Source organism: Cnephaeus nilssonii, assembly GCF_951640355.1.
Source record: "Cnephaeus nilssonii genome assembly, chromosome: 20".
Lineage (NCBI taxonomy): Eukaryota > Metazoa > Chordata > Mammalia > Chiroptera > Vespertilionidae > Cnephaeus > Cnephaeus nilssonii.
This window is the reverse complement of record NC_137091.1, coordinates 12632312-13780390: the sequence shown is the minus strand read 5'-3', so window position 1 is coordinate 13780390 and position 1148079 is coordinate 12632312. Positions and strand designations below refer to the sequence as shown.

The window sequence follows — 1148079 nt, the reverse complement described above, 5'->3', positions numbered from 1 at the left end:
GGCGTTCACAGGGGAGGGAGAGAAGGCATGAAGGGACCCACAACTAGCCCAGACTAGGGTTCTGTCTACTGTACTGGTCCCCTGAGCTTCCTGGTTTCACAGGGCTCTCAGAAGGCTGGAGGTGAGTCAGATGGCCTCCTGCCATCTGAGAGAGTTTTGGAGCTGGCCTGAGGAAGAGCTCATCCGGGAGGTCCTGGCCCTAACTGAGGAAAAGGGGTGGAGAGAGTTCTTGTATGGGGTGGAGAGAGGTGTGTGTATGTTGTGGTGGGGCCCTGTCACAGCCTGCAGAGCTTCCAGCCATTGCTGCCTTTCTTACAAAAGACATTCTTCCTAAAGTTTCTGCCTACTCCTGCCCCAGCTCTCATCACTGCATGGCAGGGTTCTCAGTTTCCTCCAGACCAGAAATCTTCCCCAAGACCTGATTCCGAAGTTTTCTCCAGTGCAGTGGCTGAGCACACAGCTGCATCACCCAGCATTTGATGGATAGGTGAATTTTTCAAGCCATCTACAGCTCCTGTGGTCTCTTCCTGTCGGTGGGGCTGACAGGCTCAGTCTCCCTCTTGCCTTTCCCCTGGCCTGGCTAGCTGAGTCATTGTTTCGGGTAAAGTCATGTGTGGAGGACAGAGAGGCTAGATAAAGGTCTATTTTCACCATCCAGATGATAACCTGGGAGGTATGTGTGAGGGGGCAGGGGACACATCCTGAAATTGCATTGTTTTATGGGGAGAGGGAGGTAAGTTGGACAACTTTCTGGGGCCTTTCACTATACCAGGGTCATATTACATGTGGTACTAATTGGCAGACCAGCCATCCATCTGCCTGGGGCAGAAGGCTTTGAAAAGTTAGTGTGGCTTTTGGCCTCTAAGTTTTACACTCATTCCCTCAAGGTTGGAGATCCTTTGAAATCAGGACAGCTTATTGGGAGGATGTTACACCCACTTAATGCCATTTGCTCCTTCTCCTTGACTACTGTTATTCTCTACTGCCTCCAACCTCCCCCACTTTCAATTTAATCCAGTGATTCATTCAGAATTCTGAACATGGAAGTACCCTGCTCTAAACCCTTCTGTGGCTCCCTACTGCCCTCAGCATAAAGTCCAGATACCCTGCAGTGACCTGCAACACTGTCTTCTCACTGCAGTTACTTTTTTTTTTTCTTATATATTTTTTTGGTTAATTCTCACCCAAGGATATTTTTCCCATTGATTTCTAAAGAGAGTGGGAGGGAGGTGGTGGTGGTGGGGGGGGGGGGGGCGGGTTGGAGAGACATCAGTTGGTTCAATTGGTTGCCTCCTGCATGCCCCAACCTGGGCCAGGATTGAACCTGCAACCCAAGTACGAGCCATTGACTGGGAGTTGGACACAAGATCCTTCAGGCTGATGCTTTAACCACTGAGCCACTCTAGTCAGGACTCACTGCAGTTACTTTTGGTCTCCAAGACTGGAAATTATTCTCTGCCTGGAACCATCTTCCTCACCTCTTGTCCCTCTCTCCAATTCATACTTAGACCTGTGGAGAATTTGTAGCCAGCGGGATTATGAACCTCTGAGCTCTTGGCGCAGCCCTAATCTCGACAGTGATTATAGATTTGCTGGCCTCTCCCCCATCCCTGAAAGGACACTAATTCATCTCTGCGTCCCCACTGGGTTCCTCTGCAACGCGCGCTTGTACGGATGCTACGCCCTGTGGTCCTGGAGCTAGTGGAGCTGGCCCCCTCCGCTCGCCCAGCTCCGCGTCCATCCTGGGCCTCGGAGCAGCTGTAAGTAAACAAGCCAGGTTCAGCGTCCCCGGGCACTGCCTCCATCTCAGGCCCCAGGAGGAGGCGTCTTGGATTGTCTCAGGGGAAGACTAGCTTTCTGGGGAGGAGCCAAAAGTGAAAACGGTTCTTTAACACAGTGTCAATTCCCCACTAACAGCACGATCCCTGCCGCTTTCATGTGCCCTGGGACGCAGAGGTCACTAGTCCATGAGTGTCGCCAGTTCACGAAGGGCTTTCCAACTTCCAGCAGGGGACAGACTTTGCCCATCAGGCTATGCCGAGGCCTCAAATGCGCCGCCGATTGTGCTCGAGGGAGCAGCTGCCAGGCCGGCTCATTGGGGCAGACAAAGGCGCAGCCTAGGAAGTGCAGGACCCGCCCAGCAGGGGTGGCCCTACAGCGACGCGAAGCTCCGACTCTGGACTGGTCGGGCTGCCCAGGTCTCCGGCTTCGCCCCGCCCAGGCTCGGTCTGGCTATTGACTTTACACCCGGGTGCGCGGGCCTGGCTTAGAAGTTGGGACAGGAATAGAGGCCAAACTACAACTCCCAAGAAGTAGCGGGGCTATTCAGCGCTCCGTAATCACGTGACTTCCTTCTCCGGGAGACGAGGTCGTGCAGTAGGCGGGTGAAAGGGCGGGGCCGTCGGGTTAGCCCGAGGCGCCAGTGGCCTATGGGCGGCCCGGTCAGACGAGCGCGCGGTAGGGGGCGGGGTCGGGCGCGCGGCTCGGCGCGGGAGCGCGCCGGCGGCGGCGGCTGTTGCAGGGCGGGGGATGTCGACTTCGGCGACTGTGGCGGCTTAGGCTGGCAGTGGCGGCAGCTCCTGGTGCAGTTCGGCGCGCAGCCAGCTCTAAAGTTCGGAACGGAACGCTCGGCGTCGCGGTCCCCGCCCGGAAAGTTTGTCGCGGAGCCGCTACCTTCTGGCTGGCGCGACCCGGCATGAAGCGGCGCTGAGGAGCTGTCGCCGCTGTAGCTGCCCCCGTTGCTGCCGCCGCCTGAGGAGCCACAGCACCCTGGGCCACGCCGATGACTACTGCAAACTGTGGCGCCCACGACGAGCTCGACTTCAAACTCGTCTTTGGCGAGGAAGGGGCGCCGGCGCCGCCGCCTCCGGGCTCGCGGCCTGCAGGTGGGTGCCGGGCCGGGCGGGACGGCGGAGCGTCCGTTCCTCTTCTGGCTCGCACGAGCTCAGCCTCTCCCTGGTCCTTCGGTCGTCCGGTGTCTGGTAACACCGTGTCTGCGTGCGTGTGGCGAGTGAAGAGCGGATTTAAATCGCCGAGGAGGCGTGTGGGTCGCCGCGATGTGGAAGTGGCGCGGGCTTGGCTTGTAGCGAACGAACTAGTGGGGAACTCGACTCCGGGACGCCCGTGGCCAGTTGGACTCCCGGGGGGTTTGGAGGCCGAGGGTCGGGGCCCCTGCCCCAGTGGCTTCTGGTGTCGCTGTTTTGCCAGCGTGGTGCGGAGAAAATGTGGTCCCTGTGAAGTGTAAGCTCACTTGGTTTTCCATCTATTCTTAGTCTTTAAACATCTTTATTTGAAAGATGCGCATTCTTGACGTGTGAGGAGCTCTCTAAAATTTGTGCACACGTCTGTGAAGTCTGCTTTGCTGGGAGAGGAATGCTACCGTGTTAAGTCCACTTGTGCAAGTTTATGGTCCACTTTTACTTCGAAGTGTAACTTGTAACGGGACTTTCTGAAAACTAGGTTTCTTTTCTAAGCAAAGTGTTTCGGAAGATTAGAAGAAAGAGGGGTGCTTTGTTCATAATTGTTGAAAGTTCTGGAAGTCCATTTTATTTTAAGAAAAAGTTCACCTCAGAAGATGTTTTAAAGGAGATGGTGAATTGGGAAGGCTGGGCACAATAATACATGGAGGTCAGACCAATCAGGAAATAGAAACAGGATGGCTGGGGACTTAGAGCTCTCCTGTGACCTGGTTTTAAATACTGTGGTTCATTAAGTTCACTTTCCCTATTACATATGTAAGGCGAACTTTAAAGGGGAGATGGATTAAGACTAATCCCTATTTATTCTTTACGGGTATTAGGTGAATTACTTCATATTCATATTGATGTTCAACAGTGTTCTGTAGAGTTGCATTGAAAAACATATTTGAATGTGAGTCATAAGGATTCTCTGGGCTGTATTTTTTTTTTTAATCAGTCCTTTTAGTCTTTACATGTTAGACGTCTTTTCAACATAATAAATAATTTACAATAGTTAATTTCAATTCCACTGACATCATTTGCGCACCTATTATGTCGAAGGTACTGTTAGGCACTTTGTAGTGTTGTGATAGATGAAGAAAGGACTGACGCCCCTCAAGAAGCTTGGGAAATGGGGTTGAGGGGGCACATACCCAAATAACTCTGCTACTGAACCACAGGCAGACTGAATGGAGGTTCTGTTATAATAGAGGTAGAAAGGGAGAAAGTTGTATTTCTGGAGATGTTGGCATTGAATTGTACTTAGATTATTGAGATTTAACAAAATAAAAACTACTTTGAGTATTTTCATTGAAAAGAAGGTAAACAGTTGGTGATGTCAGCAAACTTAAAGGGGAAAAAATTCATTAGAGCACATTATATGCCAAATATTTATATACCAAATACATGATGAGTAAAGATGTTAACCAGGCTGGGGTCTAGGTTAAACAGCAAACAAAGGAAGGCAGCCCAGAGTCAGCTGGGATATTGGGATATAGACAAGTCACAAAGCTGAGTTTATCTGCAGTTATCAGGATTGATCAGCTCAGGGTCTATTTCTAAGGTCTTCTCTACTCAGCACCACCCCCAATAAATAAATAAATAAATAAATAAATAAATAAATAAACAAACAAATGTATGTTAATGAAACATATGAGTAATTAAAGGAGTATCATCATGTAAATAGGAATTTTATGTACATCCAAAATATTGAATAACATTAAAAACCCATCAAAACAGCTTTTTTAGAAAATATTTTATTAATTGATTTCTGAGAGGAAGAGAGAAACATCAATGATGAGAGAGAATCATTGATTGGCTGCCTCCTGCACAGCCCACACTGGGGATCGAGTCCACAACCCGGGCATGTCCCTGACAGGGAATTGAACCATGACTTCCTCGTTCATAGGTGATGCTCAACTACTGAGCCATGCCAGCCAGGCAAAACAGCTTTTTAAGAAATGATTTAAAAAAGATTTTAAAAAATTGAATTGTAGAGAGAGAGAAAGGGGGAGAGAGAGAACAACATCAATGTGAGATTGAAACATTGATGGGGTACCTCTTGCATATCCTCTACTGGAGATGGAACCTGAAACCTGGGCATGTGCCCTGACCAGGAATTGAACTGACAGCCTTTTGGTGCATGGGACGATGCCCAAAAAACTGAGCCACACCGGCCAGGACCAAAAAATGATTTGTATTTATTTATTTTTGCCAAAAAAGCCCAAATGATCAATATGGGTCTTAGAAGGAGTTAAGGTTTGACACTTGATTTATAACTAAAATTCCTAAAGTTAAACTTGAGCAATTTTATTTGTGGCAAAAAAAGTTCACTTTAAAATAATCTAGTAGCTACTTTTTAAAAGTTTTTTTAATTAAGGTGAAATGCCCATGACATAAAGGATGTACTTGTTAAAGTACAAAGTAGATGGTTTGATACTTGATAATGTCATACTTTTGTGACTGACTTTTTAAGATTTTTGCTTATTGAGATGTTTTGAGATTTTTCCATTAAAGAAAATTTAAAACCCTAGAGTCTTTAGCTTTTTATTTGTTTTATACTATGAGGACAGTGCTAGCTTTGATTTTTTTGTAAAAAATTTTTTGAGATATTTTTTATTCAGAGAGGAAGGGAGAGGGAGAGGGAGAGGGAGAGAGATAGAAACATCAGTGATGAGAGAGAATCATTGATTGGCTGCCTCTTGCATGCCCCACACTGTGGAATGAGCCTGCAAGGTGGGCATGTGCCCTGACCGGGAATCAAACCGTGACCTCCTGGTTCAGTGGTCGGCAAACTCATTAGTCAACAGAGCCAAATATCAACAGTACAATGATTGAAATTTCTTTTGAGAGGCAAATTTTTTAAACTTAAACTTCTTCTAACGCCACTTCTTCAAAATAGACTCGCCCAGGCCGTGGTATTTTGTGGATGAGCCACACTCAAGGGTCCAAAAAGCTGCAGTTTGCCCACCACGGTCGTGGTTCATGGGTCGACGTTCATCCACTGAGCCATGCCTGCCAGGCGTAGCTTTGATTTTTACAGTTAAAAATGAACCAAGCTACCCTAGCGGGTATGGCTCAGTGGATAGAGCATCCGCCTGCGGACTGAAGGGTCCCAGGTTCTATTCCAGTCAAGGGCACATGCCCAGGTTGCAGGCCCGATCCCCAGTAGGGGGCGTGCAGGAGGCAGCCGATCAATGATTCTCTCTCATCATTGATGTTTCTAGCTCTCTCTCTCCCTCTCCCTTCCTCTCTGAAATTAATAAATATATAAAAAATGAATCAAGCTATTTTGTTTAAACATTCTTTTACTAGATACCTAGCTTCACAAAGAAGATATACCTCAATAATAGAGAATTTAAAATTGGCAAGTGTTTGATGTCGTTTATCAATATTATTTGCCATTATGAAAGGTATCTTCTGATGCTCTTTATTAGTGTACTGATTGTATATCTCTAAGTTAATTTAATGTTATATAAATCTTTACTTTTCAAATTCAAAGTTTTATTCTCAGGGTTTGTTCATTATTAAAAATTGATTTTCTAGTATATTGTGTGTAGTATCTTATCTACTGCCACTTTTTAAAAGGGGAGAAATATCTTAGATACAATATGTATTTTTGATATGTGTACTTTTGTCATATATCACTTTAACATCCATCTTTTTCATATGCAAAGGTGAGTTATTCCTAGATCATTGTCTAATCTTTAATCTGCAGTATTTTACTTCGTTTAGGGCTTGGAAATCTAATTCATATGTTCTTTATAATCTGTCTTAGATAAATTTATTTTCTCATTTTTCAGTTTTTATTGGTATTTTTTACTCAACAGTTTTGCTTTATCTTGTGTTAAATGAGGTAATGTACTACTTAAAACTCTTGGCACAATCCTTGGTCTAGTGGTGCTCATTAAATGGTGGTAATTAACATTTCTTCAAAAAACTTACATATGCCCTACCGGTTTGACTCAGTGGATAGAGCGTCGGCCTGCAGACTAAAGGGTCCCAGGTTCAATTCCAGTCAAGGGCACATACCTTGGTTGCGGGCACAACCCCAGTAGGGGGTGTGCAGGACGCAGCTGATTGATGTTTCTCTCTCATCGATGTTTCTAACTCTCTATCCCTCTCCCTTCCTCTCTGTAAAAAATCAATAAAACATATTAAAAAAATAAAAATAAAAAACATACATACAAAAAATTGGTGATAGGTTATTTTTAACCTCCTCTTTCCTAGACCTTTTCCCCTATACTAAACGAAAACATATTGGAGAGCCAGTCATTTAAATCTTACTTAGATAAGTTGGAATATGCATCATAGACATTTTTATTTTAACCTCTTAATTCTATTATTCTTTTCAATTTTGCCTCCTTTCTCATATCTTTGTGTAAATATAAGAACTGATGGTCATTCACTTTTAATTATGTTTTTCTACTTTCTTGAATGAAGTTATTACTGACTCAGTATGGTGTAAAGATGGTTGATTTGCAAACCATACTAAGTATAATTGGATATTTAAATCAGTATGAAAAAAAGGAAGTTGCTTGTATGGTTTCCTATAGAACTTAATGGTGTGTTTGTACAGTGCATTAGGTACTGTGCAGGAGGATTTGGTTATTGCTGAGCCTTACTTTCATACTATAGGTCAGCTTTTTCTTTAGACTTGAATGCAGAGAGAATAGAATATGTACTAGGTGATTGAGTCAATGATAAGCTTTCACTATTGAATTTGGAAGAATTTTTATTTTTTTAAAAATTTTTTTATTGATATCTCTCTCTCTCCCTTCCTCTGAAGGGAGAGAGAGAGATAGAAATATCAATGATGATAGAGAATAATTGATCAGTTGCCTCCTGCATACTGCCTACTGGGGATCAAGCCTGCAACCCAGGCATGTAACCTTAACGGGAATCAAACCCGGGACCTTTCAGTCTGCAAGCTGATGCTGTATCCATTGAGCCAAACCAGCTAGGGCTGAAGAATTATTTTATATTATGTTTCTTTGATTTTTTTTGATGGAGGTAGAGTATGTTCCTGGGGGTATTAGTAGCATTTTGTGATGGAGAATAGTGAAGTGTATTTTAGTGAGTATGAGAAAAATTGAGGAAAAAAATTTCATGTCATAATGTTTTGTTAAGAGTACTGCTATGTAAGAGCATTTCTATGCCTGTGTTTTCTTAGATTTCCCCATTTGCCAATACAGAAGGAATATTTGGGCAATATATTCTAAACTATTTGCGGAGGTAGTTCTGTAATAATTTTATTTGATGATATAACAATTAAAACTTGGGTATTAATGTACATGACCAAGAAATTGTGTGTGTGTGTGTGTGTGTCTGTTTGGGTCCCGGGTTTGATTTCGGTCAAGGGCATGTACCTTGACCGGAATCAAACCCGGTCAAGGTACATGCCCTTGGTAAGCCCTGTATCTAAGGGCATTTAAAATATTAATTTAGAGTAAGTTGTAGAATCAACTTATTATTAAGACTTGTCTTTTTGTGGCAACCAGTAATATTTGCCTAAAATTATATGTATTTCAAGCTCTGCTTTTGAATGTTGCTCTTATGTTTATTTTATATTTTTATTTTTTACAATATGGTTTTGTTGATTTTAGAGAGGAAGGGAGAGAGAGAGAGAGATAGAAACATCAGTTATGAGAGAGAATAATTGATTGGCTGCCTCCTGCATGCTCCCTACTGGGGATTAAGCCTGCAACCCGGGCATGTGCCCTTGACTGGAATCGAACCCGGGACCCTTCAGTCCTCAGGCTGACGCTTTATCCACTGAGCCAAACCAGTTAGGGCTTATGTTTATTTTTTCAATGAAGTGTGATCAGAAAGACATTTTTGTTAAGAAAATGTGGAGCCGAAACCGGTTTGGCTCAGTGGATAGAGCGTCGGCCTGCGGACTCAAGGGTCCTGGGTTCGATTCCGGTTAAAGGCATGTACCTTGGTTGCAGGCACATCCCTGTAGGGGGTGTGCAAGAGGCAGCTGATCGATGTTTCTCTCTCATTGATGTTTCTAACTCTCTATCCCTCTCTCTTCCTCTCTGTAAAAAAATCAATAAAATATATTAAAAAAAAGAAAAAAAAAGAAAATGTGGAATTTGTTTTTCTTGAGAGAAAGCAATGAAATACTGCTATATAAAATGGAAATCTTTTAAGAGCATATAATGAGTTGAATGTGTCCTTTATATTCCTTCTTAATATTGAGGAGTTGAACATTCAATATGGTGGTGTTTTATTTTTAAAAATTATTTTATTATTTATCTGTTTATTTTTCAACATCATCATTTTTTTTTAATCCTCACCCGAGGGTATTTTTCCGTTGATTTTTAGAGAGAGAGAAAGACAGAATGAAATATTGATGTGAGAGAAACATCGATTGGTTGCCTCCTGCACTCGCCCTGGAGCCTTCAACTGAGGTACATGCCCTTGACCGGAATCAAACCCGGGACCCTTCAGTCCACAGGCCACGCTCTATCCACTCAGCCAAACTGGCTAGGGCGGTGGTGTTTTATTTTAAATAAGAGGCGGGATTGAGGAAGCCATAATACAATGAAGTCAATTGCATTACTCTTAAGAGAATGAGATAGGAAACCTGAGTAAGTGGAGCCTCATTTGATAGTAAGCGGTAGTTTGCTCACAGCAGTAACATAAATAAGGGAGGTGTTGTCTAAAGCTGTCCTGGTGGGTCAGGGGAGTAGACACAGCAGACTTGGCAGTAAGCCTGGCTTCTAAAACAAAATCCAAGTCATCAAATTTGCCCAGGCATGCCATATGAGGTTCAAGTAACAGTAGAATTTAAGAGTTGAGTTTGTTCAGGGAGGCTTAGGAGAGTCACAAGCAGGAGCAAACTTTATTAACGGCCATAATTTTAATTCAAACATAGCATGTGTATGCATATATTTCTGCATATTTGGTAATCCTATATAATAAAAGCCTAATATGCAAATTGACCAAATGGCAGAATGAACGATTGTTCGCTTTGATGCGCACAGACCACCAGGAGGCAGACACTCAACGCAGGAGCTGCCCCCAGCCCGCAGGCCCTGACCAGCGGTGGCTGGGGGCGGGGCTGGCGAGCAGGCGGCACCAGGGCAGCCAAGGTGATTGCCAGTGGGGGGAGGGGTGGCGATCACCCTGCCAGTTACCCCACAGATTGGTCCTGATCGCCAGCCAGGCCTAGGGACCTTACCCGTGCATGAATTTTGTGCACTGGGCCTCCAGTGTTTATATAAATACATTGCATGACTCTCACCTGTTTGCCTCACTTTGGTAAACTTTAGGAGAAAAGAACAATTGGACCTGTAAGATTTGTAGAATGGTCTATGAATTGTCTTTGAATTGATAGCTGAAATTTAATTGTTGGGACATTTCTAATTAACATATTGGTATTCTTGTGTGTAAGGAAAGCATGTTAAATTCAAAGGCTAACACGGGCCAAATAAGCAAGATTTAATTTACGTGGGTCACAAAACAAAAGCTCAATTTTCATAGAAACATAGGTTTATTTCAATAGAGACATGCTGAATACAAAGGACTGAAGTAAATGAGTAATCGTTAACATAAAATAATAGAGCATTTTAATAAAAATATTTCTTCTTGAACATTAACTTGCTAGACACTGAATAACTGCACAAATTAATAAGCGTAACGCAAGTAAACCTATTTTTCATGTTCTCTGAAAGTGATATATTTCCTTTTGCGCACACCAAACAAGTCAGTCCAAGACTAATGATGTGGCAATCGGCTGCTAAAATATTTGCTCCTAGTATTAGTGGAGAGAAATGTTGCGTCTATGCATAAGGTGCGTAAGGGAAATGAATGCAACACAATTATAGTAATCAGTCATTAGCGAACTTTGTAGTTCATTATTAATAATTATGTATAACAGAATATTGTAAAAATTAAGTTATGAAATTAAAAAATATATATATTTTATTGATTTTTTACAGAGAGGTGGGGAGAGGGATAGAGTTTAGAAACATCGGTGAGAGAGAAACATCAATCCCATGCCCTTGCCTGGAATCGAACCTGGGACCCTTCAGTCTGCAGGCCAACGCTCTATCCACTGAGCCAAACAAGTCAGGGCAAGTTATGAAATTTTTATTAAAACGTTTTTTACATACCATTATATTGGCTGGGCTGCATGCAGCCTGTGGGCCATGAGTTTGACATGCTTGGTATAAGGGAACTACATGTCTGTGACAGCCTGAAAACCCCAGGTACACTAGAGAAGTAACTTGAAGGCTTCATTTTCTGACAAAATGTACGGTTTCAATATGTTTTATGTTACAGAAGCAGGTAAGAGTTTTAATGTTTTAAATATGTTTTCATAAAAAAATAAAATATGATTTTTTGTTGCCTTAAAATAAATTTCTAACCCTGGCCGGTAATGCTCAGTGGTTAGAATGTTGGCCCGAAGACTGAAGGGTCTCAGGTTTGATTCTTGGTTAAGGGCACATACCTGGATTGCAGGTTCTATCCGATCCGAGCCCTGGTGAGGGCATGTGCGGGAGGCAACCAATTGATGTGTCTGTCTCACATCAATGTTTCTCTTTCTCTTCTTCCTCTCTCTTCCTCTCCCTCCCTCCCTTCTACTTTCTAAAAAAATCAATGGAAAAAGTATCCTTGGGTGAGGATTAACAACAAAAAGAATTTCTATATTTCTTAATTTTGTGTTACATTTTCTTCATCTTTGGTGTTTAATTAGAAAAATAGGTAGGATTATGTGAGCTTTGAAATTATAAATTTTTTCAGTAATGTTGATTTGTATTATATATAAAAATATTTGTAAAAGCATTTTTTCTCCCATCAAGTTAATCATTGGCCAGAACACTGTAATGGACAGTTTGTGAGTTAAACCTAAATATTTTTTAGTATTGCTTTAAAAGAAAAAAGGTTGTTAAATAAAAATTACATTCAGGAAAAAATGACATTCAAAAATTGCTGAAGCTAGATCATGGGTATATGGGAGCTTATTATCTCTGTACTTTTGTGTATGTTTTAAAATTTCCATAATAAAAATTTAAAAAAAATTAAAAAACTCTTCAAGTTCTTCAAGGTGCAGATTAGGGTAGGAAAAATGTTCACTTTAAAAAATAGCATTGTGAAGTTAATAGGATTTGCTATTATATGTAATTTTTAAAAATTGGTTTAACAAACAAAAATTAGTTGTGGTATGTCTGATTTATAAAACCCATTTCTCTTTTTGATTGGGTAATATTAGCAGTGGGATGGTGAAGTGAGTTAGTGGTGTATATAAATATGAAGTAGACTGATTTTTATATACTTTCGAGTAGGTATTTCTTAATTTTTAAAATATTTTCTAAGAAGTGAATATATGGGATCAGAAAAATTTACTTATTTTGTAATTGAACGGTTTAAAATTATTGTTGTATTTATTTTTTGAAAATTAAAAAGAAATTAATGTTTGATCATGTTGCTTGTATCCATCAGTCTAATATTTATTGAGTATTGTCAATTCACTTGAACTTTTAAATTTATGAAATGAAACTATAGCCCTGACTGGTTTGGCTCAGTGGATAGAGTGTCAGCCTGAGGACTGAAAGGTCCCAGGTTCGATTCCAGTCAAGGGCATGTACCTTGCTTGCAGGCACATCTACAGTGGGGGGTGTGCAGGAGGAAGCTGATCGATGTTTCTCTCTCATCGATATTTCTAACTCTCTATTCCTCTCCCTTCCTCTCTGTAAAAAATCAATAAAATATATTTTTTTAAAAAAGAAATGAAACTACAAAATTTGGTCTTAAGTATAAGAACAGATTTTTTAAAAAAATATATTTTTATTGATTTTTCACAGAGAGGAAGGGAGAGGAGGGATAGAGAGCTAGAAACATCGATGAGAGAGAGACATCGACCAGCTGCCTCCTGCACATCCCCCACCGGGGGATGTGCCCGCAACCAATGTACATGCCCCTGACCGGAATCGAACCTGGGACCTTCCAGTCCGCAGACCGACGCTCTATCCACTGAGCCAAACCGGTTTCGGCTAAGAACAGATTTTTAATCTTACTATATAATTTATAGAGATTAACTCACAAAAATGGAAATTTATATCTTCCATTTTGCCATTTGTGAGATCATATTGAATATTATGATTGGATATTAAATACTAAAGGAATACAAGTTTTAACCTTGTCCTTTATTTAAGGAAAGTCTTTGAGGAAATATAAAAAATTTTATCTAAATGTTACTTTTAATTTTTTTTATTCCAACATAAGAAATTAAGGAAACTTGATATTTCCTCTGTTATCAACATTTATAGTTTTCACTTCCGTTCAATAAAGTTTCTTCAATTAAAAATAACATTCAGGAAAAAAATGACATTCAGAAATTGTTGAAGCTAGATGATACATATATAGGGACTCATATTCTCTGTGTTTGAAAACTTAGTACAAAGTTTTGAAACTTTTTATTTTATTTTTATTTATTGAGTTTTAGAGAGAAAATGAACATCAGTTTGTTTGTTCCACTTATTTACGCATTCATTGGTTGATTCTTGTATGTGCCCTGACCGGGATTGGACCTGAACCTTGGCCTGTCGGGATGACACTTAATCAACTGAGCTATGGGGCCAGGGCTTGAAACCTTTCTGACCAAGCTATAGAGTAAGAAATACATTTAACATTTCAACCTAGCACAACCATACATATTTATACACAGAAAATAGAAGTTTCACATAAAAGTGTTTATCTTTATGCTATGGCATTACCTTGACATTTTCTTTTTCATTATTTTAAAAAACGAGAGGCCTGGTGTACTAAATTTGTTCACTGCGGTGGGGGGGGGGGTGTCCTCTCATCCCAGCCTGCGCCCTCTCACAGTCTGGGAGCCCTCAGGGGATGTCCGACTGATGGCTTAGGCCCGCTAGCGGGCCTAAGCTCTCAGACATCCTTAGCGCTGCCGCGGAGGTGGGAGAGACTCCCACCGCTGTGCTCGCCAGCCATGAGCCCAGCTTCTGGCTGAGAGGTGCTCTCCCTGTGGGAGCGCATTGATCACCAGGGGGCAGCTCCTGCATTGAGCGGCTGGCTTCTGGTAGTCAGTGTGCATCATAGCGACCAGTCATTCCGCTCTTTGGTCGATTTGCATATTAGCCTTTTATTATATAGAATTCATGGCTTACTAATAGATCACTACCTTCAGTTTGAAAAACAGAACTCTAGGAGATGGTTTCATAGTTCTGATTATATTAAAACTGTTCATTGGGATGTTCTTGTTATTCAAGCCACATTTCCTATGTCTAAGGTGACCAGATTTTAACATTGGTAAAGCGGGACACCATTGACCGGAGGGGGGGGTGGTGGTGGTTCATGATTAAAAATTTGGTCTATATGGAGCAACAAAAATTTTCATAGAATGCAAAAATAGTATTGTAATATATATTTTTTAAAATTTCAACATAAGTACAATTTACAAATATAATAAAAAATTATGTATAGTATTATTTTATTCTTTGGCATATTTCTCATTTGAGTGAATTTTTTTTAGTAGATTGCTGTTGTTGTTTAAAAGGTCATGAATTTGCCGTAACGTAAGTCGTAAGTGTCACTTTCAAGGCCGGCGCTAGACTTTTTGCCGCCACTATAAAATATAAATAATACGAGTACTGTCTGCTAAATTCAAGAAAATTTATGTATTTATGAAATAAATAAATAAATTACTTACCTAAATTATCTGAATAGCTGATTTGTAATGACATCACTTGTTTAACTAGCTTACTAGCACGCAGTACGATGTGTATCGTCTGAGAGACAGTTACAAAATGTTTTTGTCGTTGCCAATCCCAAAAAATGCCATTGTTCATTAAGTCCTAACAATGGTGGTCAAATTCTAACAACTGATCAACAATGCGGACTTTGATAAGCAGTTCTCGATAATCAGTTCTCAACAATTATTTGTTATTATTAAAGTTTAACATTATAAAATTAACAAAAATAATATAAAACTCATATCCTGGCTAAATAGTCACATGGCCGCCGAAAACTGTATATTCCGTTCCCGTTCTCCCGCCTTTCCCTAGCTTGTCGTGCATTCTTTCCAAAAATCGGGACTTTTTTAAAACGCCGCGGGACGAGGGACAAATTGTTAAAAATCGGGACTGTCCCGCCAAAAGCGGGACGTCTGGTCACCTTACCTCTATGTCTGTTCTTTGATACTTTTTATTTTATTATTTTTTAATTCATTGATTTTAGAGAGAGAGAGAGAGGAAGGGCTAACGAGGGAGAGGGGGAGGGAAGGAGAGAGATCCTTTTGTTTTGTTCCACTGATTTATGCATTCATTGGTTGTTTCTTGTATGTGCCCTGAGCAAGGATTGAACCCACAACCTTGGTGTATCAGGAGGACACTCTAACCAACTGAGCCTGTAATTAACCTCTGATTACGGGGAGCTCTGCCCTCTTGAACTTTATCCCCATCCACTCCAAAGGGAAGCAGGGTTGGCTTGACCCAGGCCTTTCCCCTGGACCTTTCAAAAAAAAAAAAATGAATGGCGATTGGAAAGTTCACGAAAGGCTGCGGCTCTTACTTCTGATACACAGTGACTTCTCTGGGAATGTAATGCTATATCAAGCGAGGGAACATTGTATTGTTTTGTTTCAAACATTATCAAGAATTCAGCACTTTGGAAAATGAAGTCACCACGAAAGGCTCCGAGGTTTCCTCGTCTTGGAATCCTCTTACTACTGCTTTTTAATACATTTTTTAAAAATTATTTTTTATTGAATTAGGTCAGTGATGGGCAACCTTTTGAGCTTGGTGTGTCAAACTTCGCCAAAAAACTGAGCATAACTTGGGTAGTGTGTCACTTTGAGGAAAAAACATTATTTCGCAAATGTTTCATCCTCAGGAGCAGCAAATGTTTCATCCTCGGCATGCGGCCACCTCAGCGGCCGCGTGTCATCAGAAATGGCTACGCGTGTCAGTGCTGACACGCGTGTCATAGGTTCGCCATCACTGAATTAGGTTATTGTTTTTTAGTGGGTTAATTGGTTGCTAAATTTTGCCACTTCCTGAAAATAAGTTGTATCTTTCCTTTTGTCTCTTCTCTACGCCAAAGCCAAGTCTTGGTCATCTCCTGTTTGGGTTTCTATAATTTTCTCTTAATATTATATTCCCCCAAATTCAGTTGTTGTTTTTTTAAATATATTTTATTGATTTTTTACAGAGAGGAAGGGAAAGGGATAGAGAGTTAGAAACATCGATGAGAGAGAAACATAGACCAGCTGCCTCCTGCACACCCCCTACTGGTGATGTGCCCGCAACCAAGGCACATGCCCCTGACTGGAATCAAACCTGGGACCCTTCAATCCACAGACTGATGCTCCATCCACTGAACCAAACCGGTCACAGCCCAAATTCAGTTTTGAAAGTCACAGCTAAGGTTATCTTCCATTTCTGCTTCTTTGCATCTGTAACCTGCTTCCTCATTGGTCTTCCTCATTGTGCTCCGCTTGTTTTATATCCCTCACTCTCTACATTAATATCAGGTTCATCATCTTTAATTTTATTCATCTCTTTTTAGTCCCTTTTCCTTCACCCATTTGCCTGAACTGCCTCTGCCTCTGAACTGCCTCTGCCTCTGAACATGCTATTTCATAGTCTTTCCTTTTTTGTGAGGCAGTTTAGAAACATCATTTTGAAGTAGTATTGAACTCTAGGTTTGTGTTCTAGATTCATGACTATTGCTGGTTGTATAACATTGCTAAAAAAGTTTCAGGCTAAGTCAGTCCTTTCATTTTTTTAAAAAACATATTTTATTGATTTTTTACAGAGAGGAAGAGAGAGGGATAGAGAGTTAGAAACATCAATCAGCTGCCTCTTGCACACCTCCTACTGGGGATGTGCCCGCAACCAAGGTACATGCCCCTGACCGGAATCGAACCTGGGACCCTTGAGTCCGAAAGCCGACGCTCTATCCACTGAGCCAAACCGGTTTCGGCAGTCCTTTCATTTTATGAGAGGAAATTAAGGTTCAAGTTGACTTGCCCAAGGTCATTTAACCTAGTTAGTTACAAAACAGAGACCCAGGACCTCTGGCTCTTAGTTTTTTGTTCTTCTCCAGTAAATTGCTTAATTTATGCTTGAAAATCTTAGAGGGGTTTTCCCCCCCACATCCTATAATTTTGATAAAAATGTAACTGTTTCTTTTTTGTTTGTATTCTGTTAGGTAAATATTTAATTCAGTGTTATTGAGTACCTATTATGTGCAGGGTATATTTATATACATTATCTCCAAGTCTCAAGATAACTGGAATAGGTAGGTATTTCTATTTTATACCCGAGGTAGAATTGACCATCTGGAAAGTAGAAGAATTGGTATTTGAACCCTGGTTTTTTTACGTGGGTTCTTCCTACTATGCAACTTGCTTCACCACTACTCCCAGAAAGAGTTTAGTACAGAAATATTCAATTTTTCCTTTGGTGAAGCCAATACTCATGGCAAACACATGGAATCAAACATATTTGAGCCAGGATTTATAATTCACACGTGTATTACTGTGATTAGATTTTTCTGCTTTTGACTCAAAATGGCTGCTTGAGGGAAGCCTCTTACTCCTTGCCTGCTCAAGATATTTTAAAGTGGTAGTAGTGAGGAGCTCTGGCCAGGTAGCGCAGTTGGTTAGAGCATTGCCCCAATAAGCCAACATTCCCTGTTCCATCCCTGGTCAGGGCTTATACACTGAATGGCCAGATTATTATGATCTCTGAACGCATAATAATCTGACCACTCCGTGTGTGTGTGTGTGTGTGTGTGTGTGTGTGTGTGTGTGTGTATTTTAGAGGCCCAGTGCATGAATTCGTGCATGGGTGGGGTCCGGCCAGCCTGGCCAGGGGGAGGGGACATGGGCGGTTGGCCAGCCTGCCTGCTGGTCGAACTCCTGGTCGAGGGGACAATTTGCATATTAGCCTTTTATTATATAGGAGGATATACACTGAGTGGCCAGATTATTATGCGTTCAGAGATCATAATAATCTGGCCACTCAGTGTATGTTTCCCTGTCTCTCCCCACCTCCCCCTTCTCTCTCTAAAATGAGTAAATTTAAATTTTTTTTTTTTTTTTTTTTTTAATGGTAGCAGTGATACAGCCAAGCCAATAGAGTGTCTGCACAGCTAACTGTGCTAGGCCCAAATTTGGCTCTTTTGGGCCTTTTCTCTTTGATTCCTTGTGGACCTAGAGGTCAAGAGGCCTTGTAGTTTAAAACCCTTTGCACTCGGTTGTCGAGTGTGACTCGACACGGTTAGCAGTAGAATAAAGGAATCGAAAAAAGCAAGCGAGTGCAAAGGGTTAAGTGCTGAGGATTTGGCCTTTCTCTTTGGTAACTCCCCCCCATGTTGTGCTGGTTACAGTTTGATTTGTGACCTTCACAGTCTATATTGCACTCCATATTTAAAATTTAAAACATTTTTAGATTTGTCATTAAAACTGCCCTGAACCTAAATGAGGGGAAAGTTCAGAATTTTAAAAATGCTAAATTACTAGTTAGGGCAGGTTTTTTTTTTTTTTAACATTTGCTTTCACATGTTCCAAAAGATATATGAGTACTACTTATTTCTTTGGTTGAATTTAGAACCCAAGTAAAACTGTTCTACCTTCTGTAGCTACTAACAGTGACACACATTTTTCCCCTTGATATTTTGATCAATTTGCCATCTGCCAATTATTTTTATCTCCTAAGATCAGTACTGCCTGTTGGGCTTTTCTTTGCCTAATAACTATTTCTTTTTACACATATCCAGTTGTTTCTGAGCTTTTCCAGAACTCTCTTTTTCAGAGCAAAGACAAGAAGGCTCTTTTGTTATGTTACCTAGTAAATATTGACTGATCCCTATTTTGAAACTCTTACTGACTTTTATCATATGATCACTTGAAAGGAATAGTAATTCTTTAAGTTTTCTAGTTTAAACATTTGCAATTAGTTACATTTGGTTGGGGAAGAGAAAGAGATAGAAACACTGGCTTCACATGGCTCTATTCTTTAAAAGTAAGGGAAGGACTTTTCCAGAAACCTACAGCAAACTTAACCTCTCATTTATTGACCAAAATTGGGTTACTTTCCTTTTCCTAAATTAGTCTCTGGTAAAGACTGATGGAATTATTCTTAGCCAGCCAGGCCCATCCCTTTGGCCGGAGGATGTGGTTGGCTTCTCCTGAAGCACATGGCTAATGGAAGAGGAGCAGATATATGGAAGAAAATCTGTTGGGAGGGAGGAGAAAATAGATGCCGAGGTGGGGGTTGGAATCAACCAAAATAATCCTCTGCACTCACTATTCATAGTATGCTAGCAATTGAGGAACTTTAAAATATAAACATGATTTTTACTATGCAATTACTTTTTCTGGCCTTGGCTTTTACTATGTAATTACTTTTTCTGGTATTGGCTTTTTCTCTTATGTTGTAAAAGTTCTTGGGGGTGGACATGGGAGCTTATATAAGTGCAGAGAATGAAGTATGGCTAGTAGATTTCTGTGTTCCTTGTGGTTCAAGTGGAATCAGATAGTCAAGCAAATATACAGAAGCATAAAGACAGAGTCATCTAATTAAGCCAATCCTGATTTTTCAAAATAGAGATAATAAAGTATTTTTAAATTTTTTTTAAAGTGTGTTATTTTACTCTCTGTCTTTAAGGTTACTCTGAAAGATAAAATAGAAGGATATGATCTGGGAAGAGAAAGTAGAAACCAGATAAGAACATTGTATAACATCTTAAAAGGGAAGGGACCATTAGCTGAATGAATACACTAAACTATTCAATCTTTTAATAAAACTTATTGTGTCACTTTATTGGAGTGGACATGTAAATAATACAGGTACGGAGAAGGCCCTCTGAGAGCATAATTGACAATTTAACTTTTGAGAGGTCAGAGAAGAAGTTACAATTGAGCTAAATCCAGTATATTGTGTTTCCTAGGTAGATAAGGTAGGAAGTACATTTCAGGCCCGTTGATGACCACACCCAAAGACACAAGTTAGAGAGAGCATAGTCCTTTAATTTGGAAAGGTTGAAGATCAGGGTATAGTAATCAGATGTGGCTAGAGATGGAGAGCCTATTATGCTGTAGTGAGGAGTTTGGCTTCTAGATTGAAGATAGCAAGGAGCCACTAAAGGATTCCGAGCTGGACAGGAATGTCAGATTTGTCTTAGATCTCTCTGCTACACTGTGGATAATGGGTTGAGTAAGGCAGGAATGGAGGTGGGGGCAAATGTTGTAAGGCAGGAATGGAGGTGGGGGCAAATGTTGAGAAATGATAAGGGCAGAGTAGTAAAGATGACAAGGTGGGAATAAAACTGAGACAGATTTAGGAGAAAGAAATCAATAGGACCTGGTATCAGTTGAGTAAGGAAAGGAAGGAAGCTAGGATTATTTTTATTTTTCTAGTTTGGGTCAGTTGGAGATGGAGAAACAAGTTTGAAGGTAGAGAGAAGGAGAAGATGATTCAATTTAGTAAAATGTGCCACGTACTATGAGAGGTCTGAGAAGCTTATATATCATTTTACCAGAAGGATCAAGTGTAGAGAAGAAACTAGACAAAATAAAAGAGGAGTTTTGGCTTCTGGAGAGTGTAAATTGTGGCAAGATGCTTGCGAAATGTATGATAAATAAGGGTTGTAAGATTTGTTATGCAGATAAGAGTAGTTCTCCTTTTCCTGGTACTAGAGAGGGAACACCTTTATAAATGGAAATTTTTGTCCTCTTTACAAAGAGAAATTTATGCCCTGCTTTTTTAGGCAGAAAGGGAGAGGCAAAGAGTTCTTCCTATGCCTGCTGTTTTTCATTTACCTTCAGCTCAGTCTTTATGCCAAAGTGGCATGTTTTGATGTGGTATATTTGATCCCCTTCAATAATAAGCTGTACTTATTTAAAGTGTTCAGTTTGATGATTTTTGACACATGTATATCTATGAAATTTTCACTACATTCAGGATAGTAAACATATTTATCACCCCCAAAGTTTCCTTACAATCATTCCCTCCCACTCACCTTTCCTAGACAACCATTGAAGTCACTATAGAAAACATATAAATGGAGTCATGAAGTATATACTCTTTTTTGGTTTGGCTTCTTCCACTTGGCATTGTTATTTTGAGATTTGTCCACATTACTGAGCATATCAGTAGGTTATTCATTTTTATTGGAGAGTAGTTTCCATTGTATGCATATAACACAACTATTTTACCCGTTCATCTCTTGATGGACTTTTAGATTGTTTCCAGGTTTGACCTATTACAAATAAAGCTGCTATGAATATTCATGCACTCATCTGTGTGTGGACATATTTCCTTTACCTTTGGATGATAGGTGTAAGTTTAACTTTTTGAGAAACTGCCGAACTTTGCTCAGGTGGATGTATCATTTCACATTTCTACTAGCAGTGGAAATGAACATTTCCACATCCTCACCAGTTGGTATGGTTAGTCCTTTTAATTTTAGGCATTCTAATTGGTGTATAGTGGTATTTCCTTATGGTTTTATTTTATACTAGAGGCCCAGTGCATGAAAATTCATGCACTGGAGGGGTGGGGGTCCCTCAGCCCAGCCTGCCCCCTCTCACAGTCCGGGAGCCCTCAGGGGCAGGAGGCGACCTGGCATCAGGGGAAGGCGACGCCCCATCACATCTCTGCTGCTGCCATTGCCGGCAGCGCAAGCCTCGGCTGGCCCTGGTTACCTGAGCCTTGGCTGGCCCTGGGCAGCTGGGCAGCTGACATCCGAGGCTTGCCTATGCCTCGAGCCGGACCTGGGCGGCTGGGGGGCTGAGGGAACTGGGGGACTCTTGAGGCAGGCGCGTGGAGCGGGCGGGCCCGGCCTTGCCGTGCGCCTGCTGCCCTGGTGGGGCCAAGGGGACTGGGCACCGCCATCTTGTGGCTGTGGGCGCTGCCATCTTTGAGGATGTGGCAGTCAATTAGCATATTCCCTCCTTACTGGCTATGGGAGCCGCCATTTTTGAGGGTGGGGCAGTCAGTATATTCTCTCCTTATTGTCTGTGGGTGCCGCCATCTTTGACGGCAGGGTAGTCAATTAGTATATTCCCTCCTTATTGGCTGTGGGCGCCGCCATATTTGCAATGGCTTGAGGGTCAATTAGCATATTCCCTCTTTATTAGATAGGATTCCCCTAATGATTAATGTCACTGAACATCTTTTTATGCCCTTTTTTTTTGCTATCTGTATATCTTTTTTGGTGAAGTGTCTGTTCAGGTCTTGCCTATTTAAAACTTTTTATTTTGAAATAATTATAGTTTCTCTGGGTATCCTTCGCTTGGTTTTCTCCAGTTTCATCTTGCATGACTATAGTATATCAGCACCAGGAAAATAACATTGGTACAATCCACCAAACTTATTCAGATGTCATCAATTTTACATGCACTCATTTGTGTGTTTGTAGTTCTATGCAGTTTATCACACATGTTGATTCGTGTAACCATCACCACAGTCAAGATACAGAACTGTTCCATTACCACAAAGTTCCATCTCACTAACTTCTTTATGGTCACACCCACTTTCCTCCTTCTTCCCCTCCCCAGTCTCTAATTCCTGGAAACCACTAACTATTCTCCATCTCCATAATTATATTTCAAGAAAATGTTATATAAATTGAGTCATATAGTATTTAATCTTTTAAGGTTGGGTTTTATCACTTAGTCTAATTCCTTAGCAATCCTTACAAGCTGTTGCATATATTAAGTTTGTTCCTTTTAATTACTAATTAACTAATTAATTACTAAGTAGTATTCCATGATATTTAACCTTTACCCATTGAAGGACATTTGGTTATTGCCAATTATTGGCTATTATGAATAAAGTTACCATGAACATTTATGTACAGGTTTTTGTGTGAATATGTTTTTATTTCTTTGGTTGTTAGTTCCCCAAAAATAGTTGCCGCCCAACCTCCAATATGGGAGTTTAGTATTGTAAGAAACTGCCAAACTTTTACATTCCCACCAGCAGAGCATACGTTGCCCAGTTTCTCTGCATCTTAGGCACCATTTAGTGGTATCACTATTTCTTATTTCAGCCATTCTGAAGAGTAGTGGTATCTCATTACGGCTTTAAGTTATATTTCCCTAATGACTAATACTATTAAGCATTGTTTTTATCATCTATCATTTTTAGTCAAGTGTCCATTGAAGTATTTGCCTCTTTTAAAACTGGATTTTCTTAAGTGTTGAGAATTCTTTACTATTTTTAGGCACATCTTTTTATCAGATATACACCTTACAAAGAGTTTTTCCCAATCTATGGCTTGTCTTTTCATTAACAGTGTGTTTTACAGAAGTTTTTAGTTTTAGTGAAATTTGATTTATCAATTTGTTCTTTTATGGATTATACTTTTGATGTTATATCTAAGAAATCTTTGCTTAAACTAAGTTTGCAAATATTTTCTTTTGGAGGTTTTAGAGTTTTCAATTTTACATTTAGGTCTATGATCTATTTTGAGTTTTTGTGTGTGCGTATGATGTAAGGTATGGACCCAAGTTCATTGTTTTTGTGTGTTTTTTAATCCTCATCTGAGGATATGTTTCTAATGATTTTCAGAGAGAGAAGAAGGGAAAGAGTGAGATAGCGATGTGAGAGAAACATTGATCAGTTGCCTCCTATACATGCCCTGAACCTGCAATGTTTTTGGTATATGGAAGGATGCTCCAACCAGCTGAGCTACCTGGCCAGGCCCCAAGTTCATTGTTTTTAACATATGGATATCCAGTTCTTCTAGCTCCATTTATTGAAAAGGCTATCTCTAAAGTTCCAATTTCTCCACACCCTGGCTAATAATTTGAAAAGGCTGTCCTTTCTCCATGGCTTTGTCTTTGCACCTTTGTCAAAAATTAGTTGACTATACATGGGTGAGTTTACTTTTGGACTCTGTTCTATTTTGAGCTCTGTGTCCTTTACTGAAACTGCAATATCATGATTACTGTACCTTTATAGTAACTCTTGAAATCAAATAGTGTCACTTTTTCAACTATGTTCGTTATCAAAATTTTTTGGCTATTCTAAAACCTTTGACTTTTTATATAAATTTTAGAATCAGCTTGCTAATTTCTACAAAATTACCTATCAGAATTTTGATTAGGATTGTATTGAATCTAGAGAACAGTTTTGGGAGAACTGCTATCAGTAATAAGTCTTCCAATCCATGAATAAAATGTCTCCCTCCATTTCCTTTATTATTTTACTAGGAGCCCATTGCACGAAGTTTCGTGCAATAGACTTTTCCTTCACCTGGCTGCCGGCACCAGTTTTCCGCCAGCAGCAGTTTTCCTCTGGCCACCCGCCGATCAGAGCGCCTCCCGCCAGCACCCCGAGAGGAACTCCGATCAGGAGGCGCTCCGATCGGGCGGGTGGCCAGAGGAAAACGGCTGCTGGCGGAAAACTGGTGCTGGCAGCCACACAATCGGCCACCCCGAGTTCCGCCACCAGCGTCTTCCGCCGGCCCCATGGGTCCTTCCGCAGCGCAGGCCTAAACAGCGCCGGCCAACGGCCGGCGGGAGGAGCGGGGGTCGGGGACTCGCGTGTCCCCGCCCCCCACTCCTACCGCCAGCCAATCGGCCACCCTGAGTCCCGCCCCCCGCGCCTCCAGCCGGCCCAATCGTGGGCGTAGCGGAGTGATGCAATTTGCATATTACCTTTTTATTATGTAGGATTATATATTTTTTATTATTTTATTACATATCACTATTTTTTTTAAATATATATTTTATTGATTTTTTACAGAGAGGAAGGGAGAAGGATAGAGAGTTAGAAACATCGATGAGAGAGAAACATCGATCAGCTGCCTCCTGCACACTCCCTACTGGGGATGTGCCCGCAACCAAGGTACATGCCCTTGACTGGAATCGAACCTGGGACCCTTCAGTCCGCAGGCTGATGCTCTATCCACTGAGCCAAACCAGTTAGGGCTACATATCACTATTTTTAAAAAATATATTTTATTGCCGAAACCGGTTTGGCTCAGTGGATAGAGCGTCAGCCTACGGACTGAAGGGTCCCGGGTTCGATTCCGGTCAAGGGCATGTACCTTGGTTGCGGGCACATCCCCAGTAGAGGGTGTGCAAGAGGCAGCTGATTGATGTTTCTCTCTCATTGATGTTTCTAATTCTCTATCCCTCTCCCTTCCTCTCTGTAAAAAATCAATAAAATATATTAAAATATATATATATTTTTTATTGATCTTCCACAGAGAGGAAGGGAGAGGGATAGAGAGTCAGAAACATCAATGAGAGAGAAACATCGATCAGCTGCCTCCTGCACACCCCCCATTGGGGTGTGCCCGCAACCAAGGTACATGCCCCTGACCGGAATCGAACCTGGGACCCCCCCCAGTCCGCAGGCAGACGCTCTATCCACTGAGCCAAACCAGTCAAGGGAACCTCCTGTTAAGAGATTGAGAGCAGACAGAAGTCAGGTGGGAGGTGTCATCCTTGTCAGTAGCCTGAAGCCCAGGGGAAAAGTGCAGAGTAGTAAGGGATTAAGAGAAGAAATTCTATCTAAAAGAGCGCTGACCCTAGCTTAGTTGGTTAGAACATCCTCCCGATATGCCAGGGTTTGATTCCCAGTCTGGGTCCGGGCACATACAAGAATCAACCAGTGAATGCATAAATAAGTGGAACAAGTCAATGTCTGTCTCTGTCTCTGTCTCCATCTCTCTCTTCCTCCTCTCTCTCACAAATCAATAAATAAAAGATTGTTGTATTTGGGAGGAATGGAAGGACTATATTACATGAATTTCTTTCTAGAAAATATGCATTTTGTATGTATACTCATTGAAATTGTAAAGAGTAGTGTTCATATCACTTGGTAAAGGACTTACTGATGTGATTCATTACAGGACTACTTTAAATATATTTTATTGATTTTTTACAGAGAGGAAGGGAGAGGGATAGTTAGAAACATCGATGAGAGAGAAACATCGATCAGCTGCCTCCTGCACCCCCCCACTGGGGATGTGCCCTCAACCAAGGTACATGCCCTTGACCGGAATCGAACCTGGGACCCTTCAGTCCACAGGCCGTTGCTCCATCCACCGAGACAAACCAGCTAGGGCTAACATTTTTTATACTATGCTTTTATTATCTGACTAGAGGCCTGATGCATGAAATTCATGCAAGAGTAGGCCTTCCTCCTCCCAGCTGCCGGCACCAGCTTCCCTCCGGGACCCGGGCTTCCCTCGCAGCCCCGGCTTTTTCCAGAAGGTCGTCCAGAAGGACGTCTGGTCTAATTAGCATATTATGCGTTTATTATTATAGATAATATGCTGTTTTTTAAGTAATAGAACCCTATTGACTTAAAAATTATAGTCAATAGTAATATGCATGTTGTTGAGACCCAGGTTTCTGTTTTATTAATGTTATATATAATAAATCTAACATTTATATGATGTCTGTTTTGGATATGATGATAGATGTTGATACAGATTATCTAGAATCCTCACAACAACCCTGCAGTGTAGATATTATCCTCAATTTACAGATAAGGCAGTTGAAACTCAGACAGACTAACTTGAAACTAAGTGATGTATTTGACTCCAAAGTCAGTGTTCTCTATTCTATTTTTCTCCTTTGATTCCCTGTCCTCCACTTGTTACGATATTCCATACTACCTCCTAAATACTATGATGCACAATCTAATTTTTGTTTAGTGTGGTTTTATTCTGTATTTGTGTTGGAATCATAATTAGACCACTTTTTTCTCTCTCTCCTTTTAAGGGACGCCCCGCCCCCCCCAGCTTCTCCTGGTCATTCTAAGTTTTGTCTTCCATAATAGCAGCCATTGTCTAGCACAGTGGTCGGCAAATTGCGGCTCGTGAGTCACATGCGGCTCTTTGGCCCCTTGAGTTTTTAACAAAGGCCAGCTTAGGAGTACCCTAATTAAGTTAATAACAATGTACCTACCTATGTAGTTTAAGTTTAAAAAATTTGGCTCTCAAAAGAAATTTCAATCGTTGTACTGTTGATATTTGGCTCTGTTGACTAATGAGTTTGCCCACCACTGGTCTAGTGTGTGTGTGTGTGTGTGTGTGTGTGTGTGTGTGTGTGTGTGTGTATTTAAACAAAAGCATACTAATACTTATTCTGTGTTCTCTGAGTTGTAAATTGACTGTATTTATTTTTTCCTACATGTGGATGTTAAGCTGTGATTGCAGCACTATTTCTATACTGTTTTATTAATGTTGACTTTGTTCCTACAATCAAGTATTGTAGTGCAATGTACTGTAAATGGTTGTCAAATGATTCTCCCATTTTTTTCTTTTTGTTGTAAGAATTCCTTTGATCAACTGTTTATTATTATCATTATTATCATTATTATTATTATTATTATTGTTTTTCAGCAATGATAGAACCCAAAAATAGTGGAATCATTTATTTTTTAAAACTCTTCTCAGGAAGTATTTGCTTTTTGTTTTGGTAGGATATAGTGGAATTGAGTACCTGTGTGAAATTCCACATTTATTCTAGCACACTGGGCTTCTTCTTCTTTTTTTAAATATATTTTTATTGATTTTAGAGAAAGAGGAAGGGAGAAAGAGGAGAGAGAGGAAAGGAAAGAGAGAAACAGCGATGTGAGAGAAACATCAATGGGTTGCCTTCCGCACGCACCCCTATTAGGGACCTAACCTACAACCTGGGCATGTGCCCTGACTGGGAACTGAACCAACGACCTTTCTTCCATGTATGGGACAACGCTCAACCAACTGAGCCATGCCAGCCAGGGCTACACTGTGCTTAATATGTTCTTGAATAAAGTGGATTTCCTTTGCTTAATAAACTTGGGGATAAATTAGTTCACTTTCTTTTGCTTCTTGTTGAATTTTCCCCCTGACTCTAGCTGTGTTCATATAATGTCATTTTCAACGTTAATTTTCCTTCTTTTAAAATCACTAATCATTTTTGTTCTAATTTCCTTTCTAATGTGCTAATAATTTTCCTTTCCAAGTTTGGTGAATTGTCTTGAATGTAGCCAATTGATGGCTTGTTAAATCTCATTTTTCTTGCAAAGTTCTATTTCTTTTTTTTTAAGTTATTACAAGTATTATCGAAGTTATTATACATGCTTTGCTTAAAAAACCAAAGTGTTCAGTAAAGCTTATTGTGGAAAAGTTCCTTGACTCTGCCTCTACCTCACTTTCCTTTTTCCCCTGCCTCGTGGCAATTGCTTTCATTTCTTTTATCAGTTTCTTTTGGTATTTGCCTTCAGATTTCTAGATAAAATGCTCTTACTGCTACTTAATGTTTTCAGTTTTAACCATTTTCTTTTGACTTTCCATTGTAGAAAGTGAAGTTTAGTACATTGTCATTCCCAATTACACATGGGCACATTTCTCATCCCTCAATATAGTTATATCTTTATTGTGGTTAAATGAATATTGTTTTCATTATTATGACTACATATTGTGCTATTCATAGCTAAGTCATATGTTATAATATTATTATTTTGCTTCCTTGTACAGTTTTTTTTTCTAGAATTAGCGATTGTTGTTATTATTTTTCTGTGTACTTATGCTAATTAATTCCTAAAGTGCCTGAATCTCATCTCAACACTTAAGTTAGTATGTCAATTTTATTTTCTTGGAGACTTCTCCCTCAGAGCCTTCTAAACTTTTGTAATCTGAACTGGGCTGTGTACATCTGCCATTCTGAGATCTCCCCTCTCTATCATTTTGAGGAGTCCCTTCGCCTTTCTGTTGTGATGGATCACATGTTTCTTAGACACATGTCCTCTTTTATTTGATTATTTTGCACTCATTTTGGTGGAGTACTTCCTCCAGTAGCTGAAGGCTATGGGAGGTAAATTTTTGGTACCTTACATATTTTAGAATGTCTTTATTATCCCCTCACACTTAATTATTGCTGATGTAGAATTCTAGATAAAAATTTCTCTCAAGCCGAAACCGGTTTGGCTCAGTGGATAGAGCGTCGGCCTGCGGACTGAAGGGTCCCGGGTTCGATTCCGGTCAAGGGCATGTACCTTGGTTGCGGGCACATCCCCAGTAGGGGGTGTGCAAGAGGCAGCTGATCGATGTTTCTCTCTCATCGATGTTTCTAACTCCCTATCCCTCTCTCTTCTTCTCTGTAAAAAAAATCAATAAAATATATTTAAAAAAACAAAACCCTCTCTTTTAAAAAAAAAAAATTTCTCTCAAAATTTTGAGGGTATTGCTCTCCATTTTCTTCTAGCTTCCAGTTTTGCTCTTGAGAAGTCTGATAACATTCTAATACCGTTCTTCATGTGTATCTGTTCCCCTCCTCCCAGTCTCTTAGATTCTTTTCTTTGTCCTTTATGTTGTGAAATTTCATGATGTACGTTAGTATGGATCTGTTTTCATTCATTGTGCTAGTCCTCAGTGATGCTTTATTTCTTTCTCTTCATTTTCTGTTTTCTTCTGGAACTAGAAGTTTCAACTGTGGGACTCCTAGACAAATTTTAATATTCTCTTCCATTTCCTATTTGTCTGCTTAACCCTTTGGAAAAATTCTTTTACTTTTGTTGTTGCCATGGTTTCACCTCCTTTTTCCTCCTATGTGCCTTGACCAGGAATGGAACCTGAAATCTTTTGGTGTATGAGATAACACTTCAACCAATTGAGCCACCACACGGCCAGGGCTTATTTTTTTTTTAATTTAAATAAATCTTTATTGTTCAGATTATTACAATTGTTTCTCCCTTTTTCCCCCCAGATCTCCCCATCACCCGGTTCCCTCCCGCAACCCCTGTTGTCCTTATCCATAGGTGTATGGTTTTTGTCCAGTCTCTTCCTATACCCCCCACACAGACACCCCTTTCCCCCTGAGAATTATCAATCCACTCCCATTCTATGCCTCTGATTCTATTATGTTCACCAGTTTATTCTGTTCCTCAGATTTTGAATTCACTTGATTTTTAGAATCACTTGTTGATAGATATTTGTTGTTCATAATTTTTATCTTTACTTTTTTCTTCTTTTTCCTCTTTTTAAAGAATACCTTTCAGCATTTCATATAATACTGGTTTGGTGGTGATGAACTCCTTTAGCTTTTTCTTATCTGTGAAGCTCTTTATCTGCCCTTCAATTCTGAATGATAACTTTGCTGGGTAGAGTAGTCTTGGTTGTAGGTTCTTGCTATTCATCACTTTGAATATTTCTTGCCATTCCCGTCTGGCCTGCATAGTTTCTGTTGAGAAATCAGCTGACAGTCGTATGGGTGCTCCCTTGTAGGTAACTAACTGTTTTTCTCTTGCTGCTTGTAAGATTCTCTCTTTGTCTTTTGCCCTTGGCATTTTAATTATGATGTGTCTTGGTGTGGTCCTCTTTGGATTCCTCTTGTTTGGGGTTCTGTGCGCTTCCTGAACTTGTATGTCTATTTCTTTCACCAGGTGGGTGAAGTTTTCTGTCATTATTTCTTCAAATAGGTTTTCAGTATCTTGCTCTCTCTCTTCTGACACCCCAAAAATTCGGATATTGGTACGCTTAAAGCCATCCTGGAGGCTCCTTATGCTATCCTCACACTTTTGGATTCTTCTTTCTTTCCGCCTCTCTGGTTGGGTGTTTTTTCTTCCTCATATTCCAGATCTTTGGTTTGACTCTTCGGGTGCGGTGGTCTACTCTGTATATTCTTTATTTCAGACAGTGTATGCATAATTTCTGACTGGTCCTTTTCCATTTTTTTGGTATTCTCATTAAGGTCCTCGAAGGTCTCTTCAAGTTTCTCAGCAGTTTTTAGAAGATTCTTGAGTAACCTTATAAATATGGTTCTGAACACTGTGTCATCCATTAGTTTGCTTTCATCTATCTCTCCTACTTGTGACATACTGCGATGTCTCCACATTTTGGCTGCCTCCCTGTGTTGATGGAGTGGCTTTGTGTGGTCGGTAACCTATAGGGGCTGGTAGCTCAGCTTCCCCTATCACCCTAGGTGGTCGCTCTTGGTACTCCCCTTTGTGGGCTGAGTGGAAAGTCTTGGTGTAGTTAAAAGCCCTGATTGCTGTTGGTACACTGGGAGGAATTGACCTCCAGTCCAATTGGTTGTGAGGGCCTGCTGTGTCTATAACGGAAGAATTGCTGTGCTGGAGACACAGTAGGGCTTTGGTGCTCACTGAGTCTGCCTCTTGAATGTGTCTCTTATGAGAGTGGTTGAAGTCTGGTGTCGTCCACACCGACAGAAAAGTCACTCTCACTCTCCGACCGATGGCCGAGAGTCCCGTAGGCGTCTGGGTCCCCCACGTGTCCCCAGAAACTGGAGTTCAGAGTGGTTGGGATTGTTGGTATCACTGGCGGGAATTGATCTCCAAGCCAGTTGGCTGTGAGGATCAGCAGTGTCTCTGCTAGGAGAGCTTCTGTGCTCAGCTTGGATGGGGCGGAGTCTCAGGGTGGCGCAGACAAGCTTTGGTTTCCCGTCTGCTCCGCCCTAAGAGGGGCGGTTTCTCCGTGCCCAAATTAATGGCTGCGCGCCTCTGAGAGAAGGCAGCTTTCAAGCCTCTCCCGCTGCCTAACAGACCAGTTTCTCCCCAGCTGGGGCTGGATTTCAGTGCAGACCGGAGGTTTTGTTTTTCTCCCGAACGAGAAATCCAGTCACTGGGAGGGCTGTGCTCAGCTTGGATGGGGCGGAGTCTCAGAATGGCGCAGACAAACTTGGTTTCCGTCTGCGCAGCCCTAAGAGGGCAGGTTTCTCCGTCAGGGCTTATTTTTTATTTTATTTTTATTAAGGTATTATATGTGTACATATCTTACCATTGTTATTTTTATTTTTTGAGAGTACATTTATTAAAGCTGGGGACTGTAAAACAAAGAAGGGCTTAGGCTGCCCACTGCTCTGCTTTCCAGGTTGCAAGTCCTGTCGGGGTTGCCGTTGGAGTTTAGGAGATGCACACCTGTGGAGGAAGAAGATGGGGACGAGGGGGGACGGGGGTGAGGTGCGCCAGAAGGGAGAGCATGCCTATTTTATCTTTTTTAACAAGCACATGTTCTTGTTTCAAGGTTACAGTATCTTTTTTTCTCAGGTTATAGCAGTGATGGGCAACCTTTTGAGCTTGGTGTGTCAAACTTTGCCAAAAAACTGAGCATAACTCGGGTAGTGTGTCACTTTGAGGAAAAAACATTATTTCGCAAATGTTTCATCCTCAGGAGCAGCAAATGTTTCATCCTCGGCATGCGGCCGCCTCAGCTGCCGCGTGTCATCAGAAATGGCTACGCGTGTCAGTGCTGACACGCGTGTCATAGGTTCGCCATCACTGTTATAGAGGATAGGTTTAGGTTTCCCTCTTACTGTGTAGACTTTTTCCTCCACTTTTCACTTGTCTTTAATATTGAAGCTTTTCTCAGATATTTGATGATATATGGCTATCTGCTTTTTAAAAAAAAATATATATATATATATATATATATATATATAATTTATTTATTTTTTATTATATTTTATTGATTTTTTTACAGAGAGGAAGGGAGAGGGATAGAGAGTTAGAAACATCGATGAGAGAGAAACATGGATCAGCTGCCTCCTGCACACCTCCTACTGGGGATGTGCCCGCAACCAAGGTACATGCCCTTGACCGGAATCGAACCTGGGACCCTTCAGTCCCCAGGCCAACGCTCTATCCACTGAGCCAAACCGGTTAGGGCTATCTGCTTATTTTTTAAAATGGGGCATCAAAATATTAATGACAGTTCTTTAATCATAAGCGGCACTTGCTAACTGCAACCCTTGAACAAGCTTTGTGCCAATCTTGTTTTCAGGTTTGTCTTCACCTCCACTTTCAAAAGTACTTGATGGTAGCACATTTCCTGAATGTTGAGTGGTTTTTGTTGGAAATCAGTTTTCTTTTCACTGTTGGCTTAAGTTTTAGCTTTTTCAGGTGCTAAATCACTTACCATGAGTACTGCATTCCAGCTTCTAAAATTGTTATTGCCATGGTTTCACCTGTCCTTTTTGTTTTTGTGAGTTTACACTCTTAAAAAAAAGTGTTTTGCTATCATTTAGTGGAGTTTCAGTTGGGAATGGCAAGTGTGTGTCTTCAGTTCACTGTTGGAAGGTCTTTCAATTTGTTTTTGTTATTTATTGAGGTGAAAATTACATAACATACAATTAACCACTTAAAAGTATACAATTAAGCCCAGTCAGTGTTGGTCAGTGGTGGAGTGTTGACCTAGGAAAAGAGGTCACTAGTTTGATTCTGGGTCAGGGCACATGCTTGTTGCGGGCTCAATCCCCAGTTGGGGGCGTGGAGGAGGAGGCAGCCAATCAGTGATTATCACTCATAATTAATGTTTCTCACTCTCTCTCTCTCTCCTTCCTTTCTAAAATCAATAAAAAACAAACAAACAAAAAAAAAAAATAAAAAAAAAACCCAGCCCTAGCCAGTTTGGCTCAGTGGATAGAGCATCGGCCTGCGGACTGAAGGGTCCCAGGTTCGATTCCGGCCAAGGGCACATGCCCGGGTTGTGGGCTCTCCTCTCCCTTCCTCTCTGAAATCAATAAAAACAAACAAACAAACAAACAAAAAACACCAAAAAACCAAAAAGACCCCACCCATCACCATTAAGTTACCAACTATTACTAACCCCTCCTACTCCACCCCCTGTCCTCTGATGACTTCTAATCTGCTTTCTGTCTCTATGATTTTGACTATTTAGATACATCATATAAAAGGCAAAAGGCATCATACAATATGTGACCTTTTTTGTCTGGCTTCTTTCCCTTAGCATGGTGTTTTCCAGGTTCACCAGGTTGCAGCATCTGTCCATATTGTATATATGCACCATAATTTGCTTCCCCATCCATCTATTGATAGACATTTGGGTTGTTTCTACCTTTTAGCTATTATGGATAATGTTGCTATAAACATTTTAGTAGTTTTCTGTGATGAAATGTCTGCATTCTCTTGGGTGTATATGTACGGTAGAGGTGGAATTGCTGGGTCCTGTGCTAATTATATGTTTAATATTTTGAGGCACTGTCAAACTATTTCGCTGCACCATTTTACTTTGTCACCACTAATGTATAAGGGTTGCTATTTCTCCACATCCTCACCAACTCTTATTTTCTGTGAGTGTGTGTGTGTGTGTGTGTGTGTGTGTGTGTGTGTTTTAAATTAAAGCCATCCTAGTGGGTGTGAAATGGTATCTCTTTGTGGTTTGATTTGCATTTCCTTAATGACCAACCAGTGACGTTGAACATCATTTTATGTGCTATTCAAAATTCATATATCTTCTTTGGAGAAATGTCTATTTAAGTCCTTTTTCCATTTTTAAATTGGGTTATCTTTTGTTGAACTGTAAGAGTTTTTTGTATATTCTGGTAATTATATATTAGATATGTGATTTGCAAATATTTTCTCCCATTTTTTGGGTTGTCTTCACTTTCCTTTTTTTGCATTGTATTTATTGGGGTGACACTGTTTAACAAAAATATACAGGTTTCAGGTGCACAATTCTACAACACATCATCTGTACATAGTATTGTGTGTTTATCACCCCAAGTCAGGTCTCCTCCATCACCATTTATACCACCTACTAGTGGCCAAGTATAGAGATTTGTGCACATTGAAAGGAAATTAATTAGAAGAAATATTTTAATATCGCTATTTGCCCTTCCTCTATAATAGAAATGTCAACCAAATTCACGATCGACAATGACAGATCAAAACACATGCGTGCAATTGGTGCCAGCAAGAGCTTTCTATGTATTGTGCATGTGCGAGTCAACTTAGCCTTTTATAGATATAGAATAAACTTGCTTAATTAGACCTGCTTTCTGATGTAGCTAAACTTTTTCCAGCACAGTGAAGCACCCCAACTTCTCTTTCAGGTAATTGTCAGCAACACAGCAGTAAATATCAACACGAAGCAGATTATCATTGTAGATCACGCAGGGAGAACAAAGGGTAAAATATTTAACTATAGCAGTGTTTGACTATATTCTGTACAGTGAGAAAACCTGAAGTCATTTTTAAGGTTCACCATTTCTTCTGTTCAGTTGGGTCAAGTTTCTAAGCTTTCTAAATCTCCATTTTCCAGCAAATGAAAAGAAAATAGGATCCCATCAAGTCTCCTTTCTACATACTTCAGGACTTCTGTGAGGATCAAATGAGATGAGGCACGAGAAAATGCTTCACAGACATTTGGTTAAAGTGTAAAATGTTTCCACCTGGCTATAAAGCAAGTTGTGTTCCTGGGCTGAAGAAACTCCAAGGAGGCTAGTCATTGCAAGGGAGAGAAAGCTGGGCATTGCTACATGACGTCATTACCCGGTGCCCACAGTGACCGTTTCTGGGCTGGGCTGGGCTGGGCTGTGGACCACCATTTGTGCTATAGAGTCTTGGCAGCGTCTGCTGCGATTTGGTGGGCTGTTGCACCAGGGTGGTGGTGGGGCCTATGTCCCACTTCAGGGAAGCCGAGTGTTGCTTTGTGGGCACCAGGTCCACGGTGCTGTTTCTCTGTAAATGGGCAGTGCACATCACGGCAGCTTCTGTGTTGAGCGCCTACCCCCTGGTGGTCAGTGTGTGTCATAGTGACAGGTTGGAGAGTCGGACACTTAGCATATTAGCCTTTTGTATATATACTAGAGGCCCAGTGCACAAAATTTGTGCAAAGGGCTTAGCCCTCGCAGCCCTGGCTGCCTTGGCCGCCCCTCACAGTCTGGGCCAGCCCTTGCAGCCCCTCGCAGCCTCGGCTGGCCCTCCCAGCCCCAGCTTCGTCCAGAAGGTTGTCTGGACGGTCGTTCTGCTATTTGGTCTAATTAGCATATTAGCTCTTTATTTTATATATATTATAGATAGATAGATACCCTCCTCCATCCACTTCATCCCCCACAATCACCACACTGTTGTCTGTCTTCACTTTCTTGATAGTACCATTTGATGCACAAACGTTTTTAATTTTTATGAAGTCCATTTTATCTAGTTTTTATTTTGTTGCTCATGCTTTTAGTATCAAATCTAAGAATCCCATAGCCAAATCTGAGGTCATGAAGGTACATACCTATACTAGTATTTTCTTCTAAGAGTTTCATGATTTTTACCTCTTATATATAGCTCATTGGTCTATTTGGGGATAATTTTTATATAAGATATGAGATGGACGGGTTTAATTTCATTCTTTTGTATGTGGTTATCCAGTTGTCCCAGCATTGTTTGTTGGACTATTCTTTCCCCCATTGAGTTGTCTTAGCACTCTTGTGAAAAATAGTTGGCCATAGATGTTTGGGTTTATTTCTGGACTCTCAGTTCTGTTCCATTAGTCTATATATCAACCATTATATGCCAACACCACAGTTTTGATTACTGTAGCTTTGTAGTTTTTTTTTAAATATACATTTTATTGATTTTTTACGGAGATGAAGGGAGAGGGATAGAGAGTTAGAAACACCGATGAGAGAGAAACATCGATCAGCTGCCTCCTGCACACCTCCTACTGGGGATGTGCCCACAACCAAGGTACATGCCCTTGACCAGAATCGAACCTGGGATCTTTCAGTCCGCAGGCCGACGCTCTATCCACTAAGCCAAACCGGTTATGGCTGTAATAAGTTTTGAATTGTGAAGTGTGAGTTGTCTTTCTTTGTTGTTACTGTTTTCAATATTATTTTAGCTGTTTCGGGCCCCTTTCAGTTCCATATAAATTTGTGGATTGGTCTTTCCATTTCTGCAGAAAAACCCATAGAAATTTCAATAGGGATTGCATTGACTCTGCTTTGTGGAATATTGCAGTGTTAACAATATTAAGACTTCCAATTCATGAACAAGAGAAATCTTATTATTTATTTAGGTCTTTAATTTCTTTCAGCAATATTTTGTAGTTTTTAGTATACAAGCTTTTTACTTCCTTGGTTAAATTTATTCCTAAGTATTGTATTCTGTGGAGGCTATTGCAAATAGAATTGTTTTCTTAATTTTCTTTTTGGATTGTTCATTGTTAATGTGTAAAAGCACAATTGAATTTTATGTGTTTTATCTTCTACCCTGCAACTTTCCTGAATTCATTTATCAGCTTTGGTTGTGTTTTATGGATTATATGAGACTTTCTATATATAGAATCATGTATCTGCAAATAGAAATAGTTTTATTTATTTCTTCCTTAACAATGTGGATGTCTTTTATTTCTTCTTATTGCCTAATTGTTCTGGCTAGGACTTTCTAGTACATTATTGAAAGCTGCCATCTTCTTGTTCTTTATCTTAGGGGAAAGCTTTCAGTTTTTCACCATTAAGTATGATGTTAGCTGTGGGTTTTTCATTAATGCCGTTGATAATTTTAAGGACGTTCCTTTCTATTCCTAGTATAGGAATAGAGGTTTTTTTTGTTTTGTTTTGTTTAAATCACGAAAGAGTGTTGAGTTCTGTCAAATATTTTTTTCTGTGTCAATTCATATGATCATGTGTTTTCCCTCTTCTTTCTAGTAATGTGGAAATTTTATATATTGAACCACTTTTTCATTCCTGGGATAAATTCTCTTTGGCCCTTTTAATGTGCTATTGGCCCTTTTAATATGCTGTGAAGTTAGAACTGTGTCACTACAATTTGTGTTCCAGGTAGTAGTGGGAAGCAGTATCTCCCACAGTTACTCAACTCTATACTTGTGTGAAAGTAACTGTAGACCATACATAAACAAATGAACATGGTGATGTTCCAATAAAACTTTATTTGTGGATCCAGAATTTGAATTTCACATCATTTTGTGTCATGGAACAGTATTATTTTAATCTTTTTTCAACTATTTGAAACCATCCTTAATTGTGTAAGAATAACAGGTAATAAGTTAGGTTTGGCCTATGAGCTGTATTTTGCCAACCCCTGCTTTATTGTGTAAAACCATACATAGAAAACCTCTGTTGTCCAGATTACTTGCATGCTTGCATGAGGCCCCCTGGTGGCTAAAGGAACACATACCAAATAAATCTTGAGATGGTCAAATTTCTGAAGCACCATGAATTTGAAAAGTCTAGAGTTGGGAATCTGGGCCTAGGAATGTTTATCATAGTGAGATTATAATAGCTACTTAGGAAAAAGATGAAGCAGCATTCCCCCACATTTTATATTCCAATATTTACAATGCTTTAGGACATCATTCTGATTCAGAATATGTTTGCTTCATCTAAAGTTTATTTGGTGGAAGGGTATGGATTTCAGCATCAAACACTGAAATGACATTGGTACGATAATTACGTTTTAATGAAACTATAGTCTTTCAAGAATGACTTCCTTTCACCCTTCTTTTTTTACTCAAAGGGTTGAAGTTCAATAAATTAATAATTTTTGCTACTTTATCAAGTAACATTCTTAAATAAAACTTGATTTTTATGTTTTAACTGCAAGTGTGTGGTGGCAAAGAATTCAGTGACTGCTAAGAATTCAGAGTTGGGTTTTGTCCTCCTTTGAACTAAGGTGACACCATTTTTTAAAAATTGTGATAAAATATACATAACATAAAATTGACCAGCTTAACAGTTTTTTGTTTGTTTGTTTTTGTTATACTCACCAGAGGACATTTTCTCCATTATTTAGAGAGAGTGGAAGGGAGAGGGAGAGTTAGAGAGAGAGAAACATTGATGTGAGAGAGATATATCAATTGGTTGCCTCCCACATGCACCCCAACTGGGGCTGGGGATTGAACCTGCAGACCAGGTACATGCCCTTGACTGAGAATTGAACCCGAGACCCTTCAGTCTGCGGGCTGACGCTCTAACCATGGAGAAACACAGGCCAGGGCTCTCTCATCTATAATAATAAAAGCATAATATGCTAATTAGACCGGACAGCCGAACGACCTTCTGGACGACCGTCCTGATGAAGCCAGAGCTACGAGGGCCAAGCCCCTTGCACAAATTTCATGTATTGGGTCTCCAGTTTTCTTATAATAGTTCAGGCCCCATACCTGACTTCTCCCTTGCTCACATCCATTTCATTGGCAAGTTGTCAGCTCTACCTTAATAATAATAAAAAACACTTCATTTCTTACTGCTTTTCTGTTTTTACAAACCATCACCACCCAGGTCTTATGCTCTATTATTTTGTATGTGGATTATTGCAATAGTCTTTTAAATGTATATCAGATCATGACATTCCTTTGCTTAGAACCCTACAGTGGGTTCTAATATAAACCATTCATTCTACTGGTTTATGAGGCCTTACTTGACTAGCTAGTGCCCCGCCCCCCCTCATCCCCATCTCTCTCTTTTTTAAAAAAATATACTTTGTTGATTTCTTATAGAGAGGAAGGGAGAGGGATAGAGAGTTAGAAACATCAATGAGAAACATCGATCATCTGCCTCCTGTACACCTCCCCCCCACCTCCCCCGGGGATGTGCCCGCAACCAAGGTACATGCCTTGACCAGAATTGAACCCGGGAATCTTCATTCCGCAGGCCAACGCTCTATCCACTGAGCTAAACCGGTCACGGCCATCCCCATCTCTTACCATTCTAACCCCCCAATTTTATTCGCACACGCTTTCTTTTTTGTTTTTTAAATATATTTTTTATTGATTTTTAGAGAGAGGAAGGGAGAAGGATAGAGAAATAGAAATATCAATGAGAGAGAAACATCGATCGACTGCCTCCTGTATGCCTTCTACTGGGGATCGAACCTGCAACCCAGCCATATGCCTCACGGATAATCGAACCGGTGACCTCTTTGTTCATGGGTCAGTGCTCAACTACTGAGCCACACTGGCTGGGCCCCACTGACTTTCTTGCTTTTTCTCACATACTCCAAAACTACTCCAGCCTCCATCTTTAGGCCTTTGCACACACTATTTCCTCTACCTGCAGTGTTCTTCCCCTAGATTTTGTATAGCTCAGTTCCAAATATCCTTTTAAAAAATATATATATATTATTGATTTTTTACAGCGAGGAAGGGAGAGGGACAGAGAGTCAGAAACATCTATGAGAGAGAAACATCAATCAGCTGCTTCCTGCACATCCCCTACTGGGGATGTGCCCGCAACCAAGGTACATGCCCTTGACCGGAATCAAACCTGGGACCCTTCAGTCCGCAGGCCGAAGCTCTATCCACTGAGCCAAACCGGTTAGGGCCCAAATATCCTTTTGATAGCTCCTCAAATATTGGAGAAAGAGCCTTTCCAGATTCCATATCTAAAATAACTTTCTCTCATTCTCTTACTTTCTTCACGTTACCCTATTTTATTTTTCCTTAAATCAGATGTCACCCCTTACATACGTTACTAGGATGTACGTTCTGTGAGGATGAGGACTTTGTTTTGTGTACTCTTGTACACAATCCTATTTTCAGTGTCAAGAACATAACAGCTATTAGGGGCTGCTAAAAAACTATTAAGTAAATGGTCACATTGCTTCTTGTTTAGGACAAATGCACATATATAGTTGAAGTGAATAGCACAAAGTTAGCACCCCAAAAAGTGGAATAATGTGGATATAGAAAGAAACTGATTTCTTGGTGATTTTGTTCAACTGATGAAATAACCAATTCTGGAGCTGTCCTACCTTTGGACCTCTTGTTATATTGGATAATAAGTAACCTCTCCCATCCCCCCTTTTCAGCTACTACTTTGAATTGGGTTTTCTGGTTCTTTGAAGCCTAGAAACACCACAGTTCATATAGAGCTATTTTACTACTAAATTTAAAAATAACATCTTGGTTGGAGAAACTGACGTAAGACTGATCTCTCTCCCTGCTAGTGCTCCTGTTTTCTTTCCCTCTCCCCTCTCCCTCCTCCCTCTCCCTTTCTCCCCACTAGTGCTCCTGTTTCTTGCTGGCTCTGTGATCTGCACTTGGCATGCGCCTCTATACTCATTGGCCCTTGAAGCTGTATGGCCCATGGCCATGGGGACCCCACAGACAATGGACACAAGCTATAACCTAGTGAGATGCTGGATTGAACTGTGCAAATATGGAGCAGAAACTCTGGGCACTGGCTTTGATCTTAGCCCTGTTGAAGACAAAATGGGACCTTTTCCATGGCAGGACAGAGGGAGATGGGATCTTAGAAACTCGGGGGTTTAATTCCACAGAAATAAAGCTTTCCACAATGCCTCATCCTCCCATGGTGGCCTCAAGAAATTCTTATTCCCACGGCACCCCAAGAGCTCCACTTCCACCGGCAACAGGTGGGGACATGGAGAGCACCCCATCGATAACACCTTCCCCCTTTCACTCAGTCTCACAACTCCCCTCCCCTCTGGTAACTATCTCTTCTCTTGTCTATGAGTCTGTTTCAATTTTGTTTGCTTATTTTGTCCTTTAGATTCCACATATAAGTGAAATCATATGGTATTTGTCTTTCTCTTGTTTCGCTTAGTATAATACCTCCTAGGTCCATCCATTTTGTTGCAAATGATAAGACTTCATTCTTTTTTATGGCTGAGTAATATTCCATTGTATATATGTACTACAACTTTTTTTAAAAAAAGAATAGTTTGTTGATTTTTTTTTAGAGAGAAAGGAAGGGAGAGGAAGAGAGTGAAAGAAACATCAATATGAGAGTGTAATGATCTGCTGACTCCTGCACACGCCCTACCTAGGATCAAGCCTGCAACCCAGTCTTGTGTCCTTGATTGGGAATTGAACCAGCAGCCTTTTGGTGCATGGAATGATGCCCAATCAACTGAGCCACACCGACCAGGGCTCTACTTGTCTTTTGATGGGCACTTGGGTTGCTTCCTTATGTGATACTTGACTCTTGACATTTTACATGGCCTTGAAAATTGTTTAGAAACTTTTTATAAAGCTCAATAAAATATAAAAAATGTCAAAAGACAGTGGTGAACACACAATACAATATACAGATGATATATTATAGAATTGTATACCTGAAACCTATATCATTTCATTAACCAATGTCAGTTAGCTCATTAAATTCAACAAGAAAATAAGAAAAACATTGGAAGACAAAGTTGTATGTTTTACAGGCAAAACAAATCTAGACTGTTAGAAGTTAATATATAGTGTTATTTTTGGTGGAGAGGTGATGACTTAGAAGAGAGCCAAAAGGGAGCTTCTGGGATGTTCATATTCCTTTTTTTTTTTTTTAAGGGGGCTGTTACAGGGTGTGTCTGTTAGTGAAAATTTATCAAGCTGAATACTTGTGTGCACTTTTATGTATGTATTTTGTACTTCAATAAAAGGTTAGAAAAAACTTAAAGCAATGTTACCATCACAACTATATAAAACATATACCTATGTAGATCAAGACATGTATGAAAATGTTAACTGTTAGGTGATAGCATGTGTTTACAATTTTCTTTAATGATTTTCTTACAGTCAGATAAGTAAATTTTTAATTTTAAAAACATTTTAATTGGGATAAAATTTACATAATATGTTCTCTATTTTATAGCAGCTTTATTAAAATATAATTCATATACCATACAGTTCACCCATTTAAAATGTACAATTTAGCCCTAACCGGTTTGGCTCAGTAGATAGAGCGTCGGCCTGTGGACTGAAGGGTCCCAGGTTCGATTCCGGTCAAGGGCATGTACATTGCTTGAGAGCACATACCCAGTAGGGAGTGTGCAGGAGGCAGCTGATCGTTGTTTCTCTCTCATCGATGTTTGTAACTCTCTATCCTTCTCCCTTCCTCTCTGTAAAAAATCAATAAAATATATTTAAAAAAATAAAATGTACAATTCAGCAGTTTTTAGTATATTCACAGAATAGTGCAACCATCATCATAATCAACGTTAGAACATTTTCATTATTCCAGAAAGATACCCAATGCCCATTAGTAGTCACTCCCCATTTTTTTCCAAACCTCTTCTTTGTGGTTGTTTATTTTTTTAAATATATTTTTTAATTGATTTCAGAGAGAAGGGAGAGGGAGAGAGATAGAAACATCAATGATGAGAAAGAATCATTCATTGATCAGCTGCCTTCTGCGTGCCCCCTACTGGGGATCGAGCCCACAACCCAGGCATGTGCCCTTGGCCGGAATTGAACCTGGGACCCTTCAGTCCACGGGCCGATGTTCTATCCACTGAGCTAAATGGGCTAGAGCGGTTGTTTATCCTATCTAATAAAGAGGGAATATGCTAATTGACCCTCACGCCATGGCAAATATGGCCGCACCCACAGCCAATAAGGAGGGAATATGCTAATTGACCATCCCACCCTCAAAGATGGCAGCGCCCATAGCCAATAAGGAGGGAATGTGCTAATTGACTGCCCCACCCTCAAAGATGGCGGCGTCCACAGCCAATAAGGAAGGAATATGCTAATTGACTGCCATGCCCTCAAAGATGGTGGCACCCACAGCCACAAGATGGTGGTGCCCAGTCCCCTCAGCCCCGTCGGAGTCCCCCAGTCCCCTCAGCCCCCCAGCCACCCAGGGCCGACCCGAGGTGCAGGCAAGCCTCGGATGGCGGCTGCCCAGCCGCCCAGGGCCACCTTGAAGCTCAGGTAACCAGGGCCAGCTGAGGCTTGGGCTGTCGGCATTGGCAGCAGCAGAGGTGTGATGGGGGCATCGCCTTCCCCTGATTGCCGGGTCACCTCCTGAGGGCTCCCGGACTGTGATAGGGGGCAGGCTGGGCTGAGGGACACCCCCCCCCCCACCTTCCAGTGCATGAGTTTTCATGCACTGGACCTCTAGTTTTTTAATAACTCTTTCCTCTAGCTTTTTATCCCAGTCAAATAGGGGTTTACTACTTTGGAGCTCTGACTTTCTATTTCTCTTGATTCATTAAGTATTGTGAGTAGTATACTTTTAAAAATTCAATTTAATATTTTAGAGTTAAAATAAAATATAGCATACCAATCTTAAATTTTAAAAAGGGGAAGACAGGGTAGTTATCATGTATTGAGTTCTTACTGTTAGTTATTGTGTTAGGTTGCTTGTCTTAAAAACAGTCCTGTGTGTTTCCAGTGATACTCTACTTACCTCATGTCAGTTTAATAGAAAAACAGCCTCAGAAATCTAGGACTTATGGAAATAGTTAAATAGTAGGATGCTGGTTAATCATAGCAACACCAGAAGTCTAAAGATGGGGGTACTAATGTAATAAAACAATGTGATCTTGAGTACTTTTGAGAAGAGGTGGTGCTTCACTCTGTTGTATCTGTGAACAGTTTTATCTTTGGTTTCCCAATGATGATCTCTTTGGGAAAAGTGAAGGTATTCAACCAGTACCTTATACTAGGGCTTAGTTCTTCTGCCTCTGTGAAAATGGATAATAATTACTTTTTCCTAAAAGTGACGTTGCAAAATATCCTTATTGCTACAAACACTCTCAGTAGCTAATTTGCCAGGAGCTGTTTAGTGTTAAATACTCCAGCAAGGGGTGCATTTAAAAAGTTCAGTCCTTGTTAGGATTGCTTTAACAATCAATTGTAAGTTAAAGCTCCAGTGAATTATTTTCTGGTTGAGATAAATGACCCAGTGGCATCACAGGACTTTCATAACCTGGTCTGCTATGACCAAAGGTATGAATCTTGATGGTGTGACTGTGGAAGAAAAAGCTGTTACTGTTAATCATAAAAATTTCCTTAACACAAAGAAAAGTTATGAATTTTACTGCAAGGAAACTAAGGCCTTGGAGAGATTAAGTGATTTGATTAAGAGCTCACTGTTAATGGCACAGGTAGACTAGAGTCTTGATCTCCTGAGTTGCGTCCATAATCCTTTTCATGAATAAACTTAATGTGTATACCTTACAACTAAAAACCTTTCAAAGACTCAGTTTTATTCTTTACTCTGTTTTAGCCTAAGACTCCAGATGAGGCTGAATTTGTATGATTATATCATTCTATAATTCTATTAATATTTTTTAGAATTATGAATATGATTTTTTTGTAAAGCATTTATTGTTTTCAGATAATGTTTTCTGATTCTCATTTTAGAAAGTATGGAAATAGAAAAACATTATATATAGATCTATGGAAATAACCAGTACATTTGGTTAAACATACCACTCTTGACTTTTAGAGAGAAAGGAAGGGAGAAAGAGAAACATCTATGTGAAAGTGAAACATCTATTGGCTGCCGCCTGCACACCCCTACAGGGGATTGAGGCCAAAACCCAGGCATATGCCCTGACCAGGAATCCAACCAGTGACCTTTTGGTCCATGAGATGACACTCAACCAACTGAGCTACATCAGCTAGGTCCACACACCACTCTTTTTTTAAAAATATATATTTTATTGATTCTTTACAGAGAGGAAGGGAGAGGGATAGAAAGTTAGAAACATCGATGAGAGAGAAACATTGATCAGCTGCCTCCTGCACACACCCTACTGGGTATGTGCCTGCAACCAAGGTACATGCCCTTGACCGGAATCGAACCTGGGACCCTTGAGTCCGCAGGCTGACGCTCTATCCACTGAGCCAAACTGGCTAGGGCCACACACAGCTCTTAATGGAGCTAATGTACTCCTATGTCCCCCTTTTTTCTCTCAAGATTATTATTATTTACTTTCTCATCTAGTAATTTATACATCTAAGTTTTCTAATTTCTTGTTTTGTTGATTTTTTTTTTTGCTTCCCTTTCATAGATCTTGAACCAGATGATTGTGCATCCATTTACATCTTTAATGTAGATCCACCTCCATCTACTTTAAACTCACCACTTTGCTTACCACATCATGGATTACCGTCTCACCCTTCTGTTTTGTCATCATCGTTTCAGCTCCAAGGTCACAAAAACTATGAAGGAACTTGTGAGATTCCAGAATCTAAATACAGCCCATTAGGTGGTCCCAAACCCTTTGAGTGCCCAAGTATTCAAATCACATCCATCTCTCCTAATTGTCATCAAGAAGTAGATGCTCATGAAGATGACCTACACATAAATGACCCAGAAAAGGAATATTTGGAAAGACCTTCTAGAGATCATCTCTATCTTCCTCTTGAGCCATCTTACCGGGAGTCTTCCCTTAGTCCTAGTCCTGCCAGCAGCATCTCTTCTAGAAGCTGGTTCTCAGATGCATCTTCTTGTGAATCTCTTTCACATATTTATGATGATGTGGATTCAGAATTGAATGAAGCTGCTGCCCGATTTACTCTTGGATCCCCTCTGACTTCTCCTGGTGGCTCTCCAGGGGGCTGCCCTGGAGAAGAATCCTGGCATCAACAATATGGACTTGGACACTCACTGTCACCCAGGCAATCTCCTTGCCACTCTCCTAGATCTAGTATCACTGATGAGAATTGGCTGAGCCCCAGGCCAGCCTCAGGGCCCTCATCAAGGCCTACTTCCCCCTGTGGGAAACGGCGACACTCTAGTGCTGAGGTTTGTTATGCTGGGTCCCTTTCACCCCATCACTCACCTGTTCCTTCTCCTGGTCACTCCCCCAGGGGAAGTGTAACAGAAGATACCTGGCTCAATGCTTCTGTCCAGGGTGGATCAGGCCTTGGTCCAGCACTTCTTCCACCATTTCAGTACTATGTAGAGACTGATATCCCTCTAAAAACAAGGAAGACTTCAGAAGATCAAGCTACTGTACTACCAGGAAACTTAGAGCTCTGTTCAGATGACCAAGGGAATTTATCACCATCCCGGGAGACTTCAATAGATGATGGCATTGGATCTCAGTATCCTTTAAAGAAAGATTCATCTGGTGACCACTTTCTTTCAGTTCCTTCACCCTTTACCTGGAGCAAACCCAAGCCTGGCCACACCCCTATATTTCGGTGAGTTGATGAAATGGTTGCCTGTCATTCATACTTATGGATTATTGGTGGCATGTAAACTACATTATCTATATGGAATGGTTTGACCATTTTTTCTTCTCTTTTATGTTTTTTGTTTCTTCCAGACAAATAACTTAAAGTCTGCATTTATTTTCTTTTGAGTCTTAAAAGTATCTTTAGATAGGCTAAAGTTATAATTTTAAAGTGTGTAGATAATGAATTGTAGATAACAAATTACATTTAAGAATCCCTAGGAGGAATTTTCTTTTTTTAATTTATTGATTTTTAGAAAGAGAGAAGAAGGGGGGAGAGAGGGAGAGACAGAAACAGAGAGAAAGAGAGAGAGAGAGAGAGAGAGACATGGTTTGTTGTTTCACTTATTTATGCATTTATTGGTTGTTTCTTGTATGTGCCCTGAACAGGGATCGAATCTGCAACCTTGGCCATATTGGGACAACGCTCTAACCAACTGAGCTACCAGGCCAGAGCTAGAAGGAATTTTCTTACCTAAAAAAGGTTTTTGTAAAAGATGGATTATAGTATGAATTAAGTTACTAGTAAAATTAATGGGGAATAAGCTTTTTATATTTTTAAGAGTTCAATATAAAAATGAAATTTGCCTTTTCATATTTGTGGCAAGTGGTTTTTTTACCCTAATTTTTGTCTTTTAACTTCATAAATTTGTGATTTTTTTTCACTGTGTAGAGGAATTTTAAAATTTTATGTATTCAAATTTATGGCTTTTGAGTTTTGTGTTATATTTGAAAGCCTTACTCCACTCTAAAATAATTTAAAGATAGATAAAAATCTAATTTTCACATGTTTCTAATAGTTGTTATATGTATAATAAATGTAACATAATATATATTTATATTGTAAATATTTATAGTGTTTGTACTACATATTGTATTTGTAAATTTTATATGTATATATTTAAATAGACTCTTAAGTCCAGCTAAGGACTTTATTTTCCAAATGGCTAATCAGTCATAACAATACCACTTATAGGATCTTTCTAATATAATTGATTAGAAAAGATAACTTTACCATGTATTAAATCACCACATAGAGTTGAGTTTGTTTACTTTGTTCAAAAAGCTTTTTCATTGGTATGAATGTTTATGTATCCAGATCTTTAGAAAAATAATGTAAAATTATAGTTCTGAAGATACCTTTGAGATTATCACTCTGCTTCTGAAAATAATCTTTATCTTATTAGGCGTTTGTTTAAGTCTGTAGAACAACTGCAGAAACTAAATGAGAGTAATAAAAATTAATACTGTTGAGTTACACAGTATCCCGTAAAGCTAGACTGAGGACAGTCAAGAATCAATGAAATAATTTAGAAATTTACAATAGGAATAATAGCATTTTAGAAGGTAGAAGAGACCTTAAAAGTCCCATACTAATCATTGAGAAGATATTACTTTTAAAAAATATATACACTGAGTGGCCAGATTATTATAATCTCTGAATGCATAATAATCTGGCCACTCAGTGTATATTCTATATAATAAAAGGCTAATATGCAAATTGTCCCCTGGACCAGGAGTTCTGCCAGCAGACAGGCCGGCCAACCTCCCATGTCCCCTCTCCCTGGCCAGGCTGGCTGGACCCCACCCATGCACGAATTCATGCACTGGGCCTCTAATACACACACACACACACACACACACACACACACACTGAGTGGCCTGATTATTATGCGTTCAGAGATCATAATCTGGCCACTCAGTATATTTAAGAGAGCATGGGAGAAGGAGAGAGAGATAGAAACATCAATGATGAGAGAGAGTCATTGATCGGCTGCCTCTTGCAACCCCAAACTGGAGATCGAGCTTGCAGCCCAGACATGTGCCTGACTGGGAATCAAACCATGACCTCCTGGTTCATAGGTCACGCCAGCCGGGCGAGAAGATATTACTTTAATACAAATCATTCTGGCTTTGGGTTCATTAACATTTGACCTAGAGCTATATAAGTTGTTTCTTTTCCGATTCTGTATTTTCAATGTTAGTATATCTAAATGAACCTGTAGCCCTTTAAGCTGTTGAAATTATCTTACTGATCATTTGAGATGCTGCAGTGATAGGCCTTATATTTTTAAAGCCAGGTATGTACTAAAATTAAAATTTTACCTCAAACTGCAGTACATTGCTAACTATAGTCAATATTTCAGAGAGACAGGGTAAAGAGCAATAGGAAGGAAAGGGGGGAGCCACATGTATAGTAGACTGACTTTTATAGCCTGACACCAGGGAGGGGGACATATATCCTGAGACACAGGGACCTCTGGATCCTTGGAGAGATACTGATACATATACAGAGATGTGCATCTTTTTTTAAGAAATCAAATTATTACTATTTTGATGGTTTTTGTACTTATGCACACACAGTTGAGAAAGTTACAGATTTATAAATGTTAGACTTTGTCCTTTTTTAAAAAATACAGGAAACTAAAGATGATAAAATCAATTTTATTCTTCAGGTTAAGAAGTGATCATTAAATCCATTATTTCTTAAACACCCACCATATAGGATGGTGTAACTTATTAAGTGAAGCTTTACTTGGGAATACTTTGTTTCCAAGACCACAGGAAGAAGTGTTGGTGCTGACAATAAGTGATTTGAATCATTGCTTGGCAATAATAGCATGGTGAAATGCGTCTTTCTGTGTTTTGTTTATAGCACATCTTCATTACCTCCACTAGACTGGCCTTTACCTACTCATTTTGGACAATGTGAACTGAAAATAGAAGTGCAACCTAAAACTCATCATCGAGCCCATTATGAAACTGAAGGTAGCCGAGGAGCAGTAAAAGCATCTACTGGTGGACACCCTGTTGTGAAGGTATACAAATACCATACATCTGTTAATGATGGAGTCTATTCAGTTAGGTACTACTGAGAGAGAAAATTCAAAACTAGAAAGCCTCTGTTGAGGTTTTATGTCCTTGTTGATATGGCAGCACTTCCACATTGAGGGTTTTTTTGTGTGTTTTATTTTTGCTAGGCTAAAAGATATTCCTCCTGGATCGACTCTGCACCTGGGGAAACTCTAGGGAAAAAATTATTTTTAAAGAAATATTATTTATTACAGCAATTTAGAAAATCAAATGAAAAAAAATCACCAGTCTACTACTAGTTATTTTTGTGTATTTTCCCCATTCCTCCTCCATATCTATTTATGTAGTTTCATTAGCTATTTTTATTTATTTATTTTTGTTGTTGAGAGTATTACAGATGTCCCCTATTTTCCCCCCTTTACCTTCCTCCACCTGGCTCCTATCCCACCCCAGGCCGTCACTGCACTATTGTCTGTGTCCATGAGTTATGCAAGTGATGATATTTTATATGATATTGTTATGTGTGCATTTTCACTTTGAAGCAGTTTATAGTATGGAAATTTAATTTTGTATTTTTAGTATCCCTACAATGTGTTGTCATGATTCTAATATATTGGAATCCCTTCCCCCTAAGTAATTTAATAGAACTGATAATAGAACTACTCTTATTGAAGCTGCTCTAGTCTGTCCTATAGTGTCCTTCGGGCTTTACCCCCCAGCTTTAGTTAAATTAAGCAGGCACAGACCTTTGCTATGGAAACGATACAGAAACATAACAAACATTACTTTCTTTTATGAAGCAGAGGGTGGCCTGAAGAGAAGTATACTGATACTAGAAGAATGTTTTTAGAGAGTAGTGTTAATATTAACAAGAATTTGTTTACTGCCTGTAACATAATGCTCCTCTGAAAATGGGATGGGATGATAGTCTAACTTATTTCATGTTCTTTTAAAATTCCCAAGATGCAAATGAGAAGCCCTATTTTTCTTATGCAATAGTATGAACACTTGGAGCAGATGTTGGCCAAAATATATGTTACGAAATGTATTCCCTTTGAAATTTTATATGCATAATTACCTTCTCCTATTACTGGTTCATTTTACTATCCAAGTATAAAGGACAAGTGGCTTATGTCTTTACCAAGCAGGCATTAATGTGAGTCATCTAATATGACTAGGATACTTTGGTATATAGTACTTACTGGTACGTTATGTGATATTTGGGTAACTTAATAGATAGCAATAAAATTTTTTATTTGTGTTCTTTATTTTAGATGTAACTACTTCATTTTGAACACCTACTTTAGTGGCTATAATTCTTATTTAAATAGTTCTATTGGCTAACCTCATGAGTTACTTTGCTCCAACTAGTTGTACTCCTATTCCAAAATTCGTTCATTCAACAATGATTGAATGCCTATAATGTGGTAGGTACTACATACTAGGCTCTGGAGATGACAGGATGGATACTGTCCCCTTCACAGTACTTAAGGGCGAGTGGTAAAATTATTGGTATTTCTTTTTCTACTAGATAAACAGTTGGTTCCATAGAATAATTTGTCCAATTTAGGATTAAATAAGAAAGAGTAAGAAAAAGCAGATAGGGCAGAAAGGAGTGGATAATCATATATTAGCCATCAGTTTAGGGTAGTTCCCTGATCTTTCTTAACTTTAGATACTTCATCTATAAACTGGAAAAAATGACATATACTCCATTGGAGTTTTAGGGTTAAATGAATAATTTAGTTAAAACAGTATATCACTCCTTTCTACCTTCACCTTTTCACCTCTTTAGAATTGTGGATAAATCTCATTCTGCTTTGTCACTTATACATCTGCCTCCATACAAACCAAAAGAGAAAAATGGCTGAAGTTAACTTGTGTGCATATGCATACATATTCCCACACTCTTGCCATTTCTTCTTTAGTTATTGACTTATTTATACTTTATTTTGTATTGTTTCTTTATGGAATACTAGAGGCCCGGTGCATGAAAATTCCTGCACTGGAGGGGGGGCCCTCAGCTCAGCCTGCCCCCTCTCACGGGGTGGGAGGCGACCGGTGATCAGGGGAAGGCGATGCCCCATCACACCTCTGCTGCTGCCACTGCTAGCAGTGCAAGCCTAGGCTGGCCCTGGTTACCTGAGCCTCGGGGCGGCCCTGGGCAGCTGGGCAGCCGCCATCTGAGGCTTGCCTGTGCCTTGGGCCAGCCCTGGGGGACTGGGGGGCTGAGGGGACTGGGGGACTCCGGAGGCCTTGCCGCGCACCTGCCGCCCCGGAGGGGGTGAGAGGACTGGGCGCTGCCATCTTGTGCCTGTGGGCACTGCCATATTTGAGGGCGTGACAGTCAATTAGCATATTCCCTCGTTATTGGCTGTCGACACCACCATCTTTGTGATGGCGTGAGGATCAATTAGCATATTCCCTCTTTTTAGATAGGATTTTCCATTTAATTAAAACTTTAATATTTATTAACTTACACCAAAATATATATAAAGAAATTACAACAGAAAATATTGATAGATTTCTTGACCATGTAAACATTTATAGAAAACTGTAACTTCCAGTTAAATATAGTAGGTTGAACACATGTTTATCTTTATTAGATAGTAGAGGCCTGGTGCATGAGTATGGTCCCTAGGCCTGGCTGGTGATTAGGGCCAATTGGAGCCATCCAGCTGCCAGCAGGGGCTTTCCTTCATTCTGCTCCGCCCCCTGGTGGTGAGTGCATGTCATAGCGAGTGATTGAACTCCCTTTCTCCCCGTCAAACTCCCTTGGGGACACTTTGCATATTAGCCTTTTATATATATAGATAGATTATATAACTGCATCTTTTAAAAAATATATATTGTTATTGATTTCAGAGAGGAAGGGAGAGGGAGAGATAGAAACATCAATGATTAGAGAGAATCACTGATCACTGCCTCCTGTATGCTTCCTACTGGGGATCAAGTCTGAAACCCCTGACATGTGCCCTGACCTGGAATTTAACTGGTGACCTCTTGGTTTATGGGTCAGTGCTCAACCACTGAGCAATACCAGCTGGGCTCAATAAACTATTCTTAAAAAAAAAAAATCTGCCTTTCAGGGTCTTCACTAACTTTTTTGTTGTTGTTAATCCTCACCACTCACCAAGGATATTTTTTCCATTGATTTTTAGAGGGGGGGAGGAGAGAGAGACATCAATGTGAGAGAGACACATCGATTGGTTGCCTCCCACATGCAACCCAGGTATGTGTCCTTGACTGGAATGGAACCCTTGTCACGGGTGCGAGGGCCTATGCTCTAACCATTGAACTACACCAGCCAGGGTTCACTAACTTTTTTTTTTTAAATATATTTTATTGATTTTTTACAGAGTGGAAGGGAGAGGGATAGAGAGTTAGAAACATCGATCAGCTGCCTCCTGCACACCCCCTACTGGGGATGTGCCCGCAACCAAGGTACATGCCCTTGACCGGAATCGAACCTGGGACCCTTCGGTCCGCAGGCCGACGCTCTATCCACTGAGCCAAACCGGCTTCGGCTCACTAACTTCTTAAAGTTTAATACATGCTACTTTGTTCTTTATTAAGTGTCACCTATATAATACTGGCTGAAGCAATAACATTCACTGTGGCTATTTCCATAATTGATCCTCAGTAAAAAGAGGGAAGGGGTAGAGTGGTGACCAAGAAAAGTTTTTGCTTTTTTGGAACTTACATGGTACTGAGGAAGACAGATAATAAACAAATGTACAATATACTTTTTAAGTGACCAGTTACTATAAAAAATAGTAAACAGGATAAGGGGATAGAGATGTGGCATTTTAGACAGGGTGGTCTTCTCTGAGGAGCTGACCTTTGAGTACAGAGCTGAAGGAGTAAGGTAATATGAAGAAGAGAGGGAAGAATATTTCAGAGGAATAAAATATTAAGTGTGAAGGCCCTGAGGTTAGGAATGAGCCTGGGGAGTTCATGTAATAAGACCACAATGGCCAGAGCAGTGTGTGGAAGCAATAGAGTAGTAGAAGGTAAGGCAACAAGTTAGCCAGGGCCTAAATCATATAGGCCTTGTAAATCATCATAGGGCATTTGAATTTAGTTCTATGTGGAAAGAAGCCACCTGATAGTTCTGAGCAGGGGCTTGAAATTTTTCGGTTAATATAAGTTTGTTCTGGCTCCTGGACAGAGAATAGGCTGTAGGGGAGCAAAAGTAAAAACGGAGAGCACTTATAAGGCTATTGCAATGGTCCAGGCTTTAATTGCTTCTCTATAAATGTTACAGGACTGAAAACCATCCCGGGTAAATTATATTATCTGATAATAGGCAAAAGTCTTCATGTCCTTTCCTGGGTAGCAGAGGATACATCAATAAATTATGATGTTGCTCAGTTATAAACTCCACTCTAAAGCCAGGGATGGGCCAGCAGTGAAGGAGTAAAGCATTCATCTGTAGGACCACATAATAGGGGAAAAAAACCTCGTTATTCACACTTGAAACTCTGATTGATTCCATACTTAGAATCATGAATGCAGATCAAGAGCTAATTGTTTATCACTAACTACATGCCAGACACTGTACTAGGCACTCTATATTTTTATCACATATTGGGATATTTTCTAAACCATAATACAAAAACAGAAGATAATTTTCTTTTTCTTTGGAGAAGAGAATTTTTTTTAAAGGTTATTAGGGAGCTCATAAAATCTCAGGCTTGGAAGCTACATATCCTGGAACACTGTCCACCCACCTACGCAGTAGTGCTGTAGTGAAAATATCACTGACACTGTGATTTGACCACAACTTGTACTGACAGTGCTTGGGGCTGGGCACCAGATACTCCACCTAAGTACTGCCTTGAAAAGCTGAATACCTCCTCCACTATGCTTACTGAAAAATATACTTTATACAAGCCATATTTTATGTTGTTCCCTTTCCGGTTTAATGGATTAAACAGCTACCGAGAAAAATCTTTCTCCTAGAAGCACTTGGGGCCAAAAATAGGAGTGGTGAGAGATCTCTCTGAAGCTTCTAAGACCTCCACCAAGTGCAAGGAAGCTGCCATCTCAAAGCAGAGGAATCAGACTAAAGCTGCAATAAAGCCCAGCAAAAGCTTAAGACGGTGATCTGACAAAATAAATAGCATGCTGCCCTGGGCTCAGTGGTTAGAGCATTGCCCCATGCACTCAAGGGTCATGGGTTCAATTCCTGGTCAAAGGCATGTACCTGGATTGCAGGTTCGATCCTGGCCCAGGTCAGGACACATACAGGAGGCAACCAATTGCTTTGTGTCTCTCCCATCGATGTTTCTTCTCCCTCCCTCCCTTCCACTCTCTGAAAATCAATGGAAAAAATATCCTCAGGTGAGGATTAACAACAACAAAAATTTGAAAATGGAACTGCCTTATGAACCATCGATTCCACTTCTGGGAATATATCCAAAGTCCATAAACCTAATTCGTAAGAATATATGCACCCCTATGTTCATTGCAGAGTTATTTACAAGTAGGGGCCCAGTGCACGAATTCATGCACCAAGGAACTGTGGGCCACGAGGCTGCAGTGGGCACAGGGGCGGGTCTAGGCCCATCCTCTGTGCCCCCGCCCAGCCCCTCCCGCTGCAGTCCCGGTCCCCTCTCTCCTGGCCGGCAGCCCCACTCCTGCCGCCGCCGCTTCCACGTGCTGATGGCGCTGGCCCCACTTGTACCTGCTGACAGCGTGGAGCAATTGGGGCCAGTGCCAGCAGTGGGTGTGAGTGGGGCCTGCGCCGGCAGCAGGTGCGAATGGTGGTTGCTGGCCCCAATCACCCCTCAGGGCTTCTCCACCTCCCCCTGCTCCTGAGGGGCAATCAGGGCTGGCAGCCACTGCTCGCACCCGCTGACAGCACCGAGCGATTGGGGCTGGTGCCAGGCACTGGCAGTGGGTTCAAGCGGCAGCTCTGACGCCGGCAGTGGGTGTGAGCAGGGCTGGTGCTGGCAGCAGGTGCGAGTGACGGGCGGGACTGTGGCCCACAGGAGCAAAGAATTTTCAGTAATCATCAGAGGCTTGCCCCGATGACAACGACTGACGCTCCGCCTTGGTCTGGTGCCCCTGCTCACCTGCTCCACCATCCTGCTATGGCCAATGCCCGCCATGTTTCGCGCGCGCCGCCCCCTGGTGGTCAGCACACGTCATAGCGACTCGTTGTTTGGTTGTTCTGCCATTCAGTATATTTGCATATTAGGGTTTTATATATATATATATATATATATATATATAGAGAGAGAGAGAGAGAGAGAGAGAGAGAGAGAGAGAGAGACTAGAGGCCTGGTGCATGAAATTTGTGCACTTGGGTGGGGGGGGGGTCCCTCAGCCCAGCCTGTGCCCTCTCGCAGTCCAGGAGCCCTTGTGGGATGTCCAACTGATGGCTTAGGCCCGCTCCCCATCAGTCGGATATCCTTAGTGCTGCTTCAGAGGTGGGAGAGACTCCTGCCGTGGCAGTAGCGCTTGTTGCCAGCCATGAACCCGGCTTCTGGGTGAGCAGCGTTACCCCTGTGGGAGCACACTGACCACCAGGGGGAAGCTCCTACATTGAGCATCTGCCCCCTGGTGGTCAGTGCACGTCATAGCAACCAGTCGTTCTGCCTTTTGGTCAATTTGCGTATTAGCCTTTTATTATGTAGGAAGATAGCCAAGATTTGAAAGTAGTCCAATTGTCCATTAGCAGATGAGTGGATAAAAAAAGCTGTGGTACATTTACATAATGGAATACTACTTGGCTATAAACAAAGAAGGAAATCTTACCTTTTGTGACAGCATGGATGGACCTGGAGAGCATTATGCTAAGTGAATTAAGCCCGTCAGAGAAAGACAAACACCATATGATTTTACTCATCTGAGGAATCTAATGGACAAAATAAACTAACAAACAAAAATTTAAAAAACACTCCATGATCCCTTTTAATATATTCCAGAATTTTGTAATTCTTAAACTACTTCCAAAATTTCGAAGGTTGTTCACTTAGTACTTTTTTATTTAATTTATTTTTTATTTTGAGAAGTACACTTATTAAAGCTGGGGACAGTGAAACAAGGAAGGGCTTAGGATAGAAGAAGCAACAGGAGAGAGCCTAGGTGGGGCTGCTTTGGCTCAGTACAGATATTATAGGAAAGAAATGAGCTAGGTGGAGGTACTTTGGCTCACTGGAAAGTCAAAGAAAAGAGGGCCTTGAAGACAGGTTCAGGGGGTCAGCCTGGGACCTCCTCATTGCTCCCCTGGTTGCAAGTCTCATGGGGACCCTTAGAGTTTAAGAGAGGCTGGCCTGAGACGGAAGAAAGGTGTGGGCCTGCTCCTGGGAGGGAGACCACACCCACTTACTACTTTTTAAAATGTTGTTTTTTAAAAAATACCTCATAGCCCTAACCGGTTTGGCTCAGTGGATAGAGCATCGGTCTGTGGACTGAAGGGTCCCAGGTTCGATTCCGGTCAAGGGCATGTACCTTGGTTGTGGGCACATCCCCAGTAGGGGGTGTGCAGGAGGCAGCTGATTGATGTTTCTCTCTCATCGATGTTTGTAACTCTCTATCCTTCTCCCTTCCTCTCTGTAAAAAAAAATAAATTAATTAATTAAATAAAAATAAAAATAAAAAATACCTCATATATCAATAATATATGATACCAAAATTATATGCATATATACGATATAGATATAAAGATTTACTGGTGTAAGCTTATTGAAAAATGCATGGATAATAATTGGGGTTTTTTTCTGTTTTTTCTTCCGGATTAGCTGCTGGGCTATAGTGAAAAGCCGATAAATCTACAGATGTTTATTGGAACAGCAGATGATCGATATTTACGCCCTCATGCATTTTACCAGGTGCATCGAATCACTGGGAAGACAGTTGCTACTGCAAGCCAAGAGATAATTATTGCCAGCACAAAGGTTCTGGAAATTCCACTTCTTCCTGAAAACAATATGTCAGCCAGGTATTTTGAAACACCCCCAAATAAATAGCTTTTTTTTTTCCCCCTCAAAAAACTTTTGAAAAAAAAAATACCTTTTTTATAGTACAAAAATGAAATATTTGTTCTAAATTAACTGAATAACATTAGGTAAATAATCATAGTACATTTGCTAAGGTTAGTAGCATATTTCCAGAAAGAAACTTCAATTCAGCAGAAATTTATGAACCCATGGTAGTACCTGCCAAGCAGTATACTAGGTGATAGAAATAAAAATATTTTGACTTTTTTCAAGTAGGTCATAGACTAATTATGAACGTTATGTTTCTTTTAAGAAAAATTTTGACTACCTTTAGGTGGCCAGCTTCCAAATGAGTATGCAATGGAGGTTTGTTCAAGTGTATTAATTGGGATTATATATAGCTGCCTGTTATAAAAACCCGAAATAAAGTGGCTAAAACAAAGGTTTAGTTTTGTTTCCCCTAATAGAAATATACACATAGGCATTTTAGGGCTAGCACACTGGCTTCATTAGTCATTGGGTTCCCAAGCTCCTGTTTTTTCTTCCCTGCATTTTTAGTATGTGGTTTTTTTATTTTTTTAACATGTTTTTATTGATTTTAGAGAGGAAAGGAGATGGAGAGAGAGATAGAAACATCAGTGATGAGAGAATCATTGATTGGCTGTCTTCTGCACACCCCCTACTGGGGATTGAGCCATCAACCCAGGCATGTGCCCTAACCAGGAATCCAACAGTGACCTCCTGGTTCATAGGTTGACGGTCAACCACTGAGCCACACCAGCCTGGCTGTTTCTTTTCTTTTTTATCTTATATGTATTTATGTTGTAAAATGCCGTATCCTTTCTAAAAAATAGATTATAAATAAATATATTAAAGAAAATACAAATTCTCACAAAATTAGGAAAGCCTCACACAACTAATAGTGTGTGTGGGGAAAATCAGAAAACTAGGGTCTGAACATGTCTGTCTCTTCCTCTTTTTATCGACTAGCACATGTAATAGAGCTGGTAGTCATGATTTCATGTCCCTTTTCCAACAGACCTGGCATATACTGCCTGCCTGGATCACACCATAAAGGACAAAATTGCAGAAATACAATTGTTAATAGTAACAAGCAACTAGCCCCCTCACCCTATTTTGCCAGAGGCATACCTGAAACTTCTCTGGCCATTTTATCCACTTTGGACTGTTAGATTGGGAAACAAGAATTCTATGGAAACCAAGGCTTCTAGCAACTTTGTATATGTCCATGAAAGGGTTGAGTAAAGAGCATCAAGGAAGTTACCAAACCTAAGAAACCTTTCCCATGTACTTAGATAACAAGGTAGCTAATGCTAAATGAGCTTGTTTTACCCAAGAACTAATTACTATGGTAAGCTACAGTAATTGAATGTAATATAGTTTCACATAGTGGGAGGTAAAATTTTGTGAGTGACAGATAAGATCATTCATTGTTCAAAATAATTTATGCATAAGTGAGTTATAAGTATATATTAAATGTCTCTACTGTTCTCTAAAGCAATAAGTGGGAAAAGATTGGTAGATATTCCCCTTGTTTTGCCTACTATCCCTCAGGCTTTGTCATTTCAATCCTAATCTCTCTTGGATGTGTAAGACCCTTTATTTAAAACCAGTTCATTAACTGATAAATCATAGAGCCACCACCCTATAAGATACTTTAAATATAGCATGTCAGTACTCATTGCCTTACCCTACTCATAACTCCTTCCTGTTTTTAAAACTAGATGAATATGGATGTGGCAGAGTTACATTCTGATCTAAAATATAGTTTCAGTTGTAAACAGACTTTAATAGTTATAGTTATTTTCATTCTGATATATGTAGTTTTTTGTTGGTTGGTTTTTTCTCTTGTCTGGCATTTCTTGGCCAGAGTTTTAAGATTGTCCTTTCTGATTCTCTTATTCCACATTTTCTATTAGAAGCTTAGCTTTCTACTAAAATACCTCCCTTAATAAAATGTATACTCTCTGGTGTTTCCCCCTAAAGACTCATTTTGGCATGTTAACATTAATAATCACTACTTGATATAATTTGATCAATATTGCTTTGAACTAAAGTGCAGTTGTTTGATATTAATTAAATATTTATTTTCAAAAGTATTTTCTTTTTTAGAAATTTTCTTTCTGAAGATGAAAATATTCATTCTTTTTGGGATTCTTTCTTGTGTTTTACTGGTTCTTATCTTGATAACCTAGTTCTGTAATATACATTGTCCTTCAAAGCGACCTCTGTGGCCTTTTGGCAGTGTGCATTAGAATTGGAACTATTGGTAGATACTGTAAGAGGGTTAATAACAGTAATGCCATAAGAGAGAGTAAACTTGAACTAGAATGTTGATCATTAGTTATCCATTTGCTAAATTCTTCCAATATGTGAGTAACAAAGATATGTTGTAGGTACTGTTGTTTCCTACCATAATTATGTGTTAAGCACACCATACTTAGTAATAAATTTTGAAGGCAATGAATGTTAAATCTTAAATGCCAAAACTAATTTTGTGTGTGCATTCTTTAGAAATACACTGAGTGGCCAGATTATTATGATCTCTGAATGCATAATAATCTGGCCACTCAGTGTGTATGTGTGTGTGTGTGTGTGTGTGTGTGTGTGTGTGTGTGTGTGTGTATTAGAGGCCCTGTGCATGAATTCGTGCATGGGTGGGGTCCGGCCAGCCTGGCCAGGGGGAGGGGACATGGGCGGTTGGTGGCCTGCCTGCTGGTCAAACTCCTGGTCGAGGGGACAATTTGCATATTATCCTTTTATTATATAGGATATACACTGAGTGGCCAGATTATTATGCGTTCAGAGATCATAATAATCTGGCCACTCAGTGTATGTAATATAGTTAGAAATGCAAGAATCTTAGCCTAATGGATTGTTTTATTAATAAATATCTATATATATAAAAGGCTAATACGCTAAGTGTCTGACCATCCGACCGGTTGCTGTGATGCGCACTGACCACCAGGGGGCAGATGCTCAACGCAGAACCTGCTGTGACACACACTGGCCATTTACAGAGAAACGGCACCATGGACCTGGTGCCCACAAAACAACACTCGGCTTCCCCCAAGTGGGACACAGGCCCCACCACCATCCCTGAGCAACAGCCCACCGAATCGCAGCCGACTCTGCCGAGACCCCATGGCGCAAAATGCGGTTCACAGCCCAGCCCAGAAACGGTCGCTGTGGGCACCGGGTAATGACGCCATGTAGCAACACCCGGCTTTCCTCTCCCTAGCTGGAAAATGGAGATTTAGAAAGCTTAGAAACTTGACCCACTGAAAAGAAGTAAGAAATGGTGGACCTTGAAAATGACTTCAGGTTTTCTCACTGTGCAGGATATAGTCAAACACTGCTGCAGTTAAATATTTTACCCTTTGTTCTCCCTGCAAGATCTATAATAATAATCTGCTTCATGTTGGTATTTATTGCTGTGTTGCTGACAATTACCTGAAAGAGAAGTTGGGGTGCTTCACTGTGCTGGAAAAAAGTTTAGCTAAATCAGAAAGCAGGGCTAAGCAAGTTTGTTCTCTGTCTATAAAAGGGTAAGTTGACTTGCGTATGCGCAATACATATAAAGCTCTTGCTGGCATCAATCGCACGCGTGTGTTTTGGTCTGTCATTGTTGATCATGAATTTGGTTGACATTTCTATTATAGCGATATTAAAATATTTCTTCTAATTAATTTTCTTTCAATGTGCACGAATCCGTGCACTTGGGCCTCTAGTATCACAGTAAAAATCTATGTTGTTAATGAGATTTGTTGTCCGACAAGTGATTCTTTTCTGGTCTAATTACATATATAGGATTAAAAAGTCTTTTTACTTTGTGTTTCACTTATCTAGTTCTGTAAAACAAACCACCCCCAAAATTTAATGGCTTTAAGTAGTAACTTTATTTATTTATTTATTTATTTATTTATTTATTTATTTATTTTTGTGATCCTCACATGAGAATATTTTTTCCATTGCTTTTCAGAGAGAGTTGAAGCGGGTTGGGGGAGGGAGATATATCTACTGGTTGCCTCCTGTATGCACCCTGACTGGGGGCAGGAATTGAACCTGCATAGGCCAACACTCTGACCACTGAGCAATACCAGCCAGGGCATAATAACTATTTTTTTCATGATTCTTTGGGTTGTCTACACTTAGCCAGTTAATTCATAGGTTGTTGACTAGGATCACTCATGCACCTGAATCCAGCTGGTAACTCAGCTGGGTTTGGAACATTCAAGATGACTGGAGTAGTTAAAGATTATCTCGGCCATTCTGTCCTGCTATTTGAACTTCATCATGGTGTCTTAGGGCTCCAAGAGGAAGTTATGAGGCTTCTTAAGTGCTAGGCTTATAACTTACATGGCATCACTTGGCCACATTCTATAAGGCCAGCTCTCAAGGACAGGAGACATAGGAACTCTAGGAGGAGGGCATGCAAGTACAGGAATGGGAAGGAATTATTGACAGCCATATTTTCAGACAGTCTATTACACTTACTATTACATTTTGTCATACAAAAACATTTCTTTAAAATTTCCATTTATCTTTCCTTTATCCTCTTCTACCTCTTCTCACCCACCTTTCTCTCTGGTAATCACCATACTATTGTCTGTGTCTATGAGGGTTTTTTGTTTTGTTTTGTTTTTTGCTTAATACCTTTACCTTTTTCAGACATTTTTTACTTTAGGTAGTGATAGTTATTCCCTGCCAAATTAATAATGGCTATTTAGTTGAGTTATTTAGAACCACTAATTATCAGTCAGCAAGTAAAATTTTTCTATTTTTTCTCCCTAGTATTGACTGTGCTGGTATTTTGAAACTCCGCAATTCAGATATAGAACTTCGAAAAGGAGAAACTGATATTGGCAGAAAGAATACTAGAGTACGACTTGTGTTTCGTGTACACATCCCACAGCCCAATGGAAAAGTCCTTTCTCTGCAGACAGCTTCTATACCTGTTGAGTGCTGTAAGTGAGCTTTGTGATGATGTTTTAAAATGTTGTTTACAATAGGTCATTTTCTATTTTGCTTGTAATGTGATGTTTGGATCAAAAGTGTAAACTGAGGCACAGATTCTGGATAGCTGATGTGATCTTATGAAAATAAGCTACATGGTTAGGGAAGGAGTAATGATCTTGAAGTTAGAAAATGATTTCTTATTATAATTTGACCCTAGGTAGCTGTGTGACTATAGATAAATTATCTTGACTACAATTTCCTTTTTTAAAAAAATTTTTATTGATTGATTTTTAGAGAAAGAGGAAGGGGGTAGGAGAGAGATCAATTTGTTGTTCTACTTATTTATGCATTCAATGATTGATTCTCTTATATGCCCTGACTGGGGATCAAACCCACAACCTTGGAGTATCTGGACGACGCTCTAATCAACTGACCTACCCATCCAGGGCTTGACCACAGTTTTCTTATCTATAAATGAGGAAGTTGGGCTTGATGACACCTGAGGACCAAATCATGAATCTATGATTCTGATACTAAGTATTACTTGGCCATCTTTGTTTAATTAAAATGTCAGCCTTTATGTTGGAAGATGCCTGTCTCTGTGAGCTGACAGCTAAATAAGAACTCACAGGATTTTGTTTCTTGTGGGTATTATGTTTTTACCATAAATTTAATTACAATATCAAATTGAGAAAGTAAATGCTTTCCCCCCTGATTTATAAAGACAAGAAATGAAAAAAAGGCCCTAGAACATGATATCTACTCAAGCCCCAAAGAACTGTGGACCTCTGGCAGGTTAGCTAGTAGGACTGAAATATTGAGACTGCTGTTTAGATCTTTCAGGCATAGTCTTAGAAGTGTTTTAATTTCATGTCTTATTTTTGTGTGGGAGGAAACTGAGGCACAAGTATCTCAAGTAGTCATCCAAGGTTATTTGTTTATAGGTGACAGAGCTGTGCCTAGAGCACAAGTTTTCTTAGTACTCTTTCAGTTATACCATTTTATTTCTGTTAACCACATCTTAATTTGGGATTACATCTACTTAATTACCTTTTTGTACCTCCATTTGCTGTTTGCTGAATTGGAGTAATACTTTATCATTTCCTTATTGACTGTGGGAATCACTGAATAAATCCATGGTAATAGAAATCACTGTAAAAGTAATTCTTGTATTAATTTTTAATAGATAATACAAGTACATGGTATAACATTCAGAAAGAATAAAAGAGTATAGAGTGAAAAGCAAATTTCTAAGTCAACTAGTTCTTCATAAAAGCAACTATCATTGCCATTGTTTTTATTATCCTGACATAGTATTCTGTGCCCATATAAGCACATATATTTAGTAAAACAATTTAAATAAGTTCATAGAGTAGTTTGAGTTTTCGAGATAGAAGTTCCTCTGAAATCATTTCCTATTTTTTATTTTATTTTATTAAATTAATATATGATTATTGTTGAGAATATAGAAAATGTAGAATAATACAGAGTAGTGTTAAAAATCTTTTGTAATATCACTTGCCCAAGATAGTCACTATTGACTATTTTTTGGGTTTTCTTTTTTGTTTATACATTGTACATATATACAATATTTTTATTTATTTAAATATATTTTTATTGATTTCAGAGAGGAAGGGAGAGAGAGAGAGTCAGAAATATCAATGATGAGAGAGAATCACTGATCGGCTACCTCCTGCACACCCCACACTGGGGATAGAGCCAGCAACCCAGGCATGTGCCCCTGACCAGAATCAAACTCAGGACCCTCATTCCGCAGGCCAGGATTATATACAATATTTTTAGTTGGGCTTACCTGATACAGTTTTATAGCTTGTTTTGATATTTTCACTTATAATGGGCATTTTCTCATATTGCTAAATATTTTTCAAAAATACGATTTTTAACACGTGTAGAATTTTTTATTATGCCGATAAAAATTTCTGTTACTTTTGATACCATTGTAATTTAACCGAGTTATGAATAACTGGAAAGGAGCAAAAGGAAGGCCAAATATGTCATTTATGCAGTTTTGCCAGGAAGTTGCATGTTAACACTCCCCAGGGTGCCACCAGTATGTTTCCTGCAGGTCAGAGGGAGAGGAACTGGACAGGGGAAGAATAGAGGCCTGCCCAATAAAATCTGGGTGAAATAAGAAAGGTACTTGCCTATCAGTCACACCTGGGAACAGGTCATTGGCCACTGCAAGCAAGGGAAGATTTAAGATATTTAACTCCCTAAACAAAGGAGTTTGAGCTCTTGCTCTTGCGTTTTTGGGACTCCTGGGAATGTTGGTGCTGGGGGCATGCACTCTTGACTCCCCTCAATTTGCCCTCAAAGCTCACAGCCATGTGAACCCCGCACAGTGGATTGCAACTAGCTTGGCACTGTGCCCGACCCAATTCCAACATGGAAAGGAAACTTTGGACACAGGCTTTGCTCTTAGCTCTCCAAATCCCCAATTGCACATCATCTAGGACTGGATTGAGGGAAATGGGACTTTGTGAGTGTTTTTGTATTTTTTTTTTAACTCCCTTCTAATAACTAGATTCTAAACACAATGACAAATTTTATTTATTTATTTATTTATTTATTTATTCCTTGCCTGAGGATATTTTTCCATTGATTTTTTTTTTTTTTAAGGGTGAATGGAAAACAGAGGGAAAGGCAGAGAGAAACATAGATCGATGTGAGTGAAACACATCGATTGGTTGCCTTCTGCACATGCCTCGACGAGGGCCCAGGCGGGAAGGAGCCTGCAACCAAGGGATGTGCCCTTGACCAGAATGGAACCCGGGACTCTTTGGTCCGCAGGCCGACGCTCTATCCACTGAGCCAAACCAGCTAGGGCGGGAAATGGGGCTTTGGAAACCCAAGGATATAATTTCACACAAATAAAAATCACTCATCCGCCTGTGCAAGTCTCAGAAAATTCTTTTTCTTGAGATATCATAAGGACCTCACCCCAGACACTCAGTTGGGAAAGAGATACCTCACTTTCATCATTAACACTTTGGATGTACCTATTATGGCCAATTTCTACCATAAATGTCTAAAATTTTAATTAGTCTAGTCCCTCGGCCAGTCAGTGCTTGTTTTCATGCCTCTTCTCTGTGAGCCGTTTGGAACTTAAGTAGGGTCATAAGTATTTTCTAAGATCTAGGTTGATGCTTGGTCCTTCCCAAGTGGTAGTTAATCCTAAATCCCAGACCCATCCCCTATGAAAGAATGTATTTTAACATTCGTTTGAATGGAGCAGGGATCCCAATCTGCGTAACCTTTTGTGGCTTGGTATTAGGAGACATAAGAGCCAGAGTGAACTGGGAATGTCTGCTTCCTAAAGGATTTCAAGTTTAAATTTCTCTAAAATGTTACTGTAGTCGCCCTAGTTGGTTTGGCTCAGTGGATTGAGCATCAGCCTGCGGACTGAAGGGTCCCAGGTTCGATTCCGGTCAAGGGCACATGCCTGGGTTGCAGGCACGATCCCCAGTAGGGGATATGCAGGAGGCAGCTGATCAATGATTCTCTCTCATCATTGATGTTTCTATCACTCTCTTCCTCTCCCTTCTCTAAAATCAATTTTAAAAAAATGTTACTCTAGTCAAACAAAACACAGCTGACCCTCAAAGCCACCAGTTTTCCACACAAGTAGTAGGACTAAAAGTAGACCTGTTTTCCAAGTGTGAAGAAGAGAGTGTAATCCACTTTTTTTGTTGTTTGTTTTAATCCAGAAAGAAACCAAAGTTATGTAGGCATTTGGTAAGAAGAAATCTTTAGAGAACCTAAGCAATCAAAAGATGTATAATCTATAGCTTGAAGCTCAAGGAGAGAGGGAGGAAAGGAAGAAGGGAGGGAACCAAAAATAGGACCTTCAGAAAATATAGCTACTTGGAATTAATCAGTATCAGAGAAAGGTGGTACCAAGGTCATTGTTTATAAATAAAGTTGTTAATTTAAATAATGATTCTATCACATGATCTCACTCATATTAGGGAATCTAACAAAATAAACTGATGAACAGAGTGGATCCAGAGACATGGAAGCATGGAACAGAGTGTGGAGTCTTGGAGGGAAGGCAGAGGAGGGTGGATGGGTGGGAGGTAATCAACCAAAGACCTTGTATTCATATATGCATAACCCATGGACACAGACATTGGGGTGGTGAGGGACTGGGGTGGGGGGTGGGGGGCTGTAGAGGGTCAGCGAGGGGGGAAAAAGGGACATACGTAATACTTTCAACAATAAAGATTCATAAATAAATAAATAAATAAATAAATAAATAAATAAATATTCTAAGGCATTATGAAAAACGTGTTCATGTACCCTGAGAATGGAAAGTGTTACTGCATTATAGAAACATTTACATCCATTTTTAAAAATTCACTATTAAAATGTGTACTTCATGTATGCTTCATTTAGTTATTAAGAAGATTGTCTAAAATGGAATTCTGATATCTCAATGATCTAGATATTTTCTTGATGAAAGGGCTACTTGGTGTTTGTCTTTTAGAAACATGTCTTCTTTTTAAAAAATATATTTGTATTGATTTCAGAAAGGAAGGGAGAGGGAGAAAGAGAGATAGAAACATAAATAATGAAAGAGAATCATTGATTGGCTGCCTCCTGCACACCCCTACTGGGATAGAGCCCGCAACCCGGGCATGTGCCCTTGACCGGAATCAAACCCGGGACCTTTCATACTGCAGGCCTGTGCTCTATTCACTGAGCTAAACCAGCAAGGGCGAAACATGTCTTCTTTTAATTGTGCAACATAATTACACATCTTTGGATTTAATTCGTCTTATAATTATATTAGATTTATCTATTTTAATAGTTATAGGGAAGAAATATACTAAAAACTTAGCTAGCCCTGGCCAGTTTGGCTCAGTGGATAGAGCGTCGGCCTGCAGACTGAAGGATCCCGGGTTCGATCCCGGTCGAGGGCACATGCCCGGGTTGTGGGCTCTATCCCCAGTGGGAGGTGTGCAAAAGGCAGCCAATCCATCATTCTCTCTCATTATTGATGTTTCCCTCTTTCTCTCCCTCTCCCTTTCTCTCTCTGGAATCAATAAAAATATATTTAAAAAAAACACAACTTAAGCTAAAAAGAGAAAAGTTGGATGAGATGAATGTATTGAAGTCATATGAAGTTGCAGGCATTAATTTCTCTTTATGAGTTGGTTTCTTTATAGTTGTAGTTTTTAGAAACTAATTTAGAAATCACATAAATCTAATCAATCTATTTTGTTTTCTAAATAATGTAGTTTTTTTGGTGGATATTGCTACCATTGTCTTAAATTATCAAGAGCCCAGGGTTTGCTTCTCTTTATTTTCATTTTTAGCTTGAATTTGACATTTATATATGAAAAATTGTAAACTAATATTTTGCTTCTTCTCAACTCTTAAAACAGCCCAGCGGTCTGCTCAAGAACTTCCTCATATTGAGAAGTACAGTATCAACAGTTGTTCTGTAAATGGAGGTCATGAAATGATTGTGACTGGATCTAATTTTCTTCCAGAATCGAAAATCATTTTTCTTGAAAAAGGACAAGGTAAATAATATAGGATTTGAGTTGATTGACCTCAGACTGAGAGGCAAAAGGGTAAAATGAATTATTCATATGTTTCACTGACATTAAACACAAAATAGTTTTTTTAAAGCTACAGGTATCATTTTATGCAGATTTTATTGTAAATCAAATGTTTATTAAATTTTCATATAAATGTTAAGTTTTTCATTAAGGATGTTTCAAAAGTAGAAGAATGCCCCGTTAGTTTTACTCCTAGTTTTATATATGTACTCAAGAGAATTGAAAACATGTCACACAGAAATTTGGACATAAATGCTTATAGCAGCATTATTCATAATAGCCAAAAAATGGAAACAACTCAAGTGCTCATCAACTGATAAATGGATAAATGTGTGGTATATTCATACAGTGATGGGATATTATTCAACCATTAAAAAGAATAAAGTACTGATTCATGCTACATTATTGATGAACCTTGAAAATATTGTGCTAAGTGAAAGAAGCCAGCACAGAATATCCAGAATAAGCAATTTATAGAGACTGGAAAGTAGATTAGTGGTTGTAAGAGGTTGGAGGGAGGTGTCAGTGGGGAGTGACTACTAATGGGCATGGGGTTTCTAAAATTAGAGGTGATGGTTGTAGAGCTTTGTGAATATAAAAACCTTTGGATTGTATATTTTAAAAGGGTGAATTTTATGTATACTTACATGATTATATCTTTATTTTTATTTATTTATTTTTAGAGAGAGAGGGAGAGAGAAACATTGATTTGTTGTTCCACTTATTTATGCATTCATTGGTTGTTTCTTGTATGTGCCCTGACTGGAAATCGAACCAGCAACCTTTCGGTGCACAGGATGATGCTCAACTAACTTAGTCACTCTGGCTGGGCAAGAGCTTCTTCTTTTTTTTTTTTAAAATATATTTTATTGATTTTTTACAGAGAGGAAGAGAGAGGGATAGAGAGTTAGAAACATCGATGAGAGAGAAACATCGATCAGCTGCCTCCTGCACACCCCTACTGGGGATGTGCCCGCAACCAAGGTACATGCCCTTGACCGGAATCGAACCTGGGACCCTTGAGTCCGCTCTATCCACTGAGCCAAACCAGTTTCGGCAAGAGCTTTTAATTTAAATTGAATCATGTCACATGGTGGCAGTTGTGAACATGTAACTCCCATTCTGAAAGCACCTTATGTGATCTCTTCATTTTTTAGGCTCCTAATGTGGCATTCAGGCCACAATCTGTTGCCTATCTTTCTAGCTTCATTTCTTACTGCTCCTTGCCTCATACTTTATACTCCACCAACACAGCTGTTTATGGTTCCCTATATCTTGTGGTTTCTTGTCACCTAGCTTTTGCTCAGGCTTTCTCTTTGGCCTAGACTACCCTCCTCCTCACCCTCCCGCCCCCCCAACACACACACAACTCATCTGAATTCCACCTCATATTTAAGCCTTAATTCAGGAGCTCTTCAGGAAGCCTTGCTTGTCCCATATTTCCATCCCAAGTCTAGGATAAGGACCCTGACCTCGGTACTCTTAGTACTTCCAGAATGCATTTTTGTTAGTGTAACCACCACATTTTCTCATAATGAACTATTTGTATTTGCCTTTTATCTACAGACTGATGATAAGGTTTCAATAACCCAAAGTACCTGGCACAGGGGACCCAGCAAATGATAGCTGAACTGAGCTATAATTTTTAAGTAGGCATAGGATTTGTCTATAGTGTCTCTTGTGCAACAAAGATAGCCATTACCTAGTTACAGGACTGGAAAATGATAGTCACAATCTGGAAGGCATTTGATTAACTCTCTCCTAATATCTTCATAGACTAGATGAAGTTATGCTGGATATGAAGATATTTGTATAGGTTAGTCACTGAGTAAATGCCCATGACATAAGAAGAATGCTTTAGAACAGCTGTTCATCAGATTGGAGTGAGAGCATTAGTAGTAAGTGGGGCTCTCCCTAGATGAACAAGTCACTTTGGATGAAAAGACAGAAAATATGCTGACCACATCTTCAGGTGATATAAATCTCGAAAGTATAGAAACCTATTTTAGAAGACCATCAGTACCTAAAAAGATCTTGACAAGCCAAGTGATCTAAGGAAATGAAGTCTGGTAGGGAGAAATTAATGTAACAAAGGTTGGGGAGGAACCCCAGATATGTAAGTGCAGTGTGGGAGCTTGAGCTTGGCAATAGGAAATGTGGCAGATTGAGGAACACTTGCTGACCACCCAGTAAGTGTAAGAGAAAACATAGTGCAGCTGCCTCGGAAAACGTATTAACAGAGACACAGCATCTCTACATAAGGTTAGCAAGAGCCTCGTTACTGTCTACAATGTTGGGTCATTTCTCCCTTGGGCTATTCAGTCCTGGGCCTGTGCATTTAGAGGGAGATGGTCACGTTGGAGGAATGTTCAATGAAGAGTGATTAGGAAGCTGAACTGTTGTATAAGGGATAGATGCAGAATTAGGGATGCTAACCAGGAGAAGAGGAGACACAGGCAAACATAGCTGCTTTTAAACATCTGAAATCTTGTCTCATGGAGAAGCACTCCAGATTGGTTGGGTTGGGTTGGATATTGTAGAGATAGATTTAATCTATCACGGAGAACTTTCCAGCAGCAAAGATTTATTATCCAAAGATGAAATGGGTTACTTGGTGAGAGTGAATTTTCCATTAGTTAAGGCATACACGCAGAAGTTGGCCACCTCTTGGTGAAGATTCTCTCACAGGATTTTCAGATATCAGTAGAATAAACTCTCTGCAGTCTGCTAACTCAGGAAGCCCAAGATCTTTCTTCCCATAGGTACACATTTTATGTTCATAATGGAAGTTAGTGAGAAACAGATTCCCTTTGCCAATAAATTTGTGATACTAAATACATTAGATTTTGTTTATATGCTTTGTGACTTGAATTACTTTTAACTGTAAATTGTTTCTTTCAACAGATGGACGGCCTCAATGGGAGGTAGAAGGGAAAATAATCAGGGAAAAATGTCAAGGGGTAAGAAATTTACCTTATTATTTTAAGAAATATTTTAGAAGCTTAATGAGAAAACTGGATAATGCTGCTTATGGTATAGATGAGAAGTCTTTTATCTATTGAGTAATAGAAAAGTAAATATTTAGAAATTTGGATCTGAACTAGATACTTTCTGATATTAAAGTTTAGGAAAGATAATTGGTGTCTACCCCTTTTTTGTGTATAGGAAAGGAGAAATTAGAAATGAAAAATTATTAGAAGTTTCTTAGTGAAGTTACATTGATTTATCTGAATTCAGTATTAGTGAAGAAATAAAACAAATTCAGAAAAGACCATGTATGGTGGGCAAAAAATAGGAGGAAGACAAGCCGTCAGGGGTTTGTGTATTTAGCACACTATTCCAACTCCTCAGCATCAAGCCATTCAGGATTCCACACGTAGCTGTGGTTCCTCCCTGGTTGGAGTAGAGACAGAATCTTCTGTGGGGTAGAGAATACCACTTCTCACAGTGCTCTCTCTCCAAAGACCTTCGAGAAACTAGGTTGAGGATAGCCATTAGTTTGGAGCCAAAGGTTTCACTCTGCATGTGTAAAATTATTTTTTATGGGGATGTAAGTTTTGTGTATTGCCAATTTAAAACATTTTGAATATAAAAAGATAAATCTAAACTATAATATAACTTGGAAAATAATAAACTTGATTAAAAAACAGAATGGGCTCTGGCCAGTGTTGGTTAATGGTTAGAGTGTGGCCCGAACACTGAAGGATCACAGGTTCGATTTCTGGTCAAGGGCACCTACCTAGGTTGCAGGTTCCATCTCTAGCCCCAATTGGGGCGCATGCAGGAGGCAACCATTTCTTGTGTCTCTCTCACATTGATGCATCTCTCTCATCATCGATGTTTCTCTCTTTCTCTCTCTCTACCCCCTCCCTCCCTCCTTTCTACCCTCTCTCTCTAAAAATCAATGGAAAAAAATATCCTCAGGTGAGGATTAACAAATAAACAAGAAAAAAATAGAATAGGTCTTGGTTGGGTGGCTCAGTTGGTTGGAGCATCATCCTGTACACCAAAAGGCTGCAGGTTCAATTCCTGGTCAGAGCACATCTCTAGGTTGCAGGTTCAATCCCCAGTCAGGGCACATACTAGTACAGGAGGCAACCGTTGATGTCTCTCTCACATCAAAGTTTCTCTTACATCAATGTTTCTCTCTTCCTTCCTCTCTCTCTAAAAATCAATGAAACATATCCTCAGGTGAAGATTACAAAACAAAACAGAACGGGCTTCCAGTTAAGATGTATAGTAACATGTAATATTCAGTAGAAAAAAGTATTTCACTGCTTTGTAAGTAAGACGTTTTATTTCTGCTACAACTAAAAACCAAATTGGGTCAGTGAAAAATAATTTTTCCTCTAATGGTTTACTTTAAAGAGCTTATCTCTTTAAAGTGAAGTATCCATAGAATAAATCTCCAGACATGATCAGTTGATGCAGAATGATCTGTGGTGGACGGGCCTGGGTAGATAAAACTCATGAGTGGTGCTGAGTTTAGCAGGTGCATTTCATTTTTAGTTCTGAACGTAATACAATCTTGCTCTCCATGCTCCTTAGGCTCACATTGTCCTTGAAGTTCCTCCATATCATAACCCAGCAGTTACAGCTGCAGTGCAGGTGCACTTTTATCTTTGCAATGGCAAGAGGAAAAAAAGCCAGTCTCAACGTTTTACTTACACACCAGGTAAGAGGAGTTGTGATGGATTGCTACAGACCTTTCTTTCATAATGAAGAAAAAGTTATCCAGTGAATTTTATATTAGGATGTTCAGGGGAGGGTGGCTTATAATTAATAAAAATCCCAACATATGTCTAATCTCTAAAATTTGTGTTTACCTTAAATATTAGATGTGATATCAATTGCTATTTTGTAGTCATTTTATAAGGAAATTAAAAGTTTGAATATAGATTTGAAGTCTGTTTTTCAAAAGCTACCAAAATCACCAGTACTACAGGAAGGGCAGGTGTTTGTGAATATGTGTGAATTCCCCTTGTGCACTTAGTACTGCAAGACTTGAGCTTTAAGGGGGGTGGTGGTCACATGATCAAATTTGTGTTTCAAAAATAATTTTTCTACAATTTATAAATGTATCAAGGTAATATGTTGTATACCTTAAATTTACACAGTTAAATGTCATATATACTCAATAAATTAAAAAGTTAAAAATAAAATTATTTTCCCCATATTTCTTCTGTTTCTATAAGATGTTAGTAACCATTTTTTTTTTTCAAATTACTAACTGTGGAGAGTGAGATTTATATGGGAGAGGCCCAATGTTAAAAAGGTGATTCAAATAGGTAGAATGTTTTGAATGTACAGAAAGAGTATTAATAATGATAAAAGAATATCAAATTTCTGAGAAAGTTGGGAGGAGATAAGATTTAAAATACAGATGTTGGAATGGGCCTTAGGTGGAAAGAATAGGAGGGAAGGTAAAGAAAATGAACACATTAGGAAGGTTTGTTGATATAGTATGGAGAGTTTAGGGGGTTTCCATATGATTGCATCTAATTTTTTTTTTTCTGTAAATGATGTGGAGTTTCCTGTTGTGAGAGGGGAGTGTGGTGATTTGGCACTTTGAAGAGTGTGGAGAAGTTTGATACAATTGTTATAAAGACAACAACTAAAGACATATAGTCCAAGAGTAATCAGTGCTGTCGAGATTGGGGACTGTAAAGTCTAACTTGAACAAGAAGGGAGAGGGCTTTTGGGATTGGGGAAGGGGGAAGCAGTAGCGTCAGCCGATTAGAGGATTTGATTACTACCATCATAGTGGTAGTAATTGAATGGTAAACAGAAAGAAGAGTATAATGCATTTACATTATTAGCTTGTGAACTAGGAGAACAATATAAAGGCAGTGTCCTAACTGGCATTCCATATGAATGGAAATCATTGGGGCTCTCAGAGTGCAGAGAGAATATTGCATTGGGCTCCAGCTGTTATCACTTGCCTTATGGTTGACAGAATACAAATCAGGTAGCACACTAACAAGGAAGAAAGGATACACAGGAGTATTTGGACAGTCCTTATTCTGGTTAATCGCTGTTTTTTTCTCTATAGCATTGATTTTTTTTAATGACATTTTGAATAAAATTAAAAAGAAAAATACATTACTGTGAATTTTTAAAAAATACAAGTTGAAAAAATATTTTAAAACACCCAAATTCTCTTCCATCTGAAACTATCATTATAGATCCTTTTGATCCATATATAGACACAACTTTTTAAAAATAGAAATGGAACAATCCCATGTATACTAATTTTGTAACATGAGCATTTTTATTTTTCCTCAACAGTGGATAGAGTTCTACATAATTTTACTAGCTTCTTCGTATTCTAGTGTATGACCTTCTCTTTATGTCATAGATACTTTGTCTTGTTAATTTGTATGAATTCTTTATGTTAAGATTTTAGCCTTTATATTTGTGGCAAATAATTTCTATTAAAATTTTACTATAAAAATTTTAGATACTCATAAGCTGCTTGTTTTCTACTAAAGGATTTGTCAATTTGTTACCTTTTTGGCAACCCCTTAGCAATAGGAATCTGACTAATGTCAATATGCAGTGGAGAAATTATCATTAATTGCAAATGGCTTTTAATTGTTTTTTAAAATTGGAAATGATATTTAGCATTATTTGTCCCACAATCAGTTTACTTTATTAAATGAAGATAGTTAATAGAGCACAGAGCTCTTCCCTAATGGTGTTGCCTGAAATTCTTCCCAGTCTCTAGCTCTTTAGAACTTCTGATGTGGGAGTCCCACCCCCACCCCAGCATCCCTCAAGGTGTTAAGGGGAATGTACCTCCTTCTGAAGCATAGCAGAAGTTATTTGTACTGGAGGTATCATCTGAGCTCTGGTTTTAGAATAATGGGCCTTAAGGGGCAGCATTAGAGCCAGACTCTCATGTATAATATTTTGCTGGTGGGAAAATATATTGTGTTCTAAGTAGTTGACTGGACAGACCAACTTTTGGTTTCTGGTTGTTTCATTTAGGAGAGAAAACTTGCCTTACTGTCAGGACATCAGGTCTCAGTTCTGCCACAGACTGTACCCACTGATTAACTTCTCCATAAAATAACGATGTAAGACCAAAGCAATGGTTTTCAAATTTTAAAAAATATTTTATTCAAATAAATTGTTATTCAAAGGCCAATATATAGTTAAAAAAAAAAAAAGGGATGAAAGCAAGCTTAGGTGCTCTGCTTGTCCTGGAAGAGGAAATCCAGAGAGTTTCTACTCTTTGGATCCTACTCTTCCACATCTGTCACTTGAAGAAGTTCATGAGACTTCTCATACTTTGAAAACCCCAAAACCAATGATTTATTTTTTCTTCTGGATCCTTCCATCAATGTTCTAAATTTCAGAAGGAGCATATACAACACAAAAAGTAGAGTTAATCTGTTTCTAAAACTCAACTCATTCTACATATTGTAAGGTTTCTAAAACAACATTTCCCTCAAAACAAAAATAAATTACCATACACCAGAAATGAGGACTTTGTTTCTGTCAGGTTGGAGTCTGAATCCCTTCTTGACCAAAGAATGATACTTGATTTGGCAGAGTGGAAGTACACTTGATTTAGCAAAGCAATTCTCAGTCTGAGTACCCAGATGTGGGTTAGGAACATAGAATAAGAATTGGACCAGGCAAAAAGATGGATGTTATGCTGTAGTTTTAACCCCTCTATTTCCTTTTTAGTGCATGATAATCAACTACTTATATAACCAAGGGCCCCACCTGCTCATTCAAAACTAAGGGAATTTCTTAGATATTCTTCCTCCTTATGTAGAACTGTAACTCTGGATATAGAATTTACTGTGGCTTTCCTGGGATCAGAGTAGGAGTTGAAGTAGAAAGGGAAGAAAAAAAAATTCAGTGGTCCAGGGAGAAAGTTCTAGTTCTGCCAAAGTCAGAAGAAAAATAAATACATTAGGACATTAGAGCTTGGCCAGCATGGCTCAGTGGTTGAGTGTCAACCTATGAAGCGGCGTGGCTCAGTGGTTGAATGTCGGTTCTATTTCCGGTCAGGGCACGAGCTGGGATTGCGAGCTTGAACCCCAGGGTGGCACGTGCAGGCGTCAGCCAATCAGTGATTCTCTCTTATCACTCATGTTTCTTTCCCTCTCACTTCCTCTCAAAAAAAAAAGACATTAGAGAGGTCAGGAGCCAGTAGACACAGTAAACCATACTTAGAACACCTCAACAAGAATCAGAAACTGGATGGAGGCCTGGGTTAGGAATGAGAGCATTATAGCAGAAGCAACAAGAAGATGGGGGATATTCTTTTCTCTCTATCCTTGGGGTTGTTGGCTCACCAGTTGCCAGATTTAGAGGCTAAAGTGGATGAATGACGAGCCCATGCTTTTCTTGCTAGGAAGCCAGACTAAAGTGTAGAACTTAAATGCACCCCCAAACAAGTGTTTCATTAATTACCTCTTCTACAATAAAAGATATCATGGCTGTCTTAATTCACTTCCGCAGATTGAGGCCATGCTTATGTGAAGAGACTTGTACTTGGTAAGGGTTTGGTAAATGGCCAGATGAGATTTGACTTTGCTTTGGGTCTCATTTATTTTCTTTTAATGTAAAATGAAATACAGTCGGCCCTCTACATCCACGGACTTCCAACCACAGATAAAAAACAGCACAGGTATTTGTTGAAAAAAAATCCATGTATAAGTAGACCTGCACAGTTCAAACCTGTGTTGTTCAAGGGCCAGCTGTACTTTCATTTTGTGAAGATAATGAAATTTTTAATTATGTTAGTAAGTAGTACAAACTTAGAAGGAAGAATGAGATGTGAATTCAGAAAAATTATTTTTAAATGATTTATAGCACTTCAATAGGAAGCTAAAGTAGATAGTTTCTAGAAAAGTGAATCATATGCTTGCCAAGAGACATAATGAAATCTGTTGTCTTGACACAATAAATTAACTGGTGGTTCTTTTCTGTTTTGATATACATATTAAACAAAATAAGCAGAATGCATTGATTCCTACTTTGAGTAGTCCTTTCATCAGGTGGACTGATCCTAAATCACGACTCTGCTACCTTTTTTGATGTGATAAGGGATAATAGCTGATATTCAGAGCCTCTGCTTTGCTTGATGGAATGGTGAAGTGAAATCGTCATTGGTAAAACAGTAAACTGCAGTGCTTAAAAGCATGGACTTTTTTTTTTTTTTAACTTGAGTACTTTTAGAGCAAGAACTACTTACTCCCTGTTGTCTTATGCTTGTTGACTTCACATATATTATCTGCCTTCCCTGAAGGCATTTTATAGGGTTTTTTTTGTTGTTTTGTTTTTTTTTGCATTCTCCCTCTATTGTTACAGGCAATTGAGTTTTCAGTTCGTGGCTTGGATTTACGCTATAGTTGTGTAGCCTAGAATGAAGGCCTTTTATAAATTTTTTTGTATTGTAATAATATTTACTTTAATCCTCCCCCTGCTTTCTCTCCCCCCTCCTCCCCCCTCCCCCCCCCCCCCCCCCCCCAGTTTTGATGAAGCAAGAACACAGAGAGGAAATTGACTTGTCTTCGGTTCCATCATTGCCTGTGCCTCATCCTGTCCAGACCCAGAGGCCTTCCTCAGATACAGGACATCCATGTGACAGTGTACTGTCAGCACAGAGAAGCTTGGTTTGTCCCATCCAGCAAACATATGCATCCATGGTAACCTCATCTCATCTGCAACAGTTGCAGTGTAGGGATGAGAGTGCTGGTAAAGAACAGCATATGCTGCCTTCTTCAGTCATGCACCAGCCTTTTCAAGTCACACCAACACCTCCAGTGGGGTCTTCCTATCAGCCTATGCAAACTAATGTTGTGTATAATGGACCAACTTGTCTTCCTATTAATGCTGCCTCTAGTCAAGAATTTGTTCCTGTTTTGTTTCAGCAAGATGCAGCTCTTCCTAGTTTAATAAATCTTGGCTGCCAACCACCATCATCCATACCTTTTCATTCTTCAAATTCAGGCTCAACAGGACATCTCTTAGCCCATACACCTCATTCTGTGCAGACCCTGCCTCATCTACAGTCAATGGAATACCATTGTTCAAACACAGGACAAAGATCTCTTTCTTCTCCAGTGACTGACCAGGTCACAGGTCAGCCTTCCCCTCAGTTACAATCCATTACATATGGGTCTTCACAATTAGGGTCTGCTACAACCGTTTCCCCAGCAGCTTCTCATCCCTTGGCCAGTTCACCACTTTCTGGACCACCGTCTCCTCAGCTCCAGCCTATGCCTTACCAACCTCCTAGCTCAGGAACCACCTCATCACCAACTCTAGCCACTAGAATGCATTCTGGACAACATTCAACTCAAGCACAGAGTACAGGCCAGGGAGGTCTTTCTGCACCTTCATCCTTAATATGTCACAATTTGTGTGATCCAGCTTCATTTCCATCTGATAAGGCAACTGTGAACATTAAACCTGAACCTGAAGAGCAAGAACCTAACTTTTCAGCAATTGGTCTACAGGACATCACTTTAGATGATGGTAAGTTCATCTTTATGTTCTTGAAGCAATGAAGATCCAGGAACTTCCTTCTCTGAGTCATGAGAAAGCTACCATAGATTGCTTATTGGCATATAGTTTGGCTTTTTAATAAGTTGTTACTTGAGATATGTTGATACATGATTTTGAGAATAGACATGAAAATCTATGCTTTCAAGTCTATTTTACCACTAATATCTGTTGTAAAGTGTGAGACTTTGAGTGCTATTCTACCACCCATTTGTGATGGAACTGAAGACATGAGATTTACTGGGCATCTTTTCTTCCAGAACATATAGTAAGGTCACAGTGTCTAGAGAGTGAAATTCAGGGGTGTTAATTCAGTAAACATTGCTGAATGCTATCTATTTGCAGGGCAGAGTTAGATACTGGGAATACTATGAATGTATTAAGATAGAGTTTTTGTTCTTGAAGAGACTCAGACAAGTAAAGAACCTGCTCCTTTGTGGCCCTGCTAGCTTGCTGAGTCAGATAGTGGAGATGGTATAAGATTGGACTGGTTTACTGCTGCTGGTACAGCTGTTGGCACCAAGCTAAAAAGAAACTATTCATATAAATATAGCAAGTTGTTATGTAGGCCTCTGTTTTTATGAAATCAATAAATTGGGAACAAACTCTGGAATATTAATTATTTCAATAATTGAAAATTCCCCCAAATAGAATTATCATGTAATAATTTTAGGGGCTTATTCTTGGCTTTATCATCATTTATTTGGTAATAACATTTTTTCTAAGTAGGAATTCAGTAAAAGCTATTATGTAAGTACTAGAGGCCCGGTGCACGAATTCGTGCACCAATGGGGTCCCTTGGCCTGGCCTGTGGGATCAGCCGAAACCAGCTCTCTGACATTCCCCAAGGGGTCCTGGATTGTGAGAGGGTGCAGCACAGGCTGAGGGACCCCGCCGATGCACAATTGGGGCTGAGGAGGGATGTGGGAGTTTGGCCAGCCGGGGAAGGACCATGGGAGGCCTCCAGGGCTTGTCCGGCCCATCTCGCTCAGTCCCAATCAGCCGGACCCCAGCTGCAAGCTAACCTACAGGTCAGAGCGTCTGCCCCCGAATTCATGCATGGGTGGGGCCCCTCCCCCACCAGCACCGATTGGCCCTGATCGGCCCCGATTTGGGCTGGCAGCTCCTGCATTGAGCATCTGCCCCCTGGTGGTCAGTGCACGTAATAGCGACTGGTCAACCAGTTGTTCGGTCGTTCAGTTGCTTAGGCTTTTATATATATAGACTAGAGGCCCGGTGCACGAAATTCGTGCACGGAGGGGGGTTGTCCCTCAGCCCAGCCTGTACCCTCTCCAATATGGGATCCCACCGGGATCGGGCCTAAACGGGCAGTCGGACATCCCTCTCACAATCCAGGACTGCTGGCTCCCAACTGCTTGCCTGCCTGCCTTCCTGATTGCCCCTAACCACTTCTGCCTGCCAGCCTGATCACCCCCTAACCACTCTGTTGCCAGCCTGTTTGCCCCCAACTTCCCTCCTCTGCCGGCCTGGTCACCCCTAACTGCCCTCTCCTGCAGGGTTGATCACCTCCAACTGCCCTCCCTTGCAGGCCTGGTTCCTCTCAACTGCCCTCCCTTGCAGGCCTGGTCCTTCTCAACTGCCCTCCCTTGCAGTCCGGGTGCCTCCCAACTGCCCTCTCCTGCTGGCCATCTTGTGTCCACATGGGGGCAGGATCTTTACCACATGGGGGCAGCTATATTGTGTGTTGCAGTGATGATCAATCTGCATATTACTCTTTTATTAGATAGGGTAGAGGCCTGGTACAGGGGTGGGGGCCAGCTGGTTTGCCCTGAAGGGTGTCCCGGATCAGGTGGGGGTTCCCTTGGGGTGTGGGGCAGCCTGAGCGAGGGGCCTGTGGTGGTTTGCAGGCCAGCCACGCCCCTGGCAACCCAAGCGGAGGCCCTGGTATCTGGAATTTATTTTCCTTCTACAATTGAAACTTTGTAGCCTGGAGTGGAGCCAAGCCTGGGGCTCCCTCCGAGGCCGGCAGCCATTTGTGTTGGGGTTATAATTGAAACTTTGTTGCCTTAAGCGGGTGGGCCCGGCCAGGGTGTGCAGAAAGCTTTGCTTCCTCTGTTGCCGGCGGCAACCCTGGCCTGCTCTCTCAAGCTCCATCCTGCCGCCATTTGTTTGAATTTGTTTACTTTCAATAATTGAAACTTTGTAGCTTGAGTGGAGGCTTAGGCCTGGCAAGGGCAGGCGGAAAGCTTGGCTTCCTCTGTTACCTAGGAAACCTTGCTCTCTGTGGCTGTAGCCATCTTGGTTTGGGTTAATTTGCATACTCGCTCTGATTGGGTGGTGGGCGTGGCTTGTGGGTGTATCGGGGGTATGGTCAATTTGCATATTTGTCTATTATTAGGTAGGATTATCCAATATGAAAATTCTAAAGATTCTGAAATATGGATATAGAATTTTAATTCTCTCTCTGATTTTGTTTGGTTTTTTAATCTTTTTTTTTTTAATTGATTTGAGAGAGAGAGAGAGAAAGAGGAAGAGAGAGAGAAGGTGAGGGAAGGATGGGGGGAGAGAGAGAGAGGGAGAGACATTGACTTCTTGTTCCACCTATTTGGTTGATTTTTGTATGTGCTCTGACAAGTGATCAAACCTGCAACCTTGGTGTATCCAAATGACACTCTAACCAACTGAGCTACCCAGCCAGGGCTTACTCTCTCTGATTTTGTGTTAACCTATAGAAAAGTAATTTTAGCTCAGCCATCTCCTTTACACATCTGAAGAGGCTGAGTTTACTACTTAGTTGCAAAGCTGGTATTAAATCTCAAATTCTAAACATAAGGGGAAAGGAAGGTAAATAAAAGGTAGTGTTTCCCCTCCCAGGACTTTACCATCAGATCTATTAATGCTGTGAGATCTGAGTCACTATCAAAATATAAGAGAAGCACTTTAGGAGATCAGCACAGAGCTGTGACATCCTATGTAATAAAAGGCTAATATGCTAATTGTCCCCTTGGGAGTTTGACCAACCTGGAGTTTGACTGCTCGCTATGATATGTGCTGACCACCAGGGGGTGGCGCAGAACAAAGGAAGGCCCTGGCCCGCATTGGGGAAGGAAGGCCCCGGACAGCAACCAGACGGCCCTGATCAGCCCTGATCGCCAGCCAGGCCTAGGGACCCTATCCATGCACAAATTTCGTGCATGGGCCTCTAGTATTCTGTAAGGATTTAGCCTGTCTTCCTTGAGATGACCTTTGACCTTGATGAGTATGTTTTAAGTGAATGAGGATCAGAGGACAAATCAGATAACATGAGAAGCAGAGAGCTATATCTGGGAAAGCGTGATTGTCTGTGGCTAGAGGGCAAATAGCTTAGTAGAAGATGGCTTTCAGAGCCACAAGGGGATTTGCCAGGTAATTTGTGTGTAAACAGGAGGTATTTGTATAAACTGAAGCAACACCTACAATTTATATAACATTTTCCTATTTCTTATTTAATTTAATCCTTAATAATCCTCTATTTATGAGGTAGATAGTGTCTTTTAAAGAACTGGAATTTCTGAAGGTCACACAACTGGTAAGTAGCAGAGCTGAGACTGGAATCAGATCTTTCAGTCTAGTCTTTTTCTTGCAGCACTACAGCTGCCTCCCAGCAGCAGCAGGCATGGTGTTTAGAAAGCTGTGCTAAAGGGGATCCCTCAAGCTTTTTTTAATTCCTAGAGAATAGTGTAACATTCTCTGTGAATGTGTGTGCAGAATTTCACTATTTGAACATATGTTCATAACTGCATCTGATCTGTGACATTTATATTGGGAGTACTTGAGGGCTGTGGTAATAAGTGTTCTCTTTATGCACAGCTGGCCTAAGTGTCACTGTTTACTTAATAATAATGAACACCAGGTAGAGAGGAGGCTACTACTTTGATGCAAAATAGATTTGAAATAAATAAAGGCTTTTCCAAATATATATAGGTTTTCAAAATGTTATTTATGCATTCTTTTGACAGTTTTAGACTATTTATAGTGCTTTCAAGGCTTATATTTAGATTTTTTTTTTCTTCCTCAGATCCTCAGTTCCATCCTGGGTATATTTAGAATTTTAATCCCTAAAACAAAGGGTTGAGACCTTGAATGATAACCTACTACCCATTTGTGATGAAACTGAAGAAATTAGACATATTGAATAGGTCTCAAAGGATATTCATTTTCTTTCCAAAGGAGACATCTTTGTCTTCTACAAAGAGATCAATGCTGGAACCTGCTTTTTTTCTGATTTATCACAGATTGCATGACTTGGGGCGGGGGGGGGGGGGGGCAGCAAATTGGAACTTCTAGAAAAGTTTTTTTGAAAATTTTATTTCACTTTTTGATTATGTAAGGATGTGTTGCAAAAACAGAATCTGGAAAGATGAGGTCTATGAGAGCAAATATAAAAGCCATTTTATTTTTGCTCCATTCATTGTGTAGGGCACAAGATCAGGAAAAGTTCCCAGATTGTAGCTCCATAGAAGACAAGGATTGGCTATAGAATTCCCTCATTGCCACCTATTAGGAGACCTGATAGAAGCTCAGTAGTGCTAGTGGCTATTAAGGGGGAAGGGGAGGGGACTAAAATGTACTCCAGGGCACCTTGGTTTATTTGATGTATAATTTTTACAAATTTCATTTTTGATACTTAACTTGAACTCCCAAATGAATTTTTAATATTTGCTGACTGACTCATTGATTATATTATTTGGATTTGCCTTTGAAGGTAGTAAATCTCTAGATGCTTAAAAATCCTATAGTTATGCAAAGTTTTAATATAAATTCATTTTAAAAACAACATATCTCGCCCTGACTGGTTTGGCTCAGTGGATAGAGCGTTGGCCTGCGGACTCAAAGGTCCCAGGTTCGATTCCGGTCAAGGGCATGTACCTTGGTTGCGGGCACATCCCCAGTGGGGAGGGTGCAGGAGGCAGCTGATCGATGTTTCTCTCTCATCGATGTTTCTAGCTTTCTATCCCTCTCCCTTCCTCTCTGTAAAAAATCAATAAAATATATATTTTTTAAAATGTGCCCATACAAAGACTTGCACATACATGTTCATAGCAGCTTCAGTCATAATAGTCAAACACTGGAAAAAATGGTAATAATCCAAATTTCCATCCAAAAGTGAATGGAAAAAACAACAACAACAACAACATATCTCATAGGTCTTAAACTCCATAGTATTTGAATGTCTCTTTTCTGGCTACCTTTGAAAGTAAGCCATTAAACATTTCAAAAAGGATTCACACTGTTGATGTCAGAAGTGTGGAAACTTGTAGAGAATTTTTATAAGAGTATATTTGAGCCAAACTGATGATATATACCAGGACATAAGAAAATGAATATCCTTTGAGACCGATTCAATATATCTCATTCCTTCTTTTTTAAGGATAACAATTTTGCAGCAGCTTTTATGCATTTGAAATTAAGGAGGGAAGTACATGTAGGAAGATTGGCAAAAACAAAGTAGAGATTGGATTACAGGTTAACAAGATGATGTGCTCCCTTGAGGGTTAATACCCCCTTCCAGGGGTATGACTTATGGTATTTCTAAGGTATCTTAACCTAGATATACAAGAACAATGGATAAGGCTGTCTTTAAACATTTCCCTTTTTCTAAAGAGTTTTAGGCCTGGGGTGTGACTACCCAACATGACCTGCCCAGTTAGGAATTTATGATCAGATCACCCTGTGAAGTTACTTTCCATAGAACCCGCTTTTCTTTTCCTCCACAGCACTTAAAAGTGAACTTCCCAAATAATCTGAGCTCTTTTTATGTTAACTTTTCTACATTGTGTTAAGTATGAAGTACAAAGCAGTTCCTACTCTATAAACAGAGGAAACAAGTAATTTAAAAAAAATTTTTGTGCTATACTACATAAATATACTTTCTAATCCTTATAACACCTATTAATCCTGTTTCTGTTTTATGGTGTTTACCCACCCCCCACCCTTCTTCTTCTTCTTCTTTTTTTTAAAAATATTTTATAGATTTTTTACAGAGAGAGAGGGAGAGGGTAGAGAGCTAGAAACATAGATGAGAGAGAAACATCGATCAGCTGCCTCCTGCACAAGCCCCAATGGGGATGTGCCCGCAACTAAGTTACATGCCCTTGACCGGAATTGAACCTGGGACCCCTAAGTCCGAAGTCCGACGCTCTATCCACTGAGCCAAACCAGTCAGGGCTTCTTCTTTTTTTTAATCAAGTAACCATTAAAACACAAATAAAATATTCTTTTTATTTATTTTAAAATATTTTTATTGATTTCAGAGAGGAAGGGAGAGGAAGAGAGATAGAAACATCAATGATGAGAGGAAATCATTGGTTGGCTGCCTTCTGCAGGTTGGACCAAGCCCGAAACCCAGGCATGTGCCCTTGACCAGATTCAAACCTGGGACCCTTCGGTCAGCAGGCTGATGCTCTATCCACCGAGCCAAACCGATTAGGGCTATTTTTGAAGTTTTTAAGTAGGATGGAGTTTGTTAGGAATCATTCAAGTATTACTTGACTGTTAGTTTTAGAAATGTGGACATTATCACCTTAATTTTTTATTGTAAATTCAGTGAGATTTAACAGAGAAGATACTAGTGCACCTCAGCTCAGAAATTCAAGACTTACATATGTGGAAATACCCTAATACAGCTTCGTCATTTTATAAAGATCTGAGTTTTATAGAGTCTAAGTATGCATCCAGGGTAAAACACTGAGTTAATAGTGTAAAGACTAATACCCAAGTCTCCTGACTCCTAATTCAGTACCCTAGGAGTTTTTCCAATATCTGCAATCATATTTCTCATCAACCTGCAGGTTGAAACTTCAGGAGTAGAGTAAGTAGAATAGATTAAAGAGGTGCCATTTTCTCTGTAGGGTCTGGGTTTGGGAGAGGAGTCAAGGCATTATTAAGATTATTAGATGCTCAGTATAAATAGAGTTATTTATTTATTTGTTTGTTTGTTTGTTTATTTGTTTATTTATTTATTTAAAAGACTTTATTGAGCCGGAGCCGGTTTGGCTCAGTGGATAGAGCGTCGGTCTGCGGACTGAAGGGTCCCAGGTTCGATTCCGGTCAAGGGCATGTACATTGGTTGTGGGCACAATCCCCGGTGGTGGGTGTGCGGGAGGCGGCTGGTCGGTGTATCTCTCTCATCGATGTTTCTAGCTCTCTATCCCTCTCCCTTTCTCTCTGTGAAAAATCAATAAAATATGTTAAAAAAAATAAAAATAAAATACTTTATTGATTTTTAGAGAGAGGGGAAAGGGGAGAGAGAGAGAGGGAAACATCAGTGTGAGAGTGAAACATTGATCAGCCGCCTCCTGCATGCCCCCTACCAATGAGTCCACAACCTTTCGGTACACGGGATGATGCCCAACCAACTGAGCCACACCGATGAGGGCATAAATGAAGTTTTTAAGTCTCTACTCCATCCTCTTTCACACCAGAGTTCACCCTAGTGATAATATATTCCTGTGTGTCTCTTCCTCGCCAACTTCTTTGGAACATCTCAGGGCCTTTTGAGTTCAAGTTGCCCTTGTTTTATGTGGGCTCTGATGCCTCTGGATTAATACAGAACAAATCTTCTTCTATAATAGCCTTTCACATGTGTTAAATCTTGATTTCTTTTCTAGTCTTAAAAACACTCCAGCAACTGCACCCTTCTTTCACCCTCACCAACATGGTAGTTTCCCTCTACTTGAACCGTGTTTTTAGTTCCTTTTCATAGTGCAGTATCAGAGAGGATTGGGACTGTCACCTTCCTTGTGCAGAAGATTTTATCAATATGGCCTGAGGGCTGGGGATTTTCTTGTTGTTGTTGTTGTTGTTGTTGTTTTTGTTTGTTTTGTTTTTTTTCTTTTTCTTTTATTAAGGTATTATATGTGTACATATCTTACCATTGCCCCCCCCACCCCATTCCCATACATGCCCTCACCCCCCAATGTTTTTGCATCCGTTGGTTATTCTTATATGCATGCATTCAAGTCCTTCGGTTGATTTCTTATCTCCCCCACCTCTCCCTAACCTTCCCGCTGTAGTTTGACAGTCTGTTTTATGCTTTACTGCCTCTGTATCTATCTTTTTGTTTATCAGATTATAATATTCTTTATTATCCACAAATGAGTGAAATCATGTGGTATTTTTCTTTCATTGACTGGCTTATTTCACTTAGCATAATATTCTCCAATTCCATCCAGGTTGCTGCAAATGGTAAGAATTCCTTCTTTTTTATGGCAGCATAGTATTCCATTGTGTAGATCAGTGATGGGCAACCTTTTGAGCTTGGTGTGTCAAACTTCACCAAAAAACTGAGCATAACTCGGGTAGTGTGTCACTTTGAGGAAAAAACATTATTTCGCAAATGTTTCATCCTCGGCATGCGGCTGCCTCAGCGGCCGCGTGTCATCAGAAATGGCTACGTGTGTCAGTGCTGACACGCGTGTCATAGGTTCGCCATCACTGGTGTAGATGTACCATCGTTTTCTGATCCAGTCATCTGCTGACGGACACCTAGGCTGTTTTTAAATCTTAGCTATTGTAAATTGTGCTGCTATGAACATAGGGGTGCATATATCCTTTCTGATTGGTGTTTCTAGTTTCTTAGGATATATTCCTAGGAGTGGGATTACTGGGTCAAATGGGAGTTCCATTTTCAGTTTTTTGAGGAAACTCCATACTGTTCTCCACAGTGGCTGCACCAGTTGGTCTGGGGATTTTCTTAGCTATGTCTTGCTGTTGGTTTAGTGAGTCATAAGTTTGGCTAAATCACATCCTTTCTCTTCCCCTCATGTCTTTTTGTATATGTTGTTTTTGGAACCCATGATTAAACTTTACAATTATCCTTGTTCAGTTTCACTGAGGTGATTTGAGTCCCTCATAATCAGCCTTTCAAACTCAGTAGAGTCCCAGAAGCATTTCTCTGTTTCAGAGCAGAGTGGCTCCCTCCTTAGGGGGGATTCCTCGACGTAATAACAGCAGCAGAATACTGACCTTTGCCAAGCCATGTTCACTTTCAAGCAGTCCCCTAGTAAGGCTGTAATATCTACTTTTTCAATCAATGAGGGCATTATATAAAACTGTTTTTGCTTTTTTCTTTGCTAGCTAGCGTAGCATTGCCCCTATTTGAAAAATGTGTTCTATATGTGTAAAATTATCTATCAGTTCTTACTCATATGTTAGTTTGTAAGCCTAGAGCTGTAATTTTTCCTAAAATTTCTGTGCTTTATAGTGGGTATGTCCCCATTTTGGGGTCAAATGATAAACATTAAAACAGTGCAGAAATAGAGAAATTGTCACAGTTGTATTTTTTGGCATTTTAATTAAGATTATAGTATTGTTAAGACAGACCTTTAAATACAAGCCTGGTTAATTTATGATTGAGCTGAGTCCAGTTACAATTTTCCATTAGAGCCCCTCAGTTCCCACTTGTCCTCCTTTGTTCACAAACTAATAGAGCCGCAGCTGCAGCTCTTCAGCAAAGAGGGTACATGTTAAATATAGCCTGACCTGCTGCTGTGGTGAAAACTGACACTGCCACTTGCAGGCTCTGTGCAATAACACACTGATCCTGAATGTAGGGCAATTGCTAATTCGACTGTAAACAGGGACTCTAGATGTGACCTCAGCTGTTGCAGTTCTGTATATAGGTGACAAGAAGAAGAGCCTGCTTTCAAGTAGCAAGGGCATGTTAAACACAAGATTCAGGTGGTTATCTTATTCAGCAGGAGGCTGGTATGGAAGAGCAGAGAAGTAACTATTACCACTGATCTCTTTCACATGTTGGATAATCATTTCACTGGTGTTTATTGTATTTAAATAAATAAAACAAAAGAAATCCATGCATAGTCAATGGTAAGAGTGTGTCACAAATGAGGTATTATAATGGAGGGGGGAGAGAAATGAGGTATTATAATTAATTAGTTAGGGGCCCTGGGCTGAAGGGAGGTAGATAATACTGAACTTGCTCCTTTTTAAAAAAATATATTTCTGATGATTTTAGAGAGCTGAAGGGAGAGAGAGAAAGTGAGGTAGAAACATCGATGAGAGAAACATCATCAATCAGCTCCCTCCTACACGCCCCTTACTGGAGATCTAGCCCATAACCCGGGCATGTGCCCTGACTGGGAATTGAACCATGACCTCCTGGTTTGTGGGCTAAGGCTCAACCATGGAGCCACACTGGCTGGGCCTGAACTTTCTCCTTTAATTGGGACTCTGGGTAACTCATGAATCCTCTTCCTGGGAAACATGCATGTACCATCTATCCTCAAACATATTTATGGTAAATAATTCCAGAGGCAGAAAGGTACCTTAAGTACTGTCCATGTAGGTTTTGGATTATGTCTCTTGCAGAATGGACCACCATGGAAATTCAAGACCTTAGACATGAACATTCTTGGACATATATAATAAAATTTAATTTTCAGATTCACAGCTGGGAAAAATCCAAGAGAGCCTCCCACTAAATAACCAGCATATCAAAAGTCTTCAAAATAAGTTCACTTCAAAAGTATATTTTAAAATAATTAATGAATTATGGTTACTCTTTCTTGATAATAAAACACATTTTTTGTGCACTGTGCTAGGTACTTTGCTAGTAGTTAGGTTTTTTTTTTGCTATCTGTGAAAAGTGAATTATTAGCTTTATTTTTAGAGATGCAGCTCAGAGAGCTGAAGCACTTTCTGGTATTATATGGCAACAAATACAGGGACTGGCATTTGAATCCAGGTCTGTGTGAAATTTAGATTGTCTCACGTGTTTAGTGGTTTCTGAAGTAGCTATAATTGATTATATCATCTCACCTCTATTAACACAATAAACATTTTTATGTTTGTCTGCCACGTGTAAGATACAAAGCCAGTGTCTAAGGATGTATTCTATTTTAAAATTCATATCCTATTTTTGAGTCCTTTTGAAGATGGATCATTCACAGGGACAAAAATATTTTAAATGAGAAATAATTTTAGACCACAGTTCAACTTTTGTAGTTTGGTTGTAATTCTCTGACTATGCATTATAAGGTTATATTTTGCCAGTGATTTTAGCTTTTGATAAAACTTAGGTAAATATATTTAAACTAGTGGTCCGGTGCACAAAATTTGTGCATGGTACGGGGGGGAGGTGTCCCTCAGCCCGGTCTGCACCCTCTCCAATCTGGGACCCCTCGAAGGATGTCCTACTGCCAGTTTACAGGGAACAGGCCTAAACCGACAGTCGGACATCCTCTTGCAATCCGGGACTGCTGGCTCTTAACCACTCACCTGCCTGCCTGATTGTCCCTAACCACTCTGCCTGCCAGCCTGCTCGCCCCCAAATGCCCCCCCGCCAACCTGATCACCCCCAACTGCCCCCCTGTGCCAGTGTGCTCGCCCCCAACTGCCCCCCGTGCTGGCCTGCTTGCCCCACCTTCCCTCCCCACTGGCCTGCTCGCCCCCAACTGCCCCGCTGCTGGTCTGCTCACTCCAAACTGCCCCCCCACTGTCCTGATCACCCCCAACTGACCCCCACTTATGGCCTGCTTGCCCCCAACTGGCCCCCCTGCTGGTCTGCTCACCCCCAACTGCCCCCCCCCCCCCCGCCGGCCTGATCACCCACAACTGCCCTCCCCTCTTGGCCTCTAACTGCCTCTACCTCAGCCCCGCCACCATGGCTTTGTCCAGAAGAACATCCAGAAGGGCTCCCAGTCTAATTAGCATATTACCCTTTTATTAGTATAGATAGAGGCCTGGTGCATGGGTTGGGGCCGGCTGGTTTGCCCTGAAGGGTGTCCTGGATCAGGGTGGGGGTTCCTTTGGGTGTGGGGCGGCCTGGGTGAGGGGTCTGTGGTGGTTTGCAGGCCAGCCACGTCCCCATGGGGTGAGGGTCCCTGATGGGGGGGCGTGGCCAGCCTGGGTGAGGGGCTGATGGCTGTTTGCAGGCTGGCCACACCCCCTTCAGGGTGGGGGTCCCCGCTGGGGTGCCTGGCCAGCCTCGGTGAGGGGCTCAGGGCTGTTTTCAGGCTGGCCATGCCCCCCAGCAACCCAGGCTCCCAGCCCCTCCTTTTTTTTTTTTTTTTTCCTCCAGCCCCTCCTTGAGCGGAGGCCAGGTGTGGGTGGGAAGCTTGGCTTCCTCCGTTGCCGGGGGCAACCCAAGCCTCCTGCTTGCTCTAGCTCTGTGGCCGCTACCATCTTTGTTGGGTTAATTTGCATATCGCTCCTGATTGGCTGGTGAGTGTAGTGGAGGGACGTTCAACTTGCATGTTTCTCTTTTATTAGTGTAGATAGCTCTTATCTGTTTGAAGCTATCTTACCTTTACATTTCTAAAGCCGACCGTTAGCCTGTCTATCTGGACAGGAGAAAACATGTGAAACTCTTAATTCTGGTGGAAGACAGGAAAGGGTTGAGAGTGATTTTTACAGGCATTCTAGCTTTACATCTACAAGAATGAGGAACAAATTAAGTCCCTTATAATCATCTTGTGTATTTAAAAGATCTGTAGGTGATTTTTATGTAGAATGGGAGTTTTTACATTTTATCTTATTGGGGATTTTAAAACATGCATTCATAGTTAAAAATACTAAAGGTACAACAAAATATATATAGTAAAAAGTCTCTCTCCTTGGTACCCAGTTGTCCTCTGTATGGGCAGTTGGAGTTACCAGTTTAGTGACTTTCACTCCAGAGCTGTTTTATGAATTTATAGCAATTGTTTATTTTTTCCATATATTTACTAGCATACTACGTATATACATACTATTATGTATTTAGCTTTCTCTATATATTGAATCTTGGAAATATTTTTGTACTGTAACATGAAAGAACTTCCTTGAAAGATTTAACAAGAATAGCCATCCTAAATGGGTGTGAGTGGTATATCATTGTGGTTTTGATTTGCATCGCCCTAATGACTATATTGGCACCTTTATATGAGTTTATTGGTCATTAAGTATATCTTCTCTGAAGAAATGTCTAGTCAAATCTTTTGCCCATTTTTTGATTGAGTTGTATTTGTTATTTATTTATTTTACTCCAAGGATATTTTTCCATTGATTTTTTAAAAAATTTCTTTATTGATTAAGGTATTACATATGTGTCCTTATCCCCCCATTGATTTTTATTTATTTATTTATTTATTTATTTATTTAAAATATATTTTATTGATTTTTTTTTACAGAGAGGAAGGGAGAGGGATAGAGAATTAGAAAAATCGATAAGAGAGAAACCGATCAGCTGCCTCCTGCACACCTCCCACTGGGGATGTGCCCGCAACCAAGGTACATGCCCTTGACCAGAATCGAACCTGGGACCCTTCGGTCTGCAGGCCAATGCTCTATCCACTGAGCCAAATCAGCTAGGGCTAGCAATGTGTCATTTTCAGTGTACAAATTTTTTACCTCCTTGATTAATTCCTTTTATTCTTTCTGATGCTATTGTAAATGGAATTGATTTTAAATTTCTTTTTTGGATTGTTCATTGAATGACTATAGAATACAACTGAATTTTGTGTGTTGATTTTTAACTTATAATTGCTGGCTTAATATATTAGTGCTAACATTTTTTGTATGTGGATACTTTGGAGCTTTCTATGTATAAGATCATGTCATTTGTGAATAGAGGTCATTTTCATTTGGATGCCTTTTATTTCTTTAACCTAATTGCTCTGGCTAGAACTTCTAATACTATGTTGAATAGAAGTGGCAAAAGTGGATATTTTTGTCATGTTTTTTATCTTAAAGCAAGGTTTCAGTTTTTCACAATTGCGTATGTTGTCTGAGGGTTTTTCATACATGGCCTTTATCATTTTGAGGAAATTCCCTTCTGTTCCTAATTTATGGGGTGATTTTTTTTCGTTAAAGGACTTTGAATTTTGTCAGGTGCTTCTGTTTCAATTGAGATGAACATGTGTTGTGGGTTTTTTTTACCTTCCATCCTAGTAATTGATATTTTTAAAAAGATTTTTAATTGATTTTTTTTCTTAAGAGAGGAAGGGAGAGAGAGAAAGAGAAAAACATTGATGAGAGAGAAACATAGGGATCAAACTGGCAATCTTTTGGTGCACAGGAAGATGCCCAACCAGCTGAGCCACACTGGCCAGGGCAGTAATAGATTTTCATTTGATGAACCATACTTGCATTTTGGGAATAAATCTCACTTGGTAATGATGTATAATTATTTTAATATGCAGCAGGATTCAGTTTGCTACTATTTTGTTGAGGATTTTTGCCTCTATATTCATAGGGGATAGTCTGTAGATTTTTTTTCTTGAAATGTTTTTGTCTGGCTTTGATATCAGGGCATTGCTGGCCTTAGAAAGAGTTAGGAAGTATTCCTTCCTCTTTAATCTTTTGGGACAGTTTAAGATGGATTAGTGTTAATTCTTCTTTAGATGTTTGGTCAGTTTTTGTGATAGGAAAAATGAATTAGATAGTTTTTAGAGCTGTCAGTAGTGGTTCGAGGAACCAGAAAGATGTCTCGAGGACTGTAAGTTTCCATAAGCACAGTCTGAAATGACTATTGCTTTAGCCAACTCACAAAAGCCCTCAGTATCTGTTGGCCCCTTAGCTTTCTTCCTGGGCTTCTTTCTTTTAACTTATGTGCCATTTTACTTGAATCATATGTTCTATAACAGCTTCAGTTGTGGAGATTGGGCACCGTCAGAAAGGAGACTTGATAATAAAAATCCTTTGTACATACTGGAATCTTTAAATCACTCCTGAAGACTAGGTGAGTGAACTCAATTTCAGTATTAAAAAACCTTAAGGCAGAAAAATTTTGCCTAAGCACCACAGATTTCTGGGTTTTTTTTTGTGGGGTTTTTTACCCCTTTAGTGAGGCTGCATTTTGCACAGATTGGCTCCTCCTTTGTTTTCCCTTCTTTATCTGCTTAAGAGAAGAGTATTAATTACTGTTTTCATCTTCTCTTCCAAGATGAAAAAAGCATTCTAGAATTCATAGTTAGGTCCTTTTGTTTGAAGTTGTACTACAGAGGCCAAAACTATTTCCTTATAAGCCAAAGGAGGAGGCTTTGCCTCATTTTACTTTGGATTCTAACTGGGCATTTATTGTGTCAGCCACTATCTAGACTAGTGGTTCCCAACCTTTTTAATGCCGCGACCCTTTAATACAGTTCCTCATGTTGTGGTGACCCCCAACCATAAAATTATTTTCATTACTATTTCATAACCGTAATTTTGCTACTGTTATGAATTGTAATGTAAATATCTGTGTTTTCCGATGGTCTTAGGCGACCCTGCTAGCGGTTCTCAACCTGTGGGTCGCGACCCACAGGTTGAGAACCGCTAGCAGGGTCTAGACAAAATTGACAAATAGTGACTCTTCTTGTGTATAATTATTTTTAAACATTTATCACAGCTTCCCATGATAACAAATTTTATAGCATGACACAGTATATAACAAAAACATCCTACATAATAAAAAGGTAATATGTAAATTACCATCACTCCGCTACGCCCACGATTGGGCCAGCGGGAGGCGCAGGGGGCGGGACTCGGGGTGGCCGGGGTGGTGATTGGGCCGGCAGGACGCTGAGCTCGCGCTGCCAGCCGAGCTCAGCGTCTGCGCCATGGCTGTGCTGCGGCACAGAAGGGGCCTCTGGGGCAGCGAGCCGGGCGTTTGGAGGCCCCGGCTGATGAGGCCGCGCGGGTGGGCGGGCGGGTGGGCAGCGCGGCTCCCGGGGGGGGGGGGGGGAGGAGTCTGGCGGCAGTTGGGCCGCAGGAGCGCGCGGAGGTGTCCGCAGAGGATGCGGGTTTCAGCGCAGCCCGGGCCGGCCGAGGGAGGGCTCATGAGGGAGCCGGAAGGCAGAGGAGGCGGCGGCCCCAGCCTTCCTGGGCGGGAGGTGAAGGCTAGACCCCGGCCTGGGCTCCGGCCGCTGGAGGACCACGCCCCCGCCCCGCCTCACCCTAGGGGCCTAGGGACTTCGGAGCTGCCGGCCACACCGGGTCCCGACCAGTGGACAGACAGCCTACACGTGCATGATTTAATCATGCACTGGGCCTCTAGTAAACAAATAACATAAAAGACTCAAAAACCAATTCTTTTAAAAAATATATATTTTTTTATTGATTTCAAAGATAAAGGGAGAGGGAGAGAGAGAGATAGAAACATCAATGATGAGAGAGAATCATTGATCGACTGCCTCCTGCACACCCCCTGCTGGGGATGGAGCCCGAAACCCAGGCATGTGCCCTTGACTGGAATCAAACCTGGGACCATTCAGTCCGCAGGCCGACACTCTATCCACTGAGCCAAATCAGCTAGGGTTCAAAAACCAATTCTTAATCTTTATTTTTACAAAATGCAGACTGCTATCTTCTACTTTGTTCTCTTTTTAAAATACTGATTTTAGTTTGCTGAATGGATTTCATAACCTGCTAATGGATGTGAACTTTGGTTTAAAAAACATTCCTCTGTGACCACCCCCTCCCCAACTTTTCCTGTGCATATAGTTTTTCTGAGCTCCTACCCTTAGACATTTTTTTTTTAAATCCTCACCCAAGGATATTTTTCCATTGAATTTTAGAGAGTGGAGGGGAGGAAGGGACGGAAGGGGAGAAAGAGAGAGAAACATGGATGTGACAGAGACATCTCGATAGGTTGCCTCCGCCTGCTCCCCAACGAGGGTCGGAGATGGGACCTGCAACCCAGGTACGTGCCCTTAACCAGAATCGAACCCTTGACCCTTGGGTGCGCAGGCCAACGTTCTAACCACTGTGCAACACCAGCCAGGGCTACCCTTAGACATTTTTTAAAAAATATATTGATTTTTTACAGAGAGTAAGGGAGAGGAATAGAGAGTTAGAAACATCAATCAGCTGCCTCTTGCACACCTCCTACTGGGAATGTGCCCACAACCAAGGTACATGCCCTTGACCAGAATCGAAGCTGGGACCCTTCAGTCCGCAGGCCAACGCTCTATCCACTGAGCCAAACCGGTCAGGGCAACCCTTAGACATTTTTAAAAATATGTTTTTATTGATTTTTAGATAGAGAGGGATAGAAAGAAACATCAATGAAATGAGAGAGAAACATCAGTCGGCTGCCTCCTGCACGTCCTCCACTGCCTCCTGCACGTCCCCCAAGTCTGCAACCTGGGCATGTGCCCTGACCATGAATCAAACTGGTGACCTTCTTGTTCCTGGGTCCACTTTCAAACTCTGAGCCACACTAGCCAGGCCACCCTTAGACATTTTGATTCTGTGGTCTGAAGTAGAACCCAGGGATTTAGATTTTTATTAAGTGCCCAGATAATTCTGATGTAGCCATAGATGAGTGGAAACTACAAATAGAGCTAATCTAATAAAAACTAGTTTATTTAAAAATCTATCTCTTAAATCACTGAAAACCATCATTATAACTTTTCAAATTGTTGCACTTTTATTTTTTTTATTTTTATTTATTGATTTGAGAGAAAGAGAAACATCGAATTGTTGTTCCACTCATTTATGCATTTATTGGTTGATTCTTGTATGTGCCCTGACCTGGAATCGAATCTGCAACCTTAGCATATCAGGATGATGCTCTAATAAACTGAGCTATTGGCCAGGGCTTGCACTTTTAAAAAAATATATTTTTTTTATTGATTTCAGAGAGGAGGAAGGGAGAGGGAGAGATAGAAACATCAACAATGAGACAGAATCATCAATCGGCTGCCTCCTGCATGCCCCCTGTGGGAGATCGAGTCCACAACCTGGGCATGTACCCTTGACGGGAATCGAATCCGGGACCCTTTAGTCCACAGGCCGACGCTCTATCCACTGAGCCAAACCAGCTAGGGCTACACTTTTAATTTTAGAAAATAAATCAGTTATTACTTCCTAAAGTTTCTGGACTCCAATATTCATATTATTTTGTAAAATGTGGGGAGTCATTTTGTGCAGTAATTGACAGATAAAGGACAATTAAATTCCTCTTGCTTGTAGAAAAACAGCCTGGGCATGTAGTAGATTAAGTTACCCTCTGGTTTGTTCCATTCAGTAGTGATATTGTCTTCTTTGACACAGACCAGTTTATATCTGACTTGGAACACCATCCATCAGGTTCAGCAGAGAAATGGCCTAACCACAATGAGCTCTCATGTCCAGTTCCTTTCTGGAGAATCTAGAGGGTGAGTGTTGTTTGAAATGTGTCATTGTTTTTGTGCCCAAGTCTGGTATTTGCATGCTGTGGCTGGATTTGCATGTGTTACAAAGGAGGGGGTATACGTGGGCACCTTCTTGATAGGCCCACTCATTATCTTTGGCACTATAAGACTCTTCTTTTTTAATCTAACCATACTCTGGCTCTCACACTTATGCTTATAATTTTAGTCTGGATTTAAATAAAAGGCAAGTGTTTAATTGGATCTATTAATCTAAAGCAGAAAGAGGCCCATCTACATGAATTCTGTGGTTTGGTTACTGAGTAAATTGGATTGCTAATCAGGTGTGTAAGCCTACTCATTTCTGGTCAAGTATTCTTTTTTGATGGGAGGCAGTATGGAATGGAAATAAAGCAGGAAATTACATATATCAGAGGCAATCTGGATCACCTGCCTTATTGGCCATGTTTCACTCCTGGTAGTTCATTTTGGAAGGATTTCACAGAAATGGAATCAGTGTTTGTGAGGCAGGGGCCCAGGCAATTTAGATTTGGAAAGGGGCTTAGAAATCATGTTCACTGCCCCAAATCTTTATATTTAGGATACCAAACAGGGCACCACAACCTTGGCTTCTCCTAGAAGCAGGGCATACTGTGGTCTCACACCATTCTTGTCTCTAATTATGAAAGGAATAAAAGTGGCAACTCAATTCCTGCATATCTGTAAAACCAGAAGAGTTATAACCAGAAGGATTTAACTTAATTTCCTCATATGATGGTTCAGAAAATCAGTTGAAGAAAGATTAATTGCCCTAGTTACATCACAGCTGAACCAAGATTAAAACTTATTTTTTCCAGTGTTTACCCCATTGCTCTTCCTGTGTGTGAAGCAGTGAGCTTGGTAAGTGTTTATGTGGGGTAAAGAGATCAATGAGTGACTAAGGCATGAACAGGAGTTAAGAACATAGAAACAGCAGGCAGTATAGATAACTCCTTTAAGATATTAAGCAATGAAAGGAAAAAATTAGATATAGAAGGTAGTGTGGAGTCTAGGGTTTTTGTTTGCTTTCTTACTTGTTTGAAATAGGCTTACCCATATTTAAGCAATGATGAGAAGGATCCAGGAGGGGAGGTGGGTAGATTGATTAAAGAAATGGAAGAGTAAAAAAAATTGATGGAGCAAGGTGTTGAAAGAAACATATGGGATCCATAGCACAGGTGGTAAAATGAGTCATGTGGATTTAGGACTTATGGCTCTGGAACGCAGGTTTGGCCCCTAGAGGTAATAAATGTGGGAGTCAGCAGTATATAGAAATGGACAAGACTATACAGAGAAAGTATACAAAGTGAAAAAAGAGAGAAATAACAGAATCTTCTGTTAATCCTAAAATTCTAATCTCATATCTTAACCCAAATTGAAAAGTTTTAGAGGTTTTTTTCTTATTTCAGTTTTTGTTGATACAAAAGGGTACATGCTGATACTTGAATATACTTTCAGATACCTGTGTACTGTTTACTCACCTGGAGATTTAACCTTTTCTAGAGGAAAGATCTGTAAGACACTGAGTATAGCAACACACACCTAAGTTTCTTAAAAAGAAAGGACCCTTAATAACAGGACTAATCACCCCCTCAGTCAGTTATGGTGGGAAAAAGTGTCATAATTTTTCTTTACTAGTATCAAAGCTAATATTAAAAGTAAAGGATATCTTCAATCATTGTGCATAATCAATCTGTTCTGTGGTTAGAGGCTGACTAGAGTTCAGGGTAAAATTTAAAATAACTGTTAAAAAGCTGGCATGATAGAATTCAAACTGGTTATTTTGGTTCTTTCTTAAAATACATAAATATCCTTTCTGTGTTACCTTTTTGGTTGTGAGTTTTATTTTCGTCAATTATATAACCTAGGGCCTGGCCAGTGTGGCTCAGTGGTTGAACGTTGACCTATGACCCAGGAGGTCATGGTTAGATTCCTGTTTTGGGCTCAATCCCCAGTAGGGGGCGTGCAGGAGGTAAACTGATCAATGAAATCATGGATGTTTCTCCATATCCCGCTCCCTTCCTCTCTGAAATCAGTAAATATATTTTATTGATTTTTTACAGAGAGGAATGGAGAGGGATAGAGAGTTAGAAACATCGATGAGAGAGAAATATTGATCTGCTGCCTCCTGCACACCCCCCACTGGGGACGTAGCCAAAACCAAGGTACATGCCCTTGACCGGAATCGAACTTGGGACCCTTCAGTCCACTGGCCAAAGCTCTATCCACTGAGCCAAACCGGTTAGGGCTATTTTTTTTTAAAGCTGGCTTAAAAAAATAATAATATAGGCTAGGCCCTGGCTGGTGCGGCTCAGTTGGTTGGACCACTGTCTAGTACACCAAAAGGTGGCTGGTTCAATCCCTGGTTGGGGCACATTCAGGAGGCAACTGATCGATGTTTCTCTCTCTCTCTCTCTCTCTCTCTCTCTCTCTCTCTCTCTCTCTCTCTCTCTCTTTCTCTCTCTCTCTCTTTCTCTCTCCCCCTCCCTCCCTCCTTTCTCTCTCTAAAATCAATGCAAAACATATCCTAGGGTAAACATTAAATATTAATAATATAAGCTAGGTTACTATAATGGAATTCCCAAAATGCAGTGACTGAACCACTGTTGGAGGTTTCTTTAGCGCCTCATGGTAATTAAGAGATCAGCATTACTTTCATTTCTTAGGTACTGTCAGAGTAGAGTCATCACTTTGAGTTTTAGCTCAAAGTAAGGAGTGGGGGAAGGAGAGGCTATCAAGCAAGTGATGAGGAAGATGCACACATCACTTTCACTTACATTTCATTGGAGAAAACAAATCACATGGCCATACTTAGCTATAAAGGGAAAGCTGGGGAAGGAGTCTGTAGCTGAGTGGCCATGCAACTAGGTAAACTCAGTTACCAGAGAAGAATGAATTAGGACAGTTAACAGTTACCTTCTAAATTTTCAGGAACTTGTTCTGTCTTTAGCTTGTGAAGGCAAATTCATCAGATTTTCATAAATGGAAATTAATTCTTTAGCTCATGCCATAAATATTGGATTAAGTATTTCATATATTTAGATGGTGTTCTTTTGTTTTTGTTTGTTTTATATATTTAAAAAAATTTTTTTATTATTGATTTCAGAGAGACAGGGAGAAGGAGAGATAGAAAAACATCAATGATGAGAGAGAATCATTGTTCGGCTGCCTCCTGCACGCCCCCTACTGGGGACTGAGCCCGCAACCCGGGCATGTGCCCTTGACCGGTATCGAACCCGGGACCCTTCAGTCCGAAGGCCGACGCTCTATCCACTGAGCCAAACCAGCTAGGGCTGTTTTATATTTTTTTATTGATTTCAGAGAGGGGGAGAGAGAGAGAGAGAGAGAGAGAGAGAGAGAGAGAAACATCAATGATGAGAGAGAATCACTAATTGGCTGCCTCCTGCATGCCCCCTACTGGGGCAAACTGGGCATGTGCCCTTGATTGGAATCAAACTTGGGACCCTTGAGTCTGCAAACCAATGCTCTGTCTACTGAGCCAAACTGGCTAGGGCTAGATGGTATTTTTATAACTTATCAAATAATCTAAAAGTAAATCTTAGCAAAACTGTGCTGTAGAGTAGTAAACCAAAAGTAATACTAGATTTCTCACCCATTTAAAACTAGCCGAAACCGGTTTGGCTCAGTGGATAGAGCATTGGCCTGCGGACTGAAAGGTCCCAGGTTCGATTCCGGTCAAGGGCATGTACATTGGTTGCGGGCACATCCCCAGTAGGGGGTGTGCAGGAGGCAGCTGGTCGATGTTTCTCTCTCATCGATGTTTCTAGCTCTCTATTCCTCTCCCTTCCTCTCTGTAAAAACTCAATAAAATATATTTTTTAAAAAAATAAAAATAAATAAAAATAAAATTATTTCACCGAAACCGGTTTGGCTCAATGGATAGAGCGTCAGTCTGCGGACTGAAAGGTCCCAGGTTCGATTCCGGTCAAGGGCATGTACCTTGGTTGCGGGCACATCCCCAGTAGGGGGTGTGCAGGAGGCAGCAGGTCGATGTTTCTCTCTCATCCATGTTTCTAGCTCTCTGTCCCTCTCCCTTTCTCTCTGTGGAAAATCAATAAAATATATTTAAAATAAATAAATAAATAATAAAATTATTTCTATCCCTTTACTTCCAAATTTCTCATTTCTCCAAGTGAAATTCAAAAAATTATCGCACCTACATATAGCCTTCGTTTTATAAAATACAATGTCTCCATAAAATTGTTTACCAGAGAATGAATATACCTTTAATCTTACAGTGTAGGGAAGGGAAGAAAAGATAAATTTGCCGCCGGAACCGGTTTGGCTCAGTGGATAGAGCGTCGGTCTGCGGACTGAAGGGTCCCAGGTTCGATTCCGGTCAAGGGCATGTGCATTGGCTGCGGGCACATCCCTGGTAGGGGGTGTGCAAGAGGCAGCTGGTCGATGATTCTCTCTCATCGATGTTTCTAGCTCTCTATCCCTCTCCCTTCCTCTCTGTAAAAAATCAATAAAATATATTTTAAAAAAAAGATAAATTTGCCAAACTTTTAATGTTCATTGCAGCCTCAAGGTGAAATACATAAAATGAAGTCTAGTTATATCAAAAAATCCTTTTAAAAAAATGCTCAAGATGCTCAGTTGTTAGCTATAAAGGCCTTTGGACTTTTCTGCCTGGGTTTCCCTGCTCCTCTCCACGTGGTGGGGAGACTTCATACCATTTCACACTTGTCAGCTCTAACTCTAAATCCTTCAGCATTGGAAATAGCTCTAAAGAGGCCTGATGTTATTGAAATACCTCATTCTTGTGTAGAAATAGCTGTACAGTGGACTGCTTATTTGAACATTTCTTGGATTTAAAAAAGGTGTTTTTTCATACAGCACATATTGTTGATGGCTCTACTTCTGTTGTGGTGGCACAAGCAATCCAGGTGTTGGGGTAGTAGGAGTTGAGGATGGTGGTTACCACAAGTGAGCCAAATGCTATGACCTACATAACCTCTTAGTATGGCTGTTGAGGGTTGTTGACTCTTGTTCTAAGCTTTTAATTCACTTTACTCTTTAAAGCAGGAAATGATAAAATTGTACAGTAGGGGCATAAATAACTATGTTCTTACTAGAGGCCTGGTGCACAAAATTCATGTACCTGGGGGGGTGGTCCCTCAGCCCGGCCTGCGCCCTCTCGAAGTCCAGGAGCCCTCGAGGGATGTCCAACTGACGGCTTAGGGGAGCGGGCCTAAGATAGCAGTCGGACATCCTTAGCGCTGCTGCAGAGGTGGGAGAGACTCCTGCCACCGCCACTGGGCTCACCAACCGTGAGCCTGGCTTCTGGCTGAGCAGCACATCCCCCTGTGGGAGTGCACTGACAACCAGGGGGCAGCTCCTGTGTTGAGTGTCTGCCCCCTTGTGGTCAGTGTGTGTCATAGTGACTGGTCATTCCACCATTGGGTTGATTTGCATATTAGCCTTTTATTATATAGGAGCTTAAATTGGTAAAAAAAAAATAAATAAGCAAATAAAGCCACCTCCCATACTTTGTAGACTAGAGTTTAAGTAAATCAATAAATTCATACACAAATACATTAAAAAGGAAGTGAAAACTAAAATTGCAAGCATTTGTATTTTTAATAAATAACTTACATATTGAATTTATCAAGACTCCTAATGATTTACAATATGAATTACATCATAGATTTGTTTACTGGTATAATTTGGACTTGCTTAAGTTGATATTCAAATTTTGGTCAGTCACATTAGAAAGATATCGCAGGCCCTAACCAGTTTGGCTCAGTGAATACAGCGTTGGCCCATGGACTGAAGGGTTCCTGGTTCGATTCTGGTCAAGGGCACGTACCTTGGTTGCAGGTTCAATTGCTGGTCTTGGTCGGGGAGCATGTGTGGAGGCAGCTGATACATGTGTCTCTCTCACATCGATGTTTCTCTCTCTCTGTCTCTCCCTCTCCCTTCCACTTTTTCTAAAAATCAATAGAAAAATATCCTCTAATGAGGATTAACAAAAAAAAGAAGAAGAAGAAAGATATCTTAGGAAGCTTGAGGTGGTAACCTGAGCACAACCCAGAGCTCCCAGCCTAAAGAAGTGAGAGGCGAAGGGAAGCCGTAGACTTATATACCACACTGAGCTAAAGGACAGTGAAAGGACTGCTTTGTTACAGTCCTGACACCCTGTCCTAAAATTCATATTCACTATTCACCCGTAATGATAACTTGAGCATAATTTTTTTCAAGTCTCTGGATTATATTAAATTAAATTGGCATGTAATTTTATTCAGCCCTTTATGTACCACTAAGTGGTACATAAGGATTCAGTGGAAAACAAAGATAGACAAGGTAAGTCCCTGCCCTACAGGAACTTAAATCTAGTTATTATATATTTATATTAATACAAATATTAATATGTATTAAGTATATCTTAGTATAGTTGGCTTGAGTGCTTTTTTGTGGAAAATCTTGGCTTTATTGTAGTCTTAAAATTCTAAACTGTCAAGAACCTTCCAGGTGCCTTCAACTAAGTGAGGTTAGGCAAACCAGACAAAAAAGCCCAGCAGACTGCTCTGGCCAGTGTGGCTGTTGGTTGAACATTGTCCCATGCACCTAAAGGTCACTGGTTCAATTCGAGGTCAGAGCATGTGCCCAGGCTCAATCCCCAGTAGGGGAGCGTGTAGGGGCAGCCCATCAATGTCTCTCTCACTCCCTCTTTACTCCTCTCTAAAAGCAATAAAAACATATTAAAAAACAAACCAAAAACACACACAGCAGAACTTTGGTAAGGAAGAACAGAAATAACACAGCTTCAATCAGGCTTTTGCTTAAATGACACCACTTGACTACTTCAGAGAACAACAAGTTCATACTTACGATCAAAGTGTACTTGGTAATGGGTGGATATTGCTTGATAAAGACATCCTCAAGAAAACGAAGCATTGACTTCCTCATAAAAACACAGGAAAACTATACATCATGTGGTTTTTTGGTAACGAGAAAGCACCATTTTTAATCCCTTTGCAGTTTTAAAACTTGAACAATGAGATAAGAATTGAAAAAGGTGTGTTGCATGGCTGCCTGGATCATCTCTGAAATTACCATCTTTGGAACTGTTAAGTGAAAAGAAAAGGTGACTTGAATGTGAGCTGGGTGGGTACTTGCTTCTCTATTTGGCTGTTTGTCACTGCTGTGAGACCTGTCTAAAATAGACACTATCAGAATAAAAAATCAGATGTCATGTATTAGTCTAACATTCACTGGTCCCCTTCCTACTCTAATGAATTTTCAGTGCACTCGCTCCAAATAACTTCCAAGTGATTGTATCAAATTAGGATCCATTTATTCAGTCATCAGAAATTAATGTTTTCTCAGTAATAAGGCCCTTGCCTTTCAGGAGCTCACACCTATTTGAGAGACAAACCATGATGCCTACTGATAATTTAATATGATGAGAAATGTTAGAGGCCATGCACAGGGACCATGGGCCATCCTTGTGCTCCCTCTGTGTGTGGAGCTAACCCATAGATCCACACATAGAATCCACACTGAAAACACTGTTCCTTTTCTTTTTTAAGTATATTTTTATTGATTTCAGAGAGGAAGGGAGAGGAAGAGAGAGATAGAAAAATCAATGATGAGACAGAATCATTGATCGGCTTCCTCCTGCACAACCCCTACTGGGGATTGAGCCTGCAACCTGGGCATGTGCCCTTGACCAGAATCGAACTCTTCAGTCCGCAGGCCAATGCTCTATCCACTGAGCCAAACCGGCTGGGGCTGAAAAGTTTATTACGTAGTTTGGAATAACAGAGGTCCCAAGGACTGCCTTAATCTATTTATGTCCCCTTTATATTCTCACTAAATACTATATGAGTATTGTGTGTGTGTTTTTTAAATATCCATTACTAGTGACCCATCATGCGAAATTGCGTGAGATCCGGGACACCCTCTCCTTCCTGCGCCATGGGACTGCCAAGAGCCCCAGAGTCCCACCCCGCATGGCCAGCGCGCCACGGGACGGCCCCGAGTCCTGGAGTGCCGCCCGATGCCCCGCCTCCAGGCCAAGCGGAGCAGTGTGCACATGGGGCCGCTTGTGACGGCGTTACAGTGGGAGGGTTAATTTGCATATTACCTCTTTATTATATAGGATACTTAGGAGGAAACTGAAGAGAAAATGTGTTGTCATGCAAAGCATCCTTGTAACTTTTCATTTACATAGAAACTCATATTCCATAGCTGCTACTTATTTCTAACAGTCAGGAATAGGTTTAGATTAATTCCATCCTTTGCAAACCATCATGGATAGTCAATAAATCCTAGTCTAGAAGATTTACTTAAAAAGCATCCTCTCTCTCTCATAGGTCTGTACCAATACCTTCAAAAATTGGTCTCAATTCGTGATTACTAGCTTGCCAGCAATGATTAATCATCACTTTTGTAATTAGATTCCTTTAGCTGCTAGTCCCTACTTCTCTACTATTCTACATTAAATACTAACCACAATCAAACCAAATCTTCATCCTTTATTTCTTTGCCTTTCTGAGTGCTGCCACTTAAAAATTTGTCATTTACATAAAAATATACTTCTACACTTTTTATTAGTTTAACACCATAATAGTAAAAAGAAATGGAGTCTTAGATATGTGAAGTAACTTGTCCAAGGACACACATGGAGTTAGTGGCCGAGCATGTATTCAAATCAAAGCTAATTTCTCGGCTACTCTTCTGCTTACATATGTGCTTCCTCCGTTCCTATCTTCTTATCAGAGTACAGTGCTACTCCCACTCATTTTCAGCCTTCTGCTCTTTGGTGAAACTATAAAACTTAGCCCATTCTTCCAGGTCTCTAGCATGAAGATGCCTAAATCTCTCTGCTCTGACTATTCACTGTAGTCCTTTGCCCACAGGATTTTTCCAGTTGGATGTTCTAATTTCCAATTCCAGACCTAACCTACCTAACCACCTTCCTCTTCTAAATTCCTCTTCAGCTTATTTCCAATAGTGACAGCACCCTTCTTTCTAGATTCAAAACCTTGGTGGTGGTGGTGGTGAGTCAGTCCTTCTTTTGTCTCTCCCTCTTCCTACCATCACTACACTATATTCACTTTCCCTCCCCTAGTATCACATTTGTCCGAGGTCCTTTGCATTTTCTTTTTCTAAATGATTTCCCTGCTTTAATCTTTTGGCCTCTAAAAAGTGACAGGTATTTTGAAGCTGACTCTACCATTTATTTACTAAGCAAATTATGTGAACTGTCAAAGACTCAGTTAACTGATGTATAAAGTAGGGTAGTAGTGATCTTAAATGTTGTGAAGATTAATTGAAATAAGATATAAAATTTCAGTTATAAAGTCTAACCTATAGATGTTCAATAAATATTTGTGGAATGAATAAATGTTAGTTGCCTTCTCCTTATAGCCATAATGAGTATGAGTTTGAAGAATATTTTTCTTAACTACCTAAACTATAAAAAGATTAGATGTTAATACTTGAAGATTTTTAAAAAATGATTGTATCTCCTTTGATCTACAATCACATCAAACTCTTAAGTGTAGAATTTTTTTACCTTGGACTATTTTTGTTTATAACAGCCTTGAAAATGTGCAATTCAGTGATTTTTAGTATATTCACATTGTTATGCAACCATTACCACTATCTAATTTTAGAACATTTTCATTATTCCAAAGAGATTCCATATGCATTAGCAGTTACTCTCATAAGTCCTGGAAACTGCCTATTTTATGTCTATATAGATTGGCCTGTTCTGGCCATTTTATACAAATGGAATCAAATAATATATGGCCTTTTGTGTCTGGCTTCTTTCACTTAGCATAATATTTTCAAGTTTCATCCATGTTGTAACATGTATTAGAACTTCATTCCTTTTTACGGCTGAACTAGAGGCCCAATGCATGAAATTTGTGCACTGGGGGAGGGGGCGTAGCCCAGCCTGCACCCTCTCAGTCCGGGAGCCCTCGCTCCTTACCGCCCGCCTGCTCGCTGCTCCTTACAGCTCAGCTCGCTGCTCCTTAGTGCTGCCGTGGAGGCGGGAGAGGCTCCTGCCACCGCCGTTGAGTTCACTAGCCGTGAACCCAGCTTCTGGCTGATCACCAGGGGGCAGCTCCTGTGTTGAGCATCTGCCCCCTGGTGGTCAGTGCGCATCATAGCAACTGGTCGTTCTGGTCATTCCACCGTAACAATTGCTTAGGCTTTTATTATATAGACTAGAGGCCTGATGCATGAAATTCATGCAAGAGTAGGCCTTCCTTCCCCTGGCTGCTGACACCAGCTTCCCTCTGGGACCTGGGCTTCCCTCGCAGCCCCGGCTTTGTCCGGAAGGTCGTCCGGTCTAAATAGCATATTATGCTTTTATTATTATAGATAATATTTTGTTGTGTGGATAGGCCACATTTTGTTTAACTGTTCATCATTTTGTAGATATTTGGGTTGTTTACATTGGGGCTGTTATGTATAATGCTAATATGAACATTTGAGTACAAGTTTTTATGTGGATGTGTTTTCAGTTCTTTTATTATACGCCTAGGAATAGAATCTTTAGTTGATAAAGCAAAGAATTTTCATTTCAAAGCAGAGTTCTCATGGAATAGAACTAAAGTTTCTTATTTTGGGTGTTTTCTTCTATGTTGGTTCCTTAAGATTGAAATTCTTTGCACTAGACCTCACAGAGCACTGTGTTCCCAGTCATGGAAACCAACAGAAAAGCAAGAGCCTGCAATCAGAAAGCATCAGAAACAATACAAATGCCCCACATAATAAAGGATGCTTTCATAAACATAGGGTAACAAAATAACCTCCAAATCCCAGTGGTTTACTCTCAACAAAGCATTCATTTCATTCACTTTATATATGAGGTGCACTGTAAGATCAGAAAAGGAAAACTCTCCTAAAGGGATGCAAATTAAGGAAAAGTTAGGTTCAGTGAACACATTTATGAAAAGTATCCTATCCTTTGCTCTAGAGCATGAGCCTTTAGAGTGAGCAACTTTTCTCTGTTCACTCAGCCATCCCACCTTCTCAATCCAACTGAAATGAAAGGGAGAGAGGGGGATCTGAAACAATTTGTAGAATATTTCCATTCACCTCAGGAGCAGGTTTAAAGTACTGCCTTTACCTTCATAGAAAGCCATGGCAAGAGGAAAAATGGCTTTGAAATAGAGGTTGGCATTGAGCATCATGATCAGTCACACAGAGGTCACTAATTACTCTCCCTTTTGTTTTTCAGTGAACGAGATAATTGGGAGAGACATGTCTCAGATTTCTGTTTCCCAAGGAACAGGGGTGAGCAGGGAGGCTCCCCTCCCTGGTCCCGATTCCTTGGATTTAGGAAGATCTGATGGGCTCTGACAGTGCTTGCTGCAACTTTGCATCCACCACCACCATATACTTCTCAGCATGTTTCTGTCCTTGGACCTTGGGTTTCCAACTCTGCGGCCTTCAGGACTGGCGCCAGGAGTTGGGATCACTGGGGAAAGCAGCAGTCCTCCACCTCAGGACTTGGGTAGATTTTGTAAAAGAACAGCAACAGCAGAGGCTGTTTGAGCTTTGGGGAAATGAGCTTTGCTTTTTATTTTTGAATAGGATACTTTTATATGATGGGTGCTTTGAGTGTGAACGCAGCAGGCTCTTCATTTCAGAGGTGCTGCTTTTGCAGATGACCTCATTGCTTAGCTAGAATTAGTGATTTGAACTGCTTTGTGGTCATTTGAAGGACCTTTTAGCTTTAATGATATTTTTAAAATAGGAACTTTTGATAAAACTTTCCAGAGGCAAACATAAAAGAAAAAAATTGTCCAAGCCCACACCTATGCCTCAGAAACTCAGCATGTGTCCTGAAGCCTTTCATAGATTCATAGGAAATAAAAGCCAAATGTAGCTCATACCTCTATAAAAGTAAACTGTTAGATAAAATGAGAAGAGACCATTCCAATCATTTAAGTGTTGGAATATTAAATGACATTCCAGAGCATAGCCTTTTTGTAACTTTCTAGATCTTCCTGCAGTCTCTCCATTCTGACTTCATGTTGAAATTGCTTTTTTCCCTCAGGGCCTTGGGTAAGATAGCTACTTATAAGGTGACTGTGAAAGGTGAGGTTTTAGCTTCATAGCTTTAAGTTCCTGCCATCCTACAAACAAGTGCTCTTCCTTTTTGTGTCCTTTTCTAAGTGGGAGCATTGGACTTTGGCTGCTCTGTAACCTTTGAAGCCAGTCTCATGATGGTTTAGGCAACTTTGCTGGTTCTAACTCATCTCCTGGGGCCAGGCTGTGTCAGGAGTTAAGCACAAATGAGCAATGCTTCAGAACAAGAGCAGAGAAAACACAAGACTCCAGATGGGAAGCTTTTAAGATTCATACTGGCACGGAAGGCTTATCCCTCATCTGTTTACAGCCTAAAAAGATTCTCACCTACCCTGTTCCATCTGCATGGCCTAAAAACCAGCCTTTTCCCAAAAAGGCTTTGAGCCAAATAAAAAAATGAGGTAGCATCATAAACCTGACCCTCCAGACCAAAGATGCCCTGGTGCTGCTGCAGGTGAGGCTGGCACTCAGACAGGGGCCAGCAAGAAACTCCAGCCTGCTGTCTACCAAAGGAGTGCCCAACTTGGGTGCTTTTTTCAAGCCCATCCTTACCACTCCCATTAATAGGATAAGTTACTTGGTCCAAGGCCTGGGCCATTTCAAAGCTCCTGAAGCTTGTAGTATGTTTTCATGTGAAATGATGTACTTTTATTTATTCAGAAAGCAAAATTTTTGAGTGCCTACATATGAGACTGCATGCTAGTCTGGTTAAAGGTCTGATGTTGTTATTCCAGGGGATTGTGGGTCCTAGATGCCAGGATTCTCTACTGAGACCGAGTGAGTCCTGGGCAGAGGAAGCTTGTTCTTTGCCCACCACCTATAGTCACCCAGGTAGGAGCTATTGACCCAGGACGAGGAAGTGTTTGTTTTTTTTCTCTTTAAACCATGTTTTAGATTTCTCCCTTAAAACTAGTTAAGAAAAAACGTCTGTCCTTCAGCAAATCACTCTGGTCCTCTTGGAGCTGGGTGTTTTCATGTTTTCTTTGAAAATGTAGTGTAGTGAGATATTTCAGGGCTACGGTTGGAAGCCCACAGCTTCCTTTGGAGGTTGTGGGGGGCTGGCCAATAAGATGAAGTTCCACAGAGCTGGTCAGACTTGCCTCCACCCTTTTGTCCCTGGTATAGCTGCCTCACATGGGTTTCTTGCAAAAGTTCTCTTTGCAGGATCCATTGGGGGTTGCTTTGTTGTCCTCAAGAATAAAAGCCTCTATGATCCAGAGTTGCTATGCACCAAATTTTGATGCCTTTCAAATACCTTGATGCCTGTAGCACTAGAAATGCTTTCCTATTTAAAATAAAAGTTGAATTTTAAAATAGAGCTTTGTATACTATGTAAGCAGTTTTGTATCAGCTTTGTAAAAGCTTTGGTGTAAGAGTTAATATTTTTTGGCTTTGTAGATAAAGACATTTTTGTGCAACATAGTGGTATTAAAGCACACATCCATTGGACTATGCAATTTGGGTTCTAGTTAGCAGCACTGAGCAGTTGGGCATGTGCTAGCACCTACCCTTACCCCTCCGGCCGATGTGAGATCTTGGGTTGAAGAATGGGATGAGCAGCCTTCTGCTTATTAGAGATGCACAGAGAAACATGGCTGAAAACAGCTTTAAAAGGAACAGCTGTCTCCGGGATCACGTGTGGTGCTGCTGCCTGGGGTGCAGCCCACCGCTGCCCAGGGCTAGTCACTGTCATCAGAGCTCTGCTGGGTCTGGCTGTGAAGCTGTTTTTGATACTCAGAACAGATGGTCATCTTTAAGGCTCAGATGGGCTCAAGTTGAAACCTTGTATTTTATAAAATGGATGATGTTCAGTTTACAGCACTCGGGGTTGTGTTTTCTTGTACATTTTGTATTTTAAAACCTTTTATAGGAGTACAGTGCTCCTTACACAAATACAAAGGGAAGAGCCAGCAATTCAGGCTCCTCAGTTACAGTGCTGAAATAATAAATGATGACAGGTCAACAGTCTCCTTGAAATCTGCTTGAGTTTTCCTCTGCCTGGGGCGGGTGAGGAGCCCCTCACCCTGGGGGCCAAAGCTAAGGGCACTTTGACTTTTAAAAAGTCCATGTGGTTAGGAACCTTTGTTTATTTTCTGGAGAGGGTAGAGTTCCAAATTCTTGCTGCAGCTTCAGTTCTGCATCCTCTAATGAGTGCAAAGGACATTCCACCATGTCTGCTGAGTTCAGGACAACTGGCCTGCCCAAGGTGTGTACGAAAAGTAGGCAGAAAAGTCTGCTTTAAAATTCAAGCCTGAGTTTTATGTGAGGGCCTCCTGCCCCCTAGTGTCCTCTGGGGGTACTGCAATACAGTTCATCAAAACAGCCTGTGGTTTTGCCGTCTGGTCTGGTATTCCTTGTGCCAAGCTGGAGGGGCTGGCAGCCTTAGGTGGGACCACCCCTGGCACAGTGTGTCCATTGAGGTCCAAGCATCCTGGGGACTGGGGCCAGCACTCTCTGTTTCTCTGCTCCCCCATCAGAAACTCCCAGGAGTCATACATTGAAGGCACCAGGGCTTACATTTTAAAAGAGAAGGCAAGCCTGCTGTGGATGTCAGCCCCACAGTATCTGTGGGCATGGGCCATAGCCAGAACAGACCAAAGGCTCTCCAGGGTTACTCAAGAGGCCCAGGCCAGGCCATTGGGAGCAGGGTAGCACCATTCCACCCCTAGCCCTACATGCAAGATTCAGCCATCATCTTTGGGGTGAACAGCAGAGCAGTAAGTGGGGGGATGGAGCTGGGGCTTGAGCTCCTCTGAGTGCCTTCAGAAAGAAGTCACCAGGATGAGGGCACTGGTTCTCTGGATGCAGGAGACGTGTTAGCTGAGGACATCAGCCAGCTCTTACCTCCTGACGCCCTCACCTACAAACACACCCACTCTTTGGGGGCCTGTAGCACAGTGCGAGGTGGGTCACCAACAGGCATCAGGCTGGTGTAGTCATCAGGGGCTAGCTGCAGAAGGAACAGAGATTTAGGGCAGGGAGCTCTAGGCTCAGCCCGGTCCCCAAACCCCCCTAGTCACAGCTCACCTGGTAGGCCTGAAAGACACTGAGCAGATCCTTCATACCAGCTGTGTATGGGACACCCTGCATACGGACCAGGGCTCCTGGTTGGGGCAACACTGAGGTAGGAGCAGAAGCCAGGGCCGCAGGGGGCGTGGTGAGGTAGCCCACAGTGGTGGGAGAGACTGGGGGGCTAGGGAAGGAAAAGTAGGGTTTTAGTCCAGTCCTACCTATGGCCTACACCAAGACTTGCCTCCCTCTTCCCTTGCCTCTGACTTATACTTAGTTCATTTCAGTTCCTCCTCCCTAAAACCCTGTCCTCTACGTCATCTCCGTTCTAGTTTGTAGATAGCGTCAGCTAGCCCACATCTCACTCCCTTCTTTCAGACCGTAGGTTATCTGACCCAAGAAGAGGATCATGACCTTCCTCCAAACCAGGACAGGGGCAAGTCTATGCAATTCTCTTAGCAGCAGGGTACCTGGGGTAGTAAGCTGTGTAGTTCATGTAGAGTTGAGTGGCTGGCCCCGGGTAGTAGGCAATGGGGGTGGGGGCAGCAGGCACCCTGGCAGCTGGGAGCAGTGCTGAAGAGGGATAGAGAGCTGCCGTCTCAGTGGGAATGAGTGTTGGGGTGGCTTGGAAGGTGGCGTAGGCTGGTGGCGAGAGGCCTAGAGGCAGAAGTAGAGAGTACATCTGCAGGGGGCCCGGCGCTGCCCTGAGTGGGGCAGCCAGAAAGAAGTCCCCACTGTAGAAAGTGAAGGTTATAACAACCTGGCACCCACATGCCTCCTACTTCCCCAGCCCTGGGATACTCACAGGGTAGTTTGCAGGGTGGAGGAGACATGCCACTGCGACCCAAAGTGCCCCCCATCAGCACACGGCTCATCTCCTCTGTGGAGCAGGGAACTACCTCCACGTAGCGTTCCTTCATCACTTTTTTATGGCAACGCTGAGAAGCAGCTAAGGCCCGCTCTGCTGACGTCATCTGGATGAAGGCATCGCCGGATGGCCGGCCCTGTGCACACCATCTTATAAGCAGTCTGTCCTGTTAGCAAGGGTACCTTACCCCAACCACACACTCCTCTCTGTGTGTCCCCCTTGTGGCAGCAGCCTCACCTGCTGGTTGAGCACCATGTGCACACCATGGGGCCGGATGTCAGCTGCTGCCTCCCCCAGAAAGCTTAGGATGTCTTCGATGGTGGCTGTGTAGGGCAGGCCTCGGAGGCGTACACAGTCTCTCCCCGTCCCCGCTACCATCGGGAAGGGGATGGGCAGCAGTGGAGCAGTCAGAGTGGGAAGGAGTGGACTGGAAGCATAGCGGTTCAGGACCTAATAAGGAAGGCAGCAACTGGTCATGCCAAGTCGGGCAGGGACACAGAGTGGAGTGGGGTGAAAGGGGCCCCCTGGAGAAGCACATGGGGGTGGGGGAGCCCTGGGTTCTCACCTGTTGCACCTCGGCTGCAGTGCTCCGGAAGAGTTCAATGTATCGCTTACCCAGCATGCCCTTGTGCCTGCGCAGTGCAGCTTGTGCCAGCTCCTCACAGGCAAAGAGTGCAAAGGCATCGCCAGTGGGCCGGCCGTCAGGGTGGCGCACAAAGAGCAGCCCATCGGCGCCCCCAGTCACTGGGCACTCTGGCCCCAGGAAGTCGAGCACGTCTGCTGGCCCAGCCGAGAAGGGCAGTCCCCGCAGCCGCAGGATCACCTGGTCTTCCCGCGACAGGAACCGAGCCACCTCTAGTGACGTGCCTTGATGAGGGTGGCATGGGAGTCACCTACTGACTTCATTCATGCCCTTCCAACTACCCATCCAAACCTGGCACACAGGGGAGCAGAAAGGCAAGGGGTGGTGGGGAAATGGGACATGGGTCAAGAACCAGGGGGAGCTAGGTGTTGCTGGGGGCACAACTCACCCCCTGCAATCTTTACAAACTCTTCTCCTGTTGCTTTATATACCTGTGGGGACCGTGGGGACAGTCTGTGAGTCTCAGGCCTGAGGGGGCTGGCCTCGGCTCTGCTCTGCTCCACTCCCGGCCCAAAGCCCCACCTCAATGTAGCGGACACCCATGTGGTGCTTGTGTCTCTGCAATGCTAGGTCCCGCTGCTCGCTGTCCACAAAGCGGATGAGGGCCTCGCCATTTCTTCGCCCCTGGGCATTGAGGCAGAGGGCTACACCACCCCTGTGGGGCCAATGCTATGTTAGTACCTCCTGGGTAGGCCTGCCCTCCTGGGCCTACCATCATGCTGCACCCACCTGGCAATGTTGAGTCCTTTGAAGAAGCGAGCCACGTCCTGGTCTGATGACTGCCAGGGCAGCCCACGGGCCCGAACCACGGTCTCACTGTCCACCACCTCAGCCTTGCTGCTGTGGGGGTAGGGCCCAGGGTCAGAGCTATCTATCTGTCCTGTTAACAAGGGTGCCTTACTATTGTCACCCCCATCCCTGCCCTGCACTCACCAAGGTCCAGTCTCATATTTCTGCTTTATCACCTCGGGCTTCGAAAACAATTGACCTGAGAGGAGATGACATGGGAGTCAGCAGGGTCTGGTGGAGGGGGTCTCCCCACCAAACTCTTTAAAAAGAGGACAGTTGAAGAGGAGGTGACAAAGGGGCTCCCACCATATGGTCTCTCAGAAAAGGTAAGAACTAGGGAAGGGGACTTTGAGGAATTAATAGGCAGGCATTCACCCAGTCCTGAGAGAGATTGGGTAACAGATGGTGAGGGGAACCTTACCACTGGGCCCGTCAAGTAGGTGGAGGATGACAGCTACCATTGTCTTCACTTCCCAGACCCCAAAGTCATCCTCTGTGGCATCTGTTTCCAGCCCCAACTCTATGAGCAGTGAAATTATAATGAGGAAATCCCAGCATTGGAGGCTTGGGGCAATCAGCGTGAGCACTATGACTGGTCTCACCTAGGCCCAGGTCCCCTACATAAGCACGGGGAATCCCAGCAAGCACATTTGTTTTGGCCCTGCTCATGTATGCCCTTACAGATCCCCCACCCCAGACATATGCAGACATGTCTACTTTCCAAATGTGCCCCAATCCAGACAGGCATGCACTTAAGGACTCAGCAGATAATGCTAATTGGGTATGTTCATATAACCCACCAGCATGCACACACACAGACACATAGAGCCTATGGCTGCCCCTCCACTCTAACCCCTCTGGGTCACAGGTACCCTGTGCCATGGTGGCCACGGTGAGGTCCCTGGCGAGGCGGGCACTTGGGTGCTGCACATGGAACTCTCTGCGGAGGTCGTAGAAGGAGAAGAAGGTGTCGGGGAGTACCAGGTTCTGGGGGCACATGTGAGCAGGGATGAATAGACGAAACTGAGCAGCCCACCCCCTCGACAATGGATGGCCTGGGAACCCTGCCCCTGTTGTGCCCTCAGTGGCATACCTTCCTAGAGGCCTCAGGATGCAGGACCTGCCGCAGTAGCTGCTGTCCATCAGTGCAGAGCATGTAGGGACCCCCGCCCAGCAGAGCCACATCCCCGATCACCAGCTGTGAGAACTGGGGAGAGAGACAGACTCACAGCTGGGCAGGCAGGAAGAAAGAGGGCACAGGCTGCAAAGCTGGTTCTGCCAGATGTTCAGCCAGCCCTACCCTGTTTGGGGAGTAGGTGGCCATACCTGTTGGGCCTGGCTCTGCAGTTCCCTTTTCCCCCTCAGTCCACCATCAGCTTCTCCAGGCCAAAAGGGGGCAGTTACATACCCCCCAAACCCCCACCGCACACACTCCAGGAGTCTGGAGTGGGGCCAGAGCAAACACCTGGTGGAGTGGGACAAGCAGGTGGGAAGGGGCGGGGCAAAGCAGGTTAAACCTGTCCCTGACCAGGCTCCACCTTCAGACAGGTGGGAGAGGCCCAGTCCTGCCTGAGGCCCATCCGGCTCATGGTCAATGGCAGCCCCGCCTCTAGGTCTGACCAACCGAGGGCCAGAGAAATTCCAAGGACAGAACTCCACACCTGGACGCCAGGGGCAGCATGAGCTTTGACCCACACCCTATCGACCTGCTGGCACTGAGCTGTTTGCTCATAGAGGGGGTGGCACTCCTGAAACTGCCCAGCCCCTCCCCCAGCCTCCATCCCTGTTGGAGAACAGGTATAAGCACTAAGCACAGCCCAAAGAACCTCCCCCACGCCAACTTTACAGTCTGAGACTGGCAGAGCAAGGCAACCCAGCTCTCCTTCAGCACACTCCCCAAGTGGGGGTTAGCCTGGAAGCCCTTCAGCAGCAGACTAGGTTGAAACATCTTTGTGCTTCCATTTCCTCCTCAGGAACTACCAGAGTTGGAAAATGAAAGAATTTGTGCGTGTAAAGCACTTACACTCATTATACTCAACAGTCAGACACGGGTTGAGCACATAGTGAAGATAAGAGAAAACAGCAATGGGAACAGCTTCCCACTTCAGCCAGGGCCAGGAGGCAACCCTAGGCCTTTGCACTCAGGAGGCAGGTAGCCTCCAGGCGCGGTCAGGACAGCGCCCACGCCTGGACAGCCGGCTGGGGCAGGCCTAAACGAGCAGCTTACAGAGCAGCTTACACCTGGCGGCGTCTGCCTCTGGGGCAGACACCGCCCTCCGCCCCCGCCCAAGCGTCTCCCAGGCGGGTGGGTGGGCCGAGGTCGCAGGCGGGAGGGACAGTGACCTATGACCACGGCCCCTTGGCCCTTTCGGCTTCTGGCTACCGTTCTGAGAGACCTGGCTGGGCAGGTTCCCAGTTTCAGTCTCAGCCTCACTCCCCCGCCGGCCGGGGACTCTCGGAAGGGTCTCGCGGCCTCCATCCCCACCCCCTCAATAGGGTGGATCTGGAAAGACTGAAAGGTAAGAACTCCCCCACCCCCGAAATGGCCGGCACACGCGAACACACGCACACGCGGGAGTCGATGAAAGTTTCAAACAACAGGAACCCGTCCTACCGCCCCGGCCAGTTAGTCCCGGCGCGCCAGGCCTCGCCTCCGGCCGCCTCTCCCGCGGAGAAAAGTACCTGGGGTCCGGCCGCGTCTCCACCCACCGCGCCCCGGGCGCTCACCTGCTGCAGCACCTTGTCCAGCGGCTCGGCCCGCGCCAGGCTGTCGGCGCTCAGGCCACTCGCCTCGCGGCACTGCGGACTCAGTGCGGCCGCCTCGGCGCGAACCAGTGACTTGTGCAGCGTCCCCACCTGCGAGAGGCGGGGGAACCCGGTCCACCACTGTGCCTTTGGATCGCGAAGCTCCTTTGGGGACGCCACCACCCTCTCCCCACCCTACCTGGCGGCTCCGCGGCTCCACCACTTGCCACACTAGCAGGATTAAGTCGGTCTCATCGGAGCCCAGATCCGGCCCCAGTGCACCGGCCGTGGCCCCGAACAGGACGACCAGGGGTCCAGACCCTGGGCAGGTCTCGGCGGAAGAGTCTGCGGCAGGGTTCTGGCCCGGGGGCGGGGGCTGCGGTGGCGCCGGAGTCATGGCCGCAGAGAAAGGGGGCGCTCGGCCACGCACACGCGGACCGACGAGGCGCACGCTCGCACCGACCGACGGCAGACGCGGATCGGCTAGGGCGGGACCCCTTGTGTCGGGGGCGGCACCTGCGGCCCGGCTGGCGCAGTGGGCGCTGCTGAGACCCGCCCGCAGCGCCCGGCGAGGCGGGGCGGCTACCGCCCCAATCCTCTCTGGGCGAGTTACCTGTGGGTCCCGTGGGCCACGTGACCGAGGGCGGCTCTGGCAGCCGTGGGGGGGAGGCTGCTAGAACCGAGCCCGGGACGCGCGCTCACCCGCCCGCCTGGGCGTGCTTAGGACCCAGATTCCCACTCCCCCAGCCGGCTGATTTCTGGGGCGACCTCCACCTCCTCCTGCTCCTCTTCCCCACCATGAGGCCTCAGCCAAGAAAACGGCAAAACCAGAGGCCTTCTCTAGTCCTAAGGGGCACATGGGACTTGTGAAAATCACCAGGAGTCGATGTAGAAGTTGTGGGGGTCGGGCCGGTCTGGGGGTGACAGAAGTCACCAAAGGTCAAAGGGGACGGTTAAAGTTACCGGGTATCACTCAGAAGCCCATCACCAGAGGTAGACTGGGGAGATCCCGAGAGGTCATTAGAGCCGTGGGGGGAGGGGGGGTCATGAGGTCAAAGGGCAGAGTTTGTCCGTACAGGTGGAAAGGCCAGGCTCCAGGAAGTGCACCTGGTGCCAAAGTGCGTTCGGAGGTGCGCGGGCCTGGGTGCTGCGGAAGGAGGAGGAAGACACCCCCCTTCCCCAACTCCAGAGAGTGGCACTCTAGACTGGGCCAAGCCGGATGGTCCGGGCCAGGAGCCTCACCCCTACCCCACGTGGGGACTCCGGCCTGTGTCTGCAGCCCTGCCCCTTTGGCGAGGGGCCTGTTGTTGCCTAGAGATGAGCGCGCTGGCGGTGGAGACCCGAAGCACATGTGTCCTGTGCGCGCGCGGGCGGCAGGACCTCTTCTCCTTCGGGGACCAGCACCCCAATCGGACAGCCCCGCGTGGAGGGCTTCCAGCACCCTTTCGCCTCGTCCATCTTGGTGAGGCTCCTTTACGGCGAGTTTCCGGGCCGCCCTGTACTTCCCCCAATTTCCCCATTGATGTGACTAAGAAACTGAGTAAGAATCCGGTGGGAAGAAGGGGCTCCAACCCGGCGAGAACAAAAGCGTGGGGTGGCCAAGGCCGACCTGAAACGGAGGCGGGAGCCTCCCCTCGCGGTTTCGGAAAAGCCGGGCGTGGCGTCCGGACCCTCGGATAGCGAACACGCCCGGGGTGGAGGGGGCCTCCGACGCCTTGCCCACTGAACCCACACTCCGGCGCGTCCCCATGTGAAGGATCAAGACCGAAGCGCCAGGGTCGGAAGTGACTCGCACCGGGACACGGCCGCGGGGAGGGAGTGGGAGGTACACAGTCCTTCTGGAGGCTTCCGGCGACCAGCGCTTCCCCTTGGGCTGCAGCCTGGTGTCCACGCGCCGCTGCCCTCTCTGGGCCGCCCACCCCTGGAGACGCTAAGCCAATCGGGCCCGGGGGAGGGGGAAACGTCGCCTTTCGGGCCTCGCCCCCCTCGAGATAAGTCTGGAATGTCAAATATTTGCTCGCGGGGCCGGGCGCTGCAGCGAGGTCAGGCCCCGCCCCCCTGGCACGCGCATGCGCCTCGCGGAGTCAGTCCTTCCCGGAGCCAGGCCTTCCTCCCGGCTCCGCGTTCCCCGCAGCAGCACCTCGCAGCCCCGGGCTCGCCCAAAACTCCCCTGGCGCACATCGCTCCTGGTCGGCTCTTCTCCGGGCCGCTCCTACGGGACAGGCCTGGCGCCCCCCGCGGGCCGTCCTGGCGCTGCTTGATCTCTGTCTCACCCACCCTAGCGCCCCCATGCGTCCAACCTCTAGTCCGCGTTTGGCTTTTCCCTATTCTGCTCGGGTCTCCACCCCGGCGCCTCCCGAAGCCTCCCAGTGTGGTATCTCAGGCCGCCCTGAGCGCATGCCCATGGAAGACGCCTTCATGCGTGTCCAAGTCCCTACTGGATAGTGAACCTGAGCCAACGGGCTAGCAGCGTGCGGAGGCTCCCGCAAACCCCCTTGCCTCCATCCCACCGCCCCCAGCTGCAGGACAACTCCCGAGGCTTGGACTCTCCTTGAAAAATTAAATTAGTTAAAATACCCTTAAGGACCCTGCTTTGTTGATCTCTCTTACTCATCTTAGGATGGGTCCTCCCAAACCACCCCATTAATACTAAGCGACCCGCACCCCTGTCCTCTATTCGGCTCTCACATCTCCTTTCCCCCAGCACTAAACCACCTTCTAACACAATAAGGCATTTATGCCCCAGCTGGTTTGGCTCAGTGGATAGAGCGTCATCCTGCGGACTAAAGGGTCTGGGGTTTGACTCTGGTCAAGGGCACATGCCCAGGTTATGGGCTTAATCCCCAGTAGGGGGCGTGCAGGAGGCAGCCGATCATTGATTCTTTCTCATCATTGATGTTTCTCTCTCTTTCCCTCTCCCTTCCTCGCTAAAATCAATTAAAAAAATACTTTTAAAGATAAGTCACTTATTGTTTCCCTGCTCCAGCCCCCACCCATGAGAACACCAGATTCTTGAGGACAGGCTCATTCCCAGCAGCTCTCACTGGGCCTGGGACGTAGTACTGTTGGCCCTCCCAAATCAAGGTTCTGTATCCGTGGATGCAACCAACTGCGGATCAATATATATATTTTTTTAAATTCCAGAAAGTTGTTCCCTAAAAATACAGTATAAAAATTATTTACATATCATTTACATTATACAAGTTGTCCCCAAAAATATATACACAATGCCTTAGATTCCATTACATTTTAAAAATATATATTTTTTGATTTTTTACAGAGAGGAAGGGAGAGGGATAGAGAGTTTGAAACATCGATGAGAGAGAAACATCAATCAGCTGCCTCCTGCACACTCCCTACTGGGCATGTGCCCGCAACCAAGGTACATGCCTTTGACCAGAATCGAACCTGGGACCCTTGAGTCCGCAGGCCGACGCTCTATCCACTGAGCCAAACTGGTTAGGGCCCATTACATTTTGAAAATGAAATGTATTTTAGTAAACACTGCCTTTATAATTATTCAAAGTGTGTAGATATCATTTTGGGATATCCTGTATTAGGTATAAGTAATCTAGAGGTGATTTAAAGCCTAGGTCAGGTGGTGCAGTCGGATGGAAGCATCATCTCACAAACCAAAAGACTGAGGGTTCGATTCCGGGTCAGGGCACATAACCAGGTTTTGGGTTTGATCCCCAGTCAGGGGCGTGCAGGAGGCAACTGATAGGTGTTTGTGAGACAGTGCAATGTTTGATGTTTCTCACATCGATGTTTCTCTCTCTGTCTCTCCTCCCTTTCACTCTCTCTAAAAGTCAATGGAAAAAATATCCAAATAAATACATACATACATACATCCTGGGTGGAGTGAGGATTAAAAAAAAAAGTTTTTTTTTTGTGTGTGTGTGTTTTAAGCGCAGGTCAGGACGTGTCTAGGTTATAGGCAAATACTACACCAGTTCATTTTTTTTCTTTTTTTTTAATGTTCTTATTGACTTTGGAGAGAGAAGAAGGGTTCTTTGGAGAGAGAGAAACATCGATGTGAGAGAGAAACATTAATCTGTTGCCTCCTATAGGTGCCCCGACCAGGGATTGAACCACAACCAAGGTATGTGCCCTGACTGGAACCGAATCAGTGGTTTTTCAGTGCACAGGGTGATGCTTAACCAACTGAGCCACACTGGCCAGGGCTACTACACCATTTTATATATATCGTTTATATATATGAGCATCCGGATAATTTTGGTATGGGGGCATTAGGAGGAGTGGGGTCCTGGAACCAATCCCCCCAAGATACTTAGGGAGCATTATAGTTGCTGAAGACCTAATGAATGAATGGCCGGCTGGCTTAGTCTGCCTCCAGCGACAGTCATCTTCCCTGGGCCACAGAGCCTTTCCCCTAGTAGTCTCATCTGCTCTCTTCACTTCCCTAACAACTCGCCCTTGACCTGGTTAACAGTGCTCTTCCTCCAGATTTCCCCCTCCAGGCACCTCCCTCTGAAGCAGAGATCCCTACAGTAGTTTGAAATATCTGTATTTCACTGGTAAGTCTCCCACTTCACTCCCACTAGGATTTACGAATTATGAACGAATGAGTCGGAGATAATAGGTGTGCGAGAGGGGTGAGTGAGGCTCCAACGGTCCTGCCAGATGCCTTTTCCAAATCGTACTCCAGGTATTTGGGAAAGAGGAAGCTGGTCCCTCCCGCCTAGCCTCGCTCTAGGACTCCCATCCTTGTTTCTTCCCCTCACTTCATGGCAGGACCCGAAGGGCAAGTCCTGCCGCGAAGGCAGCGGACGCTCCTGCCGCTGATATGGGCAGATACCAGGGTGAGGATCCTCGCCTGGGACGGGGAGTGTGGCGGGTCTCGTGGACCTACAGGGAGTCTAGTAGGGGTGGTGTAGAAACCTCCTCCCTGGCCAGAAAATGTCCTGCGGTGAGAGAGGATGCGACGCTGGGTGCCAGCTGGTGTTCCCCGCGGCGATCCACACTCGCTGTCCCAGGCCCATGCCCGCCCTTAGCGGGCCCCAGCTGCACCAGGCCACCCTTCCCGATCTCCCGGCCTCCGGAGCGGGGCTCCCCCGGAGCTCCCATCTCCGCCCCTTCGCCGAATCCCCGCTGAGTACCCACCAGAGGGCGCACTGACTCTGCCGCTTGATCCAGGTTCCCTGAAGAGGAGCAGCGCTGGAAGGTTGTACTTGAGGTGAAAGGGGAAGGCCCTTGGGACCCCGCCCCCTCGCACCCCAGGCCGCCTCTCTCAGGCTGAGAATCTTCGCAGCTCCTGGCTCCCTGGACAAAGGCCACGTTTTTTTTTTCTTTTTCTTTTTTTGTCTCTCTTTCCCACCCCCCCCCCGCCCCGCCCGCCAAGTTTTTAAGCTTGGTTTTCAGTACAACCTCAGTTCCACTCTCACCCACCATGTGCTCCAGACACGCTGCTGTGATTGTTCAAGTCTGGAGGCTGTTGTACTTCTATGCTCCCTGCTGGAGTACTCTTTTTCTTGACAAACTTCTACTGTTCTTCAAGATCCATCTCTGATTCTTGCTCCAGGCAGTCTTCCTTGATGCCTAGGCCAGTTCCCTCAGGGTTCTGTCATGATCGGGTCAGTGTTGGGCCCCTCATGACTCCAGGGAGGCTCAGGCAGCAGAGGAATAGGAGCCTGCTGAGCCATGAGCTTTAGGAAAGTAAGTTGACCTCCAAATGGGCTCAGTTCTAGCTACCAAACCAGCTCAGAAGCCCTGGTCTTGATTGGGTTGCCCCTTTTCCAGGTCTGACAGGCACTAGGATACTACTATCCTGGAAGTGTTGTAGAGAAGGGCGTGGTCTCATTCATTCAACATATGTTAAGCACCTGCTGTATGTCAGGGACTGTGCTGGTGGTAACTAGTAGTGCAGGAGGGGACAGTAATAGGACAGGTGAGGGGCCTACTCTTAGTGATTTTATATATACATACATATACATTTATTACATATTATTATTTTTATCCTCACCCGAGGATATGTTTTTTTCCCCCCTCATTGAGTCTAAAGAGAGAGGATGGGAGAGGGAGAAAGAGAGAAACCTCGATATGAGAGAGAAACATCAATTAGTTATCTCCCATACATGCCCCAACCAGGGATCGAACCTGAAACCTTGGTATGTGCCCTGACCTGGAACTGAGCCTGTGACCCTTCCGTGCATGGGACAACACTCTAACCACTGAGAAACACTGGCCAGGGCCAGTGATTATATTTTAATGGGAGCCAGGCAAGGGCTGCTTCAAAGTCAATGGTCATGTCTGGGCTGAGGCCTAAATGCAGAGCTCAATTGAGTCCCCAAAAGTGGAGGCTGCAGACTAGGCCCAGTGCAACAAGTGCAGAAGACCTGAGGGAGAATGAGGTTTTTCTGTTCTAAGCAGCAAGGAAGCCATTGAGGCTGACAATGAGAGAGCTACCAGAGTGGAAATTGGGGGAGACAGCCAGGGTACACAGCAGGGTCCTCATTCACTCTGATTCATACATGCAATGGGAGAGTCATGAGTGGGGTTAGGTGGGCATGATGGAGCCTGACAATGTTCAATAATGTCAATCTGGCATGTGGAGGACAATGGGGATGAGGGTAGTTTGGCTTTGGGAGGATAGAGTTGGGGAGACTTGATGACCACTTGGTTGTGGGCCTGAGCATCAGGAATGTATCTAGAGTCCAGGATGACTCCAAGTCTCTGCCCACTCTTCACACCATTCCTCCTGCAGATATTGTGTGGATGGTTGGGTCATGTGAAATGGGGGGACCCTCACCTTCTGACTCCTCTCCACTGTGCCAGCATGAGTCATTGCTGACCAAACCGTGGCACCCCCTCCCCCAATGGCCATGGTTCCTATCACCTGCAGGGCCTGTGGGAGTGGGGCACCTCGGGAACCACTTCTGAGGACAGAGCCACCCTGTGAGGGACCCATGGTCGCCTGAGACTGTTGGGCTGACAAGACATTCAGACTGTGCCAGGGTTCAAAGTGGCCCAAGCTGTCATGTTCCCTGTTCTCTCCCCACTTAACCCTTGATCTTTAATCTACTGCCTGTCCCTAACCCTGGCAGAAGGATCTCTATGATTTCCCACACTGGGCCTGCCGGATCAGTCCTCAGGGACTCTTTTTTTCCCGTTGGTTTTTTGTTGTTGTTGTTGTTGTTGTTTTTGTTTTCAGGGACTCTTCTACTGAGGTCTGGGTTGGAGGTGAGGGAGGCAGGGGTGTTTTTTTATTGGGGTGGGGGGAGGCCCCAGGCTAGGGCCTGAAGTGGGAGATAGTTGGACCTTAAAGGAGGACCAATGTATTTCACTATAAGAAAATAGGAGAGACAGGCCAAGATGGTGTTTAGATTCATTGAGGGGCACAGGGAGAGAGTGGAAAGGGTCAGCTACAGACCAAGAGGAAGGAAGGAAGACGGAGGGAGGGAGAGGAGGTATAAAGATTTTGAGATTGCTGATCAGGGTGTGACTGGCCCTTAGGAGGGAATGTGTGGAGGACCAAGCAAGACCTCCAATCTCCAAACACATGGCCGCTCTCTCCCAGAGAGATGCATGGTGCTGGTATATTACCGCCTGTCCAGTCTTGGCCCACCCTGTTCGCCCCCATTCCTCCTGCAGGGAGTCTGTGTCCTGTCTTGATCTCCGTGTTTGCTGTGCTGGGAGGTCCCAGTACCCCTCCCGCTCTGCGAGGGAACTTGCGGATGAGCCATGGCGCAGGGTCAAGGCTCAAGCCCACTCTCAACCCTGCCCGTGAACTGCTCCGTTTGTTAGGGTGAGTCCATACTCCGCGCCCCGAAAAAAGGAGGACACACATCTCACTCAGAAACGAAACATGCTGACTTGGCCTCTCCCCTTCCCATCCAATTCCCAGGGCAGACGGCAAAGGGTTGCCTGAACAACTCAGATATTCTCTGGGCAGGGTGTGAAGAACCGGAGTGGGAGGGGGTTGCGCAAAGGTCCCGGTCAACTCTGACCCCCTAAGGCCGCCAAACTGTCTGGGGCTTCCCCTTGGATGTGACCGGAGTCGCTCAGCGGCCGCGATCACTGGACCATGGATCGCCACTCAGCCAGGATCGTTCCAGATTCCAGGTCAGGCAGGCGCCAGGAATCGGAGGTGAGGGCTGCGCAGCATTATCTTGGAGTACGGGGGGCTGGGCTGGGTCCCCAGCAGCGGCGGGCTGGGTCTGGCGAGAGGGTGGAAGCCAGGGCTGAGCCTGAACAGATCGATGCGCTCGGCTCGCAGCGCTGTCAAGGGAGCAAGTCCGCGGCCAGCGAGAGCCCGGCGGCCAGCGAGAGCCCGGCGGCCAGCTCCGACTGGGCGGGACACCCTGGAGGCGAGTCCCCATTGGCGGGCCGTTTGCGGGAGCTGGGCCCTGATTGGCCCGGCCGCCGGGGAGGCGGTGAGCGGCGGGGTTAAGCGCGTCGCCGCGCCCGGCCTAGGCGCAGGCCAGGAGCGCTGAACCCGCACTAGGAGCCCGCTCCGTGCCGCGCCATGGGTCCCCACCTCTGCCCCCGCCGCGCAGCCCTGCTCCCGGGTGGCCTCCTGTTCCTCCTGATGCTCGCAGACCCGGCGCTTCCGACCGGACGTCCCCCTCCCGTGGTCCTGGGTGAGGCACGAATCCAGTAGTGGGTCTGTTCGCTCGCGCGTCGGGCAGGACCGGGCACGGGGGTGAGGGGCGCTGTCTCCCCGGTTTGCATCTGCTCCAAGCACGAGGCAGGGGAGCGTATGACTGTCTTGTCATGTGGGTGGGTCCGTCCACCTCCTGCCATACTGGTCGCGGGTGTGGTCAACCTCTCTGTCACCTTCCCCTGTAGAATATGGGGTAAGGAGTGTTATTTGCGGTAGTCCTTCCGTCTGCCTGTCCGCGGCAGTCCCAGACCTTGTCTTGCCTTATCCCCATTCCCGCCCCCCCCCCCCCCCTCACACACACCGTTTTGTCTTTTAGTTGTAGTTTTGAAGTGGTTGTGCGAGTTATCCCCATTTTATTTTATTTTATTTTTAAGCTGGAAAGACTGAGGCCCTTTGGCCCCATCCTGAGGGCCGGTTTGGGGGTAAGGTGGCCCCAGAGTTGGCCCCCAGGAGCCTTAGTGTTGACTTAGGCTTGACTAGTAGGCTGTCTCCCTGGACCTTTTCAGGCCCTTACATTTCAGAAGGCATTGCTGAAAGGAAGCTCGTTGGGGAAAGAATTATTGCCACCAGGGCTCCCCCCAAACTTATCAAATGGGTAGTATTGGGCCTGAGGGCGGAGGCCCTAGGGAATCTGAGGCTGCTAAAGGCAGAGGTAAGAGGTGGGACAGTGGCTCTGAACAGATGTCAGGAGCCTGTGCTCATCCTTTCAGACCTACTTGGACTAAACTATGTTGGGGCCAGGTGACCTCTCCTGCTTACTTAGCCCCTTCTTGGTCCTGACCCCTGACAACTGTACAGGAGTCACAGCGTGTCCTTGCGGTGGGTGGTGGGCAGGGATGAGACTTCTGTCTTGGGGGCCTTAGGTGCCTCATGCAGACTGTCACTCCCACCTAGAGCTGGTGTGTAGGTGACCAGCCAGGGCTCCGAAGGCAGAGGCTTGCTGAGGTATACGTTACACAGAGTCTGCATGACCCCCATGCCTTTTTTGCTGGGAGTATTTAAAAAATATATATATATATATATATATTATTGATTTTTTACAGAGAGGAAGGGAGAGGGCTAGAGAGTTAGAAACATCAATCAATCACCTCCTGCACACCCCCCACTGGGGATGTGCCCGCAACCAAGGCACCTGCCCTTAACTGGAATCGAACCTGGGACCCTTCAGTCTGCAGGCCGATGTTCTATCCACTGAGCCAAACCGGTTAGGGCTGCAGGGAGTATTTTAATGGGGGTGATATAGATGACAGATGGTCCTACAGCGTCCCCCGCCGGGAGCTCTGGGCCATGAAATGCTTCAGGGGGATGCTGGGCCCAGGTTAATCATGGGAATTGGGCACCCTTGGTTCTGCCTTCCTTAAGCTTCCAGGATGATTCCCAGGGATGAGGTCTGTGCTGGGCAAGCACAGAGAATGCACTGACCCAGTCAGGGCAGGCTTCCTGGAGTATGCAGCTGGAGCTGTGGCACGGGGAGCTACATGTCAGAGGGAAGGAGGTAGGGAGTCCAGGCTGTCTGGAATGGAGTGGTTTCGTGGGGGGGTGGAGTGGGGAGAAGGAAGGGAGGAGGTAGAGGGGAGTGGATTGTTCAGGCTCGTGACTGGTTGGGTCATCTGAACTTTATCCTGGGGGCCCGCAGGGAGTCATGTGTGGGTCTAAGGAGTTCTGAGTAAAAGGGTGTGGCAGTGGGAAGTGTGTGGTCCATGAAAGGACTGCAGCCTTTTCTCCTGGATTGGTGCTAACTCGTTAAGTCATTCAGTTCTTCGCTATCCTAGGTTGGAGCAGAGGAGCCTCGGTCCCTACCCAGAGTCACAGAGCAATGGGAATGTTAACCTGCCCAGAGAGTGAGGCAGTTGGTATTAATCCTAGGAAACCCCATGGCTGGCAGTGGACAAGCTGTTCCTGGTCACAGATCAGTAATCCAGGGATGACCAGCCTCCATGGGTGGGACTCAAATGGATAGTAGAGGAAGCAGAGGTCAGAGAAGTGACACAGAAGACCCTGAGCAGGGGGAAGGGACTGTAGTAAGCCGTTTCTACCTCTCCCAGACTCAGTCTCCTCATCTATAAAGTGGGCATAATAAGGATGTTCTCTCCCAGTGTTATTTGAGGTGAAAGGCATGTGGATGGCTTTCGTCCTAGTTCTAGGCACAAGGTCTGAGGAAGTGACCACTGCTATTTTTAGAGGCCCCACGGCCTGTCCAGTGTGAAAGGCATCCAGACAAAGCAGAACTGGTGGCTTCCTCTTTCAGCCATTTCCTTTGGCGGAGATAATGACCAAGGTCTCTGTATTCCCCTGCCCAGTCCACAGGCATGTCATCCAGAGCCTGTCGTGCTGGGGACTCCCCACTTCTGCACCCACAGCATGAAAGGAGGTGAAGGCAGGGGCTACAACGGCCTCCCGAGGCTGCCCCCAGGACGTTGTGAGATGGGGCGCAGGGAAGGCATGCCCTTTGCAGGGCTGGGTTCATAGTCCAAGCTCAGGGAATACCAAGGAGAGCCAAGCGCTGGTTGTTCAGTTAGTGATTATGGATCTTAAACAGGGATGCATATGGGAGGTGCTGAGAGCCTGGCATGTGGGAGCAGGTGAGGCCTGAAAGGTCACTGGGAGTAAATAAACTCTAAAAGGCCTTGAATGCTGCCGAAACCGGTTTGGCTCAGTGGATAGAGCGTTGGCCTGTCAACTGAAGGGTCCCAGGTTCGATTCCGGTCAAGGGCATGTACATTGGTTGCGGGCACATCCCCGGTGGGGGCTGTGCAGGAGGCAGCTGGTCGATGTTTCTCTCTCATCGATGTTTCTAGCTCTCTATCCCTCTCCTTTCCTCTCTGTAAAAAAATCAATAAAATATATTAAAAAAATAAAAAATAAAAGGCCTTAAATGCTACCTTGGTTGGGTGGCTTAGTTGGTTGGAGCGTCGTCCCATACACCAAAAGATTGCGGGTTCGACTCCTGGTCAGGAAACATACCTAGGTTGCAGGGTCAGTCCCCAGTCAGCATGCAAACAGGAGGCAACCGATCGCTGTTTCTCTCTCTCTCTCTCTCTCTCTCTCTCTAATCAATAAACACATGAGGATTGGAAAACATAGAAATAAAGGCCTTGAGCGTTGGGCAGTGAAGCAGTGGGGATAGATTTGAGTGTCACAAGGCTCCCCAGGGCTCTCTGTAGATTCAGTAGGCCAGTTCAGGTAGAGAGAAGTTATCCTTTAGGCCTGGTCTCCCCCATCCCACACCAGCTATGACCAGAATGGTGTGGTGTTTCAGGGTAGCCACCTCCAGTGCTTGGTCCATGTGTACCCAGCTGCTAGGGCTCTGCAGATGGTCTGTCCTTTGGAACCTTACTGGACTCTGGCCTTGAGCAAAGCCTGGGGACCTCAGTAGGTCAGCAGGTGCCAATGTGAGCTTCTTTCAATCGTGTTTCTGTTCATTGCCGTCCTCTACAAGCCCGTCTTGGAGTGCTTTCTCTTTGGGCTGGTTCAGTGGCACAGTGCTCTGTCATTTCCCAACCCAGTCAGAGTGGACAAAGCCCTGCCTAGGATGGTAGAAGGCCTTTGGGTTCAAGCCTTGGGGGTCTCCAGTCTGTCAGGCTCAGGGCCTCATGCATGTTCTGTGCCCCACTATAGTGCCTGGTGATTTGGGCAACCAGCTGGAGGCAAAGCTGGACAAGCCGAAGGTCGTGCACTACCTCTGCTCCAAGAAAACGGACAGCTACTTCACACTCTGGCTGAACCTCGAACTGCTGCTGCCTGTCATCATTGACTGCTGGATCGACAATATCAGGTGGGAGCTGGGGTACAGGCCCGGTGCTGCTCGCCAGCTCAACCTACAGAAGCCCCCAGAGTCCATTTCCAGCTCATCCCCGCCTAAGAGACCCAAGGTCATTCCCCTTTCTCACTTCTCATTTCCTTAATCTGCTTGGCACCGTCTCTCAGACAGAATTTCTTCCCTTTCCTGCTGCTTTTGTTCTTACCCTCTCCAAGCCACACCTTGTGCTTTGAGCCCTACGTGTGGTTTCTGTGCTCCAGCCCCTGTGCACAGCCGCCACACGGCCCTCACCCCTTCCCTTGCCTCTGGGTTGGCCACACCTGCCCCTCCAGCTGCTTGTTCTCCCTGGTATGCCAGGTCTCCATGCTTTTGCAGATGCTCTTTCAGCCTGGAATTTACCTCTATACCCTTTGCCTGATAAATTCCCTCCACTCACCTTTTTTGTTGTTAATCCTCACCCAAGGATATTTTTCCCCCATTGATTTTGTTAATCCTTACCCAGGGATATCCACCCCCCCACCCCACCCCATTGATTTTGTTAATCCTCAACAGAGGATATTCTTTCATTGATTCTCAGGGAGAGTAGAAGAGAGAGGGAAAGACTGAGAGAAACATCCATGTGAGAGAAACACATCAATTGGTCGCCTCCTGCACGAGCCCTGACCAGGGCCCAGGCCCGGGAGGAGCCTGCAATCAAGGAGCCTGCCCTTGACTAGAACTGAACCCCAGACCCTTTAGTCCAAAGGTGGACGCTCTATCTACTGAGCCAGACCAGCTAGGACCTCTCCGTTGATTTTTAGAGAGAGTGGGAGGGCAGGATGGAGGAGGGAAGTGAGAGAGAGGAATGCCAATTTGAGAGAGAAAAATTGATCAGTTGCCCCCCAAATGCACCCTGACAGAACTGGGAATTGAACCTGCATGCAACCCAGGTATGTGTCCTTGACTGGGAATCAAACCCATGACCATTCAGTGCATGAGCTGACACTCTAACCACTGAACAACATTGGCCAACCCCACCTCCTCCCTGCCCCATTCACCTTTTAAATCTTGAGCAGGTCCCTGCCACTCTCCAGAGCTGTTAATCTCTCCTATTCCCCATGCCACATGCCTGTTTTCTCTAACTCTCATCAAACTTCGTTTCCAAGGATGCTTCCCAATAATAAGAATTACTGCTTATTGAATACAGACACTGTACATTTATATACTTTCTTTCATTTAGTCTTTTTTTAAAAAATTATATATATACATATACATATACATATACATATACATATACATATACATATACATATACATATACATATATATATATATATATATATATATATATATATATATATATATTGATTTCAGAGAAGAAGGGAGAGGAAAAACATCAATGATGAGAGAAAATCATTAATTGGCTGCCTCCTGCATGCCCCCAATTGGGGTTTGAGCATGCAACCTGGGCATGTGCCCTGATTTGGAATTGAACCGTGACCTCCTGGTTCATAGGTCGATGCTCAACCACTGGGTCACAAGTCACGCCAGCCAGGCTCATTTGGTCTTATAGCAACTCTATGAAAGAGGGGCTGTTTATAAACCAGTTTTATAGTATAGGACGTCTGGAATCTCAGATCAGTTACAAAATTGCCAGGGTCACTCAGCTAATAAGGGGCAAAACCAGGATTCAAACCCAGAATTGTATGGCCCTGAGCTAAGTTTCCCTCTCAGACTGAGCTCCCTGAGGCAGGGACTCTATCTCTTTTATCATGTTATCGGTAGAACCTGGAATCCAGCTGGTGCTCAAAATAAAACACATTGTTCCAGCTTAATGGAATCTAACAGATTAAACTTTTTTTCTTGGAGATGCACTAGCTGTCTCTGCAGGCACCCTGCCCTTCCCGTTGTTTAAGATGCCTGCTTTGTTGACTCTTTCCTCTTCTCTGTGTGTTTGTCACCAGAGCATTTCTGGGCTGTTGATCTGCATTTCTATTTTTGTACCAGAGACATGGTCTCAGTTACTGCCAATTGGAGGTGCTGGCTAACACCGAGAGGGGCTTATCGACCTTCATTGCTCCTCTGACCTGTTTGACTTTCATCCGACAAGGAGCTACCTTGGCTTTCCAGAACAATTTTCTGCACTTTGCTGAGTGGCCATTGGGGTGACCTACAGATTGCCCTTGAGAGAGTAGGTCACCAGGACCTATAATTTGGGTTAATGTTGGGAATCCTGTCAGCTTTCTGTAGCTAATCTTTAGGATGGGGTGGGACTCAGGATCATCAGGGACTGTTTGTCTAGCTTGTGTTTTCTTGGGCACATTTGCCTCGGGGAGGCCAGAGCAGGATTCCCGGTTTGGCATAAGGCCTTCCTCCTGTCGCCCACCACCCTTTCCCCATCATTTCTCTAGGCTTCGTCTGTCTACCCACACAGCAGCCACTGAGGTGGGGGCCGGGGTGTCTCTCTGTCTGGTTCTGTTATGTGTTGCTCTCATCATCTCCTTTGCCCTGTGATGTATTGTGGTGGCTTGTAGGAGCTGGATCCATAGAGATGGAGCAATGGGAGCCTGTGAAGTTAGGTTGCCTTTTGAGGTCAATTGTGATGTTCATGGCAGAGCCAGGCCTGGTGCTTCCCTCTCCCAAATGGATCTAAGACCTGCGTTCTGGGGTGGGTGATCAAGGAGAAGTGTCCTGGGCTCCACTTTTATAAAAATATGATTTGAGAGAAAGAGAGAGAGATTTGTTGTTCCACTTATTTACTCATTTATTGATTGATTCTTTATGTGCACTGACTGGGGATTGAACCTGCAACCTTGACGTATCAGGATGATGCTCTAACCAAATGACCCAGCCAAGGTTTGAGGGGTCAGTCTTCATTTTATTTTTTAATTTTAATTAATTAATTAACTTTTAATCCTCACCTGAGGATTTTTTTTTTATTGATTTTTGGAGAAAGTTGGGGTGCTTCACTGGACTGGAAAAAGTTTAGCTACATCAGAAAGCAGGTCTAATTAAGCAAGTTTGTTCTATATCTATAAAAGGTTAAGTTGACTCGCACATGTGCGATACATATAAAGCTCTTGCTGGCGCCAATCGCACGTGTGTGTTTCAATCTTGTTGATCGTGAATTTGGTTGTTTTGTTGGCATTCTGAAGCTGAAAGAAAGCGGTGGCGTTGCACAGAAGTAACAATGGCGATTAAATACTATCTTAACAGTGATCTGGGTAGATATAATTATCCCCGTGTAACCAAAGTTGCCATCATATTTAGAAACAAAGATGGAGGATCTCCTTTTGAAAGGGACTTGTTCATTCATTCTAAACCAGATTCCAATAATCCGAATGCCACTAAAATGAAACAAATCAGTATCCTGTTTCCTACATTAGATGCAACAACATATCCTATTCTTTTCCCACATGGTGAGAAAGGCTGGCAAACAGATATTGCATTAAGACTCAGAGATGGCAGTGTAATCGACAATAATACTAGATTCAACGGATGATGCTGAAAAGGAAAATTTTCCCATAGAATTTCTTAAAAGTATTACTCCTTCGGGAATGCCGTGTCATAAATTAGAATTGAAAGTAGGAGCATTAAAAAAATAAAAGAAAGAAAGAAAGTAGGTGCAACCTTCATGCTATTGAGAAATTTTAATAATAAATGGGGTCTTTGTAATGGTACTAGATTTATTACCAAAAGATTTCGACCTAACATAATAGAAACAGAAGTATTAACAGGATCTGCAGAGGAGAGGTTGTTCTGATTCTAAGAATTGATTTGTCCCCGTCTAACATTGGCCTCAGTGTTAGAATAAGTTTAATCAATTTCTCAGTCATTGTTTTTATCAATGTTGTTTTTATATCATGTCTTTGTTGTTGTTATATCATGTTATTGTTTATTTATTAATAAATTTATATATTCATATACAATGATTTTCTTTCATCTCTGACACTTCTATTACAGAGAAAGGGCGAATACCGATATTAAAATATTTCTTCTAATTAATTTCCTTTCATGTGCATGCATTTTGTGCACTGGGCCTTTAGTGGGTATATAAGATAGAAGAGCTAGGGTTGAGGTAAGGTGCCCTGGGTTTTTTTTGGTTTTTTTTTTAATATATTTTTTTATTGATTTTTTTACAGAGAGGAAGAGAGAGGGATAGAGAGTTAGAAACATCGATGAGAGAGAAACATCGATCAGCTGCCTCTTGCACACCCCCTACTGGGAATATGCCCGCAACCAAAGTACATGCCCTTGACCGGAATCGAACCTGGGACCTTTGAGTCCTCAGGCTGACGCTCTATCCACTGAGCCAAACCGGTTTCGGCCGCCCTGGGGGTTTTAATGGATCATTACAGAATGATAAGAACAAGTGTTTAGTAAATAGAAGTTTGCCCTACCATATAATTAATGGTAATTATTATGGGCAAGGACCCTAATTCAAGTTAAAGGGAGGGGCAGCTAAACTTGTCCTTAGCTCAGAACAATCCACAGAAGCAATCATCAGTGACTAGCTCTGAACCCCCAGTTACTTTTTGGTCTCCCTTGTACAAGTGACCAAACCTGAGGATGAGAAGGGAGTGTGGCTCAGGACACAGGGCAGTATTGGGACTCAAATTCAGTGCCAACACTGGGTCACCAGCTCCGTATTCCCTCCTGACAGGCTGGTCTACAACAGGACGTCCCGGGCCACCCAGTTTCCTGATGGTGTGGATGTGCATGCCCCTGGCTTTGGGCACACCTTCTCACTGGAGTTCCTGGATCCCAGCAAAAGCAGTGTGGGTATGTAGCCCTTCTCGTGCTCTCTGGGGAATGAGGCTGGAGGTTTTGCTGGACTTCTAGTGTGGGAGGAACCACTCAATTTGAAGGCAGAGCGGTTCTCTGATCAGTGTGGGCGGAGAGCACTCCTTCAGGGACCTCCCTGCAGTAATGTCACAGTGTCCTTGGCAGGCATGTTATAGGTGGCTGGGTGGCACTTGGCAGTACCCTCTTTTTTGTTTTTGTTTTGTTAATCCTCAGCCGAGGATATTTTTCCATTGATTTTTATTTATTTTTATTTTTATTTTTTTAATATATTTTATTGATTTTTTACAGAGAGGAAGGGAGAGAGATAGAGAGTTAGAAACATCCATCAGCTGCCTCCTGCACACCTCCTACTGGGGATGTGCCCGCAACCAAGGTACATGCCCTTGACCAGAATCGAACCTGGGAACTTTCAGTCCGCAGGCCAATGCTTTATCCACTGAGCCAAAATAGTTAGGGCTTTCCATTGATTTTTAGAGAGAGTGTAAGGGAGAGGGAGAGGGAGAGAGAAACATCAATATGAGAGACACATTGATTGGTTACTTTCTGCACTCACCCTGACCAGAGCCGGGGAACCTGCAACCGAGGTACATGCCCTTGACCGGAATCAAACCTGGGACCTTTCAGTCCGTAGACTGACGCTTTATCCACTGAGCCAAACCGGTTAGGGCTCTCTCTCTCTCTCTTTTTTTTTTTTTTTTTTTTTTTTTACATTAGAGGAAGGAAGAGGGAGAGAGAGAGAAATATTGATTGGCTGCCTCCTGCACGCCCCCTTCTGGGGATGGAGCCTGCAACCCAGTTTGTGCCCTGAACAGGAATCGAACTGGTGACCTCTTGGTGCATGGGACATGGGACAACACTCAACCAACTGAGCCACACCAGTCAGGACTAATCCTATACATTTCTGTGTATAGGTTCCTATTTCCACACCATGGTAGAGAGCCTTGTGAGCTGGGGCTACACAAGGGGTGAGGACGTCCGGGGGGCCCCTTATGACTGGCGCCGAGCTCCAAGTAAGTGATCACCCTTGTTTTCCCCTGAGGTCATGGGAGGTGGGGACAAGAGGTCACAGTCACTATAGGCCCTGGGCTCTCCCCTACTCCTGGTCAATCTGTCCTGTCTTTCCCCATCCGTCACTCCAGGATTTCTGGGCCTCTGAACTGTGGAGAGAGATAGTGAATCTGAAGAGGGGAAAAGGAGCCCTTCATTTCCTACCATCATTGAACGGGAGGGCAAACCATATTCCTCCCACTTGAATTTTAGCATCCTCTCCTAGTCCTGGGTCTGGCCTGAGGAACAGTCATAGTTCAGGCCCCAGGACCCTTCCCGCCTGACTCCCACCTGGCTCTGGCCTGCAGATGAAAATGGGCCCTACTTCCTGGCCCTCCGGGAGATGATCGAGGAGATGCACCAGCTGTATGGGGGCCCCGTGGTGCTGGTTGCCCACAGCATGGGCAACATGTACACGCTCTACTTTCTGCAGCGACAGCCACAGGCCTGGAAGGACAAGTATATCCGTGCCTTCGTGGCACTGGGTGCGCCCTGGGGGGGCGTGGCCAAGACCTTTCGCGTCCTGGCCTCAGGTAAGAGACTGCCTGGTCCAGCATGGGGGGCTGGTGTTGGGGATGGCACCCTCTCTTTCCCTCTACAATGTCCTCCTGAGGAACCCTTCTTTCTCCAGAATGGTATTCTTTTCCAAATAATGTCACCTCTCTAGTTGAGGACCTTTGTTATCTGTGTAAGTTTCTTACAGCATGTACATGGACATAGCTCTTGGCCATGCAGGTGCTTGCTCGTGCACATGTGTACACACACTGTGCTCAGGCCTGGCTGCCTAACTTGGTTTGACCCAGAGTTCTTTGGGGGGGACCTCCTCCCTCTCCCCTGTCCTCATACTCACTTTTTCATTCCCACCTTTGCCCCAGAGAAGGAAGGCTAGACTACAGTTTCCTGTTTATGAGTTGCACCTCCATGTGCAGCAGCTCAGAACCTCTGTTGGCAGCACAAGGAGGAAGCAGGTGCAGATCTGTTTGGGCCTGCTTGCTAGGCAGTTGGGAAAGTCACCTTTGTCCCCATTCCATTTCTCCCCAATTTACCTGAATTTTATTTTTTGTTTTAAATATTTTAATTGATTTTTTTTTTTAATGGGAGAAGAAGGAAGAGGGAGAGAGAGATAGAAACATCCACGTGAGAGTGAAATATGGATCAGCCACCTCCCGCATGCCCCCTACCGGGGATCGAGCCCACAACCCTTGGTTGAGTGCTGACTGGGAATTGAACTGACAACTTTTCAGTGCACAGGACAACACCCAACCAACTGAGCCACATCAGCCAGGGCCACCTGCATTTTCATGACTGTCAGAATCTGCCAACAACAGTCGTAGGACTTCCCTCCCTCTGCCCCATGTGAGCCCCATGGCCCCTCACTTTAGGGGCCATAAACCAGGATTGTGCCTCTGGGCTGACAACCTGCTGGTTCACCTTGGATAAGGTCAGTGCCCACAGGGCTGTGCCAACCATCTGGTGAGCTTTCTCCCTCAAGTCACCGGCACTGCCTGATCTGCTTGTTGGTCAACTGATTGTTGTGATCAGGTCAGACCCAGTGCCTGTCCCTGTAGTGACCCTGGATTGGCTTTGCCTCAGATACTGGGAGACTGTTCTTTCAGGCCCTGGCAATCTGGGAGCAGGACTGGGGTGGGAAGGGTGATAGTCATGGACCCCTAGGTGGAGGCTCCCCTTTCCTCAGGAGTCTTAGAGCCAGGCCCCGCCAGGCAGAGCTGTGGTTCTGTGGTCAGTCCGAGAGGTAGAGTGATGGGTGGCCGTGGGTCCTGAACAGGGTCAAGAGGGTCCCGTTCCCAAGTTCCAACTCACCCTCTGGAAGTTTCACTGGCGACTGGGTGTGTGTATTGTTGGCATTCTTGTGTTTGAAGGACTCTTGCTCTAGTCTGCAGATCTGCCTGGGGGCCTGGCTGCCCAGGTCAGCGACAGGCAGGACTGGCTGGCTGCAGGTCTAAGCCTAGAAAAAGAAAAATATTTGCATAGCTCATTGTAATAATAATAATTTTAAAAAAAAGGATTGTGCCTCTGGACTGACAACCTGCTGGTTCACCTTGGATAAGGTCAGTGCCCACAGGCCCAGTGATAATTCACCTTGTGGGTGTGTGTTGCCTAAATCCCTGGTGAAGAAATGCAGAAGGAAAGAAACAAGTCTTGGTTGGGTGCTTCCCAGATGTAGCTAATCTACAGGGAAACAATAAAAAGTAATGCAGGCATGGGAGTTATAATGATAACTGGAGAGACTGGTGTGCTGACTGGGCCCTGGTTGGGGTCCAGCAGGGGTCCTGGTGGTGAACAGGGTGCCCAGCCAGGTTGCATTCCTGGGCCCTGACTGGAGCCCTCTCCCTGCAGGGGACAACAACCGGATCCCAGTCATTAGTCCCCTGAAGATCCGGGAGCAGCAGCGGACTGCTGTCTCCACCAGCTGGCTGCTGCCCTACAACTACACCTGGTCACCTGAGAAGGTCTTCGTACGCACATCCACGACCAATTACACGTTGCGTGACTATCGTCAGTTCTTCCAGGACATTGGCTTCGAAGACGGCTGGCTCATGCGGCAGGACACGGAGGGGCTGGTCGAAGCCATGGTGCCACCTGGCGTGCCACTGCACTGCCTCTATGGCACTGGTGTCCCCACACCAGATTCCTTCTACTACGAGAGTTTCCCAGACCGTGACCCTAAAATCTACTTTGGTGATGGCGATGGCACCGTGAACTTGCAGAGTGCCCTGCAGTGCCTGACCTGGCGCAACCACCAGGAACACCAGGTCTCACTGCAGGAGCTGCCAGGCAGCGAGCACATTGAGATGTTGGCCAATGCCACTACCCTGGCCTACCTGAAATTCCTGCTCCTTGGGCCCTGATTCTTGTGCCAGGCAGGGCTGTGGGATGGCTTGGCCACAGCTGCTTCTCGACCTCCCGGGCTGCCGTGGCCCATAAGTTGAGCAGTTTGTAACTGACCTTCCAAGGCCATACGTCTTGGGTTATGAAACATCTGCCATTGGGAAGTGCCGTTTCTTATCCTTTCTCTGGGAGTGAGGAAGGAAGAAATAGCCTGGACTCACTCGAGGGACTCTTAATGGAGAGAATGCTGCTGCTGATGGAATCGTTGTGACCTCAGGACTGGCAGCAGGTGGATTGGCTGCACCTGGATCCAATACCCCAACTCAGGGTCCATGTGTTCCTTCCACTCCTGTGGCCATTTCACATTGCCCACTAGGCCCTGGCCCCTCAGACTTCCTGTGAGGGATATTACTGAGCTGTGGTCCCTGCCCCCAAAGATCCCAGCGATGGGCTCCTTGTCCCTAGGGTGATCCTTCCCACAAGCTGGCCACAGGTACAGCTGCCACTGGCCACGGGTAGCTGGAGCTGCTGACTTGCCTGTGGCCTCGCTGCACAACAGCCTAATTGTGGCTTTCTGGGGGCAGCCCGTTTCCCCCTGCAGGCAGGGGTGGGTTGTGTTTTCTGTGGTTCCCAGGCTGTGGGGCATTCACTCCTCCCTCCCTCACCTCCAAGAACAGCCTAGCTGAGGATTAGGCAGCAGATGCGCCCCCCCCCCCCCCCCCAGATCTGCAGGCTGTATCCCAGGAGCTCTGATCCCCTAGTTGGGCTGTTGCTGGCCAACAGTATCGATGCTGGCTCCCTTCACCCTGGGACTTCTATTCAGGGATGAGAGCAGGACTCAGTGCCATGGCCTTTTAGAACCTAATGAAGAAAGAGAAGAGCGGACCAAGGTGACTCAGAGCTTCCCCAACCTGACCTCTTGCTAACCCCATCATCATATTGTCACCCTGCCATAGGGTTTCTCTAGGACCCACCCTGCCCAGCACCTACCTCCACCAGGCAGCACAGTGGTGTTTAGTCTTCAGGGACTAGTTCAGGAACTTTGTGGGCCCCTGTGAGAGCCAGGTGCCTTGGAGCCCCCCTGCGGGGTTCCTGTCTGCCCCCAGATGCTGCATGGGTCAAGCATGTCAAGCTCAAAGGCTAACACGGGCCAAATAAACAAGGCATGCGGCCTGTGGGCTGCGAGTTTGACATGCTTGGCATGGGTCTTCCTATGACAGCAGGGCTGGAGAGTCTGTATCTGCCTTTGGCAGTGGTCTCTGAGTGGGCAACAGCTATAGGCCAAGACTTGGTTCTAGCCTCTGGGGTGAGGGCCCAAAACCACAATCAGGCTGGACTGTGCTGCCCTTCCACACGTTTCTTTGGAGCCGGATTTTCTGTTGTGTACACACCCAGCATCTGTCTCTCTCTCTGTTCCTGAGTGGTGGGCCCCGTATCGGGCTCTGAGCAGGCTGTATCTTGATTATGGCAATAAAAGTATTCTGGATGCTGTAAAGTTGCCTGGCCTAGGCTCTATTCGGAGTGTGAGAGGAGGGAGCTAGTGGAGGGGTAACAGGGCTAGAGAGCAGGTAATCAGGGGCCAGGTCTTTCCTGCGGCCTCGGTGGGTTCTCTCAGCACCAAAGCGTGGCTCCTATGCACCACTTTGGGCTTTATTCTCCTGCCCCTTCTCCTGGAATCTAGTTCCCCTCCTCGGACTAAGAACTAGGACCTGAAACATTCCTTTAAAAATATATATATATATATATTTTTATTTATTTCAGAGAGGAAGGGAGAGAGAGATAGAAACATCAATGATGAGAATCAATGATTGACTGCCTCCTGCACATCCCCTACTGTTTGAGCCCACGACCGAGGCATGTGCCCTTGACCGGAATTGAACCTGGGACCCTTCAGTCCGCAGGCTGACGCCTCTATCCACCGAGCCAAACCAGCTAGGGCTGAACCATTCCTTCTGGAATGCAGCTCCTGCTCCTGCCTGGTCAGCAGGCCTTATATGCCACCCCAGATCGGGGTACCAGAGACAATACTGCAGGTCACCCTGGCTGGACTCCCCTTCCCAGCTTTCTCTTCTCTCTCAGCCTATAGGTCTCAGCATCCTTTGAAAATATAGTTCTTTTTAGGATGCCACCCTTTGTTTCAGCTCATCTGTCCTGCTAGGGGACAGAGTGAGACTGAGGGAGGCTGAGACTGGTATGGCCAAGATGGGCAGAGATGGACTGAGAGACTGGGGACCAAGTGGAAATGGATAAAGAGAGAGTCTGATACAGGAAAACATGCCTAGGGATGGGGTCCAGACCTGAATTCTCTAGTGCAGAGCCCAGAGCCAGCCAGGGGCCTGTTAGGGTGGTGGGAGCTCTAGTTCTGTCTACAGGGCAGGGCCAGCGTGGGCTTCAGGCTTTGATACATCCTGGAGGCCACTAGAAGGCGCTCTGAACCCTCCCACTGTACTTGTTATTGGCCAAACCTGGAAGAAGCGTTTGTCCAGAGAGGGCGAGGGTGCCTAGGGAAACAAAGGTCCAGCTCATCGCTGGCCTTGGCAAGAGGATGACAATATGAAAGGGAGCAGACCCTCACCCCCAGGCACTGCCCAGCCTGACTGCCAGCTCTGCCTTGATACCCACCCATCCAGGCCGCACCCTCGTGGTGGCCTTGCACTCCCAATCCCCCCTGACCCATTTCAGCTGAACTGCCGCCCTTTGTTCACAGCTGCAGAGAGAGCATGGAATCAGAGCAGGCTTCAGGACCAGCAGACTGGGGTTCAACTCTGAGCTCTGCCAGCACAGTCAAGTAGCCTGCGGACTCTCCTTGTTACCAGACAGGGACTGCCCCAGTGAGGATCTTGACTTCATGCAGGAAAGATTTCACAGCATTTTGAGAGAAGATTCCAGGTGATTTTGAGAGTACGTTTATTAAAGCTGGGGGCAGCGAAGTAAGGAAGGGCTTCGGAGAGAAGCAGCAACAGGGGAGAGGCGAGGCGGGCCTGCTTTTGCTCTCTAGGAACATTGTGAGAAAGAAATGGGCCATGGCGGGGCTGCTGTCGGCTCACTGGCGAGTCAGGAGAAAGGGGGCCTTAGGGACAGGCCCCACGGTGGCAAGTCTCGGGTCCCTTAGAGTTTAGGAGGTGCACAGGGGCGTGCTCCCGGGAGGAAGAGTGGGTGCTGATTCCTTAGGCTTGGGTTTTAGAGGCTGAGAGTTTAGGAGAGGTCTTAGGGAAGGATCTCAATAGAATAGTCATCAGCTTTTCTAGGTGAATACTTTCAGGGTCGTGGCCACCACTGATTGGTTGGCGCCAGGAACAGAGGGTCAATAGTTATCGCAGCTGGTCCTGGCATCGCCCACCTGGTTTTGCTGCTTTTATGGGCTTAGAGCTGAAATACAACCAAGGCCTAGATGTTACCTGTTATCGCTAGGGAGGAAAGGTCAGGGGGGTCTAACCCGCATAGCCAGGGATACACCAGGGGAGGAAAGACCACCCTGGGGATGAGGTCCAGCACCAATTTTTTTGCCCATTGTTAGCACTCAGGGATTTCCACCCTGGTAACCTTCTGTATCTGGCCATAGAGTGCTTGGTCAGTTTGTTCAGCTGTCTGTCTCAGTTTCCACATTCCACTTGCCAAGGAATTGTCCTAGCTTCTTACTATCCTGTACCACTCTGACTTCCCTGGGCCTCAGTTTGCTCATCTGAAGAATGGGATGAATAAATACACCCTGAGGAACACTGATGGTGTTGGAGGACATCTGATTTAGTACTTACTTGGTACATAGTGGGCTTTCAGCTGGTGGGCTGCTGTAACGGTGCAAGACAGTGAACTCCCAGTCTTTTTTTTTAAAAAAAACATATTTTATTGTTTTTTTACAGAGAGGAAGGGAGAGGGATAGAGAGCCAGAAACGTTGATGAGAGAGGAACATCGATCAGCCGCCTCCTGCACACCCCCCACTGGGGACGTGCCCGCAACCAAGGCACATGCCCTTGACTGGAATCGAACCTGGGACCCTTCAGTCCGCAGGCTGACGCTCTATCCACTGAGCCAAACTGGTCAGGACAAGTGAACTGGCTGCTATTGAGTGACACAAGTGTCCAGAGCCCTTTCTCTGCCTGGCCAGGTAGGCAGGAAGAACTGATCTAGGGGGCGAACTCCCGGTCTTTAAAACCCTCAAGACAAGTACCCAGGGTGTGTTTTCCCATGCCTTTCTTCCCTCTCAGGCGGGCATCTCCTAAACTCTTAAGGGTCCCACTTGCAACCAGGGGAACAATGGGCAGCTGCAGTTCGATCCGGCTTACCCCCTGAACCTGTCTCCAAGACCCCCTTTTCTCTGACTCCCCTGTGAGCCAAAGCAGCCCCACCGAGGCTCTCCTGTTGCTTCTTCTACCAGTAACCTAAGCCCTTGCTTGTTCCACTGTCCCCAGCTTTAATAAATGTACTCTTAAAATCACCTGGCCTCATGTTGTGAAATCTCTTCTGCATGAAGTCAAGAACCCAACACACATCAGGCCAGCCGGAGGCAGACCCGCTCCGGGCCTGGTCCCTTTTCCGGTAACACTGGGAGCTGGAAGGTCGTATATGTGGCTTTTGCAAGGACAAGTGGACTGGCTGCTACTGAGTGACACAAGTGTCCAGAGCCCTTTCTCTGCCTGGCCAGGTAGGCAGGAAGAACTGATCTAGGGGGCAAAGGGTTAGACTCCAATGACTCCAAATATGCATAAACTCTCATTGACACTTAAAGGTATTCTAAGCAGGGAGTCTGAGGGCAGCACCATTGAGGGCTCTTCAAAGTTCATCTCAGGTCCACAGTAGGGAGGAGGATGGGAGGTGTTTAGGCAGAGGAGACATGAAGTCATTCCAGTCTGTATTTTCAGAGCACCCCCTCCCAGTGGGGATGAGTTAGAGGGAGCAGGACAGGGATTGGGGGGCTATTACCGCTGGGGAGCTGGAGGAGGATGGGCCCCAAGTGCTGCCCATCTCCGGCTGGGTCACTGGGTGGTGGGGACAGAGGTTTGGGTATGGTTAGTATGGAGCCAAAGGATGTGCAGTTGTGAATATATTTCTGGGGGAAATGACTCCCCATGGGCCAGGAGAGAGACAGGGCTTGAAGTGTGGACAGGAAGCTAAGGGGGAGTGCTCAGCTGCCTATGCGGTCAGGAGGCCCTAGGCAGAACCCCATGGCCATGAGAAGAAAAGGAGTCCTAGGAGATGGAGGAGCAGCCAGAGGGACAGGAAGAGGCAGGAGGGGGCAGTACCCTCAGCGGTGTCAGCAGGGTCAGGCAAGACGAGGACGGAAACTGTCCTCAAGCCTGAACCCCAGAAAGGCCCGAGGTTGGCTACGGAAGCCCAGTAGTGTCCATGGGCCTGTGGGGGGCCTCAGTCGATGAGGGGGGATGTCCGAGTTGTGAATGTGGAGGACAAGTCCCGCGTCCGCGTCTTCCTAGGGTCCGGAGTGGAGGGTTGGCTGCGAGGGAGGTCAGGAGGCTGTTCAGGCTCCTTATGGAAGCGGTCTGCCGTCCCGCCGGCTACGGGCGTGCGGGGCCGGCCGGAGCCCCCGCGGGAGCGTCCCCGGCTGGAGTCCCTCGGAGGCTGGGTGACTCCGTGCAGCGTCAGGGGGTGGCACGCCAGTTGGCACAGGTGGCTGGGCCAGGTCACGGCCGCGCGGGGCCCGGCATGGCCGCCCTGGGGACTGGCTGCCAAGTGCACGCAGAGGCCGGGAGAACACACGTGGGTCGCCGAGGCCGGGACGGACGGCTGCCCGCAGGCCCCGCGCGGAGCCGGGCGCCCTGTCCCGAGGCGGCGCGCGCTGTCGCGATCCGGCCGCAGGTGACGTGGCGGGGCGGGGCCTGCGCGGGAGCGGCGGGGGCGGCGGCGGCGCTACCGAGCATCCTGGTGCCGCCCGGCCACCCGCGAGGTAACGGGCCTCGGGCAGGCGCCGGGGCCGGCGGGGCGGCGGGGCGGCGGGGCGGCGGGGCAGGGCTGCGTCCTGTGGGGCCGAACTCTCCGCGTGGTCCCTGCGGCCGCTCCCCGGTGCGGGGTGCGGGATGCGGGCCTGGGGAAGGGCGTGGGGCGGGCGGGCGGGCCGGGCCACGTGATGGTCGCTGCGGATGAGCGCGACCCTGCGTGCAAGAGGGACCTCCAGCTGGAGTGTAAGACCGAGCGTGTGAGAAGGGCTCCACGTGTGTGTGTGTGTGTGTGTGTGTGTGTGTGTGTGTGTGAGAGAGAGAGACTGCGTGAGTGTGAAACCCAGATCTGAGGGTGACTGCGAGTGTGCAAGACCTGAGTGTGAAGGCGTGAGACTGGTGAGGGCGGCCCCGCGCAGGACACTGACTGTAAGCAGAACGGAACCCGTCCAGTGTGAGTGTGCCGGGGGGAGGACCTGTGCTGGGAGCCGAGGAGGACGGGGCGGGTGCAGACTGAGAACCAGAGGCAGGAGCCGAGCTGGGGATGCCGAGGGGGTGCGGGGGGGAGGGGCGGGGGAAGGGGTCGGGCTGAGAGTGCTGTCCTGCCGGAGCGCGGGAGGGGGTGCTCCTGTGACTGGGGTTCGTTCTCGTGCCTCCGCCTCCTGTTATCGTGTTTGCTCATCTCTTGTCACAAATGGGAGGAGACATTTGTGAAACACGGTGAGAATTCTTCACGAAGCGCTGAGCAAACAGTCTGGTCCGGTGTAATGGTCCTTGTAAGTAGGAGTCAGCGTGTAATTGAACAGCGCTTTGGAGTACCTCTTGTGCTCCCGGGCTGTGCTTGGCGGCCGCGTTAAGGAGAACTTGGGTCTCTGCCCTCCACGGGGAAAGCAATCACGGCCGGCGGTTCTAGCCCGGAGGGAGCAGCCTGTGGGGCCGTCGGGGGCTTGTCTCCGAGAGCTGCGCCCCGGTTTGAAAACCGGGGAGGAGCAGCCTTCGGAAAGGCCGGGTGTGCTTTCCGAGGTAGCTGCCCGCACTGCTCAGGTCCCGTGTGTGCGAATGGCTTTTACTGCCCGGCTTTGGTCGCAGACTGTCCTGTATGTTCTTATATCTGATTTTCCTTTCCTGATAAATATGTGGAAAACCACTAGCATGATTTTTTTTTTCTCTCTCTCATCTATCTTGCTCCTTCCCTGACTGGCTGTGGACTTTTATGGCAGACCAAAAATAAATAAATACCAGTTCTGTGACCAGCCTCCCTGGCACTTCTTGGTACAGGAAATTTCCTGACCTCTGTCTCCAGGATGTGGATAATTTCTACGAAAGTGACGCAGATGTTGTTCTGGGGACATGGGACGTGGGAGCAGCAGCTGTCTAGACGTGAATGATTTGGGGCGACCAGGCGAGTCCCCTGATTCCTTGAGGCTGGCTGCTGTAGTTACACTCCTGCTGTGGGTGCGTGGAACTTCTCAGTAATTGAGTGCTGCCCCTGCTGTGCCTGTAAAACTTGGATTTATTTATTTTTTTTACAAAGATAAATATGGGCTGCTGCTTATTTGATAAATTACCTGTTACTCTTTGTTGCAGAGATTAAATGGCCAAGACAGACAAGTGGGATTAGGCCTTGGTGTGGAGACTTTATTTTCTTCATTTACGATGAGGTGGCTAGTGAAACTGTGATGGTTGCTCGTTTCTTCACAGGTGAATATTATTGCTCTGTTCTCAGTTAAACTTTCTTGGATCTTTGAGGTTTGGAAAGAGTTTTAGTTATAGGAACACAATACTAGTAAAGAGACTTTATTGTATAAATAAGGTATATAATACATTATCTCTTTCTAAAGAGTAATTGTGGTGGTTTATAATGAAAGGTCTTGCAGTGAGGTTGTTAAAAAGAAATAGAAAACCAAAGCCATGGAAAAGACTAGATGGCAAATACTGTTGAAAAGTAAGGTTATTTATTCACTGAGATTGGAGCTGAATTTGATCGTGAGGTTTCTGGTATCCCATGTAAAAAGGCCAACGTAAAGAAAGAGTTACATACTTTTTGTCATTTGATAGAAGTACAATATATATATATATATATATATATATATATATATATATAAAGTATATATATATAGCATTAAAGTTTAAGCATTAAAAATTAATGCATACTCACTGTGGAAAATTTTAAGACTTATAAAAGTTAAAAAAAAATAGTCCTCTGTGTTACCACCATTAAGATTTTGGTATGTTTATTAACAGCATTCCCTCCCTCGCCCCCATAGTTATCAATTATAAAAGCTTTTTTTTTTTTAACTCCAGCTTGTAAAATATTCTTTGTAATTGAATTTTGAAAGAGCCCCTTTCCCACCTGAAAATTGCATTTAATTGTTTTATGTTTAAATTTTCATAAGTAAATTTTAGTGGTCTGGTGAATTCCTTTATTATTTGCTGCAGGAGCTTGGAAAATAGGATAGAAACCTGCTAGGAAGCTGCATTGTGTCCTCAAAGTGGGGTTTAATACTGGTTTTTCAAGACAGGAACTTATAGGGTGCACTAAGTGATTTAATGGAAGTTGTCTTCGACAGTGATTTTAAAGACTGTATTATGGGACTGAGAGGTGACTGATAAGTGTGTGTGATCTTCATATACCAGTTTCTTTTATCAATTGAATAAAAATTGAAGACAAAAGGATAGTCAATTCAGAGATGATCTGGTAGAATTTTGTTGCATCCTCCCTCCCCACAAATACTGGGCTCCTTACCTAGAGATAGCGGGCTAATTATGAACTCCTTGTTGTATCAGTGATTTTCATCCCATTGTTGCAGAAGGTTTGCAAGTCTGCTCTGTGGGGACAGGATAAACAGTGCATCTCACACAGTAATCCACTGCTTTTTGAGACTGCGTGTAGATACTGTTGTGACCAATTAAAGGCTGAGGGATTAAAAGCCAAGTACTGTGACAAAACGGTAGGAACCACTCACTGCCTTAGACTAGCTTCTCTGAATGATCACTTCTCTTTAGTTAAGCCTTCGCTGCTGCTGTTCTGGGGAGCAAGTGGCTCAAGGTGTTAGACTTTCATAGGGTTTGTTGTGTATTTTCTGTTCTAGGTATTTTCTGTGTGTTTAAAAAAAAATATATATATATATATATATATATATTATTGATTTTTTACAGAGAGGATGAGAAAGGGATAGAGAGTTAGAAACATCGATGAGAGAGAAATATCGATCAGCTGCCTCCTGCACACCTCCTATTGGGGATGTGCTCGCAACCAAGGTACAGGCCCTTGACCGGAATCGAACCTGGGACCTTTCAGTCCACAGGCCGACGCTCTATCCACTGAGCCAAACTGGGTAGGGCTATTTTCTGTTTGTTTTTTTTTTGTTTGTTTGTTTGTTTTTGTGTGTGTGTGTGTGTGTGTGTGTGTGTGTGTGTGTGTTTGTATATTTTTATTCATTGGTCATGGACTGAGTACGGATCCTGTCCTAGGCCTTGTATTGGAGGCTGCTGAAACAGACAAGGAGCTCACAAACTAGTTGGGAGAGACTGAAGCTAAGTAAATGCAGCAACAGAGTGAGGTGGCTGCTAAGGCAGAAGTCTAGACGGGAAACCTTAGGGGTACGAGGAGATGTATGGAGAAAGGTGGCAGTCAGGATGAGGAAAAGGTGGGAGAAGAAGTGTCAGAGGCAGAGTGCTCAGTATGAACAAAGATGTGTGTGTCTGGTAGGCTCCAGGGTTTAGGAAACTGCAAGTAATTCCATGTGACTGGACTGTAGGGGACTGTATGCCGGAGGGGATTAGGCCCTGCTGAGCAGGTTGGAATTTGTCCTAAAGGCCTCAGGCAGTCCCTGAGGGAGGGTTCCTAACTGAGCTCTGATACTGACTGAGTAGATAGTAGGAGCCAAAGCTGTTTTCTGCCCATTGGAAGTCTGTCTACCACCCTTGACTGGCCCCCATCTCCGGCATCGAGTCTTATTGCAGGTATCAATTTTACTTTTCTCGGAATTCATGTAACTACTTAGACAAGAACTATGTTGGGGCGTTCCATTTTCAGGTCTTCTGGATCTTTGCTGATTTTATTTATGTATTTATTTATTTTTCATTAAATATTTATTTGTATTTTTTATTTTTTGAGGGGAAGGAGGGAGACGGACGGGAAAGACAGGGTGTGCTCTGGGGAGGGAAAGTTCACTGTCAGTCTTTATTGATGAAAGTATTACATATGTCTCCTCTTTTTTTCCCATTGACCCCTTCTAGCCCACCCTGCCTGCTGATTTTTTTAAAAAATTTTTTTATTGATTTCAGGGAGGAAGGGAGAGGGGAGAGAGAGATAGAAACATCAATGAGCCAAATCAGCTAGGGCTCGCGTGCTGATTTTATGTGTACTTGTTCTATTGATGATTGAGAGAGGTGTGTTGAAGTCTCCAACTATAGTTTTGGATTTGTCTATTTCTCCATTCAGATCTATGAGTTTTTGCTTCGTGTATTTTAAAGCTGTGTTGTTGGAAGAAATAGATATTTAGAATTGACTTCTTGGTGAATTGACCTCTTTGTCATTATGTAATACCCCTCTTTATCCCTAGCAATATTTCCTATTTTGCAGTCTGTTTTGTCTCATGTTAATATAGCTACTCTATGTTTCTTTTGATTAGTGTTTGCATGGTTATTTCCCCCCCACCCCCATCTTTTTACCTGTAACTTATTTATGTCTTTTTAAAAAAAATAGATTTCCTATAGACTGCATATCGGGTTTTGCATTTATAGGTAATCTCTCAATGTCTGTCTTTTAATGGGTATGTTTAGATCATTTACATTTCATGTTATTTTTTTATATGGTTGGATTAGAATCTGCTGCCTTGCTAGTTGTTTTCTATTTGTTCCTTATGTTCTATGTTTCTTTTTTCTGCCTACTTTTGTTCTTTTTTTTTTTTAATTTCTTTATTGATTAAGGTGTCACATATTTGTCCTCATCCCCCCATTCCCATCCCCCACCCCTCCCCACGGATGCCCCCACCCCCCTGTTGTCCTTAACCATTGGTTAGGCTTGTATGCATGCACACAAGTCCTTTGGTTGATCTCTCCCCCCTACCCCACCCTCCCCTACCCTCTTTTCTGCCTACTTTTGGATTGGGCATTTTTATGATCTGTTTTATCTCCACTGTTGGCTTATTATTTATACCTCTTTTATTTTTTTATTGGTTGCCCTAGTTTTACAATGTATATCTTTAATTAATCAGTCTGCTTTAATTAAATTGCATAATTTCACATATAAAAACCTAACAGTATAACTCTCAATTCTTCCTTCTTATCTTTGTACTGTTGTTGTCATACATTTTGCTTTTGCATGTGCTATAAGTCCACAGTACATTACTACTATTTTTGCTTTAGGCGGTCAATTATATTCTAAAGCAATGAAAAATAAACAACAAAAAAGTACTTTAAAATATTTACCTCAGCCCTAGCCGGTTTGGCTCAGTGGATAGAGCATCGGCCTGCAGACTGGAAGGTCCCAGGTTCGATTCCGGTCAAGGGCATGAACCTTGGTTGCGGGCACATCCCCAGTGGGAGGTGTGCAGGAGGCAGCTGATAGATGTTTCTCTCTCATCGATGTTTCTAACTCTCTATCCCTCTCTCTTCCTCTCTGTAAAAAATCAATAAAATATATTTAAAAAATATATTTACCTCAGACTAATTGATATTTCCCTACAACTCTTGGAGGCTCTTTCTGTTTTATTTTTTCACTTTTTCCCATTTGGACTCTTGTGGTTTTCTTTTTTTTTTTAAATTTAATAAATCTTTATTGTTCAGATTATTACAATTGTTCCTCTTTTTCCCCCCCATAGCTCCCCTCCACCCGGTTCCCACCCCACCCTCTGCCCTTACCTCCCCCCACTGTCCTCATCCATAGGTGTACAATTTTAGTCCAGTCTCTCCCTGCACCCCCCACACCCTTTCCCCCTGAGAATTGTCAGTCCACTCCCTTTCTATGCCCCTGATTCTATTATATTCACCAGTTTATTCTGTTCATCAGGTTTTTAATTCACTTGATTTTTAGATTCACTTGTTGATAGATATGTATTTGTTGTTCATAATTTTTATCTTTACCTTTTTCTCCTTCCTCCTCTTCTTAAAGAATACCTTTCAGCATTTCATATAATACTGGTTTGGTGGTGATGAACTCCTTTAGCTTTTTCTTATCTGTGAAGCTCTTCATCTGCCCTTTGATTCTGAATGATAGCTTTGCTGGGTAGAGTAATCTAGCTTACTAGCACACAGTACGATGTGTATCGTCTGAGAGACAGTTACAAAATGTTTTCGTCGTTGCCAATCCCAAATAATGCCATTGTTCATTAAGTCCAAACAATGGTGGTCGAATTCTAACAACTGATCAATAGTGCGAACTTTGATAAGCAGTTCTCGATAATCAGTTCTCAACAATTATTTGTTATTATTAAAGTTTAACATTATAAAATTAACAAAAATAATATAAAACTCATATTCTGGCTAAATAGCCACATGGCCGCCAAAAACCGTATATTCCCTTCCGTTCTCCCGCCGTTCCCTAGCTTGTCGTGCATTCTTTCCAAAAATCGGGACTTTTTTAAAACGCCGCGGGACACGGGACAAATTTTTAAAAATCGGGACTGTCCCGCCAAAAGCGGGACGTCTGGTCACCTTAGTGTACACTCTTGTTGTAGTTAAGTCTTTTTTTTTTTAAATATATTTTATTGATTTTTTTTTTACAGAGAGGAAGGGAGAGGGATAGAGAGTTAGAAACATTGATGAGAGAGAAACATCAAACAGCTGCCTCCTGCACACCCCCTACTGGGGATGTGCCTGCAACCAAGGTACATGCCCTTGACCGGAATCGAACCCGGGACCCTTCAGTCCACAGGCTGACGCTCTATCCACTGAGCCAAACCAGCCAGGGCATGTAGTTAAGTCTTGATTGTTGTTGGTATCACTGGGAGGGCTTGACTTCCTGGCCAATTGGCTGTGAGGATCAGCTGTGTCTATGCTGGGAGAACTTCTGTGCTGGAGACAGCCTCATGAGACAAGACTTGCAAAATTGCAAAAGCCTCTGTGCTCAGCTTGGATGGGGTGGAGTCTCAGGGCTGAGCAGACAGTCTTGGCTTCTCAGTGTCCCTTGGTAATTGCTGAAAGCACCTCTAAGAGTAAGCCACCCTCGAGTTTCGCCCACTGCCAGACAGTCCAGTTTCTCCCCCAATGAATCTGGATTCCCAGATTCTCGCCCGGAACTGGAGTCAGCACAGTGGGGAGCTTCCGTTTCCCACCGCTAGAGAAAGCCAGTGGCAGCGCAGTCAGTAGTCAGTCCTCTCTTCGTGCACTTGCGCGCGCGCCTCCAGACCTCTGCCTTTCGTGGCCCCCCTGAGTTTCTGCCTGACAGTCCAGATTCCCCCCGTATAAGCCTGGGTCCCCAGGGTCTCGCCCGGAACTGGGGTTCAGCGCAGTCGGGAGCTTTTGTTTCCTTCCCGCTAGAGAAAGCCAGCCAGGCACTTAGCCGCCCGCGTGCGTGTCTCCATACCTCAGCCTTTTGCAGCTCCTCTGATTCTCCGTGTGCTTTCCTCTTTCCTTCTAGTTGTAGAATTTCTACTCAGCCAGCTTTCCTGTGGTTCTGGATGATGTTCGTTTTGTCTTTTATTTTATTTTATTTTAAAATATATTTTATTGATTTTTTGCAGAGAGGAACGGAGAGTGATAGAAAGTTAGAAACATCGAATAGCTGCCTCCTACACACCCCCTACTGGGGATGTGGCCGCAACCAAGGTACATGCCCTTGACCGGAATCGAACCTGGGACCTTTCAGTCCGCAGGCCGAAGCTCTATCCACTGAGCCAAACCGGTTTCGGCTCGTTTTGTCTTTTAGTTGTAGTTTTGAAATTGTTGTGAGAGGCAGCAGTTTAGGTGTTTACCTATGCCGCTATCTTGGTTTCTCCTGGACTCTTGTGGTTTTCATTTCTTTGCTGAAATTTTGCATCTGTTCTTGAATACTGTCCAATTTTTCTATGAGAACGTTTAGTGTATTCATTGTTAACCTACAAATAAAAGGCCAATGTGAGAGGCAACAAACATTTGAGATCTAAAACAATAGCATTGGTTCAGGTAGAGAGGATTAGGAGGTGAAGCAGAGAGAGGGAGAGGGAAGGGGAATGTAGACAAGAAAAGGAGGGAGTTTTTGGGCGTGTTAATAAGCTAAGGAAGGCCCTAGCCAGTTTGGCTCAGTGGATGAAGCATCGGCCTGCGGACTCAAGGGTCCCGGGTTCGATTCCAGTCAAGGGCATGTACCTTTGTTGCGGGCACATACCCAGTAGGGAGTGTGCAGGAGGCAACTGATCGATGTTTCTCTCTCATCGATGTTTCTAACTCTCTATCCCTCTCCCTTCCTCTCTGTAAAAAATCAATAAAATATATTTCAAAAAAATAAAATAAAATAAATAAAATTAAGAAAATTATTTAAAAAAAAAAAAGCTAAGGAAGGAATTTCTATAGGTGCAGATAAGCTAACAATAGGAATTTAAAGAATGTCTTTAAATTTCAGGCCCCCAGCCCAGAGGTTATTTTAGCCAGTCTTAACATTCCAGAAGTTTGAAAAGTAAGATATGCAAGGCTGTTCTTCTGGGATGGGCGTTCCTACTCCGCGTCAAAGTGACTTTGCTTATATTATTTTTCACATAATCATAGTTATTTTAATTTCCCTGTAGATAATTTCAATATCTGGGTCATCTCTAAGTCTTATCCTATTGATCACTTTGCCTCTTGATAGTGGGTTGTTGTTTTTTTTGTGTGTTGCTTGTAGTTTGTTATTGATTGCCAGATGTAGATGCATAGCATTCATTCTGGGAAGTAAGTACCCCTCTTCTTTTACTAGGCGGTTAATGTAGAAGTTTGAGTTGGTTAGGAGGTGAGTTGTGTTTGGGTTTTGTTGTTGCTGTGGTTTCCTTTTATGCACCGAAGGCGAAGGGTCAGGTTTGCTAGAGGGAGGGTTTTTCCTGTGTTTATGCTCCACTTTTAGCTTTAAGCCTTTCTGCACCTGTGCCCGAGGCACCACCTACCACAGTAGTCTTGTTGCTGGGTACTTGCTACAGTTGTTTTGGTTCAGCCTCGTCTTAGGCAGGCCCTGATTCCCTGGCTCTAGGTTTGGATGGATCTTTCTGGGTGACCCTACTCCGCCCCCAGAGGTAGGACACCTCTGAGGCTCTACCTCTGGATCCGAATTTTCTGCCTCAGCTATTTTGGTAGTGACAGTTTGCTGCCTTTTCCCCAGGTGTCTAATATTTTTATCTTTATTGATTTGTGTTTTTTTTTTTTAAGAGAGAGGAATGGGGAGAGAAACATCATCAGTTGGCTGCCTCCTGCATGTCCCCTACTGGGGATCTAGCCCACAACCCAGGCATGTGCCCTGACCGGGAATTGAACTGGTGACCTCTTGGTTCATGGGCTGATGCTCAACCGCTGAGCCACACCAGCTGGGCAAGATTTTTCTTCTTTAGAGAAGGGACCGGGTAGACCTGTGTATTTTTCACAGAGTAGTGACTGCTTTCTTCAGACGAGTACTGCTGCAAGGCTTTCTCTGGTCTCCTGTCTAGTATTTCTTATGAGGCTCCATGGAGGCCTGTGGAGAAAAACCTCCGAGTTATAACCTTCCTATATAATAAAAGCGTGGTATGCAAATTGTCCCCTGACCGAGAGTTCCTCTGGGAGTTCGACCAGGGGGCGGGGCCGGCTGGGGGAAGGGAGGGAGGCCCTGGAGGCAGTGGCAGGTGACCTGGGAAGGGAGGAAGGCTCGGCTGCTGCGGCAGCCTCTCGGGACCCTACCCTACTGGTAATCTAGTAAGTTTTCCTGAATCCTGTGAGCTGCTCTAGCAAATTAATTGAACTCAAGGAGGGGGTCGTAGGAACCCCCAACTTACAGCCAGTCCGTCAACAGCACTGGTAACCAACCTGGACTTGTGATTGGCATCTGAAGTGGTAGTAGGGGCAGGTTTGCTGGACTGAGCCCTTAACCTGTGGAATCTGATACTATCTTTGGGTAGGTAGCGTCAGAATTGACTTAAGTTGTAGGACACGAGTCGGTGTTGTGAAATTGCTCGATGTGTGGAAAACCCACACCGAAGTCCAAATAGAATACCCTGTGGGGTCTGATGGGACCGGAGGAGGCTGGCGTGGTCCCTGGAGCCAGTTCTTCGGCTCCTGTGTTGGGTGAAAAAGCAGCCCAGGTCTCTCTGCCCTAGACTCGTGAGAATATAGGCTCCTCAGCTGTTGGCTTGTTTTGGACTCACCTGGCAGACACGTGAAAACAAATAAGGTTCCGTGTGGCTGCATAGGGAAATCTGCAGGCGTGGTGCCAGGAGTGAAAGTGGTGCCTCCTTACGGCCGGGCCTTGTCTAAGCCGAGGGAGACTGGCTCACCTCCTCGGGGAGTGGCGGAGGGTTTACTAATGCCCCAAAGGAGTTTGTGGTTTTTTCTTTTAAAAAAAAACACACATATTTTTATTGATTTCAGAGGGGAAGGGAGAGGGAGAGAGAGAGGTAAAAACATCAACAATGAGAGAGAATCATTGATCAGCTGCCTCTTGCACGCCCCACACTGGGAATCCAGCCCACAACCCAGGCCTGTGCCCTGACCAGGAATCACACTGTGACCTCCTGGTTCATAGATTGATGCTCAATCACTGAGCCACACCAGCTGGGCCAGAGGATCTTTTTTCACGTGGGCTCAGGTCTGTCGTCTGAAAGGGGCCTGGGTTAGGTAAGGCAGGAGTTTGGGGGGAGGCTGTGGAGATTGGAGTTTTGCCTGAGAACTGCTCACTCTCGAAGGCCCTGATTCCCTTGCGCTGAGCTCGGTGAGGCAAGGCTCTGGCACACCCATTTTGTGGAGCAGATTAGAGGCTTCTGGGAAGCGGACGTAGTGATTCATCCATTCTTTGTTTGAGATTCCATTCTTATCCATGGAAGTATCTCCCTGCCCGTGAAGGACTGATTCCTGGGTGGGGATTACATGGCCTACCAGATTCCTTTCTCCCCAAGGTGAGTCAGGAATAGGGACTCTGAATTCTTGACTCCAGGGCACAGGAATTGAGGGAGGGAGAAGGCCATGCTGAGTGGAGGGTCAAGAAGGTGCCGTCTTCCTTTGACAGTTTCTGGGTCCTTCGTAGGTAGGTTGGTGTAGAATCCAGCTTCCTTGAAGTTTCTGGACTGGCCCAACTCTAATCCAAAGGTAGTATTGTGCATGTGTGTGCATGCGTGTGCGTGCGTGCGTGCGTGTGTGTGTGCGTGTGTGTGTGCGCTCCATCTCCCTTTAGGAGGATGCCTTCCAAAACCAGATCTGTGGATAAGAGGGACCTTATAGCTTTGATTGGGTGTCGAGACTTCTGGATCCTATTCTGGGAGAATCTCTTTGCAACTCAGATGGTAGTGAGGGGCATGCTGAGGAGAAAAGCAGATAATCCCATAGCAGGTGAGCTCCACGTTAGAATGCCCTCTGAATATTCTTTCTCCACCTGGTCTTATTAATGTTATCCCTCTCTGAGCACTCCGGAAAAAGAAAGGTGTTGAATGGGCACGGAGCAATGGAGGAAAGAGCAACATATGGGTGTGTATTTTCATGAGGGTCTTCTCCTTGGTCCAGTCTCTGCGATAGGGATGTGCCCTTGTCTTAGCGTCTTCCTGGCCCTTCCCACCACATGCTCATGTTCTCTGCTAGCCTGACAGTAGCTGCAGACTTTCCCACATGTGGCTGGATGCTGCAGAAGTCCCTGCTACGCTGGGGTGGGGGCGAGCGGGCAGGATTACCTGGGGATGGACAATGAGAAGCCTTTCAGGCTGGCTAGGGCTGTGAACCTGGTGCCGGGACTCTGGTCTTCTCCACAGGGCGGGCTTGCAGGTTTTAAGCTGCAAAAACTACGTCTCAGGAGAACCTGTGCTATGGATAAACCGAATGCCAGCCTAGCCTGGGCGTCAAGCCAGGTACCTCATGTTGGAAGTCGCCTTCGTATCTTGCCTGATCTTTTCTGGTATCTTTCTTGGGAGCAGTTTCCACTCATTTCCCTGAGTCCTGTGGTGGAAACAGGCAGGCTCATTGATTTTAGGTCCGTGTGTGAGGCGTGCCGTTCCCACATAAGAGGTGGGCAGGGAAATCGGCCTGCCTTGCAGGTGTAAACTAGCACCTCCCCAGCCTTGGACTGACATACTTCTATTCTTTGCCAGGCTGTCGTCCACACTGGTGTGAAGGAGCCATTTGCCATGGAAGCCAGGGAGAGCACAGCGTCCACCTATCAGTTCATGTCTGAGGCCAACCAGCCCAGGGAGGAAGATGAGAGCGTGGCACCTCAAGGGACCACAGAAACTATGCAGCTGAAGAAGGAGATCTCGCTGCTGAATGGGGTCAGCCTGGTGGTGGGCAACATGATCGGCTCAGGAATTTTTGTCTCACCCAAGGGCGTTCTGGTACACACGGCTTCCTATGGGTTGTCGCTGGTCATATGGGCCATTGGCGGGCTTTTCTCTGTGGTGGGCGCCCTTTGCTATGCAGAACTGGGGACCACCATCACCAAATCCGGGGCCAGCTATGCTTATATTCTAGAGGCCTTTGGGGGCTTCATTGCCTTCATCCGCCTGTGGGCCTCCCTGCTAATCGTTGAGCCCACCAGTCAGGCCATCATCGCTATCACCTTTGCCAACTACATCATCCAGCCCTCCTTTCCTACCTGTGATCCCCCTTACCTGGCCTGCCGTCTCCTCGCTGCTGCTTGCATATGTAAGTCTGGGGGCTCTGGGGGAGTATTGGTGGGGGTTGGCGGTTAGTTTAATAATGCTAATAGTACCTTATACTGAACAGCATATTTTGGTTGTTGGGAGGAAAAGAGGTATTATATCTCTTCAAGAAGTAATTTTCTTTTTTGAAAAAAAAAAATTTAAATATATTTTTATTGATTTCAGAGAGGAAGGGAGAGGGAGAGAGAGATAGAAACATCAATGATCAGAGAGAATGCATTGATCAGCCCCCCTGCACGCCCCCTACTAGGGGTCGAGTCCGCAACCTGGGCATGTGCCCTGACCGGGAATCGGACCGTGACCTTCTGGTTCACAGGACAGTGCTCAACTACTGAGCCACGCCGGCCGGGCTCAAGAAGTAATTTCACCAAAGTCATTTGGTCCTGAGATAAGGGTAAAGAATGGGGTGGGAGCAGTTTAAATTTGTTTGTGGCTGTTAGTGCCTCACATTCCTTTCACTCTCGGCTGTCCCCGAGATCTGTTCCCCAGTCTGTGACAGGTCGGTGCATGTCTTACTGGCATATTTGTCTTGTAGGTGTTTTGATTGGAATCAATATCACCAGTTGTAACTTCACCCAGAAAAAAAAAACCATAAGTGGTGAGGCCTTGATTATGCTGCTAAAAAAATGTTATTTTGCTCCCCAGCTTTTTATCTTCAGCCAGTTTAGAGGCCTCCGTGAGGAAATGGGGTTCTCTGGATGGTGGGTGATCCCTCAGGCCCGCAGGACCTCAGGGCCACTTCTTCCTGCCACTGTCACAGCCAGTTCTAAGCAGCAGGCACCACACCAAAACGGCTTTTCCCCTTTGGTGTTTCAGATTTCTTTACCCTGACTTTGTAAACAAGTCCTGCCTGGGGCCAGTGCGAGGCAGGTGGGTGGCTTCTACCCTGTATTTGGGTTTTTGAGGACAGAACCTAAGAGATCCCCGTGGATCCCTCTTTATTTTCATTTTTCTCTTCTGAGGTGGTAAGGAGGGATTCTGTGTGAAGTCACAGAAAGGGAAAGAGATTGCTGTGAATTTCCCCAGTCCTGTGGAGCTCGTGTTTTATTTAGCTGTGAAGTGGCCCAGAATTCCCTGTGTTCCTTAGCATTGTGTTGCCAGAGGCACTTAATTATACTGTGTTCTTTCCATATCTCTGCTTGCAAAAGTTTTGGCAGTATATGTAATTTATCCTCAGTGTTAAAAATAGACTGAGAGCACCGGATTATAAAGGATTGTACCGTACACTGTGCCTTCTAACTTTAAGGCATTTGTTACAGACAAATGTTAAAGGGAACCCCTCCACAGATACCCCAGGGAGGAGGGAGGGTGGGTACTCAGTTGTATATCTGATAGGATTGGGCCAGGGGGACTTTGGCCTGACTGAGCTCTCTAAAAAAGGGAATGGTTTTCTGATTATAAAACATATTCATCAAGGAGAAAATTAACTTAGTCTCAAATCACCCTTAATCTACCACCAAGTGTTGAGGACTTTTTTTTGTTTGTTAATCCTCACCCGAGGATATTTTTTCCACTGATTTTTAGAGAGAGAGGAAGGGAGGGGGAGAGACAGAGAGAGAAACATCGGTTGTCTCCCGCACGTGCCCAGACCCGGCTGGGGATCGAACCTGCAACCCAGGTATGTGTCCTTGACTGGGTATCGAACCAGAGACCCTTTGTTCCACAGGTTGATACTCTAACCACTGTGCAACACCAGCTAGGGCGGTAGTTCTTGAGGTCCAAAGGTCCCCTCTCTGGCCAGGTGCCCAGCATTGTAAGTATAGGTGCCCAGTACTTGATTTGACTGCAGAAGTGTATGTTTCTGGCTTAGTTATTGTCAGTACATTTATCTCTGTGGGATGCTGCTTTTTATGTAGCCTCACACACATCATTGGTGAGTATTTGCTGTGCCGGTTTCAACAAGGAAGTCAGTTCAGCACTGACATAGAGGCATCAAAGCGGAGGCCTCCTCACAGTTGAGACTCCATTGCCCCTGAGGGTTTGTTTGTCAAGGCCAACAGTGAGGAGGAGGAGGAGGAGGAGGAGGAGGAGGAGGAGGAGGAGGAGGAGGAGCAGGAGCGGGGGTGGGAGGGGGAAAGGAGGAGGAGGGTATGGAACGGTTCCTTCCCCTCCCTGTGGCCTGTGGGAAGAGGAGCTGTGACTGTCCGCAGAACTGGGACTCACAACTTCAGGTTGCCAGGTCTGTCTGAGGGCACATGTATTATTCAGGATTAGTTTGTGTTTCAAACACTGAAAACCAAAAGCAGCATGGCTCACACACATGGAAATTTATTTCTTCCACATGTTAAAAGCAGACAGTGTGGGGCTTGCAGGATGACTTTGTAATCCTTCAGGGAGCCAGGTTCCTCCCCGCTGCCTTTCGGGCCTGCCCTCAGCATGTGATTCCCAGCTGGCGGTTCAGGCTGGCTACTCAAGCTCAAGCTGTCATGTCTGCATCACGGCTGAGAGGAAGAACAAAGAAAGGCAGGCCTCACCCTTTAAAGAGATTTCCTGAGGTCTTATTCATATTGCTAATGTATGAAAACATTCAAACGTGTGAAGAATTTTTGTGCGTTTATTGGAGCCAAACTGTCGACCACAGCTGGGAAGCAGAATCTCAACGTATTGGGTTAATGCTCCAGAGAATGGCAGTTTTTCACCTTGTTTTATACATTACATTGAAAGGAGGAGATGTAAGTGGGTTACATGAAATCCTTTGGTGATAGATTAGGGAGGTGGGAGAAAGCAAAGCAGGGAAACTCTGGGATTGGATAAAAATTAAATTGACAGACACATTTTTATTTTTTATAACATCCTTTTTCTATTTTTAAAATATATTTTTATTGATTTCAGACAGGAAGGGAGAGGGATAGAAATATCAATGATGAGAGAGAATTGGCTGCCTCCTGCATGTCCCTTCCTGCATTCCACAACCCAGGCATGTGCCCTGATCAGGAATTGAACCCTGACCTCCTGGTTCATAGGTTGATGCTCAACCACTGAGTCCCACCTGCTGGGCTCGATACATACTTCTTTTACATAGGCGGGTACAGGATAGTTAACAATCAACAATTAATAAGATTAATAACAATTAACAACAATTAACAGCTAACAATGAGGGAATTTGTGGTCTCTACCCTGGTGCCCTGACACATTAGTTGTGCCTTGAGAGTTCTGGAAAAAGGAAAGTTACAAGTTACCCTGACATTCCATAGGTATGTTATCTTAGATGCAAAAGATACTGGCCTAGGACATGACTACCCGCTAATTAAACTGCTTTTTAATCAAAGGTTTTAATTTCAGACCATCCTTTGTGGTTACTTTAGGTCTCTTGAGTTTGCAAAGCCACCACGCAGGCCTTCCCTGAGTTAGGTTAGCATGTGGCCCTTTTTTTTCCACACAGTGAAACTTTGCTTACATCCTGGGGCAGGAACCTAGTTACCTGGCCATACCTCCCTGCAAGAGAGGCTGGGCAATGTCCACTTTATTTGGGGGCAACCATGGCTCCGGCTAAGATTTCTATTACTAAGATAAGATGGAAAAACAGATGTTAGAAGATAACTAGTGGTCTTTGCCACAGAGAGACTTGGGGATTTGTTTCTGCTTTGGGATTGGGTCTAGATTTGCTATTTGAATGAATACTCCTTTCTCAGCCACTAGTTCCCAGAGAGCCTTGAAGAGCCCTCACATGGACGTTCTGGGAGGCATGGAGGAGTGAGGATCAGCTGGTGAAATTTTATTTCTGTTTTACTATTTGTGGACGGAAAGTGTACTTAAAAAATGTATTTTTAAAAACATATTTTTATTAATTTCAGAGAGGAAGGGAGAGGGAGAAGAGAGACAGAAACATCAGTGATGAGAGAGAATCATTGATTGGCTTCTTCTTGCACACCCCATACTGGGACTGAGCCTGCCGCCCCGGCATGTGCCCTGACCAGGAATTGAGCCGTGACCTCCTTGTTTATAAGTTGACTACTGAGCCACGCCGGTGGGGTGAACTTTTATTTCTTAATTAGAATCAGGAAAACATTCAGAGGACTTGACTGCTGCTTGGTAGACTGTTTTCAGAGCTCTCTGTTCTCTGGCAGGGCTGAGCGTTGGGTGAAGCAAGGCGCCCGGGGCCAGCATTTAAGGATGGTTTGCCAAGTGCCCTCTGACAGTGAGCGCCTCCCTAACTTTTGTGTCCCAGGTGCCTTACTCGCCTCATCCTGTTCCAGACCCTGCTCCCTGGCTGGCTGCATGTTGTTCATTAAGTATTTTTATTTTTATTGAGAGAGAAGCATCTGTGCATGGTAAATAAGTCTAAGTACGAGGGAAAAGGTCTCCCTTCCTCTCCAAGCGTTAGTCTTCCTCCCAGAGGCAGCCACGGTGACCAGGCTCAATGGTACCTTCCAGCCGGTCTTTCAGAAGGCGCTCTGCAGGGACTCCCACGAGGCACGAGGCAGGCACGGCCTTCACTCCTTCCTTCAGCACTGGTCGTGGTGAATTCCCACTGTGTGCAGAGAGGCCTCAGCCATGGGGGAAGCGTGTGGCAGGGCGGAGGGTGGGAGAAGGAGCAGAAGTGTGAGGGAGTGGCTGTTTGTGTGGCTAAGGGGTATGTCAGCTTCTCTCCCCATCTTGCAGCCACATCTTGGTGCTACGAGCCCGGAGCACAGCCACTTCCTGTGTATGTCCACCTTTCTCTCTCTTTTTGTCCCTTTCTCCCTGTCTCTGTCTTTGTCTCTTATCTCTCTCTCTGTCTTCTGGTCAGACTTTTATCGCAAGCTGTACACCCTCTCACTTCTTCTTTCCGTGGTCCTGCTTCCTTTGCTTTCTTGTGGTTCCCTTGTTACAGGGTTTGTATGTGACTGACTTGCTGCTATGCGATAGATTCTGTCTCTGGGGATCCCGACTCCACGTTCCTGGGAAGGATGATCCAATAGGCTCAGCTGGGGTCCCGTGTCTGGCTTGGTCAGGCACAGCAGAGGAGGGGGAGCAATTCCCGCGAAGGGGCCCAGCAGGGAGGCAGGCACCTCACAATATGCTTACCGTATTGCACAAGGGCCTGTGGATTACTGGTGGCTATTAACTAGGTAATCCTTCTGACAGCTGATCTAGGCTTAGCCCCATGCACTTTGGTTAGCAGGGCAGGTCCCTGGGAAGCCCTGCAGCAGCATGCATTCCTTTGGTCTTCTCCCCTTCCCCTTGGCCTTCGCCCTCGCCCCACAACCCCCACCTCCTATGACATTTGCCAGAGTATGGAGTGAGAGCTCTCCAAGTGTTTTCGAGGCCCTTCAGCCACCATGTTTTATTTCCACAGGCTGGCCCTCGCCTTTCTCTCCATGGAGTGGAAGGATGTCCGAGTTTCTGACACTTGCCTTGTTCCGGGGAATTCAAGGTTAAGTGAAGGTCATCACCGACTTGATTCTAACAGAGTTCACCATTTCCCCTCTCTGTTTGGCGATAAGCTTAAGAAAACAAAATGCTTTTGTTCCCCCTAAGAATTATGATCTCCTCGAGAAGCACCACCCAAATGCCCAAGGGAGAGACAGACCTTCCTGAGACAGAGGCTCTTGTGACCACAGCCTGAGGCACTGAGCTGTGCTGTGAAGTGAGAATGCTGCAGGCCTAGCGGGGAGAGAGCTCAGGGAGCCACTGGCTGCTGGTCTGTTTGGAGAAGGTTTTACAGAGGAAGTGGGGCTAGAGCTAGACCTTGAAAGTGAGAGTTGCTGTGGCTGTCGCAGGAGGAGATGAGGACATTTCTTTTTCCTGTGTATCTGGCACCAGTAAAGAGAGAGTCTGGTGAAGTAGAGTGCAAAATAGGTAGGAAAAGGTAGGGGTGGTCTGGAACCCCTTGTGTATTGCTCTTGCGCCTTCCCTATGGATCAGAGCAGTACCTGTTTACCAGGGGTAAAGTGCCGAGGCCCTCCACACAGGGCCCGGGTATCGCTGAGGTGTGTGAGGAGCTGGAACATCCAGCCATGGGTGCTGACAGGAGCCCAGGGTGCTGACAGGAGCCCAGGGAATGCCCAGGTGAGCTCACTTCTCGTGGACCCCCCCGAGAATTGTGGGGACTGGGAGAGATCAGTGGGGTCCATGTTTCCTCATGGACCTCTCAGCCTCAGTTTCCTCACCTATAAAATGGAAATAGGAATGTCTATATTTTGGGGTTGTGAGAATTAATGGACAGGATGTGTGTGAAATGCTGAGGCACATGACAGATTTTTTACACTCATACACAAAACAGTGTCGAATTCCTAGGTGACCTGCCACCTACATTCAAACGCACCTCATTTATTAATGGGCCTCTCTTGTCTCTACTCTCTAATGTGGCCATGGGCAGGCCTTGTGCCTTGGGTGGTTTAGGACCTTGGGAGTCTGAGTGGGCCTGGGAGAAATTTCCAAAAATGGTCTGGTTGTCAGAATTTATGAACGTGGCCCTGGCCAGTTTTTCTCAGTGGTTAGAGCGTCGGCCTGCGGACTTGAAGGGTTGCAGGTTCAATTCCCTGTCAAGGGCATGTACCTTTCACGTGGATGTTCTTTCCCCCCTCCCCTTCCCCCCCCTTCCTCCCTTCCCCTCTCTCTGGAAATCAATGGAAGGGATGTCCTCAGGTGAGGATTAAAAAACAAAACAAAACAAAACATTTATGAATATGTGTCATGCCTTTGTATCTTTACTTGTCAGCAGTGAGGGGCTGTTCATGGGAACGCTCAGCTGGGGCACCTGGGAGCTGTCCCTCCATTTGCCTGTTCGGGTTCTGACCAGTCGTTGGCCTCTTTGCTTTAGGCAGATAGGGCAGAAGCAATAGACTCTGGCAAAGGAGGTTGGGCCTCTGTGCCCTCAGCCGGAGCCTGCCAGTGACTGTACGGTTTTTCTTCTAGGTCTGCTGACATTTGTGAACTGTGCCTATGTCAAATGGGGCACACGTGTGCAGGATGCGTTCACTTACGCGAAGGTCCTAGCGCTCATTGCCATCATTGTCATGGGCCTTGTTAAACTGTGCCAGGGTAAGAAGGGCCCGAGGTGGGAAGGAGGGTGGAAGACTCCGGGAGGTCCCCGGATTCCCTAGGAGGACGTGGGGATGCTCTGAGCTTTATGTTCAGCTCTCTGCACATGGTAGACTGTGTCAGTGAGAATAGGACATCTGTTCCTGGGCCTCTTGGGTCAGGCTGGCTTGGCCAAATGGACATGAGTCAGCCCCTCCCTCAGGGCTCTCCCTTTAAGGAGGCTAGGAGCACTGCGAGAAGCCGCTGAGAGATCTTGGAACTTGGGTCGTAATTGGGTCATAAAAGCAAACAGCGGGGATAGAGTAAACCCTGCTCTGGCTCCTGTTTTTGGTCTGTGATTGCCAGGCAGCAAGTAGGAAGATTTAGCTGGAAGGGTGTGTATGTGGGGAGGAGAGGGGGAGGGTGTAGGGTATGAAAATGAATGATTGTTTCATCTGGACTTGCTCTTATTCAGGATTCCCTCCCAAAGTCAGCTCTCAGAAAAATATTAAAATATTGTGAAGTTGGCACCGACTTTTCTGCAGGCTGCCTTTAAAAGCTTTTCATTCCTGGATCAGAGCAAACTGGCCGTGAGGGTAACAGGCCTCCCAGGATCTCCTGAGCCCATGGAGAAGCCCTCAGGCCCAGGCTATCATGTTACAACCCTTCTCTAAACTTGGCTGTGTTTATAATCACCCGGAGCACTGAGACCCCCATCTCAGACCTATTGGATCAAACTCTGGTTGGTTTGGAGTGGAAAAAGGTCTGTTTTTAAGAAGTGCCCGTGCAGTTCTTAAGCAGCTGGTCTAGCACCTCTGCACGTGTGCCACGGCAGCACGTACAGCCCACCATCTGGCCGTCCCGAGGTCTCAGGAACATCCAGCCGTCTTTGCCACATTGAGGGGCGGGTCTAGGCTCCCCTAGAAGCCTGGGTCTTGTTAGAAACCTGCAGTGTGTTCAGGACGTCTCTCCACTGGGCAGCTGGGTGCCCCATCCTGGGCTTTCAAGTCCGTGTGGTCTCTGGAGGTCTCCGAGGAGAAGGACAAGTGCCTAGGCCGGTGCTTCAAGGGTGGAGGGGACCCAGATCAACCCCAGGCCCAGTGAGAAGTAAGACCCCAGTTCCGACATCGCCTGTGATCTCCTGCCCCACCCATCCTCAGCCACGGCAAGTAGAGCAACAGTTCTCTCTCCGTGAGACTGAGAAACTGTTTGACCAAATTGTGCAGGGGTCTGAGCAGAGAGAGGTGGTTCCACAGGAAGTGTCATTGTTAGCGAAAAATGACTTTTTTCATGGTAAACAGGGTGCTTTCTAAAAAATAGGAGGAAGAGGTGTGGCCTGCTCTGAGGTCACTGCAGGAAATGGAAATTCACTACGGCTTTGGAACAGGTGTCACAGCAGAGGCAGCTGGGAGGCCCCTTCCTTATCCGAGATTGTCTGGTTTGAGTAAAGGAATGTGAACTTTCCTGAGAGAGCAGGGCTGGGGTTAAGTGTAGGGAGCTGGTAGTTATTTTTCTTTTTTGGTGTTAAATTATGTTTTGTTTTTTTTCCTTCCCCCTTTCCTCTTCCCCCTTCCCCCTTGCTTTTCCCTTCTTTTCTTGACTCTCTTCCTTTCTCTTTTTCCCATCTTCTCTTACTCTTTCTTCCTCCCTTCTCCCCACCCTTCCCTTCTTCTTACACCTTCCATCTCTCCTCCCTCTTCTTCTTTTCCTTCCTCGTCCCTGAAATCCTTCCCCCTCCCACCTTTGCTCCCACAGGACGCTCTGAGCACTTTCAGGACGCCTTTGAGGGTTCCTCCTGGGACATGGGAAACCTCTCTCTCGCCCTCTACTCTGCCCTCTTCTCTTACTCAGGTTGGGACACCCTTAATTTTGTAACAGAAGAAATCAAAAACCCAGAAAGGTAAAGGTGGGCTCACCCTCCCACTCCCCAGCTCTCACTCCCCAACGTGGCTGCAACGGCTGGTAGAGGGCAAGGTCGCCCTCTTCCTTCCCCTTGTCCCTCTGTCTCTCATCCCTCCCTCCTCCTCCTCCAGCTCAGAGGGACTAGGGGTTAGGATGGGAACGAGTGAAGGTAGGAAAGCTTGTGGCTCCTCACCCTCAGGGTCATACTGGAGGAAACCAGGTTCTTCCTCAAGGAGAGGTCCTTGAGTGGGCAGCAGACCTCGCTGGGGCTGAGGTGTTGGGACCTTGCACTCTGGTACTGACCCTGAGGCCTGGGGAGCAGAAGTTTATTCTGGGCAGCCAGGTGCTCAGCCTGACCTCTGATCCCTAGAGGACATTGCTCCTTCCCCAGTGGGACCCATGGGTCCAGTGTGGCGAGCATCAAATATTCATCATGAGCTTATGAGCTATCTCTACAGAGAAGGGTTTCTCTTCCCCCTTCTCTCTAGAGAGCCCAGGGGCATGGGATACATACCCATCCTAGGACATAATGGGGAAGAGGTACCTCAAAGACCCAGAGGCCAGGGAACTGTGAAATGTCAGAAAAAAATCCCTGGGTGAACCTTGACCCCAAGGAGAGGTTGGTTCTAGGTAGTCCTGTCTCACTTGTGCTGACAGAAATTTGCCCCTGGCCATTGGGATTTCTATGCCAATTGTGACGCTCATCTACATTCTGACCAACGTGGCCTATTACACAGTGCTGAGCATTTCAGATGTCCTTGACAGTGACGCCGTGGCCGTGGTGAGTCTCTTGGGATCCCCATTTGCTCGTCAGCCTATGACACTGAATGGTTTGATCTTTTTGCAGCCACCCCAGCTCTGCAGGCGAGGTGAGGGGGTCTCGGCCAGAGGGTGGGGCTGCTCAGCAGTGACTGTGTTCGTCCCAACAGCCTAGATGCAGGAAGCTTAGGGAACCCCGTCCTATGCTGAGTGCGCCTCTGTGTTCTGCCCCCAGACATTTGCTGACCAGACATTTGGCATGTTCAGCTGGACCATTCCCATTGCTGTTGCCCTGTCCTGCTTTGGGGGCCTCAATGCGTCTATCCTTGCTTCATCAAGGTACTGTGTCTCTGCCTCAATGGTAACAGACTCCACTTTTCTCTGGGGCTTTAGGTGAGCCCATAAGAGCTCCTCTTTTCCTTCCTCCCTTTCTTAGAAAGACAGGGTGTGTGTGTGTGTGTGTGTGTGTGTGTGTGTGTGTGTGTGTGTGCATATCAGTGTGCATGCGTCTGCCTTTGTGCAAATGTTTGTGTGCTGGTAGCTCATGCTTTTATTTATTGAGTTGAGAGAGACAGAAAGAAACATCCATTTGTTGTTCCATTTATTTATGCATTCATTGGTTGATTCTTGTATGTGCCCTGACCTGGGATCAAACCCATGACCTTGGCGAATCGGGACGATGCTCTAACCAAGGACAGATTGATAGGAGGTGGAAGAAGAAGGTAATAGCTTGGGTTAGGGACCCTGTCAGGGACCAGCTTCTAGGCTCCTTGTGGGTTATGGTACAGCCCCAGGATTCATTCCTTCAGTAAATGATTAGCGAGCACTGGCTGTGGTCCAGGTGCTGGTACAAGGTGACTCTTCCCCTCACTTCACAGAAAACACGGAGCCCCACAGGTAGGCTCCTTCTCTCCTCTCCGTGCAGAGACTCTCCTTGCTGTTGTTTCAGAGAAGGGAGCCTTGCCGGGCTCACTCTGCTACCTGGTGTCAAGGTTGGATACTTCCCTTCCTTAGCACTGTGGTGCATCAGTTGGCCCTTCTCTTTGGTGGGTGTTCCCCCGTGGGAGCCATCTCTGCCCAAGCTTCTTTCTTTCTTTTTTTTTAAAAATATATTTTATTGACTTTTTACAGAGAGGAAGGAAGAGGGATAGAGAGTTAGAAACATCGATGAGAGAGAAACATCGATCAGCTGCCTCCTGCACACCCCCCCACTGGGGATGTGCCCGCAACCAAGGTACGTGCCCTTGACTGGAATCGAACCTGGGACCCTTCAGTCCGCAGGCTGATGCTCTATCCACTGAGCCAAACCGGTCAGGGCCTGCCCAAGCTTCTTTCATCTCCACTTACCGAAGTCACAAAAGAGCTCTTCCCAGCTCCCCTCTTCCTTCCTGGGCACATTTCTGGAGGGAATAGTGTGTATTTCACTGGTCATTCATCTTTCTACCCATTACCCTTTGGCTTCTGGTACCTAAAACATGTTCTCGTTAAGGGTACCAGTGACCCCTCCTTAGCCTGCTTTCATCACGGTTCTTATAATACTGGACGCACGAAGCAAGTGACGCTGACAGCCTTTTACTCCTGAAACGGTTCCTGTGGCTTCTGTGACACTCTGGTAGCGGAGAAGGCTTCTTTCCTGATTTCTCACCCCATAAATGTTGCTATCCCCAAGGCCAGGAGTGTAATAGGCATTCAATCAAGATTTGCCACAGGAACAGATAGGATAAGAGAAAGTTTTGTCCTGTTTATTTTTTCTGAACTGGTTTTGACACCCCAGTCCATGTACTTGGGGCCTCCCCGGAGCAACAAGAGTAACAGAGAAATCAAGGTCTTGCGAAAGAATATAGTGTCATCTCCTCTCACCTCAGCCTGCCGTGGCCAAGGTCCTACCCCTTGTGGTTCTTTACAAGCTGCCTGCCCGCCCCCCCAAAGATGGTACTTCCCCTGGCCTCATACTCCTTGGTGCTCAAAACGTCCCAGTTGGCCTTGCCAGTTGTCTCCAAATATTTAGGTATCTTGGGACATTGACTGGATGGGGTCCAGGTGCTGGTACAAGGTGACTCTTCCCCTCACTCCACTTTAGCTATCTTGGGACATTGACATCGAGAGTAAGAATCTGGACCTGCACACAAAGGGCGGTGCAGTGTTGTCAACGAAGTAATGCACAATTGTTCTGCTTGTGTTGCCTTCTTCGGTTTTCCTTTGTAACCCACGCAGCTGGTTTGGGCTTTGTACTAGACGCCTTTGCCTCACCTACACATTACTCCCTCCCAGCATCCTCTCTTCCACATTTCTTCTCTACTTAGTACAGATTATTAACTTCGTCAGCCAACTCCAACATCTTGCCCAATTGCACCTTTAAAGATGATATCATCAACTCCTATGCTTCCACGTGGATGACCCACGAGTATCTCAAACTTAATATACACTCCAAATGCTCTTTGTGTCCAGTTGTGATTTTGTGGACCATCAGTCCTCCTTGCTTCTTTTTTTATTTCTTTATAAAAGTTTATTATTGATTTTTTTATATATATTTTTTTTAGAGAGAAAGGAAGGGAAAGGGAGAGAGAGAAATATCGATGTGAGAGTGAAACATCGATCGGCTGCCTCCTGCACACCCCCTACCGGGGATTAAGCCTGCAACCTGGGCATGACCAGGAATAAAACCAGCAACCTTTGGTTGCTGGGACAATTCTCAACCAACTGAGCCACACTGGCCAGGACAGTCCTCCTTGCTTCTTAATTTTATCCTTGGTGTCCAGCCTATTTTCCCAGTGTATGTATGTGCACATGTGTGCATATGTGTGCACACACACACACACAGACACAGGATCTCTACATTTGATTGAGGTTCCACATCTATCCTGTCCTCTCCTCAGCCAGGGCATTGAGCCTCATTCATTTTTTTATTTTTATTTATTTTAGAGAGAGAGAAACATCAATGATGAGAGAGAATCATTGTTCGGCTGCCTCCTGCAGGCCCCCTACTGGGGATCGAGTCCGCAACCCGGGACCCTTCAGTCCGCAGGCCGACGCTCTATCCACTGAGCAAAACCGGCTAGGGCAGGCCTCCTCTCTTATGGCAGTTATCATGGATGAGCTTGCCTGGCCTTCTGTCCATACCCTAGTCTCTCCCTGTTGATGCTACCAGCGTCTCTGCGTCAGATCTTGTCAGGCCTTTTCTCCAGAGCCACGGCTGGCTTCTCATGCTTGTTCAGACTCCACAGTATGTCCTCCTATGCAAGTTCTCCCCAGCACACTGCTCACACTCCTTATCCTGGGACTACAAGCATTCTAGTACCAACCTTTAGGGAGTCCGCACTGTTCCGCCTCCAAGCCTCTTTTGCCTTTGCCCATGCTGTTTCCCCACCCACCACTCACCGTCTGCCAGACTCCAGCTCTCCTTCCCGGCCCAGATGTGGTCATCTCTTGCGAAGCTTTTTGTTCCCCAGTCCACCCCTAAGCCTTGTGAGGGCTGTGTACTGCATGAGGACGCTGCCTGCCCTGGGTGGTGCTCATTTCTCTGCTGCTCCGTTTCCCAGTCAGTCGGGCTCTTTATGTGCAGAGAGGAAGCCTGGGTTGTCGCTTTGAGTCCAGGTTTGCTCTGGCCTATCACACGTCAAGAGCTCAGAGAAGATATATGAGGGCACAAGAGAAGCCTGGCTACTTTTCTTTAAAAAGCCATTGTGTTTCCCTGGCAGGTGTGGCTCAGTCGGTTGAGCGTGGTCCCATGCACCAACAGGTTTGATTCCTGATCAGGGCTCATGCCTGGGTTGCGGGCTTGATCCCGAGTAGGAGGCGTGCAGGAGGCAGCCAATGGATATTTCTCTCTCTCCTTCTCCTTTCCTCTCACTCTAAAAAAACATTAAAAATAAAAGTCATTGTGTTAAGTATGAAATTTATGGGATGGCAGAGTGAAGGTACCTCTGGTGGGATGGATTAGAGTGCCAGTGGGTGATGGCAGGGTGAAGCATTCACTGGGTGATGGTGGGGTATTGTGATTGAGAGGAGTGGGGGTATCTGTGGGTGATGGTGGTGCCTGGGTAACAGTGGAGTAGGGCATTTATGGATCATGGTGAGGTGCCCTGGTTGAAGAAGGTGCAGAGAGGAAGCCTGGGTAAAGGGGGTAGGTCGGACTGGGCGTGCAGAGAACATGGGGTGTTCCTGAGGGACTGCTCCCTGCTTTATTCTGGAGCTCTGAGCCTAGTTGTCTGGGTGAGGAGTGTGGCTATGTGGCTGAGTAAAGAGGATCTTACTGACACATTTCTTGTTCCTCCAGGTTGTTCTTCGTGGGCTCCCGGGAGGGCCACCTCCCAGACCTTCTGTCCATGATCCACATTGAGCGTTTTACACCCATCCCCGCGTTACTGTTCAATGTAAGCTCTGCTGGGCGCGGGGGGAAGGGGGACTGGGTATATCTCTGTACTACTCCTGCTGACTTTTTGCAAAACTGTTGGGTAGGAGGTATACTAGCTTTCTTGAGATAGTTCTTTATCCTCTCAGTGTTTCTTCTTTCTTCTTGAAATTATTTAAAAACGTAAATGTAAAGCCTAGTCCTATTAGAGAAGGCAAATGCTATAAAAGAATATAAAAGTGAACTTGTAAGATTTCTCTGTTATGTCAGTGGCTTCTTCCTCTCCTTCTTTCAGCTCCTCCTCTTAACAAGAAATATTAAATCATATTTAGAGGCCTGGCCAGTGTGGCTAAATTGGTTGGGTGTTGTCCCATGTACCGAAAGGTCGCCATTTTGATTCCCGGTGAGGGCACATGCCTGGGTTGTGGGTTCGATCCCCAGTTGGGGCACGTGCAGGAGGCAGCCAATCGATGTTTCACTCTAGCGGCAATGCTTCTCTCTTTCCCCCTTCCTCTCTCTAAAGAAAAAAAAACATTAAAAAGTCATATTTAGAAAAGCCAGATCAGTTAAACACCAGCTACCCTAGGGGCCTCTATTCATGTCATAGACATCATACATTCATATACAGTAGATGGCAGTGAAGTGTTTTATTCCAACAAAATTAGTAAATTATGGAAGTATTCTGACAGGTGGAAAGTTCTGAAGAAAGACCACCACTTTCTAATTTGGACTAAGATATTATATCAATAAAAGCTAACAGGGACCCTGAGAAAAAAAGGCCTTACTCCAAGATTTGAAAAACAGTTAATTTTTCTTGTTATTAGGTCTTAAATGGTTTAATTAATTGTTTAAGTTTTGGATTCCTCTGGAATTTATATTTTGATGTATGGGGTGAGGTGGGAATTCACTTAATTTTTTTGCCCTCAAATAGCTAACCAGCTATGCCAATATAATTTATTGAATAATCAACTTTTCCAGTTTTCAAATTTTTATCATATAAAAATAGTAGGAGGTTGAAAGGGCTGCAGACTCTCCAGGGGGAGGCGCCTGTGGAAGTCACTCTGGCACGCTGAGGCTGGCTTCCCTGGGCCTGCGGGAAGAATGGGGATTGTAGGGGCGAGGCGGGGCTCTTCGGAGAGAGGTTCCGCCCTTCAGGACTGGCTTTCGCTGATCCGGGCTGGGCTTCAAGCTTTGGGGCTAGGCTCTGTCCTTTGGGTCTGGGTTCAGCTCTTTGGGGATAAAAATAATAATAATAGCAGCTAACTTTTGGGGTACTTTATATATGCCAAGTATAATGATTTGCCCCTTAAATGTATCATTATCTCAACTAATCCTCCCCATCAGCAATAAGCTTCATTATTTAGTTTTATGTTGAATATCTGAAAAAAACAGAGGGTACTTTCCTCCTGGAATTTTCTTTTAAGATCTTTTATTGATTTTTAGAGAGAAAGGAAGGGAGAGAGCGAAACATGATGCCAGCGAACAAAACATTGATTGGCTGCCTCCTGCATGCCCCCAGTCGGTGGATCAGGGATGGAGAGGCAACCCGGGCATTTGAGCCCTGACCAGGAATGGAACCGGCAACCTTTTGGTGCACAGGATGACACCCAACCAACTGAGCCACACTGGCCAGGGCTCTAATCTGCATTTCTAAGGTGCCAGGACAAGGCATTTGCCCATTCGTATGCCAAGTAGTCAGGACCCATGTGTAAAGACCTGGAGGGCACCTTGTGGTTCATGTTGAGGTTAGTGGGTTGAAGTGAGGAGGGCCTCACTGTCTGCCATCAGAAGGCTAAAGGAGGCTGAGTGGAGGACGGGCCTCCAGCTGAAGAGGGAGAGTTGCCACCATGAAGATTAACGTGGAGAATGGACCTTTCTGGTGGCAGGGGGTCACTGGAGAGAGCCAGAGGTAATCTGGTGAAGCTAAATCAGCAGCCAGCAGATCTGGGGGGGTCCCTGGTGGTGACATTGCCCTCTCCTGCTCCCTCCCTCCCTCCCTCCCCATCCAGTGCACAATGTCACTCATCTACCTCATTGTGGAGGATGTTTTCCTGCTCATCAACTACTTCAGCTTCAGCTACTGGTTTTTTGTGGGCCTATCTGTTGCTGGACAGCTCTACCTCCGCTGGAAGGAGCCCGAGCGGCCCCGGCCTCTCAAGGTCAGTGGCTCTGGGCAGACTAGAAGGGTGGGCCCTCTCCCAAAGGTGACTTCTTTTCCATACCCTGTTCCCCCATCCCACATTACCTGATATCTCACCCCCCTTCATTTCAGCTGAGCCTGTTTTTTCCCATCGTGTTCTGCATATGCTCCTTGTTTCTGGTGATTGTGCCCCTCTTTGGTGACACCATCAATTCTTTCATTGGCATCGGGATCGCCCTCTCCGGAATCCCCGTCTACTTCCTGGGTGTTTACCTGCCAGAATCCCGGAGGCCACTCTTTGTCCGGAATATCCTGGGTGAGCTGTTCTTTGCCCATCACTCACTGGTGGTGCGCGCGCGCATGTGTGTGTGTGTGTGTGTTCACAGATGCACGGGAGAGATGAGCATGGTAGCTGGCTTCCTCCAAACTAGTGATGTGCTAGAGGCCTTGAGACCTGACTGTCCCACATGACTTCTTCCCTTTTGATCTTGATATGATTTTAGTTCTATCTTTAGAGTCCTATGTTGGGGTTAAAACACTACCTCTTATAAGTGCAATCTAAGTGTCAAGACTGGTTGGGCTCGGGACTGGGGATGGTGAGGCTGGTTGGGGGTGAGGAGCAAAGCCTGACACAGGATACCCAAGGGAGAGATGAGCAGGGAGCCACAGATGTGCTTTGAACAGCCTTGTGGTGTTCAGATTGGGGTTGTAGGTGAATGTCAGTTTACTAAGTTCTCTTCTTTTTCCATTTAGCTGCTATCACCAAAGTCACCCAGAAGATTTGCTTTTGCGTCCTGACTGAGCTAGATGTAGCTGAAGAGACAAAGGTCGAGAGGAAAACTGACTAGAGGCCAGAGGTGAAGTCCCCTGAGGCCTGGAAGGTTTTACCTGTGGCCACAGTCACCAAAGGCCAGATGACAAGACTGTGTGGACCCAGCCCTCTTGTACTAAAGGAGCCTGTTGGCACACATTATGTAAGGGGGTTGAGGGCTGATAGCTTCCTCAGGTGATCACTCTCATTGGTAAGCTATGGAAGAAGCCTGAGTGTGGGCCAGCCTAACAGTGGGGGCAGGGGAGGGCTTGGGAATGATTGTTGAGTTTTGTTTTTGTTGGGTGGTGTAGCCCTTACAGACACTTGGTGAGTTGCACTGGGGGAAGGGGGAGTGCTAGCTAGGTTAGCTGTGGCTGGGGGTTTCTAAACTTGGTACTTGAGGTTTGAACCAGGAGTCTCTACAAAGGGGTTGCTTTTATGACAAGTTTTCCTCTGACCAGGTCCAGGCACCTGACTTTAGAGGCCTGAAATGCTACCATTTCTCCCTCTGGTTCAAAATCCTTCCCTGGGGGAAATGGTTGTATTCCATTATTTATTTATATTATTTAATCCAGAACACCAATTCTAGATGAATTCTGGTATTCATCTACAGGATGCAATAGGCTGTTTATAAATGCGAAGTACCCAAAGCTGAGTCCCTCTGTCCTCAGAGGTGCTTCTATGTGGTGGTGGGTCAGACTCTGACCGCAGATTTTTTATTTTTATTTTTTGGCTTGGTTTTAGCACAATCTTCTGTTGAGTGTTACCTGCAAAGGTGAACTTTAAAGATTTTTTTTACTCATGTACCGATTACACTTTAGTATATAGACAGATCACGTTACAAGCACCTGGCTCAGGTTCAGCAAGGACACATGAACAAATTCACGAGTCAGAAGTCTGGCACTACTGTTGTTTTGAAGGATAATCCTTTATTTTCCTTAAGAGCTTGTCTGTGTTCTAGATGATAAAGTAAACCTCTTGGTTTCTGGTACGAACTTTAGGACAGAAACTTCTCGTTCAGGTAGATCACCTGAATTCTTTCAGCTGTCAATGTCTCATGGACTCAAGCCACCAAATAGCTTGTTCCACTCGCTAAGGGTCGGTGTGAGGGGCTGCTGTGCAGACCCACGCAAGCCCTCCTAGGTGCTAGACGTGGTCGTTTTCTTCTTCTGAAAACCTCACACCAGGCCGCATCCTCTTGTCCCCAACACCAGGCTTTGTTTACACTGAGCCGCCTTGGTGTGGATCACCGGGACAATGCACTCCTCTCCTGCCTGCCTCCTGGGGCGAGGTCTGGTGGGGCTTTAGTCTCAGGAAGACCTTGGTACTCGTGGGGACTTCTTTTTTCCCGTGGAGATCAGCGAAGACTCTGGGAAAAAAGCTGCTTTAACCTCAGTCTGGCTCCTCAGCAGACTGCACGATTGGAATAACTAATTCTGGTGCTCAGGCTGCTCTTTAACACCCAGGACAGGCAGAGCAGGATTGGCCCAGTGGACGCTCCTTCATGGGCAGCTTGGCTGCACTGGATTGTACAACTCTCCTAGGATGACCTCAGACCGAATCATCCTGGGCCCAGAACCTGCTGGCTTGGCACACCCTGTAGGCTTCTTGTCCTTACATTTTGGAATTGACCAATGGTAAAGACAAGTATGAGGCAATCTCCCTTTCTATTTTTCTCCACCAAACTGGCTCATCTCAGACAAGGGTGTAACCTTGGTCATGCCTGCTCAAAAACAATTTAAGGGAGCATGCTCACAATTTCTTTTGGTTCAGGGCAAGCATCTGTGAGAACATAGGGGGCCATTCCTACTATCATGGGTTGGGGATTTGCACCGCAAATTCCTGTCTACAACAGGGAATCTATACAAAGGGTGACTTGCCTAGACTATGTACACATGACTCTTGTCTGAGCCAAGCTGGTACCTGCTCCAGGGATCCTTTAGAGCTAATCCTTTAAGTAGAGTGCGTTTGTCTTGAGGACCCGAGGCAGGCTTTGGCTTCCTCCACTCACGCAAATGACCAGCTCATCCCAGGAACTTGCTGTTTCCCAGTGGCTCCTGGGAAAACAAGGGCCTCAATACCCCGGGTGCCCTAACACTGGCTTAGTGAGCCATGTCATCCTCCCCTCTGTGCTGCCTACAGACTTCCTAGAAACCCTCCTGTGGGAGGGAAGCCAGACTTCCTCCACTCAGGCTTTGTGGTGGAATTAATTTCCACGAGGTTTTTGTTCATCAACCTCATTTCTTCTCCTGGTATGCTAATCCCTTTTGCACCGGGTACAGTTTGTGAAGTTGTTAAGCCTTTTAATGTTGGCAAACTTTAATGAGCACATAAATAGCAATGAACACATTATACTGGTATAGAGTGTTCTTTAATCCTTCGTTTACGCCTATAGACTACTGTAAGATGACTAGTATTAATGTACATTGAATTTGCTGCCTCTTACTTGTGACACTGAATTGTACCTTTGTGGATAGTTAGGGTGGGAAAAGCCACAAGAGTAGAGCCCGAGTACACACACACACAATTTAATCATTTTGCCAGGTTTAACAACTCTGTGTAAATAGGAGCCAATGTAGGTAAAGACTTAGAAATAATGGGTTTAGGCAGGATGGGAAAGTAGATGCTTATGAAATCTTAAAAGATGTGGGAAGACACATCCCTGTGTAATTCACCTTCCCATGTGATAGTCTGTGCCATGGGGCAAGAGGGCACATCTTAAGAAGGTTCTGGGTATTGATTGCCCTATACCTGCGCTGTCCAGTACAGCAGCTACTAGCCACATGTAGCTAGTTAAAATGAAATAAAACTGAAAAATTCCTCAGTCACACTAATCACATAAAGTACTCAGCCACATGTGGCTAGTGGCTACTACTGCACAGTGCATATATAGGACTCATTCATCTTTGCAGAAGTTCTACTGGACAATGTTACTTAGATGACTAAATGCCAACTCAGTCTGAGTTAAGGCATCTGTGTTATGGAAGGGGTAGGGGCAGAGATGTAAAATTTTGGGGAAGAAATTTTGTCTTATTGATAGTTTTTGGTGAGTGCTGTAAACAGTTAAACATTGCTTAGTGGAAAGCTAAGTTCAGGATGTGTTTTCCTTTTCCTAATTTGCTTTAAGTCCTTTGTGTCTCAGGTCAATTCTGAAACTTTTATCTCACTACTCCCCCATTTTTGGTGGGGGGCAGGAAGGGGAGAGGGAGCACAATGGAGAACATATATTCAGATTGAAAGGTTTTAAAGGAATTACTTGCTCCCATATTTAAAGCGTTTTTACTAAATGCAGAGTATCACATTCACACATACTCTGTTCCTTGGTACCACTGCTAATGAAAGAGCAATCTTTACAATCATTATCATAGGAAGCAGGGAGGTAGAGACAACTGTCAACCAAACCCCTCACAGCTCGGGCAGATTCTTCCTCTCCTACTGGCCATTACTACTCAGTGTGTGCTGCTACAAGTGACCCACTGTAGCTCTTCTAGATTTTCCCATCAAAAAGAATCAGGCTTTTACTGGAGGCGGGTGGCCTGGTGGTATGGGAAAAGTGAACCTAAGTTCTTATAAAACAGCCTCTCTTCCACTTACTGGCTTTAGCATAGAAGAGCAGGAAAATGCCTAGGCCAGAAAGCTTCATTTTGTTTTTTTTTTGTTTGTTTTTGTGTGTTTTTTTTATCCCCCCGACTGTAGCTACTTGAATGAGGCAAAGGGCCCTACTATTAGTGGAAAAGAGACACTCCTTCAGCACAAGTTTTCACTGGTATGATGGTGCTGGTGGACATGCTTTTTCCTTCCGTGTGTTATGCCAGGAAACCCATTACCAGGGTGGCTGATGCTGCAATCAGAGCCCTCAAGGGCCTGTGATAGAACCTCATGGTTGTCACAGAATCCTTAGTCCGAGTCCAGGTCACGAGGGCTGTCATAGCCAAACTCCTTCTGCACATCCGAAGGGTATTTGCTCCCCACCTGTGGTCTGCTATTGCCTCTTTCCTCTTCACTGAGGCTGTGGTATTCATCAGAGCCTGGAATGAGATAACAGGAATGGACTCCACCTACATGATTTTTTTGGGCGACTGTTAGCTCCTTCCCATCTCAAAAAGATTGGGTTTTTTTTTAAAATAAATTTTTATTGATTTTTAGAGAGGGGGGAAGGGAGAAGGATAGAGAGATAGTAACATCGATGAGAGAGGAAGTCATTGATTGGCTGCCTCCTGCAGCCACCACTGGGGATTGAGCCCGCAACCCGGGCATGTGCCCTGACTGGGAGTCAAACCAGTGACCTCTTGGTTCCTGGGTCAATGCTCAACCGCTGAGCTAAACCAGCTGGGCTGGTTTTGTTTGGTTGGTTGTTTTTATTTTGGTTCACTACTTAAAAATACTTGTTCAATAAAGAGAATTCAGGGGAGCAATTTGAAGAGATCTCATACCTACCATTTAAACCAAGTCTTTTAAAATTGGAATATTTTGTCATTTCTCCCCTAAGTATAGAATTTTTGATATAATAGTTGTAGTCATATTGTAAATATAATGTTGAACCTTGCCCCTTTGAATATATTATGGGCACTTTCCCAACAGAATATTCTATAGTTTGATCTAATTGTTCCATTAACAGACACAAAGAAATTCTTTTTGTTGGCACTTAGAACTTCAATACTTTGTTAGACCGAAGCAGGGAAAGAGACACTGAGCTAGGTGTTTCTCTTAATCTCAACCAGTTGGTGCAATATTCTCATTTTCTGGAGGGAAAATGAGGCTCAATAAGATGAAGTAACTTGCCCAAGATCCACAGCTAGGCAATGACAGAAATAAAGATTTGAACCCACACCTGACTGATATTACACTCTAGTAACCAACCACTGGAAACACTGGTCTGTGGGTCTCCTTTAGCTCCAACAGCTTATGATTGAGCTGTAGGAGCTCAATGGAAAAGGAAAGCTAGCTAGAATGGATCTGTCTTCTGTACGCATGCCTCAGTCTTGGACCCCAGCAGTCCCTCCCCATCCAAGGCTGTCACCCACCTACCTCTGGAATCTTCATCTCCGTCATTGCTCTCCTCCTCTGGGTACTCATTGCGCCAATTATTCTCACTATTCTCATCATCTTCATCCTCATAAATGTCCTCTAGTTGTTGGTCATCATTCACCTGCACATCTCAACACACACATGAGTATAAGTAAAAACATCTAAGGTTAAGCTCTGGGCAAAACTACTATCAGACTACCTTGGAGAGACTACACTTAGGCTACAAGAGGGAGATAATGGCCCTATTCCACTTACAAGTCCAACTCCAGGGATCACATTCCTGGTGGGATAGACTAAATTCCACTAAAAAGGAACACCCCAAATGGGGAGGAGAAACAGCTCTGAGCATGTGATGGTAATGACCTTTAAACTGTCGGAGGGATTATATGGATCATGGGCGATGCCAAAGATCAGAACCCAAACCCAAGTTTGAGGGGTACAGGACGGCAAAAGGAGGGCCTATGCATGGTCCAAGGTGGGTGCCTGATTCAGATTATGGTGGTAGAGTAGGTGTGGAGTAGCGTGCTTTTCTCATAAGAGTGTGACAGGTACCACCTTAACTTCTCATTATTTTTACATTTTATTTTTAAAAAAATATTTTTATTGATTTTAAAGAGCAAAGAAGGAGAGGGAGAGAGGGAGACGGAGAGAGGGGGGGGAGGGGGGGAGAGAGAGATAGAGATAGAGAGAGAAAGAGACATTGATTGGTTGCCTCCCATATGCACCCCCAACCAGGGATGAACTCATATTGTGGGTATGTGCCCTGACCACCTGACTAGGAATCGAAGTGGTGACCTTTCGGTGCACAAGATGGTGCTCAATCAACTGAGCCACATTGGCCAGGGCACTCATTAATCATTTTAGAATTTGTTTTATAAGAATAATGATTGTCAGGAGGTTAGTAGTTTTTTTAAATGAAAGTTAGCTTTCTTAATCCATGATTTTCTGCATAATAAGATACACTTAAAAAGGTCTTGTTCTCATATTAAAATTCCTGGTTTTATTTTGTCTGTATTTTATTATAAGCTCTCATACATTTTCCCCTGAGAATGGGTAGATATAAAAAATAAAGATGTTGCCCAGCTGGTGTGGCTCGGTAGTTGAACACGGGCCCATGGACCAAGAGGTCACTGGTTAGATTCCCAGTCAAGACACATGCTAATGTTGGGGGCATGCAGGAGGTAGCTAGTCCATGATTCTCTCTCATTGATATTTCTAGCTCTCCCTCTCCCTCTAAAAATCAATTAAAACATTAAAAACAACAACAAAGATGTTGCAAACCTTGTAATAGATTCATTAAGAGCAAAAATTATAAATATAGACTCTCCCAAAATTCCCTGCATTAAAGCCAGGTTCCTAGAAAGCATTTAGAATAAATTCTTCCTTTTAACTAAGAACAAAAAGAACTAAGAACAATGTTAATTAGGATTAGAATCCAGGGAGGCAAAGTACCCTGACTAGAGAATCACTTAGGTTGCCTCATGCCCCTCATCCCCATAGGTCCCCTTACCAGCTCCCACTCCTGGCTGTAGGGCTTCACAGAGAGGATATTCTCAATCCATCCTGGAGTGGCTGTCTCCAAGTAGTAAATGTCATACACATAGTCATCCTTCTGTTCCTCCCGGTGCCCAACACTTGGTCCATCCTCAGATATAGTCAACCGCTCACGGATCAACTCTACAGAATTGCAAAGGATCACATCTGGGTCAGCTACCTGTGAAGAAAACAGCAGATAAAATGCATGAGATTAAACATGGCTGTTCAAAGAAAAGGAACCTAAGAGCTGGGTGAAGGAAGCCTCCCTACAGTTCTCTGTTAGATTCAATAGTCTTATCCCTATTTAATTAGCTATGAGATTAAAAAACTAAGTATTTCTCAAAAAAGTGATGTGTAGTTCTTTTGAGATAGAAACTTACAAGATAGGCTCCTCTTTTGTGCTCGGCTGATGCAAGAGCACGTGTGAAGACCTGCACGTGAAGCCTGGCCTGAGGAGAGGCGAGGGCCAGCAGAGCTTGAATCTTCCCCTAGGTCTTCCTGAGCTCCTCTGGTATGATGTTCTCCCTTTGGGGATCTGCAGGCCCAGAGTAGCACCTCCATAGCTGACTCCTAAGTGGGTCTGCATTTTGTGTGGCCTTCTATCGGGAACCTAAGGACGATTCCTGGGCTATGATGACTACTATCAGCCATCACCCACCACTTGTATGCCCACACTTGACATCCTGCTTTTAATCACAACCAGGAATGGATTCCCCTATAATCCTTTTCTTACTAGAAAAAATAGCTTCAAGATAGACTGACCCAGAGTGGAACTGGCCAAGGTAAGATGTACTCTAGGTCCAATAGGCTGTGTTATCCAGGGTGGCCTAGGTCAATTTGGAAACCAAGGGGACATGCTGCAAATGATCCTCCTGCAAATGATCATCACAGGAAGCTGTGTAATGTCACTCAGGTGTGAAGTACCATATGGGAAGTAGAGGTGTACCATGCCCAAGGCAGACAAGGGGAGACCAATGCTCTCTATCACAAGCTTAAAGGGAATTCTTCTTTGTTCCAAAGTCAAAAGGAACTAGAGATGTCAGTTTTTGTGTAGACTCTTGACTGACCTAAAAGCTGTTTATTAGGAAAGCTCTGGCTCCAACTCACAAGTCCCCAGCCCTCAGTCCAGCAGATTATGCAGCCATATTCCTTTGCTATAGATTTTTCAAATTTCCTATAATGAACACATTGTTTTCATAAAATAATAAATTATTTCAAGTCTAATCTGTGTATGCTTACCCATATTTTCAATTATAATACATACAGCATTTCCTACCATTAAGCATATATAATGTATACTTTCCCATCTTACCAGTCTTCATGGTTATTAATTTAAAGTCCAGGCAGTTGTATAGTCAATTTCTCAGACATAATTTTAGCCTCTATGTACAACACTGCAATGAATGTGAAGTTTCCTGCATTTGAAAATGGAGATTAAAGTACTCAGGGTTTTTGTGAAGATTAAATGAGTTAAATAATATATAACAAGAAAAAAAAAGAATATATAACAAGTACTTAGACAATACTTGATATATAGTAATTAGTAAACAAACAGCTTTTGTTACTACTACAGCTGTTTGCTTCTACTGAATTACTTCCCTGGGATAAATCCCGGGGATGAAATTACTAGATAAAATGAACCAAACGGTTTCACCTTTTCAGATATCCTATTAAGTAGTATGTTATCTGCTTAAAACTTAAATTTCTAGAATTTTGGGTGGCTTTAGAGTCCAAACAATAAAAATAAATTTAAATAGTTTTAACCTTTTGCACTCGGATGTCGAGTGTGACTCGACACGGTTAGCATCGGTAGCAGCTCTTTTTATACTCTTTGAATGTATCAATAATTTGAAATATAAAAAAATCCAAATAAATTAGTTTGTGTGAAAAGCAACTCCAGTTTTTTATTCTATTGCCACGCTTTGTAAAATCTGGGATATTTAAAAAATTAAATCCCGAGTAGAATAAAGGAATAGAGAAAAAAGCAAGCGAGTGCAAAGGGTTAAAATAGGCCCTAAGCTATTGTTAGCCATGCTGTTTTCCAAAAGACTGGCATCAATTTTAAGTACTACAGCCATATACCATTTTAATCACAGCCTTGCCAGCAGTGCTATCGACAACCTTTCCTCTGCTAGTTTTAGTAGGCATAAAACCTAAATTTTACTTTCAGCTTAAATTCATATTTAAAAAACTTTTTGTAAAACATATTTATATTGATTTCAGAGAAGAAGGGAGAGGGAGAGAGAAGGAGGGAGAGATAGAAACATCAATGATGAGAGAGAATCATTGATCAGTTGCTTCCTGCACACCCCACACTGGGGACTGAGCTCACAACCCGGGCATGTGCCCTGACCAGGAACTGAACTGTGACCTCCCTAGTTCATAGGTTGACACAACCACTGGGTCACACTAGCTGAGCTAAATTCATGTTTTTAAAATAATAACTCTGCAAATATTTTTGCTATGTTTGTAAGTTTGTATTGCGTTGGGTTGGGAAAATTTGTGTTCACAACCTTCAGTTTACTAGTTTTTCTTATAAAATTGAGCTATTTAATCAATTCCACTGAACATTAGTATACTTTTAAACATTATTTGATTGTTAACTCATGAATCAGTCTTGAATTAGTTTTGGTAAAAGATGTGGCTATCGATATCATGCTCAAGTTGCTATCCAGGTATACTAGCACCATGATTAAATATGTTTTGCCTGATGTATTTTGTATTAAAATTTCATTTTTTACACTTAAAGAACTATTAAAAGGAGTGAAAAAAATTTTAAATGTTTACTAAGAGGGGAATGCCTTAGGTTGAGAATTTTCTATTTCTATGATATTACTGCATGAAGACTTTTTTTTAAGATACAAAACAAACATATTAAATGTAATGTAGTGGAAAGAACACTGGATTAAGTGTGCATTTTAGACCTGACTCTGCCTCAGACTTGATATGGTACCCAAGACGAGTCCTTTAACCTCCCTCTGATGAGTTTGCCCATCTGCTCTATCTTTTCCTTGCTCAAAGTCCTCTATTAATACCCTATTCAGGATGTAAAGGCAATGGGTCTTGGAAGTACCTACAGGGTCTAGTAGATCCTTCCCCCAAATTCCTTATTACTATTCTCTCCAAGTTCACTGGGCTCCAGGCACACTGACTTTGAAAACATCAGACAAATTTGGTATGAAAGCCATTGTGCTTGTAAGTCCTCAGCCTGGAATGCTCCTCCCCAAGATATCCACAATGTCCTGCCATTCACCTTTAAGTCTTCACTCAAGTGTAACTTTTTTTTCAGTGTGACCTCTGAAATGGAACCACTCTTTTCCTGCGCACCCCACCTTCCCCCTTACAGCCCACATCACTATCTGACAGTGAATTTACTTGTTTGTTTTTCTCTATCTGAATGTTAGGTTCACTGCTATACCCACAGAACCTCAGGATAATGCCTGTCACATAGTGGGAGCTCAGTAAATACTTGCTGGAGAGAGAACCTAATCTGTAAAATCGAGGCTATCAAGCCGGAGGGATCATCCATTAATAAAAGGTGAAGCCATGTGCATCTCAACTGTGTGCCGACTTAGCGCCCAGATTCCTGGCACTACTTGTCGGGAGAAGCCCAGCTCTCCTTCGCGGGGGTGTACTCACTTTGTAGGAGTCCGCGGCGGCACCAGCGGCCTCTGGGTCTCCTTCTTCGTGGACCAGATCCAACAGCTGGAAGCCTGCGTCACCGTCGGCTTCTGGGTTTCCCAGCACGTCCTCGGACTCCAGGGCATCCAAAGGAATGCCCGAGGAGCGGCGGCTAGAGACTACCCTGTAGCGACCCTCCTGCTGGATCTTCCGAGTAGACGCGCGGAGGTCGTGGCGGATACGCTGCTGGGTGCCCCAGGGTGGGGGCAGAGCGGCCCGCAGGAATGGATGGACCGGCTCCTCCTGGAGGGCAATAGGGAAGGGGAGCCGGCGTAAGCAGGGGTTCGTGTAGGGGTCAGGGATACAATTTCCTCCCGGCTGCACCCTCAGAGCCCCTCCACTTAGGCTCCATCCCCGCCCGATACCTGGGAGCAGACGGTAGCCACCAACTGGAAGACATTCTTCTCTGCTGCTTTCTCCAGACCCTCGGGGGGCGTCTTTTGGGCCGCCGACTCCACGGCATCGCTCCGGAGGCGTTTACAAGCGAGGACCAGAGCCTCGGCAGGCTCTTCACTGCGCTTCCGCTTCACGCGGATCACAGCCGTACGACCAGCCTCCATAGCGGCTGTCGCGAAGCAGTGTGGGAACGCGTAGGGTGCGACGGGAAAGACTTTAGGTTCTACTTCCGGGTCCCGCCCCCGGCACGCTCAGCCGGCGTAGGAAGGTTCCGCCCCCTCACGCCGGCCGCGGGAATGTGGCCGTGGCGGCGGAAGTGAACGAGCGGCACCCACGGCCGGTGAGGCGCTGAGCATGTTGGGTAGGTGGGGTCGCATTGGAGTCCGGGATGCAGCCCGCGTCCAGTTCTCAGCTGCAGGGCTCCGGCGGCAGGGCCTGGCGTGGGCGTTCTCGGACGGCGCGGTACGCAGTTCTGCGGGACTTCAGAGAACCTTTCTAGAGTCCGCGTGGGGCGGCTCAGAGCGCCCGGGCCGGCGGGAGAGCGGGGTTTCAGGCGGGCCCCGGCTCTGCCGTCCTCTCTGGTGATTGCCGTTTGCTGGGCCCGTGGGGGAAGCACCTCGGCGATGAACTGGTTGACAGGACGTATCTCTGGAATCTCCCCTCAGCGACGGAGCTTGGCATGGTGGTTGCCATTCCCTCCTTGTAAACGTCCGCATTAGTTGACAGCTCTTGGAGAATGAGGAGGGCGTCAGGCTACCTCCTGAGTCTGGAGTGTGGTCTTTTGGGAGAGGACACGTCATAATAATAGGTGAAGAAATGTATCCGTAGAAGATGTACGTAGAGAGGTGACAGGACGTGGCTCCCTACTTAAGTATTCATTAGATTAATATGAAACCAGTGACTTCTCTACAGTTTTGAAAAGACTCTGTGATCCCAGTCGTAGCCTCAGCAACATCACAGACAAAAAGGGAATTCCTCAGGATAAGGTTTTCTAGACCCTCCACAATATGGACCCACCAACCTGTGTGACTCTAGGCTCAGTTTCACTTCAGCTGGACTGATGGGTCCACTGTGCATGCTAATCTAAGCTTTCTAAGGTGGTGAAGTGCCCTCTCTCCACGCCCACCGAAATCCTACTCATCTTTGTGTGTGTGTAAATTCTCACAGGAGGATATTTTTACGTTGGTTTCTTTTGTTTTAGAGACTGGGAGGGAGAAATGGAGGAAGGGGGAAAAGAGAGAGAGAGAGAGAGAGAGAGAGAGAGAGACACGATACATGGATTGGTCGCCTTTCGCTGGGCCCTGCTGGGTTGGTTTGAACCTAAAACTGAGTTATGTGCCCTTGACTGGGAATTGAACCTACAGCGACCCTTCTGTCCGCAGGCCAACACTTGCCAGGGCCCTACCCATCTTTTTTTTTTTTTTTTCCTACCCATCTTTTAAGCCTTCCCTGGACCTTCACTGAAATGTGGTAATTTCTTTCCACTACAGCATGTGTTGGACACAGTTTTCTAAAGCACATTACAGACTCTGGTAGTTGTAGATAACTGTCTTTTTAAAAGTATAGCATATGAGATGTACAGAGCTGGTTATCACAATAGTTTGCAAACTAGGTTGCAAACCATTGCTGAGTTGTGAAATCAGCTTAGTGGATCATGGTCTATTAAAAAATAAAATGAAAACAGGATAAAATATATGAGGGCCTTGCCCATAGCAAGACTAAATATGTATCGTTTTGTGACACTTGGTTATGTTTGTGTTTGTATTGTGTCTCCGTGTAAAATATATTACTTACTGGGGTTGTCAGGAAGTTTGAGAGCACCTGAATTAGAAACTAGATATTTGGGGTTTTAGAAGTAGAGTTTTGCTGAAAGACAGATTGACTACTTTGAACCAAGCTAGTGATCACCTGGGTCTTCAGAAAAGAGTGTTTTTCATCCTCTTGTATAAGAATTCAATATTTACTTAGTCTTGATAATTTCAAGAGAAAGCCAATAACTCTGGCCAATAAAATGTCTGAGGGGACCTCCTCCACAAAAAATAATCAGGTTTCCTGAAGATGGATCAGTGTTTAACAAGAATGAAGGGGAATGTGGAATACTTGCTGTTTCTGAATGTAAGAGGGAGGGGGCATTGGGAGAGCCCATTCCTGCTGAGAAGTGCCTTCACACTTTGAGCTGTGGTGTTCCTGTCTCTCAGAAATAAATATCTTTGAGTGAAAAGGCCATACAAGACATTTGATCTGTCTGATAACATTTTATTTGAAACATTTTTTTAAATGAAAGGTTTTTCAAAATTGCTTTTAAAATTAAATACTGAGTAGATAAGTAATTATGAAAAATAGTGAGGCATGAAGAATGACAGTGTCATGAGCACCTGTATTCCCACCACCCAGTTTTAGAAAAAGAGTATCATTGCTCTTTAAGTCCCCTGTGTGGCCCTTCTTTATTTTATTTTTTATTTTTATTGATTTCAGAGAGGGAGGGAGAGTGAGAGAGAGAGAAACATCAGTGATGAGAGAGAATCATTGATTGGCTGCTTCCTGCATGCCCCCTACTGGGAATTGAGCCTGTAACCTGGACATGTGCCCTGACTGGGAATCCAACTGGGACCTCCTGGTACATAGGTTGACCCTCAACCATTCAGCCACACCAGCCGGGCTGTGTGGCCCTCTTGATCCCATCTTTTTTCCTTCCCACTATCCTGTTCCCTGCTATGCACTTTAGTGTGATCCCTAAAGAATGTGTTGTTCTGTTTTGCATAATTATACATCCTATATAATAAAAGCCTAATATGCTAAGTGTCTGGTTGTCAGGTCGGCTGTTCAACCAATCAAAGTGTAATATGCTAATGATATGCTAAGGCTGCTCAACCCCTCGCTATGACATGCACTGACCACCTGGGGGCAGACAGTTGACTGGTCGACCAGTCGCTATGATGTGCACTGACCACTAGGGGGTAGATGCTCCGACTGGTAGGTTAGCTTGCTGCTGGGGTCCAGCCAATCGGGACTGAGCCAGATGGGCCAGACATGCCCTGGAGCCCTCTCGCAGTCCCGCCCCAGCTGGCCAACCTCCCTCGACCCTTCCGCACCAGGTGGGGTCCCTCGGCCTGGCCTGCATCATCTCATAATCCAGGACCCCTCGGGGGATGTCGTAGAGCCAGTTTTGGCCTGATCCCGCAGGCCAGGCTGAGGGACCACACTGGTGCACTGGGCCTCTAGTTTTATATAAATGTGAACTTATTATATGTATTCTGTGACTTGCTTTTTTTATGACTCAACATTATATTCCTGGGATTGTCCATGTTTGTGTATAGTTGTGACTTGTTTAGATGAAGGTTTTCCTAACTTGTTTGAATTGCTCTATCTTTGTATTTTTCCTTAAACTAAATACTTAATATCCTTAGGTAGTTTTAGTGGCACTCCTTTACTACCACCCCAATCTCTCTTTGTTCTTTCCTAGTAGCCCTTTCCTCTGCTTTATTTCCTTTTTCACCTGCCTTTACCTGAGGCTATGCCCAGATGTACCTTTGAGGCTCATTTGACCGTTGGAATCACTGAAGACTGCTCAAGTTTCCAGATAGTTTTATGAACTTATGTATTATAGTTTTTTTTTAAAATATATTTTTATTGATTTCAAAGAGGAAGGGAGAAGGAAAGAGAGAGAGAAACATCAATGATGAGAGAGAATCATTGATTGGCTGCCTCCTGCACACCCCCTAATGGGGATCAAGCTTGCAACCCGGACATGTGTCCTTGACTGGAATCGAACCCGGGACCCTTCAGTCCCCAGGCCGACACTCTATTCCCTGAGCCAAACCAGCTAGGGCTGTATTATAGTGTTTAATGTTATATGGGGGATATAAAACCAAGTAAGTCTTTCTGGAAAAATGAAAATTCTGATTAACAAATATTTTCAGTGGTTTTGACATTTTTGTCAATTTCTTGACACTCCCCCCTTTGTTTTCTTGTCTTTTAACTTTTTTTTTTTTCCTTTTCATTCTTGGGCATTATAATGTGAATAGGTTTCTGACCATCTGACCTGTTCATAAAAAGTAAGCTGGCGAGTGATAAAATTGAGGAGCTGATTGGCAGCATGAAGATCTTCTGTGGGCGGGCTAATCCGACCACAGGATCTGTGGAGTGGCTGGAGGAAGATGAGCACTATGATTACCATCAGGAGATTGCCAGGTAACAAGCATTTGTTCACAGTTGGCTGCAGCTGGGTGGGGCACTTGATCTCAAAGCAGATGCCTTGAAATTTAGCCTGAGTGTGCAATAGGGTATTACCCAGTGCTTCTGGGCAGGTGTAGGGCCCAAGCAGGTGTGCTCAGCCAAGTAGGTTTGTGTGGGAGTTAGGCTGAGTCATGCCTGTGTGGGAAGTCAGAGGATCTGTCTAGTGGAGCAGAGAAGACCCAAGGTTCAGTAGTAGTAGAGTTTATGAAAGTTAATTATTTACTTGTATCACTTAAATGGTGACATTCCTCATATAGTTAAATTCTCCTGAAAAATTGAAAATTGCATTTTCTTTTCTTTGAAGGGATATTTAAAAGTATGTGAGTTACTGTTATTTAGCAATCATTAAGTGCATACAACATGACAACACAGTGCTAGGGCAGTGAGTACCAAAATGAAGAAGAAAGGGTTCCCATCCTTAAGGAACAGGTAGTTTTGTGGAAGAGACAGACATAAAAAATGACGGTGCAGAGAGATAAAGGCCAGTGGAAATGGGCACCAAAGTTTATGCAAGCAGTAAGAACCAGCTGACCTAGGGGGTTGATATCTACATGGAGAGAAATTGCCACTCCAGAGGAGTGGCAGTTAGTTCAGTGTGCTGGAGTGTGGTGCAAAAGTAGGGCTATGATGAGAGAGGATGCTGAAAGGTAGGTGGAGGTCATGTTATAAAGTTGGTAGCGAATATAAGAAGAGGAGCATGAGTATGCATGTGGGCTCTGCCCCTTCTTAGCTCTCACATTGGCCAAGCTACTTCACTTCTCTGAGCCTAAATATAATAATATATTTCTCAATATCTGTAATAATAAAAGCGTAATATGCTAATTAGACCGCCGTCCTTCCAGACCACCTTCCGGGGCTGTGAGGGAAGCCCGGGTGCCGGGTGCCAGAGGGAAGCAGGTGCCGGCAGCGGGGGAAGGAAGGCCTACTCTTGCACAAATTTCGTGCATCGGGCCTCTAGTACAATATAATAACTCATAGGATGCAGTGATGGAAGGAGAGAGAAATTTCAGGAAGCATCAAGATTTCTGATTAGAGTGACTAGGTAGATGGAGCTACCATTTCCTGAGAGGAAGAACGCAGGAGGAATTGGTGTTGTTGGGCAGGGGAGTTGATGGAGAGTAGGTATTTGGACATCCAGTAGAGATGCCAGTGGACAGGAATGAGGGTCTGGAGACAATTTGCAGTTGTTAGTGAGGGTTGAAACAAGACTCTCAGAGAAAGTGTGGAATGAGAAAGGTAGAAGGCTGAAGGAGATCTGGAATAGCTGAGGAGGGAGTGGCCACAGAGTAGAAAGGAGGAGGGTGGTTCAGGAAGAGGGCATGTCCAGCAGGGCCAGAGAAGTCCTGGATGTTAGCAATTGGAGTGAGCTAATGGTGTTTAAGGAGAGTGATGTCAGTTCAGTGGTGGGGAGTGAGTGGGTGATGAGACAGAGAAGATGGGGAGTGAAAGTGCCTCTTAAAAAGTGGAGAAAAGTATAAAGGACCAGATTTCAAGTAAGCATTCATAGGAGGGTTCAAATATAAAAACCTTGGTGTGCCATAAAAATACCCTATTCTTTCTTTTTATTTTTAATTTTTATATTTTTATTGATTTCAGAGAGGAAGGAAGAGGGAGAAAGAGAGAAACATCAATGATGAGAGAGACTCCTTGATCGGCTGTCTCCTGCACGCCCCACACTGGGGATCAAGCCCACAACCTGGGCATGTGCCCTGACCGGGAATCGAACCCTGACTTCCTGGTTCCTAGGTCGACGCTCAACCACTGAGCCACGCTGGCTGGGCACACCCTATTCTTTTAGTGCAGAGCTTCTCAAAGTGTAGAGTATGGACTGCCTGGGTCACAGTTGCCTGGAGCACCAGTTCAAGTGCAGATTTCTAGACTTCCAGCCTGATCTGGATCAGAATCTCTTTGTGTGTATGCTGGGAATCTGCATTTAAAAGAAGCTCTGCAGTGAATCTGATGTTGACCTGAAGCCGGAGGTCCTCTGTTTAGTGGGAGTGCCTCAGCTCTCACTTGGAACTCTCAGAAAGCATCTTTGGGCTGGGCCTCCTGAGTTCTGGGGGCTCATCCTGATCCTGCTAGAGGTTTTCCAATTTGTAATTGCTACGGTTGAAATATAGATAATCAACTCGCCTCCCTTTAACACTCTATAGTTTGGTAAACTCTTAGTTTTTCCTGATGGCATGAAGGAAAATGCTGAATATACAGCAGATAATATACTTTGCCTTTCCCCAATTCCTCCTCCTAGTGTTACAGCTGTGATTATCCCAATGTGCAAATTATGCAAGATTATGTAAAGTATTAGACAAACTCAGCCTAACTTAGTCTGAGGAAAAAATGTGTATGGGGGTGGTTATAAGGGGCCAGTGTGTGTGTTGGGGAGGACATATGTAATACTTTCAACAATAAAGATTTAACTTAAAAATATGTAATGTATAAAATGATCAGTATGTTAGTGGCTTTGGAGTTACTGTGACAGGGCTGACTACTAGAGCATTCTTAGGTCTTAGGTTCTTTGCTGAAAAATAAATATTTGCCTGAGGTTTTTTATTTAGTACCAAAGAATTATAGAATACTAGAGGCCCGGTGTACGAAATTCGTACATGGGGGAGAGGTTCCCCTCAGCCCAGCTTGCACCCTCTCCAATACGGGACCCCTTGGGGGATGTCCGACTGCCAATTTAGGCCCCATCGGGCCTAAACTGGCAGTCAGACATCCCTCTCACAATCCTGGACCGCTGGCTCCTAATCGCTCACCTGCCTGCCTGCCCCTAACTGCCCCCCTCCACCCCCGCTGACCAGATCGCCCCTTACTGCCTCTGCGTGCCAGCCTAATTGCCCCTAACTGCCCCTCCTGCTGGCCTGGTTGCCCCTCACGCCCCCCCACCCCCGCCCACCTGGTTGCCCCACGCAGCCTGCTGTTTAGTCGTTTGGTAGTTCCTCACTAATCCCTCTGCTTGCCTGTCGTAGGCAGCCATCCTATGAGGTTGTGATGGTCAATTTCCATATTACCTATTTATTATATAGGATAACTGTTGACATATGAAATTCCAAATCTGTAGAGAATTTATTTTATTTTATTTTATACTAGAAGCCCGGTGCACGAAATTCGTGCACGGCGGGCGGTTGTCCCTTAGCCCAGCCTGTACCCTCTCCAATCTGGGACTCCTGGAGGGATGTCCGACTGCCCGTTTAGGCCCGATCCGGTGGGATCGGGCCTAAACGGGCAGTCGGACATCCCTCTCACAATCCAGGACTGCTGGCTCCCAACTGCTTGCCTGCCTGCCTTCCTGATTGCCCCTAACCACTTCTGCCTGCCAGCCTGATCACCCCCTAACCACTCTGCTGCCAGCCTGGTTGATGCTTAACTGCTCCCCTGCCAGCCTGTTTGCCCCCAGCTTCCCTCCTCTGCCAGCCTGGTCACCCCTAACTGCCCTCTCCTGCAGGGTTGATCACCTCCAACTGCCCTCCCTTGCAAGCCTGGTCCCTCTCAACTGCCCTCCCTTGCAGGCCTGGTCCCTCACAACTGCCCTCCCTTGCAGGCCGGGTGCCTCCCAACTGCCCTCTCCTGCTGGCCATCTTGTGGTGGCCATCTTGTTTCCACATGGGGGCAGGATCTTTGACCACATGGGGGCAGCTATATTGTGTGTTGGAGTGATGATCAATCTGCATAGTACTCTTTTATTAGATAGGATAGAGGCCTGGTACACGGGTGGGGGCCAGCTGGTTTGCCCTGAAGGGTGTCCCGGATCAGGGTGGGGGTTCCCTTGGGGCGTGGGGCGGCCTGAGCGAGCGAGGGGCCTGTGGTGGTTTGCAGGCCGGCCACACCCCCTGGCAACCCAAGCGGAGGCCCTGGTATCTGGAATTTATTTTCCTTCTACAATTGAAACTTTGTAGCCTGGAGCGGAGCCAAGCCTGGGGCTCCGGCAGCCATTTCTGTGGCAGTTAATTCACCTTCTACAATTGAAACTTTGTTGCCTTAAGCGGGTGAGCCCAGCCAGGGTGTGCGGAAAGCTTTGCTTCCCCTGTTGCCGCCAGCAACCCTGGCCTGCTCTCTCAAGCTCCATTCTGCCGCCATTTGTTTGAATTTGTTTACCTTCTATAATTGAAACTTTGTAGCTTGAATGGAGGCTTAGGCCTGCAACGGCTATGGAAAGCTTGGCTTGCTCTGTTACCTGGGAAACCTTGCTCTCTGTGGCTGTAGCCATCTTGGATTGGGGTTAATTTGCATACTCGCCCTGATTGGCTGGTGGGTGTGGCTTGGCCAGTGGGCGTGGCTTATGTAGCGGAGTGATGGTTAATTTGCATATTATCATTTTATTAGAGAGGATTTTATTGATTTTTACAGGGAGGAAGGGAGAGGGATAGAGAGCTAGAAATGTCGATGAGAGAGAAACATCGACCAGCTGCCTCCTGCACACCCCCCACCGGGGATGTGCCCGCAACCAAGGTACATGCCCTTGACCGGAATCGAACCTGGGACCTTCCAGTCCGCAGGCTGACGCTCTATCCACTGAGCCAAACTGGTTTCAGCTGTAGAGAATTTTTATTTGAACCAAACTGACCACATATGCGGGGAGCAAGATCTCAAATGCTCCAGAGAATAACAGTTTTGTAGCTTCTTCTATGCATTTGAAATTAAGGAGGGAAATGAGATTACAAGGAGGAGGGAAAAAGCAAAGTGGTAATTGGATTATAGGATAGTTTAACAAGATTATGTGTGTGCTTTCTTGAGGGTGGTTTATTCCAAAGGTGTGTTAACTTAAGAATTTATGATCACATCACCGTGTGAGGTTACTTTCCATATCCCTCCTTCCCACCCCCCCACACATAATTCTTTTAAAATAGTTTAAAATCTGCCTGGATGTTTGACTCATCTGGTTTAAGAATGCACTTATATATCTATGAATATGCTCGTATGTTGATGTATATTACTTTTAGCAGAGGTTTATGACCTGTCTTTTTTGTTTTTAGATCTTCTTACGCTGACATGCTACACGACAAAGACAGAGTAAGTGTAAAAGGAAACTGTTTCCTTGATGTGGGTTTTTGAGATCTTGGATTACGGGAAGTTAAAAACTTCCTCTGGAGGCCTGATGTTGGAATGATGCTGATAGTCAGTATGGCGTAGTGGTTGGGAATTTTGTCTGGAGGCTGGGTCCTGTTTCTGGCTCTGCTCTTGACCTGAGTATGAACTAGGACAAAACATGGGACCTCTGTGGGCATTGTAGGCCCAAGGGCTGCACGTTTCCCACCCCTGGTCTGGAAGCTTAGAGGAGAGGTCCTGTGGATCTCCAAGAGGGATCTCTGTTTGAGTGCTGCTGCTACTCATGAGGGACACCCGGGGAGGCTGGTTATGGGAGGCCAGGCAGGAGCTGGCATCTGGAACCTGGGAGGGCACTGATGAGAGCAGCAGCCATACAGGAAGGAGCAACTACCTCCCTCTTTCTACCTTCCAGTCACCCTCGAGATCCTTCTTCTATGTGTGTACCTAACAGCTGGAACAAGGAGAAGGTGCTTCCAGAGCCCTAGCCCCAGTATCACTGAGCAGACTATAGAAGAGTGGGTGTGGAGGGGAAATAATTGCTTAATTATTTGTGACAGTTTGACCCAGTGCTCTGGCAGTTTCATAAGGCCTGCCTGGCTCAGCTAGCCAGTGCTGTTCCTAGAGGGACCAGAAAGGCCACAAGTCATGACTTGCACTGCTGTTGCCAACCATGACCAGAATTTCACAAAGCACCTTTCTACTTATTTATAACAACTAGTATGAAGTGACAGTTATTTCTCCCTTTCTCTCAGAATATAAAATACTATCAGGGTATCCGGGCTGCCGTGAGCAGGGTGAAGGACAGAGGACAGAAGGCCCTGGTTCTCGACATTGGCACCGGCACAGGACTCTTGTCAATGATGGCAGTCACAGCAGGTGCCGACTTCTGCTATGCCATCGAGGTAAGCCACATTCTTCACGTGGGTGTCCTCCCCCTTGCACTTTGCCTGTCCATTTGTTCATAGGTATTCGTGGAGTGCTCACTCTGTGCCAAGCACAGGGCCAGGTTCTGAAAGCATAGAACTGAACCAGGTACAATTTCTTCCTCCAGGAGCATGTTTTCCCCTCTGCAAACAGTGTTTTCATGCCTGTCAGGATCACTGAGACGCTTTAAACAGTACTGCTGCCCAGCCCCCCTCCACATCTCCCCTGCCAGGTTTTTTTTTTTTTAAATATATTTTATTGATTTTTCACAGAGAGGAAGAGAGAGGGATAGAGAGTTAGAAACATCGATGAGAGAGAAACATCGATCAGCCGCCTCCTGCACACCCCCCACTGGGGATGGGCCCGCAACCAAGGTACATGCCCTTGACCGGAATCGAACCTGGGACCCTTGAGTCCGCAGACCGACGCTCTATCCACTGAGCCAAACCGGTTTCGGCTCCCCTGCCAGGTTTTGATTTAATTATTCTGGGAGGTGGTCTGGCATTGGGCTTTTTGAATATGCACCAAGATTGAGACCTACTATTTTAAATGTCCCTACAGAGCCAGCTATCTTATTATGTTTATCAATAGTTTGGCAATCTGCCATTTCTTTCCTGTAATAAAACATTAAACATGTTATCTTTCTGATAATGCAAATAATACATATCTTTATGGGAAATTTGTTAAATATAAAATAAAAGTAGTTTGTTAATTCATAGTTAATTACCATTGTTAAAATTTTGATGTATATTCTTTTTTTTTTTTTAAGTCCTCACCTGAGGACATACTTAAAGAGAGGAAGGGAAAGAGAGAGAGAAACATTGATCAGTTACTTTCCATATGCTCCTCGACTGGGGATCAAACCCCCAACCCAGGTATGTGCTCTGACCCGGAATCAAACTGGCAGTCTTTCGGCGCATGGGGTGACGTTCAACCTACTGAGTCACTCTGGCCGGAAGGTGTATATTCTTTCTTCCAAGCTTTTGGAGAGGGGGCAAAATTTGTTTCATATGGTGATTGAGTTGCAAATAACAAACTCCCAAAATAACACTGGCCTAACCAAGGTAAAAATGTGTTGCTTTCTCACATAAAATTCGGAAGTCAGCACTCCAGGGTGTTCTCCTAAGATTGCTTTCAGCTGCCCACCCCACCATCTCTAAAGATGGCCCTCATGATCACAGTCTAGAAAGGTGGGCATTTTCAGCTAGGGAATACCATTGTATGTTTGGGGCACAAGGTCATCCAGAGTCTTGGCAAAGGGATTGTAGCCAGATTGTGGAGGACCTGAGTGCCACCGTGAAGAGTTTCTTAACCTGAGATAAGAATAATGGGCTTCAGGTGTCCATGAAAGCCCTGAGAATTGTATGTATGTGTGTGTGTGTGTATGTGCTATACAATTGTCTCAAGATTTCATAAAAAGGATTAAGAGTCACTTTTCTGCCTTTTGGGGAGTTCTCAAGTTTTGGTTTTTTAAAAAAATATATTTTATTGATTTTTTACAGAGAGGAAGGGAGAGTGATAGAGAGTTAGAAACATCGATGAGAGAGAAACATCCATCAGTTGCCTCCTGCCCACTCCCCACTGGGTATGTGCCCGCAACCAAGGTACATGCCCTTGACTGGAATCGAACCTGGGACCCTTGAGTCCGCAGGCTGACGCTCTATCCACTGAGCCAAACTGGCTAGGGCAGTTTTCAAGTTTTTTGAGCAGATACAAAGAAATCTGTTTTAAGATGATTACTTTGATATCTTCAAGTAGATTTCATTGTTCTTACTTTACCAATGAAGTAACTAAGACGAGAGGTTAAAAACTTACTCAGGTCTCACAGCGAATAACTGGGAGAGCTAGAATTGGAACCTTGGTCTTCTGGGTCCTAATTATGGAGCTCACTGCACAGTGGTAACTTTGATGGGAGGGTGTATTTGTGTGTGTGTGTGTGTGTGTGTGTGTGTGTGTGTGAGAGAGAGAGAGAGAGAGAGAGAGAGAGAGAGAGAGAGAGAGAGATAACGTTTTCTAACATGAGTGTCTAGAGGGGGAAGCAATGCCATCAACTAGTAACAGGTGAACTTGGATGAAGATGCTTACTTTGTGGAAAAGAATGACATTTCATGTTGGATGTGTTAAATATGTGTAGACTGCTGATTAGAAATACAGCGAGCCGAAACCAGTTTGGCTCAGTGGATAGAGCGTCGGCCTGCGGACTGAAAGGTCCCAGGTTTGATTCTGGTCAAGGGCATGTACCTTGGTTGTGGGCACGTCCCCAGTGGGGGGTGTGCAGGAGGCAGCTGGTCGATGTTTCTCTCTCATCGATGTTTCTAACTCTCTATCCCTCTCCCTTCCTCTCTGTAAAAAATCAATAAAAAAGAAAAAAAAAGAAATACAGCGAGAACATGTTTTTTGACAGAATTGATAGGACTATGGTCTTGGGTTTTTCCATATTCCCATCGCATTTAACTGAATTTTTAATTCTCTTTCTGCTCTAGCGTGAGATTTCTGTGGCAAGTGTCTTAAAAACAAAGCGTGGTCCTGGGTTCCTCACTTTTTTCTTATTAAGAGCAAGAGGAATTTTCCTAGGAATCTGGAGCAAACCTCTGCTTGGATGTCACTGGCCAGAATAAGGTCAAATCCCATTTAACTTCCCTTATCCCTGGCTAGAGGGATTCAGTTTCCCATAGACCAGGCAGATGCTCCACTTAAAAGAAGATTCCAAACAGATTTGAGGGACAGAGAGGTCACAGAATGATGCTGGGAAGCCAACTCTAGGGTCCATTCCAGGCAGTATTTTGGGTGAGATCTTGAGTTCTTGGTGGCTAAGGAGGTGGAGGCTGTGATCGGTCAGAGCCTGAAGGGTCAGGGACGAGAAGAGTGATATGTCAAGAGGTGGGAGGGCTGAGGGGATGGTATGAGCTCATGATACATTTCGGGGGAAGCCAAGTGGTTGTTGAGAACTCAAACTATATCTAAAAACATCAAGCCAGGTCCTAGAAATGATTTGGAAAAAAAATTGATTTCAGAGAGAGAAAGGGAGAGGGAGAGCAAGATAGAAACATCAGTGATGAGAGAGGGATTGAGCCTGCAACCCAGGCGTGTGCCCTGACTGGAAATCGAACCGTGACCTCCTGGTTCATGGGTTGATGCTCAACCACTGAGTCATACCAGCTGAGCCCTAGAAATAATTTGAAACAGATTGTAAATACGGTGTTTTTAAATTTTTTCCTAACTGAGCACACAGGTATCCTTTACAGAAGAATATAGCATTTCTCCTTGAATATAGTAAAAGAATTACATGTTCATGGTGGGAAATGTGGAAGATGCATAAAAAGACTAAAAAAATGGGGGAAATCTTGTCATTGTGACCAGTCATTCACATTATCAGTTTGTTATATTTCCACTCTTTGTGTGTCTGTAATGTTTTCTGCCCTAATGGTGGGAGCTATGTAATTTCAATTGAGCAGGCTGGAAAATAGCAGCTGGATGGGCTTATATTTAGGGACATGGGAAGGGTTCAGGAAAGGCTTCTGGAGAGGGGTTTTTGTGTTGCCCTGGAAAGTTGGGTTTGCTTTGGCAGGTGGGGCTAGAGCAGGGAAAACTCAGGTGTGCCTGGGAACATGAGTGTGGATGGAGCATCAGGTATGGGGAGAATGGGGTTTGAGGGGAATGGCAGGGGCAGGGAGAAGCATGGTGGTTTGTATTGTAGAGGGCCTTGAATACCATCAGAAAATATTGGTGATGTCCTGCCAGCATTGGAGATTTGGGGCAGTTTTGCTCACACTTAGGTCTAACACAGTAACAGTCTCACTTTGGTCTAGAGAGCAGCTTCACAGATCATAGTTTGTGAGGCAAGTCTTCTTCCTGGCTCCCTCTAGCGCGGCACTGACACCTGCTGTCCTTACTAGGTAGTGCAACCTCCCTGGTGGACACCTGCTGTCCTTACTAGGTAGTGCAACCTCCCTTGCCGAGACTGCCCCCCCCCACCCCCCCACCCCGCCCTCTCGTGCCTGAGGACTCCTAGCTGCCAGTTAAACCCAGGGAAATCTCATTCCTTTGTTTTCATGACACACATTTATAGAATAAAGTATTGCAGTTACATGGATGAAGTCTTGGTTATTTAAATTAAATAGACCCAAATAAATATTTTGCCTATATCTTGAATGGTAACAGAGGTTCATTTGTATATTTGGAAGGAAATTCTGTAGTACAGACCTTTTTTACTTCAAATCTTAGGACTAGAATCAAGGAACGTCTTGCTAGTCTTGGGTGTTAGGATGTTATTAAATTGATTGCTTATTTTTCTTGGGTTTGGCTCTCATTTGTAGGTTTTCAAGCCTATGGCTGATGCTGCTGTGAAGATTGTGGAGAAAAATGGCTTCAGTGATAAGATTAAGGTTATCAACAAGCATTCTACAGAGGTTACTGTGGGGCCAGGTAAGATCAACACATACTGTATTGAAAGCTTTGCTTGCTTTTGTAAGAGAGAGGAAAAGGCTTGTGCAAGTTGTCTGGAATAACTGTATCCAAGTAATTGCAGAGATATGGGGCCTCCGCATGTGTCTGAAGAGAAGCACTTTTCTCCTCTATTGGTTTATTTCTTTATTAGCTAAAATGAATCAGCAATGGGTAAATCAGAACTAATCAAGAGCAATAGCAGTGATGCAAACGAAACCTTCTTTTGCTTTAAGCAAGTTGGAATTCTTGTGTGGCTCAGCTCTCTGAGTTTCAAGTTTTATCAGACAGAAGTGAAACTAAGTATATAGCAGAAATGGCTTTTCTTAGTTCTGACATCCTGCTTCCGCATCTAACATGAGAGATTTGCCTGTGTAGCACACTCTCCATGTTCCCACAATATTTTTTAGAGTTTACGAGTTTGAACTGGACTTTTAAAATTTCATGACACTGATACCTGGAGAGCACAGTGAAAGATGTGTAAAAGAAGCTCCTGGAGTAAGGTTATGAACATAACCCCATTTTTTAAAACACAGTATCTTAGTATGAAGCATCTACCTAAGGTCAACATTTTTCTCCCATTAAAAACAACAAAATTTTTATAGAAAATCTGAAACATGCACAAAAGAAATTGAAATTCCCTTTTATTAATTTTTAAAACATATACATACAAAAAAATGCACAAATCATTATTCCATTTTTAATCAACATTATTGAGGTATAATTTTTTTTGGTTTTCTTTTTTATTAATGCTTACCTGAGGATATTTTTTCCATTGATTTTTTAGAGATAGTGGCGGGGGGAGGGGGCGGGGAGAGAGACAGACATCAATCAATGTGAGAGTGACACATCAATTGGTTGCTTCCCGCATGTGCCCTGACCAGGGTCAGGAATCGAACCTGCAACCCATGTACATGCCCTTGACCAGGAATCGAACCCAACACCCTTCAGTGCTCAGGCCAATGCTCCAATCACTGAGCCATACCGGCCAGGGCTGTAGAGGCAAAATTTACAGAAAGTGAATGCATCCATGCTAAGTGGATAGTTTGATGAGTTTTGACAAATTTAAGTAAATTTGTAACTACCACCACAATCAAGATAATAGAATATCTCCATCATGCCTAAAGAGATTCTTCAATCCCTCCCATAGCCCTGGCCTTAGGCACCTACTGATCTGCTTTCTTCAATATAAATGAGATCTGCCTTTTCTAGAATTTTGAGTAAGTGGAATCATATAATGTGTATTTTTTGTGCCTGCTTTCTTTTCCATTGCATATTGCTCTTGAGATTTCGACCACGTTGTTCCGTGTATCAGGAAATCATTCTCTTCTATTGCTAAGCAACACTTCATATGTGGACATACCATAGTCTGTTTACCCCTTCACTTGCTGATGGATACAGAAAGTTTCTTGGATAGGTTTTTAGGTTCACTGATCTTTTCTGTGTGGTGTCTAATCCACTGTTAAGCACATCTAGTTAACTTTTCATTTCTGGTATGTATTTTTATTTTTTATTTTTTGAGGAAGGCAGGGCGTTTATTTCTTCCTGCCTCCCCCATGGGAAGCCTGACCCCAGGGACCTCCTGTCCAGCACCACTGGGTGGTCAGTTTCTGCCAACATCTGCCAGTAGGTCTTGGGGTAACTCTGGGGCAGCCTGTAGTAGACCCGGGTTCTGTCCACGGCCCTGGCCGCCAGCAGCTCTTTCCGCACCGATGCATAGCTGCCCGCCGCAGGGCTGTGCTGTACTGTGACCGTGGCCCTGGGGGAGGCTGCCAGTAACCTGGCCACCACTCCGGCCGTGCTGCGGCCCAGCGGCCCAGCCCGGAGCTGGAAGGACACAGGCTGCCAGAGGCCCTTGCACAGCTCCAGCATATCCGTGAGCAGCTGCTCCCTGTAGCCACTGCCCAGTGCCTCCTCAGGCCAGTCCGGTGCCACAGTCACATGGGGGAAAACCTCGGCCACAACGGTAAGCAGCTCCTTGCCGGCCACATGGCCAGGCACTGCAAAACTCCCATGGGAGACTGTGGCCCCCACCCACACAGGCAGAGAAAGGTGACTGAGGTTGGAGAGGTGGGCCAGCACGGCCAGGACTGGCCGAAGGGCCTCGGGCTCTGCTATGTGCAATTGGACTCCCCAGCGTCCAGGGTTGTGGCGAGCTGCAGCAGGCACGACTCCAGCGCCAGGGCAGGGCCACCCGGGGCACGCATGACGGGCACGGCGTCTTCGGCGGCAGGCTCCCGGAGGCCGACGTGCAGCAGATCATGCCTTCTTCTCCTGGGAGTTGAACTGTTGCTGCTGTTCCATTGCCCTGGATGTCAGGAACCTGCCACTCCATGCTCAGAGCGTTGCCCCGGGAAGCTGAGGAGAGGGATCAGGCTGCCTCCTGTATAGTAACTTTGCTTCCATGTGGCATTCATTGCAAGCTGCTTGAACTGAGACCGGACAGGCTCTAAGAGGTCATAGTAGATTTGGTGGGTGGCACAGTTGTCCCGGATATAGAGGAGATCATCCACGGACACGGGGTCCGAGGCACCCTGCCACAGTGTCAGGCTGTACCTGTCCGACTGGCCCAGCAGCCAGCTGAATTGGGGCCAGGCAGCCCGCACCATGACAGTCCGCACAGGGAAGGTGACCCTCTACAGCAGCGCTCCCACCAGTTCCTGCATCTTCTCTATCATGGCTCGGGTGTATGTGCTGTTCGGGAACAGGGGCAAGTAGAGGGTGGTCCAGCCTGGAGACAGGGTGGCCTCAGGATACTTCTCCTGGACCAAGGCTAGGAACTGTGTGGCATTGACTTCGATGGAGATGGGCACGTTGGGGCCCCTCAGGATGTCAGCATTGATCCATACAGGCCTCCGGACTTTCCCATCATCTGTCAACTGCCGCAGGAGGTCCAGGGAGGGGCTCATAGCCTTGATACTCTTGAAGTCTAGCTTGATACGCTTCTGGGAAGAGGCCAGCACAGCATCCAGCCACTGCTGCAGGGTGTTGTCACTATAGATGAGCGGGGGGTGCGCCATGATGGGGACCCCTGTCTCGTTGGCTGTGTTGAGCCCTTCTATGTTGACATCCGCCTCCAGGACCATGATGTCGCTTTCCAGGGCAGCCCTCATGTCCTGGCTGTTGGCAGCATGGTACCAGGTGACCAACAGGCCGTCTTTCTGGCTGATCTGGCCCAGGCTCAGCAAGTAGTCCAGCATGTCTGCATCTGGCCGACAAACTGCATCCTGCTTACAGCCTGGCTGGCTGGCCCACAGCAGCGTGAAGCCCAGGACCCATCCAGTGATGCACACGAGGATCACACTGGCAACGCCGGCAATGGTCCACTTGCTTGAGCACTTCTTGCCGGCCATGGCGACCTCTCTTGGAGTGTCCCTCCCACCTCCTCACGGCCCAGAGTCCCCGGATGCTCTGCAGTTGGGGTTGGGTGGGAGGCAGGAGCTCCCAGCAGCACCTTTGTCTCTCCAGGGCAGGGCAGCTCCTTCAGGCAGTTGTGGAGTGTGAAGCTCCTCCTCCCTCCCCACCCTGCTTTTCTTCCCTCCTGGTATATAATTTTTAATCTCTATAATGATTATATTTTTATAACTTTATTTTTTCTCCTTATGTTCCATTAAATACTGAACATATTTATAGCAGCTATTTTAACACTCTTATCTCCTATTTCTGTCATCTCTGTCATCTAGGGGTTTGTTCTCTTATCCTAGATCTGGGCTACATTTTCCTTCTTGGCATATCTAGTAATTTTTATTTGCTGTGTATAGTGAAAATTTTGCCTTGCTAAGTGCTGGATTTTGTTGTCTTCCTTTAAAAGCTTCATTTGGCATGCAGTTGGGTTATTTGCAGATCAGTTTGGTCCTTTCCAGGCTGTTTTTAAGCTTTGTTGAAGCAGGATTAGAGTAGCTTTAAGTCATGGCTTCTCAACAGCAGCACTGTTGACATTTTGGGCCTGCTAATTCTTTGTTGGGGGGTGGGGAAGCTATTCTGAGCATTGTAGGATGTTTATCCCTGGCCTCTAACCAATGGAAATCAGTAACACCTCTCTCCCCGTTGTGCCAACCAAAAATGTCTTCAGACATTGCCAGATGTCCCAGGGTGAAGGATTGTTTCTTGTATAGGTCACCCCTGTTGAGAACCACAGCTCTATGGCTACTATAGCCAAACTGGTAAGGCATGACCTTTCTAGGGTCTCTGCTGAGCGTCTGCGTGCTGGCTGATCAGAACTGGAATGTTACCCAGTCCTTTGTGAACTCTGGAAATTGTTCACCTTATAGCTACATGGATATTTTTACCCGGCCTTCTAGAGTCCTACCCTATGTGTGTGTGAATATATTCAACAATGACCTAAGGGGAGCCCTGTGCAGGTTTCTGAAGCCCTTTTCTGTGTAACTTCCTCTCTGGTTTTCTCTCCTGCAAGTCCCAGATGCCTCCACTTCCCTGAACTCCAATTGCTGTTTCCTCAACTCAGCAAGATTGCAGTGCTCTGCTTACTTTCTGGTTCCCTGTACTGTGGTCTGGAAAGAGCCTGCTTGCTAAAAGCCAGAGCAGTAGTAGGGGTCACTTTTTTAGGGTCACTTTGTGTCCCTTCTTGGGAAATAAACTGTGTTGCCTCTTGTTCAACATCTGAAAATGTTTGTTTCATATATTTTGTCTGGTTTTCTAGTTGATTACAGTGGATTGATAAGTCCGATTCCAGTTACTCTGTTTTGGCCAGAGGCGGGGGTTATTTATTTATTTTTAATACGTTTTTATTAATTTCGGAGAGAGGAAGGAGAGGGATAGAGAGGTAGAATGATGAGAGAGAATCATTGATCGGCTGCCTCCTGTACACCACATACTGGGGATCGAGCCTGAAACCCGGCCATGTCCCTGACCAGGAATCGAACCGTGACCTCCTGGTTCATAGGTCAATGCTCAACCACTGAGCCACACCAACTGGGCAAAATTTGTCTGTCTTGATAGCACAGAGATTGACCAGCAGAGCAGCCTTTGCTGTGTCACTCTCTCCGTGACTCTGTGCCCTCTTCTAGGCTATGTGTTGTGTACACACACCCTGCATGAGGCCATTTCCCTCAAATCCTTTAATACTTTTTCTTTGTAGCGCTTATCACAGCAATAATGACATTATTATGTAATTATGTATTTAAAGTCTATATCACCACACAGCTGAAGCATTCTGAGGTCATGGACTGTGTGGTCTTATTTATTCCATTCCATAACTTGTATATGCCTGGCATGAAAGAATTCAGTAATATTTGTTTAGTGAGTAGATTGTCAACTTTGCTTGGTCCTTAGCCCCTTGTACATGGGACTTTATTTCCACTCTTCCAACTTGACAAGTGGCTTTCTTATTGCCAAGGCTGATGGTCTTCCCTCTGCTTCTCCTCTCAAACACTGCAGCCCTGGTACTTCTGCCGTTTAGTCTTCCTGTTCTCCCCAAATGCACATTTTCCAAGGTTCTGTCCTCAGCTCTTTTTAAAAATAGCATCTAAGTTTGTTGCCTGTTTCCCAGAGATGGATGGATTACACACAGGCATGTGTGCAGCTGACTCAGGGGCATTTGTTCATCCATCCCATCATGGGGTAAGACCTAGCAGGCACCTGGAGTAAGCACCCCTCCTCAGGCTCTCACTCACATGTTAGACACCAGGCTGTCAGGAGTATTTGTTGAAATTCACTGGGTCATAAAGCTTTATTTATTTGATGCAAATTTGGGCAATAAATCATTTTAAATTATATAATTAGCTTAAAAATTGTTCAGGAGGCAGCATTTGCAGAGCTTGGTGATTGATTGGATGTAGAGTGATAGGGAGGAATCAAGAACTCAACTAATGTTTGCTGACAGTTGCTGGGTGCTAGGCGTTGTTCTAGGCACTGGGGTACAGTGAACAGACCAGTCAGGGTTTCTACTCTCCTGGAGCTAGTAAACGATGCCCAGGTTTCTGGACTGTGAGGTAGTGCCATTCATTGAGGTGGAAACATCAGAGGGAGAAGCAGGTGAATGGGGGTGGGATGTGATTGGCTCAGTTTGGGATGGTGAATTTCAATTGGAGTTTTTAGCATCATATCAGAGAGGATAGGCAGGGCTACTCGGGAGGGTGTTCTCTGTGCCAGAGGACAGAAGTTTCTTCTTAGTCACCATTCACATCATATTGCCATTGAGCACAAGTGTACTTCATAGGAAGTGGATAGTTTTTACCTTTGCTAGCCTAACCACTGCTGCATGGAGCAGATCTCGTTACCTCCCCACCCCCCCAACAGATGAGGTGCCTGATGGTCAGCGCTGAGGGTTCAGGCTAGAAAGCAGGCTCAAAGCCCAGGTCTCCATGACTAAAGCTTCAGGCTCTGCTGCACTGTTCTTTCAACCACTTTAATGCTTTTGTTCTCTTGCATCATCCATGAGACTTGTCTTCTCTGTAGGGAAGATGAGTGGGCTTTGTCAAATTGTAATTCATGAGCCATTAGAAGTGTTTAGTTAATTCTCCATGATGAATGGCCCCTTCCAAAGTCTGTTTTGTCTCTTGGCTCATTAAAAATTATAACTGTAGAAGTAACATTACATTATATTATAGAAGTTTAGAAAATGGAGTTAATAGATCCTCCCTAACCCTACCTTCCCAAACAACTGGTATTTGGGGAATTGTTTGATAATAAGAAATAAACTTAATTCAGTTGGATTTAGTGTAAGGTACTGGGGATTCTGAACCCTGGGTATCAATGGAATTTATCAGCCTCTCTATCTTGCTTTGGTTTTTCTCTCCCTTTCTGCAGCCTAGATATATTTGAAGTACCAGCATTCAGTTTTTGCTTTTCAAATAATTTTTGCTAATTTAATAATTAAGAGTTTAATTGTTCATTTGTATACAGGAAACTTGAAAGAGCAGTTGTATAGCAAATCCCCATATTCTCTTAACCAAGACTTAACAATTTTAGCATTTTTATATATGTATATGGATTTTTTGCTAAACTGTTAGAAAATCAGTTGAGATATGACACTTCTAAATACTTGATCATTTATATGTACTTTCATTTTAATGACTTATTAACCTTTTATCTGGCATATATTTGCTGTTAATATTTTTTCTAGTCTGCTGCTTGCTTCTGACGCTGTTTCCTTGTATTTCTCAGATGGTGACATGCCATGCCGTGCCAACATCCTGATCACGGAGCTGTTTGACACGGAACTGATTGGGGAGGGAGCGCTGCCCTCCTATGAACATGCACACAGGCATCTCATGCAGGTAGAGATGAGAGCCTCCCTCGGGCATATTGCTGTGATCTCGGTCAGCTTACATAGCTCTCGTTGATACACCGTGCTCTTCACAGCCTGAGTTCTCAGTACCTCTCCATATACCCTAAGACACCCTTTATTCCTGCAGGATTCTCCTTAATTATGACTTCTGTGCCTCTTGAATGCCAAGTCTGGGTAGGTTAGAGTCAGAAGGCAAGAAACTATCTTCCAATTCAATTAAATTTATCCAACATTATTTGAGTGTCAATGTGTAAAGTGTTCTAGCATCCAAGGAGAAGTATGAGACATCCTATTGCTCTAACCCACCTAGTCAGTGATGGTGAGGGTTTGGTGGGCTGAATGGAGAGACAGACAGAAGCACCACTGCCATATGGTTTGGGATTGATAGAAAAGATCAGGGAGGCATTTAGAGGGGGTGGAATTTGGAAAGGCACTGGGGAGAGGGAGAGATATCCCAGGTAGAGGGACCTGTTTGGTAGGTCACTGAGAACATCAGCTGGGAGGGCAGGGGGACTGTGAGCTAATGGCAGAGAATAGAGGAGAAGGTGGAAAGCCTTGAAGGCCAGTCCAGTCCAGGTGAAGGAGTTTGGGTAGTGGCAATCTTTGACAGTTTCTTTGAAAAGAGAGAGACATGTTGAAAATGTTATCTTGGAGATGTTGATTTTGCTTGTGTATGGACATAAATTGGAAGTGAAGACCCAGAGGCAAAGGCCAGCCAGGGAGGTGTGTCTGCTGCTTCTGCTGGCAGCTGCCCTGTGGTCACTGAAACTGTCCCAGCCAACAACTCTTTTGGGGGTTCTTAGTGCTCTCAGAGAGAGGAAGGATGCTCCTTCCAGGCAGTCAGGACCAGAGTCCACATTTTACAGTCAGCATGTGACTGTGATTGTTCTGTAGATCCCCACACTTTGTGAGCTGTCTCATTGTTTCCAAAATGTAAATTCCTTTTCTAGTAACGTTAGTAGTAACAATTTCCATTTTTCCACATTAAAACCACCAACTAGATATATCCCTGAAACAGAGAACAAGGATATTTGGAATTTATGTTAATGTTGCCCAATTTGTCTTTAATTCGTCATATTAAAAAGGTAGGCAGACAACTGTCCTCAGTTTCCTCTCCCAGCTAGCCTGTAGCAGCCAGGTATGCATTGTCCACTCTAATCACTGTCCCCACCTGCTATCCTGTGTCTGAGCTTGAAGAACTTAGGGCTGGCACACAAAGACTTCCATTGCCCTGGCCCTCTTCCTGTCTTATCGAACCGGGATGCTGGCATGTCTGACAGATAGTCCATGTAGTGTTGACCCAGGGATTGATCTTAGAAGATGCATTTATTGAGCACCTTCATTTTGCCAGGCCCTTTTTTGGGTATCAAGTATATAAAGGTGAGCTCCTGGGGAGGCAGGTAGGTGAGCAGGTCATCACAGCACAATTTGGGTTACGCACTGATGGTGGTCAGTAGGGTGAGATCCTGCCCTCTGATGTGGGGAAAGTAGAGGACTCCAGGAAGATGAAGCTCAAACTGAGTCAGTCTTGAAGCGTGATCAGGTGATGGCCTGGCAGTTGTGGGGGTATTCACAGCAGAGGAGATCAGCATGCACAAAGACATGAAGGTAAATTGATGCGGTGGCTCCCAGATCCAGCAAGTAGTTTGGATTATGAGTAGTGTGGGAGGTGGGGTTAGAGATGTGGCTGGATTGCTGGCAGGGCTAGACTGAGAAGGGCTGCCATGCTCCAGAAGGGTTTTCAGCAGGGGGTTGATTTATGCAGGCAGCCATGTAGAAAGCAGTTGCGGAGCAAGACCAGAGGCATATAGGTGGTTAGAGCCATCCAGGCGCTGGGCTGGGTGGGCCTCAGGTAAGGCCATAGAAATGGGCCTGAAGAGGTAGACTCGGGGAGGAGGAAGGTGGTCAAGGGCTTGGTGATTACTTATATGGGGAGGCGTTGAGGATGATGCCAGGGTTTAGGGCTTGGGCACCTGGATTTAATGGTGGTGCTCCCTGTCAACTGGGAGAATGGGAGGACCAGGCCCAGGAAGGTGAGAAAAGGGTGAAGTTGGATCTGTCCATTTTAGACAGAAAGAGTTTGATTTGTCTGAGGGTCAGCCAGGAAGAAAGGACCAAGAGGCCTTTGGTAAATGGTATTTGGTAAATGAAGATGGAGTGGTTGAGGTTAGTTACTCTTTTATGTGGAGGGAGAAAGAAGGTGGTCCAGACCAGGTCTCTGGGGAGGCCCCTCTGTGAGGGTGGGCACGGGGCACAAGAATCCAGCTAAAGCAGTGTTTCTCATCCAGAGCCATGTCTGGAGACATTTTTAGTGTCACAATGGGGGTGATGGGATGGTGGTGCAACTATTATCTTGTGGGTGAGTCCAGGAATATTGCTAAACATTCTACAATGCCCTTGGGAGAGAAAAAAAAGATCCTGCAACAAAGGATCTTCTGGCCTAAGAGGTCACTAAGAGCTGAGGTAGAGAATCCCTGTGCTTGGCATTTCCTTGTGCTAGCTGCTGTGAGTATCCTGTTTTCAGCTGGGCTCCTAGTGCCTGGTGTGTAGAGGGTGGCGATGAATGAGGTAGGAGGAAAACTGGGCGAGGAGAGTGGTCGGCAGTGCCCAAGGCCAGGAGTCAGGTTACTTGAGGGTGGACACTTGTCCATTGGTTGTGTGATAAGAAGGTTCTGGTGTCTGGGCAAGAGCTGCACTGAGGGAAGCTCTGAGCCCAGTGTCAGAATTAGTGCAGGGAGACTTCGACTCTTTCTTCCAAGTCTGTGTGGGAGTTAATCAGCATGATGACAATTAAGGTTTATTTTTGAAGTATTTAAGAGTGTCAGATAGCTACGAACTTATCTGATGACATAAATCATTGTAGGCATAACGTGTAATCCTTTTTCAAATCTACTTTCTTTTTTTTCTCTCCCAAGGGCATTGTGCTGAAAATAGTTGGCTATGCTGGAAAGGTGTTAGATGTTACTAAACTAGCCTAATATGAAGGAATAACCCTCTGTTGTTCAGTTGGAATTATTGTGGGTCAGTGTGCCTGTTTTACTTACTTTATTTTTTTATTTTTAACACAAACTTAGGATGATTGTGAGGCAGTGCCTCACAGAGCAATCGTCTATGCGCAACTGGTGGAGTCCAGAAGGATGTGGTCATGGAACAAGCTCTTTCCTATCCGAGTTCAGACCAGCCTTGGAGAGCAGGTCATCGTCCCCCCCTCGGAACTGGAGAGGTGCCCTGGTGCACCCTCTGTCTATGACATTCAGCTGAACCAGGTCTCACCCACTGACTTCACTGTTCTCAGCGATGTGCTGCCTATGTTCAGGTACCAAGGAGCAATCTGGGTTGATGGTACTTTGAGACATTTGGTGGAATGGGGTCTTTGGAAGTTCTTTTTGAGTGGAAAGGAACCCAGCTGATGTCACCTGCCTCTGAAGTCAGGAGTCCATTGCAAACAAGTCTCATTGCTGTTGAGGTCACCATAAAAACTTAAAAATGGAGTGTGTGAGCTTAAAATATGTTTAAGTGCCTGAATATTCTTCCACAGTGTGGACTTCAGCAAGCAAGTCAGTAGCTCAGCAGCCTGCTATAGCAGGCAGTTTGAACCTCTGGCATCTGGCCAAGCTCAAGTGGTTCTCTCCTGGTGGGACATTGAAATGGACCCTGAAGGGAAGATCAAGTGCACCATGGCCCCCTTCTGGGCACACACAGACCCACAGGAGCTCCAGGTAAGAGTAGGAGCTGAGCATGTTTTCATGTAAATCAGGAAATGTGTCCACTTTTTGTTGTGGGAAAATAGCATGTTGACCCTTAGATTCACCAGAATTTAGAGCCAGAGGGGACTGTGGCAGAGTCAGTGTCAAAGAAGAGTTGTTGTTGTTGTTGTTTTAAAGAAAGGCTGTTGCCCTGCCGGTGTGGCTCAATGTTTGAGCATTGACCTATGAAACAGGAGTTCACGATTTGATTCCCAGTCAAGGCACATGCCCAGGTTGCGGGCTCAGTCCCCAGTGGAGGCAGTCGATCAATGACTCTCTCTTGTCATTAATGTTTCTATCTCTCTCCCCTTCTCCTTTCCTCTCTCTGAAGTCAATAAAAAAATACACACACACACACACACACACACACACACACACACACACACTAGAGGCCCGGTACACAAAATTCGTGCACAGGGGGTGGAGGAGGTCCCCCTCAGCCCAGCCTGCACTCTCTCCAATCCGGGACATCCCTCTCACAATCCTGGACCACTGGCTCCTAATCACTCACCCGCCTGCCTGCCTGATTGCCCCTAACTGCCCGCCCCCTGCTGGCCTGATCAGGCCTCTGCGTGCTGGCCTGATCACCCCTAACTGCCCCCCCACCGGCCTGGTCACCCCTAACTGCCCCCCCCTGGCCTGGTTGCCCCCAACTTCCCCCCCACCAGCTTAGTCGCCCCTCACTGCCTCCCTCTGCCAACCTAATCGCCTCCAACTGCCCCCCCCTGCCAGCCTGGTTGCCCCTCACGGCCCCCCTGCCAACCTGGTTGCCCCACACAGCCTGCTGTTCAGTCATTTGGTCATCTCTCACTAACCCCTCTGCTGGCCTGGTCGAAGGCAGCCATCTTGTGAGGGTGTGACAGTCAATTTGCATATTACCTCTTTATTATATAGGAGGATATATACACACACACACACACACACACACACATACATATACATATAGACACACACACACTCACATATATATATGTAAAAAAGATAGATCTCTCAGGCCAAGTTCATGGTCAGCATTAGTGGACACCCTGAACTGTAGGGAAGCTACTATGCTGGCTCTCCCATCAGATCAACTTGAAATAGAGAACTACAGCTTACCTACAGACTCATTTTCTTGGTCTCAAAATCTACCTTTCCCAGGTCAATTGAAAGTGGGTGGAAGACATGAATTACAGAAAAGGTAATACAGAGTACTCCTTAACATGTGAAAAGCTGGTCAGCTTCACTTATAAAAGCAATGAAGACGCCAAAACCGGTTTGGCTCAGTGGATAGAGCGTCGGCCTGCGGACTCAAGGGTCCCAGGTTCGATTCCAGTCAAGGGCATGTACCTTGGTTGCGGGCACATCCCCAGTAGGGGGTGTGCAAGAGGCAGCTGATCGATGTTTCTCTCTCATCGATGTTTCTAACTCTCTATCCCTCTCTCTTCCTCTCTGTAAAAAAATCAATAAAATATATTAAAAAAAAAAAAAGCAATGAAGATTTAAACTGCAGTGAAATACCATTTTTTACCTGTTAGTGAATAAAATTCAAAAAGTGGGGCAGCGCACTGTGGTGGAGCTGTGAGGAGTAGCAGGAAGTGATTGGTGGGGCATCCCTGGCACTCAGGCCCAGTTCCTCACGATGGAAAGTAATGCCATTTCTAGACATTTAGGCTCTGGATAGATATGCATATGAGTAGAGTGATGTGTGTGCCAGGATGGTCTACAGCCCTGATTTAAAAGAGTGGAACACCCCAGAGGGCACCAGTAGAGGACTGGCTAATCCATTATCCTACATTCAGTGAATGAGGCAGCTCGCTGTTGTGGAACAATCTCCAGGATATATTGTTAAGTGAAGCAAAAGTAGAGGTTCAGAGCAGTATGTGGTATGCCAACATTGGTGTTATTAAAAATGAGGATATATGTGGATAAGTGTCTGTGGTATGTGACTGTAAAGGTATCTTTGGAAGAGTTTATAGAAATCAGTAAAAATAGTTACTTCTGGGAAGAGGGCTGAAGATGAGGGGTGGAAAGGAAACTTTTTTTTTTTCACTCCATGACCCTTTTATATCTTTTGAATTTTCTCTCATGTGCATGTGTTATATCAGCCCCTCTACATACACACTCAGAGGGAAAGTGGGGAAGGTGCTTCAGAGCTGAGGAATCAGAGCTTCCCTTTCTACCTGGGAGATGCTGAGTACCTTCCTCTATGTCCCTCCTTCTGTTACTACTTGTGGGACACTGGCTTTGTTTTGATTGGCTCTAGGTATACGCAGGTGACTTAGGGAAGGCCTAGCAGCCCCCTCTTGCTCCTTGAATTACTGCTTAGGCCGAAAGGTTATGACTGCTGTGGGATTGTGGCCAGTTCCCTTGGCCTTGTGAGCTTCCCTCTGCAAACTGTCTTCCAGGCCCCTGTCCCAGGCAGGCAGGCATGTATCCAGGCAGTGGGTGTGAACTTCCCTCTTCTATAGCCTTTGTCCTCTGCATGCTGAGTGTGTGTGAATTCCACAGAGTTGAGATTGGCACTAGACTGCTTTGTTCCTCTCTAGGAGTGTGATGTTGCAAAATTACATGGATCCTCATGTAAGACCTGCTGGAACCACAGAATGTCCAAACCAAGACTCAGCCTGGCCCCGTGCTTGGAGCAGGGCCTGTGTTCAGGCAGCAGTGGTGGGTGCTTGTCCCCACGTCTCCTGACTGTGCGGCTTGTGTCCTTTCTCCACCGGCAGTGACTTTGGGCTGTTAGGAATTAGAGGAGCTGCTAATGAATCTCCCTCCTGACTTCACTAAACTGTTCTTGATCTGAAATCTATTCAGCCTGTCTCACCTTAGACAGTGGGTTGTCAGCAGTTCTTTAGCATTAGGACCTGGAAGGCTGGTGTGTGGGAAGGGCACAGTGACAGGGAAGCGCCGAGGGAACACCGAGGGGTGAGGGAAAGGCTTCTTTTGTCTTAGGATCAATTTGCATAGTAGGGAAAGAACAATAGCTTTTAGTGAACCTATTTTTTTCCTCCTGTTATTGTTTATTTTTTCCAGAATGTATCTGGTTAGATTTTCATTTGTTAGCTTTTCTGTCAAATAGACATCTTAGCTACAGGGAATGCCATTCACCTGCTTTTTAGTTACATCTAAGAGTGGGTAGGGTGTGGCGTGGTCCTGGTATGGAGTGTGCAGCAGTCGTCTCATCAGAGTTGAGCCAGGCACCCACTGTTTAGGACAGTTATTTCTTTTTTAAAAAAAGAGGCTTAACGATTATAAGAATAATTTTGTTCTATATAAACATCATTATATAGAACAAAAATGAATTAAGTTACTTGTAGGCCTTCCATCCAAAAGAATTCCCTTTCTTTCCACCCTTTCCACATGCATGGGTTTTTGTCAGACTAATTTTTGTATTTTTCTGCTGCACCATCGTCTTCATATTCATAATTTTAAATGTCTGCGAGTTTCTGCCTAAGGAATTATCCATTTCTGAACTGTTGCACATTTGGGTTGATCCCAGTTTTTGTGAGTTTAAATAATTCTGTAACAAGCATTTTTACATAACTATAGCTTTTTTTCTTTTCTTACTTTTTTATTTTTAAAGAATAGTTTATTGGTTTTTAGAGAGAGAGGAAGGGAGAGGGAGAGAGAGAGAAACTTCAGTGTAAGAGCCGAACATCAATTGGCTGCCTCCTGCATGCCTCCGACTGGGGATTGAGCCTGCAACCCCAGCATGTGCCCTGACCAGGAACCGAACGGGCAGCCTGTAGGTACACAGGATGACATTCAACCACCTGAGCCACACAGGCCAGGGCAGCTCTTTTCTTTTTTCTCCTTTTCTTTCTTTCTTTTTTTTTTTTCCATTTAAAAAATTTATTAAACTGGTTCAGTCTCTTAGAAAGTTTTCATTTTGGCTGTTCCTATAGAGATTCTAAGAGGTTTTGAGTCTTCTCTTCTCTTTTCTTTGTTTTGTTGTTGTTGTATCAAAAAGATCAACAAAGCTTATTAAAAGGTTGACTCTCAATCATTGTAAATAGTTTCACAATTTAGAGTTTTCCACATCTTTAAAAACTATTTAATTCAAAAGAATAAAATAAAACCTCCCTGTACTATTTCCCCAACTTTTTATTTTGAAAAATTTTAAATTCACAGAATAAGTGAACATGAGCACTAATGTGGCTTTTACTTAAATTTACAATTGTTAACATTTGCCATATTTGCTTTTTTTCTGTCTCCCTTCCTCTCTGCCTTCCTCCTCCAGGCCCCCACCCCCACAAAAGAGGGTCAGGAGTCTCCGACCCTGAGCCCTTCTTGAAGACGGCTGCCCTAAACCACATTTTGTCTCCCTAAAGCCAGTAGTGTTCCAGCAAGCTTTCCAGCCATTAGCCTTTCTGACTTGAGAATTTTCTTCTTTATCTCTTTGGCCACAGTAGCTATCTGTTGTCCACACTGTGGTCTCCCTGCAAACTGATTTGTGGCTTGGGTTTTGACTCCTGGATTAGAAGCGTTGCTCTTGTTGCGGCTAGTGACTGCTGATTCTTCGTTTCCTATTTCAGTGGCGGGACCACTGGATGCAGTGTGTGTACTTCCTGCCACAAGAGGAGCCTGTGGTCCAGGGCTCAGCCCTCTGCCTGGTAGCCCACCACGATGACTACTGTGTGTGGTACAGCCTTCAGAGGACCAGGTATACCCCGAGCCTCGAGGGGTGGGCACTGGGCCTGTGACACTGCGCATTTATGTAAATTCCCCTTTTATAGACATTATGTGTCTATAATTGGGAATTATAGAGGCATGAGTGGGCACATTTATATCTGAATAGAATAAGATAAGAGCAAAAGTCTGTGATTGGATGTGTCAGCACCTGTTGCATGTACTCATAAGAGGTTGTGCCCATTGTGGGGCCCCTACCTGGAACAGACATGTATGAGAATCTTGAGTTAGAGGGCCCTCCAACCTGTAATGCCTCCTTGAGAGCCAGAGCCTAGCACCAATCTAGGAAAGGACTGTGGGTGTGTCCTCTGAGGCCCATCTTAATTTTTCTGGGGCAGGTCCCTGTGCCATGTTTTCATGCTCGCTGGTGTCTAGCAGGTCACACTCATCACTCTGTGTCTGTTCATTTGTTGGCCCAGCCCCAAAAAGAATGGGAGAATCCACCCAGCACGGCCCGTGTGCGACTGCCAGGCTCACCTGCTCTGGAACCGGCCTCGGTTTGGAGAAATCAATGATCAGCACAGAACTGATCAATATGCCCAGGCCCTGAGGACGGTATGTGTCTAGCCTCTTGGGTGCTTGTGGGCAAGAAGGAGATTGTCCCGTGGGTCCCAGCTCATTTGTTGCTTTTGCTTTCTGTGCTCCCTGGTCTGTAGAGTGACTTCAGCCAGCTCCTTCCGGGTGGGTGCTCCGGTGAGCCTGAGCCTGTTCTGGGACTTCCTGGGGGCTTGTTCTCTGCTCACCCATGAGAGCCTCCAGCTGACAGCTTCCCGTTGGCCCCTGCCTTTGTCCCCTTGGAACTTTGCCTTTGTGGTCACCCACCAGCAATTCCTGTGGGTGATCCCAGTGGACCCAGCCACCCATTCTTCCTTTCATCTGCTGCCTCCTTTCTGAAATTTTCTAAAATGTAAATCTGGCCATGTAACTTTCCTCCCTGAAAGCCTTTGCTCCCTGCTGCCTATAGCAGGAGCCTCTTACCTGGGGACCACACACGGGATTTGGAGGGGTGTCTCTTGACTCCTTGGAGTAGTATGCAGAAGTATGTGTGTTCATGCATGCATTTTGGTGTAGCGAGGAACCTAACCATCCTAAGTTTCTCTTAGATCTGTGCCCTATGAAGGAATCCCTGTCTTTGGGGAGTCACTCAGCAGGCTCACAGCTATCTGTGCTGTGACAGAGGCCTGTCATCGTGGACTGGGAGGTGACCAGTGGAAAATGGGGCAGGCCTTCAAGTGGGCCTTCTAGGACAGCCTCCTGATCTCAGGGTCTGGGTTGGGAGAGGTGAGTGAGGTGGAGGTGTTGGAGGATGGGGACTGGCTGCCACATGGTGTAGGAACACAAAAAGATCGAGCAGGTCAGTGGGATCTGTCAGTTTACCAACAAGAATTTCTTGACATACTGTAAGAAAACTTGTGCTGAAGTTGCTCTTTTCTGGCAGGTGCTGAAGCCAGACAGTATTTGCCTGTGTGTCAGCGATGGCAGTCTGCTCTCCATGCTGGCGCATTACCTTGGGGCAGAGCAGGTACTGGATGTGTGCTGTTCACTTAGCTTCCTGAACGCAGCTATTGAGTTAGGGTGCCGTGTGGTCTGAGTACACAGTTCTGTAACTAGAGCCCTTTGCAGGTGCAGCTACCATCTGTATAGCATGCTTGGTTCAGAGTTATGGGTTTATTGCCTCCGTGTGCCGGCAGGAGTCAGGCTACAACACTGACCTATACCTGCAGCTCCGCTGACAGCTGCCACCTTGCTCTAGGGTCAGTGCGGAGCATGGGCGCTGTCCAGCGGGTAATGAGCACAGGTGGAGGTGGTTAGGTGGTGTCTTCAGCCTGGGAATGATTTCGCCCCATTTTAATCTTTAATTTTGTTCTCTGTTAAGTGACTCTCCTACACTAATAGCATATTATTCTCTCTAGGTACTTACAATAGAGAGTTCAGCAGCTTCTCATAGACTGATGAAAAAGGTAAGTGATAATTGTTGTTACTGAAATAATGAGGGGACCTGCGGTGCTGCCTTCCCAAGTCTGGCACTTCTGCTTTGAAGTAGTGTGGGTACCAGGGGCACGGGGAGAAGCAGCATCAGTCTGCTTGCTCCAGTCTGGCCTGGAAGTCTTCTAGGGCTGTCATTGATTAGAAACAGATGCATAGACTTGGTTTTGTTTTCTGGCTAAAGAAGTGTAAGCTTTTCTCCTCACTTGAAATTAAAAAATTAAATTCTTCCTATGATTTGTTTCTGGGACGCCAGTGCCCAGGGAGTCATTGCTCACGGGTTGGCCTGTCTGGTTGGTTCCGTGATGGTTTTCTCCTCCTGGCCAGTGATTGGTTTTGCTTTCCTCTCTGAAGGAGAACCCACCTCCACCAGAACTGCAGGCCTATTGCTAAGTCCTGTTGATGTGCCTGAGAGAGAAATTTCTTTTTCTGTTGCATTTTGTTAGTGATCTCATCCCTGGTGTGTAGGATGCCCTGGAGGGGAGAATTTCCACAAAGCACATAAAAGTGGTGCTCTGGAACTAATTGGCCAGAAAGCTGCAGACAGAAAAAGCAACGTTGAGATGTTTTTTTCTGGACAAAAATAATACTTTTGTTGTTTTATCTTTAAGATCTTCAAGGCTAACCACTTGGAAGATAAAATTAATGTAATAGAGAAACGGCCTGAATTATTAACATCTGCAGATTTGGAGGGTAAAAAAGTGAGTAACGAGAGTTCACAGTAGGGGCACAGCACTCGATGGCCCGAGCTGTCCCCTCTCTTCTCCAGCCTCATGGAGGGTCCCTTGTGGAACTCACCAGCTAGGAAGTGGCCACTGTGGAGGGTGAGAGGAGGGGAGGCAGAGATGCCCGCTGAGCAGATACTTGCAGTGCTCTGAACTCTGGCTAATCTCTGCTCCCTGAAGTGAGGGCAGCCGGCTCTGCTGGGAATAACAGCAGCACACGGTGTCCTCCTTCCTGTTCCTTCACAGCTCTCCTGTGCGCTTCGCCTTCCTGTTCACCTCCCGCCGCAGTCAGTCGGCCTTTGTCCCCAGCGCGCGCCTCCCACCTCTTAGTAACCTCTTAGTAACTAAACACAGTCTCCTGCATGCTTCCTCTCACAGGCCCCTGGAACCTGACAACCCAGGGCCCTTTCTCCTTAACACACTTCTTCTTAGGGTTTTAAGAGACTGCCTTTTCTAGGTTTTCTTCTTCTTTTTCCAGTTCCTTCCTCTCAGTTCTTTGTGGGCCTCTCTTCCTTCACTTGATCCTTCCCTGGGAAGTTCTTGGTGCTCCCTCCTTATCTATCATCTCTGTGACTCCTCTCCAGTGATAACATCCATTTCCACATGGGAATCTGTGAGGGACAAATGTTGTGTCTCCACGTGTCACCTGGGTGTCTTTCCTCACATGTCCCACAGGCCCTTAAAGCTGGAACCTGTCATCTTTCTTACCAACTTTTTAAACAGATTTTTTGGGATATAATTGACATACCATCAAATCAACCCATTTTAAGAGTACAATTTAATGATTTTTTTAAAGTAAATTTATAGAGTTGTACAACTATCACATAATCTAGTTTTACAACATTTTCTTCACCCAGCCCCCAGCCCCAGGCAACCACTGATCTGTTTTTTGTCTATAAACTTGTCTTTTCTGGGCATTTCATATAAGTGGAATAATACTATATATGGTCTTCTCTGTTGGGCTTCTTTCACTGGGCATGTCTTTGAGGTTCATCCATATTGTAGAATGTGTCAGTATTTTGTTCTCTTTTTTGTTGATAATCCTTACCTGAGGATTTTTTTTGCTTTGATTTTTAGAGAGAGTGGAAGGGAGAAAAGGAAGGGAAGAGAGAGAGAGAGAGAGAGAGAGAGAGAGAGAGAGAGAGAGAGAGAGAAAAAGAAAGAAAGGCATCGATGTGAGAGATATACATCAATTGGTTTGCCTCCTGCATTTGCCCTGACCAGGACTGGGGATGGAACCTGCAACCCAGGTACATACCCTTGACTAGGGATTGAACCCACCACCCTTTGGTGTGCGGGCTGAGGCTCTAACGACGAAGCCATACTGGCCAGGGCAGTATTTTGTTCCTTTTTAATTCTGATTGGTACCCTGTTGTATGACTCTGCCACAGTTTGTGTATCCATTCACTTGTTGTGGGTATTTGTATTGTTTCCAGGGTTTGGCTGTTTCAGCGCTGCTGTGAACACTGGTACCTAAGTCTTTGTGAGGATACATGTTTTCAGTCTCTTAGGTAGCTGCCTAGGCTTGGAATTGGTGGGTCATGAGGTATTTTTGTTTTAACTTTTTAAGAAACTGCCAAACTTGTCCAAAGTGGCTGTACCATTTTACATCCCCAGTCATGTATGAGGGTCCCAGTTTCTCTGTATCTTTATAAACACTTGTTGTCTATTGTTTTTATTATGGTCACTTAATGGCTGTGCAGTGATGTCTCATGATTTTGATATGTGTTTGCCTAATGCCTAATGATGTTGAACACATTTTCATGTGCTCATTTGCTCTTCTATGTCTTATTTAGTGAAATATCTACTCACATCTTTTTTCCATTTCCTCCTATGCCTTTTTAAAAAATAACAATTTATGACCCATTTAAAACACACACTTAAGTGATAAGATTGTGCAACATTCACCCCAATCAACTTTAGAACGTTTTTATCCCCCAAAAGGAGACCCCTTGCCCATTAGCAGTCACTCCCCATTTGCCACCAATCCTCCCAGCCCTAGGCAACCACTAATGTACTTTTTGTCTGTATCAATGGTCATTTCTGGACATTTCATGTAAATGGAGTCAGGCGATACGTGGTCCCTTTATGATGGGCTTATTTCAAGATTCATACACGTTGTAGCATAAACCAATACTTCATTTCTTTTTACTGCTGGGTAATAGTCCATTGTATGGAATGGGGAATACCACATTTTGTTTTTCTGTTTATCAGTTGATGGACATTTGGGTTGTTTCTACTTTTTTGGCTACTACGCTGCTATGAACATTCATATACAAGTTGCTCTTTTCCCCCCCTCATTGATGAGGATTAAAAAGGCGTTTAAACTCTGTAAGCCATTGACATGGTGCACTAGCTAGATTCCAGGTCACTGGAGTGGTGAATAGAAGTGGTGAGCGGGGCATTCTTGCCTTGTTCCCGATGCTGGGGTGTGGGGAGCACTCAGGACCAACACTTTCCTATCTTCAGTGTCTTCCTTCTGCATCTCCGTCACCTCAGCCAGAAACCCTGACATCATCTTGGACTGGTGCCCTGTCTCTTCAGCATCTGCCACGCCTTGGTCTCCCTTTTGCACACTCCCCACTCCTTATAGTACTCACCCAGGTCCCCTCCTGCAGGTGGTGTCCTCATAGGCTTCTTGGATGTCAGCGGGCTCTTTCTAAAACACACCCCTTCTCTGATTAAAGGGTTAGTGGCCCCCTCTTGCCTCCTCGGCACAGTCCAGGCCCCTGAACCTGTCATCACTTGCCTTTGGGTGACCTGGCTCCTCTCCACCTCTCTGGCCTCACCCTTTATCATCCTGCCCTGTGTGCTCATCTGGTGAGCTCCCGAGAGGGCCTCCTCTCCCACCGTATGTGCCTCTGTCCGTCCACTGTCTGGAGTCTCCTCTCCCTTGCATTTTTGGACTCCTACTCATGTGTTTCATGTCTGCTTCATTCACTCAGTACGTGTGTACTGACCATCTGCTGTGGGCCAGGCGCTTTGTTCAGTGCTGGGGTTACTATGCTGCCAATGTCCCCATTTTAGCATTTCGTGGTGCTCAGAGCCTCGTGAGAGAGAATGATGAACACTGAAAATAAATTGTCAAGATAAGCTTTGATGGAGATGTACAGGGCCATCCTGGAGGCCCTTCCTGATGCTCTTACCTCTGAGGTCCTCCACATGCCCCTTCCACGCATCTGTCAAAGCCTGTCGTCCTCCGCGAGGACAGTCCCAGCCTCACCTGCTCCCTCTTCCATTCAGCACTCATGAGGGTGGGGCTTGTTTCTGTTTTTCATCTCTGTATCTTCATGGGCAGGTGCAGACCTGGCATACTTCTTTGTTAACTGAGTGAGTGAGCAAATGAATGGCCTGTTACTTCCATGTACCCGTGAAACTTGTGACCTGTGTTTCTTTTCAGAAGAGTCCTTCTGATGTCTTGGTTCTGCTTCTCACTCTGATCTCCAGGTCTCTCTCCTGCTGGGTGAGCCGTTCTTTACCACCAGCCTGTTGCCATGGCACAATCTGTACTTCTGGTATGTGCGGACTGCCCTGGACCAGCACTTGGGGCCTGGCGCTGTGGTGATGCCCCAGGCTGCTTCGCTGCACGCTGTGGTCGTGGAGTTCAGGGTAGGCCACCCAGAGGTTTTTTGCAGATGGGACAGGGGTACCTTGCTTTCTTGCAAAGACTTGGGTGTAGATGGTGGTCCTCAGGTCTGTGTGATTTGGCCTCTGCTTTTCCGTTTCAGCACCTGCCGGGCTGAATAGAAGATGCCTGTCTTTTTTAAAATGCAGTAATTTGACATATGAAATGGAATTGGCTATGTGTTGTCATTGTACAATATGGCTTATCAGAATAATTAAAATATAGAAATGAAGAGTTTCAGAAGACGTGCTGTGCAGCTTGCTCTGCTCTCATTAAGAGTCAACGCTGCACTTGTTAAAAGCCCTTTGAGATGGGAGAGTCACCTTTATGTGAGGAAAAATTGAAAAGCTTCATTTTAATTTTCTCATCACAGCAGAGCCACAGTCACAAAGTCATTTTGGGAAAGGCATTTTTATTAAAAGGATTTTAAAATGCTTTTAACCCGAAATGTCGAATGAACCTCATTTGATACTTCTTTGATAAGAGTGGCTTTGTCCATTGGTAGCCAAGTGACCCCATCCCTTACTTTCTGGGTATTTCTTCTGTGTTATTTGTTTACCGATGAGATTTCCACATGAATTCTGGTATTCATGGCCAAAGAAGGAATGTGGAGAGCGATGCTCGTCTCCAGGCAAAAATCCAGGAGACAGGACACAAAGTTGACTGATCTGAGGCTTCTGGTCCCCTCCCTCCTGTTGTTCTCACGCTCTGTTTATTGGTACAGAGCCTTATAGATTTCTTCCTGAAGAAAATGGTGCTCAGGATGGACAGAGAGCAAGAAACCCCAGCCCAGTAGCTCTGGCCAGTTGTCTCCTTGTGGGAGAGGACTTGGGGTCATGTCACAGAACTGTCCTCAATTTTGGGGGGTCTCTTCTAGGCCCCCAACCTTGGGTGTCTCTTTCAGGCATGTGAAAACAGCACGATGTGCCTAAGGTTTGGGGCTGGGGCCACCCCAGCTTGATCTTACTGACCCTCCTTATCTTGTTGCCACACTTCCCTGAGGCCCTGGTGGGTGCAGACGTCAGAGTTCCCTGGCAGGTGGGTGTCAGTGAAGATTGTGCCTTCCTCGTAGGACCTGTGGCGGATCCGGAGTCCCTGTGGCGACTGTGAAGGCTTTGATGTGCACATCATGGATGACATGATTAAGGTATATGGGGCTGCAGCTCCCACCCACAGTGTTCCTCCCACCCCCTCCACATCACCACAGGCCTCTGACAAGGACGTCTGGCTTCTGTGGAGAGACATGGGTTGGGCAGTGTGAGCAGCGTGCAGAGAGCTCTTCTGTTGGGGGCAGGTGTATCTATTCTGCTTGGTTCGTCATGAGCATTAGTCTGAGAGCCATTGTGTCTCAGGGTCTAGTACTAAGCCATTCTTGGCCCCGTGCTGTAACCCCTGAATCAGAATCAGTTGCCTCCCATACACGCCCTGCTCAGGGATTGAACCCACAACCTAGGTATGTGCCCTGACTGGGAATTGAACCAAAACCTTTTGGTGTAGGGGACAATGCTCTAACAGCCACCCGGCCAGGGCTCTGTTCACATTTTTCTACAATGATTGTGGATTGTTCACATAAATATATTTTTTGAAGTAAATAAATCTACCAGATATTTTCCGTTTGCATCTTACCTGCCCCTCCACAGTTAACCACTGACTGTTCCATGCTTCTAGAAATCTCCTTTGTGCTGTGTCCCCGCACACTCTAGCCTCCTCTGACCACTTCTTAGGCTCCTTCTTGGCCTCTTCCTTCCTTTCCATCCCCTAAGCTGTCATGTGTTCTAGGTCTCCCTCAGGCCCCTGTCCTTACCAGTCCCTGCCCCCTCTCTGTTGCAGGCTAATGTTTGCATTTGTCCTGAGCTCAGACCAAATAGCTAAGAGCAGTGGACTCTCCACTGAGATGTCCTCAGGCCTCTGACCTTGATGCTTCCAAATTCACATGCTCTTTCCCCATCCCCAGCCTGGCTTCTCCCAGGGCTCCCATCCTCGGCCTGCCACCACTTCATACCCGGGTGCCTGACACTGGGCTCAGGGCCTGGGCGTCCTCCCACGCAAGTCCTCACCTTCACTTGCACTTGGTCATCAGGTTCCGTAACCATCAGGTCATCAGTGAGCCCCAAAACCAGTTTTCTTTCCCTGCTGCTGCTCTGGTCTGGGCCACTTCCTCTCGTCTGTGACCATGTAGCCTCCTGCCTCCCCCACTCAACCATTCCCCACTTGGAGCTCAAATAAACCTGTAGATCCTGAGTCTGGCCCTATCTACCCCCTGTGGGAAAACCTGTGAGGCTCCCTGTCCCCTCCCCCTGCAGAGTCACCCCTTCAGAGTCACTGACCCCTGCTGCTAGGCCTGCTCTCTCCTCAGTTTTGTCCACTCTCCTTGCAGCCAACTCCTGTGTGACCTTAGGAGGCAACTCCGAGGTCCCCACTCCAGGCAGCTCTCTTGCCCAGCCCTGTCTCTGCAGGAGGTCAGTGCTCCTCGGGCACCATGGTTGCTTGTCTCTGCGTTGTCTAGACGGGATCCTCACGTGGGGCTGATCTGTCAGCTGTAGTGCTTAGTAAGGGCCACCTAACAGGCGAGTGTCCAAGCACCAGGTGTCGTCAGTGTAGACATTTGGTCCTCAAAGTAGCTTGTGAGATAAGCAGTGTCATCCCATTTTAAAAAGGGAGAAAATGAGGCTTAGAGAGGTGACGTGACTTGCTGGGGAGACAGCTCATGAATGGCACAGGGAACAGAGAAGCCAGTGGTCTGTGAGGACCGACTGCCCCATGAGACTGTGGCATTTACCCTGAGGGACTGGTCCATGGAGGCGAGGGGCCACTGGCATGGACCCTGGAGGTGGGGACATGAGCCCCTTACCCCGTGGGCAGCCTGGCCCAGTCTCTGCAGAGCCTCGAATCTCCTTCCCTTCTCAGCATGCCTTGGACTTTAGGGAGAGCAAGGAGGCTGAGCCCCATCCACTGTGGGAGTACCCGTGCCGCAGCCTCTCCGAGCCGCAGCAGATCCTGACCTTTGATTTTCAGCAGCCAGTCCCCCCGCAGTCTGTCCGTGCTGAGGGCTCCATCGAGCTGAGGAGGTGAGTGTTGGCTCCTGGGTGGGAGTGTTGGAAGGAAATAAGGAGGTGGGGAGTGCCTGCTTTCTGTCTAGCAGTTACTGCCCATGTGGCTAACCACTTGGCCTTCCTTGTCTCAGCCTTGCCCTTCTTGGTCTAAAGTGGCCCTGAGTGTATAGAGGGTCCCCACAGCCTCTGGGTAGGAGGCAGTGCCAAAGTGGTCTTTGCTTTTCCCTCCGCATCTCAGGCTCCCTTTGAGCTAACAGCATGTTGGATCACAGCTGCAGAGAAATGTGAATTTGGTTGCTATGGTTACCCATTGGACCATTTTTCTCCTGGGAACTAAAGCAGGTTAGGAATTGGTGAGGGCACTCATTGTGAGGCAGGGTCAGGCCCACCCAGCTCCAGCTCCCTTCATGGGAGGAGCTGCTGCTCCCAGAGGAAGTGCCCCTGGGTGGATCCCTGAGCCCAGGGCCCTTTGGGGCTCCTCTGATGACGGGAGGCAGGCAGAGACCATCGGGCCTGCCATCCAGGGTATCAGGGAGGGTTCTTCCAGCATGCGGTGCCAGGGCTGTGCTCTGAGCCTCTGGACCAAGCCTTTCTGTGACTGCAGGCTAAGGAGGCTGGTCCTGTGGCAGCCCTGCCCTGCCCCAGGCTTACCTGAATACGTGGCCGGGCTGTGAGGAGTGAGGGGGGCTTTGGGTTGTGGCTCTTCTTGTTCAGCATTTTACTGAGTGGCTTTTAGTCAGGCAGAGTGTCAAGAGCCTCCTGACTGGGCAGGTGGAAGTGGGGAAGAGCAGAGGTTTCTGGAAAGCAGAGGGGAGCCATGGCCATGCTCATCTATCTCTTGTGGTGCTGTTTCTGTTTGACCAAATATCCCCCGCCCCCAGGCCTGGGAGGAGCCACGGGGCTGTCCTGTGGATGGAATACCACCTGACCCCGGACAGCACCATCAGCACTGGCCTGCTGAAGCCTGCAGAGGACAAGGTACTGCTGTGCACATGGGCCCAGAGTGGCTGACCCTGAGAGCGGTGCTGTTGGGGGGCCCACACCACCACGGTGCTCTGGGTATTCCTGGGGCATGGTCAGCCAGGTGGGAACCTGGTCTGAGCAGTAGCTTCCCACCTCGAGCTTTAAGCAGGGGAGGCTGGCCAGAAGAGGGCTTAGTTGCTGGCCACTCTCACCGCCTTCTGCTTCTCCTGCTGCAGGGATACTGTTGCTGGAACCCACACTGCAAGCAGGCCGTGTACTTCTTCAGCACCATGCTGGACCCCAAAGCACCTCTGGGAGGCCCGCAGACAGTCAGCTACACTGTGGAGTTCCAACCCCTCACTGGAGATGTCACCATGGATTTCACACTCTCAGATACCCTGGGTGATGAGCACTGACCCTCACTTAAGAAATAAAGTGGCCCCAGAGGCTCCGGGCTCTGAATGGTGTGGCTTTCTGGGAAGGAAGTTGAAGGTGCCTCTCCTTTCAGGCCCCAGCTCAGTTTCTGGGTATGGAGACCTCTTCCCTTTTTCATTTTCACACTGCTGGCTCCTCGCGCCAGGTGTGGCAGGCAGCATGGGCTGCTGGCTGAATGTGAAGCCGAGGAGGGGGCAGAGAGCCCACTCTGCAGTGGTTCTGATGTGCTCAGAAAGCTCTAAGGCTTCAGAACCACTTTTCTGGGCCTCATGTGCTGAGGCGGCTGGGCTGCCCGTGGTGGTCGCCAGCCTGGCCAGTGCACCGGGACGTCTGCCTGGCTCTGGCTAGGAGGAGGAGCTTCCGGGGGCCGAGATGCTGACTCATGGCCGGGCTGAGGACCGGCTTCTGGCCCTTTCACTCGATGGGTAATGTCACCAAGCTGCATTCCTAAGCATCTGGCTTATGTGTGCAGCACCAGCAGGGGACCAAAACCTGACAACGGACACCAGGCTGCTGTTCAGAAGACAGGGAGGAGGCTGTTCCAAAGCAGTTCCTGAGATGCAGATCCAGGAAACCAGCCACCAGGAGAGGGAGCCAGGAGGTACAACCCTTTCCGTGTGCCCCCCTCTTGCAGAAGTCTGGGGCAGATGAGTACACTGCTTCTCCCACTGACCCTCAAAATGCCCTTTTGCTGTTTACCACCTGCCCCAGCTTGGGTCCGGCCCCAGCTTGTTGCTCAAATAAGTGGAGAACACCAGCCTTGAGCCTCACAGTTTTATTTTCTCCTTGTGATCCATCCTTCCTTTCAGCACCAGTAAAGGAGAAAAACACCTCTCTTTTCAAAATATTTTATCAGGTGAAAGATTGTTTTTCTTCTAGGGAAGAATCGTCTGGATATATATTTGATAATGTTTTTACCAAAACCTTACGTGTGCTTACCATATAAAACCCCTAATGTCCCATGAGGATACAATACAGAAAAAAATACAGAAATTAAAAAAGTCTTTTTTTTTCTTTTTTAAAACAGTATTTCTAAATCTCAGCAAGTTAATACAATAGTTAAAAAGCATCAAGATTAATATTCATACTTAAAACTTAAGGTGGTTTGGACAAATGAAAATGACCATTTCCTTCCCAAGCTGACCCTGCCTCCTGGCTTCTCTGGAGGAGGCTGGGCCCCGGGCAGGTGTGGGACCTTGATTGGGGATTTGGGTAACCCCTCTGTCTGCCCCCCCCCCAGGCCAAACACACAATATGAGATCCTGGCAATGTTTCTTTTCTTTCCTTTTTAAAAATTAAAATGGAAAAGTCTGGCTTGTGCACGGCCCCTGGAGTCCACAGGCTTCAAGAAACATGTGGTTGGGTGATGGCGGCCTCGGTACTGTGGCCACTTGAGGGAGTTGCTAGGGGAGCTGGGAGGTGGTACACCAGGGCCGGCTGTAGAGGCGACCTTGTTAGGACAGGAAGTGACTGAGGCACAGGGAGGTATGACTTGCCTAAGGCCGCCCTGTGAGAAGAGAGAGAAGCATGTGCCCCTGCACAGTGGCCCCCATCCAGCTGCCCTGGGAGGGAGGCAGCCCCTCTGAGGGCTGGGCGCCATGAGGTTTCTCTGCTTCAGGAGCCTTCGCCTGTCTCCCCTGCGCTCCCGGGTACACTGCCAAGCTGCAGCCTGGGGTCCTTGGCTCAGGCCCCACCACCTAGGCATTGTGCCTGCCTAGTAGGACCCTGCCTGTGTGAGTAGATTCCTGGATGCTCCTGGGAGTGAGGGGCCCTCTGACCCCACAAAGCCTGGCTAAGACTGAAAGCCAGGCCCTTGGAGGAGGGGCACAGCAGAGCTCAGGTGGGACTGTGTCCTCAGCGGTGAGTAGCCCCTCGTGGCTCTGGACCCCAGGGGCAGGGCTGGGAAGTATTGAAGCCCTCAGCTCTGCCACTGTCCTGGCCAGGTGGGTATATAGCTTGTCCTCTCCCAGCACAGGACCTGACCTCTGGCTGGCTGCTTGGACCCCTCTTGGTCCCTCTTGCAGCTCAGTGGGTGACAAGGCACAGTGTCAGCGCACCGACACCAGAGGGTCCTAGTATGCTCCCCAGCCTTGCTGGGCAAAGCTGGCTTCAAGCTAGGTGGGCACAGGTCAGGGTGCTATGAGAAGGGGAGACAAGTGGGGGTTGTCAAGAACAGTCCCCTGAGCCGGGGGAGCCTCACACCTGGAAATGGACACAGCCTTCTCTGTGTGACTGTAGGGAGCGTCCCCAGGTGTGTGTAAAGGCAGGTGGGCGGAGGCAGTGCTGCCATGGGGTGATGAGCTGCAGGCCTCACCTATAGGCTTTGCCACGCCCGGTGCCTGGGTGCCTGGGGCTGGCCCTGGGTACCTAGTGGCAGAGTGGGCATCTCTGTGCCTGGATGCCAACCAGTACCACTCCTTGCCCTGTGCAAGCAGTGGCCCCTGACCTTGCCACCCGCAGCCTGCACACTGGTGGGTGGGGGACAGGTCGTCCTCTGCACTAGGGCCCCAGGGTCACTTTTGAGGGTGGGTCTGGGGGACAGAGCTGCAGCCCTACCCAGAGGCAGGTGGACAGTTCCTGAGCTCCTCCAGCATATGGGTGAGGACAGTCCCCAGGGAAGGATTGGTCCCAAACCGGAAGGGTGTCTGGAGGAGAGACGGGATCAGGCAGAAAGAGGAGGTGTTGGTTTTGGCAGAAGAGAAGCTATACATTTATCGTTTTCAAAACCAGCAGCGCCCTTTCCGCTGTATCCGGGAGCTCCCCTCTCCCTGTAGAAGTGGTGCTCTCTCCTCAGCCTCCGGTTTCCACTTAGAGTGGGTCCCGGGCCAGGAGGGGCGCCTGTCTCAGGAAGAGCAGCGTTCTCCCTTGCAGTTTGCAGACCCTCTAACGTGAAGGGTTGTTCCTGGTCTTGACTCTTCCTGTTTTTCTTTTTAAAATGTAATCGCCCTTGAATGCAAGACCCGGGGAAGAGCCCAGGCTTGTGGTGACTGGACACAGCCCTCACGGTCCCTGCTCATGAGCCGACCCAGCTGCAGGCAGCGCACTGGCGGCCCTGTGCCCAGGAATGCTTCTTTGGCTGGTTCTGATTGTGTTTGGAGTTTGGCCTTGGGTGAGGCCTGAGCAAGGGGTCTGAGTGACTATGGTGTGGCACATGGCATGCGGGCAGCGTGCATGCGAGGGTGCAGGCATGCGAGACAACATGGCAGCAGACAGAAATAATGAACCCTGGACGAAGCTTGAGAAAAGATACAAAGAGTACAGAAACCCGGTTCTCTTACTAACCCACGGGTTACAAACTAGGTTGTGCTGTAGATTTGTAGAAAATCACGTTTTGAAAGAATGGCACTGGTTGGGTAGCTAGGGCTCCTCGAGCTGACCTGACTCCTGTTCGCAGCTGGTGCCCAGAGGTACAGGGCAGCGCTGGTTGCAGCTCACCCAGGGATGACCTCGGCTCCCCCAGCCCCTGCCCTCTCCAAGGCACTGCTGCTGGAGGGGACATGGCCAGAAAGGGGCTTTGGCTCAAAGGACTAGCAGAGGCCAGGCTGCTGTGATGACTTGGCTGGTCTATGCCTCCTCATCCCCCGTAGACACCATCAACCGCATGGCTACCGGGAGGTGGTCGGTCAGGCCGGACAGCTGGGTGATGAAACTGAATTCTTCCACCTCCTGGGGTTGGGGGAAGAGAAGCATCCTGATTAGACGCAAAGGACACCATGCAGAGGCAAGGGTGGGTTCTGGGCTGGGGCTGGCGGGTCTTCTGAAGGGCAGAGGGGTGGGAGGATCCCGAGGGCCCCAAAGGTCTCTTGGACTGGCAGGTCTCACTTTCAGAGGCGAGCTCAGTGCTGTTGAGGGGTACAGGGCTCAGGGTCCCCTCTCTATGGGCATGGCCTGGCTGCCCGACCCCAGACTCACAGCCTTCCAGTCCGGGCACAGCCCCTCCTCTGCATACAGCATGTAGTCGATGCGCCTGCCGTTGCCCTTCAGCACATCCTTGCGTCCCTTCTGGCCCGCCCCCGAGCTCTTGCTGGTGGGGAAGGCGAGGTACTCCCGGCGTCCCTCCTCACTCTCCAAGACCCTGCTCATGCAAACAGGAGGCAAGCTGAGCCCCTGCCCCTGCCCCAGGCCCCAAGTCCTGAGTGTGGAGCCAGGTTCTCATCCCGAGAGAAGCAGGTCAGACCACACCCCTGTGTTTAACAGCTTTCTTCCTTGTGGGCACCAAAAAGGATGGAGGGAAACTGAGTCTGAGGCTGCACGTTCCTGACTGAAACTATCCTGGAATGCCCCATGTCTTCCTCGGGCTGGCCAGCACTCGCTTCCTCTTTCTGAACTGGGAGTTTGGCTGTGGCTACAGCTTGGACCCTGTGCAGCCCAGAGACTACCTGAGTCGGGGACAGAACTGCCTGTCCCCTCTGCATAACAGGGTTCTGCTCTGAGCCAGTAGGGTCCCATTTGGGGGAACTTGGTCTTTACAGTGAACCTCAGGGACCCTTCTCGGGAAGACCCCAGAACCCCATGGCTTGTTTCAGGTTCAGGGGGTGGTGGGGAGCTAGGGAAGCACCCAGGCCCCATCCCAGGACTGGACTCTAGTGTCAGTCTGTCCCTGAGCAGCTGTGCCAAACCTCAGAGCTTCCATTTCCTCTGATACAAGAATGATTGCTGTGGGCCCAAACCTCAGAGCTTCCATTTCCTCTGATACAAGAATGATTGCTGTGGGCCCCAGGACCAGGGGACCAGGAGTGCCAAGAAAGTAATAACGGGATGTGACTATCATCCTGTTCCTCAGAGGAAGGAAAATGACATGGGTGCTTAAGAGCTAGCCAAGGTTCTACAGGGAGACCAGGATGCTCGGGTGGGGTGTTAACACCCTGAATCCGGGTCTCCTGACTCCCTGTCTGCCATCTGTCCTGCCAGGTTTCCTGCAGAGTCTGAGCACCTGTGGGGAGGAGCCTCCATGGGAGACTGTCGCAGAGGCAGGTGCAGGCCGATGTCAGGGGCAGAGTGGCAGCCACTGAGAGACCCTGGATGGGTAAAAGGGGCACCTGGACAGGCACAGCCAGCAAACATGGGTTTCTATAAGGTCGTTATCAGCATTGAGATAAATAATACTAATGAATGCAGAACATTGGTATCTCTCAGAAATATAATCCATTACTGTCCTTTGCCTTTGATAATTAATTCCAGCATCAGTGATCTGCGAGTTACTGATAGTCATTTTTTAATCATCAGCTCATAAAAAGATAATTTTCTCGGCATAGGATGATGTTTCAAATTTAGTCTGTAATCTAATTAATTGGCTCAAATTAGCTGCAAGGAGCCATTGCCGTGACTCTGTGCAGTCTCGGGCTCTGAATTATAAATTGGCTCTGCCGCTGGCTTCTCGAACGTGTCCTTTATGGAAGTGTCATTGGGTTCAAGAATGAAGTTTGGTTGCAATGGAGTTGTCTCTACTTTGAAAATAACTGGCTTACTAGTATGTTAGCTTTGCTTGTGTTTTTATTTGCCTAATGGGTGGCGAGCAGTTGCTGGGCTCCCTGGAGCAGGTGTCATCCCCGAGGCTCTTGGGCAGCCGAGAGCCTTGCCCTGGAAAATCCTGGTCCCTTTTCCTGTGCTTGGCCGGGCCCCAAGTCAGGCTCCCAAGGCAGACGGTTTGGGATTGGACTGGCTCTTGTAGAGTGAGCCAGGACTGCAGGTGTAGGAAACACCGCCTCAGGACCCCAGGCCTACTTTGGGGCTTCTCCGTAAGGCCGACCCCTCCGGCAAGAATGCCTCCAGGGCCTCCACCCACCCAGCTCTGTCCCTGAGGCTCTCCTGGGCTTCCTTCTCTCCTCTGCTCTGATTATAGCCATCTCCCCACAGCTGAGTCAGGGCTGGGTGCTCAGCCCAGAACCCGGCGCGCCTGGCCCCACCACAGCGGGGAGCTTACTTTTGTAGATTGTCAGGGGAGCTCACATCCTCATCGTTGATGCCATCCTGGTCCAGCATGGTACCTGGGGACAAGGGGTGAGAGCAGTCACTGCAGGTAGGACCCAGCCAGCCTCCAGGAGGCATCTGCCAGCCCGGGTGTCCCAAATCCCCCAGCATCGGGGTCTTGGGAGCAAGTCCTGGAGGTCCCTGTAGGAAGCACGTGGGGATCCCAGGCTTGGTGCAGTGTCAGGTCTTAGCATGGTGGGCTCAGAACCTGACAGTGCTCCTCGCCTGCCCCAGTTCCCCTCTACCCACATTGCCTGTCCCCAGCGCCAGCTCACCAATTGCCCATGGCTTCTCCTCGCCAGGCCCCAGGCGGCAGGGGTCCTTGTAGCGTGTAAACAGGGAGTGCTGCTGCTCCAACTTGTCGTCTGCAGGGAGGGGGAGAGGCGGGCTCAGAGGGGGAAGTGACCCACCCTGCGTTCCCGTTTGTCCTCTAACTCGTGAAGCTAGAGGGCCTTTCTGAGACCCCGGAGAGGAAGGACAGGTCATGAGTGGGCCTGATTGGATGAAACCCCTCCTGACAGCCTCTTCCTATATGGGCTGGGTCCCCACCCTCACTCAGGAAGATCTGAGGAGCACCCAGCATTTGGAGCTGGTGTCAGGCATGTGACAAATGAGGGGCCACAGGGCTGCAGTAGGGGGGATGTGTTACATGGTGGGCACCTTTCTCCTCACAAACCTCTGAGTTGCCACCTTTGGGATGCCTTCCTGGCCGTGAAGAAACAGCTGTCAGCAGGTGAAGGCACCACCCTGTGCACCCTGAGGGTTAGGGCCATGCCGCCCAACCGTCCTCCATTTCTGCTGAGGCTCTGGCCAGAGTGGAAGGAGCACGTGAGCCCAGGCTTGGGGGAAGCTCAGAGCTGCCCCAGTTCCCAGGAGGTCCCTGGGATGAGCATGATCATCAGATTCACAGATCAGATATTTAAATCAATTGTTTGAAATTTCACCCATGATGAACTTTGAGTCTAATGGTTTAAGGCATGATTTGCAGGGTTCAGTTCCCAGTCCCACCACGTCCCTGGCTGTGTGACCTTGGACTAGTTACTCCACCTCTCGAGATCTCAGCTTACTCTTCCATACCATAAGGATAAACACAGTGCTCACTCTTGGGGTTGTTATGAGACTTAAATGGCACAGTTGGCCCATGACCAACCTTTAGAATTATGCCTGGTGCAAAGTAAGGGCTGAATAAAGACTTGGTGAGTGTATTAGCTAACTCGTCCTTAAGCTGAATTTCAGAGGCTCCAAGCCTTCCCTTCACAGGTTCGTTTTTAGGGCATCTTGTCTCCAGCAAGGAGGCTTCTGAGCTTTCTAGGCAGAGTGTGGGTGCTTCTCATTCCAGGATTTCTAGGGGGCAGAGAAATTGTAGTCTTGCTAACATTCCACCCACATGCTCACAAGGAGCAGGAAGTTCTTCGAGCTGCCTGTGTTGCTAGCTGTGACTGGAGCCCCCACTCTCCCCTAGTAGCCAACCTGGATGGGGAGGAGCCCAGCCTCACCGGAGGAGCAGTTGTCAAAGTTCAAATCTCCACAGACGATGTCAAACGCCACCAGCTCCTCGGGGTTGGCTGTGCTGGACGAGGAGGTAGATTTTCGGAAGTCAGCCAGCCATTCCAGAAGCATGTCCAGCTGCTCGCACCGGATGGCACTGTCTTCTACGGAGCAGAACCACAGAGACCCGATGACGAAGCTGCAGCCAGGCCCCAGCCAGGCCCTGGGAAAAGATCCTCCACCCCCAGACAAGTGCGGGCCACCAGACCCTACCTTCCGGGGCGTGCAGGTGTGTACAGGTGATGTACCCGACAATTCTTTGGTCCTGAGGTGTGCTTCCCACCTGCACCTGTGGAGTAGGAGGTGAGGTGTCGGTGGGGAAGTCTAAGTAATCATTGCTCTGAGCACAAAAGGACGCTGACACCACCCCAACGAGGGGAGACCCTTACAGGCCCAGCTCTGTTGGCTTCTGGCTAGACTTGGGCCCAGGTAGGAATAGCACATGTCCTGTTTCCAGAATCTCCTGGTTTAGTGCCTGAGGCAGATGCATACAGAAATGGCAGCTCCACTCTCCCAGACCTCAGTCCACACCTCCTGTTCACCCCCTTCACGAGATGGAGTACCCAGGGGAGGAGTAGGGCCGGTGGCACCTCCCCGACTCTGTGCCCAACCGCAGATGACCCTGGCAGGCTGTCTCCACAGGTTGGTGTAATGATAACAGCATCTCAATGTACAGCACAACTCAAAATGGCCCCCGTGGTGACCTGATGCAAGCCAGAGCCCTTGTTAGGAGCTGTGGAGAGAGGTGAGGGGCAGCCACCCAGCCTGCTGTCTCTCCCGGCCCTCCCCACAGCTCAGCTGCTCAAGGCTGAAACGGGTGAGTCCCTCCCAGGCATGCTCCCCAGGACCATCTGTGGGCACCTTTGCCCAGAGGCCTCTGGTTGACTCAGTCTCTTCCACTCTGGCCTTCCTCTCGCCTGAGCTTCTGCTGTCTTCCCCAAAGTTCACCCGTCCATTCTTGATTGGGTTTTCAATGATGACAAGACCCTGGACCCTAGAAACTGTCCCAGGAAGGTGACCATAGAGGCCAGGTCTGCAGGTCGTGTAGCAGCAGGATGGGTGCACCTGGCATCCACTAAGAACAGTCCTGCCCATCCTGCAGCTAAGAGTGGCCTGAACTGGCCGGTACCACTGCCACGCCACAGTCCTCTACTCTGAGAGCCTCCAAGGCTTCCATCTCTGCTGTCAAGGTCAGGTTGGCATTAATCTCCACATGGACTTAGGTGTCATCACACATCCTTAGCTTTCTGCAGCTCCTCATCCCCTTTCCCAGCCAGATGGAGACACATCTTTTCCCAGCGCCCTGGGGGGGCGGGGGGAGGGGAGATACATGTCTGGTTACTTGATAATGGGCCATACGGCCTGGATTTGGAGCTTTTTATAAACTCACGTTCACTTCTTGCCTGTATTCCAGACCCAAGCCTCGGTCTAAAATTCCCTGCACTTTTGAAACAGCTCAAGAAATCCCATACCACTGATGTGTCTGTCCTGTTGCAAAAACACAATCCAGTTTTAAAGCCATGATGCCCCATGTAAGGCCACACGGTGGCGCTCTCGCCCCTGTGCTCCTTGGGCAATGACTGCCTGTTCCCTCTGCAATAATAATACTGCTGTGAGCACCCCTGCTTAGTGCTTCTACATCTGTGAGGATTATACTAAAATTATACCGTAATTGGCCGGGGTCACGAGGCTCTGATGGCTGAGGCCAGTTCAAATCAGTTTGCTGCCCCCTCCCAGTTTCTCCTTGCGCTCTGCACTGCTTCCTGAGCTCCTGGTGACTGAGGCTTTTCGCCGGCTGCCCATTCGATGGTCTTAGAGCGTTATCCCCCCACTCCTTCAGCACTGAGTGCATCTGCCTGTGCTGAGTCCTGGGCAGGGACAGGACAGGTGCAGAGAGGCACCACTCAGCCCTGCCACTGAAGAGACACAGGCCAAGGCCTCTGCCTCTCCCTCAGCCCTTCCACCAGGCACCTCACTCGGCTCCTCACCCCGTTCCCGCTCGGTCAGCCTGCGAGCGCGCTGAGATCCACTTGATTATGTGCCGGGACTTATTGATTTCTGGCTCCAGTCCTCAGGAGCTGCAGAGGCTTGTGTTTCTCTTGCAAAAACAAACAATCACACTGAGAGGTTGTGCCTCTTAATACTGGTGGGCACAGACTGTCAATAGAGAGGGGCCCAGAGTCGGGCTCTCTAATTGGCGAGGCAAAAGCGAGTCCAGTCCCTTCTCAGGCCCCCACAGTAGCAGGAAAGCATTTCCCTCAAGGATCGGCAGTGCCACAGGGTCCATCGGGAGGGCAGGGTGGACGGGGAGCCCCGCCAATGAAGGGGCTCCACGCACAGCCAGGGCAGCATTTTCCCAGCCCCGGACCCCTTCCTGGTCCCGCCTGTCTTCTGAAACCCCATTTGTTTCATTTCTCTACACAGGAAAAAACAGGCTCACTCTTGGCAACAGAGATGAGCTGGGTCAGCTGTGTGCTGGGCACAACCAGCTCCCTCCCTCTCTGAAGGGGTCTGTCTCATGGGACAGACAGGCGACCAGACTGCTGGGGACAAATGCTGAGGAACCCATGATGGGAAGATGGCTTGTGTGGACGCCAGGTGGGAAAGCTCCACAGGATGGTGAGGCCAAACTGGGCAGGACCGTGACAAGGAGAGCCGGGCTGGAGCCCAATGAAGGCTGAGCTTCTCCCCAAGGCAGGTGGAGAGGGGTACCAGGAATCAGACTGTGCAGGAGGGGGATGCGTTGGAAGCCGGAGGACAGTCCACAACACAATTAGGTGGATACAGAGGAATGGTGGCCACGATAGGGCAGCTGGAGGCATGGGTAGGGATAGTCCAAAGGTTTCTGGGAAGTGAAATTAGTTGTCTGCATGGATTGGATGGGCCCAGGGCACGGAGAGGAGTCAAGGTGGGACCTTTTGGCTGAAGGATGGTGGGACCTGGGAGAGGATGGGACCAGGGCAGATGATGAGTTCTCTTCAGGAGTAAATGGGACTGTGTCCAGGGGCAGCCAGACACAGAGCTGGGGGCGTAGGGGAGAGATCTGGGCTTGGACAAACCTGAGACCCCTCAGCAAGTGTGGAAATGGAGGCTGTGGAGTCGCTTTCCTGAGGCAGGTGTGTGGGCTGGCCGTGGTGACCACTTGGGAATGAAGAGCCCTGGTCAAGTGGGGTCACCCTGTGGTGGGGGCTGCTTGAGCTGAGAGCTGGGCAGAATCAGCAGGCCTGGTGCTGCCAGATCTGCCCCGGTGGGGAGGGAAGTTGCAAACTGGGGTTTATGTGAAATGTATTAATTTTTAAATGTTGGCCAAGACAAGAAATATTTTAATGGTGTGAACCAAATTAAACATGTCTACAGACCAGTTTTAGACCCAGGAGGGAGAGGGAGCATCGGCATTTAACGGATGGGCAGGCGACAGGAGCCTAGAAGGAAAGCCCGCAGGGGAGGGGCTGTCTCCGGGACTGGTGGCCCTGGTGGGCATGGTGGTTGAGGTGCCAGACCAAGGAGGGAGAGGAGGAGGGGATGTGTGGGCTGGGGGCAGGATCTAGGGGTTCCCTGGCCTCTGAACCACCTGAGGTAGGGTGGTGGGAGGGAAAGGGTGTGCTCCCTCCTTTCCCTGAGCCTGACATGTCCTCTCCTTCCCCAGAAAGCCACTGAGATGAAAATACATCCATGGAACCAAACATTGATGAACCATATGCCACAATGGGAAGGTTGGCTCTCCTGTAAGAGGAGTGCATTCAATTTCAGCATCTCAGGCTGTGAATGGAGAGCCGAGGACTCCTACTCGGGGCCTGCTGAGCCACACGAGAGCCACAGAACACGTGGAGGGGTGCCTGGGCCCTGGTGCTGGCCCTGGCTCCAGCCGTCGCCATGCAGACAGTCAGCCTGGGCCTCTTTCCCGACAGGTGCTTGGCTGACACACAGCACTTTCCTGGACAGGCAGAGCCCAGGCAGAGCTGAGGCCTGGGGATGGCAGCCTCCTACCTGCGCTTCCACATTAGCCACACTGAGTCCCCCTGCCTGCCCTCGGGGACCCCCTTCGAGGGAGAACTGAGAAGTCTTGAGGGAAATATGGACAGAACCCAGACCCACAGCAGCTGCTGCGTCTGGGGCAGAAAGCCCTGTTCTGTATCTGCTGGCCAAGCGACGCTTCAGAAAACTCGGGAAGCACCAAGCGCGGCTTTTGGATAGAGAACAAGAAGTCGACACTCTGAGTGCGTCAGGCTCAGGAGAAGATAATGCATAATGACCAAATTACCATGGTCTAAAATCTCCGCCAATTGCATCCAAATTAGCAGGAATAATTATGATTCACTTTAATTAGTGACTATGGAAGCGAAGCCTTGGGCTGGTGGGCAGAGCCTGGTGTGACAGCCAGGAGGGAGAGGGTATCCCGGCCAGTGAGGCTGGTGTGGTAACGGAGCCAGGACCTGCAACCATTGGTTTTTGCTGATCTCCCGTCTTGTGCAGTCTGCTTTGTTACAGACAGTAGCCTCCTCCTCCCCTCACCACTCCCATCCCATCACTGCCGGGCGACGTTCACCTCCAGCACCAAGAGAACCCCCCAGGCCCCACCACTCGCTCCCCACCCTGTGAGTGGGCTCCACATTGCCCCCACTTTACAGACGGGGAAATGGTGGCTTAGAGATCTGAGGAACCTGCCCAAGATCACCCAGCCAGGTCTGTCATACCGGAGCCTTGGCTGTTGTCCCCACATTCTCCCCTTGTCCCTGAGTTGGGGGCCCTCTGGTTCAGCTCCATGAAAGGACTCGTCTGCCCACAGACCTCCCACAGGGTGAGGACCCCCGGGCTGCAGCCCACCTCCCACGTGGCTCTGGGACCAGCTGGCGTGTGCCCAGGCCTCCTACCTTGAGAAACAGCGCTCCCTTCGAGGCCAGGCTGTCGACGCCCTTCCCGTTGGTGTAACAGTGATAGGCGGCGTCCATGATGGGGTAACGGCTGGCAAAGAAGAGGCCGCTGTTGAAACACTTGAAGCAACAGTGGGCTTCGCAGCAGCGGCGGCAGCAGCAGCAGCCTTGGCAGCCATAGACCCCGACATCATACAGGATGTACTCGAAGTAGCCATGCAGCTGGTTTTTCAACTTGGTGGCCGCCCGCTTGTCAAACACCTCTTGCAGACATAGGAAGTCCAGGTTGGCGGGGAAGAAGGCCGAGATCTCGTGGTCAAAGGCCTCGTCCGGGTGCCGCCTCTTGCGCGCGGCCACCTTCTTCACCACGGAGGCCTTGTGCGGGGCCTTGCCGTAGGTGGCACCTGGCTCCCCACTGCCACCGCTGTCCAGCCCGGCGCGCGCCTTCACCAGGGACTCCTTGGAAGCAGAGCGGCTGCCCAGGCTCCCTGAGTCCCCATCCCGCCGACTGTGGTTGGGCGTCTGGCCCCGTGGGCCCCCGCCAGCCCCATTCCTGGCCTGGCCCCCAGTGGCAGGGTCGTCAGCTTCGGGGTGCCGGCCTCCCTCATCGCCACTGATGCGCACAATGCAGGCATTCTCAAGGCTACTGCAGTCGACTGCGTCCCCGGAAGCCGGGCCATTGGCAGCCTCGTCACTGGGGTGACGCCCACTGTTGCCCTTGTAGTCCACAGAGGCCGTCCTCTTAATGCTCCCAGGGACGGCCCGGGCCATGCCATCGCCCTGCGGTGACACCAGGCTGCTGAAGCTGGCCGCGCTGATGGAGGTATTGGTGGGCGAATCGATGTAGATTTTTATCTGGGGCCGACTGGCCCCATTGCGGATTCTGTGCCCGATCTCTTTGGCCCGTACTTGGGTTTTATAAACGTTGTTGTGCCTGGCCAGCGACTCGGGGAGGAGGCAGACGTTGGCAGTGGCAAAGCAGAAGCTTTTGCCAGGACCCGTACCCTTCCATTCACGGAGTAGGGCCGCCCCGCCAGCCGGGCCCTTGTCCTCCAGCCGGGAGTAGACGTAGGGCCTGCGGGCACACTGCAGGGGGCACCAGAAGAGGAACCCAAGAAACGCGAAGGGCAGCGAGGTGACCAGGAAGCCCAGGTAGATGGGCATGAAGAGCACGATGCAGAGCAGCTGGTTCTTCTGGCAGGGCGCAGGCGTGAACAAGGCCAGAAGCTGGTCCAGCAGCCAGTAGCATGGGAAGATGAGGTACCAGGACACAGCGTGCAGGGCAGACAGACAGCTATTGGAAAAGGGGGTCGTGTACAAAACCATCGCCGCTCACTGGGTGCCGCGGCCGGCCCTACTACATGGTGTCCGTGGCAACGCCGGCACGTTCCTGGGTGGGGCGGGTGAGTGGGGGACCGCAGGAGGAGGGGTCACGTCCTGGTGAGATGTGACTTGGGATGGTTGGTGGCGAGTGTTGGCCAGCCGGTCATGGTTCACCTCAGTGGGCCATGCTAGGCCACCAAGGCCTGCTGGAGAGCCTGCAACACAGAGAGCAGAGGGCTTTCATTAGTTTTTAGGGGAGCAGACTGGGTGCTGGGGCTGTTGTCCCTGTTTACCCCACTCCTGCTTCCTCTGGCATGAGAAGGACTGTTCCCAGGACCAGGCAGGAGCTAGCTGCTCACACGGGGTGTCTGGGGCTGGGCGCTGTCCCAGCACACTTCTTTGGCCTATGTGTGTGAGGTTTTCTTGGAGTGAACAGCTTGGTGACATGACTGTCTCTGGCTGACCATCTCAATTTTATAACCTAATTACTTGAAATCTGGCCCAGGATTTCAGAGGAGCACAGCTTTGTAGGTGCTGAGTAGGCAGGGTGGGGATCCTAGAGGGTGCCTGGACCTGACACTGGCCCAGAGCAGCTGGGGTGAGCCTGAGAGGAGCCTCACCGAGTGGCCACCAGGTCGGAATGAAGAGGGAACAAACCACAGAGAAATGCGGCTCGAGTCCTGGGTGGAGGGCTGTGTGGCTGGCAGGACCCCGAGAGAAGGTTCCCCCACAACCAGGCTCTCACTGGACTCAGCCTACAGCATCCGACCACTTCTGCATTTCACTCCCACTGACCCCCAGCAAAAATCCCCACCTGACGGGGGTCCAGGCACAGCCTGGACTTTACTGACATCCAGAATGAGGTCACCAGGGACCCTAATGGTCCCTGCAACTTTGGAGAAGCTCCCTGAGGCCTTGAGGGTCTGGCCCAAGCTTCTCCTTTAAGCTCCCAAGATACAGGTCCTGGGCCCAGCAGAGGCCCCGAGCTGCTGGAATGAGTCTTCCCGGGTCCCTGTCCCAGAGCAGACTCCAGGGCTCTGCCCGGCGAGGCCGCCAGGTGCATTTATTGTGCTGAATGTGAAATCTATACAGACAAGAATGTGGGGTGTTTACCCAGCCTCTGGGGACCCACAGTGATCAGGCTGTGGTGAAGCTTGTAGGAGCATAACCTAGAGTTTTCATCACCAGATCAGCTGGGGGGTCGTGTCCTGTCTCACCAGCCCGGCCCAACTTCTGCCCTAGCTCCATTGGGAGGTGGGGTCTGTCCGTGTTGCCATCCATCCTGGCTTTCCCAGGCGGGCCTGTCTGCCCTGAGGGGCACTGTCACATTGGGTGAGGACTCGAGCTTGGCTGAGCCCTGGCTGTGAGGACAGTTCTGGAGGAAGGCTCTGGGAGGAGGAGAGGGTCTGTTCTGTCTATCCTCATCGCCCTGTAAGCAAACGCCCGTGGTCCTCAGGTTAGAGGTGAATGTGGCCTCGCTTGTAAAGTCTTCCTGAGTGAAAGTCCCTTTGCTCTCCGCGTGGCTCGTACCCAACACTGGATAATCAGGGTTGGTGTTTGGTTTTAGCTGGGACAGGACTGGGTTGGGGTGTGGGGGGAGAAGGTATGTCTCCCTATTCAGCTGTCCTATGTCCTCACTCCTGCTCTGGCCCTAGAAACCCTCTGGGCAAGTTCCTCCCCAGCCTTGCCTGTAGTGACAGTGAGTGGCCAGGCCTGATCTTCCTCCTCCCCTGGGCTGGTCATCGGAGTGTTTGTGGTCCCCACTCAGGTATCGTTGGGTTAGGTGGCCCAGGGAGCCAACAGGTATGCTGGCCACCATGGCAGCCCTCTAAGACGTGGCAGATCTGAGCATCCCAGCCCTTCCCGCCTCCATCCTAACCCTTCGTGGCTGCCCTGGGTCCCCCGCCCAGAGCCCCTCCTCTCCCGCCCTTCAGCAGTGCCCTGGCCAGAAGGAGCCTCCAGGTGCTGCCCGCCGGCCCTTCTCCCTCCGGCAGCCCCTGCGTGTACCCCAGCAGCTGCTGACGCAGTTGACACAAAAGGGCTTGCCACCAGTGGAGCTGGTTTCTAAAGCTCTGTGGTTATTTTGTCTCAGTGAAATGAAAGGAGGGCAAACAAACAACAGCACATTAATTAGTCTGATCTATACTTTCCCCATGAAAGAGGAGAGTGAGAGTTAAATACTGGAGGCTGGCAACCTCTCCGTGAACCCCGGAGTCCTCGCAGGGGTGGCAGGGCAGGATGCGGGCACACAGGCACCCAGCCTGCACCCCTGTCTGGGCCCTTTCTCTTGCCTGTGCTCTTGGCCTGGTGGGACATTGTGGGTGGCCCAGCCCAGGGCAGGCTCCGTCTCCGGGAGAACACCTTCCTCTCCTCGTGCTTTGGCTCTCTGCGTGCCTGTCCTGGGGCTGCACCTTGGCCGTGTGAAGTCCACCATGGGTACCTGATGGGGCTGACAGATCCCTCGAAGGCCATGTGTGCTGAGCTGTCACAGCTCGACCCCGCAGGCTGGGTTCTTTCAGGTTCCTGTTTTAAAGCCGACAATGACCCCTAGGTTTATCCCTTGTGGATCCTGGAGTGTGGCTTCCAGGGTTGCTCGGGATGCCCTCAGCCCAACACTACAGTCTCCAGTACTGGGCTGGGGTCCCAGTGTGGGGGGCTATACAGTGCTCAACAGAGGGCAACCTCTCTATAACTGGAGACCCCAGACTCACCCCTTACCCCTCATCCCTGCCCCATTGCTGCACGCTCAGCTTGGGCTCCAGGTTCAGGCTGACCTGAAGGAAATCCTGGCACAGGCGTCAGGCTTGCTGAGCCCCTGTCTCGTCATCTATAACATGAGGGTGGCGATCCCTGTCTCCCAGGGCTATCAAGTGATCGTGAGGATGAAAGCCGGACAGGCCACTGAGATGGCTGGCCCTGTTTCCTTCCCCACTCCCCAGCCCTTGTTGCACCTCCTTGGCCTCTTCTCCCCTGAGGTTGGCCCGTGTGCCCTGTTTGCTCTCCAGCCTGTGGATTCACCAGTTTGAAGGCGGTACCAGCTGGTCTGTGCACTGGTCTGGGGGCAGCCTGAGCCCACCTGCTGAACTCCCAGGCCCCTGACTGACCCGAAGGGCCTTCAGGTCCTCAGAGATTCTGTCCACCCTGTTTAGGTTGGAGCCCCTGACCTTCGCTAACCTGTTCCACTCTCTGCAGCAAGATCTGACTGGGCCGTGGAGCCAGGACGGACAGCGGGAGTGGAGAACACCATAGTTTTCAGGTTGGCCAGGTGGAAGGGGAACTGGCTGAGGGAGGTTTGGGAGCCCAGATGATCCTAAATCTAGAAGGAAGAGGAAAAGTGCTTGGTTTAGGACATGGGCAGGGCCCGGAGGTCACAGGCCCAGCCACTCTGGGGCAGGCCTGGGGCAATGACAGCAAGCAGCTCCACACTGCAGTTGCTCCTGTGGGGCTACTGACCTACAGTGACCTGTCAGCACTGAGACACCTTGTTGCTAACCTGTGGCCTGCAGCCACCACAGCATGGGAAGGAGGTTTGTGGACTGTTCAGCGGGCTCCAGGGCCCAGCAGCCAGTAGCAATGGCAAAGATGCTGCTCTAGCATCCCCTGGGGAGGGCATCCTCAGGAAAGGGGCCTGTTTGGGTGTTGATGGAGGGGAAGGTGGGTCCCCAACAGCCTTTGTGGGCAAGCTGCAGTGGACAGGACCTCTATCCTATATGCCAAGTGTCACTGCACCAAGACAGCATTCCTTTCCCCATCTCCCTGGGAGATGGGCCTGCATGCATGCTGGTGCATAGACCGGCTGCAGAGGCCAGAGGGTCCTGCGTGGGTGCTGACTTGAATTTGAATGTCTCTTGCAGTGGAAAGTGAGCAAACGCTCAGCTCTGCCGGTGGAGGCAAGCCGCGGCCCCTCTGACGAAGCCTGCATCATCTTTTTGGGATCTCTGAGCCTTGGGGAACTTCTGGGAAGTTGGTGAGGGTCAGGAGCTTCCTCATGTGAGGCTGGGATGGGGCCTGCCCTCCTTCATGGCCCTTCCATCTGGTCCTCATGGAGCCTTCCATCGAGCATCAGGGCTGGGAGTCCTGGAGCAGAGGGACCTCCTCCCATCCTCCTTGTATCCACAGGCTCAGGTCTAGCAGGAGCTGGGCCAAGCCCGAGGTTTCCGCAGGAAAGGCTGAGAGGATCGCTCCAATCCAATTACTAGAATGTGCTCACATTGGCTGGCAGCCCCGAGATGGGGCCGGCCCATTGCTGCCTGGATGCCGGCAGGGGAGGGGTTGGCATGGCAACGTGAGCTCTGAGCTGCTGAAACTTGAAGTCAACTTGTAGCTGGGAGGACAGAAAGAACGACTGAGAGGAGCCTTTCTGAGAGATGGGCATCAGACAAATCCAGGTTCGTCCCTGAAAGCCACATCCCAGAAGCAGAACTGGGTCCGGGGTGTGGCATGGCATGTGTGCCATAGTGGGATTCCCACCGACACAGCTGTGCCTGTGAATGCCTATCTAGAGCCAAAGCACCCTCCCCTTCCTTGAAGCCCTCCCTCACCTCCCTACCCCTCCTACGTACAGTCCCACTGTCCCTCTAATCAGGCATGTGTCTGTTTGCACATCAGGACACCCCCCTACTCTTCCCCCCCCCCCCCCCCCCCCCAGCCAGGGAGCTTCCAGTGGAGTCTCAGGCACCAACACAGGCCCTAGTCCTAGCCTGCTGCACCTCTCTGGTTGTGGCAGGCCCACTTTTGTCAGCCCCACTCCCATCCAAGGGGCGGGCAGTGAGCTACACCAGGCCAATCAGCACCACAGCCCCCTGACCTCAAGCTGAATAGTCACATGACTCAAACTCTCCATGGAACTCTTGTCGGACCCCTCAGCATTTTCTCTGAGATGGAAGCACTAAGAACCTGAAGCTTCTGGAGCCTTCCTTGAGAGGGAAAAGTATTAGGGCTGGAAGGAGAGAAGCCAGGTCATGGTGACATCTTTGAACTCCAATTTCCCTGTGCCCGAAGCCAACACAACTCCTAGACTTTCTAGTTAACAAGTCAACAAATTACCCTTTTATTTGCTCTAGTCACTTTTGAGTTGCTTTTCTGTCACTTGCTACCAAAGGGATCCTGTCTACAAACTCATGTCTAAAAGTCAATTCTTATGAGTTCTACTCCCGTGAAAACCTCGGGTGGCACAACCTGGCCTGCCCACAGGACAAAGAGGGGCCCCCTCCTGAGTCCTGGAAGGCCCTTCAACACCTGGTGCCCTCATTTGTGCTCAGTGAGCATCGCTCCGGAGACAGCCGTGCAGCCATTCTGAACACTAACTCAGATGTCAGATGTGAGGGGTCAGGTCCCTGAATATTGGACACACTGCTTAACTAACCCTCTGAGCCATGGTGGCCTCATCTCATGAGCATGCGTAAGAACACGGTCTCAGGGCAGTTAGAGACGATGCATGTGCTGTGCTTAGCCCAGAGCCTACCACATCTCTAGTAATATTTTTATTACTAGTCTTGCTGCAAAGGCCCCCAAGATACAGCTGGAGCCTTCAGGTTTCCTCCTTATATGGTCATTTGCTTGACAAAGAGGGCACCCTGCTATCCCAGTTGAGGGGCAAGGGTGGTGCAGGGCATGTTGAGGCCTCCGTCTGGTAGAACTGTCTGCCATGGGCTGCTTGTGCAAGCCCAAGTCCCAGGCCTCCGCAGAAGCCAGGTGCAGGCAAAAGGGCTATGAAATTTTCAGAGAAACTTTCCATGGGAGCTATTAATGCGTCATGTGGTTTCTGAGAATAGGAACAGGCTGCGCGCAGCTCCGTGCACTCCTTCAGTCAGCCAGCCTCGGCGTTTCCCTGTCAGAACTCAGAAAGCAGATTAAGCTGATTCTTGCGTGACTGGAAAGCAAATCTGAAGCCAGGTTGGAGGCATATGTGCTAGGGATGCCCGAACCAACCTAATGTTGAAAATAGCAGCACTCCTGGGTGTAGGACCTTGTGCTGCAGGGACATGGGTGGCTGCCTCAGAGTATGGGCTCCATCACAGCAGGGGGCTGAGCTTGAAGACATGGCCACCCTACCCTCTACTGCTTGCCATTCCGGAATCACCTATTGGTGACTGAAAAGGGGGCCATTAAGGACAGGCTGGATGGTGATGGCACCTGAGTCCTCACCTGAGCCGTTTGGAGCAGCATCTCTCCTTCCCACGGACCCTCGTACTACACTCAAGAGCCTGTCTGCAGCCAGACCTGTCGGTTCAGTCTGCCGGGAGCTGAAGCCCACAGGGCTCCCACCAGCCCTGTGCCCTCAGGGAGGCTGAGCCCTGGGTGGGGCCTCCTCCCTGGTGAAAATCAGGTCGGAGGTCACTGCTCCCAGGGTCTTCTCCATATGAGCACTGACAAGGCAGCTGGCAGTGCGACTAACAGAGAGAAGGCTTCAACATTCCTAAGTGGCTCAAATCAGGAGGCCACATGCCAACAGCTGGGCATCGAGATGGGCGTGGCCTCTTGCCTCAGGTGCTCTGAGACCCCCAGGTGCTGGGGTCTGTGCCTGAACTGAGCCTCGCCAAGAGCCCTAAGCAGGGGATCCTGGAACTCTCCCCACAGGTCACGTCCCCTCCTCAGGTGAGCTCTGTGGTATATGCTGCATGGCTGACTGAGTGCCAGCCCCCAGCATGTCCCAGCCAGCCAGTGCCACCTCCTCCCTCAGGGAGACCTCCTCAGGGATGGAGACCTGGAGGAATCTTGCTCCTTGGGGTGAGGCCTCTGTTCTAGCCACGTCCCCGCTTCCCTGATATGAGGGCTGATGTTAATGGTTCATGAGCCGAACGAGGCTTGGAATGTACTTTGCCTGAGAAGAAATGACAACATACTTTCTGTGGGAGTAGAACTTTAAATACAAGTCCACACAAATGGTATGACTGATGCAGACCTGGTGTTCAGCTTCGTTTCAAGCTCAGTGTTGCCTCCCAGAATGGATTGGCCGGCTGAGTGGTGTGTAGGCATTTCAAGGCACCAGAGAACACAGATGAAGACAACAAACCTTCCTAAAACAGAACAGACTTGCTACATTCTTCTGAAGGGAATCATTTCACAGTCAGCCTTACATTTTCTCTGCGAAGAACATCTTAACAAACTGAGTCCTCCAGGAGGATTTATGCAGAGATTAAAAAGCAAATCCTTGCAAATCCTATATAATAAAAGGCTAATATGCAAATTGCCCCCTTGACCGGGAGTTTGGCCAGGGGGCAGGGCCGGCGGCCAGCTGCCTTCGGCCCCTCCTCCTGGCCGGCCCCACTCCCAATTGGCCTCCCCCACCCTGATCAGGGCAGACCAGCCGGACCCCACCCATGCAAGAATTCGTGCACTGGGCCTCCAGTGAGTAAATAAAATCAGGCGATGGCATCTCACCAACCCTTGCTGCAACCCTGGGTGGCTGGGCTGAGGGCCAGATTTCTGGGCCAAGACTGGATCTCACTCACCACTGAGAGCTGAGGCCCTTGTCCTTGGACCTTTTAGAGATCTTGGACCCTGGGCCACCGCTATACTGAGGTCCTCCCTTTGCACAGGACACCAAAGGAGCCTTGGTTCTGAGAGAACCAGCCAAAGGACCACCTCCCCTTAAGAAAGGATGCCCCAGCTCAGGCCAAACCTGCTTGCTTGGGGCGGCCTCCAACCTGCCTTTGGACCAGGGCCTGCTCCAGAATGTATAACTGGAAAGGATTGGAGGCTGATGGAGTCTGCTGCCTACAGGGGTGAGACTTAGAGTCTCATCTGCATAAGACTGTGAATTAGTCATGTGTCCGTCAGTGGGGAAGAGATCATGGGTCTAGAGAACCCCAAGTTCCATCTAATTTCTGCCACCCAACCTGCTTCCAAGGGCCTTCTGGGGCTCTGGGTTCCAATTCACCCTGCCCCTCTGGTAGTGGTAGGCCTGTCTATACCTGCTCTTGGCTGTTGAATCCTACTCTGAAAAGGGTGATAAGATCTCTTGGCTCTAGTTATGGAGGTTATGTGTCTCCAAATTGCTGGTATAGATATGCTAATGAAGACAGCGACACATCTTCATTCAGGAGTGACTACTTTTAAAGGATAGCACGCTTTGCCTTGGTGATGTTCTGGGTAGCCTTGTCCTTTCTTGTTCACATCTGCCTCCAAGCCTTGGACAGGACGCTTTTCTCACTTTCCCTGGCCCCTAAGCAGCTGAAGTCTGCTTTCAGGCAGGAGGCAGGATTGCACTTCCTGGTCCCCTTGTGGTTGGGTAGATCATGTGACTAGCTCTGACCAGTGAGCTGTGAGTAAAAGTGGCATGGGTCATTTCTGGGCCCGTGTACTGAATAGCAGGTGTGAGACGTTCCAGAGTTCCCCTCTGCCACATACATCCGCAGTGTCTGAGGGGGTGGCTGCTCTGTCAGCCTGGGTCCCAGGTTGGGGAGGCACGGAGCAGGACCCCAGCTAAGCCCCGTGCAGTTAGAAGAAAACCTGTGATGATAAGCCACAGCAGAACCTGTCCTATCCTGGCCAATAGAGGAAGGTTTCTGATTTGGCATTTAATCAGCCCATTTACCAAAAATAAGCCTTCCTAATGGATAGCTCTCAGTTTCCCAGGAATATAAACAGAACTACCCTTCAGATCCGACCCTCTTTGAGAAAGATTTCATTTTTAAATAATAATGAAGTTCCTCTGCCTTGAATCCAGACCAGGTGGGAGGCTCACTCCTTCCACCCCCTCAATGTGTGGACTGAGAAGTCAGCTCCTGCTTTGTGCCCATGGTCCTTGGGACCATGAGGCATCAGGGGCACTGAAACTTAATCTTTTAATTTTTAGTGGAAACTTTCTGCCGTGGCTGATGATACAGGTAGCAAAGTAAACCTGGGGAAGTAAATCCATTAGAAACTTCTGCCAGAGATCTGGGGTTGGCCACAGGGGCCAAGCAGGGCCTGCAGGGGACGCGCAGGAGGGAGTGTCAAAGCTGGACTGAGGTGGACTGTAGCTTGAGATGGAGCCAACAGCCCATGCCTGATACTCTGGGGTCAGCCCTGGGAGGCGGGGTGTGGTCAGACACAGCCAGATCATGCTGGCTGGCAGGTGCATGCCAGTGCTGGCGAGGGGAAGGGCTGGGCAGCAGCTGGTAGGCTGGTAGGCAGGGGATGCTCAGGGTACATCTCTTATGAGTCAGATGCAACTCTGAGATTGCAAGAGATATTTCACAGCGAGGGCCAAGAATCTCTGGGGGCGGGGCCTTTGCTTTCTAGGCGTGCATATTTGAGTGTGGGGGTGTCCTCTTAGAGTAAGGGTCGGGAACCTTTTTTCTGCCAAGGGCCATTTGGGTATTTATAATATCATTCACAGGCCAAACAAAATTATCAACTTAAAAATTAGCCTGCTATATTTGGCCAAACATTTAATTAACTGACCCCTAATGTCTTGGCAGGGCCAGACCAAATGATTTTGCAAGTCTTATACGGATGTTCCCCACCCCTGTCCTAGGGTATGGAGACAAGGAAGTGGTAGTGGTGGGTGAAGCCAGTAGTGAGCAAGGGAAGGATGTCTCAGAGAGCTGAGAAAGGGCACTAGGGAGGCGGAGTCACTCAGGGAGTCCTGACCGCTAGATCCCTGACTGCAGGCCAGGAAGAGACTGGGGGTGGGATTGGGGGGGGAGGCAAGGAGTAGCTGTGGAAAATAGGCCTGAGAGGAGGATCTGACACACTGACATAGTTTATCCCTGGTTGGGTTTGTTTAACTTAAATGCTTAAAATGCCTGCTTAGCATCCCACCTGCACCATACAGACACAGCTAGCCTCAAGCAGGCCATGGGCTCAGAGCCACAGCGAGCTATAGCTCAGAGCCTAGCATGCCGGCTGGGCCTGTGTCTTGCGCTCTGGGAGGGCCGAGTGACCCTCTGGCTGGCTGGGGGTCTCGGCAGCCACCCAACTTGAGGCTACCTGCATCACCCCCACTGCTAGACAGAAGGTGGACAGGGTGTCTGGTAAAGTGTTGGAAAGAAAATTAACAGAACAGAGGTCAGCATCAATGAGAAACCAGTCTGTACAATTTCAGCCAGATTTGCTTTAAGAAATAAGCCCAACAGGAGGCTTAAGCTGCTTGATTCTCATCTGTCTCTCCTCCTTCTTGTTCCCTTCTTGCACTTGAGACTGCTGCTTCTCAGAGCCCCTCGCCGCCTCCTCCCCTCCACATCCCTTAAGAGCTGGACCTTCCCTTGTTTCTTCTCTCTTCTCTCTATTGACCCCCTTTGAGTCACCTGTTTCCAGATGACAGCTAGCCCAGGTGTCTCTCCTAATCTCTGACCTCATGAGCTTGATGGACAGCTCTTCATCTCCCCCTACAAGTTCATTCTTTTTCCACTTCTCCAACACCCGCTCTGTCTCCTGAGCAGTCCTCCATTCCCTGCCTCCTCTCACCAGCCCCTGTTCTGCCTCCCTAACCCCTTGTCTTCATTCCCAGGGCCTGCCATGCCCACGCCCAGCCTCACCCTCCCACCTGGATACCGCAGCAGCCACCATCTGGTCTCTCTGAGCTGGCCTCCCCGCCTGTGGCCCACCTGGAAGCTGGTAGGATCTTTCCATGCTCCACTCGGACCATGTCGCTCCCCTGTTAAACTCTTCAGTGGCCCCAGCTGCCCCCAGGAAGATGCACGTGGCAGAGAAGAAAGGGTAGGAAAGGGCAGGCTAGGCCCAGCAGCCTGATGGCTCTGCTCCTCTCCTGCTTCTGGAGTCCCAGGGCCCTGACCTGCACAGTTCCCACCATGCCCTTCTAGTCTCCCATGCCTTTGCTGGGGCTGTTCCCTCTCAGTCCGCATCTGTGTGAAAGGATAAGGCCTCAGCAGAGGGGCTTAAGGTTTGGAAGTCACAGTGATGGCCTCTTCGCCAAACCCCACCAGTCCCCTACTCTATGGCCCCAGGGATGACTAGGGGCCATGGCTTAAGCAGGCCATTTCTCTCAGAACAGATGGCAGTTTTCATGCATTATTATGTTTGCAGTCTGCACACCAGAAAGGTGACCAGCCCCTCATACCTTCAGATCTACCCGGCTAGAAACAGGACTGTGGGAAAGAAGGCTCCAGCAGTGCTGGTCTATTTCTTCCCTCAAGACCAAAGGAGGGAGAGCCTTACGTGTGGCCCCATGGGGTGTCTCTGCAGGATCAGGGGCTCTGCCCACATGGCTGACACCAGCAGCCTTGGAGCTCGGGGAGTAGGGGCTGAGGTGCTCACCCAATCACTCCAACCTCCAGTCCTGGGAAAGTCAAGATCTGAGTTCTAATTCTGTGTCCCCTTGCAGGCACTCGAGTGTCCCATCCCATCACCTGACCCTAGCTGTGTGTTGTGCACATAGTGGGCAGATAATAGGAACCCGGATGACGGACTGTCAAGTGTCAGCCCTGCCCCCACAAACCTAGAGTCCAGCCAGGGTGGCTTTAGCAACCAGCTTTCTGGGCACCAGCGGCCTGCTCGAGACCTCAGACTCATTCCCTCCCTCCTTTCCTTTCTCCGTCCCTGTGCGGCGGGCACAGCCCTGAGGCAGTCCATGGCAACGACATGAGGGAGACTGGAAATGGGCATCAGACAAGCGGGACTAACAGATCCATTTCTCGGGGACATCTGAGCAGCTGTCACACAGCACACACCTCCCAGAACGTGCTCTTCGCACTGAGGGCGCATCTACACTGGACAACCACGTGGGTCCTGTTGGCCCCATTCACAGATGAGAAAACGGACTCAGAGACGTAAACAACAGGTCACCTGACTCGAGTTTCCTTTTCCTCTCTACCTTTCTCAGCAAGGCTGAAGACAAATGATATTCAAAATATATAAATGAGCGCCGTCCAGAGCCAAGGTCCCTAACCCAGGGAAAGTTCCCAGGGAACAGTCCAAAAGTCCCCATGCTATCTCCCTTGTTCTGCTTGTTCTTCCCCCTCAAGTTCCACAAAACAAGATCCTCACCACTTTCTCCCAGTCCCCCGAAGGTTACACTTGTCACCCACTCTCACGGAGGCCTTAGCGAAGACCCCAATCTCTCCCCGTTCCTCCCCCCCCCACCTGTGGACTGCCAGCCTCATCCACCTCCGCTTTTGTTCTTCCTTCCAGACATCATCACGTTGGGCCCGCAAAACTCTCTTCCCCCAGCCTGGCAACCCCCCAAAACATTTAATTTACCAGCATTTGGGAGGGGGAAGGTCCTTATAATGGTCTTGTTGTCCTGGTTCCTGGACTGAGGTTCCCCATTGTTGGGGTCACTGTGTTGCTAGTTTCTGCTTTTATTCCTGAGAATGGCCCAGAAGTTTGAATTATTGATGGATTCAAGAATAGAATTACCAGGTAAACTTTAAAGCCTCTGATACATATTGCCAAACTGCTTTCCACCCAACTCGTGTGAGAGTGTCTGTTTCATAGCATCCTTACCAGCTCTGGCTTTTAGCATTAAAATAAAATTTTAAAGTTTATTGGGTAACAATATCTGGTTCCATTTTACTGGATACTTAAATTGTGTTCCTTCATTTTTGTGAAATGCTGCCTCAATACTTTTTTTTTACATATTGTAGGAGTTTGTATATCCTCCATCTTGGGTGTATCAGACATACCCTCTCTGTGGGCATTGCATTCCGCAGGAGGCCTGCTTCGGAATAGGACCGAACTGCCTGCCCGATTGCTTAGCCCAGAGCTGTGTTTTCAGACTTTCTAACTAAGCAGCAGAACCCTTTCTGAAGCCATCTCACACAGCACCGCTTAAATAAAACAGTAACAAGTAGCCTATAAGGGGAGCCCCTGTCTTACCCGAGGCTGGGCCGATGGGACCTCCTTTTCCTTCCGTCTGAAGAGTGGACGTCACTGTGGGGTCAAGGACCTGAAAGGAGATGATGAGCGGTTTATAGAGGCGGCTGGAACTCAACCCGCAGCAGAACAGCCCAGCACAGGTGAGCCAGGTACAAAGGCCCAGGGGCCCCACCCGGGCCGCAGGAGGCACCGCCGCACCCTCCATGTCGCCGAGGAGAGGGTGTGGGCCCGCTGTCCCCGTGGACTTAGTGCAGCCAGAGAGGGTGGGAATGGAGGTTTGTGTGACAGACTTGGACAGGCCGGGCAGCGGGTGGAAGTGTGCGGGGGGTGGGGGAGGGGAGATGCAAATTCAGAGCTCCTGCCCTGGGACCTGGGTTTGATCTGATAGGTGAAGCCAGAACAACCAGAGCTCTCCCCAGGGGTTACCTGGGGTGGGGGAAAACTGAGCCCAGGCCCAGGAGGAGGAACAGTGGTTACCAGGACTGGACAGGGTGGGATGGGGGAGGAAGCCTGTGGGGAGGAAGAACTAGGGGGTTTGGCAGCAGATAAGGGAGGGGAAGTACACAGGACGAAAGGCTCAGCGGAGGCCGGGTGGCAGGGCAGGCGGCTATCAGCTTCCGGCATCACTCACTAACTCAGTCTGAGATCCGCTGCCCCAGTCACCGGTGCCCCACTGGGGGCTCTTGGGCAAGTTATTTAACCCGTGAGTCTTAGGCGGGTGTTGTTGTCTGGCCCGCCCCACCCTTCTAGCTGGGTCCCTGACTTCAGGTGTTGGCCCTGCCCTGATTTCTGCCCGCCCCCTGATGCCTGGCCCCAGGCAACCCTCTGAGCTCACCCTTTGGCTTCAGATAAACAGTCCAGTCCTAAGTCCAGACCCCAACTTTCCAGCCGATCTTAGCTCCTGGCCCTGATCCCTGGATTCAGGCCCTGGAAGTTGAGCCCCCATCGGGCGAGGGCTCCCGGGCAGCACTCCTTGGCTCTCCACCTTCGCCAGCCAGTTCTGCTGCCTGCACACAGCCCTAACCATAACACATCCCAGGTAGGGAGACTGTTCCCACCCCCACCCCAACTCCCCACTGGACCATTCCCTGTTCTTTATGTAAAGTCACCCAAACTAAGTGTTTCAGAAGAATCTGAAACCGGAGTCCCAGGCCCTCTGCCCCCATGCCAGAGCTGTTTGCAGAATGACTGGAAGGAGTGACTCCTCACTCGGCAAACAGTTGGTGCCCTCCTGATTAGGAATCCACATAGAAAAGCTCCAGGGACCCGTGGGTTCCAGTCTTGAATGGTGTTGGGCAAGTTATTTAACCCGCGAGTCTCAGAAGTCCCCTCCTCTGTAATACTGGGGTTCACTACAAAGTCCTGAATGGCCACAGCCAGGACCAAATGAGCATGGGTACTTGGTGCTGCCAGATGAGGGTGGGAAGAAGGAAGTCGGAGCTCCTAGGTCCTAGCTCTACCTAAGGTGGCCTGTGTTCCCCTACGGGCCCTTGCTTCAATGGGGCACCTTGGCTTATTTCCTCCGAGTTAAGCATCTGGTAGGTGTCTCTCCTACCCACAGCCTGGGGAGCCCAGCCTCCTGAGAGGTCAGAGGGTAGCTGCTGTCCTGGCCTCCAGGGGAGGCCCTGTCCCTGTCCCTGTTCCTGGGACATCTGCCAGGGGTTACAACCTGCATGAACCTCTGTCCTTCACCCTCTTGCTGGGCTCACCTGACCCCAGACCACAGGCTGGCAAGCCCCTGGGAAGAGGCAGGCCTCTCCTGAGCCATCCGGCCTGGGCGACTCGGCTCCACTGCCCTCTCCTCGCTCCCCATCTCTCAGTGGGACCGTGTCAGGGACATTCCCTCAACTGCCCCCCAAACCGGCCCTGCCAGCTGTACAGCCTCTCTCCCTTACCCAACTCTTCTGGAAAAAATCCCCTGTGTGTTTTTTAAAATTAGAATTAAATGACAGGAACTAACTATTTAGGGAGGGTTTCCTGAGGGGAAATGGAATCTCCACAACCTTAAAATTACAGGACCTTTTTTTTTTTTTCCCCCAAAAGAAAAACATGTCAGATCGTTGATATTCTGAGCCAGACCTTGTTTTGAGATGTGTTCTCCTCTGTCCTTTCACAAACTACAGCCTTTACCCCTCTTTGAAAATCAGAAGATCACATCAAGTCAGGGATGAGAAATGGGAAAAATTCCACCAGAGCCTCCCTCTGCCAGCTACACATCTCGGTCCGCTCCCAGGTGAGCAGAATCGGCTCCCGCTACCACCCAGCTCAGCAGCATCATTCAAAACGCACCGGCAGGAACTGGTGAAACAGAAGGACCTTTCATCCCGGGCGCACGAGGCCTGCGGCGCTGCTGTCCTGCCCTGGAAGCTGGCGGTGCCGGAGCCCAGCGGAGTCGGGGCCTCTTGCTTAAGTAGGCAGTGGGAGAGGGGCCGGGAGGCCCGAGGGGGCGGGCACGGAAAGTGGGCCGTGTACCCAGCACAGCAAGGCAGTGTCCATAGAGCCAGCCATGCACACGCGCCTGCCTGCTTGTCCACCAGGGGCCTCCAGCCCACAGGCCCCTAGACCACAGACCAGCACCTGGGCTGACCCCTGATGGACGTGCAGCTCCGAGTGAGTCCATGTCCCCAGACGCAAAGAGCTGGTCCACGTTCCTGGACGCCTCTGCCTCTCCTGAGACACCGCCTGGGCAGCAGAAACAGCCGGGGAGCTGGACCGGTCTGCTCCCTTGGCCAGTAAGTCGTGGCCTCAGGCCAGGCATTTCTCCAAGCCTCAGTTTCTACTTTCTTGAAATAAGGATAATAACACAGACTTTCTGGGTCTGGAAATAATGTTTGCAAAGGGCCTGGCACCTCCGAGGATGATTTATCCACACGGTGGTGCCGGGTCCAGCTGCTTTCAGCAAATCTCAAGCCCAGAGAGGTTTGGTAACACTTGCAGCCACACAGCCCTCGAGCTGAGGTCAGGGTCAGACTTCATGCAGATCAGAGACTAGGCTGGGGTGGCAGAAGTCCCTTGAGGTGAGGGTGTGGAGCAGCTGCTGGCATTGGGGAAAGGTCTTGACTGAACTCTGGTGAAGGAGTTGCCCCTTGACCTCTAAAACCAAGGTAAGAGATGAAGCATGGACAGGGATGCTCAGATGGATGTGTGCATTTGGTTATGACCTTAGGTGGGGTGAAGAAATACACCAGAGTAACTGCTAGGGATTGGCTGGTGAGAGGAGCTCTACCACCAGCACTGCCCCCCCAACCCCCCATTCATATGTTGAAGCCCCAACCCCCAATGTGGCTGTATTTGGAGATGGGGCCTCTAAAGAAGAAATTAAGGTTAAATGAGTTCGTAAGGGAGGAGCTGTGATCTGATAGGATTAGTATCCTTATAAGAAAGACATCAGAGAGCCCTCGCTGGTTTCCCTCAGTGGATAGAGCGTCGGCCTTCGGACTGAAGGGTCCCAGGTTCGAATGCAGTCAAGGGCACATGCCCAGGTTGCAGGCTCGATCCCCAGTAGGGGGCGTGCAGGAGGCAGCCGATCAATGATTCTCTGTCATCATTGATGTTTCTCTCTCTCCCTCCCCCTTCCTCTCTGAAATCCATCATCAGAGAGCTCCCACCTCCTCACACACCCATGGAGGAAAGGCCATGTGAAGACTGCAAGCCAGAAAGATCTCACCAGAAACCAAATCGGTCAGAAGCTTGATCTTCGACTTCTAGCCTCCAGAACTGTAAGAAAGTAAATTCCTGCCGTTTAAGCCACCCAGCCTGTGGTTCCTTTTATGGCAGCTCTAGCAGACTAATGCAGATGGAGGTGATCGAGAGGTGGCTTGAGGAGCATGAAAGGACCGGAATGAATTTAGAGGTCTCCAGCTCAGGCAACTGTATGGGCACTGAAGCTGCTCACTAGCCAGGGGTGAGGTGGGGGAAGGCAGGTGTTGAGGGATATTTGCATAAGATGTGACCATGTGACCGTGGGATATTCAGGCCTAGAACTCAGAGGAGATCTGGGCTGGATCAGGATTTGGGGATTATTAGAGCGTAGGTGAAGTCTTAGGAGTGATTACATTTCAGATCACGTATTATTCTTTCTTTTTCAATTGGTTCATTCTAATTCCAGTGTCATGTTATATCAGCTTTTGTCTTTTACATTTTTATAAAAAGTCAGACATGCTCCTTTGTTTTTAAAAAGTATAACTGTGCACAAATTCGCCCCAATTTTTAAATGACTTCGTTTTCTTCTACTTGTTCAGAGCGAGTCTTGTTTAGGAGCATAACTGATATATGGTTAGAATTGCACACTTTTTCTTGAGGTTCATCTTGTCTTCACTATTTATGATGCCAATTCTCTTGTCATATTATCCAATTTAAAAATAATGCCCTAGCTGGTTGCTCAGTGGTTAGAGCATCAGCGCGTGGACTAAGGGTCACAGGTTCACTTCTGGTCAAGGGTAAGTACCTCAGTTACAGGCTCAATTCCCAGCAATCAATCGATGTGTCTCTCTGTCTCTCCCCCTTTCTTCCACTCTCTTTAAAAATCAATGGAAAAAATATCCTCAGGTGTGTGAGGATTAACAAAAAAACAAAATTACAAATCTCCCTTTACTTCAGCTTGCCAGATAATTTATCATTCAAAAATTTTGCAAATGCTTACTTCTTTCCCTTAGAGTTAAACTTGAAAGGTACCATGTGTTTAGTTCTATGATGAGCTATTTTTTCATCTCTGAAAACTTTTCTTGTATTATTTCTTTCCTGATGTTTCCCTCATCATATGCCTCATCTCTCTTCTATTTTAGGGATGTGATACCATTTCCCCATTTCCAAATCAGTTATTTGAACCTCTGTTTGTTTTCTTTGTCTACATTCCTGGTTTGATGTTTTATTTTATCCTCAACATCATGGATTTCTTTGTTCTGTTGTTTTAGTTATGCCAGCTACTGCTTCCAGATGTTTTAAAATTCTCTTATAGTTTTACCAGTGTTCTGATATGTTCCTGTTAGATTATTTATTTATTTCAAAGTAGTTATCTCCCAGTTCATCTTATTTGTTCCTAAGGCTTTTCAGATTCCATCATTAAAAACAATTGACATTTATGGAGGTCCTACTGTCTGCAGACACTGCTCTTCAGTACTTGCAGCAGCCTGCTTCCCTTCTAAGTTTAACGCAGCAGAATTCTTCAGTTAGAGCTGCTTTGAGGGAGGTTTTGAGTAACTAAGATCTAGTCTATCTTTTGCAAAAAAAAAAAAAAAAAGATTTAAGATGACTGAAATTGTGTTCTATGTACAACATAATGGGACTTCTATTTTTTTTTTTTTTTATAAAGCAGTGAGAAAATGAGGACTAAGGGAAAATAACGGTAGGAAAACAGGAGGCAGCCAAGCAAATCTGAAGAGAGTGAGTGAGGGGAAGATCTCTTTATTCTGATGTGGCCTCAGGTGGTGTGGAAATGACTCTTTGTTTTAAGTTATTACTTGAATGGCTACAGCACAGCAGAGCTCCCCCCTCCCCCCACTCTCTCTGCAAGCCTCCTGTGTGGGAAACACTTTCCCCCACCTCCCAATTGGGATGGAATTGAAAATTAACAGAGGCAACTGAAAAGAAGCAATGTGGAGGTAGATGTGGCCCGGTGGCATGCAAACAGTGGAACAGTTGCCTCCCGCTTGTCTTCCTGGTATTGATTGAGCAGCTGATTAGCCGGGTCTTTCCTGGGCTCTGACTCAGACAGGTTCCCTGTTTTTCCGTGGCGAGTGTAATCTGGGTGAAAGGAAGGTTTCCCGGGGGCTCTGTTCCCACAGAACTCCAGAGTGGCCTCATTTCACACCTCTCAGGAAACAATCTTCCCAGTGACAGATTGATTGCCGTATGGGTGGTTACCAAAAAAGAACCTATTTTATTAGCTGTTTGTCTTGCAAAGTGAAATCGTTTTTTAAAACTTTATCAAAATGTCATCATCCCAGGGTTTAAGAACATGCCCTCTGGCTGTGAGGAAGATCCGCAGATCCCACAGGTAAAGAGTCCTGTCAGGCGCCCCCCCCCCCCCCCCCGGGGAGCCCCAGGCTCTCTCAGGGGCGGGGAGGGCCCTGAGGGCCAGTTGGGCAACGAAGGGGAAGAGATGAAGGGACGTCACCAAACTTCATCCTGGAGTCTGAATTGTCTTTTTTTTTTTTAATTCATCAAGAAAAAGAATCTAGACATTTATATACATGCGAGACTATAGGTAACTTTGCTTCTCTGCTTGACGAGGAAATAGAAACCATTCCATTTACTCATTCTTTATAGGTTAAAAACAAGGAACTACATTAAGCAATTAAAAAGCATTTGGTGTCATACTGTTGGCAGTTACAGAAAGAAGAAAGAGAGCCGAAAGTGGCAGCGGGGAGGTGGGAGGTGGAGCTGGTGCCCTGGGCCCAGCTGACCAGCCTGCCCTCCCGGCTCTGTCTTTGGCCACTCCCTCAGCCTCACCCCGTCTTATCCAAGGTGAAGGCCAGTCCTCGCAGCTCCGCAGTCCATTTCTAGTCCCTGCTCCCCTCTTCCCTGGCCTATCTCTTCCTGCACGGTGGCAGCCACCAGGCCTGCATTGAGCGCTTCCATCACGCTCCATGTCAGGCAGGCCGGTGATTCCCACAGGAGCAGCGCTGAGTTCATTCTGCCCGGGTCCAGCACCTCCAGACCTCCCTTCGAGCACAGTACAAATCTTCCCACCTATCTGGCCTGGGGGCCCTCGGAGATGGGGCCCTGCCCTCCTCAGCCTCAATTCTGCCCTTCCCTTCCTCCTACTCATTCATTCTGACAGCCCCATCCCGTAGCGCTCGCTTTCCGGGAACATGCCATGCTCTTTCACGCCTCCATGCCTTTGCACATGCTGTCTCCTGACTCTGGAACACCCTTCCCGGTCAGTCCACTTGGCACCCATCCTCTAAGGCTCAGTTCTCCAGCTCTCACCCCTCCCCTCAATCGCATACCCACTGGGCTTTGTACCAGCAGCCTAGAGCCCCCTGGGGGGAGGGTGCCGTCCAAGAGGCGAGCAGGTGCCTGCAGCGTGCAGGGCTGTGACCACACGGAACCCGTGATAAAGTGACAGCGGTAGACGCCCATTCTCAAGGAGGGCAGGCGGAGGAAAAAGGGGTCACGGGTCGAACCTTGGGGTCATCCCACGTTTGGCTTGGTGTGGAAAGAGGAGCCAAAAGGAGCCCTTGGGAGAAGGTGGAAGAATGCAGAAAAGGTGGCTAAATTATAGCACTGTTTTTATTTCATTCTCAATCTTTATTTCTTTTTCACTTAGAATAGCTGGGGAAGGAGGGCTGTATGTGGCAGTCCCAGGAATGAGAAAACCATGTGTCAAAGCTGTTGCTGAGTCCCTCGCTCTATTTTTACCTTCCTCACACTACCTCTTTGAGGCCCGAGGAGGGAACCTGGCCTGAGATGGCCCGAGGTGGCCTGCGCCGGCGTCTCTGAGGCAGATGTGGCCAGCCAGCGCCTCGCTCTCCAGAACCCACCAGAAAGCTGCTTATTCACTTCTCCCGTCCAGAAATAAATGCATAAGACACATGTTCTCAGGCAATCGTGAGGGACGTGAACACAAAATTACCCCATAAATTACTTGTGTTTCCTTTCCTCAGTTCAAAGTTGGGCTTTTTGTTCGCGTTAGTTACATTAACGTTGGGCAGTAATTAGTGTTCTTAAAATAGAATGCCCACATTACCAAGTTTAGAAAGAAAAACCACCTAGGGATGAAAAAAATGCGCACACATGCGAAATGGCATTCCATTAGCCACGGAATCTGTTAGGAGCCTTGGTGGGCGCCTGCCCGGGGGTTTGCGGCCGAGCACACGGTGGCAGCCCGTGTCTGCGGTCGCTGTGCATGCTGTTCCCGGCTCCAGGTCAAGGAAGCCTTTGACATCGTGGCCAGGAGCTCTGGGGGTTCGCCAACCTCTAATTACATTTCTGTTTTTAAATATTGATAAACAGTCCGTCTGTTGACTCAAACGTTTTTAAACACTAAGCCTGTCGTTGTTGGCTCTGATTCTGCGGGCTCCTCAGGCCCACAGAGCCCCTCCCCGGGCCTCGCAGCTCTCGGACTGTCATTCAAACACCCAAGGAGTAAACTGTCCCTCTGGGTCACTTCAGGATTCAGAGTCAGGCCCGGCGAGGCTGCAGGCTGAGGCCCTGCTGGCCTCTGCTCCCACCAGGGCTCCTCTCTGGGTTCAGGGTGGAGGTGCGCGATGAGGCAGGAGGGACCACTGCCCCATGGCACATCCGGTCGCCTCCTGCTTCATTTGTGAACGTTAGTCCCTGGTGTTCGCCCACCCCCAACACCGTTGCTACCTGGGAGGGAGGGGGATGGGATTGGAGGGGATCCCTTCTAGTTCCATGGGGTCCAGAGGAGCTAAGTGCCAACCATCCCATCTTGGGGACTCTGACATAGAAGGATCTTCCAGGTCCAGGCTCCCCCACAGCCAGCTGACTGCAATGTGGGGGCCGGGTGGTGGCCCCCATTCTTCTTGGACGACTTGGAGCCAAATCAGCTGTTTCTTTTTGTTTGTTTGTTTTGTTTATTTTTATATTTTTATTGATTTCAGAGAGGAAGGGAGAGGGAGAGAGATAGAAACATCAATGATGAGAGAGAATCTTCAATTGGCTGCCTCCTGCATATACCCCCTACTGGGGATTAAGCCCACAACCCGGGCATGTTGCTCTGACCAGGACTCAAACCGTGACCTCCTGGTTCAACCACTGAGCTACACCCACTGGGCCCAGTCAGCTGTTTTTTGTCCTGACTCCCAGGTTACCTGTCCACTTAAAAAAAAAAAATGTTTTATTGTTTTTTTACAGAGAGGAAGGGAGAGGGATAGAGAGAAACATCGATGAGAGAGAATCATGGATCAGCTGCCCCCTGCATACCCACTACTGAGGATGTGCCCGCAACCAAGGTACATGCCCTTGATCGGAATCGAACCTGGGACCCTTTAGTCCACAGGCCGACGCTCTATCCACTGAGCCAAACTGGTCAGGGCACCTGTCCACTTTCATTGGAAGATTCAGCCAGTGGCCAGGTGTCAGCATTGCTTCTGTAGTGACCATGTCCAGAGTGGAGCACCTTGTTACAAATGGGTGTGTCAGTGACGTCCATGATGCTCTGAAGCCCCTGGCTCCATGGGGCTAAGGCCAACTTCCTGATGTCATCCCACCTCCCCACTCTACACCACAGCAGTGCCTCTACTATTGTCTTCACCATTTTATAGATGAGGAAACTGAGGCCCAGAGAAGAGAAGCTTACAGCCCAAGATCACCGTGGAGGAGCTGGGATTTGAACCCAGGTCCATCTGACTCGGAAACAAGAGTTCTTCTCAATCCACCCTGCCATAGAGCCTCTTGGTCCCACTTCCTGCCTTTGGCAAGTGGCCAGTGGAAGGGGGCCCCCCTCAAATACATGCATCAGGGGTGATGTGGTCCTGGGTCAGGGTCAAGGGCTCTGTTGAGGTACCAGAAATCATGGTGCTTTTAATCTAGCCCTATGTAGCTCTGTTGGGGTGTTCCCCCCTTAGTTGGGGACCTTGTTGACATGACCCATTTGGGCTCTAACTTTAAGAGGTAATTATGGGTCAGCTTGGGGACCATCAGGCCCTTCTGCTATATCCCAGGAAATGGACCTAACCCTATTACATGGTAAATCAGATAGAATCAGCTCCTAATTCAATATGGTGGCTCTAAGTAACATTTATCAAGATACAGAAGCTGGTCCAATGAGTTAGAAAACAGTGGCAGCTGGAATAGACTCAGACAAAATCAACCTGCACTTTCTGACATTAAAAAAAAAAATAGTGGAAGAGACAAAGTAGGTAGAAGAGACAAAATAGTGGAAGAGACATATTGTAGGTAGGCACACTCTTGTGGGGGCGGGGGGAGACTGGCTGTGTGCACACCTGCAGCCTCACCCTGCCATGGTCACACCCTTCAAATCCCGACAAAGGTGCCTAGATACCGCAACGCTGCCCTATTCAAAGCGAAGCTGGGAGATTCAGGGCTGGCCATTCTGTGCCTGAGGGTGTAAGACTCTCAGCTACTGTACATGACCAGTTCAGAGTGGGAAAGCATTGCTTTTCTGACTGGTGGTGTGGGAGTCACGTAGGCCAAATAATCAGATTATTGGGTGATGGGGACTGGATCTGTTACTTTTGGATTGGATTGAACCTTCTATCCCCTCCTTCTTCCACTGCCAGCCTAGCTGACCAACAGGGATCCCAGGCCCACAGCAGACACTTCTGTGCAAACTCACCAAGGCCACTAGGAGCCAACAACATTCCAGAGATTCCCTTAGCTGCACGAGCCCGCCTTGTAGACTTGCCTGCAAGCTCCGACGCCCCTTCTGCACCAGGGCTGACGGGTGACCTTCCTCTGATTCAGAAAACAAAAGTAATTTGTGGGGCTGCATCAGGTGCTAAGAGGATTCTGGCATGCACATCTGTCATGACCTGAGGACAAGCTTCGGGCCAGAATCATGATCCAGTCAGGCTTTTCGTTGTGGCGCCAGCTGCAGGAGCCCCGGACAGTGGGGCCCACCTGAGGTTAGTGACGGCAGTGGACGCGTGCACGCTAGTGGTGAAGGTGTGGGGCTTCCTCCCAGTGGTCTGGCTATTGTGGAGCACTGTGGGGGGTGACTGGGTGTTTAAGGCACTGGCTGGACAGAGCCTTCCCTCATTGGATGCTGGTATCTCAGTCGGGAATGCAACCCCCAGCTGGAATGCGTTTCCCCTGGGAAGTCAGTGTGCTGAATAAGGAGGCTTCCAGGAAGATGCTGAGAAAGGCGAGAATGGCTCATCAGGACTGAGAGGAACGCTGCTGACTTGCTGGCGAGGAGGCTTTGTTCTGTAATGATGATGAGCTAGTTTTCCCTCTTGAGGCTGGAGAGTGGATTTGTAGACGCTGTATCAGGGTGCAGTACACCAAGTGCCATGCCCCTCCCACCCCAGGTCCTTTCTTTCTGTAGTTTTCTGCCCTCGAATGCCCACATGGCTCACTCCTTCACTCTCTTCACGTCCCTACTTAAATGTCACCTCCTTGGAATAGCCTGTATCACTCTGTACAGAATAACATTCCCTTCCATCACCCTCTCTCCTTACCCTGCTCCGTTTTTCTTTCTAAAACATCACCACTTAACATATGCATTTCTGTACTGTCCTTCCGCCTGCACTAGAAGGCACAGCCCCATGAAGGCAGGGAGTATGTCTGTTTTGCTCACAGTTGGATCTGTGACCCTCAGAACAGCACCTGGCTCATAGCAGACACCAGTACAGATTTGTTGCAGGTGGGAACTGAACTCCCGGTAAACGAAAGTGCCCTGACCTCACCACTGCCTCTGTCTTCATTCATGCCCGAAAACGCGAAGACCGAGCCACTACCCTGGAGGGACGCTATTTCTTGGTGTCAGGAAGGCTGGTTTAATCCGTTAAATACCAAACATGAGCTCTCAACATCCAGGATTTTTAAGTCTTTTCTTCTAATCATTATTCGTGATCATGGGAGCTGTAAGCATTTTGGAAGTGGATTTGGCGTGATTAATTTCTTTCCAAGCCTAATTCTTTACGAGAAAACAAACGTTTGAAATGAATGGACTTGCCCATGTTTGTTTGTTTGCATGATAATTTACCCCAACTCCTTTAAAAACCAGGGCTGGGCTGGTTTTGAAATACGTCACCCCATCTTCCTGTAACGAAGAGAAGGTTCCCCTTCTCTGTGACAGCACTTACTGAGTGCCTGTGACTAGAGGGGTGACACCGGGGGCCGAGGGCCGAGAGGAGCCGTGGGAAAGCCCATGCACTTAACTCGCAGGAAGCACCGGTCCTTCCTGGTGAGGCCGCAGCACGGCCGGGACGGTGGGCAGCATTACGGCACCTCACCTGCTTTCTGCTTTCTCCTGGAATCCCCGTGACCACGGCTTAGCAAAGGCCAGGGCGAGCGTGCAGGGGGTGGGGCAGCGGAGGGTCTGGCAAGGAGCCTGCAGGAGCAGGACTGCAGGGACAAGTCAGGGTCCCTCGGGGAGGAGGTAGGGAGTCACCTGTTTGCAGCCCTGCCTCGTATAGAATCTGGTGTCACAGCAGCCTGACACCCAGTTTCCGAGAATATGACATAGAAAAGAAAGCTTTCCACGGGAAATGGAAGGGCCACTCCAGCGACCTGGACACTGTGTGGGAGACCTCATCCTTGGCAACAGCAGAAGTGGGGCAGCCCTGAGCGTCCTGTTACCCTAGTCACGTGTCCAGACTCCAGGGCCCCGCGGGCCACGCGGGGGTAGAAGCTGGCTCTCACCCTGATGTTGGTAGCTCTCAGAAAGTGGGATTTCCCTCCTGGTTTGATTTTTAACTTTGGAGATTTATCTTTTGTGGAATCTGTGGCGTTTGGGTGAAGACCTAGTTCTAAGGCACTACGAGTGGGTGGGGCCTGCAGGGTTTCTTTCCCACGGCAGGTGTTTGGACGAGGTTCTGAGTCGCGGCCTCGGGACGCACGGCCGCCCCGCATCTGCCGTCCCGCTGGCCTGGCCTGCACGGTGCCTGTGGCCCTGCCGCTGCCGGGCCCGGTGTCGCTCACCGCGAGGCACAGAACCATTCCGTCTGCGAGGCCATGAGTGAACTGAGCTGCACTCAGATGAAAACGGTGACGTGGGGTAAAGCGTGTGGCCTGAAAGCCCTTTTCCTCTTTCAGAAACGTGAGTAAACATGGCACGGGCCCTGGAGAATGCCCGCTCAGCCGCACGAGGGCACCCCCCGTAAAACCCCCACTTCACTCCCCCTCCTCGAAGGGGACAATTCAGAGGCTGACATGGACGCCTTAGCCTCTCCCCGCTGGGCCCCACCCTAAGCGTGGAAATCAGTCATCCTCTCTCTCCGCCCAGCACTTAGCAACAACGAATACCGGGAGTATGGCCTTGACGCCGACACAGTGCCGTGTGCCTGGCCTCACCCAGGCCTCAACCCTGAGGCTCCGGCAGGGTCTGAGAAGACCCCAGCAGTCACAGCTCTTGCCCTTGGCCAGCAGTAGGGCTGGGATTTGAAGTCTCTTGGGTCTGACGCCAGAGCCCATGGAGCCTGCTGGATGATTCATTTCTTATTCTCTACCCAGAGACAATGAGGCGTAAACCAGAATAAAAGGGGGCTATTATGATATCACTATTTGCCGTTTATCTAAATTAGATAATAAATCATGGAGCTGCTTGAAACAATATCCATGTCAACCTCCTAACATCTAGTTATCACTTAGTGCCATTGGATGGTGCCTCTGCTATAATTAACACTTTGGTCTAGAAAACATGATATTTCTGTGAAATGGAAAAGTGAATGAGAAAATAAATCTAACCCACCCTCCTCTTCCTTGGGGACAGGGCAACGGACCCTGGTGTCAGTCAGCTGCGCTGGCTTGGCCTGGGGGAGGATGAGCAAGCCTTCTCAGCCCTCCCCCTGCCGGGGCTGTGCCCTGGGCAGGGGGAAGCCTGTCGCCACGGTAGCAGCAGGCCCAGCTGAGAGATGCTCACCAGCCCCAAATAACTCTGTGCCCATTCATCAGCCTCAGCATAATTGGGCATCTGCCACTGGCATCTCCAGATGTTTGCCTCTATCAGACGTCGATTCGGTTCAGTGTTTTCATTGAGAGCCTCGTAAAAAGCTCTAGCTGGTTGGGGACGCTTATTGTTCATTTTATTTGAGTTCCTTATCATGTGCAAAATGTTCCAGGCACCATTAAGAGACACAAAAGACTCAGAAAACACAGTTTCAGGGGGCGGAAGCTCACTGTAGCGTGGAGGAGACACGGGCCATGCCGACATTTACAAACATTTGCTGAACACAATCAGCTGGTAGGAATGAAAGGTGCTCAGGGCAGAACATCAGGGCGTGGGGGCAGGGTGGTGGAGGCTGAGGATTTAATGCTCGCCGGAGGGCAGCTTCTAAAAATCAGATGGGTGTTCCAGGCTGTTTGCTCATTAATATGGTCTTCAGATTAATTCTCAGGGAGATCGGGGTGTGGGGGCCAGAAAAGGATGAAGAAAGATGAAGAGGGACATTTGAAGGGCTGGTTCAGGCACATTATAATTATTGCTGAGCCATAAATGTAGCTTGGAAAGATGCATTGATTCACACATAGGTTGCTAAGGGCATTTAAAGAAAAATAAAACGTCGGCAATGAGAACTGTCCCATCAATTTACCAAATGCATGTCTGAGACAGTATCAGGGAAATGTGGAAAACCCTGCTCTTGGCATAAATTAAAGAAAGCTATCTTCCTTGGACAAGGATAATTTAAATGATCAATAATCTCTTTTGAAAGGATACTTTGAGAGTACTCCTTTTTAAAATTGACTTCATTTATTTTCCTCCTCTTATAAAAAAAACTAGAGGCCCAGTGCACAAATTTGTGCACAGGTGGGGTCTGGCCGGCCCGGCCCCAATTGGGGCGGATCAGGGCTGGGCCTGTCAGGAGGAGGAGATGGTGGAGGTTGGCTGGCTGGCGGATCAGGGCTGGCTGGGGGAAGGGGCCGTGAGTGATTGGCCAGTGGGCCCCGCCTATTGAGGGTGTGGCCGGCCATGGGGAGGGGCTGTGGGCGGTGGGCCGGCCAGCCCCACCCCCAAATGGGGTGGGGGGTGCTGATCAGGGGCCAGCAGCCTGGGGAAGGGGCCATGGGTGGTTGGCCCACAGGCCCTGCCCCTGATGGAGTGGGGGGGGGCAATCTGGGGTGGGACAGGGTGGGGGGAGGGGCTTCAGGAGGTTGGCGGGCCGTTCCCGCCCCCTATTGGGGTGTGGGGGTACCAGGGGTGGGGACAGCAGGGGGAGGGGCTGTGGGCTTATCAGGGTGGTGGGGGTCCATTGGGGGCATGGCCAGCTGGGAGGAGGGGCTTCAGGAGGTTGGCCAGCCAGCCCCGACCCCTATGGGGGTGAGGGGTGCCATCAGACAGCCCCACCCTCTGATCCGCCAGTTCGCTAGCCATAGTGGGCGTCATAGCAACTGGTTGTTACGGTCATTACGGTCATTATGGCCACTGGCTTTTTATATATGTAGATATTTGTGAAGGTTTATAACAAAAGATGTGACAGTGAAGTTATTACAGTAAAATAGAGCTGGGAAATTAGAACCCAGTAAAAAAAGAGAATACCAATTTTTTAATTAGAATAGTTTTTGTGACCAAGCTCTGAATTTAGGTCTGAGCTTCCTGTAACTCAAGGTGAACAGGGAAACATAATAACATAGGTTCGGCTACTAAAATGGACAAAGTATATAAATTCGTGAGGATTTAATTATTTGTGATTTTATAAAAGCAAAGGAGGCAGAGGAAACTTCTGTGGAAATGGGGGAGATGTTTTCAAAATATTTAGAAAGGAAAAGATGGATTTTGAATTTTTTTCGTGTGAGAGGCAAAGCTTGGGTGACAATGACAGACACAGCCACTAAAATCTGGGTGAATCTGGGGTGGCTCCGATTCCATCGGATTATTGCTGAGTGAATCACTTCCCGTGGTGAGCAAGCCAAGGCCACAGACCAGGACCCCAGTATTCAGCGTCCTCGGGTGTTCTATTTCTCTGGCCTGCCTAGACAGTGCCTGGTACATTTTGCACAAAAAGAACTCAGCCGTAGCTCTGTCTGCCCTGGGTTGAGAAGTCAGGAGAGTAGGGACAGATTCTCGGCATCTCTGGGTGTCTGCCTGCTACTAGAGCCACTCAGTTCGTGTTGGAAGATAATGACCCACAACCTAACAAGGAGGAAAATATCCATAAAATGACAAATACCACGTGCAACTGAGTGGGAGCATTTTCGGAGCTCTGGATGACAATAATCAAATCTGCCAGTTTTTTTGGTGGACAGTCCCTGGATGGACCGGCCCAGGGGCAGGGGGCAGTTATGAAGCATCGGATGAATAAATACAGTTTTAACGCTGGGCTTCTTTTTAGAGGGACCTGTCATGGCCCTTCTGATGGGCGTGCTCATCGGGGGCTCTGCTGTGGGCCGGGCCCTGTCAGCTGTCCTGAGGGTGGTAGGGGGGCCCTGGGGAGTGGAGGGGAGGGCTGGTGGAGGGGGTGGGACCTTCAGTGAGACAGCTGACCTGTCCTCCCAGCAGGCTTCAGGGTGGGGTGGGAGCAGGCACTGTGTTTTCCCAGCTGGTTTGCAGCTGCCTTTTGTCCTCAGTTACTCAGTGCAGATTCCTGTGCTGCTCTGAAGATCCTTTGTGTTTCACTCAGCATTTGCTGGAACGCTCTCCTGAGGGATCGTTTGCCCTGCAGAGAATGCCTTTCCTGAGAAATGGAGCCCTGGGCCCAGGTGGGCAGCGTCTCCAGGAGGCTCCTGAGGTTGGGGAGCCTGGGGGTTGGGTGCAGTGAGGGCAGAGGGCCGCCAAGCCGCCTGGAGGAGGGATGTATTTGCAAACAAGACATCACCGATGGCCAAGGTAGGGCCCTGTGGGTCCCTTATGTCTGACCCAGGCTGGGTCTGTGTTGGGGCAGTTGTGTCCGAAGTGAGGAGAACGCATATGGCAGCAGCTCTAATGCCTGGTGAGAGGCTTTGGGTAGGTCAGGTTTCTCTCTGCACCTCAGTTTTATTCATCTCTCAAGTAAGGATTTGAATAGTTCCTCAGTAACACCAGATCTAGTTGTCCTGAGGCTAAAATGCACACAGCTCTGTCCCAGAGCCTGGCGCAGGGCTAATGGACGCTGTGGTGGTGATTACCGTGGTTAATATCGTGCCCTGGAGGCCGAAGGACCCACCAGCCCCCTCTCCCACCTTGACACAGGTTTTACACCCACAGGAGAGGCGCTGAGCTTAGTCACCCACTCGAGCAAACCTCACGGCCTCCCTGACACGGTGTGGGAAGTGGGGCGTTCAGGCAAGTCCTGCCTGTCCCCTGAGGACTGTGAGAATCAAGGCTGAGAAGGCCCTGATGAGCCCCCGAAGCCCCCAGCTCAGCTTCACGAGGACTAAAGACAGTACGCAGAGGGCCCTCGGCGCAGCACCCGACAACAGCTGCCAAGTCCCACAAGTGATCAAACCACCCAACACCAAACACACATAAAGGCTAAGATCAGGAAAGCAGAGCTGGAATCCTAAAGCAAACAGAAAGCATCTCTGAACAGTCGAAGGCAGCCACCGCACCTCCGAGTCTAGCATGCTTTGTTTTGTGAGGAGAGACTCGAAGCCCTCACTCAGAGCCAACCGCTTTCACTTAACACACGGTCTGACAAACGTCGTAACTTAGTTTCAATAAAATAAAAGTCAGACCAAGAGAAAAAGCACAAGGTAAGCGTCTCTGCAAATCTCAAATGTGTGAGATCATCACGGTGAGAAATTGGCCTGGGCACGCTCCCAATTCCCACTCAAGACTGATGCTGTATGATTGCCATCTTTTTGTAAATAGGATCCCCCAGCTAGGAAGACGGGGTGAAATAATATTCCGTCCGTGTTGCTTAAGAAGGCGGGGCCGTGTATGACACATGTCAGGAAGTTGTGCTATGAAAAGCTTCAGCTCATGAAGAGGGAATGGAACCATGTTTATTGAGCACCTACTATGTACTCGCCTTTTTATTTTTTCCCCCAGAGAGAGGAAGGGAGTGGGAGAGAGAAATAGAAACAACAATGATGAGAGAGAATCATTGATTGGCTGCCTCCTGCATGCCCCCCACTGGGAATCAAACCAGAAACCCAGGCATGTGCCCTGACTGGGAATTGAACCGTGACCTCCTGGTCCATAGGTCGAAGCTCAACCACTGAACCACGCCAGCTGGGCTGTGGATGCTTTTTTCACATCCCCCTCTGCTTCCCTTCAGTTCTCGGCGGCGTGCTTGTGTGCAATGCCTGCTCTCTGACTACAGGTGGACCCACTGGGCTCAGCTCAGGTGATGCCCTGGAAGGTGGTGGTGATGCTCTCACTGACCCATCAGCTCTCTGTGGGGCCCCACATTCCTGTGCTGGCCTTGGAAGTTTGGGTTACTCTGAGGGCCGGGGATGGGGTTACTCTCCCACCTCTGAATCCAGGAAGAAGCCCTGTCCTGTGGGTAGACCTTGGGCAGTAGAGTCCTTGCAGCTGGAAGATAAACAGCCGCGAGAGCCCATCACGCAGGGTAGTTTCGTGAGCCCTTCTTCCAGGGAAAGTTACTCCTGGGGACAGGCTGTTTTTCATTCTTTAATCATTAAGAAAAATACATCCATTTCAGCTTATTCAAAACAGTGGAAAACCATTGAGGTTTTTCCTGTGTAAAGGTCAAACTATAAAAAGATAAGTGGCCCCAGAGAAATCCAGGCTAGTCATGAAAATGTGGCAGTGTATATAATGGATCCAAAAACAGGATTTATTCCTTCTTTGGAAACAGCTCATAATAACCCCCACTCTTCTCCCCAGTGTGTGTTCAATTCCTGTTTTTAGGTTCAAGGACACGAAGTAAGCGACTTTCAATGGGTTGTGCGTGGGCTGTGCAGACCAGGTCCCGATCAGAACCTCTGAGCAGCTGCTGCACAGCAAGTGTGGAACCAGAACCAGTACCCTCATTTTCCTGAGCCTCGGGTCGCTGTCCTGCAAAATGGGATGACTCCTCTGTCTCCCACACTGAGAACCTTCCCCACCATCCCGTCCATGACTTCCACCTGAGAGGCGGGCAGTTGAGGCCTGGCTCGACCGGCTGGCTGTGCTGGCTCTGAGGCGTGCCCACCAGACCTCGGCCCGGAGACAGGTCCCCTGCTCTGGCCTCTTTCCCCACCTCTGGCCGCTGGACGCCCCGTCCCCAGGCTGATAAGGCTCTGCTGTGCGTGGACTTGGGTGACCTGTGAAGTCCTTGCAGCTGGGAGATAAACAAGTAGCTGCGACATCCCCATCACGAGGACGTTTTTTAAAAGGTACTTGGTAACATAACTGTTTTTGTGAGGCTGAGCGAGTAATGGGGGAATGATAGGGTATTTTGAAAGCACAGCCTGGGCAGTAAAATCTTCACTTCTCTCTTTATTAATTAAGAGCTTGGAGGAAATTTTTTAAGAGTGTCTTTGGGAAGATAAGGAACAGCTGTGTCCCCTCTTTAGCAAATGGAGGCTCCATCTCTGCTCAGTTTTGTGCGGCCCAGCCTGTGGTATGGGCCCAGCCCGTCTCTCTCACCTCAGCCCTCCCACTGGTGGACCGAGGAGGGGATTTGGGAGGTGGTCAGGTTTCCTGGTGGCCGTCCCTGGGCCTGGGAGCTGGCGTTTGTGTCCCGATTCGTGTCCAAGTAGGAACAGAAGAGACGGCATGTGGGGAGAGCACCGGCGCCCGGGTCTGGCCAACAGAGGGGGGATGAGGGAGGCTGGCAGCAGTCACATCTCATTTGAGTTCCACAAACGTCACCCGGGCGGCAGCGGGGCAGGGCTTAGAGGCAGCAGGGCCAGGAAGAGGTTGCCTTGGTTACTCAGGGACATGGTGGCAGGGATGCAGGAGATAATGACTCTGGTACCACATGGAGGTTCAGGGAGAGGTGGGCCTGGGCACTTGGGCAGATGGTGAGGCTTGAATTTGAAATGAGATGGGGAGAGGGGCGGGATTCAGGCATCTATGGCGAGTCAGACTGGGACAAGTAGCAACTGCGGTGCCCGAAGGACACTCAGGTGGACCTGTCCATGAGAACATGGGACATGCAAGGGCACAGTTAGGGAGAGAAGCAAGCTCGAGATAGAAAGGTGCATGAGGCCAGCACACAGGTGGCCGGTGCCTGAAGCCAAAAAACGGACAAGGTCCCCCAGGGAGAGCACAGGGCGAGGGCCGGGAAGAAGCTCCAGGAGTCACTGACCTTCGAGTTTGAGGAAACAGACTCCACGGAGAAGCCTGAGGAGCCAGCAGCGAGGTGACTGGGAGAGCATGGCGCCAGGGGGACCCCCGAGAGGAGAGCCTGCAGGGGTGGAGGCAGCGGGGAGGAGAGCCCAGAGGCTGGGCTCACAGCTGGGGGAACCTGCGAGTGGCTGAGAGGGAGTCGCCAGAGCGGCAACGCTGCCGGTCGGTCGGGCTGTGGGTTCAGCCGGCTCCGCAGGTTTGCAGATGGTTTGCTTCTCTGGATGGAAGGTTCTAAGTGGGCTTCGTGGGGGTTTCCAGGAGATCCACCTAGAGCAGTGGTTCTCAGCCTTCCTAATGCCGCGGCCCTTTAATACAGCTCCTCATGTTGTGGTGACCCCCAACCATAAAATTATTCTCGTTGCTACTTCATAACTGTAATTTTGCTACTGTTAATGAACCATAATGTAAATATCTGTGTTTTCTGATGGTCTTAGGCGACCCTGCTAGCGGTTCTCAACCTGTGGGTTGCGACAAATCACAGGTTGAGAACCGCTGCTGTAGAGCCTAAGACCACCGGAAAACACAGATATTTACATTACGATTCATTAACAGTAGCAACGTTACAGTTATGAAGTAGCAACGAAAATAATTTTATGGTTGGGGGTCACCACAACATGAGGAGCTGTATTAAAGGGTCGTGGCATTAGGAAGGTTGAGAACCACCGATCGATAGGAACTATCTAGCACCTTAGCATTCCTCCCTGCTAGGGCCTTTTTAACTTGGGAACCTGAAAAGTGTAACGGCGGCTACTGTGCTCATATTATTTTAACCTTGACTTTAAAACGGATTTGTAGCAGGCCCTTATTTTAAATATCAACACGACACTCTGTTTTGCTGTCCTTTATACTCTTTAAATGACGAGCCTAATGTAAAAGATCTATAAATTACCTAGGTAATTTGGAGAGTCTTGGAGAGTCTACCTTTTCAGCTTTTTTCCTTTTTTAGGTCACAGGGATCTGTCTTAGCCTATTAGGTGTTTAATGTGACACGCTCTGCTTCGCAAAGTAAAAGAGAAAGGGGAGCTTTAGGCTCAGATACAGCAGCTTTGCCCCCAAATGTGCCCAACAGCCTGATTTAGTATTAAAGCTCTGAAATGATTGATTATCCATTAGGGTAGCTATTTAAAGAGTTCATTGCATCAGATTCAAACTGACAACATCTGCGCAGCCAAGGCAGCTAGGCGAGGTCAGGCAGAACCAAGTGGGATCTGAATGGAGCTGGGGATTCTGCCTTCCGTGAGGCCTCGAGACCAGACCCCCATTAAGAAAGTAACAGGGTTGCTGTCGCCACTGTGCCTGGTGAGCAGGCATGTGCCAGTTGCTTCCTGCTGGCCTCGGGTCAGGGAGGATACCTCGCCGTGAATGAAAACACTCCCGGGCACAGCTCAGAACCAGCCCTTCCCTCTGTCTGTGCTGCCTACCTTCCTATGTCCCCCTCTCCCCTGCCAGCCCCTTCCCAGCTCTCTCCCCCTGAGGCCTCAGACCCTGAGCTGTCCCAGGCCCACACTCCCTGTCCCCTCTTCCCTCCACAAGTCATTGCAACCCCTCCTGACTTCATCCAGCATGTCACTGACAAACGGCAAAGCCCAAGTCTAAGCCCATTGTTGTCTCCTCAACCTGGCAGGTTTCCTCTGAATGGCACCATCCAACTCATCCCCGCCCCCCCCCCCCCCCACCCCCCATTCTGCCTCCTTGTATGCTTAGCAAACAGTTTATCTTGGCAAGCTCACCAGGAAGCAATAACACTGCTAAAGCCAGGCGCTTTCTGGACTTTCACTTCTGAAGTTGTATGTGTGTAGGTGGGTGCGCCTTGGGTGGGCAACTGCTGCAATTGTTCTATTGTTATGCTCAGGCCTTTAAGCTTCTAGGCCGAAGTTCTCGCTGCCCATGCTCAAAAGAGCAGGCTTTGGGGGCTTTGGGCCCTGTCTGCCTGGTGTGTCAGAGCACAGGCAATCCTATATTCCAGGGCACCTGGGCTGGCCCTAGGGCCTGCCTGTCCCAGCCAGGCGGGAAGCCTGTGTCCTTGGAGGATACCACAGTCCCCACAAAAGCTCCACGGCTGGAACGCTGCCTGTGGATTTCTGGGACACTCATTCACAAACGCCGCTCATTCACAAACACCACACCCAAAAGCTCTTTGTAATGGCTGCCCAAACCTCGATTCAGGGCTGGTACATTCATCCCCTAGGTACGATCCCGCAGCTGTGTCCCACCCTGAGCATTGTCCTCAGCAGAGGCAAACTGCCTCACTCAAGGGTAAGCCCTCTCCTAGCCTTTTGCACTCAGATGTCGAGTGTGACTGGACACGGTTAGCATCGGTAGCAGCTCTTTTTATACTCTTTGAATGTATCAATAATTTGAAATATTAAAAAAAATCCAAATAAATAAGTTTGTAAGAAAAGAAACTTCAGTTTTTTATTCTACTGCCACACTTTGTAAAATCTGGGGTATTTAAAAAATTAAATCCCGAGTAGAATAAAGGAATCGAGAAAAAAGCAAGCGAGTGCAAAGGGCTAGAGGTTGGCCTGTGACCAATGACTGGCTGATGGGGAGGGGGCAGCAAGGCCAGGCCCCTTAGCTCCATTTGGGACCACTCCCAGGGGCCTTCTCAGCTCCCGAGATCCCTGATGAACACTAAAGCCTCAAGTTCAACCACAATCTGGGTCAGTTTCTCCCTCTTCCTGATCCTGTCTTCTTCACTTCCTTGTACTCACCATCAATTCTGCATACAACCTGGGGAACCCAGGGCTGCCATGACTTAGCTGAGAGAGAGGGTGGGCTGACCCACAGCTCCTGGCCCCTTCCACAGCCACCCTGGCTATGCTGTGCTGGGATTGCTGAGATGCTGCGATTATTCTATTGCTATGCTCAGGCCTTCCTAAGAGGTCACTTGGGAGGCATTTGTTTGTTTTTTGGACTTGAACTTAGGAAAAACTGTGCTTCTTTGGTCCTTCAGTCTGTGTTTGATTTGTGTTTATACTGCCAATACTAACAATCGGGGAAGAGATTGGGCTTTCTTTGCTTTGGCTACTAGGAAGCTCAGAGCCCAGTCTGCAGCCCATGTGTTGCAAGACATCTGGCACCTTCTGAGCTCCCTTCACATGCCTTCCTCACTGTTATTATTTGTGTTGTTTTGCTGTATCACACAGCTTCCTCTGAGGTGCCTCAAAGTCTGTTTAGAATGAAGTGGGGATATAAATAAATAAGCATATACATATTTCCATAGAGGTGTCTTATCAGACAGACCTAGATGCTGGTTACCAGCTCTGGGATGTTTGCTAAGTCATACTTTCTCTAAACCATAGTTTCTTCAGCCAAGGAATAGGTCTGATACCTCCATCACAGAATTGTTTTGAAGGTATATACAATAATAAGCACTTGTCTAGCAGGTATCAAGTGCCCACTAAATGGTAGACCTTAATAACAATTTTTTTATAAGGTCACTAGTGGCCCGGTGCACGAAATTCAAGCACATTAAAAGGGAATTAATTAGAGGAAATATTTTAATATTACTATTTGCCCTTTCTCTATAATAGAAGTGTCAGAGATGAAAGAAAATTAGTAACATGTATATGAAAATCTCCCTCCTGTCAGAGTCTGGGGCATGCCGCAGGACCCAGAGTCAAGTCCCCGCCCACCCATGTGTGCCTCGAAATTGCACAAGACCCAGACCTGGCTGGCCCCACCCCCGTCAAGCCCCGCAGGGCGGGGGGCATAGCCTCAGGTCCCCCGGCCCAGCCTCAGGTCCCCCAACCCCTGCGCAAGGGCACGAGGGCATGAGGGCATGATGACCATTTGCATATTAGCTCTTTATTATACAGGATGTTGCTCTGTGGAAGAACATATCCTTGCATTGGGTCGGATCTCCCTCTTTCCTTCTGTCATGTGCTGGCTGTCAGTCAAGATGCATTTCTGGCCTGTTGGGTTTTGCTTTCTTGTGGGAGAAAGATGCCCACCCAGGCACCCACAGTTCACAGCTGACTGTGTGGACCAGCAGAAGAGATGGTGGAAATGTTCACCAACTGTTAATCCAGGCGGGTGGATGCACAGTTAAAACGCCTACATTATAAATCAGCACCTACTTGGCTGGAGAAAAACTAAAAATAAAACTCTCTTTGTAAACTGAACCTTCATAAAATGAAAAAAATGGTTGTAGATGAGAGATTGGTGATGAGTAATTTAACCAAGACAATGTAAATCTAGGCCTTTGAATACTTTAAATATAACCCTCTGATATAAAAAGAATTGCGCTAAATTTTTTAAAGCTGAGATCTTTCCTGGGGTGAGAGACTCACTTTCCTGATAGGAACATGTTCCCTAAAAGGCAAGTGGGGAAGGCAAACAATAACATCCATGTGGGCATCACACCCCCCTCCAGGAAGCTTAGGAGGATTCTCTGCATTTGGTAGTCTACACTAGCACCCCATATGCCACACATTTGTTACCTTGCAAACTAGTTTGGAATCTATGTTGAAACAGAAAAGTCCATTTCAAAGGGGAGGTGGCTTAGGAAAGTCCTTTGTTCATTCCAAAAATCAACCGGCAACTGGCTCTATCCCCTGAACCTTAGTCTGGAGTTCATCCAAAGATGGGTGTGAAACTGGAGTTCCTTATCTTTCTTGGAAATGAGGAGTCTGAAGCAGGGAACCATGCCCGAGCCAGATCTAGGACAGGCCTCCTGGGTGCATCCTCCTTGGGAGGATGGGGTGATGGAAAGAGAGCAGGACGCTGAGGAGGGGCCCGAGGGCAGGCTGAAGAGTGGGCGGCAGGAAGGCATACCTGGACACAGAGCAGACCCGGGTTGATCTGTTTGTAGGAATGGGCCTCAGGAAGGGGAGAGGGGTAAGGAAATAGGGGGAGGCTGGTCGAAGAGCAAGTATCTGGCTAGGCCATTTAGTCCTGGGGGTGTGAGGGATGCTGGGCCGCACCCCTGGGCTGGTTTAGGAGAGGCAAGGTGGGCCTTGGACAAATTGCCTCAGTGCTGCTCTAGCCACCAAGGAGACAGAGAGAAGCTCAGGGTTGATTCCCTGAGCCAGGGTGCCCCTGCGGGGACTGGCTGAAGTTCTGAGACCTGGACTAAGCAGAGTAACCAGCCTCCAGAGCTTGGGCCAGGCTTCAGGAGCCTTTCTTTAGGGGACCAGGCAGTGCAAGAGGGAAAGTAGAGCCTGGGGGACCAGAGACCTCCTGGTCTATCACCCACAGGTAGCCCCTTGCTTACCACATGTGGGGACAATGCCCCCTTCAATGCGTAGCCTGAGGAAGGAGGCAGGCTGGGGCTGCATTTTCAGTCTCTTTTAGCATCTAATGACTGTTCTCCTCAAAAACCTGTTACCTACACATTTCCTTATACCTCCAGAGTTTTGATGAGTGATAAAATCCACCTACATGATCTTCATGTTGATAACAAGAAGTTTATTTCCTTCCTATGGAAGATAGAGGGTCAAAGAGACTAAGGACCCCTCCCCCTGCCTGACACAGCACAGAAGCCTCAGGGTCCCGTCTCTGAACACTGGCTGGTACATTTGCCTCATGGAATATGGTGGTGATGACGATAATGAAGCACACAGTCTTATCCCTGAAATGAGTATAATGGCCATCATGATAAAGGCAGCATCAGTGAGTGGGGAAGAGAACAGACTTTGAAGCTGGACAGCCTGGGCCTGCCTCCCGGTGCCATTGCTCACCAGCTGTGGGAACCAGGACTCCGTGCCATGCTCCCTCGACTGACAACGCGACTGAGTGGCTAATTGTGGAATGTGTTTAGAAGGGTGCCTGGCACATGGTAGTGTCCTTGCCTGCTATTACTATTGTTATTACTATTCTTACTGTTGATATCATTACAATAGTTACAGGGCCTTTTCATGTAGTATATCAATTGAATCTCAGAATCCTATAAGAGAGAATGTATGATGATTACTATCTCACTTTCAAGATGGGGAAACTGAGCCTCAGAGAGGTTGCGGGACTTGCCCAAAGACACCCAGCCTAATGGCAGAGCCTGTCTATTCCCCACCAGGCTAACCCTGGCAAGGCTGAACAGCCTGGTTACCACCATTAAAAGAGACACTCCACCAGTACCTGACAGTCCTCCCATTATTCCTGCCCAGCGGGGTGGGAGGTTTTATCACCTCTGCTAATGCATGGAGATAATGACCAGGTGAGTTAAGTGGCTCCCAGACAGGCCTGCCTCCTCCAGTTAAGTTGCTTTGGAGCCAGCTGATCAGGACCGCTCTTCAAAATCACAATTTAACTGCTGCATTCATTGTTCGGTGTATGGAGGCAACTGCCCCACAGGCCACCCCACTCGGCGCTATGGCAGTGATTAATAAGGATAGTCTGTGTGCATGCGAGGCCTCTCAGCCAAGGACTCAGAGCACTTTGCAAGCACTAATTAAGCTTCATGGTGATGGCTCGGGTAGGTGGGGCCCTGAATGCACTTTACATATCTTTAACTGTGGCCTTCAGCCTGGCCAGTCCCCCCCCCCCCCCCCCCCCCCGCGTGGGCATTCCCAACCTCTGGAATGTGGCCAAAATAATTTACAGAGAAAAGACTTCCTCACTGTCCTTCCAGACTTCAAAACATTAACCAGCACTCCGAAGCCATTTCCCACGTGAGTTAGGACCAGGCTGACAGCTCCATGGCTGGGCTCTTCCTGGTGCCAAGCCCAATGGCCCACCTCGGCTCACTTGGGGCTGATGCAGCTCACGCCCTGCACCTGCCAGCATATCAGAGCTACTGCACCTGTACATGGGGCCTCGGGGTCAGGCCCATCCCTGCAACACGATCTGTATAGTAACCCCCACCCTCCATCCCTCATCTGTTTCACTCTCATCCCAGGCTATGCCCTCACACATCTGCCACCTGCTTGCTGTGGCGGTGACATCCTGGAGCATGTGGGGAGGCAGACAGAGACTGTATATCTCAGGGTCAAGAGCTTGGGCTTCTACCCAAGGATGAGGGGAAACACAGAAGGGAGGGACAGAGTCAGATTTGTGCTTAGTTCAGGAAGGTATGTATGTGGTGAGGGGTAGTGGGGCGGGCAGAGGCAGTGGGCCCCAGAGGAGGCCATGGCAATGAGCCAAGGAGCACAGATGGCGCTCCATTTGGCTTATGGCAGTGGGTGGGGAAAGGGGCTTGGGTGGGCATTTAGAAAGGAGATCTACAGGACTTGGTGATTACCTGGTGGCAGCCATGAGGGAGAAGAGGAGCCCTAGACGGACCTCCCAGCCACTAGGCAGATCCACTCCATGGGCATTTGTGCCCTTTCTGTCCAGCACTGGGCTTTGTCAACTTCTGACAGACTTGGTCATGTTAGTGCAAACCAACTCCCCCAACTCCCCCAGCTCAGGTAGAAGCACCAAGCCCAAACCCTACTCCCTTGACTACCACCTCCCAGGCACCATTCTTTCTGGCTGGGCCAGGGAATGAGATCTGCCATTCAGAGCTCAGCCTCCATTCCTGGGCCCTGGACATGCCAGGGCACCACTGAGTTTGTTCTCCCACACAGGGACTGCCTTTTCATTTTGTTACTGGTTTCTTTTGCTGTATAGACCATTGAGTTTGACCCACCGAAGAGTCCAAGGGGTGGGCTTTTATTCCCCATTTGATGAAAGCAAGGCTGGGGTTAAGTGACCTGCTTGTTATATGGCCCCTGAGAGATGTCCATGCCCTAACCCCTGAAACTACAGACATACTCCCTGTGACTACGTTCCTTTATGTGGTAAAAGGAACTCTATAGACGTAATTAGTTTAAGGATCTTGAGCTGGGGAGATCATCCTGGACTATCCAAGGGGGCCCAATTAAATTATAAGGGCGGCAAGAACGCCAAATGTGGGAAAAGGTGATGGCAATAGAAGGGATGTGCTTTAAAGATGGAGGAAGGAGCCACAAGCCAAGGAATACAAGCAACCTCTAGAAGTTACAAAAAGCAAGGAAACGGATTCTCCCTTAGAGCTCCCAGAAGGAACGCCAGCCTGCTGACACTTCGATTTTAGCCCAATGAAGTTGACTTTGGACTTCTGACCACCAAAACTGTAAGATAATCAATCCCTCAGTATCATCCAACTACAACAGAAATCCTCACAGGAGGTGCGACTTATTCCGGGCAAGGGAAGAGGTTTATTTGGATTCTGCAGAGGCCCTCACAAAAAGCTTTGACCTGGGACAGCCATAGACACTGGGCCTGGTCCTCATTTGAGCTCTGACCTGGGTCAGGTAGTTGGGCAAAACAGAGGGATAAAACCCCTGAAAAGGGGCTGGAAGAGTGTTTTGGAAGCAGAGGATAAGACAGTGGTCAGAGGAGGAAAACAAGCATTTTGCTGTTGTCACAAAAGTATGGGCCCCAGCTGCTTGCAGCCCCTAGTGAGGGGAGTAATGGTGGTGAGGCAGTGTGCCCTCTACTGAGGGTTTCTGCTGTAGTCTCTAATGCCAGGGTCTGGGAGAGGAGGGGCGGGAGCTTTCTCCACAGCCACACAGATCTGAGGTGACTGCAAATGGCTTTCTGTTAACAGTCTCCTCATTTGAACCTCCAGAGAACCAAGGATGAATCTCCCATGGGCGTGCCTGCCACAAAGAGGGAGGTGGAGCTGGGCGGGTTCTCTCATTAGAGTTGGGGGTTTAAAGTTAGGATCTTTGAGGCCCCATTCAGTGTCTCCTTGAAAAGGAACAGTTTTGGGAACTATTGTACACATGTATAAGTCCCTCCCTAGTTTATGGGATGTTAGTTATGATTGTTAACGTTCACACACTCTTCAGGGGACTTTGCAGTCATTTTCAAAGTTATTAGGTCATTGATCTTCACAACAACCTATGAGGCAGAGACTGGTATCATCTCATTTTGTAGTTGAGGAAACAGAGGCTTGGAGAGGAGATGTGATTTGTTCAAGTTAGGTGTCAGAGCCCAGATTTGACCCAGGTTTTCTGGCCTCCTTTATGGCACTAAAAAGGAGCTTAAAGAACATCCTGTTCACCCCATCCTGTGACTGACTGCTCAGTGACTTCCTGAGATTCCACAGGGAGATATCAGCAAACTGGGTTGGGTTTTTCTTTCTAGGGGTCTTATCTCTGCACCCCAGGCCTCTGCTTCAGGACCAGACAAGGGACATTGGCCCACCACAGTGTTTACATACTAACAAGTAAGCTTTGCACTGTTCCAGGCTCCGTGGGGAGCTCTGAGCATGGACTGACACAGATGAAGCAAGTCTTGGAGGCTGATGTGGGTGGCTCTGCAGCCCAGCAGTGCCTGAGGGGGTGCTGCAGAAGCCATGGGGGTGCTGTCATCCAGCAGAGAAGTGCTAGGCAGTGGTCGTATCTAAAGACTCAGTAGGAGCTGGGCAGCCCACACCAAGGGTGGACATGGCCCAAAGTGAGAGGGTAGGAGGTCAAGGTGACCAGGGAGTTGGAGGTCTCCTGCTCGATCCAGGCACAAAGCCAGAGGAACTGCTGCTGCATTTTTTTTTGGGGGGGGGGGGGGGGTTTGCCTTCCTCACTTAGCCCTTCTCTTTGCTTCATCAGAGGACACACCCGCAGAGTCCTTCAGGGTTCCGGCAGTGGGGTGCCAGGCCAGCACATGGCAGGTTGGAGCTGAAGGGCGACCACAGCCCTCCCTCTCTGGCCATCGGCCTCATGGCATCTGTCTCTTCTGATCCCTTTTTTTTGGCTTGGAGGACTGCCATGCCCTTACACTGCTAGTGAGTCCCTGGGCATGTCAGAGTGTAATTATCCCACCGATGCTACCTCGGGGCTTTGAATCCTGAGCCCTCCCTTGAGGCATTAACCTTACTCTTCTGCCCATTTCACTGGCCCCTCCACATGGTGCCATGGGGGATGCAGAAGGGTAAGCATCTTCAGAGACCCTTGTGACTGCTGGGCACCGTCTGTAGAGCATTGGTATTGTGTGCCAGGGACATGTGGCATCCTGGTTCGATAGTCAGGCCCTCAAGTTGAGCCTGATTTGATTGTGACCTGGATAAAGTCACTTCACTTTTGAGCCCAGTTCTCTCATCTGTAAAATGGAGGTAATCACAACAGCCACAGTATAAGACGGTTGAGAGGAAGAAATGAGAAGATCATACAGAATGTTTCAGCACCGTGCTGGGCACCAGAATGCTCAGTAGATGCTGTGTTCTTCAAAGCTGTGGTCCTGGTGACTCTATTATAAACCAAAAGAACATTCTGAAGGAAATAGTCCCTAATAAAGATGCAGAAACCTCACAGGAAGGTGTGTAAGAGAAGCCTGGGCCTCAACTCATGATGGGATGGTGCCCCTCAGCACTCATCATCAGATAGTGGGACTTACAAAGGCCAGAATCAGAACCTCTGGCTTTAGATCGTTGGTTGTCAACTCTCAGCGTCTGAATAATAGAAAGTGAACCTCATGGCCATCCTGGAGATGCCCCCCAGTCAAGGCTGGAACTGATGAGGAAGGACATCCCCTATTCCAAAGAGAGTGGCTGTTTGGGGAGGAGGTAGTATGGGCAGGAGCCTTGCATGCCACCAATAGGGTCTCCTCCAGATGGAAGGTTCAAAGATTCCACGTGAGGAGTCGGTGGCTGGGTTTACTCCAGGAGAGAAGGAAGGGGCTCAGCTACCTCACCTCTCCCAGAGAGTGCGTGTTACTGGGGCACTGAGGCAGGGGTGGGTAAACTCCACTGATGCCATGAGGACAAGGGGAGGCCCCTAAGGAGCCAGAGTAGCTCCACTGGCCACTGGAGCAGATCCAGGCTGGGAAGAAGGAACAATTCAAATCAGGAGGCTGGAAGGCAGGAAGGTGGAGGCCCTATGGGTAGCAAAAAACCCTAAGCCCTTTGGATTTAGCTAGAGCTGTGAGAGGATAAGGATGGGTAACTTATAGGCTGGAAGGCTGGTGGGTCCTTGACAAGCTGTTTGGCCGAGGCCCAGCCCAGGCTGATAGTGAGTGGTGGGGATTTGGAGAACAGCAGTCCTGCTGAGAGAGAGGGAGACGGACACCACCCAGAAGGGATGGCACCTGGCTGTGCCAGCATTCCTCTTGTGCTTTGCTTCATAGAAGTCAATCACACACATTACCCTGAGGTGGCGGACGTACCCTCAGCACAGAGCCTGGCATGTGAAGGGTGCTCTGAGGAGCACTGGGTAAGGGGGCTTGGCCAAAAAAGGGTTCCTGATACTGGCCGTAGACCAGATGTTCCCCAAGAAAAATAAACTTCAGACTTCAGAGTAGAACAAAGGTGGAAATAAAATAGAGTCTCTATTTTAGACTATCTTATCTTTGGCGCTATTAATAATCCTGTCCCACTTTTGCAAAGTGCATGGCATAATTCTAAACAGGATCTGTACACAATCAGCCATCCAGTCAACATGTTTGCCAAGCATCTACTAAGGTTTAATGCAGAACCAGGCCTCATGGCTGCCAGACACAGGTGTACCCACAAGGAAATGAATGTTGATTCAATAACCTCATTTGATCTTTGACAACCCCATTCATTATGTCATTATGGGGGCTGGGCACTGGAAGAAGAGGAAACAAAGAGTGTTGAGCTGGCTGGCCAACATTACACTAATAGCCAGTTCGTGACCATACCAAGAAGTTCCTGTGGGTCTCCCTGTGTGACCTGGAGCTGACCTCCAGCTGGCCCAGCAGTTCACTCGTGCTTGGCTCCTATAGAAGTGATTTATTGACTGGCATTTCCAATGGTAGCTACTGAATACCTGAGGGAGTGACATGCTTCAGAAAACTGTGAAACAATGAAAAGCTCTTAACAATTGATTTAAAATCAATATGGTGAGGAAATAGCACCCAAAATAGAAATATCCCCAGGAGGCTAAGGTAAGGGACAGATCTACACTCCTCACTGCTGCTTCTATCACATCACTCATTTTCCAGTCCCAACCGTGTGCTTGCATTTAAAAACCTCATCCAGAATCAGGCCTCAACCCTGTGCTACTCGATAGTTTATCAATAACAAAACCTAACTACATCTATGGACTGCTTCTCTCTGCCAGGTATTTTCAGTTTGCTCATTTAATCCATCAATCCACTTAGGTCGATATGATTATCCCCATTTTACAGACGAGGCTGAAGCTTCCTAGGGTCACTCAGATTTAAACTCATCTGTCAGTTTCGAACAAAGATGGTCTTCCTACTTCTCTGTGGCCATCAAGCTTGCAGCTGGCAGGGAAGAGCTGGGAGGAATGGTGAATGCGTTCAGTGAAAGAACCAGGACTCTAAAATATCTTGAGTCCCTGGGTACACTGTCCAACTGAACGTTCTGCAGTGATGAAAATGTCCTGTCTCTGTGCTGTCCACTATGGTAGCCACTCGCCACTCATGGCTACCGAGAACTTGAAAAGTGTCTAGTGTGGCTGAGAAACTGAAATTTAAATCGCCAGCTGTGGCTAGTGGCTACTGTACTAGACCATACCCAACACTCTGGGCAGAAACCGATGGGATGATTCTGGATCAGGATCTGTGTAACTCTTGCATTTGGGTCATAGGAACAGAATTAGGAGTTGAAAACGATTCGGGGGTCCCCGATGCACTGTGAGCTCATCTCAGTGGGTGAGGCCTCTGCAGTCATCTCTAGATGTGGGAGCTGAGACACTGAATCAGAGAAAAGAAGGAGCGAGGGAGTGGGTGGGGCGGAGGGGAGAGGAAGGGCTTGGAAAGCGGGGGTAGGTACAAGACAGGTTCACCTGAGGATCTAATCCCCTGTTCCCTGTGCCCTAGAAATGCAAAGCAAAGATGTCTTTAGTAACAGGGCGGCTCAATGCCAGTTAATGACTCTGCCCCAAAGGGAAGCACCTTCCCGTTCCCCTGCCAGGCGCCCTGCACTTCCTGTGAGCTTGTGCCCACCTTTGTCTGCTTTCCATTTCTTTGTTTGTTTTGGAGCATCAGAGCAGCCTCGGCCTCATCCTGGGAGCAGAGAAATAAACATCACCGTGGAGACAAACTCACTTGACTCCACTTACAGCCACTAATAGCCCATGATTTTCCAGTTTGAAGGCCCTTTTGCTTCTGTGAGCATCGCCCAAGAAGATTTGGCCATGGAAAAAAGACACAATCTGAAAGCTGAGGACAATAAACAGCTTGTGATCAGAAAGACACGGGACAAGTCCCCGACAGGGGCTTGGGCAACAACAGGACAGCCACACAGGCTGCCTCACAACAGCCTCCCTGCCTCTGGTTTGTAAGTTAAACATGCCCCTCAGCCCACTCCCACACTACGCTGCAGATCTGGGGAGGGGAGCAGGTGCAATACAGAAGGGCCTGGATGGACTACTTGCTCCAGAGGGAGATTCTTGCCTTGAGCTTTCAAAGACGAGGTGGGTTTACCCTTTTGTCCTCATTCGGTCTTGAATGTGGACCTCAAAGGGCAAGAGGCCAAGAGCAGCACTGGTCACGGGGAGAAAAGGGACTTCCTGGAAATTGTGCTGAGAAATGAAACATCTAACCCCTTCTTCTCTGTTCTGATTATGGAAGGAGTAGAAAGACAAAAGGCATCCCCTAAGGTCTCTACATCATAGAGCCCTTTATCTGTGTCTGAGTCCGAACTTGGGGCGGGAGGGGTCAGATTGGGTTCCTGCCTGGAGGAAAGAGGCAGAAAGGGGTGAGGTCTAGGTCACTGCAGGGTTATGGATCTGGAGTTGGTCCTGGCCTACGAGGGACCCCAAGGTAGAGGGATGGAAACCCCAGAGCTGCATTACTGGTGATCTGGGCTTCAATGTGGACAAAGTTAAGGCCTGTCTGTTTTCCTGCTGCACATAGTGGGCTGGAGTCCAGTCAATCCGCTTGCGAGACCTTGCATTTGGGGTAAGGGTCAGTGTCAGAGAGGCTACCAGAGCCAGGCGCCAGCCAGGGCTGCATGAGGGCTGGTTAGGGCTCTGTGCTTGAGCAGCGTTGTTCTGAAAAACTCAGCAAGCCTCCGTGTCTGGTGACCAGGGGACTCTGACTGCCCTGGCAACCCTAGTGTTGGGCTGGATTTCCTGAGAAGAATCTGGGTGGATTGGGGGGCACTGGGCCTCAAGGCTACTACATTGATTCCAGAACTGTTTCTTCTGCTCTTAGCAAAAGTTGGGGTTAGGCAGGAGAAGCTTGCGGGCACCCCAGGCCTTTCCTCTTTGGCTTGTGGTGTAGCTTGGTCAGCTGTAGTCTAGCTAGGGAGGAGGGGGCTGTGTAGCCAGGCTGACACTGGCCTGTCCTAGTTATCCTTTCTGCAGTGAATCTCTATGAGCCCTTTGGGCTGTGCCTTTCCCTGCTCTTTTCCAAATGAAGGACATGAGGACCATGGGAGGAGATTGTTCCCAGGACCAAGCAGTGGGCCTCCTCTTAGGAGACAGGAGTGAAGTCCAGGTCTGCAGTGAGGAAGGGAACTTGAAGTGGGGCCAGGCTTCCAGCATGAATGTGGAGGAGGTAACACTCAAGGTCAGCTTTGACCTGACTGCAGCAGAAGCTGCTCTCCCTTCTCCCCAGTTCCCCCATCTGTCCCCTTCTCTCTCTCTCTCTCTCTCTCTCTCTCTCTCTCTCTCTCTCTCTCTCTCTCTCTCCAGGAATTCATAGGAATGTTTTTCTAGAGATAACACATAGATAGGCCTCAGCAAAGTCCACTGTGGTGCCCCTCTGTGAATATTTGTTGCAGATGCTTTCTACTGCCTCCCCAGTCACACTTTTTATCGACTACAGTGCCTGGTCCATGGGTTGTGATTCTGTGGTGAGAATCAATTTCATAGATGTCAATAAACTAAGATAAGGATTAATTCAGAATCTGAGGCTGAGCATGACAGCTATTTTGGGTCAAGTCCACATTTCATTCCTGAATGGACTCTGGCTTACCTACCCTTTCCCCGGTCCAGCTTCTTACTCTTCATTTTGAGTGCAGCACGCTGAGTTTGGCCACATGCCTATGCGGTAGCCCTGGGCTAATTTCCAATCCTGGGGGCCTTTTCCCTCCCATCACCCCACTGCTGATGATAAAAATCAAACAATATAAAAGATAATTTGGAAACACATCAGGCTGAATCACGCCCCTCCTGTAGCAACAAATTCTGTTTGGCTTTCCCCGTCAGTCTGGGGCCATATATGTGATGGCTGGACCAGGACACTCTCTTTATGGTCTGTTTATTCAATTAATGTTAGCTGCATCTCTGTGTGGCCTTTGAGTCTTCGAGAGCATCGTTTCCAGTGGCTGCAGGATGTCGTGTCAAGTGGATAGACATGTTATTTAATCATTCGCCTTCTGTGCACATTATTGCTGGAAGCCAAGTCACCTGACCTGCGTTTGGATCACAGTGCACGTTTGCCAGTCCCAGTGCAGGGAGGTGCAACAGTGGAGCCAGAATTCAGGTGCATTTATTCCTGAAACATTTATTAACTGTCAGCTAAAGGCAAGGGACTGTACTAGGGAGAGGAGAGGGTCTGGAGGAGTAAGGAAATGTGGCCCTAGATCCCCAGTTGTTTGCGAGTCTTGACTGAGGCAAGGATAAGGCCCCCAGGTCTTGCATGATGTGGGGAGAGGTCAGGGCTTCTGACACTGACAGTGGTGATGTGTGTGGTTCTGAGAAACTAAGTTCTCAAATCGTTGGGACTTGTCTTTTAGACATTGGTCCATCCCCATTTATTTGTTACTGATGAGAAAGGAATAAAATTCGGAACTAATTTCTAGGGGTTTTTCCTATAATCAATTCCATTTCAGTCATGTGCCCTCTGATGTTTATTGAGTGGGAGGAGAAAGGATGTGGAGTTAGAACGATACTGCTGTGAACTGTGGGAAATTGGGAGTATTTCCCTCGTGTACTCATCCAGCATGTGCAAGGGCAGGGACCGGGAGGCTGAAAACCACTGTTTGATCTGAGAATAATAACAACTGCTATGTTTACCGAGCTCCTGCTGCAAGATAAATACTCTGTAGTAGGCACTTCATGCAAGAAAACAGGATTTTCTTGGCAACTGTATTTTATGGTAGGATATTATTTTCTTCACTTTAAAGGAGGTTGTGTATTAGAAAAGTTGATTGACTTGTGAGAGGTTACTCAGCAATAACTCTTCTCCAAAACCAGATAGTTGCATAGTATTTCATGAAACCCTTCTTCCAAAGAGTGCCTTCATACATGTTTGCTTTTCAAAATAAAATGTAACTGAATAGCAATCCAGACGTAGGGATGAAAGAGAATTATATGTGGTAATTTTAGAAAGCTCTCTTAAAGTAATTTACTTTCAAATGAGAGTATTACTTAGAGCTGAAATTTATAAGAATTTATGTTTAGAATTAGTACTTAAGTTTATTTTTGTCATTTTCACAAGAAACTACCTTTAAATTAACATCCCACATCAGTGGGCTAAAACCTGATCTCATCCTCACTCTTTTTTTCTGGTAGATTAAAGACTTCAGGGTATTTACAGACTTTCTGCTCTGCCCTGCAGAGTCAGGAGGCCAGACCAGGAACCACTGACCAGCAAGTCCCAGTGGTAGAGCAGGGTTTGCCCACTGAACTGGCGGCAGTGTGGTGGACAGAAGAGGCTTTGAGGGACCCAGGCTGCCCTGGCCCTGGATTTTAAATTTGACTTTGTTGTTTTTCTTGACTATTGCCACAACCATAACTCATAGTCCCATAAGTCAGAGCCATAGCTTTTGTTTTCAGATAGTCATGCTCAAGGTGATGATTTATTCTGATTCTTTCATGGGAACCTTCTACATCTGTGGATGCCTAAATGCTCTCATGGCCTCCCCTGGGGCATCCATCCTGTGCTCAGAGGGGCCTCCCTGACAGTCTTCTCTGTCGGCATGTTCATCATGCCTGCTTCACATCTATGGGGTGACATCTAGTCTGTATGCCTTTGTGATGAGTTTGGAGTGACTTTGGAAGGTAACTTTGGAAGCCCTTGGCATGTAGAGGGGAACTATGTCCCTCTATAAGAGTAAGTGAGGTCATGGGGAAAGCACGGGGACTGGGGTCTATCTTGGGGCAACCACATTTGAGCTGCCAGTGGAGGATGGAAGGGTCAGGAGGCACAGTAGAGGAGATGGGAGCTCAGTTGGGAGAACTGCCCTGAGGCTAAGAAGCTGAGAGTTTCTAGGAGGGAGTGGCCAGGAGGGCCTATAAGGATTCCTGTCTGCTGCTCTTGTTACTCTTTTTTAAAAAATTTATCTCTTTAAAGTCACAAAAAATTTAAATACCTGAATTCCAATCTTCCAAAATATACCAAATGTTAGCATTTTGATATGTTTTCTATCAGTGGCTTTCAGTGGTTTAGGGGTTTAAATGTTACAATTAAATATATATACTGTATATATAAATTTGTACTCAATTTAACATTTATATCACAAGCATAAGTCTATGATGGTCTTTTTGTTTGTTTGTTGTTAATCCTCAGGTGAGGATATTTTCCCATTGATTTTTATTTTATTTATTTATTTATTTATTTATTTATTTATTGGTGGGGTTTTTTTGTTTTTGTTTGTTTGTTTGTTTGTTTTTAAGCCTCACCCAAGGATATTTTTCCATTGATGATTTTTTTCCCCATTGATTTTTAGAGAGAGTAGAAGGGAGAGGAAAAGGCAGAAATATCGATGTGAGAGAAACACATCGATTGATTGCCTTCTGCACGCCCCCAACCAGGGCCTGGGCCCTGGAAGAGCCTGCAACCGAAGTACATGCCCTTGACCAGAATCGAACCTGGGACTCTTCAGTCCACAGGCTGACTCTCTCTCCACTGAGCCAAATTGGCCAGGGCTCCATTGATTTTTAGGGAGATTGGAAGAGAGAGGGAAAGACAGAGAGAAACATCCATGTGAGAAAAGCACATCGATTGGTTGCCTATTGCATGACCCCCAACCAGGGCCCAGGCCAGGGAGGAGCCTGCAACCAAGGTACATGCCCTTGACCGGAATTGAACCTGGGACCCTTGTCCGACGCTCTGTCCACTGAGCCCAACCGGCTAGAGCCTATGATGGTATTTTAAAACATGGCAAACATCATTCAGGCTGCTAAAACGTTCAGCACCACCTTTTAATTCATCTTCTTCATTATATTACTCCTTTCTGTCGTTACATATATTCTGGCTACTTGATGTCAGGTACTGAGAGTAGTATGCACATTTACTGTCTTTGTCTTGTATTTCCAAGGTAACAGATTTTGCCTCCAGTATTTTGATGTTAAAATATTGAGTGTACAAATGTTCAGAACAGTGATGCTTTCACAATTGCTCCTATGAATATAAAATTACCCGTATTATACTGCTTGACACTGCTCATTGCCTTAAATTGTGCTTTGTCTGATGTAGCCACTCATGCTTTTTCTTTTGTTTGCATTTACCGGGTATAGCTTTGCCTCTCCTGGAGTTGTTTTATTTTAGGTGAGTCTCTTGTATTAGTTTAATCAGGGGAACTTTTTTTCCTCACAAGGGAATGCTAAATGCTTACATTTATTGTCATAACCATTTTGAGTGGCTGCCCGTAATCTTGTTTTAGGTTTTCTGCACTTCCTTTCTTTTCTGACTTTTGAGCCATCGCTGATGATTTGTTGTATCTTCTGCAGTGATTTGGAAGGGAGACATCTTGTTTCTCACTCCACTGATCTGCATTCTGTCGCCTCCAACAAATGTTTTAATTTGTCTCTGAGTTCGGTTTCTAAGCAGCTCTGCTTATCTCGGCCAGGCCCCTCTCATCGCCTTTGGTGGAGGCGACATCCTCTGCAGAATGGTTTTAAAGGCCCTATGTTTATTTTGCTTTGTTTGCTCACTGGGAAGAGAGTCCTACACAGCTGGAGCAGGAGAGCTGAGGGCCACTCCCAGGAGGTGCCCTGGTGCTTCCTGTGAGATGGAAGGGACCAGCCAGGCCCTCACCAGAGCGGGGAGGGGAGTGTTTGGTGTTGGGGATGGGGCAAGGCAGACAGTGTCCTCCCCACGCCGGTGGAAGCCCCAGGAAGAGGTGCCTGCTGGCCCAGGGTTGAGAAAAGCAGTCTGAGCAGACTGGTCCCAGCTGGCAGGGATGAGCTCTTTGCAGAGAGAGGGTCCCAGGGCTGAGGGACCAGAGTGAGGGCAGGGTGGGAGGTGGGTGACTGGAGTTGGTGGGGTTGTGACTCTGGCCTAGATAATGGTTCAGGGACTGTCGGTCTCAGGCGTGAAACTTCTGGGCACATGAATTACTTTAAAATATGCTTTTTAAGGCTTCTAAATGGAATTTCAGCGAGGGCTCTTTTAGTGCCTCCATTTGTCTCCTCTCTTAACCAGGTGTTGCTCTAATGTACTGTATATTAAAACTCTCTCTCTCTGGGGCAATTAAAAGCTTTAAATGACTTGTTTAGATCTAAATCCTCTGGCATTTTTTCCATTTATGCAAGCTAGTTGCTCCTCTGTATCCCCTAACACAGAGGCACGGGTTCTTGGCAGGGCACTGCAACACCCACAGACAGGGGAGAGCTGGGCCTGGGAAAGGCCAGGCTGGGCTGGCTGGGGAGGACAGGTGTCCAGGGCCCAAGAAGGTCTCTAGAGAGAGATACAGGCTGGGTAGGGCTTTTCTTTTCTTCCCTCCCCTCCCAGCTTTATGGAGATATTATTTTTTTTTAATATTTCTTTCTTTCTTTTTAATTGTTTAAAGTATTACATGTCTCCTTTTTTTTTTCTGATTAACCCCCACCCCCAGCTACTCCCACCCGCAAGGGCAAGCCCCCACCGCCCCAGTGTCTGTGCCCATTGGTCATGCTAATATGCATGCATACAAGTCCTTTGGTCCCCCCCGCCGCCTTCTCCCCGAGGTTGGATGGTCTGCTCAGTGCCACCTTGTCTCTGGATCCATTTTTGTTCATCAGATTATGTTGATCATCATATCCCACATATGAATGAGATCATGTGATATTTATCTTTCTCCGACTGGCTTATTTTGCTTGGCATAATGCTCTCCAGTTACAGAGATATTATTGACATATAACGTATAAGTTTAAGGTATACAATCATTTGATACACATATATACTGCAAAATGATTACCACAGGTCTTCGTCTTCTAGGGGGGCATGAGAGGTGGGGGGGCGGGGGCGGGGCTGGCCTGCCACCAGCGATCCTCTGCCTGACAGGGCCAAGACTTTCTGAAGAGTGACCTTAGGGACCTGCTGGTGAGAAGGGGCCAGGTTAGTGCATGCACAGATAGGGCTCTGAGGGGGCAGCCTCGCCCCTGGGGAGGGTAGTGAAGCCAAATAGCAACTCAGGAGAGCTAGACCATTTCCACTGGACACCAAAGACTGATACCTCACAAACACCAAGAGCTCTGGGATCCGCATCTCGGCTGATCCTCTGGGTGCCTAGGAACATTTTAACCAGAATCAAGAAGTAGCCTCCGCGGGCCCCTGGATCCGGGTGAGCCTGGCCCCGGGTCCGGGTGAGGCCGCGGGCCCCTGGATCCGGGTGAGCCTGGCCCCGGGTCCGGGTGAGGCCGCGGGCCCCTGGATCCAGGTGAGCCTGGGTCCCGGGTCCGGGTGAGGCCGCGGGCCCCAGGATCCGGGTGAGCCTGGGTCCCGGGTCCGGGTGAGGCCGCGGGCCCCAGGATCCGGGTGAGCCTGGGTCCCGGGTCCGGGTGAGGCCGCGGGCCCCAGGATCCGGGTGAGCCTGGGTCCCGGGTCCGGGTGAGGCCGTGGGCCCCTGGATCCGGGTGAGCCTGGGTCCCGGGTCCGGGTGAGGCCTCGGGCCCCTGGATCCGGGTGAAGCCGTGCCCCGGGTCCGGGTGAGGCCGTGGGCCCCTGGATCCGGGTGAAGCCGTGCCCCTGGGTCCGGCCGAGACCAAACCAGAGGGAGTCGGACCTGCATTACCACCATTTGTCCACCATCCAGAGCTGAGGGGTCAGTGCCGACATGTACTCATAAGGAACTGGTGGACATTGATATTGGGTCTCAAAAGAACTGTTGGTCCAGAAAGAAACTCACTACAGACTGATTCATTTGCCTGTCAGCATAACTATTATTGCTCGTCGCACATTCAATTCTTATAAGTATATCTCTAGTGACACATGATTTCGCTCATCTAGGGGAAATGATGAACAACATAGACTGATGAACAAGAACAGAACCAGAAACAAGGAGGCATCGATCGGACTATCGGGCCTCAGAGGGAGGATAGGGGAGGGTGGGGGGAGGGGGGAGAGATCAACCAAAGGTCTTGTGTGCATGCATATGAGCCTAACCAATGCTTAAGTTCAACAGAGGGTTGGGGCATCCGTGGGGAGGGGTGTGGGATGGGAATGGGGGGATGAGGACAAATATGTGACACCTTAATCAATAAAGAAATTTAAAAAAAAAGAAAAAAAAAAAAAGAAGTAGCCTCACCAGGGCCCACAAGCAGGTTCCACGAAGGCCTTGGGATGGGATCAGGTCATTGCTCTCATCTCCATGTTGTTCTAGCTTCTCAGGCCCTCGGGGCGCCAGGTGAGGAAACTGAGTTCCAGAAATGCAGATGATGTAATCCAAAGTCACTTAACAGGCCAATCCCAGCTCCCTACAGTGCCTCAAAATATTCCAACCCTTTTTCTCTTCTCCTTCTATGTGTGTTTAGTGTAAACATTCTGACTCAGCTGTTAACATCTAGACCCAACACATGTGAGTGTGTGTGTATATTCCCCCAACAGAGTTAGTCCTCCTCTGTGCTTCCAGTGCTGTCTGCCCATTGCCCCATTATACCATTTATCTCACTGCACTGGAATTACCTATTTGTGTTTGTCCTCCCCACAGGAGTGAGTACCTAAGGGCAGGGACTTCATGTTGTTCTTTGTAAAGTGTACAGTTGGCATACACTAAATTTGTTAAATAAATGTTAATGAATTCACACCTCTCCACTCACTATACATAGGTTAAGCAGCGTGGTCCCATTAAATGTGCAATCCTTTTGTAATCAAATATTTTTAAATTATGTTCTTCTGTAGGTTAACAACTGAAAAACTGTACTTTGCTCAGCGTACTGTGCCTGTGAGATGGCGTCTATGGAGAGAGCCTGGCTGCTTCATGGTGCCCCTTGTGGCAGCATGCTCTAATTGCAGGCAAAGGGTCTCAAGTGTGGGTCTTTCCAATGAAGTGTGCAAAGAAAAATATTTTCACTGAATGTACCCAGTAAGTTTCTGAAATACACCAACCTCTGCCTCCTGTGCCTTTCATGCTGCTACTTCAGATCCACAGTTGGACCTGCTCAGACCTGACGTGAGACAAGGTTGGCAGAATTTATAAGATCCGAATTTGGCTCAACTGCTGGGCTGCTTTGTTTCATAGGTGTGAGGGAACACCTACAGAGAACATCATGAGGTAAGCCATGTTCATTTGCACATTTCCTACACTGCACTCTTTGTTCTATTTTAGAATTGATAGACTGCCTAAGGACAGGGACTGTGTCTCATTTACCTACATTTCTCCGGCGTTTGGCCCAGGGCTTAACACAGAGTAGATGCCAGGTGCATGAGCAGGCTTTGAACACTTGCTGAGCACTTACTATGTGCCAGGCCCTGTGCTGGGGGCTGATCATAGGAATCTCTAAAAATTGACATTCCTTGGGGTCACAATGATCAAGTAAAAGTAGCCTGGTTGGTGAAGCTGCTCTGAAGTAACTATGGCTCTAACTTCTGATGTCAGTCATTCTAAGCATCTGTGTATTTATTATTACTATTCCAATCGCTCAACTTGATTTTATTCTTCAGAAATCATCATTCCACCCTGTTGTGTTCAGTGTATGCTGTCACACATTAATCATTACTTGGGTCAATGGCCAGATGAGCCCTTAACATTCCATTACCAAGTGTTTGTCATTTCTCATTAGTGATACGTTTATAATCACTAGGGACTTATCGCTGGACAACTTGTCAAAATCCTTGTGGCCTTGCCAACCCGTGTATTTATCCTTCTAGAGCTGTGGAGGACATCTGGAACCCAAGCATGACTTTCCAGAGAAAACAGTATGGCACCATGATCCCTTTCATCTCCTATCATCTTATACATCAAAATTTCTCTTTACTTATCAAAGGATTCTCTTATATCTGTGAAAGTTACTTCCCCTCTGCCTCACATCCTTCACAGAACTGCAGGTGCCTCCTGGAAGAACTACTGCATCTGTGTTCCTCTCCTTCCTGCCTTTGTTTTCCATTGTTATTAGGAGTGTAGCCATGGAGAGAAATCTAGTGGTCAGCAGCAACTGCAGCCATTAGAAAAGATAGATTTTCCTTCTAACCAGCCTAAGGAGAAGGCGATTTGGTTTCCCGTCCCTGCACTGTGCAGAGAAACAAGCAGAATGCATTCAAAATGGCAAGTCCAGGAAAATCTTTTGTCAAACAAGATCTCTGCATGGGAAGGAACACTGACTGACAGGTTCTGCATCCAGAAAGGTCTGTGGGATTTGCAATGACCCTGACTCAGGCCCTCACAATAGCCATCCCAGGAGGCAGCTACTCAGCGTGTCACTGGGAAACCGTGGACCAAAGCATAACACCGCCTGCCTCCTGGAACACAGAGAAATGGCCTCAGCCTAGGGGGCACGGCTTATGCCTCTTTCCTCTCAAAAAGAGCGATCCTAAACTGCCTGGATTTGGGCACGATAGCTGTGCTTGGCATCTGTGCTTCCTGGCAGCCCATGCTGCCTGCCACTTGACCCAGGCAGCAGTCCTTACAGCAGACCTCCCACCCTGCTAGTGCCTAAGACCAAATGGAAGAGAAGGGCATGCACATTCCTTGAATAGTGAAGAGCACTGGTAGGAATACTGGATTTTAATGCTGTGTGGCCATGCCCTCCACAAGCTTGGTGAGCATGCTCCACACTGCAACAGAATGCCCAGATTTAGTGAGATACCTGAAATGGGTGGTCTCTAATTTCACATCCCTTCTTCTGCCTATGAACTTTTTTGGTTCTCTAACACTCATTAGCCTGACATCCAAGGCTTTCCGAATCCTTATTTCCAAACATCTATTTCCTACTGAAACCCTCTTTTCCATCTCAGGGCCCCCAGAAGACACCATTGGCATTCTCAACCCTGTTCATTTGATCAGAGCTTTTCCCTGTCTCCCTTCCCCACCCAAGTTACCCCTCAGAGCCTCTCCATAGTGTACCCATCCTTGAAGATCAAGCAGAAGACCTGTACGCAAGCTGGGCCACAAATCACTTCACTTGTTTTTCAAAACAATGCTTACTGGTTTCCTGCTGACTTGAACCCAGGAGGCAGTGATCACAGTGGTTAAGAGCAGGCTCTGAAATCGGACTGTCTAGGTTGGGGTCCTGGTCCCACTTCTCACTGCTTATGTCACCTTGGGCCAGTTACTTAAAGATCCGGAGCATTGCTTTCCTCAGCTATAAAATAGGGACAATAAGGGTAGCTCTTTTATGCATACCCTGTAGAGAGTTCTGAGCACAATGCTGGACACACTGTAAGCACTAGATAAAGGAAGATTAAGTATTATCCCGTGTAACAGCCATAGCCTAGGAAAAATAAATGTTATCATCCCAGATGAGGAAAATGAGGCCCAGAAAGTTTTAAACATTTGGCCAACAGCACACATTTAGTGGTAAAACTGAGATTCAGACTCAGGTCTGTCTGCCTGGGATTCACAGCTTTCCCACTGCCGTAGCCAACCCACCCTAATCAGGCTTCCTGTGGTTACTTCAGCCCTTAGTGCACTCAACACAAGGCACCTCTCCTCTCCACAGCCAGACCCTGGACTCCTCGAGAGCAAGGTTTCTCAGAATGATCCCACCCCAGCTACACACCATTCAGCATTTGTTGAGGGAAAAGTAGGGGAAAGTGCATTTCAAGACCAGACTCTAACCCAAAAGAACTTAGTGCTGGTACTTAGGTGCCCAGAAGTCAGGGGCCTCTCCAAGAATCAGGGTAAGCCTACCTCCAGGCTCTTCCCCACCTAAATCCAACCAGCACACTTGGATGCAAGAATCTGACCATATTGCTCTCCTGCCAAAACACTTCCAGAGAGCCCCATACATCCTGTGAGGCTAGTCTGAGTGTTTCCTCTAGAGTCCAACATGCTCAATTAACTTAAGTCTTCACTGCGCTTGACATATATTTCTTTGGTCCAGAAAGCAAACTTTCTCAGAGCTATGCAGTGAATGGACCCAGGGCCTGCGCTAGGAGGCAGGGAACCCTGGTTCTACTGGGGCTATGATTTCCAGATTTATGTCCCTTTATTTTTAAAGCAAAGCTGCATGTAAAGTGCTCTAAACACCAAATTCATAATGTCAGAATTTCATAATAAACATGATGGAGAACAATGCCCATTTTGCTGTTTGCCTCATCATCCAAGTAAAAGAATCTCATGTGTGTTAATGGGACAGAGAAGAACATGACAAATTGTGTAGTGTGCCCAAAGTTACTGAGACCCTACATTTTTGTGTAGATACACTTAATGAAATGAAACTATCCTTTCAACCTCCTCAGGGACCAAGCAAAGATGGAGAATGAAGAGTGGGATTGTAAAGAAGTCCATGAAGACTCTGGATAGAAAATTCTCTATTAACACCTAAAATACCATTTAGTCAAAGCTATTATTTTTTTAGTTCCTATTATATACTAGGTGTTTTATTTGCATTATCTAATTTATTCCTCACCACAACCTGCCAGAGAGGTGGTACTATCTCCATTTTACAGAAGAGGAAACTGAGACTCCATGTCGTGGTCAAGCCCAGTGGGTGGAAGAGTGGCTTTGACCTCACATACATCTGACTCCTGTCCAGAATCTTTCTCCTAAAGCACAAGGCTTACATTTCCTTAAGGAATCTTGGGGTCCAAAAGACTTAGATCTCTTGGGTCATCTGTTACAATCACCCTCTAGACATCCTCTCCCTCAACTCATTAGCGGAGGTTAAGACCTGTGCATAATGCAGTTAGCTAATTTACTTATTGTATGTAAATACTTGAAATCTTTCCTCAGTATATTTATCTGCCAGAAAATTAGGACCACATCAAAGCTTAGCAAGTGTTTTCAATCATGTGTTAACTAGCAGTAAATCTTTTGCTTAATTTCTCTGAAAATTATCTGCTTATTCTCTTTCCTGTTGCCCTATCTTGTAAAATTCTATAAGATCCATTTGATAATAACAACAGCTAAAGTTAATTGAGCACCCACTATGTACCAGTCAAGTGATTTAATTCATAACTGAGGAGGTAGGTTCTGTTATCATCCTCATTTTACAGGTGAGGAGACAGAAGCACAGAGAGATTTATCAACTTGCCCAAGGTCACACAGCCCAAATGGTAGAGCCAGGATTCATCTCAGGCTGACTGATTACAGAACCTACTTTGCTAAATGCCTCAGTTTGTAAAGAAAATTTTCTCCTAAAGGAAAGCACTCTAGAATAGCCCTGCCCAACAGAAATATAATGTGAGTTATGAATGCAAGCAATATATGTAATTACAAATTTTCTAGTAGATACTTAAACAAGTAAAAAGTGAAATGAAGTTTAGTAATAATTTTATTTTGACCCAATATATAAAAATACTAACATTATTAATGAGCTATTTTATATTCTTTTTTATATTGATTTTTCAAAATCTGGTGTATATTTTATACTTACAGCACATTTCAATGCAGACTAGCCACATTTTAGGTGTTCAATAGCCACATGTGGCTATTATATTGGACAACGTGGATATATAAATGGACATTCTCCTTGTCCTATTTCATCAATTATTTATTTCTATTTCAGCTTTAAATTTGAGTCTCGAATTATGATTGGGTCAAATAAGTCTATGTTAATGGAAAGATGCCCTGTGGGTAATTTAATGAACAGAGCAGCGGGTTAGGACAGTGGAAAGAATAAGCTTTAGGAGTTATAACCTCTGGGTTCTAATCCCCATCTTTCCCATTCTCTGGGACTCTGGCCAGTGGCAAACCTTAACTTCCTTCAGCCTCTTTCCTTATGTTAAAAAGGAGTCTATGGTTTATGATTATTAAGGTTCTTTTCATTTCTAAAAAAACTTTTTTTGCTAACTGCACGCACCCTTTTCAGGATTTTGGCATCTGTTTCCACTTTCCATTCAAGATTTCTACATGACAGGGCTTATCCCAAGTTGGGTTGTGTTCCCTGTGCCCAGCTCTGTGCCTGATGCATTGCAGGCACAAGAAGAAATGAAAATCCAGTTCTTCTTTGAGGGACCCCTAGGAGCCCCAGTTTTTGCCAGAATAACTACAGCAGCCTTAGCAATTAATTACACTTTCATTTCCTTTCTCATACTGGCCTAAAATCTTGACAATCCAAGCTTTCGGAAAGGTTATAGCCAGGATTAAAAATCATTTCCTGATCCTGTTAGCAAAGACCATAGTGCTCAGCTGTAGGCACAGCTGCCTAGAGACCCCCACAAATGGCCTCGCTCTTATTACATGCTGTTCTGATGCTGAGGAGAGTTAATTAATGACTCTAAATAAGAAAACAATCAAATCTGTCTGCGGTCATATGAGTCAGAGCAGACCCAGATGGGAAGCCAGGTCTCTGGCCTCCAAGTGCTCTCGGGAAAAGCAATAGCAGCCTCTACTCCATGTGTCAGAACCCTGCAAATCCCCAACCCAGAAGGAGAAGGAATTACTCTAGGTGGATTGGAGACCCAGCTTGATGCGCAGCATTTTTTTTAAAAGGCCAGACCCCCTCTCTGCGTGTTGTGCAGATTGAGGTCCAGGGAGAGGAGAAACAGCATGAGTCTTTTTCTCTCTGTTTTCTTTAGATACCCAAACCTACAGCTACAAATGGGGAGTTCTCAGACACAGGCCCCTGGCGTGTGTGGCAAGACTGGTGTAGCTGGCACTGCCACCTTGGGAAGACTGAGGACATGTGGCCTGAAGCCCATCAAGCCCCAAACCTGTCCTCCTTCAGGAGTCCTGCAGCCACGTAGGAAGGCAGAACACTGATTTTTATAACATGGAGGCAAGACTGTGATGCTTCCCTGGGATTTGTTGAGGTTAAGAGCAGTGAAAACTTTTATTTCGGTGTTAGAGGCTTTGCTGTGAACATCGGAGGAATAGGTGGAAAAAGCCTCTTAACAATATCCAAGTGTCCTCAGAATTGGAACAGTATGCTAGCAAATAGAGACAAGCCCTACATTTTTGGCTCTATACATACTCTGGCAAATAATAACAGCCTCCTCATGGTTTTTCCCCCAACAGCCTCCTCATGGTCCCCCGCCCCCCACATTCTTGCAGACTATTAAAACACATTGTGTTGCCATCCAGGCTTGGCTCCCTGTGAAATTTTTCCACTCTGGAAAGAACACCCTGGGCTACTGGCCATGAGGGTCATTATACTTTCCTCTTCTTTGGAAATCAACTTCAGGTAACAAAGTTTTTGTCAGGATAATATGTAAAGTATGTGGTAATAATCCTTGATGAATTTAAAAGGACTTTTTGTGGTTTCTGTATGAATGGGCCCCAATCCCATTCCTCTAAAATTTGGTTAGAATCTCACCTAGAATGGCCCAACACTTCAATTTCACTTCTAAAATAGTGGTAGGCCAAAAAAAAAAAAAAAATAGTGGTAAGAAGGAGGCTCTGGAATTCCAGAGATCCAGATTGGAACCTAAACTCTGTCCCTTCTCGTCTGTGTGATTGTGGGCAAAGCCCCTTTCCTCTCAAAGCTTCATTTCCTCATCTTGGAAGTGGGAATAACACCACCACCTATCTCACGGGGCTGTGAGGATTAAATACATTCTTACATGTGAAGAGCCTGACTCAGAAGCGTTTCTTCTTATTATTAGCTCATAATTCTTTAAATAGGGATCGCCAAAGGGTTCACTCGAAGTGATGCACTAAAAGCCTCCACAGCACTGTTTCCTCTTATTCCTTTATGTGATGAGCTTTGGGAAAGTCCTCACAGAGGCTGATTGTAGTCCTCAGAGCTTGCCTCACGCCCTAAAACCCTCTCTTCTCACTACAGGCTGCAGCCAGTGCTGTAGAACCTTGGACAGCTCCACTCCTTAGCCATTGCTGGCTGCCTGAGGGTGCAAAAGTGCTTGGGGGGGATTTCCCCAGAAAGATTGTGTTAATGTGAGGGTTTAGGGTTCACCAGGGCTGCAGTCTCCTAACATGCATGCCACTTGCACTCTTCAACCAAGCTCAGGGAAGCATCACATTCCTGCCTCCTGGAATATTCTGAGGGACCTGGCCTCAGAAACTCATTAAGTCTACTCACAGATTTACTGAATCTTCAGGCCCTTTCCTTCTCTCTTTTGAACTCCAAGGATTTTTTTTTGAGCCCAAGAAGAACAGAAACACCACCCACATCTTCCTGTATCTGATGATATTTCATTTGTTTGGCTTCAGCACAAGGATTAAAGATTCTCGATGAACTTCAAGTGAAAGTAATAATGTGTGAGCACGAAGAAAGGTTTTACAAGACAAGGAGATTCAGGTATGAATTAAAAGAAACATAAAATAATGGTATTGCCTGTAGGTGATGTTGAGCGCCATTCTCTAATCAGAATAAGCAGGTGGTTCAATTTATGAAATAATTTAGCTTTTCACTCTCCAGTGCAGAACACAACATACAGAGTCACCTTCTGAACAGGCAAGGAAGATATTAAGTCCTATTTTTACTTTATGATACTGAGTCACATAGTTCAATGCAAATCACATGGATGCCAAAGTAAGAACAATACCAGGTATTTAAATACCTCCTTTCCTTTGAAGAGCTTAAAAGATTTGGTGGCTGCGTGAAATCCCTTTACAGCAACTCCCTGAGAAGGGACACTGTCACCAGGTGGGCATTTGAGACTAAGCTCATCTCATCCATCTCCCATACTCCCATCGTTAGGCCTGGAAGAGCCAGTGTGCGCCAGCTCTTTATAGTCTCCTGGTATCTGCATTTTCTGGGCCACATTGCCAACTAGGAAAAGAAGGCTTATGTTTGAAAAATATGTTATTGACCAATAACAGGAAGAGAAGAGCATAAAGTGAAATAGGGGGAAAAGGAGAAAGAAATCCTAGCGTGAGAGAAAGAAGCAGGAAAGGTGCTTAAAACTCTCTGATTTTGATAAATGTTTTCCATGCATCTTTCTCATAGGTGGATTTGATGCCCAGCCCCAACGGGATGAAAACATAAACAAGGGCCTTTACTTAGGCCCTCTTTAAATATTCCCCTGTGGGTCAGGACAGCGGCAGTCCCACTGCTAGAATTAGCTTGAAGAAACTGCAGACCAGCACATCAACTCAGGACTCCAAAGGCAGACAGGGAGTCAGTCCCCAAAGAGAAAGGTTTGTAGTTTTCACCTAACAATGCTCACACCCACCCTGAACCTCCACACCACGGTTTAACTTCTTCCCAGCAGAGGTCGCTGTGGATACTGGCAATGGACACTTGAGACTGGACGTGGCCGGGCTGGGTGGTGGCTCCGCTGTCTAGTAACTGCTCTTCTTGTGGTTCCACTGGGAAAGGGGGTCTCAGGCAGGGATTATATGAAAGCATAGCACGTTTGTCATAAAAGTACTATGAAACTGAGGTCACTTGCTGGGAGTGGCAGGTCTTGGAGGGCTGTTCTCACCCTCTAGGGGTGTCTTCCCATAGTGGTACCTCGGTGTCACACCGGTGCCCTCTCTGTAAGTGTACCTGGTATTACTGAGAGGCCACCTGTCACTGACCAGCAACCCCAGCCCATGGTCCTTCCAGACACGGAGACCAAAGTGACAAAAGTTGCCTTGCTGCACAATCCTGCACCCACTTATAAGGGACTCTGTTGATTCATACCCACAAACCCCACTTGGCAGCCTATGCTGGTGACGGGTGCAGAATTCTACTCAGCCTGAATATTCTGAGGGATGGGAAGGGCAGGACTCTGGTGAGGGTGTTAGGTTCAGACCTGAAACCCCCAAAAGGGCCCACATTCTGGGTCACACCCCAGGCATGCAGGCCAGGCCCAAGGTGGCCTGAAGCTACCTCCACCCTGAGACATCCACTTGGACCCTCGTTCATTACTGTGGCCTGAGAGTAGAAGCGGAGACTACCCTGCACTCATCCCCATCCCCAACATCTAAGGCCACCAGGAAGGGGTTCTTCCCACACACTCAGCCAGATGCCCAAGCTCACCATGACACGCACACGAACACTGGAGCACTCACTTGTACATTCTACCCCGTTATACACATTCACACACACACACATTGCCCCATGCAAACACACTGTGGCACACAGAAACCACTCACACCCGGGAACCAAATTTGACTTATCATGGCTGATGGCACGTGTTGGGGTGGGGTGGGGGTGGGGGTCCACTCAGGATGTCCCTCTGGACCCTGGCCCACTCAGGACTCCTGAACCGTGGGCCCTTCCCCGGGAGATGGAGTCCCCCAACTGTCCACATCCTTGTGGTCCCAGGTCTTGAATGCCCCCAGAAGGGGCCCTGGTTACCATCTCACACATGGCATCTGGGTGCTGGGCTGGCAGCGGGTGTGTGTGTGGGGGGGGGGGGGTTGGGGGGGACGGGGAGTGCGGAGAAGAAGAGTGCGGGGCATAGTGCCTGCCCGGGCTTAGCCGCCTCCTCTCTTGGGATTTTCCATCTCCGCTCGCGGGCCTGTGAGGAGCGAGCGCGCTTTGTCTCCCGCCCGGCATCTGGCACGTTTCCGCGGAAGCTCCCCGCGCCGCGCCCGAAGCCCCCCCTCTCCTGGCCGCGCCCCCCGCTCAGCCCTTGGCGCAGGCCCGCCAGTGCGGCGACCGCCGCCGCTTTGTCCTCCCGCGGATGCCAGGGCGGAGAGCGAAGCCCGAGCCCGGAGCGTCCGCCGCGTGCCCGGGGTGTAGGTCTCAGCGCCTGATTTGGGGCGCACCCTGCACCGAGTGGAGCAGCCCCGAGGGTCTGCGGACGCGGGGGGTGTCTGCCCGGAGCTCCAGGGTGCCTGAGAAGGGACCGCCCTGTCCCGCCCCGCACACGTCCGCCCGGGTCCAGCTCCCCTCTGCGTGCAGGAGCGCGGGCCCCCTGGGCGAGGTGGGGCGGGGTAGGAGGGTGGTTTCGACTTAGTGTCCCTGGCCAGGATCCAGGTAGAGAGGGCCTAGGAGATAAGACCTGGGAGGAGCGGTCGGGAGGGTTCCCTCAATCCCTCTTACTTTCCCCCACCGCGCACCTCGCCCCCAGGCCGAGCGCGGAGGACCCCGAGAACCCGTCGGTGCTTTCCTGTACCCGCGAAGCCAAGCAGGTGGGGCGAGGTCCCCCGCCTTTGCCTCTTACGCCCCAATCCCCTCTCCCTCAATAACACAGGCGGGTCCAAGTAAGAGGGGGGAGAGTCCCCTGTCTCCATCTATCCCCTCTTCACAAAACCCTGGGCTTCGCGGAAAGGGTGGGCACGGGGAAGGGTCATCCTGAATCCAAACAGCCCTTCCTGAATAACCCCGGGAGGGTCTGAGCAGAAGGAATCCTGTGGTCTCATCCATCACAGCCAGACCCCCTTTGTAGCCTCAAGCAGCCGAGGTCCTGTGGGGAAGGGTCCCTGCCTCCGAACCTTCCATCCCTTCCATCCTCAATAATCCAAGCAGCGCGACTTCAGACTCCGGGGAGGGAGGCTCCAAGCTCCGGACGCCCTCGGGAGAGGTGGGGCGGGGGAATGGTCCCTCAGCTTGCCCCTCACACTCAAGAGCTCCCTCCACCATAAAACACAAACTAACCCAAGCTGCTCCGACCTCAGGCGCCGGGCTAGAGGGAGGCCCGCGAGGAGTCAGCAGCTCTCTGGGACAGATGGTGTGGAGGGCGGTGAGGACAGGTCCCATCAACTCCCCAGGCCCCCCATTCCCTCCCCAATAAAACAAACGCGAATTCAGCAGCACCGACCTCAGAGAGGCAGGAGAGCGGTCAATGCCAGGCAATGCACCCAGCTCCTCGGGGCTCCTTGCGGCTTCCCGAAGGTAGTTCTCGCGGCGGCAGCGGCGGCGGAGGCGGCCGCAGCTTCCGCGGCTCCCGCGTTCCGAGCCTCCCTCGGACTCAGCACCTGGAGCGGAGAACAGCTCCGCGCCTCATTCCCATGGCCCCGCCTCCTGTGCGCCGCCATAGCCAATGGCGACCCGGGCCCCGCCTAGGAGGCCGCCCATTGGGGGGGCGCCTTCCCCTCACCCTTCGGCTCCGCCCGAGGGTTCCTGGGTCTCTCTGTCAAGACCACATCCCCCAGAGACCGCCTGCGTTTTCGCACAGCCTTCTGGAACTTGTAGTCCTTTGTGGACACGGAGTGAGCTTCTGCCGCGGGAAGGTGGCCAGAGATGGACTTCATTTTCCAGGATGCATTGAAGAAACGGAGGCTCTGAGGAGGGCGGGAGGACTGTTTCCATAGCAAAGGCGGCTGGTTGCAGATGGCTGAGGGCGAAATGGGAACCCTCGAAGGATTGTGCGTGACTTCGGGAGCCTCTGGGGAGGCCGTTTGGATTCTTTTTCCTCCTGGGTCCCCACCTCGGAATTCGTGGCCTTAGTTTTACCATCTGAGAAGAAGGCGTGGAGCCGTCCCCCACGCCCACACTCCGCGGTGATGGGGCAAATCCAGGGCGAGCAGCTTTGGTTTGCCCAACAAAGGTGAGAGAGGACGGAGGAGACCTTCCCACCACATTCTGAACTTTATCCCTTTACTTTTTTTTTTTTTTTGTCTCTATCTTGTCATAGAGGAGTTGTTTTTTTTTTTTTTTTTAATCTAACGTTTGGACCATGAAAGCCTTCCTATTCCCGCTCCCCAGGTTCTGGCCTCCTTCACGCCAGATACCGCAGCGCCTCCCTTAGCGTAGCCAGAGGGCGCTTCTCCTGCTTAAAATCCTTGACAGGCTTTCCATTACCTCAGGCATGAAACCCACACTCCTCCACAACGTTTGAAAAACCCTTCAAGATCTGGACTCCACTTTCTTCCCCTCCCCCTCTTCCCCTCCTTTTTTTTTTTTTTTTAACCTTTGGCATCGGATATTCCCAGGTCTCTCCTCCAAGAACTAGCCAGGCCCGACTCCTCCAAGAACTAGCCTCCGAGATCAGGCGGGTGCCCGGAGATACGGCCTTACACTCTGGTGGCAGCCAGGACTCCACCTTATTGCAACACTGAACTTCTTGGGAAGCAGAGAAGCCTTAAGAACCCGTTTTCTGTTACTACCGTGGGTCCCTCCACCCTGCATTTAGCTAACTCCTTAGTCTTTTCAAGACCCAGCCGAGATGCTGCCTCGGGCATTAAGCCTTCCTAGATGCCTGCCTTCGTATTAGGTATACCCTACCTTATGTTTGAGCCGCACCCTCTCCTTCCCCTGTTCTACTTGTGTGCTTATATATCTATCTTCCACATTAGATTATAAGACTCACAGAGCAGGGCCCATGTCTGTATTTTTTCGTACTTACAGTATAGTGCCTGGCACATGGTAGGCACTCAATAGATATTTGTTGAATTGCAAATGAATTGAACTTTAATTGAATTTCACTCATGCCTTCATAAACTTGATTTCCTAAGCTTGGGTGTTTCCCAGTGCTGCAAGTGTTCAACTAGAGGGATGCCACGTGTTTGAAGAAATGTTTATGTCATTCTTACAGTGGATTGGAATTTTGCCTCAATGCTTGAGGGCCCTTCCAATCCTTTGACACTAGGGAGTGATAGATTCATGCCTATTCCTTGGAAGTCCTATGAATTCTCTCCTAAATGTCATCAGTTCTTTTTGTTCCTTTTTTTCTGGTTGATGGCCCTTCTCCTTTCTGTGCCCAAATGCCCTACACCCCCCCTCTCTTTCTGTGAAAGATCTTCTGACCCGGAAGTAAAGACAGTCTGAGATTCCTGCCCATCTTTCAACCCTCTGCTCAGCTTCATGGGGCCTTGGTGGTGATGTTCCACCTAGCCAAGTAGTATCTTTTCTGAATCTTTCCCCATCCAGGGCCCTGGTGTTGGCTAAATAGTCCAATTAATCCCACACATGCTTCATATGTCACTTTACCCAGGCATTTTGGGTGTGTTTCAGCTAAAGCATTCTTGGGAGAATGCCTTAATATATGGGAATAATTAATTTGTGGCCAAAGAAGTAACCAGGGGGACTATTACCCGGAACCTGATTTAAACCAAAAAGACAGAGCCTGAGCAAAGGCAACTCTGTCATCCTTGAGTTGATGACATCCAGGGAAAGAAGGCTAGCATGAGGGAGAGAGTAAAATGGATGGCATGACTTCGAAAAGGCATGGCAGAGGGACTTTGATCCTGGGTCAACCATGAGGGAAAGCCATTGGAGCTGGATGAATAGATGGGACCTCATTACTGAAGACAGAAAACTGGAAGGAGGCAGGGGGAAATGGGATTTGTCCTGAAGCCTGATTCTGTGGATGCAGTGAGAATAAAGGCTGTTGGAAAAGTGGGTAAGGGGAGGACTACGCCACAGGGCAGGCATCAGCACGGTATCAGCAGAGGTCCTAGAGCCACAGCTGAAACTCTAGAGGTCGGTTTAGCCCTTTAGGAGTAGTACTAGTTTCTAGAAATTTGTTACAAATAGGGGGAAAGTTGGGTTCCACCGATCTTCTTAAACTAGCAGCTGCTCAGCCAACTAGAGTCAGGAAACCTGGGTTCTAATTCTCACTTTGCCTCTGATTTGGTATGTGATCCTGGGCTGGACCTGTTTCATCAGTTGTAAAATGAAATTTATTGGTGTTAGGAAGCAGCTAATAAGGCTGAGGTGGGGGACTTCAAATCTATTTACTAGCTGTGTGGCCTTGCACAACCTCAGATCTGTAGTTTGCTTACTTGAAAATGTTGTAATGGATAAATGAGATGCCTTATGTAAAACACTTCATAAATATCAAGCACTTAACAAATATTAATCTGGTTCCACATTTTTCATCTTGCATTATCAGAAGTTGGTTTGACTGTGAATAAACAGGCAGGAATTAATGCCCTTGGTAATCTGGGTTCAAACCACCATTCTCTTGTTAGTTGTATGACTTTGGTCAGGTATATGCTCAATATATTTGTTTTGGCCCTAGCCAGTTTAGCTCAGTGAATAGAGCATTGGCCCACATACTGAAGGGTTGTGGGTTCGATTCTGGTCAAGGGTATGTAGCTCAATTGCAGGCTCAATCCCAAGCCCTGGTTGGGGTGCATACAAGAGGCAACCAATTGATGTGTCTCTCTCACATCGATGCTTCTCTCTCTGTGTCACTCCTCTTCCCTTCCACTCTCTCTAAAAATCATTGGAAAAATGTCCTCGTGAGGATTAACCAAAATATATACACTGAGTGGCCAGATTATTATGATCTCTGAACGCATAATAATCTGGTCACTCAGTTTGGCTCAGTGAATAGAGCATTGGCCCATGTACTGAAGGGCCTCATATATATTCATATGCATGAATTCGTGCATGGGTGGGGTCCAGCCAGCCTGGCCAGGGGGAGGGGACATGGGGGGTTGGCCGGCCTGCCTGCTGGTCTAACTCCTGGTCAAGGGGACAATTTGCATATTAGCCTTTTATTATATAGGATATACACTGAGTGGCCAGATTATTATGCGTTCAGAGATCATAATAATCTGGCCACTCAGTGTATATTTGTTTTGTCATCTTTTAGAGGTGCTTTAGAGCAGGGAATATTAAGAGAATAGAATTCTAGATGCTTAAAAGCTAGAGTTGCAAACTTTGTTAGAGGGGGAAAGGTCTCAGTAAAGTTCCATAGGTGGTCTAATTAAGGGGATTAAGCAGAATGCTGAATCTCAGGCATGGGGTTGGAATGATTAACCAGGGCTGGGTCCCAAAGAGCCTGGTATACCAGACTGAGGAATATAATCTATAATAATAAAAGCATAATATGCTAATTAGACTGGACGTCCTTCCGGACGACCTTCTGATGAAGCCAGGGTTGCAAGGGAAGCCTGGGTTCCCGGTACCAGAGGGAAGCCAGTACTGGCAGCCAGGGGAAGGAAGGCCTACTCTTGCACGAATTTCATGCATCGAGCCTCTAGTTTTATTCTAATGATAATGAAGGTTTTTAAGGAAATGAGCATTTTGAAAAGGGCCTAGGGCCTGTGTGGAGAAAGGCCAGAAGATGAGTCTGGGATGTAGGTCAAAAGTGATCCAGCACCTTTACTATGAAGATGTAAAAGCGGGGGTGGATCTGAGATGTATAAGGAGGTAAATATTCAAAGGACTTTGTGAGTGATGAGTTGAAGGTGTGGAGGAGTGGTGAGTCAAGGATGATGCCCAGATGTCTGCCTTAGAAAGCTAGGTGGGTGGATGGTGGTGTTTTCCTCTGAATGTGGAATAGTAAAGGAGCAGGTTTAGGCAGGAAGAGGAGAAGATGAGTTTGAGGTGAGTGGGAGACATCCAGGTGAGATGTCTAGTAGGTGATTTGGAGCTTATCTTGGGAGAATGCCTTAATATATGGGAATAACTCATTCATGGCCAAAGAAGTAACTAGGGGAACTATTATTCTGAACCCAATTCAACCCAAAAAGACAGAGCCTGGGAACTTGTCATCCTTGAGAGAACTGATCTGAAGAAACTCTTAAGTAATCATGTTATCAACATATACATCATAATTGAAGCCATGGGAATGGACGAATTCCTTCAATAGAGAGGGTCAAAGAGAAGGCCAAACTCCCTTGGGAAATACCAACATTTATGAGACAGGTAGAGGAAGAGGGGCCTAAAAGGAAAAGTGAGAGAACAGTCAGAAAGATAGGAGGAGGAAACAGACATCTCTTGTAACAATATCTTTACAGACACAGCTCCTAGGGCAAAGGAAACTAAGGAGAAAATAAACAAATGGGACTACATCAAAATAAAAAGCTTCTGCACAGCAAAAAAAAATCAACAAAACGAAAAGGGAGCCCACAGTATGGGAGAACGTATTTGGCAATGATACATCTGATAAAAGGTTAATATCCAAAATATATAAGGAACTCATATAACTTAACAGAAGGAAGACAAACAATCCAATTAAAAAATGGGCAAAGGACCAAAATATGCACTTCTCCAAAGTGGACATACAGATGGCTAAGAGACATATGAAAAAATGCTAAGTCACTGATCACATGAGAGATGAATATTAAAACAACCATGAGGTATCACCTCACACCTGTCAGAATGACTACCATCAACAAATCAACAAATGACAAGTGCTGGCAAGGATATGGAGAAAAGGGAACCCTAGTACACTGCTGATGGGAATGCAGACTGATGCAACCATTATGGAAAACAATATGGAGTTTCCTTAAAATATTAAGTGTGGAACTGCCATTTGACCCAGTGATCTCACTTCTGGGAATATATCCCAAGAAACCCAAAATACCAGTCAGAAAGATTGTATGCACCTATGTTCATAGCAGCACAATTTACGATAGCTAAGATCTCGAAACGGCCCAAGTGCCCATCAGTAGATGAGTGGATAACAAAGCTGTGGTACATTTATACCATAGAATACTATGCAGCAGTAAAAAAGAAGAATCTCTTACCCTTTGAGACAACATGGAGGGACCTGGAGAGTATCATGCTGAATGAAATGAGTCAGTCAGAGAAAGACAAGTATTGCATGATCTCACTCATATATATATTTTGTTATCTAATTAACAAAATAAACTGATGATTGGAGTGGATCCAGAGATGTGGACGCATGGAATAGAGTGCGGAATCTCGGAGGGAAGATGGGGAGGATGGGTGGGTGGGAGGTTATCAACTAAGGACCTTGTATGCATATATGCTAGTACATGGCCCTGGACGCAGACAATGGGGTGGTGAGGGCCTGGGGCAGGGGGTGGGGGCAGGCTGGAGAGAGTCAATGGAGAGGAAAAGGGGACATATGTAATACTTTCTACAATAAAGAATTATTTCTTAAAAAAGTATGAAAGATGGGAGGAAAACCAAAGAATGGTATGCCACAGAAGCCAAATGGAGGAAGTGAGATGACATGGTGCAGAATGGTCAAGTTAGCCAAGGTCTGAACAAGTGAACACCAAGTTTAGTCACTGGCCACTTTGGAGAGGTTCAGTGGAGTTGCTGGGACAGAAGTCTAAGTGCATGGGAAGTGGATATTGATAACTCTTGGGAGTTGTTTTGAAGGAGAGGAAGGAAAAAGAAAGGATGTAGAGTTGAGAGACAATTTTGTTTTAAATTGGGAGAGAAAAGGACATTTAAAAGTGCTGGTGGGGCCCTGGCCGGTTTGGCCCAGTGGATAGAGCGTTGACCTGCTGACTGAAGGGTGCCGGGTTCAATTCCAGTCAAGGGCATGTACCTTGGTTGTGGGCACATCCTCAGTGGGGAGTGTGCAGGAGGCAGTTGAATCGATGTTTCTCATCGATGTTTCTAACTCTCTATTCCTCTCTCTCTCCCTTCCTCTCTGTAAAAAGTCAATGAAATATATTTAAAAAAAAATAATAAAAATAAAAGTGCTGGTGGGGGAAAGTTAGTTGAGGTTACAAGAAAGAGAGTGATTGAAAGATTCAGAGAGGTCCAGTAGGAGAGTCGGAAGAGAGAGGGTTCAGAGTGAGTCTCAGGCATGAGAAGGGCCCACGTTTCCTCTAAGATGGGAGGAGAGAAAGGAAGGCAGAGTTGGAGATGCAGTTAAGTCAGTAGGTTGGTAGGTCCGTGGGAAGCTTATAGAAAGAGGAAAATATTCAAGATGGCCACTGTGGAAAAAAGGAGGAAAAGCTAATAGCAAGCCACAGAGACTAAAGGGCTGTGGTGAGGGCCTGCTGAAGTTGGAGGCCATGGGTTTGTGGGAGCACACATACTAAGGCATTCTCCCAAGATAATCTGGGTGCTTGTGGGCTTTTTTTCAGCATCTCATCAGACCTGAAATAGACATAGAGAAGGCTACTGGTGTGACTGATCCAGGGCCGAACTTTTATTGGACAAGGGAGATTAGAAAGCAAGGAAGTGGAAGTGATGGTTCACAAGAGGAAGGAGGTAAAGCCAGGATGGAATGGACAGATGGGAGGGGTAGGGTTCTCAGGGGAGTGAGAGGATAGACATGATGGGTGGGAGGGAAGAGTAGGAAGGGCAGTCAAGACTGGTCAGAGGCCCTAACTGGTTTGGCTCAGTGGATGGAGTGTCGGTCTGTGGACTGAAAGGTCCCAGGTTCGATTCAGGTCAAGGGCATATACCTTGGTTGCGGGTACATCCCCAGTAGGGGGCGTGCAGGAGGTAGCTGATGGATGTTTCTCTCTCATCGATGTTTCTAACCCTCTCCCTTCTCTGTAAAAAATCAATAAAATATATTAAAAAAAAAAAAAAAGACTGGTCAGAGGTGGAGGAATTCTGGTCAGGGGCAGGATCAGGGTGGCTGGTTTAGACAGAAGAGCTCATGGGATTAAAAGACAGGTTCTCCCAGAAAGTTGGCTGCTTTGAAGGAGAGAAGGATCCCTAGTATCTCTATGCCAACCTGGACAGTTAGTGGGAAGTTAACAGATGATGACAAGGAGTAGGGATATGGTACAGAGCCCTCTGACATGAGTGTCACAGAAATCAAGATGTTGGGGAACTAAGAAGTTTTCTTACCCAAGTCATGAGGGTTAAGGAGAAAGAGAATGAGCTTTCTCATACATTTTCACAGAAGTATTATCTCAACATCATCTAAAAGTGATCAGTTTTATACACACCTAAAAGGCAGGATGTCTAGGAATAAAATTAACCAAACAAAAGACAATTCCATATTTCATGGTGAAGTTGTATCAACCAAGTTCAAGGGTAGTGATTCTTACAATTTATATTTTGGTGTAGTTTGTAAATTTAAATATGTGCATATCAACTAGAAAGTGTGTTTGAGAATTTTGCAGATTTCATTTCTTAGCAATGATTTGTTTTCTCAGTTTAGAACATAAATTAGAGAGCTTGTGTTAATTTTTTTCAAATGTAGAGCTTAGAGCTTAATTCATGCCTTTGAAATGCCATGAATTTGAAATGCAGCCATTTTCCTTTCTGCATCCTTGAAAAGGATTGCAAGGATTTTATTAGTTTTTCAGATAATCTTGCCAGCACATACAGACTTCCCACAAGGGTCTCCTATCAGTAAGGTTGAATTGTGAGTGATGCTGCAGAAGTGTTGTGCGTGAGACCTTTAAGACAAGTCAAATAAGCAGCCAACTTTAGGATTTCCCAAACAGCAGCTTAGTTCACAATTATGGGACTTGATATAGAAAATGAAATGTGTATCTAAATGTTAATTGAGAAAAATGATTCCCATAATTTCTAAAGAAAAAAAGGATAAAATCAGTTAATTGCTCTGAGCAATTTCTATCTTTAAAAAAAGGCAATGTTATTTAAAAATATTTTTGTATGGTTGATAAATCTTTGTAATCTTGAAATAAGCCTGCTATTCCAGCCCCTTGGAACAGTGGGTGTTCAGAAAATATTTTGTGAACCAATTCATGAATGTTGTGATAATCTGTCCATGTTTAAAATTCTTCCTTTCATCTCAAACTTTTATAAATATTCTTATATAAGGGTTGATTATTTTAAAACGTAAGTCAGATCATTTCACACCTCTGCTCAAATTTCTCCAGTGGCTTCTTTGTCTCATTGCAAACAAAACCTAAAGCCCTTAGGATGGCCTATAGGGTCATATACACTGACTCCTGTAGCCTCTCTGCCTCATCCCTTAGGTTCCCTCTGCTTCAGCACATTGACCCTTCATGCTGTTTCTTGATTGCCTCAAGTACACTCTGGCCCCAGGGCTTTGCACTTGCTGTTCCCTCTGCTTTGAAGCTCTTTCCCTAGATATCCTTCCATAGATAGCCTTGCCCTGGCCAGTGTGGTTCAGTTTGTTGGAGCCTTACCCCATACAAAACTGAAAGGTCACTGGTTCGATTCCCAGTCAGGGCACATACCCAGGTTGTGGGTTTGATTCCTGGTATGATCAATGTTTCTCTCTCTCTCTCTCTCTCCCAAGTCAATTAAAAAAATACAAATGTAGATAAATAAATAAATAGTAACATACTTTAAAATTTTTAAAAATATTTTAAATGGCAACTTTTCCTTTCCTAGCACTCGCTATCCTACAGTATTATCATCTGACATTTTATATATTTCTCTTATCTGTTTATGGTCTGTCTCTCCCCCACTATTACTCCTCCAGTAATCCACTAGAATAAACTCTCCATCAGGGTAGATATTTTGTCTATTTTGTTTACTGCTGTATTCACTGAATGTGGCATAGCACCTATACATAGCAGGTGCTCAGTAAAGCATGTTGAATGAATAAGAATAACACATAATCCATAGTATGTGACCCTAACATCTATTTTTTATTTTTCCACATTACAGTCCTCATATAGGACACATGTGTGTATATAACCTTTCATATTATGGAAATCATATTGTAGATATAATCTTGAGTTCTGCTTTTATTTTTTCTAACATCACATGTTATAAGCATTTTCCCTGCTAAGATTGAATTCATTTGTTCAGTTGCTCATTCACTCATTTATTCAATGAATATTTAATGAGGCATTTCTATGTTCCAGACAGTACTGGGTCTATAGTAATAAACGGGACACAGGACTTGCCCTCGAGGAACAGAGATTCTTTATAAATGCAATCTGTAATGGTTGCCTAATATTCCATCAAATATCACACTATACTTAACCTCGCCCCTATTTAAGACTTTTTGTTTATTACTTAAAATAATGTAATGAATACTCTGAGTTTATAGCAATTACCCTTTACAAATTATTCTTTAAGGTAAATTCCCAAATGAACAGTTATTGAGTTGAAGGGTTAAACATGGTTTTGGTGTTTTTATACCATCTGCCACATTGATTTCAAAAAGGGCAGTACCCATTTTGCCCAGTTGCCAGCATTAATGTCCCCGCTTCATCACAGCCTCTCCAGCATTGGATATTACTTTCAGTTTTGGCTAATGCAAAGTATAACATGATCCTTCCTTTTATTTATAATTTATGTCTATTAAGAATGCACATTTTTTGTTTTCTTCTTTGTCATTGGTTAGTTCAGTAGGTCCTCAGGAGGTTCTTGGAGGGCCATTGCCCTACCTTGTAGATCATGCCCAATGTTTCGCACACATTGGAGGTTTATAGCATCTTAGAGTTGGAAGGGACTGCATTCATCATCTAGGTTAGTGGAAATTCTGATAGATGGCTTTCTAGCCTCTGCTTGCATAGCCGGGCAGTGAGGACCTCACCATCTCATGGAAGCTTGTTTTTGGCCTGCTCTACAGGTATTGAACTAGCTTCTGGTCCTCGTGGCTCCCATGTGGCCCCAGTCCTGCCCTCTGAAGCAGCAGAGCCCACATACCAGATGTTACAGAACCTCCCTACCTTTGCTGCCCATCTCTGCAAACAGATGACTAGAATGAGACTCCAGGTAAGTCTGGCAGGCCTGGAGGCAAAGACACTGTCCCACGCACAAGTCTCTGCACTGGCCACATCAGCAGCCTCTTCAGCTGGGCTCATATGAAACGTAAAGTCAGCTGAAATTCTAAGACCTTTATGTGGACCTGCAGCCAAACCTACTTCCTCTCATCCCACATTTCTGTAGTTGATCTTTTAAAACCTGAAAACAAGACTTTGCTTTTATCCCTGTGTGTTTTTTTGTTGTTGTTTTTTCCCCCAATGTTGGTAGAGAAGCTGCCCTGGTCCCACTCCTGCTGTCTAAGATGGGGACAGGAAGAGTCAATCTGACAACTTCACAGGTTGGTGTCGATAATCAAATAAGATGAAGTTGGACATTTGTCACTCATTTTGGTTATCTGGCAGCTGAGCCTCCTTCCTGTGCTTGAGGAATTCCATGTCTCATGAGGTGGAACCATTCCTTTGCAGCTAGGACCTGGGCATCAGCCTGGGCCTCAGGCTCCTCCAGTCCAACAAGCTCTCTGTCTCCCCGATGCCACGCCTCACCAATTTTGAATTGGAAGCAAGTGACAGCAAAAAAGGAGGGTCTGCTTTGCAACCCTTTTAGTGCTTTTGATGGGTATATTCTCAGTTTCCAGTGACAGTTTAGTGGATAGCATCTCTCAGAAGGTGTCTGTGGTATAGGTGGCAGGGCTGGTATGCCAGACTCAGTGGTCACAATGATGTCTTCTAAGACTACTGCTGAGTTGCAGTTTGGGGCATTGTTCTTGATTGTGTGCTTCCAAACCTGATTTTCTACCTTTGTAGAAAGGTAGATATTGTGAGCTACTAACTATCTTTTAATTTATGTCCTTTGCTGTGCACATCAGCCAAAGTTAGTTACTTTTGCTTACAACTAAAAATTCTAACCAATATATGCAGGATATGAAAAGTAAATTGAAAAGTGCTAAACACCACACACATACAAGATATTATTGTTTGGGATTTTGATTTCTAAGTAGTGGGTGTAAGGAGAGTAGGGGGAAATAAGCCTGAGTTCTGTACCTGCTAAGAGTTCAGACAGGTCTAGGCATGCCTGGGAAAGCTGGCCGGCATGAGGATGTGATGGTAGGAACTTGTGTGCTGGACAATGGCTCCATAGTTAAAGCCTGACCTCTGACCCTAAGGCATTTGATGTGGGGATGGCAGCTGCCAGAAGGCCAGCTGGGCACACATAAATGGATTGGCTGCTTGCCCCTCCTCCCCTTGGGCCATTACCAACAGCCAGGGCCAGGAGGTGGGGCTGGGCTGTAAAGCAGTTCACCTGGGGCTGTGCAGCTGTTCCTGCGATGTCCTCACTGGGATGGAAGAGGAAACCTGTCTGGATAGGCCCCCCACACCTGGAACCACAAGAGGGATTATGAGTAGGTTGGGATTCCATCTTGGGCTGCCCTTGTCCCACTGAACTATGGCTTGGCTCTCCAGCCCGGCCTGTGCCTCCAGAGTTCTGTCACTCACTGCCATCTGAGTCTATCAGCCCTGGGTATCCCAGAGTGGGGCTGAGACTGGCACTGCTGCCCTGGTCAGTAATGAGCCCTTGGGAGTTTGTGGCATTAAGCACAGCTTCTCTGGGGACATTCTATTTTAAACCCCAGGTTACCTCCAGAATAACCCTTCTAGGTATGTGTGTAGGATAATGTAGCGATTCCGTGATTCAAGTATACACTGAACACTGGTGCTGGCCTGATCCCAATACCCTGGTGCACCTCCAGGGAGGACCAGGATTATGATGTGTCCAAATCAACCAGGGATAATGTATTGGGCCTGGACCATAGTCATATCAGAAATGTGGTAGCATCATTCAGAGGGTTCCTCATAGGGAACTGTAGCTTCTATCCCTGCCATAGCCATAGATGTTTGTGATGTTAAAATCTCAACTACCAATTTTAATCCTCTTGCCAAATATGACTGTATATAATATTGTTTTGATATCAAGTCAAAACAAATCCACTATAAAAACAGCATAAAAGATAAGTTCTTAAACTTTATCATCTGATCTAGATAGCTTTTCAGTGTCTAAGTTACTCTAGGTCAGGCGCTTTAAGTACCCTGACACTTTACATGCTTTCTCTTATTTAACTATCACCACAATCCCATTTATAAGATACCATTTATAAAAGTACCATATATAAGGTACCATTATAATTCCCATTTTACAGGCAGGGAACTGAGGCCCATAGTGGTTATGGGACTAGCCCAACGTCACATAACCAGTAAGTGGCAGAGCTGGGCTGGTCATCCACCCCCTAGAGCCTGAAAACTGCCTTTCCCTCAGCCCATTCCATTGTGGGGCAGCTCTGGCTGTTGAAATGTTTTCCCTCACATGGAGCTAAAATCTGTGTCTTCTTAAGTCAGTCCTATTCCTATTTCTGCGTATCCCATCGCCTGCCATGACAGTTCCTCGTCTCCCCGTCTTCCACCTCAGTTCTCTTAATCATTGGGGGCACTTCAGCTTCTTCCTATGGGAACATCTGGATCATTTTGTATCAACAAAGTCCTTAGGATCATTGCTGCAAGAAAGTCATGGCTAGGTAGCTCTCCACTTCTACAAGTACTGCCATCCATTCTGTTCCACTTCTGGCAGGGTTATGTCAGGAAATAGTCAACCCAGGGGGAGAGATCAACCAAAGGACTTGTATGCATGCATATAAGCCTAACCAATGGACACAGACACCAGGGGGGTGATGGCATGAGTGGGGGTGGCAATGGGGCGATAAGGACACATATGTAATACCTTAATCAATAAAGGGGGGGGGGGGAGAAATAGTCGACCCAATCACTAGTTTTAGAAGGGCATTATTAGAAAGTTCTCTAAGAAAAGTGGCAGGAATACAGTCAAAACAGCAGCAACATGATTAATACTATGCTAAGGATTGGATTGCTGCATTGGAATCTTCTGTCTTCTTTGTATTCTGACTGGAATACAGGATTTATGAGGACAGGGATTTTTGCTAGTTTTGTTTGCTGCTGTATCCCCAGTGCCTACAATGGTGGCTAGAATGGCAAATATGCAAATATTTATTGAATGAATTATGAGTACAGTTTCATGTCTGATGTCATCTACTCAGGTTTCTAAGGTGTTTTGGAGAATAATGTCATCTCCCAAGGCCATGGCTTTGAATTTTGTTTCCCGTTGACTCACCAGCAGTTTCTTAGTTTTGTTGTGATTTTGATTCATAAGAAGATAACCTTAACCATATGCCAAATACATTGGATAAATAACTGTACCTCAAAAGCAATTTCATTTGATCTTGTAAACCTAAGTCTAAACTGAAATTTGGTTCAGCTGGATAAAGGGGCTATTGGATTTCTAGTCTTTTATCCTATGAAACACATTCTGTGACCTTCTGCTTTGAATATTGAGCTTGAATTCAAAATGTAAAGTCATCAGGAAAAAGCTAAATGAGATGAATTTTAGCATTTACATTTTTTCATTGTCTATACACAAATAATACATGCTCATTGTTGAAAATGAGAAAATACAGGTAAGCAAAATGAGGGAAATATAAACCACTTATATTCCCACCATTCAGAGATGATCACCGCTACCATTTTTCTGTTATATATCAAATACTGAAATGAGCTAATATGGTGATTGATTCATTTTTCTTATGAGAAAATGAACATGGGAGATCTGGTTCTCAGCCCAGGTCGACCTGTGCTAAGAGGAGCCCACAGATCTGAGTCCAGCAAGGCGCAGGCAGCAGAGGTGAATGGATGGGGTCATCTCTAGTTCGCATCTCAGAATCTGACTTTGGAAGGTGACCCCAGACGTGGCAGGAGGCTACAATGGAGAGTAAGGAAAACAACTTTGACCTGGCTAATCATCCCAGATTTGACATAGAGCAAATTTCCTAGAAATAGGAGTGTGTTTTCCTGAGAATTGAAGGTGAGATAATTTTGGAAGAGTCTGCCACAAGATGACTTACAAGTCAGAAAGGCAGAACATGCAAGCAAGGCTTGGAGATAGCCCTCGTGCTCACTGTGTAGTTGGCTGGTTTATCCTGGACCAGTGTTCCTCCACCCTGATTTGCTAGGAAGGGACCATGTCATTCTGGTTCATGACTCACTATAGGAAAAGGTGGAGATCTGTGTGAATTGGACCTGAGGTGATGTCCTTGGGCATCTTAGCATCTTCCATCTGGGGTACAGGATTCCTGGGAAGTCTGAGTAATGAACAAAAGACTCATATTTTTCTTTGAAGTTAATGTAAATTTTGTATTCTCCATAAGATTTGTCTTTAAATACTAAAATAATATTTTTAAAAATCTTTAAGTGAAGTCAGTGTTTTAGGATGCTAAGCATATAGGCACATTTTGTAAAAGTTTACCCCAATCTACAGGATGCTCTTGCTCAGGCCATGACAAGTCTGAAAAGGAATGATGGGATCACTGGGCTGGGAGGTAAATTAATACTCTCTGGGTACCACTTATATGCAAGATAAGATGCCAGATGTTTTACCTGCATAGTCTCAGTTTAATCGCCATAACCCTACAAAGATCCCTATTTCATAGGCAAGTAATTGGAGAATCAGATAAATTAGGTAACTTTTCAAGGTCTGGATGAAAATCCTGGTCTCCTTGGGCTCCTCTTCTCTCCACATACCTTGTGGCTCCCTGAGGCCAGTTTACTCATCAATTTCTTGGAGATAGCATGGAGAATGCAGCTCAATGCTGTGTTCTCGGGGCATGAAAGAAACTCCCATTTTCTGTCTCCCTATACTGAAGACTGAAATTGCAGGGATCATAGGGCTTGACTGTGGGCAGAGGAAGGCAGCACCTCTGGGGGCCTGGAGCACATCCCTTGTTCCTGAGTGGGCCAAGTAGGGGCACACTGGGATGCTCCAGGAGGAAAAGGGCCCACATGCCATGTTATTTCAGGATAGCATTCATTCAGAATCGTTGTTGGCATTTTTAGCTTGTTTAATCTTTTGAACTTTGTTCTTAGTCTGTTATGACTCAAGTTCAAGTTGGTGTGTGTGTGTGTGTGTGTGTGTGTGTGTGTGTGTTTTCTTCAAGTTTACTGGCTCCACTCAGCAGTGAGTTGAGTGTCCCTGGTCGAGGGATCCAACATGGCTTTGTGGAGCTCTCTAAATGCACAAATTATAAGGCTCCAGATTATTCACAGATGTCTGGGGGTGGCTGTTAACATGATTATTCAGTCACGGCATTGCAGTCCCTGAAGCAGATGTGGCCATTCCAAGGGGAGCACACGATGTTGTTCTCCTCCTCCGTAGGTTAGCCTCACAGCACCCTCAACTCTTGCTTCCAAAACTCCTTCCCTAGGGCATAGGGCCAGCAGATGTGTGTGAGGTAGATAGGGGATTGAGCCTGAAGGCAATTATAAGTGGTTGCAAAAAGTAAGTATGGTGTGAACCCACAGTATGTAGCTTAGAGAAGGAGAGGGAGGACATGCCCCTGGGTGTTAACTAGCAGTGGTGTCTCTAGGAAGGAGTACACACATCCCTCAGTTCTCTTTTTACCTGTCTGCATTTGTAATTTTTCTGTCATGGACATGCATTGTTTTTCTAATAAGAAAAAAGAGAACTATAAACAAATCCTATCATTGGCTATTTAGGTAATTCTGACTTCTTATGAGTATAAACAGTGCAGAGCAGGAATAATTGTCAGAAAATGAGTTTAAAATGATAAAGCACAGAAAAGTAGACCTCATCTCTAAATTCTGAAAAGCTAACTAAGTTACTTCAAGTTGGTTAAAAGGGCTATAATATTAACTGCAATGTTGGGCAGCATGGTTCCTATTCAAAAAGCAATGACGAGGCTTAATCGTTTTCAACCTAGTCATTTTTTCAACAATAGTTAATTTGGTTGACCAAAGTACCACATTTAGAAACTTAAAAACTTTTCTTTTTATGTACCTTTGGCACCAGTCACTTGCACGGGGATGGGAAGAAAAGATGAGAATCTTATCCCATTGTTACGTCTGAGTTTGTGGGGTGAAAATGAGGCTGAGAGACATAGCTGATAAGGTCATGTGCCCACATAAAGCACTTGACCTTGGTCAATGACCCAGAAGCAAGTTTGGGTGCAGGTTGCTACTTCAGTGTTGAAAACATCCACTCCAGTCATTCAAATGGCTTTTTTATTTAATACATTTTAAGTTACAACAGAATATTATCCCTTATAAAAAAAGTAAAGTGGAAAAGACTCTTTTTAAAATATATATATATTTCTTTATTGATTTCAGAGAGGAAGGAAGAGGGAGAGATAGAAACATCAATGATGAGAATCATTGATCGGCTACCTCCTGCATGCCCCCAACTGGGGATTGAGCCCTCAACCCAGGCATGTGCCCTTGGCCGAAATCGAACCTGGACCCTTTAGTCCGCAGGCCAATGTTCTATCCACTGAGCCAAACTGGCTAGGGCTGGAAAAGACTCCTTTGTCTGCTAACCCCAGCTGTTGGCTAACCAGCAGTCTGGTGGCCTCAAGCCCCGTATCCAGCTGTACCTTCTCTGTCTACCCTAGCCTGGAATAATCCAGCCTTCCATCTTCTCTGCAGGACTTCAGAGCTGTCAAGCTTTACTGTGACAAAAAGAAAATTAGTACCACCATGGAGATGTGGTTTCCAATTCAGCCAGCAGTTTGCCAGTCCTTTTATTCAGACCTGGCCAGACACTAATCTCATTCCCCATCCTAGCTGTTCCCTGCTTGTCCAACTCTTCTCAAATTGTCCACCTACCACTGTCTATATCTAACTTCTGCAGCCCTAGGAGAGTGAAACATATCAGGTTTTCAGCTCCTCTCTTCCTTGCTTCTAAGAAGATCTACATGGCATTTCCAAGACTAGCCTCCCTCTTAGGCTCTCCCTCCCACCCTCTCTTGCCTCTTCCTGAATCCAGTTCAATAAATTACCCTTTCTTAGATTCTCTCATCCTTCCCTTGTGTCTGGTTCCTTTTCTTCACCCTGTAAGTACAATTCTTTCCCATTCTAGAAAACCTTACCTTTACTTTCTCTTCCCAGGCAGCTCCCACCCTGCCCTTTATAAGCAAACTTCTTAAAGTTAGACCATATTTTGTGTCTCCATTTCCCCAGCTTCTTTTACTTCCCACCAAATCTAGATTCTACCCCTATCATTCTATAAAGACTGCCCTTGCTAAGGTCACCAATGAATTTTTGATTGTCAGATTATTACATGAATCTTTTCACCTGAACTGACCTATCTGTGTGATATATGATCAGTTTCTATAACTCCTTAAAACTCTTGTAATTCCGTTGGCATTTCTTCATGCTTTTCAGCTGCTTCCTCTCACCTCTCTCTCAGACCAATTCTTAAATACTGGTGTACCCCAGGTTTTGTCCTTGACCCTACCTTGGTTTCCTTCCATGATCTTTTTAGTGAGAAGGGGTTGGGTATGTGCCCAGTAGTTGCCCAGCAGAGAACTGTAGAAGTGGAAACCATTGGGTCTCTTTGATCTCCAACACAGCACATAGCCCTGACCCAGAGGAGTACATTTCTAATAATGGAAATTTGGACATTAGATCCTTGGTGGATTGGAAGCAGGTGAGTCTTGTATATGACTCACATTCACCCAGGAGGCCATCTCTTTCCTTGCTCCAGGACTCAGCCAACTTGGGGGACATAGATCTGTGCCTCATGAAGGCTGTGTGCCCACAGGGCTGCTCCATGTTACATTCTAGAGTCTTTCATGTTGACACGTGTAGCTCTAATTCATTTGTCTTCATCTGTAATAATAAAAGCATAATATGCAAATCGACTGAATGGCTGAACAGCAGAACGACCGTCTGGACAACCTTCCAGGCAAAGCCGGGGCTTCGAGGGCCAAGTCCCTTGCATGAATTTCGTGCATCAGGCCTCTAGTTGCCTATAATATTCCACTACATGAATATACTACCATATCCATTCTCCTGATAAACATTAAGATTGTTCCCAGTTTTTTATATTTCCCACAATATTACTGTAATAATCTCATACTTGTGAGCATGTGCAGAAGAGGGTGTATGCATCTTAAACTTTACTAGTGAATGCCACATGGCTTCCCAAAGGTTGTACCAATGTGTATACTCACTTGACAGGTGGGGAAACTGAGGCACAGAGCAGGACAGTCACTTGGCCAAGGCCACAGAGTGGAGAAGTTGCAGAAGCTGTTGGCTCAAACCACCTTGTCCTCAAGAACAGCAGTGAATCTGGTGCTGAGCCCTGTGCCCTGGGGGAGGAAGCTGAATGTCTCTGAGGGCACGCACACCTCTAGTCTGGTTCTCCTTTCTCTGTTCTCCTTTCAGCTGTCCTTGGTCGCTCAGGGCCACATGGAGAGAATTGCCTGCTTTCAGAGGCAGGCCCCTGAGTGCTGTGCTGGCTGAGCCATCCATGAGCCACAGAGGTTCCGAGGAAATTCCATTTCTCTAACAGTGGAAAATGAATGGCCCAGACAAGTCTTTATCCAGAGCTCAGCCCAGCCAGAGTGAGCGGTGAGCCATACTCAGAGGGCGAAGCTCCCCTATGCAGCCTGACACAGGGCAGGGAGTGTTTTGCAGATCAAGAATCTGAGGCCAGGAGAGAAGTGATCTGCCCATGATCCCACAGCAAAAATTGTGGCAGAACCTGGCTCATTGCTGGGTTTCTCACTGGTCAGCATGGACCAGGTAGTTGCAGGTGCCTGTGGTCATTGGACTGGTGGGTGTTGGCATCTCAGTATCATTCTCATTTATTAGGAGCCTTGAAGCCACATCCTTCTTGGAAGATGATTATATGTTTCTGAAACTGAATTCACTCTTTGATGTTTCAGATCCTGGGATTTTGAATTACTATATGTCTCATGTCTTATGTCTCATCCCAACTCTGCTCCAGATTTTGGATGATGAACTGATGGGAACAGTTAACCTGAAATTCCTCAGGACAAGATTTACTAACTGTCTGTGGCTGCAGGAGCTAAAACAAACAAACAAACAAACAAACAAACAAGCAAACAAAAACTTCCCGAAGTGCCATACCCACAGAGTGCCATGTCCTGGGGAGAACCTAGCTTGGGCGGCAAGGTGAGTGAGCTAGCATTCTCTTCAGAGCACCCAGCAGGCTGCCTCCCTCCCCCCAGAGAGGAGCCATCTTGGTCACTGTGGCTTTCCCTTTGGTTGGCCAGTCCCATCTGTCTGGCTTGCTGTGCCCTGACCCTTCAGGGGCCAGCAATATCTCTGAGATGCTGTCGGACAAGAACAAGTGAGCCTGGGTGAGAAAGATGCCCAGTTTGACAATTGTCCCCAGCCAGTGACTGAGTTCCCTGCGGTCTCTCAGATTCCTGGCCTCAGGCCCTGCTTAGCAGCCCTCAACACCTCTCAGTTCAGCTCTGGGATCTCCAGGAGACTTCCCAGCTTTAGTCATGACTGCCTCTTCAAATCTTGAACTAAACCTGCCTCCAGCTCATGCCTGCCCAGGCATCCTTGGTCCCCGCCCCCTCCAGCTCCTCAGTGGCCCCTTGTTGCTTACCAAAATTCCCTGCACTTTGCCACATCCCTATTCTGTCTGAACCATCCTTTGTCCAGTGGGGTCAGGGAAATCCCTGTGGGATGCAACTAGCTAACCTGATACTTTGGCAGGTGAGTGTGGAGTGGGGGCAGAGTTGGGTCATGTAGGAGCCAAAATAACCAGAGGACAGGGAGGGCAGCTGGACATGCAGCTACCCAGGAGTCGGGCCAAGGAAGTCCAACTCTGATATGAAGTCCATATCAGAGATCAGACTGGACACAGATGACACAGGCAAGGAGGCCAAAGCCTGGGAAAGGTGGCTTGGAGGGAAGTGGCGAGTGAAAAGCAGAGACTGGAGGCAGCTACAGCAACGGAGGGTCTCTCGCTCTCATGCCTCTCAACTGGGGACGCGTGGGAGATGCAGCCGAGGATCTACAGTCCTGACTTGAGGATGCCCCTTATGCTGTGACACTGTTGCCCTATCCTTTATTGTCACCTTTATGCCAAGTTGGGCTGCTCCTCTCCTTCCATCCCTCAGGCCCACCTTCTGAACCTCTCTGCTCACTTGTTCACTACTCTTTATTTCCCCACAAAACCAGCCTTTTTCCCCAGCCCACACTGCTTGACCTCTAGACCCAGGCTGGTGCAGGAGTTGCCCTGCTCAGACCAAGAGCAGTGCCTCAAGCCTCCAGGAGAGACCCTGCTGTATGTAGCCTCTGACTTTCTTCAGATCCTCATGGCGCTCCATTAGACATCGCCTTTCACTGAATCCAGCTAAGACACACACACACACACACCTGTCGACCTACCTACCTACCTGTTTGCTTTTGACTGAGATGTCAGCTGCTTTCTGGGGTTCTATCTGGGCTGCTTTTGGTACCCAACCTGGCCAGCCCTGTTCTTGCTTCATGACCTCTCATGGCTAACGTCACAGTGCTGCAGCTATGAAAACGTGCAGGCAGGGCCTAGTCCATCTTGTTTACCATGGAGTCCTCAGTGCCAGCACATAGTAGATACCCAATAAATATTTGAACAGGGGCTTGAGTTTCCGATAGGGAGGTGGTTGGTATTAGGGTCAGGGCCCTGATGCCCCTACCCCATGCTGCTTAGATGTACATCTGTGAGTGGCACACGTTAAACACCAGGTGTGTCTGAGCACTAAAATGTGTCTTAGATCTCGAAAGCCTGTGTCCTTCTCCATCTGTCTCTGCCGTTGGCTGTAGTACCCAGCTTGTTCATGCCCTCGTTTTTCCCTCTGCTAGTGAGGATGAGAACTCTCCGGGGAAGACCACGTTCAGTTAAAACACAAGTGCTTTGGGGAAATGTGTGCTGTGCCAATGTGAGCCTTGTGTAGGCACTTGGTCAGGAGAGAGGTCACTCAGTTTTGTCGGGGTGGCTGTTCTGGGCACATGATTTCAATTTAAATTCATCAGGAGGATTTTCTGGGTTAGCTGGCTACGTGGTGAGTTGTGATCGGTGTCCTGAGTGAGAAATCTAGAAAGCAGGCCTTCCCCAGCATATGAGGGGCCAAGCTCAGTCGGGAGTGTCTGGGGGGTGCTCCCATGTTCTGAGCCTACAGAGACACTGGGTCAAGAGGAGAACGTAGATGCTGGCCAGAGCCAGACAGCAGAACAAGGTCTGTGGTGTCCACAGAGGTCAGCAGGGCATTTGTAATGGCCTAGAGAGGAAGCTCAGACTCTTTGCGACATACACACCCTCGCCCACTCACTGCAGCCTGGTCCTTCTCAAAGTCAAGGTGAACTTCCTGAGGAAATGAAGCCATAGAAGAACCCAAAGAAGAGGACAGCTCTCATTAGAACAGTCACCTTGCTTCTCAGCCATCCCTGAAAATCTACCTGTAGCAGTTTTCTGCAAACCACACTATTTTGTTGCTGCCCATGACAGTGGGTGATTTAAAGGAATGCTCACGTCACTTGTCCATCCGGTGACTAATTCCTTTGTCATTGTGGTGTTGTGATATAATAAGAAACTGGTCTTTGTCCCCAGTTCCTGGCACCGAGCTTCTAACACTCTTGTATTTTCCTGAGTGATAAAGGTGAGAGGAGCATTTTTGGTTATTCGTATAGGCCTCTTGCTACCATACCTGAGTTTATGCTAATGAGATGACTTTTGGAGGATAGAGGAACCATCCCTGTGTGCTTAGGTGGTTGGAACTTTCATTCCCTCCCACCCCACCTCCAGGGAGGGGAGAGGGGCTGGACATTGAGTTTACCACCAATGGCAATGATTTGATCAATGCAAAGAAACTTCCATAAAACCCTAAGTGAAAGGTTTAGAGAACTTCCGGTTGGTGAACACATTGAGGTGCTGGGAGGGTGGTGCGTGGAATCTCTGTGTCCCTTCCCCATACCTTGCTATATGTGTCTCTTCCATGTGGCTGTTCCTGACTTGTAGCCTTTATAATTAACTGCTAATAGTAAGTCAGTTGTTTCCCTGAGTTCTGTGAGCCATGTAGAAAATTATGGAACCTGAAGAGAGAGGTCTTGGGAACCCCAGTTTGTAGCCAAGTCAGACAGAAGTGTGGGTAACGTGGGGGACCCACTACTTGCGATTGGTGTCTGAAGGGAGGCAATCTTGTGGGACTGAGCCCTTAACCTTTGGGGTCTGGGCTAACTCCAGGTAGTTAGTGTCAGAATTGCTTAATGTGAGGGAAAAACCCCATACATTTGGTGTCAGAAGTGTTGTGAGTAGAGGAAACAGTTTTTGCTTTAGTCCTATAAATAGTAACCCCAATACATATGTTCACTTGGTGGTTGAATTTTTGAATCAAGCAGGAAAATCCATAGTGGTTGAGGGCGGATCGGAGATGTTGGCAGGACTGACAAGCGGGTGGAGAATTGCATTCTTAGCCAAGTCTGTACTTTGGTTTACACAAATGTATAGGAACCATCACCACTGAAGGCCCTTGTGGTGCTTGAGTGCAATAAAAATTAACTCTTTCATATAGAGTTGAGTGGCCCTCAGAAAGTCCAAGCCTGCTGACATGAAGGATTGCTGGCTTGGCTTCTAGAAGAAAGAAAACTGTGAATTTGGTTTAGCAATTTTCACCAGCCTCTGGGTGCCTCAGCCAGAATGACAGTTTGACCACAGGGCTATAGAGACTTCAATCAGGTCAGTGTAGTAAATATTGGAATCTGGGTTCAGCCAATTGCTGGATAAGCACCTTGCACATGGCATTGGCTTCCGGGCTCTGGAATTTCACGACTCACCATAGGTTATGTAATGACGGTCTTGTCTGACAGCTCCGACCTGAAGGGTAAGCCCTGGTGGTTCAGTTCCTTCAGGAGACAAGCGTGGCTCAGCATCTCACCTCCGCCTTATCCAGTTCCGCAGCAGTGTTGGGAGTAATCCCGGGCTAAGTCGCTGCACATTCCACAATCACGGCAGGAATGACAGTGGTCCACGTGCTCCACAGTTGGGTGGACTCCAGGATCTGGGTGTGATCACTAGTGGGCCCTGTGATAGACCAGCTCAACTTAAAAAATGGGCAAAGGATTTGAAGAGACACGTCTCCAAAGAAAATATAGGGATGGCAAGTAAACCCATGAAAAGATTTAAGTTGACTTGTTTATATTAATATTATATACATAATGTATAAGTATTTGCAAACTATATATCCACAAAAAGGCTTGTATTTCAAGTATACAGGGTCTCCCCAAAAAATGTATACACACTTTAACAGCTGATAGCTCAATTTTGATAATGTAATGTATTTTAATAAACACTGCCTTTATAATTATTCAAAGTGTGTGTACACATTTTTGGGGGGACACTCTATATATTAAAATTTGTTATACTCCCTCTTAGAACTTAGTGACAACAATGTCTGTGGTGAAATGGCACGAGGTAACAACTATGTTGAAATATCAAGGAGAAGACTAAAAGTTGTATTTGCTTGTTAAAAATAATATATACATATATATATATATATGTATATATTATTTTATATATATATAGTTATGCACAACTTAACAATAGGGATATGTTCTGAGAAATGAGTCATTAGACAGTTTTGTCGTGTGAACATCATAGAGTGTATTTATACAAACCTAAATGGTGTAGCCTACTATACACCTAGGCTATATGGTATAGCCTATTGCTCCTAGCTACAAGCCTGTATAGCATGTTACTGTATAAAACAACATGAGATTAAATCAATTACAAGAGAAAATGATGCGATCATGAGATGCAGTAAACAGGAGGTATATGAGGCTGCTGCTGGCATAACATGCATACTGTTTTACCACAAACTTTTTTTTATCAGTAGAAAGAGTACACTCTAAAATAATGCTAAAAAATATAGTATAGGCCCTGCTGGGTGGCTCAGTTGGTTGGAACATTGTCCCATACACCAAAGGTTGTGTTTGATTTCTGGTCGGGGTGTATATAGGAGGCAACTGATCAATGTTTCTCTTTCCTTTCTCTCTAAAAGCAATGAAAACGTATCCTCAAGTGAGGACTAAAAAAAAAAAAAAGTATAGTAAAGTAAATATAGGGTGGGGCAATCTGGGTTAGTATTGTCTTCTCCCCACCACACCTCCATCTCCACCCCTTCATGAAGCCACCATCCTGTTCCAGTAACTGACGTCTCTTAAGCTATTCAGCCTCTGACCTCCTGCTGCATACTTAAGCACTTGGTGGGGACAGAGGATGTCCTGGAGCACCAACTGGCATTAATCATGGAGACAAGACCAGACAGCATACCTTTGAGGCCATTTTACTCTTTTTAAAAATATATTTTTTGTTACTGATTTCAGAGAGAGGAAGGGAGAGGGAGAGATAGAAACATCAATGATGAGAGAGAATCATTGATAGGCTGCCTCCTGCACACTAGGGATCAAGCCTACTCAGGCATGTGTCCTGACCAGGAATCAAACCATGACCTCCTGGTTCATGAGTTGACACTCAACCACTGAGCCACACCGGCTGGGCAAGGCCATTTGAATCTTGATGGCTATTTAGTTCTAGTGACAATTTGTCTTCCCAGACATCCGGGAAAGGGTCTGGCATTCTTCACTGGGAGAACTAATCAGACTCTTAGAATTCTAAAAACCAACTGGAAACTCAATTAGCCTGACATTCTATTGGCACTTGCAGAAACCCATGTGTGTGGCAAGTAGGCTTTCTTCCTGAGTGAGGGCAGGGGTTGTTGTCTTCATATCAGGAGTGAGCAAACTGAAGTTTCATAAAATTCAGTGACTTGCCCAAATCACCCAACTGGCTCATCACAGAATGTCTTCACCCCTGGGTCCAGAAAGGACCCAGACTCAGACCTCCTGCTCCCAGGCCAGTGGTTCCCATTCTGTCAATGCTACAAGTTGCATGTGGAATTTTCCAAGACAAACTGCTGCCACGTATTCTTTTATGGTCAAAGAAAAGCAACTTCAATGGATGAAGGGTTTCAAAGGGTATATTTAAGGTCTTGGGTGCAAGTTAAAGAGCTAGATTTGGGAAATGTTGGTTTTGCCTTTTTCAAAGAGATCTCTAGGCTTTCTTTTTTCTTCTGTCTTTTGTTGGGTCCAGAAAAGGAGTGCGTGACCCTATAGGATTCAGGGGTCAGCTCACAGCACTGAGTCTGTGGAGGAAAGAAGGTAAAGGAGTTCTGATATATAAAGCAGGCCCTCCAAGATGCTCACTGTCCCCATGAGGCCCAAGTTCCTCAGCCTGGTGTTCTCAGCCTGGCCCATTTCCAACCTCAGCCTCTTTCCCCAGCCCTTTCATCAACCTTCTGTCCACCCAGCCAGGCTGTTGCCTCTGGGACACCCATGTCCTTTATCTGATGTGTACCCTTCCCCTTTTCTCAGCTTTGCATGCATAAGTGCCCCTGTACTTGGTCCCCCGAGAAGCAACGTGGGTCCCAGTTTCTCTCAGCCAGATGGGCCTGCTCCTGCCCTGGCATCTTCAGGCCAGGCTGTCCTCACATGTACTAAGCCTGTCTCTGAGGCTCAGTCTTGCAAAACCTCTTCCTCCATGGCCTGTAATTAGGCCGCATCCCGTTCCCCTGTGCATAGCTTTCCTATGTGTCTTATCTCCACACCTAGACTGTAAGCTCCTCCTGGGCATGGACAGGTCTAATCCTTCCTCATTCCATCAAATTTTAGCACCTGGCTGTACCAATCTATATGGATCGCTTCGAGTTGTTTAGCCTGCGTCTGAGTCTTGGCAGGAAGACGGGAGGTTCGCCAGCTGCAGTTTATAGTTTTCCTGTGAATTCTGGAAAGGAAACAGGCAATGGTGGCACAGAGATGCATACTGCACTCCCAGCTGGAGGCTGGAGGCTCAGGTGTTCATCCCTGACGGCGAGAGAAATGAGGTCCACTCAGGAGTGCCCCTGCCCACAGAAACTTCTCCGTTGCTTCACACACAGGGAGGGCATGGGGTTGGGACAGTCACACAGCAGGTGCACGAATGCTCCAAGCTCCTGGAGAACATGCCCTGTCCTCCAAGCTGGGCTGCCTGGGAAAGGATCTGCTGTGTGCAGTTTCTGCCCATCTGCTTGAACTGGATTTAAAGAATTCAGAAAGCATGTACATCATGTACCAGAGAAGGTACGTCTAGGGCCTGAAGGATGAACCAGGCATAGTCTTGGCTCTCAGTGAACTCGCTGCCTAACAGGGCGGGTGACGCATGAGCACACTTGAGCATGATGCAAGTCCCTGACAATCGCTAAAGTCAGAATCTCTTTAAGATGAGACTTCCAGAATTGGGGGGGTGGTGGGGGGATCGAAGAAGGACATTTCAGGAGGAGGGTTCTGTGTAAGCAAAGACAAGGAATTAGGATCATGTAGGGCATGTTCAGAGGACAGAATAGAGTGTTGCTTGAGTATAGAGCTTGGGACTAGTGTGTACGAATCTTTGAAAGCCGAGAGACAGAGTAGAATGGTGGTTGCCAGGGACTTGGAGGAGGGGGAAGGGAAGTTGTGTAATGGGTACAGAGTTCCAGCTTGGTAAGATAAGAATAGTTTTGGAGATGGATGTTTTGGTGGCAATTGTACAACAATGTGATTGTTTTATTGCCACTGAACTGGACACATGAAATTGGCTCAGATGGTAAATTTTATATTATGTGGGCAATTTTTAAGAAATTATTGAAAGCCAGCTTAATCCTTAAGGGCAGGACCTCTGAATCAGATAGGCAGACCTGGGTTTGTTGCTTCATAGTTGGGCAACCTTGGTCAAATTAGTTTATTTTTCAAAGCCTCAGTTTCCTCATTAGTAAAACTGAGACGATTTTAAAACCAACTCATAGAGTAGCTGTGAGGAGTAAATGGAGGTATTGCTGTGGTGTGCACAGTATGTGCCTGCGTGCAGGACGCAATCAACACGTGATCACAGTTGATGCCATGTGCTATCTTTTACCTCAGGGAGCCCTACATTGATGGGGTGCGGGGTCGTCAGAAAGGGTGGGATGTGAAGCCTGGTAGTGCTCAGACACATGCAGAAGACAAGTAGTGCTGGGGGCTGTGTCAGGAGACAGTAGGGGTGCTCTGGGAATGGAAGATGACTTTCTAAAGCCATGTGGAGCCAGGAACAAGACCCACCTTCATCACACACACACACACACACACACACACACACACACACACACACACACAGATCTTGAATCCACAATCCTATTTATGCTTTCGATTTTTTCTATATTTTTGATGTTTCTCTTTTGGATTGATTATTTTTATTATTGTCCTTTTTATCGTCTACTAATTGGAAGTTACCCACTTTGTTTCTTTTTCTTTTTCCTGTTAGTAGTTACCCTAGGTATTGCCACATGCATACTTATCAAGATCTAAAATTAGTCAATTACTCTACCTTCCTCTTCCCTAATGCAAAATCGTAAAACATCTTAACTCTATTTAACCCCTCCTAACTGTTACATTATTGTCATGTACTTTAAGTCTATCTTGTTTTGTTGTAACTGCACAGAACCTTTTGTTGTAACTGCACAGAACCAGTGTTGTAACTGCACAGAAACATGTGGGTAAAGCCAATGTGTGTTTAGCTTTACCCACATGTTTGCCACTTTTTTTTTTTTTTTTGGCTCATTATACCTCTTACTTCACAGATCTTCTATCTGGGGTCATTTTCTTTCTGCCTGACAATATCCTTTAATGAGAGTTACCTGGTTACACATTCTCTCAGTTTTTGTTTGTCTGAAAATGAGTTTGTTTTGTGCTCATTCATGGAAGATATTTTCACTGGATAGCGAATTCTGTCAGCCCCTTCCACTCCCAGCTTCTATTGTTGCCATAAGTCGGCTATTAGTCTAAGTTACATTGACATTTCTTTTGGTTCTCTCTCTCTCTCTCTCTCTCTCTCTCTCTCTCTCTCTCTCTCTCTCTCTCTCTCTCGTTCTGCAATTCACTATATACATTTAAGCACATACTTATTATTCTCCTCCTTTTAAAAATCCTACTTGGGATTCTTAAGATCTATGAATGGTGTCTCTTATCAATTCTGGAAAATTCTCAACCTCTTTCCATTCTCTCCTCTCCTCCTCTCCTAATAATCATAGGCCACTCTTTTCCATGTCCCTTAACCTTTATTCCACATTTTCTATCTTGTGGTCTCTCTATGCTGGTTTCTGTTGCTTATTTTCTAATCCATCTGCCAGTTTACAAATTGTCTCTTTAGCTAAGTCTAATCTTCCACTGCATTTAAAAGTTTCAGTTATGATATTTTTTGTTTCTGGAAGTTCCATTTGCTTCTTTTGCAAATCTGTTAGGTGGATCTTTATAGTTTTCTATTTCCTGCAGATATTTCAAGTGTGTTTCATTAAACAGAGTCAGCATGGTTGTCTTAAAATCCATACTCGATTCCATTATCTGAAGTTCTTATACTGGTTCTTGTTCCTTGATTCCTGGTGTACTTGGTTATTTGGGGCTTGTGTACTGCCCCATACACTTGCATATTTATTGGTGGGCACTTATTGAGGCCTACGATGAAGACACCTTCCCCCAGAGAGGATTTTCACAGCCTTCTGCCTGGAGCCTCAGGGTATTAGCCGTGCAGGAGCATTTTTAACTAAATTCATGACTTGGTTTTTGACCCACCCAAATGATAGAAACTTGGGCTGCTACTCTGTGTGAAGACTGGCTTGCAGTTACAACTTCTCAGGAACAGCCCCATCCCCCTTCTTTTCCATTTCCCTTAGGGTGAGGCCTTTTAGGGTGCCAGCTTAATCTAGGAGGATCTCCTGGTAGATTCTCCACTTGGGACAGTCCTTGAGTTTTGACACTTATCCACATTCCCCCTCAAAGCCACAAAAACTGAGATTCAGATATACCTATATCAACAGATACCCACAGAGCCTAAAGGACTTCAACACTCCTTACTTTTCTCCACTCTTGCCTGTCCTTCAATTTTGACCTTATTCCTTTCTCTCTTGCCAGTTCATTGATGCTTTCAGAAGGCGCTTTTCATATTTCATTCAGCAGTTTGGTTGTTTTCAGCAACAACATTCCTCCAAACAGTTGGTAGATCTTCTCATGCTATCGAACCTTGAATAAGTGCTTTTTCTTTTTGGGGGCCTCAGCCTCACCTACCTCATAAGGTGGCTGGGAAAATTAAATGAGAAAATGAAGGTAAAGGACCTAGCATAATGCTTTGCACATAGTGCTTGTGCTTGGCACACTACGGCCCTGGGGACTGATGCCCAGAGTTCCCCCTCCTCCTTTGACCCCTGAGGTACCAGCTAATGTTGGACCCCACAGACGAACCAAGCTAATGTTTGACCCCTGTAGCCCAACCAAGCTGGGCCTGGTGCCAGTGACAGGGGAGGTACCTGACCACCCCTGCAGTGCTGGGGAGCGTGAAGGGCCACTGGGGGAGTTTGGATCCATGGCCTCAGCAGCATTCCCAGAAGTGCCACCATCAGGCATACAAGGGTGTTTGACTGCAGGTGGTTTGGATGACTTGGCTTGTGGGCTGAGCCTCTGGGAAAAACACTCCCCTTGGGTTTGGAAATCCACTATTCCCCCGAGGAACCACTCCCTGAGGCCAGGGTGCAGAGCTAGAAGAAGGGAATCCCCTGGGCCATGCAGATGACCTCTCCCCTCTCCATGACCGCCCTCCCACCTGCCCACCCCTGCCAACCCTGGGCACCACAGCTATCCCTGACACCAGAGTGTTTTAAAGTGTTTCCAAACACATAGACACTGCTTTCTGTGGACAGCATTTTCTCCCCAGCGAGAGTTCCCCAAACCCAAGTATCCTGTTCCCTAAGCCTCATGGTGTTGGTTGGGGAACCACCTGTCCGTCCCTGAGCTTAACCTCAGTCATTTCTGTTCCCATGGCCCTTATGTCAGTTCCCTGGGAGGTGAGGTCTGGCCAGGGAGTCCACTCTGACAGTGTGCATTTCAGGGTCCCAGCCCAGAGAGACCTAGCTTTCAGAGTCAGGTGTGATGGGGAGCAGGTTGGAAATCATTGCATTGGCTCTCGAGTAGCCCAGGTCTAGAACGGAAAGCCCCGTGATCCTAAATCATTATAGAACAAAGCCACTTTCTTCTCAATGCAGCACTGTTTGCCATTTTACCTGTGTACATGCAAAAATAGACATCTTTTTAAACAAACTGATCCAGCTTAAAAAAAAGAAAAAGTGGACTTCCTTACAAAATGGAAAGTGGATATTCAAATGTGGCTAAAATATATCAATTAAGGGGCCCTAGTCCCTGGGCTTCTGCTGTTTATACTCTTTAGAAAGCACAGCCATTGTCAGAAGGTTCAGCTATGTCCTAATTACTCAGTGGGGAATCGGTGTGTCTTCGGAGCAAAACATTACTAAGGGCTTTTAGTAAGAGCTGTCTCCGAGAAATCCTTACTGAGCACAGGCAGGAGCAGGAGGCCCGCCCCGGACTCAGGCACACATTCTTGTATCAAGAGGCAAATGATGTCACTGCAATTTTTTTTTTTAATTTCTCTGGAATTCTTTGAATTCCCATAGCAAAGTTCGTACTTCTTTTAAGCCATTTCTTATCTCACACCATAAGATGTTTTTCTGAAATTTGTGTTGTTTCCTTGGCCTGGACTGCTCTTCCTCCCTTTATCTGCCTGGCAAACCTGTGTATTACTCAGAGAGTATTCAGGCAGCCCCTCCCCACAAAGCCAGCCCTGACCCTGACACACCCAAGAGAAAGACCATCTTATCCAACTCTGCTGCAGAGTGAGGTATGAATGAGAATAACATAAAACGGGTGCTATTTTCATCTTCCTTTCGGTACACCTGTGCTGGAACATTCTTTGATCCATTCACGGAGAACTTGAGATTGTGTTAGCCTCTCAATGCCCCCACTGGGTTGTGAGCCCTTTGAGAGCAGGGCTGAGTCTCGCCCTCCCACCCATCACCCCCACTCTCCCCATCCCCAGAGACCCTTGCTGGACTTGGCTCTGCAGGCTGTTGGGGTCAGTGAGTGTCCGAGTGCTGGCTGCAAGCCTCCATCTGTAGGGAATTCATGTCTTCCTGGAGGCATCTAGTACAGAGCCCCACATGCAGGAAGTATCCAAAAAGTAAGGGATATGAAAGGAAGGGTTATAATTACAGACCATTTGCCATGGAAGATGCTGAGGTGCTGAGAATCTTAAGCACCTTTCCTAAACTAGAGCGTATGAGCTTAAGAGTGAGTAGCTAGGACCTCGCTTTGGGATGCCAGCTTGAGAAATTTTTAACTGATTGGTTGCCATGAAAGAGAGAAATGAGAGGAGAGGCCAGAGAGGGTGGCCAGGCTTCTGGAAAGGTCTTGCAGACCGAGATGAGTGTTGACTGAGATGATGTGATGGAATAAGACTGCAGTGAGGGTCCAAGGACTTTCCCTTTCCTCCTCTTCTTCTTCTTCTTCTCCTTCTTCTCCTTCTTCTTCTTCTTCTTCTTCTTCTTCTTCTTCTTCTTCTTCTTCTTCTTCTTCTTCTTCTCCTTCTTCTTCTTCTTCTTATTATTATTAAAAGAGCTTTACTGAGGTATAATTGATATATATAAACTGAAAATGTTTAAAGTGTGAAATCTGATGAGTCTTAACACCTGTGAAACCATCACACAATGAAGATAATGAACACATTTATTACCCCCCAGAGTTCCTCATGAACCTTTGTCATTCTTCCCTGCCATCCCCACTGTCTTTAGGCAACCACCCATTTGCTGCTCTTAGTCACTGCAGATAGATTGTATTGTCTGAATTTTATATAAATGAAATCATCCAGTATTTACTATTTTTGTTCTTCTTATCACTGAGTATATTTATTTTGAGATTCATCCATGTTGTTGAGTATATTAATCGTTCATCTCTTTTCATTGCTAAGTAGCATTTCATTGTATGAATTATACCATAATTTTATTATCTCCCCACCTATTTTTTTAAATATGTTTTTATTGACTTCAGAGAGAGGAAGAGGGAGGGAGAGAGAGAGAAACATCAATGATGAGAGAGAATCATTGATTGGCTGCTTCCTGCATGCCCCTCACCAGGGACTGAACCCATAAATGGGGCATGTGCCCTGACTTGGGAATCGAACCATGACCTCCTGCTTCATGGGTCAATGCTCCACCTCTGAGCCACACTGGCCGGGCTCTGCCCCTACTGATGGACATTTGGATGGTGTCTAATTTGGGGCTATTACAAATAAGCTGCTATGAGTAGCTGCATGCAAATGTTCATGTGGATATGCACTTTTATTTCTCTTAGGTAAACATATAGGGATGGAATGGCAATGACTGAGTTATATGGCAAATATATATATTTAACTTTTAAAGAAATTACCAAACTGTTTTCCAACTAGTTGTTCTATTTTCCATTCCCTTCAACAATGTATGAATTTTGCACATATACTTTTTTGACTGGCTACAAACTGTGGAGTGAACCTTCAGGACTGAGTCTTTATTGGGTTTGCCCAGCTGGTGACTACAGCTAAAGCCTCAAGACATGCCCTCCTTAGGCCCAGTACAGGGAGGGACAAGGATCCTGGAAGTCCTTCCTGAAGATAGCATTGGACTTGGCCTCATCAGAGGAGAGTTGTTGATCACTGATACTGCAAGAAATTGAGCAGGCTCTGAAGAAATTGAGCAGGCTCTGAGGAGGATAATGAACTAAGGCACTCCTCTAGCTCAGCACCTGAGAAAATCCCACTGGACCTGAAGAAGGCACAGTCCAGCAGATTACAGCTCAGTTTCCACAGAAACTAATTTTTCATAAATAAATTATTTCAGCTGGTGTCAGGGCCCCAACCAGTTGTGGGAGTGGCCCTGGTCCCTAGCTCAGAGCCTGTTCCAGGGAGGTGGCCCTCTGGCCAGACTGCTCCTGGAGGAGCCATAGAATGGAGAGTTCCAGAGCGCTTGGGACCTCCTAGGTGCTGAGCCAGGCCCGTTCCTCACAGGAAGGAGTCGTAGATCAGAGCATCAGCACTAGAGGGCAAGGCCAGTGTCCATGTCTCTCTGGCCATTGCTGGAGCCTGGCCTTGCTGGTTCCTAGTGTCTGTAAAGTGTGAGCCCTCCCAGAGTTTGGAGTATGCTGTTCATTTGTTCATTCATTCATTCATCAACATTCATCAGTGCTGCTTTGGGACCACAGATGATTCAGGCAGGTTGGAGTCAGCTTGTGCACCCTTCCACGTCCTGCCAAGGGATTCGGATGGTATTTATGAGAGGGTCACACATGGTGATTAGATTAGGATTGTGTTTTAGAAAGGGATGTGGAGGATGGATTTGAGAATGGACAGACCATAGGCAGGGACGTCATCGGGAAGAAGCGAGGGAGGGTCTGAGCAGGTGGCGGCAGTGGGAGGACAAGGGAGATGAGGGCTGAGGGAGAGAGGAGTCAGTACCTGCAATCACATAGCCACCATTTCTTTCCTTTCGTGGCTTCAGCTGTACTGCTCTCTCCCAGTTCACACCAAACACTGAATGCATAAATAGTAAATAAATGGAGGGATGGTTGGAGGGATAGAGGGCTGGCTATTTGGCTCAGGAGTGAGTCAAGACACACATCTCCCCACCCGCTCATCCATCACCTTCTGCCTAAGCAGCCATCCTTCACTGAGGTGAAGGTGGGGACCCCGATGTCCTCCCAGTCTAGCAGAATGTCACTGACTCACGTCTGACAGCTCCCAGCATGGAGGCTTAGTCAGTCACCTGTAAAACAAGGGTACTGCTTTCCCTTCTTGCTCTGAATTCCTAAGGCAGGAAGATTCCCTGGGGCCATAACTTTGAAATTCTAGGAAGAAAAAGCCCCCGTTTCCTAGGGAGAACCCATCTTTAGGGGCAGGAGAGGAGCCTGGTGGGGAGGTTTCAGTTTGATGCCTGCCTAGGAACTGGGTCTCAGCTGTGATCACTGAGCGTTGACATCATGTGATCTTTTTCTGGTTACGCACAGTGAGTACAGCTCGGTACAGGCACGTTCCTGTCCTTTAGGCTGACCTGCCGAAAACTCCATCCACAGGTGACCTCACACAGTCATTCACCATAACCAGAGTTCACCTTCAAAATAGTGTGTGAGGGTGGGGGTCAGGGGAGGAGAGATGAGAGGGGCATGGGCAGGGGCTGCTGAATTTGTGTGTGTGGAGGAAAGGTGCCACGCAGGAGAAGCCTGGAGTCCTGGGCTCCAATCCCTTGTGCCACCTGCACTGGGCAGCCACAGGAGAGAATCACCTTACCTTCCTGTGCTGATCTGGGCCCTGTGCAGGTGGAGGCCTGGACACCGACCCTCAGAACTGGGTCTGAGAAGGCAGAGCAAAGATGTTCACTCTTGTTTCTCTTGCTCAGGCTGCAACTGGTCGATCAGTTGATGCCCAGGGTTTATAGCCAGAGAATCTTAACGTTTCAGAGCTGGGAAGGCAAATAGAAGTCCCCTCAACCCTTTGTTTGATGTGAGATGAAATGGAGGCCCAGAGAGGGGGGAAGAGCAGCAAGGCCCTGGCCGGAAATGGCCAAGCTTGTCCATGTGGGCTTCAAGGGCTCCCATGGGACCTCAGTGCTTGGCCTTCTGGGCTGCAGTATGAGTGGCATCCGACTCAGAACCACCTTGTTCCCTGCCCCGTGGCACCACCAGCAGGGCCCCCTGCCCTTGTCCATAGAACCACTGAGAGAAGAGAGTTGGCCTAGGCGGACCTCGTGGGTGAATGTGGCTTTCCTGCTCACACCGTGGTAGCAGCAGCAGGAGTGGTGCAGGCACAGACAATTTGCTGTCTCACGTTTGGGTGAGAAACCCAAGGGCAGGGTGGGGACAGGAGAGGCCCAGTGCCAGGAGACAAGGCTTGTGATAAGCCAAGTGGTACCTGGCACAGGGGAGCAGGAGTCTGGCTTTGTTACTGTCAGTCCAGGGCATTCCCCTGCGTTTGAGGGTAAAGGCCAGAGCAGCCCTGAATGGTGGTGCCAGCCTGAGTAACCCCGGGAAGGAGGCCTGGCCATGAGGTGTTTGGCCCCAGGCCAGATAGTTCAGGCTGGGCATCCCTGAACGCAAGGCATGAATTCCTGTCAGCAACTCAGGAACTTTGAAGCAGAAGGGTGCTCTATAAATCTCAGCAGCTCTGCCAGGAAGCCCACCTGGCGTGACTGCCACTGTCTCAGGTGAGTGAGGAGGAATGCGGAAGAACTGGGTAGGGCCTGACCCCAGTGAGGGAGGCTGTGATCTTTGTCCTGCGTTTGTGTACTCCCCCAGGCTTCCTGGTGCCACCTGGGAGCCACAGATATGGGGTGCACAGTCCAGGGTGGCAAGGCCCTACCCTAAGCTTCCTCAGAGCTTTCCTCTATGTCCTCCATGCCCTGCCTGCTCAGAGAAGAAATGCCCCTGGCTGCTTGCTGAACGAGTGATGGAAGGGGAGAAGCAAGTGGCCACACAGATGGTCCTTCAACCCCCTGGGCTCCCACCCGCCAGCGTGGGTAGGAGGAGTATGGGTATGTCTGGGTGGGGGATGGTGGGGGGAAATGAGACAGTGACCTTGACCTGCTTGATGGCCACCAAGCACTTCCAGAGTCAAACATCAAGTCCTTCAGATGTGGGAAGACACTCTCCCACCCTCCCCTCTAATGTCCGCAGATCCCCAGCAGTGCCCATCCCTTTCTTCCTCTCCCAAACCTTCCCTAACCCCCAGCCCAGCTTAGTTCCTCCATCTCCTGCAGGAAGTCTTCCCTGATGCACCAACCCTTGCAGACCTTCTGTCTTTATCAGTTCCCGCTCTGTACCGTCTTAGGCAGGTTGGGGAGCTGGTGTAGGAGGCGGCCAGAGAAGGAAGGCAGGAGGAGAGTAAGGCCCCTGCCAGCCTATCTACAGTTGGGCAGGAGCCCAGAGTAGAGGCTGGAGGCGTCAAGACTCCCGAGAAAGCAGGCCTGAGGCAGTGGTCACTTCTCTGGGATCTGCCAGCAGGGACTGGGCACAGGGATAGATGAACAATGAGCCCTGGTCTGAGGGCCTGGCTGGTGGGGCCAGGCAAGTGCTTCACTGGGGGGTTGGGGCTGTGGTCAGTGGAAGAGACAGAAAAATGGCGGAAAGGCCAGAGACCTAGGTCTGAGCATCTCTGGATGGCAAGGTGAAGGCTGAGGCCCTACCCCCTGCACTCTCCCTTGGGAGTCGAGGCAGTAGGAGGCAGGCAGTGGTGACAGGATCTGGTCAGGGGTCACTGGAGGGCCCATTTTGGGTGCAGAAGCAGACACTCCCATTTGTGGAGCTCTACCTACTAAATGGGGCAGCACCTCTTTCCTGACAGGTTTGGAGTAGAGCTCATGGGAGGCAATCATGGGATCTTTGACATGGGCAGCTCCACCCCATCCTTTACTCCCACTCCTGCACCCCAGGTGGGGCCACCGTGGGTGGCTGGAGGTATTCTCAGCACCGGCTGTTACAGCCTGGCCCAAGTCCCCACCCACCCAGCCAGACTTTGTGAGACAACAGGCACCCATTCATTTAGAACAAAGTGAGGCTCCTGCCACAGCCCTGAGCCTGCCTCCTGCCCCTGCATAGGTCTCATAGTGGCCTGGGTGATCCTAGCGCTGCAGGTGAGCCCTGTCTGGACCTGGAAGCCTGGCCAGTCAGACACCACATGCCACAGGATTGACTGGCAACAAAACATTGATCCAACATCATTAATCATTAGGAAAATGCAGATTAAAGCCACAAGGTGACACCACCTAATAGAATGGTCAAAGGAAAAGCTGACAATACCAAGTGCTTATCAGGACTTGAAGGAATTGGAACTCTTAGACATGACTAGAGGGAATGCAAAATGGCACAGCCACTCTGGAAAGCAGTTTGGCATCATATTGTAATACCCTAGTGTGGACGAAAGGGGCCACATGCTGACCTGACAAGCTCAGGGGAGGCCTGCATGGCAGTCTTGCGAACTCAGAGGCCTAAAGGAACCACAAAGGATGGTCTGAAATTAAACTTTAACTAAAAGCAGTTATGGTGGGCAGTTACGTCCTAGGCCGGTATCTTCACTGACAAGGTCAACCTTTACCTTAACTGAGTCTATCTGTCTTTTTGCATCTATGATAACATACCCTTGAAATGTCTGGGTAACTTGTAACTTCCCTTTTTCTGGAGCCCCTGGGGCACAACCAAATGTGGTGGGCGCCAGGACAGATACCACAAATTCCTTCATTATCATGTTAATTGTTCCTGTACCCACCTAAGTATGTGTCCATCATTTTACTTTTTATCCAATCTCAGGAGTCCCCCTCCCCCCCACTTTGCTTTATCCCACCTCCTTAATCTATCACCAATGAATTTCATGTAACCCACCTATGTCCCTCCTTTGATTGCAGTGTATAAATACAAATGTAACCTGCCATTCTCCGGAGCGGCATATGTCGACAGTTTGGCGCAAATAAACTCACAAAAATTATTTACAGGTTTCAATGTTTGTGTGGTTTTTTTTTTCGTTAACATTACTATGCAACTATTTATAGTGGCCTTTTATTCACAATCACCCCCAAATGGAGACAATCCAAATGTCCTTCATCTGGCGAGTGAATAAACAAACAGTGGCACATCCATACAATGGGAAACCATTCAGAAATAAAAAGGAATCAGCTACTTGTATGAGCAGCAATAGGAGTCAGTTTCAAATGTGTTATGCTAAGTAGAAGAAGCCAGACTCCAAAGGCTCCATACTATTGATTCCATTTACATTTTGGCACAGAAAATAGACCAGTGGTCTCCAGGGCCTAAGGACATGGGGAAAATGGGGTGGAGATTGACTACCCCTCAGGTACACGGAAAGGGCACAAGGAAACTTTTGGGATGATAGAACTATCTATACTAATAAAAGCCTAGATGGCCCTCGTGCGACGCCCTCATGTCATCATAAGATGGCTGCCCCTATGTCGTCACAAGATGGCCAACCCCACGTCATCACAAGATGGCCGCCACAAGATGGCTGCCACAAAGTGGTCAGCAGGGAAGGGCAGTTGGGGCGATTGGGCCGGCAGGGGAGGGCAGTTGGGGGCGACCAGGCCGGCAGGGGAGGGCAGTTGCGGGCAACCAGGCCAGCAGGGGAGGGCAGTTAGGGGAGATCGGGCCGGCAGAGGAGGGCAGTTGGGGCGATCGGGCCGGCAGGGGAGGGCAGTTGGGGGTGATCGGGCCGGCAGGGGAGGGCAGTTGGGGGCAATCGGGCCTGCAGGGGAGCAGTTAGGCGTCAATCAGGCCAGCAGGGGAGCGGTTTGGGGGCAATCAGGCTGGCAGGCAGAAGCAGTTAGGGGCCATCAGGCAGGCAGGCAGACGAGTGGTTAGGAGCCAGCAGTCCCAGATTGTGAGAGGGATGTCCCAGATTGGAGAGGGTGCAGGCTGGGCTGAGGGACACCCCCCACACGAATTTTGTGCACCAGGCCTCTAGTCTATACATATAAAAGCCTAAGTGATCATTAGAACCAGTCGACCAAAAGGCCAGTCAACTGGTTGCTATGATGTGCACTGACCACCAGGGGGCAGATGCTCAATGCAGGAGCTGTGCCCTGGTGGTCAGTGCACTCCCACAGCCAACCTCCCATGGCCAGCCTACCTCCCATAGTCCCTCTCCCCGGCCGGCTGGCCTGATTGGCCCCGATCACCAGCCAGGCCAAGGAACCTACCCATGCACGAATTCATGCACCAGGCCTCTAGTTTTATATATATATATATTTTTAAAATAAATCTTTATTGTTCAGATTATTACAATTGTTTCTCCTTTTTCCCCCCCATATCTCCCCATCACCCGGTTCCCTCCCCCCTGTTGTCCTTATCCATAGGTGTATGATTTTTGTCCAGTCTCTTCCCATACCCCCCACACAGACACCCCTTTTCCCTGAGAATTATCAATCCACTCCCATTCTATGCCTCTGATTCTATTATGTTCACCAGTTTATTCTGTTCCTCAGATTTTGAATTCACTTGATTTTTAGAATCACTTGTTGATAGATATTTGTTGTTCATAATTTTTATCTTTACTTTTTTCTTCTTTTTCCTCTTTTTAAAGAATACCTTTCAGCATTTCATATAATACTGGTTTGGTGGTGATGAACTCCTTTAGCTTTTTCTTATCTGTGAAGCTCTTTATCTGCCCTTCAATTCTGAATGATAACTTTGCTGGGTAGAGTAGTCTTGGTTGTAGGTTCTTGCTATTCATCACTTTGAATATTTCTTGCCATTCCCGTCTGGCCTGCATAGTTTCTGTTGAGAAATCAGCTGACAGTCGTATGGGTGCTCCCTTGTAGGTAACTAACTGTTTTTTCTCTTGCTGCTTGTAAGATTCTCTCTTTTTCTTTTGCCCTTGGCATTTTAATTATGATGTGTCTTGGTGTGGTCCTCTTTGGATTCCTCTTGTTTGGGGTTCTGTGTGCTTCCTGAACTTGTAAGTCTATTTCTTTCACCAGGTGGGGGAAGTTTTCTGTCATTATTTCTTCAAATAGGTTTTCAGTATCTTGCTCTCTCTCTTCTGGCACCCCAAAAATTCGGATATTGGTACGCTTAAAGCCATCCCGGAGGCTCCTTATGCTATCCTCACACTTTTGGATTCTTCTTTCTTTCCGCCTCTCTGGTTGGGTGTTTTTTCTTCCTCATATTCCAGATCTTTGGTTTGACTCTTCGGGTGCGGTGGTCTACTCTGTATATTCTTTATTTCAGACAGTGTATGCATAATTTCTGACTGGTCCTTTTCCATTTTTTTGGTATTCTCATTAAGGTCCTTGAAGGTCTCTTCAAGTTTCTCAGCGGTTTTTAGAAGATTCTTGAGTAACCTTATAAATATGGATCTGAACACTGTGTTGTCCATTAGTTTGCTTTCATCTAGCTCTCCTACTTGTGACATACTTCAATGTCTCCACATTTTGGCTGCCTCCCTGTGTTGATGGAGTGGCTTTGTGTGGTCGGTGACCTATAGGGGCCGGTAGCTCAGCTTCCCCAATCACCCTAGGTGGTCGCTCTTGGTACTCCCCTTTGTGGGCTGAGTGGAAAGTCTTGGTGTAGTTAAAAGCCCTGATTGCTGTTGGTATACTGGGAGGAATTGACCTCTGGTCCAATTGGTTGTGAGGGCCTGCAGTGTCTATAACGGAAGAATTGCTGTGCTGGAGACACAGTAGGGCTTTGGTGCTCACTGAGTCTGCCTCTTGAATGTGTCCCTTATGAGAGTGGTTGAAATCTGGTGTCGTCCACACCGCCAGAAAAGTCACTCTCACTCTCCGAATGATGGCCGAGAGTCCCGTAGGCATCTGGGTCTCCCGCGTGTCCCCAGAAACTGGAGTTCAGAGTGGTTGGGATTGTTGGTATCACTGGCGGGAATTGATCTCCAAGCCAGTTGGCTGTGAGGATCAGCAGTGTCTCCGCTGGGAGAGCTTCTGTGCTCAGCTTGGATGGGGCGGAGTCTCAGGGTGGCGCAGACAAGCTTTGGTTTCCCGTCTGCTCCGCCCTAAGAGGGGCAGTTTCTCCGTGCCCGAATTAATGGCTGCGCGCCTCTGAGAGAAGGCAGCTTTTGAGCCTCTCCTGCTGCCTAACAGACCAGTTTCTCCCCAGCTGGGGCTGGATTTCAGTGCAGACCGGAGGTTTTGTTTTTCTCCTGAACGAGAAATCCAGTCACTGGGAGGGCTGTGCTCAGCTTGGATGGGGCAGAGTCTCAGAATGGCGCAGACAAACTTGGTTTCCGTCTGCGCCACCCTAAGAGGGTCGGTTTCTCCGTGCCCTAATCAATGGCTGCACGCCTCTGAGAGAAGGCAGCTTTCGAGCCTCGCCCGCTGCCAAATAGACCAGTTTCTCCCCGACCGCAGCTGGATTTCAGTACAGTCAGGAGGTTTTGTTTTTCTCCCAAACGAGAAAGCTAGCCACGCAGCGTCTGCTGCCCTCCCTCTCCGCGCGCTGCGAGCAAGCCTGCCGTGTATTCAGCCGCCCGCCCTTTCCGCGCTCACGGATCTCCGCACCTCCACAGCTCCTGAGGCTCAGCGTCCCCCTCTCTTTTTTTCTCTAGTTGTAGGTTTTCCATTCTGCCAGCTTTCCGGTGGTTCTGGACGGTGTGCGCTCTGTTTTCCAGTTGTAGTTTCAAAATTGTTGTGGTAGGCAACAGTTAGGTGTTTACCTTATGCCGCCATCTTGGTTTCTCTCCTAGTTTTATATATTGGCTGTGGTGGTGATTACCAAAACTCATAGAACTTTATACTATAAAGAGGGGATTTATGTATGTACCTAAACCTGACTTTAAAAATATATACATATTATGCTGGCCAGGTGGTTTAGTTGGTTGGAGAGTCATCCTGTACACCAAAAAAAAAAAAAAAAAAGTTGCCAGTTCAATTCCCTGTCAGGGCACATACCTAGGTTATGGGTTTAATCCCTGATCAGGGTCCATACAGGAGGCAAGTGATCGATGTTTCTCTCTCACATTGATGTTTCTCTCTCCCTTCTTCTCTCTCTAAAATCAATAAACATATCCTTGGGTGAGGATTAAAAAACAAACAAACATATTAATCATAGCCACTGTTTCTGAGCACCTACTAGGCACTATGTCAGGGACTCTGCGTGTTTTCCTATCCATCTACTCATTTGATCACTCATTCAGCGGGCACTCATTGACGCCTCCACCAGCTGCAGCCCCATGTCCCTAATGTCTGCAAGCCACATGGCTCCCTGAGTTATGTATAGAAACGTGCAGGAAGATGTGGCCAGAGCCCAACCCTGGGGGCATGAAGGTTCTCTCTGGGTGGGTACATTTCCAGAGGAGAGGCATTCCTAGCTTTGTCAGCCTCTCAAGGGAGTTTGCAATCCAGAAAGAGAGTCTGGGGTGATGGAACAAAGAATAATACCCTTGCTCCCTCTCTAAGGTACTGGCCCTGCACTGATGGTCAGACCGTGCCTTTCACAGCTCTGAGCACAGAGCCTAGGCTGGGTGGAGGGTCAAGGCTCTGGAATCATTTATGTGTTCAGTTTTCTTTCTATAGCTGGTCCTCTGCTTGGGAGCCTGTGTGTATCTACCCAGCTCAGACAGGAGTGACCGTGGCTTCTCCTGTGAGAATCTAAATGCGGGAACCCCCTGGATAAATCCAGTGGGGCACACATTCACAGACACACTGTACATCAGGAGAAATTGGCAAACCAGAGCTATGAGTACCAACATGGATCCATCTCAAGATACAATGTGGAGTGGAGAACAAATGACACGATGGATAATATATGACACCATTTAAATGTTTTTTGTAGTTGAACACCTTGTATTCATATGTGCAGATTCTTCAAAAAGATCAAATTACATTTAAGAGCACTTTTAAATTTTTCCTTTTCCCCCAGTTTTATTGAGATACAGGGATGGGCAAAGTAGGTTAATAATAATAATAATAATAAATAATGCAAGAATTAATAATAATAATATAAGAATAAACTCTGTTTTGTGTACTCACAACTATAAACCTGCCTCTGCCAACCTCTGTATAAGTTTAAGGTGTACAGCATGTATCGTGAAATAGTTAACCACAATAAGTTTAGTTAACATCCATCACCTCATAGATACCAAAAAGAGAAAGAAATGGTTTTTTCCTTGTGATGAGAACTTTTAGGATCTACTCTCTTAGCAACTTTCAAATATGCCATACAGCAGTATGAACTGTAGTCATCACGTTGTACATTAAATATGTTTTAAAGACACAGAATAGTACCATGTATTTTATTGTTATAAACTTAAAAATGGCAAAACATGAACAAGAAAGATGCATATTAACTTCAGAACTGGATAAACTCGGGGGAGGACATTAGCAAAAAAAGGAGGAAAGCAAATACAGCAAAAGGCTAGCAAAGAGATTGAAGAAATCTGAGGTGTATGGGTTAAATTAAAGGGGTGTGTTGCATATTATTTTCTGTACTTCTGGCTGAAATATTTCATAATTAGAAACAAGCCAGAGTGAACCTTGAAAACATTATGCTAAGTGAAATAGAAGGACTAATATTGTATGGTTCCACTTATATGAGGTACCTACATAGTAGAAATTCAGAAACAGAAAGCAGAATAGCAGTTACCAGGGCCTGGGGAAAGGTTGATGGGGAGTAAATGTCTAATGAGTACAGAGTCTCAGTTTAGGAAGATGAAAAAGTTCTCTAGTTGGTGGTGGTTGTACCATAATGTGAGTGTACTTAATCCCAAATGGTTAAAATGGTAAATTTTATGTCATGTATTTTACCACAACAAAAATAAATAAAAACAACCCAAAATAGGCAAATCTATAGAGACAGAAAGTAGATAGATTAGTGGTTGCCTAGGGCTGAGGAGGATGCCGGGAAAATCAGGGGTCATGGCCAACGGGTGCAGGCTTTCTTTTTGTGGTAATGAAAATGTAAAATTGATTGTGGCCATGGATGCCCAACTCTGTGAATATACTAGATGCCATTGAATTAAATGCTTTCAATGGGTGAAGTATATGGTATGTGACTTATATTTCAACTAGAGGCCTGGTGCACGAATTCATGCACTGGTGGGGTCTGGCTGGCCTGCCCAGATAGGGGCCAATTGGGGATGGCCAGCTGGGGGGAGGGGACACAGGAGGTTGGCGGCCCCACCTCTGATCAGGGTGGGAGCCAATAGGGGCCAGGGTCGGCTGGAGGGAGGGGCCGTGGGATGTTGGCTGGCCGGCCCCTCCCTGATCAGAAATGGGAGGCTGGACTGGCCAGGGGGAGGGGCTGCAGGAGGTTGACTAGCTGGCCCCGCCCCCATGGGGCTGGTTGGCCGGCCACAGTGCATGTCATAGTGACCAGTCATTCCAGTTGTTTCAGTCACTTGGCTTTTATTTATATAGATAATGCTGTTAAAAAAGAAAAGGCTGAAAGGTGGGAAATGGTTTCCACATTGGATACGCTAATAGAGTCCACGGTCTGTCTGGTTGAAGCTGGCTCTGACATAAACGTCATGGAGTCCTCAGGAGCCCCACAACTTCTCTGCCCTCTGCCCTGTGACATGGGAGGGAGCCCTGCCAGTCTGGCTCCCAGGGCTGGAGCCGTTGCCACATTCACAGGCTCTGGGAAGGAAGCAGAGTCGGAGCCTCTGCAGAATGAGGTTAATGAGAATCTGCTCCAGGCTCCAGGGGTTTTGAGGCTTAATTAATACTTGCAAGGCCCTGGGTGATTGTGAAATCAGAGGTTCTGTAAATCTGCACAGCAATGGTCTTATTAGCATCAGTGTATCATGCAGGAGAAAGAAGCCAGCCTTCTGATCACTGACTTAGGTCCCTGGAGAGGTTGGTCCCGGGGAGTCCAGGCTAGTCTCTCAGGGCCCCTTTTTTGCTTTCTAGGCCATTCCTACGGTCTGAATGGTCTGGATCAGTCTGGGGCTCCAGGGGAAGAGGCCACCCTGAGCACCGTGGCCAAGCTTCTGATAGACAGTCGAAGACCTTCACTTTGGGGTCTGTGCCGGGCAGCCAGGCAGACCACCCACAGCGGTCTTGGTGATTATCCCTCGAGGCCTAAAGAAGGTAGAGCGTTTCCTTTTCTATAAATCTCTGGACTCTGGTGGGAGCACCAGCCACCTTGCAGGTGGCCATCCGTTTCATGTTTGATGTGCCTCCTAGGTACAGCCAGGCGCCCGTCTGGCCCTGAGGGTGTAGAAGCAACCTGCCTAATGGCTCCTTCCTGGCCCTTCAAGCACCCTCCGCCTGGCAGGACCCTGGGTTCTCCCAAGGCCGAGTGGCACAGCCACTCCCTCCTCCTTTGTTTTGGCACTGTCTTCTGGGGTAAATCTTCGGATCTCATCATCCTTTGGGTCACCCACCCAGAGCACCTCACACCAGCCTCAGAGGCCCCTGTTTGTGCTAGGCATCTTGATGCCATGCAGAACCACCCCCACCTGGCAGAGCCTCACAACCCTTGGACACTGTGGCCACAAATCCATTTGTAACCACTGGGATAGTTTTCTGGCCAGGGAAGTGGAAGGAAGAGGGAAGCATTTGCCAGGAGCCAGGGTCTGTGGCCCTGGGTGCCCTCAGCTCTAGGGCTAGTGACTCTTGAATTTAGGGACTCTGAGGCCCATGAACTTGAATATCTGCATCCCAGTGAACTTATTTAAGCTGGGTGGCCCTAGGTATCCTCAACCCAGGGGACCCATAGCCCCCATTGCCTACTGATACTGGGGGCTATGACCCTGGGCCAACTTCTGGTATGTGGACCTCTCTAACCAACCACTTTGATGGGTATCTTTTAAAACATGGCACAGCCTTCCCCGCCCGCCCGCCCCCCCACCATGTTGGATCCTATTTCTGAGAGCTAATCCCAGCTCTCGACATTTCCCTTAGTTATATTACCTTCTAATGCATACAACTTGTCATTCCTTCCAGGTAGCTCTGAGGATCATGAACATCCTCCTCCACGTCAGCCATCCTTCTTTTCCTCCCTTCCTCCTGGCTTCCTGACATCCTTAAACATTGCCACAATGTTATTTATCTCTTTCCTTATCCAGGGCATGTCAAACCAGATGGGGCTGAGGCCAGAGCCCAATGGCCCCCTGCCAAACCTCCATTAGGACTGATATAGACTCTTCCACAGCCTTCTCAGGGAAGCAATAGTGTCATGGTCAGACCTGAGGGCACTGGAGACAGCTTCCGGCATTCAAACCCTGTCTCCGCCTCTTACCTGCTGAGTGACCCTGGTCTAGTTGTTTAACCTTTCTGTGCATCAACTGTAACATAAGGGCAGTCATAATACTATTGCACAGGTTGGAAATGAGAACATTTGTGGGAAGTGCTGGACCTGGCATACAGTAAATACCCAAGGAAGGCCAACTGTCTATGGTGCCAAACCAGCTGCTTCTAAATCTCCTGAACATCCATTGTTCATGTCTAAGAATGTGTCCTGAGAGGGTGGGCCAGCATCTTGCCCAAGCTCAGGTGACCCCTATCCACAACCTACCCCCAGATTTGCCCCCAGCCTCCCACCCCAGCAGAGGAAGTGCTACCCAACAACAGATAGATGCCGAAACTCCCTCCCCAAAAGTTTGTGTAGTATGCCCAGTAAGCACCCCCCTGCCCTGTTGACCACCGCACGCCCCACCCAGCTGCCTCCCAGTGCCCAAGGCATGACGGGGAGGCTGCTTAATGAGAGGGTGCAGGCCTCTGCCTAATCAGACCATCTTAGGGGCAGTTTGGAGAGACAGGCTTTCTTCTATTTATAGTTAAACTTCTCTGCCATTATGGCCCATCTCTAATTTGGGAGCTCTTTTATTATGTTTTCTTTATGTTCTCTTTATGTGGCTGAGTGGAAAAATAAATGAAAGGGAAAATCACAGTGTGGTGGTTAGGAAAAAACTGCCTGGGGGGATGGCAGGCTTCATGTTCACTGCCTTAGTGGCATGTGTGGGGTGTCCTGGGGCATCAGAACAAGACATGGCCTTTCCCAGGCATGGTTATGGGTTGCTCATGGGGCAGGGCACCTCATTCTGACTATAAAGACAGACTGGAGTTTGAATCCTGGCTTTGTCATTGGCTCCTGGCTGCCCTTGAGTAGGACCTACCTCTCCAGGCCTTACCTGTCTTACCTTGAAATGGGATAATAGGCCGGCTCAGCTTCCTGGGGGGGGGGGGGGGGGGGGGCCTAGAACGTACAGTCTCCTTTGGAGATGACAGAGGACAGCTTAGCATCAAGAGCAGGAGAGGCTGAGGCTCAGTCTGGTCTGCCCTAGGTGCCCAAGACCCCTGTTCCCATGCCTTTTGAAGGCCAAAGAACCACTGCCCCTCCCACTTTGCAAAGATCACTGCCCTGGGAGGTGTGGGAGCCCAGGGAGACCAGGCCAAGCCGAGAAGAGCAATCCTGTCTGGAATGGGGACTGCCCTGCAGCTCCTCATGGAGAGGCAGGAGTTAACATGGTCACAGTGGGTCACCGAGTTGCAATCACAGACCTCCCTGTGCACGAGTCCATTTTAGGAGGGTGGCTGGGAACTTCTCACTGTGGAGCGAGGCCTGACTTATTTTAAGTTGGGCGGAACAAAGGGCTCCATGTCTCTGAGGTCTGTGGTCTGTGCATGTGGTGAGGCTGTGGTGGGTGGGCCTAGCTTGTGGCCCTCATCTGAACTCCTGTGGGTCAGCTTGCCTGCAGGGTGCCCATTTTCCACCCCAGAGGTCTGGCTTGACTCCCATCAGGCCAACTGGACAGGGTAGGCTTATCCATAGACCCCCCAACCTGAGACACTTGGGCAAGGCAGGGAAGATGCTAGGCATCAGCAGGGTAGCCAAGGTCATGTCCAGAGACTGTGGCTTGGTCAATGTCACTCAACCCCATAGGGTTAAATGAGTAAGTGTGAAACACTTAGAATCATGACTGACACTTTGCAGTTTTCTCGTGGCTCAACCCTGCCCCTCTGTCAGACAGGACAGCCAGTCATCTGATATCCCCCCCACACAAGGGGTAGATAATGAAGGATCCCCACCTCGGAGTTGGCAGTGAGGCTAGGGCAAGCTACCAGCTGCTGGGGCTCCACCTGGTTAGGGTGTGGGCACATGTAGGATTCAAGATCCCCTCTCCTCCTGACTTCTTAGCCCACTTTCCTTTGCTCAGGAAGGGGCCTCGGCAAGCTCTTGGCTTTCCCCATGACCCTTACCCTTAGGTTCAAGTCAGTGTGTACTATGTCTCAGACCCTGCCATGTTGGTCAGGACCCTAAGTAACCCTCTGGCACTTTGACTTTTCCTCTTCATAGAGGGCGTACTTGGCCACCCATGGAGACACACCTGGTGTCCTCTATATCAGGTGCTGCCCCAGCTGTTGGCAGGTGTGTTTGTCAGCAGACCCAGAACTGAGTAGCCCAGTGCTCTGGCCCCAGGACAGACTTGGATTCCAGTTCCAGCTGTGTAACCAGCCAGATGTGTGGCCTTTAACAAATCACTAGGCTTTTCTGAACCTGTCTTCTCCCTGGCCGTGTGAGGGTAATGATTCCAACCTCAAGGGTCGTTTGAGGATTGGGTGGGAGAACAAATGGAAGACCCAGTCTGAGGCCTGGCATGCCTGGCAATAGGTGCTCAGCTCCTCCCACAAGGCCTCAGTGACTCATTCGGGTAGCAAGGGACCCTAGGACAAATATAGCATGGCCTGCCAGTTTCATTTCCTTAGTTCCTCACCAGTCCACTCCCTCCTTATCTGACCCACAATTTTTCAGGCCTCTCTAGACCTCTTTTCTGATCCCTCCAGTCAGTTCTCCACACTCAGGATGAACTTTAGCTCATATGAGTCAGAGCATGGCACTCCCTGCCCATATCTGTGGCTCCCCACTGTCCTCAAGGTAAAGTTCAGATTACTTGACATGACCCTTTAGACCAGTGTTAATCTACCCCTGCCTGCTACTCATCACCACTTCCACAACTGCCCCAGCATATTCTATGCAAGAGCTGCACGAAGTGACTAGTTCCCTGGACATGCCTTGCACTTTGTATCTCCAACTTTCATGTATGCAGTTTATAGAATGAGCTGGATTTGGCCTCTGCAAACCCCTTCACCCTCTTACTCTCACCTCCACTATTAGAAAAACTCTCAGGCAGGCTCCAAATCTTTTTCAGCCACCATCACATAATCAAATATCCTATTAAAACCCTGCCCTACCTCAACATGAAGCCTGCAATGGGACAGGAGGTTGTGGTATCTTTTTTCCCTTGCTCCAGCTCATTCTCCATTTGCTACCCACTATGTTGTCTATCTCTCTCTGGGGATGAACTAGGGTTGAGGAACCAGATGGTGAGAGAAGCATGAGGCCCAAGAAGGGCTTTCTTGACAGTAGAACTGGGACCTGACACCCTGGCCTTCTACATGGCAGATGTATGGATCTTTCCAAACTGGATTCTTTCATGGTTTCCTTAGAGATCCTCCTCTCCTCTCCACTAAGAACTTCCAAATGCAGTTTCCTCGCATGGGGTTCATCTCCTCGGGTGGCTGCTTGTGACCCACTTCAGCCTCTTTCTGTTATTGCCCCTTTACCTGGGAGAAAGCTCTGTTGGGCAGGATCCCTTTATGCTGACCCCAGGCCAGCTCCCTTCTGTCAGGAGTTTGGGGGTGAGTATGAAGCCCACACTCGGTAGGCATCTATAAGCCACTGAGAGATGTTTGGATGTTAGCATTCTAAGAATGTGGGACCCACTGGAGGGTTTGAAGCAGGGAAATAACATAAGTGTCTACTGCAATGATCCAGGTAAAAGATGATGGTGGTTTTTCCTAGAACGGGAATTATGGAGGTGTCAGCGTAAGAAACATCCAAACCTATAAGAATTTTTTAAAGATTTTTTAAAAATTGATTTTGAGAGAGAGAGGGAGAGAGAAAAAGAAACATAAATGTGAAAGCAAAACATCAATCGGCTGCTTCCTACACATCCCCTACCAGGGATGGAGCCCACAACCCAATCATGTGCCCTGACCCAGAATCAAATTGTCAACCTTTCGGTGCATGGGACCAACCAACTGAGCCACACCAGCCAGGGGGAAACCTGTAAGGATTTTTACGAGTTTATTTGAGCCAAACTGACAACAATTGCTGGAAAGCAAAATCTCAACAGATTGAGAAAATGTTCCAGAGAATAGCAGTTTTACGCCTTATTTTATACATTACAATCAAAAGAGGGGGCATAAAAAGGGTTACATGAAATTTATTGGTGATAGATTAGGAAGGTGGGAGAAAGCAAAGTGGGGAAATCTCTGGGATTGGATAAAGAGGAAAATGAAGAGACAAATATTTCTTTTACATTGGAAGAGTATAGGATAGTTAACAATTAACATTTATAGCACATAAAGATGATATGTGGGGGAACAAGATAATAATGAGGGGTTCTGTGGTCTTGCTCTCCACTCAGACATTCCAAAGGTACGTTATCTTAGATGCAAAAAGACAAGAGATAGGCTCAATTCAGGCAAAGAATGACCTTTGTCAAGGAAGATACTGGCCTAGGAAATGACTACCCGCCATGACTCACTTTGGGTTAAGAAGTTTTAATTTCAGACCATCCTATGTGGTTACTGTAGGTCTCTGAGTTTGTTAGGCCACCATGCAGGCCTCCCCTGAGATTTTCAGGTTTATTATGTGGCCCCCTTTTCTTCCACAGAGGACAGGGGGGTTGGCTGGATTGAACGTGGTGCTGATGGATTTGCTACCAGTTTGGATGTGAACGGCAATGAAAGAAGAAGAGTCCAATTTTGGGCTTGAGTAACTGGATGAGTGGAGGTGCCAATCACTGAGAAGGGGCAGGCTGGGATAAGTAGGTTGAGGGGGCCAGAAATCAAGGGTTCAGTATTGGTCATGCAACATTTGAGATGCCTGTCACATACCAAATAGAGCTATCCAGGAGGCAGCTAGATAAATGCAAGATTTTCATCTGCCCATATGGCGCCTTTGTGAAAATGGCAGGAGGGTATCCTTTCCTTCAGGCCAAGGTAGCCTCCTACCAGGGCACATGGTTTGGTGAGCAGACCAGAGCCGGACCGCAGTCCCGTGAGTCCCTTTGGCTTTGCACCCTTTGCAGCTAGCAAACTTGACAACTCTACACGGTAGCCATGGATATGCAAGCCGGATCTCAGGGGGTTATCTGGGCCCTGGGGAAGAGCCATTAGCTTACAGGGTATTTATCTGGATGCTGTGTGGAATGGCGACTCCCCTTGACCCCAGCCAAAGTGGGAGGAAGGACCAGAATGCACCTGGTTGGGCAGAGAGCCCTTCCTTCCCAGGGCCAGAGATTTCCTTCTAGTTGTGAAGACATCCTGCTTCCCTACAGGGCTGAGGAGCTGTGGGCCCCTCAGTCTCGGCTTCTGTAGGTTCATCCTGGGGAGCGGCACACAGGCAGAAAGTAGGGAGGCCTTGTTCTCTCTCATCTTACTTTCCATCCTTCCCACAGGGGTGCTAATCCCTGTCACCATGCTGATGGCCCTAGTGTTCCCAGAGTGGCCCTGCAGCCTGGGTAAGCACCGAGCTGGGGGAGTCTTGAGATTTGACAAGAGTGTCCCTTGCAATCTGACTGGAGGAACAGGAATAGTCCACCAGGAGACCATAATGGCTGAAGAAACAAGCAGCCAACTGTTTGAAAAAGGGATGGTTGGCGTCAGACTGCCTAGATTCAAAGCCCAGAGCCAGTCCTTACCAGCTGGGTGACCTCAGGAAGTCCATTAGCCGCTTTAAACCTCAGTTTATCCTGTAAAGGGGGGTCTAAAATAGTATCTACCTCATAAGGCGATGGTCAGAAATGAATGAGTTCTTTTCACATAAAACAAGTAGCACCGTACTTCAAATCGTAAGCACCCACCCAGTCAATATACCCTTGTCTGGTGCATTTTAGAAAAGCCCTTCCAGTGGAATCCCAAAGCTCCCTGTGGTTGCTGACCAAAGCAGGCAGAAGGGGAAGTGGCCTTGCTGAGCTGGTAAAGCTCAGAAGCTTCTTCCTGCCTCCCCAAATTGAGGTCCTCAAGGGGTCATATCCCCAGAGCCTCGTGGAGGTCAATCTTGAGTCATGGCAGCTAAACGAAGGACTCTCCCCTTTGCAAATACTTCTAGGGAAGGCAATTTCACAACTCCGCGGGACCCGGTCCAGCATTGCACAGCCCCCACCCTTGTATGTTTTTCTGATTGTGCCCAGCCTTACAGATGAACACTTGTATCGTCAGAGTAAAAGGGAAGTGAGCTCAGAGTGGAAGCTTTTGTTCTATCACCCCCAGACTTTCTCTTCAGCCTCCATGGGGTCCTGGGCCCCTTTCGAAATCTGATGAGTGCCTTTAAACTCATTTTCAAGGGAAAAAAATCACCCGAATACATACATCTACAAGCCAGATTTCACCAGATTCCTCTCTGTTAGGAAAGGTGTCATTTATAAGTTGAGGGTTAAGCTGGTGGGGTCTGGATTTGAATTTCCTGAGTTCCAATGCTGATTCTACTATTCACTGATTCTGAGACCTTAAACAAATCATGCAACATCTCTACACCTCGGTTGATGAAAGCAGCAATGGTGGCTTCTTCATAAGGTTTTGTGAGGGTTTTAAATGTAGAGTGACCAATTTGTCCCTGTTTGGTACTTTCCTGCTTAGCCCCTCGGTAGTTGATGAACAAGGACAGTTGGTCCCCCTAGTAAATGACATAATGCCCAGGAAGCAATTAGCCAAGTGCAGGCAGTTCATCCAGGTTCCATCACTGTTAGCTGACACTACTGGTCTTTTCCCTAATTAATCGATCTGAAAGGAATGTTGCCCTAGGGATCAGGAACCCAGACTTGGTTTACCACTCAGTCCCCGATCCTGCTCTAATGGCTTCCTGGGCAACCCTCCAGCCTTCTTGGGCCTCAGTTTGTTCACCTCATCAAACAAGGGAGATGAACTTGAGAGTCACTAGGGATTCTTCCCATAAAGCTCGTGAGATTTCTCCAGGGACACCCTCCCAATACCTGGTGAGGCTGCCTGGAAGGTAGATGGCACCAGCTATGTATTTGCCCACTTTACATGTCAATGAGCAAAGCCCACATGTGTTCTAGCAACACAGTCTGCCCAGGAAGAAATGTGGATTGGAAATTTCATTCTCACCTCGATGGCGACGTTTTACCTACAGCTAGGGCTTATTTGGCTCTTGGGAGTGGGTGGGAGGGGGTGAGTACAAGATTACTGATGTCCTTGTGTTTTCATGAGGTTAGGAGTTGACCCCAGGAAGGAGTGTGCCATCAGGAAGTGGAGGTTGTTCCCAGGAAAGCCTTTTCCTTGAAGAGATGTAAAGGGGTAGGTAGAATCTAGTTTTAACCTCTTTATAGATCCCACTTCAACATTCAGATTTCAAGTCAAGCCATATGTCCCAGTAGGAAATAACTGGGACCCCCAGATTTTGGGGGGTGCAAGTCCTTAAGGACGTGAGTCCTAGGGCGGTGGTCGGCAAACCGCGGCTCGCGAGCCACATGCAGCTCTTTGGCCTCTTGAGTGTGGCTCGGCGTTAGAACCACTTCTTCAAAATAGACTCGCCCAGGCCGAAAACAGACTTCTGCGCATGGGCCACAAAGTTTCAATCGCACTGTACGTGCGCGCCCGCACATGGTATTTTGTGGAAGAGCTACACTCAAGGGGCCAAAGAGCCGCATGTGGCTCGCGAGCCGTGGTTTGCCAACCACTGTCCTAGGGTATCCACTTCCCCTGCCTGTGTACCCTAGCAGTGGACACACAGAAGATGCACAATAATCAATATGTTTACCTCGTCATTGTCAGGCACTTCACTGTGGGCCTCTGTACATAGCTTATTGAGTTGCCTGCAGCAAGCTTGGTTGTCAAGGAAGTCTGTTTTATTTTAGCTCTAACAAGGGGATAATGCCCAGGACAGAACTCCCCAGACTTTGGGACATGGACCCTTCTCAGATTATTTGATGACTTTCTAGTTAGGGGGTAAGGGGCAGTTGCCCCTGAAACAATAGTTCCCTTAGGTAACTATCCTGGAAATTAATCTTGGGGCCAGAAATGAAGCTAGCCTTTATACTGGAGGAGAGAGAGGCTTCTGGATTGAGAAGCCTCTGGATTCTGATGTGTGAAGATGGTGTAATCAACCATGGCAGTTTGGTTGATCCTTGTTTTAACACTGAAAGTCCTGCATCCCAGGAAACTCCACAGTCCCAGGCCAAGCAGGACTGTGAGACATCCTATGTGGAGATGTCTGGGTGATCCAGTGTGGGAACCAAGTGCCCACATTGAGGCAGGAAGGCGATCATTGAGGCCCCACTGGACAACTGCTATTGGCTGGGAAGGGTTGATGGCAACACCAACAGGGCTGACCACAGTGAAGGACACAGCAGTGCCTGAAGGCAAGCTATTTCTGAGACAGATGACTTTTAGAAAACCTGATATCTGGCTACAAGCCTCGTCAGGACTGATCTCTTGGCCCCAAGAAGAGAGAATCCCTTCCTGAAGCCAGAGTGCAGCTCTAAGGGTAACCAGGGAGTGAGGAAGGAGTCCTGAATTATCGGGATGAGGGGGAAATCCTAAATGTAATCACAGTGTCCTTAGAAGAGGAGGGCAAGGTCAAAAAAGGAAGCTGGAAAGGTGATGTAATGACAGAAGTGGAGGTTGGAATGATGTACTTTGAAGATGGAGGAAGGGGCCACAAGCCAAGAAATGCAAGTGGCCACCAAAAGCCGAAAAGGCAAGGACTCTTCCCTCAGACCATCCAAAAGGAATCAGCTCTGCCAACACCCTGACTTTAAACCAGTGAAACTGATTTTGGACTTCTGACCTCCAGAACCATAAGGGAATAAATCTGTTTTAGCCACTAATGATTCGTTACAGCAGCAATACAAAACTAATACTGCTGGTGAGTCACAATATGGCCATGTCTTAATTCAGACATTTCTCTTCCCAGTGACACCTCCTCATTAGTTGGCTAAGTAAAATGGGAGAGAACATGGAGACCCTTTTCAGTGTGACTGTCCCGAGAATTAAGCTACCCAGTGTTTCAGACCTAGAACAGAACTTGAAACACAGTAGGTTCCCAAGAAACGTTTACAAAGTGAATTACTACATTTCAGTCTGTGATTGAATCAAAGTAGCTTGGGAGGGAGAAGCAATGCCCTATGGGAGTCACTGACACCACCTCCCACTAAAGACCCTGGGTCCTGACCCCAAGAGTGCCCCTATTCAGGTGACCCAGCTGTTTCCAGACTCAGAGGATTCAAGGGGTCTCATTGGATGAGTCATCTGGGAAGGGATGCTAAGTAGTTTCAACAAAAATGTCAGACACACTGAAAAATTTGTCAACTAAGACACTCCACACCACATGAGATTATTAATGAAGTCCCCATTTGTGTCTTATATTTTACATGGTGCTGTGTGGCTCTTATTCATTTATGTAATTCCTCTTTCTGTTTCTGGGGAAATGGGAGCTGACTTTAGGAGGCCGCAAGATCTCTCCTTGCTGCCCCAACACCTGACCTAGGCGTCCACTGGCCCGTACATTGCCCTTGACATTAACACACATCTACTTCATAATTGTCCATAGAGATTAAAACAATTTTCAAATTGGAGCAACAGATTATTTTACTGAAGAAAAATTTTATTCCTCTTACTAAGAAGAGTTCTCAAGAGAACTGAACATTGTGTCCAAGGTACCAACTTCTTCATAAGGAAAATTGGGGAGGTACTCTTCCCTCTAAGCCTTCATATCGAAGGTGAAAACAGGCAGGTCTGAAATGATTTATCACCAATTGTATGTTTATAAAAGGAAAGTGTCCAGACCACCTGCTAGCTATGTCAAGGTACTTAGGGACTCATTCTGGCTGCTGAGAGAGGCCTGAAGTGATGCAGGGTGTGCATGAGGGGGGTCCTCCACCTCGGGGGATGGAGTCCCCACTGTGTTCGTCCTGGCTTCATTGTGACCTGTATCACATCAGGCTGCACACCACACAGGGTACAGACTAGCTGTGCCTTGTCCACTCATTGTCGGCTCTGCTGGGCCTGGCATAAGGTAGTGTTCCACAAATGCTTCCAGAATTTCACTGAATTGTCCCTGCAGCTGGGGTAGTGGAATACTTTACATGACAGGCACACACAGTTCTGTTGGTAAAAGCTTCCCCTCCTCCTGGCCATCTCAGAAGTGCGTCCCGTGGAGGAGGGCGGGTGTCATCGGGCCTAGCCCACAGGCTCTATTGATCACAGGGCTGTCTCAGCCTGTCAACTCACCAAGAACCCCGGAGCCACCTGCCCCACCCCAGCAAACGGGAAGTCGGCTTTCCTGTTTCTCCCTCCCTTTGATCCCTTCCTTCCATTCATACTGATGGAGCACCTGGTTGGCTAGCCAGTGTTCCAGGCGCTGGGGACACAAGACAGGCAAGGCCCCTGCTTGGAAAGCTTTGTATTGAGATGCACAGAGGAAAAGGTTGATCTTTACTTCTAAGAGAGAAGGGGAAGGGCTTGAATTCAAGTTACCCAGAGAAGTGGACATTTGCTATTGTGTGCCTCCTAGCACCCATTCCCTCTTCCCTTGGTGCTGTAGTCCACATTTTATCTGGATGCCCACCCTTTCCTTATGTAGCCTGTGGACTTCCCACCCTCCCCAAGCTGCAGTGAAGCCAATCAGCATGTCCCATCCACCTGGCCACAGCGATTGGCTAAGGGATGGACATCAGACCCAGTCTGGGTCAATCAGACCAGAGGGACTTTGGATGAATCCCTAGGGAAATGTTTTCCTGAAAGACCCACTGACTCTTCTGGACAGTCAGAGTGTGCACATGGGTTTGGAATAGTTTTGACCCCTTTGTGGCCTTGGATGTGGCCATGCTGGGGATGAAGCCCATAGCCAGAGACAGGCAGGACTGAGAGAATTCCAGAGTCGTCAAGCCAGTGCCCTGCCTGAACCTCGGCTGGAGCCTCAGTCACCTCTGGATTCTGAGGTCACATGAGCCAATCCAATGCCTTTATCATTTGTGCTAGTTTGGGTTGGGTTTTCTGTGACCTGCAGCTGAGACCATACTAGCTGATCTCACTAACGAGGATTTCAAATCAAGTTGCAAGGTCTAGGCTGAGGCAGTCTGGATTCAGGGGAAGAAGGACAAGGTGACCCATACAGCCTCGTACTCCCAGCCCAGGAGAAGTGGGAAGGTGACCATAATGTGGACAGAGGAGCCTAGGGGGCAGGAGGCCGGGTGAAGTGAGGGCTGGCGCCCAGATCCCTGGCCGCCAGCCTTGACTGGCAGGTCCCTCAATTTAACTCCACCTGACTGGTAAATGCAGAGTGAGGTCCACTTAAAGAAATCAGAGTAGCTGACACTTCAAAGCAGGAAAGATGTATGAAGGTGGGTGGAGAGGAGGTGGGTAATTATTCAGGGAATAGTTTTCATGATATTTTTCTGGAAATGTGCATGGAGCAAAGGGAACAGCAGGAGAGCCAATAGGAAGGGGAAAATGTATTAATGGAGGGTATGCATTGTGCCTGTCCAAAGAGGCATAGACAGAGAAGTTGCAGCGCTTTGCATGCCTAGCTGACCACAGCACCCTCTTACAGGGAGCATCTGAGACTACCCCTGGACTTCGGACTTCATCCATGGATGACTAGAGGATTTATAGGGAATAACTGAGTCCTCCTTTTGTGTGTGTGTTTGTACAACATACCGGCTTTTCTCCATGACCAGCGGAGTGCCATTTGCATGTCATGTCTGGACTTTTCATGCTCTGGGGAAGGGGAAGTCCTGCCCAGTGGAAGGGGGCTGCAGTGTGCTAGGGAGAGCTGAGCGCTCTCCAGGCCATCTCTTTGCCCCTTAGGGATCTGCCCACAGATTCCACATACCCGGCATGCCTTGAGTGGCACAGGGACACCACTGAACTTTGAGAAGCTGCTCTGAGGTTGTGAAAGTTGAATGCCAATAATTATCCAGCTATGAATACACTGAACATTTCTTTGGGGCTATTTCTGCATAATTATGAATATGTGAGGATATTAAACTCCTAGGTTACACATTGAGGGTATTATTTGAGCGCGATGGTTGGCTGCAGAGCTGGAAATGGAAACATCTTTTCATTCCTCCCTCCTGGAGCACTTAGAATATTTTATGGGATTCAAAAGAAAGTAAGTTTCAGTATGAAAGAAAAAAAATAACCCTGGAAGCCAAGTCGGTAGCTAATACTTCTAAATAGCTCTAAATCAAAAAAGAGGAATGTGACCACTTTACTTAATTGTGGTAGGTTTGTGATGCATTTTCTCTATGGGTTAAGAAAGCAATTACCATCAAACAACCTACTCATGCCTCCATTGTGATAAAACGTTCCCTCTAATGGGGCCGACATGCCAAGCAGTGGGCCTTTTAAAGCACTTAATGCTTCCAACAGCGTTCTCACGTGTGGGGCTCCTCCGTGGGGCTCCTTCACATGCACTGAGAGCCCTGACTCGCTCTCTCTAAGGACCTGTCATGGTTCAGGGCATTCTTAATAGAAATGGGTCCTTGGAAGCAGCAGCCAAGTGAGGTCTCTGCTACGCTGGTTCTGTCCAGAGCCCCACGTGATGCCTTGGAGCCTGTCCAGCCTCCCACCCTCATACCCTTGGTCACTCCATCCTGTCCTTCCATCCTCTGAATTCTCATAAACCCCCTTCCCCACCTGCAGTCCTCCTACCTGTTAAAACAGGAGTCATCTTCCATAGACACGTACTCAGCCTCTCCTTCCATCTCTTGCTTTGAATCTGTCTCCTCCCGCCACAGCTTCCCTGCAGCCCCTGGGGTTGCTGCTCATTCTCCAGAGCCCCCTCCAATGCCCCAGTAGACCATGGCTCCTGTGCCCTTGAACACCCCTCCCCCACCCTGCCCCCCAGCCTCTGAAGCTCCTACATGCTGTTCTCTCTTTCCCAGCCCTTGCTCTGGGCCCTGGCTCACCCTTTCTCACCTCAAAGACCTATCTTCGTCTTGGGTAACTCTTGCAGGGTGTGAATGACCCATCCCACCATCCAGGTCACAAGCTTCCTTAATGTCCCTGCCACTTCCTGCCATGTCCAGACCTAACGCTGTAGTCTTGGCTACTAAGGTAACACCTCAGTCAGAACTGAGCACCCTGTATCTTCACCCTCTGCCCTGTGGAGGCCTCTGGCCCACACCCAAGGATTTTGTGCCCCTTCGTTTCTGGTTGGGACCCTGTAGCCATCTCTCTGCCTCCATCTCAGGCCCCTGAACTCCATCATCTCCATCCCTCACCCCGGGTGCTGTCACCTATGGCCCCTGCCTAGTAACTCTACCTTGGGGTGGGGAGCTGCTGCCTGGTGATCTTACTTTGGTGGTGGTAAGAATGGCACCAGGTGTTAGACCAATGGAGTCAGACCGGACTTTGGTTCTACAATCTTGGTACTTGAGTTCTGGCAAGGAAAGAATTCAGAGCCAAGACTCAAACTATAAGAGAAAGATTATTTAGAAATGGGGTCAGGAAACAAGTTAGAGAGGCAGAAGAAAGGTCCTTAGAGCTTAGGAGGGAGAAGGGTAAAGGTAATGGGTGTGCGGGGGGGCGGGGGGGTATGGACCCGGAATGGTGCAGGCCCCAAAGGGAGACCACACTGGGTCCTCCAGCCTAAGGGCTTTTTAAGGGTGGAGATTTTAGGGGAGGTCCCAGGGTAGGATCTCAATAGAATATTCATCACCTTTCCAGGTGTGCCCTTTCAGGGTCTAGGTCTCTGCTGATTGGTAGGAGCCAGGTCAGTGGGTCATTAGTTAATGCCAATGGTCCTGAGGTCAGGCTTGTCTGGTTTTGCTGCTTTTCTGGGCCTGGAACTGAAACACCACTGGGGCCCAGATGTATTTGATGCAGGTCAGAACCTCACTGTCCTGGGGGACTAATGCTTAAGGGCTATTTTCTGGCCCCTTTATTGGAACGCATGACTAGCAACATGCTAGGAGAGGAAAGGTTACTTTGGGGCTGGATCCTTGTTTCCCCGGTTTTGTGCGTTGCTAGGCAAGGCACCGTACCAGACCCATCCACCTTGCTCTGCTTATGTCTATCTAACTGCTTACCACAGGTCTAGCCAGCAGGCCACTAGGAATCCCCACCCTGCAGCCTTCCTCTTCTTCTACCCCACTTGGGGTTCCACTCTAGTCCCCAGTTCCTAGGGCAGTGATGGGCAACCTTTTGAGCTTGGTGTGTCAAACTTCGCCAAAAAACTGAGCATAACTCGGGTAGTGTGTCACTTTGAGGAAAAAACATTATTTCGCAAATGTTTCATCCTCGGCATGCGGCCGCCTCAGCAGCCGCGTGTCATTAGAAATGGCTACGCGTGTCAGTGCTGACACGCGTGTCATAGGTTCACCATCACTGTCCTAGGGTCACAGTTAAATACTGGTGAAGACATTAATGTGCAAAGTTCTTCCTAGTAAAATAACTGGGACTTTGTCCCTCCCTCCCCCGCCGCCTCTCCCAACTGTGGGCAGCCAGCAGGGGGCGACCTCCAAGACCCTTGGGTGAGAGCCTCGCTCGCTTCTGCAGGGTCTCCCTGGGCGATGGCACCATCCAACATTGGTTTGGAAGCTCCAGGTGGGATGAAGCGGGGACCTAACCGGGAGGCTGTGGTCCTCAGATGACGCGTCCAGCCACCTGCCGGACCCATCATCATCCTCGGGTGGGGGAGTGGGGAGAGGATCCGGGACCAAAGGGACAACCCAAGTGGACCCAGTTCAGGCTCTGGCTGGAGTTCTCTGTCTGGATACCAAGGGCCGCCTCTTCCGGGAAGCGTGGTCCCTGGGCGCCCCCTGGAGGCTGTGCAGGCTACGGTCGCGCAGCACAAGGGCTCTGGCCAACAAACTTCCTGCTCATCAACTAGAAAAATAATCCCCATGAAAATGGACAACGGACAGGTTGAAATGAAACACAAATCCCAGTAAAACGTTAAGCTGATGTTTACATGGGCAGGATCTGTTGCAAGCCTATCAACTTTAAAATCTCTTGACAATGCTATTAGGGAGGGGTAAAGTATTCCCATACTACTGATGAGTAAACTGAGGCACAGGAGGCTAAATGACTTTCTCAAGCACATACAATAATGGCAGGGGAATGGCCTGACTCACTACACTAGACTTATCCTCAGCATATGAAAAATGAACACTCTGACTAAAAACCAAAGTGTATATTAAAATAATAAATTCAATAATTTACTCCACAAGTATTTATCAAATGCATACTGTGAGCCAGGTCCTAGTCTAGGTTCAGGGGAACAGCTACCAAAACACATAAAACAGGAAACTTACATTCCAGTGGAGAGAGACAGACAATAACCATATAACCATATTCTGTGACGGGTAGTAAAGTGCTTTGAGCAGGGACCTAAAGAAAGAGGGAGCCCTGGCCGTGTATCTCAGTTGGTTGGAGCATCATCCTGATGTGCCAGGGTTGTAGGTTCAATCCCTGGTCTGGGCTCATGCAGAAGCAACCAGTGAATGCATGGACAAGTGGAGCAGCTGATCAATGTTTCTCTTTGTGTCTCCCTCCCGCTCTCTAAAATAAATAAATAAAAAGAAAAAAATAATAGAATAAAACCAAGTGGGGGTTTTTAATCCTCACCCAAGCATATATTTTCATTGATTTTAGAGAGAGAGAGAATGAGAGAAAGAGAAACATCCATTGGTTGCCTCCCATATGTACACTGGGGATCGAACCTGAAACCTAGGTATGAGCCCTGACCGAATCAAACCTGAAACCGTTTTGGTGCACAGGACAACACTCCAACCAACTGCGCCACCCAGTCAGGGCTTAAGTGCGGGATGGGTCCTTATGGTCATCTGTGGAAAGAGCATTCCAGCCAAAGGGCAAAGTCCCTGAGGCCAGTACAAGAGGTGGTGGGCTCTCCTCTAGCTACTATGGTCCTCCGCCTGTGCCCAGGGCCACGCTAGGTGTTCAAGGAGGTGAAGCCAATTCCTTTCCTCGATTTTAGACTTGCCTGCTAACCATTAAGTGGGGATAACACCTGCTTTTGCCCTGGACATTCACTCACTTCTCTGCAACTAGCCCCATGTGACAACTTCCCCATGAGTCTCAGGAGAGAATGGGATAATCTGGGAAAGTGGAAAGGAAAGCCCCCACTAACATTTGAGTTAGGGTAACAGATCCAGATTCCTGCCTCTGGGCTGGGACAGCAGCAAAATTTAGCCCAGTTAAATGCGTTAAGGAATGTTTGATTATCAGGAGGAACCATCTCATCTAACCCATCCCCAGACTCTGAAAGGGAAGCCTGCACAGGGGCCCGAAGGGATTCTGGGTGAGTGCCTCTGCACCTACCGATGGGCCTGGGGACCTGGGTGCCCAGGTCTCCGTGGTCTCTCTGCTTCACTAGCTCTTGAGGCACTTAGAATTCACGGTGAACTTCCCTTCAGTGAGTCCCCTGTCTGCTGGCCTGGGGTAGGAGGACCAGACTGGTCTGCATGGCCTCTTTTCCTCCAGAAACAGAAGCCAGAGGGGTATCAGGTCGCCCTGGAGGAGGTGAACCCAGTTCTTTCCCAGGGCCTACCACCTACTTGCTGTGGCCAGAAAGCCATTCCCTTCCCTACTGTTTTGATCTCATCACATCCCTTTGAAATTAGATGAATCACTCTGTACAACCTGCATGTACTTCATATGGTGAACTTCCTTGTGTTCAGTGCTGCAAAAGTTTTGTTGATTCTTGTGTCCACTGGGGCTCTTTTGAGTACTGCTTAGATTCCTTAAGAAGGGGTGAAGCCCTGGCCAGTTGGGCTCAGTGGATAGAGCGTCAGCCTGCAAACTGAAGGGTCCCAGGTTCAATTCCAGTCAAGGGCATGTGCCAGGGTTGTGGACTTGATCCCCAGTGGGGGACTTGCAGGAGGCAGCTGACCATGATTCTCTCTCATCATGGATGTTTCTATCTCTCTCTCCCTCTTCCTTCCTCTCTGAAATCAATAAAAATATATTTTAAAAAAAGAAAAAGAAGGGGTGAATTTGTTTTCAGGATGAGCAGAAACTGAGACACCTGGACAGGGGCCAGCTGGATTCTCCATCTCTCTCCCAGGGTCACAGAGTCTCTCTCCGAACTTGTTCTCTTCTGTCTCCCAACCAACCAACTGTCCCTTTGTTCCCCCTTCACTCTGAGTTTCCTTTCCCTTTCTCTTACCTTCTGCTTCCTGACAACTTCTGCCTCTTCATATCTGAACGTACTGCTGATCTGAACATCTCCTCACCCCTCCCTTTCCTCACAGTGTCTGCACCAGCTGCTAACTGCCCTTGCTGCAGTTCTTCACTCACGTCCCCAAGCCAGCTCATCATCTATTTTATGCCAGGGCTCATCATATATCTGGATTGGCTGCTCTGGGTCATGGTCCCCTCATGGGCCAAGAACAAAGGGCACTAAGGTGGCCAGTACAAAAGGCGGTCCCTTCCCCTGGTGCCCTGGGTGATTCAGGTACTATTATTAGTCTGTCTGCTACAGTCCCTTTTTTTCTGTTTTTTCATCGTGAGTTTTATTTGTTGACCTTTATTTTTGTTGCCTCGAGGTTGTTTAAGGGTCCTTAAAATTCCTCGGGCACCCAGCCTGGTTCACTGTGGAGGCTCCTATCCAGATGGCTGGCAGGGGGAGAGGCATTCATAGTTAAACAAACAGTCATTTCCTCCATCTTAGGCTCACCTTTCATCAGAAAGGGAGGGGCAACCGTATTTAATAAACACCATCCATTAGGTTAGATCAACAGTCTCTGAATATTGCCTTTTTTCTAGAAACAGTATCTCTCCTGCCTTCACAGAACATGTGGTCAAGAGGAAATTGAATAAAGTCCTTTAATCAGCCGCAGTAGTATTTGAATCATTTAATTTAACATCTGACAACCACAAATTACTTTATTTTTCAGGCCAATTTTAGCCGACCAGGAGAGCTGGCCCAGTTGGACTCATGCTTTATAAATCACTCCTTTGCCTGATCGTGGAAAGTTTGGGGAAGAGATTTTGCTGGGGCTTTTCAAATGTAATAAAAAACAATCTCCCAGGCTGTGTATATCTGACATTGAGTCCTTGGCCATCTCCCTTCACCTGGTTTTGTGGCTGTAGGGTAAACCCTTGGGCTAGAGGGAGTCAGAGACATGCGGCAGGGAGCTGTCACTTCCACAGCCTGTGCTTTTTATTCCTGGCTCCCAGTTCTCATGGCCAGGAAAACAAGTCGAATCAAATTAGACGCCAGACACGCGCTGCTTATTGTAGCTCACCCTCTGCTGCCTTCGACTTTTCAACACCTGTTGAAACCCTCTCACTGGAAAAGCTGAAAGAAAGGCTTCTGATTTAAAATAACACCCACTAGACATTCCTGATGTTGCCTCTTCCAGACTCATGTTAAATCACCTGTGAGGTCCCAGTAAAGGTAATGCAAGACCTGCCCCTACAGACCCAGTTCCACGTCAGCTGTGTCTGAGGCCCTGGCAGACGTCCTCTGACCCAGTGGATGCTGCTAAGAAAAACCCATGGGCCTTTATTCTATCCTTATTGCAAGTGATAGCCACATGTCTGCACGAGGAGTTGTTTTTAGGCTGGCCTGCTCATTTCTCCATCTATTCTAAGGAAACAAAATGGCAGGAACAAGGGCCCATGGCCTTCTTGGGAGTATCCTATATAATAAAAGAGTAATATGCAAATTGACCATCACTCCAAGATACAAGATGGCCACCCCCATGTGGTCAAAGATGGCTGCCACAAGATGGCTGGCAGGGGAGGGCAGTAGTGGGCAGTTCGGGGTGACCAGGCTGGCAGAGGAAGGGAGTTAGGGGAGACCAGGCCAGCAAGGGAGGGCAGTTGCGGGGGGAAAAAGACTGCAGGGGAGGGCAGTTGGGAAGGGCAGGCCTGCATGGGAGAGCAGTTGGGAGGGACCAGGCCTGCAGTGGAGGGCTGTTGGGGAGGACCCAGGCCTGCTGGGGAGGGCAGTTGGGGGGGACCAGGCCTGCAGGGGAGGGTAGTTAGGGGTGACCAGGCCAGCAGGGGAGGGCAGTTTGGGGGGACCAGGCCTGCAGGGGAGGGCAGTTGGGGCAGATCAGGCCAGCAGGGGAGCAGTTAGGCGTCGATCAGGCTGGCAGTAGAGTGGTTAGGGGGTGATCAGGCTGGCAGGCAGAAGCGGTTAGGGGCAATCAGGCAGAGGCAGGTGAGTGGTTAGGAGCCAGCAGTCCTGGATTGTGAGAGGGATGTCCAATCGCCCGTTTAGGGCAGTCGGACATCCCTCAAGCGGTCCCAGATTGGAGAGGGTGCAGGCTGGGCTGAGGGACAACCCCCCCCCCCCCATGCACGAATTTCGTGCACCGGGCCTCTAGTAATACCTATAAGTAAGTGGCACTAAAAAAGGAAAAATCTGGTGTGGGCTAGTGCAATCATGGAATTGTAAATTTTTTATGAAATCCAGTTATTTAGTTTCTTTCTTAGAGACATGTTGCCCAGCCAGCGTGGCTCAGTGGTTGAGTATCGACCTATGAACCAGGAGGTCATGGTTTGATTCCTGCTCAGGGCACATGACTGGGTTGTGGGCTTGATCCCCAGTGTGGGGCCTGCAGGAGGCAGCTGGTCAATGATTTTCTTTCATCATTGATGTTTCAATCTCTCTCTCCCTTCTTCTCTGAAATCAATAAAAAATATTTTTTTATTTTTTTATAAAGAGAGACATGTTGATGTGAAATAGAACAAGCAACAGCCAAGGTTACAAGAGCGCACATTTCCCTGCAGGGACCCAGGAGATCCTGGGGTAGAACTAAATGTGAGAGCCTGCCAAGCCTCCTGGGAACTGTCTAGTCTCAGGCAGCATCTCCCGAGTCCTGGGCCTGGGTCTCCTCACCAGTCTCCTGGCTCTGGACAATCCCCCTCTCTGCAAATGGGCCTTTGGTTCCTGCTCCCTGCAAAACGTGAACGCACACAGCATAGTTCTGTGTTCATCTGGTCATGACATTGGATCTAGTAGTTTAAGAGCCAGTATAATCCAAGGAGGCGCCCGGCTGGCCCCTTCTCAAAGGTATCCAGGGCACAGAGTGCTTCATGCACTTTGTCAAAGTCCTGAGCGGCTGCAGGGCTACTGTCCCGTAGGCGTTTGTCAGAAGGCCCCTTTGGGAGCTTGTCTAAACAACAGCTGCCAATACTTAAGAATGGGGTGGGGATGGAGATTTTGGGAAAGGCTGCTGAAGCCCCTCATTTCCCCCTAAGGGTACCACCATTGCCCGTGCCCTCACCCCAGCCCCAGGCCTGACTTTTTCCATTGAACCTGACTCTGCCATTTATTCCTGTGTACCCTGGAGCCCCTTTCTCAATTTATTTTTATTGTTAAACCTCACTGAGGAGTGAGGATATTTTTTCCATTGATTGTTTAGCGAGAGTGGAAGGGAGCGGGAGGAGAGAGAGAAAGAGAGAGAGAGAGAGAGAGAGAGAGAGAGAGAGAGAGAGAGAGAGAGAGAGAACATCAGTGTGACACACATCGATTTGCTGCCTCCCACTTGTGCCTCGACCAGGGTGGGGGATTGAACCTGCAACCGAGGTACGTGCCCTTGACTGGGAATCGGACCCTCAACCCTTCAGTGTGTGGGCCGACACTCTAACCATTTAGCAAAACCGGCAGGGCCTTTCTCAATTTCTGATCCTCAATTTCTGAGCCCTTCCCTTCTAGGGCTGATGTGAAAATTAAGTGACATAAGAGTTGAAGACTGTAAACTATTTGGGAAATAATAAAAATAATAGATCTTTTTGACCTAGATTCAACTAGAGATCATAGAAAATGTAGATGAGTGGAGGCTGGAGATATGATCGTATTCTAGAAATATGAATATATTTTGAATTGACATAAGGATGAAGTACATTTCATTAAAGAGAAAATGAAGATAATTTATGTGTCGCCCTACAAACATGACTCATAGAACAGAACCATAAAACAATTTGTCTTTGTCTCACTTTGTCTTTTAAATATATACTATGGAGCTAATTTTTTTCCTTGCTCCTGGATGAACTTTAAGCTACATCCCCACATGACCCCTTCTTTATTTACCCTTTGGCCTGGCAATGACTTTCAGCTTTCTCCCTCCAGGAGACTTCCTTGATCAGGCTGGAAGACGACCCCACTCTGGCTCTCGCATGTCAGTGGCCACCTCTCATCCACTGAAGATATTTGCTCCTCCTTTGCCCTCATGATCTCTGCACATGGTCCCAACACGGCTACTTTCCTAGCTGCCTGGCGCAGCCATCTACTCTCCTGTCTCCTGCCACTGAGATTTCTCTGGCATGAGTGGGCCCAGTTCACCGTATCCCTGGAGCTCCAGAGGACATGTATTGAGCTTTCTGAGTGTCGTACAGAAGCCTCTTTCCCCAAGCTTGAGGTGAGGAGAAGCATCCTGCACTATCACCCTGGGGACAGGAGAGTCACAACCCCAGGCCTCCACATATGCCCACAAGTCCAGCACGTGCAAGAGCCCAATACATGGAAGTCGTCCTGGGCTTCTGAGGGCTTGGAACTTGCCCGTGTCCTGGCAAGTTCCAAGCCCTAAGTCCCCAAGGCAATCCCTAAGTGACACCGTTATTGAGAGCCACACTGGGGGAGAACTAAATGTGAGAGCCAAATGTGCCTTTCTGGTCTTTGCCAACTCTCTTCAGGAAGAAGAACTGTTTCCACCCCTACAATATGAGGCGAGGTGGGCGGGTGAGAGGGAGAAAGGTGTCCCAGCCAGCCAAGAAACATGGTGGATGTGGCAGTGTCCCAAGCAGGCACCAAACAACCCCCACATTGGCTGCCCTGTTGTGTATTTTTCCTGTTAAGGACTTAATCGGGGAACCCATTGAGAGGAGAATTATGAGGCCCCTTGCTCACTATGACCAAAAGCATTTCAGGTAGTGCCAGGCCTGGAGGCAGAATGAAAACCACGCCCCAGGAACCAGAAGAGGAGAAGGCTGAAGAGAGGAAGGCAGTGGGTATAGGGGGAGGGAGGACCTGAGTCAGCGTTGCACTGGGGAGAAACCTAGGGCCGGAGGGTCAGGCCAGAAGCCCAGGGGGAGGGATCTGGGTCCTGTTCTCAGGTGGCCCAGGAGGAGACAGATGGTCTGGAAGGCCAGGCAGTACCCTAGGAACATCCACACTGGCAAGGCCTATCTCAGATGATTAAAGGACAGCAGACAAATTTAACTAAACATGAGTAATGGGAACACAAAGGGAACGTGAAGAGAAATAGAATATTTTAGCAACATAAGGAAATGGGAAGAAAATGACTTTGCAATGAAATGTCAAACTTCTGTGCCTGGAGGAGATGTAATCTGGTCATTATAGGCTCAGGGAAGCGGGGGAGTGTGTGGTTATTTCAAGCAAATTTTAATTCGCTTTAATTTAATAACATATGGCCGAGTTCTTTTGGGACAGTGTTAGGGGACCGAAATGGGAACCAGGGAGTGCCAGCTCTGTTGACTTGGGTGTTTCTTGTTTGTTGTTTTACCATGAGGAGCTGCACTTGTATTCATTCATCCAGCCAGCCATTCATCCAGGAAGTGAATGTGAAAGCCTGAGGATTAAGAAAACAAATGGCTCAGTCCTACCTGCCCCTGCCCCTGCCCCCAGGAGATCCTGGTCAGCTGGGGAGACAGTCAAGTGAATAGAAAGTTACAATGTAGGGCCACATTCTGGACCTCACACTTGGTGCTCAATAGAAGTTTGTGGAATGAAAATGCATGGTTGGAAGGGTGGTTCTGAGAAGGCACCAGGAAGGACTAAACATTAAGCTGGGTTTTGAAGGATGGATAAGAGTTCACTAGGTAGGCAAGCAAGTCAAAAGCAGTCCAGGTAGAAGAGACTACGTGTGACATGGTACAATGGATCACATGTAGCAAAGGGGTGCTAGTTACAATCATGAGCCTGGAGGAGACTGCCCAGGAAAGGGGGACAGGGTTAGAAGAGGCAAAGGGCAGGAAAGAGATGCAGGATCAGTGGACCACTGATGAGAAATAATCCCTCAGGAAGGTGAACTCTGAAGAGAAGACCTGTTAGCCCACCTAAAGCTCACCACACTGAAATCTCCACTCCAACTAAAGATAGATGCCTATTCATCCTTAGAGCTCAATTCAGCATCACTTTCCCCAAGGAGCCCTTCTTTCTGGCCCAGGCTGTAGTGGGTCTTTCCCATGCATGCTCCTAAAACATCCTGTGCCACCAACCTTGTCACTGCTCATCTCCACCCCCAAGGGTCAGCTTGTCTGTGTGCTTGCCCATCTCCCACCTAGGCTGCCATGTCCAGCTCTGGTGATGCCCCACCACCAGCAGCACATCATGCCTACCTGGATTCTGGCCAGGCTGTCCTGTCTATGGGATCTCATCCTAAGGCTGGACAAGGTCCATACGGAGAAGTAGCTCCAGAAGCTGAGGTCTGAATCTAGGGCTGCTTAGAAGGCGAGGGGGGGGGGGGGGGGAGTTGTGTCTGGCCAAGGGAAGGGTATTTTCGTTTACATCACATCAGATTTTGCAGTCTTTAAGGGACTGAGGAAGTACCTGGGTAAAAGCCCTTCTTATGTCCCCAGGAGCCTGGTTGGAAGGGGTGGGTGGTTAGGGCTATTGTGTCTAGGTGACAAAGACAGAGAAGCCTGGCCCCAGGGCAGAGAAGCCAGATGGTTAAAGAGGCAAGGTGGGGAGCGAACTTGCTGAAGCCAAGGCTCAGGACAGGGTCTAGCTGTACAGCGGACCAGTTCACAAGCTATCACCTCTCTCTGGACAGAGATGCCAAGAGGAACACACTCCCCTCAAGGGAACTGATGGATTTGCAGGTGTCCTGGGTGTCCACTAGGGGGCAACAGAGGTTAAGCTAGCTGGCGGGTCGCCATGGTAACCGAGGACCATGACGCTATGTTATCCCTAGAAAAGGCAGGTAGGTTCGGAGAACGCCCCAAGCATGGCGTCCCGGATGCCACCAAGTCAGTAGACATCAGTTTCAAGCAAAGGCCTAGGCAGGGACAAAGGACTCAGCATGTGAAGAGGTTTGGGGGCACCACTCGGGCATCTGGAGGCCCCTGCCAATCTCCCTATTTTAGAGGTTTTTATGAATCCGATTCTGCTATATTCTCCTACTGTCTGTCATTCATGGGTCCTTGTTTCCTATATGTGTTTTGTAATTCAAGACTCGGAGCTTATATTTCTTGGTATCATATTTGGGGAAGCCTGGGCTGAAGGCCAGTTCCTCTAGGCAGGGTGTGTGTTTACTTCTGCCAGATTCCTGGAAGCACTGTTAGCTGGGACCAATATATAAATTCTCAGTTTGCAGCTTTTTAGAGGACCTAGGGACTGTGAATTCAGGCTGCAAATCCACATAGGGACCCGCTTATACTTAACAATTTCTCAGGTTCCAAGGTTTGAAACAGGCAATTTACCTGTATTCACCCTTGGAGTACCAATTAATTTTTTTTTCTTATTGATTTTAGAAAGAGGAGAGAGAGAGAGAAAACATTAATGTGAGATAGAAATATCAATTGCTTGCCTCCCTCATGTGTCATGACCAGGGATCGAACCCGCAACCTGGGTATATGCCCTGACCAGGTATTGAACCTGCCACCTTTTTGTATATGGGACGATGGTCCAACCAACTGAGCCACACCAGCCAGGGTCTTGAAGTCCCAATTTGTATTGATATGTGTGTGTATGGCACTTGAGTTTCACCTGGTGGCTGTGCCTATAGGACCATGAAAAACAAAGCTCTTTGGCAAATGATTTCCAGGTGAAAACTAGCTCTCAGAGTTTCATCTACCTCTCTAAGTTATTATTTTTGCTTAATTTTTGGCCTCGGTGCATGCCTTATGAATTTTCCAGCTCACCAATGCATTTTAAGAGATTTAAAAAACAATTTCATCCACCATTAAAGTTGCTTAGCCCCGCTGGTGGAAACAGAAGTGCATTTGTGAGTTCCTTAGAGGAAACGCACAGATACCTGACGTGGGAGATCTGGCTCCACTTCAACCTCCCCCAGTTAATTCCAAAACTTCTTACAGTTCGGAGCTGTCCCCATCCCCACCCCAGGGGCCAGCTGGTTAAAGCTCAATTATTTTTTCAGTTTATCCACTTGCTACACAAACAATGAAAACCCACGCTGCTCTCCTTACCCTCAGCCTGTTCTCTAATTCCCCTTACTCTTGCTTGGGGAAGCTTTGGGTAGTATATAAACCCACCCCTTCTCTGGGTGCTGTCAATGTTTGAGTGGCTTGCTTTCTTACATTCATCTTAAAGGTGGGCAGTAGAACATCACATTCCCCACTAGGTGGAGGCCTTGCTATTCTGAGGAATTCTTCCTTTTCTTTCTCCCATCCTAATCTCTTTACAGGGGTAAAGGGGTGGTGCTGGGCCATGATTAATAACAGAAGCAGGGCAAATTCAGCACCTAACCCCTGTTTGTAAGATCTGGAAGTATCTATCCCCAAATGTGTTCTCTCTCTTTAGAATGCAGAATAATTTAATCTCAGCCCGGGGTCCTGGTTACCAATTCTGGGACAACAGGGAAAGTTTCTCCCCTCGTAGTAGTAAGTGATCCATTTGGTTTCTCCCCTCGTAAGCAGTGATTCAATTGCTGCTGCTAATCCAGTGGCTCCCATCACCCCCAAAGTCCACACTTGGGTAGTTCAGTTGGTTAGAGTGTAGTCCTGATATGCCAAGGTTGTAGGTCCAATCCCCTGTCAAGGCACAAGAAGAATCAACCTATGAATGTAGAATTAATTAAGTGAAACAACAAATTGACATTTCTCTCTCTGAAATTATTTTGTTGATCTGTTTACGTATTGCCCTCTTCCACAGGAGTGCAAGCCGCTCCCCCAAAGCCGGGTCTTTTCTGTCCGATATACTGCTGTATCCCGCCCCTACCAACATGCCCAGGCACAAGAGGAGCGCTGTGACTTATTGGAAGAAATGGACATTACAGTATTCAATCCCAGCTGTGTCTCGCTAGGACCTCACAGCGCACCCCCCGCCGCTGCGCCCATAAAGATGTGCGGCTTACTCCCCAGCGGCCTCTGAGGGGGCGCGCGCGGGGGCCTCTGGGAAGTGTAGTCCGCGCGCTCACCGGACCCCTGGGTTGCGGGAGCGAGACTCCGCGTGCGCAGGCGCACTTCCGGCTCTGCCCCGTCGCTGCGGCCATTGTCCAGCCCCGGGGCGGCTAAGGAGGCTTCGGGCCTCACCTCCGCACAGAAGAATTGGAGAGGACTGAACCTGAGGGGCGGCGAGAGGAGCCGGCCCAAACCTTGGGAGGGCCTGAGGTCACAAAGTCCGGAAACTCCAGGAGGCAGAGATTCCGAGTGTGCGGGTCGGAGCGGCACCTCCCACGAGTTTGGCGCTGGTCCGCGGGGCCGCGCCCACCATCCTGCGGGTGGGACTGGGTGTGGCCAGAAGAGGGTGTCCTCGATTCCGTAAGCGTTTAATTTGGGGGAGAGGGTGCTGCAGGCCCACGCGGGGCCCAGGCACCTCTCCACCCCTCTCCCGGGAGAAGTGTCTGAGGGGCGGAGGCGGGCACCGCGGGACGGGGTGGGGGTCGGTGGGTGCCGTGGGGTGAGTGGGCCCTTTCTTCTCTCCCCAGTCTCTGTCTGGGAACCGGGCCGGCGAGGCAAGAATGGCCCCGAGGCCTCCGACGGAGGCGCCCCAGGTGAGCTGCACGGACTTTTCTACCCCGGGAGTGTTTGGAGCAGTCATTGTTCTCCTTTGGAGACTTGGTTTCCTGGCCCGATCGCCCCCTCGGAGTCTCCCACCCCTGTGAGACCCGAGGTGTCCAGAGCTGGGGGAGCGGGTTTCCGTAAAGGGGGACTGTATTGGGGGTGGAGGGGACCAGGGCCGTGTGGTCTTCTGGGAGGAGGTAAGAGTGGATGTGTTGGAAGGTGTCAATGTTGAGATTCCTGAGTGCCAGGCCAATTCCTTGAACTCTTGTCAATAAGGAATGGGGGTGGGTGGGGGGGAGGGGTGGTGACCGGATAGGAAACTGTCCCGGAGGAAGTGACTGTCAGTGAGTGAAGGAGAGAGGAGCCAAGCTTCTGACCTAGGAAGGCTGGTCTGGATTTGCCGAGGAAGAGGCTGGAGATGGGCTTTCTTGGGCAAGGAGTGGAGGTGGGGGGATACACGGAGGACGTATCCCAGAGCTTTCCGTGTCTTTTTCTGCTTTAACAGATAAAATAGTGCACATCCCTAGATGTCTAGCCTTCGGTGTAATTAGTATGAAGCTGATTTATGAGGGAGAAGGCATTTTATAGAAGCATCACAACTCTGAGGTTGTCCATGGATTTACATAGAGTGTATCAGTGAAATATAACAAGGTCCAGATGGTATTTTAATCCACACTCTCTTTAGAATTAAGGAAAAATCATATTGTAATTGTTATGTGTGTGAGGCAAGATCAATCCAGATATACTTTTTTAGTTCGGAGAGGAAGGGAGAGGGAGAGAGAGAAACACATCAATGATGACAGAGAATCATTGATCCTACTGGGGATTGAGCCTGCAATCCAGGCATGTGCCCTATCCAGGAATCCATCCATGACCCCCTGGTTCATAAGTGGATGCTCAACCACTGAGCCATGCCTGCTGTGCTGGGTTGCCTTTTTTTGTGGGGAGCGCGGGGTGGAGGGCTGGGGAGGCCTTTTTAATGGTGAAAGTGGGTTTGTGTTCTGAGCAGTGAGTTTTAGGGACTGCTTTAAGCTTCATTTTTAAAAAATATATATTTTATTGATTTTTCACAGAGAGGAAGGGAGAGTGATAGAGAGTTAGAAACATCGATGAGAGAGAAATATCGATCAGCTGCCTCCTGCACACCCCCCACTGGGGATGTGCCCACAACCAAGGTACATGCCCTTGACCGGAATCGAACCTGGGACCTTTCAGTCCGCAGGCCGATGCTCTATCCACTGAGCCAAACCGGTTAGGGCTAAGCTTCATTTTTAAAGTTATGTTTCCCAAGCGCTCTGGTTCATTTGTACCGTTCTCATAGAATGGCCCGATAGCCCACCAAACTCAGGCTGAAGGACAGAATAGAGCAGTGAACCTACAACAGGGGCTTTTTAGGAGGGATTTCCCTTCATCATTGGTTCCCTTTCCCTGAGCATAGCCCTTGGGAATGCAAAAGATGAGTAATGGAGTCATGTGACAACTTATCCAGGAAATTAATTAGTGGGGGAGACAGCTCGTGCAGAAGTAGAGCCCGGGAGAGGTGGTGCCAAGCATTGTCGCAGAGGTCCAGAGGCTGCTGTGAGTGCAGAGGGGGAGCGGAAATTCTGCCTCTGGGAAAGTCAGTAGAGACGCCTTTGCATAGGAGCATAATCAAAGCGGGTGAAATTGAAGGGGGTGAGGGTAGAGCTGGTTGACTGTGGGTCAGGGGAGTTGGAAGGCAAAAAGATAAGGGACATTTTCATGAAACCGTTGTCCTCTGAGTCTGTGGGTGTAGGTTGTAGGCAATGGTTAGATGAGAATAGAAAGGAGTTTGGACTTTTTTATTTTGGCCTTTGTAACCCATTTATTCCTGTATGTACTCATTCAGCAGATAATCATTGAACCCTGTGATGTATTAAGACAGTTTTCTAGGTGGCTAGGATACATCAGTGAACAAAATTGATAAAGGTCTCTGCTTTTGTGGAGCTTACATCCTAGAAGGAGTAGACAGAAAAATTATATGATATCCTAGAAGGTGATGGTACCTCAGAAAAATAATTAAAAGTAGGAAAAGGTAAGGAGGATTGAGTGGGAGATGTCAGGGCTTGTGGTAGGATTGCAATTTTAAATAGGATGGTAAGCTTGATAAAGGTCTCTGCTTTTGTGGAGCGTCTGGGAAGGAGTTCTCCGGAAACACCCGGATGTGTGTCTGGTGTGTTCAGGGAGCAGCAAGGAGCCTAGTATATCTTGAGCCAATGTTTTTGAGCAGGGAACTAGTATAGTTTCTTATTACTTTTAAAAGATTGTTGTGAATAATGAAGTATAGGAGCAAGAGTTTGAAAGTCAGAGCTCTTTTAGGGGCGTGGCTAGCAAATACCTGAAGTGGTCCACAGTGGGAAGGGAATGGGAGCAGAGATGAGTGGGGGGGGATGCCCTGAAACTCCTATATATATGTAAACACTATGTATTTTCTTCCTTATATGTGTACTACATGTATAGTTAGGAATAAAAAAAAAAAGGTGTTTACCATTCTTAAAGTTGAAGCCACCAGAACAGTAAAAACTGGGGGAAGTTTTATAAGAAAAAAACTGCATGTGGATACCTGTACTTGTTCTACCTTGAGGGGAGGAAATGGAGAGGGACTGGGTCTGGTCTATTTTGATTCCAGATCCCAAGAGCTCTTTTTTTTTTTCTCTTCTCCAAGAGCTCTTACTGTTCATATGTCACATGGAGTGGTATGTTTACCATCCATCTCTACACTGGACTTTCAGTTCCCTTAGGGTAGGGCCTTGTAACTCCTCTCGTCCCTTACTACAAAGAACATAGGTGGTAAATGGGTGTTATATGAACAAACATTCATAACACTTAGCTCCAAGCAGCAGTTTTACACTTTCTGCATTTTCTGCTCCTTACATGGCAAAAATGATATTTTTTTCCAATTACAGTGACCCTAATTTTGGGGGGAAAAAAATAATTGGATGAAACAACATGACTTTCACAGTTTTAAGAAATTTTGTCTTAAAGACAATGTTAAAAAGACAAAACCTCTTTAAAACCTATTTCAAAAGTATGATTCTTTTCCTGACTTTTCTATGTCTTGTACTACCTTTTTTTTTAATCTTCACCTGAGATTATGCTTCCATTGACTTTTAACAGAGAGTGAGAGTGAGAGAGAGAAAGAAACATTGATCAGCTGCCTCCCAAACAAGCCTGCACCTGGGATCGAATCCACAATCTAAGCATGTGCCCTGACTGGGAATCAAACCACCACCCTCCAGTGTATGGAACAATGCTCCAATCAACCAAGCCACCCGGCCAGGGCTGTATTACTTTTATTTTATTAAAATATACCTTATTTAATATACCTTAAATGTATCATATAGACCATTTTTTAACAGCAACCAAAAAAAAGTCATTTATGTTATCTCTTCTTTAGCACCTCTATTTGTTGTGATGAATTTCCCTCTTTTTCTACCTGCGCATATTTTTCCCTTAAACATTTCCAATTACAATATTTTAAATTTCATATAGTTTTTATGTAGGGTTTTTTTTTAAGCACTTTTAATGGCTGTATTATATTGCTTTGCATGGACATACCAAAATTTGTTTAACCATTCCTCATAAGACATTTCGGTTGTTTCTAAAATTTTTACTATTATAAATAATACTCATTTCTATGTAAATCAATATTTTAAAATTATTAATGAGGTGGGGGTTTTTGGTTTGTTTTGGTACTAAGTCTTTGAAATCCAGTGTGTATTTTGCACTTACCACACATCTGATTTGGACTAGCCACATTGCAAGGCTCAGTAGCCACATGTGGCTAGTGATTTACTGTATTAGCGTAGATCTAGAATGTTATTGCCTGACTTAATGGCATTTTTGGCATGGGAGAATTTGAGCTAGATTTGAACGATGAAAAGGAGGGATTGTATATAGGAGACACTTTTTAGGCTCTTGGTGATTCCAGAGCATAAAGGAAAAAGGAAGAATCCAGGATGAGGTCCAGATTTCCCGTTGGGACACTGTAGATAGTGATGCTGTTAGCCTAAATAGGGCATTTGTGTATATGTGTAAAGGCTAACAGTGATTTTCTTCTCTCCACACTCAATTGATAGGTATGCTATTGATTTGCACCTTACCAAACTGTTACTGGTCTGAGTACTTGAGTGGAAACACTATATTCTATGCCAGTAAAATTAATGTGTTCTAATTGGGCAAACTAACCCAGTCTTTGGGTGGTGGTTTTTATAAATGAGATTATTTTTACACATTAACTGCCATTCTCTAGTTTTCAGTTTGGTAAAGTTTCCATTTTCTGAGTTATAGTTTGAGCTGATTTCTCCTCTAGAATTGGTATATGTTAGAGTTGGATGACTTTTTTTTTTTTTTTTTAATCACCTAGAACATGGTTAGAGAGAGCAAAAGCCGGTGGGGAGGGGGAGGGCGCAGGCACATGTCCTTTGGTGCACAGGACAACACTCAACCAGCTGAGCTATCTGACTGGGCTGGATGACTTTATATTAGCACATGTTATCCTTTCTGGAAGGGCCCTCTCTACCCTTCTGCTCTTAAAACTCTTACTTCTTGCTCTGGTCAGTGTGGCCTGAGACAAGGTCTTGACCCTCTAGGACAGTGGTTCTCAACCTTTCTAATGCCGCGACCCTTTAATACAGTTCCTCATGTTGTGGTGACCCCCAACCATAAAATTATTTTCATTGCTACTTCATAACTGTAATTTTGCTACTGTTAATGAATCGTAATGTAAATATCTGTGTTTTCTGATGGTCTTAGGCGACCCTGCTAGCGGTTCTCAACCTGTGGGTCGTGACCCACAGGTTGAGAACCGTTGCTGTAAGAGATGATTGTGGCATGGACTAGGGTGAGGATGGTAGGAATAGGGAAAAGTAGGGAGAAATTAAAGGTTTATAAACATGATCAAATTTGTGTTTTAGAGAAGGGCCTTCCACCACCTTCCACTGGGGATTGTGCCCACAATCCAGGCATGTGTCCTGACCAGAACCAAACCATGACCTTCCCAGTTCGTAGGTCGGCACTCAACCACTGAGCCACACCAGCCGGGCTCATTGGCATTTTTATTCTGACACAGTGCGTGTGGTCAAGTCAGACACCTAGTAAATACAAGTGTCATCTTACGTGGCACAGTCAGATCCCTGACCTGGTCAGAAAAATTTGCCACGTTTCAACCCTTCCCTATTCCTGTGGGGACACAGCCACAGGGATATGATGTGGAGACAGTGTTTGTATGAATGCAGTCATGCACTTCATTGAGCAGAGGGGCCACTCCTATTTCTCTAAAATTCAGATCTCTGCCATCTCCTTAAGGCTCAACTCAGGAAACAGATGTGTGGTATGGGTCAGGCACTTGCTAGACACTAGTGTTTTAGAGTTTAGAAACAAATTTATAGTAGCTGCCCTCATAATGCTCACCATCTAACTAAAAAAACAAGCATTCGAATAATTGTGTGTGTGCCAGGGGGCTTAAAGGACACAATACAGTGATTGACCCTCCAGTGGGGGATCAGAAGGTTTCAGTGAAAATCTGCTAACCAATACTTAAAGTGTAAAGTGGAATTAGCAAGGGAAAAACTGCTGGGAGGGTGGGGAGAGAATGGTATTTCCCAGGAACGAAAAAACACCAGTTCAGCTGTGGCCAAGCACATGGACTAAGGCAGAAACCTCCAAGTAACCTTCCCTCGCAGCTCCAGAGAATTTAGGCTCTGCTTTCAACATCTAATTGTCTTTACCATAGTTTATTGTATTCTTCTTGAGATAGAAATCTAACCAGGACCAAAGGAGAAATTTCAAATAGGGCATGGTGACAGATGTCTCGTGGCTTAACAAGGCCTAGCAAGGCAAGCAAAAATCAACCCACAAGCATCAGAACTAACCATTGAGAGTCATGGAGGACCTTCAGCTACCCTTGTTTCATTGGGGAGGTGAGGAGAAAGTGATCGGAATGGAATAAGACCTTTGACCTAGCAATTCCAATCCAATTCTAGCTAGCTATCCTAGAGAAGTTCTAGCATAATTGCACCAACAGTATTTAATGCAGTAATGTTTGCAGTAGCAAAATATTATAAATAATCCAAATGTCTATTAACAGGATCTTGTTCATTTATTCATTCTCAGGGTATTTGTCAAGGTATAAAACTGGTGAAGACAGATAAAGTTCTCATGGAGCTCATAGTGGGGGAGACAGACAAGCTAACAAGTAAGCAATCTCAGATAGTGGTTAGAAGTACAAGTATCCTTTTAATCTATTTGGTTCCTGAGTTAAGGTGGCAGGAATTTGGACAGTGAGAGATAATTGTGTCAGGAAGAAACTGAAACATGGTAATATGATGGAGAGTAAATTAAAGGAAGGTGCTGAGACAGCTTTTCTGAAGAGGTGATGCTAGAGATAAGACTGAAATGACTAGTAGTAACTAGTTGTCAACCATGTAGAGATTCTAGGGGGAGAGAGAGTAACAAGCATAAAGGCCCAGGTGGGAACAAACTTGAAGTATTCAAGGAGCAACAAGTTCAGCATGGCTAGAGCCCAGGGAGTGGCGGAGGGTTTGAATTTTATCCTTAATACAATAGGTGCTGTTGGCTTTAGGTAATGGGAATATTATGATACTATGGAGTCTATGAAGTAATTCAGAGGGTTAAGGTGAAGTTATATGTATTGCTATGGGAAGATCTCTAAGATCTCTAACTATTACATAGTTAATTGTAAAAATAAGTTGTAGAACACTATGGTATTTCACAAAACAAGACACTGTGTATAAGAAACATGGAATAGGGGCCCTTTAAGTGTATGCACCGAACTGTTAACAGTGGTTATTTCTAGGGTTTAAATTAGGATTGGCGATGGGGACGAAGGAGGGCTGCCACTGCCACTTTCTACTTCACACCATGTTTGGATTTTGTAACAAAAGACGTACACGGGCCGGGAGGTTCCTGAGTGTATAAAAGGCTTGGCTTTGAAGGGAAATACAACAGAAGCTAAGAATTGCAGGACATACTGCTCCTCATGACTTTCTGGCCTGAATGTTAGATTTCTTTATATAAGTATGTAAACAACTACTATATGTAACTGAACATTGTCCCCTCAGGATATTAGATGTATGATCATCGTTTCTAATAGACTCTACAGTATGTTCCCAGTATTGCTATGAGAATGTTTGTGTGGTTGATCCTACTTGAGCAGGAATGTGATCCTACAGGAATCAGTGACATTCAAGGATGTAGCTGTGGACTTCACCCAGGAAGAATGGCACCACGTGGCCCCTGCTCAGAGGCGCTTGTACAGGGATGTGATGCTGGAGAACTACAGCAACCTGGTTTCTCTTGGTAAGGACCACATCTCAATGTCTTGCCCATGGTGGGTCTTTTCTTTCTCAGTTACTGTGGTTGTGGAGCTCTGTGACTGTAGCTTGGGTGTGGGTGTTCAGGGTCAGAGCTTGTTCATCTTTTTGGGACCCAGCCTTATGGGTTTCTGAGCCTGCTCTTTAGGTAAAAGGTCTTTGTTTTGCAGAACTGGGAGTAGGCCATTTGATTGCATAACTCCTCAAGTTGCCCGTTTTCTTTTCCTTCAGAGTTCATGAGGATCAAGGACTACTACTGACTTGTAGGAGGCTTCTTTGTCCACTTGCACAAACAAACAAATCTTATGTTTTTACCCATGAGCAGGATATCAAGTTTCCAAGCCAGAGGTGATCTTCAAATTGGAGCAAGGAGAAGAGCCATGGCTATCAGAGGGAGAAATCCAAAGATCTGTCTGTCCAGGTAAATGAGTGAGGATCAAGCATGTAGGAATCAGTGCAGACAGTGTCATAGCTGAGGGAGTGGGGAGCATTTTCAGATTGCTGTCCTGGGAGCTCATAGAAGGGCAGAGGAGGCTGAGCCATCATGACACCTCTGTGTATCTCCCTTCTCCAATCGGTGCTTCTGCTGCTGGTCGGTCTTAGAGGAAAAGATACCACTTTGTTCTTCCCTTAGTATACCATTTCTCCTATCCTATAACCCTACTTTCTGGATTATTTCTCCTCTGGTATCCTCAGTCTCCCATCATTATTTAGCGATCCCTTTTCTTCCTCACTCAGACATAATTGAACTTCCATGTCTCCTTCTTGTTTTGTCTTACTGCTCTCACTCTCAGCTGCCCAGACTTGTAGGAAATATCCACAGCCTTGATTCTTCCTCCCTTCAGAACTTGTTTTTAGACTTCTTTCCCTCACTACACCTGTCTAGGGAGGAACATGGTCTTCCATCCATTCTATGATCATGTTGATTTGATTCATTGCCTCTATCCACAGTTCCTAGAATATCATTCTCTCCTGGTCTCCCACCTTGATATGTGCTTCTTGGCTTTAGGTCTTTGGCTTTTCTTGCTTTTCCTTCTAAGCAAATATGCCTTTAGGACTCTGTCCTCCAGGCTCCTCCCCCTTCTTTGTTACAAAAAGGGTGCCTGCCTTCTGGTGGTTGCAGCTCTTTATTTATGCTATAGACTCAAAAATCATCCTTGCTTGTACCCTGGTCACTTATTCCTTTTCACAGAACACTTTCACTCGGAAGTCCCACTCAGTTCTTATTAAAGTATAAAATCAAAATCATCTTGCCCATCACTCCTTTCTACCCTGGCCTGTTAGAAACTTTTAGTATTTCTAATCTCTCAGACCAGACACCATAGTCAGTTTAGTCTTTTTCTTTCAATCCAGGTTATTTTCCTTCTTTGAGAAGTTACCTTAGATTTTCCTGCCTTTAACTTCCGCTGGTGTCATCTTCAACCAAGTCCCAGGCTTAGATTACTATAATTTCCAGTTAAAATTGCTCCCTCCGTCTTTTTTTATAATCCATATTAGATTTTTTTTATTGATTTCAGAGAAGGAGAGGGAGAGAGAGATAGAAACATCAATGATGAGAGAGAATCATTGATATGTTGCCTCCTGCACACACTGCCCACTGGGGATTGAGCCCACAACCCGGGCATGTGCCCTTGACCAGAATCGAACCGGGGACCCTTCATTCCCCAGGCCGATGCTCTATCCTCTGAGCCAAACCAGCTAGGGCCCATATTGGATTTTTAAAATCATAGCTTTATTGAGATATAATTCATAAAACATAAAATTCACCCTTTTAAAGTGTACACTTCAATGGTTTTTGGATATATACAGAGTTGTGCAACCATCACCACTATGCAATTATAGAACATGTTCAACACCCCAAAAGAAACCCTGCACCTATTAGCAGTCACTTTCTATTTCCCATACCCCAGCTCCTGGCAACCATTAATCTACTTTTTCTCTCTATGGATTTGCCTATGCTGGGTATTTTCTGTAAATGGAATCATATAATATGTAGCCCTTTGTGACTAGCTTCTTTCACTTAGCATGTTTTTAGGGTTCATCTAACATGTTTTACTTCATTTCTTGGTATTCATTCCTTTGTATTTATTCCATTGTATGCATATACCACATTTTGTTTATTAATTACTTGATGGACCATATTGGATATTTTAATGCTTTATCTTCATAAACCACACACCTCTGAAAAAAACTTGCTGTTACTCCCTATATCTCATTATAGAAAACAAACTCCCATGATTTAAATGTCTGCATCAAACCTTCCAGTATGATCTTTCTATTCCTGCCCAAGCAACCTTCACTTAGGTTGGACTTCTTTTTTTTTTTAAATATATTTTATTGATTTTTTACAGAGAGGAAGGGAGAGGGATAGAGAGCTAGAAACATTGATGGTAGAGAAACATCCATCAGCTGCCTCCCGCACACCTCCCACCGGGGATGTGACCACAACCAAGGTACATGCCGTTGACCGGAATCGAACCTGGGACCCTTCAGTCCGCAGGCCAGTGCTCTATCCACTGAGCCAAACCAGTTAGGGCAGGATGGACTTCTTTTTAATGTTCTTTGTAAGTAGCATATACTTTCCCTCATTAGATAATGCTTTCTGCCTGTCCAAAACCATCTATTCTTTTAAGTTCAAGGTCTATCTAATTCATGAAACCTGATGCATACTAACGTATTTACTTCTTCCTTCCCTGATTACAGATAACATTTATATCATCTCTACCACACAAATTCAGAAGTAATAATATACCACCCAATGATTTTTTTCTTTGTGTTTTTTTTTTTCTTTCTTTTTAATTGTCAAAAGATCGAGTCTTATTTTTGTTCTTAGATTTCAGGCTACTAGAGAGTCTGTTTTTATTTCTATATATTCTATCTGTGGTGCAAAGCATGTCAGCAGGCAGTTAGAAATTACTTGATTGATTGTTATGAAAACTGGCTTGGGAGAGAATTTTATTATTCACTTATTTCAACAAATATTTCTTGAATTGTTCCACTGAGAATTATTCTAAAAGAAATACAAAGCATTCCCTGTCCTTAGAAATTTAGAATTGAGTCTTGTTGCAGGGTAAGGAATTTTGGGGTTCAGGGCCCCTTAGTTGCTATGTTATTCCCTCCTAACATTTTATTTAGAAAACTTTCAATTATTTGAAAAATTGAAGAAATTATACAATGAACACCAATCGTATAGTTAACATTTTATTATATTTGCTTTATCACATACCTCTTCATCTATCAATTTATCTTTTTTGTTTGTTTTTTACAGAGAGGAAGGGAGAGGGAGAGAGAGTTAGAAACATTGATGAGAGAGAAACATCGATCAGCTGCCTCCTGCTGGGGATGTGCCCACAACCAAGGTACATGCCCTTGACTGGAATCGAACCTGGGACCTTTCAGTCCACAGGCCGACGCTCTATCCATTGAGCCAAACCGGTTAGGGCTGTCAATTTATCTTTTATGTATTTCCAAGTAAGTTGCAGATGAGTATATTTCATTCCTACATTTTTTCATGTGCATATCATTAACTAGATCTCAATATTTGTTAATGGTTTTTAGAGATCAATTTATTAGGCAGATTAAAATAAATCTTTTTTGGTTAAGCAAGGTGACTAATGTAGAATCAGAGCTCAAATAGACAAAAACCACACCCCAGTTGTAAGGGCAAGAATGATTTGCCTCCTGAAATATTTTTCTCAGTGTGTGACATCTAGCCCTTGATCTCCAAGTGTATGAAAGAATCATTTCTATTAGATCACTGGCTGCAGATTTTTCACTTCAGGGTTTGACTATCTGGAGCCTCAGAGATGACATTTAAAGAAATTATAAAATAGATATATTAAAGAGATAGATTCTATAGTGGTTTGTAAAATGGACAGGAGGCATAGAGAGCAGATAAGATCCTGCAAGATGGACTGTGATCCTTTTTTCTTTGTATCTATGCCTAACACTCTCTTAATCACTTATCTCCTTACTCCCTAATCAGCCTTACTTAATCACTTATCTCTTTACTCTCTCCTAGCTGGGCTTCCTAGTTCTGAACTTATCATTCACTCTGGATCTGCAATCTGTATTATCATATCTCTTCACTCTTCCTTTCCTCCATTTTGGGTATTTTCCCCAAGCCACACAGCTGATTTCAAAACAGAGTCATGTATAATTTGAATCTCATTTCCTCATTCCTACTGTAGCAGTTTGTCTCAACAGGGGGGAATAGGGGACTTTTGCACTTTGGATTTCTTTCAGACTGGAAGACCAGGCCTGTGGCCAAATCATCAAATCTACAGCAGACCATATCTGAAGTAACCCTTCACACAGATGATCTCTCACGTGCCACGTTAGAAGATGTGAGTAATCAGTTAGAGAGGCACCAGGAAAACTGGAAGAGGTATCTGGGGCCTGATGTATCCACCCAGAAGAAAATAGTCACACCAGAGAAAACCTTTGAGCATAATAAATTTGGTGAAAACTCTAGATTGAACACAGACCTGGTCACACAACTGAATATTCCTTCAAGGTCTAGTGAATGTGATACGCTTGGAATCAATTTGGGACATAATTCAGACTTACTTAATCAGAATAATATCCTTGTAAAAAAGAAACCTTATAAATGTAATAAATGTAGAAAAGCTTTTATTCATAGGTCATCACTTACTAAACATGAGAAAACTCATAAAGGAGAGGGAGCTTTTCCCAATGGTACAGATCAGGGAATTTACGCTGGAAAGAAACACCATGAATGTACTGACTGTGGAAAAACCTTCCTCTGGAAGACACAGCTTACTGAGCATCAGAGAATTCACACAGGGGAGAAACCCTTTGAATGTAATGTGTGTGGGAAGGCCTTCAGGCATAGTTCGTCCCTTGGTCAGCATGAGAATGCACATACCGGAGAGAAGCCCTATCAGTGTAGTCTCTGTGGGAAAGCCTTTCAGCGCAGCTCCTCCCTGGTTCAACACCAGAGAATTCACACTGGAGAGAAACCCTATCGATGTAACTTATGTGGAAGGTCTTTTAGGCATGGCACGTCCCTCACTCAGCATGAGGTCACACATAGTGGAGAGAAACCCTTTCAATGTAAGGAATGTGGGAAAGCCTTTAGTAGATGTTCTTCCCTTGTCCAGCATGAGAGGACTCATACTGGAGAAAAACCTTTTGAATGTAGCATATGTGGGAGGGCTTTTGGTCAGAGCCCATCCCTTTATAAACATATGAGGATTCATAAGAGAGGGAAACCTTACCAAAGCAATAACTACGGCATAGACTTCAAGCACAGCTCATCTCTTACTCAAGATGAAAGCACTCTGACTGAAGTGAAATCCTACCATTGTAATGACTGTGGGGAAGACTTCAGTCATTTTACAGACTTTTCTGACCATCAGAAGATCCATACTGGAGAAAACCCCTATGATTGTGAGCAGACCTTTAGTCAACAATCTATTTCTCATCCTGGAGAGAAACCCTATCAGTGTAATGTATGTGGGAAAGCTTTCAAAAGGAGTACAAGTTTCATAGAGCATCACAGAATTCATACTGGAGAAAAACCCTATGAATGTAATGAATGTGGAGAAGCCTTCAGTCGACGCTCATCACTTACTCAACATGAGAGAACCCACACAGGAGAGAAACCCTATGAATGTATTGACTGTGGGAAAGCCTTCAGTCAGAGTTCATCCCTCATTCAGCATGAGAGAACTCATACTGGAGAAAAACCCTATGAATGTAATGAATGTGGGCGAGCCTTCCGAAAGAAAACCAATCTGCATGATCATCAGAGAATTCATACTGGAGAAAAACCCTACACTTGCAAGGAATGTGGGAAAAACTTTAGTCGCAGCTCAGCTCTCACTAAACACCAGAGAATTCATATGCGAAATAAACTCTAAGAACCCTGGAATTTTTAAAACGTGCAGAAAGCTTTAGCTAAAATATTATTCATACTCAAGTGTCAAAGGATTCTTGCTGGATAAAAAGTTTGAGAATGTCACAAATTATGTGTATTTGTTGTGTGCAGAGAAAACTTTGCTAGTAGACAATTTTTTTCAATAAATAAAAGACACATTCTTAGATCTGGTTACGAACTTTTATAAAAATAACTACAAACATAATACATATCCTGTTGGAGATGCTATGCCTATATATTGAACTTCATAAAACTTTTTAACATATATGTGCAGGAGATTACAAACTTTCAACAATTTGACTTGCAACTGTTACTGTTTACAGCCTTTTTTATAGATAACATTCCTGCATTAATGACCAAAACCCAATTTAAAAATTGCTTGACAACTGCATTCAATTGCAGCTCTCATATTGAATGCACCATGGAAACCAATTCCACCTCCAGAAATTCACCATTCAAAGAATTAGATCAGCGGTCCAGCTACTTCATTGTACAGATGAAGAAACTGAAAACCAAAGATGTGAAATGGTTTGCACAGTATGCTGCAGCTTATGATGGTAAAACTGGTGTAGGATGTAGGTCTCCTGGCTCTTTGGCCCCAGGGTCTTGACACTGAAAAGCTAATTTGGAATTCAGAGGGCTTTTTAAATAAATTTTAAGTCACATGCACAAACATTTAATGAGCACTTAAGAATTCATAAAAGCATAAGAGGCAGCAAAACATATTTAAATTTGTCACAAACTTATTTAAAGCAACTCGTTAGAAGCTTACAAACCAACATGTTAACAGAAACTGTAAATGGTTGAACTACTGGTGACTTCCATTTCCCAAGTATCATAATTACACTTTCAACTAACATGTCAGTTTTATAGAACTATTAAGTCCTCTACTCTGCACTGCCCCAAGCTTCCTATATTGGATCAATGAGAAAACAACACAAAACTAAGACAAGAATTTTCCCCCAAATTTGTGGACAAGTATAAATTCAGGTACCTCTTGCCATAAAATTTGCCTTTAACATATGTGCCAAGGAAATATTTCACCATAAAAAAAAAATAACTTTTTTAAGCTTGGTGGTGCTTTTCCATCAGTAAAGCCTGAGCTAAGTTTCAGTAGCCCACTCAAATCCTTAGTGTCCCTTAGGGGAATTCATAGGCTATCCTAAAGGAATTTCAAGCTTTGTTGGTTCATTGGCACTAACAGTGCAGATAAATTTAGGAGCAATTGTGGACATTGACCCCTTTCATACAAGAGCATCTCTTCTCTAAGATAAAGCCAATTTTCCCACCTTGATGAGTCACTGAGAGGAGTGATATGAGTGGTGTTAATGGTAAAATCTTTCCTTCTGGCTTTCTTGCATGCCAAGTAACAGGATCCATCATCCTTGTCTCATCCTGGATAACACGAGGCAGCTCCCAAATATTCTTCATAGTTCTTTGCAGGAAAATGTGCCTGTGGGTTGAAATATGGCATGTCTAGCCCATTGTCTATCACATATGGAGCAAGATGGGATATTCCCTAGCAGATATGCCCTTTTAAGACATTAAAACATGCCTTGTTTATGATACTCCATGATGAGTGCACACACAGTGCCAAAGTCATGGTTGTATTGTCTCTCATACATAGTTTGACAATATGTAATTATACTCAAACCTTCCCCTTTGATTGGCCAAGATGCCTAACAGGAACTCATTTTGCTGCTGATTGTTTGGGGATCCCCATAGTGGACTATTTGTAAGAATGGCATGAATTGTAACTAATTGAGTGCTACTCTACTGTTAAGAAGTTTATAAAGACTTTAGATCTAGTAGACCCAAAGGAGACCACTGGTTTGTGTGTGGAGCCTGGCCTAGATCCAACCAATCTCTGAATCTCGGCACATCTTCATTGACAGGGAGGGAGCCAAGGATATGTGTGTGGCTAACAGAGCAGAGGATTCCACAGTCCCAGCATCTATGCACCATGCACTTATGACCAACTAGCTTTCTAGGCCACATGAAATGCATCCCTGTGACATCATTGTGTCATTTCAATAAATAGCCTTCTTAGTTGAATGGGAGTCAGTTTGTCTTTCAATTTTCAGAAGTTGACTAAGAAAAGAGTGCATATCAAGGAGGAGGGATTAACTGCTAAACTCTTCACAGCCCGGTGAGTTAATAACAGCTACCATTTATTGAATGCTTGCTACTTGAAAGACATTGTGGCAAGTACTTTATAGCCATCATTTCAGTTAATTCTTAACAACTTCCCATTCTAGGTCTTGTGGTAACTATTGTCTGTCTGCCCAGCTTTTTTCCTCTCTTTTCTTGTAACAACCCCTGCTGTACTGATCACATGAATACAAATCAGGACATGCGTGGGGCTTGGTGATAGTTTTAAGGAAAAGCATGTGTCTAGTTGAGCCAATATCAGAGTCCTTTGCCAGGATTTTTTCACAATAGAGTTAACAGGAATTTTAATTTTGGGTTGCCAGGCTGGGAAGGTGAAGGCTAGAGCTGCCTGGAGCCCAATTCCCTACCAGAGAGGGGAGGTCTCTTGTGGGAGAGGGTGCCACTGACATGATGGTGTTCTCTTTACTAATCCCTGAAGTCTTTGGACCTGGCTCAATTTCTGAAGCACTTTGTAAGATTCAGTGGGCTCCCCACTATCAGTTTCAGTGATTCTCCCTTTTTGACTAAAGTCTAATCTGTTAGACTCCATTTCTTCTTCTTTTTTTAAAATATATTTTTATTGGTTTCAGAGAGAAAAACATCAATGATTAGAGAGAATCTTTGATGAGCTGCCTCCTGCATGCCCCCCTTCAGGGCAAACCAGCTGGCCCCCACCCGTGCACCAGGCCTCTATCCTATCTAATAAAAGAATAATATACAGATTGATCATCACTGCAACACACAATATAGCTGCCCCCATGTGGTCAAAGATCCTGCCCCCATGTGGACACAAGATGGCCAGCAGGAGAGGGCAGTTGAGAGGGACCAGGCTTGCAAGGGAGGGCAGTTGGAGGTGATCAACCCTGCAGGAAAGGGCAGTTAGGGGTGACCAGGCTGGCAGAGGAGGGAAGTTGGGGGCAAACAGGCTAGCAGGGGAGCAGTTAAGCATCAACCAGGCTGGCAGCAGAGTGGTTAGGGGGTGATCAGGCTGGCAGGCAGAAGCAGTTAGGGGCAATCAGGAAGGCAGGCAGGCAAGCAGTTGGGAGCCAGCAGTCCTGGATTGTGAGAGGGATGTCCGACTGCCCGTTTAGGCCCGATCCCACCTAAACGGGCAGTTGGACATCCCTCCAGGAGTCCCAGATTGGAGAGGGTACAGGCTGGGCTGAGGGACAACCCCCTGCCGTGCACGAATTTCATGCACCGGGCTTATAGTTTTATAATAATGACATTGAGTACTTTTATCTTTTTAAGCACTCACACTTTTTTTTTTTTTTACAGAATCTTTTATGTTAATTTTTAACATATCCAGAATGAGAATGAGATAAAATATCCAAAGTGAGATTGTTAGGTCAGCATATAGCGGTTAGTATAACCAGATGGTGTGAGATTCATACAAGAATAAACTAAATGTGATAGCCCAGGAGTAATCATCTCAAAATTGCAAACAGGATCCAAAAGAAAAACCAGCCTCCCAATCCTGGGGAAGGTCCCAGGGTAGGCCTCTCCCCCAGAGCACCTAACACACCTCTGCCTATGTGGGAAGATAAGAAAAACACGTCTGCAGTTTGTATGCATATTGATGGTGGTCGTGTTCAGTTCTTCATAGCTGCTAAACTAGTTAATTCTTACTCATCTTAAAAATGCAAATGTAGCTGGCTGCCCTATTTCAACTAAATTGATGTCTCTTAAATTTTCAGAGATAACTGTTAATGTCCATCATGCTACCACAATTTGTGTGTGTGATTATTTGCTGTTCTTCCTCCACCTTGCACTAGATTATGAGTTCCAGGATGGCTGAGTCCACATCTATTTTGCTAACTTTTTGTTTCCCTACTTATTACAAGTATAGTGCTAGGGACACAGTAAGTACTTAATATAGTCTTGTTAAGTGAGCAATGAAATAGAGATTTGTTGGTAGGCAGAGAAGACTGGTTTATAAGTAAAAAGATTCTCAATCTTGAAATCAGAATATTGCAAAAGAAAGCAGTAAGATACTATTTCTGGCAAAAACTTAGAAGTCTGGCAGGAGAAAAATGAGAGCTTGTATGTACTGCTGGCAGGAGGGTAAATTGGTATAATTATTTTAAGAGTAATTTGGCGATTTCCAGTAAATTTGAAGCTAAGCATGCTTCATGACCCTAGACGAGATGTATACCCTAGACTAGAAATTCTCCTGTGTGAGCACAAAGACTTACATGAGTATGCTCATTGCAGTAATGTTTGAAATAGTGAAAATATGGACACAACTTAAATGTCTGTTAGTAAGTGAATGGGTTAATAAGTTGTAGCATATTCTTATATAATACAACACAGTACTTAAATTAAGGAACCAGAGCATCTGGCAAAACATGCTATCTTTGCCTATTCTACTCCTGTGCCCATGCATTCTAAATATTTTATTTGTTTTATTCTATGTCATATTCTGGAAGGTAAGCTCCATTAGAGTAGAGATTGGGGGTAGGGAGGTATATGTTATTGAGGCATAACATGCATACAGAAAAGTACAAATAGCCAGTGAACAACTTGATGATGGAGGGTGGCTACTTTCGTATCCTTTGTGTAGTGTCCTGTCCCAGCATAGAATTTCAAATATTTAACAAAATGGTTGGACTGAATGTACATGTGTTCACATGCCTACCATATTGAAAATAAAGTTACGGAGGGATACCTTATAGTGTGGTATAACTTAAAAAATTTATTAACCTATTTTTATCAACTCATGAAGTAAAAGTAGGAAGGTATTAAAATATCAGCTTCAGAATGGTGGTTTCCTCTGAAGCTAATGGGGAGATGAATAAGAAGGAACAAAAGAAGGCTTAAACATATCTTTTTTTTTTTAAAATATATGGCAAGATATTTACATTTGTTAAAGGAGTATGATGCATAGGTATTTACTGTATGTGCTTCTCTAAACCTTTAATCTCTTTAATAATTAAACTCAGCCTCTTGCTCTTATCTGGTCTCGCATATAAAGTTCCCCTCAGAGTATGAGCCTGTTTAGCCTGTACATGTAGTGTGTCCAAAGGATTTAGGAGAAGGAAAAATAGGCACTCATGCTCCCAAGGATGAGAAGCTGATCCAAGAAAGAAGAGTGAGTTCTTGCCCTAACCCAGTAGTCGGCAAACCGCAGTTCGAGAGCCACATGCAGCTCTCTGGCCCCTTGAGTGTGGCTCTTCCACAAAATACCATGGCCTGGGCGAGTCTATTTTGAAGAAGTGGCGTTAGAAGAAGTTTAAGTTTAAAAAATTTGGCTCTCAAAAGAAATTTCAATCGTTGTACTGTTGATATTTGGCTCTGTTGACTAATGAGTTTGCCGACCACTGCTCTAACCCGTTTTGCTCAGTGGATAGAGCATCGGCCTGCGGACTCAAGGGTCCCAGGTTTGATTCCAGTCAAGGGTGTGTGCCTTGGTTTCAGGCACATCCCCAGTAGGGGGTGTGCAGGAGGCAGCTGATTTTGTTTCTCTCTCATCGATGTTTCTAACTCTCCCTCTCCCTCTCTATAAAAAATCAATAAAATATATTTTTTAAAAAAAGAAGGAGAGAGAGTTCTTGGCACTGTCAAGATCAAGCGAAGTGCCATTTGAGGTATCCGTTAAAAAGAAGAAGAGCCTAGCCTGTTTGGCTCAATGGACCAAGAGGTCACCTATTCGATCCCTGGTCAGGGCACGTGTCCGGTTGTGGACTTCATTCTTGGTGGGATATGTGTGGGAGGTCACCGATCCATGATGTTTCTCATCGATGTTTCTGTCTCTCTGTCCCTCTCCCTCTCTCTCTCTAAAACTCAATAAAAAACTTTTTTTTTTAAGGGAAGAGCAGGAAAGCAAAAGTCTTCTGTGTAGATAAGAACAAGTAATTATTTTCAGGAGTTGGTGGAAGGAGAGAACTAATTTTTGCTAATTTCAGTGAAAGCCCTATAATTTTGGAAAAACTTTTTTGACACATTTTTTAATCATTTATTTTTTAATTCTTTATTGTTGAAAGTATTACATATGCCCCCCATTGACTCCCTCCAGCCCGCCCCCACCCCAGGTCCTCACCACCCCATTGTCTGTGTCCATAGGCTACACATACTAGTATATGCATGCATGGTCCTTGGTTGATTACCTCTTACCCACCTTCCCTCCAAGATTCCTCACTCTGTTCCTTACTTCCATTTCTCTGCATCCACTCTGATCATCAGTGTATTTTGTTACTGAGATTCTATATATGAGTGAGATCATGTGATACTTGTCTTTCTCTGACTGACTTATTTCACTTAACATTATACTCTCCAGGTCCCTCCATGCTGTCTCAAAGGGAAGGAGGTTCTTATTTTTTACTGCTGCATAGTATTCCGTGGTATAAATGTACCACAGCTTTTTTATCCACTCATCTTATTGATGGGCACTTGGGCTGTTTCCGGATCTTGGCTACTGTAAATTGTGCTGCTATGAACATGGGGTGCATACATTCTTTCTGATTGGTGTTTCTGGTTTCTTAGGATATATTCCTAGAAATTGGATCACTGGGTCAAATGGCAGTTCCATATTGAATTTTTTTAGGAAACTCTACACTGTTTTCCATAATGGCTGCACCAGTCTGCATTCCTACCAGCAGTGTACTAGGGTTCCCTTTTCTCCACATCCTCACCAGCATTTGTCATTTATTGATTTGTTGATGGTAGCCATTCTGACAAGTGTGAACCTCATTGTCGAGGACAAACACATTTTAATGAATAAAGGAACCCAGAAATTTTGAACTGATGTATAGATGATATTTTATGCTATGACCAGATAAATAGCTGTAATAACTAATGGGATTTTGCTTTACTATGTGCATTAAGAAACTAGCAATTATCAATTGTACCTGAATTTTAATGCTCATTTTCAAAAGTTAAGAATTGTCACAGGATTTTGGCTTGGAGTTGCTGATAAAGCCCCAACCAAAGGTGAAAACAAAATGTCATGTTATCCTACATTATAAAGGGTGGCATGAAGATTTGGCACACTGTTTGGATTCACTAGGACGTGTGAGACTTGCACATGTAACCATGCAACAAGGGTCAGATCCAGAGTAGAGAGGAGGCTTATGTTCCTGCGATGAGGCCTTTGCCCCTCCCCACGGGGCTAGGTAACTCGGGCACCGAGAGAATGACTGCAGATATTGTGGACATCTGAGATCACTGGAGCTGGGTGTCTCCATCCCCAGTGAAACCACTTCTGGCTGCCAGCTGGAGTTCTTGGGAGAGCTTGCTGTCTACCCCTGAAGTGTGTATGCAGTGGTCAGGGAATGGGGAGGGATCAAACAGAGAAAGGTTCCCACAGCTGACTGGAGATTTCTGAAGGGCGGGAAGCAGAGCGGGGAAGCCCTCCGAGGCTCTGCATATGTGTTGTGTCTAAAAAGAAAAGGGTAGAACAACTCCATTGGTTTTCTTTGCTGCCAGAGATCACAAGACAGGATTTCAGTGCATTTTAGGGTGACCACATAATTGACCATCTACCAGTAAACTGGGAACTTTAAGAATGAAGGGGAAGCTGACCATACCGTGAGCTGGGGCTGTGGCTGGAAAACCGGGACATATGTTTACCCTGTGTTTGGAGCTCCCAGGAGGGAGGAAGGAAGAAGGTGTAGCAGGAGCCAAAGGGCTGTGTCCCAGTAGCTGCCCAACCAAACTAGGGGTTGACCCACCTGGAGAGGGGTTAGAGGCATAGACTGCATGGACTAGTCCGCCCCGCTGTGAATGAACACACGGGACTGGGGTGAAACTGCACGTAGTGCCTGGACAGCCACCCATCTCCCTGGGAGGGGACTTCCCTGTCTGGACAGGCCACTGGTCCCAGGTCAAACAGGACTAACCCAGCTGATCCGAACCTTCCTTCTCCTTCGCTCTGGTCCAGTTAATGCTAGGAGAAGCCAGCTGAGCATATAGGCATCTAAGAATAAGGTATGAGCCCTCGCTGGTGTTGCTAGAAGGTTATAGCATCCATCCAAATTTTAATCTACAGTAAAAATTTTCTAGATGTAATTTACTTACAGGATATTTTTCCTTACATGATATTACCTTACTATCCCTCCTTTTATTATTATTATTATTAATGGAGGCTTTTGTAAATTTTATAATGCAGTCTTGATAACTTTAAATTTTTATTTTTTGCACAAAAATAAGACTGCTTTAGGTTCATTGCATGTTAAGCAATTTTACCGTGAGATGCACTACCAATAGAAATTTTAGTTAATACGTTAGGAACAGCTTTTTATCCGGTACACTTAAATTTTCTTGGATGTTCACTTATTTCAATTAGCCAATTTAAATTAACCTGAAAACTTGATTACTATTTTACTGTCAAATTTAATACTCTAACAACAATCTTAATTTACCCTGTAAATATTAGTGGAAAGGATTATTTGCATTCTTGAGTAGGCCCTGAGCATTCGTGGTGCTAGGCTGGATTTAGATATAGGGCAGCTGCTGTCGGCCAAGTCTCTGTCTGTTACCTGGGTCCCGATCTGAGCTGGGCGTGGGAAGCGAAGCAGCCATGGGGGCAGGAGGCCTCCCTCAGAAGGGGTGAGGGTTCAGGTCCCTGCAAGGTTGGGGGGGGGGGGTCTGTGCCCCACCTCTGTTGATCTCCACGTTCTTTCCTGATGGCCCCTCTGTGACTGTGCCTGTCTTAGGTTGTTCCTTCCCTGAGGAATCTTACCCATCTCTGGCTAACCCGCCATCCTCCAGGGCCAAGCAGGGTGATTTGAGGTTCAGTTCTGTCTCCTTGGTAGCCTATGCCCCCGTGGCCTCCTCGCCCAGCTCCTGCCTTGGGATCCCCTCGCCTGCTGGCGGGCCCCGGCACTGATCACATATCTCGGAGAACTCAGGTTTCTTCTCCAGGGAGGGCCCAGCTCACACCATTGGGCGAGAGACAGATCCATGGTACCAGCCACCACAAGGCTTCAACCTCAGCAACTTAGACGGCCTCTTATTCTAAAAAAATAACTTTGCTTTCTAGCCTGCTTTAGCCTGCTTGAATAATGAGGACGATAAATTTAGCTGTCTGACCTTGAAGGCCAAGACTAGATATGCCCATAATTTTAGCTGTCTGACCTTGTAGGCCAAGACTAGATGTGCCCATAATTTTTAGAACTGTGTTTGTTTTCAAAGACAGCAGCGGGATAACAAGGTGACGGGGGTTATTCACATGGGGTCGTCCTCTGCCAGGCCCAGGGGCACAGAGGTCAGAGGTCCCACACCACTGAAGCTCCCCCTCTCCTCGCCGGCCTGACTTTCCCCTAGGAAACAGCGTGGGGAGGAGACAGCCCCACCCCTGACCCCGGGGGCTGGAGGCCTCACCCCTGACCCTGGGGGTTGGAGGTCACATGCCTTACCTGGGGGGGAGGGGAGCGGCTGGAGGCCCCACGCCAGGCTGAGCAGTGGCCCATGACCAGCCGGGTCCTGGGAGGCTGGCAGTGGGCTTTGGGCCCCAGAGACCCCTCGGGGCTGATGGTACTTACCTGGCTCCCCTCAGGCGTGCTCAGCCCCTGGGCTTATTTCCTTGTAAAAACCTTCACTTTGTTATTGTTGAAAAGGCCACTCCAGGCTGCTCCACAATCAGGTACAAGCTTAAGAGGACTTCCTCCTGGCCACCCCCTGGCCTGCCCCTCTTGTCAATCAACGTCAAGTGCATCCACTCGGTTTAACCTTGGTCTTTGAAAAGGATTCGTTTCCCTTTATTTGTCAATGTTTGCTGAAGACTTGGATAAACGCAGACAAGTATATATAATGAAGTGCTATGAATTCCAGCACTCAGACAACCATGAATCATGGTATATTTTGTGTGCATCTTGTAATGCTGCGCGCGTGCACGTGTGTGTGTGTGTGTGTGTGTGTGTGTGTGTTTCTATCGAGTTTGCATCCTTGCTGTTTAGGCCACTTTGAACCCTTCCACGGATGAACCCTGGGCTGTAACTGGGAATTCTGCCCACGTGTGTGGCGGCTGTAACAGTCCTTGGCACTAAGTGGCCCCACCCGGTGGGGCGCCTGTGGAGGTCCTTAAAATCATACATGCTTTGGGGGCTTTTTTGCGTTAATATTCCGCTTGTATTTTGGCTCATGATAGAGAGTCTTTAAGGAGATCCCTCAAAGTGAAGTTGTTGGGTTCAGAAGTGGCAGTATTTTTACAATATGTATCTTTTTATTTATTTCAGAGAGGAAGGGAGAGAGAGTGAGTAGAAATATAATGATAGAATCATGGATCTGCTGCCTCCACGCCTCACACTGGGGATCGAGAACACAACCCGGGATGTGGCCTGACCGGGAATCAAACCCTGACCTCCTGGTTCATAGGTCAACAAACGCTCAACCACGGAGCCACACCAGCCGGCCATTTTGGCATTTAAGAATGCTGGCCATTTAAAAGCTGGATGCAGGGCACTGCTGTGGCAGCTGGAGGGCAGGTTATGGGGAGAAAGACCTGCGGGCAGACGAGGCCCCACTGCCCCTGCCACCTGGGAGCCTGGGCAGGCCGGTCTGGGAAAGCCTCCTGCTGGAGGGGAGCCCCTGGCAGGGCCCGCAGCGCACGCTCCAGGGATTGAAACTGCCCCTGCTTTTTGCCCAGAGTGTCTGGTTCTGCCCGCCCTCCATGTCCTCCCTGGGGCCTGCCTTTCTGTAGTCAGCGCTGGAATATTCTGGAGCTGGCTCCTCGAGGTGGGGGTCGAGGTGAAAGTATGGGGAGCCAGCAGGAGGTGGATTCTGGGAGGGACTCAGGACAGGGCCCTGGCCCCTGCCCGGGCCTGGCCGCCTGCAGACCTCACTCCTGCCCCAGTGAATGCTGCCCTGGACTAGGGACCAGGCCGGGGAGGCCCCAGGGAGGGGATGAGACCTGGAGGCCGTGGCTGGGACTGCGCACCCCTTGCCCCAGCACCATGCAGGGCGAAGGGACCCACATTGCTGAGAGGGCACCCCATCTGGCTTCAGGAACTTGCCCCTCACCCCGTGACCTGTCTGCCCAGAGCCCTCTATCCAGGCCAAATGAGCCAGGAGTCAGACTCTAGGGGGACATTTGAGACCCGGCTATTTCAGGCTGCGGACCGGGCGTGTGCCGCACGCAGACCTCGCTGGTGCTCAGACAGCACTGCTGGGACCATCGCTGAGCCTGCCGGGCGCCCTGGCGACATGCAGACGCCACCCCACGGCCTTTAGGCTGAGCTGGGGCCCTGGCTTGGGAGGCGGAGGCTCCTGGGAGGGGCTCAGGGAGCAGCGGAGGGAGACACGCCAGGCAGTGACCTGGTCCCCACAGCGAGGACCACAGTGACGCCTGGAGGCGGGAGGGCGGGAGACGGCGGGGCTCACACGTGGGATGGTGTCTGCGGCTGCACCTGCCCCGGACCTCACAGGTCAACCTAGGAACCAGGAGGTCAGGGTCCGATTCCCGGTCAGGGCACAGGCCCGGGTTGGGGGCTCGATCCCCAGTGTGGGGCCTGCAGGAGGCAGCTGACCCATGATTCTCTCTCATTCGTGACGTTTCTCTCTCTCTCTCCCTTCCTCTCTGAAATCAATAAAAAGATACATATTGTAAAAATACTGCCACTTTTTAACCCAGCAATTTCACTTTGAGGGATTTCCCTAAAGACCGTCTATCTTGAGCCAAAATACAAGCGGAATATTAATGCAAAAAAGCCCACGCAGCGTGTATGATTCTAAGGACCTCCACAGCAGCCGCACCGGGCGGGGCCACTTAGTGCCAAGGAATGTTACAGCCGCCACACACGCGGGCAGAATTCCCAGTTACAGCCCAGGGTTCATCCGTGAAGGGTTCAAAGTGGCCTAAACAGCAAGGATGCAAACTCGATAGAAACACACTCAAACACACACACACACACACACACAGGTGCCATTACAAGATGCGCACAAAATATACCATGTTTCATGGTGGTTGTGAGAGTGCTGGAATTCATAGCACTTTTTATTATATATTAGTGGCCTGGTGCATGAAATTCGTGCACATTAAAAGGGGATTAATTAGAGGAAATATTTTAATATTGCTATTTGCCCTTCCTCTATAATAGAAGTGTCAGAGATGAAAGAAAATTAGTAAAATGCATATGAAAACCTTCCTCCTGTCAGAGTCTGTGGTGTGCCGCGGGACCCGGAGTCAAGTACCCATCTCAGGTCCCCCGTCAAGCCCCGCTGGGCAGGGGGTGCAGCCTCAGGTTCCCCGGCCTGGTGTTTGGCAGGGGGCACAACCTCAGGTCTCCTGGCACAAGCCAGGCGGGGGTTGGCACAGCCTCAGGTTACCCAGTGCACGTTCAGATCACCCAGCCCGGCCCTGGTGAGGGGGGTATGGCCTGAGGTCTCGTGGCCCAGTGCCAGGGCTAGGGGCATGGCCTGAGGTCCCCCAGCCTGGCCGGGGCAGGGGGCGCAACTTGAGGTCCCCCGTCAAGCCCCACAGGGCAGAGGGTGCAGTTTTAGATTCCCCGTCAAGCCCCGCCGGGCGGGGGACACAGCCTCAGGTCCCCTGGCCTGGAGGGGCATGGCCTGAGGTGTGCAGCCTTCGATCCCCCGGCCCAGTACCAGGGCAGGAGGTGCACCTTTAGGTCGCCCATCAAGCCCCACTGGCGCCGGGGCGGGGGGGTCCAGCCTGAGGTCCCCTGTCAAGCCCCACTGGGTGGGGGGCACAACCTCAGTTCCCTGCTGATTGCTAATTAAGGCTCATTACGGAAACCCCGCCTCCGCTGTGGGCGCAGCCATCTTTGTGATGGAGTGATGGTCAATTTGCATATTCCCTCTTTATTACATAAGATACTCCTCTGTGTTTTTCCACGTCTTCGGCAATCATTGACAAATAAAGGGAAATGAATCATTTTCTAAGACCATGTTTAAACCGACTGGAAGCACACGACGTTGATTGACAAGAGGGGCGGGGCAGGGGGTAGCGGAGGAGGAAGTCCTCTTATGCTTGTACCTGATTGTGTACCAGCCTGGGGTGGCCTTTTAAAAAGTAAATAAGTGGCCCTTACCTGTTTCGCTCAGTGGATAAAGCGTCCCAGGTTCGATTCCGGTCAAGAGCATGTACCTTAGTTGCGGGCACATCCCCAGTAAGGGGTGTGCAGGAGTCAACTAATCAATGTTTTTCTCTCATCGATGTTTCTAACTCTCTATCCCTCTCTCTTCCTCTCTGTAAAAAAATCAATAAAAGTATATTTTTTAAATAAATAAATAAATAAATAAGTGAAGGTTTTTACAAGGAAATAAGCCCAGGGGCTGAGCATGCCTTATCTGTAAATAAGCCAGGTAAGTACCATCAGCCCCGAGGGGGGCTCTGGGGCCCAAAGCCCACTGCCAGCCTCCCAGGACCCGGCTCAGCCCAGCGTGGGGCCTCCAGCCCCCAGAGTTAGGGGTGGGGCCTCAAACCCCCAGGGTCAGGGGAGGGCCCGTCTCCTCCCCACGCTGTTTCCCAGGGGAAAGGCAGGCCAGCTGAGGAAAGGGGGAGCTTCAGTGGACATTGGTGTGAGAATTCTGACCTCTGAGCTGGGACCCCTGTGCCCCTGTGCCTGGCAGAGGATGACCCCACGTGAATAACCCCGGTCACGTTGTCTGAGGAGAACCATCCAGATGGGCCGCCCTGCCCAGCCCTCGAGCAGCACAGACGTGATCAAGACAGGCGGCCACCCTGGGCCCAGGCAGCTGGAGGGCAATGGCTCTGAGACAAGAGGCTCCATCCTTCCTGAAGCACCAGGTTCTATCCACCCTCCAGGTTTCTGTGCACATGGCGGTGGGGGCTCTGACATCCTGGGCAGGAGGGCACCCCCCCCCAATACACACACACACACACACACGCACACACACACACAGACTCCCAGGGAGGTGGAGCAACACCCCCCTGGAGGCACAGGGAGGCCGAGCAAGGAGCCTGGAAAGGCAGGCCTCATGGTCACTAGGCTAGGGCGTGGCAAACAGCGATGGCTGCCAGCCAGCCTTCTCTGCCCTTCCACATTTCCAAGTCCCCGCGTCCCGTGCTCCAGCGCTGTAAACAATGATTGCTGGGCGCGCCTCTGCAAGAAAGTCACCCTCACTTTCCAACCCAATGGCCGACAGTCCAGCTTCTCCCCATAGGCGTCTGGGTCCCCCGTGTGTCCCCAGAAACTGGATTTCAGAGTGATCGGGAGCTTGTCTCCCTTCGGGTTGAAAAAAAGCCGCGCGCCCAGTCGCCCGCCACCAGCCTGATTCACGCACCTCCGTACCTCAGCTTTTCAGCATTTGTGCTCCTTTCTCTTTCCTTCTAGTTGTAAAACTTCCACTCAGTCAGCTTTCCTGTGGTTCTGGGTGATAGACATTTTGTCTTTTAGTTGTAGTTTTGAAATTGTTGTGCGAGGCGGCAGTTTAGTTTTTTACCTTTGCCGCCATCTTGGTTTCTCTCCCCATTTCTTTTCTTTAAAAAATCTTGCAACTGCAGACTAGAAATAAACATATAAGAACAAAAAATGGCCGAAGCCGGTTTGGCTCAGTGGATAGAGCGTCGGCCTGCGGACTCAGGGGTCCCGGGTTCGATTCCGGTCAAGGGCATGTGCCTTGGTTGCGGGCGCGTCCCCAGTGGGAGGTGTGCAGGAGGCAGCTGATCGATGTTTCTGACTCTCTATCCCTCTCTCTTCCTCTCTGTAAAAAATCAATAAAATAAAAAATAAAAAAAAAAAAAGAACAAAAAATGTTTGTGTCCCAATTTCGATGTCCAACAGTTCTGAGACCCAGTTTCAATGTCAAATAGTTCCTTATGTGTACATGTCAGCAATGATATCTGGATGATGGACAGATGGTGGCAATGCAGGTCCGACCCTCTCTGGTTTGGTCCTGGGCAACCTGCATCGACGCACAGCTGCTAACTGCTAGCATGGCAAGGCGTCGTCAGTGTCTTCCATCTCTGGACTGTTTCTCCTCTTGTCTTCGTGGTTAGAACAGACCTGACAACTCCTCTCTGTTGCAGGAATCCACATGGTCTTGGAGTAGTTTTCTGAAAATATACAAACATATTCTCGACAAAAAGTTAATAAAGGAATCTTTTCTATAAAATTGACTTGGGATCCTTTTTATTTTTGCCCAAACAATTTTCCTTTGGCTTATTTTGACACCATGTGTAATTTTCATGGGTGTCTTGATGTTAGCATTAAAAATGAAAAGTAAGCCGAAACCGGTTTGGCTCTGTGGATAGAGCATCGGTCTGCAGACTGAAAGGTCCCAGGTTCGATTCCGGTCAAGGGCATGTACATTGGTTGCGGGCACATCCCCGGTAGGGAGTGTGCAGGAGGCAGCTGGTCGATGTTTCTCTCTCATCGATGTTTCTAGCTTTCTATCCCTCTCCCTTCCTCTCTGTAAAAACTCAATAAAATATTTTTTTAAAAAATGAAAATTAATTTGAGTCCCAATTAAAAAGGGTGGCGGGTTCGATTCCCCATCAAGGACAGGTGCCTGGGTTGCAGGCTCCATTCTCGGTGCCCCGGGTCTTGAGGGATGGCAACCAATCGATGTGTCTCTCTCACATCTATGTTTCTCTCTCTCTAAAAATCAATGGGGAAAATATCCTCGAATGAGGATTGGGCGGGGGGAAAGAATAAGGTATGAGTTTGGACTTTTGAAATGGGCTGAACTAACAATCATAAGAAAGCATAAAATTGCTTTATCTCCGGTTAAAGGATCCTAAAGGGGGATTTGACAGTGTGGCGGGTGACAACACATTGGTTGAAAAGGTTTGTACCATCAAATTTAGAATTAATAACAGGAAGATCGGGGGGCGGGGGGGTGCCCTTTAAAGATGTGTCAAAGGAAGTCCACTTGAGTGCTAGGGTAGAAGCGCGGTCCGCCAGGTACTGGACCCGCGCCGCTAAAGACTACATTTCCCGAAAGCCTTGGCGGGGCGCACCCTCGCTTCCGGTCTGACGTTTTCCGCCGCTGAGGAGGGCGTTCTTGGAAGGAATGAAATTCTGGCGCCCGGCAAGCCGATTTCCGGTCTGCGTAGGCGTTTGCGCGGCGCTTCGTGTTCGCTTCCCACTGTGCGAGCGCTTCTTCTGCCCGGCGTCCTGCTGCCGGTGCCAGGCAGTCCGGGCCGCCAGCAGCCACTCGTGCCCCATAGCAGAACACCTCAGGTCAACCCATCCCCTCTTTTGTCACTCTGCCGTCTCCTATCGCGTGACCCACTGGACAAAATGGGGATAAATTGAGCATATGAAATTAGGTAAGTGCAGAAACTCCAGGTAACCATATCTCCTCACTCTGAAAAGGTGTAGCTTTTCCTGAGGAAGTGTTAAGTTTCTACTCCCCCGAAACAAAGTCATAAAAACAGACACCATCTCTCTTCTCGGTCATTCTTCCCTTCTGCTCCCTTCCCCGGGACAGGAGGGACCTGTGCAGGACGCCTGGAGGGAGGACCATGAAGCTTTAAGAGGAGGGTTACAATTCCGGTAAGGGTGGCCTAGGTACTTAGGACCAACTCTTCCATAGAAAACGTAAGCTGGGTGGAATGTTGAGAAAAGAAAAAGCATTCCAAAGAGCTAACAGGAGTGAAAAATTAGGGATCAAACTCTAGGAGCAAGAGATGGTTTGTAATCCCAACACTCAGGGCTGCCTTCGCCTGACGCCATTTGTTGCTGGAAGGAGACCCCTGTGAATCTCAGCTGTGAGGTCGGGGGACGTGCAGTGTAAGGGGTACCTGTGTAAAAGTGCTGGAAGCTGGGAGTCTGAATAATCACCCCCCATTTGAACTGGAACCCCAAATGAAACCGCCTTCAAGAAAATGTTGAACTGGAGATGAGTATGTCTCTCAAATGCAGCCCCTCTGGGAAGTGCAGGGGACCTCAGCCTTCAAAATCTACAATATTGATCAGTCTGTGGTGTGCCCAGGTGACTGGCAGAAGCGAATGAATATAATCTTGAGAGAAACGTAATATCTCACACATCAAAGTATTCACGCACACATACCCCTTTTCTAGTAACTTCCAGCGCATTTTCAAAGATAGGTATACAAAGAGACATCCTGAAAAGAACATGCAGAAATAATAGACAACAAATACTGACACAAACACTTTAGATACTGGAATTACCAGAGAAAGAGTATAAAACAGCAATTTTTAAGAAGTTGATTACATTTTTTATTTATTGATTTTAGAGAGAGAGGAGAGATAAACATCAATTTGTTGTTCCACTTATTTATGTATTTATTGGTTGATTCTTGTATGTTCCCTGACTTGGCATCTTGGGATGATGCTCTAACTAACTGAGCTATCTGGCCAGGGTTCTTAGTATTCTCAAAGAGATAAAACACAAGTTTGAAAATACCTGCTAAAACAAGAAAGCTTAAAAATTTGACATAGATTTTTAAAAAAATAACCAGTAGGTGTGATCCAGACAAAGCATTTGCAGTTCTAGAAAGTTCCCACACTTTGAGAACCACTGATCTAGGTTAACAAAAACACAGCTACTTTCAAGGGATGATCTGGCTTGTTTTGTTTTTCAGTCAACACTCCTCCAGTTTATTCACACTCGTGGCCAATTTTCCCAGCTATATCCTTAACTACGTCAGACAACATTTCATGGAACATACAGACCAACATAGTAACAAGGAGGCAAGAATGAAAATGATATTCAAACTCAAGTTGTATACATTATGTACACATGTCAGTCATACCTTAATAAAGTGTTTTTTAAAAAGAATGAAATCTTTGTCCATTTTTCTACAAAATTTCAGCAAGTATTTTGTTTAATTGTGTAAGCTAAAAAGTGTGTGTTGGTGAGGAGGGGCGGTGCTGGGCTGGGCCTGGTGCTCCAATCCCAGCTACAGCGCCGCATTGTGAATGTGCTCAGGACAGAGTGAGTCACTGACAGCAGCCCAGTGGGACCAAGTCTGGTGACTTCTAAGAAAGTTTACATAATTCAGTGCTATCTTGGGGGGTGGAGGAGAAAGCGCCAGAGGGAGGAGGGAGAGGGGAGATGGTCCAGGCAAGAGCGACTGCTGGACTTGCCTGGACCCTGGGAAGCAGCTGCTTGGAGCAGGAGTTGGTTCCAGGTGGTGTGGTCAGATGGCATTCTCTGAAAGTCAGATTCTGTTTAGTAGGAACAGGAATTTAGTACATGTGTAACAAGTTCCTCTTCTGAATTTCTCAGCAGAATGGCAGTGCCCTCCTTTTCTTTGAGGTAAATATTCAGCCACTTTTTAAAATATGTATACATGTTTATTGATTTCAGAGAGGCAGGGAAAGGGAGAGCGAGAGAGAGAGGAACATCAATGATGAGAGAGAACCATTGATTGGCTGCCTTCTGCACACTCCCTACTGGGGATCAAGCCTGCAACTTGGGCAGGTGCCCTTGGCTGGATTCAAACTCGGGACCCTTCAGTCTGCAGGCTGATGCTCTATCCACTAAGCCGAACCAGCTAGGGCTTCAACCAACTCTTTTTTTTTCTATTAATTTCAGAGAGAAAGGGAGAGGGATAGTGAGATAGAAACTTCAGTGATGAGAATCATTGATCGGCTGCCTCCTGCACGCCCCCACCGGAGATTGAGCCCCAAACCCAGGCATGTGCCCTGTCCAGGAATCAAACCGTGACCTCCTGGTTCATAGGTCGACCCTCAACCACTGAGCCACACCAGCCGGGCAGCCAACTCTTAAGTAGGACTTCACTGGTAGTGTTCAGTGAAAACGTTTATATTCGCTTATGCTTTCTCTCCCCTCCCCTAGAAGAGATCAGTAAGTAGTCCACGTTTACCTTTATTTCTACTGATTGTAAAACAGTTCCAGTCTCCTGTTGAGCATCTTATTTTCAGGAACACATTTTTGTAAATAGATTAGATTTTCTTTTTGCATTTTTTTTTTCATTTAGTAGTATTATTTTGTTGTCTTCTCATTGCACATTCATATACTTAGTTCAGGATCCTGTACCTATTAGGAAGTAATAAACAGTAATGAACTGAACAAATGAACATTTCCAATGCTCCTCAGTGCCTTTTTCCCCAGTCAGTACTCCTCTCTGAGTGACGGGGCAGATTTTGAAAATTCTGTACCTCAGTTTCCTTAACTGTAAAATGGGCTTATTAATAGAACCTACCCCCCTAGGGTTGTTGAGGATTAAATGAGTTAATATGTGGTATGGTGCATGGCCCAAAGTCACACAACAGATATTTCTTGCTGCTATTTTATCATTATCATCACATCATCCAACTTGGAAGCAGCTGTACTGTAGTGGGCACAGCGTTGGATCTGGAGTTAGCTGTGACATTAGCTGTGTGCTTTTTGCCACGTCATCTCCCCTCTCTGAGTTTCAGTTCATCTTTATTTATTAAAACATCTTTTTAAATCCTCACCAGAGATTATGTTTTTATTGATTTTAGAGAGGGGGAGGGAGAGATCAATGTACCCTTCAGTACATGGGACTATGCTCCAACTGAGCCACACCTGCCAGGGCTTAGTTTGTCTTTAAAAGGGGGGGGGGGTGTACCATAACCCCACCTGTTATAACTGGTGTGAGGACTGAGTTAGTATCTGTAAAGTACGCGATGAACAGGTTGGGATTGTAGGGTGGTTTACTTGGGTGCCTCCTAGTAAGAGTAAGAGCTGTAGGACCCTGCCCACCTCCTGGTGGGGACACTGCGTGCATGCCAATGGCCACCAGGGGGCGGTGGCTGACTGCAGCGGGAGCCCTGGAAGCGGCAGAGCCTGCACAAGATATGCTGGAATTTTACAGCATCAAAATGAGGAGATTCAGGCTCTCCATCCTGGGTCCCTGCACCTGAGGGAAAGAGATCTGGAGCACATGGCAGGCAGTAGGGCATATCAAAGTCAGCATAAATCAGGGACACCCAGTGTAATGCCGGAGGAGCCCATCAGCTCCATGAACAAAGCAGTCTTTTCCACAACTTTTTATTTTTGAAAATTTCAAACCAAAAGAAATGTTTAAAGAACTGTACAATCAGCCCTAGCCAGTTTGGATCGGTAGAAAGAGCGTCGACCTGCAGACTGAAGGGTCCTGGGTTCAGTTCTGGTCAAGGGCACATGCCCAGGGTTTCGGGCTTGATCCCCAGTTGGGGGCGTGCAGGAGGCAGCTGATTCTCTCTCATCATTGATGTTCCTATCTCTCTCTCCCTCTTCCTTCCTCCCTGAAATCAATAAAAAAAAGTTTTTTTAAACTGTACAATCAACAGACACCCTTATACCTTTCATCTTGATTCACCAATTGTCAATATACTTTGCCAGATTATTTATACACAGATTTTATTTATTTTTAATATATTTTATTGATTTTTTACAGAGAGGAAGGGGGAGGGATAGAGAGTTAGAAACATCCATGGGAGAGAAACATCAATCAGCTGCCTCCTGCACACCTCCTACTGGGGATGTGCCCGCAACCAAGGTACATGCTCTTGACTGGAATCGAACCTGGGATCCTTGAGTCCACAGGCCGATGCTCTATCCACTGAGCCAAACCAGACAGGGCACACAGATTTTATTTGTATTTTTATTTTTTGGCTGAGACACCCTTATACAAGTAACTTTGAGTTACTTGCAGACATTCTTACACTTTGCTCCAGATTCTCCAGTCTGTATCTCCTAAGAACAAAGACGTTCTCCCACGCAGCCACAATGCCAATATCGTAGCTAAGAAACTCAACATGATAGTATTATCTCATATACAGTTTCATATTCAAATTTTCCCAGTCATATCCTGTATAGCTATAGTTTTGTTTGTGATCTAGCATGCAATCAGTGTTCACCTAACTCTTTCATGACGGTTTTGAAGAGTCCAGGCAAGTTATCTTGTACAAGATCCCACAATCTGAATTTGTCCTATGTTTTTTTCATGAATAGATTCAGATAAGTCACTTTTGGTAAAACATTGCAGAGGCCATGTTACCTGTTTCCCATCTATACTAATAATAGAGGAATGTGCAAATTGTCCAGGATGCCATCACAGTAACAACCGAACAGCAGGCTGCATGAGGCGACAAGGCCGGCAGGGGGTTAGTAAGGGACGACCAAACGACTGAACAGCAGGCTGCATGGGGCAACCAGGCCGGCAGGGGGTGCAGTGAGGGGCGACCAAACGACTGAACAGTAGACTGACCAGGCCGGCAGTGGGGCACTTGGGGGCAACCAGGCCAGCGGGGGATGGGGGAGCAGTTGGGGGTGATCAGGCTGGCATGGGGGGGGGCGGTTGGGGACGATCAGGCAGGCAGGCAGGTGAGCAGTTAGGAGCCAGCAGTCCCAGATTGTGAGAGGGATGTCTGACTGCAGTCGGACATCCCCCAAGAGGTCCCGGATTAGAGAGGGTGCAGGCTGGGCTGAGGGGACCCCCCCATGCACGAATTTCGTGCACCGGGCCTCTAGTTACATCATAATAGGAGGCCCATCGTGTAGGTTTGTACCATACTGGTGACACTGAGTTTGATTGGGGTACTACATGTGACAGTTTTCTCTCCCCACCAAAAAACTGAATTAAATCAGCACACTCTAAGAAGCAACAAGCAGCCCAACTGGTGTGGCTCAGTGGTTGAGAGTTGGTCCATGAACCAGGAGGTCACAGTTTGATTCCAGTCAGGGAATATGCTCGGGTTGCGGGCTCCATCCCTAGTCAGGGGTGTGCAGGAGGCAGCTGCCAATGTTTCTATATCTCTACCCCCCCCCCCTTTCTCTCTCTGAAATCAATAAAAATATTGTTTTTTTAAAAAGAAGATAAAGAAGCAACAAGTTGAATCCAGGATGTGAGACAAATTGCCTAGTTTCAACAATAATTCGATGGTATGGGGCTACAAAGAAGAAAAGACTTTTTGAATAAAAGAGACTTATGAGACATAATGGCCAAACACATTGGATGGACCTTGTTTAAATTCTTATTTGAATAAACTAATTGTAAAAAGACATATTTGAGACAATTGGGGAAATTTTAGTATTAGATGATAGAAAGAAATTACTTTCCATCAGCGCGAGGAGCTGCTGCCATGTCTGCCCACCTGCAGTGAATGGTCCTAGGAAACTGCTCCAGCTTCCTGACAAGAGGAACAAGCAGAGGTCCAGCACTGAACCCAACAATGGGAAGGCCTGCAACACCTTCCACTACCATGGGCTGATTCACCACAAGATGGTGGCCATGGAGCCTGCGGCCCATGGCAGAGGTATAGTGATGGTCATGAAGTGGAGATCCAGCCAGACAAAACCAGCCACCCTGAGCAGCATCCGGCACGTGATCCACAAGAACAGGTATTGCCAGTTCTGTGTATGGTCGCTATCTTCAGGGCCAGCACCATCCTGCACAGCCAGAGCCTGGGGGTGAAGAGGAAGTGGGTCCGTCCCACCAAGAGCACCCCCTGAGCACCCCCTCCCCCCAAAGCAATAAAGGTATCAGCCAGCTTTCCTTTAAAAAATTACTGATAATGTCATTGGGTGTAATAATGGCATGATTATTATTTTTGAACATTATATTAATAAATTGTAATATATTCATGTGGTAGAATATTATACAGCAATGAAAAGAATGAAGTAGAGCCTCATAGATCACACTAGATAAACCTCAGAAATAGTGAAAAAAAACAGATTATAGAATGATATAATTGCTATACCAATGATACATATTTTTTTATATATATGACATGTAATAATACATTATGATATAAGATTTGCTTTTTGCATATATATTTTATATATTTATTTAAAATCTGAAAAACAGTGCTAGAGATGGTTTATGGATACACACATATGGACTAAATATAAAAGCATGTAAAGGAATGATTAACACTCTATTCAATGAGTGATGTTTAGGGCAGAAAAGGGTGTTGGAATAGGGAAAGGTACATAGGAGACTTCTACAATAGCTGTTAAGAGTTTTATGAGGGTAGGGTTGTGGTTAAATTAATTATGTTACTATCTTTTCCTTTCTTGTGTATACCTGAGATTATTTCACAGATTTTTAAAATATGTTATTGATTTTAGAGAGTAAGGAAGGGAGAGGGGGGGAGAGAGAAAGAAACATCCATGTGAGAGAGAAACATCCATATGAGAGAGAAACATTGCCCAGCTGTCTCCTGTATGCACCCCAACTGGGGACCTAACCCGCAATCTGGGCATGTGCCTTGACCCAGACTTGAACCAGCAACCTCTGGGTACATGGATCAGTACTCAACTAACTGAGCCACACCGACCAGGGCTCACAAATTTTTTAAAAATATAGTTTCTTAGAGAAGAAAAGGCTTTAATTTATTAAGCAACTACTAGATTCAAAAAGCTTAACATATGTTGTCTACTTCAATGCTCACCTTGAAACCAAATGCAGGTACAGCTGAGAAGATGGCGGACTCCTGTCCTCAAAAACCATCGTAACATCTCAGTGCAGGCAGGGTGTGTTTTTTTTCAGGATGGAGAGGGGAAGCAGAACAGAGAAATCAGGGGAGGGTTCGTGGACGTGCAGGGGTGAGGGGTAGTTGTCTGGTCACCTTCAGCAAGGATCCTGGCATTAGCGAGTCCCTGTGATCAAGCCAACCCAGGCCCAGGCAGGATCCGGAAGAGCACGTTCTTCTAATATGCTCAGAAAGGGGTGGATGTGTAGGATGCTTTCCCGTCGGTCTTGACAGGGATCTTTGTGGTGAGCATCTTTGAGTTGGTCACTCGTGTTGTTTTGTCATCTGAATTTCTGGCGTCTTGAGGCCAAGCCACTTCTTAGGCTCACATGGCAGCTGAAACTGCAGATCCCTGTAATAGTACACTAAAAAACTTCTCACTTACAAGATTTAATTTTAGGGGGTAGGGGGGAAAGGAAGCAGGTTTGAGTAACAAGCTGCGTTCAAACCTACTAAGATTAAAATAAGTAGTGTATAGCATAGTCCTTCACCATTACAACCTCACTTTTTAAATCCTCTGCCACCACTCTGCCCTTTGTACACTCCACTCCACTCATACTAACCTCCCTGCCGCCTTTTTTGTTTAATTAATTTTGAGAGAGAGAGAGAAGAGAGAGCAAATATCGATTTGTTGTTCCAGTTATTTATCCATTCGTTGGTTGATTCTTGTCTGTGCCATGACAGGAGATTGAACCCGCAACCTTGGCGTATCAGGATGATGCTCTAACCAACTGAGCTACCTGGTCAGGGCTTGCCTGTTTTTTGTTTTTTTTAAAATATCTTTTATTGATTTTTTACAGAGAGGAAGGGAGAGGGATAGAGAGTTAGAAACATCGATGAGAGAGAAGCATTGACCAGCTGCCTCCTGCACACCCCCTACCGGGGATGTGCCCGCAACCAAGGTACATGCCCTAGACCGGAATCGAACCTGGGACCTTTCAGTCCGCAGGCCGACGCTCTATCCACTGAGCCAAACCGGTTTCGGCTTGCCTGTTGTTTTTTTTGTTGTTGTTGTTGTTGTTGTTGTTTAAAAGCTGGGCACAGTCCTACCATGAACCTTTGCACTTGCTGTTCCCTCCACCTGGAATATTCTTTCCCATAAAGAGCATGGTTTCCTCACTCAACTCCTTCAAGTATTGCTCAAATAAGAACTTTTCAGCAAAGCCTTCCTAGATTAGCCTGTCTCCCCTACCTTGCTCTACTTTTTCACCATAGCAGTTGTCACCTTCTGACATACCATATAATTTACTGACTTCCTATGTTTGCTGTCTGTCTCCCCCGGTAGTTTGTAAACTCCATCGGAGTAGAGATTTTTCTGTTTTATTCACTGCTGTATTCCCAATACCTCAACCATTTGGCACATAGCATAGGCACTTAATACATATTTGGTGAATGGATGAAAATGTTTTATTACTGCATTACAAATTACCTCAAAACTTAGCAGCTTAAACCATAAACTATTCTCTCATATGGTTTCAGAGGGTCATGAATCGAGGAGATGCTTAGCTCAATTTCAAGCTCAGGTTCCCCATGAGACCGAAGTCCAACTGTTGGCCTGAGCTGTGGTCACCTCAGAGCTGGACTGGGCCTACAGAACCCACTTCCAAGCTCACAAATATGGCTGTTAGTAGACCTCAGGTCCTCACTGTCTCTTGGCCAGGAGCCTTAGCTCTTAGCCACATGGGCCTCTCTTCACAGGGCTGCCTCCGGGCAGCTGGTTCCTCCAACGTGATCAGAGAGAGAAAACAAAAGCACTCAAGACAATGACTACAATCTTTCTTACCTAATCACAAAATACAGTAGTTGAGCATTGACCTATGGCAATCTACCAGATAGAATAATGATGGCCCCTCAAAGATGTTCATGTCCTAATCCCTATTTTTTATTTTTATTTTTCATGTCCTTATCCGGAGAGCCTGTGAGTATGATATCTTCCATGCCAAAGGGACCTTGGGGATGTGATTAAATTAAGGATTTTGAGAGGATGGAGTGTCTTGGATTGTCCACATCGGCCCAGTGTAATCACAAGCGTCCCTAAGGGAAAGAAGGAGGAGGCAGGATAGTTAGTGACCAAAGAAAGGCGAGGTGACGGTGGAGACAGGTTGGAGTGATGCACTTTGAAGACAGAAGGGACCAGAGCTTAGGAATGCAGGAGGCCTCTACAATTTATAAAAGACAAGGAAAACATTCTCCCCTGCAGTCTCCAGAAGGGACACAGCCCTATCCTCACCTTGATTTTGGCCTAGTGAGACCCATTTACATGTCTGACCTCCAGGACTGCAAGATTATAGATTTGTGCTGTTTTAAGCCATTAAGTCTGTGGTGATTTGTTACAGCAGGAATAGGAAATGATGACACCATCACTTCTACAATATATTGCATTGGGAGAAGTGACTCAACCCTCGTTCACAGGGTGTGAATACCAGGGCGCAGTTACTGGGAAGCATTATAGAGGCTGCCTACCACAATGAATAGATTATTAACTCTGCTTGAGAGAGAGGTAAACGAGACTCAGAGGAGTAAAGTAACTTGCCTGAGGTCATAGAGCTAATAATTGTGGAATCAGTTCCATCTGATAGAGTAAATTCCAAACTCTTAATAACTAGCTACCAAGTCCTATTTGATCTGGGGTCTGTCTCTCTCTCTATAATCTCAGACACCAAGTTTATCCCAACCCCAGGGCATTTAAAACACTCCAAAACATTATTCTTCTGGGGGCTGGCTTATTCTCATCTTGCTGGTCTCAGTTCAAATACAAGTTATTCCCTGATAACATCCTGACTTTTATCTCTTTATCCTATTTTAGTTTTTATATTTTATTTAGTATTCCTTTACTGTCCATCTGTTCCTACTGCTCCCACCTCTCACTCATGAGGGCAGGGGCTTGGCCTGCTTTGTTCATTGCTGTATCACCATTATTGGCACATAGTGGGTACTAAGTAAGTCTTTACTGAATGAATGAATGAATGAATGAATGAATGAATGCACAGGGAGGTAAAATAGTTGAAAACAATTTTTTAATTCGCTTCTCTGAGCATCTTGAAATAACAGATCTTACTTGGCAGACTTTTTGAAGATTAAAATGAAAGAAGTCACAAGATCTAGAGCTACAGGCTATATTTTGAAAGAAATGAGAGTTTTGATTCTACCACTATGACTAGACTGGGCCTGAGGGTGTTCACAGGGCTCTGCACTCTAAGAGCCCTTTATCTCCAGGGAAGGGAGAACACTGGCAGGGGGGTGAGCAATCCACCAGTACCTGTATTTGAATAATAACTAAGCCTTTTCTTCCCCGGCTGGTTCTGCTGGTTCCCACATCTTACCCTGCAGGCAAAATCCTGTCTACTTAGCCAGGAACCAGAGCTCTCTGAAGACCCTGCAGGTCAACCACATGTTGAATGAGGCTATATTAGGCAGAGAGAGCAAGACTTGATTAGGAAGGCTGAGTTCTTGTGATCTTGGATAAAGAACCTATTTTCTCAATCTTTCTCCCTCTTTTCTGGGTAGGAAGGGAGGAACTTGAGTGCAGAGAATTGAATAATCACCTCATTTCGAAGCCCACACTCACAGTTGGTTTGGGCAAGGTTCCTCTCTGGTTTTATTCATTCACTCACTCATTTATATTTCTTTGTATCCCTGCCCTCCACTCCCATTACTCTACTCCCCCCCACTTTTTAATAAATACCTTTGAATTTGTGTGTAGCTTTGTCAAATATGTAGTGCTGTTTCATGTGAATGTGACTTAATTTTTTAATTAAAGGGTGCCCTACTATATATATCACTTTCTGTCTCTTACTGTGGAAACCAGCTTCCACCATAGCCCCCAGGGGGCCTCCTGGTATTCACATCTTTGAGCAGTCCCTTCTCACCTTGAATAGAGCTGACCCTACTCAACAAATAAGATATTTCTGGGACAACAGTGCGCAGTTTCCATGGCTAGGTGATAAAAAGACGTTGCAAACTCCCCTTTCCTCTCTCTTGGATCACCCACTCTAGGGGAAGTCAGCTGCCTTGTTGTGAGGACACTGAAGCCGCCCTATGGAGAGGTCCAAGAGGAACAGAGGTCTCCTGCCAACAGTTAGCACCAACTTGCCAGTGCGTAAGTGACCCATCTTGAATGATTCTCCTGCCCCAGTCAAACCTTCAGATGACAGCAGTTCCAGTGACATCTTCACTGTAACCTCATGACAGGTCCCAAACCAGAACCACTCAGTCAAGCCATTCTCAAATTCCTCACCCACAGGAACTCTGTGAGATAATGGATGTTTATCTTTATTTTAAGTCATTAAGTTTTGGGGTAATTTGTTACCCAGCATCAGATAACTGATATTTACTCTTTCATTTAGCTGTATATGGTGTAGAACTATCCAAATTTCTTTGTCTAGTTTAGGAGACAGCAAAGTTTCACTGTAAAGAGCTAGATAGAAAATATTTTAGGTTTACAGGAATATGGTTGCTGTTGCAACAAGCCAACTCTGCTGTTGTAATAATACTGTTGTAATTAGCTAATTATTAATAGTAGGAAAGGAGCAAAGAGAATGCCAGACATTATAGGCATGTTCCCTGCAAAACAAGGGGACTGGGCAAAAGGAAGATAAATGTATGCCCAGTAAAGTTGGGATGACTAGGGGAGGTGCTTTCTGTCAGTCACACCTGAGGACAGAGGTGGTTGGCCAGAATGGACGTAGCCGACTGCAACCGTGAGAAGATTTGGGATATTTAATTCTCTAACCAAAGAAACTTGCTCTCTTTTTTTAAAAAAATACATATTTTTATTGATCTTAGAAAGGAAAGGAGAAGGAGAGATAGAAACATTGATGAGAGAGAAACATCAATTGGCTGCCTCATGCATACACTTTTGTGGGGATTGAGCCCACAACCTAGGCATACGCCCTGACTGGGAATCGAACCGTGACCTCCTGGATCATAGGTCAACACTGAACCACTGAACTGCACTGGCCGGGCAAAACTTGCTCTCTTATGCTCTTGGCTCTCTTGGTTCCTGTTGGCACGCCTGACTTATGGCTCATACTTGGCTGCCTGGCTTTCGTCCACATGGCCCACAGCTATGTGGACCACACACACAATGGACTAATGGACTACAACTAGCCTGATGCTGACCTGGACCTGACTCTAACATGGAAAGGAAACTCAGGACACTAGCTTTCGTTCCAGCTTTACTGAAACCCCAGCTGTACTCCTATGACTGGACTAAGGGAAATGGGACTTTGGAAACCCAGGGGTGTAATTCCACAGAGATAAACCTTTCTACCATATCTCATCCTCCCCTGAGGGCCTCCAGAAGTGCTTATTCCAGGGGTAGACCAAGGACCTCACTTCCACTGATAACAGAAGCACAAAAGTAACCATAGGTAATACACAAGCGAATGAGCCTGGCTGTGTTCTAATAAAACTTTGTGGATGCTGAAATTGGAATTTCATGTAATTTTCACGTGTCAAAATATTCTTTTGATTTCCCCCCAACCATTTAAAAATGTAAAAATCACCCAGCCGGTGTGGCTCAGTAGTTGAGCGTCAACCTATGAACCAGGAGGTCAAGGTTCGATTCCCCTTTGGGGCACATGCCTGGGTTGTGGGCTCGCTCCCCAGTGTGGCATGTAGTAGGCAGCCGACCAATGACTCTGTCTCATCACTAATGTTTCTATCTCTCTCCCTCTCCATTGTTCTCTGAAATCATTTTTTTTTAATTTATTTTTAAATGTAATCATTCTCTGCTCAAGAGCCAAGCTGTACAAAAGCAGGCAGCAAGTCAAATTTGGCCTACAGGCCTTGGTTTGTTGACCTTGGTCTATTTCATTGTTTTGAACTGCTGCATAACTATTCCATATTGTGCTTTTACCATATTTTATGTATTTATTCCCCCAGTGAGGGGCATCCAGTTTATCTCCTACTGCCAGCTACCACAGACAACAGCATAAGTGAACACCCCTGGCTGTGTGGGAAGGTCCCTGGGACATTTGCCCAGGAGTGGAATTGCTGGGTCTCAGGATATTAGTCTACACTCACCAGTGGTGCATGAGAGCCCCATTTCCCCTACCAACACTTGCTATTGTCCAACTTCCTAATTTTGCCAGTCCGTGAATTGGTATCTCCTCTTTGTTTTGGCTTGCATTTCCCCTCATAACCAATGCATTTGAACATCTCTTTGCATACTAATATACAGCTAGGTTTCCTCTCTAAATTGCCTATTCATGTTCTTCACCCATTTTTCTATTAGATGTTTCTGACTTTTTCTTATTAGGGAGACTTCCTCTTTCTGGGCCTCAGTTTCCCCATGTGCACCGTAGTTGCCTATAGAGCTTTCCTGAGATGCCATCCCTGTTCCTGAAATCCCTATGCCATGTTTCAAATAATGAGAAGTTGGCCCAAGCGTGGTGGGGTTTTTACCTATATTATCTCATTTTAGAAATCCTGGCCCTGGCCGGGTGGCTTAGTTAATTGGAGCGCAGTCCCATACACCAAAAAATTGCAAGTTCGATTTCCAGTCAAGGTACATACCTAGATTGTAGGTTGATCCCCAATTGGGGCTGGTGTGGGAGGCAAGTGATCAATATTTCTCTCTCACATCGATGTTTCTCTCTCTCCTCCCCTTTCCTCTCCCTCAAAGTAATAAAATATCCTTAGGTGAGGATTTTTAAAAAAGAGAAATCCTGGTTTTATTTGGGGATTATAACTGAGCCTTGGTTTTGGGGGGTTGATTATCCACTGTGGGAGATCATGGGATTTATCTAGTACCACTGTGGGAGATCATGGGATTGAGCAGATGTCCAAGCTGGGTTCCATTAGGAAGAGCTTGAACTACAAATCAGAAAAAGACAGAAAACACTTCACCTGGGGTGAATTGGAAATGATGTTTCTAAGTGAGAAGACAAGTCACTGGAGAGAATGAGGCCTTCTCTTCATAGCTGGGGCAAGTGAAATTAGTTCTAAACTTTTTTGAAGGGCAGTTTGGCTGGTATGTGCCAAAAGCCTTTAGCACCTGCACACCCTTTGACTCAGCAATTCCCTAGCAGTTTGTCCTGAAGTGATCAAAGACAAGGAGAAAGTGTTTGGTGGTGTGTGTGGGAAAAATCACACTGAAATACCCCTGCAGGGATGGAATACTATATCTGTGTCTTAAGAAAAATGTTCTACAGAAGGATTTCTAATACTATGGGAAGATGTTTATAATTCAGTTAACATGAGATCCATGTTATAAAATAGTGGTTACAGAATGATCTCATTTTTGTAAGGAAAAATATATATGAATAAAGAACACTGGGGAAATGTCTTTATTGAGTGCTTAATGTGTGCCATGCACTGTTTTTAGTGCTTTACAGCCTCATTTAGTTCTCACACAATTCTATCAGTAGGTGCTATTATAATTCTCATTTCACAGGTGAAGAAACTGAGGTCAGAGAGGTGAAATGAGCTGTCCAAGTCGCAGGTGGTAAGTGATAGAGCTGGGATTTGAACCCAGGTGGCTGGCTCCAGAGCAACCCCAAAATACTCCCATGGCCACCTCCATATTCATATATAAAGAATGAGACTGAGTGGCCCTTATTTCCTTTATCTGTATTTTCTGACTTTTCTACAATTATTTATTTATTTATTTAACTTTTTTGTTTTGTTTTGTTAATCCTCACCTGAAGATATTTTCCATTGATATTTAGAGAGCATGGAAGGGAGGGGGAGAGACAGAGAGAGCAGTATCAATGTGAGAGAGACACATAGATTGGTTGCCTCCCACATGTGCCCCACCAGGGCCAGGAATCAAGCCTGCAACCCAGATATGTGCCCTTGATGGGAGTCGAACCTGGGACTCTTCCGTCCACAGGCTGATGTTCTATCCACTGAGCTAAACTGGGAAGGGCTACAATTAACTACTTTAAAATATATTTTTAAATTGATTTCAGATAGTAAGAAAGATAGAAACATCAATGATGAGAGAGAATCATTGATCCGCTGCCTCCTGCTCGCCTCATACTGAGGATTGAGCCTGCAACCTGTGCATATGCCTTGACTGGGAATTGAACCATGACCTCCTGGTTCATAGGTCAACACTCAACCATTGGGCTACAATGAACTATATTTTTTAAATATATATTTTATTGATTTTTTACAGAGAGGAAGGGAGAGGGTTAAAGAGTTAGAAACATTGATGAGAGAGAAACATCAATCAGCTGCCTCCTGCACACTCCCTACTGGGGATATGCCCGCAACCAAGGTACATGCCCTTGACTGGAATCGAACCTGGGACCCTTCAGCCCGTAAGCCGACACTGTATCCACTGAGCCAAACGAGTTAGGGCTACAATTAACTATTTTTAAAGACCATTTTCCACTCCAGGCGCATTGAAGTGGTTGGTGCTTTTGGAAATATGACAGTACAGGGAGGCTGTGGATTGGGTTGTTGTGGGGAGAAGAAACAGGAATGATTTGGAGCTTTGCTCACCTCACACTGTGTCCCAGGCCCAAACCCTCTTTTCGTTCTCAAACATATTAAGGAAATCAAAGGTCAGATATTAGTTGTATGACTTTAGACTGCTTCCTCACTCTTCCTGAGCCCTTTCCTGGTAGGTCATATGGGCCAAATTTCTAGAGAAACCTCCCAGTCCTTCTCCTTACCCCCCCTTCCCAGCGCTATGAGTGAGGCATAGGGAGGGGAAGCCTTGCTCTGTGGTCCTGGGAAGGAAAGGAGGGAGGACTGGGAGGAGCTGGGAGGAGGAAGCTGGATTGGGAATGGAGTGTGGAATGGCGGTGGAGCAGCAGGGAGGGACAGGTTTGGGGAGAAGTCTCCTTTCCCTGAGGCTGTGAGGAATGACTACTCCATCTCCTGTTGTAATTCTGGGAAGGTCTGTGCTATGGTGAGTACTGGACAGGGAGTCCAAAGACTAGATTTCACTTACACCTCACCATTGGTTACCAGTGTCCCAGAGCAAGTCAGTCTGTTCTCTGAACGTTGGCTTTCTCAGCAGTTAGGAGTTAATGCCTGGCTGTTTGTGAAGCAGCAAGAGGAAAGGTGCTTTGTGAAAAGCTAAACAACTATGTGCTATGTCAACATGCCAACAGTGCACCTCCTATTGTTTCTTTTTAACAGCTTTAAAAAGAATCTTTATTGTTGAAAGTATTACGTAAGTCCCTCTTTTTCCCCCATTGACTCCCCTAGCCTGCCCGCGGCCCCTTCCCCCCTTCACCACCCTATTGTCGGTGTCCATGGTTATGCATATATGCATACAAATTCTTTGGTTGATCTCCCCCCCCCCCCCCCCCACACACACACACGACTTCCCTCTGACATTTCGCAGTCTGTTCTGTGCTTCTATGTCTCTGGATCTATTTTGTTCATCAGTTTATTTTATTCATTAGATTCCACAAGTGAGTGAGATTCTGTGATACTTGTCTTTCTTTTTTTTTTCTTGGGTTGAAAACTGAGTTGCTGCCTTTCTTCTCTGTGTGGGTTCTTTTTTTTTTTTAATAATTCTTTATTGAAAGTATTTCATATGTCTCCCCTTTTTCCCCTCATAGACCCCTTCCAGCCGGCCCACACGCCCATCCCAGGCCCTCACTGCCTCATTGCCTATGGCCATGGGCCCTGCATATATACATACAATGTTCTTAGTTGATTACTTCCCATCCTTCCTCCCTGGCCTTCCCTCTGAGATTCTGCACTCTGTTCCGTGCTTCCATGTCTCTGGATCCCCAGGTTTGTCAGTTTATTTTGTTACTTGGATTCCACATATGAGGGAGATCATGTGATACTTGTCTTTCTCTGACAGACTTATTTCACTTAGCATGATACTCTCCAAGTCCCTCCATGCTGTTTCAACTGGTTAGAGATTCTTCTTTTTTTACTGCTGCATAGTATTCCATGGTGTAAATGTACCACAGCTTTTTAATCCACTCATCTACTGATGGGCACTTGGAGCTGTTTCCAAATGTTAGCTATGGTAAATTGTGCTGCTATGAATAAAGGGGTGCATACATTCTTTCTGATTGGTGTATCAGGTTTCTTAGGATATATTCCTAGAAGTGGGATCACTGGGTCAAATGGCAGATCCATATTTATTTTTTTGAGGAAACTCGATACTGTTTTCCATGATGGCTGCACCAGTCTGCACTCCCACCAGCAGTTTACCAAGGTTCCCTTTTTCTCCACATCCTCACCAGCACTTGTCATTTGTTGATGGTAGCCATTCTGACAGGTGTGAGGTGATATCTCATTGTCGTTTTAATTTCATCTCTCTGATGATCAGTGACTTTGAGGTTTTTTTCATATGTCTCTTGGCCATCTGTATGTCCTCTTTGGAGAAGTGTCTATTTAGGTCCTTTGCCCATTTTTTAATTGGATCGTTTGTCTTCCTTTTGTTAAGTTGTATGAGTTCCTTATATATTTTGGACATTAACCCTTTATTAGATGTATCATTGCCAAATATTTAACAGCTTTTTTTTACATATAATTCACATATTACCCAGTTCACCCATTTAAAGTATGTACTTCAGCAAGTTTTATTCAGAGTCGTGTAACCATTACCACAATTTTAGAACATTTTCATCCATGTCCCAAAGAAACCCCATTCCCTTTAGCTATGGCTGTCATCCCTCTCCCAGTCTTCTTAGCTCCTCAGCCCTAGGCAATGACTCCTCTACTTTCTGTCCCTATAGATGTGCTTATTCTGGACGTTTTGTAACAGTGGAATCACACAATGTGCCATATTTTTCTCTGACTTCCTTTACATAGCATAGTGTGTTTTTGTTATTGTTGTTAATTCTCACCTCAGGATATTTTTTCCCTTGATTTATTAGTCCTGCAGGGGATCAAACCTGCAACCCAGGTATGTGCCCTTGACTGGGAATTGAACCTCGACCCTTGGGTGTGCAGCTGTCCAATGAAACTTTATTTGTGGACAATATAATCTGACTTCCATGTAAAATTTTCATTCCTTTTTTATAGCTGAACAATATTACATTGTATGGATATACCACATTTTGTTTATCTATTCATCAGCTGAACATTTGTATTTTTCTCCTACTTATGAGCTATTGTGTGTAGGGCAGCTGTAAAATTTAATATGCACATTTTATATGGACATATATTTTCTTTTTGTTTTTAATTAATTGATTGATTAATTTTTGTTTGTTTGTTAATCCTCACCTGAAGATATTTCTCCATTGTTTTCAGGGAGAATGGAAGAGAGAGGGAAAGAGAAAGACAGAGAAACATCGATGTGAGAGAGACACACACACATCAATTGGTTGCCTCCTCCTGCATGAGCCCCGATCAGGGCCAGGCTGGGGAGGAGCCTGCAACTGAGGTACATGCCCTTGACCAGAATCAAACCCGGGACCCTTTGGTCCACAAGCCAACACTCTATCCACTGAACCAAACTGGCTAGGGCTATATTTTCTTTTCTTTTTTTTTTAAATAAATCTTTATTGTTCAGATTATTATAATTGTTTCTCCTTTTTTCCCCCCATATCTCCCCACCACCCGGTTCCCACCCCCCCTGCCCTTACCTCCCCCCCCATTGTCCTTATCCATAGGTGTATGATTTTTGTCCAGTCTCTTCCCATACCCCCCACACAGACACCCCTTTCCCCCTGAGAATTATCAATCCACTCCCATTCTATGCCTCTGATTCTATTATGTTCACCAGTTTATTCTGTTCCTCAGATTTTTAATTCACTTGATTTTTAGGATCACTTGTTGATAGATATGTATTTGTTGTTCACAATTTTTATCTTTACCTTTTTCTTCTTTTTCCTCTTTTTAAAGAATACCATTCAGCATTTCATATAATACTGGTTTGGTGGTGATGAACTCCTTTAGCTTTTTCTTATCTGTGAAAAAGGGGACTGCTCCTCCCAGTCCTCTTTATCTGCCCTTCAATTCTGAATGATAACTTTGCTGGGTAGAGTAGTCTTGGTTGTAGGTTCTTGCTATTCATCACTTTGAATATTTCTTGCCATTCCTGTCTGGCCTGCATAGTTTCTGTTGAGAAATCAGCTGACAGTCGTATGGGTGCTCCCTTGTAGGTGACTAACTGTTTTTCTCTTGCTGCTTGTAAGATTCTCTCTTTGTCTTTTGCCCTTGGCATTTTAATTATGATGTGTCTTGGTGTGGTCCTCTTTGCATTCCTCTTGTTTGGGGTTCTGTGTGCTTCCTGAACTTGTAAGTCTATTTCTTTCACCAGGTGGGTGAAGTTTTCTGTCATTATTTCTTCAAATAGGTTTTCATTATCTTGCTCTCTCTTGTCTTCTGGCACCCCAAAAATTCGGATATTGGTACGCTTAAAGCCATCCCAGAGGCTCCTTACGCTATCCTCACACTTTTGGATTCTTCTTTCTTTTTGCCTCTCTGGTTGGGTGTTTTTTTCTTCCTCATATTCCAGATCTTTGGTTTGACTCTTCGGGTACGGTGGTCTACAGTTGAGTGTCTGTATATTCTTTATTTCAGACAGTGTATGCATAATTTCTGACTGGTCCTTTTCCATTTTTTTGGTATTCTCATTAAGGTCCTTGAAGGTCTCTTCAAGTTTCTCAGCGGTTTTTAGAAGATTCTTGAGTAACCTTATAAATATGGTTCTGAACACTGTGTCATCCATTAGTTTGCTTTCTTCCATCTCTCCTACTCGTGACATACTTCAGTGTCTCCACATTTTGGCTGCCTCCCTGTGTTGATGGAGTGGCTTTGTGTGGTCAGTGACCTATAGGGGCCGGTAGCTCAGCTTCCCCAATCACTCTAGGTGGTCGCTCTTGGTACACCCCTTTGTGGGCTGAGCGGAAAGTCTTGGTGTAGTTAAAAGCCTTGATTGCTGTTGGTACACTGGGAGGAATTGACCACCAGGCCAATTGGCTGTGAGGACCTGCTGTGTCTATAACAGAAGAATTGCTGTGCTTGAGACACGTTTATGGGGCAGGACTTGTTCCAGTAGGGCTTTGGTGCTCACTGAGTCTGCCTCTTGAATGTGTCCCTTATGAGAGTGGTTGAAATCTGGTGTCGTCCACACCGACCACTAGATACCCTAGGGTCTGGATCTCCAATGGGGTGCAGGTCTGAGGCCTCCCAGCAGGAGCTACAGCAAGAGCTACAGTTTTCTCCTCTTTGCTTGGGCAGTTTTGGAGCAGTCTGACTGGAGCTGCAGTTAATTTGGTTGAGCTGCCACAGAACAGGCCATTTATATGTAAAAGCCGCTGTGTGGAGCCTGGGTGGGTTTGTAGAATGTGCGGGGCGGGGTCTCAGGGCGGGGCCGGGTCTCAGGGCGGGGCGGGGTCTCAGGGTGTCACTAAGCTGGGGCGTGGCCAACGGCCATGGCTGCCTTCAGCCGTCTCTGCCTTTCCGCGTTTCCAAGTCCCCGTGTCCCGTGCTCCAGCACAGCAAACCCTGATTGCTGGGCGCACCTCTGCAGAAAAGTCACTCTCACTCTCCCACTGATGGCCGAGAGTCCAGCTTCTCCCCATAGGCGTCTGGGTCCCCCGCGTGTCCCCAGAAACTGGAGTTCAGAGTGATCGGGAGTTTGTCTCCCTTCGGTTTGAAGAAAAGCCGCGCGCCCAGTCGCCCGCCACCACCCCTCTTCGCACGCCTCCGTACCTCAGCTCTCCAGCGTTTGCGCTCCCTTCTCTTCTTAGTTGTAAATCTACCACTTAGCCAGCTTTTCCGTGGTTCTGGGTAGTAGACGTTTTGTTTTTTAGTTGTATTTTTGAAATTGTTGTGCGAGGCGGCAGTTTAGTTGTTTAACTTTGCCGCCATCTTGGTTCCTCCCCCTATATTTTCTTTTTTAAAAAAATATTTTTTTATTGATTTCAGAGAGGAAGGGAGAAGGAGAGATAGAAACATCAATGATGAGAGAGAATCATTGATTGGCTGCCTCCTACATGCCCCCCACTGGGGATCCAGCCTACAACCCAGGCATGTGCCCTTGACCAGAATTGAACCCATGACCCTTCAGTCCACAGGCTGACGCTCTATCCACTGAGCCAAACTGGCTAGGGCTCATTGATGTTCCTATCTTTATGTCCCTCTCCCTTCCTCGCTCTGAAATCAATAAAAACATTAAAAAATAAAGTAAAAAAGCAGTATGAATGGGGCCTGAGAGGAGTTGCCAAGGTGGGAGGGCTTCTGAAACCCATTTATATTATTTCCAAAAAAAACTTGGAAGGCATTTCCTTAAAGCCTTAGAAGTGATGCACTGTAAGAAATCTTTCCTCTATTGTGGGAGAGATGGAGGGGATCCTGATTGTAATTATTTTCGGGGTCTGTCTTTTCTGGGAACGGGAAAGATTTTCTGTTCTCCTGCTGCTGCTCTAGGCCCCGCAGAATTGTTTTTGCAACAACACCCCTTCTGTAGGGGACTCATAGCGGTGATGGGTTAAGGCTGTGTTTTGGATGCCAAGCAGATTAGAAGGCTTCAGCAAGAACCTGGGAGAGACATGAGAGAGGGGACGTCCTGGCAGCACAAGTGACTGATCAGTTCTGATTTTCTTTCCAGCAGCAATGGCTCCCACCTCTCCTCCTACACCTGGTCACTACCATGTCCTCTACCAAAGGTGGGGCGAAACCCGAGTGGGCTGGCATGGGGAGACATACTGCCTGGTCGGTGGCTACCGGTCCTACGGGGATGCTCCTTTGGCCACCCCAGCAAAGGTGGAGGCAGAGAAGCCAGTCCCCAGAGGAGCACGTAAGAGGCATCGACCTGTGGAATGGTCAAACAAAGACCTCGGTTGCTCCAGCCCCAAAATTCCACGATTGGAGCATGATAGCAAGAGGCTGACCCCACAGAGGCTCACCCCAGCAAAGGTGGAGGCAGGGAAGCCAGTCCCCAGACGAGCCCTCAAGCGCTGTCGCCCTGTGGAAGAGTTGGATGAAGACCTTGGTTGCTCCAGCCCCAAAATTCGACGACTGGAGCAGGGTGGCTAGAGGCTGACCCCACAGAAGCTTGCTGGCCGAGGCATTCTGTGGAGAGGACAAATGTTTTATGGCCTAAGCCAGCTAATGCCTTCTCCTTCAGGGACCCCCACTGCCCACCACTGGTGTTTACAAACCTGAGCCATTCTGTCTGTGCCTTCCTCAGCCAGGAGCCCTCTTCCATACCAGACAGACAAGGGCCAGGAGCCTCAGAAACGGAGGTTTCCAATGGGAGGCTGCTCTGAGCATCCCAGGGCTGAAGCGGGTCCTGCAGAAAACCCGATGGTCCTCTGCTCAATCCTCTAGAGTCCCTTCTTGGGCGGAAGAAAGAGAAGTCTGCCCTCGGTGAGCCCAGTAGGATCCAGGAGCAAAGAGGGAATGCAGAGTGGCCTTAGCAGGGGCCCACCCCGTCTACCACGTGGGCTCCTGCCCTGAGTCATTGCCAGCGGCCACCAACACAAACCGGGAGGCTTCTTGGAACTGAAAGAAACAGCCTGTGATACCCCGAGGGAGCCTTCCGTCTGGGGGCTCAGGAGTGGAACAGGGAGACTTAGGAAGTCCTGCTTCCTGGGAAAGTGTTAGGAATTGAGGACAATATAATCCTTAACTGCCATTTGTAAGCTTCCCGCCACAGGAGAACAATGACCAGGGAGACTTGTCCAAGCTTCCTGCCACGGGAGGACCAAGACCAGGAAAACTTGCTGGACTCCATCTAAAGGGTTAAAACTGGTCTAAAAACACCCGATTGCACATCCGCATTCTAAGCCCATCAACTCAGCCCCAAGACCCATTGACGACAAGAGCTTCCCGTCAGTGACTGCATATAGGATTGAAACCCCAGCTCCTGGTGCTGCCACCACGGACCCAGCGTCCCCTGGGTTAAGTGCTGTGCAGCCCTTCCCTTTGGATGTCCCACCCACCATCCCCTTTCCTTAAATAAACTCAGTGTTTCTTTATCCATCGTCTGCGATGGCTATTTTGCCTGCCCGCATACCACCAGGTGTTAACCTTTCAGAAAGTGTGTGTCTAGCACCAACCCCTTCCTCCCAGGGCCCATCTGCTTTTTTACTCCCTCTCTGTCCTCAGTGGGGTCCCTTACTGATCAATAAAATAATATTTTTCTATAAAAGCCAGTGTTTTACTTGAAATCCACTTGTCCAGTGTGAAGCCCTGAACCTCTCTTGTTTCCTTGAAGTACATTCCCATGTGGGGTACCTGGTCCTGTAAGACCTTCTGCTTCCAAAAAGGACCCTTGGGTGAAGCTTCTGTGTGACTCCTGCAATGACATCCGTGCAAATTGAGGCCGGACTCAGAATGAAACCAATGAGTACTTCCGTGTGTGTGTGTGTGTGTGTGTGTGTGTGTGTGTGTGTGTGTGTGTTGGTGTGTTGGTGTGTGTGGGGGCGGGGGGGTAGAGGCTTGTCGCTTGGGATATTTTGGTGACTGAGATGATTGAAGCCCCTCCTCTCAAGTCATGCACAAACAAAAGAGACAAGTCAACAATATACTTTCAAATAATGATAATTGCTATCAAGAAACAGGATAAGAGGATAGAGTGATGAGAGGATGCTACATTACACAAATGGTCACCTTCCTTGAGGTGGATTTTCAGTAGAGATGTGAATGATGGGTCGTGTAGGAGCTGGGGGAAGAGTATTCCTGGAGGACAATGTGGCAAATGCAAAGACCCTGAGATAGGAATGAGGCCACCTGTTTCAGGGCCAGCAGAAAGGCCAGGGTGGCCGGGGAGGAAAGAGAAAAGAATGAAGATGTGATGGGAGAAGTGGGTATGGGCCAGACTATAGTGAGCTTTGTCAACCATGGTGAGGAGTGTGGTTCTTTTTTTTTTTTTTAGTATGTTTTTATTGATTTCAGAGAGGGAAGAGAGAGAAACATCAATGATGAGAATCATTGATCGGTTGCCTCCTGCACGCCCCCTACCGAGGATCGAACCTGCAACCTGGGCATGTGCCCTTCGCTGGAATTGAACCCGTGAACCTTCAGTCTGCAGGCCGACGCTCTATCCATTGAGCCAAACCAACCAGGGCAGGAGTGTGGTTCTTAAGTGTGATGGGAGTCATGGGTGGACTAGAACAGGGTCGTAAAGTGATCTGCTGAGGATGATGGGAAGATCACTCTGACTGCTGTGCATGGCATGAGGTGCTGGCTGTTACCAGTGGGATGTCTCAGCAGTTAAGGTCTCAGCAATTAAGGGAACAGTTGGTGCTGGGAAGTGGGGGAAGGGGATAACAACAGACAAGAAAGAGCACAGACTTTGGGCCTGTGTCCCAGGCCCACCTGCCTCAGCGGCTTGTGGCCCTCCAGCCCAAGTGAAGTCACCCACCCTGTGGACAGCACACTTGTCCTCAGGGGCCATAACAGCAAGACTGTTGTTGCTCATCCCCCAAAACATACCTTCAAGGCCAGGGCAGGTCCTATCACTTAAGAAGTTTTCCCTAGCCCTGACCGGTGTTGCTCAGTTAGTTGGGCATCATCCTATGCACTGGGAGGTTGCAGGTTTGATTCCCAGGTCAAGGGTACGTGCCTGGGTTGTGGGATAGATCCCTCCTAGGAGGTAGCAGGTCAATGTTGCGCTCTTATATGGATGTTTCTCTCTCTTCTCTTTTCCTCTCTCTCTAAAAAAATCAAATATTTTTTTTAAAAAAAATAAAAGAAACTTCCCTAACCTGGGTTAGAGGAAAGAGGCAGGCTCACTGGGGCTCCCAGAGAGTTCCCACTGTGAGTCTCGGTTAACCCACAAAACACAGCTAATGACTCTTCCTGCAGGGAGCACCCCGCTGCCCAGCTCTGGAGATCAGAAACTTAGTGTCCGTCTCTGCAGCTCGCTGTGACCAAGGCTGACTTGTGGCTCCTGGCAGTCCGATGGGTTGGCAGTTCCCAAACGTGAGGCAAACAGTCTCAGACTCACCTAGAGAACTGAGGAAAATCAGATTCCCAGCACCCACACCGGTCCTACCGAGTACATGTTTAGGGTGGGGTCTTTTAAAAGCTACTAGTTTATAGGAAATAAAAGGGACAGAGGAACATGGGAAATGCCACCATAGGATGCATCAGAAAATTTCAAAACAAAACTGAAGGACAAAGGATGCCTGTTGCGACCACCTACCTGTTCTCCGTATCTATGTTTGTTTTTACATTCTCCTTTAAGTGAAATCTTATAGTTGTCTTTCTCTATCTGACTTATTTTACTTAGCATAATCTCCTCGGGCTGTGTATTTTTTAAAACTATAAAGTGAACACACTGTAATTTTGTAATCTAAGCAACAATGAAAAAAAACAAACATCAAAAATGTCGGTAACATTTTTTTTTTTAGGGGGTGAGGGGAGACTCCTTTCCAATGGCTCAGCTTTTCCCTCTTGGGCCTCCCTCTTTCTCTACCCTCCCCGCTGATCCTCACCCCTCGTCTCTACCCTTCTGTCCACCCGGTTGCATTCCCCACTTCTTTTTCCCCCAAAGAACTGTAATTAAGCTTTACTCTGTAATTGCCATTTCATGGTTCCCCATCTGAAGTCATGCTCCTGCTTGGCCTGGTTTCCATATCCTTCTCAGTCTTGGGAAGCGGGGGCAGGATTCAGCAGAGCCTGGGATGGGCCTTGAGCTCTGAGAATGAGTATTCCCTCTGTGTGTGCGCCTGGCACACTTGATGTGCTCAGCCCCTTCCCTGCCTTGTTTGATCCTCACGACAAACTTGTAAGGAAACCGAAGTTTGGGGAGGTAGATGGAGTAAGTCACCCAAAGTTCTCACAGTTTAGTTGGTGGGAGGCAATACTTTCACTCCCTCAACTGATAAGCATATTCTTCATTTAAAAAATATTTTTTTCTTGTTTTCAGAGAGAAAGGGAGAGGGAGAGAGAGAGAGAGAGAAACATGAATGATGAGAGAGAATCATGGATTGGCTGCCTCTGGCACGCCCTCTTACTGGGGATGGAGCCCGAAAGCCGGGCACATGCCCTGACCAAGAATGGAACCATGACCTCAGGGTTCATAGGTCAACACTCAATCACTGAGCCACACCGGCTGGGCCTGACAAGTGAACTCTCCACATCAGGCACCAATGCTCTCATGGCAGTTTGATATCAAAGCTGGCATCCTCATCCCTCCCTGTATCCTCACCCTTTATAATAGGACTTTGCAGCTCCACCATCTAAAAGGTCTATTTCCCCAATCCTTGGGCCTGAACCAATAGAGTGCCACCGAAATAACAGTGCACCTTCCACACCACGGCCCCGAGAGAGCTTGCATGCTTCTGCTCTTGCTCTTGGCACACTGCCTCCGCTGTGAAAACAAGCCCAGGCTACGCTGCTGAGCAACATGGCCCCGTCACCCCAAAGCCAGCCAACTGCCAGACGTGTGAATGAGGCCATCCTAGACCTGCGAGCCACCAGCTGACTTGCTGGCTGACTGAAGAGACATGAATCAGCCCAGCAGAGATTAGCCAAGCCTGCTCAGATCAGCAGAACCACCCTGCTGGTCCACAGACTCATGAGCAATTGTTTCAAGTTTCTGAGTTTGGGGGAAGATTTTTTTATTCAATAAGAGCTAACTTAATACAGCCCCTTAAAGAGAAGACAAGGTGGGAGGCTGTTGGGATAAAAGAACACCGACTTAGCAACCATTTATTTGATGCTTACTGTATACTGAGCATCTTCATTTAATCCTCACAACAACCTTATGAGATAGGTACTTCTATTGTCCCCATTCTACAGGTGAGGAGACTGAGGGAGAGTGGCGAATAATTTGCTCAGGATCCCAATGTTAATAATAAATGACAGTCAGTTAACAAGTCAACGTGTGGGAAGTAGGAAATGGAGTCCAGAAGGCTACCTTGAGAACCAACTGGGGGCAGAAGGTAGGCACTCAAAAACCTGATGATGGAGGCCCTTCCCCTCATGAACAGTCAGTAGGAAGGTGGTACTTTGGGAAAATGAGTCTTTAAATAGGATAGCCCAGCTGGGTGTGGCTCAGCGGTTGAGCGTCAACCTATGAATTTAGAGGTCACTAGTTCGATTTCCAGTCTGGGGATACACCCGGGTTGCGGGCTCGATCCCCAGTAAGGGGCATGCAGGAGGCAGCCAATTGATGATTCTCTCTCATCGATGTTTCTATCTCTCCCTCTCTCTCTGAAATCAATAAAAATATGTTAAAAGTTAATAAATAGAATAGTCCGGCCATTGTGGCTCAGCAGTTGAGTGCTTTGAACTATGAACAAGGAAGTTATGGTTCGATTCCTGGTTCAGGACACATGCCTGGGTTGCAGGCTCTGTCTATTCCTAGAAGGGGGCCGGCAGGAGACAGCCAATCAGTGATTCTCTCTCATCATTCATGTTTCTATCTCTCCCTCTTCTGTCTTCTCTGAAATCAATAAAAATATATTAAAAATAAAAAGACAGGATAATAATAATTAAATTTATTAGTGTTGGTTTATTTATTAAACCATATTTATTAAATAAGTATCTCCTCTGAGGCCAATTAATTTGGAGGAGATCAGGGGATGCAAAGTTAGATGCTGTATTAATCTGGGTTTTCCAGAGAAACAGAACTAGTCGGATGTGAGTCTATAATAATAAAAGTGTAATATGCTAATTAGACCGGATGTCCTTCCAGACAAAGCTGCAGTGGCAGGGGCCGAGGCAGAGGCAGCCACTGCGGCGGAGGGGGCTGAGCCCCCTGCACAAATTTCGTGCATCGGACCTCCAGTATATATATATATATATATATAAAGAGACTTATCTTAAGGAGTTGGCTCACACAATTGCAGAGTCCAAAATCTGATGGGAAGGCCAGTTAGCTGGAGACTCAGAATAGAGTTTCAGTTTGAGTTCAAAGGCAGTCAGCTGGTAAACCAGGAAGAGCCAGTGTTGCAGATGAAGTCCAAAGGCAGTCTGCTGGCAAAATTCCCTTTTGCTCAGGGAATCAGCCTTTTTTTCTATTCGGGCCTTCAACTGATTAGGTGAGGCCCACCCACATTATGGAGGGCAACCTGCTTTACTCGGAGTCCACCAATTTAAATATAAATCTTATCTAAAAACACCCTGACAGAAACATTAGGGATAATTTTTGGCCAAATATCTGGGCACTGTGGTCCAGTGAATTTGACACATAAAATTCATCATCACAGATGCCAAGGGAGAAGCAAAGTCAGAGCTGGCAGAGAGATGACATCTGGATTGGCAACATGGAGGCTGTTGGAGACCAGAGTGAACTTAATGCAGTGGATACGTCAAGATTATCCAGTGGGGCTTGAAGAAAGAAGGTGGAAGGAGGAATAGCAGTGAGGGCAGAAGGTCTTTTGCGAAGGGGAGGCATGCCATGAGGCAGTAGCTCAAGGAAAAAGTGGGGTTGAAGGAGGGCAACTTAGTTTGCTTTTTCAAATGGAGATGCTGGAGCATGTGTTTTTCAAACTGTGGGTTTTGATTGTTTATGGGGTCCGTTCAATGTGTGATGACCAGTACTTAAAAACAGCAACATCCCCAAACAGCAAACAATAGAATGCATCACACACACTAAGAGCAGAATAAGTGTTGCATGAAACTTTTATATCCTGAATTTCTCCTGTACTTAAATGTATGCAGATTGAACCATAATGCTCTGGACTCTTCTGTGTCTGGGTTCTTTCATCCAACATTATGTCTGTAAGATTCATCCATGTTATTGCATGTCATTGTAGGCCGTTCATTCTCATTGCTGGGCAGTGTTCTACTGGGTGAATACATCGGTTGATTTATCCATTCTACTGTTGATGCCCTTGAAGAGCATGTAATCTTGGCAATGGCCCAACAAAGGAATGCAATAGTGGGCAGTGGGTGCTTTTTTACCTCGGAGTAAAGGTAGAGTTGCCATGATATGTGTGGACACACAATAGGGAGGATTTGGATGAGAGCAGAGGAGGACATGACCAGAAAAGTGGACGGTTTCTCATGATCCCAGAGCTCCCTGGGATTATTTTTGTCCTATTGTTTACTATGCTTTATAGAAAATGTCTGTTCATCTGCCTGTCTCCCCCACTAGATGGTAGAGGAAGCTAAGTCTTCCTCATCGCCAAGTCCCCATCCCTGAGCCACGCCTGAGGCTGGCACACAGTGGGCACTCGGGAAATGCTTGTTGAGCTGGTCTGGGTTTGGGTCAGTTCGGGAGAGCCTTCATTGCCAGGCTGACGAGATGGGACTCAGTACTCATGGGCAAAGGGAGCCACGGAAGGTTTTTGAGCAGGAGAAAGCCATCGTCTGAGGAGTATTTTAGAAAAAAGTAACTGCAGCAGCAGCAGTGAGGGGGAGGGTGTTAAGGAGAGAGGGAAAGTGATGGAGGAGCAGGGAGAGGGGGAATAGTAATAGAAAGGACAGTTAAGAAGCTGTTGCAGCCCTGGCCGGGTGGCTCAGTTGGTTGGAACATTCTCCCCACGCACCAAGGTTGCAGGTTCGATCCCCGGTCAGGGCACATACAAGAATCAACCAATGAATGCATAAATAAGTGGAACAACAAATCTCTCTCTCTCTCTCTTTCTCTCTCTCTCTCTCTTTCTCCTTTCCTCTCTCTTTCTTAAAAAAAAATCAATTAAAACAAAAAAGAGAAGCTGTTGCTGAAGTGAATATACTAGTAGACCTAAATTAGGGTTGTGGAGGAGGAAACAGAAAGGAAAGGACACACCTGGGTTAAATTTCTTTATTCAAAATATGGAATATGATCTCATATTTATAAAATCATGCATTACTTGTATGTGTGTTTTTAAATATATCCAAAGAATCTTATAAATCACTAGGTTTGATACTAGTCAGCTAAAGAGGCTTCTGGGGAAATGGTGTTGGCATGTGCATGTTTATTTTTAAAATAAAACCATGTATTAATTTTCATCCTTACAAAAAACCCTGTGAGATATGATGTTGTTGGTTCCACTTTATAGATGAAGAAATTGAGGCTCAGAGAAAGTTTGAATCACTTGCTCAATGTCACACAACCAGTACTCCTACCACTTCAGTAGTCCTTCCCCAGAAGCACTCTGAAGGAATAATCAAGGAAGCTTCATGAGTAATTGAATGGAGGAGGGGAGGAGGGAAGAAGAGAGGAAGGGATTAAAAATAACCAGGACACATTACCAGCCAGTGTGGCTCAGTGGCTGAGCATTGTAGCTGAGCATCATGGTCTTGGTTCGATTCCTAGTCAGGACACATGCCCAGGTTGCAGGCTCAATCCCCAGTAGGGGGTGTGCAGGAGGCAGCCGATCAATGATTCTCTCTCATCATTGATGTTTTAGCTCTCCCTCTCCCTTCCTCTCTGAAATCAATACAAATATATATTTTTAAAAATAACCAGGAGACTTTGAATCTGACCAAGTGGAAAATAATCAGCAAGTCAGGAGGGAATGCTGGGTTACTGGGGGGAGGTTTAAGTTAAAGGAATGATTATCGATGGAGTTTGGTGCATCCGATGGGGGCTTAGAGGACAGATCTAAGTATACTCCTTGTGAGATGGCCCTGCCATTGAGCACCTAAAGCGCCCTCGCAACTGGGCATTTTCAAGAGAGAAACTAAATTCAACCCCACACTTCCAGGCAAGTGGTGTGTTCCTCTGGGTACTTGAGGCCTTCTGCATCAGCAGCTTGTACTTTCTGTGGCTCTATGTGGCCTGATTGATTGACCAGGCTTAAAAGGCCTGCTGTTGAATTTGAGATCTCAGGCTTCCAGCCTCTATAGGTCATTGACAAATATGAAAAAGTCTTGGCCTGAATGTGAGGTTATTATTCATCCAAGAAGACATTATAAACCACGAGAATGCAAGCCCAGCAGGCAGGAATAGCCACCCAGCTCACTAGGCATGCTGTGTCCTTATCCATCTCTCCAACATGATTCATAATTAAATCTGCAGCAGGCAGGAGGTAAACTAGAATTTTTTGTAAACTGGTACTGGGAAAGCACTTGGAATACAATTTAATTTCAAAGTTCAGGATGCTCAGCACTTGAAATGCTTGTGACATTTCAAGTTGAGGCTATTTTCCCCTACCTTCACTGGGACTATCCCCCAGGAGGGAAATGACCCGAAGGGAAAAAAGTTGTGTGGTTACTAGGAATATATATATAATGTGATTTATAATGAGGGACCGGCTCATGTGATCTGGAGGCTGAGAAGTCCCATGATCTGCTGTCTGTAAGCTGAAGACCCAGGAAAACCAGTGATATAGTTCTAGTCCAACCCTGGAGGCCTGAGAAAGAAGGGGGAGTGGGGACAATGTTGTAAGTCCCAGTCCAAGTCCAAAGGCCCAAGAACCAGAGGCACCCGTGTCAGAGGGCCAGAAAAGATGGATGTCCCAGCTCAAGTAGAAAGTAAATTCACTCTTTCTCTATCTCTCTCTTCCTCACCTTTCCTCTCTGAAATCAATAAAAAAAGTATTTATTAAAATGCTAATTTTCCAGAAACACCCTCATAGACACACCCAGAAGTAATGTTTTACTTGCTATCTGGGCCTCCTGTAGCCCAGTCACATTAATACAAAATTAATCATCATACTAGGTAAGGTATAGGTTTGGAAAAACTGTGGCACTGAAGATGCCATATGCTCAGGCCCCATGTATGTTTCCAGTTAAATATTTCATGGGGTGGTGGGGTGGAAGGGAGAATTCAGCATGTGGGTAAAGGACAAAGAATTTGCAAAAGAAAATCTAAATGATATGCAAACATATTGCAGGGTCATCATGTTGCACAACCCCAGAGGGCAGCACTCACATTTAATTATATTCACAGAGATGTACATCTGCCTCCTGCACACCTCCTACTGGGGACCAAGCCCCCAACCCTGGCATGTGCCCTTGACCGAAATCCAACCCGGGACCCTTCAGTCCGCAGGCCAATGCTCTATCCACTGAACCAAACTGGCTAGGGCAGTTTTTTTATTTCTTTCATGAGAATTTTAGAGTTTTCCTCATAGAGATCTTGTACATATTTGGTTAGATTTATTTCTAAGTATTTCATTTTTGAGGGTGCTAACATATATGGTATTTTGCTTTTAATTTCAAATTCCACTTGTTCATTGCTGATATATAGAAAAACAATTGGCTTTTTAAAAAACAATATATATGTATTTTATTGATTTTTTACAGAGAGTAAGGGAGAGGGATAGAGAGTTAGACACATCGATGAGAGAGAAACATCGATCAGCTGCCTCCTATACACCCCCTACTGGGGATATGCCTGCAACCAAGGTACATGCCCTTGACTGGAATCGAACCTGGGACCTTTCAGTCCACAGGCCAACGCTCTATCCACTGAGCCAAACCGGTTTTGGCCAATTGGCTTAAAAAAAAAAAAATTAACATTGTATCCTGCAATGTTGCTATAATCACTTACTAGTTCCAAGAGGTTTTTGTGTTGATTCTTTCTACATAGAAAGAATCAACAAAAAAACATAGATGATTATGATATCTTCAGACAAAGACATTTCTATTTCTTCTTTCCCAATTTTTACTTTTAAAAAAAATATATTTTATTGATTTTTTACAGAGAGGAAGGGAGAGGGATAGAGAGTTAGAAACATCGATGAGAGAGAAACATCTATCAGCTGCCTCCTATACACCCCCTACCGGGGATGTGCCCACAACCAAGGTACATGCCCTTGACCGGAATCGAACCTGGGACCCTTCAGTCCGCAGGCTCTATCCACTGAGCCAAACCGGTTTCAGCCCAATTTTTACTTTTTAAATTTACTTTTCTTGTTTTACTGCATTAGTTAGGACTTCCAGTATGGTGTTGACAAGCATCATCACATCAGCAGAGTAATGAAGAAAAATCACATGATCATAGTGTGGACAAAAGAACATCCAGTCTAAGAAAAAGTCTTGTAAGAATTTATTTGAGCCAAACTGACAACAATTGCCAGGAAGCACAATCTCAACAGATTAAGAAAATGCTCTCAAGAATGGCAATTTTTCAGCTTATTTCATACATTAAATCAAAGGAGAAGTAAGAAGGGTTACATAAAAAAATGTTGATGGTAGATTAAGGGGGCAAGAGAAAGCAAAGTGAGAAAATCTCTGGGATTGGATAAAAAGTAAGATGGAGAGACACACACTTCTTTTACGTGGGTGAGTAGAGGATAGTTAACATTTACAGCGCATAGAGCTGTACATGGGGAATAAATTAACAACGGGGGATTCTGTGGTCTTGTGCTCTGGTGCAGTGGGTGTGCCCTGAGGTGTCGGGAAAAGATTACTGTGACATTTTAAAGATATGTCATCTTAGACGCAAAAACACAATAGACAGGTTCACTGAAGGTAAAAATTGACATTCGTTAAGGAAGCTACATGCCTAGGCTGTGACTACCTGCATGACCTGCTTTTAGTTGGGAATTTTTATGTTCAGATCATCCTGTGTAGTTATTTTCGGTCTCTGATTTTGAAAGGCTTGTCATGCAGGCCTCCCCTGAGCATGTCAGATGTAGTGTGTGGCCTCTTTTTTGTCCACAATATCAATAGACGCACAAAAAGCACTTGAGAAAATTCAACACACATTTATGATAAAAATTTTCAGGAAACTAGGAATAGAAGGGAGCTTCCTCAACTGGATAACTACCTACCAAACACCTACACTTAACATCATACTGAATGGTAAGAAACTTAAGCTTTCCCACAAAGATCAGGAACAAGGCAAGATGTTTCCTCTTACCACTGCTTTTCAGCATCATACTGGAAATCTTCACTAATGCAATAAGACAAGAAAAGGAAAGAAAAAGGATATAGATTAGGAAAGAAGGAATCTAGCTTTTTAAAATTATGGCTCATAGTGATTTATTTTCACATTCTAAATAAATACTAACTTTGATACCTAACTTTATACTTGTAATTTTGTGGGGTTTGTTTTTCCTTAAAGAAGGCCTCCCCAATTGTGCATTCTTCAGCCCCCTGAAACCCAGATCTGCCTGTGAATGAATACTAAGTGAACCCAAATTAAGGTCCACAAAAATTTATGCAGGAAGAACCCCAGGCCCTCTTATTCAGAAGGAGGCACTGAATGTGCACCTGGTGTGCCCAGAGGGCAGGCACATAATAAACACAAAAGTGAAGCTTTTTGTATATAAATACTAACTCAAAGTGAGTTTGAAAGGAGGTTCCTGTCACTACCTCCAGGTGGAAAATTAGCTGACTGTGAGAATGAGGGGCTGGGAGCAAAGAGTCTGAGAGTGTCCCCCAAACTTGTTTGCCTCAAAAGAGAGTAGAGGACGAAAGGAAGCAACCTGGGATGCTCTGGTTCATTCAGAGCAACCTGGTCACTCACTCATTCAATATCTGTTGAGCATCTGCTATGTGCCAGGCAGTGTTCCAGACTCTGGAACAAAACACTCAAAAACCTCTCCCCTCCTTGTGCTGATGTATGGATAGTAGGAGAGGATAATCCTCCTATATAATAAAAGGGTAATATGCAAATTGACCCTAACAGTGGAATGACCGGTCACTATGATGCGCACTGACCACCAGGGGGCAGATGCACAATGCAAGAGCTGCCCCCTGGTGGTCAGCGAGCTTCCACAGGGGGAGTGGCGCTCAGCCAGAAGCTGACTCATGACTGGCCAGCGCTGGCAGGTGGACATCCCCCGAGGGGTCCTGGACTGCAAGAGGGTAGTTTCCCCCCCCCCCCCCCCAGTGCACCAATTTTCGTGCACTGGGCCTCTGGTAATAAACATAATAAAAAGTAAGTTCTATATTATGTTAAAAGGTGAGAAGTGCTAAGGTGAAAAATAAAGTAGGGTGAGGGAGTTGAAAAGTAGTGTGTGCAAGTTTGCACCTTTCAATAGGGAGGTCAGGGAGACCTTGATGGAGGAAGAGCCAAGATGTGAATCCTGGGAGGAAGCCCTGTGGCTGAGTGAGGAGTGCTGCAGGTGAAAGGAGTTGTATGGGCAGGGGTATGCTTGGTGCTTGAGGAACAGTTCCGAGGCCTGAGTGCTGAAAACGAGTGAATGGGGAGGAAGAAGGAGAAGAAATCTGAGAAGTAATGGAGTCAGAACCCCTAGGATGGCTTTGGCTTTGCACTGAGAAGGACAGAAGAGGGTTTTGAGCAAAGCAGTGACATGATCTGGCTGCTGTGGGGTGAACAGACTGAGGACAAAAGCAGAAGGCAGGGATCAGTGGAGACCAGTACCATAATCCAGGGTTAAAAGGGGTCCAATTCTGGGTATATTTGGAAGATAGAACCAACAAGAGTTACTGGATTGGAATGTGAGAGAAAGAAAAGAGGGCAATGGAGATCAACCACTGAGCCACAACAGCCAGACTAAAGCTGTTGTTTTTTTAAAAGCTTTTTTAAAAAGTACACACTGTCTTAGCCAGTGTGGTTCAATTGGCTGAGTGTAGGCCTGCCCATGCACCTAGAGGTCATAGGTTCAATTCCAATCAGGGCATGTGCAGGCCGATCAATGTTTCTCTCTCACGGATACTTTCTCTCTCTCTCTCTCTCTCTCTCTCTCTCTCTCTCTCTCTCTCTCCTCCCTTTGCTCACTTCCTGCCTCTCTCTCTCCAGCTCCCATCCTCCCTCTCTCTCAAATTGAAAGAAACACAATTTTTTTAAAACTACACACCGTGAATTCCCTAAGGTATCTGTTATTGCAGAATACCTCATGTGAACATGTGTCATGGCCTGACATTGAGACCAGTCAGACCATAAATGACTCTAACCAATCACACTTGGCAGTGGTCAGTCACATACCAGTCACACAGAACTGTCCGTACTTAAAACTGATCATGGGAGTTTGGGCTGACAAAGCTAATTAGCCATAGCAAGGATAGCAGTGGTTAAGGTTACAAACTCTGCAACAAGACAAACTCGATTTTGAACCCTAATTCTGTCTTATGACCATTGGTACGTTAGCCTCTCTCAGCCTCAGTTTCTTCATCTGTAAAATAGAAATAATAATACACTTTCCATAGGGTGATTATGGGGATAACATGAAATACTATTTGTATAACAAATAGTTCAGTGCCTGAACTGAGTAAAGAATCAGTAAATGGTAGCTGGCATCATTATTTTTTAAAATGTATTTTTATTTATTTCAGAGAGGAAGGGAGAGGGAGAGAGAGATAGAAACATCAATGATGAGAGAGATTCCTTGATTGGCTGCCTCCTGCACACCCCCCACTGGGGATCAAGCCCACAACCCTGGGCATGTGCCCTGACCGGATATAGAACTATGACCTCCTGGTTCATACCTGGTAGGTCGACACTCAACCCCTGAGCCACAGTGGCTGGGCTGGCATCGTTATTTTTAAAAAACTTTTTTATTGAATTTATTGGGGTGGCATTGGTTAATAAAATTATGTTTCAGGTGGCATCATTATTAATAATGAATATAGAGCATTGAGCACAGTGCCTGATATATTAGGAAGTGCACAAAACATGAGATAATAAACTTATACTTTTCATTGGCTTTCATCTGGCTCCTCTATAGCAAATACTTACTCAGCCTAAAGCACTAGGCTCTCCCCTAGAGCCTCTTGGCCACCCCCACATCACTAATGAGCAAATTGAAACTTCCGGAAGCTTCTAGGAGAACATTCCAACTGGAGTTTTTGATGAGGAGCCAAGACAGGAAATGACATTGCCACTCCAATGCATGATCTGAGACAAGGAGCTAGAAAAGGAACTCATAGTAGAAAATAATTGCAATTGGTTATCCCAGGAATGCAGGGGCATTTCAACAGCAGAAAATTCATTAATGTAATACACCATAGTAACTAGTTAGAGGAGAATATTGTAATCAGTTTAATACCTTCAGGAAAATGTAGCTGATAAAATGTAATACTCAATTATGATTCAACATTAGTAAACCAGAATTAAAGGGAAATTTCTGTTCCTGATATATATAGACCATATCAAACAGCATACTTAATGATGAAAAAATAGAATGATTCCCAAACTAGGAACAAGGCAAGCATGCTGGCTATCGTTCTTGCTATTTGATATTGTGATAATAGACAAATGATTTTCAACAAGAGTTTCAAGACCAGTGGGGGAAAGAAGAGTCTTTTCAATAGATGGTGTTGAGACAACTGGACATCCACATGCAAAGGAATGAAGCTGGACCCTTACCTCACACCATATACAAAAAATGAACTAGAAATGAATCAAAGATCTAAATGTATGAGTTAAAACTATAAAATATTTAGCAGAATAATTTGGTGTAAATCTTTAGGACTTTGTATTAGTCAATGATTTCTTAGATATAACACGAAAGTCATGAGCAACCAAAAAGAAAAAAATAGATAAATTGCATTTCATCAAAGTAAACTTTTATGTCTTAAAGGACAGCATTAAAAAAGTGAAGAGACAATCCACAGAATGGGAGAAAATATTTGCACATCATATATGTGATAATGGTCTAGCATCCAGAATACATAAAGAATTCTTACAACTCAACAATAAAAAGACAACCCATTTTTAATGACCTGGCCGGTGTGGCTCAGTTGGTTGAGCGTCGTCCCATGCACTGAAAGGTCGCTGGTTTGATTCTCAGTCAGGGCTCATACCCAGGTTGTGGGTTCAATCCCCAGTCAGGGGAGGCAACCAATTGATGTTTCTCTCTCTCTTTCCTTCTCCCTTCCTCTCTCTCTAAAATCAATACAAATATATTAAAATAAAAAGACAACCCATTTCTAAAATGGACAAAGGATTTGAATAGATATTTCTCCAAAGACATTCAGATGGCCAACAAGCACATGAAAAGATGCACAACATCATTAATTATTAGGGAAATACAAATCAAAATCACAATGAAATGCTACTTCACACCCACTAGAATGGCTATGATTTTTTAAAAATAGAAAATAATAAGTGTTGACCAGGATGTGGAGAAATTGGAAACTTCATGCATTACTGGTGGAAATGTAAAATGGTTCAGCTGCTATGGAAAACAGTTTTGTGATTCCTCAAAAAGTTAAATATAAAATTATCATATGACCTAACAATTCCACTCTTAGGTATATATTCTAGAGAATTGAAATGTGTATAAAAACTTGTACATGAATATTCATAGCAGCATTATTCATAATAGCCAACCGATGAGTGGATAAACAAAATGTAGTTTTTAATACAATGAAACATTATTCAGCCATAGAAAGGAATGAAGTACTGATGTATGCTACAGCCTGGATGAACCTTGAAAACATTATATTAAGTGAAAGAAGCCAAGCACAAAAAAACCATGGATTATATGATTCCATTCATATGAAATTTCCAAAGTAGGCAAATCTGTAGGTGGTTGCCAGGAGCTGAGGAGGGGGCTGGGGGTCACTGCTATGGGTAAGGGATTCCTTTTTGGGTTAATAAAAGTGTTCTGTAATTAGATAATAGTGATGATTGTTACAACTTAAAAGCTCTTGAATTCACCCCTTTAAAATGGTGAACTTTATGGTACGCAAATTATATCTCAATAAAAAATCTTAATGTAAAAAAATAAATAAATAAAGTAAAACAAACCAACAAAAAATCTTAATGTAATTAAAAAACGGAGGTTGAAAAATTCAGTTCCAGCAATTCTACTCCTTGGTGCACATTCTAGAGACAACACCGCCTCACCACTCCCACCAAGCACCAGGAGCATATAGGAAGCTTACTTTAGAGTTTAACAATGGCCACAAATTCTTTACGGTCCCTCCTATTAAGGGGTGAGGTCGATTTTCCCACCCTTTGAATCTGAGCTAGTCTTATGTCTTCATTTTAACCAATAGAATTCAGCAGAAGTGACTATTGCCGATTCTTCAGGAGACCTTGCAGATTCTGGTCTGACTCTTGGTACATTTTCACCATCATGTGAAGAAGTCCAGCTGGAGAAAGAGGCCAGGCATCCCAGCTGAGGCTCCAGACATGTGAGTGAGGCCAGTCAGCCAAGCTGTCGGCTGACCACAGCCAGTGAGTCCAGGGAAGATTAGAAGAAACATCTTGTCAACCACAGAATCATGAGGAATAATAAATTTTTAAAAATATATATTTTATTGATTTTTTACAGAGAGGAAGGGAGAGAGATAGAGAGTTAGAAACATTGATCAGCTGCCTCCTGCACCCCCCCCCCCCCCCACTGGGGACGTGCCCGCAACCAAGGTACATGCCCTTGACCGGAATTGAACCTGGGACCTTTCAGTCCGCAGGCCGACGCTCTATCCACTGAGCCAAACCGGTATCGGCAGGAATAATAAATTTTTATTATTTTCAGCTATTAAGCTTTGGGGGTGGTTTTTTACCCAGCAATAGCTCACTGATAAAATACTGAGGCCTTGCTTGCACTCTCAAAAACTAAGAAGCAACCCAAATGCAGGTTGTGGGGTGTCGTTTATAGGAGCATGGACTTTGAGGCTTGGGCCCCAAATCCCACCCTGCCACTTTACCACTCTTTGACGATAAAAAAATTTATTCAACTTCCCCCTATGTTCTCCTAGATCCTTGAGAGAACTCGAGGGGTTAATATACAGAAAGGACTTGAAATAATTTTTGGTAGAGTTCAATGCTATTAAGTGTTGGCTATTGGTATTATATGGTCACCAATAAATGTGGTTCATATATGCGCTAGAGATGATACCGGAGTAAATTTAACATATATATATATACTTGGACAATTCTCAAAAATATATGATAGTGTGGAAAAAGCAAGTTGTAGGATCATAACATTTATGGAGAAGTATTTTAAGCCTGGCCGGCATGTCTCAGTGGTTGAACGTCAACCTATGAACCAGGAGGTCATGGGTTTGATTCCCGGAGAGGGCACGTGCCCGGGTGGCGGGCTCAGTCCCCAGTGTGGTGTGTGCGGGAGGCAGCCAATCAAAGATTCTCTCTCATCATTGATGTTTCTATTTCTCTCTCCCACTTCCTTCCTCTCTGAAATCAATAGTAAATATTTTTTAAAGTATTTTAAAAGGGAGGAGGACAAAATATTGTGTTAGAGTGTTTGTCTCTTCGAAGGCAAAGGTGGGAATGGATTTCTAAGTAAAAATAAAAAAGGATTTTGCTTTAATTGGAATGTTCTTTTTTCTTATTATACAAAAAGTACCCTAGTTGCATCATTTTAAAAAAGTCATGCATAGGAAAAAAACCGGGGGCCAAAAAGCTAAAATCTAACATTGGTGAATTAGGTTTGGTGAGGATATGATTGCTGTTTTCTTCGTCCGTGTTCTTTATTTCTGCACCCCCTCCTCCCAAATTCCCATATTAATTGAATTACAGTGGTTCTGAATCCTTCGTTTTCTTTAGCTTCAGCTTGGGGACCTGGCCTTCTCCCGCCAGCCCTGACACCTGTCTTGTCGCAGGCAGGCTCCGCGGGGGTGTGCATAGCACCTGGCACTGTGACCCAGGGCCTCCCAGCTCGGGCCCACCCATGCCCTCAGGTGGCTGTGTTCTTGCCAAAGCTTCAGATCTCAGGCTTTGATCCTCAACGTGTTTGAAGAACATCGACTCATTAGTTTCAATCCTGTGAATTATAAGGGGGTTTCCCATCCTCCTACTCCTCTGGCAAGGAGCCTAGACACCCTCCTTCAAGCAGCCGAGGGTAAACAGCTGTGGGGAGGGGGGTGCTTGTACCGAGGTGTCTGGGAAAGGGGGAGCACAACAGAGGTGCGTGCCAGGGGCGATTTCCTTCCATAGCAGATGCCGAATGGAGGACTTTATCAGGCTCTTTAAATTTTTAAAGACTGGTTGGTGATGTTTTGTCTTGCTGTCGTTTTTTTATTGAGGAGGGCAGATAAATCGGCTTTGGTGTCCTTAACTATTGTGTATGAGGGTGTGAAAGCAAAGGCTGCTGCAAGGACCTACAATATACAGGTCAGTGGGAGATGGGGAAATTGGGAATCAGGAGAATTGTTTGCTCTCAAGCAAAATCGTTACTGGATTTTTCTATTTTTCTTGTCATTGTTGTTTTGGGGGGGAGGGAGGCATCTTTTTTATTTAATTTATTCTTTTTCCTGGATTCTTCTGTTTGGACGCTTATCTCATTTTAGGGTTTTATATTCAAAGGAAAATCTTGACGTTCTTTCTGGTTTTGATCTATAGATTCTGGATTACACAGTCTGAAAAATTAGAGTTCGGGTAAGACTGGTTTTTAACTCACAAATAACACATATTCTTGGTTATTCTAATAGAAAAAAATATAGCTCTGGTCAGTGTGGCTCAGTTGGTCGGAGTGTCGCCCTGTGCACTGAAAGATCAGTCTGTCAGTCGAGGGGAAGACAGGCTGGAGGGGACTAAAGAAGGCCATTGTGGTAGTCCAGGAGAGAGATGACAGAATTAAATGGAATAAAATGTGCAAAGCACTTAATGATATGGGATGAGGGGGAATTACTATTAGCAATAGAGTAGGCAAGCAAGGACTGCTTGAGGCAATAAGAGTCCAGAGTTGGAGGGACTTGTGTGTCCCTGAGATCTTTGAAACTCCTTTCCCCTCTTCCAGTGATAAATGCTAGAGTCTTTTATCCTTACCAAGTTATTTGACCTGTATTCTGGTAGTCTAATCTGCATTTATGTTTGTATTTTTCCACCTGTGTTCCTTCTGGTCACCATCAGCTGGGGAGGGAAGAATTGCATGGAGAGAGCTTCTAATGTTATCAGTCGAAGTGAAGTTCTTGGGGTATCATGAGGAAAAGAATTTCCTGAGTCCCCCGTGGAAGGATGGGGTTTCATGGAAACCTTTATTAATGATGTAAAATTAAGGAGGCTCCCCTCCAAGGTCCCATCTCTGTCCATCCCACCATGGAAAAAGTCCAATCTTGTCTTCAGCAGGGCCAGAAATAAGGCCACCATCCAGAGTCTCTGTTCCATATTAAAGTCCAGTCCAGTCCAGTCCGGTCCAGTCCGGTATCCTGTGTGTGGAGCCCACATGGCCATGGGCCATTCGACTGCGGCCACATGGCTATGGAAGTGAGCGCAAGGGTGAGTGTAGGTCACAGAGCAAGGAGACACAAGAAGGGGAGGAGGGAACTCTTTGTCTAGGGTTTTTAACCTTCCAAAATTCTGCATGTTTCCAGTGATGTCCACCTGCCAGCCAATTCCTTGTTTCCCACGCTAGATTGACAGGCAAGTACCTTCCCTACATCACCCCTGAGTTCACTGCTTACGTGCCCACCTCCTCCTTTGTTTGATCCTTTCCCCTGTGATCTGCAAGGAATGGACAGGTGGTTCCCTGGGGAGGGTAAAGCTGTAGTTTCCTCGTGAAGCTGCCCAGATGTCCATGCTTATAATGTCTGACTTCCCTTTGCTTTCTTTATTAATAATAACAAGCTAATTACGACGATAACGCTAACACTTCTTGTTAGTCATGGTATCTTGTAAGTCACCCAGTCTCTCTGAACTCAGTTTCATCTTCTACAAAATGAGGATTCTGTGAGGATCCGTGGATAACTGTACAGAAAATATTTTCAAAATGCAAGAAAAATATTATTATTTTATTCAATATTTATTTTTTAAAAGAAATACTTATTAAGCATCTACTGTGGGCCAGGCACCATTGTTGGTGCTGAGAATATAGCAATGGAGGGTGGGGAGGGAGAGAACAAAAATGCAACCCTTCGCCGAAACCGGTTTGGCTCAGTGGATAGAGCGTAGGCCTGCGGACTCAAGGGTCCCAGGTTCGATTCCGGTCAAGGGCATGTACCTTGGTTGCGGGCACATCCCCAGTAGGGGGTGTGCAAGAGGCAGCTGATCAATGTTTCTAACTCTCTATCCCTCTTCCTCTCTGTAAAAAATCAATAAAATATATATTTTTTTAAAAAATGCAACCCTTCCACGGTTGATGTTATTGTGAAAGTCCATTCAAATTCTGGGTTTTTCGGATTTTGATCATATTTTCTAAATTATCAGATCACCTTGAGCCCATGAAAAAGACAAACGGATTCTGGCCTGTCTACAGTCTTGGTCAGAACAGGGAAGATAGAATGGGGGAAGGGTTTACTAATGCCCTGAAGTTATTCAGAAAGGACTAAAAATAAGAGGTTAAGTGGATTAAACTTGCCTTCCCTTTCCCAAACACTGATCAAACACTAAGCAATCCTGCATACACATCTGTTTATATACTGAATTTTTCAAAAATATTTCTAACTGCCTTTCTTTTCCCAAACACTTAGCAATCCTGCATACATATCTATTTATATGCTGAATTTTAAAAAAATATTTCACCGCGAAAGCAAGTCCAAACATGAGAACCAGCTTTGTGACCTTGAGGGAGAAAGCAGTGGAAGTTAGCAGAAATAACTGAACTTGCTGTGCAACCATGGGCAGGTCACCTTCCTGATCTGGATCTTGCTGAATACCAGTTCATGGATGATTTAGTTGCATCAGAATTGAGACAGGACAGTCAAAAGCTAGGTAAATTTGGTTGATTGAATTAAATTGCATTGATCAAATGAAAGCAAATTTAATTATTTGGATTACATGATATTACTAGAGGCCTGATGCACGAAATTCATGCAAGAGTAGGCCTTCCTGCCCTAACTAGTTTGGCTCAGTGGATAGAGCATCGGCCTGCGGACTAAAAGGTCCCAGTTTCGATTCCGGTCAAGGGCATATACCTTGGTTGCGGGCACATCCCCATTAGGAGGTATGCAGGAGGCAGCTGATCGATGTTTCTCTCTCATCAATATTCTAACTCTCTATCCTTCTCCCTCCCTCTCTGTAAAAAAAAAAAAAAAAAAAAGAGTAAGCCTTCCTTCCCCCACTGCTGGCACTGGCTTCCCTCTGGCACCCAGGACCCGGGCTTCCCTCGCAGTCCCAGCTTCATTTGGAAGGTCATCTGGAAGGAGGTCCAGAAGGACATCAGGTCTAATTAGCATATTACGCTTTTATTATTATAGACTAGTGGCCCAGTGCACAAAATCTGTGCATGGGGGGGCGTGTCCCTCAGCTCGGCCTGCAACCTCTCGCAATCCGGGACCGCTGGCTCCTAACCTTTTGCCTGCCTGTCTGCCTGATCACCCCTAACTGCTCGCCTGCCTGCCTTATCACCCCTAATCATTCCACCTGCCTGCCTGATTGCCCCTAACAGCTCCCCTGCCAGCCTGATCACCCCTAACTGCTCTCCCCTGCCAGCCTGATTACCCCTAACTGCTCTCCCCTGCCGGCCTGATCGCCCCTAACCGCCTCTGCCTCGGCCCCCGCCACCATGGCTTTGTCTGGAAGACGTCCAGTCTATCTGGTCTAATTAGCATATTACCCTTTTATTAGTATAGATTATTTTCTTAAAGATCCCTTTTTGGCCTTACAGTTGTCAAAGTTTCTAGACCTTAGCCATTCACAGGGATTCAGGGCTTGTGAGTGCTTATTGATTCATCGATTCCATGCCCTGAATATACACACATACATAAATACTTGGCCTCTGATCTCTGGAAACTGACAGCTCAGGCCTTGGCAAAAATTCACCAGTGCTGAAGGCATCACCACCCTGCCTGAGATTCAGGGGAAAGGAACCTACAGTATGTGCATTAGGTTTCTCAATGGGGATCAGCTGCCTCAGCACCTTTAAGGATTCAAAGGTGAGAGTCCCAGCCCGGCCAGTGTGCTCAGTGGTTGAGCACTGACCTATGAACTAGGAGATCATGGTTCGATTCCTAGTCAGAGCACATGTGGGCTCATGTGTGGGGCACGCAGTAGTTAGCTGATCAGCGATTCTTTCTCATCATTGATGTTTCTATCTCTCTCTCCCTTCCTCTCTGAAATCAATAAAAAATATATTTAAAAAAAAAGTGAGAGTCCCAGAAAGCTCAGGAACAGACATAAGGAAGTAAGACAGGAATCATTTGTGCAGAGCACTGGACAGGGGAGGGAGAGGCAGGAAATAGGACCTCACCCAGTTTTAAGGCTGTTTCCTAGAAAAGACTGAAAAATACCCGCTTGTCTTTGGGACACATCCCCATAGTGTACAGTGTGGGAGTGAAGTTCTGGGAAACTTGCTACCAAAAATGGGCAGAAAAGCTCTTTCTAAATGTTTCTTGAGGACTCAGAATTTAACCCTGGCCCAGAGGCAAATATGTTTAAGAGATTCTTAAGAGAAAAGGATCTGGTATTATGGAATTCTCCCTAATATCTGCTCCCCAAATTAATTCTTCTAGCACATATTGGTGGGTAGTAGGTTGGCAACTGATTCAGGCAATGAGTTGTGGAGTGAGACAGAATTGGGTTATACTGTCATTTTGCCTCAGCTGTGTGGCCTCAGTTTTCTTGTCTGTGAAAAGGGAATAATATGAACGGCTGTGTAAGTTATGAGGATTAGAATGAGATAATGCATGAGAGTACCTAGCACAGAGTCTGAATCCAGTGCATGCTCCGAAAATGATAGTAGTTCATTTGCTTAGGACTTGTATTACTTGTATGAAACTGTGCAAAACCCTTTCTCATATCAGTTCTGTGAGATGGGGCAAAAAGCCCACATCGATTTTGCTTCTATGCATCTAGCACCCTGCCAAATGCTAAAGTTATTATCTTGTTGATTTCATTCATTCAATAAATATTTTAGTATCTATTTAATGCCAGGCTGGTCTGTACACCAGGTACAGCAGTGAACAAAGCAGACAAAGATCCCTGCCTCTCACAGAAGATTCCCTCCATAGGGGAGAGACACAGGAAATGCAATTTAATGAACACTTACGTTTACTGTGTCCTAAAGGGCTTTACAGATATTAACGCATAACCCATGAGGAAGGGGTTATCATGCTTATCCCACTTTTCCCATGAGGATCCTGAGGCACAAGGGAGTTGAAAGCCACGTGCCCAAGGTTTCAGAGTTCAGAAGAACTGGATTCAGGATTCAAAGCTGGACATTGTGACTCCAGAGCCCTTGCTCTTAATCACTACTGTATATTGCCTCTCAAAAAAAAAAAAAAAAAAGTGCAGCCGAAACCGGTTTGGCTCAGTGGATAGAGCGTCGGCCTGCAGACTCAAGGGTCCTAGGTTCGATTCCGGTCGGGGGCATGTACCTTGGTTGCGGGCACATCCCCAGTAGGGGGTGTGCAAGAGGCAGCTGATCGATGTTTCTCTCTCATCGATGTTTCTAACTCTCTATCCCTCTCTCTTCCTCTCTGTAAAAAATCAATTAAAAAAAAAAAAGTGCATATGGCCCTAGCTGGTTTGGCTCAGTGGATAGAAGAACGTCAGCCTGCGGACTGAAGGGTCCCAGGTTCTATTCTTGTCAAGGGCCCAAGCCTGGGTTGTGGGCTTGATCCCCAGTAGGGGATGTGCAGGAGGCAGCCAATCAATGATTCTCTCTCATCATTGATGTTTCTATCTCTTTTTCCCTCTCCCTTCCTCTCTGAAATCAATAAAGATACATTTTTTAAAAAGTACATATGTACTAATAAATCAGGGTATGATAAATGCTATGAAAAAAATAAAGCAGGGGCAGGGGCGGGGGCGGGCTAGAAGGGGTCAGTGGGGTAAAAAAGAGGACATATGTAATCCTTTCAACAATAAAGATTTAATTAAAAAGAAAAACAAAAAATAGGGAAACTTAATAAGAGAGATAGGGGGTGATAGGAGGTCGGGAAAGGCCCCCTCTGAGGAGCTGCAAGACTGAAGGAGTGAGGGAGAGGCAGGGGGGAGGCCTGGGGGAAGGGCGATCCAGGCAGAGGAAACTGTGAGTGCAAAGGCCTGGAGGCAGACCTGTGCCTGATGTGTCAGAGAACCACAGGGTAGGCTAGCGTGGGAAAAGCAGTGTGAGCAAGTGGTAGAAGATGAGCCAGAGAGTGAAAGAGGACTCAGGCTGACCACTGGAAGCCTGCAGTTGCCTTTCTCTGAGATGGGAAGATGGCAGGAGGAGCAGGTTTGTGGGGGAAGGTCAGGAGTTCAGTTTGGGATAATTCTCATTATCACCCATCAAACAGGAATGACTGGCTCCAGAGGGCTTGAGAAATGAAATAACTCACCCCAGGCCAATCAGGCAGTTTCCAGAGGAAAAGGCTCAGCCTCCCTGCTGACCCTACTTTCAATGCCACAGCCTTTCCCTGGTTGGGTGCTCTGGAGAAGTTATATTTTATTTTTTTAAAAAATATGTTTTTACTGATTTTAGAGAGAGGAAGGAAGAAGGAGAGAGAGATAGAAACATCAGTGATGAGAGAGAATCATGGATCAGTTGGCTACCTCCTCCTGCATGCCCTCACTGGGGATGGAGCCCGCAACCCCAGCATGTTAAACATGCCCCAAATTCAAGTCTGGACCTTCCCCCAATTCCAAACTTGCTCTGCCTGCAATAGGATTCCAAGAAGCAGACCCTGAGACAAGGACTCATGTGTCTGAATGACTTATTAAGGAAGAACTCCCAACAGATAAAGGAATGGGAGAAACGGGACAAAAAGGGTAAGAAGCTGAGCAAGGGTGTGATTTCAGAGCAGGTGCCTGGAGGAGAGCTTCAGCCTGATCCAGGGATGCTGTGGGTAGGTTACCGCTGGGAGCTTGTCTGAGGGAAAGGGAATTGGTCACTGGCTAAGGGCTGGGAACATGAACTCCTGGGCACTTCCTTGCAAGGGCAAGGGGACCCCAACAGCATGAGGATAGACCTCTGAAGAGAGCCACAGGTGCTGGCTGCTAGGGGAATCGGCACAAAGAAGCCAAGGGAAGGGAGTTCAGAAATAAGCCAAGGGATCCCAGGGGTCTGAGTGATGCCACGAGAGTGTCCATTGCATGTACCTTCCCATCTCAGGAAATGGCATTGCCATCCTGGTGGTTGCTGAGGCCCCAAAGCCTGAAGTCATCCTTGACCCGCTCTGCCTCTCACACCCCATACATATCCAATCCTTTAGACAATCTTATTGTCAATCCCTTCAAAATATACCCAGAATCTGATCCCTTCCTCCCTTCCCTTCCCTTCCCTTCCCTTCCCTTCCCACCTCTCCCTTCCCTTCCCTTCCCTTCCCTTCCCTTCCCTTCCCTTCCCTTCCCTTCCCTTCCCTTCCCTTCCCTTCCCTTCCCCTTCCCTTCCCTTCCCTTCCCCTCCCCTCTCCCCTTCCCTTCCCTTCCCTTCCCTTCCCTTCCCCTCCCCCCCTTCCCTTCCCTTCCCTCCCCTTCCTTTCCCTTCCCTCCCCTTCCCTTCCCTCCCCCCTTCCCTTCCCTTCCCTTCCCTTCCCTTCCCCTCCCTTCTCCTCCCCTCCCCTCCCCTCCCCTCCCCTCCCCTCCCCCCTTCCCTTCCCTTCCCTTCCCTTCCCCTCCCCTCCCCCCTTCCCTTCCCTTCCCTTCCCTTCCCCTCCCCTCTCCCCTTCCCTTCCCTTCCCTCCCCTTCCCTTCCCTTCCCTTCCCTTCCCTTCCCTTCCCTTCCCTTCCCTTCCCTCCCCTTCCCTTTTCTTTCTTTCTTTCTTTCTTTCTTTCTTTCTTTCTTTCTTTCTTTCTTTCTTAATCCCCACTCAAGGATATTTTTTCCATTGAATTCTTTTAGAAAGAGTGGAGGTGGGAAGGAGAGAGAGAGAAACATCAATGTAAGAGAGACACATCAGTTAGCTTCCTCCTTCATGTACCTCGACCATGGCCAAGCCTGCAACTGGGAATCGATGCTCTAACCACGGAGAAAACTGGCTAGGTCTCTTTTTTCTTTTACTAATTTTTTTTTTAATTGTGGTAGAATACGTAAAACATTTCAGTGGTGCCGAAACCGGTTTGGCTCAGTGGATAGAGCGTCGGCCTGCGGACTGAAAGGTCCCAGGTTCAATTCCGGTCAAGGGCATGTACCTTGGTTGCAGGCACGTCCCCAGTGGGGGGTGTGCAGGAGGCAGCTGATCAATGTTTCTCTCTCATCTATGTTTCTAACTCTCTATCCCTCTCCTTTCTTCTCTGTGAAAAATCAATAAAATATATTTAAAAACAACAACAACAACAACAACAAACACATTTCAGTGGTATTAAGTACATTTGTCACTAACCCCTGTTGGTCAGAGACTCCCAAATCATAGTCGTTCTGCCCAGTGTTGCTCACATCAATAGGACAAGATAGTATTTGACAAAGCAAGTCAGAAACTATTCTTTGGCCAAGGACTGGAGAATAATCAAATGCCTAATGATTCCTTCTCCCTGATTCTGGGGAATTAGGAAAATATGAAAGGGTCTGGAGTGGGGGAGGGGGAGTAGGTGGGTTTAGGGGTGGGGATTCCTGAGAAAGGGTGGAGAGTTCTTGGATTTCTAAGGGAGCATGCACAGTTCCTAAACATGTTTGGAACATGCCTACCCATGCATCACATGTCTCATTTTAATGTTAAATCTCCACCCCTGGGCGTGATTTTTACTATGCTAGTGAAGAAAAGTTAGTGAAAGGTCAGGTGCCATCTTGGATTTTTTTGGTGCCAACTGGTTTCTGGGTGGTGGTCCTTGTGTTCTTAGCTAGTCTTGGGATTTCTGCCTTGTCTTACCATGGTCTATAGGCCTTATGAGATTTGTTCCCCGCCCTCCCCATTCTAACTCATTTCTTACTGACTGGCCTACTCCAGCCACACTGGCTTTTGGTTTGTTTGATTATGTTTCTGTCCCAAGTAATTTATCCCCTGTCTTGGGGCCTTTCCCTGTTTTCTCTACCTGGAATACTCTTTCTTCAGATATCCATAGTGTAACTTGCCTTTTTGCTTCCTCAGGTTTTGTTCAAATGTCCATGTCTCTCTCTCTCTTTTTAAATTGATTAGAGAGAGAGAGAGAGAGAGAGAGAGAGAAGCATGGATTTGTTGTTCCACTTATTTATGCATTCATTTGTTGCTTCTTGTATGTGCCCTGACCAGGGATCAAACCCACAACCTTGGCCTTTGGATGACACTCACCAACTGAACTGTCCATTTCTCAATGAGGCCTCTGGGCTTCCTGATTGCTCATCTGCCCCTCATCTATTCTCTGCCCTTCTCTGCCTGCTCTGTGCCTGGGGAGAATGACACCTAAACACCCCATCACTTGGGCGGGCTTTCTTGTCCTCAGGTTTCTGGATGGGTTTGGACCATGGGAGGCACTGCCAGGAGCTGAAGGGCAAAAGGAAACCGATGTGTGGGCATCTTCCCCTGCTCTTCCCTGCTCTGCTCTGGGCAGTGGCCCTACCTCTCCCGGGCCACAGAAGCATTTGGAAGGATGGTCGTCACTCTCCAGCTCTTCCCCAACTCCAACTTCCAATGATACCATTACCTCTTTTGTCCTTCAGTCCTCAAAGTTGTAATGCCTTTCTGCTGTCGCTTAACACCCCTGTGGGTTCCCTGACCGTTCCTCTAGCCCTTTCACTGAGACTTGAAACCCCCATCTTCCCAACCCCCCCAACCAAGCTGGATTCTGTCTTCTGCTACACCGTTACCCGAACACTTTATTTACAGTTTCCAATCCTATCTTCTGTCCCATGAATTGGATATTCCCATTCTGTTCTTTTTTAAAAAAAACACACACATATTTTATTGATATTTTTAGAGAGGAAGGGAGAGGCATAGAGAGTTAGAAACATCAATGAGAGAGAAACATCGATCAGCTGCCTCTTGCACACCCCCTACTGAGGAGGGGCCCGCAACAAAGGTACATGCCCTTGACCGGAATCGAGCCTGGGACCCTTCAGTCCGCAGGCCGACGCTCTATCCACTGAGCCAAACCGGTTAGGGCCCCATTCTGTTCTTATTCTTCTACACAGCGCATGTTATCTAACATAATATATATTTACATAATTATTTTCCTCGATGCCCCACACTCTTGGATGGAAGGTCCAAGGGTGCAGGGTTGTTTGTCTGTTTAGTTCACTATCGTATCTCTAGTGATTGGCACAAAGCAAGCAATTGTTTAATGAATGAATGAATGAATGAACGAACGAACGACCGACAAGGGAGCTACGAAGACCGCAGTGTGGTCCAAGCTGCAGGCGGAAGAGCTGACTCTCAATTTCTCCTCTCCCGCCTCCGCCCGGAATGCTGAGCGCCCGAGAAGGAGGCGGAAATGAGTGCGCCCAACAACCCTCCAGCCGGGTGTTTACTTAATTAGGACCTGTATCCCCGGGCTCGTTTGTGTTTAACTGCCCGCCTAATGGCTTCATCTGGCTCCTGGCTGGGGAAGGGGAACCTGCGAGGCGAGGGTAGGCGGGGCCCGAGGGTACATTCTGGGACCTGCCCCGCCCAGTGGTCCCCCCCTCCCCCCGCCACCTCCCGCGCGGGTACCTACCTCTCCCCCCGCCCGGAAAGCGACCCCTGCGGGAGAGCGAGGCGAGGGAGGCGCAGAGTTCAGCGAGCCTCCAGTTTATATGGAGCTTTATCTACCCCTCGTCCCCAACCCCACCCGAGGGACCACTGGCCGGTAACACAGCGCTCCGGCGACATCGGAGGCCAATTGCTCGCTGAACCGTGAGCCGTGAAATGGAAGGATCACAGCGTTTCTCATTCTCTTAGTTGGGGGGATGTAAGGGCTGCTGCAGAGGAGAGAAAGGGCTCGGGAGGCGGAGGACACATGAGTCGGATCCTGAAGCAATACCAGGAAACATTTGGGCACTTGCTCTGTGCCAGGTACTGAGTTTAGCGTTGGAAACGTGCACATTTAATCCTCGTCGGTATGCATTAGTTCACTTCATCTCCTAGTGCTGTGGGTGGCAGATGTGACAGCCCCATCTGACGTCTGCAGAACTGTTGCTCAGAACTGTTGCTCACTTGCTCGAGGCCACAGCGCTAGTAAGCGGTGCAAACGCGTGTGGAAAGGCGGGCGGCGCGCCCCAGAGCCAAGGCTCAGGTAGAGAAAGGACTGCCGGGGTCGCAACGCAATCCGTCCTCCTTTTAGCCTGCCGCAGGCCTGATGGTGGGAAGGACTAGGAGACCCCCACCTCAGCTCTCGGGGGGGGGGGGGAGGGCAAAGAATCTACAATTAGAGACTTCACTCTCCTCCTCAAACCCCTAAATCTGAGCTGGAGAGGAGGGGGGCGGGGGGAAGGAGAGACTTCAGGGAACCAGAGGGTGGGCAGAGGGCGTGTGGGGCGCAGCGATCCTCGGGACAGTTTCTGTGTCCGGGGCCCACTGGGAGCCGAGGAGAGAAAAGCACTTCAGGTCCGCGCACGTCTCCCAGAGCCGTGCTCAAGGAAGGCTCGCTGGAAGGCTGCTTTAGGCAGCAAGCAGTTTTTGCTCAGGTTATATTCAGTATTAAAGACCAATAAAAAGAGCCGCATTTTTTAAAATGCCTTTATTTAAGTTGAGAAAGTGTTATGTTTTATGGGAGTGGAGGGTGTTGCTGGAGACTATGAGGCTAATAACCTTGTGCCCTTTGACGCCGCCGTGACTTCCGAGCGCTGGGAACACCCCTCCCAGGCTCCGTTGGTTCTGCTGTGCAATGGGTTTTCTGCAGATTTTGTAACGCGGTTCCTCGAGGGCCACTCACTGCGTTTTAAACCCTCCGAGTGGGCTGGCGTGGGAGGTGGGGTTAGAAGCAGGGGCAGACGCGGCTGTAGCCGGGCGTGGGGCGGACACGCCCGCCTCCATCAAAGCTTTGGGTCACAGCGCCCTGTGGGGGAGGGGGCACGAATGGGGCGCCCCTGTTTCGGGTCAGGTTCGAAGGCCTCTCCGCTTTTTTCAGCGATAGCCGCAAGACCCAGAAACATTTTTCTTTGCTTGCCGCGGAGGTTGAAGAGTGGGGTGGAATTTTTTTGTTCTGCTTTTTTCCCCTCGAACCCAGAACCTGTGAGACAGCCGAGTCCCTGCCGGGAGCAGCTCCAGAAAAGCCGAGAGAACGCCGGAGGAGGGGTCTCGAGGGGCTTCGAAGGTGCTAGGACCGCGCCAGCCGCCGCCCCACCTGCGAGGGAGGCGGGACCTCGCGGCGCCGGACCAATCAGCGCGCACCGGCTCTCACCTGGCCTCCTTCCGCTGGTTCCCGGGAGCTCCGGAGCTCAAAGCGGCGCGGAGAGCTTAGCGCAGCGGCTGCACGCTGTCGGGGCAGCGTCTTCACCGCTCTCTCTCCAGCAATGGGGCTCCCTAGGGGGTCTCTCGCGACCCTCCTCTTCCACCTCTTCCTCCTACTTCAGGTACCCTATTGCCTCGCCCTTGCCCTGCCGGATGCTCCCCGGAGGGCGGGCGGGGTCCGCATGCGGTGGCGTCGGGGAGGGCGTCGGGGTGGCCGGTCTCCTGGAGGCCACGGCGTCCTGGGAAGCCCCGAAGCCCCGTTAGTAATCCGGAGATGGGTGTGCAGGGCCGGGCACGCCCGTGACCCGACCTTCCTCTTTCCCCGCTCTTCCCTTGGCTTAGGTTTGCTGGCTGCCGTGCGCGGCCTCCGAGCCGTGCCGGGCGGACTCCGGGGGTGCTGAAGTGACCTTGGAGGCGGGAGGAGCGGAGCTGGAGCCGGGCCAGGCTCCGGGGAGAGGTAAGATCCTCCAGGCGCCCGCCCCGTGCATCTACTGGGCGGATGGGAACCGCACGTGGTCCGCTCTGGTGTGGCCCGCGCGAGGGGTGTCCCGCCGCCTCGGGTACGGGGGAGGCGCAGAGAGCGTCTTGGGGGCCGGGGTGTGGGTGGGCAGTTGACGGGGAAGACCGGAGGGCGTCGCGCCCTCTGAGGTCCAGGTCCTCCTTGCCCCACTCCGGCTGCTACCCGGGCGGCTGAGCTCCTCACCCAGCGGGTCTGGGGGAGGCTCCCCCGCTGGCCTCCGCGGAGGAATGTGCCGTCCGCATTCTTCCCCCGGGCCCCCGCGCAGGTGTGGGGATGAACCGTGCCCGGGGCGGCCCCCTGCGCCCCTCTCGGGCCCCTTTGTGTACCGTGCTTTGTGTCTCCGACAGACAGACCGGGTCTGTTTCTCTTCTTCGCGCTCCCCTCCCCCGCCCCCCTTCTTCCCCGGCAGCTGGAATGCGCTCTTAACCCTGCCCTTCCCGGCGGGTCTGCGCCCCTGCTGCCTGCCTGGAAACGGGCTGGCACACCTGGGCTCGGGCCATCGCGCCACGGGGACACTCCGCACCTCCCGTGCCTTGGGACTGGAATGTTAGGGCACTTGGGGAGTGGGGGGGAGGGGGGGTCCCAAGCTTGAAAGTCTTGAGCTGAGGGGGCGGTGGGTGGGAGATCAAAGCACATTTTTGACCTCCCCATTACTTGTTTACCCCCTTTAGTTCAAAAACTTGAGAGTGGGGGTGGGGATCACTTTGGTGGCGGAGAACCAGTGGGTTCTGAGACCCAGGCAGCTGCAGGCTCAAGGGGGGTCTCCTTACCTCCCCGAGGAGGAGGGGGGGGGGGTGGCTTCTCCGCTGGACCAAACCCAAGTTCTTAAACAGAGGTGTAACTCAGGATTCTTGAGTGGGGTTCCGGAGGACTGATAACCTGTAAACTTGTTTTAAGAATTGCTGTATGCATTTTTCCTGGGAGGGGATCTATAGTTTACTTGGTTTTCAAAACAATTAAACGCTGCCACCTAGCATTTTTCTCAGCCCCCATCAGCATCCCCCTCACCCCACAGCTTTAACGTGGAGGTGCCCGTGCTTCCGGGACAGAATGGCTCTCTTTTGTTTCTGCAAAAGAGGATTGGAGGCCTTGAGCCTGTGGAAGCCTTTCCCCCACCCTCTTTTCCAAAATAACTGCAGATCGACAAAAACAATTAACACTCAGGCTAGGCCAGGCTCCTTAAACTCCTGGCTGTAGGGAGCAGAGGAGAGGTATTAAGAGGCCATGCCTCATAAACTTTAAATTCTTGTGCATGAGTTTATTACTGACTAGCTAACAAACTGCAGCTCAGGCAACCTGTAAAAACGTTCACTTGGGCAGGGCCCCAAATCCAGTTCAGCTCCCCGAGGAAGCCTTATTGCTAACCCGAGTGCTGCCAGATCTGTACCCCTGCCCCTCATTGTCAAGTTCTTTGACTAGGTTCTGGGAGAGCAAGCTGTGGCTTTGAATGCTGTCTGCCTTATCTTTCTTACCGAAGCAAGAAATATCAGATTAGCCGTCACTTCACTAAGCTTGAGGTTGTTGGGGGGAAGCGGTGATCTGGTTTTCGATTTCACGGTCTGCTTGGTGAGTGTTTCCTGGTGACATCAGGCTTTTTAAACCTTTTGAGAAAATTCCGCTTTCTCGGATGTGTGGTTTAGGATTGTGAAAAGGGTGGGTTCATGCCAGGAGCACACCTGGGATATTAAACAAAGGGTGGGTTCCTGTGCTCGGCTAACTTTGTGCCTCCCTGCAACATGCCTAGTCTTCCCGTGAGATAGGCTGCCACCTTATTTAAAGTAAAAAGTAAGTTTCTGGGCCCAATTGGTCCCATAAATTAGGATGCCCCAGCAAAAAATATTGGTATTTCTTCCCTTAGTCGTCAGCTGCTGACATCTGTCTACCTCCCTACCTCTACCCCAGCTCCCCACCCTCAGTACACAGGATGGACCCAGCCCAGTTGAAAGCGTTATCCTGAGGGGACATACACACACTCACGTCTGGCCAAGCAGACAACAGTTTCCATGGAACAACTGCCCCTGTTCTCCCCTGGGTTATGAATATCACAGGTGTCTATGAAGTTGAGCTCAAAGAAATTATCTGATATAATTAATACCTTGTTTGTATGTGCACTTTCCTCTTCAAAGCATTTCCACAACCCTGAGCTTGCTTAATCCTCCTGACTGTTCTCTTGAAGCTGGTAAGGTAAATATTAAACTACTTCAGCTCCCAAGCTGAGTTGGGGCTTCAGAAGGCCGTAAACCCAGCCCTTCTGGAGGTTTTAAAAGGTGGAGAAATGGAGGAACAGCTTAATGAATTTAATTTGCTTAGTTAAATAGCTCGCAGGCTTCCTTGAGCATCACAGACATGACTTTTACCTGTAGGTTTATGCCCAGGACCTATTAAGTAGGATGCCCAGTGGGTATTTGCATGAATCATGACACTCTTATGAAGGGTCTGCCCATTTTACAGGTGAAACCTGAGTAGTTACGGCTTCACTAACATCATCACTGCAGTAACCAGCTGGGACTTGAATGGCAGTTTCTGACTCCCAAGTCCCCTGGCATTTTTTTACTGCCAGAAAGTGGGAGGTGGATGAAATGGAGATAGAGCAGGAATGTTCTCCTACCCCAGCCCCACAGTGTGGGGTCTGCTTTCCTTCAAGTGTGGTCTGCAAGCAAAGACAAAGGAGAGGTGGGAGGAGGGACTTGCATATTGGTGCAGTGGTTAAAAGTGAGTGACCTAGAGCGGTCTATACATTCTTAATGGTGAACAATTGAGAGGTAGCTTACAGTACAAGAAGTTCAGTACTTCATGTGGTCCCTCAGCAGGTTCAGCTCCCCCTCAGTCAGCGTTTGGGTAATTTCAAAGCTCAGTAATAAATCTGACTGGACATGAGTTAACTTCAAGATGGTTTTGCTTATTTCAACTTGTGTAAAAATTGCCTTTTGTTTCGGAGCCCCCATTCTGGGCTGTGCCCTCTACTTGATGATTATTTGGCCTCTAGTTACATTTTATTTTTTCAGTAAACGTATTTAGCATCTGCATGTATCAGACCCTGTTCTAGAACTGCAGCCATATAGCAGTGAACAAAACGAAGTCCCTGCCTTCGGGGAGCTTGCAGTCTAAAACTAGAGGTCCGATGCACGAAATTCGTGCAAGAATAGGCCTTCCTCCTTCCCCCGGCTGCTGGCACCGGCTTCCCTCTGGCACCCGGGACCCTGGCTTCCCTTGCAACCCTGGCTTCATCCGGTCTAATTAGCATATTACGCTTTTATTATTATAGATTAGTTATTTTTGTGCTTGTGACTGACTGCCTTGCAAAGCAGGTGACTGTATTTTCCCCTTAGTGTAGGATGGGGATAAGGAGCTTGACATGAGGTCACGGGGGCAGTCAGCAGTAAGGCCAGGATTCAAACCCAGAGGGATTCCGCAGTGCCTGATAAATCTGCCTCTGATGAATGAGTATTTGGGAATTGAGGCTTCGAGCTGGCTCAGCAGCAGAGTAGGGTTGGTTACCAAAGCCTGTTGTACATCGCTGTTAGCTTGTGCCTGGGGAGCAGGTCTCAAATCTCTAGGCTCCCTTTCCACCTCCTCACAAGGCACTGTTCCTAGGTTACCCAGTGCAGGGCGCCCACAACTCTGCTGTGTGAGAAAGGCATGGCTTATGATGAGCAATGAGTTTCTAGGGCTAGAAACTAGCTCTGCAAAGCATTCGGAGAAGGAGGGAGAGAAGGGCTTCCCCTGCCCAAGTCAGTTGCACCTTTGGTTCTGAGACTGCAATGTCTCTATTCAGAGAACCACTGTTATTGAAGAATAGCATGTGGAGGAAAGTGCTTGATGAACTTCACTGAAGACACCCATGTACCTAGCCCCCAGCTCAGGAAACAGCATTACAAGCACCTCACATACTCCTTTCTTTCCAGTCTCTACCTTCCTCCCAAGAAAGCCACTATCCTGATTCTAATAAGATAATTTAATTTGCCTGTATTTGGACTTCATGTAGAAGAACCAGAGAGAAAATCCTCTTGGATCTGGCTTCTTGACTGCACATGTGAGATTCTTGTATAGTTCTGGATGTGGCTGTAGTTGATTCTCATGTGGCTGAAATACTCAATCTAGCATTTGGGAATTGAGTATTTGAGCAGCAGACTCCTCGTATGACAAAGGTGATCCTATAGTAGTCATTATGTGACTATCCGAAGTTCTGTTGACCAGCGATTGAGGAGCCCCCCATTTCCCCCCTTTTTTGTGTGTGGCTATAATAACTGGTGTTACTGTGAACACTATTGTTCAGGACTTTTGGTGAAACTATAAACAGTATCTATTAGGTACATACCTGGGAACATAATTGCTGGGTTAACTGAGACTCACAGTACTGTGACCGTGTCCTGAGAAGTCAGCTTTTCTCTGTCTTGGAGTAGCTGGGTCTCTTCTGGATTCAGCCACCTGCCCTCCCCCAACAGTCTCCTTACCAGACCCATCCTGTCTTGCTTCTTATCTGGCCTTATGCTAAGAGACAAGTCATTATTGTGTACTTGGTAGCTTCCTTTATCTTGGGGGAGAAATCTTTATCTTTTTTTGCCCTTAAGCTAATGCTTGTATTTTCCCCCAAAGTAGAAAGGAAATCTCAAAAGGACCCTGAATTTCTTAGGTGAGGTCTTTTTCCTGGGTGAAGATTGTTATCCTGGCCAGTGAGTGGGTGGGCAGCAGACTCCTCGTATGACAAAGGTGGTGAGGTCCAGCTCCTCCCTCAATTCAGAGGCCATGAAGTATCTGAGATCGGAAGCCAAGTTGAGTGGTCATTCAGCCAACAAATGTCTGAACACCCACGGTGCTCAATGTTCATAAGTGAGCAAGACCCCCAGCTCCTTAACCTCAGTGGGCTCCTCTGATTAGAGGAGGAAGCAGATCAGTCACCAGACAATTTTATTTACTTTGTTGTTAATCCACACACAAGGATATTTTTCCATTGATTTTTTTTTTTTTTTTTAGAGAGAGAGTGGAAGTGGGAAAGAAACATCAATGTGTGAGAGAGAGATGGATTGGTTGCCTTCCACACCCAACCAAGGTACATGCCCTTGACCGGAATTGAACCCGTGGTGTTTAGGCCAACTCTAACCAGTGAGCTCACTGGCCAGGGCAGTCACCCAGGCGATGTTAATAGTGAATCCTTTGTTCAGCAAATATTTATTGAGTACCTACTAAGTTCCAGGTACTGTTTTTAGGTGCTGGGGATACATTAGTGAACAAAACATGAAAAAAACTCAGGCTTCATGAACTACATGTCTGTTAGTGGAGGGAGACAGACAAATTAAGTTATTTACATGAGTGTGTGTGTGTGTGTGTGTGTGTGTGTGTGTATTATTTATATACATACTAGAGGCCCGGTACATGAAATTCATGCACGAGGGGGGGCGGGGGATTATCCTTCAGCCCAGCCTGCACCCTCTCCAATCTAGGACCCCTCGAGGGATATCCGACTGCCCATTTAGGCCTGATCCTACTGGAATCAGGCCTAAAGGGCAGTCGGACATTCCTCTTACAATCCAGGACTGCTGGCTCCCAACTGCTCGCCTGCCTGCCTTCCTGATTGCCCCTAACCACTTCTGCCTGCCAGCCTGATCACCCCCTAACCACTCCCCTGCCAGCCTGATCACCCCCTAACCACTCCCCTGCCAGCCTGATTGATGCCTAACTACTCCCCTGCCAGCCTGATTGCCCCTAACTGCCCTCCCCTGCAGGCCTGGTCACCCCTAACTGCCCTCCCCTGCAGGCCTGGTCCCTCCCAGTTGCCCTCCCCTGCTGGCCCTCTTGTGATGGTCATCTTGTGTGTTGGAGTAATGGTCAATTTGCATATTACTCTTTTATTAGCTAGGATATGACCGAGTGGGAAGTGGGAGAGGAAAAATTTAGAGTCACATAGGAACAGCTGCTGACATGTTCTTGGGGGAACCTGGAGGAAGTGGTATAAAGCTGGAGGCTGAGGAAGACTTAATGCAAGAGAGTTGGGGCATGAGAGGTAACGGAGTGTTCCTGGCAGGGGAACAGCATATGGCTGGTCCATGGAGTGTAAGGTGGGGATAGGCAAAGGGAGAAGTAGGCAGGGTCCAGTCCAGCTTGGAATTAGTATCCCCTCAGAACAGACGTAGTAAGGTGTTCTGGAAAGGCAGGACAGGGGGCTGAAGTCCCAGTTGTGCCGCCATGGAGGCCAGAGTCTCTGAAGTCTCCTCTTGAGCCAAGACACGGCCCCACCGCCAGCATCCCTTCTCAACCCCGCTTTTCCCAGACCCGAGGGCAAGGATGTTGTCAGTCTCAGTTGAATTTTCCCCCTCATTTCATTTAGTTACTGGGCATTGCCAACCGAGGCAGCCGGGCTGATGAGGAAGGACTTTGAAACAAAAACACAACCTAAGTACCATTTGCCAAGAGCTAACTGAGTTCCAGAAACTACACTGTGTACTTTATGTAATAAGCCCCTTTAATCCTCCTAAAAGCCCTGTGAGCAGGGTGGAATTGGCTCCATTTAACTGGATAGGAAACCTAGGCTTTTAATTTTGTAGCTTATCCAAGGTCGCCCAGGTAGTAAATTGTGGAGTTAGGGTTTGAACCCAGGTTGGACTCTAAGCGTGAGGTACTAACCATTGGGGAGTCGGGGTGAGAGAGGGAAAGAGGGTGTGAGTCTCTGGCCCCAGACAAACCGGAGGAAGATTGGAAATAGTTAACTTCTGACCCAAGAGCTTTGAATTCCTGTCCCCTCCACAGGCCTCTGTTAATCACCAGGAGCTGGAATTGGGGGGGAGGGGGCATTTCTATCTAGGATCCCTGGCCTTCCTTTTAGGATGTAAGGCGGGTAGGGAGGGCTCAGGACCCAGGCCCGATAGCCTCTCACTGACATTCTCAGCGGAGAATCTGCTTCTGGTGTTCATCTTCTGCCTCTCCGCCCCCACCCCCCCCCCCCCGCCACCCCCGTCCCAGCACCAAGACCCTCCCCCACCTTGCTCTGAGTGGAGGAGCTTGATGTACTCGACCCTCCCCCTACTCCTCCTGCCAAATCTGGGTACCCTCGCCCTTCTGGGTTACTAGAACATCAGTGGGCTGCAAACCCCTCAAGCTAGCAGAATCCCCTCAGCTGCAGTGGCCATGGTCCCGCTGAACGGCAGGGTGCTGGGGTCCTGCTGCTTGCTCAGTGAACCTGTGCAAAGAAAGCTAAATGCACACCTTGCTTTCTCCCTTTATCCCATCTTTGAACTCACAACTCACTCTCTCACCGTCTGACTTTTGAGGGGACGGCTCACAGCCAGGAGGTGGAATGGCTGAGGCTGCTACCCCCGCAAGTGGTATCTCTAGGCTGCACAGAACCCTAGGGAGGAGAGATCTGGTCTCCCCCGAACTCTGAGGCAGCACCATCCCAGGCTTTCCTCTTCCCCCTCAATCTCAGTAACCCCACTTCTGCTTGTTTACTACTAAGAGTGCATAAGATTAGTTCGAAACGACATCTCTCTTACTAAGAAACCTTAAACTTGAATTGAAGACTAGAAGTAAATTGATCTTGCCCAGGGGTTCCGACCTCTGGGTCTCACATTACCTGTAGGAAGTCTGCTCCCCTGCAATGAATTGTGTACTAGGGTGCATGTGGCCCTGGCTGGGTAGCTCGGTTGGTCAGAGTGTGGTCCCGATACGCCAAGGTTCAGTCCTCGGTCAAGGCACACACCCAAGAATCAGCCTTTAGGTTCTAACGTCCTGTGTGGGAAATGCCCCCGGCCCTGCAGCCACGAGGAGGCAGGTGGACTGCTGGTTGGTCAGTGAGAGGGCTGGAGCGCTCAGCTCCCATCCTGGGTGTCTTGCTTAGGCTGGCTGCCTTTTCACAACGAGCCCTATCTTGTTGTAGCTTCAGGCAGAGAGAAAAGACAGCTACTTGTGGGCTCCCCGCACACAAGTCAGAACAAGACTCCAAGCCCCACACCCTGCCCTCTCCTTGTGGAGTCGGCTTCGGCTGGGGCTTCCCACCAGGGCTTCAAGACCTGTTATTTTCTTGTCTTTTTCCGCTTCCAGAATTCTCCTGCATTCCCCAACTGGGACTCAACCACATTGTTAACTGGTTTGCCCCTGCCTTTGGCCTCCAAGAGTCAGTAATTTGCAAGCTTGACTGAGTGTTAAAATTGCTTAGGGAGCTTTTTATTTTCATCATACTCCCTTCCTTGTATACTATTTTATATTGTTTATGTAGGGTTGGGTGGTTGGGATTTTACGTTAATACGTAAGTATATGTTCACTGTAAAAACCATGGTTTTCACTCAAATATATTAGCACTTACTATGTGACAGGTATTGCTCTTAGCATTTTATGTGTTAGCTTGTTTAATCACCATGACATCCCTTGAAGTAGATACCGCCATTACCCTCTTGTTACAGATGAGAAAACCAAGACCAGAGAAGTTAGGTAACTTGCCCAAGACCACACAGCTAGTGAATAGCAGATCTTGGATGCAAATCTAAGCAGCCTGAGCTTTAACCACTAAATGTCACTGCCTCTCAATAGAAGCAAATCAGAAATAAACATGTGAAAGTTCTTCTCTTCCTCAGTTCTACTCCCTAAGGATAAGCACAATTAACGGTTTAATGTGAATCCTCGTAGACCTTTTTCATTACAAAAAAATGTATGGATGCACACCAAAATTCTTAAAACAAGAATTGGACTGTATTATGCATAAAGATATTACTCTGCAACTTTCCTAACTTACTGAATCAGGCTTCTTTCCAGAGTGCTAAATACACATCTGTCTTGACCATTAACAGCTCCGTGGTCTTCTACGTGGTAGACATATGGTGATTTATATAGCTGACCCCTATTTTTATCTTTGACAGATGTGGAGTGGGGAGGAGTTACCATAAAAATTGTGAAGTGTTTAGACTTTCAGAACTCTTTAACTATCAGGAATCACCTTATTAGGAAAGACTGCTGTAGAAAGGAGTGAATGAATTGTTCATCTTAACCCCATCCAGATAAATTAAGCCTTTACGTTTGAATAATAACCTTCAAGACGAGCTTTGCTGTAAGCTTAATAAGGTTACTGTACCACTTTAAAATCATAGTTTTCACACTAACCATTGTTGTATGTCTTAATTATCTGACTTTCAAAAAGTATTTGAAATCACCAAAAGTAAAAAATTTAATTGTGTAACAAATTTATTAGCACTTGTATTATTTTCCTTTAAGTGTTGAGAGTTCGAGAATGTGACGTTCGGTCAAAGCAAAAATGCATTTTTTTTCACAAGTTTTCTTCAGATTCCAAAATCTAGTTGGCAAGCATTGTGCTGAATAAAAGTTGACTTCCATTTTTAAAGAGGATACTCTTTTCTGGTCTTACTTTTCCCTCCTCCCCCCCCCCCCCCCCCGGCAGAGGGGCTTATGGGTGTGTGTGTTTTTTAACACAAATATTACTGCAATACACAGTCTTATACAGGGTGGTTGCATTGATGTAAAATACGCATTCTTAAAAACTTCAAAAATCCATGATTCAAGACCTACATTCTCATATGAACATATGTGAAGTGTATGTGTGTGGGATGAGGAAGCTAGGGGGATGCTTACAATTCACTAGTCCCTCCAGTTTTGAAATTATGAGACTTTTTACACTTTTTCTTAATTTTGGAGATTTGTATTTCTTTAAGCTTTGCATACAAAGTGAGACTTAATAATTATGGCACTGTTTCAAATTTCTATCACTGAAATTTGCACAAAATATAACTATCCTAATGCCGAGAGGCCTGAGCTGGAGTTCAGGGCTACAGCGCCTGAGTTAATGTGTTTGTCCCCTTGCTAGCGGTGGAAACTTGGGTAAGTTGCCTGTTTTCTCATCTGTAAAATAGGGATAATAGTGGGGATCTTATAACACTGTAGTGAGGATCAAATGAGTTAGTGTTGCCTTGGCTGGTGTGGCATAATAGAACCTCAGCCCGCACATGGAAGGGTCGTGGGTTGGATTCCCCGTTAAGGGCACATACCTGGGTTGCAGGTTCGATCCCCAGCCTTGGTCAGGGTGCATGCAGGAGGCAACCAATTGATATGTCTTTCCTCACATCGATGTTTCTCTTCTCTTGCTCTTTCCTCCTTCCCTCTGTCCCCTCCCTCCCTCTGTCCATCCCTTCCACTCTCTCTAAAAATCAATGGAAAAACTCCTCAGGTGAGGAGGATTAACAACAACAAAAACGAGTTAGTGTATGAAAACGCATGTAGTAAAAATAACAAAAACCAAAACGCATGTAGTAAATAAATGTTAGGTGTTAGTGGTGTTTATAATAGTACTAGAGGCCCAATCGCGAGGAGGCGCCCTGCAGGGGGCTGGGACCCGCACCTGACTGGCATAGCACCGGCCCCCGCATTGTGTCAGCTGGGGTGGGGGTAGTCACTCCTGTGTGTTGTGTCTCTGCTCTGGCCCGCCCCCAGCCCCAGCCTCCCCGCTGCCGCTGGGGCGGGACGCAGTCCCCTCCCGCCCATCTGCGTGGGCAGCTCCTCCTGAGCAGTTGTGATGCCCGGCTAATTAGCATATTCCCTGTTTTGGTTTTTTTTATATATATATATATATGTATATTTTACTACAATTGGACAAATCTGTATGCATATTTCCTTAGAATGCTTTCTTGGAAGCAAAATTGCCAGATCAAAGGACTTTCATGGTTCATTCAACAATTATTGAATACCTACTGTGTGTCAGGTATTGTGCTAAGTGTTGGGATACAGTGATAAGCAAATTCTAACACAATCTTCGCCTTTGCGCATTATAGAAACTAGTAGGGGAGATAAGCATTTAGCTAATAACAAGTAAACTGATAAATTGTAAGGAATTCTATGGAAGAAAGTTATATAGAGCTAGAAGAGTTTTTAAAATGGGAAACTGATCTACTTTGGGAGGGTTGAGGGAGTTTTCCTGAGAAAGTAACTTTTGAATTTGAATCTGAAGGATGTTAGAAGTTAACTGGGTAAAATTGGAGTGGGAATACAGGGAGAAACTGTTCTAGACAGAGGAAATGGAATGTGCAAAGGGCCTGTGGTAAGGGGACTATGAAGAATATTAGAAGAGAACTAATATAGTTAGAGAGCAGAGATAAGGATTGAGCACATTAAAGATAATGGTTTTTATTCTAAGAACAATGGCACATCATTGGTAAGTTTCAAACGGAATTGATTTTATTTTCTCAAATGTATCATCTGTTACATTTTTAAAAGGACTCCCCTCCCCCCCCCTTTTTTTTTTTTTTTGCAGCAAAGCAAGCAAGCATTTATTGGCCACAGCAAAAACACACTCAGGACAGTGAAACAAGGAAGGACTTAGCATAGAAGAAGCAACAGGAGAGTCTAGGCTGGGCTGCGTTGGCTCACTGGGAAGTCAGAGAAAAGGGGGCCTTGGAGACAGGTTTGGGGACTAGCCTGAGCTGCCAGTGCCCATTGCGTCTCTGGTTGCAAGTCTCATGGGGTCCCTTAGCTTTAGGAGGTGTGTGCCTGTGAGGGAAGAGGAGGGGGAAGGGAATGGTGTGGGTGTGCTCCCCAGAGGGAGAGCGTGCCAAAAGATCCTTTTTTACTTTGTTTATTTTTAAAAAATATATATTTTTATTGATTTCAGAGAGAGGAAGGGAGAAGGAGAGATAGAAACATCAATGATGAGAGAGGATCATTGATCAGCTGCCTCTGGCATGCCCCCTACTGGGGACCCCAGGCATGTGCCCTGACTGGGACTCGAACCTTGACCTCCTGGTTCATGGGTCAATGCTCAACCACTGAGCCACAGTGGCTGGACTTAATGTACCTCTTTGACAGAGGGTCTAAAAGAAAAAAAGAAACTAGTAAGGTATGCATAGAAACTAGTAAGGTATGCATGAAAGAAGCATGGCATTTTGAATTTAATTTCCAGTGCTTGCCTCTATGGCAGTTGATCTGTTTTTTCTTAACTTTCTGCTTAAATCAGGATTCTGGGTGACCTTCACTTTCCCTTTTGGGTGTTGTTTGTTTTTTGCTTTTTAAATTACTATCCCTGGTTTTAAATACTATTTATTTATTTATTTATTTATTTATTTATTTATTTATTTATTTAAAGTGAGAGAAACATCAATGTGAGAGCCAGGCATTGATTGGTTGCCTCCTGCACACCCCCTACCAGAGATCAAACCCACAACCCAGGCATGTGCCCTGACCAGGCATTGAACCGGCAATCTTTTAGTCCACAGGATGACACCCAACCAACTGAGCCACACTGGACAGTGTTAATTGTGCCTTTAAAAGCACAACACATCCTGTTTGACCCTCATCAGAGCCTGTGTGTGTGTGTGTGTGTGTGTGTGTGTGTGTGTGTGTTCCCATTTTAGAGACTGGAAATGAATAAGGGCTTATATTTGTGGAGTGCTTACTGTTACACAGCTTAAATATGAAGTGACTTGCTCAAGGCTGCAGGGCCAGCCATGTGCTGCAGTTTTACCCAACAGACCCTTAATTGCTATCCCAGATGTCCCAGGTTGAGCACTAGGATCTCTATTCTGATTTGGTCCTTGAAGGTAGAAATCAGCGAGCCGAAGAGCACACCTCATGCGCAGCTTTGAGTCTGTGGGTGCGTCAAGCTCTCCGCGTGCTGTGGCGTGTAGCCCAGCTTGGGTTTCTCTAGGGACTTTCAGGGAGGACACAGCTTCCACCGGTAAGGAGGGAAGCTCTTTCCAAAGAGGCAAAACTGAATCCCCTGGAAAGAATTGCTTTCTCCTTAACTGGCTACCAAAAAGCTTTTCAAGTGGGGGGCTGGAGGGGGGCAGGAATCGCATCTCATTTTGATTGCAAATCCAATGTTTACTGGTGCTATGGAAAATAAGCAAAATGGAGGTCACCACCCATAGAGGACCTTTGCGTTTTTAAGCGAACACTTTCAATAGATCTTTCAGGTCCATTTGCCTAACCAAGACTTCACTGGGGGTGTCTATGGAGGGTGTCTGCTCGGAGGGAGTGGACCTGCATCCCATTGTGCACCCTCTCCAGCCCCCTTCCCTGGCAGTCCAGCTGCCCCTCCTACTTCGCTGGGTCCGAGAAGGGCTCCAAGCCGAGGGCCTCAACTGCCCTGCCTGCTCTGTCTGCAGGAAGATCCGGTGGCAGGGTGAGGAGAGCATAGATGGGGGCCACCTGCCAGTGTGGCCCCGCAGCTGGTCATTTCTGCAAAGCCACCACTGTGCTGGCGACCCCGGGGGAATCCCATCCACCGAGCGCTGCAGCTGCAGCACAGAGCTGGTCTCCTTTGGCGTCCGGAAGATGGTGATTTTGTGGTGACGAATTATCACTTACACGTCCATGGTGGTGGGTCGGCTTACTCTGCTCTTGGCTTTTGGGAGGAAGAACCTGGCTTCTAGGAGGGCACTGGCGGGCAGGTGGAGCTGCCTGAGCGATGTATCTCCCCGTGGCTCACGGCCAATCTAATGGCCTCGAGCCCCTGGGCTGTCGGCGTGCCTTGCAGTGTTGCACCACAGGCCTCTTCCCTCCGGCCCTGCCCTGCTCACCTATCGCCACCTTGTTTTGTTGTTAGTGTTTTGTTTTTTTTTGTCAGGAAGATGGGTGGTTCTGGGGAGAGCTCGTCTGCCTTCCCGGTGCCAACGCTCGGGGCCATATGTAATCTATCTAATCTATGCATCTGCCTTTCTCTTTTATAAGATAAACATAGTCATACTTCATAATAGCCAGGTGCCTGGTGTAAACTATAACATGGCTGTTTTGTGACCTGTCCCCAACCCTGCCTTCAGCAGAGTGGTAGGTCTTCTTTTATGACATTTAAGGCTATAGGTTAGACATTTGAACAACTTGTCGCACACATAATTAAGGATTCTGTTGAAAGTTAAGTTATTGAAGTTTAAAAAAAAAATTTTTTTTTAAATACACTGTTCAAGCAACAGTCATGAACATCCTTGCAGTTCCGGTTTTGTGACATCCGGGATGATTTCTGCCACAATTCCTGGGTCAGAGGGCTTGTTTGAGGCTTAATTTTCAGAAAGGTTGTGCCAGTGTGCACTCCCCCACCCCTAATATATAGCAGCGCTGTTTCCCAAGTATTCCACAACACTTGTTCTTTTCACCTGTGTTTCTTAATAAGTGAACCTTTTATAAATATAGTCTTACTTGGGAAATCGGCAGAATCTTTTTTCAAGGCAATTTCACATAATTTCCCCCTGCACCTTCTTATCCCAAACCCTAACAGAGGGTAGTGATCGCTGCAAGGACAAGTGCTGACTTCATGAGCTAGAGATGCCCCTAAACCAAGCGAGGTGGAGACTTCTTGGACAGTCTCTCCCTCATCCCTCACAAGCTGCCCTTTGCCACAACACTTTCAGACCCTTTTCCCTTCCAGTCAGAACGCCAAAGGTCAGTAGGGAAACTGGCCAAGGTTGATCACGCGAAGGACATTTGTCCCCAGAGAGATGGCTGGTTGTATTTAGTTTTTTGTAAATAACAGACAACTTTTAATTACCAAAAAGGTTTTGCACGTTGGTATCTATTTAGGAAATGGACTTAAATCCAAAAGCAAACGAAAATAGGTTCCTCAGCCCTAGCTGGTTTTGCTCAGTGGATGGAGCATCGGCCCGGGGACTAAAGGATCCCGGGTTCGATTCCGGTCCAGGGCACATGCCCGGATTGTGGGCTCGATTCCCAGGAGGGAGTGTGCAGGAGGCAAGTCAGTCAATGATTCTCATTATTTCTCTCTCTCTTGCTCCCTCTCCCTTCCTCTCTGATATAAAAGAAAATAGGTTTCTCAGGCGACCCAAACTGAAAATCACTGTTTCCATGTTTCATTAATCAAGATATAAAATACAATTAAAGAAAAATATTTTACATTAAAATCTTGGTTTTGTATGTTTTTTAGAAGAAAATTTTCTACCTGGGGGTGGCAGTTATCAGTAATTTCTGTTTGTTTTTATTTTTCAAACTATTAAATCATGCAATGCATACAAAAATGGAATTGCAAACACATTTATGTTCAGAAAAGTCACTTTTTAAGTGTATCAAACACTTTTTAAAAAAATATATATGTTATTTATTTATTTTTACAAAGAGGAAGGGAGAGGGATAGAGAGTTAGAAACATCGATGAGAGAGTAACATCGATCAGCTGCCTCCTGCACATTCCTACTGGGTATGTGCTCGCAACCAAGGTACATGCCCTTGATCAGAATTGAACCTGGGACCCTTCAGTCCACAGGTCGACGTTCTATCCACTGAGCCAAATGGTTAGGGCTGCTTTTGTTTTTAAAAAAATCTTTGGCTTTTTAGAGAGAGAGGAAAAGAGGAGAGAGAGAGAAACATCCATGTGAGAGCGCAACATTGATCTGCTGCCTCCTGAATACCTCCTAGCAAGGATCTATCCCACAACCCAGGCACGTACCCTTGACCTGGGGCAGGTTGGAGGGGGTCAGTGGGGTGGGGGGAGGGGATATATATAATACTTTAAACAATAAAGATTTTAAAAAGTAAATGAAAAAAAAAGACTTCTCACTTAGAGCAGTATAAGCAAATATTTTCAGTTTCATAATACATTATCATTTACTGGAGACTCTGCAATGGCTTATCTATAATAATAAAAGCGTGATATGCTAATTTGACCTTCTGAACAACGGTGTGAGGGAAGCCCGGGTGGGAAGCCCAGGTCCGGATGCCAGAGGGAAGCTGGTGCCGGCAGCCGGGGAAGGAAGGCCTACTCTTGCACGAATTTCGTGCATCGGGCCTCTAGTTGGCAATAAGTACCAATTATGAGTTATTCAGGAATTATAAAGTAGGCCAGATAACAAGCAGGGAGAGGAATACTACCTCCAGCTCCCAGGTTCAATTGCAAATGAAAGGTTTCTCTTCCAGACCCGAATGCACTCTGCTATTTCAGAAGGGACACTGTATCAGTCAGGGTTCCTGAGGAAAAGATGACACAGGGCTGGCCCTGGGCTGGACACAGTGCTCAGTGCTGTGTGAACATCATTCCGCTTAATCCTCCCAGTGAGCTTAGGAGATGGGTATTATCGCTTATATTTTGCCCAAGGCATTCATTCAGTCAGAATGGATATTGGGGCTCTATAGTACCTCCATGTCATGGCTGAGAGGACAAGCTCCTCACCTTCAGGGGTGTTCCCCTGAGAGTTTGGAGGTGCCCCAGGCAATTCCAGTCTGACCCAGGCCTGGAATGCCATCTCAGCCCAATATCCATCCGTTCTTACAAGTCTATTTAAAAATATTTCTTGCCCTGGCCAGGTGGCTCAGTCAGTCAGAGCATTGTGCTGATACACTAAGGTTACAGGTTCGATCCCCAGTCAGGGCACATATAAGAATCAACCAATGGTGCGTGAGTGGGTGGAACAACACATCGATCTTTCTCTGCTTCCCCCCCCTCTCTAAAAATAAATTTAAAATAATAAATAAATAAAACGCTTTCTTTTTGCAATAGCTCTAGTATCCCAAGGACTTGACTCTTCTTGCCCAAGTTTTATAGGGGTGCCATTTCAGGATCTGAGGTCAGGCTTGGCAGGGGCGATCTTTAGAGAGGAGCTTGGAGCACAGGCCAGGGACTCCTGGTTCCATTAGATGTCTTCCGATCCAGTGCAGATACATAGAACTCTGGTTTTTTATAAATTAATTTCTCTAGAAGCAGTCTCAGGTTATCAACTCCCTTCCTCAACAGTATTCTAGGAATTGTGTATTTCGGCTCAGTGCTGAGAGCTATCAATTTATATCTACCTTTTCATCAGGTTCATTGACTTGGTGATTCAGAATTCCTGTGGGAGAAACTGAATCTGAAGCAGTCTGCTGACTTTGTTTACCGCACCGGATGCGTGTGGAGAGTAGGCCTCTGTTTCCCAGTCTGAAGATCTGAACTGTTGCCCCATGTGCTCATCAGCACTCACCAGCTTGCCCCAAGCAGAGTTTGACACAAGCCCATTCATGCCTTCATGACTTGGCCGAGGTTTGTGGCCTTGTGGAGGTAGGCTGCAGTCAGGAACAGGAAATACATCTGCTTACTTCACTTCACCGGCTGTTGGAAGGTGGATGAGTGATTACGAGACCTGGTTTCAGATCAATTTCATTTTGAACCAGTGTTGCAAGCCACTGGTGCCAGGAAGCATCTGGGAGGAAGTTGTAATGATTTTGCCCCACAGCTTACTGTTTACCGGTCTCTTTGTGACTCATGGCTTACAGAGAAAACTCATATTCCTACAGTTGTCTCAGCAAGCTTCCGTGGGCAGGTCAGCTTGTCCCTGAGATCTCTACCCTCTACCTCCCCCAGTTAGCCCAGAGCACTCCTAAAAAACAGTCCTCTCCAGATGCAGACTGAGCCAGCTCCCTTTTATGCTCTTTGGTCCCGTGTATCTCCTCCTCCCTTCAGTGCTTCATCCCTCAGGTAAGGCATTTGGCTATAGCTAAGCCCCTACCCACTTGGAGAGATGGTCTTTCTGTGATGTAGAGGCAGGCCCAGACTTGGAGTCTGAAGCCTAGGTTAATTGTGAGTAGGCGAAAGGTACCTTTTAAAGGCTTACTCTGGGCTAGTCACAGTGCTCAGTGCTGTGTGAAACATCCCCTTTAATCCTGCTAAGTTTATGAGATAGCTATGATTTTTCCTATTTTCCAGAGGAGGACAGCTTCCATGTGCTCATACAATATGGATTTGAACCGAAGCCTTTCAGTCTCCAAATCCCACGTTCTTCATCGCTGCCCTGCCTCTAGGATTTGAAATCTGGTCCTGCTGCTGCTTGGTGGTGGGGCCTTGCATGCTTACCCGTCTGAAACTGCTTTTGCAGCACTTCAATCCCAGGCAGCCTCTGGTTTCCTGAGTTTTCAGGAAGAGGGGGAGGAGGTGTAATATCCACCTTGCAGGTTAGTTTTTGAGGATTTTGGATAGGAAAACCCTTAGCTGAGTGTCTCAGGCCTTTGAAGCGTGTTTCTGCCTGCCTGGCTCAGGCCCTTGGCTGTATTCTGCCTCCGGCTGAATGCGGGTTGCAGCTGGCGGGGCCAGGCCCTCTGATGCAACTGGAATAAGCGGCCTGAGTGGGAGGCATGTACAGTTGGCACAATCACTCTTGGCTTCCTGGTAGTAGGCGCTGTCCCCTCGGAGAATAGATGGACAGCGCAGATACTGTGCTATAAATATTTGGAACCATAAGAATGATGGAAATGTGCTGGCAAACAGCAGTGAAGCGTGTTCACGTTCCTGGGGGGCAGATCTTGAAGATAGCAGAAAGAGGGTTTCTGGTTCCTGGCAGCTTTGAGAGTGTGGAGGATTCAGGCTTCTGAGTAATAAGGGGAGTCGCTCCATTAAGCCTCCTGCTGGGAAACCTGTTGGGGAGGGTTGGAGGGCTCATTGAGTCTCTCATGAAGGGAAATCGCTGACAGGCTGATCTGGCCAGCCCTCTGCTAGCTGAAGACCTTCCCTTAGGAAGAGGACTGTTTTAAGCCCAGTTTTTCAAGTTACCCCCCCAGAGATATTTTTCAAATACAACTTAAAAATACACATGTAGGCATTTTGTAGAGACTGCGTTGTTCTATATATTTTTTCTTTTTTAATTAACGATATGTCTTAGAGATCTTCCCAGATCAAGACACAGCAGCGTCCTCGTCTTTTATAGTTTTTATGGCTACATCTTGTTCTCTTGTATAAATGGTATCATCACCCAGAGTTAACCTCTTGTTGATGGACATTTATGTTTTCTGGACTTTTGCTATTATAATGAGTCCTTGGTTGGTTGGTTTGCTAGAAAGCTGAGGAAAGGTTATGGTGTCCTTAGAAGAGGAGGACATTTGGACACTGGCAGTCACAGAGGGAAGACGAGGTAAAGACACAGGGAGGAGACAGCCATTTAGCAGCCAAGGAGAGAGAGGCCTCAAAAGAAACCAACCCTGCTGACACCTTCGTCTCAGACTTCCGGCCTCCAGAATTATGAGAAAATAAAATTTTGTTGTTTAAGCCCCTTAGTCCATGCTGGGTTAGGACCCACCCGATGACTTCATTTTATTTTAAATATATGTATATTTTATTGATTTTTTTACAGAGAGGAAGGGAGAGGGATAGAGAGTTAGAAACATTGATGAGAGAGAAACATCGATGAGCTGCCTCCTGCACACCTCCTACTGGGGATGTGCCCACAACCAAGGTACATGCCCTTGACCGGAATCGAACCTGGGACCCTTGAGTCCGAAGGCCAACGCTCTATCCACTGAGCCAAACCGATTAGGGCATCTATGACCTCATTTTAATTTATCACCTCTTTAAAGGCCCTGTCTCCAAAAAACAGTCACATCCTGAAATACTGGGGGTTAGGACCTCAACATACGAGTTTTTGGGGAGACATGATTCCTGTTAAGAGAGTCATGTTAAGAGAAAACTTGAACATATAAAAAAAGAAGAGCCCTAGCTGGTTTGGCTCAATGGATAAAGCGTCGGCTTTCAGACTGAAGGGTCCCAGGTTCGATTCCCGCCAAGGGCACGTGCCTGGGTTGCGGGCTCGATCCCCCAGTGGGGGGCGTGCAGGAGGCAGCTGGTCGATGATTCTCATCATTGATGCTTCTATCTCTCTCCCCCACTCCCTTCTTCTCTGAAATCAATAAAATATATTTTTAAAAAAAGAAGAAGAAAGTAATTTTTTAAAAAAAAAATCCTCAACTGAGGACATGCAGAGAGAGAAATATTAATCTGCATATGCCCTAACCAGGAACCAAACCTGCAACCCAGGTATGTGCCTGACCTGAAATCAAACCAGCAACTTTTTGATGCTCAACCAACTGAGTCACTCCACTGGCAAGAAAGTAAATTTCTGATAACCCTAATCATTGGGAAGGTAGACTTCCTTCCAGTCTTTTTTTTTTTTTTTCTGTGCCTAATTACAAATACTGTATGTGCAGTTCTACATTCTGCTTACTTTTCTTACTTCATAGTATAAGTCCTTCCCTAGATAACTTAAAGACTACTATAAATATCATTTTGCATAGTTGATTAATAATGAATGGAGTTAGTACCCCATAGGTTATTTAACTCTTTTATTTTGTTGTTAATCCTCACCTGAGGATATTTTTCCATTGATTTTTTAGGGAGAATGGAAGAGAGAGGGAAAGGCAGAGAGAAACACACATTAATTGGTTGCCTCCTGCACGGGGCCGGGCCAGGGAGGAGCCTGCAACCAAGGTATGTGCCCTTCACCAAAATCGAACCTGGGACGCTTTGGTCCGCAGGCTGACATTGTATCTCCTGAGCCAAACCAGCTAGGGCTAACTCTTTTTAAAATTTTATTTATTTATTTACTGAGAAAGAGACAGACAGACAGACAGACATTGATTTGTTGTTCTACTTACTTATGCATTCATTGGTTGCTTCTTGAGTAGGGATCAAACCTGCAACCTTGGATGATGTTCTTAACCAACTGAGCTACCTGGCCAGGGCTAGATCGTTTAACTCTTGCCCTATATGAAAGATGACGTAACCTTTGCCACATGTCATTCCTGGTCCTTTTAGCCCTAAAGCAGAGCAAAAAATAACTCCAGATGAGACTACAAAGCTGTGCTGGAGGGAAAGGGCAGGTTCTCCCTGGGGATCTTGTGCCCCCGGGGCCCTCTGGAGCTGAATCAGGCCTCATCTGTCTTCCTCTTCCTCCCACTGGCCAGGCATGTCACAGCCTGTGACTCCTCAGTGGGAATGTCGTCAAGGAGGCAGGGCTGGTTTCTAAGCAATCTTCTCTTTCACGTGGGCACATTCCAGCCTTCCCACAGCGGGTCCTGCCTCTGTGTGTGCGCTCTGGGGAGCCGGCTCTGGGCTCGGGAGCTGAAGGCAGCTCTGTGTGCTTTTAAGTCCCCCTTGACACTCTTCCATCACTAACCCCTCTCCCCAAATTATGGCCAGTATGTTAGTAACTTCCTTCACCTAGGTTAGTTTTGCCTGTTTTTGAACTTCAGGCTAATGGGATCATGCATATGTTCTCTGTTCAATCTGGTTTCTATTAGGGAACCATATGTTTGTAAGATTCATCCAGAATGTCCTTATAGTTGATTCATTTCAGTATGTGAATAGACCATGATGTTTCTAGCCATTCTACCTTGATGGACGTTTGGGCTGTTTCCAGTTTTTAGCTATTATAAACAGTGCTGCTGTGAACATTATAATACATGTCTTTTGGTCAATGTGTTGTTTTTTGTTTGTTTGTTTGTTTGTTTTTTTGGCTAGTCAAATGCAGTAGTGAGAAGGGAGGCATATAGAAGGAGGACTTCAATCTGTAACTGACTGTGTACAATCAATTGTGATAACTCACTACCTCCGGACCAGCTCAGTCAATGTGTTTTTGTTGAATCTATATCTCAAAGTGAATTGCTGGGTCTTGGGGAATGTGTATATTTAGCTTCAGTAAATACTGACCAACAGTTTCCCAAAATGACTGTCCCATTTTACACTCTCATGTCGGACTTCCACTTTCCCATTGAGCTAAAATTTGCACAAAAATTGACCACTTAAAAAACCATTTTAAAGAAAACAATTCAGTGATATTAAGTACATTCATAATGTTGTGCAACCATCACCGTTTTCCATCTCCAGAACTTTTTTCATCTTCCCAAACAGAAACTTTATATCCTAAGTACCTCATGTAAGCAGAATCGTACAGTATTTGTCCTTTTGCGACTGGCTTATTTTACTTAGCATGATGTTTTCAAGGTTCATTTATATGGTAGTGTGTATCAGAACTTTATTCCTTTTAAAGGCTGAATAATATTCCATTGTGTGTATAAACCACATTTTGTTCATCTCTGATGGACAGTTGGATTATTTCTATCTTTTTGCTACTATGAATAATTTTTCTATGAAAATTTATATATGAATATCTGTTTGAATTCCCACAATTCTTTTGGGTATGCACCTAGAAATGAAATTGCTGGATCATGTGGTAATTCTATGTTTACCTTTTTTAATATATATATTTTATTGATTTTTTACAGAGAGGAAGGGAGGGGGATAGAGAGTTAGAAACATCGATGAGAGAGAAACCCTACACACTCCCTACTGGGTATGTGCTCGCAGCCAAGGTACATGCCCTTGACTGGAATTGAACCTGGGACCCTTGACTCCGCAGGCCCACGCTCCATCCACTGAGCCAAACCGGTTAGGGCCTATGTTTACCTTTTGAGGAACCACTATTTCACATTCCCAATGCATGTGGGTTCCAATTTATATACATCTTGCCAACACTTACTATCTTCCATTTGAGGGGCGGGGGTGTTACACATTTGTGTTGATTTTTAGAGAGAGAGGGGGGGGGGGGAAAGACATAGATTTGTTGTTCCACTTATTTATGCATTTATTGGTTGATTCTTTGTATGTGCTCTAACCAGAGATCGAACCGAACCTACAACCTTAGGGAATTGGACGATGCTTGAACCAACTGACCTACCCTGCCTCCTGTATGTCCCCTACTGGGGATGAGGTCGCAAACTCAGGCATATGCAAAGGACAACAGCTCTGCCAACTAAGCCACACCGGCCAGGGCCCATGTGGGTTTTTTAGAAAATAGCCATCCTAGTGGGTGTGAAATGGTACCTCATTGTGATTTTGATTTGCTCTTTCCTAATGACTAATGATATTGAGTATCTTTTATATGCTTATTGGCCCTTCCTTGTATATTGTCTTTGGAGAAATGTCCTTTCAAGTTTTTTGCCTGCCCCCAGAACAACTTGGGTTGTTTTGTTGTTGAGTTTTTAAGGAGTTCTTTATATTTTCTGGATATTAATCCTTTGGAATTTGACTTTTTTATATTAAACTCCTTGAATACTTTGTCATGTTCACATTACTTTTGTACTTTACAAAAAAAACTCATCTGTTACCCTTTCTTATACTAAAGAAGGATTTAAAATAAAAACAATCACCATCATCATCAACTGAGCCTAAAGGACAATTCTTCAAAAAGGGACAGTTGGAAGGCCTCACCCTGACATTTCCATGGCACAGCACTGTCCCGAGGTCCTGGCTGTGCTGCAGCCCGGTGAAACGATGAGCGCTGGGGTCTGGGCCAGCACAAAGGGAACCACCGGGCCAGAGCCTGGTGCTAATGGGCCCAAGTGTGGCCTCCAGCAGGTTCCCTGATTTGACCACAGGAATAGCGTGTAAGAACATTGGTTGTGAGTAATATTTAGCGTATGCTTTAGGGTCAGGCTGACCTGGCTTCTGAACCTCAGTTTTCTTACCTTTGCAAAGAGGCTAACACCTACCTTGGTGGGGTAGATGTAAGGATAAAATGGGCCCAGTCTCTGGCTTGGTGAATGATAGTTATTAACTCACAATGCTTATTTAAAGGGTGGCCAAGCAGGAGGGATCCAGGAGTGTGACAAGCTGAGGTTGTCTAGAGCAGCAGTCGCCAACCGGTGGCCCGTGGACCACTGGTGGTCCGTGAGGTCCGAAAGGATGGCGACTGATGGTCTAGAGCCGTGGTCGGCAAACCGCGGCTCGCGAGCCACATGCGGCTCTTTGGTCCCTTGAGTGTTCTAACGCCACTTCTTCAAAATAGACTCGCCCAGGCTGAAAACCGACTTCTGCGCATGGGCCACGAAGTTTCAGTCACACTGTACGTGCGCGCCCTCACGTGGTATTTTGTGGAAGAGCCACACTCAAGGGGCCAGAGAGCCGCATGTGGCTCGCGAGCCGCAATTTGCCGACCACCGGTCTAGAGCAAGCTGTGTGAGCGATGATGTAGCCGGATGCATAGTGCATGAAAACCTTCTGCCTCCAGCTGTGACCTTGCCCCCCTCCCCATCCCCTATGTCTCATGAGGCCACTGGGTACTAATGTCACTCAATGTCTGTGATCTTGGTTTTCTGGCCTCATGAATGAAGAAAGGGGTTTGGCTTACAAACTGACCGCAAAGTGGCCCTCCCTTTAGAGACCAAACTTGGAAGCCCCATCTGAAACTCGTCTTTGGTCACATTGCTGCTCAGAGGAGGTAAGCCGAGCCTCCACCTGCAGTGGAACATGCCTTGATCCAATCAAGGAGCTGCTGTCTGCTGTAGTTTCTCTGGGGTAGCTTCCAGAAGCCCCTCCTTCCTAATACTCTCTTTCTCTCTTCTCCCCAGTTTTCATGGGCTGCCCTGGGCAAGAGTCGGCCCTGCTTAGCACTGATCACGATTTCACTGCACTGAACGACACAACAGTCCAGGTAAAACACCATGTCCACCCGTGTGTGTAGGTGGAGAGTGGGTGAGATAATACTTTGTGCATGTGCAGATTGCTATTGTGAGCCACCTTGTCCCTTCAGAGGAGGCAGTGTTAGCCCAATTGTCACAGTGTAGTGCTTGCAGCTGCCCAGTAGGGGCGGCAGAGAGCTGCCTTGTGAGTAATGGTCCAATGCTCTTGTAACCTTGGATTCTTTTTCTCACCTCTCTTTTCTTTCCCATATCATCTGGGTAAACCCCAAGGGAAGGCAATTCCCACACAGAACTGCCAATCCCATGAGCCCCTGGGAAGATGGACATGAGGCACTTGGTCACACATTGTTTCTTTTAATTAGTTTTTTTGAATGGCTAATATATACATGGTTCAAAAATAAAAAATACATATATTTAAAATTATGCAATGAATTACCTTATTTCTCTCCATCTGCCTAATGCCCTCTCCACCCCCTTCCCACAGATAATCACCATTATTAGTTTCTTCTGTGTTCCCCCAGACTTTGTCTATAAATAAGCAAATATGAAGGTATGGTCTTATTTTCCTACCTTTTTACACAAAAGATGGAACAGTGCCTGGCATCTGCTAAGCACTATGTGTTTGTTAAATAAAATGCTAAACTGTTCTCTACCTTGTTCTTTGCACTCAACAGTACATATCAAAGGTCTTTCCATGTCAGCACCTAGAGAGCTTCCTCACTCCTCATTTTTAGAGCTGCATAGTACTCCCCTAGATGTATGTGCTGTAGAGTTTTCCCTTGGTCCTCTGGACCTTAGATTGTTCCAATTTTTCTTGTGCAGTAGACCCATCCAGGTCTGCCTTCTGACCCTTAACTCCTGTAGGTGAGGATGGTGGGTGCGTTCCAGCTGTTTGCATATCTAGGTTAAGGGGTCTTCTCTCCTTACAGGAAAGTAAGGCTCTGAGGCTCTCCCCATCCAAACGTATCTTACGAAGACGCAAGAGAGAGTGGGTGTTCCCGCCGCTGTCTGTCCCTGAGAATGGCAAGGGTCCCTTCCCTCAGAGGCTGAATCAGGTATGACTGTGCTTCTCCCTGGGAGTCACTGGTGGCTGCAGGGACCCTCACCTAAAGGCCTAAATAGAGGTTTCTTGGTACTGAGCACTGGGGCCTACAGAGGAAAGCCTCTCTCGTGGCACCAGTTTCTGATAAGGCCGTGCCTCTTCGCTCATGAGATATTGGTCACTTTGTCAGCTGCCATTTTTTATTTTGCTTCCAGCTCAAATCTAGTAAGGACAGAGGCACCAAGATTTTCTACAGCATCACAGGGCCTGGGGCAGACAGTCCCCCTGAGGGTATCTTCACCATAGAGAAGGAAACAGGCTGGTTGTTACTGAATAAGCCATTGGACCGGGAGAAGATTGCCAAGTATGAGGCAAGTAACCTTTAGCATCCAGTGAGAAGCAGGGCCCCAGGGCCTGGTGGGAAGGGCGGCGCCAGGCTGACCCCAGACCTGTGCACCCGCAGCTCTTTGGCCACGCTGTGTCAGAGAACGGTGCCTCCGTGGAAGAGCCCATGAACATCTCCATCATCGTGACAGACCAGAATGACCACAAGCCCAAGTTCACCCAGGATGTCTTCAGAGGGAGTGTCTTGGAGGGGGCACTGCCCGGTAAGAGGATTGGGGAGGGGATAGCTATAGAGGCCTATGGCCTTGGGTCAACTTATGGTACCATCTGGAGATCAGCTCAGACCCTAAAGGTTGGAAGGACTCTCTACCTCTGACTTCCTTGGCTGTGCAACAGATCACCTGGGATCTTCTTTAAAATCCAGATTCTCCTACTCCATCCCAAGGTCCCTGAGTAAGAGTGATCCTAGACTAGAGCTCTGGAATCTGTATATATATGAAAATTTCCCAGAAGCCTCAGATGATCAACCAGGTTTAGGAACCACTAGCTTTGGAGCTACAATGACTAGATTTGAATCTTGATTTTGCCTCTTTACCTGCTGTGACCCTCGGCAAGTTCTTGACCTCTGAGCCTTAATCCTCACATCTGCAAATGGCAATAATATCAACCTTAGAGGATTCTGAAGATTAGAGATAATACACCCAACTTACGTAATATGAGGCACCTGACACGAGGGTCTGCTGTGAATAGCAGCAGCAGAAAAGCAGTAGAGGCCAGGAGGTACTGGAGCATGGTTTATGCTGTGGGAAAAATAAATTCCCAGGGCTGGAGAAGAGTGTGGGAGAGGCCAGCAGCGAACTAGAAAAATAGGTACATATTAGTGCTCAAAGACGGGTCCTGCTGGGAAGGGTTCCTCTTCCTTCCTCTCCGAATTGTGGACAATACAGAGAAGTATAAATTGGTTAGACTGCCAATAACAGAAATTCCCAAAAGAAATGCAGTACCTTAAACAAGATGGAGGCTCCCCCCTTATATTTAGGAAGCCTACAGGTGGTCAGCTCAGTCTGGAATGGTGTTGTCCAGTTGGAGACCTAGACTCCGCTCTCTCTGCTCTGCGGTTTTGGCATGGTTCCCAAGGTTGTCTCAAGGTCGCTGCTGGAGCTCCAGCCATTCTACCTGGGACAAGGGGAAGGGTGGGAAGAATAAACCCAAACTCGGAAAAGCACGCCCCCCAAAGCTGTAAATCCCATTTGTCAGAATTTAGAGTTGTGGTCACAGCTAGCTGAAGAAGGGATGGGAAATAGTCTTTGTTCCAGGTCAGCCTGTGCCCAGCCGAAAGAGATTACGGAGGATTTTGTCTCTTAAGTAAGAAGGGCGGGAGGAGAAGGGGAGAGTGGAAAATGGGCGCCCGTTAGCGGTCTCTGTCAGAAAGTGGACTGTGGGTCTAAGCCGCTGAGCAGGAGGGGGCTCATTCCTCCTTTCTGCCCTCCAGGCACATCTGTGATGCAGGTGACAGCCACGGACGAGGACGATGCCATCAACACCTACAATGGGGTGGTTGCTTACGCCATTCATAGCCAGGAGCCAAAGGACCCTCCCAACATGTTCACCATCCACCGGAGCACAGGCACCATCGGCGTCATCTCCAGTGGCCTGGACCGGGAGGTGAGTGGCCCCGAGGCAGCGTGCTGCCTGCCCAGGTCTGTCCAGGCCAGGGCCCGGCGCTCGGAGCAGGAGCCTCCGGCCCTGCCCCCAAAGCCCACGATGGAGCAGTGGGGACCCGCGTCAGCTGGCAGTGGTTGCTGCTCCGTTCCCATGCTGGTGTCCCTCCGCTCATTGGGCCAATGGCATGCCGCCAAACCATCTTGTTGAGGCTGAGGAGGCAGCTATAAAATGCAGACATTTGATATTTTCCGTAGGTTTTCTCATTTCCTCTCGGAACGGCTCACTTAGCGTGCACATGGCCCAGATTTGTCCCCTGTGGACCACAAAGTAGAATTAGCTCCTCGGATACTGGAGTTGCCTCCTGTTTCCTAATTAATTCCTCTGACCAAATCCCTGCTCAAAGCTCTCATTCTGCATCTGCCCAGGGTCAGGGGTCAAAGCCCAGGCTTCAGCCCCCGACAGGCCCCGGGACGCTGTTTGTATGGGCCAGTTTCCCTCCCCTTCCACCCTTTGCTTCTCTTCTTTTGGGCGGTGGGTCGAGGAGTCAAGAGAACACTGTGAGAGGGAGAAACATTCTGCCGCCCTCCACCTTCTCCGAATGCTGCACTCTCAGGGGCCTCCACTCTCCTCTCCTCCCCAGAAAGTCCCTACGTACACACTGACCGTCCAGGCTACCGACCTGGACGGCGAAGGCTCCACCACCACGGCAGTGGCCATCGTGGAAGTCCTCGACGCCAATGACAACGCTCCCGTGTTTGATCCCCAGAAGGTAATGCCCCTTCCTTCCTTCCTTCCTTCCTTCCTTCCTTCCTTCCTTCCTTCCTTCCTTCCTTCCTTCCTTCCTTCCTTCCTTCCTTCCTTCCCGCATCAGAAATGAAGGACGAGGGGTTTCCTTTCTAATGAAACTCCAGAACCAGCTTATGTTGCTTCAATTCCAGCCCCACCACCGAGGAGCAGTGTGACCTCAGGCAAACTCCCTAACCTCTCTGTGCTCCATTTCCTAATCTGAGAAATGGGGATCATGATAATACCCGCTGCATTGTTCTGAGTTTTAAGTGAAATAATCTGTGTAACACAACCCCTGGTGTATAAAAAATCTTTGATGATAAGAAAACTTCTAATTTACCTGCCCACACAGTGAATGCTTGTACATTCCAGTGACAGAACTCGGGGCCAGTCGAGACAACACCTAACCCCCTTCTATCTTGAGGCAGCTTTGGCTGCTAACATTACTTAAGGCTGATTAAAATGTGTCCTGAGCAGTTCATCTGTTCTAGAACTTCCAAAAAAGAACCCGGTCCCTGCCCCAGAGCACTTATGCCTTCCTGATCTCAACTAGGAGGGGGTTGGGCACCCAGACCAGTGAGATTCCTGGAGTATCAGGCCCCTGGGTATAGGGAAAGCAGGCCCGAGGTTGCTGTAGTCTGTCCCAGCAGCTGGGAGGCCGGCTCTCGGGGCATACTGCCTCTGTGTGCCCCGAAACCCTGGTGACTGAGTCGGGTGAAAGGGTAAGAGGCATGAGGCCTCCCTAGAGCTGGATGGAGGATTCACAGCAGGAGACGAATGGAACAGCCTGTCTGACTGCTGTACTTCCCACTGACAGTATGAGGCTCATGTGCCCGAGAACGCAGTGGGCCACGAGGTACAGAGGCTGACCGTGACTGATCTAGACGCCCCCAACTCATCGGCATGGCGTGCCACCTACCGCATCTTGGAAGGTGACAGTGGGGACCATTTTACCATCACCACCCACCCCGAGAGCAACCAGGGTATCCTGACAACCAAGAAGGTGAGTCCGTTTGGGCTTTAGACGAGGGCCACACCTGGGACGGTCAGGTCTGCAGCTTCGAGGTAACACCTGCCTTGGGACAGGTGCCTTGGACCATTCGTTCGTCCGTCAGAGTGCGCACCAGGCCAGTGGCCTCCGACACTTTCCCATCCCTTTTCTGTGGGGGAATTCCTTTCATACTAAATCTTAACCAGGGACCCAATCAAATCAAAGCGGATCCGTGGAGCCCCTCCACTCAGTTCCCAGTGCCCATGGGCTGTCCTCAGTCAGTCCGCACACGGAGGGCCTCTGTCTTACTGGAATTCTTGCTAATTTCGTACTTAATCCACATCTCGGTGATTGGATAGTAAAACGTTCTGAATTACTTAGTAAGGTATCTTAACTACTACGTAAATAAAATTGATGCTTTAGGAAGATGGGACTGATCTTCCTTTGATTTCTTTTGTATCTCTGTAGAATCATTCAAATGTAGTGAATACTGGCTCATTCAAGCAGCTCACAACGCAAGTGGTATTAATGTTTTTCCCCAGAACAACAAATAAACAACTCTTGGGAAAGGCTTGAACAAATCAAATTACAATTCCCCCTCAGAAGTTCCATTCCTAGAAAATTCAGTATATATTAAAACCACACCAAAAGGGGTTTTTTACGTAAAACATGTTCTAGATTGCAATTGTAAACAGATTTTTCACACCCATGGATACACAAATGTCCAGCGGAATGTTGTCAAGTCACATGGATATGGGACAGTTCTTTGTGTCCCTGCCCCAGCCTGTAAATACCAGTGGTATCCCCAGTCATGACCGAGAGAAATGCCTTCACAACTTTGTGAAGTGCCTGCCAGGGGGCGGCACCACCCCATTGGGAACCAGTTCTGGGGCTCACCAGTCTGGTTGCCTTTGGGGCGGTGGGGTGGTCTGAGAGGCCCCTCTAGATGCCCCTCAGGAAATGCAGGTGGCTGTATGGGTAGGGAGGGGGCAGCGGGGTGGGGCCTTCCTTCTGACATCCCAGCTCTGCATGGGGCCTCCTCATAAAATGGCAGCTCAGGTCCTCCTCCTTCCCTCTCAGGGCTTGGATTTTGAGGCCAAGAACCAGCACACTCTGTACATTGAAGTGACCAACGAGGCTCCCTTCGTTGTGAAGCTCCCGACCTCCACGGCCACCGTAGTGGTCCACGTGGAGGATGTGAATGAGGCACCCGTGTTCGTCCCGCCCTCCAATGTCGTTGAGGTCCAGGAGGACATCTCTGCTGGGGAGCCGGTCTGCACCTACACTGCGCAGGACCCGGACAGGGGGAGTCAGAGGGTCAGGTATGCAGCAGCTGGGCTCACATTCCTCCCGATGCACTGGGACTTCTGGGCGTTGTTTATGGCCAGTGTTTGTTCTCATTGCCATAAAGGTTGTGAAATATTTTGCCCGACCGGCGCGGCTCAGTGGTTGAGCATCGTCCTATGAACCAGGAGGTCATGGTTCGATTCCTGGTCGGGGCCCATGCCCAGGTTGCGGGCTCGATCCCCAGTGTGGGGCGTGCAGGAGGCAGCCAGTCAATGATTCTCTCTCATCATTGATGTTTTTCTCTCTCCCTCTCTGAAATCAATAAAAAATATATTTTTTTAAAAAAACAACTGAAATATTTTGAACCTTCTGGACAGTTGTTTATTATGGCCAGGATTTGTTGTCATTGCCATAAAGATTGTGAAATATTTTAAATCTTCTGGACAGTTGTTTATTATGGCCAGTATTTGTTCTTATTGCCGTAAAGATTGTGAAATATTTTGAACCTTTTGGACAGTTATTTATTATGGCCAGTATTTGTTGTCATTGCCCTAAAAATTGTTAAGTATTTTGAACCTTCTGGACGGCTGTTTATTATGGCCAGTATTTGTTCTTACTGCCGTAAAGGTTGTGAAATATTTTGAACATCTCCCCGCTCCTCTTCCCACCCTCCCCAAGGCTAAAGACTCTGGGCAGGGGTTCAGGGGGCAGGAGTTCTTGCTCCTTCTCACATATCCTTGCTGGCCCCCCACCTGCTGCTCAGGCTCCCATTTAGGGGTAAGATGCCTTCTCCACATGATCCTGCTCAGGAGCCCTGCGTCCCAGGACACCGTCTGCTAGTTGGCACGAGGAAGCTTTGAATGATGACACCAGAATTCTGAGTATTCTGTGTGTGACTCTTCTCGACTTTTCCACTCCAGCTACCACATCCTGAGAGACCCAGCAGGGTGGCTGGCGATGGACCCGGACAGTGGGCAGGTCACCGCTGCGGGAGTCCTGGACCGGGAGGATGAGCGGTTTGTGAGGAACAACATCTACGAAGTCATGGTCTTGGCCACGGACGATGGTGAGAGCTTCCTCCCAGCCCCTCCTCATGGGCACCTTTGGTTTCCCAGGTCACATAACACAGCATGTCCCCTCCATAGAGGGAGTATGGTGTGTGTGTGTGTGTGTGTGTGTGTGTGTGTGTGTGTGTGTGTGTGTAAGGGGGTGTTAGCAATCCAACCTGGAGGGTTCAAAGGGGTCCTTCAGAGGAGTGTTTTAAAGACTGGTCCTTGGGTGGCTGGCCATGGTTCTGATTTTCCTAAAACCTGAGTTAGGAGATATCCTGAAGCCGAAGTGTGTGGTTCACTAAGCCCTGAATTAGCCTGTCCATGTCCCCTGGGTTAATTGAAAGGGGCTGCCTGGAAGTGCCATGCTTGATGAGTGATGTCACACTATGGCAGGGTGGGGGTTATGATGTGATTGTCATCTGTTTGACACACATAGTGAGTAAAATGGAGGCCTGGGGGCAGGTGAGAGGTCTGTGAAGGGAAGCTGCATTAGCCCACAGGTGGCCAGTAGGTTTTGCTTTGTGACAGAATGCTAATGGCTGTCTGGATGAAGTGGCTGCAATTCTGTGCTATGGTCAGTTAGTAATATCTGCTGCGGACACAAAATGAGAATGCTGGCTCATTGCCTTGTATCTGCCATCCCTGGTTTGATCTACAGTGAAGCTAGTGTATGGAGGGAGGGTCTTCAGAGGTTACAGCCAGGCAGTAACAGGACCCCTCCCTGAGGCTGACTGGGTAGGTCATAGGGGAGCTTAACATTGATTCACCAACCCAGCCAAGGGCACATGCTGAAAAGGATCATACGTGTCATTATGAACAGGGAGCCCTCCCGCCACTGGCACGGGGACCCTCCTGCTAACACTGGTGGACGTCAACGACCACGGCCCTGTCCCTGAGCCCCGTCAGATCACCATCTGCAACCAAAGCCCCGTGCCCCAAGTGCTGAACATCACGGACAAGGACCTGTCCCCGCACGCCTCCCCTTTCAAGGCCCAGCTCACACAGGACTCGGACATCTACTGGACGGCAACGGTCAATGAGAAAGGTAACTGAGTGACGGTGGCAGGCAGGGGCCAGCTCTGCGGGGTGTGTTTGCCCCGTACCAGGACCCTGCGCACATGCCCACTGAGCATCTTATGGGCCATAGAGGTAATGGTCTCGAGGACATCAATCCAAGGCTAATGATTTACCTATCGGGAGCCTTTGGAATTCCACAGGAGCCTTGCAGACCATTCTAGCCCAACTGCCTTCCTGTGTAGATGGAAAAACAAGCCCGGGGGGTGGGGGGATGACTTTCTCCATGTCACGTGAGTCAGGGTCCCAATGCCGTGATAACAGCTAACGTGCACTGAGCATGCTTACTCTGTGCTAAACACCACTTCAGATGCTTTACGTGGATTAGATTTTTAAATCCTCACAACAATCCTGTGAAGAAGGTACTATTACCACATACACATGTGTGCATACCCATTTTACAGATGAGGAGACGCCAAAGCTTACAGAAGTTTAAATACCTTGCTAGAGGCTCTATGGCTAGAATTGATGGCACCAGGGTTTGAATCAGGCAGTCTGATTTACCCTAATCCTCTGCTGCCTCCCATTTATTGAACCCTGGTGATATGCAAGATGGTTTTTCTCTTTTTCCTTATTTAATATTTCTACCACCTGTGTGGTATTTTTTCTCCCTAGTTACAGATGAGAGTGAGACTCAGAGAGGTTAAATAGCATGCCCAAGGGCCCAGAGTGAGTGAGCAATAAAGATTGAAGCCAGAGCCCCTGGCCCCCCACCCTGCTCCCATCCGCCTCTGTCCTTTCTCTTTCTGACACCCCTGTAGCTTCTCGGCCTTCAGTAGTATTTTATTTGCCACAGGCCTGGAGAGGGGCTTCACTAGTATTAAATGGGTGATGACCCAGCATGCATGAGGGAGGTAGATCCAGCCTCAAGTGCCAACAGGTCTCTGGAGAAACATTGCACCACTTTCCCCCTTTTTTTTTTTTTTTAAGGTTGCAGTATTGTTTAAAATGCATTTTTATTTTTTTAGAGAGAGAAAAAAGGAAAGGGAAAGAGAGAGAGAGAGAGAAACATCAACGTGAGAGAGAAACATCGATCATTTGCCTCCCGTATGCACCCTGATCAGGGATTAAACCCAAAACCTGGGTATGTACCCTGACCCAGAATCAAACCATCAACTTTTTGGTGTCTGAGACAACATTCAACCAATTGAACACCCTGGCCAGGGTCTGCATCACTCTCCTGTAAAATGTTCTCTTCTTGCCTGGCCGGCATGGCTCAGCAGTTGAGCGCCTACCTAAGAACCAGGAGGTCATGGTTTGATTCCCGGTCAGGGCACATGCCCAGGTTGTGGGCTCGATCCCCAGTCTTGTGGGGTGTGCAGGAGGCAGCCGTGGGTCAATGATTCTTTCTCATCGTTGTTGTTCCTGTCTCTCTTTCCCTCTTCCCCTCCTCTCTGAAATCAAGAAAAAAAGGATATTTTTAAAATGTTCTCCTCCTCCTCTTGGGGCCAAGATTCCCCAGGAGAGAAATCGGTCCTCTGGTGTCTGGGAACGAGTACATTCAGGCTCTGCCTTCTGCTCCAATGAAACCAGATGCCCAGGGTCCATTACTGCTGCTAATCCCAGTGCAGAAAGGACTGCCCACCTGCTTCAGACGCCCACATTGGCTCATTTTTGTGATTCCTGTGATTTGGGTGTATATATCCAGCACCTTTCCTTTGGGGAGCCCAAATTTGTCTCCTGTCACCCCCTTGTGGCCTAGAATACATTTTCCCCTCCCTGACCATGTTGTTTAGAGAGTGTGGACTCTGGAGCCACAAGGCCTTGGTCCCAGACCTGACTCCTCCATTTACTAACTTTGTGATTGTGGGCGAGTTACTGAGCCTCACTTCCCCTATCTGTAAAATGGTGCCAATCACTGAACCTGCTTCTCTTGTTACGATGGAGGTTGAGTAAGTGACCACATGGAAAGCATCTTGTCTGGCACGTCAGTGCTCGGTAGATGCCCACGGCCGCTTTTATCACCGCGACTTCCCAACACGTCAGCTCTGGCTCTGTCAGGTGTGTGCATTATGGTCAAAGCCCAATGCTACCAGCACCTGATAACAGTATTAATACCTGGTTCTTGGTTTTAATTTAGTTTTTTGACCCGATCTTGTCCCCGTTGTCAGGGGAATTAACTCAAATGTGACCCAGTGTGACCTCAAGCTAGTTACTTGACCTCCCTAAGCTTCAGTTCCTGCATTTGTACAAGGGGGATAGCAATACCTGCCTCCAAGTTAAGGTGAAGATTAGAGTTGGGCTTAGTACATAGTGTCAATTTAATCACCATGGCCACCAGCACCACCACCACCATCAACTGAGAAATCAGCCCTCCAGTGTCCGGGAACAGCATGGGGATAGAGGTGTTTGTGAAATATCCCACGTTGGCCTCTCTACACGGCAGACCAGACAGTCAGCCTGCAGAACTCACCCTGCCACTGCCGAATGGGCACAGGGCGATTCTCCCTTCCGGCCCCTTTACTAAGAGGGGCCCAGTGAGTGTGCAGAGGCTTTGAACTGAAAATGGCTGGAGGTCAGTGCTGACATAGGCCAGCACTCCTAAGGGCAGGTGAGCTGGAAATGTGGGGCTGTTTCTTATTGTCCCAATGATTGGGAAATACTATGGCATTGAGTGGTGAGGACCTGTCATGCTTGGGGAAGTCCTGCATGATGAAACATAGTCCCACCCAAGCTTAAGTCCCACCCAAGCTACACAAGTAGCTCTCTCCCTGAGAAACTTGCCTCTAAACTGAAGGTCTTTTTTTCAGAGATGCCCCTGACTGTATTTCTCACTTGCAAACATAGCCTCTCTCCCCACTCTAGGATTGCCCCACGGTCTCCCCAGAATGATGCCCCTTGTGCAGGCTGCACCGAGCTCAGCTTCTGCCTGTGGTTAGCCTGCCACCCATCTTGGGCTTTTGAAGGCCAGTTAGCTCAGTGCCCATTGCAGCCTTATTTCCAGCAACCCTGACTTGTGTGCAGTTATAACACAGGTTAGCGTCCTCTCTGATCTGCTTAACGACATGTTATGTCACCAAGTCGTGTGCATTTGAATTTATTAATAACCGATGCTCACTTGGGAATATCAGTGCTTGGGGTATTGATATGCTATTATACAGTTGGGGTGTAAACGTTGTATTTACTATTGCAAGAGCAAAATGCTGCAGTAGTAATTGGTAGTGAACTTTCAAATAGGAAAACAAGTGGCCAGTTAATATGACTATTAAAATATTAGGTTAGCCCTGGCCAGGTGGCTCAGTTGGTTGGAGCACCATCTTGTACACCAAAAGGTTGTGGGTTCAATTCCAAGTCAGGGCACATACCTAGGTTGTATGTTCAATCCCCGATCGGGGTGCATATGGAGGCAACCAGTCAACGTTTTTCACGTCGATGTTTCTCTTACTCTTTCTTCCTCTCTCTCTCAAAATCAATTTTTAAAATATCCTCAGGTGGTGATGAAAGAAAGAAAGCATGAGGTTAGCTATCTCCTGGGAAGAACAGTGTTGTTTTTGAGGCAAAGAACAGTCTACAGCGATTGCCAACCTTTCAGACCTCACGGACCACCAGTGGTCTGCGGACCACCGGTTGGCGACCGCTGGTCTAGCAGCTAGTGGTGCTAAGAAATTACTGGCTCTGCATGACAAGACTTTTAAAAAAAACGTCATATTTTAAAAATACTGTGATTATTGTGTGTGTTTTTTAATGTAAGTTGTTTGTTTTTTTTCCTGCCCCAATAAGCCTTACCATGACGGTGAATTTGGCTTTGGCCATATATAAAAAAATTTTTAAAGATATTTTATTGACTTTCAGAGAGAGAGAGAGAGAATAACTTCCATATGAGAGCGAACATCAGAAATATTGACTGGCTGCCTCCTGCACACTCCCCGTGGGAGATGGAGCCCTCAACCCAGGCATGTGCCTTGGCCAGGAATTGAACCAGCAACCTTTTGGTACACGGGATGACACCCAACTGAGCTCTACTGGCCAGGGCCAGATACCAATTTTTAACACTTGCTCAAAGTGTGCTTTTGGGATATTTTTCCTTGTCACCCAGATACAGAGGCTCTTGCCTCAGACCTCCATCATGATACGCTCTGTTCCATTCATGGTTTCCCGAGGTGAATAAATTATCTGCCCACTCCAGGAGACGCAGTGGCCTTGTCACTGAAGAAGTTCCTAAAGCAAGACACGTACGATGTGCACCTCTCTCTGTCCGACCGCGGCAACAAGCAACAGCTGGCAGTGATCAAGGCCACCGTGTGCGACTGCCACGGCCACGTGGAGACCTGCCCCGTACCCTGGAAGGGGGGGTTCCTCCTGCTCCCCATCCTGGGGGCCGTCCTGGCTCTGCTGTGTGAGTACCGGTGCCCTTCCCCCTCTAAAGATGGGGTAGTTCGAAAACCTGGTTCTACACTGAACTCCGGGGACTAAGGGCCACCAGCATTGCCCGTCTCTTCCTCAAACTCTGAATTCCAGGAGTGTCATTCAGTCAGTAGGAAAGTCACATCAGCTAGAAGAGTCCCATCCCTGCAAAGGAGAATTTCCCTAAGACCCGCACCGTTAATAAGGGAAGGCTGACAATAAATGGATACAGAATTATAGATGGGGATGAAGTCACAGTGCTGCCAGGAGGAGGTGACTTTGACTGAGACCTGAAGGGCGAGAGCCATGCATGTGCATAGAGAGTGTTCCAGGCAGGCGGAAAGCCCAGAGGAAGGTTCTGAATGGGGACCCGCTGGGTATAGTTAAGGAACTCGGAGGAGGCCACTGTGACTAGACCTGGGCTGCCAGGGAGGGATGGGAACAGGCCAGGGCTACATCCTGTACACCTTGATGAGTTACAGGTGTTCTTAGGTGCAAGGGAGTGACTGAAGTGTGTTAAGCTCTGGCTACTGAGTGGAAAGGTCTAAAACTAGATGGGGCTCTGAGAATTTGGGGGTCCTGTGTGGTTGTGTGGGGGGGTGAATATTCACACTTCCCCACCCTTTCAGTCCTCCTGGTACTGCTCCTCTTGCTGGTGAGAAAGAAGCAGAAGGTCAAGGAACCCCTTCTGCTCCCAGAAGACGACACCCGTGACAACGTCTTCTACTATGGCGAAGAGGGGGGTGGCGAGGAGGACCAGGTAGGGCATTGGGAGGCCTGGGGTGTGGGGCCACTGGCCCGGGTGGTTAAGTCAACCAACTAACCATGTTACTTAGCTACATTGACCAGACCTTCGCCTAACATTGATAACATCTCGTACCATACAAAATTATCAACTTAAAAAAATAGCCTGGTCAGACATTTAATTAACTCACCCCTAACGCCTTGGCAGGGCCAGACCAAATGACTGGGCGTTCCCCACCCCTGGCCTAAAGCATTAATCTTCATGCAGGATCGACCACCAACTCTCCTCTTCTGAGAGGGTATCTGGTCCATTGCTATAGTCTCTCTGGCCCCGGTCAAGGTGACCTTCAGCCTGCATTTAATATGAGAGAGGGGATGTGGAGACTAGGGCTTTCAGAAATCAGACATTTCTGTCTTCTAAGACCTACCCATGAACCAGAACATCCAACTGGGAGCGAAGTGGGGTGAGATGTAGATGGTGGGGGAGCAGGGGAGTCCTTCTCAATCTCATGCTCTCCTTTCTCGAAGGACTATGACATCACCCAACTCCACCGGGGTCTGGAGGCCCGGCCCAAGGTTGTTCTCCGCAACGATGTGGCGCCAGCCTTTATCCCCACACCCATGTACCGTCAACGACCAGCCAACCCCGATGAAATCGGCAACTTCATCACCGAGGTGAGGCATGGGGCCAGCCTAGGGCAGCCCTATACTCGGGTTCCCGTGGCACAGGGGAAAGAGCATGGGCCAGAGTCTTGGCTCTTGGTTCAAATCCTGACTTCACCACCAACCAGTTGTGTGACCTCTGGCACCTTTGAGTAACTCCTGGGCTTCTATTTCCTGCTTTGTGAAACCCTAGCTTGCAGAGTGGTAAAGAATGGATTAGGAATCATTTATTCATTTATTCAACAAATACAGGGTGGGGCAAAAGTCAGTTTACGGTTTTGAGTACACGAGTTTATTCTTGTATTCTTATTTATTAATTATATTGTTTTCCATATGAACAACTGTAAACCTACTTTTGCCCCACCCTTTATAGTGGTTGTTAGGAAAAAACTCTGGAGCCAGAGAACCTGGGTTTGGATTCGTAAAGGTGCCAGGCGGTCCTGGTGTGGAGTGGGGTTGGGACGTGTGTTACAGGCTGCTTTAAGGATTGGATGCATAAGCACCTGGAACAGTGCCAGCACGGTGGCTCCCAAGCTGCCCTCCCATTGCAGTCTCCTGGGGATGTCAAAACCTGATGCCTTGGACTCACCCCACCCCCCAAGGTTGTGATTTAAATGCCCTGGATAATACCTGGGCGTTGGGATGTTTTAAAGACTCCCAGGTAATTTAAGTTTGGGAAGCACTGGCCGGGCACCTCCCATTTGTTAGGAAATGCTAGCTATTGTTGCTAGTAGCTGAGTGCCTCCAGTTCTTAACTCTAGTCACACATTTGAAGAATTTTGAAAAATATCGATGCCAGGGACACAGGCATGTTTTTATAGGCTCTGATATTTTTGGCTCCCAGGGTTGTAAGAACCACTGAACTAGGTACATACGAAGTAGATGATATGAGCCTGGGACCTCCGTAATAATCAGTAAATGGAGGTTTTTAATAGGAAGGGTGGATGGATGGATGGATGGATGGATGGATGGATGGAGCGAGCGTGGATGGATGGGTGGATGGGTGGGTGGACGGATGGATGCATGGATGGGTAGGTGGATGGGTGGATGGATGGATGGGTGGGTGGATGGGTGCATGGGTGCATGGATTTGGGAGTGCGAGGAAGTAGCAGTAGGCAAAGGGTTCGGGGGCGGTCAGGATACCTCTCCTCCCTGGCTTTTGACCCCTTCTGGCTCAGTCTTCTCTTCTGCATAAAAGGCAGCTACACTTTTTGCTTTGTGGAAGTAACCTGAGCATGTTTGAGAGTGCCGTGCTAAAACAAAAGCATCTGGGGAAAGATACCTGGAGTGGTGGGTTTGAGAAGATACCTCGGAGCTAAATATCTGCAACCTTTCCCTCCAGTTAGATTAAGTTGGATTCTAGAATGTCTCTGTGTATTGGACAGTTAGCAAATAGTATCTCATTTAACCCCTATGGCAACCCTGTAGGGTAGGAATCCCATCATTTTCCTCATTTTACAATAAGGAAATAGTGTTCCGTTATTATGCCAGGTACTATTCAATAAGCACTTTACAGATATTCATTTATTCTTCTAATGCCGTGGTCGGCAAACTGCGGCTCACGAGCCACATGTGGCTCTTTGGCCCCTTGAGTGTGGCTCTTCCACAAAATACCACGGCATGGGTGAGTCTGTTTTGAAGAAGTGGCATTAGAAGAAGTTTAAGTTTAAAAAAAATTGGCTCTTAAAAGAAATTTCAATCGTTGTACTGTTGATATTTGTCTCTGTTGACTAATGAGTTTGCCGACCACTGCTCTAATGGAATTTATTCCTCTAACTATATGAAGTCTCCCCATCTCAGAGATGAGGAAAAAGCAGCATAGAGAGGTGAAAGGACTTGCCCAACGTCACATGATAGTGTGTGAAGTCTGAGTTCTGGCTTAAGCCCTCTGATGTCAGAGTCCCGGACCTTCACCGCTGGCCTGTCGCACTGAGCACTTGCTGTATGTCAGGCCCTGCGCTGAGCTCATTGCATAATTTCATGTCAACCTTCAAAACCTCAAGGGAGGGGAGAAGTGGCTTCGCAAGTGAGGAAATGCAGGCTCACCCCTGAGTTCTCGCAGCTGCTAAGTGCGGGATCCCGCGGCTCTTAACCACCTGCTCTCTGTCACTACAGAACCTGAAGGCGGCCAACACGGACCCCACAGCCCCGCCCTATGACTCCCTGTTGGTGTTCGACTACGAGGGCTGCGGCTCTGAGGCCCCCTCGCTGAGCTCCCTCACCTCCTCGGCCTCTGACCAGGACCAAGACTATGACTATCTGAACGAATGGGGCAGCCGCTTCAAGAAGCTGGCGGACATGTATGGGGCTGGCCAGGATGACTAGGCCTCCGGGCCAGCGGGGCCCAGGGCTGAACGTCAGGCTCAGCTGCATCTTCAAAGGGGCTCAGTGCCCCCTCAGCCAAGGACTCTGAGCTGTTGGGAAGTGGCCTGAGCAACTCGGAGGGAAGAGGCCTCGAGTCTGACATCAGATGGGTTGGTTCTCAGCCCTTCGAACATGGGCCGTCGGACTTCGGCACTGAAGCCTCGCAGCCTAGGGCCGGGGTGCCCCCGAGGCTGAATTTTCGGGTGTCTCTTCCCTGCCGTGAAATGCTCAGCCCTGTGTCCTGACGCCCCAAGATGCCGTTCTCGCTGGAATGGACCTTTCTCCTTAGGAAGAGGCCTCTTTTTACAACCCGGATTTTTTTTTTTTTTAATGCTATTTTTGAAAAGTTAGAGGCGGGTCCTCAGCGGTCCCCTGGAGCCTTCAGAGCCCAGCCCAGAGCTGCTGGGCTCTCGGCCTCACATGTTTCTCTTTGATCTCCAGGCCCGAGGCCTCCTAACCGGAATGGATTGCTGCGTTTTTATACTGAGCGTGTCTAGGTGGTCCTTTATTTTTATTTTCCCCGCGGAGTGCTGTAGACGAAGGGTGATGACAATCGGGTAAATGTACTAGAACTTTTTTATTAAAGGAACTTTTTTCCCAGAGGTGTCAGGGGAGTGAACTCCTTTTTAAAGTCGTTTTATTGATTCACATGCACATACCATTCACCCACTTAAGTGTAAAATCCAACGGTTTTTAGACTTTTCAGAGTTGTGGGAGGGGAGTGAGCGCTCTTAACCCCGCGGGGGTCACCACAGCTTCCCGCACTGGGGAGAGAAAGCTCAGGGTCCCTTTACAGGCCCAGGTGGGGACGAACCTGCTCTCCTCCCTGTGGGTTCCGTCTCCCGTCTGTGTGAGAACCAGTTAACCTCCTGACCCCGGAGCTGAGCCCCACCAAGGCTGCCCGGGACATCATTTCTTATGGGGCGTGTGTACCGCTTGATTTCCTCCACGCCACGGGCTGTGTTGAGAGGCGGGTTGGCGGGGGAGGGGGGTCCGGCTGTGCTACTTCCCAGCATCACTTAACCTCTACCTGCCTCAGGTGTTTCATTCATAGAACGAGGTGGTCCTATGGGGGGTGAGTGAATTCATGTATGGCACAAGGAGCTGTTTGTGTTCATTGGTAACGGCTACCAGTTAGTCCCTTTTTAGGCCTGGACAGCACTTAGCTCCAATGATTTCCTTTAAACCCATCCTTGCAATCACCCTCTGAGGGGATTTTCCTCCTTTGGAGAATAGCCTTAGTGTATTTCTTTTAAATGACTCCTGATCATCATCAGAATCAAGCCAGACAGAGAGCTCACTCCGCATGTCACCGAAATGGAACACTCCTGACAGCGCCCAGGCACGGACGCAGGGATAGGGCTGAAGAGGCAGCAGGCACAGAACCATGCACGTGGGCCTTTGTTCAAGCAAAACTTCAATGTTTTCTTCGCAATGAACCGACAGGATAGAAGCGAGTGAAGCTGAAAAGGTGGCTGACGTGGAAATCAATGTTTCCTTCCCGCAAGAGCGACCCTCTGTAAAGCAGAGGTCCCCGGGCCCCCAGCAGCCGTGTCACCTGCAGAATCAAACTGCAGGCAGGACCCTGCCGGCTGCTTTAACAAGCCTTCCAGGTGGTTCTGACGCAGGCGCGAGGTTACGACCAAGGCTCTGAAGGACGAGGCTGAGGGTGTCCGGAAGCCTCAGACCCAGACCCTGGATGGGGAAGTGAAAAGAGACATGAGGTAAGAGACCTCACCCGTCCTTGGTCCTTAGCACCGTAGCCCACAGTCAAGGCCGCTTCCTGCCTCTCCCCTGAGCCGCTGCCTGTGGCTCCTGCGGCCTCAGATTCCCCTCCTCCAGGCCCTTGCTGCTTTTGCTGATAAGGTTGTTTGGGAGGATTAGGTGTCTCAGCCAGCAAACACCTGCTGCCCCTTATCTTAAACTCCTCTCCGGGAAGCCTGAATAAAGCCTGAAACCCTATCTTCGGTGGAGACTAATCTAAGACCGAACAGCCACCGTTTGGGCTGGCCTCCTCCCCTGAGATTTTTGGAGGGGGTTGAGGGAAAGCGGCCTTTCCCAGCCACGCCTGGGCTCCGGGTGGATCTAGATTCCCCGAGCGGTGGGACCAGTCGCCAGCCTCGGTGATTCGGAAGGACTAGGCCTGGGCTCTGTGATGGGAATGGGCGTGAGGTCACTCTCCCTCTGGCCTGCTTCTTATCTGCAAAATGGGATCTTAGGACTAGTCTTTGGGGCCTGTAATAAGTCAACATAAGTCACCTGTGCTAACCACTCCGCGTGGGCGCCAACCGGAACCAGTGCGCCCATCTGCCAGTGGCCACCTGAATGTTTGATTTTCTATACCTTGAAAGGTCCCCGGGCCCCCAGTAGCCGTGTCACCTGCAGAATCGAACTGCAGGCAGTATTAATTATTCACATTTTGTGGTTCAGCAGTTGGTTGTGCATCCTTCCAATCTTTCTCCCTATACCTTACATGGGAATTTTGCAATCTATCTTCTCCTAACAGGACCTACAAGCAGACTGCCTTATTGTCTCTAATGCATCCAGTTTAGATATGTGAGCATTTATTTAACCTCACCCACCATCCATGGACATTACTGATTCTATTTTTTGCCTTTGACACTGTTAAACTCCCCAGAGCATCCATCTCTGCAGATGCTTCAAAGCCAGTCTTCCATCAACTAGGGAGGGTCGGGGTGGGAGAGGCCGTGGTCCTGGTGGGGATCAAGGCTGCCCGATTCTGAATGGAGGGTTCCGTCTAGGTTGATGGCTTGGTGCTGAAGGACCCCTCAGCTCATTCTATTAAATGCCCCCCACCCCCACCCCCGCATCTTCATCCCACAGACTTTTAACCCAAGTCCAACTAAAAAGGTAAAGTGACTTAGTTGGAAGGAGTTGGAGTGCTCAGAGACCCACCTCGTAGCCTCTTCCTCTCAATATTGCTCCTTAAGAGCCCCCCAGTTCAGAACATTTTGAAAACTGCCTCTAGGCTACCCCTGTCATTTTTCAGGTGGCAAAAGGTAGAGGTGCCAAAAGTGGGCACTCCCCAAGACCTCTTGCAGGGCAGAGGTGGGCTGGGCCTCTCACTTCTCACATGCCTGACCTGACAGTCGTGTGTGTGTGTGTGTGTGTGTGTGTGTGTGTGTGTGTGTGTGTGTGTACCAAAGAGGTCAGTCAACCTGGGAAGCCCCTTTGACAGCCCACACCCTGTATGTCCAGTTCCAGACTCAGTGGAACTCCATGGGGCCAGCTCCCTTTGGGCTGAAGGCAGAGCCTACCTCCCACTGAAACCATCCACCAAGGAGCTGGGGTTCAGGGCACAGTTCAAATCCCAGTGCTTCCAGGCAGGGCACCTTAGACAAATCACTTTACCTTTCTGTGCCTCACTTTTCTCACCTGGGAAATGGAGCAATAAGTGAGTTAATATCCGTAAAGTGCTTAGAAGGTGCCTGGCATACAAGTGCTGCATAAGTGTTGTAGTTATCACTACTGTGGTTGAGGGACTGACGGCCAGTAAGCTCCTTTACCTCCACAGTCACACCTTGGGTGGAACTGCCTTCCCACCCTAAGCCAGACATTCCCTGCAGGCCCTTCCCCTCTCGCCCAGCAGAGGGCACCATCCACCTGAACCACAGCATGGCTGGGGAGACTCCCAACCTGGCAACCAAGGGGGAGAGAGATGGCCGGAAGGGAAGGAGCCCCAGGCAAAACAGTCACAGTGGCTGCCACACCCCAGGTCCAGGAGTCAGCTGTGTGTCAGGAGCCGCCTTGGACACTTCCGGTGATGACGGTGGTGGCGGCAGCAACACTCAATTATAGGTGGTGCCCTTCACATGCCTGGAGTCAGTTACACACGCTCTCCGACTCACAACCCTGGGGAGAGAGGTTTTATGGTTCCCTTTTTGAATAGAAATTTAGGGTCAGAGAAATTAACCACCATATGTAGCCAGGAAGTGACAGACAGTTTGGGGGTTCAGGTCCCCTTGATTTCCAAGTATGGGCTCGTTTTACTATCCTACATAATAAAAGGGTAATAGGCAAATCAAATGGCAGAACGACCGGTCGCTATGTCGCACACTGACCACCAGGAGGCAGATGCTCAATATAGGAGCTGCCCCCTGGTGGTCAGTGTGCTCCCACAGGGTGGGAATGGGCGGGAGGAGGGGGGAGCACCGCTCAGCCAGAAGCTGGGCTGACAGCTGGCGAGTGCAGCTGCAGTGGCAGGATGTCCGACTTCTGGCTTAGGCCCGCTCCCCACAGCCCGCTCCCTAAGCTGTCAGTTGGACATCCCCGAGGGCTCCCGGCCTGGGGCTGAGGGGCGGCCCCTCTTCCCCCCAGCGCATGAATGTCGTGCACAGGGCCTCTAGTTGAGAATAAGACTCCAGCCCAGCTGGCGTGGCTCAGTGGTTGAGCATTTGATGAGGTTGCAGTTCAGTTCCGGGTCAGAGCACACGCCTGGGTTGTGGGCTTAATCCCCAGCAGGGGACATGGAGGAGGCAGCCAATCAACCTGGGATTGGTGTTTCTATCTCCTCCTCTCCCTTCCTCTCTCTGAAATCAATAAAAATATATTTTTTAAAAAAGGAGGAAGATGCCGAAACCGGTTTGGCTCAGTGGATAGAGCGTCGGCCTGCGGACTCAAGGGTCCCAGGTTCGATTCCAGTCAGGGGCATGTGCCTTGGTTGCCGGCACATCCCCAGTAGGGGGTGTGCAAGAGGCAGCTGATCGATGTTTCTCTCTCATCGATGTTTCTAACTCTATCCCTCTCCCTTCCTCTCTGTAAAAAATCAATAAAATGTATTTTTTTTAAAAAAGGAGGAAGATGAAGTTGGCAAGGGGCATAGGAAGGAAGGGGCTGGACTGGGGGTCAGTTCCAGTAGTCAGGGAAGGCCTTGTTGAGAATGTGTCATTTAAGCAAAGACTGGAGGATTTGGGGGAGCAAGTGTGCAGCTATGTCTAGGTAAAGGAACTGAGGCAGGAGCAGGCTTGGTGGGGCTCCGCAGGGTGTGGCAGGGACACCAGTGTGGCCGGAGCAGAAAGAGACAGAGTGCAGTGGGAGATGAGATCTGACAAGCAAAGGGTGGGGCTCAGAGTGCCCAGTCCTGGGCCCAGTCCCCGCCTGGGCTGGAGGCTCAGTTCAGGGCAAGGCCTGAGAAAAGGCCTGACTCAGTAACCTCAGCTCCATCCCGGAGCTGGAGAAACCTGATTCTTCTCTGCTCCATCCTCAGCCCCCGAGGAGGCAGCCGGACCTGTCGGGGCCTGCAGGCAGCTGCGGAGCCGCCTGGCAGGCGCTGCAGGATTCTCTCTCTCGGGGGCCCTGACTGAAGGGAGAGCCTGTCAGAGAGGAACCAGGTCTGGTGGGGCAGCGGCCTGGTGAAGAGGGAGCCCCTGGAGGTTGCAGACATGGTGACTCACCAGCCCGACCCCCTCTAAGCCTCAGTTTCCTCGAGACGGCACCTCTCTCAAAGGGCTGAGAGGAGCGGCTGTGAAATAACGTTTGAGAAGCACTCAGAGCTGTGCCCGATGAGCAGTTAGGGTTCAACAGTGGTAACTGCTACTATTCTTGTTGCTGTTTCTTGTTATCAAGCCTTCTCCAAGTTAGGGGTGGGCTGGGAGCTGCCCGGCCGTCCGCTCGGCTGCCTCAGCATTCCTGTGCCCACTGCCCAGCAGGCTGCAAGGGTGTGGCGGGCCCGAGGGGAACCTGAGAGGGGGTGGTGGGTCAGGAATGCTCGGTCTGGGTTCCACCCATTCCTGTCCCCACTGCCTTCCAGTAAACCAGGGCCAGCTGATGGGGCAAGACAGGGCAGTCCTCCGTGGGTCACCCTGGGACCTGACGGCCAAGGCATTCTGGGGAGGTGATGCCAAGTGATTACAATGATCATTAGAGCCTCCATGAGTTATCTGCGTGTGCGAAAATGTCACTCCAAATCGAAGTCGCAGTGTTAAATGTCCCATAAGTCTGCACAGGATCTGACCCCATTATCTGCTGCTGCTGTCTCTTCTCACTCACACCCTGGTTCTGGCTCCATCAGCTTCCTGCCCTTCTCAGAATAGTCCAGGCTGCCTCCCACCTCAGGGCCTTGGCACTTGCCGTGCCCTCTGCCTGCTGTGCCATCCCCCCAGGCACCTCCTGGCCCCCTTCCCTCCTTCAGGCATCACCTCATGTCAGCTTGTCGACTCTGCTTGCATCTAGGAGAGAGTCCCCCTCCTTTCCGTGCTTAGCCAGTCTCTAACGACCTGAACCAGAGAAAGAAGGCCTAGGATTTAATGACATGGTTCTGTCGTCATTGTTTTTATACTTCCTTTCTAGTATGACAAAGGACGCTGGTTTCCCATGTACAATATTGTTCATGTTTTGAATTTAAGATACATTTCTTTAAGTTTTAAATAGTGAGTCCATTTAGTGAAACAATATTGAGTCAAGATTAGTGAAGGTAGATCTCCGGGACGCCGTGAACAGTGAAGGTGGTACTTCAAAGAATGAAGCTGGAAAATGTAAATCCATGTTCTGTGTTTTATCTCATAGGTTCTTTTAAACAGTAGGCACTTTCTTTGGGGGGAGCCAGTTTACATCCAGAAAGTAAAAGAAGACTTACATGCTAATCTGCGTATTGAAAGTTAGCTATAGTTCAGGGAAGAGTGAGAGGGAACTGTGGGAGCTGGAAAAATCCTGGCAGGCTTCCTGAAGGAGGAAGCTCTTGGAATTGGCCTTGAAGGATGTGTGGCAGTTGGATAAGGGGCTGAAAGAAAGGAGGAGAGAGGCAGGGAAAGAATGGTTTATTAGAATTTTCGGATGAGAAAGGAAGAGTCCTGGAGAGTCCCATGTTTTCTCTTGCCATTGACTTGTTATACAGATGAGAAAACTGAGGCCCAGAGGGTGGTTAGAGCAAGTGGCTAAGGAGAGCCCAGGCTGGTTGGGGTCTTGGGATCTTGTTCCAAGCCTGAAAGGACAGGGCCAGGCTGGGTGAGAAGAGATAAGGGCCGGAGTGGCAGAGTGAGGAGAGATGACAAGGGAAGACACTTTGGGCTTGAGGCAGCAAGGAGCCTCAGTGGCCTGTCAAACGGGGAGAAGGAGGAAGCCCCAAGAACGGGGGACAGCACAGCAGCGTGTAAGAGTGTGGGCTCTGAAGCGCCAGTGCCTGGGTTCGAGTCCTTCTCTGCCATTCATGGCAAGTTACAATCTCTGTCGGATCCGCTTCTCTACCCGTGAGATGGGGTAACAAGAGTGCATGCCTCACGAAGTTGCTGCAACAAGTCAACGCATGTAGCGCGCTTGGAGCGGGGCTTAGCAAGTACTCAATAAATATTAAGCCTTGTAGTTTTTATTACAGTCATGCGCCACATAAAGATGTTTAATGGACCACATATATGTTGGTGGTCCCATAAAATCATAATGGAGCTGAATTTCCCGTAAGAAATGGGAGGATGTGTGTGGCTCAGGAAGGAATTCTTTTCTCTGACAGAAGCATTATTGGTGGGGCTTGGCAGTAGAATCCCTCTCACCTCGGGTTTTTTGTTTGATTTTTAGAGAAAGAGAGACATCAATTTGTTGTTCCACTTATTTATGCGTTCGTTGGTTGATTCTTGTATGTGCCCTGACCCGGGATCGAACCTGCAACCTTAGCAGATTGGGGTGATGCTCTAACCAACTGAGCTACCCAGCCAGTTCTGAGTGCACGGACTACATGCCCGTCAGCCCGCCGCTGGCCTGGGTCAGCACAGAGGAGCCTGTCTCCCGGCGCTAGGTATTCCGAGGGCTCTACAGCCCCCCAGACCTGGACGCATGGCCTTCAGAGTGCATGGCTCTAAGTTCTTCCTTGAGGACCCAAGACCACCCTGCACAAGGACACAGGTCCCCAGGAGCTTCCTTACGGGCATGAAGTCACTGTCACTTCAGGGGCAGCTTTCTGTGGTCGTGTGGAGCCAGCCTCCCCCTGTGCTTGGGAAGTATTTTCGGGTTGTAATGATGTAAAGCATAGATAAGATTTACTGCTTCCATCAGTGCCGTGCCAGGGAGAGCCCTCTGTACCAGGCGGGGTCCATGGAACCCAAAACAAACTTCCAGCGTCAAAATACCGAGTCTTCCGTTCCTAGTCCTCCCCGTGTTCAATGACCCTCTTTTTTAAAATGAAGACCGCAAAGTTCCGTAATCTGACCGCGACTCCAAGTGCAGTAGCCAAAACCACGGGCCGTGGAAATCCCGTTCCTTTGTCTCGATGACTCACTCCTGCTGATCCTCGGCCACCTTTCAGTCCCTCCTCACAGTCACAGCCATGGTGATCGGCGCCTGACCCGGCCAGTTCCTCCTCCTCCTCATGTCCCATCAGTCCAGCCCATGTCCCTGTGCGTGGAGCATCCCTGACAGCTTCGAGGTTTCGTTTCTGACCTGCAGGAAGGCAGCGGGGGGGGGGGGGGGGGGGGGGGGGAGAAACAGGCGAACTCAAAAGATTCACTGAGGAAAGTAACGGAGTTCCCTTTACGCGTCGTGGGCAGACTTGCAGGATTCCTTACTCGAAGCACTGTTAGCATTTGGGAGGGATTCCTCTTGGTTGTGGGGGCTGTCGTGCGCATCGTAGGATGTTTAACAGCATCCCTGACCTCCACCTGCTGGATGCCGGATGCCGGTAGCATCTCTGCCCAGTTGTGACAACCAACCTTGTCTCTGGACGTTGCCAGATGTCCCGGGGGGAGGGGGAGGGGGTGCAAAATCATCCCTGGGTGAGAATCACTAGGCTACAGTAACCATGTGGGATAGATAGCGAGGCATCCTGGGGCTGGCAGATGGGAAGCCATTACACCCTTAGGCCTAAGGGGCAGGGGGAGGAAAGGGCCTTTGAGACCCTGCTGAGAGCTGCAGCCACGGAAGAGGGTCCACGGGACAGGAGCCATGGCCACAGGTTGCAGAATCGCCACACAGCGTGGCAGGGGAGGGTCTGAACTCACTTTCCTCCCAGGCCCATCTCGGTGTTCTACCTCAGTTCCACCAGCTGTCAGCCGGATCACAGGGAGCTCGGGCCAGTGCTGCTCATAGGGGGGGGGGGGGGCTCCTGGCGCACAGAGCAACGGGAGGAGCGTGGACCTGGCGGGCAAAGGGGGGGACTTAACCGGGGCCGAAGACTGTCGTCCAAGCGGGGTGACGGTGGCTGGACAAAGAGGCGGGCGTGGGTGGAATGGGCAGAAGTGAGTGGAATCGGGGATATCTGAGGATGCGGTGGCTGATTAGATGTGGGCAGTGAGTGAGGGGAAGGAGTGAAGGATAAGATGGTCGGGTTTCTGGCCTGGTTTGACAAAGGCGCCATTTTCTGAAATGAAGAAGACAGAACGAGGAGCAGGCTGGAGAAGGGCAATGGTGAGTTTTGCTTCCAACATGCCTGCACGTGGAACATTTTGAGGTGCCCATGGGACATGGAAGTGGAGGTGTTCAGGGGCAGTTAGGTTATCCTGGGGTGGGGCTCTGGAGAGATCTGGGCTGCACGCAGGGGAGGGGCCCTGGACGGGAGGGGCATTGGTGCCAGCTTCCCACAGCCTCTGCCCTGCTTCCCTGTAGAGATGGGAGGGGGAAGTTGAGACCAGCTGGAGGGGAAGCAAGGGGAGAGGGGAAGGAGAAGTGGTGGGCTGCATGCCATGCGGGGAGCTCATCCCTTATTTCCTATTCCCATCTCCCCCCTCTCCGGGGTGCCCTCCCGGGGAGGGAAGTAAAAGCTGAGGGTGAGGCCCGAGTGCAGGCCCTGAAGGAGGGAGCTTCAGACACTCTGCCTGTGTCATCCCACGCGCAGCCTGGCAGTTGGGGGGAAGGAGGAGGTTTGGAGGAACAGTCATCTGTCCGCCCCTGGTGCTTCCTGGCGGCCAGCGGTGAGAAGGCTTGGGGACGCCGCTGGGCCAGGCCCAGAGCTGAAGATCTAAGAGGGCTCTCTCCATCCTGGGTGACCCCGTGAATCAATGGGTCTATAGAGGCTTCAGCAAGAGCAGCTGAGAGCTGTGAATAATGATCAGAACTTCAAAGGGAATCACCCTGGTTGGGTAGCTCAGTTGGTTAGCGCATCATCCTGATACACCAAGGTTGGGGGTTTAATCTCTAGCCAAGGCACATATAAGAAGCACCAATGAGTAGAAATAAGTGGAAAAACAGATTGATGTTTCTCTCAAATCAATAAATAAAATTTCTGAGGGGAAAAAAAACAACACAACTTCACAAGGAAATGATAGCCCTAGCTGGTTTGGCTCAGTGGATAGCGCATTGGCCTGCTAACAGAAGGGTTCCGGGTTTGATTCCAGTCAAGAGCACATGCCTCAGTTGTAGGCTCCCAGCCCTGGTCGGGGGGCATGCAGGAGGCAACCAATTGATGTGTCCCTCTCACATTGATGTTTCTCTCTGTCTCGCCCTCTCCCTTCCACTCTCTCTAATAATCAATGGAAAAAATATCCTTGGATGAGGATTAATAACAACAACAACAAAAACCAGGAAATGATAAGGAAAGCTATAATAATAGTCTCCTTGTCTTAAGAACTTTCTAAATGCCAGGTAGTCCTCGGAGCACTTTCTTTGATCCCAGTCCAATCAGGTGACCAGAGCAATCTGCTCTTTCTGAGATAGAGCTCTAATAGCCATCACTGGGCCATATGACAAAGATGCGATGATCCCCATTTGACAGGTGAGGAGATTGGGGCTAAGAAACGTGGGGAAACCTGGCTGAGATCTGAACTCAGGACCTCCCAACTCCAAGATCCTTACACAGTCCACCTGCAGGCCCAGGGCCTGAGCCTCCCTTCCATGCCATCCTCCCTCTGCTGCTGGCCTCACACGCCCCCTCGTCCTCCTGAGATCTCCCCACCCTCTGCCCCGCCTCTCCCTCCCTCTCTGTGGAAATTAAGATCTTTTTTGTGTGTGTTTTTTGTAGACTACACTTAAGATCCTTGAGAAATATTTTAAATGTTGATCTCATGTAATTTTTTCCATTAAGGAAAAAACAATAAAACCAAGTCATTTCACTTATATGGCACCCTCTTATTTATTTCCCTTAATAATTCAGCTGACCCTCCATAAAGGGAAAAGCTTCCCTAATCCTAATCAACAAGCATATCAGGTTGCTCCTGCTCCTGCTGGCTGGGGTCAGGAGCAGGTTTATTTTCCAGGGACATCAGCCATCTCAACTCATGAGCCAACAGGGAGGAACTTCAGGGGTTTGGTTTCAAGTGCCCCCGAGGGCTGCTTGCAAGCACCCCGCCCTTCCTCTCTGTGCCCACCAAAGTGCCTGCGCAGACGGTTGCAGTGGCCTTCAAGCTGTGCTGCCTCCCAAGGAGCCCTCCCCCATCTGTGCCAGAGTGACCTTTCCGGAACGCGGATCTCATCGTGCCCCTGAAACACTTCTGTTCCGTTCCCATGACCAACTACATAAAGTCCAAGAGGCAGGTCATGTGAATCCTCCAACCTTGGTCTCAGTTGACCTTGCCACTTCAACTCCTGCCCACCCCTCACCTCTCCCCACGAGCTGTGCTGGACACCCCCTCTCTCTCCTGGAACACGGGCTCTCCTCCCGCCTCACCTTTCCTTTCACCCCATCCCTCCCCAATCTGATCAATTCTTTTTTCTTTCTTTCTTTAAATTATTGATTTTTAGGGAGAGAGAAGTGGGGGAGAAAGAAAGAGAGAAAGGGGGGAGAGGAGAGAGAGAGAAACATTGATTTGTTGTTACATGTATTTATGCCTTCATTGGTTGATCCTTGTATGTGCCCTGACCGGGGATTAAACCTGCAACCTTGGCATATCGGGACGACACTCTAACCAACTGAGCTACCGGGCCAGGGTGAAAAATCTGATCACTTATTACAAGCAGTTCATCTGCAAAGCCTCCCACGATTCTGGGAGTGTCAGAATTAGCCGTTCCCTTGACATCTCCCTCCTTCCTCTAGTACAGTGGTCGGCAAACTGCGGCTCGTGAGCCACTGCCTTAGGGAAAAACACTTAAAAAACATTTTAACAATGTACTAATGTCTTTAACCTGAAGTCAAAACTTCGGGTAAGGGTAATGCCTTACGCAGCGGTCGGCAAACTCATTAGTCAACAGGGCGGCAAACCGCGGCTCGCGAGCCACAGTTTGCCGGCCACTGCTCTAGTAGATCTGATCAGAGTCTGGTTCTTGGGCATTTTGTGTCCATCTCCACAGTTAGACCTCAGGCTCACTAAGTGCCTCTGCCTTGTTATAGCCAGCCCACACTCTCACCCCGAACACCGAGCACAGTGCCTGGGACCCAGGCGGGTTCTGTGAAATCGCTGCATTGAAATCCAAGACTGAAAACCTTCTCTGAATCCCATCTTGGTATTTCCGGTAAAGGGGAGTAATGCTGGTCTCTCATCTCTCAAAGCTATTTTGCCTCTCTGTTACCTACAAGGAACTTGGTTCCTGCCATGCTGTCACTTCTTCCAGGAAGCCTTCCAGGTTTGGCATCCCTCCTATGAGAATTTCCTTAACACTTGCCCTACTGCACTCATCGCTCTGAAGTGTAAATGCCTCTTTGCCTGCCCGTTTCCCCCACCAGCCTGAGGACACCTTGAGAGCAGGGCTGTGAGTCTAGCCCAGGGTAGGTACCTGGTGAGAGTTAACAATTGTAGAGCACTTCCAGCATGCTCAGTGTGTTTTGAGCACTTTATATGTATTCAGCCGTTTAAGTGCCAAAATAACCCCATGAGGTGTGTTGTATTATCTAGAGAGTTTCTGAAATTTGCCCAAAGTCACCCAGCTAGGAAATAGAGGAACAAGGATTTTATTCCAAGCCATCCGACTCCAGTGCCAGCTCTTACCCACTGCACAACATTAATTGCATAACTTAGTGAACGGAAGTGGGACCAATGCTGAGGAGCCCAGCACACCCTGGACTCCTGCTCATCTCCCCGCAGGAGACATAGACCCACTCCAGTCTGCAGGGAGTTGCCCAAATGCAAGGCCAAGATCTGTACTAATAAAGCATTCTTGGTGAATAGCATTTTAATAAAGACCTGTTGTTCTCCTCTGCCCTCGAAGCCACCCCATTTCCTGCTGCCCCACAGGGAGGTCCTGGGAATGGTTAATATTGCTTTGCTGATGAATAACCTCTCGAGTGGCTTTAGTAACAAAAGACCTCGCAGCACCAGGCCTGCAGCCAGACCTCGCAAAGACAGTCCTCCCTCTCCTTGCTGGTGGGCACAATATGCAGTGTGGGACAAAGGTAGGTTTACAGTCGCTTATATGGGAAATAATACAATAATTAATAAATAATAATACAAGAATAAACTCGTGTCTCACATACAACAGTAAACCTACTTTCGTCCCACCCTGTATGGCTCAAAAACCTGAAATATGCACCTAATATTTGACCCTGTAAATCCACTTGGAGAAATTTATCCTAAAGACATCCGTACAATCCTCACTGGTATCTATACTAATAATAGAGGAATATGCAAATTGTTCAGGACGCCGTCACAGTAACAGTAACAACTGAACAGCGGGCTGCATGGGGTGACAAGGTGGGCAGGGGTGGTTAGTGAGGGACGACCAAACAACTGAACAGCAGGCTGCATGGGGTGACCAGGCTGGCGGGGGGTTAGTGAGGGACGACCAAATCACTGAACAGCAGGCTGCGTAGGGCGACCAGGCCAGCAGGGGGGTTAGTGAGGGATGACCAAATCACTGAACAGCAGGCTGCGTAGGGCGACCAGGCCAGCAGGGGGGCAGTTGGGGGCGACCAGGCCAGCAGGAGGGCAGTTGGGGGCGACCAGGCTGGCAGGGGGGCAGTTAGGGGTGACCAGGCTGGCAGGGGGACAGTTAGGGGTGATCAGGCAGGCAGACAGGTGAGCAGTTAGGAGCAAGCAGTCCCGGATTGTGAGAGGGTGCAGGCTGGGCTGAGGGGACTCCCCTCCCCCATGCACAAATTTCATGCACTGGGATATATATATATATATATATATATATATATATATATATATATATATATATATATTCCTCATAACATTGTTGGTAAGAATAAATGGAGGGAAAAAACCAGGTCTACCAAAAAGGGAACTAGTTTAATAAGTTATAGGTATCTAAGCAGTGGGAAATTATATAGCCATTAAAATGCTATTGGATGTGGCAGTCTGTCCATGAACTGGCATTGAGTAAAAACTCGGGTTACTCTGTAGAATCAGTCGAGAAAGGTAATTTATTCCACAGAAAGTGGTACCAGTAGTTGCCCTTGGAGAGGGGAACAGAGAGGAAGATTTGCTTCATAATTCTTTTAAAGTATGTTTTTATCGATTTCAGAAAGAGGAAGGGAGAGGGAGAGAGAGAGAGATAGAAACATCAACGATGAGAGAGAATCCTGCAGGTCCCCTACTGGGGATCGAGCCCACAACTTGGGCACGTGCCCTGACCAGGAACCAAACCGGTGAGCTCTTGCTTTACGGGTCGACGCTCAGCCACTGAGTCACACTGACCAGGCGATGTTACATTTTTAAAATCCATTATCCTGTCAGTGGACGCCTGGGTTTGCCCAGACTCTGCTATTGTACGGGTCTCCTGCTGTGCCTGCTGCAGGTGCTTCCTCGGCTGAAATGCTGAGGAAGGAGCTCTCTAGGGTGCTGGTTTGTGAATGATGAGTTTTACTACAATTGTTCATTGCACTCCCACCAGCGCATCAAGGAACGGTTGATGATCCATGTCCTAAGTGACGCTGATTTAGTTGGACTTCTTAACGTGGGCAACTGAATGAATTGGCAGACTTATTCCCAACACTTACCCTTTCACTCCTTTCAAACTTGGGACCAGGTGCATGTATTACTCAGATGAATATAAAACACAATGATGTCTTTGTCTGAAGAGACAAAGGTTGGATATAGCTCAAAATGTCAACTGTGGTTAACGCTAGGGTAATAGGTCATTTTTATTTTTCTCCTTTTTGTTTATCTCCGCATTAAACATTTTTTCTACTGAGGACATTTATTACTTATACTAGAGGCCTGGTGCATGAAATTCATGCACTTAGGCGGGAGTCCCTCAGCCTGGCCTACACTCTCTCGCAGTCCGGGACCCCTCAGGGGATGTCCGACTGCCGGCTTGGGCCTGATTCCCCCGGGGATCGGGCCTAAGCCGGCAGTCGGGCATCCCTCTTGCAATCCGGGATCCCTTGCTCCTTACTGCCCACCTGCTTGCTCCTTACCACTTAGCTCGCTGCTCCTTAGCGCTGCAGTGGAGGCGGGAGAGGCTCCCGCCATCGCCACTGTGTTCGCCAGCCGTGAGCCTGGCTTCTGGCTGGGCGGCCGCTCCCCCTGTGGGAGTGCACTGACCACCAGGGGGCAGCTCCTGCTTTGAGCATCTGCCCCCTGGTGGTCAGTGTGCATCATAGCGACCGGTCGTTCTGTTCGTTCTGCCATAACAGTCGCTTAGGCTTTTATTATATAGACAATTTTTAAAAAGAAAGAGGGAAGCTATATGGTACGCAACATTAGTTGTTAGGTAAATACAAATTAAAACGGCAATAAAATACCACTACACAATTATTAGGATGGCTACCATTTAAAGACTGACCTCACCACATGCTGGAGGAGATGTGGAGCAGCTGGAACTCTCACACGTTGCTGATGGCACTACAAAATGGTACGGCCACTTCGGGAAAACAGTTTGGCAATTTCTTACAAAGCCAAACACACTAACCAAGTGATTCTGCAATTCTACTCCTAGGTATTAACCCAAGAGAAATGAAAACATATGTTTATACAAAGACACATGAATGTTCCTAGAAGCTTTACTCATAATAACCTAAAACTGGAAACAGCCCAAATGCCCATTAAATGAGTAAACAATTTGTGGTGTAGACAATGGTAATATATGTACACATATACTACCTTAATAAAAAAATTAAAAAAAAAATTTGTGGTGTATTCATACAATTGGATATTGCTAAACCAGAGAGAGAGAGAGAGAGAGAGAGAGAGAGAGAGAGAGAGAGAGAGAGAGAGAATGAATTACAAATCCAGGGAAGGCAACTGTAGGTTTACAGTTGTGAGTACATGAAACACAGAGTTTATTCTTGTATTATTATTTATTAATTATTGTATTTTCCATGCAAACATTGCTGACATAGTTCTTTCATAATATAATAATAACAATAATAGTAATAATAATGTTTTGTAAAGTTCATTGAGCATTTAGAGTGCTTTGCAGGTATTAGTTCATTTCATCCTCACACCACTTCTAAGAGGTGGGAATGTTGTTACCTCCATTTTATTAAGGAGAAAACCTAGGTGCCCAGAGTTTATGTAATTTGCTAAAGTCAACACAGCTCAGTGTCCCCACGATTTGAACCCAGTCTTCTCCCGCTAGGGCCCAAGCTCTTAACCATCATACTAAATCAACTGAGGTGTCTTAGACAGACTTTATAATGTCATCACAGTGTCTGGGTCCTCCAGGGCCCTCAGTCCCCTGAGTTGAATGAAAAGTAGCTAAGGTGGCACATAATAGCCACCCTTTATGTACATTGCTTATCCTGTGCCAGACATTGGTCCAGACCTGTACCAGCTAACTTGATTCCTAGAAAATCCTAAATGGGAGGTTCTACTACATCATCAACCCCATTTAGTAGATGGGAGCTTGAGGCACAGAGCCAATAGCTTGTACATAGCCAGTAAGTGGTAGAGGTGGGATTTGACCCCAAGCAGCCTGCCTCCAGAGTCGGTATTCTTAAACACTACCCAGGCTGCCTTTTGGGTGGCTTTTCAGTATAAGCTACAGCCCAACAACAGGTTTCCTCAAGAATGGGATGAGGCCCTGATTTACCGTATTTTCCAGCGTATAAGATGACTGGGCGTATAGAAGATCTTCCTGGGTTAAAACGTCGTCTTATACACCGGAAAATACGGTAATTCCCTGTGAAGCACATGCCTGGGTTGCCTGCTGGATCCCCAGTGGGGAGCATGCAGGAGGCAGCTGATCTATTGTTTATCTCTCTCTACCTCTCTCTCTCTCCTTCCCTCTTCCCCTCCCTCCCTACCTGTTCCTTCCTCTCTAAAATCAATAAAAAATACTTTAAAAAGAATGGGATGGGGAAAAGAGAGGATCACAAGTGAAGAAAATTTCTTGCAAATAAGGCTATTTTGGACTCTTGGCTTTTAAATTTTTGTTTAAAATTTTTTTATTATAAACGTTTTTAGATTTTTAGGTCACAGCATGACTAAGTTCTGTCCACTAAGAGGAACCAGACTGCGACCCAGCCCCAGCAGGCACAGGCTGGAAACTGGCATGTAGCATGAGGGAAGTGTCTTCTTGGACCTTGGCGGGCTCTGGAAGGTGTGGCTCTGCGGGGAGCAGAGATTCCCCCCCCCCCCCCGCCTCCCACAGAGGCAGGCACCAGGCCCACCATGCTGCCCCCATTCTGAGCTCCTCCGTCAGAGAGGACCCCACAACCTCAGGGGAGTGGCTTCTTCCTGAAGCTGGGCAAGCAGGCTGCCGCTGAAGGTTCGCTTGTACACCCAGCATCTCTTCGCTCTTCCCTCAGTGACAGCACCATCACTTTCCTTTCGGGGACACAGTCCTCCGACCCTTGGTCCTGGGAGGCTGATGCCCACGGCCCAGGCTCAGCCGGTCAGAACCCCGCAGCGACCTCTCCGGCCGCAGTGCCGGCTCCGAGGTGTGCACAGGAGCCACGTCAGGGCACAGAAGTGAAACCTGAGACTTCCGCTGTGCCCACAGGGAAAGCCTGGCTCTTTGTGACCGGGAGCGCTAAACCGGTGGGTTGGGGGCCTGTCCCTGCCTCGATAGGAGAAACTGAGCGGCAAAGTCCACCTGGAGGAGAGCCAAGACAAAACCAGACCGTTCCCTGATGACATAAGGTGGCCCCGGTAGCCATCCACGCCTGAATCCCATCCACATGACCATTTTAGGACACGAGCCCTCCTGCTTCCTTTGTCTGCTTACCCACTTCTGTTTCCAGCACTGACAACCCAAAGGGACAATACACGTGCCACACTGGGTGAGGAGTCTTAGGGCTCAGATCCGAGTCAAGGCTTCCCTACTTCGTAGGCCTGGAAACGTCCTGTGTTTCGGTCCCTTCAGCGGTGAAATGGAAGTGGTGTCGCTGCCTGTGATCCGGTGTTGCGGTGGAAATCAAATGAGCATGGGCAGGAAGTGCTTTGTAATCTGTAAGTGCTTTGCCAAAGCTACAACTTCATATACAGGTGGGCAGTCTCTATTGTGTGTGGGATTCAAAGGAGAAGGTGCCCAGCCGGCATGGCTCAGTGGCTATGCGTCGACCTATGAACCAGAAGGTCAGGGTTCGATTCCCGGTCAGGGCACATGCCTGGGGGTTGTGGGCTCCATCCCCAGTGTGGGGCGTGCAGGAGGCAGCCGATCAATGATTCTCTCTCATCATTGATGTTTCTAGCTCTCTCTCCCTCTCCCTTCCTCTCTGAAATAAATCTATATAATAAAGCGACTGTTAAGGCAGAACGACCAGAACGACTGGTCGCTACGATGCACACTGACCACCAGGGGGCAGATGCTCAGCGCAGGAGCTGCCCCCTAGTGGTCAGTGCACTCCCACAGGGGGAGTGGCCGCTCAGCCAGAAGCCACGGCTGGCAAGCACAGTGGTGGTGGTGGGAGCCTGCAGCGCTAAGGAGCAGCAAGCAGGCGGGAGGTAAGGAGTGAGGGGTCCTGGACTGAGAGAAGGCGCAGGCTGGGCAGAGGGACCCCCCCACACACACACACCCAGTGCATGAATTTTGTGTACTGGGCCTCTAGTAAAAATATATTTAAAAAAAAGAAAAGGAGAAGGTGAGCAGTTCAATTTATTCCATGTCCAACCGGCTACGTGACATCGGACAGGTGTTTTAATCTCTCTGGTTCTTGTCTTTGGAAAAATAAATTTCTTGGTGTCCCCTGGGGGATTTGTAAATTGGATCAGGTTACTCCCCTGATCTTTTTTTTTTTTTTAATATATATTTTTATTTCATAGAGGAAGGGAGAGGGGGAGAGAGAGAGAAACATCAATGATGAGAGAGAATCATTAATCAGCTGCCTCCTTCACACCCCACACTGGGGACTGAGTCCGGATCCCAAGCATGTGCCCTGACCGGGAATCCAACCGAGACCTCTTGGTTCATAGGTCGATGCTCAACCACCGAGCCACCACGGCCGGGGGTACTCCCCTGATCTTAATTAAAGCCTTGCAATGAATGGCTCCCACTGCTCTGAGGACACAGTCCAAGTAGCTGACCATGATTAACACATTAAGCACCATGTCAGTCACCGGTGACTGAAACGGAAAGGAAGACGAAACAGGCTTGGCGCTTAACATGTTAACACAGCCTCCACCACCACTCTCCTTCCCTGCCCGTCCAATCTCTTGCCTCCCCAGCCTCCAGCTCTACTGAACTTCCTGAAATGCCGAGCTCTCCCCCTCTGCCAAGAACACCCCGGTTCACTCACCTTAGATGTCGCTTCCCCCAGGAAGCCTTCCCCGAGTCCCTGTGCCTCCCCATCACAGGCCTTCCTTGTTAATCTCCAGTCATGATCACCTGGGCTGGACTTCAGCCGGTCACTGACACGGCTATTCTAGCTGCTAAAATACTGTACTGAAAAGTTCCAATCTGTTGGTTACCAGCTGCTTCCCTGAGTCCCTCAAGCGCTCCCCACACCTGCAGCCCCTCCCATGACCCCAAACCTCCCACCACCCAGCAACCAAAGGGGCGAAGCCTGGCGCAGCAGGGGCCCAGGGATCTGCTCTGGTCTTAATGGCTGGTGTTCATTTTGACGGGCCCAGCGTCCAGGCTCTACCAGTTGTTAAATGTTATTAATATTTCACCAGGTAAATACCTGGTTCCCTCGCCGTTTATCTCACAGACCAACGGCTCCTTGAGGGCAGGGGCTCCTCCCTCCCCAGCAGAGCACTTGGCCCAGGCTAGGTGCCCAGGGAGGGTTTGCCCGATGAATGCATGGAGGAGCAAGCGAATGAGAAGTTGGAGAGTTGCTCTCGAAAGTGGTGCCCCCCCTCCTCCCCTCCTCAGAACGGACTCTGGAGTTTTTGTTGAGGTTGTGATGGAAACCTTGCTCTTTGCCCTGGTTTTATTGCTCTGCTGGTCTCCACCCCTGCAGGACACTCCCTCCACCTGCCTCTCTGCTCCAGCGTGGCCACCCTCCCTTCCTACAAACTTGGGTTCTCTCTGAGAACGGCTGAGCCTGGGAAGACCAAGATACACCCCTTTCATGAACTCATGAGTAGGTGAGCACATGCATACACACACAAAAACACACACACACACACACACACACAAACACAGTGGTAAGGTGACTAACTCCTCCCTGTTTACCCAGGACTTTCCCGTGTTTAGCACTAAAGTCCTCCACGCCAGGAACCCTCTCTGTCCCTGGCAAACGGGGATGATGGGCCATCCTAGCACTGGGTTGGCTGGGTCTTTCTTCCTGGACAGTGGAAGGTGTGGTGGCTTTCAGGATGGGCTTCTGTGTCACGGTGCTGGGCACAGGGCCTGGCGCCTGGGGCGTTGGCCACAGCTCCGCCACTTCCTAGCCACTTCCAGGGTGGTATCTTCCTCATAGAGGCACACGTGCTAATAAAAGTAAAAGTGCCTTGACCTAGGGCAGTGGTCGGCAAACTCATCAGCCAACAGAGCCAAATATCAACAGTACAACGATTGAAATTTCTTTTGAGAGCCGAAAACCCGACTTCTGCGCATGGGCCACGAAGTTTCAATCGCACTGTACGCGCGCGCCCGCACGTGGTATTTTGTGGAAGAGCCACACTCAAGGGGCCAAAGAGCCGCATGTGGCTCGCGAGCCGCAGTTTGCCGACCACGGACCTAGGGCCTGGAGCACAATGAGTGTTGTATAAATGACAGCCACTCTTGTTGTTGTTGCTGTAGTTATATATGTGCATGGGAGAAAGGTTTCTAGGTTTTTCCATTTGTGAAACAAAAACAGTCGGAGGTGTAGGGCTGCAAAAACCACCCCTCCACTAAGACTGCTCTTAGCAAGACACTCCCCCCACTTAAAAAAATAAAACCGTTTTATTCGGATAAAATTCATAAACCACACAGTTCACCCATTTAAAGCATTCAATTCAATATGTTTTAGTGCGATCATCACCACACTCTAAGTTTAGAACATATTCTTCCCTTTCTGAAAGAATTCCATACCCATTAGCCGCCACTCCCAATTTCCCCCCGACCCCCAATCCTGCCCAGCCCTAGGCAACCGCTAATCTATTTTCTGTCTCCATAGATTTGCCTATTCAGGAAATTTCATAAAAATGGAGCCATAAGATATGTGGTCTTGTGTGTCTGGCTTCTTTCACTTAGCCTGATGTTTTCAAGGTTCACCCATGTTGGAGCATGTATCAGAACTTCATTCCTTTTCATTGCCAACCTCCACCCACCCCTTTCGATCCAGTTTAGATATATCCAGAAAGAGCTCAATGCTCACCCCAGTCACAACGAGTTCGCACTTGTGGAGGAAGAGACCAACTTAGGTTACTCCTTATGTCTTAATTTTTCTTTTGTCCTCTTTACTGTTTCTTTATATTTTGAAGAGATAATATTTGAAATAAAAAGAGAATAGCCCTGGCTGGTTTGGCTTAGTGGTTAGAGCATTGGCTTGTGGTCTGAAGGGTCTCAGGTTCGATTCCTGGTCAAGGGCATGTTACCATGGTTGCAGGTTTGATCCCCAGACCTGGTCAGGGTGTATGGGGGAGGCAATCAATCAATTCGTCTCTCTCACATTGATCTTTTTCTTTCTCTCCTCCTCCTCCCTCTCTTCCACTCTCTAGAAATCAATGGGAAAAACTATCATCAGGTGAGGATTAAAAAAAGAGAGAGAGAATAAATATATTACAGTGTAAGTTATAAAGCATAATAGTGAATAAGAGTGAACTCACCACGTACCTACAACTTCCCTCTCCAGAGAAATAACTGTTGGGAGAGGAGGATGTCGTGTCCTTATCAAGCTTCCCAACTTCCCTCTGAAGCAATTTCCAATTTTTAATAGTTATATATTATTCATAGTATTTCCATTTTGTCCTGTGACTATAATTAAGTATTTTGTGCTTTGTCTGGGGGTTGAGTCTAAAAACTGAAAAGCAAAAACAAAACAAACAGCATCATGATTCCATAAATATTACTCACAGAACTCCTGGCCCCCAGGGAAGGAAATGTGAACCTGGCCAGTGACACGTTCCCAATCTCAAAAAGCCCAGAGTCAAGTTTCAGAAGCAGAAGAATGAAAGGATCTTTTCAGGCCAACTAAGTCATTTCACAGGCAGGAGGCTGGGACGCGGGGAAGGAAAGAGATTCTGCTCCCATTTACAAGGTCAGTCCCCTACAGTGTTCTAGCCACCTCCTGGAATTGGATAAGTAAATTGTGTTAGCCACAAAGTTCCATTTTATTTTATTAAAAATATTGAATTGATTTTAGAGAGAAAGAAAAGGAGAGAGATAGAGGAACATTGAGTTGTTGTTCCACTTATTTATGCATTCCTTGGTTGCTTTTTATTTTTAACTTTAAAAATATATATATTTTTTTATTGATTTCAGAGAGGAAGGGAGCGAGAGAGAGAGAGAGATAGAAACATCAATGATGAGAGAGAATCATTGATTGGCTGCCTCCTGCACGCCCCACATTGGGGATCGAGCCCGCAAACCGGGGACATGCCCTGACTGAGAATCGAACCCACAACCTTGGGGTACCAGGCTGGGGGCCTCTAACCAACTGAGCCACCTGACCAGGGCACAGAGTTCCATTTTAAAGGGAAATTAAATCACGAGGGCTTCACAGTAAGAGTTCGAGGGCATAAATTAAGAAAATAAAATATTTTAATGACATAAAGTAAGAGCCCTTTGTCTCCAGATATCTGTGACTTGGAGCCAGGGGGTGATTTCATTGGCTGCTGAGCCTGGAGAGGGTTGGCCCTTCGAACCTGGGGGTAAGCCTTATCTCTCCATCCCACCTGGCAGGGTCCTTGGCTCTGAGAGCAGGGGTGGGGCCTCCTCTGCTCGCAGGTGGGAGACAGGAAGCAACAGGCCTGTGGGGCCCCGACAGCTATTCTGTGGCACCTTATCTGTCTTCTTGAGTCACCGGGACAAAGGTATCTGTGCAAAGAGAGGGCACCCCGCCAGCCCGCTCCCTGGCAGCGGCTCCCTCGCTCACGGGCTCAGGAGGAGGTGAGGGGTGGGCTGGAGGGAGCCTGCTGCCAGGGACTCCACTCAGGGAAAGCCCCCACTCCTGAGAACGGTAGAATGTGAAATTAACAATAATTAGTGTTTATTTGGCACTCCCTGTTCGCACAGGCACTCAGGTTATTTCACCCGATTCTGGCAATCAACCAACGAAGTAGGTGCTATTGTTATCCCCATTTGTACAGAGGAGGAAATTGACTCCTTCAAATGCTTACAACTCGCAGGTGGAAGCGCAGGGTTCAGACCCAGGCGGCGAGGCACCCGCGTCCTTGCTGGGCACCATTTGCCGTTTGGTTTTATAGCTGGGGCACCAGCCTCAAGCCCACCTCTGCCATGACCTGGCTGTTACTCTCTCTGAGCCTCAGTCTCCTCCTCTGGAAAATGGGGATAATACCTTCTGCTGTGTAGGCGGGTTGGAGGGCTGAACGGTCGGGCCCAGGGCCTGCCCCTTGGTTTCAGTGCTCATCATCCCCGCCCCTCCGTGTGCTGGAAGCTCCAGCCAGACCCAAGTGTCGGCAGCTCAGGTGTGCTCTTGCCACCTTCTCTTGGCTGCCCTGCAGTCAGGAATTTCAGGTCAATTCGACAGACCATTTCCTACTAAATGAAGTCAGGTTTGCCTCTCAGTTCAGATGGCACCTGGCCTTAAAAGCCTGCCCTGACTTTGGGAGGACAACATGAAGATCCAGAGTCTTTGGAGGCGGTGGCTGTGGGTTCAAATTCCAGGTTTGTCACTGTTACTGTGTATCTTTTTACCCCTCTGTGCCTCTGCTCCCAAATCTGTGAAATGGATGTAGTGATTGTACCCAGAGGGCTGTATGAGGACTGGTGAGAGAAGGGAACTCCAGGAAGTAGCAGCTACCATTTTTATTACACTGTATATTGCAATCACAATGGCTGGCCTATAGCATTCAATAATCCTATCTAATAAAAGGGGAATATGCTAATTGACCATCACTCCGTCACAAAGATGGCTGCACCCACAGCTGAGGCCAAGTTCCCATAAGGAGCCTTAACAAGCAATCAGCAGGGACCTGAGGCTACGCCCTCCCCCACCCAGCAGGGCTTGACAGGGGACCTCAAGGTGCGCTTCCCATCCTGGTGCTGGGCTAGGGGACCTCAGGCTGCTCCCCCCGCCCCAGCACCAGGCCAGGGGACCTCAGGCCGTGCCCCCCACCTGGGCACCAGGCCAGGGGACCTCAGGCCGCGCCCCCTGCCCCAGCACTGGGCCAGGGGACCTGAGGCTGCACCCTGCTGCCTGGCTGGGCTTGACAGGGGACCTCAGGCTGTGCCCCTCACCCAGCGGGGCTTGACAGAGGACCTGAGGCTGCACCCCCACCCTCCCGGTGCTGGGCTGGGGGACCTGAGGCTGCGCCCCCCCACCCTGGCGGGGCTTGACAGGGGACCTCAGGCCATGCCCCCCCACCCAGCGGGGCTTGACAGGGGATCTCAGGCCATGTCTCCCACCTGGCGGGGCTTGATGGAGGACCTAAAGGCAGGCCCCTGGCCCCGGTCTGGGCTGGGGAAACTCAGGCCATGCCCCCCGTCCTGGTACTGGGCCAGGGGACCTGAGGCTATGTCCCCTGCCCGGCAGGGCTTGACAAGGGTGGGACTGGCCGGGTCTGGATCTAGCCCAATGGGGGCGGGGGGGGGGCGGCCGGGTCTGGGTCTCACGCGATTTTGAGGTGCATGTGGGTGGGCGGGGACTTGACTCTGGGTCCCGTGGTGAGCCCCAGACTGACAGGAGGAAGGTTTTCATATACATTTTACTAATTTTCTTTCATCTCTGACACTTCTATTATAGAGAAAGGGAAAATAGCAATATTAAATTATTTCCTCTAATTAATCCCCCCCTTTTTTTAAAAAATATATTTTATTGATTTTTTACAGAGAGGAAGAGAGAGGGATAGAGAGTTAGAAACATCAATCAGCTGCCTCTTGCACACCCCCTGGGGATGTGCCCGCAACCAAGGTACATGCCCTTGACTGGAATCGAACCTGGGACCCTTGAGTCCGAAGGCCGACGCTCTATCCACTGAGCCAAACCGGTTTTGGCGTTAATCCCCTTTTAATGTGCATGAATTTCATGCCCCGGGTCACTAGTACTTAATAAATAAATGGCTGGATTTCGCCTGTCTGTACCCCTCATCACCTATGAACAACTTCTTCTTCTTCTTCTTCTTCTTCTTCTTCTTCTTCTTCTTCTTCTTCTTCTTCTTCTTCTTCTTCCTCTCTCCTCCTCCTCCTCCTCCTCCTTCTCCTCCTCCTCCTCCTTCTTCTTTTTAAACCTATGAGCTTCTTAAGGGCAGGGACTATATTTTGTTTATTTCTTTGTCCCTAATGTTACGCAGAGTGCCTGCCACATAGGGGTACTTAATAAAGGTTTATTGTTTGCCCCAATAAGCTAATGGACCTGGACAGCCACCATCCATGGTACTAAAACCACAGGATGAAAGGCTGATGACGGACTTGATAGTGGAGGGCTGAGCTGACACCAACTGCATCTTAGTTATTCTAATAGAGTCAACCAGATAATTTCTGGCTTCTAATAAGAAGGACTAGGTATGAAATATTTTTCTAATATGGGAAATACTCAGGATGAAATATTTTTGCCTGAAAAAAATGGAATCTGAATCAAATCTAGTTCTGAGTATCAGTTTATGTGACATACGGAATAGAGGGAGTAACATCATGAGGATGCATTTGACCAAATATAAAATGCAGGACAAATGATCTGGTGTATATATATATGTATTATATATATATATATATATATATATATATATATATATATATATGAATATATAAAAAAGCCCCTTAAAAAAAGCACAAAACAAAATTGTCCTCTGTAAATCTGGAATTATGTGAAAATAGAAACAAGCAAAAAAGGGACCTGTTCATTATCTTGCTTGTGCTGATGGTTTCACAGTGTATGCATATGCCCAAACTTATTATATTATGTACTTTACATATGTGCTGTCAATTATAACTCAGAAAAGCTGAACAAAAATGGATGAGGGGACCATTACAGATATAAAAAGGCACAATAGTCCAGTGTGGCTCCTGCTTGGTCCTGATTCAAACAAGCTAATTATAAAAGAGACTTTTTTTTTTTTTTCAAATAAAGCCTAGCCATTGGATGATATTGAGGAATTATTATCTAAAATTTATTAGATATTATTGGTCATGTTTAAGGAATGTGTTTCTCAGAGATGCAGATTGAAATATTTACAGGGGAAATGACATGTTATTTGGGATTATGCTTTAAAATATTTGGGAAAAAAACAACACACCCAAAACAAAGCAAAACAACATCCGTGGGCTACACACTTGAAGGAATGTCCAAAATCCAAAACACTGACACACCAAATGCTTAGGATGTGGTGCAACAGGAACGCTCGCTCATTCATTGTTGGTGAGAATGCAAACAGTGCAGCCACTTTGGAAGACAGTGGCAATCTCTTACAAAAGCAAACATACTCTTACCATACAGCCCAGCAATTCTGCTCCTGGGTATTTACCCAAAGGACCTGAAAGCCTACATCCACGGAAACCTGTATGTGGATGTTTATAGCAGTTTTATTAATAATTGCCAAAAGTTGGAAGCAACCAAGATATCCTTTAATGCGTAAATAGATAAATTGTGATACACTCAGACAATGGAAAATCATGCAGCAGTAAAAAGAAATCAGCTATCAAGCCGTGAAAAGACATAGAGGAAACTTACATGCATGTTATTAAGTGAAAGAAGCCAATCGGAAAAGCCTATAATATGACATTCTGGAAAAGGCAAAACTGGCCACAGTAAGATCAGTGGTTGAGACCTAGCCCGTTTGGCTCAGTGGTTGGAGCATTGGCCTGCAGACTAAAGGGTCCTGGGTTCAATTCTGGTCAAGGACATGAACCTGGGTTCAATTCTGATCAAGGACATGTTGCAGGATTGATCCCCAGGCCCGGGTTAGGGTACGTGCCGGAGGGAACCAATTGATGTGTCTCACTCACATTGATGTTTCTCTTTCTGTCTCTCCACCTCCCTTCCACTCTGTCTAAAAGTCAATGGAAAAAATATCCTCAGGTGAGGAGTAACAAAATAAAAAAACAGCAGTGGTTGGCAGCAGTGAGGGGAGGGAGGACAAATAGGTAGATGGAGCATAGAGAATTTTTAGGGTAGTGAAGCGACTCAGTATGATACTGTAGTAGTAGTAGTATACATTTGCCCAAACCCGCAGAACATACAACACCAATGTGTCAATGTAGGTTCATCAAGTCTAACAAATGTACTACTATGATCGGGGATGTTGGTCTTAGGGGGAGGCTATATATGTATGGGGCTGGGGATATATTGGAAATCTGTGTATCTTCCCCTCAAATTTGCAGTGAAGCTAACACTTTTTTTTTTAAATAGTCTTAGTTTTTTAAAAACGCAGGGGTGAAAAGATGCAACAAGATTTGGTGCAATTACAAAGTTTTCAAATTATAAAAGTTACAAAAAATAACTGCTGAAGCTAGATGGTAGATACTCGAGGTTTCATTATTCTATACATGGTATACATTTGACTCTTTGCTTTGTGTTTGAAATAGGCGTGTTTTTTTGCAGACATAAGTGGCTGTCAGTTTAGCAGGAGGCAGAGGGGCATACTCAGTCCCCTCCCCTGTGTGTTGGCAGGCGGCGGCCCTGCGGAGGTGCCAGGAGCCCCCAGGAGCAGTTAGAACCCAGCAATCAAGCTCCTTGGGAGCCAGATCTGACCTCAGCCCCTAGCAATTCCATTTTCCCTGGGATTCCTCCCTCTATAGCTGTGGGGTTGGGCTCCTCCCAGCAGAGCCTGGGGCAGAAGTGGCCCTCCCAGACTGAGAACCAATTTTACTGCCTTTGGTCTGGAGATGAAAAAGATAGGACTGCCAGAGGGATTAATCATTAGCCCCTGGCTGAGCAGTCTCCTGGACACCGGACGTGAAAGCCCTTCGGAGACACACCTTCAACCAGGAAGCCTGGCGTTTGTCATCCCAAGGTAGTGTGCCCGGTTAGCGCCAGCGGTAGGGACTGTCATCCACCTGGAGGGGCACTGGCAAGGCCTCTCTGGTCAACATTTCCTTTCCCCGTTGATGCCTGAACTTCCACCATTTACATTGGACAGGCCCTCAAAGAGATCTCAGCGCCAAGATTTTGATTTTTCTTGCCCCCATGTGAGAAGCTTATGAAAGCAATGAAACTCACCACCTGCACCGAGGGGTTTGCATACAATTTCAGGGTTCCATGGGCACCCCCCCTCCCCCAACTCTTCCTCCCCCCTCACCCCCCCCCCCCCCCCAGTCCACCCACTGACCAGGTTAACAACCCTGGGTGGAGTTTAATGGCTCCTGAGGATTTATTCTTTGAGAGAAGCACACTCCAGAGCCCTCTTTAAAATGCAAATGACCCTGGGAGGGTTGAAAAGACTAACCAGTCAGTGTGAACATTTTTCCAAGCTGAGGCCATAGATAGCCTCAGAAACTTTAATGGTGGGGGTGGGGTGGGGTGGGGAAAGGAGGGCCTGAGGGTGGAGAGGCTTCCTGGGGACTCACAGTGTGGCTTAGAACTGGGAAGGGAATGTACTGAGCCGAGTGCGGAAAGCCAACTTTAGGGCACTTACAACATCCCCCCTGCCAGTGGCAGAACAAGAATTTGAACCCTCCACCAGCTCCAGACCAAAGGCCATCCTGTTAGAAATAAGGCGAGCCCCCAAAATCAAGGGTCCTGGTAGAACACAAAGCATACTCGGGAGCCAGACAGCAAGGCAAATACCTTTACTCCTGCAGGAGGGCGCGCAGGCACAGGGAGCCGGGGGTCCGCTCATAGCCCTCCTCTTGAGTTTCCGGGTCATCGCCATCTACCAGGAGACTACGTTCATTCTAATCAGGACTTGGAAGGGAAATAAGTTGGAACCCTCCAGGGAAGGACCCCCTACCTTGTCTTGCTTACGGTGGAGACTGCTGTTCGAACTGCAGAACGAGGTTGGAGCCATCTCTCATGGGTTAAGGGCGGACCATCAGCTTCTCCGGGTGGACACCTCCACCTGGACGGCTGTACCAGCCCCTTGAAATTAATGCTGAAAACTGTGAGGCTGGGTTCGATTTGCTTTAGGGATCTGGAATTGCAGGGGCTTATAATGTGGGTTGGAGAAATGTGTACAATTCAGATCATGCTTACCCAGTTAAGTTATTGGTTGCAGATAACTTGAATGACTTGGATATCTCAGCCTTTAGGTCAAAAGATTGGCTAGGACTAGACTTAGGAGTAGATGTCACAGGACAAGATCCCCTAGGCCAGTGGTCGGCAAAGTCATTAGCCAACAGAGCCAAATATCAACAGTACAACAATTGAAATTTCTTTTGAGAGCCGAAAACCGACTTCTGCACATGGGCCACGAAGTTTCAATCGCATTGTACGTGCATGCCCACACGTGGTATTTTGTGGAAGAGCCTCACTCAAGGGGCCAAAGAGCCGCATGTGGCTCGCGAGCCGCAGTTTGCCGACCACTGCCCTAGGCCACTGCCACCACCATGCAAATAGAAGCAGGATATAAGGGAACGAATGCCTGGGTGGAATGGACTAAATGTTCTGTACACTGCCCTGAATAAAAGCGACCGTTACGTTTGTGTGGCGGGAAGGCTAGACGCCCAAGTGATCCCACTTTCGTTCGGATGGACCTCAGACAGTAACAGGATGGAAGGTGTGCTTGCCCTGTATCAGGAGGAAACCGCCTGGGGAAATACTTCCTGTAAGACTCTCGCCCTGTTGTTCCCATCCAACAGAGGTAAAGAGCACGGATTCCCCAAAACAATCTGGCCCCTGTCTTCCGATGTAAACTATACCTCCTGCCTCTCCAGCGGGAGAACAGTACTCAGAGTTTATGGGAAACTTATCCGGATGCGTAAATGGCCAAGTATCCTCAGAAGCCCATCATGCTGCACTGTGGGTACCCCTTGCAGATGGCTGGTGGTGTTTATTGTCAGGGACCATTGCTTGCGGCCTTGCCCAGCAGTTGGAGCGGAACTTGCGCTCTGATACAATTGGCTACCCCTTTCACTTTGGCAAACCGTAAACCTCTTTCAAAGGACAGATACACCAGGAAGAGGAGAGAGAGATCCAGGGGGCTCCTTGGATCCCCATATTTACACAGATCCCATTGGGCACTCTTCCTAAATCTAGTGCCAAATGAGTTTAAGGCTAGAAATCAGATGGCTGCAGGATTTGAATCTGTCCTGTGCTGGCGGTCCACTGTAAACAAGAATGTGGTTGGGTTAATTACCTGTACTATAACCAGCAAAGGGTTGTTAACTATACTCAAGATGCCGTTCAAGGTATAGCTGAACAACTAGAGGCCACCAGCAGGATGACGTGGGAGAAGAGATTGGCCTTGGATATGATTCTGGCAGAAAAGGAGGAGTTTGTGTAATGTTCTACACTCATCCCTGACAACACAGCTCCAGACAGGACCTTCACTAAGGCCCTGCAGGGATTAACAACTCTAGCTAGTGAGTTAGCTGAGAACCTGGGATTGAGGATCCTTTCTCTGATTTAGCAATGGTTTGGAGAATGGAAGGGAATGACAGTAGTGGGTGTTCTATCATCCCATGTATGAGGGGTCTTATCTAAAGGTTAATGGAAACCGCATTGACCAAACAGCAAAACAGTCTTCTCCTAGACACTGCAGAGCATGAAAGTCATGTTAGCCGAGTTTGAAGAAAAGAGTTAAATAAAGAAAAGGGGGGAATAAACAAATCATCTTTGAGAATAAACAAATCATCTTCTCTGTCAAAGAAGGGAGTTTAGGCAGCCTTCAGTTTGGCCCACGTGACTTGCAGCTCCCCTGGGGGCCGCCATTTTCAAATGGCAAAGGTCAACCCCCTCCTTTAAATTAGCCAATCTCGCAAGACTGGGAGCCTAAGCTCTTCCAATCAAGAGTGAGGGACAGATCACGTGCGTCAGGGATAAAATCCTGAGTGGACCGCCCGCCCGCTCAGTGTGCGTGTGCTCCCAGACCCTGTGCTGCACACCCTCCTGCAGGAGTAAGGCATTTGCCTTGCTGTCGGGCTCCGGAGTATGCTTTGTGTTCTACCAGGACCCCTGATCTTGGGGGCTCGCCTTATTTCTAACAGTTGAGAGAGGTCAGCCCTTCATGATCAATTTCATGGAACTTGGAGAAATTCTTGCTGAGAAGTCTGAAGACAGCATCTCTCCGGACCTGTCCACACTGCCCCTAATTGTTTTCTAAAATCCTTTTTATTGAATTATCAGAGTGTAATGGAAGAGTCGATGAGAGTCACTGAGAAGTTACAAGGCCAAGGCTTGCTGGGCGGAGGAAAACAAAGCCCTAACAGCTCCCTGGCCTGAGTGATGGTATAAAATATGTATTTTTACATAACTGGGCAAAAAAAAAATAAACGAACAAGGCCGCCCCATGGGGACAACGCCTCTTTCTGTATTTCCATTATCTTGTTTAATGCACAGTCCAGTCCAGCAGGAGCCTCAGTGGGAAGGGAATACTGGAGCCTTTTCCCTCCGAGCCTCCTGGTAGGTGAAGAGGCAGAGAGAGCCAAGATGCAAGAAATCCAAACGGCCTGGGTGTGTGCTCAGAAACCCATTAAAACGAAGGGGCAGATGGGGAACGTCATTAAAACTGAGGGGACAGGTTGAGGGGGACTGAGCTGACCCCAAACAGTCTTGCTTTGAGACATTGCTTCTCTTCTGGGGCTGAAAAAGTAGCTTCAGTGGACTCAGCTTTACCTTTAAGCTCCTCTGGGTGAACTATTGTAAACATGGCCTTCCCCATGTGGAAGGGGGAAAGGGAGTGGCCCTTTCCAAAAACAACCTCCCCCCCAAACATTTACGGGGCCCTTGCTACTAGGGGCCAAGCACTCTGCTAAGTGATTTTCTTGCGTTATCTCCCATCAACCCATCTGTAGAGATGAGAACACAGACTCGTCAAGGTCACACAGTTAGTGAGCAGCTGACTCCACACTGTGTTGTGGTTCTGACCGTGTTTGGAGAGTGAAGGGAATGATGGTGCTCTTGACAAGGTAGCGAAACCACGCAGGGGCGGCTGGCCCCGGAGTAACATTTGCATGTCTATTCTTTTCGTGATCCTAAAATTATTTTATTGGGGACAGAATTCTCTAGAGAAGGGTATGTGGCGATGGGGTGGTGTTAAGAGACCCAGTCTGGGGATCAGGAGATCTCAGGTTCCAGTCTTGGCTTTGACATGGATTTGCTATGGGACATTGAGAGTTATTTGCAAATAACAGGTTTGCGTGATCTCCATTTTAAAAAAAATATATTTTTATTCATGTCAGAGAGGAAGGGAGAGAGAGATAGAAACATTAATGGTGAGAATCACTGATTGATCGGCTGCCTCCTGCACGGCCCCCCCCCCCCCCCCCACACACACACACTGGGGGCAGCCCTTGTTGTTGCTATTATCATCACTCGTATCTACAGAGCTATTATGGTGCAGGAAATATTGGTCTCCTTAATTGTATGGCAACCTCACAACACAGGGAGGCATTTGTGATGATTATTCCCATTTGGAAGGTGAAGAAGCTGAGGTGTGGAACTCTGCCCGGTGAACTGAGTTGCAGACAAGAGCCGGTGGAGACCTGCAGTTAAAAGGACGGAACTAGATGAAGGGTGAAGCCCAGGTGTCAGTGAGTCACCCACTGCGGAAGCCGGCTTCCAACTTGGTGGTAATAGGGATCCTGCACCCAACCCTCACTCTGCCAGCCGCGGTCCAGCGGGTCACCAGGGCAGCGCGAGGCAGGGGGCGGGGGCGGGGGCGGGCCGGCCTCCCGGGACCAGCGGAGGAAGCTGGGGCCGCGCCGGCCGCTCATTGGCTGCGGGCGGCAGGTGCAACCTCAGCCAATCAGTGGTGCCGAGGGCGGGGCCTCCCTTGCTCACCTGGCGGCCGCGGCGCAGCCCTACTCAGTGGCGCTGGGAGCCTCCGAGCACCTGCGTGTTCCTGGAAGTTCTGCCCGACTCTGTCCGGCCGTACCGACCCGCACCGGCCCGCCATGGGCCCTCCGTGCCGCAGCCTCTCCACGCCCCTGCTGCTGCTGCTGCTGCAGGTACGCCGGGCCCCCTGGCTTTCCGGGGACGCCTTCCGGGCCCGTCCTCCGCGCCCCGGCCCCCAGTCCCTCCGTCTCTGGTCGTCCCTCCCGCTCTCCTGTCGTCCCCGCTCTCTCTTCTTCCAAGAAAGTTTGGGTCCAGAGGCCCGGAGCGGCCTAAGCCGGCGGCGCCCTGGACTCGGCGGAGCGGGAGCGGGTGAGAGCGAGCGCGGCTCTGCCCGCCGCCCCTGGTCCCCGCGGTGGGCGCGCCTCGGTGCAGGCTCTGGGGGCTCGGGTTTGGCCGCGGAATGGGCGAGGGGCGGAGGGGGGCGTGCAGCCGAGTGGGGGTTGGCTATGGAAAGGGGGAGCCCCGGTGCGAGTGCAGGGGAGCCGGGAGTAGTGGGGCGGCCCCCGAGGTCACGCAAGAGGAATCGGTAGAAATAAAGGCACCTGCCGGGTGGAGAAAGGGAAGTTAATAGGCATGGGGCGACCCCGGGGTGAGAAAGTGGGGTCGAAAGTTGTCAGAGCGCCCAGGGTCCGAGGAGCTAGACCAGGAATGGGAGCGTCCCCGGCGGGAGGCAAGTGGAGTTGGGGAGTCAAGGTGCCTCCAGGGGAACTGAAGGAGCCGGAAGGGAGGGGGGGCCGGGTCGGGAGGGGGTGGCCCAGCAGCCCCTCTCCCGGGCGTTCCTGGGGGCTCGGCGGCCTCGGGGCTCGGAGTGAATTCGGCGCGGCTGCCTGCCCGGGGGCAGCGGGGGGTCCCTCCCACAGTCCCGACGCTGCGAGCCGGGGAGGGGCGGCGCTGTGGGGTTTCGGTGTAGGCTGGAGGGGACCCCCCAAGTCACCCCGGTTCCATCCTTTTCGCCCACCGCAGGTCTCATCGCGGCTCTGCCAGGAGCCGGAGCCCTGTCGTCCCGGCTTCGGCGCCGAGAGCTACACGTTCCCGGTGCCCCGGCGGCACTTGGAGAGAGGCCGGGTCCTGGGCAGAGGTGAGCTCCGCGGGCCGGCGGCTGGGCCTGGGGAGGGTCCGAGACGTTGCGCCCCCCCGTTCGGGGGCTGGACTGGGCAGGCCCCTTCTTCCTTGGCGCGGAGGACACGCCTTTGGAATTTGCACCGATGTGGGGGTCCAAGCTTCGGTCTCATTGAGCTCTGTGGTGGGGGGGCTATCCTGGTGAGTTATGTGACAGGAGGGGCACTGGTTAGAGGCCTTCCGTGTGCCTCCTGTCGTCCTGACCCCTTCAGAGACAGGCTGTCATTTCCTACCGCACAAATCTAATGTGTGGGAAGGGCGGGAGGGACGTGGGAGTTCCCCGTTCACAGATGAGCAAAGGAAGGCTCAGCGGGCGGGGTCCGCTGGCCCAGGGTCCGCCGGGTGGGAATTGGAACTCGCACCTCGCTCCCAGGCCGCGTCCTGCACCATCTCAGATGGCTGGGGAGCCCTCTCAGTTATTAAGCTGTGGCTTTTGCTCCCAGAAATGAAAACATTTGGACACAGGTGCTAGTCCACCCCCCCCCCCCCCCCCCCCCAGGAGTAATGTCTTTTTCTTTTTCTTTTCTTTTCTGGGCTTTATCATCGCTGAGATAATCAGAACTCTAGAGTTTGCTTTGTTTCATTCCACTGTTGCCCTGGGGCGAAAACAAGGGAAGGTTGGTTTCTCTTCTGGTTTCACCGATTCCCAGATGCTTTTTTTTTTTTTCTTCCCAAACCACTTTCTCCTCCCGCTGGATTTTAGTTGATTGGGCGAGTTATCATAACAATAAAAAAAACACACACACTTTTTGAAACCAGAAATCACCCACAATCCCCTGAGGGAATTGATTGCTTATTCTTCTAATCTTTGGCCACGTGAAACATCTACAGCTATCACCCTGTTGTTTGAAAAAAAATTTTTTTTGAACTTTGGAATTTGTTCCAATAGTGGGCGGCATTTTTACCCTCCCCCCCTACAGAGAAACTGAAGCTTGATTGATTAAAATGTGTTTGCTCTTCTGAGGCCTGTGTGCGGTGTGTGGCGCGTTCTCTGGGGTCAGGCAGGAAGTGTTTGCCCTGGGTCCGTCTTACTTGGCCAGTCCCTGCTTGATGTTCTGCCCCACCCTGTGCTAGGCACCTGGGAGTGAACTGAGATAGAGGGATATTCTAGCCCTGCCCTCCATACTGCCTGCTGAGGTTGCTAAGAATGTCCCAGAACCCACTTAGAGGGCACTGGTGCCTGGAATGTTTGATGGGTATCAGTAGGCAGGGAGGATTGGCTTCTGGAAGGAGTCAACATTGACCCAGCCTTGAAGAAGGGCTCAGGGATTAGAAACAGGTGTGTGTACAGGTGTGTATGGGGTGTCCCAACACAAGTGCTGGTCACTGTGTTTTCCTGAATCAAGACATCTGGTAGCACCAAGGGTGGGATTCGTTTTTATCCCTCTGGTGTTTGACCAATAATACTATTATTACGGCCCTAACCAGTTTGGCTCAGTGGATAGAGCTTCTGCCTGCGGACTGAAGGGTCCCAGGTTTAATTCCGGACAAGGGCATGTGCCTTGGTTGTGGGCACATCCCCAGTAGGGGGTGTGCAGGAGGCAGCTGATCCATGTTTCTAACTCTCTATCCCTCTCCCTTCCTCCCTGTAAAAAATCAATAAAATATATATTAAAAATACTATTATTACGTATTAATAATAATATTTAATAACAACACCTATTAGTTGCTTTTAACTGGACGGTGGGGCAAGTGCTTCACATATTTTTACCTCATTTAATCTTCCCAAGAGCCTTATGAGGGTGGGCACCATGGTTCTTCCTATTTGGCAGATGAGAAAACTGAAGCGTAAAGCAATGCAGTTGTCTGCTCAGGGTTTCCCAGCTGGTCTTTCTCCTGCTCTCCCCTTCTCTTCTCTGTAATCTCAACAAGGAAAGAGGGTGCTCGGGGAGTTAGTGTCCACTGTGAAGTGGACTTCATCCTCCCTGGGTGCCTGGGAGAGCAGAGGTGTTGACAGGGCCGACCCTAGAGGAGGTGGTGGTGATGGAGACAGCTCAGACCCGGTGGGAGGTGGAGGGGCCTGCAGCTGGTGGTCTTGCTGGGCGAGGCCGTCTCCACCAGCTGCTTGTGTGGCTGGTTTCAGGTCCCTTTATGTCCGCATCCCCCTACCCACTCAACAGATTTCTTGACATTTCACTTCGGGGGGGCTTTTTGGACTATGGGGTCCTTTCCTATCAATCCAGTGTGGAATCACCCCAGGACAGAAGTGCCCTTGTGATAAACCACACGTGGGACCTCAGGGAACTGGCTTTGTGATGTAAAAAGGCGGGGGGAGGGGGGGAGAGGGTTTAGGGAGGTGGCCTCCCTCTCTTAGGACAGTGTAGAAAATGGAGGGATGTCACATTACCACCAGGTTTAAACATTGGCCCCAGGGAGAATCTGCATACAATCTCTCTGAAGGTTCCATGGGCATCCCTCACCCCCAGTCCACCCGCAGACCCCAGGTTAGAAGCCTGGGTGGAGCTGCATGGCTCCTGCGTTTTAATTCTTTGGAAGCAGCGCAGTCCAGAGCCCACCGGCTCCGTGGAGAGTTTGCTGCCTGGGAGCTTGAAAACTGGAACCTGTCGCTTTTTGTCCACCCGTGACCATAGAGTGTCACAGGTAGGATTTGGCTAAACTCGGGGGGCTTTGGGGCATTTTTGTGCCCCATGAGATCCTTGTATTTGTTCTATTGGTTTCTCTCCAGGTTCTAGAATGGAGAACGTTTTAAAAACAAAGACCAACACCCCCCCCCCAAAAAAAAAATACCCAAAAAAAACAACCAACCCCAGCTGTAAATGGGTTCTTTAGTTTCTAATTATCTTCCCTTTTCTGAGCACAAATGGTTTTCAGATCTCTCTCCGCTTTGAGTGACGGGAGGTGGCGGGGAGGACGGCGGCTGGGCTTCAAACCCAGGATTTCCGTGCTTTTGCTTCCTCTGCCACCTGGCCTTGGGCAGACAAGGCTTGTGCTTTGGGCCTGAGCTCCGGCTGCGTGGTGGATGGACCTCCTCACCGCACCCACCTGTGCGGATTCAGTACACCCACTTCCTCCTCTCCCTGAAAGACGTGCTGAAAGGTGGTGGGAACCTTACGCCGGCCCCCTAATTAAATGGGCTTTAACAAAACAGAGAGAAACCTGCTTTGGAATGATCTTACATCATCAGATCCCCACGCCCCCACCTCTCAAACTCCTCACCATCACTTCCCAGAGGACTCACACCTGTGACCAAGCTCACGGGGAGCGGGGAGGAGACTAATGGCTCCTGCTCCTGCCCTTGCCTTTGCCTCTCACTAGGAGCAGAGGCCTGAGGTCCTGGGCCCTGCAAGGCCATTTAAGGAAGGCTGGCTGCTGCGCCTGCCCTCCCTCTCTGCCAGGTGGCTATGGAAATCCCTGTTTGCTCTCCGGGGCTTTTTACTGAGCCAGCCTTTTCTTCCGAAATGCTCACCCTGGTGTCTGTTACGCATTCCCTTCCAAGTGTAGCCCCAGATAAGCCAGACGCTGAAGCAATCAGCTCTCCCATCTCCCAGAAGCTGCCAAAACCCGAAAGTCCCCGGGAGGCACCACACAATCCAGACTTCTGGGTTTCCACTCTGCCTCAACTTCCATCTCCTCTCCGGGCTCGGGGCTTTCAGGGAGATGGATGAACTCAGTATGGCTGGGCAGGGTGGCTCTTGGCTCTGTAAGTACCTGAAAGGTCCGGGTTTGAATTTCAGCTATTAGCTGTGTGACCTTGGGTTAAATCCATTTACTTCGGTGAGCCTCAGTTTCCCCATGTGTAACGTGGGAGGCTTGCCGTGAGAATTGAGCGTTCGTATTCACTCAGTCGTTGAGTCAACCCCTGACTATTGAGTGCCAGCACTGGGCTAGGCCCTGGGTTTACAGTGATGAATAAAGCAGGTGTGCACTGAACAGAAAGGCAAGTGGGACAAATGTAAAGAGATAAGGGGGGGAAAAAGAGATAAAGAGTCGTGAAATGGTGGCTCATGTTTCTTAGGGACGGAGTAGGCAGTCAAATACGTTTTGAATAAATGAATAAACGAGTGAATAAATATTGACCACTCCTCAGGCCTTGTCTTATTCTTTTCCTCTTAAACTCCGTGGCCTCGGGCCAGCCCAGCCGGTGATGGTAATTGGGCAGGGAAGAGCTGGGCTGTGGCTCTCAAAGCTTTGTGGTAAGTGTGTCCCTGCGATGCAGTGTACTGAGTGCTTCCGGAGGGCAGAGAAAGGAGACCTCAGCTTCGGAAATGGGAGGGCAGTTAGTCATTTTTAAGTGTTTTTCATCTTTGGTCAATTAAAAAGAAATAGGTGGTGGCCTTTCTCCCTCGCTCTAATTCATTTCCCATTTATAAAGCGCAGCTTATGCTTGGCAGGGCTTTAGGTCCCTCCTCTTTCTGCGCCCTTCCTCTTCCCTCTCCTTCCTCTTCATCTCCCTCCAGTCCTCCTCTTCCCCGCAAGGCCCTGCCGGCAGGCACCCTCCCAACATTTAGAGGGTCCTGGAGTCAGACTGCCTAGATTGCAGTCCAGGTAATGCCCCTTGCCAGCCGAGGGACATTGGACAAGGACTTTCTAAGCCTCTGTTTTCCCATCTGTAAAATGGGCAGAATAGTATCCAAGCCATAGGGTGTGTCAAGTGCTTGATGAATATTAAGTAATAAAGCCCCCCCACCCCGGAGTATTTAGTGCTTTCTGTTTGAGACACTCCCTCCCGTGTTTTACCTTCAGTTCAAACCTCTCCCTGGGCTCCCTCCTGCCCAGCAAACCAGCCAAACCAGTTTCCTCAGTCTCTCTCTGCTTCTGTGTTAAAGCAAACACCACTCTGCAAACAGTGACTAGACCAAAGTGCCCTTTGCTAGGAAAGGAAACTCTGGTATTGCTTGCCACTGTGCCGTGCGCTTGGGGTGGGCTGAAGCGGGTTTGCCTGTTGACCTGCTCATGAATATTGTTTAGAATCGCCGTGGGAGGAGTGGGGCCAGGAGCAAGCGGGGGTGGGGAAGTCAGGATGACCTTAGACGGTTCAGTTTCTGCTTGGTTTGTAAAAGTATTTCATAATCCACATGCTCAGGGATACCAGTCAGTTTTCCCATTGCTATGAATGCTCTGCCCCAGCCCCTGAGACCCTGGTTTGCCCACACGGCTAAGCATCGCATCACCTGGAGCACTTCAAAAACACAGATTTGCCCTGCTGCTATTTCACTGAGCTACCGTCCCACTTAGCTCCTCACAGGTAATCGATTTTATTGGTGTTTTGTGTATCTTTTTTCAGGGTTTCCTTATGGGAACACAAAAGGAGTAATTTCTTGATGCAAAAAAAGTGAATTTATTTATTTATTTAATATATTTTTATTGATTTCAGAGAGGAAGGGACAGGGAGAGAGGGATAGAAACACCAATAATGAGAGAATCACCGATCGGCTGCCTTCTGCACGCCTCCCACTGGGGATCGAGCCCACAACCGGGCACGTGCCCTTGACTGGAATCGAACTCGGGACCCTTCAGTCCACAGGCCGATGCTCTATCCACTGAGCCCAACCAGCCAGAACAAAAAAAGTAAATTTAATAATAATCTTTTTATGTAAAGAGGGTAGGGTTCTGGACATGGCACTGGACAACTCCAGCCGCTAGGTCACACATGTTTGATTAAATACCTGGTGCCAAGCAGGGTGTGGGCATCTGGTTGTCAGCCTGAGGCCGGGGATCCAAGGGCATCGCGGATCAGGCAGCAGCCAGGCTGGCCGTTCTGCCGTGCTGGGGAAGGAGAGCTCTGTGGGTGCAAGTGGAGCAGCTGGGATGGGACGGGGGACCTGAAGAAGCAGCAGCCAGTGCGCAGACTTCAGACCCAGCCCCTGCCTGCAGGACATTCCAGAACATCTCCGAGAGAAAGCGTCCAGGGGTAATTCCAGTACACTCTCAGAATTCCATGGGGCGGGGACACGTTCAGCGGGTGCAAGGAGTGGTTTTACCTGCTAGGCTTTGAAGAGTGAGAGTGCGTCTACATCAGCCAGACAAAGAAGGGGAAAGAGCTCTCCAGGAAGAGGAAGTGGGGTGCCCAGAGGTGTGGCAGGGCATAGTGGAGTCAGGCTGGCTCTGTGCCTTCTGGAACAGGGAGGGTGCGTATAGGAGGAGAGGGTCTCCGGAGGAGGCTGCCTAGGCCGGCCAGGGTTAGGCCTGGACCTCGGTCTACAGGTAAGAGAGGATGTTCTCTTTCTGTTCTTTTAGTAGGCAGATCATGCATTTGATTAAAAGGTGAAATAGTCTTGTCCTGGCTAGTGTGAATCAGTTGGTTGGGCCCCATGCACCTCAAGGTTGTAGCTCAATCCCCAGTTGAGGGCTGGGAGCATGGGGGAGGCGGCCAATCAATGTTTCACTCTTTCTCTCTCTCTAAAAATCAATGAAATATATACTTTTTAAGGGAAAAAGTCTCCTTTCCACCTCATTCCACTCTTTACCCAGTTCTTCCCCACGGCACAGATAATCAATTAGTTCATAGATAACTGCTTTCATTGGTCTCTTGTGTATATTTTTCAGAGTTTCCTTATGGGAATGCAAAAAAGGTCATTTCTTTATATAAACATAAATTTAATAAAAATCTTTTTATCCAAAGAGTAGCATAGGGATAATACTGTTCCATACCTTCTTTTTTAAAAAATTTAATATATTTCTATTGATTTCAGAGGGGAAGGGAGAAGGAGAGAGAGATAGAAACATCAATGATGAGAGAGAACCATTGATCAGCTGCCTCCTGCATACCCCACACTGGGGATTGAGCCTGCAACCTGGGCATGTGCCCTTGACCGGAATCGAACCTGGGACCCTTCAGTCCGCAGGCCGACACTCTATCCACTGAGCCAAACCGGCTAGGGCCATACCTTCTTTTTTGCCCAACAGTATAGTTGTGTGTTCTCTCTATATATCTCGATCTTCCACATACTTTTACTTTTGATACAGCTGCGTGGCATGGATGTGCCATAGTCTTATTTAACCTGCCCCTGATAGACACTGGGATAGACTATGGGTTGTGTCTTTTCGTTCAGAAAACAGCACCCCAGGGAATAACATAGCATCTCTATCCTTTTGCACACATCCTGGTGAATGCAGAAGATAAATTGCCACAGACGGGCCTGCTGGGTCAGGGCACGTGCCTTTCTAACTTGGCCAGATAGTGCCCTTCGCAAGGACTGTATCAGTTTGCTGCCCTGCCAGCATCTAGAGACAACCTGTTTCCCACTGTCCCCGCGGGGGCTTTTAAGCAAAGGTACTGGGAGCCTGTCTCCCTGAAGTCCAAATAGTTTTGATTTGAGGAAAGACTTTAAAATTCCAGCAGCTAAATGGCTCTAAGCAAGAGTGAATTCTAGCAGCTTCTACTTTGCACTCATACTGGGAATAGACAAGAAAGAGGAACACGTTGGCGAAGGAGAAAGTTTTTGGTTAGGAAAGTGGTGAGTGAGTGAGGACCCAGAAGTAGGTAGTGTTATCAAAGAAGTGTTTGGGAATTTCAGGTCTGGAGCTTGGAAGAATGCTAGTCACCAGTTTAAATATGAATTTGGGTAAGAAAATGGTGTTTTTCCTTAATCAAACTGGAGCGTAAAATGATAGAAGGGCTATATTGACAGTATGTATTTGGGGTGGCCAACAAGTAAAAACAGAACTATTTCTACCCAATATGAGGCGTGGGTCCTGCAAAGGGCCTTGTAGACTTGATGGTCTAGCTAAGCCTCACAGTGACTTAAGTCAGGAACTGTCACTATTCCCTGCTCTGGAAGAGGAAACAGGCTCAGAGAGGTTGGACAGCTTGCCTGAGGTCACCCAGCTGGGTAGTGGCAAAGTTGAGGCTACAGTCCTGGGCTTTTTTTTTTTAAGACTTATTGATATTGAGAGAGAGAGAGAGAGGACATGGATGTGAGAGCTTAATATCAATCGGCTGCTTCCTGCATGCCCCCTACTGGAGATCGAGCCTGAAACCCAGGCATGTGCCCTGACCAGGAATTGAACCAGCAACCTTTCAGTGCATAGGATGACATGACATTCAACCAACCGAGTCACAATGGCCAAGGCAACAGCCCTGGACTTTTATCTTTCATAACCTGTGCTCTCATCTGTGCCCCTCAGTGCCTTTTGACAACCAGCATCTCCCGTGGAACCTAATTCACTTTTCTAAGGCAGCAATTTTCAACTAGTGTGCCACAAGAATTTTTAAGACAGGCAATACCCGAGTAGTCAGGGGTCTGACCTTTTCCTTTGGATTGTCAAATAAAAAATGACAGCCAGGCTGGTGTGGCTCAGTGGTTGAACATCGACTTATGAACCAAGAGGTCATGGTTCGATTACTGGTCAGGGCATGGGCACACGCCTCGGTTTCGGGCTCGATCCCCAGTGCAGTGTGGGGTGTGCAGGAGGCAGCTTATCAATGATTCTCATTATTGATGTTTCTATCTCTCTCTCCCTCTCTGAAATCAATAAAAATATTTTTAAAAAAAGAAACATTAAAAAAATGACAGCAGTCAACAATAGCTGTCCAGTGTGAATGAATCAAAATTATACCTTTTTTTCATATTGCCAAAAAATGTTTTTTTGCGAGCTACAGATATTAGCAATTAGTTTATGTGTGCCAGGAGGTGGAAAAGGTTGAAAATCACTGTTCTAAGGGAAAAGGATTCCCTCCTTATACCTTTGCATCTCACCAATTTTAATTGTGATGCTGGAATTCAGTCTCTTTTGTCTTTCAAGTACCTCTTTTGTCTTTCGATTTTGGGCAATTTTCAGCCTCTTTCCCTTTTTTAAAAAAGAATTCTTTTTTAAATTTATTGATTTGAGAGAGAGAGAGGGAAAGAAACATCCTGTCGATGCATTCATTGGTTACTTCTTGTTTTGTGCCCTGACCTGGGATCAAGCCTGCAACCTTGGCTATCTGGACGAAGTTCTAACCGATGGAGCTATCCGGTCAGGGCAGAGCCTCTTTCCCTTTTGACTTTCATCTCCAAGTAAATGCTCGGTGAACAGCACTTATTTTCCTTTCTGTCTGTCTTTTCAACTTTCTGAGTCCCTGAGAATGCAATTACTGTGGCATTCAAGATTGGAGGGTGGGAAGAAAACTGTCCTAAACAAGCTCATGTCCCACCTAGGGCTTACTCAAGGTGCGGAAGCCAGGCAGCAACCTGGGTGTGGCTCTCTCCCCGGAAAGAGGGAGAACACGCCCACATCCCAGTGAGCTCTGATGTTACTTCTAGGACCGAGTGGGGCCTGCCTGGAAGGGTTGAACCTGTTCCCCATGAGCAAAATCATAAAAGGTAGCCAGCACAGGACCCCGTGGGATAATTGGCCAAGGCCTAGATAATAATTACTGGGCTTTGTAATTAGGAGAGCTTGTAACAAGCCGAAAGCCTTTCAGTTAGGTGATACCGGGGCAAGTTGAAGTCTATAAGAACATCTGTTTCTGTGGTTTGGCATTCAAACGCGCTGATATACCTTGTCTGTTCCCAGAAGAATTTTCCCAAAAGAAGTTTGAGAGGGTCCTCACTTAGATGATTGCAACGGCCTCCTTTCTGGTCTCTCTGCTCCTCCTTTACTTCCCCCAACACAGTCTTTTCTTTACCCAGCAGAGTTAGAAAATATCGATCTCACTCAAACTCTGCCAGTAGTTCCCATTTTACACAGACGGAAAGTCAAAGTCCTTTCTGTGTCTTACCAGGTTCCCATGATCTGCCTCTAATCACCTCTCTGTCTCTTGCCCTCTTTGCTTCCTGATTGAACCTAGAGCAGCACACCAGACACACTTCTACCTCAGGCTCACTCCTTACCATCCTCAAGTCTTTGCTCCTATGTCAGCCTCTCAGTGAGGCCTTTCTTGAACCCCCTATTTGAGATAGTAACCTCTTCCTCCGAAACCCTTCTTTTTCCTTCTTTGTTTTATTTTCTTTCGCAGCACTTTTCACCATCTAACATCCTATGTATTTACTTACTTCTGACCATTGTCTCCTTGCACCAGAACATACGCTCCAAGAGGCCTGGGATTTTTGTCTTACTTAGTTCGCAGGCTGTATTGTGTCTAGAATAGCACATGGCACATAATAGGTACTCAATAGTGTTTGGTGAATGAAATAATGAATCTGGTTTCAGAATATATATATATATTATATATATATATATGTCTATACATATCTTTTGCTTTTAGAAGCTATTCCACTATGTTGTGTTTTTTTTTTTAAAAAATTGAGATAGCCCTGGCTGGTTTGGCTCAGTGGATAGAGTGTCAGACTGCGGACTGAAGGGTCCCGGGTTCAATTCTGGTCAAGGGCACATGCCCGGGTTGCGGGCTTGATCCCCAATTGGGGGCGTGCAGGAAGTGGCTGATCAATGATTCTCATCATTGATGTTTCTCTCTCTCTCTCCCTCACCCTTCCTCTCTGAAATCAATAAAGATATACTTTAAAAAATTGAGATATCATTGACATATAACAGTTTCAGGTGTAATTGTGCCTTTTGTTTTAAAGAAAAGAGGGAACTTTTTCAGTACGAACCACAGAGAGAAACAAAGAGGAGGGGCTGTTCTCAGGGCATGTGTCTCTGCTTGGCACTCCCGAGTTTCTCTGCGCCCTGCACACACCCCTGATGTAACCTTACCTAATTGTCTTGTCACAAAACAGCTTGCAGTCTGCAGTCTAAAGGTCAGACGAGCCATTTCTGCCTTGGTGTAAGGAAGCACCAGATCAAAATCTAAACAGCGATCTGAGCCCGCCAGGGCCATCTGTCTGGTTTCCTATTGTCTGCGTAACACCTTCCTTGAGCAAGGCTCCCAGATACACCCAACACCTCCTCCTGGTGTCTGCAGTATCCGCAGGCCCATTAATTGTTCAAGACCCGGTGTCCATTCTTCCAGTCCTTGGCAATGAAAAGGAGCCTGGAAGGAACTTGTGGAGAGATGTGAAAGCGCAAAGACAGTAATTTAAGGCTAACTCAATCCGCTCGTGGCCACGATAAAAATCTCACAGCTCTGAAATCCATCTGATCGATCAATCAATATTCATTGAGAGTGTATTATAGGGCAGTATTTTATAAATCTTGATGTAAGCAACATCACCCTGCTTTCAGGAAGGTAACTAACTGCCTAATGGGCAGAATTGCCAGATTTAACCGATTAAAAATACAGGACAGCCTGACCAGCATGGCTTAGTGGTTGAGCGTCGATGGTTCAATTCCCGGCCAAGGCACATGCCCAGGTTACCGGCTCGATCCCCCATGTGGAGTGTGCAGGAGGCAGCCAATCAGTGATTCTTTCTCATCATTGATGTATCTATTTCTCTCTCCCTCTCCCTTCCTCTCTAAAATTATATATATATATATATATATATAAATACAGGACAGCCAGTTACATTTGAATTTTAGGTAAACAAGGACTAATTTCTTTAGTATCAGTATGCCCCATGCAACATTTGAGAGATACTTACTAAAAAACCCCAAAAATTGTTGTTTCATACTCGATTCTTTTTTTAAAAAATATATATTTTATTGATTTTTTACAGAGAGGAAGGGAGAGGGATAGAAAGCTAGAAACATCGATGAGAGAGAAACATCGACCAGCTGCCTCCTGCACACCCCCTACCGGGGATGTGCCCACAACCAAGGTACATGCCCTTGACCGGAATCAAACCTGGGACCTTTCAGTCTGCAGGCCGACGCTCTATCCACCGAGCCAAACCGGTTTCGGCGCATACTTGATTCATTTTTAAAAATTATATTTTATTGATTTTTTACAGAGAGGAAGGGAGAGGGATAGAGAGTTAGAAACATCGATGAGAGAGAAACATCGTTCAGCTGCCTCCTGCACACCTCCCACTGGGGATGTGCCCGAAACCAAGGTACGTGCCCTTGACCGGAATCGAACCTGGAACCCTTCAGTCCGCAGGCCGACACTCTATCCACTGAGCCAAACCGGTTAGGGCCATACTCGATTCTTATCACAAGCAAAGGTGTATTGACTAGTCCTTCCCATGCACTTACTATGTTTCCAATAAGACATGCTGTCTCTCTCCTTGAAACCTCACAACAGCCAGTGAGAAGTGACATTTGTTGACGCTGAGAGGCTGAGTAAGATACGGGTGGGTCATGGAGACAGGAAGTGGGAAAGACCGGCTGCTTGTTCTGGTGGCTGTTGGACTCCAAACCTGTGCTCTTTACAGCCAGTGTGTGAGCGCCAGGCGAAGGGGATGGATAATTCCTGCTCCGAAGGTCTCGGAGGGAGAGGAGTCCTTCTGGAGACGGAGGCAGTCATCTGTGCATTCACTGAACAATTTTATGTTGAGTGCCTGCCGGCACTGGCTCTGTGCTAGGCAGCGGGGATATAATGGAATGAAAGAGGCACAATCCCGCCCTTGTGGACTTCCCTTCTAGTCGGAGGAGATAGGAGGCAGACAGATGGCGATCTATGGAAGGAAAAACAGCAGATATCGCAGGAAGGGTGTGCTGGTGGGGAGAGATTTGCGGGAGTCATCACTAAGAAGAATGACATCTGTGAAAAGACCTGAAGAAGTGAGGTGCTCCATAGATGCTGGGATTGGACTGTGTTTTGAAGGAGTTGGACTGTCCACATTCTTTCCCTCCCGATTGCTGCCGTTTAAAAAGACTCTTCTCTGAGCAGGCATTTTTCTAGAGGAATGACCCTGAGGCCTAATTGTCCCCACGTCTCCTTTAAAGGCTCTGCCGTTCAAACCAGGATCTAATCCTCTTTCCAAGCTACTCACGCATTGGCATGTTGCCCAAGAGGAATATGGTTCTAGTCTAGTTTTCTTAACTTCCTCATGACAGAAGGATGAAATTGTCCAATAAACAGGCATCATGACTTCTTGGGCATGATTTTTTTTGGGGGGGTGGGGTGAGGTGGGAGGAGGTACATGTACATTGGTGTCCTAGGAACCCGCTAGTTAGAATAAAGTCTTGATTGAGTCAGAAGATTTTCAAAGACTGCAAACTTCCTCCCCCGCAAATTCTTCATCACCATTGTGTGGGTGTGTTTGAAAAGGGAAGGAGAGATGACCAACTGGAGTTTGTGGGAAACGTTGTGGCTTTCCTATTGAAAACGTCACCCACTGAGTCAGCGGAGGGACATTCGTTGGCAGGTGGAGGGAGGCTCTGAATCACCGACGTTGAGAGCCTGTCCTGTAAGGCTATCGGTATCGGAGGCTGAATCAGCTGTGACATCACCCTCTCACAGTCGCAGGGCAGGTACTCTCGGTGCCATTCTTATTCATAAATCCCGGGAGATCCTGGCCCTCGATCCCTTCATCCTTAGCAAGAAGCCTGGGGTTTCTGCAGAGATGACCGAGTCCAGCAGTTGCTTGGTGAAGTTCCCGTGTCCGGTTTTCATTACCGCCCCAACCCCTGGGCTTGCAGTCATGACTAAACTTTCTGGAGAAATTAGGCTTGGTGGGTGTCCTGCCTTCACCCTGTGCCCTTCTTACGTCTGCGTTTATGAGGAAACGCTCTTCTGCGCCCTGCAGATGGGGGTTTCGGAGCTGGTCATCTGCGCCTTTGATTTGGAAACGTCCCCTGTGAGCCGTGCTGATTGTTCTTTGCACTTTGGAGTCAGTGACTGAGGATTTCCCTCTCGCTTTTCCCCTCTCCTCTCTGCTAATCCTCTCACTTGAACCACGGGCACACGGAAGACTTGGGGAGGCCGCTCACCCTAGGAAACGGCACTTCACTTCCCAGGTGTGAGGCCTGACTCCTGGTTTCAGCGGAGATTTGATGTCAGGGTTGTGACTCTAATCCTCAGCGCTTATTTCTCTTCTAACCTGTGAAACAAAGGAAGACGCCTTCCCCGGGCCTCCCTGGGAGAGGGAAGATGAATGGGGAGGGCTGCGAGGAGAGGCGTGATCGGTGGCTTCAGATCCCGTCTCGCTCTTGTTTGCCACGTGACCTTGGGCAGGTTATGTAACCTTTTCCGTGCCTCAGTCCCCGCACCTGTAACACCATCGTTCCTGCCTCGCAGGGTTGAGATGAGGACTCAGCGAGTTCACGTGTATAAAGTGCGCGCAGTGCCGGGCACAGAGCAAACACCCTGAAGTATTGAGTTTTCCCGATGAGACCTTTCTGCTTTAGAACTGTATCAGGAGGTGAAAAAAACGCTAACAGCCAAAGGGGCCCGAGGGAATAAGGATGAGGAAGGGGTACACCCCCTTGTCTGTTTGCTCCTTGCCTTCCCCGAATCTAAGACATTCCTCTTGGCCCCACACCCACTGTGCAGATGGTTTGCTGCCAGTCAGGTGGACCATCAAGAAGCCACTCTGCTAATTTATAGTCATGCCTCTTTGGTTCAGTCATCCTATGAACTTGATTCCAGTATTATCTCCATTTTACAGAGGAGTAAACTGAGACTCAGAGGGAGTTCGTGACTTGTCTAAGGCCACAAAGCTAGGACATGGCAGGCAGAGGTTAGAACCCCCGTCCACGGACCCCAAAGCTTATGCCACCACCTGTGTACCTGTACCTACCTGGCGAATGCTTCTCTGTGAACTCTCAGGTTCCTTGTTATAACCATTAGAAAAATCATATATATATATTCCCAGTGTTTCTTGAATTAGATATATATAGATACTTATTCCCCCTCCCCTAACTTAACTAAAAAAGTAGCATATTATACACACTGTTCTTGTTTACTTGAACTATCTTGGAGATTGCCCTCATTTTTAACGGATGTATAGTATTCCCTTGTAGCCCCGTATTGATTGATGGATACTGGCTGTTTCTGGGCTTTGACTATTAGAGCAATGTCAAGAGCATTTTAGATGCCGTGTGCAGGAGCGCCTGCAATATCGAGGTCTCTGGCCTCTGGGTTTTTACCGATTGCAGGGGACAGATTCCTTGCTGGACCAGTCTGGGCACTGGAGAGGGACTAGGCGTTTAGGGTTTTCTGATGATAAATAGGGTCAGCATTAGTATGGAGCCAGGGGCAACTTCTCGCACCAGCGCTGATGAGCTTATTCTTGCAGGGGTCCCTGCCCAGCCTCCCACGTGCCCATCCATAGTCCTATAATGCTGTGCTTCCCCCAGATCCCAGGACCCTTAAGCCGCCCCGGTGGGGAGTTTTGTGGATGACTGACTACCCCAGCCTTTGCTGCTGGCCTTTTGAGAAAGCGGAGAACTAGTTAATCTGCTTTCCAATACTTGCAAAGGCCATATCCTCCATGTGGCCCACGGAGAATAGAATAAGAGGAAATGCGGCAGAATTGCAGCAGGAGGGGCTGGGGAAGACTTCTGAGATTGCCTGGTAGCACCGGAACCGCCTGTTGCAAATACAGCTCCTGTTCCAGTTGTGCACCCAGATCCCCTGTGGTCGCACCAGATCATCTTGCTTGTCCACCCTCAATCCCTTGCCACGGGAGCTCTGTTCCAGACAGAATTCCAGGGTCTCTGTAACCTTCACGGACTGTCCCCCTAGGAAGATTCGGAATAGTTCAGCATTAATCTCACAGAGAAAGAGTATGTTTTAAAAAATCCATTTATTGGGAGCAAAGTTAGGAAGGAGCCTTAACCGAGTCATGTAGTTTCTCAGTTTGTACATGAATTTGGCCGTTTCAGTGCTGTTAGGTGACTGGACCAGAGTCACACAGCTGACAGGTGTCAGAATTAGAATAATAATAACATGGGCCCTAGCTGGTTTGGCTCAGTGGATAGAGCGTCGGCCTGTGGACTCAAGGGCCCCAGGTTCAATTCCGGTCAAGGGCATGTACCTTGGTTGCGGGCACATCCCCAGTAGGACACCCACTATAACAGTGCAGGACACCCACCAAGATCGATGTTTCTCTCTCATCGATGTTTCTAACTCTCTATCCCTCTTCCTTCCTCTCTGTAAAAAATCAATTAAAAATATATTTAAAAAAAAGAATAATAATAACATGGTTGTTAAGCAAGAATCATCATGTTCATTGCACTGTCCGTTGATTGAGTCCTCAACTATTCCCGTAGGATTTCATTTTAAAATCCCTGCCCTAACCGGTTTGACTCAAGGGTCCCAGATTCGATTCCGGTCAAGGGCATGTACCTTGGTTGTGGGCACATCCCCAGTAGGGAGTGTGCAGGAGGCAGCTGATCGATGTTTCTCTCTCATCAATGTTTCTAACTCTCTATCCCTCTCCCTTCCTCTCTGTAAAAAATCAGTAAAATGTATTTTTTAAAATAAATAAATAAAAAAATAAAATCCCTGCACCAACACTTGGGGGTCGGTACTGTGACAGTTCCATTTTCAAACAATAAAACAAAGGGTCACACGGCTCGTGGCCTGGGAAGGGAAAAGGGAGTCTCCCCGCCTGGCCGGCTTTTACCCCTCCCTGTGCTCGGCAGCTCCGTTTCTGGGAACATCTGCATTCTGGGCTCTTCACTTTGGGCCCAGAGAGGAACCTCAAGGTCCACCCAAAGTCCTTTACTGGTTCCAGCCTTTGGGTAGATGAAGCTTTAAGATCCCTTTGGCTCCTTTGAAAGCCCAGAATAAAAGGGGTGTTACTGGCCCCCGTGAATGGTGAAGTGTATCCAGAGTTGAGTTTTGCAAGCCATTTCAGAGTTTCATTGGCTCCTTTAATTGCTATTATTATTTTCTTTTCTAAGCTACTACTTAAAGTTTCTTCCTAGTCACTTTGGGATGGGGATGCGGGGTGGGGTGGAGGGTAAACCAGTTAACTCTATGAATGCCACAGCTTGCTTGACCTCCCTACCACGCTTGATGGGAGGAAAAATAATTTGTTTTTTTAAAAAAATTCATAATAGCAGTGATGGATTGGGGTTATGTTGAAGAAGGAGGGACGGGACGAGTTTGGCTGGTGTGGCTCAGTTGGTTGAGCGTTGTCCCATGCACTGAGGCTGCTGGTTCAATTCCAGGTCAGGGTACATGCCGGGTTTCAGACTTGATCCCCAGTAATGAGTGTGGAGGAGACAGCCGGTCGAGGTTTCTCTCTCATCAGTGTTTCTATCTCTTACTCTCCCTTCCTCTCTCTCTCAAATTAATAAAAACATATTTAAAAAAGAAGGGGGTGCATCAGAGATACACACTGCCATGTTTACAGATGGAAAGCTACGTGTCTGGGTGGGTAAGGAGCTGGCGGTATAAATGCCGTGAGACCACCATGAGCTCAGGGTTGTGGGAGCTGGATATGTGTGGTCCATTATCCTACTCTCTCTACTTTTGATTATGTTTGAAACTCTTCATTATAAAGTTTAAACAAGTTTTGCAAGGAAAACCTGAATAATGATCTCTAATAGAAAATTCAAGCACCTTCCCCTTCTCGGTGGCTGACGTTAGCAATTTGGTGTGTGTCCTCCCGGACCCCTTTCTAAGCATTCATAGAACATGCGTGCCCATATCTGTGGGGTTTGAAAAAAAAAATTGGGGTGTTGCAGAAATGGAAATATGAATTGTTCTACAAAGTGGAACCATCTCCCTTATAATATGGAAAATTTTGCACGTCAGTCCTGGAACTTTGTCCCCCTCCATTCTCTATAACCCGAGGAAGGTGTTTTTAATAACATAGAAGGCAAATGAGTTGGTTCCCCTTAGCCTGGTGTTTGAGTGCCTACTGTGTGCTTGCCATCAGTCATGAGGCTCCTCCTGTCCCCAGGGCTTTGGAGATCTGTCCGGGAGCTTTGGAAAGCCTGGAGACACCGAGCTATCAGACAATGGGCGCATTCAGAATCCAGGTGGGGTTAGATCTGTGTGGGCTGGAGCAGCTGCTGAAGCTGCTGCAGAGGTGTTGGGTGGCCTGTAAGCAGGAAGGGGGAAGGGGGGGGGAAGGGAGGGGCCTCCCATGCAGATTGGGGGGAGGGGGTTAGGAACATGACAAGGAATGTTTGGATGGTGACTAGTAGCTCAGGTGAAACTCAGCTTTCTGCCCTGGAGCCACACCAGGAGGGTGAGGGGCTGTGAGGAGACTCTCCCTTAGCCCTCCTGCCTGGCCTCTGAGGCTGGCAGGGTCACAGCAGGACAGTAATGTGGCTGCCTGGCAGGGTGGGGCCCTGTTGGCAGAGACCCTGGCAAGCTGGGAGAACAGGAGCAGCAGGTTCTCCCTCTGCCTGCCCTGGGGCCAGGGGACCCAGTCCGTCCCAGGCTGGAGCAGTCTGGAGTGGGCCACAGAGAACGGGAAGTGCCCCTCGGAGGCCAGCGTGGTCTGGCCTGATTCATCAGAACCAGGGCCGCCCACCTGGGCCACTGCCACCCCAAGTGCTTATCAGACTCTCCTCCTCCATCCCCAGCCTTGCTCCCAGGTGCCCTCTCAGCCACTGGCAGCAGCACCCATCTGTCCACCCCTTTGTCCATCATTCACGCACTTGTTCACTCATTCAGTCAGTAATGATTGAGAACTGTTATGTGCCAAGTGAAAGATGAAACAGAGTGCTGGAGACCATGGGATACCAGGACACAGGCTTTATTGGCGATCACCCTGCCAGCCGCCTTCCAGAGGGGAAAGAGAGAGAGAGAGAGAGAGAGAGAGAGCTTGAGAGAGAGAGAGTGAGAGCTTGAGAGTGTGCCGGGGTGAGAGTGCCTTTTAAGGGGAGGAAGAGAGGGGACGGGGCTTAGGGCACTCAGCACACGCTGATTGGTGGTTTCATGTAAGGCACATGATTAGGCACCTAGGGATTTAGGAATTGGGGACTTAGGGTATATGGCAGGTGCTGATTGGTGGTTCAATGTACAGTCCATATAAGGTGTTCAGGAATGTCCGGCTGCAGGTGGAGTTTACGTCATACTCCGTCCATCAGTTGGGGGAAGGGAGGATCTATCACCAAGCACTGTTGTGGGATGGGGGATACCGCAGAGAACAGACCTATGAATCTCCTCCCGTGTGGAGTTTGCATTCTAGTGTGTTGGTGGGAACAGGCAACCAACATAATAAATATGTAAGACATTTAGGGTATTGCGTGGCAACACACGTTTAGGAAAAATAAATCTTGAGTGAGGAATTACTGAGAAGCCCTGGGGTGGTCGAGAGGGCCTCACTGAAGGGGACCATTGAAGCCAGGATCCGAGGGAAGTGAAGGATCGGGTGAAGGGGGATCTAGATGAGGGAACAGCAAGGACAGAGGCCCTGAGGCAGAGCGGAAGAGCAAGGAGGCCAGGGTGCGTGGACTTGAGTGACCAAGGCGCAGGGGACGATAGAAGGGCAGAGGGGGATGGCCCAGTGCAGAGGGCTTTGTAAGGACTTTAACTCCTGGCTCCTCTCTCCCGTTCAGTCCAGATCCACCCACTGCTTCCGGCCAGTTAGCTGTCTCCTCCCTGCCTCCATTCCAGGCAGTGGAATACTCAATAGGTAGTTGTTTGGGCGGGGCTCCTCCAAGGGCAGGATCCGGCTGGTGGTTAATAGCTTGGACCCTGGACCCCGACTGCTCAGGTTCTAGAGCTGAGCACAGAGGCCCAGGGCCTCTCTCAAGCTTCTGATTCACTTGGTTCAAGGTGAGGCCCATGGAGTCACATTTCTTATGATGATGCTGTTTCATCCCCAGAGCAGCCAGGCTCTCTGTCTACTCCACTAGCACACTTTCCTGTGTTCCCTGCATAGCTAATTCACCTCTCCTGGCCGGCTCCATTGATGCTTCCTCCAGGAAGCCTTCCTTGATTTTCCACCCCTAGCCTAGGTCAGGACATCTCTCTTCTCCGCCCACCTCCACCTGCCCATGGCTATTTGCTTCCCAAAGATAAATCAGTTGTAAAAAGCAGCTTAATTTTCCCTAACCGATTTGGCTCAGTGGATAGAGCGTCGGTCTGCAGACTCAAGGGTCCCAAGTTCGATTCCCATCAAGGGCATGTACCTTGGTTGCCGGTATATCTCCAGTAGGGGGTGTGCAGGAGGCAGCTGGTTGATGTTTCTCTCGCATCAATGTTTCTAACTCTCCTTCTCCCTTCCTCTCTGTAAAATATCAATTATATATATGGCAGCTTAATTTAAAGCATTTAATTCCTCTGCTTCTTAACATTGAAGGGAAATTGTGGTGATAGCTACTACTTTTTTGTGTTTAGCATCAGCGAGGCCCTGAGCCCCAAACTTCAACTCACTCTTCAGCCTATTGAGCCTACCCCCTGCCAAGCATTCAGACAGACCCTCAGAAGTGAGGACCCCCACCCCCGTGTGGAATTTCTGTTCTAGAAGGGGGAGGGACAACACACAGAATAAGTAGAATGTGAGAAGGTGGTTGCCAGAGGAAAAAGTCCGAGTAAAACGGTGGCCTGGGGGCTGCACCTGTAATCCCGCGATTGCTGTAATCCCGCGATTGCCATAACCCTTTGTCTCCCAGGCCCAATCCCGGGTACAGATGACAGATTGAGACTGAGAAAGGGGAGCGGCTGGCATTTCCGGAGAAGGGGATGGGCAAACGCTGAGGGCAGAGGGAAGTGGAAGCGGGTTGTGGGACCGAGAAGTGAGGGAGGGAAGTAAATATTCACAGGGGTGGAGGGGGGTGATCACATGCCCTCACCCTACTCCTTGGAATGTGCACCCGGAAAGCTCTGCCATTTGAAATGCTGATCAGTTCATTAGCAATTGTTATGGGCCTTCAGCTCTTGTAAGGTTTTAACCCTGTCATTCTGGGAAATAGTTCTCAATCTCTAAGATGCTTCAAAACCACCTGTGTAACTCATAAAAAATGCAGACTCCTGGGCCCCTTCCCCTCAGACGTAAATCTGGGTGGGGTCCGGGAATCTGCATTTTAAACAAGTCCACTGGGCTCGAATGGGAGGGCTTGGGATTGCCCTTTCAAGAAAAGCTGGACCATAGCATCCCATCCCAAACCTGAGTGTGGATTACCCGGACACCTTAAAAGTGCAGGCTTTGAGGGGCCTCCCCTCTAGAGGTTCAGAGTCACGGGGCCTGTGGGGGGAGTGGGAGTTGTTTTAAACACACTCCCCCGGTGATTCTTGATTGGACTTGTGGGTGGAGGGGGGGTAAACGTATGAACGCACCCAAAGCTATAGACAAGATGAATGTGTGTGCATGCACTTGTGCAAGGCTTTTTTTGGGTTCACAGGATCTACAACTTTCATCAGACTTTGAGGCGTCCAAGCCCCCGCCCCCTCATCCCCCCCCCGCCCCCCCCCCCCGCCCACAAAGCTTGGTTCTGTGCAAAATGATTGGTTCCCGAAGTCTGGGAAACAACCTTAGGGTCTGTCAGTTCGGAAAGGAAGGGAAGTTGAGGGCTGCAAACTCCTCAAGATATGTGACAAAATGGCTGAAACGCTGGTTGAAGGAAGAGTTCCAGTGTATTTGGAGACAAGAGCTTGGATGGCTAAAGGGGCTTATTCTTCCCTCCCTCCCTCCCTCCCTCTCATTCATCCACCCATCATTCATTCTTTCATTCAGATAGTCTTTAGGCACCTGCTGCATTCAAGACCCTCAGCCATCCAGGCTGCTCGAGCAGGGAGGGCAACCCAGATAATTCAGACTAGTGGATGCTTTGGCAAGCTAACTGACTTGGTTTTGGTCCGAGATGTGGTTTATGAGTCTGCAAACACAATTCCCTAATTTATGAGTTGCCCAGCCCAACATTAAGATGTGTGGCCAAGCCCTACTGCTGTTCTGGAGAAGCCAGCATGAAACTCAAACAGCATGGAGATAAGGCAGCTGCCGTTACAGTTTTAGGTTGGGCCAGGTAAGAATTTTAGGGACTTCCCTTGCTGTGAACAGGGAGTAAAGTTGCTTTTCTCTGTGTGTGTGTTTTTTTGGGGAGGAGGGGAGGGAGGGAAGATTCGGTTTATGATTAATCCATCTAGAATTTGATAACAGATCCAGTGAGTGTGTAAGGCATTTCAGAAATTTGAAATTTGATTCTGATGCACTCCTGAAATTTTAGAGAAGGAAATTAATCATAAATCTGGGGAGTTTGCCAGTTATTAATAGGTATGCCTTAAGGCAGGTGATTTATCTCTCTTTTAAAAAGTAGTTTATTAATTTTTTAGAGAGAGGAAGGGAGAAGAGAGAAACATCAACGTGAGAGCGTAACTTTGATTGGCTGCCTCCTGTACACCCACTACCAGGGATCAAACCTCAACCTGGGCATGTGCCCTGACCGGGAATCTAACCAGCAACCCTTGGATGCCCAACCAACTGAGCCACACGAGCCAGGCCTCCTTTTTTAAATTCTCACTTGAGGATATGTTTTTTTATTGATTATTTTTAGAGAGAGAGGAAGGGAGGGAGAAATATCCACCAGTTGCTTCCCATAATAACCCTGACCGGATCAAACCCACAACCTTTTAAGTATTTCTGCATTTCGTGACTTTCAGATATTTAACACTTCTACAGATTTATTTTTCCTCTCATAGGACAGTTCCCTGTTGCAATTGGATCTGTTTTCTACCTGGATCTGTCTTGTGCCTGTTCTCAGTGAATCCTCCTCAATACAAGTCTCAAATAATCAATGGCCATTATCAAGAACCTCCTTCAGTTATTGACATGCACACTTGGTTTTACCTATGTGAGCTTATTTAGTTTTCACACCAACCTTATTATAGTTATTTCCATTTTATAGATGGGGAGACTGAGGCCCAGGGAGGGCTACATAGTGGCAAGGCAAGCATTTAGAGTGTGCATCTAATTGCTGGGATACATAGCATCTTTCCTTGAGATCACCGAGTCAAGTTGTCCAAGCACTTGGGGTCCAGTACTGGATTTCTTTCGAGGGCATCCTGTCTTCCTGTTAACTTTTTTTCCGCTGTAAAACCGGATTAGTCGTATCTACCTCATAAGATTATTGGGGAAATTAAATGAGATGAACAATACAGAAGGTCAGGCATGCACTGGGCACTCAGATCGTAGCAGTAATTACCCTTCCAGAATAACTGTAAAATACACTAGCCATTATTGTTAACACTATATCAGTGATATAGCTCTTACTACATGCCGGGCATTGCCCTGAACATTTGCATCTATATATATAAAAGCCAAGTGACCGGAACAACAGAATGACTGGAACGCTCACAACGGCGGCCCCAACTGCCTGTGGCCCCTCCCCCTGGTTGGCCTGGCCCTGATTAGCCCCCATCGGGGCGGGCGGCCGGACCCTACCCATGCCCGAATTTGTGCACCGGGCCTCTAGTAGTAACATAAAATTCCACCAATCCTCTGTGGGAGTAGTAGGTTCTAGACCCCATTTTCAGATGAGGAAATGGAGGTCCAGAGAGGTTCATAGAGCTTAGGGCCCACCATGACATGAGGATCTGCCACTTAGATCTTAAGGGCATTTTATCCTCTTGGTGATAGAATCTGATGAACTAGATCATTCCTACTCCATTGTCGACAGTGATGTTCCAGTAACAGGACGGTCAGAATCCTCCAGAGACGGGCATTCTCTTTCCCATGGTGCCAAGGACATTCCTTTTTCATGGCTTCCTTAAGCACCTCTTGTCTCTGTTGGTCTGTTTCTTCACTTTGTTCATCCCCACCTCATTCCAATGAAGAACTTGAAGGTGTGGGTTACTGAGACACATAATATCTGTATGTCCGATGGAGATAGGGAAATGGGCAAAGGAAAATGTAAGGCTAAAGGATGAGGACAGGAGGAGGGCTGAGGAGCCAAATGCTTACCACAGCGCCTGGTTCCCTGCTACAAGCAGACCACAAATGTGACTGAGCTTCCTACCAGTCAAAACAAAGAGCTCGTTTGCATGATGGGGATTCTGTATGTTAAGCATAAATCAGTGCTTCAGCAGGGAACTCAGCTGTTCCAGAGCGTTCTTACCCATCTGGCAACACCTCTTATACCTCAGACTTACCATTTGTACTTCCCTTTATTTTAAACTAATACATGTTTGTTATGGGGAAAACATTAGAAAATGTAGACAGCTAAGAAGAGGAAAAGAGATTTAAATTGTGCATACCGTATTTTCCGGCGTATAAGACGACTTTTTAACCCAGGAAAATCTTCTCAAAAGTCGGGGGTCGTCTTATATGCCGGGTGTCATCTTATAGGGCGAGTATATCCCAAACTCTATATTTTAACTGGAAAAGTTGGGGGTCGTCTTATACGCCCAGTCGTCTTATATGCCGGAAAAAATGGTAGTATCACTACATAGATATCAGCATGGGGAAACATTTTGGCGTACATTCTCCTAGAAGTAAGGTGTCTATGACTACAGGGTGTAATAGAATGTAAATGCATATTGTAGGGAGTAATATAATGTGAATGCATATGGTAGCAATAACATGTACCCGGGATTTTACTAATACATCTCGTTCCCCAGCACTCTGCTGCCTCAGGGCCACTGTGCGGGCTGTTCCCTGAGCCTGGGACACATCTCCTGCAGGTGTCCTCATGGCTCTCCTCCTTAACCTCATCCAGGCGGCTGCTCCGATTTCACTCTCATCCGAGTCCGCCTGTGCAACAGCACACACCTGCACCTGTCACTGTACCCCCTTATCCTGTGTTTATTTTCATGGTCCTTATGTATGTATGTATGTATAGTTCAGAACCATGATCTCGCTACGCTTTACCTACTTAATATCTGCGGGCTGCTTCCTGATTTCTTCAAGGAGGCCTTTTGTGCACCTGCCTTTTTTCAGGTGATAGTCCCTCTTGGATTCCTTCCCTCCCAGTCAGTTTTGTGACCTGTCTTGGCCACTATTACGCTTTTTTCCACCTTTGCCTGAGAGCCATAGTTGCAGAGTTGGAAGGGCTCTCGGAGCCACGTGGTCCAACCCTTTCTCTGGCCTAGAGAGTCAACCTTCCTACCCCCGGTGTGTGCTCCCAGGAGCTCTGTCTCCCATCCTAACCATGTCACCTTCCTGACTCAAGCCTGCTTCCCAGGGACACCACCCCTGGCCAGGCCCCCTCGGACACATCCTTCCCCTGGGACTGAAAGGACCTCAGAAGTAAGGACTTGGGTCTCCTTTCTGTCCCACCCGACACTAAGGAGGACCTCAAGGGATATTAATGGATGGATGAATAACTCCACACCCACCTCCAGGTGGGGATCATGTTTATTTAGGGCCTGGCACATACCAGGCACTGGTCCAGGTACCAGGCGGTACTGTCGAGAGGGAGACACACCAGGCCTGTGCCTTCAGGGAACTTGAGTTCTAGTGTTTGTGCAGACATTACCATGTAAATAGGATTTCAGGGAGTGGTACATTTTATGAAAGAAATGGGGAGGGGAGAATGGGTGGGGAAGAGGCCTACTCTAGCTAAGGATGGGTCAGGCAAGTGGTTAGGGGAGGTGTGCACTGTGTGGAGAGCTGGGAAGGAGGATGCTGCGCAAGGAAACGGAGAATCCTACGCAGAGGAAACAGCAAGGGCCAAGGACCTGAGGCAGGAAAGGCGCAGTGCCGGGGGAGGAAGAGTGGCCAGGAGCCAGGTGGGCAGGGGTGGAGAGCGGGGAGGAGGAGACGTTGGAGGGGTAGGCCGAGGCCAGATCTGGTCTCTGGTCAGACGGCCTCTTCCGAAGGACAGATACATGCCTCTGCATCAGCTTCCACCCCAATGAGGTGATGCGAACCAGTCCATTCGGCTGATTCGTTCTTCTGGGTTTTCAGGGGAATCCATCTATTTCTTTTAGAAATGATGCGCGGGAGACCAGAGCATGAAGTTTGTTCAGTGAACATGGCTTGCCCAGTGCGGCCTCGGTGTCAGAAAGGATTTGGGTGGATGGCTCATGAAAACTAATTCCTGCCCACAGGATCCTGTCTTTCAGTTCCAGCTAACCCAGACCTCCCCTTGCTGCTGCTGCCCACACGTGTGTTTCCTGCCCCGGCTCTGTTTCTGGTAGCATCTGCTTGTCCCTAGCTCCGGAATAACAGCTAGCGCCCATCGAACTTTCCTTCTGTGTCCGACACCTGCTAAGGGCTTGACATGGATTAACCTGCGTACTCATCCCATCCCCTTAGGAAACAGGGGCCTTCACAGTCTCTGTTCGATGGGTGAGAAAGTGAGGCAGGAGAAGGTGAAGTTAGGTGCCTGGGGTGGCATAGCTGGTAAGTGGTGGGCCTGGGATTTGAACTCAGGTCATATGACCTCTCACCTGGGCTCTTAACCACTTAACGCTATACTGTGGCCCTGAATTAAGGACTCAGAGCCTAGGCTGCTTGTCTTAAAATTGACCCCATATTGCCCTGTGGTCACCAGTAGTTTACGTCCTTAAGTTCTTGTAGACAGGGTCCCTGCCTTTCCCGACTCAGCCTCCCTCCCCATGCCAGGCACGGAAGGGCAGGGCTCCATTAGAGCTTTGAAGCCTCATCTCTGATTAACAGTTTTGACAATTGCTGTCCCTCCTGACCTCTTGTGCGGCAAGGGTAGTCTCTTTTATTAGTCCACTAAGATTAATAAACTGTAGACCTTACAAGTAGTAAACATTCAGTAAATGCTCACTGAGCATCGTTTAGGACCCGGCTCTGTTTGCATTCCGAGTGAGAAACCAGTGATAGTTAGCATTTACGGAGAGCTTGCCATGTGCCCAGGACTGGGCTGACCCATCTGGTATATTCCTCACCACACTCCGAGGCAGGACCTAGTCCGTTCTGCTCTGTTAGCAATGTGATCCAGGCCTTCCGAAAAGTCACCCAAGAAAAACCACAGAGCTTATGGGGAAACGGCTAGGGGAACAGCACTCAAACTTTGTGAGACATTAGAAAAAAGAAGCTTGAGCGGGAGGGTGGGGAGGAGAGGGGGGAAAAAAGAAAGAAGTTTGCTTATGGGAGTAGGTCTCGGTAGGGTGGCATCTTGTGAGTTGTGGATGGAAGGAAGATAATCCGTAATCAGATGGAAAGTTGTAGCACCAGGTAGGGATGGGTGTGGAGCACGACACGTCCTGAACTGAGGGAGCTGGAAGGGGTGCGCACGCGTGCGTGTGCGTGTGTGTGTGTGTGTGTGTGTACATGTGTGCATTCCTGTGCTTCAGCTGAGTATACCTTTCTAAGTGTTTCTCACAAAGTCATAGCACATGAGCAAACTTGACAGTTGAGTTATGCTCAGACTGTTCCCTAATTAATCATTCATGTTGGAACAAATGTGCATTTTCAAAGCAGGCATTGTGGAAGAACTGCCTGTTATGCCAATTCTGCAGTGAAGTAAGTTGGCGGCGCAGGGCTGTGCAGCTAGGAGATGGCAGAGCTGGGATTTGAACGCAGGTCAGCCTGAGGGCTTAACCTCTGTGCCACAGGGCTCTCCCCCTTCTCACTGATGGGAAGCAAGTTGTGCTGACCGAGCTGGGCAAGAGGAGAGGTTCTGGAACCGTACTGCCCCCTCCCCTCATCACAACTGCCCGCGTGGAAAGAAAAGGTGGTGTTTTTCCCTTCGCGTTGAGTCCGATGGCCTCCTTTTGTTCTCCTGCTTTGAGGATAGAACCTGAAGCATCTGTAGGGTGCCAGGAGGGGGTGGGCATTTCTGTTTTTGTGTGTTTAAGAACATGAATTTCATGTGAACGTATCTATATCCATGTACACACAACAGCCACACATGGATCTCAAGTTTGTAATTTTAAAAAGTCATTACATTTCCCTCCCCTGTAATAAAGCCTAGCTGGAATTTCCAGATCTGAAGCTTCTAAGGTAAAGAGCTGGTGGTGTCAGCACGTTGCTTTCAGAAGGAACAAAAGGTTATGATTTCACAGACCCTGAAATTAGACCTCAAGGTCAGGGCAGTGGACTCCAGGGCACTCACTCATGATACTTGGGTGTTTAGCTTTAGCTACATGTTGCCCTTTCTACTTTTCATCTGCTGTCCACAGACCCCCTAAACGGGAAAATTTAGCTGTGAAAGTCATAAAAAGTCCCCACATATAGCTACTTTAGAATTTTTAATATGGTAGCAGGTAACAAGCACAGTTTGTATACTTTTTCTATTTTGATAATAACGATCACCATTCTCTGAATGTGAGCAATGGATTAAGTGCTTATCATAAGGCCGGATGCGCACCGAGAACCACTGCCCGGTGCACTCATTGTGCGTAAACTCCGAGTCCGACAGGCTTGTGTGTCAGCGAGGGTGCTGGTCCCTTCCTTTGTGCGCTTTCTCATTTACTCCTCACTACGGTATTCTGGTTTGGAGACTGCCGGTATTCTGGTTTGGAGACTGCCGTTAGACCCATTTTATAGACGAGGAAACTAAGATCTGGGGGAGGGCAAGTGATTCGACTTCAACTGGAGTTCTGAGCGGTGGCGTGGAAACCTCAATCTAGGTGTGTCTGACTTTGGAGTTGCCACTGGTTGCCACCATCCTGTCCCACCTCCCATGTTGATAGCTCTGTTATAAATGTGACGTTGGTGTCTATAAGCCTTATACCTTCAGCCGGTTTAGAGAAAACCAGAATTGCCCTGAGTTCATTTAGGGTGGTGGTCAGGCGTTCTCAACAAACTTCCCACCCCCAGGCGTTCTCAACAAACTTCGTAGGGCAGGAAACCATGCGTGAGAGCATAGTGGTCAAGAACTCTAATTCCAGTTTCATACCAGTAACGTAAGCCAGGAGACCCTGAGCAAGTTTCTCAAACTCTCTGCCTCAGTTTATCCACCTGTCAGGTGGAGATAGCAATAGCACCTACTTCATAGTTATTGTGAAGATTAAATGTCTAATATAATGAGCCTGGCACAGAGCCTGTGCAATAGAAAGTGTCAGCAGCAGCAGTAGTAGTAGTAGTTGCCATTATTATTATTGTTATATGATTGTTGTTGTTGTTTTTTTTTAAATATATATTTTATTGACTTTTTTACAGAGAGAAAGGGAGAGGGATAGAGAGTTAGAAACATCGATGAGAGAGAAACATTAATCAGCTGCCTCCCGCACACCTCCTACTGGGGATGTGTCCGCAACCAAGGTACATATGCCCTTGACCGGAATCGAGCCTGGGACCCTTGAGTCCACAGGCCGACGCTCTATCCACTGAGCCAAACCGGTTAGGGCTGATTGTTGTTTTTATTACCAACACCACCACCACCATCACCACCAACAAAGGCTTTAGCCAGGGTTGCCTTCAAAGCAGTGTTTGTGAGGTGGTGATGTTCTTGGGGAGGTGACATGTTTCCTTAAAAGATCATTAGAAAAATCACAATAGATAATACTTCACACTCACTGGGATGGCTATAATTTAAAAACAGAGAACATGACAAGTGTTGGCGAGGATGGCGGAGGAGTTAGAACCTTCATACACTGCTGGTGGGAATGTGACATTGTGCTGCCGCTATGGAGAACAGTCTGACAGTCCCTCATCGAGTTGAGCATGGTTACCATACGACCCAGAAATTTCACTCCTAGGCATATACCCAAGAGACTGGAAAAAATATGTCCACACAAAAACGTGTACATGAATGTTCATAGCACTCTTCAGAGTAGCCCAAAAGTGAAAATAACCCAAATGTTTATCAGCTGGTAAGTGTGGTATGTTCACACAGTCGAATGTTACTCAGCTATAGAGAGGAATGAGATGCTTCCCCATTCCTTTTAATGATACTGGCTACCACATGGTTGAAGTTGAAACAGGCTGAGTGAAAGAAGCCAGGTACAAAAGGCCACATGTTGTCTGACTCCATGTATATGACACTAGTGGCCCGGTGCACGGATTCGTGCACATTGAAAGGAAATTAATTAGAAGAAAGATTTGTGCCGTAATTACGTTACTGCAAAAAATTACATGTGAAAATAGTGTATATAATATAGTATAAAATTAAAATACTTTAATATCGCTATTCACCCTTTATAATAGAAGTGTCAGAGATGAAAGAAAATTAGTAAAATGTATATGAAAATAATATATAAATTGATTAATAAATAAACAATAACAACATGATATAAAAACAAAGACATGATATAAAAATAACAAAAACACGATATAAAAACAACATTGATAAAAACAATGACTGGTAAGTTGATTAATAAATAAACAACAACAACATGATCTTACCTTATAATAGACAAATATGCAAATTGACCGCACCTTCGCTACACCCAAACCATGCCCACCATCCAAGCCACGCCCACCAACCAATCAGGATGAATATGCAAATTATCCCAACAAAGATGGCGGCTAATTTGCATATCGCGACAGCTTAGAATGAAGCCAAGAGCTGCAGAAGGGAGCAAAACTGCAGAGAAGCAAGCAAGCCGGGGGGAGGAGAAGGGAGGAGCGGAGGCGGGGCTGGGGGAGAAGGAAGTTGAGCAGGCGGGGCCGGGGGAGAAGGGGCGGGGCCGGGGGAGAAGGGAGGAGCGGAGGCGGGGCCAGGGGAGAAGGGAGGAGCGGAGGCGGGGTGGGGGGAGAAGGAAGGAGAGCGGGCTGGCGGAGAAGGCGGGGAGGGGGAGAAGGGAGGAGCGGAGGCGGGGCCGGGGGAGAAGGGAACAGCAGGCTGGCTGGCAGAGAAGGCGGGCCGGGGAGAAGGGAGGAGCGGAGGCGGGGCCGGGGGAGAAGGAAGGAGAGCGGGCTGGCGGAGAAGTTAGAAAAACAGGGGGGCTGGCGGAGATCTCGGGGGGGGGGGAGGGGACAAGGGAGGAGAGCAGGCAGGGTGGGGTAGAGTGCAGCAGGAAACCCTATTGCAGGATTTTTCCTGCAACGGGAACGCTAGTATAACAATAAACATGATATAAAAACAATAAAAACAACATTGAGCCCTAACTGGTTTGGCTCAGTGGATAGAGCGTCCGCCTGCGGACTGAAGGGTCCCAGGTTCAAGTCTGGTCAAGGGCATGTACCTTGGTTGCAGGCATATCCCCAGTAGGGGGTGTGCAGGAGGCAGCTGGTCGATGTTTCTAACTCTCTATCCCTCTCCCTTCCTCTCTGTAAAAAAATCAATAAAATATATTTTTTAAAATTGATAAAAACAATGAATGATAAATTGATTAAACTTATTCTAATATTTCCCTGTACACCACATTAAGGTTAAAAACACTTTCAGAGTGCTTGACTAATTTCCCTTGTGATGAAGTATTGACAACTTGAACATCACATGCTCTTCAAACTTGAGAGAAAGCAACATATAACTGACCATGTCTGAAAACGGGTTCAGGTAAAATATGCGCAACTCAACGTTTATTTTTAAATTGTCAGTGTGCAATTTAAGTGACTTTGCTAGTCATATGTACCGGCCAGTTGGTCGGACAGTCAGACGGATGGATGGTCTGTCACTTAGCCATATATATATATATATATATATATATATATATATATATATCCAGAACAGGCACATCTATAGGGACAGAAAACAGGTGAGTGGTTGCCAGGAGCTGGGGGAAGAGGGAGGAATTGGGGCTGATTGATGATGGGTACATGGTTTTTTTTGGGAATGATGGAAATGTTCTAGAGTTACAGAGTAATAATAGTTGCACAACGTAGGGAATAATTAAAAACACTAAAGTTTACACTTTGAATTGGTGAATGTTATGGTATGTGAATTCCATCTAAATTCTTTAAAATGCAGCAGGGGAAAAAGTAAGATCATTAGTGAAGTAGTTCCTGCTCCTGGTAGTACAGGTGCTGCTGAGCGTTTAGTAAACCACCTCAGGCTGGAGGGGGTGCTGCCCGTGGCCCTGCCCCCTGAAGAACCTTGGTTCGAAGGCTTCCCATAATCAGAAGGGATTCTGGGAAACCACAGCCACCTGCTTGCCTAAGAAAATGACACCCGAAGTAAGTTTGATGTATTGTGTAATTCAAAGGCAGGCAGGCAGGCAGGCTTTCGAGATGAGTCTGAGCTAATGGCTTAAAAGGGTGTTTAAAAGAGAAAGCTGTAGCCGGACTGGTCTCATCTGCCCAGTCAGCAGAAACGGCACATTAAGGATGAGAAGTATTTAAAGCTGGCAGCCATGACATGCGTTTTCCGTCCTACAGGGTTTAGTTAATTCACGGTTCTCCCGTGGAATTGATTAAGGTCAGGAGGTTCTTTCCCCTCTTGCTGGCTCCCCTGCTGTACCCCTTTATGTCAGAAGGCAAGAAGTTCTCCAGAAATTAACACTCAAAGGTTGCGCTCTTCTTTAAGCAAATTAAGGCCTTTGGGGATGACCAGGTGGCCCATCAGGTTTTGCCAGGGCCAGTGAGCCCCATTACCAACAAAGGTGTTGAGCCAACTTTATTTACAGCTCTTAGAGCCAGTTCCTGTGCTGTTGAAATTCCCCCAAAGACCTGTCTGTACGGGCCTTGTCAGATGTCAGCACACCGCCTGCCCCATCAGCACTTTAGCCTTCCACCTGCAGTGTGGGCTTGAGTGAGATGCCCCAGAGCCAGCTCACCTGGAACCCAACACTCCCATTTGGTGACTGTTTGGAGGCTACTGCAATGGCCCAGGTGTCAAGGAAAAAGGCAAAGAGAACCAGGGAAAGAGGATACATGCCGACTGATCACAGGGGCAGGGCGAAGTGGAGGTTAAGGCTTTGGGGTCAGGCTGGATTGAGTTCAATTCCCAGCTTTGTCTGTTTGCTAGGCATGTGACCTTGGGCAAGTCACTTCACCTCTGTGCGTCTTGCTTTACTCACTTGTAAAATGGAACTGCAGTACCTGCCTCCCAGGGTTCTTATGGGGATTAACTGAGACTCTATATGGTGCTTCTCATGGGGCTAACACTTGATCACTTCCTGGTAGCCATAGGATAACTAGCAGCCATAGCCCACCTGCAGGCTCCTGAGCATCCTTGGAGGGTCTAAAGTGGGGATTCCAAAGCCTGCGATTCTCGGCCATTCCCAGGCGCCACCCTAGCCTCTGGAAAGTGTGCCCACCTCTGCTGGCTCTCATCTTCAGAGTTCACATGAAGGCCCTGCTCTTGGGTTGCCTTTGGGGCCATCTGGGGCTCCTCCTTAGGATCTGGCCAGATGTTTGGGGGGACAAAGGCGCCATTTATTCATCCAACAAATATTTATTGAGAACTTAAGTGCTCAGCACTGGTGTAGGTACTGTAGATATAGTCATGACCACAAGGATAGTAGGGAATAATAACGATATAAGTATAGTAAATATACAGTGTGTTAAATGCTGTAGAGAAAAAATAAAGCAGGGAATAAGGATAAGAATGGAGATACCAGCCCTAGCCGATTTGGCTCTGTGGATAGAGCGCTGGCCTGAGGACTAAAGGGTCCTGGGTTCGATTCCTGTCAAGGGCATGTACCTCGGTTGCAGGCTCCTCCCTGGCCCGGGCCCAGGTCGGGGCTCGTGCAGGAGGCAACCAATCGATGTGTTTTTCTCACATCTATATTTCTCTCTGTCTTTCCCTCTCTCTTCCACTCTCTAAAAATCAATGGAGAAATACCCTCGAGTGAGGATTAAAGAAAAAGAATGGAGTGCTAGAGGCAGGGGACTGCTATTGGAAATACAGTGTTCAGGGCCTGCATGGAGGGACCTTTGGAGGAAAAGAGGGAGGGGTCCCAGAGGAAACAGCAAATACAGGTGACTTGGGCAGGAGCACATCCAGCGATCTGGCTGCAGCAGAGAAAATGAGGTGAGGGTAGACTCTGTCAAGTGGGGAGTCATGCTTTTACTTTGAGGGAAGTGGGGATCTCTGGAGGGCTGGAGCTGAGCAGAGGCACATCGTGATGTGACTGCGGTTGTAACAGGCTCGCAGGCTCTACTTGGGAGAGAAGAGCCTGTGGGGATCTGGGCCAGAACTGGGAAGACTGTTAGGAGGCTGCTGTGAAGGTCCAGGCATCAAGAGATGAATTGGGTCTATCGGGCGAGGGGATGGGAGATATTGGATTCTTGGGCTGTCTCCATGTTCTTCTCCCATCCCTCATTTTGGCCTCCTGCCCCCACATGCTAGCAGGAGACTTTCGATTACCCCTCTGCGGGTGCTCAGGAGTTGGGGCTGGGGAGGCATTGGAAGCAACCAGTCATTGTGGCCTCATTTGAGCGTCTTCATTCTTTCATCCTCCCTCCCAACACCCACTGCTCCAGTTTAAGCCCTAAGCGTGCCTCTGGTCCAGAGCTCCTCTTTGGGGATCTCAGACGTCTTTGAGAAAGTATCAAAGGCCATGGAGCCTCCCACAGGTGTCCATCCACATCTTTTTTTTTTTTTTTTAAGGTTGTTGGTGTTTTTTCCCCCATATATTTATTGATTTCAGAGAGGAATGGAGAAGGAGAGAGAGATAGAAACATCAATGATGAGAGAGAATCATTGATCGGCTGCCTTCTGCAAGCCTTCTACTGGGGAATGAACCCACAACCCAGGCATGTGCCCTTGACCGGAATTGAACCCGGGACCCTTCAGTCCACAGGCCGGATGCTCTAGCCACGGAGCCAAATCAGCTGGGGTGGTGTCCACATCTTTACTTATAATTCCAGGGCCTCACGGCTTCCCATTCACAGACCCAGAACCTTGGCTCAAGTCAGAGTTACCACCACTACCTCCTCAGGGAGGAGGTCGGGCAAAGCAGAACGGTCAAGTGGGAAACTTCCTTCCATGGCCTCAGAAGAGGCTGCCAGGTGGCCTGAGAAGGTACCACAACTTTGATCAGAAGAAATGGAAGACACTGACTTGCCCTTAGGCGAGGGCACCACACCCAAAAGTGGGAGTGGCAGATGGTGGGGGGGTGGGGGGTGCCGGAGGCCATGGGGGGGGGGGGGGAACACTGATAGAATGTTAGTTTACAGAGGAACCCGTGGGGGCTCTGCCTCTCCTGCAGGGCGGTCTCAGGTGGCTGCGGAAGGCTCCAGTTCCGCAAACCTCTAACGTGACAAGACCAGCAGCAAAGCAGGTTAACCACATATCAAGGTTGAGCAATTGATAAAAAGCCTTATCTTGCCCTGTTGTAGAAAAAGGGGAAACAGAACAAGGGTTCATTTTCCTGAAGTCACACAGTTCTTAGAGGCACAGCTCTACCTGGCCCCGAGCTCACACCCTGGGTCCCAGTGTTGTACGAAGCAACGCCAGTGCGGCCGTTGGAGCCCGAGTCAGGGCATCTGGGAGGCTGGCCGCCAGCCCAGTCCTGCTTGGGGTCAGCTCTGAGCAGACGGCATTTCCTTCTTTTCTTGGGTGGTCTTGCTGTTTCTGTCCCTGGGCTGGCCCACATCTTGCCCTCTGATGCCATTGTCACCGGCCCTTCTAGAAGGAGTCAGCCTAGTACACCTCGAGGAGCAAACTCCCAGTCTGTCTCTTCTCCACTCTGCCCAGGGCAGCTGTATCCTCCTTGCCCCTTTGCCTCTGGACCAGTTCCATGGGTCAACATTCCTCTTAAAGTGTGACCCTTGGGAAGAAAATCAGCATTCATCACTTAGATCATTAGATCGTAACCCTGAGAATGTACTTATCAAACCACAAATAGACTCGGACAGAACCAGACCACGTCGCCTCCCGTCTCTGAGTGTCTGATTTCTGATAATGCAGCTGAAGTCTGCATTAGGGGTTTTGGAAGCCTGAACGCAGGGCTTGCCTGTTGAAGTTTGTCGACTCAACACTGGCCCTCCTTGGGTTCAACCCTCTCGTTAAAGAAAGCTGTAAATGTGATCATAGGAAAGCCAACATGAACCAACTCAAATGCTACAAGTGACTACAAAAGCAGGTCTCTCTCCTTCCTTTCACTCCCTCCATCAGCAGTTCACCTCCTGTGACAACCAGTGTTACCAGTTTCTGTATCCTGAAGATATTCTAAGCACATTCTCTGTCCCATTTTGCTTTCTCTAAAGGCAAGTTCCTCTCATATTATTACATACAGATTTATTTTATTCTTTTTTTTAAGTTAAATTTATTGGGGTTATTTGATTCTTTTAAGCAGCTACCTACCTCATTTTTTTTTTTTTAATTAAGATGTTTAAAAATTGTTTTTTTTTGAGAGAGAGAAGAAGGGAGAGGAAGAGAGAAACAACAGTGTGAGAGTGAAATATTGATCGGCTTTCTCCTGCACACCCTCTAACTGGGGATCGAGCTTGCAACCCAGGCAAGTGCCCTGACCAGGAATCAAACTGGCCACCTTTTGGTGCACGCGACGATGCCCAACCAACTGAGCCACACTGGCCAGGGCACTAATCCTCTGTTGACGGATGCTTGGTTTGTCTCCCATGTTTGGCCACTTACTGCCAGCAGTGCCTTATGAATAATAACCTTGTACCTATGTCCTTTTGCCTGTGTGCAAGCTTCCAATTTTTGATCATATTGGAACGGGGGAAGAGGCCAGGTAAACGGACTGTTGGTGCAAGAAAGGTCCAAACCTGTAAGAATTTTTATGAGTCTATTTGAGCCAAACTGACGACAGTTGCCGGGAAGCAAAATCTCAACAGATTGAGAAAATGCTCCAGAGAATGGCAGTTGTGCACCGTATTTTGTACATGACAATCAAAGGAGGAGGTGTGAGGGGTTACATGAAATCCATTGGTGAGAGATTAGGGAGGCGGGCGGGAGCAAGCAACCTCGGGGGAGGAGGTAGGGGGGATCTGGGATAGGATGGAAAGTAGAACGAGACACTTCTTTTCCATAGGTGGGTATAGGATAGTGAGCGGTCTCCTGCTCTGGTGCAGTGAGTGTGCTGGGTGGGGGGGGGGGGGGGGGGGTGGGGGGGTCTGGAAAAAGGAAATTATTCTGACATTCCAAAGGTTTGTTATTGAAGATGCAAGAAAATACACAGGCTCCGTTAAGGTAAAGGTTGACCTTTGTCAAGGAAGATACCAGCCTAGGACAGGGCTACCCACCATGACTGGCTTTCAGTTGAGAAGTTTTAATTTCAGACCATCCTATGTGGTTCCTTTTGGTCTCTGAGTTTGTAAGGCCGCCATGCAGGCCTCCCCTGAGCTTGTCAGGTTTCGTATGTGGCCCTTTTTTCATCCACAGGACCACAGAGTCTTGTAAGAGCTGCAGCCAGTAACATTAAAAGTTTGGGAACTGAGCTGGGACAGGTGCCACCTGTCCTTGTGGTGGCAGCCACCGTACCGTGGCATCTTAAGGAGTTAGTCATGTGGCCGGTGGCTGCACCCTTGCATCTGCCAAAGTCTACGCCTGGAACCGGGTCTTGGTCTTCCTGTCATTTTCTTTATTTTTGATTTTTCTTTCTTACTTGGAGTGAGAAACACCAATTTGAGATATTTCTGCTTTTTCCTGTGACTCAGCAGGATGCGGGATTGGTTATGGGGGCTTATTTCTCAGGAGCCAGAGCGAAGGCCCACGCGGGGGCTGAGCGATTACCTTCAGCACACACTCTTGGAAGCAGCTGCCTTCCACATCAATGCTTATTTGTTCTTGATAATGGAAAACGATGCTAGCGTCCACTAAGAAAGAAAACACTTTCTCTTGCAAGCTCTGTGGGACAAGTGAGCACTTGTTTGGGAGTCATCTGCAAGGCATGTGACCTGGAGCCTCTGGGAAATGCCCGACTTCTGAAGCTGGGGCTTCCAGCTGTCTTAGGGAGTCTTGTTCCAAATGTCAGAGGCAGGGGGCCCAGGATTTCCAGCACAACCCACCTTTGGGGAAAGGTGCACGCCCCACATTCTTTCCCTGTGAAGAGGCTTCCAGGCTTTGTTCCCCAGTTACCCAGTGATCCCAACTTCCCAGCTCCGCGCCTGTGTCAGCATATTTCTGCGTCAGCTCGCACTTGGGAAATGCCGCCGCCAGATTGGCGCATATTTCTACCCGGGTTGTGTTCTTTACGGAGAATTAAGTCTGTGGTGTTAAGCAAACTACCTTTGTCCCCAGCATGGATTTTCCTCCATTGTGTCCCTCGTACCTACCCCCGGAGCTTCTCTCCCTCTTCGAGACAGAGCAGTTTTAACCGAGTGGTTGCTATACCAGCGTTGGCAGGTTTGGGGCGGGAATCCTGCTTTAGAGAGTGACTGGCTCTGTGACCTTGAACAAATGACTTAAGCCTTTCTGGGCCTCGGGCTCATGGGCATCCAGGGGATTAAAGGACCCCGCCTGCTTCCCAGCAGTTCCACGCCTGTGAAGAGCTCAGCACCACGTCTGCACATAATGACTATCATTATATTGAATATTTATTTACTCTTCTAATTATTGTTAATTAAGAATGATTTGTGGCTTATCTTTTCCTTCCCCACGTTTTCATAACTCTGACCTTGGCATTTTTGGGTGCATGGATGGGTGTCTCTTTTGAACCATGGGACTTGGACTCATGGAGTCCTCCTCAGAGGAGATCCTAGCAACTATTTTTGTTACAGGTTCGTTGAGATGTAACTTACATCCCTTACAATTTACTCACTGTGAGTGTACAGTGAGATAATTGTTATGCATATGCACAGCTGTCTGGCCATCACCACAATCCAGTTTTAGAATATTTATATCACCCTACAAGTTACCTCGTGCATCTTGGAAACCAAGACTCAGACCTATTCCTAGCTCTGGGCAGCCACTGACCTTGGTTGTCATATAAGTGGAATATGTACTCTTTTGTGCACTTTTTAAAAATGCCCAGGCATAGGCCTTGCCCCAGATGAACTAAATCCAATCTCCTGGGCTGTTAGTTTTTTGTTTTTTTTTTGAATTGTAGTCTTTGTCTTTTTCTTCCACTTAGCATAATGCTTCTAAGGTTCATCTATACTACGGCAGTTATTGTTTCTATTGCTGAGTAGCTGTACCATACTTTATCCTTCCTAATAACTATCTAGGTTGATTTTTGTTGTTTAATGGACAAGTGGAGGGAAAAGAAGAAAGTTGAGGAAGAAGGCACTTAAAAATACGGTATTTTTAGATGCCCTAATTTTAGAAAAGCAGGGTATTATGGATACAGGACAGGGGAAGTAAGTGAATTAGGAAAGGGTCGTAGACCAGAGTCTGAAGGACACATAGGACACACAACAAGCATTAACAGTGGCTTCTCTGCTTGGATGGGACCATCAGTGCTTTTTTATTTAAAAAAAATATGTTTTTATTGATTTTAGAGAGAGAGAAGAAGGGAGAGGGATTGAGCCTGAAACCCAGGCATGTGCCCTGACCTTTGGTACATGAGATGACGCTCAACCAACTGAGCCACACTGGCCAGGGAGACCATGAGTGCTTTTGATTTGTGTGTGTGTGTGTGTGTGCGCGCGCGCCTTTTTTGGTGGTAGTGGATGACAGCTTTATTGAGATATAATTTACACATCATACATTAAATCCTTTTAAACTGTAGTATTCAATGGCTCTTCAGTATATCCACAGAGCTGTGCAGCCACAAACAACTTGAGAACATTTTCATCATCCCAAAACGAAGTCCCTCATCCTTTAGCTGCCACCTCTTGGCTGCCCCTTTCCCCTAACCCCCAGAGCTAGGCATCCACTCATTTATTTTCCATCTACAGAATTTGCCTATTCTGGACATTTCATATAAGTTAACCAACACATGGTCTTTTGTGACTGGCTTCTTTTAGCATAATGTTTACAAGGTTCATGCACGGTGTAGCACGTATCAGTACTTCATTTCTTCTTGCTGCTGAATGCATAATATTCTATGGTATGGATATGCCACATTTTATCTGTTCACCAGTTGATGAACATTTGGGTTGTTTTCACTTTTTGGCTATTTTGAATAATGTTACTACGTCATCTATGTTTTGTCACTTTCCCCCTCTAGCACAAGTTATTGCTATTGAAATTAAAAACAAAACTTAAGATTTGAGGGGAAAATAGCACCCTGAGTAACAAGTGGCCGAGGAATGTGAGGTATGTGTGTTTCTACCGTCATGTTATCATCCAACAGCCCAGAGTAAAAGGAAGGGAAGTCACGGGGTGTCGGGTGGGGAAGGAGGAGGCCTCAAAACCCAGAAGATCAGACTGTTAAGGGGGTAGGGCTGTAGGTTTTGGGGAGCACTCTCCCTCCCGGGAGCATGTCCACACATTTTCTCCCTCTCAGGCTTGCATTGCATCTCCTAAACTCTTAGGGTCCCCACGAGACTTGCAATGGGCAGTGGCAGCTCATCCCAGGCTAACCCCCAAACCTCTCTCCAAGGCCCCCCTTTTTTCTGACTTCCCTGCGAGCTAAAGCAGCCCCGTGTAGGCTCTCCTGTTACTTCTTCTATCCTAAGCCCTTGCTTGCTTCACTGACCCCAGCTTTAATAAACGTACTCTGTCAACCCCTCTTTTGCCCCCACAAAAACAACAACACTAAGTCTCGAGAGTCAGCCAGACCTGGGTTTGAATCCCACCTCAAGCCACTCAGTGCTGTACGAACTTGGGAGAGTCGCTCTCTGAGACTTTACCGATAAACTGGAAGAGCGATACTTCCCCCACTGGTGTGGTGATAATGTAAAGTGTTCATTATACCTCCTGCCTCTCCTAAGGGCAGCCTTCGGAAAGCCATTCTCCACCATCATTGGGTGCTCCAGGCACCTGGGGGAGGTTTAAAATATACCCGTGCCTGTGCTCTCCGAGCCCTAAACATCAAATTCAGTTACCCCGGGCAGGGCCCAGGCCTGGGTATTCTGTTGTTGTTGTGTTGTTAATCCTCACCAGACGATATTTTTTCCATTGCTTTTCAGAAAGAGTGGAAGGGAGGGAAGAGGGGGGGTGGGAGAGAGAGAGAGAAACAGTGAGGTGAGAGAGTCCATCGACTGATTGCGTCCTGCACAAGCCCCAACTGGGGGCGGGGAGTGAACCCACAACTCAGGTACCTGCCCTTGACCGGGAATGGAACCCACGACCCTTTGGTTCACAGGGCGATGCTCTAACCACTGAGCAATGCCGGCTAGGGCCAAGCCTGGGAATTTTTTAGCCCAGGAGAGTCTGTACAGGGCACATTAGACCCTGGATGGGAAATGATGTTACAGGTATATTGGTCACGGTGCTTTATTTCATAAAATAAAGAGCCCTCCCTTGGGGCCTAGGACCCAGTCCCCCACCCCAGGCCCGTCAGCTGTCTCTCCTCTGAGGGGTCAGCAGGAGTTGGAATTTCTGAACGTGGGGCCCTCTCCGGCCTTGGGGAATGCAGCAGAAAGGAAAGGTGGACAGATGTTGTGGTGTATGAGGGAGCCTCTTCTTTCTAATCAATAAGCAAACAGTTCCTGGAGTTGCCCAACCTGCCACAGGAATGTTTCCTGGGTTGCAGGCCATGGGAATGATCAATTACCGCCTCTGCGTTTAGGCAGGCAGGTTGGGTGTTTGTGTATTTAACATGCAGCCAGAAGCTGGGTCAGTAAACCCCCAATTTAGTGAGGAAGCCAGAGAGCCTCCTCATTCTCTTTGTTGTTTTGACAAAACCAAACAAGTTTCCCTTGCTGTGACAGGGAAGAAGTCCCCTCCACCTCTCCCGCAGGCCGGATGCCAGCTCCCTGCTGGAGCGGAGTGCCATTGCTTCCCCCTCTTCCCTTTTTAAAAAAATTTAATATACTAGAGGCCCGATGCACGAGATTCGTGCAAGAGTAGGCCCTCACAGCCGCAGTGGCTTTGTCTGGAAAGGCGTCTGGATGAACATTCTGCTGTTTGGCCATTTGGTTGATTTACATATTATGCTTTTATTATAGATTTTTATTGATTTCAGAGAGGAAGGGAGAGGGAGAGAGAGAACCATCAATGATGAGAGAAAATCTTTGATCAGCTGCCTCCTGCACACCCCCTACTGGGGATCGAGCCCACAACCCAGGCATGTGCCCTTGACCGGAATCGAACCCAGAACCCTTCAGTCTGCAGGCCAATGCTCTATCCACTGAGCCAAACCAGCTGGGGCCTCTTCCCCTTTTTGAACAGGTGCGGTGAGAGGCCTTGGCAGTTAGTGTTCACCTTGGAGAACTAAAGCCAAGCCCTTGGTCTCGGACTTGAGCAGAGAAGAGGCCCGGCTGAGCCACCAGAGCCCCATCCAGGCAGGATATTGAAATCAAACTAGATGAGGTCTTATCAGCGGGTGCTAGCCCGTATCTGAACTGCCCAGGACAGGCCTGGGATGAAAACGACATTTCTTTTCTGGCCTTGATCTGAACAAGGGCAAAGGGAATGGAGGCCGGGTCTGACCAGACAGAAGGAGCAGGAGCCTTCACCACTAACAAGCCTGTGTGGGAGCCCGTGCTAACATGACTTTCATTTCACTAGAATGTCAGCCCCAGGAGGTCAGGGATCAGGACCGGCAACCCTGCTGTGTTCACCCCTGGCTCTTCAGAACTAGAATAGGGCCCAGCCCACCGTAGCTGAGCAGCAGGTGAGCAGTGCTAGGCGCTTGAATTTCCTCCTGGTTGTCACATGGCTCCCTCCCTCCCTCATCTAGCATGCAGCCAGAAGCTGGGACGACTGCTGCTGCTGCTGCTGCTTCTGCTTCTCCTCCTCCTCCTCCTCCTCCTCCTCTTCCTCCTCCTCCTCCTCCTCTTCCTCCTCCTCCTCCTCCTCCTCCTCCTCCTCCTCCTCCTCCTCCTTCTTCTTGACTTCTTCTTATTATTACTTTTAAATCTTTAAAAACATGTACAGGAGGAGATGTTTTTCATAGATGAGAGAGAGAGAGGGAGAGAGAGAGAGAGAGAGAAACAGAAACCATTGATTGTTGCCTCCCGTACACACTCCAACCAGGGATACAACCCAAAACGGGTATGTGCCCTGACTGTGAATTGAACCTGCGACCCTTGGGTGCACAAGACAATGCTCTAACCCAACTGAGCCACACCAACCAGGGCCTAAAGTAAATTGTCCCGTCCCCTCCAGCTGCTGCATAAAACCTTGGAACCCCCTTACATGCTTATTTTTCTCTATTAACACTTTTCATTGCTGACACTTATTAGTTTGTCAATTGTCTCCTCCCCACTGGAATGTAAGCCCCGTGAGGGCAGGGACATGGCTTTGTTTTGCTGTATGTCCCAGGCCTTAGGATGATGCCAGGCAAAGAGTAAGGGCTCAGGCAATATTTTGTTGAAGAAACAATCCTTGATGCAACCCCTTAAAGGCGAAGAGGAGAATGGGGAAACTGACGCTCCAGGGAGGTCAACATAGCTTGCTGACAGCAGCACATAAAAGCACAGCTGGGGTTTGAACCCAGATTGGTTTGACCTGCATTTACACAGATGTAAACTATAAAAGTGTTTGCACTGGCTTTTAGCCACTTCCACAAGTGCCATTTATGACATTTTTTACTGGGCCGATTCTGATCAGCACCACAGTGTTTGCTGTTCAAGAACAGAAACAGCATTAGCCTGAGCAGAACCATGAGTGGGGAGCAAAAACACACTGTCCGAGTGACCCAGGGGGAGGACAAGGGTGATGGATCACCCCTTTGTCCTGGTGGGCGCCCCTTCCCTGGGCTAATGGTTCCTTCACCTGTGATCTCACTGCTCACTGTTTCTCTCTGCGCTGACACCCTGCCCTGCCCTCCACCTCCGTCTGTTTTGATGGAAACGGAAGCAAAGGGGGACTTTGCTCCTTGCTTCCTACCCAGGCAGCATTCATTGTTTTTTGTTTTAAATATGTTTTATTGATTTTTTACAGAGAAGAAAGGAGAGGGAGTTAGAAACATCGATGAGAGAGAAACATCAATCAGCTGCCTCCTGCACACCCCCTATTGAGGATGTGCCTGCAACCAAGGTACATGCCCTTGACCGGAATCAAACTCGAGACCCTTGAGTCCACAGGCCGACGCTCTATCCACTGAGCCAAACCGGTTAGGGCAGCGTTCCTTGTTGACATCTGTTATTTGGGTGCCGGTGAAGACAGAGACCACGTAGTTAAACTGTGTTCTGGGCAAAGACGTGTTGGGAGGCTGGGAGAAAGACCTCACTAAGCTTCATGTGAGTAAACTTCCCGTCTCGGGGGTCCCCTGGGCGTCCCCTGTCAACAAGGGAGATCTGAGCGCAGGTGTGGGTGCCCCAGGCGACGACACCCCTGAAGCCCATCACCTGGGCTTTATGGACACACAACTTGAGTTACGCTTGTGCAGCATGATAGCCCAAGCTGCTTATCTCTCCCAGAAAAATGTGTGGGGTTTAAGGCTAGCTCATGAGAGGAATTCTTGACTTATTTTAGCTAATGTAATATGTTGATTTAAAGGAGGACATTCTTTAAAACAATTTTTTTAAAAAAAATGGATTTCAGGAAGGAAGTGGGCGAGAGAGATAGAGACATCAGTGATGAGAGCGAATCATTGATTGGCTGCCTCCTGGTTCATAGGTCAATGTTCAACTACTGAGTCATACCAGCTGGGCAAGGAGAACATTCTTGAATCTGACAATCAAAACTTTCTCCTTCGCGTGGCTTCTGATTGTCACAGTCCTTACTTAATGTTTCCTGAGGCTTGGAACTGGGTTTCCAAGGCACAGCAGCCTTCGTTCTAGGAGAGAGAGGGAGTGTGTGTAGGGGGAAGATGGAGACTGGAAACTTGGCTGTTACATGCCAGCTACTCTCCACCTGTCCTATTCTTTTGTGTGAACTAACCTCCGGGATCCATTCAAGTAGTAATTATTTTGCAAAATGGCTCATCAATACTAAGAGGCTGCCTGTGGTTAAGTCCCGATAGTGGCGGCCGACCACAGGCTCTGCCACTTGATGGCCGTGTGGCTTGGCCAGGTCTCCTCAGTGACACTTCTCGGAGCCTCAGTTTCCTCATTTATAAGCAGGACTGCCCAGGCCACCTGGGTCTAGGAAGGCTATCAGGTGGTATTGTGTCCCTAGTTCTCAGTAGCAAATGGACACATATAATTTGAGACCTATTAGGGCTAAAAAGATAGTCTTCCTGGTGCAACTTGACTCTCCTCGGCATCACCGAGAGTGGACAAGCTGGAGGCTTTCCCTCCCACTTTTTAAACCTGAAAACGACATTTTTCTGCTGAGCCTGGGTATTCAGTGAACCCATAAAGTTTAGTAATTTCATGGACACCATCAAAGGAAAATGGTCCAGAATCACACAGAGCCATCAAAGAAAATGGAACCTATAAAGGAATTGTATAGGCAGTGGTAGCTATGGAGAATTATGGCTTTGTTTGAAACACCGTTCCTAACCAGCAAAAATAAACTCTTGCCTAGCTAAGTGATCCGTGTCTGTCTTCCCAGGATTCCTTTTGTTCATCAGGTTAAACTTCTTGTCTTTTTAAAAAATATATCTTGCCCTGGTTGGTTTGGCTCAGTGGATAGAGCGTCCGTCTGCGGACTGAAGGGTCCTGGGTTTGATTCCAGTCAGGGCCCATGCCCGAGTTGCGGGCTCGATCTCCAGTAGGGGGCATGCAGGAAGCAGCCGATCAATGATTCTCTTTCATCATTGATGTTTCTATTTCTCTCTCCCTCCCTCTCTGAAAGCAATAAAAATATATTAAAAAAATTAAAAAACAAAAAATAAATCTTTATTGATTTCAGAGAGGAAGGGAGAGGGAGAGATAGAAACATCAATGATGAGAGAGATTCATTGATTGGCTGCCTCCTGTACGATTGAGCATGGCTTATACCCAGACAGGGAATCGAACCATGACTTCCTGGTTTATAGGTCGATGCCCAACCACTGAGCCACCGTGACTAGGCTAAACTTCTTGTCTTTTATCTTCTCTAAGTTAGAAACTGAAGCCTTCAGGTTGGGGGTATGCAATGGCCCCCAGGAGCCTCAGAAAGCTCTCTGATCTTAGCCCTCGAGTTGTGTGTGTGACTTTCTCTTCCTGAGGCTGAGCGCTCAAGTTCAAATGGTCCTTGAATGAAAGCTAAATGCCCTCTTCTTTGGTGTTAGCTGTGGCAAAAGCTTTCTGATGAGAGGGAAACAATCCATAATGCACGCCTTTGTGTGTGGTGTGGTGAAGACACTGCTTTCAAATAGTTGCTTCTAAGAGACTGGGGTATCCCAGTCTTGAGATATAGTTACCAAATAACTATAGTTAGCTGGCTTTGATAGCAGGCCCCTGTCCTTAAATCTCAACATCTCCTGGAAATATATAAATGCTTTTCAAACTGTCTTGTTCCTACCCACTCACATTCCAGCTACGGGGCTGGGCGGGGGTGGGAGAAGAATCCTTGAAGCTGGACTGTTCTGTGGCAGATTGGCAATTCTAAGTGAAGAATGCTGCTGAGCGCCCAGAGCCTACCCCAGCGCTGGTCACGAGTTTAATGTGTATTTGAACTTCACTCATCTCTTCCAGGGCCTTCTGATGAAAGCTGCTACTTCCGCCAAATAAGCTAGAAAATGAGACTCTTGCAGGATGAATAATACACAAAATCACAATGTGTTAAAAAAGTCATTTTGTCCGGCCGGCGTGGCTCAGTGGTTGAGTGTTGATCTATGAACCCCAAGGGATCATGGCTCGATTCCCAGTCAGGGCACATGCCCGGGTTGTGGGCTTGATCCCCAGTATAGGATGTGCAGGAGGCAGCCAATCAATGATTCCCTCTCATCATTGATATTTCAAACTCTCTCTTCCTCTCTGAAATCAATAAAAATCAAGAAAAGTCACTTATTTTTGTTGTTTTAAAAAGTAATTCATGGTAAATGTGACATACAATCTATACTAATAAAAGGGTAATATGCTAATTAGATCGGATGTCTTCCGGACATCCTTCTGGACAAAGCCACGGTGGCGGGGGCTGAGGCAGAGGCTATTAGGGGCCATCAGGCCGGCAGGGGAGAGCGGTTATGGGCAATCAGGCAGGCAGAGTGGTTAGGGGCGATCAGGCAGGCAGGTTAGGAACCAGCGGTCCTGGATTGTGAGAGTGATGTCCGATCCTGGGCCTAAACCGGCAGTCGGACATCCCCTGAGGGGGTTCTAGGTTGGAGAGGGTGCAGGCTGGGCTGAGGGACCCTTCTCTTCCCCCCCCCCCCGCATGAATTTTGTGCACCGGGCCTCTAGTCCTATATCATAAAAGCCTAATATGCTAAGTGTCCAACCGTTTGTTCGACCATTTGACCAGTCGCTATGATGTGCATTGACCACCAGGGGACAGATGCTCCAACCAGTAGGTTAACTTGCTGCTGGGGTCCAGCTGATCGGGACTGGGCAAGATGGGCCGGACACGCCCTGGAGCCCTCCCACGGTCCCTCCCCGGCCCCGATCGTGCACCGGTGGGGTCCCTTGGCCAGCTCTTCAACATCCCCTGAGGGGTCCCAGATTGCAAGAGGGTGTAGGCCAGGCCAAGGGACCCGCCGGTGCACAAATCCGTGCACTGGGCCTCTAATATAATATAGGGATGTACAAGGAAAATACCTTTAACAAAAAGAAAACTACTTCCTACCCTTCCTGCTACCACACTTCTTCCAGTCTTCCCCCACCTGCCTCCACCCAGATGACCGTTAACCACCTGGTGTATAGAATTCCATACTGAACCTGGAATGTCTTTTCCTTAAATATTCCTTTTCATTATTGCTGGAAAGCGTATCCCCATTTTGCATACGGGAACAGGGGTGAAGACAGCCCAGCCCCTTCACTCACCAGCATATAATTTAGGGCAAAGGAAATGGGGCTAGTGATGTCTATCCAAAGGCTGAGAAGGTGGGAAATTTAATCAGAAAATTGGACATAAGGAGCACAGTTCAAGGGGTCGGTCTGGCTAATAGAGAGAAGCATGAGGAACAGCGGTTAGGGTCATGAACTCCCAGGCTGTCTGGGTTCCAATCCCAGCTCTACTACTCAACTAGCTGCCTCAGTTTTCCCATCTTGAAAAGGCAGCATTGGTAGTGCCAACCTCATAGAGTTCTGGGATGAATATTAGTAAAGTGCTTGGAAGAGAGCTGGACACAATGTTCTATACATGTTAAGAATTGCCTGGCTGGTGTGGCTCAGTGGTTGAGCATCAGCCTATGAGCCAGGGATGATGGTTCAATTCCTGGTCAGGGCACAGGCCTGGGTTGCAGACTTGATCCCCAGTAAGAGGCATGCAGGAGGCAGCCAATCAATGATTTTCTCTGATTATTGGTGTCTCTATCTCTCCCTCTCCCTTCCTCTCTGAAATCAACCAAAATATATTAAAAATGTTTAAAAATTGCTTACATAAAGGTAGTTGAAGTGATTGGTTGAGGTTGTAGTTTTTGATGGTGATGATAACGTTATGGTGGTGAAAAGTTTTTCCCATTAAGAGATGACCATTGGGTTCTTGTCAGTGGGATTTGGTCTTTTAGATCAAGTGACCAAATGACCGGTTTAAGAAAGGAGGAGGAATAGAGGATTGCACCCTCTCCAATCCGGGACGCCTCGGGGGATGTCTGGCTGAAAAGAATAGTTAGTTCCTTGCTGGCTTTATTTTCGTTTAACTTTTTTATTGTGAAAATGTTTAATTATATCCACTTCCCAGGTACTGGTCCTCTTGTTCCAACAGTTTGCCATTCTTATTTACTCTCCCACATGCTGGCCTTACCGTTCACGGTGGCTCCTCATCGCTGGCCAGCCCTGGCCAGGTTTGAAGTAAGCTTCCCAGAGCCTCCCTAGATCTGGAGATCCCCTTGGTCTGTCCTATAATTCTTGGTTTATCAGCCTAGAGGATCAGGTTGCCAGGAAAGGTAATGACCCTTAATGAGCACCTAGAAATTCAGGTTGGGGCTGCCTGGTGGCCACACTTCTTCTGTCACTTCCCAAAGGGTGGGGCTTTGTCACCATTAAGATGAGACGCCCCAGAGCAGGTTAAACGCCTTGCATCAAGTTATGCGCAAAGCCATTTTCATTTTTTCAGGCCGCCACCCTTGGCAAGTCCAGTCATGCTTGTCCCAACTTTCGCTACCCAGATTTGAGCTTGAGTTGGCTGGCTACAGGAATGCCGTGTGATGAACCAAGGCAGCTCTTATTCCCTGGTGATGTGACAGGTCCCCAAACAGTCCAGTTGCCCCAGTTTTTCTGTTGGAGTGAACTGGGGGAGGGTTATTTGAAAAATATCTGGTTTTGCTAGTTTAAAAAGAAATTTCTGTTTTAGACTTACAAGGAGGTATCGGCCCATCCTTTGAAAGACTTTGCATTTTTGCCCTTGATGGTGTTGCTCAGTTGGTTGGGTGTTACCCCGTGCACCAAAAGGTTGCTGGTTCAGATTTCCAGTCTGCGGGCTTGATCCCTGGTAGGAGGTGTGCAGGAGGCAGCCAATTGATGTTTTCCTCTCACATCCATGTTTCTCTCCTTTTTCCCCTTTTCTCTAAAAATCAGTAAAATACCTGAAAAAAAAAAAAAACTACTGAAAAAGAAAAGACCGTTTTTCTTCTCGGCTTCTGTTGTTATTTTAGGGTTCATCTGTCTGTTTAGCAAATACTTGTCTTCCAGCTTGTATGCAAAGAAATAAAAACCTCCTTTGACTTGCATTGTCCTTTTGCTTTCAAAATGTGATTCACATTCACTGGCATGGCTAATCTTCACAAAACCCTAAAGAGGCAGGTTTGATAAGTGGTGGTATTCTTCATGTTCCAGTGGAAAAAACCGAGGCGCAGAGAGGTTAAGCATTTTGCTGAGGCCACTCAGCAAGAACATGGCAGAACTTGGGTTTATAATCCAGCCAAGAATCAGACCAGCCCTTTCTTCATGTCGCCTTAAACCTCCCTCCCGCTCCCAGCCCCTCCTGTCATTTATTACAGCCTTATTTGCCAGGTAGTAGACTCCCAACTACTGCATGAGTTGGCTGCAGATTTTTATCATCCCTGGATTTTAGGCTACGGGGCAAAGTCATCCTTTAAAAATAGCTAAGGCCCCAAGCAAAAAGTTCTCTCCAGGGTGAGAGAGTGCCAACCAGGAGACATGCTGAGGGTTAGTCCCAGCTCCACGGTAAAGTCGTTATAGGATGTCAGGTAAATTTCTTAACCTCTCTGAGCCTCAGTTTCTTCATCTTCAAAATGAGGGGTACTCGTGGTACTTACCCTGCCACCCCCAAACATGGTTTTATTTTCTCTGGCAAGGGTGGGGCTGTTGGCTTCAAAAACATTTGCAAGGGTGACCCCTGGTGGAGGAAGTGAAAACTGCAGTTCAGGCATCATGGTGATTTTAGGGCTTTCTGGCAGAGAGACCTGGTCCTCATGAATGGAGAGGTGTCTAGCTATGTAAAATAGGCACAAAAGCAGGAACTTAATAAAAGATGACTTACACAAAATAGAAATTCCACGGGAGGAATGCGGGGCAATTATCTGGGAGGAAAACAGGCCAACTTGAGTTTCCCAGAATGAACTGTTTTATCTACGGTTCCCTCTTCCTTGAAGGCTCTTGAGCCGTGTTTTCTGTAAGGCTGGTTCCTTTAGGTCTCAGCTCAGATGCCTCCACGTCAGAGAGGTCTTCCCTCACCATCCAATATAAGTTGTGCTTTTCCCAAACCATCCCGCCCTGCTGTCATTCTTGTAGTACCCTCTTTAATTCTTTTAGAGCCACTGGCATTGATCACTATCTGCAAGTTTTGGTTTAGGTATTTGCCCATCTCCTCCACAATAGTATAAGCTCAATGAGAGCAGGTGTCTTATCTGTCTTGTTCACAGTTGGTGGGAACCTTATCAATATGTTTATTGATTTGAGAGGGAGAGAGAAACATTGATATGAGAGAAAAAAACATAGATCAGTTGCCTCCCATACGCACCCTGACTGGGAATGGAATCCACAACCTTTTTTGGTGTATGGGATGATGCTTCAATCAACTGAGCCACCCAGCCAGGGCAACTACATTTTTACAAAACTAGTTTTGTCTTTAAGCAGTTGGTCCTAAGTTCCCTCACCCAGGTTGTCCTTTGCCTTTTGCATTTGACTTGCCTCCCTGGATGATCAGGTTGAAGAGTCCTATGACTCCCCAACTGACAGTGAGCAGTTTCTCCTCTGCCTCCTGCAAGCAGGAATTTCCTCTGAATGTCTCAGATAATCTACAATAATAAAAGAGTAAGATGCAAATTGACCATACCTTTGCGATGCCCACCAGCCAATCAGGAGTGAGTATGCAAATTAACCCAACAAAGATGACGGGTTAATTTGTATACGCAGGCATTCCTCACCGCCCCTGGCTGCTCTGAGCCTCTGGGCAGCGTGGGAAGGCGGAAAGGTGGCTCTGGCTGGAGCGAAGATGGTGCCGGCAGCCAGGGGAAGGAAGGCCCATACTTGCACGAAACTTTGTGCATCGGGCCTTTAGTAAGCATATAATCAGCACTCAGTAAATACCTGCTGTTATCAATGTCTTTTGTGGAGTACTCATAGGGGTTGAATAAATTATTAACCAAAGCTATATATATATCCTACATAATAAAAGGGTAATATGTAAATTACCATCACTCCGCTACGCCCACGATTGGGCCAGCAGGAGGCGCAGGGGGCGGGACTCGGGGTGGCCAGGGTGGCCGATTAGGCCGGCGGAACGCTGAGCTCGCGTCGCCAGCAGCGGCGCGAGCTCAGCGTCTGCGCCATGGCTGTGCTGTGGCACAGAAGGGGCCTCTGGGGCAGCGAGCCCACGTCCTGCTGCGGACCATCAAAAGCGGGGAGAGAAAGTGGGGGAGCTGTCTGTCTGTCCACTCCGGCACCAGTGGACCCCCTGCCATCAAAAGCGGGGAGCAGGCTGCTAACAGTGTCCGCGGAGTGTGCTAGGCTTTGCGGGGCAGTGGATATGGCCTGGATGGCAGGTTAGGCCTAGGGGACCCTACATGTGCATGATTTAATCATGCACTGGGCCTCTAGTATATTTAATATTTTATTTTAAAAATTAAATGTAGTATTTAAATTTTATATAGTGTTTCTGTGCCAGACACTGTTCTGTGTATCTTAAAACCACCTTAGTAGGTAGTTGCTATTATTTCTGTAGCCTATCCACAGTATCTGACTGTACCATGCTCTCTAGATTTTTACCTCAATAGGTATTCTGTTTCCATGATTTTAGGGGGCTGTTTCCATATTGTCGAGAGTATCTGAAAAGGAGAAGCCCCTTTTTATTGATATCGAAAAGCAGAAGTTACTTGCTAGACAGCTTACTGTTTCACTTTACAAGGAGATGAGAAAAAAAAGCAGACCACACTAAACAGTTGCCCTCTACTTGTGAAGAACAGGAAGATGATATCAACTGCTCTTTCTTTGCTGTCCTGTCACCAGACGATGGTTTGTTTTGTTTGTGCTTAATTTGTGTGACTTGGGCTTTTGGTAGGTGAGTCCAGTTTGCTTTTTAGAGAAGGAATGTGCTTGTTTTTAATCTGCCCAATTTCTTAATCGCTGTTATTTATACCCTGCAGTGAGTTTTGAAGGATGCACCGGCCAACCAAGGACCATCTATGTTTCTGATGACACCAGATTCAGAGTGGGCACGGATGGGGTGCTTATGGTCAAACGGCCTTTACAGCTGCATAATCCAGAGATGAGTTTTCTTGTTCACGCCTGGGACTCCGCCCGCAAGAAGCTCTCCACCAAAGTGACACTGAAGGCAGCAGTGCATGACCACCGCCAACACCACCACCACCAGCACCACCAGCACCACCACCATCATGTATGTTGCAGTGTTTCTTAAACGTTCACTGTTATTTTAGTCTGCTTCTTAATGTGGGGTTCTGTACTTGGCACCATGCAGATTTGGGGCTGGGTAATCTTTTGTTGTGCAGCGTCCCGTGCACTGTTGCTGTCTAGCAGCATCCCATGTCTTCACCCATTAGTAGCTAATTGCACCCCCACGTGGTGACAACCAAAATGTCTCCAGACACTGCCAGTGTCCCCTGGGAAACAAAATAGTCCCCAGTTGAGAACCATCGGTCTAACTCAGTGGTCGGCAAACTCATTAGTCAACAAAGCCAAATATCAACAGTACAACGATTGAAGTTTCTTTTGAGAGCCGAAAACCGACTTCTGGAAATTTCAATCGCACTGTACATGCACGCCCGCACGTGGTATTTTGTGCAAGAGCCACACTCAAGGGGCCAAAGAGCTGCATGTGGCTCGCGAGCTGCACTTTGCCGACCACTGGTCTAACTGAACTAATTTTTGTTGGGGATTTTTTTTATTTTTTTTTTTGCTTCTGGGTAGAGAGGGATCAGGTGGAATGGTGGCAAGATGCCATTATCTTTATTTCGGCACGTTGAGTAGAATAGTGTGGGTAAGGGCATGGACTCTGTCTGGGATTGAATTTACTACCTGAGTAAACGTGGAAGGTATTGTCAGTGCTTGAATGTCCTTATCTGTAAAATGGAGATGATAATGACTGCATGTGTTAATACACGTGAAATGCTAGAACCACGCTTGGCATATGATAAGTACCCAGTAATTGTCAACTATACATATGATAAGTACCTCCTTATCACTCCTGGAGGAAGAATGAGTAAGAGGTCAATACTCTGATCATTTGCTCTTTGTGTTTCTAGTGGAGAAGGTCTTGGCAAAGACAGGGAAGAGTCAGTGGGAAGCTTTTGCCTCATTGGACTGTAATCTACACAAGATCCTTCCCCATGATACGGCAGTGCCTGGCCCTCCGTCTGGCACATACCAGGAGGCCAGTAGCGATTCAGTGGACAAACAGGTGGACCAGCCATGAATGGAAGGACGTATGCCTGTCCAGGTCCTTGGCAAGAGTGTTTCTGGGAATTGTTAGCCAAAGCCAAATGCCTTTCCCAGTTTCTAAAGTGCTCCCATGGTGCTTCCTACCAAAACGTCTCCCTGGGGAGCATTCTAGTTGCATTCTGCTACTGCCCTGGAAGCGTGGAGCGGGTTGTACATGCCAAGGCCTTTCCGCTGCCTCCTGTTTTTCTCTCCAAAGACTCCTGAGATTCAGGGGACTTGAAAGTCCGGACAGGTTGAAATTTATCATCCTGGTGTAATTCGACCAACCAGAAAAATGAGGAACTTAGCAGAATTATATTAACATAGGTCTCTGACTCAAGTCCTCAATGGACTCTGTCATTCATGTAAGTTCAGCACGGTGGGTTCTTGTTGGGCAACTATGCCTGAAAGCCTCTTATGACCAAAGACAGTTTTGAACTTGGTTTTTTTTTTTCAACTTTTCCTCCCCACCTTTGCCAACTTTGCCTCTGCCTCCATGTTGGCTGATTGTGACTAGGTTCAAATACATGTCTTGCACGAATTGCATGCATCAGGCCTCTAGTACAACATAATATTGAATGTAAGCTGGAATGGAAAAATAAAATTTTAAAAACATGACAGTTGTGACATTGTAGGCTTAAAATACTTGTAAAATATCATGAAACCCACAAACCTATCATCGTGCATGTATAATGATTGCTTGAACTCTGGGTACTAAGGAAGATCAAAAGAGACCACTTTCTTTATTATGGCAAAGCGTTTAATTGGGTTTTGTTTGGGCTGTTAATTTTTTTACTAACTTAAAATTACTCGCTGTCCCCACAAGGATGGAGATGCTGACTGGATAGATTGGATTGTTTGGCAGGCATTATTTCTCATGAATTATCTCATTATGTTCTTGATCTCTTTTCCTTTTAGGACTCTCTCCCTGAAGCCCGGACAGAAGTGCTCACATTTCCCGACTCCCACCATGGTCTCAGAAGACAGAGGAGAGACTGGGTTATCCCTCCCATCAGCTGCCAAGAAAATGACAAAGGGCCATTTCCTAAGAATCTGGTCCAGGTAGAGAAGAATGTTCTCTATTTTCTTTGGGAGGAATTTGGCAGAGAAGGACCAAGGAGAGGAAGAAGAAAGACCGAATGTAAGGATCCTCCCTTGCTAATTCTATGTCTGTTTTGTTTCCAGATCAAGTCTAGCAGAGACAAAGAAACACAGGTTTTCTACAGCATCACTGGCAAAGGAGCTGACGCACCCCCCGTCAGTGTGTTTATTATTGAAAGAGAGACAGGATGGCTAAAGGTGACGCAGCCTCTGGACAGAGAAGCAATTGCCCAATACATAGTGAGTATCTCTTAGATGCTTATTAATGATGGGGTCCCATCTTTCCAAAATTGTTTGGTCAACCTATTTGTATCCCTAGATCCGACACTCTGGACATAAGAGGGGCTTAATTTGCTGCTCTGTGACCTATTGATAAAGAGAAATGACAGGAGAACCTGGATATGGGGGTTGTTAAATTACTTTTGTTGTTAGGAATAAAGCGGGGAGAGTCCCTAAGCATCATCCATAACTCTGGACCCAAGATATCAGCCTACTGGAGCTAAAAATAGAGGCCAGTGATGATGTTGGAGAACAAAAATCATTTCTGGGCCCCATAGCAGAGTGAGCTTAGGGAAACTGGGAAGTAATGTATTGATGCCAAATGCAGGAAAATCAGGAGGACACACTAGATTGGAGTGGCCAGGCTAATTTTACCCTGCTTGGAAGAAGTCAGAGCGTTAGGGTTCCACCGTTATCTCCTGGGCCTGGCTGCTCAGCCCTCGTGTAGGGAATGGGAGCTGTGACCTGGTAGGTGTGTTCTCCAGCCCTCAGGTGGTCTCCACATGTCATGCTCTCAGCCAGTGTGCTGACCTCATTGGAGCAGCCGCACGTGGGTGAGAAAAGGGCTCTGCTACAGGTGTCCACGCACTCGGGTCTCAGAGAGTGAGAAGGAGGGACACCAGATGGAGCCCACTCCTCCCACTTCTTCTCTCCTTTGGGCCCAAGTAACCCTCCCGTGGCTCTTGCAGCTCTTCTCTCACGCTGTGTCTTCCAACGGGAATGCCATTGAGGATCCGATGGAGATTGTGATCACGGTGAGAGATCAGAATGACAACAAGCCCGAGTTCACCCAGGCGGTCTTTGAGGGGTCTGTCGTGGAAGGTGCTCTCCCAGGTAAGAGGAGCCAAATACCCAGAAAGAAAAAGCGTAGGGTATTGGACCACAGTGTGTTGGGGCTGGGATTTGGCGGCAGGCTCTTCTTGTGGACAGAACGTTTTTGAAAACTACTGTGTGTGAGTGTAATTATTAGACTTTTAAAGCTTTAGTCCATGAGGAATAATATCTCAGTGCAATTATAATTGCATTTCTCTAATTATTAAAGGCTAAGTATCTTACCATATATTTGTTGGCCTACGAATTTCTTCATTTTCTTTTTTAAATGTTTTTATTGATTTTTTTTTTTTTAGAGAGTGAATAAGGGAGAGGGATCTGGAGATAGAAACATTGATGAGAGAGAAACATCATTGATTGGCAGCCTCCTGCATGTTCCCAAATGGTAGATAAGCTCCACGCATTGGCAGGTGCCCTGACCAGGAATCAGACCAGAGACCTCTTGGTTCCTGCGTTGACGCTTAATCACTGAACCACACCAGACGGGGTTGCGTTTCTTCTTGACAACTTGTCTATTCAAGTCTTTTGCTCTTTTATTCCCTTGGGCTATTTGTCTTTTTCCTATAAAATCTTAGAGTTATTTAGATGTCCTAGGGGCTAGTCCTGTCAGTCACTTGTGTTATAAATATTTTCTCCCACCGGGAAGGCAATGATCTCATAGGACCCATTCCCTCATGTGAAGCTGTGGCCGAGAAGCCCATTGTGTAAATCTTTGGATTTTTCCTGTTTTTCAGGCTATTCACTCAGTATAAGAGACATGAAAAAAGTTTTAATTTAAACCTAACTTATTTCCTTTCTCCCCCTCACATCCACGCTCACCCAAAATGTCTTGGAACACTGCTCACCTAATGGAAGCCTTCCTCCTCTAGCACTGTGTTAAATCATTTGGAAATTAGCAACCAGAAGAGCCATGACATGGTGTGTCCCTGGGGCCCAGCCTTTCACGCTCTGGGCAGTGTTGAGTTGAGCAGTACTGACCAGACCCTGAATGCAGCTTGACCCGATCTTCCTCTCCTTTCATGCTTCCAGGAACCTCTGTGATGCAGGTCACAGCCACAGATGCGGACGACAAAGTGAACACCTACAACGCTGCCATCGCTTACAGGATCATCAGCCAAGAGCCCAGACAGCCTTATGCTCATATGTTCACCATCAACAGGGACACAGGAGTCATCAGTGTGCTCACTACCGGGCTGGACCATAAGGTTAGGGGGAAGAGATCCAGAGGATGTTGTGGGCAAATGCACATTAGCTAAATCCACAGACAACACAAAACTCTGCTGAGGCCAGTTACCACCTATATGGTCATGGTCTGAGCTTTGCATCCGCACATGTGTGCAGAGGTTGTGTGCCTAGCGGACAGGCTGATAGGTCGGCATTTACGCAGATGATAAAATATCTGTGTCTGTGCTATGGGCTGGCTGCTGTGGCTGTTGGTCCTAACTTGGGTGTGTTCAATCTCTTGCAGAAGTTTCCCAACTACACCCTGGTGGTTGAAGCTGCTGACCTTCAAGGTGAAGGCTTAAGGACAACGGCAAAAGCTGTGATCACGGTCCTTGACATCAACCCTCCAGAATTTGAGCCAACCAAGGTAATTCTGCAACCCTTTGATGGTTTTCATCTGCTCCTGAGGGAAGTTCTTGAAAGCTTTCCCCCGACTAGTGAATGCAGATAGGCGTGGCTAGTGTCTGTCTCATGCCCTTTGGCAAAATTTTGTGAAGTAGCCAAAATCAGTTATTGAATCCATGACCTCGTATTGAGCATCTTGGTAGCAAATTTTATCAGGTTCTATTTATTCATTGAAAAAACATTTTTTGAGTTAATACGAGGCACCAATTTTATTTGTTAACTAGAGGCCCGGTGCACGAAATTTGTGCACGGGGGTAAGGGGGTTGTGTCTCTCAGCCCAGCCTGCACCCTCTCCAATCTGGGACCCCTCAAGGGATGTCAGACTGCCCATTTAGGCCCGATCCCAGTGGTGGGATCGGGCCTAAATGGGCAGTCGAACATCTCACTCACAATCCAGGATTGCTGGCCCCCAACCGCTCACCTGCATGCCAGCCTGTCTGATTGCCCCTAACTGCTTCTGCCTGCCAGGCTGATCACCCCCTGACCACTCCCCTGCCAGCCTGATCAACGCCTAACTGCTCCCCTGCTGGCCCAATTGCCCCTAACTGCCCTCCCCTACCAGCCTGGCCACCCCCAATTGCCCTCTCCTGCAGGCCTGTTCGCCCCCAACTGCCCTCCCCTGCAGGCCTGGTCCCCCTCAACATCCCCCCCCCCGCTGGCCTGATCACCTACAACCCCCCTCCCCTGCCAGCCATCTTGTGGTGGCCATCTTGTGTCCACATGGGGGCGTCCATCTTTGACCACATGTGGGTGGCCATCTTGTGTGTTGGAGTGATGGTCAATTTGCATATTACTCTTTTATTATATAGGATTATTCCTAAATAAAGTGGGGGCTTGGGCATTGGGAGAATAAGTTTATATCTGATGTTGCAGTTCTTTCTCTTTGTTTGTGGGTTTTCTCATTCTAGAGTCTCCTTTTTTCTGAGTTATGAATTCCATGTTCAGTATGCTTAGGCACGGTTCCCTTTCATTTTACACATGAAGCCATTAATGTTATGTTTTGCCAGCACGGTGCTCATCGTCATTTATTACCATTCTCTGAAAATATTCTGTAATCCTGATGTCAGCAAGGCATGGCCTTTGTCTTCCTCTTCAGTGGAGCAAGTGACTCTATATGCACTCATCCGTGCCGGTTCGCCACCATGCCGGTGCAAGATGGTGCTGTTTATGCTTAGGTTACAGTATTGACAGTTGGGTTTGTGCTTGTCTCAGTGCTGGGGTCAAATTCCAAACTTGACTTCATTAAAACCATAACTCAGAGTTTTCCAACCAGTTCAACCATCCTCTCCATCATTGTCATTTGCGGAGCACTTACTATGTTCAAGCACTATTTGTAATACTAGTATCTCATTTTTCCTTCCAAAACCTTATGAGGTGTAGGTACTAATATTATCCCCATTCTTAGATGTTGGGAAACGGGGGACAGAGAAGTTAAATAATCTGCCCGCAATATGCAAGTGAATAGTGAGAATTCAAAGCCAGGGAGCTGACTCCAAAGCCTGCCCTTGACCCAGGCGGGACTGCTTCTCTAGGAGGTGAATGTGATGATGCAGATGGGGTGTGTGTGTGTGTGTGTGTGTGTGTGTGTGTTTGTGGGAACTATGCAGAATTGAGAAGTATTTTGTGATGATATCTAAGCACCTCTCATGTTTTTCTTGTCCATTTTGAATGAAATTTTAGAAACCAGGAAATAGCGCTTGAATCACACTGGGTAAACAATGACCAGTGGTTTTATATATGGTAGGGGATCGAATTGTCCTCTGGAACCTTGACCGTGTTATCACTAATCACTTTAAAACTCTTGGACAATTTGGAAGATATTTTCCCTTCCATCTTCCACTATCTTATTTCCCTGTGTGTGCATAACGTTATCATTATTTTACATGGAAACTGTTTAATAAAGTCTCTTAGGATGTTTTTTGTTTCGATCCCAGTAGCTTCTATTAGAACAAATGGACATCATGTAGACAAAATGACACTATGCGAGTAAGCAATTTAAATATATACATATGAATATTGATTTCAGAAAGGAAGGAAGAGAGAGAGAAAGAACATCAATGATGACAGGCAATTATGGATCGGCTATCCTTGGTTAAGTTTATTCCTAGGTATCTTAATACTTTTTGTTGCCACGGTAAATGGGATTGTTTTTTCAATTTCTCTTTCTGTGAGTTCATTATTGGTGCATAAAAAAGCTATAGATTTCTGGGTGTTAATTTTGTATCCTGCTATATTGCGGAATTCATTTATTAAGTCTAGTAGTTTTTTGATGGAGTCTTTAGGGTGTTCTATGTACAATATCATGCCATCTGCGACTAATGACAACTTAACTTCTTCTTTTCCAATTTGGATGCCTGTTACTTCCCTCATTATGTTTTTTTTTTTTTTTAATCTCTTTTCTTTTTAGGAATCTCTCCCTGAAACCCAGACGGAAGTGCCCACATTTCCTGTCTGCCACCGTGGTCTCAGAAGACAGAGGAGAGACTGGGTTATCCCTCCCATCAGCTGCCAAGAAAATGAGAAAGGCCCGTTTCCTAAGAATCTGGTCCAGGTAGAGAAGAATGCCCTCTATTTCTTTGGGAGGAATTGGCAGAGAAGGACCAAAGAGAGGAAGGAGAAAGACCGAATGTAAGGATCCTCCCTTGCTAATTCTGTGTCTGTTTTGTCTCCAGATCAAGTCTAGCAGAGACAAAGAAACACAGGTTTTCTACAGCATCACTGGCAAAGGAGCTGATGCACCCCCCGTCAGTGTGTTTATTATTGAAAGAGAGACAGGATGGCTAAAGGTGACGCAGCCTCTGGACAGAGAAGCAATTGCCCAATACATAGTGAGTATCTCTTAGATGTTTATTAATGATGGGGTCCCATCTTTCCCAAACTTTTTGGTCAACCGATTTGGATCCCTAGATTTGACACTCTGGACATAAGAGGGTCTTAATTTGCCACTTTGATAAAGAGAAATGACAGGAGAACCTGGATACGGGGATTGCTAAATTGTTTTTGTTGTTAGGAATAAAGCGGGGAGAGTCCTTATGCATCATGCATAAGTTTAGACTCAAGATATCAACTTATTCCTGGAATTAAAAGTTCCTCATTCAAAGGAAGAGGCCAGTGATGATGTTGGGGAGCAAAAAAACCAAGCTCCTCGTATGTCCAGAGCTATTTCTGGGCCTGATAGCAGAGTGAGCTTACGGAAACTGGGAAGTAATGTATTGATGCCAAATGCAGGAAAATCAGGAGGACACACTAGACTGGAGTGGCCAGGCTAATTTTACCCTGCTTGGAAGAAGTCAGAGCGTTAGGGTTCCACCGTTATCTCCTGGGCCTGGCTGCTCAGCCCTCGTGTAGGGAATGGGAGCTCTGACCTGGTGGGTGTGTTCTCCAGCCCTCAGGTCTCCACATGTCATGCTCTCAGCCAGTGTGCTGACCTCATTGGAGCAGCAGCACGTGGGTGAGAAAAGGGCTCTGCTGCAGGTGTCCACGCACTCGGTTCTCAGAGAGTGGGAAGGAGGGGCACCAGGTGGAGCCCACTCTCTGGTCGGGCCACTCCTCCCACTTCTTCTCTCCTTGGGGCCCAAGTAACCCTCCTGTGGCTCTTGCAGCTCTGCTCTCACGCTGTGTCTTCCAACGGGAGTGCCATTGAGGATCCGATGGAGATTGTGATCACGGTGAGAGATCAGAATGACAACAGGCCCGAGTTCACCCAGGCGGTCTTTGAGGGGTCTGTCGTGGAAGGTGCTCTCCCAGGTAAGAGGAGCCAAATACCCAGAAAGATGCTTAGGTTCTCTGGATCGCAGTGTGTTAGGGATGGCGTTTGGGATCAGGCCCTTCTTGTGGACAGAATTTCAGTGAAAGCCACTGTGTGTGTGTAAGTGTGTTTGTGTGGGGGGGAGGGCACTATGCTTGCACATGCGTACAACACCCTATTTGTAAAAACGTGTATAAAATCAGAGTAGTTTAAAAACAACCTTCCTGAGTTTACCCATAACATAAACAGGTGATAACACATTTTTGTACATTCTATGTATTATGTACTGTATTTTTACAATAAAAAAAAAACTAGAAAAAGAAAATGTTAAGAAAAAAATTTAAAAAATAAAGTAAAAATAAAAACAGCCTTCTTTCACTAAATAGATCCTTGCCAGAGTTTAAGTCCCTCAAACAATTTTCCTGATCACGCAGCCTCTGGATAGAGAAGCAATTTTTTCTACTTCCCATAAAGGTAGATACTGCCCTCATGTTTGTGGTAATTATTTCCTTTTTTTCTTTTTCTCCAAATTTTTCTTCTTCCATGTGTGAATTTGACCCTAGATAAAAATCTTGTTAGTTTTTCCTACTTTTCTACATGGTGATAAACTGTTTTCCAAGGTGGCCTAACTAGTTTGTGTGCCCATGAGCCATGTATGTTCTGTAATTACTAGACTTTTTAAGCTTTAGTCCATGAGGAATGATATCTCAGTGCAATTATAATTGCATTTCTCTAATTATTAAAAGGCTAAGTATCTTATCATATGTTTGTTGGCCTATGAATTTCTTCATTTTCTTTTTTAAATGTTTTTATTGATTTTTTTTTTAGAGGGCGAAAAAGGGAGAGGGATCTAGAGATAGAAACATTGATGAGAGAGAAACATCATTGATTGGCAGCATCCTGCATGTTCCCCACTGGTGGATGAGTCCCACCCATTGGCAGGTGCCCTGACCAGGAATCAGACCAGAGACTTCTTGGTTCCTGGGTTGACGCTCAACCACTGAACCACACCAGACGGGGTTGTGTTTCTTCTTGACAACTTGTCTATTCAAGTCTTTGCCCTTTTATTCCCTTGGGCTATTTGTCTTTTTCCTATAAACTCTTAGAGTTATTTAGATGTCCTAGGGACTAGTCCTGTCAGTCACTTGTGTTATAAATATTTTCTCCCACCGGGAAGGCAATGATCTCATAGGACCCATTCCCTCACGTGAAGCTGTGGCCGAGAAGCCCATTGTGGAAATCTTTGGATTTTTCCTGTTTTTCAGGCTATTCACTCAGTATAAGAGACATGAAAAAAAGTTTTAATTTAACCCTAACTTATTTCCTTTCTCCCGCTCACATCCATGCTCACCCAAAATGTCTTGGAACACTGCTCACCTGATGGAAGCCTTCCTCCTCTAGCACTGTGTTAAATCATTTGGAAATTAGCAACCAGAAGAGCCATGACATGGTGTGTCCCTGGGGCCCAGCCTTTAACGCTCTGGGCAGTGTTGAGTTGAGCAGTACTGACCAGATCCTGAATGCAGCTTGACTATATCTTCCTCTCCTTTCATGCTTCCAGGAACCTCTGTGATGCAGGTCACAGCCACAGACGCGGACGACGAAGTGAACACCTACAACGCTGCCATCGCTTACAGGATCATCAGCCAAGAGCCCAGACAGCCTCATGCTCATATGTTCACCATCAACAGGGACACAGGAGTCATCAGTGTGCTCACTACCGGGCTGGACCATGAGGTTAGGGGGAAGAGATCCAGAGGGTGTTGTGGGCAAATGCACATTAGCTAAATCCACAGACAACACAAAACTCTGCTGAGGCCAGTTACCACCTATATGGTCATGGTCTGAGCTTTGCATCCGCACATGTGTGCAGAGGTTGTGTGCCTAGCGGACAGGCTGATAGGCCGGCATTTACGCAGATGATAAAATATCTGTGTCTGTGCTATGGGCTGGCTGCTGTGGCTGTTGGTCCTAACTTGGGTGTGTTCAATCTCTTGCAGAAGTTTCCCAACTACACCCTGGTGGTTGAAGCTGCTGACCTTCAAGGTGAAGGCTTAAGGACAACGGCAAAAGCTGTGATCACGGTCCTTGGCATCAACCCTCCAGAATTTGAGCCACTCAAGGTAATTCTGCAACTCTTTGATGGTTTCCAAAGAAAGGTCCTTTGTCACTTTACAACTGCTCCTGAGGTAAGCCCTTGAAAACTTTCCCCAGCCCTTGCCGGTTTGGTTCAGTGACTAGAGCATCATCCTGCGGAATGAAGGGTCCCTCGTTCGATTCCAGTCAAGGGTACATGCCCAGACTGGAATGCTCCCTACTATTTTTATTTGTTAATTATACATAAATAAAGCGGGGGCTTGGTGGGCGGGAGAATAAGTTTAGATCTGACATTGCAGTTCTTTCTCTTTGTTGGTGGGTTTTCTCATTCTAGAGTCTCCTTTTTTCTGAGGGATGAATTCCATGTTCAGTATGCTTAGGCACGGTTCCCTTTAATTTTACACAGGAAGACATTAATGTTATGTTTTGCAAGCACGGTGCTCATCGTCATTTATTACCATTCTCTGAAAATATTCTGTAATCCTGATGTCAGCAAGGCATGGCCTTTGTCTTCCTCTTCAGTGGAGCAAGTGACTCTGTATGCACTCATCAGTGCCAGTTCGCCACCATGGCGGTGCAAGATGGTGGTGTTTATGCTTAGGTTACAGTATTGACCGTTGGGTTTGTGTTTAGTTCTGTGTGGGGTCACGTCCCAAACTTGACTTCATTAAAACCATAAATCAGTGTTTTCCAACCAGTTCAACCATCCTCTCCATGATTGTCATTTATGGAGCACTTACTATGTTCAGGCATTAATACCTCATTTATTCCTCCCAAGGACCTTATGAGGTGTAGGTACTAATATTATCTCCATTCTTAGATGTTAGGAAACGGGTGGACAGAAAAGTTAAATAATCTGCCCATGAAACGCAAGTGAATAGTGAGAATTCAAAGCCAGGGAGAACACTCCAAAGCCAGCGCATACCCAGGCAGGACTGCTTCTCTAGGAGGTGAATGTGAGGATGAAGATGGTGTGTGTGTGTGAACTATGCAGAATTGGGAAGGCTTTTGTGGTGATATCTGGTCACATCTCATGTTTGTCTTGTGCATTTTGAGTCAAATTTTAAACAAAAACTAGGGCTTGAATCACACTGGGCAAACAGTGACCAGTGACTTTATAGATGATGAGGGATGGAATTGTCCTCTGGAACTTTGACCGTATTACCACTAATCACTTTAAAACACTTAGAAAATTTGGAAGATTTTTTTCCCTTCCATCTTCCACTATCTTATATCCCTGTGTGTGCATAACGTTGTCATTATCACACATGAAAACTGTTTAATACAAGTCTCAAAGGATGTTTTTGGTTTTCATCCCAGCAGCTTCTGTTAGAACAGTGGTCGGCAAACTGCGGCTCGCGAGCCACATCCCACCAGGATCGGGCCTAAACGGGCAGTCGGACATCCCTCCAGGAGTCCCAGATTGGAGAGGGTACAGGCTGGGCTGAGGGACAACCCCCCACCGTGCACGAATTTCGTGCACCGGGCTTCTAGTATATATATATACACACACACTACACACACACACACACACACACACACACACATATATATATGTGTAATATGCTAATGAGACCGGACGACCTTCCTGATGAAGCTGGGCCTGCGAGGGAAGGCTGGTCCCGGGTGCCTGCCATCTCTCGCACAAATTTCATGCATCGGGCCTCTAGTACAACATAATATTGAATGTAAGCTGGAATGGAAAAATAAAATTTTAAAAACATGACAGTTGTGACATTGTAGGCTTAAAATACTTGTAAAATATCATGAAACCCACAAACCTATCATCGTGCATGTACAATGATTGCTTGAACTCTGGGTACTAAGGAAGATCAAGAGAACACTTTATTATGGCAAAGCATTTAATTGGGTTTTGTTTGGGCTGTTAATTTTGTTATTAACTTAAAATCACTTGCTGTCCCCACAAGGATGGAGATGCTGACTGGATAGATTGGATTGTTTGGCAGGCATTATTTCTCATGAATTATCTCATTATGTTCTTGATCTCTTTTCCTTTTAGGACTCTCTCCCTGAAGCCCGAATGGAAGTGCTCACATTTCCCGACTCCCACCGTGGTCTCAGAAGACAGAGGAGAGACTGGGTTATCCCTCCCATCAGCTGCCCAGAAAATGAGAAAGGCCCGTTTCCTAAGAATCTGGTCCAGGTAGAGAAGAATGTTCTCTATTTTCTTTGGGAGGAATTTGGCAGAGAAGGACCAAGGAGAGGAAGGAGAAAGACCGAATGTAAGGATCCTCCTTTGCTAATTCTGTGTCTGTTTTGTTTCCAGATCAAGTCTAACAGAGACAAAGAGACACAGGTTTTCTACAGCATCACTGGCCAAGGAGCTGACGCACCCCCCGTCGGTGTGTTTATTATTGAAAGAGAGACAGGATGGCTAAAGGTGACGCAGCCTCTGGACAGAGAAGCAATTGCCAAGTACATAGTGAGTATCTCTTAGATGCTTATTAATGATGGGGTCCCATCTTTCCAAAATTGTTTGATCAACCGATTTGGATTCCTAGATTCGAGACTGTGGACATAAGAGGGGCTTAATTTGCCGCTTTGAGACCTATTGATAAAGAGAAATGACAGGAGAACCTGGATATGGGGGTTGTTAAATTACTTTTGTTGTTAGGAATAACGCGGGGAGAGTCCTTATGCATCATGCATAACTTTGGACCCAAGATATCAGCCTACTGGAGCTAAAAGTAGAGGCCAGTGATGATGTTGGAGAACAAAAACCATTTCTGGGCCCCATAGCAGAGTGAGCTTAGGGAAACTGGGAAGTAATGTATTGATGCCAAATGCAGAAAAATCAGGAGGACACACAAAAATCAGGAGGACACACTAGATTGGAGTGGCCAGGCTAATTTTACCCTGCTTGGAAGAAATCAGAGCGTTAGGGTTCCACCGTTATCTCCTGGGCCTAGATCCTGAGTAGGGAATGGGAGCTGTGACCTGGTGGGTGTGTTCTCCAGCCCTCAGGTCTCCACATGTCATGCTCTCAGCCAGTGTGCTGACCTCATTGGAGCAGCCGCACGTGGGTGAGAAAAGGGCTCTGCTGCAGGTGTCCACGCACTCGGTTCTCAGAGAGTGGGAAGGAGGGGCACCAGGTGGAGCCCACTCTCTGGTCGGGCCACTCCTCCCACTTCTTCTCTCCTTGGGGCCCAAGTAACCCTCCCGTGGCTCTTGCAGCTCTTCTCTCACGCTGTGTCTTCCAACGGGGATGCCATTGAGGATCCGATGGAGATTGTGATCACGGTGACTGATCAGAATGACAACAGGCCCGAGTTCACCCAGGCGGTCTTTGAGGGGTCTGTCGTGGAAGGTGCTCTCCCAGGTAAGAGGAGCCAAATACCCAGAAAGATGCTTAGGTCCTTTGAACCCCAGTGTTTTGGGGCTGGCATTTGGGATCAGGCCCTTCTTGTGGACAGAATTTCAGTGAAAGCCACTGTGTGTGTGTGTGTGTGTGTGTGTGTGTGTGTGTGCGCGCGCGCGCACGCGCGTACTGTTAGTGTGCATGCATGTAGCACTCTACCTGCAAAAATGTGTATAAAATCAGAGGGATTTAAACACAACCTTCCTTCACTAAACAGTAGTATGAACCCCTCATACAATTTTCCTGGTCACATTTTTTTCTCCTTCCCTTAGAGGTAGACACTGCCCTCCTGTTCTTTGTGGTAATTATTCCCTTGTGTTTTGTGTTGTTGTTTTTTAAATTTGTCTTCTACATTGTATGTTTTTGCCCCTAGAGAAAATCTTGTTAGTTTTGCCTACTTTTCTACATGGTAATAAACTGTTTTCCAATGTGGTCAAACCAATTTACACTTCCATCAGCCATGTATATCCTGGAATTATTAGACTTTTTAGCTTTAGTCAATGTGTAATGATTTCTCAGTACAATTTAAAAGTGCATTTCTCTGATTATTAACAGGCTAAGCATCTCATATGTTTGTTGGCTATTTGAGTTTCTTCTTTTTTTAAATGTTTTTATTGATCTTTTTTTTAGAGAGAGAGAAAGGGAGAGGGATCGAGAGATAAAAACATTGATGAGAGCGAAACATCATCAATTAGCTGCCTCCTGCACACCCCACAGTGGGGACCGAGCCCCAAACCCGGCATGTGTCGGGACCAGGAATTGAACTGGCTACCTCTTGGTTCCTGGGTCTATGCTCAGCCACTGAGCCATACCAGACAGGCTTGAGTTTCGCCTTGACAACTTGTCTATTCAAGTCATTTGACCTTTTATTCCCTTGGGCTATATGCCTTTTTCCTATAAACTCTTATAGATATTTAGGTGTCCTAGGAACCAGTCCTGTCAGTCACTTGTGTTATAAATATTTTCTCCCACCTTGAAGGCAGTGATCTCAAAGGACCCATTCTCTCAGGTGAAGCTGTGGCCGAGAAGACAGTTGTGGAAGTCTTGAGATTTTTCCTATATTTCAGGCTATTCACTCACTATAAGAGACGTGGCAAAATGCTTTAGTTTAACCCTCACTCTATTCCCTATCTCCTCCTCACATCCACCTCCACCCAAAATATTTGCTTGGGAAAACTGCTCATCTCGGGGAAGGCGTTCTTCCTCTGGTAGCACTTTGGTAAGAAATTTGGAAATTAGCAATCAGAAGCTCTGTGACACAGTGTGTCCCCGGGGTCCCACCTTTAACGTTCTGGACAGAATTGAGTTGAGTAGTACCGCCCAGACCCTGAAGTGCAGCTTGACCCGATCTTCCTCTCCTTTCATGCTTCTAGGAACCTCCGTGATGCAGGTCTCAGCCACAGACGCAGACGACGAAGTGAACACCTACAACGCTGCCATTGCTTACAAGATCATCAGCCAAGAGCCTAAAGAGCCTCACGAGCAAATGTTCACCATCAACAGGGACACAGGAGTCATCAGTGTGCTCACTACCGGGCTGGACCGTGAGGTTAGCGGGGAAGAGATCCAGAGGGTGTTGTGGGCAAATGCACATTAGCTAAATCCACGGACAACACAAAACTCTGCTAAGGCCAGTTACCACCTATATGGTCATGGTCTGAGCTTTGCATCTAAACATGTGTGCAGAGGTTGTGTGCCTAGCGGACAGGCTGGTAGGTCGGCATTTACGCAGATGATAAAATATCTGTGTCTATGCTATGGGCTGGGCTGATGTGGCTGTTGGTCCTAACTTGGGTGTGTTCAATCTCTGCAGAAGTTTCCCAACTACTCTCTGGTGATTGAAGCTGCTGACCTTCAAGGTGAAGGCTTAAGCACAACGGCAAAAGCTGTGATCACGGTCCTTGACGTCAACGACAACCCTCCTGAATTTGACCCAACCACGGTAATTCTGCAACTCCTTGATGGTTTCTAAAGAAAGGTCCTTTGTCACTTTACAACTGCTCTTGAAAACTTTCCGCAGACTAGTGAACTTTAAACTAAGAAGCAAGCAGATTGGGGTAGCTGTTGTCTTTATCTGGTGCCTATTGGCAGAATTTTGTGAAGTGGCAAAAAGCATCTATTGAAGCCATGTCCTCGTATTGTGTATCTTGGTAGCAAATCTTACCAGGTTCTAGTTATTCATTGAATAAACATTTTCTGAGTTAATACCAGGCACTATGTTAGACACTTGCGATATTATCACCAACAAGGCCAAAGATGCCATTTTCATGAAGTTGATAGTCTATCTAGATGTTAGACAACTTAAACGGATAATTGTGTGCAATTATATTAAACTAGTGGCCCGATGCATGAAATTTGTGCATGGGTAGGGTCCCTAGGCCTGGCTGGCGATCAGGGTTGATCTGTGGGGCGACTGGCAGGGCGATTGGGGGGTTCGGGGAGGCCGCTGTCACCCACCTTGGCTGGCCTGGGGCCTGCGGACTGGGGACAGTTTCTGTGTTGAGTGCCTGCCCCCTGTTGGTCAGTGCACATCATAGCGACCGGTCGTTCCACTGGTCGTTCCGCCATTCAGTCGATTTGCATATTAGGCTTTTATTATATAGGATTATTATACAGGATAGGGTGCGGTGCAGGAGAAGGGACTATGCCCCTCAAAAGAATCTTAAATCTTATTGTATTAATTAGAAATCAGCTCAATGGTTAGTAACAGAGACTAGCCTCTTGGGGTTTAAACAAATAGGGTTGACGTTTTCTCTTGTGTCCCAAAAAACCCAGAGGTGGATAGTCCACTCTGGCAATAGAAACCAAGCCTGCTTTGTTTTGGGGCATGACTTCCACCCTCAATGTTTCCTTGTGGCCCAAGAGGGAGGCAAGGGCAAGGCGTGCAAAAGGCATTGCTGCTAAGTTAAGTGCAATTATTTCTGGGAACACCCATCCCACAACGTTTGTTTACATCTCATTAACAACTGCTGTCTGCAAAGGAAGACTGGAAATAGAGTATTTTATTTGGGAACATTGATGCCTCCAACAATACCGTAAGTGAAGAAGGGGAGACTGGATATTCAGTAGGCAATTAGCCGTGTCTGCCACCCTCATCTAGACATTGTGCCAGTGAGTAACATTTGTACTAAGACCCGAAAGGAGGTTGGCAAATGTGCAGGACAGGGGAGGATGGAAGCGTTGCATGCAGAAGGATATGCCCTGAATCAAGAGGGAGCTTGATGCATAGCAACAACTGCAAAACAGCGTAGAGAACCAAATGAGGTGGGTCCTGCAGGACCTTGTAGACTAAGTTTAGAGTTTTAGAATTCTTAACTCAACACCTGAGCCATAGTGTGCTGAGAGGCCCGGATAGCCAGGGCCTTGAAGAGCTACTTTAGGTACTCCCAAGTACTACCTGACCCACCGGCAGGAAAGAAGGGCCCTTCTGGTTGGGTGGCCACTTCCTCTGCGCATTCCCTTAGCCCCCTGAGACCTGGTTTCACTATCGTGTCTCAGGAAGTCATAGGTAACCCATCTTTTCCTTTGTTCTGCAGTACCAGGGGCAGGTTTATGAGAACGAGGCTGATGCCGTAATCGCTACGCTCAAAGTGACTGATGCCGACCTCCCCAGAACCCCGGCGTGGGAGGCCGTGTACACTGTATTAAATGGCAAGGACCAATTTGTTGTCGACACAGACCCAGTAACCAACGATGGCATTTTGAAAACGGCTAAGGTTTGTATGGTGCTTGGCAAGATGCAGAAACTGACCGCCCAGCTAGCTGCCGACTCCCTTGTCCCTGTTGTCTTCTCAGTAAATTAACATGCTATTCGGGGGGTAGAGGTGGCTGGCTTCCCCAGTTTCCTTGGACCATTTGGGATTTGCAGTGACTCTTCAGGCTCCTGTGAGAAGTCAGGAAGCTCCTACCCAGCATCCTACAATTGAAGAGGAAGTACCATCTGTTTTGTGTGTTTTTTAAAAAATATATTTTATTGATTTTTTACAGAGAGGAAGGGAGAGGGATAGAGAGTTAGAAACATTGATGAGAGAGAAACATCGATCAGCTGCCTCCTGCACATCCCCCATTGGGGATGTGCCCGCAACCAAGGTACATGCCCCCAACCAGAATCGAACCTGGGACCTCTCAGTCCGCAGGCCGATGCTCTATCCACTGAGCCAAACCGGTTTCAGCTACCATCTGTCTTAATAGGCTCTTTCCTTGAAGCATTTGCCTGCCATCCATATCCATTTTGCAAATGAGAGCAAAAATGGTTTATTGGTCTCTGCTATTTTCCTGAATTATTTTAGAAATGGGTCAGATATGATTGTGATTGAAAGATGTCTTGGCAACTTGAAAATAAGTTGAGTGATTTTTTTTTAAAAATTGATTTTAGAAAGAGAGGAAGGGAAAGGGGGAGAGAGAGAGAGAGAAACATCGATGAGAGAGAAACATCAACATCGACTGGCTGCTTCCCACATGCCCCTCTCTGGGATCCAGCCCCCAACCTGGGCATGCGCCCTGACCGGGAATTGAACAGGCAATCTGTTGGTGCATGGGTCGACGCTCAACCACTGAGCCATGCTGGCTGGGCATGAGTGATTTTTAAAATTATTAAAAAATTATTATTATTCTTAAATAATAATTATTAAATGTGAGGTAGTTTCTTTTCCTGCTTTATTAGGTATAGAAACAGGCCTAGAGGTTAAGTTTCCCAAGTCACACAGAATCTTCTGTCCATCTGCGATCACATGGACAGCATGTCAGACAGGATATGAGCATTCGCACTGCTCTAGAGTTAACGTGCTAGTGTTTGTTAACTGAAGCTTGCTGTTTGAGATTTCATGAGTTCATCTTTCTTCTCCTTCTGGCGGGGGTGGGGGGGGGGGTCCCCAACTCGAATGCAGCCAGAGTTGAGAATCACTGGTACGTTGCTAACCAAAAGCAATAGTTAAGTGTTGTTGTTATTTTCTACTAATATAACATTTTTAACACTTTTTTTTTAGGGCTTAGATTTTGAGGCCAAGCAGCAGTACATTCTCTACGTGACAGTGAAGAATTCGATCCCCTTTGAGGTTGCTCTGTCTACTTCCACAGCCACCGTCACCGTGGATGTGATGGATGTGAACGAAGCCCCCATCTTCATGCCTCCCCAAAAGAGACTGGAGGTGTCCGAAGACTTTCCAGTGGGACAGGAAATCACATCTTACACCGCCCAGGATCCGGACACGTTCATGGACCAGAAGATAACGTAAGTGTGGGTTTTTCAACTGACTTGGAGCAACTGGGTGTATGTATATAAAGTACTTAATTTATAACATTTTATCATCATTGGTGCAAGACCCTTCTCTTAATTGTTTGTTTTTTTTAAATTTCCTTTTTATCTCCATTCCCCACATCTTTTCCCCTTCCCTCTATAGCTAGCCATTCCAGGATTACCGTGCTTCCTCTCTTTGAGTTCACGTAGTATAGTAGGAATGTGGTTTTAATTTACATATGTGCTTTGTCTATAAGTAGTTTATTGTTCTCTTTAAACTTGAAAGCACCTCTGTGGTGTAAATTACAGCCACAGATACTGAAAATACACACAAACCAACAGCAACAGTGTTCTAGACTTTTGAGAGCTGGGTTTGACTAGGAAAAACTATTAAAGCACAAACCCAAACATGACACGCATGTGTCTTGTTAGTACGTGTGGTTTCCGGGGGGAATGGAGGCCTTTCCTCTGTTGTACTCACTTCCTCTTCTCAGAGAGCTAGATTTCTACTTGTTAATACCTACTTTAGAGGAATCTGTCACGACCTCTGAACTATTTATAAAAATGTTATGCGAGCCCAGCCAGCGTGGCTCAGTGGTTGAGTGTCGACCTATGAACCAGGAGGTCACAGTTCAATTCCCGGTCAGGGCACATGCCAAGGGTGCAGGCTCAATCTCCAGTGTGGGACATGCAGGAGGCAGCCAATCAATGATTCTCTCTCATCATTGATGTTTCTACCTCTCTCTTCCTCTCTGAAATCAATAAAAATATATTTGAAAAATAAAAAAATAAATAAAAAATCCAGAGGGAGAGTCAAGTTTGTTTGGTAATTGAGTGTGTTATTGTTGTGGATGGTGTTTGTGTTTTAGCCTCCGGGCATGTGACTTATAAAACTTAAAAGAAGCAGATGGAAAGAATTTAAGTGTGACTTCAACTTCTGAGGTTTTTCCGGAAGTGTTACTTCTGTCCTGAATGAGAGGGCTCGTAAATACCTTTAAACCACGTGCGCACTGCACGGGCTGAACTGTGTGGAGGGTCTGGTCAGTGATCTTAGTGGCCGTGAGCATCATTAGCTCCAGGACGATGGGGAATTTTAAAATGGAGGAACTAGGCCGATAGCACCCACATCTTTGATTAATTTTAACATTTACTAAAAAAGCAATGACAACTCGCTTTGATGTGCCACTTGGTGGGATTCAACAGCATGTGCCCAGCGCCACTTAAGAAATCATTTTTGGATAAAACAAAAGTTGAAACAGAATCTAATCAAGTCCTAGGGTCTGATTTTGAAGAATTGCAGGGAATGAAGAAACAAGTTAAATCCTAAGAGGGAGCAGTCGGCCAAATACAGAATGTGGGAATTATATGACAGATGACATATTCTTCAACAGATAAATGGCAAGAAGGTGAGGGTGAGGGTGACTGCTATAGATGAAAGAGTTAAGAGACTAACCAACCAGCTGGAATGTGTAGGCTGTGCTTGACTTGTGAGTTCAACAATCCAACTATCAGAAACACCCTTGAGGCAATTAGAGAAATGTGAACAAAGACTCAGCATTAGATGACATTAAGTAATTATTGTTGTGTGTGTTAGTGGCATTGTGATTATGTCTTTTAAAAAACCTTATCGGCCGAGGCCGGTTTGGCTCAGTGGATAGAGCGTCGGCCTGCGGACTGAAAGGTCCCAGGTTCGATTCCGGTCAAGGGCATGTACATTGGTTGCGGGCACATCCCTGGTGGGGGGTGTGCAGGAGGCAGCTGGTTGATGTTTCTCTCTCATCGATGTTTCTAGCTCTCTATCCCTCTCCCTTCCTCTCTGTAAAAAATCAATAAAAAATGTATTTAAAAAAAAACAACAAAAAACCTTATCGCCCTAGCCAGTTTGGCTCAGTGGATAGAGCATCGGCCTACGGACCAACAGGTCCCGGGTTCATTTCTGGTCAAGGGCACATAGCTTGGTTTTAGGCTCCTCCCCAGCCCAGGCCCTGGTCAGGGCCCCTATAAGAGGCAGCCAATTGGCGTGTTTCTCTCATATCAATATTTCTGTCTTTCCCTTTTACTTCCACTCTCCCTAAAAATCAATGGAGAAAAAAAATATCCTTGAATGAGGATTAACTAACTAGATAAATAAATAAGTAAGTAAGAATAAAAAACCTTTTCTATACAGGATCCATGCTGAAGTGTTTGTAGAAGAAATCTTCTGATGTTTGAGATTTGCTTTAAAAATACCATAATTTTGTACATGCAGTCAATGTACTGCTCATAATCCAAGGATTCTTCTTCGTGGTCCAAAATATAAGGGCTGGATAAGATGTGTTTTTAGCAGCGCAGCGGTTGACACCTGCCTGCCCGCTTCTCCCTCCATGGCTAACAGGGAGCGCTCCTTCATCGCCATCCAGCCGGACGGCAGCGCGGCCTGGTTGGCAGCATCAAGTGCTTTGAGCAGAAGAGATTCTGCTCGTGGCCATGAAGTTCCTTTGGGCCTCTGAGGAACTCCTGCAGCAGCACAGCATTGAACTAAAAGACCGCCCATTCTACCCCGGGCTGGTGAGGTACATGAACTCGGGGCCTGTGGCGGCCATGGTCTGGGCGGGGCTGCATGTGGTGAAGACAGGGCCCGTGATGCTTGGGGAGACCCACCCAGCAGATTCTAAGCGAGAATCATCCTCGGAGACTTCTGCGTTCAGGTTGGCAGGAACATCATTGTCGGCAGTGATTCAGCAAGAAGTGCCGAGAGAGAAACCATCCTATGGTGTAAGCCTGAAGACTTGGTTGACTGCAGGTCTTGTGCTTTTGACTGGATCTATGACTAAGAGGTGGACAAAGCACTAGTCCTCTTTGGCTCCACTTGGAATGGTCCCTGGACATCGCTCTTCATTCCATTGACTTGGAAGCAATAGGGTCGATCTTTCTTTTCTGAAGCACATTTACCAATAAAGCCTTTGGAAACTGGAGTGGGGGGAAAGATGTGTTTTTAAAAAATATATATTTATATTGATTTCAGAGAGGAAGGGAGAGGAAGATGAAAACATCAATGATGAAAGAGAATCATTGAGGGAGGTGAGGGGGTAAGAGATCAACCAAAGGACTTGTATGCATGCATATGAGCATAACCAATGGACACAGACGGGGTGGGGGTTGGGAGGGGTGAGGGCATGTGCTGGGGCATGGGGGCGACCGGGGAGAGGTCAATGGGGGGAAAAGGAGACATTTGTAATACTTTAAACAATAAAGAATTTAAATTAAAAAAAAAAAAGTAAGAAAGAATCATTGATCGGCTACCATCCTGCTCGCCCCCCACCGGGGATGGAGCCTGCAACCCAGGCATGTGCCCTGACTGGGAACTGAACCATGATCTCCTGGTTCATAGTTCGATGCTCAATCACTGAGCCATGCCAAAAAAGATGTGTTTTTAATCAAACTTCAAAAGGATAGTAAAGAACTAAGATAACGTTGTAGTGTTTTTGTTCCAGGGGTTTCCAGGCTGGGTTGATATCTTAGCTTGCAATAGTGAAATAGGTAGTTCAAAGCCTCCCTTGGGTCAGGGACCAAGTCTTAATAGTTTGTGTAGCGGCCCTTACCCCTGGATAAAGACCACTCTGTGTAGTTCATTGCTTTGCACTTCTAAGGAAGTGGGGATAAGCCTATAGGTATCCAAGGCTCTTACCTCCTTAGGTTTCTTTGCTTGCTTTTCTGAGTCTTCCCATGACCCCAGTGAATAACTGAGCACTATTTCCCTGTTTTTCACGCCTTTGTGCCCTCTGATGGATTGGCTTTTGTACTCCTAATAAGGTGTTGCTTACCAATGTTCTCTTTGCTTTTGGCCTTTTTTTGGTTATTGTTGTAACCCATTGAGGCATTTTATTTGCATGTATGTATTACATCCCTAAAAAAAGAATCCCAGGTTTTTCCTCCTGTGTGTTTTTGTCTTGCTTCTTCATGGTGCAGTGCCCGCTGGAGTTGTCAGTACAATGAAACAGAACTGATGGGATGGGAGCAGGATCTTTGTGTTGCTTATAAAATCTGGGGCTGATTTCGCCACACTTGTTTGACCTGCCTGTGAGGTTCATAGCAATTTCCCCCAGCTCTGTGAGCATCAATAATTTCAAATTTGCCAATGTAACTATGCTTCATCATCACAGTTAGAAACCGGATGGTGACTTTGGAGGGCAGCCTAATAAGGACCTCTCCTTTTGGCATTGTTGATCCTCTTGAGAATCAGCCAGGACATCCATGTGCATCCTTATGGAGGCATGGGAAGATGATGGAAAGAACTCACTTGGCATTTTGAATAAAGCATTTTTTTTTTTTTTTTTTTTTTTTGCTCTGCATGACCATAAGAAGTTTTAGCCTGTTTCACACCTACCATTAAATGCCACTATAGCCTGACCAGCTTGGCTCAGTGGTTGAGCATCAACCTATGAACCAGGAGATCGTGGTTCGATTCCCGGTCAGGGCACATGCCTGGGTTGCGGGCTCAGTCCCCAGTAGAGGGCATGCAGGAGACAACCAATATCAGTGATCCTCCCTCATTGATGTTTCTCTCTCTCTCTCCCTCTCCCTTCCTCTCTGAAATCAATTAAAAAAATATATTTTTAAAAAATACCACTATAGCGGCCCATCCCCAAGTTACCAAATCTCCAAATGCTAATGGCGGGGTGCTGAGTGATGCCAAACTCTGAAACAGTTTGCTTTGAAAAATACATAAAGATGATAATACTCATTATTCAGGCAAGAATTACCCACAGTTAAATCTATGGGAGGAAAGTTAGTTGAACAGGATATTCTCAGATTATCTCCCCTCAGGGTATAATTTAATTGCAAAGAGGAAACATTTACCTTTACTGCGAAGACGCCTGTTGGCCCCTCCTTTATCTGTGATCAAAGGGAACATCAATAAAAGGACAAACAGACGCCATGTCCCTCCTAACGAGATGCACCTAGAAGGACACACCATCACCTGTGTAGTGTGAGGACCGTTTGGGGGAAATTGACAATTTACATGTGTACCATATGTTTATTAATAGTATTTTATCAAAGGTTATATTTTCTGAAATTGAAAATTACATTGTTGGTTATATAAGAGAATGCCTTTGTTCTTTGGAGATGATTACTCATAAATATTTCAGTGTGTTAAGGAACATCTTGTCTGCAATGTATTCTTGTGAGTTCAGCAAAACAAGACATGATGTAAATGTGTGTCAGCTTTTGTATATAGCAAAATATTAACAACGGGTGAATCTAGGTGAAGGGTACATGGATGCTTATCACACTTTTCTTGGCAACTTTTGAATAGGTATGATATTTTAAAGAAAAGGTGGAAGTCAAAATTGTAGAGAAGTTGGAACTGATCAACAAAGAGGAACTTTAGAATTCATCAGCGACATGCTATTCACTGTTCCAATTCTAAGCCAGAGCTTGTGCCTTTTCAGGTATCGGATTTGGCGGGATGCTGCCAACTGGCTGGAGATTAATCCGGACACCGGTGCCATTTCCACTCGGGCTGAGATGGACAGAGAGGACTTGGAGCACGTGAAGAACAACACATACACGGCCCTCATTATAGCTATTGACAATGGTAAGGCCACCCTCCCTGGCTTTGCTGCCTCGCCTCACTCTCTTCCTTGCCCCCCACCCTTCTTTTGGAAGCATGAGTTCCTTCTTTTTCTTTAACAAAAGCATTCTCATTGACAAAAATGCAAATAATTTCAGTCAAGCAGAAGTTCCTTTTCACCACTTCTCTATACTCCTTCTCCACGGCAGCCAGGCTGTCTGGATTTAAATCCTAGGATTAAAGCTCAAGGCATGTGTGACCTTGAACTTATTACCTAATCTTTATGTCCTTCAGTTCCTTTATCTGACAAAATGATAGTATCCCATCAGAATTTAATGAATTAATATGTGTAAAAAGTGCCCAGAAGAGTGCCTGCTGCATAGTACATGCTCCATGAGGACTGTCGTCATTTTTATTATCGTCATCCTCATTATTAGTTAAGTCTGGTTCCTTCCAGATTATTTCTGTGTATTTTTAAAATATATGTATTTTTATTGCCCAGTCAGTGTGGCTCAGTGGTTGAACGTCAACTTATGAACCAGGAGGTTACAGTTCGATTCCCCGTCAGGGCACATGGCCAGGTTGTGGGCTTGATCCCCAGTGTTGGGTGTGAAGGAGGCGGCCCGGATCACTGATTCCCTCTCATCATTGATGTTTCTATTTCTCTCTTCCTCTCCTTTCCTTCTGAAATCAATAAAAATATATTTTAAAAGCGAAGCACAAAAAAACAATGAGATGTGCCTGTACCTCTTTTCAATCAAATGATGTTATCTGGATACAGCATAATTTAATCATTTGCTCATTAAAAGACCATGGAAGTTGTTTTCAGTTCTTCACTATTTACATGAGTGATAAGTAAACATCCTTGTGCATGTCTCTATGTGCAGCTACTTCCCTGAAGTAGATACTCAGAAGCATAATTACTTTTATAAAAAATATATATTTTTATTGATTTTAGAGAGGAAGGGAGAGGGAGAGAGAGATAGAAATATTAATGAAGAGAGAGAATTATTTTAAAAAATATATATTTCTTTATTGATTTCAGAGAGGAAGGGAGAAGGAAAGAGAGATAGAAACATCAATGATGAGAGAGAATCACCAATTGGCTGCCTCCTACACACATCCTACTGGGGATTGAGCCCGCAACCCAGGCATGTGCCCTTGGCCGGAAATGAACCCGGGATCCTTCAGTCCACAGGCTGATGCTCTATCCACTGAGCCAAGCCGGCTAGGGCTGAGAGAGAATTATTGATCGGCCACCTCCCACACACCCCTACTGGGGATCGAGCCCACATCGCAGGCATGTGCCCTTGACCAGAATTGAACCTGGGACCCTTCAGTCTGCAGGCGATGCTCTATCCACTGAGCCAAACTGGCTAGGGCACAGAATTACTTTATTTTTATTATTTATTTTTATTTTTTTAAAAATATATTTTATTGATTTTTTACAGAGAGGAAGGGAGAGAGATAGAGAGTTAGAAACATCAATGAGAGAGAGACATCGATCAGCTGCCTCCTGCACACCCCCTACTGGGGATGTGCCCACAACCAAGGTACATGACCTTGACCGGAATCAAACCTGGGACCTTTCAGTCCGAAGGCTGACGCTCTATCCACTGAGCCAAACCGGTTTCAGCCACAGAATTACTTTTAAAGAGACCCGCTAGCTTCCTGTGATTAAATTCTTTTCCCCTTTCTCATTTCTCAACTGCCTGAAGTAGTAATTCTAGACTTGATAATCTGGAAAGCAGAGGGCAAGGCAAATATGGCCCTGGCTCTATTCGTAGAATGCTTTTTTGTTGTTGTTAATCCTCGCCCGAGGATATTTTCCCATTGAATTTTAGGGAGAGTGGAAGAGAAAGGGAAAGGAACAAACATCCGATGTGAGAGAAACACATCAATTGGTTGCCTCGTGCACGAGCCCCAACCAGGGCCCGGGCTGGGGAGGACCCTGCAACCAAGGTATGTGCCCTCGACTGGAATCAAACCCAGGACCCTTTGGTCCGCAGTCTGACGCTGTAGCCATTGAGCAGAACTGGCTAGGGCACAGAATGCTTTTGCATAAAGAGAAAGCTAACCCATTGCTTCAGCTGCAGTCCCACACTGGCCAGTTGTCTCTGGCTCCATGGGAATTCCCTGGCCTGGCCTGAGATGAGTTGAGGGAATGGTATCTAAACCAGGGGTCAACAAACTTTCTGTAAAGGCCAGGAAGTAAATACCTTAGGCTTTGTAGGCCATACAGTCTCTGTTGCTATTGTAGTCTAGAAGCACTCATAGACAGTTTATGAAGGGATGAGCATAGCTGTTTTCCTAATTTGGCCAGAATGTGTTCATTCTAATTGATTCCTTAAAAAGTTACTTAGTGCTTGAACTCAATAGTTCTCAGTGTAGGTCTACGAGAAGAAGGAAGTTTCATCAGAAAATCTATCAGTTCATTTAAAAAAGTTTTCTTTAAAAAAATGTGATACATGCTCATTGTTAAAACAAGAAAATTCACGATAAAGTAAAAAAAAAAATCTATCCATGGATGAAAGAATAACACACATAATGGAATATTATTCAACCTTAAAAAGGAAGGAAATCCGTCACATGTTTCGTCGACATGGATGGACAGTGAGGACGTTATGCTAATTGAAATAAGCCAGTCACACAAAGACAAATACTGTAGGATTCCACTAACAGGATTAAAGTCACGTTCATAGAAACAAAGTAGAGTGGAGGTTACTAGGAACTGGAGGGGAGACGGGGAATTGTTTAATGGACACAGAGTTTCAGTTTTGCAAGGCGAAAAAGTTCTGGAGAGCTGTTTCACAAGGTGACTGTTGGACTGTTTACTTAAAAAGGTGGTAAATTTTATGCTATGCAGTTATTGTTTTTTTTAACCACTAAAAAAAAAGGTCGCCTTGACCGGTTTGGCTCAGTGGATAGAGCGTCGGTCTGCGGACTGAAAGGTCCCAGGTTCGATTCCAGTCAAGGGCATGTACATTGGTTGCGGGCACATCCCCAGTGGGGGGTGTGCAGGAGGCAGCTGATCGATGTTTCTCTCTCATCGATGTTTCTAACTCTCTGTCCCTCTCCCTTCCTCTCTGTAAAAAATCAATAAAATATATATTTTTTTTAAATGGCCAAAAGAAAAATAATCACTACAGTCTTGCCACCCAGGTATAACTATTTACAGGTTTGAGATATAGTTCCCTGGGTTTTATTCCCCAATAATATACTCATACTGGTGATGATGATGATGATGATTCCTTGAATATCTACTTTTTTTTACTACCATATGCTAGCTACTGTATCAGGATGTAAAAGAAATGCAAACAGAAGTATGTATGACCTGGCTGGTGTAGCTCAGGTATTGTCCTGTGCACCAAAAGGTTGCCAGTTCAATTTTGGTGGGGGCACATGCCCAGGTTGTAAGCTTGATCCCTGGTAGGGGGCATGCAGGAGGTAGCTGATCAATGTTGCTCTCTCACATCTATGCTTCTCTCTCTCTCTCTCTCTCTCTCTCTCTCTCTCTCTCTACCTTTCCGTTCCTCTCTCTCTCAAACTCAATAAAAATATTTTTTTAAAAAATCAGTGTGTATGAGCTTCCAAATCTATTTTGAAAATCTACTTGGAGCTATTTTATAAGGCTCAACCCATTGCTAATGACCTTAAAGCCATTGAAGTTCAGAAAAGGAAGAACTGGTGGGGGCAATGCAGACTTCTTAGAGTGGTGGAAATTTAATGAATGAATAAAGATAGGTGAAGAGGAGGAAGGAGGGTGCTCTTGGTATGAGGAATCCTATATAATAAAAGGCTAATATGCAAATTGACCCCTCTACCAGGAGTTTGATCAGAGGGTGGGGCTGGCCGGCCTACTGCCCATGGCCCTTTCCCCCAGCCGGTCCAGCCCGATCAGCCCCCACCCATGCATGAATTTGTGCACCAGGCCTCTAGTAACTTGAATAATTGTTATCAAAATGTGGAATTAGCATGTCAGAGACCTGCCCAACCAGGAGTGAAGATGCCCTGGGATTGGCAGGAGGCTCTGTGGGCAGGTGACCCCTGAAGAGCCAGGACAAGCTTTGGGTTCAGTCTATGGGAGGCAATAGGGATTCATCAATGTTCCCGAGCTGTGGTATATACCTATGTATTTCTTCTTAGGTTCTCCACCTGCTACTGGAACGGGAACCCTTCTCCTGGTCCTCTCCGATGTGAATGACAATGCCCCTGTACCAGAACCTCGAACTTTGGAATTCTGCCAGAGGGATCCACAGCCTCATGTCATCAACATCATTGATCCAGATCTTCCCCCCAACACGTCGCCTTACACAGCAGAACTAACACACGGGGCCAGTGTCAACTGGACCATTGAGTACAATGACGCAGGTGGGAACTTGCATCTCATTTTGGAAACTTTGCTCTGACTTTCGTGCTTCCCCTGCCCCCGCCCCCATCTCCCCTTCTGAAATTCCCTTCTTAACTTGCAGATGTCATCTCTTTCATTCGATGCTTGTTTCCTTGTCCCCTCTGCATTTGAGGCTTCCACCACAACGTCCCTTTTCCCAGCTGGTTGACACTGGAACATACTGCTCAATAATCTCCAATCCAAGCAGCTTTGGGACATCTTTAGTTCCTTCTTATTCGACAGTAAACTTCTTTCTCTCTCCTGATCCCATAATTTATTTTTGTTGCTTCCTTTAGGACGTGAATCTATCACTTTGAAGCCAAAGAAAACCTTAGAGTTGGGTGACTACAAAATAAACCTCAGGCTCGAAGATAACCAGAACAAAGACCAGGTGACCACCTTAGAAGTTTATGTGTGTGACTGCGAAGGGGCCGTCAGCAGCTGTAAGAGGAACGCACCCATTGTCGAAGGTGGATTGCAGCTTCCTGCCATCCTGGGGATTCTCGGAGGCATCCTTGCTTTGCTAAGTAAGTACAGCTGGCGAGTGTACCTTGACTTCTAAAATGGGGGAGGTTTATCACCTGCTGAACATTTCAGAGGTCCAAGACTGGAAGGCCACCCGTTGTATTAACACATTGCGGACGGATCACGAGAATTCTTGTGTTTGCTGTTTTAAGGCTTGTGGCCAATCACGAGAATTCTGTAAGAAGATATTAGCTTGTGCCCTAACTGGTCTGGCTCAATGGATAGAGCATCGGCCTGTGGACTGAAAGGTCCCAGGTTCGATTCCAGTCAAGGGCATGTGCCTTGGTTGCGGGCGCATCCCCAGTGGGAGGTGTGCAGGAGGCAGCTGATCGATGTTTCTTTCCCATCGATGTTTCTAACTCTCTATCTCTCTCCCTTCCTCTCTGTAAAAAATCAATAAAATATATTTTAAAAAAAAAGATATTAGCTTGTAAGAACATGTAATAAATAACTTCACAATGCAATGGGTATTTATTTATTTTATTTTTTATTTTTATTTTAAAATATATATTTTTATTGATTTCAGAGAGAGGAAGGGAGAGAGAGAGAGAGAGAGAGAGAGAGAGAGAGAGAGAGAGAGATTGATTGAGAGATTGAAATATCAGTGATGAGAGAGAATCATTGATTGGCTGCCTTGAGCCCACAACCTGGGCATGTGCCCTTGACCGGAATCGAACCCAGGACCCTTCAGTCCACAGGCCGATGCTCTATCCATTGAGCCAAACTGGCTAGGGCTATTTTATTGATTTCTTATAGAGAGGAAGGGAGAGGGATAGAGAGTTAGAAACATTGATGGGAGAGAAACATCGGTCAGTTGCCTCCTGCACACCCCCTACGGGGGATGTGCCCGCAACCAAGGTACATGCCCTTGACTGGAATCGAACCTGGGACCCTTCAGTCCGCAGGCCGACGCTCTATCCACTGAGCCAAACCAGCTAGGGCTGGGTATTTAATTTTAAAGCGTGCTTTTAACATTTATGTAAAACAATTTTTGTACTCGTTCAATAGAAACTTACCTGGCCACTGGGTAAAGCCAGCAATAAGTCTCCTGGTTCGCAATGTGTTAAGTCAACAGGGGGCCCAGTCCTTCTATTTTATTGTTCTTTCGATCCATCAGGGTAGTACTTCTCAAGCTCATGGGCAGACAAATTTCCTGCACCCCTTTTTTTGTTTGTTTGTTTGTTTATCTGTATCTCTTTGTAATATCACAGTTTTGATCCAGTAGGTTTGGGGTGGGGCCTCAGATTCGGCATTTCTAACCAGCTCCCACGTGACGCTGGACATTGCGGGTCCTTAGACCAACTCAGGGCAGCAAGGCCTTGGGATGCTGTCCTCATCAGCGTGGTCAGAGCCAGCCAGCTCACCCCCCGCACATTCCATCCTAGAGGAGGGATGATCAAGGAAAGGGAAGGGACACATCTGGAAACTGCACACATCACCTTCACTCACACCCCCTTGGCCCAAATACAGCCACCCCTGGAAGTCCCCACTCTAACTGGGTGACCATGTGCCCGATTAAAACTTAGCAGAGGGCAGGGTGGAGTGTGGAGTGAACGGTGAGTATCAATGACTGAAAGAATGAAGGAGAAAAAAGACCCTGGGAAAAATCTGGCAGTTTCTGCTGTAGGGTTTAAAACTGATACTCCCTGACCCCACCTAGGGTTGACCCAGATGTTTTTACAGTTTCAAAAAAATCGGTTTGTTGTCTCACTTATTTCTGCATTCTTGTATGTGCTCAGTCCCTCAGGGTAGTACAGTCCCTCAGGTAGTAACATTCTTGTATAGTTGCTTCTTGTATGTGCTCTGACCAAGGATCGAAGCCTCAACCTTGGTATACTGGGACGATGCTCTACCCAACTGAGCTGCCCAGCCAGGACACAATCTGGTGTTTCTTCCAGGGGATCTTCTTGTTCTAACAAGAACAAAGATAGCAGCAATCTTTCATTCTATGAAACACTATAGTTAATTTTATATCCATAAGCAGCTAGTTTTCCAGCCATATATTCTCCATCTGAATTATTATGAGAAAAACCCCATGTTTGTATCCAAATTTCCTGTATGCCGGGAACTGGGTGGATTATCTTCCTCTTGCAAATAGTTTAGGGTATTTCGCCTTCGCACCTTTGGAACAATGTGCTTTCTTGCAAAACGCCTATCTTGTGGCTTTGAATCTTGCTGTGACACAGTATCTTCTATGTCTGGGCTATCAGCTGTTAAGTATGTATATATTTTTTGGGGGACACCCTGTATTTTTTTTTTCATTTACAATAAACAATTGGATATTTTTAAACCATTAAATGCTAATTGTATATCTTAGAATTATCCCAAGATCAGATGAAAACCCTGGAAATTAAGCAGCTTTTAAAGCTTGCTTACATGATTTTATCTTAAGGGAAGATAAGGTATATACCAGGTGATTTTTAATAGTCTATGCCCCACCCTATAATTGATTAACAATAATATGCATGCATCAAATCACATTTAGGCCCAACCCTACTCGCAAAATTTCAGTGGCATCAGTTCGCTCAGAACCAAAGTCCTTCCAGTGGTCCACATGTCCTGGCTACCCCTCTGCCCTCCTCAGCACTTCTTTCCCCCTCACTCCTCCTGCCACAGCCACGCTGACCTCCCCTTCCTGAATCACTCCACCCATGGCCTTACTGGTACCATTTCCACCGCGTGGAGCACTTTCCCTCAGATTTTGGAAAAGAGCCGATTGGTTTCAGATCCAGTTGTGAATTCAAGACCACACTTGAATTCACATGTTGTCCGGTACGTTGTAATGCGTATGTCACCTGCAGGGATGTGAGCATCCCCACATGGGTTGTCTAACAGCCCTCCGTCTGGTATGCGAGGCAGTGTGCTCTGACAGTTGCTGCTTAAGGCCTTCTTGACCTCTGTCTTCGCCTTTCAGTCCTGATTCTGCTGCTTCTGCTGTTTGTCCGGAGGAAACGGGTGGTCAAAGAGCCCTTACTGCCCCCGGAAGATGACACCCGGGACAACGTGTATTACTACGATGAAGAAGGAGGTGGAGAAGAGGACCAGGTGGGTTTTAAAAACTGTGGTAAAAATCTTAGTGGCAATTTATTTGGAAGAAGCAATGGTTAGAGGGCGGACATTTGAGATAGCTCTGTGTCACTTTGTATATTTTTTTTTTTTTAAAGCCTTGCCCAATGCCCTAACCCAGTGGTCAGCAAACTCATTAGTCAACAGAGCCAAATATCAATAGTACAACGATTGAAATTTCTTTTGAGAGCCAAATATTTTAAACTTAAACTTCTTCTAACGCCACTTCTTCAAAATAGACTCACCCAGGCCGTGGTATTTTGTGGAAGAGCCACGCTCAAGGGGCCAAAGAGCCACATGTGGCTCGTGAGCCACAGTTTGCCGACCACGGCCCTAACTGGTTTGGCTCAGTGGATAGAGCGTCGGCCTGTGGACTGAAGGGTCCCAGGTTCGATTCCGGTCAAGGGCATGTACCTTGGTTGTGGGCACATACCCGATCAAGGACATGTACCTTGGTTGCAGGGGGCAGCTGATTGATGTTTCTAACTCTCTATTCCTCTCCCTTTCTCTCTGTAAAACATCAATAAAATATATTTTAAAAAAATAAAGCCTTGCCCAAGAACATGGACATTGCCACTGGCCATCGTCATCAATATAACACTGCTTACATTTATTGAATGTGCACTGTTCTGCACTCAAGTTACTGAACAGAGGCACAGAGCAGTTAAGCAACTTACCCAAAGTCACACAGCTAGGAAGCATTAGAACCAGGTAGTCTGAGTCCAGAGCCTACTTTCCTCGTCGCTAGTCTCAGGAAATGAACTTCATTCAAATTATCTTTGACATGGAGCAACTGATCTGGCTTCATATTTTTCCCCTTGAATTGTTTTAGCTACGCTAAACTGTTTTTTTACTTTTTGTAGGTATTAAATCTTTAGGTTTTCTTTATTTGTCCTGATTTGGAGGTGGTCTTAACTTGCCTTGCCCTGGAGTTTTCCAGAGAAGTTTTAGAAGTCTGCTGTTTTTAGAAAGGGAAGCATCAGACCCGTTACAGAGTCCTGTTAGGGTGGGAAGGGCGTGAATATTTGCTGAATAATAATCTAATAATCATACCCTGTGAGAATTTAATAAGGTCCAACCATCTCCATCTCTACCTACAAGTGCTTCTCGCAAATCCTTTTGTGCTATATTTCCTTCCAGTGCTGATTTGGAGACTCTTAGGTTGAAAACTACCATTTCAGCTTACACTGGCACATGCTTGTAAATACATAGTTGGCAGTGAAGGCATCATCCAGTACCATAACCTATAAACTAAACAGAACCCTGTTTCTGGTTTACTCTTTGCTATACTTTTACCTTTTTCTCCAAAGGACTTTGACCTGAGCCAGTTGCACAGGGGCCTGGATGCTCGGCCGGAAGTGACTCGCAACGATGTGGCGCCAACCCTCCTGAGTATGCCCCAGTATCGGCCCCGCCCTGCCAATCCTGACGAAATTGGAAACTTTATTGATGAAGTAAGTAAGCAAAGTCGAAAGCCAAGGCACAACTCGTCTCTAAACTTAGAAAGGAGCATTTGTGTCAAAAGTTAAGAGTCCAGATGCTTTCCTTCGCCACATTGTCATCTTTCATGACCCCTGAGCCCTATTTTTGTGTGTCTCCTCTGAATTTCAGAAATAATATCATTTTGAATGGATCTCAGTGAATTGCAAAGTCCATATGGCAACACCAACAATCACTTGAAAAGACTGAATAGAATTAGAAATGAAATGAAAGAGATACAGAGTAGATCCCGTTTGGTTTACAAATAACGTTTTCATTTTTAGGGGGAAAGATATTCTGCATATTTTCCCTTAACTTTCTTTTCATTAACAACATATCATGGCCATCTTCGGGGGCAGTTTGTACAAATTCACCGCGTTGGTGTTGATTGCTCCTGGGATTCTACAGGGTGGTGGCTGCATTGTCATGCGGTCCACTTTGCCTGAGGCACCAAGAGAAGGCATCTTGCCTAAGATGTCAGGTGTGTAGCTCCTTCCATTGAAAGATCCTGTTTTCTTCCTTCTTCTTTAGAATTTGAAGGCGGCTGACAGCGACCCCACGGCTCCCCCTTACGACTCTCTGCTCGTGTTTGATTATGAAGGAAGTGGTTCCGAAGCTGCTAGTCTGAGCTCCCTGAACTCCTCGGAGTCAGACCGAGACCAGGACTATGACTACCTGAATGAATGGGGCAATCGCTTCAAGAAACTGGCAGATATGTATGGAGGTGGCGTGGATGATTAGGGGACTCCAGGCAGATGAGGAGAGAGATGGGTCCCTATACTCGTGTGCTGGGAAATGTAGGAATAATTTTTCTGGAGGTCTTTCAGCTCCCCTTATGTGAGATGAATATCTGGGGAAGAGAGATTGATCAGTGATGCCGTTAGGATAGTTATAATTTCCACTTTGTAGATCTAATCTGTGTGTTAGAAAGATTTTGACTTACTCCTTGAGTCTTTTCTTTCTCTTGTCACTCTTTACAAGCTTGCAGATTTTTTAAAGGGTGTTGTCTCATTTTTAAAAGGAAGGGGAGGGGTTGAATGCCCTATTGTTTTGTATATACATAAAATTTAATTTTTAATTTTTTTATCCTATCACTGCATGGGTGTCCCATGTTCCAGTCTCCACTCTCACTCCTCAATTTACTTTACCCCAGACAGGACTTCTGTGAGGCAGAAACTATTGGGCCCTTTTAGGGTAAAAGGCTGTGTCTTAGTCTGGCCATATTGTGACTGGGTATTGTATACTCTTAAGACCTTTTTTTCATCTCCTAAGTGTGTAACTTGAAATGGACATCTACCCATTAACTTGTTCTGAGTCAGCATGTTTGTTATGTGAATGTCCTTATGGGGTGCTTTGGTTCTAAACAAGGAGCCTTGATCAGAATCAGCGATGAGTTTTCAGGTGCCACTTAACTTTTAATGTTTATCACAAAAACGTAAAAAAGACTGATGTATTTCGAGACTCAGAACAGTGCCGCAAGTGTTGCAGCCAAAGAGAGAAGATGGCTTTTCACAGCTGATGGAAAACATGAAGAGTGGGCTTGGAGATGGCAGGAGAAATTGTCGCTGAGCCTGGCAATTTAGCAAACTGAGGCTGAGAATGGTTGAGATGGCTTTACCTCTGGCCCTGAAAATTCTGAAAAAAAAAGGAAGACTCAACATGTGTTTCCTACCCGGATCTCAAGACCATGGTCCATAGAATCCCTAAGTGCTTGCTTCTGTTGATGTCCACAGGAAGTACTGGCTGATCTGGACACATTTGCCCCCACATCTGAGAAAACATAATATTAGGAACTCCAGTTTTTTCTTGGGGGTAAGGAGAACCTCGATTTGGATATTATTTTCATAGAGATGCAACTATCAAAAACTTTTGACAACCACAGAAAATTGCTTACTGTCCATCAACTGTTTTTCGAAGGAAAAAAAAACATCCCTGCAACCACTTCTTGGAATTGTCTTGATTTTTTAAGAAATTTAAACTCCAATGTAGTTCTGTATAGACAGTCACTATAGTTTTGAGTGGATATGTGTGCGGGTGTGATAATTTCTGATAATTTCTATTTTCTTTGGGGATGGAAAAACAATTCAAGCTGATAAAATGTATTCCTAAATATTCATTTTTATAAATTTTATTAAAGAATTTTGTTAAATCATTGTCAAACTTGTTTTATTTGATTGCACCACAATCCCAGGCAAGACAAATGATAGATGACCTCAGTCTAAACATGGAAAAAGGGGCTTTATAGTCAAATGACTTCTCCAGAACTTTGTTTTTTTCCGTGATGCACAAAGTAGAAGAGAAACTGCATTTTTAAGGTCACTTTATTTGAAAAACATTTCTTCATGACCTAGCTGATTTGGCTCAGTGGATAGAGCGTCGGCCTGTAGACAGAAGGGTCCTGGGTTCGATTCTGGTCAAGGGCTGCGGGCCCGATCTCCAGTAGGAGGCATGCGGGAGGCAGCCGATCAATGGTTCTCTCTCATCATCGATGTTTCTATCGCTCCCTCCCTCTTCCTCTCTGAAATCAATTAAAAAATATATTTTTTAAAAGGTCCAAAATTATAAAGAAAAACACCTATTCATGTGCATGTTGTAAAACCAATACAATTCCTTTGGCAATGGGAGAGGTCTGGGCTGAGCTGGGGGTAAGAAGTAGAGCTTCAAACAACATTCAGTCAGTCAGCAAAGTTAATAAAGACCAGATGTTCTCTAACAGGGTACATTGTGGCCCTCTCCCCCAGGAGGTATTTGGCAATTTCTGGATATGGTTTGATTGTCATGACTGGGGAGGTGCTGCTAATATCAAGTCAAGGCCAGGGACGCTGCTGAACATCCTGCAATGCACAGGACAGCCCCGCATAACCAAGAATTATCAGGCCCAAATGGCAGTGGTGCCTCTGAGAAGTCCTGGGATAGGCCTTTGATTTTTCTCTGCTGGAGGGGTATAACTTTTTAAACTACTTTAAAAAATTTTTAATTGTAAACTACATATCACATTTTATTATTTTTAAGTGTACAGTTAAATTGCACTAAATACATTAACAGGGGCTTAATGATGGTGACATTGATCACTAGGACAATCCTTATTCTTAGGAGATAAATGATGAATCTAGGGGCAAAGTGTTAATGCTGTCTGGAAAGTAACAATTTGAGAAAAAAAGCATATCAACAGAGCGCAAAAGCAAACGTGAAAAATGTTCGCAACGCCTGCACCTGTGTTCACTCACTGCAGCATTATTCACAACAGTCAAAACGTGGAAACAACCCAGTGTCCATCAGTGAATGAGTATATTAAACAAAATGGGCATACACACAACATGGAATATTATTCAGCCTTAAAAAGTAGAAAAATCTGCCCTGGCTGGTTTGGCTCAGTGGATAGCGTCGGCCTGCGGACTCAAGGGTCCAAGGTTCGATTCCTGTCAAGGGCATGTACCTTGGTTGCGGGCACATCCCCAGTGGGTTGTGCAAGAGGCAGCTGATCGGTGTTTCTAACTCTCTATCCCTCTACCTTCCTCTCTGTAAAAAATCAGTAAGATATATTTTTAAAATATTTAAAAAAAATAAAAAGGAGAAAAATCCTGCCCTGGCTGGTGTGGCTCAGTGGGCTGGGCATCATCCCCGGCACCAGGGGGTTGCTGGTTTGATTCCTGGTCAAGGGCACATACCCCAGTTACGAGCTTGATCCCTGGTAGGGGGCGTGCAGGAGGCAGTGGATCCACGTTGTGCTCTCACATCCATGTTTCTCGCTTCCTCCTCTTCTCCTGAGAAATCAATAAACTATTCTTAAAAAAAAAAATCCTGACACATGCTACAATGTGAATACTTAATGTCACTGACTTGTTTACATTAGAATGGTTGATTTTATGTTATGCGTATTTTACCTTAATAAAAAGAAGTTTGACATGGGAGTATAAAATGGTTACCTAACATTGTGAATGTACTTATTGCCACTGAATCATATGCTTAAAAATGGTAAATTTTATATCTATTTTACAGTAATAAAAAATAGGGGGAAATATGATACAGACAAATAAAATGATTCTACCATGAATAAAATTAAAGTGTTTACAGAGGACCTACCATAAGCAAGGGGCTGTACCAGCAAGGAAATAACTTCTGAAAAAGACTACTGAGAAGATAGCAGGCCCAGCCAGGAGCCTGGATGATGGGAAGTCTGGAGAACCGTGCCTCTGTTTCCCTCTTGCTAGTTCTGTAGGTCCTGACAAGGTGGTATGTGGAGAAGACAGGAGCCATCCTGCCTGAGTTCAAATTCTGGTTCTGTACTTTATTTATTTTTTAAATATATTGATTTTTTACAGAGAGGAAGGGAGAGGGATAGAGAGTTAGAAACGTCTATGAGAAACATCGATCAGCTGCCTCCTGCACACCCCCTACTGGGGATGTGCGCGCAACCAAGGTACATGCCCTTGACCGGAATTGAACCCGGGACCCCTCAGTCCGCAGGCTGTCGCTCTATCGACTGAGCTGAACTGGCCAGGGCTGGGTTCGTACTTTACAGCTCTGAGCTTAGACAAGTTATTTAACCTTCCCCTCTCCTGTTTCCTTTTCTCCAATAGGAAGATAACTGTTCCTACTTCACAGGAGGCTGTGAAGCTAGGTGAGCTGAAATATATAAAGCATTTCGAAGAGTGCCTGGCTCACGGTAGTGCTTTTTTTTCTATTGTTGAATAAGGGGCACAGCAAGGGAGTTTTGAGTAGAGGAAATCATTTAAGCAAAACCAGGATGATAGAAAAGACCAAGCCAGACTGGATTTAGTGGGTCAGATAGAACTATTAAAGTGTGTTGAGCAGAACTATGTGATCCAAAGTGGTGTTCTGTGAAGGTGCATCTGTTTGCAGGGTTGAACTGGCCTGGGGAGGGGACCAGAGACAGTAAAGAGCCTCTGAATTTAGAGTTGAAATAAGGATAAAGGGATCCAGAATATACCACTAATGAAGAGGTTTTCTCCTGAACTCCCCTTATCTGCTTAAAAGCAGAGCCTCCCAAAAGAATTCAACAGTCATAAATCTCCCCAGGAGTTTCACAACCAGGGACAGTAGAAATTGGCTTCACTGGGATAGGAAATCAGCAACAGATATTGTCACAAAACTATCATAGCCCCCATTTCTTTTTCTCAAAGTCTCTTGTTTTCCCTCCGCTGACCTTTCTCTCCCTCCCCTTTCCCTATTAAGACAGCATACAAACCCCCAATTCTAACCACCTCATCGAGGCACATTTTTCTGTGAATTCTTTAGGATGTGCATAAACATCTGGTTTTTCTCTTGCTTATCTGTCTTTTGTCAGTTTAATTCACAAGCCCCATATCCAAAACCTAAGTAGATAAAGTTCCCCTCAGACAAGGATCTGCTTGATGCTAAAGGGAGAGGTAATATAAAGGCAAAACCTTTCCTTTAAGATAAGTGAAAAGAAGCTTCAGTGCTGTCTTTTGTGGAGTGGGTGGTGGGGGTTATCACAGAGACTAAGGTTTTCAGACGGACAGGGTAAGAATTCAGGGGTCAATTATGAAAGGTGGAATGCAACCACTCCACTTATCACATGTGGCTTTAGAAGATAGAAACCCTTAACTTGCTGGGGTCTTGACTGGCGATTCTGTTTCTGTAAAACAGCCATTGATAACTATTGGATACCAAAAGCCTTGTTAGTTCTGGGTTGACCAATGTTCTATCTGCTTAGTTAGGTCTCCCATTGTTTCATTCAGTACATGCATATTTTCATACTGAAATACATACTATTTCACGATAAACTACTTCTAATTTCCTTCTTGATGTAGCGGTTAATTGTGCATCCAGGCAAGTTATATTAGCTGTGGGTCCCCCGCCCCCAGGGCAGTAAAGAGGGACGGAGAAAATTTCAGGACCAATGGGCGTTCCCGCTCACGTCGGCCCCGCCCACGTCGATGGCCCCGCCCCCAGCACCACGCGCGCATGCACGCAGCACCTGCCACACTAAACATGGCGGCGGGCCCGGTCCGCCGAGGCGCCTGAGCAGGTCGCAAAGTGGCGCATGCCACTCCAGTCATGGCGGACCGCGGGCTGGCCGCGGGTGGCGGTCCTCTGGAAACATGCGGTCTGGAGCGGATTTTGGAGGCGCTGAGGCTGCTGCTCAGCCCGGGAGGTGAGAGGACGGACCACGGCGCCGGGCTGCATTGGGGACTCTCAGGGCCGCCAGTCTCCCACGGCCGCTCTGACTCCCACCCGGTGCGCCCCTCAGGTCCTCGCGGGGCTTCGGGGCCGGAGGCCGCCCCGCCCCCGGGGGCTTTGGGCACGGTCTGCCCAGCCTCACATGACCCGTGAGGAAGCCAGGCTTCAGGAGGGATGGGATTCTGTGGACACTGATACTAACCAGGGTCTCTCGAGCGCTTCCCCCTGCCAGACCCTGTGCAAGCGCCTTGGGTACTCGGCTTCTTTCAGTCCGTCTGCAGCTTCCGAGGCAGGGACTGCGGAAACGGCTCCGGAGGCGTGGGTGCTCGGGACGGTCCAGGGAGGTCCCAACCTCTGGGGGGCGCAGTGTCTAATGGGGGACACTGGAGGTGTGTGCAGAAAGGCAAGGAGTCCCGCAAAAGGAAGCAGTGGCGTTTGAGCTGGGTTTGGGGAGAGTATTTAGGGATTTACAGCCTGGGACGGATTTACAATCACTTTTAATCTTCCATGATGACTTGGCAAGGTGTTCCCGATTTAGAATCTGAAGGCACCCTGGGAGCCTGGCGCTCACCGTTCACAGCCAAGCACACACCCAAGCCGCACCGAAGACTTAAGTAACCTACCCAAGATCATGCGCTCATATTGTTCCAGATGTTACCTGGAGCTTTGAGAAAGGACACAGCTGAAGTGTCTGTTTTGGGGAAAGAGGTTTAGGGTGGTGCATGCAGTGTCATGTGAGGTGATGTTTCATGTCTTACATTTTGAGACATGCCCTCTTCCCCGTCAGCTCTCCCTTTCCCCGCCCAAACTGCAAAAACTCCCACAAACATTATACCATACATGGAATGAAGTGAAAAGAAGTTTTTAATAATAGTAGTTGAGTGCCTAAGAAGTATCCATCCCTGTACTATGCTGATTATTATTTAATTCTCACAACAATCACATGAGCTAGGTATTATGTGTATTCCATTTTACTGAGGTTGGAGATTGCTCAGTGTCAGTCTAGCGAGTGGCAAAGCTAGGGTTTGAGTTCAGGAGGCTTCCACTGTAGTGTGATGACTACACTACTTTGCCCCAGTGAAGAACTAAACCTCAAAGTAGAGTTTTAACTTCCTAATCAAGAGGTCACTTGTCTAGCAACTGCAACTCTCTCACATACAACTGAGGAAAAGGTTAAATGAGCAAAACAATCTGGAAGTAATCATCTGTCACAAAGCTCATGTACTTCATTTATAGAAGACCTCTAAATCTCAAAGAGTATGTGGTAGAATTATATACATGAACTTAATTAAATTATTCTTTTTCAAATAGGAATCTAAGTATTCCTATTTGAAAAAGAATTATTTAGTGTTGTTAAAATGATATTATTTTGCACATACAGTCTATTACATATTGTGTGAATCTGCCTGCTGTTTTATCATATCTTTCGCTGAAGGAGTTTAAAGTGCATTATGATATTCAGATGCTCCTGATGGGCAGAGGATCTTGAGCAGACAGGATGAAAGTATTGGTTAAAATGACACCCCCCTGGTTAAACTTTTTTTGATCTGTAAATTAACTATCTTTGAGGTAATATTTACTGAGAGTTAACTGTTTCTAGTATTCTATCCTCAGTGCTGTTGGAAATGCAAATGTGTACAACAACTTATGCTCTCAAGCATCTTGTCTGTTTGGGGGAGATGGTACCATACCTATAAACCAAAAGATATTCGACATGGCAAGATAATACTAGTGCTAATTGGATGGTACAGATAGCAATTGGTTAGAGAGGAATTCTCCATGGGTGAGGCCACAGGAGGAAAAAGAATTGAGTCTAGATGGGAATTACATAGACAGGAAGGAAGATGTCAACATTCTTTCACTTTTGAGCTACCAAAAGTTCTACTGCATTAAGCATTTCTCTTCCCCTAACTTCCATTTCTATTCTCAATCATGGGCCAAATAAGAATATTTTCATCTCCACTTTTAGGAAAAATGGGGGCCATCTCAACAATAATTTTCTTTAAAAAATAACTTTTCTAAATAAATATAGTTTCACTGGGGGAGAACGGGCTGAAAATTCCAATAATCCTATATAATAAAAGGCTAATATGCAAATTGACCTAACTGTGGAGTGAACAGTCGCTATGAAGTGCACTGACCACCAGGGGGCAGACGCTCAATGCAGGAGCTGCCCCCTGGTGGTCAGTGTGCTCCCACAGGGGGAGCACTGCTCAGCCAGAAGCTGGGTTCATGGCTAGTGAGTGCAGCAGCGGTGGCGGGAGCCTCTTCAGCCTCCGTGGTAGTGCTAAGGCTGCCCGGGCCTAAGCCATCAGTAGGACATCCCCCAAGGGCTCTGGGACTGCAAGAGGGTGCAGACTGGGCTGAGGGACACCCCCTGAGTGCATGAATCTCATGCACTGGGCCTCTAGTTTATAAATAAGGAAAGTGTGTTACACTTATTCTTGCATGCCACATTGTTTGCACTTTGAACTTAATAAAAAGTATCATACAAATTGTGACGTCTGCTTTTAAATGTCACAAAGCATAGACATTTAAATTGCTGATTGGAAAGACTAGATGATGCTATTCACGAGGGCAGCATTTCCCAAAGTGTGATAGGAATGGCGCTAGGTGATGGGTAGAATAGTGTAGTGAAGTGATCAAGAGTTTGGCTCTGGAGCCAGACTGCCCAAGTTGAATATGCCCTGGAAATAATGATTAATGACTAATAATAGTCCTTGCCTTACAGAGTTGTTGTGAGACTTGAGTTAAATACATAAAGCTTAGAAAAATGTATTAGCTATTATAATTTAAGTTTAAAATGATTTAATTTGAAGAAATAAAGCAAATTACAATATAGCTGGTACTCCAGTAAATGACAACAATTGTGGAAATGCTATGTGACTGAAATTTGGAAAACATTGTTTTAAGGCAACAATCTCAAACTTTTTGGTTTCAGCACTTTTTTACACTCTTAAGATTTGCTGAGGACTTAAAAGAGATTTTCCGTGGGTTATATGTATCAATATTTACTGTATTAGAAATGAAGATCTTAAGAGAAGCCTTTTACATTTATTTTAAAATAACATTAATTTTAAAGTAGATAAAATAACATTGATAAACCATTGCATGCTAACATAATGACAAGTCTCATGAAAATTATTTTTTGCAAAATAAAATAAATTAGTGGGAAGAATGGCATTGTTTTACATTTTTGCAAATTTTCTTAATGTCTGGCTTATTAGAGGACAGCCCGATTTTTATATTTGCTTCTCCATTCATTCTGTCATGATAGGTTGTTCTGATTGAAATAGATGAAGAAACGCTAGACTCACAGATATATGTGGTTGGAAAATGGGAGGAAACTTCAATCACCTTTTCAGATAATTGTGTATATTTATTTATTTAAGTTTTTTTTAAATTTATTTTTAGAGAGAGAGGAAGGGAGAGAAGGAGAAACATTGATGTGAGAGTGGAATGCCTTTATTTTCAAGTAGATTTTATTTTTATCACCAATAGAGGGCAGAAAAGACTACTTTATTAAGGGATTCGATAAACAGCTTTTGCTTTAAATCACTTTCTTTGTGTCCCATGTTTGGGTTCAAACATCTTATAAAGTTACAGAAACTCACTTAGAGGTTGTTTAGTGATCTTCATGGTTAGTGACTACAAGCTGTGAGAGCACTTACTTTTTAGGTATCTTTAGCCAAAGGAACCACATATTCACGCCTGTGGGTCAGAATACTTACCCTGGACAGCCCTAAAGAAGTACTGGAAAATTCTCCTGACTCTTACTATTTTTAAAGAACAATGTTATTCTTCCTTTTTATTTTTACAAAGTACTTTATGTTCCTTATAGTAAAGCTTAAAATATAGAAAAACTAAAAGAAGAAAATGAAAATGACCTTAATCCCACTATCGAGAGATTGCATTTTGGGAAATATTATTTTTCTTTTTGACAAGGTCTCATACTACCTACCGTTTTATAGACTTAAAAATAACTTTTTTTTTTTTAGTACAGAAACTATAAATATTCACTATAAAGATTTTTTAAATTATAATTAAACACAAAAGAAAAATCCATATTTTCTTACTGTTCTCTCCCTCTTTCTATGTAATTCATTTTAGTTTTTAATTTGTTCTCCCACTGCTATTTTTGAAAATAAAAGTAAATAATATATTTCATATTCCCTTCCATTCTTACACAAAAGGTAGCATACTATATACATTCTTCTGCACTTTTACATTTTAATAAGTCTTAGGGATCACTAAACAGTGGCACTAATCTTTCTCTTTCCCTTTTATAAGTAATCCATTATGTGTACATATCATTTCTTATCCAATCAGTTTTCTAATGGGCATTTGGGTTGTTTCAAGTTTTTGTTTTTTTTAATCCTCACCCGAGGATACTTTTCCATTGATTTTTAGAAAGAGTGGAAGAGAGAGGGAAAGACAGAGAGAAATATCGATGTGAAAGAAACACATCGATTGGTTGCCTCCTGCATGAGCCCCAACCAGGGCCCAGGCCAGGGAGGAGTCTGCAACCGAGGTACGTGCCCTTGACTGGATTCAAACCCAGGACCCTTCAGTCTACAGGCTGATGTTCTATCCACTGAGCCAAACCGGCTAGAGCAAGTCTTTTATTAATACAAGAAACACTACAATGAATACCTTGTGTATATGTCATTTTTGCCTGAATTCCTGAAATGGAATTGCTAGGCCAAAGGTTAAATGCTGATGTAATTTTGCTAGATATTGCCCAATTTCTCTCCTTAGGGAGGTACCATTTTAGTTTCTACCAGCAATGTATGATAGTGTGTGTTTCCCCTAAACCTTGTCACATAATCTACATATATAAAAGGCTAATATGCTAAGTGTTCAACTGTCTGACCAGTCACTATGATGCGCACTGACCACCAGGGGGCAGACGCTCAACGCAGGAGCTGCCAAGCTGCAGTGACCTGGCAGCGGTGGTTCTCAGGTGACGCACCCCGAAACCAGAGAGGAGGGAGCCCAATTCCTCACAGGGCCGTGGTATTCCACCTTCGGCCATGGGTTATGTTGTCGCTGGGGCACTGTCCCCCCGAATCTGGTTTACTGCACACTTGCATTTGCATTCCACACCCTGTACCACAGCTACTTTGCAGAGTGCCCTCTCACTGAGACTCCTTGGAGGATGTTGGAGAGCCGATTTCGGCACCATCCTCGCAGGCCAAGCCGAGGGAACCCACCTCCCAGCGGGACCCTGCTCACTCAGCAGACGCCTTTCGAGCCACAGCACCACCCCAGGTGCGGCCAGCTGGGGAGGGACCATGGGAGGTTGGCTCCAGGGCATGTCCGGCCCGTCTCACCCAGTCCTGCCCCGCCGGCCACCTTCTAATTAATTTCCTTTCAATGTGCACAAATCTGTGCACCGGGTCACTAGTGTGTTATAAAACTTGGACTTTAGCCAGCTGATAGATGGGAAGTGCTATTTTAGTACAGTTTTAACTTACCTTTCTTTTAGGAGCAAAGTGGATCATATTTTCATATTTAAAAGTCATTTGCATTTTTTCTATAAACTTTACATCTTTTGCTCATATACTGTTTTATATACTCTTTGTCCACTTTAGAATATATTGAATGAACATGTCATTAATTAATGTTCAATATAATTTAATGGCTGCACCTAGAACAGTTTGATTGAATGAATCTTCGGTACTAAATGTTCAGCTTTCTAAATTTCTGTTCTAGTTACAATTTAAGCCCAGAAAGATAGCTAAGACATGGCCTCTGACTTCAGAACTCAAGTGGAATAGAAACTAACTAGATGAAGAATAACATGTTAGGGACGCTATTCTAATGACATCCAAAGTGCTATGGGAAGGGAGGGAATGTGGTCCTGAATTCTGCCTAGGCTGGGTGGCATAGTTAGAGGAGGCTTTCCAGAGGCAATGCCCAGGCCTCAGAGGATGAACTGGAGTGGGCAGTGCATTTCCACAGAGGAAAGTGCAATTAATTTTCCACGTATGTTGTCTCTCCTTTTTTTTTTTTTCCTTAAAAGGATCAGGCTCAAGTTCACTACAGATCACAAAACATGATGTCTTGTTGGCTACTTTAAAATCTAACCTGTCTGCTTTGGAGGACAAATTTCTGAAGGATCCCCACTGGAAGAAACTGAAACTGCTAAGGGATGAAATTGCCAATAGGGCAGAGTGGCCCCAAAACTCGGTGGATGTCACCTGGAGTTTTACCTCTCAAACCTTACTGTTGCTCTTGTGCTTGAAGGAAACCATGATCCACCTTGCAGCTGATTTCAATCCAGGTAAACCCAACCCGAGGACTCCAGAGGCCGCCCCTGCCCTGAGCCCAGATACACTCAGTATCTCACAGCAGAAGACGGTCCAGTCAGCTTTACAGTTTGTGGTCACCTTGGGCGTCTGCCCATATCTCATACCCGGTGTTGGAGTCCCCTTGAGATACAGGACTGAGTTTGGGGCTGTTGTTCAAGACGTGGTGTGTCTTGATGCTGCTCCCGATGCAACCCGGAGACTGTATACCAGCTGCAGGGTCCTCCTGAATGTTGCTAAGCACGCATCTCTGGGGAGCTTGATTTTCTGCCGCCATTTTGGGGATGTTGCAGCCGGTCTGTGCCAACTGGGATTCTGCCCAACCAAGAGAAAATCACTAAAACCTGAAGAAGAGGTAAAATATATGTTGAGAGAGACAGAGTCTGTGGGTGTGTCTGTGCGAATCTGTATGAATATGTGTACATATTTGTGTGTGGTTGTTATAAAAAATAACTCTTACTTCTTTGGAAAGGGACTGATGGAAAGAGAGTTCCTACTGAATGTCAAAGCATACCCAGTAGATAAATGAATCTTTTTAGAGGGTTGAAGCTTTATTAGATGCTAGTCCTTTGCCCACTTGGAGAGACCATTTCACCTGTCCCTTCTTGTCATTCTCTGGAACAGCTATCACAGGCTATTTCTTTGAGCCTCTGTTTCCTTTTTTATAAAATTGTATAGTAAGACCTGCCTTGGAAGGTGGTTGTGAGGATTAAGGTTAATGTGGGTAAAGTACCTAGCCCAATCCCCAATAATGCTCATCAAAATATAATTACTACCGATATTAGTATTAAGCTGTTCATACCTCCTTCATTAAGTTCTTGGGAGGATTAAATGAGATAAAGTAGGTAAAGCACCTGGTACACTGCATAATTCAGTCAATGTTCGTTGTTATTAGGAGTTAGGGGTATGTGCCTGTGTTTTACTGACACTCAGTAGGTCAGGATTTAGTATCTGGACCATAAAGGTACTGTGGAAGTTACAGCATAAGACATGTCCTTTTCTCAAACAGCTCCCACATTAATTGAGGAGACAAGTCTCACAAATACAACATTTCAGGGACTCCTACGCCCCCATGAGGGGACCACTAGCATCTGCATAGGAACCTGGCCAGAAGAAACTGTTACTATATGAATGTAGTGAGGGTCAGTGTAGTTCATATGCAGGGTAATTCCTTAGCCACTGTCGCCAGATCTCGTAATGCCCACCACCTCATTCTCTGTCACCTTTCTATGTCATCTTCCAACTTGTTTCTTTTTGTTCCCCTTTTTTTTAAAAAAAAATCCTCATCCGAGGATATGTTTATTGATTTGTAGAGAGAGAGGAAGGAAGAGAGAGAGGGAAACATTGATGTGAAAGAGAAACATCGATCAATCAGTTGCCTTCTGTACATGCCCAACCAGGAATCGAACCCGCAACCTTTGCTGTAGGGGTTGACACTCCAACCAACTGAGCCACCCTGCTAGGACTGTTGGTTCCCTTCTCCATTCTCTCTCCTGGCTGTGCTCACAAACATTTACCTAAAACCCACTATCATTGGAGCAGTGACAGGAATTTATGAGCTCTCCCACTGCCTTTGTTCTGTGGAGCAGAGCGTCATGCTCTTTACGACAGGGTGTGAGTCTTTTTTTTTTTTTTTTTAATATATTTTATTGATTTCTTACAGAGAGGAAGGGAGAGGGATAGAGAGCTAGAAACATCGATGAGAGAGAAACATCGACCAGCTGCCTCCTGCACACCCCCTACCGGGGATGTGCCCGCAACCAAGGTACATGCCCTTGACCGGAATCGAACCTGGGACCTTTCAGTCTGCAGGCCGACGCTCTATCCACTGAGCCAAACTGGTTTCGGCTAGGGTGTGAGTCTTGACAGTTCTATCTGGACTTCTGAGATAGGGGCATCTGATCGACAGGTTTTATTAATATCACTGGGGCCAGGCAGTGCCCCAGGGGTCTCTGGCAGGAGAGACAAAAGAAAGGGAAAGACATAGAAAGGACCAAGTATGAAGGTGGGAGAAGTTGGCAGAAGGGGAAACATGATCGGTGTCATCATGAAGCTGGACAAGTCCCAGCTATAGCTGCTGCCCTGAGCAGCTCCTGTACCTCCTTTTGCTAAATGGTAATGGGCAGCACACTGACTGCTTGACCGAGTTACTGAAGGGGGACAGTACTGTTGAGGCCCTGTGAATAGCACCCTCTTTGCTGCCCAAGTTCTCAGTGAATTAAAAGACATTTAACAGGGTAAGAGAGATGTGAAAAGTAAAGACATCACCTTTAGCCCTGGCCCGGTGGCTCAGTTGTTTGGAACGTCATCCCATGCACCAACAAGTTGTGGGTTTGATCCCAGGTCGGGGTGTGTATGAGAGGCAACGGATCAGTGTTTCTCTCTCTTTCTCTTCCTCTCTCCCTCCCTCCCTTCTTTCCTCTCTCTAAAATCAGTAAAAAATGAAAACAAACATTACTCATAAGTTCAGAGTTGGAGGATATTGCTTCCAGTTGGAGACAAATGGGCTTCCCAACAGTGAATTCCAGAATCAGACACTCTTATTACTCGCCCAGTTTTAAGGAGGGCTGGACAACTGCAGTGCCTCTGCCGCATGGCAGGGGCTGTGCCTCTGTAAAACGCACAGCCAGGAAGAGCAGACAGAATGTGCACTTGCTCTGAAGAGGTAGAAGAGGAACGAGCTGAGCTGTGCATGACAAAACTAGCCAATAAGTAAGCTTATTCCAGACTCACCATTGAGGTAAGTCAATAAGTTCTGCTGCCCAGAGTTGAGTGCGGGGATGTAGAGAGGCCAGGAGTGTGTCTATAGTGTGGCTTCCTCCAGGCGGAAGGATGAAGAAGCCTTCTTCCCTCTCCCCTCACAAGTGTCTGGACAGTATTGTAAAATATTACCTTCGATTGCCTGCCTGCTTTTTATTCTGCAAAAGACAAGTACATGTTTTTTTAGGTGTTAACTGAAGAGGAAAGAGCCCTATCTAGGGAGGCCTTGAGAGACATCTTGGATCAAGTGTATCAACCATTAGCAGTTCGAGAATTACTTATCCTCCAGGGAGGACCACCCCAGGTTGGTATTCAGGCCTAGGGACTCTCGTGGGTGAATCATTAATTATAATGTGCAGTCTTCTGGGAGTGGGCCTTCTCCTGGGAAATTTGATAATCTAGTTAAATCTCATTTCATCTCTTAGATCATTACATGGTATTTGGAAAACTAAATTTCACTGATCCTTAGGATAATTTAAAAGGGTTTTAAAAAATATATATATTTTATTGATTTTTTACAGAGAGGAAGATAGAGGGACAGAGAGTTAGAAACATCAATGAGAGAGAAACATTGATCAGCCGCCTCCTGCACACCCCCCACCGGAGATGTGCCCGCAACCAAGGTACATGCCCCTGACCGGAACCGAACCCGGGACCCCTCAGTCCGCAAGCCGACGCTCTATCCACTGAGCCAAACCGGTTTTGGCATAAAAGGATTTTTCTTTTAGTGAAATGATGGACACTGTTCCCAAGAATATGGTAGTTTTATTTAAAATATATTTTATCCATTCTGAAACTAGATATTTTTAAACTAAAATTTGGCTATTTGACATTCTTTTAGAAGAAATATTTGAATATCTTATTTTTTAATGGAGTATTTGAAGTCAAGAAATTAAATTTAGAGCTGTTGCCCTTGCTGGTTTGGCTCGGTGGATAGAGCGTCAGCCTGCAGACTGAGAGGTCCCGGGTTCGATTCCGGCCAAGGGCACATGCCCGGGTTGTGGTCTCGGTCCCCAGTGGGGGCGTGCAGGAGGCAGCCTATCAATGATTCTCTTTCATCATTGATGTTTCTGTCTCTCTCTCCCTCTCCATTCCTCTCTGAAATAAATAAAAATATATTTTAAAAAATAAAATTAGAGCTGTTATTGGGACTATTTTTAGCTCCTTTGGAAAAAAATGTAATAGTATATATTCTACTAGGCATGTGATAATTCTTTTTTTTCTTACAAATACTTATGTATCTGCAATGACTGAATTTGGGGATGTAGATGGGAATTATCTATTTGCTTTTAGGACCTAAAGTTTAGTTATCATTCTAGGTGAGTAAAGCGTGAGGGGCCAAAGGAATTGGCTGTAGGTTAGGAACAAGGACCAGCTGAAGCTGGAGACAAAGATATCTCCCAACTGAAGTCATTTTCATCTCATCCCCAGAGCATTACTATAGCTCACCCCCCATACACTCTGCTTCTCTGAATAAATTCACAGTTTGCCAGATTAAAACAAATGCATTCTACTGATAGTGTGGTAAAAAGCAGAGACTCTGGAGTTAGGCATACTAGAATTCAACCCCAGTGTGCAGCTGTATGAATTAATAAACCTTTCCATCCCTCCCTTCCCTCATCCATAAAATGGGATGACAGCAGTGCCTTTTTATAGGTCCCTTTTGAGATTATGTGGGAGGTTCTTAACAAGAAATGGTAATTTTTACTCCTCCATAAGTATAAGAGAGAGGACAGGTTAGTTAGGATTGTTTCTTTCACTAATTTTGGGCTCACAAGTGCCCAAAAATGGTTAACATTTTTGCTCAAAATAAGGGACACCAAGTCTGTTTGTTCATGATGGCTCCACATAGCTCTCAAAAAGGAGCCCTTGAAGAAATCCACCTCTTTCCTGAAATTGCTGTGTCACAAGGAATCATAGTAGGTAAGACCATGGAGGCAAGACTAGAGTGCCTGCCCTCTCTCTGTTGTGAACTGTCCTGGTGGTGAGGAGTGTTCAGAGGAATCTTCTTTGGAAGCTAGATTCAACTGGAAGGACTGCATTCAGAGACTGGCCACATGAACCCTGTGTTCCCCAAATCTGTTTTATTCATTGATGTGTTTGTCTATTTCTGGGTTTGAAACTTCACTTGCTGTTTCACTTGAAGTTTTACTGTATTTTTACTTTCTTAAAATGAGGAAGAAGGTTTTGTAAAGGAAAAAAATTTCTTTAGAAGTCTGTACAGCATACTATTTATTGTCAGTCTGTCTCATTATATATGTTTTAATAATTTCTACACATCCCATCTATTTCATTGACATTCAATTCATACCTCTCCCTTCCTTTTCAGTCCTGCCCAGATGTGAAGACACAAGTTAGATGTCGGGCCCCCGCTTGGCTTCGGCGTCTGTGTGGGCAGCTGCTCTCTGAAAGGTTGATGAGACCCAGTGGTGTTCAGGCAGTGGTCCGGGGCATTTTGGAAGGAGCGGGTGGTAAGAAAGAAAATGTTTCTGTTACTTTAGTATCCATTTTCCTTCAAGTCAGAGTGAATTACTGATCTTTTTTTTTTTTTTTAAATATATATTTCTTTATTGATTTCAGAGAGGAAGGGAGGAGAGAGAGATAGAAACATCAATGATGAGAGAATCATTGATCGGCCGCCTCCCGCATGCTCCCCACTAGGGAACCAAGCCCGCAACCCAGGCATGTGCCCTTGGCCGGAATCGAACCCCAGTCCGCAGGCCGATGCTCTATCCACTGAGCCAAGCCGGCCAGGGCTGAATTACTGATCTTTAACATTTGCCTTTAAACTTGATTGAGACTATATGTGTCTTTGTGGAGATTAAGGAAGTTAGACTTGGAAGTCAAACCTTAATGAATTTCTTTTCCAAAGAAACTATTTTCTTGCCATTTTTCTAAAACAGTCGTGGTACACTGCTCACATTGTTGAATGATATTGTTGGCTATTTCAAATGAATTGTAATATCAGAGGAAAACATTGCACAGAAAGTTTAAGTAAAACCCTAAAGAAAATGTGAAATTCTCCGTGGGAAAAGGCTTTGTTGCAGGGTGCTAAGAGGACTTTGCCTCAGGACTTAAAACACAAAAGAGTTATCTTGAAGCTACACATACCTTAGAGATACACACTTTGGGATGAAGTTTTAGATTTATTTCCACGCCCTGGCCAGGTAGCTCAGTTGGTTAGAGTGTTGTCCTGATATGCCAAAGTTGAGGGTTCAATTCCCGATCAGGGCACATATAAGAAAAGGGAACATACAAAAATCAACCAGTGAATACATATATAAGTAGAACAACAAATTGATGTTTCTCTCTTTCTCCCTCCCTCTCTTAATTCTCCCTTCTCCTCTCTCTCTAAAAATTAATTAAAAAAAAATTTTAAGAATAGTTAAAAATAGCCCTAGCTGGTTTGGCTCAGTAGACAGAGCGTCAGACTGTGGACTGAAGAGTCCTGTGTTCGATTCTGGTCAAGGGCACATGCCTGGGTTGCGGGCTCGATCCCCAGTTAGGGGCGTGCAAGAGGCAGTCGATCAATGATTCTCTCTCATCATTGATGTTTCTATCTCTCTCTCCCTCTCCCTTTCTCTTTGAAATAAATTTAAAAAAAAAAAAACAAGAAAAAAAAAACACAAGAAAAAGCTCAAAATAAACAATTTTTTTAAATATAGTTAAAAATAAATAATGAAGAAAGAATACAGTTCAGTGGTTTTTAGTATATTCACAAAGTTGTGTAGCTATTACTAATATCTAATTCCAAACATTTTTTCTTTAATTAATTTTATTTTTTACATAAAAAGTTCAGTAAAAATTGGATAAAGTAGAGTGATTTTAAGCAGTAAATCAATCTTATCAACACAGCACAAAGCTGGCCAAAACCACAAGGCAGCCTGCTTTGGAATATTTACATGATAACAAATTAAACCTTGCAGAAGATCTTCAACCGTCCTTACAAAGTCTGCCTGTGATCCTAGCATGTAAAGGCTAAAAGCAAAACAAAAACAAACAAAAACCAGGAAAAAACAAACATTATTTTCAATATATTCACATATATATTAAAGTATAATACAGGTCATCAGGGTAGAGGTTGTGCTTGGGGATGCACATGGTCTGTGGGCCGACAGCACCGCCATAGTTCTAAACATTTTTATGATTATCCCCCCCAAACCCCTCATACTCAGCAATTACTCCCCTGTGTCCCCTCCTGCAGTTCCTTGTAAGCACTAACCTACTTTCTGTCTCAGTGAATTTGCCTGTTCTGGATATTTCATCCAAATGGAATGAATGATGCAATTTGTGATCTTTGTGTTTGGCTTCTTTCACTTAGCTTCATTTTATTTATTTATTTTTTTTAGGTTTAGTCATGTTGTACATGAATCAGCCCTTTATTCCTTTTTATGACTGAATTGTATGCATATGCCTAGTAATTTTTAAAGTGTTTTTTTTTTTATCCTCACCCAAGAATATTTTTTCCTTTTGTTTTTAGAGAGATTGTGGGAGGGAGTGAGGAGAGAGGATGAGGAAGAGGGAGAGGGAGAGGGAGAAAAACATTGATGTGAGAGAGACACATCAATTGGTTGCCTCCCCCTTAATCCCTGACTGGGGGCCCCGGATTGAACCTGCAACCAGGGTACATGCCCTTGACCTGGAATCGAATCTGTGACCTTTTGGTCCACGGGCCCACACTCTAACCACTGAGAAAACCCAGCCAGGGCTATCTCAAATTTTTAGGACCTTACCTGGGAAATTGCTGTGAGTTTTTGACATGTCTATTCATTGCTGACAGCTGGGGCGGCTGGTGGGAGTGATGCGGAGGCAACAGCTGCTGACTGGAAAAAGTGTGACTTGATTGCAAAGATTTTGGCCTCTTGTCCCCAGCAGTCTCTTTCACCAGAGGACTACTATAGAGATACCTGCCCGCAGGTAAATCATTTTGTTTCTTTTGAAAGTTTGAGGATTTTCTGCTTATTTACAGAAAGAGGATTTTTAATGTTCCTCTAATATTGAGGTAAAAGCAATATAATATTTAAGTTTATTGTTCATTGAGCAACCTTCTTAATAAGTGAATTAAAAACCGGTTGGAGACACAGACTTATTGTTAGGTTCAAGTACACTTCATCACTATTAGATAAGTAAGTAGGCCACCTAGCTTGCTGTCAGAGTTGGGCTATAAAACTAAAGTTTTATCTTATTCCTTATCTTTTCTGTGTGTTTTTAATTAGCTAAAAAATAGGTATTAAATAAATAAGGTAAATTAATATGACACATAATTTAAAAAGCACAAAAGAGTAAACAGAATTGTAAGTTTCCCTCTCACTTCTGTTCCCTAGTCCCTCAGAAGTAGTCACTATTACCAATTTCTTGTTTATTTTCCAGAGATATTCTCTGTGTTATGTATATATAATTATATGTATTTGTATGTATATTTATAGTCTAATTTTCATCCAAATGATAACGTACTACACACACTGTTTTTCATTTTGCTTTTTTAACTTAACAATGTACCTTGAAGATCATTTCATATAGTCATTTCATATAGAGCTGCCTAATTCTTTTTCGTGGGTGCCTAGTATTGCATTACATTCATTAATAATTTGTACCATAATTTATTTAACCAGTCCCCTAATGGATATTTGAGTTGTTTTCATTATTTTGCTGTTATAAACCATGCTACAGTTAATACTCATAAATCTTGTACATGTGCAAGTCCTACCATAGGAAAAATTCCTAGAAATGAAATGACCAGTCCAAAGGGTATATACAGTTAAATTTTTTTTTACGAGTTTCAGTTCTTTATTGGCTTCCTACAGTTAAATTTTTAACTGATATTATTTATGTATCTGTTTTCCTACACTTTTGCCTATACAACATGCTACAAAACTTTTTTTATCTTTGCTAATCTGATAGGTGAAAAATGTGGAAGGAGTTTTCTTAATCAGTACTCCCCATGCAATTAAATGTAAGACATGGCTTTTGAAGTATAGTCCAAAGAAAGTAGTTCTTTGTTATGCTGACCAGGGTTCTCATGGGTAGGCATGCATGAGAACACAATATCACAATATAAAGATTTTATAGTGAAATATACTGCATATAAATAATCTTACAGGACAAAGTTAGTAATTGCAATTATGAATAAATATTTCCTGAAACTAGCAGCTTTAGTTTCGGTACTTGACAAAAGGCTAAAATCAAGTCACAGGTTTCAGGCTTGCTGAGTCTTTCTGGCAGTGTCAGAGGTCACATACAGTTTTTGGGCAGAGATTCTCCTGCCTACAAAAAGTGCAAGAGTCACTTTTAAGTCAGGAACAGAAATATACTTTTCTATCAGTTGCTTTTAGAGTGTAGTAAACCCACCTAGGTACTGGAGATCTATGTTTGTCTTTGAGAAAATAGGCTGTTGTCTGGGATAATTCAAACACGACAGGCGATCTTTAGGCTCTAAATGTACTTACATACCTTGACCCAGTAATTTCATTTAGTGGTGCTTTTATAATAGCAAAATTTGGGGAAAAACAGAATGTCTGGATATTAGGAAATAATTTAACCCTTTGCACTCGCTTGCTTTTTTCTTGAGCTGCTACCGATGCTAACCGTGTCGAGTCACACTCGACATCCGAGTGTAAAAGGTTAATAAATTCTTACCTGCAGCTTGAATAGATATATATCACCATATAGTATTTTTGAGGAATTTATAACAGTACTAGGGGCCCAGTGCATGAATTCGTGCACCTTGAACTGTGGGCCGTGAGGCTGCGGTGGGCACAGGTGCGGGTCTCGGCCCATCCTCCACTCCCTTGCCCAGCTCCTCCCGCTGTGGCCCCCAGTCCCTTCTCTGCCTGCAGCCCTGCTCCCACGCGCAGACAGCGCCGGCCCCACTCACACCCACTGATGGCACAGAGCCATTGGGGCCAGCACCAGCAGGGGGTGCAAGTGGGGTCAGCACCAGCAGCAGGTGCTAGCGCCAGATGGGACAGCGGTGTGGGGGAGCAAAGAATTTTCAGAACTTCCAGAGGCTCGCCCCGATGACAGCAACCAGCACCCTGCCTTGTCTGATGCCCCAGCTCACCTGTTCCACCATCCCGCCGGGGCTGACGCCATTTATGTTCCGCGTGCCTCCTGGTGGTTAGCGCATGTCATAGCGACCGGTTATTCGGTTGCTCGGTTGTTCTGCCGTTTGGTCTATTTGCATATTAGGGTTTTATATATAGAGACAATATTTTAATAATATATACAACTAGCCGAAACCGGTTTGGTTCAGTGGATAGAGCATCGGCCTGCGGACTCAAGGGTCCCAGGTTCGATTCCGGTCAAGGGCATGTACCTTGGTTGCGGGCACATCCCCAGTAGGGGTGTGCAAGAGGCAGCTGATCGATGTTTCTCTCTCATCGATGTTTCTAACTCTCTATCCCTCTCTCTTCCTCTCTGTAAAAAAATCAATAAAATATATTTTTTAAAAAATAATATATACAACTGAATATTAAATGTGGCTTCAATTAAAAAGAAAAAAGAATTATACAGAAATATATTGGAAAAAATACACCACAAATGATTATTAGTGATTTAGGAAGATTTAATTTTATTCTCAAAACGTTATTTTCTAGATTTTCCACAATGAGCATGTATTTTATATATTTTATAAAATTATTTAATGAAAACATAGTCTCTTCAGTTCTCACAACCTTTGATACTGGGTTGTTAAATTTTAAAAAACCGATTTTGTTGAATCAGTGTTATTTCAGTGAGTTTATTTTTTGGCCTAAAGAAATTAGTGCTTTTTCTTCTTAGTTAATGTAATGCCCCTTGTAAAGAGGCTGATATTTATTTACTTCATATACTTTTTCTTTTAGATCCTGGATTTATTTCACTTTCAGGATAAATTAACAGCACGACAATTTCAGAGAATTGCCACCACTACCTTCCTAACTATGTCAAGAGAACGCCCACAATTGGCAGCAAAGTATTTGCTTCAGCCAGTGTTAGCGCCTCTTCATCGATGTTTGAATACAGCAGGTAAAGGAGGAAGTCTGGTGGTTGGGTGCCCCTCTAAAGGATCTTCTTCAGTGTTTCAGGTTTAAATGACTTCAGTCTGTGGTATATCAGTGACTTTAGTTTTACCTTTTTCTCCCCCAACGTTTTATTTTGAAAAATCCAGTTCACAAAAGTTCTAAGAAGATACAGTGAAACTAGATTGACCAACTGTTATTTTTTGGCCACATTTGCTTTATCTTTCTCTTTCGATACGTGTACATTTTTTTCTAAAACATTTGAGAGTTGTAGACATCATCTAATATACAGACTTTATTCAGATTTCTCTAACTGTCCCAAGAATTTCTTTTATAACTTTTTTAAAAATCCAGAATCCAGCCAAGAATCATGCATTACATTCCCTTATGTCTTTTTAGTTTCCTTTAATATAGAATACTTCTCCAGTTTTTTGTTTGTCTTTCACCACCATATTTTTGAAGAGCCTAGGTTATAGAATATTTCTTAATTTGTATTTGTTTAATTGTTTCCTCATGATTAGATCCAGGTTAAACATTTTGGCAGGAATACTACATAGGATGATGGTTCTTTTTTCAGTCTCCATCAGATTAAGGGACATATGTTATCACTTTATCCCGTTATTAGCAGTGTTATATTTGATAATTTAGTTAACATAGTAGCACACAGATTTCTCCATTGTAAAATACTGTCCTCCCTATGTAATTAATAAGTAAGCTATGTCATGATAGTCTGAGACTGTGTGATAGTCTTTGTGAATACTGTTTCCCAATAGTCTTTCATACTATGGTTTAAAATCCATTGATGTCTTACCAGTAAAATGGTGATTATTTCTTTTGTTATTTCTATTTTGTTAGTTGGTATTCTTCTGTAAAGAAGAGCTTTTCTTTCTTCTTGCCTCGCCCCTTTAAAAAATTATTATTTAAATATCAGTATAGATATTTAGATTATTTTTTAATTGGTTACCAAACATTTCTGTCATTCATTTTGATGCTCAGATTTTCCTATACTTGGCCAGTGTTTAGTTCTGTTTTAATGTCTTAAAAGATTGACATTTTCAACATTTTCCTTAGTATGTATAGCTTTATTGAGTTTAATGCTGGGATACTGAGTATCATTATAGCACTCTTGGTGATTAAAAAATTTTTTTTTTCTAGATAGTAGTTCCTAAGGTTAATAATGAAGAAAAAATGTTGGATGTTATGGTTAAACCAAATTTAGGTCTGTGTAGACTTTGTGTGGAAGTCATTTTGTAGTGTGAATTTTTCTGGGTGTACTAGTATGTGGTAGGAGATGTGGAGTCATGGAGAAAGTCTGATTCTTTTGCATAGTAAAACTTCCCCAGACTCAGCTTGGTGAAGTGAAATTAATCAGACATGACAAACATGATAGTTTAGTAAATACTTAAATTTCCTTTGTATGTTTAATAGGAATCTATCATAGAATCAGTATATTCTTCAAAAAATGGCAAAAAAAAAATGACATGCTATTTCTGTTGGCTTGAGTGTGGGTAATTTTGGTTTTTGTTCTCTAGAGATTCCAGAGAGTGACATGGTGCCAGGGACCATTTTGGTGACAGAAGAAGAACTTAGTAGATGTATTGAGGATGTATTTAAGGTTGGTAATTTGAGTCACTAATGTTTTTAGCTAATATTTTTACTTAGTCTTTAAAAATAATTTTGCCTTTTTAATTGGTTCTTTAAGAATTGGAATGGTTAATCTTAAATTATTCCACATCATCAAAATCTTTTCACTTTTTGAAACTGGAAACTATAAGCTGTTAATGAAAAAAAACTGGTACATTTTGAAACCATCAGTTTTCATCATTTATCTGAATGTTAAGCAGTTTATATTCTCTAACTAGCACATGCCACTGATGAAAGCATGCCTTTTAAAGAAATTGACAGAGGCATTTACAATACTGTAGGCTTCCTAAAGTGTATGAACATTTTGAATCTACTTTATAACTTTTGATAAGATTACCATCATAAAGAAGTCTGAATAAATGGATCCTGCAAATGACCACCTAAAAATATACTGAAAATGAAAAAAAAGTAAATTGTATATCCTCTATGATTATATGATATATATGAAATACATATTTTTAGTCAAAAATAAAATCCATTGTGTTAGGCTTGAGGTAAAGATTCTTTTTTAAGTTTATTTCAATAAATTTATAAATGAAAAATATTTACAAGAATAAACAGCTTTCAAAACTATGCTCCATGTAAAAAGGTATAGCCACTTTGGAAAATAGTTTGGCAGTTCCTCACAAAATTAAACATGGAGTTATGTGACCCAGAAGTTCCACTCCTAGGTGTGTACCCAAGAAAAATGAAAACATGTTCACATAAAAATCTGTACAAGAATATTCATAGCAGCACTATTCATAATAGCCCAGATATGGAAACAACCCAAAAGTCTATCAATAGATGAATGGATAAACAAATGTGGTATGTTTACATAATAGACTACTTTTTTAGCCATAAAAAGGAGTGGAATATGGATACATACCACAATATAGATGAATTTAAAAATTATAATTTAAGCCCTAGTTGGTTTGGCTCAGTGGATAGAGCGTCGGCCTGCGGACTGAAGGGTCCTGGGTTCAATTTCGGTTAAGGGCACTTATCTCGGTTGCAGGCTCCTCCCTGACCCGAGTTCTGGTCGGGGCTTGTGCAGGAGGCAACCAATCGATGTGTCTCTCTCACATCAATGTTTCTCTGTCTTTCCCTTTTTCTTCCACTCTCCCTAAAAATCAATGGGAAAATATCCTCGGATGAGGATTTAAAAATATAATTATGATTTAAAATATTTAAAAAGAAGCCAGAGCCGAAACCGGTTTGGCTCAGTGGATAGAGCATCGGCCTGCGGACTCAAGGGTCCCAGGTTCGATTCTGGTCAAGGGCATGTACCTTGGTTGCGGGCACATCCCCAGTAGGGGGTGTGCAAGAGGCAGCTGATCGATGTTTCTCTGTCATCGATGTTTCTAACTCTCTATCCCTCTCTCTTCCTCTGTAAAAAAATCAATAAAATATATATTTAAAAAGAAGCCAGACACAAAAGACCACACATTGTATGATTCGATCTATCTGAAATGTTCAGGATAGGTAGATTCATAGAAATAGAAAGTAGGTTAGTGGTTGCTAGGGGTTGTAGATAGAGAATTGGGAGTAGCTGCTAATGGGTATTGGGTTTCTTTATGAGGTAAGGGAAATATTCTTGGATTAGATAGTGGTGATTGTTATACAACCTTGTTTGGCTCAGTGGATAGAGCGTCGGCCTGCAGACTGAATATTCTAAAAGCTACTTGTGAATATTCTAAAAGCTACTGGATTGCATATTTTAAGAGAGTGAATTTTATGGCATGTGAATTATATCTCAATAATTTAAAATTTTATATTCTACATATCTCATTTCTATGGTAGTAAATTAAACATTTTTATTTATTTATTTTTAAATATTTTTTTAAATTGATTTCAGAGAGGAATGTAGAGGGAGAGAGAGATAGAAACATCAATGATGAGAGAGAATCATTGATTGGCTATCTCCTGCACACCCACTACTGGGGATCGAGCCCGCAATCTGGGCATGTGCCCTTGACCAGAATAAAACCAGGGACCCTTCAGTCCGCAGGCTGACACTCTATCCACTGAGCTAACCCAGCTAGGGCGTAAATGAAACATTTTTAGAGTAAATTTTCAAATTTTAGTTTATTATGAAATAGTTCAAACATACAAAAAATATGAAGAGTAAAACACTCATGAGTAAAATCACTCAGCTGAAATTCTCTACTTGAAAGGATTACTATCCTGAAATTATACTTATTATCTCTTAAGCTATTGTAGTATCATTGTACATGATTTTAAATTTATTTTAATGGCATTGCAATGTATGTGACATTAATTCATTAATTTTCACCACTAGATGTAATTACATTATGTGACTATATCACCATATATTTGTTTATTTTTCAATTGGTATTTGAGTTATTTCCATGGAGTTTTTGCTAATCTGTTTGGTACATTAGTTTTGACTAGAGGCCCAGTGCACGAAATTCGTGCGCAGGGTGTGTGTCCCTCAGCCCAGCCTGCACCCTCTCCAATCCAGGACTGCTGGCTCCCAACTGCTCGCCTGCCTGCCTTCCTGATTGCCCCTAACCATTCTGCCTGCCAGCCTGATCACCCCCTAACCACTCCCCTGCCAGCCTGATTGCCCCCAACTGCCATCCCCTGCAGGCCTGATCACCCCTAACTGCCCTCCCCTGCAGGCCTGGTCACCCCTAACTGCCCTCCCCTGCAGGCCTGGTCCCCCCCAACTGCCCTCCCCTGCAGACCTGGTCCTCCCCAACTGCTCTCCCCTGCAGGCCTGGGTCCCCCCCAACTGCCCTTCCCTGCAGGCCCGGTCGCCCCCAACTTCCCTCCTCTGCTGGCCTGGTCACCTCTAACTGCCCTCCCCTGCAGGCTTGATCACACCTAACTTCCCTCCCTTGCAGGCCTGGTCCCTCCTAACTGTCCTCCCCTGCTGGCCATCTTGTGGTGGCCATCTTGTGCCCACATGGGAGCAGCCATCTTTGACCACATGGGGGCAGCCATCTTGTGTTGGAGTGATGGTCAATTTGCAAATTACTGTTTTATTAAATAGGATTAGCAGTTAGTTCTCTTATTACTAGTGAGGTTAAGCATTACTTTGTGCTTTAAGTTCATTCTGTAAATTGTTCATTTTTTCACTTCTGTAAATTGTTCATATAGTTTGTCCATTAAAAATTGTGTTATTGGCCTCTTTTAGAGTACTTTCTTTTTTAAAACAGCTTTATTGAGGTATACTTTACAGAACATAAAATAATATTTTAATTGTACAATTCAATGATTGTTAGTAAATTTACAGAGTTGTGAAACTATTACAATATAGTTTTAGAACATTTCCATCACCCCCCAAAGATGCCTTGTGCCTATTTACAATCACTTCCTCTTCCCACTCTCAGCCCCAGGCAACCACTAATCTGCTCTCTGCCTCTCTGGATTTGCCTTTTGGGGATATTTTGTATGAGGGAATCATGTGGTATGTGCTCTTTTGTGTTTTGTGGCTGGCTTCTCTTAGCATAATGTTTCTGAGGTTCATATGTTGCATATATCAATATTTTGTCTCTTTTTTTGTTAAGTAATATTCTATTGTATGACTATATCACATTTTGTTCATCTGTTCATTAGTTGATGGACGTTTGGATGTAGAGTAAAATATTTTAAAAACAGCTGTGTAAGATGTAATTCACATATTGTATAGTTCACTCATTTAATGTATGCACATCAGTGGTTGTTTTTTTTTTTTACATCAGTGGTTTTTTAATATATTCACAGATTTGTGCAGCTGTCCTCACTATCTTATTTTAGGATATTTCATTACCCAAAATGAAACCCCACACCATTCCCAAATCCTACTATTGCCCCCCAGATGGAGGGAAATCCACTTCTAGTTTGGTGAATTAAAACCTCCTGGAGAGGCAAGCAAAACAGTTTGGCGTAGACACTTGATTATGCACAAGGATTGGGACTATTGTGAAAGCAGAAGGGGTGTAGAAGGGTAATTATTCTCTCTACAAGGTTTTGGCAACTCAGCTGCAGTGGGAAAACAGAGGAAATGTGTATGTTGGAGGGAAATGGTAAACATTGTGTAAAATTTAGCTACAAAGGATGTGTCTTTATTAACTTTCTGCTAATACTAAATTATAGAGTACAGCTCAACGGCAGGAAATAAGGAAAACATCTGGGATGGTTGAATTGATTCAGCAACTCACTGGGTAACAAGAGGGTGTTTAATTTTAGAGAGGCACTTGGGAACATTTCCAGCTCTGGTTGTCTCTCTCTCACTTTTCTTTTCTTTTTAACAGATTTATTGAGATATAATTCACATACCACACGACTCACACATTTAAAATGTTCAATTCAGCTCTCTGAATGAAAATTTTATGGTGGGAACAATGACAAGGGAAGGCCTTTCTGCGCTTGCACCCTTCATACACACAGCAAGTGGAGCCGTATGGCTCCGGTGGGCCAAGTGGGAAGTTCTCACCAATAGAGGTGTAAATATAGGTGCTAGTGGAATTGAATTGAAAGTTGGCAGAGTTACTTCTACTTCATCTGCATAATAATCCTCATCATTTCTCTGTGTGTACCTTACCTCTGGTAAAATTATCTAAGCCAAAAAGGGGATATGCAGCTCAAATAACTTTTAGTTCATTGGCTTCCTATTCTGTTTCCTCCGACTCTGAATGTCTGGGGCCCAAGCCCTAAAATGCTGAAATTCTTTTGTCCTCCCTGGTATGAGCGGGATAAATGGTCTTTCTTTGCCTACAGGGGTGAAGAGAGGTTTAGATTGCACAGAGATTGGTTCTGGGTAAGGTAGGATAAGATAATTCTACTTCTTTCTGATTTGGATATTTTCTTGGTTTTAAGAGAACTGGCCAGAATCTGATATTGGACTTGGGTTGGAGGAGGAGTGGGGTTAAGTAGGGGATGTTTCCTTTTAGTATTCCTTATAGTACTTGCCAGACTCCCTAAAGGTGGAAGAAATTTTAGGGTAGGAAAGGCTAGAAGATAACTAATTATTTTATTTTCCTCATTTCTCATTTCCATCATCTTTTCTTATTTCTGTCTTACTCTCACTCTTTCTGTATTTAGAAAAGATAATATTTGTACATGGTGTAAGTTTAAGAAGTACAAAAGGCTTTAAGTTACTCTCCCTCTCATCTGTGGCTGTTCCGTAAAGGCAGTCATTCTTTCTGGATGTTTCCATCTTTAATTGAACTGTGGCCTTGAATAACATGCAAAGGACTGAAAGAAGCGCCCTTCAAAGCTATGGGATATGCAAGTGTTAGATTTTCAAAATGCTGCAGTTCAGATTCTGGTATAGTGTCGTGACAAGCACCTACCCCTTGGAGTCAGACAGACCTTGATTAGAATCTGGCTCCAGGGTTGACTATCAATGTGACTTTAGGTGATGTATTTAACACAAGTTGTGGGGGTGAATAAGGTAAATTTTGGTAGCTTCATTGTATGCTTTAATACATAATAGGTGCTCAAAAAACTCAGTTCCTTCTTGATTCAGGGAAATTCTTATTTTAAAGGATAATTTTATACAATATGCTCTGAAAACATGAATAGTACAAAATGCTATATTAGGTAACTTGTCCTGTTCTTCTGCTTTTCACAAGTCTTATTGAAACTCAGTAAGTACATTCGAAGTTCTGGAACATTACTATCAAAAGGATCACTGTGATATTTTAGAAGACAGCATTTAGCTAGTTTAATACTTAACAGGGGTAAAATCAAGTTTCAGCCTGTACTGGATTTCAATGTTAGGATTAAGTCACCTTGATTCTGAATAGACTCATCATGTTTTTATTTCCACACTTGTACATCCCTGTGAAAGATAAGGCCATAAACTAAGAAGATAGTTCCATTTAAAGTGGCATCAGTGAGAATAAAATATTTAGAAATAAATTTAACATTTGCATAAGGTTGTATATTTTACAAAATGTTCCAACATGAATTATCTTCCTTGGTCTTTATGCTAAAAGCTTAGTGCCTACATTATAAATGAGGAAATGAGATCTAGGGAGCTTTAAGTGTCTTATCCATGTTCACTCACTTGATATGTGATTTTGGGCAATTACATAGGTGGCACACCCAGTTTCCTGGCTCCTGACTTCCCAGTGCCTTTTCAGTTACTCAGCATGTGCTTAACAATGTAATGGGAGTCTATGAAATGTGAGATGGATCTTCTGAGGACTGCTTTCTGTTTTGTTTTCTTTGAAACAGAAACATTTATAAAGGGCAAAGAGGGCCAAAGATACTGTGACAGAAGATGATTTGACTTTGGGTGATGGGCACACAATCCAATATGCAGATTATATATCATAGAAATATACACTTAAAACCCATATGATATTATTAACCAATGTCACCCCAATATATTTAACTTTTTAAAAAGGAAACACATGATTATTCTTAATACTTTTGACCATTTTGACTCTTGTGAGTTTTTCTTTCCTTTTTATTTAAATTTCTAGTCAATCCTGCCAGAGAAATTCAGTCCTCCAGACATTGAAGATAGTAGGTACTGAACAAGCCAATATGGTAAAGTCAACCCTTCTTTTGTCCAATCTGCTCTCCCTTTCATGGCTGAAGTTCTGTTCTGTTCAGTTAATTTGCATTGATTGAGTAGCTTCTAGCTATAAGTTGTTGTTTTTTAAATGAAAATACAGAGTGCGTTGCAACTTCCCCACAAAAGTAGAGCTTTTGAGAAAGTAAACCCCAGTCAAGTCTTTGTTCATTCATTCTTTGATCCAGTTCATTGGTCACCAAAAAAATTTACCAACTACCTACTAAGTGCTTAACACTCTGCAAAGTTTACAAATGCAGATATGATTAAGAGCCAGTCACTGCCTTCAAGGAGCTTCTAGGCAAGCAAAGAGTTACAGTAATGTGCAATCCTAATATATAAAAAGCCAGGGGCCATCATGACTAAAACAACTGGACGACGACTGAACAGCAGGCTGCGTAGGGTGACCAGGCCGGCAGGGGGATTAGTGAGGGATGACCAAACGACTGAACATCAGGCTGCATGGGGCAACCAGGCCAACAGGGGGGGGGGGGAATTTGGGGGTGATTAGGTCAGCAGGGGGGGCAGTTGGGAGCAACCAGGCTGGCAGTAGGCTCAGTTAGTGGCGATCAGGCCAGCAGGCAGAGGCAGTTAGGGGTGATCAGGCTGGTGGGGGGGGGGGCAATTAGGGGTGATCAGGCAGGCAGACAGGTGAGCAGTTAGGAGCCAGCAGTCCCGGATTGTGAGAGGGATGTCCCGGATTGGAGAGGGTGCAGGCTGGGCTGAGGGAGACCACACACACACCGCCCATGCACAAATTTTGTGCACCGGGCCTCTAGTCTATATATAATTAAGTACCCAGAAACACACCTCTGCTACTTGTTAGAGTAGCAGTCCTCTAAGCTTGAATGAAGGGTTGTAAGGCTTAACTGTGGGCACCTTCTCTCATGGCTGGCTCTGTGATGGAAAGCCAAGATTCATTCAGGAAGGAATGTGGAAATCCCCAGAAAGGAATGAGGAAATCCCCAGACTGCCAGTGGGATCACTGGTACCCATCTGTTTCCTCTTCTAATCTGTTCTGAGCCGATGTGATTTTTATAGAGCCATACTGTTCTCTTATTTTGCCCGACAGCCCTGTCCTACACATTTATGCTAGAAAAGCCACAGCTAGATATGGAAGTTCAACTGCAAAGCACCATTTCACTTACTCACAGATTGGCTTTTTTACACCAAAGGATTGAAAAGGTACCTTTAGAGTCTGTCTTTCCCTTCTCTGCTTCAGCTTTTCCAAGGTATTTTGTTTGGTGATCCCTGGCTGTATAGATACAGAAAACCTTTAAACTAAATAGGATTTCATCTTTAAAGTACTAAGTTCAGAACTGATAGAACAGAAAGTGTGTCTGGAAGGGATAGAAATTTTGGTCAAGTTAAAGATTCAGTGTTTCAAAAAAGGTTGGGTGGGGAAAGATGGTTCTTTTTTTTTCAACTGGTCTTACCTCTTAATGGCTGAGGTACCAGAAAGGTATAGAAGAAAATGAGCAAACTTGCAATCAAGTCAGAGAATGCTTGATGAGACCTGAAAGAGGCCTTAAAATTTGATGATCCAACCCCTTTATTTTCCACATAAGGAAACTGAGACTCAATTTGTGTTACGTCTTACAACTGGACAGTGGAAGTATTTACAAATAATCCTATGTGAAACATACCCAATAGTTACACTGCTGAAAAAAGGAAACTTTCAAATGATATGGAACGTTTTTACCACAGGTAGAAATAATATATGAAGTGTTGGAATTATGTTTCAGAACTTGAATTCCCATCCCACTTTGCCTCCAGGTGAGGAGAGGAACCCCAACTAGAAAGAGACAACACATAAGCACAGTACAAGGAAATTCCGTAATGCCTGGATGTTGAGGGCACAGAGATGGTGCATTGGAGTCCTCCCTCCCTCAGAGGGGAGGAAGCAGCTTGCCTGTTGTGCCTTGACTGCTTCTTCAGTTGGTGCTGTCACCAGCCTGGTGTGGAGGAGACTGGCCCAGCAGTTTCCTTTATATGTAGTATGACTTCACTGGAAGGCCTGTGTTTGTTTGTTTTTTCTTTTTCTTTTCTTTTTCTAGAGCATTTGTTCATTGTCAGTGTTGGCACCAGAGATCATAGTTCAGTCAGTCAGAGCTCCTTTATGGGTCACTAAACTCCAGGTACAAGTCAATAATCTGGGGAGTCCACTTAAGGGGGAAGCAACCAGAGTCTACTTTGGAAGTATAAGTAGAGGTTAATGTTGCATGTTAGGTACAGACCAAACTGTTAACCTGCATGTGAGTTTAGTATGAGGCAAGAGATTGGGAGGAAGGGGCTGTCATTGGAAAGGACTGGCTAGGGTATGGCCCTGGAGATCCACCAGAAGACTTGGTAGAAAGGGTTTATATAAGATGCTCAGTAGGAGGAAGAGGAAGTGGTACAGAAGCTGCTGTCCATGGTGCCGCTCAGGAACTCCAGTTCTCTTTTGCAGATTGCAGGGCTAGAGTTATTAACCCTTTGCACTCGCTTGCTTTTTTCTCGATTCCTTTATTCTACTCGGGATTTAATTTTTTAAATACCCCAGATTTTACAAAGCGCGGCAGTAGAATAAAAAACTGGAGTTTCTTTTCATACAAACTTATTTATTTGGATTTTTTTATATTTCAAATTATTGATACATTCAAAGAGTAATTTTAATCTCTATAATTTTTCATGGTGTGATATTTTTTGAAACATTCACCCACATGAAGACCTGGTTTACATTCACATGTTTCGCAAATATAAATCATCTCTCTTCTTCCTCCTTTGATTTTTCTGTTAGAACAAACAACACAATCTTTGTGTTTTTTGTTAGGATGAGGTGTGATTATATGGAGCTTTCCATCTAAACGTTGCTCTAAGTTAGTGGATAATAATCTACCCCTGGAAGTTAGTGTACCATCTCTGAATTCGCCAACAAGATCATGTACTAGTTTCCTAATAAATTTCACACGCGTTATCCGTTTTTCATTTTTTCTTTTTTGGCATTCTTTGTACAATATATAGGAATTTACAACACTGACCTCAAGCCCCCAGAAAAACAATTTACGCCACCATTTTAGAGTCTTCCTCATAAAACAGTATGTGCCTGTGTAGTGATCAGCTATATCAACACCCCCCATAAACTTTGTATAGTTGGTCACGACCTTGGGTTTGAGAACTATTTCCTTCCCACCACCACGCACTCTCCTTTCCACAGTCTCTGAAGTGTCCCATGTACTGAGCATTGTGACTATCCTCTTGTCTTTCCACGCAAGAAGCATTACATTTTCATCCCTGAAAGCCACTATCTCTCCTTTCATTAGCTTTGGATGTTTGATAACAGGTGGATTATCTTTCCTATTGGGCATTATTGTCCCTGTCAAGTGTGTTTTTTCCTTGAACAATTCCTTTGCAAGAGTGACACTAGTGTAATACCTGTCAGTGAAGAAATGATAACCTTGAGAACCAGGTACTGAGTTCTTCAATCTTTCATGAAGCTCTAAAACTATTCTGCTAGTAAAAGGGAGATCAGGTCTCACCAACGTTTCAGATGTTATTCCTCCATAATAAGGGACAAATGAATGTACGTAACCACATTTTGAATCTGAGAGGACATATAAACGAATACCCCATTTTGTTGGCTTTTTAGGATTATATGTGATGAAGTGTATCTTTCCCTTGAAACCAACAACAGCCTCATCAACAGCAATCTCTCTTCCAGGATAGAATCTCTCCCTAAATTTCATTTCAAGGTATGACAAGAAGCAGTTTACCTTCTCAGTTCTTGTTCTCAAATCTTTACTTGACTTTTGGTCGTTTTTCAAGTGTAACATCCAAAATATTTGCAAGAACCTTTCTCTTTTGAAAACAGATCGAAAAAATGGTATATGAGACTCAAAATCCATGGACCAATAACTCTGCAAGTTGGGGTGATTCAATACACCCATATTTAGTATTACACCAAGAAAAACCTTCATTTCCTCTATTGTCACATCTTTCTAATTATTCCAAGTGGATCGCTGGGATAGTTCTTTCTGGCTAATTTTATGCCTAGCATACTCATTTGTCTCATCCGTTATATTTTTTATCAACGTCTCAGTAAAAAACAACTGAAAAAAGTCTATTGGTGTGGCACATCCAGAAGGAACTTGAGGTCCAACATGTAACTGACCAGTGGAGAAAGGGATTCTGCTAGGCTCTTTGTCATTCACAGATGTAGATGTCCACTTTTCTTTTTCCTGTTTTCCCCTAGAAACGTAACTTTCACTGGGTCTTATACCCGATTTCTCAATGATATCACCTATGTCTCCATCACTCTCACTCGAATAAACAATTGTGCGTCTTCGTTTTGCCTTTATGAATTCAATGTCACTGTCACTGTCAGTACTTTCAGCCAGATCTTTGGGCAAAGCAAGGGACTTTTCCCTTTCTGTAGTTCCACTAGGACCAGCGATTTGTTCATCATCTCCACTCGCATCCTCGGAGAACTCACTTTCGTCACTATTACATTTTTCACTTTTTTCTTCGTTTTCGAAGTAAAATTCATCATCGCTGCTTTCTATGTCTTTGGAAAACTTATCCATCCTGAGGAGGGGAAATTCACTCAGAACGTGCGACTGCTAGGGGGCAAGCCAATCATCCAACTAAACCCCGTGTCATGACAACATCTGTGATATGCTAATAGAAACCTAAACAAACCTAGGAGAAGGGAAGATGATGCAAGCTCAAAAAGGCATGATGCAATGACTCATGCCTTGGACCCTCCTACTCAAGATTGCTGCCCATGCAAAAGATAAGCTTAGGTGGTGGCATCAGTTGAGACGGCATTTACATTTTACTTGTCCTTTCATGCTAATGAAAACAAGAAAAGATACTGGAAAAATAGACAAAAATCCCCCTTCCCCCCGCGGTGAAACTACATGTCGAGTGTGGCTCGACATACGAGCTGCTATCAATGCTAACCGTGTCGAGTCATACTCGACATCCGAGTGCAAAAGGTTAGTAGCCTGACAAGCTGGGATCTACTGATTATGGGGGGGGGGTAGGGGGGAGGGATAGCTGGGATAAAGTTGGTATGGGTTAGGAACTGAAACAATGAAAATATCATTATGAACAAGGGGAGTGAGTATGGGAGGTCATGGAGTACAATGCTTTGTTCTTTTTTAAACTGTGGTAAAATACACACAACATAAAATTTACCATTTTAGACACTTTAACTCAGTGGCATTAAGTCCATTCACAGTGTTGTACAACCATCACCACTCTCTGGTTTCAGAACTTTTTCATCACCCCTGACTGGATTACAGGCTCGATCCCCAGGTGGCGTGCAGGAGGCAGCCAATTGATGTTTCTCTCTCATCACTGATGTTTCTCTCTCTCTATCCCTCTCCCTTCCCCTCTCTCTAAAAATCAATAAAAACATATTTTAAGAAACTGCTTATATACCAAAAATTGAGGTAACACAACATAATCATCTCCTCTGATAGGTGCTGAAGTAGGAAATTTGACTTTTGCCTTCAAGGCTAGATGAAGAGGTAAGAGATAACTATATATTCAAAGATTGATTATAGGTTACAAGCTTTAAAATGCTATTGGGATTCAGAGGAGAAAAGTCACTAATAGTTGTTAGATGCTTAATGAATATTTGCATGAATGAATGAATGAATGAATGAATGAATGAATGAACAATTGAACAGTCAAATACATAGCTGGCCTATGGAAGAAGTAGAACTTGATCTGGGTCAATATAATAAGTACCACTGCCTGTCTTTCAACTACAAAATACAATCTAGTCATTAGGATGCAGAGCAATCTATTAGGTGGATAACAGAAACTGGATTTTGATGATTTTCTTTTTAGATGCCTAGTCCAAAACTTTTTGGGGAAAAAATATATTTTCATTAAGGAAATTTAAAGAAAGGTAGATTTGGGCACAATACAAGGAAGAATTTACTATTAACATTGGAAGGAAGGTGACAATCCTGTATGTGTCAAGCAGAAGCCATTAAAGTTCTTTGAGATATAGAGAAAATTATTGATCAGATTGAGCCAAAGGAGACTTGATTGCTAAATCTTTCCACTTTGAAAAAAAAATCCATTTCTCTATTTCTATCTGTGAATTTAATGAATTATTAGTTGATGAATTGCTGGGATTTATTCTTAATTTCCCTCTCTTTCCACATGCCCTTCCTCTCATCACTCTCTATCCCTTTAACCTGTTTTGTTTTTCTTCATCACACTTGTCACTGTCTGATATTATATTTGCTGTTTATTCACTGTCCCCCAACTAGAATGTAGAAGCAGACAATTTGTTCACTTCTGTATGCTTGGCACACAATTGGTGCTCAATAAGCATTTGCTGAAGCTTTAGATAACAATAAATAACATATATATAAATAGCTGTACAGTATTTCCTAAATATAAAAGTAGTACTTCTTTCTTGTTAATAAAATACAGAGAAATATAAGGAGAGGATTTAAAAATTGGAGGAATTTATCAACAACAACTTATACTCCTGGGAAATGTGCTTGATTTGGGTTCACCTAAAGTTTTAGGTGTTTGGGCCCAATCAGGCCAGTAAATAATAAAGATTTAACCCCATCTGTGTTTTTTTTGTTCTTTGTTTTGTAATGTACAAAAGATGCTGGTAAGGAAGGATGGCTCCATAGGGATTACCTCTGGGAACATAGAATCCAAAGCCGAACAATGGGCTCTTACGTTATCTGGGCAATCTGTTTTGTACCTCCTGTAATTGGTGATATATAATTAGGCCTGCATATTACTTCTGAACACTGCCATACAATGCACTTCATTTAGCTGGGCTTATGGAGATTAGATCATGCACAGGAAGCTGGCTCCTTGGTTATAGAGCTCCATAGAGGAGTTGGGAGGCTTAAGGAGGGTGAAAAATTAGGGTTGATTTAAAGGGACAGGATTCTCTGGAAAAGCACAGAGATTTTTCCACTTTGTGCCTCCATGACCTTTAGTTTCCCATAAGCAGCATTGATTCTTGCCTCAATACTTTCTGTAAATAAGGGCCTCTTTAAGCTTCCCTTTCCTCGCCCTTTAAAAAAGGCTGCTACTACTGACATTGTAAGATTGTTTTCATTTTCATGAGCTAACTCTAAAGAATCTAACAGTACCTAGAAGATAAAAACCCCAACATAGTTCCTGGAACACATACTAAAAGTATAATCATTGTCGGTTTCTTTTCCCCCCTCTCCTTTTATCCACCATTATCACTGTCCACACTATCAGGCTTTAATTAATTTATTGTAAAATAATGACATTTTGAAATCCCAGTATGTTTGACTGGAGTTTTCAATAACATTTTGCACTTCTTAAGATACTTTAAGTTACCCACCTTGAGTTATTGTTATTATATTTGGTTTACTTGTTTTATTCTTGTTAGATCACAAGCAGTCTGAGAGATGACTCTTATTCATTTTTATATTCACTACCTAGGACAGTACTTTGATCCCAGTGGATATTCAAAAAATATATATCATAATTATTGTTAATAAAAATCAGCATCCTCACACACTTCACCCTATAAGGCCAGTGCAGATCTAGATACACAGCATAACTTCTTTGAACATTTATTGATTTGGAGAGAATAGGACATACCATTTTGCCAGTAACATTTTAGGAGTGACAAATCTAGAGCAAGCTATGTTTTTGTGTGGGGTTTTTTCAAACTAGGTTTAACTTTTTTATGTGGCATTGATTGCTTGTTAGTTTCTAAGAGCAGGGCCTTCAGCAGTAAGAGAATTATTGTACAGATGAATAATAGGCAGATTAGGAGACTCAGAGGTAGTCAAAAGTAGGAAAGTAAGGGGTCAGAAAATGGGTCAATTTACCCATTTTGCCCTGCAGTTTTTCAGGCTGCACACACAAAAGAGCTGCAGCCCAGTCTCCCTCCATGTGTTTCAGCCTGTCTGTCAATCTCAAATGGTTTCATTGGCCTTAGAGCTAAAATTGTTTGTCTTAGCACTAGTGTGTCGCTTACGGTAAGACTCTGAGCCCTGCTAATAAGTGTACGCTGTTTGATTCCCATTCCTCTGGCTTTGCAGTTACTCTCTCCATTTCCTTTTCCCTAGGTGTACGTGGTGGGGAATGAGCCTTTAACAGTTTTGGTGGATTCCCTGCTTCCCGTCCTGGGAGTGCTCTTTTCTCTCTACTGCTTTACCAAGCAGAGCGTGTCTCACATAAGGTAAACAACCAGAGAAACTTACTTGTTTATAAATAGTGAAGTCTTCTCTTGCATGTTGCTCTTGTTCTTATTTTGAATTTAACATGTCTCCTTATAATTAACTAGAGGTTCGGTGCACGACATTCGTGCACTCGAGGAGAGGTGGGGGGGGGTCCTTCAGCCTGGCCTGTGCCCTTTAGCAGTCCGGGAGCCCTTGAGGGATGTCAGTCGGACATCCTTAGCGCTGCCACCGAGGCGGGAGAGGCTCCCGCCACCGCAGCTTGTGACTGAGTGGCGCTCCCCCTGTGGGAGTGCACTGACCACCAGGGGGCAGCTCCTGCATTGAGCATCTGCTCCCTGGTGGTCAGTGTGCATCATAGTGACCAGTCGTTCCACCATTCAGTTGATTTGCATATTACCCTTTTATTATATAGGATTTTTTCTTTTCAGTCAGGAAAACATTTGAGGATCTTCTTCTTCTGCTCATATAGAAAAGAGAGAGCTTTGCAAATTGCAGGGGATTGGGTGTAGTTTTTAGAATGACTTGCCTCAGCCTCAGTCCTAGACATCAGAGATGAATGTTTACATGTATGAACGTGCCCCTGTTTAATCAGTGAAAAATACTGGAATTACATGTCTAGGAAGGAGGAAATAGAGGATGGTTCATAACTACCTCGTGGGGAGCTAGGAATCAAGCTCGGGAAATCTGGATCTGAATATGGCACTCTGTAATTTAGACTTGGATTTGGTGTTAGTGCTGCACAGTATAGTTTAGAATGAAGGGGTTTCTTAGTCGTCCAGAAAATAACCTTTTGTATTGGGATTTAAGTAGGACTCCTTTGGTATCAGCTCTATTTTCACAGCTACTTTCATGGTTTCTTTCTCCTTCTTATAAGAGTTTATATCCTTTCTAAAGTCATACAGAATTCTGATTTTTGGTGTTTGGAAATACCCTTTATGTAATCTGATGTACAATAATGGAACCTTCTTTATTGAGTTATTATAAAGACTGCGTCAAACTGTTTAGCAAATCTACCATCATCTCCAAGGGGTGAAGGAAAGTATAGTCGACCCTTGCACAACATAGGTTTGAACTATGTGGGTCCAGTTATAGATGATTTTTTTCAGTAAATACCTGTACTGTTTTTAGTCTGTGCTTGGGATCTGTGGAGGTGGAGGACTGACTGTATATTAATCTATGCCATTTTATTTATTTATTTATTTATTTATTTATTTATTTATTTATTTTTGATCCTCACCCGAGGATATTTTTCCATTGATTTTTAGAGAGAGTGGAAGAGAGAGGGAAAGACAGAGAGAAATATCCATGTGAGAGAAACACTTCAATTGGTTGCCTCCTGCACACGCCCCGACCAGGGCCCGGGCTGGGGAGGAGTATGCAACTGAGGTATGTGCCCTTGACTAGAATCGAACCGGGACCCTTTGGTCCGCAGGCTGATGTTCTATCCACCGAGCCAAACTGGCTAGGGCAATCTATGCCATTTTATATAGGGGACTTGAGCATCTTCCGATTTTGGTATTTGCAGGGGATCCTGGAACCGATCCCCTAAGGATATGGAGGGACAACTTAAGTTTTCGGGGAGTCAGAGTTTATACATATATTTTTACTGTGTGTGGGGGTCAGTATCCCTAACCCCCACACGTTGTTCAAGGGTCATCTGCACTGTCTTGCATATTAGTAAAAGCTTACGTATTGCCTTCGACTCTAACTTTTGGTTAGAGCATCATTGTAGCCCAAAGCCATATGGGAAGTGACAATAGGAAGTGCATTGTGAGATGGAGATTATACATGTGAATTTGGCTTTAATGGACCATCCATATAATAACTCTTGTTTTAGTTTTGAAACCCAAGTCCTCATAACACTGTCATGTCCACATCAGAGACTAAGAAGGAAGAGACAAATGTTTATTCCATTCCTCTCCTAGTTGAAAAGGGGATGAGGAGTCAGGAAGGATTTGTTGTATGCTGTTTCTTCGTCACCAGCTATTGGTCCCATTGGTAGTGATGGGTTCATCAGTGTAAACTTTCTTTCACAGCGCCTAATCCAAAGGCAGTGGGTACACTTTGTATGACAAAAAAAACATTCACGTGGGACTCATATGTCATATCACATTTATTTCTAGAGCCAAAGATCAGTCAGTCACTCATTGAATTTCAGGATATTTGTAAGAATCATACTTTTCATTCTTGCACTTCAGTGGAACTAGGTGACTATGCCAGCATTTAGAATGCAGTGGGACCTGACAGTCTTTCTTTCTCTCTTGTTAGATGCATAGAGTAAGATGACAAGCTCATTTATTACTTTTTTCTGCCAGGTCACTTTGCCAAGAGATCTTATTATGGATTCTGGGGAAACTGGAGAGGAACAAAGCAGTTGCCAGCCTGAAAGGATTTGCAGGATTGGACAGATCTGTGCCTTCTCTCCATTCTCTATGTCAATTTAGAGCTGCCACTCAAGGTGGCATTATGATTACCATCAAAGAGGCCATTTGGTGAGTCCAACCACATTTTGCTGTCTCTTTTCAGATTTAATTGTACCCGAGGCCAATCTGTGATTTGTCCACTAAGGGGCGCTGATAGAAAGGAAACAAAAAAGCAGCTGACATCCTGTTTATTATAATGTCTAAATGAAATGTGAGCCTGCAGTAATCCTCCAGGCTTTTCCCCCATGCTAGCTAATAGTAGGTGCAATCTACTGGAGCCTCACAGCTCTGCATCACGACAAGCCCCTTACTTCACAAAGTCTTTGCCAGTGAATCAGAATAAAGGGCAGACACATGTTCACCCTCAACACCATAAACCAATGCGCTTTCTCACTCTCAAAATGGTATATGTGTGTTCTGAGTCAGACGTTTTCCTATGGGAAATTGCTTGATAGCTACTTTTTATAGAAATTTTATAATGGTGGTTTGTTTCTCCCAGGGATTGGTTAGAAGGTGCTTAATAAATGTCACTGGAATGGATAATTTATTTCTCCAACATCTCACAACTGTAGTTTAAATTATTTCCATTTTCTGGGTGATATGTATATATGTTATTACCTCAGACTGTAAATTATTCTTATCAGATTTCACAGAGTATTTACCTGGTGGCAGCTACTGTACTTAGATTTCATATCACATTCAAAATGAGGCCATTTGTTAAAGTGTTTAATTTTTTTATTCATGGTTGACTTTAAGTTTTAGAACACTTTTATTATGATGAACTTGAGGAAAATAAACATATTGATTGCAAACAATTATCAGTACAAACTCAAGCTAATATTTTACTGAGAGTTGTTTTGTTGAGCATTAGTAGGTTCTGTGGTTATGCCCTTGAACTGAAAGAGTTTAAAATTTTGGGGCATGTTTATTTAAAAAATGCTTTGAAACAGGGACTAATTTAGTGACTATATAGAGAATTTTATAGTATTTAACTTATCAGTAGTTAAAAATTATTGCTATCTTAACAAGTCTTTAGTGCACATATGTCAAAATCAACAGTTCTTATTGAAATTAAAGTTTCTCTTTATTGTAGGAAAGATAGTGAATAGGCAGCACTTGAATGAATCTCCATCCCGACCAGATCCTTAACCTGGGGTCTCTACGTGGACTTTTAAGGGGCTATAATCTCCTTGAAATTATACACAAGAAATGTTTTTATATGCAAACATGGATCCCCCCCCCCCCCCCCCCCGGAGTAAAGGGAAAATAATTTAAACCAAAATTTGCGGTCTTTTTAATGATTTGTTGTATGGAAAAATAACATGTTACTTTAAAATATTATTAATGGGGTTTTAAAAAATATATCTCTGGGTGATCAGTCTTCCCAAGATAAATGTGATCCACATTGCAGTGATGAAGATGAAGCCCTGTACCAGAAGGTATCCTCAGAGCAGTGCCAGCTGGAGCATCTCGGGGACTTGCTGTCCCACTGCCAGGAATGTGGGTTGGCTGGTGACTTCTTCATCTTCTGCTTGAAGGTAAGAGCTACAGTACATGTACAGTTCATGGTCAGCTTTATTCCAGGGTAGTATCAGGAGCCCCATTGAATTTTCAAGGTAGTCATGAACTTAGGTTCTAAAATTAGGGCCTCTTAGGATAAATAATCAGAGGGTATAAGAGTAAGTTATTTTTTAAGAGGTTTGGTAAAAAGAAGAAGCCTACCCTCAGCAGTACACGTGTAACTGAACGACTTTACAAGCTAATCTGCCCTGAATTTTAGAGATGACCAAAGCAGAACTGTTGATCTATGAAAGGGTTAATCTTTGCTCTGTGTTCATAGTAAGAACTCTTTTGAAGTTAATAGCAGGTTTTACAGCTATAGAATAATCCCTTTCCTTTCTGACTATTGTTTTGTCAGGTATTTGGAAAGGAGATTTAGCAGTGCTGCCTCTCTCATTTCATTTTGTAGCCGCTTGAAAACCTTCTCCGGGTTTGCTTCTTGGTGCTGGTGGTTGTCCTAATCTCCAACAGTAACCCGTACCCCATACCGTTACCCCTTATTTGCACTATTTGAGACCATAAGCCTCTGATTCCTTGTCTTCCAGCTCTGCCTTCTCCATTATTTTCCCTAAAGAAAGTGTCTACTCCAAGAGAATGTTTGTGGAGTTTAAGGATCGTGTGGGTGTGGGAGAATGCAAGGAGTGAATTAGGGCTAACAATTCTAGAATTTGAAGTTGGGGATACTTTTTTAATGCTTTCTCCTCTCCCATGTTCACATGTACCCCCTCCGCCCAGCCCACTCATTGTAAATAACATTACAAGAATATATGTCCTCTTAATTTGACACTTTAAAAATTTTTATTTAAAAACAAAAACAAAAAATGAAAGGGGTTTTTGTTTTTTGTTTTTTCCCCTCTAAACCTAGGTTTTCCCACCTTGGTATTATTGACACTTTGGGTAGGATAATTTTTTGCTGGCTGCAGGAAAAGGGGAGATGGGAGGCCTTTTGGTGAGGATTGGGGGGCTTCCTATGCATTGTAGGATGTTTAGCAGCATCTCTGACCTCTTCCCACTAGGTGCTTGTACCACCCTCCAATTATGACCAAAGTTGTCCCCAGACATTGCTAAATGTCCCCCTTGGGAGCAAAATTGCTTAGGCACAGTTGAGAAGCACTGCTCTAAACTGTCAGTTACTCCGTTAAAGCATTAATTGTTAACACGTTGCGGACCAGTAGTTTTATTGCTAGCTTTACCCAGTGGGCAGATAAGTTTCTATTGAACGAGTACAAAAAACGTTTTACATAAATGTTAAAGGCACGCTTTAAAATTAAATACCCGTTGCATTTTAAAGTTATTTATTACATGTTCTTCCAAGCTGATATCTTTTTAAAGTATGATACTTTGTAAAACACTGTGTAATGTGAAGCGAGAATTCTCGTGATCCGTTTAAGTAAGTTAAGGTTTTACCTTCCCAAGGAAATTTTCAATATGAAGAGTAGGGGAAAAGCCTACAAAACCCACAGTAATGCCACACACCCCTGGGTCCGGGTGAGGCCACGCACCCCTGGGTCCGGGTGAGGCCACGCGACCCTGGGTCTGGGAGAGGCCACGCGCCCCTGGGTCCGGGTGAGGCCACGCGGCCATGGGTCCGGGGGAAGCTAGATCCCGGGTCCGGGTGAGGCCATGTGCCCCTGGATCCGGGTGAGGCTGGGTCCTGGGCCCGGGAGAGGCCACGCACCCCTGGGTCCGGGTAAGGCCACGCGCCCCTGGGTCCGGGTGGCCTCACCCGGGCCTGGGACCCAGCCTCACCCGGATTCATGCGCCCCTGGGTCCGGGTGAAGCTGAATCCTGGGTCTGGGCGAGGCCGTGTGCCCCTGGATCCGGGTGAGGCTGGGTCCCGGGTCCGGGTGAGGCCGTGGGCCCCTGGATCCGAGTGAGGCCACGCGACCCTGAGTCTGGGAGAGGCTACGCGCCCCTGGGTCCGGGTGAGGCCACGTGCCCCTGGGTCCGGGTGAAGCCGTGCCCCTGGGTCCGGCCGAGACCAAACCAGAGGGAATCGGACCTGCATTACCATCATTTGTCCACCATCCAGAGCTGAGGTGTCAGTGCCGACATGTACACATAAGGAACTGGTGGACATTGATATTGGGTCTCAAAAGAACTGTTGGTCCAGAAAGAAACTCACTACAGACTGATTCATTTGCCTGTCAGCATAACTATTATTGCTCGTCTCACATTCAGTTCTTTTTTTTTTTTTTAAATTTCTTTATTGATTAAGGTGTCACATATTTGTCCTCATCCCCCCATTCCCATCCCACACCCCTCCCCTTGGATGCCCCAACCCTCTGTTGAACTTAAGCATTGGTTAGGCTCATATGCATGCACACAAGACCTTTGGTTGATCTCTCCCCCCTCCCCACACCCTCCCCTATCCTCCCTCTGAGGCCCGATAGTCCGATCGATGCCTCCTTGTTTCTGGTTCTGTTCTTGTTCATCAGTCTATGTTGTTCATCATTTCCCCTAGATGAGCGAAATCATGTGTCACTATAGATATACTTATAAGAATTGAATGTGCGACGAGCAATAATAGTTATGCTGACAGGCAAATGAATCAGTCTGTAGTGAGTTTCTTTCTGGACCAACAGTTCTTTTGAGACCCAATATCAATGTCAACCGGTTCCCTATGAGTACATGTCGGCACTGACCCCTCAGCTCTGGATGGTGGACAAATGGTGGTAATGCAGGTCCGACTCCCTCTGGTTTGGTCTCGGCTGGACCCAGGGGCACTGCTTCACCCGGATCCAGGGGCCCGCAGCCTCGCCCGGACCCGGGGCCCAGGCTCACCCGGCTCCAGGGGCCCGCGGCCTCGCCCGGACCCGGGGCCCAGGGCTCACCCGGCTCCAGGGGCCCGCGGCCTCGCCCGGACCCGGGGCCCAGGGCTCACCCGGCTCCAGGGGCCCGCGGCCTCGCCCGGACCCGGGGCCCAGGGCTCACCCGGCTCCAGGGGCCCGCGGCCTCGCCCGGACCCGGGGCCCAGGGCTCACCCGGCTCCAGGGGCCCGCGGCCTCGCCCGGACCCGGGGCCCAGGGCTCACCCGGCTCCAGGGGCCCGCGGCCTCGCCCGGACCCGGGGCCCAGGGCTCACCCGGCTCCAGGGGCCCGCGGCCTCGCCCGGACCCGGGGCCCAGGGCTCACCCGGCTCCAGGGGCCCGCGGCCTCGCCCGGACCCGGGGCCCAGGGCTCACCCGGCTCCAGGGGCCCGCGGCCTCGCCCGGACCCGGGGCCCAGGGCTCACCCGGCTCCAGGGGCCCGCGGCCTCGCCCGGACCCGGGGCCCAGGGCTCACCCGGCTCCAGGGGCCCGCGGCCTCGCCCGGACCCGGGGCCCAGGGCTCACCCGGCTCCAGGGGCCCGCGGCCTCGCCCGGACCCGGGGCCCAGGGCTCACCCGGCTCCAGGGGCCCGCGGCCTCGCCCGGACCCGGGGCCCAGGGCTCACCCGGCTCCAGGGGCCCGCGGCCTCGCCCGGACCCGGGGCCCAGGGCTCACCCGGCTCCAGGGGCCCGCGGCCTCGCCCGGACCCGGGGCCCAGGGCTCACCCGGCTCCAGGGGCCCGCGGCCTCGCCCGGACCCGGGGCCCAGGGCTCACCCGGCTCCAGGGGCCCGCGGCCTCGCCCGGACCCGGGGCCCAGGGCTCACCCGGCTCCAGGGGCCCGCGGCCTCGCCCGGACCCGGGGCCCAGGGCTCACCCGGCTCCAGGGGCCCGCGGCCTCGCCCGGACCCGGGGCCCAGGGCTCACCCGGCTCCAGGGGCCCGCGGCCTCGCCCGGACCCGGGGCCCAGGGCTCACCCGGCTCCAGGGGCCCGCGGCCTCGCCCGGACCCGGGGCCCAGGGCTCACCCGGCTCCAGGGGCCCGCGGCCTCGCCCGGACCCGGGGCCCAGGGCTCACCCGGCTCCAGGGGCCCGCGGCCTCGCCCGGACCCGGGGCCCAGGGCTCACCCGGCTCCAGGGGCCCGCGGCCTCGCCCGGACCCGGGGCCCAGGGCTCACCCGGCTCCAGGGGCCCGCGGCCTCGCCCGGACCCGGGGCCCAGGGCTCACCCGGCTCCAGGGGCCCGCGGCCTCGCCCGGACCCGGGGCCCAGGGCTCACCCGGCTCCAGGGGCCCGCGGCCTCGCCCGGACCCGGGGCCCAGGGCTCACCCGGCTCCAGGGGCCCGCGGCCTCGCCCGGTCCCGGGGCCCAGGGCTCACCCGGCTCCAGGGTCCCGCGGCCTCGCCCGGACCCGGGGCCCAGGGCTCACCCGGCTCCAGGGGCCCGCGGCCTCGCCCGGACCCGGGGCCCAGGGCTCACCCGGATCCAGGGGCGCACGGGCTCACCCGGCTCCAGGGGCCCGCGGCCTCGCCCGGACCCGGGGCCCAGGGCTCACCCGGATCCAGGGGCGCACGGCCTCGCCCAGACCCAGGATTCAGCCTCACCCGGACCCAGGGGCGCACGGCCTCGCCCAGACCCAGGATTCAGCCTCACCCGTACCCAGGGGCGCATGGCCTCGCCCGGACCCAGGGGCACGTGGCCTCACCCGGACCCGGGGCCCAGCCTCACCCTGACCCAGTATCCAGCCTCACCCAGACCCAGGGGCACGCGGTTTCACCCGGATTCAGGACCCAGCGGGGTTTCGTCTTCTTGATCCCATTTCCTGTTGGTCAATTCCATCTCAGTAATTCCTTCGGCCATTTTCTCAGAGCTCCAGGGCAGCCGCCACAGAACTCGTTGGGCGGCGGGCTCGGCGAAGCTCCGGTGTGCCCGGTGCGCGGCAGCGGGCTGGTCCGGGGTGGCTGCGTCGGCCCTTGGGTCTGCAGCGGTGGCCAGTCACCGAGCGTGCGCACCTGGCCGCTTCCGGGGCGTTGAGATTCTTGAAGGACTCGGAGGTCAGCAAGCGCGGAGTCTCCCACCCCATGACTCCTAGGGGCTCGTCTGTCCGTGCTCGGCAGCGAGTGGGGCCTTCCCCTCAGCCGGAGACCGCTGGGGGAACTGCGCCGAGCACGTTCCAGGCCGCCACTGTGTCGTCTGAGCCGTAGTTCTTAAAGTGTGATCTTTGGGTCGCCGGCATCAGCATCATCCCGAGTACCCCTCTCTTTTATTCTAGTTGTAGAGCGTCTGCTCAGTCAGCCCTCCGGTGGTTCTGGATGGTGTCTGCTCCGCTCTCCTGTCGTAGACTCAAAATTGTTGTGGTGGGCAGCAATCAGGCTTCCGCCCTATGCCTCCGTCTTGGTTTTCCTTTGTATAGTTAAGTCTTGATTGTTGTTGGTGTCGCTGGGAGGAATTGTCCTCCAGGCCAATTGGCCGTGCAGATCCTCTGTGTCTATAAAGGAAGAGTTGCTGTGTAGGAGACAGATTTATGGGCCGGGTCTTGGTGCAGCAAGGCTTTGGCGCTCATTGATTCTGCCTCTGGAATGTGTCCTTTATGCGAGTGGTTGAAGTCTGGTGTCATCTCACACTGACCACTAGATGCCCTCGTTTCTGGGTCTCCAATGGTGTGTAGGTCAGCTACTACCTGAGACCACTCAGCAGGACTTACGGCAGAAACTGCAGTTTCCTCCTCCTGTCTGAGCGTCCCTAGAGCAGTCCGACTAGAACCGCAGTTTATCTGGTCAAGCTGCCATAGGGCAGGCCACCCACATGCAAAAGCCGTTGCTTGGAGCCCAGGTGTGCCTGCCAGACGTGCGGGGCGGGTCTGCAAAACGAGCGGGGCGGGTCCCAGGGCGGGGCGGGTCTCAGGGCGGGGCGGGGCCTCAGGGCGCCACCAGGCCATGGCGAGGCGAACCGCTCTGGCTGTAAGTCTGCTTTTTCTGTTTTCCACGTTTCCAAGCCCCCTCATTCCGCACTCCAGCGCAGCAAACACTGATTGCTGGGCGCACCTCCACAAGGAAGTGACTCCCACTCTCCGACAGGAAGGCCGAGAGTCGCGCCTCTCCCCGCAGGCGTCTGGGGAGCTAATCTCCCCTAGGGTTGGAACAAAAGCCACAAGTCCCTTCCCCCGACCCACGCGCCTCCGCACCTCAGTTTCTCCAGAGTTCGCTCTTTCCTCTTCTCTCTTAGCTGTAAATCCATCATTCAGCCAGCTCTCCTGTGGTTCTGGGTGGCAGACGCTCTGTGCGCGGCGAAGTTCCTTTGTTTAACTTTGAAATTGTTGTGCGCGAAGTTCCTTTGTTTGATTCTGCTGCCTTCTTGGTCCTCCTCTCTCAAAATGGCTAGAGGACTTGAGTGTAAGACAGGAAGTCTTAAGAATCCTCTAAGTCGGTGTTGGCGGTCTCCGGGGCCCCGAGGATCTCAGTGGGGAGCTGGGCCAGGTCGGTGACGCGGGTGAGCCCGTCTCGCAGAAAGATGGTCTCTTCCTTCACCGAGAGCCGCTGCGCCAAGTCCGCGGTCGCCACCACAGCAGCTGCCGTGGCGCCCACGAGCTCATGGCCCCGGCTGCGGTGCTGGCTGAGAGGAGCCGCCGCCCGGTCTGGGGAGACGCGAGCAGGAGTCGCCGCACTCACCAGTCCATCTTTTAGTTGTTTTTCCATAACTGCCATGCGAGGCAGCAGATCAGCCGTTCACCTCCGCCGCCATCTTCCTCCTCTCTCTCTCACATTCAGTTCTTATAAGTATATCTCTAGTGACACATGATTTCGCTCATCTAGGGGAAATGATGAACAACATAGACTGATGAACAAGAACAGAACCAGAAACAAGGAGGCATCGATTGGACTATCGGGCCTCAGAGGGAGGATAGGGGAGAGTGGAGGGATGGGGGAGAGATCAACCAAAGGACTTGTGTGCATGCATATGAGCCTAACCAATGGTTAAGTTCAACAGGGGGTTGGGGCATCTGTGGGGAGGGGTGTGGGATGGGAATGGTGGGATGAGGACAAATATGTGACACCTTAATCAATAAAGAAATTAAAAAAAATAAACCACAGTAATGAATTATGTATTGGTAGAAGTTTAGTTCTAAATATCTTAGGGAAAAGGACTGTGGTGCTGAAAGCATTTAATAGTCTCTAAAGAGGTTTGGAAATGTTATTTGGCTTTAGTTCAAGGAAGGCTAGTGATGGAGATCATAAAAATACTGGTGAAATAAGTAGTCTTTCAAACTAGTTCTTCGTGTGTATGTTTTTCTTTATAAAGTTTTAAATTTTCATACACAGGTATCATAGTATAGGTACTATTCTGCCACTTACATTTTTTACTCCACAGTGCCTTTGAGAGCTCTCTGTATTGATATCCACATAGACCTGGTTCATTTATCTCAACTGCTCCAGTATAATAAATACATCACAACTTATTCATTTTCTTATTGCTGGACATTTTTGTTTCAAATTTTTGGCTATTATAAATAATGCTGCGGTGAACACAGACTTGTCCTTTAAATACACATTTCAAACAGAGTTTTCTAGCTCTTGTTGAGTCCTTTGTCCTACAGGCTTTTTATTCACTTTCCCTTTTCTCTTACACTGATAGGAGTTGACTCATGTGGCGGTGGAAAATGAAGCAGAGTTAAAAACGCAGCACTTCTCCAGCAAAAGCCTCTTGGAATTAGAACAGCACCAAAGTCTTCTGGTGGAAGGCCAAGAGCAGAAGCTGCTGGTCCTACAGCTGGTGGCTGTTCTGTGCGAGAGAATGTCTGAGCAGATATTCACAAACATCACTCAGGTCAGTGTCTGTCACATTCTGGATCCAGCCTGGTTTGGTTTCTTTACATTCTTTCCAAAAAAATGTTCAAAGAATGTTACTCAGAGTGTGGTTTGATGACACCTGCCTCAGTGTTACCTGGAATGCTGGTTAAACATGCAAATCACTGAGCCCACACCAGACCAAGAGGATTGACACTTTCATAGGTCCTGGGAATCAGCACGTTTATTAACAAACTCCTGAGGCGATTTTCAAACGCTTAAAACTTTAAGAACTGTTTTAAATGAGCCTGGGCATCTGCTTTTTGTTGTTGTTGTTGTTAATTCTCACCTGAGGGTATTTTTCCATTGATTTTTTAGAGTGTGGAAGGGAGGCGAGAGACAAAGAGAGGGAGAAACATCAATGTCACATCAATTGGTTGCCTCCCACATGTGCCTCAACCAGGGCCAGGGATGGAGCCTGCAACTGAGGTATGTGCCCTTGACCGGGATTGAACCCGGGACCCTTCAGTCTGTGGGCTGACACTCTATCCACTGAGCCAAACATCTGTATTTAAAAAACATATTTTTATTGATTTTTAGAGAGAGAGGGAGGGGGAGGGAGACAGAGAGAGAGAAATATGGATAGTCTGCCTCCTGCATACTCCCTACCAGGGATCAGGTCTGCAAACTGGGAATCAAACCAGCAACCTTTTGGTGCACAGAATGATGCCCAACCAACTGAGCTACACGGGCCAAGGATGGGCATCTGTATTTTTTAATGCTCTATGGATGTGCATCAAAAGTTGAGAGTGATTAGAAACTCAAATTTAAGAAAACAATCATCTAGAATTTTACAGGTCCTCTAACTCAGAGCTTATCTCCCTAATAGCCTGTGAAGTTTTAAGATTAAAAAAAAAATGCTTTCAGAGTAGAATAACTATGTGTGTGAATCAGCACCTGAATTTTATTGGCTCAGACGTAATTTTTACCAGCTTTTTTTTTTTTTTTTTTTTTAATCCTCACCCAAGGATATTTTCTCCATTGCTTTTTAAGGAGAGTCGAAGTGAGGGGTGGAGGTGGGCGGGGAAACATTGATGTGAGTGAGACATATCAATTGGTTGCCTCCCACAGGAGCCCCCTATCTGGTGAGGATCAAACCTGCAACCCAGGTACATGCCCTTGACCAGGAATTGGAATTGAACCTGAGATCCTTAGTTGTGCGGGTGGATGTTCTAACCACTGAGAACATCAGCCAGGGCTTACTAGCTTTTTTAAAAATAGGAAATAAAAGTAATAAAGCATAAGCAGTGCAGGTGCCATATTATACCACTTTACCAGAATAAGTTGGTTGGTGAATAGTCAGTTGTAAGATGGTATGATTGTCGCGTTTAAATCTGATTCTCCAGCTCTTTGTATCCTTCTCATTGTCATCTGCCTCGGGTGTTGCTAAGCAGCATTTCAGTTCAGCTCCTGCTGAGAAAATTTGCAGCTGCCTGTCAGCTCTGACTTATCGTGACTGTTTAATGAGAATTATGGTCATGATTTTTTTTTCCTGGCCTCTTATTCCTTCAGTTCATTGACCCTGTGTTATGTTACTCAGTGGGGTGATTTGTTTCTCTTGTGTTTATATCGTTTCCCTAAAGACTTTCACATGCAGATCTTATGTTTTTGTCTCAGGATGCTAGTTGGAAGGGGAAATGGTCTAAAAATTTATAGGACTTGAGCTTTTGCTCTTATCTCCCATTATTCCCAACTAAGGAACAATGGTTTGAGGCTGATACTAAAATGATTTGTCCCATTAAATTATTCTTCAGCTAAGGTTAAAATGTATCAGGACAAAAAGAAACACACAAAAAATTAAATTGGATTTAGTAATCTTATTGCTAGTGATACTTTTGGTATGTTATTTTGAAATACACACACATGGGTAAGTTATAAGTAATAAATGTTATAGTAATTTGGTTACTATGATTAGGGACCAAAATTTTCAGTGTAAGAAAAGAATTATAAATATAAAACCAAAGAACTTGAGTAAAAACCCTAGTATCTTGAATTTTGATTGGAAGTATGAGTGTGAACTCATGATTTGTTTTTCTCTTTTTGAAAAATAGGTAATTCCTGACTAGGTTCACTGTCAGTGCCAAGAAGCAATGACAGCGCAGTAGCACTAAACATCATTTGTGCTGGATTATAGTTTCTAAATACCATCTCCTACTAAAAGAACACAAAGCTTATAGGATTAAAGGTTTATTTGTGGTCTAGGGTAGGAATTGTATACTATAAGCCTCAGGGCATTTTATTGTACATGAATATAAGGAAACTATGTGAAATTAATGAGGTCATGTCAGTAATACTCAGGAGCCAATTTGAAGGGGCCATAGGACATTTTGAGCATTAAAAGGAATAATGCCTGCAATGGATTTAAACACATCAAAGTTGTAAATTCTAGTCCCTACAAAAAAATATCTCGTGTAGGACATCTTTGGAGATTGTTAGGGTATTACTCATTAATTTGTTAATTGATGAATGAAGGCAAAGAATAAAGCATTTATCTTGCTTTTCCTTGGGAACTGTATTTCAATATAACCAAATAGCTGATGAAGGAAAAATTTTCTTTATACAGGAATCACAGCTAAAAAATCCAAAGAACTAGAAAATTATTTTTTACAATCCCCTAATGAAATAGTAGATCTAAGTAACAATCATCAATGTTACTAAAATCATTAGGGATACTGTATAATGAATGTAATTAGGCCAAATACACCCAAACCAACTGATCCCCTCACCCCCTGCACAGCATTTTATCAAGAAAACTTTCAGCCCTGGCCAGTGTTGCTCAGTTGGTTGAACTTTGTCCCATGCACCAAAAGGTTACTGATTACATTTCGGGTCAGGGCATACGCCCTAGCTTTGGGCTTGATCCCCAGTAGGAGGCATGCAGGATGTTTCACTCTCACATCAATGTTTCTCTCCCTATCCCTTCCTCTCTCACTAAAATCAATATAAACATTTGAAAAAAAAGAAAAATTTCAAATTTGAAAGAATTTTATAGTGATTACTTACATACCCACTGCCTAGATTCTATTAGCATTTTATTATACTTGCTTTATCACATATTAATCCCTGTTTTCAACTGTCTATCCACCTCATTTTTGATGAATTTCAGGGTTAATACAAATATCAGTATATGCCTCCCTAAATATTTCAGTATGAACTGTTCATCTTAACATCAGCATAGGTAGACAGGCAGACATTATGCGCCTCTTGATGTAATACAGTAGGACAGATGCAGCAGCTCCTGGGAAAAGTTTTGACAAAATAAAATAAAATAAAATAAAATAAAATAAAATAAAATAAAATCCCCAAAATGTTAATTTGAATCTAATCAAGAAAACGTAGGACAAGTTAATGCCATGAGGAAGCAATTGGCCAAATGCAGAAAGTGGGAAATTCTACAAGACAAATGACCCAGTTTTTTTATCAAATAAATGGCATCAAAAAGGAGTAGGGCTAAAAAAGAAAAAAGGAGCAGGCTGTTGTAGCTTGAAAGGGACGTATAACCAAATGCAATGTGTGGATCCTGATTCAAACAAACCAAGACATTTTTGAACAGTCATGGACCGAGTATTAGAAGATATAAGGGATTGTTGGTTGTCATGGTATGGTAGTAACACATGCTCATTGTAAACACATTTAAACAACATAGAAGTGCAAAATTTAAAAATTAGCGATTTCTGATTAAAGATGGTGTGTTGAACACATGTGTTTATCTGCCTCCTCTGGAAACCACAAGGACCAATAGAGCAGGAAAGGAGAGACAGTAAATAAAAGAGAATAACATTTGGAAACTGGAGAATAGTAGCTGATTTAGCAACTTCAGAAAATGGAAGGCTAAGTGCCTGCATGGGAGAAGTCAAGAAGCAAAGCACTACATTTCAATACAATTGTTTTGAAAAGAAGAAAAAAGAAACAAGCTACTTCTCCATGCAGAACCCTGGGAGGACTGGAGGCCCCAGATAAGCTTTAAAGATGGAGCTGAATTTAGAGCTTAAAATAGGTTGAAAGGCTGCACTAGCTTGGATAGACCCCTTGATTCTTTCCTCAACTTTGTACAACCACCTCCTGTCCACAGCAAAAGATTGGAGGTTTATTCTTTTTTTAAAAAAAATATACTTTTATTGGTTTTCATAGAGGAAGGGAGAGGGAGAGAGAGATAGAAACATCAATGATGAGAGAATCACTGATCGGCTGCCTCCTGCACGCCCCACACAGGGGATCGGGCCCACAACCCAGGCAGGACAAGAAAACGCAGGACAAGTTAATGCCATGAAGAAGCAATTGGCCAAATGCTAAAAAAGATGTTTCACTCTCACAGCTATATCTTTTAGCTGATATAGAAGCATCCTATAAGCAAGGTGTGCTTTAGAAAACTCTTGAAAGGCAAAATAGGTAGCCCAAGATGCTCAATGAGAGTTTCTCTAAAAGGGCCAGTGTCCTTAACTCTGGCATCAATAAAGTCCTAGGCTAAGAGGGTGGTGAAAATTGCCATAATTGACCAGAATCGAACCTAGGACCCTTCCGTCCGCAGGCCGACACTCTATCCGCTGAGCCAAACCGGCTAGGGCTGGAGGTTTATTCTTGAGAAAGGTTGAACCCAAGAGACTCTGAACTTGAGTGGTGTTAGCAAACTAAAAAACTGGAGGATTAAGTTGACATCTACACGCTCAGCAGTGAGGCCTCCAGTCCCCTTCCCCACAGTTGCTAGAATGGTGGCAGCAGGTTTACACATCCCCATAGGTGAGTGTGAGGATTGAGTCTATAACTGATCTGTTAGAATGGTACCTGGTAAATAGTAAGTGCTTAATGTTATTATTAAATTAACCAAAATAGTTAAAGGTGGTTGTCTCTATAGGGCCAGAATCAGGTGGGAGTAGGACACTGCTATTTTTCATTATAAACTTTCAGGAATATTTGGCTTTTTAAATTATGCACCTTTACAGAAAATTTAAGGAAAAAGTAAAAGTCTCTCCCCCGTCTCTGCAGCAGGCTTTAGTCACATACCTACCCTTGTGGCTGGCAGCCCCACCAAAATCACAGGAAATGAGTAAGTAGAAAGGGGAGAAGCTGTTATCCAAATGGGTATGGTGGTTTTGTTGTTACAAGAAAGTTTGCAGGAAAAGCTACTTCATAGATGACAATACAGCTGATTATTACATTAACAGCTTCCAGGGTTTTATATATGTACTAGAGGCCCGGTGCACAAAATCCATGCATGGGTGGGGTCCCTAGGCCTGGCTGGCGATCAGGGCTGGTCTGTGGAGCAACCAGCGGGGCAATCGGGGGCCCCTACTGGCACCTGCCTTGGCCAGCCTGGCACCGCCTGCTCGCTGGCCCCACCCCCCACCACTGCCGGTCGCCTCCCTCTGCAGGGCGACTGGTGGGATGATGGGGGTTGGAGGGATCCCACTAGCACTCGCCTTGGCTAGCTTGGGGCCTGCAGGCTGGGGGAAGCTCCTGCATTAAGCATCTGCTCCCTAGTGGTCAGTGCACATCATAGTGACCGGTCGTTCCACCAATCTTTCCATCAGTCAGTCGATTTGCATATTAGGCTTTTATTATATAGGATATACATTTAGATAGATATAGGAAAGTTCCTTGTTAACAAAAATAGAATGATACTGCTTGTTTTCCAACATATATAGTGGGGAGGAACTTAGAAAAAGTCAGAGGTTAGATAGTTCTTTTCTGGTAATTTAACAATACTTGTGCTGATATAGAAGCATCCTATAAGCAAGGTGTGCTTTAGAAAACTCTTGAAAGGCAAAATAGGTAGCCCAAGATGCTCAATGAGAGTTTCTCTAAAAGGGCCAGTGTCCTTAACTCTGGCATCAATAAAGTCGTAGGCTAAGAGGGTGGTGAAATTTGCCATAGCCAGCATTGTTCATTTCAGTAAGTGGAACTTTAAATAATTTTTCTAGCTTCCTGCCTTATTACAAAAGACAAGTGTTAACAAGCCACTTTTTTTTTACTTTAAGCTTGCAATAAAGATTCTAGCGTAGTGTGTAATTTGCCCAGGGAGTTGAACATGCAAGCTTGCATGGTATTTAGAGGCTTATTATGACCTATCTCAGCTGCCCCATTTTCAAAATGATTTTCCTCTTTTGAGCCATTAATCCTCAGTGTGCGTGTGTGTGCGCGCATGTACGCATGTGCGTGTGTGTCCAGTATGTACGTGTGTGTGCATGTACATGTGTACGTGTATGCTGTCTTTTATTCAAAGGTGTTTCTTCCTTTGAAAGTGATTAATCAATGTGCAGTTAAAATGATGCTGACCAAGATAATTCCATTTAAGGTTTAGTAGGTTGCCAAATGTGATATAAAATATTATATGCGAAAGTCTTAATCCTTTAAATATATTTGATACTTAAAAAATGACTCTGGTTCATTTGTACAGATTGTTTGAAGACACTGGCTTCTACCTAAAATTGAATGCCTCTTCCCCCATTCTTTGCTTAATTAGAATAAGACTGTTAAAATGGCAGGGGTGAGACCCTGGCCGGGTAGCTCAGTTCATTAGAACATTGTCCCAATATAAGAAGGTTGTGGGTTCAATCCCTGGTCAGGGCACATGCAAGAATCAACCAATGAATGCATAAATAAGTAGAACAACAAATCGATGTGTGTTTTTTCTCTATCTCTCTCAAAATCAATAAAAAAATTTTTAAATTTTTTTTAAAAAGTGAGTGGGCCCTAGCCGGTTTGGCTAAGTGGATAGAGTGTCAGCCTGTAGACTGAAGGGTCCTGGGTTCAATGCTGGTCCTGGGTTCAATTCTGGTCCAGGGCACATACTTTGGTTACAGGCTCAATCCCCAGCCTTGATTGGGGCTAGTACGGGAGACAACCAATTGATGTGTCTCTCTCACATTGATGTTTCTCTCTGTCTCTCCCCTTCCCTTCCACTCTCTCTAAAAATCCATGGAAAAATATCTTTGGGTGAGGATTAACAACAACAACAAAAATAGTTGCTAGGATGCGGGGAAGATATTCTTGAGGAGGAAAACTCATTAGAAGAAGTAGATCTAGGACCTTCTAAGTTGGTCAAAAAGTAACAAATCCTTTTTCATTTTAATTTCCTGCCAAAATTCATGAAAAGTAAAGGGAGTTGGTTTAGTATATTAAAACATTTGGAGAAGTTTAAATGGGCTTTCTAACTTATTGACCATATGGCCTTGAGCAGATAACCTCCTTAAGTCTCAGATTCTTCATCTCAAAATGAGGGTAAGAGTAGTGACCTCCTAGAGTTAATATGAGGCCTAAGTGATATTGTGCATGTGAAACACTGAGCACCATGCCTGCTACACAATAGTAGTTGTTGTTGAAGGTTCTTGCTACCATGATGTTGATGTGGAAGAAGATGAAGATGTAGACATAAGATGTAAAGAAAATGTTGAGATTTTATTTCTTTCTCCCCACTGATTCTAAATCCCTTTTCTGTGGTAGGTGGTGGACTTTGTCGCAGCAACACTGCAGCGAGCATGTGCAAGCTTGGCCCACCAGACAGAGAGCACTGTGGAATCACAGACACTGAGCATGTCCATGGGGCTGGTGGCTGTCATGCTGGGAGGAGCTGTTCAGGTGAGTTGCAGACATGAGCCAAACTTGAAGGGAGGGAGAAGAGAAAAACCTATGGTTTCCCTTCCATACCCTTGTGAGAAATAAGAATGGATGTTGCACAGAGGAGAACCAGGATAAACAAGTCAAGTTGTTAGTGAGAATTGTCTCCGAAGTAGAGGACAAGAAAATGTGCACTTTCACTTTGTCACCTGCATAGTGGTCACCATCAGAAAGGCAGGGCCCTTTCTGACCTGGCACAGCTTGATTTGGAAACACTCAGCACAGTGTTTGGCATCCATAGCGAATATTGAATCCTCTTACCCTCACTGTATTGGCTTCCAAAGCCGGTTCCTACTGTTCCAGTCAGGGGAAGCCTTTGTAGCCTGCTGGTTGCTTAGGGTTCCATCTGTTTTAAATAGTTTCGTTTTAGCATAGGATCCATTGTTTTGCTCATATCATGTAACATGTTAAAGCTTTGTTTCCAGTGGATGTATCTTTTACATACTTAATTTATAATTTTTAAATTTTTTTCTCTCAAAAGTATTTATTACACACTTGCTTTGTGCCAGATACTGAGCTAAGGTGCTGGGAATACAGCAGTGGACCAAAGAGACATGGTTTCTACCCTCATGAAGCTTGCAGTCCAGTAAGGGAGTCAGATACCAAATAACTATCCAAAAAATATACATAGAATTGAAGGAAGTTGCAGAAAAGTAGAAGGTACCAAGAGAACATAGCATCCAACCTAAGCTGGGAAGGTCTCTACTGAGGAAGTGTAAGGTTAAGGTAAGACTTGAATGATGGATAGAAATTTGGGTGTACATGTCGTGCGGATGGAGGAAACTCTTCCAATTAAAGAAAACATTTGCACAAAGACCAGGAAGCAGGAAAGAGCTTGGTATACTTGAGACACTGATAGAAGGCCAGTATAGCTGAAAGGTAGAGACTGAGGGTCAAAGTAATGCTAGACAAGGTGGAAAGGTATGCTCTGGCTAATTATTTCCATACTAGAGGCCTGGTGCATGAAACTCATGCACAGGTAGAGTCCCTAGGCCTGGCCGGCAATCAGGGCCGATTGGGGCCTTCAGGCTGCCGGCCGAGGCCTTACTTCATTCCACGCCACCCCCTGGTGGTCAGCACACGTCATAGCGAGTGATCGAGCTCCTGGTCTTCCAGTCAAACTCCTGAGGGGACAATTTGCATATTAGGCTTTTATATAGATAGATAGATAGACTAGAGGCCTGGTGCACGAAATTCGTGCATGGTGGAGGGGGGTGTCCCTCAACCTAGCCTGCATCCTCTCGCAATCCAGGACTCCTTGGGGGATGTCCGACTGCCCATTTAGGCCCGATCCTGCTGTGGGATCGGGCCTAAACCGGCAGTTGGACATCCCTCTCGCAATCCAGGACCGCTGGCTCCTAACCACTCGCCTGCCTACCTCATCGCCCCTAACCACTCGTCTGCCTGCCTCATTGCCCCTAACCACTCGCTTGCCTGCCACATCATCCCTAATCACTCTGCCTGCCTGCTTCATCGCCCCTATCCACTCGCCTGCCTGCCTAATTACCTCTAACTGCTTGCCTGCCTGCCTGATCACCCCTAACCATTCTGTCTGCCTGCCTGATCGCCCCTAACTGCTCACCTGCCTGCCTGATCGCCTCTAACCGCCTTTGCCTTGGCCCTGCCACTGCCGTTTCATCCAGAAGGACGTCCAGAATGATGTCCAGAAGGTCTTTCAGCTGTCCGGTCTAATTAGCATATTACACTTTTATTATAGAAGATTAGGTTAGGAGACTACAAGAAGGCAGAATGGACTTAGTGCAAGTATTATGAAATCTAACCTAAGAAGGCAGAATGGACTTAGTGCAAGTATTATGAAATCTAACCTGAAATTAGACTAGCTATAGCTCTTAGCAATGAGTAGGGAACCCTTTGGGAATGGAATTTTGAGTTGGAGGATTCAAATTGGATACCGATTTTTTTTTTATATACTGATTCTTGATATGTTAGAATTTCCCATCTCTAACCTGTCCCAAATGGAAAATTAGAACATAGAAATCTCCATTTCCCTTTCTAAAAGCCTATTGTTGGGACTGGCTGTGTAAATTAGTAATGTTTTAAGAGAGTCTCACAATTTATGCAAATGTACATTCCTTACCTATCCCTACCCTTTCATGAGCTATCCTGACTCACTGCTTACATCCTGGCTTTCTCTGACTTTGCAGTTACTTAAATTAACATAAACACGTCACCCTTAAACTTTTGCTCTAAATCTAGTCTTTTTTTCCCCGTTTGGTTCGTGGATTTACTAGTATAAGTGGCTTCTAGAGTAACACTGGGTTTTCTGTCTTTGTGTTGGAAAAAAAATGTCATGATTCTGAATTATGTTTTCAGATAACCATTGTCAGGTTTAGGGTTTTTTGCTTCAGAGTCTAGAAGATTATACTGTACCTATTCTCAATTAGGATTAATTATTTTAACTAATGAAACAGTATCTAGTAGCAAAGAACCTTCCTTTTTTTCCATTCTAATTTATGTAATTAAGGTAATCATTAGAACATAGTGACTGGGAAGAGGAGTTCATTAGGAGGAAGTGTAGGTTTAAGACTTCTAATAGGACAACTGTAACTCCAAACTCATTTTCTAAATTTCAGGATTGGTCATCAGTACAAGTAGTATGATGCTGGGAACTTCCCTGTCCCCTCAGGAAGCAATTTTTGCCTAATGCCTTCTGGCCTGTCGGGTCCTCTGAGCTTTGAGGCTCAGGTGGTGGAGCTGGACTTGAACCCAGATCTTGAAATCGCATACCACATTTTCTGAGGGTATCGTGGAATGAACTTATTCAAGAAATATTTATCAAGTGCCTCTTTGCCCTCATGGAGCTTACCTTTTAGTAGCTATGATTAATATGATGAATTCTTAATTATTTTTTAAAAAAGACTCTTATTTTTATATTTTATGTTTTATATTTTAAGTATAGCTCACCATAAAACAGGGCATACTGCATGCTGACTTAGAACAAAAGTAAAAAAACTACTGGTAAATAAATTCAGTGCCATTATGTAAATAAGGATCCAGGTATGTAAACTAAAGCATCCAGGTCAGCTAAAGATCTGAAGAAATATAGGTGATATATGGAAATGAGAACACAAAAAATAAATGTAAGTATATTTCAGAATTGGGAATTTTTAGGTCAGGATTTTATTGCTGGAAGAGACCCTGCGATTCTTCCAAAACAGTGATTCTCGCTGGAGCAGGATGAGGCAGGATGAGGGTATGCCTGCCCCAGAGGGGCGCTGTGCAAAGTGTCAGGTGGGGCTTTTTCAGTGTGCAGTTCCCTCTGGATGTCATGCCCGTTCTCCGATGCTTCCCTTAGAAGCACCCTCCTTCTCACCCTCCGTCCTGGCCCTGCCCATCCAACCCCCAGTTCTCAAATTGAAAGTTTGCAGAAGTTTAGAACAACTCACCATCTAACTGAGTCACTCCTGACCCTCTGAGGAAACTCATAGTTGTGGGCTGACATAGCTCTGCTTATTCCATTCCTGAAGCATTCCAGAAACTCTGGAAGAGAGGCCGCCAGATAGAGGACTCTGTCACTTGTGGGCTGTTCCTCCAGGCCTCAGGGCTTGTACACAGAATTCTGTGCTGAGTAGCAGTTACAGTAGAACCGGAGGCTTCATGTCAGGTCTCAATCTTGATGGTAGCCCTAGATGACCCTTGAAAAGTAATTAACTGTGTAGTGCCTCAGTTTTCTCATCTAATTAAGTGAATATTACTTCATACCTCAAAATAGTTTTTTAATATTTATCAACAAATAGTTGATACCTGTAGTCTTAGATTTCCCTCATTTTTCTAATAGTGGGGAATCTGTAGGCTTATGAAGCTGAGGGTGTACATTGCTTTGATTGCTTTATCAACTATTTGATTTAGAAAACACCTACTTGCCCATGTGATTAAAGAGGTTACCCAGTTTAATAGGATGAATCCCCCAATGACTAAGAAATTTGAAAACAGGGAGAACAGGTGCTTTTTTTTTTTTTAATAGACAATTTTTAGAGCAGTTGTAGGTGTGCAGAAAAATTGAGCAGGAGGTTCAGAGGTTTCTTATGTACCTGCCTCCCCCACTATCAACATCATGCAATAGAGTGGTACATTTATTACAGTCAATGGTCCTGCACTGATACATCATTATCACCCAAAGTCTATAGTTTACATTAAAGTTCACTCCTGGTGTTGTACACTCTATGGGTTTTGACAAATGTACAATGACATGTATCTACCACATGTAATAGTTTCACTGTCCTAAAAACCCTTAGTGCTCTGTCTATTCATTCTCTCCCCCATCCCCCCCCCCAACCCCTGACAACCAGTGATCTTTCTACTGTCCCTACAGTTTTGCCTTTCCCAGAATGTTACATGGTTGAAAACATACACTGTGTAGCCTTTCCAGACTGGTTTCTTTTCCTTAGTAATATGTATTTAAGGTTCCTCCACGTCTTTTGTGGTTTGATAACCCATTTCTTTTTAGTGTTGAATAATTTCATTTCTAGTAGGTGTATAGTGGTATCTTGTTGTTGTTTTAATTTGAAATTCCTTGATATAAGATATTGAGCATCTCTTCATGTGCTGTATATCTGTGCATCTTCTTTGGTGAAATGTCTGTTGAGGTCTTTTGCCCATTTTTGATTGGGTTGTTTGTTTACTCATTGTTGAGTTTTAAGAGTTCTTTGTATATTTTGGAGAAGTGTCCTTTATCAGATATGCCTTTTGCAAATATTTCTTCCTGGTCTGTGGCTTGTCTTCTGCAATGTCAAGAACAGAAGTTTTTAATTTTAATGAAGTCCAGCTGATTAATTATTTCTTTCTTGGGTTCCTTTTCATTGGTATTTAATAGAAAAAAAGTCATCTCCATACCCAAGATCATAAAGATTTTTCTCCTATATTATCTTGTAGGAACTTCATAGTTTTGCATTTTACAGTCCATGATGCATTTTGAGTTAATTTTTGTGAAGGTGTAAGGTCTGTGTCTAAATTCTTTTTTTTTCTTTTCCGCACATGAATGTCCAATTATTCCATCACCATTTGTTGAAAAGCCTGTCTTTTCTTCATTGTATTGCCTTTGCTTCTTTGTCAAAGATCAGTTTACTATATTTATGTAGGTCTATTTCTGGGTTCTCTCTCTTTTCCGTAGGTCTATTTGTTTTGTATTATATATACTTTTTAAAGAAATTGTATATAACAGAAATGAAAAAGAGTCCATGTACTGTAGATATTCCCATTTCAGATGCATAAAAACACACACACACACACAAAGATCCATGATACTACAGAGGTACTGAATGACGTTTAGCATAATGATAACACTAGCAAAATTATTCTAAAATGTCCTTCAGTTCCACATAGATTCCTGATAAAATTGACCCTTTTCTTAGGTAACATATACCTTTACTCTAGACACACATATTATCTTCCTTAAGATACAGTAACACAAAAATGGTCAGTTGTTTTACACATGAAGGTAATCTGACATATGTTGCAGAACTAGAAATTCTACTTTATGCCAAATTTGCATTAGTTTGTAATTGTTTAAACAGAGAATTCTGAGGGGAGTGTATGGTGAAATTCTACAGGTACAAACCTGTCATGTGCCTCAAGTTTTCACTTAATTTGGAAGAAAGTGAGCAGTAACAATTTGTGGACTTACAGTATAAAATGAGAACATTATATAGGTCTTGCAAAAACAGTTAGTTGGTTAATTGGCTGTTTGTTGGATAATGAAACAAATGAATGAATAAGTAATAAATATCCTGCCTTGTTCTAAAAAGGATTTAAGAATTGCAATATTTTTCCCAGCCGGTTTGGCTCAGTGGGTAGAGCATCATCCCACGGACTGAAGGGTCCTGGGTTTGATTCCGGTCAAGAGCACATACCTTGGTTGCAGGCTCGATTCCCAGCCCGGGTCGCACACGTGTGGGAGGCATTCGTTTGATGTCTTTCTCACATCGATGTTTCCCTCTGTGTCTCTCCCCATTCCTTCCACTGTCTCTAGAAGAAAAAAAAAAATATCCTTCATGAGGATTAACAGAAAAAACAAAAGACTGCATGGTTTTCAAATTATCAGGGCCTCATGAAGCTTCATATAATTTCCCCAGTATTTTCAAACAGAAAAAGATTACAACTGATTCTTGTTTTCTACACTGACTGCACATGTATCTTCCCTAGTGAGGACTATTAAATTATTAGAACAAAGCTTCTGAAAAAAATAAAATCTTATGTAATTTTCACTCCTAATTTCTAGCAGAAATTCCCTTTAGCCAGTTATTGTCCCATTCCTTTCCAGACCTGTGGTGCCACTGTATGCTACCTAGCCTCTTTAGATCATTTAGTTAAGAACATTTGCCCAAGTGAGACCATGTAGGACATTAGCCAGACTTGTTGAGTTCACATCTTACCATGTGGCCTTGGACATGTTACTTAACTGTTCTGTGCTTCAGTTTCCTCCTGTTTAAAATATAGATAAAACACCACACCTGAAACCTATATGATCATGTTGACCAATGTCACCCCAATAAATTTACTAAAACAATAAAATGTAGATAATCATTGTAATTAGATCAGAGGGATATGAATGTGTGTTTTGTTTATCGTATTTATTTTTAAAACATTTACATAGTACTTACTATGTGTCAGGCACTAAGTACTTTGCCAATAGGAACTCATCTTTTTATGGCAGAAGGTACATTAAAAATACAATAAAAGTAAAAAATACACTAATCTGGAAAATAATTTTATCATATGATTGGGTATTAAAATCTGACTTGTGCTCTAGCTGGTTTGGCTTAATGGATAGAGGGTCCTAGATTCGATTCCGGTCAAGGACACGTACCTCGGTTGCAGGCTCCTCCCTGGCCCAGGCCCTGGTTGGGGCGCATGCAGGAGGCAACCAGTCAATGTATTTCTCTCACATTGATATTTCTCTCTGTTGTTCCCTCTTTCTTTCACTCTTTCTAAAAATCAATGGAAAAATATCCTTGAGTGAGGATTAAAAAAATCTGATTGGGTAAGAATAGCTGTAGAGATAAACAGTTTAAGGGATAAGTGGGTACAAAGGATGTAAACAGGCTGTTAACAGAAAAAGAAATGCGGATGGCCAATAAACATGGAAGGATATCTAGCAGCACTGTTAGTTTGGCTAATGCAAATTAAAACCATAAGATGCCATGTTATACTCGTCAGATTGTAAAACTTAAAGAGCAATAATCTACATTACTGATGTAATTGTTAATTTAGAAAAGGACCTATAAAAATGGTAAGTATTCCATAAATGTTTTTTGTTGTAATTGCTAAACAGTGGCTATTAGTGCTAGACTCAGGCTATCTGCTGATTACACCAGCAACAAGATTTTCTCCCCGCCCCTTTTACTCAGGATGTGTTGCCTTATATTCAAGTCATGTTAACATTTGCCATTTTTCATTTCATTTTGTAGTTGAAGTCAAGTGATTTTGCTGTCCTGAAGCAATTGTTGCCTCTATTGGAGAAGATCTCCAACACATACCCAGACCCTGTCATCCAAGAACTCGCTGCTGATCTCCGCATCACCATCTCTACCCATGGAGCCTTTTCTACCGAGGCTGTCAGTGTGGCTGCCCAGAGTACCCTGAACAAAAAGGATCCAGAAAGGAAAATAGAAGAGCAGCAACAAACCAGTCATGAAAGAAACACTGATGTGTCGAATAGCCACCTCGAACAACAGCAAAGTCATGAGAAATCCAATCAAACTGGCCTGAAGTCCAGTGCTCCACTCATTCCTCAGGAGGTCAGTGAGCCCAGCACTACTGCAAACCAGAAATCTGGGAGCATAACCACAGAACAGCTCCAGGAAGTTCTTTTATCTGCTTATGACCCTCAAATTCCAACACGGGCTGCTGCCCTGCGGACTCTTTCTCGCTGGATAGAACAGAGGGAAGCAAGAGCCCTTGAGGTGCAAGAGAAGCTTCTCAAGGTGAGGAGAGCGCCCTACAGAAACATACATATGGGTGGGGCAGCTTCCCAGTGTCTTACTGTGTATCAAGCCCTGTCCTGGATTACTTGCAGGGACCTTGTAATTGTCTGAGGAGGCAAGACTTAGACACAGGAGAGACCCAGATAATCACACAAGGCTAAATTGAACATGAACAGAGTACCAGAATTTTTACAGGCAAGAAATGCTGTGGACAGTCAGGGAAAGGAGAGAGTTGAAATCTGGAGGAAGTATCTCTTGATATGGCCTTAACAAACTAGTAAAGTCTGAGCAGATGAAAGAAGAGGGGCTGGAACAGCATGAGCAAATTCCCAGAGAAGGGAAAGTACCTTTCTGGTAAATAGACACTGTGACCAGCCAGATAAGCCACCTGTTTTCTCTGGGCCCCTTTTAGAGGGGCATTAGAACTGAGTCTCCTGCTCTCTACTCCCTCCATCACAGTGAAAAAACACACACGTTGTTCTTTACATCATAGATTTATGTGGGAGAACACATATGCTTAGCTGGGGATCTTTTCTCTTAGTGGAAATTATCCTGACCTCAGTATGGGTTAAGAGCAAATGATCTAGAGCAGTGGTCGCCAACTTTTTGGACCTCACGGACCACCAGTGGTCTGCAGATCACCGGTTGATGACCGCTGATCTGGAGACTACTGACCAAATTCTAGATCAGTTTCTTGGGCAAGCCACTTAAACTTTCTGAGCCTCAGTTTCTAAATTTTTAAAGTGAGGGTCCACTTTATGTTGAAAGATTTAAAATAAAATCGTCCATGTAAAGCACCAATTATAGTGACAGGCACATAATGAGTATCAAATAAAGGTTAGCTGTTGTTATTATCTCTTCCATATGGTTAAGCCATTAGAGTAAGAATTGTAATTCTGATTGAAACCATTTATTTTTAGTCACTGAAGTATTAGAATTAACAGTATAATAATAATTGCTATTTATTGAGACAGACCCTATACTTTTCAGACATTGTCTGTAGTCCTCACAACAACTGCAATATTGGTATTGTCCCCCATTTTGTAGATGAGAAAAGCAAGGAATGGAAATGTGCCAAGGATCTGTTGTCATTAAAATATTGCTGAAAACGTCAAATTTTATATCTTCTCTGAGTAATGATCAAAAAAATCCCTTCATACTCTTATTTAGATGGTGAATTCAGTGAACATCTTTGGGATTTTTAAAAGTTTATTTAATCTTCATCTGCTGTACATAACAGGTCATCAAGGTCCTGTCAATTCTTTTTCCAAGAAACCTTTCAAATCAATCTCTTGCTCTTTATTCCCACAGCCACTACCTTGGATTAAGCTTCCTTTACTTCATACATGATCCCCACCCCTTCCAACCTGGCCATCTTCCCAAATGAACTAATCTTAGGCTTTCCCTAACATGCTGCACATGCAGAGACCAACAGCATCAGTTAATATCAAGAATCGCTGTACCAGGAGAGGATGCATCACTACACATGGAACAGACACCCCCGTCTTCCCCTAGACACCAAGCAGGAGACACATGGGCACATGGCCACTATCTTTCTCTCACCCCCATGTTAGGGCCTAAACCCAGCATGTCACTGTCATGTCTTCTGGATAAGCAGTACCCATAGCAGTTACACGCCCTGATGAGTTCCTAAATTGTAAGATGTGTTGATAGTCATTTGTTACTAATGTCAATTGAAGTGCTGAATTTGGAAAAGATTTTAAAATATAAATTAGAACGCATTTAAAGTTATCCCAATAATAATGTTTCTGTCTTTCACATGTATTTCCATATGCTTTCTGAGTGTAAGAGAAAAGGATCAAATTACAGCAAATGTGCCATCAACTGGACATAACCCCAAACCTGGCCTTTTGTGTGTCATGGCCTGTAGTCTGTCATGTCATATTGAGAACGTTGTCCCCCATGGGCTGTGAAGGGAAAAATGGTGAGGACTGCTCCTCCAGATTTTGGTTTCCAAGCCTACTCCTAGTGTATGCTTGACTACTTCTCTTAATCATTACCCTTTCTTAATTTTTATAAAAATGGGACTTTAAACTTATATAGTGTTTTCTCCACAAGACTTTAAAAGTCAGACCAGTGTCTAGCTATAAGACAAATAAGAAGCAAAGCATTTATTCTTTTGAAGCTGCTCTTTGTGAGTCATACCACTGCTGTATTTTGTGGTTCCAGATATTCTTGGAGAACTTGGAGCATGAAGATGCCTTTGTATATCTGTCTGCTATCCAGGGTAAGTTAGTCCTGATTTAAGAACTTTGAGTCTGTGGACCAAAGAGTTTTTCATGTATATTTGCACAAAATCTCTAAAGTCATGGAGCCACAAGGCTGCTGATCATTCTGTCTAGCTTCCTGTCTCCTAGCAAGGACTTGATTTACCAGGTGTACTAGTTAATAATGCGGATTTTTTTCAGTAGATGGAGTTACACATATGTTGATATATATGTGATTTGATATGTATGCTATTTTGTTGTATTGACAGCTAGCTTCAAAGCTTCATATGTCAAATTTAAATGTCGAATTTCGTGCCAAAAAAAGAGCATTTGCGGGAAGTTTTAATTCATTACTTTATTTTGAAGAAAAAGTTATCGTATACTTCAGGAAGCTTATGATGAACATGCTCCATCTCAAGATACTTGTGAACACTGGTTTAAACGCTTTAAAAGTGATGATTTCAATGTGAAAGACAAAGAATGTCCAAGTCAACTGAAAAAGTTTGAAGACCAACCATTACAAGCATTATTGAATGAAGATGCATGTCAAACTCAAAAACAACTTGCAGAAAGATTAAGTGTTCCTCAGCAAACAATTTCTGATCGTTTACAAGCAATGGGAAAGATTTTAAAGGAAGGAAAATGGGTGCCACATCAACTGAACAAAAGACAAATGGAAAACCGAAAAGTCATCAGTAAAATGTTGCTTCAACGGCACGAAAGAAAGTCTTTTTTGCATCGAATTGTGACTGATGATGAAAAGCACATTTATTTTGAGAACCCCAAATACACAAAATCATGGGTTGATCCAGGTCAACCATCAACATCGACTGCAAGGCCAAATCACTTCAGAAAGAAGACAATGCTCTGCGTTTGGTGGGATCAGGAAGGTGAGGTGTATTATGAGCTTCTAAAACTGGGTGAAACTGTTAATACTGATCGCTACCAACAACAAATAATCAATTTGAACCACACTTTGATCGTAAAACGACTAGAATGGGCCAGAAAACACGGCAAAGTAATTTTGCTTCATGATAACGCACCATCACACACTTCGAAACCAGTTAAAGACACGTTAAAAGATCTTGCCTGGGAAGTATTAACCCACCCGCCATATTCACCAGAACTTGCTCCTTCAGATTACCACTAGTTCCGATCGATGGCACACTTTCTGAGCAGCACTTCAAAACATACGAAGAAATGGAAAATGGGGTCTCTGAATGGTTTGTCTCAAAATAAGAAAAGTTCTATTGGGACGGTGTCCACAAATTACCTGAAAGATGGGGAAAATGTGTAGCCTGTGATGGACATTTCTTTGAATAAAGCACTTTTGATGTTTCTCTTGAAATTATCGTGTTTTCTTTGATTCCAAAATCCGCATTATTAACTGGTACACCTGGTAAGTCATAATAATAAAACCCTGGAGGTTTCCCAAAGGGTCCTTATAGAGTCTTAATGTCTCATAATGACGCAGAGGTTTTTATGTTCTATGAATTAAATCCTACTTCCTGTAGTTCAAGGAGGCAAAGAATGGCTCACATAGTGCTTATTACATTAACCTTTTATGTATTTGACTACTGGCAGTATGCACCTTTGCTTTCTCTTTAAACTCAGGATGTGTAATGTTTCTTTATCAAAACACTTTTTGCGCCCTAACTGGTTTGGCTCAGTGGATAGAGTGTCGGCCTGCGGACTGAAAAGTCCCAGGTTCGAATCTGGTCAAGGGCATGTACCTTGGTTGCGGGCACATCCCCAGTAGGAGGTGTGCAGGAGGCAGCTGATCGATGTTTCTCTCTCATCGATGTTTCTGACTCTCTATCCCTCTCCCTTTCTCTCTGTAAAAAGAAATATATATATGTGTGTGTGTATGTATATATATATGTGTGTGTGTGTGTGTGTTTAAAAAAAACAACAACACACTTTTTGCAATATTTTTATTTCTCTTTTGTGATTCTTCGTTGTTCTCTGCATCTCCATTCATTTTTGGATTTCAGTTGTAGAGAGGAGCCTCCTAGAGAGGGGTGCAGGTCGAGAATTAGACACCCAAGAGGGCAAGAAGCAGATATGGTGAGAAGGTCAGACTTAACTCACAGTGTCTCTCGGCTCTATCAGTGGAATAGCCATCAGGAGCCAGGGCTCTGGAGACAAAGCACCTGGATGCTACTCCCATTCCCTGCTTCTCAGCTACATGAACTTCAGCAAGTTACATAATCGCTTTGGGCTTCAGTTTCTTATCTGTAAAAAGGGGCTAAATAGGAATGCAAAGTTGTACACTACTTTGGAAAACAGTCTGGCAGTTCCCTGAAAAGATACAGAGTTACCACCTGAGCAGTTACACTCCTAGTAATATACCCAAGAGAAATGAAGACGTATGTCCACACAAAAACTTGTACAGGAGTGTTCATAATAGCCCAAAGGTGGAAACAATACAAATGTTCGTTAGCTGATGAACGGATAAGCAAAATATGGTATGTACATAAAATGCAATGTTATTTGGCCATAAAAAATGAGTTAATGAAACACATTACAGCATGAATGAACCTTGAAAACATTATGTTAAGTGAAAGAAGCCAGACACAAAAACACACATATTTTATGGTTCCTTTATATGAAATATCCAGAACAGGCAAATTTATAGAGACAGAAAGTAGATTAGTAGTTGCCTAGGGCTGGGGAAGGGGAGAAGGGGTTGGAAGGTGAAAGCTAAAGGGCATGTGGCTTCTTCTTGGGGTGATAAAATTATTTTAAAATTTATTATGGTGACAGTTGTATAACTCTGTGAATATGCTAGGAGACATTGGATTGTACACTTTAAAAAAATTGATTTTAGAGAGAGGAAGAGGGAGTCAGAGAGAGAGAGAGAGAGAGAGAGAGAGAGAGAGAGAGAGAGAGAAACATCGATCGGTTGCTTCCCACATGTGCCCCAACCAGGAATGGAACCCACAACCCAGGCATGTGCCAGGCGTGACCAGGAATCAAACCTGCCATATCTTGGTGTATAGGACGATGCTCCAACCAGCGGAGTCACACCAGCCAGGGTGAATTGTACACTTTAAATCAGTGAATTTGAGAAGCCAAGATGGCGGCGGAGGTGAACGGCTGATCTGCTGCCTCGCATGGCAGTTTTGGAAAAACAACTAAAAGATGGACTGGTGAGCGCGGCGACTCCTGCTCGCGTCTCCCCAGACCGGGCGGCGGCTCCTCTCAGCCAGCACCGCAGCCGGGGCCATGAGCTCGTGGGCGCCACGGCAGCTGCTGTGGCGGCGGCCGCGGACTCGGCGCAGCGGCTCTCGGTGAAGGAAGAGACCATCTTTCTGCGAGACGGGCTCACCCGCGTCACCGACCTGGCCCAGCTCCCCACTGAGATCCTCGGGGCCCCGGAGACCGCCAACACCGACTTAGAGGATTCTTAAGACTTCCTGTCTTACACTCAAGTCCTCTAGCCATTTTGAGAGAGGAGGACCAAGAAGGCAGCAAAGTCAAACAAAGGAACTTCGCGCACAGCAATTTCAAAGTTAAACAAAGGAACTTCGCCGCGCACAGAGCGTCTGCCACCCAGAACCACAGGAGAGCTGGCTGAATGGTGGATTTACAGCTAAGAGAGAAGAGGAAAGAGCGAACTCTGGAGAAGCTGAGGTGCGGAGGCGCGTGGGTCGGGGGAAGGGACTTGTGGCTTTTGTTCCAACCCTAGGGGAGATTAGCTCCCCAGACGCCTGCGGGAAGAGGCTGGACTCTCGGCCTTCCTGTCGGAGAGTGGGAGTGACTTCCTTGTGGAGGTGCACCCAGCAATCAGTGTTTGCTGCGCTGGAGTGCGGAATGAGGGGGCTTGGAAACGTGGAAAACAGAAAAAGCAGACTTGCAGCCAGTGCGGTTCGCCTCGCCATGGCCTGGTGGCGCCCTGAGGCCCCGCCCCGCCCTGAGACCCGCCCCGCCCTGGGACCCGCCCCGCTCGTTTTGCAGGTCCGCCCCGCACGTCTTGCAGGCACACCTGGGCTCCAAGCAACGGCTTTTGCATGTGGGTGGCCTGCCCTATGGCAGTTTGACCAGATAAACTGCGGTTCTAGTCGGACTGCTCTAGGGACGCTCAGACAGGAGGAGGAAACTGCAGTTTTTGCCGTAAGTCCTGCTGAGTGGTCTCAGGTAGTAGCTGACCTACACACCATTGGAGACCCAGAAACGAGGGCATCTAGTGGTCGGTGTGAGATGACACCAGATTTCAACCACTCGCATAAAGGACACATTCCAGAGGCAGAATCAATGAGCGCCAAAGCCTTGCTGCACCAAGACCCGGCCCATAAATCTGTCTCCTACATAGCAACTCTTCCTTTATAGACACAGAGGATCTGCATGGCCAATTGGCCTGGAGGACAATTCCTCCCAGCGACACCAACAACAATCAAGACTTAACTATACAAAGGAAGACCAAGATGGAGGCATAGGGCGGAAGCCTGATTGCTGCCCACCACAACAATTTTGAGTCTACGACGGGAGAGCGGAGCAGACACCATCCAGAACCACCGGAGGGCTGACTGAGCAGACGCTCTACAACTAGAATAAAAGAGAGGGGTACTCGGGATGATGCTGATGCCGGCGACCCAAAGATCACACTTTAAGAACTACGGCCCAGACGACACAGTGGCGGCCTGGAACGTGCTCGGCGCAGTTCCCCCGGCAGTCTCCGGCTGAGGGGAAGGCCCCACTCGCTGCCGAGCACGGACAGACGAGCCCCTGGGAGTCATGGGGTGGGAGACTCCGCGCTTGCTGACCTCCGAGTCCTTCAAGAATCTCAACGCCCCGGAAGCGGCCAGGTGCGCACGCTCGGTGACTGGCCACCGCTGCAGACCCAAGGGCCGACGCAGCCACCCCGGACCAGCCCGCTGCCGCGCACCGGGCACACCGGAGCTTCGCCGAGCCCGCCGCCCAACGAGTTCTGCGGCGGCTGCCCTGGAGCTCTGAGAAAATGGCCGAAGGAATTACTGAGATGGAATTGACCAACAGGAAATGGGATCAAGAAGACGAAACCCCGCTGGGTCCCGGATCCGGGTGAAGCTGCGCGCCCCTGGGTCCGGGTGAGGCTGGGAACTGGGTCAGGGTGAGTCTGGGTCCCGGGTCCGGGCGAGGCCGTGGACCCCTGGATCCAGGTGAGCCTGGCCCCGGGTCCGGGCGAGGCCACGGGCCCCTGGATCCGGGTGAGCCTGGGCCCCGGGTCCGGGCGAGGCCGCGGGCCCCTGGATCCGGGTGAGCCTGGGCCCCGGGTCCGGGCGAGGCCGCGGGCCCCTGGATCCGGGTGAGCCTGGGCCCCGGGTCCGGGCGAGGCCGCGGGCCCCTGGATCCGGGTGAGCCTGGGCCCCGGGTCCGGGCGAGGCCGCGGGCCCCTGGATCCGGGTGAGCCTGGGCCCCGGGTCCGGGCGAGGCCGCGGGCCCCTGGATCCGGGTGAGCCTGGGTCCCGGGTCCGGGTGAGCCTGGGTCCCGGGTCCGGGTGAGGCCGCGGGCCCCTAGATCCGGGTGAGCCTGGGTCCCGGGTCCGGGTGAGGCCGCGGGCCCCTGGATCCGGGTGAGCCTGGGTCCCGGGTCTGGGTGAGGCCGCGGGCCCCTGGATCCGGGTGAGCCTGGGTCCCGGGTCCGGGTGAGCCTGGGTCCCGGTTCCGGGTGAGGCCGCGGGCCCCTGGATCCGGGTGAGCCTGGGTCCCGGGTCCGGGTGAGGCCGCGGGCCCCTGGATCCGGGTGAGCCTGGGTCCCGGGTCCGGGTGAGGCCGCGGGCCCCTGGATCCGGGTGAGCCTGGGTCCCGGGTCCGGGTGAGGCCGCGGGCCCCTGGATCCGGGTGAGCCTGGGTCCCGGGTCCGGGTGAGCCTGGGTCCCGGGTCCGGGTGAGGCCGCGGGCCCCTGGATCCGGGTGAGCCTGGGTCCCGGGTCCGGGTGAGGCCGCGGGCCCCTGGATCCGGGTGAGCCTGGGTCCCGGGTCCGGGTGAGCCTGGGTCCCGGGTCCGGGTGAGGCCGCGGGCCCCTGGATCCGGGTGAGCCTGGGTCCCGGGTCCGGGTGAGGCCGCGGGCCCCTGGATCCGGGTGAGCCTGGGTCCCGGGTCCGGGTGAAGCCGTGCCCCCCCTGGGTCCGGCCGAGACCAAACCAGAGGGAGTCGGACCTGCATTATCACCATTTGTCCACCATCCAGAGCTGAAGGGTCAGTGCCGACATGTACTCATAAGGAACTGGTGGACATTGATATTGGGTCTCAAAAGAACTTTGGTCCAGAAAGAAACTCACTACAGACTGATTTTTTGCCTGTCAGCATAACTATTATTGCCCGTCGCACATTCAATTCTTATAAGTACATCTCTAGTGACACATGATTTCGCTCATCTAGGGGAAATGATGAACAACATGGACTGATGAACAAGAACAGAACCAGAAACAAGGAGGCACCGATCGGACTATCGGGCCTCAGAGGGAGGATAGGGGAGGGTGGGGGGAGAAGGGAGAGATCAACCAAAGGTCTTGTGTGCATGCATAAGAGCCTAACCAATGGTTAAGTTCAACAGGGGGTTGGGGCATCCATGGGGAGGGGTGTGGGATGGGAATGGGGGGATGAGGACAAATATGTGACACCTTAATCAATAAAGAAATTAAAAAAAATAAATAAATAAATAAAAATAAATCAGTGAATTTTATGGAACACTATTCCCCCCTCTCACCCCAACCCCCGCCCAGCCCTTATTGGCAGTGGATACATTCCAAGACTCCCAGTGGGAGCCTCGACTCTAAGCAACTTGTTCAGCTCTTCTGGAAATGTGGTAGCATCTTCTTCATTGGCAGACACAGCCTTTTCAGTAATTTTTCCAAGCCTCTTCCTGTGTCACCACCCCTTGCTTGCAGGAAATTGCTTGGTGTCACTCATTTAAGAGGATCCCTGCTGAAGTCTTCCTATAGACAGCCTCAGTGCTTTCTGGCACAACACACTGCTTGCTGTCAATCAGAACACATTTTTTGTTCATGTCTTCTACCCTCAAACTTAACGCCTGTTCTTCTTAACCAAGCACTTACTACGTGCTACGGCTGTAACTTTTGCTGTTTGAGGTGTGACAGCAGAAGTAGCACACATTTTTTTCCCCTTCTTCACAATTTCATGGATAGAAGATTTGGTTTTACCTCAGCATATGATTTTTCCTTATTAATTTGAAAACTTTTATCTTTTCATTTATAGGAAGTACTTTACCTCTTTTCCTTCGCATATCCGAATTGACAGCATCACTACTCTTATACTTTGAGGCCATTATTAAGTAAACTAAGGGTTACTTGAACACAATCACTGTGATACCATGACAGTCAGTCTGATAGATCTCATAACCGAGATGGCTAATAAGTGACTAATGGGCAGGTGGTGTGTACAGTGTGGATACGCTGGACAAAGGGATGATTTATATCCTGGGTGGGATGGAATGGATGGCGTGCAATTTCATCACGCTATTCAGAACAGTAAGCAATTTAAAATGTATGATTTGTTTATTTCTGGAATTTTTCATTTAATATTTTTGGGCCATGGTTGATTGAGGCAACAGTGGAAAGCAACACCATGGATAAGGGGTTCCACTGTACTTCTATTGTTGGATTGTTAGATAATAATATAGTGATCTGTGTAACTTCTCAGATCTAAAGCTTGAATAGGCTGATTCTGTCCGTTAGTTATTGCTACAGTAGAGGTCCGGTGCACGAAATTCGTGCACTGGGGGGGGGGTCCCCTCAGCCCAGCCTGCCCTCTCTCACAGTCCGGGAACCCTCAGGGGATGTTCTAAGCCGCAATCTGGACTCCCCTCTACGGGAGGCAACTGGGATGATAAGGGAAAGGCGCCACCCCCATCACCCCGCTGCTGCTGCCACTGCCAGTCGCCGCAGCCGCCAAGGTGTTTTCATGAACACGGACTCCAGTCCTTTCACCACGAAAAAATGACAACTTTCTTTTGGCATTTTTAAGTTGTCTCTTTCATAAAATATGACCTTTCTTCCTTCCTTCCTTCCTTCCTTCCTTCCTTCCTTCCTTCCTTCCTTTCTTTCCTCACCTGAGGATATTTTTCCATTGATTTTTAGAGAGTGTGGAAGAGGGGGAAAGACAGAGAGAAACATCCATGTGAGAGTGACACTTCGATTGGTTGCCTCCTGCATGAGCCCTGACCTGGGCCCCAGCAAGGGAGGAGCCTGCAACCTAGGTACATGCCCTTGACCAGAATCAAACCCGGACCATGCGGTCGGCAGGCCAAGGCTCTACCACTGAGCCAAACCAGCTAGGGCAGGATATGACATTTCTTAGCCCCTCCAGCAGCGGACCTGCATTTTTTCCTCCAGGAATGAGGTGGAAAAACCTAGATCACCTTCTTGGATTCTTATTACCCAAGTTACCAAGAACACTGCGAGTGGCGTACCGGGAGCTTAGCCAATGAGCGGTCAGAAAAGGTGTTTCCTCTGCAGCTCATGCGCAGAGGCGGAACTGCTGGCCTGCCGCCGGTGGCTTGGGCAGGCCCCCCTGTGTGTGTGTGTGTGTCTGCTCTGAGCCTGCTCCAGTCGCACCGCGGCGGCTTGGGCAGGCCCCCCTGCATGTGTCCGCTCCAGGCCTGCTCCATCCATGGCTTGCCTCACCTACACAGGCAGTCTCCTCCTGCCCATCTGCACGCAAAACCTCCTCCTGAGCCAGTCGTGACTGTTAGTGTCCTGGCTAATTTGCATATTACCTCTTTTTATATATAGATAGATAGATAGATAGATAGATAGATAGATAGCAATCTACTCCAACACTCAATAGCTTAAAACAAATCATTTATTATTACTCACACACCTGTAGACCCATGTGGTTCAGCTGATCTAGGCTGGGTTTGGCCCAGCAGCTCTGCTTCTCCCTTCAGGTCTGTGAGTCAGCTGTAGTAGCTCTGCTAAACGCGTTCCTGATCGTCCCTGGACGGGTAGCCTAGCAGGGCATGCTCCCATGGTGTAAGAGTGGGTAAGAGAGCAGAAGTATAAGAGAGCAAGAATAGACTTGAGAGGCCTCTTCAGGCCTAAGCTTGGAACTAGAATCCTAGTGCTTCTGCCTCATTCTGTCGTCTAAGGCAAGTTATGTGGTCCAATCCAAAAGTTAAAGGGTAGAGAAATATTCTCTGTCCCGTGGGATAAACTGCTAAATCACAGGACAAAGGTCATGGATGCAGGAAGGGGTGAAAAATTGAAGCCAGTAATGCTGTGTTCTGTTTATCTGCAAAAGGCAAAGTTCTCTGAGAGCACAAAGGCATATTCAGATCCTTATTTCATGGTATAATTTGAGTATAATTGGTTCTCTACAGAGCTACAAGTTGAAGCTTAAGAACGAGTACAGAGGGGAAATTATACAGTGATGAAGGCCTTGGGATTTACTCTTTATTCAGCAAACATTTATTGTGCACCTATTATATACAAAACTAGAGGCCTGGTGCATGAATTTGTACACTGGTGGGGTCCTGCCAGCCCACCACAATTAGGCTGGCCGGGGGGAGGGGCCACAGGTGGTTGGCCGGCCGGCCTCAACTCCTGGTCAAACTCCCAGTCGAACTCCCGATCAAACTCCTGGTCAAAGAGACAATTTACATATTAGCCTTTTATTATATAGGATATTTGAACAGTGAGTTGTTGTGACTAGGTTAAAAAGCAAAATGATCCCCCAAAGAGGTAAAAGGATAACTAGGTTGGAGCAGAAACTGAAAGAGTAGAAGGTATCAAGAGAGAAAATAATTACCTGCAGCTGAGAAGCCAAAGAGTCCAGGAGCTGAGATAAGTCTGGAGGCCCGATAGAGCTCAGGAAGCCACATGACAATCATGGTACTTACTGGAATTAAATCAATGAAGTGCCTATAATTAAAATGCCTATACTGAGTAAGGCTCAGAAAAAAGTCATCTTGTACTTTTCCTGGGAAATTGTAATACTGTAAAGATGTGAAGATGTTTCTCATTGATTTTTTTTTTAGGGCTGGGTTTTGGGAAGCCTCCTTGTGTCATCCTAACGTGGCAATGTTGCTGTTTAGAAGAAACTTCTTAGCTGATTAACCCACTGAGCTCATTAGCCCTGAGGGTCTGCTATAAAAATCTCAACTGTTGGTTTTGTGTTTGTATTTAGTAATTTTAATTGGTGTGCTAATCAGTTAGTAGCTAATTTGGTGATGAAGAACATGGGAGGTAGAGGTGTAATTTCTGTTCTCAGCTCCCCTCGATGGGCAAGTTTGAATTAATTGATGTTTTTGGTGTTTGTAACATACACTTATAGGCCAAGGCCTTAGGTGAATTTCCCATTAAGAAAGGAAAGAACTGAATTTTCCCACCTGCGTTGCCAATGTCCTTTGCCCAGGCCTAAAGCGCTCCAGGAGCCAAGCCATTCTGGACTTCCAGTCAGATAAGACCAGCCCACTTGTAAATGTCCTACAGTATTAGGAGCTCTTGGCTGTGGTTCCAGTAGCATTAGTTTGGGGGAGTGTGTGTGTGTGTGTGTGTGTGTGTGTTTTTAATATTTTCCTTTCTAGGCTACCTAACTGGCTCCATATGAAAGTTACAATGTATCTTTTGCTTAATTTATTGATATTTTGTATTTCTTTATTGTTTTGTCTTTGGATTTTTTTATTTTTATTTTTTTGGTAATTTCTTACCACTTTGCAGTCTAGGCATGGATTAGAGGAGAATTAAATAAGCTCACTCAACAGATATTTATTGATGCCTGATGTAGGAATTTCTTCTGTGTGAATTAAATTTTAATTTTATGGAAGATTGTCTACATATCCTTTTAGTCCTCATAGGAAAGTGATGGTTGATTTAGTTCTCATAGCAGCTGCCCCCAGGTACTCAGCAGCTTCTGCAGGCAGAGAATTATATACCAAGTAGCTGAGTTTCAGTTATAATTCAGAGTTTATAAATGGAAGACTTAATCTTAGACCATTACCATTTAGTGTCTCCCCTTTTTAGACTCCTTATGTATTCTTTTGTTCATTGTTTTATCATTATTATTACACAAGTTAATATATTATTTTCTTAATCCTCACCTGAGGATATGTTGTTTTTGTTGTTGTTTTTTGAGTTTTTAAAGAGAGAGGAAGAGAGAGAGAGGGGAAGAGAGAGAGAGGGAAAGAGAGAGAGAGAGAGAGAGAGAGAGAGAGAGAGAGAAAGAGAGAGAGACATTGATGTAAGAGAAACATCAATCAGTTGCCTCCTGTAGGTGCTCAACCAGGGATCAAACCTGCAACTTAGGTATGTGCCCTGACTGGGAATCGAACCCAAAACATTTTGGTGTACAGGATGATGCTCCAACCAACTGAGCCACCCAGCCAGAGAAGTTAATATGTTCTTATTATTTTTTAAAAATTTAAATGACAAGGAAGTATAAAAGGTAAAAAGTACAAGTCCTCTTTTCAAATATTGGAGTTAAAATATGTCCTTGAGAGTCCCATAATTTATATTCCATGTTTTGGGCATTTTCACATTTCAGTTTTGAAGTAGGTGTTTAGTAATTAATGTGATGAGTAAATAAGTGGTATTCTTAAATAAGATATTATAACCAGGTTATTTATCACATTGTGGCTCTGTGTCTTCTCAGTTACTTTCAGTTATTTAAAGGACATTTTGAAAGCAACACCAGAGACAGCTGTATTTCAGGGATCCAAGTGATCCCCATCGGTGTCAAAAGGATCTCTGGATAAAACTACCAGGCTCATTGAAAAAGAAAGAAAGAAAAAAAAAAAACACAAAAAACCCTAGGCTCTGAGCCAAGCATGAAGGTGGAAGTAAGCCAGTGTGTGTAGTGAGGAGAATCTAGACTTCTTGACATGCCCAAACAAATCGCTCTAACTCTTCCACCCTCTTCCTTTCAGAGGAGAGTTTCCATTTCTGACAAAAGAGCCAAGGAAAGGAAAGGCGAAGGGCCCGAAGGGGGAAGGTAGACACAAGGTGAAATTGTTTCTACAGCGTTTCAACTGGGCAGGATACAAATCTTAACTTGTCAGAGACTGAACTCCCTATCTCATTCTCAGATTTCTACCTCAAATAAAGTAAGTTGGGAAACCATTAACTGAAAATAATTCTATCCCTTGAAGGACCATCTAATTGGATCTGGCACTGAAATTTGGAATGCAGCCCTGTGAAGTTTATCATCTCCATTTATGTCCTTGACATGGGAAGATGTCTTTTATGTCCTAACCTGGTTTCTGTACCACCTAATTAACGAGTGAGCATTGAGCAGATGTCTCTCATACGTGCTATCTCAGTAAATTCTTGAAGTAGTTCTGGGAAGTAGACATTATCCCCGTTTCTAAAACTTCTTATGGGAGATACAATCTACATACCTAAAATTCACCGATTTAAAATGTGCAGGTCAGTGGTTCTTAGTATATTTAGAAAGTTGTGCAACTATCACCACTATCTAATTTTAGAACCTTTTCATCATCTCAAAAAGAAACCTGGTACCCATTATCAGTCTCTTGTATTTCCTACTCCCCCTAGCCCCTAGCAACCACTAATCTACTCTTTGTTTCTCTGGGTTTGCCTGTTCTGGACATTTCATATAAATAGAATCACAATGTGTGATCTTTTGTGTCTGGCTCCTCTTACTGAACATTAATGTTTTTGAGGTCCATTCATGTTGTAGCATGGATTGGCACTTCATTATTTTGAGGCTGAAAAATAATTCATTGTATTGATTAACTAGCTGTATTGTTTATTCATAAGTTGATGTTCATTCGAGTTATTTTCAGTTTGGTTATTTTGACTGTACGAGTTGCTGTGGGGACGGACATGTTTTCATTTCTCCTGGGTATATACCTACAGTTGGAATTGCTGGGTCATATAGTAACTCTATGTATCCTTTGGAGGAACTGCCAAACTGTTTTCCAAGGTTGTGCACCATTTTACTTTCCCATCAGCAGTGTGTGAAGGTTCCAATTTCTCTACATCCTCGCCAATACTTGTTATTGTCTGTGTTTTTAATTCCCTTCTCAGTGGGTGGGAAGTGGTATGTCATTGTCATTTTGATTTCTCTAATTGAGCATCTTTTTATGAGAATATGTCCTTTATATTTCTTCTTTGAAGAAATGTCTTTTTAGATTATTTTTCCATTTTTAAATTAGGTTATTTGTCTTTTTATTATTAAGTTTTAAGAGTTCCTTATATATTCTGGTAGCAGGTATTTTTAACAAGTATCTAAGTTGCAAATATTTTTTCGCCATTCTGTGTGTTGTCTTTTCTCTCACTAATGTCATTTAAAGCACAGAACTTTTTACTTTTAATGAAGTCCACCTTATCAACATTCTCTTATTGCTTGCACTTTTGGTGTAATTTCTAAGTAATCAATGCCTAACCCAAGATATTGAAAACATACTTCTGTGTATTCTTCCAAAAGTCATATAGTTTTAGCTCTTAAATTTAGTTCTGTGATCCATTTTGAGTTAATATTTGGGAATCATGTGAGATATCCCATTTTATAGCTAAAAATTCTGAGACTTGGATAGGTTAAATCCCTTTTCCAAGATTATTTAGCAAGTAATTTGAATCTTGTTCTTGGCCTCCAAATCTTGTTTTTCCTTTCCAATATACTATTTTACTTCTCTAGAACTTTCAAATAATGGTAGAAATTGGCCCTATTGTCCTGCTTTTAAAAAGCACACAGATATTGTGATTATGATTATCAATGATATTTATTAAAATTGAATAATGCTTAATCATCTAGAAAGATCTGATTCTGTCAACAATCCTGAAATACAATATAAGCATATATTATAACCTTTTTATAAATGAAGAATAGACTTGCCTACAGTCACAAAAACTGGGAGAGTGGTGGAGCTGGCACTAGCCCCAATTCCCAGGGATTCCCTATTTACTGTACTTTGTCTTACAATAGCCCAGGGGATCTATATGATGCCCTCCCTCTCAGGTCAAAGACTGTATTTCAAAGCCCAGTACACTTGAGGTTTACATTAGCTTTATTTTTGGAATATCTCTTCAGTGTTTTCCTCCATCAGTCAAAGATTGGTACATTCAGATTTGTTTCAGAATATTTAGCAGTTTAGTACTTTTACCTGTAAATAAATAATGAGCTGGCTACTTCAAGCTTTGTTATTTTCACTTTCCAAGATTGCCCTGGATAATCTACACTAATAAAAGAGAAAGATGCAAATTGGCCGTACCTTTGCAATGCCCACCAGCCAATCAGGAGCGAGTATGCAAATTAACTCAACAAAGATGGTGGGCTAATTTGCATATGCAGGTGCTGAGCGGTTGGGGGCGGGACCCTGCGTTCCACACCGCCCCAGTTGCTTCGGGCCTCTGGGCAGCATGGGAAGGCAGAAAGGTGGCTCTGGCCTGAGCAAAGGCGGTGCCGGCAGCCAGGGGAAGGAAGGCCCATTCTTGCACAAATCTTCGTGCATCAGGCCTCTAGTTGTTGTATAAGAGAAATGGCCGTAAGGACTGTGGAAGTTACTATTTATTGAGTGCCTGTTATGTGCCAGTCACAGGAACCCTGAAAGGCAGGAATTATTATTCCTATCTATCAGGTGAGGGAACTAAGACTCAACAAGGTTAAGAAACTGACTCAAAATGACACAGATGCTAAGTGTCAACATCAAGATTTGAGTCTTAAATGTCTCTGGCTCTGAAGACTGTACTTTTGCCACAGTGAAGAATAATCCTAGTGCCCATGTTGCTCCTGTTTCCAAGGCACAAGAGCTGAGTTTTCAATGGTCTTAGATATATGAGAACCAGCCTACCTATGGGAAATAGTTTCACTATAAATCAGCCCTTTCTAGAATTTAATAATATGCTGACCTCATTCAGATTTGTTTGATTGTGTATGTGGTTCAATATCATATTTTAAGCAACCTCTATGTGTATATTTGTTAATCCTCATTTTCCCTATTGATTTTTAGGGAGAGTGGAAAAGAGGAGGAGAGACAGAGAGAAACATCGATGTGAGAGAGGCACATCGATTGGTTGCCTCCTGCAAATGCCCCAACCAGGATGGGGAGGTGGGGGATAAAGCCTGTAACCGAGGTAGGTGCCCTTTGACTGGAATCAAACCTGGGACCCTTCAGTCCGCAGGCCAATGCTTTATCCACTGAGCCAAACAGCTAGGGCTCTGTGTGTATCTTTGAAACTCATCTTCTGTAGAGTATGAGAGTATGTTAGTTCACACTGCCAGCCCTGCTTCCCGATGATGGTCATAATTGTTTCAGCACAATTCAGGGCATCCCCATCGTTTTAGGAGCATCAGGAAAGGGGCTTCAGAAATCAGTCCTGGGATTTATGCAGTTGCATGAAATTGTGGGCTATGTAAACATGTAGTTTTCTGTATAGAATTTTTTATACTTGTTGCATTTCTCATGCCAACAAATAACATTTAAAAATAACTTACATTAAAATAATATAAATTAGGAGGCCACAGAGAAATCAGAACCCTCATGTACTGCTGGGGGAAATGTGAAACAGTACAGCTGCTCTGGAAAACAGTCTGACAGTTTCCAAAAAGTTAAACAATTACCACATGACCCATCAATTCCACTCCTGGATAAATACCCAAGAGAAATGAAAACGCACGTCCACATAAAAGCTTATATGTGAATTCTCATCACCGCATTATTCGTAATAACCCCTTTCCAAAATAAAATAGAAACAACCTAAGTATCCATCACCTGATGAATGGATTTAAAAAAATGTGGTATAGCTATATAATAGAATATTATTTGGCAATAAAAAGGAATGAAGTACTGATTCATGCTACAAAATGGATGAACCTTGAAAACATGGTAAGTGAAAGAAGAAAAAAAAAAAAAGACTACATATTGTATGATTCCATTCGTATGAAATGTCCAGAATAGACAAATCCATCATAGAAAGTAGGTTAGTGGCCCTGACCAGTTCGGCTCAGTGGATAGAGTTTCAGTCTGTGGACTGAAGGGTCCCAGGTTCGATTCCGGTCAAGGGCATGTACCTTGGTCGCAGGCACATCCCCAGTAGGGTGTGTGCAGGAGACAGCTGATCAATGTTTCTCTCTCATCGATGTTTCTAGCTCTCTACCCTCTCTCTTCCTCTCTCTGTAAAAAATCAATAAAATATACATTTTTTTAAAAAAAGAAGAAGAAAGAAAGTAGGTTAGTGGTTGCCAGTGTACGGGAGGAGAGAGGGGTGGGGAGTGACTGATAATGACTATGAGATTTCTTTGGGAGACTGATGAAAATGTTTTGGAATTAGATAGTGAACATTGCATAACCTTGTATATATACTAAAAATCACAGAATTACGCATTTTAAAAATAAACCTTAAAAATTCAGAAAAGTGGCCTTAGCCAGTTTGGCTCAATGGATAGAGCATCGACCTGCGGACCCAAGGGTCCCAGGTTTGAGTCCGGTAAAGGATACATACGTTGGTTGCAGGTTCCTCCCTGGCCCGAGCCCTGGTCAGGGCAAGTGCAGGAGGCAACCAATCTATGTGTTTCTCTCACATGGATGTTTCTCTCTGTCTTTCCTTCTCTTTCCCTCTCTCTAAAATCAATGGAAAAATATCCTCGGGTGAGGATTTTTTAAAAAGTTCAGAAAAGTAGTTTTTCATGGAGCTCTTAGGACTCTGAAAAGATGAGCAAGATTTAGACATGTGGAGATGGAGTGAGGGGATTAAGACTGAAAGACAAGCTAAGGGAGGAAGATGTTCAAAGGAGGGGCAAGTGTATAGGAAGGGAGGCAATTCAAGTTGTGAGTGGAGCAAAGTGGGCGTGAAGGGGAAGAGTGGGGTTGGGTTGTTGAGATGCCAGATACCTGAGCTTCTCTGTGGGCTCTAGGGAGCCTTTAAAGGCTTGTGGTTGTTACCAGCCCATCCGTCATGTCTTGGGGATGGGCTTCCTGGATTTGACGCTTGTTGATACTTATTATTTATATTTCCTTTGTTCTTATTTTCACTCATGATTTGCTAATCACCAACCACATATGTAACTTAACATTGTTTCATTTAGCCCTTACCATAACCCTATAAGAATCAATGTATCTCCCCATTTTTCAGACAAAAAAACAAACAAAACGAAAAAACTAAGCTCATAGGTTTTTACCAGTCAAAGGCCAACCAATGAGTGATGAAGTCAGGAGTCCACTCCAGAGCCAAGGCTCTTATCCCTCTCTGTACTTCCCTCCCCTCTCCACTCTATTTTCTTGCTTTTCTCAAATCATCATGGCTTCTGCTCTTGCAGAAAGTAAAAGTAAGCCATGGAACCAGTAGATCCTGATATTTTCAGCTAAACAATTAAATACTTCTTAATTTCTTGGTTTCCAGAGCTAATTTCAAATCCTTTACCTCCCTATGCATGTTAAGCCAGCTGTCATAGTCAGATTCACCACCAAGAAGGCAATTGTGAGACACCTTGGGTTAGTGTCAGTTGCTTAAATGTCTACAAACCATTAAGAAGGTATAAGTACCGTCCCTGAAGAGCAGCTACTACTTAAATTTTGCTCTGGAGTCACCCTTTCTTTAGTGAAGTTGGAATTTGAAGATAAGTTAAGGATGATAAAATAGTGAGAGAGCTCACAAGTAAAATAGCAAGTTCATCATTAGACTTTAAGTACAATATTCCTTTACTCTCTAAAGAATCAATTCATGTTATTGGAACTACTTTGCTGTAACAGCTGGAGGGACACCCTGTTCTTACCTTTCTCTCCCAAACTAAAGAGCAAGCAGCCTACATTACGCCTCATTTCAAATACAAATGAAAATTCCTAATCTCACCGGATGTGGTTACGATGATTCTTGAAAATGTTCACATACTTAAGAAGCCCAGTTATATTTTTTATTAACCATGACACAGTTCCTTTTGTTGCTGAATCATAAGTTTAACATTTTTAACTGAAGTATTAATTTCTTCCTCTTTGGTCATGTCGAGACCTTGGGCAGTAGTAGAAAGTGCAGTTAAATGGTATCTGTACAGTTTTGGCAACTCATTTTTAGATTCTTACATTAGACTTTTAAACTTGGTTATGTTTCCTGACCTTGTGGTATCTCGGCTGTCCCTGAAGAAGCTGGGAGGTTGGGAACAAATTGAGCCTCAGGGAACGGATCACAAGCATTGAGCTACCCAAGACCTAATGAGGTCATCTCTCCCACCCACCTGCCAGGGCATGTCCTTAGATAGGGACAGAAAGAATTGTAAAATATCATTTTTTTTTAAAGATTTTTTTTACATTTTATTTTTTATTGATTTTTTTAGAGAAGAGAAGAAGGGAGAAGGAGAGAGAGAGAAAAACATCAATGTGATAGCAAAACATGGATTGGCTTCCCCCAACCAGGGACCAAGCCTGAAACCCAGATATGTGCCCTGACTGGAAATTGAATCAGCAACCTTTCAGTGAGCAGGACAACACCCAACCAACTGAGCCACATTGGCCAGGGATTGCAAAATATCTTTGGCCATTGATTTTTTTTATTTTATTGATGGTTTAAAAGATTTGTTCATTTATTCAACAAATATTTACTGAGCACTTACTATGTGGGAGGGCACTATGAGTCATGCACTGCCTTCATGGAATGTATAGCTGGAGTGGGGGAGGACATGAAGAGCGTAAATATTGATCAAATAATCACACACAAAAATTGAAATATGCTGTGAAGAAAAGGTCCATCGTGATAAGAGACCTATCTGGGTCATTTTACCTGACAGATAAGCTGAGACCTGGGGGATGATTAGAAATTAACCGAATAAACATGGGAAGAACGTGTTCATGACAGGGAACAGTAGTGCTGTGGCAGAATGGGGCCTGCAGACCAGAAGGACTACATGGATGCCTGTGCTCTACAGACACTTGGGGTCAGTGAAAAGGGGATGGGCTGGGTGGGCTCGGGGCACCATCAACCCCACTCTAACCAGAGGACTCTGCTTTTCTCTCTCTCATTGAGCCTCCTCTAAAGACTTCATATGAAAACAAAGGTCTGCTATTTAAAAACAAAAAAGGATTTGAAAAATCACTATCTTAGGCCATCTATCTGACCTAGCAAAGAAGTTTTATAACACATGTCATATGTGATGTGTCATGCCACACAACACTTTTCAGCACCTTGTCCTCACCGCTGTCAGAGGATGCTATCTCTTTTTGAGACTGTTTTCATGAAATGCAGTGAGTATGTTTGGCTATCTGTACAAGTCTCTAAACTCAGTTGTCCAGCACACAGCCCTGAGCCATTACAGAAAAAATCATTCTAATTCCAAATGAAAAAGGTAAAACCATATGGAGTTATTTTAGACCAATGGTTTTCAAATAATTTTCTTTTTTAGCTGTGGGATTAAATAAGATCTAACATGAAGTTGTCAAAAAGTCAAATGCTCTTTGTTTCTTATTTGTGCCTTTTTTCTTATATTTTTCACGTTTTTTTCGTATGAACAGTTATTGCTTTTATCATCAGAAGATAATGTTTTTTAAATTATGTGGCAAAACGGGATCGTTTCATGGTAACAAGCTGCAGGGACTAGAACAGATCGAAACAGATGGCTCCCTCTGTTGTAGTGCCCCCTGTCCACCTTCTCACAATGAGGGATTACTAATCACATGGTGGCCGTGGCTTTCTCACCATGAATTTATGTGATGACAGCGGAAACCTTACTGACAAACAGATGTTTTTCCCAAGTGGAGCTTTTCTTAATGAAATGGTTGCTTAGAAACCAGACCATGCTAATAACTTTTCTATATTTAGTTTGTAAAGTGATTCCATTTGCAAAGTTATTAAGTCAGAGAATACTAATGAGATCAAATTAAACATATCTATTATTTCTTGCCTTGCAATTCAGCAGCCAGCTGGTTAAATTAGCAGCAAAATTTGACCCTGACGCGTCTATTCATCATAAGGACATACACGGAAAATGGCAGCTCATGGAGCCACCCTGCTCTGCTCTTCACTGTGGTTCTCTAGAGGCACAGTGTGTTTGATCTGTCACCTAGATGTATTAGACACGGTGACATGGAGCACTTATTAGGTTGCTGAGAGGATCAGTTAGGTCAGTGGGTCAAAAATTGTAAGTGAAAATGTAAAAGTAATTTCAGGTTAAGCTCAGTGACACAGCAGTAAAGGAAAGGCTTGGAGGGAAGATGCTTGTTTGGAATGACAATTTATAAATGGAAAATCTGATATGCTGACTATTACTAATACAGAGAAACCTCAGCATGAACCATATTTGTCCGGTGGATTGAAACATTAAGTCTTAAATTCAAACTGCACGAAATTTGGAAGAAAATACATTTCTGTCTTTTATTTCCAATAATGATGAGGTAGCTCAGCTGAAAACAGCTATGCTTCAGGGCCCCTACAGGGTCCATGACTAGGTCTGGTCACTCCGGGAAATTGTAGACAAAGTGTTTAGTGTGAATGTGCATTTATGAGGGAGAAGGGACTCTTGGCGGGGGCGGAGAGGGAGGGAGGGAGAGAGGGGAGGTTATAGTATCTCTGCCTGGTTTCCCTATGAAACTATAGTTTAAGTCCTACAAGGCATGGTTGCTGATTTCACAACAATCACATTTTCTAAGCCAGTCCTAGTGCCTGTCACAAAGACTTGCCTAATCATCTCATCAGGACAATCACCAGGCTTAACTGAGGAAAAAGGGGAGAATTTCAGAAATATTTATATCTTGATTGTGTCACTGTTTGGTACCCAAAGCACAGAGCAAGTCTCCTGGCCGGAAGACATCGGAGACTGTGCAAGATCAGCCCTGTCTTGTTAGAGCTTCAGGCCAGGTGACAACTCCCCTGGGAGACTTTGGCTCTCTCAAAACTAGTGAGAACCTGACGCATCAGTCATTGTTGCTGATTCTGCAGTTTCCCTTTGCATAGGCTTCAGGTGAAATGCCAGCAGAAACTCAGAAAAAAAATGAATCCGAAGTTCTGGTGGTACTCCTACCAGGACCACCCATCTTGGGGTCTTTAGGAGTTGTAAAGGGTTTTATTTTCTTACTGAGTCTAAAAGAGAACAACTTATTGTTTCCTGGGAAATCAGAAGCTCCTATTTTCTTTTTAGCAGTAAACATTTCTTTTGATAGCATAAAGAGAATGTTAATGTGTTTTTTCACTCTTTGAAAGCTACATAAAGGAATTAAATGAATAACATTCTGCTTATTTGTCAGCCACAATCAGTTGACGCAAGTTTCTCTGAACATGTAGGGCAATGATTTTACTCCCAGAGAAGTGATAATTGCTGTTTTCTTTTCCTTCCTTCCTCACTTATGCCTTCAGTCAGTATTAGAGCAGCTTTGTTCGCTTTTCTGTGCATAAAACAGAGCCCTTGATCACAGTGGTGTTCTTGCGCTTCTGCTTTTCTCAGCTCTGTTCTCTTACTCCTTCCTCTCTATTGCCCAAAGTTATTTGATAGAGACAGCCCTGCCAAGGTGGACCCTAAGCTTTACAGTGCTGTTTTGGGTTTCATTTTATTCATTTGGGGAGGGTAGTAGAATTAAGAGATTTAGAGGCCTTACAGTAGCCCATAAAGATGTGGAGTGGAGGTATTTTCAGAATCACTGGTTAAAAACTGGAACTCATTAAAATCCAAGGTTTGGATTTCCATTTGTGTGGCTCCTCTGTCATCATTAATGGCAACAGCATCTCAAGTTAGAGTCATTTGTGAATTTAATAAACATCACTACCTCCTTTTCCACCAACTGAGAACAAAGCAGTCCCCATGAAGCCCAACCGGACCCAGTAGAGGACTCTGCCTATTCATATGGGAAGCCGTATGCAAAGTGTTTCTCCTTCCTCTGATCTTGGAGTCCAACAGAAAGTAAATTTTATGGAGTGAGGCTGACATCATATACTTGAAAATGTAAGGTTTGTATCTTTGGGGGTAGGATTTGCGGAGCTAGTATTGTCCCAGCACGGATTTCTCTTAGGCGCTGCCAGGTGAGCCCTGGGATGGCAGAGTGCAAATTTGCAGTTCTGCTCTGCCAAGTGGCAACTCTGTATTCTTGGGCTATGTTTTTACCCCTCTGTTCCTCAACTTCCTCCTCAGTAAAACTAGGAATGATGGTATTACCTATTTCAAAGGATTGTTCGAAAGCATTAAGTGGGTAAATAATGTCAAGTGCTCAGGACTTTGCCTGGCATATTGAAAACAGTAAGTGTTGGGAATTTTTATTGTCTTTACTACTTATAATATTAATAATAAATGCATTTTTATTTATTATAATAATATTTCATGATCCAAATGACTTCCAATAAGTACAGTTAACTTTCAGTAAATATAGATTATTCACTTGTTTTTACTTTTTCCCTCTTCAAAATGGGAATTCGAAAACAGTTTAAGCAAATGTATATTGGCATTATTTTAGTATTTGGTATTTTTTAAAAATATATTTTTATTGAATTTAGAGAGGAAGGGAGAGGGAGAGAGAGACAGAAACATCAATGATGAGAGAGAATCATTGATCGGCTGCCTCCTGCACACCCCATACTGGGGATTGAGCCCACAACCTGGGCATGTGCCCTTGACCAGAATCGAACCTGGGACCCTTCAATCCGCAGGCCAATGCTCTATCCATTGAGCCAAACCAGCTAGGGCGTAGTATTTGAATATATTATTTAGATCAGTGATGGGCAACCTTTTGAGCTTGGTGTGTCAAACTTCGCCAAAAAACTGAGCATAACTCGGGTAGTGTGTCACTTTGAGGAAAAAACATTATTTCGCAAATGTTCCATCCTCAGGAGCAGCAAATGTTTCATCCTGGGCATGCGGCCGCCTCAGCGGCCGCGTGTCATCAGAAATGGCTACGCGTGTCAGTGCTGACACACGTGTCATAGGTTCGCCATTACTGATTTAGATCCTGGTTTAAAGAGATAGATACTAGGTACAGTTTCTACAGATTTTCAGCTGTTAGTCTTCTATTATGCCTAACCCTGTTTTTTCCTCAGGCCTAAGTAACACTCATTCATCTCGAATCTTTATAAATTTGTTGGGGCTTGTCTACACTTAACACAACTTTGGAGCTTCAGAAAAACTTAACATCAAATTGGCTAGATATTATCATTTACTTTAATTACAAAAGCAGCCCAGCTATTCAGTTGAGCTCCCCATACTTCCTTCAGTTAATAACCAACTTCCCCACTTTGTGCGACTTCCTAGATTCTTAGAACTGAAGTTATTGTTAGTTTCCACCATGAGAGGTCTCAAATGAAGCAAGTGAAGTAACCTACTAAAGGGTAATATTTTCCTTCTCTTGGTCTGCCTTTATTATCTCTCTGTCATAGAGCTAGAGGACAATCCCAGATTGGTGATTACCTTTCTGTAATCAGAGGAAAATTTCCTTGTGCCTGACTATCATTGTTCTTTCAAACTAGGGATTCCTCCACAGGTTAATATGCATTTTATCTTCTTTTTAGTTTTTCAAAATCACTTATTTTTATAAATTTATTTCAAACATAGTTTGTAAAGGTTCAAAAAGCTTATCCCCTACCTTTCTTACTCCCTCACAGAGATAGCCATTCCCCTCACCACCCTCTTTTAAAGTATTTTTTTCCTAGTGATTATCTCCTCATTTATAAAGAAAATGCTTATACTTATCTCTCTTGATTTAAACAATTTTGGACACTATGTACTTATTTTCTACATATAGGGTGAGGATTTAGCGCATGCACAGACACATGTATACGCTGTATGCCCACCTATTCCCCTTCTCCTCTTGTCTTTTCCCCATCACAATTTTGGCTGCATCATTGGGTAGCATTTGCTGCTGACTATAAGGGTATTATTCATTGCTGAGCCCAGTTCAGTCTTCCTTTCTTATATATTTGCTTAGTTTTCTATTTAATAGTTACTAGTTTTTTCCAAATGATCTATCAAATACATATAATTTTTTTCTACCTTTGTTCTCTTTACCCAAATTTCAGCCTTTGACACCTACCTTACTCTCTTTATCCTTGTTTGTGGGTTTATACCCTTTTTACTCCTTAATCATTAATTTAGTAGCATTTCAGGAAGAAGAGAATACAAATGTTTTTCGTCATTCTGCTATGTTTGAGTGAAAATTCTTTTTACATTTTCACGTTTAAAAGAGGCTATTCTATTTTAAAAAACCATGCCTGTTACCACAGATTTTTAAAAACTTACATTTATTTATATTTGATCGGTAAATTCATGGTTCAAAATTCACAAGGTACAAAAAGATACAGAATAAAAAGTATTTTCTCTCATATCTATCCCCTGAACACCTCATTTTCTTACCCCAAAACAACTAACATCATTACTTTCTTGTGTATCCTTTCAGAACTACTTTATGAGTATATTTGCCCTATGTACACAAATTATATACACATTGTTTTGTGTCTTGCTTTTCACTTAATAGATCTTAGGACTTATTCCTTATCAGTTATTTAAAAGCTTATTTATTTTTTATGGATGCATTCCGTTAAATGACCACAACTTAATCAATCCTCTATTAATGAACATTTCATTTGTTTTCAATCTTTCCAAAGAGTGCCACAGTGACGATTTTGTATTTAAGGAATTTTGACTATCTGTGGTCCGATATCTATTAGGATAAATTCCTAGAGTAGATTATCTGGCTTACCACAGAATGTAGATTTTTAAATGTAATAATTTTCTTACAAAACAAAACAGAACCCGTGAAATATGAAATGCTTGATTTGTTTTCCCATTCAAATAACAAATCATTTTCTCCCTCATTCTGCCCTCACCCTTCAGGGGAACCAGAAGAGATTTGGACGTTAAAAAGAAGCTGATACTTTGCTCTTGGCAGATTTCCCTTTACATTCATGATGTGCTATATTTTCTCCCTTTTTCTTCTAGCCTAAAAACCTAAAAGTATAGCTATGAAATATTTTCTTATAGTTTTTTATAATAATTTTTAGACATAATTGATGTACCATACAATTCACCAACTTAAAGTATACAATTCAGTGGGTTTTATTATTATCACAACGTGTAACCATCACCACAACAAATTTTAGAATGTTTTTATCGCTCCAGATAAAAATTCCATATCCATAGCAGTCACCCCTTATTTCCCTCCAACTCCCACAGCCTAGGGCAGTGATGGCGAACCTATGACACGCGTGTCAGCACTGACACGCGTAGCCATTTCTGATGACACGCGGCCGCATGCCGAGGATGAAACATTTGCTGCTCCTGAGGATGAAACATTTGCGACTAGAGTCTTGGAGTTAGTTTTTTCCTCAAAGTGACACACTACCCGAGTTATGCTCGGTTTTTTGGCGAAGTTTGACACACCAAGCTCAAAAGGTTGCCCATCACTGGCCTAGGGTAACCACTAAATCTACTTTCTGTCTATAAATTTATCTTTTTTTTTTAAATTTCTTTATTGATTAAGGTGTCACATATTTGTCCTCATCCCCCCATTCCCATCCCACACCCCTCCCCATGGATGCCCCAACCCTCTGTTGAACTTAAGCATTGGTTAGGCTGATATGCATGCACACAAGACCTTTGGTTGATCTCTCCCCCCTCCCCCCACCCTCCCCTATCCTCCCTCTGAGGCCCGATAGTCCGATCGATGCCTCCTTGTTTCTGGTTCTGTTCTTGTTCATCAGTCTATGTTGTTCATCATTTCCCCTAGATGAGCGAAATCATGTGTCACTAGAGATATACTTATAAGAATTGAATGTGCGACGAGCAATAATAGTTATGCTGACAGGCAAATGAATCAGTCTGTAGTGAGTTTCTTTCTGGTCCAACAGTTCTTTTGAGACCCAATATCAATGTCCACCAGCTCCTTATGAGTACATGTCGGCACTGACCCCTCAGCTCTGGATGATGGACAAATGGTGGTAATGCAGGTCCGACTCCCTCTGGTTTGGTCTTGGCCGGATCCGGGACCCAGCGGGGTTTCATCTTCTTGATCCCAATTCCTGTTGGTCAATTCCCTCTCAGCAATTCCTTCGGCCATTTTCTCAGAGTTCCAGGGGAGCCACCGCAGAACTCGTTGGGCGGCGGGCTCGGCGAAGCGCCGGTGTGCCCGGTGCTCGGCGGCGGGTGGTCCAGGGTGGCTGCGTCGGCCCTTGGGTCTGCAGCGGTGGCCGGTCGCCGAGCGTGCGCACCTGGCCGCTTCCGGGGCGTTGAGATTCTTGAAGGACTCGGAGGTCAGCAAGCGCGTAGTCTCCCACCCCATGTCTCCCAGGGGCTCGTCTGTCTGTGCTCGGCAGCGAGTGAAGCCTTCCCCTCAGCTGGAGACCGCTGGGGGAACTGCGCCGAGCACAATCCAGGCCGCCATTGTGTCGCCTGAGCCATAGTTTTTAAAATGTGGTCTTTGGGTCACCGGCATCAGCTTCATCCCGCGTACCCCTCTCTTTTATTCTAGTTGTAGAGCATCTGTTCAGTCAGCCCTCCGGTGGTTCTGGATGGTGTCTGCTCTGCTCTCCCGTCGTAGTCTCAAAATTGTTGTGGTAGGCAGCAATCAGGCTTCTGCCCTATGCCTCCATCTTGGTCCTTGTTTGTATAGTTAAGTCTTGATTGTTGTTGGTGTCACTGGGAGGAATTGTCCTCCAGGCCAATTGGCCGTGCGGACCCTCTGTGTCTATAAAGGAAGAGTTGCTGTGCGGGAGACACGTTTATGGGCCGGGTCTTGGTGCAGCAAGGCTTTGGCGCTCACTGCGTCTGCCTCTTGAATGTGTCCCTTATGGTAGTGGTTGAAATCTGGTGTCATCTCACACCGACCACTAGATGCCTTCGTTTCTGGGTCTCCAATGGAGTGTAGGTCAGCTACTGCCTGTGGCCCCTCAGCATGAATTACAGCATCCCTTATATTCGTGACCTGTTTCGGTGTCTTCCCCTTTTGGCTGCCTCCCTATCGCTCAGCTTCCCCAATCTCCCTAGGTGGTCGCTCTTGATACCCCCCTTTGTGGGCTGAGTGCAAAGTCTTGGTGTTGTTAAGCCTTGATTGCTGTTGGTACACTGGGAGGATGTGACCTCCAGTCCAATTGGCTGTGAGGATCAGCTGTGTCTATGCCGGGAGACAGCCCCGTTCAACTAGACTTGCAAAATTGTAAAAGCCTCTGTGTTCAGCTTGGATGGGGCGGAGTTACAGGGCGGAGCCTACCGCCTTGGCTTCCCGTCAGCCCCGCCCTATGAGGTTCCTGTGTCTCAGTGTCCCTCTGTACTCCCAGCAAACACCTCTGAGAGAAAAGCACCCTGGAGTTTCGCGCGCTGCCAAACAGTCTAGTCTCTCCCCCAATGAATCTGGATTCCCAGATTCTCGCCCGGAACTGGGTTTCCGTGTAGTCAGAATTGGGGCTCACCGCAGTCTGGCGCTTTTGTCTCCTTCCCACCAGGGCGACTCAGCGGCACAGTCAGCAGCCCATCCTCCGCGCACAATCCCCTGCACGCCTCTGGTGCTCTGCTCTTCGCCGCCTCTCTGCACCTCTGCCCCACAGCCCAGCTTTCCCCAGTATGAGCCTGGCTTCCCCGGGTCTTTCCCGGAACTGGGGTTCAGTGCAGTTGGAACTGGGGGTTCAGCACAGTCCGGAGCCCTTGTCTCCCTCCCGCTAGGGCAATCCAGCGGCACAGGCAACAGACCCTCCTCTGCGCACATTCCCGTGCGCGGCTCTGGCGCAACTCCTCCGTGTCTCCACCCCACAGCCCAGACTCCCCCAGCATGAGCCCGGCTTCCCAGGGTTTCGCCCGGAACTGGGGTTCAGTGCAGTCGGAGCTGGGGTTTAGCACAATCTGGCGCTTTTATCTCCTTCCCGCCAGAGAACGCCAGCCAGGCCGTCAGCCGCCCCTTCCTCTCCGGCTCCGTCTTCCCCGCACGCGCGCGGGCTCGTGTCTCCGCCCGTGTCTCCATACCTCAAGCTTTTACGGCTTCCCTGATTTTCCTTGTGGTCCTCTCTTTCCTTCTAATTGTGGGCATTTCAGTCAGCCAGCTTTCCTGTGGTTCTGGATGATGTCCGTTTTGATTTTTAGTTGTGTTTTTGAAATTGTTGTGCCCGGCTGTAGGTTAGGTGTTTAACCTATGCTGCCATCTTGGTTTCTCCGCCAATTTATCTGTTTTAACTAAATGAAATCACACAGTATGTGGGTTTTGTGTTTCTTATAGTTTTTCGGCAGATATACCTGAGAGGTTTGAGTAGGTGGTTTTCTAGGTTGATGTGGATTTGGGGAGATAGGTGATTAGCTGCCTATGGGAATGAGGCAGGTTAGTTTTGAAGTGGGGTGGTTTAGCAGGTACTTGGGATAGAGCCAGTCAGCATAGACATTTTTTGTTGTTGATTTTAGAGAGAGGCAGGGAGAGAGGGAGAGAGAGAGAAACATCGACGTGAGAGAGAAACATCAATCAGGTGCCTCCTGTGTGCACCCCAAACCAGATTGAACCCCAAACTTGGGTATGTGCCCTGACTAGAAATCAAAGTCACCACCTCTTGGTATACGGGATGACATACCAACCAACTGAGCCACCTGACCAGGGCAGCAAAGAGATCTAGAATTAGGCTGTCTTTCCGACATGTAAGCGTACTGTGTAAGGTGAGACTACACCTAATCCACTGTCACTGCTGGAGGTCTGAGGGATCATATTGAAGTCAACACTATTTTGGTTTTTGTTTGTTTTCTTTTTTTCTTAACACTATTTTTAACAGAATACATTTCTGTCTTTATCATGAAAGTCATTGGGAGAGAAAAAAAAGCATAGTTATTTTGCAAAGTAGATTGTCTTTTTTGTTGTATAAAGTACTTTTAATAATATTTTATGTTAATTTGCCTATATCCTATGTGTTGCCCCAAAACGCACGTCAGAATGCTTTCATGAATTCTTGCCAGTTTGTTTTACCTTTACCTACTATGTATCTTATCTGTTTTACCACATCTTGAAATACATGGCTGTTTTCCTAGGAATCAGAGCAAGAGCAGCTATCTCTCACACAATCATTTGCGTCTGATTGCCAAAGGGATTGTTGTGTCATGTTTCCTTGAAACCTGTGCTGACCCAGAAATTACCTCATTTTCAAATTACAAAGGAATTATCAAGTGTGAGAGGTCAAGGTTCATGTGAAGGTTATGGCCATGTTTCCTCCCTTGTCACAATTCAGAAAACTTTTCAAATAAGAAAACAAAAACAGCCACACAAAATTTCATCCCTTTACATTGTTACACAGTCTTAACCATCATATACAATTCTCTGCACTGCTTGATGTAATACTGAGGAGGGAACTGCCTTTGTTCTCTATGGATTTGTAAACTCATAGGTGGCAACTGTATCCTAGATGGTAAAACTCAAACAGTCAGAGGGTCATTTGGCAGCAGTCTGCGGAGCAGGCCAGCAGGAAGATAAACAATTGCTAATGTGGGACTGTGGGAAGCAAGGAAACTACTTTGCTATTGGCAATCTTTTTATGCAAGATTGGGAGAATTTGTAACTCCCTGGTAGGAAAAGTAAAAAAATAAATCTGAAATTAAGTAAAAATATATATGAAGAAGACTGTGTTAGGATTACTTTGGTTGAAAAAAAATCAAACTGACATACGCATATAGGGTATTATTGCCTTATGTATCCAAAGATTCAAGCTGGTAGGCGTACAGTCGGATCCAGGGGCTCAAAGGATGCCATCGGGTCTCTTCCTTTTCTCCCTCCCGTTCTTGGCTTGACCCTCCTCGGTGTTGGCACCATTTTTAGGGGTGCTTTTTCCACATGGTGGTCACTGGCAGCTTCAGGCTCATAACTTCAACAGGAAAGAAAGTAAAAAGAACTTATCTTTCCCAGTAGTTCTGATGTGGGCTCCAGGATTGAATCACATTGCCCATTTCTGAACCATTCATAGTGGTGGGGATGTGATGGAATATCCTAACTGGCCAGCCTGGGACATGAGTTCACACAGGAGGGAGAGAAAGTAGGATGTTAGCTGCACTCAAACCATGTAGGCTGAGAGTGGAGCTTCGAGAAGGGATACTTACCAAAGGAACACGAGGTGCTGTTAGCAGGAGAGTGAGTAGATGCTCTGTGCAACCAAAAATGCCAGCTACAGAGAGGAAATTAAGAGCTCGTTTGAAGTATATAGAAGGATAGTAAACTGCTCATAGAAGTAAATAAACTGTTCTCTGCCAAAGATTAATGAGAGAAAATAGGCATAATCTACAGTAGGAGGGATTTTAGTAATACATATGCTTTAGAAAAGCTAGACATAGATCAAAGATTTATAAAGCAAATTCCACTTTTCCACTGATTTCCATTATAAAGTCCCAACCTGCCCTAACCGGTTTGGCTCCGTGGATAGAGCATCGGCCTGCGGACTGAAGGGTCCCAGGTTCGATTCCGGTCAAGGGCATGTACCTTGGTTGCGGACACATCCCCAGTAGAGGGTGTGCAGGAGGCAGTTGATCAATGTTTCTCTCTCATCGATGTTTCTAACTCTCTATCCCTCTCCCTTCCTCTCCGTAAAAAAAAAAAAATCAATAAAATATATATTTAAAAAAAAAAAAAGTCCCAACCTATATTTCCAAAAGGAAGCAAATTTACCAGGTTTTTTAGTTGGGAATTTCTGGTGGAAAGCTAATTACGACAGCAACAGATCTATAATATGTACTGGGCCTTGTAACATATTAACTATACAACATCTACCAGAATTGCAGTTACCAGCCACCAATTCACTTTTTCTTTGGGGTTCTTTCAGAGCTGGGAAGCTTTTTCCTTTCTCTCCCTTGGTAAACAATTAATTTATCCTTTTCTTAAGCCACAGACCTTTTTCCTATGCTTAGGTGTTTCTAATTCCACCTTGGACCTCCAAGAAGTTGTCCATTTTTTTACATAAAGGAGCTAACTACAAATGCTGGGTCACATTTTGCCAACAGGGAAGTGATCTAATTCAGATTCTGCCACAGCCGGAAACTCCCTTAAGAGCAGTGCTTCTGTTTGTATAAAATTGGAGGCCACATAAAGAGAGCTATGGCTTAGGACCACCTGCGGAGACTTCCCAGGCTTTTCCCAAAGCAATGAAAAGGTAGGGATGGGGAGGACAGAAAAGAGGATGGGCAGGCAGGTACAGTCCACAGCAGGTGCTCCGCCTTTGTGTATATCTGATTTATAAAAGAATGGAATCACTATCTGTAACATAGAAAGCAGTATGTAGACTTTGCCTGCAAGATTGTCAAGCTTAAACAGGAGAATGGTAAAGTCAGGTAAAAATAATTATAGATTTCTCAAACATTTAATATCACTCCTTCCCATCTTCTCTTAATTCCTAAAATTTATATCAAGACTCTGTCTTTGAACCCTTTTGTCCATTCATTCATTTAACAAATAGTTATTGAGCATGTGCTATGTGCTGACACTCTTCTAGGCATTTAAACTATAGCAGGGAATAAAATAAGTCCTTGACTTTGTAGAGTTCACATTTTAAGGAGGAGAGCAGTCAATAAATAAGCAATATATAACATATCAGGTAATAGTAAGTGTTGAGAAGAAAAATGAAGCAGGCTGAGAGGGTAGGCAGAGGGAAAAGTAAGGCAGTCAGTCTACTCTAAGGACAGCAAGGAGTCCAGAGTTGACTGTAGGGAGCAAAGGAGAGTATGGTAAAAGATGAGGTCAGAGAGAAAGCAAAGGCAGGTGGGGATTGGGAGCTGCCCATATTTAGGGAAAAGGGAAACCATTGAGGAATTTGGACAGAAGAATGATGGAGCCTGGTTTATTTATTTTTTAATCTTTTTAAAATATATATTTTTATTGGTAGAGAGGAAGGGAGAGGGAGAACAAGATAGAAACATCAATGATGGGAGTTCTCATTGATCGGCTGCCTCCTGCACCCCCCCCCCCCCCCACCGGGATTGAGCCTGCAACCTGGACATGTGCCCTTGACTGGAATCAAACCAGGGACCCCTCAGTTCGCATGCAGGTTGACACTCCATTCACTGAACCAAACCGGCTAGGGACTGGTTTATGTTTTAACCAGAAAGTTCCAGCTGCAATTAGGGAATAGGGTAGAAGCAGTGTGACTGATTAGGAGATCATTGAAAAACACCAGGCCAGAGATGATGGACCATCATCTGAGATTGAGGAGGAGGTAGTGAGAAGCATCTTCATCCTGGGTATATTTCGAAATTTCAAGGTTTTTTTTTTCTTTTCTTTTTCCTCATTATTCTTTAGACGTTATATAACCTTTTCCACCACCCACCCACCCAACCACAGTGATGGAATTTGTATTTATATGCTTTGAGACCAGGAGCTTTATTTCTGGTCCTGTCTTAGGTCTCTTCCTCCTGCCATCCCTCTAAAGTTTGCTTGATATGGAGCTGGGCACAGATACGATAACACTGCTGCAGACACACGTTTGGGAGGTACTGGCATGATGGGAGAAGGGATTAGCAAGTCCTAGGAAGGGGGAGTCAAGAGCAGGATCGTCCCTATTTCTGGTCAGGGAACTCAGCCATAGCATACATCTACTATTGACTAGGCCCAGAATCTCTGAAGGTATTTCTTGTGGAAACTGCTCTTACTGTTGACATTTTACAGAGAGAACTCATACTGGAATGGAGAATGCACAGAGACAGGAATCACTGCTGTGTTTCAGGCTGATTTGTTGGCAGGGACAATAGAAGTCATAGAACCTTAAAGTCTCGGAATCAGGATTCTAGAAGGCATTTAATCCAGTCTTCTCCTGCTGTTGTGTGAACCCCTACCATGATTGCAGTCATCTAGCCTCTGCTTCAAGAGTCTATAACTCATAAATCATGGAATGTCAGTGCTGGAAGTGACCTTAGAAATTATATAGGGCTGGGACTAGAACTGCCAGTCCCATGTTCTTTCCACTCGCTGTCTTGTCACTTCAAATAAAGGGCAGCCATTGCCGAGAATTACAGAGGTGGGTTTAAATGCCTTAGTGTTCATCCCATTACAGGCTGTCTGGGTTAATTTGCCTTTCAATCCTAAAAAGTAACGAATTTTCTTTTTATTTTCAACCTCAGGAATTGCCCTGCTCTCAGATGCGTACCCTGAGAAAATCTTGATTGGCCTTTTGGCTCAGTATGACAGCAGTAAAGACAAGCATACACCGGAGACCAGAATGAAAGTCGGGGAAGTCCTGATGCGAATTGTGAGGGCATTAGGTGAGTTTTCCTGTTCCATCCTTCTGAAACGGTGGGGGGACAGTCTGGCTTTGGAACCAAAGTCTGTACACCTGGAGGCTTAGTCTGTCCACTGTGAAGGCGGGGATGTTCCTGAGCATCTTGCAATGCCCAGGACAGCTCCCTACAACAAAGAAGGATCTGGCCCAGATTGTCAAGAAGGCCCCTTTGGATAGATCCTGTTCTAGAGCTTATGTGAGCCATTTTGTTTCTCCTTTAACATCACTCAGATGTGTTAGTTAAGTCCAGGACTGCCATATACAGTTACTCAGGTTGTTCACAGCTGTAAAATCTCCAAGAAGCATCTTTGTATGAATGGCATGCCCTGGAGTTGTACAATACTCAACCTCTGTGATCATCGTGGTGGCCTTGACACATCTCAATTATCATTCAGATTGCCATCTCACTGGACAGAGTTTGAAAGTTATTCATTCCCTACTGTAATATATTTACAAATCCTTTTGGATGTGGAAGCTTCTGCATGTGGCTAATTTTATTTGTTTTATACCAATCTTATGAGCATACTTGTTTAGTGGATAGCCTTTTCTGATCCTATCTGCTAAATATGGGAGTGTGTCCTCATTAGAGCCTGTGGCCACCTGGTAGGTGATTATATATGCCTCCTACGCCTTTTTTGGCCTTCTTTTTACATTTAGTGGACCATAATATGAAATAAAGTATATTTTTAAATTATCTTCACATCAATTTTTTCAGAGATGTAAGTTTAAAATCTACTTATAGATCTTGCCCCTCCTAATTGTAACAGTAATAAATGGTAGTTTTGGAAAATTTGGGAAATTAAAAAAAACACAAAGTAATTGCCCTAGCTGGTTTGGCTCAGTGGATAGAGCGTCGACCTGCAGACTCAAGGGTCCCGGGTTCGATTCCATTCAAGGGTACATGCCCGGGTTTCAGGCTCGATCCTCAGTGGGGGGCGTGCAGGAGGCAGCCAATCAATGATTCTCTTTCATCATTGATGTTTCTCTCTCTCTCTCCCTCTCCCTTCCTCTCTCAAATCAATAAAAATATATTTTAAAAAGAAAAATAAAAAAACAAAGTAATCACTGATAACCTCATAACTCAGAAATAACCACTTTTTGTTTACATTTTGATGTTTCCTTTTTTTTTCTCAGAACTATAATTATACTGTGTATATACTGCATTTTTAAAATATATATATATATATATATATATTTCTTTATTTCAGAGAGGAAAGAAGAGTGAGAGAAAGATAGAAACATCAATGATGAGAATCATTGATCGGCTGCCTCGTGCATGCCCCCTACTGGGGATTGAGCCCACAACCTGGGCATGTGCCTTTGACTGGATCAGGCTGACGCTCTGTCCACTGAGCCAAACCAGCTAGGCCTATACTGTATTTTTTCATTTAACATTCTTTATTGGCACTTTTCTATGTCATTTAATATTTCTTTAAAATATAAGATATATTGGTTGTGTTATATAATCAGTAATCTGAATTTATTATCGTAATATTTAATTTTCTTCCAGAAAGCTATTATTGTTTAATTAGGTTGTTTCCAGTTACTTTCTTTATGAGGAACTTTTCAAGGATTATAAGAAGTGTGCTATTGATTAATCTCATACACAAATCCTTTTGGTGACTCTTTGATTCTTTAAGATTGTTTCCTGCAAGGGAAATTGCTAGGTCAAAGTATATGCATGCTTTAAGGCTCTTGATATTTAGTACTAAGTTTTCCTCCATAAATGTGCACTCTTGTCAGCAGTGAATGAGACTGCTAATATCTCATACAGAAAAATTATTTCGTGGCTTCAGACGATAATTCTACCTTGGACCTATCAGAAAATGTGGTGGGTGGGTGGGCTGATGAAAGGAGGGAGGTGTGAGGGGAGGGACTGCTGGATGAAAGGGTGGATGTGTGACTCAGTGAACTCATTGTTGCTCTAGAAGAGCAACTCAGATCTGGTGGTGTCATCGTTATATACAAAGAATAGCACTTAATTACATTTAAAGGCAGAACATAGTCTTCTACTCAGCAAGCTCAAACAAGTTCCCGTTTACTCTAGATCATAAGTTTCTAAAAATAAGCAAAAATAAAAAGCCCTATTCATGTTGAAGATATTCATCTGAAGAGTTTACCTTCAGTAAACTCTATAGAAAAGATCAGGAATTAATTTTTGGAATGAGGAATGAGGGGAGAGAACTAAATCTCAGGTCTCTACTGGAGTATGCCAAGGCAAGTAGAATGACACCCAGAAATGCTGGGGCAAAGCAACTTACACTTCTAGGTTAGGAGGTGCCTTTTCTCAAATTACTTTATATTCCAGGAAAAGATGGGTCCAGGAAAAGGGGGTATTTCTAACTCTTATTTACCTTATTTAATGTACTTTGTCAACTCTTTTTCATGTCATCTGCTTAATTTTTATTAGTTTTGTTGTTGTTAATCTTCATCCAAGGATATTTTTTCCATTGATTTTTAGAGAGAGTGGGAGGGAAGAAGGGAGGGGGAGAGAGAGACAGACAGACAGGGACACAGACAGACATTGATGTGAGAGAAACACATAGATTGGTTGCCTCACACATGCGCCCCAACTGGGTCTGGGGATGGAACCTGCAACCCAGGCACATGCCCTTGACCAGGAAGCAAACCCTTGACCATTTGGTGCTCTAGCCAACTCTCTAACCACTTTGCCATACCAGCCAAGGCTCACCTGCCGAATTTTTGTTTTAGTTTAGTAATCACTTTGCCCCCTTACAGTTTAATCTAGTGATGAGCAACTCATGATCCCATCTAGTTCCAGGATGAAGCTCATAATCTGATTTTAGAAAACGTGTCATCTTCGCAGAGAGGAGCAAATTCAGCCCCAAATTCTTTTTTGACAACCACCTTCTTCTAGCCAGTTGTACAGGAGAATTGATTAATTAGATTTGTCTAGCAGACTACTGTGAGCTCCAATTGGCTTGGACTGGGAATTAAGATAAGAAGAGGAGCTTTATAACAGCTACATAGCCCTGACCGTTTAGCTCAGTTGGTTAGAGCATTGTCCCAATATGCCAAGGTTGTGGGTTTTGCCCCCGGTCAGGGCATATATAAGAATCAACCAATGAATGTATAAATAAGTGGACATTTCTCTGTCTCTCTCTCTCTCTCTCAAATCAATAAATAAAAAATTATAAAAAACAGCTACATAATATTTTATAGTATGGATATACCACAATTTAGACCATTTAGTCAACCATTCCTCTGTGAATAAACCTTCACTTTTTTCATTTTTTTCCTGTGACATGCAGTATTGCAATATAAATTTTCACATACATGTGCTTATAGAAATATATGCATATTTTGTATGTATGTACTAGTACATGCCCCAGTACTAGAACATTTATTTCTGTAAATTCGATATTTGCCAAAGTGGAATCACTGGGTCAAAAGCTGTTTATATTTTAAATTGCATATATACTGACAGATTACTTCCTAAAATTGTGGGTGAAATTGTGCTTTTTGAACCCCTGCTATGTCTGTTGCCAAATAAAGAAAAGTATTTTTTGAAAATTGTGTTCTTCGAAGTGAATGGACTAAGAAAGTCCATCTTTCGTTATTATGTTGTTTGTCTTTATTGCAATGGGGGAAAATGTCTTAATTTAAGAAATACAATAGTAATACATTTTGCTATCAATTACCTTATAGTAAGAGTAGTCAAGTATCTCGTTGTGGTTTAAATTTATATTTCCCTGTTGACTAATTATATTGAGCACATGTCTTTTCATGTGCTATTTTCTATTCATGTGTATCTTACGTGAAGTTAATGTTCAGATATTTTTCCATTTTTAAATTGGATTATTTCTCTTCTTTTTATTGAGTTGTAAGATTTCTTTAATGTAGTGGATACAAGTGCCTTGTCATATATCTGTATTGCAAACATTTCCTTCTCGTCTTTTTTTTTTTTTTTTTCACATCATAGAATCCTTTTCGTCTTTTCTTAATGGTGTCTTTTTTTAAGAGCAAACATTGTTTTTTGGTTAAAATAACACTTATTATAATATTAAGTAAATATGCAAAAACATAAAATCAGGTTACATATTTTACCTCACAGCTTGAAAAATAAACACATTTAAAATTTTAATGCCAACAAAAATATCAAATTGATGGCATTATTTTAACGTGATAGAAAATTTTTTGCTAAAATGAATTCACTGCCCACAATGTGATATGGTTCTGATGTTAGGAGGGGGAATTTTTTTTTTAGATCAGCATGCCCAAATTATTATCTGCTGTATGATGAATCCTTACTCCCATATCTTTCCTCTGTACAAATTATTACAAAACCCTTGGGTTCTGAAGTCAGGCTGCCTGCATTCAAAGCCCAAGGCTGCCACTTCTAAATCTTGAATGTGTGACTGTAGCAACTTACTTAACATCTCTGTTTCTTGGTTTCTTCATCTATAAAATTATCTTAATAAATACCTACTTTATAGAGCTCTTGTGAGGCTTGCAGGAGTTATTAGATGTAAAGTGGCAGATATATAATAAGCAGGTATATTATAATAATAATACCTTTTATTACCTCAAGCTCTGTGTAGTAACTCTGCAGTCACTGAAGCCTCAGGCTAATAGGAATACTAGACATTAATGTTAAGGGTAGAATTTCAACTACATCAGGAAAATAGGAACTAAATCCAAACCAAGCTTTGTGTATAAAGCCAGGGACTAGGTTTGTGCTACCCTGTACACATAAGAATGAAAGCTACAATTACCACTGGGAGCAAGCTTCTCTCTTGGAAGATAAATGAAGACACACCATCAGCCCCTGCTCACTGGTGACTAGAACTAATTTCTAGTTATTTCCCAAGGATGAAAGCCCCTGTAGTAAAACTGCTTCTGAATTGGGTCACCTGCAACATCAGTTTCTTCTTTCTACTGAATTATTCCCATCTACCTATAAGTATTACTTAATATATATTTTTAACAAAACATCTCTCTTATCCCCATATCTCCTTCCAAATATAGCCCTATTTTTCTGGTCTCCTCCAGAGTAAAACTTCCCCAAATGTTGATGTATTTTCACTTTCATTCATTTCAAAATATTTTCTAATTTTGCTTATGATCTCTTTTTCTACCATGGATTACTTAGATGTGTGCTGTTTGTTGTTTAAATTTCAAATATTTGTAGATTTTCCAGGTAACTTTCCATTATTGCTTTCTCATTTCTTTGTGGTCAAGGAGCATACTGTGTTCCATGTGCATGTGGAGGTGTGGTCTGTAAATATCAATTAGATTAACTTAGTTAGAGTATTTGAACATCTGTTGCTGTGTGCATACATAGAATTTTTGTCCTCTTGATGAATTGACCCTTCTATCCCTTTTTTAAATTCCTTGTTCCAAAGTCTACTTTTTGTGATGTTAATATAGTCATTCCATCTTTCATAAAATTAGTGTTTTTATGGTATATCGTTATCTCTTAATCTGTGTCTTTATATTTGAAATGGATTTTTTGTAGGCACATTTTAGGGTCTTGTTTTTTTTAAAAATTCATTCTGATAATCTCTGTCTTTCTGTTGTTGTTGTTAATCCTTACCCAAGGATATTTTTCCATTGACTTTTAGAGAGTGGAAGGGAGGGGGAGAGACAGAGAGACACATCAGTTGGTTGCCTTCTGCACACACCCTGATCAGGGCCAGGAAACCTGTAACCAAGGCACATGCCCTTGACTGGAATCGAACCCGGGACCCTTCAGTCCATGGGCCGACGCTCTTTTCACTGAGCCAAACCGGCTAGGGCTAATCTGTCTTTTAATACTAGCCTTTTAAATAGTTTAGATTGTCTATATTTAATGTAATTTGAATATGATTGAGTTTAAATCTATCATCTTGCTATTTGTCTCATCTATTCTTTTTTTAAAATTTATCTTTATTGTTGAAAGTATTGCAGATGTCCCCCTTTTTTTCCTCACTGACCCCCCCTCCTCCCCACTCTTACCCGCTCCCCAGGCCTTTACTGCAGTATTGTCTGTGTCCATGGATTATATAATCCTATCCAATAAAAGGGTAATATGCAAATTAACCATCACTCCATCACAAAGATGGAGGCGCCCACAGCCACAAGATGGCGGTGCCTAGTCCTCTCAGCCCCGCTGGAGTCCCCCAGTCCCGGGGGAGTGGGGGGGCGGCTGCTGAGAGCGGGCAACGTGAGCGACCTGGCAGAATGCTTGCTTCGTCGCCATGGCAACGAGGCAAGCAGTCTGTGCCCGGCCGAGGATGAGCCTCTGGGCTGTGGAGAGCCTCTGGGCAGTGGGTGCAGAGTGGCCAGGCCCCGCAGAGAGCTACTGGCGCACGGATTCGTGTTCAGGGCTACTAGTATGCATATAAGTTCCTTGGTTAATCTCTTCCCGTCCTCCCCTTTCCCTCTGAGAATTGTTAGTCTGTTGCATGCTTCCATATCTCTGAATCTGTTTTATTTGTCAGTTCATTTTGTTCATTAGACTCTACATATAAGTGAGGTCATGCGATATTTTTCTCTAACTGGCTTATTCTGCATAGCATAATAATCTCCAGGCTCCTCCATGTTGTCTCAAGCGATCCTTCTTTTTTGCAGCTGCATAGTATTCCATTGTGTAAATCAAGCATGTCACATACCAGCCACGAGTTTGACATGCTTGGTACCACAGCTTTTTTAACCACTCTGCTGATGGGCACTCGGGCTATTTCTAGATCCTGGCTTAATTAAAGAAGCCAAGATCATAAAGAGCCACATGTGCCGTGTTTAGGGATTTGGATTTATGTTGACTTTAAATGGAAGCCATTGAAAGATTTTAAGGAGGGAAGAATTCATCATAATTACATTTTAGCAAAATGACTTTGGCTGCTCTGTGAAGGATGAAAGTGGCACAAGACTAGAAGCAGAGAGACCTGTTAGGATGTTGCTGGGACAATCTGGATCTGGGCAAGAGATGATGGTGGGTATGGAATGAGGGTTTACACATGAGAAAGAAGGAAAAAGATGTCTTCAGATAGGAAAGAGAGCATAAGAACAAAACAAAAGTGGGCTGCTCGTGCATAGAGAATTGGGACTTGATTTGTCTGCCTGTACCAAGATGTTTTGGGTGCCTTGGGGAAGTAAGGCTAGATATAGAGGGTGGGGTATACCACAAAAAGCCTTGATGCTGGGCAGAGAGGAGTTTGGACTTGATGTGATGGACATTTGGGAATCACTATAGATTCTTAAGAGAGGAAGCAACATGATGAGAGATGTGTAGGAGTGGTTGGCTGGAGCATGAAAGATGGATGAAGAAAGGAACCAGAGAGATAACTAGTAGGCTGTTGTGGTATTCCATGCCACAGAGAGATGAGGGCTTTGATTAGAGAGATGTCTGTGAGAATGGTGAGAAAGTGGATATTATAGGCAGGTCAGAGGGGAAAAAAGAGACTGTCATCTTTTTATGTACATTTACAAGATGGTGATAGAGTTATAATCCACCCAGGAACTGTTACTCTTGTAGAATTGTTGAGAGGTTGAAATGAAGTAATATATATTAAATCACAAATATTTGAGTGTCATTATAGAGATATATTTACCACTATATTAACTCCTATAGTGGGGTTTCCAGATACCAAAGTAGAGAGATGGGATTATCCAGAGTGGCAGCCAGTGGGCAGGTAAATAAGGATTTGACATATAGCCTTAATCTTGGAATACATTTTACCTTTCTCTATCAGAAAGAGGTATGTACTATGATCCTGGAGTCATAACCTCCTAAGTTTTGAGCTTGACTCACATTTAATAACTATGGACAAGTTACATAACCTCTCTGTTACTTATCTGTAAAATAGGCATAATTATAATAACTACCTGATTGGGTTATTATGAAATTAAAAAGATAATATATATAAAGTGTTCAGAACCAGTAGCTCTCATGGTAAGGAGTGAACAAGTATTGGTTGCTATTATTTTCCTGTTGGTATTTTTTTTTAATTCTTTATTGTTGAAAGTATTACATATGTCTCCTTTTCCCCTCATTGACCTCTCCCCGCCTGCTCCTACCCCCCAGCACAGGCCTTCACCCCCCTACTGTCCTGTTGGTATGCGTCTGCCCCCTGGTGGTCAGTGCGTGTCATAGCAACCAGTTGCTGGTCATTCAGCTGCTTAGGCTTTTATATATATACTAGAGGCCCAGTGCATGATTTAATCATGCACCTGGTGCACCAGCTGGCTGTCTGTCCGCTGGTGCCCCAGGCCTTCCGAAAGCCTCCGGCGCGGCGGAGGCTTTCGAAAGGCCTTGTGCCGGCGCAGACAGACAGACAGCTCCCCCGCTTTGGCTTTTGATTGCGGGGGAGCCGGCTGGCTGTCTGTCCGCTGGTGCCCCAGGCCTTCCGAAAGCCTCCGGCGCGGCGGAGGCTTTCGAAAGACCTTGTGCCGGCGCAGACAGACAGCTCCCCCGCTTTGGCTTTTGATCGCGGGGGAGCCGGCTGTCTGTCTGTCCACTGGTGCACCAGGCCTTCCGAAAGCCTCCGGCGCAGCCACGACACAGACGCTGAGCTCGCGGCGCCAGTGGCGCCGCAAGCTCAGTGTCCTGCTGGCCCAATCAGCTACCCCGGCCACCCTGAGTCCCGCCCCCTGCGCCTCCTGCTGGCCCAATCGTGGGCGTAGCGGAGTGATGGTAATTTACATATTACCATTTTATTATGTAGGATACCAGAGGCCTGGTGCATGAAATTTGTGCACGGGGGTGGGGGGGTGTCCCCTCAGCCCAGCCTGCACCCTCTCCAATCCGGGACCCCTCGGGGGATGTCCAACTGCTGATTTAGGCCTGATCCTGGGGATTGGGCCTAAACCAGCAGTTGGACATCCCTCTCACAATCTGGGACTGCTGGCTCCTAACTGCTCACCTGCCTGCCTGCCTGATCACCCCTAACTGGCCCCCTGCCTGCATGATTGCCCCTAACTGCCCCCCCCAGCAGCCTTGTCGCCCCCAATTGCCCACCCCTGCTGGCCTGGTCACCCCCAACTGCTCCCCCCCCTCCCCCCGCCAGCCTGGTCACCCCCAACTGTTCCCCCACTGGCCTGGTTGCCCCTTAGTGCCCCCCCCCCCCCCGCCAGCCTGGTTGCCCCTAACTGCCCTCCCCCCCACTGGCCTGGCCACCCCACGCAGCCTGCTGTTCAGTCATTTGGTCGTCCCTCACTAACCCCCCTGCCAGTCTGGTTGGCCCACGCAGCCTGCTATTCGGTTGTCCATCTGGTCGTTTAGGTCGTGACAGCCCCTAGCTTTTTATATATTAGGATAGATGTTTCTTTAACAGCACCTCACTGCTTGCTTTTTAAGGGTGTTTCTTTGGAAGTTGCTCATCTTTCCAAATCATCCTTAAGTCCTCTTTCCCCCAAATCAAGCATTGTATCCTACATTTAAATAGAAGAAATCTTACCTTTTATAATTAGATCTCTCTGAATAGGTTTGAGTAGATATTGCATTTCTTTTCTGAACATCACCAGCTGCAAGAATCTTTAACTCAGGAGGTACAAAATGACATTGGCAAAGGATCCTTTCTTTAAAGATTACAACATAATTATATTTTAATGTTTCAGCATTTTAATTTTGCTATTACTTTTATTTTCAGTATCTTCATATTTTTGTCTTCTCATTTCACTCCCTATTCCAATTTAGAGTAAAATTAAAACATTAATTTTGAAACTTTAGTGTGTATGTGAAAGGACACAGTACATGAAGCATCTGATTTTCTCTCATTTTTTTTACAAGCTTTGAAATATAGCTTGCATTTATTTTAACTTATGGACTTGCAAGTCAGTAAACCAACGTCCTAACTGAAACATAATTCCTTAGAAAGAAATTGTAACTTAATTTTCCTTTTGCTGGACCTGATATAATAGAGATTTATTTCATAGCACTTGAGGGATGTTGTGTTACTGATTTAAACATGAAGTTGTATTCTCAGGCCAAAAGCTTCTCAATTTATGTTTGTCAATATTATGAGGCCAACTAACTCTGGAGCATGCTTTAACGAGTTTGAACATTTATGTAGTGAATTAAATTAATTAAGTCACTGAAATGGTTTTAATACTTTCATCATTACAAAATTGTAAAGACAGTCTCCTTTATTGAAAATATCTACTTTTTTTCCTTTCATCTTTTTTTCTGGGGGGGTGGGGGGGAAAATACTTTTTAATGGTTTTTTTCTTTACAAATACACCGGAGACTCACGCAATGCTGCCAGCATGGATGCAATCCTGGGCCACAAATCTACACACTCCTTTGCAATGGGTCTTCTGATGGCAGAACCTTCCATCTCCCCTTTATTGTTTACTGTGACCCCCGCATTATCTTCAAAATTAAGAAACGTGCCATCTTGTCTCTGGTATGACTTTCATTGTCGAATTGGATGTCCCTTCTTTCTGAGCTCTGGTTTGCCTTCTTTGATTGTGACCATCACCATGTCACCCACACCAGCAGCAGGAAGTGTGATCAGGAGTCCCTTGGTCCCCTTTGCAGAGAGGATAAACAGATTTTTGCCTCCTGTGTTGTCAGCACAGTTGATCATGGCTCCTACTGGAAGACTCTTAAGACCCATCACATCCTCGCTTAGACATCTTGAACGCTGCTGGAAAGGGAAAGTTTTCTTTCATCTTTTAAAATAACTTATCATAAACCTGGAACTTTTCCTTCCTTGTGATCACATTTCTGGGCTTGATTTTGTTAATTCTACCCTTCAAGAAAATTCCGTCCTGTTTCTGAAGTGTTACTGTCTCAAGCACACTTTTCAGGAGAACTGATCTGCTTGTCTTGTCAGTAACACCTTGGGGTAGGGTCAGTTATTGCAGATTTTCCTTGTAGGGTAACTTTGTGTAAACTGGAAAGGTTATACATTGATTAAACCAATCTTCAAGTGCAATGAGCTGTTGAGATGGAATGAGTAACCTAGTTAATGCACCACTACAGAGGCCTTGGCATCTCCTGTTTCAAACTGTTGGTTTCTGTTACTTTAGTTCATGGAGTTGCCAAAAATGCTTTGTTGCCACAAAACATTTCCTATACATTGTTTTACTTTGTCCAGAGATACTTACCTATAGTTCTTATTTGCACTTCACTCTGTGATTTGAAGACACTAAAAGAAAACTTTTGCAAGTTAAAGTGTATACTCCTTTCACTGCCCATCACTCTCTCTTTCTTCTTAGCCCCTCCCATTTAAAATTTCCCTCTGCAGGTCCTTACTCAGGCTTCAACCATCACTAGAAAGTAATCAAATTTCAGAAATTATTTCACCCTCAGATCTTTCTCATTCCTTCCCAGCTTGTAAAAAGGAGAGAGCAGGTTTATTAATATTTACGAAGGGGTTGATGGCAGCCTCCTATTGCGCTATCCTTCTTAGGATGACTTTGCTTTTCTAATTGGAGGCTATTTAGTCCAAAGAAATAAAATTCTAATGATTAAATAGACTCTGAGGCAATACAGTTTGCTAATAGAAGAAATATTTGGAGGCAAGAATGTCTCTCTCTGGCTCTTTAAAACATATCTGGTAGGCCCAGCCAGTGTAGCTCAGTGGTTGAGCATCGACCCATGAACCAAGAGGTCACTGGTTCAATTCCAGGTCAGTGCACAGGCCCAGGTTGCAGGCTCAATTCCCAGTAGGGCGTGTGCAGGAGGCAGCTGATTGATGATATTTCTCTCTCATTGATGTTTCTATCTCTCTAAAATCAGTAAAAACATATTTTTAAAAAAACATACCTGGTAGATCACTTGTACTAACAATAGTCCTACTAACAAGTTTGCTTTTGTTTAATAACTTGTCCAACAGGGATCTTCTCATGGTTACATGTACACCTCAGTCTATCTATATACAATTTGCATCTCAATCATCCCTGCTTATGTGGTCTATGTGATGAGGTACAATGAAACCACAACCAGGAAAGGGAGTGCTAAGAGTCCCTGAAATTTTTTCTAACCTTCTCATAGCTCAGGGTCAACTCTTGGTTACATTGCTGTAAAAAGGATAACAGTATAAATGTAAAACCAAAACCATTAGCAGATCAACCATTAGCCTTAGGGAGAAAAGTGGGTCCTGACATGTAGGCAGCAGTAGGGGGAAATCTATCCAGAGACTACCCAGCATTCTTGCCCAGTGACTACTGCGACCTGCCTCCTGGCAAGCCCCATCAAGACCAGAAGATGGCTTTGGCTCCAGCACTCTGCAGTGCCCTAATATGTGCATCTAGGATAGGAGTTTAGCAGCTTTCAGTAGGCCCTTACCACTCATCTCCCACTGTTAGGAAATCGGAAGTGTTCAGCTCTTACCACTTTGAAAATGGTATAGAAGAGGGGGATCTTTTTGTTTTCTTCCAGCTAGAATTATAGGATTTCAGCCTTTAAACAAGATAATTAAGTAACAATTCCGGTATTTGCCCATGGACCAGAGAAACTTACTCCCATTATGCCCTATTGCTCACACACTTTTTCAGACACGGCTCTGGCTTCTTTTCCACCCATGCCTTATAAGGTTAAACAGAAAAAGACCATGAAATGCCAGAGATGTGAGGGAGTCAATTGGCCACTTTCACATCCTTTGTTTTAGAATGGAAGTTCCTGCTGATCTTAATGCACAGCCAAGTAAGTGTCCCGGTGGCAGTAGTAAGAGCCCTCTGCCTGGGAGATAAAATTCTGGTCTTGAGAGCATGTCTGTCTGCCAGTAGCTGAGTGACCTGGGATTGGCCCCTTTTAAATTTTACTTTCTTATTTATAAAACAGAATTAATATTTTTTTCTACCCACCTTAAATTCTTGTGAGGCTCAAATAAGATAATAGGCACACAGGTGCTCTGCAGATAAAGAGGCTTATAAATGCACATAGCATTGCTTTATTGCACAGCATTTTATATCTGGGCTGTACTGTAGCTACATATTTTATCTTAACTAAAACCCGTCCCCTGTTCATGAAGGGCTCTGTAGAGAAGGGAAACCAAAATCAGAAAAGAGATGATTTCCCCAGAGCTACAGGAGAAATTCAAAGCTGAAAAGTAATTGTTAATAGATCATAATTTACCTATGAATGTTTTAATGATGAATTTCACCAGAAATTAACTGCATTTAATTATTAAATTCTCTACATGGCTTTTGGAGAAGAAATTCTGCCTGTTAGGATCTGCCATCTCAATCTCATTTCTTTCTGACCTCAGCAGAAATCATCATCTCTGTTGACTCTGGTCCACACATGTGACAGTAGGTTGTATGCATGAAACATTACAAGGAACCAGTCATTCTCCTCCTGGATTTCTTTCAGTCGTGAAGTGGAATCCTAGAGCAAATGAATAGCTGTAAGCAAGGACATAAAGGGGTACACGAACAGAGCAGGTCTCTATTTCGTCTCCTGTTTTCTCATCGGCTGATCAGCGGGGATATTTCTGTGAGGGCATGTGGCTCTCCATGTTACCCCTAGGAATCTCTTCACTTCACTTCAAAAGTAAATGGAAATCCAAGATGGGAGGGAAAGTAGTTCTTCTGGAGCCCTTTCTTAAATAATTGATTTAGTGAAGTCAAGTGTGTATTGTATCTTCATTTAATCTTTTTCCGTCTTTGCTCTTTTTTTCTCCCCAAAATATCTAATATCAAAACAGAAAGTACCGCCTTTGAGAGAGGAAGAGCATACTTGGACTGGTTAGATTACAGAGGGGATTTAACACTGTATTTGAGATCTCTCTCCATCTCCACTTGAGTCTGATCTGTAAGAGGAAATGAAGTCAAAGCAAAAGAAATTTGGATTAGACATAATAAAAGGCACAAAGGTTTCTTAAATATTGGCAGAAAGTCCTAAGTATCCTTAGGTTCATGTGTGTCAAACATGGTTTGGCACAGACTTTTGATAGATGGGATATTGGACTAAACCTATGTGCAAGGACCTCTGAGTCCAAATCTTCAATATTTTTTTATTTGTTTAAGAGACTTTTATATTACACTAATATGTGTGTGTGTGTTTTTAAACTGAACCAATGGAAGTTAATTTAGAGGTTTTTTAAAAATATGTTACCCATTAAACTACGAGCTCTGAGGTAGTAAGGACTGAAATTTTTGGGCACCATTTTTACCAACAAATAAGGAAGCATAGAGCTGGCAGAAGTAATACCATCCCCAAAGCAGAGGGAAAGCTCCGGGTTCTGCTTTCTTGAGATATAATTCATATACCATACAATTCACCCATTTTTAATGTGCAATTCAATTTCTTTTTTTGTATGTTCACAGATATGCAGCCATCACCAAAATCAATTTTAGGACATTTTTATCACACCTAAAGAAACCTTATACTCATTACCAGTCAATCACTGATCTACTTTTTTCTCTTTAAGGATTTACTTATTTTGGACATTTCTTATAAGTGAAATTATACAACATTTTTCAGCACAAAAAAAGAAATGCGCTATCCAACCATGAAAGGACATGGAGAAACCTTAAATGCATTTTATGAAATGAAAGAAACCCATCTGAAAGTCTACATGCAGTATGTTCCCAACTATAGTTGGCAACATATATAGTTGGAGTTTGAATTGCATGGGTCCACAGATTTTTTCTCTCTAAATACTGTAATTGTATTATATGTTAATCAACTGTTTTTGTTATTGGTAAGGCTTCTGGTCAATAGTAGGCTATTAGTAAAGTTTGTGGGGGAGTCACAGTTTACATGCATATTTTCAACTGTGTGGGGGTTGGGGGTAATCCGTGCTCCTAACCCCCTCATTGTTCACAGGTCAACTGTATATGACATTCTGGAAAAGTCAAAACTGGAGACAGTAAGATAAGTGGTTGCCAGGAATGAACCAGGAGGGAGGGATGAATAGGTAGAGCACAGAGGATTTTTACGACAGTGGTTGGAGTGTCGGCCTGTGCACTGAAGGTTCGTGGGTTTGAATCCTGGTTAAGGGCACAAGGGTATGGTTGGGGTGCATGCCAGAGGCAACCAGTCGATGTGTCTCTCTCACATCGATGTCTTTCTTTCTCTCTCTCTCTCTCTCTCTCTCTCTCTCTCTCTCTCTCCCTCTCTCTCTTCCTCTTCCTCTTCCTCTTCCTCTTCCTCTTCCTCTTCCTCTTCCTCTTCCCCTTTCTCCCTCCCTTGCACTCTCTCTAAAAAAAAAAAAGAAGCAATGGAAAAAATGTCCTTGGGTGAGGATTAACAACAAAAAATCCTACCTAATAAAATGGTAATATGTAAATTACCATCACTCCGCTATGCCCACGATTGGGCCAGCGGGACGCTGAGCTCGCGTCGCCAGCAGCGGCACGAGCTCAGGAGCTCAGCGTCTGCGCGATGGCTGTGCTGCGGAACAGAAGGGGCCTCTGGGGCAGCGAGCTCACGTCCCGCCGCGGACCATCAAAAGCGGGGGAGCTGGGTGCCTGTCCGCTCAGGCACCAGGCCTTTCAGAAGCCTCCGAAGGCCTGGTGCACCAGCGGACAGGCACCCAGCTCCACCGTGATCGAAAGTGAAAGCGTGTAGGGGACCCTACACGTGCATGATTCAATCATGCACTGGGCCTCTAGTAAGTAAATAAAAAATTTTCAGCTCTTTCTTTCACTGTGCATTGATTTTTCACCTTCCTAAGCAACTCATTTTTATCAGATTTGTTCAAACAAATCTAGATCCTTCACTTTTCTTTGAACACACAGCTGTTTGCTTCTCAGGAATGTTAATTATTGCTGACATCCTGACAAGAATATGAAGATGCACATCGCCAGGTGTTGTCATTGCACAAAGTAGAAGTCATTGATGCTGAACTAAGTCAAACCCCTCTGACTAGCAGCTACTTGAGTAAGTTTCTAAAAGTGAGCTTGGATTTACTGTGCGCATTTCCCTGAAGCTGTTTAGAAATTCTGAGGAAAAGATGGTGGTCTAACTTCAGTCCCATGGGTATCTCTCAGTCCACTTGTTGTAGCCTGTGGTGATTACTTTCTGAAAATGGAGGTGAGGGAATTCAGAAATCAATAACATTTTTGTAAAAGCCATATAATATGCATGTTCTTAAGGAGACAACTCAACAGGATGGTCATGAATGTTTGTCCGTGTCAGGGATCAAGTGCCTGCCATCTTTCAGACAAAAAGTGAATTAGGATCTTGGAATCTTGTGGTTCAAATAAATTAACTGAAACAATAATACCATTTCAACTAGATAAAGAAAAATACAACAACAACAGCAAAAAGGTAAAGAAAATACCCCCACTAAACACACACACACACCACAAACCAAAACCAGGAGTGCATGGGATAATTGAGATTTGATTGCTTAATCAGAAACTAAGGAATACTTGTGGGTATTCTGGAGCTGTGGTTTTAGTTCATAATGAACTAGGTTAGTCAATAGTTGCAAAATATACTCAGCATATAGCTCTCTTCACATGAGCTACTACTGTATATAGTTACCTTTTTATAATAGGTTGGCAAATGGGAACCTATTATATATATATATATATATATATATATATATATATATATATATATATATATAAATATATATAAAATCTGATTTATGCTGTATAACAGACTATTATCCCAATTAAAATGATAATTAGAAGAAAAAATTATTGGGTTTATGTTTTTCTGTTTATGTTAATTATAAAATTGACTTTTGAAGCCTTTAAAAAACATATACTGTCTTAAATTCCTTTGTTTTAGCAAATCTGTCTTTTCAGGCTTTGTACTGATAGACATAGAACTGACATAGAAGTACTCTATAATTTTAAAGAATATTTCAATTTTCATATTATATCAGTTAAATGCTTTTAGCTGCAGGTACAGAAATTTCCAACTCAACTGGCTTAAACAATAGAGAATAAATCATTGCATATAATAAAAAGTCCAGAACTAGTGAATTCTTTGATTCCATGACATCATTCAAGACCCAAATCTTTTCATCTTTCTGCTCTGCCAACCTCAGCTTTTTTGCCTCATTCTCTGGTCTCTCATGGTTTCAAGTTGGCTGTAGCGACTCTAAGGTGTCATATATTTAACATAGCCAGAGGGAAAACGGTTTCTTAGAGTCTTCCAGCAGGTTTTTCTTCACACCTCATTGTCCAGACTCAGTCACCTGCCCATAAACAAACGATTTAAGGCAAGGGGGGCTATGTCCACCATGATTCACTAGGTAGCCTGAGTCACATGGGTGGTGTTTAAGGCCCCAGGCAAAGGTGGATATTTCAACATAAAAATTAGAGTGCTATTTGCAAGGAAGATTGGGAGAATGCCAATGAGATGTACACAACAAAATTTGACATATAGGGATCTCCTAAGCTCAAATTAAAAACCCTTTATGGCCCTAGCTGGTGTGCTCAGTGGTTAGAGCGCCAGCCTGTGTATGGAACGGTCATTGGTTCGATTCCCGGTCAAGGGCATGAACCTGGGCTGCAGGTTCTATCATGTTTCTCTTTCTCTCTCTTGCCTTCCCTCCCTCCCTTCCAACTCTTTAAAAAAAAAATCAAAGGAAAAAATATCCTTGGGTGAGGATTAACAACAACAAAAAACACCCCAAAAAACCTTTATGTAGGATCTTCAAATTCTATGCCTGTGTCAAAGTGCAGTCCTGGAAGCGTTATTCTCTCACTACATGCGTTCAGTTTGTTCTGCATAGAAACCTGGTCAGGGCTGACCTCCAACCTGGAGACTAGGATCCAGTGCAGTCTTCAGAAACGCAGAGGGTGGCATAGTCAGAGGCTAGCAGAGCCCCCAGGAAATGGAAGCAGAGCTGTAAATCCCCAAGGAACAGGTTTGAGCAAAGGTGTGACAAATCTAGGCTGTGTATGTGAGGTCCAAGGGAGATTAGGTTGCACCGAACATGATGTCAGGGCTCTTGGAGAAACGCAGAGTGGATTCAGCGAGTGTTCCAGACCAATACCTGCAAAACCAGGTTGCAAGTGGGCCCAGAGCCAGCGGACTGGGTACAGTGCAGGGCTCTTGTGATGCTGACCTTCCCACTGGCTCCTGTGGTTCTCAGGTGCACTTGGGGAGGGTGCTGGTAGAGCATGCAATTAAAGGGATGCTCATTTGGAAAGTGGTCACAAAGCTCAAGCAGGGCAGGAATTACATAAATGGAACATTAAATTGTGGTTTTGTTTATGTGATGGTATGCTCTTTTCTTTTATGGTGGGTCAGTATAAGAAATAGTCATATGATTTCTACATTGAATATAAAACTTACGTTGTCCGTTCTGCTCTTCACTTTTCCCCCAGTTCTCACGTGACTTGTTTCTTCAGGTCTTCTCCTCTGAGAGCTTTTCCCTGAGCCCTCACCCCTGGCTCTCAACCTCCCTCCCCAGCCCCCACCTTCCTTTTTTTTCTGTCATAGCCCTTCTTCCTGCTGGAAGATTTATTTACTGTATCGTCTTTCTTCCCCACTAGAAGTAGGCTTCAGGAAGATGGGGACTTTGCTCTCATGTTCATGCTATATTATCTCCAGTACCAAGAACGTACTTTTTTCTATACATTTGTACGTTTAATATACATATTTAAATTTGTAAGTTTTGTTGTTAATAGTGAGGGAAGTTGTGTGTGAGTGCATTTTTACATACATAAATGGAATGATGTTGGTTCCGTTAGTTTCTTTTACTTAACAGTTTCTTAAGGAGACCTTTCCATATTAGTGTATATATTTCTGTCATGTACCTTTTTTTTGTTAATCCTCATCTGAGGATATTTTTTTCATTGATTTTTAGAGAGATTGGAAGGGAGGGAAGGAGGAGGAAGAGAGATAGACACACACAGAAACAGAGACTGAGAAACATCCACGTGAGAGAGACACATCAATTGGCTGCCTCCTGCACATGCCCTGATCAGGGGCGGGGAATGAACCAGCAACCCGGTACCTGCCCTTGACCTATCAAACCTGAGACCCTGCGGTGCAACGGCCGATGCTCTAACCACTGAGACCCACCGGCCAGAGCAAAGTCCCCTCTTTCCTATTCTGAAAACAGACTATGGCCAAAGTCATCATTGATTCGGTTTCTGTGATATACACTGAGTGGCCAGATTATTATGATCTCTGAACGCATAATAATCTGGCCACTCAGTGTATATCCTATACAATAAAAGGCTAATATGCAAATTGTCCCCTCGGCCAGGAGTTCAACCAGCAGGCAGGCCGGCCGGCCAACTGCCCATGTCCCCTCCCCCTGGCCAGGCTGGGCGGACCTCACCCATGCACGAATTCATGCACCGGGCCTCTAATATATGTGTGTGTGTGTGTGTGTGTGTGTGTGTGTGTGTGTGTATACGCGCACACACACACACACACACACACACACACACACACACACTGAGTGGCCAGATTATTATGCATTCAGAAATCATAATAATCTGGCCACTCAGTGTATGTTGATGTTAACTGGGCGGGATGAGTCTATGACGACGGCATGTAGTATATTAGGAACTGGGAGCTTTTTTTTTTTTTTTTTTTTTAAATATATTTTATTGTTTTTTTACAGAGAGGAAGGGAGAGGGATAGAGAGCTAGAAACATCGATGAGAGAGAATCATCGACCAGCTGCCTCCTGCACACCCCCTACCAGGGATGTGCCCGCAGCCAATGTACATGCCCTTGACCGGAATCGAACCTGGGACCCTTCAGTCCGCAGACCGACGCTCTATCCATTGAGCCAAACCGGTTTCGGCAGGAACTGGGAGCTTTTGAGAGAAACTACTTCTCATCTTTTTCTTAAATTATATGAAAAGTACATTGTTAAGGGAAAACAAATATCCTCTTCCTCCCCTTTCAAGTGATTGAGATTAATGAAATTATGCTCTCTAAGCAACCTCTGCTTGACTCTAGGATGGTATTCACCAGTCCATCAAAACCATTCTTGTCAAGGTCAACAGTGACCTCATTGTTACTCAGTCTGATGGTCAGTTATTAGTCTTCTTCCGCCTAACAGTGAATGTTCTTCCAAAGCATGCTTTCAAATAGTTATACAAATACTTTAAAAGTATAAAACACCATAAAATGTACCACCATGATGTCATTATTCCTTCTTTAATAAGCTGACTGTGTGCTTTAAAAGATTTTTATTTCTTCCCTTTTCCTATAGGGGATATGGTTTCAAAGTACCGAGAACCTTTGATCCACACCTTCCTGAGAGGAGTGAGAGACCCAGATAGCGCTCACAGGGCCAGCAGCTTATCCAACCTTGGAGAATTGTGCCAGAGGCTAGACTTTCTACTGGGCTCCGTGGTTCATGAGGTACTGCATGTTGATTCTTCTCTAAAGCTTTTCATTTGGACCTATGAATAGCTTGGGATTAGCAGTCACAAGACCTGTGTTCTTTTTCCAGGTCAGGTAAGTAAGTCATTTAATCTCCCTCGTCCTCACTAGTATGACACATATATTAAAAGTGATGCCCAGCTAGTGTGGCTCAGTGGTTGAGCACCAACCTAGGAACCATGAGGTCACGGTTTGATTCCTGGTCAGGGCACATGCCTGGATAGGGAGTGTGCTGGAGGCACCCGATCGATGATTCTCTCTCATCATTGATATATATATATATATTTATATTACTAAGAATTTTTAATTTTAAGAGGATTTATTATAAAAAATTCGATGTAACTAAGAGAATTGAAGAAACCTTGAGGAAGGACAGATTTGAAACTTTATTGGGGTCTCTGGAAATACACTCATGGATTATTCATCTACTTGAATTTATGGTATTTCCTGATTCCTGAGCTTTATATGCTTTGTTTTATTGATTATAAAAGCTATTCTTATAATTAAATTCCAACTTAGGATTTTTAGGAAAGTTATACACCAGTCATTTTCTCTCCTTGAACTCCTCTTGAGGGACATACCCCTATGCCCAACTTTTTGTATCTTTTTAAAAATAACTTAGAAACAATGATTGTTACTGACTTAAAACCTTCAACTGCTCTAATATACATGAACCATTAGGCACCTGATGTTTGGTTGTGTTAGCAAATCTCTTGTTGTTTAGCAATATCAACTTGTAACACCTAAGAAAAGGCCTTTGCAGGACTATATGTTTATGTCAGCTAAAGATTTCAGCTTATTATAACTTCTCTGGGTCAAATATTGAAATAGTTCCCACTTTTTTTTTTTCTGTTTACTTGGTTTCTTCATATGACTCAACCTAAACTGAACCATAAATCATGAACTGAAACCTATATAATTTTATTAGCCAATGTCACCCCAATAAATTCAATAAAAATTTTAAATAAAAATTTTGAAATCACCCAGATGTCCGTAGATGGGAAGTTTGTTTGCTTTTGTGTTGATTTTTAGAGATAGAGGAAAGGAGAAAGCAAAAGAGAGAAACATCAACGTTGGTTGCCTACCGCATGTGCCCCAACCAGGACCAGGGATGGAACCTGTAACCCAGGTACGTGCCCTTGACCCAGAATCGAACCCATGACCCTTGCTTTTGTGGCCTTGAAAAGGAAGAGACTTGCCAGATGAAAAAAGCTACTGACAGGAAGGGTCATGTAGCTTCATCTTAAGAGCATTTGCTTTTGGCAGTGAAACTTCTGATTTGAAAAACCAGGTGTTTCCATCCCACATAATTTCTGTCTCTTCTTTCTAGATGTTCCTTCTTATGTACCATCCCACGCTTGCCATGTCATCAGTGCCAAGCCGGCCGCCTTGGCTGGACTACAAGTTGGAACATGATTGGACACCTGACAGTCTTAGTATTTCATTCATCGAATCCTCCTATAGTCAGACTGTTCTTGTCCATTCTCATGGAAAAAGTAGGATATTTGGCATGGCTCTTAAGTAGTTCTTCATTCACTTCTTCATTTAACAAATATTTATTGAGTATTTATTCTATGCCAATGATGGAACTATAACCAAGCCATATGCTAGGACAGGGGGATCTAGTTCTGAGCACAATGAAGTTCCTGTCCTCATGGAACTGACACTTAACAGAGGAGAGTTAGGTAATAAGCAAGCAAGTACACAAATATGTACTGTGGTTGGATGGAATAAGTGCTACGGAGGTAAATTTAGAAAGGTAAGGGACAGGAAGGGAGAACTTGGATGAGTAGGAAAAGCTTCAGTGATGAGTGACATTTGAGCAAAGACCTGAAGGAAGTAAGGGGTTGACCCAGGCAGCTACCTGGGGAGAGAGCATTCTTGGCAGAGGGAGCAGCAGTGCAGAGGCCCTGAGGCCCACTAACAGCAAGGCCAGTGTGGCTGGAGTGAAGAGGGTAGGGGAAGAAATCAGAGAGGTTATTGCATTCCAAGTGGGGCCTTGTAAGGACTTTGGCTTTTACTGTGAGTGACATGGGAAGCCAACGCAGAGGGATGAAGCGATCTAATTTATTTTAAAAGATGATCGTATGTTCTTCTCTGACAGTTCTCCCAGTGTCTCATAAAAGCTCTGGAAGTCGTCTAGTCTCAAAAATGCTTAGCCCGGTGTGTGCTGGTGGGGAAGGAACTTTAACCTTGGGAAAACCTGTCTTTGGCTGCAAACTGAAGGACTTCTCCTTCACTAGCATTTGTCATGTGCCAGGTATGTTAGAGGACACAGGTGAAGGACCCAGGAAATCTCAGGGAGTGTGAAATACAGAGGAATGAATAGACAGTGGACTGACTGGAGGGATGACATAGTATAAGCACGGGGTGCTGAGCAACGCAGAGCTGAGACCCTCAGTTAGAAATGCCAGGGCAGTGAGTCCGTTACATTGATCAAGTGTTAGCCAGGCAGAGAAAGAGGAGAAGCGTAATCTGTTTTGATACAAAATTGAACAAAGTAGCCACCATAGGCTCTTCTACATGATCTGATCTGCGGGTCAGAGTTACAGCCCTCGGGCACCTGAAGAAAACCGCGCCCCCCGCCACCCCCCGCCCCTTGTTGGGTGGTCCAGATTTATCGACTGTCTATACCGAGACAGTGCTTGCTGGGAGGAGAGGAATATCAAGTGTAGGATCATCTCTTCCACATTCTCTGTACCGGGAATTCAGGTTTTTTCTCTCTGTCAAGATTTAACCTGTTTGGAGAGCATTATTATTTTCCCCAATTTCCTCTTGTTCTTGTCAAGAGCTGTGTTGCTTGAAACCAAATCTTGAGAAGTTCTTTATTCCTTATCACTTTCTGTGAGAAGTAAATATGATTTAAGTCAACCACAGGGAGAGGCCCAACCTCAGTGCAGCAAATGAGATATGCCCCAGGTGACAAGTGCAGGAGCATTCTCGTCTAATGTGGTGCCCACGAAGCCGATACGAAACTTCCACCTCTGATCCCACTGCATGACCTGCATTTATTACCAGTTTTCCACAGTCAGTGCAGTTTCTAAGGGGCAGGGTGAGGGCACGTAGACCCCTGAGACCAGGACTCAGGTGGATGTCCTGGGAAACCTCAGGAAGCTAAAGTAGCCTCCGTGGTTCTCTTTCGTGGCAGGTTCAATGAGCAAGCCGAGCACGTGTGAATTAGAGACCCCGCTGCCTTTGCTGTTAAGGCTTCTTAGTTTACAAAACAGAGGGACAGATGGTCTAGTTTCAGACCAGTTAGCAGACCAACTGAATTTTAACAAAAGAAATGCTTGGAAAAGGGATGAAGATGCAGTTGGAAAATTGAAATCATGCTTTCCTGATACATACCTCCACTCTGGTACCTCTCTTCTGGAATTTTCCAAGGGTTGTTTTTCCCCCCAATCTTGCCATCTGTATTATTTATTTATTTATATAGTTCTGATTATGTTTGGTGTGTGCCAGCTATTTGAGGAGTGATACTTTTCCTATTTCTGTTGGCTCCTATCAAGTGTCCAATTGCTTAAGCTGACCTTTAGTGTTTCCACGCAGTCATCTTCCTTCTCTCTGTATGGCTTTCAGAAGGGGGTATGATTGACATAATTTAGCCAATGACGAAAAAGCCTTACATAGGAGAGTTTATTAAAATAGCAACATTGACCCTTAGGCAGGCAACACGAAGACCACATAGAATGGGTTTCTGTTCTCTGGGAGGACTTAGAAACAGAATAGAAATATTACACCAGTTCATAAATTAGTAAAGACCTTACATCATCTATCTATTTGCCAAAGCTTTTAGGGGTGGAAGACAATGTTGAGTGTGTCCTTGGGGTTGGAGGTGAGAGAGACTAGCCCTGGGAGTGGCTTGTTCAGACTGGATGGATGGAAGAGAGTGGCCATGCATTTGGTGAGGGGTCTATCCCACTGGCCTGCAGAAGAGCAACATTACAGATTAGTTTTGGGAGTTTAACCTGGAAATCAGAAGGCCTTTCTTACTTCTAGGTGATATCTGTAAGATTGTATTAAAATTTTGATGCTTTAAAAACATTTTGCATAACTGGCTGTCATACACTTCATAGAACTTGGTATTTATGGCAAAGGTATCAAGGAAGGTTCATGAACACTCTCCTGTTCACAGATTCTTCCTGATTGTCCCGGGTGGCTAATTGCAGATGGGCTTGGTATAGTCTGGTGCATAAATCACTAACATCCTGTAACAAGTAGGAAACCATTCCAGCTGATCTCAGCAAGGCTTGTAATAACCAGCTCCTCTGTCAGTCATGCCTTCAAGGTGGCACAGGCTTTTGAGAACTGGCCTTGCCGGGGAAGTGCTTTGCCAGCCAGGATGGCTCTGCCTGTCCTAATTATAGAATTCACTGAGAGCCGAGGCGGAAGCATGGTGCACTCAGCAAGTGAACAGAGCAGAGGTGACAAAGCTGGACACCCGCAGGGTTCTAGGCCAGGAAGTCTTGGACCCACAAACGTGGAAACAGGGACCCAAAACTAAAACCTAGAGGGAAGCCGGCAAAGAGGCTTGGGAGCATCTGCACATTAAACAGCCCTGTGCTGGCTTTCACACTTTAGTTATCAGACTGAATCAGCTAAACTTTCATGTGTCAAGAAAGACTCAGACCTAGCTCTGACTTGTTTCCCTGATTTCAGCTCTTACCTTGTAAATAGTAAGCCTGCAAGTAGAGGTAGCTATTATATTGTTGCCGGTTTGGAGATCGCCCAAGGAATTCCTCCTAGGACTGAGTTGCTTTCACCGTTAATGCCAGGGGCATGGCAGCCACTGATGGCCTTGGGTCAGGGTGTCCCAGGTCAAAAGCAGAAGCAGCTTGCAGGGTCACATTGAAAAACAGTCCCCAAAGAGTTGAGTTTTTCTGGGATTTTTCTTTCACTTGCAAGCTGTAAACTTATCTAATGGATGTACAACTTGATTGAATGCCAGTGCACCACAGATGCAATTATATTTAAGAACAAGCTACTTCTTCTCATCTCTCTGCCATCACTGATTAATTAGATACTTTGAACTATGCCCAACTGTTTGAAAGCTGTGAAAAATACAACCTGCATAGTTAAAATTTCTCCACAAGCCTATGTCCTCATTTGTGCCTTTATTTTTTTTAAAAAAAAGCAACATTCTTTAAGCATAATATACATATATTAATACATGTTTCCAAACACACAATCTGGCTAATTTCTTATCATAGCTAGAAATTCCTCCATGGTTGGCCAAGAAATACACTCACACAGTAAATCAAATAACAAAGTATGTGAGAGACCAATTGAATAATTTTCTTACCTTCTATTTTGTGCTGCCATTGGTCACACTTTTAAAATTTTTGCTTTTTCTTTTTAAATCTTGCACAAGTGCCTCAGAAAGGTTTGCTGCTAATATTTTTAGTGGTACCTCTATGCCTACTAGGAGCAAGGTATAGAAACCCTCATTTTATTACATGTAATTATTAGCTATATATCTGGCACCATGTTTTGCAAGTAATTTCCAGTTTTTCTGTTATAGAGCCATCTTTTTAAGTGAATGAGCCCTGAACGACCTCCTCCACAAAAGAAGAAGCCCAGGCAGGGAGTCTCTGAAATTGGCCCCTGGTGACTCACATGGGGTATAAACTGGATTTGTAGGACTGGGAAGTCTGAACATGCTAAAGATCAGTTTGAATATTTATGTATTTCTCTGTCCCTGGGCAGAAACTTTCATCAGTGGCACATTCATATTCATGCCAGGCCTGCATATGAACTCTGAAGCCTGCTTAGCTACAGCTCCATGGTTCTCAGTCCCCAGGTGCCGCTGTGTTTTGGAACAGCTTTTCTGCCTCTGATTCAGTGTTCCCAAAGGGGGGCAAGTAACAGTTCTTCCCACTTTTTTTTTAATATATTTTTATTGATTTCAGGGAGGAAGGGAGAGGGAGAAATAGAAACATCAATGATGAGAGGGAAACATTGATCGGCTGCCTCCTGCATGCCCCACACTGGGGGTGGAGCCTGCAACCCGGGCATGTGCCCTGACCGAGAATTGAACTGTGACCTGGTTCATAGGTTGATGCTCAAACACTGAGCCACACCAACTGGGCAGTTCTTCCCATTTGTGAAAATATATTTGCGTTTGAACATACCTTTATTATACAGTCATGTGCCGCAAAAATGACATTTCAGTCAACAACAGACCTCATATAAGATGGTGACCACAGCGTATGGCTCAGGTGTGTAGTAGGGTATACTCCTAGGTTTGCAAAAGTACACTGTGATGTTTGCACAATGACAAAATTGCCTAACGACGCATTGCCCAGAACAGGGGTCCTCAAACTACGGCCCGCGGGCCACATGCGGCCCGCCGAGGACATTTATCCGGCCTGCCAGGTGTTTTTGCCGCCGCTGCCTGTCCTGCTTAGCAGCCGACTCGTCCCGGCCCGCAGTGCGCATGTGTGGAATGTGCGCTGCACTCTCCGACTCCCCTCCTTCTCTCTGAGGGACAGTGAACTGGCCCCCTGTTTAAAAAGTTTGAGGACCCCTGGCCCAGAACGTATTCCCATCCTTAAAGTGCACATGACCATATACGTATCCCTTCCCACTCCCTAATTTTCCTCCTGAATTCCAAACCAGGTTTTTGTCCTTTTCCATAAAAGCTTAATCTAGATCTCTCTTACTGAGAATGAGGAAACTTTCCACCCCTCTCTAAGCTAGATTGTTCTTGATGGATGTATAGAAAGTGGGACGTATTTAAGAGGCTTTATGTAATTGTGCAATCCTGGGTTTTATTGACTTCTTCCCTCACTCTCCTAGGTAACAGCTTGTCTAATTGCTGTGGCTAAAACAGACCATGAAGTTCAAGTGCGCAGAGCTGCCATCCATGTGATTGTGGTGCTGCTTCGGGGACTCAGCCAGAAAGCTACAGAGGTAACTCAGTCTCTTACCATTTGTAATTTTCCTACCTCTGGTTTTTGTCTGTTTATCAGTCTTCCTTTCACCAGGGCAGGCCTCAAACCTTTCCCCTGGGTTGACTCATGCAGATGAATCGATAAGCAGGGATTTCGTAGCAGGAAATTGTATTGTTTGCATCTTCAGGAAGATGTTTCTTCTGTAACATAGTAGGTAAATTACACACTAACTGCTACAGGGAAACCAGAGCATAGATTTGTAGATTGAGGCTCTGTGTCTTGGCATTCCAAGGTGAGCTAGCTGGAAGGCACTGAGCCTGCCTCCGTAGCCTGAACTTTAGTGACTTGCCTTCCTGACTCATAATAGTTCCTACTGAATTACAAAGGGGCCTCATTTTAAATGTTTCCTTTCTAGCGGTCAGTTCAATCCATGAGATTTTAGTTGCTGCATAAATTAAACTTTCTTCCTCCTCCAAGTGGGTTTGGCTGGATTTCTCCTCAGTGTATGGCCAACACAGGAAGAAAGTATTTATATCCATATGTGATCTGAGAATGAGTGACCTCTAAATTAATTTCCTTCTTGATCTTAATGGACACTTATTCCCAGTTGACTTTGTAGAGAGAGTTTACATTAATAATTCACTTACTGGCATCCACAATGCTCGTCTGCGGCTGGCACATCGGTATTTAAGTGTCAGTGAAGCCGTTAGAAGAGTAATAGTTTTGCCAGACACACAGGCTTTATTCATGCTGGAATTTTGCCATATCAAGTTTCTGACACCATTTCGTACAAGCTTGGACTCATGAGTTCCCCCCTAGCTATTATCTAGGACCTTGATGGGAGTGGAGGACGTACAGATCATAACTCAGTAACTCAGATGATGAAATCGCTGTAGGATACACACTGCTCTTGTTGAGAATCTGCTGAACAAGAGGGAGTTAAGAAAGAGTGAGTGTTTTACATCCATTGTCCAGATTTACAAAACTCCTGACAAATATTTCATGGTTGTGTAAATTGTTAACGATAGGGAAAACTTGGTGAGGGGTATACAGGAATTCTCTGTGCTGTCTTTACAACTTATCTGTAAATCTAAAATGATTTCATAATAAAAATTTGTCTAAAATATGATAGACTATTGCCCTAACTGGTTTGGCTCAGTGGATAGAGCGTCGGCCTGTGGACTGAAAGGTCCCGGGTTCGATTCCAGTCAAGGGCATGTACCTTGGTTTCGGGCACATCCCCTGTGGGAGGTGTGCAGGAGGCAGCTGATCGATGTTTCTCTCTCATCAATGTTTCTAACTCTCTATCCCTCTCTCTTTCTCTCTGTAGAAAATCAATAAGATATATTTTTTAAAAATATGATAGACTATTAAACTAAATCTACAATATTCTCTGAGTGCGACACACTCTCATTAAGCGAGAGAAAAAGAGAGAAAATATGCCTGGTTAGTAAAGTGAGAGAAGAAACAGAAAGAAACACTATCCAGATTTCTCACATCCATGTGTAGCCAATGAAAGCAACACTGCTAGTCTTACCAGTACTAAAATAATTTGTGGTCATGGAAGATTTTTGTCAATTTCAAAAGGCCATGTGAATGAAACACCTCTAATCTCCAAAACAACTCTCATCTGCACTCACCAAAATTTATAAATTGTGCTTACTCAGTGAATAAAGAAAAGGAAATGGGACGGGATGGATGGATGATTCCTCTTCCTGTGGCATCCTTGAGACCAGGTGTGTTAAATCTTGTAATCGTAGGTGTGATTATCATCAGGGCCACTTTAATGAGAAGCGGAGATAACCACAAAGCTTTCAATCTGGGATTTCTCTTTACTGCTCTGTTTTGCCCCCAGGAACAGCTGAAATGAAAATGCCACTTTGTTGATGAAATTTGGTGTGTTTTTTTCCTTCTAATCACTATCTCTCAAGCAATAGAGTGCCAGAAGGTAATCCCAGGTTTCAGTGAATGCTCTGTTGTTCATAGAGCTGCCGGCCAAGGACCTCTGTGGTTCTGGCAGCTTGAAAAGGAGGCAGAGAGTCCTGGGAGAGGCAGAGGCTCAGAAGATCAGGTGATAGACTGGGATCAGAGAGGGAAGGCATCGCCACCTCTGACTCATGAGGCAGCTTCTATCTCTTTCCTTCTTGAAAGTAGCCAGAATTTTGTGCAGTCAACACAGTAATCACATTGGAGGAGAATACTGCATTCACTTTTTATTGAAATACTTATTTTCTCACCCTAACCGGTTTGGCTCAGTGGATAGAGTGTCGGCCTGCGAACTCAAGGGTCCCAGGTTCGATTCTGGTCAAGGGCATGTACCTTGATTGCAGGCACATCCCCAGTAGGAGGTGTGCAGGAGGCAGCTGATCGATGTTTCTCTCTCATCGATGTTTCTGACTCTCTGTCCCTCTTTCTTCCTCTCTGTAAAAATTCAATAAAATATATATTTTAAAAAGAAATACTTATTTTCTCTTTTTAGCCTTATTTTGGCTTTATGACTATATCTTTTTGTTAATTAATTCCCAATATATCCTGAAGCCTAAGAGAACCAGGAAAGACACCACTTTAAACCCATTCTACTTTATGCTTGATGGAAATGAAATTTACTGGGATACCCAGGAGAGGAGCTGTGGTTAGACCTGTATCTTCCATTGGCCTCGGAGTTAATAGCCATCCTCAATATGAAGAAGATGAGCTGAGTGACAGAATGAGAAAATTATGCCTAACTATATGCTCTTCCCAAATTAGGTCTTTGCAAGGTAACTAATTTAAGCATTGTAAATGTTTAGAACATCCATATTCATATTCCAAAGACAATAATGAATAATTGGGACAATAATGGCTGACTAATAGTCTACCAGACTGGCCCTCCTCAGATAACATCTAAAAACTCTGCATATAATACAGTAGGCAGCTATCTGAAGACCCTGGAGTGTGGTCAGAAGCAGGCAGGTTCTTATGGGGAATCCATGCTTAGAGAAGAGGTGCTATACAAAATGAGTTCCCATTTTCTTGGCTTTTAGCCAAGCCTATTTGACGAGGAATGGCATGCATTAGGGGTGCTGGTCGGGAAAACCTAGTCTTTCTAGAATGTGGAACCTGAAGATCCAACCTGAGAAAGGTACAGCTGCAGGAGAGAGGCTACAAATCCTGGAAGGGAAAGATCTGGAGAGAGGATTCCCAAATTCTGTCTGCATACATCTCTGCCTGACCTCTGAACCAAGCAAGATGATTGCCTGCTTTATAGAAATAAAAGCACTGATTGGAAAAGAAAAGAATCCAGAGTCTCCATAATTTAATGTATATAATGTCCAGGATATAATCCAAAATAACTCAATATATGAAAACCCCAGAAAATGAAATATATTCCCAATAGAAAATAAAATCAACTGAGACCAACTCAAAGATAATCCTGATATTAGAATTTTCAGACAAGGATTTTAGAGCAATTATTATAACTATCCTCAATGAATTTTTAAAAATATGCCTGCAATTAGTAAAAAAAAAAAAGGAAATCTCAGCAAGGAAATAGAAATGATTTTTTAAAAAAAGAGCCAAAAGGAAGTTCTAGAACTGGAAACTACAATATATAAGATTCTTTTTAAAAATCACTCGATGGCGCCGAAACCGGTTTGGCTCAGTGGATGGAGCGTCGGTCTGCGGACTGGAAGGTCCCAGGTTCGATTCCGGTCAAGGGCATGTACATTGGTTGCGGGCACATCTCCTGGTGGGGGATGTGCAGGAGGCAGCTGGTCGATGTCTCTCTCATCGATGTTTCTGGCTCTCTATCCCTCTCCCTTCCTCTCTGTGAAAAATCAATAAAATATATTTTTTTAAAAAAATCACTCGATGGCATTAGAAGCAGAATGGAGATGACCAAGGAAAGAGTAAAAGAATTTGAAGAGCCCTAGCAGGTTTGACTCAGTGGTTAGAGCGTTGGCCCACTGACTGAATGGTCTCGGCTTCGATTCCGGTCAAGGGCACGTACCTCGGTTTCAGGCTTAATCCCCTACCCAAGTCAGGTATGTGAGGGAGGCAACCAGTCGCTGTGTCTCTATTACATTGATGTTTCTGTCTGTTTCTCACCCTCCTTAGAGCAGTAGAAATTATCTGATGTGAAGAACAGAGAGGGGGAAAGAAGATTAAAAAGTGAGTGATTTAGAGTGACCAGAAATTCTCAGAGAGCTAACTACACTTCTCCTAGGAACAGTGGTTCATTATCCACTAATTCTGTGTTTGTGGTGACTTTATAGGACATAACTACTGTGAATAATGGAATAAACTGTGGGGGATACATTCCAAGACCCACACTCAGTGCAGGCCTGAAACCACAGGTAGTGAACCTTATGTGTGCTGTGTTTTTTCCTGTACATAAATACATACTTATGATAAAGTTTAATTTATAAGTTAGGCACAGTAAGGTTAAAAATAATACTATTAATAAATTATAACAATATACTCTAATAAAATTACAGTGGAAACTCATTTCTCATACTTAATTTGTTCCAGAAGGCTGTTCAAGAAATGATTTGTTCAAAAACTGAAGCAGCCCTAGCTGGTGGCCTGTGGACTGAAGGGTCCTGGGTTCGATTCTGGTCAAGGGCACGTACCTCGGTTGCAGGTTTCTCCCTGGTCTGGGCCCTGGTCAGGGTGGGTGCAGGAGGCAACCTACCTGTGTGTTTCTCTCACATCGATATTTCTCTCTGTTTTTCCCTTTCTCTTCCACTCTCTATAAAAGAAAAAAAAAAATCAATGGAAAAACATCCTCAGGTGGAGATTTTAAAAAATACAAATCATTTTTTCCCCGTTAGAAATAATGTTAATTGAATTAATCTGTTCCAGACCCCCCAGATGATTCCCTGTTTTAACCTTTCTTATATACAGTACATGTCTAATGTATTGATTATAAATAAACACTTATTTTCTTAAATTTTCTAGTACAAAACACTCTGTACTAGCCTTAAATTAATTTTTCATATATATCACTGAATTATTTATTTCTGGAATTTTCCATTTAACATTTTCAGGCCACAGTTAATTGCAGGTAACTGAAACCTTGGAAAGTGAAACCACCAATAAGGAGGGACTACTGTATATACAATAAAAAAAAGTAAAAGTTGATGATCTTTGTTAAAAAATAAGTGATTTGAGCCCTAGTTGGCTTGGCTCAGTGGACAGAGCGTCAGCCTGCGGACTGAAGGGTCCCAGGTTTGATTCTAGCCTGGGTTGCAGGCTCGATCCCCAGTAGGGGGCGTGCAGGAGGCAGCCGATCAATGATTCTTACTCATCATTGGTGTTTCTATCTCTCCTCCCTTCCTCTCTGAAATCAATAAAGAAATATATTTTTAAAAAGTTAAAAAAAAGTGATTTGGGATAGACTATAGTTCTAGATTTATCTCGATAGCTAATCTCGATAGCTACTACTGCCATCCTGTGTGTAGTTTACAAAGAGTTGACTTCTTGCAAGAACTGTGAAGTACTTGAAGACTTTGCAGGTGGATTTATAGTGACTAAGTATAGCAGCTTTTTACATTAAAACTTTCCCCCTTGCCTTTTAATATTAAAAGATAATTCCCAGTGCTTAGTTTTTCTTCCTTCTAATCCCTAATTTTAGATGACAAAAGAGTAATCTGTCCTCTACACAGTCTAGTGGGAGATAAGTAGTAGGCTTTAGAATTCATTCCTTCAAGATGATAAACAGGTGTTAACACAAGGTCGTATCTTCAAAAATAAGCAAAACCGGAAGCATCTTCGGGGGGAAGAGTTGGGGTTTCATTTTTAATTGATAGCTGAGTCAGATTCTGAGCCAAACCCAGGCCTCCACCCAAGAGTGATTTTTAATTCCTTCTTTTTTGAGTCCAGTTTTGGACTCTGATGACAAAAATCCTCCTATAACATGATGAATAGTGGTTTCACTAACATTTGTGCAGTTGTAGGTTACTCTCCTCCTTTGTTGTGAGAGAGAAGGCAAACCCTGGCTAAAAGAAAAAAATATGAATGACGTTGTGTATGACATTATGCTTTTTTAATTACAGCAGTCACACATGGTCCATCCAAAAGCTTTAGTGCATGTGTCCTAGGTTCACCTTGTGTCTGTCTGTCTATCCAGGCTGGGAACTAGGACCTGAGGACATAGCACAAATGACAAGTTATAAGTAAATAGACAGACTTAATGGAAACTTCCTTTTATTGGTTTTTGTTTTATCCTGAAAGCTATTTTGACAACATCTGGTATGGGGGTTTTTTTGTGCTCTGTGCACAGTAAACAGGCCTAGTTCCCTTCCCAGGGCTAGTTTCACAGACACTGCTCCTTTTGAACAGATCGAAGACTCCATGTGAAAAGCAAATGAAAAGAACACATAAAAATGACTGGGATCCAGGTAATAATTATTCCTCTGTAAACTTTGAAAAAGTGCTTGGGAGAGCCCTTTCAGGACTGAAATTAAAGAGTATCTTCCCTTCTTGGGAGTGTGAAGCTATAGCCAGTTGACCAAGGCAGCAATTCTGTCAGTCATCTTCTGCTACTGGCCAGGGCTCGAGTGTTTACAGTATTGATAATATTCATAAAAGGCATGGAATAAGAACTCAGCATTTGAGGCCCTGGCTAGGTGCTCAGTTGGTTAGAGCATCGTCTGGATAAGCCAAGGTTCTGAGTTCGATCCCCACCAGAACCACCCAATGAATGCATAAGTAAGTGGAACAACAAATCTCTCTCTCAAATCAATCAATAATTTTTTTTAAAAGAATTTAGCATTTGTTGGACATTATTTACAGTGTCAAGAGAGACAGGCATAGAGGAATTTTAAAATATGTATGCTGTAAGTTTATAAATTATCTCCCCAAACACTTCCCTTTTTACTTACTCTTAGACATCCTAGCTACTATGACTCCATTTCAGTCTTAAAAGAAAAAACCCTCTTAAACCCTGTATTAGTTTCTTTCTTTTTTTTAAATTTATTATTCACTTTAGAGAGGAAGGAAGAGGGAGAGAGAGAGAAACATCAATGATGAGAGAGAATCATTGACCAGCTGCCTCCTGCATGCCCCCACTGGGGATCGAGCCCACAACCCAGGCATATGCCCTGACCAGGAATCGAACCGTGACCTCCTGGTTCATAGGTCGATGCTCAACCACTAAGCCACGCCAGCCGGGCTGTATTAGTTTCTTAGGGCTGCCGTAACAAAGTACTACAAACTGGGTGACTTAAAACAATAAAAATGTACTGTCTCATAGTCCTAGAGGCTAGAAGTCCAAAATCAAACCGTTGACAGGGCCACATTCCCTCTGACCTACTTTAGGAAAATCTTCCTTGCCTCTCCCTACCTTCCAGTGGTTTACCAGCAATCTGTCATTTATTGGCTTGAAGATGCATAACTCCTATCTCTGCCTTTGTCATCATATGCATACTTTCTGCGCAACAATGTCTTCACCTGGCTTTCTTCTTGTAAGGACACCAGTTATGTTGATGTCCTACTCCAGTATGACCTTATCTTAGCTAGTTACATCAGAGCAATCCTGTTTCTCAATTAGGTCACTTTCTGAGGTCCTGGGGTTAGGACCTCACACATCTTGGAGGAAGCAGGAGACACACTCAACCATAATGGGCCCCTACGAGTCTATAGTCATTTCTCTTTTGTGTTTATGCTTCTCCATCTATTCGTTATTACTGCATCTTGAGAAGAGCCTGTTTTGTTTGGGACATCTCTGTCTCTTGTTATTCTCTTCCTTTTTTTTTAAGCTTTAAGTATCTGTGCTACATCCCAGAACCTCAGGAAGGCAAGAGGAGCAGTGTGTCAGAATGCTTACCTTGGAAGAAATGGATCCTCACAGTTTAGTAGAGAAAATAATGAGGGAGCATAGAATAATTTAGGGGCTGCTGAATTTGGTACAAGTTCTGGTCTTGGTGCAAATCTCAACCTTACTGAACCTCATTTTCATATCAGTCCTATCTACCTGACAGAGATATTGTGGCAAGAATTAGATGGGATAACATGTAAAACTTCACAAATTGTAAAGGATGCTAAATATAAAAGACAACAATACTAATGATAACTACTAATCCTTATTGTTGTTGTTACTACTACTACTACTACTACTACTACTACTACTACTACTACCACCACCACCACCACCACCATCACCATCACTACTACTATCCAATCTATAGATTTGCAGGAGGTTTTTAATAATTTTAAAACTCACCAAAGAAAATTTTATATTTAATCTAAATGAATAGGCCATTTATTTCATGGCTGGAACTTTTAGAGGTTTACACCTTATCTCACCATCAGTCATCTCAGATTTTGGAAGACAGACTTTATTATATGGAACCCAGCCTTCCAGTCTGTGCAATGATCTCATGTTGCTTATACCCCTCATTCTTCCTCAGGATGGGTACCAACTCAGCTGGAACCTAGATGCTCTGTAGTTACTGAACCACAAGTTATTGGATTTGATTTGACCTCCAACACTCCTGTTTTTTGTCTTTCTTACCTACCACTATGAAGCAGTTGATGTAGTACCACAAAATAATAATAATTCCGTGTGCTTTTATAAAGCAGGCACAGAGCTAGGTGCATTACTGTTTCAGTTGATTCTCTCAGGAACTCTGAGGGGTAGGTAGTGTTATCCCCATTTTACAGAATACTAAAGGAAGCCCCTCAAGATTAAGCAAACTGCTCAAGATCACACTACTAGCAAGTGGCAGAGCTGTCTTAAACCCAGGCTATGTGTCTCTACCCAGCTCTTCTGTTTCCTAAGTTTATTAGACTGCTTATTTATCTGTTAATACTCAACTGGGGGTATGTTTTTATTGATTTTAGAGAGAGAGAGAAGTATCAATGTGAGAGAGAAACATCGGTCAATCACCTTCCATATGCCCCCTGACTGGGCATCAAACCCACAACCCTTTGGTTACAGGATGATGCTCCAACAAACTGAGCCACCCGCCCGAGACTAGACTGCTTCTTTTTTAAAGAAAGAGCAAATCAAGATTATTTTTAAGGCAAAGAATTGAACCAACAATGGGTGAAAATATAATTTTCCATGCTGAGGAGATTTAAAGTGACATTCTAGTTTATTCAGTAAAGATTTGTACCAAGTTCCAATTCCTGTTTAGCCATATACTTTTCTTTAAATAACAAAGGTTTCATCACTTCTCTGTGTCAAGGTGTTGTGATGATTTTTATACCTGTTGTATATATTTAGCAGCTTGTCTTATTCTGTTTTGTCTCAAGCCCAACATAATTTGCTATCCTTTACTTCTTAAGACCCAGTCAGACCAGAAGCACAAGTTTCCAAATATTCATTCCCACACATTAAAAACGAAATGTTCAGTCATTAATGAGTGCCTATTTTCCCAGGGATCTCTATTGCCTGTCAAATACAGATTTGTAGATAGCAGCGATTTTCAACCTTTTTCATCTCATGGCACACATAAACTAATTACTAAAATTCTGCAGCACACCAAAAAATATATTTTTTGCCAATTTGGCACAAAAAAAAAGTATCATTTTTATTGGTTTACCTACCCTTTATGCTCCAAAGTGACTTTTAAAAAATCAGATGTCTGTACTTACATATAAGGATTTCTGATACTAAGAATTAACCAATCAGACGCAACCTTATTATGCGACATGACCAATAAGATGCAACTGTATCATATGACCTATATGTTTGTGGTTCAAGACAGGGCATTCACACCAGATGGTTATTGTTGTGTTGTCATTTTTTATTGACAGTCTAAGGGAAAAGAGGTCAGTGTTCCTGACTAAATAGTCAGATATTCAATGTTTAAAAACTCTTGCAGCACACTGGTTGAAAATTGCTGGTACATAAGATAGCAACTCAGAAGTCTTGCCCTTAAATTTCTGAGTTAAAGAGGGTTTATAGCTAGATAACCCTGGAGATCATCAGAGGCCTTTTTCAGAGGCATATTTGTCCCAGGATCTGAGCCAAGGTCTGCGAGAGCGGGGCTGGAGGGTATCAGGAGAGGAGCAATGCCAGGCTGGAGACAGAATGAACCTGGGGGAGGTTGGTGAGTAGGAAAAAGGCAAGGCCCAGTCCAGGCAGATGAAGGCCACTGCTGCTGACGCAAAGGGAGGTAAAATAAGTGTGCTCTGTTTATCAATAGTTCAATAGCCTCCACTCCCCCTCACCTTGCATCTTTTTTATCACATAATTTCTTAAAGTGAGATATTCATATCTATAAAATTTACTGTATTAACGTGTACAATACAGAGCTTTTAGTATATTTATAAAGCTGTGCAAACCTCACCACAACCTAATTCCAGAGCATTTTCATTAGCCAAAAAAAGAAGCCTTGTCCCCATTAGCCGTCACTTCCATCATTCCCCCCTCGCAACCACTAATCTACTTTCTGTGTATGGATTTTCCTTTTCTAGATATTTCATATGAAATTAATTTATAGGTGGCTTTTTGTGTCTGCCTCCTTTCACTTAGCATAATGTGGTCAAGGTTTGTACGTATTGTACCATGTATCAGGATTTCATTATTGTTTATGGTTGAATAATATTCCATTGTATGGATACACCACATTTGTTTATACATTCATCAGTTGATGGACATTTGAGCTGTTTCCACTTTTGGGCTATGTTCTCATGCACATTTGTGTAAAAGTTTTTGTGCCAACATGTTTTTGGTTCTCTTGGGTATATACCTAGGAGTGGAATTGCTGGGTCATACAGTAACTGTTTAACTTTTTGAGGAACTGCCAGACTGTTTTCCAGTTGCATCCCTTTTTATTCCCATTAGCAATGTATGAGGGTTCCAAATGCTCCGCATTGTCACTAACACTTGTTGCTGTCTGTCATTTACTAGAATTAGAGCCAAACTAGCAGGCGAAAAGTGTTCTAGTATAGATCTGCAGTTTCCCTGATGGTTAAAGATGTTGAGCATCTTTTCATGAACTAATTAGCCATTTGTGTCTCTCTTCTTTGGAGAAATGTCTATTCAGATTTTCCCCCCCATTTATTTGGGTTATTTGTCTTTTTATTGTTAATGTTTTTGTTTTTTAATTTTTATTTTTCAAAAAAGTTACTCATATACATCAGTCGTTTGACAAAGCTTAATTCAGAGATCCATAACCCCATCCTCCTTTCTTTCCCTCCATTCTCTAGCAGCGACTATTTTCAACTTGATTAGCTGTTTCTTTCAATGTTTACTTCTATATTTCTAAATAGTATACTTATATTGCTATTTCTTGATTTTTCAATTTACTTATTGACTTCCTACTAGACCTAATATGTAAAGATGGAACTTGCTCAGTGATTATGTTCCTAAGGTGGAGAAAACTGGCCTGCATTGGGAAGGAATAAGCCACAAAGTATAGTGGCTTACACTAGAGCATGGCCTCTGGAGGTACTAGTAGAATGTCTGGGATTGAATCCCAGCTTTGCAACATACTGGCAGTCAGACCCTGCACAAGTTAGTTGACCTTTCTGTGCCTTATTTTCCTCATCTGTAAAATGGGGATAATATAGGGTTGTTACAAGAATTAAATGAGCCAATTTATGGAAAGTAATTAGAATATATGGGTTATAGAACAGGGGTGGGGAACATCCAGCCTGAGGGCCATATAAGGCCTACAAAATCATTTGGTCTGGCCCTGCCAAGGCACTAGGGTGAGTTAATTAAATGTTTGACCAAATATAGCAGACTACTTTTGAAAAAAAAAAATATATATATATACACATATATACATATATACATGTTTTTTATTGATCTCAGAGAAGGAGAGAGAGAGAGAGAGGCAGACATACATCAATACATCAATGATGAGAGAGAGAAAATCATGGATCAGCTGCCTCCTGCATGCCCCACATGGTATGGAGCCCACAACCCGTACATGTGCCCTGACCCGGAATTGAACCATGACCTCCTGGTTCATAGGTCAACGCTCAACAACTGAGACATGCAGTCCAGGCATAGCAGGCTAATTTTTAAGTTGATAATTTTGTATGGCCTGCGAGTGATATTATAAATGTCCAAATGGCCCTTGGCAGGAAAAAGGCTCCCCACCCCTGTTCTAGAAGCTCTTAGAGCCCGCAACCCAGGCTGCTTCAGGTCCTGGGAACTTGATACCCAAGTTAGTTGTTATTATTAACATGGCCCCACAAAGATGTACATTTTCCTTCCCCTTTCTCCCTGTATAGTTACATTAGAGTTTTTGCTATATCAGCATTTAGTGTTTATATTATGAGTGTAACTATTACCCACAGTTGAGTTGAGTCATATAATGTACTATGATTCATTTCCTTTCTTGTATGAAATTTGGCTTTCTCTGAAGTTAATAAATGTCTCAGGTTTACATTTGTTACTCTTTTATGAACCAGTTACCAATTCATCCCCAGTCTCTGCTAAAAGTTTATAAATCTCTTAAAAGGTTCAAACACATCAAGTACTACAACTCTTCATCCACTTGCTCTTATCTGGACTGGTCACCTTCTAAGCCTACTGTAAGATTTGAGAACAGAGCACTCAAAAGCTGATGATGCTCTGTGTGCATGGGAAATGCTACGGACTGGTGGACTTTGTAACAGGGTGATCATCTGGCCAGGTCATTTCATGGGGAGACTCCAAAACTTATTCGGAAGTCTTTTCTTTGGGGGTAGTCAGAGAAGAATCATCTAGTCTCCTACTTAGACTGGCTGGCCAGGGTTCTGGAAGATGCATAGAAGGAGGAATATGGTGGTCTCACCATCAGTAAGTAGACTTTCACTTAATCCTTCTGTTTTCAACATGGCAGCCTCATCTTATCTAAACCTAATGTCCACCTATCCAGAGTCTCTCTAGTTGGACTCTTAAGTGGGTAAAACTCTAGGCTTCTGGTGTGGTTGGGGAGGGGCAGTCACCTGGATGCACAGAACAGAAGGCAGCAGGAGACTTAATTACTACTCAACATACTTCCAACCAAGGCTTCTGTTCACCTCCATTTTGAGAGGTATGGATCATCAGCTCCTGAATGTTTTTGAGTTTCCCTGGTGCATTAGGCTTGCTTCTGGGCTTTGGTTTAATGAATCAATTTGTCGTCCAAACCAGAATACTTTTAAGAGCAAAAGAGGACACTATTAATAATTATACCAATGCAGCAAACAAAACATACTAACCTGGGCAAATCAGGATTCATCTAACTGCTTCTAGTGTTACCATTGCCTTGTTAGTTCTTTTTTTTTTTTCTGTATTGATTAAGGTATTACATATGTGTCGCCCCATTGCCCCACCCCCCACCCCTCGCCTTGTTAGTTCTTTTTGTTCTCATAACTTCATACCATTTTTATCCCGTTACTGTCATTTTAGTGGGGCTTGAGGAGAGAGCGGTTGTGTGTACATGTGTTCAATCCACCAGCTTTCAGGATTCTGCCTTCTTTATCGATAAAGGAGATGTGGGGGACATGTGACTACAGTCAGAGCTCTTTTGGTTTTAAACAGCAGAAACCTAGTTCTCAATAAGCTTGAGCCAAGAGAACTTTACAGCCTCCTGAATCCAAAGAAGAGTGAACAGGCATGTTGCAGGGAAAGCAGGGCTGGGCTGGTCATCAGTGACCCAGACGCAGGAACTGCAATGCTCCATCTTTTGTCTCTGCTTCTTCCTGCACTTTGCCTCCAGTCTCTTGCACTGGAGTCCAGCTTTCTTCCTGTGGCAGCAACATGACCACTGCCAATGGCCAGCGCCGCATCTTACACCCAGTACTCAGATTCCCTCTCTGGCCTGAAATGCAAAAAATTTGAGGGAAGATACAATGTTCCAACTAAGATCAGATGCTCATTCCAGGCTGAGCCAGATGGGGTACGTGGGGTTGCTGGTTTATGTAAAACCATGTTCAGCCTCCACCACAGCCATGTGTAAGAGGAGAGGATGGGGTCAGTACTTAGGGGTAGAGGATACTCCATAGATTTAGCTAGATCTCAACAGTAACTTGTCCAAATCCTTTTGTCATTAGCGATAATTTGAAAAGATAGGACCTTACTGTGTCTGCTAAAATGTATAGTCACCCTTTTCTAGTGAGAACATAAGTGACAGTTTAGAAGCCCTAACATTTAAAACTGCTCCCTTTCTGCCTTGTCTGCATATAATTTACATAGATCTACATGTGTTAGAACTTGGTTTTTCTTTCTCTTCTGCATCTGGCTTATGCTATTTTATTTTCTGTAGGATATCTCTCTCTTTACCCTTATTATTATTTTTTAATTGATTTCAGAGTGGAAAGGAGAGAGAGAGAGACATCAGTGATGAGAGAGAATCATTGATCAGCTGCCTCCTGCATGCCACACACTGGGGATCGAGCCCGAAACCCAGGCATGTGCCCTGACCAGAAATCAAACCATGACCTCCTGGTTCCTGGATTGACACTCAACCACTGAGCAACACTGGCCAGGCCTCTTTACCCTTAATTTGATCTAAAGTGTCTGAGAAGATTTTAAATATATATATTTTTTATTGATTTTTTACAGAGAGGAAGAGAGAGGGATAGAGAGTTAGAAACACCAATGATAGAGAAACATCGATCAGCTGCCTCTTGCACAACCCCTACTGGGGATGTGCCCGCAACCAAGGTACATGCCCTTGACTGGAATCGAACCTGGGACCCTTCAGTCCGCAGGCCGACGCTCTATCCACTGAGCCAAACCGGTTTCGGCAAGATTTTAGAATTGTACATCTGAAACCTATATAATTTTATTAACCAATGTCACCCCCAGTAAATTCAATTTAAAAAATAAATTAAATGGCCAAGAAGAAGGTAATATCATTTAAATACAGAATCCTATCTAATAAAAGGGTAATATGCAAATAAACCATCACTCCATCACAAAGATGGTGGCGCCCATAGCCACAAGATGGTAGCACCCAGTCCTCAGCCCCACCACAGTCCCCCAGTCCCGGTGGGCGGCCGCTGAGAGCGGGCAGTGTGAGCGGCCTGGCAGAATGCTTGCTTCATCGCCGCGCGTGACGAGGCAAGCGTTCCGCGCCCAGCTGCAGATGGGCCTCTGGCCAGGCTGGGGCGCGGAACGCTTGTATGTTGTGGAGAGCCTCTGGGCAGCAGGCGCGGAGCTGCCAGGCCCCGCAGAGAGCTCCTGGCACACGGATTCGTGCGCAGGGCTACTAGTTTTAGAATGTTGGATGTGGAAGAGGCCTTAGAGACTAATTTATATCTTACAGAAACCTCATGAGTTGCTCCTTTGACATCAGGTCTCCATGGTCAAATGAGTTTGGAAGATGCTATATACAACTATATTCCCCTCTTGGAGACTTGGTGTATGTTAGCCTATTAAGGAATCTGAGAAGTCCTGCAGCAAAGAAAACTAACAATTCCCCAACTCATTTACCAAGGAACACTTTTTTCATTATAAGCATGCCAAGTAATAATATTCCATGAAACATACTTTGGGAAATAGTCCAATGATCTTATTTATGAATGAGGAAATAAAGTTCATGAAGAGACTGTGGTTATAATTTTCCAAAGCGAATGCCAGGAAGAATTAGCACTCATTTCCAGTTGTTCCTGGTAGCGTACAATGGCCAAGTGCTAATGAAAGTATAGTATTCCCCCTCCTCTCCCTCTTACCTAATTCAGTTATTCACCTGGAACGGGTTCACGTTACAAAGATGAGTTAGAGCACAAGTTAAACACCAAGTTTGGGAATGTTTTCTCTAGATAAGATCCAAGATACAGATACCTTGTACTGGCAACTCAGATGTGCATTGGATAGTTGATTTTCCAAAATGATAAACTACAAAAGTACTTTTACTGAGCATTTACTATATGACAGCACTTATATCTAAGTGCTTTATGTTAATTCATTCATTTAATCTTCATAATCCATTTAGGTATGTATAATATCCCCATTTACACATGAGGGAACAAAGAGAAGATAAGTAACTTGTCCGACAACTAGTGACAGAGTGGGTGAGCCCAGATAGCGTGACCCCAGAACTGGCACCACATATTCTGTGACTGTCTGCTGGAGGACTCAGAAACTGAGTCACTTGGGCTTTCTCTACACAGATCATGACTAACAGAAGGCTGCTTCAGGTCCTGGGAACTTGATACCCAAAAGACTACCTCCTTACAGTTTATTTACTGTCTACCCTGGAGAGTATGGAACAGTGAGAGGTGTGTTTTGGGCCAGCCTTGGACCCAGGTGCCCTGACCTCCCAGGACCTGCCAATGTGAACTGCTCAGAATGCAGAGACAGAAAACAACCCTGGCTTCCTCATGTTCCATTATCTCTTGCCAAAAACACAGTCCAACCATGGATTATGCCATCCAGCAACTTCCCATAATGTACACAGAACTGGAAAAAGCAGGGAGCAGAGAAAAACTGATGGAGACCAGGCACCTTCGGGGCTGCCAGGCTGGGGAATGAGAGTTTTGGGACTTTCCTCCTGCCCTGCAGCCTGATTGGGAATTGTTTCCTCCCCTGAAAGTGATTATTCTGATAATTAGATGGCCTCTGGGTTGCAAAACCCACTTATCTTTGCTCCATTCTCTGAAAGGGAATTCTGACGCAGTGTTCCCTCAGTGGGTGACATGAAATGACATTCAGGATTGATGTTCTGGGGTCTGTTCCAGCTCATTGCTCATCACCCCATGGTTTGTTTGCTCTTAGCAAATCTGCTCCAAATAAATCCCATGTTCTCTGAGGTTTAGTATTTAATAATAATACAACTAACATCTACTAAGGGCTTATTGTATGGCAGGCAAGAGCTAAGTTCTTTACATTCATTATATTATTGATCACACCATGTGAGAGAAATATGCTTACTAACTCTATTTATAGATAAGAAAATTGAGGTCCAGAATTTTACATTTTGATGCCCAGGTCAAACAGCCAATAGAAGGTAGAACTGAGTGCAGGCCCAGGCTGCCTTATTGCCAGCTTGGCTATTCTGAAGACACTAATTCCAACTGGCCTGAGACTGTACTTGGGGAAGAGGTGAACTGTTACAGGTGTATTGGGACAAGCTTGGGTTCCTAGAACCCTGTTTCCTTAACCACTAGACTTTCTTCTATTCTATTTCTCTGGGGTCAACAGGTATTCAGTTACTCAAGGAGCAGCCAGGATCTTTCTGAAATGCAGATCTGCTGAGATCCAGTCCCCACCTAACCTTGTTCAATGGTTCACTTGGTCCATAAGGTAAAGACCAGGCTCCTTAACAGGACATAGAAGGCCGTGTGTAACCTGGACCCACCTGACTTCTATAACTGTCTCTCCCATACTTTTCCTCCTGTGCCCTGAGAACTGCTTGCAAATTCCATATAAGCTACATACTAGTTCTTGCCTCCACCTCTTGGTCCATACTGTTTCTTATGCCTCAAGTGTCTTCTCCACCCACCCACCCTCCACCTGTACACCTGCTGAGCTCTTATTCATTCTTTAGGACTCTATGTAAGTGTTATACTCCTTGTGAAAAGCCTTTCCTGGTTTCTCAGGTAAAATTAGTCCTCGCTTCTCTAGTCTCTGCAGGATCAGAGTAGATATTATGCTTTGTTCACACCTGATGTCATGTGAGGCCCCTGAACACACCAATCACTTTATTTAAAAGTTGTGATGAAATTTACTAATGTAACCATTTTTTAAATGTTTTTATTGATTTCAGAGAGAGGAGGGGAGAGAGAGAGTTAGAAATATCAATGATGAGAGAGAAGCATTGATCTGCTACCTCCTGCATGCCCCTTACTGGGGATCAAGCCCAGGAATTGAATTGTGACCTCCTTGTTTATGTGTTCATGCTCAACTACTGAGTCACATCAGCCAGGCATCATAACCATTTTAACTGTATGGTTCAGAAGCATTTCAATACATTCACATTGTGCCCTAGCCTGCTTGGCTTAGAGGATAGAGCGTCAGCCTGTGGACTGAGGGGTCCCGGGTTCAATTCTGGTCAAGGGTACATACCGTGGTTGCAGGCCCCTACCTGGCCTGGGCCCTGGTCAGGGCCCATGCAGGAGGAAACCCATCGATGTGTTTCTCTTACTTCGATATTTCTCTCTGTCTTTCCCTCTCCCACTCTCTCTAAAAACCAATGGAAAAATATCCTCGGGGGAGGATTAAAAAATGAATACATACATTCACATTGCTAGGCTACTATCACCATTATTCCTCTACAGAGCTCTTTCCATCTTGCAAAACTGACACTCTTTGCCCATTAAACACTGTCAGTTCTCCTCTCTCCACAGCTCCCAGCAATCACCATTCTGTCTGCCTCAGTGAATGACTCCCCTAGGTACCTCATTCCCTTCATTTTTATATTCCCAAAATCTAGCACATTGCTTTGCACAAAGTAAGTGCTTAATAAATGTTTATTGAGAGAGTACATGAAATCTTTTCTCTGCTAGGCATGAACAAGCTTGGGTTCCTAGAATTTCTTATTTTATTTTATTGATTTTTTACAGTGAGGAAGGGAGAAGGATAGAGAGTTAGAAACATCGATGAGAGAGAAGCATCGATTGGCTGCCTCCTGCACACCCCCCACTGGGGATGTGTCCGCAACCAAGGTACATGCCCTTGACCGGAATCGAACCTGGGACCCTTCAGTCCCTAGGCCGACGCTCTATCCAGTGAGCCAAACTGGCTAGGGCGTGGGTTCCTAGAATTTCTTTGTACCTGCCTAAGTAGACTTCTTCCTATTACACCTTGAACTGGAAACCTGGGACTTCCTCCAGTGTTCCGGTTTGCCAAGAGCAGCAGTTGTCTGAACAAGTTCTCTCTAGGAGGGAATTTTACCTCTTACTTGGAAATGCCTGAAGTTTGTGTTACAGTGGGTTGTAGACACGCTCTCCACAAAGCAGTGGGAGAAGAAGGCCTGAGGCAGAGTGACAAACTTGGCTTCTTACCCGCTGGTGTGGTTCAGTGGTTGAACGATGAACCGTGAACCAGGAGGTCACTGGCTTGATTCCTGGTCAGGGTACATGCCTGTGTTGTGGGCTCCATACCCAGTAGAGGGTATGCAGGAGGAAACCGATCTATGTTTCTCATCATTGATGGTTCGATTGATCTCTCTATCTTCCTTCCTCTCTCTAAAATCAACAAAAACGTATTAATAAAAAAAAAACTTGGCTTCTCCCCTCCATACACAGTTTATTTACTTATTTACATTTATGGCACATGTATTCCCCTCAACTTCTCCCATCTGGGCAGAGGTTTCGGCCATAATTTCAGCTAAGCTGGCAACAGAGGCAGCTGCACGTTGTTAGCCTGTCACACTCTGTGTTCAGAATCTCACTTTACATACACATGATTGGGAATAAATTTTTAAGATTTTGGAAAGAAAGATAAAAATCTTAATTTGTGGATCCAAAGATTTAAACCCTGTCCCCCTTACTGTAAAATGAAGACCTGGCTGCTGACAGTTTAGAAAATTCCAAGAATGTCATAGGCTATGTCCAAATCACATCACTCGTTATTGGCACTTAGATTTTTTGTAGGCAAAGTCGTAACAGTGATCTCTACTTCTGAAACCATGGCATATCTTTTATAAGTCTCCTATCCAGTGTTTTTTTCCTAACATTCTGAACTACTGTATCCTGGCTGCTTATTAGAGTCACTTGGAGAGTGTAAAAAGAACAAAAACACACACACATTAAGCCCTGAGCACCAATCCCTAAGATTCTGATGCTAATGACAGGTTGGGGCCCAGGCATTTTGAAAGTTCTCCAGGGGTTTGTATTGTGCTGCAGGGTGGAGAATCACTACACTAGGACAGCGGTGCTACTCAGAGGCAACGTCTGGACTGTGTAGACATACATGTGGGTGGGTCAGTTGCTTTTTCCAGTTTAGTCCCGTCTAGTCCTCGCCATATATTAGCACATAATAGAAACCCTACCAGGGCCTCTAATGCGTCAGTGACTCTGATTTTCTCTGGCCTTTGGTCTAATTCTATAACCTTTTGTTCCTGAAGCATCTGGCATAGAGCATTGATATCCGCTGAGCAAATACCCTAAGGAGAGTGGCCTGCATTTCACCTGTGGCCACGTCAGGCTAGACCTGAAGTTGTGTGACCCCATGAGCCTGGGGTGAGGCTGGCCCTGCAAATCCATGCCACAAAGGAAACCCAAACCTTGCGGTCAACTAATTGCCTGGTGGCTGCTGCCCCTCCTCCCTAACCAGGCCCCATCCAAATAAACAGCCTTGATGTGCAGGAAAAAGGTCATCGTCTCTCCATTGTAGCTTCCTTTTGCATATTGGATTTCTTTGTGACTGCACATACTTAAAAGCAAGGTTTGCAGAGTTAGATCTGACAGACACAGGTTTGAATTCTAGCTGTGCCCTTGAGCAAATACACTAATGGTCGCTAAATCCCCTTTCCCAAATCTGTAAACTGGGCCTAATAACACCTACCTCATAGGATTCAATGTGTGAAGGGCTAGCACAGTGACTGAAACGTAGTAACCACGCACTATATGGTAGGAGTGAGCTTTCAGCTGGTGCCAGCTATTCCCATGTGGGAGACATTAGATGCAGAGAGGGAGCAGAGCTGTGCTGCCTCCGCAGGGTGTCTGCATGGAGAGCTTCAAGGGCCAGGGAAAAGGAAACCCTTTCCCCCAGACGTGGTAATGGAATACAGTCTGAAAGCTGGGATTGCAATCACCTTCTAAGGAAAAAGCTGCCAATCTCCCCCATGAGCAACAGCCTGCTGTCTGCACACACTCCGGCCATTTTTCCTGCCTTCTTTGTTCTATTTCCGTGCCTGTGGGGGTGTAGGAAAGCTGCTGCCTTCCTCAGGTTGCTATTTAAAGACATTCTGAAAGATGCTGCCACCGCTGCTCCCCGCGCCAGAGCAGCTACTGATTCTGTGTCTGCCACAGAGAGCTGGCTGGAGCCCCTGTCAGCGCTGTCTGACACCCGGAAGCCTTGGGTCGCATGCCTCAGGGCACACACAATTAGGAGTAAGTCCAATCGCCTAGCTTTTGTTTGGGCCCCTGAGCTGTCACCCCTACCAGGGGTTAACCGTCTGTCTTGGTCTTTGTACCTGATCTGCTCAGCCAGTCTATGTCCCTGTCGTATTTTTGGCACTTGACCAGTTAAATTTTCCCCCCTTACTCTTCATCGAAAATCCTCGCCCATCTCCAATTCTAACATGAGATACCCTCCCCATTTAACAGTCAGACACAATCCAGAAAGGATAAAAATTCCATTTATCTCTGGATCTAGCAGAGAAAAATACTTTGGAATTAAAGCGTTTTGAAAAGCCCAATAACCTCGGGTTAATAATAATGCTACCCTGAATTCAGCATGTTTGAGATTCTCTGTCAGGCATGGATAGAAACCTCTTAGACATTATTAATCCCATCTCCCTTAGCTGACCCTCCCTACGCTTTCAATGAAGTGTCTCAAAAGCCTGGTCTTTCTGTCTGAATCGGCCCTCATTTCTTTTTCATAGACCCATCAAAGTGAAGGTTTGGGTTTTATCAATAAAGCATTCATTCTTCTTCAGGCCAGAATGAGGTACGGATTGTCTACTTCCTTGCTTCCCCAATTCATTTGTTTCCTGCCCATTATCTTAGAGAGCCTGGCTCCTCTCTGCTTGCTCAGCAGAATCCCTGCTGGTGCTCAGCTCTGCGGATAGCACCGTCAGTGTTCCCGATTGTAGGCACCCACTCTGGCCCCCATAGTGCGCTCAGATGACGTAAGCCCATATTCCCTCTCTTATGCCCCTTCCCTTTTCTTCTAATTCTCCTCCATTTATTCATCTTTCTGACTTCCTGACCCCTCTTTTTTTTTTTTTTAGCCTCTGCTCTCTGTTTTCGGAGTTTTGCCTTTCCCCTCATTTTCTTAGCCCCTTGGTGGTAAACCCAGTTACCTCAATGTCAGAGTAGTAATAGCAACGATATTTTGAATTATGTATCACTTTGCTTTTGAGAACAAAGTACTCTCACATGCTTTATGCTCCCACTTTGTAGAAGTTAAAATAATCACCACTTTTAAAGGCAGAATAGTATAGTGGTTAGTAAAGCCCATGGGCTGGCTCAGTCAGGCTGCCAGGGTTTGAATGTTGGCTCTACCTGTTACTAGCTGTGTGGCCCTAGGCAAATTGGAGATGATAATAGTACTTCTCTCTTTGTGTTGTTGTGAGGATTAAGTAAGTTAGTATAGATAAAATACCTAAAACCATACCTGGCACGTAACAGGTATATGTAAGGTTTAGCTATTGTTGTCATTCATTCATTCATCAAAATTTTACTTTATGCCAGGTGCTGTTCTAGGCCTCAGTGGTAGAGGAGTAATAAGTTGGACACAGTCATGAACCTCAAAGAGACCACAGTATTAGTGGGGCAAACTGACAAACTGCCTCTTATTTAGCACCCACCACATGCAAGTCCTTGTGCTGGGATCTTTATAGACATTAATTCTTACAGCAGCTTTAAAAGGTGGCAGTGTTTTCTCCATTTTACAGATGAGATTGCTGGGTTCCAGGAGCTGATGTAGTTTACTCAAGATTCCTTAGCTAGTAATTGGGAGAGCCAGGATTCACTTCACCCAATCCGACTGCCTCCAGGCAATTAGGTTCACCTCTGCAAGTCTGTCTCCCCCAAAGGGTGGGAGCTCCTGAAGGGTGGGCACTGGCCTTCATCACAGAATGCTTAGCATAGTCTCCTGTACATGGCTTGGGAAATGCTGGCTGAGTTGTGCTCTGTTGATGATCCTTGACTCTCTGCCCCATTCCTAGTCTCATCTGTTCACTCTTAGTTCCCTCAGCCACCCAACCATACATTGGTTTTAACATCAAGGCCCAGTGGTCAAAATGAAGATTCTTAGAAGTTGGCTTATAGTTCTCTAACAGGTTCACACTAACTTAATGCTTATTGCAACGTGTTTTAAAACAGAACTAATCGATTCTGGGGTTTCTTCCCCCTCCGATCCCCAATCTAGAGAATGTTTTTGTCTGCCAGCCACTAACTCAGTCCACCTCTTCTCTTGTGTCTGCCCCTGCTTTTTACTTCAAAGTCTAACTTCCCTGGTAGTCCTCTGTTTCTGTCTTTGTGCCAGTACTTACTCATTTTTTTAGCCACAAAGGGAGTCACAATTGGTGGTTGATAGGATTGTATGGAATTTAGTTTTCTTTCTTCTGATCTTTTTTTTTTTTTGCCTCATCTGTTGGTTCAATAGAAGTTTGAATTTCTAAGTATAGTTAGTGTATGCTAGCACTGAACTCTTTTTATCCTTTTATATTGAGCAACCTATTTCCCCTTAAATATTAAGTAATTATAGATGGAAAAACCTCCACTGGATTCCATCTTTCTGTTAATGTCTTATTTGTGACCATTTGTGTCATGTCTTATCCTATATAATAAAAGGGAAATATGCAAATTGACCAAACAGCAGAGTGACTGGAACACTCACGGCCCCTCCTTCTGGCCAGCCCCGTCCCTGAGCAGCCCCCCCACCCCAATCGGCGGGTGGGGCCGGCAGGCAAACCACATGTGGCTCCTTGCCCCAGCCGGCCCATCCCCAATAGGCCCCATCGGGCGGGCCGGCTGGACCCCACCAGTGCACGATTTCATGCACCGGGCCTCTAGTTGATCTCATATAATAGTTGCAGAAGAATAGCAATTTCATTGTTTAAGTTCCATTTGTAAAATCACCTCGAAGTATAAATGACTTTTTAAATATTAAAACAATTTTTTTAATGTAACTACATCTACAATTACTAAACATCTTTACTGGTGGGGCTTATGCTAGAGAGGTAGTATGACCAAGGACTTCTTTTTTCCTTCCTCTATTTTCCAGATACTCTGGGTTGTGGTTAGATTGCTTTATAATAAAAAAATAAATGTAGGAATTAAAAAGAAGAAAGGTATCTGCCATGTATTGCTTCTTTTGATCTTAACTCAGATACAATAACCACTTTGGGGATGTTCCAGGTCAAGCTCATTGAAAGAGTCAAACCCTGCTTTCCTGCTATTCCATTGAAAGTGCACCTGTGTGCCCAAGGCAGTCTTCCGCTCACACTGTTCCCCTTTCAGTGGGTCCTGCCTCTCCCTCACCTGGTCTTTTCTAAGCCACGTCTAACCCTTGTCCCTGAAGCCTCAGCATTGTGTGCTTCAGGGAACTGGTGCCAGGAGGGGGAGAGGAATAGTGTGTGTGTGTGTGTGTGTGTGTGTGTGTTGGGCTAACACTCTAAATTCTTTTACTAAAGCACCTGAACCCTACCCCTTTCCAGGGAGTTTTCAGACTGCAAATCTTGGTACTTCTTTAAGATATTCCTGGCTCGCCCCCACTCATATTTGTACCCCCCTCCGTCTCTCCCCGGAGTCCTTGGGCCTGATGCATGGAGGGATGAAGAGCAGGTGTGTTGAACTCTTAATGAGAGGTTTCCTCTGTGGGATTGCCTATATCCTGCCCACCACAGAAGCTCCTGTGAGTAACTTTACCTTTGAACTCTCCTTGTATTCAGCCCCTGATCCACCGGATTTGGTGACAATCCCTGGCTGGCAGGAAGCTTTGATCCCTGGGGAGTCCAGAGGAAGTCCTGTGATGTGTGGGCTCCCCAGGGTTTCAGGGATTGGGGAGAAGCGTACCAGGGTGGGTTGCTAAGGTAGACCCATTAATTAAGAAGGAGCCTATGCCTAACACTCAAGTTACCTGCAAAAGGAGATCCGGTAGCTGATAACTAGGAGCTCCGCACCCCTCCAGCATGAAGTGGTGTTTGCACAGCATTATTGTGATTTTAAGGACACCGCGTGCTGAGGGGACTGTTCCTCCCCACACCAGAAAAGAACAGAGTGCCTTAGGACTTCCTTTTTAACAAGTAAAAGCTAACCTTGCTCTGAATGTTAGGAGGCTCTAGCGCAAAAAAAAAAAAAAAAAAAAAAAAAAAAAAAAAAATTTTCTTAAGAAAAAACAGGTGACCTTGTAATAAACTGTAGGAGCTCTAGAATTTCTATGTAATCCGTTGGAGAGTGTGTTAGGAGACTTGTCTTTAAGATGTATTTGCATAACAAGGATGCCTGGTCTGTTCACAATCTGCGTTTATTTTAGGTGGCTTGGAGATGAGGAGACTCCTTGAAGCTTCCCAAGCCACTCCTTGGTGCCACCCATTGGCTACGTACAAATGAAAGTCAGTGATGGCCCTTTTGCATGGTAGGGAGTTATTCTTTCCCCACCCACCTCCACTGGCGGAAATCACTTCCTTTGCTTCCACAGAATCACGTATTTATTTCTCTCTTACAGTGAGGATCATGCTGTCTGGGGTATGAGTCTGCCTCCCTGCTAGGCTATAGCTGCCAGAGGGTAGGGTTTGTGCATTATTCATCTTTTTTATCACCAGCCCACTGCCTGGGCATGAAGTAGGCCCTTTATAACGATTATTGAATGAGTGAGTAATCATGAGGCATGAGGCATAGCTATGGGGAGTCATCCTCTTTCCGGATTCATCTCCCTTTTTCACACTGCCAGCCCCGAGGAAAGAAAGGGCAGCTGGGATAGTGCCCCAGTTAGAGTCAGATGCCTCCACTAGGAGACCTAACCCCTATTGTGTCTCCACAGTTTTTTGAGAAAACCCAGGAAGCAAGTGCACAATATGGACGGGCAGCATCTTTGTGAGGTTTGCCCACCACTTAATGTGGTATCACTGGGCAAGGAGCTCAGAGAGTTGTCTTCAAGGCTGACTGCATAATATGTGGGGCCCAGAGCACAGTGAAAATGCAGGGTCCCTTGTTCAAAAAAAAAAAAAAAAGAAAAAAGAAAAAAGAAAAGAAAAAAGTGTTGCTAATGGCATGAACAAAAGAACATCCAGCCTAGGAAAAAGTCTTACACAATTTTTTTTTTTTTGAGCCAAACTGACAATTGCTGGGAAGCAATATCTCGATGGATTAAGAAAATGCTCTGGAGAATGGTAGTTTTGCAGCTCATTTTATACATTAGAATCAAAGAAGGAGATATAAGAGGGTTGCATGAAATCCATTGGAGGTAGATTAGGGAGGTGAGGACATCTCTGAGGACTGAATAAAAAAAAAGTGAAATGGAGAGACACATAAGTCTTTTAAACAGGTGGGTACATGATAGTTAATCGTTAACATTTACAGCACATAGAGATGGTATGTGGTCAAAAAGATAACACTGTAGCTCTGGTACCCAAGTTGTACTTTCAAGGAGTCTACTAGTAGAAAAGAAGATTACTCTGACATTTCAAAGGTATGTTAGCTCTTAGATGTCCAAAGACAGTAGACAATTTCAGGGTTAAAGACTGACCATTGTCAAGAAGCTACAGGCCTAGGACATGACTACCCGCCGTGACTCACTTTTAGTTAGGAATTCTTACGTTCAGAATATGCTGTGTTGTTACTTTGGTCTCTGGGTTTGTAGGGCTTGTCATGTGGGCGTCCCCTGAGTTTGTCAGGTTTAGTATGTTGTCCCTTTTTGGCCCGCATATTTTTAAAATATAGAGTTTTTTTCCTGCCATCATCTCTCTCTCTTGATTTGTCGTGGTGCTTATTATTTGCTACTAATTTTATTCTAAGTAAAGAAAAATGTAAGTTATTAGCATGAATTTTACTGTTCATCTTTATATTGTGCAATGCTAATTTAAAATGCAAATATAAGAATATTTAATTCAGATGTAGAATCACCGAAATTACACAATTTATATTCTGTAGCTTTTACGTGCATATGTATTTCCTTCTGAGCAGAACAGTGGAACTCCACACAAAACACTCAACTGTTTTATTTCACTTCTTGATCCATGCATATTCTGCCACACTCTTTTTTTTAAAAAAAAAAAAAATATTTTATTGATTTTTTACAGAGAGGAAGAGAGAGGGATAGAGAGTTAGAAACATCGATGAGAGAGAGAATCATCGATCAGCTGCCTCCTGCACACCCCCTACTGGGGATGTGCCCGCAACCAAGGTACATGCCCTCAACCAGAATCGAACCTGGGACCTTTCAGTCCGCAGGCCGAAGCTCTATCCACCAAGCCAAACCGGTTTTGGCCTGCCACACTCTTTACCTTCGGTTTACTGATGAGAGAATGGACTGAAAGGAATAAGATTGTGGGTTGTCCTATTTTCTTCCATGTCACCGTTTTCAGTGGAAATGGTTGGCTAAAACAGGGAGGCAACATGAAGGATACACAGAGTGTCTTACTGGCCCAGGCTTCTTAGAAAGCCATTCCTTCTTTCTGTGTTTGAAGCACATTCTGGTTCAAATGGAGAATGAGGCCTCTCCGGGCTGTCAGTGCCTCCATTCACTCAGCTGTAACCGTAACAAACATACTCCCCATGACTGGCTTTGAACATTGCTCAACTCCACACATAGTGGATCCTTCAGAATTCTGTGCTCACGGGGCACGGCAAACACTATATTCCAATGCAAAGAATGGTGGACATGGTATTGGCCATATCTGCTCTGCTCACACTCATGTTCCTTTGTCCCATTAAAATTCACATAAACACACAAGTTCAAAGATAAAATTATTAAGAATTTTAAGGCGACAACAGCAGATTATTAAAGCAAGCATGGGGCCCTCTGATTGTGGGCCCCTACCATATGTGACTGCACAGATCATATACCCACGAAGTTGATCCAGGTTGTCTAGCATTGTTTCAATAGATGTCCTTAACATTTTTAGTGTTTACCAAGTGAGAGATTGGCTAAGAGTAGCGTGCACATGCCTTTTTTCACTCATAAATATGTCTTAGGTATCTGCCATGTGTCAATTATTATATGAGGCATTGAGACTACAGCAGGTGGACAAGACAAGACATGGCCTCAGTGTCAGTAGTATCTGTGACCAGTGAGGAAAACTTTTAAATTACACAACAAACATTTAAATCACAATTGTGATAGAGGCCACAAACAAAACTACAGGTAGGGTAGGAAGGCTTACAGTGGGTGTTGAAGGAAGGCATCCTTGCGAAAGTGGTATTTTAGGCGAAGAATAAGTAGGAGTTCTAAGATGAAGAGGAAGTGAAATAGTCTTCCAGGCTGAGGGAACAGCATATGCAGGGAAGGAGCTTTGCTCAGACAAGGAAAGAAAGGAGGCCTGCACAACTGGAGCCCAGGGGACAAGAGGGAGACCAGGCCTGGGGGCTTGATTTGTAGAACCCTTTTTCCCTTCCTTCTTCCTTCTGCCCCCTAGTCCCCCTGCTGATCAAGAATACAGAAGATGGGAAGGGCCCTTTCTCTGTTCTCTAGCAATTCCAGAATATGTGGTGCTACAGACACACTTAGAATACTTGTGTGGAGTGCGCAGGAGTCCTTGGGCCCAGATCGTGTACTTGGTACCCACTGAATTAATCATTTCCCTTCATTTCTGTGCACCATCTCCAGTTTACTTCGTGTTCTTCAAATGTGACCTCTCTTTTCTCTAACCTCTCATCTCCCTGCTCTTTTTTAGGACACTTAGGTTCTGTACGTCTTTATATGCATGTCTTATCTGTGAGCCTTTTAAGGGCAGATTCCTTATCTGTTTTACCTATGAAATGGCCTTAGGAAAAGCATTATCTAGAAATTGATTCAGTTCAATAAAAAGCTTATTTATTTTTAATAGGTAAAATATTCATAAAATTAAACATTGAAAAGGTAAAAAGAGTATATAATTCCCCCATCTCTCCCCAGTTTCCCTCTCCGGAGACAACTCATTTTTTTGTTTGTTTGTTGTTTTTCATGAATATGCAAAATAATGTATTTATATATTTTTTTAAATTTCTTTATTGATTAAAGAATTACATGTGTCTTTATCCCCCCCATTTCTTCCCCCAACAACTAGTTTTTAAATGTATTTTTGCAGAAATACTCCATGTTTATATTATATAGGCTATTATACATATTTATTACTTTTTTAAAATTGATTTTGAGAGAGAGAGAGAAACACCGGTGTGAGAGCATAACTTTGATTGGTTGCCTCCTGCATGCCCCTACTGGAGATCGAGCCTGCAATGCAGGACATGTACCCTGACCGGGAATCGAACCAGCAACCCTTTAGTGCACAGAATGTTGCCCAGCCAACTGAGCCACTCCAGCCAGGACTGATCATCCTCCTTTTTTAGAAATTATATATTGGCACAGACTTCGATGTACAGTCAACTCTTGAAGTTCCAGTTGTTTGAGAAAAAAAATGTTAAGTCCATTTGGACCAATTATTGTCATAGATGTTTGCCTATACTGAGGTAAACCCAACCTGATGCATGTATGTAGCATTATTAATAAATAGAAAGAACAGCCGAAACCGGTTTGGCTCAGTGGATAGAGCGTCGGCCTGCGGACTCAAGGGTCCCAGGTTCGATTCTGGTCAAGGGCATGTACCTTGGTTGCGGGCACATCCCCAGTGGTGGGTGTGCAAAGAGGCAGCTGATCGATGTTTCTCTCTCATCGATGTTTCTGGCTCTCTATCCCTCTCTCTTCCTCTCTGTAAAAAATCAATAAAATATATTTTTAATAAATAAATAAATAAATAAATAGAAAGAACACAGCATAGCATAGTGGTTAAGATTATAGGCCCTATTTCTTCTAAGCAAAATACATACCTGCAACCCAGGTATGTGCCCCAACTGGGAATCGAACCATGACCTCCTGTTTCATAGGTCAACCCTTAACCACTGAGCCACACTGGCCGGGCAGGAGAAGGCAATTTGGTCATTCTTGGAAATGTTGACACAGGAGACACAGACACGCCTCTCTCTCGCACAGGTGCTGAGGGACGTTCTCAAGGATCTCTACCACCTGCTGAAGCATGTCGTGCGTTTGGAGCCTGATGACGTGGCCAGGCTCCATGCCCAGCTGGCTTTGGAAGAGCTGGATGAAATAATGAGAGACTTCCTGTTTCCGCCACAGAAGCTGGAGAAAAAGATTGTGGTCCTGCCATAGTCCTGGCTGGCTCAAAGGCCATCAAGGAGGCAGAGAAGAACCAAGTAGCCAGAGCAGTGCCCACATCTTCCAGCAGGTGGCCCACTGCCTCTTGGATGCTGGCAGTATGGCTGACCCTGCAGGTGGCTTTGTGTCTCTGGTCAAGAGGCATTTCAGAATGCAGTTGGAGGTAGGGAGGGGAAGGAAATTGTTACCGAAACATGCAAAATGGAATAAAATTACCCTGGCTGGAAAGAGAAACAGGTCTGAATCTGGTCCTCTGCAATCGAGATGGAAAGCTATGCTGTCGAGGATTTGATCTCCAAAAAGAATCAGGCTGGTTCCATCGTCCAGAGAAGAAGGGTAAGCCCTGTGTCTGTCCTCCCAGGCCATTTTCTTTCACTCCCTCTGCTAGTTTGCATAGAGTTGCCCTGATTATAGGAGAAGGGAACCACAAACATCTCAGATGAGGGAGTTGCATCCTGCATTCAGTCCTCTGCTCCTTTAGAAAGGCAAGTGCTTAGACGGTGGTTTAGTACGAAATAAGTGCACTGCATATTGGTGACCTGATGCCGGGTGGATTGAAATCATTTCAGATGTGGAGTCCTTTTTATTTAGATACTTTGGCCACTGAATTTTGGTGGCAGCTAAGAGGATACAAAAAAGGAGAAATTGGTTGTTTCCAATAAACCCTCCCTGTGGCCAATACCTGACAAGGGCTAACCTGGAGCTCCTTGATCGGTCCTTAGATTTGCAGGGCTGGGTACAGAGTTTTATCACAGGATTGTTTCCCCGCTCTCTGGGATGAGGCCAGGGGAACCAGAACACAATTTTCCAAAACACTCGGGTGACTGAAGGATCTATATACAGGCATGCCTGTGTGCCGGTGAACAACAGGAGATTTCTCTCTGGCCAGACTGCAGACATGGTTCTTAGCTTAGAACCTTTGTGGTGGGCATTCCTTTTAAGGGGTCAACTTATAAACAGTTAGGGATCACAAATTACCTTAAGCAAAGAATTAGAACGAAGGCAATAAGATGTTTTGAAGGGATACTTCTTTTTTTAAAATATATTTTTTTATTGATTTCAGAGAGGAAGGGAGAGGGAGAGAGAGAAATAGAAACATCAGTGATGAGAGACAATCATTAATTGGCTGCCTCCTGCATGCCCTCTACTGGCACTTGAGCCTGCAACCTGTGCATGTGCCCTGACTGGGAATCGAACCTTGACCTCCTGGTTCATAGGTCGATACTCAACCACTGAGCCACACGGGCCAGGCTGAAGGGATATTTCCATTCAGCTAGGGTAGCTGGGTTAATTTTCATTCTCCAAATCAAGGCTGTCTTGAAAATCAGGATTGGGGCTTTCAATTTAGAGAAGAATCTCCTTTGGATCAGCTAGATGTGCACAAAAAATTGTCATTTCTTAACCTTCCTTTAACTAGACTCCATACTACTCACTTTACATAATAAGATTGGATGTTATATGATTGATATAACTTACAACTTTATTTGCATTAAATGTATTCCAGTTCTAAAGACATATCCTAATTGATCGCCTTGCTTAGGCTGAGCAACTCTCTAGTCTAAGAACCTACTAGTCTACTAGAAAATGCCTCATGAAGCATTCTAGTTAGTCCCTGAATCTCCATTTATAAATTGCCTCTTTAAAAAAAATTTTTAATTGATTTCAGAGAGAAAGGGAAAGAGATAGAGAGAAACATCAATGATGAGAGAGAATCACTGATGGGCTGCCTCCTGCATGCCCCACACCGGGGATCGAGCCTGCAAACTGGGCATGTGCCCTGACCAGAAATAGAACTGTGACCTTCTGGTTCATAGGTCGATGCTCAACTACTGAGCCATGCCGGCTGGGCATATTGCCTTTTTGCAAAAAAAAATTTATTGATTAATTTTAGATAAGGGGAGGGAGGGAGGGAGGAGAGAGAGAGAGAGAGAGAGAGAGAGAGAGAGAGAGAGAGAGAGAGAGAGAGAAATTTGTTATTCTACTTATTTATTCATTTTATGGGTTGATTCTTGTACTAGTATGTGCCCTGACCAGGGATTGAACCCACAACCTTGGTGTATCAGGACAATGCTCTAACCAACTGAGCTACCTGGCCAGGGCCATAAATTGCCTCTTAATTTAACTTAATTTGGCATGTAGCAAAAAAGCATCTGTTCTTTATTGATTTTGGTGGATTTGATTTTAGAGTGACTTTTTTTTACTATTATTGAATTGAAGGGGAAGATACCCTAATACAACCCTCCTAAACATGACCAAAATATTAAAACTTTCCAAATTATTAAATAGTTCTTCCAAGTTTATATATATAAGATTTCATCCATCTCTGGGTAACAGCATGAGAACGGAGAACTTTAGTAAAAACACAAAAGTAAGGAAAAAAAAAGACATAGGGGCAGATGGCAGGAGCAATAGTGACACTTCCCTGCACAGGCCTGTGAGATGTCTGACTCTGTATAGCGGCAACATACTCATGCTTGCCTCCCACCTCTGCCCATCTCTTCTCCTTCTGAGGCTCCCTTCTTCCTGCCCCTGCCTGTCTCCTCCCTTCATCTCTCTTGCTGCTGAAGTTCTCCTGGCCTCTCACCTTCAATCTCCTCCACTGCCCAGTGGTCTGTCACCCATGCTCTCCTAGGTCACCCACCTGGTCTGTTACTTGGCCTTTTCTCCTCCTTTCTTTCTCTTCCTGGTTTCTTGCTCCTCTTTCCAGGCCTACTGTCCACCGCTCTCTTGGCCTACAGAGGATAGCAATGCGGCAGGAGGCCCAAAGCTGTGGCTGTAGCCGAACCCCAGGAATTATGCCCAAGTATCGACTGCTTGTTCAGGCATTTCCTGAAGATTCTGGAGAGTTTCCCTTTCTGCTGTGTTGTACTTCCTTCCTAGCACAAACTTGACCTTCTGTAAGTCCTCTGTTATTTAATCAGAAATCTCTTACCTTACACTTCGTTCCTTATCATCTCCCCACACATACAACTTTTCCATATTTCCTAATATTCTTCTCCTTTCATCACCCTTCTTCTTCATTCCTTTACTTCCCTGTGGTCCTGTCTGCCCATCCACGAGGTGCCAGGCACTGGAGGGCAGGAAGGCAAATCACAAACAACAATTTGTTGAGCACCTACTATGTTCCAGATGCTGCACCAGGCACACTGCAAACACAGCAAGTGAACCAAACAGACAAAACCCTGATCCCCGGGGAAGCTTCCTTTGTAGTGAAAGGAGACAGATAATAAATAAGATAAATAACAGAATAGATGGAATGTCAAATGGTGTTAAATGCTACTGAGAAAAATAAAGTCGGGAAGGGGGTTGAAGAGCGTATGGAGATGGGAGCTATAAATTTAGGTAACTTGTCCAGAGAAGCCCTCACTGAGAAGTGGGTATTGAGCAAAGATCACAAGGAGGTCAAGGAGTGAGGATGAAGATATCTGGGAAAAGAGCATTCCGGGCAGAGGGAACGGATGGATGTGAAAGGCCCCGAGGTCAGAGTGTGTGTGGAGGCCAGTGTGGCTGGAGCACAGTGAGTGAAAGGAAAGTGGAGCGGATCACAGGAGGGAGGTGATGTGCCCATCACATCTAGCCTTGTTGACCCCTCTGAGCCTGGGGGCAGCAGAGACCTATTTCTGCCTGAAGCCCCTTCAGCTTGTTTTTGGAAAGTGCTTGGAGGCCAAGATGATAAGTTATGTAAGAGGGGAAACACATATAAATATAGAGTTGCATACCCAGCCACAGTTTTTGTCATAATCAGAATGAAGCAGGGAACCTTTTCACTGCTCCCTCTTCTCTGGCAGCAGCAGTTTCTCTTCACTGGCCCCAGAGAAAGAGAAAAGCAAATTTGTTATCTGTCCTCAGTCCACCTCTCTGCTCTGTCCCTTTGGGAGAGGGTGAGTGAATGGAGCTTTGCCTGCCACCTGCCTGTGACTCCCCAGCAGCTCGCTGCAGTGGAGGGATGGTTAAGACATCTGAAAGTCGATCAGTGGGTAGGAACGAGTTGGGGAATAATTCATCTGACCTGCAGAATCCAGATGGGCTTCTGGAGTCTTTTTGCACAGAAATCCAAAATTTCAGTCAGCATTGCCATGGAAGGGAGAGAGTCAGAAACAGGAGCTGAGGTCAGGGTGGGCTGGAAGCGGTGGCCACTATTCCATGACCATGGGGGCTCTTGTTCCCCTGCTCCTCTGTTCAGCAGGCCTGACCTCTGAGGGCCCGGCTGTGTCCTCCAGCGAGTTCTGCAGCCACAGACATTCTGCAGTCACATGCAGCAGCCTCACTGCAGTGAGAGGCACCTCTGACTTCCATGCACCACTCTGCTTGGAACTGAGTGACGGCTTGGGGGTTGGGAAGTTGTCTTCTGAGAATATTGGCTGCGGCACGCTTCCCTGCTGGCTGGGTCAGGGTGCTCAGCACGCCCACCTGCACATGCTGGCAGTGAAGAGGAAATGCAGACCCTCACCATCAGCCCTGGAGGGGGCTGTGCCCACTAATTGGAAGTGTCATCTAGTGCCCCTCCCCACAGTTCTTTATACTGTGTTGTACTTCCTGCCTGGTAGCTCCGTGCCACCAGGAGGGCTCAGGGATTGCGCCCTGCCCCCAGGTGGCCCTCTGCAGTCCCCATGGGGCATGGAATAGAATGATCAGTTGCTCTGTGCTTCCTTTAGTTCGGAAAGTCGTTTTTTTATCAATCAGTTTGTCTGATTCTCATGTCATGGAACAGGGAGGAGAGCTATTGTTATCCCCCTTTGGAGGGATTTGGCCCCAGGTCTCCTGGGTCCCAATTAGACCCTTTTGAACATGTGTTGAATACCACGGAGCCTCTCCCCCCAAAATGAGTATAGAAGCAAGAGCCTTTCAACGAGAGCCAAGTTTGGGAAGCACACTCAGGGGCTCAGATATACACATGATCCCTGGCATTGGGTTCCACGAAGAAGTCATTTCATCTCTGCTGACACATCCTGAGGATGCCTAGCAATACCCCGTGCCAGCCTCTGCCCTCAGAGCCCTGAGGAGTGGGAGCCCTCAGGTATGGATGCCCTGACTGCTTGTGTGTGTGTGTGTGTGTTTTCTGATTACATATGTTACATGAATTATAGCAAATTTAACGTATATGTCACAAAGGGAAATTCCCGCAACCTCACCTCCACTCCTACCCCAAGACCACCCCTGACAGTTTGGTGTCTGTCCCTCCAGAGCTTTCTTTCCGTTTGCCCCTTTTCCAAGTGAATGCTAACACATGTGACTGCTTTCAAAAACAAAAATGGGATTTTACCATGGTGTCCCAGGTATTTCCTCTCAGGCATATACCTTGGAGATGCTCTCTTTCCAGTACTTACAGATCCCTCTTCTTTGTGCTGGTGGCATGTCCTCCGTTGCGCAGGTGAGCTACAGCTGGTTTAAGCATTTGTTCTGGATGGCCAATAGATTTGTTTCTCATTTCCAGTGATTCTCTAGTGCTTCTTAAACATAACTCTTTGCATAGTGAAGTGTTTCTACAGGATAAGTCCTAAGAGGTTGGAATGCTGGACCAAAAAGCCATGAACACTTTAAATGTTAGCACCAAAGTGTTCACCAGAAAGCTGGTGCTGATCTACACGTCCCCCATCCTCAGCTGATACTACTTTAATGCCCATAAAATGCACATTCTGACTTCACAGCAAAATGTTAACACCATTTGTTTTCTAAACAATTCAGGACTAGAAAATCTTCAGGGGCTGGAGTTTTCTGTGCACCAAAACTGCCAATGGGGGCACAATGACATGCTTTGCAAGTACACTCACCAGCAGCAATATCCCAGCTATAGCATTAGTTAGCAGGCGTCCTCAAACTACGGCCCGCGGGCCACATGCGGGTGTTTTTGCCGTTTTGTTTTTTTACTTCAAAATAAGATATGTGCAATGTGCATAGGAATTTGTTCATAGTTGTTTTTTTTAAACTATAGTCCGGCCCTCCAAAGGTCTGAGGGACAGTGAACTGGCCCCCTGTTTAAAAAGTTTGAGGACCCCTGAGTTAGGGGCTTACAAGTGTCACCCTGGAGAGAAATCCTGAGCCCTGGCAGGTCTGCTAAAAAGAGTCTCTTTCCAGACTCTCAGCTCTGAGGCTGTCCTGAGTGTTAGCAAATGCCATTCATGGGTGTGGCATGACCTCAGGACAATGACCACAGTTCCCAGGCCAGACTCAGGACATAGGGTCTGATGGCCCCTCAAAGTATCTGTTTATCCTGTAAAACCTAGGATGAATGATTACAGTAGCTCTGCATTGCTGTGCGTAGTCAGTTAACACTATGGTAAAACTTATTCTGCTCTTCTGTTCACTTAACATATATTAATCCACTGAGTCCACACACTGGGCTTGTGGGATATTATTATCCCATTTTACAGATGGGAAAACTGAGGCACACAAGAGGCTAATTACTTGCCCCAGGTTACATAGCTAGTGAGAAGTAGCCAAACCAGTTTTTGGGCCCAGGCAGTCTGGCTCCTGGGGCTGGGCTTTTAGCCACTGTGCTTTGCTGCTACCCAACAGATACTATTTTCCAAATTGTAAAAAATTCTTCATTTTAGTGGTTCCCCTCTGCTTGTTTAAATGGACCACTTCAGCCCCGATTCCCTCCAGATAGTGTCCCTGATATCAAAACCCAACCTCAGACACCAGAGCCTTGTATCTTGTGTTTGACCTTGTAGTTTGCCCAGCAGCTGTAGATGAGATTTGCTGCAGTTCTCCAGCCTACCTGATCCTTTGACAGCTTTTGTAAATTGCTTACTGAAAGGCTTCTTCTTCTTTCTGGGGGTGGTGAGGGGAGTATACTAAGACTGCCTTCCTGGGAGCAGAGGCACAGAGAGCCATGTGCATCATAGAAAATGTAGCAAGTGTTCCATGAACTCCAATCAGAGCAGGAAATGTCCCCTTTTGTTTTTGTTTGTTGTTTTTGCTTTATTTTATCCTTTCATCTCTACCAGATTTCATTTTCAGGATGGTAACAAAGGAACATTTAAACTGTTATTTCTTTTTAAAAAATATATATTTTATTGATTTTTTACAGAGAGAAAGAGAGGGGGATAGAGTTAGAAACATCAATGAGAGAGAAACATCGATCAGCTGCCTCCTGCACACCCCCTACTGGGGATGTGCCCGTAACCAAGGTACATGCCCTTGACCGGAATCGAACCTGGGACCCTTCAGTCGCAGGCCAACACTCTATCCACTGAGCCAAACCGGTTAGGGCTAAACTGTTATTTCTTGCATAAATGTTTCTTGCACATACATATTAATAGCTCTGTTCCATACCATTCTTTGAGAGAGAGAAAATGAAACGGAATTAATGGCTCTCGTTTGCAGAAGGGGGAAAAGGTCCAGAGAAGCCAGTTAATGTGAATGAGAAGAGAAAGAAGAAAAGGGAGATGTGAGTGTACTTAGGCCGAGAAAGTTCTTCTACTTACTAGTTCTTAATGTTAACCAGTTAGTCCGCACCTAACTCCACCATGGAGCTGCAGAACGTCTGGGGGAGAGTTATTGATAGAAGTGGGCAACCTGCAGGGCACGCCGGAGCTGAGGAGCACCCTGTGCACTGGGGACCGGGAAAAGCTACTGGCCTTTCAGTGGTTTATTAGATGATGTAAGATTGAATCCTCACTGTCTGCCTGAAGAACCGAAGCCCGCTCCGAGCAGTGCCTGGGTGCGGCTTCTCTGATGCTCAGCCCTGGTCCTCACAGGCACAGGCAGCCTGGCGTGGGCGGAACAAAGCCCCTGCTCCGCACTTCCAGTCTCCAGAACTTGGACGAGCCCTCCCCCACCTTCACCGCCCCTCCCCACGCCCCATGGACAGCCTTTCCTAGACCACATACCATTTTCAAAACTTCAAAACCTATGGTGACCATGTTAATCCTAGGGAAGAGCCACCCTGAAATTAGACTGTCTTTACTAAAAGAATGGCGGTGCTGATGCTTCAAAGAGCTGTGAGACACCCCCCACACACTCCCCAGAGAGATGGAGTAGTATTGTTGTTCAGAGACTGCAAAGTGGGCTCCAACATGTGGGTATTTTCTGTGGCCAAGGCCAGGACCATGGGAGAGAGAGAGTCCTGGGGACCCCATGCCCTCAGGCCCACTGTCCTAACTCATCCTTTGCGTAGGGAAAGCCCCCAAAGTGCAGAGGTTCTGTCATTTAGAAAACAAAAGCTAATCGAAAGTCCTCCCACTGACAAGGCTGGCTGGTTTCCACCACCCCACCCCCACCCCCGTTCTCCTGGAAATAGCAGGTAGCACCTTTGCCAACAAAAAGATTGTATCAATCCAATTCCTGGTAGATTGGGGAGCCCTGGGGACTGACCCGACCCATCCGGTCTGTCCTCGTGTGTTTCTCCCAGGCTCTTCCTTCTAATTCCAGTTCCATCAGCATCCTTTCTCCTTTTATTTTTTTCCTTCTAGCTTGGTAGCTCATTGGTTCATTGTTAACTTTTTAAGGCCAGTATATTCAAACAGGTGTGGCAGGCAAGGTGCTAGAGGAAGACGGGTAGACACACACTCTGGAGCTCACCTCTGGGCTTGGCTGGCTCTCTGCTGTCCACTTAGTGCCAGAAATGTATTTGCAAATCTCAGCTGAGGAGATTCCTCAGGATGTGCGCTCCATGCTGATACATAATAGAATCGCCTACAGAATTTCAAAAGAATGCAACTCAAGCCTGGGGCTCACCCCCAGTGATTCTATCTAAATTGATTCTGGACAGAGTCCAGGCATTCATGGTTTTTGTTTTGTTTATTTATTTATTTATTTATTTATTATTTTATTTTTTATTTTTAATATATTTTATTGATTTTTTACAGAGAGGAAGGGAGAGGGATAGAGAGCTAGAAACACCAATGAGAGAGAAACATCAACCAGCCGCCTCCTGCACACCCCCCACCGGGGATGTACCCGCAACCAAGGCACATGCCCTTGACCGGAATCGAACCTGGGACCCCTCAGTCCGCAGACCGACGCTCTATCCACTGAGCCAAACCGGTCTCGGCTTGTTTTGTTTTTTTAATATGTTTTTATTGACTTCAGAGAGAGGAAAGGAAGAGCGAGAGAGATCAAAACATCAATGAGAGAGAATCATCGATTGGCTGCCTCCTGCACGCCCCCTACTGGGAATCGAGCTGGAAACCTGGCATGTGCCCTGACTAGAAATGGAACCATGACCTCCTGGTTCATAGATTGATGCTCAACCACTGAGCTACACTGGCCAGGCGGCATTAGTGTTTTTTTAAAAAAGCTACCAAGGTTTTAAAAGTTGAAGGTGCAACAACCAAATATGAAAACAACTGTATTAGCCTATCTGGTGAGAAAAGAAGGTGTGTGTGTGTGTGTGTGTGTGTGTGTGTGTGTGTGTGTGTGTTGTGTTGGTGGTGGTGGAGAGGTTGTCCTAGCAAAAAAGACACCCTGATAATAGGACATATTTTGGGGGTCCCTCCCATGAAGGAGCCCATGGGAACTGCTCCTACCCTTGGCTCTTCTATAATCACTTTTATGGAGGATCTGGCTGTGGACCTCCTCGGTGACAGTGACTAATGACGTCTTTAATCAAGAAAGAGGACATAAAGCAGAAGTGCCAGCACATTTAAGAACTGTGGTTGATGTTACTGTAACAAGAGCCAAATGAATTTGGAACAAAGTTACCTTAAGTGATTTGTTCCACTCCTGCTGATCTGGCGACTGGAATTGTGACTACATAGACTGGGATTGTGTTCCGTTGAGGTCTGGGAAAGTGTGCACTTGAGTAATGAGCAAGTATGTGGGTGTCCGTTTGTGGATAGTGAGTTGTGTGCACGTGCAGAGTGGGCATGCACACGGGCACTCGCACAGTGGGTAGGTTTTCAACACCCCAAGGAAAGAACCTCTCCCAGGAGCTCCCTGGGGCAGCAGTGCTGTTGACATGATCATTCTTCAAGTGCTTTTTTCAGGAAAAGCATCCTTTCAGGGTCCTCGTAGAGCACATAATTCTGTACGCCTCCCTCCCTTACCCAGATCATCATGGGGTGTGCCAGGCAAGCCCTGTGCCCCGTCCAGGGCTGTGTTCCCACAGGAAGGGGTCTTTCTCTGAGTCACTCAAAAGGTGCTGAATGAGCCAGCACAGTCCCATATACTTCCCCCTTCCCTTCGAAACTCTCTCAAAGGAGCAGTGGGAAGGATTTAAATAAAGCAAAGTACTCAAGTGTTGGCCACCACTAATCCTCTATCCTGGCCTTCTCAACTTGACTGCTTTCTTTGTAGACAGGCTGTCAAACCCTTTTCACATAAATGCATCTATCATATAGGCCAGGGGTGGGGAACCTTTTTTTCCAAGAGTCATTTATTTATAACATCATTTGAGGGCCATACAAAATTATCAACTTAAAATTAGCCTGCTATGTGTGGTCAACCATTTAATTAACTCACCCCAATGCCTTGGCAGGGCCAGACCAGATGATTTTGCGGGACTTATGCGGCCTGTGGGCTGGACGTTCCCCACCCCTGATACAGGCTGTACCTCACCCAGCCCCAGCCTAGAAGGAGATTCTGTGAACTCAACAATTCATTTCAAAATATCTTTTTATTATAAACTTATTATACTTATTAATAGAAAATTTGGAGAACACAGAGAAAAAAAACTCCATTGTTCTACCAGCCAAACAAACCTGATATTAATTTCTGGGTGAGCTTCCCTCCAGCCTTTTAATGCATAGTATTTACAAGAAAACAAAGTAAACATAATTGTTCATACATAACAATTTTGTATCTTGCCTCATTTACTTTACATTATAAGCATTTTTTGCTTATTTCTACATTTTCTTTATGAACATGATTTTTATTAGCTTTACACAGCATTCCATGAAGAAGGTAGATTATGGTTGAAAATTGCCTGGATTTTTTTTCTTCTGCGTTCACCTGTGGGAGGGAGAGAAAGGAAAGATGGCCAGGAAGAGCTTTTTCTGTTCAAGATTCCAAGAAAAGCATCTCCAGGAATGGTTTGATATTCGGTCCTCATTCTGGTGTGCCCTCCGAACCCTGACCTGCAAGCCAGCACAAGAACCTAGCTCTCGGAGGAACTGATTGTTCGGTTGCTGCACAGAGACTTCTTAATTTGAAATGAAAACACTTCTTCCATCCAAGAAGAGAGAGCGAGAAGAGAGACTGGAATTAAAATCTCACCTTTGTAACTGCAGGACAGAATAGTCCTTACACCTGCTTCTTCAAACATAGCACCCAGAACTGGGGCTGATTACAGGGTACTTGTGAGTAAGAGGGCAAAGTTATGAAAGGGTAACTTTGTTTGGTAGTAGCTGCCTTACTGTATCCAAGGCACACACTTTCCACTTTGAATTACGTATTAACTAGTATTGCAGATTAAGCTGCCTTGAAGAGAGAGCCCTATTTAGTCGGCTGGTGGACATAACCTGCTCCTCTGGAGGAGGCCAGTTTAAGTTCACCTTCATGAGCTTCAAGAGGTTTTGACTGTAGTCAGCCCAGGGGAAGTTGATGGGATGGATGGATTAGGGGAGACCTAGTAGCCTGGCTGCCACCCTCCATTCTGCTGTGCTTGGCTAGAAGCTGTGGGCTGGATGCCATAGAGGAGCACAGGCCTGAGGTCAGAGGGTGAGGAGGAGGCGGCCTGTGGAGCTAGAACAGCCCTCCAGCCCCCCTCACCCAGTCACTCCCCAGGAGACCAGCGGAGCAGAGCAACACCAGGTTGCTGGCAGGGTTTGTCCCACGCCTTCGGGCAACAGTGATGACAAGAGAGATTGAATGGCGGGCTCCTATTGGTGCAAGGTATTTGAGCATTTCATGAGTTTGGATTTGAAATTCAGTGGAAAGGTGAAATCTTTGTGAAACTGTCAGCTTCGGTTACCTCAAACCCCCAAACCTTTGAGACTGGCCCTTTCAACCTTCCAAACTATAGAAATTATACCTCCACCTCTACCCTCGCTTGTGCCCCAACTCCTCTTCCTTGAAGGCAGCACCAACAGTCCTCACTACAGTCCCATCTCAGCCCTGTGTTGTGGCTTATCTGCCTCGTAACAGGTTTCCTACACCCCATTCCTGGTCCTTATCACAAAATACCACTGGCTCAGCCATCCCCAAACAGTACTTTCAACCTATTATTACCTTGCTCAGATATCTTCAATAGTTCTCCATCATCTACCCGATAAAATCCAAACTCCTTATTTGGTCATTCATGGCCTTCCAGAATCTGTCCCTAGCATCTTCCTCAGCAGCTAGACTTTCTCTCGGGCACTTCCTGTACAGCAGACACTGTTCAAGTTCTCTAGTAGAAATGCCTTGTTTCATCCCGGCCTCTCTTCACTGTCTTTCCAACACACCTCGCCCGTTGCTCTACCTGCTCCTGGTCTGTGTTATCATCCCAGCTAGACTGTTCTTACCTTTCTACACAGTCAGTGCAAGTTCTCCGTGAAACTCGGTCTAGTCCATTCCAGCTTACAGAGATCTCTTTCCTAAAATTATCAAACTCTCGAGTTAGATTCCCGCATAAACTGCCTTGTATGGTGACTTACTTTTTCAAGTATAAATTTGTCTTCGACGTGGACAACCGTCTAGATGGCAGGGACCAGCCTGAAACTTCCCAGTGGCCAAGTGCCATTATCTGCTCAGAGCAACTCAGAGTTTGTTAAATGAAGGTTGAAATGAAGTACAAATAAGTCTACAACTGAGCAAAATAGGAGGCTTATCCTCTGGAACCTGAGTAAAAGCCAATTCACAACATCTGAATTGGCATTTTTAAGCGATTGGGTATGGAATTAGTCCTATTTCTAAATCCTCAGTGGTAAGCAGAGATAAAGCTGAGCTTTATTGGATCAGCCCCTTAAAGATTCCCCTACCCAACAACTCCTGGGGAGATGAATGTAAACAGGGCACCGAAAACTGGATGTTAATTATAGGCAGACCTTCCCTGGCATAGACTGGCCACAAAGGTAAAGCTGCCTGATAACAGCAGATCTCTGGCCCTGCAGAATAGAAAAAAAAGAGAGAGAGAGAAAGAAAATTTACGCCCTTGGGAAAGCCAATTGGTTATGGGCAGAGTGTTTTCCCATGATGTTGCAACCGGACCCACTGTTCATTTAGGATGTTTGAATTGTGCGGTCCCAGGCCACCACCTATAAATTCCCTGGAGCCAACTGAGCAGAATGGGACAACCTTGGAGCCTTTGAAATTAACATGAGATGACCCTGGAGCAGCCCCAGGCACCTTGCTGTGGAGAAGTCATGTTGCTGTTGCCCTGAGGGCTGATGGGGTCTTTCCAAACTGGCTGCCCTATTCCTTATGCTTCTAAACAGGTCACTTACAAGCAGCCGGTTGGTTGGCTATGACTCAGACACATTTTTTGCCTGGTCTGTGGAATGTATTTTTTCAACATTTGAATTAGCCTCTAACACTTAAAAATTAGGAGATTTCGCATAGAAATCTGGATTTCTGGCTCCTCTTGATATCAGAATACCTGTCCATGCTGGGCCCTCCCTCCGAGACACTCCATTTTGTGCCTGCCTAGTCTCTGCTTGTTTTTTCCCCTAAAGATTGCAAGTTTGGGTGGAAGGTAGAATCAGATCATCTCTGGCAACTCCAGGCTCTGTGACACCCCAGGATGTAGAGGAGGTGGCCCAGGGCTCTGTGAGACCATCATGCAGTCTAGACAAGGCATTCCTGTCACATCCTGGAGGGATGGGCGTGTGGAATCCACAGCATGGCAAGTGGATGCTGTTTACTGAGCACTTAACTCTCAGCCAATCTGTTCAATCCTTATAACAACCCGGAGAAGTAGATACTGGACCCATTTCTAGGATGAAATACTGAGGTTAGTGCCTAACTGCCTGGCTCCAGAGCCCTCCTTTTACTTAACCAAGGGCTTCTCTCTCCCGGTGCATGATTAGCTTTTTAAAATATATATATATTGATTTCAGAGAGGAAGGTAGAGGGAGAAACATTAATCATTAGAGAGAATCATTGATCAGCTGCCTCCTGCATGCCCCACACTGGGGACCAAGCCTACAACCCGTGCATGTGCCCTGACCAGGAATTCAACCAGGACCTCCTGGTTCATAGGTCAACACTCAACCACTGAGCCACACTGGCCGGGTTGATTAGCTTTTATTAGGGCCAGTCTTAAGTTCAAAATACACTGCCATTGTGTATTCAGTGCTAGTTTTTAAAAGCACATCATAGCCAAAATCGGTTTGGCTCAGTGGATAGAGCGTCGGCCTGCGGACTGAAGGGTCCCAGGTTCGATTCCGGTCAAGGGCATGTACCTTGGTTACGGGCACATCCCCAGTAGGGCGTGTGCAAGAGGCAGCTGATCAATGTTTCTCTCTCATCGATGTTTCTAACTCTCTATCCCTCTCTCTGCCTCTCTGTAAAAAAATCAATAAAATATATGATTTTTAAAAAAGCACATCATAAAGGGTATTTAAATGATGTATCACATTAGTGATGGTTTCTTCACCAAAAGCATAGAGTGATTTGATGTCTCTAATGCAAGCTGGGAGTGGGTGGGGTAGGTGTGCCAGGGGCCTTTGCTTGCCTGGGCAACTGAGGGGTCAGCTCTGTGGCCCAGAGTGAGGGCCCTGGGGCAGGCAAAGACGTCCTGGGCCCTTAGGGCTTCTGACAGGAGCAGCTTGTCGACTGCAGCTCAGGCTCCCATAAACCTGTGGCAGCTTGGAAACAGATGGGAATTATCTCAGGTGTGCTTGGAGGACACGTACATTTACTTTCTCCTGGTCTTTAATTATAATTTCTCGAGTTTTTCGGAGATTGAGAAACTCAGTTCAGCTGGTTCTAAACTTCCTCTGCTAACAACTCCCTACCTCTCCCCAGCCCCACCCCACCTCACCCAAGTCTAGCACCAGATTTTAGGGACCTGGAAGCTCCCCCCCCCCCCCCCCCCCCCGCCCCGAGATAAGGTCAGTTGGAAATTTAAAGAGGTCATGGATGTCGGGAATAACTGGGGAGGAGGAATTGGTTGTGGCTTTAAGACACTGGAACTTGGAGGTTTTTACAAGACGATGTGCATCTTTTGCAAACAACCTTCAAGTCATTAGCGCCCCACTGCGGAATTCAAAGCTAAGCTTGTCATAATGGTTAACACCTTTCTTTGACCATTTGACAATTATTCGCCTCTGCGCCTTTTATTTATTTATTTTGATTTATTTATTTTGCCGGCAGGAAGGTTCCGCTGTCTTGGTTTTAGGGGGTGCCCTGCACAGGGAACAGCCCCTTCGCGTGCCGAAGTCAGGGGGACATTTGCACCGGCGGCCAGGGTGAGTCCATCTCCAAGCTTCGACAGCGGGTGATCTGAAAGTTAACGCTCCAGGTTCTGGGTGGAGCGCAATGACCGCCTCCCACTGGGCAGCTAGGTGTAGCCCCGACGAGCAGCTCCATGCCCCTCGGAGCAGCTGGGCCTTTGGTGGGCTGGGGGGAACCCGGTTTTCGAAGGCGCAGAGACTGAGTCTGCAAACCGGAGGAGCGGCGTCCACGCGGGACCCGGCGTCCCGCGCTGCGCCGGCCGCGTGGCGCTCCCTCCGCCGGAGCCAAGAAGGGGGTGCTCCCTCGCGGCCCTCGGGGGAGCCCTCCCACTCTTCCCAACTTTCCGGGCCTCGGGGCCGGAGGAGGGCGCCTCTCCCGGCGGGGACGCGCTCGGTACTTAAAGGCGTCTCGGCGGGGCTGTCGCTCGTCAGTCGGAGCGCGCGGCGGCGGCGGTGCGGAGCGGGAGGAGGGGCATGGAGCTGCCGCGGGCCTGCTGAGCACCGGAGCGCGGGCAGCCGGCGGCACGGTGAGCGCGGGCCCGGGGTTCGCTCCGGAGGGGCGGGAGGCGGAGGGCGCGCCCGGCTCCCCCGGTGCCCCGCGGACCGCCGCCGGCTCCCCCGGATGTGCGGGCGCCGTGTCCAGAGCCGGGAGGCGGGCTGCGGGCTGCGGCGTCTCCCGGCTTCCTGGCGGCGGGTCCTGCAGCCCCCTCCCCACTGACCCCTCCTCCCTTTCTTCCTCCATCCTCTCCTCCTCCGGCCTCTCCTCCCTTCCTCCCGGGGGCTCCGGTTTTGTGAAAGGATTAGGAGGCGGACGACGGTGCGGGGCACGAGGCTGGCGGGAGTCTCTCCCTCCCCCACCGCACCCGCGGGTTCGCACCTGTCCCGGCACCGAGACGCTTGGCGCCCAGGCTCCCGCGGGTCAGCGGGGCCACGGCCGCACGGATCCGCCGGCCGGGGCTCCCTTCTCTCGCCGGCTCCGAGGGGCCGGGAGGACAGAGCCCCCGCCCCGCGCACAAGTTTCCATCCCGCCGCGTGTGGCCCCGCTGCCGGGCACACCTGTCAGCTGGAGAGGCTGCAGCCTGGGCCGCCCCGCCAAGTTTCGGGGGGTAGAGAGGCGGCGTGCGCCCTCGGTTGAGGTTTTCTCCTTCTGTCGGCCGGGGGTGGGGGGTCGGTCTTAGGGATCGTCCCCTAACCCCGTGTCCTTGAAGCCGAATGCGCATTAGCCTACCGGGGCGAGCTCCCGCGAATCCCTTCGGAGCGAGGGGGGGAGGGGGAACGTGCAGGGACGAGAGGCGGTCTGGGCTCCCCTCCGCTGGCTTGGGGTGACACGGCCCCCCATCTGGGCAGGGGCACCTCAGCCGGAGCCCGCACCAGCGTCCGATTGTTCGTGAGGTCACCGACTACAGGACCCTGGTCTGCAAAGGGGTGGGAGGTGCCGGGGTAGTGCCTCCAATGACTGCGCCGGGCGTGGGGGTCCCACCCGGGAAAGGAGGGCGCCGGCGACACCGGGGATGTCGCCTTTGTCTGCAGGCACACTTTGCCACGGTAGCTGGGGCCCCGGGGAGATGAATGGGACCTGGTCCGACTGACTCCCTGGGTTTTCCCTGGGTCGTGGGAAACCGGCACGTGGGTGTGGCCGGCGCCGCCTTCCCCAGAAGCGGAGGCTCCGGCGGCGGGGAGAAGCTGGCCGAGCTTCCCGGCCGCGTTAACCTGTGGGCACCGCCCCCAGCCCTGCACCGAGGCGGTGCGCCGGCGGCCGACCGGCAGGTTGCTGGGTGGGTGGCCTCCGAGCCCGCTGCCTCTGCCCAGACCGTAGGTGGGCAGTGTGCCCGCAGCGCCCCCTCGGCGTGTAATCTCTAAGGGGGACAGGGGCGCTCCTGGGCCGTGGGAGGCAGGGTCTGGGGGCCTCTGGGCCGCGGGAGCATGCCAGGAGGGGGTGGGGTGGGGACCAGGGAGCCCTGCAGAGGAAGCACGCAGCAGGCTCCTCGGGATGGCGGGGCAGAGCGCCCGGACGCCGCGCTTCCCGGAGCGGCGAGGCTGCCAGCAGCACTTTCGGGACTGAGGCTGCTGGCTGGTGCGGGTGCCTGAGCCTCAGGCTGATTTAGGCAGGGACCGTGTGTTCCTGTGGCAAGAAGGTGCGTTGGTGTTGGGGTGGGGCTCGGGGGACGGTTTCAGTAACACCTAGAGTTGGAGCCGGCTTGGAAGTGAGACCTCATTGTCTGTAGAGGGTGGGTGGGGTGGAAAGGGGGATTCCACAGATCAGGAACCCCCTCTCTCCCCCCTACAATCAGCCTTCCCACTCAGGTATTCTATCATAGCTGGAAGTGCTTCCATTTTTCAGGAAATTATTTACCTATGGAGCAAGAAACCATTAGAACCCCCGATCGGGGGGAGATACCAAGTTAGAGAACTTGGCAAGGTCAGGCAGCCAGGAGGTGGTAGGGCCCTGTCTCAAGCACAAGTCTTCTGGTGTCTTTCTAGTCCTAGGCGCTTTCCATTCAAACACAGCTGTTCCCGACAGTACAGGTGCTGGGAGCCCGATTGCTGCAGCGTCTGCGGGAGCGCCGGGCCGGACGAGCACAAAGGCTCTGTGCGGGCACTAGGACCAGGCTGCTGGGCTTCCCAGGCAGCCACCTCCCAGGGCTGCAGTGTGGCTGCAGTTCCCGCTGGTGCCCTGCGCGCTGGGCTTCCCGAGAGCTGTCCACACCCCAGCTCTCCTTCCCCTCCCTCTCCCCTGTCCGCCTTTCCCCGTTGCTTTCCCTTTCTTTCCTGGCTCTCAAGTAAAAGAGGAAAAGATGAGAAAGGAGAGAACACAGGGAAACTTTCTCTTACTGATTGTGCTGTTTGGAGAAGGGAAGGCTGTTTCCTTCTTTTTTTCTTTTCTTTCTCCTGGCACCTCTTTATGTTTCCTGCTGTTTCTTCTTTCTTCCCCTCCTCCCCCCACTTTCTTTCTTTTTTTTTTAAAAAAATCCTTCCCTGAGAATCTGTTTCTATTGATCTAGAAAGAGAGAAACATCATCGATGTAAGAGAGAAGCATCGATCTGCTGCCCTCCTCCCCCCTATGTGCCCCCACGAGTGATCGAACCTGCAACCTAGGCATGTACTCTGACCGGGAATCGAGCCCACACCTTCTGGTAGACAGGATACTGCTCCAGCCATCTGAGCACCCGGCTGGGCCCTGCTTTACGGGCCTCATTGGTGGCTGTGCTTTCCTGGAGCGTTTTCCCCTCCCAGGGTGCAATCCCCTAGAGGTTACAGTGCAGGTAGGAGCTTGGGCCACTGGCTGCCTCCTTGTTCATCTTCCTCCCTTTTCCCTGGCCCCTCGTGTGCTCAGAAGTGCCTCAGGCTCACCCCTGCTGAGGCTTGCCTTCAAGAATTTTGGGTCAGGCAGATCCAATTCTGTCATCCACTAGCTAGGTAGCTCTCTTCAGCTTTGGTCTGTCTAACAATAAACAGTAATAATGCTAGTTTAAGTGCTTTACCTGTGTAACCCATTTAAACCTCAAAGAGGCTGCGAGGTTAGTGCTACAACCCACCTTTTACAGATGAATTAACGAAGGGACAAAAGATAGTCACACAGATAGTGCCAGGGCTGGGACTGGACCCCTAGTAGTCTTAGTCATGCTCAGTGGAAATAGTTTTTATTACTGGGTCATCTACCCTGCTCCGGGCCAGGCCCAGAGATAATGCCTCCATTCCCACTGACTGGAGATGCTGCCTCCTGCCTGACCCCCGCATCTCCCGCCTTCTCCCGCCAGATGCCGGTGCAGCTGACGACAGCCCTGCGCGTGGTGGGCACCAGCCTGTTTGCCCTGGCAGTGCTCGGTGGCATCCTGGCAGCTTACGTGACGGGCTACCAGTTCATCCACACAGAAAAGCACTACCTGTCCTTCGGCCTGTACGGCGCCATCCTGGGCCTGCACCTGCTCACCCAGAGCCTGTTCGCCTTCCTGGAGCACCGGCACATGAGGCGGGCAGGCCGGCCCCTGAAGCTGCCCTCCCAGCCGCGGCGCTCCGTGGCGCTCTGCATCGCTGCCTACCAGGAGGACCCCGACTACCTGCGCAAGTGTCTGCGCTCAGCCCAGCGCATCGCCTTCCCCAACCTCAAGGTGGTCATGGTGGTGGACGGCAATCGGCAGGAGGATGCCTACATGCTGGACATCTTCCACGAGGTGCTGGGCGGCACTGAGCAAGCCGGCTTCTTTGTGTGGCGCAGCAACTTCCATGAGGCGGGTGAGGGTGAGACGGAGGCCAGCCTGCAGGCGGGTATGGACCGTGTGCGGGACGTGGTGCGGGCCAGCACCTTCTCATGCATCATGCAGAAGTGGGGAGGCAAGCGAGAGGTCATGTACACAGCGTTCAAGGCCCTTGGCGATTCGGTGGACTACATTCAGGTAAGGGTGCCTCCCTGCCAGTGTGTGGACATGTCCAGCCAGCCGGGCATACCCTCCTCCAGGAGTTCCAGGTCCAGAGTAGATGCCTTGTGTCTGCACATCCCTCCTCTGCACTTAAGAAGACAGTGGGCGTGATGGTTCTGAAAGCAGCCCTGGGGGCAAAAAGACCTGGGATGGAGTCCTGGTTCTGCTGTTACTTAACCCTTTGCACTCGCTTGCTTTTTTCTCGATTCCTTTATTCTAATGCTATCCGTGTCGAGTCACACTCGACATCCGAGTGCAAAAGGTTAACTTTGTGAATTGTGTTCTAATAATAGAAATAGGAAACAGATATATAGCGTTTACTTTTTACCAGACACTAGTGTAGGCTTTTCATACATATTAACTCTTTTAATCTTCATAATGCTCCTAGGGGATAAGTACTATTATTACCTTCACTCATAGAAGGCAAACGTGAAGCACAGAGAGGCTAAGTAACTTGCCTCATGTCACTCAGTAGTTGGCATCTACTAATTTATTATTATTATTATTATTTTACAGAGAGGAAGGGAAAGAGATAGAGAGTTAGGAACATTGATGAGAGAAACATTGATCAGCTGCCTCCTGCACAACCCCTACTGGGGATGTGCCCGCAGCCAAGGTACATGCCCTTGACTGGAATCGAACCTGGGACCCTTCAGTCTGCAGGCTGACGCTCTATCCACTGAGCCACATCAGTTAGGGCTCACAACTTATTCATTGTGCAATACTGCCTCATCAACTGGCAACATGGGGATGAGCCCTTCATAAAGAAGTGTGGTAAAGATCCTGCCCAGTATGGCTCAGTGATTGAGTGTTGATCCATAACCAAGAGATTACTGGTTCGAATCCTCGTTGGGACAAGTGCCCAGGTTTCAGGCTTGATTCCCAGTAGGCAACATGCAGGAGGCAGCCGATCAATGTTCTGCCTTCGTAGCTATGATTCTCTCTCTCCCTCTCCCTTCCTCTCTTTGAAATCCATTTTTTAAAAGTGTGGTTTGTCTCAGTGGATAGAGTGTCAGCCTGCAGACTGAAGGATCCCAGGTTCAATTCCGGTCAAGGGCACGTGCCGGGGTTGTGGGCTCAATCCCCAGTTGGGGGCGTGCAGGAGGCAGCCGATCAATGATTGTGTCTCATCATTGATGTTTCTCTCTCTTTCTCCCTCTCCCTTCCTTTCTGAAATCAATAAAAATGTATTTTAAAAAAATAACATAACCTTAAAAAAAAGTGGTGAAGAGCAAAAGACATCATGCTTGAAAGCACTCAAATATTGTTTTCGTTATGGACCAAAAAGTCCTACCTTCTCAGTGTCCAATTGGTGTCTGTAAGGTAGAGGGACACAAGTGCGAATCCAGCAGCTGTGGTAGGGCCAGAACCCTGAACAGACCCTGCCTGGCTTCCAGTCAAAGGGGTCGCTGACACCGGCCTGAAATTTTTATTAGACTGACAGGGTTGAATAGCTCCAGTTTTCAAATAACAAAACCTAGTAGAGAGAACTGATTAGAGAGCTTCACACATTTCAGTAACAAGTCAAAGCTGATACCCAGGACCCCACATTTCTGGTCCAGCATCCATGCTGTCCATTGCCCTGTGTCTTCCCTTCTCTGAACTTGCCAGAAGGTTTTGCCCGTCCGGTTGAATGTGTCGTGGCTGTAGTGGTAGCCCACCTGTGTACTAACTCAGTATTGCTGATAACAGGTTAAGTACTCCAGTATTTAAATTTTCTATACTGTTCCCACCTAAATTTAGCTTTCCGTAGATTTTGTTTGTTTGTTTGGGGTGGGTTTTGTTTTGTTTGTTTTTTTAAGTTGTATTCTTGCGTGAGAGTTGGTACATTTATCTTTTTCTGTGTTCCTAGGCCCAAGGACCTCCTCAGCCTTGTAGAGGGGGATGTGGGGCAGTCTTGAGTCTGCACTTCATCTAGGGTCAAAGGACCTTTGAAACTTTCCTGGGGGCTCAGAAGGGTTAGCAAAAACCCTTGAGCCCTGGCTCATGCTCAAGCAACAGTGACTTTGTCATTTACTCCCTTGAAGCACAGGATCCTCCCCCGCCCCCCCCCCCCCCCCCCCTCGACACACCGCAAACCTGCTCTGCTACACATCTTTCCTTTCCTGTGTGTTCTGGTGGAGTAGCAACTAGGCTCCCATACCTGAGCCAGACTTTCCCGGCTGGGCTCCCAGGGCTCCGGGGTCACTGCCTTGGGCAGCAAGGGCATGTCTTTCCCGCTGTGGGAGGTAACCCTGCCCCGGGCAGTGGTGAAGCACAAGAGCTCTGACCTCTCTAGCCCTGCTCAGCTAGAAGACCTTCCTGTGGTGAAGGCGGCTGAGCAGCATGAAGAACGTGTTAGGGTCAGGGCAGGAAGTGGCCCTGAGACCAGCAGCACTGGGAAGCTTGGTCTGTAAGCTGAGGAGGCTCTGGGAGTTTGACGGAGGCTCCTTGGGACCTCCCCAGCCTGGACCAGAATGTAAGACTGTGTCGGTAGGGAGGTAGGAGGGAGCAGGTATGACGCTCCGCCTGGTTCCCCCTCAGCCTTCTGCTGCTTGTGGCCACCGTGTCTTCCAACATGGAGAGAGAACATTGGGTAGGTTGGAGCTTGGGGGGCCTCCCCCTTCCTACAGGCTAATGGCTTTCACTCAGCACCTTCATTTAAAGCATTTGGGGCTTTTGCAGAACAGGGTTTGGGCTCATCTATGGATACTGTTCTTTGCTCCTTCAGAGGTCAGAAAACCAAGTCCCTTGCCCAATATTTATCTGGGCTCTTTGTACCATCTCAGTAATTTTATAGAAAACACACAAGGAGCCCTGGCCGGTTTGGCTCAGTGGATAGAGCGTCAGCCTGTGGACTGGAGGGTCCCGGGTTCGATTCCGGCCAAGGGCACGTGCCTGGGTTGCGGGCTCGATCCTCAGTAGGGGGTTGTGCAGGAGGCAGCTGATCAGTGATTCTCTCATCATTGATGTTTCTGTCTCTCTATCCCTCTCGCTTCCTCTCTAAAATCAATAAAAATATATTTAAAAAAAAAAACACAACACACACACACACACACACACACACACACACACACACACACAAGGAGTCAGCCACCAGGGTAAGTGTTCATAGCCCAGATTCAACTAATGGGGCTACCTGTTAGAATCAGACCATGAGCCTCTCAGGAAAGGAAGGCAGGGGGCAGGTTTTGAAGGCAGCTGCTACCAGAGTCTCCACGCCCGTCCAGGGTATATTCCAGGTGAGAGCAGCCCGTGGCCATACTGTGCCCTGATCTGAGACTCGGCCAAGCGAGTTCTGAAGGCTTGGCAGCCATGTTGGGGGGGGGCGGGGTGCGACTGGTAGATCCATTTTCCACTTGGGTTGTGGGTCATCCAGAGGCCAGAAGCTGAAACAGGGAAGACCTTGTTGTTAAAATTCTTATGGGATAGTTTTGGGCAACAGCCTCTGGCAATAGCTTGGCCTTCTGAGGTGTGTCTACTGGCCTTGGTCTAGGCACTGCGCCTGCATTTGAGTTCTCAGGAGCCTGGCTTCATAGAGGCTAAAGACTAGTCCAGCACAAAGCATTTCTCCCTTTCCAGGTCCGGCAATGACAGACTTCTGGGTTTCTCTCTCTGCTAGTGGTTGTCAAGCCTGGTATCCGAACTCTCCTTTGTTACTCCTCTCACCCCTTCCATTTGGCACAGATCGCTTAGCTAGTGGCTAGAAGCGAACCATATGAAGGGGGGCTGTGTCCCTCAGGCTGTGGATGGACTGAGGTCAAAATGGACTGACGGTGCATTTCCTCTGCAGGTGTGTGACTCGGACACTGTCCTGGATCCAGCCTGCACCATTGAGATGCTTCGAGTCCTAGAGGAGGACCCGCAAGTAGGAGGAGTTGGGGGAGATGTCCAAGTAAGAAGTAACTAAGGGTTCCTGGGGGTGGGGGCTGGACTCTCTTAGCTTTCTAATCCAATTGGATATGTCTGGGAAGTGGGCATCTTGGCTTCCTAGTACTTTTGGGGGGTAGGGGGGAATATTCCTTTGTGACAGTTTCAGATGGTTTACTTGCTATTCAACTCCTTTCCTGCCCTTTTTAAACCTGAGGGGAGAAAGTTACTTACCAGGTACGTAGAGAGCCTGTGTTGCTGGGAGGGGCACAGCATTCTGAGCCCATCGGTCCTGCAAGGTGCTTCCTGTTTGGTAATACAGCAAGCACCTCTCAAGTTAGACCCTTGAGAAACCCTTGCTCTGGGGTGAATTGCTCTGAGGCGCTCTCGGCAATGTGGTCAGAATAAGGGGCTATAGCTTCTTCCAGAAGTTACTGCTCGTAACATACCAGACCTTCCCCATAAACTTTCCAACTGAAGGGTCAGGACAGGTGACTGGGTGTTGCTTTGCCTCTTTCTCAAGGCCTTCTCTCTATCACTGCCACAGGCTGCCGCCTGAGACGGAAGGCGGCTTTGACTGCGAGAGTAACTTCACTGGGACAATCCATGCAGACGACACAGTGGAGAGTTGGGGCTAGTGCTGGGGGGAGAGAGTGTGGTTGGCTCCTCTGAGCCTCGGGTTTCCCAGCCGTGGCTGGGCCGGGACTGATGGCCAGGAATTGGAGCAATGGGCTAGGAACGCAGGGTAGGGAGGCGTCCCGGTCTCTGGTGTGTGTCTCCTGGGTCTCATGGTCTCAGGTGTGGAGGCCCAGCATCTATGGTTCCCTTACAGATCCTCAACAAGTATGATTCATGGATCTCCTTCCTGAGCAGTGTGCGGTACTGGATGGCCTTCAACGTGGAGCGGGCCTGCCAGTCCTACTTTGGCTGTGTGCAGTGCATTAGTGGGCCGTTGGGCATGTACCGCAACAGCCTCCTCCAGCAATTCCTGGAAGATTGGTACCATCAGAAGTTCCTAGGCAGCAAGTGCAGCTTTGGGGATGACCGGCACCTCACCAACCGAGTCCTGAGCCTGGGCTACAGGACTAAATATACAGCGCGTTCCAAGTGCCTCACAGAAACCCCCACCAAGTACCTCCGGTGGCTCAACCAGCAAACCCGCTGGAGCAAGTCTTACTTCCGGGAGTGGCTCTACAACTCTCTGTGGTTCCATAAGCACCACCTCTGGATGACCTACGAGTCAGTGGTCACAGGTTTCTTCCCCTTCTTCCTCATAGCCACAGTCATACAGCTCTTCTACCGTGGCCGCATCTGGAACATTCTCCTCTTCCTGCTGACGGTGCAGCTGGTGGGCATTATCAAGGCTACCTACGCCTGCTTCCTTCGGGGCAATGCAGAGATGATCTTCATGTCCCTGTACTCGCTCCTCTATATGTCCAGCCTCCTGCCAGCCAAGATCTTTGCCATTGCTACCATCAACAAATCCGGCTGGGGCACCTCTGGCCGAAAAACCATTGTGGTGAACTTCATTGGCCTCATCCCTGTGTCCATCTGGGTGGCAGTCCTTCTGGGAGGACTGGCGTACACAGCTTATTGCCAGGATCTGTTCAGTGAGACGGAGCTAGCCTTCCTTGTCTCTGGAGCCATCCTGTATGGCTGCTACTGGGTGGCCCTTCTCATGTTGTACCTGGCCATTATTGCCCGGCGATGTGGGAAGAAGCCAGAGCAGTATAGCTTAGCTTTTGCTGAGGTGTGACATAACCCTCAAGCAGAGCCGGAAAAGTGCAATGGGTAAGGGCGGGAAGGGGAATGGAAGAGAAAAGATGGGGTGGGAGGGAGGAGGGAATGCTGTTTTAGTTTCTTAATGGTCCAAAGGACAAATCTGAAGTGCAAAGAAAGGTGACTGTAGTATGGCCCAGAGCTGTTGTGCTTAGGGAAGGCAACACCCATTCCAGCTCAGGGTGGTAGAGGAGACATGTTTTCAGGCTGCCTGGCTGCTACACGGTGGTCTCTGGGAAAGATTCCACTCCGGCCCCAGGATCCAGAGGGAACTCAGAAGTGTGTTAAATCAATAAGTTCCAACCATAGCAACTTCTGATAGGTAAGTGAGCAAAGCCAGCTGTGGGAAGGGGTTCTCTTAGCCCATTTGAACACGACCAGAGGTGGGGGTAGAATTTGAGATCTGGGCCAGCTAGTAGTGTCTCACCCCTCAATCTCGTTATCAATGCAATAAGATTGTGCCTGAGATACAAGGCCCAGAAGCCTGATCTCTGGGCATCAGAAAACAGGGTACAGGAATGGTGCTTTATTATGTGTACCCCATTCCACATCTCCACATCCCAAGGATGAGCCAAACTAGCAGGGAGTTAGCATTGAACTGCTTTAAGTGTACATAGATGTGAATGTTAAAAAGGAAAACTTGACAGGAGGAACAAAGGTTGGTAGTGGTGCTCAAGGCTATGGGCTATATGGAGGCCTATATATATTCTACCTGGAAACTGCCTAGACCAGTGGTCGGCAAACCGCGGCTTGCGAGCCACATGCGGCTCTTTAGCCCCTTGAGTGTGGCTTGGTGTTAGAATCGCTTCTTCAAAATAGACTCGTCCAGGCCGAAAACCGACTTCTGCGCATGGGCCATGAAGTTTCAATCCGCACTGTACATGCGCGCCCGCACGTGGTATTTTGTGGAAGAGCCACACTCAAGGGGCCAAAGAGCCGCATGTGGCTCGCGAGCCACGGTTTGCCGACCACTGGCCTAGACATCTAGATGAGCTTATCTGCTGAGGAGAGAAAATGTTTCAGTCATCTACCAGGGAGATTAAACCCCAACATACTAAGAAAGGAAGTGAGGGCTCAGTATTTCAACCTGTGTACTCATGAAATCCTCTTAAATTCAGCTGAGTCCTAAGATGGCCACCTCACTGATTTCAAGGTGATGTCGTCACCTCTTTGCCCTCCTCCTCATTGGGTGAATTTCTCCAGGTGGCAAGTGAGTCAGCACCTGGACTCTCAGGCTCCTCTGTAACAGGCAAGCCTGCCCTCAGCACATGGGGGAAACCTACTAGGAGCCTCTGACCAAATTGGCTACCATCTTGGAACTGCTTGGGATGATTCCTTGGCGGCTGGGTAGCATGCATGACTTTCAGGCTACAATTCTTTTCTTCTTTTAAAATATATTTTTATTGATTTCAGAAAGGAAGGGAGAGGGAGAGATAGAAACACCAATGATGAGAATCATTGATTGGCTGCCTCCTGCAGGCCCCCACTGGGGATGGAGCCCACAACCAGGGCATGCGCCCTTGACTGGAATTGAACCTGGGACCCTTCAGTCCGCAGGCCGACGCATTATCCACTGAGCCAAGCCAGCCAGGGCCAGGCTACAATTCTTGACAATCGTCTCTAATGGAAAGCTTTTCCGTGTTCCCGAAGTGAACCCTCGAATCCAAGCTGGTCATCTTTGACTGTCCATTCTCCTCAGTGGCTTTTCCAGGGAATTCTTACAGCCAAACTGTGGATAGTCACTACTGCATTTGCTTCTTTCCAGAAACCAAACTAGGAGATGGAATTGATTCCTAAATCCTAAGGTTCTCGCTTTCTCATTCCATTTGAGGCAGCTTTATTTCCTTCTGCTTTTGGTGGGGAATGAGGGAAAGCCATTTTCTAGAGATTGGCAGTTCAGACTATTCTCAGCTCTTGGGTTTGAAACCTGGGATCTTGACTAAGCCTCTGACTTAGGGGTTGCTTGCTCGTGTGCTGTCTCCAAACGTCCATTCTCAGAGGGTCCAACTAACCCTTCAGAATGAGCACTAAGGGAGAGAGGAGTGGAGGGCAAGCCTCTAGCGTACCTAGGTGCTTCCTACAAAGGAACAGTGTGCTGAGTCACAGATTGGCGAACCCTGGTGCTTTCCTTCAACTCCCATGAACTCAAGGGTTTTCCAAGTGCAGCCAACACGGCTGCATCACACAGACCTCAAGTTTCTGATAAGACTGCTGGGTGACGTTGGGCCCAATCCATGAAGGCTCTTAGAAGAGGCAGCAGCCATTTGCCGAAGGCAGTTGTTCCCGACTCTTACGTGTTTTTGCTGGCCAAGAAGTAAACTATTTTGAGCACTACAATGGAGGAAATCCGGTCAGCCAACTGCAGAGCTCAGACTTCACTAAGGGCTGTTTTTCTTCAGCTTTCACTCGAAGGGTAACATAGGATGTGCTTCCAGATGGAAACCTCTTGGCTGCCCTACCATCAGCTCTGCCTTGCACTGTTATCAACTTTCCTCATATCAAAAGTAGTGGGCTCACAACGTTTGACCTCGACTGGTTTTTCTAAGTTATTTTGTACATTTTTCAGCAGTGAAACCAAACTGGGTCTTCAGCTTTATCCCTGTTTCTTGCAAGGGAAGAGCCTTTATACAAATGGACACATTTTGGTTTTTCCTCATTGAAAATTTTAACGGTCTTTTTTGTATTATTTCTACAATAATTTGTAAACATATTTATTTTTACCTGCTTTTTTTTTAACTTTTCAGGTCAAATTTTTTATACTGCACATATTTGTCCAAATAAAGATTCTCTCATACTGCTGTCTCTGAGCTACTTCCTCCCTTTTTGTACTCAATGAAAGCTGACTATTCCACTTTCAAAAGTTGCACTTGAGCTAGAAATACAGTTGCAGTAATTCGAGTGTCACTCAGAAGCAAGATGAGCTGTCACAGCTGCCTCTGAACCTGGGGAATACAGTAAGCCTACCTTGATGATAACTGTACACCTATGGTGGCTTAACTTTTATTGAAGAGGGTGGGCAGGGTCTTTGGTGAAATGACTGGCAGAGGAGTGAGCTAAGGCTAAAAATCAAGCTTGCTTCTTTGAGTGAAAGTATTTTATCTGTCAGATAATGCAGGTCTGTGGCCAAGCTGAAACCATGAAAAGCAGTGGGTTAACTTCCTTCCCTGTGGAACAGGTAACAAAACAGAGTGACACCAGAAGCCCTCTCATCCCATTTATTAAAGAAACAGTAAGAAAAGATACAACGCAGGAAAAACACCAACCATCCTTTCACATCAGGTTGAACAAAGCACAGTGATTTCTTCCCTTCAACCCCCACCCCTCCCACCCTCCTCCCCCTATCCCATCCACATCAGTTTAAATTTTGAGGTTCTTTGATTGGGAGTACCAGTGGAGAGGGAGTTGGATGAACAGTGGAGCCTTGATTCTGGCCTTCTCTAAGTCCCAGAAGGGAACTCCAAGACCTGCCAGTCAAGTGGAAATTATAGTTGGTGGGTCTTTAAAGTGGCTGCCCACCTCCCTGTTCTGTGTCAAGCCCCCAGGGAAAGGTATGGCAGTAGATGACAGGTCCAAGCTGCCCAGGTCAGAGCTGCTGAAGCATGGTCCGTTCACCAATGCAATATTTCTAGAGCAGTGAGCTGATTCTCCAGTGGTGAGCAGGGAACTACATATGAATTGGGACCTGCAGGTCAATGTATCCCTGAGGAAAAGTCCACAAGAACAATTCAAGAAACTAGCAAGAAACAAGGGGCAGAAAGCTGTGGGACAAAAGCACAGCAGGCTTCTGGAAGGCTAGAGATCCTTTCTCTCAAGGCTGGGATCATTTCCACCTGCCATAGTCCATGCCCCACAAATAACATTTCACCTTTAATCAAGAAAGAAGCAGAGTTTGAAAAAAGATGACTCATTTGAACTTGAGCCCCAGCTATATACTTCAGACTGTAGCTCCATGACTACCCTTTTACCTAAAACACAGCCTCTGCCCAGAACCACGATGCCTGGAAACCAAGGTGGTCCTAGAGAGAAAATGCTGTTTAAGGGGGTAACATTCCATTTGGGTACATTGCAGCCATTGGACCCCCTGGTCTGGGGAAAGCAGCTGGGTTTGTGCCAGGGAGACTACCCACTCTAGGAAATGGGACCACAGTCTTCATTACAGGACCATTCATCCTTGGAAAGGAAGCTGGGTTTAGACCCAGGGTCCCAGTTGGCCTTGCAAAAGGAGCTGGGTTGATACCCACAGGGCCTGCTGGAGAAGAGCCCAGAGGCCCAGAAGCTGACCTGGGGAAAGTAACCTGACCAGGGCCTAGTGGGCCAGTAGACCTTGGGAAGGTAGCTGGACTTGGACCCTGTAAGCCAGGGGCTCTTGGGAAATTAGCTGGGTTGGGTCCTAGTGGCCCAGAGGCTCTTGGGAAAATTGCTGGATTTGAACCCTGGAAGCCAGCAGACCTCTGAAAGTTAGGTGGGTTTGAAGCCAATGTTCCAGAAGACTGAGAGAAGGCAGCTGGGTTCAGTGCCCCTGAACCTGTCCCCCTTGGAAAGGGATTAGCATTTACCCCCATGGGGCCAGCTGGCCTTGAAAAATGAGCTGAATTAGGGCCTATGGGGCCAGGAGCCCTCGACATGGGAGATGGATTTGGCCCTGGAAGGCCAATTCCCCGAGAGCCAGGACCCAAGTTTGGGCCCATGGGGCCAGGTACTCTTGCCATGGAAGATGGGCTTGTGCCCATGTTTCCAGAAGCCTGTGAGAAAGAAGCAGAATTTGCTCCTAAAAGACCTGCTGCTCTTAGAATGGGGGCAAGATCTAGGTTTTGAGGTCCAGCCATTCTTAAGTTAAGACCAGATCCTGTGCCCAAGAGGCCACCTGCTCTGGTGTCCATGTTAGGGCTTGGGCCCAGGCCACCAGCCCTTGGGTTGGGACCATGGCCTGGGCCTAGACCACTTGCTCTGGGGTTCGGCCCAAGGCCTGGGCCTAGACCACTTGCTCTTGGGTTGGGCCCAAGGCCGGGGCCTTGAAACATACCTGACCTTGGGGCAGGGTTTGTACCTATGAAGCCCGATCTCAGATTGGGACTTGGTCCAGGGCCCAGGCCAATGGGCCTAGTATTGGGAGGGCCATTCCCAGGAGTCAAGAGGACACCCGTTCTCAGATTGGGTCCAGATCCAGGGCCCATGGGGCCCCCACTTCTGGAGTCAGGTCCTGTTCCCAGGAGACCACCTGCCCTTGAGTTGGGCATAGGACCTGGCCCTGGGAGACCCCCTAACCTTGGGTTAGACATAGGCCCTGGGCCTGGAAGAGCCCCTGCTCTAGAGTTTAGAGCTGACCCTGGCCCTGGGCCCAAGAGGCCACCTGGCCTCGAGAAAGTAACGGAACCTGCGGCAGTGGGATTCATTCCCCTTGGAAAAGAAGCCATGCCTGAGTCACGAGCACCAGCAGGGAAAGGTGCTGGATTTGAAGCCAATGAGCCAGATGAAGTTGGAAAAGAAGAAGGGTTCCTTGGAAACGGGGCCAGATTTCCACCAAGAGAACCAGTTGCCATAAGGTAGGAATCTGAGGCCATGCCCAGTGGGTGGCCAGTGTTTAGAACAGGACCCTGACCCCCCTGTGGTCCCAGGGAACTGTCCAACCGTCCTCGAGGTGGCAGTGGAGCACGAGTCCAAGGAGTTGGCCGCTCTCTAGGGAAAATCCGGGGTTCTTTCATACTTTCTTGGGTACGTTGGTGATAATGGGCTTCGGGCGAGTTTTGAAAAGAATCTTGTTTTTGATGAGTGCTGTCACCAAGTACTGGGTGCCAGTCTTACAGCCACGCTCATCACAGTCCTGCTCCGTAGAAGTGTGTTTGACTAGGACAGCAAAAGGTTTCTCCAGGTGGATGATTTTCCCGTAGAGGATGTGATGCCCCACGATCAGCACAGGAATTCCCTTTGGCAGAATAAGAATAAGATGCCTGAGATTCAGGGCAAGATCTTAACACTCAAGTCTTCCTAAAGATGCTTTTGGCAGGCAATAGTGGTACCTGCACTCCCTGGTTTGGCTATTACACTGCTATATAGCTACAGTGGACAACCCACCCTCATGCCCTTTATGGCCCTGGTAAGAGAATTTTCACTTTTAGAACTGTGACCTTTTGCCTGGCCAGTGTGGCTCAGTGGCTGAGCACAACCTATGAACCAGGAGGTCACAGTTTGATGCCTGGGTTGTGGACTTGATTCCAGTAGGGGGCTTGCAGGAGGCAGCCGATCAATGATTCTCTCATCATTGATGTTCCTATCTCTCCCTCTCCCTTCCCTTCTCCCTCTCCCTTCCTCTCTCCGGAGGGGAAAAAAAAAAAAAGAACTGTGACCTTTCAAGAGTCCCCAAAGCTAAATTTACCTGCAACTGCAGAGGTGGGGGGAGAACAAGCAGATAATTTAGCAGATTAGCTAGCCCTTGATTAACAAACCTGAGGGCAGTCCTCACTCTAGGTCCTGGGAGCACCACCTAGGTGTAGCTTGCTTTCCAGAGGCATTAGGCAAGGAAAGAAAAGCCCCCTCACCTCAGTGGTGTAATGTAGGTCTCCCAGGAGGTTTCCAGCTAATCCAGTGCTGTAGCGAGCCTCGATCTCCCCCTGTAGCTCCATCAGCACCCATTCTGCCAGGCCTCCAGCCCCAGCACTGCAAGCAAAGGGCTGGCGGTTACAATATTTTTGAGGGGGTAAAGGATGAATAGTATCCTACACCACCATTCAAGGCCCAAAGGAACTCTCTGTTGAGCACAAGTTCTTGGGAAACTAGGCAGTGCTAAGCACTGAACTAGAGACTGAAATGCAAGCATCTGTACAAGATGCACCTGAGGACTCTGATTCTTGCAAGGAAATAGCAAATCTATATAGCCCTAAGCATTCAAACTACACAAAAAGTCTCAAAATGTACTCACCTTGAGACAATAATTTGTACCATGAGCCTTCCGTCTTTACAAAGTCACTGAAAATAAGCTGTAGAGGGAAAAAATAAGATTTAGGATAATAATAATGACAGCTAATATTTACCACTTATTGTGTACTAAGCATTTAATGCTTTAGATACATTTTATCTCATTCCTCTAACAATTCCATAAGGTGTCAACTTTTGAAAAACTGATGTACATCTACAACTGCTTAAAATCACCAAGGGTTGCCCTAGACGGTTTGGCTCCTTGGATAGTGTTGGCCTGCAGACCGAGGGTCCCGAGTTCGATTCAGGTCAAAGGCACATACCTTGGTTGCAGGCTCTTCCCCTACCCGGTCCCTGGTTGGGCTCATGCAGGAGGCAACCAATCGATGTGTTTCTCTCACATCCAAATTTCTGTCTTTCCCTCTCTCTCCAACTCTAAAAATCAATGGAAAAATATCCTCGGGTGAGGATTAAAAAAAAAAAAAATCACCAAGGGTCAACTACAGTATGAACAGTTTAAAGATAGCACAATTGGGTTCCAGGTCGCATAGCTACTCGTCAAAGAACCAAAATTTGAACCTAAGACATACACTGCATAGTCCACGCTCTTCACCACTATGCTAATAACTTATCTTTCTCAAGAATGTTTAAAAAAAACACAAAAAACTAGATCTTTTAGATTTTACTTTTTTCCTTGGTGATGATATGAACTTCGTGTCTACCACTTTGGTTATCTGATACTTCAAGGTTCAAAGACCCCAAAATAAAAGCCTTGATAACTTAAAAGTCCTTCAGACAACTTTAGTGAATGGTAAGCTGATTTCTGATATGACTCTCATCAAATGCTTTGACCATCTTTTACTTTGATACTAAAATACTGACAATTCTCATTTTATACAATATCACCACCTGGTGGCAAGTTTGTGGTACTCCTTGAGAATGGGTTAAAATGGGACATTTTGGCCTGTACTTGTCTTTCTGGGAAGAACAGATTCATGGGGGATTGAGAGCATGGGGGACCTAAACTACAGATTCTGTGTAAGTCTTTCCAATGAATAGATGGAGCTTAGTGGAAGGTTATTAGTCCAGTGTTTACCAACTGAGTTCAGCAAGTTAACAGGTATAATTGTGCTCAAGCTCAGCAAATAACACAGGTTTCTTTACTGATTTGTTAATCTTCATTTTGGATATCCAAGAAAAAGTATATTGCCAGCACACAGACTCAACAGATAGCATAATCTCTACTCTTGAGCACCAAACAAACTTTGGGAATAGCGGTTGGTTGAATCACTGGACTTAAAATTCAAATATAAATGGCAGCTAGTATTTATTGAATTTTTACAATGAATCAGATGCTGTGCATATACATGGGTGGTATCTCAAACACTGTGACCACTCTATGATACTTATCCCTATTTTGTAGATAAAGCTACTGAGAGATGCACTTGCTTGTATGTGGCGCACACACAGCTAGTATGTGGTAGAGGCAGCCTAAGAACCTAGGCCATTTGACTTTATCTACACTCATTATGACTACCCAATTCTATCCTTCCCAAAGGAGAAAACCAAGTGCCAGTGAGAATGAAAAGGCATCAGGCAGGCACGGCATACACCCAACATCTTGTCAGAAGAGCAACAGAGAATCAAGGCATCCTTGCATAAGTGAGACCTTCGGAAGCAGCACTGGTTGCAGGACCACCTAAAAACAGGTAATACTCTAGTTCAGGAAGGCAACAGGCCTTCAGAAAAATTAGGCCCTAATTAAAAGAACCACCAACAGCGCTTAAGAAATCCTTCCCAAGTTTCTTGAAGGAGGATAAGAATTTAAAATCAAAACCCAAAAGGTCTGACTAGAATCAGAACAATCTGGGTGGGGTACACCTTCTCATTGGGTGGCTATCTCTATTTTGAAGTTAATTACTATTAAAAACCTGAAAAATTCAAGTGCCACCACAATTTCTAAGAGAAAAAGTCGTCAGAGTATTATGTTTACAATACAAAAAGCTTCATTTCTCACATAGCTAAACTTTTTCAGAATACTTAATCTGGATTCTTTTGGTTCTAAAGTGAGAACAATCCCAATGATGTAGGCACTGTTTTATCATTCCCATTTTACAGATGAGGAAAACAGGCTGAAAGAAGCTACAAGTCAAGAAACAGGTCACAAAGTGGTAGAGTTGGGATGTGAACTCTAACGTCTCCACAATATGGTCTCTTGCAGTCCTCTCCTATAGTATATCTGTATTGTGAAATTTAAAAATTCTACTTTATCGCCTTAAAATATCCTATCACCTGAATCCTATTTCTTTACTTGCAACAGTTGCCCTTAGGTATACAGCATGTCTGTAAAACTGATTGCTTTACAATACTAGCCTTTCTCATAGTACCACTTACAAAATGGTAAGTAACCTATGCAGATCTTACAACTCGCCACCAAAGTAGCTAATACATCTGTAGGGCAGGCAGTTAAAAAAAGAACAGCAAACCTGCTTATTATCATATCTAATTGATTATAGAGGGCATTCTTTGACATCAAAACTCGTTTTTATTTCTGACAAAATTTAACTATCTTCTGAATTGTTAAAAGATTTCTAATGTCTTATAGAGAACAGCATAAGCAATGATCTTTATAATGGTAACTGCCCGCCACCCAAAAAAAATTTGGCAGAATAAAGTATGGAATGTATCTAATTAAACAGTACAGCTTTTACTAAAAGGGGCCTTGACTCAATGGTTTAACTGCAAATTATTAAGTTTCCCTAGAGCAAAATAATGTTTTATAAATTGTTTTCATTAGAACCTTTTAATTCTTGTATTTTAAGCTTTTAAAGAAAAGAAGGGGGGGAGGAGGCTTTAACTTCTGCTAGGCCAGTGGTCAGAAATATCAACAGCACAACGATTGAAATTTCTTTTGAGAGCCAAATTTTTTAAACTTAAACTTCTTCTAACGCCACTTCTTCAAAATAGATTTGCCCAGGCCGTGGTATTTGTGGAAGAGCCGCACTCAAGGGGCCAAAGAGCCGCATGTGGCTTGAGAGCCGCGGTTTGCCGATCGCTGTGCTAGGCCAACAGCATTTATTGTGCTCTTATTTGGTCCCAGAGATTATTCTGTGTTGGGGGATACAGGGAGAAAAGTCATCAGATCTGGATTCTATGATTATGCCACTTATCCCATGTGTGATGGGAGTAATTTAACCTCATTTCAGTCCCCCACCAATAAATTAGGCATAAAAGAGAAGCTATTGCAGAGTTGTGAGTTAAATGAGGTTATGAATGTAAAATCCTCAGCACAGTGCCTAAGACAAGGTAAGCCTATAGCATCAAGCTATTGATTACCTGGAGGAACATGGCTTTTTCTTAGTATAGAATGTCTTATTACACTGTCATTATTATACCAATGTTTATAGTGGTGTAAAACATTCTACAGAAGCATCAGGTCATCAGAATAAAATCCGTTTTACAAAATGGGAGTACAGTTCAAACGTGGTAGTCAGGGTTCACCAAACTGCTTCAGGGATTAAGTTCTGGAAGGTTTTTTCCCCTCTAAGTATGATGACTATTTTTCTACGTGCCTTTCCACCAAATGAACAATTCAGTAGTTTGACATACAAATGAATACAGATTTTTATTAGCAGTGTCATTGTGGTTTTGTGACTGAAGGGGATGGTCTAAAGGGGATCTTGTCTGTGGAAAGCCTTATAACCATCAAGTACTAAAATCCTGTTTCTAAAAGAGCTTGTTCCCTTCCAAAAAGGCATGTTATGGAGTGTAAGTGGAACGGAATGCTTCCAAACTTTTCATTAGTGAAGACTGTGTTCAAAAACGTGTGTGGGTACTATGTATAGACGTGGTACTTTCCCATCACATTTTAGGATTCCCAGGATGGAGGGAATCAATTACTGGTATTTGTAGATAATGAGTGGAAAAGATGACTTCAGTCGATCTGAGTTAATCCAGTTTTCTCCATCTTCTGCTACTCTGCAGCCCCCTCTCCATCTTCCCCAAAGCCCCTTCTTTTCTAGCCCTGCTGGCGGTCTCCCCTCTATCGAGGACTCTCCTCCCGCCGGCTCCCATCTTCTCCCCCCTCTCTCCCCCGTTCCCTTCCCATCCCTTCAGTGAGGGCCACAAACACTTCCTCTGTCTGGTCCCGCCCACTTTCTGGGACTACTCAATCCGCTTCCCCTCTCTTCACCGACCCCCTCTAACTGCCCCCCCCCTTTTGCTGGGACCTCTGACCAAGCTGTTTAACCCTTTCTCCAACCTCCCAGGCAATCGATTCTTGACTACCTTACTCCCCCCGCCCCCAAGAGTGACCTTCCAAACCGTTTACCCTCCTCCGAAGATTCCTCTTAAACGTCTCCTTCTACCACCCATTAAATCGTTGCCTGTTCCCCCTAAATTCTAAAATGCTTCGTTCCATCCTCCAGGACCTCACCCCACTCTTCCCCCGTCTCTTCGCCCACAAAAGAACCTGGATCACTTTCCCGACTGTTTCTTCCTTCAACCACCCTCCGAAATCACCTCGCCCAGCAGCCTCCCCGCCCCGATTTCACAGGTCCCTTCGAACCTCACAGCCCTACAACCCGCCCCCCCCCCATCCCCTTTCCGGTATTCCCGCTACTTCTAGGGTTCCAGCGCCACCCCGCTCCCGCAAGCCTCCCGCGCTGGGCTCCCTCCCGCCGGGAAGGGCCCCTTTTCGCACGTACCTCGAGAATCCGGCCCGCGCCGCCCCCTTCTCCGTCCTCCGCCCGCGCTCGGCCACCCTTTCCGCCCTTCTCCGCTGCGCTCCGCCCCGCTCGCTCCCTTCCTTCCCTCCGCCTTCCGTCTCCACACCGCTCCACCCCCCCACCCCCACCCCCCCAGTTCCCGGCCTTCCTGTTCCCGGACCCCCCAGTTTCGTCCCCACTTCTGCGCGGCCCTCCCCGCTCCCTGCCCGATCTCCCCTCCCCCGCCCGCCCGCCCGCCGCTCCCCGCCCCACCGCTCGCCATTCTTCTCCCGGAGCTGCGCGCCCCGCCCGGCCCCAGCTCCCTAGCTTCCCGTTCCCTCGCCCCCTCGCCCCCATCCCCGGCTCGGCCCTCGCTCCCCGCGGCCTCCCGCGCCCCCCTGCCCGCGGCCTGACCTGCAATGGCGGCCGCCGAGCGCGGCGCCGCGCGGCCAACGGGCGACAACCGAACCTCCCGCCGCCGTCGCCGCCGCCGCGAGCACTGCCTGCGCACTTCCGGCCTTGCGCCGCGAGCACTTCCGGGGCAGGGCACGCGGGTGCGCGCACGTGGGGCCGGGGCGGAGAGAAGCGAGCGCCCGTCGGCGGGTGAGTCGGGGAAGAGGTGTGGGAAGCGGCTGTAAGAGAGGGCAGTTCGAGGGGGCGCGGCCGGCCCTCAGTCGGAGCCCCGCGGAGCTCCCCTGTCCCCCTGGGTCGAGGGCGGGTGGGGGCTACTTCGTAGGTCCCCGGAGATGAAAGGGGCGGTGGAGACCTCGTGCGCGCTTCAGACTCCCTCTTAGCCGGGCTGGGCCGGGCCCAACGCCCCTTTTCTGCTCTCGGGTTCCTAACCTTGAAGGGAGACGAGTAAGGGGTCCACCAGGCCCGGCCCCTGCCCTTTCCGAGGCGTAAGTTGGCCGTAGGGGGCGGGGGGTTGGAGGGGTAGTTGACAGATGCCAGACCAAGTCCTGTCGCTTCCTCGTTCAGCTCTGGGTTCTGGCTGCCCCATCAATCCCACCTTCAAGTCTGACTTGAAACCTTAGCATGCTGTAGAGTTAGGAAGAAGTGCTTGCTAAAATGCAGATTCCTAGCGTCTGCACCCCCAGAAATTGGAATTCTGGAGCTATGGAGTAAGACCACGAATCTTGCATTTTTGAAAACCATTTATTCAAGGTGATTTTGATGCAGGAGTTCTGCAGACCTGACTTTGAGAGAGACTGACGGGCTCTCAGCGTTTCTTGTCTCTGTAGAGGGTCGTGGCGCTTACTCTACTTTCCCAGCATTTCGCAAGTGGTATTAACCCTCGGAGAAGCCTCACACCCCAAATGGAAAGAAGGACCTTCATTCTTTCTTCCTGGAATACAGCCGGTCAGCTCCAGGCGTCTCCCTCGGTTCAAGTGTTGATCTTTTAATATTTTTGCAAAAGAATCTTGAGCTTCTGGAGATTGTTTGATAGATTCTTGTGTGGGGCATGAAAATATCACTAGTTAGATATGTAGAAAAGAACTTCAGTGAGATATAGTTGGAGTCTTCCATCCAGAGCAGTAATAATAAGGAACAATACTGCAGTTAACATTTTACAAAAATGACTTTTTTTTTTCTCCTCCCTTAGGAATGGGTGAATTTAAAGTCCATCGAGTTCGTTTCTTTAATTACGTCCCATCAGGGATCCGCTGTGTGGCTTACAATAACCAGTCAAACAGATTGGCTGTTTCAAGAATAGATGGCACTGTGGAAATATATAACTTGTCAGCAAACTACTTTCAGGAGAAAGTAAGTCATTTGGAAGCCTGATTTGGTGTTTCTGGTGTTAATTTTCTTCTTAAGTTTGGTTCTACAAAAACGTGTATGTCTTTTGTAGTCAGAGATCAAAAGAAAGTGACTGTACCCTCTCTGGAGTTGTTTTGAACTATGTAACTTCTGTAGCATGCGATTTCTTGTCTGACCGATGAGAGACGCTCCAAGCTTTGATGTGCTATGTTAGTTAGAAAGAGCCTAACCTAGGAATTGTGGCAGCTCACTGTCATTTGGAAACTGAGGTTTGCTCGTTCTTTTGGGCACAAAAAGGAAAATTGTCGAGACCGTTGCTTTATATCAGTCTCCACACTATTGCAGCTTTAGTAAGCTGGCATTTCCTGCTGGGGTGTCTATACCAGTTTCAGGAAAAATCATGAAACATTTTAATATCAGAAACTTTGGTGATGTGATAGCAGGAAGTAGATTCCTAAGTTGGTCTGTCAGAGAATATAGACTTACATCCCTATATTTGGGAGTAAAGGAGATTTTAAATTAGGTAAAATTCCAGTTGGATGTATCTAGAGGGATGTGACAGCAGCGTTTTTTTCAAAGGCACTGATTACTGATTTCAGGTGCAACATGTAATTCCATTCACATTTATTGAGTGTCTTACATACCCTGGGCATCATGATGTAAGTGGGTAGATAGGTAAATGTATGAATTTAGTGCCCAGCAGCCTAGTGCTTGGAATGTAGGCACTCTGTAAAAGTTTCTAAATGAATGAGTGGCAAATATTAGGCATTAAAACAAATGTCAGATGCCCTACACTCAAGGAGTTCAAAGTACAGTTAAATTTTATATAAAACTAAGTACATGGATCCGGGTGAGGCCACGCGACCCTGGGTCCGGGGGAAGCTAGATCCCGGGTCCGGGCGAGGCCGTGTGCCCCTGGATCCGGGTGAGGCTGGGTCCCGGGCCCGGGAGAGGCCGCGCGCCCCTGGGTCCGGGTGAGGCCACGCGCCCCTGGGTCCGGGGGAAGCTAGATCCCGGGTCCGGGTGAGGCCGTGTGCCCCTGGATCTGGGTGAGGCTGGGTCCTGGGTCCTGGGCCCAGGTGAGGCCACGCGCCCTGGGTCCGGGTAAGGCCACGCGCCCCTGGGTCCGGGTGAAGCTGGATCCCGGGTCCGGGTGAGGCCGTATGCCCCTGGATCCGGGTGAGGCCGCACACACCTAGGTCCGGGTGAGGCCACGTGCCCCTGGGTCTGGGAGAGGCCACGCGCCCCTGGGTCCGGGTGAAGCTAGATCCCGGGTCCGGGTGAGGCCATGTGCCCCTGGATCCGGGTGAGGCCACGCGCCCCTGGATCTGGGAGAGGCCACACGCCCCTGGGTCCGGGTGAGGCCACGCACCCCTGGGTCTGGGTGAGGCCATGCGCCCCTGGGTCCGGGTGAAGCTGGATCCCGGGTCCAGGTGAGGCCATGTGCCCCTGGATCCGGGTGAGGCTGGGTCCCGGGTCCGGGGGAAGCCGCACGCACCTGGGTCCAGGGGGTCCAGGTGAGGCCACGCACCCCCTGGGTCCGGGTGAGGCCACGTGCCCCTGGGTCCGGCCGAGACCCAACCAGAGGGAATCGAACCTGCATTACCACCATTTGTCCACCATCCAGAGCTGAGGGGTCAGTGCCGACATGTACACATAAGGAACTGGTGGACATTGATATTGGGTCTCAAAAGAACTGTTGGTCCAGAAAGAAACTCACTACAGACTGATTCATTTGCCTGTCAGCATAACTATTATTGCTCATCTCACATTCAGTTCATATAAGTATATCTCTAGTGACACATGATCTCGCTCATCTAGGGGAAATGATGAACAACATAGACTGATGAACAAGAACAGAACCAGAAACAAGGAGGCATCGGTAGGACTATCGGGCCTCAGAGGGAGGATAGGGGAGAGTGGAGGGAGGGGGGAGAGATCAACCAAAGGACTTGTGTGCATGCATATGAGCCTAACCAATGGTCAAGTTCAACAGGGGGTTGGGGCATCCGTGGGGAGGGGTGTGGGATGGGAATGGGGGGATGAGGACAAATATGTGACACCTTAATCAATAAAGAAATTTAAAAAAAAACACTAAGTACAGGCATAGAATATTAGTAGAGAGATAACTTACTCTGATGAGGTGGGTTTAGGAATCTTGGAAAAGAATGACTTATTGAGCTGATCCCTGAAGAACTAATAGGAGTTAAAAAATTACTGGTCACCACAACTGGGTCTTAGTGTGAACAAACGTGCTGTGGTACATGCTTGTTGCAGCCTGTGTTTTTCTTGTCATTTATGACAGCTGTGATTATATAATAATTTGTATAGTTGTTTAACGTCTTCCCCATTGAACTTCAAATTTTATGAAAGCAGGGACCATGTCAGTGATGTTCATGACTATATTTCCAGCATTTAGCTAGTGTCTAGGACAGGCGTCCTCAAACTACGGCCCGCGGGCCACATGCGGGTGTTTTTGCCGTTTTGTTTTTTTACTTCAAAATAAGATATGTGCAGTGTGCATAGGAATTTGTTCATAGTTGTTTTTTTTTAAACTATAGTCCGGCCCTCCAAAGGTCTGAGGGACAGTGAACTGGCCCTCAGACCTTTGGAGGGCCGGACTATAGTTTAAAAAAACTTTTTGTTTAAAAAGTTTGAGGACCCCTGGTCTAGGATAAAGCCACTGCTGAATTAATACTTATTGAATGAATTACATCAACCATTTGTTACTCGTGTCTCTTATTCTCTCATCTGTTTTTTCAGCAATTAAGTAATTCAATCTAGTTTTCTGCTTTCTTTCCCTACTATTTAAAGTTGCTTAGCTCTGTTAGTTACTCTCAGAATAAGAAAAAATTGTGTCTCTCAGAGTGAAAAGAATAGGGATAGGGATAGGGAGACCAACATTCTCTTCATGTCATTGACTGACACTTTGGGCAAGCCACTTCACCCACAAGTACTTTGTTTGGCCTTTTCAAATTCAGATAGGAAAAATTATACTTACCCAGTCTCTTTTGTGTCAAGCAAATAAAAGAATAAAATGCCTTGATAGATATGAAACTTTTTTATTGCTAAGAAAGCACTTAGAAATTTGAGACTTGACCGGGTGATGGGGATATCTGGGGGGAAAAAAGGAGAAACAATTGTAATAATCTGAACAATAAAGATTTATTTACATTAAAAAAAAAAAGAAGAAATTTGAGACTTGAATGAAAGGCTGGAGTGAACTGCATTAGTTTATCTTTTATTTTTTAAACAGCTTTTTACAGGTAAAATTGACAAAATAAGCAGCATGTACTTAAAGTATATAAATTAATAACTTTTGACATACACACACACACACACACACACACCCTTTGAAACCATCACCCAATCAAGATAGTTGCATTGATTTTTTTAAAAAAAATAGATACTTCAAATACAACTAGATGTAAATTTTATTCTACTGAAAAGGTTTTTTGGTGTTTTTTTCCCCAAGCCAAACTGTATCCAGCTTTACTAAAGATACTTTTCATAAACAGTCATGGTATTACAGGCAGGACATGGGCAGACAATCGTTAACAGTATACAACAACTTTCAAACTCCCTTCTTCAATGAACTGCCAAAATGAGAAAGCCACTATAAAACCCAGTGAAGTCTTCATCTGATGCTCTGAACAGGGAAGGTTTAGAGTGAGGGTTGACATTTCACATTAAGCATGTTGTTTAACAGCTTTTCACAAGCCGACCCTGACTTTCAGGAAATGAAATGAAAATGGCAGAGAATATCAATCTGTAGATCCACAATCCAAAAAGGAACTGCTGCTCTTTTGAGGGATGCCATCTCAGTGGTGACACTGGAAAGACCATATTGTCCAACATACTAGAAATCAATTTTTTGGGGTCAGGTCCCAATAGCGCTTAAGAGAGCCAAAGTCTATGCTTAAAGTGGAGAGGGAGAAAAGGACATAAAAACGAACTTTAGTTTTCCCACATGACAAGGCATTTGTGCCAAGATGGCTAATGTGTGTCAACATCAAGAGATCCCTTCTCCCAGGGACCAAGAGGAAGTTTCTCAAAACTAGAAGGGAAAGGTATTCCCCCCCACTCCCCATGTCAGTCCAGCTTTGGAGACATTCTATTAGTACTATATGTCCTTCCCCAAAAAATAGCAATGACGTGTTCTGTGTGCTAACAACATAGCTTTAAAAAAAAGTAAAACAAAATTCTGCATTTTTATAAAACTTGATAAAAATAGTATTTCAAACTGTACAGTCACCAGAAATACACAGTTATCAAAAATGCACAGACTTCACTTGGCATCTCCAGCACCTTCAGCTTTCTGTGCCTGGTCTGTTTTGGCATCTCCATTTTCTGCAGGGTTATTCCCATCTTTGCCAGCATCAGCTTTCCCTTTTCCCTTTCGGTACCTTCTCTCCTTTCTTTGCAAGGGCCTTTTTTAGGCTTGGGCTCTGGCTTTGGAGGAGCAGGTTTCGATAACCTGGCGGATCTTCTCTGTGGTTCATCCTTCACCTTGGCTTTATCTCCTTTAGCATCCCCTTCAGCCTTTCTCTTGGGCATAATGGCGATGGTGGCGGGAGGTCCGAGTGGGATGCAGCAGCGCGGGCTTTGCTCGGTCCGGTCCGGGGGTCAGTCTAGCTTCCTCACACTGCTAGGGCTCCGGGGGGTTTATAAAGTTTTTATAGCGCTGAGAGCCCCAGACTGGTTCCTACTGAAAAGGTTTTACAGAACAAGTTCTACTAAAAGAAACAAAACCAACTGTAGAAATAACTAAAACACAATCCTGGAAAAAAATGAATATGTCAATAGACATGATCTTCTGATAGCACAAAATCCCACACTCGTTATTTCTAGGGAAGTGTTTTATTTTTTAAAATTTTTATTCATTGATTTGAGAGAGAGAGAGGAAGAGTGAAACATTGATTTGTTGTCCCACTTATTTATGCATTCATTGGTTGCTTTTTAAAAATATATATGTTTTGCCCTAACTGATTTGGCTCAGAGGAAAGAGCATTGGCCTGTGGACTGAAGGGTCCCAGGTTCGATTCCGGTCAAGGGCATGTGCCTTGGTTGCGGGCACATCCCCAATAGGGGGTGTGCAGGAGGCAGCTGGTTGATGTTTCTAACTCTCTCTCCCTCTCCCTTCCTCTCTGTAAAAAATCAATAATATGTATATATTTAAAAAAATAATAAAAATTTAATATATATATATGTGTGTGTGTGTATATATATATATATATGTTTTTTTATTTGAGAGAGAGAGGAAGGTAGAGGACTAGAGAGAGAAACGTCCATGTGAAAGTGAAACATTGGCTGCCTGCTGCATGCCCCTTACTGGGGATCGAGCCTGCAAATCGACCTCTTGGTTCATGGATCAATGCTCAATCACTGAGCCACACTGGCAGGGCTGGTTACTTCTTGTGTGTATCCTGACCTGGGTTTGAACCCGCAACCTTGGTTTATCGGGACAGTGCTCTAACTGAGTTACCTAGCTAGGGCTAGGGAAGTATTTTCTTTTTCTTTTCTTTTTTTTTAAATATACGTTGATTGATTTCAGAGAGAAAGGGAGAGGGGGAGAGAGAGAGAAACATCAGTGATGAGAGAGAATCATTGATCGGCTGCCTCCTGCACATCCCCCATTGGGGATCAAGCCCGCAACCCAGGCATGTGCCCTTGACCAGAATCGAACCTGGGACCCTTCAGTCCGCAGGCTGACGCTCTATCCACTGAGCCAAACCAGCAAGGGCTTATTTTTCACCATGTTGCCTGTGAGCACTCAGTGCTGGTAGATGATGAATTCATGATGGGTTGTTGAAGTTATGGTGTTTCTGCAGTTTTTCCCAGGTCATGAGTCTCGAGCTACAGAAGCTTTGTGTTGGGCAAAAGGACAGCGACTCTTTAGTGCTGGACTCAATGGAGAGATTATCGAGTATGATTTGCAGGCCTTAAACATCAAGTATTCTATGGATGCCTTTGGAGGACCCATTTGGAGCATGGCTGCCAGCCCCAGTGGCTCTCAACTTTTGGTCAGTATGCAACTCTTGGTAATTTAAACCAAGATTCTCTTGTGCCCACTTAAAACTTCTTCCCTGTGTTCATAGGAAGGTAGATTAAAGTTATGTTACGCTATTTAGCAATTCCGATCCGAGTTAGATTTCAACAATCCCAGAATGAGATTGTAGTTGATATTGAGGATTAATAATCCCTTGTCCTTTTGCATCCTTTCTGTTTTTACTTTTGACCTTGTTCATTCATTTATGAAATGAGAGGGTTAGTTTGGTTTCCCAAACTTTGTTCTTTGGAATTGGGAGCTGTAGAGACTTTTGTTTTGTTGTGTTTTACAATGAATTTCATTTCAGAATATAGCATATTAAATCCTTTTGTAGAGTCACAGTGCACTAATGCATATTAAAAATTCCTAGGTCCTTCCACTAGTTAACTTGTGCAACTGTGTTTCACCACAGTGTTTCTCAAAATTGTTTGAGCACAGATTGAGAAGACTGCTCCCCCAACCATTACATTAGAATGGGTGCTTTCAGAGGTTGAACCTTTTGTGATAAGACCACTGTTCTCTTCTGGTTTGCACTAATTTGTACAATATCTTGATAAGTCTCTGTTTAGATTATACACTGAATGGCCAGATTATTATGATCTCTGAACACATAATAATCTGGCCACTCAGTGTATATCCTATATAATAAAAGGCTAATATGCAAATTGTCCCCTCAACCAGGAGTTTGACCAGCAGGCAGACCGGCCAACTGCCCATGTCCCCTCCCCCTGGCCAGGCTGGCCGGACCCCACCCATGCACGAATTCATGCACCGGGCCTCTAACACACACACACACACACACACACACACACACACACACACACACACACAGTGGCGAGATTATTATGCGTTCAGAGATCATAATAATCTGGCCACTCAGTGTATAGTTCCTAGGTCTTTCATTTAGTCCATGGGTCTCTAGCAGAGATGCCCTGTGAAATCCTACTTCTATTCTATGTCCAGTGCAGGAATTGGGCCACTACTTAGCCTGCTTTCTTGTCAGGACATAAAGGCTACCAAGAATACACAACCAGTTTCTTGGTGCCAGTACTTTTTTCTGTCACTAATTATTTTTCAGAGCAAGTGATCACTTTAGGGAAGAAATGTATATATTTGTAAATAAATATGTTTATAAGTGTAAAAGTTAAAATTGTAAAATGCTTATTTCTCTATTTTCTACCTCCTCTCCCCTAATAGGTTGGTTGTGAAGATGGATCTGTGAAACTATTTCAAATCAACCCAGACAAAATCCAGTTTGAAAGAAATTTTGATCGGCAGAAAAGTAAGGGTCATTTCTGGTGGGGCTGTGAATAGCCTTAGCAAGTAGTTATGTTTCTGTGCCACTAGGGATGGGATATTTCCCCATGGGTCCAGGTAATATTTTAACTACTAGAGGCTTGATGCACGAAATTTGTGCAAGAGTAGGCCTTCCTTCTCCCAGCGGCCGGCACCAGCTTCCCTCTGGCACCCAGGACCTGGGCTTCCCTCTGGCTGCAGCAGGCACCTGGGACCTGGGCTTCCCTCCCAGCCCCAGCTTCATACAAAAGGTCATCTGGAAGTATGTCCAGTCTAATTAGCATATTATACTTTTTTACTAGAGGCCCAGTGCATGATTGAATCATGCACGTGTAGGGTCCCCTACACACTTTCGCTTTTCGCAGTGGAGCTGGGTGACTGTCCGCTGGTACACCAGGCCTTTCAGAAGCCTCCGGCTCAGCGGAGGCTTCTGAAAGGCCTGGTGCCGGAGCAGACAGGCACCCAGCTCCCACGTTTTTGATGGTCCGCGGCCGCTGAGGGGGCCTACCCTGCTGTTGAGAGGCGCAGGGGGCGGGAGTCCCACCCACTGCGCCTCTCAACAGCAGGGTAGCCCCCCTCAGTGGCAGCGGATCCGTGCCTCTCAATGGCTGGATAGGCCATCCCGAGTCCCGCCCCCCAGCCTCCCACCGCCCAGTCGTGGGCGTAGCGGAGTGATGGTAATTTACATGTTACTCTATTATTAGATAGGATTATTATAGACTAGAGGCCCGGTGCACAAAATTCGTGCACTCGGGGGTGGGGGTCCCCTCAGCCTAGCCTGCGCCTTCTTGCAGTCCAGGAGCCCTCAGGGGATGTCCGGCTGTCGGACATCCTTAGCACTGCTGCGGAGGCGGGAGAGGCTCCCACCACCACAGCTGCGCTTGCCAGCCATGATCCCGGCTTCTGGCTGAGCAGCGCGCTCCCCCTGTGGGAGCACACTGACCACCAGGGGCAGCTCCTGCATTGAGTATCTGCCTCCTGGTGGTCAGTGCACGTCATAACGACTGATCAACCGGTCAACTGTCTGCCCCCTGGTGGTCAGTGCATGTCATAGCAAGCGGTTGGGAGTCCTTAGCATATCATTAGCATATTGCACTTTGATTGGTTGAACGGATAACCAGATGACCGGATACTTAGCATATTAAGCTTTTATTATATAGGATATGCTAACAGGGTATGTACTAGAAGCCATCTCTAGCTCAGGTTTTCTCCATTATATAGCATAGTTGTGTTTGCTTGGTTAAGTGAAAATATAGAAAACCAGAAATATAAAATAGAAAAGCTAGTGTTTCTCTATAGGTTGATTTGTTAATCCTCACTTAAATTTGTGATGTTTCAACAAGTGTGCATAAAGTCTAGAAACCAGAATTTCATCTTTAGGAGCTGTGGTTCTTTTTTATTGCTGTTAATCTTCACCCAAGGTATATTTCCATTGATTTTTTTTTAGAGAGAGTGGAAGGGAGGGGGAGAGACAGAGAGAGAGAAACATCGATGTGAGAGAGACACATTGATTGGTTGCCTCCTGCATGCGCCCTGACCAGGGCCAGGGATTAAGCTTGCAACCGAGGTACGTATCCTTTTTTTTTTTCTTTCTGGGGTATGTGCCCTTGACCGGAATTGAACCCGGGACCCTTCAGTCTGAAGGCCAACGCTCTACCCACTGAACCAAACAGGCTAGGGCAGAGTTGTGGTTCTTAATCCTGCTAGTGCATTTAAATTGAACAGGGGAGTTCTATAAATAATTGCCCATGTTTGAGCTTCATCTGGACCAATTGATACTGACCTGTAAAGTAGGGGTTGGCAAACTGTTTTTGTAAGGACACAAAGTAGTAAATATTTTAAGCTGTATAGGTCAAACATCTCTGCCAACTCTGTTGTGGCACAAAAATAGCCATAGATAATACTTAAACAAATGGGCATGCTCCCGTAAAACTACTTTCAAAAAAAGGTGGTAGGCCTCATTTGGCCTTAAGGCCATAGTTTGCTGACTCCCCTTCTAGCAAATAGCAACTGTCCCATGTATTCTTTGTATCCATTAGTAATGCTTATTCTCTGCGACTCAGATTCATATTTTGGTTGTTTTTAATACCTTTGGGGTGTTCTTTTTAAATTACAAAGGTGATCCAGTGCTTGTTAAAAATTTCATATGTTTAGCCAAGAATAAAAGAGAAAATAAGTATCTCATTCCCCTATGTAGACAACATTTTGAGATTAATCTACTAGACTTTATAAACAAATACACAGGGGTGCCTGAACCTGTTTTCAGCTTTGTTTTCACTTGTTACATCACAGACATCTGTCAGTCATGCGAGTCTGCATGGCATTGCATTTTATGGTGTTCCATAATTTATTTAGTCAAACTCCAACTGATGGATAGTAATTATTTCTTTACTGCTACAACCAGTGTTGCAGTGAATATTTTTATATACATGTTTTTGGGCACTCATGCAAGTATTTCTCTTTGATTTAATTCCCTGTGCAATTACTGGGCCAAACATGCACATTTACTTTTTGTTAGGCTACTACCAGATCGCCCTCCCTCAAAAGGTTGTGCTTCTTTATACTCCCATCCACCATTTATACATTATTAGAGTTAGTATCAAATACTTCATTATGGATCCCAGGGCAAAGTTGTTCCTCATCTATAATAAACCAGTTCTTCACAAGAGTGCAGTAAGTGTGAGAGCTAAGACTAGAGAACAGTAGCCCCATAGATAATTGTGGAGGGAGAACTCAGTTACCTTTTGCTGTATATTTATGTGTATGTCACTTTTTTATTGTTCAACTCCCAAGGTCGCATCCTGAGTCTCAGCTGGCATCCCTCTGGTACCCACATTGCAGCTGGCTCCATAGACTACATTAGTGTGTTTGATGTCAAATCAGGTGACTGTTTTTCTCAATTCATTTGGGATGTGGGTCTTGTTAGTCAGATTCACATTTCTGACAAACTGGAGTTCTTGTTATGTTGCAACGATGTTTAGCCCTAACCTCATTAATCTTCTGGGATGTTCACCATGAATTTCAGTCCTTTCTTAGATTACTAATCCTGCTTTGGGAGGAATCTTGGGTCTTCTATGGGATGCAGTATTTTTTTTATTATTATTATTGATTTCAGAGAGGAAGCAAGGATAGAGAGATAGAAACCTCAATGATGAGAGAGAATCATTGATCGGCTGCCTCCTGCATGCCCCCTACTAGGGATCTAGCCCACAACCTAGGCATGTGCCCTTGGCTGGAATCGAACCTGGGACCCTTCAGTCCGCAGGCTGACGCTCTGTCCATTATGCCAAACAAGCTAGGGCTGCAGTATTTTTTTTTTTAATATGTTTTTATTGATTTTACAGAGAAAGGAAGGGAGAAGGGGAGGGAGAGGGAAACATCAATCGACTGCCTCCTGCACACCCCCTACAGGGACCAAGCCCAAAAACTAGGCATGTGCCCTGACTGAGAATCAACCAGCAACCTCAGAGCATGGGACAACACTCTACCATTTGAGCCACACTGGCCAGAAAGGGATGCAGTATATGTGTATATATGTGAGTGTGTACATATATGTATATATATATACTAGATGCCCGATGCTTCGTGCAAGAGTAGGCCTTCCTTGCCCCAGCTGCTGGCACTGGCTTCCCTCTGGCCGCTGGCAGGCAGGCAGGCATCCGGGACCCGGGCTTCCCTCGCAGACCTGGCTTCGTCCGGAAGAATGTCCAGTCTAATTAGCATGTTACATATATATATATATATATATATATATATATATATATATATATATATATATATATATATAAAATAAGTGTAATATTTTGGTTAATCCTTACCCAAGGATATTTTTCCCATTAATTTTAGATAAAGTGGAAAGGAGAGAGGGAGGAAGGGAGAGAGAGAGAAAGAAACATCAGTGTGAGAGAGATACATTGCATATACCCTGGTTGGGCTAGGGATCAAACCTGCAACCCAGGAAATACCGTTGACTGGGAATCGAACCCTCAACCCTTCAGTGCGTGTGCTGACACTCTACTGAGAAACACTGGCCAAGGCTGTTTCCTGGTTTTTACAGCATTCTGTCTTTGTTTCATTATATACTAACTCTTTTCTTTTTTCTAAGGCTGTTCATGATAGTATTTGTCAGGTGTACTTCACCCTGACCTTGTTTTTTCCTTGTTACTTGTTTTCTTTTCATCTGCTTGGCCCCTACTTTTCATAGTAAAGCTTTCCTCACATGTCTTATGACAGCCCTCATCACCACTGGAGTGCAGTTTTAAATTCTCCTGCCTTGGGTTAATAAGCTAATGCACCGGGCCTCTAGTATGCATATAAGATCTTTGGTTAATCTCTTCCCCTTCTCCTCCCTTCCCTCTGAGATTCATCAGTCTGTTCCATGTTTCCATGCTTGTGTGTGGAGCGTCTTCCCCCTGGTGGTCAGTGCGCGTCATAGCTACCGGTCAAAAGGTCGCTTAGGTTTTTATATAGACATCTATATTAAAAATATAGGAATATGCAAATTGACCAGGACGCCATCATAGCAACAGTAACAACCGAACAGCAGGCTGGCAGGCTGCGTGGGGTGACCAGGCCGGCAGGGGCTTTAGGGATGACCAAATGACTGAACAGCAGGCTGCATGGTGTGACCAAGCCGGCAGGGGCGTTAGTGAGGGATGACCAAATGACTGAACAGCAGGCTGCGTGGGGTGACCAGGCCGACAGAGGGGGTCAGTTGAGGGCAATCATGCCGGCAAGGGGGGCAGTGAGGAGCGACCAGGTTGGGGAGGGGGGGGCAGTTGGGGACGACCAGGCCGGCGGGGAGGGGAAGTTGGGGGCAACCAGGCCAGCGGGGTGGGGGGCAGTTGGGGGCAATCAGGCTGGCAGGCAGAGGTGGTTAGGGGTGATCAGGCTGGCAGGGGGGGCAGTTAGAGTCGATCAGGCAGGCAGGCAGGTGAGCAGTTAGGAGCCAACCTCCCGCGGTCCCTCCCTAGCCGACCGCACCTGGGGCAGCACAAGGGCTCAAAGGGCGTCTGCAAAGTGAGCGGGGTCCCTCTAGCAGGTGGGGTCCCTCGGCCTGGCCTGTGGGATTGGGCTGAAACCGACAGTCGACATCCCCTGAGGGGTCCTAGAGTGCAAGAGGCACTCTGCAAAGTTGCTGTCACTTGGCAGCTCCTGCGTTGAGCGTCTGCCCCCTGGTGGTCAGTGCACGTCATACTTATCGGCCAGTCAGCCAGTTGGCCAGTTGCTTAGCCTTTTATATATGCAGATATATAGACTAGGGGCCCAGTGCAAAAACTCATGCACCTTGAACTTTGGGCCACGAGGCTGCAGTGGCACAGGGGCAGATCTCAGCCCATCCTCCGCACCCCCGCCTAGCCTCTCCCACCGTGGCCCCCCGTCCCCTGTCTGCTGGCAGCCCCGCTCCTGCTGCCACCGCTCCCACATGCTGTCAGCACTGGTCCCATTAGCACCCGCTGACAATGCGGAGCTATTGGGGCTGATACCAGCAGCAGGTGTGAGTGGTGCCGGCACCATCAGTGGTTGCGAGCGGCAGCTGCTGCCCCGATCACCCCTCAGGAGCAGGGGGTGGTGGAGAAGCCCTCAGGGGCAGTCAGGGCCAGTGCTGGGCAGCGGTGGCTCCAGTGCTGGCAACGGGTGCAAGCGATGGCTCTGGTGCTGGCAGCAGGTGCAAGCACCAGGCAGGACCACGGCTCACGGGAGCAAAGAATTTTCCGTAACCACCAGAGGCTCATGACCAGAGCCCCGCCTTAGTCTAGTGCCCCCGCTCACCTGTTCCACTATCCCGCTGTGGCTGATGCCTGCCGTGTTCCACATTCTGCCGATGCCCGCCATGTTCTGTGTGCGCCCCCTGGTGGTAAGCACACGTCATAGCGACCAGTTGTTGAGTTGTTCTGCCATTCGGTCTATTTGCATATTAGGGTTTTATATATATACTAGTAGCCCTGCGCACAAATCTGTGCGCCAGTAGGTCACTGCCGCCCTCCTGTAGCTCCCCCCGCTCTCCCCATAGCTTGCTGCCCTGCCCCTTCCTGTAGCTCTCTGCCTCCCACTTGCTTGCTGCCCTGCCCCCTCCTGTAGCTCTCCACCTCCCGCTTGCTTGCTGCCCTGCCCTATTCTGTAGCTCTCTGCCACCTGCTTGTAGTTCGCTGCCTCACCCTCCTGCAGATCCGGTGATCCGGTCACTACGCGGTATGTTGTTACGCCTCAGGGCATAACGGATAATTAGCATATTCCTCTCTTATTATATAGGATATATAGATATAGATATAGCTATTCCATATAGTATTCCCACCCTCAATTGTGCCTGATGTCCCTCTTCAGAGAATAGGTCTCTAGTCTTTTGTTGAGGTGGTGTTTTATGGCATTGCCTGATTTTTACTTAGGGGAAGGGATCTGAGGGATCTACAAGTTTCTTAAACTTTCAATCAGTCCCTCCTTTTAGTCCCACTTTCTTCCTCTGTTTCCAGAGCATCTGGGGTCACCAGCTCCTGACTTTTCTGAGGATCCCAGGGTGAAGTCAGGTGGCTTCTTGGCTTTCCCCACTGCTGACTTGGTATTTAGTTTCAGAGCTCTGCTGAGCCAGTTACCACTCTACACATTCTCATAAATTGTCACTGTCTCTTTCTTTTCCAGGGGGTTTGGAAAAGAGCAAAGTGTAATGGTTGTGTGCAATTGGCTAGTTTTAAGTACAGTCTCTTCTCCATCCCACTCCCACCCCTCCAGCAAATTTCTGTCCCTCCCCTGTCCCTACCCCCCTCTCTCCTCTTTAGGCAACCATTTTGGTGTTCAGAGGCTGAGTTCACCGTAAGTAATATACTAGTATATTGGATGTGGTTTGTGCTCAGGTAGCTAACTTAACATATGTCTACCACATCATTCAAATGTGGACTTTTCTTATTTTTCAGGGAGCGCTATTCATAAGATGCTCGTGGATAGGCAGTATATGGGTGTGTCTAAACGGAAGTGTATCATTTGGGGTGTGGCCTTCTTGTCTGATGGCACTGTCATCAGTGTGGACTCTGCTGGAAAGGTGCAGTTCTGGGACTCAGCTACTGGGACGCTTGTGAAGACCCATCTCGTTGCAAACGCTGACGTGCAGTCCATTGCTGTCTCTGATGTGAGTATGGCTCCTGTTTTGAGCAGTTCCTGTACAGTCCGGGGGATGAGTAGAGAAGGCCCTGGCAGTATTGCACCACAAACACTGTTCCCTGGCTCTGAACGTTGCACTGGAGGAAGATGAGTTTAGGAAAATATATCTGAAAAGCCACTTAATTTCCCTGAACTCTCTTAATTCTCTTAGCAACTAGCTGGAGAATATTCTTTGAAAGATTGGTTAGCAGAAAGGTTTTCTTCAGGCACTTTCCACCCCTAGTTAATCACATCTGATTGTAGATAGGGCACAGTGTGCTCAACGAATCTTGAGAAGCAGTGTTTCCCCTCTCTATAACTGATCTCCTGCTTCCTATCTTGGGAAATTAGAAGATAATTTTATATTGATTTTTGACAATGTTCATTTGAAGTCTTCTAGTTGAATAAGACTTAAGCAGTTTTGTATTAAACAGGTGTGCCTCTTTCCTTTTGGTAACCAGAGTGCTTAATCAGAAACGTTTGGGTATTTTAGCAGTGAGGCATAGAAGTAACTTTGAGGTTTGTTGACTACGTCCTTTATTTTTTTGCCTTCTTAGTTTGAGAATTGCTTGCTATCTTATGGGTGAAAATCCAGTTTCTAGTGTGGAGATCACACATGTTTACTTTCCTTGCCTATAAAATGTTTGTCCCATTTCACAGGTTTTCCGTGAGAACAATTTTGTGTGTATTAAAGCCTTGTAAAACATGTAGATGTCACCTATAAACTATAATAGAAGTGTAAATTGAGCCCTAGCTTGCTTGGCACAGTGAATAGAACGTCGGCCTGCTGACTCAACAGTCGTTTCCCGGATCGCTTCCTGTCAAGGGCACATGCCTGGGTTGCGTGCTCAATTCCCAGTAGGGGGCGTGCAGGAGGCAGCTGATCGATGATTCTCTCTCATCATTGATGTTTCTGTCTCTCTCGCACTCTCCCTTTCTCTCTGAAATCAATAAAAATATTTTTTAAAATCTCCAAAGAGTTAAAAAAAAGTATAAGTTGAAATGAGTGGGAGAAATTCTCTTTTTAAAATGGAGTCTTAATCCAAAATGGTTGTAATTATTAGACTTAAGACTTAATTATTGATTTTAGTAGCATTTTAACTGTACTTACACAAATATTATGTGCCTGTTTCAAAGATCAAGGAAGATGTATATTGATTACTATGGAACAATTTTCAGAATATATTGTTAAGAGGGAAAAACAGAACAGCATAATAGTGTATAAGCTACACTAATTAAAAGAGAAAGATGCAAATTGACCATACCTTCGCGACGCCCACCAGCCAGTCAGGAGTGAGTATGCAAATTAATCCAACAAAGATGCAGGGTTAATTTACGTATGCAGGTGCTGAGCAGCCATTCCGCACCGCCCCAGTAGCTCCGGGCCTCTGGGCAGGCGGAAAGGCCGCTCTGGGCCTCTGGGCAGTGTGGGAAGGCAGAAAGGTGGCTCTGGCCTGAGCGAAGGCGGTGCTGGCAGCCAGGGGAAGGAAGGCCCATTCTTGCACGAATCTTCGTGCATTGTGCCTCTAGTATAGGACATAACAGTATATTAAGAGAAGAAGGGGTAGCCGAAACTGGTTTGGCTCAGTGGATAGAGCGTCAGCCTGCGGACTGAAGGGTCCCAGGTTCGATTCCGGTCAAGGGCATGTACCTTGGTTGCGGGCACATCCCCAGTAGGAGGTGTGCAGGAGGCAGCTGATCGATGTTTCTCTCTCATCGATGTTTCTAACTCTCTATCCCTCTCCCTTCCTCTCTGTAAAAAATCAATAAAATATATTAAAAAAAGAGAGAGAGAGAGAGAGAAGAAGGGGTAGATTTATATATTAGGTATTTATGTATTATTTTTTTGTATATGCAGTTATGCTAGTATATGTGTGTATACATACATATATAATATCTCTAAGAAGATTTTTTAAATGCAAATTATAATTTCTGGAGAGGGAAATTGCGGGGGGGGGGGGTCAGTGGGAGGTAGGCTTAATTTGTATTGTATACCATTTTATACTGTTTGATCTTTCTTTTCCCATATGCCTATATTACTACATTGCATTGACTCTTTATATCTGATTGTAAAATATGCCATAATTTTTTTGTTATGAGAAAGAAGAAACACTGCCAATTAAACTATGCCATAGTGTTTTTTTTTGTAAAGTAAAATATGTATATTATAATATAAGCATATAATATAAACTATTATAATATAAAATGACACAATGCTTTTTTAAACATAGAAGTTATATTTTCCTTGAGACTTAAACATCAGTTTTTGTGATAGCACTTATGCATATATTAAAAGGAAAGTATAACTGACTTAAAGTGATTAAGGTATTCCTAAAACTTCTTCACATTCAAAGTTGGACTCTGAATCACTTTTTTTTCCTTAATATGTTTTTATTGATTTTAAATATTTTTATTTTATTTTATTTTTTAATATATTTTATTTATTTTTTACAGAGAGGAAGAGAGAGGGATAGAGAGTTAGAAACATCTATGAGAGAGAAACATCGATCAGCTGCCTCTTGCACACCTCCTACTGGGGATGTGCCCGCAACCAAGGTACATGCCTTTGACCGGAATCGAACCTGGGACCCTTCAGTCCGCAGGCTGACGCTCTATCCACTGAGCCAAACCGGTTTCGGCATGTTTTTATTGATTTTAGAGAAGAAGGGAAAGGGAGAGAGAGATATAAACATCAATGATGAGAGAGAATCATTGATCAGCTGCCTCCTGCACATCGCTTACTGGGGATCGAGCCTGCAACCCAGGCATGTGCCCTTGACTGGAATTGAACCTGGAGCCTTTCAGTCCGCAGGCCAACGCTCTATCCACTGAGCCAAACCAACTAGGGCTGAATCACTTTTTAACTAAAAAAAGTTTAGTTAAACTTTTAGTTAAACTTAAATGTTTGCCACACCTGCCTCCCAGCCATCCATCCGTATGTTGGTGATGAAGCTCCACTGTGGTCCTAAGATTTTATTTCCTTTTATTTATATTTTTCTTTTTAAAAATTTTATTTTTTGTTATCAAGCTTTTCTTTTATGCTTTTGGCAGCGTTTCTGAAGTCTTAGTGTTGGCTCTTTATCTGAAGATGTCACACAATAACAGGTTGACAGATACAAGATACCCTGATTTGAGAGCTGTTGCCTGACAATCAGTGAATTGTGGTACTTATTCAAAATTGAAAAATGCAGTTGTACATACAATATATAGATGATGTATTATAGAATTGTACTCCTGAAACCTATATAATTTTATTAACCAAAGTCACCCCAGTAAATTCAATGCAAAAATTGCAATTGTACAAATTCCAGCCCTCAAAAAATGTGTATCACAGACTCCAGAGTGGGCAGACTTGGGTTTGAATCCCAGCTGTACCGCCAAATAGCTGTGTGTCTTCCTTGGGCATGTTACTTTTTCCAAGCCTCAGTTTCTTCTTTGAAAACAAGGATGCTAGTGACACATAGAGACTTTGGGGGAAGATTAAATGGGTCGTCCTTGTAAAGTGCCAAGTACCAAGTCTGGCATAGAGTGTGTGGTTATCAGCATTATCGTTTTCATGTCTCTTTTGAAAGTGGTCCTAATTTCCAGGCTTTTCTCCACTTCATTCTTGCCAGAACCGCCAATTATTTTTAGATTTCTTTTTATTGGATTTTTCATTGACTAAAATGTGAACAGCAGCAAATACCCAGTCCTTTGATCTTGTGTCTTTCACCTTCGTGGAGTAAGCGAGCACTGGTTCCTGCCGGGCATTGTCGGGAGCGTTTGCTTTCATTTACTAGGACAGGTCAGTCCTGAGATTTTGTTCTGTGTGAAGCAGCCACTGATTAAACTAGGACACACACCTTCCAGTTTTGCTTTTCCATGGCTGCACCCTGAGAGAACTCTTTTTCTTTCGTTTTCTTTTCCGTTCTTTTATGATTCCACCTCGGAAGAGGATGTGGAGTTAGAGAGACCTGCCTTCCCAATTCCTTCCTGTAGGTGGGACTTCAAGCAAACTGGAACTTTTTCCCCCAGTAAACTGAATGAACTGTTTTAGTTTAGATGGGGGAGAGTGTGTGAGTTCCTGAGCTGCTCGGTATCACCACTTTTGCCTTGAGCTAATGGTTTTCAATTAGTGTCCTTAGAGGAGTTGAGGGAGAGGCTGGTCTGGGCCACCTTATATGCTGTCCTTCCGATATACTTTCGTTCCTTCTCCACCATCATATGCTGCAAATGATCCCAGAGAGCTGGCACAGGCTGAGCAGGTGTGGTGTGTCCAGAGCAAAGGCTTCGGAGGCAAATGGCCCTGTGTCTGTCATGTCTCTAAACCTCTCGAAGTACCAGTTTCCTTGTCCATGTAAAGGGCTATTAAATGATTAGGGAGACAAAGGGGAAAATCATGGCTCATACAAACATGGAATGGAAATATGTCAGAGATTTTCTATAGCTCATTAACTGAGAGAACTGGTAAGATGTTACAAGCAGAATTTGAAGAACACAGATATATATGAGGTCATCAGGAATGCTGAAATTAATTTGCAAGTTGTTGCAGGACTCAATGTCCACAGGGCAATAATCAGTTGCATTTCAACCAGGCAATTTTTTTTTTTTTTTGCATTTCTGTGCAAAAGATAATCACTCAATTTTCTATAATTTACAGAGTTGTGAAACAGCTCCCAGACAGTCAAAGGGCTCAGTAAACCAGTACACCAGTGCTTTTTAATGCTCATTTCAGACTCTTCCTCTATTTCTCCTGGTAGAGAAAATGATGCTTACTTTTGCAAGATATTGAAGTATTGGTGATGATATGACATAAAGTTTCTAGCACAGTAAGTGTGTAGTTGATGGTAGCTGCTTGCTCAAACATATTGAGACATCTCATCTCTTGATTGACCGAACTAGTCTTTATACTAATTGATTGGTTGACTGCTGATTGAGGTTCCTAATTTTTCTCACTCTCCTATTAAACATCCTGTCTTTTATTCTTTGCTCAAAATTAGTGTACTTTTATTTTTTACTTGTTAATTTGTATAATCCTCATCCGAGGACATGCTTAGAGAGAGAGAGATCTACTAGTATGAGAGAACATCCATCAGTTGCCTCCTGTACACACCCTGACCTGGGCTTGAACCTGAAGCCTATGTATGTGCCCTGACCGGGAATCTAAAGAGGAACCCTTTGGTGCACAGGACAGTCAGTGCTCAGCCAACTGAGCCACTCTGGCCAGGCAAATTATGTTTATTTTTAAAAACGAGTTAAGAAGAAAATGGTTTTGAGAATATAGAAGAATTAAAAAAAAATAAGACCTTTTAAAACTAACAAATCACAGTGCTTAACACACTGGCAAGAGAGAGCCTTAAACCGGGACCAGGAAACCCGACCTTTTTATGATGCTAATCAGGCTATTTCCCCTCCTCAGCCCACCCTCTCTTCGTCTTTAAAAAGAAGACAGTGAATTTCAGGGATTTTCAAACTTCATTCTTTTGACTACCAGTTTTGCAATTGTTTGCCCTATATCCTTTAATCATTTAAAAAAATGTTTTTATTGATTTCAGAGAGAAGAATGGAGAGGGAGAGAGAGATAGAAACACCAGTGATGAGAGAGAATCATCAGTCGGCTGCTTCCGGCACACCCCCTACTGGGGATCAAGACCAAAACTGGCTCATGTGCCCTGACCCAAATCGAACCGTGACCTCCTGGTTCAGGGTCGACACTCAATCACTGAGCACACCAGCTGGGCTATGTTCTTAACACTTTATTTACATTTAAAATCTTTTTTATTGTGATAAAATTTACATAACAAAATTTGCCATTTTAACCATTTGTTAATGTATTCTTGTATTTTCTTTATATATATATATATTTATTTATTTATTTTATTGATTTCAGAGTGGAGAGAGAGATAGAAACATCAATGATGAAAGAGAATCATAAATTGGCTGCCTCCTGCACGCCCCCTACTGGGGATCAAGCCTGCAACCCAGGCCTGTGCCCTTGACCAGAATAGAGCCTGGGACCCTTCAGTCCGCAGGCCAACGCTCTATCCACTGAGCCAAACCGGCTAGGGCTTTTTAAAATCATTTTTAAGTGTACAATTCAGTGGCCTTAAGTATATTTACGGTGTTGTGCATCCATCACCTCTCCATTTTCAGAACCTTTTCATCACCCATTAAAGAACTCCTTATTCCTTCCCTCTCCCAGCCCCTGATTACTTCCATTCTACCTTATGTCCCTATGAATTTGCCTGTTCTGGGTACCTCATAAGTGGTATCATATATTTGTTCTTCTGTGTCTTTGTTATTTTACTTAGCATAATATTTTCAAAGTTCATCCATGTTGTAACATTATCAGAATTTCATTCCTCCTTAAGGCTAAATAATACTCCATTGAGTTTATCTGAATGAAACACCTCATTGAGTTTATCTGTTGATGGACATTCGGGTTGTTTTCATATTTTGGCTCTTGTGAATAATGCCGCTATGAACACTGGTGTTCATGTTTCTGTTGAGTCCCTGCTTCCAAATCTTTAACATATATTTTCATTACTATTCTTGCTTGGATTGGTTTATTTGTGTTTGTTTTTTAGGTTTTTTTTGTTCTATGTGAATTTAAGAAACAACTTTTTTAATTCCAGGTATAGGACTATCAGTATTTCTATTGGATTATGTAAAGCTTAAAAATTTACTTATCGATCATCAATATTTTTATCTTGTTAAATATTCTCATTCAAGAATATGGTATGGATTTCTTTGTTTAGGTCATCTTTTGTGTCCTTTAAGGAGGACTTAAAAATTTTTTTCTTATATAGGCCTAGCACATTTCTTGTTAAATTTATTCTTAGATATTTTATCTTTTTTATTGAATTTCTAATGAGGTCTAGTTTGTATATATGAAAGCTCTGTAACTGGTTGAGGTACATATTGTTAATTGTGCCAGTAGGGGGTGTGTTATTATCTATGAGTGAGCTTGCTCATATGTTGGAATTGTTATCTTCTAGAGAGAAAAGACCCCTGTAACCTACCTTCCAATTCTGGCATAAGTTTTCCCCTAAGCTGCCCAGACAGACAACCTCAGGAAATCTTTTTCAAAGTGGGCCCTGTTTTGCTCAAATGTACCTCCTTGATGATTTAATTTCTCAGCAAGAAGACAGTTTCGTGGTGGGCACAGCCGAGGGGACAGTATTCCATTTTCAGCTGGTCTCTGTGACTTCCAACAGCAGCGAGAAGCAGTGGGTGCGGACAAAGCCATTCCAGCATCACACTCACGACGTGCGAACCGTGGCCCACAGCCCAACAGCACTGATATCGGGAGGTGGGTTCTGCTCTCGCCAGCTGCTGCTTTATTCTGCCCAGCTCTGCTTGTTTTCATGCAGGACATTTTCTAATTCTGATGTCTTCTCCCCTCTCCCTCCCTCCCACCTAGGCACTGACACCCACTTAGTCATTCGTCCTCTCATGGAGAAAGTGGAGGTAAAGAATTACGATGCTGCTCTCCGAAAAATCACTTTTCCCCATGTAAGTATCATCCCCTAATCCCCCACCGTGTCCTCATTTTCCCATTCCTCTGAGCATAGCTCACACTTCCTATGCTCGGTGCTTTTTTTGTTACATACTGTGCTTAGCCATGTTACAGTTCTTAGCACACTTAGTGTAAATGCTTGTTTAATTCTGTGTCAACCCTTTAGACTATGAGCTTGAGAGTGGTAGGTATGCTTTTATTTACCAGTGTGTGCTTAGACCCTAGGACAGTGCCTGGCATATGGTATTATGTAGGAAATACTTACCAGGCAAATGGATTTTAGCAGTAAAAAATATGCTAAGATGCTGCTGCTATATCTCATACTGAGACAGTAGATGACCCCAACCTACTTATCACTTTTCGATTCTTGGATACAGCGACGTCTCATTTCCTGTTCAAAAAAGAGACAGCTTCTCCTCTTCCAGTTTTCTCATCACTTGGATCTTTGGCGACTGGGATCTACAGTTGCAACAGGTATGATGGGAGCAAGACTTTTCTAGAAAGAAAACTGGAGAAGCCAAAAATTAGAATTGCAGTTGATACTCTGCTTATGGAAAAATGGAAGTAGATTTTTCTTGTCCCTTGGAACTCATGGTTTCCCATCCACTAGATGGGGCAAAGGAGTTCTTCCGAGTGTTAGATCTGTTAAAAGTTTACAGTTCTGTACGGTAGAAAGGGTAGTAGTAGCAGGATGTAGAGTGTGTGAAGGTTGTGGAATCGTAGTTTGCTCTGTCTTGGTTGGGATCAAAATAGGATGTTGAAAAATGGCAGGATTTAATGTTGGTTAGTGACATCCCTGCTAGGAGGTCACACGGATCTTACTAGGACAGTGGTCGGCAAACTCATTAGTCAACAGAGCCAGATATCAACAGAACAACGATTGAAATTTCTTTTGAGAGCCAAATTTTTTAAACTTAAGCTTCTTCTAACACCACTTCTTCAAAATAGACTCGCCCAGGCCGTGGTATTTTGTGGAAGAGCCACACTCAAGGGGGCAAAGAGCCGCGTGTGGCTTGCGAGCCGCAGTTTGCCGACCACGGTACTAGGATGACAGCCTAGTGGCCTTTTGTATGGCCTGTAAGGAAATGTTTAGGTTCTGTTGTTTTATATTGGATTAGGTTTATATTGGAATAAGTTTCCAAAATGAGCAAATGAAGTTGAGGCCACATGAACCACAAGCTCCACTTTTACCCACCTACATGCCTGGCTGTGGTGTTGAGCTTCAGCAAATTAGTGATGTACCATAGGCCATGGAGGACACCCAAAGAGAAGTTAAGAAAATGTTCACTGCTTTCCCCAGAAAATGGTAGGCTTATGAAGATAGTTTCCTGATTTGTCACTGGCAGAGATTCCATTCTATCCAGGAATGACTTTTTAGAAGAAAAAATGTATACAAATAACCTTTCTTTGAGGAGGAAAAACCTCAGGGAAATTTCTTGTTCCAGGAAAGCATGGGGATACCCTACCACTCTCTAAAGATGCAGATCATTTACTGCACCTCAAAACAAAGGTAAGGAAGTTTAACTGTATATGTGCTGTCTCTGAAATCCACAGCATTTTCTGCTGCTGAATTTTGAGGATTACTTAGTTGACATCACTAACTGTATAAAATCTAAAATAATTTGAATGAAGTACTATGTCAGCAGAACTGGATTTCCCGTGATTATATGTTGGACATTTAGAATTTATTGGGTGGATGAATACAGGAAATTGGTTTCATTTTTTTTGTATTATTATGAAAATAATATGCTTTTTAAAAAAAATTCAAATGGTACAAAAGAGTATATGCAATAAAAGATGAGCTCCCTTTTTAAAAAAAAAAAATTTTTTTAATTCAGAGAGGAAGGTAGAAACATCAACGATGAGAATCATTGATTGGCTGCCTCTTGCACGCCCCCTACTGGGGATTGAGCCCACAACCCGGGCATGTGCCCTCTACTGGAATCGAACCTGGGACCCTTCAGTCCGCAGGCCGACACTCTATCCAAACCAAACCAGCTAGGGCTGAACTCCCTTCTTAACCCCAAATCCCTGGGCCTCGTCTCCAGAGATAATCATTGCCGATAGTTTCTTGTATATCCTTCCAAAAAAAAATTTCCACCCATTTGTGCATATGCCCTTTCTTTTTACAATAATGGGAATCTACTATGCAAACTTCGTGTTCTTAAAAAAAAACCTTTATTTTAATTACACAAATATTTGTGAATAGTCTTACTGTAAAAGATTCAAGCAATATTGATAGTTTATTTCCTCATCTACTTCTTTAATTCTAGTCCCATTTCCTGAAATAATTGTTAATTGGCTAGCTGTAATATATCCTTCCAGATCTTCTTTGTGTGAGAGAGTATTTATGTGGTACATACATATTTTCATACATTTAGATATATTTCGTGAGGTTTTTTCAAGTATATAAATGTTACAAATTTTTCCTTTGTTCTGCAAATTTTTTCACTTACTATTTCTTAGAGCCCCCCCCCCCCCCTTTTTTTAATCCTCACCCCAGGATATGTTTTTATTGATTTTTTTTTTTTTTTTTTTTAAAGACAGAGAGGAAGAGAGAGAGAGAAACAGAAACATCGATGTGAGAGAGAAACATTGATCATTTGCCTCCCGTATGCACCCCAACTGGGGATCAAACCTGCAGCCCTGCAGCCTGGGTATGTGCCCTGACTGGGAATCCAATCCGCAGCCTTTGGTGTTACAGGACATGCCCCAGCTAACTGAGCCCCCAGGTCAGGGCTTCTCAGAGATCTTTACAGTAGACTGTCCTAGAACAAACAAATCGTTCAAGTTACCTTGCCTCCAAAGCTTTCCTGCATTAAGTGCCTCTCTGCTCGGGTTTCTGATGTTAGGGTTTAGTACGAAGCTACCTGTGAGGTACACAAGGGCTGAGATTATTTAGTTCACAGTATTCATAGACCTCAGCTCTTAGAAACCAAAGCCACACCGTTTAGGTACTCTACTTGTGACATAATCATAGTGACACATAGTATGTAATTGTCAGGATTGTGTGTAGGTGTTTGTGGATACGTCCAGAGTGATGACAGCTTGGGGATTCATATCACAGTGAACCTCGTTGTCTGAAGTTTTACTTGAACATTCATCCTCATTCCTAACATTGCAGGGGCCCGAGAACATTATTTGCAGCTGTGTATCCCCATGTGGAAGTTGGATAGCCTATTCTACAGCTTCTCGGTTTTTTCTCTGTCGGTTGAATTATGAACATGACAACATAAGCCTCCACAGGGTAAGTGATGACCCAGTGTCTGGTTGAATGAGAAGAAAATTCATAAGTGAATTTTTGTGTGAAGTGGGAACGTACTGGATATGAATCCTTACTCAGTGGAAGGTATTTGGAGATAGCATTACAAAAAAGGTGTTTTATTTTTTCCACTTAGATTTGCTTTTGTTTTTGGAAGAGTAGGGAAATGCCAGAGAGTGGCAGTAAAGTTTAGGCTTTTGAAGAGATAAAGGAGGCGGGGTGTATAGGTTACATTAGACATGTCAGTGTCCCAGACCCTTCATCAGTTGGCTTCCTTAGACACAGGAAGCATTAATGTAACTTAAGGCTGGCTGTGATTATTATTGATGGCCGCTAGGTCTCACTTCTCTCTCTTACTGGTTTTTTTACTACTGGTTCACCCCAAGGTTTCCAAAATGCCAGCGTTCCTTCGCTCTGCTGTTCAGATTTTGTTTTCTGAAGATTCAACAAAGCTCTTTGTGGCTTCAAATCAAGGGTCTCTGCATATCGTTCGGCTGTTGGAAGGAAGCTTCAAGCACCTGCATACTTTTCAGGCTCAGTCAGGTAGGAATTTGGTAACTGGCCATAGGAGAGAGTTGTCAGGCTCTGATATATCTATTTTTTCCTTTTAAACCTTATTCATTGTCGGGTATTCACTAATCGTCTTCTCCACCCTGCAAGTACATTCACTCACATGGTTGCAATTTAAAGTAGGAGGAGATATCTGGCAAATAAAAAGCGTTGATGAGATGTGAAATATTCCTTACACCTACTCTTTTCTCACTGGGCTTTTGATTCCTTTTTGGGGGCCAGAGAAGTTTCATCACCCTTAGAAGAGTTTTTGTTAGCAGGGCAACAAGAAGGTTAAAATAATTTATAATCCTGACTACTGTTAATATATTTGTATATTCCAGTATGTGTGTAGATAGGCATTTTATAGACATGTTAATTTTTTGGTTGTTTTTATAAAGATGAACTTACACATACAGTTTCATTACCTACCATATAATGTTCATGATCATTTTTCCCTGTTCTTTGAGAACATGAATGAGTATGCATGAATAAGTGACTTTGTAGTTAACTTGTTGAGTTAATTATTGAGGACTTAGTCACCCAGCTTAATTTAAGCTGGTAGTTTTCTTGGATACTTCCCATGGGCCTTTTCCCTTCTTCCTCACCCTGGATTATAGCAGCTTCACTGTCACTTAGACTCCATCAGCTTGGAAAGTCAACTCTTTTTTTCTTTAATATTTTTATTGAGTTTTTAGAGAGAGAGGAAGGGAGAGGGAGAGAGAAAGAAAAACATCGATGTGAAAGTGAAACATGGATCGGCTGCCTCCTGCCTGCCCCTACCAGGGATCAAGTCTGCAATTTGGGCATGTGCTCTGACCAGGAATCAAACCAGCCATCACTTGGTGCACAGGACAACGCCCAACCAACTGAGCCACACCGGCCAGGACAAAAGTCAACTCTTTTAACTTAAACACTCACTGTTCATAAGCTGGTTCAGAAGCATGCAGGAAAAGAAACCCACAAGTTAATAATCAGATAAAGTAAACTGCCAATTTTTGAGTACCTGTATGTTTTTATTATAAAACTTAGACTCTTTATTTTGCATTTAGCATCCCTTAAAATTAGGCTCTGCGTAAATAGATACTTTTATTTCTTCTCTCTCATCTCACTTCCGCCTTAGAGTCAGGCTGGTTTCTTCACAGCCTTTAAACCTGTGTATTTCATTTCTTGTTACTTAGCTCACATTCTTCATCTTTTTCTACATACCTCACCCATCCTTTAGCATCTGGCTTATGTCTTGCTTCAGAGCTTCTTTATCGTTTGGGGGTGTTATAACAGCATGTATTTTGGCATTTAGCATCACTGTCTGATTTTTATCCCACATGAGTTTTTATGTTGCCAGATTGGTTTAAAATCGTTTGATGACAAAGATGGCTCATATGTGCCCATGCTCCTGTAGTGCTAAATATATAGCACGCAGCTCAATAAATTTAAGATATGCTTCAAGCCTGTTGAATTGGCTGCTTGTCCCTAACTTTGATTAAAAACTATTTGGTAGAGCCCTCGCCAGTTTGGCTCAGTGGATAGAGCATCGGCCTGTGGACTGAAGGGTCCCTGGTTCATTTCCGGTCAAGGGCACATGCATAGGTTGCGGGCTCAACCCCTAGTGAGGGGCGTGCAGGAGGCAGCTGATCAATGATTCTCTCTCATCATTGATGTTTCTATCTCTCCCTCCCATCCTCTCTGAAATCAGTAAAAATACATTTAAAAAAAACTACTTGGTAGAGAAGGATTTTAAAACAAAGTATAGATTTTAGTGGTAGCTGCTACCTTGATTCTTCATTCCTATAGTAGGCAGTGTCTCAGGCCTGAGCAAGTGATGCCTTCATGTTTATCTCTCAGGCTCCTCTTTATATGAAGAGTAGTTATTAAATGAAAATAGATTAACTTATATAGAACTTATTTGCAGAATTATCAAGAAGTTATCCTAGTCGCCAGTCTATATGGCTCAGTAGTTGAATGTCCACCTATGAACCAGAAGGTCATGGTTCTATTCTGGTCAGGGCACATGCCCAGGTTGTGGGCTCAATCTCCAGTGGTGGGTGGGCAGGAGGCAGCCGATCAGTGATTTTCTCTCATCATTGATGTTTCTATCTCTCTCTTCCTCTCTCTGAAATCAATTTAAAAAAAATATGTGTTTTTTAAAAATTACCTTATTAGTAATTGAAAACTGAGGGTCTTACTGGCTTTTGCCATCATCAAAGCAGGGCTGGCTGTGGACATTGAATTCAGACTTACCTGTTGTTCTGTCCTCACAGGGACAGTGGAGTCCATGTGTCTTTTGGCGGTCAGTCCAGATGGGAATTGGTTAGCTGCATCGGGCACTAGTGCTGGAGTCCATGTGTACAATGTGAAACGTCTAAAGGTGAGCTTTGGGTTTAGTAGCAGCAAACAAGAAGTTAACCCTGCAGTTATAAGATTCAGGGCCAATTGGTATGACCTGGAAAATTACTAGGCTTTTTTTTGTTTTTAACCAAGAATTTTTCCTGTTTTACTTGTTTGGAATCTAAAAGCTATAATCTACCATATTAAAATCAGTCAGTGGGAACTGAAACCACTCGTGCCCAGAAATTTGAAATTAAGGATTTTTGGGTGATGAGTCAACATCTAGGTTATTTCTGTATTTTGGAGAGGAAATTTTTTATTTGCCAAGGTGAATAGTTACAGATAGTAACAATTTCCTTTAATAGTTCACCTTGCAATCTCAAGGTACTTTTTAAATTAAACAGGACCAGAAATTTGACAAAGGAATAGCAGGAAAACATTTTTCATGAATCAGTAATGATATTGTCATTCACTCATTGAATCACTAGTGGTCCCTTACAAATCTTCATCATAAAAGTCAGATAAGAACCACTCAAAACTTGGGATAAGCATTAAGTTTATAGAACAAACTAGAGGCCCGGTGCATGAAATTTGTGCACGGGTGGTCCCTAGGCTTGGCTGACGATCAAAGCGCACATCTGGCGTGAAAGGGCAGTTCCCAGCTGACCTCTGGGCAGCACCTGGGCCCCCACATGCCCCCCTCTGCCTGAGTCACGGTACCCGAGTCCCCAAGTGGAGATGCAGTGAACACAGCTGGTCGCTGTCTGCAGGGCGATCAGCAGGGCTATCAGGCCCCCGCTTGCACCTGCCTTGGCCTGGCGTCACCTGCTCCACCATCCTGCCATGGTCCTGCTCTCATCAGAACTGCCACCCACTGCCGACACCCGCTGTGTTCCGTGCCGCCCCCTGGTAGTCAGTGCACGTAATAGCGAGCGGTCGAACTCCCAGTCGAACAATTTGCATATTAGGCTTTATATTAGGCTTTTATAATATAGGATAATATAGGATGCCAGATTGCTGCATTTAATGGGTTTGCCTGTTAACTACACAACTTAATCTTTATTACATTGTGGGAATAGTGTGTACTGCTTGCTCTTTGAGGCTTGCCTGGCATTTAAGACTGTCCTGTGTAGTAGTGCACATGCCTTGCAATTGTACATTAATGTCCAAGCCTGGGCATTGATTTATTTCTTTTTTGTTGTTGTTGTTAATTCTTACCAGAGGATATTTTTCCATTGCTTTTCAGAGAGAGAGTAGAAGGAGAAAGAGCGAGAGAGAGAAACATCAATGTGAGAGAGACACATCGACTGGTTGCCTCCCACACTCACCGCAACTTGAGCTGGGGATCAAACTTGCAACCCAGATTCCCTTGATCGGGAATCGAACCCGCAACCCTTCTGTGCATGGGCCGACACTCTAACCACTGTACCGCTGGCCAGGGCAGCATTGATTTCTTTTAAATCCAGTGTGGATATGTAGATTCCCTGTTTAATGACATGTTTACAGTCAGTTTACGTTGATATCAAGACAGCAGGGAAAGCTTTACTCTGCAAATGCTGTCAGTTTTGTAAGCAGTTAAACATTTATTATTTTTTTTAAATGAGATTAAATTTTACTGTTTGGAGAAATGCCTGACATTTATGGGAACTTTCATAGGACCCTTTGCATTCCAAGGAATACTATTTAAAAACAATTGACTTAGACCATCCAGTTTTTCCTGGGTGCGGGTATCACATAGAGGTGCCTTTTGTGTCTGCTTCTTCCCAGCTTCACTGCACGGTTCCTGCTTATAATTTCCCTGTGACTGCTCTGGCCATAGCCCCCAAAACCAACAGCCTTGTCATCGCTCATTCCGACCAGCAGGTGAGAGATTCTGGTGCTTTCCAATTACTTTTTGCTGGATGGTAACTTAGAAGCTGAGATGGTAATTTTGGAAGACCCTTTCTTTGAAAGTACTGGATGATATAAAAGGTCGTTTTAGACTGGAGAGAACATGGATTCAGGTGTTAGACTGGATATGGGATGGAATAAGATTTTGAGAGTTGAAAGTGACTAAAACATAATATAGTTAACCTTCACTTTTGCAGGTGAGGAAATCAGGTACCTAATACCAGCCAAAATTAGTGCTTAGCCTACTGCTTTTTTCCATACTAAGTTGTAAGAAGATTGTCGTTTTAAGGAGATCTATAAAATACCTGAGCTATAGAACATACTCTGAAATTATTCTGACTTCATCTGTAAGATGGGCATGATAATACCTTCCTCACTGGAAAGATTTAAATGTGATCCGAGAAGCACATTTAAGTAGACTTCCAGACAAATGGTGTGTGCTACTTTAATTAGTAGTTTTTACACTCACACATGCACACTCATATACATTCTAGCCAAAAAAATTAAATTCTCTTTTCAGTTTAATAAATCTGTGTCCTTAATCAAAGACTGAAAGATTAGTGAAGCCACCTTCTTTGTCACATATAATGATCATGTCCACCTGATGCCTTTTACTGGCAGTTGGTCCCATAAGTTCTTCAGTCATTAAAACTGGTGGGAGAGGTTTATGTACCTGGTAGATTAGCAAAGATCAATAAAGGTGATAATACACATGGTGTGAGAGTATAGGGAAACAGCACTTCATACATTGCAGAAATTAGTATGACTTCTTTAGAGAACATTTTGGCAATATCTATAAAAAATTTTAATGCACATAATCTTTGATTTGAAGTTCCCATTCTAAAAGTTCTTCCTATAGATAATATGCTTTCAGTTGTACAGAAGGACATTGATACAGAGATAATCATTGCAGCCTTGTTTGTTGTAGCCAAAGATTAGAAATAATCTAAATGTCTATTAAACAGACTAGATAAGTAAATCATGGTACATCCAAAAAGTGTGTGGGTTATTATGTATTCTTCAAAGGGGCTCTTCAAAGGAGTATGAGTGACCTATATTGATATGAGTCATAGTGTGTCTTGTGTGCATAAAATATCTCTGAGAAGATGTAAACAAGAAAAATAACAGGCTATTTTTGTCTTGGGGAGAAGAGGTAAAGATTACAGGGTGACTTTTCATTATAAACCTCTATGCTGTTTAATTATTTAGTCTGTAATTTACCTTAAATTTTTTTATTTAAAAAAAGAATAGTGAGAAAGCATAAGGCTGAATATGACATATTCATGGTTCATATAGATATTTTCTGGTCTTTCTGGACACGAGGCAGCATTTCCTCCATATAACGTTCTTCCTCAGATATTTGAATATAGCATCCCAGACAAACAGTATACAGAGTGGAGCCGGACCATCCAGAAGCAGGGGTTTCATTACCTTTGGCTCCAAAGGGATACTCCCATCACCCACATCAGTTTTCATCCCAAGAGACCAATGTACATTCTTCTCCACGATGCCTACATGTTCTGCATCATCGACAAGTCATTGGTGAGTTCTTTGCCACTTCACCCTTGCTCTCCCCAAATCTTCTTTACTTAAGAAACTGCAAGTTCTAAAAGCAAGAGTTACAATAAATTAGAGGAAGGAGAATCAGAATCAAGTTTTCCTGCTATATTATTTGGAGGAGAGAAGCCTTTTGTTTTGCAGAATCCTTGTTTTTGTTCCCACATTTTTTAAGGCTACCAGGGAAGGAGTGGGCCTTTGTGTACTGGTTTTTGCTAATTTGACCACTTCTTTGTTTTGCCTATGAGTACATAAACCTAAGTGGGAAAGTGATTAGGTCAGTATTCAGAAGGTGACCCTCATTCGGGAAAACCATTGATTTGGCTGAATCACTTCTACCTTTGCACCCTGAGTGGCTGAATAATGTGGTTTCATCAAAGGGGATACAGACTGTGGTTTGGACCACATATGTCCCTAGGCTGTATGTACTCAGACATTATCTGCAGGCTTGAGGAGTTGGTCTTAAGATCTTAAAAAAAGTCCAGCTAAGATTTCATTCTTCATGGCTATGATTTAGGTGGACATTTTTTTTCAGTGCTAGATTCCATCCTCTGCCAGCTGCTCTTTTGATTCACTGCAATTTATGTCTTTTCTGAGCAGGCACTTTCTTTCCTGGGAGCAATGAGATCTGTGGCCATGCCTGCAATGCACTTTGGGCTTAGATGACAAGCAACACACACAGTGTTGTATATCTGTGAAGGTGGGGGTGGAAGGAACATGGAGAAAGCAGCAGATGGCTCTAAGGGAGGGTGCGTGGTGATGTGTCACTGGAACTCTTCTCATGGGCTCTGCGTCCTCTGGGTGTGGGAAGTAGAGCTGGCTGACAAGTGCCTTCTGCAATTTGAGTGATACAGGAAGGGCCCCTCCCACTCGCTTGCCTCTTTGTAACTCAGTCCAGATCGGCCCATATTTTTTCCCAAGCATTGGTGATAAGTCCATCACTTCCTCTTTCCGGGCAGAGCTATTTCCCAAGGAAGTCAGAGATGAAATATCACTTGCTTGGCCAGAGGCCATCTCTTGAGGTGTCAATGACATCAGTGGAGGTGGTTGTGTTGCCGTTTCTCCTGGGGAGAACTTTAGTCACTGGGCCAGCCCGTGACCTGGTTGGGGGTAGTGTAGAAAGCAGAACCTTCATGGGCTAAGCTCCTGCACATGCCAGTTTATTCCTGTCACTCAGTGTTACTGACAAGACTGGCGGAAGCCCCAGCTGGGCTCTTTGATCTTGCCGGCAGAGTACCAAGCTCTTTTTTGCCTCATACACCCCCCCTCTACAGTACAGCTGGAAGAGTGACTACAGCTCTCTTCCTGAAGTGAGGCGAGTCAGGGAGGAAGTAAATGTATATGATGGTTGGGAGATAGTGTTTGCCTGAAAAATCACTATGGTCCATTGTTCTGTATAAGCCCCAATAAAAACAATGACTTAAAACAGTGTATCTTTGTCTTTTTAGCCTCTTCCAAATGACAAAACCTTACTGTACAATCCACTTCCTCCCACGAATGAATCAGATGTCATCAGGAGGCGCACAGCCCATGCCTTTAAAATTTCTAAGAGATATAAGGTAAAGCATCTTGCATAATATTCTGAACAGTTGATTCCTTGTGATATTATCTAAATGTATCCAAAAGCTGTCAAAATGTCACCTTCATTTTTCATGCAGAGGACCTCATTTGGGGAGACAAGTAACTTTCTGAGGATGTGTGTCCCTTATGTCTGTTTCATTGTTCTTGCTTTAATAGATTAGAGGCACATCATACTTAACCAAAATGAAATACATTGGTAGTGAGAAATAATGTTGGAGCTCAGGTGGGATCTTTGTGTTAAAGTCAGCTTTTAAATTTGACCTCTAGTTGGAGAATCCTATCTAATAAAGAGGAATATGCTAATTGACCCTCACGCAGTTGCAAAGATGACGGTGCCCACCACCAATAAGGAGGGAATATGGTAATTGACTGTCACGCCCTCAAATATGGCAGCGCCAAGTCCCCTCAGCCCCGCCGGGGCAGCAGGCATGCGGCCAGGCCGGGCCTGCCTCCAAAGTCCCCCAGTCTCCTCAGCACCCCCAGCTGCCCAGGGACGGCCCTAGGCACAGGTAACCAGGGCCAGCTGAGGCTTGCGCTGTCGGCAGTGGCAGCAGCAGAGGTATGATGGGCTGTCAATCGCCCCTGAGGGCTCCTGGACTGTGAGAGGGGGCAGGCTGGGCTGAGGGACCACCACCTCCAGTGCATGAATTTTCATGCACCGGGCCTCTAGTGTTCTATAAGATAATTTACAGCAAATGGAAGTCATTGACTATTACAACTTTCTTTTCTGGGCTAGGCTTTTCACTGTATAGAAAACAGATATCATTGAGCCTATGATATTCCAGCTATTTGTGCCACCATAGAAGTTCCATATTTATGCTTCTCAGATGGGGTTCCATGGCGGCCCCGGAGCATTTTCTGAGGGGCCTGCATGCATTCTTTTTTAAGGGGAGGAAGGTCTGTGAATTATTCAAATATGATTAGCTTCTTAATGCATTTGTAACTTGTCGTTTGTCAAGAATTTGGGCTCCAAGCCCTCAGTTAATACTGATTCTAAGAAATTAGATTTTCTGTACAAAGAAACATGAAAAACCTTGCTGAAATCTTTTATGAGTGAACTCAGTTAAAAGTTGCCAGCCTTTTCATCCATTTTGAGTCCTAAGGCAGGAAGGGCTGTCAGAGATTTACATTCCTCCAGTCTTGAACTAGACCAGTGGTCGGCAAACTCATTAGTCAACAGAACCAAATATCAACAGTACAACAATTGAAATTTCTTTTGAGAGCCAAATTTTTTAAACTTAAACTTCTTCTAACACCACTTCTTCAAAATAGACTCGCCCAGGCCGTTGTATTTTGTGGAAGAGCCACACTCAAGGGGCCGAAGAGCCACACTCAAGGGGCCAAAGAGCCACGTGTGGCTCGCGAGCTGCAGTTTACCGACCATGGAACTAGACTAACCATTTAGCTCTAGGTCCTCTATTTAGGACTGGGCGTGCATGGAGCCTACCTCCTGCTAGAATCATTCTCATCTCTCTACAGCCTCTACTCTTCATGGATCTTTTGGATGAAAGAACACTGGTGGCAGTAGAACGGCCCCTGGATGACATCATCGCTCAACTCCCACCACCCATCAAAAAGAAGAAATTTGGGACCTAAGATAGGGCACTGTCTGTGTCCTTCCTTGAACTGTTCTTCCCTATTTGTTTTCACAAATCATGTTAATAAAAAAATGCTATTCTTTAGGATTAGAGTCATTATAAATGTTATCATTTATATATTTTTACTGATATCAGAGAGGGAGAGAGAGATAGAAACATCAATGATGAGAGAGAATCATTGATCGGCTGCCTCCTGCACACCCCCTACCGTGGATCAAGCCCACAACCCAGGCATGTGCCCTGACCAGGAATCGAACCGGGACCTCCTGGTTCATAAGTGACGCTCAACCACTGAGCACACTAGTCAGGCATAAATGTTACCTTTCAAAGTAATGGGCAGTAATTTCCCTGCATTGAATGAGAGTAAAAGGAAACACCAAGGTATTTGTACTTGGGATAATGTTCTATGTAGCTACAAATTCCTGCAACTTTTTCGGGGTCTTGTTTGTGCTTTCAGACCCTAATCTCAGGGAGAAAAAAAATGATAGTTACCCTCTCTTCCCTAACACATGCCTGAGGCTTTAGAGTGCTGATGACCTTCACTGTCTGCCAGCCTCCAGCCCGCAGCCCTTGCTGAAGCGTGGGGGCCTGCCCAACATTGCCCTGGAGGGCAGGGAACTATGCTTGCTTATCAAAGATAGCCTGTCTACCAATAGCAATAATCAGCCCATGTTTCAAGGAAGAATTTTAACGGCAGTGCTCCATCTGAAAAGCAGAAGCCGTTGGCCTTTCATTGTCAGGTATTAATTTTATTTAAAAGGAAAAAAGTGGGCTTTGGAGTATCAGTCCCGTCAACTCTCTTTTCACTTGTTATATGCCAGTTTCAGAGGTTCAGGAAACATTGGGCATTTTGGTAAGCAGTAGGAGTGAAAGTGGGAATCAGAAAGCCTGTCATATATTTCACCTTTTCTGTCCTTGTCTACTGTCTTTGACATTGTTATTCCTGTGGGTGTTGACTGACTAGTTTTAATGTGATCTTTTAAATGAGAAAGTGAAGAACTATACTTAACCTGAACTGAGCAGATAGATTTCTTTCCCATCGCAGTGGATGTATTCTGTTGCATGCCTGCAGAAACCCAGTATGTGAGGTTTTGTTTGTGTGTTTGTTTGGGGCATGAAGGGCTGTGGTATAGGCAGAGAAGTATGTGAGTTCTGATGACATCATGAGTAAAAAAGCTGGTGAAAAAACATTTTGCTAAGATGGAGTCTGGAAAAGAAAAAATAAAGGTGAGAATTTAAAGTACAGGTGTGGGAGGAGAATTAATAGGTAATAAGAGAGATAAAGAAAGCCCCAATACATTATAACATAAAGGACAGCCTCTTTCAGGTTCATTTGCTAAGAGGGAACAACAATGTTTATAATGGACACACTTCTCGGCCCCGCCTGTTCAGATGGTGTACAGTGATCATCAGGGCTGATTTAAATAAGCAGATGCAACTTTCTAGGCTCTCTGTGTAAAATAACTTTCCTCTTGAATAAATGTCATTAGTGTGGCATATTCTCCTCGTCTGCATTTGACTGGAGTGTTACAAACTTTCAGTGGACTAGAAGATCCTGCCTTTTCTAAGAAATGATTTATGTGTTTTGTGTAGTTGAAACCAAAGTTCAAGTCACTGGTCTACATTGAATGTGACCAGAGCAAGGCGAGGATGCCTTAAATATTAACTCACTCGCTTTTAACTGACTGTAGAGCTATAAATTCAGAGACTCTTTTATTAACTGGAGGCTAGTTTATGACTTGATTTACTTAACCTTAAACATTCTGAAACCTTGTGGATCTTGGAGGGTGTCATTCTGACAGAGAGGGCCCACAGACCATCTGAGTGAAGAAGTAAAACTTCTGAAAGTAGAAAGCATTCCTTTGCAACATTTCCAGCCAGTGACTTGGATTTCCATAAATGGTATGGGAAGTAAGAGCTTTGAGCCTTGAAATTCTTCCTAAGTAGAAAACTTTGAATGCAAATGAAGCAGAAACTGATTGAGGCAAGTTAGAGAATTTGGGGAAGGAAAGGCAAAGCAGTATTAAAGAAAAGGACACGTCAGTGCACATGTTTTGGGGCGATTTTACTTTGGGGATTGTGTAACTGAAACATGTTTCTGTTTCGGGCATTTTGCAGACTAGCTCATATTTGGGTTCCACAGAAAAATTTTGATCTGATACCTAGAAAACGCTTTTTTTTTTTTTTGCTGACCAGACTCAAATGCTTCAAAAGCAGTTTTCTCTTCCCTAGCTAGTTTGGCTCAGTGGATAGAGGATCGGCCTGTGGACTAAAGAGTCCTGGGTTCGATTTCAGTCAAGGGCACATGCCCAGGTTGTGGGCTCGATCCCCATTAGGGGGCGTGCAGGAGGCAGCTGATCTATGATTGTCATCATTGATGTTTCTATCTCTCTCTCCCTCTCCCTTCCTCTCTGAAATCAATAAAAATATATATACTTTTTTAAATGCCAACAAAACAGTTTTCTCATGTAGTTAGTAATCTGATTTCTGAATGGCTAATGTACCCTTCACCATGGAGATTACAGCAAATTATACTGGAATATTGGGAAAAAGTTAGAGACCATCTATTGTGGGTGTTTTTTTAAGCATCAAAACTTTCTTGAAATGGAACTTCATTCTGAACTGCAATATATGATATAGATAAAAGTGGAACTATTCTGGTTGGAGGAAGGGATGGGTAGGAAGCAGAGGTTTGTGAAAGAAACCATGTGTTTCTTGGCCTCATTTTTGTATTCATGGCAGTGGAGACTAAGAGGAGAAGAGGCGGCTTGTTTGCAATGGCCACACAATGGTTTGTTAGAGGCCAGGGTGGCATTCTTACGGTTATTCTCCCACTGTCTCTTGGCTGTAGGGACCCAATCATATGATTAGCAGGCATGGTATGCAAAAGATTTTTCATTTCATAGATAATAGGGAAGGTGTTTTAGCATTTCTTGCTCTGGATGAGCACTTGATTTAGCTCTAGTCTTGTGTGTAATGAACAACCTAGTACTTGTCTGCTAATGCCCACCTAGTGAGGTTTCTCTAGGGTTAATTCCTGGGAGTGGAATTGCTAGCTCATACTATGCCCATTTTCTTTCACTTTTAGTTGCCTGGGGAGTGGCTGTATTTCCAGCAAGTGTTTGAACGTACTCATTTTCTTACATCTTGCCAGTGTAGTGCTAAATTTTCGTGTTAGCCCATCTGATGGGTGAAAAATAATATTTTATTTTGCATTTGCTTATTTACTAATGAGCTTGCTCATTTTTTTATGTGTTTTGGATGTTTGTGCATATCCATAACCTTTGTTCCTAAAGTGTCGTCTTTTTTGTTCATATTTCAAGGTATTTTATGATATAGATTGGCACGACTGTCTGTGGTGGTGGAAATGTTCTGAATCCGTAGTGTATAATAAAATAGTTACTAGCCACACGTGGCTGTTGAGCACTTGAAATGTGGTTAACATAATGAAGGAACTGCATTTTTTTTATTTTAATGTAAATATCCATGTTTGGCTAGTGGCTTGGTATTGAACAGCAGAAACCTAGCTAGTAAGGCCTAGCTTTGTGTCATTCCTTTGTCTTCGGGGAGTTAAAGAATTTAATAATCAACCTACATTTATTGAATGCCCACTATATGCTACATACCAACAACAGATGACAAGAGGACCTCAGCCCTGAAGAAGCTTACAACCCAGTTGTAACAAGTAGATCAGTGATGCTATAGGAGAGATGAGCACAGAGAAGGGGCACTTAATCAGTAGGGTTGAAGGTAGGAGGAGATGGTCCTTAAGCTAATAACTCTTGGAAGTAGATGGTCATTAGCAAGGTGGGAAAGAGAAGAAAAGACGCATCCATGGAGCATTCTCAGTGCAAAAGCCTGAAGCCAGAGAGAACATAGCCTGCCCAAGGGACTGCCAGTAGTTGCACATGGTTAGTACACAGCATGTATCAGAAATGGAGGGAAATGAGGCTGAGGGGGCACGCAGGGCCTACCATAGGACTGCGAGCATGCATGTCTCATTCAAGGAAGCACCCCTCCCTGCAGGGGAACGGCTTCCCTAGTTGATAGTAATTTGGAACCAGGTGAGGTTCCTAGAAAAAGTAAGAGTAGAGCAGTTGCCACAGAGGAAAGCTAAGCATCTTAGAAAAGTAAGTAGATTTGGGTAAAGTACTCCTAAGCCAAAGTGAGAAATAAAGACTGGTAGGAGTGAGCCTTGAAGTGTGGTTAAAAATTGTCATTCAGTGGAAAACATAGTTGTGAACCACTGGTATTCAGAGGAATAGCACAGTAAAAATGCCCACTTAAGTACATAAAGGAACAGAAGAGACTGGCTGTTGTGTAGGTTCTTGGGGTCTATATTAGTTTGCTAGGGCTGCCATAACACAGACTGGGTGGCTTAAATAAATTCATTTTCTCACAATTCTTGAGGGTAGACGTCCAAGATTAAGATATTAGCAGCACTGGTTTCTTCTGAGGCCTCTCTCCTAGGCTTGTAGATGGCCGTCTTCTGGTGTCTTCACAGGGTCTTCCCTATGTGTGTGTCTGTGTCCTAATCTCATAAGGAGCGTCCCAGTCTCTCATAAGTCTATTGCGTTGGGGCCTACCCTAGTGACCTCGTTTTAACTTAATTACCTTTAAAGACCCTTATCCAAATATAGGCACTTTCTGAGGTACTGTGCATTAGGCCTTCAACCTACAAGTTTTGAGGGGGACAATTTAGGACAATAAAAGAGTCCTTGGGAGGATGTTAGGGGCTTTGCAAGCCCCAGAGTTTGAATGCTGAACTCTGTACAAGTCTGCATTTGTCTGAGGCATGTCCACAGCATGCACCTGATTCCCAAAGGGACCCATGAGATCCCCACAATTGGCTATTTCATTAACCGATTCAGGAGGGAGTTAAAACTGTGGGACAAAGGCCTAGAAATACCATGTGTATCAATGAACATGATTTGGTGTTCAATAGCATATGAAAAATAGGAGTTGAGCTTGGCCAGTATGGCTCAGTGGTTGAGCATTGATCTGTGAACAAGGAGGTCACAGTTTGATTCCCAGTCAGGCTATATGCCTTGGGTTACAGGCTCAGTCCCCAGTAGGGGGCAGGGTGTGCAGGAGGCAGCCAATAGATGATTCTTTGTCATCATTGATGTTTCTCTCCCTTCTCTGAAGTCAATAAAAATATATATATATTTAAAAACGAGTTGAAGCTGATTATAAGACTGCAAGTCTTATGAGGTACTGGAAATTCTGTCAGAACTCATATTAGGGAAAAGGGGATTTTTATTTTGGAACCTTATATGAATTTCATGGCAAATTATGTTATTTCCATGATTGTCAATTTTAAAACGCTGGTAATTTTCCATAACTAAGTGGATTCAATGAAACTAACCTTCTGCTTAGTATGTCCTTGCTAATATTTTCCTAAAAAGAAAGTCACAGAGCTACAAAACTGTCACCAGCTGCTTCTCATTAGTAATGTGGTTAGCAGATGTGGGTTTTCATAGTCATAAAGCATGAGATAGTTAATCCATTTTTGTGGGTTTCAGATGGACAGTGATTTATCTTGGCGGGATACATTTTTAAATGTGCTTGCATCAGCTAAAGGATATAGGCACCTTTCCCTCTTTCACTTCAAGTTTGTGCAGGAGAGAAAAACACATTTTAGGGTATTTCTCCTGGAAGGCAAAGGAGCACAGCCCGCTGAAAAGGACAATTGATCTCCCTGTCTTCTAACTGGGGCAGAGTTATGCGTGGATAATTTTTCAAAGTTGGATGTTAGAGTGGTTATCTTATAAGCTTATTTCTCCCTTTGGCCTCTTTAGTAGCAATTGAGCAGCTCTTGCTTTTGTTCCTCTGGCATCAGGCCGCCTTTGTGGTAGTGACCTTCAGGCTTGCTAAGGGCTGCAATTTTGCCTGGGGCCCTCCTTCCTTATGAAATTACACAACACTCAAACCTTGGAACGAGCCCCAGATCCACTAATTCTTTCCTTTGACGGACTCTTGGCAATATGTTCTCCCTTTATACAAGATCTGTTTGTCACCGAAATTAATCTGGCCATTTGCCCTTTAAGCCTGGAATCAAATGGTATCATGGCAGACTCATTCCTAGATAAAGTATAGTCTCTCCGCTCCAGAGTTTCTACCAAAGGTTTTATTGTTGCTGCTGCAGCTGAAGGCCAACAGGTAATAATAACAGCAGTGGGTACTTTTCACGGAACTCTCACAGTGCTGCTCAGCGCTTTGCGTACGTCATCCCAGTCAACTCTCACAACCACCCTCCGAGGATTCTTCCAAAAAAAGAAACTGAAGCCCATGACCTCAATCCCTTGACCATTGTCATATAGCTACTAAGTGGCCACGTATGATTTGAACCTTGTGCTCTTAATGACCGTGCTATATTATACTGTGAAGGAAAGGGAAAAAACAGACCATTGGGTTTTGACAGGGCACAGAATCTTGAGCCCGAGTTATAGAGTTGTAGGAAATTTGGGAACTGAGAGCTCTTCCAACCTCCTTATTTTAAACTAGCAAAGATTTCTGCCTTGTTCTGAGAAATAATGAGGTAACAGCTTGAGCAGAGGAGATTACATATTGATAGGTGACAGGAATAAAAGGTTATTAGGAATTGTCTCCGCCATTTCCTTTTTTAGAAGTAGATAACATGGCTGTTCGAAAATTATCTAAGCTTGTCTCGCAGTCCCTGGGAAGTGGTGGAAATAGATGTGTACTCCTTTTATTTCAGATTTCATTATCCACTGACTACTTGAGATCTCCTAGATGGTAATTTTCACTCTGCAAGGAACCAATAACCTTCAGAGGGATTATTTGAAATGACTACAGCCCAGGAGGCACTGAATGTCAATCAATCACAGTTTAATGAGTTCCTTTTCTGCAAGGCAATATTTTTTGAATAGTGGGGAATAAAAAGAAGCCTATAGGTGGTCCCTGCCCTCCTGTATTTTTAAATCTACTTGGGCAAACCAGCCAAGCATGAAATAAAATTGTTCAAAGAAAAAAATCCCCATGAATTGTGTAGACAGAGGAAACTTGGTAGGTGGGAATCTTGCAGCCCTTAGCAAGCCTGAAGGTCACTACCACAAAGGTGGCCTGATGCCAGAGAAACAAAAGCAAGAGCTGCTCAGTTGTTACAAAGGAGGCCAAAGGGAGAAATAAGCTAATAAGATAACCAGTCCAACATCCAACTTGGTAGGTAGGTGGTAGTTGAAAGGGGCAGGTGGTGGTTGGAAGGATAGACTCAGGCAGGAATTTGGAAGGCACCATTGGGAGGGACTGACTAGATGAGTTTGAAAGTAGTCATGTGATTGTTGAAAATTAATTTAGGTTCTGATGGAATACCTTGTATTTATTTTTTAAAGAGGAAGCTAGGAAGAGAGAGAGAGAGAAATCAGTTTGGTGTTCCACTTACTTATGCATTCATTGATTGATTCTTTATGTGTCCTGACAGGGAAGGGGGCGGCGGGGAAATTAACATGAAACTTTGGCATATCAGGACAATGCTCTAACCAACTGAGCTACCCTGCCAGGGCCTCTAGTGGAATACCTTATAAAAACAGCTTGATAGTTTGGGAATTTTTATGGATATATTTAAAACTAATCCAAATATCAGTCTCCATTACCTTCTCTCCTCCCAGGGTTAAATATTTTGTTATATAACTTACTATCTTATATAAGTGCTCTCATTTACAATTTAGTTCAAAGATCTATAACTTCCTCCAACTCTATGGACCAAAAGGTCTTGATACTTTGTGAAAGGATTTCCAGCACTTCCCTTTTGCTAATAAAGGTGCCCTTAAGTGCCCAACCTCTGGGTGATTACATTAGTAAAAGTGTTCAAAATAGTGCTCAGACTGTAAGGAATCAACTGCTAAGTGCTCTCTAATAAGCAGAAATTTCACGTACCTCAGACCTCTGGGGGCTCACGCCTCAGCTGGAGCAAAGCCAGAAATGTCTGGGACTGCAGGTGCACTTGGGCACATCAGGACCTGCTGGAACAGCGAGCTGGCCTCACTGCAGTTGATTTAGGAGAGGGCTGGAGGGATGAGCTTCTGCTGACATTTGCAGCTTTGAAAATCCTGCTCCATTAATTGCAAAGTGGATTCTGCTGTAATGATTTTTTTTTTTTTTGTAAGATAGTTTTCTCATTTTGAATTCTTTCTTCATTTGGGTTCTGGGTGCTTTCCAGTCTATTTTTATTGTTTCAACTCCTGATATAGGAGGCTCTTTGGAAGTTTTGCCAACACATGAATGTGCATTCATACAGTGGTGCATGGACATGGATTACGAGCTTCAACACGTTCTTTGTGAGCAAGCAGGTATACAGCCCCTTAAACAGGAATTTGTGCACACTCCCTCTTGCAGCCTGTAAACCGCCTCTGCCCCCCAATGAAAACATAGGGATTTCGCTTTTACTGCTGAAAGAGGGCACCTCAACTTCATGTGTTTGCTGAGATCTTTCTTTCTCGGCAGTGTGATTTCTGGGCCCTCATTTTTGAGGTCTGAGGTATGTCGTTTTCCTCCCCCTTTAGACCGCTAGTGCCCTGAGGTTTGTGTGTTGGTTTGTTTTCTGAAGCACTGGTCCAGGAGGCTGTTTTCTCTGCTTCCTCACTGTGGACTTTGGGCCAGTCATTGGCTTTCTGGACCTCACCTTCCTCAGCTCTTCCATTCCATGAAACTGGAAGAAGTGGGTGGATAGCATCACCCATGTCTTTGGATAAAAGCTGCTGTAGGCTCTGCAACATGCATACAATTTCTGGAGCTGCTCCGATACACTTGCCCCAACAAAAGGCCACTGCCTCCAGGATAAGAAAGTCGGATCTGCAAACCCAAATTCAAACTCTTTGATATTTGATTATAGGAGGCTTTTCAGACTTATATCTCGCTGCCTCCACTGATCCTATGCTCTGTTCACATAGAAATTCTGGCATCTTCCTAAGTAACCATCATTCTGCAAATATCTTTGAGGTCTAGGAATTGTGGCCGCAGTGCTGAAGAAGACACCTCCCTTTAACGTTACAGGCAAGTAAACAGAAGATTACAAAGCAGAGTGACATGCTTGGAATCCTGTCTCTGGACCTTTGCCACAATGATCTCTGCCCCACCTATTCAACTTCCATTGTCACCTCTGTGAAGTTGACCCCAGGCCTAACTAAATGTTTCTTATACGCTATTCTCAGGGCGTTTTCTATCACTTAACCACATGGTATCACACCAGGTTGGTTGGGTCTCAGTTTTCCTCCCCACTAGACCGCTAGCGCTCAGCGGTGGTACGATTTCTTCAGCTCATCTCCAGACCTCAAAAAGAGCACACCAGCGGAGCCCTCAGCAAATACAGAATGAACCAATCAATGCAAGGATGAAGGTGCAACCCCGACTTGCAAAGTGCTTCTCGAAGCTGACTTTGCTTTCCGTGCCTAGGCAGCTCCGATGAATTGCACGGTGTAAAGGTCAGGAGTTGGCGGCGTGGGTGGAGGGTCCGTCAGAGGCGAAAGGAAGGAGGAGGTGAGATGGAGCGCCGCTCGGCTCCACGCTGCCCACGTCCGGTGAGCTGCGAGGGACTGGTCTCCGGGCAACTCCTTAATCTCCCGGAAGCGGCTCGTCTCCCCGCCCCTCCGGGGAGGTGGGCGTGGCCTCATGAATAATGAATCGGCAGGGGGAGGGGCCGGACCCGCCCCCTCGGGCGGGAAGGGGGAAGCGCCGAGCTGCCTGACTGGAATGAGGGTAGCTGCGGCGACTGCGGCGGCGGGAGCGGGACAGACTATGGCGGTGTGGACGCGGGCCACCAAAGCGGGGCTGGTGGAGCTGCTGCTGAGAGAGCGCTGGGTCCGGGTGGTCGCCGAGCTGAGCGGGGAGAGCCTGAGCCTGACGGGGGACGCCGCGGCGGCTGAGCCCGAGCCCGCGCTGGGGCTGGCGGCGGCCGCCTTCAACGGCCTCCCGAACGGCGGCGGCGCCGGCGACTCGCTGCCCGGGAGCCCGAGCCGCGGCCTGGGCCCCCCGAGCCCGCCCGCGCCGCCGCGGGGCCCGGCGGGGGAGGCGGGCGCGTCGCCGCCTGTGCGCCGGGTGCGGGTGGTGAAGCAGGAGGCGGGCGGCCTGGGCATCAGCATCAAGGGCGGCCGCGAGAACCGGATGCCGATCCTCATCTCCAAGATCTTCCCGGGGCTGGCGGCCGACCAGAGCCGGGCACTGCGGCTGGGCGACGCCATCCTGTCGGTGAACGGCACGGACCTGCGCCAGGCCACCCACGACCAGGCCGTGCAGGCGCTGAAGCGCGCGGGCAAGGAGGTGCTGCTGGAAGGTGAGCGGCGGGCGGCGGGCGGCGGGCGGCGGGCGGCGGGCGGCGGGCGGCGGGCGGCGGGCGGCGGGCGGCGGGCGGCGGGCGGCGGGCGGCGGGCGGCGGGCGGCGGGCGGCGGGCGGCGGGCGGCGCTCACTTTGTTTCTGCCCCTGCCCTCGGCGGAGCGAGCCCGCGCCCTCCCCCTCCGAGCCCTCGCCGTCCCCTCTGCCGGTGGCCCGGCTCTCCCGGTGTGCTGGGGTTTTGAGGATGGAAAAACTGATGCTTCTTGCGGGAAAAGTTGGGCAGCCGCCGAAGTGTGGCTCGCAGTCCCGAGGAAGAGTCGGTTGAGATTTAGTAAAAAGCAGCCGCGCTCGAGAGCCCCGCCTCTGCGCGATTAGCTGCCACTGCGAACTTCCACGGCTCGAGTTCGGGGGTCTCCGTGCGCCTCCGGAGGAGGACCGGGCTGGCGCTTTCTTCACTCACCTCTGGCGGGCGGGTTTGTTCAAAAAAAATAATACTTTATATATATATAATTATTTTTTTTATATCTCCACACGGATGCCATCGGTATGCTTGGGCAAACCACCAAATCGCTGGTTAATTTATGGGAATTTAACCCATCATTGGCTCTCAACAATAACCAGAGCAGATCATAGCACTTCCTTGAAGCCAGAAAGCTGAAACAGCAAGTTTGTGTGGTTAATGAGCCTTGTTTAACAGTGGAGGCTCACGTGTTTGGACATTCACTGCCAACTAGAGTTTTGCCCCTTTTGCAAGAGGCTGGTGCCAGCTTCCTTCCATTCACAGGCATGCTGCTGCATGGCTTTAAGCTTTTAGAAGCCTGAAATGTTAAATTGCAAAGATACGTTTGAATAGCCAGGATTATTTAGTATATAGAGTGTCCCAATACACACACTTGGAATAATTTATAAAGGCAGTGTTTATTAAAATACATTTCATTTTCAAAATTGAGCAATCAGCTGTTAAAGTGTGTATACATTTTTTTTTTTGCCGGGGGGGGGGGGGAGGGGGGAAGACACCCTGTATATGTGGTCTGTAACCTGGATGGATCTTTCGTGGTGAATTTATGGGACTAAAAGGCAAACTAAATCTCCTCTCCTTGAAGGACTCATGCATGCTGGAGGTGATAGAGTATCTGTATTGTAAATGTGATCTGAAAAGCCGGTTACTTCAAAAGTTTTTGAGCCATTGGCTTTCTTTCACTGGTGGTTCAGCCAGTCAAGAAGCATTTATTGCCTGCCGTATATAGAAGAGAATATAAAAGATGATGTGTCTATTTGTTCTCTACTTAAGGAAATGATAGAAAAATGCAAAATGTACAAGTCATTGATTATGTAGTGCAAACTATATATGAATGCCAAGGGAATGTAAAGTCAGGAAGTAGTTAGTGAAAATCAGGATTAGTCATGGAGGACTTTTTCAAGGAGCTGAATCTTGAACCTGGTCTCCAAGGATGCGACGGACATAGGCAGAGATGACTAAGGAGGGTATCCCTGGCCGAGGAAGAACAAAGGGAAGGGGTAGGGAGGGACCAGTCCTCAAACTGAGAAGCCATATCTCCTGCTTGGCAAAGTGATTTTTACTTTTTTCAAAATAGCTAGTAAATATTTGGGAAAATATTATTTTGCAAGTATGAAATTCCAGTGTTCCACATTATAATATTAATATTCTCTTTATAAATCTTACTTATATTTCACTTGTAGGTGTAACTAGACAGTGCTTAGAAGTTACTGTTAATAAAGCAACAAATAAGAAAAACAAAAACTCATAGACACAGACAACAGTATGGTGGTTACCATAGGGAAGGAGCATGGGGGTGGGGGTAGTAAAGAGTAAAAGGGGTCAAAGAAGAAGGGGTCATGGTGACAGAGAAGATTTGACGTTGGGTGGTGGGCACACAATGCAATATACAGATGAGGTATCATAGTTTTGTTCACTTGAAACCTATATAATTTTTTAACCAAATGTTAAAACCCCAATTAAAAAAAAAAAGAAATTAGTGTTAATGGAGTAAAATTATAGATTGAGGATTGGTGGTTTGTATATAAAAAAAACTTCACTGTGTGCTTTTAAATTGGCCTAGCTAAGCATTTGGTTATAAATTCTTAGAGCCAAAATATTGAATGCAGTACTATTTGTGTAGTACTCAGTGGTGATGGGCAGACATTTCAACTCCTTACACCATTTTTTTTTTAAACCCAGTTTCAGTTTGAATATAATTTGAACCTGGTATTCATACCAACTAAATGAAAATCATCTAGTAAATGTTTTCATTAGTTTAAAATAGGCCACATGTGCTTTTAGAAGGCATAATAACATTTACTGAATGCCTTTTTACCTAACACAGGTTCTACTTTACTTTTCCATGTTTGTAAAAGACAAGCACTTTTTGTCCTTATAAGTGGAGGGAAGAATAAAATTGCGCTTTCAAGCCAAGGGATATAAAAATAAAATTACTTAGAATAAGCAAAAATCACTGAAAACAGTGATTTGATTGATCCATTCAAACTACTTAAAATTGAGAGCTGGTATCCCATCCAGGTAGGCCACTTTTTAAAAGACAGAATTTATGTTTAGCTCTTAAAGTTTGGGAACTGTATTGTTCTCTCATTAGATGTCTCAGAACTTGAAAAGCTGCCTTGACATAGCACAGTGATGCTCTTCTGTGGTACGGGCAGGGAATTTCAGGCATGCCCTTGCCACCCCCAAGCAAAGGAGAGCTGTAGGCTCTGGCTGCCTGTGGTTAGGGAAATGAGTTACAGGGTTCCTATTTATCTCATGGATTTGTAGGGATTATTCATTCATACATCTAACATTTTATTCAACTCTGCCATCTACCAGAGGCATTTGAAGATACCGAATTTCTGCCCCTCAGGAAGTTTGAAGTTGAGATAAGAAGGACTCTAGTAATACAACTCTAAGAGGACACAGCACAAAGGAAGGAGAAATCTATAGAAGAACATAGTGGAGATCAGAGGTGGAGGATGGCCAGGAAAAAGTTGATGGAGAAGTTGAAGCTTGAATTGAGCCTTCCCCTAGGAAGGGAAAGCTGCTACCAGTAAAGACACACAGTGAGAGGCAGTAAGAAGGCAGTCTGCCCAGTGAGGGCAGAGTACAAATGAGGACTTTGTAGTCAGGCAGATACAGGTTTGTTTCTGGCTAGTGGTTTAACCCCTAGGCTAGTTACTCACCTCGATAAACCTTAGTTTCCTCATCTGTAAAACCAAGGTAGTAATAATGCCTCCCTTTAAAGGTTGTTATTCATTTGACAATTTATGTGCTGGGTACTTTTTAGGTACTGGCATATAGCAGTAAACAGCAACAACAATAACAAAACCACACACACACACACACAGTGTGAATGAGAAAAGTAGGACCTGGCCATGAAGATGTGCCTTGAGTTAACAAAGACATTCTCAGAATAGCCAGGATAACACATTGCTAAAAGGCTCCATTTTACTTGATAAGAATTATTTTAGGTTGAACAGATTAAGAATGAGTTTGCATTTCTTGGACGCAAACACCTTTTTTCTAATCTTGTCTTCCTGTTTTTCTATCATCTCTGGTCTAGACCAAGTTTTTATCCTTAAATTTTGCATTTAGTTTTTCCTACCTCTGACTTTTCCTCTTCACACTAACTACTCAGAACCTTAACACTTGCTATTAACTTAACACTGTGTTTGTAGTTTTGGCTAGTGTTTGTTGGCATTGATATTAAGATATGCAGAGATAATACAGATCGGAAGCATAAAGGGTGACTACTTACCTATCGGATATTGTATGTTGAATTTACTGTATCCTGTATGCTAGAAATAGGATTTATCCAGAAAGCTTCTAGATGAAGCTTTTAGGGCCATAAAATTGGTTAAATGAACATGAACTAGACTATACATCAAAAAGTGTTCCAGATAAGGTTAGGGAAGACAGTATAAAATGTCCAGTTTAGGGTTTGATATTTGAGAAAATATCAATATTTTTAAAGTCTCATTGGAATATTGTTGGGAAATCATCTTTTATTGCCTAAATATGGTTCTTAAAGTATTGCTATCGAATATACTGAAAAGAAAATGGTTAAGTGTGTAGAGGAAGTAGATTGGCATGAAAGTTAACTTCAAAATTGAAAATAATTTTTGTATCTAGAATGGTTTGAGATTTTGAGTGTCATATATAATATGGCTTGTTGTATATGTTAGGGGACATGTAACAAATAATGCTGACATTATTACGCTGCTAAATTAAGCTAGCTTCGATTCCTACACTGCCACTTTCTTTGTATGTTGGACAAGTTGAGAGTTTCCTAGGAAAAACATTTTACATTTTCATTGAGGTTTTGCCTGTATATTCTTTAATCTGTCTCTTAAAGAACAACTAAAGTGTCAGAACATCTGTATTTCTGCATTTTTGTTGTTGTTGTTTAACTAGCCTCGTTATGCTTCACTTGAATGATTAGACAGAACGTGTTTGTATGAGACGCTATGTCTTTGTAATCAGATTATTTATTATAGACTTTCCTTCATGTTAAAATATGCCCTTTAAGTTATTATCAAAATACAAGAAGTTTATTGATTCAAATTCAGAGTAATTATGAAAATTCTAAGAGTACTTTTAGGAAACATAGCCAGGCTTTAATTTAGATCTCAACTGATGACTTCAACCTATATAGTTTGTGTTGTGTAATCCTTCCGGGATAAAAGTTACTTTACTTTGTGCTCAAATGTGTGTCTTTGTACTTGTAGATAAGATATGAGTACACCCAGTGGCTATACAACAGTGGTCATTCAAAGAATCAATCACTTTCCTTAGCTAGGTTACCACACTATCCTAACAGAACGACAGTAATGTCACTTGCTTACATTTCCACCAAAATGCCTTGCATTTTTATGAGGATTTTAAAATTATCTGTGCATTTTTATCTGCATTTTCTCCTCTGACCTTTACATCGTCCTTTGAAGTGGCGGGCTGTTTTATCTTTGTTTTACAGAGGATTACACTGACGTTCATTAAAGTTAGGTGAGTTACCAAAGGTATCAGAATTTCTCTTGGTTTTTAAAGGAAAAATTTTAATGTTTCCTTTGGACAAGAGGAAAAATCTTACCTGGAATTTAAAAAGTTGTACAGTCTCATCTTCCAGATGAGAAATCAATGACCCAGAGAGGTTACAGTGGCATGTTTAAGGTCACCTAATTAGTGGTGGAACTTGGACTGAAACCCAGTGCAGTGCTTTCTCCCTTGTACGGTGCTGCCTACAGTCAGTCAGTCAGATCTTTAGCACCTCCTGTGCATCATCATGTTGCAGTGTGTCCTTAAGAAAACAGTGTGCTCAAGAAGTTGAAGGTGGTCTCTGGCATCCAAAACTTAGACTGACATGGGGGAGAGAAAAATGCCACATAGAGAGCAACTGCTAAAATGTGTAGTACTCATTCTTCAAGAGTTCTCTGAAGAGACTGATAAGTTGGAAGATAGGAGAGTTGAGTATGACTTCATGGGGAAAGGATAGTTTGATCTGAGACCTGCAGGGCAGGTTGCTACTCTATATGGAAGGCAGTCTAGTTGAGGGGCTAATTTGAGCAAAAACCAAAATGAGCATGGCATATGATAGGAAGTGAGAATAGGAATGGACTTGGGGAAAGAAAATAAAGCTGGGTAGATAAATTGGAGCCAGATTATGCAAGGCCTGAAAGCCAGCCAGAGGAATTTGGACCTTTTTCATTCTGTCAGTCAACATTTATTTTATTAAGTACCTATTGCAAACAAGGTGCTATGGTAAATGCTGGGAATTCCAAATTGGGAGTAATCCCTGCCCTTTAGGCTAGTAAGGAAACAGTTACAGCAGGTTGTGATAAGTGCTTTAAAAGAGGTGAGAACATGATGCCCTGGAAGCAGAGGTAGAAGCTCAAAGGAGACAGCATGTCAAAGCTAAGAAAGTGATAGTATCTAGTGTGTTGAGAGAAGTAAAGCATGGTAAAGTATATGGTAAGTGTGTACCTGGAGAGCGGGCTGGAAAGATGGGCAGAAGCCAAATCACCAAGGGCCTTGTATGCAGTGCCAAGCAGTGGTCTCTACGTGGGGTGTATATAGGGTGGGGCAAAAGTAGGTTTATAGTTGTGAGTGTTCGAAACAGTTTATTCTTATATTATTTTTAAATTTCCATACAAACAACTGTAAACCTACTTTTGCCCCACCCTATATTTACTTCTCAAACTGAAAAAGGTTTTAGGCTTTATTAATATTTAATGTGTAGATGACACTGGTTCATTCTCTCACTCAGTCTTATAAGACCGTGCTATTACACATTCAGCATACAAGTGATGTCTTGAGAAGAGTGGAAGCTTTCACAAAGCAGAGGAACTGATCGTGGTGACCTTACTAATTTGTCTGCTATTATCATATTGCAGTTTACTTGAGTCTGATTGAGTGGATTTACTTTATATTATCTGCTTTTAACTAAATCTTCACACAGTGAACAAGTGGCTTAAATATTTGTACAAAGAAACCATGGATTGAAGGTAATTCCAACACAACAAACAATAACAAAGCGGTACAGCTGACATTTCTCCTGTAGGAGCTCTTTGTCACATTTGAAGGTAATCATATCTGTCAAGAAGTCAGCCTAAAAAATGAATTTGCCAAATAGACTATGTGAAATGTGGATTAATACATTATCATTAATACTAGAGGCCCGGTGCATGAAAATTCATGCACTGGAGGGGGGGGGTGGTCCTTCAGCCCAGCCTGCCCCCTCTCACAGTCGGGAGCCCTCAGGGGCAGGAGGCTACCTGGCAATCGGGGAAGGCAATGCCCCTTCACACCTCTGCTATGGCCACTGCTGGCAGCGCAAGCCTCAGTCAGCCCTGGTTACCTGAGCCTCGGGCAGCCCTGGGCGGCTGGGCAGCTGCCATCCAAGGTTTGCCTGTGCCTCGGGCTGGCCCTGGGCGGCTGGGGGGCTGAGGGGATGAGGGACTCTGGAGGCAGGTGCATGAAGCAGCCAGGCCTGCCTAGGGGCAGGCCCGGCCTTTCTGCGCACCTGCCTCCCCAGTGGGGCTGAGGAGACTTGGCGTCGCCATCTTGTGGCTGTGAGCGCCACCATCTTTGAGGGCATGACAGTCAATTAGCATATCCCCTCTTTATTGGCTGTGGGTGCCGCCATCTTTGCGACAGGGTGAGGGTCAATTAGCATATTCCCTCTTTATTAGATAGGATTGTACTTTGAGACATATAGTAGCTAATGATAGTATGAGTTCATCAGAGGTATGTTTTTGTATTTCATCTTTATCTCATTCTTTCTTGAATTCTGTATATGTTTTATAATATACATTACATACATCAATGAATAGTCATACATTGAGGATATAGACTCACATTTTTACTGAAGGGTATGTACTGTTAAAAGTTTTAGGCCTGGCCCTAACCGGTTTGGCTTAGTGGATAGAGCATCAGCCTGCGGACTCAAGGGTCCCAGGTTCGATTCCGGTCAAGGGCATGTACCTTGGTTGTAGGCACATCCCCAGTAGGAGGTGTGCAGGAGGCAGCTGATCGATGTTTCTCTCTCATCGATGTTTCTAACTCTCTATCCCTCTCCCTTTCTCTCTGTAAAAAATCAATAAAATATATTTAAAAAACAAAAAGTTTTAGGCCTGGAGCCCTGGCAGGTGTGGCTCAGTTGGTTGAGTATTACCTTTGTACTGAAGGGTTGTCCCGTTCGATTCCTGGTCAAGGCACATGCCCAGGTTGCATTGGGGAAGATGCGGGGGGAGGGAGGGAGCCGATCGGTGTTTCACTCTCAAATTGATGTTTATCTCTCCCTCTCTCTCTCTCAAAATATCAATCAATAAAAATATAAAATAAAAAGTTTCAGGCCTGGGGAGCCACTCAGGCTTTAAAGTGCTTTAAGTGAGAAAGTGTTTTAAATGAGAGTGCGCTGTCTTAGAAAGTGTAGAGTGGCAGAGGGAATGTAGGAGTTCAAGAAAAAGCAGTTAGAAGGCTGTTGTGACACCATAAGGATAGTGACACTAGATAAGACAGTATGAAACTGAAAAATACTAAGGACATAGAAGCAGCAGGTCTAAATGATCAGTTTGAAGCCCTGGCCAGTGTGACTCAGTTGGGGCGTCATCCCATAAATTTTCCTGGCCAGGGCACATGCCGAAGTTGCAGTTCAGTCCCCGGTCAGGCATAAGGCAGCCAGTCAATAGTTCTCTCTCTTTCTCTCCCTCTCTCTAAAATCAATAAACGTGTCCTCGGGTTCAGATTTAAAACAAACAAAAAAAATAATAGTTTGTTTGGAGGCTGAAGGAGAGAGAAAAGTGGAGGATAACTGGCTTGGGAAACTGGATAGCTATGAAAACAATATACTTCTTTAAAGTATATTGGATAGCTATGAAAACAACAGTGGAAGAACTAGTTTTTTGGGTGAAGATAAGAAGTTTTATTTGGGACATGTTAAATTTGAGTAACCTGCGTGACCTCCTGGTGCAGAAGGCCAGTAGTCGGTTTGAAGTACAGGTGTGTACTAGTAGTCAGGATAAATGTCAAAGCTGAGCTGAAGATTTAAGATGTCAGGGTAGAAGTGGCAATTGATGCCGTGTGCCGATGTAATCATCCAGAGAGTGCAAATTAAAAAGAAGAGTAGAACCAGGATGGAAACCCGCAGAACCCTTCCATTTCAAGTGAAAGTGGAGAAAAACGAAGCAGGAAAGATAGTCCAGGATGTAGGGAGCGAGTCTGGAGAAAAGGGTGCAGTGGGAGTTAGGGAGGCAGGAGTTTCAAAAGGAGGGTGACCAGCATCTTCAGATGCTACAAAGAAGCCAAGAAAGTCAAGAATGAAAGAGTAGTCAGTTGGGTTTGGTAATCAGAGAACAAGGTGTTAGAGTTCTCATAAAAGCAATTTCAGAAGAGTGACAGGAGCAGAAGCTAGTGAGTAGACTGTACCTTTTTAAAGCTTCTCAGAAAAATAAAAGAAGCAAAGATGGTAACTAGAGTTGAATAAAGTGTCCAAGGAAGATTTTACTTTTGTGGTGGTTTGTTTTTCATTTTGTTTTGTTTTAAATGGGAAAAGAAGAGATAGAAGGGACGGGAACTGATGCAATCCATTTTTGAGCCAGGAAGTGACATGATGGGAACAGAATTTTGGTTGGCAGCAGCGGATACACTGGATGCAATGCAAGGAGGAAGGCCCAAAGGTGGGAACACCACAGCTGTTGCAATAAAATGCAATCCAAGCCAGAGGCGATGACCATTGAAGGGGGTGGAGGTAGTAACGGTGGAACTGGGAATAGAGAGGAAGATTCCATTCAAGAAACATTTTTAAAAAATTGATTTTGAAAGAGAGAGGATGGGCTAGAGAGAGAGGGGCGGGGGGAGAAAGAGAGAGAGAGATTTGTTGTTCACATATTTAAGCATTCATTGGTTGCTTCTTGTATGTGCCCTGACGATGATTGAACCCACAAACTTGGCGTATGAGGACAATGCTCTAACCAACTGCGTTACCTGGCCAGGGCCTCAAGAAACATTTTAAAGCAGGCAATTCTTCCAGGGGACAGTAGAATCCATGAGGGACATTTTCTCACCCGAACAGTCTCCTTCCGACTTCCCAAAGATTTGATACTTGTAGAGAATCTCTGGCTGTTAACCTCTGTTGGTAGCACAGGCATTAGATCCCTCAGAGACTAGGGTGGAAATTGAAAGCCAGTTTTAAAGAAAGAAATGACAGGATGTGGGGGCAGACTGGATATAGTGAATTAGCCCTGAGATTTCTATCTAAGGACACTAGAAGATTTGTTATTACCAGTGGAAGGCGGGGGAATGGAAAAATGGGGAGGGTGTTAAGCTTATACTATTCAGCTTTGTTATAAACCACTTAGGCAGTGTAACTCTGGCTATGGGGACTGAGAAGAAAAACTTTAGGGTCACAAAGCATGAGAACATATTCTTCCTTTAAAGGGTTTGTTTGTTTGTTTGTTTCTCTAAATTAGAGAAATGAGCTTTTGACTTTTCCTCTGGAGAAATTATGGTGTGTTCAGGTGAGTTTAAAATTTTTTCTCTGGAGAAATACAGTTGATTTAGTTACTTTAAGTGTTGTTCTAAGGAAAATACACTGATTCCCTTATCAAATTTTATGTTCAAATTCAGTTTAAAAACAAAACTCATGAAATAATTGTGTATATGAACAAAGTGCCAGTGATTATGGTATCCATAGATTTGCCTTTTGGAAAGAGTAAAAGAGTTACAAAACTCAAATCTGGATTCGTTTCTGTGACCTGTCTCCCGAGACATTGTTAAAATGCTTTGACATATAACTAGGTATGAATATGTGAAGTGCAGATATTTTTAAATTCCTTTGGCTTTTCTGCAACATCTTTTCTTTCTACCGTCTTCTGATCCTCTTGTTTTTGAATTTGCAAATTATTTAAAATGCTTTATGAAAAGTAAACTGAATGGGAGAGATGAGAAGGTTGAGTCCTCTGTTTTTCCATTTAAATAATCTGTCATTTGTGTAAAATGTTACACCTCACACTTGAAAAATGGGAAGCTTTAATTGTTCATTGAAAGAGACTCAGGTTCTGGCTGGGTTGCTCAGTTGGTTGGAGTGTCATCCTGTACATCAAAAGGTTGCAGGTTCATTCCTTGTCAGGGCACGTACGTAGGTTGCAGATCCACAGTTGGAGTGCATATGGAAGGTAACCGATAATCAGTGTTTTTTCCCCTCCCCGTCCCCTTTTCCTTCCTCTCCAAAATCAATTGTAAAAAAAACATACCCTCGGGTGAGGATTTTTAAAAAAAGAAGAGATTCAGAAAAATCACAAATTTATTTATTTTTAGTAAAATGAGTTGATGAATAACAAAAAATGATAGTAGACATTCCTTATTCAAGGCTCTTTTGGTTTCAGAGCACAGAAGCCCATTCAAGCTAGTTCACAGAAGAGGGTGGAGGAGGTACTGTAAAGATACAGACAGGTCTCAGAACTCCTGGGAAAGCTGAGCAGCCAGGCCTCAGGACCACCGCTCTCACTCCCTCATGTCTCGTCTCAGAGCTTTGCTGTTTTTCACTCTAACAGTGTCTTTTGCAACAGTTTTGGTCTAGTCCTTTTATGGTTTCATTTTTTTATATTTGACTCTTTAACCTATGTAGAGTTTATTTTGGCATGTGGGCATGCAGTAAAGATGTAACTATTTATTTTCTCAGCATTACATGTCAAATAATCTTAATCCTCTTGCATGCACTGTCTGTTAGATTGATGGGGCTGCCAGGCATGCCATGCGGGGAAAGATTCAAAGCCATGCCTGCGTTCGGCAGGAAAGCTTGCTAGTTAGTTAGTGATGTCTGCAATGAGTGTGCCGTGGGCAGGTACACATGCTCCCTGTCTGCCACTGGAGGAGTGCCCTGACCTTGCCTTACTGATTTGAAATGTACTGTTTTTTAAATTTATTTTTTTATATTCTGTGATCTCATTCTGGATTTTCTATTGTATTCTATTTGAGTATTTTGTAACACACCACACTTTATTGTACCTATAACATTTAATATGTGACAACTCAAGTGGACTATTCAGTAAAAATCTGAAAAATAACAGGCGGGCATATTTACTTAATTCTCCAGATAAGGTTTGGAATGATTTTATCATTATTTGAAAAAACCCTTTGGGATTTTTATTAAAATTGTATTAAACCCATAAATTAATATATGAATAAAACTAATGTCTTTGTAATATCTTCCCCAGTCATTCTGCCAGAAATCTGGACCTCACTTATCTATGTTCCAATCATGTGGGAAGGGCTATAGGATGTTCAGATTGGCCAGGCTTATATCAGGTACTCACCTTGGAGCCAGGGAATAGGGCAACCTCTCCTGGTTCTAGATGGACTGACAGAGGGGGTTTCTCAAAGTATAATCAAGGTAATGTTACCAGAAGAAGGAGGAATGGATGTTAGGCAGACCTGAACAGCAGACGTCCACTACGATATTCTAAAAACATCAGGAGACAGAATTAGAGATTAAATGAGAACTACCATGTTAAGACATATCGAAACTTTATAGACAGCTGTAAAAGGAAAGCAAAAAGAATAAATTTGCTTGGATACACGTAAGCTAGAACTTTTCAAAAACTCTTGACACTCCATAGTTATTCCCAGCATTTATTTTAGTACATTTTGAACATCACTTTTATATGAATTTCAAGCAACTTTGCAAGTATGCGTTATGATTACCATTTTATAACTAGGACAACAAAAATATGGAGAGCTCACGGGTAGGCCTTGAAATTAGATTGGGATAGAGAAGAAGCATTGTCTATCAAAATAGCCATACACATTTTTTTTTTAGTAAGAATTATTTTGGTTGCAGACACCCAAACCAAACCAAGCAGAAGTGGAATGTATTGCCTCATATAACTTCTCAGAGTGGGGGTGGATCTAGGTTTAGGTCCAGAGGGATCCAAAGGCTCAAATTATCTTGGCTGCAACACCTCCTGCTGTAGAGTCTAATTCTGTGTAGTCAGCTAAGATGGTGCCGGCCGTTCTGGGAATACAGGGCCCTAACTTAGTAACCCTATTAAAAAAGAAAATTTTTAGTGCCCACATATCAGTCTCTGGGAAGGACTGAGTAGCTCTGCTTTGTCTGCCCCTTGGACCTGTCATTATTTCCAAGATGATGGAGACTATGATCTAGGCCTGGGTCACGTGTCCATTCCTGGTATGTTGAAATTGGCAGGCTCACCACAATATATGTGGAATGGGGTGGTGGCTAGGCAGACTTATGTCCACTACAACAATGTAGATATTGAAGCTATAGAGCTTAAAATATTTCTGTAGATAAATTATAAATTTTAAAAAAGCGATAGAAATAATGACATTGCTGCAAAGCTTTACATGTGTTGTCGCAATTATCACCTCTGTGGCAGGTAGCATCACGCCTATTTTAAATATGAAGAAATTGAGGCCTGGAGAGATTAAATAATTCATCCAAGGTGACAGCACTTGGATGTAAAGGCAAGGTAGTTACTCAGATTTATCAGACTCCACAGCTCTTGGTGTTTACCATTGTAACAGATTGCTTCTCTGATAGATGAGTTTAGGTTAAGAAACTAGCAAGTTCTAAAGACCAGCAGTATTTAATTTTCTATTATGATTGGCTTAATGTACAGGAACTTGTGCTCTGGATTCTGTGTTGTTTTGTCTGTCTGGAGGTTATCGTTAATGTCTCCCAGTCTTTTTGTTTCTGATTTTTCATGCTGGGCACAAATAGATAGCTGATTAATCAAATCGTATTGAGTACCCACACTCTGCTAGACACACTGTGTACTTTTAAGTACCCAGAATGAGTTTATAAATGTTAATAAACTATATAAATTAATCCAAATTATTTTCTACATTATAAGGAGAGATCTTGGCATAAAGGAGCATATAATGTTAAGAATGTGTTTTGGCTCAGGTGAAAGAAGGGCGGGGCAGGGAAGGGAGGTGGGAGGTCCTGAAGTTGGAGGTATTCTCTCTGAGGGGAACGGCATGTCCAAAGGGCAGAGATGGGAGCTAGCAAGTGATGTTCAAACTCCAAATAACTGATTTTCAAGACTCTGAAACACTGAGTCTTGAAAATGTTTACTAATGTTTTACTAGTAAAAATGATACAATTGATTTCTTAAATATTCTTTTAACAATTTTGTTCATTATCTGCTGCTTTGTAATGCAAAATAAAAAATTTTGTGATTATTCTAGCCAGACATTTTATTTTATTATATATATTTTTAAAATATATTTTATTGATTTTTTTACTGAGAGGAAGGGAGAGGGATAGAGAGTTAGAAACATCGATGAGAGAGAAACATCGATCAGCTGCCTCCTGCACACCCCCTACCGGGGATGTGCCCGCAACCAAGGTATATGCCCTTGACCGGAATCGAACTTGGGACCTTTCAGTCCGCAGACCGACGCTCTATCCACTGAGCCAAACCAGTTTTGGCTATTTTATTATATTTTTATTGATTTCAGAGGAAGGGAGAAGGTGAGAGAGATAGAAATATCAATGATGAGAGGGAATCATTTATTGGCCTCCTCCTGCACAACCCCTGCCTTGGATCGAGCCCAAAACCGGGGCATGTGCCCTGACTGGGAATCGAACCGTGATCTCTTAGTTCATAGGTCAACACTGAACCACAAGGCCATACTGGCTGGGCTAGCCAAACATTTTTTTGGTTGATATTTGTATGTGCCCTGACCAGAGATTGAACCTACAACCTTTTCATATTGGGAGGACATTCTAACCAACTGAGCTACCCTGCAAGGAGCAGGTCTTCCATTTTTAATTTATTACTAAGTTATTTTACTTTTGGAAAACATCAATTTTAGCAAAGCAGCATCCAAACTGTGTCCACCTTTACAAAAAATGTATGCTCAAATGAAACACAGTCTGTTTCACTGAACACGAAGTGTCTTGGATTTGCCTCCTTACTCTGCTGCAATTGTTGGCTAGTAAAGGTATTTAAATTGTTAACTGTTTTCATGGAAATAAGAGCAGTCTACCTTTTAGAAAATTACTAGTAATCTATACTTTATTTTAGAGTACTAAGAGTAAATATTCTGTATTAGTCTCTTCAAAGATTATCAATTATATACTAGAATAAAATTGCACTTATCTTTACAATGAACATAAAGTAAAAGTAATTGAAAAAAATTAAGCTAGCTCTGGGAAAATCTGCAGGAAAACAACAAAAAAACTGAAGTGAATTTCTGAAAATCAGTGTTCACCACAGATTTTTAATATTGATCTTTGTCTACTTACAGTGTCATAGAGTTGATTTTTATATTTGTTAATTTCATTTTAGAATACAGAATAATGACAGTACTCACAATATTAGTATTAATCATTTATACTGGAAAATAAAGAAATGAAATCATTTTAAATGTTGCAATATGGTTTTTAGCAGCCAGGTCTGGTAGATAGTATCAGACAGCCGTACTTGTATGTATATTTCACATACTTTTTTTTTTTTTTTTACATACTTTGACAATGAAAATGTTTTGTAGTGTGGTGAGGGCCTGGTAGGAAGAGGGCGGGGCTAGTTGGAGGTAGGCAAAAGCTGGGGGAGAAATTGAGGACATCTGCAATAGTGTCAACAATTAAAATTTTAAATTTAAAAAAAAAAAGAATGTTTTTCCTCTTCTCTCTAAAGAGATTGTGGTTGAGAGAAAGAAAATCTAGTTTCCTCATATTACTCTATCACCTACAGGTTTACTCCCACTATTCTCTTTTTATTTCTCATATTTCCTCTTACATCCTCTGTGCTTGGGCCTCACTCAAAAGAAGTCTTTAGGCTCCTTAAGGCATCTCTAACCCTCAGAATGCAGTTACAGAAACTACCTGAGTCTTCTGGTACCAAAAATGCTTTGGTTCCCAACTGAAGCATGAAAGGACAAGATACTTGGGGAAAAATACAGCAAAGCATTTCTGACGGCCATTAGCTGTTAATGTGACCTGGGAAAAAAATAATTTCAGCATTACAAGCCTTACATTTCTTATCTATTAGAAATAAGGTGCCTTCCAGTTCTCATATTTTATAATTATAAATATGAGATAATGAGAGAATGAAGAATTATAGTTAATATAAATTGACTATATACAAATACATGGATTGTCAGAGAATTGGAATATAATCAAGTTACTTGTAATACTAATATTATTTTACATATACTTGAATCTTTCTTTGATCATTCCTATGGAACCTCAGGATTTGTAATACCTTATCGTGAACATTACTTTTGTGCTAGAGATGCACAAAGTGCCAGAGAAGAGATTTTATATTATAGATTTGCAGATAAATCAGCTTTTGCTCTCCCGCCTTTCATTATAACAAGTAACTAATCTCCTTGAGGCCGACAAAGGCAGCTCTTTAAATGAACTTTTTCTTCAAACAGAAAAAGATCACTTAGAGAAGAGAGAAATATTGAGCCATCTCAATTGCAGTTAATTTTGTCACTGATTATTGTGTACCTTGAGGTTTCTTCATTGCTTTTTAGTGAATGAGGACAATGAATATTGCAAAGAAATGTCAAAGTATAGGACTTAGATACCAAATAATCTCTTGTTCTTTGCCCTTTCTAGAGTGGAAAAGCAGGAGAAATGTGGAAATTGTTTGCATAAATATTTATCTGTGTTGGCTATTGTTAAGCAATTTACTTGGTGATTTAAGAATTTAAATGCTAGGAGTATTTTGACAAGGTCGGGAATCAATTTCTTTTGCAAAGAAGTTAATATTTATCTTGTTTAGCATTAGCATACTGCCATGAAATTATTATTTTTTTAAATACATTTTTACTAGAGGCCCAGTGCATGAAAATTCATGCACTGGAAGGGGGGGTCTCTCAGCCCGGCCTGCCCCCTCTCACAGTCCAGGAGCCCTCAGGGGCAGGAAGCAACCCGGCAATCGGGGAAAGCGACACCCCCATCACACCTCTGCTGCTGCCACTGCCGGCAGCGCAAGCCTCAGCAAGCCCTGGTTAACTGAGCCTCAGGCGGCCCTGGGCGGCTGGGGGGCTGAGGGGACTGGGGGACTCCAGAGGCAGGTTTACCTGCTGCCCCGGTGGCACTGAAGTGACTGGGTGCTGCCATCTTGTGGCTGTGGGCGCTGCCATCTTTGAGAGCGTGGCGGTCAATTAGCATATCCCCTCATTGGCTGTGGGCGTCCCCATCTTTGAGGGTGTGGCGGTCAGTTAGCATATTCCCTCCTCATTGGCTGTGGGCACCACCATCTTTTGCGATGGCATGAGGGTCAATTAGCATATTCCCTCTTTATTAGATAGGACTAGTTAAGCCCTAGAACATTTCCATTACCCTCAGAAGGTTCCCTCATTGCCCTTTTCTGTCAATTCCTTTCCCCCACCCTTACTTTCCTGATTTCGTTCACCATAAATTGGTTTTGTCTGTTCTTGAAATTTATAGGAATGGAGTCATATAGTAGGCACTCTTTTGTATAAGGCTTCTTTTCCTTAACATGTTTTTGAGATTCTTGGTTGTTACATGTAGCATTAGTTGATTCTTTTTTTTTTAAAAGAAAAATATTACTCTTTTTTTTTAACCCTCACCCAAGGGTATGTTTTTTTTGGTTTTTTGGTGTGTTTTTTAAATATATTTTATTGATTTTTTACAGAGAGGAAAGGAGAGTGATAGAGTTAGAAACATTGATGAGAGAGAAACATCGATCAGCTGCCTCCTGCACACCCCCTACTGGGGATGTGCCCGCAACCAAGGTACATGCCCTTGACCAGAATCAAACCTGGGACCCTCCAGTCCACAGGCCAACGCTCTATCCACTGAGCCAAACCGCTTAGAGCCCAAGGGTATGTTTTTATTGGTTTTTAGAGAGAGAGAAAGGAAGAGGGGGAGAGAGAGAAACATTGATCAGTTGCCTCTCATCTCCCTCACGCACCCCAACATATTTAAAGAAACTTAATACTACTACTTTAAAAAATGGATTGATTATAATACCTGACATTTATTGAGCATTTACAGTGTTCTAGACACTATTCCAAGTGCTTTACATCTTATTAATTCTCATAACAGCCTTGTGAAGGTGGAACTGTTGTTTTCCCATTTAAGGATAAGTAACTTGAGGTATTGAGATTTGCCCAACGTCCAAAGTCCAATAAGTGGAGGTCTAATAGGAACCCTACACTCTAACTACTATGCTAGCTATGATTAGAATTCATCCCAAATGTTACTGATTCTGAGTTAGCGACATAACTAGGAAAATGTGTAACATTAGGGGACAGAACATTAAAAGTTTAGCATGATAGTAGATGCACTGCAAAATTTTGGAATTTGTAATTTCCTCATTTTTGGTAAGTGTGACATCTTCATTTTTCACAAAATTGTCAAGTACTTTTAAAAATTTAATCAGCTCTAGTCGGTTTGGGTCAATGGATAGAGCATCAGCTCTCGGGTCTCAGGTTCGATTCTGGTCAAGGGCGTGTACTTCAGTTGCAGGCTCGATCCCTAGTCCTGGTCGGGGCCCATGCAGGAGGCAACCAATCGATGTGTCTTTCTCACATCGCTGTTTCTGTCTCTCCCTCTTCCCATCCACACTCTCTAAAAATCAATGGAAAAATATCCTCAGGTGAGAATTAACCCCTGAAAATAATTCAATCAATAGGGAAGTGTATAAAATTAAATAAAAAGAAAAAAAATTAAATAGAGTTCCCTTTTCCCTGGATATTGTTCTGTTTGTACAATTTCTTTTACTTTGGATAATTTTATAGGATAAGGGAATGTATTATTGTAGGCTTATAGATGTACATACCTGATATATTCTAATGGTGGTAGGTATAGGAGAGCATCCTGTGTTTTCACAGTAGTCATTTAGAGAGATTTTACAGAGCCCTCTCATCTACTATGTTATATACTTATATAATATGACAATGTTTACAGAGTACCCAATTCCTTTTGTGATTAAAAAAACAACAAGGATAAAAATTGTTTTAAAGCAATGAAATAAAAGAAAGAAATCTTATACTCATTGGCCTGAGGCTTAGGGGAATATTCTAGGATACTTTGGAGGGAAACTTTGTTTCCCTTAAATTCTTAAACACTTTTGTTTCCTTAAGTACATACCCAGTTGTTTGGTGTGTGTATATTTATTTTAAGGTTGTTTAATTATCCATTTCAAATGTAAAGATCCTAATACTATTTAATCATTCTTTAGCTACTCTTCAATAGAAACTTGAAATGTAAAAGAAACAGTTGAATTGAAAAAGATTTTCTATATGGTTTTTATTGTGGTTTGTTTGTTTTACTTGTATTTGTAGATTAAGGCTAAGGCCAAATTTGAGATAACCTGTGCATATATCTTTGGAGTGCACAGAGACAGCCCATTTTACCTGACTATATGTTATCACGGGAGGTCAGGAGCCCTGTAATACACATCTTATACTAACCTGCTCACAACTGAAGGGATGTTTTTGATGTGTGAGTGAGATCCTTTCTTTACTCAAAAGTTATCTTTAGCCCTGGCCCGTGTCCTCAGTGGTTAGAGTGTTGGCCTTTTACTTTGGATAATTTTATAGGGTAAGGGAATATATTATTATAGACCAAAGGGTCTCGGATTTGATTCCCGGTCAAGGGCATGTACCTGGGTTGCAGGTTTGGTCCCACCTGGGTCGGGTTACATGTGGGAAGCAACCAATTGATGTGTCTCACATCAGTGTGTTTCTCTCTCTCTCTCTCTCTCTCTCTCTCTCTCTCTCTCTCTCTCTCTCTCTCTCTCCCCCCCCCTCCTCTCCCTCTCCCTCTCCCTCTCCCTCTCTCCTTCTCTTCCCCTCTCTCCCACTCTCCCTCTCTCTCTCCTCCTCCCTTCCACTCTGTCTAAAAGTCAATGGAAAAAATATCCTTGGGTGAGGCTAACAACATCAAAAAAAGATAAATAAAAGTTATCTTTAAAAATAGAAATAAATAAAAGTATACGTGTATCTATTATGAAGTTTTTGACCTGTGTTTTAGTAGTGATCTCAAGCTCTGCTTTAAGGGAAAAGTCTTTTATAGTTTTTAAGGTACTTGTTTCCTTTTGTAGACTTAACCTTGGTAGCTCCTTAAGGAGAAATAATCCATAACAGCCAATACTATCTTTTCCAGTGTCTGATAACACTTCATTGAATATCAACGACCTTTCAACAGCAGATCACTGCTTTTCACCTTGAATCCTACACTCTATCTAGCCTTTGCTAACTTCCAGTACTTACATTTCTCTCAATGTTTCATGTTCCTCCTTGCCTCTGTGCTGTAACCCCATCCAGACTCGCTCATTTCCACCTTGTCTGCTTGTCTTTTTTTGTTGTTGTTGGGGGGGAGGGAAGGGGGTTTTTATATATTTTATTTAGTTTACTTGCATGCACCAAGTTCTCAATACTACACTTTCAAGAAAAGGGAGATGATTGGTTGAGGTGGTGAGGCACGATGTATTCAAGAAAAGACGACATGGGTTTTCAGCCAAGGCTTTGCCACAGACTGACTGTGACTTAGAAGAAGTTTTCTAATTTCTTTGAGCCTCATTTATCTTAGAGTTTCAGTTTAACATTTTTAAAAATGAGAAGGTTGTACTGAATTATCACTAAGGTCTCCTCTAGCTCTAAAATTCTATACATTACCTATTTTTAGATTAGTGTTTGCACAAAGGACACTCTGGATGGGTTTGTGTGGTGGGGCAGGGAGAGATAGAACATAATACACTTGAAATTAATAGCTATTTGTTTAACCTTCTCTAAATATTGTCATTTACTTAGGCTCTCTTGAGTGTGGCTCTGTAATTCATGTGTACTAACTACACTGGCGAATCTTTCTCCTTTCCTAGAATTATCTCCAGGAGAGAAAGGGGGATTTAGCATGCATGAAGATAAATATAATCTCAAGATAAGCACTCTTACTGATTATAGGAAGCTAATATTAACACAAATTGGCCATCAATCTCAAGGACAAACTTTCACATATCCAAAGCTGCTTTATAATATTGCCTTAATATATTTTGACCAGAATATTTGTCATGGAATTTTTGAATTAACTGTAGATACCTGTAGAATGACAATGTACTTTGGTTTTGTCATTATTCCAACACCTCAAATTACTCTTGCTCATTAGGAATGAAGTAAAAGTGGGTGGGGGAAATGAGAAGACAGTGGTCAAAGAATACAAACTTCTAGTTGTAAGATGAATAAGTTCTGGGGATTTAATATTCAGCATGGTAACTGTAGTTAACAACACTACAGAATACACTTGGAAGTTGCTAAGAGAGGAGATCTTAAATGTTCTCATCACAGACAAAAAATTGTAATTGTGTGAGGTGATGGATGTGTTAACTAACAACCTTATTGTGGTGATCATATTTGAGTCATCTGCATCATTTTGTGGGATGTTTACCAATTTGGATTTGTCTCTTATTCTGTTGAGATTGTAAATATCCTGTTACTCTTTAAATTTTTCACTAATTTTAGCATTCCTCAGTGGGATTCACCTACAACAATTATTACTGTAGTGTTCTAATGATTATTTCCTATTTCTCTCATTCCTTTGACATTTATTAATTGGAATTCTTATGTAAGAGCTGTCCCTTCTCCCCCATTTATTTGTTTAATTACTTATTTATGTCAGTATGGCCTCATGGATATTTACTTGTTTTTTAGGTTATAATTTCATTACACTGTTATTTATATTGATGTTCAAATTGTTCCACTTTTAATTTTATGACATTTTAATTTAAAAAATTAATAAGCCCTGGTCAGGTGGCTCATTTGGCTGGATTGTCGTCCCATACACACACCAAAAGGTTGCAGGTTTGATTCCCGGTCAGGGCACATACCCAGGTTGGGAATTTTGATCCCCAGTTGGGGGCACTTATGGGAGACCCGATTGATGTTGCTCTCTCACATTGATGTTTCTCTCTTTCTCTAAAATCAATAAAAACATATCCTCAAGTGAGGATTAAAAAATTAATAAAACAAATTATCAGTGAATACAGTTACTTGAGGTGGGTTGAGCAATGTATTTCACAATAGCTTAGCATTCAGTAGTTGATTTCTATGAATTGACAATTCTCATCCACTACTGAACTCCTTAGTCATGTGTTATATAAGAATGAGGAGGGAAAGAACACGAACCCATCTTTGTTTTTTCTCCTCTTCCTGAACCCAGTTAATTCTGTCAGTTTGGTCAGAAAATCCCTAATGACAACAAAAGCTTGGCAGTTACTAAGAGCAGTTCTTTTGTACAATTTTAAAAAAATTGCAAAGTGTTTAAAGATATGGAAACTTGATGGCATTCTCATTCCCCAGTGGTGACTCTGTGACTGGGTGTTCAGGATGGAGTGCTTGCTGACCCCTAGAACAGCTATTGTGCTTGGTTAATATTGTGTTTCCGTCTGTAGTTTATCATTTGGGGTGCTGATCCAAAATAAACCATCCGGTGTATCCAGCCAGTCCAGGACATACCCACTTAGCAACAAAAATATGGCTAAGGATTTCCTTGTGCTTAAACTACTAGTCTTAGGTTTGGGGTTTTATTTATTTTTATGTTTAGGGGTTTTTGTTGTTTTTTTGTCTAGTGAAAAACATTACTTTTAGTATTTTTTTAGTTTTTTCATTTTGTTTACTATTGTTATATCCAGTTATGTGTAACATTTTATTTATACTTCTTGCAACATTTATCACATTTTGCCTTTTGTAATTTTTACTTTATAAATTGGTCTTTTTTTGCGGGGTGCATATCTTCCTTTTTCTTCTTTTTAAGTATATTTTTATTGATTTCAGAGAGAAAGGGAGAGGGAGAGATAAATAGAAACATCAATGATGAGAGAGAATCATCAATCAGCTGCCTCCTGCACACCCCCTACTGGGGATTGAGCCTGCAACCAGGGCATGTGCACTGACCGGGAATCAAATCGGACTTCCTTCCGGGAATCAAATCAACTACTGAGCCACACCGGCCGGGCTTCCTTTTCCTTCTTAACTGGACAACTTGAGGACAAAATCTGTATACCAAACATTTTAAATATCCATATACTTTACACACAGGAGAGAGTTCTTTGTTGCTGAAAAGGGGGACATATGGTTTTTAAGAGTAAAAAAATTGTTTCCTATCACTTATGTTAGGAATAGATAAAAGCCTACCCACTGGGTTGGTGAGGCAAGAATTTTCTGTACTTACAGAAGAATGTTCTAATCCATGATTAACTCCTCATAATGAGATTAAATGTTTATGTCACTATAAGAACAAACTGCTCATATTTAAGCCATGTGTTTAAGTTGATAATAGTTTAAGAATTATTTTTAAATTACAGATTGTTCTGATAGCAAATTTAGCTGAGAAAGAACAACAAAGATCCTACGTATGTAATTTATGTGATAATCTTCAGTATATGGAGAGAGTGACCATCTCCCACTCAGTCAAAAGGCAAACATAATGGTGTTGAACAAGGACCCTTTATCCAAATATTTGCAAAAACTCTTAATCTAGAACTATTATCAACATTTAAAAATTTTTTTTAGGGAGGGAGAGAGGGAGGGAGAGAGAGAGAGAGAGAGAGAGAGAGAGAGAGAGAGAGAGAGGAGAGAGAGAGAGAGAAGAGAGAGAATTGTTGTTCCACTTATTTATGCATTCATTGGTTGATTCTTGTATGTGCTGTGACCAGGCATCAAACCTGCAACCTTGGTGTATTGGGAGGACTCTGTAACCAACTGAGCTACCCTGCCAGGGCCTATTAACATTTTTAACTGGAATTTATTACCCATGCCATAAATATTTCTCATGATTTCACCAGGACAGGGAAATTAAGATTACAAAAATATATCTATATTTGTGACAGAAGTTTTCATAATTCATCTAACCAATATTTACAGTGTATCTTCTGTGTGTTAGTGATCCCTGCTATGAACACTTTATCAATGTACTTCCAAATTTGGACTAATGTATAAAATTTATTTGTGCTATAGCTAAGTATGCATATGGAGTCATGTGGATTGGGGCACAACTTGCTGTCAAGGTTTAGAAGCAAGTATAATGTCAAGCCAGCCACAGAAAGATTGTGTATGTACTAGTACTTGACAAACACATGGATTTTGCCTCATGAACGTGCAAGAGAATGGATGTAGGGCCTTAAGTAGCCCTGCACAAACTGCAACACAGTTCTGAAGAGGGACTAAAAAAGTGAAAGAACCTTGGGTAGATAAACATGATAGAAGTGATGGTTGTAATTATCATTGACGTGTATGGTGTCTTGAGTTTTAATTCCTTTACTGTAACTTGATCATGTAGGAAAGACTGGCAAAACAGAAATGGTGACATATGACACGTGCCATCATCGTGATTTGTGGAGTGTTGCAAGAATATAAATGAGGACGGCTAAGTGCTGTCAAAGTTGGTCTTTTAGTGACAGGGAAGACAAAACAATTATCTTGCTGTCTTCCTGGAGATATTTTAACTACCATCTCCATATTCTTCCATGTTGCGTAATAATTGCATTCTGTAGATCGTTTATGTTCAGTGCTTACTATCTTTCAGGCTCTCTTAAGCCGTTTACTTTGTTTTTTAAAATATATTTTCGTTGATTTTAGAGACAGGAAGGATTAGGGTTATAGAGAGAAACATCGATGAGAGAGCAACATCAATGAGAGAGAAACATCGGCTGCCCCTCACACATCCCCACTGGGGATTGAGCCAGCAACCCTGGCATGTACCCTGACCAGGAATCAAACCATGACCTCCTGGTTCATGGAGTCGACGCTCAAGCACTGAACCACACCAATCGGGCTTCAGCACTTATTAAATAGTGACTTTCCCCCACTGTCATATTGTTTCTGCTATTGAATCTATTTCTGAAATTACTTTTTAAAATATTTTTTATTGATTTCAGAGATGAAGGGGGAGAAAGAGAGAAAGTGAGAAAGAGAGATCAATGATGAGAGAGAATCATTGATCGGCTGCTTCCTGCACGCCCCACACTGGGGAACGAGCCTGCAAACTCGGGCATGTACCCTGATCAGTAATGAAACCGTGACTTTCTGGTTCATAGGTCGATGCTCAACCACTGAGCCACTCTAGCTGGGCTAATCCATTTTTCTTTATTATTTGATGGCATATATTTTAAAATTAAGTTTAATACTACTTATTATAGAATACTAGAGGCCTGGTGCACGAATTCATGCACAGGTAGGGTCCCTTGGGGTGGCCTGCAGGGATGGGGCCCCAGCTTGTGCCTCTAGCCTCGGAGCCCCGCAGCCCTGCCTGGCACCCTGCCTTGGCCTGGTGCCGCCCCCTCACCTGCTCCACCATCCCACCTGCAGGGCGATCGATTGGGGCCGGGACCCCTGCCCGGCTCCCTCAACACCCAGAGTTGTGCGGCGACTCAACCCCCTGCCGCCACCGTTGGTTGCGATCGGGCCCTTGCTCACACCTGCCTTGGCCTGGCACACCCACTCACCTGCTCCACCATCCTGCCGCGGTCCCACTCTCATCGCGGCCCATTGGGGCCAGCAGCACCTTCACTGCCACCTGGTGCCCGCGCCCAGCACCCGCCATGTTCCACGCCGCCCCTTGGTGCATGTCATAACGAGCGGTCGGACTCCCGGTCAAACTCCCAGTTGAACAATTTGTATATTAGGCTTTTATTATATACTAGAGGCCCGGTGCACAAATTTGTGCACGGGTGGGTTACCTTGGAGTGGCCTGCGGAGATCAGGGCCTCAGCTCACACCCCCAGCCTTGGAGCCCCAGTTAACCCCCCAGCCTTGAAGCCCTGCAGCCCTGCCTGGCACCCCTCCTTGGCCTGGCGCAGCCCCCTCACCTGCTCCACCATCCCATCTGTGGAGCAATCAATTGGGGCTGGGCTCCCTCAGCGCCTGGGAGCCGGGTGGCAGCCTCGTCCCCTGCTGCTGCCAGCGCCGTGCCACCGACGCCTGCCATATTTCACACCACACCCTGGTGGTCAGTGCACATCATAGTGAGCAGTCGAACTCCCGGTCAAACGACTGCCCAAGGGGACAATTTGCATATTAGGCTTTTATTATATAGGAGGATATGCTTATTATTCAAAAGTTCAAACATTATAGAAAGTTAACTTCAAAAATAGAAGTCCCAATACAAATATAACCATTATGAGCAATTGTCATATTTTCTTGAGCATTTTATGAATATACTAACTATATATAATTTTTAAAATATAACTGAGAACTTTTATAATTTGGCAACTCTGATACCCTTAGTTTCATCATTATTAGTCCTTTTATGATGATTTTTAAAATCTGGTAGGGTTTTTCCACCCAAAAAATTAGTCTTTAATATTTCAGCAGAGACAAAGAAGCAATATAAATTATTCCTAGACAGCCTGTTTCTTGTGCACATTGCCTTTCTCATTGCCTCTGCTGTAGTGAAAATGAAATTAAAGTCTTGTCTTTCTATTTTTTCTCTTCCTATAAGTGGTCAAGACCTTTCTACTGTTGTCAACAGTCTTCTCTGCTTTGTGTTTTGAAGTGAGCAGAAGGAACATTGTTTCATATTAAGCAATACTTCTTTTTAGGGGAGAGAGAAATACTAGGAAATGGAATTGACTCATAAAAGTAAATATGGCATAGAAAATATAAACCTCAACACCAAAAGGAAAAGAAAACTATGTAATTCAAAGTAATTTTTCAGATGCAGCATCTCCCACTTTTGGTATTAGTTCAATAAAGGCTTATAAATACACATATTTAAGGTACAGCAATTTTCACAGGGAAATTTGCTGGTAGTTGTGTTCCTTATAAAAACACTTAAAAATGCAAACCTACGATGTTTAAAACTTTTTGCAAAAACTTTTTAAATAAAGAAGTTGAAAATCTTGCATATTCTTTAGCAGTTTGAGGAAACATTCCAAAGAGAAACACTTTTTAAATTCATTTTTTAAATATTTACTTTATAAATGACCCATAACTGGTTTTACCATATAAGATTAGTATTTAAAGAAGATTACCAAAGAGAAATTATATAGTAAACAGTCCCAAGACTGAAATTGTTTCAATCGAGCTTGTTCTATTTTTATATATATAAAAGTGTAAAAACTAATATTTGTATAAAAGTAATAGATACCTGTGTTAGAATTTGATTGAGGCCTAAAACATCTTTTTTGCCAGTTTACATAAATTTATTGTAAAAAGCCATAATTTTAAAATAGTAAAATTTTAACTGCTGGGGACAAATTTTGGAACTACCTAATTTCTAGCATATTTAGACCTGTTCCACTGTAGCTCAGAGGCTTAAAAGGAAACTTGAGTTCTCCTTGTCATCCTAATAGTAATTTGAGATCCTCAAAAAGGATATATATCTCCCACTTTTATTGACTTGGACGAGCCTTAGATTGAAATGGAGAAGGAATGATGGGTAATAAAATGAATTGAAAATCCCAAAACCAACACAAATCACAGCTGTTTTGTCTTGTTTTTTTAAACCCCAAAATGTTGAAATCATATCTATAAAAACATGTACTGCTTCTGAGGACATGCTTTGTTTTCTTGCTGGCGATTTGTTTTCCTCCTGATGACTGGCAAGAAGAAAGGAGCTAACTTCACAGAGTTAAATGATGAGGCAATAATAGGAAATTAAGTATGACTTTGGAAATGCTGGTACAGCAAATTCAGAGAATTATAACTCAACATTTTTGTTAGATCTGAGGTGCTGATGATTCTCCTGTAACTCCTCACTGTTATAACCTCACAAATCACTCCTCCCATGTCTTCAGACAAAAAAAGAAAAGAAAAATGTATAAAGAGACAAGGATTTCCTGGTTTTAAAGAAAAGATAATAATAATATCCTGCATTTGTTGAGGCAGGAGATCAAGATTGGGTGGGCTTATATACATATCACTTTTCACCCATTAAAGTAGCAAAGATGGTTTTAAATAAGATTATTTGATGTCGGCAAGTGTACTGACATGGACATGCTCATACACTGCTGGTGGGAACATAAAATGGCACAGTCCTTTTAAGAATTTGCAGTATTTATCATGACCCATAAATATTCCTTGGACCCAGTAGTTTCTCACCAAAAATAAAAAATAAAAGTTCATTAGTATATTACTTAAAGTAAGTGCCCAATAATTAGGGGGTGCCTAAATAAATAATAGTAAACACATAATAGAATGCTGTCTAGATTTTTTTAAATAACTAGAGGCTCAGTGCACGAAATTCATGCACTCAGCCCAGCCTGCACCCTCTCGCAGTCCGGGACCCCTCGCTCCTTACTGCCCGCCTACTCGCTGCTCCTTACTGTTTGGCTTGCTGCTCCTTAGTGCTGCTGCAGAGATGGGAGAGGCTCCCGCCACTGCTGCTGCACTCACCAGTTGTGAGCCCTGTGGGAGCGCACTGACCACCAGGGGGCAGCTCCTGTGCTGAGCGTCTGCCCTCTGGTGGTCACTGTGCAGCATAGTGATTGGTCATTCTGGTCATTCCGCCTTAACGGTCGCTTTGGCTTTTATTATATAGATGCTTATGATGAGTTTGTGTAACATGGAAAGATTTATGTTACTAAAGAAAGGACTAGCCCTAGCTGGTTTTGCTCAATGGATAGAGTGTCGGCCTGCGGACTGAAGGGTCCCAGGTTCGATTCCAGTCAAGGGGACATGCCCGGGTTGCAGGCTCAGTCCCCATTAGGGGGCATGCAGGGGGCAGCCGATAATGATTCTCTCATCATTGATGTTTCTATCTATATCTTCTTCCTTCATCTCTCTGAAATCAATAAAAATATTTAAAAAAGAAAGAAAGGACTAAAAAGTCTGGAAGGAAATGTGGTGGAATTGGGAATTTTTATATTTATCTTCATTTTCTTTTCAGTATTTGTCAGTTTAATTATCTGAGAGAAAAAGATGAGGCCAACAGAAGGTAAAATGGTAGTTGTCGGGGTCAAGGGAGTTATTATTTAATGGGTACAGAGTTTCAGTTTGGGAAGATGAAAAAGTTCTGGAGATGGATGGTGATGATGGTTGCACAACAATGTGAATATATTTGTTGTGATGCCACTGAACTGTACACATAAAAATTGGTTAAAATGGTAAATTTTGTTATGTCTATTTTACCGTAATTACTACAGCAACAAAGGCCATTACAATGGTTTGGATAATCCAAAAGCACATTGGCAGTGGGAATTGAGGAAAGTAAGATTAGAGAAAAATTTCAAAGGGGGGATGGGATGGTTTGGCACTTGCCTGGATGTGGGGACTAGGAAGAGAGAGGAGTCTGCAAAGGGTTCTGGAAGTGGTTCCCAAAGCTTGACTGGGCATGAGAATCAACATTCCAAGGAACTTTTAATAAAATACAGATTATTGGGCTAGGTGGCTAGAAAGATGCTAATGCTGATGATAATGCACAGGAGGAGATTAAAAATAATGAAGATTAATTTACCTTTGGATATGTTGAGTTTGAAGGTAAGGTCAGCACCCAGGAGTAAAGAATTGGGGCCAACAAGAAATATTGGTTCTAGAGATCTATGTTCAATCTGGAGATCTAGCATTGAAAATTGCTAGGGAGGATAAAATGAGAGGAAAGTGCTAAAATCAGAGCCTTGGGGAACAACTACATTGTAGGGATCAGAGGAGAAGACGGCATCCTTCCTGTATAATAAAAGCCTAATATGCTAAGTGTCTGACCATTCGTTTGACTGTTCAACCAGTCGCTATGACACACACTGACCACCAGGGGGCAGACGCTCTGACCAATAGGTTAGGTTGCTCCTGGGGTCCGGGCTCTCAGGACTGGGCGAGACAGCTGGACATGCCCTGGAACCCTCCCACAGTCCCTCCCCGGCTGATTGGCCTGGATCAGGACTGGGTGAGAGGGGCCGGACACACCCTGGAGCCAACCTCATGCCTCTAAAATATTTCTACTAATTAATTTCCTTTCAATGTGCACAAATTCATGCACTGTCCCTCTAGTTAGAAAATAATGGCCACAAAGGAGGAATAAAAAACAGTTGATAGAGTGCATTGTCAGGTATTGGAATGGTCAACAGGAAGGATTGAGCCCTGGCCAGGTGGCTCGGTTGGTTGGAGCATCATTCTGTACACCAAGAGGCTTCAGGTTCAATCCTGGTTGGGGCTCATATGGGAGGCAACTGATCGATGTTTCTCTCTCACATCAATGTTCCTCCCTCCCTCCCTCCCTCTGTCTTAAAAAGATCACTAAGCATATCCTCAGGTTAGGATTAAAAATACATACATACATAAGGATTGAGAAAGGGCCTTTGGACTGGGTAAGAAAATGTCAGTGACTCTTTAGAATTCAGTTTTATTCAGAAGAGTTAAGGAGCAACAGTAGAAATAGAAACAAAATAGAAACTTTTTCTTTTATAGGAGTGCATTGAAGAGGAAGGAACTAACAGGGTTAGTAAGATCAAAGCAAGGCGTTTTCAGTTTGCATAAACTTGGTAATATTTTAAGCTAGTGTTTCTGTGGAGTACTTGTCTCTCATGGGTCTCCTGTCTCTTTTGCTGTTCCTTCTCCTCTCCCCAGCCCTTTCATAGTGGAATGTACTCTTCCTCATCTATACTCACTCCCTTGGTGATTGTGCTGGAAAGTCTTCCATTGGCCCCTCCAGGTCCACTCCTTCTCTACCTGCTTTCTCTCCCAGGAGGATGACTGCATGGACTATATCAACAAGCTTCCCAGGATGCTGGAGGGAAAGAGGGAGGAGAGTGAAATGGGAGCATTTATCCCCTTCGCTCCCAGTCTGCAGGCTCACTTCAGTCTAGTTGAATTTGACTGAAAGTCACTGCTCCTAACAAGTCAGCCGTCTATGGGACTCTCTCCTTCTGGGTCTGGTAACCACTTCCTCTCCTAGTCTCTTTAGGCCTAGGTGTGGAAACAGGATATCACACTCTATTTCCCCTTGTGGTTTCCCTGAACTCTTGCCCACACCTTTATAAACTGTCCTTTTATTAATCCTGTGCCATTCATTTCCTGCTGGGATCCTGACTGATCTTATCCATTCTCTTGATTTTAAATATCCACTACATACCAACAATTCCCAAATTTATAGTTCCAGCCCAGACCTATCTCCTGAACTGCAGACTCATATATCTGGCTGCCTGCTAGATTTGATTGTCTAATATATATCTTAACGTACTGATCTTTCCTCCTAAACGTGTTGATGGCAACTCTGTTTTTCCAGTTGTTTAGGACAAAAGTCTGAAAATCATCCTCAACTTTTTTCTTACCCCCCTCTTATCCAATCTGTCAGGATATCTGAGTAGCTCTTCTTTTAGTAGAGAATCCACTTCTCACCACCTCCTCTCCTATCGCCCTGGTTCAACTACTTTAACTCTCATCTCTAATAACCTCCCAGTTGATCTTCCGGCTTCTGCCTTAACCTTTTTCACCCTATTTTTCAACATAGTGAAAATGATTAAAATGCTTGTTAGGTCATGTCACTCCACGGTTTAAAACCGCCCAGTGGCTTCCTATTTCAGAATAAAAGCCAAAGTCCTTAGGATACCTAAAAGGCCCTACACCATCTGCCTTCCACACCTTTACCTTTATGACCCCATTTTCTAGTCTTTTCCCCCTATTTACTGCGCTAGTCACAATGGCTTCCCTTACTGCTTTAATAATATTCCCTCTGTCAGGAATGCTTCTCCCACATATCTGCATGGCTAATTCCCCCACCTCCTTTAAGTCTTCCTTCATTCAAATGTTGTCTTTATGAGTCTTACCCTAACCACTTTATTTAGAATTCCCTAGCACTCCTGATCCATCTTCTCTTACTGTCATTCCTTTTCTGCAACATTTAACATCTACTAAATACTATATTATTTGCTTTTTAGAAACTTTTTCATGCAGTAAAGTTGGTTTTCACTTCTTATGGTATACAGTTCTGTGAATTTTAACACATGTATAAATTCTTATGTCTATAGCCACACTCAGAATACAGGATAGTTCCATACTCCAAATAATCATCACATCCTCCTTATCCCTAACCCCTGGCAACTGCTGATCTGTTCATCATATAGTTTGTCTTTTCAATAATGGGATCATGCAGTATGTAACATTTTGACACTGGCTGCTTTTACTCAGCATAATGCCTTTGAGATTTATCCATGTCGCTGAGTATATCGGTAGTTTATTCCTTTTTATTGCCAAGTAGTATTCTATTCTGTGGCTATACTGCAGTTTAACCACTCACCCACTGAAGGAAATTTGGGTTGTTTCCAGTTTCCAGGACACTTATAAAAAGAACTGCTAAAACATTAATGTACAGGCTTTAATGTGAACATAAGTTTTTGTTTCTCTGGAATATAATTTACTTATTAATTACATTCATCTTTTTTTTTTTTTGCATGTTTTGTTCACAGATGTATTAGCTTACGTTTCTAAAACAGTTCTTGGCACATACTAGGAGCTCAACAGATTGGTAAATATGCAATGTTACTTTAAAATGGAAAGGTAGCCCTAGCTGGTTTGGTTCAGTGGATAGAGCATCAGCCTGCAGACTGAAGGGTCCCAGGTTCAATTCCTGGTCCGGGCACATGCCTGGGTTTCGGGCTCGCTCCCCAGTGAAGGGTGTGCAGGAGGCAGCCAATCGATATCTCTCATCATTGATGTTTCTATCTCTCTCCCCCTCCCTTCCTCTCTGAAATCAATAAAAATATATTTTTTTTTTAAAAAAAGGAAAGGTATACAATGGCAGAAAAAAAGGGGGACACATGTAATACTTTCAACAATAAAATTTTTAATAAATAAATAAAATAAAATGGAAAGGTATAGTGAAACCATGATTATTCTGAACACATTCAGAGTTTACATCGGCAAACCCTAGACTGCAGTCTACTCAGACCCCCAGTGGTTGGAGACTTGAGTTGAAAGACACCTGCGGGTTGAGAACATAAAGGACTTTTTTCTGAAAGTATTTCCTCTCTAATGTTTTTAGTGGCCATTTAGCAGATTCCTGATTTGAGAATCTTGGGATGAGGTTAAGGAGAAACCTCTTGGGAGAATACTTTAACAGTGATGTCAACATAACTCATTTGTGAGCAAAATGAAAAGCCAACTTTTCCTCCCTAAGGATAACCTAGAAACAAACTTGCTTGCAAAAGCAGGGGAAATAATTGGCACCATTCTCTCCACATTGTCCAATCCATTTAGTTTCACTTAAACTCACAGTAAAGGTCACTGGATAGGATAAGAAAAAGATAAGTTTAGGGGTAAAGAGGAAAATAATGATTCTGTGAGAGGTTGTGTTCATAAGAGAAGGTGATTGGTTTTCTGGAATATTTCTATTAACAGCCATAGCCTATGTCTGACTATGAAGTATCTTTTGAATAATCTTTTATTTAAGATTATTTACTGCCTAATGGTTCCAAACCAGAATAGCAGTGTACCTTGTTAAAATACATAGGACCCCAACCCCATAAAAAACCTATTCTTTAGAGGATGGAATTCCGTAAGAATCAGTTGGCTCCTGGATCCCATCCAGTGCATTATAGCTTTTGAAGGCTAGCAAGATTTCACTTTAAGGTGGTTCCATGTTTAAAGTTTGAGCAAGGTTTTGGGATAAGTTTTCTTCATTTTTTAAAATGTTTCTTTTGGTATAAATGATATGGACTCATAAAAATTTCAGACTACATGAAGATATACAGAACTACATGAAGAAAACAAGGCAAGCCTATACCTATATCTGAGCACTATTGATATTTTGATGAAAAATTCTTCCAGGTATCTTTTCAGGTAGCTGTAGAGTACACAATATGTTTTTGTTACTCTAAAGAGAAAGGGCTACAATGATGCTTTTAGGATGGGGGACAGCCCCCTTCACTTTTAATAAGAGTGATCAGTACATAGAAGAAAGAAAATTAACTTCTGCACCTAAAACATTGCAGACATCAGTGTTTAATTAAACATTATTAGGATGATCTTTTTCAGGAAAAATGAAATAATTCTGAAATATATTGAGGGTTCTGAGTGCACATGGGAGTATAGGGGGGAATAATTTGTTTATTCATCCAAGTATCCAGTTTAAAGCACTGTGGCAACTTGGAAGGTCTAAGTATAGGACTAAAACAGCACCATTATCTCTCCATCTTCCCATATCTCAGGCAAATTAGAAATAGATGTCTATTCTTAGTTCTTCAGCCATTATAGATGGCCAGGTAGATGGGGGTGGGCATCATTGTCGTCAGCTCAAATGAAACTCGTAGCTCTCTGAAAAAAGCCATGCAATAGGCTGTGTATGTATGTACGTTTTATTTAAATATGTGTGCAGTAATCAGTTCAGTGATACTGTGTGATTGAATGAACTTCCAAGTAGATCATGAAGGACCCTTTCCTAACCACTATAATATTCACGATTAGTCATTTAGAATGTCTTTAAGTTCCCTCAGTTGGTAGCCCAATAGTTGGTATACTGCCTTAAATAGTTCAAAAAGCAAGTCTCTGCCTTTGGCAGTGACTGGAAACTGTAGGAATTTCTGCCAAAGTTCTTGTGATCTAATCCTCTCTTGGAAGTACAAAGCTAAAGCATGCACTGAAATGCCTGAGTCAGCCACTCAAGGGATATACTGGCTGCAACCTGCTCATTTTTCTAGGATGAAAAAATCTCCTTGGTGACCTGCAACAGCTAGCTAGCTTTAACTCTCTACACTTAGAAATACATGTATTATAACTGCATAGAAAGCGCGCACACACACACACGTGCAAACACACATAAACTATATATAAATGTTGGCATAATTGAAAAAGGACCCTTTATGATCTCTTATATCTTCTAGAATTAGGATTAATTTCAGCAGATCTTGTTTAGTAACTTATAAGAAAATACCTTCACCTCTTCTATTGATTACTGTTTAAAAATTTTAACTTCTCCAACTTTCTAATTTAGGGAAGTAAAAGAAAGCCACCTACTATTTATTGAATGTTTAGTATATGCCTGGAATTGTTACTTGTTTAGTGTTAACTCCTATTATATAGATGAGGACCTCAGAACAGGCAAGTGAGGTCACATAGCTCTGAGATGGCAAGCACAGTTAGTATTTGAACCAGGTCTGTATGATCCCAAACACCTCTCTATACCACATCATGCAATAAAATGAACTATAGAATGTTAGCCTTATAAAAAACTATTATCAGTATTATTAAGTAAAAAATACAAGGTGCAGAATAAGCATAATATACTGCCACTATGTGAAATGTGTGTGTATACATATATTCACGTGTATGTGTGTCTGTTGTACATATGCTTAGAACATCTAGTATATCTCTGAAATACCATACAATGGTTGGACCCTGGGAGGGGAACTGGGTTGCTAGAAAGCTAGACTTTTTATTATAAAATCTTTTATACAGTTGAATTTTGTCATATATGTATACATTTGATTATTTTTTAGATTTAGTAGTCTATTTGTTAGTAAAGTTTCATAAGCATAAAGCTTCTAATGCTATAAAATGTTAATGCTAGCTCTTATGATACTGATAAGCGTTGATAATGATCATATCTTTCTAGTTTTCAATTCCCATCATCTACTCTAATGACCTACCACTTTGGAATTTGAAAGGGAGATAAAATACTGATATAACATATAATTGATGTTAGCAGAAGTAATGGTGACTGATTCATCTACGTTCAACTATTTATTTACATTTTTATTGCTATTTAAGATTTTAATAATCTTTGGTTTATCTATTTTTTGAAAAAAGAACATCATGCCTCAAATACAGTAGTTACCAGTCATGACTGAGGTAAAAGAAATCTTATATAATAAAGAGGCAATATGCAAATTGACCCTCATACCCTCACACAAGATGGCCACCCCCATGTGGTCAAAGATGGCTGCCACAAGACAGCTGGCAGGGGAGGGCAGTTGGGGGCGACCAGGCCCACAGAGGAGGGCAGTTAGGGGCGACTGGGCTGGCAGGGGAGGGCAGTTGGGGGCGACTGAGCCAGCAGGGGAGGGCAGTTGGGGGCAACCGGGCCTGCAGGGGAGTTGTTAGGGGGTGATCATGCCAGCGGGGGAGCAGTTAGGGACAATCAGGCAGGCAGGCAGGCAAGGAGTTGGGAGCCAGCAGTCCCAGATTGTAAGAGGGATGTCCAATCGGGCCTAAACCAGCAGTTGGACATCCCCTGAAAGGTCCCAGATTGGAGAGGGTGCAGGCTGGGCTGAGGGACACCCCCCACCCCCAGTGCATGAATTTCATGCACCAGGCCTCTAGTCTCTATATATAAAAGGCTAATATGTGAAGTGTCCGACTGTCCACCCGGTCGCTATGAGGCACACTGATCACCAGGGGGCAGACACTCAACACAGGAGCTGCTGTGACGCACACTGGCCATTTACAGAGAAACGGCACCATGGACCTGGTGCCCAGAAAACAACACTCGGCTTCCCCCAAGCGGGACACAGGCTCCGCCACCACCCCGGAGTGACAGCCCACCAAATCGCAGCCAATGCTGCCGAGACCCCCATGGTGCAAAATGCAGCCCAGCCCAGCCCGGAAATGGTCACTGAGGGCGCCGGGTAATGACGTCCCGGAGCAAAGCGCAGCTTCTTCTCCCTAGCAGTTAGCCTCTTTGGAATTTCTTCAGCCCAGGAACACGACTTGCTTAATAGCCAGGTGCAAACATTTCACACTTTAACCAAATATCTGTGAAGCATTTTCCTGTGCCTCATCTCATTTGATCCTCACAGAAGTCCTGGAGTAGGTAGATAGGAGACTCAGTGGAATCCTGTTTTCTTTTCATTAGCCGGAAAACAGAGATTTAGAAAGCTTAGAAATTTGACCCGACTGAAAAGAAGTAAGAAATGGTGGACCTTGAAAATGACTTCACATTTTCTCACTGCGCAGAATATAGTCAAACACTGCTGCAGTTAAATATTTTACCCTTTCTTCTCCCTGTGTGATCTACAATAATAATCTGCTTCATGTTGATGTTTACTGCTGTGTTGCTGACAATTACCTGAAAGAGAAGTTGGGGTGCTTCACTGGGCTGGAAAAGGTTTAGCTAAATCAGAAAGCAGGTCTAATTAAGCAAGTTTATCTAGATAGATAAAGCTCTCGCTGGCGCCAATCTCACATGTGTGTTTCCATCTGTCATTGTCGATCGTGAATTTGATTGACACTTCTATTATAGAAAAAGGATGAATAGCAATATTAAAATATTTCTTCTAATTAATTTCCTTTCAGTGTGCACGAATTTGTGCCCTGGGCTCAAGTATTTTATATAATTCCTAAAATTGAACTTAAAAGAAAAAAGTTTCCCATCTATTAAAAGCTATATATTGGGGCTACCATTAATGGAAATACCTTACCTTGAATATGCTTATTTTTGTACTTGTTTTTACTTGTTTTCAAAATTGTAATGATCTGTTTACACAGTTGTCTTCCTTAGTAGACTTGTCATTCCTTGAGGGCAGGGTCTATGCCTCATTTGTTCTTGTTTCTCAGGGCCTCTCCTAATGCTTGACACTTAGTAGGTAGCTAAGAATGTTGATTGAATTGAATCAAATTGAACTAGAGGTACTTAGCTTAGTCCAGTGAAGAGAGAGAGAGATCATCTCATCTTCAGATATTTGAACGTATTCTCTCATGTGGAAGAGATTGCTCTATATGGCTTCAGTAAATAGAAAAAACGAGTGAAAGTTTCAAGATGTTTCTATATGTTGACTCATCTAAATGTAGGTGGTGCTATCTCAGGAGCTACTGAATCTATCACCAGGAGATTCATTCATGGCTGGTCAACTCCTGAGACAATTTAAGAATTTAATTATTCATTTGTTTCTTCACTCATTTATTGAAACATTTGCTGAACAGACACTGTTCTAGATAATTGGATGCCAAGATTGAATAAATCATAATCCCTGCCTTGGGGAATTCAACAGGCAGCAGGGGAACAGAAGTTTTAGCAAAGGATTCCAACCCAGGGTTCTAAGAGGATGTTGTTGAAGAGGTGTAATGGTAATACCCTGGAGAGAGGAGACAGAAACTGCTGCTGAGGAGGTGACTCTTGAGTAGAGTTGATCAGGCAGACCAAGGGGGGAAGGAGTGTCCTAAGAAGACAGAACAACACATACATACGCTCAGAAGTTAAAGATTTTAGAATAGAGTAATGCTATTTCATTTGAATTACATGCCCTTAAAGGACCCTCCAATACTAAGATTCTGTATGCTGGCTCTTTAAATTAGTATTTTTGGCTTTGTTTTTTACTTCATGCTAGATATTGCATGAATGTGTGCATTTTAGTTGTCATTTTTTATAGGAAGCAAAAATGCTAACCTCCTTCTTTGATTTTTGTTCATAGTCAAATTCATCCGAGAAGTAACGCCATATATCAAGAAGCCATCATTAGTATCAGACCTGCCATGGGAAGGTGCAGCTCCCCAGTCACCAAGCTTTAGTGGCAGTGAGGACTCTGGTTCTCCAAAACACCAGAACAGCACCAAGGACAGGAAGGTCATTCCTCTCAAAATGTGCTTTGCTGCTAGAAACCTAAGCATGCCGGATCTGGAGAACAGGTGAGCTGTACCTAAGCAGAACATCGTACTTAAAGACATGTTGCAATATCATTTTGCAATAACATGACTGACTAAATTTCACAGAGGGAAACATCAGTCTGAGATAAGAGAATAGTTTTTGGCATTCCATATTTAAATTACTTCATACATATGTGTACAGTACATATATAGAAAATTTTGGGGCAAACAGACAAGAAGCATAATGGTGGATACTCCTGGGAGTGAAATGGGATTGGAAGGAAAGAAGGGACTTCTGGTCTTCGTTTTATACCTTTCTTTTTTCACTATGAGCATTACTTTGTAATTGAAAACATTTTACTAAAGAATTTTTTTAAATGTTTGTTTAGATGTAAATTCCTTATACTGTGGGTGTGTAAAGAGTCAGAGATCTGCATTATAGATCTCACTATCAACTAATTATGTGACCCTGGCAAGTTAGCTTCTCTTGACCTTAGTTTCCTCGTTTGTAAAATAAAAGAGTTGAATTGGATAATTTCTAATGTCCCTCCTAGTTCTATAAACATTTGTTTTCTATGAGTTTGTCTTCATTAACTCCATGAAGTGGTACTGGTAAACCTAGTGTTAGGTTAGGGAATTGGGGGGAGGGGGCGGGCGTGGAGGGGGAGAGATAAACTTGTCCAAAGACATAGTTAAGGTTAAACTTTTTATTATGAGCTTTCACTTTTATGGTCTCCTCCAGTCTGAATGCAGAGCCAGGTACCTGATCAGATGGAATGGGTCATAGAAGATAGCAAGTAGCTGAGTGACTTCTTGGGCATTTTAGACCACAGGGACATTAAAGCTCCTGCTCTATAACATGTGGTATGATATGCCCTAACGGACTGAGCTCTGCAATCAGACAGACCTTGATTTGAATCCCACCTAGGTACCTGCTCAAAGGAAGGGTCTGAGCAAGTCCCTTCACCTCCATAAACTGCCATATCTTCTTCTGTTAAAAAACACACCCAAAAACACAATAATTAACTCATTGTAAAGATTAAATATGAAGCTCTTTATGTAGAGGCAAGCACATAGTAGATTCTTAAAAAAATAGTATCTTTAAAAAGTCTTTAAAATGTCTATACACTTTTAAAATTATATTCTGATATATTTGTATTGTTTTTGTTGCTTTCCTTTTTAAATTTCTTTTTTAAAGTATTTTATTTGTTTATTTCAGAGAGAAAGAGAGAGGGAGAGAGAGATAGAAACATCAATGATGAAAGAGAATTATTGATTGTCTGCCTCCTGCATGCCCCCTACTCGGGATCGAGCCCACAACCCAGTCATGAGCCCTTGGATTGAACCAGGGACCCTTTAAATAAGTCCCTTAATTTCTCTGTCATCCTGTTGGGTTTTTTTTTTTCTGTTTGTAAAATGGACTAATACCTGCTCAACTATATTCTTTAGAACTACTTCAAGGATAAATAAGATAATATCTGTGAAATCAATTGGACCTTTTGACCCTTAAATTTATCTCCACTTGATCAAGGGAAGTGTCATGGCAGGTGACACAGCTGCAACATTTAAAACCATGCAAAAAATTCACAATTTATATAGGAACAGCAAAAATAAGTTTCATCAGGACATCTGTCATCAAGACACTTATCAAACTGCAGCTTTATTTAGCTGACTGTGTTTCTGTTTGAAAATCTTTATCTTCCATAGTCTTTTGTAAAACTCTGAGCAAAAAAATAGGCTTAGATGTTCCCTAATCTGGAAAATACTTTGGAATCTGTTTTTAAGCCGTAGGTAGGCATGTGGTTTCTCATCATCCCATTATTCTTCACTTCCCCCTAATATTTTATTATGAAAATCTTTCAACACGTAGCAAAGTTGAAAGGATTTTATAGTTAGTGCCCATTTTTCCACCACTTAGATTCTACCATTAACATTTTACTCTATGCTTTATCACAGATTGGCCCACCCATCGATCCATCAATTCAGTTTTTATAAAATGCATTTTAGAGTGAATTGCAGACATTAATATATTTTCCTCTAAATACTTAAGCATGCATATAAATAACTAGAGTTCAGTGTTTTTTATAGGTTTCCCCCCCCCCTTTTGGGCCAATATCTACATACAATAAAATGCATAAATCATAAGTTTTGACAAATGCATACAATTATATAACCCAAGCCTATCAAGATATAGAACATTACCATCATCCTGGAAAGTTTTCTTGTGCCCCTTCTCAGTCAATTCTCTCTCCCACTTCCCAAGGCAACTACTGTTCTGATTTTCTAGTATTAGGTTAGTTCTAACTATCCTACAACTTTATGTAAGTGTATTCTTTTGTGATAGAATTCTTTTGCTCTGCATAAGGTTTTTGAGATTCGTCCATCTTGTTGCATGTATCAATAATTCTTTCTCTCTGTTGCTGAGTAGTATTGTGTTGTATGAATGTATCACATTTTATCTTTATTTTTGTATTGATGGATACCTGCGTTATTTCCAGTTTGGAGCTGATATTAATAAAGTTATTGTGAATATTTTTTTTAATCCTCACCTGAGGATATTTTTTGCATTAATTTCTAGAGAGAGTGGAAGGGAGGAAGAAGGGAGAGAGAGAGAGAGACCCTTAGGTCTGTGGGCTGACACTCTAACCACTGAGCAAAACCAGCCAGGGCTATTGTGAATATTTTTCCATAACTCTTTTTGTGGGCATACACTTTCATTTCTCTTGGGTAAATTCTTAGAAGTGGAATTGCTGGGTCAAGGGATAGGTATATGTTTAGTTTTTAAAAAACTGCCAGACTTTTTCCCAAAGTGGTTGTGCCATTTTACATTCTCACCACCAGTGTAGGAGTTTCTGTTGCTTCTCATCCTTGCCAGCATTGGTGATGTCAGTCTTTTCAATATAAACTATTCTGATGGATATGTAGGAATCTCTTTGTGGTTCATCTTTTACCTTCTAAATGAAAAAGGTATTTGACACAAGAGGAAAGCATCCTTTTCTTCTGTTTTACTACTTTTATTTAGTTTCATATTCACTAACCAGAGCTGGAAAAAAAAGTGCTGACCATCAGAATGAGTAAATAAGGAGGAGGAAGTTTATTCTCTTCCTCCACCTTGTGTTCTCAAGACCTCACTAGATGCTTCTGATAGTTATAAACAGTTAATTCTGGAAAGTGAAAGCTAAATAAATAATGATGACGTTCAGGGAGAGAACATGAGCCCATTCCTTAGCAAACAGCCATGTAGGCAGTGTGGAGTTTAGCAAGGACAAGGTGTTCTTAAACACTGCTTTTCGGAAACGTGCATCTGTTTCCCTAGAGTTGGTTCACAATGTCTTGTTCATCTTCACATTGGCTGTTTTCCATGTAAAAGGTAAATTTTGGCTTTATGACACATAAAACAATATGATTATTACTGAATTGAGCACATAAGTTATATCAAAGACTTTACTAAACAGAAGAAATAAGCAGGTTAGACTTATAGAATCCTATGCTTCTGTGTATCTAAATATTGATTTGATTCCTATGATCAGAATGGAATTGCATTTCTCAGGAAATCCTCAGTGGTTTGACTAGAAGCCAAAACTGTTCATACTGTAGCTGTTTCCTCCTCTCTCCTGTGGACCCAAACAATTACTGGCAGACTGCCTCCAAATTTTTGTTAGGAGAGTTTTCATATGAATTTTTCTTTTAAAACAGCAATAGGCTTTAGGAAATACGTTATCCCCTTTATCAGGTGTAGGGGAGCTTCCTCTTCAAAGGCAGATTCTTCTGTATCCTAAAACCATCAGAATTTTGGAGTTTTGTTTCTGTTTCTTCTCATTTAATTTGCTATTTCACAATCTCTTTTTTTAAAAACACTGCAAAATTTCTCTTTTCATGAAAAACCAGTGATCCTGCCCTGAGAGCTAATTTATTGCCTCTTTTCACCTTTTTCCAGCCCACTGGACTTTGTTAATCAAGCTTAATTTTATTTTATAACAGACTTAGTGGAAAGTGAAAGCTAAATTACACCGCTGAATTACACCACTTATTAATTCCATTCCCCCAGTTATTAATAACTAGGGTCTTTCATGTTAGGATTTTCAGAGTTCAGAGGCTGTTGAAGGAGATGTGTCTGAGAGACTGTCAGGAACTGTATGAGGTGAAAAGGCCTTTCAGAAGGTGAACGTTTTGTACCCAGAGAAGGATGAACTGATTCCTATCTGTAGTGCTAAGTAGGCCAGGAGGAGGAGTGAAAGAAATTTCTTGTCATGGTTTTACGACTGAACTTTTAGCATGTGTCTAAAGGATGTTAAGCTGGTTACAGGGAGTACCAAAGCAGCCAGGTAGGCATAATTAGCCCCTTTTGAAAGCAATCAGCTCGGTAGAGGATCCGAGTTAAGGACATCACCGGCGCTTCCACCCAGTTAGGTGAGATGAGTGTGAGTTTGAACCTTTTGCTGGTTTGAGGGTGGGGTACTCACTGGCCTCTGGGTGTGGGGAAAGCTGAAACAGGCTTTCAGCCAGACCCTTTATTTTACCTGTGTGCTTTACTCCTACTGTCAGAGGTACCTGGTGCCTCCAATTTCTCAGCCTCTTTGGGATTCTACACCATGGATTGGCTGGGAGTTGGCTCTCCCCACTTTTTTTTAGGTCTGATACATCATTTAACTCCTCTGTCTGCTTGCCAGTTTCCAAAATTTTGTAGTGCTTCTCTTCTTTTCTCTATGAGCGTGTAGGATTATGCTTTTTAAAAAATTCCTTTTAAAGGTTCCTGATGACTTCTTAGATACAACACCAAACTCACAGTACATAAAAGAAAAATTTCATAAGTTGACCTTTCTTAAAATTTAAAACTTCTGCTCTATAAAAGGCACTGTTTATTAGGGTTCTCCAGAGAAACAGAACAATAGAAATGATGGATGGATGGATAGATAGATAGAAATAGATTAATTTTAGGAATGGGCTCATGCAATTATGGAGTCCAAGAAGTCCCATGATCTGCTGTCTGCAAGTTGGCAAAACAGGAAAGTCAGCGGTATAATTCAGTCTGAGTTCAAAGGCCCATGGATCAGGAGTGTCAATGTGCAAGGATAAGAGAAGATGGATGTCCCAACTCAAGCAAACAGCAAATTTGCCCTTCCTCCACCTTTTTCTTCTATTCATGCCCTCAGTGGATTGCATGGTGCCCACCCAAGTTGGTGAAGGCCATTCTTACGTAGTCTACTGGTTCAAATGCTAATGTCTCCCGGAAACACCCACAGATACACCCAGAAATAATGTTTTAACAGTGATCTGGTCATTCTTTAGTTAAGGATGACACATAAAATTAACCATCATATATCATTAGAGAATGAAAAGAAGCCACAAAATGGGTGAAAAACCTTTGTAAAATGCAGCTCAGATAAAGGACTGGTATCCAAATAAACAAATTCTTAAAGCTCAACAATAAGAAGCCAACCCAATTTAAAAAATGGGCAACAGATCTGAAGAGACACCTTACCAGAAGAGAAAGAAATACAGGTGGAAAATTAGCATATGAAAAGTGCTCAACATCATATGTCATTAGAGAATTGCAAATCAAAACAATAAGATACCACTACACACCTATTAAGATGGCTAAAATCAGGGCAACAGTAACTCTTTTAATCCTCACCTGAGGATTTATTTCCACTGATTTAGAGAGAGAGAGAGAAGTATCTCGATGGAGAGAAACATTGATCAGTTGCCTCCCTCATGTACCCCAACTGGGGATTGAACCTGCAACCCAGATAAGTGCCCTGACCAGGAATTGAACCCCCAACTTTTTGGTGTATAGGATGACGGACGCTCCAACCAACTGAGCCACCCATCCAGGTCTAGAGCAACAGGAACTCTTATTTGTTGCTGGTGGAAATGTCAAATGATCCAGCTACTTTGGAAGACACCTTGGCAGGTTCGCACAAAGCAAAACAAGGTCTTACCATATGTGATCCAGCAGTCATGCTCCTTGCTGATTTACTAGATGGCTAACTCCATTGGAAGGCATGTGAGTGGGTGAGTAGATAGGTGCAGGTAGATGTGTTTATAACCTGTGTCATAGCATAACAGCTGCTTGAGGGAGGTGCCCAGAGGTAGAGAGGCTCCATTGCAGTTCTGCTTTGCCACTACCATCTTCGGAGTGTCTCTTTTAGATAAGAACTTCATAGTAGCCTTCATAGTCCTTAATAGAAGCACTTTTTATAACCTGTAATTGTTAGTTGTTTAATTTTCTGCCTTCCCCATTAGACTAGAGAGACCCAGTGAGGGAAGAGACTATTTTTTCATCTCTGTATCACCAATAGCAATATCTACCACAATATCTGGTATGTAGAGTGGTGCTCAATAAATGTGTGTTTAAGAAAGATAGACTAACCAGTGTTCAAATGAGAGTGAATATTTGCCGTATTAAATGTGGCAAATTTAAATATTTGGCAAATGAGAGAAATACAAGCTTAAAGGCCGAAATGCCAGTGTAGCCCGGCCGATGGTGCTCAGTGGTTGAGCATTGACCTATGAACCAGGAGGTAACGTTTTGATTTCCTGTCAGGGCTCAATTCCCAGTAGGGGGTGTGCAGGAAGCAGCTGATCCATGATTCTCTCTCATCATTGATGTTTCTATCTCTCTCTTCCTCTCCCTTTCTCTCTGAAATCAAAAATTTTTTTAAAAAAGAAATGCCAGTATACATGTAAACTGCTTATCTTTGGCAGGAGTTGTAGGATCTGATGGCAGTACTTCAAGGCAGCAAAAACTGTCTTTAGAAAGACAGTGGCAATTCATCAATTTCTAACCTACCATGAGAAGCACTTCTAAGAGCTTCTTCTTTTCCATTTTGAAAGAACTGTTAGAACACAGCAGTGTGTGTATATATATTAGTCATTTATTTGACTTTTTAAAGTCATCTTGACAAAAATTTTGGCCAAAACACAAAACAGTACCCAATAAATTGCTGTGTACAGAATTTGTTCAATGTACTTTTAAAAAATTTTAGCTAATTCCTGAAGGTTTCTTTTGAAGTATGTAAATTGTTCTCAGTTGAGCATTAACAAATAATAGTCATAGAATTGAAGAGCTCTTCATTGTTTTACTACTGTGACTCAGTAGATGATTTATTATATAATGTTACTCAAACACTAAAAAACAGTTGTAAATTTTCATAAGGAATCATATTCTTCGACTATTTTCTCTTTCTTTATTACACACAAAATTTCAGTTCACTGTTTGGTGGTAGGTTTTACTCACCTAGCAATACTTTTCTAAAGGTATTTTCTAAATATTTTTTTTTAAATATCTATTCCTTCTTTAACAATGTGCCCATCAGATTCAACAAGCATTCTTTCTATTTCTTTGGCATGGAAATTAAGACAAAATGAAGTGTTCTATTATAGACTATACAACAGGTTCCCTCATCTTAAGTTATTATTTTCACACATTGAAATAGGAGACCCAAACAGTTTGTCGTTCTGATGATTATCTTTCCATATGTGGTTTTCTCTGGAACTGGAGAAAACTATGGAATTAGGAGAAAGCATCTCTATTCTGGAATGTAAAATTAAAATTAAAATAGATTCCCAATAATGTGTTAAACCCTGGCAGGTTTGATGACTTCTGATCTAGCTCACTTTTTCGTTTTCTTTTTCCACACAGATTGATAGAGCTACATTCTCCCGATAGCAGGAACACGTTGATCCTACGCTGCAAGGATACAGCCACCGCACACTCCTGGTTCGTAGCTATCCACACCAACATTATGGCTCTCCTCCCACAGGTGTTGGCTGAACTCAACGCCATGCTTGGTGCAACCAGTACAGCAGGAGGCAGCAAGGAGGTCAAGCATATTGCCTGGCTGGCAGAACAGGTAGGCTGGGCGGCAGGGCAGGGTTGCCATTCACAGCCAGGATGGTTCCCCCATTTCATATTGATCATGCAGTCAGGTCTGGACGTCTGGATTGCAGATCTTTTGTTTATCCTCCCTACCATTTAGCTATTTGTTGCTAATTATCACCTCCACCAGAAGAACAGACCATCATGATAATCATCATCACAACAAACTTAAAAGAGGTTCTTATTTATCATCTCTGTTCTTAATGACAGAGAATACTTTTCATGATTTAGAACAGTATCAGGAAACTGTTTCTGTAAAGGGCAAGATAGTGTCACAACTACTTGCCATTGTAGCAATAAAACAGTCATAGACAATATGAAAATGAATAGGTGTGGCTGTGTTTCCATAAAACTTTATTTACAAAAACAAGTAATGGGCTGCATTTGGCCCACAAATCATAGTTTCCCAACCCCTACTTTAGTCTGTTGACAGAGTTTTAGGAACAGCAGGCTTAGTCCCCTGCTCTGGGAAAAGTATAAAATATACAAAGTATTTTACAAGCCATTAGACAAATGTCTCCCCCAACTGAAAAATGAAGAGAAACAAGAGAACCTAAGTGGCTATTGGCCGAAGGGAAAGGAAGAACTTAATCCAAGTTTGACGTAAGGGAGACTAAAAGTTCTATGCGATGTATGGTGCATACTTTTTCTTTTGGGTCTTGCACTGTCCAGCTGAGCCAGAAGGACTTGAAAAAAGAAGACTGGACTTGGGGTTCAAAGAAGAGTGTTCAAGTGCTAGTTCTGATTTTCACTGGTTTTAGCTCTTTTTAAAAGTGCCTTCATCTCTTAGAATCCTGGTTCCTTGATGTATGTGCAAGGGGGCAGGCAGGCAGTATCAACCCAGGGTGGTTTTGTTTTTTTGTTTTGTGTTTTAAATACAGTTTCCCAGGTTGCCCTTCTACCCCCGCCTCCCTCCCGCCCCCCCCCCCCCCCCCTCATCCCACTTCCACCTCAAAAGAGTTTTGATTTGGTAGATCTATTGTGAGGCCTGGCAATCTTGTTTGGTAACTTTCAGTGATTGTATTGTGGACCATTTTGGATTCTAATCTGTTTTTCTCAGCTCTGAAATTTTTGAACATTTCAAATAATAATTATAATAAATTAGAACATAGAATTATATTACTCACTAACACAAACTTAAGAACTATATATATTTAGATATGTGATCATTTTTAGGGAGCATAATTAGAATAACTAGACAGAGAAGAAACTAATGAAAATCATGGTATAACTACTTACAACTTATGAAAGTTTTAGTCTTTTAGTTATGTTTACCATTGTTTCTATTTTTTATGCAATAGTTGAAAAACACCATTGAATTGCAATTTTTTGTGCTTTCAGCAATGGTAGAAATATTCATGATTTTTAAAAGCTAATAATTCACATAGTTCAAAAGTCAGAATAAAAAGTTAAGAGGTGAAAAGTCTTATTCTCTTTCCTGTCCCCCATCCGCCTAGTTCCCACTCCCAATTCCCCAGAAAGGTCATCAATTTCATTACTTTCTAATAATTTGTTTGAGAGTTTCTCTATGCAAATAAAAGCAAATATGAACATATATCCATCTTTTCCTCTCTTATGAAAGAAGATAGCATATTATGCACACTATTTTATACCTTGCTCTTTTTTTCATTAAACAATATATCCTGAAGATCTTTCCATATCAATGAATAGAGGGCATTCTTTTTTCCTTTGTGTGATTGCAGCTAAATAAGCACACTCCCAATTTTATTATCGTCTTTTGCCATTATCAGTGATGCTGCAATGAATAACCTTGTAGTTTGTTCTTTAAACATGTACTGTCCAAACTCTGGTTCTGAGTTCAGATAAATCAGGTAGCAAGGGGACCCACCTATCTGAATATTTTTGGTTCATAAGTTTGTGTTAGTGAGTATTAAAACTTTGGTCAGAAAAGGATTTATGGAGAAATTTACATAAGTTCCTGAGTTTGGATAATGACAATTCAGAGAGTAGGGGATATTTCTCTATCTGTAAGATACTCCCATAAGTGCTGAGTCAACAGGTGTATTAATGACCTATCCTACATAATAAAAAGGCAATATGCAAATTGCATCACTCCGCTTCGCCCACGATTGGGCCGGCTGGAGGCGCGGGGGGGCGGGACTCAGGGTGGCCGATTGGCTGGCGGTAGGAGCGGGGTGGCGGGGACTCGCGAGTCCCTGACTCCCGCTCCTCCCACCGGCCATTAGGCCAACGCTGCGGAAGGACCCATGGGGCCGGCGGAAGACGCTGGTGGTGGCCGATTGCGTGGCTGCTGGCAGCAGTTTTCCGCCAGCACCAGTTTTCCTCTGGCCACCCTCGGAGCGCCTCCCGTATCGGAGTTCCTCTCGGGGTAGCCGATCGCGCTGGCGGGAGGCGCTCTGATCGGCGGGTGGCCAGAGGAAAACTGGTGCTGGCGGAAAACTGCTGCCGGCAGCCAGGTGAAAGTCTATTGCACGAAACTTCGTGCAACGGGTTTCTAGTTACTATATAATAAATTACCCCAAGACTTAGTGGCTTTAAAATAACAAGCATTTACCTTACACAGTTTCTAAGGATCAGGAATCTGTTTACAATTTGCCTAAGTGGTTCTGGCCCAGGATCCCTCATGAAGCTGTTGTCAAGCTGTCATCCAGGGTGGCAGTCATCTGAGGGCTTGACCGGGGTTGGCAGGTCCACCTCCAGCACGATTCATTCACATGGCTGTTGACAGGAGGCCTCAGTTTCTTGCTGCCTGTTGTAGAAGTCATCAGGCCTTTCCACGGGGCTGCCTGAATGTCCTCAAAACATGGCTGCTAGCCAAAACCGGTTTGGCTCAGTGGATAGAGCGTCGGCCTGCGGACTCAGGGGTCCCGGGTTTGATTCCGGTCAGGGGCGTGTACCTTGGTTGCGGGCACGTCCCCAGTGGGGGGTGTGCAGGAGGCAGCTGATCGATGTTTCTCTCTCATCGATGTTTCTGACTCTCTGTCCCTCTATCTTCCTCTCTGTGAAAAATCAATAAAATATATTAAAAAAAAAAAACCAAAAAAAAAAACCATGGCTGCTGGTTTCCCCTAGAGTGATGATCTGAGAGAATAAGATGGAAGCTACAATGCCTTTTATGACCTCTACTCTAGTCTGCTTTACTCTTCATAAGAACTGAGTTACTAAGTCCAACCAGCCTACACCCAAGGGCTTCACCTCTTAAGGGGAAGAGTAGTAAAGAATTTGTGCGCATATTTTTAGTTTTGTTTTGTTTTTAATCCTCATTAGATGATATTTTTGCACTTGATTTCTAGAGAGAATGAAAGGGAGGGAGGAGAGGAGAAAAAGAGAAACATGGATTGGTTGCCTCCCACATGTGCCCCCATCAGGGCTGGGGGACCTGTAACCGAGGTACTTGCCCTTGACCGGGAATCGAACCTGAGACCCTTTGGTCTGCGGGTCAAGGCTCTAACCACTGAGCAACCAGTCAGGACATATTTTTAAACTACCACAAAGGGTATGTGCAGTTGTAATTTTGGTAAATATTTCCAAATTGCCTTCCATCAGCCTTGAACTAATTTAGATTCCCAGCAGTGTTTGAGAGTTGCCAGACTTTTTAAGTGAACTTAACATAGTTTATGCTACATACAGACAAGTCGGAGAAAAATAAAGCCACCAATTCATCAGTCTGTCTTTTATTAGCACCACGCTCTAACCAACTGAGCTAACCGGCCAGTAGTCTGTCTTTTATGAATCATATTATGTGTGTTTCCTCCACTCATTTGTGAGCTCCTGGAAGACAGGAGCACACTTTTTCTAAATCTTTATTGCCACCAGAGAACTTAGCCTCATGCTTTGTATTACAGTACAAGTGCAGTAATTTTTTTCTTTGTCTCTGTACATACATACAAAAAGCAAGCAAACAAGTCACTCATTATAAAATCTTGTCTAAGAAGACAACTTTAGGGTTGGGAAATAATACTAAGAAGAAAAGTTTCAGCCACTTTAAAAATAGTACCACTGATTGCACAGTGAACACCCAAGTGTGCTTTATAGTCCCTTGGCTTTGACTCTGTGCTAGAGCAATGTCTGTTCTTTTCCTCTGCATTGAAAGGACTGTTCATAAAGTCAGCACATTCTATTGTATTAAAGGATAGGAATGATCCAGAATAAATCTTCAAAAATATACTTTATCATGAACTATAGTGGCATCTAATTGGAGAACTCCAGGGTTAGTGGTGGTTAAAAAATAATAAAATAAAATAAAAATAGTACTACTGAACTAATTCAAAGTACTGTTTCTAAAATACTCTTGATTTTTACTTTTCTGAGATAGTTGTTTGGGTTACCCAAATTAAATATCACTCTCAGAATAAGGTGTTGAAGCAAGAGTGGATACCATTTCTCAGAAGTATTATGAGCTTATGTATCTCATAAAGGTTGGACTTGGTACATACCAAAGCCTTTTCTGACCTAAGATTGGTTATGAGTGGGAAAATGGTCAAGATAATTTCAGATCATATAGCCTGTTAAATGTAGGTAATTATCTTAAATAGTCAAGATAATTTCAGATCATATAGCCTGTTAAATGTAGATGCACCTATTGGCAAGAGGTGCATCTCCTGAAAAGCTTGCATATAAATGAAACCGTTCCAGTTGTACTTGGAAAACATAGTCATTTGGGACAAATAAATTAAGAAAGGATCATTTAACTTTAAATGATTTCTCCGTAATTTATCCTTTTTGTTATTTCACGTTGTCATAAATTGAGTTTGCTTAAGACAGGGGAAACCTATAATATAGATATTTGGTAACTGATAAATACTAATCTGTTCTATGCAAAGGGACTTCTGTCCTTTATTGATACTGATTTTTATGTGACTGATAGTTGACCTTTTAGTTGGTTATATTCTTAAAAGGGAATTTTCTTTAAGTGCACCAAATGGGGGAACATTAATTATCTATAAAATCAGTATTTTTAAGCATTTGAGTATAGGTTAGAAAAGCCAAGACAGCCAAAGAAAACTTTGTTCTCACAGTTCCTACTTGGTCCCTGATAATTCCCCAAATGTGTAAAGACTCAAAGTAGTATTAGTGAAATGGTTTATTTAGTGTTTGCTCTGTGTTTTCTATTATAAAAAATAAATAAAGAACAGAAGTACATCACTTGTCAAAAAGATTTATAAGATTAAGAGATTTAGGGAATGAGTAATAACTATTAGTATTTTTTTATCTTTAATGCTATTCAACTCTATTTATTCTAAAATAAAATTTGCAGAAGGGTCTTATTTGGCAGGCATATGGGTATGTGGGTGTTGAAACACAAGCAAATAAAAACCCTAACATTAGTGTCCCTTTTTTCTCCAGCCATAACCTCAATAGTGGAGCCCCAAGGCTGCTTGCACTGATACCACAACTGAAAACACAGGCTATATATAGCAGGCAGCATTTGACTCCAGTAAAAGCAAACAGTATCTTTATAAGTTAAGGCAAATAGGCAAACAGAATGACTTAAATTGAGGCTTTCTTATTCTCCAATGGTAAGTAGAAAAGGGAAAAGGTATTCTCCAAAATCTAAGGACTCAAGAGAGCTAAAGAATAAACACTATTTAAATTATTTTAATTGAATAAAAAGTTTTCTATCTTGAAATTGAATATTCTATTGACATTAGCAGTTTTCCTTTGGAGCCTAAAATATCTTCCTTGGGAAGAAATACATTTCATTTAGGTTTTCCAAATCCATATACTCTGATCTAGCCTTCAAAATCTCCCTCTTACAACTTAGGAGATCATTAATTTTTTAAAAATCAGATTATCATTTTAACCCTTTGGGAAGATAGATGTTACATTATTTTCCCTCTTGAAATATTATCCATAACAATTTCAGAGACAAAGACTTAGTAGTGAACATAAACTAGAAATCCCTTTGGGATACCTGTGACCCCAAAATGTAAGAATCTAGAGAACCTATTTCGAGATGGCATTCTCCCTCCAGACATTACAGTTACCTATGGACTAATACAGAATCCTAGAAAATTTGGGCTCACTGATAAGACAAGTATAATTATTTCTACAATAATTTGCTTGAATTTTGAAAGTAGAACAAGGGTCACTTCACTGGGTGGATTTCATTTCCCACTCCTGGAATCAGCTGGGGGCTCTAGCTAGGAGAAAAGAGTCTGAGTGTTAGTTGTTGTAACACAGAACAGAACCACTTAGGCCATTTGTCATATTATAAATGTATTCTTAAGGTACTCTAACATGCCCAGATTATCTTCAGAGTCATTAAGGAGAAGAAAATGAAAAGGGGCTCTGAGACGTCTCTTTAAGAGACTAAAAATGCATCAATTTGAATTCTCCTTGAAGCCATCTGTCACTGTGATGATTGTGAGCTGAAGAATCAGTGTTAAAATACACTGAAAATATAAATGATCAGAGTACACTGAATAAAATATAGGGATTGTATTGTTTTGGAAATTTTTACATTCAGTTATTTATATATGTTTGTGTGTATTGGGTTGTAATGTAAAATATTTCTTTTTTAATATTTAAATCAGGTTTTTAAATTCTTTGTTATTGAAAGTTTGAAAAATACTGATGTTTAGAAAATATGGATGGGGAAACAAATGAGACTCGAGACCTGCTATGTCAGACCACCACTGAATGGACTTTTATAATTACATATCGTTATAGTTAGCTCTGCTTTCTGGATTTCACCATTGTAACAGGCAAAACTAGATGGTGGAAGACAACAGTGGAGACCTGTTCTCATGGCTGTGACTGAGAAGGATTTGCTGCTTTATGACTGCATGCCATGGACAAGGGATGCCTGGGCATCACCATGTCACAGCTACCCTCTTGTTGCCACAAGGTAAGACAAAAGACATAAAAAGAAAGTATCTGTTCTACTCTAAATCTTCTAAAGAATTTTAAAGTGAAGTCTATTATCTTAGGTGCCTAAAATAGGATTTAAGTAGCTGACATAGTTGATTTAGACAAAAACTTCTTTCACAACCTTATTGATTATTTTGCTTCTCCTAGTTCAGAATAAATGGTTTCTGTCATTAGTATTTTTGTGTGCATTTTTTAAGTTGTTGAAGCAACTTTCTAACTGCTCCCTTCAAGACTTGCTTAGTCATGAATATAAGTAAATAGTGTCTGTGTGTTTTTTCCTTTACTTTATTGACTGTGACTACAAAACCACTGAAATTGTGGCAGCCTCTTGACCGAGTGATGAAATCATTTAAACCAGAATGTGGTACTGTGGATAAACCACACAACTCAACCAAAATATTCTTCAATTTCTCTTTCTGGTAGAAGAGCACATAATTTTGATTCCATCAAATAAACATTGATTTGACCTGAAGCAACAGGATGTTTCTAGCATGCTAGAAGTGGGGAGTTGCAAGCACAAAGAACAGAGAAATGTAGATTTGGGTGCCAATATGTCTTAAGAGAGGACTGGAAACTAGTTACCTCGTGTTAAATTAGAAGACATATGCACATTCAGTTTTATTGGAGCTTTAAAAAGAATCAGGTTTTGATGTAACTCAGAAACTACACAATTAAAAAGGAGCCCCACAGAAAAGCATTTGGTACTCAAAAAAGCTAAATGTTGAAACCATCTGGTATGTCCCACAGGGAACAGTGGGGAGCAGTCCTGCTTTGAGCAAACAAAGATTCATGTGAGGAAAGGTATTCCTTACATTACAGGAAGACTTGTATGTTATATAGGACTTTCTGCAACTTGCCTCGCTCCCTTACATATATCATTTTTAAAAATAAAAATAAAATTTTTACATAGCTTTTCAGGAGTGTCTCTGTGATTTAGAGCTGGAACACCTAGATCACAGAATAGAGACAAGGGATTTGTTGAGCCTCAGAATGAGAGAGGTATGCCCTCATTAAGTCCTTCAGGACATAAGGGTCCTGCATGAAGACTAACTCTAACCATAATTACCTTTTTGTTTTGTTTCTTAATCCCTACTAAATTATGACCTTGAGGTTAAGAACTGTGGCTTAGTCATCTCAGCACTTCCTATAATGCTTTGCATATAGTAGGCCCTCAATAAATCTCAGTTGAGTTAAATTCTGTTTCTTAAGTTATAGTTTCTCTGTCATGGTTATATTGGAAGCATGACAGGAATCCTATGAAAGCATGTGGACATGTCTCAGTAGTTATAAGTGCAACGATTAGATTTATATTTTCCAAAGAGTTAAGCTTATGAATATGATTGTAGAGATTGCTTAAGTTTAAATTTCATGGTAAAGGCTTATTCTCTAGTTATGATTATAAAATGCAAGGAGGGTAGTTTTATCCTTAGACATTTCCTTAATTTGTGGCACTGTGACATTCCATAGGTGAGCCTTTGTTTAATACTAGAAATTACAGTCCCATGAACAAAAAGTTTCTGGCCATAGGCTAGACTAGTCCTAAACTACAAAAGCACTTTGGTACTAAGGAAGGAAATGGGGTGTTGGTGTTTGTACTATCAGTGTGGTATTAATTTGCAACTAAAGAAAAGTTAGAAATAAATTTAAGAGTTAAAATTATAACAGGAGTAGATCTTCATGACCTTGGCTTGGGCAGAGCTTTCTTAGATATAACACCAAAAGTGTAAGCAACAAAAAATAAATCAATTGGACTTCATCAAAATTTTAAAAATTTTGTGCTTCAAATGTCACCATCAAGAAAATGGAAAAAACAAAGTGAAAAGACAACCCACCGGGTGAGAGAAAATATTTGCAAAATATATATCTAATCAGGATCTTGTATCTAGAAAATATAAAGAACTCTTACAGCTCAATAATAAAAAGATAAATTACCCAATTAAAAAATGGGAAAAGGATATGAATAGACATTTGCCCCAAGAAAATATACAAATAGCTAATAAGCACATAACAAGATGCTCAACATAATTAGCCATCAGGGAAATGCAAATCGAAACCACAGTGAGATAGATACCTCGTCCTACCCAGTAGGATGCCTATAATTAAAAAGACAGATAATAACAAGTGTAGACTTGGATGTGGAGGAAATGAAACCATCATACACTGGCTGCTGGAAATGTAAAACGGTGCAGTCGATGTGGAAAACTGTCTGGAAGTTCCTCAAAAGGGTAAACATAGAGTCACTGTATGACCCAGCAATTCCACTCCTATGTTGTATACCCAAGAGAAACGAAAACTTATGTCCACCCACAAAATTACACATGAATGTTTATAACAGCATTATTCATAAAACCCAAACAGTGGAAACCCCAAGTTCATTCAAATAATGAATGAATGAATGAATGAATGAATGAACAAAATATGGTATATCCATACAGTAGAATATTGTTTGGCAATAAAAAAGAACATGATTTTGATAAATTCTGCAATATGGATGAACCTTGAAAACATTATGCTAAGTGGAAAGGAGTTAGATACAAAAGACAACATAGTATTTGATTCCATTTGTATAAAATGTCCAGAATAGGCAGATCTATAGAGATAGAACAATTAGTCATTGCCAGGAGTATAGGATGGAGAGTGGGAGAAACAATGAGTATAGGATGTCTTTTGGAAGTAATGAAAATGTGCTAAAATGCAATGTGGTGGTGATTATATAACTCTGAATATACTAAAATCTATTGAACTATACACTTTAAATGGGTAAAGTATATGGCATGTGAATTATCCTCTCTAATAAAATGGTAATATGCAAATTAACCATCACTCCGCTACATAAGCCACACCCACCAGCCAAGCCACGCCCACCAGCCAATCAGGGCGAGTATGCAAATTAACCCCAATCCAAGATGGCTACAGCCACAGAGAGCAAGGTTTCCCAGGTAACAGAGCAAGCCAAGCTTTCCATAGCCGTTGCAGGCCTAAGCCTCCACTCAAGCTACAAAGTTTCAATTATAGAAGGTAAACAAATTCAAACAAATGGCGGCAGAATGGAGCTTGAGAGAGCAGGCCAGGGTTGCCGGCGGCAACAGGGGAAGCAAAGCTTTCCGCACACCCTGGCTGGGCTCACCCGCTTAAGGCAACAAAGTTTCAATTGTAGAAGGTGAATTAACTGCCACAGAAATGGCTGCCGGAGCCCCAGGCTTGGCTCCGCTCCAGGCTACAAAGTTTCAATTGTAGAAGGAAAATAAATTCCAGATACCAGGGCCTCCCCTTGGGTTGCCAGGGGGCGTGGCCGGCCTGCAAACCACCACAGGCCCCTCGCTCAGGCCGTCCCACGCCCCAAGGGAACCCCCACCCTTATCTGTGACACCCTTCAGGGCAAACCAGCTGGCCCCCACCCGTGCACCAGGCCTCTATCCTATCTAATAAAAGAGTAATATGCAGATTGATCATCACTGCAACACACAATATAGCTGCCCCCATGTGGTCAAAGATCCTGCCCCCATGTGGACACAAGATGGCCAGCAGGTGAGGGCAGTTGTGAGGCACCCTGCCTGCAAGGGAGGGCAGTTGTGAGGGACCAGGCCTGCAAGGGAGGGCAGTTGCGAGGGACCAGGCTTGCAAGGGAGGGCAGTTGGAGGTGATCAACCCTGCAGGAGAGGGCAGTTAGGGGTGACCAGGCTGGCAGAGGAGGGCAGTTGGGGGCAAACAGGCTGGCAGGGGAGCAGTTAAGCATCAACCAGGCTGGCAGCAGAGTGGTTAGGGGGTGATCAGGCTGGCAGGCAGAAGCGGTTAGGGGCAATCAGGAAGGCAGGCAGGTAAGCAGTTGGGAGCCAGCAGTCCTGGATTGTGAGAGGGATGTCCGACTGCCCGTTTAGGCCCGATCCCACCAGGATCGGGCCTAAACGGGCAGTCGGACATCCCTCCAGGAGTCCCAGATTGGAGAGGGTACAGACTGGGCTGAGGGACAACCCCCTGCCGTGCACGAATTTCGTGCACCGGGCTTCTAGTATTTTAATAAAGATGTTATAATTTAAAAAATCAATACCATTTAATGGAAGGGACTGAGGCCAATCCTTAATAAACTTGAGTTTGAATCCCTATTTTGCCACTTCTAGTAGGTAATTGGGAGCATGTAACTTAACCTTTCTGTGCTATAGATTTTTCATTTGTTAATGAAAGTCTAATGAGATAGGGCGGGTGTGAGTATTAAATGAGTTTATACTTGTAAAATGCCTACAGTTGTACCTAACACATTGTTAGCTGCTTTAATTATAATAATAATAATTTATTATTAAGTGAAAATATGTCCAAGAAGAATTCTATATAAAAAGTATAATTGGTTTAATTTGGCCATTGTTAAAAGAGGAGTTTAGTTCTACAACAGCTTTTACAAGTAGTGAAAATTTCATATTAAATGTGAGGAATTCAAATGTATTATTTGGATCAACCTAGGCATGCAAATTGAAATTGTCCATTAATTAAATGGGTAGGGCCTGTAGCTCCCTGAACATGTTTCATACTAAATGTAATTAATGTAACAGCAGAGATTCTTAACTCCTTGTTCAGGAAGTACCAGTGGATTAGGAACAAAGATGACAGGCAGATGAGAAGTTTAGTTTTTCCATGTGTCCATGTCCACCAGGTGGAATTGGTTTAAGTCACTACATGATATAATTAAGTGGGTTTTAATCATCCTCTGTCTCCCAGAGTGGGTAGAGTATGGCCACTGAGAGAGAGGCCCGAGGATGGAACCAGACCAGGAGGTTTACTACAAAGAAAGGCAAGGCCAGAAAGTGGTGTGCTTATGTCTTTTTAGTGTGGGGGAAAGAGAGAGTTTGAGATTTATATGAGTAACTAGAGGCCCAAAGCACGAAAATTCGTGCAAGAGTACGCCTTCCTTCCCCTGGCTGCTGGCACCGGCTTCCCTCTGGCACTGGGACCCAGGCCCTGGGCTTCCCTCCTCCCGCTGCCAGCAGGCACCTGGGACCCAGGCTGGCTTCCCTCAGGCCACCTGCAGGCACCCAGGAGCTGGGCTGGCTTCCCTCCAGCCCCAGCTCCATCAGGAAGGATGTCCGGAATGACATCCAGAAGATGTCCGGTCTAATTAGCATATTACCCTTTTATTATTAAAGATGAGAAAGGGCTGAATGTTCACTTTTCACTGATTTTATCTCTAATACTTGGGAACATGTTCTTATGAATGGATGAGACCAAAAAAAAAAAATAGCATAAACACATAGGGAAGAAAAATTAAGGACCTTGATTATCCACAAAAGTAGATGGTCAAAAATCAAAGAACATTGTCAGGGTAGTGTAAATTATCATGAGTTATCATTTATATTGGCTTGCACCCCTACAGATTCTTGGAAAGCAAGATTTCATGTGTGTGTGTGTGTGTGTGTGTGTGTGTGTGTGTGTGTACTTAAATAGCTGATATTTCAGGCTGGTAAAGAATTCAGTAAAACATTAAAGTGGTAAATGAAGAGGATATTTATTTATTTATTTATTTTATACATCTCATGAGATTAAAGCCAGATACATGATAGAGGTAGAAGAACACATTGGTTTTAAAGGTGCTGTGGATTTTGTAGGATGTGCATTTTGTCGTCTTTTTCAATAAGCTCTCTTTGACTGGAGGAGAAAAAGATCCAAAGAAAGTGTGACTACTTTACAGTGTGGAAAAGGGAGTAGTGTTGTGCTTGTAGCACTTACAGGGCAAAAGCTGCTAAAACGCCTTTGCGTGAGCTCATCTGGCCTCCCCACTTAAGGGAGCCTTTTGGCCGCGTGCGCTAACTAACTGCTCACAGCAAGACTCCAGCATCTGGTTTGCATTAGATTCCCTCTGCCAAATATTTCATAATCAGATCTGTAGGAAACATTTTCCTAGACTTTATTTTTTTTTTTTTTAATGTCTGACTTGGGATTAACAACCAAACTGAATATGGTAGACCGCACCCTGTCACTTTCCCCATGCACTGCCTTACTTGGATGATATGTGGAGTAATTTTGAAACTTATTTAACTCCTGCTGAAATAGCTAATGTTTAAGTGGCATGTTGGTTCTCTGGGAATCAACTCAATGAGGCGGTTCTCAAAGTCTACTTTCATGGCCCTCTGGGGATCCCTTCAGGGGATCTGAAGATGAGTTCAAAACTATTGCCCTAGCCGGCTTGGCTCAGTGGATGGAGCATCATCCTGCGGACTGAGGGGTCCCAGGTTCGATTCTGGTCGGGGTGCATGCCTGGGTTGCAGGCTCGGTCCCCGGTTGGGGGGCGTGCAGGAGGCAGCCCATCAGTGATTCTCTCACATCATTGATGTTTCTATCTCTCTCTCTCTGAAATCAATAAAGAAATATATATTTTTTAAAAACAATTACTAAGAAATAAGTTGCTTTTTTTCACTGTTGACATTGGCACTGAGAGTTGGTAAAATAGCTAGTGCCTTAGCATGAATCAAGACAGTTGGCACCAAACTGTATGACTTGGAGGGGGGGGGAGGATGCCAATTTAACCTCAAAATGTGTTTGTTGGAGCAGTAAAAATTATTCGTTTTATTCACTCTCAAACTTTGAGTGTTCATCTTTTTAATATTGTGAAATATGGTGGTTTTCTCAAAAGAAAAGCACGTGTGTATTTGAGTTGTGAGTTGAACTAGCTGTGTTTTTCATGGAACATCTTTTTTTTAAAATATATATTTTATTGATTTTTTACAGAGAGGAAGGGAGAGGGATAGAGAGTTAGAAACATCGATGAGAGAGAAACATCGATCAGCTGCCTCCTGCACACCTCCTACTGGGGATGTGCCCGCAACCAAGGTACATGCCCTTGACCGGAATCGAACCTGGGACCTTTCATTCCACAGGCCGACGCTCTATCCACTGAGCCAAACCAGTTAGGGCGGAACATCATTTTTTACTTGAAATAACAGCTGGCTGACAAACTATGGTAAGTCAGACTTGGGTATTCATCAGACATTTTTCTCTAAAATGACCAAAATGATTTTGTCACTTAAGAAAAACACAGATAGTATTTGTTGTCAAGTTTAAAATTATAGCTTTCAAACAAAAATTAGAATTCTGGAAAACTGGTATCTGTCCCTGTGAGTTGACAGCTTTCCAGTACCTAAAGAATTTTCTGATGAGATCAGTAGTGGTGTTAGCAAATGTGACTTTTTGATATTATATAATGAGATGGTTTAAACATTTGGAAAATCTGCATAGCTCAGTGAAAAATTATTTTCCAAGTGACCAATGAATGATGTTACAAAATCATTTAAGCATATAAAAAAAGATCCATTCAAAATGCAAGGGAAACCAGTGGATTTTTAATGTAACAGGATATTAACTTTATTGATAAGGTTTCAGATCCTACATTGCAGCTGACCTTTAAGAAAGCAGTTGATGCCTGGACCCAGTGGCTCAGTGATTGAGGGTCGACCTATGAACCAGGAGGTCAGGGTTCGATTCCTGGTCAGGGCACATGCCCAGGTTGCAGGCTCAATCCCCAGTGTGGGGCGTGCAGGAGGCAGCCAATCAATGATTCTCTATTTTCATTGATGTTTCTATCTCTCTACCTCCCCCTTCCTCTCCGAAATAAATAAAAATATATTTAAAATATATTTTTTAAAAACCCTAGCTGGTTTGGCTCAGTGGATAGAGCATCAGCCTGCAGATGGAAGGGTCTGGGTTTGATTCTGATCAAGAGCACGTGCCCGGGTTGCAGGCTCGATCCCAGTAGGGGGTGTGCAGGAGGTAACCAATCAATGATTCTCATCATTAATGTTTCTATCTCTCTCTCACTCCCACTTCCTCTCTGAAATCAATAAAAATATATTTTTTTAAAAAGAAAGCACTTGAGTTTTGGTTCAGTGGAGAGGATATCCACAAATATCTCAAAAGGCTATTAAAATACTTCCTTTTCTAACTATATACTGTGTGAGGCTGGGGTTTCTTCATATACTACATACTGCAACAGAATGCAGATGCTGATAGGAGAATTCAGCTATCTTTCATTAAGCTGGATATTAAAGAGATTTGTAAAAACTTAAAACAGTGCCACTCTTCATTAAATGTTTTTGTTTTGAAAATATTTTAATAAAGATAAGTTATTTACATTAACATGTAACAGGTTTATTACTTTTATTTTTAAGTGAATTAATGCATATTTTTAAATTTCTCAGTTTTAATTTCTAATTATCAATAAATATAATGGATGCAAACAAAAGCATTTTAATTTCTAATTATCAATAAATATAGCAAATGTAAACAAAAGCATTTTAGAGTACTCAGTAGTTTTTAAGAGTATAGAAGGGTGCTCAGACAAAAATGTTGGCAAGCCACTAGTTTAGTGCTTCTCAACTGTAGCTACACACTTAAACCATCTGGAAAATTTTTAATAAAATAGTTTCCTGGGCCACACCCTAGACCAGTTAAGTCTGAATTTTTGAGGATGTGAGCCAGGCATCATCATTTTTAAAAGCTGTGTACCAGGTGATTCTAGTGTACAGCCAGAGTGGAGAACTATAGTAATTAACTTGGTTAACCAGTTAGTGGGTAGAAGAAATTGCCTTTTCTTTGAGAGATGCACTCTTGCCTTTTATCTGAACCGACAGTGACTCCCTGACAACTAAGGGGAATGTAAAGGAGCACCCATTTGCTCTTAGATGTGTTCTTGCTCAGGTTGTGAGAGGAGGGAAGGAGCCAACAAATTCGTAGAAAATATTATAGGTATATAGCCTACCATGAAGCCAACAAGCCTTTTTTTTTCTTCTTACTATACATTTCTTAGTCAAGTTTTTAAAAATTCTGTATGGAAAACATTGTCGGCTGGATTTCTAATAAGTGAGGAAGTATGTTTGTACTCATATACAGATCTTCTTAGAACTTACAGGAAAAATTTTTTGGAAGAAGTAAATAAATTGAACTGTATTAAGTGGTTCCCATGAAACAAAATGTTGAATAGTTTAATGACCCTAAGGAAAATTACTTTTCTCTTGTTTTTTTCCACATGTGTACTTTACTGGGTTTTTTTTAGCAGTTTCATTGAGATATAATATACATAACATGTGATTCACCCATTGAAAGTATAAAATTTAATGACTTTTAGTATGTTCACAGAGTTGTACAACCATTACCATAATAAATAGTAGAACACTTTAATCACCCCCAAAAGGAACTCGTAACCTCATTTCCCCCCTCCCCCAGCCCTAGACAACCACAAATCTACTTTCTGTCTCTGTGGATTTGCCTATTCCATGTAGTAAATGGAATTACACATTTTATGTCCTCAAGGTTCACCCACGTTGTAGCAGGTGTCACAACTTCATTCTTTTTTATGGTTGAATAATATTCCATTGTTTGGATATACCACATTTTGTTTGTCCATTCATCGGTTGATAGACATTTGGGTTATTTCTATTTTGGGGCTATTATAGGTAATACTGCTATGAACATTTGTGAACAAGTTTTTGTGCTAGCATATGTTTTTAGTTTTCTGGCTACAAACCTAATATCTAATATCTATCCTAGACTTAATATTTCTAAAAGCAAATCTTGTGTTTCCCTGACAAACCTTTTCTTCCTGCACTCTTTTCCATTTACCTAATGGAAAAATCTTTTTTATGCTTATTTGCCAGCTGTCTATCCTCTTTGATGAGGTGGCTGTTCAGATCTTTTGTCCTTTTGTTTTCAGTGTTTTTAACTCCAACGATTTTTTAAAATTGTGGTACAAAATACATAACAATATTTATCAACTTAACTATTTTTAAGTGTGCAAACGTAATGTTCGCTATGTGCACATTATTGCACAACAAATCCCTAGAACTTTCTAATCTTGCAAAACTGAGACTCAATTTCCCCATCTAACCCAATCCCTGGTAACCACATTCTACTTTCTGTTTCTCTGAGTTTGATTACTTTGGATACCTCATATAACTAGAGTCATGTAGTATTTGTCTTTTTGTGACTGGCTTATTTTACTTAACAGTGTCCTCAAGGTTCATCTGTGTTTTAGCTTTCTTCTTTTTAAGACTTAGTAGTGTTCTACTGTGTGTAGACACCACGTTTTCTGTAGCCATTCATGCGTCAGGAGACATTTAGGTTGCTTCCACCTCCTGGCTTTTGTGGCTAATGCTGCAGTGGACATGGGTGTGAAATATCTCCTCAAGAGCCAGGTTTCAGTTCTTTGGCATATATGCCAAGAAGTGAGTATTTTGCCCGTTTCTTTTTGGTTTTGTTTTTGTTTTATTTTTATTGATTTCAGAGAGGAAGGTGGGGGGAGAGAGAGATAGAAACATCAATGATAAGAATCATTGATCGGCTGCCTCCTGCACGCCCCCTACTGGGGATCGAGCCCGCAACCCGAGCATGTGTCCTTGACTGGAATCGAACTGGGACCCTTCAGTCTGCAGGCCAATGCTCTATCCATTGAGCCAAACCAGCTAGGGCTTGCCCATTTTTTTAAACTGGGTTTTTTATTTTCTTACTGTTGAGTTTACGAGTTCTGTGTATATTTTGAATACCAGTCATTTATCAGATATGTGTTTTTCATATTTTTTTCTCCTACTCTGTGGCTTGTTTTTTCATTCTCTTATCAGTGTCTTTCAAAGAGCAGAAGTTTCTAATGAAGTCCAACTTATTGATATTCTCTTTCATGGAAAATGCTTTTAGTGTATTATGCTGGATCACCTACATTTTCTCTTAAGATGTCTTTTAGAAATTTTACACTTTTGCATTTTACGTTTAGATCTAAGATTCCTTTTGACTTAATTTTTGTGAAAAGTGTAAGGTCTTTCAAAACGTAAAGCAGCCGAAACCGGTTTGGCTTAGTGGATAGAGTGTCAGTCTGCGGACTGAAAGGTCCCAGGTTCGATTCCGGTCAAGGGCATGTACATTGGTTGCGGGCACGTCCCCAGTCGGGGGTGTGCAGGAGGCAGCTGATCGATGTTTCTCTCTCATCGATGTTTCTAGCTCTCTATCCCTCTCCCTTCCTCTCTGTAAAAAATCAATAAAATATATTTTTTTAAAAACCAAAAACGTAAAGCACAAGGCCCAGATGCGTTCACTAGTGAATTCTACCAAACATTTAAGGAAGAAATTTCCTATAATCTCTTTCAGAGGATAAAAGCAGAGGCAATGCACTGGCTGGTGTGGCTCAGTTGGTTGAGCGTTATTCTATGCACCAAAAGGTTACCAGTTCAATTCCTGGTCAGGACACATGTCTCGGTTGTAGGCTCGTTCCCCAGTAGGGGGCATGCAGGAGACATTAAATCAATGTTTCCCTCTTCCTCTCCCTCTCCCTCTAAAAATCAATAAAAACATATGTTTTAAAAATTAAAATAAAAACCCATTTGAAAAACAAAGCAGAGACAATACTTTCTAACTCATTCTATGAGGCATTATTCTATTACCAAAACCAGATAGACTTTACAAGAAAAGAAAACTAAAGACCAAGATCTCTCATAAGCATAGATGCAAAAATCCTCAACTAAATATTAGCAAATCAAATCCAAAAATGTATAAGAAGATTTATATACTACAACCAAGTGAGATTTATCTCAGGTATACAAAGCTGGTTCAATATCTGAAAATCCAGTAATGTAATTCATCATATAAACAAGCTAAAGGAGAAAAATCAAATGTTACTATCAAGAGTTTTAAAAAAGCATTTGACAAAATACAACACCCATTCATGATAAAAAAAAAAAATCTCAGTAAACTAGTAATAAAGGGAAACCTTCTCATCTTGATTAAAGCTATCTACAAAAATAGATATCTCTAACAACATACTTAGTGGTGACAAACATGACATTTCCCCACTAATATCAGGTACAAAGCAAGGATGTAGCCTCTTGCAACTCCTTTCCAACATCATATTGGAAGTCCTTGTTAGTGCAGTAATGCAAGGAAAGGAAGTAAATAGTATGCAGATTGAGAAGGAAGACACAAAACTTGTTTTATTCACAGATTGCATGATCATCTATGTAAAAAACCCAAAAAATTTGACCAAAAAACTCCTGGAACTAATAAACAATTATAGCAACCTTGCAAGATACAAGGTTAATATACAAAAATTAATTGCTTTTCTATATACTAACAGTGAACAAGTGGAATTTGAAATACAATGCCATTAACATTACTAACCCAAGAATGAAATACTTATGTATAAATCTAAAATATGTTCAAGATACGTAGTATGAGGAAACTCTGATGAACAAAATCAAACAACAATTAAATAAATGGAGGAATATTCCATTTCCATATTCCATTGTCAAGAGGTCAGTTCCCGATTGATTCAATGTATTTCAATAAAAATTCTAGCAAGTTATTTTATGGATATTGACAAACTGATTGTAAAGTTTTTATGGAGAAGCAAAAGACCAGAATAACCAACAATATTGAAGGAGAACAAAACGAAAGGATTGATACTACCCAACTTTAAGGCTTTCTGTAAAACTACACTAATCAAGGTAGTGTAGCCCTAGCCAGTTTGGCTCAGTGGATAGAGCGTCGGCCTGCAGACTGAAGGGTCCTGGGTTTGATTCAGGTCAAGGGCACATGCCCAGGTTTCGGGCTTGATTCCCAGTAGGGGGTGTGCAGGAGGCAGCTGATCAGTGATTCTCTCTCATTGATGTTTCTAACTCTCTCTCTCCCTTCCTCTCCAAAATCAATTTTTTAAAAAAGGTAGTAGTTTTGGTGAAATAATAGGTAGATAGATCAGTGAAAGAGAACGGAGAGCCCAGAATTAAACTCCTATAAATATAGTCAACCGATCTTTGACAGAGGAGAAAAGGCAGTGCAATGGAGTAAAGATAGTCTCTTCAAGAAATGGTACTGGAACAACTAGACATCCACATAGAAAAGAATGAATCTAGTCACAGACTTTACACCCTTTACAAAATTAACTCAAAATGCAAAACTAAATCTCCTAGAAGATGACATGGGAGGAAACCTGTCTGGCCTTTGGTGTATTGATGGCTTTTTTAGATAACATCAAAGACATTCATGAAAGAAATAATTGATAAGCTAGACTCCATTAAAATAAAAAATTTCTGCACTGACCAGGTAGCTCAGTTGGTTAGAGCGGTGGTCGGCAAACTGCGGCTCATGAGCCGCGGTTTGCTGCTCTGTTGACTAATGAGTTTGCTGACCACTGACCTAGACTCTCAATTCCAATAATTACAGGCTGTTGTTGTTCCTTGTGATTAAGCCCCTATCCCAGTGGTCGGCAAACTCATTAGTCAACAGAGCCACAAACTCATTAGCTCGCGAGCCGCAGTTTGCCAACCACTGGGTTAGAGTGTCGTTCTGATACACCAAAGTTGCAGTTTGATCCCCTGTCGGGGCATATACAAGAATCAACCAATGAAATTTATGTTTCTCTCTCTCTCAAAAATAAAAGAAAATAAATTAAATTAAAAATTTCTGCTCTGCAAAATACAATGATAAAAGAATTAGAAGACAAGCCACAGGTTAGGAGAGAGATTTGCCAAAGACACATGATAAAGGACTATTAGCCAAAATCTACAAAGAACAATTAAAAGTTTAACAATAAGAAAACAAATACCTCAATTTAATAATGGGCCAAGGAGCCTAGCTGGTTTGGCTTAGTAGATAAAGCGGCCTGCAGATTGAAGGGTCCCGGGTTCGATTCCCATCAAGGGCACATGCCTGGGTTGCGGGCACGATCCCCAGTAGGAGGTGTACAGGAGGCAGCTGATCAATTATTCTCATCATTGATGTTTATATATCTCTCTCCCTCTCCCTTCCTTTCTGAAATCAATAAAAATATTTTTTTTAAAAATGGGCCAAGGACCTTAACAGACATCTCACCAAAGAAGATACAGAAATGGCAAATACGAATATGAAAATATGCTCTACATTGTGTTATCAGAGAAATGAAAATTAAAACAATGAGATACCTCTACACACTTATTTAAATGGCCAATATCAGAACACTGGCAATACCAAAGGCTGGTGAGGATGTGAAGCAACAGGAAGTCTCATACATTCCTGGTGGGAATGCAAAAATGGTATAGCTACTTTGGAAGACAGTTTGGCGGTTTCTTACAAACATACTCTTCTGATACAATGCATCAATTCCACTCCTTGGTATTTACCCAAAGGAGTTGGAAACATGTTAACACAAAGCAGCACAAAAATGTTTATAGCAGCTGTTTATAGTTGCCAAAATGTGGAAGCAGCTAAAATGTCTTCGGTAGGGGAGTAGATAAACTGCTGGTACATCCAGACAAGGAAATACTATTCAGAGCTAAAAAGAAATGAGCTATCAGGCCATGAAAAAACATGGAGGAGATTTAAATGCATATTACTAAGTAAATGCAGCACATCTGACAAGGCTTTATACTGTACTAGAGGCCCAGTGCATGAAATTCGTGCACAGGGGGCAAGGGGGGGTCCCCCTCAGCCGGGCCTGCACCCTCTTGCAATCCTGGTCCCCTCAGTGGATGTCCGACTGCCGGTTTAGTCGGGATCGGGATCAGGCCTAAACCGGCAGTCGGACATCCCTCTCACAATCCGGGACCGCTGGCTCCTAACCACTCACCTGCCTGCTTGCCTGATCACCCCTAACCACTCTGCCTGCCTGCCTGATTGCCCCTAAACAGTCACCTACCTGCCTGATCGTCCCTAACCACTCTGCATGCCTGATCACCCCTAACCACTCACCTGCCTGCCTGATTGCCCCTAACTACTCGCCTGACTGCTTGATCGCCCCAGTCTCTCTGCCTGCCTGCCTGCCTGCCTGATCGCCCCTAACCGCCTCTGCCTTGGCCCCCGCCACTGCGGCTTCATCTGGAAGAACGTCCAGAATGACATCCGGAAGGTCATTCGGCTGTCCAGTCTAATTAGGATAGCACACTTTTATTATTATAGATGATTCCAACAATATGACATCCTGGGAAAGGCAAAACAATGGGGACAATAAAAAGGTCAATGGTTGCTGGGGGAAGGGGAGGATGAATAGGCAAAGTATAGAGGATTTGGGGGGCAGTGAAAATACTCTGTATGATATTGTAATGATGGATATATGTCATTATACGTTTTACAGACCTATAGAACATACAGCACCACGAGTGGACCCCAAAGTAAACTAGGGAGTTTGGGTGATTATGATGTGTCAGTGTAGGTTCATCTTTCGTTTAAAAAAAAAATATATATATATATATATATATATATATATATATATATATATATATACTAGAAGCCCGGTGCACGAAATTCGTGCATGGCGGGGGGTTGTCCCTCAGCCCAGCCTGTACCCTCTCCAATCTGGGACTCCTGGAGGGATGTCCGACTGCCCGTTTAGGCCCGATCCCACAGGATCGGGCCTAAACGGGCAGTCGGACATCCCTCTCACAATCCAGGACTGCTGGCTCCCAACTGCTTGCCTGCCTGCCTTCCTGATTGCCCCTAACCGCTTCTGCCTGCCAGCCTGATCACCCCCTAACCACTCCGCTGCCAGCCTGGTTGATGCTTAACTGTTCCCCTGCCAGCCTGTTTGCCCCCAACTTCCCTCCTCTGCCAGCCTGGTCACCCCTAACTGCCCTCTCCTACAGGCTTGATCACCTCCAACTGCCCTCCCTTGCAAGGCCGGGTGCCTCCCTTGGTCCCTCTCAACTGCCCTCCCTTGCAGGCCGGGTGCCTCCCAACTGCCCTCTCCTGCTGGCCATCTTGTAGTGGCCATCTTGTGTCCACATGGGGGCAGGATCTTTGACCACATGGGGGCAGCTATATTGTGTGTTGCAGTGATGATCAATCTGTCTATTACTCTTTTATTAGATAAGATAGAGGCCTGGTGCACAGGTGGGGGCCAGCTGGTTTGCCCTGAAGGGTGTCCCGGATCAGGGTGGGGTTCCCTTGGGGTGTGGGGCGGCCTGAGCGAGGGGCCTGTGGTGGTTTGCAGGCCGGCCATGCCCCCTGGCAACCCAAGCAGAGGCCCTGGTATCTGGAATTTATTTTCCTTCTACAATTGAAACTTTGTAGCCTGGAGTGGAGCCAAGCCTGCTGCTCCCTCCAGGGTGGCAGCCATTTCTGTGGCAGTTAATTCACCTTCTACAATTGAAACTTTGTAGCCTTAAGCGGGTGAGCCCGGCCAGGGTGTGCGGAAAGCTTTGCTTCCCCTGTTGCCGCCGGCAACCCTGGCCTGCTCTCTCAAGCTCCATTCTGCCGCCATTTGTTTGAATTTGTTTACCTTCTATAATTGAAACTTTATAGCTTGAGTGGAGGCTTAGGCCTGCAACGGCTATGGAAAGCTTGGCTTCCTCTGTTACCTGGGAAACCTTGCTCTCTGTGGCTGTAGCCATCTTGGTTTGGGTTAATTTGCATACTCGCCCTGATTGGCTGATGGGCGTGGCTTGGATGATGGGCATGGCTTATGTAGCTGAGTGATGGTTAATTTGCATATTACCATTTTATTAGAGAGGATATATACATACACACACACACACCTGGTGAGTGAGGTTGATAATGAGAGCAGCTATGCATGTGTAGGGGCTTATCATTTCCTAAACAGAATTGAACCTTTTATTGATATGCAGAGCCTCTTGGGAGCATAAAAATGCCTGTGGGAAATTGGGGACTTGGCCCACAAACCCAGTGTTCTGCCTGTGACACCAAGGGTCATTTTATGGGGAAAAACAATGGTATCTACTTATATTGAAATGTGCTTCTCCAAACACTGCTGATGGCTTTTATAATTTTCTGCGTATCAGTCAGCATAAATTGCTGACATCTTCCCTGACAGTACATTAAGTACTTTTAATCTTTGCTCTGTTTGTGATCCTAGGTTGGTTCATTCTGGCTCTGGATGTCGATCACCCTCACTTGGTTCTGACCTTACGTTTGCTACCAGGACAGGCTCTCGGCAGGGCATTGAGATGCATCTCTTCAGGGTGGAGACACATCGGGATCTGTCGACCTGGACCAGGATACTTGTTCAGGGTTGCCATGCTGCTGCTGAGCTGATCAAGGAAGTCTCTCTAGGTATGGATCCTGGCATTTCACTTCTAATAGTAATTAAATGGAACTGTTGTTATACGTAAAGTACAAATCATTATCATGTGTACCAGACTTTAAAATGTTCTGAAATATGGCAGCTTAAAGTGATCATGATGGGAAGAAACCTGGTTTTTTTGTTTCAATAGCAAAGTTTTTCCAAGCCTTGTACATGGCTGTGAATTCATTCATAAAACCCTCTGTACAAGATGGCAGTTTTACTGTTCATCCTTTTAATCTTTCTGATAATATAAAGACTCATTTACCAAGTACTAGATGCATTGACCCTCTAGTTAAGATTTGGAATTTAAGATATACATAGATACCCTTAAAATAAGAGCATCTGAAAAAAAAAAAAAAAGAGCATCTGGAAAAGCTTATGGCTATAGAAAAGTAATTTGGAATACAAGTTTCTCTTCAAAAGTTTGAAGATGTGTACCCAATACTTACTGAAATAAGCATCTGAAGGAATTCATTTCCATTCTTAAAGCGCCCTCTTGTGGCTAGTCTATATGATTGGGGGTGTGGTTTCATACGTATACACAGTATTTGTGTATTATGCACCGTATATATGTACAGATATTTCCAGATTGCTTTTTATTTTAATAAGAACAGAGAATAGTCAAAATTAATATACAATTACAGTTTCTAATATAGTTTGAATTGCTTTAAATATCTTGGTTATAAGTTGGTTTACTTAATTTTGCTGCTTTTATCCATGATTTTATTTTATAGACCTAGTTTTACAGAATTTATAAAAGAGAAAATGTTTCAACAGCAGAAAGTCTTGTGATTTATCTTTCTGTTGCTTCTTGAAAGTGAGGGAGCTCCATGGCTTTAGAAGTGCAGGGGCACAGGGACAGTTTTAGTGTTGTCAGACAGTGCAGATCTTCATCTATTTAGGACCTCGATATTTTCCTCACAGCCACAGTGACGATCCAAGCAGCGACACCAGTGACTAGTAAGAACCCACTGTGGATTTTGACCAGAGCCACCACATCCACACTGTCTTTCTCAGTGGTCTGTTTCCTCTCTACTTTCTCTGTGAAGTGGTTGGTCACCACAGTAAGGGCTGTGGGGCTCTAGTTTTCATCTTGACCACAGACTGTGCTTTCTGGGATGGCCAGTCCTCAGTCTAAAGGTCTGTGATGCTCTGTGTTCCTGTGCGAAGCCTGAGCAATCAGGCAGCACACCCATCAGGCTCTTCACTGGCATCTGGGGTCATCAGGTCTTCTCCGAGGATCCAGAGAGGTATGCTTCCCAAGCAAAGAGTTCAACTTGAATTTTTAACATTTTTTAGTTTCGAGTTGTTTCTTTGGTGTTTGGGAGCCAAACTTCACCTTCCAGGAAATAAACATCTATCTAGTTCCCGGCTCACAGTTGTTTAAATAGAGATGGCTTGAGGAAAGGGAGAATAAAGACCGGCTGGTTCCTTATATTTTTAAATAGACAAAAGAAACATTTTTAGGTAGATTTTGAACTTTTTGTTCTCATTCACAGCCTTTTTTAACCATTACCTTGGTAATACTTTCATTTTCACAGTTCAGGTCAACTGATGTGCTAAGCCTGTTAATCACTTACTTACTCTGTATCTAGAGGTCTGCCAGGTATTAAACTAGCTGAGGGAAACTGCTTTGGTGAAGGTTAGAGTTTCTGTAAAACGTGTGTGTGTGTACATGCACATTCTCATGTGTGCACACTTAGTCTGCTGTCTTAATGTGTGTATACTTAGTGTGCACATACACATTTGCATATATACACACATACATACATAAAACAAGCATGTCCTTCAGATACACGTTACCACCTTCTGTTCCATTGATTCAGAAAGGTTCATTTAAAACCAGTTAACTGCCACGCATCCAAAAGGGAAACCATCCCCACACACCATGATATTTTGAATTCAATTTTAAAAATCAATTTTCAATGAATATTATAAAAATAAATATATTACAATTCGGGTGTTCTTGAATATTTTCAGCTGAAAATACAAAAAATGATTTTAAAGTTGGTCAGGGCTGCCACTTAGGGACAATTGTTTTTTTTATAGACGCACGTGGCATGTGTGGAAGGCCCACCACTTGCTGTAAAGACATTTATGGTGTACAGTGGGTAAAGCTATAATTGTGGCCCTAGCCAGTTTGGCTCAGTGGATAGAGCCTCAGCCTGTGGACCAAAGGGTCCCAGGATCGATTCTGGTCAAAGGTACCTCGGTTGCAGGCTCCTCAGGGCTCATGCAGGAGACAACCAATCGATGTGTTTTTCTCACATTGATATTTCTCTCTGTCTTTCCCTCTCTCTTCCACTCTCTCTAAAAATCAATGGGGAAGTATCCTCAGGTGAGGATTTTAAAACACACATATATATAAAATAAATGTTAAAAATAAAATTATAATTGTGGAACGTTGTACCACATATTCAGATATTCGTGGCCTAAAAGAAAGACAGTTGACAAAAAATACATGAATACTTAAGTTCTGTTTTCTTGTCTCTTAATGTGTTTTGGTTATCAATTACCCATTTAGAAAAATTCCAGTGACTACCTACAAGATTTGACTAGTGAATGTAATACATGATCTTTATAATGTTCATTTCGTGTGTTTTATTTTTATTGATTTCAGAGAGGAAGGGAGAGGGGGAGAGAAATAGAAACATCACGATGATGAGAGAGAATCATTGATCAATGCTCAACCCCGAGTCACACCAACCATGCTGTTCATTTCATTTTAAACCTTTATTAGATTATAGTTATAGTAGAATTGATCTGTGATCCTTCTGGTATACAAGGACTTTTTTCTTCTAGCAAAGATGAACTTCAAGATGACTAAGCAGAGAATACAATTAACTCCCTCAGATCCATAAAACCATTTCCATTAGTCAAAGGAATTGAAAATACATATATGAATGTAGTTGTAGTTTAAGAAGTATGCTTGTAAAGGCTTAATTTCATTAGATCAATTACCCAAGCTATTAAAGTTTTTAAATCCTACAAGAACTTTATGAAGATACTTTATATTTCTGTAGCTTTGGTGATATGGGCTAAGAAGTCATAGACATAGGTAGAAATTGCATTAATAAATACGCAGAAAATCCTAAGAGGAGAAGGAACATGGGCATTTAAAAGTATATTGTTGCCTGGCCGACATGGCTCAGTGGTTGAGTCAACCTATGAACCAAGAAGTCACTGTTCAGTTACTGGTCGGGGCACATGCTGGGTTGTGGGCTCAAACCCCAGTGGGGGACATGCAGGAAACAGCCAATCAATGATTCTCTCTCATCATTGATGTTTCTATCTCTTTCTCCCTGTCCCTTCCTCTCTGAAATAAGTTTAAAAAATATGTTTTTTAAAGTATATTGTTAGTATATGTGAGGAAAGAGTTTGCTGTAACCATGTTGTTCTCAGTTTTGTAGAAATCCTCTTGAATCCCTTTTTATTCATCTTCTCAGCAGATATTGAGTGTATTCTCTGTGCGTTAACTGGCTACACTAAAATGAGTTAAACATGGCCCCTGCCTTTGAAGTAGGAAGGACAGAAATAGAAAGCCCAAAAGGTACATATCATGGTTGTTATACTAGGTGTGCCGGTTAATAATGTGGATTTTTTTCAATAGATGGAGTTACACATATGTTGATAATATGCGATTTGATATGTATGCCATTTTGTTGTATTGACAAAAAACTTCAAAACTTCATATGTCAAATTTTCTGAAGGTGTTAACATCACAGATAATTCTACACTTAAAAATACCAAATTTTGTGCCAAAAAAAAAAGCATTTGCAGGAAGTTTTAATTCATTGCTTTATTTTGAAAAAAAGTGCTGCTGAAAGTTACCGTATATTTCGGGAAGCTTATGGTGAACATGCTTCATCTCAAGATACTTGTGAACACTGGTTTAAACGCTTTGAAAGTGATGGTTTTGATGTGAAAGACAAAGAACGTCGAGGTCAATTTGAACCACGCTTTGATCGTAAAACGTCCAGAATGGGCCAGAAGACACGGCAAAGTAATTTTGCTTCATGATGAGGCACCATCACACACTTCGAAACCAGTTAAAGACACGGTAAAAGATCTTGCCTGGGAAGTATTAACCCACCCGCCATATTCACCAGACCTTGCTCCTTCAGATTACCACTTGTTGCAATCGATGGCACATGCACGTTCTGAGCAGTACTTCAAAACGTACAAAGAAGTGGAAAATTGGATCTCTGAATGGTTTGCCTCAAAACAAGAAAAGTCCTATTGGGACGGTATCCACAAATTACCTGAAATGAGGGGAATGTGTAGCTAACGATGGACATTACTTTGAATAAAGCACTTTTTTGATGTTTCTCTTAAAATTATCGTGTTTTCTTTGGATTACAAAATCCACACTATTAACCGGTTAATAATTAATCCGCATTTTTAACCGGTTAAGAGGTAATGTGCACTATTAACCGGTTAATAATTAATAATCAATCCACATTATTAATCATAATAATGTGGATTTTATAATCAAAGAAAACACGAAAATTTCAAGAGAAACATAAAAAAAATGCTTTATTCAAAGTAATGTCCATCGTTAGCTACACATTCCCCTCATTTCAGGTAATTTGTGGATACCATCCCAATAGAACTTTTCTTGTTTTGAGGCAGACCATTCAGAGACCCAGTACATTTTGAAGTGCTGCTCAGAAAGTGCATGTGCCATCAATTGCAACAGTGGTAATCTGAAGGAGCAAGGTCTGGTGAATATGGCGGGTTGGTTAATACTTTCCAGGCAAGATCTTTTAACGTGTCTTTAACTGGTTTTGAAGTGCGTGTGCCATCGATCGGAACAAGTGGTAATCTGAGGAAACAATACAACAAAATAGCATACATATCAAATTGCATATATATCAACGTATGTGTAACTCCATCTATTGAAAAAAATCCGCATTATTAACTGGTACACCTAGTAAGTCATAAGTGAGATACATGTTAGATAACCCTAACACACAACCCTCTGAGGCAAATTTTATCACCTCCATTTTCAAGATGAAGGCACTGGCATTAATGTGGCTGCAACTTGAATTGGGGACTTTCTGATTTCAAAACCCATGCCTCAAGCCCCTGCACTTACCCCTCTAAATGATTCATTCTTACGGCCAAATCAAAATTGTAGAGGGCGTATACGTTATCAGTTTCTCTTAATTCATTAAATCAACAAATATTTACTGAGTATGTTATTAGTTACAAAGCTCTGCTTGGTAATGAGAGAAATAAAAACAAATAAAACTTACCTCATGCCTTTGACCAAATAGCTATAAGTAAGGAACATCGTGTCATGTTCTTCTTTGTAACCTGAGAATGATTAGCCTGTTGCTTATACTTGATGGACTGGCTTTTCCTATGCGTAGTAACGGAGAATGTTGCCCCGGTCTCTCTCTCAGAGAGTCCTGAGCAGCCCAACCCGGTTGAACCTGCGAAGCCCACTCCCTTCTGGTTGTTCTGAATGCCCAGAGGAGCCCACACGGTCCTGCAGCTGCGAAAGGGGCTTGCTGGGAACATTGGCATCCCCAGAGTCCTCCTCCCATCTAACAGGCCCCAGAGCAGCACAGACAGGATTTGCAGGGTAGAATCTATTTGACATCAGGGTCTTTGTCCTTCGTGATACACTGATAACCATTTAGAAAGACACAGGTAGAAAACACAAGTTGTATTTAACAGTATTTTTCTTGGTGTAACACTAATGGATTTATTACTAATTAATGAGATTTTCTTCCTCTTAATTTTTTTTTATTTTTTTAGTATTAAGGGAGCTGCTTAGAAAGTTATCTTTAATGTATGTCATTACACTCAACAGTATCCTTGTGGTTTGAAAAAGCCAATGTCCCTCCCACTTAGCAGATTGTGAAGTGGTAGCCAGAGCAGTAGAAGGAAAACCAGGGTGGGTGGGGACAGTAAGTATCAAAGGAAGAGTGTTCGAGGAGAGGAATGGCCAGTAGGGTTAAATGTATCAGTTGGGGTGATTTAGGGTGCAATTAATAGAAAATAACCTCTAAAACTAGATTAAACATTAAAGAAATGTATTCTCTTACAAGAAAGAGAGGAACAAGAGTAAAAGGAGGGTGGTGTTGTGTTTTCTCTTCCCAATCATAGGTCTTTTCTATCTGAGTCCGTTTGGTTCATATGCACACCCTCGACCAACGCCAATCACCAGGGAAAAGCCAGGCTGTCTGCCCTTGAAATTGAGGTCACCCTTCCCTGAAACACTTTAGGAGAAAATAGAAACCTGAATAAAATTGGGGTTTGGCTGTAAAGGAAGAATGGAGAAATAGAAGCTGGGTAGACAGCCAACAATGAGCACTACCAGTATCAAGTAAGACAGGGCTGGAGAAGCAGGTCGGATTTAGCAACATGAAGATAATTGGTGCCCTTGGGGAGAGACACTTCGTGGTGTGGTGGCTGAGGATGGGATGGGAGGTGAAATGTGGATAAACTGAGTGGAGACCAGCTCTTTCAAGAAGTTTTGCTGTGAAGAGGAGAGAGGGGACTGGTAGAAAGTGCAAGGTAAGGAGCTGAGTAAAGGTATTTCTTTTAATGAGAGAGACTTGAACATTTTGAAAGTTAATGGAGGGATCCGGTTTAGAGGGACATGTTGCAAATGGCAAGAGGAAAAAGGGATAAAGTCTTGTACAGTTTCTGAGAAGATGGGAGTGGGCGGGATCCAAAATGCAGGTGGAGGGAATTGGCCTGGGCCTGGCAGGGGGACAGGTGGCTCTGAGAGGGGAGAGGCTGGGTGGAGCTGTGCGGCCTCGCTCTAGCTGTGGAAGTGGGTGTTGCCTTTTCCTCCTGAGTAATTATGCCGTACACTTCCCTGGCTTTTACTCCATCCCTAACTCCAGGTGCAATTACAGGCTACTTTTATATTGTTCAAAATTTTTTAAGTTATATTTCATATAATAGGAAAAACTTTTGTTTCCCCCTAAGAAGCTATTAGTTAGCCCCATGTACCAAAACCATCACTGTAAAGAATTTTACAATATGTTATTGAGAAGCTGGGAGAAATAGCAGAGTTTTAGTTTGAGGATTTCCTGTGAAATATAAGGCTAAAATTAATGGATTTTGTAGGGCCCAAATATTGACCCTCTTGTCCCAATCCCAATGTCTTATATTTGCCCAATTGCATAACCATCAGGAATTGTACAAAAAAAAAAAAAAAAACTACAGATATTAATGCTCCAGATCAGTAGTTCTCAACCTCAACTGCACAGTGGGGTAGCCTAGAAACCATCTTATTCAGCTCTGTATCTCCCAGCACCTAACACAATGTCTGCTGCATAGTAAGTAGAGTTTGGTTGCAATTACCTGTCTGTCTTCCCTGCTACTCTGTGAGAGCAGGGAATTTAAAAAATATACGAATAAATGAAATAATGAACAAACAACCAGTGAAGTAAGACAATTCCATAAGACAGTTACTCTTCATGTATGTTTTCTACTCATTCTGGGTCCAGGCTCATGAATTTGCACCTGTGACAAGTGGCCCTATTATGGCCAGTTCACACACAGACACTGACATTTCCTTCCTTCCCTCCTGACGAGAAACAATCCTGAACAAAACATTTTAAGAAATATCTTGCATGACAAGCTTGTTGGGGGGTTAATGGCTGGCCTTTGCTAGCTGAGATTGCAGATCTTGCCCCACTGGGGACACACCTGCAGGCAGAAATACTCACCCGCCTGCACGGCACCTTCTTCAGCCAGTGCTGCAAGGACTTGGGCAGATCCTTGTTCTTTGAGCTTTTCTAAACTAGAACTGACCCCTCTCTTCTCGTCAGACCTCAACACCCTTAACTATACTATAGCTTCAGGGATGTTAATAGAATAAAATTATCTTGAAAACTCTATGCTGGTTGCCTTGATTGGTGCCTTGATTGGGATCTGTCTGTTCTTTCTCCAAACCCCTCAGCCATTCATTTAGAGATTGTGGCATTGGATTACTTCTACAGAGAGTTATTATTTTGTTGTTGTTATTAATCCTCAACCGAGGATATTTTTTCCATTGATTTTTAGAGAAAGTAGAAGGGAGGGGGAGAGACAGAGAGAGACACATTGGTTGCTTCCCGCATGCATCCTGCCCAGGGCCGGGGATTGAGCTGCAACCAAGGTAAGTGCCCTTGACCAGAATCAAACCTATGACCCTTCAGTCCGAGGGTCGACACTCTAACCACTGAGCAAAACTGGCAAGGGCTACAGGGAGTTAATTTTATCCATTTTCCTCCCCAAGGTTTCCTCTCTGAGATTTAAAGTCCATTGTTTAAAACTCTCTTCTTTGAGTAGTGTTGAGAAGGGACACTGCCAATATTTATGTTATTCATTTTCCTTATTTCATACTAATAAACACTCCAGCTGTCTTGACCAATTGAATGTCTTTGCACGTGCAGTGAAAGAATCAGTTTGAGTATGAGCACTTGCTTCTTTGAGAGCCAGTCTGTCTGTTTAAAGTGACCAAGCAGGGCTGGGAAGAGAGAGAGGGGAGAAAAAGGGAGATATCTGTAATGCTACCAACAATTTAAAAAAAAATAAAAAAATAAAAAATATAAAGTGACCAAGCATACTCCACTCTGATCCTTTAGGTGATTTTAAGTTGAGCTCTTACAGGCCTGTGTTAATTCCCAGGTCTCAGAGGGTTCTCTCACATGTAACCCCCGTACTAACAACAAAACTGTACTCAAATGTTAGTGAGACAAGGACTTTGCCAGTCTCTATAAAAGACATTTTTCCTTTTTTTTTTTTTTTTTGAGAGAGAGAGAGAGAATGGAAGAGAGAGGGAAAGACAGAGAGAAATATCGATGTGAAACATCAATTGGTTGCCTCCTGCACGCACCCCTACCAGGGCCTGGGCCGGGGAGGAGACTGCAACCGAGGTACGTGCCCTTGACCAGAATTGAACCCGGGACCCTTCAGTCCACAGGCCGATGAGGGCACGATAGCCTTTATCTTTGATAAACATTATCTTTATCCTCTTCCCAAATACCAACCAAACGGTGTTCTTTCCCTGAAAGGCATTTCTTCTCTTTTGGTTGTTCCTTATCCTTGCCCACCTGAAACCTCACCCTATTCCTCACTGCCTGTCCAGTGCGGTCTATTCTTTAGTTTAGGGCCTATCTGAAGTCCCATCTCCTACAGGGAACCTTCCCTTGACTTGGGCCTTATTCAGTTCAGTGTTTATTGATTTTTTACAGAGAGGAAGGGAGAGGAACAGAGAGCTAGAAACATTGGTGAGAGAGATACATCGACCAGCTGCCTCCTGCACACCCCCTACCGGATGTGCCCGCAACCAATGTACATGCCCTTGACCGGAATCGAACCTGGGTAGTTCAGTGTTTAGTCATGTCTGTACATTCTACTTTACACAGGGGTTCCATGATTATGCCTGTTTGTTTACGAGGTCCTTGAGAGCAGGGGCCGTGCCTCTTGCTTCTCCAGTACCACGCACAGGCTCTTGCCAACACGGGTTCAATTGTCACTCACTAAATTGAACTGAATCAGATCAGATTTCAGGGAGAGTTATGGTAATTTCTTCCTTATCTCAATCAAGATGTTGACTTGAGTGACCAGAACAAAACTCACTATAGGAGGTTCCAAATAGTTTAGGTAACACACATTCTTAAGAAAAGATTTTGTTTCCTTTTTTTGAAGTCAGAAGAATCCTTTTCCACCTGACAACTGAAGCAGGAACATTAACCATGCGTTTGCTTATCTTCAACAGGCTGCACGTTAAATGGCCAAGAGGTGAGACTCACTGTCCACTACGAAAATGGGTTCACGATCTCCAGGGAAAATGGAGCCTCCAGCAGCTTGCTGTACCGTTACCCCTTCGAAAGGCTGAAAATGTCCGCTGACGACGGCATCAGAAACCTGTATCTGGATTTTGGTGGTCCTGAAGGAGAGCTGGTGAGAGTTTCTGGAAAACATGTTTATTCTAATAGCTATTCTCTTTCTTATTTATTGCTTCTTACCCTCTTGCGTAGACATATTATGAACTGATAATCTACTTTTTTCCAGGAAACTGTTCTTCAGTTTTCAAGATGCAGTGGATTTGGGTTCTTTTTTTTTTTCCTTTCCCACATTTGGAAATCATTCCCTTTTTTAGAAGTATTTTTTTAATCTTCGAAAGAAAAAATAGCCCTTTTAAGAAATAGGTTTTTATAAAAAAAAAAAAAAGATTAAATATTAAGCATTTTAAATACTAAATAAATTCTAGTCATTGCTATTGAGCAGTTTTTTTGGCATAAGAATTAAAAGTAATAGGGTGTCTTGGTTGCTACAGAAGTTCTGCTGACCAGAGAAAAAGATGCAGAGATATGCCCATACAGCCATCATTTTCTTTTTTACCTCCTTGTCCCTTAAAGGAAATTTCAGCAGGAACTCATGATCCCTTTTAGAGAACTAGAGAAGTGTACTTCAGAAATCATAAATTGTGATAAAGGAGTAAAACAATGCCTTTTCTCTTTTATCAATATTGAGCCAGTAGTTCATGTCTTTATGTGAAATCTTATGTCCATTGACACAGTTACAACAGGTCTAAGTTGGAAAACAGAATCTTGGCATTTTAGAACTGAAATAGATCTATTTTGAGCACACTGGCTAGAAATCTTACTTTAAATGGTGAAGCTTTGGGAGACTATGGGTAGGACTTTTCAAAAACCTGAAGCATTAGAGACAGTTAAAAGCTTCTATGAAAATAACTTCTATTAAAGTAACCAGTTATTAATATCAGTAGCCATATAGCAAGCAAGGTATTAGATTATCCTCAGCTATTTATATATTTTTAAGATCCCTGCTTTACATTTAATGTATGCAAAGTGTAGTGAGGAATTTAATGCTCTTCAAGTCTTATTTTTCTTTACAAGGCATAATTAAGCCATGTCCTATTCCTGGTCTCTGTTATCAGTGCCACCATGATTGACGTCCCCCTTGACTCATGCAGTCAGACCCCAGGTCTCCTATGCATCTGATGCCAGGTGTCCAAATTAGAGGCCTGTGCTTAAGAAGGTATAATAACCCTCCTTACTAGCCTCAAGAGTTGTCATTTCCACCACAAACTTATGTGAGGTGTCAAAAATCATACCATAGCCCTAGCCCATTTGGCTCAGTGGTTGAGTGTCGGTCCGCGGACTGAAGGGTCTCAGGTTCGATTCCGGTCAAGGGCATTCCAATCAGTTGCAGTCTCCAGCCTGGTCGTGGGAGGCAACCAATCAATGTGTCTCTCTCACATCAAAGTTTTTCTCTGTCTCTACCTCTCTCTTCCACTCTCTCTAAAAATCAATGGAAAAATATCCTCAGGTGAGGATTAGCAACATCAAAAATCATACCATAGCCTTGGCCGGTTTGGCCCAGTGGATAGAGCGTTGGCCTGCCAACGGAAGAGTCCTGGGTTCGATTCTGGTCTGGGGCACATGCCCGGGTTGTGGGCTTGATCCCCATTGGGGGGCGTGCAGGAGGCGGCTGATCAGTGATTCTCTCTCATCGTGGATGTTTCTCTCTCTCTCTCTCCCTCCCTCTCCCTTCCTCTCTGAAATCAATAGAAATATTTTTTTAAAAAGACAAAAATCATACCATAGGTGGTGACAGTTCAGCTGAGCTTACTGTGGCTCCCACTCAGAAATGCATATAATTACAATTAATGGTTTTCATATAGGATATTCTTTTCTTTTACATCCTCTGCTTTTTAGTTCTATCAGGCATGGTGGAAGCCAGTACACCACCAAGTGTATCCTAATTGTGGATGTGAAACCTCAGACTAACATTTAATTATAACATGGAATAACCTAACTTCAGAGTACACTTTCATTTGTGGCTTTCAGTTCCCAAGAGTTTCTGTAGCTCCGGCACATTCTTTATCTAAGTTCTTCTGAAAAAGTAGAACATCACATCTAAATTTGTTTCTTTTGCATGTTTGTTTATTAGCATTTCTGTGTATCGTAGTGATAACGCCCTTTCTCCACAGACCATGGACCTGCACTCTTGTCCGAAGCCGATTGTATTCGTGCTGCACACGTTCTTGTCGGCCAAAGTCACTCGCATGGGACTGCTTGTATGAGCAGCAAGAATCAGAAAAGAGCCTTGAATGTCACAAGAAGTATTTCCACCTCAAAAAGAAAAAGAAAAAAAAAAAGCACAAAAAGAAAGCTCTTTGCTCTCCTCCGGCACAGTGCCTTGACAAGGACCTGCGAATCACTGCTGAACCCTAACCACGTTTAAAGAAGAGCCTGCCTTTCACAAGCTACCGTGGCCAGAATTTATAGGCTCTAATAAGCTCCAAAATGAAGCTGTTGACTTATTGTTAGTTTCCTAATGTGGTTTCTAAGTAATTGGGTTTAATTCTCCTGTTAAGAAGGGTGGCTCATTGTTTTTCTTTTTGGACATAGTAAAATATCCAAGAAGTTGGGGGTTTTTTCTTCTTCCCATAGGATTCATTTCAGACTTAGCTTTGATCTCTTGCTTAGGAAGACATCTCTTCCCAGGTGCTAGTTCCCAGCAGCCCCTGCTTCTTGGTCATTCCAGACATGTTGTACGTTGTGATGGAGTTTACTGTCCCCACGTGCTCCTCCCGCCCTAGGAAGTCCTCGAGTTGTATCACCAAAGCGCTCTTCCATGTGTCCCGGCTCTCGCTACCTCCCGCCCCCCATCCCCCACCGCCATCCCTTCCCACTGCACCACCAGCTTTGCCACTTCTCAGTGCTTACGTTAGGACTTAGAACTTGCAGAATTTTATTTGCCTTGCCTTCCGCTCCCTTTCTGGTGGTGACCAAGTTGAAGAGCAAGTCGGAACCACTGCATTGAAAGAAAAGTTTTACTTGTTTGAGAGTTTTCTAATTTTATCCTTGGTAGGAGCCAGGGGATGTGGTAAGATTTATTTTAAAAGAAAATCCCTATTTTTTCCATGACCTAATAATTGATATTTACTTTAATGAGAAAATCCTCGTGTTAGCCTAAGCCACTTTTTATTGCTTACCAAACGTGCCTTTGGTTGGGGTTCGTGGAGCTTTATTAGTCCCTGTTTGAATAACTGGGTATCACTGCCATCCCAGGGAGGCCATCTGTCCTGGTGTAGGAACAGCCTGCGGCCGCGCTCGGCAGCACTGTCTTTCTCGTGGGCAGAGATGGTTGAGGAAGATACATCCTGACGAGCAAGCTTGTTTCAAGAGGAGAATTGGTGGGTGAAGCCAGCTTTACAGCACAAACAAATTGTCGAGTTGCTTTGGGCTCTGTTCCTCCATGTAGGACCCTGGCCCTGGCCCTCCCCACCTTGCAGCAGCAGAGTGGTCTGGACAAGACTCAGTGTAGCTCAGTAACCCCTCCTACAGTGAGCGGGGTGAGGACACCATGGAACGGATGCCTGAGTTTTGCTAAGCACTGCCAGATGCCATCATTAGGACACATTACAGTAAGATAGCTGATTTTGTGGTCCTGGAAAACACACCCAGTTATTTATGATTATGAAGGAGGTGCATATCTGAAACCATTTAAAATAGGGTAATAGCTGTATAAGATGTCAACATCAGCACAGTCCCTGGGACTGAAAGAGAAGGGAGTAGTGAGTTGGCTGTTCTCCGTGTTCTCTGAAGAAAGGTCTGGGATTAGTTCTCCTCTACTATGTTTATTAGGAGTGCCTAGAGGATGTGGACATTACAGAGGGTGGAGGAGGGCGGCACTCCCAATAGGAAAAGAAAACACAGCGGCGTGTGCAGCGCACAGCTATTTGGTGTGAGGGCAGACTGACACAGGTGGGATGTGAAAGAACCGACTCGAGCAGAAAGTTCTAGTTAGACGTTGTAAGCCCGTTGTCTTCACTCCTTCCCCGTGTTCAGTGAGATTAACCACAGGCAGAGGCTGGGGAGAGATGTCTGTTCTTCTCTCACCACCGGTCCCAAAAATGAACTCTGATCCACTTAAAACTGGACATTGAAATCTTAGACTAGAATATGTCTTTCAAGAGCTTCTGATGTTTTGAAAATTCACAAGCCCAAGTTTGGTTCCATCTGGAGTAAGTTGAGAAGTTAGGGAAGAAAAAAAGTACCTTGAAGGTCCAGCTGTGATTTCTGGAAGAAGAATTTGAATACAGAATACCCTTCGATAGGGAAGCTTAGACATTCTTTGCAGTGAAAGGATTAATCTGAGAAGATGAACGATGTAATCACAGACTTTTGCAGCAAAGCCATTTGGTTGAGGTTTTCTTACAGTGAGAAAGGCTAAGCCACTGAAAAGATTTTCAGGGGGAACTTCTGAGCCACCTGCTCATTGGTTATATGAAAAAGATCGGTAAAAAAGGTGTAATTAAAATGTGGGAGGGGGAGGTAAGGCGTGCATGCCCTTCAACCCCTTTGTTCAAGCTTCAACTGCCATGGATAGCCCCAAGGTCCACAGGGTTTTTAATATTTAATAGGGTTTTGAGTCTTGGTGTGAAGTGGAATTGATGGGAGGTTTCCTGTGACAACTTGCACCCCCAAGAGCAAGAGCCTTCAGCTGCTTGTTTCACATACTTCAACAGCTCTCCAACCACGGGTGACCAGGTTGTTCTTCAATTAAGTGTGTTTGTGGGATTTTCAAACCACAGATGAAGTACTTTTTGTGAATGAGACAGCCTTGATAAATATGTGCATATTTTTGACCCACAGTTGGGAATATGAAGAGGGCTGCCTGTGTCCACTGCTCTACACTGTTTTATAAGGGGACTTGCGCATCTGTGGATTTGGGTCCTGGAACCAATCCCTTGTGGAAACCAAGGAACGACTATAGTGAAGGTTTTAGGGAGTCCAAGTTAATTCGTGGATTTTCGACTGCCTGGGGAGTTGGCACCCCTGATCCCCACGTTCTTCAAGGATCAATTTGTACTTTGTATTTAGATGCCAAAAGATGGCAAATTATTTTCAAATGATAACTAAAAATAGGCATTTTTCATATTTCACATCTTTTACAGAACAGCTAATTTTTCATTTCTTTTTTATTCTGAATTAAGAAAATTGTTGAGAATGTAGTGGGCTTCCATGTGTTGAATGTAAAGGAATTGCAGAGTATGTCCCCCTCATTCAGTGCCCCCCAAGACCTGGGCCTAGACATCTTCTCCATATTCCACACAGATGCCTATCAAAGAAAAGGCTCAGTTATTATTTTTCTGAAAAAGGTAAGTCCTTTTCTAAAGTCATCAAATGAACCTTTCCTGGAAATTAGTATCTAATATTTTATATGAAGAAATACTTTAATGTATGTTTATACAGTATTTATTAGATATTTGTAACTGTAAACTCACCTACCTAGTAGACAGAGTTTCAGGTTAAATATTGGGGCATGTACAGGCAATCAAAATATTACTTTAAATGTCATTCACCTATTTTAAAGCCATGTTTTAGCACTTTTTAGACTAGGTAAGTCTGATAGTGCCTGTTTTTATCATCTGAAATCTCACCAACTTTGTTATTGAAAATTATTGCATGGAAGGAGAAATTGAATTATTTATTTCTTACATTTTTATAAGTGGAAAAATCTCTCCAACCAACAAATGATTAAAGTTGTTACTGATTATTTGTTCTCTTATCCTCCTAAGCAGAATGGTAACAAAGCTTTTTTTTCAGCTGATTAAATGCACTTAGCTAATAAACCAAAATTTATTCTTTAAAAAAAAAGCTGTGTGGAATCTGGATAAGATTATGTTTCTTCCAGAAAAACAATTAGTGCAAATGCTTTTGATGGACAAGTGTGACCACTTTTGAGAAAAGGTTATGATAGATTTTTTTGTTAATTTTCTGAGAACCTCCAGGTCTTCTTGTTTAATTTATATGCATGTGGATAATTTGTGTGTGTGTTTCAAAAACATGGAAGGATCTCCATATTTTTAATGCAAATTATCTTGTAAGCTGCTATGCAAATTATATTAAAAGGCCTACCTACTAAAAGAGTTAAACATTTTTGAAGCTTCAGGGAAGACCTTATAGACTTAAGCACTTTCTCTGCTTTTTTTGTGTCTTATCTTGGATACTTAACGCTGAATTACGTTATTGTTTTCACTGGTTATAAGCTATTGATTGTACATAATATTTAAACCAAATATCCAGCATACATTTCCATGTTGCTGCCATCCACTATCGACACCATAAGTGAAATGGCTGTTTGGAAACCCAAAGTTCATGCTTTTACAATCCTTAATGAAGAAGTAAAATGCCAGATCTCTTTGGTCTGAAAACATTGTTCTGGTCTGATCTGACTATCTGTGTAAGAAGAGAGACTTCTTTAAATTGGGATGCTTAAACTTTTAAGTTGAATTTGACTATAGTCATACTCTACTTATATATTTTTTTCAAGTATATTATGTGGCAGGTGATACTATATTCTACCTTGAGTTCGGAAATTTCTTTCAGTTAAATTTGAATTGTTACAATGGCTGCTGAAGATGAAGACAAAGGAATCTGCCATCTGCTGCCATTCTCTCTCTGTCTCGATTTTAATTGCTTGGAAATCTAGAATTATTTTGACTTTCTTTTTTTCTTTAATTGTAGACTCTTGTCCTTTAGAATTCAATTTGCATACATTCCATCTTTAAGGGAAGTTTTTGCTAAGCTCATCAAAGATAGCTGCCTTTCTCGGGTTCATGCCGTGTTTGCTTCCAGTTTTTGGTTGCTCGGTTGGTGGAGTGAGAATGTCTTTCTTCTGTGGCTCAAGAGCATCGCACACATGGATCTTCTCTTCACTAACCTTTGTTCCCACAAATTTGGCAAAGCTCATTTGTGTAACTCTTGCGCAAAGTTCCTGAAACTGATCCGATGAATTCTTTCTGTCCATTCTCGCTTCTCGTAACTCCTCTCGAACTGCACCCATCTCACTGATAAGTGTGTTGATTCCAACTTCTAGCCTCTTAAGCAGTTGTCTATCTGAAGCAGTGAAGCCTTCTTCAGGAGCACAATCAATTAGAGATTGAGGAGGTCTCACACTCATTATTGCTTCAACCTGGCTGGCATCAGCAGTGTCAAGAGTCGAGCCTATAGAAGAGGTTGGACTTGTCGCTCTGGATTCAGTTTCCTCTTCATGCTCCATAAGCTCGATGATTGGTTTTTCCTCCCTCTTCCCCTTTGATGGTCCCGCATCCTTGGAGCCTGAGGTTTTGCGCCTTCTTGAGTCTGCCATAATAGGTGGTTGGAGTCCTATTTTGACTTTCTATATCCTGTCTTTAAAAACCGACACAGCAGACTTTCCCCTCCCTTTCCCTTTTTTAAGCTACATCTTTGTGCTGAGTATATAGACAATTGATAAATGTGTCATGTTAGTTCTAAAATAATTATGCTTTATATCAGGTTTATGTTTTCTTGATCAATATAGCTATTCTCATGGTGAAATTTATTTTACACTAGTAATAGACTGCTTAAGCGGCTGATTTGAAACCCTTTCTCTAAAAAAACAAAATCATCTGGCAGATAAGTGATATAAGTTCATCCTTGAAAGGATCACATTTCAAGTTAACGTAAAGTACAATCAGTAGGCACATAGAGCGTATCTGTTTCCTTGTCGTTTTGACACGAGCTAAACTGCCAACTGGAAGAATGATTGTTATATATTAACTAGAAAAAGTATTTTAACAAGATTTCTTCTATTGTTTCAAAACTGATAAACTTGAACTTAATCTCTTGCCATTTATTCTTCCTTTCCACTTCAGGTTCTGAACCAAAGCATTTTCTGGGTTTTTAAAGCAACTCTGCATTTGATATAATGCATAAATATGCCATTTGCAAATAACTGCTTGTTCTCCAATGAGCATTTGGTTATATTCAACAAAAATCTACCATATGAACTGTAATCTTTGAATTGCCCAAAATAGATTGGTTGAAACTAAAAACCTATAATAGAGAAATTATCAATACTCTTTTATTCAGGGGTTGGACAGAAGTAGATTTACAGTTGTTCATTGAAGTAATACAATAATTAATAAATAATAATATAAGAATAGCCCTGGCCAGGTGGCTCAGTTGGTTGGAGTGTCGTCCCATACACCAAAAGGTTGCAGGTTTGATTCCCGGTCAGGGCGTGTATGGGAGGCAACCAACGGATCGATGTTTCTCTCACATCGATGTTTCTCTCTCTTTCTCTCCCCCTTCCTCTCTCTCAAAAAAAAAAAAGTCACACACTCACAAAAACATATTCTTGGGTGAGGATTAAAAAGAAAAAGAAAAACTGTTTCATTGTACTCACAAACTGTAAACCTACTTTTGCCCCTGTATTGTGAGATAAGGTATCCTGATAGATTTCTAACTTCTGCGTCCTCTGAGTAGCTTACTTACTCAAGTTTTTCTTAATCTTAAGCTCTAAACTGTTGACACCAGTGATCTTTTCGTTTTTGAGTCCCTCTTTGTCCCAGTCACATACACACCCTGAACTCTCCCAAAGTGGTAGAAGCCTCTTATGAGGAGATGAAAGGTACTTGGGAGGCTTGGAGCATTTTTAGAAATTGGGGAACTAATTAATGATCTAGTAATCCTTGCAGTCTTTCCTCTAATAAGCACTTATTAGTGTATAGTTCTTCACAGGCACTCTGAAGGATCCATAGCGCATAATCCATTCTCAATCACACCATGCCATCTGTCAATCAGAGGTTAAATAATTAACCACTTCATATTTTTATCAAAGTACATCTGGAGTTCTCATTTGGCAAACTGGAAAATGTTTAAAAGGAGGCTCAGTCTTTGGCCCATGCTAGCATGAAAGAATTCCAAGCACATTTAAGTAGGCTGGTCTTTTCATCATGCATAATTTTTTAAATGCAAAATTATGATTTTAGTTTGGGAAGGAGAACACTGTAGAATATCTTTAGGGAGATAAGTCACAACAACAATTAAGTTATGTTGCTCAAAGTGGATCAATGGGAAAGTCTTTTTAAAGAAATGCTTCTTTTAACTATAAACAGCAAAGCTAACTGTGAATTTTCATCTACCCCCCATTTCAAAATTGTGCTGGCCTATTCATTTCCACACTCAACACCATTTAAACATCTCATTTGCTGAAAGTCCTTATACGTGGTAGATGGAGTATTTCTTCATAGTGAGAGCTCAAAATGAAGATATTCAAAACTTAGTAAAATTCCACTTATTCCAGATACTCTGGAAACTCAGTGAAAAGAGCACCTAAAGAAAATGAAAGATTGTTTGAATGTTTCCATATTTTTGTATATAGTAACATCCTTTTCCATCCAGCTTGCCTTCCATTTATCACTAGGATCAGCCTTTCAGGTAGCATCCTTCATCACGCTCAGAAAGTACCTGAGTGATGTGATTGGAATGGCATAGGGCAGTAGTCGGCAAACTGCGGCTCGCGAGCCACATGCGGCTCTTTGGCCCCTTGAGTGTGGCTCTTCCACAAAATACCACGGCCTGGGCGAGGCTATTTTGAAGAAGTGGCGTTAGAAGAAGTTTAAGTTTAAAAAATTTGACTCTCAAAAGAAATTTCAATCATTGTACTGTCGATATTTGGCTCTGTTGACTAATGAGTTTGCCGACCACTGGCATAGGGAACACTCTCATGGGCTCTTTCCCCTTTGTGTCCAAGTGTCCTGGGGTTGTGCACACATATTAGGTCATGGTCTTTCCTTTAAACCTTCCCTCTGACAATCAGGTGCTAATGATTATGTATTATTGGAACCAGCACATAAGTATTGTCGCGTTCTGTTCTTCCTCGGTTGGAAGAAGTGCGTCCCTTCTATCTCAGTCCTGTTCGGGTGGGGGTCAGCTATATTTTTTCACCTCTGTTTTCTAATTAAATAGAATCTGGGGGAGAGGAAATTATTAAATCGAAGTTCTGGGTTTGGCACAATCAATCTTGATGATGCTCTTCACAACTTACACAGCAAATCTGCCCTTATCATGAGATCCAGTTCCAGTTTTGTTTTCCTCCAGTATCGGGGGCTGCGTGTTACCTTTAAACCTACCAGGTGGGTGCAGCACGTTAAGACCTTGGTTCCCAGAGAATGGTTCCCCTTTTGGTATCAGACCCAAGGTCTTTTAGCAGGTAATGTGGCAGGCCACTACCTAGGAAGCCTTTTGTTTGGGCTAATCTCTGCAAACTCTGGTTTGTCCCACTCGTTTGTATTCTGTCCCACACGACTAGCATTTCTATTAAGCATTAAGACTTAGACAGCTAGGATAATACTTCTACAAAGTATTAAAAGTATGTGATATTCTGGGGTTTTCTTCTTCTTTTTAGAACCCTGTATTAAACAAGACTTCTTTGTAAGTGTTTAAAATTTAAGTTTCAAATCTTCTGGCATCACCAGACTACCAAATTGAAATCTGTGGCGTAAAACAGGGCAGTATTTGTGTTCTTAATTAAAAAAAGAAAAAAGCTTTATGTATGTGTACTCTATAAATACAAATGCATAGACAACACTTTCCCTTGAGTTGCACATCGACATTTAGCATTGTATATTACAATGAAAGTTTGTAACTTAAGGGTATTATATATATAAATACATAAATACCTTTGTAACCTTTATACTGTAAATAAAAAGTTGCTTTTAGACTTGTATTTTTTTCTTTTATTTAAATATTAAAATAGTTTCAAACCTACAGGAAAGTTTTAAGAACAGTACAAAGAACTCCTACATCCCCTTTTTCCAAATTTCCCAGTTAACATTTTAGCACATTTGTTCCATCTTCTTTTTCTGACATGATGCTCTCTTCTGCGTACCTCCCAAACACAAGGACACTTCCCTGCAACACTACCGCCCCGTCCAGAGACCCCATTCAGATGCGACCGATCATCCCAAAGTTTCCTTGCCTTTCTGGCACAGGACCCTATCCAGTTCCACGTTGTGTTTGGTTTTCGTGTCTCATCAGTTCCTTCTGGTACCATTTTTAAGCAGATTTAGGGCAAATCCAAACTCTTAAAGACCTAGTTTTGGTTCTCGTTCCGCCAGTGACTTTCTGTGTGATAGAAGCTTAATCACTGGATCATCTGAGCTTTATCAGACTTTGAGTCACACTGAGGAGTGAGAGGGGAGATGGTTTCTCGGGAATTGTGTTAGGAACCATCAGTGCTCCATTGATCCGGGTGTCACTCACCTTGCATGATGTCTTAGCAAAATTTTCCCCTAGCCCTACCTCTCCACAATGTTCCTCACCTAACACTGGTTTGTGTTCTCCACACTGCTCTTGGCCCCCACCAAGGAGTCATTAACAAATGGTTGGGAACCCATTCCTTAGCACAAGCCCTAGAACACTGGGGTTTGTTTAGTCTGATTTTACTAGGTTGTACTGGCTAAGCAGAGTTGATGCACTGGTCCAAGCTTGGGTTTACAAGTGCCACATTCTCAGCATCATGATCCCAATTAGAAAAGTGCTGTGCAAGAGAGAGCAGATGGAATTGTGCCTTCGCAAGTCAACGACTTTCTACCTAAAGGTGGGAGCTGAGAATCTGATTTCTGCTCTAGCGAGAAAGTTAGAACAGAAAGGTACTGATCTGATCAGCGAAATCATCAAGCCTAAATAGATCCCATAGGCCAGCCCACAAATAACTCAAATTTGGTCCCTTTATTCCCCTTCCTCAACTTACTCCCTCACCCCCAGCAATGGCAACACCATGTAGAACTGAGGGGGGCGGGTCTCAGAGTCTGTTTTCCAGCTCTTCCCAGGAAAAAAGTCCACAATGGGTGACCAAGTGAGAGGGGAGAAGATCCACTTCCTGCCATCGGAGGCAGCAGCTCCAGACAGAGCTCCCTCGAGAAGCGGGGGGCTTCCTCTGGGAAGCTCTACCTTGGGAGCAGGGGCAGTGTGGGGGGCAGGCTTGTGAAAGACAGGAGCTGAGCAAGAGGTCCAAGAAAGTGGAGTGGGCAGAGCAAAGAAGATGCACACAGCTCGTGGATCGCAGACCCAGCCCTTGTTTCGGGCTGAACTGTGTGCTGCCAAAATTCATATGCTGAGCCCTCCCGCCAGCACCTCAGAATGTGACTGTATTTGGAGATAGAGCCTTTAAAGAGGCGATTCAGCTGAAATGAGGCCATTAGGTTGGGCCCTAATCTAATCTGACCGGTGTCCTTATAAGAAGAGGAAACGGGACACAGATACGGGGGCGTGTGCACACAGAGCAGGGACCCTGTGAGGACAGAGCCAAGTGTGGCCTCAAGAAACCAACACGGGCTCCTTGACCTTGGACTTCCAGCCCCCAGAACTGTGAGAAAATACATTCCTGTTGTTTAAAACAACCCTGTCTGTGGCATTTTGTTATGGCGGCCCTGGCAAACTAATAGAGCCCTCTTCTACTTGTAGGGACTTTTTTTATTTTAATTCCGTCTTTCAACTCACACAGCCCATCTCATACGTGGGGTTCATATGTTCTCAAGCTCTCTGCGTCACGCTCACCCACCAGTGAGAGCTGCTCTTTCGTTTGCTCACTTATTCATTCTGAATAACTTACTCATTAATTCTCCCAGCAGATATTGCTGGGCCCCTGGAAAAGGCCCAGCCCTACCCTCAGTGATGCAAAAGGACAGTGACTATGCCAGGCGCCGTCACGGCAAACGAAAGCTTCCCCGCTCAGCTCTGTCAGTATCTAAGCGTGGCGTATTCAGGGCAGAAGCTAAGAAGCCGTGGCTGACGGGGTGTGTGCCTCCCTACCTCACCCAAGCCCATCAGAGGCCTCGTCCTGCCGCTCCGGTCATTGTCCTGACTCCTGTCCACAGGGACGCGCCGCACTTTGGCCTTTTGGTTCCTGACCTCCCATGTGTGGTGATGGCCCCATCACTTCATCTCCCCATCTTCCTGCTCCCAGGGTCACCCCTGGACTGCATTATTGATTATTGCTGAAACAGCCATTTCTGAAATCAGTAACCGAAGCACCCCTCTCAGCGTGTTCTCACTGTGCCTGTCCTTCAACCTCCTGGGTCCTCCATCAGTCCCACTGACTCTTCCCTTCTCCCTACACACTTCGCCCCGTACCTGGCTCTGATTCCACACTGGCCGAGCCTGTGAGTTTCCTTGCTGCTCTGTCTCCATAGCGGCCTCCTGGATGAATCCTGCCATCTCCCTGCACCTGAGCAGCTGAGTATTGGGGAGAAAAATCCAAGACAAATTAGTACCTTATACATTTGTAGAGGTTGCCAACCTTCACCAGGTTTGCCCTTAACACTGCTCACTTTCGGATTACTTTACATTGCAAACCATCTTTACTCTCCTCAAGCCCCAGGCCTCCCTCCTTCTCCCTCTCTCAGCAGATTCTCTTTCCTTCTAATTCATGGAGAAAGTAGAAGCCATCCAAAGGTACTCTCCCAACTTCCTGTTACCTTCCAGCCAACAGAGGCAGGCGTCTATCTTTCCCTCCTATTGTAATGGCTAAAGCCCGTTCTCCTACCTATACGTTGATCCCATTCCCATTGATCTTTACTAGATCCTTTCTATTGGTTTGTTTGGTGTGTGTGTGTGTGTGTGTATTGATTTCAGAGAGGAAGGGAGAGGGAGAGAAAGATAGAAACATCAATGTTGAGAGAGAATCACTGATCGGCTGCTTCCTGCATGCCACCCAGTGGGGACCAAACCCACAACCCGGGCATGTGCCCTGACTTGGAATCAAACCGTGACCTCCTGGTTCACAGGTCGACACTCAACCAGTGAGCCACGCTGGCCGGGCCCTATTGGCTTTTCAAACATGCTCAACTCTTCTCATATTAACAACCATCAAAAACTCCTTCCGGACCCACAATTCCTGCAGCTATTCTTCTAGGCCTCCCTTTCTTTTCCCCAAACTCCTTGAACTCACGGACTACATTTCCTCATGACCCACTCCCTCGTGGCCCTCTGCAGCATGGCTCTGCCTCCTCACTTACTCATCCCTGGCTGAGGTCGTCAGTATCTTACATATATCACTGTCTGCTTTCTCAACTGCAGTAGGTACTGTGCTCCTCTCTCCTTCCCACAGTCCTCCCACCCCTCCCCTGACTTCCAAGACACTCTTCTGTCTATCCTTGTCTCCAGCTGTCTTTCTGAGCTGCTTTTGCAGGTTCATCCTCCTCTGGTTGGCCAACAAACCTCCAAGCTCTGCTCTAGGCTCCCCCTATACTCTTCCCTAGGAGATCTTACTCGCAGCTTCCATTCCCACTGACACCCAGATGTCTCACAGATGTGCATCTCCAGCCCTCATCTTTCTTCTGACTTCCAGATGCATATATCTGACTGTTGATACTTCAAGGGCACCTCAAACTCCTCATCCCTCCTCCACAAGCCCCCAGATCTAGTCTTTGTCCAGTGTCCCCATCTCAGTAGCATCACTATTGGTCCAGGGGCCGAAGCCAGCAACCCAGGAGTTATCTCTGTCCCTCCAGCCCTCACCATACCCCTTATCTAATCCACTTCCAAGCGCTTAAAATTTGTCTTCCAAAACCTCCCCATTCTGTGCGTATCTCTCCATGCCCCTCTCCCCCCAGTCCAGGCTTCCCTCACTCCTCACTCTTCTGGACTAAGGCAGTAGCTTCACATATAATAGCCACCCCATCCCTGCAATCAGTTCTGCATAGTAGGGCTAGAGTCATCCATACAAAAACAAATGAACCGTTTCCCATTGTTCTCAGGATAAAACCCAAAATTTTGACCATAGCCAAATGTTCTGGCCCCTGCCCTCCCCCTGAACACCAGTTCACCTCAGGCTTTGACTTATACTTTCTGCTCTCTGGCTACCTGAGCCTTCTTCCAGTTTCTTAAATTCCACCAGTGGCCTCCTCAGGGCCTCGGGGCCTTTGTACAGGCTGTTCCATCAGCCAGGAATGCTCTTCTAACCCCCTTCATCGCTCGAAGAATGGGAGGCTTTCCTGAACCCCTATCTTGGGCAGGTTGCCCACAGAGCAATGGGCCTTCGCACACAGGCCTCAACATGCTTATTACATAACTTTTCCTGATGCACATCATCTTTCTCCTCAGACTGCAGGCTCCCCTAGAGCTGTCAATCATTGCTGTATCCCCAGAAACGACACAGAGCTCCGAAATAGCCTATATTGATGAAATATTGTTAAATGGAATGAACGTGGCTCAGTGGGTTGGAACATCATCCTGTACACCAAAAGGTTGCGGGTTCGATACCTAGTCAGAACACATACCAAGGCTGTGGGTTCGATCCCCAGTGGGGGTGCGAACAGGAGCCACCCAGTTCCATGTTTCTCTCTCTCTCGCCCCCTTTCTCACTCTATTTAAAAACAAATAAGAACATATCCTCGGTGAGGATTAAAAACAAAACTACTTTTAGACAGAGCCACAGACATCGTAAGTTACCAGGAACTGATAACACTGTAGGGGACACTATGTTTACATTAGCTAGCTCATTCATTACCCTCAAAAGCCAGAAAAGGTGGATCCTGATTGTTAGCATACCCCATTAAACACGCGGGACACAAAGCTCTGGGAACTGAAAACTGCCCCACGGGCGCTGCTTTAGTGGAAGTGGGGTCTAGGACTGGAGGATTCCGCCCCGCCCTGCGTATGGCCCCGCCCCCTCGTCCCGCCCCACTCCCGGGCCCCCCGCAGCCCTGCGGGGCTCCCGGCCTCGCCCCCCCGCCCGCCCCGCACTCCCTGGCCGGGCTCTCGCCGGGGCGGCCGGTGGCCGCGGAGAGCGGTGCCTGCAGTGCGGGCCGTAGCCGCCAGGGGGCAGCCGCGCCGCTCGGGCCCGACCGCTCTGGGCCGCACTCCTCGCTCGTTCTCGGACTCTCTCCCGCTGCCAGCGGCCACCCTGCCCCGCGCCCAGCGCGGACCCATCGGGCTCCCCGCGCCGCACCCAGCACCTCGGCTCTCCGAGGCCGGACCGAGGCCGCAAGCAGCGCCGCGGGGTGTGAGGCGGACCCAGGAGATGAAATGACAACGTCAACCCTCCAGGTACTCGGCGCGGCCCGGCCGGCTTGCGGAGGCCGAAGGAGGCGCGGCGGGGCCTGCGGACCGGCAGCCGGGCGGGCGGGGGCCTCCTCTGAGCCCCGCCGGCCTGTCGCCGCCCCCGCCGGTTTCTGTGTTTACGGACTCGGAGCCAGGGGCCACCTCCCGTTCGGAACGCCCGGCCCCCTGGCCTGGCCGAGCCCGAGGCCGCGCCGTGCAGCTGGCGGCCCCGTCCCGCCGTGGGCTCAGCCTCGCCCGGCGGGGCCTCCTGGCGCCGCCCCGGCAGCTCGGGCCGAGGTCGGCTGCTGGCTCTCCCTCCGCCTCCTCCTCCTCCTGCCTTCCTACCAGCCCCTGCTTCTTCCCGGTCTCCTCCGGTTTCCTCTTCTCGGCCAAGGACCCTTCATTCATTCCCTGGATTGTGCAGGGCGGTGCTGGGTGGCGCCACCTGGATGCATGACTGACCCACCTTCCAGGTGCCGCCGGTCCTGCTGGGCCGGAAAACGTCAACATGCTCAGGCCTCAGGCTGGGCTTGAAGGTCCACCCTGCCACCCCTCGCGTGTGACCTTGGGCTGGTTCCGTGATCCTGGGGTCTGAGGGGGGTTGCTGTGGTTAATTCTGGGAAGGCATTCCTAACGGGGTGTCAGCTGCACAGTGAGTGCTCATCAGAGAGGATGGACACAGTGCTTGCGGGAGTTAGTCAGGATTTCATGGAAGAAGTGGCACTTGGCAGGATCACAAAGGTAGCATGCACATTCCTGGGGGTGGAGGAGGGAGGGCTGCTTCAGGTGGAGGGGAAGTGGGGACAGTGGGTAAACTTCCACCTGCAGGTCCCATCTGCCCAGTGTTTGTAGGGCCTGTGAGCTAAGAATGTTTTTTATTAAAAAAAAAAAAAAACACATTTTTTTAAAAAACAGCTTTACTACAATACAACACACACCGTACAATTCACCTGTTTAAAGTGTTTTCCGTATATTCACTGTATTGTGCAACCGTCACCACCATCACTTTTAGAGCATCTACATCACCCTGAAGCCAAACCTTCACCCTGTGGCTGTCACCCCCTCTCTCCCTCCCTCCCTCCCAGCCCCTGGTAACCACTAATCTACTGCCTGCCCCTATAGATTTGCCTATTCTGGGCGTTTTATACAAATGGAAATTATACGGTAATGAAGTCCTTTGCGAGTGGCATAATGTAGGTTTTCGCATTTTCACAAGGCTGAGGCTGAAAGGGTATCTCGTGACACGTGAAAAGCATGAAATTCAGATTTCCGTGTCCACAGGTGACGTTTTGTTGGCACACACGCCTGCTCATTGGTGTATGTACTGTCAGCGGCTGCCTTGGGGCCCCCAGGCAGGCGTGAATCGTTGCCACAGAGATTCTGCAGCCCCTTTGCTTTCATCCTCGTCCTTTGCAACACGTGTCACTCGGGATGAGGCGGGGTTGGCACTTTGGTCACCTTACCCTCCTGTTATGCAAAACGGTTCCTCTCCAAACTGCAGCTGAGGCCTCCTGCAGGCAAAACACTGTATGCGGGTGCCAGGAGAATCCCAGGTGCGGTAATTGAGTATTAAGAAGGACCCTCACTGGCTTGGCTCAGTGGATAGAGCGTCGGCCTGCGGACTGAGGGGTCTGGGATTCTGTTCCGGCCAAGGGCACATGCCCAGGTTGTGGGCTCCATCCCCAGAAGGGGGTGTGCAGGAGGCAGCCGATCAGTGATTCTCTCTCATCATTGATGTTTCTCTCTCTTTCCCTCTCCCTTCCTCTCTGAAGTCAATAAAAATATATTTTTTAAAAAAGAGGGGAGCCCTGGCCAGTTTGGCTCAGTGGATGGAGCGTTGGCCTGTGGACTGAAGGGTCCCAGGTTCGATTCCAGTCAAGGGCATGTACCTTGGTTGCGGGCACATCCCCAGTGGGAGGTGTGCAGGAGGCAGCTGACTGATGTTTCTCTCTCATCGATGTTTCTGATTCTTTATCCTTCTCCCTTCCTCTCTGTAAAAAATCAATAAAATATATTTTAAAAAAATTTAAAAAAAGAGGGGAGGTAAGGGATGGGCCTGCTCTGCCACATGGCCTGTCACATGGGGGACAGAGCGGACCTGGAGTGTTGTTCTGAACCCCACCTTTCAAAAGGACAAACCTAAGCAAGAAGGCGTATGGAGCAGCGATTTTCATCTCACGGCACACATGAACTAATTTCTAAAATTCTGCAGCACACCAAAAAATATAGCATATTTTTTGCTGATCTGCCAAAAAAAAAAAAAGGATATAATTTTGATTCATTTACACCAGACGGCTATTGTTGTGTTGGCTGTTGTCATTTGTGTGTGTGTGTGTGTGTGTGTGTGTGTGTGTGTGTAAAAGCAAGCAATTTATTAGCCGCAGCAAAAATATACCTGGACAGTGACACAAAGAAGGGCATGAAGAAGCAGGAGAGCCTGGGCTGGCTGCCTTAGCTCACTGGGGAGTCAGAGGAGGAAGGGGGAAAGGGAGCCCTCGGAGACAGATTCAGGGGTTAACCTGGACGCGCTGCCACTGCCCATTGTTCCTCGGGGTGCAGGTCTCCCGGGTCCCTTAGAGGTCGGGTGGGAGAGGGAATGGCCTGGGCATGCTCCCTGGAGGGAGGGCGCTGTTGTCATTTTTGTATTTGACCAACTACAAACTAAGAGAAGAGGTCAGTGCTCCTGACTGAACAGTCAGGTATCGCATGTTTTAAAATTTTTTGCAGCACACCTGTTGAAAATCATTGGTATAGAGGGGAAAAGTCCAAGGAACTGGGGTGTTGGTTATGGAGGAGAGAAGTCACCAGGGACAGGACTGCCCGTTCATGTCCTTTCTGAAGGGCTGTGATGGGAGAGAGGAGACGAGTGAAGCTTGTGTGTAAGCTACTCATCCATTCAGAAGGGTCAGGGCTCCTGGCCATTCTCTCTGTTTAGGGAGCGGATGGAGCCGAAGCTTGAGAATGGTAGCTACACTCTCACCTTCGCTCGTCTCTTCACCCTGGCGAGTTCACATCAGCCTGGCTGCCCCGCCCGTCTGTTAGTTTTGTAGAGCTGTCTGTGTCTTTCTTTCTGAGGCTTCTTGCCTTCCGATGGGGAGGGCTGCACAAATGCCTGGGCCCTGCCCGGCTGGTCAGTAGGGTTATTGTTTGTGTGGACGGAACTGTGTGTAACAGCGGGACCCGCCCGCCTGGTGTCTAGTGCTGTATCTTCTGGAGGAGAATTCTGGTAACGCTCCCCGGTTGAAGCCGTGGTTTCCAAAACTGGATTTGTGGGTGTGGGGCAGCGGTCTGAGAGGCCCAGCGTGCTCCGGGTTCCGGGGGGAGCACAGGCCCCAGGGTGTGTGAGATGCACAGACTCCCGCAGAGTTCTCAGAGGCTCCCCAGGGCGGGCCCTTCTGTTGGCAGCACCTACGTGCTTATGGGGGAAGCAAGCACTTTCTGTAATGGAGATGTGGTGGATTGACCCATGTGTACGCGTAGCTTTTCCCTAAGTGTCAACTTGGCGAAACGTCTTCTCTTTCCAGTCTCCAGAAGCAGGTCGGGCCAGTAGATCCCTCTAACTTCATCTCGTAAAACTCCGGTGATGAAGGGCTTTCCGCGCTGGCTGGCTCTTCTCTGGCCCCCAGGTTTCTGGCCTCCCTGCCGCACAGCACAGGGACCCATTGGTTCCGGTGTCCCCCTGTTCCAGGTTCTGAGTCGGGGTCCATGTCTTTCCCCTGAGGCACGGACTGACCTGGACTGTTCACCAGCTTCCACTTGCTCAGAGCAGAGACTGTGGAGGTTGCTCCCGTGGTACCGAGTGCACTGGGAAGAGGGATGGCGATCTTTTCAACATCCTCTTACGGCCTTTCTGGTTGTTGGAGAAGTAGGCCAGCATATGGTCTGTGCCTGACTAATTCTCATCAGCGCGTTCCTTCTGCCTGGGGCCCGAGGGCTTTCTGGATCCCTTGGGAAGCACTGAGCTCTTTGCTTTGCCTTTCCAGAAAGCCATTGATCTGGTGACAAAAGCCACAGAAGAGGACAAAGCCAAGAATTACGAGGAGGCGCTCCGGCTCTACCAGCATGCGGTGGAGTATTTCCTGCACGCGATCAAATGTGAGTCCCGCCCGGGCCCTCCCAGGCGCCAGGCCCCTGCGAGGAGTGTGGGCACCTGGGGGCTCACAGGGCCCCTCCCGTCCCCTTTGCAGATGAGGCACACAGCGACAAGGCCAAGGAGAGCATTCGAGCCAAGTGCATGCAGTACCTAGACCGGGCCGAGAAGCTGAAGGATTATCTACGGAACAAGGAGAAGCACGGCAAGAAGCCAGTCAAAGAGAATCAGAGTGAGAGCAAGGGGTGAGTGCGGAGGAGGGGAGGGCCCGGCCGGGCCCACGAGCATGTGCCTGGCCCTGTGTTGCTGTCGCTTTGGGTGCTAATGCAGCCTTGGACTTCCACCGCGGCCCGCAGCGGCTTTCGTCAAGCACTTGACAGAATACTGCTGTGTGCTCTGCGTCGTTGGGTCCGGGTGGGGAGCCAGCGTGGAGGTTACTAGCCTTGGATTCTGCAGCCAGACTCTTGGGGTATAACCTGGCTCTGCCACTTCCTAGTCTTGTGACCTTGGGCAAGTGCCACGGCCCCCTGTGCCCTCAAGTTCCTCGTCTGTAGGAGGAGGAAGATGATGAGCAAATGAGGTGATGGGGTGAAGCCCTGAGGATAGATGTTGATGCCCAGTAAGGATTAAATAAATGTCAGCTGCTGTTGTCATTAGAGTTAACATCTTTATCTGACTTATGAAGCTACAGACTCAGAGATTCAGAGATTGCCAAGGTCACAGAGCTGGAACTTGATGGAGTCTGGACCCACACCCTGATTCCAAAGACAGGGTTCCCTCTGCAGTTTCTCTCCTCACGTCTGTGGTTTGTCCACCATGGAGATTCCGGTTATCTGAGCACAAAGGCCACTGGGGTCCTGGAGGTGAGGGAGGATCCTGGGCAGGAAGTCCTGAGTAGGAGAGTGGTGGGTGCTGTGTTAGCTATTTCCCCAGAGGTGGGAGGCTCTGCTTCCGGGTGGAGAAGGTTGCCTGAGTGAGAGACACACCAAGGAAGGGGCAGAAGGCCAGGCATCTCCAAGGGAGCTGCAGGAGGTGTGAGGATGGCAGTCCCTCCTGTCCGGACAGGGTCTGCCAGGGGGTGGGGCAGTGACTGTGCCTTTTCCAGGTGCTCCTCTGTAGACTCAACAAGACTGACCTTGACTTCGCTGGTTTGGCTCAGTGGATAGAGTGTCGGCCTGCGGACTGAAGAGTCCTGGGTTCGATTCCAGTCAAGGGCACATGCCGGGGTTGCAGGCTCAATCCCCATCAGGGGGTGTGCAGGAGGCAGCCGATCAATGATTCTCTCCCATCATTGATGTTTCTCTCTCTCTCTCCCTCTCCCTTCCTCTCTGAAATCAACAAAAAAATATTTTTTTAAAAAAGGCAAAAAAGAAAAAAGAAGACTGACCTCTTCTCCAGGTCAGAGCCACTTGCTGTCTGGTTTCGAGTCCGTATGAGAGGCCAGTGAGGGCTCTAATTACTTGCCTTGCCTGGCTGCTCTGTTTTTCCCTCTTTTTAAAATAATATTTTTATTGATTTCAAAGAGGAAGGGAGAGAGTGAGAACCATCAATGATAAGAGAGAATCATTGATTGCTGCCTCCTGCACGCCCCCTACTGGGGATCGAGCCCACAATCCGGGCATGTGCCCTGACCGGGAATGGAACCATGACCTCCTGGTTCATAGGTAGATGCTCAAACACCGAGCCGGGCCCTGGCTGCTCTTAAAGTCCAGCCAAAGCATATGTCCCTCACCAGTCTCTAGAAAGAGCGCATGTCTCCATTATTCCCTCAATGAAGAAATGAGGACGGGTCATGAGAGTTTCCTGGAGGAGCCGTTGTAGTCCCTGAGTGTGCTCGGGGTACCTGTCCGTGGGTCTCTCCGCTGTTGAGCAGGAAGAGCATCCCTTTACCACTCTGCTGGCAGCAGAGCCTGGCCTCGCTCTGGGAGCCTCTTCCCAGCCTCCGGCTCCAGCCTGTCATCTTCTGTCTCCTTTCCCAGCAGTGATAGTGACAGTGAAGGGGATAATCCAGAGAAAAAGAAATTGCAAGAACAACTGATGGGTAAGAGGCTGGAGGCCCCATGCTGTGGGAGCGGGACATGACGAGGCCCCCGTGGGTCTGGGCTCTGGATCCAAGGCTCCGCCTCCCTCTGCAGGTGCCGTCATGATGGAGAAGCCCAACATTCGGTGGAGTGACGTGGCCGGGCTGGAGTTGGCCAAGGAGGCCCTCAAAGAAGCTGTCATTTTGCCAATTAAATTCCCACACTTGTTCACCGGTAAGAGTTGAGCCTCTGTAGGCCCGGATGTAAACGTATCAGGCTTCTGAGGGAGCAGGCTCGGGGCTCCCGCTCTGAAGCTGTCCAGGGGCGGATGGTGACTCGGCTCCCGTTGCCCTCAGTGGGCGAGGCCTGGCCTTTCCGGGGGCTCCCACTCAGGAAAGGCCGAGGCCTGCCCATTGCATTCATCCAGTCCTTGGCTTCTCTCTGGTGTTAACACCTTTATAACTGGAACTTCACTGACGGTCCCAGTGGGCGGGCAGGGTCACTTTGAAGGGCAGGGGGTCATGAGCCAGGGCTAAGACAAAGCCTGGCACTTAATGTAGTTCCTTTACCCCTTGGCTCTTAGAATCAGCTGTCCTGCAGACTCATTTCTGACTGCACGACAGTGACTGAGGCCCCTCTGCGTTTTTGTTCCCCTGCCCCAGTCAGAGGGGAGCTCACTCAGTCTATTCTTTCTTGCAGGCAAGCGTACCCCTTGGCGAGGGATACTGCTCTTTGGACCCCCTGGCACCGGGAAATCCTACCTGGCCAAAGCGGTGGCAACAGAGGCCAACAACTCCACCTTCTTCTCTGTGTCCTCCTCAGACTTGATGTCTAAGTGGTTGGGGGAGAGTGAGAAGTAAGTCAGCACCAGGCGCTCCTCTGCCGGCATCCCCGGCATGCTCTGCTGGTGGCCAGCTCCCCTGCCCTCGGAGTCACCTCCCGGAGGAGCTGCTGTTGGGTGTCGGGGAGAAGCAGTCAGCAGAGGGTATCTTGCTAGCTCATCGGGAGGGCACTTGGGAGAGATGGGTCTTCATGAAGGGAAGAGAAGGCCCTCCGGTAATTGGGTATCAGGTGGGTATCCTCTGTTGGGGACTTTATGTAGTTAGCGTGTTGCCCACCCCGACTCCCACTTAGCAGATGATGAAACCGGCTGAGAGGAAGGGAAGTGACTTAAGTCCAGAGCTAATGGACGGGGAAGGCGCCCGGCTTGCCCTCCCTCTGGGTGCAGTGCTGCCGGGGGATTTGTCACCACCGGTTTTTTTGAAATCCAGCATGACCATCGTCTTGACCTCCTCGTGGCAAGGGCAAGAGAAGTGGTGACCGGGACCCGGGCTGGGCATGTGTGTGAGTGTCCAGGTGCCACCCCCACTTTTCGCCTTCACAGGCTAGTCAAGAACCTGTTTGAGCTGGCCAGGCAGCACAAGCCTTCCATAATCTTCATCGATGAGGTGGATTCCCTCTGCGGCTCCCGCAACGAAAATGAGAGCGAGGCTGCCCGAAGGATCAAAACAGAGTTCTTGGTCCAGATGCAGGGTGCGTGCTGATCCTGGGTTTCCTCCCTGGATCTCGGTCCACCTAAAGCCAGCCCAGGCTTCGTGACTTAGCTGCAGCTGGATCTGATTGTCCTTGGGGTGGAGGGAAGCTCAGAGAAGCAGTTCTCAGTTCCATCTCCTCAGGCCTTCATTTGGAGAGGTCCCTGCGGCCTTCGGCCACCGCCTCCGCCTCTCTGCCCCTCTGCCCCTCCGCCCCTCTGCCCCTCCTCCTCTCTGCCCCTCCGCCCCTCCCGAGGCAGGCAGGGCAGCCGAGCTCTTCGCTGCCGCTAAGCCAGTTGGGGCCCCACCACTGAGGTGGCACAGGGTGGCTCCAGTTCAGGACACAGAGCCCCTGAGGTCCTCCCCGCAGGGTCTGACTGACTGTGGTGCTCGGAGGCAGCATCTGTTTCCCTTTGTCCACAGGAGTGGGGAATAACAACGATGGGACTCTGGTTCTTGGTGCCACAAACATCCCATGGGTGTTGGATTCAGCCATTAGAAGGAGGTGAGTCTTCCATTAGGAGAAGCCAGGGTCATTCTCCGGCCACGGTCAGCGTTGACCATGGCCGGCAGCCGGGGATGCAGCCTGACCCGTCTCTCGGAGGCTTCTCCCTGTCTGCATGATGAGCAGCCGAGCAGCCAGCTCTGTGGGCGCTGTCCCTCCTCAGTAAGACTCCTCCTCCATCTGCTCTCAAGTCCAGCCGTGTGCTTGGCTCTCTAGGTTTGAAAAGCGGATTTACATCCCGTTGCCGGAGGAGGCTGCCCGCTCCCAGATGTTCCGGTTGCATCTGGGTAGCACTCCACACAGCCTCACGGACGCCAATATCCAGGAGCTGGCCCGGAAGACAGAGGGCTACTCAGGTGCAGACATCAGCATCATTGTGCGGGACTCCCTCATGCAGCCCGTTAGAAAAGTACAGTCAGCAACACACTTCAAGAAGGTGAGTGAGCCGCAAGGCTTGTTTAGAAATTGTCGCAGGAAAGGGGACAGCAGCTTTCTTTGCCAGCTGACACATCTGGGTCTCTTGGAGCACCAAGGGCAAGTGCAAAATGAACCCTTAGGCTCCAGGGCCCGGCCAGGGCTGTCCCTGCTCTCCCCTCCCCTGCAGTTCTTCCTGTTTGACCATCTCAGGTTGTGTGAGCCGAGGGGACAGGGCACCGTGGCCCCGCCGCCACCCCGAGTCACCCCCGCCGTCAGCACTGTGCTGTGTGGTGGGCCCTCCTTGGTGTTTGAAAAGTGGGTACAGAATCACACGCCGTGAGGAGGAACTCCGTTCACACGGAAGCTCTCTGTCAAGGGGCTGCCAAGCGTCCTGCTATGCACCTGGCCTCTTTCTAGATGCTAGGGAGACACTTGTAACTGACACAGCAGACAAAACCCCTCCTCCAGGAGCCTCTCCTAGAGGCTGAGACAGGGAATCAACAAAACAGACTCATTTCTCAGAGAGTGGCGAGGGGCAAGCTGGAGCAGGGAAGGGAGGTCTGAGATTTGGGGACAGAGGGGCAGGTTGCACTCTTAAAGGATAAGCCACACTGGGTGACATTCGAGTTGACGAAGGTGAGGGAATGAGCCTTCAGACACTTGGGAGAATGTGCCAATGGAGAGATTTCAGGTGGAAAAACATTTTTGAAGCCACTACGTTGGTGGTGAGATTTTTGAGTGAATGAGGAAGAGGAAGGTACCAAGGCATTTGGGGCCACACAGTGAGATTCTGGAGGACAGTGGCTGGAGTAGCACGCCATTCACCAGCCTCTCAGTCAGACTTCCAGCCACTGGGACCACTCAGCCGGAGAGTTTTGAAGGAGCCTTTCCCTCCTCAGACTAACGACCTAGAAATCCAGGCATTTGTTCACATCCTGCCCTTACCTTCTCTTCAGGACTCAGAAACCTGAGGTGTCCTGCCCCTTCTCCAAAAGCAGCCAATCAAACTCCTGTTTGCTTTCAGGTCTGTGGCCCTTCCCGCACCAACCCTAACATTATGACCGATGACCTCCTGACCCCATGCTCTCCAGGGGACCCAGGGGCCATGGAGATGACTTGGATGGATGTCCCTAGTGACAAACTCTTAGAGCCTGTGGTTTGCATGGTAAGTGGCCAGCTGGCAGAGAGGACTGCACAGCCCAGAAAATTGAGGGCTTGGGTCCAGGAATAAAAATAAGCTGCTCCCCTTTTCTGTCCTAGGCTGTTGTGGCTCCTAAACAGAGAACGGCCTTTGGGGCTCTGAGTAGCTGGGGCTTCTGCTGTTAGACGCAGTCCTCACTCAGTCCCAGGATGGAAGCCGTAGCATTAGCATTTTATTTTCTTCTGCCAAAATAGTAAAAGCCAGCCCCAGCCGGTTTGGCTCAGTGGACAGAGCATTGGCCTGTGGACTGAAAGGTCACAGGCTCAATTCCGGTCTAGGGCACGTACCTCAGTTGCAGGCTCGATCCCCAGCCCCAGTTGGGGTGGGTTCAAGAGGCAACCAATTGATGTGTCTTTCTCACATAGATGTTTCTCTGTCTGTGTCTCTCCCCCTCCCTTCCACTCTCTCTAAAATTCAATGGAAAATATCCTCGGGTGAGGATTAAAAAAAAATATATAGTGAAGGCCCGGTGATATGTCTGCCTCATTTCATGGGTTTGGCTTGTTCTGCACCCAGAAGGAACCAGCAAATGTATGTCAGCACGGTGTGACCTGATGCAGTTGCACAGGCAGCCTCTCCTGGCTAGTCCTCACCTCTCCTTTTCCCGGTGTTGGCCATGGTCTTGCCCATTCTGTATGGCAGGTGTCTGCCTTTGCAGCGGGTGTGGGCGTGCAGTTAGAGCTTCTCGTGGGAGTTAGATGGCGGGAGCTTAGATTCCCTCGGACTGGCAGCAGGCCCATCTGGAACCGACAGAAACTGCCCCAGGAGGAAGAGCATCTCTTCGGGAGGATTTCAGGCAGGAGCCAGGCTGCCAGAGGGAGGTCTGCATTTGGGCTGGGGCTGACCTCCACCCTGGACTGCGTGGGTCTGCGACGCTGGGAGGCCGAGGACCTGAAGCCGGGCCTCGCCTCAGCCACATGCTCTTGTCTTTGCAGTCGGACATGCTCCGGTCTTTGGCCACCACCCGGCCCACCGTGAATGCAGATGACCTCCTGAAAGTGAAGAAATTCTCAGAGGACTTTGGACAGGAGAGTTAAAAGCTTTTCACTCTGGTGACGGTGAAGGAGGGAGGTTGATGGCGGTAAATTCCTGCACTCCTCATGTCGGTGGCCAGACAGGGCTCCAGGGCTCGTCCTAAAGTCACTCCGTGTCCCCTGTGCTGTGTGGCCGCCAGCCAAGGAGCAGGAAGGAAGGGGCTCCCGGCCGCAGAGATGCAGAAGCACATCCGGCAGCGGGTGGAACACTGGCTCTTCCTACTTCCTCCTCCTCTTCTGGATGCTCACTCCTTGTCCTGCCACTCCATGTTGGTTTTTAAAGCCTTTTTTGTTCCTCTAAATTAATGCTGCTTGGATTTTCGTCTTGTTTATAAATAAAGTCAAAATCACCTGAAGCATCACGGAGTGGGAGCAGCCGAGGGGTAGGGCTGGTGCAGCAGACCTGCGAGCCCCGTGGCCCGTTCCTTTTAGACCCAAGTGTCGCTCCTTGTGAACTGAATGGCCGATGCCCTGGATCCCCAGCCCAAGCTCTGCCTATAAAGGCCAAGAGTAAAGCCAAGCCATTCGCACCCTCCCACGTCGGCATCCCGAGCCCTGTTCCTCCCTGCAGGAGGAGAGGGTCTGTGAGCACCAAGCTGTGCACGTCAGGAGGGAAGGCAGGCAGGCGGGTCTCACTGCTGCCTCTTCCCTCTGAATGTGAGAACATGAACGCAGCCACCGCCGGGTCCCTGTCCGGGAAGTGGGCTAATAAATCCGTTTCCCTTCTTGAGCCACCTGAGTGATTGCGTCTTTGACTCGTGGGCTCTTTGAAGGCAATGCTTGCTTCCAATAGAAGGACCTGGTTTTCTCCGCTGTCTCTTCTTCAGCAGGGTAGGAAGTAGGAATGTTGCCACTGCCACTGGGCCTGGGCCTGTACTCCAGTCAGGGTCCTGAGACCTCTCTTCCCCCAGGGCCTCAAAAGTGTGGCCAGGGGTGTTGGAGGGACTTGGGCAGTTCTTCCTGTTGTCCAGCCTCCAGGTCAGAATCTCAAACTGGGAGGCCTGTGGGCCAGATGTGGTTTGCTCTGCAGCCAACATTTAAAACTCAAGAGTAGACACAAAAATTCAGATTAGGTGATGCTGGGCCTGTGTCCCCAGGAGGCCCCCCATCAGGGGCAGCTGAGCAGGGGCAGCCCTATTCAGTTGTGACATGCTGTGCCGTTCACCATCCCCAGGTGGCCTGCTCACACATTTGCATCGTCTGCCTGTCAGACACCCAAGTCTCCAGAGCTGGCGGCCCTGGGAATGCTGTCCACGGAGCAGGTGCAGTGATGGCTGTCACACGTTGACCACGAGATATGGACATGCAGGAAAGGCCTGGCGCGGGTTGTTCAGCCTTCCTGCTCCGTTCCCCCTCCACCCCCACTGGTGTCTTCAGACCCGAATGGTCCAGAACTGAGTATGTGGCCAACTCTTAGGTCGTGTTAGCCTTGCACTGTGGTGTTCCTATGGTCTGGTTAGGAGTGTCTGCTGAATTCAGCTAATTTCTTAAAGTGTCTGCTGAATTGAGCCTTCTTACCGCATTTTTATGTTTCTTGAAGGCTTGGGCTTGGTGCTCCTCTCCATTGCTAATGGGTTGTCCTCGTTACCTGGAGCGCCAGCAGGCCTGACCTCCGATGACACTTACGCAGCAACTGTGACTGGAATTTTTGTCGCTTGCTCTGGAGTTCCCACATGTATACTTCTTGGTTAGTTATGTGCCCTCAGCCACCAATTATGTTTGTAAATGCTGGACTAGAAGCCAGGATAAGCACCCTGCCAGTACTGTTTTATTTTAACTTGGTGTTTACTCGTATTTTATTACTCTACCTCCATTATCTTTACTTGAATCAGAAGGTCCTTGGTGCGCCCCCCCCCCCCCCCCCCCCGTTTTTAAACTTGCTTCCTCATTTCCTCTGCTTGAACACCTAGACAAGTCACAGGGTTCATCCTCATAGCTGTAGTCCCAGCTTTCAGACACCCCGAGGCTGAACTAACTCAGACTGATGCTGTGGCCTCCCGGTCTCTGTTAATCACGGCGAATGTGTGCAGAGGAACTTCCTCCCCTAAATGCTCCCTCTGAAATCCACGTCTTCCCTACCTGGAACTCTGTTCTAAACCTGCCTACATTGGCTTTCACTGTGGAAGTTGATTTCTAAAACTCAGCTCCAGATGCCAATTGGTGTGTGTGGTTTTTGTGGCTAATACATCTGCTTCCGGTGCAAGAAATTTTCTTTATTGGAAATGCAAGGATTTGCCTTTGGGTTGTAGTGTCTTAACTAGTAGACCAAATCCCTCCTCCTCTGTGGATTTGGTCACAACAGTAAATCTCATATATTGTCAGCAACAGAGATAGTCTCGGGGTTTCTCCACGGTCCACTCTGAGCTGTCATTTACTCTTGGGCCTCCACGTCAGGGAGCTGAAGTCAGATGCTACAGATCTACATTACAGAGGCCTCACTAAGGACTGTTAACCTCAGAGCTCTGTCAGGAGGCATCGGACTGTTGTGTGTTTTTTTTAATTAATTGAGAGAAAGGAAGGGAGAGAGAGAAGCTTTGAATTGTTGTTCCACTTATTTATGCATTGGTTGCTTCTTGTATGTGCCCTGACCAGAGATGGAACCAGCAACTTTGAAGTATCAGGATGTTACTCTAACCAATAGAGCTACCTGGCCAGGGCCCAGAATGTTCTGAGGCCACCCTGCAGGAGTCTCTGAACATTGTCTGAGGGAAAAGGGGTCACTGAATTCTAGTTTTTTTAAGGACACATGTTTTCAATATTAATGAGAGCTTTCTACAGACTTCCCCAATGGCTGAGTGCCTGACTTCACCTCGGGGTAGTGCTAAGTCCTGTTCCTTCCAGAGTTTAATGCACAGAGAGCTAGTTCACTTTTGCGTGGCCTCATAGGCCCCCCCCCAACAGACTCAGCCTGTTTAGAAAAAGCTTAGAGGAGAGTTCTGTAAGGAGGGTTCATTTAATTAACTGCTGTTTAAAATTCGTTCTCTCTAAAACAACTTACTGGACTTCTTACTGCATGGATACTGGGACTTTGAGGACTTTGGTAAGAGTATTAACGATGCAAAACAACATAAAAATGAGGTAAGTCAACCTAAAGAAACAAATTCCTTCACCTCTGACAACATCTTAAGGTTAAACACTGGTCAGTCATCGTGATGCTAATTTATTTTTCCAAAATAAGTGTGGTGACCAGGAAGCGCAAGTTCTTTCTACTCAAATTGTGACGGGAAGAGGCTCATTGGCCTCCCCCAAAGAACAAGCCAAGTACCAAAGTACCAGCTGCCCAAGAAATCTCAGCAGAAAAATCCTCCCCAGGTCTGTTAAAGGTGAAAGGCAAAAGTGGGAACCTAAACTCTCTGAATGTGTTAATGTGTGTGGGTACTCATTTAATCTAATACTAGAGGCCTGGTGCACGACATTCGTGCACTGGGGGGGGGGGGGTCCCTCAGCCCAACCTGTGCCCTCTTGCAGTGGGACATCCCCCAAGGGGTCCTTAGCGCTGCTGCGGAGGCGGGAAAGGCTCCTGCCACTGCTGCTGCTGCGCTCGCCAGCTGTGAGCATGGCTTCTAGCTGAGCAGGTGCTCCTCCATGTGAGTGCATTGACCACCAGGGGGCAGCTTCTGCATTGAGCATCTGCCCCCTGGTGGTCAGTGTGTGTCATAGCGACTGGTCACTCTGCCGTTCGGTTGATTTGCATATTAGGGTTTTATTATATAGGATTCTCAGTAAACATTTCCATGAACTGGGGCCATTCTGTCCTGTGTTTACTTCCACAAACACACTGGTGTCCAGGGCAAAGGACTTGAGGTAAGACACACAAATCCCTTGTAAAATAAGAATTTGGTAAATAAAGTCAATCACAGCCTTAATCTGCATTTTAAACACAGCTTTCAGATATTCTGGAACTACATTTATTAGCAAATCTTTGCTTTGAGAATAGATGGCACAGGTCTTACGAAGTCATGTCTACTGAGAGTGGTTATTGCCCCACTCATCCTCCATACAAAATTATCAGGAAATGTCCATTCTTTTAGGGGAGTTAGTTTTCTTCTCAAGTTAAAGGCAGTATTTTATAGCTCAACCTGGAGCAATCATTTTTTTTAAAATATCTTGATTTTAGAGAGGAAGGGAGAGGGAGAGAAAGATAGAAACATAAATGATGAGAATCATTGATCGGCTGCCTCCTGCATGCCCCCTACTAGGGATCGAGCCCACAACCCAGGCATGTGCCCTTGGCCGGAATTGAACCTGGGACCCTTCAATCTGCACGCTGATGCTCTATCCATTGAGCCAAACCAGCTAGGGCACAATCATTTTTAACATCTTCCTCCAACTCCGTTCGGCATGCTTCAGAAGTCCATTGTTTTCTGTCGGAGCCGAGTCAATGCCAAGTAAGCCTGGCTCAAAGCTGAAGTGTGTGTGTCCTGGTTTTCAGAATCCTCAGGAAAGGTTTAGTCATTCACCTCCATCCAGCGGATGTTTGTAAATGTCTTGCTATCCATTTTGTCAATGAACAGGCAGCCCTGCAAGTGGTCCATCTCATGCTGGATGATGCGTGCTGCCCACCCACTGGCCTGCCACACCACCTGCTCTCCTCTGGGGTCCAGCCCTGCAAAGGAAGTTACAGTTTGGGTGAGCACATGCTGAACTGCATCATTCTCAACCTCCTTACCACCCTTCCTGGCCCCTGGATGTTCCTGTTTACAAGAGGCAACATCAGAAGGGAACTCAGCACCTCTTATCCGCCTAGAAAAGATGCCCCCAATCTGCCAATTACCAAGTAGTCAACTTAGTTCAGTTAGGTTGCTGGGCTTACTATGCGATCTTCCTAATAAGGTGCTTCTCTCCTGAACACTCCTCCCACTTCTGAAGTACTGCTGTTCGCTTTCAATTCCTAACAAAAAGTATACTAGCTTGGTGCAATATAAAATCAGGGAGACCACTGACTTTCTGACCCTCAGGGGCCAAGTGGCTTGCTCAGGAGGAACAATCATCACAACCCCAGCAAAGAACCACATTCCACAAAACATCCTGGTATGACAGACTGGGAATGGCGTGTCACCTTCACCCTGGGCTGGGCAGGGCAAAAGAGGTCCCATTTCTCCCGCTCCACCATGACAGATCTAATTTGGGGCAGATGTGTGTGTGATAGAGTGGGCGAGGGCATAGAGCAGAGGGCCAGCTGTGAGGAAACAGCGGAACCGGGCCAGCCTAACAACCGCCCCTCTTAACCTCCCACCCCCGTCTCTTCCACTTGAGCTGGCTGTGCCCCCGTCTGTTAGTCCTGAGTCCCGTCAATTCCCAGATCCTGTCCTTTGTTCACGCCGGAAGGTTCCGCTGATCAGCCATCAACGTGTCTGCACTTGGGAGTTTTACAGAAACTTTCCTGGGATCCGAGGCAGAAGAGACACAAGCGCTTCCCCAGCCGCCCCAGGGTCCCTGCCATCCCGCACCTGAGATCTGCACGGCCTGGAAGCGGGGCACGCAGGCCAGGAAGCCGGCGACGCTCTCGCAGCCCTCGGGGAAAGTGACCAGGCGGCTGTCCAGCACCCGCAGGCTGGGGTTCACGAACACGCGCAGGGGGAAGGGCTCCATCTGGCGGGCCTCGCGCAGGCGCGGCGCGCAGGCGTGGAAGAGCGCCTCCGGGAACTCCAGGGCCAGCACCTGCAGTGGCACCCCGAGCTGCGGCGCGCTCAGGCCCACGCAGTGCCGGTGCCGCATCACCTGCACTAGCCGCTGCACCAGCCGCTGCAGCTCGGGTCCCGCCAGCTGCGCCGGCTCTACTGGGGCTGCAACGGCCCGCAGCGCCGGGTCTCCGACCTGGCACACGTGCGGGTATGGCGGCTTGGGCGCTCCCAGCACCAGACGCCGCAGGTAGCGCCAGTAGGAGCGCCGGCGCGGCGGTCCCTCGAGGCCATCCCCGGGGCGCGTGGAACTGCAAGCCCGGGCTCCGACCGCCAGCTCCTCCCCCCACGGCAGGGCTGGCCCCACGAGGCAACGTGCCCGCAGCGACCCCAGCAGCAGCCCGGCCCCCAGGCGGCCCATGGTGTGCTCCAGAAGAGCGGCCCGCCCTTACGCTTTCCCCTCCGGCCTCCGTAGCCAAGCCCTCCAGCCGCCAGGGACGCTGGGAATCGTAGTTTCCGAGCGCCTTCCCGCCCACAGAATGCTGTCCGCTTCTCGGTGGCGATAATCAGCTTTATTATTTTATTTCATTTTTTATGGTATAAGAGGAGTGACTAAGAGGTTCCCCCTTTCATTTTCTCTGGCGCGTGCCTCTCCCCTGGGGCTGTCCGGCCGGGCGCTGCAATAGGCCTCCAGGCCCTGGGTGCTGCGTCTGGTTCTGGGAGCAGGGAACCCCGTTAAGTGCTCTCACTGGGCACATCCGCTTGCAGTGGCTCCCCTGATTCAACCTGCTCTTGCCCCTCCTCAGGGAAGGCCGGAGTGATGGGCTCGAGGCTTGACTCCTCGGCTGGGAGTTCCGGTTCTGGTGCTGGAGCTGGAGCTGGAGCTGTGAGCTCTGGCACTGGCTCCCTTTCATCTAGACAGAAGACCATCTCTTTCTTGGGCAGGATGAAGGCGAGAGGCTCCTGGACGATGCTGATGTTGACATGCCCAAGGTTTCCGTACTTGGAGAGCTGAGTGGGTGGAATGCCTGACCCAGATGGTAGGCAAAGTAAAAGAAAAAACATTTGATAAATGTAAATACTGGTATGTCACATGAAGTCACTGTCACAATTACCGTATTTCAATATAGTGAGCCATTTTGTGACATGGGAGACGAAGCTATACTGTAAAGACAGGCTTTGAAGGTAATCTGGCACAGCACAGTGCAGGGCGGATGAAGTAAGGGTCAAGACAACCTCAGTAAACAAGCACTGGCTTCCCTGTGACAGGCCCAAGAGAAAAGCTGGGGGGAAAGTGGCGCGCAGCCACTGTTGCCTGGTGTGATTAGTGGCCCATTGCCCTTTGGGAAGTTCTGCCTCCCCCATCCCCTGCAACCATCCCAGGGGCAGAGAGAGTGGGTACAGGGAAGTGAAGGCAAATTGGAAAATCATACAATATCTGGTTCTTTTGTGATTAGCTTCTTCCACTTAGCCAGATATATACATTGTATGATTCCATTTATATAAAATGTTCAGAAAGGCAAATCTGTTGCATCAGAAAGTATATTAGTGGTTGCCAGGGGCTAAGAGTGGGACTGGGGAATGACTGCATTGGGCATGAGGGATCTTTTTGTGGTGATGGAAATGTTCTAAAATTGAATGGTGGTAATGGTTGTACACTTCTGTACATTCACTAAAACACACTGAATTTTAGAAATAGGTGAATGAATTAGTATGTGAATAAGATCAACCAAATAGTTTTTAAAATCTTTTCTCCTTCCTCTTACCTAATGTCTGTGCTATCTGAGCTGGTGGAAAAAGGACTTGGAGACAGCGATTTAAATAAGGAACGAGGTCCTCCAGGAAGACAGTGCAGAACTGGATGAAAAGCTCTCGCTCCCCATTGGTGAAGGCAGCCTCCTCAGCACGGTGGAAGCCCAGGATTACTTTGGTCACCTAAGAGACAGAGGCACCATCAGTCACTCAGTCGTCTACCACACCGTCTGAGAGAGTAGTCTGTCACTGTCAGCAGTGCATGAAACTAAGCACAAACGTGCAGCCCTCAAGTTTTCATGAAGGAAGCTGTTCCAAACAGTACATTATAGTACTATTTTGTTTAAATTCAGAATTGTGATCACTTTTCACAATTCTGTCATTTCATTGATGTCTTTCTGACCCAACTTGTTTCATTATAGTTGCTTGTTCCAGTGGAAGAGAATACATGGTTATTGACTCCCATGGGAGACAGTCCAGAACTATGTTGGATCCAGAAAAAGGAAGCAAAAATTATAAAAGGGTTTTACTGAGTATGGCCAGGAAGCTAGGTCACTAGGAAATTGTAAAGGAAGAAGGAAACAGAGCTGGGAAGAAGTTCCAAATACAAAGAACAGAGCAGCCTACCCAGCATTACAGACAGGTGTCATGCTAACAGGATTATCAATAGACTCTGGTGCTAGATGCCCTGGTTCAAGTCCTACCTATGCCACTTACTGGTTCTGTGACTTCCAACTGATTACTTACCTGGTAAGCCCTCCATACCCTCTGTGCCTGTTTCCTCATCCCTTCCCTTTCCTTCCCTTCCTCAAGTTTCCTCAACGACAGGACCTACCTCATAGAATTTTGAGGATCAAATCTTAATATGTGTAAAGTATGATGAATGCTATATAAATATTAGCGAATTACTATTATTTGAATTTCATTGACTCTAAATGTGCTAGCTGGTGTGGCTCAGTAGGTTGGATCGTCATCCCTTGTACCGAAAGGTGGCGGACTTGATTCCAGTCAGGGCACATACCCAGGTTTCGGGTTCAATCCCTGGCCGGGCGTGTATAGGAGGCAACTGATTGATGTTTCTCTCTCAAAAAAAAAAAAAAAAAAAAAAAAGTGTGGCATACTAGGATATTACAGTAGTAATAGCATTACTTGTGTTAAGCAGAATTCTAAGGAAGTTTGTATGTCATTTCTATCCCCTTGTATCCACTTTGTATAATCCCCTCCCGTTAGCTGCAGGCAGAATCTGTGGCTTGTTTCTAACCAATAGCAAATAGCTAAGGTGGGTAGAGCAGGGTATGGGGGGTGGAGGGGAATGGTGATGGAAGGAGTCTTAACTTGGGGTGGAGCACACACACAGCATACAGATAATGTGTTGTGGAATTGTGCACCTAAAGCCTGTATAATTTTGTTATCCAGTCTCACCCCAATAAATTCAATTAAAAGAAAAAGAATATGGCCAAGGTGAAAGATTTTGCAGTTGTAATTAAAGACCCTAATCAAGTGACTGAATTAATCAAAAGTGGGCCTGATTTAATCAAACGAGCCTTTTAAGAGGGCTGATGACTTCCCTAAAAGAGATCTGTGCAGGAGATACTCTTCCATTGGCCCTGAAGAGTCAAAAAGCCACTGATACTGCGCCTGGCCTCCTGCTCCACAGAAACTGGGAGATGATAAATGTGTGTGGGAGTTCGTTATTCGCAATAGAAAACGAATACATTACAGAATCGTTACTATAGGTTAACCACTTCATGGGTTGTTTTAGGTTCCATGAAGGGTGACTAACTGGCTAAGTGTTGCTCAGCCATTATAAACCCCCAAAGCCACACTAAACCTCTCTAAGTCAGCAGTCACCACTGTCATATGGACTAGTTTATTACCAAGTCTGGCCTTCTGTATGTGCTCACCTTAGCAAGGGCGTCCTCCAGGACCCTAGTCACGTCCTGTGCCAGGGCTATGGGGCAGCAAAGGCGCAGATCATTGAAGGCGACCAGAATGTTGTTGAGGAAGCAGGCAAGGGGTGGGAAGTCTAAGAGCACCATGGGCGGCTGCAGGGTCCCTGGCTGAGTCACTGGCACAGCAGCAGGCAGGTTACTGCTGCCCAAAATGGCTGGAGCCAAGATGAGGGTGTAGGAGTTCATTTCATCTTGGAACTTCTCCACCGCTTCCTGAATTGCTTTCTGGAAAGTGCTGATAGCTACCTGCTGGAAAACAGGAGCCAACTGGCCCCGGAAATCAGCCCCCACCCGGCTGAAGGACAGCCCAAAGTACATGCACTGGCCCAGCAGAGAGTCCAGGCGGCCGCCTATGCCTCGGTGAAGGTCGGTTTCCAGCACCTGCAGGAACTGAGAGACTTTTTGCAGGACCCAGCCATGGAAGATAGCACTCTCATTCACGGTGTGCTCGCCCACGGCAGGGGACAGCAGTGGGTCCTCGTCTGAGAAGATTGCACGGTACTGAGTGATGATATCAAACAGATGGACACGGCAGGCCTCGATGGTTTTTGTGATGTGGAAATAGGGGTCATCGTTGGGGATGGCAGTCAGGATGGAACGGAGCCAAGCATCTCGGGCCTGAAGAAACTTCACCCTCAACTCAGCCTCAGTGAAGATGTCCATGCGCCTCAGAAAGCCAATGACACGGAGGCAGGCAGGGAGCTGGATGTTGGTCCTCAGCTGCTGGATCAGCTGGCTCAGCATCAGCTGCATGGACTGGCGCACTTCGTTCACAATGCCCTGGCAATACAGAGGGTGAGTCACACCACGCTTGGAAAGACACTCCCTGGAACTCATCCCACTAACCCTGGATATTCCCCGTTTTCCTAACGTATGAAGTAGATTTCCTAAAACTGAGACATATTGGATCACCATGGCCCTGCTTCTCCTACCTCACCTGCTTCCTCATGCTCTCCCCTTGCTCACTGCAGTCCAGTCCCACGGGCTGTCTTTGTATTTCTTTTTAAAATAAATTTTTATTGATTTCAGAGAGGGAGAGGGAGAAACAGAAATATCAATGATGAGAGAGAATCATCCATCAATTGGCTGTCTCTTAGATGCCCCCAACCAGGGACCAAGCCCGAAACCTGGGCATGTGTTCTGACCAGGAATCGAACTGTGACCTCCTGGTTCATAAGTCAACGCTCAACCACTGAGCCCCCCTGGCTGGGCTGTCTTTGTATTTTTTAACACTCCATCTTCCCTCCTCAGCCTGCTGTACTTGTTCTTTCCACTTTCTGGTTTGCTCTCTCTCCTCACATCTACGCGTGGCTGGGTCCTTTTTATCGTCTGGGTCTGAGCTTACATGTTCTCTCTCCAGAAGAGCCTTTCCTGACCACTCTCCCTAGAGTACCTCACCCTGGTCTCCTTCCATCCCATCCCCTGGGTTTTCTCTAGACAATCACTATCTGAACGGATCATATTGTTCATTTGCCAACTATCAGCTCACACTCAGGAGAGCCAGGGCCTTGTTTGCTCTGTTCACACTGCATACCCAGCACCTAGGTCGGCGAGTGCCTGGCACACAGATTCCCATTTCTCAGTTGAATAAATGAGTGGATGTATGTTTATGTTCAAGCCTGGCTGGCTGGCAGCAACTGATGTGAAACATATAGAGTTTCTGGCCAAAACTGGTTTGGCTCAGTGGATAGAGCGTCGGTCTGCGGACTGAGCGGTCCCAGGTTCGATACCAGTCAGGGGCATGTACATTGGTTGCGGGCGCATCCCCGGCGGGGGGTGTGCAGGAGGCAGCTGGTCGATGTATCTCGCTCATCGATGTTTCTAGCTTTCTATCCCTCTCCCTTCCTCTCTGTGAAAAATCAATAAAATATATTAAAAAAAAAAAAAAAAAAGAGTTTCTGCCTCAAGGTTCAGTGATGACCACAGAATTACTGGTTACAAGAACATCAGTTTGAGTCCCCTCTGGGGAGTCTGGCTACCTGGATGACAGGGATGGAGGAGTATTTCTTCTCCAGTCGGCGAACGTAGGCTGCAAGCTCCAGGGCCTCTTCATAGTAGCTGTTTCGGACACAGGTGTCCATGAGCTGAGGAATCTCTAAGATTTCCAGGATTTCTGTGTGCCGGTTTAGAGTCAGGGTGTTCATCCGGCGGCTGGAGCTGATCTCCTCAGCCTCTTTCACAAAGTTCCTAGTACAATCAGGAGAAGGTTGGTTGCTCGCTGCTCCGCACCCAAACCTTAATTGCAATTAGTCAGCATTTACTGTGAACTGGGCACTAGGCTGGCTGGTTTGATCTAATCTTCAAACCAAATTATGAGGTAAGTACCCTTGAAGAAACTTTAATCTCGGGTTAAGCAACTTGTCCAAGATCACACAACTAGCAAATGGTAAAGATCTGAACCCAGATCTGCCACTTAACTAGCTGTGGTAAGGTAGGTAGGCTTTCCTGTTTCCTCACTGGTAAAATAATAATAATTAAGGATGTAAGGATTAAATGAGATGATGTGTGTAAAGTATTTAACACAGAACCTGACTCAGACTAAATGTTCCTTTAATAACAGCTCAGTCTATTCCTAGCTATTGTTAACCTTGGTTCCCACCAGTTTCCATTTCTTCTGCAATAATGGCAGAGATATGTTTCATGAAGTCCCCTATCTATTCTGGGGTGGGTAGAAGGGTACAAAAGCTATTGTCAATTAGCCAAAGATTCAAAAGAACACTTAAAAACGTTTATCATGAAAGGCTGGAAGGCAGAACTAGGGATAATGGGTTGAGGGTCTAAGGAAGCAGAATATGACTCAAAAAGAAGGAATTTTTTTTTTTTAAATAATTTTTGCCAACCCCAAATGGTAGGATTTCCTTGTCAGTTCCCTATCAATAAAAGTTTTGGAGCAGAAGACTTCTGGTCCAAGTTGTTGTATGCGTTGTGTCTATATGTGTGTTTATGTATGTTTACATAAATATGCTTATCTAGTAAGCTGTCAATTGTTGATAGTTCTGTATGTCAGGCCCAACTCTTAACTGCTTTGCATGGATTCTCTGTTTATTGCTCACACAACCCTCTGAGGGAGGGACGTGCTGCTGAGTTCCAATTTTGACTAGTAAACGTAATAGCTGGGCCCTTGGACAATCACTAACCTCTCCGTGTCTCAACTTCCTCACACATAAAAAGGGAAAAACAGTACCTACCTCGGAGACTGCTGTGAATTTTAAATGGATTAATAAAGTGCTCGGAGAGCCTGGGACATGGTAAGCGCTACGTAAGTGTGTGCTATCTCCACCATGGTCAATGTCACTACTGCAGCTGTTTAAAAGCCCCTTTGGCACCGGCCCACCGCACCTGCAGCTCTGCTGGAAGCTGGGCAAGCGGTCGAGCAGGCGGCCGACCGACGCCTCCACGTCGCCAAACAGGCGGTGGATGCGCTCGGTGCACTCGGCGCCGCGGATGAAGGTCTTGTAGTTGGCGAAGGCCAAGTCGCGCGTTTGCTGCAGCAGCTGGGCGCGCTCCTCCGCCAGGCGCTCGGGCTCGCGCCGCAGCCGCTCCAGCCCGGAGCCGCTCAGCTCCCGGAGGTAGCGACCCACGTCGGGCCGTTCCCGCCACTGGGCCTCCGGGAAGCGATCCCGGAACAGCGACGCCAGGAGCCCTTCATCCTCCACCTCCCCGAGAGCCGCCGCGGTGGCCGTGGCGGAAGCCGTAGCGGAGGACGGGATTGCCTCCATCGTCGCCATCTTCCCGGCAGCGGCGTCACTTCCCCTTCCGGCCCAGAGAGGGCGCTGACTCCGAGGCTAGGACCGGAAGCCACGGAGGTGCACTTTCCGTCTCGATGGTTTCTGATTCGGCGGCGCTGGCGTGGGGAACCAATGGGAAGCGGGCTTTGGGGTTGCCAGGGAGAGAGAGGCTGGCGGCTGACTTCCTCTTCCGGCGACCGAGGCACGAGGATCCGGTGTTCCGACAGCGGGAAAATGCGGCCTTTGACTGAAGAGGAGACTCGTGTCATGTTTGAGAAGATAGCAAAATAGTGAGAGCGCGGGGGGCGGAAGAGGGAGTGTGTGTGGTAGGAAGGGGCGGGGGCGGAGTGCGGCGCGGGGCCGGGCCCGTCCGTTAGGACGCGGCCTCCAGTCCGCCTCTTGTCCACAGCATCGGGGAGAACCTTCAGCTGCTGGTCGATAGGCCCGACGGCACCTACTGTTTCAGGCTGCACAACGACCGCGTGTACTACGTGAGGTGAGGAGGGGCCGGCGGGCAGCATGGACCCGGGTCGGGGTCTGGGTCACACTTGCGCCCTTAAATGACACCTCTTTCTTCCTCACCCTTTTAGTGAAAAGATCTTGAAGTTGGCCGCCAACATCTCCGGTGACAAGCTGGTGTCGCTGGGGACCTGCTTCGGAAAATTCACTAAGACCCACAAATTCCGGTTGCACATCACAGCTCTGGATTACCTTGCACCCTATGCCAAGGTTTGTGGGGTGGTTTCCAGTCGGCCACTGGGGATGGAGGAGGTCAGGGATGAGGGCCACCCTTGAACGCAGATAGTTGGGCAGCGTCTCTGCCACGGAGTCCCTGACAGTGGTTGGCGTCAGCACCAGCACGTGGAGATGTTCGAAGGTATGGCTAGGGCTCCGGGACAGGAGTCCTGTGACTACCAGTTGTAATTATCTCCAGCAAAGTGGAAAAGCCTGCGCAAACCCAGCTGAAGATCGAAAAGCAAATAGGTGGCTGTGATGAGGGGCATAGTAGGTCCAGAAAAAGAGCTGTTTGTGCATAGGAGAAGGTGCTCATAGAGTGGAGGAAAGAACCTGGCAGTTCTGTGTAGGGGATGAACAATTTGTGGGAAATATGCATCTTTCAAGAAATCAATCCTAGATCCAGCTGCTAGCTTATCTGCAGGGAGATAGCTGTTAACATTTTTGTTTGGGGATTTGATTCTCTTTTATATAGTACAAAGTGTGGATAAAGTCTGGAGCAGAGCAGTCCTTCCTGTATGGGAATCACGTGTTAAAATCTGGACTGGGTCGAATCACTGAAAACACGTCTCAGTACCAGGGAGTGGTGGTGTACTCCATGGCAGACATCCCTTTGGTGAGTACAGATGGTAGTTATTACATAAATTAAAGATTTTTTTTATTCAAGAAAGATGTATTTTTTGGTCTGTGGGCTTGTGAGACTAAATTCTCAGCACCGTTTGAATTTCTCAGAGAACTGTAATTTTTTTTTATGTCTTTTGTTATTTCCAGCCTTCAGTGCGTGCTTATTGAATGACTTGAGTGAATCAGTGTCTCTTCTTTTGAATCCCAGGGTTTTGGGGTGGCAGCAAAGTCTACACAAGACTGCAGGAAAGTAGACCCCATGGCGATTGTGGTATTTCATCAAGCAGACATTGGGGAATATGTGCGACATGAAGAGACATTGACTTAAAACGAAATCATCGCGAGGACTTATGGCTGTGTGGAAGGGCCTAGCTTTGTTTCCTGTGTCTGTGTAGGCTCCACCATCATGTTGAATTTGGCCAACACTGTGATCTCTCCAGGGACTACTTAGTTTGATATGGACAAATGCAGGCTGGATTCTTACTAAGCAGGAATGGGTCAAAAATGGCGTTTTGGGTGTTTGTGTTTGTTACTAAATAGAATATCGTGTTTTTTATATTTCAATCAGAGGGCTCCTTATTTTCAGTAAAAGATTCTAAATCATTGGAATTGAGGACAAGAATAGCTCATTGTTATCTGTGATAACATTTTTCCAAGCTTATGGTAAGAACACAACAGGTTTTCTTACTTATTTATTAATATTAGGAAGGTAGATATTGCTGTATGAGAATAGTTGGCCATGTCTGGGATTTTACAAATGAAATTTGGATAAAATACTAAGAGCAATTTATTCTAGTTTTCCTTATGAGTGCTGTGTGGTGTGGAAGAAAACTTGGATCCTAAACCCAGTTCTAATATCTACCAGTTCTATGATGTTTTAGATGAGTCATTAAATTTTAATGAGCTTCATTTTCTTCTGTTTCAAAAAACAGCTTTAACCATCTACCTAAGAATGGTTTTCAGAATTTGCCTAGCAAATGACAGGTGCTGACTAAGTGGTAAGAATTGTTTTTATGTTGCATATACTGAGTGTTTCTGCTACTAAGCGTAGGATCTAATGAGTATAATTTGATTACATTATTTTGGTTTTTCCAAGCTGTTTTCTGCATCTTTTTCCTGGATGGTGATTTCAGGTTGAATGTTATGTTCATCACCTTGGTTTCCTAAAACATTTCCCTTATGAACCTTTACTTACCTTACTGGACTGGACAAAAAGCACTAATCAAAGACCCTGAAGTAATTTACCACCTTCATTATTCCCCATGCTTCCTGAAATCATTTTTAGAATTAAAGTATTTTTAAAATGAAAATAATTTCACAGGGAAATATTTTTTAAACTACCTATATTATAAAACAGATTTTCTAATGATTATACTGTTTAAATTCCAAAGGTGACATCTCTAAAAATAAAACATTTTTAACTCCAAAGATGCTAAATATCCTATAATGCTACTACCAATTGTAGAATGCTTTTTCACCCATTTTTTCAACTCTTCTCCCTTCACCAGTTCTCTGTTAACCTCTGAATAGACTTAGTGGCCCAGCTGGCATGGCTCAGTGGTTGAGTGTCAACCTATGAACCAGGAGGTCAAGGTTTGATTCCGAGTCAGGGCACATATCGGGGTTGTGGGCTGGATCCCCATTGTGGGATGTGCCTAAGGTGGCTGATCAGTGATTCTCTCTCATCATTGATGTTTCTATCTCTCTCTCCCTCTCCCTTCCTTTTTGAAATTAATAAAAAATATTTAAAATAAGTAAATAGAAGGTTAAGGGACTGCTACAGTATTTTGATGGTACATTTGGTGCGTACATTAGAAATAGCCAACATCAAAACTTAAACATTTTTATTCCTTTATTGCCATTTTGCCTCAGTAGATGAGTGCAATAAACTAAAACTTTCTAATAGGAGAAATTGATTCCCCCCCCCCCCCCCCCAGTAACTTTACAAAGCTGATTTAACAAAGCTTTGACAAGCTTCTGCCCCAGAAGAAAAGAGCCAGCACACTAATTATTTTAGCTTAGCATTTTGGCTTCTTTGTGTCAGTAGTCATTGAGACATTGAAGAGACGCTTCAAGAAGTACAGCTGCAGGATCCCAGAAAGAACAATAACAAGGCTCTGAGCCATCGACCACCAGTTCACATAGTTATAGTTTGATTGGAGAAGGAAAAAGTCGGCCATTTTCCTCATGCGGGCAAAGTTGTAATGACGCCACATGTGAAAGATATTTTTCTGTACCTTTCGTGTACTTTCCTGTGGGACAGACAATGAAATAAGGAAAGGGCTCCTCCCTACCCCCCATCTAGCCTCACCTGGATGCTCTCCGGCACTAACTTAAGTTATCTGGGAGTAGTTTTCTTTTTTTTATTGGAAGTTGAGTAACAAGTTATTTTATGATCTGTAATAAGTTGGCTATTGTAATTGATAAGTGTTGCTGCTTTTGCAATATATGAAAACATGGCCTGGTCTTTAAGTTTAAAAAAACTTCAATATTGAAACTAGAGAACTCTTCTAGAGATCTCTAGATTTAGATACCACACAACACGTCATTGTCCTAGTGGTGTCTTCAGCTCTTGCATATGGTAGAAGACAAAGGCCTGCAAACTTACAGAGCCAGACAGTATAGTAAATATTTTAGGCTTTTCAGGCCATGCAGTCTCTTGCAACCACTGAACTCTGCCGTTGTAGCACAAAAACAGCCATAGACAATATGTAGTTGTCAATTAAGCATGCTGTGTTCCAGTAAAACTTCATTTACAAAACTAGGCAGTGGACTTCAGTGCATCCAGGAGATGATCATGAAAGTGCAAAGACATTCCACAGAACTGGAGAAAATACCTGTAAATCATATCTGATAACATATCCAGAATATATTTTAAAAAAACCTTACAGCTCAAAAATAAAAAGACAACCCCGTTTTAAGGTGGACAAAGGATTTAAATAGACATTTCTCCAAAGAAGATATACAAATGCTGAAAAGTTGCTCAGTGTCATTAGAGGCAACTCAAAAATCACAAGATACCATTTCACACGAGTGTGAAGATGTGGAGAAATTTACTGCTGGTGGGAGTGTAAATGGTTTAGGCACTGTGGAAAACAGCTGTTCCTCACAGTCAGTTACTATATGACCCAGTACACTACTATATATAGAAATGAAACCACATTTACACAAAAACCTTTATGCAAATGTTCACAGCTGCATTATTCATGATAGCCAAAAAATGGAAACAACGCAAATATCTGTCAGTTGATGGGTGGGTAAATAAGTGGTATATCCATTCAGTAGAATATTATTCAGCCATAAAAAGGAATGAAATACTAAATACATGCTACAATATGGATGAGCCTTGGAAACATACTAAATGAAAGAAGCCAGAGACAAAAGGCTACATTGTGTAATTTCACTCATATGAAATACACAAAATAGGCACATTTATAGAGCCAAAAAGTATAAAACAAGAACTCCAAGTCATAAAAATTAAAGGCTTTAAATCCCCTTGCCTGTTTGGTTTCTCAGCTCAAATGCTATCACTCCCATATTTTTAATCTTTTCTCCAAATTTAAAATCTGTTTCCATGGATGTTTCTCCCACAAAACAGTTACCTCAATTGCATCCAGAGTATCATTCAGTTGTTTTCTTTCGTTCTTCTGTTTATGGTCCATCTCAGGCTCTTCATAGAAGACTCCAAAATTGAGATACACTTGCACAGAACCAAAGTGGTTTTGCTGATTTTTTAGACAAAGTTGATAAAAACCTGTAGGAATCCCTGGATCATTACCAAGTCTTGGTCTCCCACCCTTTGTTGATCTCTCACTCTCTAGGTGTGGAGATAGCAGTTCTCCAGGGGTCAGTATGCTACATTAGCACCTTCTTTTTACTTAGCAAGTACAGTGATCCAATTTTTGATGTAGAAGTTACACTGATCTTACATGAAACTTATTTTACTAAACATTACTTATAATAATCATGTTTTGGCAGATATTACTAACTAGGTCTATAGAGAAAAGAAATCAGTGTTTCCTTCCTCTTTTTCAACCTATTATCTCAAGGAATTTCTCAAATTGAGTTGAAATTAAGAGCTGGAGGATACCATCTTGAACTTAAACGAGGCAAAAATTGATGTGTTGTGAATGAAAGAAATGAGTAACTGCAAGGTGGTCTGTACAGGGACGGATGGTTTTGGGCATGTACTGGCGCTGGTTTGCAGCTGGGGTCGCCTCCCCTTGTGTGTGTGAGAGTGTATTTATCGAAATGATTGGAAGGCACTACTGGCATGGAGGGGCCAAAGATGCTAAATATCCTATAATGCTACACAGTGAAGGATCGTCTGCTCCTGTTGAAAAACATCTTTTTTTCGTACACCTGGCTGGTAGAGTGCTGCTGACTGGTGCTGTCCCAGGCGGGGACAGGCTCGATCTGGCTGTAGGACTTTTCTGGTGAGAGAAGTACTTTGCTGTGGGATGTGGATATTTTTCATGGCTGTGCATTTACTCTGGTTCTGAGTGCTTTTTGGTAACTGGGTCATGTATTCCGATGACTGGAAAGAGATGTCATCCCATAATAAATTTATTAAATGAAATTCTGTATCTTTAACTAGTCTGTCTGTTTGGGGCACTTTCCTATATTCTGGTTAGTTCGGGATGATGAGATAAAATTGAGTTTCTGGACCCTGGAATTATAAAGAGCCACCTGGAGACTGCCCCCACACTGCCAGTGGACTGCCACTTGGCCATTGGCCGTCTCCAGGAAAACTGGTTTATGGTGTTCCAGGCTGAAGTTTTTTCCTACTGTTTTACCATCCTATGCAAAAAAGCCAGGGTTTTCACATTTTAGCCACTTAATTTCAATACTTCATCATTTTCCCAATTAAAAAAAAAAAGATGATTATTAGAATAGCTGTAGTTATAAAAACAGACCTGTCTCATGGGTAGAGAAGTTAATCTGGCCCCGAACATTCTGAGAGGTTTCTATGAGAAAACCTTGTGGGGTATGTGCAGTGGCAGCAATATGCCGGTCATGTGATATTCCCAGTGTCCGCTGAACCTGCCGAGACACATTAAAGAGGAAGAACAGTCCCTGATACATCACCAAGAAGCTAGTTAAGTGGTAAGATTGATATCCTATGTGGTTCTCAATCAGGGATGGTACTGCCCACCCCTTCTGGGAATTTGGATTGAGATAACAATGGTGTTGCAGTGGGGTGAGGAGAGACAGCAAAGGTGAACATCCTGCCATGTTAGAAACAGAACTGCAGGACAAAGAATTGCCCCAAATGCAGATGGCACTCCTGTATAAAAAAGACATGGCACAGGCCTCACAGCAGGCCTAAATCAGTTGGTGTGCAAGATTCTGGTTGTAGAGATTGAACTAGTGTGGCTTTGAGCTCCCTGGTGTTGTCCTCACACACTTGGGCTTATTTCATGCTTCATAGCAAATAAGGCACTCAGTAGGCACTGAGTATTGCCAAGCTGGGTCTTGATAAGCCCAGGCTACAGTGAGCTGACTATAACTACTCTTTTATCACAATTTAAAGATAAGAAAAAGCTCTGGTAAGTTCATTTAAAATAAGTTGTTTTTGTTTTTTAAACATTTTTAAAATTGATTTCGGAGAGGGGGAGAAATAGAAACATCAATGATGAGGAGAATCATCTATTGGCTGTCTCCTGCACGTCCCCTACTGGGGATTGAGCCTGGGCATGTGCCCTGACGGGGAATCAAATAGTGACCTCCTGGTTCATGGGTCAACGCTCAACCACAGAGCCACAGCGACTCGGCAAAATAAGTTTTGAAGTTACAGTGAAGTAAGGTCAGTATACATAATCTATTACTATGTGAACAGATTAGAAAGTTAAAGAGGTTTCTAAGATGAAAAACAAAGGGAATGAACCACCTCTAACTTCACTATTGAGTAGGACGGATTTAAGTACCTGGCCTGTGAACAGGCAAGTTGAAAACATTTACCTTCTTAACACAAACAGGACTGTCTGGCCCAATAGCGAAACGTTGAGCCAGTGACTCTCCAGTTTGCCAGAATTACCCCTAAAGGCAAGAGACTAAATGTTGCTCTCCTAGCCCCATAAACTGAAGTGTCTTTTTGAAATCTCAAGTTCATGTGACTTTCCATATCCGTATTATTTTAATATTTTAAAAATGTATTTTCTCATCTCCAAATCTGAGTAAATGTGATGATAGTTTCTCCAGAAAGAGGCACCCCATTTGTCTCATGGTTTTGAGCACACTTCCATAGCCTCCAGTTTGGGAAGCCAAGCCATATGTTTTAGTGATTATTCATCCAAGAGTTTCCATCTAACTGCAGGTCTATTTCATTAACAGATGGAGAATCACAGCATAATAAAGACAACCAGAACCTCATGTTAGTCAAGGACTTGACCCACTTTACAAAAGGAAACAACAAAAAAATTCTCCCATGTGGCCAGAGGAGCCCAAGTACCTACCTCATAGCTGAAATAGAAGTATCCAGTTTGGTGGGCAAATTGCCAAAAGCATTCTATGCCTCCTGGAGGGATCATGATGGCAAAGTCATATCGATCTGCTCCCCGGAAGAGTGGCTGGTCCCCAGAGCCACTAAGGGGTTCTGTTTTCTGGCTCTTAGCAGAGGTCACTAGGTTCAGAACCACCAGTCCAGCTCCAATGAGCAAAGGAAACATGCTGGATCCCGGAGACTCCTCTGCAGGTGAACTGCCTGTAGCCCAGTGGAGCCAAGTAAGTTTGGATAACTGCTGGGATAATCATTAACTCCACAAGTCACACCTGGGCCGGCTTCAAGGCCACACATAGATATTCCATAATAGAACTGGCATGATAGCCCATGTGTGTGGCTCACAGGAAGAGTTTTTGCTTTCACCTAGAAAAACTCAGTGGCTTACCAAACCTATTTCAGGGTGCTAGATAGAATCTACTACTTCGATTTAGCTCCATCCTTCCTTTTAACTCTTTTTTTCAGTTCTTGCTGAATAGTATACAGACAGAAGTTGGCTGGGGAGATTTTTATCTTATTCAAATCAAATTGCTAGGTGATACCCAATGTTATAGTTGAGAGAACCAAACCCATGAAAATGTGTAAAAATGTAAATGGGTGAAGAGTGAGCAAAAGACAGAAATGGACTTTCAGAGATTCCAGTGGCTGGCTCACCACCCATAAGCACAGCTGGCACTGCAGGGCCCTGAGTGGGCCTCACACTCTTACCCACCAGGACAGTGTTTCTGTCACTCTGTGAGTCGTGCCAATATCTAAATGTTTTTATTTCAGCCATAACCTTAAAAAACAAAACAGCATTAACAGCTTCTAAGCAAGTCTTGCTTCAGATTCATCACATTGATTCCAAGTGGTAATACCTGAACTATCACAAGGGAATAAGCAAGGAACAGACTTCATAATTGTGTTCAGTTCTGGAGGAGAGCGAATGTCACAGCACTCTTCTTGCTAAGGTGGAGGTGGGAAGAGACTGGGATCATTTCTCAGCACACTGTGGCACAGGCACCCCACCCAAGTTCCCCACTGCCACAGTTTTTACACTACTCATGTTGTGAGCAGTGACTTAGACTCAGTGAAACAGTCAAGAGTACATGGTAAGTTTTCTAGAAGCCAAAGTCTGTTTTTTGTTTGTACACACTTCATTAACATTATAACAACACTGAAGCGATGTTAAAAAATGTTCATGGACCTGTACATTTTTCACATTTGAGAAATGCTGATTAGGATATTTTGCTTCCCTAAATCATTGCAGTGTCACTGTTTTACCCAGAGCACGCCATCTTACTGAGGTGAGTTGAGGGGAGAAAAGATTCTGGAATCCAAATCCAGTTTAGAGGGAGACCACACGGGCTGCCACCAGATCAAGAGGAGGTGGCTGTATTGAGAGAAGATCAAGTTCTCACTGTCGTTTCATTTGGGGTTCATTGACAGAAAAAACAGTAGTACCAAACCCCCCAACACACAGTTAACAGGTAATAAAGTTGTACAAAGCTTCCAACTTGTAACTCCAGGATGAATTTGAAACTTTAGCGCTAATTTCTTTACATCTTTCACTCCAAAGAGAAAAAGGGTTCCAGGTGGCTTCCAAGGACGACAATATCCAGTAGAGTTTGACATCGCTTTTTAACAGTCAATGTGGTTCAGCAGAACTTGTTTAACATTTTGCCACCTCCATGTGTTCATACATGTTGAGCTGCAATTAAACAGCCACTTATATTTGATAGAAGCAAGACTTTAATGAAGAAGGCTACAAGTTATGGACAATAATTAGTTTTCAAATTTTAAAAAATGATTACAGAAAACACTTTACTGAATTTTCTTTTTGCTAAAAAGACAGTCTTTAAGGATGTCCAAGAGAGAGAGCAAGCACAACACAGTACAAAAGGAGAAGGAAATGTTGAATTCCAGTGCAAGACACTAACATAGCACAATTAGGGAATCAGGTGGAAGCAACCATTTTCACAAAGAATGGGGTTAGGCTTTTATATTCGATCAGGATTGGGCTTTTTAAGCTTTGAAAGTCCAGCATAAGGAAGAGAATTGGGAAGAGAGAATGGGGCAAGGGGCTAAGCGTATCTACAATCACCAAAAAAACACACTGGGGTTCAACCACATAAGTAGAGGTTAAACCTGCCTATGTAGCCCAGCAAATATTAGGAGCAAATGCCAAGACTAGGTCTAGGTGTTGATGTCACAACAGGCTAAACAGTTTTTAAAGGGACCCTGATTCCACCAGGACTGGTCTCTCATCAGCGTGGGCTCTGACAAAGTTCCTTTGCATTTGCACCAAAAGGCCAAGGCTTTACCTGGAACAAGTTCATTCCAAATAATGCTCACGTTGCTGGTTTTAACAGGTCATGGAGTCAAAAGTGCTCCTAACAGACTCCACCATTTCCTAGGAGAAGGTCCTACTGATTACCAGGGATTGAAATTCAAGCAAACCACTGAAGAAAGAAAATACTAATGATATTCTGGCACTGTACAAGCTGTCTGCCTGTCGTCTCTGCCAAGGACATGGGGTATACTTGGCTTGCAGCTCCATGATCTCCAACAGCGATGAAGTGGAACTGGGACCTCCCCCACGTCAGAGGAGGATGCCCAAAATTTTCATCCCAGCCCAACTTCTGAAAGAAAGCAGACTATTGGGGCTATTATTAGGAACCATGCTCCTGTGAATTCTGTGGAAATGAAATCTGTTTCAGTTCATGCCAAGTCTTTTCATGGTCCGCCAGCGATCTTTAATCATCACAGCTGTTCGATTAACAAATGGGTAATTTTTAGAAATTGCAGCCCAGTTTCCTTCCCCAAATTTTTGCACTCCAGCCTTGATCCACTCGCTCTCTTCTACAGTCCACTTCTGCAAAAGAAAACAAAAAGATTTATCATAACCTGGCTCTCCACTTATTTACATTTCCATATAGTAAAGAGGTAAACTCAAGAAACCTAGGAGAATATGAACCCCAAAAAAAGTTTTATATTTTTAAAACCCGATACAGATAATAAATTAACACTGGATTTGGATATTTAAAATGTTCAATGTCCTGCCATTTCATCTTCAATTAATAATCACTTGTGTAGTCAAGCTTCAAACATATGTTGTTCATGGTCAGGAACATGTGTCAGGTTGCTGTCCAACAAGATTTTTCTTTCAGAGAATAACTCTAGTAAGCCCTCACTTAAGGCAACTTTAAGTGAGAGGACATATAACAAAACCAACTTTATCCTAGGCTAATTAATTAATAGAAACAAGACCTAAGTTTCTATAGCATCTAATCAACATTATAACAAAACATCGATCGAAAGGACGTTACTTGAGGATCTGCTGTATTTAACTTCGTTTGGATCATCAGAAAAACGCAAAGGATTTTTTGCCAGGTGCGTGGGTAGTCTATCTGTGAGGTGTGGGTACTTATTTTACCTCTGTTCTACCCACACAACCAGAAAAGATTAAAAAAGAGAATTTTAAATTACCTGCTTTTTTGTTATACTGGTTGTACTCTCTTCATCTGGTGCAGCTGGAAAACATTAAAAGTAGACTCATTTCAGAGTTCAGCTTTCTCTGCACAAACACCAGAAAAAGACATAGAATGTCTCTAATGGGAAAGCTTGATTCAAATTTCACAAACTGAGAAAAGAAAGGATGCCACTAAAGGAGAATTTGGTTTTGTCCTTTGTTTGCAAGATACCAATCATTTCAGCCCATGAAAATCTGTACACAGCAAATACTTTACAAAAAGGCATTAATAAATGTTGGTTTATGATGGATTTGGTGCTCTTTAATAAAACTAACATTTTCTAAAATTACTGTCTGTGGTATTTAAAACCCTAATATATATATATTTATCTTATACATACATGATTTCTGCTTTATAACCCCTTGCTAACCACTGTTTTGAAATAACTTACTGTTTCATGTCAGATTTTTAAAATCCCTGATCATTTTATATAAGAAAAATTAGGTTCAATTCCTTAAACAAAAGGACAGGGTAATGCCTAGCTGGTTTGGCTCAGTGGATAGAGCATCCGTCTGTAGACTGAAGGGTCCCAGTTCCATTCCAGTCAAAGACACGTACCTCAGTTGCAGGCTTGATCCCTGACCCTGGTTTCAGGCATGTGCAGGAGGCAATCAATCAATGTCTCTCTCACATCAAGATGTTTCTCTCTCTGTGTCTCTCCCCCTCCCTTCTACTGTTGCTTAAAAAAAAAGAATCCTATATAATAAAAGCCTAATATGCAAATTGTCCGTTCAACTGCTTGCTTTGACGTGCGCTGACCACCAGGGGGTGGCGCGGTGCTGGCAGTGGGTAGCAGTGGAGGCGCTGCCAGCCCCAGTGGGCCCCAACAAGAGCGGGACCGTGGCAGGATGGTGGAGCAGGTGAGTGGGCGGCACCAGGCCAAGGCAGGGCAAGCAGGGCCCGATCACCCCATAGACGGTGACCAGGGGGCAGGGTGGAGCCGCCACCAGCTCCCAGGCGCTGAGGGAGCCAGATGGGGGCCCGACGATTCAGGCAGAGGGGATGCCCGGGGCCCGGGGGCTGCCCAGGGCCCAGAGGTCAGCTGGGACCTGCCCTTCCACAGCAGATACTCATGCTTTGATCCGCACCCATGCGGCCTAGAGACCACACCCATGCACGAATTTCGTACACCGGGCCTCTAGTCTATAGGCTAAATGGCTGACTGGCCGGTAGGTGTGATGCGCACTGACCACCAAGGGGCAGACACTCAACACAGGAGCTGCTAAGCAACAGCAACTTTGCAGAGTGCCCTCTTGCACTCTGGGACCCCTCAGGGGATGTCAGACTGCTGGTTTTGGCCCGATTCCTGCAGGCCAGGCCAAGGGACCCCACCTGCCGGAGGGACCCCGCTCACTCCGCAGATGCCCTTCGAGCCCCAGCGCTCCCCCAGGTGTGGCCAGCTGGGGAGGGACTGCGGGAAGTTGGCTCCAGGGCATGTCCAGCCTGTCTCGCCCAATCCTGCCCCGCCAGCCACTTTCTAATTAATTTCAATGTGCACTAATCAGTGCACCGGGCCTCTAGTACAAGTATAAAAGACATGCCATTTCAAGGAAATGCGAGCTAGTTAAAAAGCTGCATGACAAGGCAAAGTTGCATAAACATGAAACTTGCTAGATGTCTCAGCAGGTGCCACTGTCCAAGCAGTGTTCCTAAACAATGGAGGAAGGTGGCTCAGAGCAGATTATTTTTAAATTATGAAGTATTTCATACTATAGTGGAAGCATATTTCTAAAGTTGACACACATCTGTACTGTACTGGAAGTGGGTGTTTCCTATAACTTTTATATCCTGTTGTTCTTAACTATTTAATGCCACGGTTAATGATTTTGTTACTTCCCCCATTTTCCCTGTGATCTTGATCTTGCCAACTATGTTTTTGCTACTGAAGCTACTTTTAAAAGACAAAACCTAGGAAGTGGCAATGGATTGGTTGGTGGTGCGTTATAAAAGTGCTTAGAATCTCCAAAATTCAGGTTTAGCTCTTAGATATTTCCATTAGATATGAAATATGTGATGGGAGAGATTCTAATGCAAATGTTAGTAAGTTCAATAATAATTATGGAAAAGCAAAGTTTCTCATCTTAGAAAACATGGAGAAACTGGTAAGAGATTTTGTATTTAAACAAAAATGCAGGGAATGACCACTTCTACCTTTTCTAATTAAAAGACTTTAGGAAGAACATCAGTTACAATTAAAGATAGGATTTATTAAAACAAAACCAGGAATTTTCATTAAATACAAAGTTCTGCTTTGACAGTCTTCATTGTTTAATGGGAAAGGACATATAACTGACTCCTGAACTGAAATTTTTCTAGTTGGGAGACAAGCAGTTTCTGAAACATTGATGTGATAGTAACATGCATCTTACACTTGAAAGTGTCAAGGAGAAACCAAGGAGAATCTCCTAGCTTACCCTGAACATCAAACAGTTCGTCCTCTTCTACCCAAGTCTCTTTTTCTTCAACCCCATTAGAACTGTTCCACTTGCCTTTGGGTAATCTGTGGAGAGATCAATGAGACAAGGTGTAAAACATTCATCCTGGGTCATCCATATTCTGTCCCTGGCTCACTTGCAGTCCTGTTTCTCCTCGTTCTGCTGCGACCACATTCAAAATTCACCTCCATACAACTCCTAAACCCTAACTGGCCTGGTATCTCCAGGTCATCATCAGGCTGTAGGACCACTCCTCAAACTCAGCACTGAGTACATCCCCACCACCCTCAAAATACGTATTTTTAAGGCCCTCTGGTTATTTTGCAAATGAATAATGAAAGCAGCTTGCTTAATAAGTGCATAGGTTTGAAAAAAAAATTCCTTGAGTTCCATGAGTTTTCTGTGAAATGACCTAATTGACTACTTTCCTTTGTTTTTTCATTGGATCCTATCTCCCAAAATGTAATTTCTGAGAATAACGAATTTGAGACAAAGTAATGGATGTTTTTCCTTCTCAGGAGATTAGCTGTTAATTACTATTTATAAATAAAAGTCAGATAGCTTAAGTTTTCTATCTACTTATCCTAGTGCTGGGATAAAATTGATTTTCAGCCGAAACCGGTTTGGCTCAGTGGATAGAGCGTCGGCCTGCGGACTCAAGGGTCCCAGGTTCGATTCCGGTCAAGGGCATGTACCTTGGTTGCGGGCACATCCCAGGTAGGGGGTGTGCAGGAGGCAGCTGATTGATGTTTCTCTCTCATCGATGTTTCTAACTCTCTATCTATCTCTCTTCCTCTCTGTAAAAAAAATCAATAAAATATATATATATAAAAATAAAATAATTGATTTTCACCTCTGGGTCTGTCATTTTCACCTAAGTAGGTGTTCACTCTTTACAGATAGTCTTTGCAGTTCAGTGGTAACCCCCTGCACCTACTCTCCACTTGGCATTTATTACGTGTACAAATGGTTTGGGACTTGTTAATTTCTCGTGTTGTGGAAGGGGCTGAGATCTGGATTTTCATCTTATTAGTGGCAGTGCGCTCCTGGGAAAGTCAGGATAGCCTGTGGCTCCTGGTTTCTGAACAACCCTTGAACTAAGAATGGATTTTTATATTTTCAAAGCATTGTAAGGAAACAAAACAAAAAATACATAACGGACACACGCGTGTCCACAAAACCTAAAATGTTAACCTTTAGCTAGCCTTATATAGAAGTTTTGCATGTGATCCCTTAAATTGCAAAAACCAATACTTATTTTATTTGGTGAACAAACACCTAGTAAGCACTTGTTCATGCCAAGTGCCATGGGGGATATAAAAACCTAGTTAGTCATGGCCCTGCCCTCCAGGTGATAAACCTTAATCCTGCCTTCCTCTCTTCCACTGGCCCGTCTCCCCTAGGTCCTGACTGCTCGCCTGACAGCAGTGTCTAGCCACTCTCCTTTCCCTCAGTACCTCTTCCGAACCCTCACTGGTATCTCATCAAACCTTCAGATTAGTGGGGTTAGAATTATTTGGACATAGTTAGAAAAGCAGATTACAGGGCATTTCCCGGCCCCTTCTAATTCAGTAGTAAGGGGCCTGGGAATATGTATTTTTTAAACATTCCATAGGTAATTGTGATATGAAGCCCAATTGAGAACCTCCACCCAATAGAATACAATAGGAATTCAAGTTCTGGCTCATTTACCTATCCAGACTTTTCTACTTTATTCCTCCCTGTGCATTGTATTCCCCTGCAATAGACTACATGACATTTTTTGGAACATACCCGGTATTCTCATGCCTTTATGCAAGGGATTCCTGCAGCCTAGAACCCCCAGGTCATCTTTCAAGGCCAGCTCAACATTTGCTCCTCTGCAAGGTTTGCTCCACCAACCCTGCTGAGCAGGCTCATCTCTTCTTCCGTGAAGCTCCCCAGGCCCCTCACACACACTTCCTTTAGAGCTGGGGTCACGGGGTGCCTTTTTTGTAAAGGGCCAAATAGGATCTTCAGCTTTGCAGGCCTTACTGTCGCAACTACTCAAATCAATGTAGCATCAAAAGTAGCTACAGACAACTCAGCCAGACAATACATAAATGATAGATGTGGCTGTGTTCTAATAATCCTTTACAAAAACAGACAGCAGGTAGATTGGGCTCAGGGACTGTAATGTGCTGACCTCTGCTTTAGAGTGTCAATCATACTTCATATCATAGCCTTGGCACATGAGAGAGATGGTTATGTCTGAACTTTCACAAATCCTCCCATTAATAAAACTATTGTGGTCAGGTACTCTTTCCAGTTTTCTCATCTGTTCATGGGGCAATACCTACACCTCACGAGATCACTATAAGGAGTCAAGGAGATCACGTCTAGAATGAAAGTGTGTTGAGCTGCATCTACTTGCCCAGCCATGACTCACTCACTTCCAAATGCTGGTATTGGTGCATATAGTGCAGCTTAGTGCCCGAGGATGACTCACCTATCAGATGCCACAGCCCCGCAGGACACCTAGCCTTGGGAGACCATCGAGGTCACTTACAGCAGGGGAGGTTCATGGAGGAAGCAGAATTTTTAAGAGGCAGCCTGCTGTGTGTGGTGTACAGGCCCTGGGCCTGTGTGTCCAGACTGACCTGGATTAATGACTTAAGGCCAGTTAGTAACTTTTCTGAACCTTCCACATTTATAAAATGGGGCTAATAATTGGTAACTGAGGATTGTAGAGATTCAGTAATATAATACATGAATGTACTTGGCCCACAAAAAGTGCTTCTCTCCCCTTTAAAGGACGGATGGGATTCTGACAAGCAATGATGGAGGGATGATAGTCCAATCATGAGGAATGACAGGGAGCAAGAATACAGTAACAGAAACAAAACAGCGTGTTCCAGAGAGAGCAAGCAGACCAGTGTGCCTGGAGGAAGGATCCACAAGAGGACACAAAGGGTAGCAAAACTTGAGAAGAGAGGTCAGGGGTGATGATGGGCGAGCAAAATGAAAGCATTCTAACCACTGCTCCACAGAACCTAGCACAATGTGAGAGAGGTTAGTAAATATTTACTGAAGTTGCCAAGTCTCAAAAGCTCATAGAAGGTGTAAAACTGTAAATACTCATAAATCTCTAGTTAGTAGTCAAGGTACTCAGAAGTCTGCTAAAAATGGAAGCAGCAATGAGTAGGAAGCTCCGACCCTTCCATCCTCGTGCCCTCGTGCAATGCCTGGAAGCCCACGTGTGGGGCTTCAGAACTGGCACGGATGGCTATGTTGTCTCTCCCCACTCCCGAGTCACATTCTAGCAGTCTGAGCAAGCCTTGGTGGTAGACAGCTTAGATGCAAGTTACTTCATTCACAGAAGCAATACCAGGCCCAACCAGGCCCACCAACCAGCCCCCAAACTCCTACAAAGAAGGTCTTCATACTTGGGATTCTTCTCCCTGGGATGGTGTTGGTTGAGAATGGCAGGCGTGGATGGTGACGCTGGAATGATTTCCTGAGAGGAGTTGAGGCTTGGGCTCAGCTCAGTACTCTGAGTATCCTTCTCCAAAACCAATCTGCTTATTGTCAAATGCTTGTTCTTGGGCTGCAGTTCAGAGCCACTCTCTCCCTCAGCAGGAGCTGAACCTTCGTTTTCATCCTTTCTCGGTCTCTTGTTTTTGAGGGCTGGCGATGATAAGGATGCTTTATTAGGAAGTACCAGATCTTTCTGGTCCAGTTTTGAGAAGATCGCCTCAGAATCTTGTGAGCCACACAGAGTCTTGAAAGCTGCTTTCAGAGTCGTAATTCCAAAGGTGGTTGGAGTATTCTGTAGCTGCCTACAAATAAGGCAACATACTAAGATCAGTTTCACCACTGTTTGTTTTTTAAAATCTTACCTATGGGTATTTTTTCTTCATTGATTTCTAGAGAGAGTGGAAAGGAGGAAGGAGGGGAGTGATGAGAGAGAAACATCGATAGGAGGACTCATCGATTGGCTACCTTCTGCACATACTCCTACCACTGGCAACCGAGGTATGTGCCCTTGACCAGGAACTAAACCTGAGACCCTTCAGTCCACACGCTCTAACCATAGAGCCAAACTGGCCAGGGCAGTTTCACCACTGTTGATGCTCTTATTAGCAGAGGACTCCTCAAATTGAGGTTAAAAAATAAAAAACAGGGAAAGAGAGAGAGAGGTTGCTTGATATAACCCTACTTTACAAAAGCTTCTATTTAGGTTGAACTATGGATTTTAAACTCCAAATCAGAGAACCTTAAAGGAACTAGGGCCAAGGATACTACAGAGACCTCTGTAGCTTGTATGTGATCGAACCTGTTAGTCTGTATGCACTACAGCAGTGTTTTCCATTATGTAAGAACTTTACACAGTGTCTGACAAATATAAGTCCATCTGGACAACCTACTGATAATCCAGCAATTTCACCTTGAAGTCTATAAACTCTCCTTCCAGCTGTCCTAGTGCAATCCTCATGTGACAAAAGTGAAAGACTGGTCTCCATTCTGCCCATTTTCTCCTACAATACACTTGTGAATGAGATCTTGAGAAATCTCAGAGTAAGAAGCGTGCCACAGAATCTTAGAACAACAAGAAACTGCCTTTTCTAAATGAAGTTCATCTGTCGTTTGGAATAGCTAGTGTGCTTTAAGTAAAAACTGTTAGCAGAGGGAAAAGTGGCAGCCAGTAGGCCAAACCCAGCTGACAGGTGTCTTTGCCTAACCTATGCAAGTGTTTTTTAAAAACTGGATAACTACCAACCTTCAAAAATTGAGAAAGCTAGCCCTGACCAGTTTGGCTCAGTGGATAGAGTGTCGGCCTGCGGACTGTGGACTGAAGAGTCCCACATTCGATTCTGGTCAAGGGCATATACCTTGGTTGCGGGCAAATCCCCAGTAGGAGGTGTGCAGAAGGCAGCTCATCGATGTTTCTCTTACATTGATGTTTCTAATTATCTATCCCTCTTCCTTCCTCTCTGTTAAAAATCAATAAAATATATTTAAAAGTATTTTTTTTGAGAAAGCTAAAAAAAAAAAAATTGTATGTATCACACAAAAGTGTGAACTGAAACTTGGGCATCCTTGGACAGTCACACAGCAATAATCACACAAGGCTGAAAAGCATGCCCTCCTGGTTTACTCTCCAAGCCCTCAATTACCCTAGACCCACTTCATTCCTTTACATTTCCCACCAGGCCCCCAAAGGCATCTAAATTTGTGACCCCCTGCTTTCACAACTGGTCTTGGGAATCTGATTCACAGTCTGAACACTCTATTTAAACAGATCAGATATCAACAAGGAAGTGCTGAGTAAATATGGGTGAGGCAAAGAGAAACAGGAGGACAGAACCTTTGAGGGATAGCCAGTCAGGAATTTCTGTCAGGGATCTGACATCCAGTCTCCAGTACTCTCATTTTCCCAGATGTGCTCTGAAACTCCACAGTGTCTTGTATGAGCAACCCAGTAACAAGTCAGGAGGTCAAATCACCAGGACAAACTAACTGATCTTGCTTTGTGGAGGAGACTGTGTTTTCAACAGCTCACCCAGTATTTTACCCAGTTTCACAAAAGGGCATCTCTCACCTCGGAGGTTCTCTGGGTGGCTTTTCCACAGGCTCTGGTGCTGGCTGTTTATCTTCCTTCACTGTACTTGAAGCAGAAGACTCAGATTTCAAAGCCTTTTTGGCCATCTGGGAAAGGAAGGATGTCATCAGAGAGAGGAAGCCACAGAATTTCATTAATTCTCTGCTTCTTTAACCATGACCAGTGCAATATGCAAACATGTTCACCTATAAATCCAGTCTAGGCATAAACTAGAGGACATAAAAAGCAAGAGAACTTACAAGACTTCCTTCTTTTCTTTTTCAAAAAAATGGCTCATAGTTTCTATGCTGAAGGAGAACTCAATTTTAGTGCTACCCATCTTGACATTGAAAAAATTCTCTAATTATGTGATTTTACTTCACATTCCTCTTCTTAGGAATCTGATTCACAAGTCTAAACACTCTATTAAGTGTTCCTAGTATCCTGACACTTGCTCCTGGATTATTCCAAATGATCTGCTTTACAAATAATTTGAGATTTGCCAAATCTCAAATTTGCCAAATGACAAGTGATGTCTTAAAAGCTGAGAGTTCTGTCCTCACACAGAAAGTGGCAGGTCTTTTCCAGTTACCTGGAACACAAAGGAAAGGATCCTAGGCCAGGCTCAAGTATCCTGACACTTGCTCCTGGATTATTCTAAACAATCTGCTTTATAAATAATTTGAGATCTGCCAAATGACTACTAAGATCATTGACACTATCCTAATATAGGTCTTGTATACCTATGAGCCATATTTTCAACATTCTCAAAATCCTAGTTTAAGAAAAACCCTTTCTCTGTTTTCCCTTACCATCGTCCACTTTCTAGGAGAGACTGGGCTCTAATTCTTCTACAAACTGTGTTGAGCCTCACTGTTTCCCTTCTTTATGCTTATCTCTTTGATCCAATTAAAGAATGTCTTCATTTGGCCTCTTTTGCCTAATACTTCTAATCACACCTTTTCTCCAATTATGCCTTCTTCCTGTTAACAACCCCATCATACCACATCTAATAAACCCCTCTTCCTCCCAATTTAACTCAGACTTCATCTGCTCTGGGAACCACCATCAATTGTAAGATGAATTTTCTCCTGTATCAACCACACAGATTAATCACATGTAGAGGAGGTAAAAATGGGAGGTAAGGGAGACCAGCTTTGTTTCATTTGCCTCTGTCAGGATCTCTGCTTCTGTATATTTAAGGCATTTAATTAATTAAGGTAGATAGTGGATATAATTCAGTCTTTTCCACACATTTATTTTTTCACTTCTAACAAGAGTTGTCCTTTTCTAATTGCCTACACATCCTCAAGGCCATATCATGGTTATGGGAAGAGAAGGCCACGGCCCACCGTGAGGAGGTAGGGTTCTGCATCATCCAGGTGACTCTCCAGGAAGCGCAGCATCTTCTGCTGGAAGGTCTCATAGGAAAAGTTCTGGATAACAGGGTGGGCCAAGTTCTTTTCACGGATGATGTTCAGGAGGTCATTTCTCAGTTTCTATACAAAGGACCAGTATTGGCAACATGAAAAGGAGAACACTAGTACAAATTCAATGATGAGTTGAGACAACACTGTCAGAAATTTCACAACATTCTCAATGAAAATCACTGGTACCCACATAGGAAGGGGAGCCCACCACAAAGGATGTGTCAATAAATGATGGATCAGCCACAGTGCGTTACTATGCAGCTATAAAATAATGATGAAGAACTTAGGATCTAAAGTGCCTTTATACATTTACTTATAGATTTTTAAACTTAAAAAAAGAAACCCAAAATACAAAAAGGATAAAGAAGTTCTTTATCTGCTAATATAGCATGATCCTCTAAGATAGAGTATGTGAAAGAAGCAATTTACAAAAATACTCAAATTAGTGTGTAGAATATGCTCACATGTGTATATTGGAAGGACAGGAAGAATGGATATGTGTGTATACAGATATCCATATGCAGACACATGCACTTATTTGCTTGCATATACACAGAATATCTCTGAAAAGATAAAAGCAGAAAATACTGGTGGCCTCTGAAGAGAGAGGAATGAGATGGCTGAGTCAGAGATAAGAGTGTTTCACCAAGCTCTTTGGTTGTACTTCTTGAATTTTGTATTATGTATATGTTACCTTTTCAAAAATTAAAATTTAAAGGAAAAATAAAGGCGGGGGGGCGGGGGGGCAAGAAGAGGGTATCAACAAAGCTTTCGGCACCAGAAAATAGAGGAGTTACGTCCTTACAAAAGCTTCTCAGGTCTACAGAATCAGCATTTAGGCAGCATTAGGTCAAGTTAGAAGTGATACAAAACTTGATAGTGTGATACCTGGTGCTGATCACTTAAAGTTCTGCCACAAATCAGACATAAATGGGCAAGTAAATGACTTATAGAAATTTGTGTAATAAAAAATAAAATTTAAAAAGCCAATCTAACAGTAAAATGTCCTGGATATAAAAGACAACATGCTAAAGGTGCTGAATATTTACATAGCATTCCTAACAAAGAACTCTTTCCCTGTTTTCCCACAAAAAAACAACAACAATGAAATGGATTTAAGTCTTAGGAGCAAAATATTATATTTACCTGAGTTGTGGGGTCCTTGGACATATGTTTTTTCAAAATTTTTGAAGCCTTTTCAAATTCTTTATTTTTAATACAAATAATTACAGCCTACAAAAGGGGGGAAAAACCTTTTTTTAACTGTTGTTATAAGTATGAGAATATTAAATGTCACAAAGCTTGACTAAAAAGTCACATACCCAAGAATTTTTTCACATTCTTTCAAATTCCTGTACTTAAAAACTAATGATTGTTCAAGCGTTATGAACAACTCTAAGCTCTTTTTCAGTGTATAGGGTATAGATTTTCAGCATTACATTCAATTTTTTAAAAAGATGCCTATTACAGCAAAATCTGATCCCCTAGATTACAGACCATTTACTCAATTTGAATAGGGCCTCATAAGGAAAGGCAAAAGGGACTCGAGTCATTCCAGGTCCCAAGAACAATTGGTTTTGTTCTTTTTAGATGCAAAAGCTTTGATGTAAAGGAGGGAGAGAGGGTAGGATACATTATTCCAGTTAAAATGTGCAGGAATTACTGGGACAGACAAAACCCAGCTCCTCCACAGCAGCCACAAAAGAGTTTCAGTTAGAATGAGGTCTCAACAACCAGAGAAAATGAAGAGCCCTTTAGTAAAAAACACAAGAAAACCCAAGAAACTATAGTAGAGGGAAATGAACCGTAAATTGAAAATTAAAAATGATATTTTAAAAATGTGGGTTTTTCTTTTTTAATTAGAAAGGCCAGGGGAAAACTGGGAGCACATGGAATTATCTAACAGGATAACGATCCTGTCTCAAGAGAGGTATCAGACATACCTCACATACAAAAGGAAGGAAAATTAGTTCGTAGGTAGGTATTTTCAATCTTCACAGGGAAGAATTTAAGAAGAAACAGACAAGAGTAGGAGGAATAGCAAGAAAATCCATTAAGTACTAATCTCTGGTCATTCTGTCAACATGCTGAGCACAGCCCTACAGGGCAAACTAGTCAAATGCTCCTGAATGCATAAACCTAAATTCTTGCTGCCCAGGGAAGGTACAAAGTCTTTCCATTTTAATTAGATGACCACATTCACTTTTACATAAATTTTTTGCAGAAAAATGACACTAAAACCATACTTTCTTGAATACAAAGATTTTACTTTTCGTAAGTCAGTTAGGTGCTATTGTTTTTAAATTTTATTTGCCTTGCATATAGTAAATTAACTTTTGGTGGACTGTTGAGTTTTAACACTAGTATTGACTCTTATAAGGATACAAAAACCTCCCTTGTGCTGCCTCTCTGTAGTCACTTCGTCCCACATCCCTAATCTTTTCACTGGACTCCTCAAAAATGTTATAAATGTATTTATACAGTACTTAGCGCTTATTTTTTAAAGGACATAGCCTTTAGACTAGCTTACTTCCCTCAGTATGATGCCTTTGCAATCCATCTATGTTGTTGTATTACAAATAATTCCTTCTTTTTTATTGCTTAACAGTATATCCCAGTGTATGGATCTACTAGTTTTGTTTATCCATTCACCTTTTGAGGGACATTTGAGTTGTCTGCAATTTTTGGTGATTATGAATAGAGATGCTAAAACATTCATGTACAGGTCTTGGTATGAACTTAACTTCATTTCTCTACAGTAAATACCCAGAAGTGGAATTGCTGGGTCATATGGAAAATGTATAATTTCATAAGTAGCCAAACTGTTTTCCTTAGTGATACCATTTTGCATTCTCATCGGCAATGTAGGAGAGTTCCAGTTGCTCCACATCTTCACTAGCACTTCTTAAGTTTACTTTTTAAAGTTTAGCCACTCTAATAGGTATGTCTGGTATTCATTGTGGCTTTACTTTGTTATCTCCCTATTGACTGATGTTGAGCATCTTTTCATGTACTCACTTGCCGTACGTATATTCTCTTTGGTGGTCTTTTGTCCATTACTAAAATAGAGTTGTTTTTTCTTTTGAGAGTTCTTTATATATATTTTTCCTTTTTATTGAACTGGGGTAATACTGGTTAACAAAATTATACAGTATAGGTTTAAGGTGCACAATTCTAGAGTTCTTTATATACTTTGGAGACAAGTCCTTTGTCAGATATAAAATTTGCAAATATTTTTTCCCAGTCTATAGCTTGTCTTCTTTCTCAACAGCATTTTTCTCAGAATACAAGTTTTAAATTTTAATGAAGTTCAGTTTGTCAGTTTTTCCTCTTTTAGTATCATATCTAGGACATGAAAATTTTCTCTCATGTTTTCTTCTGAAAGTTTTATAGCTTTACACTTTACATTTAGATTATGATCCATTTTGGAATGAATTTTTGTATAAGCTAAGTTTTAGGTCAAGGTGCCTTTTTTTTTGCATGTGGACATTTAATTGTTTCAATACTATATGTTGAAGACTATCCCTTTACCATTATATTTCCTTCATATTTTTGTCAAAAAACTAAGTCATATTTGTGAGGGTTTATTTCTGGACTCTCTCTTCTGTTCCACACTAATCTACATGTCTACATGGAGTGTAATTCTTATAATTGGGTAGTGAGTCCTCCAAATTTGTTCTTAAAAAACTGTTGTTTTAGTTCTTCTGCCCTAACATATTATTTTATAATCAGTCTGTATCTCCAGAAAACCCTACTGAGACTGTGATTGGAATTATATTAAATCTATAGGTCAACTGTAGAATGACATCTTAACTATATACTATAAAGTCTTCCAATCCACGAACATGGTATGTCTTTCCGTTTATTACGTCTTGAATTCTTTCATCAGCATTTTGCACGAGTTTTGCTGGACTTATATTTAAGTATTTTTCTTTTGGGAGCTCTGAGTAGTCCCCCCATTATCCATTTTTATATAGAATGGGGCAAAAGTAGGTTTACACACTTGTGAGTATGTGAGTTTATTCTTATTATTAAACTAGAGGCCTGGTGCACGAATTCGTGCACGGGTTGGGTCCCTAGGCCTGGCCAGCAATCAGGACCAACGGGGCCATCTCACCCAGTCCTGATTGGGGCTGGGCTGATCAGGGCCTGCCAGCCAGAAGGAGGAGGTTGGCCGGCTGGCCAGGGGGTGGTAGGGGCTTATGGGAGGCTGGCCGGCCAAGGGGAGGGACCGGCTGGAGGGAGGGACCATGGGAGGTTGGGTGGGGGGGGGGGGGGGGAGGAACTAGGGGAGGTTGGCTGTGGGAGCGCACCAACGCATTGAGAGTCTACCCCCTGGTGGTCAGTGCTCATCATAGCGTCCAGTCGTTCCACCGTTTGGTCAATTTGCATATTAGCCTTTTATTATTATTAAATACTAGAGGCCCAGTGCATGATTGAATCATGCACGTGTAGAGTCCCCTACACGCTTTCGCTTTTTGCAGTGGAGCTGGGTGCCTGTCCGCTGGTGCACCAGGCCTTTCAGAAGCCTCCGGCTCGGCGGAGGCTTCTGAAAGGTCTGGTGCCGGAGCAGACAGGCACCCAGCTCCCCCACTTTTGATGGTTCGCGGCCGCTGAGGGGGGCTGCCGCGGACACCTGGCTACCCTGCCGTTGAGAGGCGCAGCTGGGTGTCCGCGGCAGGCCCCCTCAGTGGCCACAGATCTGGCGGTTGAGAGGCGCAGGGGGCGGGAGTCCTGCCCCCTGCGCCTCTCAACAGCAGGGTAGCCCCCCTCAGTGGCAGCGGATCCGTGCCTCTCAATGGCTGGATAGGCCACCCCGAGTCCCGCCCCCCAGCCTCCCGCCGCCCAATCGGGGGCGTAGCGGAGTGATGGTAATTTACATGTTACTCTATTATTAGATAGGAGGATTGTATTATTTTCCATACAAAAATCGTTTCAGTTACCTGTGGCCAAGTGCACTCCAAAATATTAAATGGAAAATTCCAGAAATAAACAATTCATAAATATTAAATTGCGCCATTGCTCTGGGCAGCATGATGACATCTAGCATGATGAAATCTCAGCCTTCCTGCTCCATCCCACCTGGGACAGGAACCATCCCTTTGTCCAGTGTATCCATGTTGTACACGCTACCTGTCTGTTAAGTCAGGTAGCTGTCTTGGTTATCTAATTGACAGTCACAGTATGGCAATGCTTGTGTTCGAGTAGCCCTTATTTCATTTAAATAATGGCCCCAAAGCACAAAGTAGTAATGATGGTAATTAGGATGTGACAAAGAGATGCCATTAATTTATGTATGTAAAGGGAAAAAACATAGTATACATGAGGTTTAATACTATCCAAGGTTTCTGGCATCTGCTGGGAGTCTTGGAACATATTTCCCACATACAAGGGGGAGATTACTGTATTGCAAATGGCGCTGTTTTGGTAATTTGATTTCAAATTCTTTACTGCTAGTGTATGGAAATATGATTAATTTTTGTGTTGATCTTATATCCTGCTATCTTGCTAAAGTTACTTAGTATAGCTTTCTTTGTATATTCCATGGGATATATTTTTATACAGAATGGGGCAAAAGTAGGTTTACAGTTATGAGTATGGGAGTTTATTTTTATATTATTATTAATTATTGTATTATTTTCCATTCGAACACTGTGAACCTGCTTTTGCCCCACCCTGTATACAGGGTGATGTCTTCTGCAAATAGGGACAATTTTATTCCTTCCTTTCTAGTCTGTTGCCTTTTATTTCTTTTTTTAACTTACTGCACTAGCTAGGTCTTCTAACATGATGTAGAATGGAAGTGGTGAGAATGGATTCCTTGTCTTGTTTTGGATTTTTAAGGACAAAGCATTCCTTCTCTACCATCATTAAGTATGATGTTAGCTATAGTTTTTGTAGATGCCTTTTATCAGATTGTGGTACTTTTTATTCCTAGTTTCTGAGTGTTTTTATCATGAACTAATATTGAGTTTTGTCAAATACATTTTTGGCATCAACTGATAGGATTTTGAAATACTGAATCAGCCTTGCATCTCTGGGCTTTAGTTTCCCCACTGTGCCACACACTAACTGCACCTGTATTCAGGGCTATACCTACAGCAGCAGGATGTACAGTAAAAACAGCAATGGAGCCCAGCCTGTGTGGTTCAGTGGTTAAGCGTCAACCTATGAACCTGGAGGTCTTGGTTCGATTTCTGATCAGGACACATCCCTGGGTTGCAGGCTCAATCCCCAGTAGGGGGTGTGCAGGAAGCAGCTGATCAATGGTTCTCTCTCATCACTGATAGTTCTCTTTCTACCCCTCTCCCTTCTTCTCTGAAATCAATAAAAAATATATATTTTAAAAGCAATGGAATTTGCTCCAAGTTCTAAGGATCATACCTCTACTGTTAAAGAGGAAAGGGGTTCTGCCTTCAGTTTAGGTGCCTGCCCTGCTGCCACTACTACAGTACTGCCTAAGTGCTAGGCACAAGAGAAGGAAAAAACAAAACTGGAATTTCTCCCATCCTCTCTGACCCTTAGATCTCTTTCCTGCTCCTCAGACCAGAGAGAACCTCCCTTGGAGTTCTTTCTGTTCACACCTAGAGTGCACTTCCAGCTTTAAGGAGCCTTCAAGTCCAGGCTGGAAGATATTGGAGAGGGAAAAAAATGATAAACTACTCACCACCAGTTTGGTAGACTTTCAAATGCTGGTGTTTTTTCCCCATCTCTTACTACCATTTATACTTCTAAGTCCTCAGAGAGTTGTTCCACACATTCTGTGCAGGACTTACACTTGGAGCATTAAGGTAAGCGGAAGAGAGCATGCTTAATCTATTCCAGAAGTGGAACGTAGTTCCTGTTATATTTAATTTGTTAAACAAGAAAGGAAATACAAATGCTTTCAAAATCTAAAAGTCTGCCTCCAAAGTTTGTGCTATGAGTTTATCTTTTAAAACTAAGTATTAATTTCCAGTGAAGATTTCTTTTAAAGAGATGAACCATTGCTTTTTCACTTGAGAGTATTCAGAAATAAGTGTAATTTCTTCTCTTATGTGTCTGTTAAGGTTCTTGGGGTATAAGCAATAGCAGTGGTCTCCTCAAACTTAAACAAAAGGGAAATTCTAAGCACAGATTTTCAATAGAGGTGAGACAGACTTAGGTTTGGGGGGAAAGACAGAAAACAAACAGAAGAGAAAACCAAACTCACAGAAGTAAAGAAAGGCTAAAGAAGAAAACTCAGAAAGAATCCAGGCTATTTTGTGAAAGCAGGCATGCTCAAAGCCTTGACAAAGCTTTTTGTTTCAAAAACTAAACTTCTGGGAGAGTTTGTCTGATCCACCAGCCCCTCAGACGGGGTAAAGCACCAAAAGAAAATCAAAGTGCTCTTACAAAGCAAGGTTCAGGAGAAAATGCTGCAACAGCAAAAAGCAGCAAATAAATGCTTCCCCAAAACATGCCATACATGCTATTTGCTGCTGTTTTTGACAGAAACATTAACTGAGGAATGTCTTCTAGTGATGAAGAGAAAACCAATATGTCTCAATATCATTAACTTACAGAAGCAGTTCCCAAACTCTTTGGACTTGGGATTCCTTTATACTCTTAAATGTTAATGAGGATCCCAAAGAGCTTTTATTTATGTGTTATATTTATTAATAATCATCATATTAGAAATATAAAACTGAGGAAATTTAAAGATATTAACTCATTAAAAAACAATAATAAACTCATTACAGGTTAACAAAAGTACACATCTTTATGAAAAATTACTATATTTTCTAAGACAAAAATTTAATGCAAAGGGTGGCGTTGTACATTTTTGCAAATCTCTTTAATATCTGATTTAATAGAAGAAAGATAGATTCTCATTTCTGCTTCTGCATTCATTTTGTTGTTTTGGTTGAAATATATACAAAAAGTAATCTGGCCTCACACAGGTATGAAGTTGGAAAAGGGAGGAATATTTTAATAGCCCTTCAGAAAATTATGGCTGAATTTCTTCTTCAACTCTATACCAAACTTTCGCAAGTGAACTTTTTATAATCTGTTACATAAAAATGTGTTAGTTTATCTTATACTTTAAATGGATCTTTTACCCAGGAATGATTCTATAATAATGCATTGATCATCTGGAAAATATTGGTTCATTAAATTATGTAGATCTTCCAAATATTGACCCATTTACTTTAAATATTTTTAAAGTCACAGTTGTTAATTCCATATCAACCTTATCAGAAAAGTCTTGAAGAACTGGGAAGCTATCAAGCACATTAATACAAGTTTTCCAAAACTCACTTGAAAGCTTGAATTTTGTCATTGTAACAAATACTGTCAATTGTTTTCCTTGAAGTGCCAAGTTCACTTTCTCAAGAAAATGACGGCCAAATACCTAAAGTTTGTCAGTTCCTTCAAGTAAAAATGGTGTTCCATTAAAAAGGCAGCTAGGCCCTGGCCAGTGTTGCTCAATGATTAAAGTGTTGGCCCAACACTGAAGGGTCATAGGTTCAATTCCCGGTCAAGGGCTGGTACCTGGGTTGCAGGTTCACTCCCTGCCCTTGGTCAGGGCGTGTGGGGGAGGCAACCAGTTGATATGTCTCTCTCACATTATAGTTTCCCTCCTGCTTCCTTCTCGCCCTCTCTCTACTTTTTCTCCCCTCCCCCCTGCTTTCCACTCTCTATGAAAAGAAATGGAAAAAATATCCTCAGGCGAGGATTAACAACAAAAAGCAGCCAGGTCAGCCTGCAACTCAATCACTCAAGGGCTTTTCTTGAAGACAACCATCAAGTTTGCAGCAAAAATACTTTAGGCAAAATGCTTATTTTATCACACAAAATAGTGAAAAGATGTTTGCTCAAGAGTCTAGATGAAATAAAATTAATAATGTTTACTCCTTCCTCAAAGACATTCTTAAACTGGCTTTTTTTTAACTGCAAGCATGTGGCAATGAATACAAGGAGTACTAATATAATTTACTGCTACCTTGATCATGCTAAGGCACCAGCAATTTTACCCATCATTGCTTTTGCACCATCAGTGCAAATGTCAATGCACAGAAAAAATTCAACTACTGTTTTTGGCAGTTATGAAAATTGTTTTTGACCTGTTAAAGGGTTCTGAAGACCTGCAAGAAATCCCGACTATACGCTGAGAAGATCTAACTTAAAAAAATAACTCACTTGATTAAAAAAAAAAAAAAAAGACAAGTGACAGAGTATTTAATAACTAGGAGATCAAGATAATTTTGATAGCCAGCCTCTAAGATGGCCCCCAATGATCCATACCTCGTGCAGTCCCATTCTATACACTACTCCAGAGTTGGTCTGATCTGTGTGACCAATAGCATATGCCTGAAGTGATGATACGACGTTACTTCTGAGATTAAGTTATAAAAGGCTGCAGCTTCTGTCTTGGGCTCCTGTTCTCCTGGATCACTTGCTCCAGGGGAAGAAAGCTACCAGGATGTAAGCAGCCCTATGGGAGGCGAAGAGCTGAAGTCTACAACCAATAGCCACGGAGGAAGTGGGTCCTGCTAACAACTGTGTGCGTGAGCATGGAAACAGATCTTTCAACCCTAGTAGTCAGTTTGACCATAATCTCCTGGGAGCCTTCAGCCAGAAATACCCAGGCTAAACAGCTACCCCATTCCTGACTCTTGGAAAATGGGAGAAAATACTTTAATATTTTAGGTTGCTAAGTTTTGGGATAATTTGTTACACAGCAGTAATAGTAATACAATTTAGTATATCGAGATCTTGTACCTGGTAGAAAATGGAAAGGAGAAGGTGTCAACATAAGAAAATGGTTAACTAGATTTTACGAATAGATTTTTCCTTAACGAAGCTCCTAAACAAAAGGATCTATGAACTTAAAATAATATACAGCTGAAAGATGAAAGCTTCTCCCAGAAGACAAATCTATAGTCCTTGTGTTCTGAAGGCGTTGCATTTCTCAATCAGCTAGCTACTTAATAGCAGCTACACCTGGCATCCTCAAACTACGGTCCACAGGCCACATGCGGGTGTTTTTGCCGTTTTGTTTTTTTACTTCAAAATAAGATATGTGCAGTGTGCATAGGAATTTGTTCATAGTTTTTTTTAAACTATAGTCCGGCCCTCCAACGGTCTGAGGGACAGTGAACTGGCCCCGTTTAAAAAGTTTGAGGACCTCTGAGCTACACAAATTACTCTGAACTGGTGCTGTTTCTTTCCATTCAAAAGCTATTCTGAAAGCCAGCATGGATTTCTCTTCCCTTGCTAATATGTCTTTTCTGGCATTTTCCCTCTAACACAAACCTGACTTACCTAAACCAAAATTCTATTCTTGCAACTAGAATTATCTAAGCTTTCTTTGCAAGAGCAAAAGTAGCTCCTTCCAAGGTCCTTAACTGAATAAATATCTGCACCTCACATACACTAGTTGTTTTAACAGGGTACCTGAGCACTCAGCACACCACCAAGGAACAGAGAGTCTTCATTGCTAAGCAAGGCTTTAATCTCAGCCTCCCCATGCCCCCGACCCAATTCCATCCTTTTAGGGGGTACTTTTTTTTTTTTTTACCAGTTTTCTTACTTTCCATCACCAAGGCAATGCTGAGCTGTTGTTCCTCAGTCCCCAACTCTTGAATTTGTTTCCACATCCCTAGCCTTTGTTATTGGAGAACAAAAAACTTTCTGACTGGTTCCCATGGCCATTCTATGTTTTTGGTGTTTGTTTGTTTTTTTTCCAAATATGTTTTTATTGATTTCAGAGAGAGGAAGGGAGAGGGAGAAAGCCATAGAAACATCAACGATGAGAATCATCAATCGGCTGCCTCCTGCACACCCCCTGCTGGGGATCAAGCCTGCATCACCGCCATGTGCCCTGACCTGGAATGGAACTGTGACTTCCTGGGTCAACCACCGAGTCGCACTGGCCAGGCTATGTCTCTGTTTTAAATAGGTTCTACTACTTGAAGCTACCTGAGCCATGACAGAGTCAATAGTCCCATATTCCTGGACACTCCACTAGCTTTTTTTCTTGTCAAGAACACTACCTGTGCAAGCCTTCTACCATGACTGTTTTTCTAATTGGCTGATTATCACAGCACCTCTGAAAGTGTGTCTATTCAAGGGGAATGTTCCCTAGCCTCTCTTTCTGCAATTGCATGAAATAGCTCAGAGTCCCACATTTCCCAAGGCCCCAGCTCTTCTCCTTGTTTTATTATATAGAAGGGTGGCCAAACCAGTTACTACGAGCCCTTCCACAGTTCTCCGAAATGGTATGTAATAATCTCCAGTCTTCAATGCCAACCCATTTCCTATGTACCGTGGCCCCTCCTGCAAGAGCCACAAGGAAGACCGTCAAAATCACAAAAGCTGAGCACCTACCATCAATGGTTCTTTCCAAGTCTGAGCTGAGAAGGAGTTGCCTGAAGAGATAATATCTATGTGTATGTTCATGTTTGAGTGTGCTCACTTGCTCTCTCTCCACCATTTTTCCTCCACCGCACACAAAAAGATATGCATTGTATCCTCAAAGACCTCTGATTTTTGTTCAAAGAAAAAAGAAAAATAGAGCCTTACAGCCTCCTTGACCAGTTTTCTACTGGATTCCACCACTGCCTCTGTCAGTGTAAATTCCGTTTTAATCATCTCCAGCACATTGATAGCTGATTCCAGGGGTGTGAGCTCAGCCTCCATATCAAAGGAACAGTCTAGGACAAAGAGCACAGTTTTCACTTTAAAGCTATTTTCTCCAGAGTAGAAACGTTATGTCCAAAAATACATATATTAATGGACAGGAAACATGCAAATATAGTAAGATTTGCATTTAATTGCTGACTAACTCGCTATAGGCTGGACAAACATGTTAAGGGTCCAAATTCAAGTCAATGAATTTGAAATGGCTTACTTTTCAAGACAGGTAAAAAATTATTTTTTTAGCACATGCATTTGCAGCTCAAATTTCAAGATGCACACATCCTCCTCAGATATTAGCGGCCAGAAACTGTAGACAGTTTTGCTAAACAGCTTTCAAGTTCAATTCAGAAAATAAAAATGTGCTTCTACTCCGAAAAACTCTACTATGGGGAAAAAGATGTGGCCATCTTAACATAACTCACTTCAGACAACAGCAAAGTTGGGGCGAGCAACAAACAGGTGGGAGGAAATAAAAAGAAAAACGCAAACCACAGAAAAGCAGGCAAGAGAATCTCGTCAACTGGAAAAACTAGAGCCCAGAGCATGCTCATTCTAGGAGGAAAACTACCACTGATCCAAACACAGCGCACCTCAATCCCGAATCCTTCAGTCCCGGATGTAAATTTGGTAACAGAGTAACTCTAAACCCGGAGAATAACACAAAAATTGCCATACCTAAATTTTCCCCTTCTTCAATACGCGATAGACACTGCATAACCCGCAGCAGCCGGGACACGGTGTGCTCCTTTCCCAAGGGCCTGACAAGCAAAGCTGGGAAAGAAGACAACGTTGGTTCGGCGATCCCCCTCCCCCGCCCCGACACCCGGCCCCAGAATACCTCCCCCCGCCCAGCCCCTTCCCCGGGCCCGGCCCTCACCCTGCATGATGTCCCGGATCTGCTTGAAGTCCCCGTACCGGCTACTTCGAAAGGCCCGCAGCGCCTCGTAGAAGTAGAACTTGAGCACCCAGCGGTTCACAGCCTCCTCCAGCCGTGCCTCCCCCGCGCCCCCCATCCCCGGATCGTGCCGCCCCCGCCGAGCCCGCCCGCTGCTGCGGGACGCCCGCCGGCTTGCCGCCCGCCCGGTGCCGTCGCTGCTCCCGCCTCCTCCCGCCATCGCGTCCGTTCGCCGCGCAGCCTCCCCGCCCTCCCGACCGGACCGCTTCCTCGACTGTGACGCCGCCGGATCACGCAGAACGTCCGGGCCGGAAGCGGGGCCCCCTGTCCCGGCTCCCGCGGCCATGATACAGACAGCGTTCCGTGCAGCCTGCGGGCTTCTGGGTGGGAAAGGACCGTCGGGCCCCGGCCCCCTCTCGGCTCCCGTAGTTCCGGTACGCCTGCCGCAATGCCTACCGGGTCTTGAAGTCCATACTGCTCAGTTGCGCAAACCAACCCGTGTTTGCAGTCAAGGGTCAATTTTGCTCCGAAATTGCGGAACACTGTATTAGAGATGCGGGTCTTTGTATAAAATATTGAAAAATAAATACGTGAAGCTTATTAAGCACTAATTGTGAGTTGTATCATAACATGGAGGATACTTTATTAAAACAAATTTACGCTAAAAAATAACACAAAGCAAGGGCCTGTGTTAACCCAGTTGATATTAAGAAATAGAATAAAGCCCGGCCAGTGTGCAGTGGTTGAGCGTGGACCCATGAACCAGGAGGACTCATGAACCAGGAGATCACGTTTGGGTTCCCAGTCAGCCCCCATGCCCAGGTTTCAGGCTCCATCCCCAGTAGGGGGCATGAAGAAGGCTGTAGACCAGTGATGGGCAACCTTTTGAGCTTGGTGTGTCAAACTTCGCCAAAAAACTGAGCATAACTCGGGTAGTGTGTCACTTTGAGGAAAAAACATTATTTTGCAAATGTTTCATCCTCAGGAGCAGCAAATGTTTCATCCTCAGGAGCAGCAAATGTTTCATCCTTGGCATGCGGCCGCCTCAGCGGCCGCGTGTCATCAGAAATGGCTACGCGTGTCAGGACACGCGTGTCATAGGTTCGCCATCACTGCTGTAGACCAATGGTTCGCTCTCATTATTGATGTTTCTATACCGCTTCTTTCTCTCCCTTCCTTTCTCTGAAATCAATAAGAACATATTAAAAAAAAAAAAAAAAGAATATGGCCAATACCCCCAAAACTTTTAGACGTATAAGACATAACTTTTAAATTACAAGAATAATACATAATGTCGTAGAACAATTAGAAAACATAAAAGGTTAACATTTAAATCACCCATAACCCCACATGAAAAATATGTTGACATTTAGGTTTATAGCCTTCTAATATCTTGTAATCTATTATGTGTATGTGTATATGAGGGTGTGTGTGTGTGTGTAAAAAGGGTTATGCTATATATTTTATACTAGAGGCCCGGTGCACAACATTTATGCACTGAAGTGGGGTCCCTTAGCCCAGCCTGTGCCTTCTCGCAATCTGGGATCCCTCCCCGGAATAGGCCTAAGCCAGCAGGTGGACATCCCCTGAGGAGTCCTTAGTGCTGCAGCAGGCAGGGGAGGCTCCTGCCACCACAACTGCACTTGCCAGCCTGTGAGCTGGGCTGCTAGCTGAGCAGTGCTGCCCCTGTGGGAGCGCACTGACCACCAGGGGGCAGTTCCTGTGTTGAGTGTCTGCCCCCTGGTGGTCAGTGCGTGTCATAGCGACTGGTCAGTCCACCTTGCAGTCGATTTGCATATTAGGGTTTTTATTATATAGGATAGGATAATCTTCATTTTTCATTTAATATGTAATTGAATATCTTTCCATGCCATTAAATATTTTTTCTACAGTGTCTTTAGCAGCTACATAACATTCCAATATGTAGATGAACCAAAGTTTTCTTTATCTAAATCCCTGTTGTAAGATGTTTAGGTTTTCCAAAATTTTGTAATTCTAGACAATCTCCATATTAGAAACATCCTATAAACTGTTTTATTGCACAAATTCATAATTATTTCCTTAGGATAATTTCCTTAAAGTGGAATTACTGGATCAAAAAATACACAGAACACAAATCAGAACATTTCACTTATTACTCATCAACCTCTTGCTTTTGAACCAGGTGCAGACAACAGGTGCAGGCATCTGAACATGACTTTTACAGCCCGAAGAGGTCGCCTGTTTGCCAAACTCATTGTGGGCTCACACCCACACAACTTCTATCCTTTCCTTTTCACTTGCCACTCAATCTGCCTAGAGCCTTCGTCTTGTCCATTCTAGCCTAATTAAACCCTTCTTGTCCTTCAAGCCTCATTTAAAAGACATTTTATCCTTCCTGGGTTGAATCCCCCTGGTTGCTCCTCCTTAGCATTTCATATTTCACCCTTCTTGTAATACATTCTCCACAGTTTGGTCCTCTGGGGGCAGGCAACCTCTCTGCTTGCTCACCCTATATTCCGGAACCTATTCCAGGGCCTGAATAATTTCTTGAGGTTGAATTGAATTGACTAGGCACTTGAATAAAGCTTTTGATACATGTTGATAAACTGTACTACAAAACACTTTATATTTACTGAAATTGAATTCCATTCCCTATAGCAAACTGAAATAGGGACATTCTTAGGCAGCCTCCCTTATCTTTTCCTTTTTTTAATAGCAAAGGCGGAAACTTATTGAAGAACAAGTACAGATTCCCATGTGGGGAGGGGGAAAGAGTCCCACCGAGTTCCTGTTTCCACGGCTTCTAAAGTCCCTATAGCGTGACATCCCCTCTGGTTGGTCAATATTCTCTTTTGAATTGGTTACTATAGTAACTCGCCTGAGCTCAAAGGTCAAATCTCCTGTAGGACTTGTGTGGCCCTTCTCCCTCATTGTCCTCCCCTTCCCTCTGGGCTTTTTTCCTCCTTCTTTATTTTGTAAATATAGACCTTTTGTTACTCCCAGTTTCCTTATCTTATGTAAATGTAACTGTTGCCTCTCTCTTGTCTTATGGAAATGTACCTTCTCCCAGTCTGTAGCCCTGTGTTTTGTTTTGTTTTGTTTTCCATTATAAAAATTCCCTTATCCTGCCTATTTCACCCCTAAAATTCCTATTTCAGTCCCCCCCTCCAATTAGGAAACCCCAACAAGGTCCCATCGGAAGTGAGCGATCTCAGGGTCCACGGAAGATGGATGTAGTGGCCTCCATTTGGGGTTCCATGCGGAGGACCATTTGTAGCTTTTGGGCTTCTAAATGGGAGGATATGAAACATACCAAAGGTTAAACAGGCAATGGTTAAAGATGAGTAATAAAAACAACAACACAGTATAAACCAAGGTCTCAGAAGAGCCTCCTATTTTTTATGTATTTGTATCATGATTTGCTAGACACAGAACAGCTGAGTACATAATCTTATGGTGTACAGTATAACTTCCTTGCGTTCTTTTCTCCCTTTCTATCCTAGTGGATAGGCCTGGAGAGGACTTCTTTAAAAACCATGATCCCTGCCCCAGCTGGTTTGTCTCAGTGGATAGAGCGTTGGCCTGTGGAGTGCAGGGTCCTGGGTTTGATTCCTGATCAGGGCACATGCCCGGGGGTTGCAGGCTCAACCCCCAGTAGGGGCCATGCAGGAGGCAGCCGATCAGTGATTCTCTCTCATCGTTGATGTTTCTCTCTCTCTCCCCCTTTCCCTTCCTCTCTGAAATCAATAAAAATCATGATCCCTCTCTCCTTCTCCAGGTACTTTTCTTGTCCAACCCCAGTTCTACATCCACTTCTACCCGCTTCTTGCTGGATGCATTCCTGAACCTTACTTTCTTCTTGGCATTTCTGTAATGGGTTTGCCACACTGACCTTGGAGAGTCCATTCCCCACTCCTTCTTTGGGTGCATCATTGTCCATATCTTTTACAGGCCGGGGAGTGAGTTAGGGGCATTTCCAGAGGAATGGGTGAGCCTGGAGTGGGTGTAGAAAGGAAGTGGGGACATAGGGTGTGAGTCACCTACAGGTGTCCCAGATGTTCTTGGAATTCACCACCCAGTACCTGGACCAAATAGAGAAATCCCAGTCTGGTGGGTGGTTGCCCCTTTCCTGAGAGGCCCAGTAACTGGCTTAGCTTCAAAGGTTGTTCTGCCAGCCCCACTGGACTAGGACCAGCAAGGAGCCACATTGGGGCCATTCAAGGACAACCCAGGAGGACACGTGGCAGCAGCATTGAAGATGTGAAATCACATGCTGGACCCCTGAATTAATTAGACATGGACTTAATCTTTATAGTATCTTGGTTTGACAAATTCTCTGCGTGATGGACATTCCAGAACAGGGGAAGAGGCCACTCAGTCTGACAGATCTTTGGTGACTGTGGCTTCTTTGTGATCCCAATCTGCCTGTCTTAATAAGGAGCTAAATTACCTGCCTCAAATCCTGACTCTTGCTAGCTGTGTGACCTTGAGAAAGTTCCTCAACCATCTCTGTGCCTCTGCTTCTTCATCCGCCAAGCACAAATAATAGAGGTACCTCATGGGGATTGTATGAAAATTAAGTGAGTTAGCCCTAACCGGTTTGGCTCAGTAGATAGAGCGTCGGCCTGCGGACTGAAAGGTCCCAGGTTCGATTCCAGTCAAGGGCATGTACCTTGGTTGCGGGCACATCCCCGGTGGGAGGTGTGCAGGAGGCAGCTGATCAATGTTTCTCTCTCCCCGATGTTTCTAACTCTCTATCCCTCTCCCTTCCTCTCTGTAAAAAATCAATAAAATATATTAAAAAAAGAAAAAAAAGAAAATTAAGTGAGTTACTGTTTCCAGTGCCCTTAGTACAGGCCTTGGCTCATTGTAAGGACTCCGTACCTGTAAGCTATTTTTATTAACTCATCCAGTGTCTGCCTGAAAAGTCTTCTCTTTTCTATCAAAATTCTTCTAATTTTTCTTTTTTTAAGGCTTAAGTTATAATTTATATAAAGTGCATAAATATTCAATGTAAAGCTTGATAAGTTTTCTCCCCATTTTTCAAAGTCCCACCATCATACAGTTATCCCAACATCACTCTCTTCCTTAGATGAAAGGAGAGAGAGAGAGAGAGATCGATCAATTAGTTGCCTCCAAAAAATTCCAGGACCAGGGATCAAAACCACAACCTAGGTATGTGCCCTGATCAGAATTGAACCTTTGACCTTTGGGTGTATGGAACAATGCTCCAACTAACTGAGCCACACTGCCAGGGCAGCATGCAGCTTTTTAAAGGGGAAATCAATCTTCATGTGTTATTCTTAAAACAAATCTACCTGAGAACACACCAACACCAGAGATCCTGCCAGCTTCCCTGATCCAATCATCTTTCTCCCACTTTGCTTATGATAAGGCACACTGTCCAAATCTTACTGTGGTGTATATGTATATTATGACAGGAGAGATTGAGTTTGGATACAAATAAAGGCTTAATTCAAAAGATTAAAGTTCTATTAACTTCTCCTTCATTAATTTCAGTAAGGAGTGAATTTTTTTAAAATATATTTTTATTGATTTCAGAGGAAGGGAGAGGGAGAGAGAGATAGAAACATCAATGATGAGAGAGAATCATTGATCAGCTGCCTCCTACATGCCCCCAACCGGGGATCGAGCTTGAAACCCGGGCATGTGCCCTTGATGGAAATCAAACCTGGGACCCTTCAGTCCGCAGGCCGATGCTCTATCCACTGAGCCAAAACCAGCTAGGGCAAGGAGTGAATTTTTAATGGAAATAATTTTGTGCTGCTTTGATTGATATTATTGGTGTATAAGTAATAATTATAAGGTTAACTTAAACCCAAAGAACATTTTTTTATATTTAGACCTTTACGATCATTGTGAAATAGGAATTTTTAGGGGTGAAATAGACAGGTTTAGGAAATTTTAGAAATAAAGGGTCCCTATGGAAAACACACAGTGCTACAGAGCTGGGAGAGATTACATTTCCATATCACAAGGGAGCCAGGGGTAGTTACATTTCCATAAGACAAAGGAGACTGGGAGAAGTTACATTTCCATGAGACAAGGGGACGGGGAGTAGCCAAATGGTCTATCTATACTAATAAAAGGATAATATGCTAATTAGACCAGGCCAACCGGCCATCTTCTGGATGTCTGACTTCCTTCCGGACAAAGCCATGGTGGTGGGGGCCGGGGCAGAGGCAGTTAGGGGTGATCAGGCTGGCAGGGAAGGGCAGTTGGGGGCAAGATCAGGCCAGCAAGGGAGGGCAGTTAAGGGCGATCAGGCAGGCAGGCAGAAGGGGTTAGGGGCAATCAGGCAGGCAGGCAGGTGAGCAGTTAGGAGACAGTGGTCCTGGATTGCGAGAGGGATGCCCGACTGCTGGTTTAGGCTCGATCCCACAGTCAGACATCCCCCAAGGGGTCCCCGATTGGAGATAGTCCAGGCTGGGCTGAGGGACCCTCTCCCCCGCCACCCCCCGCATGAATTTCGTGCACTGGGCTACTAGTATTTACAAAATAAAGAAGGAGGAAGAAAGCCCAGAGGGAATGGGAGAGCAATGAGGGAGGAGGGCCTCATATGTCCCATGTGATGTTTGACCTTTGAGCTCAGGAGTTGCTATAGTGACCATATCAAAGGGAATATTGACCAATCAGAGGAGATATCAGAACGTGGGAACTTGCAGCCTTTATAAACCATGGAAACAAACTTGGTGGGACTCTTTTCCCCTCCCCACGTGGGAGTCTGTACTTGTTCTTCAATAAATTTCCACCTTTGCTATACCATCTTCCGTCCGTGGATTCATTCGACTCCAAAGGACAAAGAATCTGGGGAACCATCATGCTCAGGGGAACACCGCATGTTCCAGTCCAAAAATCCCATATCAATAGTATATTTTTAAAGATCATAAAAGTCATTTATTATTGCAAAATAATAGAGTGATGAATAGGAGACTTTCAAACATAAAAATATATTACATTATTGTAATATTCGGTAGGAGACAAGGATTTCAAGGAGAGAGAAAAATGATTTGAAATTTCTGACTGGCCCAGCTGATATGGCTCAATGGTTGAGTATTGACCCATGATTCCTGGTCAGGGCACATGCCCAGGTTGTGGGCTCAATCCCCAGGAGGGGGCATACAGGAGGCAGCTGATCGATGTCTCTCTTTCTCTCATGGATGTTTCCATCTCTTTCTCCCTTTCATTCTAAAATCAATAAAAAACATATTAAAAATTATTTTAAAAATAAAACATGACTGTTCAAAAAGGGCTTGTCTATACTTTTTATTTTTAAACTAGGGGCCAAAGACACGAATTCTTGCACCTTGAAAGGAACTGTGGGCTGCGAGGCTGTGGTGGGCACAGGGGCAGGTCTTGGCCCATCCTCTGTGCCCCCACCGGGCCTCTCCCTTGGCGGCTCCCGGTTCCCTGTCTGCTGGCAGCCCCGCTCCTGCCACCACCGCTCCCACGCACTGCTGGCGCCGGCCCCAGTTGCTCAGCACCATCAGTGGGTGCGAGCTGGGCCTGCACCAGCAGCAGGTGCGCGCGCTGGGTGGGACCAGGGCGCACGGAGCGAAGAGTTTTCAGTCACCACCAGAGGTTTGCCCCAGTGACAGTGACCGGTGCCCCGCCTTGGTCTGGTGTGCCTGCTCGCCTGCTCCACCGTCCCGCCGCAGCCAATGCCTGACAGGTTCCATGCTCTGCCGCCTGCTGCCGACGCCCACCGTGTTCCGCGCGCGCCTCCTGGCAGCCAGCGCACGTCATAGCGACCAGTTGTTCGGTTGTTCCACCATTTGGTTTATTTGCATATTAGGGTTTTATATATATAGACTAGAGGCCCGGTGCACAGATTCGTGCGCTGGTGGGGTTCCTCAGCCTGGCCTGTGCCCTCTCGCAATCCAGGACCTTTCGGGGGATGTCAGACTGTGGGTTTCGGCCTGATTCCCGCAGGCCACCAGATGGAGATGGGGTGCAGATTCGTCCTGCGGGGATTGGACCGAAACCGGCAGTCTGACATCCCCCGAGGGATGTAGTAGTGTGCGAAGCAGCAGGCAGCCAGGGGGGAGCCCGTGCCACTCCACTCATTCCAGCCCCACTGGCCTGCCGCCACCGCTGCTCCGTAAGCTTGCTGAGCGGCGCTCCTACTGTCGGAACACACTGACCACCAGGGGGCAGCTTCTGTGTCAAGCGTCTGCCCCCTGGTGGTCAGTGTGTGTCATAGCACCGGTCGTTTGGTCGTTTGGTTGTTTGGTCACTTTGGCTTTTATATATATAGATGAATTATAATAGACATCAAATCACTACTTGTATTTTATTGGATATAATCATTACAGTGATATGATAGTTGTTTTTTTTTAAATGTTAAGATCTATAATGTGCCAGACAATACATCTTTTGCCTTTAGTTAAATGCATGACAAGTCACTCCAGAAAGTTCTCCTATGCCACTTTCAAGTCAATATCCATTCCCCCAACTGCTGTTTGGGTTTCAAGCATCTTAGTTCTGTCTGTCCTTGAATTTCATATAAACAGAATGATATATTAGGTACTTTTTGGGTCTAACTTCTTTTGTGCAACAATGTTTTTGAGATTCATCTATGCTGTTCCTTTTTATTGCTGAGCACTTTTCCATTGTATGAAAGTCCACCATTTATTTATCCATTCTCCATAGATATTTTAGCTGTTTCTAGTTTGGGCAATTACAAATAAAGTATCTATGAGCATTCTTGTTCAAATAATAATTAAAAAATACAGGACTCTCCCTTACCCACAGTTTTACTTTCCTCAGTCTCAGTTATTCATGGTTAACCGCAATCCAAAAATCTTAAGTGGAAACTTATAGAAATAATTAATGTTTTAGATTGTGCACCATTCTGAGTGGTGTGATGAAATCCTGTGCTGTACTGATCCATCCGATCCCAAACCTGAATCATTCCTTTTCCAGTGTATCCACCCTGTATACACTACCCACCTGTTAGTCACTTAGTAGTCTTCTCAGTTATCAGAACAATTATCACAGTACTTGTGTTTAGGTAACCCTTCTCTTACATACCATGACCCCAAACACCAGAGTAGTGATGCTGGCCATTCGGATATGCTAAAGAGAAGCTGTAAAGTGCTTCCTTTAAGTGAAAGTTGAGTTCAGTACAAGAAGGTATTTTGAGATAGAGACCACACTTGCCTAACTTTTATTACAGTATATTGTTATAATTGTTCTGTTTTTATTATTTATTGTTGTTAATCTCTTACTATGCCTAAATTATAAATTAAACTTTATCATAGGTATGTACATATAGGAAAAACAGTATATATAGGGTTCGGTACTATCCGCGGTTTCAGGCATCCAGGGGAGGTCTTGGAACATAACCCCCAAGGATAAGGAGGGACTACTATAAGGTGAAAACTTTTAGATGTCAACTTTAAAGTGTGCAAGGGAATACATATTATTAGGTGGCGGATTCTTTTCTTGTTTGTTTGTTTTTTAAATATATTTTTTATTGATTTCTTACAGAGAGGAAGGGAGAGAGATAGAGTTAGAAACATCGATCAGCTGCCTCCTGCACACCCACTACTGGGGATGTGCCTACAACCAAGGTGCGTGCCCTTGACTGGAATCGAACCCGGGACCTTTCAGTCCGCAGGCTGACGCTCTATCCACTGAGCCAAACCGATTTCGGCATTTTCTTGTGAGATATAACATACATACAAAAAATGCCAAACTGTTTAACAAAGTACTTGTGCCATTTAACACTGCTGCCTTAGCCTAATATTGCAACAATCTGATGAGCATATAGTTATGAATTGTTGCAAATATCTTTTCTCATTCTGTGGTTTATGTTTATGGAGTATATTTATGAACCAAAGTGTGTAACTTTAGTGTAATTGAATCTATCCTTCTTTTCCTTTATTGTGAGAACTGTTCGTGGCTTGTTTAATAAACCCTCCCCTATTCATAAGTCATGGAATATTTTCATGTATTATCTTCTAAAAAGTTGTAGATGTTTGCTTTTTTCATTTAAAAATCTTTTTCCCATCAGGATTTTTTAAAAAAATATTTTATTGATTTTTTACAGAGAGGAAGGTAGAGGGAGAGAGAGTTAGAAACATCGATGGGAGAGAAACACCAACCAGCTGCCTCCTGCACACCCCTTATTGGGGATGTGCCCGCAACCAAGGTACGTGCCCTTGACCGGAATCGAACCTGGGACCCTTCAGTCCGCAGGCCGACGCTCTACCCACTGAGCCAAACCAGTTAGGGCCTCCCATCTGGATTTGATGTTTGTGTATAGAGTGAAGTAGAACCCAATTTCATTCCCCCCTCCCCCCAAATGGATATCTAGCTATCCCAGCACCATTTATTAAAAAGACCTTTTCTGCCCTGGCTGGCCCGTGTCACTCAGTTGATTGGAGCATCACCCTGTAAACCAAAAGGTGGAGAGTTTGATTCCTGGTCAGAGCACATGCCTGGGTTTCGGGTTCCATCCCCAGTAGGGGCAGGAGGCAACCATTCGAAGTCTCTCTCTCTAACATATTTTTAAAAATGTATTTTCCTACACTCTGTAGTGCCTCCTTTGTTATAAATTACATGGCCTTAGATGCGTGTGTCTCTTTCTAGGGATATACAGTTTTCAAAATTATTTTGATGGAATGTGCAAGCAAAAAAAATATGGAGACCACTCTACTAAACAAATTATGTGGCCTTTATCTAGTTTTTGAACTTCTCTGAGTTCCTTGCACTGTTGGGAGAATAAAGTGGGGTCATGCAGTAAAGTGGCTAGGAGCTCTGACATAATAAGGCTCAGAAAGCAACAGTAATAGTTTTGTTTTGTGTATCTCTGTGTGTGTGTGTGTGTGTGTGTGTGTGTGTGTGTGTGTATTTTTTATGTTTTCTGTTGTTATATTTCAAGTGCTATGGAGTACATGGAAACACCACCTGCTTTGGGGGCAGGAACTGCCAGAGGACGTGATATTTGGGTGGGTTGTGAGTGACGGGGGAATGTGTCATCTCTTTTGATGACTGTGATCTGTTGGCTGCCCATGGCGCATTTCCCACATGCGTTTCACTTATTTCATATTTTATCTGGATTAGAAGGGCCCAGAGGGAAAGGATGTGTTGGCTTGTGGTAACCCCCAGTAGCAGTTGCCTGAGGAGACCTCCACTTGTGCTGGCTCCTTATTTGTTAAACACATGTTCATGTCATGGAGGTCAGGGCTGGGTCTTTTTAAAATTCCTGCCACTGTAGTGCTGCAGGATTCCTGAGTTTCACCCACACACTGCTCCCTCCCCAAACCCCAGCCACAGGCCAACACACCCACCATGGGAGTGGTAAGATCCATAACCACACCTTCTGTACAACCTTGCCTCTGGGGGAGAGAGCACAGGGTCTTGCACACACAGTAGGCACTGGATAAGCATGGGGCGAATAAGAACTGAGTAACCACATTAAGATTAGGATGTGGGAGTACGTTTCCATCTGCTGCAATGTCGCAAGAAATGGGTAGCGTATGTAGCCGTTCTCAGTCCTGAGTGTATGTCAGAATCACAGGTGGGGATGGGATGGGTGCAGATTCTCCCCCACAGGTGGTGTTTCCCTGTACCCCATAGCACTTGAATTAGAACAGAGAAGGGATGTGCAGAAGGGAGCTGTTTTAAATTAACGCTCTGGGAGATTCTGGTTTTGATACCCAGGCAGATATGGGAACAGTAGAATTACTAAATATATAGAAAGTACCATTTTGGCAGTATTTATCAAAATTTAAAATCACATGCATTTGCACCTACACTTCTTCCTAGATTTTATCCAATGCCCAAAAATATAGGCACAAAGATATTCAGGGCAGCATTTTTGAAACAGAGAAATATATGAGACTAGGAAAATGTCCATTCATTCATTAAACTAAGTTTATTGAGCATTACAAGCATACCCCAAGAGAAACTGCAGGTTTGGTTCCAGACCCCGGTAATAAAGTCAATATCACGATAAAGTGAGTTGTAATCTTTTTGCTGGTGGAGGGTCTTGTTTTCAATTTTTTAAAAAAGCAGCATCTGTGAAGTGCGATAAAACAAGATATAGCTGTATTCTCCTACCAGAGACAGCAGTGAGCAACAACAAAATAATAGTAAAGTCCCTCTTCTTTTTAAAAAAATATGTTTTTATTGATTTTTATTTTATTTTTTTGTAAAATATGTTTTTATTGATTTCAGAGAGAGGAAGGGAGAGGGAGAGAGAGATAGAAACATCAGTGATGAGAAATAATCATTGATTGGCTGCCACCTGCATGCTCTCAACTGGGAATCGAGCCTGCAACCTGAGCCCGCAACCCAGGCATGTGCCCTTGACCAGAATTGAACCCAGGACCTTTCAGTCTGCAGCCTGATGCTCTATCCACTGAGCCATACCGGCTAGGGCCTAAAGTCCCTACTCTTAAAGAGATTTACATATTAGTCCATCAAAGGAGGACTGAATAATTTATAATGGAATGGAATAAATTACCTCATTGGAATATTGTTCTGCCACATCAAAAGGAGCAAGGATTGTCAATATATATGCTTTGAAAAGATGTTCAAGACATTTCTTTAAAAAATGTAGGAAGCACCCTGGCTAGGTGGCTCAGTTGGTTGGAGCATCATCCTGATAAACCAAAGTTGTGGGTTCAGTCCCGGGTAAGGGCACATACAAGAAACAATCAATGAATGCATAAATAAGTGGAAGAACAAATGGATATTTCTCTATCTCTCCCTTCCTCTCTCTCTAAAATCAATCAACAGACCTGGCCTGCATGCTTGGTGGAGCATTGGCCCACTCCCTGATGGGTTGCAGGTTCAATTTCTGGTCAAGGGCCTGTGGCGGAGGCAACCAATCCATATTGTCTATCCCACATGGATGTTTTTCTCTCTCTCCCCCTTCCACTCTCTCTAAAAATCAATGGGAAAAAATATGCTCTGGTGAGGATTAACAACAACAAAAAATCAATAAAAATTAAAATAAATAAAATAAAATTTCTGCTTGCCAGCTAGCCAACTGTGTGGCTTCACCTCTTTGGGCCTCAGTTTCAATAAATAAATAAATAAATAAATAAATAAATAAATAAATAGCAATAGTGTCAACATTAAAATTTTTAAATAAATAAAATAAATTAAAGAGAAAAACAAGTTACAAAACAGTGCATATAGCCTGTTTGTGTATAAAATATATATACACATGCATAGTTACATACATATATATAAGTGGAAGAATGTTCAAAAAACTTAAAGTATGCTAAAGGCTGTTTTTGCTATTGTTTTTCAGGACAAAAATAAAATTATGAGCATTTTGGATTGTTTAGAAAAATGTATGGTCTAATATGTATGATAAAAACTAAAGGCAAGCAGTCAAAAAATGAAAACACCGTCAATAGTTTCTTAGCTATAAAGGGTGAAGTACAGAAAGCTTTGTTAGTTCAATAGAATGCAGGTAAGGAGGAAGCAAAGAAACCGACAAATGAAAGTGAACAGAAAATCAAAACTAAAAGGGTAAAAAAATTGTAAATTGATGACTAATCGAAAAATTGAAAATATAAAAACTCACTATAAAAATAAGAGATTATATGATTATATTGGTTTTTAAAAATCTACACATAGAGAGAAACCAAGATGGCAGCCTAGGTAAACACCTAAACTGCTGCCTCACACAACAATTTCAAAACTACAACTAAAAGACAGAACGGACATCATCCAGAACCACAGGAAAGCTGGCTGAGTGGAAATTCTACAACTAGAAGGAAAGAGAAAAGCTCACGGAAAATCAGAGGAGCTGCAAAAGGCTGAGGTACAGAGACACATGCGCAGAGAGGAAGGGTAGCTGAGTGCCTGGCTGGCTTTCTCTGGTGGGAGGGAGAAGGAAGCTCCCAACTGCACTGAACCCCAGTTCCAACTGCATTGAACCCCAGTTCTGGATGAGACCCTGTGGACCCAGGCTCATACAGGGGGAGTCTGGACTGTCAGGTAGAGAGAAAGGCACACAGAGACTCCGGGGAGCCGCGGAGGGCAGGGGTCTGGAGGCGCGCGCGCGAGTGCTCACAGAGAGGACTGACTGCTGAGGTTGCCGCTGGCTTTCCCTAGCAGGAGGGAGTTGGGAGCTCCTGACTACACTGAACCCCAGTTCCGACTGCACTGAACCCCAGTTCCGGGCGAGCCCCCGGGGACCCAGGCTCTTACGGGAGGAATCTGGACTGTCAGGCGGAAAGTCAGGGGAGCCGCAAAAGGCAGAGGTCTGGAGGCACGCGTGCAAGTGCGTACTGAGAGGACTGACTGCTGAGTGTGCCGCTGGCTTTCTCTAGCTGGAGGGAACCGGAAGCTCCCGACTGCGCTGAACTCCAGTTCCGGGCGAGAATCTGGGAATCCAGATTCATTGAGGGAGAAACTGGACTGTCTGGCAGCGGGCGAAACTCAAGGGCGGCTTTCTCTCAGAGGTGCTTGCAGCGATTACAGAGGGACAGTGAGACCCAGGGGCCTCATAGGGCAGGGCTGACGGGAAGCCAAGACTGTCTGCTCAGCACTGAGACTCTGCCCATCCAAGCTGAGCACAGAGGCTTTTGCAATTTTGCAAGTCTTGTCTCATAAGGCTGTCTCCATCACAGAAGTTCTCCCGGCATAGACACAGCTTATCCTCACAGCCAATTGGCCTGGAGGTCAATTCCTCCCAGTGATACCAACAACAATCAAGACTTAACTACAACAAGGCTGTACACACAGTCCACAAAGGGGTGCACCAAGAGTGTCCACCTCAGGTAACTGGGGAGGCTGAGCCACTGGGCCATATAGGACACCTAGCACACAAAGCTACCCTACCAACTCAGGGAAGCAGTGAAAATGCGGAGACAAAGAAACAGATCACAAACGAAATAAATGGAGGAAAACAAATGACTGGATATAGAGTTCAAAACCACGGTTATAAGGTTTTTCAAGAATTTCCTAGAAAAGGCAAATAAATTTAGTGAAACCCTCGAGGATATGAAAAAGGACCAACTAGAAATTGGACCAACTAGAGACCCAACAACAGTTTAGAGGAACGCAAGAATCAAGTCAAAGATTTGAAATACAAAGAAGCAAAAAACACTCAACCGGAAAAGCAAAAAGCAAAAAGAATCCAAAAATTTGAAGATAGTGTAAGAAGCCTCTGGGACAACTTCAAGCGTACCAACATCCAAATTATGGGGGTGCCAGAAGAAGAGAGAGAGCAAGATAATGAAAACCTATTTGAAGAAATAATGACTGAAAACTTCCCCCACCTGCTGAAAGAAATAGACTTATAAGTCCAGGAAGCACAGAGAACCCCAAACAAAAGGAATCCAAAGAGGACCACACCAAGACACATCATAATTAAAACGCCAAGAGCAAAAGACAAAGAGAGAATATTAAAAGCAGCAAGAGAAAAACAGTTAATTACCTACAAGGGAGCACCCATATGACTGTCAGCTGATTTCTCAACAGAAACTATGCAGGCCAGATGTGAGTGGCATGAAATATTCAAAGTGATGAATAGCAAGAACCTACAACCAAGATTACTCTACCCAGCAAAATTATCATTCAGAATTGAAGGTCAGATAAAGAGCTTCACAGATAAGAAAAAGCTAAAGGAGTTCATCACCACCAAACCAGTATGATATGAAATGCTGAAAGGTATTCTTTAAGAAGAGGAAGAAGAAGAAAAAAGTAAAGATAAAAATTATGAACAACAAATACATATCTATCAACAAGTGAATCTAAAAATCAAGTGAATTAAAAATCTGAGGAACAGAATAAACTGGTGAATATAACAGAATCAGGGGCATAGAAAGGGAGTGGACTGATCATTTTCAGGGGGGAAGGGGTGTGGGGGGTGCGGGAAGAGACTGGACAAAAATCGTACACCTATGGATGAGGACAGTTGAGGGAGGTAAGGGCAGAGTGGGGTGGGAACCGGGTGGAGGGGAGCTATGGGGGGATAAGGAGAAACAATTGTAATAACCTGAACAATAAAGATTTATTTTAAAAAATCTACACATAGTCTTCTTACAGAATATACACATAAAATAAAGCCACCCTGATAGGCTGAAACAAAAGGGGTGGTAAAACTTGTCCCATACAAATTATAAAAATAATTATCCTAAGAATAGCAGTATCAATTTCATATGTGATATAATTAACGGCAAAAAAACATTTTCTGGTTAAAGAAAGGACATCTAATAAATAAAAGGAACACATAGTACTCATGAACTTGTATGTACCTAAAAAACAGCCTTGAAATTTAGAATGCAAAAATTAACTTACATGAGGAAAATGGACAAACCTATAATCATATGAGGGGATTTTAACAAATCTCCACAAGATACTGATTGGTTATGTAATTTTTTAAGAAGTAAGGAGCCTGACTGGTTTGCCTAGGTGGATAGAGCGTCGGCCTGCGGACTGAGGGTTCCCGGGTTCGATTCCGGTCAAGGGCATGTGCCTTGGTTGCGGGCACATCCCCAGTGGGGGATGTGCAGGAGGCAGCTGATGGATGTTTCTCTCTCATCGATGTTTCTGACTCTCCATCCTTCTCCCTTCCTCTCTGTAAAAAATCAATAAAATATATTTAAAAAAAAAAGAAGTAAGGATATGGAAATAAAAAATAAAATTAGCAAACTTGATATAATGGATTATTTTCAAAAATATCTTTAAAAATTAACATGAGGTAATAGAGTCTACAAATTTAAAAAATACACAACGCAGATCACATTCATTCTCAAGCTGCATTGAAATTAGATGAGAACTCAAGAATAAAAATAATAAAAGTAATAATAAAATAATAAATAATATGTACACACATTTAAAAACCATAATGCTCTCCTCAATAATTTGTGAATTAATTTAAAGAGATCACAGTGAGCCGAAACCGGTTTGGCTCAGTGGATAGAGCATCAGCCTGTGGACTGAAGGGTCCCAGGTTCGATTCTGGTCAAGGGCACGTGCCTTGGTTGCGGGCACATCCCCAGTGGGAGGTGTGCAGGAGGCAGCTGATTGATGTTTCTCTCTCATCGATGTTTCTAACTCTCTATCTCTCTTCCTTCTTCTCTGTAAAAAATCAATAAAATATATTTTAAAAAATAAAATAAAGAGATCACAGTGAAATTGCATCATTCAAGACTAGAATGATAATAAATTTATTACATATTAAAATGTGTGGGAGCCCATCTGGCGTAGCTCAGAGGTTGAGGTTCAATTCCTGGTCAGGGCACATGCCTGGAGTGGGCTTGATCCCCAGTGGGGGGCATGCAAGAGGCAGCTGATCGATGATTCTCTCTCATCATTGATGATCCCATCTCTCTCTCCCTCTACCTTCTCTCTGAAATCAATAAAAATATTTTTAAAGGTGTGGGATGCAGCAAAAACAGTCATTAAATGCACATTTTGTAGGCTTAAATGCAGTTTTGAAGAAGAAATTTTGAAAACAAATGAGTAAAGCACTCAAGTTAGCAAGAGAACAGAGTGAATATAAAAATAGTAGAAGGAAGGAATTTCAAATAATAGGAGGAGAAAGTAATGAAGTACAAAAGAAACAAAAAAATTAACAGTAGTTCATTTTTGGGAAGTCTGATTGAAGAGGGGAAATTTTTGCTTTTATCTTTATTCCCTTTCATGCTGTTTAAACTTTTTAACCTAAGGAAATATTAGTTTTATAATTTTTGATTGTTAAAAAAAAAAAATTCCATAGACGCTTGGGAGCCTGTGATATTTTAAATTTCCAGCAGGGGGCAGCAGTGATTCTCAGATATTTCTGACACCAGCCCAAAGCTGAGGCTTAGTGTATACAGATTTCCGATTCCAGGCCCAAGCTGTACTTGGATCATCAGATTATAAAGAAAACAAGAAGCAATACCTCACAAAGTTTAAAATGCTGTAGGAATTGTTTGACAAAATATTTCCATTACAGATCTTTATTAACATCTGTACATGATCCTAAACTGCTTTTTTCTTCTCCGCGGAGCTCACAGTTTTCTTATTCATTAAAATCAGTTTGATGAGGTAACCTTAAAAGGTATCTTCCCAGCTCTAAAATCCTATGGCTTTAAGAATCTAAGTCAGCATCAGGAAGAAACAAGCCCCAGTGCCCTCTGCAGTTAATTGGCTTATCAAAGAATCTGCTTTACAACCCTTAGCTGATCAGGATGAATTATTACCAGTTTATCTTTAGCGCAGATCAAAGAATACTTTTTGGAGGGGGGCGGAGGATGTTGGTATTTATTCAGTTTGCTGATGGAGAAAAAGGAGAACTCTCCCAGTCTATAAATGTTTAGCATGTGTGTAAAGGTCGTAGGTCTGGTGTTTAGAAACTACACACAGGCTTACGAAAGAATCTTTACTGGGTTGGCCAAATTAAACATGGGGCAGTTGTAGAGGAATAAACACAAGTTAACATTTAACCACAAATCCCTGTTCTTGCTGCTTGGTCTTTCTCAATAGGAGGGGCCTGAGAGGGTCAGCAGGCTGCTGGCTTCTCTAGTGAGACCACGGGCTCCTCTGAGAACTCACCCACCTGCCAAGTTTATAAAATATATACTAGTGTTTAAGCATTAAATATTTACATATTTAAGCATTTGAATCATAAACTTTTCCAGCTATTATTTCACGCCCCAATAGCAGTTCTCTTTTATTACAAATAACCCTTTACAGGTTGTAAAAAAATTTTTCTTTTAACATTGGTACAAGGTTAACAGCTCATAAGTGGATGAAACAGGATTCAAACCTGTGACTGGCTCCAAGACCCTCACACTTGCCCACGGCACAATATGAAATAAGAGGGCTCACTTCATCTAGTTGTTACCTGGAAGTGGCTGAATGTCTACAGAGTGGCTGGGATAAGTATATAGAGTGAATGATTGTTGGGTCACAAAGCTTCATCTAGCTCACATATATTTAACATGTATGTGCTGGGGGTAAGGGTGTCAAAAATGATTTGATCATCACACTTTGAGAAACTTCTGGCACACACTCTCTCTTTAGCACAGCTCCTCTCCCTCCCCCAACATGCACACACACTTCTTTCCTTAGGCATGTATCTTTGCTTTTTTCCCCCCTGCACGCTAAAGGTTCCCAGGAGACTGGCGACCAGGGGAGCAGCGAACAGTGGCAGCTCGTCCTGGGCTAACCCCTGAACCTGTTTCAGGGCCCTCCTTTGCCTCTGTAACTTGTTTCCTGAGTCCACACAGTGCAGCTGGCTCACTTCTGCCGTGTGACTGTCTTTCTACAGGGCCAAGGCGGCCTCACCGAGGCTCACTCCTGCTGCTATGATCTTGCCTCTTTTTTATTTTTATTTTTTAAAATATATTTTATTGATTTTTTACAGAGAGGAAGGGAGAGGGATAGAGAGTTAGAAACATTGATGAGAGAGAAACATTGATCAGCTGCCTCCTGCACACCTCCTACTGGGGGTGTGCCCGAAACCACGGTACATGCCCTTGACCGGAATCGAACCCGGGACCCTTCAGTCCACAGGCCGACGCTCTATCCACTGAGCCAAACCGGTTAGGGCATTGCCTCTTCCTTTTTAAGCCCTGCCTTTGTTTCACTGTCCCCAGCTTTAATAAACATACTCTCAAAAAAAAAAAAAAAGGAAAAAGAAACTTCTAGGTTTTGGAGGAATGAGGGGCCACCAAGTAAGGAAACATAACCTGTGAAAAATAATAGGCAGCCCTATCTGGTTTGGCTCAGTGGATAGAGCGTCGGCCTGCAGACTGACGGGTCCTGGGTTCAATTCTGATCAAGGGCATGTACCTTGGTTGTGGGCACATCCCCAGTAGGGGGCGGGCAGGAGGCAGCTGATGGATATTTCTCTCTCATCAATGTTTCTAACTCTCTATCCCTCTCCCTTCCTCTCTGTAAAAAATCAATAAAATATATTTTAAAAATATTTTTTTAAAAAGAACTTAACCCCTGGGAGCTTTATTTGAAAAAAAAAAAAAATAGGGAAACAAATGAGGAGGAAGAAATCATGGCATCATAGCAGGATGGTCACATCCCTGGGCTCTGGAGTCCAGTTCTTAGCTGTGGGGCCTCTAAGCCTCAGTTTCCTCATCTGTAAAGCGGAGGTAGCCTCAAGTATAGGTACTTGCTGAGAGGGTTAAATGGTTTAATGCATTATTCAGTTGTCTAGCATTTTACTGGCGGATGAGAAGACTTCTTAACATGCTAGGTGATGATACTGTTTCTTAAAGTGCAAGTTTCTGCGATGTTGATGCCCCTTCCTCAAGTTGTTCTGAATTTCTCAGCACCAAAGACCCATTTCCCTGAGATCGATTCTTCTTCCCGACATACTTATTTTTCCGTCCTTCTAGAATGTCTCCAGGAAAGAATGATATGTGCACAGGGACCTCAGCCTCCAGGCACCGAAAGCTTGGGCTCCAGCACAGGGAAGGGGAGCTGAAACCAGAGTCCACCTCATGTCAGGCAAATCATGAGAATCGATCTGGAGGGCTTGGTAGAAGTTTCTAGGTCTCACTCCCCGAGCCGTTCATTGGGCTCCAAAGGGAATTTCTATACATCCTTTGCGTACTAACACGTTCACATCACTATCGTAGTCGTAGGGAGGGTTTCGCATGATTTGATCCTGCCCTGAGTTCCCTTCCCGACCAGCTCATGTAGTGTTTTCTCCCAAACCCTGACTCACCTCTCTCATCCTCAGTCAAGGACGTGGCTTTGATAGGCTCCTCCGCGTCTGGGCAGGAGGGCGCGGGCCACCTTTCATCTGAGACCCGCTGCCTTCTGAGAGCCACCCCGAAGCTAACCCTTGGCCTCTCCTCTCCCCCAGCTGAAAACCCACCTGCTTCCGGGGGCCTTCCCTGCTGAGTTTTTCACTTTTACGCTCTGTTCCCCGCCACAGAGGGCAGCGGGGGTTGTTGGAATGGGACCAGGGACGTGTCCTTACATCTTTGCTACTTTGCGTTAAGTTCTGGTTCTTCCCACGGCGGGCAGCGGGGATCTGCGGAGCGAGCAGGGACCTGGCCTCTGGCCTGCGTCCCCCCGCAGCTCCACTCCCGAGCTCTCAAGTTCACGCTGGTGTCCCTTGTCACCTTGGCACTGAGCTGCTTCCTTCTCGTGGGTTGTCCTCCATCCGGGCCTCCCCAGGCCGCTGTCCCTTCCCGGCTTCACGTCACTTCTCTCCAAGAGTGGGCAGAGGACCCCCCCCCGCCCCCCAACTTCTCCAAGCACAGCGGACCCCCGTGTGCCCCACCACTTTCTGCGCGTCCTCATCTGTCAAACGGGGGCACGGACAGGCCCTTCCCGACTCAATTCTGGGCGGAATGAAACAGGAGCGCAGGCGTGTTGGCGGAACTTGGCAGGCAGAGCCCGGCGCCGGTCCGTTCCAAGCCCGTTCCAACCCCTTCCCAGCCTGCTTCCCGGCCCGCAGGGGCTGGGAAACGGAACACGACATTTCTCCAACCCCCTTGCAGCTGCGGTTCTGGGTGTGACTTAGAGGCCCCTGAGCGAGACGTTAGAACGAGGGCCTTCGGTGGAGGGAGAAGCCAGTGCGCAGCATCCATTGCGCCGGTGCTGATGATGGCCCAGGCCGCGGGGTTCGCCGGTGCTGATGAAGGCCCAGGCCGCGGGGTTCGCCGGTGCTGATGATGGCCGAGGCCGCGGGGTTCGCCGGTGCTGATGATGGCCCAGGCCGCGGGGTTCGCCGGTGCTGATGAAGGCCCAGGCCGCGGGGTTCGCCGGTGCTGATGAAGGCCCAGGCCGCGGGGTTCGCCGGTGCTGATGATGGCCGAGGCCGCGGGGTTCGCCGGTGCTGATGAAGGCCCAGGCCGCGGGGTTCGCCGGTGCTGATGATGGCCCAGGCCGCCCAGGCCGCGTGGTTCGCCGGTGCTGATGAAGGCCCAGGCCGCGTGGTTCGCCGGTGCTGATGAAGGCCCAGGCCGCGTGGTTCGCCGGTGCTGATGAAGGCCCAGGCCGCGGGGTTCGCCGGTGCTGATGAAGGCCCAGGCCGCGTGGTTCGCCGGTGCTGATGAAGGCCCAGGCCGCGGGGTTCGCCGGTGCTGATGAAGGCCCAGGCCGCGTGGTTCGCCGGTGCTGATGATGGCCCAGGCCGCCCAGGCCGCGTGGTTCGCCGGTGCTGATGATGGCCCAGGCCGCGTGGTTCGCCGGTGCTGATGAAGGCCCAGGCCGCGGGGTTCGCCGGTGCTGATGATGGCCCAGGCCGCGGGGTTCGCCGGTGCTGATGAAGGCCAAGCCGCGGGGTTCGCCGGTGCTGATGATGGCCCAGGCCGCGTGGTTCGCCGGTGCTGATGAAGGCCCAGGCCGCGGGGTTCGCCGGTGCTGATGAAGGCCGAGGCCGCGGGGTTCGCCGGTGCTGATGAAGGCCGAGGCCGCGGGGTTCGCCGGTGCTGATGATGGCCCAGGCCGCGTGGTTCGCCGGTGCTGATGAAGGCCCAGGCCGCGGGGTTCGCCGGTGCTGATGATGGCCCAGGCCGCGTGGTTCGCCGGTGCTGATGAAGGCCCAGGCCGCGGGGTTCGCCGGTGCTGATGAAGGCCGAGGCCGCGGGGTTCGCCGGTGCTGATGATGGCCCAGGCCGCGTGGTTCGCCGGTGCTGATGATGGCCCAGGCCGCGGGGTTCGCCGGTGCTGATGATGGCCCAGGCCGCGGGGTTCGCCGGTGCTGATGATGGCCCAGGCCGCGGGGTTCGCCGGTGCTGATGAAGGCCCAGGCCGCGGGGTTCGCCGGTGCTGATGATGGCCCAGGCCGCGGGGTTCGCCGGTGCTGATGAAGGCCCAGGCCGCGGGGTTCGCCGGTGCTGATGATGGCCCAGGCCGCGGGGTTCGCCGGTGCTGATGAAGGCCCAGGCCGCGGGGTTCGCCGGTGCTGATGATGGCCCAGGCCGCGGGGTTCGCCGGTGCTGATGAAGGCCCAGGCCGCGGGGTTCGCCGGTGCTGATGATGGCCCAGGCCGCGGGGTTCGCCGGTGCTGATGAAGGCCCAGGCCGCGGGGTTCGCCGGTGCTGATGATGGCCCAGGCCGCGTGGTCGGCGCCGGCAGCTCTGAAGCGTCTGCGTGGTGCAGAGCGGCTTCTGGTCACCAGGTCCGCGGGGTAACGTCAGACGTGTCATTTCATGCCTGGATGTTGAACCCACACTGTGTTTCTTAACTTTCCCAACGAGCTACCCACACCCTTTCACAAGTCCCTGTGTGCTCACGTCAGCAAGAGAGGAAACCAAGAAGATGGACCGATACCTAAGTGATCAGAAAATGTGAGCTGTTGTTATTCTTTTAAAACGTTGTCGAAGGCTTGGGAATAAAGCAAGTTGTTACACTTCAGGAAAGAAAAAATGTAAAACTAGCTGCTAGATAACTTCCAGAGCAGCGCTGTCCCATACCTACAGCTTTCTTTAACGTGGAAATGGTCTATACTTGCGCCCAATAGGGTAGCCACTCATATGTGGCTGTTGAACACTTGAAATGTGGCTGCTATGGCTGAGGAAGTGAATTTTAGATTTTATTTCATTTTAATTAAATTTAAAATTAGATAATCACATGCAGTTGGTGCTACTGTGTCGGACAGGACAGTCTTCCCTGTCTGAGCCTTCCCCTTCCATGGGGACCTTTCCAGCCATCTCTCTCTCTCTCTCTCTCTCTCTCTCTCTCTCTTTCTCTCTCTCTGGGCACGGGACTTCTTCAGTTTTTCCTCAGTCCCTAGTCTCAGGCCACATCTTAATCATCTACAGAAGTGGAACATGCTCAGGACAATGACAACTTCTACAGGATAAGTTTAGGGTCTCATTGTCTCCAAATCCCTTTCTAGGATTCCATATTGGCTTCTTATTTGCTCAGTTCACTGAAATGTTTTGTTGAAATGCAATCTGTCTCAAAAGGCAACTCTCACCCTTCACTTAGAGAAAGAAAATATTTTTTTTTGTTCTGAAAGATACATGTTTTCCACCCTTTCTATTATTGAGTTTGCGAAAGAATTAGGGTCCTCTATCAGTTAGACGAGTGGTTCTCACACTTTGCCACATATTAGAATTACTATAATCAAGTAACTTATTGTCAGCCACACGCCAGCCCAATTAAATTAGCATTGTGGGAAATGATTAAAGGGAACCCTAACTTTATTGGCAACACTAATTTTTTCCAAAAAAGAGAATGTATTCCTAAATTAACTGGTAATTAAATGTTAATAAAAATACTGGTAGAATTTTTTAAAAGGGTAATTTGTTGTGAGATAAGATAAATAATTATAGCCCTGACAGGTTTGGCTCAGTGGATAGAGTGTCGGCCTGCGGACTGAAGGGTCCCGTGTTCTATTCCGTTCAAGGGCATGTACCTTGGTTGTGGGCACGTCCCCAGTGGTGGGTGTGCAGGAGGCAGCTGATTGATGTTTCTAACTCTCTATCCCTCTCCCTTCCTCTCTGTAAAAAATCAATAAAATATATATATTTTAAAAAAGATAAATCATTATAAACGTGTTATTCAAAGCCAAACTTCCCCCCCCCCACCCCCATTTTGGTTGACTAGTGGCCACAAGGAGACTTGTAGTAATCATAGAACCATCACCCAACAACTCTGGGAAGCTTCTGGAAGACAGACATTCACAAAGAGTGCCGATTTCAGTCAGGCTCCTTTTCAATGTTTCCACTTTTTTTTTTTTTTTTAATCCTCACTTACTGATTTGAGAGAGAGAAACATCAATATTGATTGCCTTCTGTACATGCCCTGTCTGGGGAATGAACCCGCAACCTAGGTTTGTGTCCTGACCGGGAATCGAACTCACACCTTTTGGTATATGGAACTATGCTCCAACATGGCCAGGGCCATGTTGCCACTTTCACATGTTCTATGAATAACCCCCCAAAATAAGCCATAAATGTTTTATAGACCTTCCTTCACCTGCAACCAAACAAATGGACAACCCAGAGGAAGCTGGGGAAAAAGACAGGAGGTGTCCAAGTTCAGTGTCAGACGGCCTCTTCATTATGCTCCCCGCCCCCCACCTCCCCACACACAGATGTTCCCTGTGAATGAACTTGGCACTACGTGACTCATACCAGAATGGTATGGCCCCAACAAGTTTGAGGAGAGGAACTCGCGTTTCCTGAAATGATTTTCTCTTGACATTAATTCAAATTTAGGAAGGAGCTGCCTAAGGCTTTCCTAAATACCCGAGAAACATATGTCACTCAAGACGGATTTTACTTCCTTCTGTTCTCTCGGTGCCTCTTTTATCTCACCAGAGGGATGCTGGGACTTCGGTTCCCGACTGCGGTGAGTGACAGCTGGGAGCTAGCCCTTTCCTCCTGCCCTGATTAAAAAATGGGAGGGCGTTTCCCACAACTCCAGGGCCCAGGTGCTTGGAAACACTGCCAACTACTTCTTCCAACTGGAAAAAAAAAAATTGTTATTATGTCCATTAATTCTGGATTAGGTCACATATTTCAATAATTTAAAAATTCAGAAGATACAAAGAGTATGAAGTAACATCTGTTCTTTCCCTGTCCCCCAGCTTCCCAGTTTCCCTCCCCAGCGCTACCAGTTTCTGGTGTATCTTCTCCGAGGTAGATATTTTATGCATATTTTTAAAAATATATATATATTTTTTTTTTTATTGATTTCAGAGAGGAAGGGAGAGGGAAAGAGAGATAGAAACATCAATGATGAGAGAGAATCATTGTGTGGCTGCCTCCTACACGCTCCCTATTGGGGATCGAGCCTGCAACCTGGGCATGTGACCTGGCCGGAATCGAACCTGGGACCCTTTAGTCCACAGGCAGACACTCTATCCACTGAGTCAAACCAGCTAGGGCTATTTTATGCATATTTAAAAGAACAGATTTATGTTATTTCCCCCCTTAATTATCTTATTCTATAGTAATGATAGCACACTATATAAACATCTTTTTCTTTTTCTTACTCCTCCCCCTAGAATGGGAGCTTCATGGGGAAGCAATTTTATTTCATGTAATGTATTCTCAGTATGTAGAGTAGGGCCTGGCATATGGTCAGAGTTGCTTTCTTCACTTTGGAGACCATTTAATTTCAATACATAAGAAACTTCCTCATGCTCTTATGGCTGTAAAGGGTTCCATTGTCTAGACTCATTATGATTTATTTAAGCAGATCCCTACTGATGGGTATTAGTTTGTTTCTAATCCTTGGCTATGAAAAATAATCCTGCCGTTCATATTCTTGTACAAACATGTCACACATGTGTGACCATATCTATCCTAAAGAGAAACTCTTAAATGTAGAATAACTGGGTCATAGGGTGAGGTCTGAGGTATATTTTGCCAACTTCTTTTGAATCAAAAGTACCTTGCCGTGTCCTCGCTATGTGGCTCAGTTGGTTAGAGCATTGTCCCAAAATGCCAAGGTTACAAATTCAAAGCATAAACAAGAAGCAACCAATGAATGCGTAAGTAAGTGGGACAACATATCAATGTTTTTTTTTCTCTCTCTCTCAAAATTAATTTTAAAATATTTATTTTTAAGAAAAGAACACCTTGCTGTGTCTAAATGGCATTACCACAGCCAATGGCAGTTGCCTTACCCTCACTCTGGGGAAGTCTAGCATTAATGAAATTTTTCTGGTTAGGCCTGAATTTACTACTTCCAACTTATTCCTGCAACTCCAACAGAAAAACACCATACAGGTTAGAACAACACAGATGAATCTCAAACATAGAAAGAAGTCCACGCAAAAAGGTGCACACTGTGTCATTCCATTTTTATGCTGGTAAATCAAGAATAAATAAGAGGCATAAATTGCAGCAATTTCTGGCCACACTGCCCACTTGGCCTCCTGAGCTTAGAGAAATATCTGGAGTTTCAGAAATTCAGAAAAGTTGGAGAAAGGCCGTTGGTTCATACTGAGATGCTCACTGTTTTGTGCAGTTACTAGAACATGGAAGGGTCAGCTCAGTGTCAAGCTCAATCTCGGGACTTTCTTTTATATATATATTTTATATTTTTTAATCGATTTTTTACAGAGAGGAAGGAAGAGGGATAGAGAGAAACATCAATGGGAGAGAAACATCAATCAGCTGCCTCTTGCACACCTCCTACTGGGGATGTGCCCGCAACCAAAGTACATGCCCTTGAGTGGAATCGAACCTGGGACCCCTGAGTCCGCAGGCCAACACTCTATCTACTAAGCCAAACCGGTTAGGGCTCTCAGGACTTTTTTGGAGGCTCTTCTCAGACCTAAGAGGTGCTTAGCGCTTGGTCTTCCTGGAGCCGCCCCCATTCTGCCACCTCCTGGGCTCTGTGTGGGGTCGGGATGGGAGGCTTCTGCCACTCTGGAACTTGCCCTCTCTTCGTCCTCCCAGTGGATCTGTACTTCAAAAAACCCTCCTGTTGAGAACAGGTGGGAGAGGGACAGGTGGGAGAGGTCTAGAGGGGGGGTTGGGGAAACCCATTAAAGCTGGTAAGTCCCCAGGATGGACTCGGCCTCAGCTTCTGTTAAATAGCAAATGGGAAAACTGGGAAAGGGGAAAGAAATGCAATTTTTTTCCCCCAAACTTCTAAGAGTTTTGCAAACAATTAGAGTAATTAAAAGTTCTCAGAAGTAGCCGATGGTGCCCTTTTCACCGAGGGAATGTGGGCCAAGCATGATATATTAAAAGAGAAGGAGCTGCTCTATTGAAGTTAAAAATAATCTTCTGTCACATGGCTAATTTGTTGGAATGCAGCAATTAAAGGGCTGTGAGCAGAGGGAGAGCTGGAAGCAGCTGGGGAGCTCACAGGCGGAGTGCATGCCCTGGGGACTGTGTTTGCAGAGAGAAAAAACTGTTACAGCTGGCTCAGGGCACCTTATCAGAAAACCCACAAAAGGGCCAGGAAGAAGGAAAAGGGGGGTCATTTAGAGCTGTGACCTTTGGGCTTATCAGACAGTGAAGGGATGGGTTGGGACTTGTCACCTGTGCTCTGGGATGCTGATTCACTCCCCAAGGATGAAGGCCTTCCAGTCCCCCCTGCGCTTTGAAAACCGTGTCTTTGAATCCATTTCAAAGGAACACATAACCCGAAGGAACCCTTTGATCCTAAATCCATGGGAAAACCAATCTATATGGTCTTGAAGGGGAGAATTCAGAGCAGGAATACAAATCCTAGTTTGTCAAGTTGGGGATTTTTTTAAGCTTTGGAAAAATTTTTTTTGGAAGGGGGCATTTTTGAGTTAAAAGATTTTTTTTAAGTTATTCAGTTTTTTGTTTTTTTTTTAAGTTATTCAGTATCTGAATTTTCCAGGTGAGGCAACAAGTTCAGAGAGGCTGCTTTGCTCTAGGTCACTCAACCAGCAAGTGACAGAAGCTAAATACCAACCCAAGTATTTAGACCGAGAGGAAGGAATCACAGTGGTTAGGAATCACAGGAATCAGGCTGCCCTGATTATGGAATCCTGGCTCTGTGAGCTGTAGGACCCTCTCACCAAGTTCCTAATCCCTCTCAGTCTCAGTTTTACCATCTGTAAAATGGGAATAACAATAGTACCCACCACCTAGTATTATTATAACACATGTAAAGTGTTTAGTGTAATGTCTAACCTAGAGTAAATGCTTAAAATGTTACCTGTTATCATCCGATAGCTTTTTCTTCTTCTTCTTTTTTAAAAATTAATTTTAGAGAGAGAGGAAAGGAGAGAGATAGAGAGAAACATTGATGAGAGAGAGAATCAGCTGCCTCCCACCGGGGATGGAGCTCGCAACCTGGGCATGTGCCCTGACTGGGAATTGAACTGGTGACCTCTTGGTTCATGGGTCAATGCTCAACCACTGAGCACACCAGCTAGGCATCCCATAGCTTTTTCTACACCATCCTGATCAAGTTCCTGGTGCCTTTGCATATTAACTTGCCCACAAATCCTCTTCGATTTGGGTGGGACTCTCTCTCCTTTCTACCTCCAACTCTCATTCATAATATATAAAGAAAAAGAGGACTAGTCACTTTCTCCTAGCATTTCCTGCATTCTAACACACCCATGTTTCTTGTTTTCACACAAGTTTTGTGCCCTCCAACCTGCGCTTTCAGTATTGTTTCCAAGTTGCTGGCAAGCAGAAATAGCACCAACATGAAGAAGCAAGTCTTATTGCCCCAGTGGCCAGTTCTATCTGAATCTTTTAGAGTACTTGACCAATTTTCCAATTTATAATGGGCACCACGGATAGAAGGGCCTCTGAACCGCCAGTGGAGGTTTGGGCTTTATGGTTTGAGCACCCCTGAAAGTGGAGGCTAACTTCTGTGTGTGTATATGTTGCAAGGAACAGAAGTCTACCTCGCACTAGCATGAGGCGGGGGGGGGGGGGGGGGGGGGGGCGGGAGGGGGAACGCAAATTTAGTGGCTCATGTAACAAGTCTAGATTTCATTATGACTGGATTCAAGGGTGTCCCCGGGGCATCTTTCTGCTTTGTTGGGCTCCATTCTGTAGACTTTCCACTTGGTAGACAAAACGGCTGTGGAGAGCCCCAAGCTTTACTTTTTCCAGTTTAGTCTTCTTCAAATAAAGAAGCCCTCTCCTCCTACCCCCTTCCTTAGTTCTCGTTCTCTGATTGGCTGTCTTAAATCCAGTGCCCATTTCTGAAACAACAGGGCCAGGGAATTGAGCTTCTCTGATTGGACAAATTGGATCACCTCCCTCTCCAAGCGAGGGGAGGCGGAGCAATTTGATTGGCAGCCCACTAGCTTCACAGAGATTGAAAAAGGAACAGTTCCTCCCAGGGAGACAGGAGTACTGAGACCGAAAGAAAGGGAAAGCAGCTATAACCCATGCACACTAAACCACAGCTCTTACGTGCACTTTCCTGAGCTGGTGGTTTATAGCTTGCTTAAGGGTTTTGTAATTCAAGAAATAGTAAGAACTTTTGGAGATGTCCTGACTGGTTTGGCTCAGTGGGTGGAGCGTCAGCCTTCGGACGGAAGGGTCCCAGGTTCGATTACAGTCAAGGGCACACGCCCTGGTTGCGGGCTGGATCTCCATTAGGGGGTGTGCAGGAGGCAGCCAAACAGTGATTCTCTCTCATCATTGGTGTTTCTCTCTCTCCCTCTTCCTTCCTCTCTAAAATCAATAAAAAATATATATATTTTAAAAAAAGGAAAAAAAAGAACTTTTGGAGAGGAAAATGCTTTCTTCCCACCCCAGGTATTTCCTCCTAGTGCAGCGGGTCATCCATGTTAAGGCTCCAGGCTCCCTTGGTGTCTTTCACCCTTTGCACTTAGGGAAGGGAGAGCATTAGGAGAAACTGGGCATGAGTTGCCTGGTGTTTTCCTCTTTCTGGTCTCTTAGGACCAAGATCCTGGGAGGGAGCGCGCGTTCTCTCACTTCACATGGGGCGGGCACCGGTCCACTGCTGCCCGGACTGGCGCGAAAGTCTGTTTAATCAGGGTAACAAGGAAGACTCTTCAGTACCTACACTCAGCCACACTCCCCAACCTATCCCCTCACCAGAAGGTAATCCATCTCCTGCCCACCCAGATCCACAGTGGATTCCGAGCCTGGGCGCGAGGAGGCATGCTACTGATTGAGCCCCACCGGCGTGGCTCGGTGGTTGAGCGTGGACCTATGAACCAGGAGGTCATGGTGTGATCCCTGGTCAGGGCACACGCCGGGGCTGCTGGCTAGATCCCCAGTAGGAGCTCTGCAGGAGGCAGCCAAACGATGATTCTCATGTTTCTATCTCTCCCTCTCTTTTCCTCTCTGAAATCAATCAATAAATATTATAAACAATAGAAACATTTTAAAGAAGTCAACAAGAACCACCAACTTAGAACATGGGGGACCCACAGCTGTATCCTCTCACTCCCTTTCCTGGCTGGGTCCCCTGCGGGAGAAGCTGGTCCCCTGGGTGGGAATCCACAGACATGGCAGGGTGCCTAGCAGTAGGCTCAGAGGGAAACAACAAGAATGAGAAAGGCAAGGAAGCCAGCAGGTGAGAGGCACCGGGGTGATCTCACGTGGAGGGAGAAACAAAAGCGATGGCGGGTGATTTCATAGCGGCTGTGTCACCACCCTGTGAGGGTGTGGCATCACCGGTATTTTTCCACAGCCTCGCCCGGACCGGATCATAGTCACATCTATCCCCACCTCTCCCAGCCCACTTGTGTCCTTCTACACCCACTTCTTGGAAAACAAATTGTTCTACTTCCACACAGAGGAACAGGAGGTGGGGGCCCATAAACCTGCTTAAATAAAATTAATTTTTAGTATTATTTTTTTTTCGTGACAAAAGTTAATATATAATCTTTGAAAATAACTAAAAAGATATACAAAAGTATAAAGATGAAAATGAAAATCAACTCCAAGCTCTCACCCTGAGACAGACGTTAGTGTTTTGTTCTATTATTGTGCAGCCTTTTTTAAAAATACGTTTTAATACTTATTATTTGTTTCTTTAAAAATTATTAAAATATTTCGAATAAAACAGCAGTGTATCATGTAAAAGATGAGAATAGCATATTCTGCAGTTTCTCTTAGCGTCATGTGTCCTGTTAAATTAAATATTTGTTATTGTTACCACTTCCTTTCCTCTCCCCAGGCCTTAGGGATGGTTGACATTAATGTCCCACATTTAAGAGGAAAGTACTGGTATTGTGACAGCCATTTTAGAGATGGGGAACTGAGGTTCCCAGACTTACCCACGACCACACCAGCTCCCGCCAGGGTCTCATGGATACATTTTCTAACAAAATAAGTCTGCGTTGTTTAGGAAAGGGAGTAAAAGAAGTGGCTTCCATAAGCCAGGGTTCTTGGCCCTCCTTCTCTATCAAAAATGCCCATCACCCTTAGCCACACTGGCCTCCAAGATTCTGATTCTGGGAACATATAGTTGCAAGTGAACAAAGAGTCAAGGAAAAGTTCTTTATCAGCAGGAGAATGATTTTACTCAATGTGTTTCCTTACATGCGTTGGGACAATAAGGGGAAAGAATGAGAAGAAATAAAAGGCCAGTTACTCAGGCCACTTTTAATGAATCACCCCCCAGTGTCATTACCCATCTCCAGGCAGGAAAAGCTGGAGTTTTTCCTTGCCAAGAAAAACAGAGGGCAGGAAGAAACAAATTACGACCTTGTTTGTGTTTTGTGTCTTAACTATTTGATTTATAGGCCTTGATCCAGTGATTATGGATGAAAGAAAATATCCCAGTGCCCCAAACCTAACCTGAACTTAACCGAGGGTGGGTCTCACGTCCACTGTTCAAAGTTAGCCCAAAGTTAAAATGTTTTAAGAACAAAGTTTCAGGGTTAGGGGCTGCCTGTAGGCATTCTTCATCCAGGGGCAAGGTCAAATTCCTTTCCCACACTCCAGTTTCAAAAAATCCTGTTTAGAAACTGTTTAGTGACTTAACCCCTTTTCCTCATTCCAGAAGTTGGGCATTTGCCTATTCAGCAGATACTTATTAAACATCTACCGTGTGTCTAGCACCATGTCAGATGCTGGGGATTCAATGGTGAGCATACAGGTCACTCTTCACAAATCAGAAAAATATTATGCAGCCATGAGTTCTATGAAGAGATAGAAAACAGAATGGTGTATCAGAGACAACTGGGCAGCAACCTCACTCTCACCAAGGGGGTGACATTTAATGTGAGTTGAGAATGATAAAATCTGAATATACAATTGGGGTGGGAGACCATTCCAGGCAGAGGGACTATCCTAAGGCAGGCTCATGCTTGGCATATAGAAATGAAGCCCTCTCAACTCAAAAGAAATTCTTTGATATTAGGATTATTTTTCAGGAGTTGCTCTGGATAGGAGATTGCTAATTCCTTTATTACTTTTAACTATAGAAATCAATATTCAACTTCATGTATAAGAAGAGAAATGCAAATCAGAACGACAGTGTGATACAATTTTTGAAACGTTCAGATTGGTATAATTTAAAAACTTTGATAATATACTCTATTTGAGGTTGTTTGAGCATGTTATTATTTATTTTTTTAAAAAAGCATATTTTTATTGACTTCAGAGAGGAAGGGAGAGGGAGATAGAAACATCAATGATAGAGAATCATTGATCGGCTGCCTCCTGCACACCCCACACTGGGGATGGAGCCTGCAATCCGGGCATGTGCCCTTGACCTGGAATCAAACTGTGACCCCGTGGTTCCTAGGTCGATGCTCAACCACTGAGCTACATTGGCCTGGCGAGCATGTTATTTTTACTGCAGAATAATATTTCATTGTAAGGACACACCACACTTTATTTATTCATTCATCAGTTGAGGGACATTTGAGTTGTTTCCATGTTTTGGCGATTGTGAATATGCTGCTATGAACATTTGTGAACAAGTGTTTGTGTGGATACGTTTTCATCTCTCTTGGAGGTATACCTAGCAGTGTAATTACCAAGTCATATGGTAACTCTGTGTTTAACTTTGTGAGGAACTGCCAGTATGTTTTTCACAGTGGATCCTCTATTTTACATTCACACTAGCAATGTATGAGTATACCAGTTTCTCTGAATACTCACCAATATTTGTTATTGTCTGTCTTTTTAATTGTGGCCATCCTGGTGGGTGTGAAGGGGAATCTCATTATGGTTTTGAGTTACATTTCCCTGACAGCTAATGATGTTGAGAATCTTTTCATATACTTATTGGCCATTTGTATAGCTTCTGTGGTGAAATGTCTACTTAGAGCCCTCAAGCATTTTTAAGTTTTGCGTTGTCTTCTTATTGTTATAAGGGTTCTTCATACATTCTGAATACAAGTCCCTTATGGGATACAGGCATACCACCTTTTATTACGCTTCACTTTATTGTGCTTCATAGGTGTTGCGTTTTTATACAAATTGAAGGCAAGACCCTCCACCAGCAAAAAGATTACAACTCTCTTTATTTCAATACTCAACTTTATTTCAGTGGTCTGCATCCAAACCTGCAATATCTCCAAGGTATGCTTGTCTGTGATTTGAAAATATTTTCTCCCATTCTGCGGATTGTCATTTCAGTCTTGTTTGCAGCACAAAACTTTTTAATTTTGGTGAAGTCCAGTTTTTCCATTTATTCTTTTGTCTCTCATGCTTTTGTTGTTGTAATTGTTTTATCCATTTTTGAACTTTGAATAGGTGGAATAATACTCTTTATTTTTTCATTTGTTATGTTTAAATCTTTGATCAAGCTTGAGTTTATCTTGGCATATGGATACATAGCCAAATTATTTTTTTCCAGAAAAAATTTCTGGAAAAGCTTTAATTATTATGATTTTGTTTAAACTATAAAAGGCCCCCTTCTCCTCGCTGATTTGAAATAACATTTTTACCACATCTTCTATTCCTGATTGTATATTTTAGCACTTTCTGTTTTGTTTCATTGCTCTCTGTTGATCACACACTCTTGGTAAGATTTTATGAGAGCAGGCTTCCTCACACATTGTGTGTGGGTGTGTAAAACTATACATTTTGTATGAAGGGTAATTGGCTAATATCTACCACAATTATAAAAGCATATATTCTGCGATCCAGCTATTCCTACTTCTAGGAATATATCCTATAGATAAAATTGTACAACCCTGGCTGATGTGCCTTAATTAATTGAGCTTTGTTCCATGCCCCAAAAGGTGACCAGTTTGATTCCAGCCAAGGCACATGCCCGGGTTGCAGGCATAGTGTTTTCCTTGCCAGTTTCCTGTTCCAATTTTACTATTGATACAAAAGCAATAAAATGAACTTGCAAGGTAAATAACAACTCCCCTGAAGCAGCATCTTGATGAGGAAAATAAGACATTTGGGGGTGGGGGGGCAGGAGGGAGCTAGCTATCTGAATCTGTGCCAGTAACCTAATGTACATCCTTGAGAGCCTATAATTAAGTCACTGCCCCTTCTCCACAATCTGGTCTATGTTTTCCTAATTACTCCCCATTTACAAAGGGGCCATAAACAAAGAACGGAACAGCTTAGCTCAGGGGGGTCTCTGACACCACCCAGACCAGGCATTTAGATGCAATCTAATGTCCCCATGCTAACTGACTCGGGCGGGGCTGTGGAAGCCCACCGCGATAGCCTGGTAGTTAGGAAACAGATAGAAAACAGACACCGAAGGGGATAAAGGGAAAGCTTCCTCCATATTGGCTTACTCAGGATTTGAGAACTGACCCCCTGAGTCACTGTCCTAGGACATGTGAAACGTCTGAAAATAAATGGGTTTATCCTGGACCTCCAGGTACTCCTGTGTATTTTTCAGTCGCCCGGTAAATTCTGTAACAATCTCACACACTGATCCTGCTGTTATCTGAGATAAAAGTCAGAGCACATACCTGGACAGCAGCAGGGAGAGGCTTTTCTAATATGTAAAACAATAACAAAAGGAAAATGTTAATGTTAATGTTAAAAATGTCTCATGGGTCAGTGCCATCTTCCTCTTAGAAAGTAAGTTTCTTTAAGAGGTGGGTCTCATTCATAGCATCTAGAAATGACAACTCCAAAATAGTCAGCATTTACTGAGGACACTGTGGCAGGCACTTTGCTGAGTTTTGCTTATGTTGACAGTGTATTTAGCTATCGTTATTCAGTAAATATTTTTCAAAGGGCTTGAAAAAAAACTATTGAAGACATTCAAGAAGAAAAATTACAAACCATTATTTCTAATGAATATGGATGCATAGATCCTTAAGAAATAGTACGGAACTGAATCCAGCAGTATATAAAAAAGGCCACATCATAACCAAGTGGGGTTTATCCCAAGAATGAAAAGATGGTTAAGTGTTTGCAAACCGTTTAAAGTAATTCACCATATTAACAGAATAAAAGAAAAATCATACTGTCACCCCAAATAGATGCAGAAAAAATTTTCAAACAGGATTCAATATCCTCTATGATTAAAAAATAGCTCAGGAAACTAGGACTTCTCTCTCCCTCTCCCTTCCTCTCTGAAATCAATCATATATATATATATATATATATATATATATATATATATATATATAAGCCCAGCTGGTGTGGCTCAGTGGTTGAGCATCGACCTATGAACCAGGAGGTCACGGTTTGATTCCTGATTAGGGCACATGCCTGGGTTGCGGGCTCGATCCCTACTATGGGGTGTGCAGGAGGCAGCCGATCCATCATTCTCTCTCGTCATTGATGTTTTTATTTCTCTCTTCCTCTCCCTTCCTCTGAAATCAATAAAAATATTTTTTTAAAAAAAGAAAGTTAAGAGCAAAGCTAAAGGATTTATATTACTTGACTTCAAGCTTTACTACAAAGCTATAGTAATCAAGACAATGTGAAATTGTCATAACGATAGACAAACAAATCACTGGAACAGAATAGAAAGTCGGAAAAAGAACCACACTTATGTGGCCAATCAATTTTAAAGAAAGACATAAAAACAATTCAATGGGGAATTGTGTTTTCATTAAATGGTGTTGCAATAACTGGGTATCCACTTAGAAAAAAAGAGATTGAGAAAGCTGCCTATCATTACCAAGCTTTCGAGTGGTACAGACAGGATTCCAAGATAGACTTTCTGGCTAACATGTTACAAGTTGTGAATATGAATTTATAATCAATACATATAGACTACAATATTTTTCTGACTCAAATTCAATTTGACACCATACTTTTCAAAAATGTCAATATCACCCTGGTCAGTTTGGCTCAGTAGTTACAGTGTTGGCCTGTAGACAGAAGGATCAGGGTTTGATTCCCCGTCAAGGGCATGTACCTCAGTTGAGGGTTTGATCCCTGGCCCCCGTCAGGGTGTATGAGGGAGGCAACCAATCGATGTGTCTTTCTCACATTGATCTCTCTCTCTCTCTCCCCATCCCTTCCTCCCTCTCCTCCTCTCTCCCTTCCACGCTCTCTAAAAATCAATAGAAAAAATATCCTTACTCCTTGGGTGAGGATTAAAAAAAGAAGTCAATGTCATGATAGAAAAAGAAAGCCTGATGAAAATACGTGATTAAAGGAGAGTAAGGACACATAAATAAATGCATTGTGTAATTCTGGGGGGCAGTTAGGGGCTATCAGGCTAGCAGGGGAGTGGTTAAGGGGTGATCAGGGAGGGGAGTCCACTAGTGTTAATAAACGGGGTTCCTCCCTTTCTCTAGGAAGCGTGCTTGGTATTTCTTTGGTCCCCCCTAACTGCCCTCCCCTGCAGGCCTGGTCCCCCCCAACTGCTCTCCCCTGCTGGCCTGGTCCCCCCCAAATGCCCTTCCCTGCAGGCCCGGTCACCCCCAACTTCCTTCCTCTGCTGGCCTGGTCACACCTAACTGCCCTCCCCTGCATGCTTGATCGCCCCCAACTTTCCTCCCTTGCAGACCTGGTCCCTCCCAACTGCCCTCCCCTGCTGGCCATCTTGTGTCCACATGGGGGCAGCCATCTTGTGTGTTGGAGTGATGGCCAATTTGTATATTACCCTTTTATTAGGTAGGATACTTTTTTACAAAGTGCAGTGTTTCCCAAAGTCATCTACAGATGACTCACCTCAGAGTCACCCAAAATACTTGCTAAAAATGCTGATTTCTTGTTCTATATCCATACCCACTGGACTTTTGGTTTTTTAGTGTTTTAGTATTTCTCATGATTCTGCGGTTGACTGAGCAGTTCTGCTCATTTAGCTTTATTCATGTGTTTGCATTCAGCTGACAAATTGATTAAGGGCTGGGCTCAGCTGAGACAGCATTTAAATGGCTGGTCTTTAATTCCAGGCTTCTTCATGGCAGCAAGATCCTGGTGTAACGTTCTAAGATGGTGGAGATGGAAACTTCAAGGCCTCTTGAGGACCAGACTTTGTAACATGCTTGGCACCACACACACCACAATCTATTGGTCAAAGTAACAAGGCAAGCCAAGATTCAAGGTGAGGAAGAGATGTCAATTCTTGATGGGAGGGAATTTGCCCTTTTAACATAGCCTCCTTAGGTGACTCATACACACGAGTGGTAAGTGTTATCTAACAAGTATGTGTTCAGAGCTGTTTCCCATTGCATTTGATACAGATCTCTATTTCTAACACTTACATACTGTATATGTGTTTTTTGTTTATTTCAGAGGGCTTGTTATGTCACCTTTCTATTCGTAGAGTTTATCACAGCATTTGCGACCCAGTAAATGTTCAGTAAATATTTCTGAAATGAATACAAATATTTGAATCTAGAGTTTGTGGAATGTCCTAAGAATCATTTGGGCTTGCTCTCATAGTTTTCATTCTAATTAGGGAATGAAAATATGGGAAGTTAAGATTTTAGATACAGAGGGTTTCCTGGAATAGTAATATGCTTAGGTACTATAAGGAGATGGAGTAAGAGAAGCTCAGAATGGTAGGAGAGTTTGTGGAAAGGGAGAATTTGAGGAGGAGCTTGAAAAGTGAGTAGGCATGGGAAGGAAATAGGTGTCTTAAGTGGAGGGGCCCAGTATGACCACAGATGTGAGTTTATTACCAACGGGTTTAGGAGTCGGTAGCTGGTGCACAAGGCTTATAAAACGGAATGGCGTAAGACATTAGTCAGACAGGTTGGGGTGGATTGTGGAGAGACTGGGAGAGTGACCTGATGGAAATATTGCACCACAAACAATTTGTCAGTTGTAATGGCAGCTAAAAATGATTAGCTCATAACAATGCACATTAACCACACTTGTTATTAAATGCTTGGGGCCCTCTAGCCCATGACAGTTGAGGCAATTACTATTTTAAAACAGGTAGAAACGTAAATAGTGTAGGTGTGTTCTGATCACCAAAGAATTCGCTTAAAAATCAACCCAACCTCCGGGTTTATTGAGATATAACTGACATAGAACAAAATCATTCTTCGTAGTGGCCGAGACTTGGAATATACTCCACCCCCTACCCCTTAGGGCAGTCCCAAGGCTTCCAGCCAGTCACTCCGCCTTTTCTAACACCGCCTTTTCATTTCTGTGTTGATCACTGTGTGCCAATAGCTCTGTAGATATACTCTCTCACTTCATCGGCCACATTTTTCTATAAATTATCACGCCCATTCTACTGGTGAGGAAACTGAGACTTAGGCGGGATTCGGCAGGTCTTTGCAAAGCAAAGCTGTAAACCCGAGGCTGGAATGCAGGCCGCGCAGGCGCGGGGAGCGGGGGGACGAGCTTAGCGCGACTCAGGAGGGATCCACGGCGAAGGGAAGGGAAACGGGAAAACGGAGACTCTTCCAGGACTCTGCAGGCCTGCCCGCCGAGCGGAGGGCAGACTTCTCCTGAGCGACACCTGTCACACGTGTCCACTAGGCGCCATTCCAAAATCACAGTATCAACAGGCGAGATTGGAGGGGATGGGCGGTTCTGATTGGTTAGGTAGATCTCGAACCAGGACTACGTCCCGAGGAACAGGCGGGGAGTGGGCGGGACTTTAAACAGAATCCCTCGTTTCATTGGTAAAAAGAAAACGAACCAGGAAGTAGTCGGGAGCGTGATTGGCTGCTGCCCTCCGACGGCCTGATGGGTCTTGGTTACGGAAGCCGGGGAGGGCTGAGCGCAGGGTCCACCTGGAGGAAGTTAGCGGCGGAAGCCGGATAGTGGTGTAGGAAAGGTATCTCAGGCCTAATGGCGACCGTGGAAGCGAGCGGCAGCGATGGGAAAGGGCAAGGGGTGGAGACCCCCGTCACCTATTACCGTTTGGAGGAGGTAGCGAAGCGCAACACCTCGAAGGAGATATGGCTGGTGATCCACGGGCGAGTCTACGATGTCACCCGCTTCCTTAACGAGGTGGGGCCCGGGAGGTGGTAGGTCCCTTGGAGCCGCTGGGGTGAGGGGTGGTCGGGCCAGGAAAGGCTGCAGGGGTGCGTGTCGGGGGGAAATGAAGTCTGGCTGAGGGCGATACAGCGTTTGAAAGGGGCCACCACCCTCTGAGGGGGAAACCGGGAGCGGGGTGGGGGGATTAAATATGCACACATTTCCAGTCAGCACTAAATTCTGGTGCCTGGAATAATGTCGTGTATTGCTGATCATGTATCGTGCACTTCCTGTGTGCTGGGTTAAAGCCAGCCGTTATGATCCCCATTTTACAGAAAGAACTACTGAGTCTCAGAGAGACGGAGGACTCGCCAGGCCACACACTTAGCCTGGAGCCATATGGACCTCGTTTTGAAGGGCACCAAACCTCTGCTCTTTTCACTCTGACTTCTGAAGTGATACCATTTTTGTTTTTCATTTTCTTGATAAGAAGCTGAGATTCACCCCTTCCTCCATTTGCTGCGTTCATTTTTTTATAACTTGAGTTCACCTTGAGGCCAGAGGGTCATGAGTTGACTTTTCTTTGGCCATGGACTTAGGTTCTGTCATCCTCTTAAATTTTCAAGGTGTTCTATTAGATATTACACAAGTCCTCTTTGAGATCATGGTACAACTGAGTGATTTTTTTTTTTTCAACTTAAGGGAACAGGAGAGGTTTATTTGTTTAAACTAAGTTAATTGGGGTGTAATCTGCATTCAATGAAGTGTGCCCACTTAAAAGGTAAGTTTTGACAATGTATTCACCCATGTAATCACAACCTCAATTGCAGCATTTTCACCACTCTAAAGAGTTTCCTTTTGCTCTTTTGCAGCAGTCATTCCCCGGGCCCCCAATCCCTGAGGCTTTGATATACATATATTTTGTTATATATTGGTTTGTATCATTTTATTTTGAGCAATAGATGGATTTCCAAGGAATTCTTGCATATTGTAACCTTATTGTAACTGAGCAAAAAGTTCCTTTCTATTAGTTCTTTCTCTGAAGCAAATATACAAATAACTTTTTCTTTTTCCAAATATGGGGCCTAGGGAGGAACATCTCTACATCCTGATTCATAAATCTTTTTTTTTTTTTTTTTAAATGGCACAGGCACTTTGGAAAACAGTTTTGCAGGTGTTGTTGTTGTTGTTGTTGTTTTTTAATATATTTTATTGATTTTTTACAGAGAGGAAGAGAGAGGGATAGAGAGTTAGAAACATTGATCAGCTGCCTCCTGCACACCCCCCACTGGGGATGTGCCCGCAACCAAGGTACATGCCCTTGACCGGAATCGAACCTGGGACCTTTGAGTCCGCAGGCCGACGCTCTATCCACTGAGCCAAACCGGTTTCGGCCTGATTCATAAATCTTATAAAAACCTTTAAAATGTAAAATTTTCCCCCAAAGGACATTGTTGTTAATAAATCTTCCTAGTGACCAATAAGTTAACATAAAGTTTAGTAACGTCTTGCATTTATATGGTGTATGGCATTTTATGCTTTCAAAAGTACTTTCCCAATGATTTCATCCTCAAAATAACTAGCTGAGAGTGCCTGGGGTAGTAGTGATTTTTTTTTTTTTTTTTTAAACAGGGGGACAAGAAACAGGTTCAGAGAGATTTTGGTCATACAGGTGACTGGTGGCAGAGTCTGGTTTGGATAGATCTTGTCTACATGGGTTTATTCAGATTCAGATTTTTCTTGTCTACTTGATATTATTTCAAAATTCTAGCCTTAGCTATGTCCTTTGGTGTATGCCTCATAATAAGTTTCAGTTGTGGGGTGCAACATGTTAAAGCATAGTTCATAATGGGTAGGTAATAATGTTTTTCATTTGTGGTTTTATTTTCCCCAAGTTTCTCAGGAATAGTCAATGCTTGTAGGGAACTTTAATTCAGTCTTGAGTAGTGGTTGCTAACCTGTACTACATGCTGATGGAGCCAGAGACATCCCAGGTGTGCCAAGGCTTCGCTTAAAACTTGAGCTGCAGATCTTTACCTGCAGTTAGCCATTTTACTTTCCCGTTCTGTAGTCTCTACCCTTGTTTTCTTGTTCATTCCAAGCCTATGCATTCATTCACTTACTGTTCACATACTTATCAAGTGTGTGCTATGTGCCAGGTATTGCTCTAAGTGCTGAAAGTACAGCAGTGGATAATTAAACACATGCCTTCATGGAGATTACAATCTATGGAAAGTGGATAATACTCAGAGTAAATAAAACTAAAATACATGCTATGTTAGGTAGTGGTAAGTGCTAAGAAGAAAAATGAAGCAGAGAAGAGTATGGGTGTATATTGTGGTGAGGGTATGAGGATGATGGGCTGAGATGTTAGATAAGCTGGATAGAAATGGCTTTAGTCAGAAGATGACTCAAGTAAAGGCCAGCAGAAGTTACGGGAGCTAGCCATGTGGAAATCTGCAGGAAGAGCATTCCTGGCGGAGGGAGCAAGGTCAAAGGCCTTGAGGTAAGAGTATGTATTCTGTGTTTGAGGAGCAGTGTGGCAGGTTATAGTGGTTGGATAGCAATAGATGTCATCAGGATCAGGGGATATCAGATTAAGTTCTAAAACATACTTTGCAGGTTTTAGAAAGGATTTTGACTTTTGTTTTGAGAAGGGAAACCACAGTGGAGCAGAGGAGTGACATGATGTGACTTAATGGTTTAATAGTGTCACTCTTACTGCACTGTTGAAAGAGACTGAAGGAGGGCAAAGGTGAAATTGAGGATCCCAGCTTATAAAGGCTGGACAAGAAATGGTGGCTTGGTCCAGGATGGTGAGAAGTGTCAGATTTTGGATGTGTTATGATGGTAGAGCCAGTAGGATTTAATGATACATTGGACTTAAGGAGTGAGAGAAAAGAGTCAAGGATGACACCAAAGAATTTGGCCTGAAAGTCTGGGAGAATAGGGTTTCTATTAGATGAGATGGGGAAGACTTATGGTATTAGGTCTGTTTTATTTTCTTCCTTTTTTTTTTTTAAATTACTTTATTGATTAAGGTATCACATATTTGTCATCAACCCCCCCCCCCCCATTCCCTTCCCAAACCCCCCCACACGCATGCCCCCCTCCCCCTGTTGTCCGTGATCACTGGTTAGGCTCATATGCAAGCACACAAGTCCTTTGGTTGATCTATCTCCCTTGTCCCCACCCTCCCCTACCTTCCCTCTGAGGTCTGACAGTCTGATCAATGCTGTTCTTGTTCTTCAGTATATGTTGTTCATCTTTTCCCCTAGATGAGTGAGCTCATGTGATACTAGGAATACACTTATAGGAACCGAAAATGAGACAAGCAATAATAGTTATGCTGAGAGGCAAATGAATCAGTCTATAGTGAGTTTCTTTCTGGGCCAACAGTTCTTTTGAGTCCCAATTTCTATGTCCAACAGTTGTTTATGTGTTCATAACAGCAATGATATTTCAGTTCTGGATGGTGGACAAATGGTGGTAATGCAGGTCCGACCCTCTCTGGTTTGGTCCTGGGCAATCTGCAGTGACGCACATCTGCTGACTGCTAGTATGGCAAAGCATGGTCAGCATCTTCCATCTCTGGACTGTTTCTCTTCTGACTTCATGTAGGTCTGTTTTATTTTCTTTCGTTTTCAAATATATTTTTATTGATTTCAGAGAGGAAGGGAGAGGGAGAGATAGATAGAAACATCAATGATGAGAGAGAATCATTGATTGGCTGCCTCCTGCACACCCCCTACTGGGGCTGGAGCCCACAACCTGGGCATGTGCCCTTGCCGGATTTGAACCTGGGACCCTTCAGTCCGTAGGTCTACGTTTTATGCACTGAGCCAAACCAGCTAGGGTGGTATTAGGTCTGTTTTATAGCCAACTGTTTTCACATTTTAAATATAATTTGGAAGGATTGGGAATGGGATGTAGGGAAATTAGAGCCAGGTACCTTTCTTCTGGAACTTAGGTTGATTTTTTAATTTTTGCATTAAGTCATACAAATATACAGTGAAAAGCCTTCCCATCTGCCTAAAGTTAACTACTATTCTTTGTTTTTCTTCAGGTTTTTGTTTTGCATATGTAAGCGAAAGTGAAATAGTCCCTCCCACTCTTTTTATTTTTTAAAACAGAAGGTAGTGTACTATACACACTGGTCTGTGCCTTGCTTGTTTGCTTACCTGTACCTATCAGGAATCTTTCCACATCGATACCTGGAACACTTGGAACACTTCTTATTTTTCACAGAATTTGTTGTCTGGGTTGTCATTTATTTAAGCAGTCTCCTATTGAGAAACATTTAGATTGTTAGTAATATTTTGCTATCTAGGTCCCCCCCCCAAGTGAATTCTGATAGATCCTCCCTTCCCCCAACTGATGGACGGAGTATGACGTAAATGTCTCATCTTTCAAATTCTATTGCGAGCCAATGCACATACAATTAAATATACAGATTTTTAGATGTAAAGTTCACTGAATTTTGACAAAAATATCACCTGTGTAGTAATCATTACAATTAATATATACGTAGAACATTTGTAGAATCTTTGCCCTCATACAGCCATTGATTTGATTTAGAATACTAGAAAACTGTGAACTCTTTTGCGTCTAGTGTCTTTTGCTTAATAGATCTGTGAGATTCATCTCTGTTTTAGTCTATGTATCAGCAATTTGTCCCTATTTATTTTTATTTTGTTGTATGATATTCTAAAACTTGTTTATCTATTAATCTGTTGATTAACATTTGAGTTTTCATTTTTTGGCTATTATGAATAAAGCTGCTATGAAATTTCATATACAAATCTTTATGTGGATATAAGTTTTCATTCCTCTTGGGTAAAAATGTCTAGGAGTGAGATTGCAGGGTCATATGTTTTGTTTTGTTTTAACTTTTTAAGCTATTGCGAGAACTTTCCCCAAAGTGGCTACATCATTTTACATTCCCACCAGCAGTGCATGAGTTTTCTAGTTTCTCCACATCATCGACACAGGGTATTTGTCATTTTACTTTTAGCCATTGTAGTGATTTTCATGGGTGTGTGCTGGCATGTAATTATGGTTTTAACTTGCATTTCACTGATGACTAATGTTAAGTATCTTTAAGGGTTGATTGGCCATTTGTATGTCTTTTTATAAGGTGTCTGTTCAGTCTTGCCCATTTTTTAATTAGGTTGTTTGTTTTCTCATTATTGACTTGAAAGTGTTCTTTATATATCTAGATGCAAATTCTTTGAGTATATGTATTATGAATATATTCTTCCAGTCTGTATTTAGCCTTTTCATTTTCTTAACAGTGTCTTTTGAAGAGAATTTTGGTGAATTGTATATATGAAATAAAATGCTAAAGGCTGGGTGCTGGCTTTGGGGTTTATGTCTGGTTCCGTTTCCTACCTAATCATTTAATAGTTGGGTAACTTTGTGCAAATAAGCTCTGTGAAGTCCTCTCCCATCTGTAAACTGGAGATAATAGTACCTACTCCACAGGGTTGTTGTTGGGACAGTTAATTTAGATAATGCATAGAAAGACTTATCATGGTACCTGGTATAAAGAGCTCAGTAATGTTAGTGGTTATTTTTATTATTAATAAAATACATTTTCCTGTAGCATCTTTTGAGTGCTTACTAAATATAGCAGATGCTGTGAGGATTTAAAGGTGAATTAGCTGCCTTGAACTTAAAGGGAGGATGAGATCTGTGTATAAGTAATTGTGGTGCAGGGTGGAGCGTGAGCTTGCCTTCAGTAAGACAGAGAATGCAGGCTCTTTTTGATGCATCCCTAGAATAACTCCTGAAAGCTTCAGAGTTTAACTAATAACAATTCTTACTGGATTTCTCCAAGGCTGGTCAAAAGAATGCAATTTACATATCTTGTGGAATTAACAAATCTATAGAAAGAGTATATCTTTCCTTGAGCAATCCCAAGTGGTGACAGCCCTAGGGAAGACTAGGAATAACGTGAGGTGAAATTTAACCTCCAGCACTGTCCAGGTGAGAGGCTCAGATCAACAAATTGATTTTTACTTACTTATTTTGTATGTGGGCATCGGTGAGCATGTACCAGAGAGGGCAGATGGGAGGGAAAGAGGGCAGAGGACTCCCTAGATCTCACTGTGTTTCAGGTGCCATGTTATGTTCTAGAATACATCCATTAATAAGACAGCAGTACTCCCTGTTCTAATGGAGCTTACTGTCTAGTGGGGGAAGAAGGACATTAAATAACTAATTCAGACTTTGGGTAGTGGTGACATCGTGTAGGTGGCACAACTGTTTTACTTTTAAAATATATATATATACTAGAGGCCCGGTGCATGAAATTTGTGCACGGGGGTGTGTGGGGGAGTGGTGTCCCTCAGCCCAGCCTGCACCCTCTCCAATCTGGGACCCCTCGAGGGATGTCTGACTGCCCGTTTAGACGGACAGTCGGACATCGCTCTCACAATCCAAGACTGCTGGCTCCCAACTGCTCGCCTGCCTGCCTTCCTGATTGCCCCTAACTGCTTCCACCTGCCAGCCTGATCACCCCCTAACCACTCCCCTGCCAACCTGATTGATGCCTAACTGCTCCCCTGCCAGCCTTTTTGCCCCTAACTGCCCTCCCCTTCAGGCCTGGTCACCCCTAACTGTCCTCCCCTGCAGGCCTGGTCACCCATAACTGCCGTCCCCTGCAGGCTTGGTCCCCCCCAACTGCCCTCCCCTTCAGGCCTGGTCCCCCACAACTGCTCTCCCCTGCAGGCCTGGGTCCCTCCCAACTGCCCTCCCCTGGTGGCCATCTTGTGGTGGCCATCTTGTGTCCACATGGGGGCAGGATCTTTGACCACATGGGGGCAGCCATCTTGTGTGTTGGAGTGATGGTCAATCTGCATATTACTCTTTTATTAGATAGGATAGAGGCCTGGTACAGGGGTGGGGGCCAGCTGGTTTGCCCTGAAAAGTGTCCTGGATCAGGGTGGGGGTTCCCTTGGGGCGAGGGGCAGCCTGGGCAAGGGGCCTGTGGTGGTTTGCAGGCCGGCCATGCCCCCTGGAGACCCAAGTGGAGGCCCTGGTATCTGGGGTTTATTTACCTTCTACAATTGAAACTTTGTAGCCTGGAGCAGAGCCAAGCCTTCTGCTCACTCTGTGGATGCAGCCATTTCTGTTGGGACTTATGTATCTAATATAATTGAAATTTTGTAGCCTTAAGCGGAGGTCTGGGCCGTCCAGGGTGTGCGCTTCTTTCATTGCCGGGGGCAACCCTTGCCTCCTGCTCTTTCCAGCTCAGTGGCTGCCACCATTTCTGTTTGGATTTGTTTACCTTCTATAATTGAAACTTTGTAGCCTTGAGTGGAGGCCTAGGCCGGCAAGGGCAGGCGGAAAGCTTGTCTTCCTCTGTTGCCGGGGAAACCCAAGCCTCCCTCCTGCTCTCTGTGGCGGTAGCCATCTTGGTTGGGTTTATTTGCATATTTGCTCCTGATTGGCTGGTGGGCATGGCTTACAGGTGTAGCGAAAGTATGGTCAATTTGCATATTACTCTTTTATTAGGTAGGATATATTTTGGTTTTAGAGAGGGAGCGAGAGATAGAAACATCACTGATGAGAGAGATTATTGATTGGCTGCCTCCTGCATGCTCCACACCAGGATCTAGCCCGCAACCAGGGCATGTACCCTGACTGGGAATCGAACCGTGACCTCCTGGTTCATAGGTCAAGACTCAACCACTGAGCCACGCAGGCTGGGCTACTAGGCTCTTTCTAATCCAAAGGCAAATACCTATGAACCTATCATTTCTTCCTGTTTCCTACCCACGTTTATCATCTTTCTCTGCCCAGTCCTCTTCAGAATTTCCTGACCGGAATTCAAACTGGTGACCTCTTGGTTCATGGGTGGATGCTCAATCACTGAGCCACACCAGCCAGGTGCCCTTTCTCCCCTTTTATAATGATACATAAACTCTCTTATCCAGAATAACTGGATCTTTAGTTATTGAGTGGCTATAGACAGTGCAGAACCATTGACTCCCCCCCCCCCCCCCGCCCGCCCAGTGGATTTGATATATTCCGAACTCCAGATCAGATCAAGAATCTCTCATTGTTTAGTGGCATTAAGTACAGTCATTGTTTAACCATCTTTGGTCATCCAGAAGGTACTTGAGAACCCAGCAGGGTCTCAGGGTCACCAGTTTCCCCTGCTCAGTATTAAGAGATATAGAAGGTTTGCAAAATCTCTCCTTGCCCTGAGTAGTCACTCTGGAAAAGAGTCTGTTTGGGTCAAGTTTTAACACATTTGTTCTTTATGTCTCAAAATGAACAATATAGGGAGACTTGTTTTGCTCATCCATATAGTTTCTAAGTTTTCATTAATGAAAGTTATTACTGTTGTAGAGGAAGTTATAAAGATACCAGCTAAAAAATTTTACGGTGGGGGTTTGCATCTCAAGAAAACAAGTGTTGACTGCGGTTAGAACTCAGGCTGATTGCACATGGTAATTAACTATATTTGAAAATGTTTCTTCCAAAGATTGAGTTTTTGCTAACTTTTTGATATTATCATTACTTGAATTTTCCTCTTTCTCTGCCTTTCATTTTTATAGTCACCAGAAAGAAAATTTGTTTATTTATATATGTATTTATTTATTTATTTTTAAATTTATTTTTTAAAATACATTTTTATTGATTTCAGAGAGGAAGGGAGAGGGGGAAAGAGAGAGATAGAAACATCAATGATGAGAGAGATTATTGATTGGCTGCCTCTTGCATGCCCCACACTGGGGATTGTGCCCTTAACTCCGGGCATGTGCCCTTGACTGGAATTGAACCTGGGACCCTTCAGTCTGCAGGCTGATGCTCTATCCACTGAGCCAAACCGGCTAGGGCAGAAAGAAATTTTAAAGCATTTAAAAAATAAATTCCTTTTCCTATATGCCACCCAGCACATAATCCTCATTTCCTCTAATTTCAAACATAAAGGAGAGCCCAGCTCAGACAAGAAGGATCCTTGCTGCATGCTGACCAGCTCATGCATTCTCTTTATCCTGAGAGGCTCCAGCTCAAACAAAAGGTACGAGGTGAAGGGCTACTCCAAGTTCCCAGCAGAGCTAATCCCTGCTTGGTCTTAAAAAAAATAGAGATCTGTAATTCCTATTTGAACATGCTTTCAGAGTGGAGATCTTTGACCATGAGCTCCTCTTTGACATAATCTAGGGCCCACTGGTGACCCATTAGCTCCAAAACTTCCCACTTTGTCTTGAAAATTTTGTTGGTGTCTGCTGCATGCATGACCATGGCTGCTCCAGTCATTGTTCCTGCATCATTTCTGATTGGTCATTGGCATTATCTTGACCCAGAACCAGAGAGAGTAAATGCTCTGAAGCCCAAATACATAGCAGAAGTACCAGGATGCAGTTAATGTGAGTAGTTTGATTCCTCGCTGTAGCATAGACATAAAATAGGGTCAGTGGAAATATGACTTTGGTTGTAACAAAGCTTGAGAATGTCTGGTTGATCCATTTACCAATATAAGAATCATGGGGAGGACATTTGTTAATTCCCTTTCATTATGTCAGTGAGCATAGTGGGATCACTCATAGGAGAAGGCGGTTCTATTTTCCCCATTATTTTATTTTTTTAAAAATCTGTCCTCTGGGTTGTTGAAGTAATATTTTCATGTGAAGAAGGACTGCTTGGGAATATAATTTCCATTTTACCTAACTGTGCTTTGAATTAGGACTTAACTGTCAGATCCCTGCTTCTGAGTGAGCTTCTCATTACTGTGCAGCAGGGTGGACACACAGTGGTGGATCATTCGCACAAAGGTGATGATAAAAATGGGCAGGACCACCCTGAGCCTGAAGATGGAATAGACCAGGAGCTCCCACCCATTGTCTTCACTGAGAGCCAGCTAGGCCGGGGCCCCAGGGCTTCTCCCCGCCCCCCCCCCCTCTTCTCAGGGCCTTCTCCTACCCCTCAGCCTGGCCATTATCTTGGCCGGGGTCTCTGGTCTCTCGCACTGCCTCCACCTGGAATGCCATTTGATTTAAAACAAGAGTATCTGAAGTTTATAGAATTCTAAAACAGAAACCAAGCATTCCTTGAAATCTTCTTTGCATGTTCCAAACCATCTGTATTAAGACCACGTTTGGGAGCTATTAAATGTCGGGCTTTTTGGATCACTCTGACCCCCTCCCTGGCCTCAGTGAAAAAAAGTAGGCTATAGAACAGTATATACTGTATGAATTCACTTTTGTAAAAACACAAAAACCTTTATCACTGCCTAGTACATAAAATAGTAAGTACCACCCGGCTGGCGTGGCTCAGTGGTTGAGCATCAATCTATGAACTCGGGCAGTGGTCGGCAAACCACGGCTCGCGAGCCACATGCGGCTCTTTGGCCCCTTGAGTGTGGCTCTTCCACAAAATACCACGGCCTGGCAAGTCTGTTTTGAAGAAGTGGCGTTAGAAGAAGTTTAAGTTTAAAAAATTTGGCTCTCAAAAGAAATTTCAATTGTTGTACTGTTGATATTTGGCTCTGTTGACTAATGAGTTTGCCGACCACTGAACTAGGGGGTTGCAGTTTGAGTCCCAGTCAGGGCACATGCCCGGGTTGTGGGCTCAATCCCCAGTAGAGGTCATTCAGGAGGCAGCCAGTCAATGATTCTCTCTCATCATTGATGTTTCTATCTCTCCCTCTCCCTTCCTCTCTCTGAAATCAATAAAAATACATCTTACAAAAAAATAGTAAGTACTAATAATATTTATGGACTAATGTTTGAAAAGATTGAATGGATATATGGGAAAAACGAGTATTACACACTAAAAATGTTAATTGTACTTATTTCTGTTGTATTTGTTTATAAGTGGTGAGTGAGAGATTGTTGAAAATGAAATATTTTATCATAGAAAGAGCTGTGTAGGAAGTCATAAATTTAATCATTCCCTGAAATATTTCAAGCCACTAATAAGTTTTGTTATCCTTTTACTCTGAAAAGCAACATAATAAGTTGGGATATGTCATGAAGAAAAAATATCTTTCATAGTTTAGGTACATAGAGCAAACTGGAACACAATTCCAAAACAAATAGCTTAATGCAGCTGAGAGGTTTCAGATATAGTAGCAGATGGTGGTGGCTATCTAACTCAGGCCCCCCTTTACTCTTTTTTTAAAATTTATTTCTTATTTTTTTTACTTTTTTTTCCCATTTTTTAATTTCTTTATTGATTAAGGTGTCACATATTTGTCCTCATCCCCCCATTCCCATCCCACACCCTCCCCACGGATGCCCCCACCCCCCTGTTGTCCTTAACCATTAGTTAGGCTCTTATGCATGCACACAAGTCCTTTGGTTGATCTCTCCCCCCTACCCCCACCCTCCCCTACCCTCCCTCTGAGGCCTGACAGTCCGATCGATGCCTCCTTGTTTCTGGGTCTGTTCTTGTTCATCAGTCTATGTTGTTCATCATTTCCCCTAGATGAGTGAGATCATGTGTTACTAGAAATCCTCTCTAATAAAATGGTAATATGCAAATTAACCATCACTCCGCTACATAAGCCACGCCCACCAGCCAAGCCACGCCCACCAGCCAATCAGGGCAAGTATGCAAATTAACCCCCATCCAAGATGGCTACAGCCACAGAGAGCAAGGTTTCCCAGGTAACAGAGGAAGCCAAGCTTTCCAATAGCCGTTGCAGGCCTAAGCCTCCACTCAAGCTACAAAGTTTCAATTATAGAAGGTAAACAAATTCAAACAAATGGCGGCAGAATGGAGCTTGAGAGAGAAGGCCAGGGTTGCCGGGAGCAACAGGGGAAGCAAAGCTTTCCGCACACCCTGGCCGGGCTCACCCGCTTAAGGCTACAAAGTTTCAATTGTAGAAGGTGAATTAACTGCCACAGAAATGGCTGCCGCCCCAGAGGGAGCAGCAGGAGGCTTGGCTTCGCTCCAGGCTACAAAGTTTCAATTGTAGAAGGAAAATAAATTCCAGATACCAGGGCCTCCACTTGGGTTGCCAGGGGGCGTGGCTGGCCTGCAAACCACCACAGGCCCCTCGCTCAGGCCGCCCCACGCCTCAAGGGAACCCCACCCTGATCCGGGACACCCTTCAGGGCAAACCAGTTGGCCCCCACCCCTGTACCAGGCCTCTATCCTATCTAATAAAAGAGTAATATGCAGATTGATCATCACTGCAACACATAATATAGCTGCCCCCATGTGGTCAAAGATCCTGCCCCCATGTGGACACAAGATGGCCACCACAAGATGGCCAGCAGGAGAGGGCAGTTGGGAGGCACCTGGCCTGCAAGGGAGGGCAGTTGTGAGGGACCAGGCCTGCAAGGGAGGGCAGTTGAGAGGGACCAGGCTTGCAAGGGAGGGCAGTTGGAGGTGATCAACCCTGCAGGAGAGGGCAGTTAGGGGTGACCAGGCTGGCAGAGGAGGGAAGTTGGGGGCAAACAGGCTGGCAGGGGAGCAGTTAAGCATCAACCAGGCTGGCAGCGGAGTGGTTAGGGGGTGATCAGGCTGGCAAGCAGAAGCGGTTAAGGGCAATCAGGAAGGCAGGCAGGCAAGCAGTTGGGAGCCAGCAGTCCTGGATTGTGAGAGGGATGTCCGACTGCCCGTTTAGGCCCGATCCTGGCGGGATCGGGCCTAAACGGGCAGTCGGACATCCCTCCAGGAGTCCCAGATTGGAGAGGGTACAGGCTGGGCTGAGGGACAACCCCCCGCCGTGCATGAATTTCGTGCACCGGGCTTCTAGTATACTTATAAGAACCGAATGTGAGACGAGCAATAATAGTTATGCTGACAGGCAAATGAATCAGTCTGTAGTGAGTTTCTTTCTGGAGCAACAGTTCTTTTGAGACCCAATTTCAATGTCCACCAGTTCCTTATGTGTACATGTCGGCACTGACTTTTCAGCTCTGGATGGTGGACAAATGGTGGTAATGCAGGTCCGACTCCCTCTGGTTTGGTCTTGCCCGGACCCAGGGGTGCGGCCTTCCCCGGACCCGGGGGCGCGCGGCCTCACCCGGGCCTGGGACCCAGCCTCATCCGGACCCAGGGGCGCGTGGCCTCTCCTGGACCCAGGGGCGCGGCCTCACCCGGACCCGGGATCCAGCCTCACCCGGACCCAGGGGCGCATGGCCTCTCCTGGACCCAGGGGCGCGTGGCCTCTCCTGGACCCAGGGGCGCGGCCTCACCCGGACCCGGGACCCAGCCTCATCCGGACCCAGGGGCGCGTGGCCTCTCCTGGACCCAGGGGCGCGTGGCCTCTCCCGGACCCAGGGGCGCGGCCTCACCCGGACCCGGGATCCAGCCTCACCCGGACCCAGGGGCGCCCCCTTTACTCTTTAAAACAGCAAGCTTAGATACTGGGATGGGAGATGAACCCACTGGCTGGAGACCTTTTAGGAGACAAAGTAGAAGTAATTCTTATCATTAGGGAGTTCATAGGCAAGTGACTACCACTGGGAGGTTACACTTACATTTATGTTTCAGCTGAATTCATTTTTAAGACAGGGATGATCATATTAGTCTTGCTTAAAAGGTTATAAAAAGAAACTAAACAGCATTACTTGAGAGTTCAAAAGTACAATTTTAGATATGTCAAATAATTTGCTAGTTGTAAGTAAATATTTATTGAGTCTTTACTTTAGGTCAGAGACTGTGCCAAATCTAACTTTTAAAAAATTATTTATTTTCTGATCCTGTCTGGTGTAGCTCAGTTGGTTGAGTGTTGTCCTGTGCTCTAAAAGGTCGCCGTTTAATTCTCAGTCAGGGCACATGCCCAGGTTGCAGGCTGGGATCCCCGGCAGGGAACGAGCAGGAGGCAGTGATTGATATTTCTCTCTCCCTCTCCCTTTCTCTCTAATAAATCAATAAAAACATTTAAAAATTTATTTTCTGAGTAAGTAATACTTCACTAGGTGAAGCAATTTCAAAAGGGTCTGTAGTTTAAAGTCTTTCTCCCACCCTGTCTCCCAGCTACCGCGTTCTTGTTTCCAGGGAATTTTTATGCATATGCACACATATATGTATCTTTTAAAATCACAGATGATAACATTATACAAATTGTACTCTCTTCTTGAGTACAAAGTATTTCATATCCGTATCTCATTTAATACAGTAGTATTAAAGATAGGTACTCATTATTTCCATTTTACAAATAAGGAAACTAAGCTATCCAAATTTCTTCATTGGTCCAGGGTAATGCTATAGCTTATAAGTTATAGATAGAATCTACTTTCTAGGTATAGAGGCACTTATTTTGGTACTACTTATTTATTTATTTTTATTTATTTTATTTTTTTAATAAATCTTTATTGTTCAGATTATTACAATTGTTTCTCCTTCCCCCCCCGCCATATCTCCCCATCACCCGGTTCCCTCCCCCGCGTTGTCCTTATCCATAGGTGTATGATTTTTGTCCAGTCTCTTCCCATACCCCCCACACAGACACCCCTTTCCCCCTGAGAATTATTAATCCACTCCCATTCTATGCCTCTGATTCTATTATGTTCACCAGTTTATTCTGTTCCTCAGATTTTTAATTCACTTGGTTTTTAGAATCACTTGTTGATAGATATGTATTTGTTGTTCATAATTTTTATCTTTACTTTTTTCTTCTTTTTTCTCCTTTTAAAGAATACCTTTCAGCATTTCATATAATACTGGTTTGGTGGTGATGAACTCCTTTAGCTTTTTCTTATCTGTGAAGCTCTTTATCTGACCTTCAATTCTGAATGATAACTTTGCTGGGTAGAGTAGTCTTGGTTGTAGGTTCTTGCTATTCATCACTTTGAATATTTCTTGCCATTCCCGTCTGGCCTGCATAGTTTCTGTTGAGAAATCAGCTGACAGTCGTATGGGTGCTCCCTTGTAGGTAACTAACTGTTTTTCTCTTGCTGCTTGTAAGATTCTCTCTTTGTCTTTTGCCCTTGGCATTTTAATTATGATGTGTCTTGGTGTGGTCCTCTTTGGATTCCTCTTGTTTGGGGTTCTGTGCGCTTCCTGAACCTGTAAGTCTATTTCTTTCACCAGGTGGGGGAAGTTTTCTGTCATTATTTCTTCAAATAGGTTTTCAGTATCTTGCTCTCTCTCTTCTGGCACCCCAAAAATTCGGATATTGGTATGCTTAAAGCCATCCCGGAGGCTCCTTATGCTATCCTCACACTTTTGGATTCTTCTTTTTTTCCGCCTCTCTGGTTGGGTGTTTTTTTCTTCCTCATATTCCAGATCTTTGGTTTGACTCTTCGGGTGCGGTGGTCTACTCTGTATATTCTTTATTTCAGACAGTGTATGCATAATTTCTGACTGGTCCTTTTCCATTTTTTTGGTATTCTCATTTAGGTCCTTGAAGGTCTCTTCAAGTTTATCAGCGGTTTTTAGAAGATTCTTGAGTAACCTTATAAATATGGTTCTGAACACTGTGTCGTCCATTAGTTTGCTTTCATCTATCTCTCCTACTTGTGACATACTTCGATGTCTCCACATTTTGGCTGCCTCCCTGTGTTAATGGAGTGGCTTTGTGTGGTCGGTGACCTATAGGGGCCGGTAGCTCAGCTTCCCCAATCACCCTAGGTGGTCGCTCTTGATACTCCCCTTTGTGGGCTGAGTGGAAAGTCTTGGTGTAGTTAAAAGCCCTGATTGCTGTTGGTACACTGGGAGGAATTGACCTCCAGTCCAATTGGTTGTGAGGGCCTGCTGTGTCTATAACGGAAGAATTGCTGTGCTGGAGACACAGTAGGGCTTTGGTGCTCACTGAGTCTGCCTCTTGAATGTGTCCCTTATGAGAGTGGTTGAAATCTGGTGTCGTCCACACCGACAGAAAAGTCACTCTCACTCTCTGACCGATGGCCGAGAGTCCCGTAGGTGTCTGGGTCCCCCGCGTGTCCCCAGAAACTGGGGTTCAGAGTGGTTGGGATTGTTGGTATCACTGGCGGGAGTTGATCTCCAAGCCAGTTGGCTGTAAGGATCAGCAGTGTCTCCGCTGGGAGAGCTTCTGTGCTCAGCTTGGATGGGGCGGAGTCTCAGGGTGGCGCAGACAAGCTTTGGTTTCCCGTCTGCTCTGCCCTAAGATGGGCGGTTTCTCCGTGCCCGAATTAATGGCTGCGCGCCTCTGAGAGAAGGCAGCTTTTGAGCCTCTCCCGCTGCCTAACAGACCAGTTTCTCCCCAGCTGGGGCTGGATTTCAGTGCAGACCAGAGGTTTTGTTTTTCTCCCGAACGAGAAATCCAGTCACTGGGAGAGCTTCTGTGCTCAGCTTGGATGGGGCGGAGTCTCAGGGTGGTGCAGACAAACTTGGTTTCCGTCCGCGCTGCCCTAAGAGGGCCGGTTTCTCCGTGCCCTAATCAATGGCTGCGCGCCTCTGAGAGAAGGCAGCTTTTGAGCCTCGCCCGCTGCCAAACAGACCAGTTTCTCCCCGACCGCAGCTGGATTTCAGTGCAGTCGGGAGGTTTTGTTTTTCTCCCAAACGAGAAAGCTAGCCACGCAGCGTCTGCTGCCCTCCCTCTCCGCGTGCTGCGAGCAAGCCTGCCGCGTATTCAGCCGCCCGCCCTTTCCGCGCTCATGGATCTCCGCACCTCCACAGCTCCTGAGGCTCAGCGTCCCCCTCTCTTTCTTTCTAGTTGTAGGTTTTCCGCTCTGCCAGCTTTCCGGTGGTTCTGGACGGTGGGCGCTCTGTTTTCCAGTTGTAGTTTCAAAATTGTTGTGGCAGGCAACAATTAGGTGTTTACCTTATGCCGCCATCTTGGTTTCTCCCTACTACTTATTTATTTATTTAACTTTTTGTTTTGAAACCATTTCAAACTTACAGAAAAGTTGCAAGAATAGAATAAAGGATTTCATATATTTTTTGCCCAGAGTCTCCATTCAGGTTTCTGTAGCTATTTCAGTAATGTTGGCAAAAGAAATCTACCCAGGAGCACACACATTCCCAGTTATTTTGTCTCTAGCTCCTTCAGTCTGGAGCTAGAACCTTCCTAATGGTTCTTCAGTCTTTCCTCAGCTTTCATGACTTTGATATTTTTGGGGATCAAAGGTCAGTTGTTTTGTAGACTATCAATTAGTAATTATCCTAGGTTTCCTCACAATTACACCCATATTGTGCATTTTTGGCCAAAATATCATGGAAGTAATGCTGTGTTCTTCCCTTTGCATCCTGTCAGGTGGCATACAGTGTTGATTGGTTCCATTAAAGGGAGAGAAGGGAAAAGAAGGAGAGGAAAGTAACTTTTATTGGTTTGCTTTTCAGAGAGCCCTCTGTTCAGTAACTATCTTTCCCTTGTAGCATCCTGGCGGAGAAGAGGTTCTGCTGGAACAAGCTGGCGCAGATGCAAGTGAAAGCTTCGAAGATGTAGGCCACTCCTCTGATGCTAGAGAAATGCTAAAGCAGTACTATATCGGTGATGTGCATCCGGTAAGAACCCCCTGGGCTAGCAGTGCTTATGGGGAGGAAAGCTCTGGAACAGCCACAGAACAATGGAAATTCATTCAACTCAGCCATCAGGCTAAATTTTCTCCAGAATCACCTGGCCTCACTGGGCAACGATACAGCGTCTTGTTTATAAAGCAACACATGTATTATCTCTGAAAAGCTAAGGAAACTGATTTTGGATCTCTTTGTTTAATCGATTGACTGATTTTTGTAATGTAGTTAACAACATCTCTACTTAATATAGTGGTTTGGGTGCTCTTGCAAAATTCTTTCTAACGGTGGTATCTGGACTTTTTAAACCATACCATTCTAACAAGAGACCTTGATCTGCTCAGAGTCAGGCATACCCTTCTGCAGACCCTGATGTCTCTCAGGGAATGCATTTCCATCAGAATGTAGTTTCATGATCCAAGGTTAGAAACAAGCACATGTGAGCATTCATTGGGATATGTCTTAAAAGACTGTTTGTTTTCCTCTTTTAACAGAATGACCTTAAACCTGAAAGTGGTAGCAAGGTAAGAAGTCCTCTGTTTCTCTTGTGTATTTCAAGTCTTTATATTTCTACTTACATAGAATTGCTTTTAAAAAAATTTAATAAGAGAAGTGTTTACTTTTCCCCCAAGCAAAAATCCTATTTTTCAGGAATTTGGACTCAGTGCCATCTCAGGAAAAAAGAATAGCTGAGTCATGAACAGTAGGAAATATTTGTTCATGTTTCTATTTAATTTTTTTTAAAAAAATTGAAACACTAACACCATGCCCTATATGGTTTTGAAAGAAATTAGTTTATGACCTTGGTTGTAGAAAATAATTTATTATTCTTACATTAAATAGTATAGGTAATAATAATTGCTTCTGTATTGGAAAAAGAATTGAAAAGTTGATTTTTCTCTTACAAGTCTTAGAAGGAGTTGTAGAGTGAAGTAATTGAATAGAACAGGCCTTTCTGTCCCTATTTCCCAAATTTAATCCTTTTACCATGTAGTATCAGATGGGCCTAACCCTTCCATTTACTCAGTGATACAGCAAAAACAAAAGATTAAATATTTGAAAACCTTAATGTGCACTGCATAATGTAACAGGAAGAAAATATGGAAGCCTTTTTGCTTCCCACAAGCTGGGTGGTTCACCTCCTTTATTTCCTCACAATCTTCCTTGATTTCTGTCCATCAGATAGATAGCTATTACACTGCCCTCTGATTTAAAGGGACAGCAGTTTAAAAGTAGCTGCCTAGAACATCATGGTAGTGATGCTCCTTCTCCTTTTCCCCTTTCTACCTTCTTGCTTCCCTTTCCTCATTGAGCTGGAATTATTGAACATGTTCGACACAGCAATTAAAGTTGGCCTAGACACAAGAATTCTTTCAACCCGAGATTGCTTGACAATGTCTGCCATCTGTTGCCCTGCAATTAGAGTGTATAAATTAACTCTCTGTCTTGCTACCCTCTGCTACTCTGAACTGTTGAATTGTTTATGAAGGGGGATGAAATGGTTCTTTAAATGCTTTGTGAGCACTGTTGGTTTGTTTGTCCTCCCCTCCTAACACATGTACCATCCATTCTTGAATCCTCACTTTTCTAATTAACAAATTTGGCTCGCCAAGTGGCTCAGTTGTTTTGGAGCATCGTCCCATACACCAAGAGGTTTGGGGTTCGATTCCTGGTCAGGGCACATACCTAGGTTGTGGGAGGCAGCCAATCCATGTTTCTCTCTTCCATCTTCTCTTTCTAAAATCAATAAAAAATATCCTTGGATGAGGATTAAAAAAGAGAGAGAAAATTTGAACTAAGTCTGGTTTTGTTTATTGAATATGTCCGGGAAACATTGCTCTCAGAGGTCAACATTTGATTCAAGGGATATTCCATTTGTACAAGAGATGCACCTTGTATCTGGGAGCCATGATTCACTCCTGCACAGTAACCATGAAAGCACCCTATCTTTTAAAACAATAGAGCCCTGGCCTGGTAGCTCAGTTGGTTAGGGCATCATCCCAATTCGTGGGTTCAGTCCTTGGTTAGGGCACATACAAGAATCAACCAGTGAATGCATAAGTAAGTGAAACAACAAATCCATGTTTTTCTCTCTCCCTCTCCCCCTAAAATCAATCAATAATTTTTTTTTTTAAAAAGGGAAACTATTTTGGAATGATAATGTCTAGAAGTCTACAGATTGCTTCTTGTTGCTGTTTTCCTTTCTTGGTAATACAGTGTGAAGTAATAGGAATGGAGAGTGGTGATTTTCACATTCTGCTCTTTGTGCCACCTCTATTGGACTCCTTTGGCATGTTTTCTGAAATGTATATTTCCTGAGCTTCCATTACTACTGATTCATCATTTCTGGAGGTAGGACTTTGGAATTTGCATTTAAAGTAACCCAGGTAGCCAAGCACCAGATTTTTTGCTGAATGATATGTTGGTCTTTCATTGGGAAACATGGGGAACTTTTATTAATTCTCTTCTGTGAAAAGCACTGTCTGCCTTCTATAGGTCAAAGAATTAATTAGAGATGTCTCAGTTAAATTAAAACAGTTGAGGCTTGGACCTTTTGTAATAAATATAGAAAAAGAAACCCTTTCAGCTCACCAAGTTCTGTAATAATTTAAAAGTCTCCAAATGTAGTTTGGCTCCTGCCTGGGTTAAACTGATTAAAGGCAGTGTTTTCAAGTATCTGTTTTCCTCATGAATGTTGTACCCAAAGGACAGTCTCCATTAAGAAGGGAGTCTGGCAGTTGAGTGGTTCCAGTCACACTGCTGTACTTCAGCAGATCAGGCAAGCAAAAAAGCCTTTTGGAAAATTTTCAAGACCACCTACATAGGTTGTCATAGAGCTGTAGTTTAACCTGATTTCAGGCCCAGGAAGAAATTCTTGGTCCCTCAGATTTATTTCTTACGGAGGTTTTAAATAGGCACTTCTGTGTCTAGGATGTAGGTGTCTAAAATTTTTTGTCCTAGTTTAAATATTCACCATGAAGAAATAGATGTAATGTTAATTTTATTAATACTTTCTTTTGGTTAAGAGTTTCTGAACCTCTATAAATAGGTCATTTTTTAAAAAGCCTGTCTTATGGGATAGTTCTCATTTTACTTCTTCTCCCTTCCTTTATCTCTCCACTTCTCCTTCCCTGTCTGAAACTCCTCTCCACCCCTCAATAACAAAAGACAACAACAAAAAACACCCAGACATTGCTATTTCGGAGTATAAATCAGGAACCTTTCCCCGGATTTTTTGAAACTACCTTTTATACTGCTTTTGCAGGTAAATAATTGATGGTTATCATTGTTTTCTTTTGAGATTATTATGCCTGAGGTTCAAGGCCCTGAAATATTAAAATACTAAAACTGAAAAGCTTAGAAAACAGATCTGGCAATAGATAATTTTTTTTACTTGCTTTAGTCAAAGATAATTAACTAGTTAAAAAAACCTCTTTGTCTCTGTGACTCTCCCTTGCTGGATCAGTCCCCACGCTGAGAGCCATCAACCTTCTATTCATATTTGACTTAACATTTTTCTGATCTGCTTTTGGTTATGAAAACTTGTCTTGGAAACAGACTTAGTGTTTTCTGTGCCAGTTTGTCTGCCTGCCTACTATACTGCAAGTAATCTAGACACCTTATGGTCCATGAAATCTCTCTTTTGAGTATGCATTTACTTCTTTTTTTTAAAAAAAAACAACATATTTCTTTATTGATTTCAGAGAGGAAGGGAGGAGAGAGAGAGATAGAAACATCAATGATGAGAGAGAATCATTGATCAGCTGCCTCCTGCACGCCCCCTACTGGGGACCGAGCCCGCAACCCAGGCATGTGCCCTTGGCCGGAATCTAACCTGGGACCCTTCAGTCCGCAGGCTGACGCTCTATCCACTGAGCCAAGCCAGCTAGGGCTGCATTTACTTCTTGATTAGCTGTTTTATTACTGCCATCAGTTTAGGAGATGAAGGTACATGCATGTACTATCCTGACCAAAAAAGCAGGTACCATGTCTCATTTATTCAATAGATATTACCTACTTGATAGTTCACCTACTTCACTAGTCAAATCTCATTACAATGACTAGACCCAATAACTTGACCAAAGTGATTCCCTATGGTCCTCAACTCTCAGTTTCCTAGTTCCCCTTACCCAGAGGTAACCAGCTACCATTTTCTTGTTTACTTTTCCAGAGAGATTCTGTGCATACATAAATATAAATAGGTTGATGGATAGATGGATGGGTAGATAGATTGTTCGATTGGTAGATAGAGCAGCTATCCCTTCCTTAAAAAAAAATCTCATAATACTATTCTGCACCTTGCTTCTTTTTACTTAAACATTTTTATATTAGTGATTGTTCCTTATCAGTTTATAAAGATCTTCCTCATTCTTTTTTTTCCTTTTATTTATTTTTTAAATTTTTTTCCTTCCTCATTCTTTTAAATAGATATTTAGTATTTCATAGACAAAAGTTTTAATGAAATGACATTTGCTGTAACAGGCTTTGAGCTGTTTTTAAAAAAAAAACAAAATTGTCTCCATAAAGACTTAAACATTTTTTAAAAGATTTTTAAAATTAATTTTTAAACTTGTTTAACTTTTGAAATCCAATAAATTTCACATAATATTAGAAGCAATCCACACATTGGGTTTAAAGGCATATACATTTTTTCCTCTCAGATGCTACTTACTTGTGTTATACATAGTTTTCTATTACACATACATAACATATTATCCATACATAACAGTCATTTTACCTTCTCTTATGGGAGAAAAGGATACATTGTTTACGTAATGTAGTTATTAGTTATGTTATACTAAAATTTTCCTTTAAAGAATTCTTGAATATTCCTATCATACTTACAACCTAATCTATTACAGTTTGGGACGGGGAGGTAGATTAGTAGTGATTGCCATTTACCAAAGAATTTTGTCAGGTTACTTTGTTCCTGTTTTTGTCTAACATTTGTATTTTGTAACATAATCTTTTGAAATAAATCATAGAATGTAATGGCAAAATCACTTTTGAAAGACAAAATACCCTTTGCTGAGGGATCTCAAGGATTAATGTCTTCTTATAGCCTTCTATTTAGAAATGACATGTAGTTTTGCAAAACAAGGTGTTAGAAGACAAGGTAACATTCATTTTAACCCTACCAGACCTGAGGCCCTGAACCTAACTGTCCCCTATACCTGGGCTCCTGAGCATTAAAGAGAAAAAATCAACATGATATAGAAAAATGTTAGTTACATGCAAACAAGTGGTTAGAATAAGATGGAACTTGGAGACATTGTAGAAAATAGGTCTACATTTCATCTAGCGCCAATATTCCACCTATGTGTGCCAATCCACCCAGCAGGATGAGCCTTGTTTCATGCAGAGGTACTTCTTGCAAAGTGAGCACCAGATGTTGCTCTTCACCTTCTTGCATGGATTGTCTTTATAAGACACTCCAGGATTTTGCTTGTTGTACCTGGAGTGCTTTTCCTTGCACACAACACAGATATGATTAGACGATGTCCCAGGGGGAATCTCTGGAAAATGATTGCCTGGGGTCATCCGTTGAGGGCAGGGTTCCTTTTGTGGGTGGCGGTGGGCTGATGTCCTGTATCCACCAATAAGTTGCAGGCACAGTTTCTTTTTTTTATTTTTTTAAAATATATTTTATTGATTTTTTACAGAGAGGAAGGGAGAGGGAGAGAGAGTTAGAAACATTGATGAGAGAGAAACCTTGACCAGCTGCCTCTTGCACACCCCCTACTGGGGATGTGCCTGCAACCAAGGTACATGCCCTTGACTGGAATCGAACCTGGGACCCTTGAGTCCGCAGGCCGACGCTCTATCCACTGAGCCAAACCGGTCAGGGCTGCAGGCACAGTTTCTGAATATATCTGGTAAAATAAACTGGCTTTTTTGAAGCAGCTTGCTGCTTTGAAGCATACAAGATATAAGAATTATAACTCGCCCACATAAAAAATGTTACGAAAAGCCGCCGGGGCCAGCGGTAATGACAACGAGACTGGTGAAGGCGGGTCATCTGGTCATTTTTGTCACAGCCACCCATATATTTATTATAATCCTTCACCAGCTGTGGCATCTGTATTTCTTGCACACTGCCATCTTTATTTCTTCTGTTTATTACTACATTTTGGGCTGGATCGTGGTAGTTCGAAATAAATGTGATGGGCTTTCTATCCTGTCAAACTAAACATGTTACACTTTCTTGACATAGATAGCTACTGTCACCCCTAGCAAGTTTTTTTACACTTTTCAGCGACTTAGGAAACTGCTTCCTGTTTTGCTGCAGGGTTCCCACAATTTCTGTGTGTAATTCTGAGAGTTCATATTTAGCAAGGGTTACAGAGTTGTAGAACCAGTCCATGACAAGCACATGAGATTTATTTTCCATTGCACACGAGGTCAGGAGACGAACAACTGTATTTCCTACTGCGCCCAAGTCTTTTATAGGCATTAATGCAGCACCAATGTAGATTTCTGCATTCAAAATGTAGCCAGTCTCACCTTCACAGAGAAGGAAAGACTCGATGCCCCACTTTGTGGGCTTATCCTTGATATACTGCTTGATGGCCAAATGGTTTTTTGTCAGGATCATCCCCTCATCTAGGCTCACATGTTGCTTTGGCAGATAGAAGTGGAGAAACTAGGGGAGCAGACTTTCCAAGAAAGGCCTAACTTTATATATTCTATCTGTCTTATCGATATCTGTGTCTTCCTCATCAATTATGTGTAAAAAACTCCAAAGGGCCAAGAATGTGTCTCGAGTCATAACATTTCGAAATCCAGGAGTAAACCCAACAAAGTCAGAGCCCTCATTTGTCCAATCATCCCGATAGCTGGGCTTTACACATAAGTATTCCATATAGATCCTCAGTCCAAGAAAAGCCTTCATTTCTTCCACTGTGGCATCCTTGAAATTTTTGGCATTGTAGGAGTTGGGCTTTGCTATATGCAATTGGTGGGCCCGGAGGTTGGTTTTCTCTGTCAAATTTTGCCAGAAAGTATCATCCAAAAACAAGGATAAAAAGTCAATCGGTTCATTCTCCTCTGTGATAGATCCAGGAATGTTCACTGGGCTTTTTCCATCCTCATTGAAATTCAGATCTGTATTTGGTGATACAAAATTCCTTGTCCAACCTTCATCACCACCTAGATCTCCCCCATCAGCTGTTTGAGGGACACGCCCCCCCCCCTTCTCTTACTATCGATCTAGCTCTAGATCTATAAGGTTCAAGATTCTCCTCATCACTTGAGCTCTCACTGTCTGTGTCACTTGAACTGGAAACGTATTCTTGATGAAATTTTGACTCCTCAGAGTCTGAATCAACCAAAGTATCGATCACCTGTTGGACTGTGGTAAGCCTAGACCTACTTCGCTTTCCTGTTGAAGTGCTTGGTTCATCAGCCGCTCGTTTCATTGTGAACTTTCAGAATTTTTTCTCGTCAAACCACACAAAGTCAATTCAAACACATGGGGGCAGACATTTGCAATGGCTAACCATGAGGTTTGACCACGATTGGTTGGTTATTTTTAGTTTGTGACGCATTTTTTTCACGTACTAGGCAAAGTACCGAAAATTAGGTACAGCAGTATAGCGGCAGATTCGGAAATTACCGAAAAATCGGTACAGTGGTCTGGTAGGGTTAAATCAGCCCTTCAATGTTATAACAATTTTTTCCCTCTTTCTCTGTAGGAATCATTCTATGACTGTTTTAATTTTAATTTTTTTTCAGTAACGTCATATATATTGTATCACAATGGGTTCTTGAGAGAGTTGTGTAGAAATCTGTTTTAGAGGATGTTTTTCATCTTTGAATTTTGCCCTTATCGACAGGAAAATATTTTTTCCTTGACTGGGCTGACTCTAGTGATATATGCTCTGAAGACAGTAATTGTTAAGCAGTATTCTCATCCAGAAAGAAATTTTAGTACACTAGCGGCCCTGTGCATGAAATTGGTGCACTTGGGCGGGGGTTGGGGGCGACTCAGCCCGGGCTGTACCCTCTCACAGTCCGGGAGCCCTTGGGGATGTCTGACTGCCGGCTTAGACCCACTCCCAGTAGGCCTAAGCCATTAGTCGGACATCCTTAGTGCTGCCATGGAGGCGGGAGAGGCTCCCATCACCGCTGCTGTGCTTGCCAGCCGTGAGCCCAGCTTCTGGCTGAGCGGCGCTCCCCCTGTGGGAGTGCACTGACCACCAGGGAGCAGCTCCCGTGTTGAGCGACTGCCCCCTGGTGGTCAGTGCACGTCATAGTGAGCGACCCGTCATTCCACCATTCGGTCGATTTGCATATTAGCCTTTTATTATATAGGATTAGAGCCTTCATGAGAAGGCTGTCCTCAAGATCCATACCACATTTCTGTGTCATTGTTGGGATTATAAATGTTGAAATCATGTACTTTCAGTACTTCAACTTTTTACGTTGTAAGATGAACCTAGTACTAAAATTCATAAGTGATAGCTCATGGTAAAGTCCATTGTATTAAGGAGGAAAAATCCTCTCCAGTAGTGTCTGAGGCCAAAAGTTCCCGAGTTGTTTTTCATAGGTACTGGCCACATAGATACCAACGTGTTCTAAATAAAAAGCTATAAAAACTACCAGACCACCCAAACACTCATTAAATTTGCTGAAGGTGTTCTGTGGCTTAAAATCCACTTCTAATTTTAAATACTTAGAATCCTCTTGGAATAGCAAACACCCAATTGAGGAATTAAAACACAAACTTCTTATATATCTTATATTTCTTTTTTATTTAAACCCTTGAAAGTCTGAATATAAACTATTTAGGCTAAAGATACACTTATAATGCCTCTTCTGTATATTTTAATGCATTATAATCATAATTCTGGCACATCGTTTCCTATGTTTATGTCCTGGTGACAGAATACCATTTTTTAAGCATGTGTTCTTCTCCCATGTTAATTTCTGTTTATTTTGAACTAAAATCAGAGTAGACTTAAAGCAGTTTGGTTGTTTGGAAGTGTATTCCAAACTCCTTGGAGAATTAAAAAAACATGCATATTGATTACTTAGTAAGTCTTTGGCTAGAACTCTGGATTTGACCTGTTCTCTTGTAACTAAAATCATATAGTACTGCAATTACTACTTTCCATGCCAGATCCAGAGCAGTCCCTGTTCTCTTTTCCAAAGATCTTGCGTGTAAATGAAAATGTGGGCAAGAACATAACCAGCCAAAACACCCAAAGGGATAAATTAAAGTCAGTCATAAACTGTAGGAATTTCACTTAAACATCCGTTAGATTCAGCACAGAGCTTTGGAGTGGAAATGAGAATTGGGAAACTGTATAGAAAGCTAGAAGGGTGGAGGTGAGGGAAGGTTTTGTGTTAATAGAACCTTCTTTTTTTTTTTTAATTTTGTAAATTTAAAAATAACTTGTTTTGTCTCTTTTCCAAACTTGGCTGAGGTACTTGGCTACTAAGAGCAGTGTCTTAAATAACTCTTTCATTATAGTTGATTAAAAGTGGAGTCACTGTAGTTTGGCATTTACTTGGCTGTCAGTATCTTAAAGAGAAAATATGCCTCTTTCTCTTTTCTCTAATGTTAGGGAAGTTGGTCTTTTTGACTCCAGGGAAGGGTTGATTTTTTTTTTTTTAAATTATTGATTGATTTTTAGAGAGAGAGACTTGGATTTGTTGTACCACTTATTTATGCATTAATTGCTTGATTCTTATATGCTCTGACTGGAGAGCAAACCCACAACCATGGCATATAGGGACAGCACTCTAACCAACTGAACCACCCAGCCAGGGCGGGATGGATTGATTTTCAAACAGGGGTTGAAATATTTAGTTAAAAAACATATTTAAAATTTTATTATTCTTTATTAGAAACTTACAATTTCAGCATTATGGTTTGGTTCTCTTTCTTCTCTCAGTTTGTTTACTACACTAAGAGTCACTCTAATTAGCACACATCTAAGGCTTTGGTTATAAAAGAGGCTAAAAGCATTGAAATCTAGAGAATCCATTTATATGAATTATATATATGGCTTTTAATGTGTTGCAGATTAAACATCATAATACATCTATTACTCCATAGTGCTGTCATGTAAACCTTGCAAATCATCCCATTTTAAAAAAAGTGCTAACTATACAATTTTTGTTTTGTAAATCATTGGTTTATATGTGGATAAAGCATAAAAGACCATGGACATTTTCTTGATGGAATTCAATTATTTCTTGACTGTTATAGTGGGATATTTTTAAAAGGCAACATTATAAATTAACTTGGTGCACACACCATCATCACTACCACCACCTTCCAAATCTGTAAAACATTTGTTGTATTTCTCAAAGATTGATCTGTGACATGTTTTAATTAGCCCAATTTGTGCTATTCTAGTAGATATGACCCTGATAACTGTAATCATCTTAATAAGGGTCTTAGTGAAGTATAGTAGTATATTAATATGGTTTATTTAAAAAATTTTATTGGAAGTTTTACTTGCCTGTAGGCTAATTTCTTTCAGGTTTGGGGCATGTATTCATTTGCATGACTGTGTCTTGGATATATGAAATTAAAACTCATTTCATGGTCTGCTCTAAAGTATCTAGGCCAGTATGTAGATTTTTGAAAATCCTGGGAGAAGACTGATGTGGTGGTTAAGCAGAGTTAATATTCTGTATTCACACCTTGGAGTGTTTCTACATATTGGCAAAGATGATATTTTGGGCAGCAGTAGCCTACACTGGTGGGTTATTGTCCTCTGGCAGTAAGAGGGTCTTTTGTACTATACAGTTAATTAATAGAATCAATAACTTCATTTGATATTTACTTAAATTGAATTTTAAAAATTTAGTTACAGCTTTATTAAGATACTAGAGGCCCAGTGCACAAAATTCATGCAGCGGGGCGGGGAGAGTTCCCTCAGCCCTGCCTGCATCCTCTCACAGTCCGGGACCCCTCGGGGGATGTCCGACTGACGTTCTGCTGTAATGGTCGCTTAGGCTTTTATTATATAGATAATTCAGATCCCTTCCAATTCACCAGAATTTTGTTTTTAAGGGTTTTCAGTAAATTCACAGAGCTGTGCAACCATAATCACAGTCTATTTTGGAACATTTTCATCATTCCAAAAAGAAACCCTAAACCATTAGCAGTCATTTTCAATTTTTCTCCAACTCTTCTTTCCCTGAGCCTTAGGAAACTAGTGATCTGCTCTCCGCCTCTAAATTTGTTTATTTTGAACATTTCATACAAACGGACTTATATAATATGTGGTATTTTGTATCTGGCTTCTTTCACTTAGTATAAAGTTCTCAAGGTTCATCCATGCTGTACTAGTAGTATGAAGTGTACTTCATTTCTTTTTGTTTTTAAGTTTATTTTGGTATTTTCCATTTACTTCATTCTTCCCCTTTTCATTATGAAATAAGCCCTAAGGTCTCTAATCATAATTATTATGATTTCAGAGAGTAAGCCAGTTCATTTCTGTAAGCTACAAAACAATCAACTCCATGCTATAGAGCATTTCACAGTTAATCTATATATCACAAGGCGACCCTTTATTTCTTAAATATGTTTTCAGAATATTTAATCTTAGTTACTGCCAGTGGCAAGCCCTACTAAACCAGGTGTATCGCTGTGACTACAAATTGGTCCATTTCAATATAATTTTATCATTAGCATTTTTTTTTTCATCTAAAGAATGTTTAGGTCATTTATTATTTCATTAGTGGTTCTTCACTAAGGAATACCAGTATATTATCAGAAATAGAATTCCCAGTACTCCCATCGCATATAGATTTGTAGACATCAAATTGCATGAAGGTGAAGTTCTGTTATTAGCTACAGAGTTTATATAGTTATGCAAGAAGATTTATGTACTCTGTGTTAATCTTCATTCTTTTTGTTTTGTCATTTTTAAATATGGATCTTCTTCAGGACCCTTCAAAAAATGACACATGCAGAAGGTTAGTATCCCTTTAATGCACTTCATTCTGCTCAATATAATGTCTGGCAAGAGGTTCTTCCATAAATCTACATGTATGACGTAACCTAAGAATACTGTTTGACAGTTAATTCTTCTTTTGGCCAAAATTATTGCACATTCAGAAGTTCCTTAGCATTAGCAAAATTAATTTTTACAGTTTTAATCATTTTGAGTAATCTCAAAAGAAGCCTTGAGTAATTTTTAGATCAAGTTGGAATCACACTCAGTAAGAGGCTGTATGTGTGGATAAGAAACTACTGTTGAGTCAAGCCCAGTCCCTGCAGCTCAGCTCAGCTGTGCAACTTCCACTTAAAACTTAATGTCACTTAATCCTCACAATCACTGTAAATAGGTACTATTATTACATTTTACAGAAGAAAAAAATTATGTATTGCGCTCATACTTAGAAATTTGGGTTTTCTCAAAAGCTTGCTTGCTTTGCACTAATATCAGTAATACAGCTCTGAAAGGTATAAGTTTACCATTTTTTAAATGTTTCTACTTGAGATGACTGTGGAATCCTGGACTTGTAAAAACCTTTATGGAGATTACATAGCTCCCTGTTTTACCTTTCTTAGGTCGCACTTAGAGCATTTCAGAGAAAAAGAGAGAGAAAATGTGCCCTCCCCCCCATAAAAGTGTCATGTCTTTTTTATTTGAGGTGATGGATAGAGTATTAGAAAAGTGCTAACTTGAAGGAAACAGTAAATTTAGCTTCCTTAATATTAAGGACTTATGCTTAATAAATAATTTGAAGGCCATAAACTTTCAATAGACTTATGCTACAGATAAAACTAAGGCCGAGACCGGTTTGGCTCAGTGGATAGAGCGTCGGCCTGCAGACTGAAGGGTCCCAGGTTCGATTCCAGTCAAGGGCGTGTACCTTGGTTGCGGGCACATCTGTGCAGGAGGCAGCTGATCGATGTTTCTCTCACATTGATGTTTCTGACTCTATCTCTCTCCCTTCCTCTCTGTAAAAAAATCAATAAAATATACTTAAACAAACAACAACAAAAAAAACACCTAAGAATTATTATGCAGAATACATAAAGAATTTCTACAAATCAATTAAAAAGTAACTTAATAGAATATGAGGGAAAAACAACTTAAGAACCTTAAGAAGAAGAAACACAAATATAAGCACATGAAAGAAAGATTTAATTTTACTTATCATCAGAGAGGTGCAAATTAAAACCATTGGGTATATTTCATACTTACCAGATGGGCAAACATTTAAAATTTTAGAAATCAAAGGAATTGTTTAAGACAGTGATGGCGAACCTATGATAAGTGTGTCAGCACTGACACGCGTAGCCATTTCTGATGACACGCGGCTGCTGAGGCGGCCGCATGCCGAGGATGAAACATTTGCGAAATAATGTTTTTTCCTCAAAGTGACACACTACCCGAGTTATGCTCAGTTTTTTGGCAAAGTTTGACACACTAAGCTCAAAAGGTTGCCCATCACTGGTTTAAGAAGTAGATCACCAAGATTCTTAGGCTCTTCTTAGCGGAATATAAATGGGCACAATCACTTTGGAAAATAGTTTGGCATTATCTATTAAATTTGACTATGAATAACTATTGACCCACCAATTCCATTTCTAGGGATGTATTCAAGAGAAATGTACGCACAAGTATACCAGGAAACACGTACAGGAATGTTCACTGCATTATTCAAGATCTTAAAATATGGGAAATAATGAAAATAACCGTTAATAAAATGAATGAATTCATTCTGGTTTATTCATACAGTGGTTATCACTTGGTCTTTTGTACTGACAAATTTCTCTTTATTGTTTTCTCAACAATCCTTGCTTTAAAAAAATTTTTTTTAAAAACAAAGCTACCTGGTTGATATGCTAATCTTGTCCATAGCAGCTTTTGCCATGCTTAAATGTACAAAGTGCTAGGCATGTTTAGGCAAAGAAAATACTTTTTATTATTGAACCTAAGCTGGTTTTATTGGCTTCAAAATCTTTAATACCAAAACTGCATATGTCTTAAGTAGACAGGCAGCCAGGTCATTTGGGTCATGGAATTGTACCTTTAAACCAGCAGGGCTAATAAGCTCTATTAGAGAAGAAGAATTATTTTAAGGAGAATGATGACTGTTCTGAAACTCCTAAGGAAAATCTCTTATATGACTTTATTAGAACTAGTAACATGTTCAATGTGTGTGCGTGTGTGTTTTGTAATTATTAGTGTCCAAAGTGTGTGTGTGTGTGTGTGTGTGTTAGTGTCCAAACTTAACTAGAAATTAAGAGGATGGGTTTGGAATCAGACTGCTTTACTAATTTCACTTTGTGATTTTGGGTGCAAAACTTGTATTTCCTATGTAAAAATGAGACTAATAGTAGAACGTATTTCATAGGGTTGTGAGGATTAAATTTACATGTGAGGCAGTTATTGCCAATATTTGTATTAGATGTTAATGCTTCTAAATTTATAATTATGTACATATAAAATGGTGGCTTTTTTTCTGCATTAAAGTGTTAAATATGTGAAAAAGCACAAAGAAGAAAAATTTAAACTACCATAATCCCATAACCCAAAAGAACCATTATATGACTGTAAAAACAGAACCCACATATTTGTTCTTCTCCAACTACTGTGTGATAAAAGCAGTTAAAATTCCCAAAGTAAATCAGAACTCTTACTCATATAAATATTAAAATGTGAATGTTGAAAGATAGTGAATGTTTGGTATAAAATGTTCATGACATTGTTGCTTTTCCCCCCAACTTCTAGTTGCTGGTCATACTGGATTTTCCCCATCATAGGCGCCATTCTCTTAGGTTTTCTGTACCGTTACTACTACCCATCAGAAAGCAAATCCTCCTGAGGAGGCCTTGTCGAAGTCTGGAAAGCAGATCCACTTGGAGTGGAAGCTAGAGACTTACTTGGAGGCTGCAGCGGTGCCCTGTTCTGAAATCCTTCCAGTTGTATTCTTCCCGCTTGGAGCCTAGACGGTTGGCTGCGCATCCGCCTCAGAGCTGGGGACCGTGTCCTCCTTTCTCAGAGCCTTACTCCTGAAGCGCTTGCTCCTTGTTCGCGGTCCTGGCCAACGTTCCTGTCTTCACCGGTTTTCACGAGCATCTTTATATTTCAAAGTTTTCTGTTAATAACTGCAGTCCATGTGCCCTAACAACATTGCCCTTTGATAAAAATGCCTGCTTTCCAGTACTTTGCACATTAGATATTCTTAACACAGCAGTATACTCTACTTTTGAAGCTTTTCTTTTTCCATTTTTCTTTTAAGTAAATATTGTTATTTTAAAATTTGGCTTTATTTCGTTGTTTGTCAAAAGGGATTTAATTCATGAAGTAAGTTGTGCATTTATAACTTAAAACACAGCTGCCAAAGGACCTTGGTCCTTGTTTATATTTGTTAAAACTACAAAGAGCCATGTGATCATCTCCCTCCCTCCCGAGCTAGTGCAGCAGGTAGCTCTTGCCACCACCTTGTCCACTACGTGGTGCTGAACAGAATTATGCTTTCTTCCCTTTCATTTCTTGGAGTGGAGAGATAGGGCGAATTCATAGCAATCTTCCCTCTGAAAAATATTGAAAAACGCTACTGTAGGACAGGAGTTGAGAAAAAGCACCAGACTTCATCCTTTACTTTGGTTTGGCACCAGTTTCTAGCCACCTTTCTTATTTTTCTTCCCTCAACCATTTTTATTGGTAAAATATATATTTGTAATTATCTATATAGAGCTTTACCAGGGATTTTTACTGCTTTTTGGTTTATTGATTAGCAAATTTTTTATTTCCTGTTTTAATGAAAGTAAGAGACTCCAAATTGATCAAAGGTACAGTATTTGATTTTCTGTTTGCCCAGTGAAATAACGTCCATAGTCCAGTGGCAGTTGAAAGGGGAAGATGGTGACAAAAGAATGTTTTCCATTTCATCTGCATTTTACCTCCATGGCTGCAATTTGTGGTTTTGTTGTTTTTCCATTGAGAATTTAAAAACTGGTAGGCTTTTTTTTTTCTCTCTCTCTCAGATGAGTGTTTCATGAAGAGTAGATTATTACTGAGAATTATGTTATTGTTTCTCTTTGGCTCAGGAATTTCTTTGGCATATTTGCCTTTACATTTCCCCCCTGTGGAAACACCTGAGGAGACAGCACACTGTTTTCTGCCAGCCACTGCTTGTGATTTTTCTCCCCATCTTTTGAGGAGGATTACCCGTCTGCTGCTGAGCCATTGTCCTATGCAGCAGGAGCAGCGCAGTTCAAGAAGGACCATGGGCACTGCTTGGTACCTCCTCCTGCTTCCTGCTTGCCAGGGATTTGACAAGACAGGAAACTGCCCAGCATAGTGTCTGCCCATGCAAACTATTTAAGAAAAAGTTCAACCCAGGTCTTGTATCCTGTGATTTAGCAATTGACTGAATCAGAATTCATCAAAATAATATTACCCAATTTTGCACAGTTGGATATGACACTATGGAGTAATGTCTTGGCATTTCTGGCTGACTTTTATATATCTTTTATGATATAGTCAAGCTTCTATCGTTAGAAAATGTTTTGTATGTATTATAGATGCCTCTTTAAGACAATTTATTGAAAAAAATATTTATTATGTAGCAAAAGTGTTGGAACTACTGATGCTTCTTCATTTGAAGGCAAGGAAGGGTTGCCTTGAATTGGTATATAATTGGTATAAGTTGGATGATTGCACAGGACCACATTGGGGTAGAAGTAAAGAACAAAGGAGTATTGAGGAGTTGGAAAGGGAACATTCAAGCTAAAACTAAGCCGGAAGATAACTTGGATCAATCAAAAGTGTGTTGGCAGTCTCCAAAAGTGAATGAAAAACATCTGGCTTATAAGAAACATTAAAAAAATGATAGTCTTAAGAAAATTGATGTTTTTTTATATCTTTAGGGTACACACCAATGCAAAAGGTATGTTTTTCTATTTCATATTAGTTGTCTTTTTCTATTTATATCTGGACTCAGAGCCAGAGGAAAAGATTTTCAGACTTTGTCTCTACCATCTATGAAATTCATCCAATACCCAGGACTGCTTTTGAACTGCTAATGTGATGTCACTTTATATTATAAAAAACACACTTTTGGGTCCATTTACTATTCTTCTTCTGCTTACATAAACAGCCGAGGTGAAAGGTAGAATTTGTGTGAGAGTTTGCAGAGGTTTTTCTAAACAATAAAGTAATACAGTGTGTTAGCCAAATCCATCAAAAAGGACTTGTTTTAAGAGGTAGACTCGAATTCTCGAAACAGTCTCAACATTGGTAGGTCATGAAAACCCCTCTGGAGCAAGTGGGGCCTGCCCTTTTGGCTGGCCGTGCCCCCTGGAACTGGTCTCGGGTGTTTGGTTGTTTATTCCCAAGGACGATTAGCTGCAGCTGCGTACCATACTGTACACATAATGGCTGGGGATCACAAAAAGCAGATGGGGGAAAAATTGTGCCACCAAAATAGGGATGTCCCAGGTCTCCAAAATTTCCTGGCCCCCCGACTCTTTAAGAATTTTGGTTTCCACATAACTTCTACATTTGTAAAGACAAGAAGTATTGTGTTTAATTCTTAAGTGAGTACTTAAGCAGAAACAAAAATCCATTAGAACCTATAATTTGAATCTATAAAGTTCTCTGAGCAGTCATAAATGCATATGTTGTGAAAGAAGAGCATTGTTGAGTTTATAGTCATTTAGTTCTGATGGGGAGCAATGAAAAATGCTTTTTACAGGCCAGGTATAACATTACCCATGGTATCTTGTGCTTAAAATCTCAAGTGATAGCTATCTGGTTAAATTCCATTTTAGGAGGTTAAAATGCAGAATGTTAATGTTTATTACTTCCTTCCCCAGGAGAAATGGGTCCAGACATGTCTTGTCTCAGCGAGAAATTGATTCCTTTTAAACCCTCTCATTCAGTTGCCAAATATCACAAAAGTAATGGGGAGTTTGGTCACATTGGGCTGTTGTGCTCTGAAAGAGCCCGGTTTGGAATTTGGGGTGATCTCAGAGGGAAGTTCCAAGAAGCAGAGTGGTATTGAAGTCACCTACCCTACATGTAGCCTCTCACTCCTGAGTTTTAGGAGCTGCTCTTTGCCTGCATCTATAGTCTACGTTTGCTATTTTGATAAAACATTGTTAACGATTATTTTACTTCCTTTTTATTTCACCCTCGACTGTGAACGAGTAATATTTAACATTCCTTTTGTGTATTCAATAATGGAGTTTGTTTACCTATTTTATTTCAACATATTTTGAACAAAGATCTTTGTCTTTCTCTGCTGGAATGTGCACACAGTGAATGTTTGTTAGAACTACACACAATAAAGATACTGTTTGCCTTTTCTTGCCCTGACTACGGTTATTTAAAAAAACATGCACACACAACTCTTTTTTAAAAGTAGAAGTGTTGGCTTTGTGATCTTCAGGTGTTCTAGAGGAAAAGAATTTGAGAAGCATGAAAGTCCCCCGTTTCTGTGCTATGCTGTGTTTAGTGCCATGCGGCTCAGGATTCCTGCTGCAGCTCTTTCCTTGAAGTGAGTGGCTCGTTTGATACTCATGAGGCAAAGATCAATACTTGCTGTATTGATGGATGGGAAGGGGCCACCAGGTACACACATTGGGAGTTGTGTTTCTACTGAAACCGTCTGCAAAAGAGAAGCCAGTACAAGGTGGTAAGATTTTGTTATCTGCAATGCCAGTCTTTAAAATGATTGTTTTTCTTGGCAATAGCTAAACTGTTGGGGAAAATTAAACACTGAGGTTGAAGTTCTAGTGATTGTTTAATAAAACAAGGGAAATAAACCATTTTTCTCATTACTTTTAAAACCTATTGGTAGCCTTGTAACATTACTAATGAGACACAGTTCACGAGGGCTTCGTTACTTCACCGTCACATGAATTGGGGATTGCTAACAGGAAAGCATAGTCTATTCTTATTATTAGCTTTTGAATCTAGCGTGTAACCTACAGCCATAATAATTCATATCACTGCATTCTTCCTGGTGCTGAGTATTTGGCAGGTGCTTGACAAATCCTGGCTGGTTCCTGAAAACCTGAGGTAGAAGAGAGGGATTCCAATTATGTAAACGTAAAGGTAAGAAATACCAGTCTACTAAATTGTCGGTAATTGTAGGTAACGTTGGTAACCTAACTTAACTAAAAGGAAGTCTATACTATGTATTTCAAGGCCCACCCAGCTTAATTGCATATATACCAGCATTTAAAAAACTTAATCCTTTTACGAAGTATTATGGAGAAGCTAGAGTTGCTTTCAGCTGAAACAAGAATGCAGTTGTAATACTATCATTTGTGTGACATCTACCATGTGCCATGCAGTGTCTTCAATAGTTTACAAATACTTCTGCTCTCCCTGTAGGATCCTTACGAGGTAGATGGGGGAGAGGAGTAATCCTCAGAGAGCAGCTTGACTTGCCTGAGGCCACACAGCTAACAGAAGAGGTATAGTTTACACCAGTGATGGCGAACCTATGACACGCGTGTCAGCACTGACACGTGTACCCATTTCTGATGACACGCGGCCGCTGAGGCGGCCGCATGCCGAGGATGAAACATTTGCTGCTCCTGACTCTAACTCCAAGACTCTAGTCGCAAATGTTTCATCCTGCCCTATTAGACACTCTGTGCCGGAGGTCTGTAGGCCAAAACAACAGAAGTCCGGCACAGAGCGTCTAGTTCTAGTTCTGGGACTTCCGGTTAAGGCGGGATCTTTGCCCTCACTTCCGCTGGCAGAGCAGGGAGCAGCGGAACGCAGCGGGGGACACATCTGTGGGGGCCCTGCCATTACCAGTAACCAAATAACAGTTAACCACAGCAACCATTATCTACTGTTCTGGGGTGTCATGGATTTCTAATCCATCATTACTGAGATAAGTGAGAGGCGAGGGTTTGTGGAGAGGCGAGGGTTTGTGGCATGCTATGGGTGCCGTTTCCCGCCATTAGAAATAGCGGCAGCCATTTTAATTCACATAAGGAACACCATCTTGCTCCATAGTGCAGACTCCATTTCACCACTATTACTGTTGTGCATCCTTATTAACCCCTATTTCTGCTTATTAACCCTGCCCTTTCCTAAAAGACAGTTATATGCACCATTTTGTGGTTAGTTAGGCTGGTTAACCCCTAATTGCCTGCAGGCCTAACAAGCTATCTATAATTCTATCTTCTGTCACTGCCCCCCTGATGGAGAACCCAAAAAATAAAAAACTAAGGTTAAGTAAAGGAAGTGGTAGTAGCAGTGGCTGACCCTTTCAAGAGACATGGACCGAGATGTATGGCTTTATAGAAAAAAATGGCAGATCATTTTGCGTTATATGTTCTGAAACGGTAGTAAGCAGAACGTGGAATATAAATAGACATTTTGAAACTAATCATTCCCAGCTCTTGGAAAAAAGTGAGGATGAAAGGAAGGAATACATTTCCAGGCAGCTACACCTTTATAAGAGCCAATCTAATTCCATCCTTAAATTTATGAAAGGCTCTACAAATTTAACATCTGCAAGTTTGAGCATTGCTCACTCTATAGCTCAGCATGGAAAAGCGCTCAGTGAGGGAGAATTTATTAAAGAAACTCTCCTAAGATGTGCACCAGTTCTATTTCACGATATGCAGAATAAAGATGCAATTATTAAGAGAATATCTGAGTTACCACTCAGTAGAAATATCATAAAAGACCGAATAATGAGACTGAACACAAATGTACAACATCAATTAAAGAGACATAAGGAAGTGTAAATATTTTTCCATCTCTCTTGATGAAACTACTGATGTCACATCACATGCTCAGTTGGCCATTATTGGTTGATATCCTGATGGTCTCACAATGAGAGAAGAGTTGATAAAGTTAGTATCAGTGTCAACAAGTAAATCAGGAAGCGAAATATGTAAGGTTGTTAATACAAACATTTCGTGACCTAAGCATCGATATCTCTAAAGTTGTGTCAGTGACGACAGATGGGGCACCAAATATGGTGGGGAAAAAAGTCGGATTTGTCACATTGTTTACAGAAGCTATTGGACATTAGATTGTGCCTTTTCATTATATTATCCATCAGGAGGCTTTATGTGCCAAGGCAGGATTCACCGACTTAAACGACTTAATGGCAGTTGTTACAAAAATAGTTAATTTAATAGCTGCTCGCCCCCTTCACAGGCGAGAATTTTTGGCACTTTTACTGGAGGTTGATTCCACCTACAGTGGACTGCTGATGTACAATAATGTAAGATGGCTGAGCCGAGGCAAAGTTCTTGAGTGCTTTGAAGAAATTAAGGTATTTCTTGACGATAAGGATCTGGGAAACTTTCCTCAGCTTGATGATAAGTGGGTCAACACCCTGATGTTTTTTATAGATCTCTCTGTTCATATTAATGAGCTGAACTTAAAGTTACAAGGTTTTGGCAAAAGTATTGACGTTATGTTTGGATACATAAAAGCTTTTGAAAGTAAAGTTAAAATTTTCAAGCGAGATGTAGAAACTAAAACTTATAAGTATTTTCCTCGAGTAACAAAGTATTTTGAGAAGGCCAGTGCAGCTGTACAAAATGAAATGGAACTCTTGCATATGAAGTACCAGCATGTTTTATACTCATTACTTGACCAGTTTAGTGATAGATTTAGTCAATTTAGAAGTCTAGAACAGACCATGAAAATAATTAAGTATCCTGATGTAGTAGTCTACAGTAGTTTGGAATTAAATGGTTTCCAATGGATGCAAATTGATGATTTGGAGATGCAACTTGCAGAATTTCAAGATAGTATCTGGGCTCAGGTGTTTGTCGACTTGAGGTCAAAGCTTGAGAATCTGGAAAGGTGCCGCTTGGAGAATCAAGAGGAGTGCCACTACGAACAGGAAATTTGGAGTGCCTGAAACCGACTACCAGACACTTTTAGCACCCTGAAAAATATAGCAATGGCTTTACTCACAATTTTTCCCTCTACATACTTTTGTGAGGCCTTATTCTCAGCGTTAAATAATATCAAAACCAACAAAAGAAACAGATTGACAGATGAAGTTAGTAGCGCTTGCTTGGGCCTGAAGTGTACAAAATACCAACCTTCAATTGAAGATTTAGCCAATGAAATTCAGCAACAAAAAAGTCACTAATAGACAGGTTAGTTAAAGAATTCCCCCTCCCCCTCACTTATCTTAGTTCACGGCACCCCACACAAGCTAAATAATATCAAGACCAACAAAAGAAACCGACTGACGGATGAACAAAGAAGTCACTAAGCAGGTAAATTAAATATTTAGTTTTTGGTTTATTAAATACAATTACATATAACAATTATACATTTATGTTATTTAAACTATAAATACCGCGAAATGTTTTTTCCTCAAAGTGACACACTACCCGAGTTATGCTCAGTTTTTTGGCGAAGTTTGACACACCAAGCTCAAAAGGTTGCCCATCACTGGTTTACACCCAAGTCTAGCCCTAACCCTCAGTTTCTACTGTTGGTGGTTCCATATAAAAACTAAGCTCAAACTGTGCCAAATAATATGTCCAGCCCTAGCTGGTTTGGCTCAGTGGATAGAACGTTGACCTGTGGACTGAAGGGTCTGGGGTTCAATTCCAGCCAAGGGCATTTGCCCAGGTTGCGGGCTTGATCCCCATTAGGGGGTGTGCAGGAGGCAGGCGATCAATGATTCTCATCATTGATGTTTCTATCTCTTTCCCTCTCCCTTCTTCCCTGGGGAAGAAAATATGCCCAGTAGATCTAATGATTCCCATATAGAAGTTTCTGTGTCTGATTAATAAAATGAAACTAATAATGTAATCATTTTCTTAAATAGTAAATACTAAAAAACAGCTAGCGTCTTAGTTGTTGAAGAGAATCATATTGATTAAACAGAAACAACTTATTTAAAATGACCCTCACATCCCTTACAAAATGGTTTCCTGAAGCCAGTTTATGAGAACTTAGATTTGAACTATGCTATTAGGAACAACTTTTGATAAAAGGTAGCCTGTACAGGATAGAGAGTTGAGGACTATGGAGGAAATCTTTAAGCAGCACAGATGAGAAGTCCTTGCATAACTTCGCCCATCCCATCACCAACCAATCTGGGATCCTGGATTGAGACTTAACCTGAACCTATATAGGTACATTGTTTTTAATGAGAAGTAGTTGTTAATTGGTTGGCTTGCCCATAGCCTCTCCTGGACTGATCTCTCTGAATAATGGAAGTCTACTCTGAGCATGTGGCATAAGATTTGGAAACTTGTCGTTTCCAGCTTTCAAAATTGTTAATACTGTTATCATGAAAAGATGACTCAAGTTCATTGGAGAAAGCACAGCATAATGCAGATACAAATGCTGTTTGTTACTAGTGTGACAAATGGCATTTTTGATCCATCAGTGCCAGTCTCAAAGCAGTTCCCTATTGTTTCCTCCTGGTCCTAATCTCTGTGACTGAAACAGTGCTGTTAACTTTAGAACCACGTGGACCTGGAAAGTGAAACAAAAAATACCTGGTGCTTGAATTTCATTTTTTCTTTAAAGAAAGTTTACTTGGGGATTTTTTATTTTCAGTTTCTTCACCTAAATTTTTCAGAAATGGGTGTGGCCTTACCTTATAGAACAAAAGGATGATGTCCACAATAAAAACAAACTCCCCAAATCTGCCCACTGTGATTTAATTACCCAAGAAATCTAATCAGGAGCAAATGGAGATAGAAGTTGGGAGAAGCTAAACCAGGAGCAGCATGGGAAGTTGAGCTTTCTGAGACTCCCAGTCTGCCCCCTTGTCTCTGTATAATTTGAAATGTTTTTGGATTTTCTCTTACCTCCCATTCTAACCCCTCCTTGCCCCTTTGTCTAATGTCTTACTTTGCATCACTGTGCCTTATGTTTGACCCAATAAATGCCAAGGGAGAATCTCAGCCATTTTTCTCTTTTTTTTTTTAAGTATTATGGTACAAAAATGTACCTGATAGAGAACATTTGGAAGAAACAAAGCTGATTTGTTTAGAATTTGGACCATTTATGTAAACCAGTGCAGTTCTGTTTGAACATCTCTATTGACCTTCGTTTAAGGCTAAATTCTACCTCTGGACCTTTCATGTATGAGTCAATAACTTTGCTTTTTGTGTAAACTAATTTAAACTGGGTGTCCCAGACACACATATCCTGACGACTGTAGCCTCTGCAGTTTATCTGACCTTAAAATGCCTGCCGTGGTGATGTCTTGGTAAGGGTTCTGCCTCTTCAAGTATACCTAAGCAGAAACTCGTTTTTTATTGTGCCAAGTCTAAGTGTCTTTGGAAAGCAGAAATATTCCTCACCTTAAAAAAGATATATACACACTCAGTTAATTATTGTTATAGAATAAGATACAAAAACCTTTTTAAGGTTTAAACCCAAGGCAGATTTTACTATCACCAAAACTGGGAGTGTGTATATTTTATGTGTCTTCATTAATGGACTCTATACCCTCTGAAGGAAGTGCCTTCTGCCTCCTTCAGGGCCTCTATTATGCTGGACCACAGGGAGGGCTAAGTGATTCAGGATGGTTGACTGTGCTGTGTCTGAACCGTGGCAAATTTGTTGAATAACTATCTAGGACTCCCAAGTAGAATTTTGAGATGAATCCCAATGTTACCCACATCACTAACAACCAAACACCCCATTCACTTCTGCATACCTACAAACCAATCTTGTTTTTTCTGTAAATAGATTCCGCTGCCAGCATTCATGGGTTTCATAAAACTATTTTAAATAAACTGTTTTTTAGAACAGTTTTAAATTTACAGAAAAATTGTGAAGGCAGTATAAAGTTTCTATAAATTCGACATCTAGTTTTCCCCTATTAACATCTTATATTAGTATGTTATATTTACTAAAATTAATAAACCAGTATTGATACATTATTATTAAAATTCATACATTATTCCTATTTCCTCAATTTTTACCTACTGTCTTTTTTTTTTTTTTTCCTGTTCGTGTATCACATATTACATATAGTCATCATGTTTTCTTAAGCTTCTCTGGGCTGTGACACTTTCTTGGACTTTTGTTTTTAATGACCTTGACAGTTTTGAGGTCAGGTATATACTAGGATGCTCTTTATTGGAATTTGGCATTTTTCTTATAATGAGACTGAGGTTATAAGTTTGAGAGGAGGCTGCAGAAGTTATAGAGGCAAATTGCCGTTTTTATCACATCACACATGCTATCAGGATGATTTATGATGGTTGATATTGATGGTCGCCGGGCTGAGGTAGTGTTGATTAGTTTCTCTACCGGAAAGTTTTCCTTCAGGAGGAACTTCCCATACTGTTCCATATGGGAAGGAAGTCACGTTGGGCAGTCTGCACTTACGGATTAAGAGCTATGCTTTATCTCCTTGAGGGCAGAGTATCTACATAAATTATTTGGAATTCTGCATAAGATATTGGGTCATAGAATTTTATACTTGATTAACATTTGGATTGTTTTCTGACTACCCTAAAAATAACAGTGCAGGGTTTCTGACTGAACATAGTAGTTTAAACAAACTTGTTTATCTCTGCTTCCTTCCAAAAGCCCCACAAATGATGAGAGTAAGGAATAAACAAAGGTAAAAATCCAAAAGAGACAAAGCGAGTGAGAGAGTATACCTCAGTTGTAGAAAGATCTCAAGAAATTTTTGGAAGGTGGAAGGCCAATAAAGGTAGAAGAGTAAGCCTGGCTGGAGTGGCTCAGTTGGTTGAATGTAGTCCTAGGCACCGGTTCCATTCCCGGCCAGAACCTGAGAAGATCGTGATAGGAGATGACTCAGGCAAAGCTGAAGGCAGTGGTGAGTATGGAGCTGAGAGTGGAGGTTAAAAGGAAGTTCATACTGCCCTGGCTGGTTTGGCTCAGTGGATAGAGCATTGGCCTGCGGACTGGGGGGGGTCCCAGGTTTGATTCTGGTCAAGGGCACATGCCCGGGTTGTGGGCTTGATTCCCAGTGGGGGGCGTGCAGGAGACAGCTGATCAATGATTCTCATCATTGATGTTTCTATCTCTCTCACCTTCTCCCTTCCTCTCTTAAATCAATAAAAATATATTAAAAAAAAAGAAGTTCATACTAATTGCTGACACCCTCCCACCCCAACCCTACACTCCCAGAAGCTGAGATTATAGCCCTGGTCAGGGATAGAAAGATTCCTCTCTGGAGAAACTCACTAACTAGTACAAGAGAAAAGATCTGCACATCCTAACATTTGGCAGCTTCCACATGGTCGCCCTGCAGTGAAATCCTTCAACAAGCTCTGCTGATGTAAAGCATCCAAAAAGGCTTTTAGTGCACTAGGACTATCTACTGTTTTTTTGGAAAGCCTTATCATGAAAGATAGTGACCAAAACAAATAGGAAAAAAAAAAGAAGTCAGAGGAAGAGATAATGTAGAAGAAAAGAAAAAAAACCCTGATAACTTCTGAGAGATTATATTGTATCCATGAATACAAATATAGAACGGTATTTAAAAAGGAACAGAGAATAAAAATTCTAGAAATCACAAGTTTGAGGCTACCAAGAATGATAAAATTAGTGGGCAAAAGCTTAAGAAGAAACAGGATATTTACATAGCCTCAAAATATCTAACTCATTTATTAATTACAAAGAGAAAAGCAGTAATTTTATAATAGTGGTTGGCAAACGCATTAGTCAACAGAGCCAAATATCAACAGTACAACGATTGAAAGTTCTTTTGAGAGCCAAATTTTTTAAACTTAAACTTCTTCTAACGCCACTTCAAAATAGACTTGCCCAGGCCGTGGTATTTTGTGGAAGAGCCACACTCAAGGGGCCAAAGAGCCGCATGTGTCTCGTGAGCCACAGTTTGCCGACCACGGTTTTATAATAAAGATAGCTGGCAAACATCACCTTAGCCAAGTGGTCAAGTTTAACATCACCACTAATAACATACCAGTATCGTGTACCCTTGATATCTTGAGAAGGTCACATCACTTCTGTTGTATTATCCAAAATTTATAACCTCAATCCAGTCATAAGAAAATATCAGACAGACCCTAATTGACAGGCATTCTACAAAACCACTGACCAGTGTTCAAAAGTATCAGGTTACAGAAGACGAGGAGAGACTGAAGGACTGGCACCGACTGGCAGAGATGAAGATAGGACAACTAAATGCTATTCTGGATCCTGAATTGGGTCTTGGAACAGAAAAAGGACACTAGTGGAAAAGCTGGTGATATGCAAATAAAGTCTGTAGTTAATAGCATTGTTACAATGTGAATTTTTTAGTTTTGACAATTGTACTTTGGTTATGTAAGATGTTAACATTAGGGGAAGTTGGGGTGAAGTATATATGAGGACTCGACTGTCATTGCAAGTCTTTGTAAGCCTAAAATTATTTCAAAACAAAAGTTTTTAAATGAAAGCAAGAGAAGGTGTGGAAAATAAAAATGAGGAAATACCTTATAAGGTAGAAAAAAAAGGAAAAGATGGAAAATTAGACTTTCATACCAGGAGAAACTCTGTCTCAATTAATAGGAGATCTAGAAGTGAAAATGAAGACATAATTATAGAAATAATACAAGAAAACATCCCAGAACTAATGATAATGATTTTTGAGGTTGAAAGGATCTCTGAGTGCTCAGCACAATAATGAAGAAAAACTTACACCAAAGCCTATTATTGTGGAATTTCAGAACAGAAAGGGTAAGAAGAAAATCCAAAACCATCAACCATGGCCACTTTGGATCACTTAGAAATTACATTGGAACATTAAAAAATACCAATATTTGTCCCTGCCACAGATCAATTGAAATAGAATTTCTGTTTCAGGGGAGTATGATGCATGAAATAGAATTTCTGTTTCAGGGGAGTATGAGAACCAGTGTTCTAAAAGCTTCCAAAGAGAAAAAAAAAGTTTACTATTTTTTCCTAAAATAGAATTAGGAAACATGTCAAAACTTCTCAATAGCAGCACTATAAACAAGAGCCCGGTGGAACAATGCCTTCTGAATGAAAATGTCTTTAACCTAGAATTCAGGATACTTAAGAAATCTGTTAAGAATTAAGAATTACCACCCTAAGTCTATTCAGAGGTTTGGGCTTTTTCTAGAGTGTGTTTTTTTTAAGTGGAGGCACCCAATAATTTTCCGTATTATGCATATTCCTCCGAAGCTATTCTTTCTTGAACACTTTTCTTCCTTCCTTCCTTCCTTCCTTCCTTCCTTCCTTCCTTCCTTCCTTCCTTCCTTCCTTCCTTTCTTTCCACATTTATTTATTCTTTATTTACACATTCTTTATGCAGCCTTGGCTGGATAGCTTAGTTGGTTAGAGTGTCGTCCCTATACACCAAGGTTGCAAGTTCAATCCCCACCCAGTCAGGGCATATACAAGACTCAACCAATGAAAGCATAAATAAGTGGAACAACAAATCGATGTTTTTCTCTCTCTTAAATAGATCAATAAATAAAAAATTAAAAGAATTGCCTAGTTTTCAGTTTCCTCTATGATTTTACCAAATGCCACCTATCAGATTTTATAGGTTGGAGTAATTACAATGAAGTGGGAAATGTGCCCTCTGCTGGTATGGCAGAAAAGAGCATTCCTCTTAATATCTCTACAACCTTGATCTGACCTTTATAGAGCAAACTAGAGGCACAGTGCACGAAATTCATGCACGGGGTGGGGGGTCCCCTCAGCCCAGCCTGCACCCTCTCCAATCTGGGACCCCTTGGGGGATGTCCGACTGCCGGTTTAGTCGGACATCCCTCTCACAATCCTGGACTGCTGGCTCCTAATCGCTCACCAGCCTGGTCTCCCCTAACTGCCCCCCCCCCCCCGCCAGCCTGGTCGCCCCCAACTGCCCCCCTCTGCTGGCCAAGTTACCCCCAACTGCCCTCTCCCTGCCAGCCTGGTCGCTCCTAACTGCCCCCCAATTCCACTGGCCTAGTGACTCTTTACTGCCCCCTCTGCTGGCCTGGTCGCCCCATGCAGCCTGCTGTTCAGTCATTTGGTCGTCCCTCACTAACCCCCCTGCTGGCCTGGTTGCCCCAAACAGCTTGCTTGTTCAGTTGTTTGGTCGTCCCTTACTAACCCCCCTGCCGGCCTGGTCGTAGGCAGCCATCTTGTGAGGGCGTCAATTTGCATATTACCTCTTTATTATATAGGATTAATAGAGGCTTCTTCATGACATTTAGAGTGTATATTAGAAGATCCTTAACTGGATTGGGTCTTGACATTGTAAAATATCCAACTTCTTTCAAAAAGGCCTAAGCTATACCAAAAAGCAGAGTGGGGTAGTATTGGATTATAAATAAAAGGTACACTCTCAGTTGACATAAGAATGTATAGTAAACCATATATGCCTCAAATGTTATTCTTCTTTTTAAAAAATATGTTTTTATTGATTTCAGGGAGGAAGGGAGAGGGAGAGAGAAACATCAATGATGAGAGAGAATCATTGATTGGCTGCCTCCTGCACGCCCCCTACTGGGGATCAAGCCTGCAACCCAGGCATGTGCCCTCACTCAGAATAAAACTCTGACCTCCTAGTTCATAGTTCGATGCTCAACCATTGAGCCACACCGGCCAGGCTCACATGTTATTCTTGAGAAAGGACTGAAATTCCAACAAGAACAAACATGCAAATATCCAGAGGATATTGGATGGCTGTTGGATATAAAAAATGCAACTAAAATGGTTGATGATTGCAGGATGTTTTCATATTTTCACATATATATTTTCACTTTAGTTAAAAAGAATAAATATATTTTTTTAAATGAGGTGTTTGGGCTTATTGAGATCAGGTGGGTTATTGATATACTTTCTCATATTAAAACCATATGAGATATTAGATGTAACATTTGTGCTGATAGTTGCCTTATAAATATAATAGCAATTAAAATTAGAAACAGTAGTGAGAAAAAAATTCCTCAGAATTGTTAGCTTTGTGATAAATATTTTTCTGAAGGATATGCTGAATTTTTTGCTCTTCAATTGGAATTGCCCTTGTAGTCATCCTTTCTTATTGATGCTGAGAATAGTATTAGTTATGTATTTATCATGTATGGATAATTATTTAAAGACCTCCTTTTTCAAATATTTAATGAATCTTTATTGTTCAAATTATTACAATTGTTCCTCTTTTTTCCTCCATAGCTCCCCTCCACCCGGTTCCCACCCCACCCTGTGCCCTTACCTCCCACCCCCGCACTGTCCTCATCCATAGGTGTATGATTTTTGTCCAGTCTCTTCCCGCACCCCCCACACCCCTTCCCCCCTGAAAATTATCAGTCCACTCCCTTTCTATGCCCCTGATTCTGTTATATTCACCAGTTTATTCTGTTCCTCAGATTTTTAATTCACTTGATTTTTAGATTCACTTGTTGATAGATATGTATTTGTTGTTCATAATTTTTATCTTTACCTTTTTCTTCTTCTTCCTCTTCTTAAAGAATACCTTTCAGCATTTCATATCATACTGGTTTGGTGGTGATGAACTCCTTTAGCTTTTTCTTATCTGTGAAGCTCTTTATCTGACCTTCAATTCTGAATGATAGCTTTGCTGGGTAGAGTAATCTTGGTTGTAGGTTCTTGCTATTCATCACTTTGAATATTTCTTGCCACTCCCGTCTGGCCTGCATAGTTTCTGTTGAGAAATCAGCTGACAGTCATATGGGTGCTCTCTTGTAGGTAACTAACTGTTTTTCTCTTGCTGCTTTTAATATTCTCTCTTTGTCTTTTGCTCTTGGCATTTTAATTATGATGTGTCTTGGTGGGGCCCTCTTTGGATTCCTTTTGTTTGGGGTTCTCTGTGCTTCCTGGACTTGTAAGTATTTCTTTCACCGGGGGCGGGGGGGAAAGTTTTCTGTCATTATTTCTTCAAATAGGTTTTCAGTATCTTGCTCTCTTTCTTCTTCTGGCATCCCCATAATTCTGATGTTGGTACACTTGAAGTTGTCCCAGAGGCTCCTTACACTATCTTCATATTTTTGGATTCTTTTTTCTTTTTTCTTTTCCGGTTGAGTGTTTTTTGCTTCTTTGTATTTCAAATCTTTGACTTGATTCTTGCGTTCCTCTAGTCCGCTGTTGGGTCTCTGTATAATATGTTTTATTTCAGTCACTGTATGCTTAATTTCTAGTTGGTCCTTTTTCATATCCTCGAGGGTCTCGCTAAATTTATCAGCCTTTTCTAGAAAATTCTTGAAAAACCTTATAATCGTGGTTTTGAACTCTATATCCAGTCATTTGCTTTCCTCCATTTCTTTCATTTGTGATCTGTTTCTTTGTCTCCGCATTTTGGCTGCTTCCCTGAGTTGATATAGTGGCTTTATGTGCTAGGTGTCCTATAGGGCACAGTGGCTCAGCCTCCCCAGTTACCTGAGGTGGACACTCCTGGTGCACCCCTTTGTGGACTGTGTGCACAGCCTTGTTGTAGTTAAGTCTTGATTGTTGTTGGTATCACTGGGAGGAATTGACCTCCAGGCCAATTGGTTGTGAGGATCAGCTGTGTCTACGATGGGAGAACTTCTGTGCTGGAGACACCCTTATGAGACAAGACTTGCAAAAGCCTCTGTGCTCAGCTTGGATAGGGCGGAGTCTCAGGGCAGAGCAGACAGCATTGGTTTCCCGTCAGCCCTGCCCTAAGAGGCCCCTGTGCCTCAGTGTCCCGTGGTAATCGCTGCAGGCACCTCTGAGAGAAAGCCGCCCTCGAGTTCCGCCCACTGCCAGACAGTCCAGTTTCTCCCCGAATGAGTCTGGGTCCCCAGATTCTCGTCCGGAACTGGAATTCAGTGCAGTCGGGAGCTTCCTTCTCCCTCCCGCTTAAGAAAGCCAGCCACGTACTCAGTTGCCCTCCCTCTCCATGCGCGCGCCTTGGTACCTCTGCCTTCCGCAGTTCCTCTGAGTCTCAGTGTGCTTTTTTCTTTCCTGACAGTCCAGTTTCACCCCATATGAGTCTGGGTCCCCAGTGTCTTGCCCGGAACTGGAGTTGAGTGCAATCGGGAGCTTTTGTCTCCCTCCCGTTTGAGAAAGCCAGCTGCATACTCAGTTGCCAGTCCTCTCCGCGCGTGTGTCTCTGTACCTCTGCCTTCTGCAGCTTCTCTGAGTCTCAGTGTGCTTTTCTCTTTCCTTCTAGTTGTAGAGCTTCCACTCAGCCAGCCTTCCTGTGGTTCTGGATGATGTCCGTTTTGTCTTTTAGTTGTAGTTTTGAAATTGTTGTGCGAGGCAGCAGTTTAGGTGTTTACCTATGCTGCCATCTTGGTTCAAGACCTTTTTTTAAACAAAATATAATTAATGGTACATATATATGTGAAATGTATATACATAAACAATATCTACCATTTAAAACCTATCTACTATTTGTCCTATCATCTACATTTATATACATTTTACCATTTAACACAAAAATATCACATTGTATCTATTATTATTATAATTGTTTTTAACTTATGAGTGTACTTCCCTACCCAGATATTCTTTGATGATCGATTCCTCCAACAGGTATTCATTCACTGGTGTTCTAATAATATGTGACTAGTGCATTGATAAAAGGTATGTAAACATGTTACACCCCCAACTCTCTTAAGCAAACAAATATTAATATGTATACTAGTATGTGTACATATATGGCTTTCATTTAGAATATTTCTTTAAAATTTGGGATTTTACTTTGGAGAATATTCAAACAACTGGAGGGACCGAGTGGCTGTTGGGGATTCTCAAGGTAACTGAAGGAAGTGGAGTCCGTTGCGGAGCCGTGACGCACACACCTTGTAGCATTTAAAGGACAGGCCCCACGTGCGCTCCCTGCCATCATGTGATCTGTAAGAAGGTCAGGTTTGTCCTGAGTGTATACAGAAACGTTATGCCCCTGTGCTTAGCATAACTGGCAACAGACATATCCCAATAACTTTAAAAAATTTGTTTATGACTCAGTGCCCAAGGATCATTGACGTTCAGAGGAGAGACAGGGCAAGAGCGACTGTGTTTATTTTGTCACAGTCAATTTATTCTTTCCTCACAGAGAATTACTTAGCTCTAATCTTGAATCTCCAACAGTATGTTCAGTCACAAATCTCCACTATTTCTAACCCTTGCTACCATTTGGCAGTATCGAGCGTTTTTATAAATGAGTTGAGCTAGATAGACAGTTCCCATTTTTATGATGTGGTTTTCTGTAGGGAGCATTGGGGTGGGCTTCTCAACATCCATCCCACCCCCAGGTGATAAGTCAGTTGAGGCAATCCCATCCCTTTGGACTGATCGTTTGCACGAGTGACCCAATTCTCACCAGTGGGATGAGACTTCTGGGAGAAGTTTCCTCTCCAAAGAGAGAGACAGACCTGCTGTGGCCACCCTGCGAGCAGCCTTACAGTGAAGCAAACACCAAGTGGAGAGATGAAAGACCATGGGACTTTGTTGACTCAAGTTGCTGATTCAATTAACAAAGCACGCCGTACAGCAGGACTTCCATTTATGGAGACCATAACTTTTCGTATTGTTTAAACCATCCGCATTGGGGTTTCTATTACTTGCAGCTGGAAGCATCCTCGCTGATAAGCTATTCTTAAGAGAAATGACTCATGGGAAAAGAATCCTCCCAGCTTCTGATTAACTCTGGCCTCCAGAGATAATTATCTGGGTCATCAGATACATAAAAAAACAGGGAGGTCATGAGATTAAAGTTATAATAGTTACATTTAGGGAGAGGGTGGGGATGGTGACTGGGACGGGGCCTGAGAGGGGCTTCTGGAATGCTTGTAATTTCTTGATCTGGGTGGTGGTTACATGGGTGTGTTTGCTTGAGGAGAAATTCATTGAGCTGTGTACTTATGATTTGTGTACTTTTCTGCATGTAAATTATAACTTCAATAAAAAAGGTTTATTTTAAAAATATTATATTGTAACCAGGCTTCCAAACAAGCTGTTTATATCTTGCCTGGAAGGATGTGAATGACATATTGTGGTCATTTTATTGGGCAACCAAGTTAAGCTGTAAGGATATGTTTTTTGTTGTTTTTTTTTAGAAAGTTCCAGAAGCTCATTGTCAAGATCTCCTGTCACTAGTGTATAACCAAGCCTCTCTAATCTCCGCCAAAATGTTTCTTTTCTCCTTAATGATTTGAATCGGAGGGCCCCAAAGCCTTGCAAATGAAGGACATCATTATTTTTAGAATTCAGCCACAATGGGTACTAAAAACCAAAACGAAGACGACAGACTGGAGTCTGTCCGTGTAGGGTTCTGTCAAGCAGCATTCTCAGAGACTCATTTTACTTCCGCGAGGGTCCACTCCACGAGTAGCGCTGGGTTTGGAAGGACGTAGCCAGGAACCTCGTGCAGCCTCGGTTATTGAGCCCTCTGGTTCCCGGAGGAAGCGATGTCAACATCTTTAGTCAGTTGTTTGTGGGAAAATGATAAATGGACTTTGTGGACCAAATTATCAGGGGAAAGACTTGGCTCCACAGGAGGAAAACCAGCTGAGGAAAGTCACCATAAATCCGGTTGGAGAGTGGAATTGGACCTGTGGCAGCAAGACCTTGGGAAGGATCACATCATGAAAGCAAACGGGTGCTATGGTTGGTGGGTGGTCAGACCCACGGGAGTACAGCTTCTCCGGGACGCAGAGCCCTGTCCTGGGAGGGTGGCCACATTGGTCCACAGAACCGGAAGCTCCTCTAAGAAGGCGGAGGAGGCATCTTTATGTTCCACCTAAGTCTTCAAGGTGCTTTCACATCAATTGTGTCCTCATTACAACCTGGTGAGGTCGGTGAGTTAGATACGATCATGAGAGACCGGTTTTAGGGTCAGACCTGGGCTTGGATACTGGCTGCCTTACTAGTAGAGTGGTGTTATGTCATTTACTTAGCCCGTGTGAGACGTTGCACAACATTTTTGAGAAGTGCCATTAGTACCTAGTGGGTAGAGGCCAGGGCTGCTGCTGAACATCCTACCATGCACAGGAAGCCCCGCCCACTGCATCTCCCCTCCCCCATATGTATCCTCAACCACATGATTTCGTTTACTGTTTCGGAGCTTTATATGAATGAAATTGTACTATGCATATTATTTTGCGACTTGTTTCTTTCAGTACTGTGTTTGTGAGGTTCATCCATGCTGTTATGCATAGCTGTAGTTCGTTTACAATTTTCCAAGCTGCTAATAGTGGTTATTTCAGATTTTTGGCCAGCAGTATTCCTATGAGCATCCTTGTGTGGACATCCTGGGGCACATGTGCGAGAATGTCTTCTGGGTGTGTACTGAGGGGTGGACCAGTGGTGTCTGCGACCGCCTTTGCCCCACATCCAAGCCAGTTTGGGTTCTTTTCCAGGCAGATGCCTGAGGCATTTACCCAAGAGAAATGAAAACTTCGGTTCACACACACGCTTGTGCATGCCTATAACCAAAAGGTGGAAACAGCCCAGATGTCCATCAGCTGATGAACGGGTAAACACAATGGGGTGTATTCAAATAATGGGATATTATTCGGTATCGAGAGGAATGAAACACCGACACATGCTACATTATGCTAAGGGAGAGAAGCCAGACACAAAAAGCCTCACCTCATGTAATTCCATTTGTGTGAAATGTGTGTGATGGGCAAATGCATAGACGCAGAAAGGAGATTCGTGGTTGTCAGGGGCTGGGAGTGACTAATGGGTACAAGGTTCCTTTTTTTAAAAACATATTTTTTAAAAATTTATTTCAGCCGAAGCCGGTTTGGCTCACTGGATAGAGCGTCGGCCTGCGGACTAAAAGGTCCCAGGTTCGATTCCGGTCAAGGGCATGTACCTTGGTTGTGGGCACATCCCCAGTAGGGGGTGTGCAGGAGGCAGCTGGTTGATGTTTCTCTCTCGTCGATGTTTCTAACTCTCTATCCCTCTCCCTTCCTCTCTGTAAAAAATCAATAAAATATATTTTAAAAAAATTTATTTCAGAGAGGAAGGGAGAGGGAGAGAGAGACAGAAACATCAATAAGGAGAGGGAATTGTTGACCGGCTGCCTCCTGCACGCCCCCCACTGGGGATCAAGCCTGGAACACCGGAATCAAACCTGGGACCCTTCAGTCCGCAGGCTGACGCTCTATCCAAGGAGCCAAACTGGCTAGGGCTACAAGGTTCCTTTTTAAATTAAATGAACCAGAGTAGCACTGGTTAATGACATTGTGTAAGTTTCAGGTGTACAACTTTATAACACAACATCGGCATATCCTATTGTGCGCTCACCACCTGAAGTCTCGTCTCTGTCACTATGTATTCGACCCCTTTACCCTCTTCATCCTTCCCCACCTCCCCTTCCCTTTGGTACCCACCATGCTGTTATCTGTGTTTGTGAGTTTATTTTGTTTGTTCATTTGTTGCTTTTTGTTTTATATCCCACATACGAGTCAAATAATATGGTTCTCGTCCTTTTCCATCTGATTTATTTCACGGAACATGATACTTTCAAGGCTGGAGAGTGACTCTGGAGATGCAAATATAGATGATCTGTCCTCATATTCTGTACGTGGGGAGACACAGACAAAATAACTTCAGAACATAGTCATCCAACGGGTTGAGATGGAAGAGGGCACCTTGGTGTGTGGGTGGCTGGGGGCACAGTTGAGATCTGGTGCCTGGAAGGTCTTTCCAAGGAGGAGGCACCATTCAGCCGGGTCCTGAAGGATGGCCTGCTTGGTGAGGAAGGTGGCATTTATTGAGAAGGGGAAGGGTGGAGGTGACATCAGCTCTGAGAGAGGAAATCGAGAATCCCCTCCGGGATATGGTGACGATAGGACCTATCAAACACTGAAAAGTAACCACTCAAGGCTGAGTGGGGCTCGCGGTGAGGCGCTGGCTGTGGGCAGACACCAGGCCCTGCCCCTGGGAAGTCAGGACGTGTGTGGACTGCGCCCTCCCTGGGGGTTAGACCATGTGCTGGCACCACACGCTGGCTCCGGGCCTGCCCGCCTGCTCACGCGTCTCCTTCCAGCATTTATTGGGACTTCTGCCACGTCCCAGGTCCTCCCCTTACAAAGGCGAGAAGGGCCAGGGGAAGGGAGTGTCCCTCTGAGCACCAGATGTGACAGCTTTCAATAGGCAGGAGCTCCCATCTGATGGCTGGGTGGCCACAGGAGGAACGCGGGCTTGCCAGCCACGAAGAGTCCAAAATCTACTTAGAAAAGCACCCACACCCTCGCAGGTTTGGCTCCGTGGACAGAGCGCCGGCCTGCGGACTGAAGGGTCCCAGGTTTGATTCCGGTCAAGGGCACATGCCCAGGTTGCGGGCTCGATCCCCAGTGGGGGGACTGCAGGAGGCAGCCGGCCCATGATTCTCTCTCATTGTTGATATTTCTCTCTCTCCCTCTCCCTCTCCCTTCCTCTCTGAAATCAATAAAAATATATTTTTAAAAAGAAAAGAAAAAAGCACCCAGGCCTGAGACCAATACTGCGGTGCCCTGGAGCACCCAGAGAGAGAAGCCGGCCCGACAGCCTGGCTGGTGACAGATCAAGAAAGCCCGAGAGACCACCGGGCCTGCGGCCAGGACATTCCTCCGCACCCGGTGGGTCCGGGGCATCGGCCTGCGCCCCCTCCGGGGCTCCCAGCCGCACCACGCGGCACATCTCGGCCTTTTCTCCCATCGAGGTCTCTCCCCGCTGGCTCCCTGCCCAGCCAGTTGCCCACAGACTGGAAAACAAAGGCTCGCGGCCTTCCCTGGAGACCTGGGCTTAAGGGATGGGCCCTGGGCAGGCTGGGCGGATGCTCTGTTGATTTTTTTTCCAAGCGCAGAGAATGTGACAGCCAATTCCTGTTGGAAATGGCTTTTGTTTTCTTTGGAGCGCAAAGCACTTTTCCTTTCTCGTGATTGTTTCAGTTCAGGTCATGTTTAGGATGGAGATGATTCGCTAACCTAATTGCATGCCTGCCAGCTCCGTGGTTCTTAACCTTTTGGGGCACAGATCCTATTGCAAGCCTGATAAAAACTATAGGCCCTCTTCGTAAACACACGCAATCCTCCCCCCCGCCCCAAATTTAACATTTAATATCAATCTTAGCCCCTTGAGATCCCCTGGGTTAAGTAGGGTGAATCCTTCTTACCCTCTACCCACTGTCTCCCCCCTCCTGCTTTCTTTTCAGTCTGAATCTTAAAATTCCCTTTAGTGCTTCCCAGGGGCCAGCATTTCTTGCCTGGCTCCTGCCTGAATCAATCCCACGTGTCCAGCCGCTGAGGCGCTGGGGCCTCGCTGGACTCGGGCTGCCTCTGGCTCGAAGGCTCCAGCCCCGCGGCGCTCCAGTTTTTCAGGCCGCAGAACGTCCCCGTGGGATTTGCAAAGCCCTGGCCTCACCCGCGCGCCTCCTCGTTACAAAGGGGCTGGGCAGCGAGAGTCTCGGCAGATTCTCCAAGAGGCGGCACAGCTGTGGATGAGACCAGGGAGACGGGCGTCTGGTTTTGTGAAACGCCAGAAGCGACGAGCCACTTTGCCAAAATGCCAAAAATAAAAGGACTGTCTAGACACCGACAGGTTGGAAGTTCTACAACGAAGAGAGACCATCCTGGGGAACACTGATGGATGCTTCCGTGGTGACACAAAGGTTCCTGTGCTTAACACACGCATTGTGCGCCGGCCGTGGGCCGGGCAGTGTCCCAGGTCCTTGGGACAAATAAGAAGGACAGAGCAGAGGCAGAGACAAGTGCCAGGACGACCATGAAAGTGGGTGGAGGGATAGAGGTGATGGTGGTGGGGACCCGGTCAGAGGAGAGACCTCGCTGGGAAGAGGGCCTCGGAGCTGGCGCCTGAGCTCTGCAAAGGAAGCATCCATCGAGGGAGGAGCGCCCCAGGTGGGAGGGGGGGGAGCAGCTGCAAAGGCCCGAGGCTGGAACACACTGGCCTGTTGGAGGAAAAGAGAAACACGTGTGGCTGGCGCAGAGTCAGGCCGGGGGAGGCAGGAGCTGCGATGGCAGAGGTCGGCAGAAGATAGATCCCGCGGGGCGTGGCAGGAAGGATCGGAGAGCGTGGACAGAGCAGGTGTCTGACGGGGCCTGGTTTGCATGGTTGGAGCCGGCCCCGTGGGGAGAAGGGTCTTCTGGGAGAGCAAGGGCGGAAGTCGGCGCCGGTGCCAGGCTGGTAGGGGCCCAGGTGAGTGGGCGATGCTGGCTGGGACCTCTTGGCGGTGGAGCAGATGGAGAGAGAGGGACCACTTGGTGCCCAATATGTTAGACTGCACTGAGGGAAGGCCCCGTGGGAACTGTGGCTTGGTACCTTTTGGAAGGGCCAAGGTTAGCGTCCCTGCCAGCCCCAGGGTTCCTGTTTGTGCCCTTCCAGGAACAAAACAATAACAGAGATACAAAGCCTTCCGAGAGAAAGCTGCTTGGCTGTTCTCGTCTCCGCAGGAGTTCAGTCTCCTTGGCAGGCAGGAGCGGGGAGGAAGGGCTGATATGTAGTAAGTGCCAACTGCATACCCTGATCTCAATAACCCTGCAAGGCTCGTGTTAATGTTCTTAGCCTTTTTTTCTTCTCTTTCTTTTGAGATGAGGAAACTGGAGTTCAGAGAGATTAGGTAAATTGCCCAAGGTCACAGAGCTAGCCAGGGACAGAGCTTGGGTCCAATTCTGATTCCAGTTCTTTCCCCATCGTCCCTGGCTGGGGAGACCAGGTGAGCACATTGAGGAGGCCGTAAGGAATTTAGTTCCTTTAATGAAAGCTGGTCTCCACTGGCGATTCACTGACTTTTCCAGGCCATGGTGTGTGTGTGTGGGGGGTGTATGCTGAGGCCAGTGAGGTCCAAGAATAATGATTTAAGACATTCCTTAATGGTCAGAAGATTTAATGATCCCAGAGAATCTAATGGAGAAAGGAGTTTGGGTCTTAGATAAACAGGCTCATTAGTGAAATGAGTTAGGGTGAAAGCAATTAGGACTAACTGAAAGACAGAATCTGTGCCATCTGTTTTTTTGTTTTGTTTTGATCCTCACCTGAGGATATTTTTCCATTGATTTTCAGAGAGAGTGAAAGGGAAGGGGGTGGGGAGGGAGAGAGAGAGAGAGGTGAGAGAGAGACATTGACTGGTTGCCTCTTGCACATGCCCCAACCAGGTCAGGGAACGTGCAACCCAGGTTCCTGCCCTTGACCGAGAATCAAACCACTGGCCCTTTGGTGCACAGGGCTGGTGCTCTAACCATTGAGCCATGCCGGCCAGGGCATATGCTCTCTCTTTTGACTCTTCTGAACTGAGAGACTGATAGTAGTATCTACCGGTGTATCATGGAGGTGCACAAAGACCCTAATGACAAAGAAATTCTGTGCTGCCCTGGCCGGTTTGGCTCCGTGGATAGAGCGTCGGCCTGAAGACTGAAAGGTCCCGGGTTCAATTCTGGTCAAGGGCACATGCCCGGGTTGCAGGCTTGATCCCCAATGGGGGGCGTGCAGGAGGCAGCCGATCAACGATTCTCTCTCATCATTGACATTTCTATCTCTCCCTCTCCCTTCCTCTCTGAAATCAATAAAAAAATATACATATATAAAATAAAATAAAATAAATAAAAAAGAAATTCCGTGCTGTAAGTCCTACCCCTGCTGCGCTGTGGTCAGTTGCTTGGTAGGAGGGCTCCACTGTTTCCAGCACAAGCCCTGGCCTGTCCCTCCAGCAGCCTCGGACCCAGGACTCCAGGTCTCAGGCCTTTCAGAGCAACTGAGTAGGGAGTGGGTCTTGCAGGGTCCACCTGTCCTGACTGCCAGGACGGTCTCAGCCACATTCCCAGCAGCCGCAGGGAGGAAAAGCAGCTCATCACACCCAGGGTTGCACCCAGGGTGACAGCGAGGACCCTCTCTTTTCTCTCTCCTTCTCACGTCTGCTGTGCTTGAATAAGTGCACCGAGGCGGACTGACAGGTATTGTCCTTGTCCTCCATGACGGGGCATTTCAGGTGGCGGTAAAAGCCCACCCAGAGGAAACCCAGGCATGGAGAGCAATACATTTCGGGATCAGTAGATCCAGCCTCCAGAGCAGAGCGTGCAGCCTGGGTTTCCTCAGCTGCAGAATGCGGTGATGAGGCCCCATGTAGAAGGCTGTGGGATTCAACGAGAGGATGCACGTCACTGCTTAGCAGAAAGCCTGGCACATAGCAACCCTCAGAGCGAGACACTGCACTCCTACAACCACCACCAGCGCTGTGCATGGCACTGGGTGTTCCCATGAGGACTTGCACACATTTTTTACTGTGACTTGTACTACTGCCTGATAATGTGAGTTAGTCGTGTGTGTACCCTTAAGAACAGGCGTCCTTAAACTACGGCCCGCGGGCCACATGCGGGTGTTTTTGCCGTTTTGTTTTTTTACTTCAAAATAAGATATGTGCAGTGTGCATAGGAATTTGTTCATAGTTTTTTTTAACCTATAGTCCGGCCCTCCAACGGTCTGAGGGACAGTGAACTGGCCCCCTGTTTAAAAAGTTTGAGGACCCCTGCTTAAGAGTAACTGAGATGCAAGTTTTACGAAACAAATACCCTTAGTATGTGTGCTGAACTCTTTTTTTTAAAGTGTTGCAGGAATTTTTGGGGGTGATGAGCAGGTTCTATGTTTTGATTAGGGTGGTGGTAGCCTGGGGGTCTTTGTCAAAAATCATTGAACTCGACACTAAAATCATGCATTTATTGCATGGAGGTGTTATCAAAGGCCACCTGGGAAGGCCAGAGAGAAAAACCCTGCAGTTTTAGGAGCACTCTTTTTCTAGCCCTTATCAACAGAAAGGGGTTACAAGGTCACTGTCAGGATCAAGTGTCTAGACGTGTTAAAGCAGGCTGAAGAGCAGGGGAGGGGAGCCCTTTTTCAGCCAAGGGCCATTTGGATATTTATAACATCATTTGAGGGCCATACGAAATTATCAACTTAAAAATGAGCCTGTTCTATTTGGTCAAACATTGGATTAACTCACCCCTAATGCCTTGGCAGGGCCAGACCAGATGATTTCTTGAGCCTTATACGGCCCGTGGACCAGATGTTCCCCACCCCTGCTGTAGAGCATAGGTACCTACGGTCCTGTTTCTATAGATACTAGAGGCCCGATGCACAAAATTCGTGCAAGAGTAGGCCTTCCTTCCCCCGGCTGCCGGCACCAGCTTCCCTCTGGCACCCAGGACCCGGGCTTCCCTCACAGCCCCGGCTTCGTCCGGTCCTATTAGCATATTCTTTTATTATTATAGATTACATGTGATTGTCCACAACAAATCCAAGTCTGGAAGGATTCTCACCAACCTGCCAATAATAACCTTCAGGGAAAGGAAATTTCACTGTCTATTATTAGGTTATTTTTGACAATCGTATGCCCTTTGTTTGATTAAAAAAGAGATATTTACATCCATTTTTCAATAGGTGATACATTCACATGGAAAATCTCTCCTCCATTCCTGTCCTCATCTGCAGAGACACCCACTCCCCACGCTCTAGGTGAGTAATGTTCCTAATTTCTTATGCATTCTTGCAGAATTTATTTATGCATATATAAGTAGGTTGGTATAGCTAACTTCTTTGAGCTCTAGGAAGGAAATTAGAATTCAGACTCAATGACTAGACATAAGAGCTTTGAAGATTTCCCGTGATCCGTTCCGTGTATAGGTGGCTGCTGGGCCTGAGGAACAGCCCCCCGAAGGGGAGAGGGCTTTCAAACATCATCTCTGCAAACCAGTACTTGGGAAGTGCATTATAAAATGGGGCAATAAAAAGGAAAAATCAACCCAAATCTTTCTAGCCCAAAATAACAATAATGAACATTCATTGAACATTTTTCTGGACCAGTGATGGCCAATTGAAGTTTCTTCGATAATGGAAATGCAATTTCTGTCCTATCATAGTAACCACTCTCTACATACGCCTACTAAGTGCTTAAAATGTGGCTGGTGCAATCAAGGACCTGAACTGTTTCTTTAATTTTAACTTAAATATACATGTGAGCCTGGTACCCGCTATAATGGGCAAGGCAGCTCTGGCCCCATTATAGCGGGTGGGTATGTAGGAGTGGAAGGATGTAGGCCAGGCGTCCTCAAACCACGGCCCGCGGGCCACACGCGGGTGTTTTTGCCATTTTGTTTTTTTACTTCTAAATAAGATATGTGCAGTGTGCATAGGAATTTGTTCCTAGTTTTTTTTAAACTATAGTCCGGCCCTCCAACGGTCTGAGGGACAGTGAACTGGCCCCCTGTTTAAAAAGTTTGAGGACCCCTGATGTAGAGAAAGGCTGGGGATATAGGCCATTTGGGCACTGCCTGCCGAGCACCTCCTGAGTGCGATTACTAATTAGCCTAGGAACCCTACTTCTAGGAATTATCCTACAGACACAGGGATGAATTTTCTCAGAATCCAGCTCCGAGCGTGTTTATGAACACGAAAAACTGGAACGTTGTAGGGAAATATTTACTGACATGGGGGATACGCTCACAACTGTCTCTTCCGTGAAAGCCGGGTGACAGAGCAGGATGATTTCATTAGATCATAAAAAGAAAGAGTCTAAAATGACATACTTCCGACGGCTCGGTACGTGGCGGGCGCTCCACCACTCTGGGTGAAGTGAATGAGTGCATGTTAATAACAGCACCGGGCGGTGAGATTGTGAGTGATTTTATAGTCTCGTCTGCTCCCTGGTTGGTTTTCTGACTTTTCATTGTGAGCACATATACCTTTGTAATAAGGAAGAAAAAACACCCCAACGTGTATTGGAAACAGCAGCATAGTCACTGGGTCGTCCTGTTTTCGAGCTGGAAGGAACTCGGGTGACACAGGCACACATGGCTAGCGAATGGCAGGAACCCAGATTTCCCAACTCCACACCAACATCACCTGGAGCCAAGGAGAAAAGATGGCCCGACGCCTCCTGCTCTGGAGTCCCCGGGCCAGGCCCGGCTCTCAGGGCGGCGATCCAGGAGGGCCTGGGGAGAGGCAAACACAAAGGGGGTGCATGCTCCTCCACGGGAAGCAAAACACGGAGAAAAGTCCCACCAACAAACCGTGGGCATCGTAGCCTGTGCCTCAGTGGGGACTCCGGCAGGGACCCGCTCCAGGGCTCCCCGTCCAGCCAGCGGGTGGGAGGGAAGTCTCTGTCCCTTGCAGGGGGACGTCTCCTGGTTGTCCCTGTGTTTTGGCTCTTCTTCAAAGCCTGCTCTTCTTCAGAATTCTTAACTGAATCCCCACGTGGCTACCTTCGCTGTCCTTCCTTTTTACTCAGTTTTTGGGTTCGTGTACAACACAGGAACTTGATTATGGCTCTTAGTCCTGTGACCCCGTTTATTTCATCACATTTTTTTTTAAATTGATTTTTTACAGAGAGGAAGAGATAGGGATAGAGAGTTAGGAACATCGATGAGAGAGAAACATCGATCAGCTGCCTCCTGCACACCCCCCACTGGGGATGTGCCCGCAACCAAGGTACATGCCCTTGACCGGAATCGAACCTGGGACCCTTCAGTCCGCAGGCCGACGCTCTATCCACTGAGCCAAACCGGTTTCGGCTCATCACATTTTTTTGAGCACTGGTGGATACAGAAACGTACAGAAAGGTACTTAGCAAAGAAAAAAAAAAATGAGAACATACACCCACAAAAAGACTAGACTCGTACAGCTGTAGTCACATCAGTCCCAACTGGTAACAACCCAAACGCCCATCAACAGGAGGACGGGGAAACAAGCGATGGCACACGCATTCCAGGGAATACCGCTCAGCAACAAAAAGTCCCATTGCCATACCGATTCGCACAACAGCGTGGGTGAACCTCAGATACATGATACTCAATGAAAGAAGCCAGAGGGGGAAAAAGAGTGCAAACTATGCCATTCCATTTATATGAAGCTTTAGAACAGGAAAAATTAACTGAAGGTGACAAAATCGGAACAGTTGTCGTCTCTGGGTAGGTGGGTGGAGGGCACTGGATGAGAAGGTACAGAGGAGAGTGGGAGATGGACACGCTCTACATTGTAAAGGGCCGTGTGTTGCACGGCTGTACCCGCTTGTTAAAATGGTATAGCCTAAGATTTGCAGGTTTTAATACCTGCAACTTTTAGCTAAAGAAAGTGGCGGGGCGGGGGGGGGGGGGCAATAAGAAAATAGTAATGACATAGAGTAGGATGGGAAGTGGGTAGAGGTATAGATAAAACGAGAATGGCAGAATAGCCCAGCTGGTGTGGTTCAGTGATTGAGCGTTGACCTATCAATCAGGAGGTCATGGTTTGATTCCTGGCCAGGGCATGTGCTCAGGTTGAATAGGGGTCGTGCAGGAGGCAGCCAATCAATGATTCTCTCGCATCGTTGATGTTTCTATCTTTCTCTCCCTCTACCTTCCTTTCTGAAATCAGTAAAAATATATTTTAAAAATAACAATAACAAAAAACATTTTAAAAAAAAAGAATGGCAAAATGTTCATAATTGTTGAAACTGGGAGGTGAGTATGTTATTCTCTTTACTTTGTATAAGTTTGAAATGTTCCACAATAAAAAGTTAAAAAAAATCAAACTTATTATCTGTCTATATTGTAGCCAGGGTCCCAGCCAATAATTTGAGGAGCGTCTAATAAAGGGACTATTTATGAAGGTGTATTTAGTGTGGAGAAACCAAAGGTTGTACATAATGACTTCCTTCCAAAGAGTGCAATATGGGAAATGTGAGTGAGGGGTGGTGGTGGGGGGGAGAAAGAGTAACTCTGTACTGGGGAAATCTGGGACCTCAGGCAGGTGATTAAGGTCAACATTAACAGTCATAAATCATGTTGATAGTATGTGTCCTTGACCTGATGTGATGAAAATGGCCCCTGAACTATGTGACCATTCTCCCCACAACCCATAACCACAGCCTCATTGTGAGAAAAACATTAGTCAAGTTTCAATAGAGGGCGTCCTGCAGGGTACCTGACCGTCGTCCTCAAAACTGTCAAGGTCGTGCATCAAAGGACACAATCAACTCAGTGACAAGGCCAGCGATGGAAGGGGAGAATCATCTATCGCCAAGGAGTTGATATATAGAATATATAAAGAGTTCTTATGATTCAGCGAAAACCTGATGAACATGTAGACAAAACACTTGAATAGATTTCCCCAAAGAAAATACACAAATAGCCAATGAGCACATGAAAAGTTAACATCACTAATCATCAGGGAAATGCAAATCAAACCACAATAATATAACTGCACACCCATTAGGATGGTTACTATTTAAAAAATTACAAATGTTAACAAGGATGTGGAGAAATTGGAACCCTTGTGCACTGTTGGTGGAAATATAAAATGGTACAGCTGCTGTGGAAAACAGTGTGGTGGTTCCTCAATTACCATCTGATCTACCAATACCATTTCTCAGCACATATCCAAAAGAATTAGAAGGAAGGTCTCTAAGAGATGTTTTTACACTTACGTTCACAGCAGCCAAACGGTGGGAGAATCCCAGTGTCTGTCAGTGGATGAATGGATAAACAAAATATGGACTATGCATACAGTATACATGGGTGAAACTTGAGGACATTATGGTAATTGAAATAAGCCAGTCACAGAAAGACAAATACTGTCTGATTCCACTTAGATATCTAAAGTAGTCATATTCATAGAAGCAGAAAGTAGAACAGTGGTTACCAGGGGCCGGGGAGAGAGGAAAAAGAAGAGTTTTGTTTTTTTTTAAATTTCTTTATTGATTAAGGTATCACATATTTGTCCTCATCCCCCCATTCCCATCCCACACCCCTCCCCACGGATGCCCCAACCCCCTGTTGAACTTAACCATTGGTTAGGCTCATATGCATGCACACAAGACCTTTGGTTGATCTCTCCCCCCTCCCCCCACCCTCCCCTATCCTCCCTCTGAGGCCCGATAGTCCGATCGATGCCTCCTTGTTTCTGGTTCTGTTCTTGTTCATCAGTCTATGTTGTTCATCATTTCCCCTAGATGAGCGAAATCATGTGTCACTAGAGATATACTTATAAGAATTGAATGTGCGACGAGCAATAATAGTTATGCTGACAGGCAAATGAATCAGTCTGTAGTGAGTTTCTTTCTGGACCAACAGTTCTTTTGAGACCCAATATCAATGTCCACCAGTTCCTTATGAGTACATGTCGGCCCTGACCCCTCAGCTCTGGATGGTGGACAAATGGTGGTAATGCAGGTCCGACTCCCTCTGGTTTGGTCTCGGCCGGACCCAGGGGCACGGCTTCACCCGGATCCAGGGGCCCACGGCCTCACCCGGACCCGGGACCCAGCCTCACCCGGATCCAGGGGCACACGACCTTGCCCAGACCCAGGATTCAGCTTCACCCGGACCCAGGGGCGCGTGGCCTCTCCCAGACCCAGGGTCGCATGGCCTCACCCGGATCCAGGGGCCCATGGCCTCACCCGGACCTGGGACCCAGGCTCACCCGGATCCAGGGGCCCACGGCCTCACCCGGACCTGGGGCCAGGCTCACCCGGATCCAGGGGCCCACGGCCTCACCCGGACCCGGGACCAGGCTCACCCGGATCCAGGGGCCCACGGCCTCACCCGGACCCAGGATCTAGCTTCCCCCGGACCCAGGGGCACGTGGCCTCTCCCAGACCCAGGGTGAAGAGTTTTTTTTTAATGAGTGTAGAATTCCAGTTTTGCAAGATGAAAATGTTCTGGAGATCTGTTACGCAATAATGTGAGCGTACGTAGAGCACTACAGACTACACTTGAAAAGGATTAAGATGGTAAATTTCATCGTGCATATTTTACCACAATTTAAAAAAACTGTCAAGATCATCAAAAAGAAAGAAAGTCAGAGAAACTATCAGAGGAGCCTAAGAAGGCATGGTGACTCCATGTAACGCTGGGTCCTGGATGGGGTCCTGGAACACAAAAAGGACATTAGGGAAAACTGATTAAACGGTGGACTGTCGATATAATGATCGATCAACACTGGTGCATTAATTGTAACGTATGTACCACACTAATGTATGGAAAACTGGGCTTGGGTATATGGCAACTCTCTGTATTTGTTTTTGTTGTTGTTGTCGTCACTGTACCTTTTGACCACCGTCATCCATTTTGCCCACCCCCACTCCCTACTTCTGGCAACTACCATCTATTCTCTGTTTCTATGAGTTTGGTTTCTGTTTGTTTGTGTCTTTTTTTCCCTTCTTCTTAGATTCTGCTTATGTGTGAGATCATACATTATTTGTCTTTCCATATTCATGAAGAAATAGAAAATCTGAATCGACTGATTACTAGTACGGGCATGGAATCAGTAATCAAAAACCACCTGACAAACAAAAGTCCAGGACCAGATGGCTTCACTGGTGAATTCTTCCAAACGTTCAAAGAAGAATTAATACCAATCCTTCTCAAGCTCTTCCAAAAAATAGGAGAGGAGGGAACACTTCCAAGCTCATTTTACGAGGCCAGCTTTACCCTGATATCGAAACCAGACAAGGACACCACAAGAAAAGAAAAGCACGGGTCAATATCCCCGATGAACATAGATATTAACAAGCAAAATATTAGCAAACTGAATCCAACAATACATTGAAAGGATCATAGATCATGATCAAATGGGATTTCTTCCAGGGATGCAAGGATGGTTCAACATATGCAAATCAATCAATGTGATACATCACATTAACAAAATGAAGGATAAGTCATACGATCATCTCAATCTACGCAGAGAAAACATTTGACAAAATTCTACATACATTTATGATGAAAACTCTCAACAAAGTGGGTGTAGAAGGAACGTAACTCAACATAATAAAGGCCATGTAGGGCAGGTCCAGTGCTAACATCCTACTCAATGGTAAAAAGCTAAAAGCTTTTCCTCTAAGATCAGGAATAAGATAAGGATAGTCACTCTTTCCATTTTGATTCTTGCCAGAGCAATTAGAAAACTGCATTTTCTTCACAATTCTTCTGTAAATCTAAAACCATTCTACAAAATTAGGTCTATTAAAAAAAATAATAACAGCTTAGGCCCTACCCTCAAGGAAGGTAGTGGCTGGGAGTGTGAACTCTGAGTTGGTCAACTGGGTTCAAACCCTGATTCCACCGTGACCTGGCAGTGGGCCATTGAGGGAGGGAAGCCACCTCTTGGAGGGACAGTTTCTTCTTCAGTCAAGTGGGGGGTAATACTAGGACCCACCTCACGGGGGTGCTGTGAAGACTAAATTAGACACACCATCCAAAGTGCTTGGCACCACCAGGGCTGGTTGTAGATGCTGCTCTTCCTGTAAGAGTTAGAAATCAAGGCAGATAAGGCCGTGGTTGAGAGCATGCCTTTCAGGCACTCTGGATTCAAATCCTGCTGCTCCTGGTGTCATTTATCAAGGGGTGGGCCAGTCCCTGGGGCTGAGCCTGAGTTGCCTGAACTGTAAAATGGGATGATGAACGCCTGCCCAGTTGGGTGGTGGGGAGGATTGGATGAGCCCGGTGCGTGCCAAGGGTAAGCACTTGATCAGTCAGTTGGGAGCTGTGGGAGGAAAGGAGATGTTTAGTAAGAGTCCAGGGGAGGAGCAGATGAAACTGCCTGGGTGGCCAGGAAGGCTTCCGCAGGGAGGCTGCGGAAAGTGGCCTCTCGGGCTTCTGGGCTGAGGCTGCTGAGGGGCCCCAAGGTCCTGCAGGACCTGCTCCTCCACTCTGCGAGGTCCTCCCAGGTCTCCAGCGTCGGAACAAAGCCCCGGTCTGCTGTTGTGCCGCTGTTCTCCGTCTGATCTCTGATTAGGCCCTTATCTCCGTGGCTTTGCCCTGCTTGGCTGCCTGTCACATTCAATTCCATCCCAGGGCGTTCATCCTGCCCCGAGTGTCCCTGAGTGTGAGGTTCTAGGACGTGGGGGGCCTGGTCTGAGTTCCCACGATCCTGAGCACCGTGTCTGGCACACGCAGCTTCTTAGCCCATGGTGGCCGATCAGAATAAAATTATTGACAAGCTCACTTCCGGCCTTGATGATTTCAAGGTATTGTGAAACACTGGCCCACTCTCCTCCTCTCTCTGGACTCCCTCACGCCCCAAATTCTGTGACTAAGAGCTTCATTGCTTTGGCTGAAGCCAAATCGGGATCTTGTACCCTAATAAAAATGCAACGTTCTGTCTCAGAGTCCTTGCAGCAGGAAACAGAAGGACACTCAAAAGGGTTCAACTGAAAGATAAAATAAGGCAATTAGTGGCAGGACCATCGACAGGGAGGTGGGCAGGATGGAAGGACCCAGCAGGGATGGCGAGGTGCCCTGGGATTGGACAGCTGGCAGCGGGCAGCAGCACCTGCGGGTGGGAGGGCCAACGGGGGCCCAGTGAGAGCTGAGCCTCAGAGGAGCCTCCCTGCGGGGGACGGAGGCTGTAGAGATGCAGCCACAGCCACGTGGGGCGAGGCCGCAGGGGGATGAACTATCTCCATGCTCCCTCCTCTTGCCCTCGGTTCTCCCGGCAGGGCCCCCCACGGGCCAAACCCAACCGAAGCCAGAGGACGAAGGGGCCTGGTGATGCGGTCTTCAGGGGTCAGCCTTCTGGGGACAGAGAGAGAGAAAAATGGATCTGGGCTGGGGGGAGAGGAGCAAACCGAGACGAGTCCTGCAGAGGGGACGTACGGTCTCGGTCACGTACAATTCAGTGTAAATAAAGGCATCGGCTTCTTTGAGATGAAGGAGAGGGAAAGGAGACTAGGAGCCAGGGTCCTGAGGAGTTCCAAAGAAAGGAGCATCATCGACTGGGGAGATGTTTATCCCTCCCAATCACAGGACACCGGGCCAGTTGCCAGGGGTGGCTCTGGAGTTTCCACATGGGGCGGCAACCCGATGATGGAAAACCACCGATGCGGAGCAAGCACGAGGGCTTGACGTAGATTTGAGGAGCTGGAGGTGCTGCTGCTGAGGGTTATGGGGCATGAAGGCCCCGCCACCTCAGCCGTCCCGCCGGCTCCTGAGCCAAGCTTTGTCATCGCAGGACTTCTAGAGCCTCGGAGGTCCTAACGTGTGCCGTGGTCCTGAGTTTTGGGAGATGTGACCTATGACCGGGGAGATGTCCTTGACCACAGGAGCCCCCTCACCCGCCTCCCTTGGGTCTAGTGGGCCATACTTGGTGGGAACTGCATGGATTTGGTAGGTTGTCTTTAAGCCTGGGTTTGGGAAGGAGGAGGAAAATGGGACCTGTGGCTCAGGCCACATGAGGAGTACTGGGCAGTACGCAGGCAGAAGAGAGTCCTGGCGGCAAGGGCCGGGGATCGGAGAGGGCCCCTGCCTCGGTCGCAGGTTCCCGGCCCTGGTCAGGGCGTGTGCAGGAGGCAACCAATCAACGTGCTTCTCTCACATCCATGTTTCTCTCTGTCTCTCCTTCTCCTTCCCACTCTCTCTAAAAATCATTGGGAAAATATCCTCAGCTGAAGATGAACAAAATACATAAATTGCCCTCCTCTCATTTCCTCCCCCCGCTCCCCCAACACCTAGTAGGCTCTGAATTCTAAATAGGAGAGGATGAATGAATAAATGAATGAGTGAACGAAGGATACGGTGCAGATTACAAGGACATGAGGTGACAATGAGACTCACTCCTTTTTCCTATCTTCTATCAACCTGCTTTGCAGACCCCCTTATCCATCTCTTCCTGTCTGTCTATGAGTTTTGAAGTGAGTTTATTTCCTCATTTATGGGTTTTTGTGGGGTTTTTTTAGAAGTACCTCATAGAACAAACCGGGAGGCCTCACATAAGGAAGTGGTTAAAAACACAGGCTCAGGCCAGGCACTGAGGTCCAAATCCTGGTTTCATTGTTTTCTAGGTCAGTGGGCATGTTACTTTTCCTCTCTGTGCCTCAGTTTCCACATCTACCAAAGGGGGGGGGTACTAGGAGAACCGTGGTCACGGGGCGGCTGAGTTGTTCCCTGCAAGGTGCCTAGGACGGTGCCTGGCACTGGGTAATTGCCATGCAAGTGTTTGCTGCCCTTGAGAACTTGCTCTGTGCCAGGCTTGTGTCGGGCAGTCACAGAGAACAGCCTCAGTGAATGGCAACAGCAGGAAGCCGATCTTAATCACACACACATCAGAGAGTCCTTGGAGCTGGAGGAGAAAGGTCTTTGTCCTCAGCAGGAGGCTGCCGGGCCGCGGGCCTGCCTGGGGCCTTCAGAGTCTAGTAACCACTTTCATGGGAACTAGCAAGACCTTCTCCTCCTGCTGTTCTCATTCAGGACTCTGTGATTGATTCTCTTGTTAGGGATCTCCGTGACCTCCTCCTCTTTGAAGCCCCTGCAGCTGGTGGCCTTTCCACTTCCTCTCACGGCTAATTGGAAGTCAGTGGGTTGGCTCTGGCAGGCAGATGGCGATACCCAGGCTTGGCTGGCATTGGAACTGTTTCATATTGAGTGAGTTCTGAGGGCGGGAGGGCCAGTGTGTGGAACTGGCCTCCTCAGAGCCTTGATCGGATCTGTTGCTTCCGAAGTCAGCAGAGATCCCAGCCCCTCCGATCCATCTAGTTCGACAGGCCTCAGCGCGTGCACCTTGACTCAGTCTGTGCCTGAGCGGTGTCTTGGGGGTGGGGCGTTCCACTCTCGGCCAGCGCCCAGGCATTTGGCTAATTCGGGGGCTCTGAGATGTTCTTAGAAACTTGGGGGATTTTGCACCGTATCTTTCTGGCCAGGCTGCCTCTGATCTGGAGGGAACAGCACAGGTTCCTGCCTTCGAGCCCAGGGCTCAACTCCTCCTAAGACTTTGGCAGAAGGATGCACTGACTTTGGGGGAGAGAAAGGGCCAGAGGTGCCACAGCCCAGCCTGGGGCCGCAGGGAGGAGCCGCCGAGAGGGCGCCAGAGGGCAGACTGCCACTTCCAGGGGCTGACTGTGGGGTCACAAGGACAGTGCAAAGGTTCGTAATGTTGGGGTTCCTGATAGCTGCCAGGAGGTGTTGTCAACTCAGACAGGTGTCACCTCCAGCACCTCAGACACAGTGTCAGCTTGGTCCTGTGGGTAATCAACACCCATCGGACCGCGATTCCTTCTGTTGACCGTGAGGGAGCAATGACATCCCAGTCTGTTCGTGAAGGCCCTCAGGAGTTTCCTGTTATTCCTTTTTTAAACCTTTTACTGTGAAATAATTTCAAATTTACAAAAAAGCTGCAAGCATAGTATTAAAAAATTCCAGAATACCCTTCCCCAGATTCACTGTTCACATTTCGCTGCATTTTCTCTCTCTCTATGTACATGCATATACAGGGTGGGGCAAAAGGAGGCTTACAGTTGTGAATATGCAAAACACAGAGTTTATTCTTGTATTACTATTTATTAATTATTGTTTTATTTGTATAACAACTGTAAACCTACTTTTGCCCCACCCTGTATATGTGTGTGTGTGTGTGTGTGTATATATATATGTGTGTGTGTGTGTGTGTGTATATATATATATATATATATATGTATATATATATATATATATATATTTATGTATGTATCTGTATTTGTGTATAAGTATATATAGGGTATCCCAAAAAAAGTGTATACACACACGTTGAATAATTATAAAGGCAGTGTTTATTAAAATACATTTCATTTTCAAAATTGAGCTATCAGCTGTTAAAGTGTATATACATTTTTTGGGGGGACACCCTGTATATGTGTGTGTATATGTGCGCGCACGCACATACACACACACACACACATATATATACTGCTTGAAAGTAAGTTGTTGGCACATTTACCCCTTAATATTTGAGTGTGTACTAGTATTTTCTAAGAACAAATATGTTTGACTACATAACCACAATATAATTATAAAATTCAGAAAGGTTAACATTGATTCAATACTATTATCTAATCTGCGGTTCGTATTTCAGTTTCAGCAGTCTTCAGTAACGCCGTTTATAGCTATTTCCCCCCATCTAGGATCTAATCCAGGATCAGCATTACATGTTGTTGTCAAGTGTCTTGAATCTTCTTTAATCTAGAATTATTCCTCAATCTTTGTCTCCCATGTCCTTGGGAGATTTCTAAATGAAAATAAATCTGAAAGCATTCTCGTGGCTATGACTTCTCTAAAGGCCAACTAAAAAAAATCCCTTTCAGTTCCTTGCCTTTGAAGCCTCTGGACAGGTGGGTTTGACAATAATCTATTTTGGTCATGCCTGGGTATTTATTTCTGGTTTACCCATCTACGCTCATCTCAGATGATCCTGGGATTAGCTCGTGGGCGCACAGTAGATGCTTAATAAGTACTTGCTGATTTGCCAGGAGAGAAAGTGAATTAATGACCCGATTAAATAACCCAAGTGACATTCCAGGAAGGTTTTGCTGATGTCAGTGGAGAGACAAAGGGTTGGCTCCTCCAGACGTGAATACCAGGAGCATTTTTCCAAGGACAGGAGGCAGGCTTGGACTTTTTTTTTTTTTTAATATGTTTTTATTGATTTTAGAGAGAAGGGAAGTTACAGATTAGAAGTATCTCCCACTTGGCATATGCATGCCAATATGCTGGGCTCCACAAAGTTTTGTAATCATTATTTTTAAAAAACAAAATCTGGCTCTACTTATTCTTGTCTCCCTTTTCAAAATGTTCTTTAGAAATAATTCTTTATTTTTCAAAATTATCCTATATAATAAAAGCCTCATATGCTAAGTGTCCGGTCGTCCATTCAACCAATCAAAGCGTAATACGCTAATGATATGCTAAGGCCGCTCAACCACTCGCTATGATGTGCACTGACCACCAGGGGGCAGACACTCTGACCAGTAGGTTAGCTTGCTGATGGGGTCCGGCTGATTGGGACTGAGGGAGATGGGCCGGACATGCCCTGGAGCCCTCCCTGGTCCCTCCCTGGCTGTCCAACATCCCATATCCCTCCCCAGCCCCGATCGTGCACCAGTTGGGTCCCTAGGCCTGGCCTGCGCCCTCTCACAATCCGGGCTGAGGGCACGCCCCCTCCCCAAGTGTACAAATTTTGTGCACCCGGCCTCTAGTCTTTTATAATTTTAGAGATCAAGGATAATAAAAATGGCCTGTAATTAGTTAGCATAAATAAAAGAAAGAGTAATTAAGGTGCTTTTTTTTAAAAAAATGAAATGATTTTTAAGGTGAATTGTAGCCCCATTTTACAGATGAGGAAAGTGAGACACAAGGATATTTAATGACTTGTTCAAATTGATATGGGTAATACATGTCACGCCTGGGTTCTCACTGTTATTCCATGTTGCCTCTACCGACCTGCAATGCCATTGAACAAAATGGATAAATCTATTATGGATGACACCCATGCTGACCATACGCGACCACAAAGTATCAGATTCTGAGAATTAATTATACCATCCAATTGAAGCCTTGACTATATAACAAACACATTAATTTGCATTATAATAAATAAAATACTCAAATCAGTATATTTCTCAGCCTCAGTTCTTAGTTTCTTATGTTCAGATGAAGAAATTTAAGATCATTTTAATTGATGGTTTTTCACTCTGAGATCCAGAAGTCTGTTAGAATTTCCATTTATAATCCTGCTAAATGAACTGTGCCAAGCAAGAACTTACCCAAGTCCCACATTTGGCTGTTATTAGTGTTACCAGTAAGCTTTCCATTTTTGTGTATGAAAAAGTGTCTTGCCATCATCAAAGTATGCTGGGATTTCGTTTGGTGGGAGGGGGACGGGACCAGGAAGATTTTAAAAGAGTTTTTTTTTTTTTTACTGATGCTCAGGGCTGGTACGAGGGTGAGGCAAGTGCAACATTTAAGGAAGTACCAGAAGTCATGGTAGTGCAGATAAATGCCCTGGTAATGCAATCTGTTTTAAAAATCAAAATTAATGCAAATACTCCCTGATGAACAAAACACCAGCATTTTAAGTACAGGTAGGACCCCACAGGGCTGGGATCAGGAGTCATGCAAGTACAGAGTCAGATTCTGCCTTACTTTAAGTTTTGTTTATTATACCTTTTTTGCATTGATTTTTTTTTTTTTTAGTAAAATATTATTTATCTTGCCCTGGCTGGTGTGGTTCAGTCGGTTGGGTGATGTCCTGTGCACCAGGAGGTTGCTGGTTTGATTCCTGGTCAGGGCTCATGACCGGTTTTCAGGCTCAAGTCCCGGTGGGGGCTGTGCAGGAGGCCGCTGATCAATGTTGTGCTCTCACATCCATGTGTCTCTCTCTCTTTAAAAATTAATAAACTATTCTCTAACATCAAAATTGCACTTGAGAAGAGTGCCTCTCTTGCTTCACTCTGGCCCTGTAGATCCGTGGGAATCTTCCCAAGGGTAAGCTAGAAAGAAGCTCCCATACCCCCCACCCAGTTGGCTCTGGTGAGCTGAGCAACTCGTGTGGGGAGAGGTTCTTCCCTGGCGTCATTGCTGGTGAGAGGAAGCGTTTTCCAGCTCCCTCTGGTTTGACACATTTACTTGAGCTCGGGGCAGATCCAGCTGGTAAGCCACTCTCCCAGGTGGTGGCCTGGAGTCTGCTGACCCTTCAGAGTAATGAGGAGGGTATCTTTCTGCAGCCTCTCCACATTCCCCAGGTGAAAAATAAGATTTCCGGCCCTGGCCGGTTTGGCTCAGTGGATAGAGCGTCGGCCTGCAAACGGAAGGGTCCCAGGTTCCATTCCGGTCAAGGGCACATGCTCCGGTTGTGAGCTTGATACCCAGTGAGGGGCTTGTAGGAGGCAGCTGATCAGTGATTCTCTCTCATCATTGATGTTTCTAACTATTCCTCTTCCTTCCTCTCTGAAATCAATAAAAATATATTTAAAAAAAAATAAGATTTCCGAAAGTCCTGATGGAGGCCCAAAAGACTGAAAGTATACATAATAATACTTGTCCAATTGAATCCCACTTCTCTCTTGTGTAACTGGAATGTCCAAAATGCGCCGTTTCCCAGGTGACTTTTCCTCTAGCATCTAAATGAGAGGCTTAAGCGTCATGGCATCGACCTTGGGCTGCTCGAGAGGTGGGGGAGGATGGTTTGCACAGTCCCTGTCTCTTCTGCTCTCAGTTTCGGCTGCGGCGGTCGGTTCTCTGTCCCTGCTGGCCCTCCTGCCGCTGCCGTGTCCTCTCTGGGCAGGGCTTTTTGCCCCATGCAGACATTCTCCCCCCATTGCCCCAAGCACCGGCAGCAAGGCTTTTTGTGAAACAGACCTTTCCTGAAGGTTTATGGGAAACAAAGAGGGGCTCTACAGCATAGGAGGGCAAGAAACAGTTTAAAATAAAGACGTTTTGTCGAAACCGGTTTGGCTCAGTGGATAGAGCGTCGGTCTGCAGACTGAAGGGTCCCCAGTTTGATTCCAGTCAAGGGCATGTACATTGGTTGCGGGCACATCCCCGGTAGGGGGTGTGCAGGAGGCAGCTGGTCGATGTTTTTCTCTCATTGATGTTTCTAGCTCTCTATCCCTCTCCCTTCCTCTCTGTAAAAAATCAATAAAATATATTTAAAAAAAATAAAATAAAGACATTTTGGGGAAAATAAACCGTTGAGAATTCATAGTCAGCAGATCTGCACAATAAGGAAAGTTTTTTTTAGGGTGAAAGAAATTGATGCTAGAGAAAAACTTGTATCTTTAGGAAGAGTAAAGAGCACGAGAAATAGTAACTATAGGAAATGTTTTCCTCTTAATTTCTTTAATATACTTATGAATGTTTAAAGCAAAAATATTTACATTGTATTGTGAGGTTTATAACTTATGTAAATATAACATAATACATATTTTTTACATGAAGCCTAAAGCCTAAATAGACTGTGAAATGTCAAGGATATGCATTATAATTTCTACAGTAACCATTTAAAAAAAATGCAGAGACCTATACCAAGAAACTAATCCTCCTATATAATAAAAGCCTAATATGCAAATTGTCTGAACAGCAGAATGACCGCTGGAACGATGCGCACCAACCACCAGGGGGCAGATGCTCAACACAGGAGCTGCCCCAGCCCACAGGCCCCAGGGGGCCAGCCAAGGCGGGTGCCAGCAGGGACCCCCGATTGCCCCGCTGGTCACCTCCCTCTGTGAGAGGCAACTGGTGGTGGCAACAGGGGGCAGGGGGCAAGGCTGGCGAGTGGGCAGCGCCAGGCTGGCCAAGGCGGGTGCCAGCGGGGCCCCCCGATTGGCCTGGGGGTCGCCCCACAGATTAGCCCTGATTGCTGGCCAGGCCTAGGGACCCTACCCATGCATGAATTTCATGAACCGGGCCTCTAGTAGATAAACAAAAGTAGATTTCTAAAAATTTTCAATTAACCCAAAAGAAGGCAAGAGAGGAGGGACAGAAGAACAAAATAGAGAACAAACAGTAAAATCATAGCTCTACATCCAGCCATATCAATAATTACATTAAAAGTTAATGGTCTAGCCTGGCCAGTGTGGTTCAGTGGTTGAGCATCAACCTGCATACCAAGAGGTCACTGATTTGTTTCCCGGTCAGGGCACATGCTTGGGTTGCGGGCTTGATCTGCTGTGTGGGGCATGCAGGAGGCAGCTGATCAATGATTCTATCATCATTGATGTTTCTATCTCTCTCTCCCTTCCTCTCTGAAATCAATAAAAAATAAAAAATAAAAAATATATACATATATATATATATTTAGCAGTCTGCCTTAGCTGGTGTGGCTTAATTGGTTGGAGCATTGTCCTATATACTGAAAGGTTGCAGGCCCGATTCCTGGTCAGGGCACATACTTAGGTTCCAGGTTTGATCCCCTGTTGGGGCACATGTAGAAGGTAACCAATTGATGTCTCTCTCTCTCTCTCTTTTTCTCCCCTTTCCCCTCTCTCTAGAATTAATAAGCATATCCCCAAGTGAGGATTAACAAAGTTAATGGTCTAACCAGGAATGTTTTAAATTTCTTGTGGGATGTAAAAGAAATACAAGGTTAATCCTACAAATCAAATGTCTATTAAGATTTTCTCTGATCATCTTGTGAGAAAAACTTGTCAGGTTTCAGATTGGAAAATTATAACTCTGAGATTTGGGAGTTAATAAGAGATTTGTCTGGATTTATCCTTTTATTCATTTGCTCAACAAATATTTGTTAGACCTCTATTATATATTATTTAATTTAGATTACTTAATCAAAGGTAATTTAGTAATTTGTGGATTAGGGATTAACTGGTCTGTTTATGCTTCCATTCATCAATAAGTTAATTTATTTAATGAAAAAAGTTAATAGTCTAAAACACTTGAATTAGTTAATTTTCAGAATGGATAAAACAGCATGAATCAACTATACTCAGTCTATGAGAGACACACAAGAGAGGTTGATAGGAAATGAATGGGAAAAGGACATATCATGCAAACAGTAAGCATAAGAAAACTAAAATGGTTCAATTAATATCAAGTGAAGTAGACTTCAAGAAGACTATTATCAGAGATAAAAGGCAAATTTCACAATAATAAATATTATCAGGAAGGTATGATAATCCCATTTAATAAAGAGGTAATATGCTAATTAGACCAAACAGCCGAACGACCTTCCGTATGACCTTCCGGACCAAGCCGAGACTGCGAGGAGCTGTGAGGGCCAAGCCCCTCGCACAAATTTCATGCATCAGGCCTCTAGTCATATATAATAGTATTTTAAAATACATGAAGGAAAAACTGACTGAATGATAGAATTCGAGGAAGAAATACACAAATCCACTATCATAGTTGGACATTTTGACACACTTTTCCCAGCAATTATAAAGCGATAGACCAAAAACTCCCAGTAAAAACAGAAGATTTGCCCAACAGTATCACCCATCTCGATCTAATTGATATTTACAGAACTATGCACCAAACAGAATACACATTATTTTCAAATTCAAGTGCCCCTGATATATTCACTAAGGTAGTTCATATGCTGATCCATAAAACGACTCAGACAATCAATTTAAAAGGGCTAAAATCATAAGAAAATATTACCTGATTGTAATGAAATTAAATTATAAGTCAGTAACAATAACATGTAGAAACACCCAAATACTGGAAAACTAAGTAGCAGAGTTCTGAATAATGAATAGTCTAAGAAATCACAGAAAATATTATTAAATACTTGGAACTGAATGATTATAAAAATAAAACATACCAAACTTTGTGGGATGAAACAAAGCAGTTCTTAGAATTTATTTATAGCTTTAAAACCTAACATTAGAATAAAAAGACAGAGGTTTCACTTTCAAAAGCTAGAAAAAGAAGAGCAAAGTAAACCTAAAGTAAGTGACAGGACAGAAGTAATAAAGAGAAAGACATAAATAAAATAGGAAGCAGATAAATAGTACATGTAACAACGCCAAAAAGTTGGTTACATCAACAAAATCAATTAATCCAGGCTCTTGCCTACAAAATAAAGTAAGAGAGAAGACAAAACACCAATAACAGGAATGAAAGAAGGGATATCACTCGACCTAAATGTAGAAACTAAAACTAAAGCTTCTATAAGAAAACCCAGGAGGGTGTCTATTTTTTTTTTTTTTTTTTAGACATTTAAGAAAAGAAATGGGCAGGCAAGAGGATGGCAGACATTATTTGTAAAGAAAGCATTTATCAGACAAAGGATTGGTATTTGGGACTTAGAAAGAACTCCTAGAACTCAAGAGCAAAAAAAAAGATAAGACAAAATAAAATGGGGAAAATTTGAACAGAGACTTCACAGAAGATAAATAAATGGCCAATGAGCATTTGAAAACCTGCTCAATATCACTAGTTATCCGAGACACGCACATGAGAACTACAATGAGGTACCGCTACATACCCACCAGAGTAGCTTAAATTAAAAAGACTGACAACACCAAATGTCGGCAAGGGTGTTGAACAATATTAACATTCCTATCGTGTTGGTGAGAGTATAAAATCATGCAACCTCTTTGAAATTAAGGTCTGGCAGTTTCGTATGAAACTAATCATACCCTTGTAACCCAGCAATTTTGGTTTTAGGTATTTACCCAAGAGAAATGAAAGCATATGTCCACAAAAAGGCCAGTCTGAGAATGGTAAGAGCATTTTTCTTTATAAAAGCCCAAACTGGAAACATCCCAGGTGTCAGTCAACAGGAGGATGGATAAACAAAGTGTGATCTATTTATGCAATGGAAAGGAACACACTACTTATTCATGCAACATCATGAATGAATTTCAAAAACATTATGCTGAGGGAAACAAGCCTTAGACAAAAGAGTACATGCCCAATGATTGCATTATGTGAAGTTCTAAAGCAGGCAGCACGCTATGAGAACACGATGGTCATGGGGGGAATAACGGGGGAAGGGCATGAGGGAACTTTCTGAATGATTTTAATGTTTTATATTTTGATAGGGTTTGGGGTTGCACAGGTGTATGCATTTCTCAAACTCATTGAACACTACCATTAATGCATGCATTTCACTTTGTGCGAATTTTCCCTCAGAGAAAAACTTAGGAATAAGTATTAAACTTTTGTCAATGATATGTGCGTTGAAATGTTTTGGGGTGAAATGTACTTCTGTGCACAACTTACTTTGAAAGGCACACAGAAGAGGAAAAAGGATGGACTTATGGGCGGGTTAGAAGGATAGATAAGCGATGAAGCAAATATAATGTTAATTTAGTATAAAAATACTTCCTATATAGATGTGCACTGTAGGGTTGGCCCTCTGTAGTCCCATGGCTTCTGCATCTGCAGATTCAACCAACTGCGGGATCAAATATATTTGAGGGGGGAAAATGTTCTGTTGTTGTTGATATGAACTATGTAGTTAGTCCTACCTTAGTTGTTTCAGTACCGAACATGCGCAGACCTTTTTCTTGCCATTATTCCCTAATCAATAGACTATAACAACTATTGACATAGCATTTGCAATGTGCTAATCCAGTGGTTGGCAAACTGCGGCTCGCGAGCCACATGCGGCTCTTTGGCCCCTTGAGTTTTTAGCAAAGGCCAGCTTAGGAGTACCCTAATTAATAACAATGTACCTACCTATATAGTTTAAGTTTAAAAAAATTTGGCTCTCAAAAGAAATTTCAATCGTTGTCCTGTTGGTATTTGGCTCTGTTGACTCATGAGTTTGCCGACCACGGTGTTAGGCAATGCAAGCTAGAGATAATTTAGATTATATGGGAGGATGTGTGGAGGCTGTACGCAAACACTGCACCATTTTATATAAGGGACTTGAGCATCGAGGATTTTGGTCTCTGCAGAGGTATTGGAACCAGTCGCCACATATACAAAGAGATGACTGTACAATTATTTCCATTTTTTATGTTTGCAAAATTTCAAAATCAACTGTTGGAGGGAAAAAGTAAACACCACACATGCCCAGCTATGTCGGCAGCAGCACTATTTGTCATGGCTCCAAAATGGAAACAACACCTATGTCCATCGACAGCAGAAGAGATCAATTAATCGTGTTATGATCATGTTCTGGAATAGTCTACAGCAACGAGAAGGAAAGATACACGACCAGAGGAACCTCACAAATCCAATGCTGAATGAACGAAGTCAGGTTCTGAAAGACATGACCCATTTATATAATGTGCAAAAACAGGCAAAACTCGTCCCTGCGGTTCAAAGTCAGGATAGTGATTGCCTGTGGGTGGAGCCGTGATTGGAAGGGAACATGCGGGGAGCTAGCTCCTGGGAGGGCTTGGCTTGAGTGCTGGTTATTTGGGAGTGGGCTGCTTGTAAAAATCCATTATATTTCTGTGGCGTATATTTCTCTATAGATCTATTATTACTTCCATTTTAAAAGCTGAAAAAAATTAAAGTTAGACCTCACTGCTCTTAAAACAGGTTCCTCATCCCAGCCCCACCCTGGGAATTCTTTACTGGCCACCTTGCTCCATCTCTTCTCCCAGCTCCCAGGCTCTGACATGCCTGTCTCCCTCAACTGCCAGGGAAAAACTCAGTGCAGAGGAATTTAGTTCTCAATCCCTACCTGGGCTCCAGGATGGATCCTACGAGAAAGGACTCCTTAATGACTTTACCTAAACCAAGGAGCCAGGTAGGTAGCCTCAGGATGAATTCCTTTGCTTTCTGACACCAAAGAAATCGCTGTAGGCATTTTTAAAAAACAAAATGGGTCTTCGTTTATTTTTTAAAAATATATTTTTATTGATTTCAGAGAGGAAGGGAGAGGGAGAGAGGAATAGAAACATCAATGATGGGAGAGAATCATTGATTGACTGGCTCCTACATGCCCCACACTGGGAATTGAGCCCGCAACCTGGGCACGTGCCCTGACTGGGAATCGAACTGTGACCTCCTGGTTCAGAGGTCGACGCTAAACCACTGAGCCGGGCTGTCTTCCCTTTAGATAGGTGTCTTCCCCTTCTACCACCCTCAGTTTCTCTCTTTCATCCTCTTCTCTTTAAAGTGGTGGCGGCAGCTTACTCCCTTGGCTGAGTCTGAGAAGCAGTGACTTGCCTAAAGGATTGTTTTTGGGCTTCAGCTCAGGCCCAAGGCTCCCTTAGCTGGTAAGCGAGTCAACTTCCAGATCCCAGCAAAGTGCGGGGAGAGACTTAGTAAAGGGAGGGTTGCTGACCCTGGGGCAAGGGAGGAGGGGCGGGGTGGGGGTGGGGAGTAGGGTATAGAAGAATAAGGTGACACCATCTCTGCTCTTCCCAGCCTTGCAATTGGCTGGGAAGTCTAGACGAATACGTATCGAAGGACGCACGAAAATTATTCAATTAAGCATTTCTTCTTTTTATCCGAGGGGTCAATTGTCGGTCCTGTTGTTACTTGACCAGTCAGAAGCATTCGACGCAGTTGATCTTTCTCTCTTCCTTGGAACACTCTCTGGGTTGCTTCTTACTTCCCTGTCTGTTCCTTCTAGGTCTTCTCCCTGCTAGTTCCTCTTCGTTTCTGGCCTGGAAATGTTGGTGTGCCCCAGGGCATGGCCCTTGGACCTTGCCTCTTTAGGTACTTTCACTCCCTGGCTGATTTCACTCCATTTTGTGGCTTAAAAAAAATACCATCCACACCCTAATGACTTCCACATTTGTGTTTCCAGCCAGATCTCTCCCCTGAAACCCAGAACTGTTTATTTAACCACCTACTCACCAAGATCTCTAATAGGCTTCTCAGATTTTTCATATTGGATACCGAGATCCCGCTATCCCTCTTCCACACCTGTTCCTCCCACAGTTATCTCAGTAAATGGTAACTCTGTTCTTCTATGTTCGGGCCAAAAATTCGGGTGTCATTCCTGACGCCTCTCTTTCTCTCACCTCCCACCTCCAATCTGACGGGAAATCCTGTTGACTTAACTTCAAAATACATCCAGAATCTGACTGTTTTCACTACCTTCACTCCATCCAAGCCGCGATCATTTCTCACTTTGATTATCAATAGCTTCCCAACCTTGTCCCCGTCAGCCTACTCTCAACACAACAGTCAGAGTGGTATTAAAATGCAACCCTGGGCAGTGCCCTCGGAGGTCCCGGATCTGGCTCTGGCTTCAACAGTGTTTGGACGGAACAGACCCAGGGACGCCCCTTCTTCCAGCCTCCGGCCACTCTCCTGGTCTCATCCAGCCACCACCTTCAGAACCACCTCTGGGACCAGCCAACACACCGTTTTTTGTTTTGTTTTTTCTACCTTAAGTCCTTATTGCTAAACAACCATGAGCTCCCAAATTCGTCAGAATTATTCCACCGAGGTGGAGGCTGCGGTCAATCACCTGGCCAACCTGCATCTGCGGGCCTCCTACCCCTCCTCTCTCTGGGCTACTATTTCGACCCTGACGATGTGGCTCTGGAGGGCGTGGGCCACTCCTTCCAGGAGTTGGCGGAGAAGATGTGCCAGGGCACCGAGCATCTCTTCATGTTTCAAAACAAACGAGGCGGCCGCATTCTCTCCCAGGATGTGCAGAAACCATCCCAGGATGACTGGGCCAAAACTCAGGCCGCCACGGAGGCCGCCCTGGCCTTGGAGAAGAACCTGAACCACGCCCTTTTGGAGCTGCATGCTCTGGGTTCTACCCGTGCAGACCCTCATCTCTGCGACTTCCTGGGGAACCACTTCCTGGGTGAGGAGATGAAACTGATCAAGAAGACAGGGCGACCACCTGACTCACATCCGCAGGCTGGCCGCCCCCCCAGGCTGGGCTGGGCGAGTATCTCTTCGAAAGGCTCACCCTCCAGCACCACTAAGAGCCTTTGGAGCCCAGAGGCCTTTCAGAGGCCCCCCCTGCATCCCCCTGGTGTCTCTGGCTTTTACCTGAGCCTCTTCCCGAAACTACTAGCCATTCTTTTAACCACCCTGGAGCCCTCTCCCATGCATTGGACCAAATGAAACAATAAAGCTTTTTGCAGAAAAAAAAAAAAAAGCAACCCTGTGGCCTGGCCGGCATGGCTCAGTGGTTGAGCGTGGACCTATGAACCAGGACGTCAAGGTTCGATTCCCGGTCAGGCACATGCCTGGGTTGCGGGCTTGATCCCCAATAGGGGGCATGCAGGAGGCAGCTGATCAATGATTCTCTCTCATCATTGATATTTCTCTATCTTTTCCTCTCTGAAATCAATAGAAATATATTTTAAAACATTGCAAGTCTGCTCAAAACTCTTCACTCAGAATGAACGCCACCATCCTTGCAATGGCTTGTGAAGGTCCACACAGTCTGGCCTCCTCTCCACACCTGTCTCACCCCATTTCCAACTGCTCTGTCCCTCACTTGGTCTACTCCAGCCACTGGGGCCTTCGCGCCATTCCGTGAACACACCGAGCCTCCTCCGGCCTCTGTGCCTTTGCCGTGGCCCTTCCCTCTATTTCAAATGCCCTTGCCCCTCCATGGCTCATTCTCATGTCTATTAGAGCTTAGGTCTGGTATCTCAAAGCCTGCCCTGGCAGCCCTGCCCAAAATTGTGCATTTTCTCTCATATTCTCTATATCCTTTCTCTGCCTACTTCTCTCTTTAGCACTTACTGCCATCTAATCTTCATATATTGTCATGCATTTGTATTCTTTAGTACCTGCCTCCCTCCACTGGAATGTAAAGCCCATGAGGATGGGGATTTTGTACATGTTTTGTTCACTCCTGAGTCTCCAGAACAGTGCCTGGCATATTATAGGTGTTCAATATTTGTTGCATGAATGAGTGATTGTTACAGAACTAGAGGCCCAGTGCACAAAATTTGTACACGGGAGGGGGTGTCCCTCAGCCTGACCTGCACCCTCTCCAATCTGGGAGCCCTCAGGGGATGTCCTACTGATGGCTTAGGCCCGCTCCCTGTGGTTCTCTGCTCTCTGCGGGGCCTGCCCTGTTCCACACCGCAGTGACTGCCAAGCAGGCCGTGCTGGGTGCTGCCTGCAGGCCGTGCTTGCCTGCTCCCATGCTGGGAGCTGCCTCCTCCCTGCTGTCAGTCTCCATGGAGGCGATGAGGTTAATTTGCATACTCACTCCTGATTGGCTGGTGGGCTTCACGAAGTGATGGTCAGTTTGCATATTTCTCTTTTATTAGGTAGATGGCCTGAAGCCTTATCTGCTAACAGATAAGAGGAAGTCAGTTAGTTAAAGGAAAGCAAGAGAGGGCTGCTGACATCTGGGAGGATGTGGAATTTACATCAGTCTTTGGAGCATGGGAAGTCCTTGGAAGGGTGAGAAGAAAAAGAGAACCATTGGCATACTGATGAAGAGCATGGGTTTTGAAGACAGTCGGCTTGGGGGTTCCAAGTCCTGGCTCCGCCACTTACTAACTGTAGACAAGCCACCTAACTTCTCTGAGTCTCAATTTTTATATCTGCGAAAGAGAGATAATCATCATATCTACCTCATAGGGGTTTTAAAATTTTTTATTTTATGATCTAACAAGGTACAGTTGTTCCTCAGCATCTGAGCAGGATTGGTTCCAAAACCCTCCCTCTCCAATACCAAAATCCCTGGATGCTCAAGTCTTTTATATCAAATGATATAGTGTTTGCCTGTAACTCATGCACATCCTCCCATATACTTCAAATCATCTCTAGATTACTTATATCCCTAATAAAATATAAATGCTATGTAAATAGTTGTTATGCTGTATTGTTTAGGGAATACTGACAAGGAAAAAAAATTGTTCATGTTCAGTGCACACACAACTATCTTAGGTTTTACTACATTATGCATGCCAGCAACAATAGAACTTTCCCCCCCTGGAATATCTTTAATCTGTGGTTGGTTGAATCTGTGGCTGTGGAACCTGCGGGTATGGAAGGCTGACTAAACACATAAATAAAGTTTAGCAAGGGTAGGGTACTTAGGGAGACTTTGCTCAAAAAGTGCTACTTGTTATTACTATGCTATCTTTGGCCATCAGTGAACTAAGATTTCCTATCAGAGGACTTGTAGAGCGCGTCCAACAGAGCTACTTGGTCTTGAGCTGGACTCAAGAGGGTATAAGGGCTTCTTTCTCAGAACTATCAGGCCCTGGGCTCAGCCAGTGAGTTGGGCCTAATTCCTGTGCTGCGTTCCTTTAAGATGGCCCTGCTTCCAGGCAGAAAGGGAACCAGAAACAGGCACAGATGTGGCCTGGGGCCTCTGCTGGGGACCAAGCAGCTCCCCGCCGCCCGTCCCGTCGCTGATGCAATCGGAGCAAAGAGAAATGATTCACTTCGATCCTGCCATTGACCTCAAGATTTTGGCCAGGTGCAGGTTTTGGGGGTTGGTTGGTGGGTTATTTTTTCCCTTCTGAGTTGAAAGAGTAACTTTGTGTTTCAAAAAGCACTTTCTTTATGCAGGGAAATTCTGTGGTGAGGGCTTGCTGGCCTGGGTTTGGGATGAACCACCTCTGCCTATGTCTGGGGAGAGAATGAAATCGGGTGCCCCTATGTTTCTTCCCTCCCACCCAGTAAAGCGGCAGCGCTGAAAGGTGCCTTTGAGAAGGGCCAGAGACAAGGGAGTCGGCTCGGCTCGTGGGTAAAAGGACGCTGTACAGGAGGCTGGCGGAGAAGTGGCTTCTTGTTTGTTAGCGTGGGTTTGTGGCGAGGAGGTCTGCGAAGCCCTCCCCCGGAGTCCCCGGCACTAAACAGAACAAATAAAACCTCTATTTGTTCGTCTCTCCCCTGGATTTAGATGGTGCTTTATGGCCAGGGTTATTGGGATCAGCCGAAACCCAGGCTGATGTTTATTCCTGGGGCTGCAGAGACAGACAAATACCTCTCTGTCCTTCCACGTTGCAGGCCAAGAGGGCAGGAGACACTTTCAATCAAGCAGGCAGGCAGCGAAGAATTATTTTTCAGGTGCCCACTGTGTCCCCAATGCTGAGCCACATAAATATTAATAGAAAAAGCACAAAATTCAGGCTCCAGCCCTCCAGGCACATAAAATCCAGTTGGCAGGAGGAGGCCTGGTGGGCAAAACAAACTCAAGAGAAACGGTTAGCACAGTGGGTACGAAGGAAGAATCTCACAGGAGGTGAGAGAGGAGAGAGGTGAGTGGGAGTGAGTGAGTGTGTGGAGGGGGAGTTGGGGGGGAGGGTCTTGGAGGAGGTTTCCTGGAGAAAGTTCCTAGGACAGTAAGCACAGGGCGACAGAAAGCCTATCTGTTTTGTTCCGAGCTGCAGCCTGGCCCTTGGCATAATGCCTGGCACAGAGTGGGCATTCAGTAAATATTTGAGGAATGAATGAAGAAGGAGGGGGCCGACATTAGAAGGATAAATAGGTGAAGAAGAGGGAGGAGGGCATTCCAGCATGAGGAAAGGCCCAGAGGAATGAGCCGGATGTCTTGGTGAGACTGGTTTAACCACAGCCAAGGGTGTGTAGTGAGGAGTAGTGGGGAATGAGGTTAGATATGGAGCCGGATGGGGAAAATCTGGAAAGCCAGGCAGAGAAATTGAGAGGTGAACCTTCCTTCATTCCCCCCTCTGGCTTTTGCTGAGTGTGGACCATGTACGAGGCGCAGAGGTGAGGGAAAGTGGTGGAGATAGAGAAATGAACGAAAGTCATCACCATCTGCCTTGGACAGGCAGGATAGCTGCGCCTTATTGTTAACCGTGATAATGATGGCAGGGATGAAATGTTTTGATGCTGCAGTCATGGCTTGTTTGCTTGTAAGAAACGGAGGCCCTGTCACACTTGCTCATATTAATTGAGAGTCCGTTGAAGGGTATACCAGACATCCAAGGCTAGCAAGCAGAGTTCACAAGCAGAGTTCAAAAGAGACATGGGGAGGCCTAACTTGGTAAATGGACCTGGTCCCCTCCCTGCCTCTTCCCCAGCAATGCCTCATGGGTGGTCTCTCACCTCTGCCCCTTTCTCCAAGTATGCTCCATTCTCCTGCCTCCCTCTCTTGCTAGGATTTTACTTGGTGCAATCTTGACACCTTAACACCACAATACCGCCCCCCCCTCCAGGGCTAGCCATCCTCATTCACCCGCTGAGCTTTCAGGTCAGAATATCAAGGACACAGTCTTAGAATACCAGCTCAGTCTTAGAATGACTACCCCAGAACCAATCAGCACCTGTTGGGAGACAAATCATGTGCCCAGCCGGTGTGGCTCAGTGGTTGAGCATCGACCTATGAACCAGGTGGTTTGATTCCTGGTCAGGGCACATGGCCCGGTTTCGGGCACGATCCACAGTGTGGGGCATGCAGGAGGCAACCGATCAATGACTCTCATCACAGATGTTTCTCTCTCTCTCTCTCCCTCTCCCTTCCTCTCAGAAATCAATAAAAATATGTTAAAAAAAACAACACCTGGCTGTGTAAGCCTACCAAGAACTGCAAAGAATTCCAAAGAAGGGGTACGAACCCAGAGGCATTAACGGACAAGCCTACAGGGTGACAGTGCAGGGAACATATCACTCATCTGGTGAGGGTAGTGCGGGAAGAAGGCAGTTGACATCAGCAAGGTTTGATTTAAAGGTCTGATTTAGTCCTGGGGTGTTGGGAGGGGGGTGAGGTGGGAAAGGCATTCACCTGTGGATGAAAGCATTTAAAAGCAACTAGGTTGGCCCAGAGCAGGAATTGGAAACGTTGAGAAACTGAAGCGACCCAGACCTTCAAGAAGGCTTTTGCCGGATCCGGAATGGAGCAGTTTAGAGATAAGGATAAAGAAAATATGTAGCCTAAATATTTTTAGGGCAGAGCCTGCTTCTCGTTCATTGCTATAATCCTGGCTTTGTAGTCAGGCTCAGAGTAGAAATTCACCAGACATTTGTTGGACTGCATTGGATTTCCCTAAAACCCGGACAAGCAACGAACATATTGCTATTTGTATTCTGTTAGGAACAGAGCCAGGAACACAAAACAACAACAAAAAAATCAAAATACGATTTTCCTGCCTCCCGACGCAGGGCTCGGGTCACTGGATGCAGACTTGTTGAGAAACAAAAATGCAGCCGAAGGAGGGCCTGGGCCAGGCGGCCTGGCTGTGGGCGAGATGGACAGATAGCGAGCGCTGTGCCCAGTGTCTCAGCGGCAGATCAAAGCCGGCTTCCCCGGCACAGGCAGCAAGCATGGCAGGAATCTGGGGACCTTTCACCCAGTCCTTCATCCACACCGGCAGAGGGAAAGCCACACCATTAGTGGTCACACCGTTGAACACTGCCAGCACACAGGTGTTTGTGACAAATCTTTTTATTTACTTAATTTTAAAATATATATATTTATTGATTTCAGCGCAGAGAGAGGGAGAGAGAGAGAGACCGAGAGAGAGAGAAACATCAATGATGAGAGTCATCGACTGGCTGCCTCCTGCACGCCCCCCACTGGGGATCAAGCCTGCAACCTGGGCATGTGCCCTCACTAGGCATCCAACCGTTACCTCCTGGTTCATAGGTCGATGTGCAACCACTGAGCCATGCTGGCCGGGCTGTGACAAATCTTTTATAGTCCAGCACAGTAAGTAGTCCTCCCTTATCCACAGGGAATACAGTCCAAGACCCCCAGTGAATGCCTGAAACCACAGATTAGTACCAAACCCTGTATATACTATGTTTTTCCCTATCCATACATACACTTGACAGATTCTCTTTGGCATATCCAAATTGCCAGCAATCACTACCCTTGCACTTTGGGCCATTATTAAAAGGAAATGAGGGTTACTTGGACACAAACGACCGAGATACCATGACAGTCCATCTGATAACCAAGACGGCTACTACTAGTAAATGAGTAGCGGGTGAGTACCGTCCACAGCGTGGAGACACTGGACAAAGGGCTGAGTCACATCCCAGGCCAAACAGAGCAAGGTAGCATGAGATTTCATGGAGCTACTTCGAGCAGCACACAGTTTAAAACTTATAAATTGCTTATTTCTGGAGTTTTCCATTTAATAGTTTCGGATCACTGTTGACCACGGGTAACTGAAACTTCAGAAAGCGAATTCGCTGATGGTGGTTGGGGGGACTGCTCGATGGAGCTTTCTCCAGAGAGGCAGCGGGGACACCACTGGGATATGATTTCTGGCCAGATCTCTGGGTTCACAGCCCAGGTCTACCACTGGGGCCAGTTGCTTAACTGCTTAACTACTTTGGGTCTCAGTTCCCTGGTTTGTAAAACAGGAATAATAAGTTCCCTTGGAGGGTCGATGATAAGATTAAATGAGAGAACATATGCAAAGCAATTAAAACTGAGTAAGCAAGGCACTCGGTAAGCAATCAGTGATTACTAGAATTGGTACCAAAAAAACGACTGCAGAGAAGAGCTTCCCAACCTGGAGGGCCCTGGAGGTCATGTAAACCCACCCAGAGCAACCTGTTGGCAGCTATGATTGGGGTTTGCCTAACACCTGTTCCTTCTTCTAGGAACAGGTTCCTGATTAGTCCAGAAACAGCCATTAAAACTAAGCCGAGCCAATCAGGATCCTTCCCTAGGATTTTCTAACTGGATCTTCCAACTGGTGGAAAAGAGAATACCACCACCACTCACTGCCCATCCTTTTTCCCCCTTTGGGGGTTCATATAGTAAAAATGGGAGCCCAGAGCTACCTCTGCTCCTTTCCTCCTCCACGTGCAGAAGCTGGCCTGAGAGAACGAAGCTAATTTGCAGAGATAAACTGGAACAGAGTCCTAGCTGGGGCAGAGACCGAGTCTCTGAATCCTGTTAGCCCTGGATCAGACATCCACTCCCACTATTCTGCAGTTTGATTATGGAAGACACTAAATCAGTATCTCTCTCCTCCTCTCCTCTTCTCCCTCTCTCATTCTCTCTTTCTTCTCTTTATATTTCTGTTACTTGCAGCTAGAGTTTGTGCTTGAGGGTCAGTTCAGGAGGAAAACATCTGAGTTTGCATTTTCTTTTACATTAGGAAATGACAATACTTTAAATTTTATGGTAAACCAATTAGATTCTTACATTCCTTTGTTTTTTAACAACAACAACAAAAAAACAACAGAGAGAAACTCGATGGTGCTTTGTGCCATTAAAGTATGCCGATCTTGCACCATTCGAAAAGAAGCAACCTATGGGTAAGTTTTAAAAAGTTTTATCTCTTAAGTTTTTAAGTTCTTCAGAGACTAGAGTAAATTTACACCAAGGGTAATAATAAGTGAAGTGGGGCCAGGCAGGTAATAATAAGTGAAGTGGATAGATGGATGTAATGCAAGAGGGAGTGGTGGAGACTGTGGCAAAGTGTTGATCCACCTAAAAGAAGCTGCTATCACTCAGCCCCAGCCCATTGTTTCATGTGCAAATGTGGGCACAGAGTTGCCAGATCCTGTCGTTTTTAAGAGGTTCTGGACATTTGGGACGTTTATGGCGAACTTCCAAATTTTGAACATGGGCTACAAGTTTCATTTAGGGTGTGCAGGGAGTGTGACCCACCGTACCATTTTGCCTAGAATGAAAGGTTTCCTGGGATGTGGATCTTTTGCTGCAAACCAGGACAAATGGGTCTCCCTAGGTGCAGGCCCGTGGTCGGCAAACTGCGGCTCGCGAGCCACATGCGGCTCTTTGGCCCCTTGAGTGTGGCTCTTCCAAAAAATACCACGGCGGCCTGGGCGAGTCTATTTTGAAGAAGTGGCGTTAGAAGAAGTTTAAGTTTAAAAAATTTGGCTCTCAAAAGAAATTTCAATCGTCGTGCTGTTGATATTTGGCTCTGTTGACTAATGAGTTTGCCGGCCACTGGTGTAGGCCAAATGGAACTCCTGGGAGACCTCTGACTCACACACGTGGTCTTGTTGCACCCCAGTACAATCCAGTGGTGGCCAAGCAAGGTACATTGGTCCTCCAGATTCCCATCCCCCACCACCCAAGGAGGCACACGCCATTGTTCTTAGCACTTTACCGAGACTCGCAAGCTCCTACAATGAATGGGAGGCAGAGAATCTGTTTGTTCCATGACCCAGTGATTCCCTCAGCTCCGCATGTGGGCCTGGCTTTAGGTGATCCATGAGTTTCAGGCCTCTCCCTGCTGCTTCCAACCGCTTCTCCATGGCAGCCAAAGCTCACCTTTTCTTGGAGAGGACACAGGGCCCTCTGGGCAGCCAGGAGATTAAGGAGTGTTCCCCTTAATCCCTCTTCTTTAGGCTGAAAGGACGGCTGCATTTATAATTACATTCCATATAGTGAACTTGGACCTGGTCCACGTTTCTGAATGTGGAAACGGAAGGTGCAATGTGGGAGTCATGTGCCTGAAGCGCTCAGCACATCGGTGGTAGGCGCCAACCTCCAGAGTCCTGTTTGCTGGCTTGGTACCTGTCTCCCCGGTTAGGGAAAAGACAGGGGGCCGGCATTTCCTGACTGCCTCCTGGATGCCAGACCCCATGCTGGGCACTCATATAGCCTTCCCACTGCCCAGCAGACTCCTGAGGGAAGGACCGGCGTCCCAGGCCCTGCCCTTTCCAGGCCACCACCCTGCCAATCCAGGCGTGCCAGGAGGGCATTTGAAATTGGCAGGTTGTCATTGCGAAAAGGGAGGGGCCTGCGGCTCAGAATAGAATGAAATAATAAGGGTCACAAATAGCCTCCGTCTGCACGGCGCTCAGCAGGTGTTGGTGGCTCTGTGGGTGGGTGACAGGGAGAGACAGGCCCACCCCTCCTGAAATCGTTCTCTGATGAGATGATACATGTTAAGTGAACTATAAACTTGAAGAGCGCATTCCACACCCACCCATAAACATTAGGAACCATTCCCTTTGGGAAAGCTGGTATTCTCGAGGCAATAGAGCGTGCTGCCAGCCTAGAGGGGGCCTCCATGGGATTTCCTCTCAACCAGAAGTCTGAATTCTTGTCAGGGAGCCAAAATTAGAAAGAAAGTGAGGTTTGTGCTTTATTAATATCATTAGCCCTTACACTTAGGTGTCTCTGACCCATTTTAAGAGAGCGTCAGAAAGACAGAATTACACTGTGGTTACCAGAGGAGGTTTTTTCCCTGTCAGATCTGAGTTCAAATCCCAGCTCTGCCACTCATCTGATGGGTGATATGGGAGACAGGCTACTAAACCTCTCCGGACCTCAGATTTCCCCTCTGAGAATAAGGCTGACAAGACCAGGGCACGGGGCTACGGTAAGGGTTGAAACTGAGATGACACACACTCTCCATATGACCCAGCAATCCCACTGCTATGTAGTCACCCAGGAGAAGTGAAAAAGGCTTGTTCACACCAAAATCCACATGCAAATGTTTAAAGCAGTTCTCGTCATACTTGCCCAAACTGCAAACAACCCCGAATGTCCTTCAACTATGAATGAATAAACAGATAAGGGGTGGTACAACGGAATACAACTCACCAACGACGAGGAATAAACTACGGAGACACACAACATACACACAGTAACAGGGATGCATCTCCGATGCCTTCTGCTAAAGGGAAAGAAGGCAGACACAGAGGATTACATACTGTTGATTCCATTTAGATGAGATTCTGGAAAAGGCAATACTCCAAGGACAGAGAACATAGAAGTGGTTGCTGGGGGCTGAAGATGCAAGTGTAGTTGGGGTGGCTAGGGGGTAATAGATGACTACGAAGGGGCAAAGAATTTGGGGGGAGATTGATAGAACTGTTCTGTATATTGACTGTATGCATTTGTCCAAACTTGCAGAACTGTCCACTAGAAAGGGTAAATTTTCCTGTATGTGTATGTTATGCCTCATTAAACCTGACTTTAAAATGTGAAAACACAATGGGGAGTGGGGGGAGGGGGAGGGAACATATGTAATACTTTCAACAATAAAGAATTATTTTTTAAAAAATGTGAAAACAAAGGGAAAGGGCCTTAGTGCCCTTAGGA

General features: G+C 45.3%; 23 protein-coding genes and 3 pseudogenes across 49 annotated transcripts; 16 read left to right on the top strand and 10 right to left on the bottom strand.

The window, feature by feature from the left end:
* Nucleotides 1-2510: 2510 nt before the first annotated feature.
* NFATC3 (nuclear factor of activated T cells 3) lies at nt 2511-107875 on the top strand (the record flags this gene model as incomplete). Its single annotated transcript, XM_079799669.1, is given in 12 exon segments — nt 2511-2885; nt 45410-46547; nt 49236-49398; nt 57145-57344; nt 62158-62330; nt 67731-67871; nt 70815-70870; nt 72459-72585; nt 77403-78410; nt 96414-96478; nt 96481-96517; nt 107754-107875. Coding segments are annotated over 12 exon segments (3333 nt in total). The 5' UTR covers nt 2511-2782.
* A 3544-nt stretch (nt 107876-111419) lies between these two features.
* On the bottom strand, nt 111420-117413 carry ESRP2 (epithelial splicing regulatory protein 2). 2 transcript variants are annotated; one of them, XM_079799673.1, is made up of 15 exons: nt 116861-117413; nt 116644-116772; nt 115010-115123; nt 114789-114903; nt 114338-114436; nt 114061-114115; nt 113857-113964; nt 113650-113782; nt 113516-113558; nt 113050-113351; nt 112722-112934; nt 112422-112620; nt 112087-112273; nt 111635-111800; nt 111420-111557 (listed from the first exon to the last, which is right to left on the bottom strand). In XM_079799673.1, exons 1-15 carry the CDS (start codon nt 117056-117058, stop codon nt 111468-111470), a joined length of 2151 nt encoding a protein of 716 aa, XP_079655799.1. In that variant the 5' UTR covers nt 117059-117413; the 3' UTR covers nt 111420-111467. The 2 variants fall into 2 exon arrangements, with proteins under 2 accessions (XP_079655799.1, XP_079655798.1); XM_079799672.1 differs by having other exon boundaries at nt 113857-113967; nt 116861-117406.
* A 7663-nt stretch (nt 117414-125076) lies between these two features.
* On the top strand, nt 125077-139197 carry PLA2G15 (phospholipase A2 group XV). Of its 2 annotated transcripts, none has more exons than XM_079799704.1 (6): nt 125077-125261; nt 128903-129059; nt 133687-133805; nt 134741-134839; nt 135310-135409; nt 137235-137406. In XM_079799704.1, the coding sequence occupies exons 1-6, from the start codon at nt 125147-125149 to the stop codon at nt 137260-137262; spliced, it is 618 nt and encodes a 205-aa protein (XP_079655830.1). In that variant the 5' UTR covers nt 125077-125146; the 3' UTR covers nt 137263-137406. The 2 variants fall into 2 exon arrangements, with proteins under 2 accessions (XP_079655830.1, XP_079655829.1); XM_079799703.1 differs by having other exon boundaries at nt 125089-125261; nt 135185-135409; nt 137235-139197.
* A 15715-nt stretch (nt 139198-154912) lies between these two features.
* SLC7A6 (solute carrier family 7 member 6) lies at nt 154913-173384 on the top strand. Of its 2 annotated transcripts, XM_079799688.1 has the most exons (12): nt 154913-155078; nt 155152-155213; nt 155492-155587; nt 155828-156377; nt 163235-163360; nt 165095-165239; nt 165899-166022; nt 166236-166339; nt 170277-170373; nt 172361-172510; nt 172624-172807; nt 173245-173384. In XM_079799688.1, the coding sequence occupies exons 1-12, from the start codon at nt 154928-154930 to the stop codon at nt 173337-173339; spliced, it is 1884 nt and encodes a 627-aa protein (XP_079655814.1). In that variant the 5' UTR covers nt 154913-154927; the 3' UTR covers nt 173340-173384. The 2 variants fall into 2 exon arrangements, with proteins under 2 accessions (XP_079655814.1, XP_079655815.1); XM_079799689.1 differs by lacking the exons at nt 154913-155078; nt 155152-155213; nt 155492-155587 and having other exon boundaries at nt 155983-156004.
* A 3807-nt stretch (nt 173385-177191) lies between these two features.
* SLC7A6OS (solute carrier family 7 member 6 opposite strand) lies at nt 177192-184132 on the bottom strand. The gene is made up of 5 exons (XM_079799705.1): nt 183913-184132; nt 183506-183790; nt 179841-180044; nt 178331-178451; nt 177192-177330 (listed from the first exon to the last, which is right to left on the bottom strand). The coding sequence occupies exons 1-5, from the start codon at nt 184105-184107 to the stop codon at nt 177200-177202; spliced, it is 936 nt and encodes a 311-aa protein (XP_079655831.1). The 5' UTR covers nt 184108-184132; the 3' UTR covers nt 177192-177199.
* Nucleotides 184133-184193: 61 nt separating this feature from the next.
* On the top strand, nt 184194-225061 carry PRMT7 (protein arginine methyltransferase 7). 5 transcript variants are annotated; one of them, XM_079799675.1, is made up of 18 exons: nt 184194-184304; nt 187969-188134; nt 193153-193189; nt 193978-194127; nt 198466-198574; nt 205718-205830; nt 208916-209157; nt 209380-209560; nt 214102-214229; nt 214675-214810; nt 215694-215777; nt 216169-216216; nt 216853-216942; nt 220414-220575; nt 221664-221738; nt 223499-223659; nt 224526-224622; nt 224844-225061. In XM_079799675.1, exons 2-18 carry the CDS (start codon nt 188040-188042, stop codon nt 225021-225023), a joined length of 2088 nt encoding a protein of 695 aa, XP_079655801.1. In that variant the 5' UTR covers nt 184194-184304; nt 187969-188039; the 3' UTR covers nt 225024-225061. The 5 variants fall into 5 exon arrangements, with proteins under 5 accessions (XP_079655801.1, XP_079655802.1, XP_079655800.1 ...); XM_079799676.1 differs by having other exon boundaries at nt 184265-184283; XM_079799674.1 differs by having other exon boundaries at nt 184268-184405.
* On the bottom strand, nt 199418-204517 carry LOC307116054 (protein FAM151A-like; annotated as a pseudogene). Its single transcript, XR_013815289.1, has 2 exons — nt 202754-204517; nt 199418-202125 (listed from the first exon to the last, which is right to left on the bottom strand). The product of XR_013815289.1 is annotated as a protein FAM151A-like (transcript).
* A 142-nt stretch (nt 225062-225203) lies between the features above and the next one.
* On the bottom strand, nt 225204-304095 carry SMPD3 (sphingomyelin phosphodiesterase 3). Its single transcript, XM_079799680.1, has 9 exons — nt 304066-304095; nt 251520-251589; nt 237432-238969; nt 232774-232849; nt 232509-232664; nt 231288-231377; nt 230966-231029; nt 228955-229117; nt 225204-228708 (listed from the first exon to the last, which is right to left on the bottom strand). The coding sequence occupies exons 3-9, from the start codon at nt 238755-238757 to the stop codon at nt 228607-228609; spliced, it is 1977 nt and encodes a 658-aa protein (XP_079655806.1). The 5' UTR covers nt 238758-238969; nt 251520-251589; nt 304066-304095; the 3' UTR covers nt 225204-228606.
* A 579-nt stretch (nt 304096-304674) lies between these two features.
* Nucleotides 304675-392614, top strand: ZFP90 (ZFP90 zinc finger protein). Of its 6 annotated transcripts, none has more exons than XM_079759614.1 (8): nt 304675-304794; nt 314389-314534; nt 370904-371192; nt 375626-376124; nt 376401-376466; nt 383688-383814; nt 384154-384249; nt 388074-392614. In XM_079759614.1, exons 5-8 carry the CDS (start codon nt 376434-376436, stop codon nt 389711-389713), a joined length of 1896 nt encoding a protein of 631 aa, XP_079615740.1. In that variant the 5' UTR covers nt 304675-304794; nt 314389-314534; nt 370904-371192; nt 375626-376124; nt 376401-376433; the 3' UTR covers nt 389714-392614. The 6 variants fall into 6 exon arrangements, with proteins under 6 accessions (XP_079615740.1, XP_079615739.1, XP_079615738.1 ...); XM_079759613.1 differs by having other exon boundaries at nt 375626-376163; XM_079759612.1 differs by having other exon boundaries at nt 375626-376233.
* Nucleotides 392615-422010: 29396 nt separating this feature from the next.
* On the top strand, nt 422011-428261 carry DPEP2NB (DPEP2 neighbor; the record flags this gene model as incomplete). The annotated part of the gene is given in 4 exon segments (XM_079759750.1): nt 422011-422082; nt 427708-427859; nt 428013-428129; nt 428133-428261. Coding segments are annotated over 3 exon segments (396 nt in total). The 5' UTR covers nt 422011-422082; nt 427708-427709.
* Nucleotides 428262-458795: 30534 nt separating this feature from the next.
* CDH3 (cadherin 3) lies at nt 458796-500568 on the top strand. Of its 2 annotated transcripts, XM_079800538.1 has the most exons (16): nt 458796-459067; nt 459288-459402; nt 483540-483622; nt 484541-484666; nt 484869-485024; nt 485117-485261; nt 486491-486663; nt 487304-487432; nt 488267-488452; nt 489521-489762; nt 490648-490793; nt 491600-491824; nt 495980-496189; nt 496827-496957; nt 497470-497616; nt 499720-500568. In XM_079800538.1, exons 1-16 carry the CDS (start codon nt 459008-459010, stop codon nt 499927-499929), a joined length of 2484 nt encoding a protein of 827 aa, XP_079656664.1. In that variant the 5' UTR covers nt 458796-459007; the 3' UTR covers nt 499930-500568. The 2 variants fall into 2 exon arrangements, with proteins under 2 accessions (XP_079656664.1, XP_079656665.1); XM_079800539.1 differs by lacking the exons at nt 458796-459067; nt 459288-459402 and adding an exon at nt 476020-476844.
* Nucleotides 500569-533093: 32525 nt separating this feature from the next.
* Nucleotides 533094-622868, top strand: LOC307116494 (cadherin-1-like). Of its 2 annotated transcripts, XM_079800532.1 has the most exons (26): nt 533094-533256; nt 534107-534221; nt 586110-586360; nt 588319-588462; nt 588586-588741; nt 589470-589614; nt 590641-590816; nt 591080-591202; nt 593648-593791; nt 593913-594068; nt 594843-594987; nt 596550-596725; nt 596989-597111; nt 599106-599249; nt 599373-599528; nt 600281-600425; nt 601838-602013; nt 602278-602406; nt 604001-604180; nt 605450-605694; nt 611133-611278; nt 615401-615625; nt 615941-616171; nt 619084-619214; nt 620546-620689; nt 621246-622868. In XM_079800532.1, exons 1-26 carry the CDS (start codon nt 533203-533205, stop codon nt 621453-621455), a joined length of 4170 nt encoding a protein of 1389 aa, XP_079656658.1. In that variant the 5' UTR covers nt 533094-533202; the 3' UTR covers nt 621456-622868. The 2 variants fall into 2 exon arrangements, with proteins under 2 accessions (XP_079656658.1, XP_079656659.1); XM_079800533.1 differs by lacking the exons at nt 593648-593791; nt 593913-594068; nt 594843-594987; nt 596550-596725; nt 596989-597111.
* Nucleotides 606535-608823, top strand: LOC307116503 (nucleoside diphosphate kinase B-like; annotated as a pseudogene). Its single transcript has one exon. The product of its transcript is annotated as a nucleoside diphosphate kinase B-like (transcript).
* A 3840-nt stretch (nt 622869-626708) lies between the features above and the next one.
* TANGO6 (transport and golgi organization 6 homolog) lies at nt 626709-779723 on the top strand. Its single transcript, XM_079800333.1, has 18 exons — nt 626709-626853; nt 632905-633545; nt 636138-636254; nt 638280-638421; nt 640731-640867; nt 643792-643954; nt 645480-645562; nt 660184-660296; nt 662613-662789; nt 664132-664258; nt 671718-671909; nt 679370-679504; nt 686971-687486; nt 689677-689734; nt 722629-722769; nt 742822-742973; nt 749793-749906; nt 779541-779723. Exons 1-18 carry the CDS (start codon nt 626757-626759, stop codon nt 779715-779717), a joined length of 3282 nt encoding a protein of 1093 aa, XP_079656459.1. The 5' UTR covers nt 626709-626756; the 3' UTR covers nt 779718-779723.
* A 209-nt stretch (nt 779724-779932) lies between these two features.
* On the top strand, nt 779933-805046 carry HAS3 (hyaluronan synthase 3). 3 transcript variants are annotated; one of them, XM_079800337.1, is made up of 4 exons: nt 779933-780059; nt 798743-799378; nt 803175-803276; nt 804084-805046. In XM_079800337.1, exons 1-4 carry the CDS (start codon nt 779988-779990, stop codon nt 805005-805007), a joined length of 1734 nt encoding a protein of 577 aa, XP_079656463.1. In that variant the 5' UTR covers nt 779933-779987; the 3' UTR covers nt 805008-805046. The 3 variants fall into 3 exon arrangements, with proteins under 3 accessions (XP_079656463.1, XP_079656465.1, XP_079656464.1); XM_079800339.1 differs by lacking the exon at nt 779933-780059 and adding an exon at nt 794928-794998; XM_079800338.1 differs by lacking the exon at nt 779933-780059 and adding an exon at nt 795409-795510 and having other exon boundaries at nt 804084-805045.
* A 3404-nt stretch (nt 805047-808450) lies between these two features.
* Nucleotides 808451-810732, bottom strand: DERPC (DERPC proline and glycine rich nuclear protein; the record flags this gene model as incomplete). The annotated part of the gene is made up of 1 exon (XM_079800340.1): nt 808451-810732. One exon carries the CDS (start codon nt 810730-810732, stop codon nt 809065-809067), a length of 1668 nt encoding a protein of 555 aa, XP_079656466.1. The 3' UTR covers nt 808451-809064.
* Nucleotides 810729-817166, bottom strand: CHTF8 (chromosome transmission fidelity factor 8; the record flags this gene model as incomplete). The annotated part of the gene is made up of 4 exons (XM_079800341.1): nt 817063-817166; nt 811947-812004; nt 811567-811684; nt 810729-810953 (listed from the first exon to the last, which is right to left on the bottom strand). The coding sequence occupies exons 2-4, from the start codon at nt 811967-811969 to the stop codon at nt 810729-810731; spliced, it is 366 nt and encodes a 121-aa protein (XP_079656467.1). The 5' UTR covers nt 811970-812004; nt 817063-817166.
* UTP4 (UTP4 small subunit processome component) lies at nt 817111-853901 on the top strand. 3 transcript variants are annotated; one of them, XM_079800334.1, is made up of 17 exons: nt 817111-817251; nt 818252-818412; nt 824241-824432; nt 825656-825740; nt 828548-828637; nt 832663-832874; nt 840005-840176; nt 840288-840379; nt 840761-840857; nt 841829-841893; nt 843508-843630; nt 844032-844188; nt 846456-846562; nt 848290-848385; nt 849769-849954; nt 851418-851528; nt 853030-853900. In XM_079800334.1, the coding sequence occupies exons 2-17, from the start codon at nt 818254-818256 to the stop codon at nt 853144-853146; spliced, it is 2061 nt and encodes a 686-aa protein (XP_079656460.1). In that variant the 5' UTR covers nt 817111-817251; nt 818252-818253; the 3' UTR covers nt 853147-853900. The 3 variants fall into 3 exon arrangements, with proteins under 3 accessions (XP_079656460.1, XP_079656461.1, XP_079656462.1); XM_079800335.1 differs by lacking the exon at nt 817111-817251 and adding an exon at nt 817345-817547; XM_079800336.1 differs by lacking the exon at nt 817111-817251 and adding an exon at nt 817885-818038 and having other exon boundaries at nt 853030-853901.
* Nucleotides 822334-822966, bottom strand: LOC307115834 (non-histone chromosomal protein HMG-17-like; annotated as a pseudogene). Its single transcript has one exon. The product of its transcript is annotated as a non-histone chromosomal protein HMG-17-like (transcript).
* Nucleotides 853902-862844: 8943 nt separating the features above from the next.
* On the top strand, nt 862845-945341 carry SNTB2 (syntrophin beta 2). Its single transcript, XM_079799962.1, has 7 exons — nt 862845-863439; nt 901216-901429; nt 909033-909243; nt 915959-916101; nt 932929-933125; nt 942869-943053; nt 945110-945341. Exons 1-7 carry the CDS (start codon nt 862860-862862, stop codon nt 945200-945202), a joined length of 1623 nt encoding a protein of 540 aa, XP_079656088.1. The 5' UTR covers nt 862845-862859; the 3' UTR covers nt 945203-945341.
* Nucleotides 945342-958824: 13483 nt separating this feature from the next.
* Nucleotides 958825-970512, top strand: VPS4A (vacuolar protein sorting 4 homolog A). The gene is made up of 11 exons (XM_079800069.1): nt 958825-958988; nt 962966-963077; nt 963170-963317; nt 965052-965113; nt 965208-965327; nt 965793-965949; nt 966478-966626; nt 967049-967130; nt 967347-967566; nt 968572-968712; nt 969684-970512. Exons 1-11 carry the CDS (start codon nt 958968-958970, stop codon nt 969783-969785), a joined length of 1314 nt encoding a protein of 437 aa, XP_079656195.1. The 5' UTR covers nt 958825-958967; the 3' UTR covers nt 969786-970512.
* Nucleotides 970513-973487: 2975 nt separating this feature from the next.
* Nucleotides 973488-982841, bottom strand: COG8 (component of oligomeric golgi complex 8). 3 transcript variants are annotated; one of them, XM_079800541.1, is made up of 6 exons: nt 982447-982841; nt 981087-981294; nt 979060-979887; nt 977170-977338; nt 976237-976431; nt 973488-974388 (listed from the first exon to the last, which is right to left on the bottom strand). In XM_079800541.1, the coding sequence occupies exons 1-6, from the start codon at nt 982833-982835 to the stop codon at nt 974231-974233; spliced, it is 1947 nt and encodes a 648-aa protein (XP_079656667.1). In that variant the 5' UTR covers nt 982836-982841; the 3' UTR covers nt 973488-974230. The 3 variants fall into 3 exon arrangements, with proteins under 3 accessions (XP_079656667.1, XP_079656668.1, XP_079656666.1); XM_079800540.1 differs by lacking the exon at nt 973488-974388 and having other exon boundaries at nt 975965-976431; XM_079800542.1 differs by lacking the exons at nt 976237-976431; nt 977170-977338.
* Nucleotides 982842-983037: 196 nt separating this feature from the next.
* NIP7 (nucleolar pre-rRNA processing protein NIP7) lies at nt 983038-1053908 on the top strand. 4 transcript variants are annotated; one of them, XM_079800547.1, is made up of 5 exons: nt 983038-983125; nt 983245-983331; nt 983426-983564; nt 984046-984186; nt 1053799-1053908. In XM_079800547.1, exons 1-5 carry the CDS (start codon nt 983070-983072, stop codon nt 1053835-1053837), a joined length of 462 nt encoding a protein of 153 aa, XP_079656673.1. In that variant the 5' UTR covers nt 983038-983069; the 3' UTR covers nt 1053838-1053908. The 4 variants fall into 4 exon arrangements, with proteins under 4 accessions (XP_079656673.1, XP_079656672.1, XP_079656671.1 ...); XM_079800546.1 differs by lacking the exon at nt 1053799-1053908 and adding an exon at nt 990528-990776; XM_079800545.1 differs by lacking the exon at nt 1053799-1053908 and adding an exon at nt 984403-986175.
* TMED6 (transmembrane p24 trafficking protein 6) lies at nt 986198-990877 on the bottom strand. Its single transcript, XM_079800544.1, has 4 exons — nt 990650-990877; nt 989111-989237; nt 987797-987948; nt 986198-986446 (listed from the first exon to the last, which is right to left on the bottom strand). Exons 1-4 carry the CDS (start codon nt 990860-990862, stop codon nt 986213-986215), a joined length of 726 nt encoding a protein of 241 aa, XP_079656670.1. The 5' UTR covers nt 990863-990877; the 3' UTR covers nt 986198-986212.
* TERF2 (telomeric repeat binding factor 2) lies at nt 991828-1016550 on the bottom strand. Its single transcript, XM_079800543.1, has 10 exons — nt 1016172-1016550; nt 1015970-1016065; nt 1015178-1015308; nt 1004777-1004863; nt 1003553-1003699; nt 1002201-1002307; nt 1000045-1000437; nt 996620-996705; nt 994162-994205; nt 991828-993547 (listed from the first exon to the last, which is right to left on the bottom strand). The coding sequence occupies exons 1-10, from the start codon at nt 1016533-1016535 to the stop codon at nt 993389-993391; spliced, it is 1614 nt and encodes a 537-aa protein (XP_079656669.1). The 5' UTR covers nt 1016536-1016550; the 3' UTR covers nt 991828-993388.
* Nucleotides 1053909-1055576: 1668 nt separating the features above from the next.
* CYB5B (cytochrome b5 type B) lies at nt 1055577-1091465 on the top strand. The gene is made up of 5 exons (XM_079800549.1): nt 1055577-1055818; nt 1073036-1073164; nt 1073668-1073697; nt 1085082-1085110; nt 1087882-1091465. Exons 1-5 carry the CDS (start codon nt 1055657-1055659, stop codon nt 1087973-1087975), a joined length of 444 nt encoding a protein of 147 aa, XP_079656675.1. The 5' UTR covers nt 1055577-1055656; the 3' UTR covers nt 1087976-1091465.
* The last annotated feature ends 56614 nt before the right edge of the window (nt 1091466-1148079 follow it).

Bases quoted from the DNA above. Each gene is read 5' to 3' on its own strand.
- HAS3 (XM_079800337.1), top strand. From the start codon at position 779,988: ATGGAAAGCTATGCTGTCGAGGATTTGATCTCCAAAAAGAATCAGGCT. The intron at 780,060-798,742 runs GTAAGCCCTGTG...TTCTCCCGCCAG, and splicing joins CCATCGTCCAGAGAAGAAGG to ATGCCGGTGCAGCTGACGAC. The intron at 803,277-804,083 runs GTAAGAAGTAAC...GTTCCCTTACAG, and splicing joins GAGTTGGGGGAGATGTCCAA to ATCCTCAACAAGTATGATTC.
- LOC307116494 (XM_079800532.1), top strand. From the start codon at position 533,203: ATGGGCCCTCCGTGCCGCAGCCTCTCCACGCCCCTGCTGCTGCTGCTG. The intron at 593,792-593,912 runs GTAGAGAAGAAT...TTTTGTCTCCAG, and splicing joins TTCCTAAGAATCTGGTCCAG to ATCAAGTCTAGCAGAGACAA. The intron at 615,626-615,940 runs GTGGGAACTTGC...TGCTTCCTTTAG, and splicing joins CATTGAGTACAATGACGCAG to GACGTGAATCTATCACTTTG.
- NIP7 (XM_079800545.1), top strand. From the start codon at position 983,070: ATGCGGCCTTTGACTGAAGAGGAGACTCGTGTCATGTTTGAGAAGATA. The intron at 983,126-983,244 runs GTGAGAGCGCGG...TCTTGTCCACAG, and splicing joins TTTGAGAAGATAGCAAAATA to CATCGGGGAGAACCTTCAGC. The intron at 983,332-983,425 runs GTGAGGAGGGGC...TCACCCTTTTAG, and splicing joins GACCGCGTGTACTACGTGAG to TGAAAAGATCTTGAAGTTGG.
- TERF2 (XM_079800543.1), bottom strand. From the start codon at position 1,016,535: ATGGCCGCGGGAGCCGGGACAGGGGGCCCCGCTTCCGGCCCGGACGTT. The intron at 1,003,700-1,004,776 runs GTAAATATAATA...TCCTTTGTATAG, and splicing joins CCAAGGACCCCACAACTCAG to AAACTGAGAAATGACCTCCT. The intron at 993,548-994,161 runs GTAATTTAAAAT...TTTCTTTTGCAG, and splicing joins CCAGTATAACAAAAAAGCAG to AAGTGGACTGTAGAAGAGAG.
- UTP4 (XM_079800336.1), top strand. From the start codon at position 818,254: ATGGGTGAATTTAAAGTCCATCGAGTTCGTTTCTTTAATTACGTCCCA. The intron at 824,433-825,655 runs GTCAGTATGCAA...CTCCCCTAATAG, and splicing joins CCAGTGGCTCTCAACTTTTG to GTTGGTTGTGAAGATGGATC. The intron at 849,955-851,417 runs GTGAGTTCTTTG...TTGTCTTTTTAG, and splicing joins GCATCATCGACAAGTCATTG to CCTCTTCCAAATGACAAAAC.
- SMPD3 (XM_079799680.1), bottom strand. From the start codon at position 238,757: ATGGTTTTGTACACGACCCCCTTTTCCAATAGCTGTCTGTCTGCCCTG. The intron at 232,665-232,773 runs GTAGGGTCTGGT...TCTGCTCCGTAG, and splicing joins ACACCTGCACGCCCCGGAAG to AAGACAGTGCCATCCGGTGC. The intron at 231,378-232,508 runs GTGAGGCTGGGC...CCCTCCCTGCAG, and splicing joins CTTTGACAACTGCTCCTCCG to ACGACAAGTTGGAGCAGCAG.
- CYB5B (XM_079800549.1), top strand. From the start codon at position 1,055,657: ATGGCGACCGTGGAAGCGAGCGGCAGCGATGGGAAAGGGCAAGGGGTG. The intron at 1,055,819-1,073,035 runs GTGGGGCCCGGG...TTTCCCTTGTAG, and splicing joins TCACCCGCTTCCTTAACGAG to CATCCTGGCGGAGAAGAGGT. The intron at 1,073,165-1,073,667 runs GTAAGAACCCCC...CTCTTTTAACAG, and splicing joins ATATCGGTGATGTGCATCCG to AATGACCTTAAACCTGAAAG.
- SLC7A6OS (XM_079799705.1), bottom strand. From the start codon at position 184,107: ATGGAGGCTGGTCGTACGGCTGTGATCCGCGTGAAGCGGAAGCGCAGT. The intron at 183,791-183,912 runs GTATCGGGCGGG...ATTGCCCTCCAG, and splicing joins TGGCTACCGTCTGCTCCCAG to GAGGAGCCGGTCCATCCATT. The intron at 180,045-183,505 runs GTGAGTACACCC...TTTTCTTCACAG, and splicing joins CCGCCGCGGACTCCTACAAA to GTAGCTGACCCAGATGTGAT.
- ESRP2 (XM_079799672.1), bottom strand. From the start codon at position 117,058: ATGACTCCGGCGCCACCGCAGCCCCCGCCCCCGGGCCAGAACCCTGCC. The intron at 114,437-114,788 runs GTACCTGTGACC...CACTGCTCATAG, and splicing joins CGTGGCCACCATGGCACAGG to AGTTGGGGCTGGAAACAGAT. The intron at 112,935-113,049 runs GTGAGAACCCAG...CTTCCTTATTAG, and splicing joins CTGCAGCCGAGGTGCAACAG to GTCCTGAACCGCTATGCTTC.
- ZFP90 (XM_079759614.1), top strand. From the start codon at position 376,434: ATGGCCCCGAGGCCTCCGACGGAGGCGCCCCAG. The intron at 383,815-384,153 runs GTAAGGACCACA...ACCCATGAGCAG, and splicing joins CAGCAACCTGGTTTCTCTTG to GATATCAAGTTTCCAAGCCA. The intron at 384,250-388,073 runs GTAAATGAGTGA...GATTTCTTTCAG, and splicing joins CCAAAGATCTGTCTGTCCAG to ACTGGAAGACCAGGCCTGTG.
- COG8 (XM_079800541.1), bottom strand. From the start codon at position 982,835: ATGGCGACGATGGAGGCAATCCCGTCCTCCGCTACGGCTTCCGCCACG. The intron at 979,888-981,086 runs GTAGCCAGACTC...CTGTATTGCCAG, and splicing joins CCTCCATCCCTGTCATCCAG to GGCATTGTGAACGAAGTGCG. The intron at 977,339-979,059 runs GTGAGCACATAC...TCTGTCTCTTAG, and splicing joins TGGAGGACGCCCTTGCTAAG to GTGACCAAAGTAATCCTGGG.
- VPS4A (XM_079800069.1), top strand. From the start codon at position 958,968: ATGACAACGTCAACCCTCCAG. The intron at 965,950-966,477 runs GTAAGTCAGCAC...TCGCCTTCACAG, and splicing joins TGGTTGGGGGAGAGTGAGAA to GCTAGTCAAGAACCTGTTTG. The intron at 968,713-969,683 runs GTAAGTGGCCAG...TTGTCTTTGCAG, and splicing joins TAGAGCCTGTGGTTTGCATG to TCGGACATGCTCCGGTCTTT.
- TANGO6 (XM_079800333.1), top strand. From the start codon at position 626,757: ATGGCGGACCGCGGGCTGGCCGCGGGTGGCGGTCCTCTGGAAACATGC. The intron at 633,546-636,137 runs GTAAAATATATG...ATGTTTTTTTAG, and splicing joins CACTAAAACCTGAAGAAGAG to GTGTTAACTGAAGAGGAAAG. The intron at 643,955-645,479 runs GTAAAGGAGGAA...TTTGTTCTCTAG, and splicing joins TCGATGTTTGAATACAGCAG to AGATTCCAGAGAGTGACATG.
- SNTB2 (XM_079799962.1), top strand. From the start codon at position 862,860: ATGAGGGTAGCTGCGGCGACTGCGGCGGCGGGAGCGGGACAGACTATG. The intron at 909,244-915,958 runs GTAGGCTGGGCG...CCATTGTAACAG, and splicing joins TTGCCTGGCTGGCAGAACAG to GCAAAACTAGATGGTGGAAG. The intron at 933,126-942,868 runs GTATGGATCCTG...TATCTTCAACAG, and splicing joins GATCAAGGAAGTCTCTCTAG to GCTGCACGTTAAATGGCCAA.
- CDH3 (XM_079800538.1), top strand. From the start codon at position 459,008: ATGGGGCTCCCTAGGGGGTCTCTCGCGACCCTCCTCTTCCACCTCTTC. The intron at 459,403-483,539 runs GTAAGATCCTCC...TCTTCTCCCCAG, and splicing joins GGGCCAGGCTCCGGGGAGAG to TTTTCATGGGCTGCCCTGGG. The intron at 487,433-488,266 runs GTAATGCCCCTT...TCCCACTGACAG, and splicing joins CCGTGTTTGATCCCCAGAAG to TATGAGGCTCATGTGCCCGA.
- PRMT7 (XM_079799675.1), top strand. From the start codon at position 188,040: ATGAAGATCTTCTGTGGGCGGGCTAATCCGACCACAGGATCTGTGGAG. The intron at 193,190-193,977 runs GTAAGTGTAAAA...CCTTTCTCTCAG, and splicing joins TGCTACACGACAAAGACAGA to AATATAAAATACTATCAGGG. The intron at 216,217-216,852 runs GTAAGTGATAAT...TTTATCTTTAAG, and splicing joins CTCATAGACTGATGAAAAAG to ATCTTCAAGGCTAACCACTT.
- TMED6 (XM_079800544.1), bottom strand. From the start codon at position 990,862: ATGTTTCCTTTGCTCATTGGAGCTGGACTGGTGGTTCTGAACCTAGTG. The intron at 989,238-990,649 runs GTAGGTACTTGG...GTGTCTCGGCAG, and splicing joins ACTTCTATTTCAGCTATGAG to GTTCAGCGGACACTGGGAAT. The intron at 987,949-989,110 runs GTCTGTTTTTAT...GGATTCCTACAG, and splicing joins CTTCTCTACCCATGAGACAG to GTTTTTATCAACTTTGTCTA.
- PLA2G15 (XM_079799703.1), top strand. From the start codon at position 125,147: ATGGGTCCCCACCTCTGCCCCCGCCGCGCAGCCCTGCTCCCGGGTGGC. The intron at 125,262-128,902 runs GTGAGGCACGAA...GCCCCACTATAG, and splicing joins TCCCCCTCCCGTGGTCCTGG to TGCCTGGTGATTTGGGCAAC. The intron at 135,410-137,234 runs GTAAGAGACTGC...CTCTCCCTGCAG, and splicing joins CTTTCGCGTCCTGGCCTCAG to GGGACAACAACCGGATCCCA.
- SLC7A6 (XM_079799688.1), top strand. From the start codon at position 154,928: ATGCCTTCCAAAACCAGATCTGTGGATAAGAGGGACCTTATAGCTTTG. The intron at 156,378-163,234 runs GTAAGTCTGGGG...TTTTTCTTCTAG, and splicing joins CCTCGCTGCTGCTTGCATAT to GTCTGCTGACATTTGTGAAC. The intron at 165,240-165,898 runs GTAAAGGTGGGC...TTGTGCTGACAG, and splicing joins GAAATCAAAAACCCAGAAAG to AAATTTGCCCCTGGCCATTG.